This window comes from Sorex fumeus, unplaced genomic scaffold (genome assembly GCF_029834395.1).
Source record: "Sorex fumeus unplaced genomic scaffold, SorFum_2.1 ptg000010l, whole genome shotgun sequence".
NCBI lineage: Eukaryota > Metazoa > Chordata > Mammalia > Eulipotyphla > Soricidae > Sorex > Sorex fumeus.
In genome coordinates, this window is record NW_026606067.1 from 11,899,051 (window position 1) to 13,052,483 (window position 1,153,433).

The 1,153,433-nt window shown below is 37.8% G+C and overlaps 1 protein-coding gene and 1 pseudogene across 1 annotated transcript; one reads left to right on the forward strand and one right to left on the reverse strand.

Moving 5' to 3' along the window:
- Nucleotides 1-613,758: 613,758 nt before the first annotated feature.
- On the forward strand, nucleotides 613,759-614,686 carry LOC130020053 (ADP-ribosylation factor-like protein 1). The gene has a single exon (XM_056110683.1). It carries the CDS (start codon nucleotides 613,836-613,838, stop codon nucleotides 614,379-614,381), a length of 546 nt encoding a protein of 181 aa, XP_055966658.1. The 5' UTR covers nucleotides 613,759-613,835; the 3' UTR covers nucleotides 614,382-614,686.
- A 33,147-nt stretch (nucleotides 614,687-647,833) lies between these two features.
- LOC130019903 (GPN-loop GTPase 3-like) lies at nucleotides 647,834-648,721 on the reverse strand (annotated as a pseudogene).
- Nucleotides 648,722-1,153,433: the final 504,712 nt, after the last annotated feature.

The following is a 1,153,433-nucleotide window of genomic DNA, read 5'->3' on the forward strand; positions in this document are numbered from 1 at the left end:
TTTTTATAAAGCCATCCACAATATTTGGTTACATTTAATATTAAAACACCAATCCCACCACCATTACACCAATCCCACCACTATATGTCCATCCCGAACCCCAAACTCTGTCCCCAAAGCAGAACTGAAATAATTTATTTTGTATTGCTTGCTATGAATAATGCACTAAAAATGACACAAAAAAGGTCTCTTAGAGGAAAGTGTGTGAAGTTGTTGAATTTCATCCAGGAACCACTAAGCCCTTCTGTAAGAGATTAGTAACATGTTGTTAAATGTTGAAACTTGTGTGCTTATATCTTTATCTGTATAAATATATTTCCCCCTAAGATTGGTTGCCTTCTACTTTAAACCCAATCAAATATGGTGTGCTACTCTTGGTATATTGGTTTTGTAAAGTATGAGATCTTGCAGGGCTGCAAATGTGGCTACATGGTCCAGAAATAGATTGACTCATGGGTGAGACTTGTTCAAGCCTGTGGAGAGCGGCTGTGAGCATGGTGGTGGTTGAGTTCTTAAGTGTTTGACTGCCGAGGCGGTCTCTGTTAGGGCTGGGAGGGGCCTCAGCAACCCCCTTCTGGGCATCCCCAAATAAAATAGCCTTGTGTGTGGTCCAGAGATCCTCACCAAATTATAAACAGTATGAAGACAATACTACAAGTTAAATCTAGGCAATGATTTTCTTCAGAAAGTTGCCAGAAGATTCTTAATTTCTTCTCATTTTTACGTTTTACCAATATAGGGTATAGAAATAAGGAAAAATGTTGTCACTCACCTTGTAACAGATGCTCCCTGACCAGCTACTGTGTGTGGCCTGTTTCTTCCCCTTAGACAGCAGCAGTGACACAGTAGAATACTGAAAATTCTTAGATTCTTTAGTGATATATTTTTGATATATCGAAATCTGAATTTTAGTTCCTTGCTGAGGAAACTCCTCTCCCTCTAAAACTCCCCTCCAACAAATAACAATGAATTATTCATTATTGTATATTCTTGGTCTTTTGATATATATAATTTAAATATGTTGATCTATTATCTCTTTTCCAAAATTTCTCACATACATACACAATTTCATCACAGCCAAATTATTCACTGACTATTGCTACTGAGTAATGATATTTCATCAGCATGATACAAAGAATAACAAAGAAACTCTTTTACTAACTTGATTTTTTTAAAAGATAATTCAATAAAGTAGATGTTTCAATAGATGCCAGCCAGGGCCTACGAAACAAAGAATCACCTGTTTCAGTCTCCACATACTCTGTACCTTAGAATTTCACAAATATCTTGAATTTGGATCTAACGGAAAGGAGGGAGGAGCTTAAAAATAAAAATAGAGGGGGCTAGAGAGAGTACATTGGTGAAAGTACTTGTTTTCTTTGTGACTAACACAAGTTCAAGTCCTAGTCTCCTGAGCACTATCAGAAGTGATATCTGAACATAGAACTAAAATTAATTGCTGAGTATTATGCGGTTGGCTAAAACATTCAAAATAACTAAATAGATGCTTTGGGTAATATTGAACAATTTCTGATACTTGTTTAGACCAGAAAAAAAATGAAACTCTATCTAGGATAAAATTAGCCACAGTATCATTCTGACACTATCATAAATAAGTTGATTTTGGTTAGGAAAAAATAGGATAGGAAAAATAATAAAAAGAATACTACAGGATCCATAGAGTAGTTACAGTAGTTAGGATATTTACCTTTCATGTGAATATCTGTGTTTGTACCATGGCACTCCTTCCAAATATTCCCACGAGCTTGCCAGGAGTAATTTCTGAGTGCAGATCCAGGAATAACCCTTGAACTCTTGAGCACTGCAAGGTATATCTACTGCCCCCAAAAATGGCTACTATATACAATGGAAAATGGAATATTAACTTACCTAGCATGAAGGTTTGTATGCATTTAAAGTTTATTTTTAGCCCAATGTGTTACAATAAAGAAATTATTCTTATCATGTGTATCTTTTATTTTATCAAAAAGATCTATAAATACTATTCTTAAACTTTATATTTTTTTATTAGTGAAACACCATGAGGTACAGTTATAAACTTAAAAATTTTTGTGCTTGGGTTTAAGTTATAAAATGATCAAGTACCCATCACTCCACGAGCGCCCATCCTCCACCACCATGGGTCCCAACATCCCTCCCACACCCCATCCCCCCCCCATCCCACCCTGCCTCTGTGGCAGGGAATTCCCTTTTGTTCTCTCTTTCTTATTGGGTGTTGTGATTTGCAAGAGAGTCATTGAGTGGCAATCATGTTTGGTCTAGAGCCTACTTTCAGCATGCTTCTCCCATTCTGGGAGGATCCTCCCAACACCCTTTATTTGGTGCTCCCTTCTCTATCTGCTCTATCTGAGTTTCCTTTTCCCCTAGCATGTGTGGCTGGCCTCCAAGTCATGGAGCAAAATTCCTGGTACTAATCTCGGCCACTCCTGGGTGTTAGTCTCCCATTTTTTTGCTTTATGTTCCCCAGATAAATGCAGTCTTTCTGTGCCTATCCCACTCTTTCTGATTCATTTCACTTAACATGGCACATTGCATGTAGTACCACTTGTATCTGAATTTCATGACTTCATCTTTTCTAACAGCTACATAGTACTCCATTGTGTAAATGTACCAAAGTTTCTTTAACAAGTCATCTGTTCTTGGGCACTCATGTTTTTTCCTGATTCTGGCTATTGTAAAGAGTGCTGCAATGAACAAACAAGTGCAGATGTCACTTTGACTATACTTTTTTGCCTCTCTGGGATATATTCCAGGAGTGGTATTGCTGGGAAAAGTGGGAGATCAAATTATAATTTTTTGAGAATCGTCCATACCGTTTTCCAAAAGGGTTGGACCAGTCGGCATTCCCACCAGCAGTGAAGGAGGGTCTCTTTCTCACCACATCCGTGCCAGCACTGGTTGCTTTTTTTCTTTTGGATTTGGGCCAGTCTCTGTGGTGTTAAATGATATCTCATTGTTATTTTGATCTGCATCTACATGATGATTAGTGATGTGGAGCATTTTCTCATGTGCCTTTTAGCCATTCTGATTTCTTCTTTGCAAAGTTTCTGTTCATTTCCTCGCCCCATTTGTTGATGGGGTTGGGTGTTTTCTTCTTGTGGAGTTCAACCAGTTCCTTGTATATCCTTGATATCAACCCCTTGTCGGATGTGTATTTGGCTAATATCCTTTCCCATTCTGTAGACTGTTTTTGTATTTTGGTCACTGTTTCTTTTGACGTGCAGAAGTTTCTTAGTTTAAAATAGTCCCATTTGTCTATCTCTGTTTTCACTTGCTCGGCCAGAGGCATGATATCTTTGAAGATACCATTAGCTTCAATGTCATGGAGGGTTTTGCCAACTTTTTCTTCAAAGTACCTTAGCTATTCCGGTCTGATGTTGAGGTCTCTAAGCCATCTTGATCTTACTTTTGTACTCGGTGTTAGGCAGAGTTCTGAGCCCATTTTTTGCATGTAGCTGTCCAGGTTTGCTAGTACAAATTATTAAAGAGGCTTTCCATGCTTCATTTCACTCCCCCCCCCTTATCTAAGATTAGATGCTCATATGCTTGAGAGGACATGTCAGTATATTCAACTCTGTTTCATTAGTCTGCAGCTCTGCCTTTGTTCTAGTACCATGCTGTTTAATTATTACTGCTTTGTAGTAGAGCTTGAAGTTGGGGAGGTTGATTCCTCCAGTTTTCTTTTTCCCAAGAATTGCTTTAGTTATTCGTGGTGGATTATTGTTCCATATAAATTTCAAGAGTGTTTGATCCTTTTCTTTGACAAATGTCATGGGTATCCTTATAGGGATCACATTGAATTTGTACAGTGCTTATGGGATGCAGTGAAAGCCATTTTAATGCGAAAATTTATAGCTCTGCAAGCATATCTCCGGACAAAACTAATGATGCACATAAACAACTTGAGTTCACAGCTCAAGATCTTAGAAAAGGATCAACGAAAGAGCCCAAATTGAGCAGGAGGAAAGAGATCATAAAACTTAGAGCAGAAATCAACGACATGGAAACCAAAGAAACTATCAGAAAGATCAATGAAACCAAAAGCTGGTTCTTCGAGAAAATAAATAAGTTAGATAAACCACTAGCAACACTCACAAAGAAACAGAGAGAGAGAACCCAATAAATAAAATCAGAAATAAGTATGGGGATATCACAACAGAAACAAAAGAAATTCAAAAGATAATCAGAGACTACTTTGAAAGTCTGCATGCCACAAAATAAGAGAACCTAGAAGAAATGGATAAATTCCTGCATTCCTATCATCTCCCAAAGCTGAATAAAGAAGATATAGAGTACCTGAATAGACCTATTCATATCAAGGAAATTGAAACTGTAATCAAAAGTCTTCCCAAAAACAAAAGCCCAGGTCCAGATGGATTCACTAGCGGATTTTACAAACATTTAAAGAGGACCTATTGCCAGTTCTTCTCAAACTTTTCCAGGAAATTGAAAAAACAGAAACTATCCCAAACAGTTTCTATGAAGCCCGTATCTCTCTAATACAAAAAGGAAACAAAGATTCCACAAGAAAAGAAAACTACAGGCCGATATCCCTGATGAACACGGCTGGGAAGATTCTCAATCAAATACTAACAAATAGAATTCAACAACTCATCAAAGAGATCATACACCATGACCAAGTAGGATTCATCCCGGGGATGCAAGGATGGTTCACCATTCAGGAATCAATCAACATAATCCATCATATAAGTAAAAGAAAAGATAAAAATCATATGATCATATAAATAGATGCAGAGAAAGCATTTGACAAGATCCAGCAACCCTTTATGATGAAAACCCTAGCCAAAATGGGTATAGAGGGGACTTTCCTCAACATAGTTAAAGCCATCTACCACAAGCCTACAGCAAGCATCATCCTCAATGGGGAAAAACTGAGAGCCTTCGCTCTAAGATCAGGGACGAGACAAGGATGCCCACTCTCTCCACTACTGTTCAATATAGTACTGGAAGTACTTGCAATAGCGATTAGGCAAGAAACAGATATTAAGGGCATTCAGGTTGGAAAGGAAGAAATCAAGCTCTCACTATTCGCAGATGATATGATACTATACTTAGAGAACCCTATAACCTCCACCAAGAAACTCGTAGAAACAATAGACTTGTATAGTAAAGTGGCAGGCTATAAAATCAATACCCAAAAATCCATGGCTTTCCTATACGCAAACAGTGAGAGAGAAGAAAGCAACATGAAACAAACAATCCCGTTCACAATTGTGCCCCAGGAAATCAAGTACCTAAAAATGAGCTTAAATAAGGAAGTAATGGACCTGTACAAAGAAAACTGCAAAACGCTACTTCAGGAAATGAAAGAGGACACAAGAAAATGGAAAGATATCCCCCGCTCATGGGTCAGGAGAATTAAAATTGTCAAAATGGCAATACTACCCAAAGCATTGTACAAATTCAATGCAATCCCTCTAAGGATACCCATGACATTCTTCAAAGAAATGGAGCAAACACTTCTGGAGTTCAAATGGAACAATAATACCCAAGAGCTTAAGTGATTCTTGGGAAAATGAAAATGGGAGAATTAACCTATAAATAAAAGAGAACATGATGAAATGGAAAAATATACCCTGCTCATGGATGGGGAGCATTAATATTGTCAAAATGGCAATACTTTCCATAGCACTTTATAAATTCAATGAATTTGTTTATATCTTTAAATTAAATTTTTCTGACTCTGTGAGCTAATTTCTGCTCCACTCAAAAATTTGTGTTGTTTACAGTACCCAAAAGAAGAGAGAGAGAACAAGGGGGAATACCCTGCCACAGCGGCAGGGTGGGACGGGGGGATGGGGGGTGGGGGTATGCTGGGACCTGTGGTGGTGGAGGATGGGCACTGGTGGAGGAATGGGTACTTGATCATTGTATAACTGAAACCCAAGCACAAACATTGATAAGTCTATAACTGTACCTCATGGTGTTTCACTAATAAAAAATAAAATAAAAATAAAAATAAATTTGTGTTGTTTATTGAAAATATATAATAAAATATGTCTGATATAATAGCTAATATCCATTTTATAATACAGAAGTAATAAGATATTTAGATGTATATATTAATTAAAATAGTTCAAATCATCAATTATCATATTAATATAATTTGTGTTATTCTGTTAATATTACCTTAGTCCTTTCATAAAATGAAAATAGTAAGGAAATTCAAGGAGTGCTATCTGGGTCAAGTGTGCTTTAAAATATAGATGTATAGTCAAATTAGCTAAATTTTATTGTTTTCTTTCTAATAATTCAATACTCTAGAGGAAAGTTTGAAAAAAGCTTTTCAGATATTTTTGAAATAATTATATTCCTGCAGCCCTTAATTGACATATTTAACTCAATCTTAGAACTAATAATTTTATCCCATTTTCTTAGTTAATAAAAAGTAAATAATTTAAATTTTTTGCTGAAAGTCCAATATATGCTATTTTTTCCCTTCATATCCTCACTGGTAAAAATAAACATTAATTAACAAGACTCTAATGGCATTTTTTATAAGTTGAACTTAAATCAAATATTTTAAAGATCTTTATTTAAGGTTACTTAGGATTGAAATGACATAAAATGAAAGAAATATCAAAATATTAAAGAACTAAAATGAGAGCTAAGTTCATGAAGGAATATTCTAAGGATAGAATTTTTAACCTGTTTTTATTCAATATTGACTAATTCTCTTTTGAAATTAGTTTTAATAAAAGCACTGAAAGTGTTAAGAGAGCACAATGCTGAAAGTATGTTAATATTTATTCACAATTAGTAGAACTCTCTGTCATTTCATCAGAGTTGAAATAATCCCTCCCATAGCTGTGTCAAAATGTCAGCAGAAGTGAAGTTTTTTCCCAGTAATCAGAATCCTATATAAATGTTAAACAGAGGCATTAAACTCACTAAGACCATGCCACCAACAGTTTCTTAGGAGCATTCCATTTTTCTAGGCTGACAGAAAAAAATCCTGTAAATTATAAAAGTCATTTTATTACTTCTTTGATTTTAACCCAACTACTCCTTGTAGTAAGAGAAAAATGCTGTCTGCCAGACAGCCATTAACACTGAGCTGAACTGAAGCAAGAAAGAGAGGCAAGGCGATTTTGTTTTAAGTTCTTGCCTGAGAGTTGGCTATTATTCAGATTTACTGGACCACTTTAGATAAACTACTTGATCTCTCTTTATCTTGGCATCTCAGTAGTTAAATTTATGAGAACATTGACCTTATCATTCAAGCAGTTGGGAGGAATAGCTAATGAATTCAGTCAAGTTCTTTAAAAACACTGAGTACTTAAATCATAGACATGCTTTTTTTTTCTACTTTTTGTATAATAGTGTTTTTACTCACATTGTTTTGAAGTCTTAATAAAAACTTGTTGGAAAAATAGCTACTTTCAGTAGATTGTTTTCATCTAGATGATGCTGAAAAGCCCAAATGGTTTAAGGAATGAGACTTTATTGTTTCATAATAATACCTGTCTGTGGAAAGAGTGGTTGGAGCATAGGGTTCTTCAGGGACTTGGTTCATGAGTTTGTCAAAGATGAATTCATTCTTTTCCCCCCTTTCTATTCTCAGCATATTTTTAGTACAAAACGGTAGCTTTGGTTTTAGGGATCACCTGCAGATATGACAAAACAGTAAAAGGAAAATCATCACTTTCTTATTTCTTCTTTTAAAAAAAGAAAAATGTCTAGAAACTCTATCTCTTTGATCAATTTGAAGGTCATCTCTGACAAAAGGAATGGGAAAGTATGATTGCATTAGTCCAGTTAGGAATTATTTGGGTCAAAAAGAGAGGCAGTAACCCATTTCTGAATTATGCTAATAATTCCTTTTCTTCTCTTAGCCTGTCACACTGCTGAATAGAATCACACATATAAGTAACTTTCCACAAAACTTCATAGTCTTGGAGCATAATTAGGTTTGCAATGCTCTTTAGAATTGCTTCTATTTTTTTACTCAAACTATTACATTCTTTTAAAAGATTGTTGTTTCTGAATTTTATTTCTATTAAATGTGCTGTGATTATTCAGGTGATTTTTATAGCACAGACAAATTACAATATTTTAATTATTAATGCAGATCCTTAAGTATTTTCTATAGTATTTTCTAACATAAAATTATTTTTCTTATTTAAGAAAAACACACATTTATAACTTTCATAAACCTATTCACACTTTCTCTTCAAATTTTAATTCCCTCCCCCCCATTCTTACTAAATTGTGTACTTAAAATATATTAGAACAGAACTTTCTTGTATTAATTTTTAAAAATGTATACCTTCCAAAAGAAAAAGTTTACAACTATAGAAAAATATTATTTTTCAATTTATTACTTAACAAGTGTGTGGAATTTTAGGGGTTCAGTTTTATTTATATAGATGGGTGTAGGTGTTGTACCATATCCACAATAAATTTCTTTCTTTGTTTGTTTGGTTTTTGTTTTGTTTGGGGGCCACATCCAGTGATGCTCAGTACTAAGCCTGGCTTTTCACTCAGGGATCACTCCCATCTTGGGCTCAGTGGGTCATTGCAGTGCCAGGGATCAAACCTGGGGTGCTAAGTCCCTAAGCATTTTTTTAAAAAGATCTTATGTGAGATATAGAGAAACATAAGAAGAAAACAACAAATGGCCAAATCATCACCACTGTCGATCTTGTCTTAAGAACTGAGCATACATGAGAGCAGTGTGACTAGAAGGGTCCATTAGGATACTGGGAGAGAGAAGTGGGCTCTGTGGCAATGGATGTGGGGTGAGAATGATGTGCACATGAGAACTATAATTAACAGTACTTAAAATTCTGGTCCCTCAATAATAAAAAAGCAAAATAAACTCTCTCTATATATATAACTCTCTCTATATACATATATAAATATGAATATACATATGTATCTATACATGTATATGAGTTTACATATATAAATGCATATGCACACATATATACATATAACATCTATATATATACATATATACATATATACGTGTGTATGTTTGTGTGTGTGTGTGTGTGTGTGTGTAGGCTTACACCTACTCTTAATTCAGCGATGAATCCTGGAAGTGTTCAGGGGACTATATACTGTTTGATGTCTGTTGGTCACTTGCTGTACCATCTCCCCAGCAGTAGACTATTTAACAAGGGCACTAATCTCATTTATAAAAATTCTGCTTGATGAACATTAAATACATATTAAGTACCCTTTTGCAATTCAAGATTTTCAAATATACAAAATCATATTTACAGATAAATATTGAGTTTTTCTTTTAAACAATATACTTATGTGTTTACGCACCTAGAGGAGTTTTGGGCTGGCTTTGTTTTCTTCTAGAAAACTTGAATGGCAACTAGCTCAGTTTAGACCCAGTGAAGTAACTTTTATTATTCCCATGATTTTTCTCTCTACCTGTTTAAAGTGTTAATGATAATAAAGTTTCCTGTATCTCTACATAACTTAACACTAAGAAACATGGTAGTTTAATCAAGTGCTTACAGGAATCATATCATTAGGAACCATGAATGGTAGCATTAAATATAGCCATACAGTTTATAATAAAATTGTATTATAAATATTTTATATGTTTATAAATTTATTATAAATATTTTGATTATAAACATTACTATAGTAATGTAATTATAATATATTATATTATAATATTGCTATTATATTAATATTATTATAAATCTGTTTATTATGAATCTTTTATTTGTTAATGCTATTGTGCATCATGGCTAAACTTCCCCTCTGAGCTTAATTTGATAAAAAAAAATGTAATACTCCTTGACTACATCCAACATAAACTAATTTTAGTTTTATAAGGGCTAGAGCAATAGCACAGCAGGTAAGGTGTTTGCCTTGCACGAAGCTGACATGGCTGACCTGAGTTCGATTCCTCCGCCCCTCTCAAATACCCCCGCAAGCTACCGATAGTATCTCGATGGCACGACAAAGCCTGGTAAGCTCCCTGTGATGTATTCAATATGCCAAACACAGTAACAAGTCTCACAATAAACGTATAATAAACTGGGCTCGCTCGAGCAACTCGATGAACAATGGGAGGACAGTGACAGTTAGTGACAGTTTTTATAATAGGCCTAAGCAAGTATCATTTATGTAATAAGTTTAATAAAATGATAAGTGACAAATTCTAGATTAAAAATTTTATGATTGAATTGTTAAAAATGAATGTTTTAGATTAACCACATTAGGGTTGGAGATCCCCTAGCATAACTGGGTGTGGACTGAAGACCTTGAACCCTGCTGAACTGACCCAGTTCCTCCCTCAGCACCTCATCCTCAGATCTTAGCTTTGGACAACTGCCCTGGTTGGTTGACTGAGAATCGCTAAGGGAGATCCTCAGAAACCCAAGCACTTCTTGGGTAAACAGCCTTCCCAAATACATTAATAAAGTATCTGTTCCATTTAATAGTGTTACATTGATAAAATGATTTAAAATATTTTAAATTGCTTTTATGCTTTAATTCTGAAAAGTATCACAGATGATCAAGATAAGCCGTTAGAACATAAAAACTGTCACAAGAAAGAGAAAATCTGTAGAGAAGGTAAAATTAAAAAAATAACTTTTGTTTTGTTTTTGAGCCACACTGTGCAGTACTCAGGGCTACTTCTGTCTCTTTAGTCAGATATCACTCCTGAAATGGTTCAGGGGAACATATGCTTGCGGGGAATAGAATACTGGTCAGCCATCTGCAAGGCAAATGCCCTGTCTTCTGTATTATCTGGCCCTAAAAGTAAATTTTCAAAGGAAGAAATAGAATGATGTGTAGCTTCATGTAAGAGCTTTATCATATACTCTTAAAATAGATGGTGATGGATAATTAACTCTGGTATTTGGATTATATTAGGTACTAATGTGGTGTCAGCATTTTATGCAAAATATTATTTATGTATGCTGAAAACCTGCTTTACGTAGTTTTTCAATTTGATTAAGAGTTTTAGCTTTATATCTAAATATGTAAAAGATGAGCATAGCTTTCCAAAATTATATTAGGGCTTTTTATGTAAAACAGATTTTATTTGTAGTTTTTTGAAGGTGAGGAGGGAGGGAAATCATGTGCATGCATGAGAGAGTTAGAGAGAGGGGAGAGATAGAGAGAGAAGAGAGAGAGATGTGCTTGAGAACGAAGGCTTCTTGAGACCAGAGAAGCATTAGATATGAAAGTATAAAAGTACACATATCAAGAAAGGAGATGCGGGAGAAACGTGCTCAGGTGCCAATGTGCTTGACCAAGTGGGCACAAGCAACACATGAGCTTGGGCAGCATATGCACCAGATCGTAACTTCTATGAGTTGCAACCCCATATGAGGTGGTGTAACTGCATGTGGGAATCGCAAAAATCAACAAACAATAAAAAACCTGACAACAGCAAAATCTTTCTTAATGCACAGTGACTAACAATCCAAAATTAATTGCATTATTATTAATGGGGTTTCTGGTGGTGCTTACTTGTTTCTTGGTCTAAAAGTAAGTTAAAAGTGAAAAACTTTAAAAAACCTTGGACTTGAATATAGAAGTTTGAGAACATAGATATATCCACTATTTCTTTTGGGGGGGGGTGATCTCAAGAAACATGGAGTCCTCTCCTAGTGATTCTTTGGCAACCTGGCTTGTAGTTCAATGCAAAAACCCTACAGTCTTACATGGGGATGCCTGCGGGATCACATGGGGTTTGAAGTCAGCAATGTGCAAGGTAAGTGTGCACTTTGAAATGGATACCATCTCTCTGTCCCTTCCTTCTGTCTTTTAAAAAATACATACCCCTTACTCTTCTGTAAGTGGAACATGATCCAGTCATATTTAATAGGACTAAACTATGTATTCAAGGTTCATGTATTGTCTTTTATTTTATTTTTCTGCCTACAGCATCCTAAGTGTTCCAACTTTCCCTAGCATGGTCACAGTTGCAAAATATAAAACTGCTCCTTATCTATCACAGACAGTTTTCATGTTTCATATCAGAGTGGAATCTCCTCATGCTAAGCATTGCCATAAAAAGGTCAGGTGTCTCTCCTCATTACTCTCAGTAAGCCCGGAATGACTGATGAAATCATGCTTTTCAATTTACTTATTTAATGATTGTAAATAGGTCAGTAATTGATTGTGCACACAGTTTCTGAAACATGAAAAAGGCACTCAATAAAATTGATAGACTTATCAATTAGTGATGAGCAAATAAATAATTATTCGGGGAGAATGATGGTTGAACCACACCTGGCAGTGCTTTGGTACTCTGTACTAGACTTAGCTCTGTTCTAAGGGTCATTACTGCTGATACTCAGGGGATCTATATGTTGCTGGTATCATACCTATATCAATCACATGAAGGCAAGAATTTTAAACCCTGTACTATCGCCTGGAGCAATAGCACAGCAGTAAGTTGTTTGCCTTGCACGAGGCCAACCCAGCTGATGTTGGTTCGAGTCCTCTGCCCCTCTTGAAGAGCCCAGTGAGCTACCGAAAGTATCTCGCCTGCACAGCAAAACCTGGCAAACTCCATGACATATCTGATATGCCAAACACAGTAACAAGAAGTCTCACAATGGAGATGTTACTGTGCCCGCTCAAGAAAATCGATAACAATGGGAGGACAATGCCTGGTGCATTACAGACCTCACTCACTTCCAAAACCATTGGTAAACATGATGGAAACACAGCTGGTAACTGTTTCTTTTAACTCCTGAGAAAATTTATTCTACAGAAATATTTAGCAAATAAATACTAGGAATTTAAATATGAAATGTAGCCCCAGATATTTAATTTTTTTTTCTCTCAGTGTTTAGAGATCAACTCTATCAAGCCTGGTAGAATATATGTGGTGACTGGGATCAACACAGGTTGATTGCAAAGCGAACACCATATGTGCTGAACTATTTCTCCAGGTCAACTAGCCATATATCTTAACTAAATCACATGGTTTATAAGCTTAAATTACATTTGAAATACTGTTTTCAGTTTCAATCTAGAAAAATATTACTGGCACAATATCTAGAAAACTACAAAAATATCTAGAAAAATTGAAAAAAATCTACAAAAAGATCAGAGGTGCATATGTTTCGGTATGAGCTGCAGACCTTATGAACTTATGAACTTATGAACTTCTACTGAAGTTCAAAAACAAACAAACAAACAAACAACTTTGAACAGCAGTGACAGAGATGACTGACTTGAGATTCTGTAAGACATCACATAATTTAGTAGCTCCCCATGAGGTATTTGATATGCCAGACACAGTAACAACAAACTCTCCAATGGAGACGTTACTGGGCCCGCTTGAGCAAATCGATGAACAACGAGAGGGCCTTTACCTTACCTTATTGTGATATTTATAAATAATCTAATTTCCACATTTATTGAAACACCAGGGTTTATCCTTACATTTGGAAGCAGTTAAACCAAGAGAAAAAATCTACTATATAATATATCAAAAGACAAATTCAAAAATTAAAATGTAAATCTACTAAATATAAATGATTCATGCTCTTTAAATGTGTTAGCTTATAAACTTGTGCAAAATAATTTTGATAATCTCCTTAGACAGGGGTCTGACTGAATTCCTGAAATCTTTCCCTGGTATTCCCAATATCTTTTGAGCAATTTAAATTGACCTTAGTGTAAATTTACAAAATAAATGAGTGAGCAGGGGCATGGTCTCTCTGTCTGCCATGAGCCGTTTCCCATTCCAGCCTGCAGCCGCCACAAAAAGAAGCATGAAGGAGGAAACAGGACCACTACGCTGGGTGGTGATCTGCTCCCATTTATTCTATTCATCCCATGTGTCTGTTCCAGTCTCACTAAGCTCCCCATCCCTGCCTCACACTGCTCCTCATTCCCATCTCCTTCTGTCACCAATGCTTGTCACCCCTTCCTCCCTGTAGCCTTGGTCTAGACCTCTACCTGCAAAGGCTGGAGAAGAGACTATACCCAAGTGAGCTAGCACAATCAACATATGAAAGCCTTTCCTTCTGAGGGAAGCTCTTCTAATATAAGATAAAGATCTCCTGCAACTAGGAGAGCAGCTCAAGGGCTCAAGGACAAAATACCATCTAGTGGTATGTTTCTCCTTTCCTTAGTTCAATAACCATTTAAATTTCATCTTAATTCTACTTCTTAATAATATTACTCATATTGTATGGACACAGTAAGAGATAAATTAAGCTTGTAGGGTGGCTCTCCTGGGGACATCTCACTATAGATCCCAGACTACAGTGCTCAGTCCATATTAGTCTTTCCTAACCGTAGCAGGATCCTAATCCAGTTGTTACTCTTTGTATCATGACAGACATTGTCCATGACCATGCTCTTAACTTATAGTTAAGTATTATGGTTCTTGTTCTGGCCTGTTTCCATGCCAGGGTGCCTGACAGCTTGCCCTGGGTCCATCCAGGGTCATCGGGAGCCTGCTCTTGGGGTGTTAGGAATTAAGGACAACTGAAGCTTAAATAAAGAAAGCAGATGCCCAGGAATGAATATTATCTGGAGTCAATTAACTACCAAGTTACAAAAGCATTAACTGTCTTATTGTGTCTATACAAAAAGGACATCACTCTGAAGTAAACTATGAAAAAGGACATAAGGGTAGGAGAAAAGCAATATTTCACTTACAAATACAAAATCAGAGATTTCTGAGTAATTTGACTTTACAAGTCACAGGTACTGCATAGGGGAAATGAGTGATTAACTGGCTGAAGAGAGCACAGAGAAATTAAAGATAAATACAGAAGAATGTTAGTGCCTTGGGAGCACTGTGAATGGTACAACCCAATAAACCTAACCTCCCTGTGGCAACGGAGAAATGACAAACCAATGTTATCCTAGCGACCTTCATCTTGTGTGTGCTGATATTCATTCATACAAGTAACAAGATCGTGTATACTGGACATCCAAGTGAAGGTTTTATTGCCTTGTGACCCAGAGTGAAGACTGGACCTAAACCCTAAACCCTGCATTAACCACATGAGTATTGTGTTGCCCAAAGATGAGAATCCAGCCATCCCTCCAATCTCAGAGCAGAAGCATGGGGAATAATAGCATCTGCTTCCATGCTCCAGCCAGTCCCCCACTGTAACAGGCTCTCTCCATGGCAACTGCATTTGAAATCTGGATGTTCAATCATGACATATACTAGAATCCTTCACTTTAAAAAATTCAATACAGAGGCTGGAGCAATAGGGCAGTGGGTGCTTTCCCTTGCACGTGTCCATCTAGGGTTCAATCTTTATCATCTTATGTAGTCCATTGAGCACCGCCAGGAGTTATTCTTGAGCATAGAGCAATGAATAAGTCTTGAGCACAGCTGGCTGTCACCCAACCACCAAAAGTATAGTCAATATAACTTGATTATGCTTCATAGTGTGCAGAATATACGGTTATATAAGATTTCAGGAAACTTGACATCTTAAAAGTACTCTTGCAATTCATGTACTTATTTCTTCATTTAATAAGAACCTTTTACTTTCCTTTATTTAGTTATATTTTATAGATTTTGCTTTATAGGACTTGTGCATTGTTGCCTAAACATATTTATTTGTGTCTATTCCACATTTCTGGCATTCAAAAATTCTAATTTTAGTGTTGTTGCTAATACATAGGTGTATGTTAATTTTAATGTATGTCCACTTTAAATTACTATATTAATTCTAGTAACTTATTTATAGATTTCATAGGCTGTACAATTTTTAATATGAAATTAAAAGTTTTCAATAAGAAAAACTTAACTCTTCTTCCTTTCTAGCCTATAGTCTGTTTCTTTTTCTGACCTTATTGAATTTACAGGAAACTCTATGGCATCTTCTTGATTTCTCTCTCAAAATAAATTCTTGGCTAGTACTTGTACGTGATTGTTTTAGAATAAAGAAAAACAGCTGTGTCAGTTTTCTAAAAACATTTCTGAACTACTTTCAATATGAAATAGTTGTTCAATGTATGAGGGGGAAAATGTTTTTCTTTTTTTATTTTCTTGTTTTTTTATTTCTACACATTTGAGTGACCAAACAAAATTTCTTTGAAGTATGAGACCATTTTTTTAGACTGTATAGATAGATTGTTTAATTTTGTTAAAATATATACTTATCTACAGTGGATGATGACAAGACAAGAACTTCATTTTTCCTGCTGACCATTCTATTTCTGATGTGTAGACAAATACTTGTCAAAAATGTAAATGTAATGAATGTTGTTTACTAAAATAAATAATACAAGGGATAGTTTCATACTCAACTTCATTTAGAAAGGGTGAGTATTTTAGTTTTTCACTAAAATATAGTGGAAAATTAAATTCATTGGGGAAGTGGTGTGTGCAAAGTGATGATACAGTAGTTAAGGCACTTATCTTGCTCACAGACAGCCAGAGTTTGATGCCCTGCTATCTTACATGGTACCCTGAGCACTGCCAGAGTGATCCTTGATGAAGATCCAGGAGTAACACCTGAACATGTGTGGCAAATAAATTGAAACAAAAAAGTAAAATAAATCCCTTACTCCAAAATAATTTGGTAAACTAATATGAGTTATTGTAGAAGACAGGTAATTCTAAAAACACATCCATGACCACACAGTTGGCAAGACAGTACTTTATATATTCTTTGGATGGCTTGTTCTTCAAAGCTGAAAGAATTCTTTATAATGCAGGATGGAATAAATATATATAAAAAAACTTGATAGAGACTCTAGACCAATTATGAAAGTGTGTCAGCAAGGCACAAGCTTGGTTGATAAGATAAACTGAAAAAGCAGGTTATGAAAGTTCAAACTGTTTAGTCAGAAATAGTCATAAAGATGCAGGGTCTCAGAGGCCTTTGAACAGGGCACTGCAGAGATATAAGGAATTGAAAAGGAAGAAGATAAAGGTATTGTCCTGAAGCTGTAGAATATATAAATGTGTACAATAAAGAGGAGAAATATTTTGAATTGTGTGTTTAATCTGCTCTTTTATTTGTTGATATGGGAATATGTCAGAGTGCTTAAATATCACTCACATATGGTGTTCAATAATGATGAGTTATTTTGTTTATATTGATTTTCTCTATTTATGCAACATGGGTCTTTTGCTATGGAATTTCTGAGGTCTGTTCAACAATCATCTATAATTATTAAAATAAGATAATGGAGTGAATTGTCATGCTATTTTAATGACTTCAAAATGTTGGCAATTATTCAAGTATGGTCATGAGTAAATGGATTTTTTTGTACTTTTTGCTCTTTTTTGTATTTATAAAAGTTTTCCAGTATGTGAAAATATTTCCTTGAAAATCTCTCAATCACTTATTCTACAACCATTTAGGGATTAGCTACTGTATGACTTACTATTTCATGAAAATGGATATACAGCAGTGAACAAAAAAAAAAAGAAAGCTCCCTTTCATGAATCTTAAATACTTCCAAGGGAGAGAGTCCAATTAATATGAAATGTAATATCATACAAATCAGTATAAAAAGCATGAAGTAGCTATGGAGGTAGAATGTTAATGGATGCTCTTGTAAGTCAGTAAAAGTCTCTCTAATGAGATGGATTTTGCATAAAAGCATAAGTGAGATAAAGAAGAAAATCATGCAAATAAAAAGACAAGAGAATTACTGATAGAATTAATACCAGAGGCAATAACTCATAAAAGAAATTGTTTAAACAGCTTATAAAAAGCAATATATCAGAAGTAAACAAAAATAATCCACAGAATTATTGGTCAAGGTGCATTACAACAGGCAGAGTTAAACATGAGTTCATCAAATGAGTCTTCCAGACCCTAAGAATTCTGAAAATGGAGTTGAGAGTTACTATAAATCAAAGAAGATACTGGATGAATTGTATCATGGGAGTTTATAATTTTAATATATTTAACAAAGTAAAGTATCAAAATAAGTTTAATTTTAGGCAAAATGAGTGAAATATATAACATTCCCATATACTCCCTCCATCACCCCTGTTGATAACGGACATTAATCTGTTACTTACAACTGGTGAGTCAATTTTGGTGCACAAAGTCCATAGTTAACATTAAGTTTACTTCTTTGTTCTGTACCTCATATTGATTTTGGCAAATGCATAAATACATTTAACCACTATTATGGCATAGTGCAAAATTAGTATCTCTGACCTAAAAAGAAACTACTTTGCTCTTCATAACTTCTCTCTCCCTCAAGTCTTCCTCAGACACTGATCATTTATTTTATCTATAGTTTTGCTTTTTTCAGAATGACATACCATTAGAATTATAAAGTCTGAACCTTTTCATATTGTGGGATTGGATTCTTTCACTTATAGATGATATGTACTAAAGTTTCTTCCAAGGTCTTTTTGTTGCTTGATAATGCATTTATTTTATCACTGAATAAAGTTCTATTCTGTGAGTCAAATACAGTATATGGAAAAGAACTCTAACTGCTTTCACATTGACAACTCTGAACAAAGGTACTATAAATAACTATGCTCAGGTATTTTTGTGGTTATAAGTTTTCAAGTCATTTGGCTAACTATCAAAGGGTAAGTTGCTAGGCTATGTAATATGGGTTCTGTCATATTACAGAGTTTGCTAAATTTTATAATAATAGAATTTGCTAAATTTTGGCTTTATCATTTTGCATATTCTACAGTGAATCAAATATTTGTCACTCCATTTTCTCACCTGCATATGGTACTGTCAATATTATGAATCCAGTTTTTCTAATAGGATTTTAATGATATGACATTATTATTTGTAATTATTTAACATAATGCAGGTATATTTTCATATACTTGTCATCTGAATATCTTTGTTGAGATTTATTTAGATCTTTTTGCTGTGTGTGTATGTGAATGTGTGTAGTGTATGTGTGTGGTTAGAGAATCCCAAATCATGCTCAGGGGATCTATAGCCGCTTCTGGTGCAATGCAGCTAACCTGGCTAGATAGTACTATACTCCAATCATGTTGTGTCAGGGCTCAAATTTGGCATCTTCTGGCCTGAGCTCTCATCCCAGCTCCCTCTCCACCTTTTTTCTCTGTACTTATTGTTCAGTATAAGATTTCTGTGTATTCAGGTTTCCACCACCATAGAGCTGCAACTTCTTATGACACATCAAATAAGCTTAAAACAAAGAGGCCTTTGCCATTAATTTTATTCATTTTTTCTAAGTTTCCCAGACCTACCGTGGAACAAACCGAAGGCCAGGCAGATAGCACAAGGGACTGGAGGAAGGCTTTGAATGTACAATTCATGAGTCATTACTTCATCATCCCTACCAGTCAGCATTTGGTGGTGGTCAGCTTCCCTGACCCCTAGAACAGTACCATCAAGTCTGGACATAATATTCCCAGGAATGGCTTCCCAGCCCACAGCACTGTTGGAAAAGGGATGCCCAAATAGTAAACAAAATAACTGATCAGATTATACCAAATAACCCCCCAAACCTATAATAATATAACACAGAATAAAAGCAGGCCTGCCAGGATTATTGCATACACTCAGAGTTGGTCTTTCATAAAAGCCTGGGCAAACCCTTACAGCTCTTATGACATGCCCTCTAGACCAGTTGCCATAAAAAATTACACACTTCTGCAGTAAAGCTAGCATTCCTTTAGATTTCTTTCCTTTGGTATAAACAGGCACTAATCAGGATCATTCAGAAAAACCTAAATGTGTGGCATGGACTCTCAAGGAAAAAGGGATTCCTGTACATCAGTCCTCTAGTCTAAAAACTGTCCTGCTCAATCTGTAACTGGAGACAGAAATTCAGCTTCCAGAGTACTATGGATAAACAGGGAAGGGTAAGGAAAATGTTTGCAGGAAGAGAAAACAGCTGTGCACATTTTGGTAAGAGTTGAGAATGCTGAGAATTGACATCCAACTTGGCAGCAATGATGATGCTGGTGACATTTATGGGAAAAACAATAGAAATACAGGGATAACATCTGTGGACCCAGTTCAGGAAGTCATAGATGGAAGGTAGACCAACAGTTACACTTTTTAAATTATTATTATTTTTTATTTATTGAATCACTGTGGGAAGAGTCACAAAGCTTTCAGGTTTAAGTCTCAGTCATGCAATTATCAAACACATTTCCCTTCACCAATACTTATTTTTAATCACCAAGAACCCCAATAAACCCGGCCCCCCTTCCCAACCCTCCCAATGCCAGTGAGGCAGATGAATACTAGTTAACACTATCTACTTTGATTAGATTCATTGTTTCAACAAAAGATGAGCCAGTAGTATTTAGAGTTTACACCCCCAAATCAGACAAGCTGAAAAGGCATTGTGAAATAATTTGTTTTCTACAGCTCGTTACAAGAATCAAATGATATTATGCAACTGCGATAGCAGTCTCGTGATTTTTGGATTTCTGGTATTTTACTTATTAAGCCTGGAAGTATTTCTGCTTAGAGTCAGATAATTATGAGATTGGTTTCTGTGCTCTGGAGCCATGGCCATTCCGGAGAGCCGCTCTTAGGGGGGCAATTCGTGACCTCAGTAGGGCGTGAAGGACGAGCCAGGAATGCCCCCCTTCCCATGAGGTTGCAGTCGCTCCCTGATGACCAGCTCATACCTGGCTTTCCATAAAGCTCCGAGGTGGCTGCCATCTTTCTTTCCAGAGAGAAAAAGGTGGAAGGGAGCAACACCCTTTCCCCTCTGGGCAGGCATGGTGGCATGGATTAACTCATAGTCCATTCACTTTTCTGCCGCAAGCTGCTGGGCTCTGTATTAAGTCCTTGTGCTTCTGGAGCCATGGCCATGCCAGAGAGCCACTTATGGGGAATGACTTGTGACCTCAGTGGGGCATGAAGGACGAGCCTGGAACAACCCCCTTCCTGTGAGGTTTCAGTTGCCCCATCACAACTGGCTCATACCTGGCTTTCCATAAAGCTCTGAAGCAGCTGCCATCTTTCTTTCCAAAGCCATGTGTTTTTTTTGTTTTGTTTTTTTTTTTTTTGTATCTTGCCACCTTGATCGAAATTCTTGTTAATTTTATTTAATTTATTTATTTATTTATTATCAGTGAAATACCATGAGGTACAGTTGTAGAGTTACAAATTTTTGTGCTTGGGTTTCAGTTAGACAATCATCCAGTACCCATCCCTCCACCAGTGCCCATTCTCCATCATTTACAATGTTTTAAAAATTTTTGTTAGTGAAACACCATGAGGTACAGTTGTAGACTTACAAATTTTTGTGCTTCGGTTTCAATTGTACAATGATCAAACACCCATCAATGCAGCAGTGCCCATTTTCCACCACCATGGGTCCCAGTATCCTTCCCACCACCCATCCCACCGTCCCACCCTGCCTCTGTGGCAGGGTATTCTCTTTTGTTCTCTCTCTCCTTTTGGGTGTTGTGGTTTGTAAATGAGGCATTGAGTGGCAATCATGTTTTATCTGTAGTCTACTTTCAGCATGCTTCTCCCATCCTGGGAGGATCCTCCCAAAACACTTTATTTGGTGCTCCCTTCTCTATCTGAGCTGCCCTTTCCCCTAGCATGTCCAGCTGGTCTTTAAGTCATGGAGTAATCCTCCTGGTACTGATCTCAGATATTCTTGGGTACTAATCTCCTATTTTGTTACTTTATGTTCCCCAGATGAACGCAATCTTTCTAATCTATCCCTCTCTTTCTGACTCACTTCGCTTAACATGATACTTTCCATGTGATACCACTTGTATGTAAATTTCATGACTTTAATCTTTTCTAACAACTATATAGTACTTCATTGTGTAGATGTACCAAAGTTTCTTTAACCAGTTATCTGTTCTCGGGCTGGGTAGTGGAGGTAGTGTCGTCAGCACACTCCAGGACGCTTTCTGGACCCGCACGGCTGTGGCCGCACAACACATCATAAAACACTAAATACCCATCTTCCGGAATTGTCATACCATATTTGATAGGGTTCAAATATGGTAACACCTACAAGGGTGATTAGAGGTCGCCCAAAAGCCTCTACACCTCTTGGAAAGACTGACAAGCTACCAAGAGTATTCCGCCCGCACGAAAGAGCCTGACAAGCTATCTGTTGTGTATTCGATATGCCAAAACCAGTAACTACAACTGGTCTCATTCACCTGACCCTGAAGGCTTCACCGACATGGCAGCACTGAGAAGGATGAGAAAGGAGAGGCCGACAAAATCTCAAGGCCAAACTTGGCTGCCACAATGAAGGAAGACAAAAATGGTCGTCTGTACTTTCAATGCATGTACACTAGCATCAGATGCATCCATCGAGGACCTGATTGTACAAGCGTGAATGATCAAGTACATCATTGGTCTGACCGAGACAAGAAGGCATGAATCTCACCATGCCGTTTTGGACACTGGAGAAGAATTGTTCCTCGGAACATGCGATAAAAGAGGTGTCGGAGGCGTCAGTGTCCTTGTCAACACAAACTTGGCCATGAGCATTGATTCATTTGAATGCCTAACAACCCAAATCGGACGTTTACATTTGAATAGATGTGGCTCACTGCCTGCAATTTCTATCTTCGTTGTTTACGCACCAACATATCATTATGATGAAAGAGAAATCGAGAAGTTCTACATGGAGCTGGAGAAGTTCTATAAAGAAGACCACACCTTCTACAAGATCATTGTGGGTGATTTTAATGCCAAGATAGGACAGAGAGGATCAGCTGTAGAACTTCACATTGGGACCCATGACTTAGAATGGAATGAACAGGGTGAGAGACTGTCTGAGTTCATCATGTCGACCAGGACCATCCATGGTAACTCACAGTTCCAGAAGGCAGAATCTAAACGTTGGACATGGGAGTCTCCCAGTGGACGATTCCACAAGGAAATAGACCATATCATATTCAATCGACGGTTTTGCCTGACCGATGTCGCTGTTGTCCCAAAATTTCAAACGGGATCGGACCACCATCTCCTTCATGCAAAATTCTACTTCACAGAGCGGGTAGAAAGCGCTGCAAAGTTCAAAAAGAGAACTCTCAGAACGACCACCAACTGGGAACTTTTTGGCACTATTGCGGCAACATGGGAAGATGCCATTGTTGACAACATTGACCAGGAATACGATCGACTGGTTCAGCACCTCCATGAATGTGCGAGGAACGCCAAGAGAGAGATAGCCACAACGCAAAGCAGTGCAGAGATGTGATCAAGGAAGACCTCAAAGAGAGAAGAGCAGGAGTACTGGTAGATGTGGCAGAAGCTGGGAAAGGTATTCGTAACGCCAGCCTGTTCTTCGCCAACTACAAGACCAAGATGACTGCCCTCTGAGGTCCTGATGGATCCATCACATCCTCCAGAACAGCAATGGAGAAGATTATCCATGACTTATACTCAAATCTCTTCGATAGCCATGTCCACTTGCCAACATACCAAATTCCACAGGTTGGATATGTTGTACCCAACGTTCTCCCTTCCAAAATCTGACACGCCATTTCGTCGGTAAAGAAACAAACAGTACCCGGCCCAGACAAGGTCAGACCTGAACACCTGAAGAACCTGCCGTCAGTACTCATCAATACCCTGGCTCGGCTCTTCACTCACTACCTGTCTGAATGCAAGGTCCGGTCCCAATGGAAAACCAGCAGGACGGTACTACTGTTCAAGAAGGGAGACATCCATGACATTGGCAACTATCGCCCGATCTGCCTATTGTCTGTCATCTACAAGTTGTTCACTCAAGTCATCCGAAATAGGATTGGCAGAACACTAGATGAAGGACAACCATGCGAGCAAGCCGGGTTCCGCAAAGGATTCAGCACCATCGACCATATCCACACGATAACCATGCTCATTGAGGTTTCTCGGGAGTTCAAGATGCCGCTCTGTTTAACGTTCATTGATTTAAAGAAGGCCTTTGATTTTGTTGAGACGGAAGCGGTCACTGAAGCCCTAGCCAATTAGGGCATTCAAGCCCAATACATCAAGATCCTCCGTGAGCTGTATTGCGGGTTCACTACCAGGATCTTACCATTCTACAAAGAAGTGATCACTAATGTCAAAAGAGGGGTTCGGCAGGGTGATACCATTTCACCGAAACTCTTCAGTGCCACCCTTAAGAACATCATGCGACGACTGGAATGGGAAGGAATGGGAGTGAAGATAGATGGTCGGCAACTACACCACCTCTGCCATGCTGATGACATTGTTTGAATAACACCAAATATCAGCCAAGCGGCACAAATGCTGGCCGACTTTGACCATGAGTGTGGAAATGTAGGACTATAGCTGAATCTTATGAAGACAATGTTTATGAGAAACAGCCTCGTTCCTGATGCCCCATTCACTCTCAATGGAACGACCATCTCCGAATGCAACAGCTATGTGTACCTAGGTTGATAAGTCAACATGACAAATGACCTGGCACCCGAGCTGCGCAGGAGGAAGAGAGCGGCTTGGAATGCCTTCAAGAACGTCGAAGAAATAGCTAAGAGTATGAAGAACTTCCGGCTCCAGGCACATCTCTTTGATTCCACTGTTCTTCCTGCATTAACATATGCCTCAGAGACCTGGGCCCTACACAAGCAGGATGAGAACGGTATTCAGGTCTCCCAAAGAAGAATAGAAAGAACTGTGCTTGGAATATCACGTTTCACTCAAATGAGAGAAAGAATCCAGAGTTCCGATATCCGTCGACGATCAAGATCCAGGGACGCTGTCTCATTTGCTAGGTGTCAAAAGTCAGATGGGCTGGTCACGTAATGAGATTTAAAGACGACCGCTGGACTAGAGCTGTTACTGACTGGATTCCACGGGATGTCAAAAGACTGCGTGGCCGCCCATCTACCAGATGGTCAGACTTCTTCGTCAAGATCATGAACGATCCGTTTGAGGTTCTTCATGTTCCAAGAGCAAACAGATGCCATTGGGCTATACTAGCACGTGACAGGGACAAATGGAGACGTTACTGGTGCCGGCTCGAGCAAATCAACGACTAACGGGAATTTAAGTGATTAAGTGAAGTGTTCTCGGGCACTCAGTTTTTTCCAGATTCTGGCTATTGTAAAGAGTGCTGCAATAAACAAACAAGTGCAGATGTCACTTCGACTATACATTTTTGCCTCTCTGGGATATATTCCCAGGAGTGGTATTGCTGGGTCAAATGGGAGCTCAATTTCTAATTTTTTGAGAATCGTCCATGCTGTTTTCCAAAACGGTTGAACCAGTCAGCATTCCCACCAGCAGTGAAGGAGGGTCACTTTCTCACCACATCCGCGCCAACACAGGTTGCTTTTGCTCTTGTGGATGTGGGCCAGTCTCTGTGGTGTGAAATGATATCTAATTGTTGTGTTGATCTGTTTCTCCCTGATGATTAATGATGTACAGAATTTTCTCATGTGCCTTTTAGCCATTCGAATTTCTTCTTTGACAAAGTTTCTGTTCATTTCATCGCCCCATTTTTTTTTATGTGGTTGGATGTTTTCTTCTTGTGGAATTCAACCACTATAGTTCCATCAAGTTCTAGATGGGAAGGGGTGGGCAAGAGTAGATTATGTATTAGTGACATTCATAATTTTAAAAGGAAATACATTGGTTCTTTCTATAAGTAACAACAATGACGAAGGTCCATATCCTTATCTGTCATAGACACAATACTGCTTTTGCTTCCTTTCTACTGTTTCTCTCATTCACATTATCTCATAAAGTCATGTTTCACTTGCATCTAGAAAAAACAAATATCAAGCAGGTGAATTTTGCTCCATTTGCTACTATGTTGCATCAAACTAAGCCCCTGGTAGATTATACAGAGTGTTACTTTCAAACTCCTCTTAACTTTATAAACTCCCACTAGTATTTGTCCTTCATTCATAATAGCACAGCTTCTTTATATGCACTGATATTTTGCTATAAAATAGGTAAAAATATTGAGACAGCTACGTCTAGAATGTAAGACTTTCAGCTCATGATGTGGGACTTTCTCCTGAAGGATGTGTGCACAGAGGGCAAAGATATGTTTTCACTAGTGATTGCACTCCACACAGCCCAGAGTAGTTTCGATGTGGGTCTCCGTTAGATGTAGGTTGAGACACTGAAACAAAAATAGATCAAGCGGTAGTTTTTAATATATACTTTCTAAATTCTCACCTGTATTCTGGCCTCTGTTTCTTTCAATTTGATTAGGGAAAAAAGAGAAACTAAGATCATATAAAGGGTAAACAAACAGAAGAAACAACTGGAGTTTGGCTTGTGCTGATGATAAATCTTTATGACTTTTGAAAAGAAGATTATGCTTGATTCTAGTGCTGTTTGTAGGCGTAGAACATACACAATTCCTCATAGGTAGGAAATGGAGTGATATCAGTGAAGAAACTGAGTGATTTTTCTAGATAATAACCACATCAAATTATAAGATTTGGGGTCTTCTCCGGGGCTCTGTTCAACACGCTCCCTCATCCAGCAAAGCGCTGCTGTTCAGAGTCCTGATGACATGGCGGAGCTTCCCACCAGCTAAGGGAAGGTGTCCGAGGAAAAAAGAGCAGCCTCCACCGCCTCCACAATAACTGAGAAATGAGAAATGAGCACACGACCACGGTGGGGGTCCCGTCAAGCGGTTCCGATTTATTGAGCAAACAGCAAGGTTTATATAGGCTTGAATATTTGCAGTTATTCACATAGTTACAGTGTTTAGAATAGACGTTTTATCTCAGTTTTATAGATAGTATTACATTGTTTCATTATAGTTCTGTAGATGGGGTTATATTGTTTCATCATAGTTCTATAGATAAAGTCATATTCTTTCTTTGATCATAATGGATAGGCTGTCACCTGCACATCTGCTGGACACATCCTATCCCAGTATCCTGTCCCATGGCTGCATTGACCTGTGATCGTAAATATACATTGCGACAGGTTTCTGAATGCTCTGGGAGCATCCACTCGGGCCGAGCCCAGGGATTAGTACTGCACTTCAAAGCAGACCAAAAGGGGCTTTTCTCTCCACAATAAGATACTAAGGAAAGGAGACCTTCTCCTCACAGTTGCCCCAGTACCTGCAACCAAACTTTTTTTCCTTCCTACTATTATTGGTTTATGCACATAATTGAGTATTACATGAATGTTCTAACTAATTCAAATTTATGAATTAATATAACTGTTTCCTTTATTTGAAGATGATTTATGAAGGTTTTTGTAAAGACTGGTTTATTATTTTAATGTATATGGGTTTAATATTTTGTATATTCCACTAAAACTGATCTCTCTCTATATATATTTATATACATTTAATTGGTTTTATATGGAATTCACTATTTTTTTTTCAAAACTATTCTCAGGACAGAGAGATAGAGCAGTGGATAGGACACTTGCCTTGCCATGTCTGAACCAGGTTCAATTCTTAGCACTGTATGTGGTCCCCAGTCATGTCAGGAGTGATCTCCAAGCACAGAGCCAGGAATCAGTACTGAGTATTGACAGGTGTGGTCCCAAAACAAAACAAAAACTAAAATTTGTTCTCAAGAAATAAGGACAAAAAAATCCAGAGAGGGATCAAAGACATTTCTGGATTTGTAGTTCCTATAGGTGCCATTCTTAGTCATATTTACTTCTGATAAGTAAAAAATAGATGATCATTTTGACAATTTGCTAATTTTTATTCTTACCATCTTTTAACTGGGCTGGAGCAATAGCACAGCAGGTAGAGTGTTTGCCTTGCATGTGGCCAACCCTCGTTTGATTCCTCCGCCCCTTTCCCAGAGCCCAGCATGCTAGAGAGTATTTCGCCCACACGGCAAAGCCTGGCAAGCTACCTGTGACATATTCGATATGCCAAACACAGTAACAACAAAGTCTCACAATGGAGATGTTACTGGGTCCGCTTGAGCAAATTGATAAACATAGGGAGGACAGTGCTACAGTGCAGTGATACCATCTTTTAACTATTATAAACATACTTATTCTAGATACATATGTGTCTATATAAAAATAAATTCAAATTATTATAGTAATAGTAGCACTACTTAAATCTCTATATTACATTTTTCCTAATAGTTCCAAACACATGGACAAATAGCAAGATATACATATATGTGTGTGACTTGACCACATGTGTAGTCTGTACATGTGTGTATTTCCAAATGTGAAATCCATAAATAGATATTTTTCAGTTTATATCTTGATGTAACATACTGTTTTTCATCTAGAATGCTGGAAATATAACTTTAAGTCAAACACTGGAATACATGCACTATATTTATGTAATATTCATACATTCCTACACATGGCTCTCTAGTTTGAAAATTATAAAATAAATATTTATATTTATACTGATAAATGAAAAAGTCTTTAATTTTGATTCTTTTATTTCTTTACTAGTTTTGATCTTGAATTAAGCATATAATGAGTTTGGGAATATTCCATTTTGGGATATTGATTGGAAGAGTTTATATAATACTGGAACAATCTGTTCTGTGAAAGTTTTGTAGACGTAGCCTGAAAGCCATCTGTGACTGATGTTTTCTTTGTGGAAATATTTTTAACCAGCACTTTATTTGCATAGGATCCTAATAATAACTTTTAAGTCTTTGTATATCTGTTGTTATGATCCATCTTTCAAACTTGATCATAGTTGTATCTTCCTTTGTGTCTTTTTGAAAATGGCAGCAGATAAGAATTGCAAATGAAAATTGACAAGGAAATGTGTTGTCCCCAAAGAGACACAAGCAGGCAGTGTGCTGAATCTTTACTTCGTGTTCAACTAAGTCTTACTTCTAATAATTTAAATTTGTTGAAACAAAATTACCAGGTATTTTTAGTGGATGTTTCCAGGCATATACCAAAGCATTTTTGTTGTTTATACATAGAACATTTGCTTCTATGTCTGGTGTATTGTTGCAGACTTTTTTTTTAGATTTTTATTAGTGAGACACCATGAGGTACAGTTGTAGACTTACAAATTTTCGTGCTTGGGTTTCAATTATACAATGATCAAATACCCATCCCTTCACCAGTGCCAATTTCCCACCACCACGGAGCCCACTGTCCTTCCCACCCCCCATTCCCCCATCCCACCCTGCTTCTGTGACAGGGCATTCACTTTTGTTCTCTCTCTCTTATTGGGTGTTGTGGTTTGCAAAAGAGGCATTGAGTGGCAATCAAGTTTTATCTGTAGTCTACTTTCAGCATGCTTCTCCCATCCTGGGAGGATCCTCCCAACACCCTTTATTTGGTGCTCCCTTCTCTATCTGAGCTCCCTTTTCCCCTAGCATGTGTGACTGGCCTCCAAGCCATGGAGTAAAATTCCTGGTACTAATCTCAGCCTTTGTTGGGTGTTAGTCTCCTATTTTGTTACTTTATGTTTCCCAGATGAATGCAATATTTCTGTGTCTATCCCTTTCTTTCTGAGTCATTTCGCTTAACATGATACTTTCCATGTAGTACCACTTGTACGTAAATTTCATGACTTAGTCTTTTCACAGTGGGTAGGGCGTCTGCCTTGCACGCAGCCAACATGGCCGACCCGAGTTCGATTCCTCCGCCCCTCTCGGAGAGCCCGGCAAGCTACCGAGAGTATTCAATATGCCAGACTCAGTAACAACAAAGTCTCCAATGGAGACATTACTGGGCCCGCTCGAGCAAATCGACTATCAACGGGAGGGCCTTTACTTACTTACTTACATTCAGAAAATCTATGACACTGACTTAACTGTCTATGACACTGTCTTCTGATTGTCTGCCCTTTTTGCCATCTGAAACTATCCTCATTCTTGATTATAGTTACACAAAAAATTTAGTTACTCCCTACATATTTACTTTTTACCAATGCTTTTTTTACTCTTACACCTTAGAAAACTGTTAGGATGCATAATATTACACGTATCATAAAAAACTTTATATGAAAAAAACAGAAGGTGCAGAGATTGTTCAAAGGACTGGTGCACTTGTTTTGCTTTCAGGAAGTCTAAATTTTCTATATGACACCCCATAGTTCCCCAGGCATTACTAGGAGTGACTCCAAGCACTGTTCTTGGAAAACTGATGAGTGTGATCTAAACAGAAAGTGAAAGGCTAGAGTTAACGAATATATAATTTATTCAATATATGAACTTGAATATTTGTTCTAATTTTCAAATCAATTATGTGCTCGGTTATAAAGTATAAAATGGAGATAATCATGTGATACTAGGATTGAATTTAGGATCTTGAACATGCTAAGCTTGTGCTCTACCATTTGAACTATTTCACATATCCCCCCCCCCCCCGACTTCAGTTTGTGTTATTTTACTTACCAATTATTGGGGGTAGTTTGGGTGCACATTTAGTGGTTCCCAGGGGTTACTACTGGGCATGTGCTTAGGAGTAACCCCTAATGGTAATTGAAGGACCATATGTGGTGTTGGGAATTGAACTAGGAATGGCTATGTACAGGACATCTTCTTTTCTCCTGTACTCTGTACTGTATCTACAGTCTTACCACCATTTTAAAAGATTATATATATATATACACACACATATATACATATATGTGTGTATATATACACATACACACATATGTATATACACACATATATATACATATATACACATGCATACATATATATATGTCTTATTTCTCCTAAAGCTTTCTATGATTGGGGCCAGAGTGATGTACAGAGGATAGGGTGTTTGCCTTGCATGCAGCTGAGCTGGGTTCATTCCCTAACATCATATATGGTTTCTCGGCATTACCAGGGTTGAGATTTGTATGTAGGACCAGAAAGAAGCCCTGAACATGGACCATGTGACTCAGAACAAATAGGGGAAAAAAAGCCTTTCTGTAATCACTCTAATCCAACTATGATGTCTCTGCTTGGAATCGTTGGCATTTATTTAGCTGCATCTTTTGACATTTCCTCTTTTGTTATATTGCTACATTTTGTAAGAGTGTCTTTTCTCTAAGTAAAGAATAATACTGGAAAGTATCACTGGTACTTCCGTATGTGTACAGGGACTGAAAAGAGTTTTCTTATGCACATTATTGGAACATAAACTGGGACTACAGTCAGAGCAAGTTTTCATTGTCATGTGTCGAAAAGCAGCTTCAGAGAAGACATGTGAAAAAGATACGTGCAAGTTGATGGCATAATGGTGGTCTTACTACTGAGACAATTAGTTTATGTTTAGACAGTTAAAATAAGCAGAAAGAGCTGTTGTATGTCAGTACAGCACATGGCTTGGTTTTGCATATGTCACCAAAAGGATGGGGAACTTGTGAATTGTCAGACACATTTGACTGCAGTTTAGGAATTGTGTAATTTCTCTTGTTCTCATTTGATGCTCTCAATCTGTGAAGTTAAAAAAAAAAAAACTGGAGAAAAAGATCCCCAAGATACCAGTCCAGGAATCTATTTCTTATGAAAGATAAAGAATCTTCTGTTGTTGACTGGGAGAAACTATAAAACATGCTGTAGAAAATTACATAATTCATGAAAGAAGGATTTTTAATTAAAATCGTGATTTAATGTTAGATAGCACTGTAAGGTAGCACTGTCATCTCATTGTTCATCCATTTGCTCAAGTGGGCATCATGAATGTCTCCATTGTGAGACTTGTTGGTACTGTTTTTGGCATATCAAATATGTCGTGGGTAGCTTGCCAGACTCTGCTATACGGGAGGGATACTCGTGGTAACTTTCCAGGCTCTCCGAGAGGGATGGAAGAATAGAACTCAGGTCGGCACATGCAAGGCAAATGCCCTACCTGCTGTGCTATCGCTCCAGCCCTTTAATGTTAGATATTAATTCTTAATATTTGTATAAAAGCTCTTTGTTAATTTATACCAAAATCAAATTATCACATTTTGCTGATTTTTCATCCTTAGTGTCCTCTTTTCAGTAACTCTCTTAGTTAAATTTTTAAACATCTGCTGTGTGCCCTGGTCTCCATTTCTAATTCATCATTTCTGCAAGTCATTTCTTACATTGCTCCAGGGAAAACTCTAATAATCAAACCAAAGATCCAGAGAGATAATATAGGAAGGCAAGGTACTTGATTTGCTCATGACCATCCATGGTTGATCTATGAAGGCTTGATCACTTGACATCCTGTTACTCATGGATTTACTCAAGTGGGTACCAGTAACGTCTCCATTTGTTTCTGTTGTGTGCTAGTGTAACCCAATGGCATCTGCTCACACCAGAAACATGAAGACCCTCAAACTGTTCGTTCAGGGTCTTGATTAAGAAGTCTGACTATCTTGTAGGTAGGTGTCCACGTGATCTTTTGACGTCCCGTAGAATCCACTCAGTATACATGATGTCGCAAACCAGAAAGAAATGCAAAATCAGTTTAAAATCATTTGAATAGAAGAATAATAACTCTCAGTGGCAGGAATAAAATTCAGATATAGGTATAGTTTGATTCTAAACTCAGTTTTCAGAAGTGCTGACATTTAAACCTATAGTATCTCAAAAGACTATTTTCAAAGACAAAAGAACTGTGTGCTGAGAAATAAAGCAGTGACTTTATTTATTTTCCCACTTCTCTCCCTCATTATAATAGTACGGAGAATGTGTATCGCTATATACTGTTCCACTCACAGACAACTCTGTCCCAAGAACTAAAATGTTAAAAATATCAATGCAAAATGTATTTCTTGTAGTCAGCCAGATCTTGTAAACTGCAAGGTTTTGAAGAAAACAATGGCTGGAGAGAAAATATATGCAGTACAAATTGACTTTTATCTTTCTCTCTCTACTCTTTTTATGTCAATCTCCCAGACTTGAAAGCAATATTCACCTGCCTGCTATCTGCTCCTTTCAGCTTTCAAACCCACAGAGAGCACATGCTATGTCTTTTTCCTTTTTATTCACTGTTACGTTGATCAATTGTTTCCAGCAGCTTCAGCAATTAGCCCAGTGTTCTTTTGCAATGTGACTTCATCCCTTTTTTCAATAGGAGATGAAGTCAATTCCTCTTTTTTCAACCTCAATTGGCCTGGTCACTGAGCTTGGTCAGCACAAAGCAGCAAGGAGAGTCATTGTGCCAGAGTGGGGTTAAGTTTGAAGTGATCTAATAGCTTTCAGTTGTGATCCTCTGCGGGAGAAAGTTGAACTTGTTTACTCGAACTATAAAAGAAGAGAATCAAGATATTTTGACAACAGTATCAACTGGTAGACAAGAAATTGAGGTCATGGGATACCTTCTAGCCCCAAAGAACAGCACTGAAAATAGCACCCAGGTCTAGACAAAACAGAAATGAACCCAAGCCAAATATAGAAGCCTGATAAGTTAAGAAATTGATAGAAATTGGGTCAGCTTATTATCCCACAAAAGACAGTTGAAACATTTGCCTTCATTTTAATGCCTAAGGTGAATCAACGGTTCTACACATAATAGATCAACAGGAAAAAAGGTCTTGAGAAATGCCATCTTGTTAATTTTGAAACATTAACTTGTTTTCTCTCCTTGCTTTCTCATTCTGCCTCAGGCAACCAAACCCTTCCTTTTTCCTTTCTCTATTATTTAGAAAAAAATATATTTCAGAGCAAAAATACTTTTAGCTTGAGAGAAAAATAATCTTTCACAAGACTGTGGTTAGAGAAAAGAGTAGTATTCCATCTACAGTTTTCTTCTTAAGCTCTTTTTCTTGTTCACTTTCTCATTAGTTTTTGACTTAAGACACTTTGATACTAAGAATGTGATATTACTTGATGACCATATTATTTATGGACCATATGCCATTTTCCTTCTGTTTTACATATAGATGAAGATCCTGAAGGAGGAGGACATTTCAATGTCCTCCTCCTTCAGTTCATCTTGAACTCCTGAGAAATCTCAATGAGCTTAGTTACCATGTGGATATGGTCGATGGTGCTGAATCCTTTTCGGAACTCGGCTTGCTCACATGATTGTCCTTCATCTAGTGTTCTGCCAATCCTATTCAGGATGACTTTAGTATCACATGAAATGTGATACTCCAAGAAATTTCTTGAAATGTAATCTTTTCAATGAAATCTTCATTGAAATGTCATTGAAATGGCTGTCACCGAGCAGCTCCTATTTATAAGGACTAGGATAAATAAAATCAGAAGGACAGATTGGTAACCTAAAAGAACAGGTCACTGTCACTGTCCTCCCATTGTTTATCGATTTGCTTGGGCAGGCCCAGTAACATTGTAAGACTTGTTACTGTGTTTGGCATATCAAATATGTCAGGGGGCGCTAGCCAGGCTTTGCCATGTGGACGAGTAGCTTGCTAGGCTCTCCAAGAAGGGTGGAGGAATCGAACTCTGGTAGGCCGGGTAGGCCACATGCAGGGCAAATACCCTACCTGCTCTGCTATCACTCCAGCCCAAAAGAACAGGTAACTGTGATAATTTATCTCTGAAACCCCAACTATGAATAATTGAATGGTACCCAGCTGAGCAGTTTTGATGTTCACATCCATGGAATTTTCAAAGAATTTTTCTGAAGCCCTTCCTCCCTCAAAAACTCTGCCAAATAAACACCCTCAGCACCCAGTGGGGCTCAAGTGGCAAAGGAAATTCCTGATCCAAACACTTTCACTACTGGCAATGTTCTGTACCTTTTATTAATGGATTGTTTCTCTCCCTCTCCTGCCCCTGCGCCTGGCTGTCCTCGCTGTGGCCCCTTGGAGGGGAGCGGGTTGCGCTTTCCTCCCCATCCCGATCAGGGCTCTGACACCTGAAGACCTCCAGGACCAGCCACCATCATGCTGAGACCACTCTCCGCACGCACACATGAAGGTACTGGCAGAGGGACAAAGCCACGCGGGTTCTGGGGCCGAGATCTCCAAGCCTACTCGGATTGGGGTCGAGCATCCTACACCCAGATCCTCCAAATTCCAGTAGGCAGGGGTCACACCCACCAACTGGCCCCCTGGCGCCGTGTAATCCCATCAACGGCCAAGATCCAGAGACTATAAAAACCAGCGCCCAGAACCACGCGGCCACGCGACATCTTATTATGACATTTTATTATCTCATTCCTACTTTGTACAAACTGGCAGGCTATCGGATGTAGCCTGCCCACATGGCAGAGTCTGGCAAACTCCCCGTGGCGTACACAGTATGCCAAATACCAGTAACAATGATGGGTCTCATTCTCCTAAAGAGCCTTGAATACAATCTCAGGGCTAGGATGAAAGAGACGTTACTGGGGCCTGCTCGAGGCAATTGACGAATAACAGGATGATTTGTGATTTTGTGATTTGTTTCTCTCTCTCATTTGCTATCAACTGAAATCACTTGATCACTTGATCATTTGCCTTCCCGTTTATCATCAATTTGCTTGAGCGGGCACCAGTAACGTCTCCATTTTCCCCCGCCGCATGCTAGTGTAGCCCAATAGCGGCTGTTCATTCTAGGAACACGAAGAGCTTCAAACCAATTGTTCAGGGTCTTAACAAAGAAGTCTGACCATCTGGTAGGTGGGCGGCCATGAGAACTTTTGACATCCTGTGCAATCCAGTCAGTAACGTCTCTAGTCCAACGGTTGTCTCCAAATCTCATTACATGTCTAGCCCATTTGATTTTCAACACCTTGGCAAACGATACAACATCCCTGATTCTTGACCGTCAACGAAGGTCGGAACTCTGGATTCTATCTCTCATTTGAGTGAAATGTGAAACTCCAAGCATAGCTCTTTCAAGTCCTCTTTGGGAGACCCAAATAGAGTTCTCATCCTGTTTTCATAGGGCACAGGTCTCTGAGGCGTATGTTAATGCAGGAACAACAGTGGAATCAAAGAGATGTGCCCAGAGCTGGAGGTTCTTTCTCCTCTTAGCTATTTCTTCGATGCTCTTGAAGGCATTCCAAGCTGTTCTCTCCCTCCTCCACAACTCAGGTGCTAGGTCATTTGTCATGTTGACTTCTCAACCTAGGTATACACATAACTGTTGCATTCGGAGATGGTCATTTCGTTGAGAGCGTATGGAGCATAAGGAATGAGGCTTTTCCTCATAAACATTGTTTTCATGAGACTCAGCTGTAGTCCGACCTTTCCACACTCATGGTTGAAGTTGGCCAGCATTTGTGCCGCTTGGCTGATGTTTGGTGTTATTAGAACGATGTCATCACAAAGCGGAGGTGGTGTAGTTGCCGACCATCTATCTTCACTCCCATTCCTTCTCATTCAAGTTGTCACATGATTTTTCGAGGGTGGCACTGAAGAGCTTTAGTGAAACGGTGTCACCCTGCCGAACCCCTCTCTTGACATCAATGATCACTTCCTTGGTGATATCTTGGTAGTGAATCTGTAAAACAGCTTATGGAGGATCCTGATGTGTTGAGTTTGAATGCCCTGATTGGCTAGGGCTTCAATGACCGCTTCCATCTCAACAGAATCAAAGGCCTTCTTTAAATCAATGAACGTTAGACAGAGTGGCATCTTGAACTCCTGAGAAACCTAAATGAGCTTGGTTACCATGTGGATATGGTCGATGGTGCTGAATCCTTTTCAGAACTCGGCTTGCTCGCATGATTGTCCTTCATCTAGTGTTCTGCCAATCCTATTCAGGATGACTTTAGTGAACAGCTTGTAGATGACAGACAATAGGAAGATTGGGCGATAGTTGCCAATGTCGTGGATGTCTCCCTTCTTGTACAGTACTACATTCCTGCTGGTTTTCCATTGGGAAGGAACCTTGCATTCAGACACGTAGCATGTGAAGAGCCGAGCCAGCATATTGACGAGGGCTGATGGCAGGTTTGTCAGGTGTTCAGGTCTGACATTTTCTGGGACAGGTGCTATTTGTTTTTTTACTGATGAAATGGTGTATCGGATTTCAGAAGGGAGAATGTTGGGAACGACATATCCATCCTGCGGAATTTGGTATGTGGATAGGTGGACGTGGCTATCGAAGAGATATGAGTAGAAGTCATGGATAATTGTTCTCCATTGCCCTTCCAGAAGATGTGATAGATCCATCAGGAGGTCGGAAAGCATTCATTTTGGTCTTGTACTTGGCAAAGGACAGGTGGGAATTACGAATGTTTTGCTTGGCTTCTGCCACATCTACCAGCACTTCTGCTCTTCTGTCTTTGAGGTCTTCCTTGATCGCATCTCTGCACTGCTTTGCGAGCTCGAATGTTTGCTTGCGGTTGGCTGAGGCATGCACCAATCCACGTTGAAAAATAAGCTCGAGAGTTTTCAGAGGAGGCACATGGGGCAGAAACAAAGCTGAACGGCTCCAGGCATTCTCTCCTCATTCAAACAGGTACCTCCTGGCACCCAGTGCCAGGGACTCTTTCTGAGCATGCGCAGCCAGCTTGATCCCCTAGAACAGCCGGTTTTCACACTTGATCTTCATGGGATGGGAATTGGGGCACATTGCAGGGAAACAAAGCTGAACCGGTCCAGGCATTCTCTCCTCATTCAAACAGATACCACCCAGAGCCCGGTGCCAGAGACCCTTTCCAGAGCCCGGCCGTGTTAGCACCTGCGAGTTATTCTCCCACTACATATCCCTTAGGAACTATAAGTTACCATCTTAGATGGAACCTTCTCTAGGTTAGCTCAACCACTAGAAACACATTAGCCAATAATTCATTAAGCCTATCTCAATTCATTCTGCATATCAAGCAGAATAGTAACAGTGAATGTGAAGGTCTGAACCACACTTTTCACAATGGTAAAGCAATGCAAAAGCCCACCAAACTTTCCTATTGAAGAGGCTAGCCCAGAAGACACCAACAGTGGGGTAGTGTTAGACAAACTTTCTGGCAAGGAATTCAGAAGGGAGCTACTGAGGATGCATAGGGAGCTAAAAGAAACAATGGAAAGCAATGCCAATAAAAAAGAAGAGGATTTGAAGGCAGAAATGAGGAAAATGCAAACAGAAATGTCAGACTTGAAAAATCTGGTATGCGAATTGAAAAACTCAGTGGAAGGCCTCAGCAGCAGAGTAACAGTAACAGAATCAGTGAGTTCAAAGATGAAGATCATAGACTCTCCATAAAAGAGCAGAAAATGAAAAGAGACTCACAGTTCGGGAACAGATGGCAAGAGAAGATTCTGATGAAGCCAAGAGGGGTAACATAAGAGTTATTGGAGTCCCAGAGGGACAGGAAGAAAACTCTGATGAAGAAGAAACTGTCAAAGACATCATTGCTACAACGTTTCCAGAGCTGATGAAAATTTGTGACCACAGTCAGGAGGCCGGAGGGTACCATTATGAAGAAATATGAATAAAAATACCCCAAGACACATCCAGATAAAAATGACCAAAACCTTAGATAGAGTCAAATTTTTGAAAGCAGCAAGATCAAAGAACGATTTTTCCTACAAAGGAGTATCCTTAAAATTCACAGTTGATTTGTCTGGTCAAACCTTCATGGCCCGAAAGCAGTGGTGGAATATAGTGAAAAAACTCAATGACATAAATGATTCACCAAAAATACTTTACCCAGAGAGACTCTCATTCATAACAGAAGGAACAACACACAGTTTCACAAACAACAACTCAGGAACTTCATAGACTCAAAACCATGGTTACAAGATCAACTAAATGGCCTAATTTAAGACAAGACAGACCCCCCTCAAATAAACCAAATTTCAACAGAGAAATGGGACAAAACACAATAACAATAATCTCTCTCAATATCAATGGGCTAAATGCACCAATTAAAAGACACAGACTGGAAGGATGGATTAGAAAATTGAACCCAACATTCTACTGCCTGCATGAAACACATCTCAATAGTCAAAGCAAATGCAGGCTCAGAGTCAAAGGCTGGAAAACAATCCTGCAGACAAACAGATCCCATAAAAAAGCTGGGGTAGCCATCCTAATATCAGACCACATCGATTTTAGAGTGAAGAAGGTCACAAGAGACAGTGAAGACCATTTCTTATTGATCAAAGGATCTGTACAACAGGAAGAACTTACAATACTAAATGTATATGCACCTAATGAGGGACCAGCAAAGAACTTAAAACAACTACTCATAAATTTGGAGAAAAACATCAATAGCAACACGATACTGGTGGGAGACTTCAACACTGCTTTATCACCTCTTGATAGATCAACCAGACTCAAGCTTAGCAAGGACATACTTCATCTGAGGGAAACAATGGAAGAAAGGGACTTAGTAGATATATACAGGGCATTTCATCCTCAAAAAACTGAATACACATTCTTCTCAAGCTTCCATGGAACATTCTCCAAGATAGCCCACATGCTGAGCCACAAAACATACCTTAATAAAATTAATAAGATAGAGATTGTATCAACAATATTCTCAGATCATAATGTGCTGAAATTAGAAGTGAATCACACACAAAACAGAAAACTAAATCAAACACCTGGAAATTAAACAGTGCGGCATTGAACAACAAGTGGCGTAGAAAGGAAATAAAAAAGGAAATCAAAAGATTTCTAGAAACACATGAAAATTAGAACACGAGTTACCAAAGCATATGGGACAAAGCAAAAGCTGTGTTAAGAAGAAAGTTTATAGTTCTACAAGCATTCCTCAGGAAGGAGGAGCGAGCCCACATATATAACCTAATCTCACAGCTAAAGAGCTTGGAGAAGGACCAACAAAAGGAGCATAATACAAAGAGGAGGAAGGAAATAATAAAACTCAGAGCAGAGATTAACGAGATGGAAACCCAAAAAACAATCCGAAAGATCAATGAAACCAAGAGCTGGTTCTTCGAGAAAATTAACAAGATTGATAGGGCTCTAGCAAAACTCACAAAGAAAGGGAGAGAGAAAACCCTAATAAACCAAATCAAAAATGAAAAGGGGGTCATTACAATAGAAACTACAGAAATTCAAAGGATCCTCAGGGAGTATTTTGAGAATCTTTAAGCCACAGAACATGAAAACCTCGAGGAAAAGGATAAATTCCTGGACTCCTACAGACTCCCAAGGCTGAACCAAGAAGACATGGAATACCTGAATAGACCTATCACCATGAAGGAAATTGAAATGGTAATAAAAAGTCTCCCCAAGCACAAATTCCTGCCCCAGATGGATTCACTAGTGAAATCTTCCAAATCTTTAGAGAGGTCTTACTCCCAATCCTCTTTAAGCATTTTCATGAAATTTAAATATCAAAAAAACTTCCGAACAGTTTGTATGAAGCAAATATTACCCTGATACCAAAAGCAGACAGAGATACCACAAAGAAAGAATTATAGGCCGATATTGCTGATGAACACAGATGCAAAGATCTTTAACAAACTACTAGCAAATAGAATCCAACGACTCATCAAAAGATCATACACCATGACCAAGTAGGATTCATCCTAGGGATGCAAGGATGGTTTAGCGTTCAGAAATAAATCAACATAATACATTATATCAACAAAAGTAAAGATATAAAGCATATCATCATATTAGTAGATGCAGAGAAAGCACTTGACAAGATCCAGCACCACTTTATGATAAAAAACCCTCACCAAATGGGTATAGAGGGGACTTTCCTCAAGATATTTAAAGCCATCTACTACAAACCTACAGCAAGCATCATCCTCAATGGGGAAAAACTGAAAGCCTTTCCTCTAAGATCAGGGACGAGACAAGGATGCCCACTCTCTACACTACTGTTCAATATAGTACTGGATGTACTTGCAATAGCGATTAGGCAAGAAAAAGATATTAAAGACATTCACGGCCAAAGGAAGAAATCAAGCTCTCACTATTCACAGATGATATGATACTATACTTAGAGAACCCTATAACCTCCACAGAGAAACTACTAGAAACAATAGAGTTGTATAGTAAAGTGGCAGGCTATAAAATCAATACCCAAAAGTCCATGGCTTTCCTATACGCAAATAGTGAGAGAGAAGAAAGCGACATGGAAAAAACAATCCCGTTCACAATCGTGCCCCAGAAAATCAAGTACATAGGAATCAGCTTAACTAAGGAAGTAAATGACCTGTACAAAGAAAACGAGAAAACGCTACTTCAGGAAATAAAAGAGGACATGAGAAAATGGAAAGATATCCCTTGCTCATAGGCAGGGGAATTAACATTGTCAAAATGGCAATACTTCCCAAAGCATTGTACAAATTCAATCCAATCCCTATAATGATACCCATGACACTCTTCAAAGAAATGGAGCAAACACTCCTGAAATTTATATGGAACAATAAGCCCCCACGAAGAGCTAAAGAAATTCTTGGGTAAAAGAGAATGGGAGGAATCAACCTCCCTAACTTCAAACAGTTCTACAAAGCAGTAATAATTAAAACAGCATGGTACTGAAACAAAGGCAGAGCTGCAGACCAATGGAACAGGGTTGAATATACTGACATCTCTTCTCAATCATATGATCATCTAATCTTTGATAAAGGTTCTTCAAATGTGAAGTGGAGTAAGAAAAGCCTCTTTAACAAATTGTGCTGGCAAAACTGAATGGCTACATGCAAAGAAATTGGCTCAGAACTCTGCTTAACACCATGTACAAAAGTAAGAATAAGATGGCTTAAAGACCTCAACATCAGACCAGAATCGATAAGTACAATGTACAATAAGTACAATCAATGATAAGGTACATTGAAGACAAAGTTGGCAAAACCCTCCATGACATTGAAGCTAATGGTATCTTCAAAGATGTCATGCCTCCGGCCGAGCAAGTGAAAACAGAGATAGACAAATGGGACTATCTTAAACTAAGAAGCCTCTGCACCTCAAAATAAACAGTGACTAAAATACAAAGACAGTCTACAGTATGGGAAAGGATATTCGCCGAATACAAATCTGACAAGGGGTTGATATCAAGGATATATAAAGTACTGCATGAACTCCACAAGAAGAAAACATCCATCCCCATATAAAAATTGGGCAATGAATGTGCCCTCCCGTTGATCGTCGATTTGCTCGAGCGGGCCCAGTAACGTCTCCATTGGAGACTTTGTTGTTACTGTGTCTGGCATATCGAATACTCTCGGTAGCTTGCCGGGCTCTACGAGAGGAGCGGAGGAATCGAACTCGGGTCGGCCATGTTGGCCGCGTGTAAGGCGAACGCCCTACCCGCTGTGCTATCGCTAGGGACCCTTGGGCAATGAAATGAACAGAAAATTTCTCAAAGAAGAAATCAGAATGGCAAAAAGGCACATGAGAAAATACATCATTAATCATCAGGGACATGCATATCAAAACCACAATGAGATACAATCTCATACCTTTGAGACTGACCCACATCCAAAAGAACAAAAGCAACCAGTGCTGGCACAGATGTGGCAAGAAAGGGACCCTCCTTCACTGCTGGTGGGAACACCGACTGGTTCAGCCCTTTTGGAAAATAGTATGGACGATTCTCAAAAAATTAGAAATTGAGCTCCCGTTTTTCCCAGCAATCCCACTCCTGGGAATATATTCCAGAGAGGCAAAATAGTATAGTTGAAGTGACATCTGCACTTTTTTGTTCATTGCAACACTCTATACAATAGCCAGAATCTAAAAAAAAAACCTGAGTGCCCAAGAACAGATGACTAGTTAATGAAACTTTGGTACATCTACACAATGGAGTACTATTTAGCTGTTAGAAAAGATGAAGTCATGAAATTTACATACAAGTGGTACTGCATGGAAAGTATCATGCTAAGCGAAATGAGTCAGAACGAGAGGGATAGACAGAAAAAGATTGCATTCATATGGGGGACATAAAGTAACAAATTAGGAGATTAATACCCAAGAATCACCGAGATCAGTACCCGGATCAGTACTCCATGGCTTAGAGGCTAGCCGGGGATGCTAGGGGAAAGGGAAGCTCAGATAGAGAAGGGAGTACCAAATAAAGGGTGTTGGGAAGATACTCCCAGGATGGGAGATGCATGTTGAAAGTAGACTATGGACTGAGCATGATTTCCACTCAAAGCCTCTTTTGCAGATCACAACACCCCAAAGGAGAGAGAGAACAAAAGGGAATGCCCTGCCACAGAGGACGGTGGGATTGGGGGATGGGGGTGGGATGGATACTGGGATCCATGGTGGTGGAAAATGGATACTTTTGAAGGGATGGGTATTTGATCATTGTATAATCGAATCCCAAGCACAAAAATTTGTAAGTCTACAACTGTACCTCATGGTGTTTCACTAAAAAAAATTTATTTAAAAAAAAGAATTTTCAAAACAGGCGTTTTTTTGTGGCTATCTCTCTCTTGGTGTTCCTCACACAATCATGGAGTTGCTGAACCAGTTGATTGTATTCCTCGTCAATGCTGTCAACAACAGCATCTTCCCATGTTGCAGTAATAGTGCCAAAGAGCTCCCAGTTGGTGTTCCTTCTGGGAGTTTTCTTCTTAAATTTTTCAGCCCTTTCTCCCCGCTCCACTACTGCCACTACCCAGCCGCCGCTATGCTCCAGGATGCTTTTTGGATGCTCGTGCGGAGACTCATGCACAACTGAAGCCCCATAGAGCAAGGTAAGAACTCTGAGAGCTTGGACTCCAGGCTCAACAGACCCAGGGACAGAGATCCTCTGCTTGCTCCCACCAACCACAGCTGAATAAGGGATTAAAACCGGAAGCCCTTCTCCACCCTGCCCTGTCTGCTTCCACCAACCGCCAGAGACCCAGGAATTGGATTACTCACAGACGACCCACCCTACCCCTACCAGTACTAGATAAGTACCTTACAGGCAGACCTCCACTACCTCCACTATCTCTACTACTCAGCCGCTGCTACACTCTAGGATGCTTTCTGGACTGTGAGGTCGCAAAGCAGCTGCACAACACATTATAAGACACTTAATACCCATCTCCCAGAATTGCTGAACCATAATTTATATGGTTTTCACCATGGGAACACCTACAAGGGTGATTAGAGGCCACCCCAAAAGCGTCTCCCCCTCTCAGAGAGCCTGGCAAGCTACAGAGAGTATTCCGCCCACAAGGCAGAGCCTGGCAAGCTATCCATTGTGTAATTGATATGCCAAAACCAGTAATTACAATGGGTCTCATTCCCCTGACCCTGAAGGCGTCACGGATATGGCAGCGTTTAGAAAGATGAGGAAGGAAAGGCTGATAAAATCAACTGAAATGTAGACTGATATTCTTAAAATATGGATTCCAGTCAATACATTTGATTATAATCTTAGGTGATTCGTTTTAGTCATAAATGATACTTCTCCCAGGTGAAAGCATGTTGAGATCCACAACTCATCATCACATCTTTATCTTATTCTCTTAGCTTCTCTTTTGTTGTTGTTGTTCATTGCTGAACTAGAAATATTAGGTCAAAAGGCTGGAATATATGTACTTGCAAGAGGAGGTCAGATTTAATCCTCAGGTTTACTCTTAGCATCGAGCAGGAAGTATGCACTGAGCACAGTTGGGGGTGGCCTAAAAAATAAACTTTTTTGTTTGTTTTAGGTTCTCCACTGGATTTAGCATATATATATATGTATATATACACATATATATACATATTTTTTTCTTTTAGTTTCTATGATTCTGTAGGCTGCTTACTGCACATATTTTTAAAATCTTTCAATCCAATAATTCTCCTTGACTGGACTTAATGTAGCATTACTAAATAAATACTTGAATCTTATTTTAATTTCTAAATATAATTTCTTTCTTTCTAAAAATTCTCCAATTTTGATAATAATAGACTTCATCACACTTTTAATAGAATTCTTTATTTTCATAAAACTAATTTATTTGAGTTAAAATTTGTCTACAACTCTATATTGTTTAGGAGGATAGCTGTATATCTCACCAGATATCTATATCTTATAAGACCTACCAAACTCTATATTTTATCTTACTTTGTTTTATAGAGTGGTCACACATTTCTATGGTCAGGGGACTGTTCTTGACTCTCTGCTCAGAAGTAGCTTATGGCAATGCTCTTGGAAACATACGTGGCACCTAAAAATTTGAACCTGGATTGTCTGTATGTAAGCAAAGCACTGTAATCCTTGTACTGCATCTCTGGCTTGGCATTATTTACTTGTTAAAAGCATATTTAACATACCTTTATTGTATGTGTAGCAGATCCCATTATTTTTGAAAAAGAGTTTGCAGGCATATTTGCAGATTTTAAACTCACATTTACATTTAATTTTGTATTGACTTTTATATTTAATCGTAAGCTTTGTATCTTCAAAATATTATTGAAGAGCATTCATTTATTTAATATTTGCTTTTTCAGTCACACAGTGATGCACAGGGGTTACTTCTGACTCTGCACTCAGAAATTACTCCTGGAGGTGCTCAGAGGACCATATGGGATGCTAGAAATTGAACCTGAGTCAGCCGCATGCAAGGTAAACACCCTACACACTGTGCTATTGCTCCAGACCCTTGTGGAGTATATTTTATTACATAAGATATTTTTTAAAAGCTGTAACTTAGGGTTACTTTAAAATAAGTTTCTTCCAGTTAGAACTTGATGTGCCAAAAGTGCAGATTAGTTTGTGATCAATTTCATGTAGAATGATGCAAGTCTATGTATGCTGTTCGCTTCCCCTTTGTGCATTCCTTTCTGGTAATTGTTACTGCATTTTTGCTAGGATGTGTTGCAAACCTTTTTTACTTTTGCTCACTGGGGCCGCACTTCAGGTAAGGGTGCTTGCACATCTGCCCTTGGTTCTTGCTGACGGGTGTGATTCTTCTAGTTAAGATTCTTTCCTGGGGTTATACTGATGATCACAAATTTTTGTAGGAGTAGTTGCTGGGAGTTCAGTAAAGTATTTACATATGCTCACGTGTAAATTTCTGGCTATACTGCCCAGAGACCTTTTAATTGCTCACCACTTTTCACAAGTCTTTTTATGGTGCTTATGTACAGTTAGTCATGATGCTGGCTAGAACTTAGTTGTACACGGGATCTCAGGCAGTCATTGGGCTCAGTCAGCAGAGATGAATCGTTCATGCTCAGGGTCTGTGGGATGCGTGTGATTTGAACCTGTGACTTTGCACTTGCAAAGCTGGCATTCTAAGCTACACACTATTCACTTGCATTTTAAGGGTTCAGTATTGTGGTGCCCTTTAATATGTTATTACCGAATTAAAGTCAGTTAATACCACTCTGTTCCTCAGTGGCCATCTCTTTAGCTTTTACCAGGACCAATTTTATTATCCCCTTTATTAGTCCCCACAATATTTCAGGCATTATTCTAAAATCATAGATATTTCAATTTATCTATTTTAGTACATACTTCATATGCTTTGTTCACTGGGGTTTATTTCTGACGAACAAAAATTACTCATTTTTATAGTTTGATCTCACCTAGCATAGTGTTTGACACACAATAACGGTTTTCAACATGATCTATCAAATGTATGCTTTTCAAAAACAGTACAGAAGTAAAGAGAGCTAACAAAAGTGATTAAAGAGAGTCTGCTAGTTACCTACCAACCCCACACGCATTTTGTTATGAAATATTTATATCACTATGATTACATAGATATGATTAAAATGTTTCTGTGTGTCTTTGCAGAATTTAGTAACATGCCTTAGACCAGCAACAATATTACTGCTTGAATAATTCCTAATTCTTCGTGGAAGAGTCAGGGATCTTATAATAAACCAACCAAAGACTTATACTTGAATTACTTGGTAGTCAGAACTTTTAATATATAAGTCTTCTGTTCCAATATAATAATCAGAAGCTAGGCGATAGTAGTATAGTTAAGAATTGTGCCTATCTTGTACTCAACTTTGGTTCAATTTCTGGCTCCAAATGAGTCACTGAGCATTGCTAGGTGCAGCCTTGGAGCCCATATATCTCACCCACCAGCAACAGTAGGGTAGTATCCTATTGCACAAAAAGGCTTAAGCAGTTCTCCATCCTTAAGCCCTTGCATCCAACCTCTTGCCACTTGACTGAGAAACACTGGTGAGCCTCCTGTGCTAGCCTCTAGGGAAAGTCAAAAGAAACAATTCAAATATTAATCAGTAAATGTTCCATACTATAATGACCAAATAATGACATTTAATCAGACTGTGGGTCCTTAAACACTAGTTGGAGGACAGAAACCTACTCATCGAGAGCATGTCACCACTCGTAAAGGTGTGTACTTATAAAGCACAAGCTAAACTTTATAACCTGGGATTGTTTCTTATAGCAGCTTAGTGGTTTCTGTACCTTACCTAGTTTAATTGATGATTCATTAAAAAAAAGGCTTTTTACAGATCCTTATGTTCAGCTAAATTCATCTTGTACGCTCAAAATGTAATAACAAAAATAAAGTATACTTAATGAATAAGTCACAAAGTATAAACATAACAATAGATATTAAAATAGGTTTATATCCCTTTCTAATCTCTAAGTTTCCCTTTCTGAAATACTAATTTTATTGAGGTAATTATTTCTGAAAGAATAATTTGTCTAAAAGTCTATAAAATATAAAAAAATTACTAGTTCATCAAAGTAAATCCGTATCCCCTGGCTTCTAAGTAGGACCTAAGAAAAATGATCATCTTGAGGCTAATGTTCTCATTTGTGATTGATGCTCCTTTTGAGGAAAATAATATAAAATAACTCTTGCTAGACATATACTTTCCTGTTCCTTTAAGATTAATTTATACAAAACTCATGTCATTTTGAAAAACGGATTCTTTGTAAAGGTAATTAACAGAGGAAATTGTTAAACAAGAACTATATTTTAATTGCCTTTGTGATGTTGCTTATTTTTAAATCTGGAGATGAAAACTCAAATGTTAGATAATGAATGTGTGGTACAAACATCTAATTCTCAGGTGAGTTCAGCTAAAGAGATTGATGTTAATAACTTCCTTTGAAGATTAATTGTTTCAGGATAGATGGATGAGTATTTTCAAAAGCTCTTCCCCACTTTCCTGTTGCCATTTATGATTACACTAAGTTCACATTAAGTTTTGTTACATGCTTGAAGATACCTTTTATTAATCAAGGCCCCAACAAAAGTGGGACTGAGATGCTTTTGCTGTGCTTAAAAATAATTATTTTTGTATGGTAGCAAGATACTCACTTTCATTTAAACAAATACTCAATATTTAGGCAAGACTTTCTACTACTGACATCTAAATTATAAACCACAATTATGTCACTCTTATTTTTGAAGTCAGCAATCTATTTGAATGTCATCAGGTGAGATATAGCATTGCCTTTGGCTAGAGTTAGCATTTTTCTCATTGGATCTCAATTCAGCATTCACTTTTATTTGACCATTAAAATTATTGTATCATGCCAGTCTAAAGATATATACTGAGAAACAAAATAATCATGAATGCCACAGTCTAATGTTGGGGCCAGCTACCAACACATAAATGATAATAATATATTAAGATTTCAGCAAGCAAGTGCCAGCCTTGTAAGCATGAGGCTGCAAATTCATCCAGGCACTAAACACATGTGTGGGGCATAGTCCCAATGTTGAAACAACTGCCCAATGAGAATCAAGGCCACTAGAACCTGACTGAGTGTGAGAATTGTTTGAACTGCAAAGAAGCATGAGCCAGAAAAATAAAGAATATAAAACATTTTTAAATAATACTAAGCACTCAGGAATCAGATTTCAGTTATATTCAAAGGGCGAGCAGCCCAGACATCTATGAATGTCTAGGTTATATAGGAATGACTGTCACTGTCACTGTCCTCCCATTGTTCATCGATTTGCTTGAGCGGCCTCAGTAACGTCTCCCATAGTGACACTTGCTACTGTGTTTGGCATATCGAATAGATCACGGGTAGCTTGCCAGGCTTTCTGTGCGAATGAGATACTCTCGGTAGCTTGCCGGGCTCTCCGAGAGGGGCCGAGGAATAGAAATCGGGTCGACCATGTTGGCTGCTTGCAATGCAAACGCCCTACCCGCTGGTGCCCATATAGGTATGGGAATAGGGCAAATTAATTAAGATTAGAAAATGCAGGTTTTTCAGAGAAAAAGGAGGATTCTGGGGAAGAGATTTCCAGCATTACACAGATACTGACAATACTCAGTCACTTGCAAGGCAATACTGAAATAGAAACACTGTTTGCACAGGTAGGTAGAATCTTTAATATGCATATGAATTATAAGAAAAACATATTAAAGTAGGTAGTCAGCCATCAGTCACTGTCACAGATTCTTTTGGCTCCAACCAATCTCATGTATCACTAGTTTTTGGTTTTCATTGCTATCATCTTTTTCTCAATTTATTTTTATTGATTTTCTTGATCTGAAGTATTATGATTTGCAGTACTATTTGTAACAGGGATTCATGGATCCAGGAATCCAATATCACAGTCTGCACCAGAATTTTGGCTTTTCTCCACCATTTTCTCAGAATTGTACCCCTTGTATTCACAACCTCTTGGGGTCTTCAGCATCTATAATATATTAGCTTTCAAACTAACATAGGATGTGGTTTATACACAGAATATTTGTGATTTCAAGGAAGTGGTAAACTCTGTAAGAGTTTATTCTACATAACACACACACATACATAAAATATCCCATATCACCACATCCCTGCCATTTATATTCCCCAATGCCATAATACAGGTGTGTGACGTCTTATTCAACTGCCAGATAGTGAGAATCCAGGTGAGGATTTTGACCAAGTATTTGAGCAATGCGGCCAAATGGGCAACCATTAGTCACTGCAACACTGCAACTAAAAGGGAAGAGAAATGATTCATTTTAAATTTAAGTATGTTCTCTGTGGGACTGGAATGATAGTATGAGTAGGGTATTTGCCTTGCATGTGGTCAACCAGGGGTCATCCCTGGTATTCCATATGGCCCCCCAAATACTTCCAGGAGTGATTACCGAGTACAAAGTAACTCCTGAGCATTGAAGGGTATGGCCCAATAAAACAAACAAAAACTTCTATGTAGGAACTTTCCTCATTGCTCATATAGGACTATAAAAATTATTCTAATAGACAATGGTTTTTAATAACGATAACAAAGAAAAAATTTTAAATGTAGATTCTATCTGAAAATAACATCATTATCACTTTCGGAGCAGAATAATCCAATGAAGCAGTTACTTTCATGATTATCATTTCACACATGTAGAAACAGATGGAGAGAATATAGATACGTGACCTAATATCACCTAGCCACATTAGTGCATGTCTATCTAACGTGGAGGCATATTCAGTGGAATCAAGGGTGTCACCATCTGAGAATTACACCATTGACATAAATGATGATGTTCTCATTACAGAAGATGACTGAGAAGCTGGGATAGTAGGAAAGTTTCATAACTAAAAGGGGATATTTCCAGAAAGCCAAAAGTACAAGGAATTTCCAATTAAACAGCCCAGAGTCACAAATAATAATAGTATCATTAATGTCAATATTAGTTATTATAAAATTATAGGTTTTTAATATCAATGTTCAAGTGATTTTGGTCAGATTAGTGATATAAACTTAGTGTGGTGACTAAGTGTGATCTAAGAGCACTGGGTCAACAATACAGAAATCAGCTTTTGTAGAGAGTGAAACAACAGGTGTAGATAAAATGAGTGAATAGTAGCTGGAGAAGTGATAGTTACAAAATAATTTAGAACTAGTATGTAAGATAAGGGATTAAATGTACTTAAGAAACATAGGCTGATACTGTGTGATAAAATATGTTATTTGCGAACATCTTAAAGAGCCTTTTCTAGGACTCAATCCAGAGTTAGTCCTTGTTTAAAGCTTCACAAATGTTATGGGTTCTGTTACAAAATTATGTCTTAAGTCTGTCATCTTTTCTTAGTACAGAAGCATCTACCTCTTATTTCTACACAGGAGTGAAAGTTACTTTAAAAAAAGGAGAAAAATGTGAGTCAGATCACGTAGCTGGCTTCCTGAAAGCCATTATAAACCTTCTCACTGTACTTTAAATTCATGCCAAACTCCTGCCCGGGTCAACCCTGCATGGCCAGGCCCTGATTACTTCTTCACTTTAATTTTACACCATATATACCTTTGTTCTCTGAATGTCACTTTTTTAAAGAAACTGAAATATTCCAGGTTATTTTCTAGCTTCAGTTTGTTTCTGTTCCTGAAATCTTTTTTTCCCCCATTCTATTCCTATGTATGGTTTCTCTTCATTAAGTCAGTATAAATATTACTTTTATTTGTTTAATTTTTTGGTTTAGTTTTGTACCACCTCTAGAATTGCTCGGGGGATATTGCAGGAATGTTACTGGGGATGTTAGTCCTGGTTGTCTTTGAAGGACCAGGCAGTTCTAGGGGCCAAACCCAATGTTCCCTCATGTAAAATATGCATTCCAGCTTTTGAGTCATCTCCATGGTCCTAAAGATCACTTCCTCTGCACTATGAACAGCTCTGTAACTGTGTATTTCATTTTGATTCGATAAAAAATAGATACAGTATAAAAAATTAAATAAAATAAAAAGATCACATTTGAACTGGGTACTACCCGACTTTCAAATATGGTCTCCTCTGTTTTATTCTATTTATCCAGCCTGCTTCCTTTCACACTTTATGGTTATTCACTCATCAACTTTCTGTGTGCTGAGTTTCAGGTTTTATTATACAGACATCCAAATACATTTGAGTCTATATCAGCACTTAGAAGTCTTTATGGGATTCTATTAATATTCAGTGTATACTCTTTTAATGAGATAAACAAATAAACAGGTTAATAGCTTAATGATATTAAGGAAAATAAAATTAATCTTTCTGCATAGTAACTTCAGGAATTGTAGTGGTTGTTTAGACAAAGGACTATGAATAATCTATCTCGGGATTGTATTTTTGGAATATTCCCTATTATATTTTCTGTCCATTCTACCTTAGGTAAGAATGACACAAGTCTTTTCTTTATCACCAACAATTTAGAAGTAGTACTGATACTTTATAGAGTAACATGATACAGTAATCTCAAACACTTTTCATGCCACTGGGAATGTGATCACCATGTAATTGATGAATAAAACAAGTTCTTTTAAAAGGATTTTTCTTCTACTACATGTTTACATGTTTTTAGCTATATAACTAATTGAATTAGGGACATTAAAAGTATATTTTCACCTAATCCAAAGAAAATAATAACAGTATACTCTTTCAGCCAAGCGGCACAAATGCTGGCCGACGTTGACCGTGAGTGTGGAAAGGTAGGACTACAGCTGAATCTTACGAAGACAATGTTTATGAGAAACAGCCTCGTTCCTGACGCCCCATTCGCTCTCAATGGAATGACCATCTCCGAATGCAACAGCTATGTGTACCTAGGTCGAGAAGTCAACATGACAAATGACCTGGCACCCGAGCTGCGCAGGAGGAAGAGAGCGGCTTGGAACGCCTTCAAGAACGTTGAAGAAATATTATTTTTTTAATTAGGGACGCTGTCTCGTTTGCCAAGGTGTCAAAAATCAGATGGGCTGATCACGTAATGAGATTTAAAGAGGACCGCTGGACTAGAGCTGTTACCGACTGGATTCCATGGGACGTCAAAAGACCGCGTGGCCGCCCACCTACTAGATGGTCAGACTTCTTCATCAAGATCATGAACGATTGGTTTGAGGCTCTTCATGTTCCCAGAGCGAACAGATGCCATTGGGCTACACTAGTACGCGACAGGGACAAATGGAGACGTTACTGGCACCCGTTCCAGCAAATCGACGACTAACGGGAAGTTAAGTGATTAAGTGATTAAGTAATACTCTCTTATGTTGGAAAAACATGCAAGTGTACCTAAATCATTGATATTTTTGTATGAATCATTTAACTATGTGCCACATTAAACTATTTGTTTAAATTTTGTTAATATATGTCAAATATTACAATATGTTTTCTAGTGTATTTGTGTCATAGAAAACATATATACATACATTACTTTAAAATAGTCACAAAAGTATCAGAAAGAGGGTGACTCCCTAATTTCCCAGCATGTATTCGAAAGACAGAGATATTGTTTTTATCCTTTCAGAGCTATAAGTATGTTCTAGACTGGTCACATTATTCATATCAATTCAGGTAAATGGTTAAACCCAGATAATTATCAAAGACTCTATAAAGCTCAGAGGATATCACCCATCTCAGTTTTGTATTTGCTAGAACTGCACAGAACTCAGAAAACTCATTAAATCATCAATATAACACAAAGGATGTTAAAGGATACAAATCAGTAGTTACATGTAAAAGGTAGATAGTGAAGAGTATGAAGGAAAGATGTGGACCTTCTATGCCCTTTATGGATAGACATCTGACATTCCCTGCCCCCACCAGAGTTAACTTGTTCTGCACCAGGAAGCTCCATAAAGTCATTAAATTCTTCCTCTGTGTAAGTTAACTCATTGTCCATTGTGAATTAAATTCCACCATCTCTTCTCTTCCTGGAGGTAAAGAAAAGGAAACTGAAAATCTGGAACACTTTTTCATTTTTATTCATTCCTCTATCCACCAGTTTCAATTCCAAGGAATTGATAGCATTTCATTACCTCCAGATAGTATGTATGATCCAACATGCTTTTAGTGCCCTTATCATGAGAAAACTCCAAATTTGGAGAACTATGGATGAAAATAAAATAGTAAAATAGAAACACAAAATCGGGCTGGAGAAATAGTATAGGAGGTAAAGTGTTTACCTTGAGAGCATCCAACCCAGGTTTGATCTCCAGAACCACATACAGTTTTCCAAGCCCCACCAGGAGTGATTCCTGAGCACTATTACATATACTGCTATCCAAATAAATAAGTGAAAAATAGAGTATTTATTTTAATCAAATCTCTTTATGTATGTAGATATATATTTCCTATAAATTATAACATTTCACAGACATATGTATACAAATGTGATATTTTGGTAGAACTATAAACAAGAATAAAATGGGAAAACACAAGCCGATTTTCAGAGGCACATATAGAGTTTTATAATTAAGTGAATGACTATTTTCAGATGACAGATCTATGATCATCCACCATTATGTTTTGTGGGATTGTCAGTAGTGTTAAGAGGTCATCCAATGAAAGATAGGATGATGAGATATCCACGCTTCCTATGTAGATAAAAGCAGCAGACACACAATTAGTGTCTGCATGAAAAGTCAGAGGGTGAAATTAAGGAGTTTTGTATAATAAATTCATTTTTTCTTATAAAGACTTCACAGTCACGGTCACAGTCACGATCCTCCCATTGTTCATCGATTTGTTCGAGCGGGCCCAGTAATGTCTCCATTGTTACACTCGTTACTGTGTTTGGCATATCGAATATGACATGGGGAGCTTGCCAGGCTTTACCGTGCCGGTGAGATATTCTTGGTAGCTTGCCGGGCTCTCTGAGAGGGGCGGAGGAATCGAACTCGGGTCGGCCATATTGGCTGCATGCAAGGCAAACGCCTGACCACTGTGCTATTATGCACAGTTAAGCTTACAACCTTTAATAAATGACTTTATTTTGTCTTTTTTATTAAATAATAATGACTCAATTTGCTAAAGAGTGTATCAATTCTATTACTAGTCATTGTATTTATTTTGATCACTATCATATTGCAGAGAGTCACCATTCGAAAATCTTAGCAAAGTAAAATGAAAAGCAAGTATGATGCTGATAATATATTCTTATGTATTGAATACTTATCCAGAATACTTACCATATTTATGATACTGATAATGATGAGTGTAATTTATTAAATGCCATATTTGTTAAAATAATTCTAATGATAATAAGTAAGACATTACAAATGTTTTAGATTTTTAAAAATAGCAAAAGATTGTTGCATATAGAAGACAGGAGAATTGCCAGTATTAGTGTGGTATACAGTTGATCTAAATAGAAGAAATTATAGCACTTTGCTTTTTATAGGAAAATATTCCCTTGTGCAGACACTGTAACACTTTAAAAACTGCTGTGTCTTGTGATTCCCTTGAGGAAACATCTTTTCTGTTTATATAAGAACCTGTAACTGTTACATGTCAGCTGTGATGATTATCAGTCACCTCCTCTTAAAAGAGAGAGAAAGAGGAGACAGAGAGACAGAGACAGAGACAGACAGACAGACAACCAGAGAGGGAGCCTAATTAAGGAAAAGAAAGGAACTATACATCTCAGGTTGGAAAGCAGGAGACCCCAGATTTGGAGTGGGTTTTGCCAATGGGCACCCTGAAATTTTAGTGGTCTTTCATATTCTTTTTATAAACTTTTGATCCTACTGATGGGATTCCTCTCCTGACGGATTCTAGTGTTCTCTGAACTGACACTAGTAATATTTAGACTTTTCAGACCTCGATTCTGGTATCGCCAAAAGAGGTTCAGCCCTCAAAATATTGTGCCAGGAACCCTGCTTCCTGCTTGCCTCTATACTTTGAATAAAAATATGCATACTAGATTACTATTTTATTGTTTTACTGTATTGTTTTACTGTATTGTACTGTATTGTTTTACTGTATTTTATTGTATTACTATACACATATTAGATTACTATTTTATTGTTTTAAATATAATTTGGGCTGGAGGAATAGCACAGTGGGTAGGGCGTTTGCCTTGCATGTGGCCGACCTGGGTTTGATTCCTCCCCCCTCTCGGAGAGCCCGGCAAGCTACTGAGAGTATCTTGCCTGTATGGCAGAGTCTGGCAAGCTTCCCCTGGCGTATTCAATATGCCAAAATCCTTTAACTACAAGTCTCACAACGGAGATGTTACTGGTGCCTGCTCAAGCAAATCGATGAACAATGAGAGGACAGTGCTACAGTGCTATATATAATTTATTTAGCTGATGAAATACATATATTATTAATAATATAGAAGCAAACCTCAACCTTTTTTATTTTAAAACAATACTATGTATTAATTAAATACTTAAGTAAAAATAATTTTCTGTGAAATCATTTTTAATTGACATTTGTATAATAATGGACTATAGGACAAGATGAACAAGTAGAACAGCATCTTTACATTTTATGACATCTAGCAAATTGCTTTTATTCTTTGATAGTTGTCATTCCTTTTCAATAAAAATATTAAATAGCATGCTTATGAGGACAAAAATAAGAAAATTATGCACTGCAGTCTGTTGAAAATGTCTCAGTCCTATGTTTGTAGTCTCTGAAGCTGCTGAAGTGAACAAGACAATAGATACTGCAGTGAGGAATCCTGGAGAGACAAGCGAAGGAACTCTTCTGAGAGCCCTCAACCTGAGCCCTGCCTGGTTTTGCAAGACTGATTTTGTTCCTGAGTATATGGCTTCATAGATAATATATGAAAGATTTGCATACAACACTCCAGTAACTTATGAAATGATAGTTATTTCTCTAACTGAAGGGAAGTTTTGGATTGCCAGTGTACTATGTCCAGATCTCATGTTAGTTCTTGCATATGCCATATGCCATTGGTCTCTTTTATTTTGGGGAAGAGCATACCAGATCCACAGCAGTGCTCAGGGATCACTCTCACTGGCACTCAAAGGACCAAATGAGGTGAGGAGATTGGACCTGTGTCATCTGCCTGCAAGACAAACACCCTACCAGTTGTACTCTTGCTCCAGGCCCTACACTGTTCTCTTCAAGGTTCTGTCTGGTAAAGTCCACTACTCTCCTGGTCTGTCACTTATGCGCTGAAGTATGATTCTGGGACTCTAACCTGCCTCTCAGGGCCATTATCCAGTGGATCTTTTTCATGTCTTTAGCACTGATTCTTAGACAGATGGGAGAGAACTACTGCTTTCCTGCCATCTAACTGGGCACACGTGATGGTTAAAGAGGAACTGCTACTCATCTAGACAAAAGCATAAGGTAAGAGAGAGATGCATGCTGAAAGTACACTATAGACTGAACACGATTGCCACTCAATGCCTCTTTTGCAAACCACAGCATGTAAAAGGAGAGAAAGAGAGAGAGAGAGAGAGTAAAAGGGAATGCCCTGCCACAGGGGTGGGGTGTGATGGGGGTTGGGGGGTGGGAGGGATGCTGGAAGCATTGGAGGTGGGAAATGGGCACTGGTGGAGGGCTGGGTACTCAATCATTGTGTAACTGAAACCCAAGCACAAAATTTGTAAGTCCACATCTATACTTCATGGTGTTTCACTAATGAAAATTAAAAAAATAAAATAAAATATACCATAAAAAATTTTAAAAAAGGAGTCTTTATATAGCTTAGTATTCCTCCCCTCCATTTCCACCATAATAAACATCACCCACCACCCCTTTTGTCCTGTGATATTGCTAGAAGGATAAAAACACAGCATAAGGCCTCACAGGATCCGCTGGTCTGTAGGAACATGTTTACGATAAGGATTCATAGGACCTCAGATCCTTCAATGTTCCCAGCTCTAGACACCTATGGTTGAATTAATCTGTATCAGCAGGTGTTGAAGGAAGTTCTTACTGAGTGTTAAGCCCTTTACACCCTGATCTGGAGACCAGTTTCATTTGACTTTCACAGACAAGAATTCAAGAAAGAACCAGAGAAATAAAATCTAGAAAAAGAATTTTAATGAACAGTTTAGAATTATTATTTGTGGTAGAATTAGCGAATAACAGTTCAGGTATGCTCAAAGATTGAGCAGCTCTGATTGTAAGACAAACAGAATAACTAAAACTAATGGCATACACTCAAAGAGATATCAGAACGGTGTGCTCCTTATATATTTATATATTTTTTTCTTGTGTGTATTTATACATTTAGTAGTGATAGCACAGCTATAAGGGTGTTTACCTTGCACATAGCCAACCTGTGTTCGATTCCTCCATCCCTCTCAGAGTGCCCCTCAAGCTATCGAAAGTATCCTGCCTGTACAACAGAGCCTGGAAAGCTCCCCTGGCATATTCAATATGCCAAAAATCAGTAACAACAAGTCTCACAATGGAAACGTTACTAGTGCGCACTCAAGCAAATCAATTAACAACAGGAGGATAGTGCTACAGTGCTACAGTGTGTTTTTGTGTGTAAAATTAGTAGGAGCAGGCTATCTCTGACATTACAGAGAGGAGCGTGTGTTTGGGAATGTTGGTGTCCTGGAGTTAAAGTTCCATGAAGATCTGATCTTTATTTGAACACATCCTGGGGTCAGCAGGACAACTGCAAACTGTCATTGGGTGACCTGATGTGCTGTGCTGTTTTAATGCAAATGCTTTATATTAATGTACAATGACATCCATTTTTCACTTGGTCCTCAATCTTGGATTTTGTTGGTTGCAATGTTTCTTTTTTTAATTTTTTAATTTTTAATTTTAATTAGTGAAACTCCATGAGGTACAGTTGTAGATTTACACATTTTTGTGCTTGGATTTCAATTATACAATGATAGAGTACCCCTCCCTCTACCAGTGCCCATTTTGCACCATCACGGATCCCAGCATCCCTCCCACCCCCCAACCCCCCATCCCACTCTGACTCTGTGGCAAGGCATTCTCTTTTGTTCTCTCTCTCCTTTTGGGTGTTGTGGTTTCCAAGAGAGGCATTGAGTGGCAATCATGTTTGGTCTATAGTCTATTTTCAGCATGCTTCTCCCATCCTGGGAGGATCCTCCCAACACCCTTTATTTGGTGCTCCCCTCTCTATATGAGCTGCCTTTTCTCCTAGCATGTGCCGTTGGCCTCCAAGCCATGGAGTGAACCTCCTGGTACTTATCTCGGCTATTCTTCGGTGTTAGTCTCCTATTTTGTTACTTTATGTTGCCCAGATGAATACAATCTTTCTATGCCTGTCCCTCTCTTTCTGGCTCATTTCGCTTAGCATGATACTTTCCATGTAGTACCACTTGTATGTAAGTTTCATGACTTCATCTTTTCTAACAGCTATATAGTACTCCATTGTGTAGATGTACCAAAGTTTCTTTAACCAGTCATCTGTTCTCGGGCACTCAGGTTTTGTCCAGATTCTGGCTATTGTAAAGAGTGCTGCAATGAACAAACAAGTGCAGATGTCACATCAACTATACTTTTTTGCCTCTCTGGAATATATTCCCAGGAGTGGTATTGCTGGGTCAAATAGGAGCTCAATTTCTAATTTTTTGAGAATCGACCATACTGTTTTCCAACAGGGCTGAACCAGTCGGCATTCCCACCATCAGTGAAGGAGTGTCCCTTTCTCGCCACATCCGTGCCAACACTGGTTGATTTTGTTCTTTTGGCTGTGGGCCAGTCTCTGTGGTGTGAGATGATATCTCATTGTTGTTTTGATCTGCATCTCCCTGATGATTAATGATGTAGAGTATTTTCTCCTGTGCCTTTTGGTTGCAATGTTTCTTGGACTTCATTATTATCGGAGATGTTTAGCATCTGTCACTCATTAGGTCCTTAGGTAAAAAACATTTTCAATGCCCAAACATTGTATAAGGCTCTGTTATAATCAGGAAAGAGAAGAAGTGTGATGTTCATATGAAACGGGCTGAATACAATAGTTAGTATCTTTGATTACCCATGTTTGCTTATGGGAATAACAGCATGTGGTAGTTTTTAATTTTTGCATTGTCTTCAGAATCCGTGACAGGGCAGTTTTCTTATTTTTAACTCATCAAGGTCAATTATTTGCACTACTTGGTCTGCTCTTTCAAAGATTTTACTGGGTCAGGGAGTGAGCTCAAATGGCTGGAGTTTAGATCCCAAGTTTAATCTCTGGTACCATCCAGTACTGTGAGTATCATTCTGCATTTATTGGTTTCTTAGCATTGCTGGGAGTCTCCTCAGCCACCTCCCCACCCCAACAAAATCAAGGAAATGCTTTTAAATCATGAACAGATTTTTCCTTGTTCATGCACTATGTAAGTAAGAACTTTATTTATTATCTTTTAATTATTAATAATACAATTAGTCTTTAAATCAGAATGTGGAAACTTACTGTCTTCTGTTCCAAAGAAAATTACAAATTCTTTGTGTGCATGTAAGTCACTTACATAAACTGAGACCAAACCTGTGTCAGAAGCTATGAAGTCTGTTCAAAGATCTTTTAATGAATTTCTCTTTTATTAAACTTTGAATTCACTTCACAGCAGCAATTATTTCAGTCAACATTAATATTTTGTTTTCTAACTGAGATGAGAAGTTCCAATTTTCCAATGATATTTAAAGGGCCAATTGGTTTTAATCTTCACTCTGTTATTCATTAAAACATTTGTTTTGGAACTATTAGAAAACCAATGCTATTGGAGGACAAATGAATGACTTATTTTATTTTATCATTGTTTTATATTTTAATTACACAGTTTCTTATGTTCCATTTTTATCTATTGTGAAAGTGAACAAAAATGTTGAGAATGAATAGCATATAAAATTATTCCAAAACTTTTGTTTAAATATGTCTTATAATCAGAAATATAAAGTAACATACATCTTAATGCATTTTTTAAAATCAAACAAACATTTAGCCAATACCTGCAATAATAAAAATATATACTAGGAATATACGATCTCCTATCATGTTCTTATAGTATTAGTTTTTCTTTTCTTTTTTTTCTTTTTTCTTTTTGGGTCACACCTGGGGATTCACAAGGGTTACTCCTGACTCTGCACTCAGGAATTACTCCTGGTGGTGCTCAGGGGACCATATGGGATGCTGGGAATTGAACCCTGGTCAGTTGCATGCAAGGCAGATCCCCTACCTTCTGTGCTATTGCTCCAGCTTAATGTGTTTTTCTTATGTGAAGTCACATTTGCTCTTCTAAGGTAAATGTAACTAGATGTGATGAAATTTTTGTTTTATTTTACAAGTAGATAAGTTGGAAATTTTTGTTTGTTTGTTTTATTTTGGGACTAATACTCAGTAGTGCTCATATCATTTTCCTGCCTCTGTACTAAGAGATCACTCCTATTGGTATGCAGGGAACCACGTTATACCAAGGATCTAACCAGGGAAAACTACAGGAAAAGTACCTTGCCTGCTATACTATCTCTCTGGCCATAAATGGAATATTTTTAAATAATTTTTATTATTTTTTAATCACTGTAAAATACAGAGTTACAAAGCTGATCATGGTTGGGTTCAGTCATACAGTGTTCCACCACCCATGCCTCCACGAGTGCACATTTCTCACCACCAATGTACTGAGTTTCCCCTTCCATCATCTTCTCCTCAGCCTCTCTCTGTAACAGGCATTTTCCTTTATTCTCTCTCAGTCTCTGTTTCTTGGTCTGTCTCTGTCTCTCTGTATCTGTTTCTCTCTCTGTCTCTTTGTCTTTGTCTATCTCTCTCTATTCCCCCTCCCTCACCATGGGGACATTGTAGTTTGAAATACAGGTACTGAGAGGTTATCATGTTTTTCTTATTAGTTTTTAACACAATAGATCTTAGTCAGAGTGATCATCTCCAACTATATTTGTCATAATGGTTGTTTCTCTATCCCAACTACTTTCTGCCCCAGAATTTGAGGTAGAATTCCAATCATGGGCAAATCTTCCTGGCCCTTGTTTCTACAGTCCTTGGGCATTGCTGTCATATTATGTTGATTCTCTTCATATCCCACAAATGAGTTTAATCATTCTGTCTATCTCTGTCCTTCTGACTCATTTCACTCAGCATTATCTTCTCCATGCCCATCTATTTATAAGAAATTTTCATAACTTCTTTTTTTCTCACAGCTGCATAGTATTCCATTGTAGAGATACATCAGAGTTCTTTTATCAGTCTTCTGTTCTTGGGCACTCGGGTTGTTTCCAGATTCTAGATATTATGAACAGCTCTCCAATAAACATAGAAGCACAGGTAGCATTTCTGCTGTGTATTTTTGGGCTTCTGAACCTCAAAAGAAATAGTGACCAAGATAAAAAGATATCCCATAGACTGGGAAAAAAGCATTTACCCAAGCCCACAAGAGAAGGGTTCAATATCCAAAGTATATAAGGCACTGGTATGACTTTACAAGAAAAAAAATCCAACCCCAACAAAAATGGTGGGAAGAAATGATCAGAAGCTTTCTCAAAAAAGAAATAAAAATGACCAAAAGAAACATGAAAAATGCTCTACATTGCTAAGTATCAGGGAAATGCAATTCAAAACAATGAGATACCATCTCACACCACAGTGACTGATGCACATCAAGAGCAAGAGCTGTTGCTGGCATTGATGTGGGCAGAAAGGGGCTCTTCTTCATTGTTTGTGGGAATGCCAACTGGTCCAGTGATTTTGGAAAATAATATGAGCATTCCTCAAAAGGCTAGAAACTGAGTTTCCATACAGCCCAGAATACCTCTTCTGGGTGTAATTTTTTTGATTTTTTCCTTTGTATATATTGGAAGTTTTATTCTCTTTAACTCCTGCTTAACATTATTTCATCTTATATTGTTCAATGAGGTTCACATTAATATCTTTCCTCACACTTCATTGGTCGAATACATGGTAAGATTTCCAATGATGGTATACTGAGTTAAGGAACAGATTTTCATCTTCTGTCCTCTGGAACTGTTTATAAAATTCAGAGTATGTGTCTTCAAACTTTATTCTAATTTGCTAGTGAAACATCTGGACAAGGTGTTATGATTTCACCCATTATACTGTGAATCATTTACAACATACAAATGTGATGCATATACCAACACCAACTGTGTCTTTTTAGGTAAAAACTGTTGGTACAGAAGCAGATAATAAACCATTTTGTGTAGATCAGAAGAGCTTGCTAATTCACAGACTGATAAATGTACCCTGCAGGCTTTGAGTCAAAATATGTATATAAAGGGTGGAGTTGAGCCCTTGCTATTCTTGCAAGTCCCCCAGTGCTGTTGGTGCTGCTGGTGTGTGAACCAATGCTTTGGAAGCAAAGTAAGTGGAACTACACTTAGCCCAGTTCCACTATTATTGATTCACTATCATAGGTCTTTTCTTTGTCTGTACCCATATTCCATCCTCCTTGCTAAGTTACTTTAAAGTGAATAACTGAGTGTTTTTTGCATATAGCTATGTCTTTTTTAAAAAAAAATTATTAGTGAAACACCATGAGGTACAGATGTAGACTTACAGATTTTTGTGCCTGGGTTTCAGTTATACAATGATCAAGTACCCATCCCTCCACCAGTGCCCATTCTCCATCATTTACATTTTTTTGAATTTATTTTTTATTAGTGAAAATCCATGAGGTACAGTTGTAGATATACAAATTTTTGTGCTTGGATTTCGGTCACACCATGATCAAATACCCATCCCTCCACCAGTGCCCATTTTCCACCACCATGGATAATATCCCTCTCACCCCATTCTCCCCCATCCCCCCCTGCCACTGTGGCAGGGCATTCCCTTTTGTTCTCTCTCTTCTTTTGGGTGTTATGATCAGCAAAAGAGGCATTGAGTGGTAAACATGTTCAGTTCAGTCTACTTTCAACAAGCATCTCCCCTCCTGGGAGGATCCTCCGAACACCCTCCATTTGGTGTTCCCTTCTCTATCTGAACTGTCCTTTCCCCTAGAATACCCGGCTGGCCTCTAAGCTATGGAGTAATCCTCCTGGTGTTGATCTCAGCTATTCTTGGGTATTAATATAATATTTTGTTATTTTTTATCCCCCAGATGAATGCAATCTTTCTATGTCTATCCCTCTCTTTCTGACTCATTTCGCTTAGCATGATACTTTCCATATTGTACCACTTGTATGTAAATTTCATGACTTCATCTTTTCTAACAGCTACATAGTACTCCATTGTGTAGATGTACCAAAGTTTCTTTAACCAGTCATCTGTTCTTGGGAACTCAGGTTTCTTCCAGTTTCTGGCTACTGTAAAGAGTGCTGCAATGAACAAACAAGTGCAGATGTCACTTCGGCTACACATTTTTGCCTCTCTGGGATATATTCCCAGGAGTGGTATCACTGGGTCAAATAGGAGCTCAATTTCTAATTTTTTGAGGAACGTCCATACTGTTTTCCAAAAGGGCTGAACCAGTCGGCATTCCCACCAACAGTGAAGGAGTGTCCCTTTCTCGCCACATCCACGCCAGCATCGGTTGCTTTTGCTCTTTTGAATGTGGGCCAGTCTCTGTGGTGTGAGATGGTATCTCATTGTGGCTTTCATCTGCATCTCCCTGATGAGTAATGATGTAGAGCATTTTCTCATGTGCTTTTATGGCATTCGGATTTCATCTTTGAGAAAGTTTCTGTTCATTTCATTGCCCCATTGTTTGATGGGGTTGGATGTTTTCTTCTTGTGGAGTTCAACCAGCATTTTGTATATCCTTGATATCAACCCCTTGTCAGACGTGTATTCGGCGAATATTCTTTCCCATTCTGAAGACTTTCTTTGTATTTTGGTCACCTGTTTCTTTGGAGGTGCAGAAGCTTCTTAGTTTAAGATAGTCCCATTTATCTATCTCTGTTTTAACTTGCTCGGCCAGTGGCATGGCATCTTTGAAAATACCATTAGCCTCAATGTCATGGAGGGTTTTGCGAACTTTGTCTTCAATGTACCTTATGGTTTCTGGTCTGATGTTGAGGTCTGTAATCCATTTTGATCTTACCTTTGTGCATGGTGTTAGGCAGAGTTCTGAGCCCATTTTTTTGCATGTAGCCGTCCAGTGATGCCAGCACAATTTGTTAAAGAGGATTTCCTTACTCCACTTCACATTTCTTGCACCTTTGTCAAAGATTAGATGATCATATGATTGAGGGGAGATGTCAGTGTATTCAACTCTGTTCCATTGGTCTGCAGTTCTGCCTTTGTTCCAGTACCATGCTGTTTTAATTATTACTGCTTTGTAGTAAAGTTTGAAGTTAGGGAGGTTGATTCCTCCCATTTTCTTTTTCCCAATAATTGCTTTAGCTATTCGTGGGGGCTTATTGTTCCATATAAATTTCAGGAGTGTTTGCTCCATTTCTTTGAAGAATGTCATGGGTATCCTTATAGGGATTGCATTGAATTTATACAATGCTTTCGGTAGTATTGCCATTTTGACAATGTTAAGTCTCCGGACCCATGAGCAGGGGATATCTTTCCATTTCCTCATGTCCTCTTTTATTTCCTGAAGTAGCATTTTGTAGTTTTCTTTGTACAGGTCCTTTACTTCCTTAGTTAAGCTGATTCCTAGGTACTTGATTTTCTGGGGCACAATTGTGAAGGGGATTGATTTTTTCATGTAGCTTTCCTCTCTCTCACTGTTTGCGTATAGGAAAGCCTTGGACTTTTGGGTACTGATTTTATAGCCTGCAATTTTACTATAGAAGCGTATTATTTCTAGGAGTTTTTTGGTGGAGGTTATTGGGTTCTCTAAGTATAGTATCATATCATCTGTGAATAGTGAGAGCTTGATTTCTTCCTTTCCTATCTGAATGCCCTTAATATCTTTTTCTTGCCTAATTGCTATTGCAAGTACTTCCAGTACTATATTGAACAGCAGTGGAGAGAGTGGGCATCCTTGTCTTGTCCCTGATCTTAGAGGAATGGCTCTCAGTTTTTCCCCATTGAGGATGATGCTTTCTGTAGGCTTGTGGTAGATGGCTTTAACTATGTTGAGGAAAGTCCCCTCTATACCCATTTTGCCTAGGTTTTCATCATAAAGTGGTGCTGGATCTTGTCAAATGCTTTCTCTGCATCTATTGATATGACCATATGCTTTTTATCTTTTCTTTTTTTGATATAAGGGGTTATGTTGATTGATTTCCGAATGTTAAACCATCCTTGCATCCCTGGGATGAATCCTACTTGGTCATGGTGTATGATCTTTTTGATGAGTAGTTGGATTCTATTTGCTAATAGTTTGTTGAGGATCTTTGCATCTGTGTTCATCAGGGGCATATAGCTATGTCTTAATCTTGAAAATATAAATACTGTTTTCTTCATGCTTCAATGTTCTTATGGTAAAATGTAATTGATTTTTCTCTTTTTTTTTGGTGTGTGTATTTACTTTATGATTCTGCTTAGCTTATCCAAATATTCTTTTAAAAAATCTTTTGTGAATTGCTTGGGATGGTCAGCATAACCATGAATATTTGTGAAAACTTTAATTTATTATTTTCTATATATGTCTTTTATGTCTGCGTCTTGCCTATGTAGCTACTGGCACTTCACATGAAGCTGAACAAGAATAATGAGAGTGAATTTTCATCTTGTCTCCAATTTTAGGGGATAAACTCTCAGTGTTTCATTTCCAAACATTAATGGAGATTTTTGTTAGATTCACTTTGTCAATTGAGACAATTCCTTTCTATTTCTAACTTGCAAAGTTATATTTTATCATGATTGAAAGTTAAATGTTTTCACAAATGTTTTACCACTTCAGCATGTTGACGGTCTTTGTTGCTTTTATTCATTTTCCTTTATTAAACCAATAGTTGAATAGTGATGTTTTAGGACATTGTTCCCCTCCCCTATCAGGAAAATACTGGCTCTCATAAAACTATTGGGTAGTTTTTCTTTCTCTTAACTTAAAAAAATGTAATGTGTATTATTTTCTTTATACGTTTGATAGAAATCTCTAGTGAATACATCTTTGACTGGAGAGTACTTTGAGTGTTTAAAACTATGAATTTTATTTTATTAATGGTTATAGTATTATTGCAATTTTGAATTCATAAGTAAAATTTCTACATAGTGTCTTCTCGAATTGTTTAATGTTTTGGGATCTGTGGTGATACCCCTTATTTTTTTCTATAGGCTAAGATTTGTGTTTTCCTATTTTTTTCTAGTCTGGCTAGAGGCTTGTATATAGATTCATTTATATTCGGTTTTTATTGCTTTTTCCCTTTAATATTTCCTTCTTGCTTTATTGTAATTTTCTCTCTTGCTATTTCTTTGAGGTAGTAACAGATTATTGATAGGAAATCATTACTTGTTTCTAATGTGAGCATTAAGAGTTTAAATGTGATTTTACAATCAAATTGTAACGTCAGATAGGTTAGCAGAAGTTGCCTAAAGCAAGAAGGGTTGGCAAGTTGTTTCTGTAAGGAGAGAAATATTTGAAGCTTTGGTGAGCAGTCTCTATAGCAACTACTCAACTATTCTTTAACAGTAGAATTGTTGTAATAGATAATACATGGATGAAAGTCATGGCTGTGTTACAATTCTCTTGTTTATAAAAGCACAGGTTTGGATTTGGTCTGTAAATCAGCCTTTCTGAAACTTCATCTTAGGACATTATCATAGACACCTTATTTCCTTCAAAATTAGCAAAGTTCAATTGATAAAGCATTGAAAGACCCCAAGATGGTCTGTGGTCTATTAAGAATGTAAAATGCTTAGTGTATTAATTGATGTGTAAGCAGAATACAACATTCTTCTAGAGTGGGATTCTTCTGTACATAGATTAGGAAAATTGGAAATCAGTAGAAATCTGAATTTGTGTGCTCCCTTATAGCTAAAAATCCAGTTTTGCCTCATATAAAATTTTTAGAAATGAGTATAGTATCACTTATCATACAGAGACCCACAATATACCATTGTGGTTTTAACAACAAGCAGATACTTAATTTGCAATTAATTATCCAAGTATTCTTGTTCAGGTAATACTTTCATGTTAGATTTACTATTCTATTAAGAGAACATAATGGGTCAGGATGAAAGTCTATAGACTGAGTTTCAAAATCCCAGAAACATTAAATACTGAACTTAGTATTTGATACTAGGGTAAAATATAATCTATGTGAATGCATAATATATTTAATTAATATTTGATTAGTTTGGAGACCTTACCCAGTGGTGCAGAGAGCTTACTCCTGGTTCATACCCAGAGATCACTCTTGATAGAGTTTAGGGAACCATTTCAAATTCTCGGGATCAAACCCAGTAGGCCCAGTGCAAGGCAAGTGTCCTACCCTTATCTCTCAGCTCTTGAATATATATTACAGAAGTTTAAATACTTTGTTTCCAAATACTTTGTTTCTAAAACTTAGTTTCATAAGTTTTGATAATCTTTATAAAATGAGTATTCCAATATACGTTGGTGATTTAAAAGACTACAAATAGGTCCTATTACTTAATATTTTAAATTTGTGGTGGTGGGTATTGAAATAGAGTCTCAGATATGCCATTAAGTGCCTTAAGTTTTAGAACAAACATTTTGGTGAGAATCTGAATTAGTGGGAAGTCGGATATTGGCTAAGTCAATATTCAAAACAAATCATCTAATAAATGAACTTGATTAGGAATTGAGTTAAAGATTTGAGTAACTATAGTTGAATGTTTTTTGTTTTGCGGGCCATACCCAGAAGTGCTTAGAGGTTGCTCCTGGCTCTGCATTCAAGAATTACTCGTGGCAGAGCTCGGAGCACCATAAAGGATGCCAGAGATTGAAACTAGCTCAATGACATGAAGACAAACTCCCTTGGCGTGAGGGCAAACTCCCTACCTGCTGTCCTACCTCTCCGTTGATGAGTAGCTATCATAGTGGAGGAAAGGTACTGATGCAAAAGAGCCACAGTTTAAAGACAAATGCCTGAACCTGGGATATAGGAGGAATGACTCTACCTAGGAAGGTGTCTGTGATTTCCTCCCTTGCTCTGCCGTGGTTGCTCATCCTGGTGAAGCAGTTTCATTGCTAAAGTTTAGAAAGTTTCCAGAAATTGAACTTTCCGTGGGTCATAAATGGGTAGAAAAGTATAACATTCCTCTGTTTTTAAAGTTTCTCAATTAGGAAATTATGCAGACAGGATCAATAATAAATTGTATGTCCTTGATTATCAGTGATAGTGAACATTTATACTGAAGATTTATGTTAATATTAACTAAAGATACTTTACAATGATATTTATCAGTTACTATTTTGAGCAATTTGAAGTCTCTGTTAACTGCTAAAATATCTGGAGGAAGTAATATGTGAAAGACTGAGAATGAGTGCTTAGTTAGCAGTTCTTTTTTCATATTTTAATTCAGAACAAAAATAAAATTTATTTCTACTAAGGTAGTCCCTACATGGTTGTAGAAATCCTCTGCATGTAAATTGTCTCAATCTTGCCTAAACAGAGCATATTTTACCCTCTGCAAATTGTTTCAATCATAAAGCATTTAAAATAAATCTCCATTTTGTGTTAGCTTGATTCAATCTCTATTGATAATATCTAATCCATGAGGCAATGTGATGAACTCACCTCGCTAGGAATTGTGGTGCTCACTAAATGGATGCTTTATCAGTGCAATGACTTGACTTGAATTTGACATTATTCTGTTTTTTCCCCAGAATATTATAAACTCCATTTAAAATAAACTGAGATCTAATAAATCAGATCTAAAAAGTTGTTGCTGTAGCCTCTAGCTCTCTTATTCTCCAGGCAATGTGCAAATGTTCAGCTAGTGAAACATGGGAGTTTAATCACTAGTGATTCTTTTTAGCATTTTCACTTTAGAGATGATTGAAAAATTAACTTCAGCGGGAGTATCTTTCTTTCAGCACTTTAAAAATAATATGCCACAGGAGGAGCAAATTTGGTAATACAGGCTTGCAATAAGGGTTGTTTTCTTTTACTTTTTCTTTTTTCTTTTTGCTTTTTGGGTCACACCCGGAGATGCACAGGGGTTACTCCTGGCTCTGCTCTCAGGAGTTACTCCTGGCAGTGCTCAGGAGACCATATGTGATGTTGGCAATAGAACCCAGGTCGGCCACGCGTAAGGCAAATGCCCTACCCGATGTGCTATCTCTCCAGCCCCAAGGGTGGCTTTCTAATGAGTTTTCCCATTGCAGTTATCAGTTTATATGGATCAACAGAATTTATCATCCCTTTGCAATGAATTTTGCTCTGCTTAGAGTTTCTTGTGGCATGACTCAAAGCTTGCTAAAGCCAAGATATATTTTTATATACCTGTTCATTGAGTTGGTCAAAATGGCAGTCTTTCTATTTTTCCTTAAGTATATAATATCTCTTTTCTTTTAGTGTTCTGCCATGATGAAGATACTTCTCTGGATACAAAATTTTTTCCGAAAAATAGTCTATCCTTCATCCAAATGAGGAAACACGAGACCAAAAAACACATTTGCCAACATCAAATACTTAATAACTCAAAACACTTAGGCCTTAATGGCATAACATACAGATGAATCTGGTGGCCATCAAATTCCATAAACAACAAAACAGTATTTACAAATGGAGATTAAGCACTTCAAAGATGTTCTCAGTCCCATGACCTTCAGTAACTCATAAATCTCTCAAATGTATGGTATCTTTGATATTGGTGGCCTTTTCTCGTATTGAACATTTTGCTGGCTCAAGATGTGTTCTGAAGAAAGGGAATTTGGAGTTTTGTCATCTGACACCAAGATGAACTGCTTCTTTTTTTCTCATTCTAATTTCATTTTCTACTTGTAAAACAAGCCACAAGTTTGAACTTAGGTGTCATCTTAGTTCGCTTTATTCATCCTGCTAGCTCCAAGTACATACACCCATAGAGATCAGGTCAGAATGTAAATCATCATACAGTTAGTTAATCAGTAAACTTTAATTACAAAAGAATAAACAAAATTCAGAAGGGAAAATAATAACAAGATAACTTACGTGCCATAAAGTTTCCTAAAATACATATATTTCTTAGAATAATAATTACTAAGTAAGATATATAATTTAGCGTTTAATATATATTATAAAATTGAACTAAGGAAAGGATTAGTAATTTCTGGTACCCATTAAGGTGTTTGAGGATGAGTAACTATATTTTTAAATCATAAATTTCATGTTATATAATACCATTCTTTTTCACATGAGTCTATGTTCAACTTGGTTATTCACTGCCTAAAGATATCTAAATCCTAATCCAAAAAACCTGTGGATGTTGCAGTCCATTGGAACATGGATCTTGGTTGCAAGGAATCTTGTAATGGGGAAAATGACCTGGCAGTTCTCATATGTTCACAGGGTTTCCTATTAGACAACCTCTTGGAGTACAAAAAGCCCCCAAAAGATTTTACCCTAGACCCTCTATTAAAAATTGCAGCCTTCTACAGAAAAGCTCCTAGAAATAATTGGTTTGTAGAGAAGAATGGCAGGTTACAAAATCAATACTCAAAAGTCCATGGCCTTCCTATACACAAATAATGAAAAAAAAAGAAAGAGATATTTAAAAAAATCCCATTCACAATAGTGTCTCAGAAAATAAAGTACCTTGGAATCAGCTTAACTAAAAAGGTGAAGGACCTATACAAAGAAAATTACAAAACACTACTTCCAGAAATAAAAGAGGACACTAGGAAATGAAGACACATCCCTTGCTCGTGTTTTGGGATTAACATCATCAAAATGGCAATACTCCCCAAAGCATTGTAAAGATTCAATGCAGTTCCTATAAGGATACCCATGACATTTTTCAAAGAAATAGACAAAATACTCCTAAAACTCATATGGAGTAATAAACCCCCACGGATAGCAAAAGCAATTCCTGGGGAAAAGAAGATGGGTGGCATCACCTTTCCCAATCTCAAACTGTACTACAAAGTTGTAGTAACTAAAACAGCATGGTATTGCAATAAAAACACACACACAGACAAATGGAACAGAGTTGAATATTTTGACACAGGCTCTCAAGTGTACGATCAGTTAATCTTTGATAAAGGAGCAAGAAATATGAACTGGAGCAAAGAAAGCCTCTTCAACAAGTGGTGCTGGGAAAACTGTACAGCTACATGCAAAGGAATGAACTAAGACTTCTCTCTAATGCCAAGCACAAAAGTCGGATCAAAAGGGGTTAAAGACCTCAATATCATAAATCCAGAAAGTACATGGAGGAAAATGTAGACAGAACCCTCCATGATATTGAAGCTTAAGGTGTCTTCAAGGATGAAACACCATTGACCGAGCAAGTGGAAACAAATATAAAGAAATGGGACTACATTAAACTGAGAAACTTCTGTACCTCAACAGAAACAGTGCCTAGGGGCTGGAGTGATAGCACAGCGGGTAGGGTGTTTGCTTTGCACTAGGCCAACCCGGTTTTGATTCCCAGCATCCCGTATGGTCCCACGAGTACTGCCAGGAGTGATCACTGAGTGCAGAGCCAGGGGTAACCCCTGAGCATTGCCGGGTATGACCTAAAGAAAAAGCAAAAACAAACAAACAAACAAACAAACAAACAAAAGAAACAGTGACTAAAATACAGAAAGACCCCACGGAATGGGAAAACATATTTACCCAATACCCATCAGATCTGGGCTTAATATCCAGGATATACAAGATACTGGTAGAACCTAACAAGAAAAAAGCCTCTAACCTCATCAAAAAATGGGGAGAAGAAATGAATGGAAACTTCCTCAAAAAAGAAATTCAAATGGCCAAGAGGCACATAAAACTCTACATAGCTAATCATCAGGGAGATGCAAATCAAAACAACAATGAGGTATCATCTTACACCACAGAAACTGGCACACATCAGTAAGAACAAAAACAACTAGTGCTGGTGTGGATGTGAAAGAGACTCTGGTTCATTGTTGGTGGGAATGCTGACTGGTCCAGAGGTTTTGTTTGCTTTTTTTTTTTTTTTTTTTTTTTTTTTTGCTTTTTGGGTTAAACTTGGCGATGCACAGGGTTACACCTGGCTCTGCACTCAGGAGTTACTACTGGCAATGCTAAGGGGAACATATGCAATGCTGGGGTCAGCCGCATGCAAGGCAAATTCCCTACCCACTGTGCTATCTCTCCAGACTCCAGTCCAGCAATTTTGGAAGACAATATGGACATTCCTCCAAAAACTAGAAATTAAGCTTCCATATGGCCTTGCAATACCACTCTCGGGAATATATCCCAGCGTTGAACAAAGAACACAGTAGAAATGACATCTGCAATTGCATGTTTACTGCAGCACTGCTCAGAATAGTCAGAATCTGGTAAAGAAACCTGGTACATCACAAAATGGAATACTATGCAGCAGTTAGAAGAGATGAAATCATGGGATTTGCATATCATGCTAAGTGAAATGTGTCAGAAATAGAGAGACAAACATAGAATTACTGCACTTATTTGTAAAGTAACATAATAGGAGACTAACACCTAAGGATAGAAGAGTAAAGAGTGAGAAGGATCATGCCATGGTTTGGAAACCAGCCCCATCTGCTGGGGGAAAAGGTAGATGGGATGGAGAAGGAAACACTAAGTAAATGATTGGAGGGATTGCCCAGAATGGGAGATATGTGCTGAAAGCAGATCAAGGACCTAACATGATGGCTTCTTTGTATCTGTGTTGCAAATCATAATGCCCAAAATTACAGAGAGAATAAAAAGATTTGTACCTGCCACAGAGAGAGGGAGTTGGTTGGAGTGGGATTGGAGGGATGGATATTGGGTACAATGGTAGTGGAAAACGTGCACTGGTGGAGGGATGGGTTTTCGAGTATTGTGTGACTGAAACGTAATCATGCAAGTTTGTAACTGTATCGCTCAGTGATCCAATAAAACCTGTTAAAAAATGAAGCCTTAAAAACAACTTAATTTGGGCCTCATAAAACCAATTTTATATTTTTGCCCTACAGAACTGTAAGATAAATTTGCTTCGGTAGTTGGCTTTGTGGTATTTTTTCTATGATTGCAATAGAAAACTAATACAATACCATAAATCCAAGCATTTAATACACATAGTTTGATAGGAATATACCGTGGTTCACCTATCAATTGGCTAAGGAATTGAACTCTGTCAATACTTATTTAAAGTACTTACTAGACTCTTTCCACTCAGAATTTATCATTTTCATGTATTTTGTTCAGGTTTCCTTTAGATTTAGCCTATTTATGTGTATATCAACTTTCTTACACTTATATCTTCTTAAATGGTAAAAGTATGGTATTCTAATTCTCTTTTTATTCTCCTAAAACACATGTGAAAGACTTTGTTAAATAAATATGTAGAAATGCTTTATCACTATAATTTGGATGATTTGATGTATTATATATATATCACCATTCTAGTCTTAACAAATATATATAGAAATTTTGTTATTTATAATGCAAGCAACATGCTGCAAACATTAATATGGCTTAGTACATGTTTTAAGAAGTTTCTCTGTAATACATCTAAAAGTGGACTTATTATATTATAGTCTGTAAAACTGCAGAGGAGCTGGTTACTCACTTCACATTGCATTTTTTTCTCTGACAAAAGTTTACCTTCCTTAGCAATATTAAAAATATGCAGTAAAGTTTTTAACTATATTTATGATAATTATATTTAAAATTCCATAGAAGTGTTGATTAATATGGTGGTAAGATTCCATAGAAATATTGACTAATATGATGGTAATTATGTCTATGTAACAAAAACTTGAGACATGACATGTATTACTGAAGAAATAAACTTCTTTACCAACTTCTTTAACTTTAAAGCTACTTTTTATTACTAGCCACCGTATTGGACTATATATATATAATATATGTATTATAATATAGCATATATATACATATATATTGACTGTTGTTACAAAACATTCATGTTGGAGTTTCATACACTGATTAAATACCCATCCCTCCACCAGTGTACATTTCCACCATCAATGTCCCCAGTGTCCATCCCCACCCCTCCTGCCCCTCTCTCTCGTATATAGCAGGCAATTTCCCTCTTACTCTCTCTCTACTTATAGGTATTATGGTTCACAATATAATGAGAGGACATCATGTTTGATCCTTTATCTACTTTCAACACACATTTTTTCTACAGTGGCATGATAAAACTTCTATCAGAGCTGCTAATGTTTCAGATATTCATAAAAATAAACAGTATTTTAGAAATAACACAAGATATTTCCCAGTTCTATCCAAGTATTGGTATAATGTGATAGAGCTAAGAAGTTCTATTATCAAATGACATGTTAAATACTTCTAATCTTCTAAGAAGTATCAAGAGTTGGGATTACTGCCTTGGTAGAAATGAACTATGTTTCTTGAGGATTTCAGGAAAGTTAGATAAGTCCTCGGACACCTCACACAATTCATTAAAGGCTTTTAGAAGCCTATTCTTGTCAAAGAAAATGGTTTCTCATGTGAAGTAGAGATTCTTAAGAAGTGATACTTCTGTATCCTCTTGCCTTACATAATTCAGATGATCACAATGTATGTGTTGCCATCATGTTGGAAATAAATTAATCATAATAATAATGAATTTTAATGACAAAATTATCAGATTTCCCCCTCACGATGACTCTCACAAAATTGTGTTTTGTATTTATAAGTTTTTCTCTCCACTTGTAATACTAAAGCCATGCAGAAGAGATATATGTTATTGTACAGCAGAAGTGTTTTGGGTCCATAAAGTCATACAAATAACCAAATTATTTAATCCATAACAAATAATGATTTAAAGCATATTAATACGTAAGATGTTTACTTGGTTATATTTTAAATTTTACTCAACATTTTCATAACCTATTTTGACGCTTATGAAATATTTTCAGAGTAGTTAACCACATTTTCCAACTTAACCCATTATTATTTTTAAATCTTTATTGTATGTCGTGTCAGAATTTAAACCCAGAAAATTCTTACTTTGTTACTTTTTCTATGAAAGTTTTTTGTATTTCTATTTCAGTGTTCTTTTTATTTATTTGAAAGTGATTTTCATGTATTAATCCAGAAAAAAATAAAGCTATTATTGAAATTTAATTCCTCATGGAATCTGTCTGGTACTTCCAACAGGACCTGTGGCATTGCGAAGTGTCTGTGGAGTGCCAAGCAAGAAGCCACAGCAAAAAAGAAGACCCCCTTCTCATCTAAAGTGCCCATATGAGACCTAGGCCAGAGGGGATTCCAGCTTTAGAAGTTTTAGAAGTGAGTCAGAAGTAGAACTCTAACCCAGAACTGATACCAATCCAGGTCCCTCCCCAACAGCCTAGCTCCCAAATACAATAGGCCAATAGTCCACTAGCCTACTTCAATCAAAATACTCCCCTGACTCACCAAAATAACAGTGAACAACAGAACCTGCACAGCCCAATGTAAAACAGCATATCCCCTGAAGCTGCACTAGAGGACACATGTCACACAGGAGCACCAAAGAGGAAGTTAGATTATTGAAGGAGAAAAAGGAGACCACCATCGACCAAGCTCATCCAAAATCCTCCCTCAGAATGAGAGAGTGGCACAAATAGCGAACTGGATGGATCTACCTCCAAACTATTATAGAAACATGAAGAAACAGTGTAGATACCCACCACTAGGAGTGGATGAAGAAAAGAGCCCAGAAGCCTCAACAGGGAATACCCACAAATACAATATCTCTGAAAGAATTCAGAGATGAAATGTTGAGGATGTTCAATGAGCTCATAGAAACCATGGAACAGACATCCAGTGAATTAAAGGAGGCTATGAAAGAATCATTGGAACAGACAGCCAGTAAAATACAGGAAGAAAGAGAGCAGAAATAAGAAATCTACAATCAGAAGTGTCACTAAAAAGAATTAGGTAGATGAGATTAAAAACTCGGTGGGCATCTTCAATAGCAGAATGACAACAGCTGAAGACAGTATCCGTGATCTTGAAAATGAGCTGCAGAAAGCATACATGGAGCAACATACGATGGAAAAAGACCTCAAAATAGCTGTAGGATGAATCAGAGAGGTAGAGGATGAATTCAAGAGAAACAACATAAGAATTATTGGGGTACAGAAGGACAGAAAGACAACCTCAATGAAGTAATTGTCTGTATTATTTGTAGAAATTGGTGTTGATTAAATCTTCGGCTCAGGGATCACTCCTGGCCCTGTGGAATATACCTTCAAGGGAATATGGGATACAGAAATCATGAAACCCAGGTCAGTCATATGCAAGAAAAAATACCTACCCATTGTACTATTATCTCTGGCCCAACAATGTTTTAAATAAGCAAAATTCCTAGAAAAAATATGAAGAAAATATGGTCTCTGATCAAAAAGTGGAAATAGAACTGAAGAGGAACAAACTCTAGTAGAACACTTAAAAATTTAGAGGAAGCTATTGTTATCTGAAAAAGACAAACATTCTCTGCATCAGAAATGAAGCTCAGACTCAAACTTCAACTAGAGTTTATTGACATGGCAGTTTAGAAGGCAGGATGCAAACACAGTGACAGAAACAACCAAGTGAGTAAAGGATGCTGTTCTAGTAACTATACTGCTCATGCTTCCAATGACTAGCATTCCACAAGCCAAGCACAGTATATAGGTGCTCTAACTTTTGTAACAGCATTTATATGGCTTCTTATATTTTGTAACATCACACCTAACATCACACCTCTGAATGCCATGGCCACTGCCAGACAGCTGGATCAGGACTAATTAAGGCCTCTGCTTACCATGAGGGAGGGGTACCACATTGGTTTGAGGTCCTGAGTTTAAGTTTGACTTCCAGAGCAGTTCAAAAACTAGCATTATATATTTTAAGCACTTAGAATTTAGAATAACTTAGGACTGGAGATGGATCAATGGTTCATGCCTTGAATTTGGAGGACCTGATTTCTCTCCACAATAGTTCTAATAGCAAATGAACAAACAAAGATTCTTCAAAGATTTATAAGGGTAGGGGAGAGAGGTCCTAGGCTGATGAACGTGCTCTGCCTGCATGAACCCCAGGTTTGATCTCCAGTGCCGTCTTGTTTCTTGAGCACCGCCAGGATAGCTCCAAATCCTGCATGTGGAATAGTCCACGGAGAAAGCAATCATGTGCTTCTCCACACCACCCCTACCCCTCACATACCTAATGAACAAAAGGGAAATATTAAGATCATTCATGTCCTGGCAGAAGTTATTTGTAAAATGATGACTATGCTTACAATAATTTAATAATTGCTTAATTAGCTGTGCAGCAGATATTTGAAGAGCTACATGGCCAAATTTATTTTGTAATTTTAATTAACTGTTTCTCCCTTTCTAATTTTGCTCATGTTATTTTTGGTTAGTCATGGAAAAGAACTAGCTTTGTTGGCAAAGCACAGTAATATTTTCATTGGAAATGATCAAGTTCAAAATTGGGGATCAGTTTAAGAAGAAAAATTTCTAAAAATTATGAACAGGCCAAAATATCGAGTACATTTTAAAAAGTGTATATTCATACTGAAAAATATTAAAGCTTCTATAGATATTTGCAATTAAATTGATAATTTTATTGCATTTTAGTAAAAACAAAACAATAGGTATTTAGCTGAATAAATAGTATGAAGTGGATTACATAAACTACATATATATACATATATATACACATACAATTTTCCTTTTAAAAAGGTTGAATAACAGAACCATTGTTTTTTAATTTTATTTATTTATCTTTTGCTTTTTGGGTCAAACCCACTAATGGTCAGGGGTTACTCCTGGCTCTGTACTCAGAAACTACTCCTACCGGTGCTCAGGGGACCATATGGAATGCCGGATATTGAACCCAGGTCGACCTCATACAAGGCAAATGCCCTACATGCTGTACTATCACTCTGGCCCAGACCCAGTGTTTTTTTTTTTTAATAATTTTTAACTAAAGACAGATTTGTTTTCTTTTTCTATTTTCCTTTACTCTTAAATTATTGCATCTGTCTTTTCATTTGCTTTAAAAATTGGCATCATTTCTCAGGGTTGTCATTGCTTACTTGTACCATTTCCTCCTCCCTGAAATTCACCTTTGAAAAGTTGTAGATCTATGAATTCCTCTTTACTGACTCACTAAAACTTCTTGACCCAGACTGATTTAAATTTTGTGTTGCTCAAGACATTTAATTTAATTAAACTTTTTCTAAGGGAAAATTTACTTCAATTCAGTTTTACTATGTCTTAACAATTTTATCTTAAACACAAATAATCATTGATATTGGCTATCTTTTCAAGAAACTTTCATCAATAAGTTTCAATAATCGTAAAAATTAGTATGACTGTGGCATCAAATAGCCACATGAAAAGATTAATGTTCATAAAATTTCTTCATTAAAATCCTCCATTTGTTCACAAGAGAAATGATCTTACTGAAGTACACATATTTCCAATAATGAAACTAAAGTAGTCACTATATAGAAACCATTTCTTTTTTTTTCTTTAATAAGTGAAACACCATGAGGTACAATTGAAGACTTACAAACTTTGTGCTTGGGTTCAGTTATACAATGATTGAGTACCCATCCTTCCACCATTGCCCATTCTCTACCACCAATGATCCCAGTAGCCCTCTTACCCCACCCCCCAATCCCCCCACACCCTGCCCTGCCTTTGTGGCAGGGAATTCCCTTTTGCTCTCTCTTTCCTTTAGGGTGTTGTGGTTTGCAACAGAGGTATTGAGTGGCTATCAGGTTCAGTCTATAGTCTACTTTCAGCATGCATCTCGCATCCCCAGCGAATCCTCCAAATATCCTTTTCTTGGTGTTCCCTTCTCTATCTGAGCTGCCTTTCCCCCCAGCATGTGCTGCGGACTTCCAAGCCGTGTAGCAGAACTCCTGGTACTAATCTCAACCATTCTTGGATGTTCATTTCCCATTCTGTTACTTTATATTCCCCAAATGAGTGCAGTCTTTCTATGTCTGTCCCTCTATTTATGGCTTGACATTTCACTTAGCTTGATACTTTCCATGTAAAACCACTTGTATGTAAATTTTATGACTTCATCTTTTCTAACAGCTACATAGTATTTCATTGTGTAAATGTGCCAAAGTTTTTTTAACCGGTCATCTGTTCTCGGGTAGTCAGTTTTTTCCCAAATTTTGACTATTGTGAACAGTGCAGCAATGAACATAGAAGTGCAGATGTCATTTTGACTGTACTTTTTTGCCTCTTTGGAATATATTCCCAGTAGTGGTATTGCTAGGTCAAATGGGAGTTTAACTTCTAATTTTTTGAGAATCTTCCATACTGTTAGAAACCATTTCTTATAAACTCTGTTTACCTCTCTTCCAGATATCAAAGAATACATTTCTCTTGACATTGTCTTAGCATTCCCTAGTATAACCTTATATATACATAAGGTTATCCTTGTTTAATTATCATATGCCATTAGGAGATAATAACAAAGGGTGCACTATCCAAAGGCCTGAAGCAATAGCAAAGCGGGTAGGGTGTCTGCCTTGAGCGTGGCCAACCCAAGTTCTATTCCTCTGCCCCTCTCGAGAGCCTGGCAAGCCACTGAGAGTATCTCACCCGCACAGCAAAGCCTGGCAAGCCCCACGTGACGTTTTTAATATGCCAAAAACAGTAATAGGTCTCTCAATTTGTTGTGAGATGTTACTGGTGCCCTCTCGAGCAAAACCATGAACAATGGGAGGACAGTGCTACAGTGCTGTAATGTACTATCCAGTGCTGTGCTATTTGATTCACACTGTGTTACTTCAAGCTAGTTTCTTAGTGAATATCAAATTATCCTTCATAGACCAGAGGACTAGTTTGTTTGAACTGTTGATATTTAAAAGTTTCAACATTTGTGACTGTATGAGTTGCCATATTTAATGAGTTTTTATGTCTCTCCAAGCTAGTTTCCATTGTGACTTGTGTCTGGTAAAATGGCTCCCTCTAGAGTTCCATTTTGGGTTATTAAGTGTACTTTTTCTCAAGATTACGTACTGCTGGACTTTCAATCCTGTTTCATGGGTTGACATACTTTTTTTTCTGGTACCACACTGTTTTTATTATTCTGCCTTTGCATTTTTTTTTCAAAAATTTCTCTATTTTGGATATTTTGTGGGTTCACCCCTCTCGGAGAGCCCGGCAAGCTACCGAGAGTATCTCGCCCGCACGGCAGAGCCTGGCAAGCCACCCGTGATGTATTCGATATGCCAAACACAGTAACAACAAAATCTCCAATGGAGATGTTACTGGACCCACTAGAGCAAATCGATAATTCACCTTCACCTGTGGGTTCACATTTTTTAATGGCGGCGCTTTAAGTAGTTGATACAGATTGTTTCAGATTTGTAGATGCATATGTAGAATGGCCATTTAAATATTTTAAAATATCAATTTCTAAGTACATTGGCATGAATATCTTTTCATTTTCTTTTATCTTCATTTCTTTCAGGAAAGCCATGTCATCTTATTGTTCATTCTTTAACCTCTTTGCTTCAACTTATTCCTAATCATATTCATGTTTTTGTGTTTTTATTATTGGTTACCACCTGGAGGGCTCTCTGGTATTTATCCTGAATCTGTGTTCAGTGATCACTTAAGTGGAGCTTGGGGGTAATAGATTCCCTAATTCTAGACATATTATCTTAGGGAGCATTTCTATGACCCAATTCTTAATATTTCATAGAAATTGTTGTTCATGAGACTTCTGTCTTTTCAAGTTGCTATGATACAAATTAGTTATTTCCTCATGCCATTTACTCAGATCTCCAAAATAAAGGTGAAGAGGCATCCAGCATCAGTACCACAGTAATCAGGGTACCTACATATATCAATGGCATTTTCAGAAAGTCTTACTGGTGTTTGTAAAATCAGACGCAAATTATTTGTGCTTCAAATATGTTCCTACTAAGAGTTGTGGCTTTCATTTGTGAGTGTTGAAGGGAATGGAGTTGTAATATCAGGATAGGTGTATTAAATGTTTGAGTTTACCTGTTACAACTAACTTGCTATTCTGTTATCTGAAACACCTGTTCTTGGGAATCTAACACCAGTATTGATTGTCCATACACCCATAATGACTGCATTCAATGATATCTAAATTGAATGGCTAAGCCACTGGTCATTAACTTTCAGAATCTGTTTAAATGATGATTTACAAGGCTTACACTGAAATTATTAAAATATCCAATTTTTTTTACCTTTATGTAATTATTGAATACTCGTTGCTTTGTAGTCTACTGATTTAGTTGACAGCTCTCTGCATAATCTTTAAGTAATTACAAGCCTCAAGTTATTACTGTATGACTGAATATGACTTTTTTTAGTTATAATGAATCAGGCCTTTAATTGACAGGAAAATTGTTTCTTCAAAGTTTCTTCTACTACTATTTTTCTTTTAGGGTCTTTCCTCATAAGTAGCAACAAATAGGGAATGCAATTTTCCTCAATTTTCCACTCTTCTAACTTTGACTACTTAGCCACTTGCCTCTAAGCATGTATTTCACATACTAATACTTATCTGTCATAATTAATCTCAAACTTTTGTATATTCATATAAAATAAGAATTGGCAGTCATCCTAACCAACCTTCAGTATGTTCTATTATTTCCTACTGTGCTGAAAATGTGCTATAGTTATAAAATTTTTTTGTATACAAACATCACTTCACTACACCAATCTTGCTGGGTTATTATGACAGACTTACATAAAGAATATTGCAAAATCTTCCAAGTTGTGTACTTAAAACCTAACTAAGGGAGTAGGGATAATAGTACAGCAAAATGAGCATTTGCCTTGGACAGAGCTGACCCCAAATAGTCAGTCAACTAAGCCCTACCAGGAGTGATCCCTAAGTGCAAATAAAGGAGTAAGTCCTAAGCACTGTCAGGTATGGGACCAAAACAAAGAAATTTTTCTTTAATTTAAAACTTACTTTTTTTTCTTTTTTATTATTGAATCAACATGAGAGCAGTTACAAAGCTTTCGGGTTTAAGTCTCAGTCATACAATAATGAAACACCCTCCCCTTCACCAGTGCCCATTTTCCACCAGCAAAAACCCTAGTATACCCACACCCTCCTCCTACCTGTGGGGCATATGATTTCCACATTATTCTCTCTCTACTTTGATTACATTCAATATTTCAACACCAGACCCACCATTATTATTTGGGATTTTACCCCAACACTCAGATCTGCTGAAGAGGCAACTGTAGACAATTTGTTTTCAATTGCTGATTATGAATAACATATGATGTCATGTGGCAGCAGTAGTGGTCGCACAATTTTGGAATTCCAAAATTTTAACAATTAATTTTGGAGGGGTTTCTGCTAAAACCTGCTTCCGAGATTTGTCCCTGTGTTTCTGGGATCATGGCCATTAAGCAGCTTGATCAGGAGTCAGAGAGGCTGTTTGTGGGCAATGACTTGAGGTCTCGTTGGCGTGGGGAGAAAAGGGCGGGCTCCATCCCCATCCCATGAGGCCCCCATGTGTCTTATCATGGAGGTCCCAAGCCTGGCTATCCAATGGCCTCTAGAGGATAGCAGCCAAGATCCGCGAAGAGGGATGGCCCGGCTCCAGTAACCTACTGCGGGGACTGAACTCATTTCTGCCAAAAGCTGCTGGGTTCTGAGATTTGTTTCTGAGTCTCTAGGATCATGGCCATTAAGCAGGTTGATCAGGAGACAGAGAGGACTTTGTGGGCTGTGTCTCGGTCTTATTGGGGTGGGGATCGGCTCCACCTCCATCCCATGAGGCTCCACATGCTTGATCACTGTGGGCCCAAACCTGACTGTCCAATAGCCTCTGGAGGATAGCGGCCAGTGAGCTGCCAAGGGGGAGCAGGTGGAGAGACACCACCCACTAGGGTAGCCCTGCGCTGGTAACCTACCACAGCGACCAGACACATTTCTGCCAAAAGTCGCTGGGTTCCGAGATTTGTTTCTGTGTCCTGGGATCACAACCATTAAGCAGTTTGATCAGGAACCAGAGAGGACTTAACTCCAATTATATATCTGAGCTGGAGGTGATTTGTGGGTGTGTGTCCCACATACCTAACTTTTGGCCGTTTACTTTCTTGTTAAACTTGGCCCCAAGTTACTACAGTCTGGCCAAAGGCACAGCAGCAATTTTTGGGTATTTAGAAGTGTATAGGCATCATCAGGCTGCCGATGGATTTATCTCACAGATTGACCTGCTGGCGGTACCGTACCGCCAACAAAGAATTTAAATTAAATAAAAATAAATGATGAAAAATTTAGGAAAAATATTAAAACCTAACTAAGGCAATCTAGCTTTGTGTAGCATGTCTATTAATATGCTAATGCAGATCATTATAATTTTTGTTAATTTAACACCTTACTCTGTTGCTTTGTTCCCATTCCCATTTTGTATACAGCATCCAAAGATGAATATTATTAAAAATCGATTAATATACTTTCTACTCAAACTCCAGTTCCCTCTCTCATTACTTCCTTATTTTGCCCTGTTTCCTCTGCTAACACTTTTTAGATTTTGCTTTGGTCTCAATTATCTTCTTCTGATTATTCAAAGTTTTCTTTTAAAAATAATTTTTTTTTAAAAAACTGAATCACAGCTGGTAGGGCGTTTGCCTTGAACGCAGCCAAGGGCCCGCTGGAGAAAATCAATGAACAACGGGAGGACAGTGACAGTGACAGAATCACAGTGACATACACATTTACAAAGTTGTTCATGATCTGTTTCAGTCTAACAGTGTTCCAACACCAACCAGTGTACATTTACCACGACTAGTGTCCCCAGATTCTCTCCCACCCCCCATTCCATGAGCCTCTGTATGTGCAGGCACCTTTCTTTTCTCTTTCTCTCTCTCACTCTCTCTCTCTCTCTGTCTCTCTATGCCTCTTTCACTCGCTCTCAATTTTCCATTTATAGACTCATGCTTGTATACATGAGCACTGAACTCAGAGTCCTTGGACTTCTCCTTGCCTCTTCTTGACTGGTTTTCTCTTGGGTCTGAAAGAAGATACATGGCACTGATTTTTTACCATCATGTCTCCTTTCATTTTTATCTGTTAGTGTCTCCTGTGCTGTGTCCTCCATATCCATCATCAGTCCCTGACCATAATATACTTACTCATTTGCTGCTCGCTTCACTATTCCAGAACACAATACTCTCCCAAGCCAGAGATTTTTGCTTTCTAAAATACTCTGTTGTAGAAACTGAGCACTCAAATAAATATTAACATCAAATCTGTTAAATAAGGAAAGAAAGTTTGCATAAATGCATGGATGAATAATCATATTTAGAAACAGATTCTAAATAATAGTCTCCAGAAGTGTTGCCCATAATTAACTAAAAGATAAATATGTAGGCCTATCTTGTGTTTTCTCACACACCCGGAAAAAAAACTAATAATTTTCAAGCTTTTTTTTATATAACATAGGATGCTAGAGATGGTATTTAGTTTCATTTTTCTTGTTTGTTTGGGGGTTTTAGTTATTGATAATTGGTCCACACCCAAGGATGCTCAGGGCATACTCCTGGCAATTACAGGAAACCATTTGAGATGCTGGGATTGAACCCTGATCTGCTGCATGTGAGGAAAGCTCTCTACATGTTATACCACCTCTCCGGCCCCAAATAGTTTTTACTTTGCAAGTTTATTTGGTGTGACACTCACACACACAAACTGAACAATTAATGAGTTCATTAAATTCATTAATTCAAAATTTTATTTTTACAAAGTTGTTCACAATATTTGAATAATTTTAATATTCGAACACCAATCCCACCACCATTGCACTTCCCCACTACCTTACTTCCTTCTTGAATCCCAAACCCTTACCTCAGAGCAGAACCAAAATAATTTATTTTTTACTGCTTGTTGGCAAGCTACCCATGATGTATTTGATATGCCAAAAATAGTAACAGGTCTCAAAATGGAGATGTTACTGGTGCCCACTCGAGCAGATCAATGAACAATGAACGAGAGGATAGTGCTACAGTACTGCTTGTTATGATTAATCCACTAAAAATGTGGAAAAAAAAAAGGGTTTCTTAGAGGAAAGTATGTGAAAATTGTTATATTTCACCCTGGAGCCATTAAGCCCTTCTATAAGAGATTAGTAACATGTTGTTGGGCTTGAGCGATAGCACAGTGGGTAGGGCGTTTGCCTTGCATGCAGCCAACATAGCCGACCAGAGTTCGATTCTTCCGCCCCTCTTGGAGAGCCTGGCAAGCTACCGAGAGTATCTCGCCTGCACGGCAAAGCCTGGCAAGCTTCCCGTGACGTATTCAGTATGCCAAACACAGTAACAACAAGTCTCACAATGGAGCCGTTACTGGCCCACTCGAGAAAATCAATGAACAACAGGAGGACAGTATAGTAACATGTTGTTAAAGGTTGAGCCTTGTGTGCTTATATCTATATCTATAAATATATTGGCCCCTGACGTTGGTTGCCTTTACTTTAAACCCCATCAAACCTGTTATGCAATGCTTGGTATATTGTTGGTGGAAAGTATTAGATGTGCAGGAATAGATTCACTCATGGAGGAAGCTCGACCCAAGCATGTGGAGAGTGGACATGATCATGGCAGCGGTTGACTTTTGAAGATTTTTATCTGCCAGGGCTAGCTCTGTTGGGGAAGGGAAGGGTCTCACCTGCCTCCCTCTAGGTTGCCCTGAATGAAACAGTCTGGTGCAGAGTCTGGCGGCATTAGATTCTTTATTTTTTTGAGGTAAACATTTCTCTGAAAATAATTTTTCTCCTAAAATACCTGTAATAAGTATAATAAATTCAACAAATGATTTCTTAAGACAGGAAAACATGCTAAAATGAATTTACAAGTGTACAATAGTAATACTGAGAAATTTGGTATGTTAAATCTTAGATAAACAGCAAAGTAGGAAAACACACTTAGTCAGAAGATATAGTTTTTAAAAAATATTTTATAATACTGCAAATATGCAGTTGTGAAAAAAAATGAAAGCATCTTCTTTCTTAACTGGGTAGATAAATAAATTGGTGCTTAGCTATTACCATTAAAATGTAATTAGAAAAACATAGAAGGCATGAATTTCAAAACTTTAGGTCTAAATGTTTCAATCTGGGATCATGAAAAAAGCTCAAAGAGTTGGTGCAACAGAAAAGGTGTTTGCTTTGCATATGGCAGATCTAAATTTGATTGCTGGCACTGCATATATTTCTCTGGGCCCTGCTAAGAGTAATTTTGAGTACAGATCCAGGTATATACTCTAAGTACTGCTGGCTGTTGCCCCAAAACACATAAAATTTACCATCTAGCAAAATTTTGATCAAATCTTATTGATGAATATAAGGGCACTCCATATTTCTATCTCATTCCTCTCCCACAACTTTGAAATTTCAAAATTTAAAGTACATGTAAAATTTTCCCAACGATTTGAAAATTTTGCTGCTTAGATATACCATAAATATTTTTATGATTTCCTACAAAGACATTCTTATATACCCATCAAAAATGAGAAAATTTTCAATACATTATTATTCTGGAGTACTTAGAGTATACTGAAGTCTTTTCTTTTGTTTTGGGGCACAGTCAGCGGTACACGGGAGTTACTCTTGACTTTGCATTCAGGAATTACTCCTGGCAGTGCATGGGGAACAATTCAGGATGCCAGAGACAGAACCTCGGTCTGTTGTGTGCAAGGTAATTGCCCTACCTTTTGAACCATTCCACAAGTCCCTCTACTGAAGTTTTTAATAGCCAGAGAGTTTTTGTTTGTTTATTTTTTAGCCAACAGTATCTACTCCAAAATCTCATAATGCATTGCATTTTGTTTTCCTGTTTGCTTTCACTTTAGGAGATTTTTTTCAGCTTTCCTTTGATTTTGTTGAATTTGACACTTTGGATAATTATCTGAAAGCTCTTTTGCAGAGTATGTTTAAACACATGATTAAAACAATCTCCACTGTGCCAGGGCACATCTCAAGTGATAAAACCTATGGAGAAGACGCTGTTAGAGCTCTGACTTCTAATGGCCCCCTAACCATTAGTGTTAGCGGTCACCAATTGGCCCCTACAACATCACTTACACCAGGAAGCCCTTTTACAGTTAGAAAATAGTTTGAGTTTTAATATTGAATAAGCAGTATGCAGGGTATGGTGCATATCAGACTATGCACTAGAGATTATAGAGACAGAAAAGTTCTTATTTGCACCTAGTTAGAAAGATCCACCCATTACTTATATGTTCTTAAGCAAATAAGTAGTCCTCAAGCAAGAAGCTGTGAAAGCACCAGTTGGCACAAGTACATCATTTCAAATTCCCTTGGTTGCATTTGCTAATGTGTTTTATACAAAAGGACTTTTTTTTTTCCTGACAGGAGGTGATTAATCCATTTGAAACAAGGTTAGTCTAGAACTTGGGATACTATCTCCCCACTGAGATTGGGGAATCAGACATCAGTCCATTTCAGAGATTTAATCCTTGACCTTGAGAAAGATTTCTGGATTTATTAAACTGGCAAGTGGCTTATTTAAATATTTTACATCAAATAAAACATAAAAGTTTTATGTTTATAAAATTTTTAAAAAGAACTATATTTTGAAATATAACTATATTTTATAAAACGCTGTCTGTGTTTTATAAAATATAGTTATATTTCAAAATATAATTCTTTTTAATTTTTTTAAATTTTTTATTATTACACCGGGAACTGGAGTGATAGCACAGCGGGTAGGGCATTTGCCTTGCATGAGGCCAACCAGGGTTTAATTCCTCCACCCCTCTTGGAGAGCCCGGCAAGCTAGAGAGAGTATCTTGCCCACATGGCAAAGCCTGGCAAGCTACCCATGATGCATTCTATATGCCAAAAACAGTAAGAACAAGTCTCACAATTTGTTCCAAAACGTTACTGGTGCCTGCTAGAACAAATCTATAAAAAATGTGAGGACAGTGCTACAGTGCTAAAACATAAGTTAGAATTACAAGTTTTCATTTTCTTAAGTTCTCTACGTGGTAGAGTAAATATTATTTTTCACAAGAATATTTTTAATTTATTTATATTCATAAATCCCTTTTGTTCTATTAAATATAAACACCCACACATTTCCATTTCTATAGTTTTTACTTTTCTCTGGGCAAATTACAGACCTTTATATAATGAGCAAGTCCATAGTGAAATACATGCCAAGAAATGATCATAATTACTACAAAATACAGATATTGTAATTTGCCTCAGGAAAATGACTTTGAATATATCATCTCAAAGGTGAATGGTTAAATCTGATATTTGAATTGAAAGTATAAAATTTCACTTAATGATCAATTAATTTTAGAAATTGTTATGTCTTTATTGCTTTCATTCTTAAATGACTATTATAGTTTTTAATGAGATTTCAGCCCATCTAAATGTAAGTACCAACTCTGGAGTTCAATAACCTAAACTACAATCAAACACTGTCTTACAAGAATAGTACATTTCTATTGAATGATATGAATGATAGCAGATATGATAGTTCTTAAGTTTAGGAATTTTACTAGCTTTACAAGTCTGCCCAGGTAAGAAATGAAGAAATCCATAGACATCATCTGGTACCTATATATTAATATTAGCGTCATTGGCAGATTCAGACCTAAATTTCAGTGTGAAATGTATGTGAGTCTAGGAGTTTTACCTTATACCAATATCCCAGTGGGTTGTCACCTCAAATATAAATTTGTAATACACTATTATAGCAATCAACTATATCTCCACTTAGAAGATTAAAGAAAACATGCATCTCCAAATACAGTGAATTAGATCTGTCTTCAATAGGCCATATCTGGAAAACCATATTTTGTCCTTTAAATATTTTCCTCTTCTAAATCATATTTTAAATCAGATTTAACAGTTTACTTTGTATTAATGACAAAGATTCTATTTTTGTTCAGTCAATAGGTTGCTGCACTAGTTTTGTGTACACTAGCAGACCAATGAGTATGGGCTAGAACTCAGAATAGGGGGACCTTGATTTGGAGTATAGAGAGTGTGAGAGAGATAACAAGAAATGCATTTTCTCATAAAATGTCTTTCTTGCAATTGGTTGAAATATGTTTATAATTCAGAATAGGGGAAGCTTGATTTGGATTACAGAGAACATGAGTGAGGTATTAAGTAATATGTTTTCTCATAAAACATCTTTCTTGAAAGTGGTTAAGCTAACTGTCTATGTCAGAACATGAGAACAATAGTATATTAACTAGCACAACATTTTGCACTGAGCTTAGCACTAATATCTACTGTTCTCTGGAAAGTCACCATCCCTGTCCTTTCTGGGAGCTGCATTTCAGTTTCTCAGAGGAGCTGGCTGGTCAGGGGAAGGACAAACCCAGCTACTTGGCTCTCACTTTGAGAGCTGTATAACCAGCTTTGGGAAGGGCACTCTCAGTATTGATAGCCCACCACAGGACATTTTTATGGAGCTGAAATCTGGCCGAGTGGTAGAAAACTTCTCGAATGGCTCTTTTCAGAGCCTCTGCCAGCAGGTGTTGAGATTTCTAGTTGAGAAACTAGAAGAATTGGATAATAAGATCAAACATAACATCAAACTAAGTTCAGAGCTACCTCATGGGGGGTGGTTGAAATTTGTTTTAGTTTAGTGGAGCAGAAGGACTTTGGACTGCAGAGGCAACAAACATACCATAAGTGGAGAAAACAACTCATCTATTCAAAGATGACTTTTCTATCCAACTCCATGTCACCATGTTTCTGAGAAGATTCACTAGCAGAAAGGACTTACTGTTTTTACTATTTTCACCTTTGGAATAGTTGTTTTATAATCATATGGACAAAAAACTCATCCAATTAATGTTTTTAACAATTTCATCTGTTTCTGGAGGTGAGTCTTGGGTCTTCAGTTAAGGATTCCTTAGTTAAGGACTGATTAATTTTGTTTATTGCATGATACTAACTATTCATACAGAAGCAGTAGTACAAAAATATTTTAGCACTTTATATTATAATGATTGTTTTATAATATTTTATCTATTTTGTAAAATTTATTTTAAATTGAATGAAAATTGGTCATTATATTCAAAGTAGATATTTTAAAACTTAGGTCTGCCATGTTTGAACAGATCTTATAGCTGTCAGTAAAATGAATTACTCCTCTTAAGAGGTATTATGAAGCCTCTGACTAAAATGAACCATTGGTAACTAAAATGTCTTCTGGAAAACAATTCTCTATGTAAAACACTGCTAATTCAAAATAGGTAATAAATATTTTATATATGTGTTTACATATTAATTTTTGTATATTACTGTAACTGAGAAACATTGGTTGGTTAACTGTTAATTTCTATAAAGTTAATTACAAGACAGAACACTAGCTTCCATTTTATGTAATTCTAGCTCAGAAACTTTAAGTTGAATACTTTTATACCAAACACATGACCTTATTAGAAAACATGTTGACCATGTGAATTCTAATATGTAGATGAGGTGAACTATTTCATAGTTTGAAATCCTCAAAAGTCATAAAAAGGCTACTTTTAATTAGTTTCCTTGATATATTTGGAGCAGTATGCAAACCCATGGTATAGATGTATAAAGTATTAGCACCCATGGCCATCAGGGTGTCCACCATCCTCTGTCCTTATATTTCTGCTGATTTTTTCTGGAAAAGCAATTTCATTTCAAAAGCTTTTTCATACTCTGGGGACCATTGTAGAGGTGATGGGAAGTAGGAAGGTGGAGAGAGGAGGATAATTAAAGCAAAGACCACCTATGTAGAAAGTAAAATCAGAATTGTCGTTGAGACAAGACTACAGAAATTGATGGAATTACAAATATTTACTCCCACTGAAACTTTACACAAACATTTATTGACGGTAAGCTACTATATCAAAGCTAGCTTCCTTCCTTACTAAGAATAGTATCGGACTATTATTTTTTAATTCTCACTTACAATGTTTCTACAATTACATATTTTTATATATACACATCATATCACTTAATCACTTAACTTCCCGTTAGTCGTCGATTTGCTCAAGCAGGCACCAGTAACGTCTCCATGTGTCCCTGTCGCATGCTAGTGTAGCCCAATGGCATCTGTTTGCTCTGGGAACATGAAGAGCCTCAAACCGATCGTTCATGATCTAGTAGGTGGGCGGCCATGCGGTCTTTTGACATCCCGTGTAATCCAGTCAGTAACAGCTCTAGTCCAGCGGTCCTCTTTAAATCTCATTATGTGACCTGCCCATCTGATTTTTGACACCTTGGCAAATGAGACAGCGTCCCTGATTCTTGATCTTCGACAGATGTCTCAACTCTGGATTCTTTCTCTCATTTGAGTGAAACGTGATAGTCCAAGCATAGCTTTTTCAATTCCTCTTTGGGAGACCTGAATAGCATTCTCATCCTGTTTACGTAGGGCCCAGGTCTCTGAGGCATATGTTAATGCAGGGAGAACAGTGGAGTCAAAGAGATGTGCCCGGAGCCAGAGGTTCTTCGTCCTCTTAGCTATTTCTTCGACGTTCTTGAAAGCGTTCCAACCCTCTCTCTTCCTCCTGTGCAGCTTGGGTGTCAGGTCATTTGCCATGTTGACTTCTCGACCTAGGTACACATAGCTGTTGCATTCGGAGATGGTCGTTCCGTTGAGAGCGAATGAGGTGTCAGGAACGAGGCTGTTTCTCATAAACATTGTCTTCGTAAGATTCAGCTGTAGTCCTACCTTTCCACACTCACAGTCAAAGTCGGCCAGCATTTGTGCCGCTTGGCTGATGTTTGGTGTTATTAAAACAATGTCATCAGCAAAGCGGAGGTGGTGTAGTTCCCGACCATCTATCTTCACTCCCACTGCTTCCCATTCCAGTTGTCGCATGATGTTCTCGAGGGTGGGACTGAAGAGTTTCGGTGAAATGGTATCACCCTGCCGAACCCCTCTCTTGACATCAATGATTACTTCTACCTACACATCATATATATTTTCAAATTTCTTTCCCCCCTTTTTGTAATTGAATCACATGAGATACACAGTTACAAAGTTGTTCATGATTGTATTTCAGTCATACAATGTTCCATCACCCATTCCCTTCCCTAATGTATATTTATTTCCCTGTGTCAGCCAGGAATATTTTCCAAGTGTGCTAATACAATGCTGATCTCCACCATTCTTTATTTTATTGTAAACAAATTAGTCTCCCTTATTTCCAAGGAGCTCCACAGACACAGCTTTATAACACCTGGCACTGGAGTTTATAGGAGACCACGGGTCTCCTCACAATAATTTTATTAAACTAACAGGAGAAAATAAGAAATTGTTCATGGATAGCCCTGAATACGTGAGAGCTTAAAGGAGAAGGAGAATGAAAAATGTCTTGAGGTACTAACACTATATATTCACCTATCAAACAGAAATACACACACACACGCACGCACGCACGCATGCACGCACGCATGCACAGAATGTGTATATTCCATAGGAAACTGCAGAATCCGTAACATAAGTATGATCACATACAAATTGGTTAGAGTTTCTAAATATTTCTAGTGGATAAACTGGACAGCTATTTACTAGCTTTCTCATTTCCTGATGACTTTGTTCCTACAAATCCTGTATCTTCTGCAGGCTTCAATAATCCCTCTTCCCATCACAATGACAGTCAGTCTACTGTCTTCCTTTGCTCCCTTTATGATAAATTTCTTCTCTTTAGTAATGAGCTCTGAGCAGTCAGCACAAAGTTCCAAGTTGCTTCCTTTTTTTTTTGAAGAAACCTTGAAACTAAGTATCTTTTGTTAAGATTTCAGTCATCTATTATCTTCAGTTTTTGTTATACCTTCTTCCAATTTGAGCTTGGATAAGAGAGTTAAGGTGAAGGGTAATAGAAAACTTTTGATATTGCCCTGGACCAACTCAGTTACTTCTGAGAAAACTTTCCTCAACCCTTGGTGAAAATTTCTGGAGGGCTCACAGTTTATGTTTACCACTAAAGCATTTCTATGCTTATCGTTATCATTAGTGCTTCATGTATTACTGGCAGTAGTCCTATGGATAGATATTTAAAACACCTGATACTAGATTTTAACATCTTTGTTTGCTGTATCGATATTCAAGATCCTGATGTATTTGCTCTATTGGAGATGAAACGTCTTCTGATTGCAAAATATAGGAGTCCATGCTTACCCCAGCAGTAGAACTGAAAATTTAATAATAACCTGAGGAATACTTTAAGGTATTTATGGGAAACAAAGCAAAGAAGACTATAAATGACTAATCAGTTTATGAGAAAAGCGTAATGTAACTGTTAATGGCATAAGTGTTGCTGGTGATAGAATAGGAATAATGCTTTACTGAATATGCAAACAATAAAAATGAAAAATATATAGCACTCTACTTTTCTCTATTGTTTTACTCCTTAGCTTTCTTGATCTTTTACCAGAACAGGGTGTTTTATTCAAGTTCTTAGGTATTCCAACATCAAGTTGTCATCATTTTTGCTTTCCAAGTTTTGATGTACAGCTGATAAAGAACTCGTGAAGGTAGAATGTGGGTCAAGAAGAATGGAGTGAACTCAGCATGAGGTCCACATAAACCTATGTCCTCAAAATTATTAGGTCACTAATAACTAATTAAAGTTGTGCTCTTATATCCCTTTTCAGGAAGTTTCAAGAAAGCCAAAAGATCTAAGAGATCATCAGATGAGATCAGGCACTTTCATGGTGATATGGCCATAGATAAGAAAGCCAAAAGATCAAAGAGATTATCAGAGGGGCTGGAGATGGTACCGTGGGTAAGGCACTTCACTTGTATGCAACTGACCTAGGCTCAACCCCTGACATCATATATGATCCTCTAAGCACCTCTATAACTGATCCCTGAGCACAGAGTCACAAGTAATCCATGAACACTGACGACTGTAACCCCAATTCAGTAAATAAGTAAATACAAACATTAAGTCCATCTTTCTGGGAAACTGTGATACAGGTAGAAAAGATAAAGGATAACAGGACAGAGAACGGTGGAGAGTGGAAAAGGGTTCTGGGAAAGACTTTTTTATTAAACTTATTGTGAGAAAGTGTTTTTAATTCTTATGATACTTTTTCCATTTATTTCAGTTTGTTCATGTTGCCTTCTGGCAATATAAATCAATTTGATTTTTCCTCAGAATATTTATCCTATAAATAACAGTGCAGTTGACTTCCCTTACCTGTAACTTTATTTTCCTTGGTTTCAGTTACTCATGGTTAACTGCAGCACATGAATATAAACTGACAATAATTTTGTTGTTACCACATTTACCTAATGTTTATTATAGCTTCATGTTTTAATTATTCTATTTTATTATTAATGTCAAAACTCTGTAGTTTATACACTAAAATGTATCATAGGTGCACATGCATTTGAAAACCATCCTATATGTAGGGTTCATGATGTCTGCTGCTCAGGCATATGCTGGAAAATCTTGGAATATATCCCCTATGGATAAAAGGGTACTACTGTAATTTATTTGCAGTTTGTTGGTTTGTGATACACTGAAAATTCTCATGAATACCTGACAATACATTTCTTTGGACAAATTAAAAGTATAGCTTAATGTTATTGCAAGATTGTATTGTCATATACCTATTTCAATGTGGCAAAGTAATATTAACCCTTTAAGATTTGGATGGATCATCCATGAATCCTGATGTTTTCAAGCAGGGGTGATCGTGACAGATTCACTGATTGTTATCTATGCTTGCACAGTGGTAAACTATGAATGTGTGTAGGGCACTCTTTTTTGGTCTTTACCCTCAAAAATGAAGAGCTGAAAGTTCAACTGTAATTCAAATTCTCTTACCTCTTAATTGCATGGCTTTTAACCTGCAGCTGGTCAGCTTAATTCAGGAGCTGCCAGACATTGTGTTCTCACCACCAGATTTGTTGAGGAAATAAAATCATAAACAAAATCACGAGAAAGATAAACTCGGCAGAGCCTAGAGAAGAAAATATTTTTATTTTTGAATAAACATGCAACCAGACTGTGATGTAAATCAGAAGCAATCCAGAGGGAGCTTGCAAAGTGGGAAATAAGGGAAATAAGCTTCACTTTTTTATTGTGAAACAGACATAAACCGTTAAAAACATGTTCTTAAGATCAACGACTAGTGCCCAAGTATGAAGACTTGACAAGCACCATTTGTCACAAGAAACCCATCCTCAGTTCACATGATAGTTAGGTGGCCATCTGTGTGTGCTAATTGGCTTCATCGAAAGGCAAAACAACATTAACTTATTTTTATGACAGCAAGTCATATTAAACATGGTAGAAGATTAGGTTCTAACCTTTGTTCAGAAATTGGGAGACAATTATCTTTAATCACTCCTTGATTACATTTCAAAGAAATGGCACCAAGTTCATGAGAAAGGCATCTTGGGTCTCTAATACTGGAGTAGGAATCTTTAGCTTTTAAAATAATTTGTAGTTCAAATAGTAAAATCTTGTAAGTACACACTTGTGTAATTAAAGTTCTAATTACGAGTTTGCCATAACAAATGTTCTCAGAAAGGAAGAGAAGGCACTCATATTTTTAACAGTAACATTTTTCGTTTTTTAAAAAAGTCATTAATTTTTAGTGAATCACAGTGAGATACACAGTAGGTTGTTCATGCTTTGGTTTCAGTCATAATGTTCCAACACCTGTAAGGACGATTTTTTTTCTATTTGTGTTTAAGTTGCCATCAATTTGAATGCTTTACTGTTTCCTATAATTAGATTCAGATTCGATACCTTAGGCAGGAACATGACAAAAGTTACTTAATTTCTCTTGATTTACTGTTCATAATCCTAGAATGAGATCTTCATATTCCTATAACGATCAGATGCCACTGGGCTACACTAGCACGCGACAGAGACAAATGGAGATGTTATTGGCCCCCGCTAGAACAAATCGATGAGTAATGGGATGTCAAGTGATCAAGTGATTGTATAACAGGTTTCTCCAATGAAATTTTGTCCATCATCTGTGAAAAGCAAAACATAACAATTTAATGAGGAGGCACCTTCAATATATGCCTAGATGTAACTTGACATGCTATCTGTACGTGTACATACATACTTAAAATCTGCAAGTGATTGGGACCAAATATTTTGTTCCCATACTCAGACCCAGAGCTGAGTTCTCCAAGCCTGCACGGTTTGGGACTGGACCTGTCAGTAGCTAGACAGTTACACCCTCCAACTGCCGTGTAACCCCAACAACGGCCAGGATCCAGAGATTATCACAACAAGCTCCCGGGAGTGTGCGGCCGCATTTGCGGCCGCGCAACTATTTATTTACTTTTCTCTAAGTTTTCAGGGTACCTTTAAATATCCCACCCGCACGGCAGAGCCTGGCAAGCTATCCATGGTCTATGACAAATAGACCAAATTGATATGCCAAATCCAGTAATAAATGGATCTCATTCCCCTAACCCTGAATATGGCAGAGTCGAGAAGGATATGGAAGGAAAGGCTGATAAAATACCAAGGCAGAAATAGGCTGCCAAAACGAAGAAAAACAAAAATGATTGTCTGTACTTTTAATGCTCGTACGCTGGCATCTACTACATCCATTGAAGACCTTATGGTATAAGCGCGAAAGATCAAGTACGACATCATTGGTCTGACCGAAACGAGAAGACATCAATCACATCATGCCGTTTTCGACACTGGAGAAGAACTGTTCCTTGGAACATGTGATAAAAGAGGCGTCGGTGGTGTCGGTATCCTTGTCAACACAAACTTAGCCACAAGCATTGATTCATTCGAATGCCTAACAACGCGAATTGGACGATTACACTTGAATAGATGTGGCTCACTACCGGCAGTTTCTATCTTTGTTGTCTATGCACCAACATCCAGTTATGGTGAAAGAGAAACTGAGAAGTTCTACATGGAGCTGGAGAAGTTCTATAAAGAAGATCACACCTTCTACAAGATCATTTTCGGTGATTTTAATGCTAAGATAGGACCAAGAAGATCAGTTGATGAACTCCACATCGGGACCCCTGGCCTAGAATGGAACGAACAGGGTGACAGACTGTCTGAGTTCATCATGTCAACCAAAACCTTCCATGGTAACTCACAGTTCCAAAAGGCTGAATCTAAACGTTGGACATGGGAGTCTCCCAATGGACGATTCCACAATGAAATAGACCACATCATATACAATCAGCGGTTTTGCCTAACCGATGTTGCTATTGTCCCAAAATTCCAAACGGGATCAGACCACCGTCTTGTTCGTGAAAATTCTGCATCACAGAATGAGGAGAAAAGAATGCAAGGTTTAAGAAGAGGACTCCCAGAACGACCACCAACTGGGAGCTCTTTGGCTCTGTTGCGGCAACATGGGAAGATGCCGTCATTGACAACATTGATGACGAATATGATCGAATGATTCAACACCTCCATGATTGTGCGAGGAATGCCAAGAGAGAGATAACCACAAAAAACTGCCTTTCTTCGAACACTCTTGAACTTATTCGCCAACGTGGCTTGGCACATGCCTCAGGCAAGCACAAGCGAACATCCGAACCGGCAAAACAGTGCAGAGAAGCCATCAAGGATGACCTCAAAAACCGGAGAGCAGTAGTACTGGTAGATATGGCAGAAGCTGGGAAAAGCTTTCGTAAAGCCCGCCTGTCCTTCATCAACTACAAAACCAAGATGACTGCCCTCCGACATCCTGATGGATCTATCACATCTTCCAGAAGGGCAATAGAGAAGACTATTCATGACTTCTACTCAGATCTCTTTAATAACCATGTCCACGTGCCCACATACTACGTACCACATGATGGATATAGCGTTCCCAATGTTCTCCCTTCCGAAATCCAACATGCCATCTCGTCAGTAAAGAAACAAAGAGTACCTGGCCCAGACAAGATCAGACCTGAACACCTGAAGAACTTACCATCAGTACTCATCAATACATTGGCTCGGCTCTTCACATGCTACCTGTCTGAATGCAAGGTTCCATCCCAATGGAAAAGCAGCAGGACTACACTACTATACAAGAAGGGAGACATCCACGACATTGCCAACTATCGCCCAATCTGCCTATTGTCTGTCGTCTACAAACAGTTCACTCGAGTCATCCTCAATAGGATTAGCAGAACACTAGATGAAGGACAACCATGTGAACAAGCCGGATTCCGAAAAGGATTCAGTACCATCGACCATATCCACAGGATTACTACGCTCATTGAGGTTTCTCGGGAGTACAAAATGCCGCTCTGTCTAACATTCATTGATTTAAAGAAGGCCTTTGATTCTGTTGAGACGGAAGCGGTCATGGAAGCCCTAGCAAATCAGGGCGTACAAACTCAATACATCAGGATCCTTCATGAGTTCTATTGCGGATTCCATACCAAGATCTCACCATTCTACAAAGAAGTAATCACCCATATCCAGAGAGGGGTTCGGCAGGGTGAAACCATTTCACCAAAACTCTTCAGTGCCACCCTCGAGAACATCATGCGACGACTGGAATGGGAAAGCATGGGAGTGAAGATAGATGGTCGGGAACTATACCACCTCCACTTTGCTGATGACATTGTTCTAATAACACCAAACATCAGCCAAGCGGCACAAATGCTGAATGACTTTAACCGTGAATGTGGAAAGGTCGGACTACAGCTGAATCTTACGAAGACAATATTTATGAGAAACAGCCTTCTTCCTGATGCTCCATTCGCTCTCAAAGGAACCACCATCTCTGAATGCAACAGTTATATATACCTAGGTCGAGAAATCAACATGATGAATGACCTGGCACCCGAGCTGCCCAGGAGGAAGAGAGCTGCTTGGAATGCCTTCAAGAACGTTGAAGAAATAAGTAAAAGGACAAAGAAACTCCAGCTACGAGCACATCTCTTTGAGTCCACTGTTCTTCCTGCATTAACATATGCCTCAGAGACCTGGACCCTACGAAAACAGGATGAGAACGCTATTCGGGTCTCTCAAAGAGGAATCGAAAGAGCTATGCTTGGAATATCATGATTCACTCAAATGAGAGATAGTATCCGGAGTTCTGATCTTCGTCAACGCTCAAGAATCAGGGACGCTGTCTCATTTGCCAAGACATCAAAAATCAAATGGTCTGGACATGTAATGAGGTTTACAGACAACTGCTGGACTAGAGCCATTACTGATTGGATTCCACGGGACATCAAAAGTTCACGTGGACGCCCACCTACAAGATGGTCAGACTTCTTCGTCAAGACCCTGAATGATCGGTTCGAGGCTCTGCATGTTCCTAGAAGGAACAGATACCATTGGGCTACGCTAGCATGCAACCGGGATGAATGGAGACGTTTCTGGCACCCGCTGGAGTAAATCGATGAATAACGGGGATTAAGTGATTAAGTGATACTTAATTATTTGTCGTTAGCAACGGAACGTCTCCTTCCAATTTTTTGGTTTTCTTAGAATACATGATGGTACAAGACCATTTGGAGAGTTTGTTTGTTTTTTTCTTTTCAGGTCTCACCTGTGTAAGGCAAACACCCTACCAGCTGTGCTATTGCTCCAACTCCAACATCTCCAATTTTAATCCAGTAACAGTAAATTCTGGTTCTTACATTTTCTTTATTTGAAATTTGAAATATCAGTGGACACAATGTGGGCAGTGAGAATCGGACTGTATAGTATAAGAAAAGAACAAGATTTATAACGAATATCTACAACCAAGGGTCAATTCCTACATATGTTCCATCAGCATAGGAGATTCGAATGGCTTCAGCAGAGGACAGGTCTGAGTTAGCTTAGTCAATTTCTTTGAATCTTTGTTTAATAGGGATCTTCAGACTGAATGTGTAGTATGGAGTTCTTCATACTAATCAGATGGACTCCTGCTTCTTTCCTCATTGCTCAGTAGCACTGTAGCACAATCCTCCCATTGTCCATCGATCTGTTCGAGCAGACACCAGTAACTTCTCCATTTTGAGACTTGTTGTTACTGTTTTTGACATATTGAATGCACCACGAGGAGCTTGCCAGGCTCTGCCATGAAGTCAGGATACTCTCGATAACTTTCCAGGCTCTGCAAGAGGCACGGAGGAATCAAACCCAGGTTGGCCACGTGCAAGGCAAATGCCCTACCTCCTGTGCTATCACTCCAGCCCAATTGCTCAGTAAGCAGTAAATTGCTCTCCTTTCATAGACATGGATAAGTATTCATGTATATGTTCTGTAGAACACTGAGATAAAAGCTGAGTCAGGCTGCTTGAATATTAACATGGCAAAGACAACAGGAAGCCGGTTGACTAGAATAGATTCCACATGATGATTGAATATCATATGCAATCAATAGCCCCATTGCTCTCCTGTATAAACTCCCTCTTCAGTCCAAGACACAATCAAATTACCCTGTGGATATCCCCCAATTCTCAAGTTCATAGTCACGTGCTGTACTACTCCTTTCCACATGTTCTCTTCATTTAGCTCAGATAGCCAGAATGTTCTCTATGTATCTAATATCCTATGATCAAAGTCAGATTCCGAACTATTCAAGATTACGGAGGTATATTTTACATAGAAAGACAAAGTACATCACTTCCAGCTACATCAGGGATGGGGGAAACACACACCCAAATCTAATTTTGTCCTTACCTCTATACCAGAATTCTCCAGAAACTCTGATTCAGTACTTCACTAGAAGAGCTCCTAAGGAAACATTTAATTATAGTCAGGAATACAAGTTATTACCGAAAAATAGTGTCTACCAGAAAAGCTCATTATACACTCAGTGCCTAGGGTGTTTTTTGGAAGCTGGTCACTTAGACATCTTCTGTCTGACATGTACAAAAATTTCACATTCCCAGAGGGAAAACAGGTGTTAAACATAAACCATATTGCTTTAGAAAAATAAGAGTTTAAACATGGTAAGGCTTTCTTAACATTTTCTAGAAATGTTGAGAGAACTTTGAAAATCAAGTTTCAAGATGCCAGCCAAGGGCTAACTTCACACAGTCTTCGAAAGTGCAGCTGGATCTCTTGCTTTTTTAACAATTACTGACACATTTTTAGTAGATATAATTTAATTGTTTCCATCTTATTTGAATTGCCTTGTAAATGTTATATCTCTGGTGTCCATAAATATAGATTAAGATACAAAATATTTCTGGAACTCCCAAGTGTACCCACTACTCACTTCTACTCAATGGGTTGTAAATGTCTTTTGTCTACATACAAATGATTTTCTATAGTATGCACTTTGTCTTACTTTTTTATTCAATATTAGGACTTTAACATATATCTGTATTTTTGGTGATGATTTCTTAGATATTCATTTGAATTCCTACTATGTTTAATGTTTAAGAAAAATTAATAAAGCTGTTTTGTACAGATATGCTTATTTTCCTATTTTAAAATTATATAGCAAAGCAGAAGAAACATAAGATTATAAGGTACATATTTGAACTTCATAGTGTTTGTCTAAACACATTATACAGGTTTTTGTTTATGTTGGTCGTTTGCCTTGCATGCAACCAGCCTGAACAAGCCGGTTTCGATTCCTCTCGGTAAGCCTGGCAAGCTACTGAGAGTATCTCGCCCGCATGGCAAAGCCTGGGAAACTACTCGTGATATATTCAATATGCCAAACACAGTGACAACAAGACTCACAATGGGGGTGTTACTGGGTCTGTTTGAGCAAATCGATGAACAATGGGAGAAGAGTGCTACAGTGTTTATGTTGGACCACACCTGGTAAACCCTATGTAATACTGGTAACTGAACCCCCGCATCCTCTATGCAACACATTTCCTCAGCCCATTCTCCAATTCCTAAACTCCAGACTCAAAAATTTCTCCCAAATTATAGTGAATTTTGCCATTTATTTTTTAAAGGTGTTTTTTTCTTTTTCTTTTTTTTATGTAGGAGTACTGCTATTTATTCAGCCACTGATTAGCTGATTAAATTGTGCATGAACTCCATCTTACTTTTTTTTATAATTTTATTTATTTATTTATTTTTCTTCTTATATTTATTCAATCACTGGGAAAAGTTACTAAGCTTTCAGGTTTATGTCTCAGTCGTACAATGATTAAACATCTCTCCCTTTACCAGTACTCATTTTTCACCACCAAGAATCCCAATATACCTCCCTCCCACCTCTCCCAATGCCTATGAGGCAGGTGATCTCCACTTAACTCTTCTCTACATTGATTACATTCATTGTTTCAACAAAAGATGCACCATTATTGTTTAGAAATCCCCCCACTCCCCAACAATCAGAATTGCTGAAAAGGCATTGTGAAATACTTTGTTTTCTATAGCTGGTTACGAGAATCATATAATCTTGTGTGGCCACAATAGCAGCCTCAAGATTTTGGATTTCTGCAAAGAGTCAGATAATTTTGAGATTAGTTTCTGTGCATCTGGTGTTATGGCTTTGCCGGAGAGCCGCTCATGGGGGGCAACTCGTGACCTCGGCAGGTTGTGAAGGATGAGCCAGTACCGCCCCCCTTCCCATGAGACTGCGGTTGACCCTTCACTGCCAGCTCACACCTGGCTTTCCTATAAGCTCTGAGGTGGTGGCCACCCTGCTGCTGGGAGGGAAAAAGGCGGAAGGGAGCAATATCCTTTCCCTCCCGGGGAGGCATGGTGCCGTAGTTTAACACATGGTCCATTCACTTTTCTGCTGCAAGCTGCCGGGCTCTGGATTAAATCCTTTTGCCTCTGGAGCCATGACCATGCCGGAGAGCCACTCATTGGGGGGTAACTTGTTACCTCTGTAGGGCATGAAAGACAAGCTGGTACTGCTCCCCTTCCCATGAGACTGCAATTGCCCCATCACCGCTGGCTCATACCTGGCTTTCCAATAAGCTCTGAGGCGGCGGCCACCTTCTATGCGGTCCAGATGAATTTCTGCCAAAACCTGCTGTGTTTCAAGATTTGTTTCTGAGTCTCTGGGATCATGGCCATTAATCAGCTTGATCAGGAGCCAGAGAGGCCGTTTGTAGGCAGCGTCTCGGGGTCTCGTTGGGATGGAGAGGAAAGGGCCAGTTCCACCCCCATCTGGTGAGGCCCCGCGTGTCTTGTCACTACAGGCCCAAACCTGACTGTCCAGTGTCCTCTGACGAATGGTGGTCACTGGGCCGCCAAGGGGAACAGGCCAAGGCACGAAACCTATTCCCACCTGATTGGCCCAGCACCAGTAACCTACTGCAGAAACAGGATGCATTTCTGCCAAAAACCTTTGGGTTCTGAGATTCATTTCTGAGTCTCATGGCCATTAAGCAATTCGATCAAGAACCAGAGAGGCCATGCCACCGATTATATAGCTGAGTCGGAGGTGGTTTGTGGGTGTGTCTCCCACATACCTAACTTTTGGCCGTTTACTTTCTTGGTAAACTTTGCCCCAAGTTTTTGGGGTCTGCCCAAAGGCACAGCAGCAATTTTTAGGTATCTGAAAGTCTGATGGTGCCATCAGGCTGCTGATGCACTTGCCTCACAGGTACAGATTGACTTGCTGGCAGCACCATACCCCCAAGTTTTGCCATTTAAAGAATTTTTATTTATTTAAACTTCATGACAGAGGCTACTGTTTTTTTTTACCTGTTTTCTATTTGTTGCTATTTCTTACTATTTTATTACTTTTTAAAATGAACTAATGGTTACCTTTTTTTTCTTCCTTATGTTATCTTGTTAGTTGAACTCTCTCTTCCTGTTCTTTGAGAATAGAAGATTACCACAGAAGAGTGTTATGATAATGCTTGCTACTAAAATTTTTTAAGGCCTCTGTATTTCAGAATTTCTTCAATCCCTGACCTTAACAACTACATCACAATTTCTGTAAATGTGACTTGAAGTTTACATTGCAATGTCTAGTAACTGCGGTGTCTCCTCTCTGGCAAGGTTTGAATTTCAGCTCGTACCTTTGGGTGGCCTCAGAAATCTCTGATCAACTACTTGAATTTCTATTCTCTGGCACTCTTGGCTTGTAACCTGCCATCAAACCCCATCTGTTTCCTCAACCCTATGAGACAGATACTATATAGTTTTGTAACCAGTGGTAAACATTAAAAAAATGCCTTTAGGAATAAATTCTGCATGCAATGAGACTCTACTTATTTTTTTATACTTAAGATTCATGATACTGTTTCCTTTCTATGTTGTGAATACTTTAGTGTTTTGTCCAGATTTTAGGATTCTTTTTCAATGTTGAAGCAGCAAGGGCTACACCCACTTTCCTACCATGTTCAGTCTAAAGTACTTGACTTCTGTTACTTTTACACAGTTCTGTAGTTCTTAAACCATATTTCCAAATTGAGTATGCCCATGGGTGTTCTTTTGTTGTTGTTTACACTTCTTGTCAGACCTGCCTAAGCTGCTAAAGTTTCATTCACCCTATTTCATCACTTTCTTGATTGTCCTTAGAAATCATTGTCATGATTTTCTCAGAACAGTCAATTAATAAACTAGATATAATTACAACTGAGATTTTTCCTCTGTTTTTTGAGTCCTTTCCTAGAAATGGTCGAATCGACCAGGGTTCTTGAACTGGTTGAATTGACCAGGGTTCTTGAAAGGAAATTGGGCTAAAATAGGATCAGTAACTTTCAATAATCCCCAAAGTCTAATGAAATCAAATCCCATGACAATGTTTAGATACTGCGATCCCGTTCCCATCACCTGCCCATGATCTGATCAATATTCTGTCAGCATTTCCTTTTGCTTAACTTAAGAGGCTTTGCTTAGGGACTGTTGTCTGGCTTGGATTTGAGATCTTGTGGTCTCCCTTGTTTCTATTGCACATAGGACTTTCCTCTTTTACCAAACTCTTGTGTTCCAAAATTGGCTTTGGAACAAGAGGTACCTGAAGATCATGTCCCTTTCTACATTTCAATTTATGTAACTTCTTACCTGTGGCACAAGAGAAATTAAATGGCAGAACATGTCTAAGAAAGAGAGTAAAGTGCCTTTTAATAATAGACCAACATTCATATAAAATATGAATTTAGTCAACAAGATTGGCAATGAACTAATACTAAAAAATAAAAATCCAACTCCTCTCATCTTGGATTTGTGCACATAAACCTTAATTGAATTTTAGTATTTAGAAAATACTCAAACTTTGCAAATATTGATATTTGCATCCTGAAGATTTAGAAAGTTCTATTGCTATTCTCCAATAGAATACTGTACATGTCATAGAAATTGTGCTGTGCACTGTAAGAGCACTGTAGCACTGTCGTCCCATTGTTCATTGATTTTCTTGAGCAGGCACCAGTAATATCTCTATTGTGAGACTTTTTGGTACCGTTTTTAGAATATCGAATACGCCACAGGGAGCTTGCAAGGCTCTGCCATGCGGGCAGTATACTCTCGGTAGCTTTCCAGGCTCTCTGAGAGGGATAAAGGAATCGAACCCTGCTCGGCTATGTGCAAGGCAAATGTCCTACCTGCTGTGGTATTGTTCTAGCCCTAGAAGAGAATGAGAAGAAATGACCTTGTGACATTAATGGAGTAAGCCATTATTTCTCAATATTCAGCCAACTTCAGGTCTGTGCTGTGAAAGCACTAGAGGGAGGAAGCATGTGTTGTGATCTATTAGGAAATGTATGTTTGGTCACTCATTTCCACATAGATTTTTGTTAGTATTATCTTGCACAGTTCAAATTCAGTGTTTCCCAGAAGTGCTAAGCTTCTTTTACTATGTTAATGAAGGTAACTTTTGGAAACACGTATGATATAGTCTTTTTTGTCAAGGAAATCAAGTTTGATGAGACTTCCCAACCATCTGGGAGAGGAGAGGGATGAAGATTGCCTTCAACTGCTTATTTGGGCCAGGCCTCAATTTGAAAGATTGCTTGCAAGACCAAATCCAAAGGAAGGGAACTTGAGAAAATTTCTGGCTCATGAGGACATGGGGAGAATGCACACCTCGAGAAGGCAGGGAAACTCCTGGCTTTTCTCTAAGACCTGCTCTCACCCTTCTTTAGTGTTCTCTATAATAAATCAATGATATAGTGAGGGAATAAGTATAAATTGCAAGCCAAATATTCTAGAATATTCATTGAACTCCATGAAGGTGTCTTAGACCTCTGCTTCATAGTTAATCAAAATCACTTTTAGTAAATTGGGTTTCTTAGGGAAATCTGAACTTTGAGACACAGAGCCATGGGGCGTCACCTCAACCATGGTCAGAAACCTTGCAGTGCTGATCAAAATGTGAAGAAGAGTGTTGGGAGACTGAATCCTTTGCCCTTGGAATCAGACACTACCTACTGGTATTTTCAAAAATAAGTTGATGTTGGAAAAGTGACTGATCATTGGCCATGTAGAAATAGATCTGTTGGTAAATTTCCAAGTATTTATTTACTCAATTGCCTTCCTGGTAACAGAAAGAAAGACATTCGTAACCAATGAATATTTTTATATTGTTTGCTTTTCTGTTTTTTAAATAAATTTCTCAAATGGTAATCACCATGCTGAGTGATTTCTTTTTCTCTCTCTTTCTGTCTTTCTGCCTATCTGTCTTTTTATTTCTTTGTAGAGAAAAGTGTGAGGTAAAGCAAAGATACATGCTCAATAAAGAGTATGGTAAAGAATGCGGGTTTCTCCAAAGTGGAGAGTCCAAAGTACATATCTTATGAAGGGAAATAAGGGCGGCACAGGTAACACATGCCTGGCAACCTAGCAATATGTATCTAGAGTTCTTTCTCTATTTGCTGTTTTACTTTTTTTCTTTTTCTCTGAGGTTTTTGAGCCACAGCTGTTCTCAGGACTCACTCTTGGTTCTGTGTTGAGGGATCACTCCTGGTGGTACTCAGGGAACAAAAATGTGGCGTGGAGAATCAAACCCACTTCAGTCATATCCTAAATGAGTAAGAGCCTTCCATGCTGTAGTATCTCCTCAGTTCCTATTTGAGGTTTTTAAAAGAACCATCTAAAAGCAAGATATATCTTGGGGTTGTGCATTCTGCTTGCCTTTACCTCCTTCATATCTCATAAGCAAATATCTCCTTCAGTCAGTTCATTTACTGGATAGATATGACAGTCATAATCCTCACTTACTAGATCTATAAACTTCCTGGCCTGTCTTAATTAAATGTATTCCTATTTTCATAATGTTACACTGTGATATGATCTGGTTATCAGAGAACTTCAGGAAATTCACATATCTATATTGAAAAATTACTTCTGTTAATGACGTCTAATGCAATGTACTAGTCAATAGTTATATGGTATTTGTTCATTATGGTCATATTTTACTCAATAATCCAATAGTCTTCTATTTACTATTGCTATATTATGAAGACCAAATGATTTTTTAATGAATTTTGGGATTTCATTTAGTAAATTTTGGTCACTGTATTTTCTGAATGCATTTCAAGCCCTCATTTTGGAAGTCATGGTGATAGCTTAAAGGACTACAAGCAAGGCATGTGTACCATGATGCTCCCTAAGCCCTGACCACCTCTACTCCTGGGAAGCCCCAGTCACACAATGTCCAAGAAACATGGCCTCAGGAGGGAACTCATAGAGCACGAATGCTGAACTCAGATGCTTCTGCAGTCTGCTCTTCTGTGAGGAGGTTCATTTTTTATTTTATTTTATTTTAATTTAATTTTATTTTTAGCATACTAGCCAGGCAGGTCGGAGCGATATCACAGTGGGTAGGAAATTTGCCTTGCATGTGGCCAACCTGGGTTCGATTCCTTTGCCCCTCTCGGAGAGCCTGGAAAGCTTCCGAGAGTATTCTGCCCACATGGCAGAACCTCGCAAGCTCTCCGTGGCATATTCATTATGCCAAAAACAGCAACAACAAGTCTGACAAAGGAGACTTTTTGGTGCCCACTTGAGCAAATTGATGAACAATGGGAGGAAAGTACAGTGCTATTAGCCAGGCACATGAAAATTCAGATAGGGGTAAGGATTGGAACAGTTCGGTGGGGAGCTTCTTCTCCTATCTGTGATTTTATCTGTTGGCCCTGGTCTGTGTAAATTCACAAATCACTGTGTCTGTTCATTAATATTCCTGCCCTCAGGAAACTTTCCATGCTCAGTGTCCTGTCTTTCCCTTATGTTTATTTTTAAAAATTCCTACTTCAGTATTGCCAGCTATATACATAGTAAGTATATGCCCATTTCACAGATGAGAAACTGAGATGTAGTATATCTTCTGGCCTGTCTTAGAGGTCAAGTACCTCTTTTCAACTAAGAGGTAGAGACCACCTGATTACTGGTTACAATTATGACTTTGTATTCCCAGAAATGATATCTTGGTACAATCTGGAAATAACAATTCTTTAATATTGTTATGGAGCATCTAATTTTATAAGTAAATTTTAAACAATAAACATCCCTTTACAATATTTTCATTTAAAATCTTACTGGTAAAAAGAAAAATTAATTTGTACTGTATCCTATTACTCTTAAGAAAAACTCCTGAGAGTGCTTTAGAAAATGAAGTAAATTTGTACTGGGAATATGAAAGATAAAGGGTGTTTGTCTTTAGTGAGGAACATATATATATATACATATATATATATATAATGACAGTAATACAGCTTTCAGTTCTAAAGAGGGGAATATAATTAGTGGGCTTCCTGATAAACACAACAAATTAAAATAATAAAAATTATAATTCAAAGGAAGAGCAAAAGCCAGTCTCTATGTGTCCCCTTCTGATGCCTTAATGATTCCTTTTTGTACAAATGGTACACAAACTTCTCCTTATAAACCAGGATTTCCAAGATGAGAATTCAATAAAACCATGATTGACTTGAGCAAGAGTCACAGTAGACTAATTTTCTCCTGTAAATGTGAGTCAAACTACAGGATAAATGCATCATAATGAATTTAAATAACTCTACTTGATATACACTGCTGAGTACTCTTATGCAATTTCTAAAATGTAAAATATTTATCACCTAAATTGTCAGTTATTATGTAATTTTGGGCCAAACATTTGCCAGCACCTATTTTGCTCTAATGGAAATGCTGCATTACTAAAAAAAAGAAAAAAATTCATTCTCCTTGTGGTGGTACATATTTGAATGTGTTTAGGCAGTAGTTTTGGTCATGAGATGTCCTAAATTACACATATCTGATTCTTTTGAAAATTTATATTTTAAAAATATATATGATTTATGATTTATGATTAGGTAAATCTTAATGTTAATATATCCTTCTCATTTATATAATGCTTTCTCATAGGCAACCGTATCACTAGGAGACTATGTAGAAGACTAGATAAACAATTTCATGCAGGTCTAAGATGTAATTATGGCTTAATGCCTATTAATTTAAAAGAAATATTGAATTCTTCACATGGGAATGGAATAATTTAGCCTAATCTTTTTATTTAGTATTAATCGAAATTAATGAACACTGAGAAATATCTGTAAAATGTGGAATCTGAACAATTTTCTCAGATAGTGTGACTCAACAAGTTGAAGAAGAGCCTTAGTAAAAACTTGCCTCCAAGTGATCCTATTGTCTGACCCAGTGAGAGTTTTTCACAACACAACACAACACAAGAAAGAAAGAGAATGGGTGAATGGTTGCAGTGGTAGGCCTGCGTGTGGGAAGGATGTGGAGGTGGCCTTTGGTGGCTGACAGCTGCCTCCCCCAGGCTCTCCCAGATGGTGGGCGAAAGGACAGGTGATCAGTGCACTCCCCAGTGTCATCCGATCTCTCCCTTTACAGCACAGTCATAGTTGTCATTTTCGCCATAGTCCCCCATAGATCAGAGTTCCATGATCCAAGTCTCCTTGCAGTCCTCAAAGTTTCCAAAGTCTCAGTTCTCCTCATCTTGAGTCTCTGTTCTCTGCCACAATTCTTACTCCATGATCTCAGTTACCCTTCTCACCTTCAATGTCTTGTCGTGGACCTTCTGTCCTCACTGTCTACTCCTCAGCATCTAATCTTCAGCATCCAGTCTTCATCTCCTTTCCAGAGTCTAGTCCCAGAGTCCAACAATTCTCTCTTCAGAAACTCTCCTACACGTCTTACAAACAGTCTTACTTCAAATCTTACTCTTTCATTTTATTCTCTAGTCTCTCTCTGTCCTCCCTAGTCTCTCTCTGGTCTTCCTCTTCGTCTCAGTTTTTAGTGTCTGGTCTCTCCCACAAGTCTTAGTCCATTATCTCTAGTCTTGTCAGTCTTCTAGTCTTACACCATTGTCTCCAGTCTTCAGACTCTGGTCTCCCAGCAACACCTTGCCTCACAGTTATACAGGAATCATGTAGGGTGGGGATACAAAGGTGGGATTGAAGATTTACAAATCAACACAGAGAGGTAAAAGCCACTCCTTCTCAAGGACATAATCTCATTTAAGGAGTTTACTCAAGATTACTAGGAGATCCACCCAAGGGCAGAATTCCAACCAGAATGTATTGTTTTCTCCTTAGCTAGTAATGCACTTAAACAGGCATAGTAAATTTACTTCTTAGAATATTTCTCGAGCGGGCCCAGTAACGTCTCCATTGGAGACTTTGTTGTTACTGTGCCTGGCATATCGAATACGTCACGGGGACCTTGCCAGGCTCTGCCGTGCGGGCGAGATACTCTCGGTAGCTTGCCGGGCTCTCCGAGAGGGGCGGAGGAATTGAACTCGGGTCAGCCATGTTGGCCCCGTGCAAGGCAAACGTCTAGCAATGCCATTTTGTATGAGCACAGTCGATTTGCTCGAGCGGGCCCAGTAACGTCTCCATTGGAGATTTTGTTGTTACTGTGTCTGGCATATCGAATACTCTCGGTAGCTTGCCGGGCTCTCCGAGAGGGGCGGAGGAATCGAACTCGGGTCGGCCATATTGGACGCTTGTAAGGCGAACGCCCTACCGCTGTGCTATCGCTCCAGCCCAGTAAGAGATATATTAAGCTTAAGGTTTGGTTCTTCCTAGGAACAACTCACTATATATTTCAGACCCCAGTCCTTAGGCCAGGTTAGTCTTTTCTAACCCCAGCAAGGTCCTTATTCAGTTACCTCATTTTTTTTCTTTTTTTTTTTTCTTTTTGGGTCACACCCAGCAATGCTCAGGGTTAACTCCTGGCTCTGCATTCAGGAATTACTCCTGGCAGTGTTTGGGGGACCATATGGGATGCCAGGGATCGAACCTAGGTTGGTCATGTATACTACCTCTCATTACCAACTGTACTATCACTCCGGCCCCACAGTTACCTATTTCAGGGGCATTACAAACTATAATTAACTAATTATAGTTAAGTATTTTAATGCTTGGCCTGGCCCATTTCAGCGCCAGGGTAGCTCATAATTTGCTCAGAGTCCATCAGTCCCTCATCAGATCCTGGTCTTGGAGTGCTAGGAAATAAGGGCAACTGAGGCTTAAGACGAGTAAATATGGAAGCCAAGGAGTAAATGTTATTTTGGAGCCAATTAGCTCCCATGCTACACAGTGTAGCATCAATTATCTTCCTGTGTCTATACAAAAAGTACATTGCTAAATAAACCATATAAATGACATAAAGGAAAGAGAAAAGAAATTTAGGATTATTAGTGCCTGATTTGGGCTGTAGCGATAGCACAGCGGGTAGGGCGTTTGCCTTGCACGGAGTCCATGCACCTGTCTCGATTTCAATTCCTCCACCTCTCTCAGAGATCCCGGAAGCTACCAAGAGTATCTCGCCTGCATAGCAAAGCCTGGCAAGCAACCCATGATGTATTCGATATGCCAAACACAGTAACGACAAGTCTCACGATGGAGATGTTACTGGGCCCGCTCAAGCATATCGGTGAACAATGGGAGGACAGTGCTATAGTGCTACAGTGCTTAGAATAGCATTAATGCAGTAAGTGGTGTATTTAACCTTCATATCTTATTTTTTTATGTAACTAATTGAAGGGCAGTATTATTTAATTATATCTCTATGACACAACGTTGAATTTCATTCTTGCATACAAAGTAGGTGGTAGGATGAGGTAGCTTTTTTAACTTAAATTAGAGAAATTTGCCTCTTGCTAAAACTCAAATTCTATAAATTATTTGTGTAGTGAATCCATTTGTGTTTATTTTCTCATGGCATGTTCCCTCAACAGTTATACATAAAAGCAAATGATAGGAAATAAACACATAGGAGCAGAAATTTTTATGTTAATTTTCTTCAAATGATAGTTTCTCTACACAAGCTGAGGTGCATGCTTTTCAAGGTATGCCATGATTGGGACACTCAAAGGGCATTTATCCTATCTTCTGCTTGTAACATCACTTTTTAGATGACTTTTAAATGCCCGTGTTTTGCACATAAATGAAAATGCAAAGTTCAGAGCTCAGCTTGGAGGTGAGTGAAAAATAATGAACTTCATGGGCACTACCTTTCAAAAGTACCACTGTCTTTTGACAGTGTGAAAACTTAATCCTGTATTTTACTTTAAAAATAGCTTTGCTGTTTTGAACAAAATGCACACCGGTATTTTTATATTTATCTTTGTAATGGGCTATAACGTATATGAATATATTTTAAGAACTCTAAAATGGACTAAGTCTATCTTTTTTGTTACTTAGTTTTGAAATTGCTTTATCAGTAGTTGATATTTCTGGAATTTTAGAGGTTTAGCTCTAAACCTGTATGTGTATGTAATCCTAATCACATCTAAGACACCACATAATATCATCCATCACCACAAACATCTCCTCTATCTGCTCTTTCCACTCTTCTCCCTCCTTTCCCTCCAAAGACTAACCACCTTTCTCACAAGTCTGCAACTTAGTTCTGTTTCTGCTTGTTTGTTTGCATTGACTTATATTTACCTATGTGGTAGCCCCTGGGGCTTCTGAGACTGAGAAATGAGAAGATTCCCCATAGAGGCCCCAGGCCTGGTCCCAGTTTGGCTCCTGGGACAGGTCAGTTGGTAGATACTGAAGCTCGGCTTCCCACCATGTTCAGTTTGTGTATCTATTGTAACTCCAAAGTATCTGGTCAATACATATCTGATCCCTAAAGAAAGCTTTTGTAAAACTAGCTAGAACGTATCTTGACCTTGGTCTATTTCAGTCAGCTAATTTCAGTCGGCTAAATCATGTTAGGAACCATCCATTTTGTCCCCAATGACACAATTTTCTTATTAATTACAACATAGGTTTTCATCAGAAATATTTGTACAACAACTAGTGTTTTTTTCTGCTTTGATATTAGGCACCATGATTTGAATGAGCAATAGTTTCCAGTACATAATGTTCTGATTCCATTCACCACCAGTGCCCGTATCCCTCTACCAATGTCTCTAAGTCTATCCCACCCCTAGACCATTCCATGAGCAAAATACACCAAAATTATTAGACCTAAGTTCACATCGTTAAAATAGTGTGAATGCTTGGTTCTAATGTATGCCATTATTTCACCTCAGCAACATCAAAATGGCCAGGACCTACTATCAATATCTGCATGTTTTTTTTCATTTCAGCTCATCATCCCTTCCCACACTCCTACCACTGCCCTTACTGACATTCTCAGTGCAGGTCAAGGCTTTGACATCATATGGTACCTTCCTTTCTCTTGTCTTGTTCTTCTGTATCTCACAGATGAGTAACATCATCTGGTATTTGTCCTTCTACTCTGACTTAATTCACTGAACATGAATGAAGTTCCTCTTGAGAATTTGGATATCTTTGTCTCTCTCTTTTTTTATCCCTACTAGTTGTACTGTGGGTTTATCATTCAAAGTTTTGTTTCTGTGGTCATGTTGGGGGCCAGGAGAAATGAAGGAACAATATCAAAAGCTTCATTGATTTGTGTTGCTAGTGTGGGTTGAGGCAGAAGGCTACCCAGTGAATCTACACACACATACACACACACACAAACACACAAACACACACACACACCTTCTCTGCTACGCTTTCCTGGAAGTAAAAGAGGGGACTTACCTTTTCACCAACTGCTTAAACGTATGAACTTATGTTGTTTTCTTGTTTTTTTTTTGGGGGGGGTGCCAAAGATCTTCCTCCACCTGCTGTTCTTTACCATCATCCAGAAAGTCAACAGTTTTCAGTAGTATTATTTCCCTTGGCCAGAAGGAACAGGGCTTTTAGTGCATACTGAAGAGCCATATTTAACAATTAAACCCTAGGTGTTGGCGTGGATGTGGGGAGAAAGGGACACTCCTTCACTGTTGGTGGGAATGCTGACTGGTCCAGCCTTTTTGGAAAAACAATATGAATGTTTCTTAAAAACTAGAAATTGAGTTTCCATTTGACACAGCAATACCACTTTTAGGAATATACCCTGGGGACCCAAAAACCACACAGCAGAAACAAAATCTGTACTCCTATGTTCATTGCAGCACCATTCACCATAGCCAGAATCTGGAAACAACCTGAGTGCCTGAAAACAGAAAAATGGATAAAGAAACTCTGACACATCTACACAATGGAATACTATGTAGCTGTCAGGAAATATGAAGTCATGAAAATTGCCTATGAATGGAGGGACATGGAGATTATCAAGCTAAGTGCAATGAGTCAAAAGGAGAGGGGTAGATATAGAATGACTGCATTCACTTATGGTGTATAAGATATTGTAGAGTAGAAGACGAATATCGAGGGTCAGGGATAACGGGGATTAGGAGGATTGGTCAATGGTTGCATCTAACCAAATATGTGTGTGTGTGTGTGTGTGTGTGTGTGGCTGAAGGTAGGTAAGATAAGGACAAGGCCAGTATGAGAATAATTCCTAATGATCATGCTGGACAAGAACTGAGTGTTAAGAGTAGGTAAAGGGATGTTCTTGATAACTTTTCAATATCAATATTGCAAAGGGATATTTGCACAATTCTCAAAAGGAGAAAAAATATATATATATATAGAGAGAGAGAGAGAGAGAGAGAAAATATATATATATATATATATATATAGAGAGAGAGAGAGATAAGCACCTGACATAGAGGCAAGCAGGGGGCAGGGATTTAGGGGTGATGGGAGGGAATCTGGGGACACTGATGCTGGAAATGTGCTTTGGTGGAGGGATGGGTGTTGGAATACTGTAAGACTGAAATCCAATCATGAAGAATTTGTAATGGTCAATTCCACAGTGATAAAAAAGCAAAAAAATTTAAAAAACAATTAATTCCTACCCATATCTATATGCAGTAGTCCTACCATATGATATTTGAATGCATAAATCTCTCAGGCAAACCCAGCTGGTATTTTTTTCTTTTATTTTTATGGTATTATGCCATTCAGTTTCGGTTGTTGTCAGCATTTATTCTACCATTTTGGGATGTCTTGAGCCTTTGTTCTGGTAATATTACAAAGCTGAGGGTTTAGTTATCTTGAATATAAGTATCTCATAATCAAATACTATGAAACTAAGGTGATTTGTTTAATGTTCTTTAATTCTATTTTAAGATGATTCTTTCAGAATATACCCATCATAACTTTTCCACGCATTATGATTATATGTTCAGAACAATTACTTAGCAGAGTATAATATTCCTTAAATGTGTTATATTATACTATTTCAGTGGAATTCAGCACACATTTTAAGTAAAATTAGTGATTTTAAAAATGTTGAATGAATTTCTTAAATCATAAAAATAGAGGTTAGGTATCTTCTAATGAGATCTCTGCTACCATATATGTAAGTTTTCATAGTAGAGTCTCCTTACATAAAAATATTAAATATTGGGCCAGAGAGATAAGGGAATAAGTTGCTTGGGTTGCATGTAGCTGACCCTTATTTGATCTCCGATATCACATATGGTCCCCTGAGCAGAGTCAGGAGTTTTCTTAGAGCATACTTGGGTATGGGCTTAAATAAAATGTTAAATAAAAATTAGGACTTTTCATAATTTCTAAAATCCATAGGCTGGATTTTGGAAAAGAAGAAGATTGAATAATTTTACTTGCTTCTTTGAGATGATCCCATTTTATGCTTAAATCTAAATCCAAATTCAATATTTATACTATTTAATGAAATCTACCAATATTTTAGGACAAGAATTAATCGTTACTGTGGTCAGAGAGATAGTAAAGCAGGTGAGGTTTGGTTCCTAGTACCACATACGTCATCTGGGCACAGAGCCAGGAGGAAGTCCTGAGCACAACTGGGTGTAGCCCCCAAATAATTACTTTACTAAAAATAACTATTTTTAGTAATTTAGTAAATATTCTAGTAATTATTTTATCAGGACTGGAGTGATAGCACAGTGGGTAAGGCATTTGCCTTGTAAGCGGCCAACCCGGATTTGATTCCTCCATCCCTCTAGGAGAACCCGGCAAGCTACCTAGAGTATCCCACCCATATGGAAAAGACTGGCAAGCTACCCGTGACATATTCAATCTGCCAAAAGCAGTAACAACAAGTCTCACAATGGAGAGTCTCACTGGTGCCTGCTCGAGCAAATTGATGAACAAAGGGGGAACAGTGCTACAGTGCTACTAAAGAAAAATGCATTTTAATGTTAAGGAACAGTATAGAGCAAAATATGTATAAAAGTATAACAACAAAAATGAGAATCACTGAGATAATTATAACATTCACATTTTATATATAAAGTAAAACAATAACATAGATACAAGAAGAAAACAAATAATCCATGAGTCAGAGTTGGCATTCCTGTCTGGCCTTCATTTTACCACTTGCCATATTTTTTCTTTATAATTTGGGGACGATGATCAGCTCTTCCAAACAAAAATTAAAATGCTTTTGGAAGTTAAAATTTCTGAGCACATTACCATTAAAGACGGCAAGAATGATTTTAATTGTCATATCTTGAGAGTAATATACAATATGGATTTTAAAATGTAATACATAACTCAAATGAAAAGAAAACCTTCTATCTGATACTGCATAATAAATTTTGGAACAAGTGAATAGCCTGACACATAACAGATGCATTACCTGCCCTGCTAGGAGATTGGAAATACTAATAGAAATACTAATAATATGCACAAGTAAATTTAATCACTTAATCACTTAATCCCCGTTATTCATCGATTTACTCGAGCGGGTGCCAGTAACATCTCCATTCATCCCAGTTGCATGCTAGCGTAGCCCAATGGTATCTGTTCGTTCTAGGAACATGCAGAGCCTCAAACCGATTATTCAGGGTCTTGATGAAGAAGTCTGACCATCTTGTAGGTGGGCGTCCACGTGATCTTTTGATGTCCCGTGGAATCCAATCAGTAATGGCTCTAGTCCAGCAGTTGTCTGTAAACCTCATTATGTGTCCAGCCCATCTGATTTTTGATGTCTTGGCAAATGAGACAGCGTCCCTGAATCTTGAGCATTGACGAAGATCAGAACTCCAAGTAAATTTACTCCATACAAATTTATATTGCCATCTTTATCTAGAATATTGTGTAAAGTTTCTTGTCAAGTTATTCATGAAATGTGGCCTTTCCTATGTTTTAGGTAGAAATTTAATTTTAGATGATCAACAAAATAACTGATACTGTTAAAGAGAGAAAAGTTAAGGAGTGGATAAATTAAAACTTTGAACTATTACTGTTTAGTATTTCACTATTATAAAACATCAGAGCCTATGATTTTTGATAGAGCTCTTTTCTGCTTCTTATGTGAGAAATAATTAAAAAGAAAATTTCAAGTACTCATCCTGGATCATGCTACTAATTTAATTACCTGCTAACTTAAATTCACATTGAAGTTAAAGAGATGAAAATTAAAATTTACTTCCTGGAGGTTAGTTTTAAACATGAGAGAAAATGCAAATAGGAAAATAAAACTAAAACTTACTATGATTCCAAATGCATATAATTAGTCATGCAGAAATTAGAAAATATGTAAGATATACTGAACTTCCTTGGAGGCAGGCAGTTTTGGCTACACCTCACTCTGTTTAGGACTTCCTTGACTTGTGCTCAGAAATCACTCCTGGTATGGTTGGGGACTATTTGCAATGACAGGATCAAACTGGCGTCAGACACATTCAATTTAATAACCTTTCCCCTGTATTATCTCTGTGACCCTTCAAGATGAGCTTTATTATGAGAAAAAAACGTTTGAGAAGCCAAAACATTGATAAAATGTTTCATAAAGCAATTCATATGTAATTTTTATAAAAATAAATTAAATGATGCAGACCAAATGGTGATGGATACCTAGAGCTTGCCATGCTCTACTTTTCTAAGTTTGTTTACATTTTGCATTTTTTTTCTTTTCTTTTTTTGTTTATCACTCCCAGAGGTGCTCAGGACTTACTCCTAGCTCTAAACTCAGGGATCAGCTCTGAGAGTGGTTGGAGAACTACATACAATGCTGTGTTCCAGGGTCAGTTGCATAAAAATCAATTGCTCTACCAGCTACATTAACACTCGTCACCTAAGTATGTTACATTTAAGGTTAAAATTAAAATATGAGTAGTTATAACTATATCATCTCCCACGAAGTATATAATACCATGGAGGCATAGAAAGGCTAAATTACATGTCCCTGCTCTCATGGTTGTTACATGGCTGAGCCATAACAGAAACTCATGACATCTGGCTCCATTGTCCATATTGTGAACACTATTGTGAGCTATATTTAATGACTGGAATAAAATGAAACAATACCTGTAAAATCTCCGGGGGCCAGGGGGAGGCCCTTTGGCTTTCCCCCTCTCTGCCTGGGTTCGGAAGGAGGGTCTCAGGCCACTCCCCCACCCAGGGAGGCCCAGAGGGGAAGATGGTGGAGGAAATGAGGGTCAAGCCAGTTGATTTATCAGTTGCTGATTATTCCATTCTCACCACGCGCCTGCCCCAGTCTCTCTGAGCCCCCCATTCTAGTCTCATACTGCTCCTCATTCCCGTCTCCTCCTGTCTCTCCCACTCATCTCTCCACGCTCCATCTCGCAGCGTGGGCTCTCTCTCTCCACGTGCCTGCTCCTGTATTCTACATTCCTCCCCTCTGCCCCCCTTGCTAGTCTCTCCTTGCTCCATCTTGCTGCCCTGCACTCTCTCTCTCTCTCTCTCTCTTTCATCTCTCCCCAACTCCTTTCTCTCTCCCACTCTCTTGTCTCTCCCACAACCCAGCGCTCTGGGCTAACATTGCATCCAGTTAGGGAGCAAAATGAACATAAGAAAGCCCTTCCTTACTGCCTATCAGACTCAAGGGCAGAAACACCACGTGGGAGTATTCCAAAGCTTTCCTGACTGCCCAAGGGCAAAATACCTCTTAGGGTGTTTTTCTCCTTTCCTCAGTCCAATAACTCAGTCAACATCTTAATATTAGTTATTTTTGTATGGACACAATAAGAGATACATTGAGACTTATAGGGCAGCTCTCCTGAGAATGTTTTGCCAAAGACTCAGACTACAGAGATCAGGCCAGATTAATCTTTCCTAACCCTAGCAGGCTCCAAATCTAGTTATTGCTTTTGGATCATGACAGCATTTGTCCATGACCACATTCTTAACTTATACTTAAGCATTAGGCACTTTGACCAGACCCATCTCATGCCAGGGTAGCACATAGCTTACTGCTTGCCTTGGTTCCATCCAGTCCTCATCGGGATCCTGCCTTTGGGGGTGCTAGGAAGTAAGGACAGCTGAGGCGTAGGTTGAGAGAACAGATACCCAGGAGGAAAATATCCATTTAGAGTCAATTGTCCTCTCTCTCTTATTGGGTGTTGTGGTTTGCAAAAAAGGCAATGGATAACAATCGTGTTTGGTCTATATTCTACTTTCAGCATGCTTCTCCCATCCTGGGAGGATCTTCCCAACATTCTTTATTTGTTCCCTTCTCTATCTGAGCTCCCTTTTCCCCTAGCATGTGTGGCTGGCCTCCAAGCCATGGAGTAAAATTCCTGGTACTAATCTCAGCCATTCTTGGGTGTTAGTGTCCTATTTTGCCCTGCCACAGAGGCAGGGTGGGATGGGGGGAATGGAGAGTGCAATGGATACTGGGATCCATGGTGTGGGAAATGGGCACTGGTGGAGGGATGGGTATTTGATCATTGTATAATTGAAACCCAAGCACAAAAATTTGTAAGTTTACAACTGTACCTCATGATGTCTCACTAATAAAAATAAAAAAGTATACAAATTGAAAAGGAAAAAAAAATTAAAAATTAAAAAAATAAAAATAGAGTCAATTGTCTCCCACATTACAAAAGCATAGCATTTTACTGTCTTTTTGTGCCCATACAAAAAGGACATTGAGCTGAATAAACTATGAAAAGGACTTAAGGAGTAGGGAGAAACAATATTTACAAGTCAACAGAGCACAAAGAAAGAAGTTACAAATAAACACAGAGGAATAGGAGCACTGTGAATGGAGTAACCCAATAAACCTAAGCTCTCTTTGGCAAGGCAGAAAGGGCAAACCAATGTTATCCTACAAATATCCTTTTAATGCTACTAATTTAATTAATTTAATATAGCATTGCATCTGTGATATTAAATAATTTGTTTTTAATTATGTTAACTTTTTCTGTCTCAAACATAAGTAGATGCAGATACAGGAATGAAGAAGAGGCAGAAGGCAAAGAAATGCATTCTCAAAGTTAAAAAGATGCCATCTTGATTTTTGAAAATTTTGATATGTTTTCAAGCCTTTTTAAGGTTGAAAATTTTATTATAGCTGTAACCTAACACTAGAAATTACCGTGATAAAGTCAGTATTTATTGACATACATAAATACATAATAAATCTTGAATGACAATATCAAATCATTTTTGAAAATATATGTAAGCAGTTTGATTACCAAACTTGAAAATATTAATCTGCATATTACCTGTGTATAGCTAAGAAATTGGAATCATGTTCCACAAGGGATTACTGGGAAATGGTCTTGAAGGCATAGAGGAGCAATAATAACTGCCTTGAGGAAATTTAATATTTAATATTTCATTAAGCTAAACCATCAAGTGAGACCAAAATGTTATGAGCAGAGATGAAGAAAACCTCAAAATGAAAAACATCCTGGTTTCATATAAGCGTTAGAGAGTATTCCAAATAATAGATAATATTATGCCTTGTATTCTCATTAAAAGAGTATATAATCCTGAGGATTAAGAAAGTTGAGAACTGCATTTTCTCCTAAGTTGAACATAAAGAATAACTGTAATTATTTGGAATAATTAGGGTGAATGAGATGTATTTTTCAAAGCTTAAGACAAAGGTTTCTTTTATGAGTTTATGATAGTTAATAGGGTAAAGGATTAAATATCACACAAGGTTGAAAGGAAAAAGGGTAAGGTGCTTGCCTTGCATTGTGTTGACCCAAGTTTGATTCATACCATAGCACTGCATATGGACCCCTTTATCTTCCCAGGAGTGATCCCTCAGATGGTAGAAAAGCCTTGAGCACCTTCAGGTGTGGCCTGAGAAGAAACAAAACCAGTGAAAACTTATCTCATGTTAAAAATTTGTTAGACCAACTAATTATTATTATTATTATCATTTATCATTGCTTTGATATTACCTTTGGCTTCACCTGAAAAATAGATAAATGCAAATTTTCTATTTCATTTTTCATTTCATCATTTCATCATCCTGTTATTCGTCGATTGCCTCGAGCAGGCCCCAGTAACGTCTCTTTCATCCTAGCCCTGAGATTATATTCAAGGCTATTTAGGAGAATGAGACCCATCATTGTTACTGGTATTTGGCATATTTGGTAGGCCACGGGGAGTTTGCCAGACTCTGCCCTGTGGGCAGGCTACATTCGATAGCCTGCAAGTTTGTCCAAAGTAGGAATAAGACAATAAGATGTCATAAAAAAAAAAAAAAGTTCTGTTAAGATGTCGCGCGGCCGCATTCACGGCCGCGCGGTTCCGGGATCTGGATTTTATAGTCTCTGAGTCTTGGCCGCTGATGGGATTACACGGCGCCAGGGGGCCAGGTGGTGGGTGTGACCCCCGCCTACTGGAATTTGGAGGATCTGGGTGGAGGATGCTCGACTCCAATTCGAGTAGGCTTGGAGATCTCGGCCCCGGAACCCACGTGGCTTTGTCCCTCTGCCAGTACCTTCACGTGTGCGGAGAGTGGTCTCAGCATGGTGGTGGCTGGTCCTGGAGGTCTTCGGCTGCCGGAGCCCTGGTCGGGGCGGGGAGGAAAGCTCAACCCGCTCCCCTCCAAGGGGCTCCGGGAAGGAACACCCAGGCGCGGGGGCAGAGACTGCACTTTTCTCGTCCGGGATCTGGATTTTATAGTCTCTGAGTCTTGGCCGCTGATGGGATTACACGGCGCCAGGGGGCCAGGTGGTGGGTGTGACCCCCGCCTACTGGAATTTGGAGGATCTGGGTGGAAGAAGCTCGACTCCAATTCGAGTAGGCTTGGAGGTCTCGGCCCCGGAACCCGCGTGGCTTTGTCCCTCTGCCAGTACCTTCACGTGTGCGGAGAGTGGTCTCAGCATGGTGGTGGCTGGTCATGGAGGTCTTCGGCTGCCGGAGCCCTGGTCGGGGCGGGGAGGAAAGCTCAACCCGCTCCCCTCCAAGGGGCTCCGGGAAGGAACACCCAGGCGCGGGGGCAGAGACTGCACTTTTCTCGTCCGGGATCTGGATTTTATAGTCTCTGAGTCTTGGCCGCTGATGGGATTACACGGCGCCAGGGGGCCAGGTGGTGGGTGTGACCCCCGCCTACTGGAATTTGGAGGATCTGGGTGGAAGAAGCTCGACTCCAATTCGAGTAGGCTTGGAGGTCTCGGCCCCGGAACCCGCGTGGCTTTGTCCCTCTGCCAGTACCTTCACGTGTGCGGAGAGTGGTCTCAGCATGGTGGTGGCTGGTCCTGGAGGTCTTCGGCTGCCGGAGCCCTGGTCGGGGCAGGGAGGAAAGCTCAACCCGCTCCCCTCCAAGGGGCTCCGGGAAGGAACACCCAGGCGCGGCGGCAGAGAATTTTCTATTAAAATGGATAAATATATTTTCATAATATACATATAGGAGTGGTTATGTGACTCAAGTAATGGGGCACATACATTCCTTTTATGAGTGAGGCCATGGGTTGAGTAATACATGGCTCCCCAAACTCTGTTCACTATGACCACCACAACCAATGACAATTAAAAAAATCAAGCATGTTCATATAAACAAATATCTTACACCATTGTAAGGAAAGAAACCATCCTCGGAAGGGAAGGAGGGATTTCCCATAGTTACAGCTCCACAAACAATGTAAATATTAACAGCCAATGGAAAAGTACTACTCTACATCTGCAGCATGACACTTTATGTTTATTATTCCAGAATTTTCATGGCAGAGCCTGGCAAATTCCCCATAGCATATTTGATATGCCATAAACAGTAACAATAACGGGTCTCATTCCCCTGACCCTGAAAGAGCATCCAATACGTCACTGTTGGGAAGGACAAGTAAATAGAGGTTGCTAAAATCTCAGGGCTGGAATGAATGCAGATATTACTGTTGCCCGCTCAAGCAAATCGATGAACATCAGGCTGACAGTATACAGTGATACAGTGATATTCCAAAATTTTATTAGGAAAGTTGTATATAGTGTACAGGGGTAATGGGAGAGGGATATGAGAGGGAGGTGGGGAGAGAGGAGAGAAAGAATGTGCTCAAGAGAGAACTTGTGTGTCTCCAGGGTGGGGAGGCAGCCCTAGCACACATCCCAGACCATCATTAGAGCTGAAAGTAGGAAAATAGACATCTCAAGAGGGGAGATGCAGGCCACACATGTGCTCAGGTACCACATGTGCTCAGCAGTAACATAGAATAAACATAACATGAGCATAGCAATAGCAGTCTTTGACATCATATGTACCCAAACATTTTTATTTAAATTTTTAAAATTTATTTTAATGTAGACCAAAGCCACACCATTTGTACAAATGTAGAGTTGAAATAGATTATGTAGCAAAGCTCTGATATTACAGTAAATATAAAAAATCAATTTTTATGTGAAAATTGTTATACTTGAACAAGAAATTCTTAATATATCTGAATTTGACTTCTTAATCAACTTTAGTCCCCTTTGCACTGTTATTATACTAAATAAATATATTAAAAAGTCACTAAAATATATCTGACTTTACTTTCTTAGGATCCTGATGTATTGAGATTGAATACCCTGATTGGCTAGGGCTTCAACGACCGCTTCCATCTCAACAGAATCAAAGGCCTTCTTTAAATCAATGATTGTTAAACAGAGCGGCATCTTGAACTCCCAAGAAACCTCAATGAGCTTGGTTATCGTGTGGATACAGTCTATGGTGCTGAATTCTTTGTGGATACCCAGCTTGCTCGCTTGGTTGTACTTCATCTAGTCTTCTGCCAATCCTATTCAGGATGACCGAGTGAACAGCTTGTAGATGACAGAAAATATGCAGATTGGGCGATAGTTGCCAATGTCGTGGATGTCTCCCTTCTTGTACAGTAGTACAGTCCTGCTGGTTTTCCATTGGGATGGAACCTTGCAATCAGACAGGTAGCGTGTGAAGAGCCGAGCCAGCATATTGATGAGTACTGATGGCAGGTTCTTCAGGTGTTCAAGTCTGACCTTGTCTGGGCCGGGTGCTGTTTGTTTCTTTACCAATGAAATGGCATGTCGGATTTCGGAAGGGAGAACATTGGGAACGACATATCCATCCTGTGGAATTTGGTAAATCAGGATCCTCCTTGAACTGTATTACGGATTCACTACCAGGATCTCACCATTCTACAAAGAAGTGATCATCCATGTGAAGAGAGGGTTTTGGCAAGGTGATACCATTTCAACGAAGCTCTTCAGTGCCCTCAAAACATCATGCGATGACTGGAATGGGAAGGAATGGAAGTGAAGATAGATGGTCGGCAACTACACCACCTCCACTTTGCTGATGACATTGTTTTAATAACACCAAACATTAGCCAAGCAGCACAAATGCTGGCCAACTTCGACTGTGAGTGTGGAAAGGTCAGATTACAACTGAATCTTAGGAAGACAATGTTTATGAGAAACAGCCTTGTTCTTGATGCTCCATTCATCTCAACAGAATGACCATCTTCGAATGCAACAGTTATGTGTACCTAGGTCGAGAAGTCAACATGATGAATGACCTGGCACCTGAGTTGCTCAGGAGGAAGAGAGCAGCTTGGAACACCTTCAAGAGCGTCGAAGAAATAGCTAAGAGGACAAAGAACCTCCGGCTCCAGGCACATCTCTTTTATTCCACTGTTCTTCCTGCATCAACATACGCCTCAGAGACCTGGGCCCTGTGCAAACTGGATGAGAACGCTATTGGGGTCTCCCAAAGAGGAATCAAAAGAGCTATGCTTGGAGTATCACATTTCACTCAAATGAGAGAAAGTATCTGGAGTTCCGACCTTTGTCGACAATCAAGAATCAGGGATGCTATCTCATTTGCCAAGGTGTCAAAAATCAGGTGGGCTGGTCACATAATGAGATTTGGATATGACTGCTGGACTAGAGACATTACCGACTAGATTCCACGAGATGTCAAAAGATTGCGTGGCTGCCCACCTACCAGATGGTCAGACTTCTTCATCAAAATCCTGAAGGATTGGTTTGAGTCTCTTTGTGTTCCTAGAATGAACAGACGCCATTGGGCTACACTAGCACGCGACAGGGACAAACGGAGACGTTGCTGGTGCCTGCTCAAACAAATTGATGATTAAAGGAAAGTCAAATGATCAAGTGACTTTCATAGATTCAAATGGAGACTCATCTCCCTAGCAGAATGATATACAAAGTAATTCAATCTCTACAGACCTCATATTTCACTGTATAATGAGGCAGAAGTTATGCTAACAATAAACGAATTATCCAGTAGGATGAAAATACTGTCACTGTCACTGTCACTGTCACTGTCCTCCTGTTGTTCATCAATTTTCACAAGGGGGCTCCAGTAACATCTCCATTGTGAGACTTGTTACTGTTTTTGCCATATCGAATAGGTCACTGAGAGCTTGCCAGGCTTTGCCGTGCAGGTAGAATACTCTTGGTACCTTGCCTGGCTCTCAGAGAGTAATTGAACTCGGGTCAGCCTCATGTAAGGCAAACGCCCTACCCACTATACTATCACTCCAGCCCATGAAAATACTAAGCAAAAAAAAAATTAAAGGGCATAAATAAGTCAACGGTTTGTAAAGATTAGTTCTTTAAATTTCTGGAGCTCTACTTTTATTTTATCTCTTGATGAGACCCATTGTGCTCAGGGTTTACTCCTAACTCTGTGCATTAGTATCACTCATATACACAGGTCTTGGATACCTGTGTATATGGATATGGAGTGCCAGGTATTAAAAGGTCTTGGATACCTGTGTACTTGGATATGGAGTACCCATTGTGCTCAGGGTTTACTCCTAGCTCTGTGCACAGGTATCACTCCTGACAGGTCTTGGATACCTGTGTACTTGGATATGCAGTGCTAGGTATTGAACTGGGGTCATTCAAATGAAAAGCAAAAACCCAATTCTGCAGGACCATATCACTGGGCCTAGAGACTACTTTTGGGTTAAGTAAATGTTATAGAGAGCTTTTTATTTGGGGGGAAGTACTAACATTGCAACTTTAGAATTCTGTTTGCAAGCTGGTCAGGTTATTGCCTATTTCACTTTCAAATTTTATACAGACATTACTACTACTTGGTGTACCTTTGTCCACATTTCCATAGGGTGGGTATTACTTCTAAGGGGCTTCTTATAACCCCCTGCAAACTTGTAAACCCTTGTAACTATTTTTTTTATCATTGCTTGTTTCTTATTTTTATGCCTCCTGGAATGAAGCTGTTTGAACCTGGGAATACTTGGCATTGTCCTTGTGAGTACATCACCCTATAACTATGGTGCACACCGGAAAGGCTATTAACCAAAATATAAATGAGTTTTCAAAGAAAGAGTAAACTTACATGGAAACATTACCTTTGAATATTGTCTTTGATTCATTTTCAAGATTAGGAGGAAATTTTAGGGATACTAGTGGGGTTTCTTAGATATGTCAATTCTCATTCCTCACCTTTCACTCCAGGATTCAATTCTAATAAAAAACAATAAGGAGAATAAGTTCCCTCCAAGCAGGTAAAAAATAAAAATAAAAACCTTTGTCTGTGTGCTATTTTTTCCCAAGAACACTGGGATACTGATTGGGGACTAGGAGGTCTTGATGATTGTAATAATAAGTGGAAATATTGTTTGTAAACAAACTTCTTCAATTTCTAGATGACTGAAAGAAGCAATGCTGAGGTAAGATGCTTTGACTTCCAGTGAGTAACTTCTATTTTTGCCAAGCAAGTTCAGAGATTCAGACTTAGTCTATAGTGTGCGATTCTGTGTATGTGAAGAATTTAGGGATAAACTAATATTGTCAATTTCTATGTGAAAGCAATAAAGAAATAGTGTACATTTCTGAGTGAGTGAATGATTGAGAAAGTCATCATCTTTATTTCTTTTTCCAAGTTGTAGCATCAGAAATGATGCAATAAATGAATCACTACTCTGTGTGCTGAAGCCACTCAACAATACAAGGTGTGGTGTCGTGAGAAAAGACCTGTCAAACCTTTGCTAAAAAAGTACTAATGCCATTACTTTCATTGAATTAGTGTGAGCTGGTGACCTTGTTGTATAAAGTGATCAATAACATCTCATTACTTTAGAGGTAAAAAAATAAAACTTACTTTATTTTTTAGCAAGCAGTAGACTCATAGAGCGCATAATTGAGTTTAAACATCAAAATCTCATTGATGTAAGGGAGTATGGTGCTGCGAGCAGGTCAGTCTGTACCTGTGAGACAAGTGCATCAGCAGCCTGATGGCACCATCAGACTTTCAGATACCCAAAAATTGCTGCTGTGCCTTTGGCCAGACCCCAAAAACTTGGGGCAAAGTTTACCAAGAAAGTAAACGGCCAAAAGTTAGGTGTGTGGGAGACACACCCACAAACCACCTCCGACTCAGCTATATAATTGGAGGCATGGCTTCTCTGGTTCCTAATCGAACTGCTTAACGGCCATGATCCCAGAGACTCAGAAATGAATCTCAGAACCCAAAGACTTTTGGCACAAATGCATCCTATTTCTTCAGTAGATTACTGGGGCTGGGCCACTCCAGGTGGGAATACGTTTCGTGTCTTGGCCTGTTTCCTTTGGCGGCCCGGTGACTGCCATCCTCCAGAGGCCACTGAACAGTCAGTTTTGGGCCTGCAGTGACGAGACACACAGGGCCTCACCAGATGGGAGTGAAACCAGCCCTTTTCTCCCCATCCCAGAGAGACCCCGAGTCGCTGCCTACAAATGGCCTCTCTGGCTCCTGATCAATCTTCTTAACGGCCATGAACCCAGAGACTCAAAGACAAATCTCGAAACCCAGCGGCTTTTGGCAGAAATGCTTCTGGACTGCATACAAGGTGGCCACCGCCTCAGAGTTTATTAGAAAGCCAGGTATGAGCCAGCGGTGACAGGGGAAATTGCAGTCTCATGGGAAGGGGGGCAGTACCGGCTCGTGCTTCACGCCCTACCGAGGTCACGAGTTGCCCCCAAGAGCAGCTCTCTGGCACAGCCATGACTCCAGAGGCAAAAGGACTTAATCCAAAGCCCAGCAGCTTGCGGCAGAAAAGTGAATGGACCAATGCGTTAAACTACAGCACGATGCCTTCCCCGGAGGGAAAGGGTGTTGCGACCTTCTGCCTTTCTCCATTCCGGCAGCAAGGTGGCCACCACCTCAGAGCTTATTGGAAAGCCAGGTATGAGCCAGTGGTGACGGGGCAACTGCAGTCCCATGGGAAGGGGGACAGTACCGGCTTGTCCTTCTTGCCCTACGGAGGTCACGAGATGCCCCCCACAAGTGGCTCTCCAGCACGGCCTTGGCTCCAGAACCGAAAGGACTAAATACAGAGCCCGGCAGCTTGTGGCAGAAAAGTGAATGGACCATGCATGAAACTCCGGCGACATGTCTCCCTGGGAGCGAAAGCGTGTTGCTCCCTTCCGCCTTTCTCTCCACCAGCAGCAAGGTGGCCATCACCTCAGATCTTATAGGAAAGCCAGGTATGAGCCAGCGGTGATGGGGCAACTGCAGTCTCATGGGAAGGGAGATGGTACCAGCTTGTCCTTCTTGCCCTGCTGAGGTCACAAGATGCCCCCCACGAGTGCCTCTCTGTATAGCCATAACACCAGACACACAGAAACCAATCTGGCTCTGCAGAAATCCAAAATCATTATATGATTTTCATAACCAGCTATAGAAGACAAAGTATTTCACAATGCCTTTTCAGCAATTCTGATTTGGGGGGGGGGATTCTAAACAATAATGGTGCATCTTTTGTCGAAATAATGAATGTAATTAATGTAGAGAAGAGTTAAGTGGAGATCATCTGCCTCATAGTCATTGGGAGGGTTGGGAGTGGGTATATTGGGGTTCTTGGTGGTGGAAAATGAGTACTAGTAAAGGGAGAGGTGTTTGATCATTGTATGACCGAGACTTAAACCTGAAAGCTTAGTAACTTTTCCCACAGTGATTCAATAAATAAATATAAGAAGAGAAATAAATAAATAAAACTATGAAAAAAAAAGTAAGGTGGAGTTCATGCCCAAATTAGCTTATCAGTGGCTGAATAAATAGCAGTACTCCTACATAAAATAATAAAAAAATATAATGAACCTTATTCTGAGGTGCTCTATCTCATTTTTATAATAAATAGTAAAATGAAATTGGTTAAAAAAATCTCATTGATGTAGATGCTATTAATTTCATTTTATAGATGAATTGATGGCTAAAATTCTTTTTTCAAAGTTAACTCTCCTTAATCTTCCCTTGCCCTCCTGCTTTCCCATCTTTTTCTTAAGGAAAAATATCAATCACTGATAGCCTACCTAGTTCTTTAATGTGTTGTACTTGTATCACTTTTCATCCCGTTGTTCATCAATTTGCTCGAGTGGGAGCCAGTAACGTCTCCATTCATCCGAGCCCTGAGATTTTAGCAGCCTCTCCTTACTTGTCCTTCCCAACAGTGCCGTATTGGAGGCTCTTTCAGGGCCAGGGGAATAAGACCCATTATTGTTTTTTTTTTGGCATATCAAATATGCCACGAATATCTTGCCAAACTCTGCTGTGCATGTGAGATACTGTAGGTAGCTAATATGTTATTACTATAAATTTAGTATTGATGTTAACTTTTTCCTAAATTTGTTTCTGTCAATTTAAGTATCCTATCTGTGCATACATCTCTAACTAGAGATAAATGCATATTAATCCCAAGATTGGCACTGAGGGGGAAATAAAGATGTATTCCAGGGCAATATAATGTACTCATGTAGTGTCTAATCTGGATAGATTGATGAACATTGCATAAATTAAAACATGAACACAAAATGACAAATTGAATGTAGCATATGAATAAAATGAAGCTAATTGTTAAAAATAATGAGGGTGTGATTACTATTGATTAAGATCAGGAAGAAACTATCTTGAGTTGCATTTGGGGTAGTGTATTCTTATTTGTGTCTTAAACTTCATTTCTATCTCTTATATTTTTGATGTCATGGAGCTATTTTTCCAGCATATTTGGATTATTAAAAATTAAGTTAGGAGTTTTTGACACTGTATCCACTTAAAAGTTTTTATACTTAACTGCCTTCAGTGAATTTACCCTCAAAGGAAGAAAAAGTTTATAAATTGAAATTATTCAAAATTCTTATTTAACAAAAGTACAATTTATTGTATTTATTATAAGGAAGAAAATTACAAGTATATTATAAATATTATTATTACCATTTTCTCTTTGTCCTTTCTCTTATAATAATGTGAATTTTTCCAATTGGTAAAGCTGCTACCAATGTCTAAAATTTTTTATGAAAGACAGAAAACAAACAAATACTATGATTTTATACAATTATACCCCTCATTCAGTGTTTGTACCAACAGAGGAATTCTGAATGTTGTGAATATTCTGCAAACTAGCTTTTAGCAACGGAATTAATTTAAATATAGAATGTCTCATGAACCCATAAACCATTTTCATTAATTACTTCTAAATAACAGTTAGATTAACAGGCAAACACTTAATTACTGTCTCCTTTTTTAATCAAGAAAGTAGTTCTAACAGAAACTGACAAGGCATTTATTTAGGAAACTCCTTACTTTAAATAGTCACTGACAGTTCTAAAGATTTTCTTTTATGTCTATGGAATGAACAATAGAGATGAAAGGTAAGGAAAAAATCTTTAATAGTTGGAAAATATGTGTTTATTAACACAGTCTTTATTTTATGTATTTTTTCACACAGCAGGTGGGGAATTTGCCTTGCACGCGGCTGACCCGGTTGACCCAAGTTTGATTCCTCCGTCTCTCTCGGAGAGCCTGGCAAGCTACAGAGAGTATTTCGCCCCCACAGAAAAGCCTGGCAATCTACCCGTGATGTATTCGACATGCCAAACACAGTAACAACAAGTCTCACAATGTTAGCAGGCCCGCTCAAGCAAACAACGATGAACAACGGGTGGACAGTGACAGTGACAGTATTTTTTCAATATTATGACTTATAAAAGTATTAATAATATTTTCAATATTATAACTTATAATAGTATTAATAATATTTTAGGCTTTCAATGTTATTGGTTGCGCACTGAACACTGAAGTGCCACTATCTCTCTTACATTGCTTCTCAGCTACCACTCCACATGCCCTCTACCTGGCAAACCTATATTGACAAAATCTCAGGGTGTGTTTCCCTTGACCATTATCCATTCCCTTGAATTATCCATCTATACTCCACATATGAGTGAGATTATCTGATGTGTCTTTGTCTTTCTGACTTACTTGAGTTGACAAAACATACTCCAGTTTGATCCAATTGTAGCCGAATGCAAGATATCTTATAGTTGTGTAGTATTTCTTTGTGCATACATATATGTTATACTTTTTCCACTCATCTGTGTTTGGGCACATTGTTTCCAGTTTTATTGTAGATAATACTATAGTAAACTAGGTGTGCCTAGCTTTTTGAATTAATGTTATTGTGTTCTTGGGATAGACACCAAAAGGTGCAATTTTTGGGTTTTATGCGAGTTCCATTTTAAGATTTTGAGAAGACTTCAGCCTATTTTCTATAGAGGCTATACCAGGCATACTCCCAACAGCAGATAATGAAGGTCCATTTTTTTCTCAATTTCCACCAACAATGTTCTTTACAGACATAGATACACACAATTCTAGTGGGGGTGTGGTGTTATCTGTGTTCTTTTGAAATTCCCTGATGTATTTAACTGAGGATCATAATACATTATGAACAGTTTGATATGCTTGTTAGCAATTTGTTTCAATGTGAATCTATAATTTAAAGAGTCCTAGTGTTCATTGACCAGTATTTTATCCATATTAAATATAATGGGAGTGCAATTATAATTGGAATAAGAGACACTGATCATAGAATACTGAATTTTTATTTACATCAAGCTAAGGATCTGGCTGGAACCATAGTGACAGATCTCGCAGGACTCCATTGTATGTTTAAATCTTCCACAAATACAAAAGCTTAGAGATCATTAATAATGTTCATATCATGACTATTTCAAATTTTAGTAGCAGTGTTAGATTTCTATTTTATTTGATAAAATCATATTGCCAATTGAATTTGATATACATGAAATAAGCAAACTAAACAAATATCATAAACATCGAAAATATTTATGATTGCCCGTAGTGTCTTAAATATATTACCTTGTTTCAAATACACACTCACTTTGCGTGATTTGGAATCACTCAATTCAAGGGAAAGGCCAAAAATCATTAGCCCTGTCTCTCTCACAGCTAGCAAGGGATGATGTTTGATATTTCTGTAAGCAGAAATAGGTGATTTTGCCACAGTAGTGCTTCATTTAGAGGGAGCAATGTGGTGTAAATAGTGAACATGGCATTCCACTTTAGGATGATGTGTACTGCAAATTTTTAAAGGGAGAAACAGTGGTGTTCACAGCATAGCATCTGCTTCCATCTTCATTAGCTTCTCTGCAAGGCAATTCTCAATATAGTTGAATCTTATTTCTAGGTACCTGAATTATAGCTTGTTTTTCTCATTTCTGAGGTGTTTGTGACATAATTTTCAAAATATTTTAATAATTACTTTGTAAATTTAATAATTATTTACTTTTCTATACTATTCACTGTGAATCTTCTTGTTCACAAGAAATGATTCTGACTAGTGACATCTACCCGGTTTTGCAGTCCTAGAAATGAATCACGACTCCCAAGTAACTTTAAAAAAAGTGTGTCTGACTCTAAAATGTGTGTGTATGTGTGTTTGTATGTATGTGTGTGTATTGCCTTAGCAATCAGCCCATATGAAAAAGCAATTGAAAGTTAACTAAGGTCTAGGGTTCCCTGAACCTGTCTAAAGTATAGAGAAACAGTATCTGTGTGTATCAAACACTACATTGAACACCCATAAGCACAGGGTCAAACTACAGCAATTAAACTTAAAAATTTAACCGTCAAGAACTCAGGATGGGGAATGGGAAGGGACCTGGAGTACGTGGTGGGCGGCTGGGGACAAGGGTGGCAGAAGTGAAGGTAGGAACTTTGCCTGAAAACCCATGGTAAACTTTGTAAGTCATTGTCTAAAGTAAAAATATAAGTGTTCACTGTTTTCAATAATAAAAAAATACATTTAACATGGTATCTTTTGAAAATTACTAGAATAACCTTGGAAAATCCCTAAGTTAGTACAGTTTATTTGATACAAGGACTTTTCATAAACTACTGCTTTATGGCTTCTCAAGCTAATATTTGATGTAAATTCTTTAAATAAGTATGTACATGTGGGCCTGACACATAGTATAGCAGATTGTGTTTTTTCCTTGCACATGACAGATCTGGATTTGATCCCTGGCACCCCATATGGTCCTACGGCTTTTATCAGGAGTGATTCCTGAGTGCAGAACCAGAAGTAAACCCTGAGCACTACTGGGTATGTGTATAAAAATTCTCTCTCACTCTCTCTCTCGACATATATATATATATATATATATAATATTATATATGTTGTATAGTATCGTTTATTGTGAAGTAAGTATAGATCCTTTTGTATATTTCTATTTATAAATATATTTTCAAAATCTAGAAATTTCATTTAGATGTGATGATAATGACAGTTCTATAAGAATTTTAGCTGCTAGAATACGTTCACAAAAATCTCCAAAATTTCCACGAGGAGTTTGCTCTATAGTTCTCTTCTGTTTTAATAAAACCTTTAAAAACTGAAGTAGCTATATCATAATTTTTTTAAAAAAAATTTAAATTGTCATGGAATAAATACGGAATTGCACTGCTAATTTTTTTGTTACAGAAAACAATCCAAGTGCTTTATGAATTTAATTATTCTTGTGAACTCAGTTTTAATTAGAACATTAACTCTTGAAAAAATGATGTATTTCAGTCAATTAATTATTTTGTACAATTGTAAGGATCTTTTTCTAGGCACGAACTCAGTTGTGCTCTATTAAATTGCAATTTTTCTAAATTTATATAGTTCTCGGGTAGGGCATTCGCCTTACAAGCGGCCAACATGGCCGACCCCGGTTTGATTCCTCCGCCCCTCTCGGAGAGCCTGGCAAGCTACCGAGAGTATTCGATATGCCAGACACAGTAACGACAAAGTCTCCAATGGAGACGTTACTGGGACCGCTCGAGCAAATCGACGATCAACGGGAGGGCCTTTTCCTTTCCTTCCTTTCCTCTTTATATATGTTGCCAAATATATACCATGTACATACATTGACCAGGTAGTTTTTTGGCATTTAAAAATAATGTTCAGGGGCTCAAGTGATAGGACAGTGGATAAGGTGTTTGCCTTGCACACAGTCCACCGGGTTTCGATTCCTAGCATCTCATATGGTCCCCTGAGCACCAACAAGAGTAATTCCTGAGTGCAAAGCCAGGAGTAACTCCTGTTCATCACCGGGTGTGACCCCCCCAAAAAAGTTTTAAAAATACAAAAAAAATAATTTTCAGAACTTCTAAGAATACTTTTAAATAAAATTAATTTTCTTAAAAGAAAATTGGTTAGAACATATTATATCATTTAAAAATAAGTCCCAATTTTAGATCCTTTTTAGATTAATAGAAAAAGTGCAATAGTCTGTATAATATTATATCAACTATTTACATTACAAAGCATGGGGTAAAAATATTATAATATTGCTCAGTTATTAACAATACTTGATTTAGATTTTCATAATTTTTATATTCTTTGTTTCTATTTGTACCATAAGCGTTGCTATATTATATTTAGCGTATTGTTTAATTGAAAGATTTTAACTAGCGTTATTAAATCATAATTGTTCCCTGCTATTTCTAGCTTGCTCAAGATAATTATTTTGAAGTGCCGTTTTTCATATGCTTTTTCTGGATTCAGTCATGACATGTCATTTTATTTTTCTTGCTGAGGTAGTGAATTGCATTGATTTGAAAAATATATAACTAGTATCACTTATTCAGAATCGCTATCTTTAGTCTATGGATTTCGTGCATTGTTGAATTTGATTTGCTAATATTAAATAGAAATTTTGAATACTTTCAAGATATTTTTGCTATAGATGTCATTTCTAGAAATAGCCTTGACTGATTGGGGCACTAGAGGATGTTGAGAAGTCCCCTGCTGGGATAATGTATTTCTAAAGGATTTTTCTGTGAAAAGTTAGGCCTTTGTTACATGGATTGCTAGGTATAGCTCACAATTGCTATTCTTCCCTTTCTCCACAAGAAACTTAAAGGTATCTTTATGATCTTCACAGTGAGAAATCAGCAAAAGGGTGAGGACCTTTCTCTGACTTATTCCTCTGTGCATTTCCTTCTCTCATGCTAGTCCACACTCACCCTTCAGCAGTGTGTCAAAATGACAATTACTTCACAACAACTACCAGAGTATTTACCTATGTAGACATTTTGTCATTTAAATATTGCCGTGAGTCTGTCTTAAAATTACCCTGGGATTAAAATGAAGGCACTATTTTAATATCTCCCAGAGTTTTACATTCCCAAAGAAAGCTTTATACTGAAGGCACTTTAAGGTTTGGTTTTGCTCAAAAAAAATTTGTCCTACTCATATGATCACTGAGATATCTATTTATGTGCCTCATCTTACCTGGAATTTTTAAGTACTTGTAATAAGTCATTGAACAAATAATGTCTATATCAAGTAATCTGCAATCACAGATATAGAGACAAACCTTTGAATTATTGCTAATTATCAGAGATTTACCTTCACTCCCATTCCTTCCCATTCCAGTCATCGCATGATGTTCTCCAGGGTGGCATTGAAGAGTTTTGGTGAAATGGTATCACCCTGCCAAACACCTTTTTTGACATCGATAATCACTTCTTTGTAGAATGGTGAGATCCTGGTAGTGAATCCGCAATACAGCTCACGGAGGATCTTGATGTATTGGCCTTGAGTGCCCTGATTGGCTAGGGCTTCAATGACCGCTATTGTCTCAACAGAATCAAAGGCCTTCTTTAAATCAATGAACGTTAAACAGAGCAGCATCTTGAACTCCCGAGAAACCTCAATGAGCTTGGTTATCGTGTGGATACGGTCGATGGTGCTGTATCCTTTGCAGAACCCGGCTTGCTCGCATGATTGTCCTTCATCTAGTATTCTGCCAATCCTATTTAGGATGACTCGAGTGAACAACTTGTAGATGACAGACAATAGGCAGATCGGGCGATAGTTGCCAATGTCATGAATGTCCCTTCTTGAACAGTAGTACGTACGGTGCTGCTGGTTTTCCATTGGGACGGAAACTTTCATTCAGACAGGTAGCATGTGAAGAGCCGAGCCAGTGTATTGATGAGTACTGACGGCAGGTTCTTTAGGTTTTCAGGTCTGACCTTGTCTGGGCCAGGTGCTGTTCGTTTCTTTACTGACGAAATGGCGTGTCGGATTTCGGAAGGGAGAACATTGGGAACGATATATCCATCCTGTGGAATTTGGTATGTCAGCAAGCGGACATAGCTATCGAAGAGATTTGAGTAGAAGTCATGGATAATCTTCCCCATTGCCGTTCTGGAGGATGTGATGGATCCATCAGGACGTCGGAGGGCAGTCATCTTGGTCTTGTAGTTGGTGAAGGACAGGCGGGCATTATGAATACTTTTCCCGGCTTCTGCCGCATCCACCAGCACTTCTGCTCTTCTGTCTTTGAGGTCTTCCTTGATTGCATCTCTGCACTGCTTTGAGAGCTCGAACGTTTGAGAGCCTGAGGCATGCACCAAACCACGCTGACGAAGAAGCTCAAGAGTTTTCGAAGATAGGCTTTTTGTGTGTGTGTGTGTGTGTGGCTATCTCTCTCGTGGCATTCCTCGCACATTCAAGGAGGTGCTGAACCAATCGATCGTATTCCTCGACAATGTTGTCAACAATGGCATCTTCCCATGTTTCCGCAATAGTGCCAAAGAGCTCCCAGTTGGTGGTCGTTCTGGGAGTTCTCTTTTTAAACTTTACAGCCCTTTCTCCCCACTCTGTGAAGTCGAATTTTGCACGAAGGAGACAGTGGTCTGATCCCATTCAGAATTTTGGGACAACAGTGACATCAGTCAGGCAAAACCATTGATTGAATATGATGTGGTCTATTTCCTTGTGGAACAGTCTACTGGGAGACTCCCATGTCCAATGTTTAGATTCTGCCTTCTGGAACTGTGAGTTACCATGAATGGTCTTGGTTGACATGATGAACTCAGACAGTCTCTCACCCTGTTTGTTCCATTCTAGGCCATGGGTCCCAATGTGAAGTTCTTCAGCTGATCTTCTTGGTCCTACCTTGGCATTAAAATCACCCACAATGATCTTGTAGAAGGTGTGGTCTTCTTTATAGAACTTCTCTAGCTCCATGTAGAACTTCTTGATTTCTCTTTCATCATAATGAGATGTTGGTGCATAGACAACGAAGATAGAAACTTTTGGCAGTGAGTCACATCTATTCAAATGTAAACGTCCGATTCAGGTTGTTAGGCATTTGAATGAATCAATGCTCATGGCCAGGTTTGTGTTGACAAGGACACCGACGCCCATGACACCTCTTTTATCGCATGTTCAGAGGAACAATTCTTCTCCAGTGTCGAAAACTGCATGGTGAGATTCATGCCTTCTTGTCTCAGTCAGACCAATGATGTCATACTCGATCTTTCGCGCTTGTACCATCAGGTCCTCGATGGATGCATCTGATGCTAGCATACGGGCATTGAAAATACAGATGATCATTTTTGTCTTCCTTCGTTGTGGCAGCCTAGTTCAGCCTTGATATTTTATAGACCTCTCCTTTCTCATCCTTCTCAGTGCTGTCATGTCAGTGAAGCCTTCAGGGTCAGGTGAATGAGACCCATTGTAGTTACTGGTTTTGGCATATTGAATACACAATGGATAGCTTGCCAGGCTCTTCCGTGTGGGCGGAATACTCTCGGTAGCTTGCCAGTCTTTCCGAGAAAGATAGAGGCTTTTGGAGTGATCTCTAATCGCCCTCGTAGGTGTTACCATATTTGAACCCTATCAAATATGGTACGACAATTCCGGAAGATGAGTATTTGGTGCCTTATGATGTGTCACATGGCCGCAAAGCGGCCGCACGTGTCTGGAAAGCGTCCTGGAGTGTGGTGTCCTGTTTGGTGGAGGTAGTTTCGGTAGTGGAGGTCTGCCAGTGGGGTATTTATCTGGTCCCGGTAGGGGTAGGGTGGGTCTTCTGTGTGCAATCTGATCCCTGTGTGGTTGGTGGAAGCAGACAGCGCAGGGTAGGTGGGGCTCCTGATTAGAATCCCTTTGTCCCCTGTGGTTGATGGGAGCAAACAGAGAATCTCTGTCCCTGGGTCCATTGCGCCTGGAGTCCAAGGTCTCAGAGAGTTCTGCTTATCTTGTTCTGTGGGTCTTCAGTCGTGCGTGAGTCTCGGCCGGAGCTGCCACGTGGGTCTGGAAAGTGTCCTGGAGTGTGGCGGTGGCTGGGTAGTGGAGGTAGTGTGAAGAGGAGTGAAGATAGATGGTCGGCAACTACACCACCTCCACTTTGCTGATGACATTGTTTTAATAACACCAAATATCAGCCAAGCGGCACAAATGCTGGCCGACTTTGACCATGAGTATGGAAAGGTAGGACTTCAGCTGAATCTTATGAAGGCAATGTTTATGAGAAACAGCCTTGTTTCTGATGCCCCATTCGCTCTCAACAGAACGACCATCTCCGAATGCAACAGCTATGTGTACCTAGGTCGAGAAGTCAACATGACAAATGACCTGGCACCCGAGCTGCGCAGGAGGAAGAGAGTGGCTTGGAATGCCTTCAAGAGTGTCAAAGAAATAGCTAAGAGGACGAAGAACCTCCGACTCCGGGCACATCTCTTTGATTCCACTGTTCTTCCTGCATTAACATATGCCTCAGAGACCTGGGCCCTACGCAAACAGGATGAGAACACTATTCAGGTCTCCCAAAGAAGAGTTGAAAGAGCTATGCTTGGAATATCACATTCACTCAAATGAGAGAAAGAATTTGGAGTTCTGACCTTTGTCGACGATCAAGAATCAGGGATGCTGTCTCGTTTTCCAATGTGTCAAAGATCAGGTGGGCTGGTCACGTTATGAGATTTAAAGATGGCCGCTGGACTAGAGCTGTTACTGACTGGATTCCATGGGATGTCAAAAGACCACATGGCCGCCCACCTACCAGATGGTCAGACTTCTTCATGAAGATCATGAACGATCAGTTTGAGGCTCTTCATATTCCCAGAGCGAACAGATGCCATTGGGCTACACTAGCACGCGACGGGGACAAATGGAGACGTTACTGGCGCCCGCTCGAGCAAATCGATGACTAACGGGAAGTGAAGCGATTAAGTGATCAGAGATTTTTTTCATTGACATAATTTTAAGTTTCCTACCCAGATTTTTATATCTCTATGAAAGATGCAAACTTAAGGCTCTTTGCTAAAAAGGCAGCAAAATATTTCTATTAAATGTACTAACATACATTTGTATATTTGCCCCTCTAGTTCTCTTGACTTGTGAATAAGTATATTATCTTACGCCAAAATCTTTCTTCAGTTAAGTTACTTTAGGTATTTTGATGGCTTATTGTTAGGTGCATAAATGATTAGGAATATGAATTATTCCTGGTGTATATATCCTCTGAACATAAGAAAAGCATCATCACTGTTCTTTATGATCTTTTTGAACTTGAAGTCAACATTATCTGAAGTGAGTTTGGTCACCGAAGACTTTTTAGGAGGATTAAATGCTTGAAATACTGTTTTCCCACCTTTGACTTTTAATCTGTGTTTTCCCTGAATTATTCAAATGTGTCTCTTGTCGACAGAATGTTTGACTGAATTTTCTGATCCATTCTGCCACTCTGTGTCTCTTGATTGTAGGCTGATTGGTGGGTAAGACAGAAATGGAGGGAGGGTCATTAGAGGAGGGAAGTGGACACTGTTGAAGTGGCTGGTGTTGAAGCATATTTCTGAAACCCAGTCACGAATAACTTTTTAATTTATGATGAACATTAAAAAATTCTTTTTGAGTCTGAAAAATGTGTTTTAAATTTTTTAATTGTGGCAAAAACAATATTTCTGGGCATACTACTGAGAGCTAATAAAAGAAAATTACTTTTTTGAAAAATGCCTAAGGTTTAAGATAGTGAGATTTTTCCCACTTAGCTTCATGGAATTGTTCAGTGACATTTTAACTGCAAATATGAGAGGTCATGTGTAGAATCACCAAATTAAGTTTGTTGCTTATACTTCCATACATGGCCCATTATTTTGAGAATCACTAGAAACATTATAAAACCTAATTAAACTGTTTCTCTTTCAATTGGGTTGGAACGGTAGCACAACCAGTAAAGCATTTGCCCTGCACACAGCCGAAGTGGCCAACCCATGTTCAATTTCTCCACCCCTCTCAGAAATCCCAGCAAGCTACCCAGAGTATCTCGCCCGCATGGCAAAGCCTGGCAAGCTAACTGTGACGTATCCGATATGCCAAACACAGTAACAACAAGTCTCACAATGGAGGCATTACTGATGTCCATTCGAGCAAATTTATGAACAACGGGAGGACAGTGCTACAGTGCAACAGTGCTGCAGTGCTCCTTCCTTCTTTCTTTCTTTCTTTCTTTCTTTCTTTCTTTCTTTCTTTCTTTCTTTCTTGTGAAACACCATGAGGTACAGTTGTAGAATTACAAGTTTTTGTGTTTGGGTTTCAGTTATACAATGATCAAGTACCCATCCCACCACCAGTGCCCATTCACCACCCCCACCAATCCAAGTATCCCTCCCACCTCCCATCCCCCTCCCACCCTGAATCTGTGGCAGGGCACTCCCTTTTGTTGTCTCTCTCCTTTTGGGTGCTGTGGTTTGCAGGAGAGGCATTGGGTGTTCGGTCTATAGTCGACTTTCAGCATGCATCTCCCATCCTGGGAGTACCTTCCAAGCACACTTTATTTGGTGCTCCCTTCTATAACTGAGCTGCCTTTACACCTAGAATGTGCAGCTAGCCTCGAAGCCATGGAGTGAACCTTCTGGTATTGATCCACAGCTGTTCTTGGGAGTTCGTGTCTTATTTTGTTACTTTATGTTACCCAGATGAATGCAATATTTCTATGTCTATAACTTTTTCTGGCTCAATTTGCTTAGCATGATACTTTCCATGTAGTACAACTTGAATGTAAATTTCATGACTTCATTTTTTGTAACAGCTACATAGTACTCCATTGTGTAGATGTACCAAAGTTTCTTTAACCAGTCATCTGTTCTCGGGCACTCAGGTTTTTCCATATTCTAGCTATTGTAAAGAGTTCTGCAATGAACAAACAAGTGCAGACGTCACTTCTACTATACATTTTTGCCTCTCTGGGATATATTCCCAGGAGTAGTATTGCTGGGTCAAATTGGAACTCAATTTTTAATTTTTTGAAAATCGTCCATACTGTTTTCCAGGAGGGTTGAACCAGTCAGAATTCCCACCAGCAGTGAAGCAGGGTCCCTTTCTCGCCACATCCGCACAAACACAGGTTGATTTTGTTCTTTTGGAAGTGGGCCAGTCTCTGTGGTGTGAGATGATATCTCATTGTTGTATTGATCTGCATCTCCCTGATGATTAATGATGTAGAGCATTTTCTAATGTGCCTTTTAGCCATTCAGATTTCTTCTTTGAGAAAGTTTCTGTTCATTTCATCATCCCATTTTTGATGGGGTTGGATGTTTTCTTCTTGTGGAGTTCAACCAGTATTTTGTATATCCTTGATATCAACCCCTTGTCAGATGTGTATTCAGCAAATATCCTTTCCCATTCTGTAGACTTTCTTTGTATTTTGGTTACTGTTTCTTTTGAGTTGCAGAAACTTCTTAGTTTAAGATAGTCCCATTTTTCTATCTCTGTTTTCACTTGCTTGACCAGTGACATGACCTCTTTGAAGATACCATTAGCTTCAATGTCATGAAGGGTTTTGCCAACTTTGTCTTCAATGTACCTTATGGATTCCGGTCTGATGTTGACTCTTTCATCCATTTTGATCTTACTTTCATACATGGTGTTAGGCAGAGATCTGAGCCCATTTTTTTTGCATGTAGCTGTCCCGTTTTGCCAGCGCCATTTTAAAAAGGCTTTCCTTACTCCACTTCGCATTTATTTCTCCTTTATCAAAGATTAGATGATCATATAGTTGAGGGGAGATGTCAGTATATTCAACCCTGTTGCATAGGTCTGCAGCTCTGCCTTTGTTCCAGTACCATGCTGTTTAATTATTACTGCTTTGTAGTAGAGTTTGAAGTTCGGGAGGTTAATTCCTCCCATTTTCTTTTTCCCAAGAATTAATTTAGCTATTCTTGGGGGCTTATTGTTCAATATAAATTTCAGGAGTGTTTGCTCCATTTCTTTGAAGAATGCCATGAGTATTGTATTAGGCACTGTGTTGAATTTTTACAGTGCTTTGGGAAGTATTGCCATTTTGACAATGTTAATTCTCCCAATCCATAAACAGGGGATATTTTTCCATTTCCTCACATCCTCTTTTATTTCCTGAAGCAGAATTTTGTAGTTTTCTTTGTACAGGTCCTTTACTTCCTTTGTTAAGCTAATTCCTAGTTAGTTGATTTTCTGGTGTACAATGGTGAACGGGATTGGTATCTTCCTGTCATTTTCTTCTCTCTCACAATTAGGAAAGCCATGGACGTTTGGGTATTCTTTTTATAGCATTCAACTTTACTATACAAGTCTATCGTTTATAGGAGTTTCTTGGTAGAGGTTTTAGGGTTCTCTAAGTATAATATCATATCATCTGCGAATAGTGAGAACTTGATTTCTTCCTTTCATCCCTGAATGCCCTTAATATCTTTTTCTTTCCTAACCGCTAATGCAAGTACTTCCAGTACTATATTGAACAATACTGGAGACAGTGGGAATCCTTGTATTTTCCCTGATCTTAGGGTTAAGGCTCTCTGTTTTTCCCCATTGAGGATGATGCTTGCTGTAAGCTTGTGGTAGATGGCTTTAACTATTTTGAGGAAAGTCCCCTCTATCCTCAATTTTTTGCGAGGGTTTTCATCATAAAGGGGTGCTGGATCTTGTCAATTGCTTTCTCTGCATCTATTGATATGATCATATTATGTTTATCTATCTTTTGTTGATATGATGAATTATGTTAATTGATTTCTGAATGTTAATCCATCCTTGCATCCCTGGGATGAAGCCCACTTGGTCATGGTGTATGATCTTTTTGATGAGTTGTTGAATTCTGTTTGCTATTATTTTGTTCAGAATCTTCGCATCCATGTTCATCAGGGATATTGGCCCGTAGTGATCTTTTTTTGTGGTATCTTTGTTTCCTTTTGTTATAGAGAGATATGGGCTTCATAGAAACTGTTTGGGAGAGTTTCTGTTTTTTCAATTTCCTGGAAAAGGTTGAGAAGAACTGGCAATAAGTCCTCTTTAAATGTTTGGCAAAATTCGCTAGTGAATCCATCTGGACCTGGTTTTTGTTTTGGGGAAGACTTTTGATAACAATTTCAATTTTTTTATGTTAATAGGTCTATTCAGGTACTCTATATATCTTCTTGACTCAGCTTTGGGAGATTATAGGAATACAGGAATTTATCCGTTTCTTCTAGGTTCTCTTGTTTTGTGGCATACAGACTTTCAAAGTAGTCTCTGATGATCTTATGAATTTCTTTGGTTTCTGTTGTGATATGTCCATTCTTATTTCTGATTTGGTTTATTTGGGTTCTCTCTCTCTGTTTTTTTGGGTAGTCTTACTAGTGATTTATCTATTTTGTTTATTTTCTTGAAGAACGAGATCTTGTTTTCATTGATCTTTTGGATTGTTTCTTTGGTTTCCATGTCGTTGATTTCTGCTCTAAGTTATATGATCTCTTTCCTTCCGCCCGATTTGGGCTCCTTCTGTTGATCCTTTTCTAAGATCTTGAGATGTGAAGTCAAGTTTTTTATGTGCATCCTTTCTTCCGTCCTGAGATATGCTTGCAGGGCTATAAATATTCCCCTTAATACGGTTTTAGCTGCATCCCATAAGTTCTGGTAGCTCGTGTCTTCATTCTCATTTGTTTTTCAGGTACCTTTTGATTTTGTCCTTGACTTCCTTCCTGACCCACTCATTGTTCAGCATTGAGTTGTTTAGTTTCTAGGTGTTTGATTTGGTTCTCCGTGTCTGTGTGTGATTCACTTCTATTCTCAGTGCATCGTGGTCTGAAAGATTATTGATGCTTTTTCTATCTTCCTGATTCTATTGAGGTATGTTTTGAGGCCTACCACATGGTCTATTTTGGAAAATGTTCCATGCGCACTGGAGAAAAATATGTATTATTTCTTTTTGGGGTGTAAAACACTGTATAGGTCTATAAGTCTTTCATTTCTATTTCTTCTTTCAAGGCCAATGTTTCCTTGCTGAGTTTTGTTCTTGTTGATCTATCCAGAGGTGATAAGGCAATGTTGAAATCTCCAGCTACTATTGTCTTGCTAGCAATGTCCTTCTTAAAATTTGTTAGCAGTTATTTTAAGTATTTAGCTGTTTTTTCATTAGGTGCGTATACATTTAAGAGTGTGAATTTTTCCTGTTGTATGTATTACTTGATGAAGAGAAAATGGCCTTCGCTGTCCCTTCTAATCCATTTCAGCCTGAAATTAATGTTGTCAGATACTAGTATGGCCACCCCAGCTTTTTGAGGGAGCTTTTTGCTTGCAGGATTGTTTTCATCCTTTAACTTTGAGTCTGTGTTTGCTCTGATTGTTCAGATGGGTTTCTTGTAGACAGAACAATGTTGGCTTCAATTTCTGGATCCATTTTGTCACTTGTGTCTCTTGGTGCATTTAGGCCGTTGACATTAAGAGAGATTATTGTCATGGGGTTTTGTGCCATCTTTCTGTAGGAGTCGGTTGTGTTTATAATTGTTTTCCTTCTTATCTTACAGGAGCTCGTTTAGTCTTTCTTTTAGATTTCTTTTTGTGTCTATGAATTTCCTCAGCTGTTGTTTATCTGCAAAGTGGTGTATCATTCCATCAAATTTGAGTGAGAGTTTAGCTGGATAGAATAGCATTGGTTAGTCTTTCATTTCATTGAGTTCTTTCACTATATCCCACCAATTACTTCGGTCTTGGAGGGTTTCCTCTGATAGGTCTGCTGTGAATCTAAGGGGTGCTCCTTTGTATGTAATTTCCTTCTTTTACCTTGCTGCTTGTAATATTGTGTCTCTGTCCACAGCATCCATTGTTCTGTTTATGATATACCTGTTTTTACTGGGGTCTCTTATAGCTGGTACCCTTCTGGCTCCTTGGATCTGGATGTCTGCATTCCTTAAGTTCCTCCGGGGACTTTTCAGCAATGATTTCTTTGACTGTGGCTTTTTCATTGGGGTTTTCTCCCTTCCATCCTGGTACTCCAATGATTCTAATGTTGTTCGTTTTGGCGTCATCCCCTAGGTCTCTGATTCTCCTTTGAGCCATTTTGAGGTCTTTTCCTATCGCTTGTTGTTCCCTATGGGATTTCTGTTGCTCATCTTCAAGCTTGCTGATCCTCTATTCAGCTGCACTTATCCTATTGCTAAGGGCACTTACCGAGTTTTTAATTTCGTCTACTGACTCCTTTATTTGTGACACTTCTTTTTGTAGCTTTTTTATTTCTGCTCTCGTTTCTTCCTGTATTTTCTCGGCTATCTGTTCTATTGTTTCTTTCATTTCTTCCGTTAGTTTTCTGGATATCTCTTCCATTGATTCTTTGAGTAGATCTTTTTACATCCTCTGCATTTTGTACTGGAATTCTTTATCAAAGAGAGCATAATAATGGACAGCCTCGGTTGAGGATTCTGGATTCTTTTCTTCGTATTCTCCTTGTAGTGGAGATTTGTACTGTTTCTTCATGTTGTTTTGGTTGTCTAGAGGTAGGACCCTGAAATCACAGGTTCTGTTCCCTCTTACAGTGAGAAAGGATTTTGGATGAGGTCGGTCGATGGTAGTCACCATTCTCCCTTTCTAGAGTTCGACCTTCTTCTCAGTCAGGCATTATTCTTTGTTTTAATAATGGGCATTGAGTGAAGCTTTAGAGGAGTTGCTCTTTAATATTGAGCTTTTGCAGCTTATTTCATACTGGTCTTTTGTTAGAAATGGAGTAGCCGAGTGGAATATTGTTGTATTGTAGTAGAGGTGGTCAGAAATTTTTGGTTGGTATTGGTGACAAAGAGTGGGATGAAAATGCTGAGTCCTCAAATTGGGAAATATAACTGCGGCTGCCCTGGAGAAGACCCGCTGACTTCTGGGAAGCCACACCCCCTACGTAGAGGCCACGCCCCTGGACAGTCCCGGGGTCACTCCCACCCAGGATCCTGGAAGGGAGGGGCCGATGCAGGACAGTCTTGCAGGGCTCTGGCTGGTGTTCCCCCCTGGAGGGTGTCCGGTTCTGTGGGAAAAGGCACACAGGGCTCTACAGTGCTCTTTCAATTGATACATACTATCAATATGTTCTATAATTAATCATAAAGGACTGAAAAGCAAATTACAACTTACTCCCCATTTCTTCATGTGCTATTTTGTTTTCTGATTTTATGATACATCACTGATAAATTGTATATATTTATTATATACATATAAATTATTATGTGGTTACTGCAGTCATGCTATTTATTATCCTATCGCTTTTTATTTTGTTACAGTTGAATACTTTTTTGGGGATCACACTCAGCAATGCACAGGGGTTGCTCCTGGATCTGCACTCAGTACTTACTCCTGGCAGTGCTCAGGGGAACATATGGGATGCTGGAATCAAACCAGGTTTGGCTGCGTGCAAGGCAAACATCCTACCCACTGTGCTATTGCTCCAGCCCCATATAGTTGAATACTTTTTAATTTTTTTACTTTTTTTTGAATCACTGTGAGATACAGATACAAGTTTTCATGTTTAAGTTTCAATCATACAATGATCACACACCTATCCCTCCACCAGTGCACATTCTCTACCACCAATTTTCCCAGTATACCTCCCCTTTCCAACCCTTCTCTGCCTCCATGGCAGGCAATTTCCCCCATATTCTCTCTCTACTTTGGGCATTATGGTTTGCAACACAGACACTGAGAGGTTATCATGTTTGCTCCTTTATCTATTTTCAGCTCACATCTCCTATCTTGAATGATTCCTCCAACCATCATTGTCTTAATGGTCTCTTCTCCATTCCATCTGCCTTCTCCCCCAGAAAAAGGCTTCCAACTATGGGTCAATATTCCTGGCCCTTGTGTCCACTATCTTTAGGTGTCACTATCATATTATGTTATAGTTGAATACTTTCTTAACGGAATTTAGGTATAAAATACCATATTAGTTATCACATTTTACAAAGAATCCCTGTAGTTTACATTGTAAACTGAAAATTTCTAGCACTGTAGCACTGTCATCCTGTCAATCACGGATTTACTCCAGCGGCACCAGTAGTACTGTTATCAGTATTTCATGTTAAATAGGCAGGACATTTTTCTTCATTTCAGTAAAAGTATTATTATTTCATTATTCTAGTTGGATTATCAAACCATTTAGTATTTTATTAATCATCTCATTCAAAACATATCTTTGTGTTTTATTATTTCCTTTGATTTTATCTGGCATCTTGCTATCGATTTAATCATTTGATTTTATTGTGCATACACTATTGTAGACTAAAAATTAAATCATAACTCTTCAGTTCTTTTATGGTATTTTATATTAAATACTAGATATACTTCAAGAAATTGTAATATCATACTTATTTTGATGACACATTCCAAAATCTTTCAAGAACATTTAAAAACATTGTCAACTTTATTTTTTTCTAATTAATTTGATTTGAGTTTGTAAAACATGATTGTTTCAGGTTTTCAGAGTTTGACTTTTCCTGACTCTCATGTTTTGTTGGAATAGGCTATATCGAGAGTGAATAGTGTTTTCAATGTCTTCAGTGATGTAGTTGCTACATATTCTGATATTAGAATGAATTTTTCTAGCACATCCCTATGAGAGACTATATTAAGATCACTCATTTTTAATAATGGTAAAGTCAATGGTTTTACATAAACATATTTTTTGATTCCACGATTGTGATGCAATAGAAGTAAATGGATTAATGGACTTGTTGAGTGGTGCCCAAAATAATCAAATCAGAAAAATGCCCAACACTGAGTGAGAGAACATATATGCTCTTTCCATGATTGCATAAGCTAAACCATAATGTAGAAGGAAACAAGATTTCACTTTTATCATGCAAATTTTTGGATGCAGGTTGGTCTTGAAGGCCTGCGTGGTCTCCTGCACCAGCTGCTGGAATTGCAGCTGGTAGATGTCGCACAGTGCCACAGTGTCGGGCTGCTAGCGATGCAGCTTCTTCACACTGCCCTGTGGCTGGTGTGTTCGGCCGCCTTGGTGGCCAGCTGCTGGTGGGGTGCCTTCCTGCTGTTGTCTTGTTCTGTCTGCTTAATACAGAGCCCTCTTGTTTTTCCCTACTCAACTGGAAACTTCTTCCGGGTTAAGGAAATGAGACCCATTGTTCCTACTCTTGTTGGCTTATTCAATATGTCATGGGTAGCTTGCCAGGCTCTGCCTTGCAGGCAGGATACCCTCGGTAGCTTGCTGGGCTCTCCAGCAAAAATTGAAAGTTTATAATCTTTGATAAACTATTACACCACCATTTTCAGCATTAAGGATTTTGTTAACTTTAATTAAGTGGGAAAGTATATCAATGGCTTTTTTTGTTAACACAGGTGATTTTCCGTGAAATCAAAGGTGTACCACTGGCCACATTCCCTGAAAATATTTTCAAGAAGAGTTTACCTGCTTTGTTTTTATCCTTTTGCAGCAGTTGTTAATGTTACTTGAAGTTTGTTTTCATAATTATTTTCTTCTACATATATGCTCAATTTTAGGGAATATCAAGTTCAACCTTTGGCAAAATTGATTAGAACTAAATCTTTAAAGTCTCACCAGTTCTCCATTATGCACCAGACTTGTGTAAACAACATCTACACAAACACTCTACAATTTATATTTTCAAAAATCATATGTTTTGATTTATTATAGTTCATCCATAAAAATAACTCTATAGAAGTACCCAAAAGTTTTGTCAGTGATGCTAAAAATAAAATTATATTTATAATGCTTGTTTTAAAAGCAGAACATTTAAGAGCGTGCCCTCCCGTTGATCATCGATTTGCTCAAGCGGGCCCAGTAACGTCTCCTTTGGAGATTTTTGTTGTTACTGTGTTTGGCATATCGAATACATCAGGGGAACTTGCTAGGCTCTGCCGTGCGGGCGAGATACTCTCGGTAGCTTGCTGGGCTCTCCGAGAGGGGCGGAGGAATCGAACTCGGGTCAGCCATGTTGGCTGTGGGCAAGGCAAATGCCCTGCCGCTTTGCTATTGCTCCAGCGTAAATAGTCTAAATCGCTCCAGAGCGTAAAATATTCTAAATCTTAAATTATTTACATTTCTTACGTGGCCAACCTGAGTTTGATTCCTCTGTTTCTCTCAGAGAGCCTGGCAAGCTACCGAGAGTATCTCGCCCACGCAGCAAAGCCTGGCAAGCTACCCGTGATGTATTCAATATGCAAAAAACAGTAACAACAATTCTCACAATTTGTTATGAGACAGTACTGGTGCCTGCTGGAGCAAATAGATGATGATGAACAAGGGGAGAACAGTGCTACAATGTTACTTGTTCAGGGGTCCCACCTGGCTGCGCTTATGGGTCACTCCTACAGGTGCTTGGGGAACAAGCATTTGAACTACAGGTGCCAGCATTTGAACCTGAGTTGGCTGTTTTCAAGGTAAGAACCTTACCTGCATTTCTAATCTCTCTGGTCTTCATACTTTAATTTTGAATTGCTATATATGCCTTATACAATTACAAAAAAGTGACAACAAAGCCACTACTGATTAAATTATATTTACAGTTAGCACCAGAAGCATGAAATTAAGCACTGATTTTAAGTTTTCATGTTTAACATATTTAACAATGATATTTTAGTTTTAATGTGAATGTTCTATCTGAGTAATATGAGGTTTATGTTAGCAAGTGCTGTTTTTTGTGTCAAAATACACAGCACAGTGATATCAAAATAGGCATGTGCAGTGGAGAAATATATAATGGATTATTCTCAAGCAACATAAGAACTTATTGATAGTGATAAAAATCAACATTTTGCTCTAGTTAATATAATTTGTTTTCCTTTTTTAGTTCGACTTCTAACTTTGTCTTAATTTACATTTCTTATTATCATGATCCCAAACTTACACATGCAATTCTGTGCTTGATTTTGCAAGTTTCTGGAAGGACTTTTTGATAATTTATGGACATATTCCATAGTACAAAACAAAATATACCCTGAAATTTCTGGTCATTAGTTAAGCTAAAGTTGATGTTTTTAAATTCTAGTTTATTTTTGAGCATTATATATTGCTTTCATTTCCTAGATGTGCTTATGAAAGATAGCCAGCATGATACTATTCATATCAATTTGCTTGTGATAAATTGAAGTCTAGTTCTGAATAACATTATTTTCTACTCTTTAGATTAAAACCAGTATATGAGATGTGTTTCTCTATTCAACATTTCTTAGGTATCTTTTAAATTCAGCTTCCCTTCCTATCATTTCATTTCTAGTTCTTCTCATGCAGATCTCTGTAGCATTGGTAACATTTTATTACAGATGTAGAACACAGCAATGCACAGCAACCATTCCTGAAATGTCTAGTTTTACCTTCAGAGAGAATAATCTTATAACAAGCAAATTAAAGAGCCATGAAAAAGTAAGGAAAACAAGTTTATGTCAAAGGAATAAATGGTAGCAATTGAAAATGAGCCACCTGTTTCACATTAAGCAAACAAGTGATGTGGCACATAATTCAGTGACTGAAAAAAATGTATTTTTCATTCAAGGATCTCGTTTAAAACACGAGTTTTAGGCTGTTGAGAATGATATCAAGGGAACAATGTACCATAACAGTCTTTTACAGTATCTTCAGTGTACTGCAGAAGGATTTTCTAAAAGCAGAAGTCATCTATCAAATGTCTATATATAAAGTCTTTGTTTAATCTTCAAGTTAGCAGGGAAGGAATTCAGTAGCAGGTGCAATTAATAGAGATCATGTATCCCCTTCCTTCAATGTATCTTTTCATTATTTATTACTTATGTTTATTGCTATTGTACAGTAATTCAAGTCTCAGAATTTACCATTCCTGTGCAAGCAGTGCTTTTGCTTTGCTCACATAATGATTATTGAACCTATGTCCAGATTTCTGATTCAACAGATTTAGAATTGGGGGCTTGAATAGTAAGAATGTTTTGGTTTTGGCTATTATTATATTATGTGATAATATAATAAAGTATTATAGTTTATATACTTCTATATTTGAATATATAACTGCAGTATAGGGAACATGAGAGACAATTAAATTTGTTATAAAATCATTACAGGGATTAAAGAGGCAGAAAAACATGTAGGACACTTATCATGCATGGGGCAGACCTTAGTTTGATCCTTTGTACCCCATATGGTCCTCCAAGTACCACCAGAAGAAATCACTGAGAGCCAGGAGTAAGCCCTGAGCACAGCCAACTGTGGCTCCAAAGCAAAAAATAAATGAAAAGAATTACAGGAATTGATGTATAAATACACAATGCTTTGCACCTTAATTTCATATAATTAGAAAACTCCATCTGTTTCACATTTTAAGTGAGAGGTAAAAGAGATACACAAACTAATATTCTATAATTGAGAACTTAACTAAGGGATTTTTATATAACTACAAACATAACAATTGTTGGTATTTTTTAAAATACTTATTCAACAATTAGTCTCCAGTCTAAGAAAGTCTATGTAAAATCTAAACATATTTCGTGATAGTAAAAACGAAAAGAAAATAATTCACATGAAATATAGAGCACACATGCCCATTTAATCATAAAGAAATAACAAAGGTTTCTATTGGGGAGATAGGGAGACATAACGAGGGGGGGACCCTACTATTTCTCCATTATTAGACTCATTACACTTTGAGATATTATTTGTTGAAATGTGAGAATGTCATGATTTACAATACTGTTCATGGTAGGGTTTTATATGCACCATATTTTAACACCACACCCTGCATCCTTCTACCACTGAATCAGGTTCCCTTCACGTCCACTTCCACTAATCCTCTTACCATTGGTTAACTCACGTCTATAAACAGATTCCCAGGTGATGCAGTCTTTGACCATTTGTTGTTTCAGACTGTATTTCTTTATATTTTATGAGAAATCATTCTTTATCTGTTCCTCTCTGTATGGCTGACTTCACTCAAACTGACATTCTACAGTTCTATCCATGTATGCTTTTTGATCCCAGTATATTATTGTGGTGTGGGTGTAAAATTATAATGAAACCAAGTATTAAGATTTATTATGCTTTCTTATACAGATTCAGTGTGATCCCTATAAGGATACCCGTGACATTTATAAAGGAAATTGACCAAACACTCCTGAAATTCACATGGAACAATAAGCCCCCAAGAATCACTTGATCACTTGACATCCTGTTACTCATCGATTTGCTCGAGCTGGCACCAGTAACATCTCCATTCATCCCTGTCGCATGCTAGTGTAGCCCACTGGCATCTGTTTGCTCCAGGAGCACGAAGAGCCTCAAACTGATCATTCAGGGTCTTGAAGAAGAAGTCTGACCATCTCATAAGTGGGCAGCCACACGATCTTTTGACGTCCCGTGGAATCCAGTTGGTAATGGCTCTAGTCCAGCGATCATCTCCAAATCACATTACGTGTGCAGCCCATCTGATTTTCGACAACTTGGCAAATGAGACAGAGTCCCTGATTCTTGATCGTTAATGGAGGTCGGAACTCCGGATTCTTTCTCTCATTTGAGTGACGCGTGATACTCTAAGCATAGCTCTTTTTGTTCCTCTTTGGGAGACCCAAATAGCATTCTCATCCTGTTTTCGTAGAGCCCAGGTCTCTGAGGTGTATATTAGTGCAGGAATAACAGTGAAATCGAAGACATATGCCTGGAGTTGGAGGTTCTTTGTCCTCTAGCTATTTCTTCGATGCTCTTGAAGGCGTTCCAAGCCACTCTCCTCCTCCTGTGCAACTCAGGTGCCAGGTCATTCATCATGTTGACTTCTCAACCTAGGTACACATAACTGTTGCATTTAGAGATGTTCCTTCCGTTGAGAGCAAATGGAACATTAGGAACAAGACCTTTTATCATAAACATTGTCTTTATGAGATTCATCTGTAGTCCAACCTTTCCACACTCACAGTTGAAATCGGCCAGCATCTGTGCAGCTTGGCCAATGTTTGGTATTATTAGAATGATGTCATCAGGGAAGCAGATGTAGTTGCTAACCATCTATCTTCACTCTCATTCCTTCCTATTTCAGTCATTGCATGACGTTCTTGATGGTGTCACTGAAGAGTTTCAGTGAAATGGTATCACCCTGCCGAACCCCTCTCTTGACATGATGATCACTTTCTTGTAGAATTATGAGATCTTGGTAGTGAATAGGTAATATAGCTCATGGAGGATCCTGTTGTATTGAGTTTGAACTCCCTGTTTGGCTAGGGCTTCAGTGACCACTTCAGTCTCAACAGAATCAAAAAGGTTCTTTAAATCAATGAACGCTATACAGAGCAGCATCTTGAACTCCCGAGAAATCTCAATGAGCCTGGTTACTGTTTGGATATGGTGGATTGTGCTGAATCCTTTTTGGAATCCGGCTTGCTCACATGGTTGTCCTTCATCATGTGTTCTGCTAATCCTATTCAGGATGACTCAAGTGAACAGCTTGTAGATGGCAGACAACAAGAAGATTGGGCGATAGCTAAAGCAATTCTTGGCGGGGGGAAAGATTGGAGTCATCACCTTCCCTAATGTTAAAATTGAACTACAAAGAGGTAATAATTAAAATAGCGAAGTATTGGAACAAAGACAGATCAGCAGACTGATGGTATAGGGTTGAATATCCTTACACACACCCTCAAATAAATGAGCATCTAATATTTGATAAAGGAGCAAGAAATATAAAGTGTAGCATAGAAAGCCTCTTTAATAAATGGTGCTGGCAAAACTGGACAACTACATGCAAAACAATGGGCCCAGAACTCTACCTAACACAATGCACTAAAGTCAGCTCAAAATGGATTAAAGACTTCAACATCAGATGAGAATCCATAAGATACATTGAAGAAAAGGTCAACAAAACCCTCCACTGTTTTGAAGCTAAAAGTATCTACGAAGATGAAATTACACTGACCAAGCAAGTGGAAGCAGAGATAAACAAATAGGACTATCTTAAACTAAGGAGATTCTGTACCTCAAAAGAAACAGTGACCAGAATACAAAGACAGTCTACAGAATGGGAAGAAATTATTCACCCTGTACTTTGAGATAAGAGGTTAATATCATGAATATACAAGACACTGGTTGAACTCTATGAGAAAAAAAAATCCAATCTCATCACAAAATGAAGCACTGTAGCACTGCACTGTCCTCCTGTTGTTCATCAATTTGTTCCAGCTGGCACCAGTAATGTCTCACAACAAATTGTGAGACTTGTTGTTACCACAAAATGAAATGAACAGAAAATTTCTCAAAGAAGACATTTGAATAGACAAAAGGCACATGAAAAAAATGTTCCTCATCACTAATCATCAGGGAGATGCCGATCAAAACAATAATGAGATGTCATCTCACACCACAGAGACTCGCAAACATACAAAAGAACAAAAACAACCAGTATTGGTGTGGATATGGCAAGAAAGGGACTCTCCTTCACTATTGGTGGAATGTCAATTGGTTCACCCTTTTTGGGAAATAATATGAATGTTTCTCAAAAAAAAAACCCTACAAATTGAGCTCCCATTTGACCCAGCAATACCACTCCTGGGAATATACCCTGGGTGCCCCAAAACACGTAGCAGAAACACGATAGCCAGAATGTGAAAACAACCTGAGTGCCCGAGAACACATGAATGGATAAAGAAACTATGGCACATCTGCACAATGTAATCAGTTATTAGGAAAAATAAAACAAACAAACACTGTCCTCCCATTGTTCATCAATTTGCTTGAGGGGCTCCAGTAACGTCTTCATTTTTTTTTTGAGACTTGCTGTTACTATGTTTGGCATATTGAATACATCACGCGTAGCTTGCCAGGTTTTTCCATGCACGCGAGATACTCTCGGTAGCTTACCGGACTCTCTGAGTGGGATGGAGGAATCAAACCTGGCTCAGCCAGGTTGGGTGCATGCAAGGGAAATGCCTTACCACTGTGCTATTGCTCAAGTCTTGAAATTTGCCTATAAACAGATGGACATGGAGAGTGCAGTACTGAGTTAAGTGGATCATAAAGAAATGGGCAGGTATATAATGACTGCATTCATTTGTAGTATATAATATATAAAATATAACATATATAATTTATATATTATATACATTTATATATCATATATTATATGCCATGTAATATATACACACATATATAAGAAGACTCATATATATAGACAAGGAAAACAGAGGTTAGGAAGACTAGTCAATGGTTGGAACTAACCACAAGTGTGTGTGCGGCCAAGAGTGAGTGGTGGGGGAATAATGGAGGGAACCTGGGAAGACTGGTGCTGGGAAATGTACACTGGTGGAGGGATGGGAGTTAGAATACTGAATGACTGAAATCCAATCCTGAGCAGCTTTGTAAAAAGGAATAATTATTTTTTTTACAAGGCTTTCTTTGCTGATCATGGTCATGGTCACAGTCACGGTCACGGTCCTCCTGTTGTTCATTGATTTTGCTTGAGCGGGCCCAGTAACATTGTGAGACTTGTTACCATAATTATTAAAGTATCCATGAATTAATCTAAGAGTCAGTTTTTTTCTGTTACAGTATCATAAGTGTACATTAATATATCAATTTATGAGGATATTTATATATCTATTTAGCGATCAGTGTATATATTGGCACAGATTTCAGATTTAGATATTTATATTATACATATATTTTTATTTCACCAATATCCTTGAGTGATCGTTTACATTTTGTTAATAATTGTACTTTGCATTTGTAAGGTGTAATTAAATTAAAATGACAGTGGTCAAACAAATAAATAAAATGCATAAAATTACTGGAGTCTTTGAAGCCTCAAGCAAATGCATGGGTTATGAAAATAAATCATTTAGTCTGTGTTTTTGTGGTCAATGTAGTAGTTCGGTGGTACCACCATAATATACCATAGAGTACATTAGAACAAAATATTCACTGTACTCTGGCAGGATTGTCCTGTCTTGGAACCTGTGAGGCAACTATTTATATTTCTTCCCAGTGTCTAGTGGTTGGCCAGCATTCTTAGCCTTTTTTTGTGAGGTGTCATGATTGTAATTTGTGTTTTTGTCTTTTTTAAGTATTTCTCATTAGTATCTACTCACATTGGACTTCTTGGAAATACATCAGTCATCATGAATTAATTGCCCAGCCTTCTCCAGGGTGACTTTAGTTTCATCTGCAATACCCCTTTTTCTAATTAAGATCACAATCTGAATTACTCAAGGTATAAACTTACAACATTTCCCTTTGGGCATGCACAATTCGGGCTGTAAAAGTCAGTAATGTAAGAACAGTTTTTGCATTATGAGTTGTAAAATATTACTTTCATAGTTACACCAAAACTATTTTGCAATGAGATCTGTTTTCTAAATGTGTTTTTACTATAATGATGGTGCTTTATATTACAAGAGTTGACCAGTAACTTATATTCTTGTTTCTAAGAATGTCATTGATGGTGGTGGTGCTATATAAACATTGAACTACAACCTTTGATTGTATTCTCAAGTGTGCCTTTGTTCTTGTTGATTCAGATTCCCTGAAATAGAAACTTGTAAGGATGGAAAGGAGTTTCCCCTAGCCATTTGGTATTTTCCTTGGACTGGTCAGTTAAATATATGGATGAGTAGGAAAAAAATAATTATGTGTATGAAGAATTTCTGATTGTAGATTCTAAAGATGATGTGATAAGAATGAGGTGCTATGTGTATAGACATATGCATACATATATCAGAATGTATATGCATAAGAAAATACTATAATGCATATATAAATATGCATATACATATATATCAGAACTAAGAAATACGATAAGGGCCTGAGATTTTGAGAGAGAAGGGAAAGTTGTATAACCTTCATATGGCAAGGATCAATACCACATAATTTGGTGTGTGCCATGATATATGGAAAGATTTATAAAAAATATTTCTGATAAAAATTTTCATTCTAACTAGTATTCCTAATTTTCTTCTAAGCAATCAACCAATAGAAGTGACCCATAATTCCAGTTTCTGTTGTCCTCAGTATAAAATAACTCATATTTAATGAAGTCATGTGTCTTAAAGAAGCCTAATCTGTGTGGACAGATTAGGGAGTGTCAGGATCCTGGCCAGTCGACCTAGGCAAACTGGAGTATGATCCCCCAAGCCGCTGGACTTACTCCCTATAGGAGAGGGAGTGGGAAGGGGAGAAGCCTCTGCCCTGGCCTTCTGTGCACCACGGACCCCTCTGCCACCAAAGAAAAAGAACCACACAGAGAGGGGGAAAGATGGAGGTCAAGCAGCTCTCCGTTTATTAGCTCTAACACAGGGGTGTTTATACATGCATTTTCACGGGTAGTACATATAGCTCGTACAGGCTCAGTACAGATGTTATTTGATGATTTACACTGCCCGCCTTCAGGACTGGGCATATTAACACGGGTAGATGGTAAGGGTGCGTCCTACATCCCATTGTCCTCTCCACGAGAGTGCTTTTCTGGGTGGACTGCCGGCACAAGGTCCTGGGCCCCTGTGAACAGAGCCAGCTCCTGTTTCCAAGGTCAGGGGATTTAGCCATGGTCTCAGGCTGGCTGCTGAGACCCCAACAAGAGAGGCTTATTTGAACATTTTTGGGTGTCTAACCTGAATATTTTTCATCACTTTTCAAAAATTAAATTTATAAATACTTGGCTTATTTAATATGTACTTGTTAACTGTAGCATGAAATAATCATTCTCTAAAACTTATGTGTGTGTCATTTGCATTGCTAATTTTATAGGTTTAATGTCTTGTACCATTATTACTTGAATTGGCATTACTTTTATGCCAAACTAAACTTATACAGTCTAAATGGGCTGCCTTCCAAACCAATTTTGGTCAAACAATTTGTTAATATTTTATTGGTGAATCATTGACCGTGGAAAAGTAATGAATTAATGTCTAGATGATTTTATTTTGCTGTATTATTTGGAGAGATCATACTAGATATAGGTAAATATAAAACTACTAATTTATGGGTTAATGATTCAAACACATTGTTTTGGGGACACACCAAGTAGTGTGAAAGGCTGACTTTTGGCTCTGTGCTCAGAGATTACTTGTGGCAGTGCTCCAGGTGTAATTGCAGTGCCAGGGATAAAACCTGGGTCAGCAATTTGCAAGACAAGCAACTTACTTGCTATGCTTTCTCTGACCCACATGTTTATTTAATTCTACTGTAAGTTTCTTTCATCAGCTATCTGTATATAGTACAAGTTTTTGAAATGTGATATTGTGGTACAGGGATTGTTTTCTTTAAAGTGGAAAAAACATCAAACTAATTTTTTTCTTAGAAATAGTAAAAGAAATACACCACTATTATTAAAACGGGATATGTACTATAAAATTAGACCCAGATTATAGCAGTAAAATAATATATACATTATTTTATAATGTAAATATTTTCTAATATATTTTTGAAAATAAACATTTATTGTAGTTATGACAATAGGTAGCATAAGGAATCAAAGATAAATATGCTCAAGTGCTACTTAAATTTAATTACAATTTTATTAATTATATTTTCTTATGTTTGTCAATAGTCACACTTATAACTTCACACAAATGAAATAATATCCTGTTCTAAGGTGGTTAACCCTATGCAATCCCTTTAAAGATGTTATTTAATCTCACAAGCTAAAAAGAAAAACAATTTCAGGATGTTTCTGTTTCATGCCTGCAACATTAGTTCATAAATGAAAAATGCAGATAATCAACCAGCTGTTTCACATACAAAATGCCAAACATCTGGTTCGCCTAACGTTTTTTTCCTAACTGACTTGATTGAAACAGCAGGGTTGATTGTGTTGTGCAAATATAGCCTCAGAGGAGCAAAATTGGGGAGTTAAAATTCTTGACTTTATTGTAGTCTAGAAAAAAATTTCTAGATTCAGAGATATTGAGGTATAGCATCAGCTACTTGAGCAGAATGCCTTCTATATTGTTGAGTTAGTATGCTGTTTATGAAAACTCTGGAATCTGCAAGATAATTTTAATTACCATAGTTATTAGCATTTCTGTTCCCTAGTTACCTTCAAAACAAGCTTTTCCCAAGTCGAGGCAAATGAACTAAGGACTGCTTTAGATGTTCATTACAATCAGAGTTTCATATATAAACTGATCTTAGGCCTCCAGAGAGAATCACTTACTAGATAAATATTTGTACACTAGAGTGTGTGACATAAGACCTTATCTCATGCTCCCATATGACTAGGAAATGTAATCTGAGACCGTCAAGTCAACTGACTTGTGGTTATTCACATTTTGATTATGTGCTGTCTGTCACAACCACCTGTTCTGCATCTTGTACACGGTTTACCATGCCACTGGAGAGGAGTTGGAAACTATTAAACCAATAATTAGTATATTCAAAACAAAAGTCAACAGACTGTCAGTCATCACTAGGAAAACACTCCAGGAATGAGGGTAACAGCAAAGGAGAAAAAAGATTACTGACAGAAAGGCAGTAAAACAAGATCAGAGAGAAATGAAAAGAAAGAGAATAATAAGCTTATATCAAAATCAAAACTATAAGTGTGGAAATCATAGAAAGCTAACCTATGCAAAAATAGATCCATGTGAGCTTTTCTGCCAACACTGAATATTCTAAACTACTGTTTTATTTGCACCATTCTTACATACATTTGTGTTTATCTACTGAACTCACTCTTAGTGAGAAAAGCAATATTGGAGTCCTAGGGCTCTTCAAATGACCTTGAATGAGTTGTTTTGTAATTACGTAAGTGATGTATTTACAGAGCTAGTCAAGATGGAAATGAAACATAAAACAACCCCCCCAACCCTACAAACACAAATAGAAGAAAAGGAAAAAAATTAATTACAGGTGCATTTTCCAGGGCTTCCCATCCTTTCGAATAAATTCCTTCTAGGTTCCCAGCTGTGGAAGCAGCCATTTTTCTCAGGGGAGCTAATTATACTAAGATGCTTGCCTTCCTGGTGGGCTCTAATAAACACAGTTCATTGCAGAACGTTGCCAGAGTGTGTCAGAGACCCACGGCTGCTAGGGGCTGATGCTAGAGGCATACAAGACGAAGCTCTGTTCTGTAGCTGCAGTAAACACACCCCACTGCTGAAACAGTGCAGAGGGCTCAGGACTGGGAAGTTATGTTTTCATTAAGCCTGAACTGTAGGGGTCAAAGAGCTAATGAAGGGGCTAAAGAGCTAATGATCCACCTATGATAAACACTACATACCATGTAGTCTAAAGCAGACTTCCATGTTCACAGGAGTCACAGGGAAGGTACTGTGTTAGCCATCTGCTCACTCTTCTAGTTACCATTTGCTTTTGATTTGCTTTCTCACTATAAACAGTGACCTAAAAGACAATGGAAAGGCAAACAATGATAGGCTGGAAGAAATTAGCAGCAATAGGAAAAGGTAACATAAAATAGGAACAGATTTGCCTGAAACTTTTGCACTTGGAACTTTTTAAAAAAATTTTATCAGTGAAACGCCATGAGGTACAGTTGTAGACTTACAAATTTTTGTGCGTGGGTTTCAGTTATACAATGATCAAGTACCCATCCCAATATCCCTCCCACCTCCCATCCCCCGCGTCCCACCCTGCCTCTGTGGCAGTGCATTCCCTTTTGTTCTCTCACTGTCTCCTTTTGGGTGTTGTGGTTTGCAAAAGAGGCATTGAGTGGCAATCATGTTTGGTCTATAATCGGCTTTCAGCATGCTCCCATAGTCCTCTATTTCTTAAATTTTCACCTGTTGAGTTTCCGAAAACTGTAAACCTTGCTAATTTACTGAGTTAGGTCTTTTGTGGTGTTGAATTTTGAGCAGGGCTGAAACAATAGAAGCCATTTAAATGAATGTCAACAATTAGTGACTTTCAGGGGGAAAAAAAGAAAAAAAGTGGTGAAAACACATGGTTTTGTCTTAATGTGTTAATGTACCCTAACTGGCAACCTAGAAATCCCTGAAAATTCCTAAGTTCTTTATGTTGTGTACTTCTATTTTGATTAGCTTGGAGGACAATATATCAGTGAATAGAGAGGGAATACTTTTTTTCTTTCTGGTTCCACAGAGATAAACCTGCAAGAAGAATTTCTGAATACCGAATTTCTTTTCTGTAGTGACTTGTATCCTTCCCCCTTACTCCCTGCCAATGATCCTCAAAAGCTCCATCTGGCGATGAAAAGTATGCCTCTTTTACAGGGAATTTTTGAGAAATTCTCTCTGGATCAGGCATGTGGCACAAGTGATGGAGTGTATGTGTTACCTGTATGAGATCCTGTGTTTGATCATTGCACCATGGAACCTGAGCATTTCTGGGAGAGAGACTTTTTATGTCTTAGTGCATTAGCACTGCAACAAATTCTCTCCATCTTGCTTTGTTAAGAAGCAGGAAATTTCAAGCAAAACTACGTCGAGTTTGTAGCTACCATAATGTGTGTAAAACTTCCTTTCAGAGAACAAGTTCTGCTATAGTTGGCTGTGGATTTAGAGAAGATTGCTACCATGGTTGCGCTGAAACCCCATGGGAGGATTCTTTGAAATTTTCCACCAGTGATTCTACAAGCAAGCTTCATAATGACCTTATGGTAACTGCCTGGTTTTCAACACATTCCTGTTGCTTCAATTGAGCAAAGCTGGCCAGCTGTAACAAATAGCACAGCAGTTTTCTTTTCCACTGTCCAATTCAAATCCATTTCATCTCACTTGGGAGGAAACTGCGATTTAGTCTTAGGATTTATTGCATAAAGGCAGATGCACTACTCAAAGTCCATGGAATTGACAACAAAACTATCCCAACTATGTTCATAGAATAAAAGTCTTTACACAAAGAACATTATTCTTGCATGGAATCATATAAAAACAACAACAACAAAAATAAACAATCAAGGTTGATTTAAGAGCAACACCAAGGAGAGCAAGAACCAACTCATAAATGTATTCTGTTGTACCACAGGGTTGTAAAGGAAAAAAAAATCATTAATGGAATATGGAAAAAGAGAAGTAAGCTCTGTAAAAAAAACCAAGCAATAAATAAACTCTGTTCTCCTGCTATTGAAATTTGTATAAAAATCATCATCATATATTTCCACTCAATAGTATATAGAGAAAAATGTAATATACAGGGAGTTCTGCACACACGCCCACCAAGCCACTGCCATTCCTCTGCACAGGTGGGTGCATCCTTGAGCCCCACCCAGTCCTGCCCTGTGCTACTGATGGTCTGCCACCTGGACAGCTCCCTGAGGGCACCCACCAAAGTTCTACCATGCGAGCACCCACTGAGCCCCTACCTTTCCTCTGCACGGGTCCTTGGGCCCAGGTATGTGGACTAGCATCCAGACCAGGTTGTGGCCTGGCTTCCATTCTAGGGGGCATGGACTCCTCAAAAGAGGCCGTGGCCTTCTGTGAGTCCTCAGTTATATTTTCCCAGCAATCTCGACTCGCATCCTAAACTCTATCACCTAATTCTGTGAAAAAAAGTCCTGGCCACCTCAAACACAATACAATAATCCACCAGCCTACTCCAATTCCAACAAAAGACCTGTGTAGGCAAGAAGCTGTACAAGCCCAATATAAAAGAACACCTCCTACAACTCTTCACTAGATGCCTATCATAAGCCACGGAATGTCTGAGAGGAAGGACATTTTATAGAAGGGGTGAAAAGTAACCACCATTGACCAACATTATTCAGAATTCTTTCCCACAATAAGAGGGAACAGTGCTAGTGAACTTGAGGTTTTTACCTATATACCACCACAACAGCATGAGGAATTAGTGAAAATTCCACTATTAGGAGAGGACAAAGAGTCCCAAATCCTCAACAGGGGTTGTCCACAAATATGATCTCTCTGATAAAGAATTCTGAGATGAAATGCTGAGGATGTTCAAGGAATTTAAAGAATCAATGGAGCAGACATCCAGAAAATTAAAGGAAGAAATTAAAGAAACAGTGGAACGGATAGTCGAGAAAATACAGGAGGAAGAAATGAGAGCAAAAACAAGAAAGCTACAATAAAAGTGTCACAAATAAAGGATTCGGTAGATTAAATTTAAAACTCAGTGCATTCCCTCAGCAGTGGAATGACTACAGCTGAAGACAGAATTAGTTATCTTGAAGATGAACAACAGAAATCATACAGGCAACAACAAACAATGGAAAAAGACCTCAAAATAGCTCTAAGGCAAATAAGAGAACTAGGGGATGACTCAAAGAGGAACAACATTAGAATCATCTGAGTACCAAAAGGACAGGGAGGCAACTCCAATGAAAAATCCACAGTTAAAAAAATTATTGCTGAAAAGTTCCCAGACATAGAGAATGCAGGCACCAAGATCCAAATAGGCAGAAGGATGCTAACTAAAAGAGACCCTAATAAAAAATACTCCAAGGCATATCATAGTCGGAATGATAGATGCTGTGGATAGAGACACAATACTGCAAGCAGCAAGGTCAAAGAAGGAAATCACACACAAAAGAGCACTCCTTAGATTTACAGCAGATCTGTCAGAGGAAACCCTCCAAGCCCGAAGGAAATGGTGGTATATAATGAAAAAAACTCACTGAAATGAATGCTTCACCAAGAACACTTTATCCAGCCAAACACTCACTCAAACTCAATGGAATGATACACCAATTATAGATAAAAAAACAACTCAGGAACTTCATAGGCTTAAAACCAAACCTAAAAGAACTAAAAGAGCTCCTATAATTCAAGAAGGAAAACACCCATAAACCCAACAAACCCTTACAGAAAGAAGGCACAAAACCCCATGACAAAAATCTCACTCAATCTTAATGGTCTAAATGCACCAATCAAGAGACATAGAGTGGCAAAATGGATCCAGAAACTGAAACCAACATTCTGCTCCTACAAGAAACTCATTTGAACAGAAAGAGCAAACACAGAATCAAAGTTAAAGGATGGAAGACAATCCTGAAAGCAAACAACTTTTTCAAAAAAGTTGGGGAGACCATACTAGTATCCAACAACATAGATTTCAGGTTGAAAAAGATTAGAAGGAACAGCTAAGGCCATTTTCTATTTATCAAGGTACACATACATGTGTATGACATAATAAGGAACCAGCTAAATACATAAACCGACTGCTAACAGACCTTAAGAAGGAAATTACCAGCAACAAAATTGTAGTTGGAGTCTTCAACGTCGCTTTATCACCTCTGAATAGATCAACAAGAACAAAACTCAGCAAGGAAACACTGACTTTGCAGGAAGAAATAGAAGAGAGAAAGCTAACAGACCTATCAGGGCTTTACACCCCAAAAAGAAAGAACAAACATTCTTTTCCAGGGCTCACAAAACATTTTCTAAAATAGACAACTTTCTGGGTCACAAAATATACCACAATACAATAAGGAAGATAGAAATTATATCAACTATCTTTTCAGACCATGATGTGCTTAAAATAGAAGCGAATCACATGTAGACGCAGAGAACCAAATCCAACACCTGGAAGGTAACTCAATATTGAGCAATGAGTCGGTCAAGAAGGAAGTCAAGGAGAAATTAAAAGATACCTAGAAACAAATGACAATGAAGGCATAAGCTACTAGAACCTATGGGACGCAGCTAAAGCAATTTTAAGAGGGAAATTTATAGCTTTGCAAGCATTCCTCAGGAAGGAAGAAAGGGCCTACAAATATAACGTGACTTCACAGCTCAAGATCTTAGGAAAAGGCCAAAGACGAAACCCAAACCTTGTCAAAGGAAATAAATAATAAAACTTAGAGCAGAAATTAATGACATGAAAACACAAAAAACAATCTGAAAGACCAATGAAATCAAGAGCTGGTTCTTTGAGAAAATAAACAAGATTGATAAAACACTAGCAAGACTCACGAAGAAAGATAGAAAGAACCCTAATAAACCAAATCAGAAATGAAAAGGGGACATCACAACAGAAACCAATGAAATTCAAAATATCATCAGAAACTACTCTGAGAGACTGTATGCCATGAAAGAAGAGTACCTAGAAGAAATGGATAATTTCCTGGATTCCTACAATCTCCCAAGACTGAGCCAAGAGATTTGGAATATGTGAATGGATGCATTAATATCAAGGAAATTTTTTTCCCCTTTATTTTATTTTATTTTTTTTAAAGTTGTAGATTTACAATTTTTTGTGCTTTGGTTTCAATTATACAATGATCAGATACCCATCCCTCCACCAGTGCCCATTTTCCACCACCATGGATAATATCCCTCCCACCCCCATCCCCCCATCCCCCCGTCTCTGTGGCAGGGCAATCCCCTGTGTTCTCTCTCTCCTTTTGGGTGTTGTGGTCTGCAAAAGAGGCATTGAGTGGCAAACATGTTCAGTCCATAGTCTACTTTCGACATGCATCTCCCCTCCTGGGAGGATCCTCCAAACATCCTTTATTTGGTGCTCCCTTCTCTATCTGAATAGCCCTTTCCTCTAGGATACCCGGCTGGCCTCTAAGTTATGGAGTAATCCTCCTGGTGCTGATCTCAGCTATTCTTGGGTATTAATCTCATACTTTGTTACTTTATATCCCCCAGATGAATGCAATCTTTCTATGTCTATACCTCTCTTTCTGACTCATTTCGCTTAGCATGATACTTTCCATATTGTACCACTTGTATGTAAATTTCATGACTTCATCTTTTCTAAGAGCTACATAGTACTCCATTGTGTAGATGTACCAAAGTTTCTTTAACCAGTCATCTGTTCTTGGGCATTCAGGTTTCTTCCAGTTTCTGGCTATTGTAAAGAGGGCTGCAATGAACAAACAAGTGCAGATGTCACTTCGACTATACATTTTTGCCTTTCTGGGATATATTCCCAGGAGTGGTATTGCTGGGTCAAATGGGAGCTCAATTTCTAATTTTTTGAGAATCGTCCATACTGTTTTCCAGAAGGGCTGAACCAGTCGGCATTCCCACCAACAGTGAAGGAGTGTCCCTTTCTCGCCACATCCACGCCAGCATCGGTTGCTTTTGTTCTTTTGAATTTGGGCCAGTCTCTGAGGTGTGAGATGGTATCTCATTGTGGTTTTGATCTGCATCTCCCTGATGATTAATGATGTAGAGCATTTTCTCATGTGCTTTTTTGCCATTCGGATTTCTTCTTTGAGAAAGTTTCTGTTCATTTCATTGCCCCATTTTTGGATGGGGTTGGATGTTTTCTTCTTGTGGAGTTTAACCAGTATTTTGTATATCCTGGATATGAACCCCTTGTCAGATGTGTATTCGGTGAATATCCTTTCCCATTCTGTAGACTGTCTTTGTATTTTGGTCACTGTTTCTTTGGAGGTGCAGAAGCTTCTTAGTTTAAGATAGTCCCATTTGTCTATCTCTGTTTTCACTTGCTTGGCCAGTGTCGTGGCATCTTTGAAGATACCATTAGCTTCAATGTCATGGAGGGTTTTGCCAACTTTATCTTCAATGTACCTTATGGTTTCTGGTCTGATGTTGAGGTCTTTAATCCATTTTGATCTTACTTTTGTACATGGTGTTAGGCAGAGTTCTGAGCCTATTTTTTTGCATGTAGCCGTCCAGTGATGCCAACACAATTTATTAAAGAGGCTTTCCTTACTCCACTTCACATTACTTGCACCTTTATCAAAGATTAGATGAGCATATGATTGAGGAGAGATGTCAGTGTATTCAACCCTGTTCCATTGGTCTGCAGTTCTGCCTTTGTTCCAGTACCATGCTGTTTTAATTATTACTGCTTTGTAGTACAGTTTGAAGTTCGGGAGGTTGATTCCTCCCATTTTCTTTTTCCCAAGAATTGCTTTAGCTATTCGTGGGGGCTTATTTTTCCATATAAATTTCAAGAGTGTTTGCTCCATTTCTTTGAAGAATGTCATGGGTATCTTTATAGGGATTGAATTGAATTTATACAATGCTTTCGGTAGTATTGCCATTTTGACAATGTTAAGTCTCCCGACCCATGAGCAGGGGATATCTTTCCATTTCCTCATGTCCTCTTTTATTTCCTGAAGTAGCGTTTTGTAGTTTTCTTTGTACAGGTCCTTTACTTCCTTAGTTAAGCTGATTCCTAGGTACTTGATTTTCTGGGGCACAATTATGAATGGGATTGTTTTTTTCATGTTGCTTTCTTCTCTCTCACTGTTTACGTATAGGAAAGCCATGGACTTTTGGGTATTGATTTTATAACCTGCAGCTTTACTATACGAGTCTATTGTTTCTAAGAGTTTTTTGGTGGAAGTTATTGGGTTCTCTAAGTAGAGTATCATATCATCTGCGAATAGTGAGAGCTTGATTTCTTCCTTTCCTACCTGAATGCCCTTAATATCTTTTTCCTGCCTAATCGCTATTGCAAGTACTTCCAGTACTATATTGAACAGCAGTGGAGAGAGTGGGCATCCCTGTCTTGTCCCTGATCTTAGAGGGAAGGCTCTCAGTTTTTCCCCATTGAGGATGATGCTTGCTGTAGGCTTGTGGTAGATGGCTTTAATTATGTTGAGGAAGGTCCCCTCTATACCCATTTTGGCTAGGGTTTTCATCATAAAGGGGTGCTGGATCTTATCAAATGCTTTCTCTGCATCTATTGATATGATCATATGCTTTTTATCTTTTCTTTTGTTGATATGGTGGATTATGTTGATTGATTTCCGAATGTTGAACCATCCTTGCATCCCTGGGATGAATCCTACTTGATCATGGTGTATGATCTTTTTGATGAGTAGTTGGATTCTATTTGCTAGTAGTTTGTTGAGGATCTTTGCATCTGTGTTCATCAGGGATATCGGCCTGTAATTCTCTTTCTTTGTGGTATCTCTGTCTGCTTTTGGTATCAGTGTGATATTTGCTTCGTAGAAACTGTTTGGAAGTGTTTTTGATATTTCAATTTCGTGGAAAAGCTTAAAGAGTATTGGGAGTAAGTCCTCTTTAAAGATTTGGAAGAATTCACTAGTGAATCCATCCGGGCCAGGACTTTTGTGCTTGGGGAGACTTTTTATTACCATTTCAATTTCCTTGATGGTGATAGGTCTGTTCAGGTATTCCAGGTCTTCTTGGTTCAGCCTTGGGAGTCTGTAGGAGTCTAGGAATTTATCCATTTCCTCGAGGTTTTGATGTTCCGTGGCATAAAGCTTCTCAAAGTACTCCCTGAGGATCCTCTGAATTTCTGTGGTTTCTGTTGTAATGACCCCCTTTTCATTTCTGATTCGGTTTATTAGGGTTTTCTCTCTCCCTTTCTTTGTGAGTTTTGCTAGAGGCTTATCGATCTTGTTAATTTTCTCAAAGAACCAGCTCTTGGTTTCATTGATCTTTCGGATTGTTTTTTGGGTTTCCATCTCGTTAATCTCTGCTCTGAGTTTTATTATTTCCTTTCTCCTGATCGGGTTGTGCTCCTTTTTTTGGTCCTTCTCCAAGCTCTTAAGCTGTGAGGTTAGGTTACTTATGTGTGCTCGCTCCTCCTTCCTGAGGAATGCTTGTAGAGCTATAAACTTTCCTCTTAACACAGCCTTTGCTGTGTCCCATAAGTTTTGGTAACTCGTGTTCTCATTTTCATTCGTTTCTAGGAATCTTTTGATTTCCTCTTTGATTTCCTGTCTAATCCACTCGTTGTTCAATAGTGCACTGTTTAATTTCCAGGTGTTTGATTTAGTTTTCTGTTTTTGTGTGTGATTTACTTCTAATTTCAGCGCATTATGGTCTGAGAAGATTGTTGATACAATCTCTACCTTCTTAATTTTATGAAGGCATGTTTTGTGGCTCAGCATGTGGTCTATCTTGGAGAATGTTCCATGTACGCTTGAGAAGAATGTGTATTCAGCTTTTTGTGGATGAAGTGTCCTGTATATATCTACTAAGTCCCTTTCTTCCATTGTTTCCCTCAAATGAAGTATGTCCTTGCTAAGCTTGAGTCTGGTTGATCTATCAAGAGGTGACAAAGCAGTGTTGAAGTCTCCCACTAGTATTGTGTTGCTATTGATGTCTTTTTCCAAATCTATGAGTAGTTGTTTTAAGTACTTTGCTGGTCTCTCATTAGGTGCATATACATTTATTATTGTAAGTTCTTCCTGTTGTACAGATCCTCTGATCAATAAGTAATGGCCTTCACTGTCTCTTATGACCTTCCTCACTCTGAAATCAATGTGGTCTGATATAAGGATGGCTACCCCAGCTTTTTTATGGGAGCTGTTTGCCTGTAGGATTGTTTTCCAGCCTTTGACTCTGAGTCTGTGTTTGCTTTGACTATTGAGATGCGTTTCTTGCAGGCAGCAGAATGTTGGGTTCAATTTTCTAATCCATCCTGCCACTCTATGTCTTTTAATTGGTGCGTTTAGCCCATTGACATTGAGAGAGATTATTGTTATGGGATTTTGTCCCATTGTTATGTTAAAATTGGGTGTATTTGAGGAGCTTTTCTTGCCTTAAAGTAGCCCATTTAGTTGTTCTTGTAACCATGGTTTTGAGTCTATGAAGTTCCTGAGCTGTTGTTTGTCTGTGAAACTGTGTGTTGTTCCTTCTATTATGAATGAGAGTCTTGCTGGGAAAAGTATTTTGGGGGAGGCATTTATTTCATTGAGTTTTTTTACTATGTCCCACCACTGTTTTCGGGCCATGAGGGTTTCATCAGAAAAATCAGCTGTGAATTTTAAGGATGCTCCTTTGTAAGAGATTTCTTTCTTCGATCTTGCTGCTTTCAGAATTTTGTCTCTGTCTAAGGTTTTGGTCATTTTGATCAGAATGTGTCTTGGGGTATTTTTATTCGGATTTCTTCTAGCTGGTACCCTTCGGGCCTCCTGAATGTGGTCACAAGTTTTCTTCAGCTCTGGAAATGTTGTAGCGATGATGTCTTTGACAGTTTCTTCTTCATCGAGGTTTTCTTCCTGTCCCTCTGGGACTCCAATAATTCTTATGTTACCCCTCTTGGCTTCATTACGATCTTCTCTTGCCATCTGTTCCCGAATTGTGAGTCTCTTTTCCATTTTCTGCTCTTTTCGGGAGAGTCTCTGAACTTCATCTTCGAGCTCACTGATTCTGTTCTCAGCCGCTGTTACTCTGCTGCTGAGGCCTTCCACTGAGCTTTTCAATTCGCCTACGAGATTTTTCAGGTCTGACATTTCTGATTGCATTTTCCTCATTTCTGCCTTCAGATCCTCTTGTCTTCTATTGGCATTGCTTTCCATTGTTTCTTTTAATTCCCTAAGCATCCTAAGTAGCTCCCTTCTGAATTCCTTGTCAGAGAGGTTGTCTAACACTACAGTACTGTTGGTGTCATCTGGGCTAGACTCTTCAATATGAATGTTTGGTGGGCTTTTGCGTTGCTTTACCATTGTGAGAGGTGTGGTTTAGTCCTTCACGTTCAGTGTTACTATTCTGCTTGATATGCAGTGTGAGTTAAGATAGGCTTATGAGTTATTGGCAACTGTATTTCTAGTGGCTGAGCTAAAATAGAGAAGTTTCCATCTAAGAAGTTAGCTTATGGTTCCTACGGCATATGTAGTGGGAAAATATTAAGCGGCCGCGTTAGCGGCCGCGGCTCCGGAAAGAGTCCCTGGCACTGGGCGAGGAGTTGGGAATGTCTCCTGTTTGGAATTGGAGCCATTCAGCTTTGTTGCCCAGAGCTGGGCCTCTGTGCCCGTCCCACGCGGCTCAGGGGTTGAAAACCGGCTGTCTCGGGGCTGTTTCTAGCTGCGTGTGCCCAGAGAGGAACCCAGGCCCTTGGGGGCGGGCTGTACCTGTTGGAATTGGAGCCGTTCAGCTTTGTTGCCCAGAGCTGGGCCTCTGTGCCCGTCCCACGCGGCTCAGGGGTTGAAAACCGGCTGTCTCGGGGCTGTTTCTAGCTGCTCATGCCCAGAGAGGAACCCAGGCCCTTGGGGGTGGGCTGTACCTGTTGGAATTGGAGCCGTTCAGCTTTGTTGCCCAGAGCTGGGCCTCTGTGCCCGTCCCACGCGGCTCAGGGGTTGAAAACCGGCTGTCTCGGGGCTGTTTCTAGCTGCGCGTGCCCAGAGAGGAACCCAGGCCCTTGGGGGCGGGCTGTACCTGTTGGAATTGGAGCCGTTCAGCTTTGTTGCCCAGAGCTGGGCCTCTGTGCCCGTCCCACGCGGATCAGGGGTTGAAAACCGGCTGTCTCGGGGCTGTTTCTAGCTGCTCGTGCCCAGAGAGGAACCCAGGCCCTTGGGGGCGGGCTGTACCTGTTGGAATTGGAGCCGTTCAGCTTTGTTGCCCAGAGCTGGGCCTCTGTGCCCGTCCCACGCGGATCAGGGGTTGAAAACCGGCTGTCTCGGGGCTGTTTCTAGCTGCTCGTGCCCAGAGAGGAACCCAGGCCCTTGGGGGCGGGCTGTACCTGTTGGAATTGGAGCCGTTCAGCTTTGTTGCCCAGAGCTGGGCCTCTGTGCCCGTCCCACGCGGCTCAGGGGTTGAAAACCGGCTGTCTCGGGGCTGTTTCTAGCTGCTCGTGCCCAGAGAGGAACCCAGGCCTTTGGGGGCGGGCTGTACCTGTTGGAATTGGAGCAGTTCAGCTTTGTTGCCCAGAACTGGGCCTCTGTGCCCGTCCCACGCGGATCAGGGGTTGAAAACCGGCTGTCTCGGGGCTGTTTCTAGCTGCGCGTGCCCAGAGAGGAACCCAGGCCCTTGGGGGCGGGCTGTACCTGTTGGAATTGGAGCCGTTCAGCTTTGTTGCCCAGAGCTGGGCCTCTGTGCCCGTCCCACGTGGATCAGGGGTTGAAAACCGGCTGTCTCGGGGCTGTTTCTAGCTGCGCGTGCCCAGAGAGGAACCCAGGCCCTTGGGGACGGGCTGTACCTGTTGGAATTGGAGCCGTTCAGCTTTGTTGCCCAGAGCTGGGCCTCTGTGCCCGTCCCACGCGGATCAGGGGTTGAAAACCGGCTGTCTCGGGGCTGTTTCTAGCTGCTCGTGCCCAGAGAGGAACCCAGGCCCTTGGGGGCGGGCTGTACCTGTTGGAATTGGAGCAGTTCAGCTTTGTTGCCCAGATCTGGGCCTCTGTGCCCGTCCCACGCGGATCAGGGGTTGAAAACCGGCTGTCTCGGGGCTGTTTCTAGCTGCGCGTGCCCAGAGAGGAACCCAGGCCCTTGGGGGCGGGCTGTACCTGTTGGAATTGGAGCCATTCAGCTTTGTTGCCCAGAGCTGGGCCTCTGTGCCCGTCCCACGCGGATCAGGGGTTGAAAACCGGCTGTCTCGGGGCTGTTTCTAGCTGCTCGTGCCCAGAGAGGAACCCAGGCCCTTGGGGGCGGGCTGTACCTGTTGGAATTGGAGCAGTTCAGCTTTGTTGCCCAGAGCTGGGCCTCTGTGCCCGTCCCACGCGTATCAGGGGTTGAAAACCGGCTGTCTCGGGGCTGTTTCTAGCTGCGCGTGCCCAGAGAGGAACCCAGGCCCTTGGGGGCGGGCTGTACCTGTTGGAATTGGAGCCGTTCAGCTTTGTTGCCCAGAGCTGGGCCTCTGTGCCCGTCCCACGCGGCTCAGGGGTTGAAAACCGGCTGTCTCGGGGCTGTTTCTAGCTGCGCGTGCCCAGAGAGGAATCCAGGCCCTTGGGGGCGGGCTGTACCTGTTGGAATTGGAGCCGTTCAGCTTTGTTGCCCAGAGCTGGGCCTCTGTGCCCGTCCCACGCGGATCAGGGGTTGAAAACCGGCTGTCTCGGGGCTGTTTCTAGCTGCGCGTGCCCAGAGAGGAACCCAGGCCCTTGGGGGCGGGCTGTACCTGTTGGAATTGGAGCCGTTCAGCTTTGTTGCCCAGAGCTGGGCCTCTGTGCCCGTCCCACGCGGATCAGGGGTTGAAAACCGGCTGTCTCGGGGCTGTTTCTAGCTGCGCGTGCCCAGAGAGGAACCCAGGCCCTTGGGGGCGGGCTGTACCTGTTGGAATTGGAGCCGTTCAGCTTTGTTGCCCAGAGCTGGGCCTCTGTGCCCGTCCCACGCGGATCAGGGGTTGAAAACCGGCTGTCTCGGGGCTGTTTCTAGCTGCTCGTGCCCAGAGAGGAACCCAGGCCCTTGGGGGCGGGCTGTACCTGTTGGAATTGGAGCCGTTCAGCTTTGTTGCCCAGAGCTGGGCCTCTGTGCCCGTCCCACGCGGCTCAGGGGTTGAAAACCGGCTGTCTCGGGGCTGTTTCTAGCTGCGCGTGCCCAGAGAGGAACCCAGGCCCTTGGGGGCGGGCTGTACCTGTTGGAATTGGAGCCGTTCAGCTTTGTTGCCCAGAGCTGGGCCTCTGTGCCCGTCCCACGCGGATCAGGGGTTGAAAACCGGCTGTCTCGGGGCTGTTTCTAGCTGCTCGTGCCCAGAGAGGAACCCAGGCCCTTGGGGGCGGGCTGTACCTGTTGGAATTGGAGCCGTTCAGCTTTGTTGCCCAGAGCTGGGCCTCTGTGCCCGTCCCACGCGGATCAGGGGTTGAAAACCGGCTGTCTCGGGGCTGTTTCTAGCTGCGCGTGCCCAGAGAGGAACCCAGGCCCTTGGGGGCGGGCTGTACCTGTTGGAATTGGAGCCGTTCAGCTTTGTTGCCCAGAGCTGGGCCTCTGTGCCCGTCCCACGCGGCTCAGGGGTTGAAAACCGGCTGTCTCGGGGCTGTTTCTAGCTGCGCGTGCCCAGAGAGGAACCCAGGCCCTTGGGGGCGGGCTGTCAATATCAAGGAAATTTAAACCATAATAAAAATTCTTCCCAAAAATAAAAGCCCAGGCCCAGATGAATTCAATAGCAAATTCTTCCAAATATTTAAAGAAAACTGTTGCCAGTTCTCCTCAAGCTTTTCCAGGAAATTGAAAAAACAGGAACTCTCCCAATAGTTTTTATGAGGCCCATATCTTCCTAATACCAAAAGCAAACAAAGACACCAATAATAAAGAAAATTACAGGCTAATATCACTGATTTACACGGATGCAAAGATCCTCAAAAAATATTAGCGAGTAGAATCCAATAACTCATCAAAAAGGTTATACAGCACGACCAAGTGGGATTCATCCCAGGGATGCAAGAATGGTTTAATATTTGGAAAACAATCAACATAATCCATCATATCAACAAAAGTAAAGATAAAAACCATATGATCATATTAATAGATGCAGAGAAAGCATTTGACAAGATCCAACACCCATTTATGATGAAAACTCTTGCCAAAATGGGCTTAGAAGAAACTTTCCTCAAGATAGTCAAAGCCATGTACAAAAAACCTACAGCAAGTACTGTCCCCAATGGGGAAAAACTAAGGGCCTTCCCTCTAAGATCAGGGACAAGACAAGGATGTCCACTCTCACCATTTCTGTTCAATATAGTACTGGAAGTACTTTAAATAGCAGTTAGGCAAGAAAAATATATTGAGAGCATCTAAATAGGAAAGGAAGATATCAAGCTCTCACTATTCACAAATGATATGATACTATATCTAGAGAATCCTAAAACCTCTTCCAAAAAACTCCTAGAAACAATAGACTTGTACAGTAAAGTCGCAGGCTATGAAATCAATACCCAAAAATCTATGGCCTTCTTATATGCAAATAATGAGACAGAGGAAAGAGACATGAATCCCGTTCAGAATTGTTCTCTAGAAAATCAAGTACCTCGGAATCAGCCTAATAAGGAGGTAAAGGACCTCTACAAAGAAAACTACAAAATGCTACTCCAGGAAATAAAAGAGGACATGAGGAAATGGAAACATAGTCCCTGTTCATAGATAGGAAGTATTAACATTGTCAAAATGGCAATACTCCCCAAGACACTTTAGAGATTCAATGTGATCCCTATAAGGATACTCATGAAATTATTCAAAGAAATGGATCGAGCACTCCAAAAGTTCATTTGGAACAACAAATGATCATAAATAGCTAGAGCAATTCTTGGGAAAATACGATGGGAGGCATCACCCTCCGCAACCTCAAACTCTACTACAAAGTGGTAACAATTAAAACATCATGGCACTGGAACAAAGGCAGAGCCACAGACCAAAGGAAGAGTGTGGAATATGCCTATGAACAATCCCAAATGTATGAACATCTTCAATAAGGAAGCAAGAAATATGAAGTGAAGCAAGGAAAGCCTCTTTAACAAATGATGCTGCTATAACTGGACAACCACATGCAAAAGAATGGGCTTAGACCTTGACTTAACACTATGCACAAAAGTCAGATCAAAGTGGATTACTTCAATGACCGCAACTTCAGACCAGAATCCATAAGGTACATTGAAGACAAGGTCGGTGAAACCCACCACGATATTGAGATTATTGGTATCTTCTAAGATGACATGTCACTAACCAACCAAATGGAAACAGAGATAAACAAATGGGCCTATATTAAACTAAGAAACTTCTGCACTACAAAAGATACAGTGACCAAAATACAAAGACTATCAACAGAATGGGGAAGGATATTCACCCAATACCCATCTGATAAGGGGTTGATGTCAAGGAAATACAAAGCACTGGTTGAACTTGAAAAGAAGAAAATATCCAACCCCATCAAAAAATGGGGTGATGAAATGAACAAAAACTTTGTCAAAGAAGAAATCCTAATGTCTAAAAGGCACATGAGAAAAATACTCTATATCACTAATCATCATGGAGATGCAGATCAAAGCAACAATGACATATCATCTCACACTACAGAGACTGGCCCACATCCAAAAGAAAAAAAGCAAGCGGTGTTGGTGCAGATGTTAGGAAAAAGGGACTCTCCTTTACTGCTGGTGGGAATGCCAACTGGTTAAGCCATTTTGGAAAACAGTATGGATGATTCTCAAAAAATTAGAAATTGAGCTCGCATTTGACCCAGCAATACCACTCCTGGAAATATATCTCAGAGAGGCAAAAAAGTATAGTCAAAATGTATGTTTATTGTATGTTTATGTTTATTGCTGCACTGTTCACAATAGAGAAAATCTGGAAAAAACCTGATTCCCCGAGAACAGATGACAGGTTAAAGAAACTTTGGTACATCTACACAATGGAATACTATGCAGCTGTTAGAAAAGATGAAGTCATGAAATTTTCAAACTAGTGGTTCTACATGGAAAGCATAATGCTAAGTGAAATGAGCCAGAAAGAGAGGGACAGACATAGAAACACTGAACTCATCTGGGTAATATAAGCAACAGAAGAGGAATCGAATACCCAAAAATAGTTGAGATAAATACCAGGAAATCTCCTCCATGTCTTGGGAGCTGGCAGCACATGTTTGGGAAAAGGCAGCTCAGATAGAAAAGAAAACACCAAATAAAGGATGTTTGGAGGACTTGCTCAGGATGCGAGATGTGTGGTGAAAGTAGACAACAGTCCGAATACAGTGGCCACTCAGTATCTCTATTGCAAACCACAACACCCTAAAGTAAAGACAGAACAAAAGAGAATGCCCTACCACAGAGGTGGGGCGGGGTGGGGGGATATGGGGGTGGGAGGGCTACTTGGTTCATTGGTGGTGGAGGGATGGGTATTTGATCATTGTATCACTGAAACCAAAGCACGAAAGTTTGTAAGTCTACAACTGTACCTCATGGTGTTTCACTAATAATAAATAAATAAATAAATAAATAAATAAATAAATAAAATGCAATATACAAATGTCAGGAATTACTTGCAGTAACAAGTCTCAAAATGGAGACGTTACTGGGCCTGCTCGAGCAAATTGATGAACAACAGGAGGACAGTGACTTTGGTCTTAGGACTGCCTAAATATAGTTTTAAAATGAATGGAAAATTATTGGAATAGGAATCATAATGGCATAATTGTATTATATACTGATATTTACCACTTAGAATTTAATGAATCATACAAACACATATTGAGCTTTAAATAAAAATTGTCTTTTTACGGTTTTAACCAGTTTATAATATTCTGTAGATTTATTTAAAAGTAAACTGGACATTAGATAAATAGTGATTTGCATTCTTCCAGCACTATAAGTATGTCTACAATAGATTTGCACACATGGATTTTCTGTGTTTGGTAATATGCACCGAATATTTATAATCTGCAATGAAACCTAGTACATGTTGTCGGTAACATATTCAGTCCACTGTCTGTCCTCCCATTGTTTTTGGCATATCGAATATGGCACCAGGAGCTTGCCAGGCTCTGCAATGCAAGATACTCTACCAGGCAGAATACCTCTTGGTAGCTTGCATGGCTCTCTGAGATGGATGAACTTGGATTGGCCGCATGCAAGGCAAACATCCTACGCTGTGCTATTGCTCCAGCCCAGTCTGTAATACATTAGAATCTTAAATAAATAAACTATCAAAGTCAGAAGTGAGAAAACCTGTTTTTGGACGTTTTTTGGTCTTTACCATAAATTTGACCTGAGTTCAATTTACAGATGGCTAATAGAAAGTTAAGAGTACTTTATTAGGGTTGTTGCCAATAAATATTACTTCATTAAAACTTTATGGAATTTTATAATGGCTGATACTTGTGGTGTCTTTTCCTGAAAACTCTGACCCTTGTTCTCAGTGTAGTCCTGTCCTCTGAAAGCTTAGAATATTATTGACTTCTAAAGTTGCACAAGCTTTCTTCCTTCTTAAATATCAGCTAATAATATGAGTTATTCATTCTAACAAAACCACTACTTTTGTTCAACAAGTGTTACAAGAAAGAAAAGAATAGAAGGGAGGGAGGAGAAGGTAGCAAATAACCTGTTTATTTAGTTTGTTTGGTGCCACACCCAACTGTGCTCAGGGCTTCTTTCTGGCACCTCATGAAGGGATTGGCAGGACTAAGGGGAGACCTTTTTGTTGCTAGAAATTGAACGAGGGTAGATTACATGAAGATTAGTACCTTACCTGCTTTACTATTGCTCCTGCTAAGTAAATTCCATTCTTTAAAGACAAAAGTGTTGTTGAAATCCTTAATGTAGTGGTTACAAATGGTTGCTCTAAATATTAATCTGTATATATTTTTATAGGCAAGCTTGCAATGGAATTAATTTTTCATTAGTTGGTAACATTTCAACTTTGAGGATACATCTTAAAAAATCTTAAAAGGTATTAGTTACTATTTAAAATATATAATTTTGAATTCTGCTTTTTCAGTTGTAGTTTTACAATTGTACATAGACTAATGCTTCATCATGTGAGGATTAAAGATGAAAATGCAAAACATTAAGCACTCATATTGCTGTATAACATGATGAGTTTCTTTTCACTTGTGTTATTTTAATAAACAGGGAAATGCAATTTTTTTCTAATTTCCATAAGGAGGGTTATGAGAGGTTGAATTACTGTCTAAAATAATTACTCCTTTTGTGCACAGGATTTAAAGGGAACCTGGAGCAGAGCTACACAAGTTGGATAATAGGAGTAAGGTATAATACATTGTGTAAGCCATTGAGACTGCAAGATTGTTTGTAAACATGGTCCAACCTAAGCTGTTTTGAATGATGCAATCATATGCTATATTTTGTGACTTTTAGAACTTTGCTGAAGTAAAATTTCTCTTATGATGCAATGATAGTCTTTCATGTGCCAGTTACTATTCAAAGAAGCGTATATTTACATGTATTGAAAAATGTCTCTAATCAATTAAAGTAATTTTGTGTTGTTAGGAATTGAACCCAAGGTCTGATATGTGCAAGGCAAGTGTCCTGCCACTGACCTAAAGCCAAACTCCAAAGTTTCCACTTTTGCCTAACATCCTTTTAGAAACAACTTAGTTCAGAGTTTATAATTTGCAGAGGAGACTATTGAAGTAATTTCTTTGGATTTTTGAACAATAATTCCATTACTGGGTATCAATGGGTTTAAGTTGAGGTATATCACTAGAGAGTGACATTGACTCATTGAGAGACAATGGGTGTTTGTGCTGTACTCTTCATTTGGTTTGTAGTCAAAAGAAAAATGCACTTATCCATTCTCTGGTTGCATCTAATATGGACATGCTCTGGAAATTGGACACAAATATAAAGAGAATGGATTAAGACTCAGGAGACTTTTCTTTTCTTTTCTTTTCTTCCACAGAGCATGCTTTATCTCATTTTTAATCAAAATTTTGTATTTGTAGAGTGTTATCCTGGGCCTGTATCCAATGTCATCTTTACTATCCTTTGTCAACTTGAATGGAAATACTTTAGTGTATATTGCACCAACCAGTTTTCCTACAGGGGATATAGTCTTCTTATAACTAATAGGTCTCCAAGTTACCAACTATATGATGTGGAAGATAATGATACCATTCAAGGTAAATGGATATGACAAGGACATTCACTTGGTGGTAAGGGGTAGGAGACAGTATGCGAATAGGCTGATTTTTTTTTTAACCAGAATATGTTTCTGACTCTTGGCACACTGGATGCAAGTCATTGGACAAGTTTGCAATGTCAGATTTCAAAATTCTGATAAGTGATAGTCTGGCACAAAAAGAATTATGATAGTTCTGATAGTTGTTATTCTTCTCTTTTGATATTTAATGCTGTGCTCTCAGAAAAAAAAAGATAAGAAAGGCTTTATCACTGTCATCCCATTGTTCATCGATTTGCTGGAGTGGGCTACAGTAACATCTCTGTTCTTACTAGCCCTGAGATTTTTGCAGCCTCTCTTTACTCGTCCTTCTCAATGGTGCTGCATTGGAGGCTCTTTCAGGGTCAGGGGAATGAGACCCATTTTTGTTACTGTTTTTGGTATATTGAATACGCCACAGCGAGCTTGCCAGGCTCTGTCTTGAGGGCAGGATACTCTTGTAGTTTGCCTGGTTATCCTAGAGGGAGAACTAGGTTATAAGAGAGCAATTTGTGGGTGTGAAAGTCTAGCTATTGGAAAATGGGGGATCTGGATGAAGGAGGCCCAGTCCCGATCCAAGGAGACTTGGAGATAAGAGCCCTGGTTCCCACACACCTGAGTTCCTCTGCCAGTTCCTTCATGTGTGAGACTCATCTGATTGTCGAAGAGTGGCCTTGAGTATGGCTGTGGCTGGGTTCCAGAGGTCTTGGGCTGCCAGGGCTCTGCTCGGGGCAGGGAGGGAAACTCAACCCATCCCCCTCTGAGGGACTCTGGTGAAGAGAGCTGGGCATGGGGGCTGGAGACTCTGGCTAAATTTATAAATTTATGTAAATAAAACTTAGATGAGAAAATAAATAATAAGCAAAAATAATGAGTGGCAGTGTTGATTATTAAGAAAATACCACAAGTTTAAGAAGATACAAAGAGGTAATAAATGATATTTTAGACATGTAAGGAAGTTCATTATGCTAAAGGTAATTTGAGCATAGTTTACAAGGAAGTTGGCTAATTGATATTCAAAGGCAACTGAAACTGTAAATTGGGCCTTTGGGAGAGAAAATGAAGAAAGGTATGTAGATTTGCATTAGGATACCCTAAAGTAAATTATTCAATCAGATTGATAATAAAATGGACACAATTTGCTAGATCTATAAAAAACATCAAGTTGGATATGAAATAAAAAAGTAAGATTTATTCTTATAGTCTTCATCATAGAAAATTGCCAAGTAGGTGAATGCTACTCCATACAAGACAAAATGGTAAACATGGTGGTAGAAATTTTCATACAGTTAAGTCACAACACCTTGGCTCAATTATAGTTGTTTCAAGTTCCTAATCAAGATCTTAAACTATGGATAGAGGTAAAATTGGCAGATAGTTTGAAAGAAAAGGGGAATAATTTGATATTTGCTAAATCCTATCTCAATATAGTGTTACTAGAATGAAGTGAAGTTTGAGTAATACATAAAAATGTTTGGGTCAAAGCAACTGTACTTGTAACCAATGAATTGTAGTTAATTCTTAAAAAATATGTTGGCAACAGAATGTTTCCACATTCTAAGATCATTGGAAACACAAAGAGCAACTACATGAAAAGGTTGGTAGGGTCAATTACTAATAAGTCTAGAAATTTAGAATGTGAAATATGGAAGTAAATTCAGTGACAAAAGGCAATGTTTTAAAGCTTTGCCTACCTCTTTAGTCTTATTACAATAATCTAGTATCATTTTATCCTTGAATTTTTGCTGCACCTTGTACACAGTCACTGCCAGGATTCCTCCATCAATAGCTTCCCATTCCATACTGTTAGATCACAGTTCTATAGATAAATATATGGATAGAGGAAATTATGGATAATATACGTGCACACTACATATGGAATGCTACTTGTTATAAACAATCATGCAGTTTTCTGCTACATGGATGCATCTGGATTTGGGGAACGAATTTCTCTATTTTCTGAAATATCACAGAGACTGAGTTTGATGCTACAGTGAAAACAATAGTTTCTAAGTGGTGTTACTTTCTGGATTTTCACAGCAACCAAGACACAGGATCATGGTTCAGGCTTAGGTAATTGATGCCAATAACAAGAGAAATCGGAGGTGAGGCTTAACACTTTGGAAGGATAGAGCTTGTGAATATGGGCAAAAGGAATCCAGCCATGGTGTCTTCAATTGTTCTGAACTTAGATGTGCCATTGCTCTTGAATATTGACTATATGGTAAAAAGTCAAAATAATGATGACATGCTGAGAAAGCAGAGTTTTGATATGTTACTTTTGATTATGAAGGGAAATCATGTTGACGTAGGCAGAACATACTGTGTAGTTCAGTATTTTATGCAATGACATTTGTGAAAAGCAGTGGTAGAATCAGTATTATAGTGGTGAAAATTTCAACAGTTTCCCTGGAGAACTAAATACCATAGCTTCTGCTTAGGTTTTCTTGCTTGGGAATCTTAAAAAAAAGAAAAGCCCCCTGCATACTCTCATTTTCTTCTGATAAAGTAGCAATTCGATTTGAGGAATGATGAAAAAGTTTAAAGAAACTTTGTAGAGAACTAATGAAGATAATAGATTCAAAATCACCAGATGATATACTATGGGGTCAGGGAGAGAGAGTGGGGAAATGCACCCTGAAGTAATAAAGTACACATATCAAGAAGAGAAGCAGGCAAAAGAGGACACAAATTTTTGGTAGTTATGAATAGTTTAGATTCCATTGTATGAAATGATGTCTTTACCTGTATGAAAACCTAACATGTTAAAAGATTCACTTCACATCCAAAATTCTGAATTTATTTTTTGACTTAATAAAACATATTTAAAAACTTTTTTCATAGTATATTTTTTGTTTATTTATTTTTTCTTTTTAGGTCACACCCAGTGATCCTCAGGGTTCTCCTGGCTCAGCAATCAGGGATTACTCCTGGCAGTGCTCAGGGGACCATATGGGATGTCGCAGATTCAACCCAGGTTGGCCGCATGCAAGGTAAACTCCCTACCCACTGTACTATCACTCTGGCCTCTTTCATAGTTTATGACAAGTATATAAGCAAGTTCATGATATTATACATATAATTCTGCGTTAAATTTTCCAAACAAAGATTCAAATATTAATTCATACAATAGTTCTTGCTATTGTCAAAGATTCTCACTGAAATTCTTTACTAGTGCTTTTGTATTTTAAAGATTGTGTAGTACGGCTTTGCACCCATTTAAAAGTGAGGAGGAATTTATCAAGTTTTATAGCAATTATGACAGGATTAACATTTAAATAGTTATTCATTTTAAAAGGTAAAGTTGTTTTGAGTCTATGAAGGTCCTGAGCTGCTGTTTATCTAGAAAATAGTGTACCATTCCTTCAATTTTGAGTGAGAGTTTAGCCGGATAGATTATTCTTGGTGAAGCATTCATTTTAGTGAGTTTTTTCACTATATCTCACCACTGCCTTAGGGCTTGGAGGGTTTCCTCTGATAGATCTGCTACTGTACATTTTTATTCATGCTGTCCTATAATTATTTGATTTTAGAGATATTTGTGCATTCAGGGATTTAGTTGGGAGGCTGATCTACTTTTTTCCACAGTGTTATTACACTTCTTTTTAATGAGATTTCTAAATATTGTTACATGTTAAATTTAGGAATCAGGAATAATTTATCACGATAGCACAGCGGGTAGGGCGTTTGCCTTGCAAGCGGCCAACATGGCCGACCCGAGTTCGATTCCTCCGCCCCTCTCGGAGAACCTGGCAAGCTACCGAGAGTATCTCGCCCGCATGGCAGAGCCTGGCAAGCTCCCCGTGACTTATTCGATATGCCAGACACAGTAACAACAAAGTCTCCAATGGAGATGTTACTGGGCCCGCTCGAGCAAATCGATGATCAATGGGAGGGACTTTACTTAATAAACTCATTTCCAAAAAAATTAAAAAATAAAAGAGAAAGTTGTATAAGTTCTAACAATGACTATGCCCTTAACTTAATATGTACCTAGTAGGATAAAGTTATCTAAGTTTATTCCTTGCAAGAGAGGAGGAAAATTGACATTTTGTTGCATAATTTAAAAAATTCCTGAAGATTGGACTTGAGTTTATTCTGCATGCCATTGAATTAATACTTAACTTAGTGCTAGGCATGGTCCTGACTTGGGTGAATTTTATAATCCAAAATTAAAATGGAGTAATAAATCTGACATGTCTTGAGGCATTTTGTAAAGAACTTGACACAAAAGTATTTATGAAATAAATTTAAATAATAATGTTGGTTATCAAGTAAAAGGCACATAGAAGCTTAATTAACTAATGCCTTCAATATTCTATGGTCATTGTCACTGTCCTCCCATTGTTCATTGATTTGCTCTAGTGGGCCCAGTAATGTCTCCATCGTGAGACTTTGTTGTTATTGTGTTTGGTATATCGAATACTTTATGGGTAGCTTGCCAGGCTTTGCCGTGCTGGTGAGATACTGTCGGTAGCTTTCTGGGCTGTCTGAGAGGGTCAGAGGAATTGAACTCGGGTCGGCCATGTTGGCTGAGTTCAAGGCAAACGCCCTACCCACTGTGCTATCACTCCAGCCCATTCTATGGTATGCACACTATTTATGCGAAAAGTACAATATACACTCTTAATATTTTTATAATGTCATAAACATGTTCAACTCTTTGGAGTTTTGATGGCTTAAGATATTTCAAATATTTTATATTTAGAAAGAAATTTTGTATATAATCACTGTGAAAATAATTTCACTTTAATCAATATTTTGAAGAATAATAATGTTGGTCTCCTTTAAAAGCCTGACTGAAGCTAATCCCCAAAAAGAAGGAAATAAACACAGAATTTGTGAAACAGTAAGTTATAGAGAATAATGAATTGATTACTTCTATTGGGCGAGGCATGATATAATATGCTACTGTGTTACTCATAAAGACTTCAAAACAAGTTTAAAGTTTTTAAACAGTATTTGGTTCTCTTTTACTTGGGGCGGGTGTAACTTGGGACACACTCACTGGTACTCAGGGCTTACTTCTGGCTCTGTGGTGGGGAGGTCACTTCTGGTGGTGCTCAGAGTGCCAGGGATCGAACTGAGGTTCATCACATGCAAGACAAGAGATAATCACTCTTTTATCTCTCTTGAATCCTACTTATTTTAAGGAAATGGATAAGATGTAACTTTAAAAGGAGAGGGGGAATGATAAAACTTTATTTTACAGATCAAGAAATTTTCCTGTACAGGCATCTGAAAATACCCTTTTTGATTGAACAAGTAGAATAGCCTTTGGAGTATAGGAAGTTTCATCAATGAGAGATAAACATTATTTTAAGCACACACAAAAGACAATGCCTAAAGTGAAAACTACAAAATTTGAAATGAAGGATTCATTAGAAACACTAGAAGTAGGTTGAAAAAAAAACTAGTTGAAAGAAACAAAATGAAAATAGACATCTCCAGGCCGATCTAAAATAGGCTCAGAAAAAGGAAAAAGGTGATAGCAGAAAACAATATCTGAGGTGATCTGGGCTAAAACTTTGTGAGAATTGATGAAAACTTCAATCTGCTTTTGCTAAAAATCCAGCAAGCTTGAAGCAGGATGGATGCCAATAAAACCACACATGTTCATACAAACTTTAATTATATTAAGAAAATAAAGAACACCTTAAAAAGTCCTTTGACAATGAGACAGTGACATGACACTAAATCAGAACAATGAGACAATAAAATATAACTTCTTAGTGGAAATGATGGAGACTGGGAGACCAGGATAGGAGATTTATTGTGCGAAATGAGGAGAACAGCAAGTTCTGGCCATTGTCAAATTCTACACCCAGCTCAATGAGCATCAAGCAGAAACAGCCAAAGAGCCACCTCTCCATTGGTTTTGGTTCCACGGTGCCTCCCATTCACAAAGAGCCAGAAGGCAGTTGGGAAGAGCATGCTGAAAGAGGCTTGAAGATGAGAGGCTCGATAAAACAAAACAACACCAACAAAAAGATCGCAGAGTAGAAGAGATGAATCCGGAGAGAACAGAGGCAAATAGCTGGAGTACTTAGCCGTCTGGGTCAGCCGAATGAGGAATGGTCCATTGACTTACTCCTTTAATGGCCTCTGCTCAATGTCTAGTGGGTGGCAGCCAAGTGACACTTTGTCTTATTGTGCTGTCAACCTAGCTATTTTCTGTTTAAAATTTTCCATTTCTGCCAGAGGTGACTTGCTCCAGTTTCTAATACTTGGTTGCTATCTGCCGACTTGCATCGCGTCCACACTTGACCTGCAGTGTAGCAGACCAAAGAAGCACAGACACCGTTTCCTTAATTCTGAGTAGGTTGCCCGTTGAGTTCATTAGAAAAATAGCTTATGAAAGCAGGCAGCGTCAATTTTAGCTCGTCCTTTGCTTAATACAAAACCTCTTATGGTTTATGTAATTGTCATATTTTGTTCATAGGACACTGAGCTCTACCTTGTCCTTAAGACCAGGAGAAAACAGCTTTGTTTTTAAAGAAAGAGGAGAGGATAAATTTTTTTGATAAAAAAATTTTCACTAAGATACCTCAAATATATTCACATTTTATTTCAACCAAGCCCTAATTGCTCTGCAACAGCTGATCTCAAAGAAATTGTCAGTAGAAATAACAAACCTATACTATTAATAAGAATGCAGGAAGGAAAAGAGTGGAAAAGTCAGCCAGTGGAATCAAATCAAAGCAGCTTGTGTGCAATACCTCTCAGCTCATTTACAGGCTGCCACACATTCAATGCACCTTTTCTTTAAAAAGAGTGCTTCTTTTTTTTTTTTTCTGGAAGGAAAGTGGCCATCAAACTTTGGGATTTAGAGGTTGAAAAACTGACCTGGCAATTTCAAATCCTACCTCTAAAGTAGTATCTGGTAATAGCAATTTAAGGAGGTGTTATATCTGACAAATTTTACAAGCACATGCCAGATGTGGTAATCTTTTACCCCATGAAAGACAGGTCCTGTGGAATACACAATTATTGTTTGAGAAAACTAATCTTTAACAGGAACTTTCATTCAAAAGAGGCATAAACTCACTCAGCTCTAAACATGTGTAATTCAGAAGCCATTTAGTGATACTGAGAAAATAATATTAATCACTATTCATAAAGCAAGCAAGATTAGTTATACTCAGACAAATATCCATAGATAACCAATTGGGATTAAATAACATTTGTAAAATGCAAAGAAAACTCAAATTTAGGTATTAAGAAATATAATTCATTTGGACATAGAGCTTATTTGCATTTTTTTTGCAATTCAGTTTGCACATATTTTAGTTTAAATAAAAAATTTAACCACAAGCAATAGAAGGTATTGATTGTGCTTTCTACCAGTCCTTTTTCAGTTTTGACCTTAGGACACCAGGTTGAAGAAATATTTATAACAAATGTCCCTAATCAGATATTGTTTTGAATATGTAATTACATTTCAATAAAAATAAAATCATTTTAAAGAAAGTTATTTTATTAGATACATAACAGAAAATTTTGACCTGGAGAAATGAGTTTATTTTCCTCCTAACATTTAGAAAAATTTTCATCAAAAAAACATTTCTATTATTTCTATGTATGTATATTGTTGAAGAAATGACTCTGTTTCTAGTCATATTTAAATAAGTCACACCAAATACTGCATCAGAGTTATATATTTCACAATTACTACAATGTTTAAAATTTGTATAATTGTGATTCATGTATCTAAATATATTTGTTCTTTGAGTATTTGGATATTTTAAATTGTTTGTATCTTCCTAAATTCAATGGTTTATTGTCTAGGGATTGTAGCATGATTTTTTAAACTATTTATTTATTTAATTTTTATTAGATAAATACCATGGGTTTCAGTTAGACAATGATCCAGTACTCATCCCTCCACCAGTGCCCATTCTCCATCATTTACTTTTTTTTATAGACTGACAAATTTTTGTGCTTGGGTTTCAGTCATACAATGATCAAGTGCTCATCCCTCCACCAGCGCCCATTCTCCACCACCACAGCTCCCTGCATCCCTCCCTGCATCCCCCCCCCCTCATCCCACCCTGCCTCTGTGGCAGGGCATTCCCTTTTGTTCTCTTTCTCTCCTTTTTGGTTCTGTGGTTTGCAAGAGAGGCATTGAGTGGCAATCATGTTTGGTCCATAGTCTACTTTCAGCATGCTTCTCCCATCCTGGGAGGATTCTCCCAACACCCTGTATTTGGTGCTCCCTTCTCTATCTGAGCTTCCTTTTCTCCTAGCACGTGTGGCTGGACTCCAAGTCATGGAGCAAAATTTCTGGTACCAGTCTCAGCCACTCCTGGGTGTTAGTCTCGCATTATGTTACTTTATGTTCCCCAGATGAATGCAATCTTTCTGTGTCTATCCCATTATTTCTGACTCATTTCGCTTAACATGATACTTTCCATGTAGTACCACATGTATGTAAATTTCATGACTTCATCTTTTCTGATGAATAGCTTCACGTTTGTAAATTATAAGTTAATATTTTCAATTATCACAGCGGTAAGGCATTTGCCTTGCACGCAGCCAACATGGCCGACCCGAGTTCGATTCCTCCGCCCCTCTCGGAGAGCCCGGCAAGCTACCGAGAGTATCTCGCCAGCACGGCAGAGCCTGGCAAGCTATCCGTGATGTATTCAATATGCCAAACACAGTAACAACAAGTCTCACGATGGAGATGTTACTGGGCCTGCTCGAGCAAATCGATGAACAACGGGATGACCATGACCGTGACCGTGACCGTGACTTAATATCTTTGAAAGTTAACTTGACAAATCAGATAATCATAGTCATGAAAAAGAGCAATAGGAGAATTAAATATAAATTATTTACTTGACATATAGAATAGAATGGATCAGTTTTAATTTTAAAATTAGAAAATTGCTGAAAGAACATTTGCTGGAGTGTTTCCATATATTCTACATCTATTGTGCTTTTATTGAAATATCTGTGGAATATTTCCCTCCCACTACTCTTTCCATAAGCATGGCCCACTCTAAATTTCCCCATGAATGCCTAAAAATCTCTACTATGAATGCTGAAACCTTTTCTGACATAATGTGAGATGTCTGGTTTAATGCCATTAAAATGATTATTTTAATTGAAAATTTTTTCCTAGAAATTTCCCATAAGTGACCCAGTATCAAAGCTTAATTGCTAAAATTTCTATTTTGCTAAAGATTTCTATTTTCTGAATAATACTTTTAATCCCCTATTTTATCCTACACAACTGTATTTTGTGCCAGAAAGAATTTTTATGTGAAAAAAAAATAAACTACACTTCAATATATTAGAAAAGTAATTATGTTACTGAAAGGACAACTAGGATTGTGGATTTTTTAAAAAAAATAAAACCAACTTCTACTGAGGTTTAATGATCTATAAAAATTGCATTAATGATTTGGGCTTACACTTTAATGAACCATACCCACCACCAAAGCAGCAATGTCCTTTATTGGGAGGTTTATATTCAATGATCATTGCATATTTCCTTACCTTGTTTCTTCAATGTTTAAAGTTAATTTAAGTTTCAAAAGCATCATTATTCTTTATTTGAACTGCGGCTACTGCCCATCATTAGAGTGCCAGAATATCAGAAATTATATTTGAGATATTGTTTTGATTAAATACAAATAAAATCATTATGAAATTCAAAATTGCAAGACTCATTAAAGACTAGTAAAATACTTGTTCCAATGAGAATGCATACCGAATATCAAACAAAACAAAATAAAAATAAAAAACAATTGGGTAAAGGTTAGGTAAAAATTGGGTCAAGTTGTATTAATATTATAAAAAATTCCAGGAAAATATATCAACTTCATGAATAGTCAGATGCATTATGAATAAAGCTTAACACACAGTTTGTCTGTTAAAAGCTAATAAGAAATGCAAATTTTTAAGAGGTTGAAGAAGCTGATTTTGAAGTGTTAAAATAATCTACTCATTATTGCTAGGTACACAAATAAATCGAAGAAATATAGTGATCACTATAGATGAACTATTGTCTACTATATATTTACTATGTATTTAAATATTTTGACCAAGTCAAGAAACTTCTAGAAAGCTTTCATGATAGATACTATATTCTGTGCTCTCAGTTTAATCATTGCAACTATATTTTATTGGTAGAAAATTTGAGTATAAATACTTATACATAGAGGGCTGGCTATCCAATAATTACACTTCTAAGAAATTCAGGCATTATTATAACAATCATATAAAGATGTCCATTTTAATAAAAATACCTTATACATAGTATGTTCTCATTTTAAAAATAAACATATAGTGAGAATCTTGTTACTATATTGTAATGTGATTTTGAATGGTGTTTACTTTGTTATAGTTCTCTGGATTGCTCAAATTCCTTTATACTATGATAATTCTCATGTGCAATCAAGAAAAAAATTACTTTCAATTACAAAAATATTGAGAAATAGATTATCGGATTTGCAGGTGTGATAGTTTCTATCATATTTCAGTCAGTGCCTCCAAATAAAGTGCCCTGAAATAATATGAATTTTGCTGTATTTCCTTAGAAAAAGTAATAAAAGATGAGGCTTGTTAGAAAGATTCAATATTTGAAATAGTAGAACTCAATTAGAAGTGTAAAGTCAAACTTTAATCAAAAGGAAGTAAGTTTTAAGTATGTTATCAGTATGCATGAACAACCAATATACAATCTTAGAAGAATAATGGAAAGTTTATACAGTTACTCAAAAAACAGAAAGAGCTTGGTAAATTTCTTAAAGTGAAGGGAATCAACCTCATTAATGATTTTCTAAATAGAAGCAAAGGAACAAATTTGAATTAAAGAATTCCTTCGAATAAAAAGAAAATCATATACATGTATATACACATTGATATGCATAACTTGAAGAAGATTTTTCTGACTTTCCCACTCATATAGTAACAATGGCAGCACGCAAGCTTATGACATTTATTGTTCTTCCCTGATTTCATCTCACTGCTGTTGTTATCCTTTCTTACACACACACATACACATATAATCACATGCAATATTATGTATTATAATATTGTGTATAACCAAATCTACAACTATATAGACAGCTGCAACCACACACATACATCAATTTTTTTTTCTGTTTTCTTTTTGGGCCATACCTGCAGGTGTTCTTATTCCTTGCTTTGTGCTCAGGGTTCACTTCTGGCAGTGTTCAGGGGGACCATATGAGATTCCAGGAATCAATTCTGGAACAGCTACATACAAGGCAACTTCTCTATCCTCTGTACTACCTCTCCAGTCCCTAAATTACAAATTTTCAATTTATTAATCTACTAGTAGATGCTTGGGTCATTTCTAGATTTTGGTTATTGTCAAGAACACTATTAGTGACATAGGTTTGCAGATATCCTTTCAGATTGGGAATTTTGTCTTATTGGGGGTAGATACCCAGGAGTGAAATTTTGGGGTCATAGGGAAGTTTAATTTGGAGCGGGGGAGGTAGGGGATGGGACACACCAGCAATGCTCAGGGTTTATTCCTGGATCTGCAGTCAGTAATTACTCCTGGTGTGCTTGGAGAATCATATGGGATACAAGGGATCATTTTGTGTTGATGTGTTGATCAACTTGTGCTGGCTGGATGCAAGGCAAGTGTCCTACCCTCAGTACTTTTCCTCCAGGCCCAAAAGTTTTATTCACAATTTTCTGAAAAGCCTAAAAACCATTTTCCAAAGAAGCTGAACCCACAAGCTATCCCATGACTAGTAAAGGAGCACTTCATTTTTGCCACATTTCTGCTAGTTTACTGTTTACAGGTTTTTATTTTTTTTTTCAGGTTTTTAAATATAGACTGTTCTCAGAGGTAAGAAGTGATATCTTATTGATTTTTATTTTTCATCATCAGTGAACACTTTCCATATGCTGTTGGCCATTTTTGTGTCTTCTTTGAGGAAGTATCTGGTCTCCCCATTTTTTGATGGCACTGTTTGCTTATTTAACCAGTATTAAAAATACAATGTCTTTAATATTGGCACATTTTCTGAAGTCTGATGTACAAATATTTGCTCCCAATAAGTTGTATGTTGAACCTCATTTCTTCCACAGTGCAGACGCATTTTTTGTTTATGGGCCCCATTTGTTTGTGCCTTTTTCCTCCTATGCCAGTGTTTTTTTATTTTTCCAATTTCTTGTATCTGGTTAATGAATTCATAAAATATTCTTATGAGCTTTCCCTCTGAAACTTTTTGGAACACCTATAGAAGAATAAGCTATAGTACTTTGAAAGTTTCATAGAATTCACTGGCGAAGTAGTCTGGTTCAGGGCTTTTGTATTTGGGAAAGCAATTCATTACTTATGAACTGTCAGTTTATATTTTCCATTTCTTTCTGATTCAATTGTAGAACGTTTTATATTTCTAATAATTATTTCTTATAGAGTCTTTTATAACCAATACTCATTATGATATAAGTTTTGTGATATCTGTTGGAATTGTGAATTTTTTTGCTTATTTGTATTTTCTTTGTCCTATGCAAACCTAATTACATGAAATTTTATTATTTTTCAAGAATTTTTGTATCATTTTTGATATATGTATTTATTACTGCTTTAATTTTTTTTAACTTTGCTTCCTTCAAATGACTTTTTGTTTTGTTGTTTTTTTTCTTCCTGCTCTTATATACGCAAGGTTTGTTTGTGATTTTTTTTTCTTATTACCTGAGATAGGACTATGTTGCTAGGACTTTTTCTTAGTACAAGATGTGCTGTATCTTATTAGTTCTTTTAATTCCTATTTTCATTTTAATTTGCCTACACATACATTTCTCTTTATTACTCATTCGATCTCATTGGAACGACCATCTCCGAATGCAACAGCTATGTGTACCTAGGTCGAGAGGTCAACATGACAAATGACCTGGCACCCGAGCTGCGCAGGAGGAAGAGAGCGGCTTGGAACGCCTTCAAGAACGTCGAAGAAATAGCTAAGAGGACGAAGAACCTCCGGCTCCGGGCACATCTCTTTGATTCCACTGTTCTTCCTGCATTAACATATGCCTCAGAGACCTGGGCCCTACGCAAACAAGATGAGAACGCCATTCAGGTCTCCCAAAGAAGAATAGAAAGAGCTATGCTTGGAATATCACGTTTCACTCAAATGAGAGAACGAATCCGGAGTTCTGACATCCGTCGACGATCAAGGATCAGGGACGCTGTCTCATTTGCCAAGGTGTCGAAAATCAGATGGGCTGGTCACGTAATGAGATTTAAAGACGACCGTTGGACTAGAGCTGTTACTGATTGGATTCCACGGGATGTCAAGAGACCGCGTGGCCGCCCACCTACCAGATGGTCAGACTTCTTTGTCAAGGTCATGAACGATCGGTTTGAGGCCCTCCATGTTCCCGGAGCGAAGAGATGCCATTGGGCTACACTAGCACGCGACAGGGACAAATGGAGACGTTACTGGCGCCCGCTCGAGCAAATCGACGACTAACGGGAAGTTAAGTGATTTAAGTAAGAAGTGATTACTCATTAACTCAATAGTTTGGAAGATGCTTTACAGTCCAACCTTTCTGTTGTTTTACATCTTTTGTTTTATTTCTAGTTTCCTATCAGCATACTCACATTGTGTATGAACAGGTGTAGCCTGCCTTTTATATGTTATCTGGTTGTTACTCATTCTCAAGGTCTTTGCCATGAGCCTCAGTTTGATTATACTATATGGCACATATATAGGTGTGGCAGAAGGGTTGGGTCAGGTGTTAGGGTTATGCAGATTTTCTCATCCTCTTGCTGGGTCTTCTCTGTGTTGTCTTGCATTACATTTGGGCTTAAACATCTTAGACATCTCTTCCCTTTTTCACATCCTTTGCCCTGTTTTTGACACCTTCACAAAGTTCCTTGCACCCACCTATTCATATGTAAATTATTCAGTCATCTTTGTGTGGTGAAAAAGAAGCCATTGTTGATCAACTAGTAATAGACTGAATAGGAAAAGATGAAAAAAAAATGTCTTACAATACTTCTAGAGGCTGATGCCACTAAAACATTCTTATAATGCCAATTTGACAAAACTATGGGTATCTGTAAGCTTTTTTGATTTACATGCTTGTTGGACTATATGCTTTCTGAAATTCTGAAATAGATTAGAACAATATTATGATAACTCAGCAGTATAATTTTATAACAATAGAGCTTTGACACAAGCAAGCATACTTTCTAAAAAACTGGAAACATCAATAAACAAGAGATCCTGTTTTAATATATTCACAGAAAAGAATATCTTACATAAGCAAGAATGAATTAATCACAGTTGCATATTGCATGAACAAATATCTGTAGCATAATGTTGAATATAAAAGTGTCTAAAAATTATATATATTATGAAACTTCTGATAGTATTCAATTTCAAAGTAAATAAGACTCAAATAATGCATTTTCTGAAGGTAAAAAAATAATAAATATGAAATTTAGCATAATGGCAGTATCAAGAGAAAAATTGGTTAGCAGAGAAATACATAGGAAAGCATATTGCAGATGTCAAAATTATGAATGTTCTATGAGTAATGTGCACCTTAAGATCACTTGATCACTTGATCTCCCGTTATTCATTGAATCACTCGAGCGGTGCCAGTGACGTCTCCATTCATGCCTGTTGTGTGCTAGCGTAGCCCAATGGCATCTGTTTGTTCTAGGAACATGCAGAGCCTCAAACGGATCATTCAGGGTCTTGACGAAGAAGTCTGACTATCTTGTAGGTGGGCGTCCACGCGATCCTTTGATGTTCTGTGGAATCCAGTCAGTAATGGCTCTAGTCCAGCGGTTGTCTGTAAACCTCATTATGTGTCCAGCCCAATTGATTTTTGATGCCTTTGCAAATGAGACAGCGTCCCTGATTCTTGAGTTGACAGAGATCAGAACTCTGGATTTTATCTCTCATTGAAGTGAATCGTGATATTCCAAGCATAGCTATATCAATTCCTCTTTGAGAGACACAAATAGCGTTCTCATCCTGTTTTTGTAGGGCCCAGGTTTCTGAGGCATATGTTAATGCAGGAAGAACAGTGGAATCGAAGAGTTGTGCTCGTAACTGGAGGTTCTTTGTCCTCTTAGTTATTTTTAGTTATTTCTTCAATGCTCTTGAAGGCATTCCAAGCTGTTCTCTTCCTCCTGCGCAACTCAGGTGCCAGGTCATTCATCATGTTGATTTCTCGACCTAGGTATATATAACTGTTGCATTCAGAGATGATGGTTCCGTTGAGAGCGAATGGAGCATCAGGAACGAGGCTGTTTCTCATAAACATTGTCTTCGTAAGATTCAGCTGTAGTCCGACCTTTCCACACTCACGGTCGAAGTCGGTCAGCATTTGTGCCACTTGGCTGATGTTTGGTGTTATTAGAACGATGTCATTAGCAAAGCGGAGGTGGTTTAGTTCCCGACCATCTATCTTCACTCCCATTCCTTCCCATTCCAGTCATGGCATGACATTCTCGAGGGTGGCATTAAAGGTTTTCGGTGAAATAGTATCACCCTGCCGAACCCCTCTCTTGACATGGATGATAACTTCTTTGTAGAATGGTGAGATCCTGGTAGTGAATCCGTAATAAAGCTCACGAAGGATCCTGATGAATTGAGTTTGTACGCCCTGGTTGGCTAGGGCTTCTATGGCCGCTTCTCTCTCAATGGAATCAAAGGCCTTCTTTAATCAATGAACGTTAGACAGAGCAGCATCTTGAACTCCTGAGTAACCTCAATGAGCTTAGTAATCGTGTGGATATGGTCAATGGTACTGAATCCTTTTCAGAATTCGGCTTGTTCACATGGTTGTCCTTCATCTAGTGTTCTGCTAATCCTATTCAGGATGACTCGAGTGAAAAGTTTGTAGATGACAGAAAATAGGTAGACTGGGCGATAGTTGACAATGTCGTGGATGTCTCCTTTCTTGTATAGTAGTACAGTCCTGCTGGTTTTCCACTGGGATGGAACCTTGCATTCAGACAGGTAGCGTGTGAAGAGCCGAGCCAGTGAATTGATGAGTTCCGATGGTAAATTCTTCAGGTGTTCGGATCTGTCTGATCTTGTCTGGGCCAGGTGCTCTTTGTTTCTTTACCGGTGAGATGGCATGTTGGATTTCGGAAGGGAGAACATTGGGAATGACAGATCCATCATGCGGAATGTGGTATGTGGGCAAGTGGACATGGCTATTAAAGAGATCTGAGTAGAAGTCATGAATAATCTTCTCCATTGCCCTTCTGGATGATGTGATAGATCCATCAGGACATCGGAGGGCAGTCATCTTGGCCTTGTAGTTGGTGAAGGACAGGCGGGCATTACGAATGCTTTTCCCGGCTTCTGCCACATCTACCAGCACTGCTGCTCTCCTGTCTTTGAGGTCATCCTTGATGGCTTCTCTGCATTGTTTTTTGCCAGCTCGGATGTTCACTTGTGGTTGCCTGAGGCATGTGCCTAGACACGTTGGCGAATAAGTTCAAGAGTGTTCTAAGAAAGGCATTTTTTTGTGGTTATCTCTCTCTTGGCATTCCTCACACAATCATGGAGGTGCTGAATCATTCAATCGTATTCCTCATCAATGTCGTCAATGACGGCATCTTCCCATGTTGCCGCAACAAAGCCAAAGAGCTCCCAGTTGGTGATCTTTCTGGGAGTTCTCTTCTTAAACTTCGCATTCTTTTCTCCTCGCTCTGTGAGGTAGAATTTTGCATGAAGGAGACGTTGGTCTAATCCCGTTTGGAATTTTGGGACAACAGCAACATCAGTTAGGCAAAATTGCCGATTGAATATGATGTGGTCTATTTCATTGTGGAATCGTCCACCAGGAGACTCCCATGTCCAACATTTAGATTCAGCCTTTTGGAACTGTGAGTTACCATAGACGGTGTTGGTTGACATGATGAACTCAGTCTGTCATCCTGTTCGTTCCATTCTAGGCCCTGGGTCCTGATGTGGAGTTCATCAGCTAATCTTCTTGGTCCTATCTTGGCATTAAAATCACCGACAATGATCTTGTAGAAGGTGTGATCTTCTTTATAGAACTTCTCCAGATCCATGAAGAACTTCTCAATGTCTCTTTCACCATAATCGGATGTTGGTGCATAGACAACAAAGATAGAAACTGCCGGCAGTGAGCCACATCTATTCAAGTGTAATCGTCCGATTCGGGTTGTTAGGCATTTGAATGAATCAATGCTCATGGATAAGTTTGTGTTGACAAGGATACTGACACCACTTACTCCTCTTTTGTCACATGTTCCATGGAACATTTCTCCTCCATTGTCGAAAACGGTGTGATGTGATTGATGTCTTCTCATTTCGGTCAGACCAATGATGTCGTACTTGATCTTTTGTGCTTGTAACATAAGGTCCTCGATGGACACATGAGATGCCAGCGTATTTGCATTAAAAGTACAGACAATCATTTTTGTCTTTCTTCATTTTGGCAGCCTATTTCTGCCTTGGGATTTTATCAGCCTCTCCTTCCACATCCTTCTCGACTCTGCCGTATTTAGGGTCAGGGGAATGAGATCGATTTTTTTACTGGATACGTCATATCAAATAGACCATGGATAGCCTGCCTGGCTCTGCCATGTGGGTGGGATATTTAAGGTACCCTGAAAAATCAAATGAATGTAAATAAAAAGTCGCACCTTAAGATAATGATTTTTTATTCTATCAATATATAAATATTTAATTCATTAAATATAAAATATATAAATTTATATAAATATATTGTTTTATTTTGGACCACATTAAGTGGTGCTCAAAGCTTACTTTTAGCTATATACTCAGGGATCACTACCTGCAGGTTACAAGAACCATATAGGTTTCTAGGGATCAAACCCAGGTCTGCCACATATAAGGCAAGAGTCTTACCTGCTCTACAATCTCTCCATCTCATATATTAGTATTTTATAAATGCATGTATTTATAAATGCATAATTGTTTTCAGAAAAATGAGATAATGAAAATAAAGATAAATAAATGAAGATAAAGAAAAATAATAAATGAGACAATGTGGGGAGGGAGTTTCATAACGGTAAAGCATTGTCAAAGTAGAACAGAAATGTGAATTCAAGCTTCAAAGCCTACATTTTCTGATTGACTCTTTAACTTACATGCATGTTTATTGTGGATGAGTCAACTATATTTCTATATTATAAAACATACAGACAGATGTATACATTTATGTATATTGATATCATGTGTATTTTGTGAGGTTTGGACCCTTTAAGCATCAATCAAATCTTAAAACTGTGAGAATAATTCTTATCTTGTGAGAGTTCCCCAATTTTCACAATGCTCTGGAGTCTGACACTGTGAAGAGACAACTCTTCATGTAGATTCTGTCGATCATCAATAGTCTATATGATATAAGTGATTTTTATGTGTTCTGTAAGCTTTTTTTAAATGTTACAATGAAAAATATAAACTTTTATTTAGGGTCTCAGGGTTTCATTGACTTAGCTAATTGAATGGAATAAATTTTGCATGTTTCAGAATATTTTTGAATTTCTAACATTTTCTTTTGTAGTTATCCTGATAAACTACTCTCCCTAATATAATGAAATTTATAAACATAAATTTTCTAGATATTATCACGTTGTGGACTGCATGTGATGCAAGTTGGTGATATTCTACCTCTTGTCCCTCACATTGTACTTTTAATATGAAATTTGAGAAATGGATGAATGATGATAAGAAATTCTCTTGGAGAGATTAACTCAAGGAGACACTCTGTCTCCAAGGGATATCTACATTGTTTTTTTTTATCTTTCCCTCTATTTGTATGTGTTATCAATACTTGGCAGCTTTTTTGATAAAACAAGTAAGAGACAAAGATCCCAACACTTAGTTCTTTGGGCTCAGAGAGCAAGCAAGATTTTTTTTTTATTAGTGAAACACCATGAGGTACAGTTGTAGATTTACAATTTTTTGTGCTTGGGTTTGATTATACAATGATCAGATACCCATCCCTCCACCAGTGCCCATTTTCCACCACCATGGATAATATCCCCCCCAGCCCCATCCCCCCGGCCCCCCCCGCCTCTGTGGCAGGGCGATCCCCTGTGTTCTCTCTCTCCTTTTGGGTGTTGTGGTCTGCAAAAGAGGCATTGAGTAGCAAACATGTTCAGTCCATAGTCTACTTTCGACATGCATCTCCCCTCCTGGGAGGATCCTCCAAACACCCTTTATTTGGTGTTCCCTTCTCTATCTGAGCTGCCCTTTCCTCTAGAATGCCCGACTGGCCACTAAGCTATGGAGTAATCCTCCTAGTGCTGATCTCAGCTATTCTTGGGTATTAATCTCATATTTTGTTACTTTACATCCCCCAGATGAATGCAATCTTTCTATCTATCCCTCTCTTTCTGACTCATTTCACTTAGCATGATACTTTCTATGTTGTACCACTTGTATGTAAATTTCATGACTTCATCTTTTCTAACAGCTACATAGCACTCCATTGTGTAGATGTACCAAAGTTTCTTTAACCAGTCATCTGTTATTGGGCATTCAGGTTTCTTCCAGTTTCTGGCTATTGTAAAGAGTGCTGCAATGAACAAACAAGTGCAGATATCAATTCGACTATACATTTTTGCCTCTCTGGGATATATTCCCAGGAGTGGTATTGCTGGATCAAATGGGAGCTCAATTTCTAATTTTTTGAGAATTGTCCATACTGTTTTCCAGAAGGGCTGAACCAGTCGACATTCCCACCAACAGTGAAGGAGTGTCCCTTTCTCACCACATCCGCGCCAGCATCGGTTGCTTTTGTTCTTTTGAATGTGGGCCTGTCTCTGAGGTGTGAGATGGTATCTCATTGTGTTTTTGATCTGCATCTCCCTGATGATTAATGATGTAGAGCATTTTCTCATGTGCTTTTTTGCCATTCGGATTTCTTCTTTGAGAAAGTTTCTTTTCATTTCATTGCCCCATTTTTGGATGGGGTTGGGTGTTTTCTTCTTGTGGAGTTTAACCAGTATTTTGTATATCCTGAATATCAACCCCTTGTCAGATGTGTATTCGGCGAATATCCTTTCCCATTCTGTAGACTGTCTTTGTATTTTGGTCACTGTTTCTTTGGAGGTGCAGAATCTTCTTAGTTTAAGATAGTCCCATTTATCTATTTCTGTTTTCACTTGCTCAGTCAGTGGTGTGGCATCTTTGAAGATACCATTAGCTTCAATGTCATGGAGGGTTTTGCCAACTTTGTCTTCAATGTACCTTATGGTTTCTGGTCTGATGTTGAGGTCTTTAATCCATTTTGATCTTACTTTTGTACGTGGTGTTAGGCAGAGTTCTGAGCCCATTTTTTTGCATGTAGCCGTCCAGTGATGCCAGCACAATTTGGTAAAGAGGCTTTCCTTACTCCACTTCACATTACTTGCACCTTTATCAAAGATTAGATGATCATATGATTGAGGGGATATGTCAGTGTATTCAACCCTGTTCCATTGGTCTGCATTTCTGCCTTTGTTCCAGTACCATGCTGTTTTAATTATTACTGCTTTGTAGTACAGTTTGAACTTTGGGAGGTTGATTCCTCCCATTTTCTTATTCCCAAGAATTGCTTTAGCTATTCTTGGGGGCTTATTGTTCCATATAAATTTCAGGAGTGTTTGCTCCCTTTCTTTGAAGAATGTCATGGGTATCCTTATAGGCATTGCATTGAATTTATACAATGCTTTCGGTAGTATTGCCATTTTGACAATGTTACGTCTCCCGACCCATGAGCAGGGGATATCTTTCCATTTCCTCATGTCCTCCATATTGTTTTCAAAAAAGGGCTTAACCAGTCGGCATTACCACCAGCAGTGAAGGAGGGTCCCTTTCTCACCACATCCATGCCAACACCGGTTGCATTGGTTCTTTTCGGTGTGGGCCAGTCTCTTTGGTGTGAGATGATATCTCATTCTTGTTTTGATTTTCATCTCCCTGATGATTGGTGAGATAGAGCATTTTCTCAGGTGCCTCTTAGTCATTCAAATTTCTTCTTTGAGAGTTTTTATTCATTTCATTCTATTCATTCAATAGAAAGTTTCTATCTATCCATTTTTTGATGGGGTTGGATGTTTTCTTCTTGTGGAGTTCAACCAATTTTTTTTATATCTTTGATATCAACCACTTATCAAATGGTGAATATCCTTTCCCATTCTGTAGGCTGTTTTTGTATTTTGGTTACTGTTTCTTTTGAGATGCAGAAGCTTCTTAGTTTAAAATAGTTCCATTTGTCTATCTCTGTTTTCACATGCTTGGCCAGTGAGGTGTCACTTTTGAAGATACCATTAGCTTCAATGTCATGGAAGGGTTTGACAACCTTGTCTTCAATGTACGTTATGGATTCTGGTCTGATGTTGAGGTCTTTAATAGCTTTTTGATCTTACTTTTGTACATGGTGCTAAATAGAGATCTGAGTTCATTTTTTTTGCATGTAGCAGTCCAGTTTTGCCAGCACAATTTGTTAAAGAAGTTTTACTTGCTCCACTTCACTTTTCTTGTTCCCTTATCAAAGATTATATGATTATATATTTAGTGGGAGGCGTCAGTATTTTGAAGAATATCATGGGTATCGTTATAAGGATCACATTGAATTTGTACAATGCTTTGGGGAGTACTGCCATTTTGACAATGTTAATTCTCCAGATCCATAAGCAGGGATATCTTTCCATTTTCTCATGTTCTCTTTTACTTCCTGAAGTAGCATTTTGTAGTTTTCTTTGTACAGGTCTTTCACATCCTTAGTTAAGCTAATACCTAGGTACTTGATTTTCTGGGGCACAATTGTGAACGGTATTGTTTTTATCATGTCACTTAATTCTCTCTCTTTACTTGCATATAGAATAGCCATGGACTTTTGCCTGCAACTTTACTATACAAGTCTATTGTTTCTAGGATTTTCTAGGTAGAAGTTTTAGGGTTCTCTAAGTATAGTATCATATCATCTGCGAATAGTGAGAGCTTAATTTCCTCCTTTCCTACCTTATGCCCTTAATATAATTTTCTTGCCTAAACAGCTATTGCAAGTATTTCCAGTACTATATTGGACAGCAGTGGAGAGAATGGGCTTTCTTGAATTGTTCTTGATCTTAGAGGGAAGGCTCTTATTTTTTCCCCATTGAGGGTAAAGCTTGCCATAAGTTTGTTGTAGATGGCTTTGACGACCTTGAGGAAAGTTCCTTCTAAGCACATTTTGTTGAGACAAAATGCGTTTTTGAGAAAAAAATTTTGCGTTTATGAGACAAAATCATAAACGCAAGTTGGATCTTGTCCACTTCTCTGCATCAATTAATGTTATCATATAGTTTTTATCTTTACTTTTGTTGATATGATAGATTATGTTGATTGACTTAAGAATAGAAAACGGGTGGAGGGATGGGCACTCAATCATTGTATAATTGAAACCCACGCACAAAAATTTGTAAATCTACAACTGTAACTCATGGTGTTTAACTAATAAAATTTTTTAAATAAAGAATATTCAACCATCCTTGCATCCTCTGGATGAATTCCACTTGGTCATGGTGTATGACCTTTTTGATGAATTGTTGGATTCTTTTTGCAAATATTTTGTTGAGGATCTTCACATTCGTGTTAATCAGAGATATTGGCCTGTAATTTTGTTAGTGGTGTCTTTGTTTGCTTTTGGTAATACGGAGATATGGGCCTCATAGAAACTTTTTGGGAAAGTTTCTGATTCTTCAATTTCCTGCAAAATCTTGAGAAGAACTGGCAATAGGTCCTCTTTAAATTTTTGGAAAATTTCTCTAGTGAATCCATCTGGACCTAGGATTTTGATTTTGGGAAGACTTTTGATTACAGTTTCAATTTCCTTGATATATTCAGGCATTCTAGATATTCTTGATTCAGTCTTGGGAGATTATAGGAATTCAGGAATTTATACATTTCTTCTAGGTTCTCTTGCTTTGTGTCATACAGACTTTCAAAGTAGTCTCTGATGATCTTTTGAATTTCTTTGGTTTCTGTTCTGATATCCCCCTTCTCATTTTTGATTCGGTTTATTAAGGTACTCTCTCTCTTTTTGAGTGTTGCTAGTGGTCTATCTATCTTTTTTATTTTCTCAAAGAACCAGCTCTTGGTTTCATTGATCTTTCAGATTGTTTTCTGGATTTTCATATCATTGATTTATGCTCTAAGTTTTATTATCTTTTTCCTTCTGCCTGGTTTGGACTCTTTTTGTTGGTTCTTTTCTAAGATTTTAAGCTGTGAAGTCAAGTTGTATATGTGGGCCCTTTCTTCCTTCCTGAGAAATGCTTTCAGAGCTAATTTTCCCCTTAACATGGCTTTCCCTGTGTCCTACAGGTTCTGGTAGCTCGTAGCTTCATTCTCATATGTTTTGACGTATCTTTTGATTTCTTCCTTGCTTTTGCTCCTGACCAACTCATTGTTCAACTTTGAGTTGTTTAATTTCCCAGTATTAGATTTGGTTTTCTCTGTTTGTACATGATTTACTTTTATATTTAGTGCAATGTGGTCTGAGAAGATAGTTGATACCAATATCTATCTTTCTGTTTCTGTTGAGGTATGCTTTGTGGCGCATGCTCTATTCTGGAAAATGTGCCATGCGCACTGGAAAAGAATGTGTATTCTTTTGGGGGGGGATATAAAGTCCTGTATAGATCTATTAGCCCTCTGTCTTCTATTTCTTCCTTCAGAGCCATTATTTCCTTGCTGAGTTTTAATTTATCCAGGGGTGATAAGGCGTTGTTGACGTCTCCAACTGCTATTGTGTTGCTTGTAATGTCTTTCTTAAGATCTGATATTAGTTGTTGTAGGTATTTGGCTGGTCTCTCATTGGGTGTGTTTACATTTAGGAACGTGATTTCTTCCTGCTGTACATATCCCTTGATTAATAAGAAATGGCCTTCATTGTCTCTTATAATCTTTTTCAACCTGAAATCTATGTTATCCAATACTAGTAAGGCCCTTCAGCTTTTTTGAAGGAATTGATTTCTTTCATGGTTGTTTTCCATCCTTTGACTGTTTGATCTGATTGTTCAGTCTCTGTTTGACTGTTTGATCTGATTGTTCAGTCTCTGTTTGATCTGATTGTTCAGATGTGTTTCCTGTAGGCAGAAGAATCTTGGGTTCTGTCTCTGAATCCATTTTGCCACGCTGTGTCTCTTAATTAGTGAACTTAGACAATTGAAGTTGAGAAGATTACTGTTATGGGGTGTCATCTTCTGTAAGTTTTTTTTGTGTTTGTAGAGGTTTGTCTTCTCTTACTGTAGCCCCTTTAGCCCTTCTTTGAGGTTTGGTTTTGAGACTATGAAGTTCCTGACCTTCTGTTTATCCACAAAATAATGTACTGTTCCTTCGAGTTTGAGTGAGATTATAGCCAAAAAAAATATTCTTGATGAAGTGTTCATTTCAGTGAGAATTTTTTTCACTATATCTCACCATTGCCTTTGGGCTTGAAGGGTTTCCTCTGATAGATCTCCTTTGAATCTAAGGGGTATTCCTTTGTATGTGATTTCCTTCTTTGACCTTACTGCTTGCAGTATTTTGTCTCTATCCATGGCATCCATCATTCTAACTATGATATGTCTTAGAGTGCTTTTGTTAGGGTCTCTTTTAGCTGGCATCCTTTGGGCTTTTTGAATCTTGATGTCTGCATTGTCCAGCTCTGGAAACTTCAGCAATGATTTGTTTAACCATGGTTTTTTCATTGGGATTGTTTCACTAACCTTCAGTACTCCAATGAGTCTAATGTTTTTCCTCTTGGAATCATCCCCTAAGACTCTGATTCGTTTCAGAGCTATTTTGATGTCTCTTCCCATTGTTTGTTTTTGCCTGTAGGCTTCCTGCGGTTCATCTTCCATCTCACTGATTCTGTCTTCAGCTGTTGTAGGGTAACATTGCTTTGCCCTTTCCCCCTTGCCACAAGGAACTCAGGTTTATTACAGTGCTCCTGAGGCACTTCCATTCCATTGTGTTTGTCTGTAAACTCTTTCCTATATTCTCCTCCCCTACCAGTCAATCACCATTTTCCCCTAATCAGACTCTGTTAATTTGTAATGTCAGATCCTTCTAGGACACTGGTATTGTATTGTAAGTTAATATTGCCTTTCTCCTCTCCTTATGTCTTTTGAATAGTTTACTTTAATGCAATGTCCTTTTTGTATAGATACAGGAAGACAGTTAATATTATGCTTTTGTTATTTAGGATTTTATTGGATATGAATATTATTCACTCCCGGGCATTTGCTTTCTTGACTTAAGTCTCAGTTGCCCTTAGTTCCTACCACCCCAAAAGCAGGGTCCCGATGAAGGATTGAATGGACCCAGAGCAAGCTGTGAGCTACCCTGGCATCAAAATGGGCCAGGGCAAAGTGCCACTATTCTTAACTATAATTTAAGAGCTTGCTCATAGACAAATGCTCTCATGATCCAAAAGTAACGACAAAACTAGGACCCTTCTAGGGATAGGAAAGACTATCTGGCCTGAGCACTATAGTCTGACCAAGATGGCCCTAGGAGAGCAATTCTGTTAACCCAACCCCTCATGCTGGGGGATATAACTAGACTGTAAGAGTGGGCTGGGGGATCAGGATCAAGATCCAGACTCCAGAAGGAGAAGGAGAAAGGGAATCCAGAGCCAGAAGGAGCAATTCTATAAGTTTAAGGTATTTCTTACTGTATCCATACAAAATGATTTATATTATGTATGCTTATATGTGCGTTGGACAAAAAGAGGAGAAACACACCCAGGGGATTCCACTCTAGGGTGGGTCGATCTGATAATAAGTATCTGTCCTAGAAGCGGCTTTCTCCGAGGGAAAGAACTCTACCCCTATTGATTGTGACCACACCTATGTGTAATTGTTAACCCAGCTCCTCATGCTGGGGGATATAATTAGACTGTAAGGGTGGGTTGGGGGATCAGGATCAAGATCCAGACTCCAGAAGGAGAAGGAGAAAGGGGATCCAGAGCCAGAAGGAGATCAAGGAGGAGAATGGAGTAGCATGGGGGAGGAAGAAGCAGGAGGAGAATCAGGGGAGAATGGAGATGGGAATGGAATAAACTGCAACTGACACCAACCAGCCTGGCCCTCGTTTCCTTCCTTCGCCTGCCCATCGCCATTGGCCTCCCTGAGGTGGAGAAACTGCGTGAGACTACCGAACATGGGTGGTGGGAGAGATAGACTGCCGCTGTCTTTTTGAGTTTACACATCTGGCGTCCCTGGGTGTATCTTTTTGTGTTTACACAAGCTGTAGTCATTCTACTGTTGAGGGCACATGCTGAGTTTTTTATTTCATCTACCGAATCCTTTACTCATGACATTTCTGTGTGTAGCTTTCCAATTTCTGCTCTCATTTCTACCTGTATTTTCTCGATTTTTTCTTTCATGTCTTCCTTTAATTTACTGGATATCTGTCTCACTGTTTTATTGAGTTCGTTGAACATCTTTATTTCTTCATATCTGAATTCTTTATCAGAGAATTTCCTTATGTGAGTAACACGTATTGAAGCTCCGGGACTCTTTTTATCATCCTCTCCTCTTGGTGGGGATTTGCATTGTTTCTTCATGTTTGTGTGGTGGTATGGAGACTGAGATGTTACAGGAGATTTCTGGATATGGGTAAATTACCTTGGCCCAAAATTAGGCCATGGTCACTTCTGCAGAGGTCACGCCCACCTCTGAAAAGGCCATGCTCCCTACGGGTACCTGGTGTGTGTGTGGGGTACAATCTGGTAGAAGGAGAAAACCAGGTGTGGCATTGGGGATGAGCAGGAAGGGGCACAGGGATGGTGGGTGGCCCACGGTCCCAGAGGACACCTGAGGCCTATGCACTGGGGAGGCAGAGTCACACACATTTTTAAAAATCATTTATGTGTAAAGCACATAATTTTATGAATAAAAAAGCAACATACATCTCTGTCAGGCTTACTATGAAAACAACATAAATTCACCTTCCACCACTTTTAGTACTCAATATACTGAGTAACAGTGACTTAAACACAGGCATTAATTCTGTACATCACTACAGTTGAAATTTTCAATAAATTTTAGTCACAAAACATAATCTGAGACTCATTTGTCTTTTATTGGTATCCTTACCTATTCTGGATCACTTTCTGCTCTAATAAGAATAAATATAGAATCTCACACTATTGTTAAGCAGAATAAAGTTTATTCAGAAAAAAAATAATTCAGAGAAAGAATATAACAGTTTATTGTGAACAACATTTAAAAATAAAATTAAATTAAAAAAATTACTATTTCTAAGAGTCACAAAATGGGAACTCAAATTTCTGTGAAGCAAGGAAGCATAAGCAAAGTTTATTATACCCAGAAAGAAGGACACTACTCAAAATTCAAAATAATAACAAAATGCATTGCAAAATGCACATTCTAAATAGCTTTCAAAAACATTTTGGTCAGATGGCAAAGGGATATTCTAAATGATTCTACTAGGCAAAAGTCAATAATAGGAAAGCCTAATTCATGGCAGAGAAACAGAAAATAGTTGTGAATGAGAAATGGATGTAATCTTGAGGATAGTTCTACATTGTATTTGAGGTGACAAATCTTTTCCCTTGACTAGAATGCTGATTTTATGGATACATACACACTTTTTGGTGTTCACTGGATTATACATTGAGATCTGAATGTTTCAACAAAAAGTGTTTTATCTCAAGCACAGCGGTAGGGCATTTGCCTTGCATACAGCCAGCCCGGCCGAGCCGGGTTCGATTCCTCCACCCCTCTTGGAGAGCCCAGAAAGCTAATGAGTATCTCACCCACACGGCAAAGCCTGGCAAGCTACCTGTGACATATTCGATATGCCAAACACAGCAACAATGAGTCTCAAAATGGAGACGTTACTGGGCCCGCTCTAGGTAACAGACTACATAAAAGAATAAAACATAATCTGTGATCAACAGTTACTCTGAACAAAGAACAAATCTCACCCCTATAATGACACAATTTTTCAGTTTTCCTTTGTGATACAAATATACCACCTTTAAGGAAATACAAAAGATATAGTCTTTGTAAATATATTCAAACATTTATCTTAGTAGCTAAGTGTATAAACACTATGTTTTGCATGATGCATATGTAATATATAAAAATGTTTATAACAAACTTTTTTTCTTATCGTCCATCAGAACTCCTATACTCAACTTATGTCCTATAGGTTTTCTTAAGTCAAATATACCTCTAGAGATATGGATCCTAGTTCACACAAAAACAATACACAATTATTTTTCAGATAATTATATGGTGACATAGGAATTATTTCCTCAATATTGCATATTGTTGATTTAGCATTTGGACTAAGTCAATTTAATTCCATATATTGTTCTTATATTATGTATATAATTTTACCTGCAGTTAGCTCCTGAGTGGAAAAACTCTTCACCCAGCTAGAAACATGTCTCCACCTTCAATCCACCCAAATCAACTTTTTAGTAATTTACATTTTTCAGCATACTATTTTAGCTCATTAGATTTTTTGCCTTTGATTTCCCATCTTTATGATCTCCTAATTGTGTCACTTAATTTTAACCTGAACTCTAATTAGTTTGTACTGATTATTGAAACATGACGAAGCTTATTTTATGTAAGTACTTTTTGTGACTTATATACATAAAAATCCTTTTAGTACTTCAAATAATGAGACCAGATACATATGTGATATGTGTGTATATATTTATATATATACATACACACATACACACACACACATATATATATATACATACATGTATATATGTATGTAGCTGGAGTGATGCACAGTGGGTAAGGCCTTGCATGCAGCTGACATGGATGACCCGGGTTCAATTCCTCCATTCCTCTTGGAGAGACCAGCAAGCTACTGAGAATATCTCGCCCACACAGCAAAGCCTGGCAAGCTACTTGTGATGTATTCAATATGCCAAAAACAGTAACAACAAGTCTCACAATTTGTTGTGAGACATTACTGCTGCCCGCTTGAGCAAATTGATGAACAACGGGAGGACATTGCTATAGTGCTACAGTATGTAGTAAGTTTAAGAGACACACACATTGTTAAATAATTGTATTGTAAATGTAAAAATTCTTCATCAATATCAAAATTACCTCAAATAACAAAACAACAAATTGTTAAGGACAAAAGCCCCATTTTTATTTAATTGGGCACACTGCCAGCATATCCTACTTTGAAAATTATACTAAATCCAAGAGCAAAATATTTTTCTAGTTCATGAGAAAGTGGTTCAACTCATGCTATTTTTCTTCATTACTTCTATGTGCTTTGCAGGATAAGCAAAAACTGCCCTATTTGGATGGGAGAGCAAGAACATGAATAAAAAGCCATTAGCTATAGTTGTACCAAATGCATAATAGGCTGAAATTATGAAACCAACAAAACATCTGTTTTTTCTGTGTGGTTCTGACAACTTAAACTGTCATTGTGCTGATCTGCTATTAGCTGCCATTAGAGCCTGGGCTGATTGCTCACACAATCTGTCATCAGGAAGCCACCTTAACTCATCATTTACTTCCCTGACCTTTTCAAATTGTGCCTTTAATGGTAACTTCACAAAACTGTCTAAACATTTTTAAAAATATTCTTTTTATCTTCCATACAATTAACAATGTATGGAATTAATAGATATCTTATTAACAAAAATAACAGATGTCTACCAGTGAAGATATTAACTTTTAACAATGAGGTATAATCATTTAAGAGGGGAAATGGCTCTTAGATTTGGAATAAATGTAACTTTGAGTATGATGTTCTCTTTCCCTTAATTATTTCCTCACTCCATCAAATGAAAAATAAAAACTACCAATACTGTCTAAGAAAATAATTTCAATTATTTACATATTTGTTCTTGAAAATTTCAAGAAAATTGGAATTGGTGTTGGAAAATTCCAAGCATAGCTCTTTTGATTCCTCTTTGGGATACCCTAATAGAGTTCTCGTTTTTTTTTCATAGGGCACAGTTCTCTGAGGCTTATGTCACTGCAGACAGAATAGTGGAGTCAAAAAGATGTACCTGGAGCCAGAGTTTCTTCATCTTCTTAACAACTTCTTCGAAGCTCTTAAAGGCATTCCAAGCTACTCTCTTCCTCATGTGCAGTTCTGGCACCAAGTCATTCCTCATGTTGTATTCTTTATCCAGATACACATAGCTGCTGCATTCAGAGATTTTCATTCCATTGAGAGCTAATGGAATATCAGGAAGGAGTCCATTTCTCATGAACATTGCCTTGGTGAGATTCAGCTGCAATCCTACTTTTCCACACTCACGGTCAAAGTCGGCCAGCATTGTGTCACTTGTTGGTGTTATGAGAACAATGTTATCAGCAAAGCTGAGGTGATATAGTGGCTGACCGTCTAACTTCACTCCCATTCCTTCCCATTCCAGTCATCACATGACATTCTTGAGGGTGGCACTGAAGAGTTTTGGTGAAATGGTATCACCCTGCAAAACCCCTCTCTTTACATTGATGATCACTTCCTTATAGAATGGCGATATCCTTGTGGTGAATCTGTAGTACAGCTCACGGAGGTACCTGATGTACTGAATTTGAACACCCTATTTGGCTAGAGCTTCGATGACAGCTTTAGTCTCAATAGAATCAAAGGCCTTCTTTAAATCAGTCTCAATGAGCTTGTTAACCATGTGGATATGGTCAGTCGTGCTGAATCCTTTTTGGAACCCAGCTTGCTCGCATGGTTGTCCTTTGTCTAGTGTTCTGCCTATTCTATTCAGGATGACTTGAGTGAAAAACTTCTAGACGAGGACAACAGGCAGATCAAGCAATAGTTGCCAATGTCATGAGTGTCTCCCTTCTTTTACAGTAGAACAGTCCTGCTGGTTTTCCACTGGGACGAAACCTTGCATTCAGACAGGTAGCCTGTGAAGACCCAAGCCTTTGTATTGGCTAGTACTGATGGTAGATTCTTCAGGTGTTCGAGTCTGATCTTGTCTGGACAGGGTGCTGTATGCTACTTCACTGATGAAATGGCATGTCAGATTTCTGAAAGTAGAAGTTTGGGAACAATATATCCATCCTTTGAAATTTGGTATGTGGGCAAGGTGGATGTGGCTATCGAAGAGATCCAAGTAGAAGTTGTGTATAACCTTCTGGAAGATGTGATAGATCCATCAGGATGTTGAAGGGCAATCAGTTTGGGCTTCTAGTTGGCAAAGGACAGGTGGGTGTTTTGAATGCTTCTGCTGCATTGGCCAACACTGCCTCATGCATGAGCGGAGTATATTCTAGAAACTATGAATATAAAATTATTAAATTATAATAAAAGTACAGATTTCAGAATGTACTCTGAAACATTGAAACGTTTTATACCTTATCTATTTGTATATATAATTTTTTGTAATTGTCCATGAGTAGTTTTTCTGTTTGGGGTGTTGCCTTTGACTGTGCTCATGGCTTACTCCTAACTCTATGCTCAGGATTCACTCCATATGTGGCACAGAAAGTCAAAGATGTGTAGAGCACATGCAAGGCAAGTTCCTAATCTACTGAACTATCTCCCTTGGTCTTAGTAGTACTTTTGATAATGATCTCTGTATTCTTTATATACTTTTCTTTTTTTAACAATTTTTGTGGTAGACACTACTCTCTGATATATGATGAATTGTTCAACTTCCATCTAATATACTTAATCAATATATTTAAGTAAACTGTTATGTTGTTGTCTTTTTTGTCATCTCTACTCCAGCAGGTCGAGTCTCCTTTTATGTTTTATCCTTCCTTCCTTCCTTCCTTCCTCCCTCCCTCCCTCCCTCCCTCCCTCCCTCCCTCCCTTCCTTCCTTCCTTCCTTCCTCTCTGTCTGTCTCTCTCTCTATCTTTTTTCTTTCTCTCTATCTCTCAGACCACACCGTATGATGCTCAGGGGATACTTCTGGCTCTGTACTCAGGAATTATTCCTGGCATTAATCGGGGGATCATATGGGATGCCAGGAATCAAACCTGGATATACCTTGGTGAAAGGCAGTGCCCTACCATTTCCAACTGCTCTGAGTACCTTTGGCTTCCTATCATATTACCATTTTTTTGGTATTTCTTAATACATTCTCTCCTCTTCTTCACAGCTTTATCAGCTGTGTTCTTTTGGAATCATTTACTATGAGTAGGATGTGTTAGCATTCTTCATAAGAGGTAAAAGAGGAATATCAGACAGATAGTAGAGATGTGGAACAGGAAGCTAAGGTCTGCTCAGCTTTATTTTACTGAGGGCAATTCTCTGCTGGGAATTCCTAGACATTATTGCTGGATTACAGTTCAAAGCATTTTAAGAAATAACATTAGTTTGTGCTTTTTTTCCTCCCAGAGAAGAAAGGTTTATTGAGTTACTCCTGCCACAGTGCTCCTGAAGCAAACCCAATTCCATCAGGCATTTCTAGTTTTCTGTGTTTGTCATTAACCTCTCTTTTGTGGTCCTATTCACATTTTAATCATTTATATCCCCAAATAGACTCTGTAACTTATCACTGTATCACTGTCATTCCATTGATTGTTGAATTATTACAGCAGACACCAGTAACATCTTTATTCCTCCCAGCCCTGAGATTTTAGCATCCTCTTCCTACTCATCTTTTTCCAGAGATGGAGGCTCTTTCAGGGTCAGGGGAATGAGACTATTTGTTATTACTGTATTTGGCATATTGAATACACCACCGGGAACTTGCCAGGCTCTACCTGTGCAGGTAGTATACTCTCGGTAGCTTGCTGGGCTCTCCCAGAGTCATAAATGGTTAGGAAGTGTCTTGTAATGTATTGTGTGGCCACAAAACAGCCACATGGTCCACAAAGCGGCCTGGAGCCTGGCGGTGGTTGGGCAGTGTAGGTCGGCTGCCGAGGCTGGGTCCCTTGGGGTTGGGAGGGCTCTCACCCACCCCACAGCCTCGTGCAGATTCTGGTGGCATGGTTATGGGAGCCTCCTACTATACTCCCATCTGGGAGGAGCATCATGAGTTCTGGAGGATGGCCAATGAAGAGATTATCTGTTGCCGGCAGGGTGTGGCTTATGCATGTTATCCCTAAGTCACTGGAGACTGCGGGAAGCAGGCAGAGGATCTCTATTTCGGGTCGCATTGAGTCCAGAGTCCAAGGTCACAAAGTTCTGCATTATCTGGGTTCCTTGGGATTTCATTCTTGCGTGAGGCTTGGCCTGAGTGTTCTGAAATTGGCCTGGAGCGTGGCGATGGTTGGGCAATGGAGGCAATGTCAAATTAAAACAATCCCTAGAGACTAAAATCAGAATAATGTTACCACAGTGGTTATAGTGGGACTCCACGCCAGGCTGTAGAACAGGTGAGAGCCCTCCCCACCCCAAGGGACCCAGCCCCAAAAGCCATGGGTGCCCCAGCAGTAGACCTCCACATCCATAAGCCACACCCTGCTGGCACCAAATAATCTCCTCACGGCCATCCTCCAGAAGTCACAGATGTTTCTCCCAGATGGGAGTATAAAAGGAGGCTCCCAGAACCTGTAACTAATAAAAGACAAATTTTTTTGAGAGCTCTGTATTTTGTACACATAAGCAAAATATTGCTTTTCTCTCTCCTTTATGTCTTTTGTAACTTTTATTTACAATGTTCTTTTTTGTATTGACATAGGAAGACAAATGATTTTGTAACTTGGGAGTCAACTAACTCTGTATAATATCTACTCCTGGGCATATGTCATATTTACTCGACTTAAGTCTCAGTTGCCCTTAGTTCCTAAGACTCCAAAAGTGGGGTCTTGGAGAGTGACTTGAAGGGACCCAGGGCAAGCTGTAAGCTTCCATGTCATTGAAAAGGTATACTTTAAGCATCATAAGAAGTATCTTTTAGAGCACAGTCATGGAAGACACTCTGACATGACCCTCAAGCAAGTGACTCAATAAGGAAAGGAATAACAACTGCTGGGGTTAGGAAAGACTAACCAGGCCTGAGTACTGTAGTATGGGAAATATAGTGAGATGTCCCCAGGCAAACCACCGTTTAAGCTTAATATATCTTATTGTGTCCAGACAAAATGACTAGGAATATTGTTAAGAAGTAAACTTAATGTGATTGTTTAAATGAATACTGGCTAAGAAAAGAAGAAAACAATACACCCGTAGTTGGAATTCTTCCCGGAGTGGATCTTCTAGCAGGAACCTAGAGTGCTGAGCACTTAGATGAGATTTTTGTCCTTGAGAGAACTTCCCCTGAAGGAAAGGCTTTACATCTTTTCTTACTTTATTATAAAGTTCTACCACACTTATGTGTAATTACTACCCCTATACTTCATAATTTTTCAATGGCTAACACTATGAGACTTGAATAAATGGCCACTAATTACCCCCCACCGTGGTGGTCCTGTTCCTTTATTCTTCCATCATGGCTCCCAGCCATGATGGTGATTCAACCCTGAACACACTAAGAGAATCCTCAGGTCACCGCGGGCAGCCCAGTCAGCACCCACAGGAACAGTGACTATTATAAAGAAAATGTCTCTGAGTTTTGTCATCCCCAAAGCAACAACACTGGTTTGCTTTCATTGATGAGGAAACCTGGGGAGGAAATTCTATAGAAGAAATGATTAGGAGGGGCTGGAGTGATAGCACGGCAGATAGGGTGTTTGCCTTGCACACATCTTTACTGGGTTCAATTTACAGCATCCCATATTGACCCCCGAGCACTGCCAGGAGTGATTCCTGAATGAATATCCAGGAGTAACCCCTGAGCATCAGTGGGATTGACCCAAAAAGCAAAAAAAAAAAAAAATGATTGGGAAATAGCAGTTTTGTTTTCTGGAGAAGTGGCATTTTGATGAACTGTATGTTCTGTCTCTCTTCCTTTGATGTTACTAAAACAGGTGGATTGATTAAAGCAGTTGCAGTTTTAATAATATTTACACCCTTAAGAATTACAACTATGAATTAAAGAGATAGTGGATGCTCTTGCCTTTAATGTTGCCAGCTATTGCTTGATCCTCAAGTGTGACTTCTGAGCATCAAGAGGTGTGCTTTAAACCCCACCTCAAAAAATAATTATGACACCAAAAGCTTTACTCTGCATATTATGCTCAAAATTGTCACATTGTAATACCAAAAATCAATATTAATTTCTGTATACAACAATTATATATTTCCTCTATATTCATTGCTTTCTTAATTCTTTTTAATATACTTTAGTTTTGAGTACAAAATAAGTTCCTTACAATTTAAATTATGTTTTTAGTAATTTTTTTAATTTAGTCTTCTGATTTTGTGTACTTTGAATTCATATTTTTTCCATTTTTTTAAATTTCCCTTGCACTTTTTATAAACACTGTGATTTGCATCATTGTTCATAGTGATTTGTTACGTATATTTCACTATTCCAAAACCAATCCCACCACCATTACACCATTCTTTCCAATTTTTCAAATCACACCTTAAGCCTCCCACTATAGCAGGCCCTTAATAATTTATTTTATATTGCTTGTTATGAATAATTTGCTAACAAAATGATCATCAAACATTTCCTTAGAAAGTTGGTGAAGATTTAGTTTTTTTCGAAAGATATATTTTGCTGGTACAAGAATTCTATGCTTACATTATTATTTTAGTATATTGAAGAAAATCTATTTTGTATTCTTGAAGATAATCCATTTTTTATTCTTGTGATAGAGAATCCATTGTTACATGTTTTAAGTATATCTAACGTATTGAGAATATATTGGTTTTCCCCTAGTTGATTTGATGATGTTTCTGTTTTCCTGCAGGACAGTGATGTAGTTGGAAGTTTAACTCATAGTTTTTATTTGTTTATATTCATCCCACTAAGCATCATTTGAGCTTCATGAATCGATTAGTTATATTTCAGCAGTTGTCAAAACATTTTTCAAAATTGCCTTTTTAAATATTTCCTTTGTCTAATTCTCTTACTCTAGAAGGACATGTAAGTACAAAGGTCTATGAAAAATTCTGAATTCAGGTATCATGTATTTATATCCTGCTATTTTTTGATCTCCAAAAATCAGATACTGGAGTGATAGCATAGCGGTAGGGCGTTCGCCTTACAAGCGGCCAACATGGCCGACCCGAGTTCGATTCCTCCGCCCCTCTCGGAGAGCCCGGCAAACTACCGAGAGTATTCGATATGCCAGACACAGTAACAACAAAGTCTCCAATGGAGACGTTACTGGGCCTGCTCGAGCAAATCGACGATCAACGGGAGGGCCTTTACCTTTACCTTTACCTTTACCATTTCAATTGTTTGCCTCTTTGTAACTATAGCACTGGAAACATTTGTTCTTTGTGTAGTTTTATCTCTGTTTCCAATAATCATTAGCTTTTGTGACAAGGAAAAGACCAATGAAAGTACAAAACTTTTCCCCTTTGTACCCTTTTTTGATCCTGGGGTTGAGTGATAGCACAGTGGGTAGGGCATTTGCCTTGCACGTGGCCAACCCAGCTGACCTGAGTTTGATTCCTCACCCTTCAATTCCTGTGCCACTCTCAGAGAGCCTAGCAAGCTACTGAGAGTATTCTGCCTGCACAGCAAAGCCTGGCAAGCTACCCGTATTTGATATGCCAGACAAAGTAGCATCAAGTCTCACAATGTTACTGGACCTGCTCGAGCAAACTGATGAACAACGGGAGGACAGTGACAGTGACCCTTTTTTGATCCTATCTTTGTTTATATGGAATTTTTAATTATGATTAAGATTAAAAAATATTTAATGCTGGGGCTGGAGTGATAGCATAGTGGGTAGGCATTTGCCTTGCATGCGGCCAACCCAGGTTTAATTCCCAGCATCCCATATGGTCCCCTGAGCACTGCCAGGAGTGATTCCTGAGTGCAAAGCCAGAAGTAACCCCTGAGCATCGCCAGGTGTGACCCAAAAAGAAAAAAAAAGTTTTGGGACTGGAGAAATAGCATAGCTGGTAGGGCATTTGCCTTGCATGCGACTGACCCGGGTTTGATTCCCAGCACCCCAGCACCGCCAAGAGTAATTCCTGAGTGCAGAGCCAGGAGTAAACCCTTAACATCTCTGGGTGTGACCAAAAAAGAAAAAAATATTTAATCCAAAATGCTTTTTTTAACAATGCAAAATATTAGAGAAAAATGTTTCTTTTTTCCAGAAATGTCAGCTGCTTTAATAAGAGCAGACACAACACAGATAATCTTTGTTATGTTTTGTGATTTCATAGCAAGCAGGCAGATTATTAAGTTACACCGAATACAAAATATTAAGTAACTACAAATGAAATTTTACAAAAAAAGGAGGCATTTTCAATGCTTTTTTTTTGGCTTAACCACACTTTATTGCTTCATATTTAAATGAATTATTCAGATTTTCAGAAAAACCAACAAAACAAGAATTATGCAAAGTTTTACCGTACATGAATTTCTAAGCCACCATTTTCCATGGAGACTAGTATCTCTTTGAGATCACCCTTTCCTCTGTTACTTAATAGAATAAAATCTGATAGCATAGAAGTATGCTGTATTTTTATATACTTACAATCTCTGGATTGTCAATTCTTAAGTTAACATAGCCAAAGAAGTCCACTAAGAAAAGTCATGGTGATATCTACATTAAATAAATCTATCTGGTTTCCTGTCCCCTAAAATAATTGTTTTAAAGGTGTGATTTCATAATCCATATCCTCAAACTGAGCCGATTCTAAAAACTGGACTTGCCAACAAACTTGCTCTACTAGCAATCAATCTTAAAGGATTTTTCCTATTTATCTACCTTTGACAGTTATGCTGATTTAGCATAATTGACCATATTCACACGATAACCAAGCTCATTGAGGTTTCTCGAGAGTTCAGGATGCTGCTCTGTCTAACGTTCATTGATTTAAAGAAGGCCTTTAATTCTGTTGAGACTGAAGTGGTCATCGAAGCCCTAGCCAAACAGGGCGTTCAAATTCAATACATCAAGATCCTCCTTGAGCTGTATTATGGATTCACACCAGAATATCACCATTCTACAAGGAAGTGAACATCTATGTCAAGAGATGGGTTCAGTAGGGTGATACCATTTCACTGAAACTCTTCAATGTCAACCTCGAGAACGTCATGCAACTACTGGAATGGGAAGGAATGGGAGTGAAGATAGATAGCCAGCAACTATACCACCTCTGCTTTGCTGATGACATATACTAATAACACATTAGCCAAGTGGCTCAAATGCTGGCCAACTTCAACCGTGAGTGTGGAAAGCTGAATCTCACAAAGACAATGTTTATGAGAAATCATCTTATTCCTGAGGTTCCATTCGCTCTCAACGAAACGAATATCTCTGAATACAACAGTTATTTGTACCTAGGTTGAGAAATCAACATGACAAATGACCTGGCACCTGAGTTGCGCAGGAGGAAGAGAGTGGCTTGGAAGGCCTTCAAGAGCATCGAGGAATATCTAAGAGGATGAAGAACCTCTGGCTCTGGGCACATCTCTTCGATTCCACTGTTCTTCCTGCATTAACATATGCCTCAGAGACCTGGGCCCTTCAAAAACAGAATGAGAATGCTATTCAGGTCTCCCAAAGAGGAATCGACAGAACTATGCTTGGAGTACCATGCTTCATTCAAAAGAGAGAAAGAATACGGAGTTCCGACCTCTGTCAATGGTCAAGAATCAGGGACGCTGTCTCGTTTGCCAAGGCATCGAAAATCAGAATGGCTGGACACAAAATGAGATTTGGAGATGACCACTGTAGTAGAGCCATTACCAACTGGATTCCATAGGATGTCAAAAGATCAACCACCCACCTACGAGATGATCAGACTTCTTCGTCAAGACCCTGAATAATTGGTCTGAGGCTTTTCGTGTTCCTAGAATGAGCAGATGCTATTGGGCTACACCAGCACATGACAGGGATGAATGGGGATGTTACTGGCATCCTTTAGACCAAATTGATGATGTCAAGTGATAAAGTGATCAAGTGACAATTCTGCTGTTGATTTGTTCTGTCTTCTAGTTCTGCTTAAGAGTGTCTGCTTTATAACAATGACATCATTTTTATATATTTTTCAGTTTTATTTCATTTCTGATTTCATGTATATACCTTTTTAAGTTTTACTGATTAATTTTTATTGTTGCATCTGTCACACCCACACATTTTTGCTCCATCTTTATTAATCTTTATTAAGGACCTTTTCTTTTAAATTTATTTATTAAATCACCATGAGAAAAGTTCCAATGCTTTCAGGTTTAAGTCTCAGTCATATAATGAGCAAACACCAAACACCCAGTGCATATTTTTCACCACCAAGAACCCCAATATACCTCCCTTCTCATCCAACAAGATGCCTGTGAGGCAGATGATTTCTAATTAACTCTCACTCTACCTTGATTACATTCATTATTTCAACAAAAGATGCACCATTATTTATTTGAAAATTCCTCCCCAACAACCAGAAGTGCTGAAAATGCATTGTGAAATAATGTGTTTTCTTTTGCTGGTTATAAAGACTATATGATGTTGATTGATCACAATAGTGGCTGGACAAATTTGGATTTCTGAAACTTTAGTAATTAAGTATGGAGGAATTTCTGCCAAAAGCTGGATAGTTACGATATTGTTTTGTGTGCCTCTGGGGCCATGGCCGTGCCATAGAATTGCTCGTGGGTGCAACTTGTGACCTCAGCAGGGCGAGAAGGATGTGCCGGTTCCGCCCCCACCCACCCCCCATTCTATGAGGATGCAGTTGCCCTGTCACCATTGGCTCATACTTGGCTCTCCAATTAGATTTGAGGCAGCGCCCACCATGCTGCTGGGTGGCAGGGGGAAAGGCGGAAGAGACAGACACTCTATCCCTCCTGGGGGTGCATGGCACCATAGTTTAATGCATAGTCCATTCACATTTCTGCTGCAAGCTGCTGGGTTCCGAATTAAGTCCGTGTGCCTCTGGGTCCATGGCCCTGCCGGAGAGCTGCTCTTGGGGGACAACCCTTGGCCTTGGCAGGGCAGGAAGCAAGGACCTCTTTTCTTTATTATCAACTTAGCACACAATTTCTAGTAACTTTAAAGACTCTACTCTTTTTTCTCCAAATGCATTCCTTTTAAAAAAATACATTTTCAATGATTCAATATTCCTTAAAAGTACAGTTATCTAATATCAACAGAAGCGTTAGCATTGTGGGTTTAATTGGTCACCATTAATGTGTGAATGACATGCATGTGTGTATTGCCTGAGAGAATAAATGCATTTTACAATTTTGTTATGTTCTTGCTGTTTCAGAATTTATATATGTTTGAGATGCCAAAGGTGGCTCTGTTTCATTGCATTTTGCTGACTCTAAGTTTCCCCACCACTTGACACTGATTGTTCTGCCTGTTTTGAATGATTACTTTTGAAAGTTTTGAATTCTGCTTAATTACACGTAGGCCTTCTTAACAGCAGCTATTTACTTTACCACTAATCATTATAATTTACAGATTCAGTGGTTCTCTCCTTTCCAATTTGCCTGTCAGTTTAGGGGGTTTTAGGTAAGGATTTATTTGTCCCTTTTCAAGATCTTGCACTCACAATTGTGAAATAGGCTTTGATATATAAATATATATATAATTATGGACTGTAGCACTGTGTTCCCATTTTTAATTGATTTTCTCATTCTGACACCAGAGATGTCTCCATTGTGAGACTTGTTGTTACTGTTTTTGGCATATCAAGTACGTCCTGAGTAGCTTGCCAGGCTTTGCCGTGTGGGTGCGATACTCTTGGTAGCTTGTTGGACTCTCTGAGAGGGATGAAAAAATCAAATCCAGGTCAGCCACATGCAAGTCAAATGCCCTACCTGCTATGCTATCGCTTCAGCCCATATAACGAATATACCCTACCCTGCCCTGTCTGCTTCCATCAACCACCCAGGGATCAAATTGCGCACAGGAGACCCACCCTACCCAGATAAATACCCCACTGGCAGACTTCCACTATCGACACTACTTCCACTACCCAGCAGTCGCCACACTTCAGGATGCTTTCTGGACCCGATCGGCCGCGCGACACATCATAAGACACTAAATACCCATCTTCCGGAATTGTCGTACCCTATTTGATAGGGTTCAAATATGGTAAAACCTACAAGGGTGATTAGAGGTCACCCCAAAAGCCTCTATCCCTCTCGGAAAGACTGGCAAGCTACCGAGAGTATTCCGCCCACACGGAAGAGCCTGGCAAGCTATCCGCTGTGTATTCGATATGCCAAAACCAGTAACGACAACTGGTCTCATTCACCTGACCCTGAAGGCTTCACCAACATGGCAGCACTGAGAAGAATGAGAAAGGAGAGGCCGACAAAATCTCAAGGCCGAACTAGGCTGCCACAATGAAGGAAGACAAAAATGATCGTCTGTACTTTCAATGAACGTACGCTAGCCTCAGATGCATCCATCGAGGACCTGATGGTACAAGCGCGAATGATCAAGTACGACATCATTGGTCTGACTGAGACAAGAAGGTACGAATCTCACCATGCCATTTTCGACACTGGAGAATTGTTCCTCGGAACATGCGATAAAAGAGGTGTTGGAGGCATCAGTGTCCTTGTCAACACAAACTTGGCAAAGAGCATTGATTCACTTGATTGCCTAACAACCCGAATCGGACATTTACATTTGAATAGATGTGGCTCACTGCCTGCAGTTTCTATCTTCGTTGTCTACGCACCAACATCTCATTATGATGAAAGAGAAATCGAGAAGTTCTACATGGAGCTAGAGAAGTTCTATAAAGAAGACCACACCATCTAAAAGATCATAGTGGATGATTTTAATGCCAAGATCGGACTGAGAAGATCAGCTGAAGAACTTCACATAGGGACCCATGGCCTAGAATGGAACGAATAGGGTGAGAGACTGTCTGAGTTCATCGTGTCGTCCAAGACCATCCATGGTAACTCACAGTTCCAGAAGGCAGAATCTAAACGATGGACATGGGAGTCTCCCGGTGGACGATTCCAAAACGAAACAGACTACATTGTATTCAATCGATGGTTTTGCCTGACCGATGTCGCTGTTGTCCCAAAATTTTGAATGGGATCGGACCACCGTCTCCTTCATGCAAAATTCTACTTCACAGAGCGGGGAGAAAGGGCTACAAAGTTCAAAAAGAGAACTCCCAGAACGACCACCAACTGGGAACTCTTTGGTACTATTGCGGCAACATGGGAAGATGCCATTGTTGACAACATTGACGAGGAATATGATCGACTGGTTCAGCACCTCCATGAATGTGCGAGGAACGCCAAGAGAGATAGGCACAAAAAATTGCCTGTCTTCGAAAACTCTTGAGCTAATTCGCCAGCATGGTTTGGCGCATGCCTCAGGCAACTCCAAGCTAACGTCCAAGCTCGCAAAGCAGTGCAGAGATGCGATCAAGGTAGACCTCAAAGAGAGAAGAGCAGAAGTACTGGTAGATGCAGCAGAAGCCAGGAAAAGTATTCGTAACACCCACCTGTTCTTCGCCAACTACAAGACCAAGATGACGGCCCTCCGACGTCCTGATGGATCCATCACATCCTCCAGAATGGCAATGGAGAAGATTATCCATGACTTCTACTCAAATCTCTTCGACAGCCATGTCCACTTGCCGACATACCAAATTCCACAGGATGGATATGTCATTCCCAACATTCTCCCTTCTGAAATCCGACACACCATTTCGTCGGTAAAGAAACAAACAGCACCCGGCCCAGACAAGGTCAGACCTGAACACCTGAAAAACCTGAACACCTGAAAGACCTGACCACCTGAAAAACCATTCCAGTAAAGAATCCTAATTTTTGATTTTGTGCCTGCGAGCATCTTTTTCATAATTGAATGAATATAATTTTGTAGTGAAGAGAAGGCCTAAGACATAGTACAGAAGTTAAGACACTTACTTTATGTGTGTATGACCTCAATTTGATTAATCTATTCCCTCCAGGTGGTACCCATATGGCTCACCAGTCACTGATAGGAGAGATCCCTGAGCATCATTGAGTATGACCTAAGCCTCATTCTGAAAAATTATAATCAAAAACAATCATATTAGGAGAATTTTCAAAAAATAAGAACTTTAAACCCAGGATCACTTTATATTCAGTATAATCATTTATATAAACATGTTTAAATTGTTTAAAACTATACCTTTTAAAATACTTTTTTGGAACAGTTAGACCTTTTTATCAATCTTGTGCATGTTCAGAGATTAGTCCTTCACAGTTAGTTTTGAAAAATTTACAATGTAAAACACTATTATTAAAAAAAAACTCTATTCTAGAAACAAATTTATTGGTGCATATACTTAATTAAACGGCTACCAATAAGTTCGTGGTTACAAAAGAAAAATAAACTTTTAACAAAAACTGTGGAATCATTAAAACTCATAGTAGAAATTAAGCGCTAGTGATTCATTTGTAAGTATGTTTCTGTAAAATTTACCACTATATTATAATTCCTTGATCGCATCTCTGCACTGCTTTGCAAGCTCGGACGTTAGCTTGCGGTTGCCTGAGGCATGCACCAAACCACGCTGGAGAATTAGCTCAAGAGTTTTTGAAGATAGGCGACTTTTTGTGGCTATCTCTCTCTTGGCGTTCCTCGCACATTCATGGAGGTGCTGAACCAGTCGATCGTATTCCTTGTCAATGTTGTCAACAATGGCATCTTCCCATGTTGCCGCAATAGTACCAAAGAGTTCCCAGTTGGTGGTCATTCTGGTAGTTCTCTTTTTGAACCTTGCAGCCCTTTCTCCCCGCTCTGTGAAGTAGAATTTTGCACGAAGGAGACGGTGGTCCGATCCCGTTCGAAATTTTGGAACAACAGTGACATCAGTCAGGCAAAACCGTAGATTGAATATGATGTGGTCTATTTCGTTGTGGAATCGTCCACCGGGAGACTCCCATGTCCATCGTTTAGATTCTGCCTTCTGGAACTGTGAGTTACCATGAATGGTCTTGGTCGACATGATGAACTCAGACAGTCTCTCACCCTGTTCGTTCCATTCTAGGCCATGGGTCCCGATGTGAGGTTCTTCAGCTGATCTTTTCGGTCCTATCTTGGCATTAAAATCACCCACAATGATCTTGTAGAAGGTGTGATCTTCTTTAGAGAACTTCTCTAGCTCCATGTAGAACTTCTCGATTTCTCTTTCATCATAATGAGATGTTGGTGCATAGACAACGAAGATAGAAACTGCAGGCAGTGAGCCACATCTATTCAAATGTAAACGTCCGATTCGGGTTGTTAGGCATTCGAATGAATCAATGCTCTTGGCCAAGTTTGTGTTGACAAGGACACCAATGCCTCCAACACCTCTTTTATCGCATGTTCCGAGGAACAATTTTTCTCCAGTGTCGAAAACGGCATGGTGAGATTCGTGCCTTCTTGTCTCAGTCAGACCAATGATGTCGTACTTGATCATTCGCGCTTGTACCATCAGGTCCTCGATGGATGCATCTGAGGCTAGCGTACGTGCATTGAAAGTACATACGATCATTTTTGTCTTCCTTCGTTGTGGCAGCCTAGGTCGGCCTTGAGATTTTGTCGGCCTCTCCTTTCTCATCCTTCTCAGTGCTGCCATGTCGGTGAAGCCTTCAGGGTCAGGTGAATGAGACCAGTTGTAGTACACTGGTTTTGGCATATCGAATACACAGTGGATAGCTTGCCAGGCTCTTCCGTGCGGGCGGAATACTCTTGGTAGCTTGCCAGTCTTTTTGAGAGGGATAGAGGCTTTTGGGGTGACCTCTAATCACCCTTGTAGGTGTTACCATATTTGAATCCTATCAAATATGGTACGACAATTCCAGAAGATGGGTATTTAGTGTATTATGCGGCCGCGCGGGTCCAGAAAGCGTCCTGGAGTGTGGCGACGGCTGGGTAGTGGAAGTAGTGTCGAGAGTGGAAGTCTGCCAGTGGGGTATTTATCTGGGTAGGGTGGGTCTCCTGTGCACAATTCGATCCCTGGGTGGTTGATGGAAGCAGACAGGGCAGGGTAGGGTGGGGCTTCTGATTAGAATCCCTTTGTCACTTGTGGTGGTGGGAGCAAGCAGAGAAGCTCTGTCCCTGGGTCCGTCGAGCCTGGAGTCCAAGGTCTCAGAGAGTTCCGCTTATCTTGTTCTGTGGGTCTTCAGTTGTGTATGGGTCTCGGCCGGAGCTGCCGCGCGGGTCCGGAAAGCGTCCTGGAGTGTGGCGACGGCTGGGTAGTGGAAGTAGTGTCCAGAAGAGCAGAAGTACTGGTAGATGCGGCAGAAGCCAGGAAAAGTATTCGTAACGCCCGCCTGTCCTTCGCCAACTATAAGACCAAGATGACTGCCCTCCGACGTCCTGATGGATCCATCACATCCTCCAGAATGGCAATGGAGAACATTATCCATGACTTCTACTCAAATCTCTTTGATAGCCATGTCCACTTTCCGACATACCAAATTCCAGAGGATGGGTATGTCGTTCCCAACGTTCTCCCTTCCGAAATCCGACACGCCATTTCATTGGTAAAGAAACAAACAGCACCCGGCCCAGACAAGGTCAGACCTGAACACCTGAAGAACCTGCCGTCAGTACTCATCAATACACTGGCTCGGCTCTTCACTCGCTACCTGTCTGAATGCAAGGTTCCATCCCAGTGGAAAACCAGCAGGACCGTACTTCTGTTCAAGAAGGGAGACATCCATGACATTGGCAACTATCGCCCGATCTGCCTATTGTCTGTCATCTACAAGTTGTTCACTCGAGTCATCATAAATAGAATTGGCAGAACACTAGATGAAGGACAACCATGCGAGCAAGCCGGGTTCCGCAAAGGATTCAGCACCATCGACCATATCCACATGATAACCAAGCTCATTGAGGTTTCTCGGGAGTTCAAGATGCCGCTCTGCTTAACGTTCATTGATTTAAAGAAGGCCTTTGATTCTGTTGAGACGGAAGCGGTCATTGAAGCCCTAGCCAATCAGGGCATTCAAGCCCAATACATCAGGATCCTCCGTGAGCTGTATTGCAGATTCACTACCAGGATCTCACCATTCTACAAAGAAGTGATCGTTGATGTCAAGAGAGGGGTGCGGCAGGGTGATACCATTTCACCGAAACTCTTTAGTGCCACCCTCGAGAACATCATGCGACGACTGGAATGGGAAGGAATGGGAGTGAAGATAGATGGTCGGCAACTACACCACCTCCGCTTTGCTGATGACATTGTTTTAATAACACCAAACATCAGCCAAGCGGCACTAATGCTGGCCGACTTTGACCGTGAGTGTGGAAAGGTAGGACTACAGCTGAATCTTACGAAGACAATGTTTATGAGAAACAGCCTTGTTCCTGATGCCCCATTCGCTCTCAATGGAACGACCATCTCCGAATGCAACAGCTATGTGTACCTAGGTCGGGAGGTCAACATGACTAATGACCTGGCACCCGAGCTGTGCAGGAGGAAGAGAACGGCTTGGAACGCCTTCAAGAACGTCGAAGAAATAGCTAAGAGGACGAAGAACCTCCGGCTCCGGGCACATCTCTTTGATTCCACTGTTCTTCCTGCATTAACATATGCCTCAGAGACCTGGGCCCTACGCAAACAAGATGAGAACACCATTCAGGTCTCCCAAAGAAGAATAGAAAGAGCTGTGCTTGGAATATCACGTTTCACTCAAATGAGAGAACGAATCCGGAGTTCTGACATCCGTTGACGATCAAGGATCAGGGACGCTGTCTCATTTGCCAAGGTGTCGAAAATCAGATGGGCTGGTCACGTAATGAGATATAAAGACGACCGTTGGACTAGAGCTTTTACTGATTGGATTCCACGGGATGTCAAGAGACCGCGTGGCTGCCCACCTACCAGATGGTCAGACTTCTTCGTGAAGATCATGAACGATTGGTTTGAGGCTCTTCATGATCCCAGAGCGAACAGATGCCATTGGGCTACACTAGCACGCGACAGAGACAAATGGAGACGTTACTGGCGCCCGCTCGAGCAAATCAACGACTAACGGGAAGTTAAGTGATTAAGTGATATTATAATTCAACATCCTTTACCAATACACACTATTTTATATTGACGTCAGTTAAATTTGGGAGTTGGAAATACATTTCAGAAACTTCTAATTTATTGATGTTAGTGGCTTACAGGTAGGGATTATGAAGAGTGAAAACTAATTGAGATTCATAGATTCAGTCTTATAAATAAACTTACTTTGGTAGGAACATATACCAAGTATTAATGAGTCGTTATTGAAAATGTGGTAAACAATATAAGCATATCGTACCTTTCAAACCTACATCATAAATCTTCATTTAGACAAAAGTAAATTAAAAGAATTGGAGGATGCTTAAGGAGCTAAGAGAAACAATGGAAAGCAATACCAATAAAAGACAAGAGGATTTGAAAGCAGAAATGAGGAAAATGCAAACGGAAATGTCAGACCTAAGAAACCTGGTAGGCGAATTGAAAAACTCAGTGGAAGGCCTCAGCAGCAGAGTAACAGCTGCTGAGAACAGAATCAGTGAGCTCAAAGATGAGGTTCAGAGACTCTCCAGAAAAAAGCAGAAAATGGAAAAGAGACTCACAATTGGGGAACAGATGGCAAGAGAAAATCGTGATGAAACCAAGAGGGGTAACATAAGAATTATTGGAGTCTCAGAGGGACAGGAAGAAAACCCTGATGAAGAAGAAACTGTCAAAGACATCATTGTTACAACGTTTCCAGAGCTGAAGAAAACTTGTGACCATATTCAGGAGGCCTGAAGGGTACCAGCTAGAAGAAATCCGAATAAAAATACCCCAAGATATATCCTGATCAAAACGACCAAAACCTTAGATAGAGACAAAATTCTGAAAGCAGCAATATCAAAGAAAGAAATTTCCTACAAAGGAGCCTTAAAATTCACAGCTGATTTGTCTGATGAAACCCTCATGGCCAGCAAAGTACTTAAAACAACTACTCATAGACTTGGAAGAAGATATCAATAACAACACAATACTAGTGGGAGACTTCACCTCCGCTTTATCACCTCTTGAAAGATCAACCAGACTCAAGCTTAGCAAACACATAATTCATCTGAGAGAAACAATGGGAGAAAAGGACTTAGTAGATATATACAGGACACTTCTTCCTCAAAAAGCTGAATATACACTCTTCTCAAATGTACATGAAACATTCTCCAAGATAGACCACATGCTGAGCCACAAAACACACCTCCATAAAATTAAGAAGACAGAGACTGATTCAACAATCTTCTCAGACCATAATGAGCTGAAATTAGAAGTAAATCACACACAAAAACAGAAAACTAATCAAACACCTGGAAATTAAACAGTGCACTATTGAAAAACGAGTGGCTTAGAAAGGAAATAAAAGAGGAAATCAAAAGATTCCTAGAAATGAATGAAAATGAGGACACAAGTTACCAAAACTTATGGGACACAGCAAAAGCTGTGTTAAGAGGAAAGTTTATAGCTCTACAAGCATTCCTAAGGAATGAGGAGCAAGCCCACATAAGTAACCTAACCTCACAGTTTAAGTGCTTGGTGAAGGACCAACAAAAGGAGCAGAACCCGATCAGGAGAAAGGAAATAATAAAATTCAGAGCAGAGATTAATGAGATGGAAACTCAAAAATCAATCCGAAAGATCAAGGAAACCAAGAGTTGATTCTTCGAGAAAATTAACAAGATCTATAAGCCTCTAGCAAAACTCACAAAGAAAGGGAGAGAGAAAACCCTAATAAACTGAATCAGAAATGAAAAGGGGGTCATAACAACAGAAACTACAGAAATTCAAAGGATACTCAGGGAGTACTTTGAGAAGCTTTATGCCATGAAACATGAAAACCTCGAGAAACCGGATAAATTCCTAAATTCCTACAGAATCCCAAGGCTGAACCAAGAAGACCTGGAATACCTGAAGAGACCTATCACCAACAAGGAAATTGAAGTGGTAATAAAAGTTCTCCCCAAGTACAAAAGTCCCGGCCCGGATGGATTCACTAGTGAATTCTTCCAAATATTTAAAGAGGACTTATTCCCAATCCTCTGTAAGCTTTTCCACAAAATTGAAATATCAAAAACAATTCCAAACAGTTTCTATGAAGCAAATATTACCCTGATACTAAAAGAAGACAGAGATAGCACAAAGAAAGAGAATTACAGGCCGATATCCCTGATGAACACAGATGCAAGATCCTCAACAAACTACCAGCAAATAGAATCCAACAACTCATCAAAAAGATCATAGACCATGACCAAGTAGGATTCATCACAGGGATGCAAGGATGGTTTAACGTTCAGAATTCAATCAACATAATCCATCACATCAACAAAAGAAAAGATAAAAACCATATGATCATATAAATAGATGCAGAGAAAGCATTTGAGAAGATCCAGTACCCCTTTCTAATGAAAACCCTAGCCAAAATGGGTATAGAGACGACTTTCCTCAACATAGTTAAAGCCATCTACCACAAGCCTACAACAAACATCATCCTCAATAGGGAAAAACTGAGAGCCTTCTCTCTAAGATCAGGGATGAGACAAGGATGCCCACTCTCTCCACTACTGTACAACATAGTACTGGAAGTACTTGTAATAGTGGTTAGGCAAGAAAAATATATTAAGGGCATTCAGGTAGGAAAGGAAGAAATCAAGCTCTCACTATTCGCAGATGATATGATACTATAATTTGAGAACCCTATAGCCTCCACCAAGAAACACCTAGAAACAATAGACTTGTATAGTAAAGTTGCAGGCTATAAAATCAATACCGAAAAGTCCATGGATTTCCTATATACAAACAGTGAGAGAGAAGAAAGCGACATGAAAAAAAAAACAGTCCTGTTCACAATTGTGCCAAGGAAAATCAAGTACATAGGAATCAGCTTAACTAAGGAAGTAAAGGACCTGTACAAAGAAAACTACAAAATGCTACTTCAGGAAATAAAAGAGGACATGAGACAATGGAAAGATATCCCCTGCTCAGGGGTCAGGAGAATTAACATTGTAAAATTAGCAATAGTTCCCCAAGCACTATACAAATTCAAAGCAATTCCTATAAGGATACCCACAACATTCTTCAAAGAAATGGAGCGAACACTTCCGAAATACATGTGGAACAATAAACCCACACAAATAGCTAAAGCAATTCTTGGGGAAAATAAAATGGGAGCAGTAATAATTAAAATAGTATGGTACTGGAAAAAAAGGCAGAGATGCAGACCAGTGGAACAGGGTTGAATATACTCACATCTCCCTTCAATCATATGATCATATAATCTTCGATAAGGGAGCAAGAAATGTGAAGTGGAGTAAGGAAAACCTATTTAACAAATGGTGCTGGCAAAACTGGACAGCTAAATGCAAAAAAAAAAGGCTCAGAACTCTGTCTAACACTATGTACAAAAGTAAGATCAAAATGGATTGAAGACCTCAACATTAGACCAGAATCCATAAGGTGCACTGAAGACAAAGTTGGCAAAACCCTCCATGACATTGAAGCTAATGGTATCTTCAAAGATGTCACGCCACTGGCAAGCAAGCGAAAACAGAGACAGATAAATGGGACTATCTTAAACTAAGAAGCTTCTGCACCTCAAAAGAAACAGTGACCAAAATACAAAGGCAGGCTACAGAATGAGAAAGGATATTCGCCGAATACACATCTGACAAGGTGTTGATGTCAAGGATATATAAAGTACTTGTTGAACTCCAGAAGAAGAAAACATCCAACCCCATAAAAAAATGGGGCAATGAAATGTATAGAAACTTTCTCAAAGAAGAAATCCGAATGTCTAAAAGGCACATGATAAAATGCTCTTCATCCTTACCCATCAGACAGATGCAGATCAAAATGACAATGAGATACCATCTCACACCTCAGAGACTGGCCCACATCCAAAAGAAAAAAAGCATCCTATGCTGGCATGGATGTGGCGAAAAAGGGACACTCCTTCACTGCTGGTTGGAGTGCCCTTTTGGAAAACAGTATGGACAATTCTCAAAAAATTAGAAATTGAGTTCCCATTTGATCCAGCAATACCACTTCTGGGAATATATCCCAGAGAGGCAAAAATGTATAGTCGAAGTGATATCTGCACTTGTTTGTTGATTGCAGCACTCTTTACAATAGCCAGAATCTGGAGAAAATCTGAGTGCCCAAGAACAGATGACTGGCTAAAGAAACTTTGGTCCATCTACACAATGGAGTACTATGTAGCTGTTAGAAAAGATGAAGTCATGAAATTTACATACAAGTGGTACATCAATGAAAGTATCATGCTAAGTGAAATGATTGAGAAAGAGAGGGATAGACATAAAAAGATTGCATTCATCTGGGGGACATAAAGTAACAAAATAGGAGATTAATAACCAAGAATAGCTGAGATCAGTACCAGGAGGATTACCTCATGGCTTAGAGAACAGCCGGGCATTCTAGGGGAAAGGGCAGCTCAAATAGAGAAGGGATCACCAAATAAATGGTGTTTGGATGATCCTCCCAGGATAGGAGATACATGTTGAATGTAGACTATGGACCAAACATGATTGCCACCCAATGCCTCTTTTGCAGAGCACAATACCCAAAAGGAGAGAGAGAACAAAAAGGAATGCCCGGCCACCGAGGCAGGCTGGATGGGGGGGATGGGGGTGGGAGGGATACTGGGATCCATGGTGGTGGAAAATGGGCAGTGGTGGAGGGATGGGTATTTGATAATTGTATAATAGAATCCCAAGCACAAAAATTTGTAAGTTTACAACTGTACCTCTTGGTGTTTCACTAATAAAAATTAATTTAAAATAATAATGTTGCCATTCAAGTTAAATGGATGAACTTGAAAATTTAAGAAAGATAGGTAAGGATGTGAGAGCTTAAGTACACAATGAAAAAGCAGAGGAGCTTAAGAGTATACTCAACAAAAATTAACAGCAAATGAGTGGGAAGATATAGCAACCAAAAACACCTGGATAGAAAATAAATTGTCTTTGCCTTTTTTAATTGCTCTCATCATTTTAAATGACAAAAGAATATCAAGAGGAATAATATTCTCCTATTAGGAACCCCAGAAAAAATGATAACTCCTGAATATACCTTATAGTGTTTGGGATTGATTTCCATGGAAATTAGAAAAAAATCAAAAATAAATATGAAGGCAGACACCTGTACATACTAAAATAATTTAAATAAAAATGTAGTTTAAATTGTGGGTGAAGATACCTATAAATCTAAAATCAAATGAATACTACCCAAAATATATGAACAACTTTTAAATTTTACAACAAAATAAATGAAAAATAAGCAGAGGAACTTAGTATTTTACCAAAGAAGAAATATAGATGAACAAGAATCACAGGAGAAAAAAATGCAAATCAAATAACTATGAAATGCAGCCTACATATATTAATATATAAATCATTTACTGTTATTGTAGTTTAGGAAACATAGTTAAAGTTGATGGTATTGATATATAAATTTATTGTAACCCATCAGCACCAAAATGACTTATCCTATAACACCTTGAATCTGATATTCATTTCTCCACTTCCATTTTTCCCTCTGTTTGGAAATCTGTTTTGTAATCCAAGGCCAAGTGATATCATTGTTCAATACTGTCCATCCTCTTGTTTTGTTTCTATATATTCCAAGATGTGACAGTCTGTCTTACTTTCTCTAACTTACTTTGCTTAGCATGATACTCTGCAGTTCCATAGATTTACAGAAATTACAAGATTTCATCTTTTCTTTGCTCAGATCCAATTATTTGTGGAGTAAGAGAATCATTGTGGCTCAGATTTATAGGATTTATATAAAAGTTCACCAGAAAAATAACAGTAAAAGAGCATGAAACTTGCATTTATTTGAAAGTAACTCAATATACTCTAATAAAATGTTGCCACATATAAATATCCTTTTTATATTTTAAAGCAAATATGTTCCATCGTCCTGAAATTTGTTAAAAGAGCACAGACCTGAAGATGATTACAAAGTTTTAGTTTACACCCTGGTCTCCAAGAGCTACATATAATTCAGACTTTGTGGAATTATAATAGAACAATTATTTCACTACAAGTTTCACTGAGTTTTTTGAGTCTGAATGCTAAAGAATGAGTTTATATAACCAGAATTCTTTTACTAAAAATTAAATTCATAATAATTGAAAAAGTGAAATTGTAATCTAACTTAAATTATAAAAATACTTGTAAAGAAATATTAATAATCTTGCAACCATGAATAAAACGTATACTCTAAAGATATTGTGGATTTGTCATACTTGTAAAAAATAAGTCTAAGGTTAAAGATTAAATTGGAAAGAAAAATTTATCATACCAAATCTAGAGAGCCTGGCAAGCTACCGAGAGTATCTTGCCCGCACGGCAGAGCCTGGCAAGCTCCCCGTGACGTATTTGATATGCCAGACACAGTAACAACAAAGTCTCCAATGGAGACATTACTGGGCCTGCTCGAGCAAATCGATGATCAACGGGAGGACCTTTACCTTTTACCTTTACCTAAATTTATAGATAAATAAATTTCACTGGAGCAATTATAAAAAAGAATCACCAAAATGTAGCACCACTTCACAAAAATTTGCACACTAGCAATAAATTCAGGTTTAACATTGTTAAAGAAAAATTAAATGATTGAGAAAAGTGGAAATTACAATTAGGATATTTTAATACAGCACCCAAACATCAAGAACAGTATCAATGAAAAGTGCAACAAAGGTAAAAATTCGAGTATTTAAAGAAATCAAAAAGTTTTATCTAAAGAATAGGTATGAAGGAAATTCTATTAAAATCCAACAAAGAAATGAAAACATTTTAGTGATAATAACTTTATTTAATGTTCATTATTTTGGGCCACGGGGTTTTCTCCTGGCTCTACTCTCAAGGATCACTTCTGGTACAACTCAGGGTGTTGGAGATCAAACTCAGAGTGTTGGATTAGGGGTGTTGGAGATCAAACCCGATAAACCTCATTCAAGCAAACACCTTACCTGCTGCAACTCCAGTCCCCAATAATCACTTTGAATACAAGTGTATAATGTTTCAAACTATAAAAGAAACTTAACATGGAGTGTGTTTTATGTATTTTGGGCCACAACCAGTGGTTCTCAGGCCTCTGGCTCTGCCCTCAGCTATCAATCCTGGTAGGTTTGGGAACCCTATGTGATATCAGAGGTCAAACCTGGACCTGCTACATACTGGGCAAGCACCATAACTGCTGTAATATCTCTCTGACCCTAAAATAAAAATTTTACAAAAATTTTCAAAAATTATTATGAAGTAATATTTAATGTAACATTTTTAAGAATTCACCATTTTTCCCTGGAAAACATGTATCAATAACAAAATAGTCTACTGTAGAACATCTTAGCTGGGTAACAGGTATTTCTTACAAACAGAAACAAGTGGCAAGATAGACAGCACAGGTGTTAAGGTACTTGCCTTGCATGAGGCCGGCTCCATTAGACTCTCCACTGTTACTAATGGTCCCTTAAGTACTGTCAAGAGTGATCCCTGAGCATAGTCTCAGGAATAATACCTGAGTGCTGCTGATGTTGCACAAAAAACAAAATAAAACAAAAACAAGAGCAGAAAGATTGCACAGGTTGACCCTGGCATTCAACCCTTAGTACACATGGGGGCCAGAATGATAATATAACAGTAGCACATTTCCCTTGCATAGAGACAAACAGGATTCAATCTTCAAAATATCACATGAACCTCCATGATACGCAGAGCTTCTCCTGAATGCAGAGGGAGAGTAAGCCCTGAGCAGTTAGTTGTACCTCCTCTCAAAAAAAAATTGGATCAAACAAATACCTCCCCCCACCCAGCTTTGCTGGGTAAAACCCTGTGCACCACTGAAATAGCCCACTGGGTCCATGGACCTTCAAGGCCTGCACAGTATCTCAGCCTTGAAAACAGCTACCCAGTGAGCAGAGTGCTGATGCCCCAAACACTGCCTGGGATGTCCCCTGCTGAAAGTAGACTACAGACTAAACAATATTGCTACTCAATGCCTCTTTTGCAAACCATAACACCCAAAAGGAGAGATAGAACAAAGGGGAATGCCCTGCCACAGAGGCAGGGTGGGATGGGAGGGAAGGGGGGTGGGAGGGCTACTGGGTTCCGTGGTGGTGGGAAACGGGCACTGGTGGATGGATGGGTATTTGATCATTGTATAATTGAAATCCAAGCACAAAAATTTGTAAGTCTACAACTGTACCTCATGGTGTCTCACTAAAAAAAATTAAAATGCTAAAAAAAAAAATAAATTTCATTGTTATCTAGATTATCTTAAAAAACATTCAGAAACAAGATAGAGATTTTGTTATATTTACTATGATTGGAAACTGAAAAGGCAGAGAAAAAACTAGAAACATTTTCAAATTGGAGCACAGTAAGAAAATTTTGACTGCTAACCTCCAGCCATGGAATAAAACTATGGATAGCACATGTGCAACCAACTCATCTGCTACTAAGTTGTGTCCCCAACCCTGTATGTCATTTTATTAAATAGAGTATTACGAACTGTAAATAAGATGATAAGCTTGGCAATAGCATAAAAAAACAAGTGCCTAGGAATAAATCTCATACAAGAGGTACAATTCTTCTACATGGGGAATTATAAATCTCAAATGTAAGATATCTAAAACAAAGGCTAAACATGACTATCACTCACTCTAGGGATAATACATAAACTTTGTAGATAAGATGCTTTGATGGCAAGTTTCAAGTACAGAACATAAATTTTGGTGACCTTAAACCTGAAATGCTCTCAATTTTTCTAAGCTTACATTTTTGTTAGGTATGATAAAATCTGTATTATAAATGTTTTGGGGGTGAGGGAGGGAGTTAGGTTACAACTTTATGTCTTCAGAGCTTATTTCTGACTCAAATATAACTCCTAGAAGTGCTTGAGAGGTCACAATTATTACTGGGATCAGACCTGCTCAAGACAAGTGCCTTAAATTTTGCGTATCTCTCTGACCCTATTATAATTTTGTTTAAATGATAAAAACATGATGTTAATATAACACATATGTACAAGGAAAATTTTAAAGAACAATGTAGAAACAAAGCAACATTTTAAAAAGAGAAAAATAATTCAGAAATCATATTTGTATATGAATAACATCATGGGAATATTATAAATATTAAATATACGCATGTATAAATAACAGGATGTTATAGCTAATGTATAAATAACATCATGTTAACTTTAATATATATTCATGTTGTCTTCAAGAACAAATTTAGGTCTGGAGAGATAGTGCAGAGGGTAAAGCACTTTGCAGATAACTTACTTAGGCTTGATTCACAACATCACATATGATTCTCTGAATCCACCAGGAGTAATACCTGAGAGCAAAGCCAAGAGTAAGCCCTGAGCAATGCCAGGCGTTGCCTCAAAACAAACAAACAAACAAAAACCTCACTAGTTATATTGCAGTTTTGTGTGTTTCTTGAAACAAGAGTTCTCATTATCCATTTTTTAGGCATTTTCACTGCTGCCTGAATGGGTTTTGGGTATAAAATCACATAGAATCAGGGAGAAACTATTGATTAATACTGCATCACAGACTACTGTCAGATCTTTGAGGAAAGAACACAAAATGAGGCTAGCAATTTTCATGAATGTTAAATCACAGTGGAATCCCTACTCATTTATAAACATGTCATGGGGTTCAAAGTACACTTTGAACATTACAATTCAAAATCTTACAGTATATATGTATATATAATATATATACAGTATATATATATACAATCTATATTTTATATAAATTCAATAGAATAGTACTCAGCTATGAGAAAAGATGAAATTGCAGTTTGTTACAACTTGGATGGAACTAGAACAAGTGAAGTGAAACAGAAAGAAAAAAAATGGAAAACACCAGATTGTCTCATTCATTTGCACAGTTATATAAGCAAATAAATCAACATAAATTCAATATCCAGTGCAGAAAACTCTGAGACAGTCAATAAAATTATGATCCTAGGATGCTGAGTGTGGAGGGGATCTTCGGTCAACAACAGTGGGATCTTGGCATTCCTTTGATCGGCACGATGTAGCAGTGCTCAAGTAAAAAATTAGAATGCAAAATTATACTATTGTCAATAAGTACAAAATTTTGAAAAGTGTTCTCTACAATATCAAATTTTAAAAGGAATGTGTCTTACTTCAAGTGATCAAGTGAAATTATTATCAAGCTCAACTAAAACTCTTCTGTTGTTTAAACTATGTACTTCTACGTTCATTCACTCCAACCCCAAGCCTGGAAGAAATTTAACACTTGCACAGTGTCTAAAGCCTTATAAGCTGCCAACTGTAGCAGATCATGACATACTTTTGATAATATCCTTCAGTGGATCTATGACTCTAATAATATTTAGAAAGACACTAAAGCTAAAGTTAAACTTCAGGAAATTGTTTAGATTTGGTGAAAGTATTACCCATTTCAAAATGTCTTCAATTTGAAATTTATTTTTCAAAATAAATCATAGTCAACTATAAAAAATAACTTCATACAAGTTTTATACTGTCATTTAAGAGTATAGGACACAACGGCCTGCATTGGACTTGCTCGCTCATTCACCAATGTATTAATTTCTTGATTAATGCATTCACTGAACAACACCTTTACTGAGAAGCTAAATTATAGCATTGCAGAATAGCGGTGTCATAGCATTGGGTAATAATGATAATACTAGACTTATAAGGAATGATAGAGTATTGAAGAACGTACCTGTTCAGAGAAAAATCTAGAGTTCAGTGATCACTTGTTCTTTCCCATTCCAGCAGTTCTACAGCCTAACTACTGGAAATAGAAAGGAGAGAGGCTAGAGTGATAGTACAACAGGCAGGGTGCTTGTTTACACATACAACCAGCCTGCATCCAATCCCCAGCATCCTGTATGGTTCCCCAAGCACCCCCAGGAGTAATTCCTGAGTGCAGAGCCAGGAATAGTACCAGAGCATCACTGAGTATGGCTCAAAATACAAAAAGAAAAAAACATGGAAAGGAGAGTTGAAAGTTCCATTTTGAGTCTAGAGACCTGATCCTAATAAGTCATATATACAGAAGATAGAAAAGATTCATCTCTGCTTTATCTATTTACAGCATGAGTGCCAGAGATTCCTCAACTCATTTGTGGCTCAGAGTAGGAATCTCAAAGGATTAAAATAGCAAAACATGGTAAACTGAAATACATAAATCCATCTGTAAATCAAATATTTATTCAGATTTTATTTTATCTAGGGCAAAGCTAAGATCTGTGTGAGGTGTGATGCTCACACTGGAAAGTAAAAGATAAAGAAGGCAGTAAGCACGAAAGCGGCAGAGCCGAACCTCAAGCTGACAAAAGGTATTGTCAAATAGAATCATGATATTATTGTTCAGACCTCACTATGTTAAAAAATGAAATTGGAGGAGATATTACTAGACTATTATGTTAGAACATTTATAAGGACCACACATTTTAGGTCAATTTCATTTGGAACTGAATTTGGTGTGCTTAACGTTGTTATACAACTGGATTGGAGAAGTCCTCCACCAGATAATCTGACAGTTCCCCTTCTGTCCTCTTTCATTAAAGATCTATTAAATTCCTGAAGAGAAAAGAATGTTGTTAAATGTGGAGGAAATGATCCCTGATTTTATAGACTTCGCATTTTAGCATGGGAGACAAACAGAAAAAAAATGTAAGGGTGTTAACTCTGAAGTAGCAATTATATATGGTCAGTAAAATAAGCAGTTGCAAATGAAGTTTTTGAGTTAGCATAAAACTTTAGAGCTGAAGGCTGCAGAATGAGGGACCAGGGACATAGCTCAGCAGTAGAGCATGTGCCCTGTACATGTGAAGGCCTAGGTTTTTTTTCAGCAGCACTACATTAAAATATTTTTTTAAGAATAGATACCACAGTGGATGGTATGGAAATAAATAATGGTCCTTCCTCTACTTGTAAGGTGAGGTACAGTAAATAGCTATCTCCCAAATCTATCAATTAAGAATGAGCATTGCAAAGCTTGGTGAAAAACTCTATAAACTATTTGAGTCTGATCATGTGTGATTGAAAGGGATTTTGCCTGGCAAGTATCATGGCAAAAAGCTCCTCATCCTGCTCTGTTGATGTTTACCCTCTCTGGTAGAAGATGCCATTGGGGACTGGACTTCCTTTGTCAATCACATCTGATGCTAATCTCCAATCTAAATTCTTGCATCTCCAGTTAGACATCTCTGTCTTGTTCTCCTCATACATATCTCCTTAATGAGATAGGGAGAATAACTCAAAGGCATTTTCTCCACATAGACTCATTATTTTTTCTTCTTAACCTTATCATTCTCAAAGTTATCTCTTCTCAAAGTCAGTAAGAAAACAGGAGACTTTTGTTTGATAATCCATAGCATCCTCTAATTTATGTTGATGCCTCTGAATCTCACTAGATAGATTAAATTTTAAAAAAATATAAAAGACACACACACAAACACACACACACATCCTAGAAAGTGATTGAATTTTGGCTTCTTGTCTTCGTCAGTTTCCCCAAAACTTGACTGTTCTGCTCCCTTTAGGTCAGTTTAGCAATTAGTACAGAGTATGTAATTCTAATTAGTCCCTGAACTCCTTCATGTCAGTTTTGGGAAAGTCTCAAAGAAAATCCCAATTGTCTATTAGTCTGTCAATACTAATTGTTTAAGGAGGGTCATACAATCAAAACGCTATTAATTTAAGATACACTTAGTAAAAATGTCAGCAGGGATAGAGTTCAAAAACATGTCAATATTCAAAAATTTTTCAAACTGTACCACTGGAATATAGACAGCATTTTAAGCCAATGTTAATTTAATAATAAACAAAATATTTCACATCAGAAGAGCAGCCAGTAGAAAATGCCATCTTGTTTTAAGACTATGAAATTTATTGTAAAACAACTCCATAGTAGGGAAGAAATCACCATTACTTTCGATGCTAATAACTTTAAATACATGTAGAGATTTGTTGCTCACAAAATCTTCCCAAACAACATCCTCACTGACATATAAGGGAAAGTGAGTATAATATCTCAGAAGAACTAAAGATATTTATGAAAAAACTGAGCTGAACGGACACAGTAGTGCCACTTAGGCTATTTTAAAATATTCCAAATCTATTCAAAACATTTAAGCTATTTAAAAACATTCTTAGATTTAACTATGCAAGTCATTTTCAATAGAGTGGTCCTTTGTAACAATTGCAAAAAATCACATTTTCTTAGGTGAATGCAAATGATTATAGCTGTGGTTTCATTAATTTAAAGTTTCAGGTGCACAGATATGTATACCTGAAACTAACTAAACAGTCACGGTCATGGTCCTCCCGTTGTTCATCGATTTGCTCGAGCAGGCCCAGTAACGTCTCCATCGTGAGACTTGTTGTTACTGTGTTTGGCATATCAAATACGTCACAGGTAGCTTGCCAGGCTCTGTCGTGCGGGCGAGATACTCTCGGTAGCTTGCCAGGCTCTCCAAGAGGGGCGGAGGAATCGAACTCGGGTCGACCATGTTGGCTGCTTGTAAGGCAAATGCCCTACCACTGTGCTATTGCTCCAGCCCAACTAAACAGTGAAATGAATTATTTAAATAGTATTTAAATAGTAATAAAATCAAAAATTGGCATGAGCTACTTTATTGTAATCACCAATTTAAGTATTTTTTCATTAAGAGCTACAAAACTTAAATGAGTCTTAGAGATATATAATAAGACTGTGTACACATAAATAATGCACCTAAAACAATGCCAAACACTGATCATAGGTGATCGATGTACTATATGTGATTTTCTTGAATTTTGAATAAAACAATACATTTATTTAGCCCACAAGTTATGTCATTGTATATTGAGAGGATAAGTACAGAAAGAGACATACAAAATTGAAGGATTTGAAATATTTTTTGTACAAGTATATTATAAATTAGACTTTCAAACAAATAAGCATTTATCTATCAAAACACTCAGAAGATCACTTACAGAAAAGGAAACTGCCAGAAGAAAGCAGACTTGCTAGCAGTGTCAAAAGATAGCAGCTTTAGAATGTTTCTTAAGTGAATTATCAGCACAGTGAGAATTGCCACATAATTAAATTCAAATAAATAAAAGTGGAACAACAGTCTACAGATGATTCTACTCAGGCATTCAATAAATTGGGTGAAGTAGTAATACAAAAAACACATTCAACTAACATTATAACTTACATTGTTTTTGTTGGCCATAAAATTTAGCTTCAGGGCACATATGTGCTTGAAAAGATTGCCCTTGAGAAATGACAATAATGTTATGTGCATGTCGATATTTATTCAAGAAATAATGACTTTCACATTCACGGAACAAATAATTATTAGACATCTACTTTGTTTCTTTTACACCTGTTTCTTGTGCATTATTATTATTTGTTTCACTAACGATGATTTATTACCTAATTTATTCCATATCATTAGGAAAGACTTTTTTAATAAGAAACACATTTCTATTCACCCAGTTTAGAAAAATCATGGTTGTGAGCACAATATTGATTTGTTGCTAAGTTGTTTATTTTAAAAACATCATTTCATGCCTAGAAATAACCACTTTCATTAGCATATACTGTATGTGGTAGCACACAATTCCAATATTCTAGGAAAATTATATGTTGACAAAATTGGTCAAGTTTTCTCTTTGGAAAAAAAAGGATATAGTACATTGCCCTCAAAAGTCATTACCTTTTAGATGGCCTCCTACCTAAATAGTTCTGACAGTAATCTCAAGGCAACCAACTTACATCCCACAGATTCATGTCCAGTATAACTTAGTTTGGAGCACCAGGTAAAAATAAAATGATGGCAAAGAAATGAAAAAGAAAAATCCCATAGACTCCAAACTTTAAACTTAGTTTTTTTCACTTATAATTTTAACTTACGGGACTTAAGGCCATCCTAAAGGAGATCCATATAGCTTATTCCTCAGATCAAATCAAATAAAAATAAATTCTCATAGCTGTTTAGCAGAGAAAAGGAACTCATGATAATGAGATAACAGGTAAAGCATTTTTAAATGGGGAATGGGAATCAGGAATTGATGTCTAGTTATGAGAAACTATTTCAATCTAAGACAAATTTAACTTTTCACAGATATCTTTGTGCGTTTTTAAAACTAATCGAAGCTTGAAGCCATAGCGATAGCACAGTGGGTAGGACACTTGCATTGTATGTGGCTGACCCAGATTTGATACACAGTATCTGATATGGCATCTCATAAGGTCCTCTGAGCCCTGGCAAGGTGTTTTTATCCCTGAATGCAAGCAAGGAGTAAGCTGAAAGCACTTCTGGTTATGGCCCCTTCTGAGGAACTGTCAGCCTCAGAAATGTAGTCTTCTCCATAACACTTTCCAGATTACCTCTTTAATTCAGGAACTCGAGGAAAATCTACATCTCAAAGGGTGAAAACAAGAAGTATTAAGGTACCTCCTAGTATCTCAACAATTGCTATCAGCATTTTTACAGGAAGCTATGGCCAACACCATAAATTAGGGAAAAGGGTCCCACAGGTAAAAGTCAGTAAATCTCCATCTTTGTTTAGTTTTCTTCAGGTCAGTTTGCCAGTTTAGGTTAAGGTGCTCTCAGGGTGTCAGATCAACCTCACTGTCCCTTCAATCAAGTGCACTCAGAGTTTGACTTTCTGCCACCCTGACACAAACAAGTGGCTTTTCATTCATCAAACACCATACTGTGGCACTCTAACTAGGCAACTGCTGCTCAGCTGAGCCCATCTCTTTATCATGGAATTGGGTTCCTTTCAAAAAGTGTATCCTGGTGAAGAAGGCCTGCAATGCAAAAACAATGCCATTTATCAGCTGAGGGAAGGAGAAGGAGAATGCTTGAAAATGATAAATTTTCTAGACATGGCTGTAGTTTATCACCAGTTTATTTTAACTTCTGCTTGCACTTGCTAGATACATTTGTATGACAGGTAAACTTTAAGTGCCTCAGCCCCTTGCTCTGACAAATGTGCTCAGTAATGCAGATGTGCATTTATAAAGTTGTCCCCTATCAGTGGAGAAGAAAAGCAAATTTAAGCATTCTACAATGTCTTAGCAATGCTTTCAGTACAATCTATAAATTATATTACTGAGTACTCTAAGTGGCCAAGTAAGCAACAAAGATCAATAAGCGAGTTATGGCAGAGCCAGGAACTAGTCACTTTATATAATCTCACACAAGTAAATTAGACTGTTATAATTAGTTCATTATATGATACTTGGTATTAGACCTTAGTTAACAAAGACACACCACACACACACACACACATATATATATATATATATATATATATATATATATCAAAAGGAACCAAGCATCCTATTGGAATTTTTAATGTAGCAAGTGGCATAAATATTAAATAATACCAAACATTGTGAAAAAGTACTTTTTTAAAGTAAAAGAAAAAGATCATAATAATCAGGCTTAGCCTACATTGGGTGATGTGAAGGAGTGGATATTGGAACTCATATGGTCAAGCAAAGAGTCTTTGAAGATGAAATATTTGAGATGGGATCTTAATGATGACTCCTAATCCTGATTCTGAGTTTAGTTAGCAGAATGTTTGGAACATGTAAAACTGATCTAAAATTAAAAGTTCATATGAAATTTCAAATATTCGTAATAAATTTCATGGATAAATATATTTTTCAGTGCTTTCACTGAAAAAAAATCTGAATAACAGCCATTCAAAATATGTAAAACTTACTTGTGCAAGCAAACAATTATGAATACAGTTTTTTCAGTTATTAAAAACACTGAACTAAAAACATTTTTGCATATAAAAAACAGTAAAATGATATTTTCAAAGTTCTGGATAGTGATGATCGCATATGGAAGGATGTAGAAGGTTATATATTAGGGGCACGGATAGACTTTAAATGGCAAGCCTGCATATTTAGCATATAGAGACCTTCAGTTTGATCCTCAGCATTACATGAATCCTCAAGCATCTATGACCCTGGAGCATTGCCAGGCTTGAACTTTATACCACTGGGCAAGAACACTGAATCTTCAGGTCTGCAAGGTCAGGCCACATACTGTAGGGAGTAGCCACAGAATGCTTAATATCCCAGGTATAAACTCTCTAGTAAGAGAAATTGTGTATGAACCAGTAATGATAAACTGAACACAAATACTCGACTACTCTCTGCACCTGCAGTCAACAAACAGCAGCAAATATACAATGATCTACAAATGAACAACAGCTACTGTTATTCATTCATTTTCATATTTATTTCATATAGATATTTTACTATTAAATGATTTTAACAATACCTGTTCAAGTATATTTTAATTGTTATATTTTCCAGATATTATACCAATTGCTGGGCTGGAGCGATAGCACAGTGGTAGGGCATTTGCCTTGCATGCAGCCAACATGGCCGACCCGAGTTCGATTCCTCCGCCCCTCTTGGAGAGCCCGGCAAGCTACCGAGAGTATCTCGCCCACAAGGCAGAGCCTGGCAAGCCACCCGTGATGTATTCGATATGCCAAACACAGTAACAACAAAGTCTGCAATGGAGACGTTGTTACTGGGCCCGCTTGAGCAAATCGACGAACAACGCGAGGGCCTTTACTTTTTTTATCTTATACCAATTGCTAAAAAAGGCATCAACAATCTATTTTAGAGGCCAAAGTGTTAGTACAGTGGGGAGGGCATTTGCTTTCTATGCGACTGACCTGGGTTCTATCCCTGGCATCCCATATGGTCCCTGAACACCGCCAGGAGTAATTCCTGAGTGAGGAATCTGGAATAATCCCTGAGCATCACCGGTTGTGATCCAAAAAGCCAAAACTATAAATAAAATTTTTCTTTTAAAACATTTTTATACAACGTACTAAATTTAAATGTTAGAAAATGTTAATTGTTCATGGTGCTTGTCCAAATGAAGACTTATTAGGGTTATCATTGAGTCAGCACCTCAGTGCAATAAAAGCTCTCTCTCATGGGGAAGAATGCAGTTTCTTTCTATGGCTTCTACCTACAAGGTAGTGCTCTAAATATTGACGGGACTAGAGATCCAGGTTATGTACTAAAAAAATCAAGTATATTTCAGAGATTTTTCTTCATGAGACATTACTGATACCTTACTTGACAAAGTGTTTTCATACTAAGTATTTTATTTACTGTTATTATTATTACTGTAGTTTCAGTATTATATCTCCAATGAAGCTAACACTTACTCTTTTGATGTACAGTTCATGGACCTCATCACCAAAGTTCCCTTATCACCTTAACATCCTCTAAAATCTTGAAGTCTGTGACATTCCAATTCTGAAAACTAGATTTCTCTACCAATTAGATTTGTCCTAGAAGGTGTCTATCTAGTGCCTTTTTTCCCATAATTTGAGGTAAATTTACCTTGTTAGTTTTCCCGATTCCCTAATTAGACTCCATTTTAAACTTAGCTGAAAAGCACGACTGACTTATATTTTATTGTCACATAGATGATCACCAATAAAACATTCCTTAGACTAAATAGTATGTATGCATACTCATTGTGTAATGTGTCTGAAAAAAAAAGAATTTTTTTTTACCTTAACAAAAACAACTGGTCATGGAGGGTAGCAAAATCATGCTGTTTGTAGCTAAGCTAAATGGTACCAACCTATTAAGAAAAATGCCAGTAGATACAATTTTCTATGCTAAGAGATTGAGCCTAATGAGATTGAATGAAATGCCATGTTAAGAGAAAAGACTGATTTATAATGAGCTCACACAATTCTGTTCATAATTGATTCCTCATGATAAGCCAAAGTTCAATAAAAGCTCAAAACAATTATACCTCTCATAATAGAATTCTCTAGTAAATTGCTGAAACTATATTTTGAATGCTATTTTAGAATTTTGCTTGATAGACATTAGTTAAATGTAATGATTACATAAAAACAAAGGTATAAGATATATAAAATTGGAAAAAAATTGTGAACAAGATAAAAAGTACTGTGAGTTGTGGCAGATAATGCTAGGATCTAGTAAAATATATTTGGATTGTGATAGCTCTGGATATCAAACTATATGTAACAAGACCCCCAAACCCCACTTAGATTAGAAGCATATAAGAATTACTTAGTATCTCTGAATTTATAAAAAGTATGATATTTTTCAAAGGATGCCAATATCAGAAGAAACAAACAGAAAGTAAAACCAAGGACCATAGACGAAAAATAAAGTGATTCCTAGTTACCAAAAATAGGGCCTTTTCAAGGAATTTCTGTACTATCAAGAAAGAGAGAAGAGGAAGGGGAGAAGGAATGGAGTAGGGAGGAGAGAAGAGAAGATAGGAGAGGAGGGGAGGGGAGAAGAGGAGTGGGCATGGGGTATGACTGAGAGAAGGGATGGAGTTTACTGAGATAATCTATTAGTTCTTAAGCACTATCTCTTTTCTTAATATAGGTGATAACACCTGCCCAAAGTTTTTAGCATGATTATTGAGCTGATTGTAAAAAATAGATGAGAATTTCACTTGCCTCATTTGACAAGAAAAAGAATATAATGTTCTTGGAAAGAAGAGAACAAGTGATTAAAAAAACAAATTAAGGGTCAAAATAATACTTACTATCTTGTTCTCTCATACTGACACAGAGCTAAATATGTACTTATCAAACCACTTTAATTAAGTGGGACCAAAACAATGGAAAGTAAACAAAGGTGAAATGCCAATTTCAGCCTTCACATAAAAAGCGTCTGATGATGTATTTATACATTCTTGACCTCTACCTGTTAATTTAATATTGACACCGTGATGACCTTGTGAGTTGCTTGTTAAGGTTATGAAGATCTACAAAGCTGAAAAATAAATGTCCCTGATTGATTGCATGCATCACCATTCTCAGAGCAATCTGCATTAGCCATGATATGGGTGAGAAATAAACTTTCATTTTGTTAAACTACGGAAATTTTTCTTTGCTACTGCACTTATCATTACTCATCCTGACAATTTTAGTGTTAAATCAGGCAGAATTATACCAGGAAAGTTTATAAAAAATGTAAAATATTACAATATTTGAAGCCTACCATTCAAAGTCCTTGAAAAGCTGTGAGGGCAAATAAAATTTCCTGTTTTAATTACATTATATCAAAGTGAATTTCCTGGAACTGATTAAATAATAGCAGCACCACAAGTATAAAACAAAAATAACCATATTATTTTAAACTATAATACCACATAAAACTGGTTTCAGGGAGGAAAAGCATTTCAAGTGCAGTTAACCTTAGGTTATAAAGTAGGGAAGATAAACATTGGGGAAAATATGAATTACCACAATAGTACTTATTAAATTTATGTTCTAAAATGAATGTCCCAGATTCTTCCTAACAAACCTGTTTGCCAATCCCACGTTCTCTCAACAAGAGGCTTTGTCTTATTTTGTTCAAGATTTGGAAGCAAAAAACATTTGAGAGTTAGAGTCAATACTAATTCACTAATTGAGTCTTTTGATTTCCATTTCTCATTCTTCTAAATTAACATTTTTAATGTTTGCTTGTTTTTCCAAAATGCCCGAATGTTTTTTCAAACATAAGAACTTTCTTCATTTCATAATTTTTGAAACCAACAAATGAAAGCCTTTTCATGTATGAGCAAATCCAGAAAGGAGGAAGTCTCCCTTTTTATATGAGGCATAGTTTAAAAAATAATAATGCTTTATAGAAAATGTTTTAAAGTGAGAGATTTCACCAAATATAATTTTAGTTCACTTATGAAGATATAATGTCTCAAGTATATTGTGAGTTAAAATATAGCAGATTATCAGTTTATAGTATATTAAGAAGTTTCCCTCCTTGCCCGGTGCAGAGCTCCAGCAGCCGAAGACCTCCAGAACCAGCCACAGCCATGCTGAGACCACTCTCCACACGTCCAGACAAGCCTCATGCATGAAGGAACCGGCAGAGGAACCCAGGCATGCGGGTCCCGGCGCTGAGATCTCCAAACCTGTTTGGATCGAAACTGGGCCTTCTCTACCCATATCCTCCATCTTCCAGTAGGTAGGCGTCACATCCACCAGCTGCCACTTGCGCCAGGAAGAGAACAGCGCAGAGTCTCCTGCCCCCACGCCTGGCTGTCCTCACTGGGGCCCCTTGGACAGGGGCGGGTTGAGTTTCACTCCCCGCCCAGAGCAGAGCCCCAGCAGCTGAAGACCTCCAGAACCAGCCACAGCTATGCTGAGACCACTCTCCACACGTCCGGACAAGCATCATGCATGAAGAAACCGGCAGAGGAACCCAGGCATGTGGGTCCCTGGGCTGAGATCTTCAAGCCTGCTTTAATCGGGACTGAGCTTTCTCCACCCAGATCTCCCATCTTCCATTAGTTAGTCGTCACACCCACCAGCTGCCGCCAGCGCCAGGTCGTCCCATTAATGGCCAAGACCCAGAGACTATAAAACCCAGCTCCCAGAAGCATGGGGCTGCAACATCTTATATCATTTTTACTTTGGAGAACCCGGCCGGCTACCAAAAATATCCTGTCCGCATGGTAAAGTCTGTCAAACTTCCCGTGTTGTACTCTATATTCCAAATACCAGTAACAATGATGGGTCTCATTCTCCTAACCCTGAAAGAGCATTGAATATGGCTCTTTTAAAATCTCAGGGCTGGGAAGAAGGAGACGTTACTGGTGCCTGCTCGAGGCAATCGACAAACAACAGGATGATCATGATCGTGATATTAAGAGTTACCATCATAACAGTAATGGGTATATAAAAAGCAAAGCAATATTTCCTGTTGAGAACAACACCCTTACTGAGGATTTATTTATAGATCTCAGGAAAATAATTTTATTTTAATTATTTTTCATAATTTTTATTGAATTACTGTAAAATAGAGCATTACAAAGCTCTTCTTTTTTTCATTTTTTTAAATTTATTTATTTATTGAATCACTGTGGGAAAGGTTACAAAGCTTTCAGGTTTAGGTCTCAGTCATGCAAATATCAAAAACATTTCCCTTTACCAATACTTATTTTTTACCATGAAGAACCCCAATAAAACCCCACCCCCCGCCCCTCCCAGTCCCTTTAAGGCAGATTAATTCTAGTTAACACTCTATCTTCTTTGATTAGATTCATTGTTTCAATAAAAGATTCACCACTATTATTTAGAGTTTACCCCCTCCCCAAATCAGACATGCTGACAAAGCATTGTGAAGTGATTTGCTTTCTACAGCTGGGTTCAAGAATTAAATGTTGGTTTTGGATCTCTGCTATTTTACTTATTGACCCTGGAAGTATTTCTACTGAAAGTCAGATAGTTAAGAAATTGGTTTCTGTGCTCTGGAGTCGTGGCCGTGCTGGAGAGCCGCTCGTGGGGGGCAACTGGTGGCCTCGGTAGGGCGTGAAGGGCGCACTGAAACGCCCCCCTCCCCATGAGGTTTTAGTGCCCCCACACCCCTGGCTCATACATGCTGTCCACAAGGCTCCCATGCGGCCGCCATCTTTCTTTCCAGAGAGGAGAGGGCGACTGGGGCAACACCCTTTCCCCTCCGGATAGACATGATGGCCTGGATTAATGCATAGTCTGTTCACTTTTCTGCTCCAAGCTGCCAGGTTCTGCATTAAGTCCTTGTGCTTCTGGCGCCATGGCTGTGCTGGAGAGCCGCTCGCGGGGGGCAACTGGTGACCTCAGTAGGGTGTGAAGGACGGACCGGAACGCCCCCCTTCCCAGGGGGTTTTAGTCGCCCCCACACCCCCGGCTCATACCTGCTGTCCACAAGGCTCCCATGCAGCTGCCATCCTTCTTTCCAGAGGAGAGAGGGCGAATGGGGCAACACCCTTTCCCCTCTGGCAGACTTGATGGCCTGGATTAACGCATAGTCCGTTCACTTTTCTGCTCCAAGCTGCTGGGTTCTGAATTAAGTCCTTGTGCTTCTGGGACTGTGGCCATGCTGGAGAGCCGCCGTGGGGGGCAACTGGTGACCTCGGTAGGGCGTGAAGGACAGACCAGAACACCCCCCTTCCCATGAGGTTTTGGTCGCCCCCACTCCCCCGCTCATGCCTGCTGTTCACAAGGCTCCCATGCGGCCACCATCCTTCTTTCCAGAGAAGAGAGGGCGAATGGGGCAACCCCCTTTCCCCTCCGGCAGACTTGATGGCCTGGATTAACGCATAGTCCATTCATTTTTCTGCTCCAAGCTGCTGGGTTATGCATTACGTCCTTGTGTTTCTGGGGCTGTGGCCGTGCTCCAAACTTAACTCTGATTTTCAGGGAGAAACGTTGGGTGGTTTACTTCCCATGGATTACTTTGTACATAGTGAGATGTAGCACGGCCGCGTAAGCGGCCGCGCAGTTTTGAGAAAAAGTCCTAGTTCCCGCATACTCGAGCTGTGCTTGTAGAGGCTTCTGGTCACCTGGGTTCCATCTGGGGGAGGCGGGATGTGGTACCTACCCCATCTGGGACTTCCCGATGATCTCGGCTCTTTTTGGAACCTGTTTTTTTTTTTTATTTTCTTCGGGAGCTGTGGATCCCGCCTTCCATGTGGCCCTTCTCTTCAGCTGTATGCTGTAAAGATGGCCACAAAGCTCTTCTTGATTGAGTTTCAGTTGTACAATGTTTCAACATCCATCCTTCCACCAGTGTACATTTCCCATCACTAATATCCCTAGTTTCCCTCCCACCACCCACAACTTCCCCTCTCCAACCTGGTTCTATTGTCATTTCCAAATAAAGCATCCTGAAAATATTTGCATGAAAAACAACAAGGCAACAATTCACTCAAGTGATGATCAGCATCTGTTCTCCAGTAACTTAGGCATAAATACTTAGTGAACTTAAGGAGCTATAAGAGTTCAAATCACAAAGATCCATTTAGGACTGTTTTCATTCATTTGGACAAGAACTACTTTATATCAAAAGCAAATTGTTTATGGATATTAAATTGGTCACACGTTGATTATGAGGATAGGTTTTCTGTGGTTTGGAATGCCTTAATAAAATAATTGGCATTATATGTTTTGGTACTTCCTAAGTAGTTTTGACCTATAATATCTTTTTGCATCAACGCTGTATCTCAAACAATTAGTAATATTCAAAATATAAAATTTAAATTTGTTAGTTAAGGTAAAATAATTAACAGTATTTAATAATGTAAATTATTTATATGTATTCATATTATTAATATGAATTTAAAGTATTTAATAATATAAACTATGTCCTTACAAATTGATACTACATAATCTACAAAATAAACTCTTTCAATATGCATTATTTTTTTTATTTATTTCACAAACTTATTGAGTACCAAAATATCTAAGTATTGATCAGCAAATTTGAGACAAAAAAGTGAATACCCCCCAAAAAATATTTATGTTCTCTTTCAAATTACATTAGGAGTAAGTAAGTAAGTAAAGGCCCTCCTGTTGATCGTCGATTTGCTCGAGCGGGCCCAGTAACGTCTCCATTGGAGACTTTGTTGTTACTGTGTCTGGCATATCGAATACTCTCGGTAGCTTGCCGGGCTCTCCGAGAGGGGCGGAGGAATCGAACTCAGGTCGGCCATGTTGGCTGCGTGCAAGGCAAACACCCTACCCGCTGTGCTATCTACATAATTAAAATATGTAGTATGTGATGGGCTGGAGCAATAGCACAGTGGGTAGGGCGTTTGCCTTGCAAACAGCCAACATGACCAACCCGAGTTCGATTCCTCCACTCCTCTCCGAGAGCCTGGCAAGCTACCGAGAGTATCACACCTGCACGGCAAAGCCTGGCAAGCTAACCATGATGTATTCGATATGCCAAAACACAGTAACAATTGTCACAATGGAGACATTACTAGGCCCATTAGAGCAAATCGATGAACAATGGGAGGACAGTGACAGTGACAGTATGTGATAATATGACAACTGCTCTAGAACAAAATAGGTTAGGAAGTGATAGCAGAAGTAATTTTCAATGGAGAAAGAAAATATATTTTATTTTATTGAGGATTTTGTAACAAAATACCATGATTGAGTAACTTTAACAACAGAAATTTACTTTCTCCATATATCTGAACTGGCAATCTGACCAAGGTATAACACTGGGACTTCCAGTACTTTCTCCTGATTTGGACTGGGTCCTCACGTGGAGCAAGAGAGCACTCTGTTTTTCTATATAATGCTACAAGCACCAATAATTCTATCAGGATGAAGTTCTATGACCTCATTTAACAGTAGTCACCTCCTTAAAGGTCTCATCTCCAGTGCAATTTCATGAGAGTTAAGACTTCAGCATATGACTTTTGAGGGGACATAATTCATTCTTAACAAGAAGTAAAGAAGTACTCTCTGAAAAGGCAACATTTAATTCTGAAATCCATAGTACAATGATTCAGAGATTTATATAAAAAAGAATTATGCAAAGAAGAAAGATTAAGAAAGAAGATTCTCAGGCAGGAACAAATTCTAAAGCTATAACAGATGAGGGAATGGGAGTAAGAAATTAAATGCTAGCTAAAAGGAAAGAACATGTACAGTTGTTAGATTATTGACACTTAGATTTTATTATAGGTGGCATAGGAAGCAAAGGTACTACAAAAGCAACATGGTGTGACTAAGTTTTAATAAGATCATTCTGATAACAAATGGGAGATATATATTAAAAGGAAAAAGAGAATAGAAAAATTCAGTAGAAAATGAGTGCAATAATCCAGAACTTCAATTCAATAGAGTTTTAGACCAATGTAGTAGCCAAGGAGAATGTGAATAATTTCCTAAATTGATAAATTTTAATTACAATAAATATAAAGCTATTCTAGTAGATGATATGCAATTGAAAGAAAGTAAATTGCCAGTATTGCTCAAAAAAATTGGACTAGGAACAGGCAAAGGACAGTCATTTAACACTTATGGAAAAAGTTTAAAATAAAAGCCAGATATTCACACTTGAATATGTTAACTTTTAGATGCTCATTTGGCATACACTGGGATATGTCAAACATCACAAGAATAGGGCTAACAGAGATAGTGCAGGCATTAAGATGCCTGCCTTACAAGTGCCACCAAATTCCAGTTTGATCCCTGGTGCCACATGATTTTCTGAGTGTCACTGAATTCTACTCTGAAGACTCTTTACCACATCTGGGTGTAACCCTGGAAGTTACTGAACACTGTTATTGGTTCGGTTGTGGTCCCAAGTACCGCATGGCCCCATCGTATCATTGACCCATAAGACCTACTTGGCCAAGAAATTCTGGGAGCCTTAGCAACGCCTGGGAGCTCTTACCTGAAAAATAAATAAATAATAGAATGGGATTCAGATGAGTAGTCAATTTCAGCTTAATGCTTATTAGCGACTCAGTACTTATTTTTTGTTTGTTTGTTTATATGAGCTGATTCAGCAGCACTCAGGGATTATTCCTGGTCCCAATCTCAATCTCTCCTGGCAGTGTTTGGGGTAATACATGTGGTGCCAGGTATCAACCCTAAATTGGCTAGTAAAGAAAGTGATCTAATTGCTGTGCTATTTCTCTGGCCCTCATCAGTAGTTTGCCCACATAGCAAAGCCTGGCAAGCTCCCTACGACATATTTGATATGCCAAAAACAGTAACAAGAAGTCTCACGATTTGTTGTGAGACATTACTGGTTCTCACTCGAGCAAATCAATGAACAACGAGATGACAGTGCTACGGGTGTAGTTAACTTGTAGATCTAATCACCCAAGATGCATATAGTCTTCAGTAGAAAAATACTAGTGTCTGTTCTACCAATATATAGCGGGGTAAAAAATGGCAGTGGTAGAAACTTTTGAATTAACACGACTCCAAATGTCTTTTAAATATTCTCATAGATTAAAGGCTAAAATTACTGATCCCTATTATGAAAAGGGATTAAGAAAATAATGCAAAAGAAAAACTGGAGTGTAGGGAAGATTTAAGATAATTGAAATTTACATATTAAAAAAGAAACATGATTGAAATTTAGAATTTTATTATTCACTGTATCTCTGTCATCCCGTTGTTCATTGATGTATTCGAGTGGGCACCAGTGACGTCTCCATTCGTCCCAGCCCTGAGATTTTAGCAGCTTCTCCCTACTCGTCTTTTCCAACTCTGCCATACTGGAGGCTCTTTCAGGGTTAGGGGAATGAGACCTGTTATTATTACTGTTTTTGGCATATTGAATACGCCACGGGGAGCTTGCCATGCTCTGCAATGCAAGAATTTTATGATTAATTAAAAAAAACCTAAAACAATTTTCAAAATCATGCATATACTGCTTAAGAGTAAAAATAATTTATAAAATATTTAAGTAGAGAAATAAAAGTGATGAATATAGAATAAGTTACACTAAAAAATAAAAAGAGAAAATGGTATAATAGAAGAGAAAATTTTAAGAAAATGAAATAATTTAATAGAACCATATGCTGAAGAATGGTACTACAATGTACTAAGTCCCTCAATAAAAATAAATGGAAGCATACATTGAGAGTAAGTGCTAAAAATTAAAAAATATGTAAATATCTTACAATATATATAGATGACTAAAAGCATACAGTATGGGGATCAGAGTAAGAGATGTATAATACATCTAATAATAAGGTGATACTCAGAAAACTATCAAGATAAAAATATTTAAGTATGATTTGTGTTAAAAATATTTTTTACTGGGCCAGAGTGATAGTACAACAGGTAGGGTCCTTCTCTTGCTTGCAGCCAAATGCATATGGTCCCCCAATTCTTCAGGAGTGGTAACTGAATGCAGAGCCAGGGATAAGCACTGAGCTTATATTGACACTAAATATTGACATTGCTGGGTATGGCCCAGACATCCTCCCACCCCAATTTTATTATTTTATTTATTGATGGTGGTCTTTTGTAAATCATAATATCCTAGAAGACACTAAATATAGTGATAGCTTGGCTCTATTAAATGATTTTTAAATCTGGATTCTAATTACCCCATTTTTTAAATCAGCTAAGTTTGCAATAAACTGTAGTTGTAATTGGCAACAGAAATTGGTAGAAAACACATACAATGGAACAGTAGTTTGCTTATTAATAACAAATACTCCAATTTTAGGCAAATGATTAAAACTAACATAGATATACTCTTTTAGGATCATCTGCAGTTTCAGAATTCTTCCTAATAAAATTCTACAAAAAGAAGTTTTTCACTTATCTTGGTTTGGCATGTGATCTTTTCCAGTAGTACAGATGAGTGTAATAATACCTTTTATGCTGAGTGCTGTAGGACCCAATATTCTTTTGGTTCAAACTAAACTCAAAAAATGTCAAAATTGTCTTAAGTCTGGAAAATATGTCATCTGTGTTCATCACCTGGTAATGCAACATAGTAAAATATTGACAGCTTAAAACACACACTGAATTAAAATTTAAGTGTTATTTTTCTTCAAAGAAGAAAAAACAGAAGCACATTACTTTCTTTTTAACATTTTCCTGCATGCACATGGATATTATTTGTAGTGCTATCTATAATAAATAAGATTCAGAAACATCCCAAGTGCCCAAAAAACACTGGGTAGATAAAAAAAAAAATTTGGATAGATATGTGTAAACATATGCGATGGAATTCTACTCAGCAATTAGAAAAGATGAAAGCTTTTCTTTCATTACAACATGGATACAATTGAAGGCCATCTAAGTTAAGGTAAATAAGTCAGAAAAATGCAAATAACAGATGATCTAATTATTATGGAATATAAAGAAACAAAACAAGGTAATGGGCTAAGTCAAATGAAAGCAACTGTCTTTGACCACAGAACTGAGTTAACCAAAGCTGGGGAGGAATGGGGCCGAGAGAAGGGAGGAGACCCAGGGGACCATGCAGAAGGGACCATAGTCTTTCTGCAGTGGGCATGACTAAACACTGCTCCTGAAAACCAATATCAGGCTTATACAACAAAATTACCTAACAAAATATCAATTTTAAAACACATCTTTCAAGTTCTCAAACATAAACACCAAAACAGCTATTGATTTAATAGATGATTTTGCCAACTTCTCAGTTATCGTTATTGTATGAAAAACATTCAATTAAGTACTTTAAGATACATAAAATTGATTTGTAATACTTCAAATGTAAACAATAATATTTACTGGGAAATCTTGAAATGGGTTTCCAGTCTATAAGATTAAAATCATTTCCATGAATTTAAGATAATTTTCAGAAGGTAATATTTCCATACCTTCTTATTTGAATTGAATGTTGCTATTACAAATTTTATTAATACTCAGTAAGAAATCATCATATATTTAGCAAATGGAAAGGCTTTACATTTACTATCCACAGTGTTTGTGGATTAAGAATCTAACAGGAGTTACTAGTTACCATACTCAGATCTTATGAGTGAAATTAGGATGAGTGCTCAGTATGAGGATGTATACAAGAAATTAAGTGTGTGAAAAACTGAGTGGAGCTAAATATTTAGGATGTTTATAAGAAAAAATAAAAATTAATTCATCAGCTTAAAATTAAGATGCTCAAAAGTGAGTTAAACATATATAAATATATATTTAATATATATTTGTTATATATTATATACAATATACATGGGCTGGAGTGATAGCACAGCGGTAGGGCGTTTGCTTTGCACGCAGCCAACATGGCCGACCCGAGTTCGATTCCTCCGCCCCTCTCGGAGAGCCTGGCAAGCTACCGAGAGTATCTCGCCCGCACGGCAGAGCCTGGCAAGCTACCCGTGATGTATTCGATATGCCAAACACAGTAACAACAAAGTTTCCATTGGAGACGTTACTGGGCCAGCTCGAGCAAATTGATGAACAACAGGAGGACAGTGAACAGTGGACAGTGGATAATATACATGCAATATTATACATAATATTAATAGGATTAACAACAATATATGAAAATAATATTTTAAAATTGTAAATTCTTTATTTTAATAGTGTCCATATATAAGCAGAAAATTATATAAATAACTTAGTTTTGGCTTTGGTACCATGCTAAACGCCAATATTTAAATACTAATTTATAGAGAAGAGCAAATTTAAACCATTTCAGAATATTTTTAGAGATAGTTGGCTTTCAAAATCCAGGGCGAAATGCTATTTTCATACTTCCTATCTTTCTCCTCTTGTCAAGTACAGTTTTAGAGTAAAGGCTATAATAAGCTTCACTGATGGAAATTGAAATAGGTGTAACTATCTTTCAGGAGCCTTGCATTAATTAAAAATCTAGTTTAATACTTCCTTTAAGAATTGCAGTGTAATTTTAATAGCATGACAGAATAAACAAAGTTATAAGGCCCCATGAAATTTTGTTATCTTTTTGACCCACTTAAAAAACAAGCCACACCATGCAAAGTGAGTCATAGAAAAGGCTGCTTGGCAGTCTGATCTTTAATACCAGCTAAATTAGAAAAAAAGCTGTTTTTTATTTTGACTTCTGATGTGCTGTTGCAATTTATACTCAGTTCTCATTATCAAAATATAGTTTTCATGGGCTGGAGTAATAGGACAGCAGATAAGGCATTTGCCTTGCACACGGTCGACCTGGTCGGCCCAGGTTCAATTCCTTCACCCCTCTCGAAGAACCTGGCAAGCTACCGAGAGTATCTCACCCTTACGGCAAAGCCTGGCAAGCTCTCCGTGACATATTCGATATGCCAAACACAGTAACAACAGATCTCACAATGGAGATGTTTACTGGGCCTGCTTGAGCAAATCGACTATCAATGGGAGGACAGTGCTACAGTGCTATGGTTTTCATGTATAGAATTTATACATGACTCCTGAATTATTCACCTAAAACCCTTGAAACTTTGTGGCATGAACAATTACAGAATATTTTATTATGCTAATGAGGTGACTTGGAGCATACCTTAAACTGTGCTCTAGTAACCAAACTGTGATCACAAGACTGAAAATATTTAGCCTTTCTCCACAACATTTGGGGAGGACAGAGGATGAGAAGAATTAATCAGTCCTCAATAGACAATGAATTGTTTCTGTGTCATAATGGCTAAAAAATGAAGAAGGGTTTGAGAGTTTCTGTGTCCATGAATAAATATTTAGAAAGAGTTGTGGGTTGGATAAAATATGGATACACCACACTCTTCCACATTAATGAGATACCAGTGTCTCCCACACAACTGCCTGTCAGTGAATGTGTGTATATGAAAGACACACACTCAAGGCCTCAAATTTGCCTGTTGGGAGCTTTGTTTTAATTTCTGATATGCAGTCATCTAAATCATTAGTTCTCAAAACTTTTACCTGAAACAAAGCAATTTTCCTAAACACAAGAACAAGGGGTGGCAATGCATGCCTAAATAAATTCTAAAAGTATATTAATTCGTGCTTATTCTGCAGTTTTGAAATTCAAATACCTCTTTTGAGACTCTTCTTTGGGGACAAATACTTATGTTCTTTTTTTTTGTTTCTGGTTTTGAGTTTTTATTTATTTTTTGCTAGAGGTTTTATTCTTTTAAATATGATAAAACTTAGTATAAACGACAATGCAACACAAAACTTCTATTCTGCTTCAGGGTCTAAAATCCAATTATATTTTATTGTGAAAGTTGGAACAAAGCAAAAGAAAAATGTAGGAAACACAAATGCATCTTATGAGTCAAGTGAAGCAATTTCCCTGGAGACAAGAAGAACACATATCTTCCAATATCATCTATCTTAGTATTCAGGGTACTGTGTACAAGAGAAATTTTTAATAAAACATACACATCATTTTATTTTTGTAGTATGAAACCCTCGTATCTCATTAAATAGTCTTAAATGAATAATAAGAATCCCCACCACCTCTTCAATATAGGTAGTTCTTCAAAAAGGTCAAATATATATCATCTCTTTCTAGGTGCTTGTTTTTAGGTTTTGTTCTGGAGGTTAATATCCTTCAGATGTGCTAATTTTTTGAATAGCATCAAATGGCCAGGAGCATTACCTTATATTGACTTTCTAAGTAGAAGTTTGAATGGCTAAATAGCAGAGACAGCCTAGTTATATTATATTAAAATATTTTTTCTATCTGATATTGATCAAGTAGACCCACTTGACTGTGTATTATAGTATCATGCAGGTTCCCATTCTAAAGTTCTAGAATTTAGGATAAGCTGTGCTTTGAATGTCAAAAAGGAGGATTGTTATAAAAGTATGGAGAAAAATGGATCAATATATTACAAAACTTAACAACAATTAGATTGTAACACAAAACTATTCAATCATGCCTGTTTTGTTCAATTATCAATTGTATTTATACACATAAACACACAGATATATAGCACCTTTCATAGAAACAGACTCGTGGGAAGCAAATGGAAACGAGGCAGAGGGACACTGGTTGATGTAGGTGGACACTGGTCAAGGGATTGGTGTTGAAACAGTGTATGCCTGAAGCACAATCATGAGTGACTGAAACTTCAGGGTGACTAAAAACATTTTTCACAAAAATTATCAGTTTGAGTTTGCAATGCATATTAAGAGTCTCCAAGTCATCTGTGTTCCATCCCCCTCTACTCTCTCTGTGCCCTTCCCCCTCTCCCTCTCTCCTCCCAACCCCCCTTCTGTCTCTACTGCACATGGCCCTTTTTAATTTTCCTTCCTGTTTCAACCCTTCTCATCCTAATTTGACATAGATTTATTATGTCTTGTTATCCTATTACTGTCCTTTCTTTCTTTCTTTCTTTCTTTCTTTCTTTCTTTCTTTCTTTCTTTCATAAAGCATCATTTTCTTTACATATTTTTCCATGATAATCTTGGAATAAAAGGAATATATTTACTATATCCCTCAACTTCTATAATATCTCTTTTATATTACTAATAACCATGACACCGGACTCTGTGCCAGGCTGTTTCACTCGGGGCATCCCAGAGGTGGGTGGGTGAGAGCCAACGTGGCCAACATGGATGGAGAGGCACTCACACATGATGAGGAATTGCCAGGTTCCAGGACAGGCAAAGGATCAGAGTCGATGATCTCCCATTAGCAGACTATCAAAGAGTTAGGGGGAGAAGCAGACTTCGTTCAGACTACAGGCCAGGATGTTTCCACAATGGGCGCCCCAGAATGGGGCAGATGAGAGCCTTCCATGCCCCAAGGGACCCAGCTCCAGAAGCTGACCTCCACTACCTAACTACCGCCACACTCCAGGCTGCTTTCCGGACCACATGGCTGCTTTGCAGCCACAGTACACATCATAAGACATAAATATGGGTATTTTCCATAATTACCACACCATATTTTATGGGGTTCAGACAGTAGGCAACAAAATCACAGAAATATCTATATATAATTGGATATATATATATATATATATATATATATATATATATATATAATAGGAGAGTCTAGCAAGCTATCAAGAGTATCCCGCCCACATGGCAGAACCTGGCAAGCTCTCCATGGTGTATTCGATATGCCAAAAACAGTAATGATAACAGGTCTCATTCCCCTGATCCTGAAAGAGCCTCCAATCGTTGGGAAAGATGAGTAAGGAGAGGCTGCTAAAATCTCAGACTGGGAGGAATAGAGATGTTACAGGTGCCCGCTCAAGTAAATCAAGGAACAATGGGATGACAATGTTACAGTACCAATTTCCTTACATTGAGACAAACAACTTGCCATGTATTAAATTTTTACACCTTAATTCTTTATTATAAAGCCTATAAATTTCTAGATAGCAGGTAATAGGTAAAAGGTAAAGGCCCTCCCGTTGATCATCGATTTGCTTGAGCGGGCCCAGTAACGTCTCCATTGGAGACTTTGTTGTTACTGTGTCTGGCATATCCAATACGTCACGGGGAGCTTGCCAGGCTCTGCCATAGGGGCGAGAGACTCTCGGTAGCTTGCCGGGCTCTCCGAGAGGGGCGGAGGAATCGAACTCGGGTCGGCCATGTTGGCTGCATGCAAGGCAAACGCCCTACCGCTGTGCTATCACTCCAGCCCTAGATAGCAGAAATATTTTATAAATAAACTTGAATATTTATTCCAGAAATGGGGTAATTATTTTGTTGAACTTTATTTCGAAATATGGATTCCAATTTTCTATCCAATGCTGAGTTGTTTTTATGAGATGTAAGCATGTATAAAAAGATCACATGCATATTAACAAATTAACAGAAATTGTTAGACTATAACAAAAACCTGAGGCACATTATCATCTACAAATCATATCCTCTTTGCACTCCTTGCAATCTTTAAAATTCTCAATCCTCTAATTTTTATTTTCCTAGTACATTTTTATTTTCTTTAAGGTTTTAGTACTATTCTTATTGAACTATTTTTTGTTGAATACAATAAAGCACTGCTTTATTTTTAATCATTGAGATCATCTCACATATTAACTTGGTCACTGTATTGCTTGCTCAAATGATCTGTTAAGCATTATTTTTTAATTATTAAATTTCACTGACTTTTTATTTCAGGTAATTATCAGGAAACAGTCTTAGTACCCTTTTTAAATTTTTTTGGGTGGACACACCTCCTGATGCTCAGAGATTACTCCGGACTCTGCACTCAGGAATCACATGTGACAGTGCGTGGGGTACTATATGGAATGCCAGGGATCAAACCTAGGTCAGTCACCTTCATGACAAGCACCCTACTAGCAGTACTATTTCTCTGGCCCCTTAGTATACTTTAAATAATATAACATCAAAATAGATAATAGTAAGCCACTCAGTGCTGTAATTAGAACTCTCTATCATAATGAGAACTATATACTTGGTCACATGTTTTGGGGAGAATAAATCTGTAATACAATAACCAAAATTTATGATCCTGTCTTATCCCATAAAGAATATAGAAGAGTGTCAAATACCTTCTTATGTCAATATCTTTCTATGTCAAGATCATTGCATGCAAATAACTGTTTTACTAAGATAAATGTATTCAGAAAGCTCTACAGTATCATTAGGTACATTCACTAAATAAATGGAAAAACTTTATCTCTGGGTTGAGGCTGTGGGGGGGAGATGCAATTCAAAACATACGTTAAGGATCAAAGTGTTGATAGCATGGTAGAATAAGGGCAGCAAGTGAAAAAGAAAATAATGCATTCTTAGCTCTCTGGTTCCTGGAGAATCTAAATATTTAGTGTTCATTTAGAAGAAGAACGATCTTGGATTAATATGTAGGGCAGAAATTATTCTATTTTAGCTTGATTAAATATATTACCAGGGTATTCATCAAGTAAGACTAACATAACACCAAGGTTTCCAAACCCACGTGAAATTACTCAGGGCCAGTGAGTTGTAGAAATCCCAATATTTACAACAGAGTCAATACTTTTTATGACTGTGCTCCTGATATTTATTAAGAAAAATTTACAATAGTTTCAAGGCAAGAAGAATAAACACAGATACAAAGCCATTATGTTTTTACCTTCCAATTATTTTTTTTATTAATTTTTATTAGTGAAACACCTGGGCTAGAGCGATAGCACAGCAGTAGGGCGTTTGCCTTACAAGCGGCCAACATGGCCGACCCGAGTTCTATTCCTCCATCCCTCTCGGAGAGCCCGGCAAGCTACCGAGAGTATCTCGCCCGCACAGCAGAGCCTGGCAAGCTACCCGTGACATATTCAATATGCGAAACACAGTAACAAGTCTCATGATGGAGACGTTACTGGGCCCACTCAAGCAAATTGATGAACAATGGGAGGACTGTGATATGATACTGTGATAGTGAAACACCATGAGGTACTGTTGTAGACTTACAAATTTTTGTGCTTGGGTTTCAATTATAAAATGATCAAGTACCCATCCCTCCACCAGTGCCCATTTTCCACCACGATGGATCCAAGTATACCTCCCACCACCATCCCCTCATTCCACCCTGACTCGGAGGCAGGGCATTCCCTTTTGTTCTCTCTCTCCTTTTGGGTGTTGTGGTCTGCAAAAGAGGCATTGAGTGGCAATCATGTTTGTTCTATAGTCTACTTGCAACATGGATCTCCCATCCTGGGAGGATCGTTCAAACAACCTTTATTTGGTGCTCCCTTCTCTATCTGACTTGCCCTTTCCCCTAGAATGCCTGGTTGGCCACTAAGCCATGGAATAATCCTCCTGCTACTGATCTCGGCTATCCTTGGGTATTAATCTCCTATTTTGTTACTTTATGTGCCCCAGATGAATGCAATCTTTTTATGTATATTCCTCTATCTCTGACTCATTTCGCTTAGCATGATACTTTCCATGTAGTACCACTAGTATGTAAATTTCATGACTTAACCTTTTCTAAAAGCTACACAGTACTCAATTGTGTAGATGTGCCAAAGTTTCTTTAACCAGTCATCTGTTCTTGGGCACTCAAGTTTTTTCCAGATTCTGGCTATTTTAAAATCGATTTGCTTGAGCAGGCCCAGTAACGTCTCCATTGGAGACTTTGTTGTTACTGTGTTTGGCATATCGAATACATCCTGGGTAACTTGCCAGGCTCTGCCTTGCGGGTGAGATACTCTCGGTAGCTTGCCGGGATCTCCAAGAGGGGCGGAGGAATCAAACTCGGGTCGGCCATGTTGGCTGCGTGCAAGGCAAACGCCCTGCCGCTGTACTATCACTCCAGCCCTGCCTATTGTAAAGAGTGCTGCAATAAACAAACAAGTGCAAATTGCATTTCCACTATACTTTTTTGCCTCTCTGGGACATACTCCCAGAAGTGGTATTTCTGGTCAAATGGGAGCTCAATTTCTAATTTTTTTGAGAATTGTCCATACTATTTTTCAAAAGATCTGAACCAGTTGGCATTCCCACCAGCAGTGAAACAGGGTTCTTTTCTCGCCACATCCGCACCAGCACCAGTTGCTTTTGTTCTTTTGGATGTGGGCCAGTCTCTGAGGTGTGAGATGGTATCTCATTGTGGTTTTGATATTCTTCTTGATGGTTAATGATGTAGAGCATTTTCTCATGTGCCTTTTTGCCATTCGGATTTCTTCTTTGAGAAAATTTCTGTTCATTTCATTGTCCATTTTTTATAAGGGGTTGGATGTTTACTTATTTTGGAGTTCAACCAGTAATTTATATATCCTTGATATCAACCCCTTGTCAGATGTGTATTCGGCGAATATCCTTTCCCATTCTGTAGACTGTCTTTGTAATTTGGTCACTGTTTCTTTGGATGTGCAGAAGCTTCTTAGTTTAAGATAGTCCCATTTATCTTTCTCTGTTTTCACTTGCTCAGCCAGTGCCGTGACATCTTTGAAGATATCATTAGGTTCAATGTCATGAAGGGTTTTGTCAACTTTGTCTTCAATGTACCTTATGGACTCTGGTCTGATGTTCAGGTCTTTAATCTATTTTGATCTTACTTTTGTACATGGTGTTAGGCAGAGTTCTGAGCCCATTTTTTTGCATGTAGCCATCCAGTTTTGCCAGCACAATTTGTTAAAGAGGTTTTCCTTACTCCAATTCACATTTCTTGCTCCTTTATCAAAGATTAGATGATCATAGGATTGAGGGGAGATGCCAGTATATTCGACCCTGTTCCATTGGTCTGCAGCTCTGCCTTTGTTCCAGAACCATGCTGTTTTAATTATTGCTGCTTTGTAGTAGAGTTTGAAGTTATGGAGGTGGACTGCTTCCATTTTCTTTTTCCTAAGAATTACTTTAGCTATTCGTGGGGGGTTATTGTTCCATATGAATTTCCGGAGTGTTTGCTCCATTTCTTTGAAGAATGCCATGGGTATCCTCATAGGGATTGCATTGAATTTGTACAAATCTTGGGGAACTATTGCCATTTTGACAATGTTAAATCTCCCGATCCATGAGCAGGAGATATCTTTCTATTTTCTCATATCCTATGGGATATTTCCTGAAGTAGAGTTTTGTAGTTTTCTTTGTACAGGTTCTTTACTTTCTTAGTTAAGCTGATTCCTAGTTACTTGATTTTCTGGGGCACAATTGTGAACGAGATTGTTTTTTTCATGTCACTTTCTTCTCTCTCATTGTTTGCATATAGGAAAGCCATGGACTTTCGTGTATTGATTTTATAGCCTGCAACTTTACTATACAAGTCTATTGTTTCTAGGAGTTTCTTGGTGTCGCTTATAGGGTTCTCTAAGTATAGTATCATATCATCTGCGAATAGTGAGATCTTGATTTCTTCCTTTCCTACATGAGTGCCCTTAATATCTTTTTCTTGCCTAAACATTATTGTAAGTGCTTCCAGTACTATATTGAGCAGCAGTGGAGAAAGTGGGCATCCTTGAGTCATCCCTAATCTTAGACGGAAGGCTCTCATTTTTTCCAAATTGAGGATGATGCTTGTTGTATGGTTGTGGTAGATGGCTTTAACTATGTTGTGGAAAGTATCCTCTATACTGATTTTTTCTAGAGTTTTCATCATAAAGGAGTGCTGCATCTTGTCAAATGTTTTCTCTGCATCTACTGATATGATCATATGCTTTTTATCTTTTCTTTTGTTGATATGATGGATTATGTTGATTGATTTCCGAACGTTAAACCATCCTGGCATCCCTGGGATGATTCCTACTTGGTCATGGTCTATGACCTTTTTGATAAGTCGTTGGATTGTATTTGCTAGTAGTTTGTTGAGGATCTTTGCATCTGTGTTCATCAGGGATATTGGCCTGTAAATTCTCTTTCTTTGTGATATCTCTGTCTGCCTTGGTATCAGGATAATATTTGCTTCGTAAAAACTGTTCAGAAGTGTTTTTGATATTTCAATTTCGAGGAAATGCTTAAAGGGGGTTGGGGGTAATTCCTCTTTAAATATTTGGAAGAATTCACTAGTGAATCCATCTGGGCCGGGACTTTTGTGCTTGGGGAGAATTTTTATTACCATTTCAAAATTCCTTGATGGTGATAGGTCTGTTCAGGTATTCCAGGTCTTCTTGATCCAAACTTGGGAGTCTGTGGGAGTCTAAGAATTTATCATTTTCTTCGAGGATTTCATTTTCTGTGGCATAAAGCTTCTCAAAGTACTCCCTGAGGATCCTTTGAATTTCTGTAGTTTCTGTTGTAATGACCCCCTTTTCATTTCTGATTCAGTTTATTAGGGTTTTCTTCCCCCTTCTCTTTGTGAGTATTGCTAGAGGCTTATCGGTTTCTTAATATTCTCAAAGAACCAGCTCTTGGTTTCATTGATCTTTCAGATTGTTTTTTGAGTTTCCATCTCGTTAATCTCTGCTCTGAGTTTTATTATTTCTATCCTCCTGTTTCGAATACTCTCGGTAGCTTGCCGGGCTCTCCGAGAGGGGCGGAGGAATTGAACTCAGGTCGGCCATGTTGGATGCTTGTAAGGCGAACGCCCTACCGCTGTGCTATCGCTCCAGCCCATTCGATATGCCAGACACAGTAACAACAAAATCTCCAATGGAGACGTTACTGGGCCCGCTCGAGCAAATCGACGATCAACGGGAGGGCCTTTACCTTTACCTTTACCTTTATCCTCCTGTTTAGGCTGTGCTCCTTTTGTTGATCCTTCTCCAAGCTCTTAAGCTGTGGTGTTAGGTTACTTATGTGGGATGGCTCCTCCTTCCTGCGGAATGCTTGTAGAGCTATAAACTTTCCTCTTAACTCAGCTTTTGCTGTGTCCCATAAGTTTTGGTAACTCATGTTCTCATTTTCATTCGTTTCTAGGAATCTTTTGATTTCCTTTCTAAGCCACTCTTTGTTCAATAGCCCACTGTTTAATTTCCAGGTGTTTGATTTAGTTTTCTGTTTTTGTGTGTGATTTACTTTTAATTTCAGAGCATGATGGTCTGAGAAGATTGTTGATACAATATCTATCTTCTTATTTTTATGGAGGTATGTTTTGTGGCTCATCATGTGGGCTATATTGGAGAATGTTCCATGGAAGCTTGAGAAGAATGTGTATTTAGCTTTTTGAGGATGAAGTGTTCTGTATATATCTACTAAGTCCCTTTATTCCATTGTTTCCCTCAGATGAAGTATGCCCTTGCTAAGCTTGAGTCTGGTTGATCTATCAAGAGGTGATAACGAGGTGTTGAAGTCTCCCACTAGTATTGTGTTGCTATTGATGTCTTTCTCCAAGTATATGAGTAATTGTTTTAACTACTTTGCTGGTCCTCATTAGGTGCATACACATTTAGTATTGTAAGTTCTACCTGTTGTACAGATAATTTGATCAATAACGAATGGCATTCACTGTCTCTTGTGGCCTTCTTAACTCTGAAATCGATGTGCTCTGATATTAGGATGGTCACCCCAGCTTTTATATGAGAGCTGTTTGCCTGTCGGATTGTTTTCCAGTCTTTGATTCTGAGCCTGTGTTTGCTTTGACTACTGAGATGCGTTTTTTGCAGGCACAGTATATTGGGCTCAATTTTCTAATCCATCCTTCCACTCTGTGTCTTTTAATTGGTGCGTTTAGCCCATTGACATTGAGAGAGATTATTATGGGATTTTGTCCTATTTTTCTGTTGAAATTTGGTTTATTTGAAGAGCCTGTCTTGTCTTTAAAGTAGACCATTTAGTTGTTCTTGTAACCGTGGTTTTGAGTCTATGAAGTTCCTGAGCTGTTGTTTGTCTGTGAAACTGTTTGTTGTTCCTTCTGTTATGAATGAGAGTTTTGCTGGGTAAAGTATTTTTGGTGAGGCATTTATTTTGTTGAGTTTTTTCATTATATACCACCACTGTTTTCAGGCCAGGAGGGTTTTATCAGACAAATCAGCTGTGAATTTTAAGAATGCTCCTTTGTAGGAAATTTCTTTCTTTGATCTTGTTGCTTTCAGAATTTTATCTCTATATAAGATTTTGGTCATTTTGATCAGGATGTGTCTTGGGGTATTTTTATTCGAATTTCTTCTAGCTGGTACCCTTCGGGCCTCCTGAATGTGGTCACAAGTTTTCTTCAGCTCTGGAAACGTTGTAGCAATGATGTGTTTGTCAGTTTCTTCTTCATCAGTGTTTTCTTCCTGTCCCTCTGGGACTCCAATAATTCTTATGTTACCCCTCTTGGCTTCATAATGATCTTCTATTGCCATCTATTCCCGAATTTTGAGTCTCTTTTCCATTTTCTGCTCTTTTCTGGAGAGTCTCTGAACTTCATCTTTGATCTCACTGATTCTGTTCTCAGCAGCTGTTACTCTGCTGCTGAAGCCTTCCACTGAGTTTTTCAATTCGCCTACCCATTTTTTCATGTCTGACATTTTTGTTTGCACTTTCCTTATTTCTGCCTTCAAATCCTCATGTCTTTTATTGGCATTGCTTTCCATTGTTTTTTTTTAGCTCCTTAAGCATCCTAAGTAGATCGCTTCTGAATTCCTTGTCAGAGAGGTTGTCTAACACTACAGTCCTGTTGGTGTCTTCTGGGCTAGCCTCTTCAATAAAAAATTTTGGGCTTTTGCATTGCTTTACCATTGTGAACAGTGTGCTTCACACTTTCAAGTTTACTGTTACTATTCTGCTTGATATGCAGAATGCATTGAGATAGGCTTAACGAATTATTGGCTAATGTTTTTCTACTGGTTGAGCTAACCTAGAGAAGGTTCCATCTAAGAGGGTAATTTATGGTTCCTATGGGATACATAGTGGGAGAATAATTCGCGGTTGCATTAGTGGCCGTAGTTCCGGAAAGTGTCCCTGGTGCTGGACCTGGGCGTTACCTGCTTGAATGAGGAGAGAATGCCCTGAGTGGTTCCTCTTTGTTTCCACTGATGTGCCTCATTTCCTGTCCTGCACAGATCAAGGGTAAAAATCGGCTCTTTTAGGGGATCAAGCTAGCTTTGCATGCCCAGAAAGACTCCCTTGCACCGAGCGGTACCTGTTTGAATAAGGAGAGAATGCCCAGAGCGGTTCAACTTTGTTTCCCTGTAATGTGTCTCAGTCATGGCAACATTATTGACTCTACTCTGGACTCTTCAATCAGGGAGTTTTATATTTTTTTTAAAGTTTTGATTTGTGAAACATCATGCAGTACAGTTGTAGACTTACACAGTTTTGTGCTTGGGTTTCAATTATACAATGATCAAATACCCATCCCTCCACCAGTGCCCATTTCCCACCACCACAGATCTCAGTATCCTCCCCCCCCTCAACCCCGCCATCCCACCCTGCCTCTGTGGCAGTGCATTCCCTTTGTTCTCTCTCTTACTGGTTTTCAAAAGAGTCAATGGGTGACAATCATGTTTGGTCTATAGTCTACTTTCAGCATACGTCTCCCATCCTAGGAGGAACCTCCCAATACCCTATATTTGATGCTCCCTTCTCTATCTGAGCTCTCTTTTCCCCAAGCATGTGTGGCTGGCCTTCAAGCCATGGAGACTGGCCCACATCCAAAAGAACAAAAGCAATCGGTGTTGGCCCAGATGTGGCAAGAAAGGGACCCTCCTTCACTGCTGCTGGGAATGCCGACTGGTTCAGCCTTTTTGGAAAACAGTATGGACGATTCTCAAAAAATTAGAAATTGAGCTCCCATTTGACCCAGAAATACCACTCCTGGGAATATGTCCCAGAGAGGCAAAAAAGTATAGTGGAAGTGACATCTGCACTTGTTTGTTTATTATAGCACTGTTTACAATAGCCAGAATCTGGAAAAAACCTGAGTGCCTGAGAACAGATGACTGGTTAAAGAAACTTTGGTACATCTACACAATGGAGTACTATGTAGCTGCTAGAAAAGATGAAGTCATGAGATTTACATACACGTGGTACTACATGGAAAGTATCATGTTATGTGAAATGAGTCAGAAAGAGGAGGATAGACATAGAAAGATTGCATTCATCTGGGGAACATAAAGTAACAAAATAGGAAACTATCACCCACGAGTGGCCGAGATTAGTATCAGGAGATTTATCTCATTTTTTAGTGTCTGCTTTTAGAGGATGCTGCTGCATTACCATTTAGGACATGCTTCTCTGCTGTCCTGTTTTGTCTGAGTCTCTGTGTTTCCTCTTGTATGTTAGGTAACTACTCCTGCTCTTGGCCATTCAAGGATCATCTCGTGCAGTCCATTAATGCATTAGCCTTGGTCTCCCAGATGAATTCAGTCCTCTGCTGGGGCTGGGCTCGACTAATTGGTGTTCTGGTTATAGTAATGTGGACCCAAACTGGATACAGTACATCCATGTTATGGCCACAGTACAAACCACAGTAGGGTTGGTTGGCATTAAAAGTAGGCATTCATTGAAAGAGAGTGCCTCAGGATTTTTGGCTTGTGTGTCCTTGAGTTTTTAGTTTACCTGATGATGACTCAGGGGCACGTTCCGGTGACATTTGGTAGGCTGTGTGGTCTACTGCATCAGTCTTGGGCCCAGATATGGCAGTGATTCTGGGACCATGTGATACTGAGGGCTACCAGAGCCAATCAGCTGTACTTGTGTTTTCTACATCTCCTTGTCTATTTTCCACAGGTAGCTATACACTGTGTTTGTTGTTGAAGTTGTGTATGTTTCCAACCTCTTGTGCTGTCATTTTGAACTCAAATAAGTTGTGTCAGGTGTCTCTGATTTTGACTTTTGGTTTGAAAAATCTGTTTTCAGTCTCATATATTCTTGAACTGATTAAAGTATTTTATTCTACTTGCGCCTTTATTCAGATGAAGTCATTTCTTATCCTAGCTTGAACAAAACCCTTCTAACTTCTGATTGCTCCTGGTATGCGGTGATTAATTACTTTGAACTAATTTTAACTGATTGAATTCCCTAATTACTCTGTGTGACTAAAGTTTGAGTTTATAATAAGCTATAAGGAAAATATTTACAATATTAATCTGTTTTCCTCTCATTTTTAAGATACAATATTATGTAACAATTTTAACATGGAGTTAGAGGTTTATGCTACAAATAGACAGGGGAAAATTTAATATATTTATCTAAATTACAGAGGGTCCACTTAAACTATTAGAGTCACACATATTCAAAAAATGAAATTATCTTTTGATTGTCACATTGTGATAGAGGTAGATATTTCACACTTTGTTGGGATAATACTGTGGTTTACCATAAACAGTATAATAGGAAGATTCAGGGTTTGTTTCTGGCAAAAAGAAACTTAATTTTAATTATACATTTTCTTTTAAGACTGGAACATGATTTAAAAATAGAATTAAAAATAGAATTAAATATTTGGGGGTTTGTATCTTAAAAGTTTTATTTAATGGAATCAGTGATATACACATTTTTTGTTTGAGTACAATTTTTTAACTTAGTTTTTTAAAAAAAGCAAGACCAAATTAAATTATTCTAACATTATACATATTATATAATTTTACCTCAACTCTACTAATTTTTGTGAATATTCAATAATCAACTTTATAAATTTAATCTATCCCAAGACATCTAATCATCATGTATACACTGCTACAAAATGATTTTCAGACTAATTTTGAGCTTCTGTTTAATTATAAAGTGAGCAACAGTATCACTCTATTGAAAACAACAATAAAGCATAATATCTCAAATTACTGACTTTTTATTCCTGTTTGAAAATTATATTTTGAATAAAATTGCATTTCTGAATTTCTAATTTCATATAATACTATCACAGTCCTTTCAACTAACCAACTATCCTGTGGATGTATCTGTGTACTAATGCTCACTACTCTTACTACATATCATACTTTATAATTATTCTAGTTCTCTAAACTTGACATGTACTTTTTTCTCCTACACTTCCTTAAGCTTATTTAGCATCGAAGAACCTAGTCAAATGTATGTCCATGCTTGAAATATAATTTCTAATGAATTTTTCTGATATTTAGTTTTATTTATATGAATTCCTCTCCACACCTCCCACCACCCATCCATCCACCCAATGAAGATGCCATACCAATGAGAAAAAACTCTCTATGATATATTGTGGTGCAAATCAGAGGAGAAAGAAAGGCCGATGTTCTTAGGAAGAAAAAGATGGGAGCTACTGATAATAAACTTCTTTATGGTGTCATTGGGTCTAGTGCTACGAAAATTGCAAGCCAAATAGGTTTCTTCTCAAAGAGGAAAAAGATCTCAGACCAGAGCAAGATAAACAATAAATGCTTATTAAAAGATCTAATATTCAAGAATGTATTTCTAGGGGAGTTGGGGCCAGATTTATATTACATTAGAGGCAGAGAGATGAGACTTAGATAATTATGGGAAAAAAAAACCACCAAACTATCAGTAAAATTTCTGATTTCTCATCTCTCCTGTAATTCTGCATAAAATAGATACAACCTTGACAAGAATTTAACATGTAATTGGTCACATAAGATTATTGTTATGAATTTCTATGGGCAAATACAAATCAAAAACATCCTTGAGTTAATGCTTCAGTGGGAGAAACCACAAAGTTGATAGCACAAAATGTGCTCTCTTTGCGGCAATAGAAAATAAAGACACTAAAATGTATGAGGAAAATATTGCAGGAACTTTGGTAACTATCTCAAACACTGAACATTTAAAAAATTGATCGCAGTTTATTTAGCTTTCAGTTAAAAGTATAGTTAGGCTGATGACATATAATGTAGATTAAATCACTAAAAATAAGTTACAGTTAAAAATAGTATGCTTGAAAACAAATCTATTAAAAGAGAGGAATATGTAATCATGGAAGTTAAAATTTGCATACATTAAGCAGTAGCTTGCAGAAAATACTGGAATTGTGGATTGAAATTAATATTGAGAACATTGTAACGGAATGGCACATAGGGTGAATAGTGATGGAGGAGTTGAAAATCAAAGATTTGGAAAATATAAAAAGGTATTGAAGAGATATGAACACTTGCCTTTTATGTGTTCTACCTCGGTTCAAATACGGGTACTATATATGATGCCCAGAAAATCCTTAGGAATGATTTGAGCACAAAGCAGGAAGAGCACAAAAACTTAAAAGAGAAAGAAAGAAAGAAAGAAAGAGAAAGAGAAAAAATGGAAAGGTGAAAAACTCAGCATTTTTTGGAATGAAATTCCAACTATAAATAAATTGATAAAACTGAGAATTTTGATTTTTCACTAGCAATATTAGTAAAAATATAATCTGGCATAATTGAAAGTAAAATGGGTGTATCCCAAGTCATATTTTCATATTAATAGTAAACTATTTTTATTAACTATAGCAGTGTAGCACTGTTCTCCCATTGATCATCGATTTGCTTGAGCGGGCCAAGTAACGTCTCCATCATGAGACTTTTTGTTACTGTGTTTGGCATATCAAATACGTCACAGGTAGCTTTCCAGGCTTTGCTGTGAGGCCAAGATACTCTCCGTAGCTTGCCAGGCTCTCCAAGAGGGGCGGAAGAATCAAACTCGGGTCGTCGAAGATTGGCCGCATTCAAGGCTATAGAAGTATTTATTAAGATAAAATATGTATATCATAGATATTCTCAATACGCTGAAAAAAGTAAAATATTCAATATTTTTTCTAACTAGAAATGTATCATTTTTTTAAGCTACTACATGCCAAATTTTAATATAAGTACTCTTCAAAAGGAGTAAGTAATGTTCTCATTTAATAATCATTTAAATCATCACTTTCAGAGATTGGAATTATGTCTATGCTTTTGTATCTGTTATTTCAGCTGTGCAATCTCATTAATTAAAGTTCAGTAATTTGTATAAAGGAGTAACTAATATTTCTTATTTGACAAAAAGTTTTTGAATCAGAAGATTGCCTCTGTTAAATAACATGTCCAAGATTTGAGACATTGCTACAGATGCCTGGAAAGATAATTCAAAGTTCTCTATATCATAGACTCTTTTTTTTTTTAGACTCTGTATTTCATATTTGCCACATACTGTTTACCGTAAGTCTGATGTTAAATGTAACCAAGTTAATACCAAAATTACTTCCTCCTTTAAAAATAGAAGTTTTTCCTACCCAAAGCTAAGTTTAAACAAGTAAAAAAAATTTAGCAGTTAATTATACATTTTTGTTATAATAAATTGTTTCTTTGTCAGTGTTAAATATTAAATTTTTATTCGTCAAAAATATGTATTTTATCTATTATAGTAATAATAGCATAAGTTTTTTAAATATATTTACCTTTTTTTTTAAATTCTTTGCTTTTTGGTTTACACTGGCGATGCACAGGGGTTATTCCTGACTCTGCACTTAGTAATTAATCCTGGAGGTGCTCAGGGAACCATATGGGATGCTCGGAATTGAAACCAGGTCTGCCTCGTGCAAGGCAAACGTCCTACCCGCTGTGCTATCGCTCCAACCCCTATATTTAACATTTTATCTTAATTAATCTAGCTAGGTGTCCTAGGTACAACATGGAGGATATTCGTCCTTTGGTGGTGGGTGTAATGCAGTATCAATGTATGACTGATGCATAAACAGTAACACTACTGAAAACTATGCAATTTGAAGAATAACTTTTAAAATGATGTATTAATCTTGCACTCATATATTTTACCTATTCGAAGTTTCAGAATATGTCAAGAGTTTGATAAGCAACAAACATAAAAGAGGAGACTTTTTATGTAGGAGTATTGCTATTTATTCAGCCATTGATTAGGCTGATTAAATTGGGCATGAACACCTCCTTACTTTTTTTTTCCTTTTTTATAATTTTATTTATTGAATCAGCGTGAGAGCAGTTACAAAGCTTTTGGGTCTAAGTCTCGGTCATACAATGAAACACCCATAACTTCACCAGTGCCCATTTTCCACCACCAAAACCCCAGTATACCCCCCATCCCACACCCTCCCCCTACCTGTGGGGCAGATGATTTCCACATTAGTCTGTCTCTATTTTGATTACCTTCAATATTTTTACACCAGACCCACCATTGTTATTTGGGATTTTACCCATACACTTAGATCTGCTGAAAAGGCAACAGTAGACAATTTGTTTTCTATTTCTGGTTATGAATAGCATATGATGTTGCACAGCCACAGTAGTGGCCAGGAGATTTTGGAATTCCAAAATTTTAACAGTTAAATCCGGAGGGATTTCTGCCAAAACCTGCTGGGTTCCAAGATTTGTTCCTGAGTCTCTTGTATCAGGAGCCAGAGAGGCCGTTCATGGGCAGCGACTTGAGATCTCCTTAGGGCAGGGAGGAAAGGGCCGGCTCCACCCTCATCTCAAGAGGCCCCGCATGTCTCATCACTGCAAGCCCAAACCTGACTATACAATGACATCTGGAAGATGATGTCCACCAAGCTACCAAGGGAGAGCAGGTGGAGGGACAGCACCCTTTCCCCCTGGGGTAGCCAGGAGCTGGTAACCTACTGCGGGCACCAGATGCATTTCTGTCAAAAGCCGCTGATTCTGATATTTGTTTCTGAAGAGGAGCCTAATTTATTACATTCTAGGGAAACCTGTTTTGCAGTTTAAAGAACTCATTTATGATTCTACACACCTGAAAAATTCCACTCGGTATCTACTCCAAGGACTCAAAAACACATCATATGAGATATACGTTCTTCAATGTTGATTGAAACAGTATTCATGATAGCCATGATCTGGAAACAACTTAAGTGACCAAGGATAGGTAAGTGGATAAAGACATTGTGGGATACACAGCTGATCCTGGTTTGATCCCTGGCATCAAATAGTCATCTCTGGGCACAACCAAGGATGATCTCTAAAATCTAAGCCAGGAGTAAGCCAAGTGTGATTCAAACCCTTCCCCAGAAAATATTTTGGGTATCTATATGTACAATGGAATAATAGTTAACGTTTGAGATGAAAGAATGTAATTCACAATGTTGACAGAACTAGAGAGCTTCATGCTGAATAAAGTCAGAAGAGGGACAGATACAGAATAGTCTCTCATATGTGGGCTATAAAGAAACATGGCATGAGGATAGAAAATGGCTAAAGGAGGGGATGGAGCAATCGTACAGTAGGTAGAGCATTTGCCTCGCATGCAGCCGACCCGGGTTCAATTCCCAGTATCCCATATGGTCTCCTGAGAACTATCAAGAGTAATTCCTGACTGAAAAGCCAGGAGTAACTCCTGAGCATTCCTAGGTATGACCCAAAAAGCAGAAAAAAATGGCTAAAGGAAACAGAATCTGAGAACAATCTAGAAAATTGAGCTTACATAAAGGTGGGGGCGGAGGGTATATGGATTGAGGAAACTTTGGGCATAGGTGGAAACAAGTCACTCCTCTGGTGAAGGGTGTAGTATAAGAATAAAGCATGCTTGGATCTCTTTTAATTAACAATATTATAAAGAATCATTTATTTAAACATGTGCATCCATGCCTGGTATTTAACATCTGTGAGAGCTGGTATAGTGATAAATTAGGTAGACAGTACTTTGGCCTCTTGAATCCCAGAATTGAAAAATACCCTTCCTATTAGCCAACACAACCAAGCTGGATCATGACACGGACACTACGATGTCATCTTGTCATGAAATAATAATATATCATGATCTGAAATCCCATTTATTTGGAGTCAGTGAATGACTTGTTTATATGGGCTTACAGTTATAATGAAATATATATTTGTTTATTGACTTTTCTGTAATGTTATCATGTGGGCACAGACTATAACAATTCATGTTTTAGGGAATTAACCCCTTTTTCAGAATATATTTTGCTTTTATTATCTCTGATAATATACATATAGTCCTAATACACTCATTCACTGTCACTGTCACTGTTCTCCCATTGTTCATTGATTTGCTCGAGTGAGCGCAATAACATTGTGAGACTTGTTACTGTGTTTAGCATATTGAATACATCACGGGTCGCTTGCCAGGCTTTGCCATGTGGGAGAGATACTCTCGGTAGCTTGCCAGGCACTCCGAGAGGGGCAGAGGAATTGAACTCGGATCAGCCGTGTTGGCCACATGCAAGGCAAATGCCCTACCAATTGGGCTATCGCTCCTGCCCAATACACTCCTTATATTATAATAATTTATTTTGAAATGTTTAGTTGTCCTTGTTACATCAAAAAACAGCAATTTTTTTTGTTTTGAACTTTTACTATGAGAAAAAGTTCTAATAAGAATGTGTAATTTACCACATTATTTTTTAAAAAGAAAATTTAATTAAAAATTGTTCTACATGGTCAGGAATTTATGGAGGCTAAAAATATAGCTTAGGAGATGCTTTATTTATTGCCAAAGACATTGAAAATAAATAACTGACCTATCAGAATTTTTTCACATATGTATGAAAATTTTTATGTTTCTTTAAAATCATTTTAAGAGACATTAGACAACATTTAGATAAGAAAATAAACATTGGTGAAATTATTTTAACATGGCTTTAGGGAGTTATTAGCCTTCTGTGTTTTGTATAATGTAGAAAAACATTTTTTAATTTTTTTATTAGTGAAACACCATGAGGTACAGTTGTAGACTTACAAGTTGTTGTGCTTGAGTTTCAGTTAAAAATGATCGAGTATCCATCTTACCACCCGTGCCCATTCTCCACCCCCATCAATTCCAGTATCCCTCCCACTCCCCATCCCCAATCCCACCCCACCTCTGTGGCAGGGCACATTCTTTTATTCCATCTCTCCTTTTGGGTGCTGTGGTCTGCAGAAAAGACATTGAGTGGCAATCATGTTCGGTCCATCGACTACTTTCAGCAGGCATTTCCCATTCTGGGCAGAACTTCCCAGCACCCTTTATTTGGTGCTCCCTTCTCTATCTGAGCTGTCTCCACCCCCAGAGTGTGTAGCTGGCCTCTGAGCCATGGAGTAAACAACCCGGTACTTATCACAGCTGTTCTTGGGTGTTAGTCTCTTATTTTGTTACTCTATGTTACCCAGATGAATGCAATCTTTCTATGTCTGTCCCTCTTTTTCTGACTCATTTCGCTTAGCATAGTATTTTCCATGTAGTACCACTTGTATGTAAATTTCATGATTTCAGTTTTTCTAACTGCTACATAGTACTTCATTGTGTAGATGTACCAGTTTCTTTAACCAGTCATCTGTTCTTGGGCACTCAGGTTTTTTCCATATTCTAGCTATTGTAAACAGTGCTACAATGAACAAACAAGTGCAGATGTCACTTCGACTATACTTTTTAGCCTCTCCAGGATATATTCACAGAAGTGGTATTGCTGGGTCAAATGGCAGCTCAATTTCTAAATTTCTGAGAGTCGTCCATACTGTTTTCCAAAAGGGTGTCACCAGTCGGCATTCCCACCAACAGTGAAGGAGGGTCCTTTTCTCACCACATCCGCGCCAACACAGATTGCTTTTGTTCTTTTGGATGTGGGCCAGTCTCTGTGGTGTGAAATGATATCTCATTGTTGTTTTGATCTGCATCTCCCTGACGAGTAATGATGTAGAGCATTTTCTCATGTGCCTTTTAGCCATTCACTTTGAGAAAGTCTCTGTTCATTTCTTTGCCCCACTTTTTGATGGGGTTCGGTGATTTCTTCTTGTGGAGTTCAACCAGTATTTTGTATACCCTTGAAATCAACTCCTTGTCGGATGTGTATTTGGAGAATATCCTTTCCCAATCTGTAGACTGTCTTTGTATTTTGGTCACTGTTACTTTTGAAGTGCAGAAGCTTCTTAGTTTAAGATAGTCCCATTTGTCTATGTCTGTTTTCACTTGCTTAGCCAGTGGCGTGACATCTTTGAATATACAATTAGCTTCAATGTCATGGAGGGTTTTGCCAACTTTGTCTACAATGTACCTTATGGATTCCTCTCTGATGTTGAGGTTGTTAATCCATTTTGATCTTACTTTTGTGCATGGTGTTAGGCAGAGATCTAAGCCCAGTTTTCTGCATGTAGTCGTCCAGTTTTGCCAGCACCATTTGTTAAAAAAGATTTCCTTACTCCAATTCGCTTTTCTTGGACCTTTATCAAAGATTAGATGATCATATGTTTGAGGGGAGATGTCAGTATATTCAACCCTGTTCCAGAAGTCTGCAGCTCTGCCTTTGTTTCTGTATCATGCTGTGTTAATTATTACTGCTTTGTAGTAGATTTTGAGGTTCAGGAATTTAATTCCTCCCATTTTCTTTTTCTTAAGAACTGCTTTAGCTATTCGAGGGAGCTTATTGTTCCATATAAATTTCAGGAGTGTTTGCTCCATTTCTTTGAAGAATGTCATGGGTATCCTAGTAGGGATCACATTGAATTTGTACAGTGCTTTGGGAAATATTGCCATTTTGACAATATTAATTCTACTGACCCATGAACAGGGAATATTTTTCCATTTCCTAGCATCCTCTTTTATTTCAGGAAGCAGCGTTTTGTGATTTTCTTTGTACAGATCCTTTAGTTCCTTAGTTAAACTAATACCTAGGTAGTTGATTTTCTGACGTACAATTGTGAATGGGATTGTTTTCTTCATGTCATTTTCTTCTCTCTCACTATTTGCGTATAGGAAAGCCATGGACTTTTGGGTATTGATTTTATAGCCTGCAACTTTGCTATATAAGTCTATCGTTTCTAGGAGTTTCTTGGTAGTGATTTTAGGGTTCTCTAAGTATAGTATCATATCATCTGTGAATAGTGAGAGCTTGATTTCTTCCTTTCCTACCTGAATGCCCTTAATATCTTTTTCTTGCCTAATCGCTATTGCTAGTATTTCCAGTACTATGTTGAACAGTAGTGGAGACAGTAGGCATCCTTGCCTTGTCCCTGATCTTAGGGGGAAGGCTGTCAGTTTTTCCCCATTGAGGATGATGCTTGCTGTAGGCTTGTTTTAGATGGCTTTAACTATATTGAGGAAAGTCACCTCTATCCCTATTTTGTCAAATGCTTTCTCTGCATCTATTGATATGATCATATGCTTTTTATCTTTTCTTTTGTTGATATGATGGATTATGTTGATTGATTCCCGAATGTTAAACCATCCTTGCATCTCTGGGATGAATTCCACTTGGTCATGGTGTATGATCTTTTTGATGATTTGTTGAATTCTATTTGCTAGTATTTTGTTCAGAATCTTCTCATCTGTGTTCATCAGGGATATCAGCCTGTAGTTTTCTTTTTTTGTGGTGTCTTTGTTTCCTTTTGCTATTAGAGAGATATGGGCTTCATAGAAACTGTTCGGGAGAGTTTCTGTTTTTTCAGTTTTCTGGAAAAGCTTGAGAAGGACTGGCAGTAGGTCCTCTTTAATGTTTGGAAAAATTCGCTCATGAATCCATCTGGACCTGGGCTTTTATTTTGGGGAAGAATTTTGATTACAGTTTCAATTTCCTTGATGTTAATAGGTCTTATTATATATTTCATATCTTCTTGACTCAGCTTTGGGAGATGAGAGGAATCCATGAATTTATCCATTTCTTCTAGATTCTCTTGTTTCGTGGCATACAGACTTTCAAAGTAGTCTCTGATGATCTTTTGAATTTCTTTGGTTTCCGTTGTGATATCCCCATTCTCATTTTTATTTGGTTTATTAGGGTTCTCTCTCTCTCTTTCTTTGTGAGTGTTGCTAGTGGTTTATCTATCTTATTTATTTTCTCGAAGAACCATCTCTTAGTTCCATTGATCATTCGGATTGATTCTGGTATCCATGTCGTTGATTTCTGCTCTAAGTTTTATGATATCTTTCCTTCTCCCTACTGTGGGCTCCTTCTGTTGATCCTTTTCTAGGATCTTGAGCTGTGAAGTCAAGTTTTTTATGTGCATCCTTTCTTCCATCTTGAGGTATGCTTGCAGAGCTATAAATTTTCTTCTTAATACGGCTTTAGCTGCATCCCATAAATTCTGGTAGCCCATGTCTTTGTTATCATTTGTTTCCAGACACCTTTTAATTTCGTCCTTGACTTCCTTCCTGACCCACTCGTTGTTCAGCAGTGAATTGTTTAGTTTCCAGGTGTTTGATTTGGTTCTCCCTGTCTGTGGGTGATTCATTTCTATCCTCAGTGCATCATGGTCTGAAAATATTGTTGATACTTTTTCTATCTTCCTGATTCAATTGAGGTATGGTTTTTGGCCTAGCACATGGTCTATTGTGGAAAATGTTCCGTGCGAACTGGAGAAGAATGTATATTCTTTCTTTTTGGGGTGTAAAGCAATTTATAGGTTTATAAGTCCTTTCTCTTCTATTTCTTCATTCAAAGCCAGTGTTTCCTTGCTGAGTTTTGTTCTTGTTGATCTATCCAGAGGTGATAAGGATATGTTGAAGTCTCCAACTACTAGTGTGTTGCTAGCAATGTCCTCCTTAAAATCTGTTAGCAGTTGTTTTAAGTATCTACCTGTTCCTTCATTAGGTGAGTATACATTTAAGAGTGTGATTTCTTCCTGTTGTACGTATCCCTTGATGAAGAGAAAATGGCCTTCGCTGTCCCTTCTAATCTTTTTCAGCCTGAAATTAATGTTGTCGGATACTAGTATGGCCACCCCACCTTTTTTGAGGGAGCTGTTTGCTGCAGGACTGTTTTCCATCCTTTAACTTTGAGTCTGTGTTTGCTCTGATTGTGCAGATTAGTTTCTTGTAGACAGCAGAATGTTGGTTTCAGTTTCTGGATCCATTTTGTCACTCTGTGTCTCTTGGTAGGTGCATTTAGACCATTGATATTAAGGGAGATTATTGTCATGAGGTTTTGTGCCATCTTTCTGTAGGAGTTGGTTGTGTTTATACGTGTTTTCCTTCTTATCTTACAGGAGCCCCTTTAGTCCTTCTCTTAGATTTGGTTTTGAGTCTATGAAGTTCCTGCCCTGTTGTTTATCTACAAAGTGGTGTATTGTTCCATCGAATTTGAGTGAGAGTTTAGCTGGATAGAGTATTCTTGGTGAGGCATTCATTTCATTGATTTTTTTCACTATATTCCACCATTGCCTTTGGGCTTGGAGGGTTTCCTCTGATAGGACTGCTTTGAATCTAAGGGGTGCTTCTTTGTATGTAATTTCCTTCTTTGACCTTGCTGCTTGTAATATTGTGTCTCAGTCCACAGTATCCCTCATTCTGACTATGATATGCCTTGAGGTTTTTTTCTGTGGTCTCTTTTAGCTGGTACCCTTCTGGCTCCTTGGATCTGTATGTCTGCCTTCCTTAACTCTGGGAACTTTTCAGCAATGATTTCTTTGACTGTAGCTTTTTCATTGGGGTTGTCTCCCTGTCCTTCTGGAACTCCAATGATTCTAATGTTGTTCCTTTTGGCATCATCCCCTAGGTCTCTTAGAGCCATTTTGAGCTTTTTACCTATTGCTTGTTGTTCCCTATGGGATTTCTGTTGCTCATCTTCAAGCTCGCTGATCCTCTCTTCAGCTGCACTTATCCTATTGCTAAGGGCACTTACTGACTTTTTAATTTCATCTACTGAATCCTTTATTTGTGACACTTTTTTTGTAGCTTTTTAATTTCTGCTCTCATTTCTTTCTGTATTTTCTCGACTATCTGTTCTATTGTTTCTTTCATTTCTTCTTTTAGTTTTCTGGATATCTCTTCCATTCATTCTTTGAGTAGATCCTTGAACAAACTCTGCATTTGATCCTGGAATTCTTTATCGAAGAGAGCATAATTGTGGGCAACCTTGGTTGAGGATTCGGGATTCTTTTCTTCGTGTTCTCCTTATAGTGGAGATAGGCACTGTTTCTTCATGTTGTTTTGGTTGCCTAGAGGTAGAACCCTGACATCACAGGCACTGTTCCCTCTTATGGTCAGAAAGGATTTTGGATAAGGTTGGTCAATGGTAGCCACCCTTCTCCCTTTCTAGAGTCTGACGTTCTTCTCAATCAGGCATTATTCTTTGTTTTATAACCGGCATTGAGTGAAACTTTGGAGGAGGTGCTTTTTAGTATGGAGTTTGTACAGCTCATTTCATACAGGTCTTTTGTTAGAAATGGAGTAGGCTAGTGGGATGTTGTTGTATTGTAGTAGAGGTGGTCAGAAATTTTTGGTTGGTATTAGGCGACAAGGTGTGGGACGAAAGTCCTGAGTGCTCGGATTGGGAAATATAACTGCAGCCTCGTGAGTAGCCGCCTGCCCAGGAGAAGGCCATGCCCACTTCTGGGAGGCCACGCCCCCTTCATAGTGGCCATGCTCCCTTCCTGTCACAGGGTCACTCCCACCCAGGATACTGGAATGGAGGAGGGCCGATGGACAGTACCCCGGAGCTGCGGCAGCTGTCCCCTGCTGGGAGTGTGGGGTTCAGTGGGAAAAGGCATGGGGCTGGTGGGGGGAGGAGTGGCTCCTGGCTTGGGCTCCCCCTACACACCAGGAGGGGAGGGGCCGATTAGGTGATGGACGGTCTCACGGAGCTGCGGCAGCTGTCCCATGCTGGGAATGTGTAAAAGAACATTTTTGATTAATATAATATTCCCAAGTTAATTTCAGATTATTTTACTGCAATATATTCAGTGCAGAAATGAAAAAATGATTATTTTAAATGTAGATGTTCATGGTCCACCCATTGTTCATCGATTTGCTCGAGTGGGCCCAGTAACATCTCCTTGTGAGACTTGTTGTTACTGTGTTTGGCATATTGAATACATCACGGGGAGCTTGCCAGGCTCTGCTGTTGTGGCGAGATACTCTCGGTAGCTTGTAAGGCTCTCCAAGAGGGGCGGAGGAATCGAACTCGGGTCGGCCATATTGGCTGCATGCAAGGCAAATGCCCTACCACTGTGCTATTGCTCCAACTCCTTAAACGTAGACTTGATGAGCTATTTAAAAACAAAATTATTTGTAATAGCTTTTCAAAATAAATATTAAATTCCCCGTTTTATAGGGTAAGCTATCTTGCATAATTAAAGAAGCATATTGAAAAACTGTGACTAATACTTGCATAGGAGCATTATTGAATGTCAACTGGGTGAAATCAACAAGCAAAATTATGGTATATCTGCTTTTCTAATGGTCTTGCATGTCTTAATTAATGTTCTGTGACTGTGAAAGTCACATCTAACCTGTTATATATGTACTTTTATTTTGCAAATGTGTAGGTCTAAATGCATGGGGGGGAAACTTGTTGATTTCCCCCATTCAATTAATATTGTTATAAATAAACACAAAGTTTTTGAATATTTGGAAACAAGCACAAGTGAAAATTAATCTCTTATTTTATCATAAACAATTGTGTTGGACTTAGATGTGATACTACTTTGGTGTAGGTGGGTAAAACTGTTGGAATCTTTGACTGTGACTGAAATATATTTTGACTCTTATTATGAGTCAATACATTTCTTACCATAACAAAATAGTAAATTACAGGAGAGAATAGAAAATACATGCAAAAATAAAAAAGTCAAATTTTATTTTTATACAATCTGAAAAATTATAAATATTACTGGCTTTTATATTCTGAGTGATTAGAAAGTCTATAAAGATAATCAACTACATGACCCATAGTTTTAAATTTTTTTTTCTTTTTAGGTCACACCCAGTGATGCTTAGAAGTTACTCCTGATTCTGCACTCAGGAATTACTCCTGGCATGCTGGGGGGACCATATTGGATGCCTGGGATTGACCCCAGCTTCGCTATGTGCAAGGAAAATGCCCTACACGCTGTAATATCATTCCAACCAAGTTATTTAATTCTTGAGGACAAACATTTGTTTGTTTTTGAAGTAACCATGTTCTATTGAATGTCATTCCTTCCTTAAAGAGAAATATAACTGAGAAGTATGCTTCTTAAATTTTGTCTTTGGGAAACATTTAAAAAACCAATATGATCCAGTTAATCAAGAAAAATGACAGTATTTCAATAACTCTGTGAAAAGTTGGTATGTTTGGAAGTCTTAACCTTTAGGGTATATCAATAAACAAAATAGAAGTCCCCACCTTGTGAAACTCATTATATCCTGCTGGCTCATCTATTTTAGATTCAGTTTTTCTAGAACATTTTGAAACTAAAGTTAGAAAAGGAAATAAAAACTACTTAGAGTTTGTGACTGTTTTTAAAAGTTATTTCCTACTTTAGACTCCTGACCTGACGGCGGCGCCCATCTCATCTTAATTCCAGGTCAGAACAGCTGCCGGCTCGTGACCCTGGGACCTCCATCTTTCCTTGCAGGACCCCAGGTGTCCCCCGTGATGCCTGAAGAGAAGCAGTTTTGAGCGTCTGCCCTGCCCTCTTCACTCCTGACCTGACGGCGGCGCCCATCTCATCCCAAACCCAGGGTTCTGTAGAGGCGTGGCCTCCTCAAAGTGGGCGTGGCCTCAAAAGTGGGCTTGGCTTAATTTCCAGCGGCCCAACGCTGACGCGGCCACAGGTTGTTTCCCCACACTAAGGAACCTAGTACCCAAGGAATCTAGTAACCCAACCTACTCAGCAATATGAAGAAACAAAGAAAATCTCCAACACAAGGGGAGAACAACGAAAACAATCTAGACCATTCTGTCAATACAGCTCACCTAAGGGACCTCTCTGACATAGAATTCAGGTACGAAGTCATCAAGATGTTCAATCAACTCAATGAAACAGTCAGACAGACAGCCAGTAACACCACAGAAAAAATCGACAAATTACGTGAAGAAATGAGGGCAGAAATGTCACGATTAAAGATTCCATAGATGAAATGAGAAATTCAGTTTCTTCTCTTAAAAATAGAATGACCACAGCTGAAGAGAGAATCAGTGACCTGGAAGATCAGCTGCAACAAGCCAACACGCAACAACAAAAACACTGGCAAGGGACCTCAAAATGGCTCTACAGAGAATCAGAGTCCTAGCAGATGATTCCAAGAGGAACAATATTAGAATCATGGGACTACCTGAACCTCAGGGAAACAATCCCAACGAAAAAAACACCGTCAAACAAATCATTGCTGAAAACTTCCCAGAGCTGCACAATGCAGCCATTCAGGTTCAAGGAGCCCGAAGGGTGCCAGCTAAAAGAGACCCCAACAAAAACACTCCAAGACATATCATACTTAGAATGATCGATACTGCCGATAGAGACACAATACTGCAAGCAGCAAGAGCAAAGAAGGAAATCACATACAAAGGAGCATCCCTTAGATTCACAGCAGACCTATCAGAGGAAACCCTACAAGCCCGAAGGCAGTGGCGAGATATAGTCAAAAAACTCATGGAAATGAATGCTTCCCCAAGAATACTCTACCCGGCTAAACTCTCCCTCAAAATCGAAGGAACAGTACATTATTTTATAGATAAACAGCAGCTCAGGAACTTCATAGACTCAAAACCAAACCTAAAGCAAGGCCTAAAGGGGCTACTATAAGAAAAGACAAACCCTACAACCACAACACACCCGCACAGAAACATGACACAAAACCCCATAACCATTCTCTCTCTCAATGTCAATGGTCTAAATTCACCAGTTAAGAGACACAGAGTGGCAAAATGGATACAGAGACAGAACCCAACATTCTGCTGCCTACAAGAAACTCACCTCAACAGCCAGAGCAAACACAGACTCAAAGTTAAAGGATGGAATACAATCCTGCAAGCAAACAACTCCCTCAAAAAAGCTGGGGTGGCCATACTAGTATCTGACAACATTAATTTCACCTTGAAAAAGATTAGAAGGGACAGTGAAGGCTATTTTCTCTTCATCAATGGATACGTACAACAGGAAGAAATCACACTCTTAAATGTATACGCACCTAATGAGGGAACAGCTAAATATTTAAAACAACTGCTAACAGATTTTAAGGAGGACATCACTACCAACACAATAGTACTTGGAGACTTCAACATCGCCTTATCACCTCTGGATAGATCAACACGAACAAAACCCAGCAAGAAATTATTGGCTTTGAAAGAAGTAATAGAAGAGAAAGGGCTTATGGACTTATACAGGGCTTTACACCCCAAAAAGAAAGAATACACATTCTTCTCCAGTGCACACGGAACATTTTCCAAAATAGACCATGTGCTAGGACACAAAACATACCTCGACAGAATCAAGAAGATAGAAATAGTATCAGCCATCTTTTCAGACCATGATGCACTGAGGATAGAAGTGAATCACACACAGACACGGAGAACCAAATCAAACACCTGGAAATTAAACAACTCGATGCTGAACAATGAGTGGGTCAGGAACGAAGTCAAGGATGAAATCAAAAGATACCTGGAAACAAATGAGAATGAAGACACAAACTACCAGAACTTATGGGATGCAGCGAAAGCTGTATTAAGGGGAAAATTTATAGCTCTGCAAGCCTATCTTAAGTCGATAGAAACGATGCACATAAACAATTTGACCTCACAGTTCAAGACCTTAGAAAAGGATCAACAGAAAGAGCCTAAATCAGGCAGAAGGAAAGAGATCATAAAACTTAGAGCAGAAATCAACGACATGGAAAACAAAGAAACAATCCGAAAGATCAATGAAACCCAGAGCTGGTTCTTCGAGAAAATAAATAAGATAGATAAACCAATAGCAACACTCACAAAGAAACAGAGAGAGAGAACCCTAATAAATCGAATCAGAAATAAGAATGGGGATATCACAACAGAAACTAAAGAAATTCAAGAGATCATCAGAGACTACTTTGAAAGTCTCTATGCCACGAAACACGAGAACCTAGAAGAAATGGATAAATTCCTGAATCTCTACCATCTCCCAAAGCTGAATCAAGAAGATATAGAGTACCTGAATAGACCCATTCACATCAAGGAAATTGAAACTGTAATCAAAAGTCTTCCCAAAAACAAAAGCCCAGGCCCAGACGGATTTACTAGCGAATTTTTCCAAACATTTAAAGAGGACATATTGCCAATTCTTCTCAAGCTTTTCCAGGAAATTGAAAAAACAGAAACTCTCCCAAACAGCTTCTATGAAGCCCATATCTCTCTAATACCAAAAGGAAACAAAGACACCACAAGAAAAGAAAACTACAGGCCAATATCCCTGATGAACACGGATGCGAAGATTCTCAACAAAATACTAGCCAATAGAATACAACAACTCATCAAAAAGATCATACATCATGACCAAGTGGGATTCATCCCAGGGATGCAAGGATGGTTCAACATTCGGAAATCAATCAACATAATCCATCATATCAACAAAAGAAAAGATAAAAATCATATGATCATATCAATAGATGCAGAGAAAGCTTTTGACAAGATCCAGCACCCATTCATGATGAAAACCCTTGCCAAAATGGGGATAGAGGGGACTTTCCTCAATATAGTTAAAGCCATCTACCACAAACCTACAGCAAACATCATCCTCAATGGGGAAAAACTGAGACCCTTCCCCCTAAGGTCAGGGACGAGACAAGGATGCCCACTCTCTCCACTACTGTTCAATATAGTACTGGAAGTACTTGCAATAGCGATTAGGCAAGAAAAAGATATTAAGGGCATCCAGATAGGGAAAGAAGAAATTAAGCTCTCACTATTCGCAGATGACATGATACTATACTTAGAGAACCCTAAAACCTCTACCAAGAAACTCCTAGAAACAAAAGGCTTGTATAGTAAAGTGGCAGGCTATAAAATCAATACCCAAAAATCCATGGCATTCCTATACGCAAATAGTGAAAGAGAAGCAAGTGACATCAAGAAAACAATCCCATTCACAATTGTGCCCCAGAAAATCAAGTATCTAGGAATCAGCTTAACTAAGGAAGTAAAGGACCTGTACAAGGAAAACTACAAAACGCTACTTCAGGAAATAAAAGAGGACACGGGGAAATGGAAAAATATCCCCTGTTCATGGATGGGGAGAATCAACATCATCAAAATGGCAATACTTCCCAAAGCACTGTACAAATTCAATGCAATCCCTATAAGGATACCCATGACATTCTTCAAAGAAATGGAGCAAACACTCCTGAAATTTATATGGAACAATAAGCCCCCACGAATAGCTAAAGCAATTCTTGGGAAAAAGAAAATGGGAGGAATCAACCTCCCTAACTTCAAACTCTACTACAAGGCAGTAATAATTAAAACAGCATGGTACTGGAACAAAAGCAGAGCTGCAGACCAATGGAACAGAGTTGAATATACTGACATTTCCTCCCAAACATATAATCATCTAATTTTTGATAAGGGGGCAAGAAAAGTGAAATGGAGCAGGGAAAGCCTCTTCAACAAACTGTGCTGGCAAAAGAGATAGACAAATGGGACTATCTTAAACTAAGAAGCTTCTGCACCTCAAAAGAAACAGTGACCAAAATACAAAGACAGCCTACAGAATGGGAAAGGATATTCACCAAGTACACATCCGACAAGGGGTTGATATCAAGGATATACAAGATATTGGTTAATCTCCACAAGAAGAAATCACCCAACCCCATCAAAAAATGGGGTGAGGAAATGAACAGAAACTTTCGCAAAGAAGAAATTCGAATGGCAAAAAGGCACATGAGAAAATGCTCTACATCACTAATCATCAGAGAGATGCAGATCAAAACCACAATGAGATATCATTTCACACCACAGAGACTGGCCCACATCCACAAGAACAAAAGCAACCTGTGCTGGCGCTGATGTGGCGAGAAAGGGACCCTCCTTCACTGCTGGTGGGAATGCCGGCTGGTCCAACCCTTTTGGAAAACAGTATGGACGACTCTCAAAAAATTAGAATTTGATCTGCCATTTGACCCAGCTATAGCACTCCTGGGAATATATCCCAGAGAGGCAAAAAGGTATAGTCGAAGTGACATCTGCAATTGTTTGTTCATTGCAGCACTCTTTACAATAGCCAGAATCTGGAAAAAACCTGAGTGCCCAAGAACAGATGACTGGTTAAAGAAACTTTGGTACATTTACACAATGGAGTACTATGTAGCTGTTAGAAAAGATGAAGTTATGAAATTTACATACAAGTGGTACTACATGGAAAGTATCATGTTAAGCGAAATGAGTCAGAAAGAGCGGGATAGACACAGAAAGATTGCATTCATCTGGGGAACATAAAGCAACAAAAAGGGAGAGTGACACACAGGAATGGCTGAGATTAGTACCAGGAATTTTGCTCCATGAATGGAAGGCCAGCCACAGGCTCTATGTGAAAAGGAAGCTCAGATAGAGAAGAGAGAACCAAATGAAGGGTGTTGTGAGGGCCCTCCCAGGGTGGGAGAAGCATGCTAAAAGTAGTCGATAGACCAAACATGATTGCCACTCAATGCCTCTCTTGCAAAACACAGTACCCAAAAGAAGAGAGAGAGAACAAGGGGGAATACCCTGCCACAGAGGCAGGATGGGACGGGGGTGGGATGAGGGTGGGGGGGATGCTGGGACCCATGGGGATGGATGACGGGCACTGGTGGAGGGATGGGGACTTGATCATTGTATAACTGAAACCCAAGCACAAAATTTGTAAGCCTATAACTGTACCTCATGGTTTTTCACTAATAAAAAAAAAGAAAAAAAATAAAAAAATAAATAAAAGTTATTTCCTACTTTATACAGACATATTTCTCAGTTACCAATGCCAAACATATCACAACTGTCATTGTCACTGTCACTGCCTTCCCATTGTTCATTGATTTGCTCGAGCAGGAACCAGTAACGTCTCACAACAAATTGTGAGACTTGTTACTGTTTCTGGCATATTGAATACACCACATGTAGCTTGCCATGCTTTGCCTTGCAGGCGATATACCCTCGGTAGCTTGCCGGACTCTCCGAGAGGAGTGGAGAAATCAAACCTGGGTCGGCTGCAAGCAAGACAAACACCCTACTTGCTGTGCTCCAGCCCATATCACAACTACAACTACCATTTTTATCTGGATGGTATTTTGAGCTTTGGAGCTCATTGATTTTTTTCAAATTATTTTCTTCTTTCAAAATATATTTAAAAGTCATTTGGCCTTTCCTGTCCAACCGAAATATGCCATTTTCTTCAAAAAAGTTACTTTCATATAATCATTGGTGATGCATAGCATATTTAGTTGAAGTTTTTATTTGTATAAAATCTTAATATTGGCAAATTGTGAGAGTAGAATTTTGGCAGGAAAATGTAACAGAGTAATTCTACTGTGCATCATTATAAATATTTATAATAGTTTTCTGAAATACTTGGCTTTACACAAAGTTTTATTGGCCTTTTTTTAAATATTATGCATCAGATAATCAGTTTTACTATATATTATCATGATGTCCAGAATTTTGTATCTGGACTTTATGTTAGCTTTACATCAAAGCTAACAAAATAAGAAAATGTATTCCTGGCTTTGCAATCAGGAATTACTCCTGGAAGTGCTCACAGGGATGCTGGGAATCAAACCCAGGTCAGCCACATGCAAGACATATTCCCTACCCGCTGTACTATCACTCCAGTCCCCTCTTTTCATATTCACATATTCCAATAGGCTAACAAAGAAGCTAAAAAAGACAGTAAATGTTTGCCTCTTTTGGAGTGCTCATGCCTTAAATTTATCTATGTTATTACTCAATATTATACTCAATGGATTAATTGTTATGCACTCTTCAATTTTTCATTATTTACTTTCTTGTTGTGTTGTGGATTCTTATTTTATTATTTTAAATTTAAGGTGAAGGTTGGGTATCATTCAGTAATATATCAAATGTTTAATATATGAATTCTTGTTTGAAAACCAGTGTCCCCAAAATGAAATTAATGAAACCATCAAATTTTCTAAATACCGTTTTATCTTTGAGAAAGAAAATTATTTTTCAAAGATGGAATGAACTCTAAAATACTGTTCAGTGACCCGAAGTATTTTATAATATTCTTCCACTGAGTGTGGGTGAAACATTCTAACTATAAGCCAGTAGATTATGGCAAAGGTAAGTTGATTGCAGGTGTATGAGTAAAATCTCCAATTAATCATTTTAATATCCCCCAATTATCCTAGTGACTATGATTAATGATTAACAGAATCAGAGGTGATTTAAACTATTCACACTTATTGAGAAGAAATAAACCCTCACTTTTATCTGCAAGGAAATAAAATCTCATACATCAGATGAGATCACCTAGCCCTATGTAACATGGCTGAGCACGTGAAACTTTGAGCAGAACATTTGACCAATCTGTGCTTACATCTCTTGTCCACTGGAAATGAAAGAACATGTACTAGATAGATAATATGGCTAGTAGGATGTTAGTCTTCTATGTGGATTATCTGGATTTGAACCCTAGAGCCACATAGTTTTCCCAAGCACTGTCAGGAGTGATCCCTAAACACAGAGCCAGAAGTAAACCTTGAGCATCACCAGGTATCTTCTCACCACCAAATAAAAATAGAATATAAACATGGGTTATGTCAAGCCTTTGAGTTAGTGGTGATTTTACTTTAAATAATTCACTATATACATGTGTATATATGTGTGTGTGTATATATATATTAAATACTGGTCTATCATTTGAAGAAAAATATTTTTATTTGAATTTACATGCTATATATGTATTTAAAGTATTTAAGTTAAAAAATAACTAGACTTAATAATGGTTGTCATATAGACAATGTATTCCATGACAGTTACATGATTTTGTAGCAGCAGCTAAAAGATTTTTGGTGGACATTTCATGGGTTAGGATGAAATTGCTTCTGACATAAGTGTTTGGGCACATAACTACTGTAGAAAGACCATTTAAAAGAACAGTCTAGCAGCAGTACTGATTAAGAAAATTAAGCTGGCTAATTAAGGAATACCTGATTTATAATTCTACATTTATAATATAATTAGAATTCAACATTTATGCAGGAAGAACGGGGGAATCAAAGAAATGTGCCCAGAGCCGGAGGTTCTTCATCCTCTTAGCTATCTCTTCAATGCTCTTGAAGTTGTTCCAAGCAGCACTCTTCCTCCTGTGCAACTCAGGTGCCAGGTCATTCATAATGTTGAGTTCTTGACCTAGTACCCATAACTGTTGCATTCAGAGATGTTAATTCCATTGAGAACAAATGGAACGTCAGGAACGAGGCTGTTTCTCATAAACACTGTCTTCGTGAGATTCAGCTGCAGTCCAACCTTTCCACACTTGTACTTGAAGTCAGCCAGCATTTGTGCCACTTGGCTAATGTTTGCTATTATTAGAACAATGTCATCAGTGAAGCGGGGGTGGTGTAGTTGCTGACCGTCTATCTTCACTCCTATTCCTTCGCATTCCAGTAGTCACATGAGGTCCTCTCGAGGGTGGCACTGAAGAGTTTCGGTAAAGTGGTATTACTCTGCCGAACCCCCTCTTGACGCTAATTATCACTTCCTTGTAGAATGGTAAGATCCTGTTAGTGAATCTGTAATACGGCTCATGGAGTATCCTGATGTATGAGTTTGTACGCTCTGTTTAGCTAGGTCTTCGATGACTGCCTCAGTCTTTACAGAATCAAAGGCCTTTTTTAAATCAATGAACATTAGACAGAGCAGCATCTTGAACTCCCGAGAAACCTAAATTAGCTTGGTTATCGTGTGAATATGGTTAATCTTGCTGAATCCTTTGCAGAACCCAGCTTGCTCGCATGGTCGTCCTTCATCTAGTGTTCTGCCAATCCTATTCAGGGTGACTTGAGTGAACAGCTTGTGGAAGACCAACAGCAGACAGATCAGGTGTTAGTTGCCAATGTTGTGTATGTCTCCCATCTTATACAGTAGAACAGTCTTGCTGGTTTTCCATTCAGATGGAACCTTGCATTCAGACAGGTAGCATTTGAAGAGCCGAGCCAGTGCCTTGATGAGTACTGACAGCAGGTTCCTCAGGTGTTCGGGTCTAACCATATTTGGGCCAGGTGTTGTTTGCTTCTTTACGTATGAAATGGCATATCAGATTTAGGGAGAACTTTGGGAACGACATATCCATCCTGCAGAATTTGGTATGTGGGCAGGTGGACATGGCTATCAAAGAGATCCAAGTAGATTCATGTGACAGGGACGAATGGATATGTTATTGGTGCCTGCTCAAGCAAATCCATGAGTAAGGGATGTCAAGTGATCAAGTGATCAACATTTATAATATAATGCTCAACTATATTTCAAAAAGAGAATGGATATGCGCTTTGGTCAATAATAAATAGAAGAGATAGAAAATAAGGACCAAAAAGGATATGCAATGCTCAGTAATTTTTAGAGTTCCAAATTGTCCTCCCATTGTTAATCAATTTGCTCGAGCAGGCCCAGTAACGTCTCCATCGTGATTGTTGTTACTGTGTTTGGCATATCTAATACGTCACAGGTAGCTTGCCAGGCTTTGCCATGCAGGTGAGATACTCTTGGTAGCTTGCCAGGCTCTCCGAGAGGGGCAGAAGAAATCGAACCTGACTTGGCCACACTGGCTCTGTGCAAGGCAAAGACCCTATTGCTCCAGCCCAGAATTCCAAGTTGGTCTAAATATATATATATATATATATATATATATATATATATATAGATAGATACAGGGCTGGAGCGATAGCACAGCAGTAGGGTCTTTGCCTTGCATGCAGCCAACATGGCTGACCCGAGTTCGATTCCTCCATCCCTGGCAAGCTACCCGTGATGTATTCAATATGCCAAACACAGTAACAATTGTCACAATGGAGACGTTACTGGGCCTGCTCGAGCAAATTGATGAACAACGGGAGCACAGTGACAGTGACATATATATATATATATATATATATATATGTGTGTGTGTGTGTGTGTGTAGGTGTACATATGTACATATATATAGTAGTTCTTTAGCTTCTACTAGAACCTTCTACAACCCTGAGATTTGGGTATTCATGCACTAAGGAAAGAATGAAAAGAATTAAAGTGCTTTAGGCAAAAGTAAAATTACAGCATATTAAAGCTGAGAAACATAAACATGTTTGTAGAGCACTGGAGAAGATCAATCAGTATAAAAGTTCATTAAAGAACTTAAAATTCTACATGAGATCACTGCACTAGCATTACATCGATTTGCTCGAGTGGGCCCAGTAACATCTCCATTTTTTTGAGACTTGTTGTTATAGTGTTTGGCATATCAAATACACCATGGGTAGCTTGTCAGGCTTTCACATGTGGTTGAGATACTCTCGGTAGCTTGCTAGGCTCTCAAAGGGGGCGAAGGGACAAACCCAGCTCGGCTGGGCTCACTGAGCTCAAGGCAAATGCCCTACCGCTGTGCCATCGTTCCAGCCCTAGCATTACATAATTAGAATAAATAATTTTGATTATAATGCATATTCATTTTATAGATTATCAGCCATGAAACACATTTTTGTAGATTTTAGCAATATTCCTCATTTAAAAATATAGTTTTTCTATCTGAGCTGCCTTTACCCCTAGAGTGTGCAGCTGGCCTCCAAGCCATGGAGTAAACCACCCGGTATTTATCTCGGCTATTTGTGTGTGTTAGACTCCTATTTTGTTAAGGCAGCTCAGATAAAGAAGGGAGCGCCAAATAAAAGGTTTTGGGAAGATTCGCCCAGTATGGAAGATGCAAGCTGAAAGTACACTGTAGACCGAACATGATTGCTACTCAAGTCTGCTTTTGCAAACCACAACACCCAAAAGGAGAGAGAGAACAAAAGGGAGTGTCCTGCCACAGAGGCAGGGTGGATATGGGGTTGAAGGTGGGAGGGATACTAGGATTAGTGGTGGTGGAGAATGGGCACTGGTGGAGGGATGGGTATTTGATCACTGTATAACTAAAACCCAAACACAAAAATTTGTAAGTCTACAACTGTACCGCATGGTGTTTCACTAATAAAAATTTTAAAATATATATAGTGTATAAGTATTTTTTAATTTTTTTTGAAATTTATTCTGGCGTTGGAGCTGCTTCCTGTTTATCCACAATGTTGTGCTGGTCTTTGTCCTCCCGCAGGTTGCACTTGCTACACACACCAGTTACCTGTAGGGGATGTAGCCTCTTCAGAACTGAGTGTGGCTTCTGTAGAAGTAGGCGTGGCCTAATTTTTGGCCAACTAATGATCAGGCAGCCGCAGGTAATATACTCATACCCAACAATCTCAAGTAACATCTCAGTCTCCATACCTCCACAGCAGCATGAAGTAACAACGCAAATTCCCACCACATAGGGAGGATGATGAAAATAGCCCAGAAAGGAGGAGCAAGCTCATATAAGTCACCTAATTTCACAGCTTAAGAGCTTGGAGAAGAACCAACAGAAGGAGCACAGCATGAACAGGAGGAAGGAATTAATAAAACTCAGAGCAGAGATTAACGAGATGGAAACCCAAAAAACAATCCGAAAGATCAAGGAAACCAAGAGCTGGTTCTTTGAGAAAATTAAAAATATCGATAAGCATCAAGAGAAACTCAGAAAGAAAGGGAGAGAGAAAACCCTAATAAACTGCATCAGAAATGAAAAGGGGGTCATTACAAAAGAAAATACAGAAACTCAAAGGAATCGCAGGGAGTACTTTGAGAAGCTTTATGCCACGGAACATCAAAACCTCGAGGAAATGGATAAATTCCTAGACTCCTACAGACTCCCAAGGCTGAGCCAAGAAGACCTGGAATAGCTGAACAGATCTAGCACCAACAAGGAAATTGAAATGGTAATGAAAAGTATCCCCAAGAACAAAGTATGGGCCCGGATGGATTCACTAGTAAATTCTTCCAAATCTTTAAAGAGGACTTACTCCCAATCCTCCTTAAGCTTTTCCACGAAATTGAAATATAAAAAACACTTCCGAACAGTTTCTACAAAGCAAATATTACCCTGATACCAAAGCAGACAGAGATACCACAAAGAAAGAGAATTACAGGCTGGTATCTCTGATGAACACAGATACAAAGATCCTCAACTAACTACTAGTAAATAGAATCCAACAACTCATCAAAAAGATCATACACCATGACCAAGTAGGATTCATCCCAGAGATACAAGGATGTTTTAACGTTAAGAAATGAATCAACGTAATCCATCAAATCAACAAAAGAAAAGATAAAAACAATATGATCATTCAATAGATGCAGAGAAAGCATTTGACCAGATGCAGCACTCCTTTATGATGAAAACCCTAGCCAAAATGGGGATAGAGCAGACTTTCCTCAATATAGTTAAAGCCATCTACCACAAGCCTACAATAAGCATCATCCTCAATAGGGGAAATAGTGAGAGGCTTCCCTCTAAGATCAGGGATGAGAAAAGGATGCCCACTTTCTCCACTGCTGTTCAATATAATACTGGAAATACTTGCAATAGTAGTTAGGCAAGAAAAATATATTAAGGGCATTCAGGGAGGAAAGGAAGAAATCAAGCTCTCATTATTCGCAGATGATATGATACCATACTTAGAGAACCCTATAACCTCCACCAAGAAACGCCTAGAAATAACAGACTTGTATAGTAAAGTTGCAGGCTATAAAATCAATACCCAAAAGTCCATGACTTTCCTACACAAAACAGTGAGAGAGAAGAAAGCGACATGAAAAAAACCATCCCGTTCACAATTGTGCCCAGGAAAATAAAGTAACTAGGAATCAGTTTAACTAAGGAAATAAAAGACCTATACAAAGAAAACTACAAAACCCTACTTCAGGAAATAATAGAGGACATGAGAAAATTGAAACTTATCCACTGTTCATGTGTCGGGAGAATTAACATTGTCAAAATGGCAATACTTCCCAAAGAATTTTACAAATTCAATGCAATCCCTATAAGGATATTCATGTCATTCTTCAAAGAAATGGAACAAACACTCCTGAAATTCATATAAAATAACAAACCCCCATGAATAGCTAAAGGAATTCTTGGGGAAAAGAAAATGGGATGAATCTACCTCCCAAACTTCAAACTCTACTAGAAAGCAGTAATAATTAAAGCAGCATGGTACTGGAACAATGGCAGAGCTACATGCCAATGGAACAGGGTTGAATATACTGACACCGCCCCGCCCCCCCCAAGCATATGATCATCGAATCTTCTATAAGCAGGCAAGAAATGTGAAGTGGAGCAAGGAAAGCCTCTTTATCAAATTGTGCTGGCAAAACTGGACAGCTACATGCAAAAAAAGTGGGCTCAGAACTCTGCCTAACACCATGTACAAAAGTAAGATCAAAATGGATTAAAGACCTGAGCATCAGACCGGAATCAATAAGGTACATTGAAGACAAAGTTGGCAAAACCCTCCATGACATTGAAGCTAATAGTATCTTCAAAGATGTTAGGCCACTTGCTGAGCAAGTGAAAACAGAAAGATAAATGGGACTATCTTAAATCAAGAAGCTTCTGCACCTCAAAAGAAATAGTGAACAAAATGCAAATACAGTCTACAGAATTGGGAAGGATATTCTCCGGATACACATTTGACAAGGGGTAGATATCAAGCATATACAAAATACTGGTTGAAATCCACAAGAAGAAAACAACCAACCCAATCCAAAAGTGGGGCGAGGAAATGAACAGAAATTTTCTCAAAGAAGAAATCCGAATGTTTAAAAGGCACTTGAGAAAATGCTCTACATCATTAATCATCATGGAGATGCAGGTCAAAACAACAATGAGATTTCACACCACAGAGACTGGCCCACATCCAAAAGAACAAAAGAAACTAGTGTTGTCACAGATGTGGCGAGAAAGGTACTCTCCCTCACTCCTGGTGGGAATGACGACTGTTTCAGACCTTTAGGAAAACAGTATGGACAATCCTCAAAAAATTAGAAATTGAGCTCCCATCTGACCCAGCAATACCACTCCTGGGAATATATACCAGAGAGGCAAAAATGTATAGTCGAAGTGACATCTGCACTTGTTTTCTCATCGCATCACTCTTTACAGTAGCTAGAATCTGGAAAAAACTGAATGCCCAAGAACAGATGACTGGTTAAAGGAACCTTGGTATATCTACACAATGGAGTACTATGTAGCTGTTAGAAAACATGAAGTCATGAAATTCATATACAAATGGTACTACATGGAAAGTATCATAATAAGCGAAATGAGTCAGAAAGAAAGGGACAGACATAGAAAGATTGCATTCATCTGGGGAACATAAAGTAACAAAATAGGAGACTAACTCCCTAGAATAGCCGAGATAAGTACCAGGTAGATTACTCCATTGCCTTGAGGACAGCCGCACACGCTAGGGGAAAAAGGCAGCTCAAATAGAATGGGAGCACCAAATAAAGGATGATGGGAGGTTCCTCTCAGGATGGATATGCGTGGCTAGAGTAGACTATAGAATGAACAAGATTGCCACTCAATGTCTCTTTTGCAAACCACAGCACTAAAATTGAGAAAGATAATAAAATGTAATGGCCTGCCACGAAGGTAGAGTGGTGCTGGATCTTGTCAAATGCTTTCTTGCATCTATTGATATGATCATGTTTTTTATTAATTCAATATTTTTTCTTAAATTTTTATTAATGAAACACCACGAGGTACAGTTGTAGGCTTATAAGTTGTTGTGCTTGGATTTCAGTTATACAATGATCAAATACCAATCCCTCCACCAGTAAGTATGGAGGGAGGGAGTGACACTGGAACTGGTCGTGGTAGAGAATGGGCTCTGGTGGAGGGATTGGTATAACTATAGACCAAACATATTTCCACCCATTGCCTCTTTTGCAAACTACAACATCCAACAGGAGAAAGAGAACAAAAGGGAATGCCCTGCAACAGAGGCAGGGTTGGATGGGGGAATGGAGAGTGGGAGGGATGGATACTTGGATCTGTGGTGGTGGGAAATGGGCATTGGTGGAGTGATGGGTATTTGATCGTTGTATAATTGAAACCCAAGCAAAAAATTGTAAGTCTACAACTGTAACTCATGGTGTCTCACTAATAAAAATAAAAAATAAACAAAAACTAAAAAGAAAAATAAAAAAATTTAAAAAGAAAGTAACATAAAAAAAGAAAAGAGTCCAGAAGACTCAGTAGATTCTACTCTCCTAAGGGACCTCTCTGAGTAAGAGTTCAGATATGAAGTCATAAAGGTGTTCAATGAACTCAATGAAACAGTCATAAAGATATACAGTAAATTGAAGAAGTAAATGAAAGAAACAATGAATCATACAAGAGAGAAAGCAGGGGAAGAAATGAGAGCAGAAATGGAAAGCTACACACAGAAATGTCATGAATAAAAGGTTCCATACCTGAAATAAAAAAAACTCTGTCTGTGACTTGAACAGTAGAATGGCCACAGCTGAATACAGAATAAGTGAACTGGAAGATCAGCTGCACAAAGAGAACAGGCAACAATATACAATGCAAGAGACCTCAAAATATCTCTAGAATGAGTCAGAGTTAGAAGAGATAATTCCAAGAGGAACAACATTAGAATCATTGGAGTACCAGAGGGTCAGGGAAACAATACCAATAAAAAAGCTATGGTTTTACAAATCATTGCTGAAAAATTCCCAGAGCTTGACAATGCAGCCATTCAGATTCAAGGAGAATGAAGGGTGTCAGCTAAAAGAGACCGTACAAAAACACTCCAGGACATATCATAGAATTATAGATGCTGCAGATAGAGACACAATACTGCAAGCAACAAGGTCACAAAAGAAAATCAGATACAAAGAAGCACCCCTTAGATTCAGAGCAAACTATCAGAGGAAACCCCCCAAGCCCGAAGGAATTGATGGGATACAGTGAAAAAACTCACTGAAATGAACACTTCACCATGAACACTCTATCCAGCTAAATTCTCACTCAAACTCGAAGGAATGGTAGAGTACTTTGTGGATAAACAGCAGCTCAGCAATTTCACAGACTCAAAACCAAACCTTAAAGAATGGCTAAAGAGACTACTATAAGACAAGACAAAAAACTACAAACACAAAAAAACACTTACAGAAAGATGACACAAAACCCCATAACAATAATCTAACAACTCCATTGGACTAAATTCACCAATTAAGAGACACGTAGTGGCAAAATGGATTCAGAGACAGAACCCAACATTCTGCTGCCTATCAAGAAATTCATCTCAACAGTCAGAGAAAACACAGACACAATGTTAAAGGATGGAAAAAAATCCTGCAATCAAAAACTCCTTCAAAAAAGCTGGGATGGCCATAATAGTATCCAACAACATCAATTTTAGGTTGAAAAATATTAGAAGGGACAGCGAAAGCCATTTTCTATTCATAAAAGGATACATACAACAGGAAGAAATCACACCCTAAATGTATATGCACCTAATGGGGGAACAGCTAAGTATTTAAAACAACTGCTAACAGATTTTAAGGAGAACATTGCTAGGAACACAATAGTAGCTGGAGACTTCAACATCACCTTATCACCTCTGGATAGATAAACAAGAACAAAACTTAACAAGGAAATATTGGCTATGAAGGAAGAAAGAGAGAGGACTTATAGATCGATACAGGTCTTTACACCCCAAAAAGAATACACATTCTTCTCAAATGCACACAAAACCTTTTCCAAAATATTCCCTGTGCTAGGCCACAAAACATACCTCAATAGAATCAGGAAGATAGGAACAGTATCAACAATCTTTTCAGACCACGATGCACTGAGAATAGAAGTGAATCACACACAGACAAGGAGAACTAAATAAAACACGTAGAAATTAAACAACTCAATGTTCAACGATGAGTCAGTCAGGAAGTAAGTTTAGGACGAAATAAAAAGATACCAGGAAACAAATTAAAATGAAGAAACGAACTAACAGAACCTGTGGGATGCAGCTAAGCCGGATTTAGGGGAAAATTTATACCTTCGCATGCATTTCTCTGGAAGGAAGAAAGGATTTACATAAGCAACTTGAATTCACAGCTCAAGAGCTTAGAAAAGGTTCAACAAAAGTAGCTCAAATCACTCAGAAGGAAAGAGATCATAAACCTTAGAGCAGAAATCAGCGACATGGAAACCAAAGAAACAATGTGAAAGATCAATGAAACCAAGAGCTGGTTCTTCGAGAAAATAAACAAGAGAGGCAAACCACTAGCAACACTCACAAAGAAAGAGAGAGAGAGAACCCTTATGAACCGAATCAGAAATGGAAAGGGGATATCACAACAGAAACCAAAGCAATCCAAAAGATCATCAGAGGATATTTTGAAAAGCTATATGCCACAAAACAAGAGAAATTATAAGAAATGGATAAATTCCTGGTTTCCTATTATCTCCAAAGGATGAATCTAGAAAATATAGAGTACATGAATAGACATATTACCATCAAGGAAATTGAAATTGTTATCAAAAGTTTTCCCCAAAACAAAGGCACAAGACCTGATGGATTCGCTAGTGAATTTTTTCAAACGCTTAAAGAAGACATATTGGCAGTACTTCTCAAGCTTTTCCAGGAAATTGAAAACACAGAAACACTCCCAAACAGTTTCTATGAATCCCATATCTCTCTAAAACAAAAAGGAATCAAAGACACCATTAGAAAAGAAAACTACAGGCCAGTATCCCTGATGAACACAGATGTGAAGATTCTCAACAAAATATGAGCAAATAGAATTCAATAACTCATCAAAAATATAATACATCATGACCATGTGGGATTCATCCCAGGGATGCAAGGATGGTTTAACATTTGGAAATCGAACAATATAATCCATCATATAAATAAAAGAAAAGATAAAATCATATGATCATATCAATAGATGCAAAGAAAGCATTTGACAAGATCCAGCATCCCTTTATGATGAAAACCCTTGCCAAAATGGGGATAGAGGGGACTTTCCTCAATAGAATGAAAGCCATCTACCACAACCCTACAGCAAGCATCATCCTCAATGTGGAAAAAACGGAGAGCCTTCCCCTTAAGATCAGGGACGAGACAAGGATGCCCACTCTCTCTACTGCTGTTCAATATAGTACTGGAAGTACTTGCAATAGTGATTAGGCAAGAAAAAAGATATTAAGAGCATCCAGGTAGGAAAAGAAAAAATAAAGTTCTCACTATTCGCAGATGATATGATACTATACTTCGAGATCCCTAAAACCTCTATCAAGAAACTCCTAGAAACGATAGACTTGTATAGTAAAGTTGCAGAAGTTGCAGACTATAAAATCAATACCTAAAAGTCCATGGATTTCCCATACGCAAATAGTAAGAGAGAAGAAAATGGCATGAAGAAAACAATCCTTATCACAATTGTACACCAGAAAATTAACTACCTAGGAATTAACTAAACTAAGGAAGTAAAGGAACTGTACAAAGAAAACTACAAATCCCTGCTTCAGGAAATAAAAGAGAAAGCAAGAAAATGGAAAAATATCACCTGTTCATGGATAGAAAGAATTAACATTGTCAAAATGGCAATACTTCCCAAAGCACTGTACTAATTCAATGTGATCCCTATTATGATACCTATGCCATTCTTCAAAGAAATTGAGAAAACACTCCTGAAATTAATATAAAACAATAAACCCCCACGAATAGCTTAAGCAATTCTTGGGGAAAAGAAAATGGGAGGAATTAATCTCCCGAACTTCAAACTCTACTACAAAGCAGTAATAATTAACACAGCATGGTACAGGAACAAAGGCAGAGCTTCAGACCTATGGAACAGGGTTGAATATACTGACATCTCTCCCCAAGCATATGTTCATATAATCTTTGATAAGGGGGCAAGAAAAGTGAAGTGGAGCAAGAAACGCCTCTTTCCTTGGAAAGGGAAACTGTGCTGCCAAAACTGGATGGCTACATGCAAAAAAGTGGGCTCAGATCTCTGCCTAACACCATGTACAAAAGTAAGATCAAAATGGATTAAAGACCTCAATATCAGACAGGAATCCATAAGGAACATTGAAGCAAACTTGGCAAAACCCTCCATGACATTGAAGCTAATGGTATCTTCAAAGAGGTCACGCCACTGGTCAAGCAAGTGAAAACAGAGATAGACAAATGGGACTATCTTAAACTAAGAAACTTCTGCACCTCAAAAGAAACAGTGACCAAAGTACAAAGATATCCTACATAATGGGAAAGGTTATTCACCAAATACACATCTGACAAAGGGTTGATATCAACGATATACAAGTTACTGGTAGAACTCCAGAAGAAGAAATCACCGAACCCCATCAAAAAATGGGGTGAGGAAATGAACAGGAACTTTCTCAAAGAAGAAATTCTAATGGTAAAAAGGCACATGAGAAAATGCTCTACATCACTAACCATCAGAGAGATGCAGATCAAAACAACAATGAGATATCATTTCACACCATAGAGACTGGCCCACATCCACAAGAAAAAAAGCAACCTGTGCTGGCGCTGATGTGGCGAGAAAGGGACCCTCCTTCACTGCTGGTGGGAATGCCAAATGATTCAGCCCTTTGGAAAACAGAACAGAAAATTCTCAAAAAATTAAAATTGAGCTCCCATTTGACCCAGCAATACCACTTCTGGGAATATATCCCAGAGAGGCAAAAAAGTATAGTCGAAGTGACATCTGCACCTGTTTGTTCATTGTAGCACTGTTTTTCAATAGCTAGAATATGGAAAAAATCTGAGTGCCCGAGAACAGATGACTGGTTAAAGAAACTTTAGTACATCTACACAATGGAGTCCTATGCAGCTGTTAGAAAAGATAAATTCATGAAATTTACATAAAAGTGGTACTACATGGAAAGTATCATGATACATTATATGAACCAGAAATAGGACAGATATAAAAATATTTCATTCATCCGAGGAACATAAAGAAACAATATAGGAGACTAACACCCAACAATAGCTGAGATAAGTACCAGGATGTTTGTTCCATGACTTGGTTGCCAGCAGCACATGCTAGGGGAAAAGGCAGGTCAGACAGAGAAGGGAGCACTAAATAAAGGGTGTTGGGAGGATTCTCCCAGTACAGGAGATGCATGCTGAAAGTAGACTATCAACGGAACATTATTGACACTCAATGCCTCTTTTGCAGACCACAAGGAGAGAGAGAACAAAAGGGAATGCCATGCCACAGAGATGGGGTGGGATGGTGGGGTGAGGGGGTAGGAGGAATACTGGGATCATTGGTGGTGGAGAATTGGTACTGGTGGAGGAATGGGTACTTGATCATTGGATACCTTAAACCCAAGCACAAATATTTGTAAGTCTACAATTGTACCTCATGTTGTTTCACTAATAAAAACTAAAAAGAAAATAAAACAAAAAATAAATAAAAATATTTCATAACTGGTAAAAAAATAAATTTATTTTTGGGTTAAGATGATGTTTTTATCTGCTTTCATTTTCAAAAAGTGATGGTAGGAGTAGTAGATAGTTTAACGAGCTATGCACATACTTTGCAAGTGGTAGTTCGGGATCAACTCTGGGCTGTCTAAATAATACACTTAAACAGTGAACTGAAGCAGCTTATGAAAACTGTCAAAGATTGTATAAGAATTATCTGTGTGGTTTAAAGGAACTTCGAATTGGTGTCCTCCCCACATATCTCCTTTTCTTAGCAACTTGACAGCCATACTCACAAGCAACCTCTGGCTGGCACCAGAAAATCTCATCAATTGCCATGATCCAGACACTCATTATAATTATCTTAAAAGAGAACATGAAACAACTTGTCATAGCCATACTGCTGTACCCTGCACCAGACTGTTTCATTCTGGATACCCTGGAGGGGCATGGTTGTGGTCCCTCCCTACCCCAAGGGACCCAGCCTCAGCAGCCAAGAAACTCCAGAACTCAGCCACCACCATGCTCACAGCCAATCCACACACTTGGGCCAAGCCTCACCCACAAATGAACCTATTCCTGGACCACGCAGCTGCCTGTGTTTGTGGCCTCACAATATCTCATACTTCACACCACTCATATTGCAAGAGTAGCATTCCACATTTAATGGAGTTTAAAGGAGAATGCAATCACCTTTAGAGGGAAATATATTTTTACAGATTACCTTTTACACACACAAGGCTCAACTTTCAACATTTTAGCAATCTCTTATAGAAGGGCTTAATGATCACTGGGTGAAATACAACAATGTTCATACACTTTCCTCTAAGGAAAATTTTTGAAGCATTTTCAGTGGTTTAATTCATAATATACAACAGAAAATAAATTATTTTGCTTCTGCTTTGGGGCAGGGGTTGAGGTTCAGGATGTAAACATCTGACATATGGTTTTTGGAAGGTATAATGGTAGTGAGATTGTTGTTTGAATGTTAAATATAATGGAATATTAAATGTAATTGATGTAATATTTAAAAAATAATATTAAATATTAATTGTAAACCCTGTATAACTACATGGGTTTGGTACTTTCTTTTTTGGAAAGCTATTAATTATTAAATTTTAGTGGAAAAGTGTCTATAGTTTTTCTGTGAACTTTTATATCTTGGATTATAATGTAAAATAGTTTATCTGTTATAATACTGGGGCACAGCATTAAAATATTGACACAATTTTTTATTTCTTTGGATTTTTTTGGTGCCACCCTTAGGGGTGCTCCTTGTTCTGTACTCAGGTATCAGTCTTGGAGAGGATTGGGGCACCATATGTGGCGCCCTACATGGAACCTAGATCAAATATAGGGTTTGATTTGAGTAATCTATGTAATAGCCTTAGAGAGTTTTTAAACAGATAGAAGCAGAGTGTCTTATTTTCTTGTAGTTTTTGTTCTTCACTCTGACTTTTGATATAAATTTTTGTCTTAATTTGCTTTGGACTTAATTTCTTCTTTCCTTACTTGAAAATTTTTCATTTACATTTTAGATATTTTCTATTTATGCATTTGATAATATAAATTGTCTGTAATAACTGCTTTCGCTGAATCTCACAACTTTTCTACTTTGAATTTTCATTACATTTATTTTTAGTATAAGGCCCTCCCGTTGATCATCGATTTGCTCGAGCGGGCCCAGTAACGTCTCCATTGGAGACTTTGTTGTTACTGTGTCTGGCATATTGAATACGTCACAGGGAGCTTGCCAGGCTCTGCCATGCAGGCGAGATACTCTCGGTAGCTTGCCAGGCTCTCCGAGAGGGGCGGAGGAATCGAACTCGGGTCGGCCATGTTGGCTGCGTGCAAGGCAAACGCCCTACCGCTGTGCTATCGCTCCAGCCCATTTTTAGTATATTTTGAGAATTTTTTTGCCTATGCTATTTAAGAAGATCATGCTGTTTGAATTTTTAAAATTTGGGGAATTCTACGGTATTGTCTTTGATCCATGCATAATACTAATATGATAGCACAAAAAAAGTTTTTTGTAAGTTGTATACTTTTGATTTTGGTAATGTTAACTCGATGTCCCACTTTGGTCTCTCTTGGTAAATGTTGAATGTGACCTTGAGAAGAATATGTCGGGATGTGGTGCTGTTGGATAAAGGCTTCTATAAGTGTCAATTAGAGCAGTTGATTAATAGTGCTGCTAAGATCAACTATATCCTTACTGATTTTCTGACTGCTTGATCTATCAGCTACTATGAGAGGAGTATTGAAATTTCTGACTTTAACTGTGGATTTATCTCTTTCTCCTTGAAAGTCTATCAGTTTTCCCTAATGTATTTTTCTTGTTCTATGCTGCACTTTGTCTAACAGTAGAATAACTAGTCCACTTCATTTTTATTGGTATCACTATGGTGTATCTTGATTCATTTATTTACCTTCAACCTGACACTTTATAGTGTAGTGGGTTCACTATAGCTGGATATTGTTTGTTGCTTAACTTACTGTGAAAATCTTATTTTTTATGTTAAACTATAGTATTTAAACTATTCTAATTTAATGCAACTACTGATGTAAATGCATTAGTTCATACTATATTTTAGCATTATTAAAATTTATGGTGAGATGCACATTACATGGAAGGTAACATTCTAACCATTTTAAGTGCACAATAATTAGTGTTACATAAATTAAATATTAATGCGAATAATCAGTAGAACTTTTTTTTATCTTGAAAAGCTAAAACTCTATACCCATGAAACCAACACCATTCATCATTATTTGTTTCTATGAATTTTATTGGTCTAATTAGCTCATATTCATGGAATCATGCTATATTTCTCTTTTGAGAAATTTTTACTCTTTTGAGAGTTTTTACAGTTCCAATTCTTTGACATTTTTACCACAACTTGTTCTGTTTTTGGATAATGATTATGAGGTTGCATCCCAGAATTTTTATTATAGTATTCATATACCTATATTTCACTCTAATTACTGATATTTAGATAAAATTTCCCTTTAAGTCTTATCAACTAATTTAAATGCTTTCATTTAAAGACCATGATTTACAGGTAAAACAATGCTAGATTTTCAGGCATTCAGTGCTCTAGCACCAGTAAATTTTTCCTCCACCAATGTCCCCGGATTGCTTCCCTCTTACCCCTCCCTCCAGTGCCTTGTCAAATACATGGTAAATTATTCTTATACCTATTTCATGTAGCACTGTAGCACTGTCCTCCCGTTGTTCATTGATTTGCTCAAGCGGGCCCAGTAACATCTTCATTGTGAGACTTTGTTGTTACTGTGTTTGGCATATTAAATATGCACATGTAGCTTGCCAGGCTTTGCTGTGGATGCGAGATACTCTCAGTAGAATACCGGGCTTTCTGCGAGGGGTGGAGGAATCGAACTCGGGTGGGCCAGGCTGGCCATGTGCAAGGCAAATGCCCTAGTGTTCATTATAAATCTCTTAAACATGATTTTCTCATACTTGGGAGATTGAAAACCAGTTTGCATCATCTAATATATTTTCTTACTGGTTTTATTGCTTGATAACTTAATCACTCGACATCCCGTTACTCAACGATTTGCTCGAGTGGGCACCAGAAACGTCTCCATCTATCCCTGTCGCATACTAGTGTAGCCCAATGAAGTGTGCTCATTCTAGGAATACAAAGAGACACCGATCATTCAGGGTCTTAACGAAAAAGTCTGATTATCTCATAGGTGGGTGGCCACACAATCTCTTGATGTCTCGTGGAATGGTTCTAGTCCAGCTGTCATCTCCAAATCTCATTACATGTCCAGCCCATCTGATTTTTGGTAAAAGAGACAACATCCCTATTTCTTTATCTTTGACGGATATCAGAACTCTGGATTCTTTCTCTCATTTGAGTGAAGTGTGATACTCAAAGCACAAATCTTCCAAATCCTTTTTGGGAGACCTGAATATCATCCCGTTTTAATAGGGCCCAGGTCTCTGAGACCTATGTTAGTGCAGGAAAAACAGTGGAATTAAAGAGTTGTGCCCAGAGTTAAAGGTTCTTCATCCTCTTAGCTATTTCTTCCACACTCTTGCAGGCGTTCCAAGCCGCTCTATTCCTCCTGCGCAACTCAGGGGCCAGGTCATTCGTCATGTTGACTTCTCAACCTAGGTACACATAACTGTTGCATTCAGAGATGTTAATTCCATTGAGAGCAAATGGAACATCAGGAATGAGACCGTTTCTCATAAGCATTGTCTTCGTGAGGTTCAGCTGTAGTCCAACCTTTCCACAATCATGGTCTAAGTAGGCCAACATTTGTGCTGCTTGGGTAATGTTTGGTGTTATTAGAACGATGTCATCAGTGAAAAGATGGCAGTGTAATTGCCAACCATCTATCTTCACTCCCATTTCTTCCCATTCCAGTAGTTGCATGATGTTCTCGAGGGTGGCACTGAAGAGATTCAGTGAAATGAATGACTCTGCCAAACCCCTCTCTTGATATGGATGATCACTTCATTGTAGAATGGTGAGATCCTGTTAGTGAATCCATAATACAGCTCACGAAGGATCCTGATTTATTTATTATGAACTCCCTTTTGGCCAGGGCTTCAATGATCCCTTCAGTCTCAACAGAATCAAAGGTCTTCTTTAAGTCAACAAACCTTAGACTTTAGACATCTTGAACTCCCGAGAAACCTCAATGAGCTTGATTACCATGTGGATATGGTCGATCGTGCTGAATCCTTTTCAGAACCCACCTTGCTTGCATGGTTGTCCTTCATCTAGTGTTCTGCCAATCCAACTCAGGATGACTAGAGTGAACAACTTGTAGGCGACAGGCAGCAGGCAGATCGGGTGATAGTTGCCAATGTCACGGATGTCTTTCTTCTTGTACAGTAGTACACTCCTGCTGGTTTTCCATTGGAATGGAACCTTGCATTCTGACAGGTAGTGTGTGAAGAGCTGAGCCAGTGTATTGATGAGTACTGATAGCAGGTTCTTCAGGTGTTCAGGTCTGACCTTTTCTGGGCCCAATGCTGTTTGCTTCTTTACCAATGAAATGACCTGTCCGATTTTGGAAGGAAGAATGTTGGAAACAACATATCCATACTGCAGAATTTAGTTTGCGCAGGTGGATGTGGCTATCAAAGAGATCTGAGTAGAAGTCAGTCATGGATAATCTTCTCCTTTGTCCTTCTGGAAGATGTGATAGATCCATCAGGACATTAGAGGGCACTTATCTTGGTCTTGCAGTTTTGAAGGACAGGCAGGCGTTGCGAATGCTTTTGCCAGCTTCTGACACACCTGCCAGCACTGCTGCTCTTCTCTCTTTGAGGTCTTCCTTTAGTGCTTCTCTGTACTGGTTTGCGAGCTCAGATGTTCACTGTGGTTGCCTGAGACTTGCGCAAAGCAATGTTGGCGAATGAGCTCAAGAGTTTCCAAAGACAGGCGTCTTTTTTGTGGCTATCACTTCTCGCTCTTCCTTGCACAATCATGGAGGTGCTGAACAAGTCATATTCTTTTTCAATGTCATCAATGACGGCATCTTCCCATGTTGCTGCAATAGTCCCAAACGGCTCCCAGTTGGTAGTCATTCTGCAAGTCCTCTTCTTAAACTTTGCAGCCCTTTCTCCTTGCTTCGTGAAGTATAATCTTGTATGCAGGAAATGGTGGTCTGATCCCATTTGGAATCTTGGGACAACAGAGACACAAGGTCAGGCAAAACCATCAATTGAATATGATGTGTTCAATTTCCTTGTGGACCTGTCCACTGGGAGACTCCCATATCCAACATTTAGATTTGGCCTCCTGGAACTCTGTTTTACTGTGGTTGGTCTTGGTTGACATGATGAACTTAGACAGTCCCTCACTCTGTTCGTTCCTTTCTAGGCCATGGTTCCCAATGTGGAGTTCTTCAGCTGATCTTCCTGGTCCTATCTTGACATTAAAATCACTGACAATGATCTTGTAGAAGGTGTGATCTTCTTTATAGACCTTCTCCAGCTCCATGTAGAACTTCTCAATTTCTGCTTCATCATAATTGGATGTTGGTGTGTAGACAACGAAGATAGAAACTGTTGGCAGTGAGCCACATCTATTCAAGTGTAATCATCCTTTTCAGGTTGTTAGGCACTCGAATGAATCAATGCTCATGGCCATGTTCGTGTTCACAAGGGCACCAACACTACTGACACCTCTTTTGTTGCAATGTTCTGAGGGAAAGTTCTTCTCTAGTGTCGAAAATGGCACGATGTGATTGATGTCTTCTCACCTCGGTCAGAACAATTATGTAGTGATTGATCTTTCACACTTGTACCATCAGGTCCTCGATTGATGAATCTGATGGCAGCATACTTACATTGAAAGTACAGACAATCATTTTTGTCCTTCTTCATTTTGACAGCCTAGTTCTGCCTTGAGATTTTATTAGCCTCTCATTCCTATCCTTCTTAACGCTGCCATATTGGTGGCTCTTTCAGGATCAGGGGAAGGAGACCCATTGACTGCCGCCACACTCCAGGACGCTTTCCAGATGCTTGGACCGAGACTCACACATGAGTGAAGCCCCGCAGAACCTCGTAAGTGGAACTCTGTGATCTTGGACTCCAGGCTCAACAGGACCCAGAAACAGCAATCCTCTGCCTTCTCCTTCCAATATCTGGCGACCAAGGTATTAAAACCAGAAGCCCCACCCTATCCTGCCCTTTCTGCTTCCACCAACATCCATAAACCAGGGATTACACACAGAAGACCCACCTTACCAGTACCAGATAAATACCTCATCGGCAGACCTCCACTACCTCTACTACCTCCACTACCCAGCTGCTGCCACGCTCCAGGACACAACATATCATAAGACACTTAATACCCATCTTCCAAGATTACCACATCATATCTGATAGGGTTCAAATACGGTTTGAACCATGGGAATACCTGCAAGGGCAATTAGAGACCTCCCTAAAAGCCTCTATCCCTCTTAGAGAGCCTGGCAAGCTACAGAGAATATCCCTCCCACACAGCAGAGCCTGGCAAGCTATCTGTGGCGTATTCGATATGCCAAAACCAGTAAATACAATGAAATACAATGGGTCATATTGCTAATGAGGAGATAAGATATTTTAGAAGCAAAGACTTTTGATATCTTTGTTGCGGTTTTATGTTATTTTAATGGTTTGTGAAGTTATTCCCTCGTTTTCAGAAGTTGTTCAAGATATTGCATATTGTGTACTTTCAGTGACTAGGTTAGTCAAGTATGAGTTAGTCAGATATAATTGAGAATCAATGCCATGGAATCAATGCCGTGGAATCATTGCCATATTTATATCCAAAATCATCATCTCCTGCTCGGTAGGTTCCTCTATTTTTGTGGAATTCACTGTGGGGCATAGCTGGGGGCAGCCAAGGGTGAGGATCGAGCTCCCGAGACTTGATCCAAAGGGGATGAGCTGTAGGCAGCCCCTATCCCAATGTATCCACCTTGGCTTCCCAGTAATGATCTCTCTTCCTTCAGGAAATGTAGCATTGTAGCACTGAAGCACTGTCCTCCTTTTGTTCATCAATTTGCTTGAGCAGGCCCAGTAAGGTCTCCATCCTTGTGAGTAACAACAAGTGAGACTTGTTGTTACTGTGCTTGGCATATTGAATACATCACAGGTAGCTTGCCAGGCTTTGCAATGCAGGTGAGATACTCCCAGTAGCTTGCCGGCCTCTCTGAGAGGGGTGGAGGAATTCAACCCAGGTTGCCCAGGTCTACTGTGTCAGCAGTATGCAAGGCAAAAGCCCTACCTGCTGTGCTAACACTCCAGCCCACCAGGAAATGTGAGCTCAGTAAAACAATGCCAAGGGATGTTTGCTAGTAGGTTATGAAAGTCCCCCTAAGATGTTTGTTCTTTTATAGTGTATAAGGTTGACCATGCTTGCAATAAATGAGCTGTCTCTCCTGAAGTGCATTCCTTTCATGCACCTCTGCTACTCACCCTCTCTCTGAGGCTGTTTGCCTCCTCCAGGAAGGTACTCATGTTGCAGAGTGAGGAGAGCTGCCACAAGTGTCCTCTTGCTCAGCCTACTGATTTCTGTGTCAAGAATGATACTCTTTTATTGAACAGTTTTCTTTTCTCAACCCAACATTTAGTCTATGATATAGCAAAGTAAACTCCATAGTAGAATATGGTAGTTACAGGAGATTGTTCTTTTGATTCTCTCAATAATATTACCATTCAGCTGTTGCTATTTGTGAGAATGGAAAGTATAGCAATTATCATATGATTTAGCTTCCTCTTTCCATTCTGTTAGACATATATTACCTTGACTAATATCACATTGAGCATAAAAGACTATTTAATTGGATTTACCATGAATAATAAAGGTAAAGGCCCTCCCGTTGACCATCGATTTACTCGAGCAGGCCCAGTAACGTCTCCATTGGAGACTTTGTTGTTACTGTGTTTGGCATATCGAATACGTCATGGGGAGCTTATCAGGCTCTGCCATGCGGGCAAGATACTCACAGTAGCTTGCCGGGCGCTCCGAGAAGGGCGGAGGAATCGAACTCGGGTCGGCCATGTTGGCTGTGTGCAAGGCAAACGCCCTAGCGCTGTGCTATTGCTCCGGCCCCACCAACATGAATAATAATGAACAATTTATATATATATATATATATATCTTAATAAGAAATAGTTAGAGTCCCCTACCCATCCACCCAAGTCAATTTTGATTTGGGCATCAGAGTTTACCATGGTATTGGTAGTATAGCATTTTACCTGCACATGACCAGAATGTCAGCATCCCTTTACCTTTCTCCTTAGGTCCTTTCCTTTCCATCTATCCCCACCTTAGCTTCTTAATATCTTTTTTTTAATTTTTAAATTTTATTGAAGCACTGTGAGATAATTACAAGCTTTCATGTTCGGGTTACAATCACACAATAATCAAACACCCCTCCCTCCACCAGTGCACATTCCCCACCACAAATATCCCCTCTATACCCCTCCTTTCCCATCCTCCACCTGCCTCCATTGCAGGCAATTTTCCCCATACTCTCTCTCTACTTTTGGGCATTGTTTTTCTATATAGCTACTGAGAGGCCATCATGTTTGGTACTTTGTCTACTTTTTGCATACATCTCCCATCTCGACCGATTCCTCCAGTCATTATTTTCTTAGTTATCCCTTCTCTATTCCAGCTGCCTTCTCCCATTTGCTCATGAAGCAGGCTTCCAGTTATGAAGCAATCTACCTGTCCCATGTATCTACAATTCTTAGGTGTCAGCCTCATGTTATGTTGTTTTATACCCCACAAATGAGTGCAGTCCTTCTATGTCTGCCCCTCTCTTTCTGATTCATTTCACATAGAATGATAGTCTCCATGTCTATCCAAACTTCTTAATTTCACAATTCTATTGACTGTGTCTTAGGGTTTGTTTTCACTTATTTTATTTTATAATATTGTTTAGGTGATATCAATCTAAATTAAAATGCTTTATTTCTCTCATATCAAAAGTTACTCATATGCCTAAATTATGCCAACTCAGTGTTGTATTTATTTATTTTTATTTTTAGGGCTGGAGTGATAGCACAGTGGTAAGGTGTTTGCCTTGCTCAGAGCCGGCCTGGCTGAGCCAGGTTCGATTCCTACGCCCCTCTTGGAGAGCTTAGCAAGCTACCGAGAATATCTCGCCCACATGGCAAAGGCTGGCAAGCTACCTGTCATGTACTCAATATGCCAAATACAGTAACAATAAGTCTCACAATGTAGATGTTACTGGGCCTGCTCGAGCAAATTGATGAATAACGAGAGAACAGTGCTACAGTGCAGTGCTATTTTTTGGGCCACACCTGGATGTGTTAGGTGTGACTCTTGACTCTGCACTCAGGAATCTCTCCTGGGGTACCACATGAAATGCCAAAAATCAAACAAGGATTGCCTGCAAGTAAGGCAGTCTGAGTCACTGTCCCACAGTGACCAGAGTCCCCTGCTACATTCAGCACTGATGATGACTCCCCCTCTCCTGATGGATGTAACTTGTAACCAGTGGGGATTTTATTCAAATCAAGATTATTATAGAAATATTGTGAAGGATTTTGGGGCAGCAAATATACCTGGGTTTTGATGAATATTAACATAAACAATTAGCAGGTTTAATGCCCTTCTTTCAGGGGAAATTTTAGGAGATCCACCCAAGGACAAAATTTCATCTAGGGGCTCCAGCACTCTAGATTTCTTGTAGGAGACCCACTGGAGGGTGGCATGCCAATCTAGCGCCACATTGCTTTCTTCTTTCCTTTAGCGGTAAACCATTTAAACAATCATTTTAAATTTACATCTTGCTAATATCTATAATCATTTTATATAAACACAGTAAGAGATATAAATTTGTATCTATAATCTAGCTTAAAATGATCTCTCTGGACTCACGTTAAAGGGTGGTTTTTCCTGGGGACATCACGCTATATTTCCCAGATTATGGTCCTCATTAAATTATGATTAATAATATTTAATATTTATTTCCATTATATATTATTTATATATAATATTTATATAATATAACATAATAATTCCAATTATGGTGAAGGAGAAATTGAGAAGTTCTACATGGAGCTAGAGAAGTTCTATAAAGAAGACCACACCTTCTACAAGATCATTGTGGGTGATTTTAATGCCAAGATAGGACCAAGTAGATCAGCCGATGAACTCCACATCGGGATCCATGGCCTAGAATGGAACGAACAGGGTGACAGACTGTCTGAGTTCATCATGTCAACCAAGACCATCCATGGTAACTCACAGTTCCAAAAGGCTGAATCTAAACATTGGACATGGGAGTCTCCTGGTGGACGGTTCCACAACGAAATTGACCACATCATATTCAATCTACAGTTTTGCCTGACTGATGTTGCTGTTTTTCCAAAATTCCAAATGGGATCGGACCACCATCTCCTATGTGCAAAATTCTACTTCACAGAGCAGAGAGAGAGGAATGCAAAGTTTAAGAAGAGAACTCGCAGAACGACCACCAACTGGGAGCTCTTTGGCTCTGTTGCAGCAACATGGGAAAAAGCCATCATTGACAACATTGACGAGGAATACACTTGACGGTTCTGTACCTCCATGATTGTGCGAGGAATGCCAAGAGAGAGATAACCATAAAGGGACGCCTGTCTTTAAACACTCTTGAGCTTATTCGCCAACGTGGCTTGGCACATGCCTCAGGCAACCGTAAGCGAACATCCGAGCTCGCAAAACAGTCAGAGACGTGATCAAAGAAGACCTCAAAGACAGAAGAGCAGCAGTGCTAGTAGATGCAGCAGAAGCAAGGAAAAACATTCGTAATGCCCGCCTGTCCTTCACCAACTACAAGACCAAGATGACTGCCCTCCAATGTCCGGAGGGATCTATCACATCTTCCAGAAGGGCAATGGAGAAGATTATTCATGACTTCTACTCAGATCTCTTTAATAGCCATGTCCACTTGCCTACATACGAAATTCTGCAGGATGGATATATTGTTCTCAACGTTCTCCCTTCTGAAATTCCACACACCATCTCGTTGGTAAAGAAACAAAGAAAATATGGCCCATACAAGGTCAGACTTGAACACCTGAAGAACCTACCATCAGTACTCATCAATACATTGGCTTGGCTCTTCACACGTTACCTGTCTGAATGCAAGGTTCCATCCCAATGGAAAACCAGCAGGACTGTACTATTATACAAGAAGGGAGACATCCATGACATTGGTAACTATCGCCCAATCTGCCTATTATCTGTCATCTACAATCTGTTCACTCGAGTCATCCTGAATAGGATTGGCAGAACAGTGAATGAAGGACAACCATGAGAGCAAGCCAGGTTCTGAAAAGAATTTTGCACCATCAACCATATCCACATAATAAGCAAGCTCATTGAGATTTCTCGGGAGTTCAAGATGCCACTCTGTCTAACGTTCATTGATTTAAAGAAGACCTTTGATTCTTTAGACATGGAAGTGGTCATTGAAGCCCTAGCCAATCACGGCTTTCAAACTCAATAAATACATCAGGATCCTCCATGAGCTGTATTATGGATTCACTATCAGGATCTCACCATTCTACAAAGAAGTGATCATCTATGTCAAGAGAGGAATTCGGCAGGGTGATACTATTTCACCAAAACTCTTCAGTGCCACCCTTGAGAACATCATGTGACAACTGGAATGGGAAGGAATGGGACTTAAGATAGATCAACTATACCACCTCTGTTTGGCTGATCACATCGTTCTATAACACCAAACATCAGCGAAGCGGCACAAATACTGATCGACTCCGACTGTGAGTGTGGAAAGGTTGGATTACAGCTGAACCTGGCAATTTTCATGAGAAATAGTCTTTTTCCTGACATTCCATTCACTCTCAATGCAACGACCATATCCAAATAAAACAGTTATGTATACCTAGGTCGAGAAGTCAATATTACAAATGACCTGGCAGCTGAGTTGTGCAGGAGGAAGAGAGTGGCTTGCAACGCCTTCAAGAGCATTGAAGAAATAACTAAGAGGACAAAGAATCTCCATCTCTGAGCACATCTCTTCGATTCCACTTTTCTTCATGTATACGCCTCTTTGATTCCTTCCTGTTCTTCCTGCATATGCCTCAGAGACCTGGGCCCTATGAAAACAGATGAGAATGCTATTCAGGTATCTCAAAGAGGGATCGAAAGAGCTATTCTTGGAGTATCACACTTCACTCAAATGAGAGAGAGAATCTGGAGTTCCAACCTCCTTCAATGCTCAAGAATCAAGGATGCTGTCTCGTTTGCCAAGGCATCGAAAATCAGATGGGCTGGACACATAATGAGATTTAGAGACGATCGCTGGACTAGAGCCATTACCGACTGGATTCCACGGAACATCAAAATATTGTGTGGACGCCCACCTACGAGATGATCAGACTCCTTCATCAAGACCCTGAACAATCATTTTGAGGCTCTTCATATTCCTAGAACAAACACATGCCATTGGTCTACACTAGCACACAACAGGAATGAATAGAGACGTTCCTGGCGCCCACTCAAGTAAATCGATGAGTAAGGGGATATCAAGTGATCAAGTGATGGTCCTCAGGTTAGTTTTCTCAAACTCCAACAGAGTCCTTACTCAGTTACCTCTTTTTGGGTCAAGGCAGAATTTTTTCTATGATGGTGCTCTTAACTTATTATACCTTATATGGCCCTTATGGAAGCCAGGGTAGCTTATGGCTCACTCCAGCCCAGATATATCCAAGTCCCTCAGTGGGTATAAGAAACTAAGGTGAACCTAAGGACAACTGAGGCTTTAATCAAGTAAATATGATGGATGCACAGGAGTAAATATTATTTGTAGTCGTTAACTCCAATATTATAAAAGCATAGTATTAACCTATGTATATATAAGAAGGATATTGCTCTAAAATATAATATATGTAAGTGGCAGAAAGAGAGAAGCAATTATTTCATTTACATATACAAAATTCAGACCCATCAGAAGGTTTGACTTTATAAGTTACAGTATCAGATTTGGATATATTTGTGACTAACAGATAGGAGAAGACGATGACAAAGGAGAGATTAAAGATAAACAGGGAGGATTGGGAGTGCGCTGGTGGAGTTGATTGTGGTCCAGGAGCAGTAAGTGGGTATAATTCAATTAATACACTCCCTGCAGGAGGAGAATGGGCAACCCAATTCTAAGCCTAAAATGCTTGGAACTATAATCTGAAATCAACAGGGGCCCTACCCACTATATTATTTTACCACTCTTCAGTGTTTCTTAATGTTATAAATGTAATGCTTCTTTAATAAGTATGAAAAATAAGTTTAAAGGTAATTTAAAACCACAGAACTCTGCTAATACTATATTTATCTAGTACAAATTGTCAATATTAATTGTTTCTCCCTTTTTTACTAAGCCATCATGTCTTTATTTGCAGAAAGAATAATCTTTGCCATCTCTAACTACAAATCCCCCTTTTCTATAGCCATTTGTTATTTTTTTCACATTCTGTCTAGTGTCACAGAATATTATTTGTATGAAGTTAATATTTGTATTTTATTTCTTCTGTATTGTCCATCTTTTACATAGAAAGTATAGTTCTTTTGTAACCAGTGGAAAAAGTAAGCAATTATAATCATTGTTGAATTTATTTTATGATTTAAAACTTTTTTCAAGTACATGTTTTAAATTCAGAAAAAGTGTATTATTATCGGTTTATAATCAATACAAAATTTAATAGTGAAATCATCTGTATAACATTGCTCAGGTAAATAGACTGCAAAAACTTTTATGCCTTATTTCAGTTACTAACCCTACACCCCACCCCCATATAAAATATACCGATGCTTTATTTGTTAAAAGACACTTTTAATGAAAGAATTATATATATGTTCCTTTCACTAAAAGTGTTTGTCTTTATATATACACATATGTGTGTGTTATATCTTGTTGCATTCACCTGATTTTTCTTTCTTTTCTTTTCTTTTCTTTTCTTTTCTTTCTTTCTTTCTTTCTTTCTTAATTTCTTTCTTTTTATTTATTTATTTATTTTTACTTTTTTGGTCACATCTGGCAGTGCTCAAGGGTTCCTCCTGGCTCTGCAGTCAGGATTTACTCCTGGCAGTGCTCAGGGAACTGTATGGGATGCCGAGGATAGAACCCAGATCGGCTGTGTGCAAGGAAAGTGCCATCCCCTGTACTATCGCTCTGGATAAACCTGATATTTTCAGAGAAATCTATGCAAAAAACAGTTTTCTAAAATATTACATTGCATCAGGACAGAGTAAACACACCAGGTAAGCCACTTGCCTTATGTGCAGCTGATACTGATTTGATTCCCCACAAATGACTAAGTTTCCTAAGACTGCTAGGAGTGATCTCTGGGTGTTTCCTAAGCGTATCCAGTGTGGTCCCAAAATCAAATAAGTAAAGTGTTGGTAATGTCTGGATTGTTTCCAGGTTTGAACTGTTCTCAAGAAACCTATAGTGCCTATCATCTGATACATAGATGTATGTAATTTGATTACATATACCTTGCTACGAAGTGCTCTTATATGGGCTATTTAGTTGCTCAAGTTTAGCATGTACTGTCAAACAGTTTTCCTAAATGAGGTTGACATTTTTTTACACTTAGTGTCACCAGCACTATGCAAATTTTTCTTGTCCTACATTCTCATCAACAATTAGTATTGTCACTTAAATATGTTTTTTAAATATATCACAGACTACAGAAATCTCATGTGTGAGTGTCGTATAACATTGAGACTATTCATACCAGTCTAAGTAGCACCTTGAAAAATCCAGTGCATATTTTCCAGTCCTTAATGGGCTCTTCTCAAGGTTTACCTGCCAGATCTCATGAGGAAAGTTGCTTGTCTGTATTGGACCTATGAGACCTGGGAAATAGTTCTTCAAAAGTGCTAAAGCCAAGATTTCAGGGCCCCCGGCTGATCATACTCTTGGGATATATATATTTCTGTACCTTGTTCCTGATCTCCTTACCTGGGTTCTTATGTATAAGTCTTCTAAAATGTGTTCTGGTGGGAGGAGTTTCGAGGGAAGGAAAGCATTTGAAGATTCTACTCCTTTCTATGACTCAGTGCCCAGTATTTTTCTACTCTCAATTTTACTCTCTCACATTTCCTCAATCCTCAGAATTACTCAACTTTCAGAAGTTTGGTTGTGGGTCCCTTGATAGTAAAAAAACAATTTCCCATACTTCCATAGGGGTGGGGTGAGTTGTGAGAGTAACAGGAGAGAGAGAATCACTACTATCCTCCTAGTTTAAGTTAAGGCTTATATCATCTCAGGAAGTGATCGAAGGCTTAACACTTATTTTAACTTAATTAGCTACTGTAAGTCTAATACCTCAGCCCTTTTCTCAAGCTTGACTGGGCTAATTTAAAGAAAATATATAAGCCTCACCTAACAGTGTTCAGGAATGACTCCTGGTGTTATTTGGGGGACCATATGTGGTGCCTAGGGATCTAGTGGGGTTAGCCATCTTCAAGGCAAGAATTTTATCTTTTGTATTATCTCTCTGGTCTTCATCTGAACTATTGAAAGAGTATTCCTTTTTAAGAGAATACCTCCCCCTATAGTCCATATTTCAGCCTATTGTACCCACTATATCACTATATCACTGTCATCCCGTTGATCATCAAATTACTCGAGTGGGTGCCAGTAGCATCTCTATTCCTCCCAGCCCTAAGATTTTAGCAGCCTCTTCTTACTCTTCTTTTCCCAAAGATTGGAAACTCTTTCAGGGTCACAGGAATGAGACCTATTGCCATTACTGTATCTGACATACCGAATACGCCATGGGGAGCTTATCAGGCTCTGCCTGTCTGGGCAGGATACTCTCGGTAGCTTGCCGGGCTCTCCAAGAGGCACATATTTATATTTTTTCTCTATGATTTGTTGCCTACTGTCTTAACCCCATCAGATATAGTGTAGTAATAGTGGGAAATTGGTCTTATAATGTGGTCAGTGGCCACTTTACGGCCGCACAGTCTGGAAAGCAGCCTGGAGCGTGATGGTGGTTGGGTAATAGAGGTCGGCTGCTGGGGATGAGTCCCTTCGGGCAGGAAGGGTTATCACCTGCCCCACAGCCAGCATGGAGTCTGGTCGCATGGTTCTGAGAGCCTTCTTTTATATTCCTGTATGGGAGGAGCATCCTGAGCTCTGGAGGGTGGTCAATGAGGAGATTATCTGGTGCCAGCAGGGTGTGGCTTATAGGTTTGATCCCTGAGTCACCGAAGACTGGGGAAAGCAGGCAGAGGATCTCTGTTCCTGGGTCGCTGAGTCTAGAGTCCAAGGTCACAAAGTTCCACATTATCTGTGTTCTGTGGGACTTCATTCATGAGTGAGGTGGTTGGGTAGTGGGGATCAGCTGTTGGGGCTGGGTCCCTTGGGGCGGGGATGGCTCTCACCTGCCTCACAGCCTGGCATGGAGTCCTACTATACTCACTATGATTTTAGTCTCTAGGGGTTGTTTTAATTTGACATTGCCTATCCCTTTGCATTATTTCTGTATTTACTGTAGCCTGGCAGGATACCCGTGATGTATTTGATATGCCAAACACAGTAACAATTGTCACAATGGAGACGTTACTGGGCCCGTTCGAGCAAATCAATGAACAATGGGAGGATGGTGACAGTGCCTATAGACAAGGGATATTATCAAGTATTTATCTTTCTCCTTATGACTTCAGTTATCACAATAACCTCAAATTCTATTTATGCTATAGCAAAAGGCAAAATTTCATTTTATTATCACTGGTGATATTCTATTTTGTATATGCACTCTATCTATAGTCTGTCTTTGAACACTCAGGTTGTTTACAAATTTTATCTATAGTAAAAAGCCTTGCAAAATACATTTGCATACTTATATATTTATAAAAGGTTTTGTGTCTTGAGATGGACTCCTAATGTAGGGTTTATCGGTTTTATGGTAGTTTTCAGACATTTATAAATTTTGAGCTTCCATATTGTTTTCGATCAAGTCTAGACAAGTTTATATTTCCATCTATCTTTAGTCTTTTGGAAATTCTTCTTTCTAGTAAATTGATTTTATTATTATTGTTGTCTTTACCACGTAGACAGTTATACTTCTTTAATGTCACTTTTTGACTCTATGATATCATTTATGATAATGTACTTGGACTTTTGAGAACTCATCCATTGTTAGATTTATTATTTGAACTTATACAGACATTTTATATTATAAATTACGGGTGTTCTAATTTGTCATAAAATGACCCACATTAGTTTGTTTATGTGTGTATTGCTTTATATTTTAATAGCTATATGTTGATTTTTATTTCTGTTGAAAAATGGTGTAGGTATAGTTAAGATTTCAGACATTACATACTATAATTTTAAAACTATCTATGAATACAGGTTTGTTGGAAATCACTGATTTATTTAATTGCATATTCTTTAGAACGGAAAATGACGATTGTAGGTCCAATAAAAAATTTTGCCTACTATGGTGAAATAATATTGCACAATGTTATATAGAGTAATTCATGAGTTTTATTCTAAGCTGCTTATGATAATTGAGCTATTTAAAAGGAGGAAAATGATGAGACTTCAAATTAAGTGAAAATATAAGGAATATGTCTGTCTGTAAAATAAGATTTTTGCAAGAATAAAATAAACATAATATATAAAAGGTTCTTTTTAAATTTTTATTAGTGAAACAATAAGAGGTACAGTTGTAGATTTACAAATTTTTGTGCTTGGGTTTCGATAATAAAAGGGTCAAATACCCATCCCTCCACCAGTGCAGATTTTCCACCACGGTGGATCCCAGTACCCCTACCACACCCATCCCCCCATCAAACACTGCATCTGTGTCAGGGCATGTCCTTTTGTTTTCTCTCTCCTTTTGGGTGTGGTGGTCTGCAAAAGAGGCAATGAGTGGCAATCATGTTCGGTGCATAGTCTACTTTCAACATGCATCTCCCATCCTGGGAGGATCTTCCAAACACCCTTTATTTGGTGCTCCCTAAACTATCTGACCTGCCCTTTCCCCTAGAATACCTGGCTGGCCTCTAAGTCATGGAGTAATCCTCCTGGTACTGATCTCAGCTATTCTTGGGTATTAATATCCTATTTTGTTACTTTATGTCCCCCAGATGAATGCAATCTTTTTATGAATATCCCTCTATCTCTGATTCATTTTGCTTAGCATGATACTTTCCATGTAATACCACTTATATGTAAATTTCATGACTTCATTTTTTCTAAAAGCTACATAGTACTCCATTGTGTAGGTATACCAAAGTTTCTTTAACCAGTCATCTGTTCTTGGGCACTCAAGTTTTTTCCAGATTCTGCTATTGTAAAGAGTGCTTCAATAAACAAACAAGTGCAAATGTCATCTCCACTATACTTTTTTGCCTCTCTGGGAAATACTCCCAGAAGTGGTACTTCTGACTCAAATGGGAGCTCAATTTCTAATTTTTTGAGAATTGTCCATACTATTTTCCAAAAGTTATGAACCAGTCAGCATTCCCACCAGCAGTGAAAGAGGGTCCCTTTCTCACCACATCCTCGCCAGCACCTGTTGCTTTTGTTCTTTTGGATGTGGGCCAGTCTCTGAGGTGTGAGATGGTATCACATTGTGGGTTTGATATGCACCTCCTTGATGGTTAATGATGTAGAACATTTTCTCATGTGCCTTTTTGCCATTCTGATTCCTTCTTTGAGAAAATTTCTGTTCATTTCATTGTCCATTTTTATATGGGGTTGGATGTTTCCTTATTGTGGAGTTCAACCAGTACTTTATATATCCTTATTATCAACCCCTTGTCAGATGTGTATTCGGTGAATATCCTTTCCCATTCTGTAGACTGTCTTTGTATTTTGGTCACTGTTTCTTTGGAGGTACAGAAGTTTCTTAGTTTAAGATAGTAACATTTACCTATCTCTGTTTTCACTTACTTGGCCAGTGGCATGACATCTTTGAAGATACCATTAGCTTCAATATCATGGAGAGTTTTGCCAACTTTGTCTACAATGTACCTTATGGATTCCTCTCTGATGTTGAGGTCTTTAATCCATTTCGATCTTACTTTTGTACATGGTGTTAGGCAGAGTTCTGAGCGCATTTTTTTGCATATCGCCGTCCAGTTTTGCCAGCACAATTTGTTAAAGAGGTTTTCCTTACTCCAATTCACATTTCTTGCTCCTTTATCAAAGTAGATGATCATAGGACTGAGGGGAGATGCCAGTATTTTCAACTCTGTTCCATTGGTCTGCCTCTCTGCCTTTGTTCCAGTACCATGCTGTTTTAATTATTACTACTTTATAGTAGAGTTTGAAGTTAGGGAGGTTGATTCCTCCCATTTTCTTTTCCCCAAGAATTGCTTTAGCTATTCGTGGGGGCTTAATATTCCATATGAATTTCAGGAGTGTTTACTCCATTTCTTTGAAGAATGTTATGGGTATGCTTATAGGGATTGCATTGAATTTGTACAATGCTTTGGGAACTATTGCCATTTTGACAATGTTACTTCTCCCAACGCATGCGCAGGAGATATCTTTCCATTTACTCATGTCCTTTTTTATTTCCTGAAGTAGCATTTTGTAGTTTTCTTTGTATAGGTCCTATACTTCCTTAATTAGGCTGATTCCTAGGTACTTGATTTTCTGGGGCACAATTGTGAATGGGATTTTTTTTTATGTAGCTTTCTTCTCTCTGACCGCTTGCGTATATGAAAGCCATGGACTTTTGGGTATTGACTTTATAGCCTGCAACTTTACTATACAAGTCTATTGTTACAAGGAGTTTCTTGGTTAAATCTATAGGGTTCTCTATGTATAGTATTATATCATCTGCGAATAGTGAGAGCTTGATTTCTTCCTTTCCTACCTGAATGCCCTTAATATCTTTTTCTTGCCTAACCACTATTGCAAGTGCTTCCAGTACTATATTGAAGAGCAGTGGAGAAAGTGGGCATCCTTGTCTCATCCCTTATCTTAGAGGGAAGGCTCTCAGTTTTTCTCCATTGAGAATGATGCTTCCTGTATGCTTGTGGTAGATGGCTTTAACTATATTGAGGAAAGTCCCCTATATCCCCATTTTGGCTAGGGTTTTCATCAAAAAAAGGGTGCTTCATCTTGTCAAATGCTTTCTCTACATCTATTGATGTGATCATATGCTTTTTATCTTTTCTTTTATTGATATGATGTATTATGTTGATTGATTTTTCCGAATGTTAAACCATCCTTGCATCCCTGGGATGCATCCTACTTGGTCATGGTGTTTGATCTTTTTGATGAGTCGTTGGATTGTATTTGCTAGTAGTTTGTTGAGGATCTTTGCAACTGTGTTCATCAGGGATATCAGCCTGTAATTCTCTTTCTTTGTGGTATCTCTGTCTGCTTTGGTATCATGGTAATATTTGCTTCGTAGAAACTGTTCGGAAGCGTTTTTTATATTTCAATTACATGGAAAATCTTAAAGAGAATTTGGAATAAGTCCTCATTAAATTTTGGAAGAATTCACTCATGAATCCATCCGGACTGGGACTTTTGTGCTTGGGGAGTCTTTTTTTTACCATTTCAATTTCATTGTTGGTGATAGATCTGTTCAGGTATATCAGGTCTTCTTGGTTCAACCTTGGGAGTCTGTAGGAATCTAGGAATTTATCCATTTCATCGAGGTTTTCATGTTCCTTGGTTGGCATAAAGCTTCTCAAAGTACTCCCTGAGGATCCTTTGAATTTCTGTAGTTTCTGCTGTAATGACCCCCTTTTTGTTTCTGATTCGGTTTATTAGGGTTTTCTCTCTCCCTTTCTTTGTGAGTTTTACTAGATCTTTTTAACTTTCTCAAAGAAACAGCTCTTGGTTTCCTTGATATTTTGGATTGTTTTTTGGGTTTCCATCTTGTTAATCTCTGCTCGGAGTTTTATTATTTCTTTCCCCCTGGTAGGTTTGTGCTCCTTTTGTTGCTCCTTCTCCAAGCTCTTAATCTGTGAGGTTAGGTTACTTATGTGCACTCACTCCACCTTCCTAAAGAATGTTTGTATAGCTCTAAACTTTCCTCTTAACACAGCTTTTGCTGTGTCCCATAAATTTTGGTAACCGGTGTCCTCATTTTCATTCATTTCTAGGATTTCCTCTTTGACTTCATTTCTAAACTACTCATTGTTCAATAGAGCCCTGTTTACTTTGCAAGTGTTTAATTTAGTTTTCATTTTTGTGTGTGATTTATTTCCAATTTCAGTGCATTATGGTCTGAGAAGATTGTTGATACAATCTCTATCTTCTGAATTTTATGCAGGTATCTTTTATGGCTCAGTATGTGGGCTATCTTGGAGAATCTTCCATGTATGCTTGACAAGAATGTGTATTCAGCTTTTTGAGGATGACATGTCCTGTATCTATCTACTAAGTGCCTTTCTTCCATTGTTTCCATCAGATGAAGTATGTCCTTGCTAAGCTTGAGTCTGGTTGATCTATCAAGCTGTGATAAAGTGGTGTTGAAGTCTACCACTAATATTGTGTTGCTATTGATGTCGTTCTCCAAGTATATGACTAATTGTTTTAAGTACATTGCTGGTCCCTCATTAGGTGCATACACATTTAGTATTGTAAGTTCTTCCTGTTGTACAGATACTTTGATCAACAAGAAATGGCCTTCACTGTCTCTTGTGGCCTTCTTCACTCTGAAATCGATGTCCTCTGATATTAGGATGGCTACCTGAGCTTTTTAATGACAACTGTTTGCTTGTAGGATTGTTTTCCAGCCTTTGACTCTGAGCCTGTGTTTGCTTTGACTATTGAGATGCGTTATTTGCAGGCAGAAGAAAATTGGGCTGAATTTTTTAATCCATCCTGCCACTCTGTGTCTTTTAATTGGTGAATTTAGCCCATTGGCATTGAGAGAGATTATTGTTATGGGTTTTGTCCCATTTTTCTCTTGAAATTCGGTGTAATTGAGGGGCCTGTGTTGTCTTAAAGTAGCACGTTTAGTTGTTCTTATAACCATTGTTTTGTGTCTATGAAGTTCCTGAGCTGTTGTTTGTTTGTGAAACTGTGTGTTGTTCCTTCTGTTATGAATGAGAGTCTTGCTGGGTAAAGTTTTTTTTTGGCGAGGAATTTATATCATTGAGTTTTTACTCTATATCCCAGCACTGTTTTCAGGCCATGAGGGTTTCATCAGACAGATCAGCTGTGAATTTTAAAGATGCTCCTTTGTAGGAAATTTCTTTCTTTGATCTTGCTGCTTTCAGAATTTTGTCTCTATCTAAGGTTTTGGTTATTTTGATCAGGATGTGTCTTGGTGTATTTTTATTGGTATTTCTTCTAGCTTGTACCCTTCAGGCCTCCTGACTGTGGTCACAAGTTTTCTTCAGCTCTGGAAACGTTGTAGCAATGATGTCTTTGACAGTTTCTTATTCCTCAGGGTTTTCTTCCTGTCCCTCTGGGGCTCCAATAAATCTTACGTTATCCCTCTTGGCTTCATCACAGTCTTCTCTTGCCATCTCTTCCCAAATTGTGAGTCTCAATTCCATTTTCTGCTCTTTTCTGGAGAGTCTCTGAACTTCATCTTCAAGCTCAATGATTCTGTTCTCAGCAGCTGTTACTCTGCTGCTGAGGCCTTCCACTCAGTTTTTCAATCGCCTACCAGGTTTTTCAGTTCTGACATTTCCGTTTGCATTTTCCTCATTTCTGCCTTCAAATCCTCTTGTCTTTTATTTGCATTGCTTTCCATTTTTTCTTTTAACTCCCTAAGCATCCTACGTAACTCGCTTCTGAATTCCTTGTCAGAGATGTTTCTAACACTACAGTACTGTTGGGGTCTTTTGGGCTATCCTCTTCAATAAGAAAGTTTTATGGACTTTTGTGTTGCTTTACCATTGTGATCAGTGTGATTCAGACCTTCACGTTCACTGTTACTATTCTGCCTTATATGCAGACTGAATTGAGATAGCCGTAATGAATTATTTTCTAATGTGTTTCTAGTAAGAATGAGATAATATTATTATTATTATCTCATTCTTACTTTGGACAAAATGGCAGGCTACAGAATATAAACTGCCCACACTGCAGAGTCTTGCAAACTCCCCGTGGTGTACCCAATACGCCAAATACCAGTTACAATGATGAGTCTCATTCTCCTAACCCTGAAAGAGTCTTTCATATGGCACTTTTTAAAAAATCTCAGGGCTAGAATGAAGGAGATGTTACTGGGGCCTGCTCGAGGCAATTGACAAACAACAGGATGGTCGTGATTATGATCGTGTTTCTAGTGGTTGAGTTAACCTAGAGAAGGTTCCATCTAAGAGGGTAACTTATGGTCCTATGTGATATGTAGTGGGAGAATAATTCGTGGCCGGGGCTCCGGAAAGAGTCCCTGGAGCTTGGCACTGGGTGGTACCTGTTTGAATGAGGAGAGAATGCCTGGAGCGGTTCAGCTTTGTTTCTGCGGGATGTGCCTCAGTAAAAAGGTTATATTTCAAGCTCTGAAACACTCTAATAAATAAAGCTATGAAATCACAATCTCTATTAATTCTATAATAATATAAAAATCGGTGATTTGACGGTCATTACATTGCAGCACACTATTCAGGGAAACTGTCATTTGAGAATATTCCTGATCTGAGTTTAAATCTGTGTCTAAATTTACAAAAAAAACTCCCCAAAATATACCAAAAGATAATAATGAGATAAAATATTAAATGTTTCATATATAAAGTGACTCCATTTAATTTTTCCACCAGCCTAATTCCTCTTCCCTAAATAAATTGTTTTAAGTATTTTGTATGTTAATTGAAACACTTTGCTTTGATTATGTGTTCTTCACAGAATTCTTTTCACAAAACTTTAGATAAAAAAATTGTATACTTAAATTTAAGATGATTTAATAGTAATCTGGACCAATTTCAGGAATCTGTTTATAAAAAATTCAAAAACTAAAATAGAGATAATTTGTGTCACTGTTTTAAAGACTTAAAACATTTTGAATCTTCATTCATTTAAAACTTATTTTAATATTGCCTGTGGATGCTGAGTTTATAAATATTGCATATCTAAATATTATTTATAATATTAATAATGAGTAATACCATATACTATTTAATATAAAAATATATATTATTTGATAGTATATAGTATATAAGCATTACATATATAAACAAATTTCTTACTTTTTCTATTGCATTCATATTTTATAAGGATCTTTATAATTTTTAAGTTATGCTACCAGAGAGTAATATTTCTTAGCTGTTATAAACCTGACTTTTTAAAGCAAAGGAAACGGCTAATTTTTTGCTTTTTTAAAAATTATTTTAAGCTTTAATTTAAACATGTTTCTATATTTTAATGAATAGAAAACAACACATAAATAGCAATAGCTGTGAGAAATGAAGGCTCTGCACATAATAATAATCAATTAAGTGGCAAGCTAGTTTAATCAGATGATTCATCTAATATTATTTATTGTTCAGTTAGAAGACTTCTTTGGATATTCAGAATACTAGCCTCTTCATCCAATATATGATTTGATTACATTTCCCATGGTGCAGTTTGTCTTCTTCATTTCCTTTTTCGTTTCAGGGCCTCCTAATGTCGTACTAAGGAGTTCTGGTTGTCATTCTCAACAGTACTTGGTCTGGCTGTGTGGGTCGAGCAGTTGAGTGGTCGGCTGTAATTGTGGTGTTGCTTTGACTCAGTGTAATTGGGGACTACCAGGGCCCACATCCAGTGTTGCTTACAGTTCTCTGAAATGGAGGGACTCAAACTTGGAACTGTATGCACATCAGACACTTGCACCAGCCCTTTGAGCTCTCTTCCCTACCAGTTTTCAGTTTCTTAGTAGTGTCCTTTGAAGTATGAAACTGCTTTAAGTTTTATGAAGCACAATTATATTTTTCCCCTTTGGTTACTTGTTCTGGGACTGTCATGAGTAGCACCCTTGTCAAATAAATTCATGGTCACCACATTTTACACCTAATATTTTCATCTAAGTGTTTCATAGTTTGGGTATATATGTTTCAGTCTTTCCTAAGTTAATATTTGTATGTGGTATGAGGAAGGGATTAAATTTTAGGAGAATTGTTAGAGGGGATATGTCACTCTCAAACAGCCTAGCAAGCTACCAAGAGTATCCCGCCCGCACGGCAGATCCTGGCAAGCTCCCCATGGCATATTTGATATGCCAAAACCAGTAACGATAACGGGTCTCATTTCCCTGACCCTGAAAGAGCCTCCAATCTGGCACCATTGGGAAGGACGAGTAAGGAGAGGTTTCTAAAATCTCAGGTTTGGGATGAATGGAGACATTACTGGCGCCCGCTCGAGCAAATTGATGAACAACGGGATACAGTGACAGTGATATATTTTAATGGAAATTTGTTTTCAGACTTTAGATCACAACATTGCATGCTAATATATTTCCTCAGTCCCTTCAAATTTAAGTTCATAATTCATTGCCACTGCACACAGTTCTAACTAAGACGAAATATGGACTTAATTCAAGTTTCTTTTTCTGTTGTTAAGACAACTATTTTCTATAACTTGACTATTTTTTCCTTGTAATCAGATATAATTTTATGGAATTGAATTGTATTCTAATTCATAATTTAGTTTATCAGAAAAAAGATTTACTAGATCCAACAATTTGTTTCAAAAGAAGTGATAAATTAGAGTGTATTTTCACTGCTATATTAAATAGATTTTAATTGGTACACAGGCAGAGGAAACCAATTGAAATTCTGAGAGTGTTTTAGTGTTAATAATGAACAGTAAAGCCATGGGCAGTGCTTTAAAAACACACACATAAATGATAGGAAATTTAACAGCTTGGTGTGCCAAGCACAATCCTTTGTACTGATGTTCTGAGGAGCTGCTGTGAAAGGAATCATACTTCATTAAAAGCTGCAGTTAGAGTACATATATTTATAAACTGTTATGAGAATTTTGGCACAAATTATAACTTAACTAATAAAGTGCTTCCGAATATTTTTTTCAAGAAAACTTAATACAAACTTCTTTACTATGTTGCTACTGGTACCATTAAAAATGCCATTTCAGATTAAATGTTAATTAGCAGAATTCTCCTGTATATACAACATATTATGTTTTGATCCAATTCATTGCATTATCTTAAACAGGTGTGATAACACCTTGTCAATTATACAGAGACTTTGGAATGATATATTATTACATAAATCATTTATACTAGAAGTAGTAATTTATTGCATAAAAATCCAGCATCAGAAGAGTCCACATAAATAAAAAGATACTAATAAAAAATGTTGTAAAGAAGAGAAGAAAACAAGAAATTAGAAAACAAAAACAGATTGTCACAGTTAAAAATTACTAATAGGGCCAGAGAGATAATACAGTGGACACAACTATAGCTTTGTATGCTGCCAACCAGGGTTCAGTTTTCAGCACTCCATATGGTTCCCTTAGAACCATCAGGAGTGATCTCTGAGTGTAGAGCCAGGAGTAAGTCTTGAGAAATGCTGAATGTGGCCCTCCAAACAAACAAAAATTAATAACAAAGCTGTGTTTTAAAAAAGGGCATTTTTGTTATCTATAGGATAATTAATACATGAATGATGAAATTTGTAAGAAGCAAAATCTACCAAACTTTTAAAAATTAATTGCCTCATCGAAAGCATGAAAATTACATAACCATTTTGAATATTCTTTTATTTTTTTTAAACTTTATTTGCAGAGCAGGGACTTAGGGCACATAATTGGTGATGCTCAGAGATTACTCCCAGCTGTGAGCTCAGGAATTACTCCTGGCTTGGCTCAAGGACCATACGGGATTCTGGGGATTGGACCTGGGTTTGCAAAGTGCAAGGTGAGTCCTCTTCCTGCTGCATTATCTTTCCAGATCCTATTCTAATTTTCTAGAAAATTGTAGCTGTCTTAACTATAGAGTTTTGTATTTTATTTCATCAATTTTTATTGAGGCTCTGTGTTTTACAATACTGTTGGTGATAGTTTCATGCATACAATGTTCTAACACCAGTGTCATGTTGCCTTCCTCTATACTTCCATCCTTCCTCCCTCCACCCTTTTTGTATACTCCATTATGGAAGGAAAATCTCAAGTTACACTAGCTTTGGCCACTTGATATAGCCTCGTTCAGACACAGAGGGTCCTATTTCTCCCCTCACTTTTAGGTTCCACCGATGTACCTTCCCCTCTTACTCAACATGACCACATTCGTTCATTTTCTTGAATTCTGCCTGTGTTTGCTTCTAACTAATGCCTAAAACTATTCAGCTTCTTCTAAAACTAGCTTGAATTTAAAGAGGATGCCTACTTGAAAATGTATTTTTCATATATTTTATTAGCATTGCTCTCCTCAGTGTAGTCAACTAAATTTATTTAATCAAACGATTGTTCAGTTTAATTCTAGTTTATGTATGTTCTATGCATCATGTGTCTATGGAAACCTCCTGAATATTATCAAGAACTACTGTCAGATTACTCATATTTAAAGCTGTAATATTAAAGTTAAAATTAATAAATTTGACTGGATTTAAAACTCACTATAGATAGATAGATGATAGATTGATTAATAAATAGATACCTAGATAGAGATAACTGGACTTTGATATTTACTGTATTTGGGCATAAACTGAAAAATAATTCTTAAAAAGGATAGTTTTGTTTTATAATATGTAAAATGGAGTCAATATGTAAGACGGAGTCACTATTACTCTCTTTATTTTCTTTTTATAATGGGATTCCAAAGAAACTATATTATTCATTAAAACATTCAGCAATTCCTTAATTGATTCCTTATGTATGTATTATATTGAAGGCCAGAAACATTTTTTTTTTATTAGTGAAGCACCATGAGGTACAGTTGTAGATTTACAAATCTTTGTGCTTGGGTTTCGGTCATACAATGATCAAATACCCATCCCTCCACCAGTGCCCATTTCCCCCCACCCCCCTCCCACCCTGCCTCTGTGGCAGGGCATTCCCCTTTGTTCTCTCTCTCCTTTTGGGTGTTGTGGTCTGCAAAAGAGGCATTGAGTGGCAATCATGTTCAGTCGATAGTCTACATTCAACAGGCATTTTCCCTTCTGGGAGGATCCTCCAAACACCCTTTATTTGGTGTTCCCTTCTCTATCTGAACTGCCCTTTCCCCTAGAATACCCTGCTGGCCTCTAAGCTATGGAGTAATCCTTCTGTTGTTGATCTCAGCTATTCTTAGGTATTGATCTCATATTTTTTTGCTTTATATTCCCCAGATGAATGCAATCTTTCTATGTCTATCCCTCTTTTTCTGACTCATTTCGCTTAGCATGATACTTTCCATATTGTACCACTTGTATGTAAATTTCATGACTTCATCTTTTCTAACAGCTACATAGTACTCCATTGTGTAGATGTACCAAAGTTTCTTTAACCAGTCATCTGTTCTTGGGCACTCAGGTTTCTTCCAGTTTCTGGCTATTGTAAAGAGTGCTGCAATGAACAAACAAGTGCAGATGTCACTTCGACCACACATTTTTGCCTCTCTGGGGTATATTCCCAGGAGTGGTATAGCTAGGTCAAATGGGAGCTCAATTTCTAATTTTTTGAGAAACGTCCATATTGTTTTCCAAAAGGGCTGAACTAGTCGGCATTCCCACCAACAGTGAAGGAGTGTCCCTTTCTCGCCACATCCGCGCCAGCATCGGTTGCTTTTGTTCTTTTGAATGTGGGCCAGTCTCTGAGGTGTGAGATGGTATCTCATTGTGGTTTAGATCTGCATCTCCCTGATGATTAATGATGTAGAGCATTTTCTCATGTGCTTTTCTGCCATTAGGATTTCTTCTTTGAGGAAGTTTCTGTTCATTTCATTGCCCCAGTTTTTGATGGGGTTGGATGTTTTCTTCCTGTAGATTTCCACCAGTATTTTCTATATCCTTGTTATAAACCCCTTGTCAGATGTGTATTCGGTGAATATCCTTTCCCATTCTGTAGACTGTTTTTGTATTTTGGTCACTGTTTCTTTGGAGGTGCAGAATCTTCTTAGTTTAAGGTAGTCCCATATATCTATCTCTGTTTTCACTTGCTCGGCCAGTGGAGTGGCATCTTTGAAAGTACCATTAGCCTCAATGTCATGGAGGGTTTTGCCAACTTTGTCTTCAATGTACCTTATGGTGTCTGATCTGATGTTGAGGTCTTTAATACATTTTGATCTTATTTTTGTACATGGCGTTAGGCAGAGTTCTGAGCCCATTTTTTGCATGTAGCCATCCAGTGATGCCAGCACAATTTGTTAAAGAGGCTTTCCTTACTCCACTTCACATTTCTTGCACTTTTATCAAAGATTAGATGATCATATGATTGAGGGGAGATGTCAGTGTATTCAACCCTGTTCCATTGGTCTGCAGTTCTGCCTTTGTTCCAGTACCATGCTGTTTTAATTATTACTGCTTCGTAATACAGTTTGAAGTTCGGGAGTTTGATTCCTCCCATTTTCTTTTTCCCAAGAATTGCTTTAGCTATTCGTGGGTGCTTATTGTTTCATATAAATTTCAGGAGTGTTTGCTCCATTTCTTTGAAGAATGTCATGGGTATCCTTATAGGGATTGCATTGAATTTATACAATGCTTTCGGTAGTATTGCCATTTAGACAATGTTAAGTCTCCCGACCCATGAGCAGGGGATATCTTTCCATTTCCTCATGTCCTCTTTTATTTCCTGAAGTAGCGTTTTGTTGTTTTCTTTCTACAGGTCCTTTACTTCCTTAGTTAAGCTGATTCCTAGGTACTTGATTTTCTGGGGCACAATTGTGAACGTGATTGTTTGTTTCATGTTGCTTTCTTCTCTCTCACTGTTTGCGTATAGGAAAGCCATGGACTTTTGGGTATTGATTTTATAGCCTGCAAGTTTACTATACGAGGCTATTGTTTCCAGGAGTTTTTTGGTGGAGGTTATTGGGTTCTCTAAGTATAGTAACATATCATCTGCGAATAGTGAGAACTTGATTTCTTCCTTTCCTACCTGAATGCCCTTAATATCTTTTTCTTGCCTAATCGCTATTGCAAGTACTTCCAGTACTATATTGAACAGCAGTGGAGAGAGTGGGCCTCCTTGTCTCGTCCCTGATCTTAGAGGGAAGGCTCTCAGTTTTTCCCCATTGAGGATGATGCTTGCTGTAGGCTTGTGGTAGATGGCTTTAACTATGCTGATAATGTCCCCTCTATACCCATTTTGGCTAGGGTTTTCATAATAAAGGGATGCTGGACCTTGTCAAATGCTTTTTCTGCATCTATTGATATGATCATATGCTTTTTATCTTTTCTTTTGTTGATATGGTGGATTATGTTGATTGATTTCCGAATGTTAAACCAACCTTGCATCCCTGGGATGAATCCTACTTGGTCATGGTGTATGATCTTTTTGAAGAGTCGTTGGATTCTATTTGCTAGTAGTTTGTTGAGGATCTTTGCATCTGTGTTCATCAGGGATATTGGCCTGTAATTCTCTTTCTTTGTGGTATCTCTGTCTGCTTTTGGTATCAGTGTGATATTCGCTTCGTAGAAACTATTCGGAAGTGTTTTTCATATTTCAATTTCGTGGAAAAGCTTAAGGAGGATTGGGAGTAAGTCTTCTTTAAAGATTTGGAAGAATTCACTAGTGAATCCATCCGGGCCAGGACTTTTGTGCTTGGGGAGACTTTTTATTACCATTTCAATTTCCTTGATGGTGATAGGTCTGTTCAGGTATTCCAGGTCTTCTTGGTTCTGCCTTGGGAGTCTGTAGGAGTCTAGGAATTTATCCATTTCCTCGAGGTTTTGATGTTCCGTGGCATAAAGCTTCTGAAAGTACTCCGTGAGGATCCTTTGAATTTCTGTAGTTTCTGTTGTGATGACCCCCTTTTCATTTCTGATTCGGTTTATTAGGGTTTTGTCTCTCCCTTTCTTTGTGAGTTTTGCTAGAGGCTTATCGATCTTGTTAATTTTCTCAAAGAACCAGCTCTTGGTTTCATTGATCTTTCGGATTGTTTTTTGGGTTTCCATCTCGTTAATCTCTGCTCTGAGTTTTATTATTTCCTTCCTCCTGTTCGGGTTGTGCTCCTTTTGTTGGACCTTCTCCAAGCTCTTAATCTGTGAGGTTAGTTTATTTATGTGTGCTCGCTCCTCTTTTCTGAGCAATGCTTGTAGAGCTATAAACTTTCCTCTTAAGACAGCTTTTGCTCTGTCCCATAAGTTTTGGTAACTCGTGTCCTCATTTTCATTCGTTTCTAGGAATCTTTTGATTTCCTCTTTGATTTCCATTCTAAGCCACTCGTTGTTCAATAGGGCACTGTTTAATTTCCAGGTGTTTGATTTAGTTTTCTGTTTTTGTGTGTGATTTACTTCTAATTTCAGCGCATTGTGGTCTGAGAAGATTGTTGATACAATCTCTATCTTCTTAATTTTATGGAGGTATGTTTTGTGGCTCATCATGTGGGCTATCTTGGAGAATGTTCCATGGAAGCTTGATAAGAATGTGTATTTAGCTTTTTGAGGATGAAGTGTTCAGTATATATCTACTTAGTCCCTTTCTTCCATTGTTTCCCTCAGATTAAGTATGTCCTTGTTAAGTTTGAGTCTGGTTGATCTATCCAGAGGTGACAAAGCGGTGTTGAAGTCTCCCACTAGTATTGTGTTGCTATTGATGTCTTTTTCCAAATCTATGAGTAGTTGTTTTAAGTACTTTGCTGGTCTCTCATTAGGTGCATATACATTTATTATTATAAATTCTTCCTGTCGTACAGATCCTTTGATCACTAAGAAATGGCCTTCACTGTCTCTTATGCCCTTCTTCACTCTGAAATAGATGTGGTCTGATATTAAGGTGGCTACCCCAGCTTTTTATGGGAGCTCTTTGCCTGTAGGATTGTTTTCCAGCCTTTGACTCTGAGTCTGTGTTTGCTTTGACTATTAAGGTGTGTTTCTTGCAGGCAGCAGAATGATGGGTTCAATTTTCTAATCCATCCTGCCACTCTGTGTCTTTTAATTGGTGCGTTTAGCCCATTGACATTGAGAGAGATTATTGTTATGGGATTTTGTCCCATTGTTCTGTTGAAATTAGGTGTATTTAAGGGGCCTGTCCTGTCTTAAAGTAGCCCATTTAGTTGTATTTGTAACCATGGTCTTGAGTCTATGAAGTTCCTGAGCTGTTGTTTGTCTGTGAAACTGTGTGTTGTTCCTTCTATTATGAATGAGAGTCTCGCTGGGTAAAGTATTTTTGGAGAGGCATTTATTTCATTGAGTTTTTTCAGTATGTCCCACCACTGTTTTCGGGCCCTGATGGTTTCATCAGAATAATCAGCTGTGAATTTTAAGGATGCTCCTTTGTAAGAGATTTCTTTCTTCGATCTTGCTGCTTTCAGAATTTTGTCTCTGTCTAAAGTTTTGGTCATTTTGATCAGGATGTGTCTTGGGGTATTTTTGTTCGGAATTCTTCTAGCTGGTACCCTTCGGGCCTCCTGAATGTGGTCACAAGTTTTCTTCAATTCTGGAAATGTCGTAGCAATGATGTCTTTGACAGTTTCTTCTTTATCAGGGTTTTCTTCCTGTCCCTCTGGGACTCTAATAATTCTTATGTTACCCCTCTTGGCTTCATCACGATCTTCTCTTGCCATCTGTTCCCGAACTGTGAGTCTCTTTTCCATTTTCTGCTCTTTTCTGGCGAGTCTCTGAACTTCATCTTTAAGCTCACTGATTCTGTTCTCAGCAGCTGTTACTCTGCTGCTGAGGCATTCCACTGAGGTTTTCAATTCACCTACCAGGGTTTTCAGGTCCGACATTTCCGATTGCATTTTTCTCATTTCTGCCTTCAAATCCTCTTGTCTTTTATTGGCATTGCTTTCCATTGTTTCTTTTAGTTCCCTAAGCATCCTAAGTAGCTCCCTTCTGAATTCCTTGTCAGAGAGGTTGTCTAATACTACAATACTGTTGGTGTCTTCTGGGCTAGCCTCTTCAATAAGAAAGTTTGGTGGGCTTTTGCATTGCTTTACCATTGTGACCAGTGTGCTTTAGTCCTTCACCTTCACTGTTACTATTCTGGTTGAGTGAGGAGAGAGTTCCCGGATCCCTTCAGCTTTGTTGCCGTGGGATCTGATGTTGCCTCAGTTCCCGTCCCGCGCAGGTCCAGGGAGAAAACCGGCAATTCTAGGGGATCAAGCTAGCTGCGCATTCCCTGGGGGAGTCTCAAGCCGTGGGGCAGGCTGTACCTGGTTGAATGAGGAGAGACTGCCAGGAGCTGTTCAGTTTTGTTGCTAAACAATGGGCCTCGGTTCAGGGCACAGATTATACTATTCCCTCTTATAGTGGGAAGAGATTATGGATAAGTTTTTGTCCATGGTAGGCACCCTTCTACGTTTCTGAGTTTGACGGTCTTCTCAGTCAGACGTTATTCTTTGTTTTATAACAGACATTGAGTGAAACTTTTGGAGGAGGTGCTATTTGGAAATGAATTTATACAGCTGTTTTCAAACAGGTCTTTGTTGGAACTTGAGTGGGTTGTTGTTGGATTGCAGTAGAAGAGGTGGGAAATTTTTGGTTGGCATTAGGCAGCAAGTTGTGGGATGGGAGTCCTCAGTGCTTGATGTGAGAGATATAACTGAGGCCCCATTAGCTGCCGCCCACCAATGAGAAGGCCACGCCCACTTTTAAGAGGCCACGCCCCTTTCCTGGTGGCCACGCCCCGAGCCTGTCCCAGGCGACACCCACCGAGGATCCTGGAATGGAGGAAGGGTGGTCTACAGTCTTCCCACTGGGCTTCAGGCGGGAATCTGAGGCGCGGCTGGGGGGCAGGAGCACTTCCCGGCTGGACGCCCCCGACCCACCTGAAGGGGAGGAGCCGACAGACTGGAGGGGAGGAGCCGACGGACTGGTGGTTGGTCCCCCGGAGATGGACGGGCACTTTCCCCACTAGGCTTCAGGCGGGAATCTGAGGCGCGGCTGGGGGGGTAGGAGCACTTCCCGGCTGGATGCCCCCGACCCACCTGGAGGGGAGGAGCCGACAGACTGGAGGGGAGGAGCCGACGGACTGGTGGTTGTTCCCCCGGAGATGGACGGGCACTTTCCCCACTGGGCTTCAGGCGGGAATCTGAGGCGCGGCTGGGGGGGGGCAGGAGCACTTCCCGGCTGGATGCCCCCGACCCACCTGGAGGGGAGGAGCCGTCAGACTTGTGGTCGGTTTCCCGGAGATGGACGGGCACTTTCCCCACTGGGCTTCAGGCGGCAGGCCAGAAACATTTTTTAAAAAATCTCTTGTTTATGGCTCTTAAGAAATGAATAACTACATAATAAAAAATAATATACTGCATATCCAGTTAGTTTGGGCATAATATTGATTCTATATGCTTGTTCTCTCTCTCTGCCTCTCACATTCTTTCTCTTTATTCCCAGTCTTCGCCCTCTCTCTATTCCTTTCACGTATCACCTTCCTATTTAGATCTAATAATCAATCAACTATTGTTTAGCTATTGTTTTTGATTTTTATAATTTTTTATGGAAAATGAATGTGCAGCTATCCTTTTTTGTTCCCTTTTTATGACTAACATCTTAGAAGAAAAAGTGCCTTTAGTGTTCTATATAGTGTTCTAGCATTGTCTTTGAATTTCCTCAGAATTAAAATCGCACTGATTAGGAATGATATACATAATGACACTTCCATGTTTATGTGCATATATGTGTGTGTGTATGTGTGCATGTTTTATCTCGTTCTATTTGAATTTTACTTTCATGACCTTTCTATGGAACTCTGTTCAAGATCACTGGTTCTTTTCTTCTGCAATACATTCCATGGAATTTATGTGAATCTCATAAAATTTCTTCTGACTTTGAAGTCTGTCATATCTCATGGGGACTTTCAGTACCAAAGGAAATTCAGCCTCTTGTTATATAAGGTTAATTTTGGGGGGAATATGTCAGGAACAATTGTAAACTGCAAGTCTTCATTTGGTTTCTCTTTTGCATTGATTTTTTGAGTGTGCTACTCAGACCTTTAGAAGAGGGTTGCTACCTGTCTTAATGTCTGTTAGTTTAGCAATGCTGGGTGAGGAGGGGAATTATCTCATATCCAGGCATCCCTGTGCTTTGACTGGATCTTTGAAAGGTAGCATATCATGGAATTCTCAATATTGCTGTCTCCTACAGATATGATGCTGACCCTGGCTCACTTCTTGTCTGCCTGATCACCTGTAGACTCACTTATCTACATTTACTTTTCACTTTCTATCCATGTATTATTTTTAAGTTTTAGAAAAATGTCACTATTGAAAGTATTGTAAAACAATTAGAAAAATACAGTTTTTTTTGGTAGGGGGTGGCAGTTTCTACAGTGCTCAGGGCTTATTTATGACTCTACTATCAGGGAGAAAATACTAATTTTGGGAAGTTTTTATTCATACTGAAATGTCCATGTAGGTGAGGATTCATCCTAAAATTTCTATATTCCAGTTGTTATGGAGTTTTTTTAAGTTCCTTGTATCTATAAATTTATATATGGAAGTTTTCAATTTTAGAATTGGGCAATACTTCACAGGATAGCGTTTAATTTAATTCTTTATTCTTAATCTTTTGTTTAATTATTTATTCTTTGTACTTGCTGCAATGTGCTAGTTTTATTTGCTGTTTTGCCCTTGGCCCCAAATATTTCTTTTGAAAATCAGTTTTATTCTATTTCCACATTAAATCAAGATGTAGAATTCCTGTACCTATTTTTCCCTGCATAGCGTCATTTGAGAGGTGGATGATGCATCGCATTGCCTAACAACCAGCTCTTTTTGGCCTTTTCGCAAACCAGAGACTCATTATTAAGATAAACAGCCATTGCACTTGCACATTAGAACTGCACTGTGGGTACTCTTTGTTACTCTATGAATTAGGTTCAGGCATAACTTATGTCTCTGGAGGATGTTGAACAAACTAATTCTAACAATTCAATCAGTCTGAACTTTTTCCTGAATCAGAGTTGTCTTTTCTTCTCTCCTGAGGTTTTCTGAATCAAATGCAAATAGAAGGAGAACATCAGGATCATCTCTTTCTTAATCAGAAGCGTCACCTCACGTTTAATCAGGGTGATACGGCAGGCTGGGTTCTCAGAGCTTAAGGCAATGAGAGCTGAACTATCTAATGAAGACGAGAAAAATGAAAGTATTTCTAAAGTGTGCAATTTTGAAAATTAATATTAATAGCTGACTTGGCAGTTTCAGGTGAGCTGGAATGCTTGGAATCCTGTTGCTACAAAAGATGAATCTCATTGCAATTATGAATGCATGTCATATTCAATATCCTTTTTCAGTAATGTTAGTCAGGCTTGCTCCTTGGTAAAAATATGAAGGCGTGGTTAAAATATTTCTTATAATATAAAAAATGCATTCAGAGAAGGAAAACTGAACAGTGAAGTAAATTTGGGGACTACTTGGTGGTAGTAAAGATTTTTTAAAGAAAAGTGTCACTTCTGTGGCTTTCGGAGGAAAATGGATATAGAGTTATTTCCTTAACTTTTGCTTAGTTGTATACGTTTTGGATATATCGTTAAAGAATGTTTGTTAACTGATTTATCTTGGGATTTATTTATTCTGGATTGTTGTTTTATTTTTCAGTTATTAACTATATTAACATAAAGGTCTATACCACACTGGTCACAATGGTAAAGCAACAGAAAAGCCCACCAAACTTTGTTATTGAAGAGTCTAGCCTAGAAGACACCAACAGTACTGTAGTGTTAGACACTGAAATGTCAGAACTGAAAAACCTAGTAGGCGATTGAAAAACTCAGTGGAAGGCCTCAGCAGCAGAGTAACAGCTGCTGAGAACAGAATCAGTGAGCTTGAAGATGAAGTTCAGACTCTCCAGAAAAGAGTAGAAAATGGAAAAGAGACTCACAATTCAGGAACAGATAGGTAGAGAAGATCAAGCCAAGAGGGGTAACATAAGAATTATTGAAGTCCCAGAGGGACAGGAAGAAAACCCTGAGGAAGAAGAAACTGTCAAAGACATCATTGCTACAACGTTTCCAGAGCTAAAGAAAACTTATGACCACAGTCAGGAGGCCTGAAGGGTACCAGCTAGAAGAAATCCGAATAAAAATACACCAAGACATCCTGATCAAAATGACCAAAACCTTAGACAGAGACAAAATTCTGAAAGCAGCAAGATCGAAGAAAGAAATCTCTTACAAAGGAGCATCCTTAAAATTCACAGCTGATTTTTCTGATGAAACCCTCATGGCCTGAAAACAGTGGTGAGATATAGTGAAAAAACTCAATGAAATAAATGCCTCAGCAAAAATACTTTACCGAGCAAGACTCTCATTCATAATAGAAGGAACAACACACAGTTTCACAGACAAACAACAGCTCAGGAACTTCATTGACTCAAAACCATGGTTACAAGAACAACAAAATGTGCTACTTTAAGACAACACAAGCCCCTCAAATACACCAAATTTCAGGAGAAAAATGGGACAAAATACATAACAATAATCTCTCTCAATGTCAATGGGCTAAACGCACCAATTAAATGCACAGAGTGGCAGGATGGATTAGAAAATTGAACCCAACATTTTGTTGCCTTCAAAAAATGTATCTCAATAGTCAAAGCAAACACAGGCTCAGAGTAAAGGCTGGAAAACAATCCTATAGGCAAACAGCTCCCATAAAAAAGCTCGGGTAGCCATCCAAATATTAGCGGACATCAATTTCAGAGTGAAGAATTTCACAAGAGACAGTGACAGCCATTTCTTGTTGATCAAAGTATCTGTACAACAGGAAGAACTTACAATACTAAATGTGCATGCACCTAATGAGGGACCAGCAAAGTACTTAAAACAATTATTCATATACTTAGAGAAAGACATCAATAGCAACACAATACTAGTGGGAGACTTCAACACCACTTTATCACAGCTTGATAGATCAACCAGACTCAAGCTTAGCATGGACATACTTCATCTGAGTGAAACAATGGAAGAAAGGGACTTAGTAGATATATACAGAATACTTCATCCTCAAAAAGCTGAATACACATTCTTCTCAAGCTTACTTGGAACATTCTCCAAGATATCCCACATACTGAGGCACAAAACATACCTCCATAAAATTAAGAAGATAGAGATTGTATCAACAATCTTCTCAGACCATAATGCACTGAAATTAGAAGTAAATCACAAATTAAATAAACTAAATCAAACCCCTGGAAATTAAACAGTGCGCTACTGAACAACGAGTGGCTTAGAAAGGAAATCAAAGAGGAAATCAAAAGATTCCTAGAAAAGGATGAAAATGAGCACACGAGTTACCAAAACTTATGGAACACGGCAACAGCTGTTTTAAGAGGAAAGTTTATAGCTCTAAAAGCATTCTTCATGAAGGAGGAGAGAGCGAACATAAGTAACCTAACTTCACAGATTAAAAGCTTGGAGAAGGAGCAACTAAAGGATCACAACCCGGACAGGAGGAAGGAAATAATAAACTCAGAGCAAACATTAACGAGATGGAAACCCCAAAAAACAATCTCTAAGATCAAGGAAACCAAGAGCTGGTTCTTCAGGAAAATTAACAAGATCTAGCAAAACTCACAAAGAAAGGGAGAGAGAAACCCCTAATAAACCGAATCAGAAACAAAAAGGGGGTCATTACAGCAGAAACTACAGAAATTCAAAGGATACTCAGGGAGTACTTTGAGAAGCTTTATGCCACGGAATATGAAAACCTCGAGAAACTGGATAAATTCCTAAACTCCTACACACTCCCAAGGCTGAACCAAGAAAACCTGGAATAGCTGAACAGACCTATCACTATCAAGGTAATTGAAATGGTAATAAATAGTCTACTTCAGGAAATAAAAGATGACATGAGAAAAAGGAAAGATATCCCCTGCACATGCGTCGGGATAATTAACATTTTCAAAATGGCAATACTTGCCAAAGCATTGTACAAATTCAATGCAATCCCTATAAGCCTACTCATGACATTCTTCAAAGAAATGGAGCAAACACTCTTGAAATTCATATAAAACAATAAACCCCCACAAATAGCTAAATCAATTCTTGGGAAAAAGAAAATGGGAGGAATCTACCTCCCTAACTTCAAACCCTACTACAAAGCAGTAATAATTAAAACAGCATGGTACTGGAACAATGGCAGAGATGCAAACCTATGGAACAGGGTTGAATACACTGACATCTCCCCTCAATCATATTATCATCTAATCTTTGATAAAGGTGCAAGAAAAGTGAAGTGGAGCAAGGAAAACCTTTAATAAATTGTGCTGGCAAAACTGGATGGCTACATGAAAAAAAATGGGCTCAGAACTCTGCCTAACACAATGCACAAAAGTAAGATCAAAATGTATTAAAGACCTGAACATCAGACCGCAATCCATAAGGTACATTGAAGACAAAGTAGGCAAAACCCTCCATGACATTGAAGTTGTTGACTTGATTTATTCACTCTGTGAAGACAAGACTTCTTGAGACTCAAACATGGGATTGAATTTTACTATTTTCCTTTATTTTATTAGTCAAAACAAGTCATGGATAAAGGCCAGAACTGGGCTATTCACAGAGTAAACATCAGACAGAAGGAGCTAAAAAAATTATAGTGAACATGGTTTTACATATCCGAAGAACTGTTGCAGACATTTTTTATTAATTAATTTATTTATTTTGAATACCCACCAGTGACCATTTCCCACCACCACAAATTCCAGTATCCCTCCCACTCCCCATAATCCCCATCCCACCCTGCCTCTGTGGCAGGGTATTTCCTTTTGTTCTCTCTCTCCTATTGTGTGTTGTGGTTTGTAAAAGAGTGAAGCCTGATTTTCAGGGAGAAATGTTGGATGATTTACTTTCCATTGATCACTTTGTATATAGGGATATGTCGTGAGGCTGCTTACATGACCGCATGATTTGGAGTAAAAGCGTGGTTCCCGCATGCTCAAGCTATGCTTGAAGAGGCTCATGGTCACCGGGGTTCCATCTGGAGGAGGCTGGATGCGGCACCTACCCCATTTGGGACTTCACGGTGATCTCGGCTCTTTTTGGGACCTGGTGTATTCTCTGGGAGCTGTGGAGCCTCCCAGCATCATTTCTTCTCTGACTGTTGCAGACATTTTTGCAAGCAATCTATCACCAAGGCCGTATCTTTTCAATCTTCCTTTTTCAGACTTAATGATGTTGTTGATTCATTTCCTTCTTTAACTCTAGGGCTGTGCTTTTTTATGGATAATCCCCTTCATTTGCTGGTTTCTGCGATTGTGATTTTCAAGCTTAGAAGTATGGGAAAGTTTTGTAGTTCTCCTTTACTCTCACACTACATTCTCTTTATTGAGTTTATCTTCTGTATTCCTGCCTTGCTATCACTTATAAGTTGATGTCTTGGTAGATCACATATAAGCAGAAAACTCAGAGGCCATCAGGGCCAAACCTGGTGGTGTTTTGAGGGCCATGCTCTATTAGAGAGTGAATCTGGGGTAAAGGATCTGCTAAACAGGTACTCTACATCTTGAACAACCTCTCCAATCCCTAAATATATCGATTTTATTTCCCCTGGTCCAACTCTTGCTTTGATACTGCTCAATATTTTTTACACAAAATACCATTATCAAAATAAAAAGATGCCTTATATCTGGTTTTTGATCATCCATTTCTATTTCATTCCAAAATCATGGTAAACTGAAGATTATACACAAATATTATCATAATTTTAGAATTAAATAAAACAACCTCTAGTAAACTTCCTCTCAAACTCTAAATAAACAGATCATTATTTAGTTCTGAAACTTCTTTTTTTCCCTTTTCACTGTCTTTCGATTGAATTCATCATTTTTCAGGTACTGTAAGAATCATGTTTCTTAAAAGGATTTTGCGTTCATTCACTGGTTCTTCAACTAGCACTTGAAAAGCAGTTTAGTTTTCTCATATATATATGTATATATATACATATATATGTATATATATGTATATATATACATATATATGTATATATATGTATATATGTATATATATTATATACATATGTTATGTATATATGTATATATATACATATATATGTATATATATACATATATATATGTAACTCCAACAACGGCCAGGATCCAGAGATCATCACACTCAGCTCCTGAGAGAGAACAAGGCAGAGTCTCCTACCCTATGCCTGACTGTCTCCACCAGGGCCCAACCGCTGAAGACCACCGAGGCCCAGCCAAGGCCATGCTGAGACCACTGTCCACACACTTGGATGAGCCTCACGCATAAAAGAACTGACAGAGGAACCCAGGTGTGTGGGACCCGGGGCTGAGATCTCCAAGCCTGCACAGTTTGGGACTGGACCTGCCAGTAACTAGACAGTTACACCCACCAACTGCCGTGTAACTCCAACAACGGCCAGGATCCAGAGATCATCACACTCAGCTCCTGAGAGAGAACAAGGCAGAGTCTCCTACCCTATGCCTGACTGTCTCCACCAGGGCCCAACAGCTGAAGACCACCGAGGCCCAGCCAAGGCCATGCTGAGACCACTGTCCAAACACTTGGATGAGCCTCACGCATAAAAGAACTGACAGAGGAACCCAGGTGTGTGGGACCCGGGGCTGAGATCTCCAAGCCTGCACAGTTTGGGACTGGACCTGCCAGTAACTAGACAGTTACACCCACCAACTGCCATGTAACTCCAACAATGGCCAGGATCCAGAGATTATCACGCGGCCGCGCGACATCTTATCATCTCATTCCTAATTTGGTCAAACTGGCAGGCTACCAAATGTAACATGCCCACACGGCAGAGTCTGGCAAACTCCCCGTGGTATACCCAATATGCCAAATACCAGTAACAATGATGGGCTTCATTCTCCTAACCCTGAAAAAGCCTTGAATATGGCACTTTAAAAAAAAAAATCTCAGGGCTAGGACGAAGAAGACGTTACTGGCACCTGCTCGAGGCAATCGACGAACAACAGGGTGGTCGTGATCGTCGTGATATATATATATATATATATATATATATATATATATATATATAATGTGCCAAGTGGCACAAATGCTGACCGACTTCGACCGTGAGTGTGGAAAGGTCGGACTACAGCTGAATCTTACGAAGACAATGTTTATGAGAAACAGCCTCGTTCCTCATGCTCCATTCGCTCTCAACTGAACCACCATCACCGAATACAACAGTTCTATAAACCAAGGTCGAGAAATCAACATGATGAATGACCTAGCACCTGAGTTGTGCAGGAGAAAGAGAGCGGCTTTGAATGCATTCAAGAGTGTTGAAGAAATAACTAAGAGGACAAAGAACCTCCAGCTACCAGTACATCTCTTTGATTCCACTGTTCTTCCTGCATTAACATATGCCTCAGGGACCTGGGCCCTACGAAAACCGGATGAGAACGCTATTCGGGTCTCTCAAAGAGGAATTGAAAGAGCTATGCTTGGAATATCTCGATTCACTCAAATGAGAGATTGAATCCGGAGTACTGATCTCCATCAATGCTCCAGAATCAGGGACACTGTCTCATTTGCCAAGGCATCAAAAATCAGATGGGCTGGACACGTAATGAGGTTTACAGACAACTGCTGGACTAGAGCCATTACTGACTGGATTCCAAAGGACGTCAAAAGATCACGTGGACACCCACCTACAAGATGATCAGACTTCTTCATCAAGACCCTGAATGATCGGTTTGAGGCTCTGCATGTTCCTAGAATGAACAGATGCCGTTGGACTACGCTAGCACACAACAGGGATGAATGGAGACGTTACTGGCACCCGCTCGAGTAAATCGATGAATAACGGGGGAATCAAGTGATATATATATATATATATATATATGTATATATATATGTTCTCCTAAAAATTTTCATTCATCATGCTTATAGTTCATTTAAATATTCATTTATGTTTTTCTAAAATTCACAACTTGTTTGCTTGTTTTATTCAGTACTTTTTGCAATCCTGGGTATGTATTAGTTAGTAAACTAAGTTTAACACTATTGAATGAATGTATCATGTGAGATGTTCTTTAAGTAATTTTACATAAAATTTTCTAGTTGTTTAAGAGATGTGGAGTAATTTTTGGTCTTTTTGTAATCTCTCTGTAGTTCTGGACATAATTGCTAGAAACTTCTGCCAGTGATATTCATGTTTAAATTTTAGCCCTGAGGTCCTAAGAAATAGAATGCCCTAATTTCTTATATAATATTCAAAGTATTTATCTTTTTAATGCAGTCTTTATGCCCACTCATATTTCAAATGGCCCTTGGGCATAACATATTGTATTTTCTTTTAATAATCTTGAGAAAATTCTAATATGGTAACATTTATTTTTTCTAGCTAAAAAATTCCAAATTGATGTTGCACAAGCTCTCCAAGTGGTTGAGAATATTTTACAATCTTTTTGACTCTGATAACAAGACTGGATTTATTTAAGTGGGGCAAATGATAGGCCAGCATCTTATGGACTATGGCACAAATTTTGATGAACATAGTGTGGCCACACTGTTCCTCCTAAAATATATAAACATTCACATTAAAAAGTAATGAGTCCATCAATTTAAAAATAGATATATAGTAGTTTACCTCTTGCTCATAAAGCTGCTACAGAAAAATGTTGAAATGAGAGATCTATAAATTTTACATGATTCAAGAAAATTTAGAAATTTTGATTTCTTGAACCAGTTCTTCAAGTGTTTCACACTGGGATACTAATAACTTTAATTTATAGCCACTATAATATGTCATAAATATTCCTGGCAGTCTATAACCATTCTCCCCATTATTTCCTCCCTATTTAATCAAAATAAGTAATCAGCCCTATAAGGAGCTACTGCATTTCATAAATTCATTTTTACTGTGTATACAGTGAAATAAGCTTGAAAGCATATTGGCTATCAGTTTGTGTCTTTTTCAAAATCAGCAAAACATGCAACATATTCTTTTTTTTTTTTTCCTGAGTTCATCAAGGTAAATATATAAGAAATAAAGACCTGCGTTTCAGAGAACTCTGGGGAGCTAAACTTTTCTTCTTTATGTTTTGGGGATGAAGAGATAATATAGAGGCTAAGGCACATACTTAGTTTCTGCTAAACCCAGACTCGATTCCAGCATCACATAGTCCCTTGAGAACTGTTTCATGGGACCCAGCCCTGGAGTCCCCGAACACAGCATAGAGGTGATTGCAGCAGAGCACCCTTGGACCCTTCTATAGGACTTGCAGTTCTGTGTTCAAGCAGAGGGAGCACTGTGTATACTGAGCACTTCTAGTGAGTCCCACAGAATAATGTAAAAATTAAATAACGTCTAGGGTTTCTATTCCCTCCTTGTGAGAACTTTTCTGTAACATACATGAGGTAAGAAAACAATGTCACAAACTGAAAAGAGAAAACCAATACGGGGATGAATACTTGCGCTAATGTATATGACTTAAATTAAACTCATAATTAATTAGCAAAATGGAGAAGCTTGGCTTGGCTAGCAACAAGAATCAATGAACTATCAGAACATACATGAAACAGGGCAAACATGACCACTACATTATATATACAGTGACGGGGCAACTGCAGTCTCATGGGAAGGGGGGCGGTACTGACTTGCCCTTCACGCCCTACTGAGGTCACGAGTTGTCCCCCATGAGAGGCTTTCCAGTACGGCCATGGCTCCAGAGGCAAAACAACTTAATCCAGATCCTGGCAACTTGCGGCAGAAAAGTGAATGGACCATGCATTAAACTACGGAGCCATGCCTCACCAGGAGGGAAAAGGTGTTGCTCCCTTCTGCCTTTTACCCCTGGCAGCAAGGTGGCCGCCACCTCAGAGCTTATAGGAAAGCCATGCATGAGCCAGCGGTGACGGGGAAACTGCAATCTCATGCGAAGAGTGGGGGTACCAGCTCGTTCTTCATGCCCTACAGAGTTCACAAGTTGACCCCATGAGTGGCTCTCAGGCACAGCCATAACACCAGATGCGCAGAAACCAATCTCATAATTATTGGCCTCTTTGCAGAAATCCAAAATCATTATATGATTCTCATAACCACCTATAGAAAACAAAGTATTTCACAATGCCTTTTCAGCAATTCTGATTGTTGGGGGGAAATTCTAAATAATAATGGTGAATCTTTTGTCAAAATAAGGAATGTAATCAATGTAGAGAAAAGTTAAGTAGAAATCATCTGCCTCACAGGCATTGGGAGGGGTGGAAGGGGTGTATATTGGGGTTCTTGTTGGTGAAAGTGTACTGGTGAAGGGAAAGGTGTTTGATCATTGTATGACTGAGACTTAAACCTGAAAGCTTTGTAACTTTACCCACAGTGATCAAATAAATAAATATAAAAAGAAAAAAATAAAAATATGAAAATGGTAAGGTGGAGTTCATGCCCAATTCAATCAGCTAATAAGTGGCTGAATATATAGCAGTACTCCTACATAAAAATAAATAAATAAATAATATATACAGCAGTGGTGTGGATACTCAGATATGGGATATTAACTATCATATACTTCTCTATTGAATCTTCAATCAATAACTTTTTCCTCAGCTTTATCTTGATGTCATTTAAAATCATTAATTTGCTCATTTAATGAGTTTATGTGTTTTGAAACACACATATATATGCATGTTTTTTAATATATTCAAAGTTCTTACAATCTTTTAAAACAAGAAGTCATTTCTTTCAAACATTGTTTTACCTTTTCTGATTGTATGGTTTGGAATGCCACACATACATTCACATCATCCAATTTTAAGCATAATGATGATACATATTGTTCTTTAATAGGTGAATTTTCTTGCATCACAAAATGTGAGTAATCCAGATTCTCTTGTGTGCAAAAATCAATGAACCTTTAAAAATAATCCAGCTTATACTCATTTTAGAAACTACTTTTATAAGCTTTAAAAGAAATCTCAATCCTCACATTAGCTAACAGAATTAGACAGACCTTGGTCTATTCACCATTATACTCAGTGTTGTATTTTCATCTCCAACTTTCCCATCTATTTACGTAGATCATTTATGCATTCACTCAGTATGCAATTAGAATGGTGTTGACAGACACATACACATTTGACTGAAGACTTTAACCTCTTGTGTCCAGAACATAATATGAGGGCACTGAGAAGAAAAATAGAATATTAAAATAATTGGCTGTAACTGTTGCAAAAAGGAAGTGATTCAACTCCCCAAGCTTAAAGATTTGGGGAATTTTTTTAAATGAAAAACTCACAAAATTTTGGGAGCAATAATGACCAAACAAACCCTCAAGATAAATTAGAATTTTGTCAGTGAAAAATGCCCTATTAAATACTTAGGGAGTTTTTACATGATGAAAGGTAAAGAAAAATGTTCTCAACAGAAAAGAAATTAGTGTGGTGTATTTATGTATGCATTTGTTTATTTGTTTATTATGGTTACAGCCAGAGGTCATCAGGGTGTATGCTCAGAAATCACTTCGAGTAATGCTGGCGTGAATATTTGAGGTACAGGGGATTGAATCGGCAAGCACCTAAAATGCACACTATTTCTTTGCCCCCAGAAATTCAATGCTTAATGTGTATGAACTGTTAAAAGCAATTCTTCTGGAGGATGTAAAATAACTTTGGTATACTGGAATTGCCCAAATGGCCACTATACTATCTTGGTAAAGTGTGTAGCATGTGTTTGGGGGAAGGGGTTCACTTCTTGGAAATTTTAAATTTGATTTTTCAGAAAAAAATGTTTTTATTGCATTATTATTAGTTCCTATCAGATGAAACCTAATATATAAACTAGTAATTTGGTGCCTTCTTTGGACATGTGAGTCCTTCTGAAACTTAAACTCTTACAACCATCTTTCAATACAAATGTGAAAATCATGTCATTTAGCCTACAAAAGTGTTTCCAATGGAATGAAATTACTGATTTGCGATGTGGAACTTTTACTCATGTGTTGTCATTAATCCAGTAGGCTTTTTAAGATGGATGGTTGGAGTATATTTTAAAAGTAGAAGCACATTATCCAAATGATGAAGAGGAAGATGAAGAAGAAGAAACATCCCCCAGGTTGTTTATTTTTTGATGACAGCTTCAGTCTCAACAGAATCAAAGGTCTTTTTTAAATCAATGAATGTTAGACAGAACAGCATCTTGAACTCCCGAGAAACCTCAATGAGCTTGGTTACCATGTGGATATGGTCGATTGTGCTGATTCCTTTTAGAAACCCAGCTTGCTTGCATTGTTTTACTTCATCTAGTGTTCTGCCAATCCTATTCAGGATGACCCGAGTGAACAGCTTGTAGACGACAGACAACAGATAGATCGGGCGATAGTTGCCAATATCCTTGATGTCTCCCTTTTTGTACAGTAGAACAGTCTTCCTGGTTTTCCATTGGGATGGAACATTGCATTCACACAGGTAGCATGTGAAGAGCAGAGCCAGTGTATTGCTGAGTACTGATGGCAGGTTCTTCAGGTGTTCAAGTCTGACCTTGTCTGGGCCAGGTGCTGTTTGCTTCTTTACCAATGAAATGGCGTGTCGGGTTTTGGAAGAAAGAACGTTGAGAATGACATATCAATGCTGCAGAATTTGGCATGTGGACAGGTGGATATGGCTATCGAAGAGATCTGAGTAGAAGTCATGAATAATCTTCTCCTCTGCCCTTCTGGACGATGTGATAGATCCATCAGGAATTTGGAGGGCAGTCATCTTGGTCCTGTAGTTGGTGAAGGACAGGTGGGCATTGCAAATGCTTTTCCTACCTTCTAACGCATCTGCCAGCACTCTGGTCTTCTCTCTTTGAGGTCTTCCTTTATCGCTTCTCTGCACTGGTTTGCAAGCTCAGACGTTCGCTTGTGGTTGCCTGAGACTTGCGCAATGCAACGTTGGCAAATGAGCTCAAGAGTTTTCAAAGACAGGTGTCTCTTTGTGGCTATCTCTTTCTCGGCATTCCTCGCACAATCATGGAGGTGCTGAACCAGTTGATTGTATTCTTATCAATGTTGTCAATGATGGCATCTTCCCACGTTGCCTCAGTAGTGCCAAAGAGCTCCTACTTGGTGGTCAGTCTTGGAGTTCTCTTAAACTTTGCTGCCCTTTCTCCCAGCTCTGTGAAGTAGAATTTTGTTCAAACTCAATACATCAGGATCCTCATGAATGGTATTATGGTTTCACTACCAGGATTTCACCATTCTATAAGAAAGTGATCATCCATGTCAAGAGAAGGATTTGGTAGGGTGATGCCATTTCACCGAAAGTCTTCTGTGCCACCCCCGAAAACCTTATGCGATGATTGGAATGGGAAGATATAGGAGTGAAAATAGATGGTCAGCAACTACACCACCTCCGTTTCACTGATGACATCATTCTAATAACACCAAACATTAGCCATGCTGCACAAATGATGGCCGACTTCGACTGTGAGTGAGGAAAGGTTGGACCGCAGCTGAATCTCACAGACAATATTTATGAGAAACAGACTCGTTCCTGATGTTCTATTCACTCTCAACAGAACGAACATCTCCAAATGCAAAAGTTATGTGTACCTAGATCGAGAAGTCAACATGACGAATGGCCTGCACCTGAGTTGTTCAGGAGGAAGAGAGTGGCTTGAAATGCCTTCAACAGCATTGAAAAAATAGCCAAGAGGATAAAAAACCTCTGGCTCTGTGCACATCTCTTCAATTCCACCATTCTTTCTGCATTAACATATGCCTCAGAGACGTGGGCCCTACGAAAAGGAAATGAGAACACTATTCGGGTTTCCCAAAGATGAGTTAAAAGAGCGATTGCTTGGAGTATCATGCTTCACTCAAGTGAGGGAGGAAATTTGAAGTTCTGACCTCCGTTGATGATCCAGAATGAGGGATGGTGTCTCGTTTGTCAAGGAGTCAAAAATCAGATGGGTTGGTCATGTAATGTGATTTGGAGATGACTGCTGGACTAGAGCCATTACCAACTGGATTCCATGGGACGTCAAAAGATCGCATGGCTGCCCACCTACAAGATGGTCAAACTTCCTTGTTCAAGACCCTGAATGATCGGCTTGAGGCTCTTCGTGTTCCTGGAGTGAGCAGACGCCATTGGGCTACACTAGCACATGACAGGTATAAATGGAGATGTTACTGTTGCCAGCTCAAGCAAATCATTGATTAATAATGTGTCAAGTAATCAAATGAAGTTTATTTTTAATTCATAAGTTTGGGGTACATTTGAGTGATATGATAGACTTCATCTGATAAATCTAGCTTTGTTTAGGTACATCAACTAGATGTATCATTTTCTGTTTCATTCCTGTGTTTTTTGTACTACACACCAGATTCTAATTTTTGTTGCAGTGACTAAGAACTTCAACCATGGGACAGGGATATAAGAATTTTGGATAAAAATGATTTCTTGAACATGGTTGATATAGTTTTAACCTCTGTACTGAACATTGTCCCTCATGGACTGCCAGGTTATTCTTGAGCAGAAAACCCAAGAGTAAGCCCTTATCATAGATGAGTGTGACCCCAAAATTTAAAAACTAAAGTAAAGCTTAATTTTAAAAAACAGATAAAACCTTTAAGTGCATTGAAATAATATTAAAATATAGCCATAATTATATGTTCAGATATGAGTTGAGGAATATATTGGCATTTATTTAATATTACCAAAACCATATTAAAGCAAAATTAAATGCATCATTGCAAACTTTAATTTAAATCTTATTATTATTCTATGTTTAAATTCACTCTTCTACTATACAGTATCATTGCTTCTATATTCACTAGAGTGTTTAATATTTTGATTTGAATCACTCAATGAAAAATTAATTTGAAGAGATGTTTTCAGAGAAAAATCATTAATAACTTTTAAAAAGAAAAAATTTGATTAATTGGTTTTTCTCTAGTGAAATTTTGTCAAGTAGAAATACTTGAAAACATTTTTGGAAAAAAATAATGAGTATAACTTTATATTATTTCATCAAGGCCTATCATCCTGAAAATGAAGCAATTATCAGATTCCAAAGATATAAATGATGAAATCATAATAAATTTTTATTACCAATAGTTTTCACTGTAAACCATTTTACGATATCAACTATGTCCTTTTCTCATGTTCTATATCAGGAACAGGGATAATGATTAGATAGAAGGAAATCAATAGGATTTATAGTGTATGCTGACTTTAGATCTTCCACATGTGGATAATGTATATTTTCATAATCAATATTTTAGGTTCACTGTGGTAATAAGTATTCATATGACAAATTTATCATAAATTAAATTAAAGAAATACGTTTATAAATCTAGATAGTGATTTATCCAGACTTTTAGCTAAATAAAATGAAACCTCATGGTTTGTCTGGAAATAATATTTCCAGGAATGCACGAATAATTTGATGTGTGAATTATTATTGTCTATTGGAAGGATTGTATGTTTTTTAAATTTCCCCTTAATCCTAACTGACTATAGAGCATTTTAATTTTAGATCATTTTATGACATATTTTCCTTTAAAATGACTATTAAAAGAAGCATAAATGATCCTAAATTATAAAGTCAATATGTATTGTTTTTCTGTTATAGCTATTTAAATACTGCTTTCTTGCCTGCAATAAAAACATACAATTTTTCCAAAGGTTAAATTTGTTTATGCACACTTTTGTGGTTGCCAGCCATGTTTTTCCTATAAGATTATTATCCAGATAACTTGTTAACATCTACTATGTTTGTCCTTTGCTTTTTCTCAAAATGTAGATATTTATCCAAACACCTACTGAAGCATCCTGCTTTTCCTCAAAATATACATGTTTAAATTTATTCACTGAATTTAAAATCAAATGCATCAATAAAAATAGCAAAATAAATTAGAGAATTATTTGTTAACCATTCCTCTTAACCCCTACCTATACTCTTCTATTTCCAAAACTGCACCATCTACTTCTATCAGGTTCCCGTCTGACCTGGCCAGTTAGAAAGAGATTTCTCAAACTGTTTTATAACTTAATAAATTAAGAAGATTTATTATGATGAGCAATAGCACAGTAGGGCGCTTGCCTTGCACATGGCTGACCTAGCCGACCCAGGATCAATTTCTCTGCCCCTCTCAGAGAGCCCAGCAAACTACCGAGAGTATCTCTCCCACAAGGCAAAGCCTGGCAAGCTACTCGTGATGTATTCGATAAACCAAACACAGTAATAACAAGTCTCACAAAGGAGATGTTACTGGGCCAGCTCGAGCAAACCGATGAACAATAGGAGGACACTGCTACAGTGCAGTGCTACTATGATACACAAGTACCTAGATTTAAGCGCAATGCTCTGCTATTTTCTTTTCAGCAATTTACACTTTACTGAAGTACAATTGACACACAAAATGTTTATGTATTGACACACAGCTGCAGAGAAGAAAGGACACTGGGCAGCTCCACAGCTCACAGAGAATGCACCAGGTCCCAAAAAGGGCCGAGATCACCGGGAAGTCCCAGAGGGGTACGTGCCGCATCCCGCCTCCTCCAGATGGAATCCCGGTGACCAGGAGCCTCTACAAGTATAGCTCGAGTATGCAGGAACCAGGACTTTTACTCCAAACCATGCAGCCGCTTATGCGGCCGTGCGACATCTCCCTATATACAAAGTGATCAATGGAAAGTAAATCATCCAACGTTTCTCCCTGAAAATCAGGCTTAACTCTTTTACAAACCACAACACCCAATAGGAGAGAGAGAACAAAAGGGAATGCCCTGCCACAGAGACAGGGTGGGTTGGGGGGCGGGGGGGTGAAACTGGGATCCGCAGTGGTGGGAAATGGTCACTGGTGGACGGACGGGTATTCAATATAAATAAGTTATTTAATTTTTAAAAACTAAAAAAATAATAAAATAAAAAAAGATAAACTTGGGCAAAAAAAAGGTAAAGGTAAAGGCCCTCCCGTTGATCGTCGATTTGCTCGAGCGGGCCCAGTAACATCTCCATTGGAGACTTTGTTGTTACTGTGTCTGGCATATCCAATACTCTCGGTAGCTTGCCGGGCTCTCTGAGCGATAGCACAGCGGGTAGGGCGTTTGCCTTGAATGCAGCCAACATGGGCAAAAAAATGTTTATATATTTAAGATTTACACTTTGGTAATATGGTGCATGCATATACTATGAAATAATAACAGTTACCAAGGCAGCATATTTATCACGTCATATCTTCTACATTTTTTCAGCGATAACATACAAATATAAGTCCTTTAAGATTCCCCCATCCCCTGAAAATTCTCTTTAAGCAAACCAATACATACTTAAAAGCAGGTCCTCAAAGTCATATTTTTATTTAGTGTTGGCTTGGATATTTTTCTTATCACAATTATAACAAATACATTTAACAGAGTATTATTCAGGGAACTGTTGTAAATTATTCAAGGTTGTCAAGTATAATAATAATGTTATACACAACTGTCCAAAAATTACTCATCTCACATAAGAGAACTTTTGTGCCCTTGACCAATATATCCCAGTTCTACTTCTACACTTTCAGCCACCATCTGTTGCTGTGAATTGAGCTATTTTAAATTCCACATATAAGTGAACTAATGAAGCATTAGTCTATTCACATGTCTTATTTCACTTAGCATAATGGTTTATCATGTTGAAAATGGTGGGTGCCCTACTTTACAAAGACTAATAGTTGTCTCATGTACTTCTCAACGACATTTCTTTCAGTCAGTAGCAGACCAAATTCATGACTCTGATCTGAATAGGTTATATCATATTCCTAGGTAAATAGGCTTTATTTTTAGGTTTGTACATTTAGACACCTTAATGCTTTTGCAATGATGAAATTTCCAATGATGAGAATATATCCACCATTCAAATCATAATGGTATACCCCATCTTCTTATTCTTTCATCCATTTATGAACATAAACATTACTTCTTAGATATTATGAAAACTGCAATGAGCATGCATAGAAATATGGACACTCATTCGAGAAACTTATTTCTTGTGGATACATAGTTATAAGAAGGATAACAAAATCACATGGTAATTTTATTTTTTAATTTTTTTAACAACATACTAGCTGTTTTTGATAGTGGCAGCACAAACCTTGTCAATAACAGGACACTTGTGAGATCTGAGCAATAGTACAATGGGGAGGGCATTTGTTGCTAATCCGAGTTAAATCCCCGCCATCCCATATGGTTCCCCAAGCACTGCCAGGAATAATTCCTGGTTGCAGAGCTAGGAGTAACCCCTGAGCATCGCTGGGTGTTACCCAAAAAGCAAAAAAATAAAAATAATTTAAAAATTTAACAGTATCCTAGTTGCTTTGCCATAGCTTCACTAACACCTGCTGTCTTGTGTCTTTTGATGAAAGACATTTTGGTAGGTATGAGATGTTAGATGATAATTTGGATTTGCTATAGCCTAATTATTTGTTGAAGGGAGGGGGAACACATCCAGAAGTTCTCAAAGAGGACCCTTTGCTAGGCGTGGTGACATATGTAATGCAGATATTGAACCAGGGTTGACTGTGTGCAAACCAAACAACATTCCCCATGCTATCTCTTTGAATCCCTGTTGATTTTTGAAGTAAAAAACTTTTTTTCACATGCTTACTGATCACTCAGATTGATTTTTTAATTTATTTAAAAAATAAATTTGAGACCTTTATCCCTCTGGACTGCAAGATGGCAGCCGCCTCAGAGCTTTTGGAAAGCCAGGTATGAGCCGGTCATGATGGGGGCGACTGAAACCTCATGGTAAGGGGAAAGTTCCGGGCTCGTCCTTCACGCCCTACCGAGATTACGAGTTACCCCCTACGCGTGGCTCTCCAGCAGGGCCATGGCTCTAGAGCCACAGAAAAAAGTCTCATAATTATCTGACTCTCAGCAGAAATACTTCCAGGCTTAATAAGTAAAACATCAGAAATCCAAAATCACGTGGCCACTATTGCGGCCCTGCGTCATCATTTGATTCTTGTAACTAGCTATAGACACAAATTATTTCAGAATGTCTTTTCAACAGGTCTGATTTGGGGGTGTAAACTCTACATAATAATAGTGCATCTTTTGTCTAAACAGTGAATCTAATCAAAGTAGATAGAGTGTTAACTAGAATTCATCTGCCTCACAGGCATTGGGAGGGTTTGGAAGGAGGTATATTGGCGTTCTTCTTGGTGAAAAATAAGTACTGGTGAAGGAAAATGTGTTTGATGATCACATCACTGAGACTTAAACCTGAAAGCTTTGTAACTTTTCCCACAGTGATTCAATAAATTAATAAATTAAAAAATAAATAAATAAAAAATAAAGAATAAATTTGATTTGTTGATTTAATATTAGGAGTATCTCTAAATTTCCTTACAACAGACCCAATAAGATGCATGGCCTTCTTCCTTTTTTTATCACACCTGGCAATGCATAGGGGTTACTCCTGGCTCTGCACTCAAAAATTACTCCTGACGGTGCTTAGTGGACCATATGGGATGCTTGGGATCAAACCCGGGTCGGCCGCATGCAAAGGAAATGCACTACCTGCTGTGCTTTCACTCAAGCCCCGCTGCATAGCCTTCTTGAGAATGCCATCTTTCTTCTCTCCATTCACATAAATCACTTTCAACAATTTGATACACATGATGTACTTTTATCTTAAATCAGACATATGACTTGAATGTTCACTTACTAAGATCAAGACATTTCAATTTCTGTATAAATTTTTTTTCTCCTGGTGTTTTGCCCTTTTTCAAACTTTGCATGTAAGAACCAGTGTTGTGAACATAAATAGGAAATGTAGGAAGGTCATAGTTTTTTTTTTAAAAAGGACATTACAATACCTGCTGGGATAAAGGTATTTGTTTTTGTTTTTGTTTTATATTTCCGAGGTTTAATTAAGGGTGCCAGGAAGAAACTCACACAAGTTCTTTCTAATACCCACTATCAATAGAGAAAATTTACGTTAGCATAATTTTCACCACAAAAGTGGATTATACCTGAGTGGGTTCTTTTTTTAAAAAAAATTATTGGATACGGTGCTATTTTTATTGAATCACTGTGAGATAGTTACAAGCTTTATATGTGGGTTGCAATCACACAATGATCAAACTCCCATCCCTCCACCAGTGCACATTTCCCACCACCAATATCCCCAGTATAACCCCATTCCTTACCCTCACCCTGCCTCCATGGCTGACATGACTCCCCATAAACTCTCTCAACTTTTGAGCATCATGGTTTGCCATACAGACGCCTAGAAGTTAGCATGTTAGAACCTTTATTTACTTTCTACACACATCTCCCATCCTCACTGATTCCTCCAGCCATCTATTCTTAATGATCCCTTCTCTATTCCATCTGCCTTCTCCCCTTTGCTCAAGAGGCAGGCTTCTACCTATGGAGCAATCTATCTGTCCCGTCTGTCTACTGTCCTTATGTGTCAGCCTCATGTTATTTTGTTTTATACTCCACAAATGAGTGCAGTCCTTCTATGTCTGCTCCTCTCTTTCTGACTCATTTCACTTAGCATGATACTCTCCATGTCTATCCATTTATAAGCAAAGTTCATGACTTCATCTCTCCTGATACCTGCAGAGTATTCATTGTGTAGATGTACCAAAGTTTCTTTAACCAGTCATCTGTTCTAGGGCACTTGGGTTGTTTCCAGATTTTGGCTAATGTGAATAGTGCTGCAATGAACACATAGGTACAGATGTCATTTTTACTGTGCTTTTTTGCATACTCGAGATATATTCCCAGAAGTGGTATTGTGAGGTCATATGGAAGCTCAATTTCTAGTTTTTGAAGGACTGTGATATTGTTTTCCAGAAAGGCTGGACTAGTGGGCATTCCCACCAACAGTGAAAGAGTGTCCTGTTTTCCTCACATCCATGCCAGCTCTGGTTGCTTTTGTTCTTTTGAATGTGTGCCAGTCTCTTTGGTGTGAGATGATATTTTATTGATGTTTTTATTTGCATCTCCCTGATGGCTAGCAATGTGGAGCATATTTTCATTTGCCTTTTGACCATTTGTATTTCTTTTTTGAGGAAACTTCTGTTCATTTCTTCTCTCCATTTTTGATGGTGTTGGAAGTTTATTTCTTGTACAATTCTAGTAGTGTCTTGTATATCCTGGATATTAATCCCTTACCAGATGGGTATTGGGTAAATATTCCTTCCCATTTTTGTATTTTGGTCACTTTTTCTTTTGAAGTGTAGTTCATGTAGTCCCATTTGTTTATGTTTGCTTCCACTTGCACAGTCAGTGCTGTTTCATCCTTAAAGATGCTTTTAGTTTCAATGTTGGTTTCAATGTTGTAGAGAGTTCTGCCTTATGCATTCATGTATGATATTGAGTTCTTTAATCCATTTTGATCTGATTTTTGTGCCTGGCATTAGACAGAGGTCAGAGATCATTTTTTTGTAGATATCTATCCAGTTTTCCCAGCACCACTTGTTGAAGAGGCTTTCCATGTTCCACTTCACTTTTGTTGCTCCTTTGTCAAAGATTCAGTGGTCAGATATTTGGGGGTCTGTGACAGAATATTCAACTCTGTTACATTGATCTGCAGGTATGTTTCTAGCCTAGTACCATGCTGTCTTAATTACTACTGCTTTGTAGTACAGTTTGAAGTTGGGGAGGGTGATGCCACCCATCTTTTTCCCAAGGATTGTTTTAGCTTTTCATGGGGGTTTATTGTTCCATATGAATTCCAGGACTGTTTTGTCTATTTTGTTGAAAAATGTCATGAGTATCCTGATATGGACCACATTAAATTTGTATAGTGCTTTGTAAATATTACCATTTTGATAATCTTAATCCTCCCTATCCATGAGCAGGGGATGTGTCTCCATTTCCTAGTGTCCTTTTTTATTTCTTGAAGTAGTGTTTTGTAATTTTCCTTGTGTAGGTCCTTCAACTCTTTAGTTAAGCTGATTCCGAGGTGCTATTATGAATGAAATTTTTTTAATGTCTATTTCTTCTCTTTGGTTATTCATATATAAGAAAGCCATGGACTTTTGGCTTTCTTATATAAACAACACTGAGCATGCATTGATTCTGTAGCCTGCCACTTTACTAAACCAACCTATTATTTCTAGGAGCATTTCTGTAGAGTCTTTAGGGTTTTCTAAGTATAGTATTATATTGTCTGCAAATAGTGATAGTTTGACCTCTTCCTTTACTATTGGTATTCACTTGATACCTTTTTCTTGCCTAACTGTAAAGGCCAGGACTTCCAGTACTATATTGAATAGGAGTGGTGAAAGTGGGGAAATTTGTCTTGTGCCTGAATTTAGAGAGAAGGCTTTTAAAACTTCCCCATTGAGAATAATAATTGCCATGGTCCTGTGGTAGATGGCTTTGACTATATTAAGGAGATTCTTCAATGACTATTTTGCTGAGAGTTTTCATCATAAACGGGTGCTGGATCTTGTCAAATACTTTCTCTGGGTCTATTGATATAATTATATGGTTTTTATCTTTTCTTTTGTTGATATGATGAATTCTGTTGATTGATTTCCTCATGTTAAACCATCCTTGCATCCCTGGGATGAATCCTACTTGATCATAGTGTATGATCTTTTTGATGAGTCGTTGGATTCTATCTGCTAATAATTGGTTGCGGATCTTTGCTTCTATGTTTATCAGGGATATGGGCCTGTAATTCTCTTTCTTTGTGGTTTCTCTGTCTGTTTTTGGTATCAGGGTGGTATTTGCTTCAAAGAAACTGTTTGGAAGTGTTTTTTGATACTTCAATTTTGTAGGAAAGTTTAAAGAGGATTGGGAGTAAGTCCCCTTTAAAGATTTGGAAGAATTCACTAGTGAATCCATCTGAGCCAGGACTATTGTGCTTGGGGAGATTTTTTATTACCATTTGAATTTCTTTGATAGTGATAGGTCTGTTCAGGTATTCTAAGTCTTCTTGGTTCAACCTTGGGAGGCTATAGGAATCTAGGAATTTATTCATTTCCTCTACATTTTTGTGTTCCGTGGTATAAAGCTTCTCAAAGTATTCCCTGAGGATCCATTGAATTTCTGTAGTTTCTGTTGTAATGTCGCCCTTTTCATTTCTGATTCGGTTTATTAGGGTTTTCTCTTTCCCTTTTTGAGTTTTGCTAGAGGCTTATTGATCTTGTTTATATTCTCAAAGAACCAGCTCTTGGTTTCATAGATCTTTCAGATTGTTTTTTGGGTTTCCATCTCATTATTATCTGCTCTGAGTTTTATTATTTCCTTCCTCCTGTTTGGATTGTGGTCATTTTGTTGGTCCTTCTCCAAGCTCTTAAGCTGTGAGGTTAGGTTACTTAAGGGGGCTCCATCCTCCTTCCTGAGGAATGCTTGTAGAGCTATAAACTTTGATCTTAACACAGCTTTTGCTGTGTCCCATAAGTTTTGGTAACACGTGTCCTCATTTTTTGTTTGTTTTCAGGAATCTTTTATTTCCTCTTTGATTTCCTTTCTAAGCCAATTGTTTCCCAATAGTGAGCTGTTTAATTTCCAGGCGTTTGATTTAGTTTTTTGTTTGTGTATGTGATTTACTTCTCATTTCACTAATTTCAGTGGTCTCAGAAGATTGTTGTTACAATATCTATCTTCTTAATTTTATGGAAGTATGATTTTGTGGCTCAGCATGTGGTCTATCTTGGAGAATGTTCCATGCATGCGTGAGAAGAATGTGTATTCAGCCTTTTGAGGATGAAATGTCCTATATATATCTACTAAGTCCCTTTCTTGCATTTTTTTTCCTCAGATAAAGTATGTCCTTGCTAAGCTTGAACCTGGTTGATCTATCAAGAGGTTATAAAGCAGTGTTGGAGTCTACCACTAGTATTGTGTTGCTATCTACATCTTTCTCGAAGTCTGTGAGTAGTTGTTAAATACTTTGCTGGTTCCTCATTAGGTGCATATACTTTTAGTATTGTAAATTCTTTCTTTTGTAAAGATCCCTTGATCAATAAGAAATGGCCTTCACTGTCTCTTGTGACCTTCTTCACTCTGAAATCAATGTGGTCTGATACTAGGATGGCTTCCACAGCTTTTTATGCGAGTTGTTTGCCTGTAGGATTATTTTCCAGTCTTTGACTTTGAGCCTGTGTTTGCTCTGACTATTGAGATGTGTTTCTTGCTGGCAGCAGAATGGTGGGTTCAATTTTCAAATCCATCCTGCCACTCTCTGTCTTTTAATTGGTGCATTTAGCCCATTGACATTGAGAGAGATTATTTTTATAGGGTTCTGTTCCATTTTTCTGTTGACATTTTGTGTATTTGAGGGGCCTGTCTTGTCTTAATGTAGCTCATTTAGTTGTTCTTGTAACCATTGTTTTGAGTCTATGAAGTTCCTGAGCTGTTGTTTTTCTGTGAAACTATGTGTCGTCCCTTCTGTTATAAAGGAGATTCTTGCTGGGTAAAGTACTTTTGGTGAGGCATTTATTTTATTGAGTTTTTTCACTATATCCCACCCCTTTTTCAGGCCATGAGGGTTTCATCAGACAAACCGGCTGTGTATCTTAAGGAAGCTTCTTTATAGAAAATTTCTTTCTTTGATCTTGCTGCTTTCAGAATTTTGTCTCTATCTAAAGTTTTGGTAATTTTGATCAGGATGTGTCTTGGGGTATTTTTATTTGGATTTCTTCTAGGTGGTACCCTTTGGGCCTCCTGAATGTGGTTGCATATTTTCTTCAGATCTGGAGACGTAGCAATGATGTCTTTGACAGTTTCTTCTTCATCAGGGTTTTCTTCATGTCTCTCTGGGACTCCAATAATTCTTCTGTTTCTGCTCTTGGCTTCATCATGATCTTCTCTTGCCATCTGTTCCCAGATTGTGAGTTTCTTTTCCATTTCTGCTCTTTTTGGGAGAGTGTCTTGACTTCATCTTCGAGTTCACTGATTCTGTTCTCAGCAGCTGTTACTCTGCTCCTGAGGCCTTCCACTGAGTTTTTCAATTTTCCTACCAGTTTTTTCAGGTCTGACATTTCCGATTGTAATTTTGTTTGCATTTTCCTTATTTCTACCTTCAAGTCCTCTTCTCTTTTATTGGCATTGTTTTTCATTGTTTCTTTTAGTTCCCTAAGCATTCGCAACAGCTCCCTCTAAATTCCTTGTCAGAGATGTTGTCTAGGACTTCATTACTTTTGGGGTCTTCTGGGGTAGCCTCCTCAATCAGTAAGCTTGGTGGGCTTCTGCGTTGCTTTTCTATTGTGACATGTGTGGTTTATACCTTCATGCCCACTGTTATTATTCTGCATATGATGCAGAATTAATTGAGATGGGCTTAATGAATTATTGGCTAATATGTTTTTGGTGATTAGGCTAACCTAGTGAATGTTACATCTAAGAGGGTAATTTATGGTTCCTATGGGATATATAGGGGGAGAATAACTCTCAGCTGCGTTAGCGGCTGCTGCTCCGCAAAGGGGCCCTGCCTCTGGGTGGGTACCTGGATGAATGAGCAGAGGGTGCCTGGAACGATTGAGCTTTGGGTGCATGCGATGTGCCTCAATTCCTGTCCACCACAGACCAAAGATGAAAACCGTTTTCAGGGGGCTTAGTTAGATGCGCAGCCCCAGGAAGGGGTTCTGCTCCCGGCTGGGTACCTGGATGAGTGAACAGAGTGTGCCAGGAACAGTTCAGCTTTGAGTGCATACAGTTTGCCTCAATTCCCATCCCCTGCATACCAATGATGAAAACCGGCCATTCTTGGGGTGGGGGTCTGGTTTAGATGCGCATCTGGACGAAGGTATTTGCAGAAGTCTATAAGGGACAGTTTAGCTGTTGCGGAACCCTACAACAACTGGAAACATTAATTATTAAGAAGAACAATAAATAGCTCTGAAATTAGGTATCAACATTAATAGAATAAGTAAATTGATAAGACTAGAAAAAAATGTTCTGAAAGAGCTGCAAATAAACTAAAATCTTTATAGAGACAGGAATTATGCAATGGTTAAAGAAGTTTAATAATGGAGCTCAAATTGTCTTAAACATTTTCCTCTGACCCTATACTTATGGTTTTAATAAAATATAGATGTTGTACTGCTTCCTATGATTTACCTCCAGTTCATTCAGCTTTCTCATTGGTTATCTTTTTCATAATTAGAAACAACCTGTGTAATCATAATTCACAGAAATAAATGCTTAGTCATTTTACAAAATAATAACAAAGTAAATCTTATATATCTTTCCTTAAAACTTTAATAATTTTAATTTCTTTACTAATGTAAAACAAAAGGTAAAGCAAATTAATGTAAATTTAATTTTTTAATTAATTAGATTAGCTGGAGTGATAGTACAGAGGATAGGACTTTTGCCTTGCATGTGGCTGGCCCCGGTTTGATTCCTCGGTCCCTCTCAAAGAGCTTAGCAAGCTACCGAGAGTATCCTGCCCGCATGGCAAAGCCTGGCAAGCTGCCGGTAACATATTTGATATGCCAAAAACAGTAACAAGTCTCACAACGGAGATGTTACTGGTGCTCACTTGAACAAATCAAGTGATGAACAACTAAAGGACACTGTTATAGTGCTACAATTAATTAGATGTAAAATTCTCACCATTACTTGTAATTCTTTTTAAAATGTGACACCGTATAATTGATCAAAATTATCAAAAAATATTTTCCTGGAGTGTTCTCACTACCATGAAATATCTTGATTCTGAATTTTTATTTCATGAAAACCTTGAAGAAGCCTCTAGAAAAAGTTTTTCAGAATAAAAAGTCCATTAAGAAATATGAAACTTCTCAAAATGTCTTGATAATGAGCAACATTCAAGACATTCTTACAAGAAATAATTCTCTTGGAATGAACAGAGAATTCTTTTTCTTTTGAAATGGTGACAATGATAGTTGCTAACAGAATACATTTCACTAGGATTAAGAGATAATGAAAGAAGACAGCAGTAGGTAGACTGATATTCATCTATGCTCTTAAAAGAGGAAGTGTGATATTTTTTATTAAAGAATAAAGTATGTAGTAGGTATTAAATTTCACTTTTATAAAATAAAACAAAATTGGATATGAGTTTAAATGAAAATGCTAAAATATGAATAAGCTATATTCTTGATAACATTGAAGGAACAGGGAACAAACACTAAAAGGAGAAAGAAAGGAAGGGAGAATAAATAGACAAATCATGAAACTTATTTCCTAAGAATTTTAGCTAAGGTATAATTCAACCCAAAACACTGAAATGAAAAAATTGGATAAGGGGAGACTAACATTAGTTATGAGGGGAATAAATCAGAGGGGTAGTATTTAGCAACACTTTTCAATAGGATATGATTATTATTGAGGAATTTCAGAGAAGAGCAAATTTCTTTTCAAAAGTCTTCAAATCAGTCAGTAACAGTAAAAGAAGAATAGTGTTAGAGTCTTGGATTTACCAGGGCTTTTTCATCTGAAAGACTCAAAGTACTTTACTTTCCATATAGATGTCTTTCTGTTTTCAAATAATAGATGATAAAATGTTTACCATTACAGTAAATTTGTACTTTCCAAGAAGTTGAGATCAAATTACTTATCAGCACTTGTAACATTGGACAACACTGAGGTTGCCTGATGTGAATAATTTGTACAATATTTTATAAAATAAATTAAATTGCATTTTTAGATTAAGATTAGTTGCAGCGAGAAATGGTTCTTGCTGCACACTGAGTTTTATGTTATCCACATATCTTAACACATTAAATCCTTAGAGTTTGAGACAATTCCTGTTATAGTCATTATTTTACAGGAGAGAAAAATGAGGCACAAATCAGTTAAGGAATGTTCCTGAGCCATAGTAGACGGCAAAGCCTGGATTTGAACCAAATATCCAGAAGTTGTGTTTTTAACCTATTTGCTTTTTGATATAATCTAAATTTGATCAAATGAAAGACTTCAAAGTGGACGGTAGTGTGGATTTCTGAAAAGATTGGTTTTAATCTCTTTCACCTTGACCATTAAACCTAATTTGTAAATTCCTCATAACAGGGGCAAGATATTATGAGTGCTTTTGTTTGTTTGTTTGTTTGGGCTGGAACGATAGCACAGAGGGTAGGGTGTTTGCCTTGCATGCAGTCAACGTGTCTGACCCGAGTTCGATTCCTCCGCCCCTCTCGGAGAGCCCAACAAGCTACCGAGAGTATCTTGCCCTCATGGCAAAGTCTGGCAAGCTCCCCGTGACGTACTCAATATGTCAAACACAGTAACAACAAGTCTCACGATGGAGACGTTACTGGGTCCGCTCGAGCCAATTGATGCACAACGGGAGGACTGTGACCATGACCGTTTGTTTGTTTGACTATTCCTGGAAAGATACCCATGGAATATTCAATATGCCCCAAAAAGTAACAATAACGAGTTTCATTCCTCTGACCCTGAAAAAGCCTTCAATACGGCAGTGTTGGGAAGGATGAGTAAGGAGAGGCTTCTAAAATCTCAGGGCTGGGACGAATAGAGACATTACTGGCACCCACTCGAGCAAATTGATGAACAAGGGGACGACAGTGATATAGTGATACAGTGATACCTGGTGGTGGTAGTGGAGGAGGCGGGTGGGGAGAGGGTGTTGAGAGAGACGGAAAAGAATCAGATAGACAGACAGAGAAGTGACATCTCAAGGCATAATATAAGCAACGTGAAATTTTTCAGATCCAGACAAGCTGCCAGACATGTGCCCTACCTAGGTCGAGGTTATGAACCATTTCCTTAATTGGAGAATATACCGATATGCTCCTCCCAGACAGGAGTATAAAAGGAGGCTTTCAGAACCATGCCACTGGACTCTGCCCCAGGCTGTGGGGTGGGTGAGAGCCCTCTCCACTGCAAGGGACCCAGACCTGGCAGCCGACCTTCATTGTGCAATCACCGCCATGTTCCAGGCCGCTTTCTGGAATGTGTGGCCACAAAGCAGTCATGTGACACATTATAAGACACTTCCTACCTATTTATGTCTCTTGGACAGCCCAGCAAGCTACCAAAAGTATCCCGCCCACAGGGTGAGCCTGGCAAGCTCCCCATGCACATTCAATATGACAAATATAGTAATGACAACAGGTCTCATTCCCCTGACTCGAAAGAGCCTCCAATCATTGGGAAAATACGACTAAGGAGAGATCGCTAAAATCTCAGGGCTGGGAGCAATAGAGATGTTACTGGTGCCCACTCGAATAATTTGATGACCAACGGGATGACAGTGGTACAGTGATACAAATATTTAGAAGTGGATGTGTAGTGCTGGATCTTAGTGGAGTGTGTCCTAGCAATTAATAAAACATTGCCAACTTAGACCAATATTTTCCAAACTTTCACCAGTTTAAACTTCTTGATCAGGATTCCATGAGGGAATCCAGTAAGTTGATGTGTTTCTTTCATGTTTGTCCCCTTGTGCTCCTGTATAAATTCCAATAAACCTAATCTGGAATGTCTTGACGTTTTGTTAATGTTCATTGCTCACAGAGTCAATGAACTGGAGTCTCTATCAGATTTTCCATGCTTACTTTTATTTTAAATTGGAAGAAAAATATTTTCCAGGACACTAATGTCCAGCAAAAAAACTCATTTTACTAGCAGATGTAAAGGAAACAGTTATGGATGACTGAAATTAAAACTAGTAAAAGACAAAGCTTCAATTTTCCATTGCCAGATGCAGAGCATAGTTTCATATTAACTGTTCTCACTGGTTCCTATCTCTCTCTACCATTGATAGAGGCTGTAGCCCCGACAGACAGAGCCTGGTTTAAAGACAAGAGGATTAAATTACAGCCCAAGCCTAAGGTCAGCCCACTGAAGAATGAGAAATAAGAGGTTGCACCCAAATAAGCACCCAGACAAGCAAGGAGTCCTAAGTACCCAAAAACTTCTCAGGAAGATTCCCAAACAGCCTCATTGGTTTCACTGGGAAAACTGGCCTTTTCTTTACATGAAAGAACCCTCAATTAATGAACCAGGGACCATATCACACTTTGTAACAACCCAGTCACTTGATAAGAAACAGATTTTGTTTTCCTTAAAACACCCAAATGAAATGAGCCTTACTTAATCCTATGCTAAGTACATCCCCCAGTGGAGGACCTTATTTTCTGCTTTTTAATAAATGTTTAAATCTTTCTAAGTATAAGCATACTTATTATGCAATATTTTCATTCCTAAAAATAGTGAAGAATCTGGGTTCCATGGACCAATATAGGAACACATTGCCTCTGCTCTGGAAACTATTTCCCCATAAATCATTTCCTGGGCCTTGCCACAGGAAGTCAGGCAACTTTGCATGCCCTTAGTTCCTTTTTTCTCTTGGTCAGAGATCCCTTCTTTGCTTATCACTCCTCCATTCCACATTTTTTTAAAGTCTGAGATATGGCTTCTAAAGATTGACTCTTGGAATTAATGGTTAAGCATAGGAACTCTCCACATAAATTTCAGTATGTGGAAAGGAGGGAGAGGAGTTCAGAAAGAACTGACAGATCAACTGTCTTTTTCCCTTCATTGAACTCTGCTCTGTGTAGTTTTTATTTCCTTGCCATTGTCCGCACAAGGAATCAATCCCTTTGTGGAATAACATTTTTTTTTTTACCTTTTTGAGATTTTCTACAGAGCAGCCATCACAACCAGCACAACATTGGATAGCAGTTGACTGCTCGGACTTTCATTAACTTCCCTTCTTTTCTTGTCCTCATATTCACCTCCTGATTTAGCACTTTCTCAGTCTTCAAGATCTCTGTCTCAGATTTACAGCCTGGAAATCTAGGGTTAATGGAATGATTATGTCAATGGAATTAAATCAGATTCCCCTAGCAAAGAGAAAAACATATTTGTTCAATAGATACAAAGCGCCAATCCATAGATTAAAGTTAGAAATTTAACTTTGTCAAACTCTATAATTTGTTTTACTAACTACTAAGATGATATGTATTAATATGAGTATATATATATATAAGTGTATATATAATCATAAGCTTCCAGTTTCAGAAATGCCAGGTAAAGTAGTAAGAGAAGTGATAGATTTTTCTACTTCTTTATAATCATGGAGAACAAAAAAAGATAAAAATCTAGTTTTCTTTTCCCCTGAGACTTTACCTGCCAATCCGGATAATTACTCCCAGTTTAAGAGTTTGATGGACACTTGTTTCCTCCTTCTTTTCTATAATTAATGTTCTGTGCTTCACAAGACTCTCCTGGGATGAAAATCATAATGGTGATGTTTCCTACTCCAAATGCGCCAGGTGTGTATTCAGGAAAAGTAGGAGACTGAATTATACAAAAAGCATGCACCTCAATTGACATTCTAAAACAATATCCATCAGTAGACTCATGTAAAATCAATTAAATTGAAAAATGAGCAGCGGACCTACAGTATCAATGAGATAAGAAACTACCCTCTATTTGATTTTTGGATTTGTAATTGCTTTTTTATTTTATTTTATTTTATTTTGTATTTCATCTTTTTTAAGTCTTCTGCTCCATAAAATTGTACCAATTTCATCAGTGATTATTGAACCCTATGACTGCCAGCTTGTCAAAGCCTGGGAAAGTCAAGTGAGAGTAAGTGAGAGTCTTTATAGAAAATAAGATGTTAGTGGAACTTTGGTGATCATTTTATCAGAAGAGTGACTAATTGTTTCTATGGTTAAGGAGAATATATTCATTTTAATCTTTGAAGATCATATGTATCTTTGGAATATTAGGGACAAATGAGATCCACGAAGCCATTGGGGAGGAAAGTGAGTATTGGCTGACTTGGTTACTGATATTTATTTGTAATTGAAGTGGGTTTCACCACTGACCAATTTTCAGGAACTACAGAGCACTTCCTTTCACCATAATCACACCTTTTCAAAATGCACAAATTTCATTTTTGTAAGATAGTCTACCATTTTTCTAAGGAAGCATTACAAAAGTGTCTCATAAAAAATAAGAATAATTCCCAAGCACAAAGATTTGTAAATCTACAACTGTACCTCATGGTGCTTCACTAATAAAAAAAAAAGAATAATTAATGTCAACATAAGTGTTGTACTATAATCACTGGAATGGTGATAGTGACTCTCAGCTTTGGCTTGTTCCCCAGAAAGTGATTTCATCCTATTGCCAGGGTGTACTGGGAGGGTAAGAAATGCTTTATAAGTCCTACAGGCTTAGTTTTTCAGTGCTTCCCACAAGACGTTTCCATAATACATTCTATACGCAATGTTCCTTCTATTAGTTTGTTCCTATGATTCTCGTAAATTCACATCTTACTCAGATTGATTTTTCTCCTACTAAAATTGAATTTTGCTGTCTCCATTGTATGGTTTTTCAGCTTAGATTTTCATCTAGTCTCTTTGCTATATTTTGTTACACACTTGCATCCTCCCTTTTAAAAGAAACTTATGCTCTCAACCTTATTTCTGCAAGACAAGACAAAAACAACTTCAAATTTTCGTTGTAATGTAAGTATAATTCAAAACCTATTTTGAAAATTTACTGTAGAATACCTCTCTTGCTTCTCATTAGATTCCTATTCTAGAAGGTCTAATATTCTCCACAGTAAACTAGGATAAATAAGAAAGATATTAATATTTTAAAATTATCTTCTTTTAAAATGTATGTTGAAGACTGTAAGGTATAAATTTATGGGGGAAGTGTGCAAGTGGTGCCTGTTATTGGAGGCAAACTAAATAGAGCATCAAGGATTAATTACTGTATGGAATTTACTCCTTTTTCCTCATTCTTTATTTCTTGTATAATGAACTGCCAATAGGTTTTCCACTTTCTTTGGAATAACCACCACATTAGCTTTTTTATAGAACTAATTTCTGAGAACTATTTTTATTTTATTTTTTATAAATAGTTTTATAAATAATTTTATAAATTTATTGTTTAATGTAATGAACCAGGTTGGTCATGTGCAAAGCAAGCACTCTGCCCACTGTACTATCTCTCTGGCCCTGTCCTGTTCTTCTTAAAAGATTTACAAATTCTTTGAGAAAACTGGGTTTGAAGGCTAAAAATTATTTTTATGGGGGTAAAATTGGTTTATATAACTAGCTGCTTAGGAAAACATCTATTTTGGTTTAAAAAATTACTTGTAGAATTTTTACTAGAAAATCTACTTGTAACATGCATTACAAACTTTATTTCTATTTTAATTGCCAGTTTCTATTGTCAAAGTATTACAATTGTAAGAAAGTAAATCATTATGTGATTATAAATGTTACAGAGATGGTTATCTAAGATTGAGTTCTTATAGAAATAAACTTCCATTATTAGTTTTACTGTATTAGAATGATTAATACTAAATTTTAAGTTTAAAATTTGGTGATAAATGAAGCTTTCCTTATGCCATGATGTTTATATTATAAACATCTACAATGCCTGATTGTCTGGTGAGCCAATTAAATAAACATTGCTTCTTTGTTCTCTATGTTCAGAAATTCATCAGGCAGCAAACATGTTTTTTTTAATTTCTCAAAACAGATTCTTAATATTTATGTGTTCTGGAAAGATGCATAACAATTTTTTTTACTCTTGCTTTGGGATAATATTTATTTATTTATTTATTTATTTTGAATACCCATCCCTCCACCAGAGACCATTTTCCACCACCACGGATCCCAGTATCCCTCCCACCCACCCCCATCCCACCCTGCCTCTGTGGCAGGACATTCCCTTTTGTTCTCTCTCTCCTATTGGGTGTTGTGGTTTGTAAAAGAGTTAAGACTGATTTTCAGGGAGAAACGTTGGATGCTTTACTTTCCATTGGTCACTTTGTATATAAGGAGAGTTACGTGGCCGCGCAGTTTGGAATAAAAGTCCTGGTCCTTGCATGCCCTAGCTATGCTTGTAGAGGCTCATGGTCACTGGGGTTCCATCTGGAGAAGTCTGAATGCGGCACCTACTCCATCTGGAACTTCCCGGTGATCTCGACTCTATTTGGGCCCTGGAGCATTCTCTGGGAGCTGTGGAGCCACCCAGCAGACTTTCTTCTCTATTGCTGTGTCACAAACATTGTTTTTAAGAGCCATGATTTGCAAAGAAAATTTTAAAGGTTATTGCATGATACAAATATTGTTAATCTGATTATAGTTAAGCCTTTATGAATAATAGCAGTTTTAATAAATAAAAGTATTCAACCTAAGAAACCATTCAACACTTTCACTATATCAAAAGCCCTGGTTCAAATCAGTAATGTAGAAAATGCTTAGTAAAAAAAAATAGCCAGATATGGAATAGCCCAAAAATGTAATGTTGATTAATGGATAAAGATTATAGAATGAAAGCTATTCACACATATGAAAAATGCAATCACAAATTTTGATACAATTTGGATGAAACTGAATGATATCATGTTAAGTGAAACAAGTCAAAGAAGAACAATACACTAGCTGTTTGTATGTAGAGAAACAAAATGAGGGAATTGATAGTATCAAATGGTAAGTCCTTGGTATTACAGAACTGATAGTACCAGACTTGGAGGTCGGGGTGGCAAGGGATGGAATAAAACTTGAAATAACATATAGACAGTGGTGGGGAGTCCTGAGCATTTTGGTGGTTTTGACGTGTAGTAACTGTGTACATAAAAATCACAAACATTAGTGCTATTGTGACAACATGCCCTAAAGTATAAGTCAATTAGGGTAATATAAGTTTTACAAGGAATTATTAAATTTCTAAGTATTACATGGTATTCACATTTTTAAAGTATCTAGCTATGAGGAACATACACTGATGGGCAAGAAAGATAGAATAATTGGCAATGTGTTTGCCTTGAATGCAGCTAATTTCTGGCCAAATTCCTGGTACACTTATGGTCTCCTGAGCATCACCAAGAGTGATCCCTAAGCATGTTGGGTGTGATCCCAGGCATTCTATTTGATCCCCTGAGCCCATAAGGAGTGATTCCTGAGTGCAGAGCTAGGAGTAACCCTGGAGCATTGCATGGTGTGGCCAAAAATCATAACAAAACAAAGCAAAATAAGTCCTATGCAGAAGACATTTAGAACAAAGAATTTTCTTAGAGAATCTAAGCTTTAACATAGTGTTTTGAATAGTGAGACACTACAAGCATGTTTGGTAAGAATAGTACATTAAAAATGCTTCAAAATGGAAAATATGAGAGTTTTATTTACGAGATTTATTTTAAACAGCACTTATTTCTCAAAATTGAGAGAAGCTGAAATTTAGGAAATAATCAAGTATAGAGCCTCCAAATATAAATACAGCTTCTTAAAATATCTCTTATGTTCTTTTAATAAAACTTTTGTTTGATGCCTAATTTTAAAAGTTTTTTGAATAAGAAGCAATAAGATATGGGGATAGATATTCTACTGGTATAAGCTTAATTTGTCATTTTTTTAAAAAAGTTCTTAACTGTAGCTTTTAATAATAAACTCAGAATTTGTATTCTTGCAAAGGCATTTGAATAATTGTCAGAAGGGTCTTACATAGTAAGCTGAGGTCTACCACAGTTATCACCTTAGCAATATTAGTTGTTCTCTACTTTGTGAAGACTAACATTTCTTTAAAAGTTATGCTCCTAAATACAATCGCATTTAAGTCAAAGTGACATATATATTTTGCCATGGTCTCTCTTCCCTCTTCCTCAATTTCTTAAAGATGAATGAGATTTTTGTTTTTAGCTATGAAGGATTAATTGCTTAGGACACTTAAAATAGGCATTTTATTTTCATAGGGTGCTAAGAAACTATAAAAGTAGAGAAAATAAATTCAACAATTTTTTTCAGACATTGGATGATAGATTTCATAAAGATTTGTGCCTGTGTGAAGGGGATTGTGGTGGTAAGGCTCCAGGCTAGCTCTAGGAAACTTACTGGAGGCAGTTTTAAGGTCACTGTGCAAGAAGAAAGAATTCAAGCCAGAGCCTGGATGTACTGATAAGTTATAGACACAGAGAGAGAAGGTCAGAGGGGCCGGACTCCTGGTATAGAGAAGAAGGAACTTTAGGGAGATTTTTTATAGAGATGAGAAGAGGGGATTCTTATAATTTCTGGCTGAATTCTCATCAGCATATTTTTGGTGTGAAACTCCACGAGAATAGGAAAAGTATCAAAAATGCAGCCGGGTAAACAATTCCCAAAGATGACATATAGGCTGGAAGGAATCAATTTTCATCACTCAGAGGGAGAAGATATCTTAATAATAAATGGAACATTAGGTCCAATGCTCAGGATTTCTGCAGGATTGTTTTAATGCCTTATAATGTAACCTTGTAATTTTCTGCAAAATTGACCAGTGAAATTGTTTTTTAGTTTTCTCTTAGTTTTCCATTTTTGTAATTTACTCAAAATTTAATTGTTAAATAGAGTTCTACTCAGGAAATCATTTTTCCTTAAGTGAATTTGTTTTTTTTTTATTTTTTCTGGATCTGGCCCATTTTGTCCAAATTATTAAATTTCTCATGACATATTTGTCCACAGTATCCCTTGTTACTCATTTAGTACCTTTATATCCTATAGTACTATAACCTCTCATTCCTAGTACCAGTAATTTGCATCTTGTACTGTTTTTATTTTGATCACTTGGATAAAATATTGTCAATTTCATTGGCCTTTTCTAAAGAGGTCAACTTCTAATTTGATTTTAATTTCTTTCTGATTTCACTGCTTTTTATCTTTGATCCCCTTTTATTTGCTACTTAATTTGGTTTTTATTTTTAAATTCTGGAGAATACTTTAACAATAAAGTAGTTTTTCTTTCCTATCTTTAAGTTTTGAAATGATGTACTGCCGTAACAAATTTACTGCAAATTTAAAGAACAGAATATTCTTTTGCAAAATTCTTTTGCATTTCTGGAGATCAAAAGTTGAAATGTAGTCTAATAAGACTGAACTCAAGGTGTCCACAGATCCTTACTCCATTCAGAGTCTCTGGAAGGGGAACTTTGGTTCATATATGATCTGATAAGTCAAATCTCTCTACATTGTCAAATAACTTTCTTGTCCTTAACAAACTTCTCTGGACCAGTCCTTGTAAAACTCTTTGCAATTATTTTTAGGGTTTTTCCAGATAATCTTCATCCTCTTCATCAAAACTTCTTTAATTACATTTGTAAAGTCTCCTTGTTTATATAAAATAATATACAGATTCTAGGAATTTAAAAAGTTGGTGTTTTGGGAAGGACACAACTGTTCAAATCATGTTAGATAACTAAGACTGCTGGGTGACCTTCAAAAGTAAAATTGTTAAATAAGGGCTAATTATCCTTACCAAAGTTGTAGCCACTTAAAAGAGAATTTCATAGCTTAACATAAATATAACCATCTTAATTCTGGTTTTTAATCAGGTTTCTAAAGTGCAATAGTTGTACTTTTTAAAAATGGTTGGAAATTACCACAAAAGTGTGGGGGATTGAGGGTAGTTAAGATAGAGGAGGGTCCGTTATGACAACATTAGTTGGAAATGATCGCTCTGGACAAGAACTGAGTAAAGTAGGTAAAGGGATATACATTACCTTTCAGCATCTGCATTGCTAACCAAAATGCCTAAAATGAGAGCGAGAAGACAGACAGGAGAGAGACAGGAAAGAGAGAGAGAGAGAGAGAGAGAGAGAGAGAGAGAGAGAGAGAGAGAGAGAGAGAGAGAGAGAGAAGAGATGCCTGCCACAGAAGCAGGCTAAGAGGGGTGGATTGGGAGTGTGGGCCAGAAACGGGGGACACTGGTGCTGGAAAATTACACTTATGGAGTGATGGGTGTTGGAACATTGTGTCACTGAAACCAAATCATGAACAGCCTTGTAATGCTCTATCTCGCCGTAATCCATAAAATGAAAGATTGAGATTTTAAAAAAAGTTCAATAGGATCAGGGAAATAGTATAGCAGGCCAGGAGCTTAGCTTGGTAGTGGTCAACCTGCATTTGTACCCTGCCATCCCATACAGTCCCTTAAATACTTCCAGAAGTGATTTCTGGACACTGAGCTAGCAGTAAAATCTGAGTATAAGTGAATGTGGCTCAAACACCACCCCTGCATCCAGAAAATAATAACTGTTTGTATAAAGTACAACACATTCAAAGCAACAAAATAATGTATCCAATTTATTGTGTTTTCAGAAAGGCATAGATTGTTCTGAGTCTAATGCAATTAAAAAACATAATAGGAAGAACTTTAGTTTGTAAAATATTTTTGACACTTGAATTTAAGTATTCAAGAATTAAGCATTAAAAACAATTCTTTGTTGCTGGCTATAGATATTCTCTCATTTTTTGAGGATATATACGTACAAAATTATCTATAACATACTGTACCGCAACTTAACAACACTGAAATTTTCTGATTTTCATCTAGAATTTAAGAAAATGGGTTTTAAGTTTGAAACACATCATTTTCTTCTTCAATTAATTTGATAAATAAAAGAAAACTCGGTAGTGAGACAGTTGAAAATAAAATGACTCATTGTCAAAAATGGATGAGGGAAGTCAGCCTTTCCAGAATCAGCATCAGGAGCTCTTTCTTCCAACTCCATTATTCATGCATTTCTTTATAATTTTAACTTTGTGCCTAATTATAGTGAGTTTCTGCAGCTCTAAATTATTCCAGTATTTTTAATAAAATTAAATTCTTATTTAATAATCTAGAAGGTGATGAGTTGTATGGAAAAACAAGGTACAGTGCTATGAAAATATAAAAATCAGAGGATCTAAAATATGGAAATAACTATTTCTAAGAGTTTAGAAGCAGTTCCTCCAGGCCCTGAGAAGTTTCCAGGAATCACTGTTCTGTTGGGCAGCTTGGCTGCAAACCAAGAAGGAACTCCAAGCCTGATATCCAGCTAAGCAGCCCAAGTTTCTTAATACTCAGAAAATGTAAAACAGTAAGTAATGGTTGTCTTATGGTATTACATTTTGGGAAATTCTGTTACATAAAATTTGAAACATTTTGGTGGAAGAACTTCATCGATGTGGTGAGAAACAGGAATTGAGGAAAGAAAATCTCTTTTGATAGCAAGGATGAAATTGTCTTGTATCTCTCAAGACTGACTTTCCTGTTCAAATCCACAACATTTTCTTTAATGTCTATCAGTTTTTCTGTTACTAAAATAGAGACTAAAATAGAGAACTGTAAAATTAATACCTTGGTAAATTATAACCTAGAGATAAATGCCAATTAATTTCTCATTTTTTCTCTAATTGCCTTCTCTCCTTCTTACTTCTCATTCATTCTTTCTTCAATCCTTTTCATGCCCTCATCTTTCCATGTCTAAACTATATTTAGTATTAAATAAAATGAAGTTTCCAATATTTATTTCCAATATTCTGTAACAAAATCAACATATTGTTGAAACACTGACTATGATGTGTGCTTCCTCCTGAAAATGAGGCTTTAATTTAATATAAATATGAAGCCATATCTGAAAGCAAAATATCATTAAAATAAATTTCATTAAGTAAAAGAGAAATGTCATGCCATTTTTAAATATAACTGATTTCACAATTTTATTAAAATTATAGCTAGCAGTGAGATTAAAACAAATATTTATAAAGGACACTTATGCTGTTTTTTTCCTTTCTTTGTTTTAACTTTTTTGTTTCTTTATTAGTGAAACACCATGAGATACAGTTATAGACTTATAAATTTTTGTGCTTGGGTTTCAGTTATACAATGATCAAGTACCCAACCCTCCAACAGTGCCCATCCTCCACCACCATGGGTCCAAGCATCCCTCCCACCTCCCATCCCCCCCATCCCACCCTGCCTCTGTGGCAGGTCATTTCCCCTTGTTCTCTCTCTCTTCTTTTCGGTAATGTGTTTTGCAAGATAGGCATTGAGTGGCAGTCATGTTTGGTCTATAGTCTACTTTCAGCATGCTTCTCCCATCTTGGGAGGATCCTCACAACACCATTTATTTGGTGCTCTCTTCTCTATCTGAGCTTCCTTTTTCCCCTAGCATGTATGGCTGGCCTCCAAGTCATGGAGCAATATTAATGGTACCAATCTAGGCCATTCTTGGGTGTTAGTCTCCCATTTTTTTGCTTTATGTTCCCCAGATGAATGCAATCTTTCTGTGTCTATCCCGGTCTTTGTGACTCATTATGCTTAACATTATACTTCCCATGTAATAACAGTTGTATGTAAATTTCTTAACTTCATCTTATCTAGCAGCTACATAGTACTCCATTGTGTAAATGTACCAAAGTCTCTTTAACCAGTCATCTGTTCTCGAGCACTCAGGTTTTTTCCAGATTCTGGCTATTGTAAAGAGTGCTGCAATGAACAGACAATTGCAGATGTCACTTCGACTATACTTTTTTTGCCTCTCTGGCGTATATTCCCAGGAGTGCTATTGCTGGGTCAAATGGGAGATCAAATTCTAATTTTTTGAGAATCGTCCATAGTGTATAACAAAAGGGCTGGACCAGCCAGCATTCCCACCAGCAGTGAAGGAGGGTCCCTTTCTCGCCACATCCACACCAGCACAGGTTGCATTTGTTCTTGTGGATGTGGGCCAGTATCAGTGGTGTGAAATGATATCTCATTGTTGTTTTGATCTGGACCTCTCTGATGATTAGTGATGTAGAGCATTTTCTCATGTGCCTTTTTGCCATTCGGATTTCTTCTTTGCAAAAGTTTCTGTTCATTTCCTCGCCCCATTTTTTGATGCGGTTGGATGTTCTCTTCTTGTTGAGTTCAACCAGTACCTTGTATATCCTTGATATCAACCCCTTGTCAGATGTGTATTTGGTGAATATCCTTTCCCATTCTGTAGGCTGTCTATGTATTTTGCTTACTGTTTCTTTTGATGTGCAGAAGCTTCTTAGTTTAAGATAGTCCCGTTTGTCTATCTCTGTTTTCACTTACTTGGCCAGTGGCATGACATCTTTGAAGATACCATTAGCTTCAATATCATGGAGAGTTTTGCCAACTTTGTCTTCAATAAACATTATGGATTCCGGTCTGATGTTGAGGTCATAAAGCCATTTTGATCTTACTTTTGTGCATGGCATTAGGCAGAGACCTGAGCCCACTTTTTTGCTTGTAGCCATCCAGTTTTGCCAGCACAATTTATTAAAGAGGCTTTCCCTGCTCCATTTCACTTTTCCTGTCCCCTTATCGAAGATTAGATGATCATATGCTTGGGAGGAGATGTCAGTATATTCAACTCTGTTCCATTGGTCTGCAACACTGCCTTTGTTCCAGTACCATGCTGTTTTAATTATTACTGCTTTGTGGTAGAGCTTGAAGTTAGGTAGGTTGATTCCTCCCATTTTATTTTTCCCAAGAATTGCTTTAGCTATTCTTGGGAGCTTATTGTTCCATACAAATTTCAGGAGTGTTTGCTCCATTTCTTTGAGAATGTCGTAGGTATCCTTATAGGGATCGCATTAAATTTGTACAGTGCTTTGGGAAGTATTGCCATTTTGACAATGTTGATTCTCCCCATCCATGAGTAGGGGATATTTTTCCATTTCCTCGTGTGCTCTTTTATTTCCTGAAGTAGCGTTTTTTAGTTTTCTTTGTACAGGTCCTTCACTTCCTTAGTTAAGCTGATTCCAGGTACTTGATTTTCTGGGGCACAATTATGAATGGGATTGTTTTCTTCATGTGACTTTCTTCTCTTTCACTATTTGCATATAGGAAATCTATGGACTTTTACGTATTGATTTTATAGCCTGAAACTTTACTATACAAGACTATTGTTTCTAGGACTTTCTTGGTAGAGGTTTTAGGGTTCTCTAAGTATAGTATCATATCATCTGCTAATAGTGAGAGCTTAATTTCTTCTTTTCAAACCCGGATGCCCTTAATATCTTTTTCTTGCCTAATCGCTATTGCAAGTACTTCCAGTACTATAATGAACAGTAGTGGAGAGAGTGGGCATTCTTGTCTCATCCCTGATCTTAGGGGGGAAGTCTCAGTTTTTCCCCATTGAGGATGATGTTTGCTGTACGTTTATGGTAGATGGCTTTAACTATAATGAGGAAAGTCTCCTCTATCCCCATTTTGGAAACGGTTTTCATCATGAATGGGTGCTGGATCTTGTTAAATGCTTTCTCTGCATCTATTGATATGATCATATGATTCTTATCTTTAATTTTATTGATATGGTGGATTATGTTGATTGATTTCCGAATGTTGAACCATCCTTGCATCCCTGGGATGAATCCCACGTGGTCATGACGTAAAATCTTTTTGATGATTTGTTGAATTCTATTGGCTAGTATTTTGTTGAGAATCTTCACCTCCATGTTCATCAGGGATATCGGCCTGTAGTTTTCTTTTCTTGTGGTGTCTTTGTTTCCTTTTGGTATTAGAGAGATATGAGCTTCATAGAAACTGTTTGGGAGAGTTTCTCTTTTTTCGATTTCCTGGAAAAGCTTGAGAACAACTGTCAGTAGGCCCTCTTTAAATGTTTGGAACAATTAGCTAGTAAACCCATCTGGACCTGGGCTTTTGTATTTGGGAAGACTTTTGATTACAGTTTCAATGTCTTTGATGTGAATATGTCTATTCCGGTACTCTATATCTACTTGATTCATCTTTGGGATATGATAGGAATCCCGGAATTTATCCATTTCTTGTAGATTCTCTTGTTTCGTATCATACAGACTTTCAAAGTAGTCTTTGATGATCTCTTGAATTTCTTAGTTTCTGTTGTGATATCCCCATTCTTATTTCTGATTCGATTTATTAGGGCTCGCTCTCTCTCTGTTTCTTTGTGAGTGTTGCTAGTGGTTTATCTATCTTATTTATTTTCTCAAAGAACCAGCTCTTGGTTTCATTGATCTTTTGGATTGTTTCTTTGTTTTTCATGTTGTTGATTTCTGCTCTAAGTTTTATAATCTCTTTCCTTCAGCCCAATTTGGGCTCTTTCTGTTGTTCCTTTTCTAAGATCTGGAGCTGTGAAGTCAAGATGTTTATGTGCATCCTTTCTTCTGTCCTGAGATATGCTCGCAGCGCTATAAATTTTCCCCTTAATATGGCTTTCGCTGCATCCCATAAGTTCTAGTAGCTCGTGTCTTCTTCATTCCTATTTGTTTCCAAGTATCTTTTGATTTCGTCCTTGACTTCCTTCCTGATCCGCTGGTTGTTAAGCATTGAGTTGTGTAATTTCCAGTTGTTTGATTTGGTTCTCCCTGTCTGTGTGTGATTCACTTCTATTCTCAGTGCATCATGGTCTGAAAAGATTGTTGATATTATTTCTATCTTACTAATTCTATTTAGGTATCCTTTGTGACCTAGGACATGGTCTATTTTGGAAAATGTTCGGTGCGCACTGGGGAAGAGTGTGTATTCTTTTTTGGGGGGAGTGTAAAGCCTGTATATGTCTATAAGCCCTTTCTCTTCTATTTCTTCTTTCAAAGCCAATATTTCCTTGCTGAGTTTTGTTCTTGTTGGTGTATCCAGCGGTGAAAAGCTGATGTTGAAATCTCCAGCTACTATTGTGTTGCTAGCAATATCCTCCTTAAAATCTGTTAGCAGTTGTTTTAAATATTTAGCTGTTCCCTCATTAGGTGCGTATACATTTAAGAGTGTGATTTTTTCCTGTTTTACGTATCTTTTGATGAAGAGAAAATAGCCTTCTCTGTCCCTTCTAATCTTTTTCAACATGAAATTAATGCTGTCGTATACTATTATGGCCACCCCAGCTTTTCTGAGGAAGCTGTTTGCTAGCAGGATTGTTTTCCATCCTCTGACTTTGAGTCTTTGTTTGCTTTGACTGGTGAGATGGGTTTCTTGTAGGCAGCAGAATGTTGGGTTCTGTCTCTGAATCCATTTTGCCACTCTGTGTCTCTTTAATGGTGAATTTAGACCATTGACATTGAGAGAGATTATTGTTATTGTGTTTTGTGTCATCTTTCTGTGAGGGTGTGTTGTGGTTGTAGGGTTTGTCTTGTCCTATAGTAGCCCCTTTTGCCCTTGTTTTAGGTTTGGTTTTGAGTCTATGAATTTCCTGAGCTGCTCTTTGTCTAGAATATAGTGTACCGTTCCTTCGATTTTGAGTGAGAGTTTAACCGGATAGAGTATTCTTGGTGAAGCATTCATTTCAGGGAGTTTTTTCACTATATCTCACCACTGCCTTTCTGGCTTGGAGGATTTCCTCTGATCGATCTTCTGTGAATCTAAGGGGTGCTCCTTTGTATGTGATTTCCTTCTTTGCCCTTGCTGCTTGCAGTATTGTATCTCTATTGGCAGCATCAATCATTCTAACTATGATATGTCTTGGAGTGTTTTTGTTCGGGTCTCTTTTAGCTGGCACCCTTCGGGCTTCTTGAATCTGAATGGCTGCACTGTGGAGCTCTGGGAATTTTTCAGCAATGATTTGTTTGACCGTGTTTTTTTTCGTTGGGATTGTTTCCCTGAGCTTCTGGTAGTCCAGTGATTCTAATGTTGTTCCTCTTGGAATCATCTGCTAGGACTCTGATTCTCTGTAGAGCTATTTTGAGGTCCCTTTCCACTGTTTGTTGTTGCCTGTTGGCTTGGTGCAGCTGACCTTCCAGCTCACTGATTCTCTCTTCATCTGCGGGCATTCTACTGTTAAGAGAAGAGACTGAGTTTCTAATTTCATTTACGGAATCTTTTAATTGTGACATTTCTGCTTTCATTTCTTTGTGTAATTTGTCGATTTTTTTCTGTGGTGTTATTGGATGTCTGTCTGAGTGTTTGATTGAGTTTATTGAACATCTTCATGACTTTGTATCTGAATTCTATGTCAGAGAGTTCCCTTAGGTGAGCAGTATTGACAGAGTCTCCTAGATTGTTTTCGTTGTCCTCCCCTTGTGGTGGGGATTTGCATTGTTTCTTCATATTGCTGTATAGGTTGGGGATTAGATTCCTTGGGGACTAGGTTCCTTAGTATGGGTAAACTACGTGCAGTTCTGTGAGCAGCCCCCCCCCCCCCCGCCAAAAATTGGCCACGCCCACTTATGCAGAAGCCACGCCCAGTTGTGAAGAGGCCACGCCTCTACAGAAACCTGGGTTTGGGAGGAGATGGGTGCAGTGTGAGGACTGAAGAGGCTAGGGCAGATGCTCAGAACTGCTTTTCTCCAGGCATCTGGGGGGATGCCTGGGGTCTTGAAGGGAGAGATGCAAGTCCGGGGTTCAAGAACCGGCACCTGAAATGACCTGGGTTTGGGACAAGATGGACGCAGTGTGAGGAGTGAAGAGGAGACACTCATGGTATTTTAATTGTACAGCCATTTAATCTTTGGGGCTTAGTTATTTCAAATATATTTGCTTATATGACATGAAGTCTGTTACATTAATCTCTTTATAAACATAAACTAATTAACTGATTAGAAGCTCCAGAATCCTGAACTGTACTGCCATTCACTATATAGTTATTTATGCTCTTTGCTTCCTAGATTCGATGTGTTAAATAGGTAAATGATTTCACTTATCTGTATAATATATAGAGAGGAAAGAATACACATTATCCAACAATGACAAATCCCTGACCCACTATTATGAAATTTATTACCATGAAGTAGTGGGTTGGCAGAGAATGAAGATCAGACCAAAAGTGACATTAAGTACAGTAGTGAAAGGCCATTAGCATGTTGTGGTGATTGGTTGGTACACCAAATATCTTTAAAATAAACTTTAAAATAACTAATGCACAATTTGTTAGCAAAGACCATATATATATGTATATATATATGTGTGTGTGTATATATATATATCAGTGTCCTGTATATATCTATATATGTGTGTATCTACATCTGTATATATAGATATATGTATACATATACATCTATAGATAATAGATGATAGATGTATGTACTGTATATATATGTGTATATATATATATAAAATGACCCAATGTGTGTCCATATAGCCATATATATAAAACCAGAGGTTCATACCATTTCTATTTAAATTATGATTTGATGGGTAGGGTAAGCACCTGGTGGTGCTCAAGGGCTGTTCCTAGCTTTTTATTCAGAAATTATTCCTGTCAGTGCTCAGGGAACTTATAGGGTGCCAGAAATCAAATCAAGAATGACCATATGCTCTGCTGAAAGTAGAATATAGACCGAAAATGATTGCCACTCAATGCCTCTTCTGCAAACCACAGCACCCAAAAGGAGAGAGAGAACAAAAGGGAGTGCCATGCCACAGAGGCAGGGTGGAATGGGGGATAGGGGGATGGGAGGGATACTGGGATTGGTGAGGGTGGAGAATAGACACTGGTGGTGGGATGGGTACTCGATCATTGTATAACTGAAACCCAAGCACAAAAATTCGTAAGTCTACAACTGTACCTCATGGTGTTTCACTTAAAAAAAAAGAATGGCCATATGCTAGCAAATTGCTTGTCACTTCATTATCTCCCCAGACCCTGAAATGATACTATCAGAATCCTTATACTTTAAAAATATTTGCTGGTCTTGTAGGTTTTGTTACGATATAAAAATTATTTCCTCTTGAGCTTTTAATTTCCATTTGATTTTTTTACTTTTATTCATTTTTGTTTATTCCAGTGAGTTAAAATATAATAAGTTTTATTTTTACAGTGTCATTAAACATTAAAGTCAGTATCCACCTACCTTTGTCTCCAGGCCCCCTCTCACCATCTCTAATCCCTCTCTTTGCAAACTCAGTTCTGTAATTTAGTTTTCAGGATGTTCTGTCATAGGCCATTTAAAATGTTTTTTTCTGTTTTTTCTTAGAAATATTCCCAGTACAAGAGAGATGATTCCATGTGTGTTATTCCTTGACTCGCTTTCCTCAGCATAGTACCCTCCAATGGATATATATGTAACATGTAGCAATGAACTTCAGGAATTCATCTTATAGCTGAGTCATCTATTCTTGAGCCTTTATGTTCCTAGATCTTGGTCATTGAGAATAGCAGTAAAATGCACATGGAAGTATGTATATATTTTCAAATTAACATTTGGGGACTAGTAAGATAGATGCCAATAAATGGAATACTTGGTTAATATGGAAGTTCAGTTATGAACTTTAGAGGTTTCCATATTATTTTTCATAAAGAACAAACCAAATGACAGTCTAACCAATAGTGGATGAACAGTCCTTTCCCATATATCCCTGCCACTTCTATTTGTAGCAGTGAACTGAATTGTCTGTTCAGTGCCTCTCCAATTTTTATGTGACTTATTGTTATTAAGCTTTGTAAGAGCTTTATAAATCTTGGATATTGGCTTTATAAATCTCAACTATTTGTCAGATATGTGGTGAGGAAATACTTTATCCCAGTCAGTAGGATGTCCTCAATTCTAGTGTCATTTCTTTTGCAATGCAATTTCTTATTTTGAGATAAAGTCATATGTTTATTTTTGATACTGTTTCTTTGGTCAGAGGTGACAAGTTACTTCATTGAAAGATGCCCCTGGAGAAGATATCCTGTAGAGTTCTATGTTTTCCTCTACATTATGGATGTGAGTGTAATAACAACGTATATTTCATTTAGCCTTAATTAACTTTGGTGTATGGTACGAGAGGGGGATCCATAATCATTTTTCTGTACTTGCCTCCCTCCATCTAACTTTCCCCATACCATTTATTGAAGAGGCTTTCTTGGTTCCATTTTGTGCACCTCCTTCTTTTGTCAAAGACAAGCTCTCCATGTAAAATACAGTGTATAAGAAGACAAACAATTCTATTTCACTACTCAGAAATTCTGTATTTCTTCCAGTGCTACACAGTTTTGATGACTTTAGCCCTATATTACAATTAAAAGTTGGTGAGAGAAAAGTACCCCCAGGATTGCTTTGTCTATTCAGGTAGTTTGTGTTTGTGCACACACATGCATGCGGTATTTGGTTCATATCTTAACAAATGGAATGTGTTTTTTTTTTTCAATCAGGACTTCTTTTAATCATGTAGAGCTTTGGGTAGGATGAATATTTTCCTCTATGACCCAATGGACACTACTTCCACTACCCAGCCGTCGCCACACTCCAGGACGCTTTCTGGACCCGCGTGGCAGCTCCGGCCAAGACCCACGCACGACTGAAGACCCACAGAACAAGATAAGCGGAACTCTCTGAGACCTTGGACTTCAGGCTCAGCAGACCCAGGGACAGAGCTTCTCTGCTTGCTCCCACCACCACAGCCGTCACCACACTCCAGGACGCTTTCCGGACCCGCGTGGCAGCTCCAGCCGAGACCCACACACGACTGAAGACCCACCGAACAAGATAAGCGGAACTCTCTGAGACCTTGGACTCCAGGCTCGGCGGACCCAGGGACAGAGCTTCTCTGCTGTCACCACCACAGGTGACAAAGGGATTCTAATCAGGAGCCCCACCCTACCCTGCCCTGTCTGCTTCCATCAACTACCCAGGGAACGGATTGCGCACAGAAGACCCACCCTACCCAGAAAAATACCCCACTGGCAGACCTCCACTATCGACACTACCTCCACTACCCAGCTGTTGCCACACTCCAGGACGCTTTCCGGACACATCATAAGACACTAAATACCCATCTTCTGGAATTGTCGTACCATATTTGATAGGGTTCAAATATGGTAACACCTACAAGGGTGATTAGAGGTTGCCCAAAAAGCCTCTATCCCTCTCGGAAAGACTGGCAAGCTACCGAGAGTATTCCGCCCACACGGAAGAGCCTGGCAAGCTATCCGCTGTGTATTCTATATGCCAAAACCAGTAACGACAACTGGTCTCATTCACCTGACCCTGAATGCTTCACCGGCATGGCAGCACTGAGAACGATGAGAAAGGAGAGGCCGACAAAATCTCAAGGCCGACGTAGGCTGCCACAACGAAGGAAGACAAAAATGATCGTCTGTACTTTCAATGCACGTACGCTAGCATCAGATGCATCCATCGAGTACCTGATGGTAGAAGCGCAAATGATCAAGTACGACATCATTGGTCTGACCGAGAAAAGAAGGCACCAATCTCACCATGCCGTTTTCGACACTGGAGAAGAATTGTTCCTCGGAACATGCGATTAAAAGAGGTGTTGGAGGCGTCGGTATCCTTGTCAACACAAACTTGGCCAAGACCATTGATTCATTCGAATGCCTAACAACCTGAATCGGACGTTTACATTTGAATAGATGTGGCTCACTGCCTGCAGTTTCTATCTTTGTTGTCTACGAACCAACATCTCATTATGATGAAAGTGAAAGAGAAATCCAGAAGTTCTACATGGAGCTAGAGAAGTTCTATAAAGAAGACCACACCTTCTACAAGATCATTGTGGGTGATTTTAATGCCAAGGTAGGACCAAGAAGATCAGCTGAAGAACTTCACATTGGGACCCATGGCCTAGAATGGAACGAACAGGGTGAGAGACTGTCTGAGTTCATCATGTCAACCAAGACCATCCATGGTAACTCACAGTTCCAGAAGGCAGAATCTAAACGTTGGACATGGGAGTCTCCTGGTGGACGGTTGCACAAGGAAATAGACCACATCATATTCAATCGACGGTTTTGCCTGACTGATGTCACTGTTGTCCCAAAATTTCGAACGGGATTGGACCACCAACTTCTTCATGCAAAATTCTACTTCACAGAGCGGGGAGAAAGGGCTGCAAAGTTCAAAAAGAGAACTCCCAGAATGACCACCAACTGGGAACTCTTTGGTACTATTGTGGCAACATGGGAAGATGCCATTGTTGACAACATTGACGAGGAATACGATCGACTGGTTCAGCATCTCCATGAATGTGCAAGGAAAGCCAAGAGAGAGATAGCCACAAAAAATCATCTATCTTCGAAAACTCTTGAGCTAATTCGCCAGCGTGGTTTGGCGAATGCCTCAGGCAACCACAAGCTAACGTCCGAGCTCGCAAAGCACTGCAGAGATGCGATCAAGGAAGACCTCAAAGAGAGAAGAGCAGAAGTACTGGTAGATGCGGCAGAAGCCGGTAAAAGTATTCATAACGCCCACCTGTCCTTCACCAACTATAAGACCAAGATGACTGCCCTCCGACGTCCCGATGGATCCATCACATCCTCCAGAACGGCAATGGAGAAGATTATCCATGACTTCTACTCAAATCACTTCAATAGCCATGTCCACTTGCCGACATACCAAATTCCACAGGATGGATATGTCGTTCCTCAAATTCTCCCTTCCGAAACCCGACACGCCATTTCGTAGGTAAAGAAACAAACAGCACCCGGCCCAGACAAGGTCAGACCTGAACACCTGAAGAACCTGCCCTCAGTACTCATCAATACACTGGCTTGGCTCTTCACTCGCTACCTGTCTGAATGCAAGGTTCAGTCCCAATGGAAAACCAGCAGGACCGTACTACTGTTCAAGAAGTGAGACATCCATGACATTGGCAACTATCTCCCGATCTGCCTATTGTCTTTCATCTACAAGTTGTTCACTCGAGTCATCCTAAATAGGATTGGCAGAACACTAGATGAAGGACAACCATGCGAGCAAGCCGGGTTCCGCAAAGGATTCAGCACCATCGACCATATCCACACGATAACCAAGCTCATTGAGGTTTCTAGGGAGTTCAAGATGCCACTCTGTTTAACGTTCATTGATTTAAAGAAGGCCTTTGATTCTGTTGAGACGGAAGCAGTCATTGAAGCCCTAGCCAATCAGGGCATTCAAGCCCAACACATCAGGATCCTCTGTGAGCTGTATTGCGGATTCACTACCAGGATCTCACCATTCTACAAAGAAGTGATTGTTGATGTCAAGGGAGGGGTGCGGCAGGGTGATACCATTTTACCCAAAGTCTTCAGTGCCACCCTCGAGAACATCATGCGATGACTGGAATGGGAAAACATGGGAGTGAAGATAGATGGTCGGCAACTACACCACCTCCGCTTTGCTGATGACATTGTTTTAATAACACCAAACATCAGCCAAGCGGCACAAATGCTGGCCGACTTTGACCGTGAGTGTGGAAAGGTAGGACTACAGCTGAATCTTACGAAGACAATGTTTATGAGAAACAGTCTTGTTCCTGACGCCCCATTCGCTCTCAATTGAATGACCATCTCCTAATGCGACAGCTATGTGTACCTAGGTCGAGAGGTCAACATGACAAATGACCTGGCACCAGAGCTGCGCAGGAGGAAGAGAGCAGCTTGGAACACCTTCAAGAACGTCGAAGAAATAGCTAAGAGGACGAAGAACCTCCGGCTCCGGGCACATCTATTTGATTCCACTGTTCTTCCTGCATTAACATATGCCTCAGAGACCTGGGCCCTACGCAAACAAGATGAGAACGCTATTCAGGTCTCCCAAAGAAGAATAGAAAGAGCTATGCTTGGAATATCACGTTTCACTCAAATGAGATAAAGAATTCGGAGTTCTGACATCTGTCGACGATCAAGAATCAGGGACGCTGTCTCATTTGCCAAGGTGTCGAAAATCAGATGGGTTGGTCACGTAATGAGATTTAAAGACGACTGCTGGACTAGAGCTGTTACCGACTGGATTCCACGGGATGTCAAAAGACCCCGTGGCCGCCCACCTTCCAGATGGTCAGACTTCTTCGTCAAGATCATGAACGATCGGTTTGAGGCCCTTCATGTTCCCGGAGCGAACAGATGCCATTGGGCTACACTAGCACGCGACAGGGACAAATGGGGACATTACTGGCGCCTGCTCGAGCAAATCGACGACTCACGGGAAGTTAAGTGATAAGTGATAAGTGATGACCCACTAGTTGTCAGTAGTAAGTTGTTTAACAATATTAATCCTCAAAATTCTCAAAAAAGGGGTATTTCTAGTCCCTTCTTTTATTATCAGTTTGTAGGTTCCTTGGTATAAGCTTTTTATCTCCCTTGTACTTTCTCTTTTGAGACACAAAATTTGAATAGTATTTCTTTTTAATTTTTTCTCTTTTACTTCATTATTTGTACATAGAAATGCCGTGGATTTATGTGTTTTCACTGTGTAGCCTGCCTACTTACTGTATAGGTTTCCTTTCTTTTCTAAGAGTTATTTAATGTATAACTAAGACTTGTTGAGGGTCTCTACATCTATATTAATCAGGTACATATTGGACTATTTAGCGATGTTCTTATCTGATTTCAGTATCACAGTAATATTTGCCTTTAGAAACTACTAGGAAGAATCTCTTTACTTCAGATTGATGAACATGACAAGTTTGGGAAGAAGGTTCTCTTCAAAGTTTTGAAAGAAAAGGCAGTGATCTCACTTGGGCAAGAACTTTTGTCTTGGGGCAGACTTTTTAAAATTTTTATTAGTAAGACATCATGAGGTAAAGTTGTAGACTTAGAAATTTTTGTGGTTGGGTTTCAATTATACAATGATCAGATACCCATCCCGCCACCAATGCTCATTTCCACCACCACGGATCCCAGTATCCCTCCCACCCCCCATTCCCTCCGCAAACCCCTGACTTTGTGGCAGGGCATTCTCTTTTGTTCTCTCTCTCCTGTTGGGTGTTTTGGCTTGCAAAAGAGGCAATGGGTGGCAATCATGTTTGGTCTCTAGTTTACTTTCAGCATACTTCTCCCATCCTGGGAGGATCCTCTCAACACCCTTTATTTGGTGCTGCCTTCTCTATCAGAGCTCCCTTTTCCCCCTAGCATGTGTGGCTGGCCTCCAAGCCATGGACTAAAATTCCTGGTACTAATCTTGGCCATTCTTGGGTCTCCTATTTTGTTATTTTATGTTCCCCAGATGAATGCAATCTTTCTATGTCTATCCCTTTCTTTCTGAGTCATTTCACTTAATATGATACTTTCCATGTAGTACCAATTGTATGTAAATTTCATGACTTCATCTTTTCTAACAGCTACATAGTACTCCATTGTGTAAATGTACCAATGTCTCTTTAGCTAGACATCTGTTCTCAGGCACTCAGGTTTTTTCCAGAATCTGGCTATTGTAAAGAGTGCTGCAATGAACAAATAATTGCATATGTCACTTTGACTATACTTTTTTGCCTCTCTGTGATATATTCCCAGGACAAGTATTGCTGGGTCAAATGGGAGCTCAATTTCTAATGTTTTGAGAATCGTCCATAATGTTTTCCAAAAGTGCTGAACCAGTCGGCATTCCCACCAGCAGTGAAGGAGGGTCCCTTTCTCGCCACATCCGCGCCAGCACCGGTTGCATTTGTTCTTGTGGATATGTGCGATATGATATTTCATTGTTGTTTTGATCTGCATCTCCCTGATGATTAATGATGAGGAGCATTTTCTCATGTGCCTTTTAGCCATTTGGATTTCTTCTTTGAGAAAGTTTCTATTCATTTCATCTCCCCATTTTTTGATGGAGTCGGATGTGTTCCTCTTGTGGAGTTCAACAAGTACTTTGTACAACGTAGATATCAACCCCTTATCAGATGTGTATTCGGCGAATATCCTTTCCCATTCTGTAGATTGTCTTTGTATTTTATTCACCGTTTATATTGAGGTGCAGAAGCTTCTTAGTTTAAGATAGTCCCATTTGTTTATCTCTGTTTTCACTAGCTTGGCCAGCGGCGAGACATCTTTGAAGATACCAATAGCTTCAATGTCATGAAGGGTTTCGCCAACTTTTTCCTCAATGTACCTTATGGATCCCAGTCTGATTTTGAGGTCTTTAATCAACTTTGATCTTACTTTTGTACATGGCGTTAGGCAGATATCTGAGCCCACTTTTTTGCATATATCCATCCAGTTTTGCCAGCACAATTTGTTAAAGAGGATTTCCTTGCTCCACTTTACTTTTCTTGCCCTGTTGTCGAAGAATAGATGGCCGTATGCTTGGGAGGAGATGTCAGTATATTCAACCCTGTTCCACTGGTCTACAGCTCTGCCTTTGTTCCAATACCATGCTGTGTTAATTATTACTGCTTTGTAGTAGAGTTTGAAGTTAGGGAGGTTGATTCCTCCCATTTTTTTCCCAAGAATTGCTTTAGCTATTCTTGGGGGCTTATTGTTCCATATAAATTTCAGGAGCGTTTGCTCCATTTCTTTGAAGAATTTCATGCGTATCCTAATAAGGATCGTGTTGAAGGTATACAGTGCTTTGTTAAGTATTGATATTTTGAAAATATTTATTCTCCCAATCCAAGAACAGAGGATATTTTTCCATTTCCTCATGTCCTCTTTTATTTCCTGAAGCAACGTTTTGTAGTTTTCTTTGTACAGGTCCTTTACTTCCTTAGTTAAGCTGATTCCTAGGTACTTGATATTTTGGGGCACAATTGTGAACGGGATTGTTTTCTTCATGTCACTTTCTTCTCTTTCACTATTTGCATATAGGAAATCTATGGACTTTTGGGTATTGATTTTATAGTCTGAAACTTTACTATATAAGCCTATTGTTTCTAGGAGTTTCTTGGTAGAGTTTTAGGGTTCTCTAAGAATAGTATCATATTATCTGCAAATAGTGAGATCTTGATTTCTTCCTTTCCTACCTGGAAGCCCTTAATATCTTTTTCTTGACTAATCGCTATTGCAAGTACTTCCAGTACTATATTGAACAACAGTGGATAGGGTGGACATCTTGTGTCGTCCCTGATCTTAGAGCGAAGGCTCTCAACTTTTACCCATTGAGAATGATGCATGCTGTAGGCTTGTGGTAGATGGCTTTAACTCTATTGAGGAAAGTCCTCTCTATCCCCAATTTGACAAGGGTTTTCATCATAAACGGATGCTGGATCTTGTCAAATGCTTTCTCTGCATCTATTGATATGATCATATTATTTTTATCTTTTCTTTTGTTGATATGATGGATTATGTTGATTGATTTCCGAGTGTTAAACCAGCCTTGCATCCATGGATGAATCCTACTTGGTCATAGTGTCTGATCTTTTAGATGAGTAGTTGAATTCTATTTGCTAGTATTTTGTTGAGAATATTCACATCCGTGTTCATCAGGGATATCGGCCTGTAATTTTCTTTTTTTGTGGTGTCTTTGTTTCCTTTAGTGTTAGAGAGATATGGGCTTCATAGAAACTGTTTGGGAGAGTTTCTCTTTTTTCAATTTCCTGGAAAAGCTTGAGAAGTATTGGCAGTAGGTCCTCTTTAAATGTTTGGAACAATTCGCTAGTAAATCCATCTGGACCTGGGCTTTTGTATTTGGGAAGACTTTTGATTACAGTTTCAATGACTTTGATGTTAATAGGTCTATTCAGATACTATACATCTTGTTGATTCAGCTTTGGGAGATTATAGGAGTCCAGGAATTTATCCATTTCTTATAGGTTTTTTTTTTTTGTTTCGTGGCATACAGACTTTCAAAGTAGTCCTTTATGATCTTTTGGATTTCTTTGTTTTCTCTTTTGACATCCCCCTTCTCATTTCTGATTCGGTTTATTAGGGTTCTCTCTCTCTCTTTCTTTGTGAGTTTTGCTAGTGGTTTATCTATCTTGTTTATTTTTTCGAAGAACCAGCTCTTGGTTTCATTAATCTTTCGAATTGTATCTCTGGTTTCCACGTCATTGATTTCTGCTCTAATTTTTATGATCTCTTTCCTTCTGCCTGATTTAGACTCTTTCTGTTGATAGTTTTCTAAGGCCTTGAGCTGTGAGGTCAAGATGTTTATTTGCATCCTTTCTACAGTCCTAAGGTATGCTTGCAGAGCTATTAATTTTCCCCTTACTACGGCTTTTGCTGCATCCCATAAGTTCTAGTAGCTCGTGTCTTCATTATCATTTGTTTCCAGGTATCTTTTGATTTCGTCCGTGACTTCATTCCTGACCCACTTGTTATTCAGCATTGAGTTGTTTTATTTCCAGGTGTTTGATTTGGATCTCCCTGTCTGTGTGTGATTCACTTCTATCCTCAGTGTATCGTGGTCTGAAACGATGTTTGATACTATTTCTAACTTTCTTATTCTGTTGAGGTATGTTTTGTGGCCTAGCACATGGTCGATTTTGGAAAATTTTCCGTGCGCACTGGAGAAGAATGTGTATTTCTTTTGCACATGTAAAGCCCTGTATAGGTCTTTAAGACTTTTATCTTCCATTTCTTTTTTCAAAGCCAATGATTCCTTGCTCAGTTTTGTTCTTGTTGATCTTTCCAAATGAGATAAAGTAATGTTGAAGTCTCCAACTACTGTAGTGTTGCTACCAATGTCCTCCTTAAAATCTGTAGCAGTTGTTTTAAATATTTAGCTGTTTCCTCATTAGGTGCGTATATATTGAAGAGTGTGATTTCTTCCTGTTGTACGTATCCTTTGATGAAGAGAAAATAGCCTTCACTGTCCCTTATAATCTTTTTCAACGTGAAATTAATGTTGTTGGATATTACTATGGCCATCCCAGCTTTTTCGAAGGAGCTGTTTCCTTGCATTGCCATACCATATTTGATAGGGTTCAAATATGGTAACACCTACAAGGGGGATTAGGAGTTGCCCCAAAAGCCTCTATCCTTCTCAGAAAGCCTGGCAAGCTACTGAGAGTATTCTGCCTGCACGGGATAGCCTCGCAAGCTATCTGTTGTGTATTCGATATGCCAAAACCAGTAATTACAATGTGTCTCACTCCCCTGACCCTGAAGGAGTCACCAATATGGCAGCATTGAGAAGGATGGGAAAGGAGAGGCAGATAAAATCTCAAGGCTGAACTAGGCTGCCACAACGAAGAAAAACAAAAATGATCGTCTGTACTTTCAATGCATATACACTAGCATCAGATGCATCCATCCAGAACCTGATGGAACAATCGCGAAAGATCAAGTACGACATCATTGGTCTGACGAGACAAGAAGGCACCAATCTCATCATGCCATTTTTGACTCTGGAGAAGAATTGTTTCTCGGAACATGCGATAAAAGACATGTCGGAGGCGTTGGTATCCTTGTCAACACAAACTGGCCATGAGCATTGATTCAATCAAATGCTTAACAACCCAAATCAGACGTTTACATTTGAATAGATGTGGCTCACTGCCAAAAGTTTCTATCTTTGTTGTCTATGCACCAACATTCAATTATGATGAAGGAGAAATTGAGAAGTTCTACATGGAGCTGAAGAAGTTCTATAAAGAAGAACTTCTTTATAGAAAGAATTTCTACAAAGTCATTGTGGGTGATTTTAATGCCAAGATAGGACCGAGAAGATTAGCCGAAGAATTCACATTGGGACCCATGGCCTAGAATAGAACGAAGAGGGTGAGAGACTGTCTGAGTTCATCATGTCGACCAAGACCATCCATGGTAACTCAATATTCCAGAAGGCCGAAGTTAAACATTGGACATGGGAATCTCCTGGTAGACGATTCCACAACAAAATGGACCACATCATATTCAATTGACGGTTTTGCCTGACCGATGTCGCCAATGTCCAAATATTCCAAACAGGATCGGACCACCTCTCCATCATGCAAAATTCTACTTCACAGAGCGGGGAGAAAAGGCTGCAAAGTTTAAGAAGAGAACTCCCAGAATGACCACCAACTGGGAGTCGTTTGGCACTATTGCGACAACATGGGAAGATGCCATTGTTGACAATATTGATGAGGAATACGATTGACTGGTTCAGGGCCTTCATGATTGTGCGAGGAACACCAAGAGAGAGAAAGTCACAAAAAAGCCTGTCTTTGAAAATTCTTGAGCTTATTCAGCAATGTGGTTTGGCGCATGCCTCAGGGAACCGCAAGCGAACATCCGAGCTCGCAAAGCAGTACAGAGATGCGATCAAGGAAGATCTCAAAGAGAGAAGAGCAGAAGTACTGGTAGATGCGGCAGAAGCCGGTAAAAGTATTCATAACGCCCACCTGTCCTTCGCCAACTATAAGACCAAGATGACTGCCCTCCGACGTCCCGATGGATCCATCACATCCTCCAGAACGGCAATGGAGAAGATTATCCATCTTTGATAGCCATGTCCACCTGCTGACATACCAAATTCCAAAGGATAGATATGTCGTTCACAATGTTCTCCCTTCCAAAATCTGACATGCCATTTTGTCAGTAAAGAAATGAACAGCACCCGGCCCAGACAAGGTCAGACCTGAACACCTGAAGAACCTGCTTTCAGTACTCATGAATATGCTGGCTCGGCTCTTCACACACTACCTGTCTGAATGCAAGGTTCCATCACAATGGAAAACCAGCAAGACTGTACTACTGTACAAGAAGGGAGACATCAATGACATTGCCAACTCTCGCCCAATCTGCCTATGGTCTGTCATCTACAAGTTGTTCACTCGAGTCATCCTAAATAGGATTGGCAGAACACTAGATGAAGGACAACCATCCGAGCAAGCCAGGTTCCACAAAGAATTCAGCACCAGGACCATATCCACACGATAACCAAGCTCATTGAGGTTTCTCGGGAGTTCAAGATGCCACTCTGTCTAACGTTCATTGATTTAAAGAAAGCCTTTGATTCTGTTAGACGTAAGTGGTCATTGAAGCCCTAGCTAATCAGGACATTCAAACTCAGTACAGCAAGATCCCCTGTGAGTTGTATTATGGATTCGCTACCAGGATCTCACCATTCTACAAAGAAGTAATCATTGATGTCAAGAGAGCGGTTCAAAAGGGTGATACCATTTCACCGAAACTTTTCAGCAATACCCTCAAGAACGTCATACGACAACTGTAATGGGAAGGAATGGGAGTGAAGATAGATGGTCGGCAACTACACCACTTCCCCTTTGCTGATGACATTGTTTTAATAACACCAAACATTAGCCAAGTGGCACAAATGCTGGCCGACTTCAACCGTGAGTGTGGAAAGGTCGGACTACAGCTGAATCTTATGAAGACAATGTTTATGAGAAACAGCCTCGTTCCTGACACTCCATTTGCTGTTAATGAAATGACCATCTCTGAATGCAACAGTTATGTATACCTAGGTCAGAAGTCAACATGACAAATGACCTGGCACCTGAGGTGCTCAGGAGGAAGAGAGCGGCTTCAAGAGTGTGGAAGAAATAGCTAAGAGGACGAAGAACCTCCGGCTCCAGGCACATCTCTTTGATTCCACTGTTCTTCCTGCATTAACATATGCCTCAGACATCTTGGCCTTACTAAAACAGGATGAGAACACTATTCGGGTCTCCCAAAGAGCAATTGAAAGAGCTATGCTTGGAATATTACGTTTCACTCAAATGAGAGAAAGAATCCGGAGTTCCGACCTCCATCAAAGATCAAGTATCAGGAACGCTGTCTTGTTTGCTGAGGTGTCAAAAATCAGATGGGCTGGTCACATAATGAGATTTAGAGAGGATCGCTGGACTAGAGCTATTACTGACTGGATTCCATGGGATGTCAAAAAGACCACTTGGCCACCCACCTACCAGATGGTCAGACTACTTCATCAAGATCATGAATAATCAGTTTGAGGCTCTTCGTGTTCCTAGAGTGAACAGATGCCATTGGGCTACACTAGCACGAGATAGGGACAAATGGACATCTTATTGGTGCCTGCTCAAGCAAATTGATGATTAACGGGAAGTCAAGTGATCAAGTTTGCTTGCAGGATTGTTTTCCATCCTTTGACTTTGAGACTGTGTTTGTTCTAACTGTTGAGATGAATTTCTTGTGTGCAGCACAATTCTGGGTTCTGTCTCTGTATCCATTTTGCCACTTTGTGTCTCTTAAATGGTGAATTTGGAACATTGGCATTGAGAGAGATTATTGTTATTGTTATGGGATTTTGTGTCATCTTTCTGTAAGGGTGTGTTGTGGTTTTAGGGTTTGTCTTGTCTTATAGAATCCCCTTTATCCCTTGTTTTGCGTTTGGTTTTGAGTCTATGAAGTTCCTGAGTTGCTGTTTATCTAGAAAATAGTGTATCGTTCCTTCGATTTTGAGTGAGAGTTTAGCCGGATAGAGTATTCTTGGTGAAGCATGCATTTCAGGGAGTTTTTTCACTATATCTTGCCACCGCCTTCGGGCTTGGAGGGTTTCCTCTGATAGATCTTCTGTGAATCTAAAGGGTGCTCCTTTGTATGTGATTTCCTTCTTTGCCCTTGCTGCTTGAAGTATTGTGTCTCTATTGGCATCATCGATCATTCTAACTATGATATATCTGGAGTGTTTTTGCTCAGGTCTCTTTTAGCTGGCACCCTTCGGGCTTCTTGAATCTCAATGGCTGCATTGTGGAGCTCTGTGAATTTTTCTGCGATGATTTGTTTAATCATGACTTTTTCATTGGGATTGTTTCCCTGAGCTTCTGGTAGTCCAATGATTCTAATGTTTCTTTTGGAATCATCTCCTAGGACTCTGATTCTCTGAAGAGCTATTTTCAGGTCCTTTGCCACTGTTTGTTGTTGCCTGTTGGCATGGTGCAGCTGATCTTCCAGCTCACTGATTCTTTCTTCAGCTGTGGTCATTCTATTTTTGAGGGCACAGACTGAGTTTTTCATTTCATCAATGGAATCTTGATTCGTGCATTTCTGTGCATAGCTTTCCAATTTCTGCTCTCATTTCTTCCTGTGTTTTCTCGATTGTGTGATTGATTGTTTCTTTCAAATCCTCTTTCAATTTACTGAATATCTGTCTGACTGTTTCATTGAGTTGCTTGAACATCTTTATGACTTCACACCTGAATTCTTTGTCAGAGAGGTCTCTTAGGTGAATAGCACCTACTGAGACTCTGGACTCGTTTCATCATCTTCTCTCTGCGGTGGGGATTTGTGTTTTTTCATCATGTTGATGTGTAGGCGTAGGGAGCTGATTTCTTGGTATGAGTAATCTACCTGCAGCTGTGTAAGCGTTGGCATGCCAAAAATTAGGTCACGCCCACTTCAAAAGAAGCCACGCCCACTTTTAAAGTGGCCGCACCTCCATGGGTACATGGTGTGTGGGGGGGAGTAAAGACTGGGAGGGAGAGAAGCACAGCTCAGCTTGGGGGACAAAAAGGAAGAGGCAGAGGGGTTCAGAGCTGCTTTGTCTCCCAAGGTCCGGAGGATGCCTGGGGGGCTTGCAAGGTGAAATACAAGCCCTGGGTTGGAGAAGCAGCAGATATACTGACCTGGGTGGGGAGAAGAGACCAGCTCAGCTTGAGGGACGAAAAGGAAGAGACAGAGAGGCTCAGAGCTGCTTTGTCTCCCAAGGTCTGGAGGATGCCTGGAGGGCTTGCAGGGTGAAATCCAAGTCCCCAGTTGGAGAAGCGGCAGATAAACTGACCTGCGTGGGGAGAAGAGACCAGCTGAGCTTGGGGGATGAAAAGGAAGAGCTGGGGCAGACTTTTGATTCCTGCTTTGATTTCTATGTATAGTTAGGTTATTAGGGATTGACTGGTAGAAGTAGGCTGATGTTCATTGTCCAGAAAATTTTTCTAAGTAACCTTAGTTATAATCCTGATCTGTGGTCTTCAACCATCAACCAACACCATTGAACCAACGCTGGTCAGATGGTGCTGAAAGTTGAAAACCACTTGTCTACCACATTTATAACTACTGGTCTACATGTGTGCATGACAGGTTCCAGTCCACAGGTATCAACAGGGTGAAGGATGCTGATCTAGAGCCTCACCAACTCAGTGTCATGACCCTATATGTGATAACTTAAAATCAGGGTGTCAACAAAAGGGTTCTAAATGCACAGTGACCAAAATTAATTCAAAATAAAATACAGTGGCTAGAGAGATAGTACAGCTTGTAATGCTCTAACAATTCACACAACTGACCTGGGTTAGATCCTGGGCATCTCATAAATAGTCCCCTAAAAACCACCAGGAATGATTCCTGAGTATAGAGCTAGGAGTTACTACTGAGCACTACTGGGTGTGGCCCCAAAATATCCAAAAACAACAAAAAACAACCAAGCAAATGTGTAGTGGATTAGCTGTTTCCACGATAGCACTCACCTGTGTGATATTTCTCAGGTGAAAAGGAGTTTCTAGTGAAAAGAATGTACATATTGTATTTACTTTATGAATGCAAAAACTAAATTCTGAGAGATCAAGAAATTTGCTCCAGTCCTGAAACTATGAGTAGATTCGGGTCAAATTGCATAATAATTTATCACTTAATTTGTATATAAATATATGATTTATTGGCATATAGAAGTTTTTCATCTTACATGTTTTTCAGCATCTTGATGTAAAGGTAAAGAAATAGTTATTCCCCATTATCAGAAAAATGAATAAAGTGAAGTGACTTGATTAAATGAGAGTGAGAAAGCAGCAAACATTAAACCAAAATTTGGATTTCTAGTTTATCTGTTGTCTTCATTTTCTACTACATTGCATGACCTGTTCCAGGGACAAATAGTGTCTAAGGACCTGAATTTTGAGGATGTTTTTTTCTTCTCAATCTCCAAATCAATCTAAGATGGTGCCCATAGTGTATCTATACAGATCCCCTAAGAATAGCATAGAAAGAACAGGCTCATTAACTTACATTTTACTGATGTGGAAGCATATTTTGCATGACAATTAAATTCAAATGTCACTACTTCATTTAATCATTTTTTCTTCAAGCAGGAAACAGAAATGTCTATTAATGATATTATAAAAAAGAACAATTGCTTTTATGTTTAATAAAGTACTATCCATAATATTTTATTTATATAGTATTATGCTTTTAATTTTAAGCTGTAAGATATAAAATCATTCTCACTTAGATTAGTATTCCTCAGATAGTCTTTTATAGAGGAATCCTAGGGAGAATGCAGGCAGTTCTCAAATTATGAATACCAACTAGATTCAGTGCTGTGATGTTCAGATCAACTTCTTAAAATCTGGGTTAGCAATAAAACACTTTATTAGCTTTGTGGGTTTTTAGGAACACCTTCTAAGGGAAAAATCTCACGGTTCATTTATTCAAAAGTCATTTATTGAGAAGCAGCTGATCATAATGAGTGGGAGCATAAACTGTCTTAGAACCCACCTCTCAGCTTTCTAGACACGTCACCCTGGACAGGATATGTCATGTCTCTTTCTCTCTTCTACGGCTTCCTCCTCTTTATCCTTCCTCAAAGGGTAATTATTAAAATAACAGATTTTTTAAAAAAATTAGCATGAAAATATGATATTAAAGCCATCAAAAACGATGCTAGTTATATCATCTAGTATAAAAAATTAAAATAGTTATGATAGAGGCAGGCCTTCCCTCCTTATCCAACTTTTTCCCCCCTTTTGTTCTGCTCCTGAGATGAAAACTTGATGGGTAGACAAAACTTTAAGATTTACAATGGCAGCTGTCATAGAGCTGTTTTTAGATTACACCAATAATCTCAAAGGAGGACAAATTTGATCTTTCTCATCATAGACAAGGAAAGACATAGACTGCAATTTGGTCAGTCAGCACACTCTTTTTACTTACACTGTGAAACCATAAGCATGCTTTGACTCAGGAAATTTCCTGATATTCAATTGCTTCTTGATGCAGAACAGGGAAATTAAGATTTTAAACTTGATTTGAGTAACATAAACTATATTTCCCCCTTTGTACTGTATAAAACATAAAGCCCACTGTCTGAAAGTTAATCAAAAGTTAGAATATTGGTCGTTTATTTCTCTAAGGTGCAAGTGCCGAGAAAACAGCCTAGAGAAGTGTCTCAATTTTGTTGAATAAAGGAAAGTGTTTCTAAAATTGCCAGAAAGGGTAGTAGTTAATGATAGAATAATAATGGATAGGTGTAATACAACTTCTTCTTTCCTGATTCTTCCCATTGGGTGGGGCAGTAAATAAGCAATTGAGAGTCCTGGTGGTGAGAGCTATGTTCTGTAAAGAAGATACACAGGCAGGTATTGTGTGGGTGTGAGTATATGGGTGATTATTCAAAATATTAGTTGTGTAAGAATACACTCTAATTTCCAAGTATTGTGTGAATAGACAAGGAATGCCCTTTTTATAGAGCTGACAGAGATCTCATAGGATCTTGCTCTATAAATGAATTTATTTTAGAAGGAAACAAAAGAGCACAGCAAAGGTGTGTAAGAAGACATTACAAAATCTCTAAATGGGAAGTATGAGAAGTAATTGAGAGAAAGAGATAATGAGCGAAGAGAAAATGTTCCAGGCAGGTGCAATAACATGGCAAATAAAGCTCAATAACAGTTTCTTACTACTTAGCAGGATTGTCCTGAAAAACGTAGTGATGTTGGAAGAGCATGCTTGATTAACTGAAAATGGTTCATTATGACTAGAGAACATATAATGAAGGAGAGAGCAGGAATCAGAGAGGCAAGAAGTGTCTAAAACTCAAATACTATTTTATGCTATCTTTAATAGACAGGCTTAGTCTCATGGCAAGTATACTTAATCATAACACACATATACAACTATGTATATATACACATATGTGTAAACACAAATATATGTATATAAAATATTTTACTAGTCATTTTAGCAGCAGTTCTAGTTTCACAAAAACATTGAATAAACAGTACATAGATTTTCAATATACTTCCTACCTATCCTCACATTGCTATAACCTTCATTATTTACCACCAGAGTGGTACATTAGTCAAAGTAGATGAACCTTTTCTCACTTATTGTAATCATTGTCATTAGTGCTTTTACTGTCCTAAAATATTCTATGTAGTCATTCTCATGCCCTACCCTACAACACATTGTAACTTCTGCCAACCATTTGTCTTTTTTTCTCTATAGGCATACAAGACTCTATGGAGTGTCCCATTCCGCATCAGTAGAATCATGCAGAATACAGTCTTTCCTGGTTGACATGTTCCATTTAGATAGTGCACTAAATATTCTTCCATGACTTTGAATAACCTTGCAGTTTATTTTTATTATTGTTCTCAACTTAATCATGGAATCCAGTCATGGATTGATCACTCCCAGGGATGTTTGCCTGAGATGCTGGAATCTGGCAATGCTCAGTCATCCCAGGACTGTGTGTGCCTGGGAATGTTGGATATTGGACACCTGAGATGATGAAGATACACATGCCATGCATATTTAACTATCAGTTGAGCCCTATCCACAGTCCTGTAACCTTTGTAAAAATCACATAATAATGATTTGTTATCTGGACATTGCAGCCATTCACATATTGTAGAAAATTGTTATCTTTCTGAGTTTTGACGATTAGTAATATACCTGCTGTAATACCTTTGTGAAAATGTTTGTACAGTTCCTGGTTCAAAAATCACAATCATTACTATTTACCCAAACAATTTGAGAACTACAAAACTCAACAAAATCTACAAAATCTACAAAACTCAGAAAGATTTTTTCTTATATGGCAAGAATATGTTAAATTTTGTAGAAAAGAGCCAAAGTGTCTTCCAAATAGCTGTACCATTTCCACTATCAACATCAATATATTAGAACTTCACTTGTTCCATATATTAGCTGGCATGTGATGCTTTCAGTATTCTAGACTTTACAATTTTCATTATAATAAGCATGCAGTACTGTGGTAATTTGCATTTACTTGGCAACATATGTTTATTTGACTTCTTCCTTATTGGAAAAATATTATCAAAAATATTGAACATGAGTAGTACCAATTCTCAAACTTTGTTCACCAATATGGTGTTGAGTAACTTGGTTATTTTGCCTCTGGTAATAAATGTTAGAATCAGTCTGTCAATATGAACGGTGTAACTTGATGAGAATTGTATTGAGTTTGAATTGAATACACAGATTCAATTACAACAAGGGTGGAGGAAGAAACCGTGTAAAATGGTGGAGAGGTGGCAGAATGTTCACGGTGTAGCAGCACTATAAGTAGAGAACAATAATATTGGTACTATCAAGAATTTTTAAATGGGATTCTTTTTGGGTTGGAGAAGGCATGTCTGATAATGCTCAGGCATTGCTCTGCATTCAGGCATTACTGACAGGGCTCTCGAACCATATGGAATGCTGGGGCATCAAACCCAAGTTGGATATGTATACGACAAGTGCCTACCTGGATTACTTTCTTTCCAGTACTTTCTTTACAGCCCCAATATATATTTTAATTGAGCAAACATAAGGGCAGTGGACATAGGTCTTTGCAATTTTGGTAATGGTGGCAGTGTAGTAACTTTTTATAAGAAAAGCATTTGCATTACATTACTGTAACCATGTTGCTTCAACAACAATTGTATATGTAGATATCTACATCTATATCAATATCTATACTTGATACCCCTGTTCACTTATTTAGATCTTCAGACAGGTTTGTTGTGCCTTAAAGAATGCAAAACCTTCCAGAGTCATTTTTCCCAAATGTCTTTTGAGTTGTGTGATACAGAAATGTTATAACTTGCAAATTTCTATAGCTAGGACATACGTGAAAGGAATTTTGCAGGAGCAATTAAATGTATCTTCCCTAGTGACTAATACAAAGGCTTGCACATAAAACCTGGTTAATCAGATGATTGGAGAGGATCCCAGGAGTGAGCAGGAAACAATTTCCATGACACTCGGGGGATTTGGCAGGTGAATGTCTGCTATTCCCTTTTCTTTTTTCTTCTTTTTGAAACATAATGACATTTCACTCCATGTTTTTAAATGAACTTTTAGTAAATATTTTGTCATTTGAGAAATTTTAAATTAGTTATATTCTTTTAGAATCAATTCAAAAATTGCACTTTTTGCATATGAATTAAAAGGCAGCAACTATTGAACCCAAACCGTGAAGAATGACCAGTTAATTGAGGTAGAAGAAGGCAGAGGAAAAGCACTATGCTAAATCAATATTTTAAGAATGGGCCAAGGGAAAAAAGCTTCAGAAGTGTCCAGAGAGTGTGCAAAACGAAATGTTTTCAAAGGTAGTTAGTCAACAGTTCCATGTTGCTGATAGATGCAAATGGTATGGGTGCAGGGTTTATCTAGCAACGAGAGTATCAGTGGGTGATTTATGTTAAAGCAATTACAGTGAAGTGTTTGAAGATGGAGTAGAGTTGTTAGATGAATGCAAATTAACTAAGGAAGTGAAGGATGTTGGGCTGAGAATTCATTCAAGATCATTATACACAAAGGTGATGATAGTGATAGTGTAGCCATGACAGGAAAACATTGAGTTAGGGTAATTTGCATTATCTTTTTAATATATGAGAGACCTGAGCTCCTTGGGCAGTCAGAGGAAAGAAAGATAGAAACATATATGTGAAAAAGAGGGAAGGCACAAAATATTTTTTATACAGATCTGCTTTCATAAGGGACTCTTAGTTGTCATCAGAAATATAAATTTCTGTAATTTTCCCACCTGTTTAGAACTTTACAGTGCCAAATTCATCCTGAAATCAACTTAGTTTACATGCAAACTGACTCTCATGCTGATAATCTGAAGTTTGGTTCCTGCTCGGCAAAGAGCAAGCCCAGGAGTCCAGATCCCCATCACTGTATCACTGTCATTCCGTTGTTCTTTGATTTACTCAGGGGGGCACCAGTGACATAACTATTTGTCCCAACTCTGATATTTTAGCAGCCTTTCCTTACTCATCTTTTCCAGTGTATTAGAGGCTCCTTGAAGGTCAGGGGAATGAGACCCGTTATTATTACTGTTTTTGGCATAACAAATAAGCCACAGCTAGCTTAACCAGGCTCTGCTGTGCAGGCAGGATACTCTCAGTAGCTTGCAGGGCTCTTTGATATATATATATATATATATATATATATATATATATATATATATATCTCCAACAAATATGATGTGTTTATTATGGAAAATGAGTAAGGAGTGTCTTATGATGTGCTTTCGTGGCTACACGGTCCAGGGATATGTTCACTCATATGTGAGGCTTGGACCAAGCATGTGGAAAGTGGGCCTGGAGCATGGTGGTTGGGTAGTGGAGGTCGGCTGCTGGGCCTGGGTACCTTGTGTGGGAAGGACTCTCACCCGTCCCCCTCTGGGCTGCCCCGAGTGAAAACAGCCTAGTACAGAGTCCCAGAACCCCATAAAAATTGAAAATCTAATGAGTTTCCTGGATATACAGCATTTCTCACATGCTGTCATTCTTCACTATCACTATCACTATTACCCTGTTGTTCATCGATTTGCTTGAGTGGACACCAGTAATGTCCCCGTCACATGCTAGTGTAGCCTAATGGTATATTGGGAGCCCTTTCAGGGTCACGGGGATAAGGACCATCATTGTTACTGTTTTTAGCATATCAAGTATGCCATGGGTAGCTTGCCAGGCTCTGCCATGAGGACAGGATACTCTTGGTAGCTTTCCGGGCTCTCCGAGAGGGATGGAGGCTTTTGTACATATTAGGAAGAATTGATAGCAGCCTGTGGATGTTCACTAGGTGAGGATACTTAGAAATATGCGCCTATTTTTTCCCTTGACTTTTGTTCTATTTACTTGTTCAACCTTTGGTGATTTGGATTGACTCATTTATTGCCTTGTAATAAATTATAATTATGGACACAATAATATGCTGTATCTTATGATACTCCCTCAGTGAATCTTTGAAAGTTGAGGTGGTCTTTGGGACCCCTGAAATAACAGGGGATAAAATCACAAATTCTGGTGAGAAGCAAAGAACACCTATTCTACTATAACTGAATGCAGAGATTGTATAATAATAAGAAATTTTATTAAAGAAATTCTAAGTTTTTTTGTGAAACTTGGAGGAAATGAAATGAAGACTTTTGAATGAATATTTGGAAAAAGAGAAGATTAAAATCTGAAAGCTTTACAAAGGTTAAAAGTGATATCTAAAAGGGAATATCCTGACACAGAGGTGGAGGGGGGTCTGGAGGGATGGGGTGAGCATGATGGGAGGGATACTGGGATCATTGGTGGTGGAGAATAGGCACTGGTGGAGAGATGGGCACTTGATCATTGTATGACTGAAATTAAGCATGAAAGTTTGTAAGTCTGTAACTATACCTCACGTTGATTCATATAAAAAAATTAACATCTATACATTAAGACATCTAACCAGAGAAATATGGATGGAAAAGAATACTTGGTTTATGGGCATTGAAAATCATGAGTTTAGAATAAAACAGGATACTCTAGATAGATGCATGCTTATGTGTATCCACTAATTCCTCACCTCTCGGATGACTGCATAGAGAACTGAAGAGTAAGTGTTGAGTTATTTCAAGATCAATTATTTGCTGAGTATTTACTGCCATGATGATAAGGACATTTACAAGAACATAATTTTTGTGATGAGTCATTGGGTTCTCATTTTCTAGATGTCTAAAGAATAGCCAAGATATCCAAAATTGGTTAAATTAATTTGGAAGAAGAAAACAATACTTCTACTCTACTGTGTGAAGTTCACTTAAACATTTAGAATATTCCTCTTTCATATCAGTGCTGGCATTTGAAGAAAATATTTATAATGTAACTGTCATTTTATCTAAAATTAATCATTGCTATTTTCTAAAGCAATTGAATGTCCAGATTTCATAGCTAGTTAGTTCCTGGCAATTAAGTATCTAACATGTTTGATAATCCTTAAGCTATACCATTTCTCTTTGCCAGATCTTTCTTAAAGCAAGAAAGGATGTTCCAAGTCATTTATGTGTTTCTTGCCAAGACAGTGAGGATTGTCCTTATGGAAAATGACAAACAAGTGATTTAAATTGTGAAAGGTTATATTTTCAAACATAACATTTGGGTGGGGTCATTTTTCCTAATTGTGGTATTTTTGGACTATCATATCATTTATTACTTTTCTAACCTAGAAAATAACATAATATTCACCTCTTTTATATTTGCTTTTTCAAAAGCCAAGTACTTTATGGTCCATCAGTTCCCTAGCAGTAATAATCACAGACATTTTGTGTAAGATATAAGCTCTGCAAGAGATCCTTTTTTCCTATCATAGGCGTTCAAATGCATAAATAAAATTTGCTTGTGTTTTTGTCTTTTTGAGGCATACACAGTGGTATTTGGGGGGAAATTTAATGACAGGTATTTTACCTGGGCCTACTACAGGAAAATCATTTGTTAAAGCTATTAAACCATTCCTCTGGCACATACATAAAATTTATTGAAAGTTATATTTAGTAAATATAAATATAGTATTAGTGATGCAGTACAAATAAATACTGCAACAGAAAATATGTCTTTTTAAATAGAGGAGAATTTCTCTTCATTGTAGTCTAATGATAGAAGACTTATTCTAACTTTCATACAAATGTACAACTATTTGAAATGTAAATTTCTACATTAAGAACCAATTAAATTTATCCACAAATACAGATTGTTTTTAGTATTATAAGTGATTAGTGACAACTATACCTTCAAAAACAGTTGTTGTAAGAGTAGCATACTGATATTTTAAAAAGTAAACAAAAGTAATGGTAAACATACTGCAATATTGAATTGTAATATCATGGTTATAGCAATAGCCTAAAATGATTACGATGGAACAGAAAGAGAGTAGAGTGGATATGACACTTGCTTGGTATGCAGCAGATCAGGGTTCAATCACTGCAACCACTCATTATTTCCCAAGCCTGTCAAGAGAGATCCCTGAGTGCAGAAACCAGAGTATATTGAGCACCACCAATTGTGACCTGCAGACAAAATAAATAAAATGATTAAGATAAAACTTAGTTATGAGTATGTATATACATTCCTATATATTAGGTAACTATGGTAGGTGGTTCAATAATATTATATATGTCTATATTTTTCCTGTATATCTAATCTATATAAGGATAAAGAAATCATCTAGTTTTTTTCTCACTAATCTGTAGGAGAAAGTTTTTCCCCATTGTAGGGGAAAAACCCAGTTCTTCCTGAGGTGATTCTTCCTTGTTGAACCTCCAGTATATAGCGATTTGTTTTCTATAAGAATCAGATGTGGAATAATAGCTGGGTATAGAGCGATTCACTAATTCTAAATCAAAATCTATCTGGATACAGGATCAGAGCCCATAAATTAAGGGTATATTCCACAGATGTCTTTCTCTCCCTCTCCCTCTCCCTCTCTTCCACTCACAAACCCAGACTACCACCGGCATTTTTGACCTATTGTCTAGAGATCAAAAGATCCAGTTTTCCCCCTACTTGGATACAGTTAATAATAGCTGCTCACAGAACCCAAGGCAGCTTTTATATTCAACAGTCTATTAAGGGTAATGATGATGTGTAAGAGGAGCAGCCAGATAAAGAGCTCCATAGAGGAAGGCCTGGAAAGTGCTTATGAACTATTTGCTCACTCTCTAATCTGAATGTGTTAGCCTTCCTAGAGGTTTGCCTATTCTTCATTATTGGGTGTTTACAGAGGCTTTTTCAGGTAAGCATGAGCAATCATTAACTACTCACAGCCCTTAGTTTTACTGTCTTAGGAAGTAGAAGTGGTTCAGGTGGTAATATGAAAATTCCAAACTGGTGGTTCAAGTTGTCTCTTTGCCTGGAATTTGTTCTAATGAGTCTCCTTATCAAAATCCAAAACTCCTTATGTTATTATCACTTAGGAATTTAGAAGCGTTTAACTGATCCGGCGTCAACAACTAAATAAATATCCAAATAGTAAAACATGGGATTTCCTAAGTATTCTTACTACTTAGGAAATTATAAAAGCTTTAAAGATTGTGTCAAGAACAGGGGTCAAAAACCGATATATGTGTTTTCTGTTCTTTCACAATAATTAATTCATTTCATCTGGGTTTCAGAGACAAACTAACTGTAAAATAAGACAAGTTGTTTTCTCCTTCTGTCTGCGGATTTGCACTAGGTAAAATATTAGATATTTTTAGATATCTGAGACTTTTAAATCATGCAATATGATCTACACCCCCAGCTGATAAGAGCAGCAAGAAGAATGATTTTATTAGAATCAGTGGTATTGAATATACTAAGATTGGTGACCAATCATAAAGTAGACTAAGAATCTGTATCAGGGCCAGAGTACTATAACTGGCACACCTGGGTTTGTCCCTGGAACCTCACATGGTCCAGACCACCAGGAGTAATTCCTGAGCACAGAGCCAGGTGTAAATCCTGAGCACTTCTGGTTGTGATCTACCCCCCTTTCCCTCATCTCCCCCCAAATCAGTATCAGATTTAAAATTCCATCTGCCCATACTTTTTCTAGTAATTTTTAAGATAGCTTTATTTAAAATTATCCTAGTATAAATATGTCAATTGAAATAGATAATCATATAGATCCTGTTTGACATATGCAGAAAACAAAACAACCTGTGCTGGGCAAGCAAAGAGAAGTCACAAAGAAGCCAGTAATCATGAGGTATCAAGTTTATATTTGGACTGTTCTAGTTTTGAGTCATTTCTAGTGTGTGGAATTTATCTGTAAACTAATTTAAATTCTTTTTTTAAATGCAGATATCATTTCCTATTTCTTTTCCATAAAGAACAAAGAACAAAATTACTGACTCAAATGGCAACTTGTATTTTTAAGTTGATAAGAATATATATATTTTCAAAGTGAGTATATACTCTCATGCATGAGACTTTATTTGGTTAAAATGTTATAATATTTGGATTATTAAACCTTTTATTATTTGTCATTCTAGTGTGATTGTAAGTGAAGTTACTTATTTCAATTTTTTAATGACTAGTAGATGTTTTCGTGTGTACACCAGCTATTGTTGTAAATGTCTGTTCAAATGCTATACACATTTATAGTATTTTTGCTGGTGTTGTTACAGTACTTTTATATTCTTTATAAATAACTTTTATTATAGATACATAGATTAGATAGATGGTACAGTGGTAGATCTTTAGGAAGAAATTAAGTAGTTAGCAATGATAATCATGATCACAATCATTCTGTTGTTAGTCGATTGCCTCGAGCAGGCCCCAGTAACATCTCCTTCGTCCTAGCCCTGAGATTTTAAAAAGTGCCATATTCAAGGCTTTTTCAGGGTTAGGAGATTGAGACCCATCATTGTTACTGGTATTTGGCATATTGGGTATGCCACGGGGAGTTTGCCAGGCTCTGCCGTGTGGGCAGTTTACATTAGGGAGCATGCCAAGTTATCCAAAGTAAGAATGAGATAATAAGATATTGCGGGGCTGCATTTGAAGCCGCAAGCTTCTGGGAGCTGGGTTTTATAGTCTCTGGGTCTTGGCCGTTGATGGGATTACATGGCACCAGGGGGCCAGTTGGTGGGTGTGACCCCTTTCTACTGGAAGATGGAGGATCTGGGTGGAGGATGCTCAGCCCCTATCTGAGCAGGCTTGGAGATCTCAGCCCAGGAACCCGCATGCCTTTGCTCCTCTGCCAGTACCTTCATGCTTGTGAAGAGTGGTCTCAGCATGGTTGCGGCTGGTTCTGGAAGTCTTCTGCTGCCGGAGCTCTCCTTGGGGTTGGGAGGGAAACTTAACCCGCCCCCCTCCAAGGGGCCCTGGCGAGGACAGCCAGGCGCGGGGGCAGGAGACTCTGCACTGTTCTCTTCCGGGAGCTGGGTTTTATAGTAAAATAATAATAAAAGACAAAATATTTATTAGGCAAAAGAAATAGCTCAATAAGCTTAGATTTGCATGCAAGGGACTTGGGTTCAATTCCCAGACTCTCATAGTACCCTGAGAACCTCTGAGACAAACCCTGAACTCCACTAGGTGTGCATCTCTTATCCCCAAAATATTTTGTTCTTCTATAGTTTGCCGTTTCAGTAATACAATTTTTTTAGCAAACTTAAAACATTTGGCAACATTTTTCTCACTGTATTTAATTTTCTTCTGACTCTTTTATACTAGTTAAGTAACCTTTGACTATTTCAACTGTGTAGACATTTCTTTAATTTTTGTTTATGTCATGTAATCATTATAGTTGTATTTATAGTATCATTTTTGTCTTCATGAGGAACATATGTTTAAGTTTCCTTTACTGATCAGATTTATTCCAACCATATTTGTTAAGTTTGTAGTTTAAGCATTTGGAAACTGAACCAGAGGTATCTAATGGTTATAGCACATGGTTTTTTATGTTTAACATTTGGTACCATATAATACCTTAACCCTGTCATACATGTCCCTCATGATCCCTGGGCACCAACACCTAGGGCACAGCTAGCTCTTTCTGACAAAACTTTGGGAAAAGTGGCCCTGAGAAAATCAATTAAAAATAAAGAAAAGTGAAGTATGTTTATTTGGAGACAAACAGGTACAATTTGAGGAGTACAGGCTTTAAGTTATCAACGTAAATCATGTGCTTAGAGCACACATATGTATGGATGAGTCTGGTAGGGCTTCTTGTAGAGAATAAGAATCATGATGTAGAGGGATAGGCATAGAAAGATTGCACTCATCTGTGGAATATAAAGTAACAGAATGGAAGATTAACTACCAAGGGTAGTAGAGATACAGACCGTGAGGTCTACTCCATGACTTGGAAACCAGCCTCACATGCTGGGGGGAAAGGAAGCTCAGATACATAAAGGACCACCAAGTAAAGAATGTTGGGAGGACCCATTCAGGTTGAAAGATGTGTTCCGAAAGAAGACTATAGACCGAACTTGATAGCCACTCAATACCTCTATTGCAAACTACAATACCCAAAAAGAGAGAGAACAAAAGAGAATTACCTGCGACAGAGGCTGAGTGTAGTAGGGGGGTATAGGATAGGGGTGGTGGGAAGGATATTGGGAACATTGGTGGAGGAGAATGGGCACTGGTGGAGGGATGGGCGAACAACTATTGTATGACTGAAATACGAAAGTTCATAAGTTTGTAACTGTACCTCACGGTGAATCACTAATAAAAAATTAAAAAAAAAGAGAGAGGGAATCATGATGTAATGGATGATGAGATCATGAATGAGGTAATGGTTAAAGGGAGACAACAAGGTAAAATTGGTCGCACATTCAAAATGGGGAAACATCTTGATATCAGTCATTTCATACAGGATATTCTCATTCTTGTGGGCTCAGTCTAGATTCGTGGTATACTGATGAAAGAACATTTTTTTCCTGCCATGAATAGTATAAAAACTCATTTTAAAATGGTTCAAGTCATAGCAGCATTTCAAATGTTATACTTATCCAGTTCTGTTTATCTAGGTATAGAATAACTTTATTCTAGCAGCTATTTAGCTGTACAACCAGAGGTCTTTCTGGTTTCTCTCTTTGTGATTTTTCCCAAGTCATTTTTATACTAGAGATCTTCCAAAATGCTTCATGTGCAGTTCTCTGCATAAGGGAAGATTAAACTGAACGTTGTCATGGGGAAGGAGTTTTATTTATTTATTTTTTTATTATTTTTTAATAGTGAGACATCATGAGGTACAGTTGCAGACTTACACATTTTTGTGATTGGGTTTCAATTATACAATGATCAAATACCCATCCCTCCACCAGTGGCCATTTCCCACCACCATGGATCCCAGTATCCCTCCCATCCCCCATCACCCCCATCCCACCCTGTCTCTGTGGCAGGGCATTCCCCTCTGTTGAGAAGGAGTTTTAGACTCTTGGTGGTTCTTCCATATTCTAATTTTGACCTTGAGACTCTTTTGAAGGTTCTTTTCTGAGAGTCATCTCCTCTTTGGGTGGTGACACAGTTTCTGATTCTGGGTGGTGCTTATCTTCTCGGTCTGCCAAGAGCTCAGATTTTGCATCTCAAATGGATGTGGTCCTCATGCCTTTGGGCTATTTGTGGGCTAGTCAATTACTTTTTAGTGCTATCATTTCCCCCAAAACTCATTACCAGTACTCCCACTATCTGTATACAGTAAAGTAAAGTAAAGTAAAGTAAAGGCCCTCCCGTTGATTATCGATTTGCTCGAGCGGGCCCAGTAACGTCTCCATTGGAGACTTTGTTGTTACTGTATCTGGCATATCGCATACTCTCAGTAGCTTGCTGGGCTCTGTTGCATCTGTATACAATATAAATTCTATTATTCCCTCCTATTCATATTTTGATTAAAAAGGAGAGAGACAGAGACAGAGACAGAGACACACAGAGAGAGAGAGAGAGAGAAAAATAGTAAATTGAGAGAGTTAGGCATAGAAAAGTAAGTGAAGGTGCTGCAGGTTTGACCACTTCGGATACAGAGAGCAAATTTCTGGCATCAATTGTGAATGGGAATGAAGGTAAATGTGGCACACAATGCCACTGCCATGGCATTTTTTATGGAAAACAGGTTTCAGTTGTCTTAAGATAGCTTTGAATAATTTTAATAAAACAAGTGAGCAGTCAACTTTGAATTGGAAAGTCTGAGGAATAGATTTAAGTGTAAACATCATTTCCAACTAATAATATACACACAAAAATACATTCAAGTCTTCTCACTTATCAGATGAACTAGACTTATTCTTAGACTACTTAAATAGGGGAAAGGCAAGCAGAAGTTTAACAGCATGCTTGAACCTTAGGTTCATGAAAAATGCGCAGAAAAACATTGCACTTAAAAATTGCCCAAGTCATCAACATAAATACCCTCTCAAGCTAAAGTTCAGAGATGCTTAAGGGGAGAAGGCCAATTATCTCTTTAAGTTAGGAGGGAATCTAGAGAAAAAATTAATATTGATAAACTGAGGTAAGTCCTTGATTTCTATAGTAAGCATTTTAGAGATATATCATTCTCTCAGTTAGTACAGATCAGAAGACCCCCTTACAAATGGAAATTCTCACCACTTTGCTGCACTTTGTCGATTGTCATTGAGAGAGATTATTATCACAGGGTTTTATACCATCTTTATGCAGAAGCTTGGTGTGTTTGTGGGGCTCTCTCATCTTAAAGTGGACAGTCAGAGGATGACTGCACTTATTTGTGGGATATAGCAAATATAGTATAGAGACAAATAGCCAAGGATGGTAGGAGAACTGGTTCACAGTTGGAAGAGTACTATAAATGGTTGGAGGGGAGACCAGTTATGATAGAGCAAGTATTATTATGACAATGATAGTTGGAAATGAGCTCTCTGGACAAGAAATGAACACTGAAAGTAGGTAAAGGGACAAATATGATAACATTTCAGTACCTGTATTGCAAACTATAATGACCAAAGGGAGGGAGAGGGGGAAAGGGTGAGAGGGACAGTTTTTTCCCCTCCCCTCAAACTAAAGTTCAGAGATGCTAAAGGAAAGAAGGCCAATTATCTCTTTAATTAGGAGGGAGAGAGAGGTCTGCCATAAAGGCAGGCTGGGGATGGTTGCAGGAGGTATAAAGAGGATATTGGTGGTGGGAAATGTACACTGATGAAAGGATGGATGTTGGGACATTGTATGATTGAAACCCAATCATGAACAAATTTGTAACTGTGTATCTCACAGTGATCCATTTCAAAACAAACAAACAAATTTGGAAAGCCATCTGTCCATTCTTAAAAACAGTTCAATGTAGTCTTTATGGTGAAGAAGTAATTTGGGGATTTTATAGGCTTCCCTCTTTACATAATGTAGATATGCAAAGGTAAATGAGTAAAACATAACATGTAAGACTAGATCAGATGAATTAAAGTAGAATTAACGATGATTGTAAATATAAATCAACAAAATAATGGTCTTTCAAGGAAGAAGGAATCTTCCACCCCATCCTCACAGCTTTCTGGGCCAATTGAACAATTATGTTAACATCAAACAGATTAGTAGAATTAAAGAAAAAATATATAATTACATATTTATAAGGTGTCAGAGCCTAGAAAGCTCCCTGTGGTTTATTCTAAATGTCAGAAACAGTAACAAAAAATCTCACAATGAAGACATTACTGGTGCCCACTCGAGAAAATCGATGAACAACGGGATGACAGTGCTATAGTGCTACTTATAAGGAACCCATTATAGATGTGGATTCAAAATCACCATTACGGCAAAATGAGAGTTGATATTCTGGGGTATCAAATTGGGAAACTGAATGGGGCAATAGTACAAAGGGTAGGGTACTTGCTTTGCATGCAACTGATTTTGGCTCTATCTCAGACCCCCCATACGGTCCCTAGCAGGAGTAATCCCTGAATGGAGAGCTAGGAGTAAGCTCTGAACAGCACCAGCTGAGATCAAACAAATAAAGTTTGAAAGAGGTCTTTGGCTTTTGACAATTGCATATAAAATAACAGATTTTTATGAAAGAAGAATGGTCCCATGCTGGGACCACTCTCCACAAACTTGGATGAGGATCACGTATAAAAGAACTGGAGCTCTGGGCAACAAAGCTGAACGGCTCCAATTCCAACAGGTACAGCCCGCCCCAAAGGACCTGGGTCCCTCTCTGGGCATGCGCAGCTAGAACCAGCCCGTAGAAAGCCGGTTTTCAACCCCTGATCTGCGTGGGACGGGCACAGAGGCCCAGATCTGGGCAACAAAGCTGAACAGCTCCAATTCCAAACAGGAGAAATTCCCAACTCCTCGCCAGTGCCAGGGACTCTTTCCGGAGCCGAGGCCGCTGATGTGGCCACAAAATATTTTCCCACTACGTATGCCATAGGAACCATAAGCTACCTTCTAAGATGGAAACTTCTCTATTTTAGCTCAGCCACTAGAAACACAGTAGCCAATAACTCATAAGCCTACCTTAACTCACACTGCATATCAAGCAGAATAGTAACAGTGAACGTGAAGGACTAAACCACACCTCTCACAATGGTAAAGCAACACAAAAGCCCACCAAACTTTCATATTGAAGAGTCTAGCCCAGATGACACCAACAGTACTGTAGTGTTAGACAACCTCTCTGACAAGGAATTGAGAAGGGAGCTACTTAGGATGCTTAGGGAATTAAAAGAAACAATGGAAAGCAATGCCAATAGAAGACATGAGGATCTGAAGGCAGAAATGAGGAAAATGCAATCAGAAATGTCAGACCTGAAAAATCTCGTAGGCGAATTGAAAAGCTCAGTGGAAGGCCTCAGCAGCAGAGTGAGAGCAGCTGAGAACAGAATCAGTGAGCTCGAAGATGAAGTTCAGAGACTCTCCAGAAAAGAGCAGAAAATGGAAAAGAGACTCACAATTCGGGAACAGATGGCAAGAGAAGATCATGATGAAGCCAAGAGGGGTAACATAAGAATTATTGGAGTCCCAGAGGTACAGGAAGAAAACCTCGATGAAGAAGAAACTGTCAAAGAAATCATTGCTACAACATTTCCAGAGCTGAAGAAAACTTGTGACCACATTCAGGAGGCCCGAAGGGTACCAGCTAGAAGAAATCCGAATAAAAATACCCCAAGACACATTCTGATCAAAATGACCAAAACCTTAGAAAGAGACAAAATTCTGAAAGCAGCAAGATCGAAGAAAGAAATCTCTTACAAAGGAGCATCCTTAAAATTCACAGCTGATTTTTCTGATGAAACCCTCATGGCCCGAAAACAGTGGTGGGACATAGTAAAAAAACTAAATGAAATAAATGCCTCCCCCAAAATACTTTTCCCAGCAAGACTCTCATTCATAATAGAAGGAACAACACACAGTTTCACAGACAAACAACAGCTCAGGAACTTCATAGACTCAAAACCATGGTTACAAGAACAACTAAATGGGCTACTTTAAGGCAAGAAAGGCCCCTCAAATACACCAAATTTTAACAGAACAATGGGACAAAATCCCGTAACAATAATCTCTCTCAATGTCAATGGGCTAAACGCACCAATAAAAAGACATACAGTGGCAGGATGGATTAGAAAATTGAACCCAACATTCTGCTGCCTGCAAGAAATGCATCTCAATAGTCAAATCAAACACAGACTCAGAGTCAAAGGCTGGAAAACAATCCTACAGGCAAACAGCTCCCATAAAAAAGCTGGGGTAGCCATCCTTATATCAGACCACATCGATTTCAGAGTGAGGAAGGTCATAAGAGACAGTGAAGGCCATTTCTTATTGATCAAAGGATCTGTATAACAGGAAGAACTTACAATAATAAATGTATATGCACCTAATGAGAGACCAGCAAAGTACTTAAAACAACTACTCATAGATTTGGAAAAAGACATCAATAGCAACACAATACGAGTGGGAGACTTCAACACTGCTTTCTCACCTCTTGATAGATCACCCAGACTCAAGCTTAGTAAGGACATACTTCATTTGAGGGAAACAATGGAAGAAAGGGACTTAGTAGATATATACAGGACACTTCATCCACAAAAAGCTGAATACACATTCTCCTCAAGCGTACATGGAACATTCTCCAAGATAGACCACATGCTGAGCCACAAAACATGCCTCCATAAAATTAAGAAGGTAGAGATTGTATCAACAATCTTCTCAGACCATAATGCGCTGAAATTAGAAGTAAATCACACACAAAAACAGAAAACTAAATCAAACACCTGGAAATTAAACAGTGCACTATTGAACAACGAGTGGATTAGACAGGAAATCAAAGACGAAATCAAAAGATTCCTAGAAACAAATGAAAATGAGAACACGAGTTACCAAAACTTATGGCACACAGCAAAGGCTGTGTTAAGAGGAAAGTTTATAGCTCTACAAGCATTCCTCAGGAAGGAGGAGCGAGCACACATAAGTAACCTAACCTCACAGCTTAAGAGCTTGGAGAAGGACCAAAAAAAGGAGCACAACCCGAACAGGAGAAAGGAAATAATAAAACTCAGAGCAGAGATTAACAAGATGGAAACCCAAAAAATAATCCGAAAGATCAATGAAACCTAAAGCTGGTTCTTTGAGAAAATTAACAAGATCGATAAGCCTCTAGCAAAACTCACAAAGAAAGGGAGAGAGAAAACCCTAATAAACCGATTCAGAAATGAAAAGGGGGTCATTACAACAGAAACCACAGAAATTCAGAGGATCCTCAGGGAGTACTTTCAGAAGCTTAATGCCACGGAACATCAAAACCTCGAGGAAATGGATAAATTCCTAGACTCCTACAGACTCCCAAGGCTGAACCAAGAAGACCTGGAATACCTGAACGGACCTATCACCATCAAGGAAATTGAAATGGTAATAAAAAGTCTCCCCAAGCACAAAAGTCCTGGCCCGGATGGATTCACTAGTGAATTCTTCCAAATCTTTAAAGAGGACTTACTCCCAATGCTCTTTAAGCTTTTCCACGAAATTGAAATATCAAAAACACTTCCGAACAGTTTCTATGAAGCAAATATCACACTGATACCAAAAGCAGACAGAGATACCACAATGAAAGAGAATTACAGGCCGATATCCCTGATGAACACAGATGCAAAGATACTCAACAAACTACTAGCAAATAGAATCCAACTACTCATCAAAACGATCATACACCATGACCAAGTAGGATTCATCCCAGGGATGCGAGGATGGTTTAACATTCGGAAATCAATCAACATAATCCACCATATCAACAAAAGAAAATATAAAAAGCATATGATCATATCAATAGATGCAGAGAAAGCATTTGATAAGATCCAGCACCCCTTTATGATGAAAACCCTAGCCAAAATGGGTATAGAGGGGACCTTCCTCAACATAAAGCCATCTACCACAAGCCTACAGCAAGCATCATCCTCAATGGGGAAAAACTGAGAGCCTTCCCTCTAAGATCAGGGACGAGACAGGGATGCCCACTCTCTCCACTGCTGTTCAATATAGTACTGGAAGTACTTGCAATAGCGATTAGGCAGGAAAAAGATATGAAGGGCATTCAGGGAGGAAAGGAAGAAATCAAGCTGTCACTATTCGCAGATGATATGATACTCTACTTAGAGAACCCAATAACTTCCACCAAAAAACCCCTAGAAACAATAGACTCGTATAGTAAAGTTGCAGGTTATAAAATCAATACCCAAAAGTCCATGGCTTTCCTATACGGAAACAGTGAGAGAGAAGAAAGCAACATGAAAAAAAAATCCCATTCACAATTGTGCCCCAGAAAATCAAGTACCTAGGAATCAGCTTAACTAAGGAAGTAAAGGACCTGTACAAAGAAAACTACAAAACGCTACTTCAGGAAATAAAAGAGGACATGAGGAAATGGAAAGATATCCCCTGCTCATGGGTCGGGAGACTTAACATTGTCAAAATGGCAATACTACCAAAAGCATTGTATAAATTCAATGCAATCCCTATAAGGATACCCATGACATTCTTCAAAGAAATGGAGCAAACACTCCTGAAATTTATATGGAATAATAAGCCCCCATGAATAGCTAAAGCAATTCATGGGAAAACGAAAATGGGAGGATTCAACCTCCCGAACTTCAAACTGTACTACAAAGCAGTAATAATTAAAACAGCATGGTACTGGAACAAAGGCAGACCTGCAGACCAATGGAACAGGGTTGAATACACTGACATCTCCCCTCAATCATATGCTCATCTAATCTTTGATAAAGGTGCAAGTAATGTGAAGTGGAGTAAGGAAAGCCTCTTTAATAAATTGTGTTGGCATCACTGGACGGCTACATGCAAAAAAATAGGCTCAGAACTCTGCCTAACACCATGTACAAACGTAAGATCAAAATGGATTAAAGAACTCAACATCAGACCAGAAACCGTAAGGTACATTGAAGATAAAGTTGGCAAAACCCTCCATGACATTGAAGCTAATGGTATCTTCAAAGATGCCACACCACTGGCCGAGCAAGTGAAAACAGAGATAGATAAATGGGACTATCTTAAACTAAGAAGCTTCTGCACCTCCAAAGAAACAGTGACCAAAATACAAAGACAGTCTACAGAATGGGAAAGGATATTCACCGAATACACATCTGACAAGGGGTTGATATCCAGGATATACAAAATACTGGTTAAACTCCACAAGAAGAAAACATCCAACCCCATCCAAAAATGGGGCAATGAAATGAACAGAAACTTTCTCAAAGAAGAAATCCGAATGGCAAAAAAGCACATGAGAAAATGCTCTACATCATTAATCATCAGGGAGATGCAGATCAAAACCACAATGAGATACCATCTCACACCTCAGAGACTGGCCCACATTCAAAAGAACAAAAGCAACCGATGCTGGCGTGGATGTGGCGAGAAAGGGACACTCCTTCACTGCTGGTGGGAATGTCCACTGGTTCAGCCCTTCTGGAAAACAGTATGGACGATTCTCAAAAAATTAGAAATTGAGCTCCCTTTTGACCCAGCAATACCACTCCTGGGAATATATCCCAGAGAGGCAAAAATGTATAGTCGAAGTGACATCTGCACTTGTTTGTTCATTGCAGCACTCTTTACAATAGCCAGAAACTGGAAGAAACCTGAGTGCCCAAGAATAGATGACTGGTTAAAGAAACTCTGGTACATCTACACAATGGAGTACTATGTAGCTGTTAGAAAAGATGAAGTCATGAAATTTACATACAAGTGGTACAATATGGAAAGTATCATGCTAAGCGAAATGAGTCAGAAAGTGAGGGATAGACATAGAAAGATTGCATTCATCTGGGGGATATAAAGTAACAAAGTATGAGATTAATACCCAAGAATAGCTGAGATCAGCACCAGGAGGATTACTCCATAACTTAGAGGCCAGCCGGGTATCCTAGAGGAAAGGGCAGTTCAGATAGAGAAGGGAGCACCAAATAAAGGATGTTTGGAGGATCCTCCCAGGAGGGGAGATGCATGTCGAAAGTAGACTATGGACTGAACATGTTTGCCACTCAATGCTTCTTTTGCAGACCACAACACCCAAAAGGAGAGAGAGAACACAGGGGATTGCCCTGCCACAGTGACAGGGGGGATGGGGGGATGGGGGTGGGAGGGATATTTTCCATGGTGGTGGAAAATGGGCACTGGTGGAGGGATGGGTATCTGATCATTGTATAATTGAAATCAAAGCACAAAAAATTGTAAATCTACAACTGTAAAAAAAAAAAAGAACTGGCAGAGGAACCTAGGTGTGTGAGACCTGGGGCTGAGATCTCCAAACCTGCACGGTTTGGGACTGGACCTGCCAGTAACTAGACAGTTACACCCACCAACTGCCGTCTAATCCCAACAACGGCCAGGATCCAGAAATTATCACACTCAGCTCCCGGAAGAGAACAAGGAAGAGTCTTCTACTCTGTGCCTGACTGTCCTCACCAGGGCCCAACAGCTGAAGACCTCCGGGCCCCAGCCAAGGCCATGCGGGGACCACTCTCCACACACTTGGATGAGCCTCACACATAAAAGAACTGGCAGAGGAACCCAGGTGTGTGGGACCCGGGGCTAAGATCTCCAAACCTGCATGGTTTGGGACCGGACCTGCCAGTAACTAGACAGTTACACCCACCAACTGCTGTCTAACCCCAACAACGGCCAGGATCCAGAGATTATCACACTCAGCTCCCGGAAGAGAACAAGGCAGAGTCTTCTACCCTATGTCTGACTGTCCTCACCAGGGCTCAACAACTGAAGACCTCCGGGCCCAAGCCAAGGGCATGCTGGGACCACTCTCCACACTCTTGGATGAGACTCACACATAAAAGAACTGGCAGAGGAACCCAGGTGTGTGGGACCCGGGGCTGAGATCTCCAAACCTGCACGGTTCGGGACTGGACCTGCCAGTAACTAGACAGTTACACCCACCAAATGCCGTCTAATCCCAACAACGGCCAGGATCCAGAGATTATCACACTCAGGTCATGGAAGCGCGCAGCCGCGACATTTTATCATCTCATTCCTACTTTGGACAAACTGGCAGGATACCGAATGTAACCTGCCCACATGGCTTAGTCTGGCAAACTCCCCGTGGCGTACCCAATATGCCAAATACCAGTAACGATGAAGGGTCTCTTTCTCCTAACTCTGAAAGAGCCTTGAATATGGCACTTTTTAAAAAAAGTCTCAGGGCTAGAATGAAGCAGACGTTACTGGGGCCTGCTCGAGGCAATCAACGAATAACAGGATGGTTGTGATTGTGATTGTGATGAAATTTTAGTGAACGGTTTTGACTTCTCCCATGTTCTATGTCCAGACTCAAACTGGTTCCTCATTGGTTTCTACGTGTTCCATCCTTGGTCTGTGCTGGTGTCTATGTGAATCCCATTGCTGTGGAGTTAAATAGGAAGTTTCAGACTATTTCTCATTTCCAGTCATTGCATTATCTATATTAAATGGGTGCTTTTTCTGTGGGCCAGATTTTAAAAAGACCAATTAAATTAACTAGATTACCTGGTTATCCTCCCTTTTTCTTTACTTGCACTATAACAATAAATACCAGATATTCTATAATTTGGTGCTTGTCCTTCCCTATAGTTCTGTATTATGTCTCACATAAAAGAAATCAAATAGTAAACAACCAATGTTGTTGTTTGTTTGGGTGCTATACATGGTGGTGTCTAAAGACTAAGTTCTGGCTCTGTGTGCAGTGAGCACTGCTGCTAGTGCTTTGAGGGACCTTCTACAGTGCTAAGGATTGAATCTGGGTCAATTTAATCCCTAACACTGAAAATAAGGCAAAGCACCTTGCTCATTGTATGATCTTTCTGGCCCCTAGAATTAGTTCTTACAACATCATCAGTGAAGCAGACTTTCTTTCTATTTAACAGTTCTTAGATAAAATTCCCATCTTCAAACTTTCACCACATGGGTCAACAACATTATTGATGACATCCCCGTTGTAAGAAGTTTAAGTTGAAATAGGTACTGAATTTATTGAATATACCCATTCTCTACAACTGCTTGCACCTAATTCATTAATACTCAGTTGTATTTGCCTCAGTTGCTAATATAGAGAGACTAGGAAATCTTGGCTCTATTTAAAAAAAGTAAGCTAAATTAAAATTTGGAACTGTTATTAAAGTAAATAAGAATGTGGATGGGGCCAGAGAGGTAGCCAAGCAGTTAGGGTGTTTGCCTTGCACATGGCCCACATTTGTTAAATCTCTGGAATTCCATATGGTCCCCCAGATCACTCCAGGAATAATTCCTGAACACAGAGCCAGAAGTAACTCATGAGGACTGGCGTATGTGACCCCAGAACAAACCAGAAAGAAAAAAAATGTGAGTGGTGGATTGTGTAATAAGGATTTTCTATATTATGATACATTTTGTTTACTAAGAAAGATGGTTTAAAACTTTCAGAGTAAAGGATAATATGGGGAGTGTTTATGTGCTATCTGAATAAATATGATAGTTTCAAGTATGAAACTATAAGTGTATTTGTTAACAGAGATGCAAATGAGAATTATCTGTTATGTGTACTTTATATTTTGAGGTTGAGTCAGTTGTTTAAGAAATATATAATAAAACTGAATGACAAAAAAATATTTTCAGAAGCAGTGGATGAGGTTGATGAATGTTTTGAAGTGATTCCAAAATAGAAAATATATTGTTCTCTAACCCATTTGAACTATACATCAAATCTACTTAATAGTTTTATATGCTTGAGCTGTACCTGCATTTATATTAAAAGATAGCACCATAACTCATGAACGACCCTTTATTTACTTCACTCCCTCAATCTGGATTCCTTTCTATGTTCTGCACTCTCGAAGCTCATCCACTGATGGCAGCTTTTTTTCTTGCTGTGACACGGCCTCAGACTTTCCCTATTTTCAGGACCTAATTCATTACCATTTCTGAGTGTTGGGTTATGTATCCCCCTCTTGGCAAAGGTCTTACATAATCATTAAATTTAGAATCCAAACCCTTCACCATTATATTTCTTGCTCCTCTGACTTAAATCATACACAAACAGACACACAATCACACATATATACAGACACACACACAAATAATCAAACATTCACTCACACTAAATGTAGAGCCTGGAGTAATCCAAGAACAATATTTTGGCGTGATGTATTTCTTAATTTGTGTTTAAGTTATATTTTTATCTTTGCTATTGTTGACTATTTTATTTCTAAATTTGCTGCTATCCCCATTCCTAGGTTACATGATAAATTACTTTACTCCTTTATTACTTTTTATTATTTAAAAAATAATATAAAACTATATAAACTTTTTTGTGGAGCTCTTTGTTATTAAGAACTAAATTTAGGAAGAAAATTCTAGAGACAATTTTGTGACCTGCCCATATAAGAAAAAACAAATATGCCTCAGAAATGCTAGAATATTTCAGAGGCTGAAGCAGTCAAGATTGTATGGCATACTCGTGATCCTGTAGACTTCTTTCTATCCAGTAACTATCTGACAGTCAGCTTTTATGCCCTCTGACAAAATCTAATCTAATTTTGCTAGCACAATTGGAGTGATAGCACAGCGGTAGGGCGTTCGCCTTACAAGCGGCCAACATGGCCGACCCGAGTTCGATTCCTCCGCCCCTCTCGGAGAGCCCGGCAAGCTACCGAGAGTATTCGATATGCCAGACACAGTAACAACAAAGTCTCCAATGGAGACGTTACTGGGCCCGCTCGAGCAAATCGACGATCAACGGGAGGGCCTTTACCTTACCTTACCTTACATTTATATGTGTGTGTGTATATATATAATAATTTTATAAAATAAACAAAAACAAGGATATTAGAAGTGGGATGGCAGAACAAGGACTCATGAAAAGAAAAGGTCCAGGGTCCATTTCAAGGATGCCTTCACTCACTCAAACACCTTCTCTTGAAAGTTCATTCAGCAGCATTCAGAGTGTATATATATATATATATATACTCTGAAAATATATATATACATACATATATACACACATTCTCTGAATGGTGCTGAATGTATACACATATGTGTATATAAATATGTGTTTATATATGTATACACATATGTATACATATATGCACACATTCATACAGAGAGAAAACGTGGATGTACTAAAAAAACTTATAGGTTTTAGAGTCAGAGGAAATGCATAATAAATAAGCAAAATTTGCAACAATATCCAGTTTCCTATGTTAGAAAATAGATTTAATTCAAAAACTCACAAGTTATGATAAGTTTAGGCTCTGGTGGCTTTTGAGTGTTTATCATATTATCAGCATTCTAATTTAATTCACATAAAAGCATATGCAAGCACAAAGCATTGCCATAAATTCATTTAGTATGATTAAAAAGTATTTCTAAGAAATATCCTCATCACAGCATGAAATTAAATACATTTATGTTCTCCTCTTATTTTAATGTTCTAATACTTTAAAATAAATCATTACATTTTCTTTCATAATTGTTTTCAAATTTCATTGGTGTGTTTTGAAATTAAGGTATTTAATAAGATGAATATGATTATTCACATGTACATTCCTTGTGTATTGACAACTATTTTTTTCTGTTTATTATCGTTAATAATTTCCTCCAAATTAATGTAATAGGATTAATTATGGTAATATTGTAATCATAAAAACACTATCATTAGTAATTAGTTTCTGATCTTTTACAATATACTTATTTTTCACTACCTTTTAGAAGTACAAAAACTATATGTCTGATTCCATGGTTTGTATTATGTACTCATCTAATTTAAATGAATTTACAGTAGTTATACTTGTACTACTTCCACCCTTGTGCAAGTCTATTGAGTCAGTGCTTTGAGTTCAACAGATTGTTAAGTTAGAGTCTGATCTCATAAACAAAAGATCTTTGCAAAATTACAAATATTTTCTGTTGGTTTGAGTTATTTTGTCATGAAAAATAATAATATAACTTAGTTATGGATATATAGTACAGTCTTGAAAAAGCATGTAATCATTTTCACTTTAAGATGCAATTTTATTGGTATGTGGTTAGTGACAGAGGAGTAGATATTCATTAGATATGGAGGGAGATCACAAACCATCATGTTAATATTTGCTGGTCTCAAATCCTGCTGAGATTAAGTAGGTTGCAATGAGCTAGTTTGAAATTTTTACTACTCTGATTTTATGATGGAGGCTGAACTGGAAATTGTGCTCATTCTTATTTTCTACAGACACTTATTGAGTATAATGAAATAGTATTAGAAAATCACTTAATCACTTAATCCCCGTTATTCATCGATTTACTCGAGCGGGTGCCAGTAACGTCTCCATTCATCCCGGTTGCGTGCTAGCGTAGCCCAATGGTATCTGTTCGTTCTAGGGACATGCAGAGCCTCAAACCTATCATTCAGGGTCTTGACGAAGAAGTCTGACCATCTTGTAGGTGGGCGTCCACGTGATCTTTTGATGTCCCGTGGAATCCAATCAGTAATGGCTCTAGTCCAGCGGTTGTCTGTAAAGCTCATTACGTGTCCAGCCCATCTGATTTTTGATACCTTGGCAAATGAGACAGCGTTTCTGATTCTTGAGCGTTGACAAAGATCAGAACTCCGGATTCTATCTCTCATTTGAGTGAATCGTGATATTCCAAGCATAACTCTTTCGATTCCTCTTTGAGAGATCCGAATAGCATTCTCATCCTGTTTTCATAGGGTCCAGGTCTCTGAGGCATATGTTAATGCAGGAAGAACAGTGGAATCAAAGAGATGTGCTCGTAGCTGGAGGTTCTTTGTCCTTTTAGTTATTTCTTCAACGTTCTTGAAGGCATTCCAAGCCGCTCTCTTCCTGCTGCGCAACTCAGGTGCCAGGTCATTCATCATGTTGATTTCATACATTAGAAAATAGTATATGCATATTGTGCCCTAATGGTATTTAAAACATTGCTACATTTAAATAATTGGCATCATTAATGTCATTAATGTTAAATGATAATTGTCTATTACTGTAGATAAACATAGTCATTATAAAGTTAAGATAGGTTTGGTAAACTAGGATATCCTTTTCATATTTATATGTTATGAAAAGCTGGCTAGAAAGGCTACTGAATTTAAACGTAACTGTGTAGATGATGATACAGCCTTTATTTCTATGTTTCACATTAGGCAACATGCCCCTGATATGATAGGCAAATATGTTATCTATTCTGCAATAGGAAGGTATGACACTTACAGGATGATACAGTTTCTTAAACATTTAATGCCAGGAAATGAAGATGATTTTACACAATAAAAAATGTATTACACTTGGAACATTTTAATTAGAAACATGCTAGAAAATTCTAATATCCCCGAAGCAGGGAAGGTAAGATTACATTCAAAGCAAAGACATGTGACAGGTTGGCATTTTCATTCTCCTGCTTTAAGCAAGAAAAATTTCAGCCAAGATTTCTGACCTTAACATAAACCTCAATATAGAATACAATTCAAATACTGTCATTTCTTGAAGATTTTCAATTATTTTCAGGTGAGGAGAGGCTAAAGGTTTTCTTCTTGGTACTTTGTCCCCAAATAGCTCATACTCTTCCTCCACTGAAACGGAAAAGGAAATGTAACTTTTAAAAGCAGTTGAGAGGGGAAAAAAGAAGAGTTAAGGAGGAAATGGATGAGAGGGAGAAAGGAAGGTGGGAGAGGAAAATGGAGAGCAAGAATCCATAAATGGATAAAGAGATAGATAATGATTAATGAGAATTATAGTCTATAAGAAAAAAATTATTAGAGGAGAAGAAGAAAGGAAAGCAATAATAATGGAGGGGAAAGTTAAATTTTCGGCTCTAACATAAAATCATCAATGTATATAGCCTAAAGTTTAACAAGTATGAGTATTTGTGGTTGCTTGAGAATATGAACATGCATTAAAAACAATTTTAAATCCCAATCCCAGCAACATGTTTTATAAAACTTTCCCCTGCATTATTATTGCTTCCCTTCTTTTTCACACTACCCAGACTTAATCACTTAATCACTTAACTTCCCGTTAGTCGTCGATTTGCTCGAGCGGGCGCCAGTAACGTCTCCATTTGTCCCTGTCACGTGCTAGTGTAGCCCAATGGCATCTGTTCGCTCCGGGAACATGAAGGGCCTCAAAACGATCGTTCATGATCTTGACGAAGAAGTCTGACCATCTGGTAGGTGGGCGGCCACGCGGTCTTTTGACATCCCGTGGAATCCAATCAGTAACAGCTCTAGTCCAACGGTCGTCTTTAAATCTCATTACGTGACCAGCCCATCTGATTTTCGACACCCTGGCAAATGAGACAGCGTCCCTGATCCTTGATCGTCGACGGATGTCAGAACTCCGGATTCGTTCTCTCATTTGAGTGAAACGTGATATTCCAAGCATAGCTCTTTCTATTCTTCTTTGGGAGACCTGAATAGCGTTCTCATCTTGTTTGCGTAGGGCCCAGGTCTCTGAGGCATATGTTAATGCAGGAAGAACAGTGGAATCAAAGAGATGTGCCCGGAGCCGGAGGTTCTTCGTCCTCTTAGCTATTTCTTCGACGTTCTTGAAGGCGTTCCAAGCTGCTCTCTTCCTCCTGCGCAGCTCGGGTGCCAGGTCATTTGTCATGTTGACCTCTCGACCTAGGTACACATAGCTGTTGCATTCGGAGATGGTCGTTCCATTGAGAGCGAATGGGGCGTCAGGAACAAGGCTGTTTCTCATAAACATTGTCTTCGTAAGATTCAGCTGTAGTCCTACCTTTCCACACTCACGGTCAAAGTCGGCCAGCATTTGTGCCGCTTGGCTCATGTTTGGTGTTATTAAAACAATGTCATCAGCAAAGCGGAGGTGGTGTAATTGCCGACCATCTATCTTCACTCCCATTCCTTCCCATTCCAGTCGACACTACTTCCACTACTACCCAGACTAACCAGACAAACCTCTTCATAAATATCCTGTGTCTTATTTGACTTATTCTATACAATCCCTATCTCCAAACCCAGAGATATTATTTGTACCTCAGATTGCACTTGCACTCAGTTTATATCTCAGGTATCACAGTCATGGTCCTCCCGCTGTTCATCAATTGCTCTAGCAGGCCCAGTAACGTCTCCTTCGTGAGACTTGTGGTTACTGTGTTTGGCATATTAAATACGTCACGGGTAGCTTGCCAGGCTCTGCTGTGCTGGCAAGATACTCTCAGTAGCTTGCCAGGCTCTCTGAGAGCTGGAGCAATAGCACAGTGGTAGGGCGTTTGCCTTGCACGCAGCCAATATGGCCCACCCGAGTTTGATCCCTCTGCTCCTCTCTATCTCAGGTATAAACTCAATAATTCTGTTTTCCCTTCATGCATGATTTATCACATCCTTGTATTGTTATTCCAAAGAACACAAAGACCTAGTGCCTGGGTTGAAGACACTTTACTTCACTTTACGCTGACCTAAAAGACTAAATTATGACCTAACAAGTTCAGAGGTTCCCTTGAGTCCTGTGTTCCAAGGTCACTGCCCTGCTCACATCTTGTGCTATCAAGATTTGAGAGAAGCTGATGCTACCTTGGTTGCACTGATAGGCCTGTTGCCTGTGCAGAATCTGAACTCACCAAGATTCTTTTAACCTTGTGTTCTGAGACTGGCATTTCAATGGATTCAGCCCAAAGAAAGTACAAGCTAAATTACAACCAGCAATTCTGTCCAAGGATAATTGCCTCATCCTCCCTCTAAAACTTAACCCTCACCCAATTTAGGTTTTCAGATAAGAGAGATAAGAGAAAGTGTATCTCAGATGACCCATTAATAAGGATATTAACTGATCCTTCTATAACCCAGTGGTCTGCATCCCATCAGGTGCTTTCCTCTCATCGTTCTCAGAAAAAAAAAAAAGTCTAGACAGCATGTAACTTTGAGAATGTGTTTGTAGTTCTTACAATCTGCTGGATAGTTGGCAGCAAAGATTGTCCTGTCCTGCCCTGTTCTTCCCTTCAGTGTTAGCACATTGTGCTTTGAAGTTGGTTTTTACCCTCTATGGAGATTGGAATTTAGGCTTTCTATATAGCTGGATCCTAAGGATTCTTACATTCTGAGGAATAGCTCTCAAGTCCTTGGGGGGAAGAAGATATATATATATATATATATATATATATATATATATATATATATAAAATTTATATCTCAAAAGGGCAAAGAAAAGATTTACAACTGTGAGCTTTCTAATATGCTCTAAGAAAAGGAAGGTCAGGGAACTATAGTCAGACTTTGGCAGGAACAAACAGTAAATTGTTTAGTTGGACTTCTGGGGTCTTTCTAGGGACCGGACCTTGATTTGACAGAAATCGTTCTACTTTGATCTTTTATACTCAGTGTGTGTATTTGTGTGTGTAGGGGTGGTAGTGGGACAGGAGATGGGATTTATAAACATATAGGTAGATAGACTGACAGATAGATAGATAGATAGATAGAAACATAAACAAATATATCTTATATGAATATATAGGTAATATATAGATAGATAAACTTATTTAATTTTAAATAGTTAAATTTTATAATGGAATTCGTATTGAAGTTTTCAACAAATTTCAAAGTACACATTTATGGTTATAAAGTTTATTAGCCTTGATATGAGATGAAATTTTACAAAAACATAGGCAAAATAAGAAATAAAATTTTAATTTGTCGAAACTTAAATACCAAGCACTAAATGTGTAGTTTTGCAATTAGCAGTTGATATATTTTTCAGAATTTAATTTGAAGCAATATTTACTAGATTCATAGAGTATTCATATTTTCATTGGCAAAACTCCTTAAAAATAGCTCTTTTACTATTGTGCATATTTCACATCTTGTAGATAGTGCAAGGAATATTTAAAAAAAATAAGAAGGAACAATTTTGTTATTAAATAAAGTGCCATTTAAATTACTTCGTAAGTAATTCTTCCATTTTGTCCTAATTTATCCTATTCCCAATCCATTTTGTTGAGCAGAATTTTACAGAGCAGTTGTTAGGAGTATATTATTATTGCGTATACACACACACACACACACACACACACACACGGGAAGATGCCGTCATTGACAACATTGATGAGGAATACAATCGAATGATTCAGCACCTCCATGATTGTGCGAGGAATGCCAAGAGAGAGATAACCACAAAAAACCACCTTTCTTCGAACACTCTTGAACTTATTCGCCAACATGGCTTGGCACATGCCTCAGGCAACTGCAACCAAATGTCCGAGCTGGCAAAACAATGCAGAGAAGCCATCATGGATGACCTCAAAGGCAGGAGAGCAGCGGTGCTGGTAGATGCAGCAGAAGCCGGGAAAAGCATTCCTAATGCCTGCCTGTCCTTCACCAACTACAAGACCAAGATGACTGCCCTCCGACAGTCATCTTCCTGATGGATCTTCCTTGTTCTCATCTTCCAGAAGGGAAATGGAGAAGATTATTCATGACTTCTACTCAGATCTCTTTAATAGCCATGTCCACTTGCCCACATACCACTTTCCACATGATGGATATGTCGTTCCCAATGCCTTCCCTTCCGAAATCCAACATACCATCTCGTCGGTAAAGAAACAAAGAGCACCTGGCCCAGACAAGATCAGACCTGAACACCTGAAGAACTTACCATCAGTACTCATCAATACACTGGCTCGGCTCTTCACACGCTACCTGTCTGAATGCAAGGTTCCATCCCAGTGGAAAACCAGCACGACTGCACTACAGTACAAAAAGGGAGACATCCACGACATTGGCAACTATCGCCCAATCTGCCTATTGTCTATCATCTACAAACTGTTCACTTGAGTCATCCTGAATAGTATTAGCAGAACACTAGATGAAGGACAACCATGTGAACAAGCTGGATTCCAAAAAGGATTCAGTACCATCGACCATATCCACATGATTACTAAGCTCATTGAGGTTTCTCAGGAGTTCAAGATGCCGCTCTGTCTAATGTTCATTGATTTAAAGAAGGCCTTTGATTCTGTTGAGACGGAAGCGGTCATAGAAGCCCTACACAAACAGGGTGAACACACTCAATACATCAGGATCCTTTGTTAGCTCTATTACGGATTCACTACCAGGATCTCACCATTCTACAAAGAAGTAATCATCCATGTCAAGAGAGGGGTTCGGCAAGGTGATACCATTTCACCAAAACTCTTCAGTGCTACCCTTGAGAACATCATGCCACGACTGGAATGGAAAAGAATTGGAGTGAAGATAGATGGTTGGCAACTACACCACCTCCGCTTTGCTGATGACATAGTTCTAATAACACCAAACATCAGCCAAGCGGCACAAATGCTGACCGACTTCGACCGTGAGTGTGGAAAGGTCGGCCTACAGCTAAATCTTACGAAGATTCCGGACGCTCCATCTGCTCTCAACGGAACCACCATCTCTGAATGCAACAGTTATATATACGTATGTCGAGAAATCAACATGATGAATGACCTGGCACCTGAGTTGCGCAGGAGGAAGAGAGAGGCTTGGAATGCCTTCAAGAGCATTGAAGAAATAACTAAGAGGACAAAGAACCTCCAGCTAAGAGCACATCTCTTCGATACCAGTATTCTTCCTGCATTAACATATGCCTCAAAGACCTGGGCCCTACGAAAACAGGATAAGAATGCTATTCGGGTCTCTCAAAGAGGAATAGAAAGAGCTATGCTTGGAATATCATGATTCACTCAATGATAGATAGAATCCAGAGTTCTGATCTCCATCAACGCTCAAGAATCAGGGACGCTGTCTCATTTGCCAAGGTATCAAAAATCAGATGGGCTGGACACGTAATGAGCTTTACAGACAACCGCTGGACTAGAGCCATTACTGACTGGATTCCACGGGACTTCAAAAGATCGCATGGACACCCACCTACAAGATGGTCCGACTTCTTCGTCAAGACCCTGAATGAATGGTTTGAGGCTCTGCATGATCCTAAAACAAACAGATGCCACTGGGCTACGCTAGCACACAACAGGTATGAATGGAGATGTTACTGGCACCTGCTCGCGTAATTCTATGAATAACGGGAGACCAAGTGATCAATTTCTTAGCACAATGCTAAATTGTTTAATTCTATTAGCTTTAAATACACACATTTGTTTTCTATTCCAAATCTGTTCTAAATTATCCAAACACAGGAGATTGTAGAAGATACTTTCAAAGATTTTTAAATTTTACTTCAAGCATAGAGACATACAATTAATTCAAATTATAAATTTAACATGGATTTTGTGCTTGCTAGTATAAATTCTACATCTCAACACAATGTGTGGCATATTTATTGAGCATAATAATCCTTTAAACTATGAGACATTTTATTTCTTTTTCGTTTTTAAAAGTGCTGGAGCAATAGCACAGTTGGTTAGGTGTTTGCCTTGCACGCGGCCTACATGGCTGACTGGGTTCAATTCCTCTGCTCCTCTCAGAGAGCCAGCAAGATAACAAGAGTGTCTTACCTGCATGGCACAGCCTGGCAAGCTCCCTGTGATGTATTCAATATGCAAAAATGAATAACAAGTTTCACAATTTGTTGTTAGACATTATTGGTGCCCGCTCGAGCAAATCGATGAACAACAGGAAGACAGTGCTACAGTGCTAAATTTTTAAAAATATATTCTGACATATGAGAAAGTGCCACAAATATTTCTTTATTCACAGGAAAGAAAATCTTCCAAAGGGTTATCCAAAATTAGTACACCTAATGATAACAAATTTCCCTAGACATACCCCGAATTAATATAACTGATAATATAAAATTGAGGATGGCAATAATTGATTACAATATGATAATGTATTTGATTACATTAATTTAAAAGATAAAATAAAAGCCAGCTATATTACCACTTTCACTTTCTCTTTGGGCTTCATATTTAACTTTTATTAACATAGTTTATTTTAAGAAATATCAATTAATTGAATTTTTCAAACTCAACACTGATATGTTCAATCTATCATTTTCTTTTCATTTTCTTTTCTTTTCCTTTCCTTTGGTGAATAAAAAAAATAAATTATGTATCATCTTATGCCATAAATGATAAGGGGAAGCAAAGAATAAAGAGTTTAGTATGGTAAATTTCTATACCTGGGAATACCTAATATATTAAAAACTTTTGTACAACAATCAAGTTGTATTAAAATCTCCAAATACCTCTCCCCATTCTCATTTTTATTTCTTCTATTCTTGTTTTATATTTATAGTTCCAGTTCACTAGAATTGCCTGCACAGTTAAAAAATATATGGTCTCTTGTGTGAGTTTAAGCTTCACATAAAAGATTTGATATTTTGATTCTTTTGCAAGCTGCTCCTTGTTCTTTAAATTTTACATTGGAGAATTATCTAGTCTACTGTAACTAATCTATTGCCCCCAAATCAAGATGGCATCTTCCTTCCTTGTTCTTAGCCAGGTCCTAGCCAAGAAACTAGCACCAAATATCTCATATCTTTTTCTTAAAATTTAATTGTTTAAAAAGTGACTGTGAATTCACTGACTTTTCTGCTTTTTCTTATAAGCATAGCTCCAAAATATAAGTAAACTGAGATGCATTGATGGTAAAAACACAATAAGACTCTTCATAAGGAGAACTAAGGAATTAGTTTTTCTTTTTAAATCATGCTTTCAAAGCAACCTTATGAGCTAGAAGCATACAATAAATAAAAATTCTTAGCTTCAAAGTCTTACCAATAAATTGTGGTAAAAACAAATTCCAGTACCAGAAAGAAACTCATAAAATACATATACCTCATATACCTCATAAAATACAACAACAATAACATGGGTTTCTGTGATTGTTCCTTTTAAACTCATTAACTTTTTGATTAGAGGTTGTATTGAAAAAATGAATAATAAAAGTTTGACTACTTGTTACTCTGTAGAAGAAAGTAATAATTCATTTAAACAGCTTAAGATTTTCTTCCCCAATATCTAAACCATTGCTCCATGGTCACCCTGAAGCAATTGCACCTCAAGTTTTCAAACAGGTTAAGAATTGATTCTCAACTTTTAAGGCATTGTGTTCATTATTTTGCTTTGTTGCAACATTTCCCAATCACTTAAATCCCTTGTGATTAAAATTTCAAGTTTCCTTTCACTCCACCAGTGCCAATTTCAACAGTCTTAAATGAAGCATGATTTCATGTTCAATAAAGCCAGGTTTCAATCCCTCTGGGCAAACATGGAACAGAACCTCTGCATGTCCTTTCTCCTTCTAGCTTTGCCTATTTCCTGCCATCCAATCATTAGGATGTTTTCTTAGAACAAGTGTAGTCTTGTATATAAAAACACATTAAGAGATAAATAATATTGTTTGTTATTAGTGAAGATACTGCAAGAAAAGGAATCTAATAGTGCCTTTACTGAGAGAGCAACATATGAGTCATTTTATTTGCTGAAGCCTCAAGCTAATCATTCCATTGATATTTGCTGTTGTAATTATCCTAGTAAAAACCATGGTTTGGGATGACTATTCTTAAGAATGTGCCTGCTTAGTGCTTTCCTTCAATCTGTTGAACAAGATTAAATTAGATTCTATTAGAAATTAGCTGAAGAAGAAGAAGAAGAGTTCTTTTTAATTGCTAAGACATAGGAATAGTTTATTTCTAATATAAAAACTAATAGTGTTCCATATGTGATATATACATTAGATTTTATAATAATAATATTGGAAGTACAAACCTATATTACAATAAAGCATAGTTGTTTGATTTATCAGCTTTCAAGTAAACTTAATATACCTATTATTTTGAATTTATACATATAATAAAAAATTTAACTGATATTCTAAACTTTGTTAAATTGCTAACTATGCACAGATTTGATGACGACAGATTCATTTTATTTTATTTATTTTTTTTGCTTTTTTTGGGTCACACCGGCGATGCTCAGGGGTTACTCCTGGCTCATGCACTCAGGAATTACTCCTGGTGGTGCTTGGGGGACCATATGGGATGCTGGGAATCAAACCTGTGTGGGCCATGTTGGCTGCGTGCAAGGCAAACGCCCTACCCGCTGTGCTATCACTCCAGCCCCCAACAGACTCATTTTAATAATAAATTAAAACTCTGAAGTATAAAGAACTCAAAACAAAACTGGAATTAGATAACGATTTTTAATCACCCTCTTTTATTTCCGGATGGAAAAGTAAGCCACTAATGTTGGCAAATGAAATGAACTGATCTCTAAGTATCCCACCCACCTTATGAGTGTACAAGTCAAATGTTACTTTGAACATCTGGAAAGGAAATTTGTTTATTTTATTTAGTACCCTAAAGAATTATTTATTATTGCTTGTTAGGTTTTTTTTTTAATTTATATACTTTTCTTTCAGAGACCTTTTAGGTTTGTAAAAAATAAAACTGAAAGGAAAATACGGAAATTTTGAATTAATGTATTTACCTTTTACCTCCTTGACAGAACCTTTCTAATTACCTACATTGCTCATTACTCATGGACTGGAGCTAAAGCACAGCAGGTAGAGCATTTGCCTTGCATGCGGCCAACCCAGTTTTTATTCCTCCATCCCTCTCAGAGAGCCCAGCAAGCTACGGAGAGTATCCCACCCACACGGCAGAGCCTGGCAAGCTCCCCATGGTGTATTCGATGTGCCAAAAACAGTACAATAAGTCTCACAATGGAGATGTTACCGGGCTCACTCGAGCAAATCCATGAACAATGGGAGGACAGTGGACAGTGGACTCATTACTCAAAAAAATGGTAATTCCCTTGCCCCCCACCCCATCCAACAGGTAACCTACGTTGGCATATCAGAATTACTTAAAGTCAGTTTGCTTTAAGGTTTACTTTAGTGTTGTCTGTTATAAGTGTTTAGAGAATACTACAATCTGATATTTAACTCTTTACTAGTTTAGTGGCTTGAAAGGTATCAATTCCATTTATATTACATTGATTATTTTCCTTATCCTGCTTTTATATGAGCTCAGTTAAATTAAAGAAGTGTTGGACAGATACCACATTGTGTTAGGAACTTGCCTTGCTCGCAGTTGATGTGTATTTTAACCACTGAAATTCCTATGGCCCCATGAGCCTCACTAGGAGTGACCCCTTGAACACAAAGCCACAAGAAAGCCCTCTGCATCACCAGGTATGGTGCCGAAACCAAAACCAAATGGCCTGTCATGTGAGATTCTGAGCAGAGAAGCAAAATGACAACTGTTTAATGGTTTTGAGGTTTCCTGATTCTGTTATCTGGGGGTCACCTCATTTTGCTGAGGGCAGAGCCCCAGTCTACAGCTCTTCCATCTTCCCCTGAATTCCCTTTAAACTCTTCTAACAGGTATCTTTTGCCTTCTGAGAAATTGGATTTTTGTTCAAATTTATTTTTGCATTGCAAGATCTATTTTACACTCACAGAATGCTGTAAGTTTCAATCTCTTTGAATTTTAGTTCTAACTCATACATGTAGATTTTACATTGAACTTGCTCTTACCTATTTTAGTAAGAATCTAATTGTATCAACAAGTAAGGTTTAGCCTTGGACAGCGAACTCCAGATAGCAGTATTACACAGACAACTTTGTAGTGTTGCAACTTTACTAAGAGTGAATCTCTGTAGGAAATGTGCATTTATGTACTTACATACACACCAGTAGTTTGGTTTCTATTACAACACTTTGTTAAAAATAAATAAATAACCAAAAAAAAGCAAAGTCCAGATGCAGATCAGTGGGACTATGGGTGCTTTACATGGGCGTGAGGTGCTGTGGGTTAGTTAACAAGCACCAAAAACAAACAACAACAAAAAAGAATGAACCAAACCCAAAACTAGCTTACTGTTTTTGTTTGTTTGTTTGTTTGTTTTTGTTCTTTTTTTTATTTTTGGGTCACACAAGGCTATGCACAGGGGTTACTCCTGGCTCTGCACTCAGGAATTACCCCTGGCAGTGCTCAGGGGACCATATGGGATGCTGGGAATCAAACCCGGGTTGGCCGTGTGCAAAGCAATTGCCCTACCCGCTGTGCTATCAATCCAGTCCCAAATTACCTTATATTTTATCTGAATGTTTTAATAAAGCTATGTTCAGATACCTGGCAGGTTGGATATAGATTAAGTTCACTAACCAAAATTCATAACATGTTATACTTATATAATTTTAATTAACCTTATGATTTTAATTAACCTTACTAATCTGAACTGGAACCTTTTTTTCTTAATTTATTTTTTTTGGCCACACCTGGTAGTGCTCAGGGATTCATCCTGTATCCGTGCTCGGGAATCACTCCAGGCAGTGCTGCAGTGCTGTGTGTGTGTGTATGTGTGTGTGTGTGTGTGTGTGTGTGTGTGTGTGTGTGTGTGTTGGGGTCAGTGTAGTTGCAGTGCCTGGGGTCAAACTGATGTCAGTAGGTCCATGGGGGCCTATGTGAGGTGGGGAGTAGAGAGATGATCATTTTTTCCTGAGGCACTTCTGCCACCTTGATACCCAGTTGGGAAGATCAGGACTGATCAAGTCTGAGACGTGCCCCTTGCTCAGCCTGGGCCAGAGCCGGAAACCCCACTAGGTGGCCATCAAGCCACACCTAATGTATACTTGGTCTTCTTGGCATGGGAGCTGATCCCTCCACCAGATTTATCGCGGAGCCATGGACTAAGGTTGGAATGAGGAATTGCTCTTTACAGGAAAGAAAAGTCAGTCCCAAACTATACCCAAGGATACCAGGTTCTTGTCTTTCCTTGCAGAAAAGAATTTCAGAAGTAGACAGCAGCTAAGTAACTTGATCATTTGACTTCCCGTTAATCGTAGATTTGCTCAAGCAGGCGCCAGTAACGTCTCCATTTGTCCCTGTTGTGTGCTAGTGTAGCCCAATGGCATCTGTTCATTCTAGGGACACGAAGAGCCTCAAAACGATCATTCAGGATCTTGATGAAGAAGTCTGACCATCTGGTAGGTGGGTGACCAGAGGACTTTTGACATCCTGTGGAATCCAGTCAGTAACGGCTCTAGTCCAGCGGTTGTCTCCAAATCTCATTATTTGTTCAGCCCATCTGATTTTTGATGCCTGGGCGAACAAGACAGCGTCCCTGATTCTTGATCGTTGATGGAGGTAAGAACTCCGGATTCTTTCTCTCATTCGAGTGAAATGTGATACTCCAAGTATAGCTCTTTCAATTCCTCTTTGGGAGATCAGAGAGCATTCTCATCCTGTTTTCATAGGGCCCAGGTCTCTGAGGTGTATGTTAATGCAGGAAGAACAGCGGAATCAAAGAGATGTGCCCAGAGCCGGAGGTACTTCGTCCTCTTAACTATTTCTCTGATGCTCTTGAAGGTGTTCCAAGCTGCTCTCTTCCTCCTGCACATGTCAGGTGCCAGGTCGTTTGTCATGTTGACTTCTGACCTAGGTACACATAACTGTTGCATTCAGAGGTGGTCATTTCGTTGACAGCGAATGGAGTGTCAAGAACGAGGCTGTTTCTCATAAACATTGTCTTCATAAGATTCAGCTGTAGTCCGACCTTTCCACACACACGGTCGAAGTTGGCCAGTTTTTCTGCTGCTTGGCTAATGTTTGGTGTTATTACAACAATGTCATAAGCAAAGCGGAGGTGGTGTAGTTGCCGACCATCTATCTTCACTCCCATTCCTTCCCATTCCAGTCGTCACATGATGTTCTCGAGGTTGGCACTGAAGATTTTCAGTGAAATGGTGTCATCCTGCCGAACCCCTCTCTGGACATCGACAATTACTTCTTTGTAGAATGGTGAGATCCTGGTAGTGAATCCGTAATACAGCTCACAAAGATCCTGATGTATAGAGTTTGTATGCCCTGATTGGCTAGGGCTTCAATGACCGCTTCCATCTTAGCAGAATCAAAGGTCTTCTTTAAATCAATGAACGTTGGACAGAGTGGCATCTGGAACTCCCGAGAAAACTCAGTGAGCTTGGTTATCATGTGGATATGGTCGATGGTGCTGAATCCTTTGCGGAACCCGGCTTGCTTGCATGGTTGTCCTTCATCTAGTGTTCTGCCAATCCTATTCAGGATGAATCGAGTGAACAGTTTGTAGACAACAGACAATAGGCAGATTGGGCGATAGTTGCCAATGTCGTGGATGTCTCCCTTCTTGTACAGTAGTGCAGTCGTGCTGATTTTCCACTGGGATGGAACCTTGCATTCAGACAGGTAGCGTGTGAAGAGCCAAGCCAGCGTATTGATGAGTACTGACGCAGGTTCTTCAGGTGTTCTGGTCTGACCTTGTCTGAGCCAGGTGCTGTTCGTTTCTTTACTGACGAAATGGCGTGTCGGATTTCGGAAGGGAGAACATTGGGAACGCATATCCATCCTGTGGAATTTGGTGTGTGGGCATGTGGACATGGCTATCGAAGCGATCTGAGAAGAAGTCAAACAGATTTTATTTTATTTTATTTTATTTTGAGGTTTTCTAGGAAGGGAAGGAGGGAGAGAATGTGAGAGTGTAAAGCACTCAAGAGAGAACAAAGGCTTCTCCAAAGGCAGAGAGAGAGAGAGAGAGAGAGAGAGAGAGAGAGAGAGAGAGAGAGAGCGCTTCCATACACATTCCAGCATTAGACATGAAAGAATGAGAGGATGAAAGTCTTTCAAAGGGGGAGGTGCACATGTGCTTGACCACGTGGACACAAGCAACACAGGTGTTTGGGCAGCAGATGCATGCCCTCCTTTGCTTAAGATGTCTTTTATAGGGTTTTTCCAAGCTGCCCCTACATGGGTCTTTGTAACTAGATAATAGTCTCTTGCTTTGGTAGTTTCTAAGTGGGCAGAGTTGGGAGTGGCCCATAATCTTCTTTGAAAACTCCTTTTCTTGACCTTTGTGCCTACTGGACATTCCATTGGAGTGTGGGTGCATCCAGCCTTTTTTTGGTCTGGGCTATCTGAGGGTTAATCAGATTAAAGGAAGGAATTCAGGGTTCTCAACTAACTTCCTTCAGGCACTTTCTGTAGGGAGGCACCCAATTTCCTCAGGGTCTACTACTGGAGAAGGTTTTCTGATGGGTGGCTTTATTTCTTCACAAAAATTTCATTGCCATGTTGTGTATATGGAGTGGGGGGGGGGCTTCCGTAATCTCCCTCTCTCTCGCTTTCTCTCCCCCTTCTCTCTCCCTCCCTTCCTCATCCTCTCTCTCTCCCTCCATCTCTTCCTCCCTGTCCCTCCCTCATCCCCCCTCTCTCTCTCCCTTCCTCTCCTCTCCCTCTTTCTCCCTTTCCCTCTCATATCCTGGAATGTATCTTTGAATTACTGTAACTATGGGTTTGTAATAGGGACTTTTATTAATATTGTGCAGATGCTGAGTTTGGGAACATAGAAAAGAAATCCAGAGACTGAAATTTTATGTTCAACTATATAATGTCTCCTTTAACATTAAATACAATTTGGTTTTAGAAAACAATTATAAATATTTTACCACTCTCACCTAGAAGTATTAAAAATATGGAAAATTTGAGATGATTTACTCAATTGTGTGTATAAGTAATAATAGACACTACAGATTACCATTTAATAAAATAATTTTATTTTAAAACAGCAACATATAATTATATATGCCACATACAATGTTAGTAGTTAGAAGTTATGTAATATCTTACATCTTTTATCTGTTTATAAATTGACTTTAGAGCATGAAACAGAAAAAATTATGATAAGTAGTCAAAACTATCATAGGCACCAACATAAACTGACTTAAAAAGAAGAGAGGCAATTGTTATTTATAATTTCAATATAAATTATTTATTAAAATATTTCAGATGTTGACTAGGCCAGGTTTAAAATTCTGAATTACTTAAGAGCACAATTAAGAGTAAATTTGAAATAATTTAGATATTTTATAATATGCTTAAAACTAAAAATAGCCTAAACTATTTCTATGACGATGGACACTGGAAAAAATCTGCTTTTAGTAATTTTTCATGTTTTAATTTGTTTTCTTTTTGTAAATGGAGGTGCTGACAACCTGTTATGTAAGATAATTTCTGTAATAAATATTCTTTGTCAAAGTAATTTATGCATTTAATGATATCCCTTGTAATTGCAAAATGAATTTGGGATGAATTTGTAAAATGAATGCACAAAGAGTCATTCCCTTTTTTTATAGAGTGCTACTATTCTGACATTATAACCACCTCATTAAAAGTGAGGTAAATCAAATGTTAGACTCAAGGGACAAAATGGGAATTTATTCTTTGATAATGCCAAATGATAAAGACTAATAAAAGGCATCTGTTAAACGTCTATTGAACATAATCAGGAAGGAAATAACTATCACGATCACGATCATCCTGTTGTTCATTGTTTGTCTCAAGCAGGAACCAGTAATATCTCCTTCTTCCTAGCCTGAGATTTTAAAAGAGCCATTTCAATCTTTCAGGATTAGGAGAATGAGACCCATCATTGTTACTAGCATTTGGCATATTGAATACGACACAGGAAGTTTGTCAGACTCTGCCATGTGGGCAGGATACTTTTGGTAGCTTATAAGGATATTAAATAACTTTAAAAGAAAGCAGATAATGAACTGAGAGCTAGTGTCATCAAGAAAGTGCTTGCTTTGAATGCAGCTGACCGAGGTTTGATCCTCGGTACCTCATAAGGTCCCCTGAGCACCATGGGAAGTGATCCCTGAGACTGAGCCAGAAGTAATCCCTGAGCACCACTGGGTGTGGCCCCCAATCAGCCCCCACTTCCAAAGATAAAATAACAGAAAAAATATAATTAAAGAGACCTACTTTCAATGGTATGTAATCTAGAATATTTAATATAAAAAAAACTTTTCTAGGCTTCTAGGGAAGCATTTTGTTCAAATTGTCATTGAAATTTAAAGCAAGTTTTTTTAGAAAATTGCTTGTTTATGCATACACATATGAATGAATGTGTGTTCCTCATTTTTCCCCCAGAGTATCAGATGAGAATTAAATTCTAGTGGATGATATCTCAATTTTCCTTGAATATGAGCCCCTACAAGTCTGAGCCAAACAAGTGCATGCCAAAGTCTTCCATTCTTTTGTACCTAATTTTTTCTTCCTTCTTCCAGTTGTTTTAAATTAGAGCTCATACATATTGCTCTCCCTTTTCCTAAATAAAAAATTAAATCATTGAAATGACATTTCTTCAGAGATTTTACCTGTACACTCAGCTGGGTTATTGAAAGGCATTAAAAACGTACCTTAGGGGGCTAGATTGAAAGCACAGTGGGTAGGGCATTTGCCTTGCACCAGGCCACCTGGGTTGGATTCCCAGCATTCTGTATGGTCCCTGAGTATCACCAGGAGTGATTCCTGAGTGCAAAACCAGGAGTAACCTCTGAGCATCGCTGGGCGTGACCCCCCCGAAAAATAGGCCTACCTAAGAAAGCATTTTAATATCATTGGCTATTCCAATCAAAAATAATTCTTTTTGAGAGAGTTATGAAGCTTTGTACTGAGAAGTGAATAGCTTACCAGGTTTAAGGTTAATTCTAAAGTTCATAAATTTTTTATTATTTGAAACACTTTATATTTTCCTCCATCAAAGAAAGTTTCTCAGTTTCAGAAATTTCCCAGCATTTTATTTCTGTAAATCTTATCACCATTCTCTAGAAAAATATGATCTATAATTTTCATAAATTAAAAGTGTGAATAAATTAAAACTGTGGATGCAGTAACAAATGGTGGGAACTAATTCAGTGGATTTTAAGGACAACAAAGTGAAAAACAGAGGAGCAAAGGCATCGCCATAACAGGTTCAATAAGTGACTAGAAAGAGCAAGGCCTGGGTTTCGGTTCCTAAACTTAAGTTAAGGTTTTCCCTGAAATGATGTGGCAAAGATGAAGTCAGCCAGAGAAACCAATCAACAGCAAGGGGGAAAGTCATTGTTATGTAACCTAGACCTTCAGCCAATCAGCAAGTAATAAGTAGTGGAAAATCCCTTAGACCATTGCCAACAGATAGCCCCTCTTAACTAGTGCCTGAAGATAAATATCCCTTGCTTTTTTTGGCTGAGAGCCACTTGCTTGTAGCAAGTCTTTCGCTTTGAGCAAGTCAGTAAGTCAGACAGGTCCTTAGCCCAAAATAATCAATAAAGATCCTCTTATGCTTGCATCAGAGTCAGGTCCTTAGTAGTCTTTGGGAAACTGAGTCAGGGGCATAACAAAAGAAATTATAGCAGGACATAACTTGAAACACTTGCTTCCATTGTTCAAATGTCCTAGGATGCGTGTTTTGGTTTTAACCTGAGTCCTTAGGGGTTTTCCTCCAAAATATGAGTAGTGTAATATCTCCCTACCTTGTCACAGAATACCCCCTTTCCAGAACTATTTATACCAATGTTGCTCTACTGGGGCAGGAATCATGCTTCCCCACTATGTGCCAAATATATTCCAAGGAGGTCACAAGTGAAAATTGTGTGAATAGGGGCTAAAGCACCAGAGACTGCGGACTAGTCTACATGGCAGGGGGGACATAGAAAGGAATCATCTCAGAAATGGAGTGCAATTGCGAAAAGGTTGAGAAACAATGATTAAAACTATGGCTGTTGGGGTCAGAGTGATAGTACAGCAGGTAGGGTGTTTGCTTGCATGCGGCAGACCTGAGTTCAATCCCCAGCATCCCATATGGTCTCCCAAGCACTGCCAGGAGTAATTCCCGAGTGCAGAGCCAGGAGTAACCCTGAGCATTGCTGGGTGTAACTCAAAAATAAAAAATTTAAAAAAAAACCTGTGGCTGTGATGGGGACGGAGCAATAGTACGGGGGTGGGGGGGAGGTTATTTGTCTTGCATGTGGCCAACTTGGGTTCAGGCCCTGTCATTCCATTTGGTCCCCCAAGCACTGCCAGTGGTAATTTCTGAGTAGAGAGCCAGGAGTAATCCCTGAGCATCACTGGGTGTGACCACCCCAGAAAACCAAAAACTAAAAAATAAATAAACTATGACTGTGCATTCATGTTCGGGTCTAGCAATTCCACTAGAAATAGGTTAAGAATTTGGTAATTTTAAAAAATATTTTAATGGCATCATATCATTCTGGCTTGGGGTGAATAAAACATCAAAATTCCCCACTCCCTGCAAATTCCCATAAAATAAAGCAACCCAAAAAGAGTGAAAAAATAAATATAATTATAGAGGTCTAATGACTGCCCTCTGTACTAATATCCTAGCGTGACTAATTTTTTCTGGGTTGTTTGATGTCCCACATGACTCAGGGAAAATATTTTTTCTCCATCCTTCTATATTTTTGATTGAGACAACCATCGCCTTTCCCTTAACAGGGCAAAACTGAAAAATAAAATTAGTAAGATGTGTGACACTTGTAAAGATGGGAAGTAGCCAGAATTACTTGAATAACTCCCTAAAATTATTCAATCCATAGCTGTAGTAAGTTTTAGAAGTTTCCATTTTAAACTCTTCCTAAGTGGTGCTCTTTATAGTAGGGTGCCCTTCCTGGCTGGGCAGACAGTTCAGTGTAAGGGCACACCCCAGACTGCAGTGCTGCTCTATTGGGTGCTATGTGATAGTGGGGATTAAACTGAGGTCAGCCACATGCCAGGTATGCACCTTAACCTTAGTAATATCTCCATGACCCTTAAACCCATCATTTAAAATACCATATTTATCTGTGTGAGTGAATACATACATACATACAGGCAAGGGGGCAGAGTCTCCTGCCCCTGTGCCTGGCTGTCCTCACTGGGTCCCCTTGGAGGTGGGGAGGGTTGAATTTCCCTCTCCGCCCTGACCAGAGTCCCGGCAACTGAAGATCTCCAGGACCCAGCTACAGCCATGCTAAGACCACTCTCCACATGCTCGGATGAGCCTCACACATGAAGGGACCAACAGAGGAACTCAGGTGTGTGGGACCTGGGACTGAGATCTCCAAGTATGCTCAGTTCAGGACTGGGCCTCCTCCACCCAAATCCCCCATCTTCCAGTAGCTAGACTGTTACACCCACCAACTGCCATGTAACCCCATCAACGGCCAGGATCCAGAGACTATAAAACCAAGCTCCGGAAGTGCGCAGCCTCATTCACGGCCACACAACCTCTTATTGTCTTGTTCTCACTCTCAGAGAACCCAGCAGGCTACTGAGAGTATCTATCCTGCCCGTGTATGTGCCTGACTGGGAACACCTGTAAAGGTGATTAGAGGCTGCCCCAAAAGCCTCCATCACTCTCGGAGAGCCTTGCAAGCTACCGAGAGTATCGCGCGTGCAATGCAGAACCTGGCAAGCTCCCCGTGGCGTACTCAATATGCCAAAAACAGTAACACTGAGTCCTCATTCCCCTGACCCTGAAAGAGCCCCCAAAGTGCCATCAAGCTACACTGGCATGTGACAGAGATGAATGGAGACGTTACTGGTGCCTGCTCGAGCAAATTGATGAATAACAGGATGATAGTGATAGTGACAGTGATTCATCTGTATAAATACAAAAGAGATGAGGGAGAAGCTGAGGACAGTTATCAGAAAGGGTTAAGAAACAATGCTAAGGTCTTTATGCAAATTTGCATATGTAATTTCTCCAAAAATAAGAATTTCTAAAGATTTTTGCTCCTCTTCTTCCTGCTATACAACCATGCCTTCTATATAACGCTATTGGAAGTCATACAGAGATTCTAGTTGTTAGACAAATTATACACTTAAGATTAAGCATTGTATCAACACATTCTTGGAAATATTTATTGGGGGAATATTTATCTTTATTTACTTAGTTTCTATTTTTTGCATTTTGAAAACTTGATTTTAAAAAAATGTATTATTATTTTTATAACAATTGACTCCAGCTAGGCCCTAAATTCCATGATGTTAGAGAGTGAATCGCTTTTATTTTTTAATGAATTTCTCATACCTAGCACATTAGAAGGTAAAGAATATCGTTCAATAAAAATGTGTCAGCTGACAAGCCTACTAAATTGTTAAAGTGCTTATGCCAAAACAACTTCATAAGAATTCAATAATATAACTCTTTAAAATGTATTGTATAAAGTAATCATGATTTGATTTTTTATACCATATAGGAGAAGATAATACTCTTATTACATTTAAGTTGCTTAGAGTAGCATTTGGTTGCATAAATAGAATGTGTGAGGTCAGCATCACTTGGCCGACTTTATTTTTCTATATACTTGGTAATTGAACAGACCATAGTTGCTGTTCGTTTTTTTTCTGAACTAAAAAAGATACAAAATAGTTGGCAATTAACCCGTGAAGAGACAGCTAAAGTAGTAAGACTTGCTAACAGAGTAGGCCTCTCCTTTGTTCTGTGTGCTTGCTACTGATTAGACTATCCTGAATTAAAAGTATTTGGCCTCCTGAAAAAAATGTCTTTTCCACAGGACTTTAGTGATTACATGTTTAAAAAGTAGACATTAGCTAAAATTTAAGCATCTTGACAATTTTTCTTTCTCTGAACTGTTCTAAATTGCCCTGACAATTTTGATTAGAGGTCAAGGTTTTGAACCTCAAAATCTCACTTCAAACAGCACAACTTATCCTCTTGAGGTTGCTTTTTATAGAATAATCATTGAACAAAGAATCAAATTTTTGCTGTATCATCTATTGGACCTCCTGATGATAATTACTATTCACATGAAACTAAAGTATGGTTTTGATCAAAGTAATTATAATTTGGAACACAGCCCTATGGTGAAACAGTTCATGGGATAATTTCTTCCTAAGTATGAGGCAGAAGTTTATAAAATGATTAAGAATTTATCAGAAACTTTTTTACACCCATGAATAAAATGATTACAATTATAATCATTGATATTATGTGCCTTAATAAATTTAGCTAATATGAGTTATAATTGTATATCAAAACACTGAAATATAGAAAGAATAAAATGGAATTTTCATGTATTACAAGCATAACAACATTACATATTGAGTAATTTGAAGAGACATCATAAATATAAGCCATAATATCATTAATGTAAGAAATTATGTAACTATTACAAAATTCCATATTATGTGAGATCTAGATCAATTTGATTTTGTGTTCTTAATATACTTTTATTACATTTCAGTGTCTCTAAAGTATTTGTAAAGGTGAGCTATTCCATTATTAAAAGCACTTGCATTGACCATAAATCAATTGCATCCTTACTTTCTAATGTCTTTGTTTCTTAATCTAGTGTCCAATTCTTTCACTAACCAAGATCATTTTGCATAATCAGTTTTATGTTCTGAACAGTGGATGCTTATTTTTGTCTCCAGTAATGTTCTATTGAATAGATACTTAAGTGTAGCACAGCGAATGGGAAACTTGTTAGCTCTGGTCAAGCCGCCTAAGGGGAGCAGGTGGAGGGACATTACCCTTTCCCCACTGAGTGTCCTGGCAAGAGTAACCTACTGCAAGGTCCCGATGCATTTCCGCCAAAACCCGCTGGGTTTCGAGACCTGTTTCTGAGTCTCTGGGATCATAGCTGTTAAGCTGCTTGATCAGGAGCCAGAGAAGCCTTTCTTGGGCGGCGACTCAGGGTCTCATTGGGACGGGGAGGAAAGGGCCAGCTCCATCCCGATCCTGTGAAGCCCCATGTGTCTCGTCACTGTGGGCCCAAACCTGACTGTCCAGTGGCCTCTGGAGGATGACGGCCACTGGACCAGCAGGGGGAACAGGCCAAGGCACAAAACCTATTCCCACCTGGGGTGGCCCAGCGCCGGTAACCTACTTCAGGGACTGGATGCATTTCTGCCAAATGCCGTTGGGCTTCAAGATTTGTTTCCAAGTCTCTGGAATCATGGCCGTCAAGCAGTTCAATCAGGAACTAGAGAGGCCATGCCTCCAATTATATAGCTGAGCCAGAGGTGGTTTGTGGGTGTGTCTCCCACATACCGAACTTTCTTGGTAAACATTGCCCCAAGTTTTTAGGGTCTGGGCAAAGGCACAGCAGCAATTTGGGGGTATCTGGAAGTCTGAAGGCGCCATCAGGCTGCTGATGCACTTGCCTCACAGGTACAGATTGACCTGCTGGTGGTACCATACCCCCTAATAAGAATATTTCTAATAATACTACATCTTATTATAAACATTATGAGTTAGATATTTGTATATTTTCCTCTTAGAAAATGACGAGATATAATGGAAACAAATTATTTAATGAATATATGCAATCACTGCCCAACAGGGAAAAGCATCCCAATAAAGAAACATATTAAACAACAGGAAATTCTCTCTCTGGGAAACTTGAGCTAGCCTTTCTGCTTCAGTCATGCAAACCTGGACCAGAAATAAAAAACTGAAAACTGTACAAGGGGGAATAATCCTGCTTTAAACAGGGTGAAAAAAGTATTGGTGACATAAACATCTCTCTGATATAAACATCTTAAAGTTGTATTTTAGAGAGCCACTTCCTGTACTTTTCTGGTTACATTACAACAAACATATGGGTGTTTTAGATCTTCTTTAGAAATCTTATTAGGGAACCACATCTAGCTGTGCTCAGAGCTTATTCTTGGCTCTGCTTTCAGAGTTCACTCCTGAAGGGGCTCAAGGGACTTTATGTATTTCTGGGGAATAAACCTGAGTCTCTAGCATGCAAAGGAATGCACCTCACCCACCCTGCTATGCCTCAGCCCCCAGATAGTCTGACTTTTTTTTGGATCAGTTATGATTATAAAGGGTTGGGGCGATAGCACAGCGGGTAGGGCATTTGCCTTGCACGTGGCCAACCTGACCCACCCAGGTTCGATTCCTCCACCCCTCTTGGAGAGCCGGCAAGCTATTAAAAGTATCTTACCTGCACGGCAAAGCCTGGCAAGCTACCTGTGATGTATCCAACATGCCAAAACAGAGCAACAAGTGTCACAATGGAGATGTCACTCGGCCAACTCGAGCAAATTGATGAACAATAGGAGGACAGTGACAGTGACAGATGATTATAAAATATATGATTCATCATTTTCTGTAATATATAATTGAATGAAGTAAAAAGGAATGTAGTACTGTCCACTGTCCCCCTGTTTTTCATCAATTTGCTCAAGTAGGCACCAATAACGTCTCCATTGTGAAACTTGTTGTTACTGTTTTTGGCATATTGAATACGCCATGGGGAGCTTGCTAGGCTCTACTGTGCAGTTGGGATATTCTTGGTAGCTTGCCAGGTGCTCTGAGAGGGACAGATAAATCAAACCCGGGGTGGCCACATGCAAGGCAAACCCCCTTTCCACTGTGCTATTTCTCTGGTCCATTAAAAAGGATTGTACATTAAAAAGGAATTAATAAATTTTAATTAATTAAAATCCCATTAAAAAGAAATATACATTAAAAAGAAATGTAAATATATTAGAGTCCACATAGAGAATGCAGATTTAGTGTATTTTAATATACACATATTAATATATATTGATTTACATATTTATATACATATTAATATATGAAATATGTGTTACATTAGTATACTTAATAGAAAAGTGACATAAAGTAGCTTTATTAAATAGTACTTTTACTATAGAAATATGGCTGGTATTTTATCAGGAAACATGTATGGACCCATGTAACTGGGGATAGAAAACAAAACTGCTAAATATATTTGAGTGTATAAAAATTAAGTATTTTCTAGTAAGCAGTTACACGTGCATCTCATTTAATTTTATGGTTTTTGGACAGTGTGCTACTTCCAGGTATGTGTTCAGGGGTCACACTCAGTAGAGCTCATGGAGTAATGTCTTGCTGGGGAGCAAACTAGGCTTGACCACATACAAGAAAACTACCTTAATCCCATACTTTGAGGAATAATCACAGTTCCAGGAGAACCTTAAGCAGAGTTGCCTCTGTGGATGTGAATTAAAAAGTGGGCATATATTTGTTAGATTAAAAGAATAAAAAACTAAAAGTAGAATATTTTTAGAAGTGGTAGTACATGAAAATATTTTGCAGGAAGTGAGAGGATAACAATTTGTTAAACCCAAAGAAGGCATGGGAAAATAGTAAGAGAAGATGTTGTAGATGGAATTTAAAAGGTTTCAATTATCTTGGCATACATTGGAGTAAAGCCTGACAAGCTCCCCGTGGCATATTCAACATGCCAAAAACAGTAACAAGTTTCACAATGGAGATGTTACAGGTGCCCGCTTGAGCAAATTGATGAAAAATGGGAGGACAGTGCTACATGCACTACTGCATGGGGGTAAAGTTTGGGATAAGTTAAATTGGGCAGCTCCAGCTTCTCTCTAAATCTTAATTACTTAATCACTTAATCCCCGTTATTCATCGATTTATTCGAGCAGGTGCCAGTAACGTCTCCATTCATCCCGGTTGCGTGCTAGCGTAGCCCAATGGTATCTGTTCGTTCTAGGAACATGCAGAGCCTCAAACTGATCATTTAGGGTCTTGACGAAGAAGTCTGACCATCTTGTAGGTGGGCGTCCACATGATCTTTTGATGTCCCGTGGAATCCAATCAGTAATGGCTCTAGTCCAGCGGCTGTCTGTAAACCTCATTACATGTCCAGCCCATCTGAATTTTGATGTCTTGGCAAATGAGACAGCGTCCCTGATTCTTGAGCATTGATGAAGATCAGAACTCCAGATTCTATCTCTCATTTGAGTGAATTGTGATATTCCAAGCAGTTCTTTCGATTCCTCTTTGAGAGACCAGAATAGCGTTCTCATCCCGTTTTCGTAGGGTCCAGGTCTCTGAGGCATATGTTAATGCAGGAAGAACAGTGGAATCAAAGAGATGTGCTCGTAGCTGGAGGTTCTTTGTCCTTTTAGTTATTTCTTCAATGCTCTTGAAGGCATTCCAAGCCACTCTCTTCCTCCTGCGCAACTCATGTGCCAGGTCATTCATCATGTTGATTTCTCGACCTGGGCATATATAACTGTTGCATTCAGAGATGGTGGTTCCGTTGAGAGCGAATGGAGCGTCAGGAACAAGGCTGTTTCTCATAAACATTGTCTTCGTAAGATTCAGCTGTAGTCCGACCTTTCCACATTCACGGTCAAAGTCGTTCAGCATTTGTGCTGCTTGGCTGATGTTTGGTGTTATTAGAACGATGTCATCAGCAAAGCAGAGGTGGTGTAGTTGCCGACCATCTATCTTCACTCCCATGCTATCCCATTCCAGTTGTCGCATGATGTTCTCGAGGGTGGCACTGAAGAGTTTTGGTGAAATGGTATCACCCTGCGGAACCACTCTCTTGATATGGATGATTACTTCTTTGTAGAATGGTGAGATCTTGGTAGTGAATCCACAATAGAGCTCATGAAGGATCCTAATGTATTGAGTTTGTACGCCCTGATTGGCTAGGGCTTCCATGACCGCTTCCGTCTCAACAGAATCAATGGCCTTCTTTAAATCAATGAACATTAGACAGAGCGGCATCTTGAACTCCCGAGAAACCTCAATGAGCTTAGTAATCGTGTGGATATGGTTGATGGTACTGAATCCTTTTCAGAATCCAGCTTGTTCACATGGTTGTCCTTCATCTAGTGTTCTGCTAATACTATTCAGGATGACTCAAGTGAATAGTTTGTAGATGACAGACAATAGGCAGATTGAGCATTAGTTGCCAATGTCGTGGATGTCTCCTTTCTTGTATAGCAGTACAGTCCTGCTGGTTTTCCATTGGGATGGAACCTTGCATTCAAGACAAGTAGCGTGTGAAGTGCTGAGCCAATTTATTGATGAGTACTGATGGTAAGTTCTTCAGGTGTTCAGGTCTGATCTTGTCTGGGCCAGGTGCTCTTTGTTTCTTTACCGACGAGATGGCATGTTGGATTTCAGAAGGGAGAACATTGGGAACGACATATACATCATGTGGTATGTGGTATGTGGGAAAGTGGACGTGGCTATTAAAGAGATGTGAGTAAAAGTCATGAATAATCTTCTCCATTGCCCTTCTGGAAGATGTGACATATCCATCATGATGTCGGAGGGCAGTCATCTTGGTTTTGTAGTTGGTGAAGGACAGGCAGGCATTACGAATGCTTTTCCCAGCTTCTGCCGCATCGACCAGTACTGCTGCTCTCCTGTTTTTGAGGTCATCCTTGATGGCTTCTCTGCACTGTTTTGCCAGTTCGGATGTTTGCTTGTGGTTGCCTGAGGCATGTGCCAAGCCACGTTGGCGAATAAGTTCAAGAGTGTTCAAAGAAAGGCGGTTTTTTGTGGTTATCTCTCTCTTGGTATTCCTTGCACAATCATGGAGGTGCTGAATCATTCAATCGTATTCCTCATCAATGTTGTCAATGAGAGCATCTTCCCATGTTGCCGCAACAGAGTCAAAGAGCTCCCAGTTGGTGGTTGTTCTGGGAGTCCTCTTCTTAAACCTTGCATTCTTTTCTCCTCGTTCTGTGAGTTAGAATTTTGCACGAAGAAGACGTTGGTCTGATCCCGTTTGGAATTTTGGGACAACAGCAACATCGGTTAGGCAAAACCGCCGATTGAATATGATGTGGTCTATTTCATTGTGGAACCATCCATCGGGAGACTCCCATGTCCAACGTTTAGATTCAGCCTTTTGGAACTGTGTATTACCATGGAAGGTTTTGGTTGACATGATGAACTCAGACAGTCTGTCACCCTGTTCGGTCCATTTCAGGCCATGGGTCCCGATGTGGAGTTCATCGACTGATCATCTTGGTCCTATCTTGGCATTAAAATCACCGACAATGATCTTGTAGAAGGTGTGATCTTCTTTATAGAACTTCTCCAGCTCCATGTAGAATTTCTCAGTTTCTCTTTCACCATAACTGGATGTTGGTGCATAGACAACAAAGATAGAAACTGCCGGTAGTGAGCCACATTTATTCAAGTGTAGTCGTCCGATTCAGGTTGTTAGGCATTCGAATGAATCAATGCTCGTGACTAAGTTTGTGTTGACAAGGATACCGGCACCACCGACACCTCTTTTATCACATGTTCCAAGGAACAGTTCTTCTCCAGTGTCGAAAACGGCATGATGTGATTGATGTCTTCTCGTTTCGGTCAGACCAATGATGTCGTACTTGATCTTTCGCGCTTGTACCATAAGGTCTTCAATGGATGCAGCAGATGCCAGCGTACAAGCATTGAAAGTACAGACAATCATTTTTGTTTTTCTTTGTTTTGGCAACCTATTTCTGCCTTGGTATTTTATCAGCCTCTCCTTCCATATCCTTCTCGACTCTGCATATTCAGGGCTAGGGAAATGAGATCCATTTATTACTGGATTTGGCATATCAATTTGGTCTATTTGGCATAGACCACGGATAGCTTGCCAGGCTCTGCCATGCGGGTTGGATATTTAAGGTACCCTGAAAACTTAGAGAAAAGTAAATAAATAATCTAATAAATAGTCAAAATTCTACCTCACAAAATTCTAGCTCCCGGGATCTTGTTGTGATAATCTCTGGATCCTGGCCGTTGTTGGGGTTACACAGCAGTTGGAGGGTATAACTGTCTAGCTACTGACAGGTCCAGTTCCAAACTGTGCAGGCTTGGAGATCTCACCCTCTCTAAATCTAGTATTAATAAATGTATTTACTCCAAGATATTATTGAATGCATTTCAAAACGTGAACATATTTATGATTTTTTCAATAAATGTGAAATTTTTGTGGGTTGTACCTAAATGTTGAGGTAGAGGTTATGAGAGTAGCCACAGTGTCTAGCTCTCCATTTATTGGATAATAGTGATGCTCACTATGAAGGAAAAGCAAAAAGATAAACAATGTTGAAATAAAAATCTATATAATTGTTCATCGGCATGCATTTCAGATCATGTTTCACATTTTAAGATATCCGGAGTAACAATTCCAATCCAAAAGATTAGATTTGTGTGATATTGCTATTTTCTATCAAATGATGGAAACACCAATGATTTTATAATTCAATCCAATAAATATGAAGATCTAGATGAGGAGTTACAAGAAGAGAATTATACTGTTGATTTGTGCTTGAGAATTGCTAACAGAATTAAATCTGGTAAAACTATGAAATTAGTATGCTGTAAGAATGAAAGAGTCCAAGAAAATAACTCAATGATAGTTGGAGGGATCGCTCGGGTGGGAGATTTGTGCTAAAAGTAGCTAAAGGGTCACACATGTTGTTCTCTCAGTATCTGCATTGCAAACCATAATGCCCCAAAGTAGAGAGAGAGAAAGAGGGAGATTATCAGCCACAGAGGCAGGGAGATGGGTGGGATGGGCGGGGGGTAGGGATCCTCGGGACATTAGTGGTTGAAAATGTACACTAATGGAAGGATGGGTGTTCTTTCTTTGTATGACTGAAACTCAAACATGAAAGCTTTGCTGGGGAACAAACAAGGGTTGAGTACATGCAAGAAAGTCACCTTAATCCTATACTTTGAGGGATAATCACAGTTCCAGAAGAACCTTTAGCAGAGTTGCCTCTGTGGATGTGAATTAGCAGGTGGCATGTGTTTGTTAGGTTAAAAGAATAACTCAAAAATGTATCTCAAGGTGATTTAATATTTTTTAAAAAAAGAACATTTAGAGGCTGAAGAGAAAATTATAATGATTAGTGCTAAAGAAAACAAAGAGTTAATGGCTACATGTTAATAAGCACCCATTTTTAGATAGACACCCAATTATTGTACATATTTTACGTCTAGTAGTCAAGGTTACTTGCTAAACTAAAAAATAATGAAAACTATATTATACTGAGGACTTTGAACAAATTATTTTTAATCCTTTATTTTGCTGGTTGTACACAAGAACTAAAACAGCAGCGGGAAGGGGGAAGCGAGCTTTTCAGCTGTTCTTTACCCTTATTTCTAAAAAGGTCTCTTTACAAAGGCACTGATACTATTGATGTAAGCTTCACTGTCAATACTTAAACGACCCATCTCCTTTCAGAGTCACATATATTTTTGAGCAGTAGGCAAAGAGTTTTAGCTATGGAAGATGAATATATTCCTCACCTGTTGTCCAATTTTGTGCCTATATATAATGGTATTGTATATCTAAGAATTTGCTGAGAGAATTCAACTTAAGTATTCTACCCACAGGTTTTTAAAAATGCAAATAAGAGAAGGAAGAAAAGTCAGTTTATTTATAAATAATGTCTGATATTCTGCTACATAATTCCCCAAAGAATTTGTACTGTGTTCTATTTGAGGAATGCTAACTATTCTCCCTTATTCCGTGTTCTCCATTTATTTTGGAATAGAATGAGGACAGTCAGGTCATATTATTTTGCTCATCAATGGGTCTAAATTTAACCAATCGTTGTTCAGAGCCACTCTGGGAAAAATCGAGCTCTCATGCTCTAGGAGACCTCGGGGCATAATGCTAGTGGTAAATATTTCTGTTGAGTAGAGGAAGGTGCTGTTGTCATAGTTTTGGCATAAACTGCACTCTGGTACTTGGAAGCGTCAAGTATGGTCTGAGAAGACAGATTGCATGACCTTAAGTCTCTGCTCTATTACTAAAATCCTGTTTGATTTGAGGTGTGTTACTGTATGCAACCTTGTTTCCGCATTTATAAAATGGGAACTAACAATAATACCTAAATAGAATTAGGAGATTTAATGAGTTAAGTGGAAATACTCTAGTACATAGCATATGCTTTCTCTAATATTCATCATAGTACTACTAGTTACTATTTTCATATTTGTAATCCATCGTATATAAAATGTATTCTACAGTTAAAAGAATTGATAAGGTGATGAGATGATCAGATTCCTATTTCCTCAGAAAGTATTTATTTTATTAGTGGTTAAAGGTTATCTCTAACCTTGTGCATGATTCTTAATAAAATTATTTTATTATTGGTATTCCTTTAATAACTTACATGACTTAGAAAAAAATAGACCTTTAATTCATTCTGAAAATTTCCTGTATTTAATTAATGTTACTTATATTGGAAGAGACCAACTCCAAGAACACATCTTAATGTAAAAACATTAAACAGTATAAATGAGGCATTTCAAAGCTACTTATGTATAGAAGATTATATATGGCATAATATCACTTTGTTACTATACATAAATTTGCAGAATACTTACATGCATATGATAAAACACAAATGATAATAAAATGTTCTATTTAAATTCAGAAATCAGATTGGGTTTTTAATTAAATTTATAATCTCAAATGGGACTGTTTTAATTTTGAACATAGATACGGGAAATATTTGACTAAAGAGAAACTATTTTGTTTCAGGAGAATATTAGAAACTAAATTGTTTTTAAACTCAGAATATCAAGGTTTTCAGACGCTGATGTAACCATTTTAAATGCTATGGTTTAAGCATGAAAATCACTCAAATTTTCTCTGAGGTAAGACATATAGTAACACTTAAAGTAAATTTGGAAAATGCCCTGGATCCAGGGCTTAACAAAACATTCTTCTAGTTTTTAGATTATCTAGATAACTCAGACTCCACCACAGGTTGGAAGACACTCTAAGAAAATAAGATTACCATTTCCTGTGAAGTACATTAATTGAATTCCATGGTGATATAAATGAGTGAAGTGCCTCCCCCAAATAAGTAGGTGCTTAAGTGGACCACTGAAGATATTGTAGGTAATCTGACTACTGGCTGTGTTTTCAATTAAGTTGCAGGTGACTTGAATGAATTGGGGAGGGAGAGATGTACCCTAGAGAAAAGAGTGCTTGCTCCTCTACTCAATTCATTTTGGTTACTGGGGAAGTCTGTAGGTCAGTTAGGTCTGGTAAAATCTGCTACAAGCACCTATGCAGATTGGCCAATAGTGTTCCACCATCCTCCAAAGGCAGCAGCTTCAAGCTACACCTGAAGTCTACTTGAATTACACAGCATTGGAACAAGTCCCCAACAACCAAATTCTTGGACTCAGACTGGAGTGAGGAATTGGTCTTTGTAGGAAAAGAAAGATCAGACCCAATCCCTGCCTGTCAACACACACACACACACACACACACACACACACACACACACACACACAGAGACACACACCCACACACACAAACAAATTCAGGAGGAGATCAAAAAGTGAAATAAAAGTTTTCTTTTGAGAAATGTATTGAGAGAAATATAGGGAGATAGAGATAGTGTGAAAGAGGAAGTGGATAAAGAGAAAGACAGAGATTCAAGAAAGAGTGTGTCCTTCTCAAGAATGGAAATAGCTGAGTACACACCTCAGGTTGATATGCAGGCAACTGTTGCCAGGGGCTACCCCTTTCTGCTGCAAGCAATAGTTTTTGATTCATGTACCAAAAGAAAGGAGTAGACCCAGCAGGATATATACCTGTTGTCAGCACATGACAGCAAAAAATACCTCTTGTATCAGCACTATCTCCATTTTACATTATATATTATGCTAATTTCCTCTAACTTAGTTCTTGAGATTCTTAAGGTCCTTAAAATGCTGTATCTTTAGATTGCTGCATCTTGTAGATTCCTTAAAATGCTGTATCTGTAGTCTCATTGTTGTAGCAGAATTGCTTTGGGGTTTGACTTTCTAGTATTGTGTCAAAAACCGCCTATGAAACACACTGAAATTAGTGGTGGATCCTTAGAAAAATGTAGAATTTATATGAGAAGAATAACAGAAATTGTAGGAAAATGATGGGCAGAGTGTTAAGAATAGAGAAGGGTAGAATAGAAATATTTAACATGGACCAGAGCAATTTGGCAACAATGAAACACAATGTATTGCAGGAAGTTAGTTTGGGAAGATAAAGTGAAGACACTAATATTTGATTTAATAATATATACTGTAATAGTTACTTAAAAAGTCTTAAAAGTTTTCAATTTCTTACACTTATTCTATCACAGAATTCACAGTCAAGTGATTTCTAAAATTAAAATCGACTTCTACATTTAACATTAAAGATCTGATTTCCACAACTGGAAAATCATAGAGATAAAAATATTTATTTTATGATTTTGACATTATAGCATGATTTAAAAATACACTATAGGTGACAATATATGGTAAACATTTAATATGTATAGAATATAAAAATTTATTAACTCAAGAAGGGATTGCTATGTAGGTGTTATGATAAGATCAAAGGTGTGTTTCTGAATGGGTAAGATATGTTTTGTGTTTCACATATAAATGCTTTTAAAGTTGAAGGTAAATGCATTATAGTACAAATGTCAATTGTGCATCCTTATAAGTGAATATTTACATACACTAAATTTAATTCTTCACCAAAAATCTCATTAATTCTCACCACACAACAGAACACACTTTACCACTTTTTATCCACTATTTTCTCCATTTCTTCCTGGTAACCTCTAACTTGATTTATAGTCTAAAAATATAGGAATGCATAAAAAAATAGTTAGAAATGCATTTGGTCATATTACTTTTAATTATGATTAAACACGCGATAGCACAGCGGTAGGGTGTTCGCCTTACACGCGGCCAACATGGCCAACCCGAGTTCGATTCCTCCACCCCTCTCGGAGAGCCCGGCAAGCTACCGAGAGTATTCGATATGCCAGACACAGTAACAACAAAGTCTCCAATGGAGACGTTACTGGGCCCGCTCGAGCAAATCGACGATCAACGGGAGGGCCTTTACCTTTACCTTTAAATTTATATATTATGTAATGTCTTAACTTAAAACTACTTAAAAGTCAAATTAAAATATCAGTTCACAAAAATATTATATTGAATAATCAGCATAATCAGAACAAGGTTTTATAAGTTTGTTTCAATGTAGTTTCTTTAGGGGAAACATCATAGTTTCCTCCAGGCTGAATGATTTAGATTTCTTAGTTTACGTTAACTCAGTGAAATATTTTTAAAACAGTGTTAAGAAGCAAATTATTATATTTTACATTGGTCTCATTCAAGTTCTTCTTACTAATTTTTATTTATAAATCTGAATTAATTTTTCTAATATTAGCATGAAGTATATAATGTAATCCTCAAATGTGTCCATGGGAATAATTCTTGGGATCTTAACTTTTATTCATTGTATAGGTTTCTCATATTTCAAAGATCCTTTAAAGTTATAGGGAATTTTATGAACATTGGTCTGTTGAAAAAGTTTTTAGATTTTGTTTCTAAGAGGGCTAAAAACAGTAACTAAATTAACATTTAAAGAAAAATTCTGGAACTTGGTTATCAAGAGAATGGTAAACATTAGTATAAACAGAATAACATTAAAACAAAGCATCTTGAAAATTTATCTCAGTAATGCTAATATGTGTGGGTTTGAAAGTCACTGATTTAGCTACTACTTTTTACTCTATAACTGTGATGGAATGAATAAAAGTCAGTCATGGTTTTGGTGTTGCAAAAATCTCATTTTGAATCCTATTATTTAAGATACAAACTCCACTGAATGTGAATTTATTTTATTAGCAAGACACCATGAGGTACAGTTGTAGACTTACAAACTTCCATGCTTGGGTTACTATGATTAAGTACCCATCCCTCCACCAGTGCCCATTTTCCACCACCAATGATCCCAGTAGCCCTCCCACCCTGCCTCTGTGGCCGGACATTTCCTTTTGCTCTCTCTTTCCTTTATGGTATTGTAGTTTGCTATAGAGGTATTGAGTAGCCATCGTTGAATGTGAATTTTTATATTAAGATAATATAGCGATATGTTTGAACTGTGTCATCTAGAATAGATTAAAAGTTATAAGTGGGGAAGGAAAACTGAATGAAAATTGCTGTGTCAAAAGGTAGAAGGTTAATAGTTTTGTGAATGGTTGGTATCACAGTGTTAGATAAAATGAATGAAGGGAGTTTGAGAAAGAAAGAAAGTGATAATAGGTAGTAACTAGAGAATAGTATTTTGAAGTGAAAACAACTTAATACATATGGTAAAAATTTTGAGAATGGGGGAAAAATAAAATTAAGTCGCCAAATAGTTGAGTTGACACAGTTGTTGATATTACCAAGAAATTTCAGAAAGTACAAGAAGAGGTAATCCCATTTTATTTTCATGCTTATAATATTTTTTGCATTCCATATTTAGGGATTTAATAACCCATGAAGAGTTTCCTTAAGATATTAGGTAAAGAAAACTAATAATAATATGTGAAACTTCATTATGCAAAGAAAAATAGTGACCAATGTCAGTCCATAGCAATAATTTCTCCTTCCCCTCAAACATGAGTTAATTTTTTAATATGTCATCTTAACTATGCCATCAATCAATTAAACTAAAGTTTTATTCATTTTATTGAATAAAGGATGAATGATTTGGGAATTTATTATCAGTTGCTGTAATTGTAAAGGTCTATGTAACACTTTCTCAAGCACTGTTGAACCTAAAATTCAACCAAGAGATTGCTGTCTTTGACAGTTCAACGGGTAAAACAGAAATTTTTTACTCAGGATTTGTAGATGTTAGAAAGATGATTCTTCTTTCCCTCACCATTTCTTAGAACTCTTAATAAAGCTTTGCTGCTTGACATTTTGTAAAAGAAGCCAAAACAATTAAAATGGACTTCTCCTGGGTTTCCAGAGCTTCTTGCTGATGGAGCTGGTTTTAGAATCTTTCAGAGAGAGCCTATTACAGAAATGTTTGTGTATCTATTGACTGCCTACTCCCGATTTGTCCTCCAACCAACTTACCACTTAAAAGCTAATACAAGGTGCACTGTTTTCTGAGTTTTTCATTTCTTCAGCTCTCTTGAATGTCAAGGTCAAGTTGTCAATTGTGTCTGTTCTGCAGTGATCTTCATATACTGCCCTCCAGTAGTATTAACCACTTCCCCCACAGAGCCTAGTCAATACATTTTTAAAAAAATGGTACCTTTTTATAAAAGAATACTATTTAAATTCTCTACAAGTTACATTTCAAATTTTTGCTGCTGTGCTATTTAGGACACTTTAATTCTGTAACTGTCCACCTCTGCCTGACATACTTACCTCAGCCAAGAAACTGCCCCAGTGGGAAAACAATTGTGTATTGAATTCTGTCCCATTTGACAAGTAATAAATGAGATCTTTAAAAGGGACTGACCAATGTTTTCTTGCTGAACAATGTGCAAACAAATAAAACCGTAAATGTTCGAAGTCAAGTGTCTAGTGTATTAGGTGAATAATAATCGAGAATTTTCTTTTTGTTAAAATTTCATTCTGTTGGATAAAATTTAACTAATTGGAGATACTTTGTTATTTAAAAAAAAGACTCATCACCATACTGTAGCTTACATGTTTTGATACGTATAAAAAATTCACCTTCATAAGGGAATTTACCGAATTTTATGTTAAAAAAGTATTTATTCTCAAAATCTCAGCTTTTTTTTTCTAGCAAGGCATATACTAAATTGACTAGATATTATTATTTGGCAGCTCATCTTCATCAGTGATGCTCAAGGTGCACAGAGGTCACTCCTGGTGATTCTTAGTCAACCAAGATTGTGACTAAATATAAGGGCGTAAGAGGTTACCTGACTGAACCCAATGGTTCTGGAAACTTCTAGAGTCATACAGTGTAGAGTCATACAAACTTGTAGAGTCATACAGTTCTTGGGATCACATGGCACCTAGGATTAATCCTGAGTCTGGCACATTCAAGGCATGTACCTGTGCAAGATCTCTGAATCCCAGTGTTGCTATTTTCAATTTGTACAGTTGAGGAAATTTAGATTTGTAGAGATTAAATGATTAATTTTACATGTTTAGGGTAAAAATCAAGCTGTTCTCATAGTCATTTGTTCTTTACTTATAATTGTACATCATGTAGACAACTCCGTTCATATACCTATGGTTGACACTTACATGTTTATATATTCACATTTCTGAAATATGTGTATATTAATTGGTTAAGAAAGAATTTAGGGACACATATGTAGTACTCAGGGTTGATTCTTAGGATAGAGCCTGTTACAGAAATGTTTAGAGATTTATTATAGATATTAATAGTATTACTGATATTATAGATAGAGATATTATAGAAATGTGTAGCTCTATGTTCAGGGATCAACTTGGTGGGATTAGGGGAGTATATGGGGTGCTGAGGATAAACCTGGGTCAACCCTGTACGATTCAAACACCCTACCTGCTATACTATTTCCCTCTTCCACAAAAAATATATTGGCCAAGAAAAAGCTCAAAGTGCTGGACCTGACTTCCCTCCTCAGGACACTCATGGCCCTGCTGCCAGAAAAGCAAATGTCTAGCTGCGGTAGCCCTGAGCATATGTCCAGCTCTGAACACTGGACCTTCATTTTTCCACATTGAAGACAAGTGCTTTTTCCCACTGGTTCCTATTGCTCAGGCAAACCTCCTGAAAACAAAACAAAACAAAACAAAATGGCAAAAAAAAATGAAACTTAAGTCATCAAGATATTATGCTCTATTATGAAATGAAGTTCTACAAATTCAAACATATTTTTGTGTGACTTATTGTTAAAAACTAAACTATGATACAATTTGAAAAGAGCATCATACATGCTTCTTAAAGTATATTTGGCAAGTGCTGCAAATTTTTTTTTATCATCATCTTTTTTTCTTCTTTTGGTAAACCAAATGGAAACGATTGTGTTTGTGTCTGTGTATGTGTGTGTGTGTGAGTGAGTGAGAGAGAGAGAGAGAGAGAGATCTCTTGCAGCCTCACTTTTCTGTAGTATAGAAGAGGATTAGGTTTTACTTTTATGGGGGGATTCACACCCACCAATATTCAATGGTTCCTCCTGGTTCTACACTCAAAATTACTGCTGACAGTAATCAGGAGGACCATATATGATGCAGGGAATTGAACCTGGGTCAATCAGTTGCAAGGCAAGCCTTCCCCACTGCACTATATCTCCAGACTCAGGTTTTACTTTTTATATAACTTTTGTTCCCAGAGAAGGAAAAATTTATAAACCAGTCGCTTAACACCTGTATTCCTTTCTTTCTTGACATCTAGAGAAACAAAGTTCAGACTGCTTATTGTGAGTTCTCTCTGGTTTCAAACATTAGTTTGTTGTAATTACTTGCATTAGAAAATGATACATATCATTTTAGGAATGTGAGATAGAAAATTAAAATAGGAAAAGTTACCTCTCTGCAGCTAATATTTAAAGATATTTAAGTGAAAAGATCATAATGTAATTTAGGAAAAATGCATATTGTGAAAATCACTTGATCATTTGACTTCCCGTTAATCGTCAATTTGCTCGAGTGGGCACCAGTAACATCTCCATTTGTCCCTGTCGCGTGCTAGTGTAGCCCAATGGCGTCTGTTCATTCTAGGAACAAGGAGAGCCTCAAACCAATCGTTCATGATCTTGATGAAGAAGTCTGATCATCTGGTAGGTGGCTGGCCACGCGGTCTTTTGACATCCCATGAAATCCAGTTGGTAATGGCTTTAGTCCAGCGGTCGTCTCTAAATCTCATTACGTGACCAGCACATCTGATTTTTGATTCCTTGGAAAACGAGACAGCGTCCCTGATTCTTGATTGTCAAAAGAGGTTAAAACTCCAGATTCTTTCTCTCATTTGAGTGAAATGTGATACTCCAAGCATAGCTCTTTCAATTCCTCCTTGAGAGACCCAAATAGCGTTCTCATCCTGTTTGCATAGGGCCCAAGTCTCTGGGGCACGTGTTAATGCAGGAAGAACAGTGGAATCAAAGAGATGTGCCCAGAGCCCGAGGTTCTTTGTCCTCTTAGCTATTTCTTCAATTATCTTGAAGGCATTCCAAGCCGCTCTCTTCCTCCTGCACAGATCGGGTACCAGGTCATTTGTCATGTTGACTTCTTGACCTAGGTACACATAACTATTACATTTGGAAATGGTTGTTCATTGAGAGCGAATGGAGTATCAGGAATGAGGCTGTTTCTCACAAACATTGTATTCGTAAGATTCAGCTGTGGCCTGACCTTTCCACACTCACAGTCATAGTTGGTCAGCATTTGTGCTGTTTGGCTAATGTTTGGTGTTATTAAAACAATGTCATCAGCAAAGCGGAGGTGGTGTAGTTGCCGACCAACTATCTTCACTCCCATTTCTTCCCATTCCAGTCATCGCATGATGTTCTCAAGGTTGGCACTGAAGAGTTTTGGTGAAATGTTATCACCCTGCCTAACCCCTCTCTTGACATCAACGATTACTTCTTTGTAGAATGGTGAGATCCTGGTAGTGAATCCGTAATACAGCTCATGGAGGATCCTGATGTATTGAGTTTGAATGCCCTGATTGGCTAGGGCTTCAATGACCGCTTTCGTCTCAAAAAAATCAAAGGTCTTCTTTAAATCAATGAATGTTAGACTGAGCAGCATCTTGAACCCCCGAGAAACCTCAATGAGCTTGGTTATCATGTGAATATGGTCAATGGTGCTGAATTCTTTGTGGAACCCGGCTTGTTTGCATGGTTGTCCTTCATCTAGTGTTCTGCCAATCCTATTCACGATGACCCAAGTGAACAACTTGTAGATGACAGACAATTGGCAGATTGTGTGATAATTGCCTATGTCGTGGATGTCTCCCTTCTTGTACAGTAGTACAGTCCTGCTGGTTTTCCATTGGGATGGAACCTTGCATTCAGACAGGTAGCATGTGAACAGCCGGGCCAGCGTATTGATGAGTACTGATGGCAGGTTCTTCAGCTGTTCAGATCTGACCTTGTCTGGATCAGGTGCTCTTTGTTTCTTTACTGATGAAATGACGTGTGTGTCGAATTTCAGAAAGGAGAACATTGGGAATGACATATCCATCCTGTGGAATTTGGTATGTCAGTAGGTGGACATGGCTATCAAAGAGATTCGAGTAAAAGTCATGGATAATCTTCTCCAATGCCCTTCTGGAAGATGTGATAGATCCATCATGATGTTGGAAGGCAGTCATCTTGGCCTCATAGTTGGCAAAGGACAGGTGGGCATTACGGATACTTTTCCCGGTTTCTGCCACATCTACCAGCACTTCTGCTCCTCTCTCTTTGAGGTCTTCCTTGATCACATCTCTGTACTGCTTTGCGAGCTCGAATGTTCACTTGTGGTTGCCTGAAGCATGCATCAATCCATGTTGGTGAATAAGCTCAAGTGTTTTCGAAGACAGGCTTTTTTTGTAACTATCTCTCTCTCTTGGTGTTCCTTGCACAATCATGGAGGTGCTGAACCAGTTGAACATATTCTTCATCAATGTTGTCAACAATGGCATCTTCCCATGTTGCCGCAATAGTGCCAAATGGCTCCCAGTTGGTGGTTGTTCTGGGAGTTCTCAAACTTTGCAGCCCTTTCTCCCCGCTCTGTGAAGTAGGATTTTTCACACAGGAGACAGTGGTCTGATCCTGTTTGGAAAAAAACGTTGATTGAATATGATGTGATCTATTCCACCAGCACGGCAGAGCCTCGCAAGCTATCCATTGTGTATTCGATATGCCAAAACCAGTAATTACAATGGGTCTCAATGGGTCTCATTTTGTGCAGAAGGAAATAAAATTAGAAAGTCTGGCCACACCTTAGGTGAGAGCATGTATGTATATTGAAGGATATTTTTATGCTAGGGGAAAGATCTCAGTAACTTCTACTACCTCCATCGCAAGCATAAGGTTGTTAGTACATTTCCCACAACCACCAGGCACAACTCTTCTGTTTGATGCTCTTCTACCCATGATGCACGAAGCTGTAAAATATTAATGGCACCCAATGGCTACAGGCATTTGAGTACCATAACTAAAGAAATGTGAGAACCACAAAATGTGTGCAAGTGCCATGAACAGGAAGTGCAAGTGTGTCTCCTGGGAAGCATCTATGAGAACATTGCAGTGACACCCTGGTGAGCAATGTTATTTAAGACTGTGAACTCTCTGGATCTTGTTTTCAATGATTATATTTGAAGGAGTTCAGCCCTGGATGAGCACCAGAATGTGATTAGTAGTCCCCAGTGAGCACCACAGCTACATAAGTGAGCACCAAAGTCAGGCATGTTTACTGCAACTTGTCACTCCAAGGACAGCAGTCAGAATAAAGCTTGAACAAAATTAGGACTTATTCTCATCATGACGCTTTGCTAAAGAGTGCATATAGTTAGAAAATGGAAATTTTAAGATGTATCTAGGGATTAGAATATGATAGATGCATTCAAGTTTACTAAGGAACTTGAATTTTGTTTTGGTTTTCAGTGCTATTGAAGGCATTTGTAGGTTAAAGGGAATAAATTCACATGTTTACAGTTTTAAACTTAGTACTGATTTGGAGGTATCCTGTAAATGGAAGTTGAAGAGTAAAATAGATTGTGGCAATGTTCTGGGAGAAAGATTTTGTGATGATTAGGATGGGGATAGTAAAAGTAAATAAGTATAATTTCAGTGTGAGTGTTGGTACAGATGAATGAGTTGAACATAGAATATAAAAGAGAGGCAGGAAGATTTTTTTCTAAGTGGCCCTAATATTTGAGAGCTGAGTAGTTAGATGAATAGTATTATACCTATTCAAGAAGGAAAGATTGGGCAAGCAGCTAGCTTGCTTTTGGCCTGAAAATAGTTATGAAGAGTTAACTTTGTGTGTTGTTTCCATGTCTTAGGTGTTGAGAAGGTGTGCTGAAGCAGAAGACAATCAAGAATTCAAAGCTAAACTACTACAACATTTAGAGGTCAGTGAAAAGTCAAAAGAATAAAGGAAGTGAAAGACCTAACAGTCAGGCACAAGTAGAAACATTTTGGGTCCTGGAAAGTAAAGAAAGACTTTTGTTTTATAAAAGAAAAAAGTCACTTCTTTGAAGACTGTACAGATTCCAGGAAATGAAAATTAAGCACAAACCTTTTATTTAAGGGGATAATAATTTAACAGGCAGTTTGTTTTGAATGATGATGAAGCAAACTAATGCAGTGGGTTGGGAGACACTGGACAGCAGGGAAGCACAGTCTTGTCACAAGGTACTAGGAGTAAAATAGAGCCATAGCATCCTTGAATTTTCTGTTATTTGATGATGATACCATTTCCTAAGGCATAAATTTCAATACATTAGTGATCTGATGGGTGTTTTGAACTGGAAAGTTAAAAATTATTGATGCAAGTAATAAACATTCCTTAAAGAAAAGGTTAGAATATAATTCTCAGAGTGCTCTGGCACTTGCTTAGCAGCAAAGTCTTTTCATTATTTTCAGATGTGGATGAGGTGAGGTAGACAACAGATGTAGGAGATTACAGATTAGGAAGGCGTCATTAAGAAATTAGGTTATGGATGTTTTTATTTCAAACATCCATGTTCATATAATGTGTCAAAGAAGAAAAAAGGGAAACATGTTTGTGTGTTAGAATATAGTCAGTACTAAATTCTAAGTACATATCAAATTTCTCATTTCATCTAAACTCAATACAATTATCAAACTTCTATAACCACTCTTGATTCCCTTCTCCCATTCCCTATTATCTAAGCAAATATAACATCCCTTAAAACACACGATAGGAAAATAGATTTCACACATGTGAAATTATTTCAAATTACAGAGACATATTAATACATTTTGTTATATGATGTCCTGAGAGATAACACAGTGGTAGAGCATTTGCCTTGCACATGACTGACCCAGGCGACTTGAGTTCTATTCCTCTGCCTCTCTCAGAGAGCCTGGCAAGCTACTGAGAATATCTCACCTGCAGGGCAAAACCTGGCAAGCTACCCTTGATGTATTCAATATGCCAAACACAGTAACAAGTCTCGCAATGTTACTGGGCCCACTAGAGAAAATCGATGAACAATGGGAGGATAGTGCTACAGTGCTTACCATACTGATATGTCTTAGATTTTAAAAAAGTACTCTTTATAAATAATATCTTTCCCAAAAGTAACTTTTTTTCTATTTGCTTCTTGGATCAAACCCAACTGTGTTGAAGGCTTATCCCTGTCTCTATGCTCAAGGGTTATTCCTGACAGGGACCTTACATAGTACTGGATATTGATCTGAATTGGCCACATGTAAGTAAGTACCTACTCACTGTATTTTCTCTCTAGTTCCAAAAGTAACATTAATTTCAAGTTAAAACCTTACAGATGGTTAAACATTATTATAGCATATGTAATTATTAAAACCACAAAATGTACAATTAGTATCAGTGTATTACTGTATCACTGTCCTCTTGCTGTTCTTCAATTTTCTTGAGCAGGTGCAAGTAACATCTCCATTCATCCCTGACACATGCTAGTGTAGCCCAGTAGCATATTGGAGGCTCTTTCAGGGGGAATGAGGACCATCATTGTTACTGTTTTTGGCACATGGAGTATGCCATGGATAGCTTGCCAGGCTCTGCCATTGTATAATTAGTTGTATATTTCATTGTATAATTGGTATACAATAGATAATATATAATTAATAATTAACATGTTAGCTGTTTTAATATAGCACAATAAAACTATTATTAAAGAGCCAGAGAGATACTATGTCAAGTAGGAAGGTGGGCACTTGCCTTGCATGCAGCCAACTCAGTTTCCATCCCCAGCACTCCTTATGGACTCCAGGTCCTGCCAGGAGTGAGCCCTCAGCTCTGTTGGATGTGGCCACCAAAATTATTATTAAAGTTCAATACAGTACAGAGATATGCTGTTGTTATTCTTATTATTGATCTCAAAACAATAGTACATGACTCTAACAGCGAGAAAAAAAACTGGAAAACTCAAATGTATAATAAAAGTGTCAGAAAATAAGTGTGGCATAGATGATTAAACTTACAGACTACAATTTCACATAAAACTATAACCATGTGTGATAGGTGTGTTTTATTTTCCGTCTAATAGACAAGATAATTTAGACCTCAAACCATTAACTTGTTAAACATGATCCAAGTATTGATTAGCAAGGTGATTTGACTTCATGTGGAACTTAATTTGGTTTCTGATTACGTGGTGCTAAAATTGCAAAAACATGTGATGGAGGTGAAGCTTAAGGGCACTAAAATTGAAGGTCATACGATTCTAAAAGTTTATCTTACTAGAAACATAAGTCAGGTTTTCCAAAGTCATTTCAGAATATAGTCACAAAGCATTCACACTTTCTGTAATGATACAGATTTTACTAGGCATTTAATCCAATTTGTTATGCCATCATAGTTTCTGAAAGGGTGACTTATTCCAAATATTATCTGGAGTCTTTTTGATATTACCTGTAAATTGACTATAAGAGGTTTTAAATTAATTCAGAAATGACTTGTTGTTTGCTGTTTTCAGAGTAAAAGGAAAAATGTTATCTCAAACTCTTTAAAAAAGATTTAATTTGGTTTGTTATTTGAAGCACTGTAGTACTGTAGCACTGTCCTTCCATTGTTCATCGATTTGCTCGAGCGGGCCCAGTAACGTCTCCATTGTGAGACTTGTTGTTACTGGTTTTTTTGCACATTGAATATGCCACAAGGAGCTCTCAGTAGCTTGCTGGGCTCTCCAAGAGAGGCGGAGGAATTGAACCCAGGTAGGCCAAGTTGGGCACATGCAAGGCAAACGCCCTACCTTCTATGCTATCACTCCAGCCCCTTTATTTAAAAAAGAATTTAAATTAAAATTTTAGTATAAGTGATAATTTGCTTCCACAAATCATTTCTAACCTTCTGTAAAATGTGACTTAATGCATTATTTCTTTAAATGAAAACATACTGTTTCAGTCTCCTGACTCCGTGCCTGCCTGTCCTCACCGGGGCCCCTTGGAGGAGGGTGCATTGTGTTTCCCTCCTCACCCTCAGCAGAGCCCTGGAAGCTGAAGATTTCTGGTTCCAGCCACAGGCATGCTTAATACCACTTTCCACACGTTCAAACGAGCTTCATGCATGAAGGAACCAGCAGAGGAATCCAGGTGTGCGGGCCTGGTGCATAGATGTCAAAGTCTGCTCGGATTGGGGCTTGGCTTCCTCCACCCAGATCCCCTATCTTCCAGTATGTAGGCATTACACTCACCAACTGCCCCCCGGCACTGTGTAATCCCATCAATGGCCAAGAAAAGAGACTATAAAACCCAGCTACTGGAAGCGAAGCCGCATTCGCAGCCACGTGACATCTTATTATTATCTAGCTCTTACTCCAGAGAACCTGGCAGGCTACCAAAAGTATCCTGCCCACACGGCAGAGTCTGGCAAACTTTCTGTGGCATATTCAATATTCTAAAAACCAGTCACAATGATGGGTCTCATTCTCCTGACCCTGAAGGAGCCTTGAATGTGGCACTTTCTAAAATCTCAGGGCTAGGATGAAGGAGACATTACTGGTGCCTGCTTGAGTCAATCGATGTACAACAGGATGACAGTGATGACAGTGATACAGTGACACTGTTTTTAGTTTTCTTATGGAATATTGTCATAGTATTTTCAGTTTCTACAAATTCAGTTTCTAAATTAGTTTGGAACACTGTATTAATGTGCAGTATATCAATTAATTAAAAACTATGGAAAATAATTCCTTTTCTTCTCCAAAAATAGTTTTAAATAATGGCAATCAATGCATTGGAGAGGGGGGCTTGTACCGCACTTGGTGGTACTCCGATTTTAGTCGTAAATCTATCCTCAGGGATCATTCCTGGAATGGCTCAGGGGACTATATATGATGCTGGAATTGAACTCAGTTGGCTGCATGCAAGGCAAGTGCCCTACCCACTATAGAGTCTCTCCAATCAAGTAACAACACTGTAACACTGTCTTCCCATTGTTCATTGATTTGCTGGAGAGGCCACCAGTAATGTCTCCATTGTGAGACTTCTTTTTACTGTTTTTGGCATATCGAATATGCCATGGGGAGCTTGCCAGACTCTGCCGTGTGGGCAGGAAACTCTTGGTAGCGTGCTGTGCTCTCTGAGAGGGACCAAGGAATCAAACCCAGGTTGGCCACATGCAAGGCAAATGCCCTACCCACTGTGCTATTGCTCCAGCCCAATTGTGTAATGCATTATTTAAATAAACAAATTATACAATATGGCAAGCATTAATCCACTTAAATCTTGCTGAAACCTTTCTAACTTGTTAAAGTGGACTTATTTTAGATGTCACATTTTTAAAAAAATTTTTGGACACATTCTGCTGTGCTCAGGGCTTACAGTTCACTCCTGGCAGGCCTAGGACAGGGGGGAGAGGGAGGCATATGTGGTACCTAGGACAGAATCTGGATCAACCACATGCCAGACAAATGCCTTATCCACTGTACAATCTCTCTGGCTCAAACAACACAAGTACTTTAAATTGATCTTTGCCATAATATTTTGTTCCCCTACTTCTCCAAAACGTAATATTCATCTGGAAGTGATAGATAATAATGATTATGTATTTCTCTAAATATAAAAATGTTTATTTCATAAAGATCCTTGGTAATTAACCTACAAAACATTTCAAGAAATTCAGAATTATAAGTACAGCAGAAGGTTCATTAACAGGGAAAGGCATATCAAATCAACGTAGTATTTTTCAATTCTTATAACAGAATGTCATAACCTCATATTAAAGAAATGGAAGCATTACCATCTATATATGCATATATATACATATGTATACATATAATAAAATATAATCTGTCAATATATGCTTATAAAAATTTAAGAAACAAAATCATAAGCACTATAATATTTTTTGTAGATTCATACAATATATACTAAGCAAAAAATGGGAAAATATAAAACCAAAGTTTTAGTTATTATTCTTATAGTTAAAGAGAATGATGAAGAGTTAAAGAGACTTTATATTTTACTTACTTGTGTTATTTCTGTTGTTTAATTTTTTTTCTTTTGGTTTTTAACTACAACTGAAGATACTCAGTGGTTGCTCCCTGTAGGCCTCAGGGAGCAACATGTGGTAGTAGGGATTAAACCTGGGTTAACTACATGAAAAACTGATTATTCTGAATATAAAAATAACAAATATTTTTTATAACTAGAGCATAAAAATAAGAAAACATGTGAAGTTAAAGGGCCATAAAGTAAGCACACATTTTTGTATAACTTATTATCTTTACATAAATATTTGACTAACATGGTTTAAAGATTCTTTTGATATAAGCAAAAATTCTTTAATTTAAAGTATGTTACAGGAACTTTGTTAGATTTTAAAAAGTTGTAATTGATAATATACCTCTTATACTTAAGATAAGGAACTGTATATTTTCCCTTGAATTCAAAGTTTGAATTTTTATTAACTTTTAATAAAGTTTTACCTCTCTTTAAATTATTACAAGAATAATATAATTTCCACAAAGTATCAAACTAAATTTAATACCTAGGTGATTAAGGAACTAATTAATTGTTATAGTCTGTAATAGTACTTTTCATTTGTACAGGTTTTGCAACTTGAAAGGTTTATATAACTTGTCTTTTATTTACCTCTTAAATTAGTCTTGATCAAATCATGGAAAAAGCTAGAAGTGCAAGGACTAAGATGCTGGTAAATTATTCAGTAGGACCAGAACACAGCGTTACAGATTTCTTCTCAATGATTTCATTTTTATCAGTGAAATACTAAATGTAAAATTACATGTAATCCATTTTAGTTATTTTATGCTTTTAAGTATTATCCATATGCATGTGCTTTGAAAGTTTAAATTGTATTGAAAATTAGATATTATTATGTTGTATTTTCGAAACACTTCAGTCAAGGTCAGAGATGGTTGGAAGGGCTATAATAGATGCTTAGCATGCTGGGGTTGTTCCCAGCACTGTGTAATTCTTCAGTACCACTGGGAGTGGACCTTGAGCGTATACCCAGAAAAACTGGGTAAGACTCCCAAACCAGCACTGAACCATAAACAAGCAAACAAACTAACAATTTTCTTTAAGCATATGACAATCACATTTAATGGATGCAAGGTGAATATGAGAGAACTGTTGTTAGATGTTCATAAAATGTCATTGATATTTTTGAAATATCAGCCTATGATCTCACTGCAAGATTTACAAACACATGAAAAGTTGTTGCCCTTGAACAATGTTTCATCTTGTGATCCTTATTTCCAAGGAGTCTTATTTTTATCCTCAAATTTAAAGAAATTGAGCTTAGAAAGCTATGAGTTTTCTTGATCATATAGATGAAAACATTAATTTAGTATGTTAAAATTTAACATTTCTTGCTGAGTATCAGGACAATTTTTTTGTATTTGTATTTGTATCAGTATTTTATTTGAAACTTCTCATTTCTGGGAACTTTTGATTCCATCTTATATGACAGGTTATATTTCTTATGATCATCTCAAAGAGTATAACCAAGATAGAGCTCATTCTATATATAAAAACATTTGAAATTATATGTAACCTCAAATTAAATTTATATTCAAAGTGTTTTCTCAATATGATGTTGGTTTCTTTGGTATACTACGAATATCTTGGCTATGAAACAGACCTCACTGAACAGATTTTATAAATCTTGAAGGACTACATGATATGCTGGGAATTGAACCCAGGTCATCTGCATTCAAGCAAGTGACCTCCCTGCTGTGCTATTACTGCCTTCCTCATTATTTTTTTAAGAATTTCTCTGAAAATCTCAGGTCAAGGGTGTATGAGAAGGAAAGAAAAAGTAATGAAACAAAAATTAATTGAACATTTATAGACTTTGGAAAGGGACTTTTTTTTCAGAAGGGTCAATCAGCTGCTAATTTGATCAGCCCCAGTGATAATGAACTAATGTTATAAAATCCACTGTCTTTTGCTTACTGGAAAATATGTTTCAAGACTTTATAAAATACATTCTGTTCAGATATGCTATTTTCATTTATTATTGGGAAATAATGTTTCTTAGGATCCCTAAAAGTACATTTGGGATATTAAAAAATAAATATAGTAGAATGTATTATTTTATGTATTAAGATTTTATAAAATACAAAATTAATGTAAATCACATTTGGATCTTAAACAAGTGAAAAATGGTTCTCTTCAGCATTAAAATATTCTGTTATCACCTTAGGTACTTTTGAATTAGAACTAAAAAGTGAAATTGACTAGAAAAAATCAAAGTGAAGCTGTTCTATATTCATTGTCTAAACTCTACTGTGCATATTTTCTTACTTTCCAATCAGATTCTCCTCTAAAAACTGCATAGATTTGGTCTCAGAACAATTGGAAATTCTTTCTAGAAAGTTAATTTCCTACAAGCTGATTAAATTAGTATATCATTAAGAATCAATGCCATAAAATTTCTTTTAATATCTTCTTAGACTTCAGGTATGTGTTTTGTAATACAAAGTTCTGCAAAGTCAAGTTTAAACTAATGTCAGTTACGAAACCTCCATTTCTTCATCATTGTTGGAAATTAAATTTTCAATAAATAATTTAAACAAATAACATGTTATTTGAGATGCACATTAGCTTATTCAGAATGGATGTGCTAAATAAATACTACATATTGATGTATAAATATATTACTCCTGTCTTAGAGAGGATTGTGGTACTTTAGAGATTCACATATTTTGCATTATAATTCATTGATGATTATATTCCAGCATACTATCTGCCACACATTCACACACACAAGAGGGAAAATTATGATTTTCCTGGGTTACTGAGCACACTTTTGAATGTAAGGAAAATTAAAATCTCAAAAAGTTTTACAACAGAGTTTCCCAAACTTGACGTGTTGAATTTGTATTTTCTAAAAAGTATTGATCATTTGACATCCAGCTACTCATAGATTTGCTGGAGTGGGCACCAGTAAGTCTCCATTTGTCCCTGTCACATGCTACTGTAGCCTAATGGTGTCTCCTCTTTCCAGGAACATGAAGAGCCTCAAACTGATCATTCAGGGTCTTAATGAAGAAGTCTCACCATCTGGTAGGTGGGCGGCCATGCAATCTTTTGATGTCCCAAGGAATCCAGTCGGAAATGGTGGTAATGGGTCTAGTCCAGTGGTCATCTCCAAATCTCATTATTTGTCCAGCCCATCTGATTTTTGATACCTTGGCAAATGAGACAGCATCCTTGATTCTTGATCATTGACAGAGGAACTCTGGATTCTTTATCTCATTTGAGTGAAGTGTGATACTCCAAGCATAGCTCTTTTGATTCCTTTTTGGGAGACCCAAATAGCATATTCATCCTGTTTTTGTAGGGCCCAGGTCTCTGTGACATATGTTAATGCAGGAAGAACAGTGGAATTGAAGAGATGTGCATGGAGCCATCTTCATCCTCTTAGCTATTTCTTCGACACTCTTGAAGGCATTCCAAACCACTCTCTTCCTCCTGCACAACTCATGTGCTAGGTCATTTTCCATGTTGACTTCTCAACCTAAGTACACATAACTGTTGCATTCGGAAATGTTCATTTCTTTCAGAAAGAATGGAACGTCAGGAATGAGACCATTTCTCATAAACATTGTCTTCGTGAGATTCAGCTGTAGTGAGACCTTTCCACACTCATGGTCAAAGTCGTCCAGCATTTGTGCTGATGGCTAATCTTTGGTGTTGTTAGAACGAGGTCATAAGCGAAGCAGAGGTGGTGTAGTTGCTGACCAACTATCTTCACTCCCATTCCTTCCCATTCCAGTCATCCCATGACATTCTTAAGGATGGCACTGAAGAGTTTCGGTGAAATGATATCACCATGCCGAACTCGTCTCTTGACAAGGATGATCACTTTCTTGTAGAATGATAAAGAATCTGTCTTGTAGATTCACTACCAGGAGGTAGTGAATCTGTAACATAGCTCATGGAGGATCCTGTTGTATTGAGTTTGAATGCCCTTTTTGGCTAGGGCTTCGACGACCACTTCAGTCTGAACAGAAGCAAAGGCCTTCTTTATATCAATGAACGTTAGACAGAGTGACATCTTGAACTCCCAAGAAACCTCAATGAGCTTGGTTATCCTGTAGATATGTTCGATTTTATTTTATTTATTTTATTTTATTCTTATTGGAGGATTTTACCTATTAATCTGGACTGGAGTGATAGCACAGTGGGTAGCTCATTTGCTTTGCACACAGCCAACCTGTGTTTGATTCCTCTCCCTCTCAAAGAGCCTGGCAAGCTACCGAGAGTATCTTTCCCTCACAGCAGAGCCTGGCAAGCTCCCCATGGCATATTCTATATTCCAAGAAAACAGTAACAACAGGTCTCACAATGGAGACGTTACTGGTACCTGCACGAGCAAATCAATGAACAATGGGAGGACAGTGCAGTGCTACCTATTAATCTGAAATGGTTAAGCTGTATTTCTGTCTCTAAATGAATGGGCAAAGGATGTTATATATTCTTACCTATAAAAGTGATTTAGCAAAGTTTCCTCAATAATTTTATATGGTCAAGTAGTAGTGCAGGAAGTAAGACACTTTCCTCCTGTGCGGCCTCTTAGGCCAAAGTGCTGGTGGATCCCTGCTACCACATAAGGTCTTCTGTGCACTTCCAGGTGCGACTCCTGAAGACAGAATCAGGAGGAAGTCCTGAACACTTCTCAGTGTGCCCCCCGCTAAAGCAAACCAAAAATATACTTGTGTTTACTTAGGTCATATTGAAAATAATATTCTTCTGTGTTTTGTAGCTGTGTTCAACTAGAAAAGAAATTCAGTAAGTCAAGATAATAAATCAAAACAACTTTAATGAGCTGCAAGTTTCATACAAATAATAGGCAAAAAGTGATAAAAATAATAAAATTAAAATTTACTTAAATATATATAAATGGGGCTGGAGAAGTAGTCTAGAGAGAAGTGGAGTTGTTTTCCATGCAGCACAGCCAAGCCAAGTTTGGTCCCCTGCACCACATATGGATCTTTATGCACTTCTAATAAGGCCCCTACGACAGAGCTAAGAGTAACTTCTGAGAACTCTGGATGTGTTCCCAAAGCCAAAATACAAACACTATATAGTACTGTACCACTGTAGCACTGTCCTTCTGTTCTTCATCAATTTGTTTGAGCGGGCACCAGTAACGTCTTCATTGCGAGACTTGTTACTGTTTTTGGCATATTGAATATGCGATGGGGAGCTTGCCAAGGATATTCTCGGTAGCTTACCAGGCTTTCTGACAGGGACAGAGGAATCAAACCTGGGTTGGTCACTTGCAAGGCAAATGCCCGACCCACTGTGCTATTGCTCCAGCCTAACACAAAATAAAACAAAATAAAAATTAAATGAATGCAAGTATTAATAAATAATAAACAAGAGAATATTTTATATTTCTGTTTTGAAATTTTGCATAAAATCTAGGAAAGAAGTTCTGCTGGAAATGTAGATGTGCAGTCTCATTCTTCTCTATAAGAACTGCTGAGAAAATCACATTCAATATTTGGCATTATATTTAGAATGGGGAAATTAAAGATGAGACCAAATTTATAGATGATGTAGTATCCCAGTCCCTTCTGTGGAATGCATAACAGGGTGTTAGTTTCAGACCAAAAAGAAAAAAAAGTGTCTTTTTTTCTTTTTTCTCTTTCTTTCTTTCTTTCTTTCTTTCTTTCTTTCTTTCTTTCTTTCTTTCTTCTTTCTTTCTTTTTCTTGTACATTTCCTAGCACAACTATCCCCAGGTTCCTTCCCATCACACCCCAACCCCCACCCCTCAGCCTGCCTCTATGGCAGGCACTTTTCTCTGTGTCTCTTTCTCTGTGCCTCATCTCTGTCTCTGTCTCACTGCCTCTGTCTCTGTGCTCTCTCTCTCTCTCTCTCTCTCTCTCTCTCTCTCTCTCTCTCTCTTTCTCTCTCTTCCCTCCCATTTTGGACATTGCATTTTGCAATATTGATCAGATTTTAGCTTGAGAACCCTAAATTAAAAACAAAATTATATCCATAAAGAAAAATTGATGAATACACCCTTTTGACTTGGATAGGAAAGTCCAACTGCTGATACACTTCAAAATTTGAAGTGATACTCAGGGCTTACTCCTGGCTCTGTGCTTGAGATCCCTACTGGCATTTCTTGGGGGGCTATATTTAGTGTGGAGGATCAAACTAGGATTAGCAGCATACACTGTGTGTAAACTCGAAAAAGAACAGCACAGCGGCAGCAGTGGTCTATCTGTCCCACTGCCAGTGTTTGGTAGTTTCACCCTGCTTCCCCCACCCCAGGGAGGTTGATAGCGATGGGCAGGCGAAGGAAGGAAATGAGGGCCAGGCTGGTTGGTCTTAGTTGCAGTTTATTCTATTCCCATCTCCATTCTCCTCTGATTCTCCTCCTGCTTCTTCCTTCCCCATGCTACTTCCATTCTCCTTCTCAATCCCCCTTCGTCTTCCTCTGGAGTCTGGGTTCTGATTCTCATCTCTCAGCCCACTCTTACAGTCTAGTTAAATCCCAAAGCATGAGGGGTTGGGGTAACAATTACACATAGGTGTGGTCACAATCAATAGGGGTAGAATTCTTTCTCTCGGGAACATCCTCTCCTAGGACAGATCCTCATTATCAGATCAATCCACCCTAGAGCGGATTCCCATGGGTGTGTTTGTCCTCTCCTTGTCCAACAAACATATAAGCATATATAATATAAATAGTTTTGTATGGATACGGTAAGAAATATCTTAAACTTATAGAATTGCCCTCCTAGGGCCATCTTGATCTCAGACTACAGTGCTCAGGCCAGTTATTCTTTCCTACCCCTAGCAGGATCCTAGTCTCATCGTTACTTTTGGATCGTGACAGCATTTGTCTTTGATCAAACTCTTAACTTAAGAATCGTGGCACTTTGGCCTGGCCCATTTTGATGCCAGGGTAGCTCATCGCTTGCCCTGGGTCCATTCAGTCCCTCGTCGGGACCCTGCTTTTGGGGTGTTGGGAGCTAAGGGCAACAGAGGCTTAAGTCAAGAAAGCAGATGCCTGGGAGTGAATAATATTCAAAGCCAATTAAATCCTAAGTTACAAAGTATAATGTTAACGGTCTTCCTGTATTTATACAAAAAGGATATTGCTTTTAAGTAAACTATTCAAAAGACATAAGGAGAGGAGAAAGGCAATATTTCACGATACATATAAAATCATAGATTTCTGAGGAATCTAACCTACAAGTTAACAGGGTCTGATTAGGGGAAAAGCTGATTAAGTGGTTGGGGAGAAGAGCATAGGAAAGAATTTATAGATAAATACAATTATATGGAAGTGCCTCTGGAGCACTGTGATGGGTGTAACCAGATAAACCTAAGCTCCTTGTGGAGAAAGGGAGAAAGGACAGAACAATGTCATCCTACACACTGCATACCCTGTACTGTCTCTTTGGCTCTAGTAATATGTATTAGTTAAGAATATGGGAGATCCCAGGTAAATGAACTGTTCAGTCATTGTAGTTTGCTAGCAGAGAGGGGGTACTGATCTTCTGTCTATATTGTGGACACACAGCAACTGCTTAACATTTGAATATTTGATGCTAGGGGCTGGAGTGATAGCACAGCAGGTAGGGCATTTGCCTTGCATACAGCTGACCCAGGTTCGATTCCCAGCATTCCACATGACCCCCTAAGCAGTGCCAGGAGTAGTCCCTGAGTGCAGAGCCAGGAGTAACCCCTGTGCATTGTCAGGTATGACCCAAAAAGAAAAAAAAGAATATTTGATGCTAATTTACATGATTCATATTTTAAAAGCTATGAAATCACTGGGTTTGTTTGTGGAATGCAATATCTAGTGATTACTACTTTGAATTGTACTTGAAGGAGGTTAATAACTTGTTCCTCTGATAAAGTATGAGATTGTTAAATTACTTTAGCAGATTCTGGAAGTTCTCTGAGTGACTTAAACCTTGAAGATGTTAATGAGCTCTGTGACCCTGAAAAACGGTTTAGAATATGTTGACTTGAGGGCTGAGAAGATAGAATATTGAGGAGAGTGCTTACCTTGCGCACAACTAACCCAGGTTTGAGCCCCAGCACTCCATATACTTCCTAATACTTCCCTAAGTCGTGCCAGGAGTAAGCTCTGAGCACTGCAAGGTGCGGCTGAAAATCCACCTCCACTATTCTTCCTCCCTCCAAAAAGTGTGTGAAGAGCTTGTAGATTTTCCCAACTAGATTCGACAACTGAAAAAGAAAGAAAGAAAGAAAGAAAGAAAGAAAGAAAGAAAGAAAGAAAGAAAGATAGATGTCAACCTGAATGTTTTTATATTCCTCAGAATCGGTGCTTCAAGGAGACAGTTTAAACAGGTGAAAACAGTCCAAGCTGAAAAGATTGTACAATGGCCACATACAAAGTTTGTGTGCAGATGGCCTGAGTTTGCTCCCTTATAATCCAGCATCCCTGGAGCATTACCAGGATGGACATCCAATCACAGAGGTTAAATGGCCATGGAGAACTGCCACATTTGGTCCCAAGCAAAGTTTCTCACTTCTAAAAGGATCATATATATGGGCTTTTGAAGAATAATAAAGATTAGAATTGTAAGAATGCCTAAGTTAATTATTTTTCTTTATGTGAAATTTTGTGGAAGGTATATTGTTTGGATTTGTTTTAAATATATTTCAAAATATTATCTTTGGAAGGGGTACATAACATCTTTAGCTTGAGATCATATACATATGTTATGCACTATTAAGCCTATAATATATTGTATACAAATATATAGACTATCAAATGCACAGAAATTTATAAATCTTTAGTGAAGACTTTTAAAGTTAATATAATGTAAATTGACATAAGTATGGTCATTCTTTAATAGAGTTAGGAGTCATTTAAGGAATATGATATTATCTAAACCTTGTAGTAGGCCAAAGACTTTTGGACTTAGTCAAAATAATTGTTTCAAGAAATCTGAAAGTAAACAATTGTGTGAGATGTATCATGATAGAAATGTTAAATATACACGTTTAACTGAAGGCTAGAACAGTTAAGTTCCTATTACATCCTTTCTAGAGAACATTAACCAATTATTTATAGTTAAAATTATTTTTTGTGGGGTAGGGTATGGGCCACCATCCACTATGCTTAGTGTTTACTCTTGGCTATATGCACAGTTTTGGGTCACTTATGGTGAAAATTTGTGGTTCTGGGGATAAAACTGGGGTCATCTACATGTTAGGCAAGCACTTTAACCCTTCTCCTATCTTTATAGTCCCAATAGCAAAATTTCTTTAGCTTGTAAACACTTGCTTTTATCCTTAAAATGTTAGCTTCATTTTCTTCCCTATGTCATCGTGACATTTCCTGTAGTGGGTACATTTTAGGCTTTTCAAAATCAATCTGTATTATTAATAAAATGACATTTATCATATTTATAAAAATTATTATTATTACTGAATATGATACATTAGCATTAAATCCCTGGACCTATTGTGTTCATGGATTGTGAATTTTAATATTTGTTTCTGCTAGGTGTTGACTCCTAGAGAATTACCAACATGATCTGTTAAACAAGAAAATCCAATTTTAAGCCAAGGCCATTAATGGTAGCCGGTATAGGAAAAGGAGCTTATAAAGAAAGACCTTTTTTTATTTCTTTAGTTTTTTTTATTTTATAAAGTAGTTCACAATATTTGATTAAATTTAATATTCAAACACCAATCCCACCACTACTACACTTTCCCACTACCATATTTCAAGTGTTTACTTCCTGAACCCCAACCCTGCCCCAAAGTGAACTGAAATAATATATTTTGTAATATTTGTTATGAAAATCTGAGAAAAATGCTACAAAAAGCTCCTTTAGTGAAGTGTGAAGATTATTGTATTTCACTCAGGGGCCATTAATCCATTCTATAAGAGATTACTAATATGTTGTTAAAGTCTGAGACTTGTGTATGTGTGTGTATATATGTGTGTGTGTGTGTGTGTGTATGTACATATATATATATATGTATGTAAAAAAAAATTCCCTCTAAGATTGGTTGCATCCTACTTTGAACCTCATCAAATGTGGTGCGGTTCTCTTGGAGTATGGGTAGTATGTGGTATGAGTTACCATGTGGATGTGAATGCAGCCACCTGGTCCAGGAATAGGTTGACTTTGGGTAAGGCTCTGCCCTAGCGTGTGGAGAGTGGCCATGAGCCTTGCGGGTTCTTCAGCTTTTCAGCTGCCAAGGCTGAGTCCCATGGGGCAGGGAGGGGTCTCACCCACCCCGCTCTGGGGTGCTCCTAATAAAACAGCTTGGCACGGGATCCTGTGGTATGGTTATGGCAAGTGTCATGTTATGATCCCTTCTGGGAGAGAGGGACATGCCAAGAAAGATCTTAAATAGAATAACTAAGTGTTTTTTGGGGGGAGGAGGAGGGGAGAGGTTATAATTTAAGGGAGTTCTTTTCATAGGGCAGTGGAGATTAAGTTTGTATAGAATGTGTTAGAAAGGTTGGATATAGACTAGACTTCTGAAGCAGGTGCTTGAAAAGTGACAGCTTTTTGGTGGGTATAGTTGAATGAGCAATTGTCTTGAGAAGGAACTTTGACCAGGGAGAGAACAAAATGAATGGCTGGTTTAGGAATGAATAAGGTTTTAGAAAATAATTCTAAACATTGCTAAAATATTGTTCCTAAAACAATAAGGGTATCTTCAAAATCCCTTCTTAGGCAACAATTTCTTGGGATCATGAGGGTATATTAATCTAGAGAATAAATTTCTGCCTTAAGTTGTTTTTGCAAGCTAAATTTAGAATTATACTAATTCTAACATAAAATCTTAATTTTAGGATTGAGCTAAAACTAGTTGAGCACTGCTGTCATTTTTTTGAAATTATGTAACAAAATTTTATTTAAAATTGTAATTTATTTCATATTACAAGAACTCCTATGAAATTTTTCAAACTTTTTTGAATTTAAGATGAATGGTGTAAAATACATGATGCTCCTTAAATAGTACCTGGGAAGTAGAAATTTCTTTCAATTTAAGACTTAAGTTTGCTTATCTAAATTTTGCCAATAATGAGCTGAATAAGAAATTTCAGTAAAAAAGAAAAAAAATTAAAAAAAAGAAGTTTAAGAAATTAATTTTAAGAATCTGATTTTTAATAATGGCTTCAAATGATAAAAAACATTGTGCTTTTTATCCTTGTCATTTATCATGTTCTATAAGGCAGGATAGTTCTGGTTTGTTAAGCATTAATTAAAATCACAAATTTAGCTCTTGCTAGTATTGATGATGCTTTAGCTGGTGAATTATTCATGATAACTAATAATAGTTTAGTTTCTTGGTTTCTTTCTATTTATTATCTGTGTAGTGCATTGTTTGGAACTTCATCATTTCCACATTAAAATCTCCATTTACCTTTCAGTCCTTTATAGTGGTGTATAATCCATGTCTGAGAAACCTGAAAGATGAGTTTATGTATAATCACAGGAGCAAACTCAGCACTTAGGACTACATATTTCTGATTTTAAGGTAATCTGTACCAGTACCATAATGTTTCCTCTTGTTATGAACAATGTTGTAATAAATTGTTTCAAAGAGTCAGGGATAGTGATGTAACTAGGTAAGATGAACCAAAAGTCATTGCTTTTATGAACATATTAAATTTGCCAAACTAACACTAGAAAATCTCCAAAAAAGCAAAAAGTATACTCAGTTTAGCTGTTGGCACAGGTATGCTATAAGAATGATTTAGAAAGTATGTGCAGGTCAGAAGAGACTCCAAGAACTTGGCCTCACATCTTTTAAGATGCTTTCTTATGGGCTGGAAAGAGCACAGGGGTTGGAACTTGCCTTGAATATGCCCCATCCTGGTTTGATCCCCAGTGTTCCTCCATGTATGGCCCTCCGAGTACTGCCAGGAGTGAACCCTGAGCACAATCTGCCCAATGCTGGGTGTAGACCAACATCCCATACCACATGCACTCTGACAAAACTGGATTTTTCAAGGTGAATAAAGACTTAGGACTGAAAAAAAAAAACAAGAAAGAACAGTTTGGCATTATTGGACATTGTGAAGGGATGTTGTTGTAAGTAAATTGCTATATTAGAAACTGTGCCTGATCAGTGAGGATGATTGTGTGTGTGTTGTTGTTGTTGTTGTTGTTGTTGTTAGGGTTTTTTCCCCTGGTGATTTGAATTTTCGAGATTTTCTGAAGCAAGTAGAACAAAATTTGGTTTGAAGACTTCCTCAAGTAACATGTTAAATCACACTGAAAGTTATACTCAGCTGTTAACATTAACTAAAGAGAGAAATCACAAATATCTGATTAATCTGTTGGGCCAAGTGTAAATAATACACTGTCATTATTGTGTGATTCATGAATAAGAACTTAAAAATAATTAATAACACTTGGAATATTGATAATTATTCTAATATCAAAAATCAGGAGCACTGATTATTTACTATTCTACTTCTTCATGTACGCACTTGAAATATTTTTAATGACATAAGTATGGGCATTTAAATGTGATATGCATTCTGCTTAGTTTTGGGAAAAATTATGCTAATATTGAGATTGTTCACTTAAATTCATGGGACTATAGTCTGGGTGTTATTTCTTTGATGTCTGGTATTTTATGTCACATGCCCTATTTCTTTCTTATCTTTATTTTTATTCTTCTAATCTGTATTTAGGATGGATTTCTGATACCTCAACAACACCAGATATCAAAGAAATAGCACCCAGAGTATAGTCCTATAAGTATACTTCAACCTGCTCACTTTGATTCTCTGCTTACCAGAGTCTAATAACTGCCATAATAGTTCTTTCCCCATCAGAGTTCTACTGAAGTGGTAACAGAGTTTAACTTGTTAACTGAATGAATACTTACTCTGGTACAAAACTGAATTCTTTATTTTCTGTGCAGCTTTGCGGGCCCTTGATAAATTTAGTCTCTGCTCCAAAATAAATGGCTACGGGTTGGTACCATGGATGTAGTCTATACTCTTGGAGTAGTTGGTCTTTTCTAGTTTCTAAATTTTACTTCTATGTTTTTGAGGTCAAGAGTTTGCCTTGCACGAGGCCGACCTGGCCGACACAGGTTCGATTCCTCTGCCCCTCTTGGAGAGCCTGGCAAGCTACCGAGAGTATCTCGCCCACAAGGCAAAGCCTGGCAAGCTACCCGTGACATATCGATATGCCAAACACAGTAACAAGTGTCACAATGGAGACGTTACTGGGCCAGCTCAAGCAAAAGCAATGGACAACAGGAGGACAGTGACAGTGACAGTTTTTGAGGTCACTAGACCAGACCCATCATACCTCTAACAAAACATACTTTGATGAAGGTCAGCTATATTCAGGAGAAAAAATTATTTGGTGCAAGGTCAAGAATTTGGACATATGACTTATAAATTTTTTAAAAAATAATAATAGGGGCTGGAGCAATAGCACAGCGGGTAGGGCATTTGCCTTGCATGTGGCTGACCGGGGTTCGATTCCCAGCATCCCATATGGTCCCCTGAGCGCTGTCAGGGATAATTCCTGAGTGCAGAGCCAGGAGTAACCCCTGTGAATCACCAGGTGTGACACAAAAAAAGCAAAATAATAATAATAATAATAATAATAATAATAATAGGAATAACATATTTGTTTGCAATCTGAATAGCTGAAACAATTTAAATGTTTATCAAGACACAAGAAAATGCTTGTTTCTTAATTAGAAAATTCTTTGTTAAGAACTGTCAAATCTCTTCCCAATTATTTGTTTTTGAATCTTGATAGTTTTTTGTTAACTTGACAATTAAAGAAAATTAAGTGGTCATTTGAGAGTAATAGCATATTAGAAACTGTCAATATAATAGTGGTCAATTTTTACACGTAATTCTGTTGTAAATGGGTACCTACAAGGAACTCTGTATTTTCTAAGGTTATTCTAAGCATATTGCTTTGCTGATTGTGCTACATCAGTGCACTATTGGCCTGAAGTGTACTTTGACACTTCCATTCCAACAGTTTGTTTTCAATACATGTCTACTGATACTTAAGCCAGAACTTAAACACTGTTTTGTCAAGTTGGAGAGTGCAGATATAAAATATTCATCATCCCTTTTCTAAAATAGATTTTTCATGATGATGAAGAAAGTCTAAATTTCTAGTACATTATTTTCTTAATGTCTTACAATATCTTGGATGAATACTGACCATTTCCTCTGAAAGAATTCTAAGAACTTGTGTAGGAATGCATGAGCTTGGGTGCCTGACTCAGGCGACTCTCTCTTGCTGCCTGCGTTTGGTACTCTCGAGATACTTCTCCACCAAGCACAGCTGTTTCCAATGCAGACAAGGAGGGCTAGGCTGGTTGGTGATCAGTTGCAGTTTATTTTATTCTCCCCACGTGCCTATTCCAGTCTCACTAAGCTCCTCATTCCAGTCTCACACTGCCTTCATTCCTATCTCCTGTTTCCTTTGCTAAACCTCTCTGCGCTCCATCTCACAGCCTTGCTCTCTCTCTAGTCTCTCCCAACTCTCAATTCTGGTGGCAGAAACCACTTCTACTGCCTCAACCTCAACCACCTCTAACACATCTCTAACCTCTCCTCACACACACCTCCCTTCAGGAAGCACAATCAACATATTTAAAGCCTTCTTTAACACTTGCAGCCCTAAAGGTAAAACAACACTTAAGGTGTGTTTCTCCTCCCGTTACACTAGTAATTTAAATAACATCTTAATTCTATTTCCTAGTATTTGCTATTTTGTGTGTACACAGTAAGAGTTATCTTTAGACTTGTAGGGTAGCTTTCCTGGGGACTTTTTGTGATAGATCTCAGACTACAGAGTTCAGGTCAGATTAATCTTTCCTAACCTTCGCAGGGTCTGAATCTAATTATTACTTTTTGAATCATGATAGTATTTGTCCATGACCATGCTTTTAACTTATAGTTAAGTTATGGAGCTTGTACTGGTCCATTTCAATGCCAGGGTAACTCACATATTGCCCTGGGTCCATCCAGTCCTTAGTCGGGACCCTGCTTTGGGTGTTCTAGGAAGTGAGGGCAATTGAGGCTCCAATCAAGAGAAAAGATATCCAAGAGGTAATATTATCTGGAGCCAATTAACTCCCAAGTTAAAAAACATGTCTTTGTAACTGTCTTCCTGTGACCATACAAAACGTAATAGCTCTGAAGTAACTATGTAAAGGCCAGTAAGGAGAAGAGAAAAACAACATTCACAAGTCAACAGAGTCTGGTCAGGAGACAAAGGTAATTAATTGGCCAGTTGGGAGAGCAGTACGGGAAGAAAGAGGTTGTAGATGAGCACCCCGACAGGCGTATTGTGATAGGAACAACCAACAAACTCAAGCTCCCGGGGGCCAGGGAGGAAGAACAAACAAATGTCATCCGAGAAACTTGGAAGCCTATGCCAGAGAATATAGACCTCAAGTATACACCACTTTATTTTTTTTTGTGCATTCCTAAGCCATGTTTTGCAACTAGGTTTCTTGATGGGAACAGAGGATAAAAGTTTTTTTTCTTTTACATTGCCTTCACAATGTTTTTTTTCTTTTACATTGCTTCAATGTGAACAGCGTCTATGACATAAACATTTCACTAAATCAGTGATTGATTTAAGTGTATTGAATAAGACAAGAGTCTTAGCTGTTTATAATAGGAAAACAGCAGCACTAGGTGTGTGATAGGTGTTAACATTGCAAACAAAGACACTGATGTTCCCTTGTGGTTGTATCTAGCTGAGTAAAGCAGTTAGCTCCAATTCTATAGCCCTCAAGTCTACTTTGGTATTCATTTTACATAATGATATCATAGGGCATTCAATATTATTTCTCAAGTAGAAAAGTCAATATTTCAGAAATAAAATTCAGCATGTAATTTAAAAAATGTGTTTTCACAATCTTTAGGGATATGCCCTGCATTTTTTACATGCATAAAACACATCAAAATCATTTGTAAGTTACACATACAAGTGCCAAATTTTATCACTAGGTTGAGTAACTTTAGACTTAAAGCCAAATAATAGTATAAGGCACTGGAAACAGCAGGGTATCAAAAGTGGAACATAAGAATATGACACATTTTTCTTAATAGCATTATAGGGATACTATGATGCTATTAAAACAAATTATTGATTTGTTTCATTAAAAGTGGGCATTCTATAAAATTGAACTCTCAGCTCCATGTACTAATACTGCAATGGAAACTATAGCCTGGCTAGAATACATTACTGATCAAAAGTAAGAACAATGATTATAGCTCTTTATTTCCCTAAATGAGCCTGTGGGGAAGAAAACTGTGAAGAATCAAACTCTAATAAATATCTAAAGTTTTCATATTAGGGTATTTTATACAGATGCGATTAATTGTTATGTGGGAAGTACTTATTAAGGTCTTTCCTCCCTCCCTCCCTTCCTTCCTTCCTTCCTTCCTTCCTTCCATCCATTAGTTTTGGGGGCCACACCCAGCATTGTTCAGGGTCTACACCTGGGTCCATCCTCAGGGATCACTTTGGAAGGCTTGGGGAACCATAAATGGTACCTGCAATAAAACCTGTGTGGGCCATGTGTAAGGCAAATTCCCCCTCCACACACACTCTACTATTGCTCTGGTTCCTCCAAGGATCCAGATTTAGTTCTCATTCTTTTCTTTTTAATTTTTTTTATTTTTAATATTTTTATTTCATTGTCATACAATGTAAATTTCTAGTATTGTTTTTTTTTTATTAGTGAAGCACCATGAGGTACAGTTGTAGATTTACAAATCCTTGTGCCTGAGTTTCGGTCATACAATGATCAAATACCCATCCTTCCACCAGTGCTCATTTCCCCCCACACCCCTCCCACCCTGCCTCTGTGGCAGGGCATTCCCCTTTGTTCTCTCTCTCCTTTTGGGTGTTGTGGTCTGCAAAAGAGGCATTGAGTGGCAATCATGTTCAGTCCATAGTCTACTTTCAACATGAATTTCCCCTCCTGGGAGGATCCTCCAAATACCTTTCATTTGGTGTTCCCTTCTCTATCTGAACTGCCCTTTCCCCTAGAATATCCGGCTGGCCTCTAAGTTATGGAGTAATCCTCCTGGTGTTGATCTCAGCTATTCTTAGGTATTGATCTCATATTTTGTTGCTTTATATCCCCCAGATGAATGCAATTTTTCTATGTCTATCCCTCTCTTTCTGACTCATTTCGCTTAGCATGATACTTTCCATATTGTACCACTTGTATGTAAATTTGATGACTTCATATTTTCTAAGAGCTACATAGTACTCCATTGTGTAGATGTACCAGAGTTTCTTTAACCAGTCATCTGTTCTTGGGCACTCAGGTTTCTTCCAGTTTCTGGCTATTGTAAAGAGTGCTGCAATGAACAAACAAGTGCAGATGTCACTTCAACTACACATTTTTGCCTCTCTGGAGTATATTCCCAGGAGTGGTATCGCTGGGTCAAATGGGAGCTCAATTTCTAATTTTTTGAGAAACGTCCATACTGTTTTCCAAAAGGGCTGAACTAGTCGACATTCCCACCAACAGTGAAGGAGTGTCCCTTTCTCGCCACATCCGCGCCAGCATCAGTTGCTTTTGTTCTTTTGAATGTGGGCCAGTCTCTGAGGTGTGAGATGGTATCTCATTGTGGTTTTGATCTGCATCTCCCTGATGATTAATGATGTAGAGCATTTTCTCATATGCTTTTTTGCCATTCGGATTTCTTCTTTGAGAAAGTTTCTGTTCATTTCATTGCCCCATTTTTTGATGGGGTTGGATGTTTTCTTCTTGTGGAGTTCCACCAGTATTTTGTATATCCTTGTTATCAACCCCTTTTCAGATGTGTATTCGGTGAATATTCTTTCCCATTCTGTAGACTGTCTTTGTATTTTGGTCACTGTTTCTTTGGAGGTGCAGAAGCTTCTTAGTTTAAGATAGTCCCATTTATCTATCTCTGTTTTCACTTGCTCAGCCAGTGGTGTGGCATCTTTGAAAGTACCATTAGCCTCAATGTCATGGAGGGTTTTGCCAACTTTGTCTTCAATGTACCTTATGGTATCTGGTCGGATGTTGAGGTCTTTAATCCATTTTGGTCTTATTTTTGTACATGGTGTTAGGCAGAGTTCTGAGCCCATTTTTTTGCATGTAGTCGTCCAGTGATGCCAGCACCATTTGTTAAAGAGGCTTTCCTTACTCCACTTCACATTTCTTGCACCTTTATCAAAGATTAGATGAGCATATGATTGAGGGGAGATGTCAGTGTATTCAACCCTGTTCCATTGGTCTGCAGTTCTGATTTTTTTCCAGTACCACGCTGTTTTAATTATTACTGCTTTGTAGTAGAGTTTGAAGTTAGGGATGTTGATTCCACCCATTTTCTTTTTCCCAAGAATTGCTTTAGCTATTCGTGGGGGCTTATTGTTCCATATACATTTCAGGAGTGTTTGCTCCATTTCTTTGAAGATTGTCATGGGTATCCTTATAGGGATTGCATTAAATTTATACAATGATTTTGGTAGTATTGCCATTTTGACACTGTTAAGTCTACCGACCCATGAGCAGGGGATATCTTTCCATTTCCTCATGTCCTCTTTTATTTCCTGAAGTAGCGTTTTGTAGTTTTCTTTGTACAGGTCCTTTACTTCCTTAGTTAAGCTGATTCCTAGGTACTTGATTTTCTGGGGCACAGTTGTGAACGGGATTGTTTTTTTTCATGTTGCTTTCTTCTCTCTCACTGTTTGTGTATAGGAAAGCCATGGACTTTTGGGTATTGACTTTATAGCCTGCAACTTTACTATACGAGTCTATTGTTTCTAGGAGTTTTTTTGGTGGAGGTTATTGGGTTCTCTAAGTATAGTAACATATCATCTGCGAATAGTGAGAGCTTGATTTCTTCCTTTGCTACCTGAATGCCCTTAATATCTTTTTATTGCTAATCGCTATTGCAAGTCCTTCCAGTACTATATTGAACAGCAGTGGAGAGAGTGGGCATCCTTGTCTCGTCCCTGATCTTAGAGGGAAGGCTCTCAGTTTTTCCCCATTGAGGATGATGCCTGCTGTAGGCTTGTGGTAGATGGCTTTAACTATGTTGAGGAAAGTCCCCTCTATACCCATTTTGGCTAGGGTTTTCATCATAAAGGGGTGCTGGACCTTGTCAAATGCTTTCTCTGCATCTATTGATATGATCATATGCTTTTTATCTTTTCTTTTGTTGAGATGGTGGATTATGTTGATTGATTTCCAAATGTTGAACCATCCTTGCATCCCTGGGATGAATCCTACTTGGTCATGGTGTATGATCTTTTTGATGAGTAGTTGGATTCTATTTGCTAGTAGTTTGTTGAGGATCTTTGTATCTGTGTTCATCAGGGATATCGGCCTGTAATTCTCTTTCTTTGTGTATCTCTGTCTGCTTTTGGTATCAGTGTGATATTCACTTCGTAGAAACTATTCGGAAGTATTTTTGATATTTCAATTTCGTGGAAAAGCTTAAAGAGGATTGGGAGTAAGTCTTCTTTAAAGATTTGGAAGAATTCACTAGTGAATCCATCCGGGCCAGGGCTTTTGTGCTTGGGGAGACGTTTTATTACCATTTCAATTTCCTTGATGGTGATAGGTCTGTTCAGGTATTCCAGGTCTTCTTGGTTCAGCCTTGGGAATCTGTAGGAGTCTAGGAATTTATCCATTTCCTCGAGGTTTTGGTGTTCCTGGCATAAAGCTTCTCAAAGTACTCCGTGAGGATCCTTTGAATTTCTGTAGTTTCTGTTGTAATGACCCCCTTTTCATTTCTGATTCGGTTTATTAGGGTTTTCTCTCTCCCCTTCTTTGTGAGTTTTGCTAGAGGCTTATCGATCTTGTTAATTTTCTCAAAGAACCAGCTCTTGGTTTCATTGATCTTTCGGATTGTTTTTTGGGTTTCCATCTCGTTAATCTCTGCTCTGAGTTTTATTATTTCCTTCCTCCTGTTCAGGTTGTGGTCCTTTTGTTGGTCCTTCTCCAAGGTCTTAAGCTGTGAGGTTAGTTTATTTATGTGGGCTCGCTCCTCCTTTCTGAGGAATGCTTGTAGAGCTATAAACTTTCCACTTAAGACAGCTTTTGCTGTGACCCATAAGTTTTGGTAACTCGTGTCCTCATTTTCATTCGTTTCTAGGAATCTTTTGATTTCCTCTTTGATTTCCATTCTAAGCCACTCGTTGTTCAATAGCGCACTGTTTAATTTCCAGGTGTTTGATTTAGTTTTCTGTTTTTGTGTGTGATTTACTTCTAATTTAAGCGCATTGTGGTCTGAGAAGATTGTTGATACAATCTCTATCTTCTTAATTTTATGGAGATATGTTTTGTTGCTCAGCATGTGGTCTATCTTGGAGAATGTTCCATGTACACTTGAGAAGAATGTGTATTCAGCCTTTTGAGGATGAAGTGTACTGTATATATTTACTAAGTCTCTTTCTTCCATTGTTTCCCTCAGATTAAGTATGTCCTTACTAAGTTTGAGTGTGGTTGATCTATCCAGAGGTGACAAAGCGGTGTTGAAGTCTCCCACTAGTATTGTGTTGCTATTGATGTCTTTTTCCAAATCTATGAGTAGTTGTTTTAAGTACATTGCTGGTCTCTCATTAGGTGCATATACATTTATTATTGTAAGTTCTTCCTGTTGTACAGATCCTTTGATCACTAAGAAATGGCCTTCACTGTCTCTTATGACCTTATTCACTCTGAAATCGATGTGGTCTGATATTAAGGTGGCTACCCCAGCTTTTATATGGGAGCTGTTTGCCTGTAGGATTGTTTTCCAGCCTTTGACTCTGAGTCTGTGTTTGCTTTGACTATTAAGGTGTGTTTCTTGCAGGCAGCAGAATGTTGGGTTCAATTTTCTAATCAATCCAGCCACTCTGTGTCTTTTAATTGGTGCGTTTAGCCCATGGACATTGAGAGAGATTACTGTTATGGGATTTTGTCCCATTGTTATGTTGAAATTAGGTGTATTTCAGGGGCCTGTCCTGTCTTAAAGTAGCCCATTTAGTTGTACTTGTAACCATGGTCTTGAGTCTATGAAGTTCCTGAGCTGTTGTTTGTCTGTGAAACTGTGTGTTGTTCCTTCTATTATGAATGAGAGTCTCGCTGGGTAAAGTATTTTTGGAGAGGCATTTATTTCATTGAGTTTTCTCACTATGTCCCACCACTGTTTTCGGGCCCTGAGGGTTTCATCAGAAAAATCAGCTGTGAATTTTAAGGATGCTCCTTTGTAAGAGACTTCTTTTTTCGATCTTGCTGCTTTCAGAATTTTGTCTCTGTCTAAAGTTTTGGTCATTTTGATCAGGATGTGTCTTGGGGTATTTTTGTTCGGATTTCTTCTAGCTGGTACCCTTCGGGCCTCCTAAATGTGGTCACAAGTTTTCTTCAGCTCTGGAAATGTTGTAGCAATGATGTCTTTGACAGTTTCTTCTTCATCGAGGTTTTCTTCCTGTCCCTCTGGGACTCCAATAATTCTTATGTTACCCCTCTTGACTTCATCACGATCTTCTCTTGCCATCTGTTCCCGAACTGTGAGTCTCTTTTCCATTTTCTGCTCTTTTCTGGCAAGTCTCTGAACTTCATCTTCAAGCTCACTGATTCTGTTCTCAGCAGCTGTTACTCTGCTTCTGAGGCCTTCCACTGAGGTTTTCAATTCGCCTACCAGGGTTTTCAGGTCCGACATTTCCAATTGCATTTTTCTTATTTCTGCCTTCAAATCCTCTTGTCTTTTATTGGCATTGCTTTCCATTGTTTCTTTTAGTTCCCTAAGCATCCTAACTAGCTCCCTTCTGAATTCCTTGTCAGAGAGGTTGTCTAATACTACAATACTGTTGGTGTCTTCTGGGCTTGCCTCTTCAATAAGAAAGTTTGGTGGGCTTTTGCGTTGCTTTACCATTGTGACCAGTGTGCTTTAGTCCTTCACCTTCACTGTTACTATTCTGGTTGAGTGAGGAGAGAGTTCCCGGATCCCTTCAGCTTTGTTGCCGCGGGATCTGATATTGCCTCAGTTCCCGTCCTGCGCAGGTCAAGGGAGAAAACCGGCAATTCTAGGGGATCAAGCTAGCTGCGCATTCCCTGGGGGAGTCTCAAGCCGTGGGGCAGGCTGTACCTGGTTGAATGAGGAGAGACTGCCAGGAGCCATTAAGTTTTGTTGCCAAACAATGGGCCTCGGTTCCGTCCAGCACAGATTATACTATTCTCTCTTATAGTGGGAAGGGATTATGGATAAGTTTTTGTCCATGGTAGGCACCCTTCTACGTTTCTGAGTTTGACGTTCTTCTAAGTCAGGCGTTATTCTTTGTTTTATAACAGACATTGAGTGAAACTTTTGGAGGAGGTGCTATTTGGAAATGAATTTATACAACTGTTTTCAAACAGGTCTTTGTTGGAACTTGAGTAGGTGAGTGGGTTGTTGTTGGATTGCAGTAGAAGAGGTGGGAAATGTTTGGTTGGTATTAGGCAGCAAGTTGTTGGATGGGAGTCCTGAGTATTTGATGTGAGTGATATAACTGCGGCCGCGTTAGCGGCCTGCCCCCAGGAGAAGGCCACGCCCACTTTTAAGAGGCCACGCCCCTTTCCTGGTGGCCACACCCCGAGCCTGTCCCAGGCGACACCCACCCAGGATCCTGGAATGGAGGAAGGGTGGTCTACAGTCTCCCCACTGGACTTCAGGCGGGAATCTGAGGCACGGCTGTGGGGGCAGGAGCACTTCCTGGCTGGACGCCCCCGACCCACCTGGGTGGGAGGAACCGAGGGACTGGTGGTCGGTCCCTCAGAGATGGACGGGCGCTTTCCCCACTGGGCTTCAGACAGGAATCTGAGGGGCGGCTGGGGGGGCAGGAGCACTTCCCGGCTGGACGCCCCTGACCCACCTGGAGGGGAGGAGCCGAGGGGCTGGTGGTTGGTTTGTCTGAGATGGACGGGCGCTTTCCCCACTGGGTTTCAGGCAGGAATCTGAGGCACAGCTGGGGGGCAGGAGCACTTCCCGGCTGGATGCCCCCGACCCACCTGGAGGGGAGGAGCCGAGGGGCTGGTGGTCGGTCCCTCGGAGATGGACGGGCGCTTTCCCCACTGGGCTTCAGGCGGGAATCTGAGGGGCGGCTGGGGGGGCAGGACCACTTCCCGGCTGGATGCCCCCGACCCACCTTACTCCTCATTCTTGACAGTCACTCTTACCTCTTGAAATGCTTGGTTTATAGAACATACCCTTCAGAATGACTTCTTGCCTTGCTTTTCTAATTCTGTTCTAGTTCTGTAAGGAGAGTTACTGGTTTTCTTAATTTCTTTGTATACTTCTTCATGATTTTATTTATTCATGTATGTTAATATCAGAATGCTAACCCCCTTTCTTTGAATCTATTCTATGTTATTCTTGTGTTGGGGTCTCATCCAATTAATGCCTGTGAATATCATCTAGAGGGGCTGGAGCGATAGCACAGTGGATAGGGCATTTGCCTTGCAACTGGTTGACCTGGGTTCAATTCCCAGCATCACATATGGACCCCTGAGCACTGCCAGGAGTAATTCCTAAGTGAAGAGCCAGGAGTAACCCCTGTGAATTGCCGGGTGTGACCCCTCAAAAGCTATTATATATAATCATATATATAGCACAGCTGTAGGGCGTTTGCCTTGCACACAGCCAAGATGGCCGACTGGAGTTCGATTCCTCTGCCCCTCTCGGAGAGCCCAGCAAGCTACTGAGAGTATCTCACCCACACGGCAGAGCCTGGAAAGCTCTCCGTGACATATTCAATATGCCAAACACAGTAACATCAAGTATCACGATGGAGATGTTACTGGGCCCGCTTGAGCAAAATCGATGAACAACGGGGGGACTGTGACTGTGACTGTGATATGATTATATATACATAATCATCTAGAACATTGATGACTACACAATGATCTAGTTGTCTCATTTGTAGTCTCAATTGTCTTTTAGGGGTCTAGTTAGGATATTGAAATTATATCTCAAATTCAATTAATGCTTGATGTTCCAAACTATTTTTTAATCTCATGTAATGACAAATAGAGTATTCTAGGGGGTCAGGCCCCAGATTTTGATATTGTCTTTGACTTACTTCTTTTACCACCACCATGCTGAGACCACTCTCCGCACACATGAAGGTACTGGCAGAGGGACAATGTCACGTGGGTTCCAGGGCCGAGATGTCCAAGCCTACTCGGATTTGGGCCGAACATCCTCCACCCAGATCCTCCAAATTCCAGTAAGCAGGGGTCACACCCGCCAACGGACTCCCTGGCGCTGTGTAATCCCATCAACGGCCAAGACTCAGAGACTATATAAACCAGCTCCCGGAAGAGAACAGTGCAGTCTCCTGCCCCCGCACCTGACTATCCTCGCTGGGACCCCTTGGAGGGGAGGGGGTTGAACTTTCTTCCCCGCCCCGACCAGGGCACCGGCAGCCAAAGACCTCCAGGACCAGCCACCACCATGCTGAGACCACTCTCCGCACACATGAAGGTACTGGCAGAGGGACAAAGTCACGGGGGTTCTGGGGCCGAGATCTCCAAGCCTACTCGGATTTGGGCCGAACATCCTCCACCCAGATCCTCCAAATTCCAGTAGGCGGGGGTCACACCCACCAACTGGCCCCCTGGCGACGTGTAATCCCATCAATGGCCAAGACTCAGAGACTATAAAAACCAGCTCCTGGAACCACGCGGCTGCATTCACAGCCGCGCAACATCTTATTATGACATCTTATTATCTCATTTCTACTTTGGACAAACTGGCAGGTTACCGAATGTAGCCTGCCCACACGGCAGAGTCTGGCAAACTCCCCGTGGTGTACCCAATATGCCAAATACCATAACAATGATGGGTCTCATTCTCCTAAAGAGCCTTGAATATAATCTCAGGGCTAGGATGAAGGAGACGTTACAGGGGCCTGTTCGAGGCAATCGATGAATAACAGGATGATTTGTGATTTGTGATACTTCTTTTATACTTTTCATCTAATACAAATAGATTATTCTAGTGGTCAGACCCTAGATTTTGATATTGCCTTTGACTTACTTTTTTCATACTTTTCATCGTTTAAACACCAGAATATACTACAAATCTGAACATTTATCATCATTAACACTATACTTGTCTTTATTTCAAACACTATAATTTTTGTTGGTTAAGCATTCAAGATAATCTCTTAACATAAGATTTCATTTCAATATTTATATCATTCTTTAGACACTCAGAACTTGATAGTTTTATATTTTTAGTTGTGTAGAATTTTTAGGAATTTGATAATTGACCCCATTTTAATTTTATTTACATTCTTTTTGTTGTGGTAGTTACATTGGTAGTATTCAGAGACCCATATGATGCTGAGGAGTTAAGCTAAAAGAAGGCAAAGTTAAGGAAGACTATATTACATGTGTAGTATCTTATAATCAGGAGTGGAAAAAGAGAATTCACCTTGGAAAACACCACAGAAAGTTTATTTTTTGTGTTAAAAATTATACTCATTGTAAAAAATATATATAGTGCTTGTGCATAATTATTATAGAGTTTCTTTCTATGAAAAGGAAACAATATAACAACATATTTTATATCTAAATTATCAAAAATATCTAAATTATAGTCATTATAACTATGTTTTATTTTACAGGACACACTTTAAATGGTATTTCATATTGTTTTTATCACTTTTTGATGAATCTTTAAAACAAAACCAGACTAAAGTATTTGTGTAACTCAGAAAATTCTTATGTTGAAATATTCTGACACACACACAAAAGACTTTGTCACAATTCCTAATCTTTGTAGACTATATAAGCATGCTGAAAGTAGACTATAGACCGAACATGATTGCTGCTCAATGCCTCTTTTGCAAACCACAACACCCAAAATGAGAGAGAACACAAAAGGTAATGCCCTGCCACACAGGCAAGGTGGGATGGGATGGGGAAATGAGGGGTGGGAGGAATACTGAGACTCGTGTTGGTGGGAAATGGGCATTGGTGTAGGGATGGGTATTTAATCATTGTATAATTGAAATTCAAGCACAAACATTTGTAAGACTACAATTGTACCTCATTGTGTTTCACTAATAAAAATTAAAAATAAATAAATAAATAAATAAAATAAATATGCTATTCCTCTCTATATGTTTTCAAAATCTTTAGAGAAAAGCATGGATGGTCTTGGTCAACATGATGAACTCAGACAGTCTCTCAGCCTGTTCATTGCATTCTAGTCCATGGGTCCCGATGTGAAGTTCTTTGGCTGTTCTTCTCGGTCCGATCTTGGCATTAAAATCACCGACAATGATGTTGTAGAAGGTGTGGTCTTCTTTATAGAACTTCTCCAGCTCCATGTAGAACTTCTCAACTTCTCCTTCATCATGATTGGAGGTTGGTGAATAGACAACGAAGTTAGAAACTGCCGGCAGTGAGCCACATCTATTCAAGTGTAACCATCCAATTCGGGTAGTTAGGCATTCGAATGAATCAATACTCATGGCCAAGTTTATGTTGACAAGGAAACCGACACCACCGATGCCTCTATTGTTGCATGTTCCCAGAAACAGTTCTTCTCCAATGTTGAAAATGACATGACGTAATTGATGCCTTCTCATCTCGGTCAAACCAATTATGTCGTACTTGATCTTCCACGCTTGTACCAAAAGGTCCTCGATGAATGCATCCAATGCCAGCATATGTGCATTGAAAGAACAGACGGTCATTTTTGTCTTTCTTCATTTTGGCAGCCTACATTGGCCTTGAGACTTTATCAGTCTCTCTTCCTCATCCTCTTAACGCTGCTGAATTGGTAGCTCTTTCAGGGTCAGGGGAATGAGAACCATTGTATTTACTGGTTTGGGCATATCAAATACACCACAGATAGCTTGCCAGGCTCTGCCATGCGGACAGAATATTTTCGGTAGCTTGCCATGCTCTCTGACAGGAATAGAGGCTTTTAGGGGTGGACTCTAATAGCCCTTGCAGGTGTTTCCATGGTGCAAACAATATTTGAACCCATGGTAACTCACAGTTCCAGGAGTCCGAGTCTAAACATTGGACATGGGAATCTCCCAGTGGATGTTTCCATAATGAAATTCACCACATCATATTCAATCAACAGTATTGCCTGACCGATGTCACTGTTGTCCCAAAATTTCAAACGGAATCAGACTACCATTTCCTTCATGCAAAATTCTACTTCACGGAACAGGGAGAAAGGGCTGCAAAGCTTATGAAGAAAACTCCCAGAATGACCACCAACTGGGAGCTCTTTGGCATGATTTTGGCAACATGAGAAGGTGCCGCTGTTGACAACATTGACGTGGAATATGATCGACTGGTTCAGCACCTCCATGATTTTACGAGGTATGCTGAGATAGTCACAAAAAAAAAAAAAAAAACTCCAGACTTTGAAAACCCTTGAGCTTATTCACCAACATGGCTGAGGGCAAGCCTCAGGAAACCTCAAGCAAAAGTTTGAGCTTGCAAAGCAGTTCAGAGAAGCGATAAAGAAAGGGCTCAAAGAGAGAAGAGCAGCAGTGCTGGGATATGTGACAGAAGGCCTCAAAAGCATTTGCAATGCCTGCCTGTGCTTCACCAACTACAAGACCAAGATGAACTGCTCTCCGACGTCCTGATGGATCTATTAGATGTTCCAGAAGGGGAATGGAGAAGATTATCCATGACTTCTATTCGGATCTCTTTGATAGTCACGTCCACCTGCCCACATACTAAATTCTGCAGGATAGATATGTCATTCCCAATGTTCTCCCTTCTGAAATCCAACAAGCAATTTCATCGGAAAAGAAGTGAACATCACCTGGCCCAGACAAGGTCACCTAACCACCTGAAGAACCTGCCATCAATATTCATCAATATACTGGCTTGGCTCTTCACATATGACCTGTCAAGATTCCATCTGGATGGAAAACCATCAGGAATGTACAAGAAGGGAGACATCCATGACATTGGCAACTATCGCTTGATCTGCCTGTTGTCTGTCGTCTACAAGCTGTTCACTTGAGTCATCCTGAATAGGATTGGCAGAACACTAGATGAAGGACAACCATGCGAGCAAGCCAGGTTCCGAAAAGGATTCAGCCTGATCAACCATATCCACATGATAATCAAGCCCATTGAGGTTTCTTGGGAGTTCAAGATGTCGCTCTGCCATTCACTGATTTCATTGATCAAAGAAGGCCTTTGATTCTGTTGAGACGGAAGCTGTCATCGAAGTCCTAGCCAAACAGGGCATTCAAACTCAATATATTAGGATCCTCTGTGAGCTGTGTTATGGATTCACTACCAGGATCTCACCATTCTACAAACAAGTGGTCGTCCATGTCAATAGAGGTGTTCGGCAAGGTGATACCATTTCACCGAAACTCTTCAGTGCCACCCTCAAGAACATCATGGGACAACTGGCATGGGAAGGAATGGGAGTGAAGATAGACAGTAGGAAACTACACCACCTCAGTTTTGCTGATGACATCGTTCTAATAACACCAAACATTGCCGAAGCGGCACAAATGCTGGCCGACTTTGACCGTGAGTGAGGAAAGGTCGGACTACAGCTAAATATCACAAAGACATTGTTTATGAGAAACGGTCTTGTTCCTGATGTTCCATTCGCTTTCAATGGAACAAACATCTCCAACTACAACAGTTATGTGACCTAGGTTGAGAAATCAACATGATGAATGACCTGGCACCTGAGTTGTGCAGGAGAAAGAGAAAGGCTTGGATCGCCTTCAAAAGCGTTGAAGAAATAGCTAAGAGAACTAAGAACCTCCCTCTTTGGGCACATCTATTTGATTCCTTTGTTCTTCTTGCATTAATATATGTATCAGTGACCTGGGCCCTACGAAAACAGGATGAGAACTCTATTCATGTCTCCCAAAGAGAAATCGAAATAGCTATGCTTGGAGTATTACGCTTCACTCAAATGAGAATAAGAATCTGGAATTCCAACCTCCATTGACGATCAAGAATCAGGGATACTGTCTCATTTGCCAAGGCATCAAAAATCAGATGGGTTGAACATGTAATGAGATTTGGAGATGACTGCTTGACTAGAGCCGTTTATGACTGGATTCCATGGGACATCAAAAGATTGTGTGGCCGCCCACCTACTAGATGGTCAGAGGTCTTCATCAAGTCCCTGAATGATTGGTTTGAGGCTCTCCATGTTCCTAGAATGAGCAGACGCCATTGTGCTATTCTAGCATGTGACAAGGATGAATGGAGCACATTACTAGCACCTGCTTGAGCAAATTGATGAGTAAATGGATGTCAACTTATCAAGTGATCAAGAGAAAAGAAAACACATTTCTAGGTCTAACTTGAATGAAGACTGGTTCTACATAAAATATTCATCTTATTTCCTTAGTCTTGTATTTGCTAATCACGGTCATGGTGCTCCCGTTGTTCATTGATTTGCTCGAGCGGGCCCAGTAACATCTCCTTTGTGAGACTTGTTGTTACTGTGTTTGGCATATTGAATACTTCATGGATAGCTTACCAGGCTCTATCATGCGGGCGAGATACTCTCGGTAGTTTGCCGGGCTCCTGAGAGGGGCGGAGGAATCGAACTTGGGTCGTCCATGTTGGCTGCGCGCAAGGCAAATGCCCTACCCACTGTGTTATCGCTCCAGCCCATTTGCTGATCATTGAAACAAATATATTTTTACATGTGAAAATTTAATTAGCTATAACAAGTGAGGGTAGTACCATGCTTGAGCAAATTTTACAGAGTGCAGTGGATTAATTTTTGTCACTCTTCACCAGGAGTTTTTTTATTCAGAAATTTCTTTTAAATAGTCCTTAAAAAGGCATGAAATAAATAACTGGTTTCCTAAGATTGAACTTGACTGAAGAGATTAAGGCTAGAAATGGAACTCACTTGAATAAAGATATTATTTAAAAGCAATGAGCTGGAAGACCATAATATATGGGATAAGAGAGACCTTTTACTGTGTCTTTGAGCTACTGGCATTTAACACTAGAAAGAGGAAAGTGTACAGGAGCATGCAGTGTTGTGGAAGAGAATTGTTTTGTTTTGTTTTGCTTTTTACTTTTTTTCTTAATAGGTGTGGAATTTAAAGCAAGGTAAAATGAACAAGGTTGGAAACTGAAACCAAGAAAGATGCACCTCTTTTTTGGTGGAGTATAAAATCTCACAAGGGAGAAAGAACACATCCAATGACAAATAATAATTACCTGGCAAGAATGAAGACTTGAAAGAAACAAGCTCAAAAACACTACTTCCTTACAGTAATATTCAATGATATATTTGGCTGTCATTTTTACTTCTAGTTTTGACTTCACACACTACACATCTCTGGCATAGTTGGAAACCAAACCCTGTCAGTACTCTGATTGCTTCTTCAGATACCATTGTTATTCATAGTGTTAAAACATGACTTTTTACCTCTATCTTCTAATATTGACAATCTGACAAGATTTTGATAAAGATTTCTCTTTAGCATGAGGAAAAGATAACTCACTGCACTCAAGTAGTTCACCAGTACACATGCAGTTATTATATCTTCAAGTTTAAAGCATTTAGTTATTTTCTAACAGCTACATAGTGCTCCATTGTGTAAATGTACCAAAGTTGCTTTAACCAGTCATCTGTTCTCGGGCACTCAGGTTTTTTCCAGATTCTGGCTATTGTAAAGAGTGCTGCAATGAACAAACAAGTGCAGATGTCACTTTGATTATACTTTTTTTGACTCTCTGGGATTTATTCCCAGGAGTGGAATTGCTGGGTCAAATGGGAGCTCAATTTCTAGTTTTTGGAGATTCGTCCATACTGTTTTCCAAAAGGGCTGAACCAGTTGGCATTCCCACCAGCAGTGAAGGAGGGCCCCTTTCTCGCCACTGCCATGCCAGCACCGATTGCTTTTGTTCTTGTGGATGTGGGACAGTCTCTGTGCTGTGAGAGGATATCTCATTGTGGTTTTGATCTGCAAGTCCCTGATGATTGATGATGTGGAGCATTTTCTCATGTGTCTGGCACTGGTGGAGGGATGGGTATTTGATCATTGTATAATTGAAACCCAAGCACAAAAATTTGTAAGTCTACAACTGTACCTCATGGTGTATCACTAATTAAAAATTTAAAAAAAAAAACAATTAAAAAATATAAAAAAAGCATTTAGTTATTAACAATGGCATTCCACATGGAAAATACACTAGTGAGGAGGTGAAGTGGGTTTAGAAACTTAATATAAAAATATTCCAAAAATGAAGCAGCCAAGCACAGCAAACAGCATACAAGCATTGTAACATTCCTTGGAGTTAGAACCACATAGAGCAGACTGACATTTTTAAGATAAAGTTACAGTGCTGTTATTAAAAAGATGTGCTATTTTTAAAAATATGTGTGTTGATAGATCTATCAAATACTAAGCAGTTTAACCTTTACTGGACATAAATCCACTGATTTAACTTTTATAAAAGTGAAACTTATAGAGGAGTGTTTGAGATAGTAACATGGATATTAGAAAATATATTACTGTATAAAATATCTTATACAATCAAATTATCACAGCCCTAAAATGCATTAAGTACATTTTTGAAATTGTCTATTCTATGGATGATGATAAGCAACGACTAATAGTTTGAAGTTAGAGAGACTGGAACATAGTTTTTGCTTTTTTGTTGTTGTTGTTGTTGTTAAATAAGCCTAATGAGTTCATAGGATTTTGCAAAATCATTTAATCACTGGAATTGTATAAATTGATCCCGTTGATGACTTGAATGTTTTCTCTGCTTCATGTGTAGCTTTTCTCCAACAAAGTGACTGATACATATATGCTTGACTCTTTATTATTAGAGTACATGTCCAAAAAGTCATTTACTCTCAGTTCACTCTCAGATGCCATGGTGTGATGTCACAGTTGAGAGAGGAATGGTAACAATATCTCATATTCATTTTGAATTTGCTTCCTGTCTAATCTTTTTGTAAGCTATATCACTTAATTTTTTTTCACAAGACTGAATAGTTTTCCTCTCTTCATATTAATTTTTTTGTCTAGTGATGGATTTCTTTCATAAATCTTTGAAAAACTGAACCTCACAGTCTTTTCTCAGTAAATCCTTTGTTATCATCATATCTTTGAACAAATGACAGACTAGACAACAGATAGTATGTCTGACAATGTTTCCGTTAAAGGTGGAGTATCACCAGTGGTGAGGCAAACCTGTTGGAGTCTTACAAACCTGACACTAGTCATGAGGAATACAACCTTCATCAGTTAAAAGGCACATAATCCAATAAGATGGCTGCCAATTTGGACATCAATGCTATACTTTGTGGGGTTGGTGGCGGGTGGGGGTGGGTGGAAGGGGACAGAAGGGGGGATCAAGAAGTTTTGGTACTTAGAATTCCTATTGCAGTCAATTATTCTGGCACATTTGTTTGAAGGGCCACAAAGGATAATTTCAATTGCCTCATCCTTGATCCCTGGCCCCTGATATGAGAGTAACCCAGAGCCCCATGTCTTTTGTAACAAGATTGAATTTTCTGATGGCTAGTCCCCAGAACACCCACAATAATTGGATGATTCAATATCTACTCCCTGATAACAAATGCCTCAAGCTCCATGATATGTAATTTATAAAAAAAATAAAGGATTAGACTGTATCCACTGAAAACCCTTAGACCGTCACCAGAGAAGTGAATTGGTAGATTGCTGTTATGTTTAGTGTGATAACCCTGTACCCCTAAATTTTATCTATATGCACACTCTTGCAAACCAGTGTTACCTAAAAAAATTCATTTCAAATAATGAATTTTAAAAGGAACAAGTTACACATGTTTTCAAGGTATAAGTTGAAACATTTTTAGAAAAATACACATTTTGGGTAAAACAGCACAAACTGTTAAAGGAAATGTAAAAAAATGGCTAAAATTTTAGTTTTTTAGAGTACGCAAATTAAACTGGAATGAATTTTTAAAAACGTTGTGGGCAGATTATTTGCTGTGGTCCTTCAGGATATAGGTTTTGCACCCAACTTTATTTATGTTTATTTGTTTTTTTCTTTGTTTAGGTTTGGGGGTCCACACTAACTTGCTTACGGGAACATATGGGAAGCTGGGGACCTAACCCCTATCAATGGTGTGTGAGGCAAAAACCTTATTCTTTGTAATAGCACTCCTTTGTACTTGCATCCAACTTTAAACACATGCATTAAAAGATATGGGATACCATGCATATAACAGAAGATCCCACTGTCCTGTGCAATGGAGAGAGAAACCAACAAGGGAATAAACAGTACTAGACAGTGACATACCCTGACCTAATAATCACAGAGTTTTTTAAATACAGGAAGTAGAAAGTGAAGATTGCAGAGTAATTAATATTAGGGCTGTAATTAAGGGTCCTGGACAAATTGGTGATGCACAGTGACTTTGTACACATATGCTATAAACTCTAATACTATTGTAAAAGTTTCATCTAAAATATAGGTAAATATATATAAATTTTAAAATATAATAAAAATTTTGCAAACAAAAATTGTGAAGAATAATTTTGATTTCAACATTATTTGCCAATATCCAGAATGTCTGAATTAGTCTCTACATGCCGTAAGAAAGAAATAATTATAGATTTGAAAGATAAACATCATATAACAGTCTCTGTCACTGTCACTGTCACTGTCCTCTCATTGTTGTTCACCGATTTGCTCAAGCGGGACCAGTAACATTGTGAGACTTGGTACTGTGTTTGGCATATCCATAGACTCAAGCAAGGTTTTTTGAAAAAGTATTAAAAAAGACTAAAAGTTATGTTCATGATCTCCCTGATTTTGTAGCCTATAATTGTCAAGAAATGTATACCTCTGTATCTTTGGTATAATGGTATACTATAGGAGTAAAAAGTGGTTTTGTTGAAATACAAACCAGAGTAAAACTATTTGAAAAGGACATTCTTTTTATCTAATTGTGTTTATCTAATTGTGTAAGCATCAACTGTACTTAACTTTTAGTTTCAATGTTGTGCTTTGATAGATTTGTACATCATATCATTTCCAGTATTTTTAACAATGTTGCATGATAATGACTTTTCTGGTTAGTCATCATTGTGGTTGTCTTGTTTGTTTACAGCACAGGTACCTACTGAGAGCTTCACAGTGTGCCTGTGCTTTGGAAGACACTTCAAAGCTAGTCTCTCACTGAGGAAGAAAAAAAATAATCAGAATTTATCCTCTTGAAAGAAAATAATGACAGTACTTCTCAAAATCCCCCTGTGGTGAATGAAAATAAAGACTGAAAAGAGAAAATATTTAGAAGTCAAATATAGGAAAGCATACATTATGAAGTATTGCTTTTAGGGGACAGTGAGATGAAATGACATGTATGTAGCACTAGGATGTATCAAAATTGGAATTCTCTAATGAGATTAAGAACTAGAATAGTTCCAGCTTGACAAATGATATTATGTTCATAGATTTGCTTATCATTCTTTGGTCCTGAAATTATACATGACATAAAAATGATTCTAAATAGTTACTTTCTGAATCACCTAATGGGTTCATATATTAATATTTCATAATATAACTTGAGATAAATCATCACATAAATAGGCTTAATTATAAACGAAGTGACTCAAAAACAAAAATATTACTGTACTTAAGGCTAACAGATATAACCGGAAAGAAAATTTCCTTTTCATTTCTTGCTCATAATTCTTAAAATCAACTAATTAGTGGTAATCTTGGTCTTTTCTTCTTGATGTATACTTTTGCCTTCACATTTAAGTTTCTTATGTTATTGATTCTTGAGCGAGGGGGGTGAAAATGTTGTTTTGTCATTGTGATGGAAAAATAGGTGCTATGTTAATGGATCATATTTTTTGTGAAAAAATAGTTTCACATTCTTTCCAATACAATACTTTCAAAAATAATTTCCTGAACTTTCCCAAGAATGAGGAGTTCACTATGGTAAAGAAATTGCTTCATTCTACAGGGAGATATCTTATATCTTAAATAAATTTGTTCTTCTAGTTATTTCATTCATTTATCTTGTGATTTCTGAATTTGAAAAGATCTGATATTTTTTCAGTACTTATGACTAGCTTTCAAGGATATCTGTACTTTTTTCTCAGTTGATTCTTCCTCTCCACAGAAAAGACTTTATTTAGCCTTACAGCTTCAGTCTTCTAAACTGAGTTTTTAACCAGACTCCTCCTTTTCTCAACTTGTTGCTCTTCAGCTCATCCCTGTCCAGGTCCACAACTCAATTTCCTATTTTAGAATAAGAATAATTGGCAGTGCCTTTCATCCTGGGCTTGTTGTTTGGATTAAATTATATTAACATAATTTAGGGCTAGAGTGATAGCACAGCAGTAGGGCATTTGCCTTGCACATGGCCAACCTGGCAGACCTGAGTTTGATTCCTCCACCCCTCTCTGAGAGCCCAGCAAGCTACCAAGAGTATCTTGCCCACATATCTTGCCCACACAGCAAAGCCTGGCAAGCTCTCTGTGATGTATTTGATATGCCAAACACAGTAACAAGAAGTCTCACTATGGAGACATTACTGGGCCTGCTCGAAATAATCAATGAACTACAGGAGTACAGTGCTACAGTGCAACAGAACTTAACTTGTCTCTGAAATGTTAGCGTCTGTGATTTAATTTAGTTCTCATTTCTCTCAATTATGTTTATATATTTTCATCTTTGCTTAAATACAAAATTACATTTAAAATTTCTAATTCATGGGGCCAATGTGATAGTTCAGCAGGTAAGTTGCTCTCTTTGTAGGCAGGCAATCTTAGTCATTACATATGGACCCCTAGCTCAGCCAGGAGTTTCTCTGATCACAAAAGTAAACCCTGTGCACTGTCACATGTACATATGCCCCCTAAAATCACTCTCTATTTCCCAGCTATCTTTGTTCAATCATAAAATTCATATGATAATTTTAATACAACAAAAAAATCGAATTATACTTGTTATTCTTCGTCTTTAATAGTTCTTAGTAATATATTTTGTTCTAGCTTCACAGAATGATTTGAAATGATTCAATAATGTGTCCTCAAAGAATGGTGAAAATTTACATTAAGAATATAGTTTTCAGTTCATCAAGTATATAGTTTCCAGAATACATTTTATTTTTTATTTCACAAAAATATACCTACCTCTAGACTACTGCCAGTCTTATACTTCAGAATTTTTAGAGGATTATTATTACTACTAAATTAAAATGAGTCAGATCATATTTTGCAATAACAGAGAATAAATATATTGAAATGTAAGTAGTATCAAATAGATTAAATTGACCAATTATTTTTGCATTATAAAAAACATATATCATATTAAATTTTTATTAGACAAGTTCAGTGAAGTACTTTCTGAAAACAAAATATGTTAAAGTCAAATGTTAGTTAAAACCTATCATTTTTGAATAATCTCAAATTTTATCAGCATTCATTTGTTCTTTTGATTAATTACGTCAAATTTTGGTTTACTTATTCTTTTCTTGATTGTATTATTTTCTTTAGAATTGCCCAGAGATGAAGATCATCCCCCTCTATTACATTAACATTTTCTACTCAAGGGCTGATTGCAATATTATGCAAAATAGAACTCACCAAAAATAGTTGAAAGGCAGAGAGGGCACTAAATAATTTACCACAGATTATTCCAGATGTGGGAAGCTTTCTTTGAAATTCCAAATGTTTGGTTTTGAACGTCCTATTAATATATATTTAGTGAGTTGATGAGGGATATTATAGTGTAAATTGTGAATTGTTTTCTGTATTCTACTTCAGTTCTAATTACAATGTAGTCAATTCTTGATTATCCATTGTAATGGAGGAATGAATAGTAGAGGTAAACAAAATACACTGATTTTTTCCCAGTTTTTAAATAACCCAATAATTAATTTTCCCCCACCATAACCTTTATTGCCCTCTAAATCCTTTACTTGCTACACATATTTAACAAAAAAAGTAATAAAATTAAATCAAAGTTAATAACAGACTTGCTTGCTAAACCTAATACTTAATAATCAGTGCCAGAATTTTGAAGGTATCATTTGATACTTTTATGTCCTGCAAACACATGCAGCTTTTAAGAACTAAATAGATATATTTTAGTAACAATTCCATTATGTTTTTGATTGCCCATTTTATAATATGGTAATTAATTTTGGTATATTTGGGTCCCAAATCTTTCTGTCATTTGGTTTAGGTGACCAATTGGAGAGCAAGCCTCTACTCCAGATCTAAGAAATGCGCCAATATAAGCTGAAGAATTTATTTTGTTTTGTTTTGGAGGTGGGAGAGGCAACCCAGTGGTGATCTGAAATCACTTCCGGTGATGCACAGGAATCATATGTGGTACCAGGGACTGAAACCAGGTTGCCGTGCACAAAGCATCTACCCTTCCGCTTGTATAATCTTTCTAAATCCAAGGCCTAAAGAGGTTAGCTTGTTGATACCAGGATGTCCTAGCAATTGCTCACCCTTGAATATGGCTTAATTAAGACAAATTGTAGTGCTGGCATCAGCGTGTTAAAGGAAGCAGAATAAATGTAAAGATACCCATAACTTTTTTACTTTATGAGCTAGATCAGTTCTGAGAGTAAAAACTACCCACAGGCTAAGATTTTAATACAAATATTTTTTAAGGATTAATTCCAAGGATTTGGCAAGCTCCTTTAATAGCTAATAGAGACCAGACAAGCATGAAGGGGTCAAAATCCAGTCAGGTGTTGAAACCTGCTAGTATTTCTGAGAACTGAGTAATATTATCCCAGACCTTGTAATTTCTGGACATTTTCCAGCAACGTTGGTATCATAAGATAGACTATGGTATGAAAATAATTATGGCAAAATTTGCAAAGGCTGCAAATCTGTCCTTCATTTTAATTTTTTCATTGAGTCTATTACTAATGTATACCCATCAAAATTAGACCATTTCTCAGGCCTGTAGAGTTGTAAAGAGAAAGAAAATATAAAGTTTCTCATACTGTAAGTAAAGTAAGTAAGTAAAGGCCCTCCCATTGATCATCGATTTGCTCGAGCGGGCCCAGTAACATCTCCATTGGAGACTTTGTTGTTACTGTGTTTGGCATATCGAATCCATCATGGGGAGCTTGCCAGGCTCTGCCGTGCGGGCGAGATACTCTCGGTAGCTTGCCGGGCTCTCCAAGAGGGGCGGAGGAATCGAACTCGGGTTGGCATGTTGGCTGCGTGCAAGGCAAACACCCTACCGCTGTGCTATCACTCCTCATACTGTATGAATAATTAAGTTTTTTTCAAAATAAACCATATCCTAAATTCCAAGCAATGCTTACATTAACTTAGCATGTTATGTTTACAAAAATTGCTTGAAACCTTAGGCTTCACCAAATAAAATAAGTTAGTGACAGATGCATGCTACATATATGATTCCATGTGTATGTTATCACTGTAAGAGACATTGTATTAGTTGAGAATAGTAAAGCAGTTGCAAAGTCTCTGGGAGAAAAAACAGAGTTATCCAATTGGTTTCGTGTTTCTGTTCTGCAAGATGAACAAGTTTTAGAGATCTGTATAGAATAGTGCTGTTCACCAACAAAAGGGCTGGAGCGATAGCACAGCGGGTTGGGCATTTGCCTTGCACGCAACCAACATGGCCGACCGGAGTTTGATTTCTCCACCCCTCTCGGAGAGCCCGGCAAGCTACCGAGAGTATCTCACCTGCACAGCAGAGCCTGGCAAGCTACCCGTGATGTATTCGATATGCCAAACACAGTAACGACAAAAGTCTCCAATGGAGATGTTACTGGGCCCGCTCCAGCAAATCAATGAACAATGGGAGGACAGTGATACAGTGATACAGTCTTTAAAATTAATAAGGAATAGATAGCATGTTAAGTATATTTTCACACACATGTAAAAAATATTAAAGAAAAGGTTTGGATACTATCTGGATTGTGGTGAAGACTTGATAGCTATGGACTTTTGTCCAACACATTAAATTATGGACATCGACTATTTGCAGGCTTCAAACCTGTTCTAAACTAAGACAAAAATCCATTGAAAGAACCCCATCAATAAGTATGTACAAGTCTACCAAGAATTGGAGAGCATATGCTAAGTCAAGACTATGTGTCCTTGCATAGAGCAGAAAGGCACTGTGCTTCCACATTGAAAAATTCCTCTGAGCAAAGAAAGAAAAATCTGTAGAGATTTGAACAAAAACATCACAATCATGCCAACATACAGCAAGCTTATTACTAAACACTGTGTCACTAGTAACAAACTATGCAAAAATGGCATAGTTCTATATATTTTGTCTTAAAATTGTTTTCTTTACCAAATTTATATTCATTACATAAAAGCAGTGTAGTATGGTCATCACATTGTTAATCAATTTGCTCGAGTAGGCAAAAGTAATGTCTCCATTGTGAGACTTGTTACTGTTTTTGGCATATTGAATATGCCACAGGGAGATGGCCACGCTCTGCTGCACAGGCAGGATACTCTTGGTAGATTGCTGGCCTCTCCGAGAGGGACAGAGGAATTGAACTTGGGTCAGCCAAGTGCAAAGCAAACACCATACCTGCTGTGCTATCGCATCAGCCCAATAGATAAAAAATAAAATAAAATAAAAAAATCTGTAATATTCAAAACTTTATAAAAAATGTGATAATTTAGGATGTAAATACAGGTCAGGGTTTACAGTATTTGCCTTGCATGTAGCTAATTCTGGTTCCATCCCCATCACTGTATACTGTTCCCCAAGCACAATCAGTAGTGATCCATGAGAACAGAGCCAAGAGAAAGCCCTGAGAACAGTTAGGCATAGCCCCAATTTTATCTTAAGAGGATGTTAATTTAAAGTATTAGGGTGTGTCAAAAAAAGGCACATGCTGCATGATGACATCAGCTTTTCTTTATATTTTGGATGTGTGCATCTTTGTGGAAGGACACATTTAAGTGGTCCTAGATATTCGATCGATATAAAATTGGCTTAGTTACTCTGCATCACACAATGTTGAGAAGTATTTTTGTATACTTTATACATTTATTTGGAGGAATAATTTTCAGGTATGACTTGAGATTTATAGCAAGGAAAAGTAAGCCTTAATAATTCCACAAGTATTATGTTTCTGCATTCTCCAAGAATGTGATTTCCAGTGCATAAGTAATTTTGCCTGTTTTTTATGATTTTTTTTAAGTAGAACATTTTTAAGTTGAGCATTTTAATCTTTAAAATTTTTATTTTAAGTAGGTTCATTGTCACTGCACTGTCACTGTCCTCCCATTGTTCAGGCCCAGTAACATCTCCATTGTGACAATTGTTACTGTGTTTGGCATATTGAATACATCACGGGTAGATTGCCAGGCTTTGCCATGTTCATTATTTTTAAAATATATATATATATATTCAATATAAATATTGAATCACTGTGGGATACAGTTACAAAGCATTCATGATTGAGTTTCAATCATACAATGATCAAACACCTACCCTTCCACCAGTGTACATTTTCTACCAACAGTGTCCCCAGTATCCCTTCCATCACCCCCACCCTACTGTACCTCTTGCCTCTGTGGCAGACACTTTCCTTCTTACTCTCTCTCTGCTTTTTGGCATTATGGTTTGCAGTGCAGATACTTAGAGGCCATCATATTTGTTCCTTTGTAGTAGATTCATTTTTAAGTAGAGCAAATAGAGTTTTATATATGTGCTGCTTCTCAATTTGCATTGCCAGAATGCCTGGATCCTGTCACTAGTAACCCAAGGTACCCTTCTGCTTCTACATAGGATCCTTCTAATGCTGTTCTATTGACTATATATCAAAATTGTTTTCATTAGGAATTATCCAATATCTTGCTTTGTAAAATTAGATAAACATGTTTGTTGAGGCGGCTTTGGTTCATAATGTTGTACAAGTTTCAAGTACACTGACATGTGCTAAATAGTGATCAGCACCAAAGTCTGTTTCCCAAAGTTCAATGAACAACAGGAGGACAGTGCTACAGTGTTTTTTTATTCTAAATAGTGCTGTAATGAATATAAATCTTTCCACATAATGTTTTCATATACTTCAGGTAATATAATATGGAGTAATGATTATTTAATAATTTCAATTTTATCCTGTTGGACACATCTTCAAGTCGTTTTTTGTAATGGCTGCTTTTATTGTTAATCCCTAAAAGTGTTGCTTTTTCTTATGAGTATTAAGTGAGAAATTAGGTAATTCCATTTCCCCTCCAACTGTGCAAATCTACAATATTTGCTTTTAAGATAGAGCCAGTCAGTAGTAGAGTAGGGCCTGTCTTTAGGAATTAATATAAACATCCTCAATGGAAGAAGAATTAGATCATAGAGTTATATGGGAGCCCTAATTCATCTTGGTAGGATAAAAATATCTTCATTAATATAATGTTTTTTTTTTTGTTTTATAGGGTGTCTCAGTAGATAAACAGAGCATAGCAAAGTTCATGGATTTTTAAGAGGGATTTATATGTAGACATTTGATGTTTAAATGTGTCTTTAATAAATGATAATAACAAATAAGTAGATTAACCCTAGGTTAATAAACCCTAGTTCCAATGGAGGCTTGTCTATGGGAAGATAACCAGCTTTCAGGGAGAGAAAGGGCAACTGTATAGCAGCAAGTAGAGATAAACCTGTGGCAGGCCTTTACTTGGTGGGAACAGCGGAGTAGAAAAGCATTTAAAAGTCTGATTATTAGATCAAGAATTTCATGAAACAAGAACATACAATTTTCAGCTAAAATACAGGGTACTCAATTGTGAATTTCAGATAGTGATTAATTTGGAGCATACTAAAACATTAGTTGTACTTTGGTGAAATTTACTTTGAACTCTGCATATTTGTTTGAAATTCTGGTGAATTCTTTTGGATAAAATGCTGGTAGTCTCCTGGAAAGAGAAAAAAAGGGGGGGGGGGCGAATCACTGAATCTATAAACCTTAAATTTATCTGCTTAAAAGTTCACAGTTCCTGCTGGAGGGGGGTAGTCTGTCTTTGTCAGTAACTTGTGTGAACTAAAAAAGAATAAGACATAAATCTATTTGTTTTTCACAGTCTCTGTATCATCTCCCTCACTGTCATTCTAAATCAATTTAGCTCTGCTCCCACAGAAACCATTTTACCCATCTATTATACACACACATATTAACCTATTTGCAATCACATCGTAAGGAATGCTTAGTGACCCTCTGTGCCTATTTAGAGGAGGGAGAAGTATGCCACTCTCTTTCCGTGCACTTAAGTATGGTTACTAATTACATTTGAAAACATAACTCTGACTTGTACTTTATCTATTGATATCATATTTTATCAATATTTTGCAGTCAATTAAAATTCTACTTGGTTTAACATTCCATTAACTATGACTTTCTTATCAAAGGCAGGCCATGGGCTATTATTGTATTAACTTGTTATCCTTTTTTTAAAAATATAGGCCACACCTGATATTACTCCACAGTGCTGGGTATGACACAGGGACTCAAACTCAGGATCTCACTCAAATCTACCTCGTCTCTCATGTTTAAGCTATGCTCTTTACCTCTGCTCTTTTCTATTTGCTTATTTTATCAGATATATTTCCACTTGTTACTATTTACTGCTAGATTCCATTTGGTTTATTTGTTCTCAGGACACCTAGATACCCCTCCCAGAGTCTCAGCTTACCGTATTGGCCATTCAATGCCAGGTCCTGAAGATCTACTTCTGCTTGGGTTCTAAGCTGCTTGGAAGTTTTCAGGGCTACACCTGGTGGTATCAGGGGACCCTATGTAGGACTACGAGTAAAAGTAGGGTCAATGATGCAAGTCAAGATCCATAATCATTGAACCATCTGTCCAGCTCCTGTTAACTTTAATTTTATGTAGCATAATTTTATTAGCAAAATAAAAGAGCTATTAAAACAATAGTGGAGATCACCCAAAACTGTAATCTCAAGGGAAAACTTCTCATTAGCCAGATAGAAGTGTCAAAGATCAAAGCTGAAGAAAAATATTGGTCATCTAGACCCCTATACTTTAGTTGTTTCTTTCTTTTTTTATATATTTTTATTAGTGAGACATCATGAGGTACAGTTGTAGACTTACAAATTTTTGTGCTTGGGTTTTAATTATACAATGATCAAATACCCATCCCTCCACCAGTGCCCATTTCCCACCATCACGGATCCCAGTATCCCTCCCACCCCCCATCCTCCCCATCCTACCCTGCCTCTGTGGCAGGGCATTCCCTTATTTTCTCTCTCTCTTATTGGGTGTTGTGGTTTGCAAAAGAGGCAATGGGTGACAATCATGTTTCATCTATAGTCTACTTTCAGCATGCTTCTCCCATCCTGGGAGGAACCTCCCAACACCTTTATTTGGTGTTCCTTTCTCTATCTGAGCACCCTTTTCCCCTAGCATGTGTGGTTGCCTCCAAGCCATGGAGTAAAATTCCTGGTACTAATCTCGGCCATTCTTGGGTGTTAGTCTCCACTTGTTAGTGTTAGTACTTGTTGGGTGTTAGTACCACTTGTATGTAAATTTCATGACTTCCTCTTTTCTTACAGCTACATAGTACTCCATTGTGTAAATGTACCAAAGTTTCTTTAACTGGTCATCTGTTCTGGAGCACTCAGTTTTTTTCCAGATTCTGGCTATTGTAAAGAGTGCTGCAATGAACAAACAATTGCAGATGTCACTTCGATTATACTTTTTTTGCCTCTCTGGGATATATTCCCAGGAGTGGAATTGCTGGGTCAAATGGGAGCTCAATTTCTAATTTTTGGAGATTTGTCCATACTGTTTTCCAAAAGGGCTGAATCAGTCGGCATTCCCACCAGCAGTGAAGGAGGGTCCCTTTCTCACCACTGCCGCGCCAGCACCGGTTGCTTTTGTTCTTGTGGATGTGGGCCAGTCTCTGTGGTATGAAATGATATCTCATTGTGGTTTTTATCTGCATCTCTCTGATGATTAATGATGTGGCCAGGTCCTGTTAACTTCTGATATGTATTTATTACCTGCAATCTAAAGACCGAGATTATTGTTAGCATTAATATCTCACTTTTTGTGAAACCCAGTCTATAAGCAGCTGACCAAATCATAACCTTCATTTTCACATAGCAATTAGTCATAAACTGAGTTAACAGAAAGTAGATAAATTAAATGTGCAAATTAAATATCAAGATGTTCACTCTGAAAAAGATTTTTTACAATTTCTAAATATTTCTTTGTTTAATTCCTAGTGATTGGAGCACAACAAATCAGCAGCACTGGCTTTATTTAATTTATCGTGTTTTCTATTAATTTAATTTTAAATGATTATTATTTATCTTGATTACTAAGTGTATTAATGATCTAGAGAATTTTTGCCTCAGTCACGAACTGTGCTGAACTTCTGAGTATCACCTTAGTCAAATCTTCACATTGATGAAGATGCAGGATCAATGGTAGGCTTGAGATGCATTTAAAATTAAGTGAATAATTTGGGAAAGATAAAACTTACGTATTTTTTATCACAAGCTGATAATGTAGAACATCACTTATAGGTGACCTCCACTAATAACCTTGGTATTTGTTATTTTGTTTACCTTCTTGACTTTGTACTAATTTGAAACCAGTCTGAAGTTTTTCAACTCATGCAGAGTTTTATCTATGCCATCATTATTAAATAAAAATAAGTATCTTATCAGAAATAGACCCATTAAAAATAAGTGCAGACTGACTGTAAAAAGCCAGAAGAGCATTCTTTTTTTTACATTTTTCATTCTCAAAGGGCTATTTGAATTGCTATGTCCTATCATCTGTGTTTTATAAATAACCACAGATTATTGCTTTTGCTACTAGTACACTGTATTCTTTTTAAAAAAAGTCACTGACTTACAATATTATGGAATTTCAGAAAGTATAATTTGACATCTTTTTGTGTATCTAAAACCTCGCAATACCACCAGAATTCCAGTACCACCCCAGCAGCAAAATGATTACTGTACTCATTTCTTCCTTTCTCCAATATCTTTCATCAAAGAAAAGCATCACTCCCACTGAGATTTTTTTCTAGTAACTTATATTTTTTAAAAAGCAGAATTATATATTTTCTTAAAATTTCATTTTACTTCCATAGTCTTCTTTGAATTTTTTGAGAAGTAGGTGAATTTCATTAAAATGTTCTTCAAAATCATACAATCAATATCACTTGATCACTTGACATCCCATTACTCATCGATTTGCTCAAGTGGGCATCAGTAACATCTCCATTCGTCCCTGTTGCATACTAGTGTAGCCCAATGGCATCCCCTCATTCCAGGAATATGAGCAGCCTCAAACCGATTGTTCATGGTCTTGATGAAGAAGACTGACTATCTCATAGGTGGGCAGCCACACGATCTTTTGACGTCCCATGGAATCCAGTCGGTAATGGCTCTAGTCCAGCGGTCATCTCCAAATCACATTATGTGTCCAGCCCATCTGATTTTCGATGCCTTGGCAAATGAGACAGTGTCCCTGATTCTTGATCATCGATGGACGTCAAAACTCTGGATTCTTTCTCTCATTTGAGTGAAGCATGATACTCCAAGCATAGCTCTTTCAATTCCTTTTTTGGAGACCCGAATAGCGTTCTCATTCTGTTTTCGTAGGGTCTCTAAGGCTTATGTTAATGAGGAATAACAGTGAAATAGAAGAGAAGTGCTCCGAGCCGGAGGTTACTCATCCTTTTAGCTATTTCTTCTATGTGTTTAAAGGCGTTCCAAGCTGCTCTTTTCCTCCTGCTCAACTGGGGTGCCAGGTCATTCGTCATGTTGACTTCTTAATCTAGGTACACATAACTGTTGCATTGGGTGATGTTTGTCTCGTTGAGAGTGAAAGGAACGTGAGGAATGAGATCATTTCTCATAAACATTGTCTTCATGAAATTTAGCTGTGGTCCGACTATTCCACACTCGCAGTCGAAGTTGGCCAGCATTTGTGCCACTTGGCTAATGTTTGGTGTTATTAGAATGATGTCATCAGCAAAGCAGAGGTAGTGTAGTTGCCGACCATCTATCTTCACTTCCATTCGTTCCCATTCCAGTTGTTGTATCACGTTTTTCGAGGGTGGAACAGAAGAGTTTTGGTGAAATGATATCACCCAGCTGAACCCTCTCTTGACATCAATGATCACCTCCCTGTAGAATAGTGAGATTCTGGTAGTAAATCCATAATACAGCTCACGGAGGATCCTGATGTACTGAGTTTGAACGCCTTGTTTGGCTAGGGCTTCGATGACTACTTCCAACTCAACGGAATCAAAGACCTTCTTTAAATCAATGAATGTTAGACAGAGCAGCATCTTGAACTCCTGAGAAACCTCAGTGAGCTTGGTTTTCATGTGGATATGGTTGATTGTGCTGAATCCTTTTCAGAACCTGGCTTGCTCGCATGGTTGTTCTTCATCTAGTGTTTTGCCAATCCTATTCAGGATGACTCGAGTGAACAGCTTGTAGACAACAGACAACAGGCATATTTGGTGATAGTTGCCAATGTTGTGGATGTCTCCCTACTTGTACAGTAGTACAGTCCTACTGATTTTCCATTGGGATGGAACCTTGCATTTAGACAGGTAGCCTGTGAAGAGCCCAGACAGTGTATTGATGAATACTGATGACAGGTTCTTCAGGTGTTCAGGTCTGACATTTTCTGGGCCAGGTGCTGTTCTCTTCTTTACCAATGAAATGGCGTGTCAATTTTCAGAAGGGAGAACATTGGGAACGACATATCCATCCTGTGGAATTTGGTATGTGGACAGGTGGACATGACTATCGAAGAGATCTGTATAGAATTCATGGATAATCTTCTCCATTGCCCTTCTGGAAGATGTGATAGATTCATCAGGATGTCAGAGAGCAGTCATCTTTGTCTTGTAGTTGGCGAGGGACAGGTGGGCATTGCAAATATTTTCCCAGCTTCTGACGCCTCTGCCAGCACTGCTGCTCTTCTCTCTTTGAGGTCTTCCTTTATAGATTCTCTGCACTGCTTTGCGAGCTTGTATGTTCGCTTGTGCCAAGCCACGTTGGCAAATGATCTCAAGAGTTTTTAAAGACAGGTGTCTTTTTGTGACTATCTCTCTCTTGGCGTTCTGTGCACAATCATGGAAGTTCTGAACCACTCGATCGTATTCCTCGTCAATGTTGTCATTGACAGTATCTTCCCGTGTTGCTGCAATGGTGGCAAAGAGCTCCCAGTTGGTGGTTCTAATGGGAGTTCTTTTCCTAAACTTTGCAGCCCTTTCTTCCCACTCTGTGAAGTAGAATTTTACACGAAGGATATGGTGATCCAATTCCGTTTGGAATTTTGGGACAACAATAACATAAAAATAAGATCTGTGTGACTAAACCAAATTATAATTTTAAAGACTTTCTTGATTATTTGCAAATCAGGGAAGAAATCAGTGCTGCCAGTAATATGAAAAATGTGTAGGTGTGGTCAGTCTGAGGTTTGCTGGGACAAAATGGCAGCAGGAAAAAATGACGACTGGCTGATGATACAGGTGACATTCCCAGAACCAGGGACCACCCTGTCCCCATTATGGAATACATGACTTTTGGCCTACCTGAGAACAGGAAGCCAACAGGCTGCATTCCATGCTTCCTCACATCAATTCCTACAGGTAACAGGCCAGACTCAAGCATACCAGCTACCCTGGTCTTTGTTCCCTTCCCCCATTTTCCTGCCTTAGACAACTTAAAAGCCCCCTTAGTCTCTTCCAGGGTTGTATTCTACTCCAGTCTCACCATAGGATCATAGAGTCTGCCCGGGAGCATAACACAATAAACTTCTCCTAGTTCCTTCCCTTTATTTGTCTCTGTCTCTCTGCACTGGACAGGGTCCCCAAATCTATCAGTCAGGAAATTTAGTGAAACAATTTTCTGTGTTGAATATTCTATATTCAGGGCCAGTGAGTGAGTGATTAAAGAAGATAAGGGCCTTGGCTTGCATGTGAGCTACCTGGTTTTACTTGCCACCACTGCATATGATCCCCCCAACTACTACTACAGTGCCATGAGTAGTCCCTGAACCTCTTTGTGTCATTCTTAAATATCCTCAAAATAAATAAAAAGTATAATTAGCATAATTGAAACAAGAGTGCATGTGCACAGATAAACTGGAAGGAAATGTCCTATTTGAAAGACTTAGAAATCTTGTGCAGTGGGTAAGGTGCTTGCCTTACACATAGCTCACCGATGTTTAATCCATGTCACTCCTTACGTATCCTCCAGACCCCACCAGGAGTGATACTTATGCACAAGTCAAAAGCAATCTTGAACAGCATTGAGTATGTTCAGGTAGATAAGAAAGGCTCCCTCTCAAGGCAAAGGAGGTGAATTTCCTGGGAAATAATAATATCAATAGCTCTGTCATTGCAAAAAGCCAACTTATTGGAAAATAGGAGATGAAGCTTCACCTGCCCTCAATAATAGACCCACAGAAGGCTGGACTCCTACAGAAATGACAGACTTCACCAGAGACAGGAACTATAATCAAAGACTTGAAGGAGATTCACAGGAAAGTTCCAAACTGTTCTTTTGTGACAATATCCCACCTCTAGCTGAAAACTCCAGAACAAGGCAACCTTGAGAATATGCATATAAAAGCCTGACTTCAAGTCCATTCAAGGTTTCTTCACCTATGGACAAGCCTGTCCTCTCTCTCCACTCTCTACCACTTTCTTTCCCTCCTCCCCTTCAAAAAATTCCAAATGAAATCAGTTTTCACTTCACTGCTCATCATCTCCTGAAATTCTTTTCTGCAAGTTTAGACAAGAACCCCAAAATCCTAGTTAAAGCCTGGGACTGACTTCTTTGCTGCAAAATGCAAGTGCCCTCTCTAATCTGAGTCTGTGGCTCCCTAAGAAATTGGGTTGTGGGGATCAACTCCTGTACCTAGAAGTACTGAAAGAATCCATATTAGGGCATCAAATTTTTGCGTGCTTCAGCTAACTTGCAACATTGCTTTCTGTAAAACTGCTTGGCTGCTTTGCACCTGGGGGAGAGGGGACTTGGAAAGTGAACAGGGCATAACTTCTTTCTAAACCAAGTGTGACAGGATTCAGGTGTATTTAAAGGTAAAGGTAAAGGCCCTCCCATTGATTGTCGATTTGCTCGAGCGGGCCAGTAACGTCTCCATTGGAGACTTTGTTGTTACTGTGTCTGGCATATCCAATACTCTCGGTAGCTTGCTGGGCTCTCCGAGAGGGGCGGAGGAATCGAACTCGGGTCGGCCATGTTGGCCACTTGTAAGGCGAACGCCTTACCTGCTGTGCTATCGCTCCAGCCTCTCGCTCCAGCCTCAGGTGTATTTACTGTTCTTGAAATGTATTGTCTCAGTAAAGCACCCTGCAGACTTGGGTAAAGGATAACTCAGGATGCGGGTGGTTGGGGGAAATTGCCCTTTCCTGGAATGTATTGTCTCACTAAAGCACCCTGCAGACTTGGGTAACTCAAAATGTGGATGGTCAAGGGAGATTGCCTAAGGCTTAATGATTCCGGCTATAACCTTGCTTGTGCTGACAATCGATGTATGTAAATGCTTATCTTTGAATCTATAGGCTAAGGAGTGAGGTACTTTTAAATGGATTGGTTAAGAAAGTATATGTTGTTACAAATCTATTGGCTACGAAATGTGCGGGCCTTGCTGTAACGGCCAGTGAAGGCCTATATAAGCTCCCCTTTGAAGAAGCTTGGGGCTCTCAGCCACTGCCCACTCTGGGCTATGCTGTGGAGCTCCAGCATGCTGGTCTAAATAAACCCCGTTTTTACTCCTGCAGGAATTGTGTCTATCTGGTCTCTCCACACCTCCCAGGGCTAGGGAACTCCCCATCCCAACAGTACAAAGCAGATGTAAGTTGTGGCTTGATGGCCATCCAGAAGATCTGATGGATCGGACTTGTGCCAAGCAGGGACTTATAGCAGACTTTTATCAGTCCTAAGCTTTGTAGTAGGTCCTGGGATGCAGAGGTGGATTGGTAGAAAGTGACTGTCTCCTCCCACCTCATGTAATCCACCCATGGAGTCCACCAACATTAGTCCCCAAACAAACACAATCTTGAATGTTATTGAGACTCTGGCTCAATGACCTAAATCCTTGCTGTATAAACTTTGGGATGGCCGGGGAAGGCCCCGACAGCTCTCCCCTCACCGCCCACATTTGTGGGGGTGGGGGGAGCCCAGGATCACTCGCCCAGCAGAGGCTGCTGGTGTCATGTGGCAGACAGTGGACGAAATGAGGGCCAAGCCGGTTGGCTGATCAGATGCTGTTTATTACATTCTCCCCACGCACCTGACCAAGTCTCTCTGAGTCTCCTATTCTAGTCTCACACTCTCCTCATTCCCATCCCCTTCTGTCTCTCCCGCTCATCTCTCCGCACTCGATCTCACAGGTTGGTCTCTCTCTCTCCACGTGCTTGCTCTTGTATTCTTCTTCTACATTCTTCTGTCTCTGTCCCCCTTACTGTTGGGATTGGGAGTTCCCTAGCCCTGGGAGGCGTGGAGAGACCAGATAGACACATTTCCTGCAGGAGTAAAAACGGGGTTTATTTAGACCAGCATGCTGGAGCTCCACAGCATAGCCCAGAGTGGGCAGTGGCTGAGAGCCCCAAGCTTCTTCAAAGGGGAGCTTATATAGGCCTTCACTGGCCGTTACAGCAAGGCCCGCACATTTCATAGCCAATAGATTTGTAACAACATATACTTTCTTAACCAATCCATTTAAAAGTACCTCACTCCTTAGCCTATAGATTCAAAGATAAGCATTTACATACATCGATTGTCAGCACAAGCAAGGTTATAGCCGGAATCATTAAGCCTTAGGCAATCTCCCTTGACCATCCACATTTTGAGTTACCCAAGTCTGCAGGGTGCTTTAGTGAGACAATACACTCCAGGAAAGGGCAATTTCCCCCAACCACCCGCATCCTGAGTTATCCTTTACCCAGGTCTGCAGGGTGCTTTACTGAGACAATACATTTCAGGAACAGTAAATACACCTGAATCCTGTCACACTTGGTTTAGAAAGAAGTTATGCCCTGTTCACTTTCCAAGTCCCCTCTCCCCCAGGTGCAAAGCAGCCAAGCAGTTTTACAGAAAGCAATGTTGCAAGTTAGCTGAAGTACACAAACATTTGATGCCCTAATGCGGATTCTTTCATTACTAATCTCTCCTCAGTCCATCTTGCCACCCTGCCTTTTCTCACTCTCTCCAGCTGTCTCAACTTTTTTGTCTCTCCAACTCCCCAGCACACTGGGCTGATACTGCAACCCTGGTAGCCAAATCAACATAAGAAAACCCTTTCTGAGGGCCCACCAAGTTCAAAGGGAATACCACATAAAGGTATTCCAAGCACTTCCTGACTGCCCCAGGCAAAATACCTCTTAGTTTTTCTCCTTTCCTCAGCTCAATAACTCTATCACATCTTAATACTAGTTATTTTTGCATAGACACAGTAAGAGATAACATTGTAGGACAGCTCTCCTGGAAACATCTCACTACAGACTCAGACTACAGCACTCAGGCCAGATTAATTATTCCTAACCCTCCAAGGTCCGAATCTAGTTATTGCTTTCTGGATCATGACAGCATTTGTCCATTACCATGCTCTTAACTTATAGTTAAGCATAATGGCACTTTGGCCAGGCCCATTTCCATACTAGGGTAGCACATAGCTTACCGCTTGCCCTGGTTCCATCCAGTCCCTTGTCGGAACCCTGCTTTTGGGTACTCTAGGAAGTAAGGGCAGCTGACACTGACACTTAGGTGAGAGAATAGGTGTCCAGGAGGAAAATAACACTGAGAGTCATGTTACAAAGCATAGCAAATATTGTCTTCTTGTGTCCATACAAAAAGTACATTGCTCTGAATAAACTATGCAAAGGAAAGAGAAAAATAATATTACAAGTCAAGAGAGCACAAAAAATAAGTTACAAATAAACACAGTGGAATGGGAGCACTGTGATGGGAGAAACCCAATAAACCTAAACTACCTGAGGCTATGCAGGAAAGACAAAACAGTGTTATTCTACACCTTGTCATGAGTTTGATTCCTGGTGCTGCCTACGTACACCTTGTGTATACCACATGTGCTGTCTGTCTGCCAGATATAACATGTTTTAGGACTCCTTAGCCAGAGAACTGCTATGACAGTGACTTAGGCCTCTTCCCAGAATAAGAAAAGCAGAAAAAAAAAACAGAAAAATGGTCATCAAAGATTAGGTCCCCGGGATGAGATGAGGTCTCAGGAATGTAATTGATAGGACGTGGACTGGATGATGTGGGCCCCAAAATATGTACTCTATAGGTAATAGAAAAATGCTGAGTAATGCCTACTTGCTACAATGAAAGTATAAGAACTTACTGAATTTAGTGCTTGAGGTCCTTGTGAAACCCTCTTCATCGTGTGGATACTTGGACTCCAGCTAGCTAGAGCAATAAACCTCGCTGTGTGATTTGCATTATTGTTTCTGTTCTCTGTCCTTGAGAGGTGATCGACTCCGGACCCTAACACATGGTCTCTGGAATAGTCATGTATGTGCATTCATAATAAATAAAAACGTTATAGCACTGTGATTGGAGCACAGTACCCACAAGAACCTTGTGTGAGCATCACATCAATCCAGAGCAAACATTCCCACCAAATGATCTGTTAGTGTTCCAACTAAAGAAACACGCCCCCAGTGACCATATGTGCAAGCACAACTAATGCGATCAATCCCCAGAAAATACTGTTGTGTGTAGGTCTCCAAATTACTGCAAAACAAACATCGACAAAAAGATGGAGAAAAGAGAGTAAAGCTTGACTACTAAAAAAAATTTCTTGTCTTCAAAGATGCAGGTACATTTGGCTACTTCTCAAAGACTTCAAAGTAAATCAATAAAAAATTTGAAAAACAATAAATGTGTTTTATTAAGAAACTGTGGTATAGAATTTCAGTTACAGCCATGATATACTTTATTAGAGGCCCACAATCACTATTGCAGAGGGGCTATACTTATGTTTGTGCTTCCAATAGTGCTAAGAGGGGCATGTGGTGGTGGGATGGAAACACAGGACCCAGTCTGTAAACCACAAACTCGGCATTTTAGGCTCTAGATCCTGATATGTTGATATTCTGATATCCCTGTAAGATGCTTTAAATAGTTTGAGAAATGTAGCCTGAAGTATTAGTTCGATTCCTCTGCCCCTCTCGGAGAGCCCGGCAAGCTACCGAGAGTATTCGATATGCCAGACACAGTAACAACAAAGTCTCCAATGGAGACGTTACTGGGCCTGCTCGAGCAAATCAACGATCAACGGGAGGGCCTTTACCTTACCTTTACCTAATTTTTGAAGATTAGGATTCAAAGATTTGTAAAAACATTTAAATTACAGATTTGAAGATAATTAAAACTAAATTATATCATATATGGAAGGATGCTACAATATATAGATAGATTTTGGGAAGACACTAATACATAACTTTTAATCTAATCTGTGAGCACTTTGTAATATATTGGAAAAACAAGTTGCCTTGTGACCGGGAGATAATGCAACAGAACAGGTAAGGCTCTTGCCTTGCATGTGATCAATTTATGTTCAACCTCTAACACTGAAGTGCAGAGTCCTCTGAGATTGGTCCAATCTCTGAGTACTTCCAGGATTAGCCCCTGAGTGTAGAGTCAGAAATAAGCCCTGAGTACAATCAGAGGTGGAACTAAAACAAAATAAATTTTCTTTTTATGGAAAAAAAAATTCCATAAAAATTTTCTTTTTCATAGACTGAATAAGAGGTATTTATCTTTCAATTATCATAACTCAAACAAGTTCTGATATTGTTTCAGAGTCTGTTAAAAAAATAAAATGTTGATTTTATCATCTAATAAATGATCTCTTTGATTTTCTAGTACCTTAAATTATCCAGCGTCTACCTCCCCTTATCCTTAATTGAGCAAATATAACTAGAAGGAATTATACATGCAAACTTCTTGGAATATAAATTAAACCCATTCTTCTTGAAAATATATGAGCTAATTTGCTTTAATAACACAAGTATTTCCCTTAAGAAGATTACTTCAATGTATTCATCTTCTGCAGCAGGATTTTCTAAACTTCTGCTAATATATATTAACAGGAAAGGAACATTACCATTTTGATACCTTTCAGCAGATGAGAAAGGACATTTCCAAATGTAGGAGCTCTGCCAAGCAGGAAGAGGATTAAAGGTTTTGTAGTCATAGACTTAAGTCAATTCAAGTTTCAGGCATGAGCCATTGTAAAGCTAACTGAAAGACTGAAAAATAAAGGATTAGAAGGCCAACAATGTTTTTTTGTGCTTCAGTGTCAGAATCAAGATAAGAAAGTAAGAAGCAAGACTATGGGAACTTAAACTAATTAAGTTGATAATTGGGACTACCTTTTTGACTTAAGCCTAAAAAAACCTGAAGGTGTGGATCTAATTGTATACATGTAATTTTTAGAAATCTTTTTCAAAGGAGAGAGAGAGTTCTATGGTAAAAAAGGAAGGCTGATCATCTTCACACCATGGTCTAAAGACATAAAAGCTATCATAGTTGTCACTGCAAAACTGGTTTATGTCCCAAGTATGTGAGTCCTTGAGTGATATATAAAAGATCGATAGCACAGCGGGTAGGGCGTTCGCCTTACAAGCGGCCAACATGGCCGACCCGAGTTCGATTCCTCCGCCCCTCTCGGAGAGTCCGGCAAGCTACCGAGAGTATTCAATATGCCAGACACAGTAACAACAAAGTCTCCAATGGAGACGTTACTGGGCCCGCTCGAGCAAATCGACGATCAACGGGAGGGCCTTTACCTTTACCTTTACCTTATGCATTCAAACACCGGATGCTTATGAAGTTGGAATTGGCTGTGCAGTTTAAGTAGGTGGTTTTAGTTTCCTCATGGATGTAAAGAATTCTCTCTCTTTTATCCTTACATCATGTCACTCTTCCTTTCTCTTCTCTGTCCTCTACTCTGTGCAAAACCTGCCCATTTAATCTATGCTAAGGAGATGTAGGTTTTTAGGTCTTTACCATGAATGTAATGTGTTAAAAATGAAAAAAAAAAGTAAGAAGCATCTACCACAATTTATTCATTAAGAGTAAGTTTCTCACTGCTTTGGAAGCTAACATAAAAGTGAAATATTTAACCTGAAATCAATTAAATAATGTGAAGTTAACAAAATTAGAAATATTGAATGAATTGTAGAGTGCAACACATTTTTAGAAATCAGAATTAATTTTGAGCATTTTGATGAACCACCCCTGAAACTGTTAAGACCGAGCAGTAAAACTAGTTTTAACACCTTTGTATTTTTTTAAACACTCCTCAAGCAGGTAGGGTAATTATAATACTCATTTATGGCAAGAAGATTTGCCCTTAACATGATTTCTAGATTCTTTTGTCTTTTGTGAACAAAAGTAAAATGCACACAGCTGGATGAACATTAAAGAAACTAAAACATGGTTTTGGGTAGGTGCTTTTTTCAAGTTTTATTTTTATTTTTTTGAAAATTTTAAAAAATTGCATAGATTTAGTATCTGAGTTTCAGAAAGTCAACTAATCTTACACTAGGAATAAACATGTCTGAACCTCCAGGAATCATTCGGAAAGGAAAAATGAGCCTTTCAAGGAAACAATTCATTGGGAGTAGAGTGCAAATATATTGGTAAACTAAAATGGTTTATGACCAATGAAGTCGTATGTCACATGAGTACTCTGTTCAGGAGCCTCCCAAGTGTCTCTGGGAAAGAGCGAGAAAATAGTGAATAATAAATCAGACTTGAAGCAAAATTTTCTTAAGATCCTAAGATCCAAAGACTGTCCTTATTTGTAGGCTAAAATTTAGGGCACTCCAGTGACTGTCATTATATTCTCAGGGTAATCAGAAAAACACACCACATAACAGTTTAAACAGGCAAAACTGAATATTATGATCAACAAAATAAAAATCAACAAATCCACCCCACCCCACCTCCATAAAAACCGAGCACAACCATTTTTCTATAAGCAATGAGGGCAGACTAGTACAGATTCACATGTGTTGTCTCAAACTCCAGTGCGTGACTATGAATAACCCTTAACACATTTCAATCACTTGTGCCCTAAGAGTCCTTGGATGTTTTAATATATGGTTACAACAGATGTATAGGTCATCCTTTACTATCAACACAGCATCTAGATTTTGAAAACAAACCACAAACTATTGTACTTAAAACCTGCCATTTTGCAAACCACAACACCCAAAAGGAGAGAGAGAACAAGGGGGAATGCCCTGTCACGGAGGCAAGGTAGGATGGGGGATATGGGGGGTGGGAAGGATACTGGGATCTGTGGTGATGGGAAATGGGCACTGGTGGAGAAATCATTGTATAATTGAAACCCAAGAACAAAATTTGTAAGTCTACAACTGTACCTCATGGTGTCTCACTAATAAATATTTAAAAAAAAATAAAGATCAGGCTCCTCTCTAGAAAGAAAGATGGCGGCTGCACGGGAGCCTTGTGGACAGCAGGTTTGAGCCGCGGGTGGGGGCGGCAGGGACCTCATGGGAAGGGGGGCGTAATGGGCCGTCCTTCACGCCTGACCGAGGTCGCCAGCTGTCCCCCCACGAGCCATGGCCCCGGAGGCACAAGGACTTAGCACAGAGAGCCACCCGCTTGGAGCAGAAAAGCAAATGGACTATGTGTTAAACCGCGCCAGCATGCCTGCCCGGAGGGGAAAGGGTGTTGCTCCATTCGCCCAATCCTCTCTGAAAAGAAAGATGGCGGCCGCACGGGAGCCTTGTGGACAGCAGGTTTGAGCCGCAGGTGTATCTAGTCAAAGTAGATAGAGTATTAACTAGAACTCGTCTGCCTCACAGGAATTGGGAGGGGTGGGAGGGGGGTTCTATTGGGGTTCGCAGTTAAAAATAAGTATTGGTAAAGGGAAATGTGTTTAATATTTACATGACTGAGACCTAAACCTGAAAGCTCTGTAACTTTTCCCACAGTGATTCAATAAAGAAATAAATTATAAAAAAATAAAAATAAAGATCAAATAAGAAAGACCAAAAAAATTCAATAAAAAAAACTGACAGTTTTACATTTTAATGGGTCTGCAAACCACAGTAATTATGTGTCAAACAGCTTCAGTTCAAAGTAGAGTCAACTTTTATTTATTTATTTATTATTAAAATTTTTTTTAATAGTGAGACATCATGAGGTACAGTTGAAGACTTACACATTTTTGTGCTTGGGTTTCAATTATACAATGATCAAATACCCATCCCTCCACCAGTGCCCATTTCCCACCACCACGGATCCCAGTATCCCTCCCTCCTCCCATTCCCCCCATACCACCCTGTCTCTGTGGCAGGGCATTCCCCTTTGTTCTCTCTCTCCTTTTGGGTGTTGTGGTTTGCAAAAGAAACATTGAGTGGCAATCATGTTTGGTCTATAGTCTACTTTCCGCATGCTTCTCCCATCATGGGAGGATCCTCCCAACACCTTTATTTGGTGTTCCCCTCTTTATCTGAGCTCCCTTTTCCCCTAGCATGTGTGGTTGGCCTCCAGGTCATGGAGTAAAATTCCTGTACTAATCTCGGCCATTCTTGGGTGTTAGTTTCCTATTTTGTTACTTTATGTTCCCCAGATGAATGCAATCTTTCTATGTCTATCCCTTTCTTTCTGAGTCATTTCTCTTAACATGATACTTTCCATGTAGTACCACTTGTATGTAAATTTCATGACTTTGTCTTTTCTAACAGCTACATAGTACTCCATTGTGTCAATGTACCAAAGTTTCTTTAACCAGTCATCTGTTCTCGGGCACTCAGGTTTTTTCCAGATTCTGGCTATTATAAAGAGTGCTGCAATAAACAGACAACTGCAGATGTCACTTCGACTATACTTTTTTGCCTCTCTGGGATATATTCCCAGGAGTGGTATTGCTGGGTCAAATAGGAGCTCAATTTCTAATTTTTTGAGAATCATCCATACTGTTTTCCAAAAGGGCTGAACCAGTCTGCATTCCCACCAACAGTGAAGGAGTGTCCCTTTCTCACCACATCATGCCAGCACAGGTTGCTTTTGTTCTTGTGGATGTGGGCCAGTCTCTGTGGTGTGAAGTGATATCTCATTGTGGTTTTGATCTGCATCTCCCTAATGATTAATGATATGTAACATTTTCTCATGTGACATTTAGCCATTTGAATTTTTTCTTTGTGAAAGTTTCTATTCATTTTATCTCCCCATTTTTTATGGGGTTGAATGTTTTCTGTTTGTGGAGTTCAACTAGTACAGTCAACTTTTAAACTTGTCTCTCCCTCCAACACAGAATGACTTTTCTCTCATGCTGGCTAGTTTGCAGAGAGCAGTGGGTAGAAAATACCAATACCACTCCATGAGTTCTCTCAATTCAGGGATTCTGTACTGTCATGACAACATAGAACAAAGGGAAGTAAAGTTTGTTTTCTATTCAGTGATCACATAGGGAGTTAGCCAGTCATGAGCAGAGGGAATATTTTTGCAATCAGAAGGATTGCCCAGGACCTGCAGAATGCTAACCCAGATAGTGAGAAAATTAGCCTGTTGCTGCTGCTTCCACTTTTCCTTCTCCTCCTCCTCCTCCTCCTCCTCCTCCTCCTCCTCCTCCTCCTCCTCCTCCTCTTCCTCCATCCTTCTCCCCTCTCCCTTGTCCCTCCCCGCCCTTCCTCATAGATAACTTGAGAAGAGAAGAAATGAAAGACTGATATTTTTCATTTATTGATCTATTTTTAAACACTTGTCTCATTCTATAGCTTTAGGATGAGCAAACGTGGCTTTGGGGATGCTACATGAGGACAGTTTCAGGAGAAAATTTAGAAGCACTTTTCTTTAAAACTTCCAGTCTCTGAAACTGTGACTTTGATCAGCACTTCCCAAGTTGTTGACAAGATATACATATGTTGTTTATTCATTGTACAATCTTTACTCTGCCTAACATTTTTTAAATGAGGAGGAGTATAAACTTTATCTGATAAGAAATTCTCTCAAAGGTAAACAAAGAGAAGAAACTTGTCAAACAAGAAATAGCTATTAACTACTTTAAGCATCGTTAACTTAAACCATTCTGGCAGAACAAAACAGCATTTTAAAAAATTCTCAAAGACAGATTCTCAAAGATCTTTTCTGAGACATGGAGTTAACTCTCCTATACTTGTCTTCTAAATAATGAAAAAAGAAATTAAAAAAAGACAACACCTGAAAAATTAGCAAAGGGCAGTGTTTTTAACTTTCCAGTGTGTTACTCTTTTAATCACCCGATAACATTCCTGAATTTTTTATTCTTTACTGGAAAGTACATGAATTTAAAAGTTGATATAGCATGTCAAGAGATGGACATCTTCATTTAAGAGGATGATGGAGTCTAGAGGGAAAATGGCTATGGTACTAACATCTGAGCATTACTTGGAAATTAGATGTCTTGCTTGATAGGTTTGTCCTGTTTGATTGGAGAATTTGTAGGAATTGCCATCAGAAAAAAAAATCCGGAAATCATTGCCATTGAATATTGGAATAGTTGAGACATATTCTCAAAGAGCAATATTTATAAAGATGTAAGAAATCTGTGCTATCACTGTACAGTGGTAGGGTGTTTGCCTTACAAGCGGCCAACATGGCCGACCCGAGTTCGATTCCTTCACCCCTCTTGGAGAGCCCGGCAAGGTATCAAGAGTATCTCGCCTGCATGGCAGAGCCTGGCAAGCTACCTGTGACGTATTTGTTATGCCAAACACAGTAACAACAAGTCTCAGGATGGAGATGTTACTGGGCCAGCTGGAGCAAATCGATGAACAACAGGAGGACCATGACCATGACCATAAGGAATCTAGTGAAACTCAGTGGATTTTCCATACTCTGAGGTTGTTGTTAGTGAGACACACCTATAATCCTTTGCTTTAGAGGAGCAAAGGTCTGGAAGAGTTACCAAATCATATATAGACGACTACCTGAGAACTGTGACATGTATTCACACTAAACTTAGAGAACTCTTAAATGAGGAAAATTGTGTGTGTGGAGGAAGGTGATGCAAGTTAGAACATCAGACTTCCTCTAAGTGGGAACCCTCATGTGCTCTCCTCCTTAAGAGAGAGCATATAGGGTCATTTATGCATCTGAATTAACAGTGATCAAAGCAAGGTAAACAAATGTGTTTATTGCAGTGCTCTTTACAATAGCCAGAATCTGGAAAAAAACTGAGTGCTCGAGAACAGTTAAAGAAACTGGTACATTTGCACAATGGAGTACTATGTAGCTGTTAAAAAAGATGAAGCCATGAAATTTACATACAATTGGTACTACATGGAAAGTATCATATTAAGCTAAATTACTCAGAAAGAGAGGGATAGATATAGAAAGATTTCATTCATCTGAGGAACATAAAGTAACAAAATAGGAGACTAACACACAAGAATAGCCGAGATTTGTACCAGGAATTTACTCCATGGATTGGAGGCCAGCCACACATGCTAGGGTAAAAGGGAGCTCAGATAGAGAAGGGAGCACCAAATAAAGGGTGTTTGGAGGATCCTCCCAGGATGGGAGAAGCATGCTGAAAGCAGACTATAGACCAAACATGATTGCCACTCACTGTCACTGTCCTCCCGTTGTTCATTGATTTGCTCGAGCAGGCCCAGTAATGTCTCCATTGGAGACTTTGTTGTTACTGTGTTTGGTATATAGAATACATCACGGGTAGCTTGCCAGGCTCTGCCGTGTGGGTGAGATAACTCTCTGTAGCTTGCCAGGCTCTCGGAGAGGGGCGGAGGAATCAAATTCGGGTCGACCATGTTGGCTGCGTGCAAGGTAAACGCCATTCAATGCCTCTTTTGCAAACCACAACACGCAATAGGAGAGAGAGAACAAAAGGAAATGCCCTGCCACAGAGGCAGGTGGGATGGGGGCACTGGGGGGTGGGAGGGATACTGGGATCCGTGTTGGTGGAAAATGGGCACTGGTGGAGGGATGGGTATTTGATCATTGTATAATTGAAACCCAAGCACAAAAATTTTTAAGTCTACAACTGTACCTCATGGTGTCTCACTAATAAAAATTAAAAAAAAAAAGAATGTCATAATGGCCCCTGGCAAAATAGAACAATCTTCACACTGTTTCCTAGATGAATACTTTTTTGTAAGTATTTTCCACGGTTCTTCATAACAGATAATACAAAATATATTATTTCGGTTATGCTTTGGGGCAGGGATTAGGACTTGGGATGGAAACATCCCAAATTTGGTGGTGGGAAGGTGTAAAAGTGGTGGGATTGGTGTTTGAATATTAAATATAATCAAATATTGTGAACTACCTTATAAAATAAAAAATATAAAAATAAAAAAATCTCCTATAATCTAGATTAAAAAACAAGTAGAATCACTTACATAGATAGTGACGTACACTGTCACTGTCACTGACCTCCCATTGTTCATCAATTTGCTCAAGCGGGCCCAGTAACGTCTCCATCATAAGTCTTTTACCGTGTTTGGCGTTTTGAATATGTTACGGGTAGCTTGCCATGCGGGCGAGATACTCTTGGTAGCTTGCCAGGTTCTCTGAGAGGGGCAGAGGTATCGAACCCAGCTTGGCTGGACCGGCTATGTGCAAGGCAAACGCCCTACCACTGTGCTGCTATCACTCCAGCTTGTGATGTACACTAGCAAACAGATATATTTAAGTTAAGAAATACATTGCAGAAATAATTGTATTTTTCTGGTAATATACAGGAATGAATTTCAGAATACCTTGAGTTCTTGGTTTCATTGTTGTTGATATTTCTGATGTCATTCTTTGATTTTAATTTATCTTAAAGTAGAAAACACTATATATATGTAATATACTTTTTTCCCCTGAGGAATGATTGAGCCACACCTGTACAGGCTTAGGTCTTAATCCTATTGCTTCACACAGGGTTTACTCCTGGCAGACTCAACTGAGCATATGGAGTTCCAGAGATTGAACCCAGGTCAGCTTCATGAAAGCACATACATTATGAGCTCTCTGTCCATATCAACATCTTTGGTTTCATATAGCTAGAACTGGCTCAGAACACTTGATCTATTTAGTGTCATAGAAATTTCCCTAAATTGAAACAATTAGCACCTTATAAATTTCAAAAGCAAAGTTAAAACCAGAAATATGTAAGAAACTGCATATGCATTAGATATGGTTTCCAGTGAACCCAGAAACATTTCAGTACTTTTTACTGTGTAGCAAATTAGTCCGAAATCTAGAGACTTAAAACAATAATGCTTTATAAACTTCCATCATTCAGAGTTGACTGGGTTCTTCTGCCCCCTCCATGTCTCAGTTAATGCACGTGAACTAAGACAGAGGAGAAATGTACACAGTGCTACATTTCTGGTCATCTTCTGGCCATCTCCTCTGTAAGACACTATACCTGATTATGATCTCATCTTAATTGTTTTCTACTTTGAATCGAATTACATAATATTTTCCAAACTAGTTTCCAAGACAAGTTTCCAAACAAAACAACACTCAGAGGAGATCAGTGCTGATATGTATGTATCTGTCATCTTCTCTTAACACCATATGGGATAGTGTCAATCAGAGGAGGTTTTATAATAAGATCCAGAATTCATTTAAGTATGAGTCTCAAGGCTGTAACCAGGTATCTGCCATTGACATAAGATTTTCCCAAAAGCAAATATTTTGATGGCGTCTTTTCTTACATTGCAGTTTTTTAATGAATGATAGTGAAGTTGAAGTTATTTCTATTGCCAAAGCAAAAAAAATGTGTTCAAGTATGTTCTAGTACAAGTTAATAGGATCAATTCTTTCTATGAAGTTCTGTAATAAAGTTGCATTGAAACAGTTTGGGAAGAAAATGGAAGAAGGAGCTGCGTAGTCATGTTTTGGAGTGAAGAAAGTGATTTCTTGTAAAATTCATTGAAGTTATACTGATTTAGAAGAGTGTTCATGTTCATATCATTTAGGGATAAAAATGTAGCGACTAAAAGGAGAGAAATGAAGAGAGACAGAGACAGAGAGAGAAAAAAGCCCCAGCCGTAGGGGCAAGCTGGGGGAGGTGATGCGAGGGAACCTGGGGACACTGGTGCTAGGAAATGTACACTGGTGGAAAGATGGGTGTTTGAGTACTGTATGACTGAAATCTAATCATGAACAGCTTTGTAAGAGTCTATCTCACAGTGATTCAATAACAAAATTTTAAATATTAAAAAATAAAACATACAAAAATGTGGCCACACAATTCTCATCACCAAAGCGACACTCCATGCCATGGTTCATGGAACCCATCACTTCCCAGATATTCCTTTAAGGGAACATCAGTGCGATAGTCTGAGACTCAGGGATTCTTTTTGAGTTGAACATTTTCTTTTTTAAAATTTACTTTTATTTGATTTTTGGTGTTTGAAACTGATTTATTTTTTTCAGAGATAATATAATATATTTTTTAATGAATCACCATGAGATACATTTGCAAATCTTTTATGACTGAGTTTCAGTCATACAATGATCAAACACCCATCACTCTACCAGTGTACATTGTCCACCAATGTCCCCATATTCCTCCCTCTACCCCAACCCTACCCCACCCTACTGCCTGTCTCTATGGCCAACAATTTCTTCTCTCTCTACTTTGGGGCATTATGGTTTTCAATACAGATACTGAGAGGCCATCATATTTGGCCTTTATCTACTTTCAGTGGGCTGGAGCGATAACACAGCAGGTAGGGCATTTGCCTTGCATGCAGCCAAAATTGCCGACCCGAGTTTGATTCATCCGCCCTTCTCGAAGAGCCTGGCAAGCTACCGAAAGTATCTCACCCCCACGGCATATCCTGGGAAGCTACCTATGACGTATTCGATATGCCAAACACAGTAACAAGTCTCACAATGTTACTGGGCCAGCTCGAGCAAATCAATTAACAATGGGAGGACAGTGACAGTGATCTACTTTCAGCACACATCTCCTATCCAAAGTAATCCTTCCAACCATCACTGACTTAGTGATCCCTTCTCTATCCCAGCTCTACCCCAGCTATCCCTTTTCTCCCACAGCTAATGAGGCTGACTTCTAACCATGGAGCAATCTTCCTGGTCCTTGTCTCTATTGTCCTTGTGTGTTAATCTCATATTATGTTATTTTATATTCCACAAATGAGTGCAATCATTCTGTGTTTGTCCCTCTCTTTATGACTCATTTTATTTACCATGAAATGATCATGCTTCCATAGGACCCAGCAATACCAAATCCAGGAATATATCTCAGGGGTGCAAAAATCACAGTAGAAATTACATCTGCACCTGTATGTTCATTGTGGCACCATTCACAATAGCCAGAATCTGGAAACAACCCGAGTGCTTGAGAAGAGAAACCGCCTGAAGAAACTATGGTATATCTACACAATGGAGAAGTATGCAGCTGTTAGGAAAGATTAAGTCATGAAATCTGCTTATAAGTGGATTGATATGATTTTTAATTTGATTTTTTGCTTTATATTGTACCAAAAATTGAAGTCATCTTATATTTGTCTTCTTTATACTCTCTTGAGGAAAAAGTACATTTTTAACAATGTATCAAAGGAATAAAATTGGGGATTCCTAGGAAAAGGAAAAGGTAAGGCATTTAGTAAGACATAGTTTTAAATTTTTAAAAAAATTTTTATCTTTATAAAGTTGTTCACTATAATTATTGCATTCAATATTACAACACCAATTCCATGAACATTACACATTCACACCACCATATTTCGAATTATTCCACCCCGATACCCAAAATCTACCATAAAGTAGGACTTAAATCATTTATTTTGTATTGCTTGCTATGAATAAACCACCAAAGATGATCCAAAGAAATTTCCTTAGAGGAACGTATGTGAATATTGTTGTAGTACTCTGGAGCCATTAAGCCCTTATATCGAGTATGAGATGGTACGCTCCAGTAATTCTAAGACTTTAAATATGGTGATATACCTCATTTTTGTGTATGGTAACTTTGGGGTCTAGTAACAAGTGTATGGTAACTTTGGGGTCTAGAGTATCTCTGCAGCGTGTTGCTTTCCTCCTCTTCCCAGGTTTATTTCTGAGACTCTGGATCATGGCCGTTAATATGCTTATATGGTGCCAAGGGCAATTTATGGGTGTGACTGCCAGGCTACCTGAAGCACAGAGAGATGAGGGGGGGTTGCCCATCCCAACTCCATGCGATCCTGGAGATTTCAGTCACAAGTTCCACATACCTGGGTTTTTCAGCAGATTCAGTCATTGATGAGGTTTCTCTGAGCGTGGTTTTTCATTTCGTTTTGTTTTGTTTTTAAGAAAAAGATACTTAATGATTTATAAAGCTTGACAGCAGAGTTTCAGGTATGCAATGTTCCAACTCCAATCTCATCAACAGTCTCCACATATCTCTACCAATGATTGCAGATTCCCTTCTCCTCCCCAACACATATCTCATTGACGGACACATATGTAAGTTTAATAACTGTAGTTTGGCTGTCATTCTTACTGTAGTCTTGATTGTGTGGTATAACTATAAACAGATATCTCTACATCACTGGTAAGCCCAAGAGCTAAGGCCAACTCTGGTTGGAAAATTGATTATTTAGAATGAGCTTAAGTTGTAAAGACTCAGTTTTCTAGTGAAAATGCCAGTGCTCAATGGTGGTCATGTAAAAGAATGATGCATCAGGTTTCTGATCAGTAAAGGCAATGTGGAGTAAATAGCATTGCTGTTAATTGTGGGAGGGTGACTAAATGCATCTGGCAAGACAGGGGCTTTCCAAATGGGACTCAAACACATGTAGGTGTTTTAATTATGAACTTATAGTGCATAGGTCAACTCACAGTGCAGTGGAACCACTGCCATGACAGGAAGACAAATATCTATGCTAGATCAAAGACATGAAGCAAAATAGTAATACTAATTTTAAAAACAGGTCATGGAGCACTCTTACTGTACATTAGATATAAAACACAGGTGCAGAATTTCCCAGGAACCTGTCAGCTGCTTTCAAATGTTGTTTATACTTAGATTACTCATTAAGTTGAGGTAAGTGAGATCTTCTTTCATTTTAATAATTAAGCAATGTTTAATATATAAGTGAAATATTAACTTGAGGGGCCAGAGCAGTAGGATGGTGGGTAGGGTGCTTATCTTGTAAAGGAAAGACCCGTGTTCCGTTCCTGGCATCCCATAGTGTTCCCTGACCACCACCAGGAGTAAATTTTGAGTGTAGAACCAGGAGTAAGTCCTTAGCACTGCTGGATGTAAACAAAAACTGGCAAAGAAAAAGTTAAATGAATGTCAAAAATATCTTTGCAAATGAGAGTTTTAAATATTTTTCTTAGAAAATGATAGTTTTAAAATATTTTGATGATTTAATATGATTTTGCAACTGTTATCTAATTCCCAATAATATCTTACAAAGTAAATGCTGTTATACGAATCATTTTGTTTTAGCCAGGCTTGGGGATATTAAGTTCTTGTTCAAGTTCATGAAATGAATCAATAGATAATCCAGAGTTCAAATACAGGTTATCCAAATTAAGAAGAAGGGTTAAAACTTAGATTCATGACAGAATGAGCAGTATAGGGAGTAAGATACTTGCCTAACAAAGACCCTACCATAGTTATAACCCAGGCACTGCATATGACTTCTGAACACTGAAAAGAATAATCCATGAACACAATTGGTTATGGCCCAAACTTATCCCAACAAGAAAAATTTATTCAGTAATAATATTAAGGATGTTAGGAAAATATAACCTAAATATAAATCATTGCCAAAATGTAAACAAATTTTAATTTATTACTCAGTACACCAATTATCTTAAGCCAGGGTCTATATTATTACAAAATATATTATTAAGTAGCTGATATATAGCTAGATAAGATGTGTAAATGGTAAAGTGTATTTGAGGGCCAGAGAGGCAGTGCAGGGAGTAAGCACCTGACTTGCTTCTTGTAGCTGACCCAGTTTGATCCCTGCACTCTGTCAGATCTCCCTCCACACTGCCAGAAGTGATCTCTGAGTACAAGGACCAAGAGTAATTCCTGAGAACCACTGGATGTGGCCCCTACCACTTCCCAAGAAAAAGTCTTTGAGAAAATTTGGCTCTTTGAGCATTCTAAGTTTAGAGTATGAATTATTTCAAATTAAAAGTGTGCCTTTATAAATATAAATTAGAGTCATCAAGAAATTATGCATTTTTTCATGTATTTGAGTTTCACACTGTTAGGAAGCAAATCCAGTTTTATGCAGGTGAGGCTTTACCCCTTTACAACTGAACAGCATCCCCAAACATTTAGAAATCACTTTAAGGGAAGTAATCAGCAAGACAAAAAACACTTGAGTGCTTGAATGATAGGTAAGGGAATAAGGCATGATTTAAAAAACAAAATGGTCACGTACCTCCAGAAGGAACAGCTGGAACTTCTTTTTTTAAAATATGTTTATTAGTGAAACACCATAAGGTATGACTATTCCTCTCTTTCTGACTCATTTCGCTTAGCATGATACTTTCCATGTAGTACCACTTGTATGTAAATTTCATGACTTCATCTTTTCTAAGAGCTACATAGTGCTCCATTGTGTAGATGTACCAAAGTTTCTTTAACCAGTCATCTGTTCTTGGGCATTCAGGTTTCTTCCAGTTTCTGGCTACTGTAAAGAGTGCTGCAATGAACAAACAAGTGCAGATGTCACTTTGGCTACATTTTTTGCCTCTCTGGGATATATTCCCAGGAGTGGTATTGCTGGGTAAAATGGGATCAAACACTCCTGAAATTCATATGGAACAATAAGCCCTCAAGAATAGCTAAAGCAATCCTTGGGAAAAAGAAAATGGGAGGAATCAACCTCCCTAACTTCAAACTCTACTACAAAGCAGTAATAATTAAAACAGCATGGTACTAGAACAAAGGTAGAACTGCAGACCAATGAAACAGGGTTGAATATACTGACATCTCCCCTCAAACATATAATCATCTAATCTTTGACAAAGGAGCAAGAAATGTGAAGTGGAGTAAGGAAAGCCTCTTTAACAAATTGTGCTGGGAAAACTTGACGGCTACATGCAAAAAAATGAGCTCAGAACTCTGCCTAACACCATGTACAAAAGTAAGATCAAAATGGATTAATGATCTCAATATCAGACCGGAAACCATAAGGTACATTGAAGACAAAGTTGGCAAAACCCTCCTTGACATAGAAGTTAATGGTATCTTCAGATGTCACGCCACTGGCCGAGCAAGTGAAAACAGAAATATACAAATGGGACTATCTTAAACTAAGAAGCTTCTGCACCTCAAAAGAAACAACAACCAAAATACGAAGACAGTTCTACAGAATGGGAAAGGATATTCACCCAATAAACATCCAACAACGGGTTGATATCAAGGATATACAAAGTACTGGTTGAGCTCCACAAGAAGAAAACATACAACCCCATTAAAAAATGGGGAGACAAAATGAACAGAAAGTTTCTCAAAGAAGAAATTCTAATGCCAAAAAGGCACATGAGAAAATGCTCTACATCATTAATCATCAGGGAGATGCAGATCAAGACCACAATGAGATATCATCTCACACCACAGAGTCTGGCCCACACCCAAAAGACCAAAAGCAACCTGTGCTGGTGCGGATGTGGCGAGAAAGGGACCCTCCTTCACTGCTGGTGGCAATGCTGACTTGTTCAGCCCTTTTGGAAAACAGTATGGACAATTCTCCAAAAATTAGAAATTGAACACCTGGGACCTTCTTATCCTGACTTGGGAAGCTTTCTCCTTTCCCACAGTAAAGCAAAAGTTCTTTCCTATATGGGCAGAAATGATCTAAGACTTATTCTTTTTTTTAAGTGCCAAGGGCTGGAGATTGATAGTGGCCATTGAACCTCTTTGTGTTGTAGGAACTGTAGAAAGGTAGAGAAAAAAATTAAATGTGATCTCTGGAGAGTTCATCTTCACCCAAACTTATTCTCACTTCACTTATACCCCCAAGACATCGTTCCTTGCCTTGGTCTAAAAGATCCAGGCAAAGGTCCAGAAATAGTACAGGATTAAAGTCTATGCCTTGCCTGTGGCTACATCAGTTTAATCCCAATACCACCAAGAATGAGCTCAGAGCATAGAACCATATGTAGTTTCTGAGTACCTCTAGCTGTGAGGCCCAATTCAATTATTAAGTAAAAAATAGTCAACCAAACTGATTCAATCGATGCTTATAGGATGAGATTTCAGACATTGCCAATGTCACGATATAAATTCATCTGAAAGCAATATTTGGGGATTTAAAACTTCAACTGGCCCAATGAGTGAATGCCTTTTGCATAAGCATTGATTTTACATATGTATGCATAGAGTTTTTACAATATCAACATCATCTCACTTGTTCTTCTTCAGCTGCACTGGTATTTATGAAAGAAACACAAGGCCTGCATAAAGGTCTTGATATTACTTATTTCTACCTAAAACTCTTATATTCCAAAATTTGCACAAGTAGCACATGCATGGTTATAGCTCAGGCATCACTTTCCCAGAAAACCTTTCCCTAATATTGAATCCATGGGCATCTTTCTGTTTTACCGATAGTAAGTTATTATTTTTTGTGGTTCTGAAGATAACTTTATTTTACAAATTATTTCTGAAATATTGTCTACTTGTTATTGAGCATTTCCCCAATATCCCAGTATAGAAAGGCGTCCACATTCGTCCATATTTGTATATATTTGTCTCCTCCTTCCCTTAGGCCAATGTTTACAACAAATACATTTGTGCCTTGTACATCAACATATTTTCAAATTTTCTGATAAAAAGCAGAAGTGCAACCATAGTGAAAGTAGACATATCATACAACAATAAGGTCACTGTACTAAAGAACAAAGTGTTGCAAGTGTTTCCTATAAATAATTAGATACTGGATATTTGGAACATTGAAGAGCTCACAGTTTTTGTTACAGCTATTCAATTATACATTGTAGTTTGACTATGTATTGGGAAAACTTTATTTTAAAAAAAATAAACAGACCATGAGTAACAGCCAAACCCTATTTTGGAGTATGAATGTAAGGTCCCAATTCTGGTGTACAAATTCTGAGTATTGAATAACTTTCAGATAAGCAAATAGTTGTGGCAGATGAATCACAACCTAACTGAATGTCTCTCTCTCTTTTCTTTTTGCATATGATTGCATTCTGGCTATAAGGAGAGTTTTCTATAGATTTCATTCAAGACAGTACAGCTTGTGTTACTTATTGAAAGTAATATGTAAATTATAACTTTAAAATAAGAGCTTCAAAAGGAGTGTTCCCAAAGCATAAGAATATGACTTACCTTCAGCTTACTCTAATTTTTACAAGTCACCACTCTGTGAGTAGATTTTTAGTTTATATAAAAGGAAGCTTTACAGAACTATATATGTATGTACATATATATATATTACATGAAAACTATCTAAAACTAGTTTCATGTATAAAAAAGAAGCTCAATTATGTCAAAAAACTCTCATATAATTGAATTTTTTTCATCTCATTTTTTCATCTCATTGCCACACCACTGACTTAGATTCAATGCTGCAGTAAAATAATAGCATTGCTATCTTCTGATTTTTAAGTAAAACAGTGCAGCAAGCATAATCATTTGAAGTACGGATAGCAGTTTTGAATTTGTTTCTAATCAACTATAAATTTAATAGATTCTAATGTGAACATATGACAGAAACATTAATCAAATGTCTTATAGAGTGAAATTATAGTTTTAATATAATTTATCAAAGTGTATATGTTGAAAATTCATACTTTGAAATAGGGCTTCACTTTTCAAAATCTTATTCAGGTATAATTTTACATCTCTTCAGGGACCGTTTATTCATCTTGGTGATTGATGATTATGGTTCGGATGCTATTCTGTCACAATGCTAAATGTTATCCTTGATGCCAGCATGTATATCTTTTATTTACACATTATAAATACAGTTTTTATTTTCAAAAATTTAAAGAAAATGCCACTTGATTCTATATGTTATTTATTTTTGGATGAGAAAATATTCCCTGTTTTTGGTCCTGAGGAAGATTGATTATTTTACTAAAAACCTGTTGTTTTGCCAAATAATTTTTCATAGGTCCATTAAATAGTCTATTAAATGGCAATAATTCATATGCATTCAGTTAGGACTTACATCTGCCAGATGGTTTATAGCACAGTTGACTTCAGCCATTTAGAATGTTATTCATAAACATTTGTCATTTTAAATCTTGTCATGAATTTCTTCATGCAAGTATTTTTCTTTGCACAGAATCAGTTAGTTACACGACCCTAATTCTTTATGAGCTACTTTTTCTTCTACAAGCTCATTAGATTTCTCTAAATAGATTTGCAGAATAAAGTCAAAGGTTTCTATAAAAACACTGTCATGTAACCTTTAAGCTGGTTTTATCCCACTTGTGCTACATTAATTAACTATAGTCTCAAAAAGACAGAGTTATAACTGGTCAAAATTAAATCTTTGAAGAAGAGTAAAATTCCATTTTAATGAAAGCTTCTATAGAACTAGTGTTAAATCCTTTGTAAAAGGTGTATCATTTAGAAAATTATACATATTCATATATGCAATAGCCAATGAAAATATGCCTAGTATCAGTTAATTATACTAAAAAAACCTCAGGATACTCTGGTAAGGTTTATGTTCAGAATTTCCTTACCTGAGATTTCAGTTTCTGTTACTGCACATATTTATTAAATTAACACTGTCAGTGACGTGAAATAAATTTTTACAAAATATGCATGTTTGCTAAGTATAAATAGATATCAAGAAAATGTGATATGTTGAAGTATGGTTTTATTAAAATCCTAAAAACATTGAATTCCAAAAAATAATACGCATAATATATGGTGAAAGTTACGGTATATATAGAATGTTGGTTTGTTCCTAGTCCACAGTACTTTCTAGATCAATGCATTTTAAAAACAGATAATATACATGTGTACTTAGAACATTTTTGTACATTTTGTATGATGAATAGATAATGAAACTAAGGAATGTTGGAGATACATGCTTAAACTGATTAGAAAACAGAAAAAACTGGCCTATATTCTTTTCTGTTAATAGAATTTTTGTTTAAAATTGCAGAATTTTAATACTTTTATATTTATCTTTAGAATTTATCTTCAATCTTCATTAGTTTTAAAGTGCCAAATATAATCTTTTCTGCAAACTCTGGATTTTCAAACTCAGAATTTTAAAACTCGCCCTATTAGTTTATTACTGTGATCTCTTCAAGTTTTATATCATCTGAAAGATGCTAATTATTTTAAGCATAATTTTACAGATTAGAATTCTCCTAACAAACATGCTTATTTATGAATGAGTAACCTGGATGTTTTCTTTACTCTCCTACTGAAATAGCCAGAAAAATCTTAAGTATGGCTCTTTCACTGTTTAAAATTGTATAATTTGTTGCAGGTAGCAAAATTTCACTAGGGGGAAAGAGATCCGTAGCAACTAGATACACTTGATAGCACTGTCTTGTCTAGTTCTCAGGGTGCTTTCTTCCCATAAAAAGCTATATAAACCTATAAGCATTATAGAAATTAATAGTTTATAAGGTGTAATCTTTAGATTCATAATGAAATAGACCCTCAGAGTCCTGATATTAAAAACACAGGTGTAATTTAGTAATATTATTTACAATTTTAAATTTCTCCCCTAAACTATTTTGATATTCGTTTATGTTTTTTTTAAATGACACTACAGATTTATATTCTTGAGTTTAAAATTTATATTATTGATAATTAAATTATTTCAGCAAAATTACTTCAGAATTTTCTACTTTCATTGTTTTGATTGGCATTGTAAAATTGCATATATCATCTTAAGAAAATTATGTGATGATTACATATAATTGGGTAAGGTAGAGTGATTAGCAAAAAGGTTAATACCACAGTTTTAAACTATCCCAACATTTAAGGAGTTATAAAAACTATATAATGAAGGTGTAATAGATGCTAAAACTTTGTTGCTTATAACAAAAACCTCTATTTAGAAATAAAATGAAATTTAAAAAAACACAGTCACATAATAATTTTTTGATTTAGTTTTCCTTCTTGACAAAATAAAATTTGGGGGGTGCTTTGTGGTTTTTTTGTTTGTTTGTTTTGCTTTTTGTTGTTGTTGTTGTTGTCAGGGCCACACCCAGTAATGCTCAGAATTAGTTCCTGACTCTGCTCTCAGGAGTTTCTCGTGGAGGCACTCGAGGGACTATATGTGATGCCCTGGATTGAACTGGTTTGGCTGTATTTAAAGCAAATACCCCACCCAGCCATCTCTCCTGTCCCCAAATAAAAGTTTTAAGCAAATGAACAAATCAAGACTATACATAGTTTTTATAATGTGCTATATGATCATTGTTAAATAGTTTACACTTTTGTAATATTTTGAAAATTTATATCATGTATGTTAATAAATGAATTTATAAGTTATTTTCCCCAAAAATGACTAAGTCAGGAATATGCTCTCATTTCTTACTTTAAAAAAATATTTCTAATAGGTCACTGCTAAGAATGTTAGTTGTTTTCTTGTTCTAAATAGCATAACAATACTTTGCCAGTTTAAGAACATTATTTTTCCTAGCCTATGTTATCTTTGACATATATAGCAGTTGAATTACTGGGCCCTATTACAGCTTTTATTATAATGTGCTGTACCTCCTGTCTTTTCATGAAAACAATAAATACACCCACAAACCACTTTGTTGGATCTCACACTTCTGAACTGTCTGGATGGTAAAAAAAGGTTACTGTTTTGTTCTTTTTGTTATTTCAAAAACATATTCTAGGGGCCAGAGAGATAGCACAGCAGGTAGGGAGCTTGCCTTCAATACAGCTGACTCAGGATCAATCCTGTCATTCTAAATAGTTTCCTGAGTCTACCAGGTGTGATTCCTGAGTACAGGGCCAGGAGTAAACTCCAAGCCCTTCCAGATGTGGCCTTTCGGATGTCTATTGTTCCTGCTTTTGGCATCTCCACACCCTTAAATTTCCAGATCAACATATACTTTCAAAAGCCCAAGCATGAGTTACTCTTACTCTGAGGTTTTAGACTTTGAAACTTCTATACTTTGAGACTTCATTTCTCATCTTTGAATTGCATTGTTCCATGTGTTTCTTCTTTGTCTCCGTAAATGAAGGAAAAACAGCTTTCTGGGATTCATCTGGGATATATTGTTTCTGCTCATCTTCTTTACTATAGCGTTAATACCTTTTATATTTATTTCCTGAATATACTTTTTTTACATTGTTCAGTGTTCAAATTTAATAAAAATTAGTGATGACTATCTTGTACTGATAAGGATAACTATATAAATATAAATATAAATATATATATATATATATATATATATATGATTTTAGTCCTTCCTGGCCTACATTTTATCAGAATTTTGGGATTACTGGGGTTGAATAGGACAGCTTGTTAGATATTCTGGTAATCTCTTCAAGCAAATATGTTTGTAGGATCCTGGTACATTATTGTACTTGGGATTAGTTGTGGCAATGTATTTGTAATCATGTGCTCTTAATTACCTTAGTGAAAAATATTTGTCTTTGAGCATAAATTTATATCCTTACCTCATATAACTTTTAACAGTGTGCATGACTTGAATTCTATTGAAAATATTAAGATTTATTTAATTAATTTCCTTTTAAAAATTTCTCTCCCTTTATCTTTTCTTGTTTTGGGTGTGGGACACCCTGAGCACACTTAACAGAACTCAGGGCTTACTCCTGGCTCTGCATTCAGAGATCAGTCTGTGCTCAGAGGACCATAGCTGATGCTAGGGAATCCAACTGGGATTGGTCATGTGTGAGGCAAACACCATACCCCTGCACTGCCTCCTTGATCCTAAATTGTTAATATCTTAATAACACTGCATAAAATAAAAACATGAATGTATCCCTATTGAGTGCTTCACTGGGTCACTATAAATAAATAGAGGCACATATATTATTTTATAAAAGTTTTAGGTGTTTATTGATTATTATTGTCATATATGTTTACATATTTTTCTTCCTGAAGATTTTGTTTTATAGCAATTTTCCATGTAAATAAGAGGCAATAAAAGTTTGGTAAGGAATTGTGTACATTTTTAAACAGATCACTGTTATTTTTTGGATTTTAAGTAAATACTTTGATTTAGAATTAGAGTGTAATTGTTAAAGTGTGCAAACAGATTGTATTTAATGATAAGATATGACACTCATTTTCTTGTTATAAAGGAAATCTTAATATTAGTAGATGGCTACAAATTATTAAAATTTTACTTTAGATAAGCACAATTCATGTCAAAAATTTAAATGTTTTCTAGGTACCTCTTTTCAAAACTATTTAATTTTGTTTGCAACTTTGAGATGAGGTCATATAACTGACGTAAACTTAAAATGTACAGTGTGATGACTACAAATGCGCATGTTGAGAAATAACTACATGAGAAGATTTGTTATTACCTCAATATCAATATTCTATTTAGTGACTGTTAAAATTTTAGGAGTAATAAGCTGGTGTTAGGCACAGGGAATATCTTGGCTATTCTCAGCAGTGGCTCCTGGCAGTGCTTGGATGGCCACATGTGGTGTCAAGAATTGAAAATAGGGAAAGACAAATGCAAGGGAAACCCTTTAATCCCTGTACTATGTTTTCCAGCTCCAAACATTTCAAGTCAATCAATTATTGAGCCACAAAAGGCAATGAAGTTCACGAATAATATAGATCAGAAGTCATATTTTTACATAGCAAATATCAAATTATGTATATTGTATCTAATATATATGTATTGCCACAATAATTTAAAAAATATTTATAATGTATTCATCACTATTTCCAGAACTGTGTATTTTGTGTTCAACATGCATTTCATAGTGACATTTGTCTATATCTATAGTAAGAGTTTCTGGAGTTTGATGGAATTTACTCTCTATGAAGTTATGAAGTAATAGAAACTTTAAGAATGGAACCATATTATATTCTCTTCATAAATTATTTTATGTATTAAGAAAAATTTAGAGACTCATAAATAGATAGTAAAATAAAAGGGTCTCACATGTAGCAAGTACTCTAATCTTAAATCAGACACAAGACAAAGCAAAAATGTTTATACAGAGATTATTCATAGGTACATTATATATACACATATATATGTCAGTGAAAATAACTTCATAAAACTCTTTGAATGATCCATATATTCTGATATAAGAATTAGAATGTAATGTGGTGATATTAACAAATAGGCATATTTTATACAACTTGCATGTAACAGATGTCTTTTTATTTACTTTTTATCTCATCTTCATGGAAGAATACTATACTCCCTGTTTTTTTTTCCATTTGTCTAATGAGTTTAATTTCACTGCTTTTTTCTATTATTTTGGCATGTTTAGGAGTCACTTTATTTTGTACTACAACAGAGTTAATTTAAATTTATAATTTTTTTTAAAAATTTTATTTGTGAAACACCATGAGGTACAGCTGTAGACTTACAAATTTTTGTGCTTGGGTTTCAATTATGCAATGATCGGGTACCCGTCACTCCACCAGTGCCCATTTTCCACCACTGCTGATCCAAATATCCCTCCAATCCCCATCCCCTCGTCCCACCTTGCCTCTGTGGCAGAACTTTTTTTTTTCTTCTCTCTCTCCTTTTGGGTGCTGTGGTTTGCAAAAGAGGCATTGAGTGGCAATAATGTTCAGTCTATAGTCTATTTTTAGCATGCATCTCCCATCCTGGAAGGATTCTCCCAACACCCTTTATTTGGTGCTCCCTTCTCTATCTGAGCTGCCTTTTCCTCTAGCATATGCATTTGGCTTCTAAACCATGGAGTGAACCTCCTGGTACTTATCTCAGCTATTCTTGGGGTTAGTCTCCTATTTTGTTACTTTATGTTCCCCAGGTGAATGCAGTCTTTCTATGTCTGTCCCTCTCTTTCTCACTCATTTTGCTCAGCATAATACTATCCATGTAGTAGCACTTGGATGTAAATTTCATGATTTCATCTTTTCTAACAGCTACATAGTACTCCATTGTGTAGATATACCAAAGTTTTTTAACCAGTCATCTGTTCTCGGGCACTCAGGTGTTTTCCAAATTCTGGCTATTGTAAAGAGTGCTGCAATGAACAAACAAGTGCAGATGACACTTCGATTATACTTTTTTGCCACTCAGGGATATATTCCCAGGAGTGGAATTGCTGGGTCAAATGGGAGCTCAATTTCTAATTTTTTGAGAATCATCCATACTGTTTTCCAAAAGGGCTGAACCAGTCGGCATTCCCACCAGCAGTGAAGGAGTGTCCCTTTCTGAACATATCCACGCCAACACCGGTTGCTTTTGTTCTTTTGGGTGTGGGCCAATCTCTGTGGTGTGAGAGGATATCTCATTGTTTTGATCTGCATCTCCCTGATGATTAATGATGTAGAGCATTTTCTCATGTGCCTTTTTGGCATTAGAATTTCTTCTTTGAGAAACTTTCTGTTCATTTTGTCTCCCCATTTTTGATGGGGTTGTATGTTTTCTTCTTGTGGAGTTCAACCAGTACTTTGTATACCCTTGATATCAACCCCTTGTCGGATGTGTTTTGGGCAAATATCCTATCCCATTCTGTAGACTGTCTTTGTGTTTATAATCTTTTCCTCCTAGGAATTACTGTTTTCATAGGGAACTTTACAACAAACAGACACCCACCCTCTTCCTCTTTAATTTAGAGAGGGAAGTGGGAGAGGAAATCACAGATTCATGGATTTGCAATCTCTCAACTGAATGTAGTTCCATTATACTCCTATCAATTATGTAATATGCAATTAATAGAAGGGAGAATATGATTAGGGAAGCTTTTTTCATTCTCTTAATTTCCAATTTCCTTTGTGAGTAAATTCTATTATACTCTGTCTTTTTAGAGACTCATTTCTATCTTCAGAAGAAAAATGTGGATAAAAGTATTCCCTGGGTCTTTCCCCAAAGGAGAAAATATATATTAAAATATATTTATTTTAATAATATATTAAAATATATATTATTTACTGCAAAAAGTATAGAAAAGAATTTTCTTCTGAAGCTTGTGTTTTGACTGGAAAAAAGATTTCTAAATTTGAGATTTGCAGCACACAGATGTCTACTTCATCCAATAGTTCTTTAGACAGAATGAGACCTTACAGGCATCTCTGTCAGTGGGTTGAGAAACGAGCTCACTTCTTCATTGAGTACCTACCAGATGATACAGAAAGTTTCCTTGACTAGTGAAGTAACATGATACATAACACCTTGATGAACTCAAGTCCATCTATCAAGTAATGTTTCACGTTGCTTTTCTCTTCAATCAGATATTAGGTTCCTCTATTTTATTTTTCCAAAAATTATTAAATTTATTCTGTCACAGTATTTCTAACAGTAAATGATAAGAACCCATTTGTCAATTTTTCAATGCATAATATACATTGTAAAATTCTAAAGAATTAAAATTAGGCACAAATTGGAATATATGTTCCACAAGAAGGGGAAAATAAAGGGGATTAACACAGAGAGAACAGTTATTTAAAAACATCTAAGGGGATGGAGTGATAGCATAGTGGGTATGGTTGTTACCTTGCACGCTGACGATCCAGGTTCAATCCCTGGCATCCCATATGGTCCCCCAAGAACCGCCAGGAGTAATTCTTGAGTGAAGAGCTAGGAGTAAACCCTGAGCATCGTGACCCAAAAAGCAAATAAATAAATAGATAAAAATATCTGAAACCCATTAGGCATTTATTAATTTCTATTTCCTTTTTTGTTCATTTTCCCCTGATTTTACAGGAATGTATGTTTGAAATATAAAAAAGAAAATTGAGAAGTCAAAATTTTTTAGTGATATTTGAGGATGCAAATTTTAATACAAATTGGATTCAGAATTCAAGCACCAGACTTGAGTTCTAACATCAAATCTCACATAAGAATGACAGTGATGCATACCTCATGAGGTTTTTATAGAGGAAAAAAATGGAATAATCCAAAGTAAGTAGGTCATTATTCTTTATACTACATAAACACCAATATATATGAGAATTTTTTTTGCATTTTATTAAATCTTTCTATTAAAGTAGACCCAACATTATGATGGAAAGCTTATCATTTAGTCCTAATTGCATTGATACCACATTATCTAAGAAAAAAATGTTTTTTTTAATTTCAATGTTAAATAACAAAGGCTTAATTCAGGAAAGTTATCAGTGATTTATCCATCAATTTACAGAAGATCAACTTAAAAAAGAATATGAACGATCTGCTCTTCATGTTCTGTGTTTCTTAATAACCTGAACAAAGTAATTGAAAATATGCTCATCAGTTTTGCAGATGAAAACAAATGAGACAAGTTGTTAATGACTCTGAAAGTGAGAAGTACAATTTTAAATAAATCTGAAAAATTGTATGATGAGTATTTTCAAAAGCATGAATAAATAACACATTTGTGGTGACATTTCTTTTTAAAACCAGAAGTAGAAAAATATAGAATGTGGAACTCTTAGGCAAAAAATGAGAAAAAGGAATTGAGTCAAAGTTGAATAGAAGTACCCAATAGTTAACAGTAAAAATATAGGCTGGAAATGCATTACTTTTTAAAAATAATAGCATTTTATGGAACAAATTTTTATTCTAATAATGTTTGCATTAATCATCTTAGGTTCACTTCACCCTCTTAGCATTTTTGTCACCCAATGATTCTTAGAGTATTAAGTAATTTCTTCTTTCTAAACAACTAAGCACATATAAATGTTGAATATACATAAACTTGCTCATAAAAAATAAAATTATTGGCCAATTTTTATTCTATTTCGCTCTATTCTGTTGAATGCACTTTTGCTAATAAAACTCATGATCTCGATAAACTTCTTCTATTTATTGAACTTGTTTGCCTCTTGAATGTACATTAATCTTATCTGGATGGCAATAGAGAAGTTATAAAATGAAGTTTAAGTTGTAATAATGATAACAGAGTCATTGTGATTTCTGTTTGCCTTTCTAAGGCATAGTGTTTCCATGTTCATTCAGATCTCTACAGCACACTTTCGGAATTACATATTATTCAGTAATAGAGGAAACTTATTAATAGACAATTGGTGGTTGCTTGGATATATGGAGAACAGAATTGTGTTTTGTATGGCTCAGTAGTTATAACTGATAAATAATATAAAATGGGGAAAAGTAAATAATTCTGTCTGGACTATACATAAAACCAAATAACCAAAAGTTATGGAAGGTTCAGCATACTTCAAGTATACCCATACTTTATTAGAGAGGACACAAATATAAAGCAAAATTTGCAAGTGAAAAGCTACACAGGATTGAAGTTTGACTCATAAATTCCTTTTAATTCTGAGGAAGAGATCATCTAGTATTTGTCCTTCTCCCTCAGAATTACTTCATTTAACACAATACCTTCCAGTGCCATCCAAATTGTAGTAAATGTCAAGATCCCACCTTTTCTTATTACTTTGTGTTATTCCATTATGTGGAATGCTTTATTTATTAATTTGTCATAAGGTGCGTTGTTACCATATCCTGTAATCATACAAAGTGCCTGCAATGAACATGGATATACTTATCAATTCCATCAAATAAATGTTTATTATGTCTTGGGGGATGATGCCAAGAAGTGAAATAACTGTAAATTCTTTTACTTATTATTTTTTAAATGCATCGTATTTTGGATACCGTGCTTACAATGGTGTTGGCATTTCTTGGTATATATGGCTACCTCATCTCACCACTACCAAAGGGCCCCAGATTCTGCCCCCCAACTATACCCCTCTGTTGAAGTAGAATCAATGTAAGTTCTTCAAAAATTTTCCACCAGTCAGAAATAAATGAACTGAAAATGTCCTGTGCAGATATTGGCGATCAGAATGAACTAATCCTGACCTTCTTGTGGTTATTAAGGGCTTTTAAACAGGCAGTTCAGAAATACAGGTCTAGTCCTTCTTGGTTCTATGTCCTCAAAGTAGCATTTGCTATAGCAACTGAACTGTAACTTGTTTGCTATAACTAGAATAGATCAGTACACAAACTAAGCTTGAATTGCCCTCTAAATAGTCATGCATATGAAAAAAGAGCGTTTTTGAATTATAAATCTAGAGCCTAACTCATTTTAACCTGTTAATGCAAGTGATACTTCAGATGTTCAGGCGAACTGAATTTTTAAAGACTATAATAATTATCTACATTAAGGAAAATTATATTTGGCTTTGCCAAGAACTTTGAAAAGCTGTTCATCTTTACAAAAATTGGTCACCAATAGCAACAGCACATATGGAAATAAAGATGTGATGTGTACAACTCATTTTGTGTTTCAAATCAAAGTGTATTTTGCATGTCATTTTGTGTAAACTTAAGGTGTACAATTAATAAATAAATTTGTGTTATAATATGGTTGCTATGGCACTTAGCGTTAGAACCTCTTTTATGCCAGCTGATCTGAATACCTCACTTGTGATAGGAAATGTAAATCTAGTTTTTGAGCAAGTCTGAGATTATAATACAATACCCTGTGGCACTTTGATATGCAAAAAACAGTAATAACAAGTCTCACAATGGAAACATTACTGGAGCATGCCCACTAGGGCAAATCTATGAACAATGAAAGGACGGTGCTACAGTGCTACAGTGCTACTGTTTAGGACATCTCTTAACTGTCTGAAATGTACTTGTAACTAGATGCAAGTTTGTGCCATTTAAATCTCTTTCCTACTCATCCTGTCCAGATGCTGATAACAATCTTTTACTGTTTTCATGATTTAAAAAAAAAGATTCATCCTGTAACTCATACCACTTTTTTCTTCTCTGTCTTCATTGAGGATAAAATTCTCAAAAGCATTCTAAAGGATCATAATGTACATATTAGGAATACATATCAAAGAAAGTTTATGCATAACAGTTCAACTCTAATCAGGAATTGAAGTTGCATCTAGTCCAGGCCTGGGATTTTATCTATAGAGTGGTTATCTCCTTTTTATCTTTCCTTCTAACTATATCTTGGAGTTGTAATTACTACAGCTCGAAACAAAACGCCTGTCATCCAAGGAGTGGTTGGCAACCAAAGCCGCGTATGAAATTGCAGCATCAATTAGCATAGCTGAACATATATCCCTACTGAGTTGAAAGCTTGAAAATGTAATTGAGAAAGTCACAGGAGGTACATGAAGATATACAGTGTCTACAAATTCATTTAAATATATGTGTTGAAACATACCTGCTGGATGTATGGGGGCACATCTCATTTTCCTTGGCTTTTCTCTTAAGTTCTTTTTCTTCATTTTGAGTTTTATTTCTTTTCATTACTTTAAAATGAGGGGTCTTTATACATAGTATACTAGATGGAAAAATTCTTATCTTAAGATCAATTGAGAAAGCTTCTTCTACTGAGCAGCTGGAACTCTGCCCTTTTCTTTCCCAGTACTCAGAGAATAGCAATAACGTATACTGAGAATTCTGAAGTAAAAATAGGAAGCAGTTAGTTGAATTATTCAAGTTGAAGTTAATGGAGGATTTTTTAGTACAAAGCTTTCTGTAGGCTGGTAGGATCTTTCTATGGACTTAACTTGTTGAAATGATAATGAAAGCCTGCATAGTAAAATTGAGCATCTCTGTCTCCTTTAATATAATAGGTAATCTTGTAAGAGGCTTTATTTCTTCATCCAAGGTGCTGAAAGAGAATGTACTTAATGGAACATGAATTTTCTTACGGTGTTCCTACATGCTAGTATTACAAAAACATGCCACAACCCCTACTAATGAAAAAATCTAAGTATTTCCAATAAATGCCATTTCAAATTTAAGTATACAGTCCATCTTAATGGGAAAAACTTATACCAGGACTGCAATCATTGTAGGATATACTTCAACCATGTTATAATGTATGACTTTCATCATTTAGTAAGTTAAGGGATATAAGGCAAAACTGTACATTCTTGTTAGAAGATCACTCGGATTAATCTTAGTATATGCCTAGCTATTCAGCTGAATAATTAACATTGGTTTATCATATATGGTATTCTTCATGAAGATAGCTCTTTATAGAGCAGGTTTACTTTTCATATGTATTAAAAACAGAGAACCTTTGTCACAAACTTTATTTTTGGGGATTTTTATAAAGTAAGGTGGACTTTCATTTACTGTCCAGTATAATAAACTAGGCCTCCAAAGGGGCAAAAGTAGAATGAGAGTTTGCAAAGCCACAGAATGTCCCATTTGACCTAAGCTCTTGGAAGTCAACATGCAAACTTTGGTATTGATCACAGCTTGATTATTAATCAAATTATATGAAGGTGAATTCAAAAAAATCATTCTTTCATAAGAACATAGAAATTAGGTAGTGCCTTGGGACTTTTGGAAATCATCGTAAGGACACTGAAGGATGTTTCCAAATACTGTGATACAGGCTCAAATCCACACAGACTCTGAATTATATGGAAACTATACCTGGGAAGTTGTGTGCTTGAAAATTGGACTCTGTAATAATCAAAAGCAGATCAGGGGATTTTTAAGTGCACAAAAGTCATGTCCGCACGATAGAGAACTAAGCGTATTGCTTTTAAAAGCAAAACTTTTTCAAAAAGTTATAGCTAACTTTACAAAATAATAATTGGAACCTGAAATTCAACTGTTATAACTAAAGAATTAAGAGAAGTTACACATGCTTGGTGACCTCAAAATAAAATGACCATGGACTGAAGCAATAGTACAGAGGCAAGGTCTTTGACTTGTACTGCCAGAAGTAATTCCTGAGTGCAGATCCAGGAATAAGCACTGAGCATAGCCAAAAAAACAAAACAAAAAAACCCAAAAAACAAAAGTCTGGATAGCGCAGAGGGCAGAGTATTTACCTTGCAAATGGCTAACAGTTCAATTCCTGGCTTCCATGGTGGTCCCCTGAGCATTGCTCCCGGAGTGATCCCTGAATGCAGAACCAGGAGTTAGCACTGATGCTGCTGTGTGTGGTTCAAAAACAGAAGAAAAGAAACTGACCACAAATTTTCTTTAGGTACAACTTAATCTTAGCCATCATCTACAATAACTTAATATTAAACCAATGTGTTAAAATTTTATCCAGTACTTCCTGTATTATTATTTTATCTCATAAAGTTATCATTAGCTCTGCATTGGTTTAAACACTAGTTCAATTTATGTCACTAGCAGTAGTAATACTTCAAGTATTTTGCTATTTTGCCTGAATTTTTTATGATCTTCTATTTACCTTTACTTTTCACAGTGTCCAGTTTCTAATCTTTCTTATTTCCTTCCCTTTGTTTTTTGTTTCCAGAAAAAGTTTTCTGGAAATGAATATCATCACTTTTAATTTGTCTGGGATTGTTTTCATCTTTACCTCAAGGACAGTGTTGGTTTTTACTGTCTAAATGTTTTTCTCTGTGGTTTGGGATTTCCCTGCAACATTAGTTATTTGATTATTTATGGGGCGGGGGGAGTTTGGCTTGTTTGTCATTTTTCTCTTGTTTAAAGGTTGGGGAAACTGCCAAGCCTTTTCCACAATGAAGCACAAATCATATTCTGAATATCATCTTTTAATTGTAACATATTTTTTAAATTGGCAACAAATGTATTAATTAATACATATGCTTCAGGAAATAGTACTTGACTGTGTCTATCATCACACAAAAAACTGAATTTGCAATTGTTCCCCCCCCCCCCGCCGTTTTCTGCCATTCTTCTACAGTCACTTACTTGTCCATGCTTTTCACCCCTTTGAATCAACTATCCTCTTCCCATTCATTTTCTACTTCTGTAAACCAGATGAAACACAGAATTTTAACCCATTTTCTCTTGAAAGACAATTCTAACAAACCTGTGCAAAATTACCTACAGGGGCACACATGTTCCAGGACTTCTCTGTGGACATTTCAGACTAAAACTGACCATACTTGGTCCTTTGGCCATCATGAATTTTAAAAAAAAAAGAGGGTGGAAAAAAAGGGCTTCAGTTTTCTTTGAAGAGAATTGATTGAAATGACTAAATACAAGGGATTTATAGTCTATAAGAAACGATGAAAAGACTTTGGTTCTTTTATTTGGAGGTGAACATTTATAACTCGGAGCTGAGATTACAAAACCATGAAACAGTAAATGAAAGAGGGTGCATTGGCTCCTGCCAATCTTCAAGGAGAACAGAGATTGTGATCTTTGAAAGGATTTATGTGCATTATACAGCTTCTCTAACAGAGACATTGGGACTAATCTGCTTTATGCTCTTTGAGGAATTACAGTTTTGTGAACTTTGCTTAACTCTTCCCTCCCAGTCTTTTTGACTTCATGTTCTTAAAAATATAGTAGTAATTACCTTAATTTGGCTTTAAAAAATATGTTTATTCTTTTGGGAATGGGGTCCATTTTGGGAAGCAATATAAATGTCATTTACACTATATTGTAAATGCAATATAATGCAATAGCAAATTAGTATTCTAACATTTTGTTGGTTCCTACTGAGTGTGAGAAAGCTTTCTATGAAGTAAATAAAGACCAGAAACTGAACTGCTGTCTCTAAGATCCTTAGAGATATTAGCGTATGCTACTATAGTACATCTGAGTATATAGATACTCTAGGTGTTGCAAATGCAAACAGTTTTATTCACTATTATCTTATATAAGTTTCTTGATATTGATGGGAAGACATACTGACCTTGGCATATTACTAATACCCCAAATGCAACATAACGAACTTAGTAAAATGCAATTAGCTAAGTGGATTATTAATATAATCATTGCTGTGGGCACTAATTAAGAAGTAAATTAATTTCATGACCTAATATAAGAAAACATCTAATCACATAAATTATCACTCTTATAGAATGTGTTGGCCCTAGGAAGGCACATTTTTAAAAAGATGGAAGTAAAGCACATTATGAAAATAATTTTATACTCAGTCTTTTCATGAATGTGAACAAATCAGAATTTTATAGAATTTTATATGACGATGTTAGGGTTCATGATGGTATGAAATTGCTATTGATATTTATATCACAAATTAAATATTTAAATTTATATTTCATAATCCTTATTTAATCTGAGTAAATAGAAAAGTAATGTACATACAAACAATAAAACACTACAATTTTATTATATATATATGCAACAGGGCTGGAGCGATAGCACAGCGGGTAGGGCATTTGCCTTGCATGCAGCCAACATGGCCGACCCAAGTTCGATTCCTCCACCTCTCTCAGAGAGACCGGCAAGCTACTGAGAGTATCTCGCCCGCACAGCAAAGCCTAGCAAGCTACCCGTGGTGTATTCAATATGCCAAACACAGTAACAACAAGTCTCATGATGGAGACGTTAGTGGGCCAGCCGGAGAAAATCGATGAACAACGGGAGGACCGTGACCATGATATATGCAACATTAAAACACTATACTCTAATGACAGTTAATTTTTTTTAATATTCAGGTTAGTGAAAACTTTTCTGTCATCCAACTTGCCATTTTGTAAGAGAATATAATCTAGAATTCTTCAACATTTTTATGCCTGCAAACTGTAAGTTGTCCTATATGCCAACCAGTTTATGGAATGAAAATTATGACCGAGATGTTGGCAAGATATTTTCAGCATTTCTACACTTTCATATCAGCCCTGCTTTGCAGAACAGGGTTTAAAGAATGCTCATATAAAGCTGTTTAATATGGAAAAAAAATTTAAAAGATGATGGACCTAGAAAAGAATCCATGTTTCATAGAGTTTTGATCATACATTAAATAATTTTTTAACTTTGTTCCAACATGGACTGTGCAAGTGGTTTTCCTCAAATACCTATGCTTTTTCTGAAGCGAGAGAAAGATGCACGGGGTCCCTATCTTTAGAGGTTATATTCCATCACTATGAATAAAATCTATCACTCTAAAATTACAAAACAAAGACACAGATATGATAATAAATAATACAAAGCAAAGGCTGCCTAATAATTATGCTGACTATGTTCCAAATGTGGAAAATTATGTCAGATATTGAATGTAATCTCCAAGCTTTATAGTTTCACATTTTTTCCCTTTCTATTTTATTTTAATCGCTTAATCACTTAACTTCCCGTTAGTCGTCGATTTGCTCGAGGGGGCGCCAGTAACGACTCCATTTGTCCCTGTCGCATGCTATTGTAGCCCAATGGCATCTCTTCGCTCCGGGAACATGAAGGGCCTCAAACCGATCGTTCATGATCTTGACGAAGAAGTCTGACCATCTGGTAGGTGGGCGGCCTCGCGGTCTTTTGACATCCAGTGGAATCCAGTCAGTAACAGCTCTAGTCCAACAGTCGTCTTTAAATCTCATTACGTGACCAGCCCATCTGATTTTCGACACCTTGGCAAATGAGACAGCATCGCTGATCCTTGATCGTCGACGGATGTCAGAACTCCAGATTCTTTCTCTGATTTGAGTGAAACGTGATATTCCAAGCATAGCTCTTTCTATTCTTTTTTGGGAGACCTGAATAGCGTTCTCATCTTGTTTGTGTAGGTCCCAGGTCTCTGAGGCATATGTTAATGCAGTAAGAACAGTGGAATCAAAGAGATGTGCCCGGAGCCGGCGGTTCTTCGTCCTCTTAGCTATTTCTTAGACGTTCTTGAAGGCGTTCCAAGCCGCTCTCTCCTTCCTGCGCAGCTCGGGTGCCAGGTCATTTGTCATGTTGACCTCTCGACCTAGGTACACATAGCTGTTGCATTCGGAGATGGTCGTTCCATTGAGATCGAATGGGATATCAGGAACAAGGCTGTTTCTCATAAACATTGTCTTTGTAAGATTCAGCTGTAGTCCTACCTTTCCACAATCACGGTCAAAGTCGGCCAGCATTTCTGCCGCTTGGCTGATGTTTGTGTTATTAAAACAATGTCATCAGCAAAGCGGAGGTGGTGTAATTGCCGACCATCTATCTTCACTCCCATTCCTTCCCATTCCAGTCGTCGCATGATGTTCTCGAGTGTGGCACTGAAGAGTTTCGGTGAAATGGTATCACCCTGCCGCACCCCTCTCTTGACATCAACGATCACTTCTTTGTAGAATGGTGAGATCCTTGTAGTGAATCCGCAATACAGCTCACAGAGGATCCTGATGTATTGGGCTTGAATGTCCTGATTGGCTAGGGCTTCAATGACCGCTTCCATCTCAACAGAATCAAAGGCCTTCTTTAAATCAATGAACGTTAAACAGAGCGGCATCTTGAACTCCCGAGAAACCTCAATGAGCTTGGTTACCGTGTGGATATGGTCGATGGTCCTGAATCCTTTGCGGAACCTGGCTTGCTTGCATGGTTATCCTTCATCTAGTGTTCTTCCAATCCTATTTAGGATGACTCGAGTGAACAACTTGTAGATGACAGACAATAGGCAGATCGGGCGATAGTTGCCAATGTCATGGATGTCTCCCTTCTTGAACAGTAGTACGGTCCTGCTGGTTTTCCATTGGGACGGAACCTTGCATTCAGACAGGTAGCGAGTGAAGAGCCGAGCCAGTGTATTGATGAGTACTGATGGCAGGTTCTTCAGGTGTTCAGGTCTGACCTTGTCTGGGCCGGGTGCTGTTTGTTTCTTTACCTACGAAATGGCGTGTTGGATTTCAGAGGGGAGAACGTTGGGAACGACATATCCATCCTGTGGAATTTGGTATGTCAGCAAGTGGACATGGCTATCGAAGAGATTTAAGTAGAAGTCATGGATAATCTTCTCCATTGCCGTTCTGTAGGATGTGATGGATCCATCAGGACGTCGGAGGGCAGTCATCTTGGTCTTGTAGTTGGCGAAGGACAGGCGGGCGTTACGAATACTTTTCCCGGCTTCTGCCGCATCTACCAATACTTCTGCTCTTCTCTCTTTGAGGTCTTCCTTGATCGCATCTCTGCTCTGCTTTGCGAGCTCGGACGTTAGCTTGCGGTTGCCTGAGGCATGCGCCAAACCACGCTGGTGAATTATGTCAAGAGTTTTCGAAGATAGGCGATTTTTTGTGGCTATCTCTCTCTTGGCGTTCCTCGCACATTCATGGAGGTGCTGAACCAGTCGATCGTTTTTCTTGTCAATGTTGTCAACAATGGCATCTTCCCATGTTGCCGCAATAGTACCAAAGAGTTCCCAGTTGGTGGTCATTCTGGGAGTTCTCTTTTTGAACTTTGCAGCCCTTTCTCCCCGCTCTGTGAAGTAGAATTTTGCACGAAGGAGACGGTTGTCCGATCCCGTTCGAAATTTTGGGACAACAGCGACATCAGTCAGGCAAAACCGTCGATTGAATATGATGTGGTCTATTTCATTGTGGAATTGTCCACCGGGAGACTCCCTTGTCCATCGTTTAGATTCTGCCTTCTGGAACTGTGAATTACCATGAATGGTCTTGGTCGACATGATGAACTCAGACAGTCTCTCACCCTGTTCGTTCCATTCTAGGCCATGGGTCCCGATGTGAAGTTCTTCAGCTGATCTTCTCGGTCCTATCTTGGCATTAAAATCACCCACCATGATCTTGTAGAAGGTGTGGTCTTCTTTATAGAACTTCTCTCGCTCCATGTAGAACTTCTCGATTTCTCTTTCATCATAATGAGATGTTGGTGCGTAGACAAGGAAGATAGAAACTGCAGGCAGTGAGCCACATCTATTCAAATGTAAACGTCTGATTCGGGTTGTTAGGCATCGAATGAATCAATGCTCTTGGCCAAGTTTGTGTTGAGAAGGACACCGACGCCTCCAACACCTCTTTTATCGCATGTTCCGAGGAACAATTCTTCTCCAGTGTCGAAAACGGCATGGTGAGATTCGTGCCTTCTTTTCTCGGTCAGACCAATGATGTCGTACTTGATCATTTTATTTTATTTTATTTTATTTTAATTTATATTATTTTTTAAATACTTTATGGCTTTATTTTTTATTTATTTAATTTTTATTAGTGAAAATCCATGAGGTACAGTTGTAGACTTACAAACTCTCATGCTTTGGATTCAGTTATACAATGATTGAGTACCCATCCCTCAACCAGTGCCCATTCTCTACACCAATGATCCTAGTAGCCCTCATATCCCCCACCCACTCCCCCCCCCCCGACTCCACCCTTTGTGGCAGGGCATTCCCTTTCACTTTCTCTTTCCATTAGGGTATTGTGGTTTGCAATAGAGATATTGAGTAACCATTGTGTTTGGTCTATGTTCTACTTTAGGCACACTCATATCCCCGCATATCCCGAGTGAATCCTCCAAACATACTTCAGTTGTTGTTCCCTTCTCTATCTGAGCTGCCCTTTCCCCCAGCATGTGCTGCTGGCTCCCAAGCCATGGAGCAAACATCCTGGTACATCTCAAAACTATTATGGGGTGTTTGTCTCCCCTTCTGTTACTTTATTTTCCCCAGATGAGTGCAGTCTTTCTATGTCTGTCCCTCTCTTCCTGGCTCATTTCACTTAGCACAATACCCGCCATGTGGAACCACTTTTATGTAAATTTCATGATTTCGTCTTTTATAAAAGCTGCATACTATTCTATTGTGTGTAGATGTACCAGGTTTTTTTTAATAGTGAAATATCATGAGGTACAGCTGTAGATTTACAAATTTTTGTACTTGGGTTTCAATTATACAATGATCAAGAACCCATCTGTTCACCAGTGCCCATTTTCCACCACCATAGATCCCAGTATCCCTCCCAACCCCATCCCGTCCATCTTACCCTGCCTCTGTGGCAGGACATTCCCATTTGTTCTCTCTCTCCTTTTGGGTGTTGTGGTCTACAAGAGAGGCATTGAGTGGCAATCATGTTTAGTCCATAGTTTACTTTCAACATGTATCTCCCATACTGGGAGGATCCCCCAAACACCCTTTATTTGGTGCTCCCTTCTCTATTGAAGCTGCCCTTTCCCCTAGAATGCTGGGCTGGCCTCTAAACCATGGAGTAATCCTCCTGGTACTGATCTCGGCTATTCTTGGGAATTAATCTCCTATTATGATACTTTATGTCCCCCAGATTAACACAATCTTTGTAGGTCTATCCATCACATTCTGACTCATTTCGCATAGCATGATACTTTCCATGTTGTACCACTTGTATGTAAATTTCATGACTTCATCTTTTCTAACAGCTACATAGTACTCCATGTACCAGAGTTTCTTTAACCAGTCATCTGTTCTTGGGCACTCAGGTTTTTTCCAGATTCTGGCTATTTAAAAGAATGCTGCAATGAAAAAACAAGTGCAGATGTCATTTCGACTATACATTTTTGCCTCTCTGGGATATATTCCCAGGAGTGGTATTTCTGGATCAAATGGGAGCACAATTCCTAATCTTTTGAGAATCATCCATACTGTTTTCCAAAAGGGCTGAACTAGTCGGCATTCCCACCAACAGTGAAGGAGTGTCCCTTTCTCGTGACATCCACACCAGCATAGGTGGCTTTTGTTCTTTTGGATGTGGGCCAGTCTCTGAGGTGTGAGATGGTATCTCATTGGGGTTTTGATCTGAATCTTCCTGATGATTAATGATGAAGAACATTTTTCATGTGCTATTTTGCCATTCAGATTTCTTCTTTGAGAAAGTTTCTGTTCATTTCATTGCCCCATTTTTTGATGGGGTTGTATGTTTTCTTCTTGTGGAGTTCAATCAGTACCTTATGTATCCTTGATATCAACCCCTTGTCAGATCTGTATTTGGCGAATATCCTTTCCCATTCTGTAGACTGTCTTTGTATATTGGTCACTGTTTCTTTTGAGGTGCAGAAGCTTCTTAGTTTAAGATAGTCCCATTTATCTTTCTCTGTATTCACTTGCTCGGCCAGTGGCGTGACATCTTTGAAGATACCATTAGCTTCAACGTCATGAAGGGTTTTGCAAACTTTGTCTTTAATGTATCTTATGCTTTCCGGTCTGATGTTAAGGTCTTTAATCCATTTTTGTCTTACTTTTGTACATGGTGTTAGGCAGAATTCTGAGCCCATTTTTTTTGCATGTAGCTGTCAAGTATTGCCAGCACTATTTGTTAAAGTGGTTTTCCTTAGTCAACTTCAAATTTCTTGTACCTTTATCAAAGATTAGATGATCATATGAGGTCTCTTCCCATTGTTTGTTGCTGCCTTAGGCTTCCTGCTTCTCATCTTCAAGCTCACTGATTCTGTCTTTGTCTATAGCCATTCTACTGTTGAGGGGACACACTTAGTTTTTTATTTTATCTACCAAATTCTTTAATTGTGAAACTTCTGTGCATAGCTTTTCAATTTCTGCTCTCATTTCTTCCAGTAATTTCTCAATTCTCCGATCTATTGTTTCTTCCATGTCCTCCTTTAATTTACTGGATATCTGTCCCACCATTTCTTTGAGTTCATTGAATATCTTCAATAGTTCATCTCTGAGTTCTTTATCAAAAAACTCAGATTTTTGAGTAATGCCTGTTGAGGCTTCTGGACTATTTTCATCATCCTCTTCTCATGGTGAGGATTTGCGCTATTTCTTCATGTTTTGTGGTGGTATGGCGATTGAGATGTTGAACCATATTGCTGGATATGGATAAAATAACTGAGGCTGCATGAGCGGGCAGTTGACCCCAAAATAAGCCACGTCCTCTTCTGTAGAGGCCACAACTACTTCTGCAGAGGCCACGCTCCCTACAGGTACCTGGAAGAGGGAGAAAACCTCCATGATGTTGGGGATGAACAGGAATATGCTCAGGGAGGGTGGGTGGCCCAGGAGCTTAGAGGACGCCTGGGGCATGGGCACAGAGGAGGTAGCATCCCAGGTTTGATTATTCACTGACCTGGGAGAGGAAGAGGGAGAAAACTGGGCTTGGCATTTGGGACGAACAGGAAACTGCTCAGGGAGGGTGAGCGTCCCAATCACATAAATTATTGTGCTAGATTCAGGATCTGAATCCAGAGAATCTGATATTGAAGTATGGTTGCCTTAGCTATGTTTGTGATAAGAAGCGAAGTAGAATCCTTTTTTAAGAGCAATAGAAAAGGGGAGGAACTCCAAGCAACTATTAAGGTTTAAAGAATATACTGTAAAAATTTAAAATATAGACTTTTACATAATCCTTTCTCTACAAAATATCATATAATCTTCCAAATATTTATTTTATTCATTCATTTATTCATTCAATCATTCATTCATCTCTCCCTTTTCTGGTGTAAGGGAATTTATTAGTGCTTCACAGATAGAAGGCATCTGCTCTACCAGAGGTTTAATCACCGGCATCTCATATGGTCCCCTAAGTATCACCAAGAGTAGTTCCTGAGTTCAGAGTCAAGAGTAACCCCTGAGCATCCCTGGATGTGATCCAAAAAAGAAAAAAACAAACAAACAAAAAACAAAACCAGAAAATCTTGAAGGGCAGGAACTCTGATTTTGTGTGTGCTTTTAGATAAATTCATATAAAGTGTGCATTAATACTACATTAATATATACATATGTATGCAGGATAAGATTTCTTCTTGCCTTTAGACATAGTATGATATGTAATGTTTTATATGCTACACTAAGTCTGAAAGCATGAAGAACTTTTGGTCTTGCCTTGAGTAGCTATCTTTGTATAGCTATCATAGTCATGGTCGGTGTAAATTGTTCAGACAAGAAGACACGCAGCCTCATTTTGACATCCATGAATGAGAGACTTCCTAGAAAGAGCAAATTGAGTGTTTTCACTGGCAGTTTAGAAGGGAAACTGGAATTGTAGCAGTTTGTCAACTTGTTGACTTCACTGCTGTCTCTGAATTGATTATTGCCAAGAATTGTTTTCCTTCCAAATAGAGAGAAAGAAGAATTTTTTTTAGCATCTACATCTGTCTTTATCTTGAGGAAGATATAGGTAACAGCAGTAGCACACCCTTAATGAGTTATTTCTTGTACCAAGTTTGAAAAGATGCTGGAGAGATCGTGTGGAGGAGGAAGAAACCATGCAAAGACCATTTATTTCCTAGTGGTGATTTAAATAGTTTGTTTCAAATACCTCCCAAAATACACAAAACCCTCAATATTGAGCTTTACTTTGATAACTGCAATTTTATTGTTGCTTCTGGTTTGTTCTTTATTTTTGTTTTTTTCTGTTTGTTTGCTTGGGGGAGTCACACCTGACTGTGTTCAGAGCTGGTGGTACACAGGTTACTGTATGTGGGGCCAGGGATCAAACTCCACTTGCTGGATGCAAGACAGCTGCCTTGCCTGCTGCACGATATTTCTGGTCTCAAGGCACCCACAATTTTTAAACTTGGCTAGTTTCATTTCTACAATTCCAATTATGCCCATAAAATAATCCCCTAGAGAACTGAATCCAATTCCATTCCTGTGTTTGTATTTGTCCTTTAGCTTTATAATCAGTCTCTATAGGGTCTACATTTTACCAACACCCTCAGCCCAATTTTAAGTTTCTAAAATCAGTAGCATTTGGCAAACTTTACCATTCTCTTTCTTGAAATACTTGCCCTTTCGTGTGTTTTGTCATAGGCTGATAGTTTCCGTCTCCTTTTGTTGTATCTTGGTTAGTTCTGAGAGTATACTGTTAAAATCAGAAGAAATCCTCCCCACAAAGGGAAAATGATATGTTTTGACATCCCTCTAACTAAACATCAAGTGGAAAGAAAAGAATCCAAGTGGAAGGAAAAGAAGGACTGGTCTTATTACATGGCTTTTAGAAAAGATCTGGTTTTTTGCTTTCATTTTTTTCCTTCTTGTAGTTTCAGGGATCAAATCCAGATCTGCTGGGGATTGAACTCAGGTCTCCATGCAAGGGATCCTGGGTGCTTTAGGTCCAAGACATACTCTCTCCCCCAAAAGAAATCTGAACCGATTTAGGAACAAACAAACAATCCAGAAACCAGAAGTAGTGGAAGAGAAAGTATACAGATGATGATTCTGGACTTGTGTTTTTTTTTTTGTACTTTGCCCATGTTTTACTTTGAATTCTCAAGTGACATTCAGGAAAATTTGACAGAATTATATAAATCATGAAATGAAGCCCCTTTGGTGCAGGGGCTGGTAGCATGGGGTGGGGATTGGTTGAGAGCATCAGGGGGATTTCCTAGTTAGGGTCAGTGCTGCTTAAGTTTACTAAAATGATCACATGCATGGCACAGGTATTCAGACCCAGAAGGTAGCTCTGAAGATGTACCTAAAGTCCACTTGCTCTGCCATGAGTGGGAAGTGATCCCTGCCACCCAGTGACTTAGTGAACCATGCATGGACTCAGGTTGGAGCGAGGGATTTCTCTGCAGCAAAGTTCTAAGCTCTGTTCCAGCATGCTGGGTCCATTGCCTTCCCTCATAGAAAACAATTTCAAGAAGAGGCCAAATAGTGAAAAAAGATAGTATTTGTTGAACAAAATTGACTTAGATGTGATAGAAGAGAAGGGTGATAGATCTGTCCAAGAGTGAACACAGTCTTCTTCAGGGTGGAAAAAACACTAGCAAAGAGACATAGAGGCAAGCAAGTAAGTCTATGTTCCAGTACTTGATGGAGGAAACCCCAAATAGCACAAGGATGATGTTTTATATAATCCCTCCAGTTGTGTGTGGGATTTCTTTTGCTGATTTTTTTAAAGTTTTCTTAAAGTTCTCTGCATACAGAGAGATATTAATGTGGGACATATATACTCAATATGGGCAGTAAGCTTGGACTTAAAAGTCCATGGACTTTTTAGTCTCATTCCTTGCACTGTTAATGATCTTTATAATCTCATCGCTTGCAATGTTGAGGGTCTTTTCATAATTTTATAGATATTTTCTCTAGCTTCTTCTTCTTTATTTTTTAAATGAAGAAATAGCCCTTCTTTCCCTGGGGAGGGTCTTGAGTTTCTATGTGGGGATGGTGCTTTAGTTTCTCTTTTTCAAACAGCTCAGGATTTGTGCTCTCTATGCCTTTGGGCTACTGCAGTGCTACCCAATATCTTGTAAGTTTTATTATTTCCCCCCAAAGTACCATATTGACTTCCATCCCCCAACTCAGCTCTCTGGCTGCAGCTCTCTTCATTAGATACAGGGGAATAGGAAACTTGATTAATTATTTCTAGTGAGTCAGAAAATAGAGTTGAATTTGATGTGTTGTTTAGCATTGGGTGATACATGACAGATAAATGCTGTTGTTGTTATTTTTTAAATTTTGCTCTTTTGCTAATGATTAAGTTGCATTTTTCATTTAAGGACTACTGTATAACAATATTCATACTTTGCTGCTTATTTATTGGTCAAATAATTTTAACAATGGATTTGGTATTCTCATTTATTTCTGTTTTTTTTGTGAGGCAAAATAATTTTATTAAAAGTAAATTGAAAGAAGTGAGTGGAAGGAGAGAGAGAAAGAAAGAGAGAGAAACAGAGAAAGAGGCAGAGAAAGAGAGAAAGACAGAGAGAGAGAGAGAGAGAGAGAGGTGTTCAAGAGAAAACAAAAGAAAACAAAACTTCTCTGAAGTGGAACAAAAGTCTCCAAGAGATGTTGTGAGGAGGTTAAATATAATTCCTCCAAATTGTTGGGTCTGGTGTTCTCTGCAATATGAAAATAAATCTTAGTGTTTGACAGGGAGAAACTTGCAGGCTTGCTGGTCCTTTCCTGTCCTTATCCTAACCATTAGATTACCTGTACCAAACTGCAACTTGAATTTTTTTTCCTGAAAGATTCACCCTTCTCTAGTCTCAAAAGAGTTTAGAATTTGCATCTCAAAGAGAGGTGTTCTTCATGCCTTTGGCCAACTTCAGGGCTGGATGATTTCTTCTGGAATTTTATTATTTCCAAGAAGCCCTACCCACTGTGCTATCGCTCCAGCCTTAAGAATTAATAATTGTAGTGATTAAATTGCATTAGTAGATGTATAATGTGTTAGAAAATAATGCATAAAAATAAGTAAAAGATCAACAACAGAAAACATAGGATGCTGAGGATTATCCTGAGCATTTCTAAACTGATAGAATATAATAAAATCTCCCAGCTGGAGTTGAAACCGAGTGATATAAAACTGAAGAATAAATTTCACAAAGTGGCACTCAGGGGCACATGAAGCTTGGTTTGAAATCCAGGTAGGACATGGAATTTTTGAGAGGGATATGGGAAGTGATGTTAAAAGTTAACTAAACTGGAAGTGATGTAGACAGTAGGTGAGGGAAGCCACCATTCTCCCGCTTTACCCCCCCCCCCGCCACACACACACACAAATACACATACATTATGGAAATAAAATTTCTGGGAAGTAATAAAGCAACCAGTCCTAAGTATGACCCACTCTGTGGATACAGAAAGCAAGACCTGATAAGACCTTCTCCAGCAGCAGACCCTGAAGAGACTGAATCTCTCCCTACAGAGAGAGCCTAAAAGAAATTACTGAAGAACCCTAAATTCCTTCCTTTAATCTGATCAACCCTTCCCTAGCCCAGATTATAGAAGGTTGGACCCACCCTCTGAGAGAAGATCCAACAGGAACAAAGGTCAAGAAAAGGAATTTCAGAGAAGACTACTCCCAACTCTACTCACTTAGCAACAACCCTAGCAACAGATTTCTAACTAGAAAGCCCCATCGATAGGTGGTTTGGAAAAACCCTATAAAGGCCATCTTGAACAAAGGGAGGGCATGCATACGCTGTACGAACCCATGTGCTGTGTACAAGCACATGTGTCGCCCTATCCTCCCCTCTTGATGTGTGTACTTTCCTATCTAATGCTGGGGTGTCTATAGGGACTCTCTCTGCCTTTGGAGAAGCCCACATTCTCTCTAGAGTGTGTAACACCCTCTCTCTCTTTCCCTCCCTCCTCACTTTCAAAAACCTCCAATCTGTTCTACATCAATGCTCATCTACTCCTGAAATTCTTTTCTGTGAGCTGAGACAAGAAGCTGAAACTCTGGATATCAGGGTGGCAGAGGCAGCTTGGGGGAAAGTAGCCATCACTCTTCTCCCCACCTCACATAAGCCACCCATGGGGCCCACCAACATGAGAAGGAAACTGGATGGTGTTATAGTATTAGGGTTGTTTATTATTTTTTCCTACTTGTAATTCCTTTTCATCTGAGATATTTTTGTAGAACCCAAAGTATTTATGTATATGAGATATGTATACAATTATATAATGTTTGTGTACAAAATATACAGTTAAGAAATCATGAATAAATTGAATTAATTTAATATACTTTTGTAGCCTCCCATATTCAACTATTAATTCCTATATTGGGTCACACCCCATTGTTTTGATGTAGGCAAGTAGGTCTGATAAGAAAACACTAACTCCCTGCATCAGAACTAGTCTTGACCTTAAAATGGTAACATCTTGACCACTTATATTTAAAACAACTTCACCATGATTTAGTTTGCTGGTTTTATTAACAAAAGTGCTTTTTTGACCTATATTTAACAAGCAGGAAACAGGCTGGTCAGACTGGGATGTGGGGAAGGGGGAGATTTCCCAATCAGCAACAAGGCTAACATTGCCTGAGGACTACCCCTTCCTTTCTTGATCCTTCAGTTTTCTCCCTGCCATTTTTGAAGGACCAGATCAATAGGACAACTGTATATATGTGTAGATGTCTATGTTGTGTTTGTAGTCAATTTCTTCAATCAGTAGGTCTCTCTGTATATGTGGAACACTTGAATGTTTGGAGCCATGTTGAGAAATCCTTTGAGCTGGGCAAAACGCATCATCATGAGAGGTCAGAGTGATATGAAACCCAACAACTTAAAAGGGTTAGATGCTTTTGGACCTTGTTAGACCAAAAACAAATGGAAAAGCCTCTAAATTGAGTGTTGAGAATGAGGAGAATTTGAAATTCTTAATATTCATCTTACTGGAGAAGAGTAAAGAATTCCTGATCCCTGAAATCCTCTAAGCTCCAGATCCCGTACTGTTTAGAAAGGGCAGGGAACCCAAAATAAAAGAGGGATAAGACTTTTGTGAGGCAGTGCAGAGCTTTGCCTTCTAAGACTCAGCTAATTCTAAGGAGAATTTAGGCTGTTTTACAAATAGCAATGGTACAGAAGCTATTGAAATTAAATCAAAGAAAGTTTTCTTATGTTTCCATAAATGCTGAGAGTTCAAGTGTTTTCTTACGCTGACATCTGAAAGTTTAGTGAGAATCAAGGAACTTTTTTTTGTCTGAAAGCATGTTTCTATTTTTTCTTGTGGAATTGTTAAAATTATCCTTTGTAGAATGCTCATGGGAACAATTGAAATTAAGACAAAGAAGATTTTTTCATTTCATAAAAAAATAATACTTCAAAAGTTTTCTTAATGTGGTATGTCAATGTACATATTGTTTGTATCTGTATTGGATTATTAGAATATCTTACCTAGAAAATCTTGTGAGTTGAAATAATTGTGGTACATAAAATCAGGTTCAAAGAGTAATGGTTTAATTTAAAACGTGAGATTCTAGAGTTATAAAATTGTTGACAAAATTTTTAGCCTACCAGTCTTATTTGATATCTGAGACTTGGTAATTTAAGTGTCAGAGCTATTTAGTAAAGAGTTAAATGCTCAATCTCAGATGTCAGCCTGATAGTCAGAAGGCACAGCATTGTATCTTGGTAAATGTTTTAAAGATAACAGGATTTCCTGCTGGAATTCCAGACCAGCTTCAGATTTACTGAAGAAAAAGTGAGTCACTTTAAAATTGAAGCGGACAAGTACAGCCTCTTTTGGCTTTAGAGGTTTCTGAGAATGGATAATTTCATGGAAAATGTGGGAAAACTACTAAACTACTAAACTACTCAGTTTTTTCCAGACCATTGTTAATCTGCACAGTACATGAAAATGCATGCTATTATTAGCATAACTTTGTTTCATGTAATCTTTGTCATCAGGTATAAACTTAGTCTTGACCCTAAGAGTACTTTGTACACAAGTATGAAATCCTTATTGTTTCATGCTAATCTTTAAGTATTTTAATCATTTACCATCTGTTTTTTTAGAAGAAAGAAGAATACTAATGATGTTTCCTAGTTAATTTCTAATGTGAAGTTAACTTTTGCCAAATGAATGTATGATGTAAAAACTATAATTGTGAGTATCCTTAAAGCCTTTTGAATATCTATAGAACTGATGCAATGCTTTTGAAATACTACTGTAGAGTACAGTTTTGTCATGCTAAATGAGAAAATGATTGTAAATTTGTGTCTTAACTTCTTGGGAGACCATGTTGTATTAAGCTCAATAAAATAAGGTTAAACTTGTACGACGGGACTCTAAGAAGTACAGATGTATGTTTGTATGTTTTAAGAAAGATAATGGACGGAGATATAATCAGTGGAAAAAAGGAAAAGAATCTTGTTAAAGTGAAGTTGATTTTGAAATGGAATGAAGGAAAGTAACAGGACAGAATGTGCATAAAGGAATGTGCAGGACGTTTGAGAATATAAAGGAATGTGTAAGTTTGAGGTTGTGTTTTAAGGAAAGACACTCTGGTCAAACTGTATTGTCATAAGAAACTGTAAATTACGTCTGCAGAATTGTTCTAATACTATTTTGACAATACCTATGAAAAAGATATCAGATGCATTTTCTGGACTCCTGTTACAGTGCTCTTAGATAATTGAATCCTTTAAAAGTTACAGGAAATCAAGATTTTCAACATGGAGCTAAATGTTTTATTTATTTATTTTTCAATTTATTTATTTATTTATTTATTGAATCGCTGTGGGAAAAATTACAAAGCTTTCAAGTTTAGGTCTCAGTCATGCAAATATCAATCACAATTCCCTTTACCAATACATATTTTTCACCACGAAGGACCCCAGTAAGCCCTCCCCAACCCCCCGCCCCCAGTGTCTGTTGGGTAGATGAATTCTAGTTAACACTCTGTCTACTTTGACTAGCTTCATTGTTTTGATAAAAGTTGCACCATTATTATTTAGACTTTACCACTCCCCCCCCAAACTCAGCCATGCTGAAAAAGCATTGTGAAATGAACTGTTTTCTAAAGCTGGGTTCAAGAATTAAATGATGGCTATTGCGGCTGCGCGATTTTGGATTTCTGCTATTTTATTTATTAACCCTGCAAGTATTTCTACTGAGAGTCAGATAATTAAGAGATTGGTCTCTGTGCTTCGGGGGCCGTGGCCGTGCCAGAGAGCCGCTCGTGGGGGGCAACTGGTGACCTCGGTCGGGCGTGAAGGACGGGCTGGATCGCCCGCCGCTTCCCCCCACCTGTCCCACGAGGTTTCAGTCGCATCCCACCCCAGCTCATACCTGCTCTCCACAAGGCTCCCATGCGGCCACCATCTTTCTTTCCAGAGAGGAGAGGGCGAATGGGGCAACACCCTTTCCCCTCCGGGCAGGCAAGATGGCCTGGATTAATGCATAGTCCGTTCACTTTTCTGCTCCAAGCAGCTGGATTTCTGTATTAAGTCCTTGTGCTTCTGGGGCCGTGGCCGTGCCAGAGAGCCGCTCGTGGGGGGCAACTGGTGACCTCGGTCGGGTGTTTTAGACATGATGTTAATCTGTATGCTCTATCTCTACAGGTCTTAATACTTGACTCCTGTTACAGTGCTCTTAAATTATTGGAAATCAAGATTTTCAACACGGAATTAAATGAATTCTATTCTATAATTACATATCTTAATGCTTCTTTTGACTGGAATCCACGGTAAATGAGTGTATTACATCTCATTGATAATAAAGTGAAATGTTTGCTCTTATCTTCTTTGTACCTTCAATACATTTTTGATACTTCAGGGCACTATGTTGATTCCCATAAATCAGATAAAAGTCTTTCTGCATAGGGTCTACACCAGCATACAGACAGGAAATCCAGCTAAGGAACCCCAAGGCCCTCTTCCAGGGAAACAGAGTCAAGAGATTATCTAAATGACAGAAGCAGATATTTAAAAGGTACTATTCCAAGTACTCTACAAACATAAGGGAGACCCTCAATGCAGGCAAGCTCAAGGAAGAACTGGAAATTATCTCTACTATGGAAAGTGAGAAACCTGCAGGTCTGCAGTGACTGACCCAGACTGGACCCTGCTCTTAGTGTCAGGCAAAATCTGAAAACCAGGATCGCTCCCAGCCCTGGAGAGGGGATGGGTTAGACTCTTTTCTGCCAGAACACTCCTACTGAAAGTGAGAGCCCCAAGGCCAGCTCCAGCTCATTGTGGGAACTGATATTCACATTTTATGTCTAGACCTGGGTAACTCTGACATGCCAAGTAAAATATTAAATGCTATTATTAGTATGTCTCCTCTCTGTCTTGGCCAGTTGACAGGATTTCTCAGTAAATAATGGGGTACCCGAATGGAGAGTTCTCCAATCTTACTGTGTTTATGCAAAAGAATAAGCCAGGTTTGTTAAGCCACCTGGCAAACTTAATGTGAAGGTTGTGAGCAAACCATGCTTTTGTAACTTGCCTTTATGTAAAACTTAGATTCTAGTTCTACAAAGATGATTGAATAAATGTATTCTACTAGGCTTGATTTCAAGGGTAACCCCCTTAGGTGATCCAGAAAAAAACATGGTTTACTGACTGTAGGTAAGCAGCCTAGTCTATAAAGGAACTCAATGTTGTGCATGCTGTCACTAGTCTGACCAAGGTAGTGGAAGCCAGAACTTTACCAGGGGGAACCTCAGTTCAAAAGGCAGTAAACATCTGAACTGATCCTAAGTATTCATTCTTGTTTCTATAAGCACAGTTAGTCATTTGGAGAGAACAAGGATTATTTTGACAGCTCTTAATTCTTTTCCATCACAGGATTAATGTCCTATCCAGAGAATATTTCTGCTAAGCCAGAATATACAACAGAAGAGAAGAATGGACATTGGAACACAGTTTCCAAAAGGAAGTTAACGGGTGGTTTACCAAACAAGGAAAATTCCAAATCCCTGGACCAATGTACTGGAAGATTATTGAAGGGTTACTTGAATCTTCCTGCATGGGAAGAGAAGATACTTTAACCATATTCATGAAAACCATCTTCCTGGGGAAGGGACTGAATAGGATCATAAGAGAAGTAACTTAGTATTGTGCTTTATGTGTCATTAATGAACCGAGTGGAAATCTTAGGCCTCCTCTCCTAACATGACCAATTCAGTATCAAGGAACATATTCAGGGGAGGATTGGCAGCTTGACTTCATGTGGATGTTCAAATGGTCAGTATATAAATATCAACTATTTCCTTTTTTGACACCTGCAGTGCATTGGCAGCTTTACAGATTTGTACTGAGAAACCCAGAGCAGTAGCTTGGTGTTTCTATGTCAATTAGAAAAATATGGAGACGGTAAATCATTTTCTATCAACCAAACTCATGGGTGAAGATACTGCTTCTTTTATTATAATCACAGGAATAGATATGGCATTATGTTGTTTAGACTTTTATTGTTTTAACTTTCAGCAAACCACTCTGTCCTTTTACTCCTCCAAGGTCTAATCATTTCAACATGTCATTACTTAGCCTAGCTGATCTTTTTCTTTCAGATGTCAATAACTTCAGAAACGTAACCAGTTCATTGCCTCAGCCCCATTAAAACTAAAGTAGCATGAGATTTCAACCCTTCTGCAGGGAGGGTCGACAGCTAATTGTCAGCATGAAGCGACTTCAGTAGATGACCTTCAATCATTTTTTTCTTAAAGATTTAAGGAGGTGTAATCTCTAGGAGGGAATATGATGTATGCAAATATGTTAGAAAAATTCCCGCCCCCCCCCCCCCCCCCCGCATCACAGCAATTAAATTTCTGGGAAGAAATGAAGCCACTAGTCCTAAAGTTGACCACTTTGTGGATACAGAAACCAAGCCCTGATAAGACCTTCTCCAGCAGCAGACCCTGAGGAGACTGGGCCCCTCCCTATAGAACATGCCTAAAGGAAGTTACTGGAGAACCCTCAATTCTTTCCTTTAATCTGATTAACCCTCAGCTAGCCCAGACCTGAGAAGGCTCGACCCACCCTCTGAGAGAAGATCCAGCAGAAACAAAGATCAAGAAAAGGGGTTTCCAAAAAGATCACATCCAACTCTACCCACTTAGCAGCAACCCAAGCAATGGACTCTTATTTAGCTAGAAAGCCCCATTTGGGGGCAGCTTGGGGAAATCCTATAAAAGACACCTTAAACAAAGAGAGAGTGTGCATATGCTGTCTGAGCCCATGTGCTGCTTTTTTTGTTGTTACTGTTTTTTTTTGTTTGGGGGGGGGAATCACACATGGCAATGCACAGGGGTTACTCCTGGCTTTGCACTCAGGAATTACTACTGGCAGTGCTCAGGGATTACATGGGATGTTGGGAATCGAATCTGGGCCAGCTGCGTGCAAGGCAAATGACCTACCTGATGTACTATCACTCCAGCTCATCATGGGCTGCTTTTGCCAACGTGGTGGAGCACATTTGTTGCCTGAGCACATCTGTCACCTGCATCTACCCTATTGGAATGTGTACTTTCCTATCTAATGCTGAGATGTGTGCAGGGGGTCTCTCCGCCCTTGGAGAAGTCTGAGGTCTCCCTTGAGCTCGTCTGCTCGTCTCTCTCTCTCTCTCTCTCTCTCTCTCTCTCTCTCCTCCCTCTCTGTCCTCTCTCTCTCACTCCCTCTCTCTGTCCCTCCCCTCTCTCTCTCTGTTGGTCTCTGTCTCTGTCTCTCACTCTCTTTCAATTTCCCTGCCCTCTCACCTTCAAAAAACCTCCAAATAAAATCTGTTCTACTTCACTCTTTGTCTGGTCCTGAAATTCAAGGAAAGACAAGAACCCAGTAACTCTGGGCAAGGTCTAGAACTGACTTTTCTTTCTTTTCCTGCAAAGAGCAATTTCTCATCCCAAACTGAGTCTGGCTCCCTGGGAAATCTGGTGGAGGGAATCAACTCCCATGCTGAGAAGACCAAGAGGACATCAGGTGTGGCTTGATGGACACCTCGTGGGGCTGGGATTTGGTGCGTGCAAAGCAGTGGCTCATCACAGATTTTATCAGTCCTAGCCTTTCCAGCCGGGTCTCAGGGTGGCAGAGGCGGATCAGGAGAAAGTGACGATCTCTCTCCTTTCTGCCCCACATAAGCCACCAATGGGGCCAACCGACACCATTTTGAGAATTAAAGAATTAGATCCTCAGGAAAATAAAAGAGATCTGAAATTTAGCCATCCTTATTATCCTCATTTAAAGAAAGAGTTAGGGGTGAGCCAAAAAGAGTGAGAATTAATTGTCACAGAAATAAAATCAGTTGATTCTATGTTTTGTTTGGTAATAGAGGAGATTATGAGAGTGGGAATTGCCTGGCTGTTCCTTCAGTTATTAGCCTAAATGAGAATTTCCTTTCATTTTGAATAGAACAAGTTTTCTTTTCTTTTCTTTTTTTTTTACAAGAACTGGAATTATTTGGCCAGAAAATTAGTTCTTACCCGAGTTGAATACATTTTTCACCTAGCTAATAAATGGAGGTCCTTTTATCAGATCATTCTCCTAAGCCTTTGTCACTTCTATTATGTAACTGTGGTACATTCCAGTCTTATTACAAATATAAATAAATAGGTTATTTTAGAAGATGGGCTGGAGCGATAGCACGGCGGGTAGGGCGTTTGCCTTGCACGTGGCCAGCACAGCTGACCCTAGATCGATTCTTCTCCCCCTCTTGGAGAGCCTGGCAAGCTACAAAGAGTATCTTGCCCACACGGCAAAGCCTTGCAAGCTACCCATGACGTATTCCATATGCCAAACACAGTAAGAAATCTCACAATGTTACTGGGTCCACTCAAGAAAATAGATGAACAATGGGAGGGCAGTGACAGTGATAGTGACTTTAGAAGATATATATACATATGTATATATGTATATACATACATATACATATATATGTATGTATGCTACATATATATGTAACCACAAAATTAGAAATGTCTGCATCCAGAAAACTACCAACTAAAAAACACAAAGAGAATCATGTCTATCTTTGTTTTCCTGGAAATCACAACTGAGAGAAAAATAAAAGATCATTACCAGCCCTGTAGAAGAGATCTTTTGCTTTTCATGAAATATTTCTCCTTGGTGAAAGAAACAGAATACTCAAGGCATCGATATCACAAAGAAATCATAATGTTTTTGTAATTCTTGGAGTTGAAATCTCCCAGCACAGAACAATGTTTTATTTTGGGTTAGTAATAAGTGGGCAGAGAAATCACTCAGCACTATAGCGGTGCACCAGGGGAGGGGACTCGGTCTTTGTCAGTACTTATGGGTCAGGATGTTTCTATTTGTGTCTGGTCACATCTACAGAATTTCTGCATAAAATTCACATTCAGATTGTGCTTAGAAGAGGTCCTTAAGTTCCACGGGAGTCACATAATTCTAATTTTAATTTCCATATATAATTATTTAAATTGTTTGAATATTTTCTAATTAATATTTTCACACACTTAAATAGCTGAGTGCAGATTTGTGATGAGAAGCCATTGCACTATTTGCAACCTCAATCCTTTTTCCAAAAGGCAGATAGAGTTAAGTATAACTAATTTATAAAGTAATACTGATATAAAGCTTATTATTAATAGTTTTGTATTTAATAATAGTAAATAACATCTAATTCTTTTCATTTATTTACTGTTTTTTGGGGGGGTTCTACCTGGAGGTGTTCAGGATTTACTCCTGGCTCTGAACTCAGAGGCCACTCCTGGCTGTGCTCAGGGGGCCATATATAAAGAACACTGGGAACAGTTAGTGAATGATGCATTTCTTATTCACTGTAGTATGTGTCCAGTCTTATCATCATATATTTTAGGGAATATTTATTGACATACTCCTTACTCTTATGTTTACTGCTGTTATTATAATTTTATCTGGGTAGGCTAGGTCTCCTGTGTACAATTCGATCCCTGGGTGGTTGATGGAAGCAGACAGGGCAGGGTAGGGTGGGGCTCCTGATTAGAATCCCTTTGTCACCTGTGGTGGTGGGAGCAAGCAGAGAAGCTCTGTCCCTGGGTCCGCTGAGCCTGGAGTCCAAGGTCTCAGAGAGTTCCACTTATCTTGTTCTGTGGGTCTTCAGTTGTGCGTGGGTCTCGGCCGGAGCTGCCGCGCGGGTCCGGAAAGCGTCCTGTGGTGGTGGGAGCAAGCAGAGAAGCTCTGTCCCTGGGTCCGCCGAGCCTGGAGTCCAAGGTCTCAGAGAGTTCCACTTATCTTGTTCTGTGGGTCTTCAGTTGTGTGTGGGTCTCGGCCGGAGCTGCCGCGCGGGTCCGGAAAGCGTCCTGTGGTGGTGGGAGCAAGCAGAGAAGCTCTGTCCCTGGGTCCGCCGAGCCTGGAGTCCAAGGTCTCAGAGAGTTCCACTTATCTTGTTCTGTGGGTCTTCAGTTGTGCGTGGGTCTCGGCCGGAGCTGCCGCGCGGGTCCGGAAAGCGTCCTGTGGTGGTGGGAGCAAGCAGAGAAGCTCTGTCTCTGGGTCCGCCGAGCCTGGAGTCCAAGGTCTCAGAGAGTTCCACTTATCTTGTTCTGTGGGTCTTCAGTTGTGCGTGGGTCTCGGCCGGAGCTGCCGCGCGGGTCCGGAAAGCATCCTGGAGTGTGGCGACGGCTGGGTAGTGGAAGTAGTGTTGAGAGTGGAAATCTGCCAGTGGGGTATTTATCTGGGTAGGGTGGGTCTCCTGTGCACAATTCGATCCCTGGGTGGTTGATGGAAGCAGACAGGGCAGGGTAGGGTGGGGCTCCTGATTAGAATCCCTTAGAATCTGCTTCCATCAACCACCCAGGGATCGAATTGTGCACAGGAGACCCACCCTACCCAGATAAATACCCCACTGGCAGATTTCCACTCTCAACACTACTTCCACTACTCAGCCGTCGCCACACTCCAGGACGCTTTCCGGACCCGCGCGGCAGCTCCGGCCGAGACCCACGCACAACTGAAAACCCACAGAACAAGATAAGTGGAACTCTCTGAGACCTTGGACTCCAGGCTCGGCGGACCCAGGGACAGAGCTTCTCTGCTTGCTCCCACCACCACAGGTGACAAAGGGATTCTAATCAGGAGCCCCACCCTACCCTGCCCTGTCTGCTTCCATCAACCACCCAGGGATCGAATTGTGCACAGGAGACCCACCCTACCCAGATAAATACCCCACTGGCAGATTTCCACTCTCGACACTACTTCCACTACCCAGACGTCGCCACACTCCAGGATGCTTTCCGGACACATCATAAGACACTAAATACCCATCTTCTGGAATTGTCGTACCATATTTGATAGGGTTCAAATATGGTAACACCTACAAGGGTGATTAGAGGTCACCCCAAAAGCCTCTATACCTCTCGGAAAGACTGGCAAGCTACCGAGAGTATTCCGCCCGCACGGAAGAGCCTGGCAAGCTATCCGCTGTGTATTCGATATGCCAAAACCAGTAACTACAACTGGTCTCATTCACCTGACCCTGAAGGCTTCACCGACATGGCAGCACTGAGAAGGATGAGAAAGGAGAGGCCAACAAAATCTCAAGGCCGACGTAGGCTGCCACAACGAAGGAAGACAAAAATGATCGTCTGTACTTTCAATGCACGTACGCTAGCATCAGATGCATCCATCGAGGACCTGATGGTACAAGCGCGAATGATCAAGTACGACATCATTGGTCTGACCGAGAAAAGAAGGCACGAATCTCACCATGCCGTTTTCGACACTGGAGAAGAATTGTTCCTCGGAACATGCAATAAAAGAGGTGTTGGAGGCGTCGGTGTCCTTGTCAACACAAACTTGGCCAAGAGCATTGATTCATTCGAATGCCTAACAACCCGAATCGGACGTTTACATTTGAATAGATGTGGCTCACTGCCTGCAGTTTCTATCTTCCTTGTCTACGCACCAACATCTCATTATGATGAAAGAGAAATCGAGAAGTTCTACATGGAGCGAGAGAAGTTCTATAAAGAAGACCACACCTTCTACAAGATAATTGTGGGTGATTTTAATGCCAAGATAGGACCGAGAAGATCAGCTGAAGAACTTCACATCGGGACCCATGGCCTAGAATGGAACGAACAGGGTGAGAGACTGTCTGAGTTCATCATGTCGACCAAGACCATTCATGGTAACTCACAGTTCCAGAAGGCAGAATCTAAACGATGGACAAGGGAGTCTCCCGGTGGACGATTCCACAACGGAATAGACCACATCATATTCAATCGATGGTTTTGCCTGACTGATGTCACTGTTGTCCCAAAATTTCGAACGGGATCGGACCACCGTCTCCTTCGTGCAAAATTCTACTGCACAGAGCGGGGAGAAAGGGCTGCAAAGTTCAAAAAGAGAACTCCCAGAATGACCACCAACTGGGAACTCTTTGGTACTATTGCGGCAACATGGGAAGATGCCATTGTTGACAACATTGACAAGAAATACGATCGACTGGTTCAGCACCTCCATGAATGTGCGAGGAACGCCAAGAGAGAGATAGCCACAAAAAATCGCCTATCTTCGAAAACTCTTGACATAATTCGCCAGCGTGGTTTGGCGCATGCCTCAGGCAACCGCAAGCTAACGTCCGAGCTTGCAAAGCAGTGCAGAGATGCGATCAAGGAAGACCTCAAAGAGAGAAGAGCAGAAGTACTGGTAGATGCGGCAGAAGCCGGGAAAAGTATTCGTAGCGCCCGCCTGTCCTTCGCCAACTATAAGACCAAGATGACTGCCCTCCGACGTCCTGATGGATACATCACATCCTCCAGAACGGCAATGGAGAAGATTATCCATGACTTCTACTCAAATCTCTTCGACAGCCATGTCCACTTGCCGACATACCAAATTCCACAGGATGGGTACGTCGTTCCTAACGTTCTCCCTTCCGAAATCCGACACGCCATTTCGTTGGTAAAGAAGCAAACAGCACCCGGCCCAGACAAGGTCAGACCTGAACACCTGAAGAACCTGCCATCAGTACTCATCAATACACTGGCTTGGCTCTTCACTCGCTACCTGTCTGAATGCAAGGTTCCATCCCAATGGAAAACCAGCAGGACCGTACTACTGTTCAAGAAGGGAGACATCCATGACATTGGCAACTATCGCCCGATCTGCCTATTGTCTGTCATCTACAAGCTGTTCACTCCAGTCATCCTGAATAGGATTGGCAGAACACTAGATGAAGGACAACCATGCGAGCAAGCAGGGTTCCGCAAAGGATTCAGCACCATCGACCATATCCACACGGTAACCAAGCTCATTGAGGTTTCTCGGGAGTTCAAGATGCCGCTCTGCTTAACGTTCATTGATTTAAAGAAGGCATTTGATTCTGTTGAGACGGAAGCGGTCATTGAAGCCCTAGCCAATCAGGGCATTCAAGCCCAATACATCAGGATCCTCCGTGAGCTGTATTGCGGATTCACTACCAGGATCTCACCATTCTACAAAGAAGTGCTGGTTGATGTCAAGAGAGGGGTGCGGCAGGGTGATACCATTTCACCAAAACTCTTCAGTGCCACCCTCGAGAACATCATGCGACGACTGGAATGGGAAGGAATGGGAGTGAAGATAGATGGTCGGCAACTACACCACCTCCGCTTTGCTGATGACATTGTTTTAATAACACCAAACATCAGCCAAGCGGCACAAATGCTGGCCGACTTTGACCGTGAGTGTGGAAAGGTAGGACTACAGCTGAATCTTACGAAGACAATGTTTATGAGAAACAGCCTTGTTCCTGACGCCCCAATCGCTCTCAATGGAACGACCATCTCCGAATGCAACAGCTATGTGTACCTAGGTCGAGAGGTCAACATGAGAAATGACCTGGCACCCGAGCTGCGCAGGAGGAAGAGAGCGGCTTGGAACGCCTTCAAGAACGTCGAAGAAATAGCTAAGAGGACGAAGAACCTCCGGCTCCGGGCACATCTCTTTGATTCCACTGTTCTTCCTGCATTAACATATGCCTCAGAGACCTGGGCCCTACGCAAACAAGATGAGAACGCCATTCAGGTCTCCCAAAGAAGAATAGAAAGAGCTATGCTTGGAATATCACGTTTCACTCAAATGAGAGAACGAATCCGGAGTTCTGACATCCGTCGACGATCAAGGATCAGGGACGCTGTCTCATATGCCAAGGTGTCGAAAATCAGATGGGCTGGTCACGTAATGAGATTTAAAGACGACCGTTGGACTAGAGCTGTTTCTGATTGGATTCCACGGGATGTCAAGAGACCGCGTGGCCGCCCACCTACCAGATGGTCAGACTTCTTTGTCAAGATCATGAACGATCGGTTTGAGGCCCTCCATGTTCCCGGAGCGAAGAGATGCCATTGGGCTACACTAGCACGCGACAGGGACAAATGGAGACGTTACTGGCGCCCGCTCGAGCAAATCGACGACTAACGGGAAGTTAAGTGATTAAGTGAAGTGATTATAATTTTAGTTCTTCTTAGATGGTAGCAGCATTTGTTGACAGTACTGTCAATATTGATATCTTAGGGTACAGTATTATAGCAGCAAACCCACCATCAAGTGCCAGTAACTCTCTACCACAATCCACGAGCACTCTTTTTTTCTCCTCTCTCTGCCTTGGAAATCACAGTGCTCTTGTGACAGTCTGAATTAGTTTACATTAGACAATACCTATCTCCTTTGTTCATTGTTACTCTTAACGTGAGTTTGAGTAGGGCAATCAGTATTTGTCTTTATCTTTATTAATTCAATTAGAATGATGCCTTCCGTTTCCATCTTTATCGAAGCATAAGGCAAGACTTCATTTTTTGCTATAATTGAGTAGTATTCCCTGAGAATAGGCTTTTGTTTTTGGAAAAATTATGATTCCTTTTTCCATTCATTTTTTAAAAATTTTTTGTGGCTGGTATACTCAGTTATCCTGCTTCCTTCAGATTTCATATTGGTAAGCTGTATGATTCCAAAAATTCACTCACTTCTTCAATATCTAATGCAGTGACATAGAGTTGTTAATAACAGCCTCATAAATGTTCTTTGTATTTCTGTTACCTCTTAGAATAATTTCTCCATTTTAATTTCCAATCTATTTTAGGATTAGCAAAATTAGTTTTTTCATTGTATTGTTGTTGTTAATCTAGCAAAGGGATTGCCAGTTTTGTTTATCATTTCAGAAACCATCAAACTAAGAAACAAACTGATTTTTATTTAGCAACCAACTCTTGATTCCCTTGATTACTTGTAGTTTCAAATTATGCATATTTTATTTCAGTTCTAATTTTATAGATTCATTACATTTATTTATTTTCACTTAATGTTCTTTTTTAGCTCTTTAAATTGTGAAGTAGATTATTTATTTGAGATTTTTCTTGTTCAGCAGTTTAAGACTCTTTTGCTATAAACTGCCATCTTAATACATATTTTGATTTGTTTTTTCAGTATTTTTATTTGGTCATTCTCATTTATTTACAGAAATTATTTTTTTTTCTCATTAACCCAATAGCTAGTTGCATACTGTTTAATCTCCAAATATCTGAAGTTATCCTCCCCTTCTTTAAGTAGTGAAAGCCTATTTATGATATAAAAAAGTATAAGATATGATTTCAATGATAGTACATGACTTTATTGACACATCTCTTTCATCACAAAATGTAGTCTATCCATGAGGATATTTTATATTTACCTATATGAAGAAAACTGCATGGTGTGGGTGTGCATGTGTGAGTGTGTATGTGTGTGTTTTTGTGTATGTGTTTCTCACAATTTTTTCCTAATTGTCCTAAAGTTTCCATATGATTAGATTCTCTGTTGACTAATTGAAGAATTTTATACAATATTTATTCTTATGTTTCATTTTCCTATTTTTTCTTTTAAGAATTCTAATGTAATTTTGCATTCTGGTCATTATTGAATTTTATTTTATTTTAATTTATGCCAGACACAGTAACAACAAAGTCTCCAATGGAGACGTTACTGTGCCCGCTTGAGCAAATCGACGATCAACGGGAGGGCCTTTACCTTAAAAAAATTTTTATTTATTTTAATTTTATTTTTTGAATATCTTTGGAAAAATCTAAAAATTTTAAGGCAGGATTATTGGTGTGATAAAATTTAAAATACTACTGTTGATATTACGAGTATTACCCCTACGTAATTAAAAGTCTATTTTAAAATCAAATAACCTATTTTAGTATTAAAATAACTATTATCTTCTTCCTAGAACTCCCTTAAATTTGTTCTCTTCTCTAACTTTAAGACTGTCATTAGCAATCCAAAACTAATGTGGATAATTTAAAGGTTTTATATTTATGGCTTCATTTCTAGACTTTCAGTGAAGCATTTTATGAACAAACCCAAATCGCTTTTTTAGGATTCCTGAGTTGTAGACACTTGGAATTTAAAGCATTTACATTGTAGTCTTCCAATATGTACTATAGAAATTCAAACTTTTCTTTCTTTTTTTGTTATCATTTTTTTATCCTCCCCAAAATTTCAGTACTAAACACAATATACAATTAGTATTAGACTAGAGTGGGAGTCCAAAGTTTAAGGAGTTTGTGTTGTATATGACTGACTGAACTTTCAACGCACGTAGGCTGGCATCAGAAGCATCCATCGAGGACCTGATGGTACAAGCACAGAAGATCAAGTACTACATCATTGGTCTGACTGAGACAAGAAGGCATCTATCACATCATTCCATTTTCAACAATGGAGAAGAACTGTTCCTTGGAATGTGCGACAAAAGAGGCATTGGTGGTGTGGGTGTCCTTGTCAACACGAACTTGGCCATAAGCATTGATTCACTTGAATGCCTAACATCCTGAATGAGATGATTAGACTTAAATAGATGTGGCTCACTGCAAGCACTTTCTATCTTCATTGTCTACACAGCAACATTCAATTATGATGAAGAAGAAATCGAGAAGGAAGTTCTACATGGAGCTGGAGAAGTTCTATAAAGAAGACCAAAGCTTCTACAAGAGCACTGTTGGTAATTTTTATGCCAAGATAGGACCGGGAAGATTGGCTGAAGAACTCCACATTGGGACCCATGGCCTAGAATGGAACCAACAGGGTGAGAGACTATCTGAGTTCACCATGTCAACCAAGACCATACATTTTAATGTCACAGTTCCAGAAGACCGAATCTAAACGTTGGACATGGGAGCCTCCTGGTGGACGTTTCCACAACCAAATTAACTACATCATATTCAATCGATGGTTTTGCATGACCAATGTTGCTGTTGTCCCAAAATTCCAAATGGGATCAGACCACCATCTCCTTCATGCAAAATCCTACTTCACTGAGCGGGGAAAAAGGGCTGCAAAGTTTAAGAAGAGAACTGCCAGAATAACCACCAACTGGGAGCTCTTTGGCACTATTGTGGCAACATGTGAAGATGCCATAGTGGACGACATTGACGAAGAATACGATTGACTTGTTTAGCACCTCCATGATTGTGTGAGGAATGCCGAGAGAGAGAACACCACAATAAGATGTCTGTCTTCAAAAACTCTCGAGCTCATTCGCAAATGTGGCTTCATGTGGGCCTCAGCCAACCACAAGCTGACATCTGAGCTCACAAAGCAGTGCAGAGATTGATAAAGGATGACCTTAAAGAGAGAAGATCAGCACTGCTGGCCAATGTGGCAGAAACCGGGAAAAGTGTTGTCAACTACAAGACCAAAATGACTTTCCTCTGACATCTATCACATCTTCCAGAAAGACAATGTTGAAGATTAATCACGACTTCTACTCAGCATTTTCTCATGTGCCTTTTAGCCATTCGGATTTCTTCTTTGTGAAAGTTTCTGTTCATTTCATCTACCCATTTTTGATTGGGTTGGATGTTTTCTTTTTGTGGAGTTCAACCAGTATTTTGTATATCCTTGATATCAACCCCTTGTCAGATGCGTATTTGGCAAATATCCTTTCCCATTCTGTAGACTGTCTTTGTATTTTGGTCACTGTTTCTTTGGAGTTGCAGAAGTATCTTAGTTTAAGATAGTCCCATTTGTCTATTTCTGTTTTCACTTGCTTGGCCAGCGGCATGACATCTTTGAAGATACCGTTAGCTTCTATGTCATAGAGTGTTTTGCCATCTTTTTCCTCAATGTACCTTATGGATTACTGTCTGATCTTGAGGTCTTTAATCCACTTTGATCTTACTTTTGTACATGGTGTTAGGTAGAGATCTGAGCACTTTTTTGCATGTAGCCATCCAGTTTTGCCAGCACAATTTGTTAAAGAGGCTTTCCCTGCTCCACTTCACTTTTTTTGCTCCCTTATCAATGATTAGATGCTCTATGCGTGGGGGAAAATGTCAGTATATTCAATTCTGTTCCATTGGTCTATAGCTCTGCCTTTGTTCCAGTACTATGCTGTTTAAATTGTTACTGCTTTGTAGTAGAGTTTGAAATTAGGGAGGTTGACTCTTCCCATTTTCTTTTTCCCAAGAATTGCTTTAGCTAATCATGTGAGCTTATTGTTCCATATAAATTTCAGGAGTGTTTGCTCCATTTCTTTGAAGAATGTCATGGATATCCTAATAGGGATCACATTGAATTTATACAATGCTTTGAGAAGTATTGCCATTTTGAAAATGTTAATTCTCCCGAACAATGAGCAGGGGATATTTTTCCATTTCCTCGTATCCTCTTTTATTTCCTGAAGTAGTGTTCTGTAGTTTTCTTTGTAGAGGTCCTTTACTTCCTTAGTTAAGCTGATTCCTAGGTACTTGATTTTTATGGAGCACAATTGTAAACGGGATTGTTTTCTTCATGTCACTTTCTTCTCTTTCACTATTTGCATATAGAAAAGCCATGGACATTTGGGTATTGATTTTGTAGCCTGCAACATTACTATACAAGACTATTGCTTCCAGGAGTTTCTTGTTAGAGGTTTTAGGATTCTCTAAGTGTAGTATCATATCATCTGCGAATAGAGAGAGCTTGATTTCTTCCTTTCCTACATGGATGCTCTGAATATATTTTTCCTGTCTAATCGCTATTGCAAGTACTTCCAGTACTATATTGAACAGCAGTGGAGAGAGTAGGCATCCTAGTCTGGTCCCTGGTTTTAGAGGGAAGGATCTCAGTTTTTCCCAGTTGAGGATGATGCTTGCTGTAGGCTTGAGGTAGGTGGCTTTAACTATATTGAGGAAAGTTCCCTCTATCCCCATTTTGGCTAGAGTTTTCATCATGAACGGGTGCTGGATCTTGTCAAATGCTTTATCTGTATTTATTGATATGATCATATTAGTTTTATCTTCTCTTTTGTTGATATGATGTATTATGTTGATTGATTTCGTTGATGTTAATAGGTCTATTTAGATGCTCTAGATCTTATTGATTCAGCTTTGGGAGATTATAAGAGTTCGGGAATTTATCTATTTATTATAGGTTCTCTTGTTCCATGACATACAGACTTTTAAAGTAGTCTCTGATGATCTTTTGGGTTTCTTTGGTTTCTGTTGTGATATCCCACTTCTAATTTCTGATCGGTTTGTTAGGGTTCTCTCTCTCTGTTTCTTTGTGAGTGTTGCTAGTGGTTTATCTATCTTGTTTATCTTCTCGAAGAAGCAGCTCTTGGTTTCATTGATCTTTCAGATTGTTTCTTTGGTTTCCATGTCATTGATTTCTGCTCTAAGTTTTATGATCTCTTTCCTTCTGCCTGATTTAGGCTCTTTCTGTTGATCCTTTTCTAAGGTCTTGAGCTCTGAGGTCAAGTTGTTATGTGTATCCTTTCTACAGACCTAAGATATGCTTGCAGAGCTATAAATTTTCCCCCTAATATGGCTTTCACTGCATCCCAAAAGATTCTGGTAACTCGTGTCTTCATTCTCAGTTGTTTCCAGGTATCTTTTGATTTCGTCCTTGACTTCATTCCTGACCCACTAGTTGTTCAGCATTGAGTTGTTTAATTTCCAGGTGTTTGATTTGGTTCTCCATGTCTGTGTTCGATTCACTTCTATCCTCAGTGCATCATGGTCTGAATAGATGATTGATACTATTTCTATCTTCCTGATTCTGTTGCGGTATGTTTCGTGGCCTAGCACAAGGTCTATTTTGGAAAATGTTCCATGTGCACTGGAGAAGAATGTGTATTCTTTCTTTTGGGGGTGTAAACCCTTGTATAGGTCTATAAGCCCTTTCTCTTCTATTTCTTCTTTCAAAGCCAATGATTCCTTGCTGGGTTTTGTTCTTGTTGATCTATCCAGAGTTGATAAGGCAATGTTGAAGTCTCCAAGTACTATTGTGTTGCTAGCAATGTCCTCCTTAGAATCTGTTAGTAGTTGTTTTAAATATGTAGCTGTTCCCTCATTAGTTGCATATACATTTAAGAGTGTGATTTCTTCCTGTTGTACATATCCCTTGATGAAGAGAAAATAGCCTTCACTGTCCCTTCTAATCTTTTTCAAGGTGAAATTAATATTGTCGGATACTAGTATGGTCACCCCAGCTTTTTTTTAAGGAGCTGTTTGCTTGCAGGATTGTTTTCTGTCCGTTCTTTGACTTTGAGTCTGTGTTTGCTTTGACTGTTGAGATGAGTTTCTTGTAGGCAGCAGAATGTTGGGTTCTGTCTCTGTATCCATTTTGCCACTCTGTGTCTCTTAAATGGTGAATTTAGACCGTTGATATTAAGAGCGATTATTGTTATGGGGTTTTGTGTCATCTTTCTGTAAAGGTGTGTTGTGGTTGTAGGGTTTATCTTGTCTTATAGTAGCCACTTTAGGCCTTGTTTTAGGTTTTGTTTTGAGTCTATGAAGTTTCTGAGCTGCTCTTTATCTAGAAAATAGTGTACCGTTCCTTGAGGTTGAGAGAGAGTTTAACCGGATAGAGTATTCTTGGTGAAGCATTCATTTCAGTGAGTTTTTTCACTATATCTCACCACTGCCATCGGGCTTGGAGGGTTTCCTCTGATAGATCTGCTGTGAATCTAAGGGGTGCTCCTTTATATGTGATTTCCTTCTTTGCCCTTGCTGCTTGCAGTATTGTGTCTCTGTTGGCATCATTGATCATTATAGCTATGATATGTCTTGGAGTGTTTTTGCTCGGGTCTCTTTTAGCTGGCACCCTTTGGGCTTCTTGAATCTGAATGGCTGTATTGTGGAGCTCTGGGAATTTCTCAGCAATGATTTGTTTAACCATGGCTTTTTCTTTGGGGTTGTTTCCCTGAGCTTCTGGTAGTCCAATGATTCTAATGTTGTTTCTTTTGGAATCGTCTCCTAGGACTCTGATTCTCTGTAGAGCTATTTTGAGGTCCTTTGCCACTGTTTGTTGTTGCCTCTTGACTTGGTGCAGCTGATCTTCCAGCTCACTGATTCTTTCCTCTGCTGTGGTCATTCTATTTTTGAGGGCACAGACTGAGTTTTTGATTTCATCTATGGAATCTTTGATTCATGCCATTTCTGTGCATAGCTTTCCAATTTCTGCTCTCATTTCTTCCTGTATTTTGTCAATTGTGCGATCGATTGTTTCTTTCATGTCCTCTTCCAATTTACTGGATATATTTCTGACTGTTTCATTGAGTTGATTGAACATCTTCATGACTTCATATCTTATTTCTTTGTCAGAGAGGTCCCGTAGGTGTATAGCACCTACTGAGGCTTCTCAGTTCGTTTCATCGTCCTCTCCCTGAGGCGGGGATTTGCGTTGTTTCTTCATGTTGGTGTGTGGTGTAGGGAGTAGATTTCTTGGTATGAGTAAAGTACTTGTAGCTGCATAAGCGTTGGCCCGCTGAAAATTTGGCCACGCCCACTTCCAAGAAGCCACTCCCAATTCTAAAAGCCACGCCCACTTCTAAAGTGGCCACAATCCCAAGGGTACCTGGTGTGTGTCTGGGGTGTAAAAACTGGGTGGGAAAAAGAGACCAGCTCAGCTTGAGCAAAGCAAAGGGTGAGGCAGAGAGACTCAGAGCTTCTGTGTCTCCCAGAGTCCGGAGGACGCCTGCAGGGCTTGCAGGTTGAAAGCCAAATTCCAGACTCGAATGATGGCCGCCTGACTGACCTGGATGGGGAGGAGATGGCCGGAGCAGCGTTGGGGGCAGGCGGGCAGGACAGGGCTCAGGTCTGCTTTTGTTCCAGGGTCTGAGAGGACGCCTGGGCCTTTGCAGGGCAAAAGCCACATCCCGGACTGGAATGCTGGTAGGCGGACTGACCTGGATGGGGCCAAATTTCTTTCTTGTAGTCTTTTTTCTTCATTTACTAAAGCTTTCACATAAACTTTTCTTATTTTTTTTTTTACTGGAATTGCTCATTTTTATTTGCTGGAATTTAACCCTGACCACTGACTAAACATTACTCTCCTACTTATTTTGCAAATTCTGAACACATAATTTTTCATTTCTGTTTTGAGAGGGACACATAAATATTTAAACATACAATTTTCATATTGGAGGCCTTTTTATATTTAAAATGAACAGTAAACACTCTATTTGTTATGACAGAGTTATAATATTACTGAAGTATTTAGTGCTGTTTAATGAAAGAACCATTGGTAGTTAAATGAGAAACTGTGGATATTATAGTTTACTATTAAACATGCGGATTGTCCTGCAATTTTGAGAAAGCTACTAAAACACTCTGAAACTTATATTAATGATTTGCAAAATGGGGCCTAGATTATATCTTTGTTGGTATTAACAATTAAGAACTCTAGAAACGTCACTAGTATATTAATTTTACACTAATTAAATCATAAAAATCTGTCTATTATATAACAGTTTCACTAAAGATAAATTTTATATTTTGGTCATTATTAATAACAAAGTCATACATATTTCTAAAATGCATTTGAAGACTACTTTTGATAGGATTATATTATTTAAATTTGTAAGTGCTTCCTATAAGAGTGCTTGAGCAATTTAAGTTATTTTTATTTCATATAATGAGAGGACTAAAATGTATTGATCTGCAAATTTCTATCTATTTCATAAGCTATTAGGTTAGATAATGCTTCAGTATAAATCTTGGGAGTATTTTAAAGATAAAAAATTCTTATGATTTTTATTATAGCTTGAATTGCTTAGTTGATTAATTAGGTTCTTAATATATGGGCTTATTTATGTGCTCCTCTTCTGAAATAGTATTGATTGTGTTTTTTTATCTTGTGCACATGAAATCATGTGTATAAAACAGTGTACAGAGAATGAGAGCAACAATATTTCAGCTTGATGCTATTCAATTAATCAGCCCAGGAGGAGGTGATATGAATTGGAAATTCATAGGTTCAAAGAATAAGCTGATGAGTCTTAACAGACCTGTTATCTACCAAATATTTTTAGCCTCTACTTCAGACACCATGGAAGCAATTACTTAATATTTAAATAAAATATTGCAGACTTTATTAGCACATAGAGTAAGTTTGTATAATACTTTCAATCTCATGACATTTTTTACTGTAAAATTTATTTTATTGGTAAAAGTAGATGTTTGATCTAGTTATGTATGTTTAACAGGAAATTATAATGTCCAGTAAAATCATTGATCTAATAATTCAGTTCAGACCAAAGTATAGTCTCATCTGCTATTGACTATCATATGTTTCTAACTGCATTCTTTTTAGCTTGTCAAATATCTCAATTATTCTACCTAAAATACAATATAAATGTATAGGTAGCAATTGTCAAAATGTCTTTTGAGCATTTGATAAGAATTTATCAAGGCACCAGTGGCCTTATAGTAAACATGAGGTGTTTGAGTATTTTTAGGTATTAAAATTATTGTCTTCATTAATATATAAAACTTAAAAGAACATGTTGAAAATGTACTTTCATTTCAAATGTGTTTTTCCTTAAAAGTCTATAATTGTTTTCCTTTGTTGTAAAATTTCACATTTTTCAGTTATCTGTTTAAGACAATCTTATTTAATTAAAAACTAATTAAAAATTAATCAATGGGACTAGAGCTATAGTACAATGAGGAAGGTAATTACTTTGCATGCATCTGACCTAGGTTTGATCCCTGGCACCACATATGGTCACCAAACCACCACTAGGAGTGAGCCCTGAGTACAGAGTCAGGAACAAGCTGAGTGTACCCAAAAAACCACCACCACCATTACCACCACAGCAACAAAACCCCAAAAACAAAAGCAAAAAGTAATTAATTGATCAACTAACATTGATTTACCTGAGTATAATGGTTTATTTATACTGTGTTACCACATCATATCCACCACTAAATGTTGTTATAATTCCACCACATAGCTATAGACCATGTCTTCTCCATCACGCCTGTTGACTACTATTGTCAGAATCTCTTGTCACAGTAAGAATCCATGTCCTGGTGACTGCAGAGTAACCCTGAAACAGTCTTAGTGGCTCCCAGAACCATATGACAGGGCTGAGCACTGAGTTGTGTGTGGCTTACACTGCCTGACCCAGCCTATGTGCGAGTGCTCCCTGGACTCCTGAGTACTGCTTGGGGGCATATTTTCTTGTAAATAAATGTAATAAAATGTAAATAAAATTTATAAGGACTTATAATTACATAATAGACAGAGATATTTTTCTGATTCTATCACTTTGAATTTTGTCTAAAAAAATAGTAAATTTTAAATGAATAGTTGTTTTCATTCCATAATCTCTTGTTTCTCTCTAAGCAAAGCCCTCAGAACCAGTCAGATTTATTTCTGTGATCAATGTCGACTTCATTTGTAAGATTCTAGAAATATTTGAAGATTCTTAATTTTGTCCCCAAAAGTATGAGCTAATGTTGTTAATTCTCTCTAAAAGATTTTTCCAGAGTAAGAAGCTTTATATTGCTTTAAGTCCTCATATTATCTTAAATCTGGGCATCATGTATTTCTACAGGCATTAAGCATATGGTTTCAACCATAGTATGAGTCACTTTTAATTGGATACCAGTTGAAAATGCTAAGGATTACAAGAAGAAAATCACAAATGGCTTTTTAGTGAGATATATAAAATGATGGGACTATAATAAATGCAGTTATAAACTGTATATTTTTTATTAGTGAAACACCATGAGGTACATTGTAGACTTACAAGTTGTTGTGATTGGGTTTCAGTTATACAATGATCGAGTACCCTACCTACCCTACCACCACTGCCCACTCTCCACCCCCACCAATTCCAGTATCCCTCCCACACCCCATTTCCCATCCCACCCTGCCTCTGTGGCAGGGCACTCCCTTTTGTTCTATCTCTCCTTTTGGGTGCTGTGGTCTGCAGAAGAGACATTGGGTGGCAATCATGTTCGGTTCATAGACTACTTTCAGCAGGCATCTCCCATCCTGGACAGATCTGCCCAGCACCCTTTATTTGGTGCTCCCTTCTCTATCTGAGCTGCCTTTACCCCTAGAGTGTGCAGCTGGCCTCTAAGCCATGGAGCGAACAACCTGGTATTTATCACAGCTGTTCTTGGGTGTTAGTCTCTTATTTTGTTACTTTATGTTACCCTGATGAATGCAATCTTTCTGTGTCTGTCCCTCTCTTTCTGACTCATTTCGCTTAGCATAATATTTTCCATGTAGTAACACTTGTATGTAAATTTCATGACTTCATTTAAAAAAAAAATTTAACCACATCTAATTGTGTACAGGGCTTGAACCTCTCTCTGTGCTCAGGGATTGTATCTGGTGGTGCTTACGGAACCCAATGTATTATTGAGGATAAAATTAAGGTTGGCTCATACAAGCAAATGCTGTAACTACTATATTCTCTCTTCAGACTCAGAAAGGCCTTTATTTTTTTATAAAGTGGATGGAGCAAACAAAAATTAAATTTTGTATTTAATTTAATACAGAGTCATGGAAGTTCTTAAAGTTCTCTTATCACATAGTTTTCCAGATATTTTTACTACGTCAAAATGTACTATTGTTTTACACCTAGTTTCTTGGGTGTATATCAAGTATCTAAAGTGTGTATACACTACATATTCCCTAACTATAGGAAAGAAAGTAGCGGTGAGTAAACATTACTAATTCTAAAAAAAACCATAAGAGCTGCCCTCCTTTCTCACCTGATCAGAGTAATATGCTTACTACCATATCACTTCTTTAAAAGAGAAAATGTGATTAATTTTACAGCTGGTAAAGAATTAAAATTTAACAAACTATTCTGTTGCTCATAATCCCTCAGCCACTTCACCCCAACACAGAAATCCCTGGACCTTTTATTTCCAGTGCTATAGTGATGATAGTATCAAAAAAAGTCAAATTTTTACATTTAACACATGATATAGTGTGAGTATTATGATTCATACAAGTTGAGGGGTTTGCAACGTAGAACAGGGATTCTGGAATGATAAGGATGAATAAGACTCATACCCTAGAATTTAAGCCAATGGCACTGGGAGAGTTAAGAAAATTGTCTCTAAACTTTATTTTGATTTGAACTGGAGCAAAAAGACTGGGGGAATTTCTCTAACTACTGAGGACTCCTAGCATTTATGATAACATAGGTGCCTGTATTCTATGCTCAGAAAGGCATACATAAGGAGTGCTCATGGGTCATAATCTGATCAAAGTTTTGATAAGGAAGAAATAGTAATGCAAATTATAGTTTGTTGACATAGCATTTTCAATTTGATAACACAAGTTGAAATATTAATACGTTTCAGTATGCTGATCAATAATACTAAATATTGATACTCTTGCATACAGATCTGTAATTAAAATGAAATTAAATTTTAGTAATGCACTGAATTTTTTGTTGAATTTTTTTAGTGTATTACCAAGCCAGTAAAAGTATATTTGAGTTCCCATTTTACAGTCTGAACAACTGAGAAAAAAATACAATGGAGAAAAAAAAGAGAGATAGTATATAAAGGTGAATTTTAGAATAAGAAATGGAAATGTCTTCAAAACTGAGATATTCAAACTCATTAATATCCTGAAAAATATTTAAATGAGAGCATAACACATCCCACCCAAATACCCATATACCATGTTTTACAAAATTTAAATTATTAAATATTCAGTTATAGAAATATATGGAAAACGTTATTCTTAAAGAAAAGGCCCATAGTAATGTATGCATCATTTCTGCAAGCTACATAATATCACCATAATTTAGGTCCATCACCATGTACCGCTTTTATTCAACTTATTCAACTCATTCTTTTTATCCTGTGATCATGTTCTGTTATCAAAATCTTAGTGGTCATTTTAATTTTGTTTTATTTGTTTATTTACTTTATCCATCTAACTGAAATCATAAGTTATTTGCTTTTTTCCATTAGTCATGATTCATTTAGCATAGACCCTTTATAGAACCATCAATATTGTACCAGTAAAGTTCTTTTTATAGCTAATATTCCTTTGTTTGTATATGTCATGCCTGTATTCACTTATCTATCTATGCATATTTAAGTTGATGTCATCGTTGGGCTATTATAGGTAATGCATATAAAATGCAGGATGCGTGTATCTTTTTAAATATCCACTTTTTTATTATTTAGATACATACTCTAAGAAGCATAGCTGTGTCATAGAGTAGTCTTGTATTTATTTATTTTGAGGAATTTCCTTTCTGTTTCCCATAGAGGTTGCATCTCTTTGCATTGTTATCAGCTGTGTTTGAGGGTTTTCTATTTTTTATTTGTTTTGGGGTCACGCCCAACAGAGCTCATGACTTACTCCTTTCTCTGCACTAAGGGATCACTCTTGGAGGAGCCCCAGAGACCAAATGTGGTGCTGGGGATCGAACCCAAATTGGCTGTGTGCATGGTAAACACCCTGTCTAGTGTAGTAGTACTCTGACCTACTATTCTTCATCTCCTTGCTAATATTAATTCTAATCATAGTACTTTACTGCATTTCAATGACTTTTTGCTTGTATTATGGCAATGACATTTTAATTTGTCTCCTTAGTTCCTGCTCATCTTCCATGGAATAGTCCAACATGTCTTCAATCCATAAATCATATTTAGGATTATTTAAAAGCAAAGAATATAGACGAAATACTTATTATTATGCGATTTCTTCATAATTCACAGAAGATTTTACATAATATATAGTCAAGACTAAAGCCAATGTGTGGCTTAAAAGGTGCTTTTGGTGGTTGTCAAGAGAAAGTAGCCTCAGTACCAGTAATGTTTTGGGGGATGTATGCAGACATATAGGGGCTAAGATTCTCTTCTAGACTTAGTGACCTGGATTTGGGATGTTAAATAGGATGCAATGCACAAGTTAGAAAAGTTTGCCAACTGAAAATGCCCCATATTCTAAACTCTAGGATTCTCAAAGGGGTCCCTACTTTTTTTTTGTCCCTTGGTTCTCTTGCTTTACTACAGTTCAGACACACTTGGTATTCATCCATCACAACATTTATTCTTAAAACATATCATTTAGGCTTTCAACTCATTTGAACCTGGTGCACCATTACACACTCACATAGTTTACACTCTTCATTTTTTTTCTGTTTGTCCCCAAATATACCTCCTTAGACAGGACCTGTTATGACACATGTTAGAAAATAATTGCTTTTAATTTCCTTGTTAAATTACTTTCATAGTGTTCATCATAACAAGTATCCTTGTATATCAAATTGGATATTTTCATATTAATTAACTTATCTGTTTATCCTATTTAAATGTGAGTTACATAGTGGAAACAAAATTTGTGTGTTGTATTTATCACAGTTTTTGAAAGATAATTTCATGTTTTCTTTACAATTTCTATGTGCGTCATTTTTAAAGTTTTTTTTTAATTTAGACACTCTAGTTTATAGTACCATTTATGATAGTTTTTTTATTTGGAGCTTTTTTGGGTCGCACCTGGCAATGCATCAGGGTTACTCCTGGCTCTGTACTCAGGAATTACTCCTGGTGGTGCTCAGCGGACCATATGGGATGTTAGGAATCGAACCCCCGTGGGCCAGGTGCAAGGCAAATGCCATACCCCCTGTCCTATCTCTCCAGCCTCTGTTGATGATAGGGTTTTATTCATAACACCTTCCAGCACCACAGACAGCTCCTCTAGATTGTTGGCTTACCTCACCATTTTTCCAGGATTCCAATCCCCATTATAGCCTTATATCCACTGTGGTAAACTTCCTACTGAAATCCAGTTCTCAGTTTGTGTCACCATTGGGCATCTGTTGTTCCCATATGTTTCTTTATATCCCATATATGATAGATTTAAAAATACATGCTGTTTTTGTTTTATGTTTCAGGATCAGAGAAATAGTACAAGAGGTTAACATGTCTGCCTTGCTAGCAGTAATGTCTGATTCAATCCTGACACCACCTATAATCCACTGAACATGGGTAGGAATAATACCTAAGCACAGAGCCATGAGTAATTCCAAACATACCCAGGGGTTTGTCCCCCAAACAAAAACAAATAAAATATGCTTCTTTCAATCTGCAAAGAAAATTTTTAATAAAACTGTAATTTACAGTGTCACAAATGATTTTATTATGTTATATGCTAAAACAGAGTTTAGTAATAATAAGAAAATTAAATACTCTTTCTAAGTAAAAAGTAAAGGCCCTCCCGTTGATCGTCGATTTGCTCGAGCGGGCCCAGTAACGTCTCCATTGGAGACTTTGTTGTTACTGTGTCTGGCATATCGAATACTCTCGGTAGCTTGCCAGGCTCTCCAAGAGGGGCGGTAAGGATTATTTTACACGCAGCAAGAAAATTGAATACTGTTTCTAACATAAGGATATCTTAATATCATGCCTGTATGTGACCTAAGGGGATTTATGGGTACATAGTTAGTATGTAGAGAGAGGACACTGAAATTGAGAAATTTCAGTGCTTTTAGACGTATTTCTTGAATTTAAAAGAATCAACGAGAAAATCTATATATTAACTATCAACCTTACCAAAAGCAATAGAAAAGCAAGGGACAATACTCACTTTTAAACAAAGATTCAGTTTTCTGTCTGCTTAAGCTCATAAAATTACATAAATAAAAGTATTTGTCTATGAAAGACTTTCACAATTACAAATTAATCTCTTTAATGATTCTTCCTCTGCCCCTCTCGAAGAGCCCGACAAACTACCAAGAGTATATCCAAGCTACCCGTGACATATTCGATATGCCAAACACAGTAACAAGTCTCACAATGTTACTGGGCCCACTTGAGCAAATCGGTGAGCAACGGGAAGACAGTGTGACAGTGACAATGAAAGATTCTTCACCTCCATAATTTTTCAAACAAATTATGTTCACTTTAGATTGAAATAAAATATGAAGTGAAAAAATGTACAAGTTTTAAAGTATAATCAATTCAAACTAGCTTGGACATTTTGAGTTCTAAAAGTGTGTTTTGGGGTATAAGCTTTAGAATAGTTATAAGTATACATAGTATATGAACACACATTATGTAGAAATGTAATACTCTATACGTTAAATGGGAAATGCAATACCTCCTATTTTCTTTTGTTTGCTTAGGATTGCTTTAGCTATTTGGAGAGTTTTATGGTTCCATACAAATTTTAGTAGAGTTCATTCCATGTCTCTGAAATAAGTTATTGGAATTTTAATGTGACACTTATTGTGTTAAAATAAATAAAGTACATATTCAAACTTGTTTGCTTGAATATCTCATTAGCCAATATGATAATAATATTGAGGGAGCAAGTGCAAACCAAACTACCTATAGCTAAATAGGCATTTGCATTTCACATGTGTTTTTAGTTCCAAAAATAGTCCTCTGATCATGTGCAAAGAATCAAAAGAAGATGGCTTGTTATATTTCTAGTAATTTTTCAATGTTAATTACAATATTTCTTAGGTAAAAAGAATCATTGTAAAGTGTGTATGGATATGTTAGTTTGGATAGATATTTATATAATCATAGTGTTAATCATTGAATACATGCAAGGCAAGTACTTCCTTATTTGATTCATATAGTCTAATTTGAGATATAGAATAGAGATGTAGAACAAACAGAAAGAAATATTTCAAGACCATTTAAAATAAAAGTGATTATAAATATACATGTATACACATATCTGCATATATTACATCAAATATCAAAGGCAGAATCCTATAGGAGAGAGAATATACTGTTTGTACATGTTTTTTCTTTCAGAAAAAAAATTAACTTAAGAATAAAAACCTCTGTATGAAAAAATAAAATCCACTATGTACAATGTAGTTAGGACCTATAAGAAAGATTTTCCAACTGAGTTTATACACTGGGGAAAAAAGCAATGATTCAAGTAGCACATTAACCCATACCTGAACCCAGCTTTCTATAAGAATTTTATTACCTATGAGGGTTTCAGTTATAAAAACTAGAGAGCAACCAGAGTAACAATTAGGACTAGAACGGTGGTACCCACTGCAGTGATACTGAAAATGTAAAGATTTTTAACTTAATAGGAAGTATTGAATGGCACCAGATAGTACAGAATTCCTCTGTTATTTATTTAATTTCTTTTTTAAGGAGTGAGACTTGACTGGTGGAAATTAGGGTCAATATCATTCCCTGCTATCAGTAGAAGTTGTTAAGTAGGCATTCAATACATATAGCCCCAAATATTTTGAATTTTTCAAGTGGGCAATTAAAGACAAATTATTGCCTTTACCTAAGTGTTTCAAGGTGGTGTAATCACTTAGATGGGAGTTGGAAGAAAATTGAATGTGTTGCTTTCAGTCAAAACAAACTGAGTTGCGCTTTAAATGGGAATGATGCCAAATAGTTTATCTCTTAGACATTTTTATTAATTGAGATCATAGCATTTATTATATTAGGTAGAAGTATAAAAACAGAAGAGCAAATTATAGAAATGCAGTGAAAATATTATTACTATTTAGCTTTTTTTCAAGTGTGATTATAACTTACAAGTTGGTCTGATTTTTTTTTAGAAAGAGCTTGGTTTTCTCAGCCATGAAACAAATACATGGCTAAGGAAACCACAAAATTGTCTGCAGTGGAAAATAAAAATTATTAAAACCACTAGTTCATAATCATGTATCAGGTAATGAAAGTCTGTTTTGACTAAAGATAAATTATAATTTTTATTGAATCATGCTGGCTTAAGAAAATAAGCAATGAATTTCATATATTAAAGAGAAATGTCTTTGAATGTCAAATCAAATATTGTGAATGCATTCTTTTCTAAATTTCTGAATGCCTTTTGTTTCAAAATCAAATTTTCTCTTTATTTGAACAGTAATTTATGGGTTACCTCTGCCTAATTTGCTTACAACTTGATTGTCTTCCTTAAAATGAAAGGAAACAAGCTATTAATTATTGGTTTAGACCTAAGCTGACAGGAACATCAATACCCTGACTGCAATTTTCTCAATATATCCCAGATCATAAAGCCTTGTGCATGCATTGTGGAGGTGGTACAAGTTTTATGTTCATTAACATAGAGACAATACATTGATTGTCTCTGCGATGACATTATTTAAAATGAACAGAGCTTCAGGGAGAAAAGACTCAAATGGGCATTCCACTATATCACTTCTTTTAAAAAATGAGTCTCCATTCATAAGTGTTTGATATTCATATTTAGGTAATATATATATATATATGGACTTTTATAGCTCAGTGTATCAGGTTTTGTGATACTGTAGTCATGGAAACATCAACAATAGCTAGGTCTCAGATCTATTTTATAAACTAAAGATTGTTGTTGATTAAATATATAGTCATTTATTTAAAATACTGTCAACAAAACTAGTAGGTAGCAGAGTCTTTTTTGCTTTTGTTTTCTGTGTCTTCAACCCTAGCCGGTGTTAGCTTAGCTCTGGGAGGTCACAAATAAGGTTTCTTAGGTCACAGTTAGACTTTTGGAATCACTTAATCACTTAATCACTTAATCCCCGTTATTCATCGATTTACTCGAGCGGGTGCCAGTAACGTCTCCATTCATCCCAGTTGCGTGCTAGCGTAGCCCAATGGTATCTGTTCGTTCTAGGAACATGCAGAGCCTCAAACCGATCATTCAGGGTCTTGACGAAGAAGTCTGGCCATCTTGTAGGTGGGCGTCCACGTGATCTTTTGATGTCCCGTGGAATCCAATCAGTAATGGCTTTAGTCCAGCGGTTGTCTGTAAACCTCATTACGTGTCCAGCCCATTTGATTTTTGATGTCTAGGCAAATGAGACAGTGTCCCTGATTCTTGAGCGTTGACGAAGACTAGAACTCCGGATTCTATCTCTCATTTGAGTGAATCGTGATATTCCAAGCATAGCTCTTTTGATTCCTCTTTGAGAGACCCGAATAGCGTTCTCATCCTGTTTTCGTAGGGTCCAGGTTTCTGAGGCATATGTTAATACAGGAAGAACAGTAAAATCAAAGAGATGTGCTCATAGCTGGAGGTTCTTTGTCCTTTTAGTTATTTCTTCCATGTTCTTGAAGGCATTCCAAGCCGCTCTCTTCCTCCTGCGCAAGTCAGGTGCCAGGTCATTCATCATGTTGATTTCTCGGCCTAGGTATATATAACTGTTGCATTCGGAGATGGTGGTTCCGTTGAGAGCGAATGGAGCGTCAGGAACAAGGCTGTTTCTCATAAACATTGTCTTCAGAGTATTCAGCTGTAGTCCGGACCTTTCCACATTCACGGTTAAAGTCGTTCAGCATTTGTGCCGCTTGGCTGATGTTTGGTGTTATTAGAACGATGTCATCAGCAAAGCGGAGGTGGTCTAGTTGCCGACCATCTATCTTCACTTTGTATTTGAAGTGCTGTATATTTGTACCCGCTTTTCTATTTCCCCTATAGCCTTTTTATATTTTACTATAGAACAATAGTTCTTTGGTTAAACACAGAAATTAAAGACCGCTAATGCTGTGCTCCTAATATTTGGGAGTTATTTGACTCTGAAATATATCTTCTCCTGGGTATAATTACTTGATCATAATTACTTGACTCAGGTTTCAGTTCCTGTAGTTCCTAACACCCCAAAAGGGAGGTCCTGCTGTGGGACTGGGATGGACCCTGGGGGAGTGGCAAAGCTACCCTGCATCAAAATAGGACATTCTAGAAAGCATGAATGCATGATCTTGATGAAAGCTGTTACAAGTTAAAGGACAGGACCCCCATGGGGAAGGACAAACTAAACTGGCCTGAGGACATAGTCCTGGATTTACAGTGAAGAGTCTTACTTGCTCTCAGAGCTCAGAAAGTGTTAAAAGCTATGTTTGCTCTCAAAGGCCAAAGTACTAAGTGTTGGGATCTTTGTCTCTTTTCACCATCAGGCTGTGGTCCCTGTCTCCCAGTCTCTCTGTCTCTCTGTTGGGGAGGCCTTGATTGGTGGGGAGGCAGCTATGGGCCACCAAATACATGGTGTTCACACATGGTATTCGAAGCAGCAGCCCCTGAATTATGCTTTGTGGAACTCACAAAGGCCAATGTTTATTTTTTCTATGAGTTTTAAGAAATAATTTGACCTTGGTTTTATAATCATATATTTATGATCTTATTATCTCATTCTTGCTTTGGACAACCTGGCAGGCTTCCAAATGTAACCTGCCCACACGGCAGAGTCTGGCAAAATCCCCGTGGTGTACCCAATATACCAAATACCAGTTACAATGATGGGTCTCATTCTCCTAACCCTGAAAGAGCCTTGAATGTGGCACTTATTAGAATCTCAGGGCTAGGACGAAGGAGACGTTACCATTGCCTGCTAGAGGCAATCGACGAACAACAGGATGATCATGATCATGATCATTATTGTAATTTAATATTTACACTATTGTCTTCTGTTGGGGGAATGAATACTCTTCACATTAAAATAATGTAATCACAGTGACAAAACTGAGATTTTTCTGCCCCTTATCCTCTTGTTAAGACTGTGGTAAAATTTCTAAAATTAAGAAATCAAAAGACACACTAGGTATAAGTTTATTGTTCAAATAATGTAGTGAAGCAATTTCTCCTGAATACAACAATGGCACATTTTTCTAACTTTGATTAGACAAAATAGAACCTTATAATGACTTTTGTATTATCGAAGATCCCAGACTGCTGGCTGGATAGATTTGGTCCCTGACTGCACAGTAACCTATTTATTTCCTCCCTATGCCTATAACCAGATACATGGTGATATGTCTCCACAATCTCTTTGTATGAGACACACAGGTATATATCTCCATTGTATATTTCCGTAACTCAGTCGTGCATTCTTGCCTAATGTAGAAAGGTAAAGATGTGTAGGTAGATTGCTCTTCTATCATAAATCTATTTACCATAAATTCAGATTCCTCTTTTGTTCTTGCTGTCCTTATTTCTCTGTCTACCTGCACATGACACATCCACTTGGATGTTGACATCTATGAACAGATAGCTTTTCTCCAAAACATGATTTAGTAAATACCCAGTGCAGCTCTTGAAACAAATGTATGCCTTTGTTCTCTGCCTCCTCTGCTATTCCATAAGGGATTCCATTGGTTGTGGGAATGTTCTTTGTTTTCTTTTCTTTCTCTGTTTTTTTTTTTTTGGCATGCGTGCATGCGTGAGTGTGTGTCTGTGTCTGTGTGTGTCTCTGTGTGTGCATGATTTTGGTTCTTACTCGTGGAAAAACTTTGCAGTTGAGTGAATAAAATAGGCTACTCTGCTGTTCCAAAGAACTTTACTATGACACTAAGAGGTTTTTACTGTTAAATATTTCCTAACATCCCAAGTACCTGAGGGTTTTTCATTTAAGTTCTTCATGTTTATTTATGCACTGGCTCTAGTAAGCATAAGCTCTTTGTCTTTAATCTTTTAATGATTTACTTGATATTTAACCTAAGGGATGGAAGTTCTGTGATTTTATGGGTACGATGGAATTAAACCGTCTCCCACAAAATTCCCACAGGTATAAGGGATAAAAGATACACTTGGAGAACATCTCTCAGGAGGCTACATTGTTATGTTCATTGGAAAAATAAAAGATAAAACCAGCCTAATTGAGACTAATACCCACTGCTATTGTCATAGATAAATGCCAAAGCATATTCCCAGTTTGGAAAATAAAAAAAGAGAGAGAGAGAAGCATATTTAAATAATAAAAAGAATTTGATGAGATTCTAAGAACATTGGAAAATTAAATAGCAGTCCTTTTTATTATGACCTCTTGTCTCTAATATATCAAAATTCTGAATTCTTTTAAGGTTAAGACTGACATGTTTATCAGTTACTTTACCATTATTATTCAATCGGGATTTAGGTTTTTGATAGTAAAATTATTATGAGAAATATGTATAAGCCATTGGTAATTCTTTTTCAACGCGCATTATATTGATAATTATATTGAGTTAGAAGTATTTTTATTTTTAAGATTATTGCGGGACTATTAAATTAATTCAGTTGTAACTATACATCATGTAGAGACTAGAACTATAGGAGTATATTAGTCAAATAAAGTGAAAAATGAAGCTTTATCGGTGCAACTCAAACTTAAACTGAACTTAATTTCTTTGTTGGGTGATCTGGGAGGCAGATTTTGGCTACATCTGCATGTGTTTAGGGCTTACAATAGTAAGCTCTGTATTTGGGCATCTCTCTGTACTCAGGGATCACTTCGTACTCTGGTTATTGGTGCTTAGGACCAAATCTGGGTTGGTCCTGTGAAAGGAAAATGTCTTACCTCCTCATGTAGTGTCCCCTGTCCAAGACTTTACATTTTTTTCTTTTTAATATATCCGATTTAGTCTTTTGTGGCTGCAGTTTTCACCCACAATATTTGATTACATTTAGTATTCAAACACCAATCCCGCCACCATTACACCTTCCCACCACCATATTTCGGATGTTTCCACCCCAGACCCAAATCCCTGTTCCAAAGAGAAACCAAAGTACTGTATTTTGTATTATTTGTTATGAAAAACCACTGAAGATGGTACAAAAATAGCATCATTAGAGGAAAGAGTGTGAAGATTGTTCTATTTTGACAGGGTCCATTAAGACCTTATATAAGAGATCACAAACATTGTTAAAGGTTGAGCATTGTGTGCTTTTGTATATATATATATATATATATATATATATATACACATATATAGTAATATATACATATATATTTATTTCTCTCTGAGACTGATTGCCTACTACTGTGAACCCCATCAAATGTGGTGTAGTACTCCTGGAGTATGGGTAGGGTGTGTCCTATGAAGTGTGCAGGAATAAGTTCACTTGTGGGTGAGGCTCGACATGAGCATGAGGAGAGCGGCAGTGAGTATGGTGGTGATTGGGTTCTGGAGGTTTTGAACTACTGGGGTTGGGTCCCTTGGGGTGGGGAGTGGTCTCACCCCTGGGAATGATACTGGGACCCGTGGTGGTGGAAAATGGGCACTGGTGGAGGGATGGGTACTCTATCATTGTATAACTGAAACCCAAGCACAAAAATGTGTAAGTCTATAACTGTACCTCATGGTGTTTCACTAATAAAAAAAATAAATTAAAATACAGAGCAGGTTGACTAGAAACAATAAAAAATATATATATATATTCTACAGTCCTAAAGCCAAAGAAATCTTTCTAAATTTATGCTTCCTTGAATTTAATTTATAGAAAAATGATTAATGAAAGTAAATTCTGAATCTCCATATAGTATACTGAAATTATATCAATAGAGAAATTATGTATTTAGAGAAATATTTTTCTCAATTATGAAAAAATGTCAACACGCATATTACACATACTGCACACTTAAAGAACAGTGGACACTGGTGGAGGGATTTCGGTGGCAGTTGTATTGTGGTAATATATATTTTGAAGCATTATATGTGAACTGGTATTCCCCCACGCATATACAGTCTTTAAACAAGTGTTAATGCAGTAACTTTTATAAGTTACTATGAATCTCATTGTATTTATGTTAGCCTTGTAGCCATGGAGGTGTTAAATATCTTTCCAGAGTAAAACAGTCTATACAGTGCTTTTTTCCTGGATGATCCAGTAAAGATAAAAAAAAAAAACACGTTTTCTTTTTTAGTCAAAATCAATCTTTTCATCAAAATAGTGATATCTTAAAGCAACTTATATATACATATATATGTGTATAGATATAAATATACATTTATGCATAGATAAGTCTTCCAGGTAACATAAATCAGTTTAATTCTGAATCCATGCCTAACTCTGAAAATATTTCTTTTACTTATAGTGGAATGGTGAGAGAGAAGGCTTGTCAGTGTTTCAGAACACGTCTGGCTTGGTGCACTGGCATTGCTCCAGGTGGTGTTCAAGGTACCATATAATGCCAGGGATGGAATCTGGACCGCCTCTATTCAAAGCATAGGAGAAACCATTTGGATTATCTCTTCAGTTTAGCATCTTTACGTTTATAGCAATCAATAACCATAGTATTTATTCATGTATTTACTGAAGTCTTTGTTCTTCATTCAATGTTTTTCTTAAATATGCTTGAGTTAGTGTTTACTGTCATATAATGTGTCTGACACAAAAAGTAATTACAAGGAAGGAAATATGAAACAGTCGATTATAATCAAATTCAAGGTATTGATATTGGAAATAAAAGAATTGACATTTAAAATTTTATATTAAATATGCAAGAAACAATAATTTTAGAGCTATACAAAATGCAGTATTAATGGAAATTTTCAGCATAAATAGAAATTACAAGAATGAATAAATGAAAATATTAGGTATATAAGCATAATATAAAAATACAGAATGTTTTCAAAATACATATGAGATTTGACAAATCAAAGGCAAGTATTAATTAATCTGAAAAGAAGTTATTAGAAATCACCCAGATTAATAGAAATTACATAGAATAACCTGTAGAGAATTTTTTAAGAGAAAAACTAAGTAAAGAACACACTATTCAAAGTTTGTTGAATAAAATATATGGTGTTATTTAAATTTGAAGTAAATAAAAATAATGAAGCAAGTAAAAATATTAAGAAAAAACTAATGACAAATTTGTTCAAAATTAGTCACCAAATCAATAGATCCAAGAATCTCAGCAAATGTTAAGCAGACTACCATAAAATGTCAACTAAAATTATATTCAGTAAATAAATATATTAAGTATTAGAAATTAAATTGTGAATTTTCAACGTAGGCATGACTGGACTAGTTCTCTACAAAAGAATACAAGTAAGTATTATGTCAGATTTCTTATCATAAACAGAGCTAGAAAACACTTCTTTAAATACATAATAAAAAAATTTATAATCTAGGGGCTGGAGCAATAGCATAGTGGGTAGGGCGTTTGCCTTGCACATGGCCAACCCGGGTTGGATTCCCAGCATCCCATATGGTCCCCTGAGCAGGAGTAACCCCTGTGCACCACCAGGTGTAACCCAAAAAGCAAAAAAAATTCATAATCTAAAAATCAGTATTAATATATGTATTTTAAAAGTGGAAAACAAGCATGGTTAAAATAAAACAGAAGATTTAATTCATTGCCAGCAGGGCATACCTATCTACTTGATATGCTAATGTTTTTCCAGGCAAAAGGACTGTGCAGTCTGAACTTGAATGTGAACAGAGAAATATAGAACATTTTATATGAAATAAGTACAGTGTAAAAGTTAGGCGTGTTTGTGTTTATTTATGAGTGTATTTAAGCATAGACTACCAAAAAACCTAGTAGATAACAAAAATAATTTTTCTTTTACCATACCCATGTAAGGATAACACATAGACACACACATTTCAAGTATTCTTAAATAAAACTGAAAATTAAAGGAAACACCTATAACGACAAATATGCACATATATAATCTATTATATATAGCGTTTATATGTGATTTAAAAGTTATATATATAACATAAGAAATCAGTACCCTATTAGAGTTAATACTTCTCTCCTTATACCATTCCTTTATAACCCCAAGTAAGTAGTATATTGGTATATAATGTATATAATGTTTTACATAATGTATATATGAATAGATACTTATATAATGTATATATACATATATAAGTTATATACAGTGCTATATGTAATGTATGTATACTTTATATAAAGTATATAATGCTTTATTCCTCCCACCATTACTACTTAAGGAGTTCACTCTGATTCAGTAATTGTCTACTTATTGTTTCATCTTATTTTATTGGAGTAGTAAGTTCTGTCACAGTGCTATAAGTATATAGGTTATTTCAGCACAAATACATTTTAACCAGCTTCCAAACCATTTTTAAATCTCTGCTTTATTGATCATCATGGATGCATGTAGATTCAAAGATGAACTATTAAGGAAATACTTTCTGCTTTCTATGTCTCATCTTGCATCCAGTTTCAAAATGGAAAATGGAGTATTTATAGATAGAATCACGCTAATATTTATTGATTTTTAATGATTGACACCTAAAATTTAGCTAATGTGTAAAATGCAATTATTCAATACGGCACCTGCACAAAATTCTATAAAAGATAGAAATGAAAAATTCCTTTAGGAAAGACTATGCCACAAATCTTTTTAAGCAAAATTATCCATAAATTTTTATGTGAACACAAAAAAACATATCTTAAAGTAATGTGCTCTATGAACACATAAGTATATTACCTAGGTGTAGCTTGTTTTTTGCTTGCAAAAGAGATCATAAATCATATGCTATATTTTCATATAAAATTAGAAAGAAAATTTACAGTCGATAATAGAACAGAATTCCGTTTCTGGGTGATTATATTCATCATCTTTATAAAATAAAATTCAGAAAAATTATCCTTGTCAGAGCTTCGCCCCCCTCCCCCACTCTGGTGACTCACTAAGAACTAACATTGTTATTTTCCTTCATCTAATTTAATAAGGAACATTAATCATCCATTAGTTAGTTCTTTAGCTTAATGTTATTTGCTCTAGTCCACAAACAAGACAGCTATGGCTTGAAATTGTTAGCATTGGAATTCTATTAGGATATAGCATTTATCTTGTCCTTTCATATTAGCTCAGTTAATTGCATTAGATTTTTTTATTTTTCTATTTAATGAGAAATATACACTGTTATGTGTAGGGCTAGCCCTCAGCAAAATAGTTAAGCAAATTAATGTGTCTTCAGTTTTTCCCTATTAATTTTCCTCTTATATTGAGGAGAAATACCACATAAAAGTCACTATATAAAATGATTGGTTAGAATGTTGCTTTGCAAGTATCATTTCAAGCCTATGGTTTGGGGGTTTGGCACAGAAGAACCTTCCATATACTTGCCTATTCCTTGTGTACATTGATTGACCACACATACATAATATCTAAGGAAACTATGATGACAATACTTACAGTCAAACAAAACTTGATGTAGGCAATGATTTACATTCTCAATAAATGAGACTAAATCCATAAATAAGTGGATAGTTATTTATCTTGTAGGTCAGCAGTTTTGCTTGGACTCATTTGGGCAGATTCCAACTGGTCTTGGATGTGTGCTCATGGAGATCTTATCAGATCCTTATTCATATTTGGACTTCTTCAGTCGCTAGTCTCCTTGTAGCAACTACTCTGACCAGTGTGTTGTCTCTACTGGTAGGTTGTTAAGACTCATTCAAAGCATGGCGGAAGTTTAACAAGACCTTGAAGAGGTACTTTATAAGTCTCTAGTGATATTCTGTTGGTTGTCCTGCTGGTCAGAGAAGATGAAATATCTAACTCCATGTCAGAATTGAAAAGCTATGACATAATAAGTTTCTTAAAGACCTTTCATATATGATGTCAGTGCCTGAGTCACGGTCCTCCGTTGTTCATCGATTTGCTCGAGCGGGCCCAGTAACGTCTCCATCATGAGACTTGTTACTGTGTTTGGCATATCGAATACGTCACGGGTAGCTTGCCAGGCTCTGCCATGGGGGCGAAATACTCTCAGTAGCTTGCTGGGCTCTCCGTGAGGGGCGGAGGAATCAAACTCAGGTCGGCCATGTTGGCTGCTTGTAAGGCAAATGCCCTACCGCTGTGCTATCGCTCCAGCCTGAGTAATGGGAATGAATTCTTTCAAAGTTATATTTTCAGATAAAAAAAAGTCTGTTTGGGTGGACTACAAATGATAAAAATATGTTGTACTTATTTTTAAATTTCCATAATTTCTAATTTGTACAAATGCACCTGGCCTCCAAAATTTGTCTTTATAAAAATAGTCTCATACACCTTGTGTATTTGCTCTGTGTTTGGAGCTGTTTCTTTCATTTCATCATTAAATACCAATGTCTTTCTTAAGAAGGAAGAAATCTGTTTATTCAAAAAATTTTCACTGCTGCATTCTTACATGTGTTTTGAATACTTGTAACCTTTGTTATTTTGAGTCTTTTGATTTTTGTATCCATTTTACTTCAACATAAATGTTTTACAGTACAATTTGTAGCACATTTACATTATTCTATTCATACCATGAGTTGACTGCTTCTTAGGACACTCATGTAATAGACTGTTTTATTTATATGTTTTCTCTGCCCTAAGATTTCAAGAAAAACAAGAAAATAAGATCTTTTTTATTCTGGTATTTCTATAATTATTTTACTGGCCTGTGGAAGATACTATAGTAAAACCATGTTTCTATGGCTACACAGTGAACAAAGCATAAACTCACACTTTAAAGATTTCATTGCACCCGCCGCCACCGCCCCCGCCGGGAGTCCGACGTGGAAGTTGCTGGCGGAGCAGCCGGGCGTCCCGGGGAACCGCGCCCGAGCCCGAGCCCACGGGGAGCGGAGGCGGCGGCGCCGGGGCGCAACACACGGGGCCGGCGTGAGCGTCGACGGGAACCGCCGTCATGGGGGGCTTTTTCTCCAGTATTTTTTCTAGTCTGTTTGGAACCCGGGAAATGAGGATCTTAATTTTGGGATTAGACGGAGCAGGAAAAACTACAATTTTGTATAGATTGCAGGTTGGAGAAGTCGTTACTACAATTCCGACCATTGGATTCAATGTTGAGACGGTAACATATAAAAATCTTAAATTCCAAGTATGGGATTTAGGAGGACAAACAAGTATCAGGCCTTACTGGAGATGTTACTATTCTAACACAGATGCTGTCATATATGTAGTAGACAGTTGTGACCGAGACCGAATTGGCATTTCCAAGTCAGAGTTGGTTGCCATGTTGGAGGAAGAAGAGCTAAGGAAAGCTATTTTAGTGGTGTTTGCAAATAAGCAGGACATGGAACAGGCCATGACTCCCTCAGAGATGGCGAATTCGCTTGGGTTACCTGCTTTGAAGGACCGAAAATGGCAAATATTCAAAACTTCCGCAACCAAAGGCACTGGTCTTGATGAGGCCATGGAATGGTTAGTGGAAACACTGAAGAGTAGACTGTAAATTCAATCACGTCTCTGCAATGAAGACAGCATTAGCACAACACCTGCGGCAACAACAGTCACATGTACTTCACACTACTAACTGGACAGGCTGTATGACTGTCGGCCTCCACCGAACTGACTGCCACGTTTGTAATACATAGAAGAATAAGTAGCGGGGAGGCAACTTACCTTGATTGAACAAACTGAATGTCTGTTCTGTGTAACATAAAATATTCCTTCCTTGCTTTCTTGTGTTAAGGCATATATTCTATTTGTATGAAATTCTTATTCAAATACAGTCCTATTAAAGAATACACTCGAAAAAAAAAAGATTTCATTGCAAAGGGCATTTGTTTTCCTTCATTTTGCTCTAAATTTCTAAATTTCACATTAAAGTAACATTGATTAATAACATTTCATCAGTTTCAGGTATAAATTTATAAATTAACATCTGAACATACTATATTGTTTACATTAAAAACCTAATTCAATTCAAAACCATAAGTGTAACATCTTTTGTACCATTATACTACTGCATGTAATCTTTCACCTCTGGTAACCACTGTTAAGAGTGTGGAAGTGGGAAACAGCAATAAAGCAAGACCTTTCCTATCTTTCACAATGTCCACAAGAAAATGACCCATTTGAAGTTGAGAGAGGTAGTATAGCGGTTGAGACAGTTTCCTTGTGTGTAGTGAACACTGGTTCTATTCTTGGCACCCATCATGATCCCCACGCACCACCAAGATTAATTAACAGGAAATCTCTGCCCACACAGCCGAGTGGTACACAAAAATGTATGACATCAGTGGTACACAGAAACGAATGCCATCAGTGCAACCAATGATCTTAGCTCTTCTAGAAAGAAGATTCTTTTATTTCTGACCATATTCTATCCTCTATGATAAAACACAGTTTAATTTCTCACAGCTATGCTCTCTAAAGCGTTAGATTTAAAATAGCATTAGATTCTACATGGAGCCTGCCTTGTTTTAATGGTTCAGTCATTCAGATATTGCTTAGGACCACAGCAACAATAAAAATTAAAGGAAACTATTGTTCCCAAGTGGTCATCATAACCAAAATCCTATTTTTAAATAAATTCCCTTGTAAGTCCCATATATATAAGCCATATTTTACTAACATTGCATATACTTTAATATTAATAGTTATACTGTTTTAAGGACTATTGATTATCATTTTAAATAATTTTAAAGATGAAATCATCCACTAGACATAACAATCCCTTTAAAATATTATAAATGATGTCACTGTCACTGTCACTGTCACTGTCCTCCCATTGTTCATCGATTTGCTCGAGAGGGCCCAGTAACATTGTAACACTTGTTTGCAATAGTAAAAAAAGGAAATTAAAAAAAATTATATTGCTCACTTTCTAATATTTACCCTTAAGTAGCATTAAGCATAGTTTTTCTAATTCTTGTTACATTTATGTACCAGAATTATGCCATCAAAAGTTTCTGATACTATAATGTATACTTAAAATAAAAAGATGATTTTTAGTTGTTTGCCTCTAAGATTTTGATTTTAGCCTGTTCCACTAAATAATATCAGAGTGGATTTTTCTATTTGACAATGAAGATGCTTACCTGACATGTTTTCAGGAATAAAAATAATTATTGACTTTCATTTCCTACTTGTATGTAATCATATTCGTGGTTACATTCTTCTAGAGAATGTTTTCAATTTACTAGATGTTGTCTAACAATCGATCTAAATGGATTTTCTAGTCTCATAGGGAAATCATGAAATTGTCATGCCTGCATTTGTTGCCTTTCTGAAAGTGTTACCTTCAAATATACAAGTAAATAGTTTACTATTTTAATTATCCCTGTGAAAGTATAGTTCTGTGTGATGTGCTAAGGTACTAGGTTCCTGTTCTCAGATTAAAAAGCTGATGGTGATCCTTATCTTTCTCTGTGTTTGTTCCTTGTACTGACATGTTTTATTCGTTGCTTTATTCTTAGTAAGGTTTTTGATTTACAATATGTTAAAGATAGAACTATGTTCCAGTACCACATTGAGTTCGTCATAAAAAAACTTTACTCTTTTTATTATTTAATATTTTTAAAAATTATTAAAGTAATACTTTTTATTATGAAAATTCAAGTATATTTAATAATTTGTATTATGTAGCTTTATGTGTAGAGTTTTAAATATTTATCTAGTTGATAATATCACTGTGAGTACCTGAATACTTATGGAAATAAACATAATAAAATATTCCTAATACATACGGTAGCTCATTTTAAACTTTACATTTTTTTATTTATCTTGTGGATAAAAATTACTATGTAATTTATTTAAAGTATTATAAATTTTACTACTTGAAGTAGAAAAATTAAATTAGTTTAAGATATTAGAGGATGTATTTAAATTTCTTTGAATAATTACTTAATTTCTTTGAATAATTACCATTTTCCAATGAAAAGTTTTTCCCTAATGCTTTTCATTGTGGTTTAAAAATAAAGCGTTTTTTAGATATTTTTTTCTCAACAATAATTTTACTCCTATTCAAGAATGTTCCTTCATCTATTTATGTATCACTGCCCTTCACGGACCACAAATAACTATAAACTCGAATGTTTTCCCACCATCTCCAATCCAATTTCTACTTGCTTGTAGTTGATATCACCCTCATTGCAGAAACCTGCCAGACATAAAGGAAGATAAAATTTAGCCCAGAATTATTCTACAATTTTCATAGACAATGGATTTCTGTTCTTCATACCTTTCTACCAATCTTCACAAATAACAAATTTCAACAGCTCTTAAAAAATCATTGGCTTTTGCTTTTCTGTATTGCTCTTTAAACACTATTAGCCACATATTTAGAGTGACAATTAAAAGAGTACGTATCTGAATATAGCTAGAACTGAAATTCACAACTAACAAGTTGATTTAGAGTATGGAAACATGCGCACAAAGATAGGTTATTATTTTAATTTTAGGAAAAAGTTATTTACAATTATTAGTCTACATACATCTGCAATTCATAATTCGTTCTATTTATGAAAAATTCAACCACACCCCAATAAGTCTTTCTCCTGACTATGTGCTCAGTAATCACTCCTGGCAGGGTTCTGGAGAACCAGGGAGCAGACACAGGTCAGCTAGTTAGAAATGAAAGACTTGTACCTTCTGAATTGTCTCTCCAGCCAGCAGTAACTGAAAAGGGCACTCTGTAATACATGTTTCTAGTCAGATTTCTCAAAAGCATTTGTAACATTTCACAGCACAAAGATGTTTTGGGTTTCTTTCACATAAACATAAAGTACTGATCCATTTCCATGGACCTGGCTGTCATCATAAATTTTTGCTATCCCTGATCTAAATCAAATATTTTTTTGTAATTTATAGTCTCCAATATCTAATATGCATCTATGTATGATTTTCAAAATATTAGGAATGAAAATATGTTTCATCTTTATTGCATCATTTAATAAAGATTAAATTATTTTGGTTTATATAATAATAGTGATAATGTAATTCTGTGGTCTATGGTTTTCAGGATAAGCAGAAAACAATTTGTTTTGATATGAAGCAGGGTTCTGCTATTTCCAAATTAACAGAACCACTCAATTTACAAAACACATATTTAGTCAAGATTCATACTACTGTACATATGCTTGAGTTTATTTATCCCTAAAGTGTTTATAAGCTATTCACGAGTTATTCATGTACCTACATTAGGTATGGTAGGTATGAAAGATGTAGATAGAATTAAATTTAGTGCTGACATAATGGACATAACTTCATAAAGGGTCAGTGTAGAGATAATAGCAGTGTCAACTGATTCTAATCTCTTCATTATTCTACATGGTATAATTGTCAAAGTGTATGAAAGTACAATTGATGCCATCCATTTCACACAATCTTTTTTGTTGACTTCTGTGTGTATTGCTTACATATATTAGAATAATATTTTAGTCTTCAGAATCTACTAATTGTGATAGTCGAAATATCATAATAAACTTATTCAAAATAATTAAAAACATTTTCCTGCTTGTCGAAATGTCCTTCATATGTAATCTTTTCTCAATATGATATGCACGTTTTCTTAAGGCTTCATTCATAAGGACTGGCATGAATTCAATTAATATTTTAGAAAGATAATCTGTTACTTTTAATCATATTTCTTCCAATTTTAGATGTTCTTTACTTAACTAAGAATTCATAATATTAAATATTATACTTGCAAGAATTATTTAATATTATATAAAAACCATTTCTTAAGAAGAATTGACAGTATCATAAATTTCTAGACCCAAAATGAAAGGGAAAATTTGAGGAAAATCTCATAACTCTAGTTTTATAAAGTCAATATATTAAATGTAGGAAATTATCAAGCATAATTGTGATAGGTGAGATTTAAATAATATATCCTCTAATATATTTTATGTAATAGGCATTTTGATCCAATTACAAATAGAGATATTGTTCTACTTTGAATTTTTATATTTTGAAATCATTTACTTCTGAAATATAAATTGATCTACTCTCTAATTAAAGAAGATTGTGAGGATCATTTGTGCTCATAAGAACTTCCATAATTGTGCTGAAGCGCTTTCATAAATTAGAAATTTTAAAATGCAAAACCTGGTATTCAGAAGCAAAAACATATATTTACTTGTAATGATGCTACTAACTCACTTTGGAAGCTGTAATCTCATTAAATTTTAGTTGTATTATCAGTAAACTTCACCTTTTTATTTCTTACAGATTGTTCCTTACAGTGCTTGGGAGAACATATGTGGTGCTGGGGATTGAACCAGGGTTGGCAGTGTGCAAAGCAATCACCCCACATGCTGTACTATTGGTCCAGCCCTGTAAATTGCATTTTTTATTAACTAATTGTTGTTAAAATAATGAGAATAGATCACCTCCTAGTCTTTTTGTTGTTGTTGTTGTTTGCTGTTGTTTTTTTCTGTGGGCCACACTTGGTGATGCTCAGGGGTTATCCCTTGAATCTTCACTCAGGAATCTCTCTTGATGGTGCTCAGGGAAGCAGAAGGGATGCCAAGATTGAACCTGAGTCTGTCTCATGCAAGATAAGCACCTTGCTCACTGGACTATCTTCTAAGACCCATCACCTTTTTTTTGTGGGTGAGATATGTTAATTCTCATGGCTAACTGAACTCTGCTCAGGGATCACTCCTAGCAGTGCAGAGGAGAGGGATCATATGCACTAGTAAGGATCAAACCCACATAGGACATACGCAAGGCCAGCACCTTAAACACTGAACTATTTCTCCTACCCCAAATCACCTATTTTACTTGTTTTTTTTAAATATTTTGTTTGTTTTGGAGCTACATTTGGTGGTACTCAGAGCTTACTCCTAGCTACGTGCTCAGGGAACCACTCTTGACTGGGCTTGGGGAATCTTATAGGGTGGTAGAGATTGAGCCCTCATCAGATTTATGCAAAGCAAACATTCTATCCACTAATACTGCTCTGATCCCCCACTTATTTCTTTTTAGAGAAATTCCATAGCCCAATGTTAAACTGCTCAAGAAAAAAAATTATTGACATAAACATCGTAAAAGAAAACTGAAAGTTAGCTTAGTAAAAGTGTATAGGGCCAGAATAAAAGCACAGGGATTAAGGCCCTTGCATGAGGCTGACTCTGGTTCAAATCCCAGACACACAATGTGGTATCCTGAGAACTTCTACATAATACCTCTCAGCATCAAGCCAGGAATATCCCCTGGGCAATATCAGATATCAGGTGTAAACAAAAATCTATACCATGTATGCATGATATAGGTCAGTAATATGTAATCTCAGCATTGCAAAATTGTCAACAAAAAATAACTGGAGATTAAAAATAAAAGGTGTGGGCCAGAAAGATAGTACAGTATATAGGGCACTTGCCTTGCACAGCTGGCCCAGTTCTGTCCCTGGAACCCCATGTAGTCCCTGGACCACTGCCTAGAGTGATTCCTGAACAGAGAACTAGGAGTAAGTCCTGAGCATGACTGGGTGTGAAAAAATACCACCACCCCCCAAATAAAAAAAAGAGAGAAAGCGATGTTTATAATCAAGCACTGCACTGCACTATAGCACTGTCCTCCCATTGTTCATTGATTTGCTCAAGCGGGCATCAGTAATGTGTCCATTCTGAGACTTGTTACTATTTTTGGCATATCGGATACATCACAGGTAGCTTGCCAGGCTCTGCCATTTGGGCAAGATACTCTTGGTAGCTTACCCAGCTCTCCAAGGCGTCGGAGGAATCAAACCCAGGTCAGCAGGGCAGGGCAAAGTAAATGCCCTACCACTGTTCTATTGTTCCAGTCTGTTTATAAACAAAACCAGGTAAAATCCAAAACATTTCTATCAGGAAATAAACATTCAGATCAAGAAACAAAATATTATTTAAACTCCAACATTCTTTTGGAAAATTGTTAATCAGGACCAGAGATATATGGTCCTGATCAGTAGCTAGCCATGCACGTGGTTGACCTGCGTTTGATCCTGGATGCCCTGTATGACCCACCAGGGTTGGTCCCTGAGCACAGACAGGATAGCCCCAGATTAACAAAAAAATAGTAATAATAAAAAGTGTTAATTATTGTTTAGATAGTAGCAGTAGTATTTATGTGATCTTTGTTTATGTTTCTAGTTGTATGTTAATGCTTATCATCTTGGTGCAGTTACTTGCCATAAATCAGGTGCCTGCTACACTCCATTCTTAAACTCTGCATGTGCTTGGTTTCTAATTGCATTATTTGGGGATCTAACACACATGGTTGTTTCCGCTTTGTCTTCTTTGTGTCATGCAATTATGGATCATCATCATCGTTGCTTTATAACCCATAGTGGAAGTATAATATCTATTAAATAGTTGTTTGGACATTGACTATTTTCCCCTGAGGGTCTACTCTATGTATTGTTGCCATAAATATTTCATTGTGTAACTTTTGTGAAATACATGGGAACACTTCAATTAAGAATATGCCTAGGAAAGGAATTATTAGGTTTAATAAGAATTAAATCGACTCTGATTTAATAAAGAATGTCGAACTATTTTTCAAATAGCTTTACTAATTTACAGTTTCACCGGCCAGAGATTCTCATGATCCTCATCCTTTGTAATACTTAATTTAACATTATCACTTTATTTTGTCTTCTTTATATATTACTTTACTTTTTAAACTTAAATTCACCTAAAATGTTTTGTATTTGCTTTTTATCTAGATGTAAATTCCATGAGAACAGGTGCTACTTCTGTTTTATTAAATCATATATATAAGGACCTTTTGACAGTAGTTCACACATGGTATATACTCTAGAGTACACATTGAATAACTATGTGCCACTATTTTGTTTTTATATTATGAAGAAAGCCAGGGATAATATCTAAAATGCTGTCTACATAAATATGTTTTCTCCATTGATTTTCAGTTGAATACTTTTGAGAAGAATATCTTCTTAAAAAATTTTCTCATTTTAAGGTGTTCAAGACTTGGAAATGAAAATATATTGAATAGCTAGATTGGACAAGCATGTTTTGATTTAAAATGTCAAATAGACTTGAACTCTAGGACATTCTAAAGTTACAAATTCAACAGTCTTATTTAAAAATCATATTCATACTCTTAAAAAATTTAGATGAAATGTATTGCACCTATTTTTTAAAGGGCTAATATTTTTCCTGTCTCTTTGATCTTCTCAAAGTGCTGCATAAAGTCATACAATGTTGTATGCAAGGAGCTTGAGTTAAATAAGTACCTTTGTTTGTAATTTGATTATTTGGTTATTTCTATAATAATTAAAAGTTTTAAAGATAGAGTGGTCAAGAGTCTTTCTCAATTTTTTTTCAGTTGTTCTTGTTATCAAAATTTAGAGTTTGAATGCTGAAGTATAATGTGCCAAATGGACCTTTATATAATAACCTGAGTATAACATCAAGAAGGACTAAGTTATATTAGTATAGGCCCACAATACATAATGTTAGATTTGTAAACAAAAATTCAGGATTGAGAGAACTAAAAGACTTTCCTTATAGGTGAAATCACTTTATTGGATAGCAAATAAAAAACATAAAACAAAACAATACTAATATTGTAATAATGCCACAGAACAAGTTGTTTCATAACAAAATTTATATTTTGATAATTAAACTATAAATCGAATGTAAATTAAATCCTAGGTTAACTCAAAGAAAAATGCAGTCCATTTCATTTGTTTCCAATTTTCAGTGCTACTTTACTACGCCCTATTTGAGTAGAATTATAATGTATTATTTAGACCAATGTCTGATCTGATCCATATACAACATAGGAAGTCTCAAAAGTATTATATTAAACATAACACTGGAAAATCCTTCAAGTTTATTAGAGCATTATGTGTTGAAAAAATAAGACTTACCTTCATCTCCAGGATAGGGAAAAATGTATGTAGACATTTAGTAGCAGAAAGTGTAGAAAGAAAGACCTTATGGTTATTAAAGAAAAAATATATTTTCCTGGTTTTTGTGTACAGCATTCCTCCTCACCTCCTATCTCATTGTCTCTCTGTACCTTTACCTTTCTGATAATGAAATATGCTTCTGATTTCTATGGAGGTTTGGGTGGTAGGAGGAGGAGGAATATTAGTTTCTTTTACTCCCTAGAAATAAAGTATCTTCCAAAAATGTTTAGTAGGACTTACTAGGTAACATTCACAAGCTCTAGAGATTTAAAAGGAGATTTTAAAATTTATGCTATTCTCAACAGAGGAAGTTGAAAAGTATGCGATATTATAAATAAAATAGGAGAGAATAAAGAAGGTAAGAGTAAAATCAAATGGATAGGGCCAGGATAAGAGAGGCAAAGCCAGGAAGACAGAGGACAGTGAGGTCAGTGGAATATTATGATACTTCAGGGAACATTTGCTGGTCTGTTGTAAACTCTAGTAATGATGTCAAGCAAAGCTCTCTTCTATGACCTCCATCCTCTAATGAAAGCCAGAAAGTATATCAGCCACACAACGCAATGAGAATTCTTGGGACCGAGTCTAAGCCTAAACTTATCTTTGAATCATATTAATCAAGTAATGATATATCAAGAGTATTCATGATTTTAATGTTGTAAAAGCATTTGTTTCCTTTTGTATCTTATTTGGCTGCTCAACAAATTTCAATGAAATGATCTCTGTTTTTAATTTACCTACAAAAATAATTTTGGCTTTCATCATGTCTCTTTTTTTCCTTGTTTGTCTTCTCCCCACTGTATGACAGAATCTTTAGAATTATTTTTGTAGTCCTATGCTATTTTTCTTACCTATATAGGGCAATACAGATTCAATATAGTCACTTGGGTGTAAATATAATACATGATAACAGAATCCAAACATTTGTATTAAAAATCAAGTTCTACCCGGCAGTTTGCAGCAGAAAAGTGAATGGACTATGCGTTAATCCATGCCACGATGGCTGCCCAGAGGGGAAAGGGTGTTGCTCCCTTCCGCCTTTTTCCCTCTGGAAAGAAAGATGGCAGCCGCTTCAGAGCTTTATGAAAAGCCAGGTATGAGCTGGTCGTGATGGGGTGACCGAAACCTCATGGGAAGAGGGCTGTTCCCGGCTCATCCTTCATGCCCTATCAAGGTCATGAGTCGCCCCCCATGAGGGGCCCTCTGGCACGGCCATGGCTCCAGTGCACAGAAACCAATCTCATAATTATCTGATTCTCAGCAGAAATACTTCCAGGCTTAATAAGTAAAATACCAGAAATCCAAAATCTTATTCTTGTGAACAACTGTAGAAAACAAATTATTTCACAATGCCTTTTTGGCATGTCTGATTTGGGGGTGTAAACTCTAAATAATAATGGTGCATCTTTGTCGAAACAATGAATCTAATCAAAGTAGATAGAGTGTTAACTAGAATTCATCTGCGTCACAGGCATTGGGAGGGCTGGGGTGGGGGTTATTGGGGTTCTTCGTGGTGAAAAATAAGTATTGGTAAAGGGAAATGTGTTTGATATTTGCATGACCAAGACTTAAACCTGAAAGCTTTGTAACTTTTCCCACAGTGATTCAATAAATAATTTTAAAAAATTAAGTTCTATTTCAGCCAAAACTTGAGATACTTGTGCCTAATTAGTCCCAATTTTTGTAAAACCTGACTGAGTTGTAATCAATTGATTAGTTTTTAAAGCTCTTCAAAATTACTATGACTATATAAAGTTTGAGAAATGGAATTTATCTATCTTCATAATGGTGTACACTTTAGTGATTTTTTATTAAAAGTAGAACAAGGCCTACTTTACATATTTAATCAACTTTTTTTTCTAAAAGAATGATAAGACTAAATATATATGAGGGTCTGATGTAGCTTTTTTCAGAATAATTGATAAGCAATATTTTTTAGAGCAACTAGGTTTTATATAGACTCTGAAATGCTGTTAAATTATCACAACAAGAGATATATTTTGTTATCTGATTAATTCACTTTCAATATATTTTTTTAAATTTTTATTACTGAAACACCATGAAGTACAGTTATAGACTTAAAAATTTTTGTGCTTGGGTTTCAATCATACAATGATCAAATACCCATCCCTCCACCAGTGCCCATTCTCCACCACCACGCACCCCAGCATCCTTCCCACTCCCCATCCCCCTCATCACACCCTGCCTCTGTGGCAGGGCAATCCCTTTTGTTCTCTCTTTCCTTTTGGATGATGTGGGTCGCAAAAGAGGCATTGAGTGGCAATCATGTTTGGTCTATAGTCTACTTTCAGCATGCTTCTCCTGTCCTGGAAGGATCCTTCCAACACCCTTTATTTGGTGCTCCCTTCTCTATCTGAGCTGCCTTTCCCCCTAGCACGTGTGACTGGCCTCCAAGCCATAGAGTAAACCTCCTATACTAATCTTGGCTATTCTTGGGTGTCAGTCTCCTATGTTATTACTTTATGTTCCCCAGTTCTTAACTTTGAAATGTCTGTTGCATTTCCTTATGACTTCTTCAATTTATTTCAACAGTGTCATAGTTTTTAATGTTCCCATCCTTCATTCCGTTGTTTAAATTTATTCCTAGATATTCTTTTGATGGTTCATCTTATTATCTCGTTCTAACTTTGGACAACCTGGCAGACTACCAAATGTAATCTGCCCACACGGCAGTCTGGCAAACTCCCCGTGAGTTCATAGAATGCTTTGGGAAGTATTGCCATTTTGACAACGTTATTTCTCCCTATCCATGAGACTGGTATATCTTTCCATTTTCTCATGTCCTTTTTATTTCCTGAAGTAGTGTTTTGTAGTTTTCTTTGTACAGGTCCTTTAGAACCAGCTCTTAGTTTCATTCATCTTTTTGGGTTTCCATCACGTTATCTCTTCTCCAAGTTTTATTATGCCATTCCTCTGTTAGGGTTAGGCTCCTTTTATTGATCTTTCTCCAAACTCTTAAACTGTGAGTTTAGGCTACTTATGTGGACTCGTTCCTCCTTCCTGAAAAATGATTGTAGAGCTATAAACTTTCATCTTAATACAGCTTTTGCTGTGTCCCATAAGTTTTGGTAACTCATGTCCTCATTTTCATTCGTTTGCAGGAATCTTTTGATGTCCTCTTTGATTTCCTTTCTAAGCCACTCGTTGTGCAGTAGTTCACTGTTCAATTTCCAGCTGTTTGGTTTAGTTTTCTGTTTTTGTGTGTGATTCACTTCTAATTTCAGGCATAATGGTCTGAGAAGATTGTTGAGACAATCTCTATCTTCTTAATTTTATGGACGTATGTTTTGTGGCTCAGCAGAAGGTCTATCTTGGAGAATGTTCCATGTAAGCTTGAGAAGAATGTGTATTCAGCTTTTTGAGGATGAGGTGTCCTGTATATATCTACTAAGTCCCTTTCTTCCATTGTTTCCCTCAGATGAAGTATGTCCTTGCTAAGCTTGAGTCTGGTTGATCTATCAAGAGGTGATAAAGCGGTGCTGAAATCTCCCACTAGTATTGTGTTGCTATTGATGTCTTTCTCCAAGTCTATGAGTAGTTGTTTTAAGTACTTTGCTGGTCCCTCATTAGGTGCATAGATATTTAGTATTGTAAGTTCTTCCTGTTGTACAGATCCTTTGATCAGTAAGAAATGTCCTTTACTGTGTCTTGTGAACTTCTTTACTCTGAAATCAATGTGCTCTGATATTAGGATGGCTAACCCAGCTTTTTTTTATGAGAGCTGTTTGCCTGTAGGATTGTTTTCCAGACTTTGACTCTTAGCCTGTGTTGCTTTGACTCTTGAGATGCGTTTTTTGCAGGAGGCAGAATGTTGGGTTCAATTTTATAATCCATCCTGCCACTCTGTGTCTTTTAATTGGTGCGTTTAGCCCATTGACGTTGAGAGAGATTATTGTTATGGGGTTTTGTCCCATTTTTCTGTTGAAATTTGTTGTAGTTGAGGGACCTGTCTTGTCTTAAAGTAGCCCATTTAGTAATTCTTGTAACATTGGTTTTGAATCTATGAAGTTCCTGAGCTATTGTTTGTCTGTGAAACTATATGTTGTTCCTTCTCTTATGAATGAGAGTCTCGCTGGGTAAAGTATTTTTGTTGAGGAATTTATTTCATTGAGTTTTTTCACTATATTCCACCACTGTTTTCAGGCCATGGGGGTTTCATCAGACAAATCAGCTGTGAATCTTAAGGATGCTCCTTTGTAGGAAATTTCTTTCTTTGATCTTGTTGCTTTCAGAATTTTGTCTCTATCTAAGGTTTTGTTCATTTTGATCAGGATGTGTCTTGGGGTATTTTTATTCGGATTTCTTATAGCTGGTACCCTTCCGGCCTCCTGGATGTGGTCACATGTTTTCTTCAGCTCTGGAAACATTGTAGCAATGATGTCTTTGACAGTGCCTTCTTCATCAGGGTTTTCTTCCAGTCCCTCTGGGACCCCAATAATTCTTATGTTACCCCTCTTGGCTTCATCACGATCTTCTCTTGCCATCTGTTCCCGAATTATTAGTCTCTTTTCCTTTTTCTGCTCTTTTCTGGAGAGTCTGTGGATTTCATCTTCAAGCTCATTGATTACTCTTAGAGCTCAGCTGTTACTCTGCTGCTGAGGCTTTCCACTGAGTTTTCCAATTTGCCTACCAGGTTTTTCAGGTCTGACATTTCCCTTTGCATTTTCCTCATTTCTGCCTTCAAATCCTCTTGTCTTTTATTGGCATTGCTTTCCATTGTTTCTTTTAGCTCCCTGAGCATCCTCAGTAGCTCACTTCTAAATTCCTTCTCAGAGATGTTGTCTAGCACTCCAATACTTTGGTGTCTTCTGCACTAGCCTCTTCAATAAGAAAGCTTGGTGGGCTTTTGTGTTGCTTTACCATTGTGACCAGTATGGTTTAGAACTTCACGTTCACTGTTACTATTCTGCTTGAGATACAGAATGAATTGAGATGGGCTTTAATGAATTATTGGCTAATGTGTTTCTAGTGGTTAAGCTAACCTAGTGAATGTTGCATCTAAGAGGGTAACTTATGGTTCCTATGGAATATGTAGTGGGAGAATAACTCGCGCCCGCCTAAGTAGCTGCGGCTCCGGAAAGGTGCCCTGGTGATGGGCGTGTACCTGTTTGAATGAGGAGAGAGTGCCTGGAGTGTATCAGCTTTTTTTCAGCTAGGTGTGCTCAGTTCCAGTCCTGCTCAGTCCAAGGGTGAAAACCGGCTGTATTCAGAGGATCTAGTAAGCTGCGCAGGCCCTGGGAGGGGCCCTGGTGCCGGGTGGGCACCTATTTGAATCTGTACTTTCAATATTTCTTATACATAAAAATAAAATTAGCAAATTGCAGAATATTTTGGAGCAGGGTGATGATTGTGCCTGCTCCTAGTAAATCTAAAATAGTAATCTGAGATTTAAACACAATCTTTTACCAAGTCCCACCATATTACAATAGTCTCTCACATATATACAAAATGTACATTTACATATATGCACATATGTACAGATATACATAAACACTATTAAAATATACCTTATAGCACTTGTTGCTATATACAAATTAAATACAACTATATATAGATAGTTGTATATAAAGATGTATGTATAAATATACATCATATACTTTGAAAGATATATCTAGACCTCTATATTTAAATCTGTCCTTTTATACTCAAAGAGGGCATTTACACATTTTAATAGACAATGGAGTAATATGCAATACTTAAGTGAAAACTAATATGCCATTCATTAATTCTTCCTAAAATAATTATTTATTAGATGATTTTGTACATTTCACATTATAATAGAAAATTAATTTTACATTAATTGGAATTATTAGAAATTTTCTTCTCAAATATTTTGTTTAATTTCTCACAACCTGGTGTGTTTGAAATCATGGTAGCTATTGTTACATTTTCTTTAGTCTTTAAGAAGCAATATGTAACTGAAGGCAGAGAGATATCATAAAAGATTCGAGGGCATGGTCAACATTTACAAATCCTAGGTTTCTTCTCTGGCTCCATACAGTCTCCAAAGCATAGTTAGGATCATCTATGGTGTCTCCCGAGTACCTTTAGGAACTCTTATCCCATAATCAAAAAGTAACACAATGTTATTATCACTATATCCTATATCACTGTCATCCTGTTGTTCATTGATTTGGTCAAGTGGAAACCAGTAACATCTCCATTTGTCCCAACTCTGAGATTTTAGCAGCCTCTCCTTATGCGTCCTTCCCAGTGGTTCCATATTGGAGGCTTTTTCAGAATCAGGGGAATGAGACTCATTATTGTTACTGTTTTTAGCATATCAAATATGCCATGGGTAGCTTGACAGGCTCAGCCGTGTGGGCGGGATACTCTCGGTAGCTTGCCTGGCTCTCTGAGAGGGATGGAGAATGTATATACACTCTCCAATATCAAGATCACTTGTATCACTTGTCATCCCATTAATCTTTGATTTGCTGGAGTGGGTGCCAGTAACATCTCCATTCGTCCCTGTCACGTGCTAGTGTAGCCCAATGATATCTGCTCAGTCCAGGAACATAAAGGGCCTCAAACCATTTGTTCAGAGTTCTGATGAAGAAGTCTGACCATCGCATAGCTGGGTGGCCACGCGATCTTTTGATGTCCTGTGGAATCCAGTCAGTACTGGCTTTAATCCAGCATTCATCTCCAAATCGCATTACGTGTCCTGCCCATGTGATTTTCGCCGCCTTGGCAAATGAGACAGTGTCCCTGATTCTTGATTGCTGATGGATGTGGGAAGTCCGGATTCCTTCTCTCACTTGAGTGAAGGAAATGTGATACTCCAAGAATAGCACTTTCAATTCCTCTTTTGGAGACCAGAATAGTGTTCTTGTCCTGTTTTCATAAAGTCCAGGTCTCTGAGGCTTATGTTAATGCAGGAAGAATGGTGGAGTTGAAGAGATGCACCAGGAGTCGGAGGTTCTTTGCCCTCTTACTAACTTCTTCAATGCTCTTAAAGGCGCTCCAGGTCACTCTCTTCCTCCTGCACAGTTCTGGTGCCAAGTGTTCGTCATGTTGAGTTCTCGACCCAGGTACACATAGCTACTGGCTTCGGAGATGTTTGTTCCATTGAGAAAAAATGGAATGTCAGGGACTTGTTCGTTTGTCATGACCATAGTCTTGGTGAGATTCTTGGTGAGATTCAGCTGCAGTCCAACCTTCCCACACTCACGGTCAAAGTTCGCCAGCATTTGTGCCACTTGGCTAATGTTTGATGTTATTAGAATGATGTCATCAGCAAAGTGGAGGTGGTATAGTTGCCGACCGTCTATCTTCACTCCCATTTCTTTCCATTCCAGTCGTTGCATGACGTTCTCAAGGGTGGCACTGAAGAGTTTTCATGAAATGGTATCGCCCTGCCGAATCCCTCTCTACATCGATGATCACTTTCTTGTAGAATGGTGAGATTCTGGTGGTGAATCCATAATACAGCTCGCAGAGGATCCTGATGTACTGAATTTGAACATCCTGTTTTGCTACGACTTTGATAACCGCTTCAGTCTCAACAGAATCTGTCTGTCTGTCAATATTATGATACAATATTATGATTTTAAGCATAAATAAATCAGATTTTACTTAGCAATATAAATATTTGGAAAAAGTGTGACATTAAAAACATCCATTCAAAATATGAGTGTTTTAAAATAATATATTAGTTATAGAGGTATAATTTTAAACATCAAAACATAAACCAGTTTGTTAATATTTCCAAATTACTTTGCAACTTGATACTGAAAACTCTTTGAACTTTATAAATTCATCAGACATACAAACATTCACACATATACAGATAAATGCAGTGGTGAATTTGTTTGAAAATTTAAGTATTTCCTCAAGAGGTGATTCATTTGTTTTATATTAAGGTAAACAGTGGCGTGTTTGAAGCAGAGTTGGTAAGAAGAGATACCTTCTGTGTATAAATAATGATATCTATACTCATATCCATTAATTTTTCTTTGTTAATTCATGTATGATACTTTAACGACTACAAAACTATTTGTCACTGTCACTGTCCTCTCATTGTTCATCGATTTGCTCCAGCAGGCCCAGTAACGTCTCCATTATGACAACTGTTACTGTGTTTGGCATATTGAATACATCAGGGGTAGCTTGCCAGGCTTTGCCATGAGGGCAAGATATTCTCGGTAGCTTGCCAGGTTCTCCAAGAGGGGCAGAGGAATCGAACTCAGATCAGCCATGTTGGGTGGTTACAAGGAAAACACCCTACCCATTCAGCTATCGCTCCAGCCCACAAAACTATTTAACACAATTAAAAGATGATGTCTCATCAAGATTTAGTACGTTGCTTAAATTAGTAGAGTGCAAAAACAAATATCAGAATTGTTAAAGAAAGAATTAAAAAAATGAAACCCAAGCATTACCCAGGTGGCCTGAGTAATCTCTGACACCACATGGCCATAGCACATCACTTTTTGAGGCCCTGGCATTGAATCTCCAGCCCAGTAGTCTGAGAATCCTAGGTATATGGTTCCTCCCGAGTACTGTTTGGGAGTCTTCTTCACATCCTCTCACTTTGACCTCCCTCCCCCCAGTTCATGACTTTCTTAACAGCTAGAGGAAACTGAAACTTAAGTTGACAAAAGGACGATCATTTGTAAGGTACAGTCAAGATGAAGTACATCAAAAAGACTCAACAATTTAAAGTATAGTTTAATTCAAATATTGGGTAGGAAGAAATTGAATAAATACTCCTTCTCCCCCACAGATACATTCTTTCCTACTACATTTTCACAGTAGATTATTAAACAGTTATTAAATGGAAAGTTAGAAAGACAATATCATTGGATCGATAATATTGATTTCAGAGCTGCTGAGTGCAACTGAAGCCAAGCATGACAGATTTTACTAAAAGTAGAAGAATTAAGCAATAAACAACAAAATAATGAAATATAGCCAACACTTAAACACCAATTCAGTTGCCAGAATTCTGGTAGATTTTTATTCTCTATGTAAGGAGGGAAGTATTCTCCCTGGAGAAATGTTAATTAGACAATGGAGGTGGGGGACACATAAAATAAGTTCACTATCTGATCTCCTTATAGCAACGTCTTCCTGTCATACTCTTCTTAGTGATGTGCAGAGAAATTGTAATTATTATTAGCATGCACTAGTAGCCGATGTAAAAGTCTTCAACCTAATGTAAGGAAATAAAGTAAATTCTCCAACTTTAAAGACAAAATCTCAAAATAAATTTGGAAACATTAGGCTCAGAAGAATCAGAACCATCTAGTACTTATTGGAAGAATGACAAAGTTTATTTAACATTAAAGAAAGCAGCAAATAATCATAGGTAACCTTTAAACCATAAAAGATTTGAGGAAAATATGAGTTCTCTAAAGGGCAAAGATAATAGTTATGACAACTTTACAAATGTACTTAAACTACATAAATCTACAGGTTATATTCAAGCTGAGGTGCCAATGATTGGAATATGAGCTGATAGATTAGTAGTCCATCTAAAATAAGTGGTACTAAGTAAAGGTAAAAAAAGGTAAAGGCCCTCCCGTTGATCGTCGATTTGCTCGAGCAGGCCCAGTAACGTCTCCATTGGAGACTTTGTTGTTACTGTGTCTGGCATATCGAATACTCTCGGTAGCTTGCCGGGCTCTCTGAGAGGGGTGGAGGAATCGAACTCGGGTCGGCCATGTTGGCCGCTTGTAAGGCGAATGTGCTACCCGCTGTGTACTAAGTAAACAGTGAAAAAACTGCATTAGAAGCAGCATCTTATCATCTGCTAAAACTTGAGAAAGCTATGGATTCAATAAATATTTCTGAAATTATTATATCTAGAGTTTCTCTGACTCCAGAATAATTTAATCTTGAGATCATCATTTTAGTACATCTGAAAGAATTATTCAAAATAAAGTTATAATCTGAGGTTCTACATTATTGATTTGGACATATGTCTGGTATGACATATTTTAAACCACAGCAACATTTTTAATAACAATAAGTAAAGATTGTAGATGAGCTACTATTAGACAGTAGTAGTTCATTTATTGGAGTTACTACTCTAAAAATAAAGTTGTAATTTTAAATTAATTTAAAAATAAAATTTAATTTAAAATTTTTTATAAGTATTGCTCATATACAAAAAAATTTGAAGTTTTTAAATTTGTGGTTCGAGTTATAAGACTCATGGACATACAGTTAAGATTGGTCATCTAAATAGCTTTATATCAAATATAACAGCTATATTATAAACAATAAGAGCAGTTCAAATTTATTACCAACTGCTTTTATTATATGTTAAATAAAGTAGAACCTCTTTGTAAATTTCACTGTAAAAATTGGCTATTGAAGTGTTTCTGGTGGAAAGATTTTTCAATAGTAACAAAGTTAGAATGTGAAAATGGTCATATGATTATTTCTTTAACATTACTTCTGAAAAAGGACCCCAAACCACATGTTTTGAACAATTAAAATACAGTAACTAAAAAAATCATTTATTGACTTGAAAACATTGTGGGACACTAGGAGTTACTGTGACTAGTGACAAACCCTTGGAGGACTTTTTGAGCAGTCGTAGGAAGTCTGAAAGCTGTTTCCAGTACTGTTTTATGTTCTGGGTCACACCCAGAGATGCTCAGGAATTACTCCTATTGATGCTTGGGGAATTTCCAGCGACTTAGCGAGCTACCTTTGAGACTGATTGTCTCATACTCAGAGCCTTTGCAGTGATGCCTGTGGGCTGTTGGCCACTCGGGCCACAATTCAGCAGTACTTCGAGTGGGGGATTAAAGTCCCACCTTGTTATTCAGGGAGCATACTATTCCAGGTTTCAAATTCAGGCCTTGCACATGCTAGATATAGCCATTTGTCATATTTCCCTAAACCCTTGACAAATGAGATTGTTTTATTTTACATTTATAACAATATATTTGAATTGCACACTCTGCTTTCAATAGTCCATTTAACAAAGTGTCTTACTTGCTAAATCCCTCAAGGAATCAAGTAAATATTCATAAAATGTATAAATCATTACTGTTATATATAAACCTCATTATCACTCAAAAATTTTATTTTCCCTAACTCACATTCTTCCTTGAGTTCACAGTTTAAAAATTGCAGGAGTTTACAATGCAAAAATATGTATATACTGACAACAAATATATAATGATTCAATATTTTTTTAATTATCTGAATAGCAAAACATCTTAAATTATGTTTTAAAGCAGAATCTTGAAATTGGAATTATAAACTTGCATTTGGTAATAGTAATGACAATGCAAAATGAGGAAAAAATAGAGAAGTGTGTAATAATAATTTCAATTTATGTTATTTTAAAATAGTACAATTATTCATTAGACACTTTAACACAGTGTCTAATTCTTCTAGCAAATTGTTGTCAGTGAAGCAATTAAAGCTCTTCCTGTATGTGTTTTCTGGGATACATCTTTGAAAGAGTCAATGGAAGTATGACCTAACAGTTTAACTCAGAGACCACAAAACAAAGTAGATGCCCAGGCCAGAGAGATAACGAAACAAACTGAATACAATATATCACAGGCAGGAGGCCCAGGTTCCACCCCTAGCACTGCATGGTCCACAGAGCCCCCAAACACCAGCAGTTATGATCCAGGTAAAATAAAAATTACAAAATAAAATGACACAAAGTGGTAGTTTCAGATTTGCACCAGGTGCATTTTAAACCATGTACTTCTTTTAAACAGGTATATGATGTATTCTACTTTAATGTTTAAGATATTAGCTGAGGATGTTTCATTTCCTAACTTCATGTATTTGTAATTTAGTGGAAAATAGTCAAAACAATGTGTATTTTATGACATATAAGATAATTCATCTTTTATAGGAATTGTGTAGGTCCAAAATGATCAGAATTTGAGCTCAGCAATAGAACATTTGCATCTGTGAGGTCCTTGGTTTGATCCCTGGCACTATACAGTAAAAAGCCGCATTTACTAAAAAATGATTAGAAGTTCTATTCACTGACTTGGGAAAAGGAAAAGGTCCACATGCCATTATTCTTGAAATAGAGATCTTGAGGGAGAGGAAAACTCTAAATAGGACCAAGTAGAACTTTTCATGTAGTGCAATAGGAAGTTCATATATTGTAGGCCTCACACACCATGGAGAGGTAATACATGTTACAAAACAGAGCAAACTTCTTTTTGAATTTTATCAGTACTTACAGAGAATGTAACTGGTGATATCTAAATGCCTTATTGACAATATTTTACTCTAGGATGGCAAAACTTTGGGTCGACTTAAAGAATTGTTTTGGTTCTAAAAGGAATGTTTGTTTTCTGGGAAGCTCATCTTTCTCCTCTATGGCACAGATACTAAGTATTAAGAGAGAGATTCAAGCATCAGGGTGCACCTTTCAAGGCACATCCTAAAATTAAAATGAAAGGAACTAGTGCAGCTCTAGAAACTAAGGGCTCAGTGGGAGCGCCATGAAGGAGCTGAAGTAGTACTAGGGGATTAGACACAACAGCACAGGAAGAAAACAGGGCATAAAGGGAATTCAATGAGAGGCCTTAGCGGAAATAACAAGACAGCAGGAGAAAGTAAACTGCAGAGCAACAAGGAGAATGCACTCAGAGACATAAAAGAAACTGGCACAGGTAAGAAAGAATGCAGGGAAAGGACTAAAGGAGTCAAAGAGACTTTTTTCAAAGGGTTATTAAAGGTCAAAAGACATTGTGATTGCTGAAAACTAAAAAAATAAAGTGATAATAGAAGATAGAAAACTCTAGAACAGTGTGCACATTAGAGCAAAAAAACAACAGTTGATTTTTGTGCTATGCTATAAAAACATGAATTGCATGACATCATCTACATAACTTCTGTTCATAATATTTTTCTCTGTCTCACATATTTAGAAAATGATGGGGTAATGCTTTAGTAAATGTTTTACTGAACTAATTTTTAGCTGAAATCCTGATAAAACATATTGATTAGTGTTAACTATTTTCACTTCTTACGCAATTAGATTTCTTAAAAATTTCTCTCTCCAAATCATTTGTACATGGAAATAGTTCCATTTAATTTATTCTACTGAGATTTATATATTTCATAGAGAAAGATGACACAACACAAAAGAACAAATATCTTTAATTTCTTTGTGCAAAAATTAGTAACTATGATTCTGAGATGTAAAAAATAAATTTGAGTGTTACAAATGTATGTTTATATCCAACTTATGATTGTTTTTTATTACCACTTGGAAGAATCTTTGATATGGCAACTTGCATTGTAACTATGAATGTAACCAATTACTATAATTTTAATGATAGAAAATGCTCAAGTTTCACAATATATACATGGTAAGACCTAGATGTAGATAGAACTAGAGACTTTACTAAGCAAGGTGAATGTGTGTAAAATATGACTGGGATTCACTGAGGCTCTATATAGTTTGCTGAGCCCAATAAAGCTGCTGGTGTCAAGCAGATTGATGAGCCTGCATCTGTCAACATTAGAATGACTTCTCAAAAACTGATGTTCGACTTATGCGTACTTTAGCACATAATTGAGCAGATGTAACAAGAATTTGGGGGTCTAGAACACTCCAAAGCCTACAGTGAGGGTGATATTATAAGGTACATGAATGTCAAAAATTGTATTTATAAAACTTGTGGACATGGGCTGAGTGGTAGCACAGCTGGTAGGGCATTTGCCTTGCATGTGGCCTACACGGCCTCCCTGAGTTTGATTCCTCCGCCCCTCTCGGAGAACCCGGCAAGCTACTAAGAGTATCTTGCCAGCACTGCAAAGCCTGGCAAGCTACCTGTGATGTATTTGATATGCCAAACACAGTAACAAGTCTCACAATGTTACTGGCCCCACTAGAGCAAATCAATGATCAATGGGAGGGCAGTAATAGTGACAGTGGACATGGAAAATGATTTTATAATTTTACTAACCTACTATGATAAAAGATACTAAATGAGCATCAAATCACAATAAAGGCATTTATTAAAGATTTTAAAATTTATAGTAAATCATTTTCATCCATTTGCATATGCCCTTAAGTGTTAGGTTCACAGTTTTTTGGCATGAAGTGGTTGATTGAAATCATTCTTTTGCATTTATTTTAAGTTCCACACAGTATTTCTAGTTATTGTTCATAAGTAGCATGCTAACTAAAATCAATCTCAGTGAAAGGAATATGAAAAAAGCCAGCTAGAAAAATATGTAATGATAAAGGAAAAGGCAGTATTATATATGAAATGAGAATTTATTTCGTGTCTAGTATTCATTTCCTCACATACATTATTTTATTTTATTTATTTATTTATTTATTTATTTTTTACATACATTATTTTACCAGATGCTATTTTTTTCCTAATTTCTGGAGTTATTTTCATGCTTTTGTCCACATATAACTAACAATGTCCCTCCACAGTGGGAAAAAATATATAGAAATAATAAAATAATGTTTCCATAAATCAAAACATTGAATATTATTTTTTTAATTTTTATTAGTGAGACACCATGAGGTACAGTTATTAAATAATCATGAAAACACTTTATTGTCAGAAATGCTATTTTTCTCAGTTGTAACATAAGAAGTACTTTTCTTTAGCATATCAATGAGCTAAGTTCCCATTCCTGAGTGATCTTCCTTAATTTTACAGTTTCCTGTTTAGTTCATTTATACAGTACTTAAAATTCATCAGGCTAGCTATTTTACTACCAATCTATTTTAAAAAATATTTTAATTTAATTTTGTTTGAATATTCCAGGTGCTTATTATTATTCATAGCATACAGAGAACCTAAACATGGCAAACTATCAATAAGATTGCATTCAATAAATTGGTGTTGTAATCCTACACATTTACAACTTAATGTAATGCATCAGATTTACTAAAATAGTATCCCAAAACAGTATCATCCACAAATATCTAGAATGTATTCATGAATTAATTAGCTCAAATAACTTTGTCATTTAAATTAAAATTTGTTGTGTATTCCCAGAGAAAGTGCACCATGGTAATTCTTGTAGATCTTAAATTGCACCATATAGAATTTTAAAGTTATGAGGTAATCCTATTTAATGAGAGTAGAAATCTAGCCAAACAGAAACAGTGCATTTAATGAAATAATACCACAGAGAGAAACAGAAAGAGGAGGAATTAGTTTTTTTTTTCTCAAATATTCTAATTCCCCATAAAAATCAGTTCATTAGGGATATGAAGTACCCAAAAAGAGAAACAGAAAAGAACACTAGAAATAGCATAACAGACACAGAAATATCTGTTTTCTGAATGAGAAACTAGAGATACTATTGAAAGGTAAGAATAATGGTCAAGCAATGTGGTCATGTAAGGCTTCACATCTGGGAAAACCCAAGAGAAAGTTCAAATCTTTATAGTCAGACTTTGGCTAAATTGCATGTGAAACAGATTTATTTGGAATGTCTTAAACTCTAAAGTTGGGCAACCTTTGTTAAACTCTGGAAGGACAATATTTTATTTTGAGCCTAACAAATTAAAGATCAACCTGGGCCATCTGGGTCTGAAATAAGAACAAATAGCAAAACCCTGGTTAGCAAATATCATAGCTTGGTTAAAGGCACGTTGCAAACATAGCTGTCTATAGATGCTGTAATTTACAGACATTTTCTCTTTCCTCTGATAATAAATTTAACTTATTTCTTTTTCCCTTTATTTTAAATAATTTTTTTTTCACTTTACCAAAATGGGCAGAATAGTAAAGCTCAGGGATCTGATACATTTTAAGACAGTTTGTAAATTATAAATTCATTACATACAATTTTCTCACCAAAATTTATCATTTTTTAAATAAAAATATTCAAGTGAATTATGAAATTGACATTCCTAATTTATTCATTATCTATTAGAACAGCTTAGATATATGAAAAATCAATTGCAGACATTGCCAAACTAAAACTAATCATATAAAATATTTCTAGAAAGCTTTATACTTTAAAATGCACTATAGATTCAAGTATTTATTATCTCTTTTATGCTAGCAATATTTTGGTTTTTTGCTTTTATGACAAATATGTCATTCTTATTGGCAGTTAAAAATAATTTATATGTGTAAGGAAAGAAATGTGACACAAATAAAACACATTTGACAATAAGAAATTGATAATGAATAGCTCATGCTTCCTGGGAAGACACTTTGCATTCTGAGTCTTGCTGTTCATTTCTTCTCATTTCCATTATGCCAATTGCTTTAGAGAATACCATTACTTTGTATTTTTTACTTTTATCTAAAAGTCACAACTAATAGTATAATACACCAATCTTACAGTTATATTTGTGATTAATCATAACAGATGAATTCTGAAATGAAAAGGGTATGATTCACCCAGTAAGAACAAGAATTTTCCAAATTTTCTTAAAAATAAGTAAATGATATACGTGCCAAATATTAATGTAGTGCCTAAAATAAAGGATTTAATTAATTTTACTATAATTTTAATGGCACAGCGGTTTAGGTGTTTTCCTTGCATGCTGCCGACCCGGGTTTGGTTCCTTCACCCCTCTCGGAGAACCGGGCAAGCTACCAAGAGTATCCCTCTTGCACAGCAGAGCCTGGCAAGCTCCCAGTGGAGTATTCAACATGCCAAAAACAGTAACAAGTCTCACAGTGGAGATGTTACTGATGCTCACTCGAGCAAATCAATGAAAAATGGAAGGACAGTGCTGCAGTACTACATAATATTAATGTTATTATGGCATTAGTTTTATTAAATAATATTCAAAAATTATGGCCTGGAGAGAGAGCTCAAGAGCACATACTTTGCATATGTGAGAAGTTTGGTTTGATATCTGGCACTGCATAGTCCCCCAGTCTCTTTTTGGAGTTAACCTTGGAGCACAGAGCCAGGAATGTCACCGAGAGCCTCTGGTGTGACTGCGCAAACAGAACAAAATTAGATATTCCTTGAACTATATTCATAGATGAGTTTAGTAAAGGTAAACTTAATGCAGGAAGTCCTAAATGTGAGTGCTTTAATGCGCCAAAATGATAGCTTAGCTGGTAGAGCACTTGCCTTATTTGCAACCGATCCAGGTTTGATCCCTGAAAATACTGTTCCCTAGGTGCCACCAGGAGTGATCCCTGAGCACCAAAGTAGGAGAAAGCCCTGAGCGCTGCTGGGTGTGGACCAAAAGCCAAAAAATAAAGTACAACTTTAATGTTTGATCCTTCTGCATATTATATTGATTTCCTAGGACTTCTTTAAGAAATTGACCAAAATAAGGTAGTTTAAAACAACAAGGACTTCCTTAGTTCTTTCTAGTGGCTTGCCAACCATCTTTGGTGTGACTTGACTTGTAGTTTCATCATTCCACTACTTTGTCACAAGAGTTTTATTTCTGTGTCTTAGTTTTGTAGCATTTCCTATTTAGTGCTTACTTGCTTTTCTTTTTGTAAATGTGTAAATTAAAAATAAAACAGGATCTAAGTAATTGGATTAGAAGCCAAACCTGATCCAGCACATCGTTATTATCTTCAAAGATCCTATTTCTAAATAAATTCACAAGTTCATTTGCTATGGCTAGTACTCCAGCTAGGGCGCACAATGCAACTGAAATAGATCCTCCAAGAAGTATGGGTATTTTCAAAAGTTTTATCTGAAAGCTATGGATATCCACCATTTGTCTGTATCCCTCAGCGGGTTCTGGGAGACACTTCCATCAAACAGGCAATTAGTAATGCTTTGATGATGGTCTTGCTGCCAATATAATGTCTTAGTGGTTGCCTCTATTGGCTGCTTTTAATGAAGTAAAATGCTTCCATGGAACCAGGCTTTTTAATATGAACAGGTTATTATTATCTCCATTCTGGGATCACTTAAGCAAAGAGAAGGTATTTAAGTATCAGAGACATACTGTAGAGTATCATCCTCTTGTGCAACCACAGAATGAAATTCATGTTTCTCTGATCTATATGAGTCTATGGCAATATTTAATATAATCATTGATAGAGTTAGGTGGCAAGATAGGGTAAGATAGCAACTGTGTTGTTGAATACCTTATGTTGACAAAAATGGCAGTAAACCATTAAATAGAAAGGGGATATCAGTCACTCTAATCTTTCTGATGAAAGATATTTCAAGCTCTTCTGATTTACTGAAAAGGTATGTGATTGATGTCTACTTGATTCTTTTAGAAAGAACCTTGTGGTTACTTTATAAATTTACACAGTTCACTAAAGAAAGGATATTTAAACATTTTAAAACATTTTATGTTTAGTTGATAATTTGCCTCTATTATCAAGAAACTGCAAAGCTAATTTATAGTGGTGCTTATGAAAGCAGATTGTTAATTGTAACTTTGGTTTAAGTACAATTATTTGTGCGGGATAAGGTGGGGGGACATGGAAATCCTGACATTTCTCCACGTGTTTAATGTATAATGTTGGAGAAGTAAATGCAGCTCCTGGTTTTAGTTTTCAGACCTTGGATTAGAGTCCCCAAAACTATTTTTAGTTCCCTCCTTCTGGGAATTCCTTTGCTCAACATATATTCACTGTATCTCTTAATTTTTTAACTCTGGAGTTTGAGCAGGACTTGCATGGAATATTCCCCCATTCAATATGTCAAGACAATGGTCACTGTGGTACTTTCATGGTGTCAGTACTAGAAGTATCTTGTTGGACAAGAAGGAAGTCTTCACTCACAATCACACATGTTATTCCGTTGTGCAGATGGCTGGGAATTTGCACTTATCAAGTTTATTTCTTCATGAAATCAGAGATTTTTTATAAAGTTCATCAAATAAAATAGTTGACTCTTTTATAAATTGGTTCAGAGTTGTAAAAGACTCCACTGGAATCTGCTAGTTCATTTTGAAGGCTAGTTCTGATACAGGCATTGTGGGACTAGAGCTTGACTTAATTCATCAAACTCATTACAGAACAGCCAGAATTCTAGGCAAGAGGACATACATTCTATCCATCAATTGGAAAGTACCAAAAGACAGCCAAATAAAAGTTTCTCTTAATTTATCATTGCCATACCATACCTCTATCATTGATCTACAGACAAGGGAAGACACATATACTCAATCTGAAGATTTAACTCAAAGCTAAACCCCAAGTAGATCTAATTACCAATAGCTGATTTAGGGAAAAATAATCAATGGAGGTTTTTAAATTAGAATATGTTGTTATTAAACTGTAATTAATATAATTATGATAGCATTATATCTACATTTAGACATTAATAACATATAAGGAATGGTTTGATAACCCATTTCTTCTACTTCCCTTCAAAATATTGTCTCCCATTCGGATAGTATTTTAGCCTCATGATCTCTCTATTGCCAACTAAAATGAAACTAAATATCTGGGTCATTTGATAAATAGTTGGAAGTTGACTGATGGTACATTATATCCCTATTTTCCTATGACTTCAAGGATAATTATGTAGAAAAATATTCCTATGGGTAGAACTGAAAAATTATATTTATTATCTAAGTTGAACACATGGGAAAGTAGTTTGACTGATGTATAACAACTTTTGAACTCTGACTTTCATCTCTTGGAAAAAGTCTTGGGTATTTGTCAGGAATTTAGAATGTAAAGAAGTAAAAAAAATAGAACATGAGATTAGTCAGGGGTATATATGAGACACACCAATAGTATTGAGAGTATATGGATCTCTGTGTCTTAAATAGAACCCAGAAATAAGAAAGTGTCACCAATGAACCTCAATCAAATAGACAGAATGACTAATGTGGTACTTAACTAGTACCACATCCAAGCAGTTCTATTGTGCACAAAGCTATCATTTAAACAATGGTCATCATAACCGAAAGAGTCTGCCTTTAGGAGTACCAAAAAACGGTAATTTGAATACATTCATTTCCCCATGATACTGGAAAACAGGCTCTAGCATGATGAAGTTACATTTTAGGATAATGAATATGATTCATGAACTAAGAATTCTTCAAAGTCATACCACCTTGCAAAGTTTTTTTGGCAACTGACCAATTTCTCATAAAAGAAACAGGATTTTATAGTTTAAATGATATAAATAACAGCTCAATATATGTTGATTAATGCTTTTCTCTCCTTATATATAAGTTAGAGAAAGAATATATAGCATCTATGTTTTTAAAGCATTAAATCATTTGTATGAAAAACTCAGTTGTTTTTGTTATTTGTTGAGCCAGCATAATTTACTGAAGAGATACAGCAATAATGTTGAACTAGAGTTGAAAAGAAAGTTGTGCCAGAGTAAAATTTCCTCCTGCATCTCCTGGTTCAACTCTATAAATATTTTACTTCTCATTTATTCAAAAGGATGTTTTTGTCACGAAGACCAGCTTTTAGTTCATGTGCAGAAATCCAAGAATAGAATAGACTATTATCCCAGACTGACCTAGAAATACAAAAGATCATCTTGCTGTACTCTTGTGTTTAGCTTTATCAAATACCAGATGGTCTGGAAAGGTAAGATAATGCTAATGAGCCTCAGAATATTGCATGGCAATTAGTGTAGCAACCAAGGTCAAGTTTGGATCAACAGAAATTTGTAATTTACAGATATGTTTGTTTTCCAGAAAAGGAGAAAAAAGGGAAATACCAGTGAGAATTTTTCAGCTTTCAAAATACTGTTGAACACTGATAACTGTTAGACTCCTGAATTCTATTCCACACTATTTTGAGTTCTCTTTTGTACAGTGAAGATTAACTGATGGATTAACTCAACAGGTTTTGCTTATTCTAACTGTGCTCTCCAAAGAAAGTTTTGTTCTTTGTCGCACTCCAGGAATATAATTGTAGTCTTTTAGAATGCTGTGCTTATTGATAGTGTCTTTGTTTAATTGAGGACATGGGCCACAGCAAATTCTTTATGCTAGCTGTGATGTTTAGAAAGGTTGTCAGCTAATCTAGATCATACTAGTGATATGATTTGTAGCAAGGGCCTTGTATTTGGTATAGTCTTACCTTGGAAGATGTTAGATATTAAAAGTCAATTACAACTGTAGACAGTAATGGCTGTGTGACTTACTGCTTATATATCCTTGGACCATATGACATTGGTGAGCATTCGTTCGTTGGTAAAGCTTTTATACCAGTGTTAATATCTCATATTAGTCTTTTCACTGTAGGAAACTATGATCATGAGTACAAGTGTTTTTCTCAACATTGTGAGACCTATTGGAAATTATTGAATCTGTGAATGTTCTGGGAGAATTCCAAACCATTTGTCTTTTCATTTTTATTTCCTGAAAACCTGGAACCTCCTTGCTCTATTTCCACACACCTATTTCCCCTCGTGCATGTTTTCTACTCTTTGGAACTGGTAGTTTTTTTTAGTCATTGTAAAATACTTTTATAAGAGTATGTTAAAATTATAATTTAAGCCTCAACCAATGCTGCTTAAAAATCATTACTCTTGAACAAATGTCATGCAGTAAAGAATATGAGAATTAGTGGCAAAAGGGCACGCCCACAGGGCTTGCAGTGACATTCTTCCAGGTACTATTTGAGGCAAGATGAAGTTGTAGACCCTTCATCTTCCTGAAGGAAAACTCCTGTACTACTATAGTGGATATTGTTTAAGTATTTAATTATATATTTTCTGTGCAAAAACTTCAAATCTTCAAATTCTTATTTTTCCTGGTTAAACTTCCTTAGATGAGCTTTAGAAAACCATTAGTTCAATATGTTCCTTCACTTTTTAGTGTATGAAATTGTTCAACACCTCTTCTGACTGCTATGTTCCAGAATCCAGGTATTCTCTGTCACTCACAAGCTAAATAATTTTAATTAAGTCAGGTGCTACTATTATTATCTACATCACTAAATTTCCAGTAATTTACCTGACTTATCAATGGTTATACACCTGATTAATAATGAAGAGGAGCTTCAGGGTTAAGACTTATTAATTACATATATAGTATTTAAACTTCCTGGAATATTCCACAGAGTATATCAATGTAGATATATTAAAAGTTTTGCTACTAAAAAGTCACACTAGAAGAAAAGTTTAAATATATAGAACAGTAGTTATGTGTGCAATACATCCACTTCTACCTCTGTGGCATGAAGAAAATATTTTAATAGCATCTAGTTCCCAAATATTTGGCCAAATATTAATCTGTAGGTGCTTCTAATGTTTCTCTTCTCTATTCAATTTGTTTTCATTTTATTAATTTCTTTTTTCTCTTCCTTCCTTCCTTCCTTCCTTCCTTCCTTCCTTCCTTCCTTCCAACCTTTCTATAGATTTCGCCAGTTATCACCTACTTCCAGCTCTGTGTTTACACTGGTACTATGGAGGGGGCCACACAATGACAGGGACCAAACCCATATGTAAATAATATACCTATTGAGTTATCTCCCTGGCCTCTCTGATTTTTTTTATTTTTTATCATTTCTTTTTGTTTTTGGTGTTTTATTTGTGGCTACACACAACAGTGTTCATGGCTTACTGGCTGTGTGCACTAGGATAACCTGATTATGCTCAGAATCCATATAGAATGCCAGGAATCAAAACTGAGTCTTCTAAGACTATATTCAAGACTAGTTCTCTACCCACTGTACTATCACTCTGACTCTGGGATTTTATTTCCTTGTATTTAGGGGAGGGTAATAGGAATACAAATAGAGCTATATCCAGTGCTTATGTCTCTGTACTCGGGGATCACTTCTAGTAGTGCAAAGAGTGGTGCAGATTCATCTGTAGGAAGAGACAGAGGCCTAAAAGAAATTTGGAAGAACAGTTGCTCATACAGACGAACAACTTTGTATTAGTTTCAACAGAATGATTTACTTTTAGTTGTACGTGATTCTTCTTCCCATTTTAGCATGTCAGAATGTTCAGTATTTTGCCTGATAGTGTTAGCACGAAAGGAAAAGTGCCTTCATAATATTAGCAGTCATATTTTCCTCTGTTATATTCTGGTTAAATTCAATTTTATTCACAGCGTTGCCGTTTTAGTAACTTTTTTTTTCAGTCACAATCAATAATTTGAGTGATTTATTAATTGTATTGTTTTGGTTTGCTTTGGGGGACACATTGGCCGTGTTTGGACTTCTACCTGGCTCTATGCCTAGGACCCCTCTAGGAGGTGTTCAGGGGAACACAATGGGGTGTCTGAAATCAAACCTGAGTCTTCCACATTCAAGGCTGCACTTAAAAAAAAAAGGAAAATAACTTTTTAGAGGCACATTCTTTCAAGTTTCTGCTCCCTGCTCTCCCCAGGGCCTTGAGTTCACCACGTGAACAGAACTTGTGGGAAGAGGGAAAGCAGGAGCAGCCCAGAGGGGGCTGTGAAGAGAGCAAGCCCTGCTGCCAGGGCCACAGCTGACTTGTCCTCCCTGTGATGTGCTCGATGACATCACTGGCCTCTCTTTCTGATGCAACCAGTCAGGCTGGCAGCCTCCGCACCACGTCCCCATACTCACTACTTGGTTCATTGCGGAAACTCATAGGAAGCAAACATGTTTTGCTGTTTACCAAGAAATTGTGGTTGTAAAACCCCAAAGTGTAGGACACTGAAAAGATTCAGAAACTGGGTGAGGACTCATTGGAGAACTCCCCGGAATTCTTCACGAAGACAGCCGGTAGTTCAGGTCAGCAGCAACTGGTCCGGGCAGCCGCAGCACTGATGCCCATGATCAGTCTTCATCACCGCCCTGAGTGTGATGGCACAGAAGCTGTGTGTGTGGAAGAGTGTGCACACCTGTGTGTGAACGTGTTTATCGGAGAGAGCAAATTTGAGTGTATACTTGAGATGGTGTGTGTGAATGTATATATATTTATGTATGTATGTGTGCCTGTGTGTGTGTGTGTGTGTGTGTGTGTTGTGAGATCATCTTGAGGGCAGCCTGCTCTAAGCAGATGAGTCGTCAAATCTAGCCACCCAGGTAAGGTCACTGCTCACTGAGATGGTACTAGGAGGTGCTCTTTGGCCAAGACTTTTCTAAACTTGATTGTTTCAATCTCATTCCTATGGGAGGTCTGTGTAGATGCAGGTCTACCAGCAGGGAGGAACTCAGAAGGGGGAAGCAGCGCTTCTGGAGCTGAGCCTTTGTTGTTCTCCCACAGCAGAGTAGCCCACAGGAGAAAAAGAAGATCTTCTACATATCCTCTGAGTCCAGTTCCTCTGAAGAAAGTCTGGAATCAGCCAGCACCAAGCAGAGCCAGATATCGTCTAAGCAGAAAGTTGAGATTGGCCAAGGAGTGTCAACTCCCCAAAGGGCACCGCCTTCAATGCCATGGCCTGAGACATATGGCAGAGAAAGAGACTCAGAGCACCAGAAGAAAAAGGGTAAGAACCAAGGGGTATGTATATATGCACAAGTACAAGGGGAATGGGAAAAGGCCCACCTAGAGGTGTCCTGGGGGCTGGTGTTGGAAAAAGTCACAAGCCGGAGAGCCCATTCTGGGAAGGCCTCCACAGGAAACCACCGTGAGGAGGGCCCATGGTCTCCCCTTTGTGCTGGGCTCCCTGTTGGGGTCAACTTTGGAGAATCCATAGAAGTAGCCATCTGCGTGACCTTTTTTCTTATTGATTCTTTAGTTCCAGCTCTGAAAGTATACTTGGCTCCGTCTCGATGGACAGAGCCATCACTGACCTCTCCAGTACCAGCTGCACGGCCACCCTGTGTGGCAACATTGGACCAGTTCCCAAAGGACTTAGCATGGTTACAACTGGAAGCCCAGGGTCTCTCATCAGTGTTTCTGTCTGGAGACCCTCCCACCAATGAGTATCTTGCCTCGGTATATTTTATGATTTTTATTATTTGTTTTTACTTTATTTGTTATATTTTCATTTAAATAAATTTTGATTGCTACTCTTCACAAGCATCCAGTTGCATTTTTTCTTCTTTCTTTATTTGCTTTTTGGGTCACACCCGGAGAGCACAGGTGTTACTCCTGGCTCTTCACTCAGGAATTACTCCTGGCAGTTCTCGGGGGACTATATGGGATGCTGGGAATCGAACCCAGATCTGTCGCGTGCAAGGCAAATGCCCCACCCACTGTGCTATCACTCCAGCTCCACATTCAGTGGCATTTTAACATATTCTTCATTTGTTCTGGCATTCTTGAAAATATTCATCAAACATAGAAGACGATTCATCTTCATGTTCCTTGGGTTCTTTGAATTCCAAACCTTCTCCATACTGAATGGCAAAATCAATATGCGTAATACAATGTTCATGCTTTCTTCATCTGACTGATTGTAAGGCAAAAATCGAACATTGTAAGGCATGTGATCAATCAGCCCACATATGGCGTTAGTCAGTTTTTTGAATTTTTGCTTCTGAAGTTATTTTTATAATAATCTAATAAAGAATACATGTCTGGATCTAGAAAATTCTCAATTTCCTTTTTAGCTCTTTTACTCAGTAAGTCCATTTTTGTCATGATGTTAACTTGTGGGATTTCTAGAGATACCATAGCACTCCAGGCTGCCAAGATGCCAGAAATAAACTTAAATGACTCCACCATGAATTGAGAATCAACAAGAAACTCCATAGACTGGGAACTCTCACTGTTCCAGCTGCTGAACCAGCTGTTTCATCACGGGCAGGTGGGTGTACAACTCACTCTGACCTGGACAGTCAAAAAGAATGTAGTCATCCTCGACATGGCCAAGGCAATTCTCCAGCCAGTCAAAATTATTGGCGAAATACTCCATGCAAAACACCAGTCCTCCTTTGGGACCGAAGCACAGGGAGCCGTCCTCCATCACATCATCCACCTAATAGTTGAAATGCTCCTCCGGGGGATCTAAGTTCACCACCTGGACAGAACGGCCGAGGGCTTCACAGTGCTGGACCATGGTGGCACAGTCGGTACTAAACATCCGTGCTTAAGTTTCAGTCATACAATGAGGGCAACTTGCATTTTCCCATCTCCTTCTGAACCCTCACCTTCCCGCTGCCCATGACCAGCTGCGCATAGCCAGGCATCCCGCCTCACTGCCTCACCGCAGCCTGACCGGCAGCCTGACCGCTGCCCAGCCACGGGCTCACGGCCTCCAGCCTCGCGACAGACTCCCAGGCAACCACCACAAGTTCCCAGGCAGCCACGACAGTCTCCCAGCCCGCCTCACTTAAACTCATATTTTAAATATGTGATAGTTAATTTATGTTTTAGAAATTAGGATCTCACCCTCACAGCAAAGTCTGGCAAGCTCCCCATGATGTATTCGATATGCCAAACACAGTAACAACAAATTGCATGATGGAGACATAACTGGACTCGCTAGAGCAAATCGATGTACAATGGGAGTGACATTGACAGTGATCTTTTATGATGCAGGAATTTCCAAACACTTTAATCCATAAAAGATGCACAATGTGGATACATTTAGTCTTCATATGTGTCAACTATTACTTGTAATATACAGATTTGTTATATTTGTGAAAAGAATTTTTCTTCCCCTGATAATTTTTTAATTATGTCCTTTAATACCTGTTGGAAAATTAGGAAATCTATTTAATCAACTGTGCATGAATTTTAAAGATTTAAGTTCTTACAAACATTTCTACAGAAATATAGAGCAGTGAGTTTTATATATGATGATTTGTAGAACTCTAAGTGGGTTTATTTTTTCAGACTACAAGAACTAGTAAATAACATGGTATGAAAGAAATTTAATATGTGTAAGCACTTCAAAAAATTTCCAAACGATTTAGCCAAATTAAGGTGATTTGTAACTAGACAAAAATGTAATAATATATTTCTATGACTCAAAATATAAAAAGATAAAAAGTGCTAAATGATAAACATATTTTCTTTACCAGTTTCTTCAATTTATTTAGTTGGTTGGTAATGTGCAGTGGGATGGGAGTTTGATCACTGTGATTGTAATCCAATGCAAGTATCTCCCTGGCACTCATATGTTTCACCAGACAATTCCACAAGTGATCCCTGAGCACAGAGTGAGGAGTAAGCCATGAGCATGCTTGTATAGCCCTAAAACAAAATTATTGAAATTACAGATTTATAATTCTTACAAATTGCATAATCTATTAAATGGGACTGACACTAAAATGTAGAAGTTTTGTATTGTCCCCAAATATTTTATTTTTATCTGGAATGAATAAAATCAACTATGAAATAATAAGGACTTGCAGTTAAAAGACTACTGTTGATATATCACATATTGAAAGAGAAACATTGGTTCTATTAAGTATACCATATGGTTTCTTCTCAATTTTTCCTTTAATTCATATCTTGGACTTTTTTTTTTCCCCTTTATTTTATTTTATTTTTTTTAAAGTTGTAGATTTACAATTTTTTGTGCTTTGGTTTCAATTATACAATGATCAGATACCCATCCCTCCACCAGTGCCCATTTTCCACCACCATGGATAATATCCCTCCCACCCCCATCCCCCCATCCCCCCGTCTCTGTGGCAGGGCAATCCCCTGTGTTCTCTCTCTCCTTTTGGGTGTTGTGGTCTGCAAAAGAGGCATTGAGTGGCAAACATGTTCAGTCCATAGTCTACTTTCGACATGCATCTCCCCTCCTGGGAGGATCCTCCAAACATCCTTTATTTGGTGCTCCCTTCTCTATCTGAATAGCCCTTTCCTCTAGGATACCCGGCTGGCCTCTAAGTTATGGAGTAATCCTCCTGGTGCTGATCTCAGCTATTCTTGGGTATTAATCTCATACTTTGTTACTTTATATCCCCCAGATGAATGCAATCTTTCTATGTCTATCCCTCTCTTTCTGACTCATTTCGCTTAGCATGATACTTTCCATATTGTACCACTTGTATGTAAATTTCATGACTTCATCTTTTCTAACAGCTACATAGTACTCCATTGTGTAGATGTACCAAAGTTTCTTTAACCAGTCATCTGTTCTTGGGCATTCAGGTTTCTTCCAGTTTCTGGCTATTGTAAAGAGGGCTGCAATGAACAAACAAGTGCAGATGTCACTTCGACTATACATTTTTGCCTCTCTGGGATATATTCCCAGGAGTGGTATTGCTGGGTCAAATGGGAGCTCAATTTCTAATTTTTTGAGAATCGTCCATACGGTTTTCCAGAAGGGCTGAACCAGTGGACATTCCCACCAACAGTGAAGGAGTGTCCCTTTCTCGCCACATCCACGCCAGCATCGGTTGCTTTTGTTCTTTTGAATTTGGGCCAGTTTCTGAGGTGTGAGATGGTATCTCATTGTGGTTTTGATCTGCATCTCCCTGATGATTAATGATGTAGAGCATTTTCTCATGTGCTTTTTTGCCATTCGGATTTCTTCTTTGAGAAAGTTTCTGTTCATTTCATTGCCCCATTTTTGGATGGGGTTGGATGTTTTCTTCTTGTGGAGTTTAACCAGTATTTTGTATATCCTGGATATCAACCCCTTGTCAGATGTGTATTCGGTGAATATCCTTTCCCATTCTGTAGACTGTCTTTGTATTTTGGTCACTGTTTCTTTGGAGGTGCAGAAGTTTCTTAGTTTAAGATAGTCCCATTTATCTATCTCTGTTTTCACTTGCTCGGCCAGTGGCGTGGCATTTTTGAAGATACCATTAGCTTCAATGTCATGGAGGGTTTTGCCAACTTTATCTTCAATGTACCTTATGGTTTCTGGTCTGATGTTGAGGTCTTTAATCCATTTTGATCTTACTTTTGTACATGGTGTTAGGCAGAGTTCTGAGCCTATTTTTTTGCATGTAGCCGTCCAGTGATGCCAACACAATTTATTAAAGAGGCTTTCCTTACTCCACTTCACATTACTTGCACCTTTATCAAAGATTAGATGAGCATATGATTGAGGAGAGATGTCAGTGTATTCAACCCTGTTCCATTGGTCTGCGGTTCTGCCTTTGTTCCAGTACCATGCTGTTTTAATTATTACTGCTTTGTAGTACAGTTTGAAGTTCGGGAGGTTGATTCCTCCCATTTTCTTTTTCCCAAGAATTGCTTTAGCTATTCGTGGGGGCTTATTGTTCCATATAAATTTCAAGAGTGTTTGCTCCATTTCTTTGAAGAATGTCATGGGTATCCTTATAGGGATTGCATTGAATTTATACAATGCTTTCGGTAGTATTGCCATTTTGACAATGTTAAGTCTCCCGACCCATGAGCAGGGGATATCTTTCCATTTCCTCATGTCCTCTTTTATTTCCTGAAGTAGCGTTTTGTAGTTTTCTTTGTACAGGTCCTTTACTTCCTTAGTTAAGCTGATTCCTAGGTACTTGATTTTCTGGGGCACAATTGTGAATGGGATTGTTTTTTTCATGTTGCTTTCTTCTCTCTCACTGTTTGCGTATAGGAAAGCCATGGACTTTTGGGTATTGATTTTATAACCTGCAACTTTACTATACGAGTCTATTGTTTCTGAGAGTTTTTTGGTGGAAGTTATTGGGTTCTCTAAGTAGAGTATCATATCATCTGCGAATAGTGAGAGCTTGATTTCTTCCTTTCCTACCTGAATGCCCTTAATATCTTTTTCCTGCCTAATCGCTATTGCAAGTACTTCCAGTACTATATTGAACAGCAGTGGAGAGAGTGGGCATCCCTGTCTCGTCCCTGATCTTAGAGGGAAGGCTCTCAGTTTTTCCCCATTGAGGATGATGCTTGCTGTAGGCTTGTGGTAGATGGCTTTAATTATGTTGAGGAAGGTCCCCTCTATACCCATTTTGGCTAGGGTTTTCATCATAAAGGGGTGCTGGATCTTATCAAATGCTTTCTCTGCATCTATTGATATGATCATATGCTTTTTATCTTTTCTTTTGTTGATATGGTGGATTATGTTGATTGATTTCCGAATGTTGAACCATCCTTGCATCCCTGGGATGAATCCTACTTGGTCATGGTGTATGATCTTTTTGATGAGTAGTTGGATTCTATTTGCTAGTAGTTTGTTGAGGATCTTTGCATCTGTGTTCATCAGGGATATCGGCCTGTAATTCTCTTTCTTTGTGGTATCTCTGTCTGCTTTTGGTATCAGTGTGATATTTGCTTCGTAGAAACTGTTTGGAAGTGTTTTTGATATTTCAATTTCGTGGAAAAGCTTAAAGAGTATTGGGAGTAAGTCCTCTTTAAAGATTTGGAAGAATTCACTAGTGAATCCATCCGGGCCAGGACTTTTGTGCTTGGGGAGACTTTTTATTACCATTTCAATTTCCTTGATGATGATAGGTCTGTTCAGGTATTCCAGGTCTTCTTGGTTCAGCCTTGGGAGTCTGTAGGAGTCTAGGAATTTATCCATTTCCTCGAGGTTTTGATGTTCCGTGGCATAAAGCTTCTCAAAGTACTCCCTGAGGATCCTCTGAATTTCTGTGGTTTCTGTTGTAATGACCCCCTTTTCATTTCTGATTCGGTTTATTAGGGTTTCCTCTCTCCCTTTCTTTGTGAGTTTTGCTAGAGGCTTATCGATCTTGTTAATTTTCTCAAAGAACCAGCTCTTGGTTTCATTGATCTTTCGGATTGTTTTTTGGGTTTCCATCTCGTTAATCTCTGCTCTGAGTTTTATTATTTCCTTTCTCCTGTTCGGGTTGTGCTCCTTTTTTTGGCCCTTCTCCAAGCTCTTAAGCTGTGACGTTAGGTTACTTATGTGTGCTCGCTCCTCCTTCCTGAGGAATGCTTGTAGAGCTATAAACTTTCCTCTTAACACAGCCTTTGCTGTGTCCCATAAGTTTTGGTAACTCGTGTTCTCATTTTCATTCGTTTCTAGGAATCTTTTGATTTCCTCTTTGATTTCCTGCCTAATCCACTCGTTGTTCAATAGTGCACTGTTTAATTTCCAGGTGTTTGATTTAGTTTTCTGTTTTTGTGTGTGATTTACTTCTAATTTCAGCGCATTATGGTCTGAGAAGATTGTTGATACAATCTCTACCTTCTTAATTTTATGGAGGCATGTTTTGTGGCTCAGCATGTGGTCTATCTTGGAGAATGTTCCATGGACGCTTGAGAAGAATGTGTATTCAGCTTTTTGTGGATGAAGTGTCCTGTATATATCTACTAAGTCCCTTTCTTCCATTGTTTCCCTCAAATGAAGTATGTCCTTGCTAAGCTTGAGTCTGGTTGATCTATCAAGAGGTGACAAAGCAGTGTTGAAGTCTCCCACTAGTATTGTGTTGCTATTGATGTCTTTTTCCAAATCTATGAGTAGTTGTTTTAAGTACTTTGCTGGTCTCTCATTAGGTGCATATACATTTATTATTGTAAGTTCTTCCTGTTGTACAGATCCTCTGATCAATAAGTAATGGCCTTCACTGTCTCTTATGACCTTCCTCACTCTGAAATCAATGTGGTCTGATATAAGGATGGCTACCCCAGCTTTTTTATGGGAGCTGTTTGCCTGTAGGATTGTTTTCCAGCCTTTGACTCTGAGTCTGTGTTTGCTTTGACTATTGAGATGCGTTTCTTGCAGGCAGCAGAATGTTGGGTTCAATTTTCTAATCCATCCTGCCACTCTATGTCTTTTAATTGGTGCGTTTAGCCCATTGACATTGAGAGAGATTATTGTTATGGGATTTTGTCCCATTGTTATGTTAAAATTGGGTGTATTTGAGGGGCCTTTCTTGCCTTAAAGTAGCCCATTTAGTTGTTCTTGTAACCATGGTTTTGAGTCTATGAAGTTCCTGAGCTGTTGTTTGTCTGTGAAACTGTGTGTTGTTCCTTCTATTATGAATGAGAGTCTTGCTGGGAAAAGTATTTTGGGGGAGGCATTTATTTCATTGAGTTTTTTTACTATGTCCCACCACTGTTTTCGGGCCATGAGGGTTTCATCAGAAAAATCAGCTGTGAATTTTAAGGATGCTCCTTTGTAAGAGATTTCTTTCTTCGATCTTGCTGCTTTCAGAATTTTGTCTCTGTCTAAGGTTTTGGTCATTTTGATCAGAATGTGTCTTGGGGTATTTTTATTCGGATTTCTTCTAGCTGGTACCCTTCGGGCCTCCTGAATGTGGTCACAAGTTTTCTTCAGCTCTGGAAATGTTGTAGCAATGATGTCTTTGACAGTTTCTTCTTCATCGAGGTTTTCTTCCTGTCCCTCTGGGACTCCAATAATTCTTATGTTACCCCTCTTGGCTTCATCACGATCTTCTCTTGCCATCTGTTCCCGAATTGTGAGTCTCTTTTCCATTTTCTGCTCTTTTCGGGAGAGTCTCTGAACTTCATCTTCGAGCTCACTGATTCTCTTCTCAGCCGCTGTTACTCTGCTGCTGAGGCCTTCCACTGAGCTTTTCAATTCGCCTACGAGATTTTTCAGGTCTGACATTTCTGATTGCATTTTCCTCATTTCTGCCTTCAGATCCTCTTGTCTTCTATTGGCATTGCTTTCCATTGTTTCTTTTAATTCCCTAAGCATCCTAAGTAGCTCCCTTCTGAATTCCTTGTCAGAGAGGTTGTCTAACACTACAGTACTGTTGGTGTCATCTGGGCTAGACTCTTCAATATGAATGTTTGGTGGGCTTTTGCGTTGCTTTACCATTGTGAGAGATGTGGTTTAGTCCTTCACGTTCAGTGTTACTATTCTGCTTGATATGCAGTGTGAGTTAAGATAGGCTTATGAGTTATTGGCAACTGTATTTCTAGTGGCTGAGCTAAAATAGAGAAGTTTCCATCTAAGAAGTTAGCTTATGGTTCCTATGGCATATGTAGTGGGAAAATATTAAGCGGCCGCATTAGCGGCCGCGGCTCCGGAAAGAGTCCCTGGCACTGGGCGAGGAGTTGGGAATGTCTCCTGTTTGGAATTGGAGCCGTTCAGCTTTGTTGCCCAGAGCTGGGCATCTGTGCCCGTCCCACGCGGCTCAGGGGTTGAAAACCGGCTGTCTCGGGGCTGTTTCTAGCTGCGCGTGCCCAGAGAGGAACCCAGGCCCTTGGGGGCGGGCTGTACCTGTTGGAATTGGAGCCGTTCAGCTTTGTTGCCCAGAGCTGGGCCTCTGTGCCCGTCCCACGCGGATCAGGGGTTGAAAACCGGCTGTCTCGGGGCTGTTTCTAGCTGCGCGTGCCCAGAGAGGAGCCCAGGCCCTTGGGGGCGGGCTGTACCTGTTGGAATTGGAGCCGTTCAGCTTTGTTGCCCAGAGCTGGGCCTCTGTGCCCGTCCCACGCGGATCAGGGGTTGAAAACCGGCTGTCTCGGGGCTGTTTCTAGCTGCGCGTGCCCAGAGAGGAGCCCAGGCCCTTGGGGGCGGGCTGTACCTGTTGGAATTGGAGCCGTTCAGCTTTGTTGCCCAGAGCTGGGCCTCTGTGCCCGTCCCACGCGGATCAGGGGTTGAAAACCGGCTGTCTCGGGGCTGTTTCTAGCTGCGCGTGCCCAGAGAGGAGCCCAGGCCCTTGGGGGCGGGCTGTACCTGTTGGAATTGGAGCCGTTCAGCTTTGTTGCCCAGAGCTGGGCCTATCTTGGACTTTTTATTATATGTTTGTGTATTGACAGCTCCAGTGGGGCTGGAGTGATAGCACAGTGGTAGGGCGTTTGCCTTGTGCACAGCAGACCTGGCCAAGCTGGGATTGATTCTTCTGCCCTTCTTGGAGAGCCCAGCAAGCTACCGAGAGTATCTCATCCTCACGGCAAAGCCTGGCAAGCTACCCGTGACATATTCAATATGCCAAACACAGTAACAACAAGTCTCACGATGGAGAAGTAACTGGGCCTGCTCAATCAAATCGATGAATAATTGGAGGTCTGTGACTGTGACTGTGACTGACAGCTCCAACACAATATTTAATGTAAAGTTAAGAGTAACTATGTTCTGCCTATAATAGATTATTATTTTGCAATATCTATTTTCTAGATAATGACTAAGAAATGTTAACAGATATTAAAGTAATCTATTTCTGAATAAACCTATAATTGCCAAGTTAGTAAGGGCATAGGAAACTGAGGAGGCAAAAAAAAAATCGAGAGAAATGAGTTTATCCTTTCAAACCTATTTTCCTATAGAGATTTAATGATTCTGTAGGACATAGCAGAGATGTAGAGCAAAATTTTCTAGAGAAATAATACAGGGGTTAAGTGTTTGCCTTGCGTTTATCAGTCCCCAGTTTGATTCCCATTACTACATAGGTTTCTTGAGGACCACCAGGTGTAATCCCAGGGCACAGAGTAAGGAGGCAGTACTGAAGAAAACCAGGTGTGAACCCAAAATCAAAAATAAAATACATTGTGTACTTGACAATCATAATAGCTTTGTAAGTCATGGTGATTCAATAAAAAAAATAATAAATTAAAATTCAAAGTCACTCAAATGCAGAAGTAAATGAAAGACCTAGATACACACCTTTGGCATATCAAAGTCAGTATCATATTGTGTTACAATCCAGATCCACTTTGATTCTTGATAGAATTATTCTAATCTTGCATTATCCCTATCCACTGTATTATCTTTCCAACCCTACACAGATTTTATACAATGTTCATCATATGTAAATGAATTAATAACACATGTTGGTGTAGCACATTTTCTTGAAAACAAAATTTAGATTGTGATTCAGCTGTCTTAAATATAGTGTTTTATATTATTTTACCCTAAATCTAAAACAACCTTAAGAATAACTCTAATGAATTATAATCTCTGTACAAATAAAATAATTTGAGTATTATAGAATGTTTAACACATTGTTAAATAATTAAGGGGATGCCCACCCTATGCAAATAAGCCCCTGGATCCTAAAGTTAGTTCAATAAAGTAGTGTGTGATGGTATTATGTGCTTTTGTTGGATTTGTCTTGACTCATGTGCTTTGGTTTAAATATAGATCTCAACTTTCATATATTCCCAATAAGAAAACCACCAGAAAGAATGAACGATAGAGCACTCTATCAGAAAGAAAAAATTTTACCAGAAGTATTTTAGCAGACTTTCCTTCAATTTGCTTTGAATATATATGTTCATTTTAAAAGTGCTGTTGTTTATTCAGCCATTGATTAAGCTGATGATTAAAATGGGCATAAACTTCACATTACTTTTTTTAAAAAAATTAATTGAATATTCATGAGGTAAATACTAAGCTGTTCATAATTGGGTTTCAGTCATACAATGATCTGACACCCATTCCTTCACCAGTGTACATTTCCCACCACCAATGTACCCTGTTTCCCCACCAACAGCCCCCAAACCCCCACCTCCTACCCCCAACCTCCCTCTGTGGGAGACACTTTCCCTCTTGCTCTATCTCCCTTTCCTTTTTTGCATTATGATTTTTCAAAACAGGTGCTTAAAGATCATGGTGTTTGTTGAGGGCATTATGTATTTTTATAGGGAAGGTAAGGCTGGAATAGGTTTTCAATTGGGTGGAAGCTATGAGATGTGGATGTGACTGCCAAGGCTTCTGGAAGTACAGGGAGGTGAAGGTTGATAAATAGCCCATCCAGACTCCTAGAAAGCTTGGAGATTTCAGTCACAAAATCTACTAACAAAATTTTTAGCAGATTATATCTTGGTGAGGTTCGTCCCTAGATGGTGGAGTCAGGCCAGGACAATTTTGGATTGGCGAAGCTAGTGGCTGCTGGGGGCTATGCTTGGGTGGGCACAGACCAAACCGCCCCCCTCCAATTTACTTGAATCTGTTCAGTTATGTATGGTACGATATTTACTGTGACTTTTGATCTCTTTCAAGATGTATTTATGGGTTTCTGAAGCAAGGCTGGTAGTAGAGCTTACAGGTTAGAACTGGAGTTGGTTCGTGGGGGTGACTGCCAATGCTTCCATGAGTACTGGGGAGTAGGAGGGGAGGTAGCCCACACCAACTCTGAGAAAGCCTGGAGATTTCAGTCACAAAACCCACATAGTGGAAGATTCATCAGATTATATCTTGGTGAGGTTCATCCTGAGATGGTGGAGTCAAACTGGAAGTATGGCAGTGATTTGGAATTGTGGAAGCAAGTGGCTGCTGGGGGTTCTGCTTGGGCGAGTCACTAGGCCTAGCCCCCCTCCCCACCTATTTAACCCAGTCTGTTCAGCCTTGACAGGTCTAAGTTTAAGTGTGGCTTTTGATCTTTTTCATGATTTATTTATGGGTCTCTAAAGTCACTGTACCACTGTCATCTCATCATTCATCGATTTCCTTGAGCAAGCACCAGTAACGTCTCCATTCATTCTAGCCCTGAGATTTTAGCAAGTGCCACATTGGAAGCTCTTTCAGGGTCAGGGGAATGAAACCATCATTTTACTGGTTTTTGGCATATTGAATACACCACGGGGATCTTGCCAGACTCTGCTGCATGTGAAGGATATTCTGAATAGCCTGCCGGAATCTCCGAGACAATAAGAGGTCGCATTCTTGGCTGTGTGCTTCTGGGAGCTTGGTTTTATAGTCTCTGAATCTTGGTCGTTGATGGGATTACACGGCGCTGGGGACAGTTGATGGGTATACCTGTCTAGTTACTGGAAGATTGGGAGTCTGGGTCTCTAAAATAAGGCCAATAAATGGGTTTTTATAACTGAACCAGAGGTGGTTTGTGGGCGTGATTTCCACATACCTAACTTTTGGCCATTTAATTTCTTGGTAAACTTGGTCCCAAGTGTTGGGATCTGGCCAAAGGCACAGCAGCAATTTTGGGGTGTTAGGAAGCCTGAAGACACCATCAGGCTGCTGATGCACTCACCCCATAGGTATGGGTTGACCTGTTGGCAGCAACCTCTCATAATTTTTTAATAACTAAATATGTATATGTAAATTAAATTGTATGTAGTGGCATATAGAGTGCTGTGTGTTTATACATTTGCATTTAAACATTTATCTGTTTTGCATTCAACATCTATAGATCTAGCATAAAATAGCGTACCCTCATATCTTGAGGTACATCTCTATGTGAAACTTAGGGCTATCTGTAAATTATATTTTGAATAAGTGTACCTAGGTCGAGAAGTCAAAATGATGAATGTCCTGGCACCTGAGTTGCACAGGAGGAAGAGAGCAGCTTGGAATATGTTCAAGAGTGTCAAAGAAATATAGCTAAGAGGACGAAGAACCTCCATCTCCGGGCACATCTCTTTGATTCCACTGTTCTTCCTGCATTAATATATGACTCAGAGACTTAGACCCTACAAAAACAGGATGAGAAAGTTATTTGGGTCTCCCAAAGAGGAACTGAAAGAGCTATGCTTGGAGTATCACGCTTCACTCAAATGAGAGAAAGAATCTGGAGCTCCGACCTCTGTCAATGGTCAAGAATCATGGATGCTGTCTCGTTTGCCAAGGAGTCGAAAATCAATGAGATTTGGAGATGAGCATTGGACTAGAGTCATTACCAACTGGATTCTATGGGATATCAAAAGGTTGTGTGGATACCCACCTACAACATGGTCAGACTTCTTTGTCAAGACCCTGAATGATCGGCTTGAGGCTCTTCGTATTTCTGGAACGAGCAGACGCCATTGGGCTACACTAGCACGTGACAGGGACAAATGGAGATGTTACTGGCACCTGCTTGAGCAAATCAATGAGTAATGAGACATCAAGTGATCAAATGATCAAGTGATCAAGTGATATTTTGAAAATAAAGTAATATTTAAATTTTCTTTTTATTAGCTTTTTTATTGTCACTGGAGATCTTTAAATAACTTAGAAACATTTTTCTAGAAATGAAAATATTCATCAAAGTATATGATGATAGTCTCAAATTTTAAGAAGTGGAATATGCAGCTATTACTTACATTTGAATTTAATTTATAAATAAGATACTAATTTTATCAAATTATTAATGAACATAAAACTTCTACACCTTCTTTGTTTTTTGCATTAATATTATGGCAAAGGATTGGATGATAAAGATAAAAACTAAAATTTATTGGGCTATGTAGCAGATTTTCCCATAGTCAAAGAAATGAGTTAATTTTCCCAAGTTCACTAGAACTAGTAATTATTGTAATTAACCAGATACACAGGGGTATGAACTAAGTGCTCTCACTGTAACAATTATTCTCTTTTTTATTATGTTAGTTCATTAGCAACTTCATTAAGTTCAGATTCTATTATTAAAAGATCCTTTTGAAAATAGTCATACTCTAATGCAAATTTATTTTTATTACACATGTATAAAAATAATTTCGTAGATATTTTTACTAAGCATTCAAAAAAGGCTAAGTTTTCATTACTCTTCCATTTTTGTTTTTCATTTCTAGACTATTATCAAATATATCATTCTTTCAAATTCTATTTCAACTTTATGCAATATATTAATATTTAAAATGATTGTTCCCAGGGCTCTGTTCTAAAATTGTGAACTTCATTACAAGTACAAATGATATAGTCACACAATCAAGAAAGAAGATTTCTCATGCTGCATACTCACATATTAGAAACAAAGTGAGCCTTTTTGCCATGTTTGTGATTTTATGAAAAATGGAACAAGTACCCTTTTATTTTTATGTTTGGTAGTAGCAGTTGAATTGCATTCATATTTTTTCAGTCTGAAATTCATCATGTTCAGTGGAGGATAAATGTTGAGACTTCTTTTCCATAAAAAATGCAACTAATTTATCATGCATCTCAAGATATTTACTGTACTCTCATCATTAGAGTATAAATCTGTGCATAATGCAACCCATTACTGACCTATGCAGTATAAATAACTGCACAAAGTGTGTTGCTCCCATCATATATGTGCCATCCCTGTATAATGCTGCCTGACTTTTATAAATGATAATTCTTTATTCTTCTTGAGCCCCAGAATTGTGCTTAAGAAGTGGTTCACTGATCTAATTCCTTCATACGTCACAGGAATTTCAATTCTATAAAATTAAATTTTGTTTGGACTTTGATGTCTGCTTTGGATTCTGTTTACTGCCCTCTTGAATGAGTTTCTTTCTGTTAGCACTATCAAGTCCTTTTTCGCTATGACTATCACAGTTTTCTTCCAATTTGCCGATTTCATTTATTTCTTCTTTGTGTCCTTTAAACCTACTCTGTGTTTTCCTACCTCCACTCCACAACAATCTTGTGTTGATGTTGCCCTGTCCTGTTTTGAATGAATGCACTCTTTTTTAAAGCCATGGACTTTTATTCTCATTTGGATGATATAAGTGAATTTTAATACATTAAGGTGAAAGCACAGGAACATTTAGATGGCCTAATGGATTATGATGAAAAGATACCATGTCCACAGAAGAGAAAGTATTGAGTATTTTGAATTCTCTCTTCAAAGTCCCTGGACCTTGTATTTTCCTCTGTTAATGAAATCAAAACTGTTATAATATAGCATTTATTTTTCTGTTTGTGTGAATGCAATCTGTGTCATGGTATGCTGAGATTTTCCACATAGTGATGACATATTGCTAGACAGCAGAAGTTTATCTTTTTATCTTTTAGCCATATGGCCAAAGGTTATCAATTTCTTAATAGGGCGAAGCTTACTAAAGTCTTATGAATTCAGCTCATGCTCACCACGACGGGGTCATCCTGAAGGTAGGCACCAACCAAGAGCAAGAAAATAAGCCCCATCGGCAAATGAATAGTGAGAGTCTTAGTCGGACTTCAGATAATGGCAGAAGGTTCTTAACAGTCTTTTGTGATTGTACATCTTGATAAAAACTTAGTGTATCAACATAAAGGATATGACATACCGTAGTTTGAGAATATGAGATATCTATAAGGAACTCATTAGATCCCTAATAGGAGCTATCACCCTCTATCCCCAGGTAGTAATTTGGTCATTCCTGTTCTTTCTCCTTAACAATAATCTAGATGTTCGGTAAAGTAGGTAAAGTATTTGAATCAGGTCTTTAATTATCCGTGTTATGTAGAGCAAGCTCCACCTTTCAAACATGTCCTTATTGAAAAACCCAAGTACATAGGTCAACGGAGGCCCATTGACACATCAATGTACCATGCGTTATGAAATTCTGATCTCAATATTTCCTTCAGGTATTGTCATTTTCCTAATAAGACCCTTCCTCCATTGTAGATAATAGAAATCCTCTTCTGTAACATTGATTCCAAGTCCACCTCTTTAAATTTCAATAGCCACGATCAGCTAGGCTACAAAGAAAAGATTTCTTATTGGTAATGTCACAACACAAACAGGATCAATAAAATGACAGCATTTTCATGGGTAAGTGACACCATTCAAAACTATAAATAAAGGTCTATTTGAACCCAGGGGTGTTTTCTAAATGTGAGTTTTTGACAGTACCATATATCAAGGTTCTTTTGGCATAAGCAAAATGTTTTATATGATTGAACTCAACATACTCTAACCATGGTAATAATTTTGAAAACCATGATTGAATATTGTATGGAAGAAAAAGAAAAACAATTTAAAAATAGAGTCCTACATTATATTATACCCTGGTTAACTTTTAAAACATAATAATGTATCATTTGAGAGTGCCCATATTCTAAAAAGCTTTTAGCAGTGATACAAGGTAGACCAAGTAATAATTTCATGTTTTGATTAACCCTTCATAAATACGTCGAGTTTTCAAGGTGCAAGATGCAATTTTACCCAGGTAATAAATTGGCTATGAATAGTAGGTTTCCAATCCTTTTATTTCTGAGAGTATAAAACTTAAAAATTGTAAGTTTTACTAAAATAAAGAAATCTCATCATTATAGAAAATATTTTGTCCCATTTTAACATCTATGTAAATGCATAAACAAACATTAATTTATGATATATTACTTAGATCCTTCATGATTATTTATTTTCTTTTTTATAAAATTTAAATTCCATGGTTTACAAAGTTGTTCTTAATACAGTTGTTAGGGGCATTCAACGTCTCCCCAAATTAATCCCACCACCAGTGATCTAGCCTCCACCATTGTCCCCATATTCTTAACATTATCCCCCAAGTCGGCCTTAGTAGGTACACAAAAATTTATGTTGCTTGTTAGAACTAAAAGGCAAAGTAAATTATAAAAATACTTCAGTAAAAGAAAAGTTGTGAAAATTATTATATCTCACCCTGAGGTTATTAGGTCATTGAGTATTTACTCTGCTGTTTTTTTCTAGTTAAGGCTTCTGTGTTATTGTTTTAGTTTGTTGAGGTTAGTTTGCTTCTATGTTATTTTCCCATCTAAATTTGTGTAGTCTTACTGGAATTTCATTATTGTGGAATTTGAGGGTGTTAGTGGCTGTGTGGTCCAGAAATTCCAGGAAGTGTAGAATGGGGTCTACGAGGTGACATGACACCAGCCCTCAAATGGGTGTTAATTCCAGAAGCCCTTCAGGTCTAGATGATCACTCTTGCTCTACATTTTAGGAATATTTTTTAATCAGAATTATTTAGTCATATTTTATCCTATATAAAATTATATTGAAGAAATCACCTAAATTTCTAATGACAAGACTAGCTGTAAGTACATTTAGTTCTTGGTGCTGAGAAAGCTATGGATAATGATATATCTATTGGGTTACTTTATAGGTAACAGTGACAGATTTAGGTAACAACAATATATAAGCACAGAAAATAATCTTACAAAAATAAATATTTCCTCAAATCATGATAATTTATTATTTTAAGATTTATTACAACTATTATAATTAAGGCATCATACTAAAGTATACAATATGCCATTTCAAACTGATACTAGAGTAAGACTATTATAGTTATATAGTTTCAAATACGACATTGAATCTTAGCATTCTTATTTATCTGCATGAATTATAGAAAAGTAGCAATTAAAAAATCTAAACCTTATTCAAAAACCCAGAAACAATGGCAATTCAATTTGAAACAGGTCCTTATTTTGTAATCATATTACATTTATTTTCTAATGAGTTCAACCAGTTCAACCAGAAAAACTGCAATAACTGGAGAATATATTAAAGATGGATCTTAAGTAGTGGGATTGCACACTGATGGAGATGAGTTAAATATCGATATTCTGAAAAGAAGTTTATCAGGCAGGAGAGATTATAAACAAATTGCACTTTCCAGAAGACCTGAAGCTGTAATTGATGGGTACTATTTTAAGTGGGCAGGAATTCCACTAAGTGTCAAAGCCAATATTTTTATTTCTCCAACTCTTATTTTGGTAGGTAAGGTAAGGTAAAGGCCCTCCCGTTGATCCTCGATTTGCTCGAGCGGGCCCAGTAATGTCTCCATTGGAGACTTTGTTGTTACTGTGTTTGGCATATCGAATACTCTTGGTAGCTTGCCGGGCTCTCCGAGAGGGGCGGAGGAATGGAACTAGGGTCGGCCATGTTGGCCGCTTGTAAGGCAAACGCCTTACCACTGTGCTATCGGAACTCTTATTTTGAAACTTTATAATTTACTCATTCCTAATATTTTCTCCTCTAATCATAAAATCATTCAATACACCTATAATATCCTACAGGAACCCCTATATTAAGGCTGTGTATTATCTGAGAACAGTGTCAGAGAGATAGTACCGGAGGAAGGTATTTGCTTTGCATGCAGCTGACCTGCATTCTATCGGCACTTTCTATGGATTCCAAGCTCTGCCAGGAGCGATCCCGGAGCACAGTTGTATGTGACCCCATAAAATCAGTAAACAAATAGCTGGGAAGAGGAATATAGCCAAACTCGTATATTGAAAACCATCACATTTATTACTTTTGATATATTATTGCAATCCCGAAATTCGATTTTTTTTCTCTTTGGTTCACACCCACTGATGCAAAGGTAATACTCCTGGCTCATGCACTCAGGAATTACTCCTGGCGGTGCTCGGGGGACCATGTGGGATGCTGAGACTCAAACCCTGGGGGGTCACGTGGAAGGAAAACACCCGAACTGCTGTGCAATCGCTCCAACCCCAACCAAAATTCTATTTTTACCTGACTAATAAAATTATTTTTCATTGTAAAATTATTTATAATGCCTCACAATATTTTTGGATGTGATTGTAACATTCATTTGCATGTTATTGTGCATAACTATTTTCCCATTCTCACTGCCATAAATAAAAATATTCAGTATACATGCTTGTAAAATTTTACCAATTGTTACGTTATTCAGTAAATTACGCATAAGAAAAAAGTTGTGTTCATCTGCGTGGGATGGAAACTGAGGCACATCTTGCAGAAACAAAGCTGAACGGCTCCAGGCATTCTCTCCTCATTCAAATATGTACCGCCCGGAACCCAGCGCCAGGGACCCTTTCCAGAGTCGCAGTCGATGCGGCTGCGAATTATTCTCCCACTACATATCTCAGAAGAACCATAAGTTACCATCTTAGATGGAACCGTCCCTAGGTTAGCTGAACCACTAGAAACACATAAACCAATAATTCATTAACCCTATCTCAATTAATCCTGCATATCAAGCAGAATGGTAACAGTGAATGTGAAGGTCTAAAACACACCAGTCACAATGGTAAAGCAACGGAAAAGCCCACAAAACTTTCTTATTGAGGAGGCTAGCCCAAAAGACACCAACATTACTGTAGTGTTAGACAATCTCTCTGCCTAGGATTTCAGAATGGAGCTACTTAGGATGCTTAGGGAACTAAAAGAAACAATGGAAATCAATGCCAATAAAAGACAAGAGGATTTGAAGAAGAAATGAGGAAAATGCAAACAAATATGTCAGACCTGAAAAACCTGGTAGGCGAATTTAAAACCTCATTGGAAGGCCTCAGCAGCAGAGTAACAGCTGCTGAGAACATAATCAGTGAGCTCAAAGATGAAGTTCAGAGACATCCAGAAAAGAGCAGAAAATGTAAAAGAGGCTCACAATTCGAAACAGATGGCAAGAGAAGATCCTGATGAAACAAAGAGGGGTAAAATAAGAATTATTGGAGTCCCAGAGGGACAGGAAGAAAACCTTGAGGAAGAAGAAACTGTCAAAGACATCACTGCTACGTTTCCAGAGCTGAAGAAAACTTGTGACCACATTCAGGAGGCCCGAAAGGGTACCAGCTAGAAGAAATTCGAATAAAAATACCCCAAGACACATCTTGATCAAAATGTCCAAAAACTTAGATAGAGACAAAATTCTGAAAGCAGCAAGATCGAAGAAAGAAATCTCTTACAAAGGAGCATCCTTAAAATTCACAGCTGATTTTTCTGATGAAACTCTCATGGCCCGAAAACAGTGGCGGGATATAGTGAAAAAACTCAATGAAATAAATGCCTCCCCCAAAATACTTTTCCCAGCGAGACTCTCATTCATAACAGAAGGAACAACACACAGTTTCACAGACAAACAACAGCTCAGGAACTTCATAGACCCAAAACCATGGTTACAATAACAACTAAAAGGGCTACTTTAAGAAAAGACAGGCCCCTCAACTACAACAAATTTCAACAGAAAAATGGGACAAAACCCCATAACAAAAATCTCTCTCAACGTCAATGGGCTAAACGCACCAATTAAAAGACACAGAGTGGCAGGATGGATTAGAAAATTGAACCCAACATTCTGCCTCCTGCAAGAAACGTATCTCAATAGTCAAAGCAACACAGGCTCAGAGTCAAATGCTGGAAAACAAACCTACAGGCAAACGGCTTCCATCAAAAAGCTGGGTTAGCCATCCTAATATCAGAGCACAACGATTTCAGAGTGAAGAAGTTCACAAGAGACAGTGAAGGCCATTTCTTATTGATCAAAGTATCTGTACAACAGGAAGAACTTTCAATACTAAATGTGTATGCACCTAATGAAGGACCAGCAAAGTATTTAAAACAACTACTCATAAGACTTGGAGAAAGACATCAATAGCAACACAATACTAGTGGGAGACGTCAACACTGCCTTATCACCTCTTGATAGATCAATCAGACTCAAGCTTAGCAAGGACATACTTCATCTGAGGGAAACAATGGAAGAAAGGGACTTAGTAGATATGTACAGGACACTTCATCCTCAAAAAGCTGAATACACATTCTTCTGAAGCTTACATGGAGCATTCTCCAAGATAGACCACATGCTGAGCCACAAAACATACCTCCATAAAATTAAGAAGACACAGATTGTATGAACAATCTTCTCAGACCATAATGCGCTGATATTAGAAGTAAATCACACACAAAAACAGAGAACTAAATCAAACAACTGGAAATTAAACAGTGCACTATTGAAAAACGAGTGGCTTCGAAAGGAAATCAAAGATAAAATCAAAAGATTCCTAGAAACTAATGAAAATTAGGACATGCGTTACCAAAACATACTGGGACACAGCAAAAGCTGTGTTAAGAGGAAAGTTTATAGCTCTACAAGCATTCCTCAGGAAGGAGGAGTGAGCATACATAAATAATCTAACCTCACAACTTAAGAGCTTGGAGAAGGGCCAACAAAAAGAGCACAACCCGAACAGGAGGAAGGAAATAATAAAACTCAGAGTAGAGATTAACGAGATGGAAACCCAAAAAAAAAAAAAAAAAAGCAATCCGAAAGATCAATGAAACCAAGAGCTGGTTCTTCGAGAAAATTAACAAGATCCATAAGCCTCTAGCAAAACTCAAAAAGAAAGGGAGAGAGAAAACCCTAATAAACTGAATCAGGAATGAAAAGGGATCATTACAACAGAAACTACAGAAATTCAAAGGATCCTCAGGGAGTACTTTGAGAAGCTTTATGCCATGGAACATGAAAACCTCGAGAAAATGGATAAATTCCTAGACTCCTACAGACTCCCAAGGCTGAACTAAGAAGACCTGGAATACCTGAACAGACCTATCACCATCAAGGAAATTGAAATGGTAATAAAAAGTCTCCCCAAGCACAAAAGTCCTGACCCAGATGGATTCACTAGTGAATTCCTCCAAATCTTTAGAAAGGACTTACTCCCAATCTTCTTTAAGCTTTTCCATGATATTGAAATATCAAAAACACTTCCGAACAGTTTCTATGAAGCAAATATCACACTGATACCAAAAGCAGACAGAGATACGACAAAGAAAGAGAATTACAGGCCGATATCCCTGATGAACACAGATGCAAAGATCCTCAACAAACTGCTAGCAAATAGAATCCAACGACCCATCAAAAAGATCATACACCATGACCCAGTAAGATTCATCCCAGGGATGCAAGGATGTTTTAACGTTCGGAAATCAATCAACATAATCCATCATATCAACAAAAGGAAAGATAAAAAGATTATGATCATATCAATAGATGCAGAGAAAGCATTTGACAAGATCCAGCACCACTTTATGATGAAAAACCTAGCCAAAATGGGTATAGAGGGGACTTTCCTCAACATAGTTAAAGTCATCTACCACAAGCCTACAGCAAGCATTATCCTCAATGGGGAAAAACTGAGATCCTTCCTCTAAGATCAGGGACAAGACAAGACAAGGATGCCCACTCTCTCAACTGTTGTTCAATATAGTACTGGAAGTACTTGCAATTGTGATTAGGCAATAAAAAGATATTAAGGGCATTCAGGTAGAAAAGGAAGAAATCAAGCTCTCACTATTCGCATATGATATGATACTATACTTAGCAAACTCTATAATCTCCACCAAGAAACCCCTGGGAACAATAGACTTGTATAGTAAATTTGCAGCCTATAAAATCAATACCCAAAAGTCCATGGCTTTCCGATATGCAAACAGTGAGAGAGAAGAAAGCAAAATAAGAAAAAAATCCCATTCACAATTGTGTCCCAGAAAATCAAGTACATAGAAATCAGCTTAACTAAGGAAGTAAAGGACCTGTACAAAGAAAGCTACAAAACGCTACTTTAGGAAATAAAAATGGACATGAGAAAATGTAAAGTTATCCCCTGATCATGGGTCAGGAGAGATAACATTGTCAAAAGAGCAATACTTCCCAAAGCATTGTGCAAATTCAATGCAACCCCATTAAGGATACCCACGACATTCTTCAAAGAAATTGAGCAAACAATCCTGAAATTCCTATGGAACAATAAGTCCCCTCGAATACTAAAGCAATTCTCGGGAAAAAGTAAATGGGAGGAATCAACCTCCCTAACTTCAAACTCTACCACAAAGCAGTACTAGTTAAAACAGCATGGTACTAGAACAAAGGCAGAGCTGCAGAACAATGGAACAGGGTTGACTACACTGACATCTTCCCTCAATCATATGATCATCTAATCTTTTGATAAAGGTGCAAAAAATGTGAAGTGCCCCCGCGTCTGGGTGTTCCTTCCCGGAGTCCCTTGGAGGGGAGCGGGTTGAGCTTTCCTCCCCGCCCCGACCAGGGCTACGGCAGCCGAAGACCTCCAGGACCAGCCACCACCATGCTGAGACCACTCTCCGCACACATGAAGGTACTGGCAGAGGGACAAAGCCACGCGGGTTCCGGGGCCGAGACCTCCAAGCCTACTCGAATTGGAGTCGAGCAGCTTCCACCCAGATCCTCCAAATTCCAGTAGGCGGGGGTCACACCCACCACCTGGCCCCCTGGCGCCGTGTAATCCCATCAGCGGCCAAGACTCAGAGACTATAAAATCCAGATCCCGGACGAGAACAGTGCAGTCTTTTGCCCCCGCATTCGCGGCCGTGTGACATCTTATCAGAACTTTTCTTTATGACATCTTATTATCTCATTCCTACTTTGGACAAACTTGCAGGCTATCGAATGTAGCCTGCCCACAGGGCAGAGTCTGGCAAACTCCCCGTGGCCTACCAAATATGCCAAATACCAGTAACAATGATGGGTCTCATTCTCCTATAGAGCCGTGAATATAATCTCAGGGCTAGGATGAAAGAGACTTTACTGGGGCCTGCTCGAGGCAATCGAGGATTAACAGGATGATGAAATGAAATGAAATGAAATGAGATAAGGAAAGCCTATTTAACAAACTGTGCTGGCAAAACTGGATGGCTTCATGCAAAAAAAAAAAAAAAGGGGGCTCAGAACTCTGCCTAACACCATGTACAAAAGTAAGATCAAAATGAATTAAAGACCTCAACATCAGACCAGAATCCATAAGTACATTGAAGACAAAGTTGGCAAAATCCTCCATGACATTGAAGCTAATGGTATCTTCAAAGATGTCACGCCTCTGGCTGAGCAAGTGAAAACAAAGATAGATTAATGGGACTATGTTAAATTAAGAAGCGTCTGCACCTCAAAAGAAACAGCAACCAAAATACAAAGACAGTCTACAGAATGAGAAAGGATATTCGCCGAATACACATCTCACAATGGGTTGATATCAAGGATATATAAAGTACTGATTGAACTCCAGGAGAAGAAAACATCCAACCCCATCAAAAAATGAGGCAATGAAATGAACAAAAAATTTCTCAAAGAAAAAATCCGAATGGCAAAAAAAGCACATGAGAAAATGCTCTACATCATTAATCATCAGGGAGATGCAGATCAAAACAACAATGAGATACCATATCACACCTTAGCGACTGGCCCACATAAAAAAGAACAAAAACCAACTGATGCTGGCGCGGATGTGGTCAGAAAGGAACCCTCCTTCACTGTTGGTGGGAATGCCGACTGGTTCAGCCCTTTTGGAAAACAGTATGGATGATTCTCAAAAGATTAGGAATTGTGCTCCCATTTGACCCAGAAATACCACTCCTGGGAATATATCCCAGAGAGGCAAAAATGTATAGTCGAAATGACATCTGAACTTGTTTTTTCACTGCAGCACTCTTTTCAATAGCCAGAATCTGGAAAAAACCTGAGTGCCCAAGAACAGATGACTGGTTAAAGAAACTCTGGTACATGGAGTACTATGTAGCTGTTAGAAAAGATGAAGTCATGAAATTTACATACAAGTGGTACAACATGGAAAGTATCATGCTAAGCGAAATGAGTCAGAAAGAGAGGGATAGTCATAGAAAGGTTGCATTCCTGTGGGGGACATAAAGTAACAAAATAGGCAATTAATACCCAAAAATAGCCAAGATCAATACCAGGAGAATTACTGAATGGCTTAGAGGCTAGCCAGGAATTCTAGAGGAAAGGGCAGCTTAGATAGAGAAGAGAGCACCAAATAAAGGGTGTTTGGAGGGTCCTCTTAGGAGGGGAGATGCATGTTGAAAGTAGACAATGGACCAAACATGATTGCCACTCAATGCCTCTTTTTCAAACCACAACACCCAAAAGAAGAGAGAGAAGAAAAGGGAATGCCCTGCAACAGAGGCAGGGTGGGATGGGGGGGATGGTTGTGGGAGGGATACTGGGATTCATGTTGGCAGAAAATGGGCACTGGTGTAGGAATGGGTATTTAATTATTGTATAATCGAAACCCAAGCACAAAAATTTGTAAATCTTAAACTGTACTTCATGATGTTTCACTAATAAAAATTAATTTAAAAAATGTTGTATATGAAGATTATAAACAAACTTAAAATTTATTATAATTTTACTATTTCAAATTATATATTATTTGTCCTATTAAAATTACTCTTCTCTCCTCTGCACATTTTCCTTTCTGTAATAAATCTAACACAATTGTGATGATTATCGTCACAGTTTTATCGTTTATTGAAATAAGGTTATCAATAGTAGAATTTTCTTTGTTAAGACTAAATTAATGCAAATTCTTTCTTATATATGGAATATATGCTATTAAGAGGTTTATTCCTGTACTGTATCTATTTAGATTATTCATGCATCTTCTTTCTTTCTTTTTCTATTTTTCTTCCTTCCCTCCCTCCATCCCTCCTTCCATCCCTCTCTCTTTTTCTCATTCTCTCTTTCTGTCTCTCTTTCGCTCTCTCTTTCTTTCTTTCTTTCTTTCTTTCTTTCTTTCTTTCTTTCTTTCCTTCTTTCTTTCATACTACATGTGATCAACTGAGGCAAATATTGTAGGACTTTAAGCATAGACTTCAATCAAATGTTGCGAACCCTTGGGATTTCTTTAAAGTTTCTTAGGAGGCCAATCAGAGTGATCAGTATTTCTATTCCATAGCATATCTCTGGAGCGATAGCACAGCGGTAGGGCATTTGCCTTGCACGCAGCCAGCCCAGCCAAGACGGGTTCGATTCCTCCAACCTCTAGGAGATTCCGGCAAGCTACCAAGAGTATCTTGCTCACATGGTACAGCAAAGACTGGCAAGCTACCCGTAATGTATTCAATATGCCAAATACAGTAACAACAAGTTTCACAATGAAGATGTTACTGGACCCACTTGAGCAAATCGATGAACAACAGGAGGGCAGTGCTACAGTGCAGTGCTATTTTCACTGGATTGCCACCACGAATGCTCAGCAATTCAAATTAAAGAACATATCAAAACAATTAGACAGATCGTAGTGTGGATAGGGAGTTAGCCTCACACATGAATGATCACAGTTCAATACTCAATACCCCTTACAGCACCCCTAGCCTTGCCATTTAGAGATCCTTGAGCTCAGAATCAGGAGTGTGGTCTTGAGTATAGCTGAAATGTCTCTTCCACTGAAAAAGAGTATATTAAAATAAACAAAACAAACAAACACTGTCCTCCATTGTTCATCGATTTGCTCGAGCTGGCCCAGTAACGTCTCCATTGTGAGACATGTTGTTACTGTGTTTGGCATATTGAATGTGTTACGGGTAGCTTGCCAGGCTTTGCCATGCGGGCAAGATACTTTCGGTAGCTTGCTGCACTCTCTGAGAGGGGTGGAGGAATCGAACCTAGCTCGCCCGGGCTGGCTGTGCACAAGGCAAACATCCTACTGCTGTACTATCGCTCCAGAGATACTCTCGATAGCTTGACAGGCTTTTCAAGAGGGATATATTTATATGTTTTTCTCTATGATTTGTTGCCTACTGTCTGAATCCCATCAGATATGGTGTAGTAATTTTGGAAAATGGGTAGGAAGTTTCTTATAAGGTTTGAAAAGCAGCCTGGAGCATGTTCTAGGTTCTGTGGAGCCCAGAGTCCAAAGTCATGAATTTCCACATTATCTGGGTTCTGTGGGACTTCATTGATGCATGATGCTCGGCCTGAGTGTCCGGAATACGGCCTGGAGCATGATGGTGCTTGTGTAGTGAAGGTCAGCTGCCGGGGCTGGGTCCCTTGGGGTGGGGAGGGCACTCACTCACCCCTCAGCCTGGCATGGAGTCCAGTGGCATGGTTCTGGGAGCCTCATTTTATACTCCCATCTGGGAGGAGCATCCTGAGTTCTGGAAGGTGGTCGATGAGGAGATTATCTGGTTCCGGCAGGGTATGGCTTGTGATGTGATCCATGAGTCACCAGAGACTGGAGGAAGCAGGCAGAGGATCTCTGTTTTGGGGTCCAGTTGAGTCCAGTGTCCAAGGACACAAAGTTTTGCATTATCTGGGTTCTGTGGGACTTCATTCATGCATGAGCCTTGGCCTGAGTGTCCAGAAAGCGGCCTGGAGCATGGTGATGATTGGGTAGTGGAGGTCGGCTACCAGGGCTGGTCCCCAACGCACCCAGCCCCAGCATTAAATAAAATAAAAAATGAAAAATGAGGAAGGCCAAGAGAGAGATAGCTACAAAATACACCTGTCTTCGAAAACTCTTGAGCTTATTCGCCAACGTGGTTTGGCGTATGCCTCAGGCAACCGCAAGCTAACATCCGAGCTCACAAACAGTGCAGAGATGCGATCAAGGAAGACCTCAAAGAGAGAAGAGAAGCAGTGCTGGTAGAAGCGGCAGAAGCCGGGAAAAGTATTCATAACGCCCGCCAGTCCTTCACCAACTACAAGACCAAGATGACTGCCCTCTGACGTCCTGATGGATCTATCACATCCTCCAGAACTGCAATGGAGAAGATTATCCATGACTTCTACTCAAATCTCTTCGATAGCCATGTCCACTTGCCAACATACCAAATTCCACAGGATGGATATGTCGTTCCCAACGTTCTCCCTTCCGAAATCTGACACCCCATTTCATCAGTAAAGAAACGAACAGTACCCGGCCCAGACAAGGTCAGACCTGAACACCTGAAGAACCTGCCGTCAGAACTCATCAATACACTGGCTCTGCTCTTCACACGCTACCTGTCTGAATGCAAGGTTCCGTCCCAATGGAAAACCAGCAGGACTGTATTACTGTACAAGGAGGGAGACATCCATGACATTGACAACTATTGCCCGATCTGCCTATTGTCTGTCACCTACAAGTTGTTCACTTGAGTCATCCTAAATAGGATTGGCAGAACACTAGATGAAGGTCAACCATGCGAGCAAGCTGGGTTCCTGCAAAGGATACAGCACCATCAACCATATCCACATAATAACCAAGCTCAATTGAGGTTTCTTGGGAGTTCAAGGTGCCACTCTGTCTAATGTTCATTGATTTAAAGAAGGCCTTTGATGCTGTTGAGACGGAAGTGGTCATTGAAGCCCTAGACAATCAGGGCAGTCAAGCCCAATACATCAAGATCCTCCATGAGTTGTGTTACGGATTCACTACCAGGATCTCACCATTCTACAAAGAATTAATCATTGATGTCAAGAGAGGGGTTTGGCAGGGTGATACCATTTCACCAAAACTCTTCAGTGCCACCCTCGAGAACATCATGCGACGACTGGAATGGGAAGGAATGGGAGTGAAGATAGATGGTTGGCAACTACACCACCCCGCTTTGCTGATGACATTGTTTTAATAACACCAAACATCAGCCAAGCGGCACAAATTCTGGCCGACATTGACCGTGAGTATGGAAAGGTAGGACTACAGCTGAATTAGTAAGACAATGTTTATGAGAAACAGCCTCGCTTATGACGCCCCATTCACTCTCAATGGAACGACCATCTCCTAATGCAACAGCTATGTGTACCTAGGTCGAGAAGTCAACATGACTAATGACCTGGCACTCAAGCTGTGCAGGAGGAAGAGAGCAGCTTGGAACGGCTTCAAGAGCATCGAAGAAATAGCTAAAAGGATGAAGAGCCTCCGGCTCTGGGCACAACTCTTTGATTCCACTGTTCTTCCTGCATTAACATATGCCTCAGAGACCTGGGCCCTACGCAAACAGGATGAGAATGCTATTCGGGTCTCCCAAAGAGGAATTGAAAGAGCTATGCTTGGAATATCACGTTTCACTCAAATTAGAGAAAGAATCTGGAGTTCTGACATCTGTCGACGGTCAAGAATCAGGGATGCTGTCTCATTTGCCAAGGTGTCAAAAATCAGATGGGCTGGTCACGTAATGAGATTTATAGACGACCGCTGGACTAGAGCTGTTACCGACTGAATTCCACAGGATGTCAAAAGACCGCGTGGCCGCCAACCTACCAGATGGTCAGACTTCTTCGTCAAGATCATGAACGATCAGTTTGAGGCTCTTCATGTTCCTAGAGCGAACAGACGCCATTGGGCTACACTAGCACGCGACAGGGACAAATGGAGATGTTACTGGCGCCCGCTCGAGCAAATTGACGATTAACGGGAAGTTAAGTGATTAAGTGATAAGTAAAAAATGAAATTGAGTCATATCACTGCCTGAATAAAATTTTAATATTATAAACTAACCTTAAAGAGCCTTCAAGAATATAAAAAATACAGGTTTTATAGTTGAAAAGTGTAAATAATAATGCAACCTTTGTAGAATTAATGTTACCAATGCTAAATACACATCTATAATCCAATAGTTCTTAGAGATACATCCAAAGGGACTGAAAAGATAGTACAGGGGTAGGACACTTGCCTTGCATGCATCCAACAACTATTCAATTGCTGGTGTCTAATATGCTTTCCTGAGTACCAGGAGTGATCCTTGAGTGCATAGCCAGGAGTAAGCCCTGAGCACTGCTGGGTGTAGCCCAAAAAATAAAAAACAAAGCAAAACAAAGAAATAAAACTTAAATCTATGAAATATATATCAGGACACATACACAAATACATACATAGCAGTATTTTTATCATTAGGGATAACTTTGGGGTGCACAGAGTGGTGCACAGAACCTATTCCTATGCTCAGTGAGTGATTCATGGTGGTGCTTAGGGGTTCCATACTTGTGAGGGGTATAAATTTGAATTTGCTGTATACAATTATACTGACTTACAGCCCTGTGATATTATTCAACCCCTTCTATTAAAAAGAGCTATGAAGAGGAAAAAATATATAAGAGAGAATGAGGCCAATCACATTGTATTAGGTTTTCCATTGATATGTGATGTATCTTTGAAATTAATGAAATATAATTAAATCATATGCATGTTTTGCAATAAAATCAGGAAATTCATAATAAAATTATTACTAGGTTATCCCCTCATATAACGTTAAAACAAATTTTTCTCTTTAAATGGATCTGTGTGTAGTATATTCTGTAATGCATTAACTTATTAAGTTTCCTCATAGTTATTGGCTTCAGAGGAACTTTAGGAATAAATTGTGCATTAAATATCTATTCACTTAATTTAAGGCTTTGCTATAACTCTGCTAAGAACTGTAGGTAATCTAGAAATCTCTGCACTCAGAGTTTGTCATTATTTTCTTTATATTTGGGCCTTTAAAATTTATTCTTATGACATGATATTGTATTCAGGAAGCCATTGTTAATTTTACTTTCTTCAAATTTTAATGACAGACACAGAAAGATAATTTTTCTTGACTAAGGCATTGTGATTAACCCAGATTCAGGATGATGCAACTCAAAATGATAGTACTATTGTTTATGTATTTTTATCAGTTTTATGTCTTGTGATTTGAAGAAGGTCTCCTCTGCCAAATGATCTGAAAAACCCTATGCCTATTTGTTTTTATGAAATCTTTATTTTTACTGTAATCAAAGAGATATGTATATAGCAAGATCACTATCTTTTCTATTTGTTACATTTTTCTGAAGTGTAATCATTTAGTCTTTGAAAGTTATGTAAATTAGGACAGTGTGAAGGACACTAAGAAATAAAATTGTCTATAAACTACATTTCAAATGACAATATTAGTACCATTTTTACCTTCTTTTCTTTATCCTTGCAAAGCACTGTGAACTGTAAGAATGATCTTTTTGTGTTAGTTGAGAATGGTGTATGTTTTCTGAGGAGATGTTGCTATTTTTGTTTTAGAAACTCCAAAAGTTTGAATTATATTTAACTTTCAATACAAAGATAAGGACATTCTAAAAGTGTTACAGTTCTTGAAATAAGTATTTTATTCATATAAATTAATTAAAATGGAATATCTGAAAAAGTTCAATAAGCTGCTGATAATCATTTATATTTGATTTCAAAGTATTGCTTGAGGACTATACACTATCACTTTGGCTCCTAACATTTTGTATTTTCAATCATCCTGCTTTTTATTTATAAATAATAATGAAAAATTAAATCAAATGTCGAAAAAATTTCTAAGACAGATATATTAGCACAAATTTAAAATATTTACTCCCAATATTTCTGACAGTATGCTGCGGAATTTTGGCGTAGGTTCTTCTGATGCTAAAAATAAAATACCTAAAACCTTAATATATTTCCCTTGACATAGTGCATTTACAGCATTAAGTGTGAAGTTGACCTTCTTGTCATTATCTATTAACCCTCAAAGAATAAAAGCACATCCCTATGCAGTTACATGCTAATATTCATGGACTTAGTAGAATGACGTCTAGAGGAAACAAAATAAGAGCCATGCCCTTGTGCTTATATAGACCATTGCTTTGTGAGTCATATTGCTCAAGGGATATGTGTTTCAAAATCACTTGCAGAGTTTTGGAAAGAACCTAGACCCATGCATGAAGGAATTGTTTAATCTTAGGAAGCCAAATCTGTACAATAGCAAATTTCCTTCCTCTGCCTCTATAAGTGGATATTACACCTGTATCAATCTTGAACAAAAGATATTGAATGAACACTTGTCACTGGTATGGATTCATTGTACTACCTTCTTTAATATTCATCAGATATTTTTGATTATCTTTTTTAAATATCTGTACTTATACCATTATTATTTTCATTATTTTGACTTTAGTATGCCAATTTATTAATTTGAATTAGGATTTAATATTTACCTTATATTCTAAGATAAATAGATACACATCTATCTGCATTTTAATGATATATATGTGTGTATAGTTAAACACACATATCTATATCTATATCTATATCTATATCTATATCTATATCTATATCTAGTGCCAGTTCTGTGCCAATAGCTCCTTTAGAAATATAAGAGCAAATTATAACTAAATGCCAGTTAAAGATTCAAGGAGTCTGACAATGTGCATTCCATTTTATATGGAAATTTCAAGATATTAAGTGACATAATACTGTCATTTAAAATATATTTCATATCTAAAAACTATGATAACAGGAAGCATTTGAATTCTGACTGTAAATTTTTCACTCCTGTGTGTTAAACCAATTCTTTTGAGAAAGCATATCTGAAGAATCTAATTGGAATCATGTCCAGAAAGTTGGATTAAAAATAATTATAAGGATCAAGGGGCATAAAACCAAGAAATACTTGTAGAGACAATATTCTGAACAGAGCCATCCTAATTCCAGCTCAAGAGGTCCATAGCCTTTTTGGAGATAATTACAAAGATCCTGATCAGTTAGAGAGATTGAAGAGACCCCCAGATCAGAAAGATCTTCTCAACAACTTCCTAGACTGATATTTAACCCATGATGCTGAGGCAGCTTAGAAAATAAAAACATTATAATCATACAGCCGGAAGAGAAGGGCCACATGGAGGGCGGGACCCACAGCTCCTGGAGAAAAAGAAAAAAACAGGTTCCAAAAAGAGCCGAGATAATCGGGAAGTCCCAGATGGGGTAGGTACCACATCCCGCCTCCCCCAGATGGAACCCCGGTGACCAGAAGCCTCTACAAGCACAGGTCGAGTATGCGGTAACTAGGACTTTTCCTCAAAACTTCTTTGTATATAGACATCTCTCTATATACAAAGTGATCAATGGGAAGTAAACCACCCAACGTTTCTCCCTGAAAATCAGAGTTAAGTTTGGAGCACGGCCACAGACCCAGAAACACAAGGACTTAATGCAGAACCCAGCAGCTTCGAGCAGAAAAGTGAACAGACTATGCGTTAATCCAGGCCATCATGTCTGCTCGGAGGGGAAAGGGTGTTGCCCCATTCGCCCTCTCTTCTCTGGAAAGAAGGATGGCGGCCGCATGGGAGCCTTGTGGACAGCAGGTATGAGCCAGGGGTGTGGGGGCGATTAAAACCTCATGGGAAGGAGGGAGTTCCGGTCCATCCTTCATGCCCTACCGAGGTCACCAGTTGCCCCCCGCGAGCGGCTCTCCAGCACAGCCACGGCCCCAGAAGCACAAGTACTTAAAGCAGAACCTGGCAGTTTGGAGCAGAAAAGTGAAAGGACTATGCATTAATCCAGGCCATCATGTCTGCCCAGAGGGGAAAGGGTGTTGCTCCCTTCCGCTCTCCTCCATCTGGAAAGAAAGATGGCGGCCACATGGGAGCCTTGTGGACAGCAGGTATGAGCCGGGGGTGTGGGGGCGACTAAAACCTCATGGGAAGGGGGGCATTCTGGTCCGTCCTTCATGCCCTACCGAGGTCACCATTTGCCCCCCGCGAGCGGCTCTCCAGCACAGCCACGGCCCCAGAAGCACAAGTACTTAAAGCAGAACCTGGCAGTTTGGAGCAGAAAAGTGAAAGGACTATGCATTAATCCAGGCCATCATGTCTGCCCAGAGGGGAAAGGGTGTTGCTCCCTTCCGCTCTCCTCCATCTGGAAAGAAAGATGGCGGCCACATGGGAGCCTTGTGGACAGCAGGTATGAGCCGGGGGTGTGGGGGCAACTTAAACCTCATGGGAAGGGGGGCATTGCGGTCCGCCCTTCACGCCCTACCGAGGCCACCAGTTGCCCCCCACGAGCGGCTCTCCAGCACGGCCACGACTCCAGAGCACAGAAACCAATTTCTTAACTATCTGACTTTCAGTAGAAACACTTCCAGGGTCAATAAGTAAAATAGCAGAAATCCGAAACCAACATTTAATTCTTGAACCCAGCTGTAGAAAGCAAGTCACTTCACAATGCTTTTTCAGCATGTCTTATTTTGGGCGGGTGGGGGGAGGGTAAACTCTAAATAATAGTGGTGAATCTTTTAATGAAACAATGAATCTAATCAAAGCAGATAGATAGAGTGTTAACTAGAATTCATCTGCCTCACAGGGACTGGGAGGGGTGGGGAGTGGGGTCTTATTGGGGTTCTTCATGGTAAAAAATAAGTATTGGTAAAGGGAAATGTGTTTGATATTTGCATGACTGAAACCTAAACCTGAAAGCTTTGTAACCTTTCCCACAGTGATTCAATAAATAAATAAATTTTTTAAAAAAACATTATAATCAGCTTCTCTAAACAACTCAGTGCATTGCATTCTAGATTCATTCACACCCCTAATATGGGTGTGCAATTTCTTCCTTTTACTTTATGGTGCTCTGTTTTGGAGTTGCCCTGTGCTCCTTAGAATCAGCACCATTCATTCTCTAAGCATGTTGCTTCATTATCTTCTCTTGAAATCTTTCTGCAACAGAAGACAAGACAAGGACTTGTAGAATAGAAATTGGAGATGACTTCTCCTTTTCCTATTAAGAACATAGCCTCACCTGTTTGAGAATCATGATACACTTAAATGTGAGTGGCAGGGAGATGTTCACATGCCAAATACATGAAATAGGTCCTAAGTGCAGCTGGGCAGTTGCCTTAGTTAGATGGGCTGAACCTCGGTGGCATCAGTGTCTCTGCCTTGTGGGGGCTTAATTGTTTAGGAACCAGGCAATGCAATAAAGAGGTCAGAGAATAAGATTTTATATTCACTGTATCGCTGTATCACTTTCATCCCATTGTCCGTTGGCACCAGTAACATCCTTATTCCTCTCAGCCCTGAGATTTTAGCAGCCTATTCTCACTTGTCTTTCCTCAACCATTGGAGGCTCTTTCAGGGCCAGTGGAATGAGACCTGTTGTTGTTACTGGTTTTGGCATATCGAATACACCACTGGGAGCTTGTCAGGCTCTGCCCGTGCGGACAGGATACTCAGTAGATTGCCAGGCTCTCGGAGAGGCATATATTTATATATTTCTCTCTATGATTTCTTGCCTACTATCTGAACCCCATAAAATATGGTGTGGCTATTATGAAAAATGGGTAGAAAAAGTTCATAGCTTCAGTTGGTTAGTGGAGGTCAGCTGACGGGTTGCGTTCCTTGGGGTGGAGAGGACTCTCATCCTCCCGGATCTGGGTCGCTTCAAGTGAAAACAGCCTGGTGTGGAATCCGGTTTTATATTATATAAAATTATGTGATTTTTAATTCATTTTATAGAACCAAGTAAATACAGTTTGATCATTCTTGCTATGTCAAAATATATTGAGATTTGGTCGGGAACTATTGTATAGCGGGAAGGTGTGATCCCAGGCATGCACATGACGTCTCAAGTCTGTCAGAGTAACTAACCCTAAGCACCACTAGCTATGCCCACCCCCTGACTCCCCTATATATGTGTGTGTATCTTTAAATATATATGTGTGTGTATACATATATATCTTTATATTTAAGATTTCATGTATATTTTTCCATATATGTATGAAATATTAACTTCAAAAATTAGAATCAAGTTAAAGGGAGGGAAAAGTAGGAGGGATTATTGATAGTTCATGTATTTTGAAACTTTGAAAGATATGTCTAGTTTACTTTATTAATAAAAGTGATGGGGAGGAAACCATTTGTTTGAAACTAGTGAAATTTCACTGAAGAATTTTGTCAGGAGTGCAGAAACTTTACCTGACATAAAAATGATGAGATTACATACACAAATGGTTTGTTAAATGGATATACAAGTGCTCAGAAGCAAAAAAAGTGCAGGACTTCCAGCCTACTTTATACTTTGCTCGCGCGTGCATGTGTGTGTGTGTGTGTGTGTGTGTGTGTGTGTGTGTGTGTAGCTGTCAGATGACCTACACAGTTATGTCCCCTCCTCTGTCTTTTTCTTTTGGCTCTTGGGCCACACCAGTGGTGCTCAGGATTTACTTCTGGCTGTTTTCTCAGGGATCGCTTGTAGTGGTGTTCAGGGGACAATATGTGTTGCTGTACATGAAACCCAGGTTGGCTGCATGCCAGGCAAGCTCCCTACCTGCAGTTTTATCACTCCAAAGAAGATATTCAGTGGCTTTTTAACTAGAATTCCTTGCTCATAGCATCCTGATGCCTGCAATATCCTAAGGATTAAGACTAATGAACGTCTATTCTCAGGTCCATGAAAGTAACTTTTTAAGAAAATGTGGAGGCTACTTGTCTGGAGAGTACAGAGTGTTCTCTGCCCACATTTCCTGAACAAGGTAAAGATCTGAATACTGAATTCAGTTACCAATAGTAAACATTATCAGTAATCAATCAATCAGATCAAATGAACCATCCATGGAAGTTCAGAATAGAATTTGAGAGCATTTCATTGGGTGAATATTGAAATATTTCAGGAGAAGTACATTCCTTGAAAGTGTGTACTTTCACCCATTCCTTGCCCTTCCTAGTTCATGAGTTACATGGCCTCTGTAATGTATTGGTATTCTAGTTAGAATTTTTTTCCTGGATTTTTTAAATTGCTAAAACAAATGAATTGAGCCTCAGGAGAGGGTTCTGAGGTTTCTGATTTTCAACCAGTCAGAGGTAATAATTTGGGCTTGTATCTGGCTGGAGTAATCAAATAATCAAAACTTTTGCAATTTTGTGTTCTTTCTCTCCAATTTTTCCCCAAACATAAAAATATAGAAATAAAACTCAGGAGTCTCTGGAGTTATAAAGCTTAAGCAAACTGATTGAGGTGTGTAGTTTGGAGGATATGATAACTCCATTCTGGGAGAAATGGGTTACATTGTTTTCCCCCGCTTGCTTAGGCCAACAGAGACTCAATGTCCTCCTATTGACAAGGTTCCAGAGGACTGTCTGGAAAACAGAAGATAGTGCAGAATAAACAATGGCACTCTCCTTTACCTACAGTCATTTTTTTTCTTCATTATCATATTAAAATACCCTCCTCCATGATGTTTCTCCATCATTGCCTATGGTTTCCCCATATATATATGAGTTCTCCCCAAAACTTCTACATATGTGTTTGCAACACCCCAATTGCTCTGAGTATGAAACCAGACATTTATCCCTCTCATTAGAACATGTTCCTCAGTGTTTGTGTGTGTGTGTGTGTGTGGTGTGTGTTAGACATACTGTTCAACTTTAGCGTTATTAAGACCTCCCTGTTCTATTCCATTATCCCTTTGCTCTTTGAATGTGCTCTTTTGGCATCTTGAAGTAGAAGTAGGTCCTTGACGTGTCCTTAACATGATGAATCTGATCAAGGGGTTATAGTGTCAGAATTGATCTTAAGTCACCTTCTCAGCATCCAAGAATTAGGGAAACCACTTCATACACTCTTTTGGAATTGGGTTCTAGAACTCTATTAAATGTATTATTCCTATTGTTTCTCACATTCTTAACAGGGAAAACAGCTGTAATAAAAATAGAATGGAGACATTAAAATCTAAACTGGTATGTCAGGATTTCTTCTGAATTTATCTGTCAATATTCTCAGCAGCTTTTGTTCCCATGGATTAAAATGTTGACTGGACTATCTGTACCCAGGTTTTCATTTCCTCTTGTTTACTCTAATGAGTCACATGGGCATCCTGGGTTATTAGTTTCCCCAGCTAGTAGACATTTGATTACTTCCTTTTCCATTTATTTTATTTTCCTACTAAGTCTGTCGGGAATATAGCCTTCTGAACAATCTTCCATTTACATGGTGCATGTTCCCTCTAGAGTTGTTTATTTTTAGGAGGGTCAAAAGTAAGCCAGGCAAGCAACATGCTTAATAAATTGTTTCTATTACTTTTTGTTTTTGATTTTTATGTTTTATCCTAAGCACAGCGGGTAGGGCGTCCGTCTTACAAGCGGCCAACATGGCCAACCCGAGTTCGATTCCTCCACCCCTCTCGGAGAGCCCGGCAAGCTACTGAGAGTATTCGATATGCCAAACACAGTAACAACAAAGTCTCCAATGGAGACGTTACTGGGCCCGCTCGAGCAAATCGACGATCAACGGGAGGGCCTTTACCTTTACTTTACCTTACCTAATGATGTATCATTTACAATTTCTTAGTGGTTTTCTTCATGGGTATACATAATCATCTTATGGCATGTAGCTAATGCTTCCATTTAGACAGTTTTAAAACAAATCCAGTTATCTTTAATGCTTCCATATCTTGAAATATGTGTATATCCAGAAACTGCTTTTAAGGTGTGTTTGTTAGTTTTCAACTATTTAGTTGAATCATGGCTTTTTAGATCACTATATCCAGTTTATGCAAGTATTTTGATGTTTGCAATTCATTTTATTTGAATATATGATGTTGCTATGCCTGATTAAAAAGATTATAGGAAATATTTTAATTCTTAAATATTATATACTAATTTGAATCCCCTTTAAAAATAAAAAATTGAACTAATTGGCTCATTTTATACACTTTCAGTATTGAGTGTAGAATAATGGTTAGAAAAGAAGTAACTGTTATGTATTAATAAAGAGATGTATAAATTATCATTACCTTTGCATTATCTATACACGTTTTTAAATATGAACAATAACTTCATGAACTTAGACATTCAAGTAAGAGAGTCTGTAAGAGAAGGATAGAACAAGGTATCGAATGTTTTTCTGCTGATATTCCTGAACTTCCTTTCCTCAGTAGCCCTAATAATTATACTTGGATTACATTATTACAAAAGCCTATATAGTCATCTACTATGTAAATGTTATGGACTATTTATTTACTAGGGAACTTTGCTGTATTAGCCTCAACCAAATTTGTGTTTCCTTGCATCCACATTAATACAGTATTTATTTCAGACCCTTTACACTACAACACAAATAAATACACATATAGAGATTCATCTACAAAACACTTAGACATTATTTCTTAATTTTTGACACATATAGATGCTACTTCAACAAACGGTCACTATTGATACTTATAATAATAGGTATACATGCAGTAACATTAAAGGAAAGAACTGGTCAAATAAATAGTATCATTTTAAAAATGCTTATTATCTGTCTATAAATATATCTGAATACAAATATATATAGTTTAATTTTGCAGAGATAGTCACCAAGATTCATTTTTCTAAAATCTAGAATACTACTCATATTTTCTGAAATATAATCAAGATGTTATTGATGACTGAATTACTGATTTGTTACTTTTGGCTCTCTAGACTTGTTTATAATCCAATTACAGGTTTTTTTTAACCTTATTAGCTGCACTTCAAGGAAGGGACCTTGAGGTGTATGTTGGTATTCATTTATCAGTTGGAGTCATAGGGAGACAGTATATGGTAAACACAGTCTATGAATTGACTTGATTTTGTTCTCTGTGAATTGACTTCTTTGGATAATTTCAGTGACTTAAGGACACAGTGTTCTGGCTCTATTAAAGAATGTATAGAGTAGTTCCCCAGGTAAGGAACTACTCTTCAAGGAAATTGATTGGCTGAAGAACACAGAGGGGTGACTGATTGGTGTTCTGCAACAGTCTAAAAACTAGGTCAAGCCAACATTAAAATTAAAAGAAAAAGAAAATACACTAGAATTTCAAGGAAATTCTAAATTGCCTAGTATAGCATGCTGAATATTTTAAATAATAATGTAGGCTGACATAGGAAAAATAAGATTAATTCATGCTTAATAAATAAAATTTACTTTATACAAATAAATTACTATCCAAAGTTAGATATACAGGACAGGATCAACATGTGATATTTATTATTTTATATGCATTTCTAAAATACTTACTTGTAGCATTATTTTCAGTTCTTATAGCAAATTGCACATAACATGATTTCAGATAATTTCCTTGGCCTCTTCATAGAATTCACAAATATGAAAACAGTAGTTTACCTATAGTAACATTAGCAAAGATGTATAATAATTCTTGTTTACTCCATACAGATCCTCAGAGTCCACTGAATTTATCTCTGCTCTGAAGAGTATTTATGTTTTGAAAGGAAGCCAAATTCTTTAAATAGTTCTTTCTGAGATTGGTGTTTTGAAAAGCTGTGTCTGCCAATCACTATGCCAGGAGAAAATCAGTATCTCCCACTTTGCAACAAATTCAAAGGTCATAAAACTTAAAACTTTTTATTTTCAAGGTACTCTAAGATATCTAATGTCCTGACATTATAATACCTTGATAACACACACACACACACACACACACACACACACACACATATATATATATATATATATATATATATATATATTAAGATTCTGATGTTGCAATCCAAGTAGGGGCCTCTTCACAGTATATTTCAGAGGGGCTCATAAAAATAAAACACGAAACATTTGTAGAGACAAAATATATTCTGCAAAGCTGTAGCTTGCTGCTAGCTCAGGATGAAAACCAGATACTGTTCAAAGATCACCAATGGCCAGAAATGACGCCCTGATAGAACTAATGGAACCAGGAAACCACAAGGTTCTATGTAAATCCTTCACCTGACAATTCTGTAGCAAAGATACAATAAATCTCTGTCTCTGTCTCTGTCTCTCTGTCTGTCTCTCCCTCCCCGTCCCTCTTTCTCAATTTGCTGCAAAGAACATACTCTCGACTGAGCCTAAGAACCACAACTCCCCCTGCAATGTGGTTGGTAAAAACAGCCCAGCTGCCGTGCTATGAAGATCAAGTAGGTCTCAGGTGCCATTTGACAGCTGCCGTCATAGGGGCTGGCAGGAACACGGAGCCCACGCTATGCAGGAGCCCCGGCAGCGTTGCTGAGTTCTGGTACCCCAGGCACACACCTATCAGCAACGCTTCAGCCCAAACCAAATACATCTCTACTTTCATAAATTATTTCTTTTCTAAGTTTCTAACAGAGTTTTTAGATTTTATGCCTAAAATTTTAAAATGTGTTATTCTAGGAAAAGCAGAACACAATTTTATCTATTCATAATAAACTTTTGAATAAATCTTGCTCATTAATTATATAAATCAATGCATTATTATAATTACTCTATAATCAAAGCCTATTTGAAAATGTGAATTTACCTAAAGTAGTTATGTATCATACTATAAATCTAAAATGGATCATACAATCTTGATAGTAAATTTAAACAAGACACAGAGGTAAATAATATACATTATATCTGATATTTTAATTGGTCAGCTATCCTTAAAAAATTGAAATTTCATCTCTAATTTGAATGCAATAATATTTAGCACTGCATTGTCCTCCCATTGTTCATCGATTTGCTGGAGCAATCCCAGTAACATCTCCACTGCGAGACTTGTCGTTACTGTATTTGACATATCGAATACATCACGGGGAACTTGCCAGGCTTTGCTATGCAAGTGGGATACTCTCAGTAGCTTGCCCGGCTGTCCGAGAGGGGCAGAGTAATCGAACCCAGGTTGATCGCGTGCAAGGCAAATGCCCTACCTGCTATACTATAGCTTTGGTCCACAATTCTAAACAGTAAAGGGCTGTTTTATTACACATATCTTTTTAATAAATATTATTGCAGTCAATGCAATAAATAATAAATAATTAATAAATAAATATTGAAAAGATGTGTGTAATAAAACAGCCCTTTACTTTTTAGAATATTTTTTTAAATCACAAGTTTCCATTCCGTTTCTTGCAGATTTTTATACAAGTGTGTACATGCATGAAACACATAAAAACCTGCTTATCTCAGCACTTTCTTCACATTTTATCTCAATGTGTCATATATTACAAGATCATTTAAATAGTAACATTATTATAAGAGCATTTTGCTCTGCATATTAGACCCCAACTTTTTTACTGAGGCTTGTCTGCCTATGCTGTTTTCAGGGCTGGGAGCTTACTCCTTTCCTGCTGCTGCCAAAAATGGACACGAACCCCAGGACTTGAGACAGGGTAACATTCTACTCTTCCTTTTTTGTGAAGTAAACAAATGGCTTCAACAAGAACGTTAGATCTTATTTCACCCTTTTTTCACAAATAAGTCAGTGTTTAGAAGAAAGGATTTGCTAAGTGAAAGTGATCACTGAAGGGATTTTATGGAGACTCCGAAGGGAGAACCACATACTTTCTAGGTTTTCAGTAGGGATGGAAGGTATGGATAGTCATGGATTAGTTGAGACAGATATAGCAGTAACATCAGGGTGGTCTCAGAAATGGTAAAGTTTATTAGAATGATGGACATGATCATTATTAGCTCTATTTGGTTGTGGTGCTTCAGAGAATGCACACTATTTTTGCCTTTGGAGATGACATCACACTCAGCTTGTGAGAAAGTGGTAGTACCCGGGATTATACTGGAAGCCTTATACCTGTAAAATAATCTATTGTGGAACACAACTCTGAGCCTAATTGCTTCTTTCTTCACTCTCCTAAGGGTTAAGCTACATGGCTACAATCTCTTGTTATTCATGAGGAAGAGAACCTGAACTTTGTTAGCAGATGGAAATTCTCTGTCACTTAGAATTTAGCATTTAACTAGTAACTATAATATGAGCACCGGTAAAGTCTTTCTCCAACTAAAATATTAGAATGAACTTTTAAAAATACATTATTCAGGATTTTTATATTGTCATTCAAAAATAGAGAGACCTGTCACTGTCACTGTCCTCCCATTGTTCATCAATTTGCTCCCAGTAACGTCTCCATTTTTAGACTTGTTGTTTCTGTGTTATCTAGTGATTTATAGAATATAGACCTAAAAAACCATGCTCCTTCTTTTTTTGTAATTGTCTTCTTGTGTCCATACAAAAGGACATTGATTTATTTTTTTTTATAATTTATTTATTTATTGAATCACTATGGGAAAAGTTACAGAGCTTTCAGGTTTAGGTCTCAGTTATGTAAATATCAAACACATTTCCCTTTACCAATACTTATTTTTAACCGCGAACCCCAATAGAACCCCACCTCCCACCCCTCCCAATTCCTGTGAGGCAAATGAGTTCTAGTTAACACTCTATCTACTTTGACTAGATTCATTGTTTCGATGAAAGATGCACCATTTTTATTTAGAGTTTACGACCCCCCCCCAAATCAGACATGCTGAAAAAGTGTTGTGAAATGATTTGCTTTCTACAGCTGGGTTTTAAGAATTAAATGATGTGGCGCGGCCACAATAGCGGCCACACGGTTTTGGATTTCTGCTATTTTACTTATTAACCCTGGAAGTATTTCTATTAAAAGTTAGATAGTTAAGACATTGGTTTCTTTGCTCTGGAGTCGTGGCTGTGCCGGAGAGCCGCTCGTGGGGGGACAACTGGTGACCTCGGTAGGGTGTGAAGGACGGACCGAAACACCCCCTTCCCATGAGGCCCCTGCTGCCCCCGACCCCCGTCTCAAACCTGCTGTCCACGAGGCTCCCTGGCGGCCACCATCTTTCTTTCCAGAGAGGCCCATGCTCCTTCTTATTGAAAAAATATAAAAAACACATTCAGGGGAAAGTAAATTCAATATATAATTTCACCAAGATGTTATATTTTGAATTTTTCCCTTAATCTAGCAATCTAGAATTTCTCCTAATCTAGAAAAATTTCCCCTAATCACTATTCTAAAATTGTGTATCTGATATGGGCTGAAAAATTTTGCAATAATGTTCAAGTTCTAAGGGAGTATTTTTAATTTTCTTCCATCAAAGTGAACATTTATGTACTGATTCCAAAGCATGAACACATTTCTATTTTTTAATTAACCAATATTGCTGTTTTTGTTCAAAGAACTGTGACCAATTAAGTTGATTATGGAGAAGTGCCACAAATACTTAGTCATAAAGGCAATTGAAATTTGGAATGTTTATCTTAATATGCAGTTTCAATCACAGGCTAACCACGGCAATATGAAAGGAAGGGAGTGGATGTTATGCACTGAGCAATATTAACTTTGATATTGATGCGGTGTCAGGAAGAGTGGACATAGACCCAGGGACTTGGTTAATACTACTTTATTGTTTGCTTCTATATTGGACATGTGCTGAGAGTCACATGGGGATTTTTCTGTCAGTCTTCTGGCAATTTCCACAACTGCAAATATACCCTCACTCTAGTGATAAATAAGCTAAAACAATGAGCTAGTGTGTCTCAGTAAAGTCTAATAATAACACACAATTCTGAGTATTTTCAATGAAAATTAACAAGTTTTGCTACTGTTGCCTTTTTTATATGCTGAACAAAATGCATCTTAAACAGCAAAGGGGGATACATATTTTTAGTCAATTGTGTTTTATGTTCTTTTTTCCTATTGTGTATGTATGAGAAGAGGAAAAGGAAAAGGGGTAGGTAGAAATATCTGTATGTATGCAGATAAATACATAAATGTATAACACAATATATTAAACATATTAATAGCACTATAGCTATTAATATATTAACATAAGATATTGAACATATTAATAGCACTGTAGCACTGTCCTCCCGCTGTTCATCAATTTGCTCAAGCAGGCACCAGTAACGTCTCCATTGTGAGACTTGTTGTTACTATTTTTTGTCATATCGAATACGTCACAGGGAGCTTGCCAGGCTTTGCCTTGCAGGAATGATACTCTCAGTAGCTTGCCGGGCTCTCCAATGGAGGGGGGAAGGAATTGAACCTGGGTGAGCCGCTTCCAAGGCAAATGCTCTACCCACTATGCTATTGCTCCAGCCCAAACATATTGATATATTTGTGAATAGGTATTTTCAGTATCAACATGTAGAGTGCAGGTATATATATATATATATATATATATATATATATTTTTATTCACAAAATTATGAAATGAGTTGCTCAGCTCATATTCATCAAACATCTCTGAGCAAGGAAACATGAATCCTCATAATGATTGTATTCTACCAAAGGAAGAAATATTCTCTATGGGACTGTATTTATGTATCAATAAAATCCAGATATCATTGTCTGGAGAAAAATAACAGGGTACAAATGGACTATAGAAGAAAGTGGGATTTTTCCATCTACCTGAAGGGTACCAGCTAGAAGAAATTCGAATAAAAATACCCAAAGACACATCCTGATCAAAATGACCAAAACCTTAGATAGAGACAAATTTCAGAAAGCAGCAAGATCAAGGGAAAAAATTTCCTATAAAGGAGCATCCTTAAATTTCAAAGCTGATGTGTCTCATAAAACCCTCATGGCCCTAAAACAGTGGTGGGATATAGTAAAAAAACTCAATGAAATAAATGCCTCAACAAAAATACTTTTCCCAGCGAGATTCTCATTCATAACAGAAGTAACAACACATAGTTTCACAGACAAACAACAGAACAGAAACTTCATAGACTCAAAACCATGGTTGCAAGAACAATTAAATGGGCTACTTTAAGACAAGACAGGCCCCTCAAATACACCAAATTTCAACAGAAAAATGGGAGAAAACCCCATAACAATAATCTCTCTCAATGTCAGTGGGCTAAACCCACCAATTAAAAGACACAGAGTGGCAGGATGTATTAGAAAATTGAAGCCAATATTCAGCTGCCTGCAAGAAACGCATTTCAATAGTCAAATCAAACAAAGGCTCAGAGTCAAAGGCTGGAAAACAATCCTACAGGCAAACAGCTCCCATAAAAAAGCTAGGGTAGCCATCATAATATCAGACCATATTGATTTCAGGGTGAAGAAGTTCACAAGAGAAAGTGAAGGCCATTTCTTATTGATCAAGGAATCTGTAAAACAGGAAGAACTTACAACACTAAGTGTATATGCACCTAATGAGGGACCAGCAAAGTACTTAAAAGAACTACTCATAGACTTGGAGAAAGATATCAATGGCAACAAAATACTAGTGGAAAACTTCAACACCGCTTTACCACTTCTTGATAGATCAACCAGACTCAAACTTAGCAAGGATATACTTCATCTGAGGGAAACAATGGAAGAAAGGGACTTAGAAGATATGTACAGGTCACTTCATCCTCAAAAAGCTGAATAAACATTCTCAAGATTACATGGAATATTCTCCAAGATAGACCACATGCTGAGCCACAAAACATACCTCCATAAAATTAAGAAGATAGAGATTTTATCAACAATCTTCTCAGACCATAATGTGCTGAAATTAGAAGTAAATTACACACGAAAACAGAAAACTAAATCAAACACCTGGAATTTAAAGAGTGTGCTATTAAACTATGAGGGGCTTAGAAAGGAAATCAAAGAGGAAAACAAAAATTCCTAAAAACGAATGAAAATGAGGACACGAGATACCAAAACTTATGGGACATAGCAAAAGCTGTGTTAAGAGGAAAGTTTATAGCTATACAAGCATTCCTCAGGAAGGAGGAGCGAGCCCACATAAATAACCTTTCCTCACAACTTAATAACTTGGAGAAGGACTAATAAAAGGAACACAACCTGAACAGGAGGAAGGAAATAATAAAACTTAGAGCAGAGATTATCGAGATGGAAACCCAAAAAAAAAAACAAACCAAAAGATCAATATAATCAAGAGTTGCTTCATCGAGAAAATTAACAAGATCGATAAGCCTCTAGCAAAACTCACAAAGAAAGGGAGAGAGAAAACCCTAATAAACCGAATAAGAAATGAAAAAGGGGTCATTACAGCAGAAACTACAGAAATTCAAAGAATCCTCAGGGAGTACTTTGAGAAGCTTTATGCCACGGAACATGAAAACCTAGAGGAAATGGATAAATTCCTAGACTCTTACAGATTCCCAAGGCTGAACCAAGAAGACCTGGAATACTTGAACTTGTATAGTTAAGTTGCAGGCTATAAAATCATTATCCAAAAGTCCATGGCTTTCCCATATGCAAACAGTGAGAGAGAAGAAAGCAACATGAGAAAACAATCCCGTTCACAATTGTGCCCAGAAAATCAAGTAACTAGGAATCAGCTTAACTAAGGACATAAGGGACCTATACAAAGAAATTTACAAAATGCTACTTCAGGAATTAAAAGAGGACATGTGAAAATGGAAATGGGTCGGGAAAATTGACATTGTCAAAAGGGCAATACTTCCCAAAGCGTTGTACAAATTCAATGCAATTCCTATAAGGTTACCCAGGACATTCTTCAAAGAAATGGAGCAAACACTCCTGAAATTCATGTGGAACAATAAGCCCCCACGAATAGCTAAAACAATTCTTGGGAAAAAGAAAATGGGAGCAATCAACCTCCCTAACTTCAAATTCTACTAAAAAGCAGTAATAATTAAAACAGCATTTATTGGAACAAAGTCAGACCAACAGAACAGGTTTGAATATACTACCATCTCCCCTCAATCATATGATCATCTAATCTTTGATAAAGGAGCAAGAAATGTGACGTGGAGTAAGGAAAGCCTCTTTAACAAATTGTTCTGGCAAAACTGGATGGCTACAAGCACAAAAATGGGCTCAGAACTCTGCCTAACACCATGTACAAAAGTAAGATCAAAATGAATTAAAGACCTCAAAATCAGACCGGAATCCATAAGGTACATTGAAGACAACGTTGGTAAAACCCTCCATGACATTGAAGCTAAGGGTATCTTCAAAGATGTCACGCCATTGGCTGAGCAAATGAAAACAGAGATAAATAAATGGGACATATTAAACTAAGAAGCTTCTGCACCTCAAAAGAAACAGCAACCAAAATAGAAAGACAGTCTACAGAATGGGAATGGATATTCGCCGAAATCATGTCTGACAAGAGGTTGATATCAAGGATATACAAATTACTGGTTGAACTCCCCAAGAAGAAAACATCCAACCTCACAAAAAATGGGGCAATAAAATGAACAGAAACTTTCACAAAGAAGAAATACGAATGGCAAAAAGGCACATGAGAAAATGCTCTACATCATTAATCATCAGGGAGATGCAGATCAAAACAACAATGAGATACCATCTCACACCTCAGAGACTGGCCCACATCCAAAAGAACAAAATCAACCAATGCTGGTGCGGATGTGGTGAGAAAGGGACCCTCCTTCACTGCTGGTGGGAATGACGACTGGTTCAGCTCTTTAGGAAAACAGTATGGACGATTCTCAAAAGATTAGAAATTGAGCTCCCATTTGACCCAGCAATACCACTCCTGGGAATATATCCCAGAGAGGCAAAAAAGTATAGTCAAAGTGATATCTGCACTTGTTTGTTCATTGCAGCACCCTTTATAATAGGCAGAATCTGGAAAAAACCTGAGTGCCCAAGAACAGATGACTGGTTAAAGAAACTTTGGTACATCTACACAATGGAGTACTATGTAGCTGTTAAAAAAGATGAAGTCATGAAATTTACATACAAGTGGTACAACATGGAAAGTATCATGCTTAGCGAAATGAGTCAGAAAGATTGGGATAGACATAGAAAGATTGCATTCATCTGGGGGACATAAAGTAACAAAATAGGAGATTAATACCCAAGAATAGCCAAGATCAGTACCAGGAGGATTATTCCATGGCTTAGAGACCAGCTGGGCATTCTAGGGGAAAAGGCAGCTCAAATAGAGAAGGGAGCACCAAATAAAGGGTGTTTGGACGATCCTCCCAGGATGGGAGATGCATGTTGAAAGTAGACTATGGACTGAACATGATTGCCACTCAATGCCTCTTTTGCAGACCACAACACCCAAAAGGAGAGAGAGAACAAGAGAGTATGCCTTGCCACAGAGGCAGGGTGAAATGGGGAGGATAGGGCTGAGAGGGATACTGGGATCCGTGGTCATGGAAAATGGGCACTGGTGAATGGATGGGTATTTGATCATTGTATAATTGAAACCCAAGCACAAAAATTTGTAAGTCTACAACTTTACCTCATGGTGTTTCACTAATAAAAATAAATAAATAATAGAAATTGGGATATGCTATCTTGTGCTCATAATGAGAGCACCAGAATTCAACTTGCCCAGGAGAGAACTTGTGACACAGATATAAAGATGCCAAGTGTACGGGCAGGCATAACAAAACTGGCTCGGTTAATACAAAATACTTCAGCTCGCGAGGTTAAGAGTTTATCTGCCTGATGGAGAATCAAAAGTAGTTTTTGGAAGAATGTACTTTTTTAAAAGCTTCATAAGTTCCAGATGTAAAAAATTCTAAGCTCATATCCTGTGATTAATATTAACCTTTGAGAGAAAAGTGGGCCTAACTCTAAATATTGACTCTATCCCTTTGAGTTACTGATGGTGGGCTAGAAACGTAAGTCTTGAATCCATCAATTTTCTTGTTATATATGAGACATAAATACTATTACCTTGAAAAGTCTTTTGTGTGGGGGTAGGAACTTTAAAAGTAGAGAATTGGTAATATATGTGAGTTGCCTGACATATATAATACAACCATAAAAGTTCACATTGTTTTCACCAGTTTTATATAAGGTTAGGTAAAGTGCATTTTTAATGAAGAGAACTACCAATCAGTAATTACTAAGAGTTTGCTATGAGAAATTAAGTAAATGCAAAAAAGCAGACTTATTCTTTATGTCAACAAAGCAGACTTCTTATGTCACATCTAAGACAAGCTCATTGCTTTTCTTTGCTCTGTAGCTGAGTACATTAAGCCAACAATCATTTATGATGGCTTATAAATTCTTAGTTAGAAGGGAGAGTTGACGCTTTCATAGGGAAGGTACTGCTTTTCTTAGTTACTCTTGTCTGAATGGGGCTTAAAGCTCTGTCTGTGCCAGCTGAAGTAGCTTTGCTGGAGAACTCAGCTATCCATGCATCATCCTTTTCTAAGACTGGCTGGACATAGAAGAATTTCTTTATCATAAAAGTGACAGAAGTGTCAAAGAGCATATTAAATACTGCTAAAGACTTTTTAGACTCTCTGCTTGCATCATGCCTGCTAACAACTTATAGGACAAAGAATGTTTCGGAAAAACTTGAAGGCCATGGAGATATTCCCTATCTTTTAAAGACACTAGCTAAAAAATAGTGTAAAAGGGCACAAGTAAAGTAAAGGTTGAATTCAAACACAACATGTAAATATTCTTTTGGGGAAGGATATTTAAAAAGAAACTTTTTAAAAGTTTTTTGTTGTTGGGGTGAATGTTTTTTTTTCTCTTAGGAGACTTTTTTTTGGTGAATGTTTGCTGTTACCAAAACTTTAGTTAATTATCTTTTTTGTGACTTGATAAATAGTTAGACCTATGACACAGAGCTTCTATCAGGCTGTAGCACTGCACTGTAGCACTGTCCTCCCCTTGTTCATCCATTTACTTGAACAGGCAACAATAATGTCTCCATTGTGAGACTTATTCTTACTGTTTTTGGCATATTGAATACATCATGGTGAGCTTGCCGGGCTTTGCATTGCGGGAAGGATACTCTCGGTAACTTGCTGGGCTTTCCAAGGGGTGGAGGAATCTAGCCCAGGTGGGCCACATGCAAGACAAATGCCCTACCTGTTGAGCTAATGCTCCAGTCCTCTCTTAGGCTAAGTAAGATAATTTAGATAATATAATTTATACAGCAAATTTAAGCAAGATAAGATAGAATATCAATAATTATCATTTCTCCTTATTGAGGAAGACATGAAATTATAGCACAGCGGGTAGGGCGTTCGCCTTACAAGCGGCCAACATGGCCGACCCGAGTTCGATTCCTCCACCCCTCTCAGAGAGCCCGGCAAGCTACGGAGAGTATTCGATATGCCAAACACAGTAACAACAAAGTCTCCAATGGAGACATTACTGGGCCCGCTCGAGCAAATCGACGATCAATGGGAGGGCCTTTACCTATGCTAAATAGAAGATATAAAATGATTTTTCAAGATCCTCCATTGCTTCCTACAAGTTAATATAAATCTTTAGAACTTCTTTCTGATTATTTTGATTTTCTGTAGCACTCATGGATACTTTAGTCTACATATCTAAATCTGCCAATAACCTGTAAAATTTTGAATTATATTACATTGAATTATCTAATGAATTAAAAACTAACATATATATATAGCATAAACCTTAGAGTTTGTTTTTGAAGATGCAAGATAATTTATTTTGTATTGCTTGTTATGAACAGTTTAAGATGTCTGTATCTCACAGTGATTCAACAAAAAAGCAAACAAAAAATAAAATGAAATTTCATGACCACATGCTTCTGGGATTTTAAAAGTCAAAATAATTGGGATCTGGAGCCATACCTACAGCGAGTTGCCCTGAGATTCATTTGTGAGTCTGTATTATGGTCAATAATGCACTTAAATGGTACCTGGAGGCAGGTCTTAGTCGTGACAGCCAGGACCCTGGAAGGGAGATGGGAAGGAATGACCCACACCTGACCCCTTGAGGCCTTGCATTTTTAGTTACTGGTCCCAAATACCTGGGTTTTTAAGAGGATTTATTCTCTTGTGTGGAGGGCCAGGATGATGTTGTGAAGAAAGCATGTTTTTTTAATACATAAGCATGGTATACTTTGTCAATATTCGGTCTTTAGTTTTTCTTTTTTGATGTGCTGAATCTTCCATGCAGAAATATTAGCTGTATTTCATTAATCCTTGTATATCACTCGATGCCATTTTAAATAAAATTACTTTCCAATTTTTATTTCAGTAGTAACATGTTTAAAAATGCTAAATATTTTTATAATACTTTTTTCTGTTTTCAATTACATATCCCTTTGCCTAAATTATGTTAACAAGATTCCTTTAATAGTTTAGATGACACTCTACAAAGTCAAAATGGTGTTATTTGTTTAGGAAATTAATCTATGTCTGTAATCAGAATAAATGGAATCACTCACCAGAGAAAGACATTATTATTTAATCATCTGCTTTAGTTGACAAATTAATGAAATTATAAGTGTAATCATGTTTTAAGACCTAAAACATACTCGTATATATATTCACAGATTACATTGGGGAAAAAAAGTAACTGTTTGTTTGCATTGCAAAATGGCTAAGCTAAATATTGAGACCAGAGTTATATGATCACTAGAAACTAACAAGTTAAAAAAAACGAAAGATGAATTAATGTTGCCTTTAGCACAGAAAATATTAGGGGAGAAATAATGTGGATGCAGCTATATGAAGCAATAAACAGTAGTGACATCTTACATTAAAGACACAGTTTGACTGTCAACAATGCTTAAGTACTCTAAACTGAAGTAATATATGGTGATAGAGGAAACCAGTCTAACTCTTACTACATTGATTAAAAAAACACCAAAGGGTTATATTTAGTTTTGAAATTAAAATTTTAAGGAATCCGATGAGTCATTGTTTTCACAGGCATTTAGATGAAGAGAAAGCTAGAAAATGAATCATAGCATGAAGTATTTTAGGGAAAAAAGTGTGAATATTTTCCTGAATAAGAGATAAGTTTCTGAAGGTCTGCTAGGCAAAACAGTGGCTTGGGTTTATTAAAATGAGGAAACACTGACAAGATAGTCTAAAATGGAATTATTTATCTACCACTGAAGTTTTCTGGAAGAAACTTTAGAAAGTATTCTAAAGAAGAGATCAAACATCTGGATGTAATATTAAAATAGAAAACTAAAGAAACATCAACATTTCTTCCAAAAGAGATCAATATATTCTCTTTATAAAAACAAACTAGCAAATTCACTTCTGTATATAAATTTTGTGTTTGTTTTCTTTTCTCCTATGCTCAGTGGTTTCATTTATGAAACCTTATTCATTTTTATCACTTGATCACTTGATACCCTTTTACTCATCGATTTACTCGAGCAGGTGCCAGTAATGTCCCCATTCATCCCTGTTGCGTGCTAGCGTAGCCGAATGGCATCTGTTCATTCTAGGAACATGCAGAGCCTCAAACTGATCATTCAGAGTCTTGACAAAGAAGCCTGACCATCTTGTAGGTGAGTGTCCATGCGATCTTCTGACGTCCCGTGGAATCCAGTCAGTAATGGCTCTAGTCTAGCAGTCGTCTCTAAACCTAATTACGTGTCCAGTCCATCTGATTTTTGATGCCTTGGCAAATGAGACAGCGTCCCTGATTCTTGAGCGTTGACGGAGATCAGAACTCTGGATTCTATCTCTCATTTGAGTGAAGCATGATATTCCAAGCATAGCTCTTTCGATTCTTCTTCGAAAGACCCGAATAGCATTCTCATCCTGATTTTGTAGGGCCCAGGTCTCTGAGGCATGTGTTAATGCAGGAAGAACAGTGGAATCAAAGAGATGTGCTCGGACCTAGAGGTTCTTTGTCCTCTTAATTATTTCTTCAATAAATGCATTTTTATATTCCTTTCTTTTTGTGTCTTATAGAAGATCTAATATCTAGCTCTGTTTTGTTGAAAGTCTAAGTTAATTTTATCTTTATTACTTTATACTAATTTATCTTTCCTTATGGATTTACTGTTTGCGGTATCACTCACAATAGTTACCTAGGGTTGTCTGAATAAATAATCACAAGCCTGGAAACTTGAAATAACAAACATGTGTTCCCTCACCATTCTGGAGGTTGGAAGTAGAAAGTTATAGTGTCAGTAGTGACATTATCACTCAAAAAGTTCCCCAGAAACATGACCACTGACCCTTTCATCTTCTGGTGACTCAAGATGTGTCTTGGCATATTGCAATATCATCACTCCAGGGTCTGTCTTCTTCTTCACTTTGTTTTCTTCTCACCATGTGCTTCTGTGTGTACTTCACTGTCTTTTATTAGGATATATTGCATTTAGGATACATTAAACTTTTATAGTCTTTAATCGTTAATGGCATCAATAGATCCATTTTTCCAAATATGTTCTAAATTCTACAGTGAATCAATTTCAGTAGTTATTCTGGAATCCATTATTCTACTGACACAGGAACAGCTCAATATTTTTATGATTTTATTAGAGATATTTTGGTCTTTTGATATTATTCACATTAAACATTTTATCATGAAATAATATCCTTCTTGTAAATTTATTTTCAAAAACCAGAATTTTGCATTTTCAAGATAATTGAAAATTTAATTATGTGTAGTGACATGATTTCAAAAATTATTTTATTTTAAAAATGAACAAAATAGCTTTCATGTATGTTTTCTTAAAGGTAAATCATCAAAAACATTTTAAAAATAAATCTTTATTATTTGCTTAATAGAATTTTGTAAGGTGTTTATACAGTCTGCCGTTGTTGAAGTACTGATTTTCTTTCTATTCTAGCTGGTCTAATTTTAGCTTATTGATTCTAGAAGCTAAAATGTAATATCACTGAATTTCACACATATAAATATAAAAAAGTTACAGAAAAAATTATTTAAATAAATGACAAACACCTCACTCACCTACTGTACTGGCATTGCTAAAATCATATCTTATAAAGCAATTAAAATTATTTTTCTTTTATAAATATAAATATAAATGTAAAGGCCCTCCCATTGATCATCGATTTGCTCGAGCGGGCCCAGTAACGTCTCCATTGGAGACTTTGTTGTTACTGTGTTTGGCATATCGAATACGTCTAGGGGAGCTTGCCAGGCTCTGCCATGCGGGCGAGATACTCTCGGTAGCTTGCTGGGCTCTCCGAGAGGGGCAGAGGAATCGAACTCGGGTCGGCCATGTTGGCTGCGTGCAAGGCAAATGCCCTAACGCTGTGCTATTGCTTAAGAAATATTAATCTTAATTATTAATTCTCAGAAGTCACATGTCACATGCTAAATAGTTACTGGAGATGAATACAGTATTTTATATCCTTAATATTTTTATCAACACTTTATAGACCATTACACAATGCAATTTAAAGTCCTCTAGAATTTCTGCAAGTGGTAGAGTCTATATGAAATGTCTTTGGGGATTTTTACACTGCTGTGATCTTTGAATAGAAGCAATTTTAATAATTGTAATAACAATAGTATTTCAAAAGATTAATTCTGGAATATGTAATTAACACAGTCAATATCTAAACTGTGTATCAGATACTCAGTCAGGAACTGAAATAAAGCAACACTAACTGTGCATTTTGTAAACAATAAATTTAATTAGAACACTTCAGGACCCATTTGAGTCCAATTGTATTTTGATATGCACTCAGGGGAAGGTAATGGACTTTTGGTTCATGCCTAGTATTGCATAAGGCCTTTACTTTAGGGCATTACCTGGACATTAGCTAATCTTTCAAAATATGGTCTGACAAATTTTCTCATCTAAATGAAAATATTCTGCCTAAAATTGACTTTTGTCCTTTTTGTAGTTTATTTTCCTTCCACAAGCAATATAGTTCTTTCCTTTTTTGGTTGTGGTAGAAGATAAAGGCTGAGGTATTGCTTATTATTTCTCTTATGGTTTTACATGTCTTATGGCGTTTCTACTACTATGATTTTTCCCTTCATACTTGCTATCAAGTTTTGATATAAAATCAGCACCAAATCAATTTGATAATTCATGACATTGATGATGATATAGATATTTTAAAGATAGACTGTCAAGTCCTAATGAGAAACAAGGTTCGAAAACAGTCCTTACTCTATGTAGTTTAAAGTTAAATAAGACTGAAGTGATTTTTTTCCTGTGTTTTGTACTTTTTTTATATACCTCTTGAGAAATAAAAAAATGACATCCCATTAACTGTCTTTTAATTACTTTTTGAAACCCCACTGAAGCCTGATATCTTTAAAACTCTAGCATAACATCAACTTGCAGTCAGAGATCATTAAATGTTGTGTCATGAGATTTGCGTACTATTATTTTCTGCCCCTGGTCTATCACATTAAAGCTCTTTTTAATGAGCACCTAATAACCTCCAGGCTGCCCTGCCCTTCTTCTGGAACTAATGAGAGAAGAATGAGTCTGAATATTAATTGGTCTAGCCTGTACATAGAATACAATTTCAGAATGTTTATTTTTGCTTCACTCCTAAGATTGGAAGTAGCATATGATAGTTAACCTGTTATTTACAGAAAAGTCAGATCATCTAGAAAGTTCACCATTATTTAGGGTTTTCTTGATTTATAACCTGAATATTTTCTGCTTGAAAAATACAGCATCATTGAGATTGTAATTGAAGTGGCTAATTGCATGTGTGAGAAAACAGGTGAGCATGTGTGTGGCTTTTGATCTCGGGCGTATCCCTCCTCTTATTAATGAATATGAAGTTTGGCAACTACACTCTACCCTAGCTCTTTGACATTGTCTTGTTTGTCTGTCATAAATAATTAAAACAAAACAAACACTTTCTTCATCAAAATGTTATGTAGCTGAAAACCACTAGAGCAGAAAATGGCTTGAGGCAGCGATTTGTTAGAAAGAATAAAATTTTCATGCAGAAACATGGAAAAAGAACTAAACATTATGGATTTCTAACTAATCTTGCGGTTTGTTATATCCATGAAATTAGTTTGGAGTATAACCAAACACATTAGTGTGTTAATGACAGGTGTTTACAAAAGCAGACAGAGCATTACTGATGTAAAAAAAAAAGTCAAAGAAAACAAAGCTCTGCACAGATAAATAATTATCAGTCTCAGCAGAGCTTGTATCTTTCATATTTTGTAGAATATAATAAACAAATGAGAATTTACTTAGAAAGATGTTTTTCTAAGATAATTTTTACAATATTAGCACAACGAAGAATTAAGATTTACTTACAATCATTTTTGTAAGGATTTTAAGTGTAGTTTATTAAATACAATTTCAAAAGCTGAGTTGAGCTGATACACTGTTCTTCTTCATAGATTCAATCTGTATGGAAAATTTTGTAGCTACAAGGTATGTTAATTGCAAGGTTAGAAATAGAAATGCAAATACTTAGGGGTTACCAAGCTTCTTTTTTTCTACAAATCAAGTATTTAGTGTGTATTATTATGTCACATCGGCAGAGCCTGGCAAGCTACCCGTGACGTATTCGATATGCCAAACACAGTAACAAGTCTCATGATGGAGACGTTATGGGCCCGCTCGAGCAAATCGATGAACAACGGGAGGACCGTGACCGTGACTGTGATTATGTCACATAATAAATTTGGAGGAAAAAATTGCCACAGCATTTAAAAATTACTCAATATTATATAAAGGCCATATTATGTGTCAGAATAATGTGGCAAAATTTTTCTCCAAAACAAAATGATCTCCGTAGGGACAACAGTGTTGCATTACTTATTTTCATTCCCTCTACTCTTTTACTTACCCCTGATGTTTGTACTGACTTGATCTGAGTTTATGACTATTTTAACTGTTAAACGCAGTTTAATAGCATGGTAGCATTGTAGCACTGTCCTCCCTCTGTTCAACAATTTGCTCGAGCGGGCACCAGTAACATCTCCATTGTGAGACTTGTTGTGACTGCTTTTGGCATATCAAATACACCATGGGGAGCTTGCGAGGCTCTGCCATGAGGGTGGGATACTCTCGGTAGTTTGCCAGGCTCTCCAAGAGGGATGGAGGAATTGAACCCGGGTCGGCCGTGTGCAAAGCAAATGCCCTACCTGCTGTGCTATCACTCCAGCACCCAGTTTAATCCGAATCTTCTAAATATAAGTAAAGATACATAAATTTCTGTTCCTTGGGTTGGATTTTATTTTGCAGTTTAAAGCTTCAAGTTATTCTTTTAATATGGATCTTAATGAATTATTTACTCAGTAGTTCCACAGACATGTGGAAACAAAGCATAGGATAAAACTAAAGGAGGAAATTGATAAGTAGATAAAACAAAAAATAGCGTTCCATTGCTTAAAGTTAAAGTAATGTAGTACTAAACTAGAGATAATGTTGCCAATTATATAAGTCCAGGTGTGTTGAGTTAGTTTTATAAGAATACTGCATCGTTTAAATAATGTGGAGTTTATTAGAGTCACAGATGAAATAGATGAATAATCCCAGTGCCTTAACAGTACTTCTGTTCTAAGAGCATGTAGTTGACAGTTGAAACATATGGTTTCAACTACAGAGAGTCACATACATGTGGATATTTTACTGCTTTAGTTTCTTTGCTCACAAATTCAATGAATCAGATTTTTTGAATCTTCTGATGTAGAACCTAGAAAGGAGAGTTGGTTGTAAATTACATCAGGATTTTTGAGCAGCAGAGATAGAACTCCAACTCTCACCTTATTTCCCCAGTATTAAAGTCAACTTTTGATTATATTTATTATATTGAAAATAACAATTTTAAAGATTTATACAATACTAAAGACTTCCTTCTTTTAAGTTGATTATTTGGATTTTAATATAATTGACTATGCAGATTATAACATAATTGTCAAGATTTATACTAAACTAAGACATTCCTTCTTTAAATATATATATAACTAATATTTTCCTATTTATGGTAATTTTAGAGATATTTCTCCATTAACTGTTAAAGTGATATTGAAGCTAACAGATTTACATTTTTTGAAATATGACATAATTAAATGCTTAAAATTGGAAAGTATGTTTAGCTCTAACTATGCTTAATTTTTCTATAGAGGAACAGCAAATTTTTTTCCATTTAGACATTTTTCATTTATAATAGAAAGTTTGTTCAATCTTTAGATACTGACTTTGTTGACTCGTGTTGTAGATTGTTATACAAAATAATTAATAGTGTCACTTAAAACAATAAAAGGCTGTAGCACACATTGAACCTTGTATGCCTGCCTGCACTAGCCAAGAGAGGCTTAACATTTTTCTGAGCCTGGGCTATGATACCAAAAATTTCTTTGGCATTCAGTCTTACAAAATGCTTTCCACTCTTCCTGTTTATTAGTAATTGTCTTATGAATCAATTAATATAAATGCTTTTAACATTTTTACTTACTGTAAAAACTTACAGACAATATGCCTGTAGTTTCCAGAGTGGTCTCATGTTTACAGATACGTAAACTCATCCTCCTTTTTCTGTATGTATAGCATTGTTGATTCATTAACATTGAAATTACAGCCCATAACATGGGACTTTGTGCATTTCTTAGAGTGCACAGTAGTCTTTAATAAACTTAGAAACATGAGATGGGAATTTGAAGCCAGGGGACTATTTTAACATAGAAGTTTCATGCACACACACACACATGCATACACACACAATGTGAAAATCATTTCTTTAAGCAGATTACCAATAAGCAGTATGAAAGCCAGAGAACAGCTAGAAAGTTCTCTCCTTCAACTGCAGCTGTGAACATGTGAATCATGTGACTCAAACATTTTAGCCCTCCCAACGTATCCATAATCACTCATAAGCATTCATTTGAAGGTCACTAACAAATTGTAGCATAGCATTTATTCAGTGAATGCTGAAAAATGTAATGTACTTTGATTGGATTGAAAGATAAAGACAAAAATGTTTTCAAATTGATTTATTCCTATGTAATCAGTGTTATGAATCCTTTCTTATTTTCTATTGATGCATGAAACAGATTTTGTTTTCATGGTCTTCTGTAGAAAGAGGAGAGCTTCCCCTTTTGTTCTCAGGGAGTAAGCCATGAAGTCTAGGATTCTTGTGCAATTCCAGAATGCAAAGCTTGTGCTACAACACCTTGCACTATCTCCCTAGTCCCCTTTTAAATAGTCTTTTAATAACACATTAAAAATTAAAATAGCCACTATTGAATATATTTTATGCAAATTGTGTTCACGTATAATGACTCAGGATAACAACAAAAATGCTAACATTTACTTATTCAATTATAAAAATAAGTTAGCCACAAAATATACTTTCTTTTTTGTTTTTTATTTCTAAATTTTAGGGCTTTCTTTAAAAATTGTTATACCCAGCAGTACTTAGGGCTTGCTAATGGCTTTGTACTTAGTGATCACTCTTGACTATGCTTGTTGGCCCATATGTGGTGCCAGGGATGGAACCCTGGTTTACCACATACAAGACAAGTACTCTACCTACTGTCCTTTCTGTCCTGTTTCCAAGGGTATTGACAAAGTTTTGCAATTATGTGAGCATAATGAGTATCGAGATCTGAAGGGGTTCCAGCACCAGAATAAAAGTCAATCATAGATCTATTTTCCTTCTATAGATTTGCCTTTTCTAGAATTTCAATTAAATAGAATCATGGCATACATATTATTTTCAGTATCTCTCTAATATTATTTGATTGATATATGTTCTGATATTTATCAATAATTCATTGTTTTATATTGGTGAGTGTTTTATTGTCTGAGTATACCTCTGATTTTTTAATCATTACCCATGATAAAGGGCACTGAAACTATTTTTCAGTTTGTGTGATCACAAAATAAAGTTCCTTGCCATTTTTGTATTTTATATGAGCATAACTATACATTTTTCATTTAAAAGAACATAGTATACTTTCATTATGCTTATACTTTGTTAATATACCTAAGATACACCCCTCTTGGTCCTGGTATATAATTTTTATATTTTATTGTGTTTTGTTGGTAACTTCTGCATCTATTTTCAATATAGTTTTCTTTGTATATGTATTGCTAGTTTTTAATGTTATGTAACTTAAGGTGTGTAGCTCAACTGTTGCATATAGATATAAGAATCTCTACCACTTAATTACCATTCTAATGTCATAATATCTAAGGTACCCTATGTCCTAATTCTTCTCATATTCCTTTCTTTGCTGTAGCACCAGAATTTTCACCAACTATACAAAGGAGTTATTTTGTGATATTTTTCCAGTTTATTATGCTTACCTCTTATTAAGATTTTTGATGTAGTAGATTTAGAATTTATACTCCCAGACGGAGTATAAAAGGAGACTCCCGGAACTATGCCACCGGACTCTGTGCCAGGCTTGTAGGGCAGGTGAGAGCCCTCTCCATCTCAAGGGACCCAGCCCAGGCTGCCGACCTCCAATTCCCAACCACAGCCATGCTCCTGACCACTTTCTGGACTGCAAGGCTGCTTGACACATTATTAGACTCTCAGAGAGCTGGGCAAACTACCAAAATATCCTGCCCACATAGGCAGAGCCTGGCAAGCTCCCTGTGGCATATTTTATATGCCAAATACAGTAACAACAATAGGTCTCATTCTCCTGACCCTGAAGGAGCCTCCAATCATTGGGAAAAGACGAGTAAGAAGACTCTCTTAAAATCTCTGGGCTGGGAGGAATGGAGGTGTTATTGCGCCCTCTAGAGTAATTTGACGACCAATGGAATGACACTGATACAGTGATACAGATTTAGAATAATGATATGGTTGTACTAATAGAATGAGTTAGGGATTAATTAATTTTCTTTAATCTTCCAAATAAGATAAATAATTGATATGTAAATCAATTTGTTAAATATTAGGTAGATATTTGAAGGGCATTATAGAGGAAAATCACACAAATGGACAGCTGTGAATCTAGCATTGGAGCCAATTGGTATGATTGGAGTTCACAATTAAGAAACAAAGTTAGAAGGGGCCATAGTTGGATAAAAGTTGAGAGAGATTAGACTGTTTTAGATGATTGTGTGTACTGATTTGTTGCCTTGCAATTCAAAAACAAGACAAAATAAAACTAAAAATCCTAAACATTTCGACTTGTGCACTCTCTTGGGAAATTATTTTGGAGAATCTAAAGCTTAAGTTTTAAGATAATTCTTTCCATAAAAAAATGCCATTTGCTACTCGAGACATTGAGCAGTATTACCTGTTGGGTATTTTGTACTTAGTTCAAAAAATATATATTTTTCACTCAAAACTTATAAAAAATTGGTCTGAAAATGCAAGTAATGTAACTTGGTTTTTGGTTATCTTCTCCAAAACTCTCTTTACAGCTCATTTTTGCTGACTTCTTGGGTAACTTTAATATCAGTTCTCTTGGGATAGGAGCCAGAGGAAATAGTTCAGTTTTACCCAAAACCAACTAGGTTTCTCTGGGAAGCAGCTGTTTTTTTCTATTTTATTTTATTATTTTTTAAAATTTTTTTATTAGTGAAACACCATGAGGTACAGTTATAGACTTATAAATTTTTGTGCTTGGGTTTCAGTTATACAAAGTACCCATCCCTCCACCAGTGCCCATCCCAGCATTCCTCCCACCCCCCATCCCCCCCATCCCACCCTGCCTCTGTGGCAGGGCATTCCCCCTTGTTCTCTCTCTCTCTCTTCTTTTGGGTACTGTGTTTTGCAAGAGAGGCATTGAGTGGCAATCATGTTTGGTCTATAGTCTACTTTCAGCATGCTTCTCCCACCCTGGGAGGATCCTCACAACACCCTTTATTTGGTACTCTCTTCTCTATCTGAGCTTCCTTTTCCCCTAGCACGGGAAGCAGCTGTTTTATGGAAGGTATTTCTACTTACTGGACTTTTTGGTGACTCCCCATGTATAATTTAGCAAATCCCATTAAAAACATTCTCTATGAGGAACTCTTTCCTAAGATTTTTAACTTGGCATTTTTTTTTCTTGAATTATTTTGGAAAGAGTTTCGACTTTGGAATTTTGAAGAATATATTTGCAGTTTATTTCTGATTATGAGTCGAATAGAAAGCTGAGCAGGCATGCATCTAGAAATGGATCTCTTTTGCAATAATAATAATAATATTTTCCATTCCGCTTGGGTTTGTACACAAGAATAGTGGCATTTAGGGTTTTTTGTTGTTGTTATAACATTATGAAATATGAGAAATAAATTCTATCCCTACTCACATGGATTCTGAACTCAAAGCTTACACTATCTAGCTACTAAGACCTGGTAAAATACCTGTTGTGTCCATTACAACTTCCCTTTTATTTTAAGGTTCTGGAACTTTACCTTGAGCCAGGGCAATTTAGGATTAGACCAGAGATCTGAGATAGAATTTTTATGATGGAATCTTGCTGCACTGCTTTGTACTTTCCTTGTATCTATTGTTGGATTCTGACCTTCATGATCGCTGTCCTGGACACTAGATATTTGTTAAAAATGGTTTTCTGATTTGTGGTATTAGAATGAAGCTTAAAAAATAAAAGCAGTTCGAATGCAATAATAACTTCCTGCTTGTCTATTCTATAGAAGCATGTAGTCTCTATTGCTAAAGCTTCAAGTCTTTCTAGTGACATTTCTTGTTCGCAAAAACACTGTCTATCATGGCATCACTGGAGTCTCGGCAACCTTGGGTACCTCCTCTTGTATGCTTACACTTTCAGGTCTTTTTAATAGTAGGAACTCATCATCATGGAGTTCTTACTATGTACCAAGCCTCTTCTAAACCTTGTAAGAGAGAATTCATTTTCACCTTATGAAAGCATTTATAAACATTTTAAGTGTAAGACCCCAGAGAGATTATCTGCTCAGCATCTCAGAATACAAGCTGAGGAAAGCTATATTCTGAACCTGTGAGATTTTCAGCTACCACTCCTGAGCCTCCGCCTTCATTGAAAGCTGTGTTTGAATCTGTGAGATTGGCAATCAGTACTCCTGAGCCACAGCATTCATTATCTGCTATGTAGCCTTGATAAGAATTAATAGATGGGTGACAATAGAATGCAGTACAGAGGAAATCACAGAAATAATCTCTTCTGAATGTAAACAGATGTGACCAATCAGATAGTGGGTTCTATATGTTTACTCCTTGTCAGGAGTTGAATTTTGTGCCACACACAAGAGAAAATTGTAAAATTCCTAAGAACCAGTACCACAGAAAGGGAAATACTGTCATTATGGACATACTGTCAGTATTTGGAAATACTGTCCTTATGGACATAGTAAATTAAGAGGAAGAAATGCTTTATGTGATGGATCTCCTAATCCAATACAATATGTGCTTAATAAAAATGGCCCCGAGAACACAAACAGACAAGAATGCTAATGCACTGAGGAATTCAGAGATTGAAATATTTATTCAAGTCCCTAGGACTAATTAGGACTAATAAGGTTTGTTATCAAAATCTCAGAATTCAGCAAGTGATGTGGAAGGATTCCATTAAGTTCACAGGTAAGTCTAATAGACTTGGGTGGACTCTAGTTCAAGCATAAGGACAATACTTATTCTGCTGTTTTAACCCGCTACATTTATTATATGTTGTTAGGTTTTCAAAAACTAGAAAATGATTTATTAAATGTTGCCATAAATTATGCATAACTAAATAGTCATAACTATTGTATTAAATCTACTTGTTCATGAATCACGATATTCAGAAGGAGTATAGTAATCTTTAATCAAGAAAATTTCTCAAAGCTAAATTCTGGAACAGTACCCAACAACAACATTCATTTTTCTTACAATATTTTATTAGAAAATGTCTTAAAACAATTTTAGAAATAATTGATTTTCTATGATTATTGGATACTAAAAATAAATGAATTTTATAGCATCAAATCTAGTATAACAAAATTAATTTTGAAAGTTAAACTAGAAATAAGAAAAACATCTGACTACATATGAGAGTCTATACATCTGTTTTAGTTGTTTGGTTTTTGGCCACATCCTGCAGTGCCCAGGGTTTATATCTTGTTTTATGCTCAGTGATCACTCCTAGGGGAATTCAGGGAACCATATGGGGTGCTGGAGATCAAACCCAGTTTGGCCGTGTGCATGCCAAATACCATACTGGCTTTATTATTGCTGTGGTCTCAGAGTCTATACATGGGAAAATATGTCTGTATGCTTAAATCATAGCTAATATCCAGAGATAATTCTGTTTCAAACATATTTAAGGACTATCTATTAAAATGTTATATATAGAAATATAAGCAATGCTCTCAATAGAGAAAACCTGAAATTCATTATTCATAATAAGTAATTTGATTGTTCAGAATTTCATGAAGATAAATTTGGATTACAAACAAAAGCATTATTCATTTTCCTCATTTCTTTCATTTTACTCCACAAAATGTGTTTGTCTAGACTTTGACATTTTCTAAGAATTTGCAAAACAAGTGAATACAAATTAAGAGATCTAGTGCTGCCATATGGAGTTCAGACACAGTGCTTGAATTATATCTTGATTCTGTAATATTTTTTTCACCAAAACTCCTTAACGGACATATAAGTACCTTATTAATATCACCTCTGTCCTTCTTGGGGGGAGGGGGAAGAAATAAAAGCAAGCATTTCTGTGTTACATTATTTAAACTTATGCCAACTGCAGCCTTCTAAGAATTCCGTGGGTATTGAAAACAGAATAATCTCGACTCCCACATTATTCTCCAGTGTCATCTTGTTTTCTAAGTAATTTCTCTATCTCTGTTCTGATTCATTCCCTCAAACTGACAATTTCTTATTGGAATTATTCACAATAAACAATATATTCTTACACTATTACCTACAGCTATTTTTTCATTTTCAATAATAAAATTATGACATATTTATCACATACTTAAATATTCTACATACAGTTCTTTACCTGATTTTCCACTTAATTCACTTAATATCCTAACTGAAAATGTGTCAAAGGAATTCTGATTATTCCACTTAATGCTTCCACTGGTATATTTTCTGTTTTATTCATACACCTTAGCAGTTGCTAGATTTGATCCATTTTTTAAAAGTCATAGAATTAATATTGGGCAATAGAGGATCCAGTTCCTCTACTCACAATAACAGGACTCTTCATTTTTTCACACATTCCTAGGATCCAGTTTACTTTTTCTATCACCAGTTTATACGACCACTTTTCTTTAATAATTTTATACCTCCTTCCAATGTGTCACCTACCGTTACACTGCCATCTGTTCTATACACTGCCAGCATAATGATCTTTATTTTATTCCTCCAAAATCAGTATTTAATTACATAAGCTGTTTTCAAAAATGTCATATATTTCAAAGGATTCTCATAAGTATTTATATAAATTTAAATCTTCATGGTCTTCCATCCAAATGTTATTTCATATTGTGATCATGGCTTTTAATATTTCTTCTTTAGTTATTCTAAATTAATGCCATTCATGACCTATAATGGAAGATCACATAAGATTTTTGCTCATTTTGAAATAAAATTATCTCTTCATTTGTGTTGTTTAGAAATATTTTATCTTGAAATTATTTTATTCAGAAAAAACATTCCTCATCCCTGTGAGGAGATGAAACCACATATTTTGCTTTTCTATGAATATCTAAGTCTCCTGAGTGGCATTTATATAAATTACAAAACCAAAGTTGATCCTTCCCTTTATATGATAATAATCCTTTAGATAGTTTACTATTTATTATGTTTTTAACCACATTGCATCTGAAAATACCTGGATATAACAATAATATCAATCATTCAGGCACTAATAATAGTTTTTTATTCCCAAATGTTAAAATAATTTAAATAATTTGAAGATATGGATGGCATAGATTAAGGATTTCATGTTGAAGCAAATATGTATGAACACTTTCCAGGTGGCATTTGGTAAAAGTGAATCAAAACTTTTCTTCTCTTACAGATTTTTTTCCTAGTGATAGGAACTAAAACACAACACATAAATATTAAACATAGGTTTTATAAAGGAAAGATAAAGCCTGGTAGAATATTATGTAAACAAACAAATCTTCTTGGAGAAGGTGAATTTAGAGATCCGTAAAATGTTTAAAAGAAAGAAAGAATGAGAAAGAAAAGAAAGAAAGAAAGAGAGAGAGAAAGAAAGAAAGAAAGAAAGAAAGAAAGAAAGAAAGATAGTCAAATAAGAATCAGTTGCACAGATAGAAAGTACATGGGGCCAGAGAGATAATACAATGGGTAGGGTGTTGCCTTCCATACTGCTAACCAGGGTTCACTTCTTGCCACTCCATACAGTTCCCTGAGTCCATCAGGAGTGATCCCTGAACACAAAGCCAGGAGTAAGCCTGGAGCATTTCCAGATGTGATCCAACAGCTCCCCATCCCCCAAAGAAAATTACAGAAATCTTATCTGTGAATTGCAGAAAGAATAATGGACAGGCAATTATATTTGAATTTAAAACAAATTTTTTATTGGAATTATATCCCAGGTGTTCATGGGCTGACTGAGATTAAATGTAGTTTTTTTTTTCTGAAACTTAACTGTAACAGAGCATTTTGTTGTTTACTTGTACAACAGCTCAGTCTATGTTAACACAGTGAAATCTACGCTTTTATAGATTTCTTATTGAAATCTATACCATCACAATGAGATTAAGCTAAGCATATGAAAAAAGGGAGAGACGCATCTGAGGAAAGTTACTACTCACATCTATTAGGATTCTGAGCCAAATTTTAATGCTTTTGAATATCATTCTAAACAGGAAAAAAAAGTATTGATTTTTTTCTTGGAGGCGTGATCTTATTACAGTTTTATAAATAATTATTGTGTATGGAGAATGAGTGAATAATTAGAAGTAGTTACTTGGAATATTAAAACTCAAAAAGTTTCAGGGAAAAATCCAGAAGAAATAGAAAATGGAAAATCTTGGAGGTAAAACATGTTAGTAAAGAATGGGCTAAGGTTTGTTTGACCTGATACTTCACAAGAAAGATAACTTTGTAGCATAGGTCACAGAGAGATATATCTACCCTATATTTATAGAGATAATGTCAAAGTGTAAAAAACATAATAATTCAAAGGTAAACTTGATTGGCAGAGGCTAGATTTGATAAACTTTAGCAATGTATGGAGATTTCAAATAAGAGTGCTCTGTTTCTGTATCTGACTATTCACATGCAATAATCTCTGTTCATTTCCACAACAAACTATCACACATTTTAAAGGGAGGCATAATCTGTCAATTTTGGATTCTAAAAAGCAAGATTGTAATATCAGTATCATTACTTCATTTTCAGGGCCATGTAGAAAAATCCCTTAATGCATTTGTAATAGATTTGAGTGGTTTTCTGCCTACAATAGACGTTGTACAGTCTTAAATAGAAGCAACTGGATTTCTGCCACTATCTTTGTATTCTGTGTGCATGTATGTGTGTGTGTGGGTATGCACACACATGTGTGCATATGTATGCAAATAATGATGTTAGAAGCCTTCTCTAATATTAACTACATGCAACTACAGCAACCCTCCTTCTAATGATTTTCTGTTGTATTGGGACTAGAATTTTAAATATAAATTTTGACAAAGACATAATTTGACTTGTAAGAGGAACTCAGACTAATATGATAGAAACACACTCTCCAATAGGCTGCTTACTTTTCAATTATGAGAAATTGATGCGGTATACTATTTTTCTATCACATCATGTTTTCTTCTAACTTCATCTACAAATTAATTTTTAAACACTTTTATATTAAATTTCATAAAAACAATCTTCCCATCACATCTATGTGGCACGTGTTTTTCTATTTTATACGTCAAAATCAGGTATAGAAAGGAGAACTAAAATGGCAAGGGATTTTTGGATAGTGATTGTCCGTGTCCTTATTTAGCAATGTTCAAAAGTTAATTTGGAACAGAAAATGAACATCTTATGGACCAAGAAACATTTTTCAGGGACTCTAAAGGGTATGATTTTTTTCTCACTGGGAAAATATAAGAAAAAGATATTTTGTCAAAGCCTAAGTACTTTGAAATATTTTTCATGTGACATCAGTAATTCACTTTAATATCTCTTGGAAACTTTTTGTGCCCAATTATTTTCTGATCTAGTTATCATTTTTATGGAATATTTAATATCTTCTCTACAGTTTTTTTCTTGTAATAGTCATCATCGATGAGATCATTTTCACTTTTCACATTTGAAGACCATTCACCAATTGTTTTCACTGCTGTCTTGAAATTTTATATTTTGTTTTCTATTCCAGTAACTGTAGAATTTAAGGGAACTGCAGAAATCTGTCAAAAAATCTCCTGTCAATAATAAAAAAAAAAACTAAAAATACTGACAGGCCATGAGCTAGTTACCATCAGTTCCTCCTGATTTCTCAGGAAGACAATAATGAGAGGGAGGAACAAAGGTTTATTTTATGTTACCCTTTTCTCATAAGAGTGAATCTTCATAGTATTAATTTTATAGTTGGAACTGAAGTTCAATTGGATGTCACTGGATAACAACTTCAACTTAATTGACTACAGAACATTTCCATAGATTTGGCAAGAAATGGGGACTCAAATGTGATAGACAGGCAGAATTTGCTTGCCAGAGCTGTTTCCAAAGTAGAGAATAAAACTAAATAACAGAGATGGTTATTTTTACTTTTCCATTGCAATACAGTTCTGGAAAATAAGACAGATTCTATTGTTGGTAGATAGGGCCTGACTATTCTGGCCAGATCAGTGAGGAGACTAAATGGAGTTTAGAAGCATTGAAGAATCTAAACAAGACTTTTTTATATATAATTTGAGGAAAATATTTAATGATTTAGTTTTGGCAAACTCCAGGTCTCATGGGATAGGGGATGGGCGACCCTCCCCAACTCCCTGCCCCCACAGAACCCTGGATGTCATGCCCACAAGCTTCAGGACTACTTAAACTCTTTAAAAACCATGATTCAGAGACACACGAATTGAATCTCAGAACCGAACAGCTTACTGCAGAGATTTCTCCAGACACATATTATCTAAAATTTTAGATTTCTGCCTCATTCTACCAGGTACCTGCCTGGTGCCAGGGCCCCTCCCCGGGCATGTGTGACTAACTAAACCCTCTTAGAATGGCCGGTTTTCACCCTTGGTCTATGGGGGACGGGAATTGAGGCAAAATGCACAGAAACAAAACTGAACCACTCCAGGCACTCCTTCCTCATTCAACCAGGTACTGGGCCAGCACCAGGGCCCCTTTCCGGAATCGCAGCCATGTTAGTGGCCGCAAGATATTCTTTAACTACATATCCCATAAGAACCATAAGTTATCCTCTTAAGATGGAATATTCACTAGGTTAGCTTAACCACCAGAAACACACTTGCCATACTTAATTAAGCCCATCTCAATTCATTCTGCATCTCAAGCAGCATAGTAACAGTGAGCATGAAGGTCTAAACAACACTGGTGACAATGGTAAAGCAACGCAAAAGCCCACCAAGCTTTCTTATTGAAGAGGCTAGCCCAGAAGACACCAACATTATTGGAATGCTAGACAACCTCTCTGACAAGGAATTTAGAAGGGAGCTACTGGGAATGCTTAGGGAGCTAAAAGAAACAATGAAAAGCAATGCCAATAAAAGACAAAAGGATTTGAAGGTAGAAATGAGGAAAATTCAAACAAAAATGTCAGATCTGAAAAACCTGGTAGATGAATTGAAAAACTCAGTGGAAGGCCTCAGCAGCAGAGTAACAGCTGCTCAGGATAGAATCAGTGAGCTCGAAGATGAAGTCCAGAGACTCTCCAGAAAAGAGCAAGCGAAGAGGGGTAACATAAGAATTATTGGGGTACCAGAGGGACAGGAAGGAAAGCCTGATGAAGAGGAAACTGTCAAATACATCATTGCTACATTTTCAGAGCTGAAGAAAAATTGTGACCACATTCAGGAGGCCAGAAAGGGTACCAACTAGAATAAATCCAAAGAAAAATACGCCAAAACACATTCTAATCAAAATGACCAGAATCTTAGATAGAGAAAAAAATTGAAATCATCAAGATCAAAGAAAGAAATTTCCTACAAAGGAGCATCCTTAAGATTCATAGCTGATTTGTCTGATGAAACACTCATGGAACAGTGGTAGGATATAGTGAAAAAAACTGAATGAAATAAATGCCTCACCAAAAATACTTTACCCAGTGAGACTCTCATTCATAACAGAAGGAACAACACAAAGTTTCACAGACAAACAACAGCTCGGGAACTTCATAGACTCAAAACCATGGTTACAAGAACAACTAAATGGGCTACTTTAAGACAAGACAGGCCCCTCAAATACACCAAATTTCAACAGAACAATGGGACAAAACCCCATAACAATAATCTCTCTCAATGTCAATGGGCTAAACATACCAATTAAAGACACAGAGCGGTGGGATGGATTAGAAAATTGAAACCATAATTCTGCTGCCTGCAAGGAACACATCTCAATAGTCAAAGAAAACTCTTCATAGATGATATGATACTATAGTTAGAGAACCCTATAACCTCCACCAAGAAACTCCTCAAAACAATGGACTTGTATAGTAAAGTTGCAGGCTATAAAATCATTACCCAAAAGTTCATAGCTTTCCTACACACAAACATTTAGAGAGAAGAAAGCAACATGAAAAAACAATCCCGTTCACAATTGTGCCCAGAAAATCAAGTACCTAGGAATCAGCTTAAGAAGGAAGTAAAGGACCTCTACAAAGAAAACTACAAAATGCTACTTCAGGAAATAAAAGAGGACACGAGGAAAGGGAAAAACATCCCCTGTTCATGGAACAGGAGAATTAACATCGTCAAAATGGCAATATTTCCAATAGCACTGTACAAATTCAATGTGATCCCTATTTGATACCCATGACATTCTTCAAAGAAATGGAGACAACAATCCTGAAATTTATATGGAACAATAAGGCCCCACGAATAACTAAAGCAATTCTTGGGATAAAGAGAATGGTAGGAATCAACCTCCCTAACTTCAAACTCTACTACTAAGCAGTAATAATTAAAACAGCATGGTACAAAGGCAGAACTGCATACCAATAGAATAGGGTTAAATATACTGACATCTCCCCCCAAGTATATGATCATCTAATCTTTGTTAAGAAGGGAAGAAATGTGAAGTGGAATAAGAAAATCCTCTTAAACAAATTGTGCTGGAAACAATTGACGGCTACATGCAAAAAAGTGGGCAGAGATCTCTGCCTAATACTATGTACAAAAGTAAGATCAAAATGGATTGAAGACCTCAACATCAAGCTGGGATCCATAAGGTACATTGAAGACAAAGTTGGCAAAACCCTCCATGACATTGAAACTAATGGTATCTTCAAAGATGTCATGCCACTGGCCGAGCAAGTGAAAACAGAGAGAGACTAATGGGACTATCTTAAAATAAGAAGCTTCTGCACCTCAAAAGAAACAATGACCAAAATACAAAGACAGTCTACAGAATGGGAAAGGATATTCGGCAAATACACATCTGACAATGGTTTTATATTAAGGATATACAAAGTACTGGTTGAACTCCACAAGAAGAAAACATACAATCCCATTAAAAATGGGGCAATGAAATGAACAGAAATTTTCTGAAAGAAGAAATCCGAATGGCAAAAAGGCACATGAGAAAATGCTCTACATCATTGATCATCAGGGAGATACAGATCAAATCAACAATGAGATATCATCTCACACCACAGAGACTGGCCTACATCCAAAAGAACAAAAGCAACCTGTGTTGGTGCGGATGTGGCGAGAAAGGGACCCTCCTTCACTGCTGGTGGGAATGCCGACTGGTTCAGCTCTTTAGGAAAACAGTATGAATGATTCTCAAAAATTAGAAATTAAGCCTCCATTTGACCCAGCAATATCGCTCCTGAGAACATGTCCCGGAGAGGCAAAAAAGTATAGTTGAAGTGACATTTGCACTTGTTTGTTCATTGCAGCACTGTTTACAATAGCTAGAATCTGGAAAATTTCTCAGTGCCAGAGAACAGATGACTGGTTAAAAAAAACTTTGGTTTATCTACACAATGGAGTACTATATAGCTGTTTGTAAGGATAGAGTCATGAAATTTACACACAAGTGGTACTATTTGGAAATTATCATGCTACGCGAAATGAGTCAGAGAGAGGGACATAGAAAGATTGCATACATCTGGGGAACATAAAGTAACAAAATAGGAGACCAACATCCAATAATAGCCAAGATAAATACCAGGAGGTTTATTCAATAACTTGGAGGCCAGCCACACACTCTAGGGGTAAAGGCAACTCAGATAGAGAAGGAAGGGCCAAATAAGGATATTGGGATGATTCACCAAGGATGGGAGATGCATGCTGAAAGTAGACTATATACCGAACATGATTACCACTCAATTCCTCTTTTGCAAACCACAGAACCACAAAAAGAGAGAGAGAACAGAAGGGAGTGCCCTGACACCAAGGCAGGATGGGATGGCTGGATGGGGATTGGGGAGGTATACTGGGATTAGTGGCGGAGGATAATGGTCACTGGTGAAGGAATGGGTACTCGATCATTGTATAACTGAAACCCAAGCACAAAAATTTGTAAGTAACAAGTGTATCTCATGGTGTTTCACTAATAAAAATTAAAAAAAAAAAGCAAACAGTGTTGGTGTGGATGTGGGAGAAAAGAGAATCTCTTTCATTGTTGGTGTGAATGCGGACTGGTCCAGCTGTTTTGGAAAACAATATGGACATTTCTCAAAAAAACTAGAAACTGAGCTCCCATTTGACGCTGCAATACCACTTCTGGAAATATAACCTGGGGGCCCAAAAACACATAGCAGAAACACCATCTGCACGTCCATGTTCATTGCAGCCCTATTCAAAATAGCCAGAATCTGGAAACAACCTGAGTGCCCAAGAACAGACGAATGGATAATAAAAACCATGGCACACCGCACAATGGAATACTATGCAACTTTCAGAAAAAGTGAATTCATGAAATTTGCCTATGAATGGATGTACATGGAGAGTATCATGTTGAGTGAAATGAGTCAGAAGTAGAGGGATAGAGAATGATGGCATGGAGCGATAGCACAGCGGTAGGGCGTTTGCCTTGCACGCAGCCAACATGGCCGACCCGAGTTCGATTCCTCCGCCCCTCTCAGAGTGCTTGGCAAGCTACCGAGAGTATCTCGCCTGCACAGCAGAGCCTGGCAAGCTCCCCGTGACGTATTCGATATGCCAGACACAGTAACAACAAAGTCTCCAATGGAGACGTTACTGGGCCCGCTTGAGCAAATCAATGATCAATGGGAGGGCCTTTACTTTACTTACATAAATATAAAGATATATATATATACATATATATAGACACAGATATAAATATAGATAGTAGAAGACTAATATCTATGGTCAGGGAAGCAGGGGTTAGAAGGACTAGTCAGTATTTGGATCCAGCCACAAGTGTGTGTAGCATTGAGGATAGGTAAGATAGAGAAGAGACCAGTGTGACAATAATAGCTGGGAATGATCAGGCTGAACAAGAACTGAGTGTTAAAAGTAGGTTAAGTGTTAGTCTTAATGACCTTTCAATATCAATATTGCAAACCACAATGCCCAAATGGAGAGAAAGATAGCGAAATAGAGAGGAAGGAGAGAGAGAGAGAGAGAGAGAGAGAGAGAGAGAGAGAGAGAGAGAGAGAGAGGGAAAGTGCTTGCCATTGAGGTAAGCTGGGTGGGGGCTGGGGAGTGATGGGAGGGAACCTAGGGACACTGGGGTACTGGGAAATGTACACTTGTGGAGGGATGGGTGTTGGAATACTGTATGACTGAAATCCAATCATTAACATCTTTGTGTCTATCTCACTGTGATTCAATAAAAAGTTTTTAAAAATTAAAATGTTAAAAAATAAATAAAAATGAATTTTTTATTTTAGAACCAAAGTGATAGTACAGAAAGTAGAAAGCTTATCTTGAAGACCCCTGACTCAGGTTCAATGCCTAGCACACTTTATGGTACCATAAATGATACCAAAAGTGATCCCAAGCTCATGCCAAGGAGTAAGTCCCCAGCATTATGAGGTGTGCCCCCCTGCTACAGGAATAGAATGTTTAGTCTAAAGAAGTAAGGGAACTCTATACCTAAGTGTTTCCTTGTCTCAGGCTCACTTTGATTGTTAAACATTTTCTCAATATTGAGATCAGCATGAAATGGACAATTCAGAAATTTTTAGTTTGCTATTCTGTTATTTACTTATTTATTTGGAGGGGGAGAGTGAGGGGAACTGCACTGGCTGTCCTTAGGGCTTATACCAAACTCTGTATTCAGGGATCACTCCTGGCTTTGCTTAGGAGACTATGTGCAGAGCCAGAGACCAATTTGGGGTTGATTTTGGACAAGGTCAGTGCCTTAAAACCTATACTATGCTACCAACACACATCATGTCACATTGGAATCTATAACTTTCCCTGCACAATTTTGGAGACTTCTAGATTGACCATATATGAGTTGCTTTTGAATATTCTAAACTTCAAATTTTGGTGCTGGTCTGCATTTGTAAAAAGGTTGGAAAACACTGCTTTAGATTGTTATCTTAGATTTTCTTGTATGAAAATTACATTTAACTCTTTATTATCTTTAATCATTTTCTATGTAATTTTGTATTTGGGTATAAATTATTTTTATTTCACCCAAAGAACTTGTTTGAACATTTCTTTCAGATAGGGTGAGTGGATTTTATCAGTTTATTTTTGCATGTTTGCTTCAGTACTGAAGATTATTTCAAAAGTTACAGAGGCCACCTACAATAGTTTATATTCTTTAGCTTGTACAGAATCTGATGAGAATTATACCTTCCTTATGTTTCATCCTTTATAATAACTTTATTTTTATCAAATCTATTTTTGCTGTTATGTGCTTTAATTTGAATGTATTGGGGGATAAACTTAATATTTTCTTGCTACCTGAAATTATGGTATGACTGATTTTCAAATACTGTGTATTATTTATGTATTTTCCTGTTTTTTATTCTTTACCTAGTACTTCAGTTATGTGTATTTTCTCTTTTGAAGTTTTCACAAAGTTGCTAAATATTCTGTCACTACCCTTCCCATCTCATTATTTATTTTCTTATTTTTTAGTTCAGATAATGTATCTTTAAGGGGATTCATTATTTCCTAAGAGGTTTTTAGTATATATATCTATTAAAGGCATGTTTAAAATGTCTACCCTGTTTTCTTGATATTTCGAATTTTTTTATACTTTTTGTAAGTCTGAGTTAGCTGTTCATGCAAGTTGATTAATCTTATCATTAGAACCATTATTATACTAATAACAATTCTTATGCTTGATAATTGTGTACCTAGGTCGAGAGGTCAACATGACAAATGACCTGGCACCCGAGCTGCTCAGGAGGAAGAGAGCGGCTTGGAACGCCTTCAAGAACGTCGAAGAAATAGCTAAGAGGACGAAGAACCTCTGGCTCCGGGCACATCTCTTTGATTCCACTGTTCTTCCTGCATTAACATATGCCTCAGAGACCTGGGCCCTATGCAAACAAGATGAGAACGCTGTTCAGGTCTCCCAAAGAAGAATAGAAAGAGCTATGCTTGGAATATCATGTTTCACTCAAATGAGAGAAAGAATCCGGAGTTCTGACATCCGTCGACGATCAAGAATCAGGAACACTGTCTCATTTGCCAAGGTGTCGAAAATCTGATGGGCTGGTCACGTAATGAGATTTAAGGATGACCCCTGGACTAGAGCTGTTACCGACTGGATTCCACGGTATGTCAAAAGACTGCGTGGCCGCCCACCTACCAGATGGTCAGACTTCTTCGTCAAGATCATGAATGATCGGTTTGAGGCTCTTCATGTTCCCGGAGCGAACAGATGCCATTGGGCTATACTAGCACGCGACAGGGACAAATGGAGAGGTTACTGGTGCCCGCTCGAGCAAATCGACTACTAACGGGAAGTTAAGTGATTAAGTGATTAAGTGATAATTCCAAAATGGCAAAGTATATGTATCTGGCCCTGAAGTTTGTTTCATCTCTTCTGCTCTGTTTTTAAGTTCTTTGTTATGTATTGCAATTTAAATGTTGTTATATGTCAGTTCTCATACTTATATGTGATTTATTATGTTGCATTATTTGTTAGGAACTGAGATAAATAGGATTATGTTTATCTGGTTGACACCGAAACTATACCTAATCTTGCCCTTAGCTGTAGGTGACAGAGGCTTCAAAAATCCTTTATGCAACATTTTGTTGTTGGATCCTCATTCATGTTATATGGATTTAGTAGAAAATACACTTAAAAATAACTTAGACATAATATTAGTATTAAATTTCAGTTTTTAAAATATTAAGGCCCATGATCCAAGACTATGATGATTATACTTATTTAGAGGTCCATCCTTATTCAAAGAAGACAGATATTTTAGTAACTAAAACCTATGATTAATTCCAATAATATGTTCTAAAGTGAGAAAAACTGGGTATCACTTACTAGCAGGTATTTGTTTAATACTTAGCTTACAGCCTACTGGGGTAATTCAGTGAGTTAGCATATGTGAATACCAAGTATAATGCCTGTTATAGAGTATTTTCAAACTAGAGTATAGCATTTTACAAGGATTAAATGAACATCATAGAATGGTGATATAAGTTTGGTTGTTTCAAATATGAAGTATTTGAGGATTTCTTTTCTGCAGAGTCACTTGAATCAGAATATCCTAAAGTTACAGTTCCTAAAGGCATTTATATTTTTTTTTCAGGGCATTGATGTAAAGTCCTGGAGTTTTGGAATTCTGATTTAGAAAACTCTACTGGTAATTTACAAAACTATTCAACACAAGGGTATTACTTATTTTAAACCACATCCATTAATACCTAAGACTTACTTCTGACTCTGCTCATGAATCACTCAAGAAAGTATGCAGAGGGGCTGGAGCAATAGCACAGCAGGTGGGTCGTTTGCCTTGCACAAAGCCAACCCCAGTTCAATTCCCAGCATCCCATATGGTCCCCTAAGAACCGCCAGGGGTAATTCCTGAATGCAGAGGCAGGAGTAAACCCTGTGCATCGCCAGGTGTGACCCAAAAAGCCAAAAAAAAAAGAAGTGTGCAGTGAACAATATGTGATACTGGGGAATGAAACCAGGTCAGCCACATAAAAAGCAAACTTCTTAGCTTTCTAGTCTGATATTTTGATATTATTAAGAATAATGGAAAAATATATTCTTTTAAGAATTTTTCCTTTAAATATTACAGTAAGGTCTAATTTCAATTAGTGTTATCTAATATAGTGTTATCTATATATCCACATATATGTATACATGTGAACATATATATGAACATATGTATTCATGTATCTGTATATATGTACATTTATATATGATTCTCATTGATATTGTTCATTATTTTGGAAACAGCTACTTTATCTTCTGAAACATGTTTTAATCTTACTTATATTTTGCAAAAATTTAGCATCTCTGGGAATCTTGTTCTCTCCTATCACAAAAAAGAAACCAAAACACTTGAAATAAAACTTTCCAAATGTATGCTTTCTAGCAATATCTTCCTGTGAAATAAGTAATGTTTTTTTTAATCTTTATAATAATAATACTGCACTGCACTGTAGCACTGTCCTCCCATTGTTCATCGATTTGCTCGTGAGGGCACCAGTAATGTCTCCATTGTGAATCGTTGTTACTGTTTTTGGCATATCAAATATGCCATAGGGAGTTTACCAGGCTCTGCCATGTGGGCTGGATACTCTCGGTAGCTTGCCAGGCTCTCCGAGAGGGATAGAGGAATCGAACCCGGGTCAGTCATGTGCAAGGCAAACACCCTACCTGCTTTGCTATCACTCAGCCCATGATACTACTACTACTACTACTATTACTACTACTACTACTACTACTACTACTACTACTACTACTAAACAACCATCTAGATGAAATGGATTATGCAAAAATTAATTCCCCATCTGCACTTCTCTTTGGTCACTTCTAGAAGCCTTAGCCAATCTGCATTTTCTTCCCAAGCTCTAGGCTTTGCATTCCTACCTCAGAATACTTTATAAAAAAAATACAAATTATATTTTAAATATGCGCTCCTGTGCATTGTATCCTTCCCCTTAATAGCATTCAGATTTCACTAGAATGAAATTTAGTCTTTTATATAGACAAAAGGCTCTGTGTGGTTTATTTTTTGGCTGTTATTTTAATAAATTGTGTGTATCACCTCCACTGTTCTTTAGTTATGTTTTGCTTAATGCTCTCCACTTGGAGAAATCCTTTTCACCTTTTGGATCTCAATGGTAATATCACCTGTTCAGAAAGATTTTTCCTCATCCATCAAACAAACAAAATTAGATTTTCTCAGTTGCTCTATCTCAACTCTTTCTTTCATTATTGCATTTGGCATGATTTATTACATATTTGTACTTTGTTTACTACATTCAGAAGCATAAATCACTTGTAGTCTGTTTTTTGGTGAAGAGAGATACCAAATTGTCTTGCAAACAATGGCTTCTCAATGAATATCAAATGAGTAAATTGAGATGTAAAAATCTTAAATATAAAATGCCATATTATGAAATTATATATATCACTTATTATTCTTTCTAAAGTTTTAAGTATCTTATCTATTCTAGAGACAAGAAAGAAAATTAAATAATGTGTATAATTCAATTGATAAAGGAAATATTTACAAATTTCCTTAGTGTCTGAAATTCTGCATAGCTAATAATCATCCTTTTCTACATTCTCTTCAATGGTTCTATTGAATTCAAGTTTATACAATGAATTAAATATATAATTAAAAATATATTTTAATGGGGAAATTTATAAAATGACTAAGGAATTTCAACACAATGCAAATTTTCACTGGAAAAATGGAATATTTGTTATGTACATTATTACTTTCATTTGGTATATAAATCATATTTGATATAAATATATGCATTTCAAAAGCAGCTCCAAAATTTAATGTTTTCCTGTCCCTTATGTTGTTACAGTGTGGTGTAATTTAAAGTTCAGTGATATTGTAGGCCTATTATATATAATTGACATTTTTAAAGTAATTTGTAGCATATGTGACTCCAAGAATCCATTTGCTTTTTATACTAGTTTTACTTTTTATAGTAATTTCTACAAAGAAAGGACAGTGAAAATGAATGTAATATGATTCATTTAGGTGAATCTATATATAAAGAAAAATCTTGATATTATAACCAAATGAAATTACTTGTATATCTTGTTGCCTATTATGATGGATAATTACAAAGTTATTTAGAAAATCTTAGTTTTGTGCCAGATAAATTTTAGCTAACTTCATTCACCCATCTGTTGTCTAGAAGTTTTATATAAATCCTTCATTTTGATTTATTATGTTTTAGAAGTGATATGGTAAAAATATAGTAACATATACATCAAACCTGAACACCAGAAGAACCTGCCGTCAGGACTCCTTGATACCCTGGCTTGGCTCAACACACGCTACCTGTTTGAATGCAAGGTTCGGTCCCAATGGAAAAACAGCAGGACTGTACTACTGTACAAGGAGGGAGACATCCATGACATTGGCAACTATCGCCCGATCTGCCTATTGTCTGTCATCTACAAGTTGTTCACTCGAGTCATCCTAAATAAGATTGGCAGAACACTAGATGAAGGAAAACCATGCGAGCAAGTCAGGTTCCGCAAAGGATTCAGCACCATTGACCATATCCACATGATAACCAAGCTAATTGAGGTTTCTCGGGAGTTCAAGATGCCACTCTGTCTAATGTTCATTGATTTAAAGAAGGCCTTTGATTCTGTTGAGATGGAAGCGGTCATTGAAGCCCTAGCCAATCAGGGCATTCAAGCTCAATACATCAAGATCCTCCATGAGCTGTATTACGGATTCACTACCAGGATCTCACCATTCTACAAAGAAGTAATCATTGATGTCAAGAGAGGGGTTCGGCAGGGTGATACCATTTCACCGAAACTCTTCAGTGCCGCCCTCGAGAACATCATGCGACAACTGGAATGGGAAGGAATGGGAGTGAAGATAGATGGTCGGCAACTACACCACCTCCGCTCTGCTGCTGACATTGTTTTAATAACACCAAACATTAGCCAAGTGGCACAAATGCTGGCCGACTTCGACCATGAGTGTGGAAAGGTCGGACTACAGCTGAATCTTACAAAGACAATGTTTATGAGAAACAGCCTTGTTCCTGACACCCCATTTGCTCTCAACGGAACGACCATCTCCGAATGCAACAGCTATGTGTACCTAGGTCGAGAAGTCAACATGACAAATGACCTGGCACCTGAGCTACGCAGGAGGAAGAGAGCCGCTTGGACCGCCTTCAAGGGCGTCAAAGAAATAGCTAAGAGGACAAGAACTTCTGGCTCCAGGCACATCTCTTTGATTCCACTGTTCTCGGGTCTCCCAAAGAGGAATTGAAAGAGCTATGCTTGGAATATCACGTTTCACTCAAACAAGAGAAAGAATCCGGAGTTTCGACCTCAGTTGATGATCAAGAATCAGGGACGCTGTCTCGTTTGCCAAGTTGTCAAAAATCAGATGGGTTTGTCACGTAATGAGATTTAAAGACGACCGCTGGAGTAGAGCTGTTACTGACTGGATTTCACAGGATGTCAAAAGACCGCGTGGCCGCCCACCTACCAGATGGTCAGACTTCTTCATCAAGATCATAAACTATCAGTATGAGGCTCTTTGTGTTCCTAGAGCGATCAGATGCCATTGGGCTACACTAGCACGCAACAGGGACAAATGGAGATGTTACTGGTGCCCACTTGAGCAAATCAACGATTAACGGGAAGTCAAGTGATCAAGTGATACATCAAAAATAATAATCATAAGTGTTTTTGTTATTTTAACTACAATTACCTAAATTGTATGATTTGATTAAAATTCATTTAGGTAACAGTGTTAACTAAATTATAATAAAACTAATGACAAGAACAACTTTACTCAGCCTTGTCATTAGTTTAAAATATGGAATTTTAAGAGTTTAATGTCACATACCTATCTGTATATGTTTGTCAGTACATTTATCACCAAATTTTTAATGTAATCACACCTCTTAAAAGAACATTTTCTAGTTAATCTCTCCCATCTCCCTCTCCTTTTCTCTCTGAAAATGAATCTTTTATAGTGAATGTAAATGTAGGTGTGTTTTTTTTTTCCAGATAATGTTTTCTTTTTGATTCATGGTTTACACTGAATGAGGCATCCTGTTAGGCTAGCCATTCTACAGACAGTCCTTTATTCACCAGATTTCTACCAACGTTTATTTTTATTTTGAGTCTTTTTAATATGCCCTTGTCTCTTGCGCAGAGTAAAATATCATTATGAATTTGATTTTATTCTCCTTCAAAGTAAGTGTTGAGGAGCTGGATTGTTAAAACAGGTAGGATACTTGTCTTGCACATGTCTGACCTGGGTTCAATTACTAATAACTCCCATGATCCCCTGAGCTCACGAGGAGTGATCCCTGAGTACAGAGTCAGGAGAAATCGCTGAGCACCACTAGTGCAGTCAAATACAAATGTAAAGGAAGTGGTATTAAGATATAATTTTATGTTTCTGGACCCATTTTGTTGTCCTATTTGGAAAAACATCTGTTGGGGATTTTGGTCATTAGAATCTGCACATTTTGCATTTTACACAGTGCTGCATACTAATAAGGAATTGCTTATGTTTGGGGAATCTATCTTGTCTCCTACACACTACTAAGTAAAAAAGACTTATGAGTTTTAGTTTAGAGTACCATGATAGTCTAAGAGAGGTAGTGAAGAAATTCAGAGTATTTTTCTTTGTTTTTGGGGCCATACCATGGAGTGCTCAGAGTTTACACTTGGCTCAGAAATCATGCCTTTTGGTACCATATAATCATGCTTGGGGTACCATAGGGGGTACCAGTGATTGAATCCTGTTGGTTTAGTGGTACACCTATTTTACTATCACTCCGACCCCCAAAATTCATAATATTTTTTATTGGTATGTATATATGAAAAATATATACTTTTATATCTTTTAACCATCTGGAATACCCTGAAGAATTATAGAATAATGAACAACGTCTCTTTTTCTAATCTTCCCTTTATTTCAGTATGACACCAGAAGTGGCAGTAATGGTACATTAATATAGTTATAAAATATTTTAATTTGTTGGCTGGCTGCATAGCAGTGCTCAGGAAGCCTTGGGTTTCTTCTGTGATTCTCAGCCAACCAGGCCTGGAGATCAAAGCAAGGACCAGAGGATGGGGTGCTTTTTGGTAGTCCCTGTGCAGCTGGGGTAATAATCAAATCTTCCAGTAATCAGAAAACTCTAACGACATATTTCATCACACTCGGGGTCTTCAGGAAGCACTTTGTATAGCTTATGGAACAATGTGGTTTCAAGAATCAAACTATGGTAAGCCCGAACAAGGCAAATATCTGCATCTCTGTACTACCTCTCTTGTTCTTAATATTTTCTTTTAACGAAAATGTAAAGATGGCTCCAAAATGAAGATAGCACCTTGACTGCCACCTAATCTATACCAATACTGATTCTTTGGAAACATGTAAATTGAAATGTCTCTTCTTGGTATCTAGAATGGATAAGTGTAGAATCTTTTCCTTAAAGCATAGTTTTCTGCCATAAATTCTCAATGATGAACATCTTACAAGATGTGAATCAGAACTGAATTATTAACATTTCTATCATCATTGAGTGATAAACAATAAGAATTGTAGTGCACAATCTGGGTTTATAAACCAGAAGCTGATTTCATTTTAAATATTTATTAGTGAAACACCATGAGTTACAGTTGTAGACTTACAAATTTTTGTGCTTGGGTTTCAATTATACAATGATTGAGTACCCATCCCTCTACCAGTGTCCATTTTCCACCACCACGGATCCCAGTATGCCTCCCACCCCCCATCCCACCCGTCCCACCCTGCCTCTGTGGCAGGGCATTCCCTTTTGTTCTCTCTCTCCTTTTGGATGCTGTGGTTTGCAAAAGAGACATTGATTAGGTATCATGTTCGATCTATAGTCTACTTTCAGCAAGCATCTCCCATCCTGGGAGGATCTTCCCAACACCCTTTATGTGGTGTTCCTTTCTCTATCTGAGCTGTCTTTTCCTCTAGCATGCGCGGCTGACCTCCAAGCCATGGAGTGAACCTCCTGGCACATATCTCGGCTATTCTTGGGTGTTAGTCTCCAAATTTTCCTGACACATATCTCGGCTATTCTTGGGTGTTAGTCTCCAAATTTTCCTGGCACATATCTCGGCTATTCTTGGGTGTTAGTCTCCAAATTTATTACTTTATGTTCCCCAGATGAATGCAATCTTTCTATGTCTGTCCCTCTCTTTCTGACTCATTTCACTTAGCGTGGTACTTTCCATGTAGTATCACTTGTATCTAAATTTCGTACTTTATCCTTTCAAACATCTGCATAGCACTCCATTGTGTAGATGTACAAAAGTTTCTTTTTTTTAAATTTTTCTTAGTGAGACACCATGAGGTACAGTTGTAGACTTACAAATTTTGTGCTTGGGTTTCAATTATACAATAATCAAATACCCATCCCTCCACCAGTGTCCATTTCTCACCACCATGGATCCCGGTATCCCTCCCACCCCCCATCCTCCCCATCTCACCCTGTCTCTGTGGCAGGCCATTACCCTTTGTTCTCTCTCTCCTTTTGGTTGTTGTGGTTTGTAAAAGAGGCATTGAGTGGCAATCATGTTTGGTCTATAGTCTACTTTCAGCATGCTTCTCCCATCCTGGGAGGATCCTCCCAACACCCTTTATGTGCTGCTTCTTTCTCTATCTGAGCTGCCTTTTCCCCTAGCATGTGTGACTGGCCTCCAAGCCATGGAGCAAAATTCCTGGTACTAATCTCGGCCATTCTTGGGTGTTAGTCTCCTATTTTGTTACTTTTTGTTCCCCAGATGAATGCAATCTTTCTATGTCTGTCCCTCTCTTTCTGACTCATTTCGCTTAACATGATACTTTCCATGTAGTACCACTTGTATGTAAATTTCATGACTTCATCTTTTCTAACTGCTACATAGTACTCCATTGATGTACCAAAGTTTCTTTCACTAGTCATCTGTTCTCGGGGCACTCAGTTTTTTTTTTTCCAGATTCCAGCTATCGTAAACAGTGCTGCAATGAACAAACATGTGCAGATGTCACTTTTACTATTCTTTTTTGCCTCTCTGGGATGTATTCTCAGGAGTGGTATTGCTGGGTCATATGGGAACTCAATTTCTAATTTTTGGAGAATCATCCATACTGTTTTCCAAAAGGGCTGACCAGTCGGCATTTCCACCAGCAGTGAAGGAGGGTGCCTTTCTCGCCACATACCTGCCAACACCGGTTGCTTTTGTTCTTTTGGATGTGGGCCAGTCTCTGTGGTGGGAGATGGTATCTCATTGTTGTTTTGATCTGTATCTCCTTGATGTAGAACATTTAGCCTTTCTTTCGGATTTCTTCTTTGAGAAAGTTTCTGTTCATTTTGTTACCCCATTTTTGATGGGATTGGATGTTTTCTTCCTGTGGAGTTCAACCTGAGTTTTAATAACATTCCCCTGGTCTCACATTGACATACTTTTGGGAAAACTACAAAATTTTCATTAGCATATTATTTTTCCGGGCTGGAGCGATAGCAAAGCGGGTAGGGTGTTTGCCTTGCAAGCGTCCAACATGGCTGACCTGAGTTTGATTCCTCTGCCCCTCGTGGAGAGCCCGGCAGAATATTGAGAGTATCTCACATTCAGGGCAGTGCCTCGCAAGCTACCAGTGACGTATTCGATATGCCAAACACAGTAAAAATTGTCACAATGGAGACGTTACTGGGCCTGCTCAAGCAAACTGATGAACAACAGGAAGACACTGACAATGATTATTTTTCTATTGAAACTCTATTCATTTATGTTTAACCACCCAACGGAGAGAGGAGTAACAAATGGTGCTAGCAGAAGGATGTTCTTTTTCCAGTAACAGTATCTGAATATACTAGAGTGTCCAGCCAGGAACACTTGTGAAGGTGGCCTTTATCACTTTGCTGGCAGTTGATAATAGTGATAACCTGAAAGACAATTTTACTGTGACTTTGTCATGCTCTTTTCCCTTCATATTTGATTAGTCATCCTTTACCTGAGCACTACTCAGGCCTATCCTTAAATACCATTTTTCAGATTTTTCAGATATCATCAGAACCTTTCTCAGATCTTCTCAGTGAGACAAGATGACCAGTCCTTTCTCCCTCTTTATGGAAATATTTTTAGCTAGATCACTGATCTATTTAAATCTTTTTCTTATTTTTCATGTTACTATGGGTGAAAACATTGCGAGACTCTCCTGAGCTATATAAAAGAAAAGATTCCAAGGTGCATGTTTTTAATCCAGTGTGTGAAGATGGGGAACAGGTATTTCTCACCGACAGCGAAGTCGCAATGTGAAGTTTATATTGGTGGACTAGAGGAATAGCACAGTGGGTAGGGCGTTTGCCTTGCACGAGGCCCACCCGATTCGATTCCCAGCATCCCATATGGTCCCCTGAGCACTTCCAGGATTAATTCCTGAGTGCAGATCCAGGAGCAACCCCGGTACATTGCCAGGTGTGACGCAAAAAGGAAAAAAAAAGTTTCTATTGGCTCTGGGCCTCAATATCTGCTGCTGGCTGCACAGCTAGGGCATTCATCTTTACCCGCTCTAAAATTGGGCCATGGATTCTTGTTTTACCTGCTTTTCATACCTTTAGATTTAAACTAAACTGTTTCTCTGACTTTCAAGAGTATATGTGTCAATTGTGCTTTTAATGATTAGTTAACAAGAATTAATACCACAAAGCTTAAATGATTTAAACAGTAATTTCAGGGACAGACCATGAAATTAAACATGAAAAGGATATTACATGTTAATTTTATGTATCTACTATGAATTACAAAGGAACCATCCTAAAGCCATGGACTCAATAAACTTTATAACTTTCCTTGTAACATTTAAGAAAATACTCCAACTCAAATCTCAATTATTTGAGACTATAAGTATATAGTCTCAGTTTACTTTCACTTGGGACTGAGTAGTAATTTATGTATAAACATCCATTTGCATGCAAGTTTTTCTTTAAGATATAGTTTGTTTGGTGTGCTTACATATATTTCCTCATCTGTCTAGAAGATTTTAGATAGCATTTTAGGTAACTGATATACATTAATAACCATCCTCTGATAGAATATTTCAGTAATATTATACTATAAGTATCAAATAATTGGACCATTTCTTAATCCCCCCTCAATAACAATAGTTTACTACATGCTGTTCACTCATTTAAATATCAGCACAGTACTCCTCACAATTTGTTGGAATGATTGCTTTTGATGTGTAATTTAATTTAAATGAGGTTTAAGTGAATGCTGAAGAAATGTGAATTTGTTTATTCCTGACAAAAATTCATAAAAATTACATGTCCATAAAATGGTTTTAAAGATGAATATAAATGTATGCTCATTCCAAATATAAACATACAAATATGTATGTTTTCAAAATGTGCATGTGTTTATGATTAAATATATTCTATAGAATACATTTGTACATATGTGGAGCTCACTATAAATATTATACTCTTCCTAGTTCAAAAAGAACACCAAATAGGACAAATTACAGATCTTATCATATTCCTTTTAATTTCCTAAGCCATTGTGGATCCACTGAATTCTCATGATTTTATGACCATCTCATTTCTATCCATTCACAGTATAGTATATATAGTAATGATTTTTTCCTTTCTATTGTAACACCATCAAAAACCATAGTTCGGTCAATGCCACTGAAAGCAAGCAAGCAAAATGTATAACACTATTAATGGGCTTGAAAGTAGATTTTCTCAAGGTGTTCATTGTTATGGAAATACTTAGGAACCCTTCATCTGCTTTTATTGCTAGAGAAATAATTTTAAATGGATGCTTTCTTTCTAATTTATCATTATAGCTGTGAACCTTCTAGAAAGTGTTTTATGGGTACTCCAATAATTTCCCTCTAGTATTACAGATTATTCTCTCCACTCCTGTCTGGACCTTTTTTTTATGGCATCACTGTCCTTCATATGCATATATGGGAAGATGATAAGATCCAGGATCTCCCCCATTTTTTCCATTCTGTCCTTTAATATGTTAAATATCTCATTTTTTTCACGTGTGCTTACATGCATCATTTTCTACTGTGCAATTTTGCTGTCTGAGACTCCTAATGCCTTACAACAGTTGTGGGCTATGAAATGAAAAGATTAGAGAGAAAAAAAAATAGAAGTATTTCACACCTGACTTTACAGTAACCCTTTTAACTATGATGAATCTCTCCTCTCTTTCTTAGTGTACTGCCCAACCACTTTGAGGCATTCAGATGGTCAATACTAGATTGGTTGACAGGTCTCCAAAGCACTCCAAATATAAAGTGGGATTACGCAGAATTTATTGCAGCCCTCTGGAAATCTTCTGCAACACTATTAAATGTGAATAACTAGCATCTTTTCTTTTCAAGGATAAATTGAGACTCTACTATAAAATTTGATTTACTATAAGAAATTTGTATCAAGTATTTATTATGGAACTTTATGTGAATAGTTACCAAATTTAACTGAACACCAGAAAGCTCTGGGAAGATTTGGAGCACTTTTATTAAATTTCACCCTCAGCATCCTTTAATTGATAACAATAATAAAAACAAATTAAATTAAAACAATAAATACAACAGGGAATCAGGTGAAGTGTAAAAACAGAAAATGCATCCTGATCAAAGGCGAGACTAGTTCCTGGAAAGCACATAAGCAAAACCAAACTGTTCCTATTACTTTCTCTGATATCACAGGTCTCTCATTTCTTTCTTCTTAGACCGGATGACTTTGCCCTGCTGGTTATTCCACATCCTGCCCTCTTTGATGTTTTAAAAGGGCTCCACATAACCAAGTTTTTATTCAAGAAGAATAACTAATTTGGGCGGGAGCAGTAGCACAGCAGGGTAGGGCACTTGCCTTGAACGCGGCCAAGCCGGGTTCTATTCCCAGCAACTCCTAAGGTTCTCCGAGCACCACCAGCAGTAATCCCTGAGTGCAGAGCCAGGAGGAACACCTATGCCTTGCTGGGTCTGACCCAAAAAAGCAAAAATAATAATAATAATAAAATAAAAAGAAAAGAATAACTAAATCTACTAGATTTCAGTAACTTTATTAACCCATTTAACTTTCTAAAATTTTATGCCCTGATTTTTTTGTTAGAAGTCATTTTTCATTGGACCAATGTTATTATAGTTATTAGAAATAGGCTTGAATTGTTAAAATCTATAAAACAGAAAATATGGAACCATTGGCTATGCACTATTTTTCTTTGCAGAGATGAGGGTAGAAGGCATGACTTACAATTCTTAGATGTCTTCCTATCTCTGTCCTCATGGGTCATTCTTAGTAAATAACTCAAAGGACAATATGAAGTGCTGAGGTCTGAATCAGGATGACCATATGGAAGGAAAATGACCTAGCTTCTTTAATATCTCTCAGACCGATATGTTCAAAGTTATATTAAATATGTGCTATCTGTGTTAGTAAGACCTTTAAATGTTTAAGATTAGCTTGCTCTTAAAAGTAGTAAAAAGATATTTCACTCTAAAATTTCATAAATAAGCACATTTAATTGATACTAATTCAATATTTCACTTATTTGAAGTGAAGATTTCTAACATTTTTGTTAATGGATAATCTTTGATTAATAATATGTATTGTTAGGGCTGGAGCCATAACACAGGAGTAGGATGTTTGTCTTGTAGGTGGACAACCCAGATTCGATTCCCAACATCCCATATGCTCCCCAAGCACCACCAGTAATAATTCCTGTGTCTAGAACCAGGAATAACTCCTTCACATCACCAGGTGTGACTCAAAATGCAAAAATAAATAAAATCACTGTCACTGTCACTGTCCTCCCATTGTTCATCAATTTAGTAGAGTGGGCCCAGTAACATTGTGAGACTTGTTACTGTGTTTGGCATATCAAATACATCACAGGTAGCTTTCCAGGCTTTGCTGTGCAGGTGAGATACTCTTGGTAGCTTGCCAGTCTTCCGAGAGGGGCAGAGGAATCGAACTCGGGTCGGCCATGTTGTCTGGGTGCAAGGCAAATGCCCTACCCATAATGTAATGCTATTGCTCCAGCCCTAATAAATAAAATAATTTTTTAAAAATGAATATGGGATTCGTCGTGGTGGGAAATAGGCACTGGTGGAGGGATGGGTATTTGATCATTGTATAATTGAAACCCAAGCACAAAATTTGTGAGTCTACAACTGTAGCTCATGACGTCTCACCAATAAAATTTTTTTTTTAAAAAATGAATATGTATTGTTGAATAAGTGACATATTGAGTACATGGAGGATAGCGGAGACAGTGACCCCGGGAACAGCAATCTTAGTATATAATCCCATTGCATGGTATACTGGTAACAAAGGGTCAAAGAAAGATGGGAAGGGTAGACAATCTCAGATGGAACAGCACCGTACTCACAAAGGAAGGGATAGATGGTAGAACACAATCCTCTTCATTGTCAGTCTCTCACAGCCAATAGACTCTGTCACCCAGGAACTGCATGCATCCTATTTTACTCTAAATAGCAGAGTCTGTTGGGAACAGCTAACGCTATGAGTTGAGTCATGCAATGAATTAAGAATAACCAACACATACCAAGTCCAGACAGAAAAAGAAGTTCCTAGACAAGTTCATATGCCAGACAACAATCTGGAGGCAATTCATCTCAATGTAAGGAGAAATCCACCTCCAAAGTCAGAGAGTCAGTCCAGCAGGTCAGATACTTGTATTACATTTGGCCATGTAAGGTTTGATCTCCAGCACCCTATAGAGTCCCCCGATGCCTGCCAGCAGGATCCATGGGCAAAAGTCCAGAAGTAAGCCCTGTGTACTGCCAAATGGCCCTCCCCAACAACAAACAAACTAAAAAGTACAGTAGCATCTGACATTTATTTGTAAGTTGCTTCTTTGCTTAAATTTCATTGCTAAAATTTTTTTGGATTTTATAAAAGCCTCTTACCTTAATTTTTTGGTAGTTTTAAGTATATAGTAATTATAAAATACCTGCATGTAGCAGTGTAGCACTGCCCTCCCATTGTTCATCGATCCGCTTGAGTGGGCACCAGTAATGTCTCCATTGTGAAACTTTTTTTTACTGTTTTTGGCATATCGATTATGCTACAGGGAGCTTACCAGTCTCTGCCTTGCGGGCAGGATACCCTCAGTAGCTTGCCAGGCTATCTGACATAGATGGAAAAATCAACCCTGGGTTGGCCACATGCAAGGCAAATGCACTGCCCACTGTACTATCTTTCTGAATATTAAACCTATTTTATTCATAATTTTTATAACGTATATGTAAATTAATAAACTCAATTTCAGGCATATTTCTATGCCACATGTACTGTGCTCACAGGTTTATAGAGAATTATGTTTATATGAGTCTCTTTACATGATCTGAGATTAGAGAAAAATGCACTTTGGGGCTCAGTGCAATTCTGAGTATTTGTGTTAAAATAAAACACCAATTTATAGCTTAGTAAAGTGAGCGCAAATAAAGAAAAATGATGGATAAATAAATTCTGGTTAAGGTCAATTGTTTAATGGAAAATATAACAGTAATCATAGTGATTTTAACTTCACATGCAGCTAACATATACAGAATATTTGTCATTTTATGCACACATTGAAATTATACAGGCAGTAGAAAATTGTGGGGTGAATTATATGAAATGTATTATAATGAAAAAATTCACTGAGAAACTAGATTAGCTGTTCTGTAACTAGGAAGATGAAGGAAGCAACCATTTCCTTTTTTCCGAGGATATACAGGCAATGATGTATGGTATCCAGACTTTCTTTATATCCATGGAAGAAAATTTCTGTCTTCTGTTGGATCAAGAATGTCTTGCTGAGTTCAATATAATCTACTTCCCAAAGGTTAGAGTTCAACTGAAGGAGTTTGAGAATAAAAACGCCAAATCTAGAGAGGTTCTTTAGGACTCAGTGAACTCAAGAAACTTGAAAATGAGACCCTATAGAAAATGAATATTTGCTTGAGCGGGCCCAGTAATGTCTCCATTGGAGAGTTTGTTGTTACTGTGTTTGGCATATCAAATACTCTCAGTAACTTGCCGGGCTCTCCGAGAGGGTCAGAGGAATCGAACTCGGGTCGGCCATGTTGGCCGCTTGTAAGGTGAACGCCCAACCGCTGTGCTATCACTCCAGCCCATAAAATGAATATTAACAATAATGATTACCAATTTAGAAGAAACTTTGTAAAACCATGAGCATTAAATCATAGAATGTTACAGGATCACAGATATTATGCAGAGTGGATTGGTGAAGTCTCTGTAACCTCACTGTAATGTTTGTTCAGGACTGAATCGTGCTGGTGGGAGAAATAGTGATATTCCCAGAATCAAAGATCACTCTGCTCCCAGCGCAGAAGACAGGACTTATGGTCCACCTGGGGACAGGAAGCCACCAGGCTACATCCCGTGCTTCCTCACATTGCAGCCCCACCCCCCATAGATAACAAGGCCACACCAAGCTCACTGGTTCCACTGGTCCCTGTTCCTTTTTCCCAACCAAGACAATTTAAAAGTCCTGCTGAGTCTCCCAGGGTGTGGCAAGACCCCAGCCTCTCCCACGGTTGATAGAGTTCTGCCCAGGAGTGGACTCCAATAAACTTCTCCCATTTCCTTCACTCTTACTTGTCTCTGTCTCTCAATCAGTGACAGCTGAGGTCAGCGATCTATCATCACCAGATCCCTATTTGATCACCTTATCCCCTTTTGAGCTCTGCTGTTCTCCCCAAAGCATTATCTGGTAGAAGTCATGCTCTAACTGAACAGAATTGGCTGGTGTTGTTAGGACCCAGTTAGCCCGAGAACTGTCATGACAGGCTCTGACTGACTTAGGCCTCTTCCAGGAACAAGAAAAGCAGAAAAAAACAGTTGCTTTTGTCAATGATTACATCCCTGGAATGAGATCAGGTCTCCAAAATGTAACTGTCAGGGAGTGGGCTAGATGTTGTGGGTCAAAACAACAATACAAATATATGTGTACTCTATAGTAATAGAAATATGCTGAGTAATGCTTACTTGCCAAAATGAAAGTGTAAGAACTTACTGAACCCAGTGCTCAAGGTCCTTGTTATAACCAACTGCGCAGGGTGGATACTTGGACCCCAGCTAGCTGGAACAATAAACCTTGCCTGTGATTTGCATCATCGGCTCTGTTCTCTATCCTTATGTGATGGGTGACTCTAACAGTGTGACTCATTTCTGATAGTGCTGGCCAACTGTAAGTAGTTGAAGAGGAAGCCTTAGTTTATCCTTGTCAAGTTCTGTGAGCAGTCCCATTTTTGACTGTCCAGCACTGCATTTTTTGACTTGCTGTGAATCCTTGGGCTCTTTCTGATAATGACCTTATCTGATTATATTTCTGGTAAAGTCCTAAGCTATGTTCCTTTCCACACTAGGAGTTCCTTTTTCTTTCCCTTTTCCTTTCCAATAAACATTTCTACTATTCTGCAGGAGTCTGAGCAGAGGTCTGTCCCAGGAGTCATGGAGGAACAGACTCACTACCACTGGTCCTGCCTCAGTAGGGATGAAAGATAGCTTTCATAGCAAAACTACAGTTTATTGAAAAGCTCTCTATAAATTTAGTATCAACAGAGTTTCCTGATAGAAAGTATTTATTGGAGCAGAGAGATAGTACAATGGGTAGAGAGCTTGCCTTGCAAGCAAACCTGATTCAATCCCTTGCATCCCATAAGGTTCTCCAAGCACTGCCAGGAATTATCTCTGAGCACAGAGGCAGGAGTAAGCCCTTGGCATCTCTGGGTGTCACCCCAAACAAAGAAAAATAAATAAATAAACAACAACAACAAAAGAAAGCTATTTTACAGGTTGTCAAAAACAACAGCACTACAAAAGAGACGTGTCATACATTGCAAATATTGGGTCTTAGAATAGCTATTTATCATTGATTGGTTTTATTAGATTGATTTTTCCTTCAAATGGAGATAGCAGAAGTGGATTAACTGGGTGACAAGGATTCCAGGATTCTTGGTTGTTTCTGTCAGATCTAGGAACTGTGATTAGAGGGTTTTTTTTCTCTAACTTTGGTGTGAGGTTCCCAGATAACCTGCACATCATGAGCACCTCATTTTTGTGTTTTAAATATGACAATGAAAAAGTGTATAGTGGCAAAAACAACATACAACACACATCAATACACAAATTATTTTTATCTTCTATCTGGAATTTTTTGCTTTTATGGGAATAAATGAGGGTATCCCGCCCGCACGGCAAAGCCTGGCAAGCTACCTGTGGCATATTTGATATGCCAAAAACAGTAACAATAATTGACCTCATTCCCCTGACCCTGAAAAGGCCTCCAATACCAATAAGGCAGTGTTGGAAAGGATGAGTAATGAGAGGCTGCTAAAATCTCAAGCCTGGGACAAATGTTATGGTGTCTGCTCTAGCAAATCCATGAACAATGGGATGACTGAGATACTGTGATGGGAATAAATGTTACAGAGTTTACAAAACAGGCCTGGGGTGCTTCGTTGCATATGCAAAGCTCTCTAGGTTCCATTGCTGCAGGGCCCCAGTGGGGTGTGGGGAGGGGCAGTTTACAAAAGAGCACAGAGTAATTTGTAATTTGCATTTGCTGAGCTCACTTTATTAGCTAGGAATAGTGAAGGTTTGCTAAGTACCATGATTTTTTATATAAAGTCTTTGATTTTAATTTATGCACAAAGTTTAGGTTGGATGGTTTTCAGTTGTGTAAACAGAACTCTTAGTTTGCTTAAATAAAAAAAAAAAGCATTGTGTCATATTTAAAGATGCCCAGAAGAAATATAGTATATTTTCGGTTCTAGATATACTTCTTTATAAATCAAAGCTGCTGTTTACCCATCTTTAATTTTAGGATGTCAGCCAAATGGTCATAACATTTCCAAGATTATAACCTTGCACCACTTTGTATATAATGAAAATGCAGAATTTCTCGTAACTGTTTTTTTAGAGGTGGGCATGTTGCACCAAAAACAGCTAGACAACTAAGCTGCATATGTTATTGATGTACAATGTGTCTTCCTGATGTTGGTGGGCCCCACAGGGGCTCATGTGAAGTCGGGAGGAGAATCCTGATCTGCAGCTGCCACCCAGGACCCAAGGTTATTGAGTTCTTGTCTCACCTAGCAGAAAGGTATTTTAGGAGTAGATGGGCAGTGAAATTACACAGTTTTTATTTGGAGGTTTTGAAGGGATAAAGGGAGGGAAAGTGAGAGAGAGTGGAGAGTCAAGTGTTTAAGTTGATGTAGGCAGTTAGTTAGGGGAAGGCCCTCAATATTGAAACTTAGGTCAACAGAACTTCTGGGAGGAAAATCTTAAGATTAACCCACCCTATGGATACAGAAAACAGACCTGATAACACCTTCAGCAGACTCTAAGGAGGTTGGACCCCTCCCCATGAGGTTTCTCAAACACTAAGACCTCAAGACATCCAAGAGCCTATAAAAGACACCTTGAACAAAGGAAGGGCATGCAGATGCTGTCCAAGCCCATGTGCTGCTTGTGCCCATGTGGCTGAGCACATGATCTGGTACCCGAGCACATGTGTCGCCAGAACACATGTGTTGCCTGCATCTCCCCTCCTGAGATGTGTACTTCCATGCTTTCATGTCTAAAGCTAGAATGTGTCTATGGGCTCTCTCTGCCCTTGGAGAAGCCTGTGATCTCTGAGTGCATTTCTCTCTCTCTCTCTCTGTCTCTCTCTCTCTCTCCCTTCCATCCATACCTTCAAAAACACCCCAGATTAAATCTATTTACTTCACTTCTTGTCTACTCCTGAAATTCCTTTTTGTGAGCTTGACAAGAACCCTGGGTCCCAAGTGGCAGAGGTGGATCAGGAGAAAGTGACTGTCTTGGCTCCACTTCACATGAGCCACCCATGGGGCCCACCGACATCAAAGAGAGAATCCGGGCTTCTCCAATGGCTGAGAGAGCCCCTACAACACATCCCAGCATTAGACAGGAAAGCATGAAAGTATGCATCTCAAGAGGGGAGATGCGGGTGACACATGTACTTGGGTGATATATGTGCTTGGGCGACACATGTGCTCAGGCACCGCATATGCTTGTCCACATAGGCCAAGCAGCACATGGGCTTGGGTAGTATATCCACGCCCTCCCTTGGTCAAGGTGGCCTTTATAGGTTTTCTCCAACCTGCCCCCACGTGGGGCTTCTACCTTGGTCAAAGTCCCTTGATAAGGAGTTTACCAGGGGGCTTGGAGGTGGTGATGGTTTTCTTTGAAATTCCTTTCCTGGTGTTTTGTTTCTACTGAAGCTTCTCTGGGGCTGTTGCCCAGATAGGTGAGATCTTATAGGTGATAGGTGAGGATCTTATCAGGCCATAGTTCCTGTTTATTTCTTGTCTTCTGCAAGATCAGCTTTTGGCATTGCCTTGGGAGGGGCCTTTCCATATTCTGCCCACATTACATTGATATAATGCCTAAACTGAAGAGCATATCTATGGCACCTAGGTATTTCACCTGATTCTCTTTGCTTGCCTATGGTATTTTGTAATAGTGGAAAGGAAGATGTTTTAGAATAACACTTTTCTCATATCACTGTTAAAAATTTGTGCATATTGGTGTGGCTGTTTTTCAATTTTTTTAAACATTGAATTGGTTTCACTGATTTTATTTTTTTTAATTTTTAATTTAATTTTCTAATTGAATCACTGTGAGATAGGTACTTACAAAGCTATTCATAATTACCTTTCAGTCATACAGTGTCCCAATACCCATCCTTCTTCCACCAGTGTACATTTCCTAGCACCAGTGTTCCTAGTTTCCCTCCTATCACCCCCTCCCATCCTCCAGCCAGCTTCTATGGCAGGAGCTATTCACTATTCTCTCCCTTCTGTCTCTCTTCTATCTCTCCACTCTCTGTCTCTGTCTCTGTCTCTCGCTCTCGCTCTCTTTCCTTTTAGGCATTGGGGTTTAGAAAACAGATTCTGAAAGGTTATCAGTATCTTTACTGCTTTTAATCCTCAATTCTTGTCCAGTGTAATCACTCACAGCTATTATTGTCATCCTAGTCTCTTCTCTATGTTACCTACCCTCCACTCCACTCATGCTTGTGGTTGATTCCAAAGGTTGACCAGTCCTCCTAGCTCCAATTATCCCTGGTCATGGATATTAATCTTCTACTATGTATATTTTTAAATATCACAAAAGAATGTCATGCTGGCATGGATGTGGAAAGAAAGGGACCCTCCTTCATTGTTGGTGGGAATGTAGACTCGTCCAGTGTTTTTGGAAAACAACATGGACATTCCTCAAAAAACTAAAAACTGAGCTCCCATTTGACCCAGCAATACCACTTTTGGAAATATATCCTGGGGGCCCAAAAACATACAGCAGAAACACCATCTGCAGAAACACCAACTGTACTTCTATGTTCATGGCAGCACTATTCACAATAACTAGAATCTGGAAACAATTTAAGTGCCTGAGAAGAAATGGATGGATATAGAAACTATGGCATATCTACAAAGTAGAATATGACACAGCTGTTAAATGAAGTAAGTGAAGTCATGAAATTCACCTATAAATGGATGGATATGGAGAGTATAATGCTGAGTGAAATGAATCAAAAATAGTTTTATGCTACAAATAAGGAAGCTAGGTGAGATAGATTCATAAATCCTCAGCTTCAGCAAAGCTATTCATAATATATAGAAGTCTGAATAGCAGGTGTACTGTGGGATTCAGAAACTGCAAAACCACAAAAACCTCCTGACTTCAGAGAACAAACTTCCCCAACTTGCCATGTTGTAACCGTGATTCTGAATACTCATCTGCTGATATCCTGGCTATATGATACCCCCTATCACAATTTCTGTACTTGGTGCCAAAATATAACCTTAATATTATTTCTGTACTTGATGCTTATAGTTGGAATGCCTTTCTGATGATAGGTAAGAAGTCACATGCTCCCTGCAGCTCTATCTAAGTGCTCTTGGAACTCCAGATCCTTGAATAAGTCCAGGTGATTTCTCTAGCTAGGGTCCTCATGCCAGGACAGCCAGTGTAAACAACTCCTTTATTTCCCTGCAAATATCTCAGTATGCTTAATTATGTGAACTCTGATTAAAACAGAAAGCACCCAATTTCAGGTGATAATCTTGGCTTGGGAAGTGTGGTTGGAATTTTTGTTTTGAAATGAGTCACAAGGCAGCCCCGTCATTACAAAGCAGATAGTATTATCAGAAATTCCTAGTCTTAAACTGCAATAGGTAACTTGTAAGGGGAAATTAATATTTGTTTTTTTGGCATTGGAACACATTCAGATTTTGATACATTCTTATTATACAATTGTATTTTATGTACAAGCACGAAAGATCAAGTACGACATCATTGGTCTGACCGAAACGAGAAGACATCAATCCCATCATGCTGTTTTCGACACTGGAGAAGAACTGTTCCTTGGAACATGTGATAAAAGAGGCGTCGGTGGTGTCGGTATCCTTGTCAACACAAACTTAGTCACAAGCATTGATTCATTTGAATGCCTAACAACCCGAATCGGACGATTACACTTGAATAAATGTGGCTCACTACCGGCAGTTTCTATCTTTGTTGTCTACGCACCAACATCCAGTTATGGTGAAAAAGAAACTGAGAAATTCTACATGGAGCTGGAGAAATTCTATAAAGAAGATCACACCTTCTACAAGATCATTGTCGGTGATTTTAATGCCAAGATAGGACCAAGAAGATCAGTCGATGAACTCCACATCGGAACCCATGGCCTGGAATGGAACGAACAAGGTGACAGACTGTCTGAGTTCATCATGTCAACCAAAACCTTCCATGGTAACTCACAATTCCAAAAGGCTGAATCTAAACGTTGGACATGGGAGTCTCCTGATGGACGGTTCCACAATGAAATAGACCACATCATATTCAATCGGCGGTTTTGCCTAACCGATGTTGCTGTTGTCCCAAAATTCCAAACGGGATCAGACCACCGTCTTCTTCGTGCAAAATTCTACCTCACAGAACGAGGAGAAAAGAATGCAAGGTTTAAGAAGAGGACTCCCAGAACAACCACCAACTGGGAACTCTTTGGCTCTGTTGCAGCAACATGGGAAGATGCCGTCATTGACAACATTGATGAGGAATACGATCGAATGATTCAGCACCTCCATGATTGTGCAAGGAATGCCAAGAGAGAGATAACCACAAAAAACCGTCTTTCTTCGAACACTCTTGAACTTATTCGCCAACGTGGCATGGCACGTGCCTCTGGCAACCACAAGCAAACGTCCGAACTGGCAAAACAGTGCAGAAAAGCCATCAAGGATGACCTCAAAAACAGGAGAGCAGCAGTACTGGTAGATGCAGCAGAAGCTGGGAAAAACATTCGTAATGCCCGCCTGTCCTTCACCAACTACAAAACCAAGATGACTGCCCTCCGACATCATGATGGATCTATCACATCTTCCAGAAGGGCAATGGAGAAGATTATTCATGAATTCTACTCAGATCTCTTTAATAGCCACATCCACTTGCCCACATACCACATACCACATGATGGATATGTCGTTCCCAATGTTCTCCCTTCCGAAATCCAACATGCCATCTCGTCGGTAAAGAAACAAAAAGCACCTGGCCCAGACAAGATCAGACCTGAACACCTGAAGAACTTACCATCAGTACTCATCAATACATTAGCTCGACTCTTCACACGCTACCTGTCTAAATGCAAGGTTCCATCCCAATGGAAAACCAGCAAGACTGTACTACTATACAAGAAAGGAGACATCCACGACATTGGCAACTATCGCCCAATCTGCCTATTGTCTGTCATCTACAAACTATTCACTCGAGTCATCCTGAATAGGATTAGCAGAACACTAGATGAAGGACAACCATGTGAACAAGCTGGATTCCGAAAAGGATTCAGTACCATCGACCATATCCACACAATAACCAAGCTCATTGAGGTATCTCGGGAGTTCAAGATGCTGCTCTGTCTAACGTTCATTGATTTAAAGAAGGCCTTTGATTCTGTTGAGACGGAAGCGGTCATGGAAGCCCTAGCCAATCAGGGCGTACAAACTCAATACATCAGGATCCTTCGTGAGCTCTATTGCGGATTCACTACCAAGATCTCACCATTCTACAAAGAAGTAATCATCCATATCAAGAGAGGGGTTCGGCAGGGTGATACCATTTCACCAAAACTCTTCAGTGCCACCCTCGAGAACATCATGCGACGACTAGAATGGGAAAACATGGGAGTGAAGATAGATGGTCGGCAACTACACCACCTCCGCTTTACTGATGACATCGTTCTAATAACACCAAACATCAGCCAAGCGGCACAAATGCTTGTGGACTTTGACCGTGAGTGTGGAAAGGTTGGACTACAGCTGAATCTTACGAAGACAATGTTTATGAGAAACAGCCTTGTTCCTGACGCTCCATTCGCTCTCAACGGAACCACCATCTCCGAATGCAACAGTTATATATACTTAGGTCGAGAAATCAACATGATGAATGACCTGGCACCTGAGTTACGCAGGAGGAAGAGAGCGGCTTGGAATGCCTTCAAGAGCATTGAAGAAATAACTAAAAGGACAAAGAACCTCCAACTACGAGCACATCTCTTTGATTCCACTATTCTTCCTGCATTAACATATGCCTCAGAGACCTGGACCCTACGAAAACAGGATGAGAACACTATTCGGGTCTCTCAAAGATGAATCGAAAGAACTATGCTTGGAATATCACGATTCACTCAAATGAGAGATAGAATCCGGAGTTCTGATCTTCGTCAACGCTCAAGAATCAGAGACGCTGTCTCATTTGCCAAGACATCAAAAATCAGATGGGCTGGACATGTAATGAGATTTACAGACAACCGCTGGACTAGAGCCATTACTGATTGGATTCCACGAGACATCAAAAGATCACGTGGACGGCCACCTATAAGATGGTCAGACTTCTTCGTCAAGACCCTAAATGATCGGTTTGAGGCTCTACATGTTCCTAAAACGAACAGATACCATTGGGCTACGCTAGCACGCAACCGGGATGAATGGAGACGTTACTGGCACCCGCTCGAATAAATCGATGAATAACGGGGATTAAGTGATTAAGTGAAGTGATTAAGATTTTATTTAAAAAATAAATCCACTGTAAAAAATATCTTACGCGTGTGCGAAGAGATGGGAAAATAATGATGTGTGTTGTTGGCGGGCTCTGCAGATGGTTTTCTCTCACCACCCTCGTTCAGTGCTCTCGAACCGCTGTGTATGGACCAGATCAGGATGGCTCCTCCTTTGTGCTCTGCTTCTTTGTGTGCCGGTGTGCTCTCTTCTGTCTGTCTCTCTATTTCTGACTCTGCCTGTAGTCTCTCCTCTGGTCTTTCCTGGTCTCTCTCTCTGGACCCTTCTACTCCTCTCTCTGGAGCCCTTCTGGCTCTGGATACTGACTCTGCCCTGTTCTTCTTCTGTTCTCTGATCTTGACTTCTGGAGTCCAACGCTCTGGAATCTGTCTCTGCCCCTGGAGCTTGACCTCTTCTGATTTTACAGTCTTAGTTTATATAGCAATCACATAGGGTGGTGATACAAAGGTAGGTTGAACATTAACCAACCAACAAAGAGGGGTAAGGGCACTCCTCCAGGATATTAACTCAAAGACAAAATCTCATCCTATGAGATTACTCTGGTTTGGTAGGAGATCTGCTTAAGCATGGGATCCCATCCGGAGTGTGTCGCTTTCTTCTTTTCTCAACTAGCAACCCACTTAATTAGTTATAGTTAGTTTACTTCTAATATTTATAGCAATGTCATTCTGTATGAGCACAGTAAGAGATATATCAAACTTTAAGTTTGGTTCTTCCTGAGGACATCTTACTATATATTTCAGCCCACAGTCCTCAGGTCAGGTTAGTCTTCCTAACCCCAGCAGGGTCCTAGTCTCGTCGTTACTTTTGGATCATGACAGCATTTGTCTATGATCATGCTCTCAAATTATAGTTGAGTATTGTGGCACTATGGCCAGGCCCATTTCTATGTCAGGGTAGCTCACAGCTTGCCCCAGGTCCATTCAGTCCCTTGTCAGGACCCTGCTTTGCGGGGGTGGGGGGGGTTGCTAGGAACTAAGGGCAACTGAGTCGAGAGAGCAGATGCCCAGGAGTAAATATTATTGGAGTCAATCAAGTCCCAAGTTAGAAAGCATAATATTATCTGTCCTCCTGTGTCCATAAAGAAAGGACATTGCTTTAAGGTAAACTAAATTCCCTGTAGCAAGACTGAAAGGACAAACCCAGTGTTATCTGTCCTACAATCCACAATGCTTTTTTTATGGTCAATAATAATGCAATATAGTCAATAATTATTCATTATTAATACTTAAATTATTATTGAAAAAATATGTGGTTAGAGAGATAGTGCTGTGAGCAGCACATTTGCCGTACATGTGGCCAAGTCAGGTTCACTCCCCTGTACCCCTATGATCCCTTGAGCACTCGTAGAGTAACCTCTGAACATAGAGCTAGAAATAAATTGTGAGCACCACCTGGTGTGGCCTCAAAATAAAATATTGTACATTGGCATTCTGGTGCCAGTAAAACAAAATGGCTTTTGTTTTTGAAACTTTTACTTAAGTGTGTGTTGGGGGACAGGTTTGTGAATATACACTAAAATAAAATTAAACGATGACTTATTATGGAGAATTAGAAAATAGTGACAGTAGAGCAGTTTACTAAGGCATAATCTGAAAAATCAAATAAGTTTATGAACATCACAGAAGTTTCAAAAATATAATTAGGCACTTGGTACCATTGTTACATATTTATAAATAAAACCACATAAGCATTTTTGTGCTGCTTATAAGATGCCTAAAAACTTCATTATAAATTGGATAAAATCTATCAATATCAATAAGTTTTAAGCAATTAACAAAATATTTTCTAGCTATGTTAAGTATATGTGTGTGTATTCAGAAGTTTCATAGAGACCAAAAAAAACCCTTGCTAATCTAGAATCTGACTGATTTTCATGGATTATGTCCAAGGCACCTTAGTTCCAAAAACAAAAACACTCAAGAAGATCACAATTGAAAGATAATATATAGCAAAAAAAAAAAAGGAGAAAACCTAAAGAATTAGGACAAAATAAATGATAGGTGTACAAGACAAAAACTTTCAATATCAACTATTTAATAATAATGTGATAATATCATAGTAATTAATGTATGTTCATTGTACTTTTATCTATTAACATAGAACTTCTAATTTAGATGAAATATTATATGAAAATTCTCTTCCAAGCTTATTTCATAAACACTTGAGGATCTTAAAGAAATTCTCTGTAGTATAGATTGATAAAAAAAAAAAAGATTCATAAAAGGGAACCAGAGGATACAATATACACAGCTGTTGGAATAATATAAAACTACCATTTAAATTTGTAGGTTAACCAATTTCAAAATTTATGGACTTGGTCAATCAACAATACCTTTCAATCAATTATTTTTTTAATCTAGTACAGTCAGGGCAATATTGATGACACTTTGTTTCACAACTAAATTATATATTCCAATTATTGGTTATATTAATTATTGTAATGCTGCCATGTAACAAATTAAGTTGGATATTTAAATGATCAATACTTTATAAATGATAGTTATAATTATATATTTTTGACATCTGTATATTAAAGATGTATTTTTATAAGGTGTTGGCTATAATACGATTTTCATGTTTCTTATTATCACTATGGCACCTTTATGGAATAATGTTTCCAAGAAGCAACTAAAACTCATAGATGTCACTTTTTACTAATTTATAAAATGAGATAGAAAGTAGAAAGACTTTATATTTTAGTTCTATTTAAATGGTTTCTTAGCTGTACAATTTAAAGACCTCATCTCTCATTATAAAATTTTCATATTTTCTTCAGATATTCTACTTTTATCTTTGTTTTTATTAGATATTAGAAAGTACACTTAGACTTTTATAATATCTTTTCTTTGGAGAATTAACCTGCACTATGTCTAGTTTCTTTCATAACTGCTCTCACTGTTAAAATTACTATTTGACGATTGGAACACAGAGCAGAATAAGGTTTCTGAACACAAGGAAAATTTATTGTGTAAATAGTATTTCAATTATCATACTGTTTCTGAGATTATGATATAATGCAAAATTTTGCTCTTGAGTTTTTAAAAAGGGAGCTTGTTGAAATTTAAAATCCTTTCCTATAGGTAGACATTGTTTAAGGTCAAAAGAAATTTCATAATGCTATAATATTCTGAGTATTTAAAACTAATCATAGAAGTAAATGTATATTATAAATATTCATATTTTAATAGGTTACTGTTAAATAAAATAATAATTAAATTGAAAGATAATATATAGCAAGAGAAAATCAAAATCTGAACAATTAAGACAATAAATACTAGGTGTTGAGACAAAGAAAGTCAATATTACTGCTAATAATATTATAATGGCATTACAATTATTATACAGGTTATATAGGTTATGTTTTATTAAAGTAATAAATTTAAATAATAATTAAAACAATAAATAATTGAATTTAAATAACATTTTAATTGTTTATAACTACATATTACCATGGGTAATGGAAATTAAAGTACAGATTCTTTTTCTGTCTTTGTTTGGGATTGAGTTGATACCTTGTTTCAACCATTATTTACCCCAAAATGTCTTCTAATATCACCTATTTTCAGAATTCAGAGACTTACAATTTTCATTAGGTGTCTGTCAAATGCCTACATATCCCCAAATGTCTACTCATTCATTAATTCACCTATTTGTGATTCTCTCAGGTACTGAGTTCTCTCAGGTATAGGACTCAAAAATGAGACCTATTGTCATTTTAAATAAAATCTGCGAGCTTCAAATTTTCTTAGCTATCAAATTTTCTGTAATCTAACAAAAAGTATATAGCTTTTAAGAAATAACTGTGTAGGTAATAATTAACAAAAATGAAAATAAACCAGCAACTATAAGGATTGCATATATGAAGTGTTGGCTAGAACAGCAGATTTTTATGTACCAGATTATATATCTGTATTAATTTCACATTTTTAAAAATATAGTCGGAGTGTTTTTCTTTCACCAATACTTATGTTTGTTTCTATTGTTTTTTGAACAAAATCATGCATACATAAATTGATTTACAGATTTTTATTTAGCAATATATTTTACAGAAGAATTTGATAAAGTTATTTATTTACTCACTTTTATTTATTAAAAAAATTTTTAATAGTGAGACATAATGAGGTACAGTTGCAGATTTACACATTTTTGTGCTTGGGTTTCAATTATACAATGATCAAATACCCATTCCTCCACCAGTGCCCATTTCCCACCACCACGGATCCCAGTATCCCTCCCACCCCCCATCCCCCCCATCCCCCTCATCCCACCCTGCCTCTGTGGCAGGGCATTCCCTTTTGTTTTCTCTCTCTTATTTGGTGTTGTGGTTTGCAAAAGAGGCAATGGGTGACAATCATGTTTAGTCTATAGTCTGCTTTCCGCATGCTTTTCCCATCCTGGGAGGATCCTCCCAGCGCCTTTATTTGGTGTTCCCTTCTTTATCTGATATTTACTCAAACTTTTATTCAACCACTGGAGTAGCACTGTAGCACTGTCCTCCCATTGTTTACCGATTTACTCGAGCAGACCCAGTAGCGTCTCCATTGTGAGACTTGTTGTTACTGTGTTTAGCATATCGGATACGTGACGGGTAGCTTGCCAGGCTTTGCCATGCGGGCGAGATATTCTCTGTAGCTTGCCAGGCACTCTGAGAGGGGCAAAGGAATCGAACCCAGCTTGACCGGGCAGGCTGCTCAAGGCAAATGCCCTACCACTATGCTATTCAACCACTGGAGTATCCAAATGTATTGGATTAGAAAGCAATAAATAAAATATCATAACAATAATAGAACATTGAGATTATGTATTTTAAAACATTTGATGTCTGCAAAATAATACTTCTAGGCTTATAATCATTGAAATTGTCACCTATTTTTCCATATGTAGTGTTGTGGATTCAACCAGGGTTGGCTTCATGTGGGTGAATGAGCTACCCACTTTACTATCTCTCCAACCCTATCACCATTTTAAAAAACAAACATAATTTCTTTGACCCTGATTTTTTTGTTATTAAAAGTTCTTGATGAAAATATTTTGATCGAAACTTTTAAATTGTTTTGGACCAAATATATATAAATTTTAGCATACATAATAAAGGTAAAAAGGTAAAGGCCCTCCCGTTGATCGTCGATTTGCTCGAGCGGGCCCAGTAACGTCTCCATTGGAGACTTTGTTGTTACTGTGTCTGGCATATCGAATGCTCTCCGAGAGGGGCGGAGGATATTGCAATATTATTTTGTGTAATCTAACTTAATAATATTAATAATATAAATGCTTTGTTAAATAATGAGGATTTTATATATAATCCAGAGAAAAGAAAATTAAATATGATAGTCTGGTTGCTGACAGAGCTTAAATATCAGAATCTATTTTATGGTATTTTGCCATGGATAATTGAATTTTAAAACCGTATATGCTTATGATATTTTTGTGATCTATTATCACATTGTTCATAAAATATCATATTATTAACTCTTATATCATAGATTACAGAATAATTATAAGATTATTCTCATGAATAATTTAACATTTACATAGAGAAGTATATGAAAATTGCCTGATCTCACAGTCACGGTCCTCCCGTTGTTCATCGATTTGCTCGAGCGGGCCAGTAACGTCTCCATCGTGAGACTTGTTGTTACTGTGTTTGGCATATCAAATACCTCACGGGTAGCTTGCCAGGCTCTGCCGTGCGGGTGAGATACTCTCGGTAGCTTGCCGGGCTCTCTGAGAGGGGTGGAGGAATCGAACTTGGGTTGGCCATGTTGGACGCTTGTAAGGCAAATGCCCTACTGCTGTGCTATCGGTCCAGCCCGCCTGATCTCAAACTTATGAAAATCATCAACATTTTACATATGTTTTAGACCTGAATATGGTACTATGAAAAAAATAAGGACCATATGGTCTTTATAAATATATAGAATAATCAGTAATAATAACATTTTCTGCAAGAAAATTATTTAGAATTTAGTATTGCTAATTTAGATGATCAGAGAAGATGTCATTGAGGAAATAGGAAAAAAATTAGTGGAAATACAAACAAGACTGAAACAAGGTGACAGAAATTACATTATGAAAATTCTGTGATCCAAGAAATTCTCCATCGTTTGGGTTAATTAAGAAAGCTTTAAACTTCTTTAAAAGTTTAGTATTCTGGTGTTAAAATTACTAATTAATATTTGACACAACTTGTTAATTGAGATAAACTAACTATACACATTTTAAGTGAAAAGGTATATAAAGATCATTGATTTTCCATATTTCAATAATTGAATGAAATCAAAATAGTCATGGGAATTAAGTTTTATAAATGAATTGATTAAAGACAAAGTAAAGAACCTTTAAATTTCTGCTTGTCACTTTATATATATTATGAAATCTAGTCCAAATGCATAGTCATTGTCTTTTATGATCCAGTTTATAAAAAAATTCTTCGATTTTTTTTGTTTGTATTTGTGTTTTTGAGTCATACACAGCTGAGCTCATGACTGACTCCTGGTTCTGTGCTCAGGGCTAATACCTGGCTGGCTTTGGAGACTATCTAGGGTGCCTGAAATTAAACTTGGATTGGCCACATGTAAGACAAGCAACTTAATTGCTATACTATCACTCAGGTTCCTCTACAAAATATATAGTAACGAGTATTTTCTCTTCTTAGAAGATAAAGTAAATATAATGTGTTCCATATCACAGTTTAGTGGTAAGATTTATATGTAAAATATTTTTGAAGAGATAGAATAGATAGAAAGGTCTTCTGAAAGGAGCATTCCTATAAAGACTATCAGTTTCAATGGGATTCTTTATTCAAATACTTTTATGTAAATGTATATGAGATCAAGTCTTTCTTTAAACATGCTATACAAGTCACAGGGTCAATTCAAATGATGGTTCCTAAGTTATAAATGCTTTTTATCTTGAAGTGCTAGAGAGATAGTTGAGTAGTAGGATGCTTGCCTTGTACATAGCCAACCCTGATACAGTCCCTGGCACCCTATATCATCTTTGGGGATCACCAGAAGTGATCCCTGAGAACAAAGGCAGAAGCGCAAAACAAAAAAAGAACAAAAAACAAGAAACAAAAGAAGAAATTATTCTGAATAATATTTTCTTTGAATTTATAGGATTATTTCACTTTTTCACTCTACATTTGACTCCATAACTACACACAATTATTAAGCAATTAACTACTTTAATAATGATGGCTGAAATCCTATACCTAGTAAGGGTTTCTTCCTCATTCTGTCACAAATAACTATAGAGCACAATGTTTGGATGGTCATGGCCTTGCCCATCCTACATTTACGATTGAGTAAATTCAAGCTCCCATCACATAACTACTTGATGAAATATGTAAAAAATATGAAATCAATTCTTGGTAAATGTAAAGGTAAAGGTAAAGGCCCTCCCGTTGATCTTCGATTTGCTCGAGCGGGCCCAGTAACGTCTCCATTGGAGACCTTGTTGTTACTGTGTCTGGCATATCGAATACTCTCGGTAGCTTGCCGGGCTCTCCGAGAGGGGCGGAGGAATCGAACTCGGGTCGGCCATGTTGGCCGCTTGTAAGGAGAACGCCCTACCCACTGTGCTATCGCTCTTTATTCATTTACTTGTAAAAGTTCTTTTTCGATGGACCAAGCTTATGATTCATTGCTTGGGAGACTTTCCCTAAAACTATACCATGAATAAAGACAAAACCACCACTTCTATGGCAGGCTGAATCTGTTGTTTTTCACAAAATACAGAGAGAATAAAACAGTAAAACCAATTCTCATATCTCCAAAATCTACAGATATATTTAGGTCTGAAGTGTCTTCTAATGGAAGAAGACAATGAATTCTCACTAGGATGAGGATCAGAAAATTAAATCTCTCCCTATTCATTCTACATTGATAACAGAATAGATCTTTTGTGAATGTGATAAGAAAAATAAATGCTATACCTCTTTAAAACTGAGAATAATAGAATATACACTATCACATATAATTAACAAATTATCTTCCAAGGGCGAAAGTAGCACAAAGATACAATTATGTTGGAAGCATAAGTCATGGCAATGTTTTGTTTTTCATATATTACATAATACAAAAATATAGAAACAAAAATATCAAAACCTATGGAACAACAAAATAAATATAAGTAGACTGAACATTCAACTAGTTGATACTTACTTGGCTGTTAATGCTGAATAAGACCCATCCATTTATAGGATTGATTAAAGAAAAACATTATAAAAATATTCCCCATCAAATTAACCTAAAAACCCAATACTTTTCAATATTAGAGGGAAAGACATTCTCTATTCTTGGAAGGGTCAACCAATAAGAATATAGCTAAACTATGTATTAAAAGAAACTCGGAAAAGAAATATATTCATCACGGAAAAAGCTGTCTACTATAGTGAAAGCAGTCATTAATTTCTAAGTACATATATCTATGAAATGAAACAAAAACATGAAATGTAGATATTTGTGAAATTATAATGATGCACTTTCAAATTATGGAAAAGTGCTAATTATACAAATATGAAGTTGCTGAAAATGGTACTATAATAATCCAGAAGTTTCTAATTTTATACATGAAATAGATGAATTAAGGGGACAAAAAGTATCCCTGATCCATTATTTTTCATCTAGCATATTACATTTGAAATTTATTACATGGCGCTGAGAGACACCATAAGCAAGAAGAATGAATGTCTTGCTTGAGGTTCCCTGGGTACTCCATATAGTCCCTGAAGCCCTCCCTGAATTACTGCTGAATAACAGAGCCAGATGCAAAGCCTGAGCACCACCAGGAGTGGCCTCCAAACAAAAATAAATTAATAAAACCAACCCATTGAATACAACAGCTGACAATCTGCATGTGAACTTAGTCTATTCAACAGAAAGTTTGTTCAGCATGAATACAATACATATTTATATGCTTTTAAACATTGTCAAATACTGAGATTTAGCTTATAGAAAATATATGTCCTGTTAGTTTCAAAGCATTTCTTGGTAAAAATATTTAAGGAAAAAACAAATTATTCTTTTGCCAATATGCTATGATTATGTTATAACATATAGCAAATGCTGATTAATAATCCCCAGAACATAATCTATAACAGAAAATAATTACATAACCATCAAATGATTTCAATATTATAGCTGAAGTAATATTCAGGGGTCAGGACCCAACATCAGGAAACTAATTAAAGTCTGAGCAAGTTCAAAAATGTTCCAGATACTAAGTGGTGATATTTGCACTGTACCACCAATGATATGACTATTGGCAACATTTTCCGAATTGCAAATTTCAGCAGTCATTCTTTGGATCTCATTGGTAAATAGTCTTTTGTTTCTCTGATTTGAATGCTGATAACAATAGTGTACAGTATATATTGATGAGTAGTTTTCCAATGATATGCACATATCTAAATTTCAGAGTTTGTAAGTACTGTTTCTTCATATGGTTAAAGAGTGAATATCATATTACATACAAAAGATGTGATCAAATTAAAGATTATGTAAAATAACTCTCCTTTTTGTGTATGTGGGTTTTAAAACCAAAACATGTATTTTTAATAAGAGTGAAGTGGATCAAAATTTGATAGAACAGGAGAAAACAAGATAGTTATAGAGGCATTGATAGTGTTGAGGTTAAAAGTGAGAAAATATCAATAGCCTCTAGAGAATGAATGAGCAAAGAAGGAAAACTCATATGAAGTGTGATTCTGAAACATTTTGAAATTTTACTTTCCAGAACCATAAAACAAGACCTTGTTTTTCTACTTTAGGTAAACTAGTTTGTAGCAGTTATTTACAGCAGCCATGGGAAACAGACTATGGAAATCCAAATTGTATACATGAGAATGTGACAAGTATAATTAATTTCATGACAAGATTTTGCTCAAGAAGAAATGAATTGCACAGATTATAATGTGCTTATCATTTGATCACTTGACTTCCCGTTAATCGTCAATTTGCTCGAGCCGGCACCAGTAATGTCTCCATTTGTCCATTTCGCGTGCTAGTGTAGTCCAATGGTGTCTGTTTGTTCTAGGAACACGAAGAGACTCAAACCGATCATTCATGATCTTGATGAAGAAGTCTGACCATCTGGTAGGCGGGCAGCCACGTGGTCTTTTGACATCCTGTGGAATCCAGTCAGTAACGGTTCTCGTCCAGTGGTCATCACTAAATCTCATTACATGACCAGCCCATCTGATTTTTGACACCTTGGCAAACGATACAGCTTCCCTGATTCTTGATCATCAATGGAAGTCTAAACTCTGGATTCTTTCTCTCATTTAAGTGAAACATGATACTCCAAGCATAGCTCTTTCAATTCCTCTTTGGGAGAACCGAACGGCATTCTCATCCTGTTTGTGTAGGGCCTAGGTCTCTGAGGCATATGTTAATGCAGGAAGAACAGTGGAATCAAAGAGATGTGCCTGGAGCCGGAGCTATTTCTTCAACGCTCTTGAAGGCGTTCCAAGCCGCTCTCTTCCTCCTGCATAGCTCGGGTACCAGGTTATTTGTCATGTTGACTTCTTGACCTAGGTACACATAACTGCTGCATTCAGAGATGGTCGTTCCATTAGTTATATAACAAATATACATTAAACTCTTGTGACAGTTAACATTGAATGTACGAATAATGTATTAATTCCATTCTTTTTGGTCTGGGGGCCAGACCTGGAAGTGCTCATAGCTTACTCCTGGCTTTATGCTCAGAAATTACTCCTGGTAGCTTGGTGTGCATTGAATCTGGGTGGGTCTTGTGCAAGGTAAGCACACAACCCACTGTAATCTTTTCAACTCCATGCAAGGAAAGGGATTTTAGTCATATTCCTCCATGAAAATGAACAAGACAGAAGGATTTCCTCACTGTAACATAAGCACAAACGAAGAAAGAGCAAAGTTATTAATGAACTTTCCAAGGTCAGGCAAAATGTAAAGACTAGGATTTAAAACTCTTTTAAAACTATCCAGAAGGGAAACAAACGTGAAGTTAAACTTTGCATTAAAATGCAAACAAGAGTGACTAATATTACTAGTTAATTGGAAATCTGGATATGTGGATTGGAAAGGAAAATGATCTACACTGGTACTCCAGAGCTCTCATTATTTGATCCTGAAGGCAAGGAGCTAGTGAATCAGGAATGGCCTCCTCAGGATTATCATTTCTGCTAGGGAGGCTGGGATGGTTCTGTTTTAATGATCAAGTGTCACTGCTTTTTGCAACATATGCTCTAGCAAAAATATTTAAGCTGAAGTAACAGATTGAGCAATTGTAGGTGACTTGTTTCAATTCTGGCTGCCAGAGTTTGGATAGAGAGAGATTTCCCCTTCCCTTTTGTGGTAGGAGCTCATAAAGAAAGATCATAGATAACATCACAATGGAGATTCTAACAGCTAACAATGTTGCTGCCTTATCACAAATAAAGATAGTGACTCAGTCAAGTGTTAGTTTTATTGTGAAATAGTAAGCTTATGAAAAACACATATATTCATATATTCAGAACTTGATAAAAAGTTTTCTAATAGTGTAATGAGGTACGCTGATTAGTAAGATATTATCAAGGGAATCTAGTTAGAGATTATCAGGGTATTCTGATGGGAGTTCCACTTTAGTAGAAGTTTTTAATTATTCAATTCTACATCTCTTTCAACATTTTCTAAATGTTAACAATTTTTTCTCCAAAATTACAAAAATATTGATACTTAAATATTTTACTGTGTCTTGAACTTTATATAACTTTGCTTGTTAGTTTGTATAAAGTTATTGGCAATTTTCTCTTTACTCCATACTTACTTTGGTTCTTGACTATTTCAAAAAAAAGGCATGATACAGCACATGATTCAGCAGGAAATATGATATATAAAATGTCAACTAAGTTATAAATATGAAAAGGATGAATTACATGGTCTTTAAGCTTTGGGCTAGTCTTTGGAAGGAAATATTGAAACAAATGCATATGATGTCATTTTACTAAGTAAGCAGTTAAAATGGAATAGTCACTGTCACTGTCTCCCATTGTTCATCAATTTGCTCTAGTGGGCCAGTAACGTCTCCATTTTGAGACTTGTTGTTACTGTGTTTTGCATATTGAATACGTCACGGGTAATTAACTATGAGTAAATGCATTCAGTCCACTAGAGAGACAAGCATATTTAGAATTCAAGGATCACTTCTTTTTTACAATTTATTTATTTGCAGCTTTGGGGTGGAACCAATGGCACACTTTCCAGTAAAACCTTATAAGTGAATACTTCAATTTTATTCTCTCATGAGGGAAAGAAAACATTTAATAGGCATGGTAAAGGTAAAGGTAAAGGCCCTCCCGTTGATCGTCGATTTGCTCGAGTGGGCCCAGTAATGTCTCCATTGGAGACTTTGTTGTTACTGTGTCTGGCATATCGAATACTCTCGGTAGCTTGCCAGGCTCTCCAAGAGGGGCGGAGGAATCAAACTCGGGTCGGCCATGTTGGCCGCTTGTAAGACGAACGCCCTACCCGCTGTGCTATCGCTCCAGCATGATAGGCACGATCAATGTTTTATTAAATGTCTTTAATATTTTAGGCATATATTCCCAAAATACATTTATAATCTATATTTCTTTAGCATGTTTTTTATTTGGTACTTGAAATTGGTAAAGTTAGATTAGCTCTTCACAAAGTATGTGAATCTTGATATATTTAAATATTAGAAATTTTAATACAAAGTTATGACAAAACTTTAGATGAACTCAAAGAATCTGTAGATCATTCATTATGGCATCTTTGAACATACTGTAAAAATAAATAGAACTTTATTGTTAGTAAATAATTTTTTCTATGGAATTTATATTTTTATATCTCAAGTTATAGCAATTTACCATTATGCAATATACTTGCATGCTTTAAAGTATTTTACAAATAACATCATCATAATTCTTGGAGTCAGCAACATACATATTTATTATAAAAGGTAAAGGTAAAGGCCCTCCCGTTGATCGTCGATTTGCTCGAGCAGGCCCAGTAACGTCTCCATTGGAGACTTTGTTGTTACTGTGTCTGGCATATCCAATACTCTCAGTAGCTTGCCGGGCTCTCCGAGAGGGGCGGAGGAATCGAACTCGGGTCGGCCATGTTGGCCGCTTGTAAGGCGAACGCCCTACCCGCTGTGCTTAATATATTTTAAATTTTTCCTGTGAAATGTAAGTAACATTTTTTCAAGTTAAGATAATCTTACAAATTTCATTAGTAGGTAGTCAATGCGGTTTATAAGAAGTTATGTACTTAATAGCATAGATAATATAGGTTCAGCTTATTAAAAATTTATAATAAAACATCTGTTTCTATAAATAACCAGTAATAAAACAAGTTTTAGTCTACCAATGTCATTTAATATTTTGTTTTTTTCTCATTTTATGTCAAGATCAAATATTGTTTTAAGATAAAGATTAAATTTAGTAATCCATTGTCAATTTATACATACACTTTTTTAAATAACAGGAAGCTACCTCTTAAGCAATAATTTGAAATGACTTAACTGCCTAAACCACATTGCTTTCACCTTGTTGATTTACAGTTAATTGCAACTAAAAGAGAAGCCTTATTTTATAATATAGTCATTTAATATCTTACCAACCAGACTCTGTATGTGGGGGATAAAAGAAATTATATGTCTAGATCTATTTCTATGTTTCTATTATTCTAACACGTCTTCACTGGCAAAACACAGACTTTCTGTGTTCATATTGGATGTTGAAAGCTAGAATGAACATTGCTTTAATCTTAAAAAAACAGACACATCACTTTCAACTTTCTGGGGCCAATCAGGAAACTGCACAACTAACAACCTACCCAAGTCCTAAAAGAGGAACCAGTTTCTAAGAGAGATTGGGTGCAAGCACTTGATTAATAGTATAGGCATTAGAGACAATATCACTTGATCACTTGGTACCCCCTAACTCATTGATTTGCTCGAGCGGGCGCCAGTAATGTCTCCATTCATCCCTGTTGCGTGCTAGCATAGCCCACTGGCATCTGCTCATTTTAGGAACATGAAGAGCCTCAAACCAATTATTCAGGGTCTTGATGAAGAAGTCTGACCATCTCATACGTGGCGTCCACGCGATCTTTTGATGTCCCGTGAAATCCAGTCGGTAATGGCTCTAGTCCAGTGGTCATCTCTAAATCTCATTATGTGTCCAGATCATCTGATTTTTGATGCCTTGGCAAATGAGACAGTGTCCCTGATTTTTGAGCGTTGACAGATATCGGAACCCGGATTCTATCTCTCATTTGAGTGAAACATGATACTCCAAGCTTAGCTCTTTCAATTCTTCTTTGAGAGACCTGAATAGTGTTTTCATCCTGTTTTCATAGGGCTCAGGTCTCTGAGGCATATGCTAATGTAGGAAGAACAGTGAAATCGAAGAGATGTGCTTGGAGCTGGAGGTTCTTTGTCCTCTTAGTTATTTCTTCAATGCTCTTGAAGGCATTCCAAGCCGCTCTCTTCCTCCTGCGTAACTCAGGTGCCAGGTCATTCGTCATGTTGACTTCTTGACCTAGGTATATATTGTAAGGGTCCGAGCTCAGGACGGCCTCACCTGTCAAGGAAAACTCTGAGAGACCACGTCCATGCAAAAGGAAGAGGTTTATTTGAGCATGCTCGGGCTCACAGCATGACCACAAACCGTCAGTGACTGAGAGCCCCGAGCCTCTTCAAAGGGGGCTTTTTATAGGGCATCTTCCTGAACATTTCAGAAAAGCCCGCGCACAAGTCATCCAATACATTTCAATTATTCACATTAGATGCTGCACGCAGGCAGCCAATCATTTTGCAACAAGCCATCAGCACCAGCCACTCTCTTCTGTACCTGTCACCAGGCCCTCCCAACGGGCAGTCAATTAGGCCTTTTCATTAGGCCTTCTCCAACCTTGTGGCCTTATCTGGTGAATTCCAGGTGCAAGGAGGAGATGGGGGTACTTAGTGTTGGGCTTTATTAGGCAGATTCCAGGACAAAGAGATGCCTCATTAGGCCTTCTCCGGCCTTGTGGCCTTATCTGGCGAATTCCAGGTGCAAGGAGGAGTTGGGGGTACTTGGTGTTGCTAGCCTGCCACAGCTGCAGGACGGGATATGGGCTGGGACTTGCTTTGCTAGGGTCCAATTGTCAAAGGGCTATCTTTCAATATAACTGTTGCATTTGGAGATGGTCATTCCGTTGAGAGTGAATTGAACATCAGGAACAAGACTGTTTCTCATAAACATTGTCTTTGTGAGTTGTAATCTGACCTTTACACACTGAAGGATGAAGTCGGTCAGCATTTGTGCCCTTGGCTGATATTTGGTGTTATTAGAACGATGTCATCAGCAAAGCGGAGGTGATATAGTTGCCAACCATCTATCTTCACTCCCATTCCTTCCCATTCCAGTTGTCACATGGCATTCTTGAGGGTGGCATTAAAGAGTTTTGGTGAAATAGTATCACGCTGCCGAAGTCCTCTCTTGACATGGATGATTACTTCTTTGTAGAATGGTGAGATCCTAGTAGTGAATCCATAATACAGCTAACGGCGGATCCTGATGTATTGAGTTTGAACACCCTGATTGGCTAGGGCCTCGATCACCTATAATTATATTCTGAGTCAATAAAATTTACCTAAAATTGTTGTCTGCAATTGTTTGTTCATTGCAGCACTCTTTTTTTTAATTTTTTTTTATTATTGGAACACCATGAGGTACTCTTTACAATAGCTAGAATTCAGAAAAAACCTGAGTGTCCAAGAACAGATGACTGGTTAAAGAAACTTTGGTACATCTACACAATGAAGTACTATGCAGCTTTTAGAAAAGATGAAGTCATGAAATTCATATACAAGTGGTACTACATGGAAAATATCATGCTAATCGAAATGAGTCAGTAAGAAAGGGACAGACATAGAAAGATTGCATTCATCTCGGGAACATAAAGTAACAAAATAGGAGACTAACACCCAAGAATAGCCGAAATAAGTACCAGGAGGATTACTCCATGGCTTTGGGGACAGCTGCACATGCTAGGGGGAAAGCAGCTCAGATAGAGAAGGGATCACCAAATAAAGGGGGTTGGGAGGTTCCTCTCAGGATGGGAAATGCATGATGAGAGAAGACTATAGACTGAACAAGATTGTCACTCAATGTCTCTTTTGCAAACCACAGCAATCAAAAGGAGAAAGATAACAAAAGGGAATGCCCTGCCACAGAAGTAGGGTGGGATGGGGGGGGGGAGGGATACTGGGACTGGTGGTGGTGGAGAATGGGCACTGGTGGAGGGATCGGTATTCGATCATTGTATAACTGAAACCCCAGCACAAAAATTTGTAAGTCTACAACTGTACCTCATGGTGTTTCACTAATAAAATTTAAAAAAAAAAGAAAAGAAAAGTGTTGTCTATTTGCTAAAGGTCAAATTTGAGTGAGTGTTAGAATATTTAAATCATTGGTAAATTTCTGAAGTAGGTGAATCTGTTCAAAATCAATTCACAATTCACACACACAGGTATACACAACATGTGTAAGCATTGCTTAAGTACTTAATATTTAAATTTTAATCATTAGTTTAATGTTTCTTTAATCACTCTATATGCTCTTTTCATTTCTAAAGTATTTTATTCATTTATTTTACTTACTGTTTCTGTGGGGGGGGGGTTGAAAATTGGGCCACACACAGTAGTCCTCAACAAACTCCTGACTGCACAGTGGTCATCCTGGCAGTACTGGAGGACCATGTGCAGTGTCAGGGATTGAACTGGGATCATCGATATGCAAGGACAGTATGTTATCTGTGTCATCTATAATATCTCCAAGTATTATTTTGACCCCAATTTTTTTATTTATTATGGTTTAAGTAGTTATACTGATTTAAAATGTGTGGTATTAATGTACAAAATTATTTTCCCATGACACTCCACTACTGTCATAGTAATTTGTATATTTTTCCTCATTTTATCAAAATTATAGGAGATAAACAAAATAATGTACTTATATTTTGTTAGTTGCATTATCAATAAATTAGGACAGAGACAACTGATATCTCTATATTTTAACCTGTCTAAGCAATGAACATGTAATATTTCCTTTACAAAATAATTATTTTTCTCAAAACACTTTTTGAGACTTTAGAGTGAAAGTCTTGAAAATATTTTATTTACTTATTTTGAAATTTATTTCCAAAATATTTTGCTTTTTTAAAATTCTGGTAGAACATATAATAAAATATTTATTGTTTTAACCATATTCAATGGTCCAGTGGACTTAATTTTCTTTATATTCTTCCAAAATCATGACTATTAATCACTTTCAAATAATTTCCATCATTCCAAACTGAAACTGTAATCATTAATAGAATCAATTCCCTCTCACCTCAGCTCCTGATAAACAGTTATCTCACCAAGTTTTACCATTCTAGGTTCCATGTGGAATCATATATATCAATGTATTTCTGTGTCTATATTACTGTATTTAGCATAATGTGATCAGATTAATTCACGCTGCATCACATACAGTTTTTTTCAGGGCCAAGTAATGTTCCATCACATAGTTTCTTTTTCTTTATTTTTTAATCTCTCAGATATTTTTATTTACATTTTGTTTCATTTGTGTGAAAATTGTTATGAAAACCTGAGTAAACATATGTCCTTGTTTTACATTTTTTTATTTGCAATTGAAACATGAAATTCTTTGTCAAATGGAAATTCTATGTTTAATAATTTGTAGGACTGCTATACTATTTTTCTCTGAAAGTGTGTCATACATACTTCAAATGGCTTTATGTAAGGTTTTAATTTCTGAAAATCATTGCAGAACTTTTCTTTTTTCTTAGATATCACCTCTTCTAATGAATATGGTTTTGGTTTGCACTTCCTTGATTATTAAAAGTGTTTTTCATCTCTTGATTTACATATCAGCCACATCTTCTTTGGAGAACAACTTTTCATTATTCTTTCACATTTTATTCAGGTTGTTTTATTGTTGGATTATGTTTATTAGATAGTCTGGATAATATGCTTTTGGACACATTAAAAATTATTTATTCTATGAGTAGTTTTCTCATTTAAAATCAGTTGTTTAAAATGCTATTATGAATGGTACCTAAAGTTTTTAATGTTCAAAATATTTATTATCACAGTCTTTTGGAGCCTTTTGCTGCCCAAAAGTAGTGGACTTATGTTTTATCTCAGACTTAACTTCATTCAGCATCTTTACTATTTGGGTGCAAAGGTGAGTGTTCAATAGCACAGAATACGATTTAAATCAAAATAGCTAGGGGTTAGAGTGATAGCACAATGGGTAGGTCATTTGCCTTGCATGTGACGGCTTACCCGGGTTTGATTCCCAGCATCCCATATGGTCCCCTGAGCACCGCCAGGAGTAATTCCTAAGTGCAAAGCCTGGAGTGACCCCTAAGCATCGCCTAGTGTGACAAAGAAAGAAAAAAATTAAAAATAGTAATAAATAAATCAAAATAGCTAACTTTCTCTTATTTGTATAGAATATAATTAAATTTAGAACATGGGCCTAATAAGTATTGCTGTCTACACTCTTGTTCTCATAAGAACTATGTTTAAGTTCAGGAGAGAACCATGTCTATCTTGGGTTTATGGTGACTTAATTGGTTAAGGGAAACTTAGCTGCCTTCACTGTTCAATTATCTTTTGATGTCCTGGAAGCAGAAGCAGATGGCCTTGAAGCTAATGAGCCTCAAGCTTCAGAGTCCCTCTCTTGAACAGACTCCCAGGGTTGCTAGGAGTTACTGTTGGTTGTTAACTGTTCTTCGAGGAAATGAAGACAGATTGCAAGCAAGGAGCTTTTCTTTGTAAGCAGTTCTGGTAAATTGCCCAAAGCAGTTTCATAAGAAATGGACCTTGAATTTCAATGCTCCAGTAATTATTTATGGTCTTCTTTTCTTATTCTAAATAAATATTTACTTTCATACTTACTTTTGATTTTGCAATTTTCCTACTCTCTGTCTGAAAACAAACTCTTTTGTAAGCTTTAATCTCAATATCTTGGAGCCAGAACAATTTGCACAGTGGTTAGTTTATGTGCTTTGCAGGTGTGTGACCTGGGATCTATCCCCAGCACCCCATATGGCATGAAAAGTCCCACAAGGAGTTATCCTTGAATGTAGAACCAGGAGCAAGCCCTGAACACTGCCAGGTGTGGCCCAAAGATAGAAGAGCAACAACTAACAGAAAAACCAACCAACCAAACAAACAAAATAAGCGACAAATAAATCTTTAACCAGCATAATGGAGAAAACATCAACCTTGCACAAACCCACAAAGTGGAAATTGAGATGATGAGAAAAAACAGTTTTCTGTTTAAAATAACAGAGGACATTTTGATAGGAGAGGTAGATAGAAAACTTGATATGCTATACCAGTTGATAAAAAACTCATAGAAAGTATTACATTTCACTATCCCAACTGTCCCTTCACTATCCCAACTGCCTTCTCCCCTAGCACATGAGGTAAGCTTTCAAACCATAGAGACATCTTCCTGTCCCTTGTCTCTACTGTACTTGGGTATTAATCTCATATAATACTATATTCCGCAAATGAGTGTAGTCATTCTATGTCTGTCTCTTTCTCACTCATTTCACTCAGCATGATACTTTTCATGTCCATTCACTTATAAGCAATTTTTATCACTTCATCTTTTTAAATAGCTAGATAGTATTCCTGGACTGGAGCGATAGCACAGTGGGTAGGGCGTCTGCCTTGCACGCAGCTAACATAGCCGACCCGAGTTCTATTCCTCCACCCCTCTAGGAGAGCCCGGCAAGCTACCGAGAGTATCTCGCCCACACGGCAGAGCCTAGCAAGCTACCCATGATTTATTCGATATGCCAAACACAGTAACGACAAAATCTCCATTGGAGACGTTTCTGGGCCCGCTCGAGCAAATTGATGAACAATGGGAGGACAGTGACGGTGACAGTGACATAGTATTCCATTGTGTGGATGTACATAATTTCTTTAACCAGTTGTCTGTTCCGGGGCACTTGGGGTTGTTCGCAGATTCTGTCTATTGTGAACAGTGCTGCAATAAACATATAAATACAGATGTCATTTCTATTGTGATTTTATGCACCCCTGAGATATATTCCCAGAAGTGGTATTGTTGGGTCATATAGAAGCTCAATTTCTAGTTTTCTTAGGAATATTCTACAAATATTTTTAATGTGATCATATTTCAGTTTGATGACTTTTATTATAAACTATGCATATTTAATCTTCTTAATATGATTGTTCTGTGATCTATACACACACAAACACACACACACATACACACATATATAAATGAATATAAGTGAAATGCTTTTCACTTGGTTATGTTTAGTTCAATTTGTGCTCTCTAATTCTGAATAATGTTCTACAACTGAACAATTAAAACAATGCTTTTTAGGTGGGCATTATGTTCTGTTTTCACACCTATGTTTGTGAAGCTAAGAAATGAACGCACTTTAGCTAGGTCACATTGTATAATACTTTCTCCTTTGTTTATTAGTAAAATATGTCTTACATGATGTAGCCTGGAAATCAGTCAGTGAAAAGCAACTCTAGCCAGGGTTTTTTCTTTCTGTCCATTACTGTGCATACCATTCATTTTCTCCCACTCTGTTTGCTCACTATAAAGTTGTTACTCTTATTTTGGAAAAAGATGGTCACATGTCACTTATTTTTATATAAATTATGTATATATACTGTAGACAAACATTCAGATACTTCTGTGACTCCCCCTGCCAAAACATAAACAAAAACAAAAACAAAAAACTTTAAGAAATTTTCTGGAAACCATCCTAAATATTTCAGCTTAAAATTATACCTAACACACAAAATACAGATATTTCTAAATACCATTACTGTAACTTTATTTTTTCCTGAATAATAAGAAATATTTGTATAAATGCATTCTACATAAATAAAGATTAAGATTTCAAATTTATAGAGAAATGAGGAAGCAGGGGAGCGCAGCTACTCATATACCCTCGACTGAAGACCGGTCCATCTCTATTCAGGGAAGGCCGTCCTCTTTGACCGAGTGCGCAGCTTTGGGAGGGATGCACATGGAGCAGTGAGGGAGGAAGGGGACACCCGCCTAGCCAGCCAGATCAGTCGAATCAACCCTGGAGATCAATGGGGTGACATATGTCGCAGCCAGACCACCCTCGCATCCAGAGTCTCCTGCTCCCATGCCTGGCTGTTCTTGCCAAGGCCCCTTGGAGGGGAGCGGGTTGAGTTTCCCTCCCCGCCCCGACCAGGGCTCCGGCAGCCTAAGACCTCCAGAACCAGCCACCACCATGCTGAGACCACTCTTCACACGATTGAAGGTACCGGCAGAGGAACAAAGGCATGCGGGTCCCGGGGCTGAGATCTCCAAGCCTGCTCGGATAGGGGCTGAGCATCCTTCATCCAGATCCTCCATATTCCAGTAGGCAGGGGTCACACCCACCATCTGGACCCCTGGAGCCGTGTAATCCCATCAACGGCCAAGACTCAGAGACTATAAAACCCAGCTCCTGGACATCTTATTATCTCATTCGTATTTTGGACAAACTGGCAGGCTACTGAATGTAACCTGCCCAAACAGCAGAGTCTGGCAAACTCCCCGTGGCATATCCAATATGCCAAATACCAGTAACAATGATGGGTCTCATTCTCCTAATCCTGAAATAGCCTTGAATATGGCACTTTTTTAAAAATCTCAGGGCTAGGATGAAGGAGACGTTACTGGGGCCTGCTCGAGGCAATCGACGAACAACAGGATGGTCATGATCATGATCATGAGAGAAATGAATTGTTTTACATTTTGCTTTTTCATTTTTAAGTGTATCTCAGTTATAGTTATTTGTGAATAATATATAATATTTTTGAATAATTAAATGTGTCTAGTCCATATAATAGCAGCCTTAAAGATTTAATAAAATTTTGTATGTTACTTATAGCTGAAACTGTGAGATTGAAATTTAATATCTATGAGTGGAATACAGAAATTTTAAAGAATGGACTTCAGAGTGACAATAAGGGAACTGAGAAGGCTTACAAAGGGGAGAGAGTTCAATGAAATTTAGTGGTTGAATATTGTTCTTTTGTGGTGGTTGTGTTGTGCTAAAATATTTTATAAAGATGTGAAATTGGACCTTATAAAATATATGTAGTCTTATGTAATGTTATTGTCCTCATAAATTTTAATTTTAGTTTAAAGGAGGGGGGCAAACCCAGCTGTGTATGGCTGTGTATGGGCTTTCTCCTGTCTCTGCTCTCAAGGACCACTCTGGATATTTTTTTGTTTTTGTTTTTTGGGTCACAACCAGCAATGCTTAGGGGATACTCCTGGTTCTGCACTCAGGAATTACTCCTGGCAGTGCTTGGGGGACCATATGGCATGCCAGGGATCGAACCTGGGCTGGCTGTGTTCAAGGCAACTGCCCTACCCTCTGTACTATCTTTCCAGCCCCTTAAGGATCACTCTGGTACTCTGGAGATTGTATGTGGTTCCAGCTTATCAAACTAGGACCAATATCATATAAGGCAAATGCCTTTATTTGCACTATCTCTCTGGCCCTCTCAATAATTTTAATGGAAAAATAAAATAATGACAAATAGTAAATAATTTTGTAATAATTTAAAATAGTAAATTATAAGGAGAAATTGAGAATGTCTGGAGGAGTAATTCCTTTTTCTCATTTTTTAATTTTTTTTGTTGAGCTTTATTTGTTGGTGCTTAGGGCTTATTGCAAGCTCTGTGTTCAGAGATTACTCTTAAGAGGGCTCAGAAGACCATATATATACTGACAGTATTGAACTTGGATCAGCTGTATGGCCATAAGTACCCAAACACATTTCTTAAGGCCAACCAAAAGGATGGTATTTCTTATCACTATTCTGTGTATTTTATGCTTTTATTTCTCTTTGAAGGCTTTAATACACTTTTAGTTAAATATGTCATGTGCAGTGTTAGACTGCGTTCTAGTTTTATTGAGGACTGAACAGTTTTTCTTACCCCATGTTTAGAACAGCATTATTATTTGTTTTTATTATCTTAACTAGTATTGCAATTGTATTGTGTACTATTGGCTTCTTTGTCATAAATTAATTATTTATGCTTCTGAACTTTCTACCTATTACATTGATCTGTGTGTCTATTTTTATTTAAGTATCAGGCTATTTTATTGCAGATTTTTTTGTACAGTTTAAAGTTGAGGGGCTGGAGCAATAGCACAGAGGGTAGGGCGTTTTCCTTGCACGCAGCCAACCTGGGTTCGATTCCCAGCATCCCATATGATCCCCCAAGCACCACCAGGCGTAATTCCTGAGTACAGAGCCAGGAGTAACCCCTGTGCATCGCTGGGTGTGACCCAAAAAGCAAAAATAAATAAATAAATAAATAAAGTTGGGCAACATTATATCTTCACTTAAGTGGAACTTTTTAGTGGGGGATAAATGGCAACCAGTGTTGTTTTTCCAAGTACAGGTAGTGCAGATTCATAAATAAACGTTCTATGTAATACCCTGAAATAAAAATTGTTAGGAAACTTATAGAATTGTCCTCACTTAAAAATAACTACTTTAAAGATCATACACATGTATAATTGGTCACTGAAGAACCTTTAACACATTTTAGTTAAAAATGTACCTGTTACATCTTATACAAGTTTAGAGGATTGGGGGGGGGGTATGTAAAATATATATTTTAAAATAACAAATGAGCTGATTAAGTCAATTAATTAAGCTGTTAATTTATTTTTCTTTCAACTACATTGTTACTTGAAATTTACATTAAAATGCGGAAAGATTATATTGTGATGTTTCACAAAATAATCCTTCAGCACTTTTTATGTTTCTTAAGATATGTTTTAAAGCTATTTTTAAGTTAAAAAATACAGGAATGGTGCTCAAGTTATAGTTTTTTTGTGGTTTTCACATTCACTCATCATTTAAGTCTGGGCAAGTCTCAGTGCTTTAATGGGATATCAGGGTACTTTAATAGTACATAAATTTTGATAAAATACATGGTCCAGTGACAAAGTTATTCTGTGTTATAGGTGAAAAAACAGTAGCCAAAACTTTTTTTATTATACCTTAGTTAGTGCTCTGACACAAAAGTATTACCACTGTGAACAATTAGTGTCAGGGAGATAGATTTTGAGCCATCTTGGGAGTTTTCAAAAAATGAAAGGAAATATGAAAATAAGAATGCAATGATTAGAATAAAATTCCAGCATTAATACATTGTGCTGATACATGTAAAATTGGGCATTTATTTTTCTCCTTTCATAACATATTCCAAATTTCTACCATATTCCTTCAATCATTTACACAGACTTTACAGAATGTTATATTTATCCTGTACCATTATGCATTATATTTATCATATTTTTATTCTGGAGATAAGGATGATACCCATACAGTGGTTAAGGTATTGTTTCAAGTGAAAATAATAATAAATAAAATAAAGGCCCTCCCGTTGATCATCGATTTGCTCGAGAGGGCCCAGTAACGTCTCCATTGGAGACTTTGTTGTTACTGTGTCTGGCATATCGAATACTCTCAAGTGGCATATCGAATACTCTCAAGTTGTTACTGTGTCTGGCATATCGAATACTCTCAAGTGAAAATATAAAATTAATAACAAAATATTACTAATATTAGGGCTGGAGAGATAGCACAGCAGGTAGAACATTTGCTATGCATGCAGCTGACCAGGATTCAATTTCTTCATCCATCTCGGAGAACCCAGCAAGCTACTGAGAGTATCCTGCCCACACGGCAGAGGCTGTTAAGCTCCCTGTGGTATATCTGATATGCCAAAAACAGTAACAACAAGTCTCACAATGGAGATGTTACTAGTGCCTGCTTGAGCAAATCCATAAACAATGGGAGGACAGTGGTACAGTGCTACTAAAGTTGTGTGTCCTCCTGTTGTTCATTGATTTGCCCGAGCGGGCCCAGTAACGTCTCCATTTTGAGACTTGCTGTTACTGTGTTTGGCATATTGAATATATCACGGGTAGGTTGCCAGACTTTGCCGTGTGGTCGAGATACTCCCGGTAGCTTGCCGGGCTCTCCAAGAAGGGCAGAGGAATCGAACCTGGCTTGGTCAGGGTGGTTGCGTGCAAGGCAAACGCCCTACCACTGTGCTATTGAATAAATACTATTAATAAAGCATAATCAGTATAAGTTAATAATAATTAAAATTATATAGTAAAAGCAGTTCCAAAAGAGTTACTTCCAAGTATGGTGTATATAAATCTTTCTGCTGGATATCAAATTGAGGTCAGTTATTCTTTAATCAATGCTATCTCTCTGGTTCATGTTGTTTCTAGACTTATTTGGGGGGCAATTTCCAGACTTTTGTTCAGTGTTACTGCATCAATTTATATTGCTATCATGAGGGTGGGGAGATTTCCATTTCCTCTCATTTCTTGTCAATACAAAATACAATACAAAATACTTTCTTGTCAATACAAAACTGGTGGTAGAAGATCCAGTTGTTACAAAACACAAAAAACGTCCCAGGAGTTCCGTAATTCTACACATCTTGGTGACTAAAAAGGAAAAGATTTGTAAAGAGGCAGTAGTTGACAGAATATTTCATCCACATTTAAATGATCGCCGCCCTGAGCAGAGCCCCAACAGCTGAGGATCTCCAGAGCCAGCCACGGCCATGCTGGGACCACTTTCCACATGTATGGATGGGCCTCATGCATGAAAGAACTGGCAGAGGAACCCAGGCATGCGGGTCCCGGGGCTGAGGTCTCCAAGCCTACTTGGATTGGGACTGGGCCTTCTCCACCCAGACCCCCAATCTTCCAGTAGATAGACGTCACACCCACCAGCTGCCGACAGCACCAGATTGGTCCCATCAACAGCCAAGACATAGAGACTATAAAACCCAGCTCCCGGAAGCGACATCTTATTATCTTTCCTTTGGAGAACCTGGAAGGCTACAAAAAGTATTCTGCCCTCACGGCAGAGTCCGGCAAACTTCCCGTCTTGTACTCAGTATGCCAAATACCAGTAACAATGATGGGTCTCATCCTCCTAATCCTGAAAGAGCATTGAAATGGCTCTTTTAAAATCTCAGGACTAGGTAGAAGGAGACGTTACTGGTGCCTGCTCGAGACAATTGACGAACAACAGGATGATGGTTATAGTGATTTAAATGATGCACTAGAGTAAAACATGAAACGAGATGCTATAAGATAAATAACAAAAACCACTGGTAAACACTATATAACCTTCTAAATGTCCTTCCATTTTTTTATATATTCCTTGAAACAAAAATGATAGAAGGGAAATTTATAGTAGAAGCTAAGTGACTTGGCAAATATTTCAGATACCCCATGGACGGGTCTATATAACCTATAACTATCTCTAGAAAATCATATATTTTAATAGGAAATTTTCATTGAATACCAAGCATTTAAATACAGCTTGATAAACCTTTCTTCAGCAATATTTTCCTCTTTTATTATAATTTTCAAAATATTTTTAATCCTTTGAATTATACTGATGACTAGAAATGTTTTTCATTGGGAAACAAATAAAGGTAATTGACATTTTCCACATAAAAATGACACTCATTTGCTTTTTGTAGGAATGTTAAAAAATCATGTAAATTTCTACTAAAATAAATAACACTATAGAAAAACTGTATGGACAGTTGTCTAACAGTGGGGGTAAAAATGAATGCTTTTAGTATCTACTGAAATACTAGAAAAATACATGTTTTAAGTTAAGTTGAACAAAATAAAGATCCCTAAATCTTATGCTGGGAAAAAAATAGGTGAATTTTTTCTGAAATGCACAAGTATATATAAATATTCTGTTTTTCTTTGCATTTTATTTAGGATTTTAAAATTATTATTGAGTACCAGTTAACATTTTCTATTAGTATTTATTTTATCAAATTTTTATAGTAGAGCTTACATACAGTGAAGATTTAGTGCCACAAATATACATATATATGAAAAACAATATGATGAATTTATTCAGTATTCCATTGCTTAATTTTTTGCTATATTTTTGTATTTTGGAACACACCTGGCAGTGCTCAGGGTTTACCCTTTGTTTTCCATTCAGTCCTACTCCCAGTGGGACTTAGGGAACTATATAGTAAGCTGAGTGCAAGGACAGAACAGCACCCTGTCCAGTGTCCTATCCAGCTCAGTGAGCATGCTATAACTGGCTAAACAGTTTCTATAATATTACAACTTTGTGTACAAGAATTTTAAAATAAAAATTCTTTTGTTGTTCATTTGACCTAGCAAACTAATTGAATCTCTTTGATACATGGATAGTTGTGTTGAGGATTAGGGTGAGTCCTAACCAAAGTAGGAGAGACTCTTATAGGACTTATATGACACACCTTTCATAATTTCACACACACTGACACAAACATAAGTAACAGTAGCACTATAGAACTGTCCTCCCTTTATTCATCGATTTGCTCGAGCAGGCAGCAATAATGTCTCACAACAAATTGTGAGACTTGTTGTTGCTTTTTTTGGCATGTTGAATACGTCAAGAGGAGCTTGCTAGGCTTTGCTCTGCGGGTGAGATACTCTTGGTAGCTTGCCGGGCTCTCTGAGAGGGATGAAGGAATCGAACCCGGGACAGCCATGCTGGCAGCGTGCAAGGCAAATGCCTTACCCAGTGTGCTATTGCTCCAGCCCAAGTAACAGTATATATATATGTATATATATACACATATATATTATATAGCTACCTATATATATATAATTACCCATATGACTGATTTTTTTTTGTTTTTGAGCCACACCCAGCAGTGTTTAGCACTTACTCCTGGCTGTGATCAGGGATGACTCCTGGCAGTTCTCAGTGAATGATATGAAGTGCAAGAAATAAAATTTGGACCCACTGAATACCCTGCCCACTGTAATATTTTCTAGTTTAGTTTCTAGTTTAGTTTTTTTTAAGATATGTGTAGCATCTAAGTAGTTTAAACTCTTAATCTGTGGTGTTAATGTACTTTTTTTACAATCTATCTAATATAGTTAAACTTAGCTTTGTCTTTAAATCAGAACAATTTTAATACTTATGGAAATAACATTTGAGTGATTAGTGTTTTCTAAAATTTGTACAAACTCACTAAAAATTAGAGTCAATTTCAAAAATAAAAAGAAGAGCAATTTAGTGTAAATTAACATAAATGTCATTTCACATATATGAGTGGACATTAACATTATCAAATACTCTTAAGTTGTTTTAAAGCCAAATATAAGATGTGATATAGGAAGAACATAAAATGTAGACTGACCTTTCAGTTGTTATAAACAGTAGAGAAAGATGAGTGCAATGATTATGACAAGAATAAACCCTTGTATAAACTAATTTAATTAGTATCATGTTTTCAGGCCAAGACTCTGTGTCAAATGAAACACAGATGTGTCTTTAATGTCATTTAAGAGTGTGTAACCCAGATGCTATATTGATTGCAGAATGGGAGATTTCATATCTTTATTTTTGTAGTTTTATTTGGAAGACAGAAATCCATAACACAAACCTTTTAAAATAGGGTAAAAAGGTAAAGGTAAAGGTCCTCCTGTTGATCGTCGATTTGCTCGAGCGGGCCCAGTAATGTCTCCATTGGAAACTTTGTTGTTACTGTGTCTGGCATATTGAATACTCTCGGTAGCTTGCCAGGCTCTCCGAGAGGGGCGGAGGAATTGAACTCGGGTCGGCCATGTTGGCCGCTTGTAAGGCAAACGCCCTACCTGCTGTGCTATCGTTTAAAATAGGGTATAAATCAAGAAATATAGAACTTATTTTTTTCCAAACATTGACTTAAGTGCACTTCTTACTTCTGATACTTCCTTTCCCAGAGTCACTATCACATTTCTAGTATATAATTTGACCTTATAATCTTGAAGTTTTCTTTTACATGTATTCTCTGTGTTTATCTCCCTGTAGAATACTAAGAATATGGGACAAATATTTTTGTTTTGTTAATTGATGTATCTCAAGATACAGGCATGTAAGCAGCACTTTGCATTTGATAATTGAAATTATCAAACGGCTTACTAGTCAACAAAAGCCTAGACAAACTTAGTCTCACTCGCTTATAAATTACTGTCTTGACCCTCGACAAGCATGTTGTCTTAGATTTTATTTATTTTTTGTGAAACAGAAATTGGGACATGCATAGGAATAGGAAAAAGGAGAAAGGGGCACAACAATTAACAATTACAATGTGTAGTAATAGCAGTAGAAATCTAAATGCTCAAAATGGCTTTGGAAACATTTAATAAAGCACTAAACTTTGTTGCAAGCAGTAAGTACCACACAGATGTGCACCTGTATAGTGTTTATATGTTTTAAGATGAAAAAATAGAAAATGTAATTTAACATTTTGTATTACATATTTATTTATTGAATTACAGTTGCTAACTATATATTAATATTTATAAAAATTTAAAAAGAAGATTCAACATTGCTGTTGTTTTATACTCAAAGATGTATTTTCAGATTTGAGGTTTCAAAAATAAAATAATACTAGATGAATTTGCTCTTCTTTATGAGATGAGTGGTGAGTGAGCACACTCATCAAGAGATTTGTATTGGACATAATCTCACAAAATCCATACGCTGAAATCATAATCCCAAAGCAATGATAATAAGAGGGAAGGCATTTGGGAGTTGATGAAGTCATTGAGATGGAGTTATCATGAATGGGACTAGTGCCCTTAAAAAATAGATTCCCCAGAGAATTCACTTACCTTCTACCATATGTGAAAATAGAGAAATTTGTCATCCAGAAGAGTCACTCACTTACCCATCTCAGACTTTTAATCTGCAAGAACATGAGACATTTTGTTTGTATATAGGATATCCAATCAATGGTAATTTCTTATAGTAGTCCCCAAAGGACAAAATGATCACATAGTCACCTTGTTTGTTTCCTTAACTTTTGACAGAACACTTAAATGTACTGCATGTTATTATTATTATTATTATTATTATTATTATTATTATTAAGGTAAAGGTAAAGGTAAAGGCCCTCCCGTTGATCGTCGATTTGCTCAAGCGGGCCCAGTAACGTCTCCATTGGAGACTTTGTTGTTACTGTGTCTGGCATATCGAATACTCTCGGTAGCTTGCCGGGCTCTCCGAGAGGGGTGGAGGAATCGAACTCGGGTCGGCCATGTTGGCCGCTTGTAAGGCAAATGCCCTACCCGCTGTGCTATCACTCCAGTCCGTCTGATTATCATGGCACCATTTATGAAAACTGTGGGGAGTAAACTGGTATTTTTGAGCTGAGATATTTACTTTGCCCATAATATATCTCTGTAAGATCTTGTTTTTTTCAACTCATTAATTACTGTTTAATTTCTACAGTTGAGTTAGCCAAATTCAATAAGAGTTATAGGAAAATTTCAAAAGAAGTTTTTTTCCCACTTACTTAATATCAAGAATGACTAAGCAATCAGATGAGGTAAAATAGAGAAAACATTGGTCTTCATGTGAGAAAGCTTAGAATAAATTGTTTCAAAATGTTTATATGCTTATGAGAACATGAACAATGTGCTTTGTCAATATTTCAAAACTTACATTAAATTGTGCGATTATTTAAAAAATAATAATTTATCACTCAAGGTATTTTGTGTTCATTATTTTTCTACACCAGTACTATTATTGTTAATGAGCTGTGCAATGGTTCACTTCATATATGAATTCATCATTAGCCTTTGCTAATGATATTTTCATCAAAAGATTAGTTTTTAGAAAGTCAAATTGTTGTTTAATTAGCCACATTAAAAACAACAAATTCAAGGCATGTGTGATTAGATATGACTTTTTTGAGTCATTATTTACAAAGCAATACTGGTGATATTTTATGTTAAGAAAAACTCTCTTACCCTAAAATATTTTGTTTTATTTTATAAATGTGTATCAGTAACACATTTTCCTTAGTAGTATAAAATAAAAATATTGGAAGATAAATTGAGATATTTAGTGTAGCCTTCAGTGTAGCTCTGCTATGTAGTACCTGTATCACTGTGATATCTGGGCTATATAGTAATGTTACTATTTATGATTTTGTCTGTCTTCTCTTGAACTGTATTACTGTCTTTCACTTTTTTTTTTATGTGGCTAAGTCAGAATGATCATTCAGGTCTTCTATTTGCAAGTACACTATAAATACCAATCAGATTTTTTTTCTATTCTTGGACTATGTTAATCTTTTTTTCAATAATTTGTGTGCAATTATATTACTGTTGAGTAACTTGCCTGCTTTTAACAATTTTATTGTGGCATAGACATCTATTCCTAATATCAGACCATAATTGACTGTATATATAAAAGTAAAAACTTGTTCCTTCAATAGTGTAAACAATGTATGCAATTGTTCTGAATGTTGGGTAACAAGTAAGCTTCTACTTATGTCTACTTAAGATATTATATATTTTTTCCATCAGTTTAGTTTGGGGCCAAACTCTGTGGTGCTCAGCGCTTATTCTTTTCTCTGGGCTTAGGCAATGTTGGCATTCAATGTTGGTATTCAATGTTGTTATTCAATATGGTTCAACCACATGCAAAGAAAGTACCTCTGTACTATTTTTAGGCCTAGATACCAAAAGTCTTTATGTAGCAAAACCACTGGTTCTTCTATCACTATAATCTAATGTTTTGAAATTACAGAAAATGCATTATTATATAACAAATAAAAACAATGCATAATACCTGACGAACCACTTATTATTAGCAGTCATTGTATAAAACGAAGTGTTATTCTCTGTGCCATATATCTAAATTTAATATATTGATACTATATACAGTATTTGAAAAGAAAAGTATGAATAGATATAGCTAATTTTTTGTTTCTAGTTTTGCTCAAGTAATATCACTCAGAATAGTAATATACATCTTCATTCTAAATACTTCCATGGCATCTTGGTACATTTAAAGATTTAAAATGCATATTGTGAAAAATATCAGAAATGGTGAAATAAAGCCAGTGATACTTCATAGTCATTATTTTAAGGATTATATGTGGTTTGTGGATTGGTGGTTGCCTCAGATCAAACTTGGAAAAGATCAAGCTTTGTTGAATTTCCAAGGTAATAAACATAAAACGGACCAGCGTGAGTAAGCTTTACTAAGCTAAATTAAGCTAAAGTAAGATAAATTAAGCTTTATTTTTAGGACTAAACTGGTTTGGCATTTGCAGGGAATTTACAAGGCTTTTATCCATTTGCATTTCATGTTAACAACATTAATTTTCTATTTGTACAATTTAAGCCTAGGCTGGAGCGATAGTACAGCGGGTAGGGCGTCTGCCTTGCACATAGCCAACATGTCCGACCCGAGTTCGATTCCTCCGCCCCTCTCAGAGAGTCCAGCAAGCTACCGAGTGTATTTTGCCCGCATGGCAAAGTCTGGCAAGCTCCCCGTGACAGACTCGATATGCCAAACACAGTAACAACAAGTCTCATGATGGAGACATTACTGGACCCACTCGAGAAAATCGATGAACAACGGGAGGACAGTGATAGTGAAATTTTAAGCCTAATGCAGTGCTTTTTTTTTTTGCATAGGAAGTGAAATTAGTCTAAAAGTATACCTAAAATTCTGCCAGAGTTCACCATCTTTGAATATATCATATATATATATATACATATATATATATATATATCATACATCTTTGAATATTTTTTCTATGTAGGGATCAGATAATCTAACTTGACCCAATTTATTCTAGTAAGCTACCCTCAAAGGACAACTCACAAAATCTCTAACTTTAAGTCTTTTAATGCTATAAACTATTGTCTGTTTGTTTTATTTTGGGTCATATTTGGTGCTGCTCAGGGGTTACTCCTGGCTCTGCACTTGGGAATCAATTCTGGCCATTCTCAGGGGACTCTAAAGGATTCAGTTGATAGTACCGAGGTTAGCAGTGAGCAAGGCAAACGTTCACCCGCTGTACTATTGCTCCAGCCCCAGGAGCAATTTTATAAATTATTTTACATCAACTGTCAATTAACTGATTCTATTCAAATCATACAACTTCATGTGATTATAAAACCTTGTGGTTCTTCTCATTGACTGGTGTAATAAGTTGCACATGCCTCCTGAATTATAGGAAACAGAATGATCTTTAATTTTTTTTATTATTAGTGAAACACCATGAGGTACAGTTATAGACTTACAAATTTTTGTGCTTGGGTTTCAGTTATACAATGATCAAATACCCATCCCTCCACCAGTGCCCATCCTCCACCACCACGGGTTCCAGCATCCCTCCCACCCCGCGTCTCCCCCATCTCATCCTGCCTCTGTGGCAGGGCATTCCCCCTTGTTCTCTCTCTCTTCTTTTGGTTCCTGTGTTTTGCAAGAGAGGCATTGAGTGGCAATCATGTTTGGTCTATAGTCTACTTTCAGCATGCTTCTCCCACCCTAGGAGGATCCTCACAACACCCTTTATTTGGTGCTCCCTTCTCTATCTGAGCTTCCTTTTACCCTAGCACATGTGGCTGCCCTCCAAGTCATGGGGCAAAATTCCCGGTACTAATCTCAGCCATTCCTGGGTGTTATTCTCCCATTTTGTTGCTTTATGTCCCCCAGGTGAATGCAATCTTTCTATGTCTATCCCAATCTTTCTGACTCATTTCACTTAACATGATACTTTCCATGTAGTACCACTTGTATGTAAATTTCATGATTTTATTTTTTCTAACAGCTACATAGTACTCCATTGTGTAAATGTATCAAAGTTTCTTAACCAGTCATCTGTTCTGGGCACTCAGGTTTTTTCCAGATTCTGGCTATTGTAAAGAGTGCTGCAATGAACAAACAATTGCAGATGTCACTTCGACTATACTTTTTTGCCTCTCTGGGATATATTCCCAGGAGTGGTATTGCTGGGTCAAATGGGAGATCAAATTCTAATTTTTTGAGAATCGTCCATACTGTTTTCCAAAAGGGTTGGACCAGTCAGCATTCCCACCAGCAGTGAAGGAGGGTCCCTTTCTCGCCACATCCGTGTCAGCATTGGTTGCTTTTGTTCTTTTGGATGTGGGCCAGTCTCTGTGGTGTAAAATGATATCTCATTGTTGTTTTGATCTGAATCTCTCTGAGGATTAGTGATGTAGAGCATTTTCTCATGTGCCTTTTTGCCATTCGGATTTCTTCTTTGCGAAAGTTTCTGTTCATTTCCTCGCCCCATTTTTTTATGGGGTTGGGTGATTTCTTCTTGTGGAGTTTGACCAGTACCTTGTATATCCTTGATATCAACCCCTTGTCGAATGTGTATTTGGAGAACATCCTTTCCTATTCTGTAGACTGTCTTTGTATTTTGGTCACTGTTTCTTTTGAGGTGCAGAAGCTTCTTAGTTTAAGATTGTCCCATTTGTCTATCTCTGTTTTCACTTGCTTGGCCAGTGGCGTGATCTTTAATTTTACTTTGAGTAACTGAGAAGAAATATATGCTCTTTCACAACTCATGTTGCAGTAACATTAAATCAGCAGATGAAATATCTTTGTTCGTTAAATGGACTCAGAAGTCATAGGCATTTGCTTCATGGATGTGGCGGATGACGTGGCTCCACACTTGTCTTATTAATTTTCTTTTCTATTTGTCTTTAATAATTTTATTATTATCTACTTTTTTTTAACAGTTTGTGCTTCTGTTATCTGATATTGCATTGGCCTAAGAGTATAAAAAGTGTTCAGAAATATATTAAGACTCATTGATCTATGGACAGAAAAGCAAATGGTCACCAGAATCAAATTTAAACTTGTTCAATTGCTAAACGTACTTTGGTGAACAAAATTTTGCAAGCAACACATTAATGTCAGACCCTCACATCTGAAAAGACCGAGCCATTCCAGAAAACACCTCTGAATGACATTTAGTCAATGACGATCTTATTTCAGCTGCTTTTCTAGAGATGGTGTCAATCCACTGATATCTTAGAAGTTTACCAATCTCTGAATTCAGTGTAATCAAAATGATGCGTAGATTTATCTTCTCACAGAGACTATCCTGACCGCAATAATTTTCCCTTACTATAAACAACGATAAATTCTATTTCTTTTTTTAATTTAATTTCAGGTAATTACTGATATTTTGATCATCTTTCAATGATATTTATTTGGTGGTATGAAAACCAGAACATATCCTTAGGCAAAGTGAAGAAAATTGACTTATTTATTATTGCAAATTTCTAAGTATATTTAAATTTTTGTTATCTTTTTATATTAATATTTACAGTAATTTTAATTTTACATAAATAAAACACCTGTTGCTATTCTAGTAAAAATTATATAATTCTAATGAAAGCTATAGAATACAGTTAAATTTATAATCGCTCGTTACCTTGCTATCGATAGTTTACTTTTTGTGGCTATTAGTTTTTATTTCTATTCATCTGTATTTTGATAAAAGTTAAATATATTTTCTAGGTTATTTTCAGATTTGCTACCGAAAATTTAAAGTGCATTAATATACATAGTTTGTCCTTTTCACTATTCCTTTTTATAGAGTGTTTATGAATAGCTGTTTAAAATAGTCTTGTCAAATAACCAATCCCGAAATGTTTGCTATGCTTTTCAATGTTTTCTATATTGCTACTTTCAGTCATAGCTTATTAAAACAATGTTTTTGTGTCTGTTTTCTGTTTCTTTGTTTTTGAGTTTTGATATTTTAGGCTATGTTTTGGATTCTTTCTGCTTTTATACTGAGGCATCTTTACTAGTGAGGCTCAAGGAACTATATGAGGTGCCTGGGATCAAATCAGAGTTGGTCACATGAAGGCAAACTCTTAGCACTGCTCTTTTTCTCCTTCAGCTTTAAATTTTTGTTTTAATATAGGAATAGAATATTTCAACTCTTTTTCAAAATGGGTAATTGCTATTTTCCTTTGAGTTTCTAATTTATTAAAGAGTGTATAGCAATATGTTTCAAATTCCCATGACTAAATTATATTAGTAAAATTTAGAATATTTATTTAACATTTATGAAATTGCAGCATAATATGTCCTACAGATCTTAAAAGATTAGTATTTTCTATTTCAAATAATTATATAAATTATATAAAATATTATAACATATAGAATACACACCTATACATATTTTTTAAATAGTTTTGTCAACAATAAACTTGTCTCTCAGTATAATGCTTTACTATATAATTTACTCTAGAACAATTATTGTCATTTTGTCAAATTTGCTTTTAGAAAAATTGATTATAATAATTTCCCCTTTTAAACTACATTTATTTTTCATTCTTTATTTTATACTTCTATTTTACTCACTATTTTGTAATTTTTTCTATTTGTCTTTTATCCTGATTTATTAATCTGAGAGTTTAACTTCCTTTTGTCTTGCTTTCTTTTTAATTTTCATTTTGCTGTGATTATAATTAAATACATGTTTTCTATATTGATTTGTAAAAACATAATATTGCTATTTAAACTTCTGCATCTATCTAAAATAGGTAAGGTAATGTAAAGGCCCTCCCGTTGTTCATCGATTTGCTCGAGTGGGCCCAGTAACGTCTCCATTGGAGATTTTGTTGTTACTGTGTTTGGCATATCGGATACATCACAGGTGGCTTGCCAGGCTCTGCTGTGCGGGAGAGATACTCTCGGTAGCTTGCCGGGCTCTCTGAGAGGGGCAGAGGAATCGGACTCGGGTCGGCCATGTTGGCTGCGTGCAAGGCAAACGCCCTACCACTGTGCTATTGCTCTAGCCCATCTAAAATAAGATGATAAAATTTTATTTTTTATTATTTTCTTAATTTAGTAAAGTAAAAATAAGACTTCTCCCCCCCACTCAAAAAATATGCTTTCTGCTAGGAATTCTATTGGGTGAAGAATATATATGTTGCTAAGCTCATTATCATTTGTTAAAGATATAGAACACAACCTGGAAATGTAAACTGCTCTGTCGTCCCATTGTTCGTCAATTTGCTCGAGTAGGGTATGGGTAATGTCTCCCTTGTGAGACTTGTTGTTACTGTTTTTGGCATATCGAATACATCACGGGGAGCTTGCTAGTCTTTGCTGTGCGGGCAAGATAGTCTCAGTAGCTTGCCAGGCTCTCTGAGAGGGGCGGAGGAATTGAACCCGGGTAATCCCGGGAAGGCCGCGTGCAAGGCAAATGCCCTATCCACTGTGTATTTATTTTGAAATAGCTATTTTACTTCATAATAATAAAAAAATTATGAACCTAGGTTGCTGCTCAGTGTTCTGAGCCCCTGAATTCTATCGCCAGACTTATGGGCATTAGTCTATAACATTAGATTTTTTAAATTATGTTTATGCTTAACTTGCTTATGTACTTACTTTTTTGCATATATGTAAAATTGTATTATATTATTTAAAACCAACTTAAAAATACTATGCACATATGGCTATCTATAATTACCAACATGAGTACACATATGCATATATAAGTATTTAAATTATATGTATCATATACATTATGTTTATTTTGTATGATATAGACAAATAGGTGATTAAAGACTGTTGCAATATTATATTTTTTCTATTGTATAATTTTAAGAATTAACACTTATTGAATTTGTGCCAAAAGAATAAAAGAGTGCGGCTTTACCCAGAATATTGCTAAGTGAAATATAAAAACGATACAATAGGCCCATTTATTTTCAAGTTATTGAGTTTGGGATTATAGTCTCTGGAGAAAATTATAAACTTAAGTAAAGAAAGAAACCTCAAATTTCTTTCTAAACATTTAAAGTTATAAATAAGTTTATAAGTACCAAATTAACTTTAATATGCTGGACACATTTCCTTACTTGAAAGCAAGAAAATTCTTACTGTCCTTTGCACACATATTAAACAATAGAAATTTTATAAAGTAAGTCTAACTAATATGGTATTTTCTGTCCTTGGATATATTTTTAAAAAATAAAATGAAATATAATGCTGGCACCAATATTTGTATTGGAAGATAAATTACATTTTCACAGTTTTGCTGATAAAAAGTGTTCCTTATTTTTGAGAGAAATTTCCTAAATTTATTTTTAGAATGCTTCACATAGAAGATAATGGGAATTATTTAGTAACAGTTAAGAGCCAAGTTTTAGAGTTTCCTTATGTACCTCGAAATTCTAGGTTTGATAGTTAAAAACTTTATTTTCTTTCATGATTTCACTAACCAATTACTAACTTAGCAATATAATAAAATGTTTAGTTTAAGAAAAAAGAAAAACTAACTTTACTATATGATAATAGATTTAAATATACCATCTTTAAGAAATAGCTTTGAAACTCAGGCACAGCCTTAAGTTTGGTTCTGTTTTCATAAGACTCAACTGACTGATCCCTCTAATTGCATGAATAAATTTTGTGGTTATTTTCCCAGCTTTGAAAACCGAAGTGTACATAGATTTGATTAGTAGCTTATAAGAGTAATATGTCATCATTCTAATTTATAATGACTATTTTACTATGGTAGGAGAGTCCAATGTTATGTACTAGCACTTTATTATCTAATATATTGAAAAATAGTTTTTTTGAATGAATTAGATTACAGTGTGCAATGACAACACATTTACTTCCAATTTAATAATCTCTGGCACAATACAAGTATATCTTGGAGAATTCTTATGCATTACTGTAGCTTCTACATGTGATGGTTACCACTGTAGGTGTACCTACATACACGTATGATCACTTCATATAAATATCAAAGGATCTGTATTAGAGATCAATGACAAAAAACTGATAAGGGGTTTGTTTTGCCTTTTTAAAAAAAATTGATGTTCCATTGGTTTATAATCCTATAAAAATTTCAGCAGTTCAATTTCACAGCTCAATGCATATATATATATATCACATGTGTATATATGTATTTATATATATACCAATTAATGTACAGACATACTAAAGTTGCTATCATGTTTTGTTTACCCAAATTAGCAGAAAACACAAAAGGATTTTCCTTACAAGGGCAGTAACATGTCTAAGCAGTGTTTTAATGAAAATTGTTTTAATTTTTTTTTAATTTAAAGAGAGAACCTAAGTGATTATTTCAACAAATTTTTCTCAATATAAAAATATTGACTAGGGAGGAAATAAGACAATGAAACAAAAATGATGGAAGCTGCCATGCACGTGCAGAAATAATACATGAGGCTCCATGCGGTGAGGCTCTGGGTCCATTTTGTGACACAGTGGTCCTGCCTGTGTCATTCTACCGGTGTCCTGGGAAACTCTGAATTGAGGTAAGTTCAGATACCGGTGTTTTTCTTCACAGAAGATGATTGAGCTGTGCTTAGTAGTCTGTTGACTGATCTGCAAACTTACTTTGCCAAGGGATTTGTCAAGTCTCTAGAACGCAGATGGCTTTATTGGCAGATCACATTTTACCCCCAGTTCAAATATTGAGCACAAGTCACTTTGTCTTAATTTGTTATGTTTCTGCCATGATTCTGCCAGTAATATACTCCAAGTTATTAATTCATGTATTTTCAAACTCAACACATTTTGCTTCTAGTTACTGTATTCCTCCTACATATGTGGAAATAAGATGACATTAAGGGACTCATGAAAATAACTGGTTTGTCCACATCCCTTGTTATCCAAAAGCAGCTGTTCTTAGGGAATCATCAAATGCTTTAATAAAACACTGGTACCAGACTACTTAAGAGGTTAAATTGACTGAAATTGTAATGTATTATGCCCTATATATAAAATAACTTTTTCTCTTATGATAAGAATATTGTTCTGGGACCAAGTAATTCCTAGAGTTTCAAATTAACATTATCACAGGTAAAGAAATTGAGGTTCATACATTGCTTTGTTATATGTAATGCTATACATAAAAGCTTTCTCCCTCCAGTCATTATTTTGAACTGAATCTATAATCTAGAAGGAGAGCAATAACAAAGGCTATAATATATTAAGCGCTTCATGTGCAAAATGTTGTAAGTGACATCCATACAAAGTAGATCATTAAACAATCCTAAGAAACACATGAAGCATAATTTTTAAAACTTATTTTCAAATGAAAACAGTGAAGTATTGAGAATTTACAAAATTTATTCAGGTACACGTAAATTAATTTTAAAGGCAATTTGACTCTAAACTTTGCATGTTTAATACTATACCAAACTACTGAAAAATCATTGTCTTTAGAAGAATGTATTGTTGTTGTTGTTGTTGTTTTCAGAAGTTTGGGGAAAGTTTCACCATAAAAAATATAAGTGCTTGATTGGAGGTTCTAGCAGGGGAGTGCAGCTACTCGTATACCCTGGACAGAAGACTGGTCCGCCTCTATTCGGGGAAGGCCGTCCTCTTCAACTGAGCATGCAGCTTTGGGAGGGAGAACACGTGGAGTGGTGAGGGAGGAAGGGGACAATCGCCTAGACAGCCAGATCAGCCGAATCAACCCTGGCGATCAATGGGGTGACAGATGTCGCAGCCAAATCGCCCTCACTCTTTACAGTAGCCAGAATCTGGAAAAAACCTGAGTGCCCAAGAACAGATGACTGGTTAAAGAAACTTTGGTACATCTACACAATGGAGCACTATGTAGCTGTTAGAAAAGATGAAGTCATGAAATTTACATTCAAATGGTACTACATGGAAAGTAATCATGCTAAGAGAAATGAGTCAGAAAGAGAGGGATAGATATAAAAAGATTGCATTAATCTGGGGGACATAAAGTAACAAAATAGGAGATTAATACCCAAGAATAGCCGAGATCAGTACCAGGAGGATTACTCCATGGCTTAGAGGCCAGCCAGGCATTCTAGGGGAAATGGCAGCTCAGATAGAGAAGAGAGTACCACATAAAGGGTGTTTGGAGGATCCTCCCAGGATGAGAGATGCATGTTGAAAGTAGACTATGGACTGAACATGATTGCCACTCAATGCCTCCTTTTCAGAACACAACACCCAAAAGGAGAGGGAGAACAAAAGGGAATGCCCTGCCACAGAGGCAGGATGGGATGGGGGGGATGGGTGTGGGAGGGATACTGAGATCCATGGTGGTGGAAAATGGGCACTGGTGGACGGATGGGTATTTGATCATTGTAAACTTGGAACCCAAGCACAAAAGTTTGCAAAAAAAATGAAACCGGTGTAATGAGATTCATTTCTAACCAGTACAGTAATAAAAGTGAAATTTAATATAAAAAATGAGTGTAGGAACTACAATGATAGTACAGTGTTTGTCTTGCATGTGACTGAACTCGGTTCAATCCTCAGAACCCCTTGAGCACCGCCAGGAGCGATCCCTGAGCACAAACCCAGTAACAAGGCCTGAGCATTGCTAAACGCAGCCAACATCCCCTTCCCCCTTTGAAAAAAAGTATAGAATATTGAAGAGTCAAGAAATAGATTATAATAATCGATCATATATATTTGTTTTCTAAATATATTGGGGGATATCTTTACTTGGGCTGAGATTTTCTAATTATTAAACTCTGCTTTCCTTGAATAGAATAAATTTTTTTCCTTACTCTTTTTGACAATGGAATGCGATGTGTCAGAGTAAGTACAGCAGGGAGGGTATTAATCTTGCTGGTGGCCCACACAGGGTTTGATCCTTAGCACCCAGTATGATCCATTCCCTAAACTTCTCCAGAAGTGATACACAAAAGCAAAACCAAGAGTAAGCCCTGAACAAGTGTGGCTAAAAGCACAAAAACAAAAAATGGAATGTAGGTTGTGACTAACTCTCAGAAATTAGATACACTATTATAAAGCTTCACTTGAGAAGTTAATAGCATATGAAAAAATGAAGCAGAAATTTATTTTCTGGGAAGGAGGTGGTAGTGTCATTATTAGACTTTTGAAAGTCACATCTGTGTTGTAAGTGACAATATCACCCAGGTACATCATGTAAGCAGGAACTGATTGTTATGATGTCCTGCATGGAGAGTTTTAGGACTCCCTAATGATCCCAAGTGATTTTGGAATGGGAGCCTAAATAAGGGTCAGTTTTGTTGTTTGCTTTCTTGAATTTGTTTTCATTCGAGGATTTGTGCTCAGTGATCACTCCTAGCCTTTCTCAGGGCATCAACTACCATGCTGGGAATTGAATAAGGAAAGTTTCTTAGCCCTGTAATATCTTTGTTACTCTTCCTGATTGCAATTTTAAACATCAGTTGCTCATTCCCTCTTTCTATAGTGAATAATAGTCTGTTTAATTCCTGATAGGTTTTTGAAAATTCCATATTTTTACCACATAATTATGATTAAATGAGAAATTTCCATTTACATAAATAGGTCTTTTTAATCTCATAGTGGAAATTCACACTTGAAGATGGAAAATTACTAATACATTAAATCCTAAATCCTATTTAAGAGTAGGCCAGTTAAACTTGCTTCAGATTCCTGGGAATTTATATTATTTGTCACATTCTTGCTTTTACTCTGTTTGTGTGTTTTAATCCTCAATTCCTTCCTTCTATAGGTACTATAACTAGAATTTTTTTTTATCTCTATAAATGTGCACAGTTATCTGATGAACTCAAAGAAAAAGTCAGAGCAAATTACCTAAAAGTAAAGAAGTTAAAGAGAATTAGAAATCTGTAGTTTCCTGTATTTTCAGCACATGTATTATATACAATTGTGCTTTGTTACTTTTGTGTTTATTTTGGCGATTTCTATACCTTGCTTCACAGACATTCTTTCTTGACTGCATTGACTTCATCTTGATTTCAGGGCCAATTCTCTACTTTTGTTGATTTCTTAGCTTGCCTTTTTGGTTTTTTTTTCTTTTTCTTATACTTCTTTAAAACTAAATATAATACTCTGAAATTGAATCACAAAAGGGCAGGAGTCCAATATATGTTTGGATCTCTGACAATGTGCTTTCATTGATTCTTTAAAGGATCATATGAAATTGTATAAAATAATTTACTGATAAGAGAAGTAGCAATGAGAGAGTTCATCAAGAGAATCATGTGTTGATAAACTGTACTATACATGCAAGGACACATTATTAAGTCTTTCAGAAAAAGGAGTCCTGTGGCATGTGACACCCTGGATTGATTAGAGGACAGCACATAAAATAAGTCAGTAACAGGAAGACAGATGCTGCATGATTCTAGTTGAATGGTGAAGAAAAAACACCTGCAAACTCAGACTACTGGGAGTAGAATGTTAAATGACAAGGGTCTCCAGTAAATGGGTAAAGGGGAGTTTTCAATGGGTATAACTAATTCGATAGCACAGCGATAGGGCGTTTGCCTTACAAGCGGCCAACATGGCCGACCCGAGTTCGATTCCTCCACCCCTCTCGGAGAGCCTGGCAAGCTACTGAGAGTATTCGATATGCCAAACACAGTAACAGCAAAGTCTCCAATGGAGACGTTACTGGGCTAGCTCAAGCAAATCGACGATCAACGGAAGGGCCTTTACCTTTACCTATAACTAATTCGTATTGTCAAAGAAATAACCTCAAGATGTCTGCTGTGCAACACTGTACCTGTGATTAAATACACTGTCACGCACTTTGACAAAAGCCCTCACATTATCTTATTGCCAAATTAAAGCTTATGAATATTAAAGAGAATATATAGTGAGTTCAGATATTTTTTCATTACAAATTTGTAAAAAGCATTTTTTCATTCTTTAAGCAAATGACTCTTCACTAGTTTTCTAGTCAATTGTTCTTCAATTTTTTAAACTACCTTTAGTTAAAATATCCCTTGTTCACTTAGGGGAATAATCATAGACATACAAATTTACTCTGATCAAAAGGCAAAAGATCTATCATCTATAACCTTTACAAAAGAATTACCTACACTATGATTTACACTGGTTGAAGTGCTATGATAGTATTTTTGTTTAATATGATTTTTACTAATATGCACTGTATCACTTAATCACTTAACTTCCCGTTAGTCGTTGATTTGCTCGAGCGGGCGCCAGTAACGTCTCCATTTGTCCCTGTCGCGTGCTAGTGTAGCCCAATGGCATCTGTTCGCTCCGGGAACATGAAGGGCCTCAAACCGATCGTTCATGATCTTCAGGAAGAAGTCTGACCATCTGGTGGGTGGGCGGCCACGCAGTCTCTTGATATCCCGTGGAATCCAATCAGTAACAGCTCTAGTCCAGCGGTCGTCTTTAAATCTCATTACGTGACCAGCCCATCTGATTTTCGACACCTTGGCAAATGAGACAGCGTCCCTGATCCTTGATCGTCGATGGATGTCAGAACTCCGGATTCTTTCTCTCATTTGAGTGAAACGTGATATTCCAAGCATAGCTCTTTCTATTCTTCCTTGGGAGACCTGAATGGCGTTCTCATCTTGTTTGCATAGGGCCCAGGTCTCTGAGGCATATGTTAATGCAGGAAGAACAGTGGAATCAAAGAGATGTGCCCGGAGCCGGAGGTTCTTCGTCCTCTTAGCTATTTCTTCGACGTTCTTGAAGGCGTTCTAAGCCGCTCTCTTCCTCCTGCGCAGCTCGGGTGCCAGGTCATTTGTCATGTTGACCTCTCGACCTAGGTAGACATAGCTGTTGCATTCGGAGATGGTCGTTCCATTGAGAGCGAATGGGGCGTCAGGAACAAGGCTGTTTCTCATAAACATTGTCTTCGTAAGATTCAGCTGTAGTCCTACCTTTCCACACTCACGGTCAAAGTCGGCCAGCATTTGTGCCGCTTGGCTGATGTTTGGTGTTATTAAAACAATATCATCAGCAAAGCGGAGGTGGTGTAATTGCCGACCATCTATCTTCACTCCCATTCCTTCCCATTCCAGTCCTCGCATGATGTTCTCGAGGGTGGCACTGAAGAGTTTCGGTGAAATGGTATCACCCTGCCGCACCCCTCTCTTGACATCAACGATCACTTCTTTGTAGAATGGTGAGATCCTGGTAGTGAATCCGCAATACAGCTCACGGAGGATCCTGATGTATTGGGCTTGAATGCCCTGATTGGCTAGGGCTTCAATGACCGCTTCTGTCTCAACAGAATCAAAGGCCTTCTTTAAATCAATGAACGTTAAGCAGAGCGGCATCTTGAACTCCCGAGAAACCTCAATGAGCTTGGTTATTGTGTGGATATGGTTGATGGTGCTGAATCCTTTGCGGAACCCTGCTTGCTCGCATGGTTGTCCTTCATCTAGTGTTCTGCCAATCCTATTCAGAATGACTCGAGTGAACAACTTGTAGATGACAGACAATAGGCAGATCGGGCGATAGTTCCAATATCATGGATGTCTCCCTTCTTGAACAGTAGCACGGTCCTGCTGGTTTTCCATTGGGACGGAACCTTGCATTCAGACAGGTAGCGAGTGAAGAGCCGAGCCAGTGTATTGATGAGTGCTGATGGCAGGTTCTTCAGGTGTTCAGGTCTGACCTTGTCTGGGCCGGGTGCTGTTTGTTTCTTTACCGACAAAATGGCGTGTCGGATTTCGGAGGGGAGAACGTTGGGAACAACATACCCATCCTGTGGAATTTGGTATGTTGGCAAGTGGACATGGCTATCGAAGAGATTTGAGTAGAAGTCATGGATAATCTTCTCCATTGCCGTTCTGGAGGATGTGATGGATCCATCAGGACGTCGGAGGGCAGTCATCTTGGTCTTATAGTTGGCGAAGGACAGGCGGGCCTTACGAATACTTTTCCCTAAATACCCATCTTCTGGAATTGTCGTACCATATTTGATAGGGTTCAAATATGGTAACACCTACAAGGGTGATTAGAGGTCACCCCAAAAGCCTCTATCCCTCTCGGAAAGACTGGCAAGCTACCGAGAGTATTCCGCCCGCACGGAAGAGCCTGGCAAGCTATCTGCTGTGTATTCGATATGCCAAAACCAGTAACTACAACTGGTCTCAATCACCTGACCCTGAAGGCTTCACCGACATGGCAGTACTGAGAAGGATGAGAAAGGAGAGGCCGACAAAATCTCAAGGCCGACCTAGGCTGCCACAACGAAGGAAGACAAAAATGATCGTCTGTACTTTCAATGCACGTACGCTAGCATCAGATGCATCCATCGAGGACCTGATGGTACAAGCGCGAATGATCAAGTACGACATCATTGGTCTGACCGAGACAAGAAGGCACGAATCTCACCACGCCGTTTTCGACACTGGAGAAGAATTGTTCCTCAGAACATGCGATAAAAGAGGTGTTGGAGGCATCGGTGTCCTTGTCAACACAAACTTGGACAAGAGCATTGATTCATTCGAATGCCTAACAACCCGAATCGGACGTTTACATTTGAATAGATGTGGCTCACTGCCTGCAGTTTCTATCTTCGTTGTCTACGCACCAACATCTCATTATGATGAAAGAGAAATCGAGAAGTTCTACATGGAGCTAGAGAAGTTCTATAAAGAAGACCACACCTTCTACAAGATCATTGTGGGTGATTTTAATGCCAAGATAGGACCGAGAAGATCAGCTGAAGAACTTCACATCGGGACCCATGGCCTAGAATGGAACGAACAGGGTGAGAGACTGTCAGAGTTCATCATGTCGACCAAGACCATCCATGGTAACTCACAGTTCCAGAAGGCAGAATCTAAACGATGGACATGGGAGTCTCCCGGTGGACGATTCCATAACGAAATAGACCACATCATATTCAATCGACGGTTTTGCCTGACTGATGTCGCTGTTGTCCCAAAATTTCGAACGGGATCGGACCACCGTCTCCTTCGTGCAAAATTCTACTTCACAGAACGGGGAGAAAGGGCTGCAAAGTTCAAAAAGAGAACTCCCAGAATGACCACCAACTGGGAACTCTTTGGTACTATTGCGGCAACATGGGAAGATGCCATTGTTGACAACATTGACGAGGAATACGATCGACTGGTTCAGCACCTCCATGAATGTGCGAGGAACGCCAAGAGAGAGATAGCCACAAAAAGTCGCCTATCTTCGAAAACTCTTGAGCTAATTCGCCAGCGTGGTTTGGCACATGCCTCAGGCAACCGCAAGCTAACGTCCGAGCTTGCAAAGCAGTGCAGAGATGCGATCAAGGAAGACCTCAAAGAGAGAAGAGCAGAAGTACTGGTAGATGCGGCAGAAGCCGGGAAAAGTATTCGTAAGGCCCGCCTGTCCTTCGCCAACTATAAGACCATGCACTGTATAATAATTATTTATATACCTTAACATCTCGATAAGTCCACGTGGTTATTATGATATAAATCTATACATTTGTAGTCTCTTATTGTGTGATATAGCATACATACTAGTTTTACATTTCATTATGCTCAAAATCACCTAGTTAGGGTGGAAATTAGGTTGAACTATAGTTTGTGTGGAGTAGAGTGGCACATGAAAGAAATTAATACAGGAAATTGTTTTAGTAATGAGAAATTTAAAATTAAAAATAAGATAGCTCAAGAATATTTCTTTATTTAACAGTAGACCATAATGAGATTGAGATTAATTATTGTTTCTTTAGAGATAGAAAAAGCAGTTTCTGAGTCCTTTTATTCTGTCTCTCGATCTATCATATTGTTAATTAATGAATACAAGTACCTCTTGATACTAGCTAAACAACATTTCATACAGCACTATATTTTCTAGGGAAAATGAAGTCAAACCTTAACTTATTTCAGTCTTAATTACAGACTCATGCTATCCAAACAATGTTAAAATACATGTATAAAAATTCCCATGGATCTGTTTTATAAATGCTGTAAACATTGTTTTAATGTTTCTACAAAAGCCTAGAATGACTTTTTCCAGTAAGATTTTTACAAATGATACCCTGTAGACAGTCTTATTAAAAGTGAACGGCTGGAAGTTAGTTATTAGTTTTCCACAAATATATTACTATCAAATAACAGTTAGATTTTAGCTCAATAATAACAGATGTGTGCTTTAAATATAAATTAACTGCTAAAAGCATTAACTCCACTATCTGTAATATTTTATATTTCACAAATATCTAGTAAAATGTTAAACACATATATTATAGGTGTTGTTTAGTGTTACCCCTATATCTTTTAATATTTCCCTCCTTCCTCTTTATGTTTCATTATTGGTGCCCCCAAGTGCCCTCTTCTCACAGAAGTAACCATAAACTGTACTATCTAAAATAAAAAGTTTTGCCCAGGTACCTGGAGAAAAGCAGTTCTGAGCATCTCCCTTCCCCTCTTCACTCCTCACGCTGCACTGATCTCATCCCAATCCCAGGTCAGTTCATCTGCCAGTACTTAAACCTAGGACTTGGGTCTCTCCCTGCAAGACCCCAGGCGTCCTCCCAGACACCTGGAGAAAAGCAGTTCTGAGCTTCTGCCTTTCCCTCTTCACTCCTCAAGCTGTGCTGATCTTGTCCCAAACCCAGGTCAGTTCATCTGCCAGTACTTGAACCCAGGACTTGGAACTCTCCCTGCAAGACCCCAGGTGTCCTCCCAGATGCCTGGAGAAAATCAGTTCTAAGTGTCTGACTTCCCCTCTTCACTCCTCAAGCTGTGCTGATCTCGTCCCAAACCCAGGTCAGTTCATCCACCGGTACTTGAAACCAGGACATGGATCTCTCCCTGAAAGACCCCAGGCGTCCTTCAGATGCCTAGAGAAAAGCATTTCTGAGCATCTGCCTTCCCCTCTTCACTCCTCACACTGTGATAATCTCCTCCCAAATTCAGTTTTCCATGGTGGCGTGGCCTCTGCACAAGTGGGCGTGGCTTCTGCAGAAGTGGGCGAAGGCTGTTTTCAGCAGGAGGCCGCTAATGCTGCCGCAGGTAGTTTAGCCTTACCAAGGAACCTAGTCCACAACCTACACAACAATATGAAGAAACAACGCAAATTCCCACCACAAGGGGAGGACAACGGAACGAATCCAGAAGACTGTCGATACTGTTCATCTAAGGGACCTCTCTGACATAGAATTCAGATACAAAGTCATAAAGATGTTCAATCAACTCAATGAAACAGTCATACAGACATCCAGTAACATGACAGAAAAAATCAACAAATTACACGAAGAAATGAGAACAGATTAAAGGATTCCGTAGATGATATGAAAAACTCAGTCTCTTCTCTGAATAATAGAGTTACCGCAGCTGAAGAGAGAATCAGTGAGCTGGAAGATCAGCTGCACGAAGTCAACAGCCAACAACAAACAGTAGCAAGGGACCACAAAATAGCTCTAAAGAGAATCAGAGTCCTAGCAGATGATTCCAAGAGGAACAACATTAGAATCATTGGACTACCAGAAGTTCAGGGAAACAATCCCAATGAAAAAATCACGGTTAAACAAATCATTGCTGAAAAATCCCTAGAACTCCACAATGCAGCCATTCAAGTTCAAGGAGCCCAAAGTGTACCAGCTAAAAGAGACCCTAACAAAAACACTCCAAGACGTATCATAGTTAGAATGATTGATGCTGCTGAAAGAGATACAATACTGAAAGCAGCAAGGTCAAAGAAGGAAATCATGTACAAAGGAGCACCCCTTAGATTCAAAGCAGACCTATCAGAGGAAACCCTCCAAACCCGAAGGCAGTGGTGAGATATAGTGAAAGAAACACACTGAAATGAATGCTTCACCAAGAATACTCTATTCGACTAAACTCTCACTCAAAATTGAAGGAACAGTACACTATTTTCTAGACAAACAGAAGCTCAGGAACTTCATAGACTTAAAACCAAACCTAAAACAACAGCGAAAGGGGCTACTATAAGACAAAACAAACCCTACAATCACAGCACAACCTTACAGAGAGATGACACAAAATCCCATAACAATAATCTCTCTCAATGTCAGTGGTCTAAATTCACCAATTAAGAGACACAGAGTGGTAAAAGGGATACAGAGACAGAACCCAACATTCTGCGGCCTACAAGAAGCTCATCTCAACAGCTAGAGCAAACACATACTCAAAGTAAAAGGATGGAAAACAATCTTGCAAGCAAACAGCTCCCTCAAAAAAGCTGGGGTGACCATACTAGTATCAAACAGCATTAATTTTTCGCGTTGAAAAAGATTAGAAGGGACAGTGAAGGCTATTTTCTCTTCATCAAGGGATACGTACAACAGGAAGAAATCACACTCTTAAATGTATATGCACCTAATGAGGGAACAACTAAATATTTAAAACAACTGCTAACAGATTTTAAGGAGGACATTGCCATCAACACAATTGTTGCTGGAGATTTCAACATCGCCTTATCACCTCTGGATAAATCAAAAAGAACAAAACTCAGCAAAGAAACATTGGCTTTGAAAGAAGAAATAGAAGAGAAAGGGCTTATAGACCTATACAGGGCTTTACACGCCAAAAAGAAAGAACATACATTCTTATCCAGTGCCCATAGAACAATTTCCAAAATAGACCATGTCCTGGGCCACAAAATATATGTAAATAGAATCAGGAAGATAGAAACAGTATCAACAATCTTTTCAGACCATGATGCACTGAGAATAGAAGTGAATCACACATCAGACACGGAGAACCAAATCAAACACCTGGAAATTAAACAACTCAATTCTGAACAATGAGTGGGTCAGGAAGGAAGTCAAGGACGAAATCAAAAGATACTTGTAAATAAATGAGAATGAAGACTCGAGCTAGCAAAATGTCTGAGATGCAGCGAAAGCCATTTTAAGGGGAAAAATCATAGCTCTGCAAGCATATCTCAGGAAAGACGAATGGATGCACATAAACAACTTGACTTCACAGCTCAAGATATTATAAAAGGATCAAAAAAAAGTTCAAATTGGGCAGAAGGAAAGGAATCATAAAACATAGAGCAGAAATCAATGACATGTAAACTAAAGAAACAATACGAAAGATCAATGAAACCAAGAGCTGATTATTTGAGAAAATAAACAAGATAGATAAACCACTAGCAGCACTCACAATGAAACAAAGAGAGAAAATCCAAATAAACAAAATCAGAAATGAGAAGGGGGATATCACAACAGAAACCAAAAAAATCCAAATGATCATCAGGGACTACTTTAAACGTCTGTATGCCACGAGACAAGAGAACCTAGAAGAAATGGATAAATTTCTGGACACCTATAATCTCCCAAAAACTGAGTCAAGAAGATCTAGAGTATCTGAATAGACCTATTAGCATCAAGGAAATTGAGAATGTAATCAAAAGTCTTCCCCCCCCCCCAAAAAAAAAGACCAGGTCCAGATGGATTCACTAGCAAATTTTTCCAAATATTTAAAGAGGACCTAATGCTAGTCCTTCTGAAGCTTTTCCAGAAAATTGGAAAAGCAGAAACTCTCCCAAACAGTTTCTATGAAGCCCATATCTTTCTAATACCAAAAGGAAACACAAGAAAAGAAAACTACAGGCTGATATCTCTGATAAACACAGATGCAAAGATTCTAAACAATATACTAGCAAATAGAATTCAACAACTCATCAAAAACATCATACACCATGACCAAGTGGGATTCATCCCGAGGATGCAAGGATGATTCAACATTGGAAATCAATCAATATAATCCATCATATCAATAAAAGAAAAGATAAAAATCATATGATCATATCTATAGATGCAGAGAAAGCATTTGACAAGATCCAGCACCCGTTCATGATGAAAACCCTCACCAAAATGGGAATAGAGGGGACTTTCCTCAATATAGTTAAAACCATCTACCACAGACCTGCAGCAAACATCATCCTCATTGGGGAAAACCTGAGAGTCTTTCTCCTAAGATCAGGGATGAGACAAGGATGCTCACTCTCTCCACTACTGTTCAATATAGTACTCGAAGTACTTGCAATAGCGATTAGGAAAGGAAAAGATATTAAGGGCATCCAGGTAGGGAAGGAAGAAATCAAGCTCTCACTATTTGCAGATGATATGATACTATACTTAGAGAACCATAAAACCTCTACCAAGAAACCTCTAGAAACAATAAACTTGTATAGTAGTAAAGTGGCAGGCTATAAAATCAATACCCAAAAATCCATGGCTTTCTTATATATGCAAATAGTGAAAGAGAAGAAAATGACATGAAGAAAACAATCCCATTTACAATTGTGCTCCAGAAAATCAAGTACCTGGCAATCAGCTTAATTAAGGAAGTAAAGGACCTGTACAAAGAAAACTACAAAACACTACTTAAGGAAATAAAAGAGGACACCAGGAAATGGAAAAGATATCCCATGCTCATGTTTGGGGAGAATTAACATTTTCAAAATGGCAATACTTCCCAAAGCACTGTACAAATTCAATGCGATCCCTATAAGGATACCCATGACATTCTCAAAGAAATGGAGCAAACACTCCTGAAATTTATACGGAACAATAAGCCCCCAAGAATAGCTAAAGCAATTCTTAGGAAAAAGAAAATGGGAGGAATCAACCTCCCCAACTTCAAACTCAACTACAAAGCAGTAATAATTAAAACAGCATGGTACTGGAACAAAGGCAGAGCTACAGACTAATGGAACAGAGTTGAATACACTGACATCTCCTCCCAAGCATATGATCATCTTATCTTCGATAAGGGGGCAAGAAAAGTGAAATGGAGCAGGGAAAGCCTCTTTAATAAATTGTGCTGGCAATACTGGACAGATACATGCAAAAAAGTTGGCTCAGATCTCTGCCTAACGCCATGCACAAAAATAAGATCAAAATGGATTTATGACCTCAACATCAGACCGGAATCCATAAAGTTCATTGAAGACAAAGTTGGCAAAACCCTCCATGATATTGACGCTAATGGTATTTTCAAAGACGTCATGCCACTGACCAAGCAAGTGAAAACAGAGATAGACAAATAGGACTGTATTAAACTGAGAAGCTTCTGCACCTCAAAAGAAACAGTGACCAAAATACAAAGACAGTCTACAGAATTGGATAGGCTATTCGCCAAATACACACCCGACTAGGGGTTGATATCAAGGATATATAAACTACTGGTTGAATTCCACAAGAAGAAAACATCCAACCCCATCCAAAAATGGGACAATGAAATGAACAGAAACTTTCGCAAAGAAGAAATCTGAATGGCTAAGAGGCACATGAGAAAATGCTCCACATCATTTATCATCAGGGAGATGCAGATCAAAACAACAATGAAATATCATTTTGCACCAGAGAGACTGGCCCACATCCAAAAGAACAAAAGCAACCAGTGCTGGCACAGATGTGGCGAGAAAGGGGCCCTCCTCTACTGCTGGTGGGAATGCCGACTGGTTCAGCCCTATTGGCAAACAGTATGGATGATTCTCAAAAAATTAGAATTTGATCTCCCATTTGACCCAGGAATACCACTCCTAGTATTATATCCCAGAGAGGCAAAAAAGTTTAGTCAAAGTGACATTAGCAAGTGTTTGTTCATTGCAGCACTCTTTACAATAGCCAGAAACTGGAAAAATACCTGAGTGCCCGAGAACAGATGACTGGTTAAAGAAACTTTGGTACATTTACACAATGGACTACTATGTAGCTGTTAGAAAAGATGAAGTCATGAAATTCACATACAAATGGTACTACATGGAAAATATCATGTTCAGAAAGAGCGGGATAGACACAGAAATATTGCATTCATCTGGGGAACATAAAGCATCAAAATGGGAGACTAACACCCAGGAGTGGCCGAGATTAGTACAAGGAATTTTGTTTCATGACTTGGAGGCCAGCCACACATGGTAGGGGAAAAGGAAGCTCAGATAGAGAAGAGAGCACCAAATAAAGGGTGTTGTGAGGATCCTCCCAGGGTGGGAGAAGCATGCTGAAAGTAGACTACAGGCTAAACATGATTGTGACTCATTGCCTCTCTTGCAAACCACAGGATCCAAAAGGAGAGAGAGAGAACAAAAGGGAATGCCCTGCCACAGAGGCAGGGTGGGATTGGGGTATGGGGGGTGGGAGGGATGCTGGGGCCCATGGTGTTAGAGGATGGGCACTGTTGGAGGGATGGGTACTTGATCATTCTATAACTGAAATCCAAGCACACAAAGTCTATAACTGTACCTCATGGTGTTTCACTAATAAAAAAAATGAAAATTTTCATTTTCTCCTTCTATAGATTTACTGTATTTATGTGAACCTAAGCAAAATTTTTCTTTGGTCTGTTTTAAAATTTATAGAGATGGAAATATAATATAAATTATTCTCTCTCATCTATCTCTAATTCAATATTGTGAGAATGTGATTCAGTCATGTTGATGATCACTTCACTTAATCACTTAACTTCCCGTTAGTCGTCGATTTGCTCGAGCGGGCGCCAGTAACGTCTCCATTTGTCCCTGTCGCGTGCTAGTGTAGCCCAATGGCATCTCTTCGCTCCGGGAACATGGAGGGCCTCAAACCGATCGTTCATGACCTTGACAAAGAAGTCCGACCATCTGGTAGGTGGGCGGCCACGCGGTCTCTTGACATCCCGTGGAATCCAATCAGTAACAGCTCTAGTCCAACGGTCGTCTTTAAATCTCATTACGTGACCAGCCCATCTGATTTTCGACACCTTGGCATATGAGACAGCGTCCCTGATCCTTGATCGTCGACGGATGTCAGAACTCCGGATTCGTTCTCTCATTTGAGTGAAACGTGATATTCCAAGCATAGCTCTTTCTATTCTTCTTTGGGAGACCTGAATGGCGTTCTCATCTTGTTTGCATAGGGCCCAGGTCTCTGAGGCATATGTTAATGCAGGAAGAACAGTGGAATCAAAGAGATGTGCCCGGAGCCGGAGGTTCTTCGTCCTCTTAGCTATTTCTTCGACGTTCTTGAAGGCGTTCCAAGCCGCTCTCTTCCTCCTGCGCAGCTCGGGTGCCAGGTCATTTCTCATGTTGACCTCTCGACCTAGGCACACATAGCTGTTGCATTCGGAGATGGTCGTTCCATTGAGAGCGAATGGGGCGTCAGGAACAAGGCTGTTTCTCATTCCACAGGATGGGTATGTCGTTCCCAACGTTCTCCCTTCCGAAATCCGACACGCCATTTCGTCAGTAAAGAAGCAAACAGCACCCGGCCCAGACAAGGTCAGACCTGAACACCTGAAGAACCTGCCGTCAGTACTCATCAATACACTGGCTCGGCTCTTCACTCGCTACCTGTCTGAATGCAAGGTTCCGTCCCAATGGAAAACCAGCAGGACCGTACTACTGTTCAAGAAGGGAGACATCCATGACATTGGCAACTATCGCCCGATCTGCCTATTGTCTGTCATCTACAAGTTGTTCACTCGAGTCATCCTGAATAGGATTGGCAGAACATTAGATGAAGGACAACCATGTGAGCAAGCAGGGTTCCGCAAAGGATTCAGCACCATCGACCATATCCACACGATAACCAAACTCATTGAGGTTTCTCGGGAGTTCAAGATGCCGCTCTGCTTAACGTTCATTGATTTAAAGAAGGCCTTTGATTCTGTTGAGACGGAAGCGGTCATTGAAGCCCTAGCCAATCAGGGCATTCAAGCCCAATACATCAGGATCCTCCGTGAGCTGTATTGCGGATTCACTACCAGGATCTCACCATTCTACAAAGAAGTGATCGTTGATGTCAAGAGAGGGGTGCGGCAGGGTGATACCATTTCACCAAAACTCTTCAGTGCCACCCTCGAGAACATCATGCGACGACTGGAATGGGAAGGAATGGGAGTGAAGATAGATGGTCGGCAACTACACCACCTCCGCTTTGCTGATGACATTGTTTTAATAACACCAAACATCAGCCAAGCGGCACAAATGCTGGCCGACTTTGACCGTGAGTGTGGAAAGGTAGGACTACAGCTGAATCTTACGAAGACAATGTTTATGAGAAACAGTCATGTTGATGAATACAACTTAAACTCTGTTTTCCCTGTGTCACATACACAGTTTATAAAAATGCAATTTATTCATTTGTTCTACTATTTGATCTACTCTTTATGATCATTTGTTCCCTTTTTTTGCTATTGGGGACTACTCTGAGAATCACTGATATATGCAGGTTCTAGTGAGCATGTGCATATTTATCCCTAATATAGTACAACTGGATTATATTTTTACCTCAATAATTGTGAGGTCTGAATAGATATACAGAGTGTAGGGCAGGGCACTTGTTTTCCACACACCCAATCTTGGTTCAGTTCCTCCCCCGTACTGCATCTTGTCTTCCAAATATCACCAGAAGTGATCCCTGAGCATAGAGATAAAAGGAAGTTCTGAATATAGGTAGGAGGAAATCCTAAATATAGTAACTAACCTAACATACCTTGCAAAAAATTAATTGTGAAAAGTTATAAACCAATAAATATAATCTATTTTATTATTATGCCTTTTACATTATAATTATTCTATTTGTTCCAGATGATATACCTGAGTATAATATACAAATATATTACTCTTGTTACATTTAGTTTCATATTCCATTTCTTGTCTATATTTAATTTCATCTTATTGTATGCTATGGTGTTTTTGATAACTTCCCTTTAGTGAGAAATCCTCTTTTGTTCCTTTTAATAAAGTCTAGTTTTTCTAGGATCCATTTTTATAATTCAGAGTAAACCTATCACCCAACTTATTATAAATTGTGCATATATATTTACTTTCTGAAATTTCAAAGCTATGGATAGTTCTCAAGATCAAAATTTATCTAACTCTTTTGATCTTTATCCAGTAACTTTCAGAGTTTGGGGGTTCAGACTGATTTTTGTTGTTGTTGTTATTTTGGAGGCACACCCAGGTATGTTTAGGGTTTAGTCTTGGCTAAGGCCTCAGGAGACCACATGGTTACTGGGTATTAACTCCTAGTCAGCCTCACACAAGGCAAACACCCTGCCTACTGTACTATAACTCTGACCTCATACTGATTTTGTCTTGTTTTATCAGTGAGATCTCTCTTGCATCCTGGTGATTGTTCTTTTGTATTTTTATTTATGCACAATAATTTAGTATATGTAAACAGGAGAGTTTCAACATATGCTCAATTCATCATTTTAAAATTGAAACTGTTATAAATCTTTCATCTTAGTACATATATACATGCTTAAAATTTGTTCATATTCAGAATAAATACAAATAGACTTTAATCATGATTTTTGTTAGCAATCATATCAAATTATTTAATAATTGTGATACATTTACAGTAGTAAATCAATCTTTTATCTTAATGAAACTTCTCTAAACACAGATGTATTCTACAGGAATATCACATTTTTACATTATTAAGTTGTTTTTACTTAAAAATAGCACTGTCAGGCTGAGCAATAGCATAGCGAGTAGGGCATTTGCCTTGCACACGGCTGACCCTGGTTCGATTCTTTGTCCCTCTCGGAGAGTACGGCAAGCTACCTAGAGTATCCCACCAGCACAGCAAAGCCTGGCAAGCTCTCTGGCATATTCGATATGCCAAAAACAGTAACAACAAGTCTCACAATGGAGACGTTACTGGTGCCCGCTCGAGCAAATCGATGAGCAACGGGGCGACAGTGCTACAGTGCTACAATGCTTACTTAAAAATAATACTTGGGGGAGCAGAGAGATAGTACAGTTGGACTCATATTTTCCTTCATGTAGCAGACCTGATTTGATCCCTAGCACCCCATATGGTTCCCCTGAGAACTGCCAGGAGTGATCTCTGGGTGTAGAACCAGAAATATGTACAGAGTACCACCAGGTGTGGCCTCAAAACAAAATGAAAAAAATAATACCTTAAGGATGTCAGAGATATTGAACTGGTAAGATGATTACCTTTTAAGTTGCTGGACCCAAATTCAATCCCTGGTATCCCATATGGTCCCAGGTTTCTTGCCAGGAGTGATCACTACATGTAGAGCCAGGAGAAAGTCCTAAGCATGTCTGAATCTGGTCCAAAAAAATAGACAAAAATATAGTACTATGGAATGAAAAGCTATAACTCTTGCAATGATAATGTAAGTTCTAGGATTAACAATAATCAAAAGAAAAAAGTCTATCAAGTTACCCTAATTCTCTTTCAAATTTCTTTTAGCAGAATCTGTTGAAATTGAGCTGAAATGCCTTTACATTAAGACATTTTGTTTTGTTTTAACTATTCATTTCCTCCTCCACTCCAACCCAAATTCTAGCTTGTGAATAGAATCATATATTCAAGATTTATTTTGTGTAAAGTAATATAATGTGAAAAATAATATGACATCTTACATGAAGAACTTTAAAGGAAACGAAGTATATTTAGACATATATGCCAAAATTTTGGATTTTAAAGCCTTCTTTTATAATCAATGCTTTCAGAGTAATTGGAAGGAACAATAATGTTTTGTTCAATTTTTTGTCACAGTATAAGAAGAGATATTATTTTCTAAAGATTGTTATTTTCTCAGAGGGAAAAAATTAGTTTCAATCATTTAAATCCAATTATATGTATTTTAATTCTAATTCACATCCAAACTAAAATCAGTGAATTAGAGGCATTATAGTGACTAGATAGTGATTACTTAGCTAGTAAATGAAGTTATTTCTATCACCTGAATAGGAAATATCAAGCACCACTTTCAACTAATAGATCTGGTGTCCTTCAGATCAATTTGGCACTAGCTTGACCTTACACTTATACCTAAGCCATTTAAAATAAAAATCTCATTTTGTCCTGGAAATAAATAAAGAAGTGAACTCAGTGCATGCTTAATATAAAAACTGAATTTCAAAGAAAGTAAAATATATTTTTGAGAAATTGATGTGATAATAGATAACATACCTTTATTAATTTCTCATGAAATAATGGGATACTTACCAACAACTCCTTTATATGTATTATTTAAATGAAAATGCTTAGCATATTAAAATTATTGTAGATATGATTGTCATAATGCTGAAAAGAAGATTTCATTTTGTTCAACCTAAGAATAGCTCATAAAGCGGTCGTTATTTTTATACCTTATTAGGAGATGTCATGACACTCTCATAGAGTTTGAACATTATTTTCATTTTACTCATGCAAAACATTATTTATATTGAATGTTGGTTATGCACAAGTCTTCATTATTAAGGACACAACAAAAAAACCATAAAGAAAATCAGAGTGAAAATGAGCTCTTATTTAACTACCTAGTACTTACAAAGTCTTGGTTAAAGTAGTAACACTGTTACAGACACAGTTAAATGAGAACATTTTTTTCTTCCATTGCACATTTTTATTCCAAGAAGAAATAGTGGTATTTTAGAGTCAAGAAACAACCAGACAATAAAGAGATAATATTCTAGGCAACCATCTATCTGCAAGATTTATGCTTTGTGTCCTACGCCAGTAAATAAAACCTCCCAAATCCCTCTCAATAATTCAAAGAGAATGGCAGAGGATGCAAGTAGTTTATGAAAGTTAGGTCACCTGGAATCCATGTCACACTGACTCTCTCACAGTGAGAAATTGCCCTTTTATTTTTATTTTCATTAAAAGTCACAAATTGGTCCTACCCACCCCGCTGAGACCACGAGTTGTCCCCCCACAAGCAGCTCTCTGGCATGGCCAAGGCTCCAGAGGCACACAGACCTCTTTTGGAACTGAGCAGATTTGGCAGAAATGTGAATGGACTATGCAGTAGCTACGGTGCCATGCCCCACCCCTGGGAGGGAAAGGGTGCCTGTCCTTTCTGCTTTCCCCCACCCGGCAGCACAGTGGCCACCTCAGAGCCTATTGGACAGCTAGATATGAGCCTGCGGTGATGGAGCAACTGCAGCCTCATGGGATGGGGGCAGAACTGGTACGTCCTTTCCGTCCCACCGAGACCATGGGTTGCTCCCCATGAGAGGCTTTCCGGCACAGCCATGGACCCAGAGGCACACTAACCAATCTTGGAACTATGCCGCTTTTGGCAGAAATCCCTCCAGACTTAATTAGTAAAATATCAGAAATCCAAAATAACGTGGCCACTATCGCAGACCTGCAACATATGCTCTTCATAACCAGCAATAGAAAACAAATTATTTCATGATACCTTTTTAGCAGGTCTGATTGTTAGGAGAAAATTCCAAATTATAATGCTGCATCTTTTGTCGAAATAATGAATATAATCAAAGTAGAGAGAGAGTTCAGTGGAAATCATCTGCCTCACAGGCAGGGGGAGGGTTGGGATGGGGGTATATTTGGGGTTCTTGGGGGTGGAAAATATGCACTGATGAAGGGATGGGTGCTTGATCATTGTATGAATGAGACTTAAACCTGAAGCTTTGTAACTGTTCTCACGATGATTCAAGTCACAAATTGCTGAATACTTGATTATGGGCCTACATCAGCTTGCAACACATTAACTTCACAGCAGAATATAATAAATAACATTATTGCTTTCACTTCATAGGTGAGTGAAGGAGTCTCTGAAACAGACAATCGCAGTCCATGTCACATGACTATTAAGTGTTATATAGACACATCACTTCCTGTCTAGATGGAGGGATTGACCATTTTTACCAAGGAGAAAACATCATTATAAGAGAAGGCAAAGTTGTTAAACTTCTTCAATAGCCAATCATCACCTTCATTTGTGTGTGTGTGTGTGTGTGTGTGGTGGTACAGAGGACTGGACTCTGGTGTCTCACACGCTATGCATGTGCGCTACTATTTATTTCATCATCAAATTTGTAGTTTATGTTAGTTCCAGAAGTCAATTATACAAATGGTCAGATAGTGATCTGTATACAACACAGGAATTAACAGGACAGTCCAAAATTTAACCCTAAATGAATAATAAACTATTTATTTCTCTAATTATTGTTATATAATTATAAAAATGATAAAAATTAGACTTTTTTGTCTATAGTGATAGCTCAATGGACCTGAATGCTTTGTGTGTAGAAGTTCCAGGTTCAATCCTTTGCTCCAAAGATGTCCCCAAGCAGCAACCAGAGTGACGCCTGTATGACCCCAAACCAAAATAAAACAGAAGAACTTGCAAATGATCACATGGTACATAATGAATTCCAAACCTTATTTTTTTCCTCCAACAGAGAGTACTCTTAGTTCTAGGCAATTATCTCATCTTTTATTACAGGACATATTCACATGTGATTCTTCCTAAGTAAAGACTTTTTTGTTTTTTCTTTGTGTTTTTGACAGCTTCATCAATAGTACCTTGAAGTATCTGATAAATACTGATATTTAGTGTGTTAGTTCATGAATCTAAGAATAGTAGTTCTGTGCTCTTTGACATGCATATCTGTTTTGTCAAACCAAGTCTATATTTGAAAAAAGAAATCTTACTTCAAGCTTGAAGCTTTGTGTGATGCCTCTTCAAGCTGAATTCTATTAAAGCTTATTAAAGAAGAGCCAAGATGTAGCTCAATAGGAGAATACTTGTTTTGCATGACTGAGTTCTATGGATTTTTAGGGCAAATAAAAAAAGTATAATGGAAGGAGGATATTTTTATACTAATATCCTCTGGCTTGGAGAGATAACACAAATTTAAGTGGATTCCTTTTTATTGTCCCTCTTTCCTTCCCTTTTTCATATTTGCCATTTCATTTTTTGCAAGGATGGGGTAACTCATTACTACCTGCTGTTGGCTGTTGAACTCACAACATTTAATTGCAGTGCTATCAAGGGTCCTGATTATTTTTTTTAATTTTTATTAGTGAGACATCATGAGGTACAGTTGTACACTTACAAATTTTTGTGCTTGGGTTTCAATTATACAATGATCAAATACCCATCTCTCCACCAGTGCCCATTTCCCACCACCACGGATCCCAGTATCCCTCCCACCCCCCAGTGCCCCCATCCCACCCTGCCTCTGTAGGAGGGTATTCCCTTTTGTTTTATCTCTCTTATTGAGTGTTGTGGTTTTCAAAAGAGGCAATGGGTGACAATCATGTTTGGTCTATAGTCTACTTTCAGCATGCTTCTCCTATCCTGGGAGGATCCTCCCAACACCCTTTATCTGGTGCTCCCTTCTCTATCTGAGCTCCCTTTTCCCCTAGCATGTGTGGTTGGCCTCCAAGCCATGGAGTAAAATTCCTGGTACTAATCTTGGCCACTCTTAGGTGTTAGTCTCCTATTTTGTTACTTTATGTTCCCCAGATAAATACAATCTTTCTATGTCTATTCCTTTCTTTGTGAGTCATTTCGCTTAAAATGATACTTTCCATGTAGTACCACTTGTATGTAAATTTCATGAATTCGTCTTTTCTAACAGCTCCATAGTGCTCCATTGTGTAAATGTACCAACGTTTCTTTAACCAGTCATCTGTTCTCAGGCACTCAGTTTTTTCCAGATTCTGGCTATTGTAAAGAGTGCTGCAATGAAAAAACAATTGCAGATGTCACTTCGACTATACTTTTTTTTGTCTCTCTGGGATGTATTCCCAGGAGTGGTGTAGCTGGGTCAAATGGGAGCTCAATTTCTAATTTTTTGAGAATCGTCCATACTGTTTTCCAAAAGGGCTGAAACAGTCGGCATTCCATCAGCAGTGAAGAAGGGTCCCTTTCTCGCCACATCCGTACCAGCACTGTTTCCTTTTGTTCTTGTGGATATGGGCCAGTCTCTGTGGTGTGAAATAATATCTCATTGTGGTTTTGATCAGCATCTCCATGATGAATAATGATGTGGAACATTTTTTTTAGTCATTTGGATTTCTTTTTTGTGAAAGTTTCTATTCATTTCATCTCACCACCATTTTTTGATGGGGTTGGGTGTTTTCTGCTTATGGAGTTCAACCAGTACTTTGTATATCCTTGATATCAACCCCTTATTGGATGTGTATTTGGCGAATATATTTTCCCATTCTATAGACTGTCTTTGTATTTTGATCACTGTTTCTTTTGAGGTGCAGAAGCTTCGTAGTTTAAGATAGTCCCATTTGTCTATATCTGTTTTCACTTGCTTGGCCAGTGGCATGACATATTTGAAGATATCATTAGCTTCTATGTCATGTAGGGTTTTGCCAACTTTCTCCTCAATGTACCTTATGGATTCCGGTCAGATGTTGAGGTTTTTAATCCACTTTGATCTTACTTTTGAACATGGAGTTAAGCAGAGATTTGAGCCCAATTTTTTGCATGTATCTGTCCAGTTTTGCCAGAACAACTTGTTAAAGAGGCTTTCCTTGCCCCACTTCACTTTTCTTCCCCCCTTATCGAAGATTAGATGGTTGTATCCTTGGGGGGAGATGTCAACCCTGTTCCATTGGTCTACAGCTCTGCCTTTGTTCCAGTACCATGCTGTTTTAATTATTACTGATCATCTTTTTGAAGTTAGGGAGTTGATTTTTCCTATTTTCTTTTTCCCAAAAATTTCTTTAGCTATTCGTAGGGGCTTATTGTTCCATATAAATTTCGGGAGTGCTTGCTGCATTTATTTGAAGAATGTCATGGGTATCCTTATAGGGATTGCATTGAATTTGTACAATGCTTTGGGAAGTATTGACATTTTGACAATGATAATTCTCCCAATCCATGACCATGGGATATTTTTCCATTTCTGGTGTCCTCTTTTATTTCCTGAAGTAGCGTTTTGTAGTTTTCTTTGTACAGGTCCTTTACTTCCTTATTTTAGTTGATTCCTAGGTACTTGATTTTCTGGGGCACAATTGTAAACGGGAACGTTTTCTTCATGTCACTTTCTTCTCTTTCACTATTTGCATATAGGAAAGCAATGGACTTTTGGGTATTGATTTTATAGCCTGCAACTTTACTATACAAGTCTATTGTTTCTAGGGGTTTCTTGGCAGAGGTTTTTGGGTTCTCTAAGTATAGTATCATATCATCTGCAAATAGTGAGATCTTGATTTCTTCCTTTCCTACCTGGGTGCTCTTAATATCTTTTTCTTGCCTAATCGCTATTGCTAGTAATTCCAGTACTATATTGAACAGCAGTGGAAAGAGTGAGCATTCTTGTCTCGTCCCTGATCTTAGAGGGAAGGTTCTCAGTTTTTCCCTATTGAGGATGATGCTTGCTGTAGGCTTGTGGTAGATGGATTTAACTATATTGAGGAAAGTCCCCTCTATCCCCATTTTGGCTAGGGTTTTCATCATGAACGGGTGCTGGATCTTGTCAAATGCTTTCTCTGCATCTATTGATATGATCATATGATTTTTACCTTTTCTTTTGTTGATATGATGGATTATGTTGATTGATTTCCGAGTGTTAAACCAGCCTTGCAGCCCCAGGATGAATCCTACTTGGTCATGGTGCATGATCTTTTTGATGAGTAGTTGAATTCTATCTGCTAGTATTTTGTTGAGAATCTTCGCATCCATGTTCATCAGGGATATCGGCATGTAGTTTCCTTTTCTTGTGGTGTCTTTGTTTCCTTTTGGTATTGGAGAGAAATGAGCTTCATAGAAACTGTTTGGGAGAGTTTCTGTTTTTTCAATTTCCTGGAAGAGTTTGAGAAGAACTGGCAATCGGTCCTCTTTAAATGTTTGTAAAATTCGCTAGTGAATCCATCTGGACCTGGGCTTTTGTTTTTGGGAAGACTTTTTATTACAGTTTCAATTTCCTTGATATGAATAGGTCTATTCAGGTACTCTATATCTTCTTTATTCAGCTTTGGGAGATGATAGGAATCCAGGAATTTATCCATTTCTTCTGGGTTCTCTTGTTTCGTGGCATACAGAGTTTCAAAGTAGTCTCTGATCATCTTTTGAATTTCTTTTGTTTCTGTTGTGATATCACCATACTTATTTCTGATTCGATTTATTGGGGTTCTCTCTCTGTTTCTTTGTGAGTGTTGCTAGTGGTTTATCTATCTTATTTGTTTTCTCAAAGAACCAGTTCTTGGTTTCATTGATCTTTTGGGTTGTTTCTTTGGTTTCAATGTCATTGATTTCTGCTCTAAGTTTTATGATCTCTTTCCTTCTGCCTGATTTAGGCTCTTTCTGTTGATCCTTTTCTAAGATCTTGAGCTGTGAGGTCAAGTTGTTTATGTGGGTCCTTTCTTCCTTCCTGAGAAATGCTTAAGAGCTATAAATTTTCCCCTTAACATGGCTTTAGCTGCATTCCATAGGTTCTCTTAGCTCATGTCTTTATTCTAATTTGCTTCCAGGTATCTTTTGATTTTGTCCTTGACTTCCTTCCCGATCCACTCATTCAACATTGAGTTGTTTAATTTCCAGGTGTTTGATTTGGTTCTCTGTGTCTGTGTGTGATTCACTTATATCCTCAGTGCATCATGGTCCGAAAAGATGGTTGATACTATTTTTATCTTCCTGTTTCTGTTGAGGTATGTTTCTTAAAAGCCATTTCTAAAATGGCCACACCCCCACGGGTACCTAGTGTGTGGTGGGGCAAAAAGACTGGGTGGGGAGGAGAGACCAGCTCAGCTTGAGGGACTAAACGAAAGAGGCAGAGAGGCTCAGAGCTGCTTTGTCTCCCAAGGTCCAGAGGATGTCTGGGGAGCTTTCAGGGTGAAATTCAATTCCCTAGTTCGAGAAGTGGCGGATAAACTGACCTGGGTGGGGAGAAGAGACCAGTTCATCTTGCTGGACGAAAAGGAAGAGCCTGATTCTTTGAATTATAATCTTGTTCTTGTCTGTCTTGGGCATTTTTCAATTGTGCAGCTCATGCAAGTTCTGTTATGCACAGGCCACAGAAGTCTCTGAGGTTCTCATACAGGTGGCCAGCTCGACTTGAAATTCCTGACTGAGGTGCTCAGTACGTAATGTAACTAGAGGTTACATACTTTTAGATTTTTTTTTAAGGTTGTGTGTTATCTTGATCACACCTGGACTTGCACAGAACTTACTCCTGTCTCTACACTCAAGCATCACTCCTATCAGTGCTCAGGGGACCCTGTTTAATGTGGGTATCAAACCATGATCATCTGTGTGCAAGGGAAGTCCCTAACCTCTGTATCATCTCACCATTTCTCTTTATATTCACACACAAATGGCTGTAGTTTGACTGGAAAATCTTTCAGTGCTGAGGATCACAGCAGAGCCTCAAGGATCAAACAATAGAGCCGCCAACATTCCTCAGCTGCACTGCAGTCAAGCTCACGAGCTGATGTTTACAAAGTAGGTCTTCCAGGCCACTGAGCGGTTCCCCCAGACTCCAGAGCATATCCCTTTTAGATTCGTACCTCCAGTCCCCATCTGTTTTAAGGTAGTTGAGTTGCCACAGTGATTGCAATGAAATCAGTATCCTGATGTAAATTTCAGGCATATTTCACAAATTTATTTTTTGTAGAACTTTTTTAAGAAAATGATAGTCATGTCACTTGCTTATTTTATGTTTGATAAAATGAATATAAAATGGAACTTGAAGCAGCTTGTTTAGAATACAGTTTTCAGAGCAGTCTAAGGTTCAAAAATATATGCCTTGGGAAGAAAGTCTGAATTCTATGATTTTAACAATAAATTTGTTGAGATATTAGCTTACAAGGATGTAGATTTATATGTGTTCTCAGGATAATGTCAACATAGCACATCCATCACCAAAGTACCGTTAACCCTTCGTCATAATCCACAATTTTCTTTCTATTCTCTTCTGTCCATGCTTAAATGGTGGGTAGGTTGTAATCTTACATGGGGTTATATTACTGAACAGAAGGTTCACTAAATATTTGACAACAGTAAAAGTTTCCTGAGCTAAAGGTGCGAAGACAAAAATTTATTCAAAATCTGGCCAAAAAGGAATTTTTCAGATCAAAAAGGAATCACAAGTAGAAAAGTTTAAGTACTACCTCAAGTAATCTGTATTGTTTTCTTCCAGATGCTAACTGATGTATCATTTTGTTTTGTTTTGGGTACACACCCAATTTCACTCAGAAACAGATCAAATGGATTACAAGATTTTAGTCATGGCTTCAATGCATATTCTTCATTCCATCTGAGATGGAAATGTATGCATGTGGTATTTGCATTATTATTAATATGCAAAGATAAGCAGAAGTAATAGAGAGGAACATATTGTATTAGTAATTCTGTGGCTGAAAGGTTAGTTGGTAGCTTGAAGCTTTGTGTGATGCCTCTTTGAGTTCATAAAATTATAACTTTTAGTTATGTATAAAAGAATTCCTTGAAAGAGAGAGTGAATATGTGGACACATGAACAGGCATGCCAACCTATCTGTGCAAGGAGCGTGTCTATTACCAGCATTTAAATATGAACGATAATGTATGGTAATGTTGATAAATTATTAATGAAATAACATGTTGCATATAACTTAAAGTGCTGATGACTTATCATGTACTATTTTTGTTATTTACAACTATTCTAATTGATACAATCTTCTTTGAAATCACTTTTAAATATTGGATTGGAGCAACAGCACATCAGGTAGGGCGTTTGCCTTGCACGCGGCCAGCCCGGATTCGATTCCCCTGTCCCTCTCAGAGAGCCCAGAAAGCAACCGAGAGTATCCTGCCCACATGGCAGAGCCTGGCAAGCTTCCTATGGCAGATTCGTTATGCCAAAAACAGTAACAAATCTCACAATGGAGACGTTACTGGTTGAACAACAGGAGGACAGTGCTACAGTACTACAGTGCTTTAAATATTCTGTCTAATAAAAACTGACAAAGCTACAATGTAGACTAAAATAAAAAGATAGTATAAGGAGTATATTGCTTGGATTTACTGGGCATGGAATAAAAGTCTTTTATTATATTTATATGTATTATACTGATAATAAAAACGAGTATCATTTTGAATACCTTATTGGCAGGCATTGAACTATTTACTACCTGTCTTTTTCTTTAAACTTAATGCATGGAAAATTACATAGTATCTCCCCTATGACTTTCCCTATGGCATCAGGTTCTCTGATACCTGAAATTACCTGCAACAGGGCGTTTCATTACTGGTTGTTAATTCAGCCAAGAAATATCTACTGAAGATCAAGGATCCAAGATCATGAAGAGGTGCGGATGGGAATGAAAAACACATGGCTTTATGAGCAAATATGATAGGTATTGTGGGACGTTGAGTGAGCAAAAAATGGTTCCTAAGATAGCACTGATGGTTCTGCTCCAGGGTCGGTCTTCCTTTCTCCTGAGCCTCTGTTATCCCCTCGCTCCACTCCCAGGAAGTGCTTCTCCACTATCTGTTACTGTCATGCTCAATCTTAACTTGATGGTGGAAGAGCCAATAATGGCTCAGTGTAGCCCAGTCACCAGACCTGAAAAATCAAGAGATTTGGCATTAAAAAAAACATTCAGACAAGAAAATCTGATGTTTCTTTGGTACTTTTCAAGATCTTTAACTTTGAGACAACTTGAGAAAATGAGATGATAGCTTTGGATCAAGAATGCTAACTACATCCATCATCATGAATAAACTGTGCTTAAAGTACAATTCTATTGTAAATCATGCTGCAATAAACAGACACGTGCAGATATCATTGCTACTGTATTTTTTGCATCTCTGCGATATATTCCCAGAAATGGTATTGCTGGGTCAAGTGGGAGCTCAATTTCTAGTTTTTTGAGAAACATTTATATTATTTTCCAAAAAGGCTGAACCAGTCTACATTCCCACCAGCAGTGAAGGATAGTCCCCTTCTCCCCACATCCCACCAACACTTGTTGCTATTGTTCTTTTGGATGCCTGCCAGTCTCTGTGGTATGAGATGACATCTCATTATTGTTTTGATCTGCATCTTCCTGATGAGTAGTGATGAGGAGCATTTTTTCATGTGCCTTTTGGCCATTCGGATTTCTTCTTTGGGAAAGTTTGTGTTCATTTTGTTGCCCCATTTTCTGATGAGATTGGATGTTTTCTTCTTGTAGAGTTCAATCAGTGTCATCTATATTCTTGATATTAACCCCTTGCCAGAGGGATATTGGGTGAATATCCTTTCCAATTCTGTAAACTTTCTTTGTATTCTGGTCACTGTATCTTTTGAGGAGCAGAAGCTTCTTAGTTTAAGATAGTTCCATTTGTTTATTTCTGTTTTCACTTGCTTCATCAGTGGCATTTTGTCCTTGAAGATACCATTAGCTTCAATGTCCTAAAGGTTTTTGCCGACCTTTCCTTCAATGTACCTTATGGATTCTGGTCTGATGTTGTGGTCCTTAATTTATTTTGATCTGACTTTTGAGCATGGTGTTAGGTAGAAGTCAGAACACAGTTATTTTGCATGTAGCTGTCCAGTTTTGTCAGTACTATTTGTTATAGCCAGAATCTAGAAGAAAAAAAAACGAATATCCGATAGCAGATGACTGGTTAAAGAAATTTTGGTGTATCTACACAATGGAATGCTATGCAACTAGAAAAGATGAAATCATGAAATTTGCATACAAGTGGATGGACATGGAGAAAATTATGTTATGTGAAATGAGTCAGAAAAAGAGGGACATACATAGAATGACAGCACTTATATATGGAATATAAAGTAACATAATAGGAGACAAAAACCTAAGAATATTAAAGATAAGGGCCAGGAGGGTTGCTCCATGGCTTGGAATCTGATCTCATGTACTGAGGGGACAGGAAGCTGGGATAGAGAAGGTTAAGTAAATGATGGTTAGAGGGCTTGCTCGGGATAGTAGATAAGTGTTGAAAGTAGACTATGGACCAAACATGATGGCCACTTAGTTACTGTATTGCAAATCATAATGATGAGAAAGGGAGAGGGTAAAAGGGAATGTGCCTGCCACAGAGGTAGGTAGGGGGAAGGGTGGGGATGGCAGGAGGGATACTGAAACATTGGTGATGGAGAATGGGCACAGGTGGAGGGATGGGTACTTGAACAATGTATAACTGAAATGTAATTATGCAAGTTTGTAAGTCTGTAACTGTATCTCATGGTGATTCATTAAAATAAAAAAAATGGTACATTTCTGATATCAAATTCTCTTTTTTCCAAATTATTTATGTTTTGACTGGTTATTTTTTGTATTGAGTCCACTCCTGGTGTGACTCAAGAATTACTCCTGGCTTGTTGGGGGATCATACGAGGTGCTGGATTTGAACCTGGGGCAGACACATGTAAGCCCTACCTGATGTAATACCTCTCTTTCAAGCCCCAAATCATGTTGTAAGGCCAGAGATAGAAATGTAAGGGCCACCCGGGCTAATAGTCATGAAAGAGTTAAGTGGTAGGAAAAAGATAACCAGAAAACTGTAAAAGCTGTGAAAGCTAGAATTGCAAAAACTGGCTCAAAAGAGTTATAATGTAGCTCACACCTACACCCTGCTATGACCTTGGGGTTGAGCCAGATATGGGGACATGTGCTCAGATGTTCTGAAGAAGTTAATCTTGTTCAAGTGTCGTGCTGTTCTTGGTAAAGCTGCAGATTGCTGTACTGTAAGATTTCTTTGTTTATTCTTGGTTATAAAAACCCACTGTACTTTGGCTTGGGGCTCTCTGCCTCTGTCCAGTTTTGGGGACATGTAGTGAGCCCCAGCATGCTTGGACAATAAAACCCTGTGCATGTTGCATGAGAAAGTCTCTTGGAGTCTTCCTTCACGGGTGGTGACCCTAACAATGTCATGTCTTATACCTCGAGGGTACACCTGACTTTTAGAAAAGGAAAAGGAGAATTATAGTCATGAAGCCAAAGTACTATGAATGATCTCATTTTAGTACATTCTCTAGAATGTAGAAATAAATATAATATTCAGAATCTACAGTTTCCCAGGTAATAAGTTAGGGGATGTTTATTTACTTTACTAATTTTTATAGTGACTTTTAGTCATTTGGTATTTTTAAACATATGGAAAATTTATATTGAATATTAATTGACATATTATATTGTGAAGATTCACATGGAAATATATATTTAAAATATTTTCTGTCAAGCTTGTATCCAGTGAGAAAAACTAAATATGAATCAAACAAAATAGTCATCTTTTAATTTTAAAGTATTAACTTCAAACATAGTTTTACATTTTATTGAATATGATGTACTAACATGCATTTAAAAATATTTAATAAAGCACCATAAAAACAAAATTTAGATCACAGAAATACATTTTAAATAGTTGTATATACCAGTCTCCAAAATTGAACTTTGAATATAAATTACCCTCTCTTTGCTAATTATGCAGCATGATTGCTACCTAAGCCTCATAGAAATTATACTGTTGGTGTTTAAATATTTGATATAATTTTAAAGATAATATATTTTAATTTTTCAGATATGGAGTAAATAATGCAATTTAAAATAAATTTATCATATTTGATTTGAATAAACAATAGATTTTTATTACACTTAATATTTCCAGGATATATAGTGTGCTTTTTTGTTTATCTTAACTTATAAAGTTCAAATTAATTCCTAATCAAAAGATTTTTTTTCTTTCACAAACACCTGTGGAGTCATTTGTGATTCTTGAAGGTGTTAATTTTTAATATTTGGAATTGCAGTTTTATTAAAGAACAGTTAAAAATTTAATCATTTTACTTGTTTTCCAAGTGTGATATATATTTATTTAATTGCTACATAATGATGTTAAAGTAATCAAATTTGTTATTTGTATTCAAAAGATGTTAGATGTACTATCTCTCCTGAATGATTTATGCACATATAACAAAAAAAGTAAGAAAAAAATTTTAATACATTGGTAGGCAGAAATTACTCAATATGTCTATTTTGCATATGCCAACAAATCCCTTATCTGGTATTAGATTTGGTGATAATTTGGATAACTAATTCACTCTGAACACATTTTTATGGTATTATGACTTATGTTAAATTATGTATTGACTTTTTTATAAGGATCTGTACTTAAATAGGTGCTTTGTCATGACAGTAGGCATTAAATACTGATGTTATAATATAATAAACATAAAATTTAAAATAGCTATTTTAATTAGGTACAGACTATGACAAGTTTTCGTTCTTTATGTGCTAAACAACAAAATGCTACACAGAAATTTTGAGGAAAAAATACCTCAAAATGTTTTTCTAAGAAATGTTTACTCTTGTTATTTAAGTTGAAATTAGTAAACATAAGGATAACCTTCTACTAGTGAAATATCTTTAAAGAATGCAAGTATTAAATCATTCTTAGTAAAACAAAAACAAAAACACAATTGTCAGAAGCACCCTACACTTTTAAAATCTATCAATGTAAAAAAAAGTAAACTGACTTGAAAAATAGGTGATTACATTTTATATTAATATGGAAAAGAACTTTTGAGGAAGGATATATTTCAAAACTTAGAATTTCTTCATTATAGAATTATTTTAAATATACAGAAATTAAATTCTTGCAGACTAGTGAATGAAGCTGTACTTATAGCTCTATAGTGATCCATGGAGCTCTGTCTGACCATTTTAGCAGTTGCCAAGTTAGTTTAATAGTTGAAAAGTAGTACTTTTCTATCAGTGAAAGAATCGGATCATTCTGGAAACAAATATCATTGCAGGGAGAGGAGATGAGAGAAATAGAACAATGAGAAGGACATGCCATACTCGTGGCCAGCCCTGGTCAGAAATAAGCCTTGAGCATAGTCAGGTGTTGCGCTCAAAAAAAAAAAAAAAACTAAAAAGGGAAAAATCATTGTTGTTGCTTTTATTCTTTGGAGGCTACACCTGGTGATGTTCAGGTGTTACTCCTCACTCTTAGCTCAGAAGTTACTTCATGTGATGTTTGAGGACCATATGGGATACTTGAGAATTGAACCCAGGTTAGCAGCATGCAAAGTGTACTACCCACTCTGTTATTGTTCTGGCCTCTGTGTTTTGTTTCGTTTTGTTTTGAAGGGAAGTCTTCCAAGTAATATTCAGAGAATTTATGATCCTTCTAGTGATTTTTAACTACTAAACAGATCACTTTTCAGTAACTTATAGTAAAGCAGCAGTAGGGCGTTTGCCTTGCATGCAGCCAACATGGCCGACCCGAGTTCGATTCCTCCGCCCCTCTCGGAGAGCCCGGCAAGCTACCGAGAGTATCTCGCCTGCACGGCAGAGCCTGGCAAGCTCCCCGTAACGTATTTGATATGCCAGACACAGTAACAACAAAGTCTCCAATGGAGACGTTACTGGGCCCGCTCGAGCAAATCGATGATCAACGGGAGGGCCTTTACTTTACTTCAGTAACTTATATTGTGATTAATATGTCCTAAGGACAGTTCTCAGTACCCAAATTTCCTTCGGTACAGGCAGTTTACAACCTCAGTCATCAAGGTGCACAGGACACGATTTGTGTGTGTAAAACAATTGGTGTAAAACTTCTGTTAAACAAGGGCAAGGGCCTCAGTTCAATTCACTGCCAGTTGCATCCTCTCTCTAGACGCCCCCTTCATCACACACCCCTCCCCCTCACGCTGGAATTTACTTGTCAAGCCCCTAAGTATTAGCCAGTATGTCCCAGAACTAGAACAAACAATAACTTTGATACCTTCTCAGGATTTATATTTTTCTTTTTAATAGTAATGTTATATTTAGCATTTTAGAACTCATGAATTATTATTTCACTTCTATACAACAACAAAACAAATAATTTGCTGGAAACAGCACCATACAAGTTTAATCCAATGAAAAATACTATTGCAAAGATAACTCTAAACCATAACCCCACTGGTAATATAATTTAAAGGCAATTTAAATATGGTAAAATAAGGGTATTGCCTGTGCATATGAATGCAGTTATTAATAAATCATATATGATTTAGTTCCTCCATTATTGTTTATAACAAATTTTGAGATAATCTTAATTTTTACTATTAGATAACTTTAATGCTTTAGGTATCTCTTGTTACATCATCTACTATTTATTTATTTATTTATTTACTTATTTTTGACCAACTCCTGGTTGTGTTCAGGGAACACTCATGGCGGTGTTCAGACTATTACATCCAGGAATGAGGACTGAACCCATATCCTCATAAGTTGCATGCAAGACTGGCAAATTAACCCATGTTGGAACTTCTTGTATTTATTTATTTTTGATTTCTATTTTTTAACACATTATTGTGTTATTCATAAATCAAGACAGCAACCTATGTGCTTAACACATTTTAGACTTTAATATTTTATTAGATAATGCATATAGATGATGTACTTTGCACAAATTCATCATTTTAGTTACACAATATTTTATTTTATACAGATCATCTTAATCCTTTATTTTGGCAACATTTTTTCAAAACGCTGTCATTTAATTTGATCTGCAACAAAAACTTTTACTCTAGATTTTTAATAAACTCTGTAGTATATTTTATCTATTCATTTTTGAAACTTCCTTTTTCTAGTTTCTTGCCACCAAAACCTAAACATTTTTTTTAATTATGCACACATATTGGACCTCCTCTGGTGATACAACTAAGAAGAATTATTGAATATTTTAGTATACAATTACTTATTTTTTGCCTAAATGATATCAAATTGCTTCTGTAACATTAACAAACAATTCATGAGAGTTTCTGTATGTTCCCAACACGCTAAGCATTCCTTGCATTAGAATGACCAAGTTTCTATTCAAATAAAAAACAATTGTTGCAAGTCACTGTTATTTTAATTTTAATTACTCTATAAACTATTATTCCTTCATTATTTTCCATATAATTTATAGTTTCCCAAAGCAATCCATCCAGATTCCACCTGTATATTGTCTACTTCAAAAGATCCAGGGACCACTATTATTATCTCTACAGAACACTTGATAATGTGAAAGACATACTAGATCATATGTTGAATTTAATTTATGTAATGTTTTAATATAGTTACATGCCTACAGGATCTTCTTTAATTTTTTTTATTCTTTTAAGACTTCTTATTATCTTATAGCACAGAGAATATGGTGCGACATCTTATTATCTTATTTTTCCTTTGGAGAACCTGGCAGGCTACCAAAAGTATCCTGCCCGCACGGCAGAGTCTGGCAAACTTCCTGTGTCATACTCAATATGCCAAATACCAGTAACAGTGATGGGTCTCATTCTCCTAATCCTGAAAGAGCATTGAAATGGCTCTTTTAAAATCTCAGGGCTAGGAAGAAGGAGACGTTACTGGTGTCTGCTGGAGGAAATCGACAAACAACAGGATGATCATGATCGTGATCCTGATCGTTCTTTTAAGACTATTCTTATTTGCCACAGACCTTTGAGAATTTTGAACTCTCAGTATATTTTAAGGCCTCAACTATAGGCGTAATGAATTTTTATGTAAGACCCAAATGACTTCATCCATTTCAAATAAAAAAAATACTTGGAAAAAATTAAAGGTAGAAACATATAGTAGAGCACAAGTATTAAACTTCACAATAAAATATGCAAAAGCATGAAACAGTTTCCCTTCTACTTATTTGTTATAAAAATATTGTTGCACATTAATATTTATTTTATTAAATAAAATAAACTCACAATTTTTAAAAAATAATTGCTAATCTTACAAATATTATAGTATATTTCCACATAAACAAAGTATTTTTAAATTAGGCATAATATATTTTTAAGTGTCAGGGTTAAGAGAAGATAACATTTGAAAGCTCCTTTAGTATATGAGGCAAACACCACAGTGGAATTTGAATTTTTATGTTTTATATTCAGGTATCACATAATTATACAAATATGGCATTATTTGATAACAGGGATTCAAAAGTGTAACACCTTATATGTATTCTTTGCAATACCATAATGCATGTCATAAAATCATAATATGTATTTGGGAAGAAAAAATATAGTAAGTAGATAAAATTCCAATATATAGATATATATCAGTTAAAATGATAGTCATTTAGCAATATTAAATTGACAAATGAATATCCCATATCCAAAATATACATAAAGAGTTACCATCTTTGTCAGAATTACAATTTATGTAGATGCACTTCACTGAAACTTGGGCTAGAGTTACAGCACAGAGGGTATGGCATTTGCCCTGCACGCAGCTGACCTGAGTTTGATTTCAGCATCCCATATTGTCCCCGAGGACTGCCAGGAGTAATCCCTGAGTGCATGAGTTAGGAGTAACCCCTAAGCATTGCCGAGTGTGACCCAAACGGTTAAAAAAAAAAGTAAAAGAAAATTAAGCAGCTCTTATGTCTATTGCTGGTGTAGACCTGAGAAAGCTGAGAGGGGAGAGATGGCTCTAGAAGAGAGCCTTTCTCCCTCCTCCTTGCTGGGCTCTCTATCCCTCACTGATGAAAGAGATTTCCTCAGAAAGGCAGGAGAGGTCAGAACTCACAAAGGCCTACACAGCATAGGCATTCAAATTGTGACCCATACAGAAAATAAAGGAGAAGACATAGTGAAGCAAAATATGATTATTTAGGAATATGAAGGAAGGGATTGAGAAAGGGTATAAATTCCAGAGATAATGGGATGTTTTTAAGCTCAAGGAGTATATTATTAAGCAGAGTCCCACATGCCTGCTTGTTTGGTATGCTTGCTTCCAGGAATGAATACCACCAGTACCTAAGAAAAAAAGGATCTCACTCAGAGGTGGGTTGTAGGACACATTACGATAGAGTGGAGAGCCTATAGAAAGGGAAACCCTTGTGTACCTAGATTAGGGAGATGTGAGTGATCCTGGGGTGGATGGACAGGGTGCACCTTGCTTGTCCAAAGCTGTTCTAGTAAGGTCTTTCCAGCCTTCGTACTGGTTGCTAGAGGCTTGTCTAAGAAATGCTGACTTGTACTCTGATGGATCATTGATGGGTCCTCAATGGATTCTTGATGAACAGCAACTTGTTCTATGAAATTCACCAGGCATTTATTTCCTGAATCACACCCCCTCACACCCCACCTCACAGACGCACATCTGCCTGACTGCTATGAATCTAAAATGATTGCCACTGGATAAAGTTCCTACGTTATTTTAGATAATAGTGTAAATAGTCTTGTTCAGATTTATAGCACATGAAAGATTTTAAAGCACATTTAAAAGATTAATTCTACATATATATATGTATGTTTATATATATATATATATGTGTAGGTTTAAGAAGAAGACTCCCAGAACAACCACCAACTGGGAACTCTTTGGCTCTGTTGCAGCAACATGGGAAGATGCCGTCATTGACAACATTGATGAGGAATACGATCGAATGATTCAGCACCTCCATGATTGTGCAAGGAATGCCAAGAGAGAGATAACCACAAAAAAACCGTCTTTCTTCGAACACTCTTGAACTTATTCGCCAACGTGGCGTGGCACGTGCCTCAGGCAACCACAAGCAAATGTCTGAACTGGCAAAACAGTGCAGAAAAGCCATCAAGGATGACCTCAAAAACAGGAGAGCAGCAGTACTGGTAGATGCAGCAGAAGCTGGGAAAAACATTCGTAATGCCCGCCTTTCTTTCACCAACTACAAAACCAAGATGACTGCCCTCCGACATCATGATGGATCTATCACATCTTCCAGAGGGCAATGGAGAAGATTATTCATGAATTCTACTCAGATCTCTTTAATAGCCACATCCACTTGCCCACATACCACATACCACATGATGGATATGTCGTTCCCAATGTTCTCCCTTCCGAAATCCAACATGCCATCTCGTCGGTAAAGAAACAAAAAGCACCTGGCCCAGACAAGATCAGACCTGAACACCTGAAGAACTTACCATCAGTACTCATCAATACATTAGCTCGACTCTTCACACGCTACCTGTCTGAATGCAAGGTTCCATCCCAATGGAAAACCAGCAAGACTGTACTACTATACAAGAAAGGAGACATCCACGACATTGGCAACTATCGCCCAATCTGCCTATTGTCTGTCATCTACAAACTATTCACTCGAGTCATCCTGAATAGGATTAGCAGAACACTAGATGAAGGACAACCATGTGAACAAGCTGGATTCCGAAAAGGATTCAGTACCATCGACCATATCCACACAATAACCAAGCTCATTGAGGTATCTCGTGAGTTCAAGATGCCGCTCTGTCTAACGTTCATTGATTTAAAGAAAGCCTTTGATTCTGTTGAGACGGAAGCGGTCATGGAAGCCCTAGCCAATCAGGGCGTACAAACTCAATACATCAGGATCCTTCATGAGCTCTATTGCGGATTCACTACCAAGATCTCACCATTCTACAAAGAAGTAATCATCCATATCAAGAGAGGGGTTCGGCAGGGTGATACCATTTCACCAAAACTCTTCAGTGCCACCCTCGAGAACATCATGCGACGACTAGAATGGGAAAACATGGGAGTGAAGATAGATGGTCGGCAACTACACCACCTCCGCTTTGCTGATGACATCGTTCTAATAACACCAAACATCAGCCAAGCGGCACAAATGCTTGCGGACTTTGACCGTGAGTGTGGAAAGGTTGGACTACAGCTGAATCTTACGAAGACAATGTTTATGAGAAACAGCCTTGTTCCTGACGCTCCATTCGCTCTCAACGGAACCACCATCTCCGAATGCAACAGTTATATATACTTAGGTCGAGAAATCAACATGATGAATGACCTGGCACCTGAGTTACGCAGGAGGAAGAGAGCGGCTTGGAATGCCTTCAAGAGCATTGAAGAAATAACTAAAAGGACAAAGAACCTCCAACTACGAGCACATCTCTTTGATTCCACTATTCTTCCTGCATTAACATATGCCTCAGAGACCTGGACCCTACGAAAACAGGATGAGAACACTATTCGGGTCTCTCAAAGAGGAATTGAAAGAACTATGCTTGGAATATCACGATTCACTCAAATGAGAGATAGAATCCGGAGTTCTGATCTTCGTCAACGCTCAAGAATCAGAGACGCTGTCTCATTTGCCAAGACATCAAAAATCAGATGGGCTGGACATGTAATGAGGTTTACAGACAACCGCTGGACTAGAGCCATTACTGATTGGATTCCACGAGACATCAAAAGATCACGTGGACGCCCACCTATAAGATGGTCAGACTTCTTCGTCAAGACCCTAAATGATCGGTTTGAGGCTCTACATGTTCCTAAAACGAACAGATACCATTGGGCTACGCTAGCACGCAACCAGGATGAATGGAGACGTTACTGGCACCCGCTCAAATAAATCGATGAATAACGGGGATTAAGTGATTAAGTGATTAAGATATATATGTATATATAAACATATATACATGATTTGATGAGATTTGAGAGGCACCATTTGAACTATAGTACAAATTTTATTTTTTGTGAATAAATAAAATAGTAGTTAACCTTAAGATTATTTTTTCTTGTTCAAAATGATAGGTAGCATTTTGAAGATATACACTATCCCAGATACTTATCTCTCTTTTGGGGGGAGCACACCAGGCAATGCTTAGGGGTTACTCTTAACTTTATACTTGGAAATTACTCCTGGCAGTGCTCTGGGAAACAAATGAGATTCTCGGGATAAAACCTAGGTTGGCTGTGGCAAGGCCAGAGCCTTAGCAGCGGTATTATTGTTCCAGCCCCAGATATTTACCTTCTATTGATTATCCAATCAAATGTGAGTCTAGGGAATTCTCTGAAAGAACTTTAAAAATGTATTTTGGTGACTTTAAAATAGAGATTTCCCTGGATTTTCAAATGGCCCCAATATAAACACATGATCCTCAAAAGGCAGAGGGGAAACATTGTCAGAGAGTCATAGCTGAAGAAGAAAAGAGAGAAAGGGTAAGCCAGACTCAGGTCAAAAAAGGTGGAAACATCAACTTGTCTCTAAAGTTTGAGAAAATGGGTTTTGAACCTAATGATAAGGGAACTTCTAGAAACAGAAACAAAACAAAACAAAACAAAACAAAACAAAACAAAACAAACAAAACAATAAACTCCACAACACATTAACTAACAAGGAAGAACAACTATGCTACCTCCTGAACCTGAAATATAGAACAGAGAACCAACTGATTCCATTGTACTTGAATTTATGAATTTAAAAAATGGCAAATAAAAAAATTGATACTTTAAGGTGCTAAATATATAGTAGCATTATAAGATCATGTAAATGAAATTGGTAGCTTTAGATTTGAATATTATCTGATTCTATTAAACATAGCAGATTTAACCAGCACACTACAGTATCCAAATCATTTGTGAAGTGATTCCTCTAATAATGCTTCATTAATTGTGTCATCAAACATTTCCTTACTCTCTTTCTTTTCCATAGACAACCTCCACCATTGTTAATCCCTTGTCTCCTATTGTTTACTCAATGTTTTCTCTGTTCTCAACCTGTCATTGTGCTCAGATTTTCCTTGACTTTTTTTTCCTGTTTTCAACTTCTTGCCTTTCTCTTCAAATTCTACCCAGCTATGCAGTTCTAATTCTTTGAATTGATTTCATAAAATTCATTCCCTGATTGGGGCCTGGGGAAATAGTAGAGCAGGCAGGCTGAATCCCTTCCCAGCAGCTGACCGGTGTTCAAGTATCCATGGGAGTGATGCCTGAGTACTGTCAAGTGTGGCTTCAAAATAAACTAGTCAAAAAACAGCATTCCCTGATTGTGCCATTTTTGTTCATACATCTTCCCACTCTTCATAGCTCTTTTAAGCTACGGAGTACTTTTTAAAGCTTGTAAGCAGACTTGGTAGTTTATAGCTTGAATGCTATCTTTTTCTGATCTGCTAAACAAATTCTAAACACATTGACAGAATTTAATTTTTCATCATTTAGAGTGACCACCATCTGCTACATACATTAAAAATATTCAGTAAATTACTGGTGAGTAATTTATTCTCTAAACAACCGTCTGTTATTTCTTCCATTCACTAATTTCTTGAAGAAATTATAAGATTTCTTGGAGAATATGTAAATTGTGTAGTATTCTAGCATATTTAATTATATGCTTAACTGTAAATTTTAAGAAATAGTATTTATTTGGATTACCAAAATCCAAATGTAAGTGAAACCAAACAAGCACCTGTGGTCCATTGCATTAGAAAGCCAAACACAGTCACTCCAGCTTGCCTAAAAAAGGAAAAGCTTTATTGCATGCAAGAGAATATAGATGGTGGCAGTGATAAAAATCTAAATCCTTTTCCCTTTGCCCTAGGGGATATTTATGCAGGTAGAATGAAGGTTTTGATGTTGATAACTTGATTATATTTTGCAAAAAGTAAGAAATAGTTCTTGGGACACAAAATTGGAGCTATGTAAAAAAATAGAAAGACCAAATAAATAATATGGGCTGGAGTGATACCACAGCGGTAGGGCGTTTGCCTTGTACGCAGATGACCTGACCAAGCCTGGTTCGATTCCTCCGCCACTCTCAGAGAGTCCGGGAAGCTACTGAGAGTATCTTGCATGCACGGCAAAGCCTGACAAGCTACCTGTGATGTATTCAGTATGCCAAACTCAGTAACAATAATGGAGACGTTATTGGGCCCGCTCAAGCAAAGCCATGAACAACGGGAGGACAGTGCTACAGTGCTAAATAACTAAGATGATGATGGGATTTGTTGTGCATTAATAAGTAGCAGGTCTTAGGTAGTCCAGATTGTTTAAAAAGTTAAAGTAAGCAACGGTAGTGTGTGTATTTGGGGGGCAGGGGCCATGGTTATAAGTGAGTTCCTGTTTGTTGTCTTCTGCAAATTAATTGTAAAATATTGATTCTGTCTGGAAGGCAACATCTATAAAACATGGAGTGAAAGAGTTATGATGTGGGACGTTTAATCCAACTTATCCATGTCAGGTAGCTCTGTCCTTTTTGGTCAATGGTTCCATAAACTTGAGACAATAAATGGCTAATAAATTTTGGAAATTTGTTCACCTACAATTACACAAATTTAATATTTTTATAGTATACAACCTGCTATAAAAATATTAAATTTGTGTAAATTTGTGGACCTGTGTCAAATTCAAGCAAGTCTGTGGGTTGACCCATATTCAGACTACTAGTGCCTATGTTCATCTGTGTCCCAAAACAATCTTATTCAACATTAACTCATCCTCCTTTTTAATAACTTATTTAAATCATATCTTAAGGACTCAAATATTCTAAGGAAATGCTTCCATCCAACCTGAAGTACTGTGAATTATTTGATAGGAAAACTCTTAATAAAGTCTGTTCTGACCCAATGGTCAGGAGTTAATTGGTATTCAAATCTTTCTTACTTGCTCATCTCCCAAGAAAAATAATCATCATTTTGCTCCTCCTTTTGAGTAGGAAACATGATGTTTAATACTTATTCCAGTTAATTATGCTCTACATCTTTAGTCTTTGTTCCTATCCAGAGAAAATGTAATTGTTCTCTTTTCTTCAAATGCAATAGCACTAGAATTGTTGCTGTGACTTGACGCCCATTAATTAAAAATCTGTTTAACATTTATATTTCTCTTCAGGCTTACTTCATATCCATTATTTTGATTTGTTAATAGAGATGCTACTAAATGTATTTTAACAATGCACATAGAAATCAGTTACTAATTTGTGACATTGATTTCTTGAAGGTAACTTAACAACACTCAAATTATTTTTGCTTCCTGTTTGTAAAATTGACAAATGTCCTCTGGGAAAGAAACTTGCAGTTCATTTGAAAATCTTTTGAAATCTTAGGCCTTCTGATATTTATTGCTTCTGAATCTCACAACTTTCTTTAAGCATCTGTATGTTTTAGTTTGAACATTCTCATTGATTTTGGCAAGAATACTGTTCTCTCAGCAGATACTCTGGTAACAAAATACTGATGGGAAGATGTCTGATGCATGGAGGTGAGCACTGAGCAAAGCATGGGCTGCGGTAAGAGAGATATGGGTAGTCTGTGTTTTTGATTGTTTTGTTTTGTATAAGCAATTAATGAGGCTCATTTTTGTTACTGTTACTGTAACTCTGTAACTGGATTCCACAGGATGTCAAAAAAAACGCCTGGCTGCTCACCTATGAGATGGTCAGACTTCTTCATCAACTTCTTTATCAACTTCTTTATCAGATTTCTTTGTCAAGACCCTGAATGAACGGTTTGAGGCTCTCTCTGCTCCTGGAGCAAGCAGATGACATTGGGCTACAATAGCTCGCAACAGGGATGAATGGAGACATTACTGGCCCGTGCTCAAGGAACTGAATAAGCAATGGGATGACAAGTGATATGAGTGATGCAAGTGATTATAAATTAAGCTAAAAACCTCACATATGAGTCATGTTGTCTACTTATATGTCAGCTATATTCCTGCCCGTAGAATTTTGTTTGCAAAAGTTTGTTTATATTTATTATTGTAACAAAATATAAAATATCTATTACTCAATGTAAAAAAACAAAGTGAAATCTTTATCTACTAAAAACTTTATTATTACTGAAAGAAATGAAACCTCAAGGAAATGGAAGTCCATTTCTTACTTGCCATTACAATAATCATTAAAAATGTTGATCCAATTTAAAGCACTTCATAGATTTGAAAATACCTCAGGGACTTAGAATAAACACTTTAAAACTATGTATGAAATTTTAAATATCAGCAAAAGAAATCCTGAAAATAAAATCAGATGGGAGAGAACACATTCCAGAATTTAACTATACTACATAATTATAGTACTCTGAACTACACGGTACCGTACTAAAGATAGATTGTTATAGCAATGTAGCAGAATAAAGAACTCAAAGGTACAGGCCTCCAATAGATGGAAAGCTGTTCTATGATAATGTGGCTAAGTATAGGAAGTGACACGAAGAAATAAAGTCTCTAAAAAATGATGCTGAGAAAACTGGCCTCATTCAAACAAGAAAAGAAATAAATCTCTATCTCACAACATACACAAAGATTAATTATAAACACTGAAAGTATACCTGTTTCTTTTAAACTCATGAAGAATAGCATAGGCAAAATTCTCCATGGTTTTAACTACATCTGAGTTTTCAGTGAGATAACCTCATGGGCAAAGAAAAGAAAGCAGAAATAAACAAATGAGACTATGCTAAAATCAAAAACTTTTGCATGGGGGAATATATAATGCTCAAGATAAAAAGATACCCTCCTGAATAGAAGGAAACATTCCCATATCACAAAAAGGGCTAATATCCAATGCACAAAGCATTTACTAAGTTTAATCACAAAAGTAACCAAAACTGAGGAAAGGAACTGAACTGACAGTCAAATTAATAATGATCACTGTATCACTGTATCACTGTCATCCCGTTTTTCATCAATTTCTTCGAGCAGGCACCAGGAACGTCTCCTTCATCCTAGCCCTGAGACTTTAGAAAGTGCCACATTTGAGGTTCTTTCAGAGTCAGGGAAATGAGACCCATCATTGCTACTGGGTTTTGGCATATCGAACACATCACGGGGAGTTTGCCAGACTCTGCTATGTAGGCAGGATACTTTTGGTAGCCTGCCAGTTCTTCAAGAGTAAGAACTAGATAATAAGAGGTCGTGTGGCCGTAAACGCAGCCATGCGCTTCCAGAGGCTGGGTTTTATAGTTTCTGGGTCTTGGCCATTGATGGGATAACATGGCACCGGGGCCAGTTGGTGGGAGTAACACTTACCTGCTGGAAGATGGGGGATCTGAGTGGAGGAGGCCCAGTCCCGATCTGAGCAAGCTTGGAGATCTCAGTCCTGGTTCTGCATGCCTGGGTTCCTCTGCCGGTTCCTTGATGCATAAAGCTCGTTCGAACATGTGGAGACTGGTCTTAAGCATGGCTGTGGCTGGTTGCAGAGGTCTTCAGCTGCTAGGGTTCTCCTCAGGGAAGGAAGGGAAACTCCACCTGACCTTCTTCAAGGGGCCCTGGTGAGGGCAGCCAGGCGTGGGGGCAGGAGACTCTGATAATAGTGATAATAATAATAATAATAATAATAATAATAATAATAATATGACTAAGAAGCTTATAAAAACTTTCATCTTCCTGGTTACTTGAGAAATATATATGGAACTGTCACAAATACAGCATAAGTAAAAATGACACTCATGAAAAAGAACCAGTATAGGCAAGGATACAGTAATAAAAGGATGTTCATTCACTGTTAATGAGACTTATGTCTCATTCAGTTCTTACAGAAAATGATGTATGAGTTTATAGTTAATTTTGTGCTAATTGGTAGCTTTACACATAGCCTAGGTTGATATTAGTAGAGGATTAGGATTTCAGTAAGTGCATTGAGTAAAGATAGGGTTAGAATTTGTGTCAGAGTTATAGTTCAGGTTTGATTATATTGAAAATTTTAAGTAGAAGTTATAAATAGTGAGATTTTTTAAATGAAGCTGAGTTTTAAGTTAGGTTATAACTCGGATATGAACTAGTTTAAGGATTTGGTTAGGTTAGGGATATTGTTGGAGCGATAGCACAGCGGGTAGGGTGTTTGCTTTACACGCAGCCAACATGGCCGACTGGAGTTCAATTCCTCTGCCCTTCTCAGAGAGCCTGGCAAGCTACCGAGAGTATCTTGCCTGCATGGCAAAGCTTGGCAAGATACCCGTGACGTATTTGATATGCCAAACACATTAACAACAAAGTCTCACACTGGAGACGTTACTGGGCCCGCTCGAGAAAATCGGTGAACAACGAGAGGACAGTGACAGTGACAGGGATATGGTTAGAGTCAGGATTCTTAATAGAGTTAACATATAGGTTTGGCCATGTTTAAAGTTGAATTATAGTTGTCTATAGGGATATTGTTAAATTTAGGTTAATTTCCAGGTTTGGCCTAGGCAAGGGGAAAGTTGCTATAAGGTTAGGTTAGAGTTAGGTTCAGCATACGTTTTAGTTTTGGTATTAGTGTTGGTTTAGCTAACGTGTTACATACAAAGTTAAAAGCAAAAATTCATTATTGGACAATAATATTATGGGTAGACAATTCTGAATTTCTCACTTTCTCTATCTCTGTCATAAACACTATGACATACAGATACACAGTCTTTATTTGATTAAATAATGAATATAAAAAATATGAAGAATTCCAAATTAATATTAAAAAGTTAATTGCAGTGGTCTAAAAACAAGCTCAAAATTCTATGCTCCCAGAGCACCTACATGTGTTATCTCTGAACACTGAATCAGAATAACTTCTGAGCATTGCTGGTTGTAATCCAAAACAAAAAAAAATAGATTGCATTTATTTACACTAGGTGTCAATCACTCATAAGGAAATTAAGAAAATGGTTCATTTATATCAATAACAAAAAATATTTAAAACATTACAAATAAATCTAACCAAGGAAGTGAAACGTTTTTACAATGGAGCAGGAGAGATGTGTCTAAATGTGTGCCTTAAAAAAACAAACAAAAGCACTGCAAAAAAAAGAAACACTGAAAGATTTACACAATGAAACCTACTAAGATTTCTGAAAGAAAGAGAGAAATAAAGACAGAAAGAAAAAAAGAAAGAAAGAAAGAGAGAGAGAAAGAAGGAAGGAAGGAAGGAAGGAAGGAAAGAAAGAAAGAAAGAAAGAAAGAAAGAAAGAAAGAAAGAAAGAAAGGAAAAAAGGAAGGAAGAAAAGAAAGGAAGTTTTATGTGGGCTAGAGAGTTTGGCCAAAGGGTTGAGTGCAAGCCTTGCATGCAGGAAACCCAGTTTTCATTATTGACAGTCTACAGTCCCCTGAGAACCACTGGGTGAAAACTTCACCTAGGAATTGACCCCTGTATTACCAGATTTGACCACGAAAGAAATAAATAAATATATATCAAAACTCTTAAGAAAAAATGTCATGACATTGGGATGAGTTGTGACTTCTTATATATGGCACCCAAAACACAAGAATTGGAGGACATATTTATAAAGCATATTGGGTTAAGAATTAACATACCAAATATATAAAGGGGGCAGGGAAATAACTCAGACAACTGTTTTACTTACTTTGATAACGTAGGCTTCTTTTCTTTTCTCCAAATTGCTCACTGCTAGGGCCCGGTACTGCAGTGCTGCCAGCCTTAGCATTATTGAATGTACCTGAGGCCACCCCCAAGGAGTGCTTGGGGTCAATTATGACAACCGGTTTTGGACTCAAAGTCTTGAGGCATGTGAAAGATGCATGTCTGACCTGGGAGCTCTCAACTTAACTCATAGCTGACTTATTTTAAGCCCTACTTAAAGACAAGAGTTCACTGTTCTTGGTGGATCCTCCATTTTTCCTAGTGTCATATTCTTTAGAACATCCCCTTAACTTGAATACAGTGAAGAACTGACCAAAAAAGTGCAGATCTCTTGAATTCTGTCTTAGTAAATCTTTCTCTTCTCCAGGTAAACAACCTTAGCCTCCCCACACACTAGCTGCATTTGGTCATCTCAGGAAAACTGGCAGTTTCTACTTGTGTTCTTAGTGCCTATACTTTGGTCACAAAATGATCTCCAGAGAGGAAACGTGACTAATCATTGGTCTTTCTCAGTTGTTTCTACTTAGGAAAAGATCTCTGTTCTAAACATCCTGGTGATCCATGTGTGAAAACAGCTGTCTCAAATTGTGTCCAGATATTTAAAAATTTCCAAGGCTATAGCTAAGATGGGCCTTTTATGTTATATGGAAGTATTGTTCAAATTTTCATTTTAAATAATTTTTTCCTGGAAATTCTAAATCTATATTTATCGGTTTCTGGACCACACTTGGCAATGCTGAGGACTTAATCCTGGCTCTGCACTCAGGAATTAGTCCTGGCAGTGCTTGTGGGATCTTATGGGATGTTGAGGATAGAACCCAGGTTGGCCACATGCATACAAGTGCCATACTTGCTGTACTTTCTCTCCAGCCCCCTGAGAAATCTAATATTTTAAAATGTTGCTCTTGGCTAACAAACAAATTCTTTACCAATAAGTTAGAAAATAAAGGAATAACTATAGCTTTTCAAAATAATGTGTGTGGCCAGAGTGATAGTACAGTGGGTTGGGCATTTACCTTGTATTTTTTCTATGTGCACAAAGTAATATGGACTTTAGACCTTAGTTATGGACTTTAGTTACCTTAGACTCTGGGCTCAATGGGACCTGAGAACAGAGATCCTCTGCATGGTTCCCCCAGTCTTTGGGGACCCAGGGCTCATACCCATAAGCTACTCCCTGCCAGCTCCAGGTAATCTCCTCCTTGGCCACCATACAGAACTCATTGGGTGCTTCTCCCGGAAGGGAGCATAAAATGAGGCTCCCATAACCATGCCACTGGACTTCACGCCAGGCTGTTTTCACTCAGGGCACCCCAGAGTGGGGTGGTGAGAGCCCTCCCCGCCCCAAGGAACCCAGCCCTTGCAGCCGACCTCCACTACCCAAGCACTGTCACGCTCTAGGCTGCTTACCAGACACATCATAAGATACTTCCTACCCATTTTCCATAATTACCACATCATATTTGATGGGGTTCAGATATTAGGCAACAAATTATTATATATATATATAAATATAATATGAACCTGGTAAGCTACTGAGAGTATCTCGCACATATGGGCAGAAACTGGCAAGCTCACTGTGGCATATTCGATATGCCAAACAATACCGGTAACAGGTCTCATTCCCCTGACCCTGAAAGAGCCTCTGATTGTTGGGGAAGATGAATAAGGAGATGCTGCTAAAATCTCAGGGCTGGAAGGAATAGAAACGTTACTGGTGCCCTCTCGAGTAAATCAATGAACAACGGGATAACAGTGGTACAGTGATACAATGTGCTTTTTATATGATCACACATTATTAAATATGTTCATAGTCATAAAACAATTCTATTATTAATTTATAATTTTAAATTTTTAACATTTGTCACATATCAGGAAAATTATCTCTTTGGATATTCTCAAAGACAATTACATTCTCAGTATGATTGGTGCATTACTCTATTTTCTCAGAATGTTCTGTCCTGCAGGAAAAGAAAATAGCATGTATTAAAATTATGGATATATGAAAACCATCACTGTCTCTAATTCTTTGAATTTTTTAAATTCTCTTGGAAATGCCTTAGGTTTCTAACCATTTGCTTCAGTGATTTTCAGTTTTTTAACTTAATTTTTCACTTTCCTTGTAATTAAGATTGCAAGCCTTAGAGTAATACTGTTTGTGTTCAAAATATTGTTTTGACAATTATAACGTGTAACCTCAGGCAAGTAATTTGGCTTTTCTGTGCATATTTTTTTCTATGTAAGGGAACATCACAATATAGAATTACGACAACTCTGAATGTGACAAGTAGAAACTATTGGAGCTCAGTAATGATGAACAGAATTGTTACATGCTGAGTGCACTGAAGATCAAACACTGCTGGCCTCTCATGGCTGGTGATTCTATTTCTCCTTCATGGCCATCATTTTAGCATTTCTCTGACTCTGATTCAATTGGTATATCCACTGAACACAGCCAGGAAGACTGGATGTGCAGAAAGATGGAAAGACTTAGATCATTAGACTGAGCTCACTTGGATAGCTTTGCCAGTCTGAGATAGTCTTTCTTTGATTTGGGGCTACACCCAGCTGTGCTGAATGTTGACGCCTAGCTCTGCATTCAGGGAACACTCTGAATGTTGGGTTTCGGGAAACATGTGAGGTACCTGGGATCAAATCCAGATCAAACTTATACAAGGCAAACACACTGCCCTCTTTACTCTTACTCTGGCCCCAAACAGTTTAAGATATTTAATGAGATATACAAAGTGTCTTTCAGTTAAGATATCCACACATTTTAGGAATTAGAGTTTGGAATTATTGAGGAAACAAACATTTGATCATGCTTAGTTCTACAATTTGTCTCCTCTTTCCTATAAAGTAAGTAATGGCTTAGCACATTTATACAATCACATGACAGGTTTAAACAAACATATTAATGACATACTTGAAATATTTCGTGGTGCTTAAAAATGAAGGAAAAAACAATTCTGAACTAAAAGGCTAGCTGATATTTGAGGTCTTGTTTCTGAATACTGAGTGATGCTTTGGGGAAGAGTGTGGAAGTGTGATTCAGTTTTCAGCCAGCATTTTTTTCTTCTGGTGAGTTCAGCAAGAGCCAATAACAATGTTATAATGGATTTAATCTGGTATATTACAAATCCATATGTTGAAACTAACCTTTACATTAAAACACGACTGCGTGTGTAAAGAAGAAATTTAAGAGGTGTTTAGGGTGAATCTAAAGGGAGTCTGACTTGAATCATACTTAGAAGAGAAACGTTAGGTGTGGATGTGAGTGGACTTGGAGTGAGGCTATTGAAGACCCTATGAAACAGTCTCACTTATGGTAACATGAAGCATGTCAGAGGAACCTCTTCCAAAACATTACTCTTTGCCTTCTAGAACTGTAGAAAATAAGTTTATAGGCATTTACCATACTATACATGTTATTTTCTTGTGTAATCCCTAGTGGTCATCATTGATGTGAATTAAGTAAAACCAACAGTTAAAATGAAGTGAAAGATTTTATAAACGGTTTTGAAAATCAACTTGGTAATAAATGCAAAGATTAAGAATCTCACAATCTATGATTCAGCAATCTCATTGCCTGATACATGGAACATTCTTTCATGTGTCAACAGGACATGATTACAATGATGCTTATGTGACATATTCTGTATTTGGTGTTTGACTCAACATCTTAGCAGAAATGTGGCTTTTCCTGTCTGTCATGCAAATGTAAAATTGCTTGTGCCTCCACAACCTGTGCATAACTCACCATATGCTATGTTACTTGTTAAATTGATAATTTATCCCACTAAATAACTATGTTTGCTTCATGCAGTGTCACTGTTTTATGATTTCATCCCCATATCCAAGGGATATGTGTGGTGGTCTGAATTACCATAAGAATGAATAGAGTTAATATATAATCAAAGATTACTGTATCTGCTAGTAACAAAATAAATGAATTTTTTTAAAAAAATCACTGATTCACGAACTCACAGATGGCTCAGAAGTCAGAGGAGATGGATCTCAGATCACTTAACACTGCTGGGTAGGGCATTGGCACTGCCAGGGTGGCATCTCAGGGACCAAAGATCTGTGGGAATGCCAGACCCTCACATTGAACTGCTGTCCCTTTTGGTTGGGAATTCTTGGAAGTAGTCCAGGGGACCTCTAAATACTTGTTAGAAGGCAAAGATATAAAGGAAGAAAGAAAAGAAAATTTCATTGAATCAGACTTGGCAGATTTGAGAAATATTAAGGATTTCTGATAAAATGAAGTTTTGATTGCAACGGGTTTTTTAGATATCTAACAGGGAATTAAATTGTTACAACTAATTTTAGGTTAAATTGTAGTGTAATTCAAATAAAAATACTCTAATTATTTTGCAGTTGTTATTTCCTCTAAAGACATATTCAGTATATGAAATAAGATGGGATAAAGGAATTTTGCAATACGAACTTAGATTGGTGAGGAGATTGATAAAATATAATATTTCTACAATTTTATAGGAATATTCAGTACTATAGGAATAATCCTATTTGAAACAGCTTGAGTAGTTCTTTTAAATACATTTGTGTTCAAAAAGAAAAAAAAAACAAAATCTGGGGGCTATTATGTAATTATACTATTAGATTAAAAGTAGGAAACCAGAAAATAATGTGATGTGAACATAAAGCATAAAATAAATAACAGAAAAGATGGGGTTGGAGAGATTATATAGTGGGGAGGGTGCTTGTCCTATACATTAATAACCCTGGTTTGATCCCCAGCACCCCATATGTTCCCCAAGTACTGCTAGGAGTAATCCTTGTGCACAGAGCATCAAGTAAGCCCTGATTACCATTGTGTTTGGCTAAAAAATGTATGATTATTCCTAAAACAGTTATTTCTAAAATGACACTCAACACCTATTTCTTTTTCTTTCAACCATCCATTAAATGTATAATCTTTTTTCTATAATATACTTCTATCTTGAAAATAATTAGCATTGTTCTTTCACTGTGAATGTACCTTGTTAAATATACCTGTGAATCTATTGTTAACTTATAATTTCTATAATACAAGTCGTGAACTTATTCAAATAATAATTTTGAAATTATTCAGCACTTCAGTTTTACTTACATAAACTGTACATAAGCCATGTTTTACAAAGGTGGTTATTAGGCATAACTTCTAGGTGTCTAGAAAGAATTAATATGTAGGTGGCTAAGTCAGCTACAAAAGCAGATCTACAATTATAAGATAAAATCTTTGCTGAGATTTAAAATATAATAAGAAACTTCAATTTTTTCTGCATATACAAAATTTTGTTAAATTCTATGTTAGAATCTAAAACTGTCTTGAATGTCATAATTTTAATGTCAGCACCTTGATTTATGTGTCTGTAAAGTACATATTTCATGGGAAATTTGTATTTTTACTCCAGAAGTTCCTCATTATATTAATGTTCCCATGCCATATGTAGTACAATCAGAAAACACTTTACATGAAATCATTGACTAGAAAATCACATCTGCTGACTTAAACTTGAATATAATGAAAAATATACATCTGTTATGCCTAAGATGTGACCAGAACTTTCCAATTAAGAATCTATATTTAATATATAAAGCATATGCAACAAAACCAACTGAAATATAGTAAATTACTCGAATTGGTATAAATTATGCTTACTTTCATTACCAAAGACAAATTTATTAGCTGTGGACTCAAACTACATATTGAATTGTCTATGTTCTATCATTTATTTATATGTAAACGGAGGATAATAAAGGAGCAGATCATTTATAAAGTGTTAAGATTGATCAAGTTGCTATTTATAGAGTTTGAATTTGGTTATAGAGTTTAGAAATAATTGACTTTAAAACATTTTTATTATGAGTTAGCATTTTGAGGATCATGACCACTATTATAAGTAGAGTAAGTTCATTTACTTCAGAATTATTTTCTAAAGTAAAATATTTTCTATATTTATACCATCTCATTTCCCTAAAAATATTTACATTTAATAAAGATTGAACTGTTACAGATACCTTGTATCAAACAAATGACATAAACTTTTTACTTAAAAAACGAGTCTGTCACTTATTTGTGCCTCAAATTTCAACAAAAATTTTATTCCATTATTATGGAGATGCGATGCTATTTTGAGAGGACCCAGAATATCTTCCTGCATATCATGTTCAATCTTGAAAACACTTCTTGATCATAAATCTAATGAGACATAAGCAAAATCAGTTAGTGAAGATCATTAAAATGGGGCCTTTTCCGCTGAAGAATAATAGATGAGTGTTCTGGTCCCAGCCCATCAACCGGATACTTAAGAGAAGCCACAACAACAACAAAACTCAAGAAGAAATGTCAGAGAAACAATTTAATTAGTGTGCACATTCTCAGAAAATGAAGCAAAAAAGAACAAGAACAAGTTTATAAGTTTGTTAATGAATATAAAATGCAGAGTCACATAATGCCTTTGCCACATAAGATCTCCAACCAGAATTTCTGGAACTGTGAATGTCATATCATGAGCGTGAATATGTTATGTTGCATAAAGATGGTATTTTTAGATTGTAGCCTCAATTATAGGATTCTGATCAATCATCTGAGGCCCAATTGAATTCAGGGAGTACTAGGGCTAAATCTACCAGTATTCGAGTGATCAAACCCAGCGACTATTACATCACTTAAGTCACCTCCTCCACCTAAGATCTGTGTTATTTTACTATTTACACATTTGTAAAAATAGCTAGCATGCTACAATGTCGTCCTGTCAATAGTCTAGAAATAGTTTAGTTCACATTTTAAATTCTTCAACTGCATATAATATATAATTGAATTTTATAATGTTAAAGAATGAGTATTTTTGAATTATTTTTTGTGTAATGTTATATGATTATTACTATACTACATAAACTCATGTAGTACTATTATGCGAGACTCAAAAATAAAAGTTCTTAAAATTTCAATAATTTGAATTTTAATATGAATTATCTATTACAGTTTATACTTTTTTTTCATTTAATTCATGTACACTTTAAAACTTATTTGTTTTCTGGTCATATCCAACAGTTCTCAGGACTTACTCCTGTTTTTGTGGTCAGAAATCAAGCCTTATGTTTCTTAGGAAACATATGCAGTGCTGCCATTCAAACGCAGTATTTCATATGAAAGGCAAGTTCCTTAAGACATATATATCTATGGCATACAAAGGATTCTAAACATTTTAGTGGAAAAATAAGTTTTGTTTATTAAAATATTTCACTTTTTTCTTTTTGGATCACACCCGGCGATGCACAGGGGTTCCTGGCTCTGCACTCAGGAATTTCCCCTGACGGTGCTCAAGGGACCATATGGGATGCTGGGAATCGAACCCGGGTCAGCCACGTGCAAGATAAATGCTTTACCCTCTGTGCTATTGCCCCAGCCCCCTTTCACAATATTTTTTATGATTTTTTAGTGATACCACAGTGGGTAAGGTGTTTTCCTTGCACACGGCTGACAAGACCGACCTAGATTCAGTTCCTCTGCCCCTCTCAGAGAGCCCGGCAAACTACAGATAGTATCCTGACTGCACGGCAAAGCCTGGCAAGCTCCCTGTGACATATTCAATATGCCCATAACACTAATAAGTCTCAGAATTTGTTGTGAGACCCTACTGTTGCCTGCTCGAGTAAATCGATTAACAATGGGAGGACAGTGCTACAGTGCTACATTTATTCAGAAAAATTTCTAAGTTCATTGATATAATTATGATTTATCTATTTACCAACTTTTGCCAATTTTTGCTTTTATAATCTATTAATCCATTTTATTGGATGATTATATGTGTTGATTAGAATATCTTCCATAATTTAAAACCTTTTTTGTTGTTGCTATGGAGTCTATTTTCTCATTAGTTTTTCCTGAAACACTACTTTAAGAATAATTATCAATAAATACTTTAGTTTGGTTATTATTTACTTTATTTGATGTTTTACTTTCCATAACTTAATCTACTCATACTCAGAGTATGAGTTGTTAGTAAAATTTTACTTGTTTATTTGCGGGCATGGGAGTGAGGGTGGGGGAAAAGTGGAGGATGCTCTGTGCGCCCGGTAACTTTGCCAGTGCTACTCTGCTAACCTGACTAGAGATCTGAATGCTTGGATGCAGCCATGATGAGTCTCTCAGTTTTGTTCCTGAGACCACCAGTGAAACCTCCAAATGCTCAAGGACCATGAGCCCCACCCACTCCAGTGGTATTTGTGGGGTCTTGCAGGGCTAGGATTCAAGTTTTGATCCCTTCATGGAAACCATGCACCCCTGAGTGAAGGGTCATCTCTGTGGCCCATTAGTACATTAAAGCTATTCTGAAAATCTTGTAACTAGATTAATTTCATCTCCATTTTATCAGTTTCTTTATATTTCTTATATGTTTTCAATGCTCTCTTTTCTTTTTTTTTCTGGGAGGTGTATGCTAAATCATTACTATTATTTTAATCTAATTAATATATTAGTCCATTTCCTATTACCCTATTAATAGCACTTAGTTTAAATAGTATTATTTGCTGTTATAAAATGTAATTTTAAATATATGTGATTCACTGTCCTGTCCTGTCTTGTCGTCACGTTGTTCATCGATTTTCTCGAGCCGACCCAGTAACATCTTCATCGTGAGACTTTGTTGTTACTGTGTTCGGCATATCAAATACGTCACAGGGAGCTTGGCAGGCTTTGCCGTGTGGGCGAGATACTCTCGGTAGCTTGCCGGGCTCTCCGAGAGGGGTGGAGGAATCAAACTCGGGCCGGCCATGTTGGCTGCATGCAAGGCAAACGCCTACCCACTGTGCTATTGCTCCAGCCCATATGTGATTAATTTTATTATTTTCTTTACTAAGTAGGAACCAGAAAACTTTTTATCTACTTTCATCATCCCTAATTATTTTGTAAATTTTATTGTTTTTATGTTTTAATATCTACAGAGTAATATTACTGGTGCTGTTGACTTTATTAATTGTAATGGTGTAAGTAGTAATGGCATCAGTAGCAATACCCATTGTAAGAATAGTACACAGAGCAGTTCGTAAGAGTAGTAACAGTAGTAACAGCAGTTATTAAAACTTGACACTCTTTAAGTATAACTCCTAAGGATGGAGTTTCTTTAATTTTATGAAAGTGGCTTAAGCTGGACTCATTAAAATGTCTTAAAAATATAAATCATATACCTTATATTTTGCCAATATATAATTCATATTGTGTATATCATTAGCTTAGTTATTTTCATGAATAAATAATAACCCATCATAAGAAGTTATATGTTATATGTTATCAATTTATGGTCATTTATATATATGCAAAATTGTAAATATTTCAACAGAAATCCTTTTGTATGTATATATTCGTATTTGTTTCCTTTTTATGTATATCATTTTTATTTGTTTTCTGTTAGTTTATTATAAAATCAGCATTATTCATTTTCTGTGATTTTGTTCTCAAGTTACGTCAAATATCTTCTGTATAGATTTTGAATTACTTTCAGGAAAAAAAATGTGCATGATGATATACAAAGATACGTGCAGACCATTCTAAATACTAATCTTTGAGACTTAACTTTTGTAATGTTTTTTGCCTCAGATATTCTTATATGTAATCTCACTTTTATTTCTCTTTTTTCTTTTATAGATTTTATAAGCACGTCTTTAAATTTATAATTACTGTCTTTTTTATGTATTAAATTTAATCTTTACTTCCACATTAATGTTAAATTTGTGTTATAGGTTTTTGAAAACTAATTTCCAAGTCTGCAGAGATTGCTTAAATTTTTACTTTGCTTATAAAGATTAAATGATGCAAAGCAGAAGGGAAGGTGGGAGCAAGACAGGAAGAGGAAGAGGGAGAGAGAGAGAGACAATAGAGAGAGAGAAAAGACACAGTAAAGAGCTAGAGAATTTTAAATAGTTGCTTCACAACACTTTCCCAAAATATTTCAATCTATGTACAGTTTGGAGAAGAGGGCTATTATCAATTAAGGGAACACTGAATTAAAATTATAAAATTGCTTCTTTTTTACATTTTAATAATCTGCTAACTATTACTATACATCACTAATCGTTTATGCCATATTCTAGAAAAATCTGCATTTTACTTTTATTTATTAATAGGAATGTAAGAGGTTTAAATATTTACTTTTCTGATATCTTACTCCAGCATTTTATACATTTTTTGCTAATTTGCCTACACTTTACAAGTTTCTTCTTCTTATTTCTTATTTTTTTAATTTTTATTAGTGAAACACCATGAGGTACAGTTGCAGACTTACAAATTTTTTTTATCATTTTTTTATTAGTGAAACACCATGAAGTACATTTATAGACTTATAAATTTTTGTGCTTGGGTTTCAGTTATACAATGATCAAGTACCCATCCCTCCACCAGTGCCCATCCTCCCCCACCACGGGTCCTAGCATCCCTACCACCCCCCCCACCCCCCGTCCCACACTGCCGCTGTGGCAGGGCATTCCCCCTTGTTCTCTCTCTCTTCTTTTGGGTACTGTGTTTTGCCAGAGAGGCATTGAGTGGCAATCATGTTTGGTCTATAGACTACTTTTAGCATGTCTCTCCCACCCTGGGAGGGTCTTCACAACACCCTTTATTTGGTGCTCTCTTCTCTATCTGAGCTTCCTTTTCACCTAGCACATGTGGCTGGCCTTCAACTCATGGAGCAAAATTCCTGGTACTAATCTGAGCCATTTCTGGGTGTTAGTCTCCCGTTTTGTTGCTTTATGTTCCCCAGATGAATGCAATATTTCTGTGTCTATCCCGCTCTTTCTGACTCATTTCGCTTAACATGATACTTTCCATGTAGTACCACTTGTATGTAAATTTCATAACTTCATCTTTTCTAACAGCTACATAGTACTCCATTCTGTAAATGTACCAAAGTTTCTTTAACCACTCATCTGTTCTCGGGCACTCAGGTTTTTTCCAGATTGGGAAAAAGAAAATGGGAGGAATCAACCTACCTAACTTCAAGCTCTACTACAAGGCAGTAATAATCAAAAGAGCATGGTACTGGAACAAAGGCAGAGTTGCAGACCAATGGAACAGAGTTGAATATACTGACATCTCCTCCCAAACATATAATCATCTAATCTTCGATAAGGGGGCAAGAAAAGTGAAATGGAGCAGGGAAAGCCTCTTTAATAAACTGTGCTGGCAAAACTGGACGGCTACATGCAAAAAAGTGGGCTCAGATCTCTGCCTAACGCCATGCACAAAAGTAAGATCGAAATGGATTTATGACCTCAACATCAGACCAGAATCCATAATGTTTATTGAAGACAAAGTTGGCAAAACTCTCCACGATATTGAAGTTAGTGGTATCTTCAAAGATGTCACGCCACTGGCCGAGCAAGTGAAAACAGAGATAGACAAATGGGATTATCTTAAACTAAGAAGCTTCTGCACCTCAAAAGAAACAGTGACCAAAATACAAAGACAGCCTACAGAATGGGAAAGAATATTCACCAAATACACATCCGAAAAAGGGGTTGATATCAAGGATATACAAGGTACTGGTTAAACTACACAAGAAGAAATCACCCAACCCCATCAAAAAATGGGGCGAGGAGATGAACAGAAACTTTCGCAAAGAAGAAATCCAAATGGCAAAAAGGCACATGAGAAAATGCTCTACATCACTAATCATCAGAGAGATGCAGATCAAAACAACAATGAGATATCATTTCACACCACAGAGACTGGCCCACATCCACAAGAACAAAAGCAACAGGTGCTGGCGCGGATGTGGCGAGAAAGGGACCCTCCTTCACTGTTGGTGGGAATGCAGGCTGGTCCAACCCTTTTGGAAAACAGTATGGACGATTCTCAAAAAATTAGAATTTGATCTCCCATTTGACCCAGCTATAGCACTCCTGGGAATATATCCCAGAGAGGCAAAAAGGTATAGTCGAAGTGACATCTGCAATTGTTTGTTCATTGCAGCACTCTTTATAATTACTGTCTTACTTTTTCCAATATATCGTCATTTTTTCTTAATGCCAAATATTGTGTCATCAATTCCAGTTTCCCATTGATGCCCATTTACTCTTAAGATTCTTCTTTCCTTAACATATTTAATCGGCTTTTATTTACTTAAAATGTACTTGTTTGGTTTTTGGTTTTGTGCATGTACTTTCAGGGATCAAACTGGTATCTGTCATAGGCAAAGCAAGCACCTTAACCCCTGTACTCTATCATCCCTTATTTACAATTCTAAACAGAGTAGATTAAAATATGTAACTGATGAATTTCAGTGTATTTATTTTAGAATACTTTATTTCTCTCTAGATTTTAGTGCTAAAGTCTTGTTTTCTACATTGTCTTTTTGCTGTGTTGAAGACGATCAACAATGTGTGTACGTATATGTGTGTGTATATATATGTGTGTGTGTGTGTGTGTGTGTGTGTGTAATACGTAACTTTGTGACCTTGGACTCTGAGCTCAATGGAACCAGGGAGCAGGGATCCTCTACCTGCTCACACCAGTTTTTGTTGACCCAGGGGTCACACCTATAAGTCACCCGTCACCCCCTGCCAGATAATATCCTCATTGGCTACCCACCAGTACTCAGCTGCTTCTCCCAGAAGGGAGCATAAAATGAGGCTCCCATGCCATAACCATGCCACCAAAGTCCACGCCAGGCTGTTTTCACTTGGGGCACCCCGGGGGGTGGGGAGGCTGAGAGCCCTCCCATCCCTTAGGGACCCAGCCCTGGCAGTTGACCTCCACTTCCCAAGTGTTGCTATGCTCCAGGCCACTTTCCACATGCTCGGGCTGGGCCTCACACATGAGTGAACATATTTCTGGGACACATCATAAGACACTCCCTACACATTTTCCATAATTACCACACCATATTTGATGGGGTTCAGACAGTAGACAACAAATCATAGAGGGACGTGTCTATATATATGAGAGCCTGGCAAGCTACTGAGAGTATCCTGCCCACATGACAGAGCCTGGCAAACTTCCCGTGGTGTATTCGATATGCCAAAAACAATAACAATAATAGGTCTCATTCCCCTGACCCTAAAAGAGCCTCTAATCATTGGGAAAGACGAGTAAGGAGAGGCTGCTAAAATCTCAGGGCTGAGGCAAATGGAAACATTACTGACACCCACTTCAGTAAATCAATGAACAATGGAATGACAGTGACAGTGGCATACACATGTGTACATATTTCTACATTTGTTTTCTTCCTCACCACATAGATTAGAATTGTCCTTGTAAGAGAATAGAAGCAGTCTATGCACCTGTCTTCTAATCCACAATTATTGTGTGTGTCCACCACTAAGGGAATCCAGAAGTGCAGTTCCTAAGGACTCTCATGATTCACAGCTAATGGCTGCCTTCAAAAGCTCCACACCTTCTCTTAATTTCTCATCTTCATACTAGAGTGCAGGCACCCTCTACAGTTCATCCACACTACTCGGGCGTAGAGATCTAAAATGTACCTTACTTACCTGTCTGTTTGTGGAACCCAAATGGTCAGTGGCCAGCTTGGGCTCAGAGCCAAAATAGCTGCCAGAGCTCAAATCTCCACCTCAACGGTAATCCCTTCCTGGAAGCTGAGTCTGCCAGCGCCAGTGTTTTCTGCTTCAGCTTCTCTGCTACCTTCAAATGTTTGCTAGTCGCCTGCCAGAACACTCTTTTGCTGCCAACAACTCAATGGCAGAAAGGGATTTAATACAATGAAGTTGGTACTGACAGGGCTATGCTGAAAATTTTGAATGAATCATTTCCATGCTCCCTTCAAGGAGAAATGCCCAAGTCAACAATATTAATCCGGTTTCCCCTTCAGCAGCTGTTACCTCTCTCACAATCAGATAGACAGCATATTGCAAAGAAGCCTCTAAAAATAATTGATTTAAAGAATATCACACAATGAATACAATTAAGATTCCAGGAACCTGATAAAAACCTCAATTCTTGGGACCCATCTAATGCAACTGACTAAATTTGCCACAGACAAACAGGTAAACCAGCTAAACCCATGAATCTATCAGAGGCATTACTCTACATCACGGAAAGCTAATGTGAGCTTCTTTGCTGTGCTTCCTCTGCCATACCCAGTTGTTGCAAATGTATTTGTCTGCCAGGAGAACATGTGCTCAGCCCACTGGTCTATCTCTGCCTGTCTCTCTTTATTTTATTAGCATTAAGGGAAAATTTAGAAAATTTTTATATTAAGACTTAACATTTAAGCATCATATTGTTTTCAAAAGATATTCATCATATAACCTAAAGATATATAATTTTATAGATTATATATCTATATACAGATATAGATATATAATCCTATGAGATTTATATTTAACTTAAGATATTCATCTAACTTTTATTTCATGAAGTTTATTTTTTTTGCTTTTTAAGTCACACCCAGCTATGCACAGGGATTACTCCTGGCTCTGCACTCAGGAATCACTCGTGGCGGTGCTCAGGGGACCATATGGGATGCTGGGAATTGAACCCGGGTTGGCTGCATGCAAGGCAAAAGCCCTACCCGCTGTGCTATCTCTCCAGTCCCCTATTTCATGAAGTTTTACAGGTTTTGAATAAAATATATTTTACTGTTTTCTATTTTCATATATCTTAAACATTGTAAAAGTTTTTAACAGAATACATGTTTATTATTTAAAATTATCAATCTAGCTACTTGTAGGTGTACTGAGATTTATAAAAGAAATGAGTAGTGGTATCTTATGTTAATTTAGTTTTGACTGTTTTACTGCTACAATTTCATATTTCTGTTTTATATTAAAAGAAGAAAAATTAAGTATAATAGCACTAAGTGCTTCATATAACTTACAAAAATGATAAAATAGCATCAATATTTTTAATAAACTGAGTATATTTGAAAATTTAATAAATGCCCTCACAATTTTAGTATATTTTCATCATTCTATCAAATTTGTCCATTTTTTTAATAAAATAAGTTTTACACAGATCATTTATATCTGTACTTGTCATAAAGCTGATTTAACTGTAGCAAAAAGAATGCATTTAATTGACTGTTACACATTAAAAATATTTTATCTGTCTACTGTTGAGTAATAGAGGAGGATGGCAATAAAATTGATTGGTATAACTGAGAATTTTATACTTAGTATCTGCTGCTTCCCTGCTAAGAAAGCAAGAAGGTTAGGTAGTTACAACAGAGACTGGTAGTGTTTACCAAAGGGATGCATAGACCCTGGGGAGGGAGGGGGGGAGGGGTAATCACTGGAACTGTTGAGGGAGAAATAATAGTAACTTCTGATGAAATTGGATGAAGCTTATTGGTGAGCCTTTAAAGGTAATTTGGATGGGATGGCGTGCTGAGTAATATATTTCTTTTCTGATAGGTTTAACTAAAGTTTGGAATCTCTGAGTGAAAACTTTAGGGTAAAGATTTGGTGTTCCTTTATCTACAATGTCTTATTGTTGATATATATACATATATAATTATTGTTATGTTTTTTTTTTTGCTTTTTGGGTCACACCCGGTGTTGCTCAGGATTAACTCCTGGTTCTGCATTCAGGAATTACTCCTGCCTGTGCTCGGGGGAACGATATGATATGCCAGGGATCGAACCCAGGTTGGCTGCGTGCAAGGCAAGTGCCCTACCCAGTGTACTATCAATCTGGCTCCATGTTGATGTTTTAAAGGTTTGCTTATTTCTATGTTTTGTCTATATAAAGTCTATTTTAATATAAGATCATTTTTCTCATTTGTGGAAGCCAATAATTGTATATGTTACAAACTTTTTCTCACATTTATTCCCTTTTTTATAATTCTTTGCTTCTGATAAATTTTTGATAATGTGGTATACAATTTTTATTTGATGAAATTTTATTTTGTATTGTTTTTAAGATGTTTCTTTCTAAGGAAAACTTTTCAAATTCATGATTATAAAGCCCTATTACATTTAGCGTCATTTTTCTTTGTATTCCTATTTTTTTTTCATTTTTGGAGATCACACCCACCAGTAATCAGGGATCATTCTTGACTCTGCTCAAGGATCAACTTATTCATTGATCTTTTATTTTTTGAAGGACTCCTAGAAGGACTTGGGAAACAATATGGGGTATTGAGGATTGAAATTGGGTCTAATGCATGCAAAGCAAGCATTTTTCCAACTGTATTTTCCCTCTACTTACCTCTCCTGCATTCTTAAATTTGTAAGTTACATAATATCAATTTTTGTTTATTTTATCTTCTTTTGGATTTAATTGGGGTAGAAATATTACATTCTAGAAAAATCTATTGCCTCCAAGCAATGTTCTTATTTGTGATAACATGAATGTATCTTGGAGGGATTATTCTGTGACAGAAGTCAGATATAGTATAAATTACAAGCATTAATATTAATTATATTAAGTAGTCAATATAATTTTTAGAACATTCAAATGCCAAATCTGCATATATCTTTCAATATTATGATGCCTAAGTCAAACTTACATAAAAATATGTTTACCTACATGGCATATTATAATATAGTACTGAAATTATAATTTTATACTTATAATTTTTATAATATGAGTACTTAGCATTCTTTTATTACTAAGACTTAAAGTTCATATAAATTAATAAAATAGTACTTTTAAATAGGAATTTTATATTAAGCATAATTTGCATTAGTTAAAATGTATGTTGTAAAATATTGTTTGGTAATTTTAATATAATTATTCAATGAAAAACAACAAATACAGAATATTTTTAAGCATTCCATAATTCTCTTTGTTATCAATTTACCCACCTTGCTTCAGTCAAGATGGAATGTTCTACATATATAGATTTTTTTTACCAATTTAAGATCGTCATATAAAATTTAAAGACACAAGAATACTGTTTTATTTATAATTTTATTCACTCAGCATACTTCTTTTAAATTTTGTTCATATTTCACATGTCAAAGTTTGTTCAAATTCATTCCCAAAATTATTAAAATATTTCTACATACCTTAAGATATTTTCATCCATTGATATGTTTATAATTATTTGAATTGCTTATTGTCTTTAGATCTATATCAGGCTACTAGAGTATTGTATTGAATTTTTTATAGAAACATATTTTTATATATGCCTTACCTAAAAGTAATCATAATATATATATATATATGTCACATACACTCCACTACTGTTGTAGGGAGAGAAAGGAAAATAACCATAAAAAATCTTACTTTACATAGTTAAAGCCAGGTGAGAGAAATCATACTGTTACTGGAAACAAGGGAAATTTGACATAAATTATTTTCAGCAAAAGGAGATTAAAATTATTATGTATTTGTTATTAAGAACTTTACAATGTTCCCTAGAATATGGGGATTGTTTATAAAAAGAGAATGAGCAACCTTCAGACTTGAGATAGAACACAGAAAGAACATATTAGGGTTAACAATCTATTTCGACCACTGTATTGTAATCTACTACTGTCTAATACTTAGTATCGTTCCTTTAATATCTAACTAGCAATGGAGATAATTTTAAAAGTTTTCATTCTTTAAGAGATTTCAATCTGACTGTCAGAAAACTCATTAGTTTGTATATTGCTTTGTATATTCCATCTAGTTTTATAGAAAACTAGATGTAAAACTAGAAAACTTAAAAAATATGTTTTCTTTAGTAAATACTATACTATGAACAGAAGCAGAATATTAGCTTGTTTTACCCACACACACACACCAAAACATGTGTGTACACTTGAAAAAAATTAAATCTTAATAGAATATGTGTGTTCTGGCAATTTTTGAAAGAAAGGACAAAAGCAACCAATGCTGGCGCGGATGTGGCGAGAAAGGGACCCTCCTTCACTGCTGGTGGGAATGCCAGCTGGTCCAACCCTTTTGGAAAACAGTATGGACGATTCTCAAAAAATTAGAATTTGATCTGCCATTTGACCCAGCTATAGCACTCCTGGGAATATATCCCAGAGAGGCAAAAAGGTATAGTCGAAGTGACATCTGCAATTGTTTGTTCATTGCAGCACTCTTTATAATAGCCAGAATCTGGAAAAAACCTGAGTGCCCAAGAACAGATGACTGGTTAAAGAAACTTTGGTACATTTACACAATGGAGTACTATGTAGCTGTTAGAAAAGATGAAGTTATGAAATTTACATACAAGTGGTACTACATGGAAAGTATCATGTTAAGCGAAATGAGTCAGAAAGCGGGATAGACACAGAAAGATTGCATTCATCTGGGGAACATAAAGCAACAAAAAGGGAGACTAACACCCAGGAATGGCTGAGATTAGTACCAGGAATTTTGCTCCATGAATGGAAGGCCAGCCACAAGTTCTAGGTGAAAAGGAAGTTCAGATAGAGAAGAGAGCACCAAATGAAGGGTGTTGTGAGGACCCTCCCAGGGTGGGAGAAGCATGTTAAAAGTAGTCTATAGACCAAACATGATTGCCACTCAATGCCTCTCTTGCAAAACACAGCACCCAAAAGAAGAGAGAGAGAACAAGGGGGAATACCCTGCCACAGCGGCAGGATGGGACGGGGGGGATGGGGGGATGCTGGGACCCGTGGTGATGGATGACGGGCACTGGTGGAGGGATGGGCACTTGATCATTGTGTAACTGAAACCCAAGCACAAAATTTGTAAGCCTATAACTGTACCTCATGGTGTTTCATTAACAAATACTAAAATAAAATAAAAAAATAAAAAACTGAATTTCAAATTAAAAAAAAAAAGAAAGGAATAATAACTATTTAAAGGAGATAGCAGGGCCAAAGTAATTATTTTGTTATCAATCAGTAGGCATTATTAACTTATTCACAGTATAATGGCTGCTCTAACTGTTAAAAAATTCTGAAACTATAATAAATACTTGTAGAAGTATTTCTGTAGCCATGTAATGGTTTTAAATTTTCTTTTATGGGACGTAAAAATGTTCTTTAGCATTTTCACACAGAACTGGACATCTTATGTCAGAAATCTCCATAACCTCAACAATTAGTTTTATCCTTCTACTTCAAGTTCTTACATATGCATCCATATACAGAAGACTATATATGATTCTATGTATTTATCCCAAAGTTAAGCGATAAGATCCAATATAAACTCCCTGTATTTCTTTTTAAAATCTTCCTCTCACAGATTTAAACAACAATATATCATTACAAAATTAAGTCAGAAAATGGACTTTTCTATTACTCTCTTTACCAAGGTTATATATAAAACATAATATGGTTATAATATCAAATATCAGTTCCCTGCCACTACTGATTGTCATTATAACTCTAATTAGATTGCTATTCTCTCATCATTCTTCCAGTATTTTCAGAGTACTACTTCCGAATGAAAATGTGAAAATTTGACCTTTTTTCATAGAAATTGGGATAAAATTTCCATTTTTGACTAATCAACTCAAAGTTTGACACTTGATTTATTATCTTCTCAGAAACTATCTTCTATGTAAAAATTCTAATTTCTTCTAGGTATGCTAAACTTTTTTTTTTCTTTTTGGGTGCGATGCACAGGAGTTACTTCTGGCTCATACACTCAGGAATCACTCCTGGCAGTTCTCGGGGGACCATAATGGATGCCGGGAATTGAACAAACCCGGGTCAGCCACATGCAAGGCAAATGCCTTACCCGCTGTTTCCAGCCCTGGCACGCTAAATTTTTTAATGATCAAATTCATTATAATTTTAAAGCCAATACATACATATTTTTTGTGCAATAGCCAACTTAACCTATGTCAGCGATGTTTCTAAAATACATTTCTATAGATTTTACATAATTTTTCATACATCTCCAAAATACTTTCCTGTCTAATTCCTTTTGGAGAATTTATGCTCCTGTCCCTTCCCCTCCCTCCTTTTCCTTTCCCCTCCCCTCCCTTTCATCCCCTTCTCTTTCCTTCCTCTCCTTTCTCCTCCTCCCAAATCGTGTCCCACCTTGCTCTGTACAGAGTTTACTCCTATGTGTTCAAGAGTGGAAATACTTGTGAATCATATGTAATATCAGAGATCAAACGAGGGTCATTCATGTACAAGGAAAAATCTCAAGCCCTGTGCCTTCTCACTGGCCCCAGAGATTTTCATATCTACTTTAATTATTCAATATCATCAAGTAGTACATGTATTGAAGTACTTAACAAAGTGTATTTAGTAGTTTTTGTTTAAAAGTTTCCTCATTATCCATTTTTAAAGAAGAAGCAATTTTAATAAACTTTTAATGCCGGCATTTAACAAAACATATGTCACACAAAGTGTTGTGTTTTCAAAATATTTTTCCAGTGACTTATCTAAAAATGCTCGTGAGTATACTAACAATTCAACATTCTCAAATGTATAGTAGTATTTTCATTCTATACAGCAAAGTAAGTAGAAGTTTGTTTAATGTGTTCTAATACATGCCCTCTGCTATATTTAGTTGCTATTAAACAGCTAAACTTTAAAATAATCTTCCATAGAAAAGATAAATAGGACAGTGGGAGGCTCCTGGAGGGAACTACAGTGCCATAAAATAGATTAAATTAGAGGAAAACTTTCAAAGAATGTAGAAGGTGAAGGACAGTACCAAGTTTTAGAAAGGAAAAAGTGTTTTAGTTCATTCCTCACAATGTGTTCCCTGGAGACAACAAAAATCTGAAGCTTGATCTATGTATTAGGGAGAAAGAAATAGAAACTGCCCTCTCAGGGGAATACAGCTATAAACCAATAAGTTGGTGATGTTTATTTTAAAGCACAATTTCTATCCTTTTGGTAGGCTTTTGATTTTTACTTTGATATTAAAATAGTATTTCCCAAGCTTTTAACAACTGACCTAAATATACCTCACTCATGAGTAGGATAGTAGGGGTTGGGGATGGGGGTATCAAATGAAAGTATTACAAATTGATTGGAAATGTAATTGTGATTACCAACTCTTTGATCATGGTCATTGTGTGTCACAGATTCATCTGTGTTTGAAAGGAGTGTATGTATTTGGTCATAAGTTTATAGGCAGACAAAGCCTCTTAATTATGATTATTTTACCTTATTTATTTGTGTGAGATTTATTTGGCATTTATTTGAGTGAGATTTATTGGGCAGAGCCTGGCAAGCTCCCTGTGGTGTATTTGATATGCCAAAAACAGTAACAATAGCGGCTCTCATTCCCCTGACCCTGAAAGAGCCTCCAATACAACAACATTGGGAAAGAGGATTAAGGAGAGGCTGTTAAAATCTCAGGGCTGGGATGAATGGAGATGTTACTGGCACCTGCTTGAGTAAATTGATGAACAATGGGATAACAGTGGTACAGTGATACAGTGATTTATTTGGGTCAAGCTGCTATGCAGTGCTCAGGAGTTTTCAGGGCCACTCCCAGGAATATTTGGCCAACTTGGCTAGAATGAAATACCAGGGTCTTATGATAAGATACGGCAGGAGCCTAATTCTGGAAAGATTCTTCTAGGGGTCCCCTAGTAGTGCCAGGGGTAGAGGCATATGAAATTATGAAATCATGGGTCAAAGATGAGTTATCCACAAAACTATCTCACCTTTACTTTTTTAAACTGTTGTGAATGATAATTTGTTTTTCTAATTTTTCAACATTTTCTAGTTGAGTAAATTTTGTGTGTGTGTGGGAGAGGGCTATTAATGTTAATAGTAGTTTATTTTATTTTTAAATTTATTTTATTTATTATTTTAGAGCATTATAAAGCTATTTGTGGTTGGATTTCTCCATTGGTGTACATTTCCCAGCACCAGTGTCCCCAGGTTGCATCTCATCACTCCTCCAACCCCCAACAACCCCTGCCTGCTTCTTTGGCAGGTGCTCCTCCTCCTCCTTCTCCTCCTCTTCTTCCTCCTCCTCCTCCTCCTCCTCTTCCTCCTCCTCCTCCTCCTCCTCCTCTTCCTCCTCCTCCTCCTCCTCCTCCTCCTCCTCCTCCCCCTCCTCCTCCTCCTCCTCCTCCTCCTCCTCCTCCTCCTCCTCCTCCTCCTCCTCCTCCTCCTCCTCCTCCTCCTCCTCCTCCTCTTCTTCTTCTTCTTCTTCTTCTTCTTCTTCTTCTTCTTCTTCTTCTTCTTCTTCTTCTTCTTCTTCTTCTTCTTCTCTCTCCTTTTGGACACTGTGGTTTGCAATACTGTTACTGAAAGGTTATTAAGAATATCTCTTACCTACTTTTAATCTTCAGATTCTAAACTTAGCAATGATTCACAGTAACTTAGAGGAATGCAACATTGAACTCTTGTAACATTGAATTCTTAAATCATTTATATAATATTTTATTCTATTCTGAATGTTAATTTTATTATTTTCCCTTTTTTTTTTTTGTTCACCTTGGGATCCAGTTAGAAAGCTTTCATGTTTGAGCTTTGGTCATGCAACCATCAAACACTCATCCCTTCACCAGTGCACATTTTCCACCATGAAGTCCCCAGTATTATCCCCCCCAATCCCCAGCAACCCCTGTTCCAACCCTTCCCTGCCTATGTGGCAGACAATTTTCCCCATCCTCTCCCTGTACTTTGTTTACATTCAATATATTGACACCAGTCTCACCACAACTCAAACCTGCCAAAAGGCAAAGATAGACAATTTGTTTTGTATTATTTGTTATGGATAGAATATAATGTTCAGGAAATTCTGTGTCATTCTCTTCTGGGAGTTTTAGTTTATAATCTCTGGGTCTTGGCCATTGATGAGATTACATGGCACCAGGAGCAGTTTGTGGGTGTCACTGCCAAGCTTCTGGAAAACTGGAGTCTGCAGGGAGGAGGCCCAGTCCCAATCTGAGCGAGCTTGGAGATCTCAGTCATGGCTCCCTGCATTTCTGGGTTTTCCTGCAGGTCTGCTCTTGGTTGAGGTTCATCCCGTCTTTGGTGAGGCTCATCCTGTCTTGGGTGAGGCTTGTCTGAGTGTGTGGAGAGCGGCCTGTGCATGGCGGTGGTTGGGTTCTGGAGGTTTTTGGCTACTGGGTTTTTCTTGGGACGGAGAGGGAAAATCAACCCGCCCCCCCCCCCACTTTAAGGTGCCCCCCCCCAGTAAAGACAGCCTGTCACAGGGTCAGTACACTCTGCAGCGCTGTCTTCCTGGAGCTTTAGTTTATAGTCTCTGGGTCTTGGACATTAATGAGATTACATAGCGCCAGGGGGTGTTTGTGGGTGTGATTGCCAAACTACTGGAAAACTGGGGATCTGGGTGGAGGAGGCCCAGTTCCAATTCGAGCTGGCCTGGAGATCTCAGTCACGGATTCCTGCCAACCTCCACACTACACGTCCTAACTTCATCTTTTAATCTCTTTCAAAATTGATGGGTCTCTGAAATAAGGCCAATAAATGGGTTTATATAGCTGAGCTGGAGATGGTTTGTGAGTGTGTCTATGACATACCTAACTTTGGCCATGTATTTTTTTGGTAAACTTGATTCCAAGATGTTGGGATCTGGCCAAAGGCACAGCAGCAAATTTGACACATCTGGAAGTCTGAAGGCACCATCAGGCTGCTTATGCACTTGCCCTAAAGATACAAGTTGACCTGCTGGTGGCAGCATACTCCCTATATAATATTTTTTAAGAGTTCCACGTTAATACAATACAGACACTACCTAAGAACTAATATCACTCCTCCACTACTCACAGGAAACTTACCTACCTCCACTCTCATCCCAAAATCACCCTTTCTTTGCATTTTCAACTGTGTACATTTACTACAATCACTTGATCACTTGATATTTCACTACTCATCAATTTGCCCAAGCGGAAACCAGTAATGTCTCCATTCGTCCCTGTTGTGTGCTAGTGTAGTACAATGGAGTCTACTCGCTCCAGGAACACGAAGAAGCTCAAACTGATTGTTCTGGGTCTTGACGAAGAAGTGTGACCATCTCGTATGTGGGCGACCACAAAATCTTTTGACATCCCGTGGAATCCAGTTGGTAATGGCTCTAGTCCAGCGATTATCTCCAAATTGCATTATGTGTCCAGCCCCTCTGATTTTCAATGCCAGGGAAAATGAGACAGTGTCCCTGATTCTTGATCATCAATGGAGTTTGGAACTACAGATCCTTCCTCTCACTTGAGTGAAGCGTTATACTTCAAGCATAGCTCTTTCAAATACTCTTTGGGACACCCGGATAGTGTTCTCATCTTGTTTTTGTAAGGCCCAGGTCTCTGTGGCATATGTTAATGCAGGAAGAACAGTGGAATCAAGGAGATGTGCCCAGAACCGGAGGTTCTTCATCTTCTTAGCTATTTCTTCAATGCTCTTGAAGGTGTTCCAGACCGATATCTTTCTCCTGTGCAACTCAAGTGCAAGGTCATTCATCATGTTGATTTCTCGACTGAGGTACACATAACTATTGCATTCAGACATGTTTGTTCTGTTGAGAGAAAATGGAAAATCAGGAACAAGTCCGTTCTCATAAACAGTGCCTTTGTGAGATTCACCTGCAGTCCGACCTTTCCACACTCATGGTAGAAATCAGCCAGCATTTGTGCCTCTTGGCTATTGTTTGGTGTCATTAGAACGATGTCATCAGCGAAGTGGAGGTGGTGTAATTGCTGACTATCTATCTTCACTCCCATTCCTTCCCATTCCAGTCATTGCATGCCATTCTCAATTTCTTCTTCACCATAATTGTATGTTGGTGCATAGAAAATGAAGATAGAAACTGCTGGCAATGATCCACATCTATTCAAGTGTAATTGTCCTATTCGGGTTGTTAGGTATTTGAATGAATCAATGCTCATGGCCAAGTTTGTGTTGACAAGGACACTGACACCACCAACACCTCTTTTGTTACATGTTTCGAGGAAAAGTTCTTCTTCAGCATCGAAAATAGCATGATGTGATTGATGCCTTCCTGTCTTGGTCAGACCAATGATGTCGAACTTGATCTTTCACACTTGCACCATCAGGTCCTCCATGGATGTATCCGATGCCTGCCTACGTGCATTGAAAGTACAGATAGTCATTTTTGTCCTACTTTATTTTGGCAGCTTAGTTCTGCCTTGAGATTTTATCAGCCCCTCCTTCCTCATCCTTTTTAACATGTTTGAATTGATGGCTCTTTCAGTGTGAAGGGTATGATACCCATTGTATTTACTAGTTTGGGCATATAGAATACACCACTGATAGCTTTCCAGGCTCTGCCATGCGGGCAAGATACTCTTGGCAACTTGCCAGACACTCCGAGAAGGATAGAGGTGGCCTCTAATCATTATTGGAGGTGTTCCCATGATTCAAGCCATATTTGAACCTTATCAAATATAGTGCGGTAATCTTGGGAGATGCATATTAAGTGTCTTATGATGTGTCAGAAAGTGGCCTGGAGTGTAGCAGCGGCTGGGTAGTGGAGGTAGTGGAGGTCTGCCAATGAGGTTTTTATCTAGTACCGGCAGGGTGGGTCTTCTGGGTGTAATCCCTGGGTCGCTGGAGATTGGTGGGAGCAGGCAGAAGATATCTGTTCCCGGGTCCCTTTGAGCCTGGAGTCCAAGGTCACAGAGTTCTGCTTATCTGGGGCTTCACTCGTGTGTGAGTCTCATTCAGAAAGTTGCCTGGAGGGTGTCAGTGGCTAAGTAGTGGATGTAGTGGATAAACAACTAACAATCAAAGCAACAACTAACCAAATAGCAGTCCCATATATATTATATATGAAATCTGGTTTTGTATCCACTTTAGTTAAAATAGGTAAATTGCTTAGCAATAAACAGACTTTGCCGTGGGAAGTAAATTGGCAGTGCATATCAATATCTTATCTACGTAATTATTAATGGGAATGGAGGCAAGAATATTTTTTGTATTATTTTAATGTAGGAGTATTGCTATTTATTCAGCCATTGATTAGGCTTATTGAATTAGGTATGAACTCCACCTTACTTTTTTCTTTTTCTTTTTTATAAATTTATTTATTGAATCCACCGTGAGAGGAATTACAAATCTTTCGGCTTTAAGTCTCGGAAACACCCAACCCAAACCACCCATCCCTTCACCAGTGCCCATTTTCCACTACCAACCCCCCCTAATCTACTCCCCCATCCCATACCCTTCCCCTACCTGGGTGGCAGATGATTTCCACATTACTTTCTCTTTACTTTGATTACATTTAATATTTCAACACCAATTTTATTTGGGATTTTACCCCAACACTCAGATCTACCAAGAAGGCAACTGTAGACAATTTGTTTTCTATTGCTGGTTATGAATAACATATGATGTCTGAGGCTGCGTGATTTTGGAATTCAGAATTTTTAGCAATTAAATCTGCAGGGATTTCTATCAAAACCTGCTGCTGGGTTCCGAGATTTGTTCCCCGGGATCATGGCCGTTAAGCAGCTTGATCAGGAGCCAGAGAGGCTGTTTGTGGGAGGCAACCTGGGGTCTCGTTATGGGTGGGGGGAAAAGGGCTGGTCCACCCATCCCGTGAGGCCCTGGGTGTCTTGTCACTACGGACCCAAACTTGACTGTCCAATGGACTCTGGAGGATGGCAGCCACCAAGCCGCCAGGGAAAAATCAGGCCAACGCACGAAACCTATTTCCACCTGGGTTGGCCCAGCACTGGTAACCAGACGCATTTCTGCCCAAAACCACTGGGTTCCGAGATTTGTTTCTGAGTCTCTTGGATCATGGCCGTTAAGCAGCATGATCAGGAGCTAGAGAGGCTCTTTATGGGCAGTGACTTGGGGTCCCATTGGGGCAGGGAGGAAAGGGCCTAGTCTACCCCCATCCCATGGGGCCCCATGTATCTTGTCACTATGCGCACAAACCTGACTCTCCAATGGCCTCTGGAGGATGGCAGCTACCAAGCCACCAGGGGGAACAGGTCAAGACACAAAACCTACTCCCACCTGGAGTGGTCCGGTGCTGGTAACCTACTGCAGGGACCAGACGCATTTCTGAGAGGCAAGATTATTTTAAATACACACGCATTTTGTATTTTTAAATGGAGTAATGCCTTTCATCTTGTGACTATCTTTTGTGTTATTATAATTTGGAAGGATCTTGTTTTCTACCTAAAATATATTTGACTCTTCATCTTAGCTAGCATAACATACTTTTGGAGGGAAAACAGTGTCCATGACTTACTCTAGGCTCTGTGCACAGAGTATGCAGGTGTCACTCCTGATGGCTATTGGAGGACCATATGTGGAATATGCATTTGATTGTGTTAAAGCAAGAGAATTATACCCCTGTAATATATCTTCAGTGCCTATAAATTCTTGATGCACTTGTCAAAGTCTTGAATTTTAAAATAACTGCATTTTGCTACAAAATACTCTTTTAATTAATTAATTAATTTTTTTCTTTTTGGGCCACACCCAGCAATGTTCCTGGTTCTGTACTCATGCACTCAAGAATTAATCCTGGCGCTACTTGGGAGAACATATGGGATTCCAGGGATCAAACCTGGGTCAGCCGTGTACAAAGCAAATGCCCTACCAGCTGTAATATCTCTACAGCCCCACAAAATACATATACTAGTTTATCTTTGTGTTTTAAGTAAGTATTCAAATTCATTCTTCAATATTTTATGAATAAGGCTTATTGATGGCTATCGAATGTAGCCTTCCCACAGGGCAGAGTCTGGCAAACTCCCCATGGCGTACCAAATATGCCAAATACCAGTAACAATGATGGGTCTCATTCTCCTAAAGAGCCGTGAATATAATCTCAGGGCTAGGATGAAAGAGACGTTACTGGGGCCTGCTCGAGGCAATCAACGAATAACAGGATGATGAAATGAAATGAAATGAAAAGGCTTATTGATGGTAATGCATTTTTATAGAATGAATCATAAATATAACTAGTCTAAGACCTATTATATTTCTATAACCCCTTACTCCAGATCCTGACATTAAAATTGAAATATTTTCTCATCAAAAATAATAGTAATAGGGGTCAGAGATACAGCACAGCAGGTTGGGCAGTTGCTTTGCATGAGGCTGGCCTAGGTTTGATCAGTATCCAATATGTTGCCCTACCCCTCCAGGTAAGCTAGGAATAAAACTTAAGCATTACCAGTGTGGTCCCCAAACAAAACAAAACAAAATAAAAGGATAATAGTGTTATCATTACCTCTATGGAAGTAATAGTTTTAAAGATGCATGAGAATACACCCTTAAAACATATAGAGTTTTATGTACATTTTATATCAATAAAAATAAATGAATTCCTATTCTTCATATCCATTCTGTTCATCAGTTAAACATAATCTTTATTTCTAGGTACTCAATTTTCACCAAATTATTTAATATGTCATTCTATTTTAATCTTATATCATGATAATTATAGATATTTCTAACATTATTGATTTGCTTGAAAACAAATTTTAAGTGTTAATAATAGTATAATATTATAACAACAAAAGAAGTATTTTAATATATTTTCATATTTATGAAACTCTGGAGAGCAATTGAAGTTTCCTCCACCCTTACTCTGGCCCCTCACCCCCCACTGCAACCAATTTAAGAGGTCCTGACTGGGAGTGGCCATAATTTTAGATTGTTGTTCTAAACTAGTGAGATAGGTCACTTGGTTATTCATCAAAATCTATTTTATTAGTTTACAAACATTTTAAAAATTATAAATTGTCATTAACTTTTATATTTGTGAATATAATCATGAAATTTTTAATTTTGGAGCATTTTAGAATCACAATAATAGCCTTTATCATTTTATCCTTTTGAATAATACTGCCATAAACACCAAATAGCTTAAGCATGAGAAAGCATCTCAATTATACACTTATATTAAATTGTAGTCAGAAATATCATCAGTTTTATCAGGTCCTCATAAGGTGTTAAAAACATATTACCTAGTAGATATTCATTTTACTGCTTCATATACATTTTCCTTCTTACCAATTAAACGTTTGAACCTTTTATTTAATCAAATTTACTAGGTAGACTCAAGCAGCTAAATTCCAGTCTCATTATGATAGAAATCAGAATTAAAATATAAAGTGGAATGTGGGATCTACAGAACTTAGAAAACAGTCTTTATGTAATGGTCCGTAGGCATTAGGCAGTCAAACACTGTAATCATGATTAATTGCAAGCCAACTAGCAAAGGGAGCCCCAGATGCATTTAAATACAGACTTCAGCTCAGCATGATATATAAATCGAAAGCTCTCTTCTTTTTTATTAGTATGTCTATTAAAATAGTGTACTATGCCTGTCTAAAAGCATTAAATACCTTCCCGGATAAAGAAACAAGTTATAATGTTATTAACAGAACACTTGTGTATTTTAAAATTAGCTGACTAAATAAACTCTGTGATTTTCCAGCTTTGTTAAGGAAAGTAATATTAAAAGTGAAAGCAGAATAAAAGCTAAAACAAACTTGTTACTAGCTTCTTTCCCTGGATTCATGTTTTAAAAAATTGTATAGGAAACTTTCTGTTGATTTATTTCAGTCACCAAAAAATAGAAAAAAATATTCTATTGCTTGTTCATCACTCTACCAGATGCTCAAAAATACAAAGAACTTCTGATGAGAAGTCTGACTTCTGACTACTCATAAGATTAGTATAGAAAGAGATACTGTTAAAATAGAGATATTAGCCAGAATCTGGAAAAAACCCGAGTGCCTGAGAACAGATGACTGGTTGAAGAAATTCTGGCACATTTACACAATGGAGTACTATGTAGCTGTTAGAAAAAACGAAGTCATGAAGTTTACATACAAGTGGTACTACATGGAAAGTATCATGTTAAGCGAAATGACTCAGAATGAAAGGGATAGACATAGAAAGATTGCATTCATCTGGGGAACATAAAGTAACAAAATAGGAAACTAACACCCAAGTATGGCAGAGATTAGTACTAAGAATTTTACTCAATGACCCGGAGGACAACCACACATGTTAGGGGAAGGGGGAGCTCAGAAAGAGAAGGGAACACCAAATAAAGGGTGTTGGGAGGATCCGCCCATGATGGGAGAGCATGTTGAGGGGAGACTGTCGACCAAGCATGATTGCCACTCAATGCCTCTTTTGCCGACTATGGCACTCAAAAGGAGAGAGAGGGAAATGCCCTGCCACAGAGGCAGGGTGGGATAGGGGCTGGGGAGGGGGAGGGGATGCTGGGATCTGTGGTGGTGGGAAATGCACACTGGTGGAGGGATGGGTGTTTGATCATTGTATAATCGAAACCCAAGCACAAAAATGTGTATGTCTACAACTGTACCTTATGGTGCCTCACTATTAAAAAATAAATAAATATAAAAAATAAAAAAAAAGAAAGACCATTATCCATTCTACACCATGATGTTGTTAGCATCTAAAATTACATGAATGGACTAGATGTTTGTGTGTGTGAATGCTTTTATATTTTGTGAAAAAAAATAAAATAAAATAGAGATATTGTTAAAAAGAGATACCCAGCATAGAAAGAATAAAAACACTGGTTGTTCATTTGTGGGTCACACTCAGTACTCAGAAGACTATTGTGCCAGGAATTGAATTGGGGTTGATTGCAGTCAAGGCAAGCACTTAACCCTTATATTTATACCCTTACACTTTGATCAAAAAGTCTGAAAACTTTTAATACAGAGTTTTCCACAAAGTTAGTGGGAAAAACCAAAAATACTAAAGGGATCAGTTGAAATCATATGTGGCCAAATTAATATTTCTATTACTATTAATGGTATTAATAGTAATTAATGGTTATTTCACCAGGTCTTTTATATCTCGACAGAAGACTGTGTTTCTCTCCATAGTATCCTGACTTCCAACAAAGGGCAATACCATCAGAATTTTTATATTTTGGTATAATTTATTTGAGTAAAATCCTTGATTAAACAATCATCCAAACACATGTTTTTCATATCCAAATCTCAATTTGATGTTTCCTTGAGTGAGTTACCACACATAATAGATGATAATAAATACATAGACAAGTGATGGATAGAAGATCTTTAGCTTTTGAGAATAATTTTCTTTGTTCCAACTATAAATGCAAATGGCTTTTTAAAAATATTGATAATAGACATTTACAAAAACCTAACCAAAACAAAGCATTGTTTAAGATATACAAGATTTGTATGTAACACTGTGTTAATACTTATCATATTTCTAGACATATGTTTTATTGTTTATAAGGTGGAAAATTGTTACAGGAGGAGGGAATGAGGCACACTTGGAAAAGTTTAAATCAGGAATTATTTATTAGTTGATCAGTAACTGTTCTCTCTGTGCCGAGAATTTGAACAGGAGAGCAGCCGCTGAACTGTCTTCCAGTGCTTTCTATGGACTCAGCTTACCTCCCATTCCTACGCTAAGTAAACGAGCAACGCAGACATAGATATCAAAGATAAGTAGTTAGCATAGCAATCTAATCTTTTAATAAGACAGGACTATTAGTTGGACAATAGGTGAACAATCTATTGATTGATGTATGGGCTAAGAATAAGCATAGGTCACTCTCTTTATTGATTCACCCGCATCGTGAGTCATGTTTTCTGCCAAGTGAGCACATGTCCTGCCCTTCTGCCAGACTTGTTTTTCTACCAAGCACATGACTTACTTTTTTTTTTTTGCTTTTTGGGTAACACCTGGCAATGCACAGGGGTTACTCCTGGCTCTGTGCTCAGGAATTAACCCTGGTGGTGTTCAGGGAACCATATGGGATGCTGGGAATCAAACCCAGGTTGGCCGCATGCAAAGCAAACGCCCTACCTGCTGTGCTATTGCTCTAGCCCCTATGACTTACTTTTCTACCAAGCTCACTTACACATATTCTTCTTTTCTGCCATGTGGACATGCTTTCATCTTATCTGTTAAAGGAGCTCACATTCTGTGTGCCAGGGTCAAAGACAGTTTGTATCTATCTCAAGGAAGTGGAGTCAGTTGATCTTGCAAGAAATGTTGCTTTACTGTCACACTATATGAATCAGATACTTGTGATTCTTTCATTTCCATGTTATGTTCTCAGCACATCACATCACATTTTCAGGTGGAGTAATTTCCAAGGTGAATCTTAGATGTCTATGTGCTTTTTTGTTTACATTAGTACAAGCTCTTGTTCTTTTCTCAGTTCTAAAATCTTCTTCTTCTACTCTTCCTCTGTTTACTATTAATGGTCATTTCACCATTGGTTGATATACCCATTAATAGTAATAGCCATTAATAACCATTAATAGTTGGTTCTTTTATGTTTAATTTAATGAATATTTTGTCTGAATAGATGGAAATGCCTTTTAATATCATGTATAAGGTTAAATGTATATTATAAAAAAGTAGTACTGTAATAGTTTTTAATAATAACAAAAAGCCTTTGAGAATTTGATATGGGTAAATACATTATGTTGTGAATAGTTTTTCAAGCTAAATGTATTGGAAAAATAAAAGTGCTATCCAACATCATAATATTTAAATATTATCAAACAATACTATTAAAAATATATAATACCAATATAAAAGAGTAATTTAAATGTTGATATACTTAACCTCATGAAAATTTCACTGTACTTAAAAATTTTCCATAATATCATTAGTGAGAATTAAAAAATATATATCATTTGGGGGTTTATTGAGTTCATTAAAACCTTTAGTTTTAAACCAGATCTTAGAGAACAGTCCCATTAAACATTGGTTCCAACATAACTGATGATGTTGGAAAAGCTTTACTAGCATAAGTTGTTATGAGAATTTAACATCTTGCATTAACCTCACTTAGATAGAGGCCATATGGCCAAAAACATGTCCAGCGTAAAATAATTTTTTACAAAATGTTTAAAGTATTTATTAAGTTAGTGCTTCTTAAAATACTGCTTATGTTTTGGGGGCATAATTTTGCATCTTTTCAAAATATCCATTTCCACCTCATACATACCACGAAAGTGCTGGTGTGTCTTCACCACAGTTCACCTGTAGTGAAGATAAATCTGTGGTGAAGACACCTCTCAACTGCAATTCAATCCCTCCTTTACAGCTCCAGGAACTTTAATTCTGAAGGCTAAATTCAAGGGTTTGTTTTTGTTTTGATTTGGCTATTCTCTTCCTTTGCTTTGTCTATAAATTCCAATTACAATTGAGATCATCTGTTGTCTTTCTCTTTCTGAGTTGTTTTGGTAAGTATGATGCCCTCCAAGTTGTTGCAAGAATCGAGATTTCATTTTTTTCTAAAAGTCAAATAGAATTTTATTATGTACTTATATTCATCTTTTTTTCTTTTCATCCATCATTGGATAAATGGGTTGTTTCTCCACTCTTAAAATAGTGCTTCAAAAATCAGAGGTGCCTCTTTACTTAGCAATTTTTAAAAGTGAGTCTGTTCTATGTTAAACATTAATCACTTAATCACTTAACTTCCCATTAGTCGTCAATTTGCTCGAGCGGGCGCCAGTAACATCTCCATTTGTCTCTGTCGCGTGCTAGTGTAGCCCAGTGGCATCTGTTCGTTCTAGCAACATGAAGAGCCTCAAACTGATTGTTCATGATCTTGATGAAGAAGTCTGACCATCTGGTAAGTGGGCGGCCACGCGGTCTTTTGACATCCCGTGGAATCCAGTTGGTAACAGCTCTAGTCCAGCGGTCGTCTTTAAATCTCATTACGTGACCAGCCCATCTGATTTTTGAGACCTTGGCAAACAAGACAGCGTCCCTGATTCTTGATCATCGATGGATGTCGAAACTCTGGGTTCTTTCTCTCATTTGAGTGAAACGTGATATTCCAAGCATAGCTCTTTCGATTCCTCTTTGAGAGACCCGAATAGCGTTCTCATCCTGTTTGCGTAGGGCCCAGGTCTCTGAGGCATATGTTAATGCAGGAAGAACAGTGGAATCAAAGAGATGTGCCCGGAGCTGGAGGTTCTTCATCCTCTTCGTCCTCTTCGTCCTGATCAAGCTGCTTAACGGCCATGATCCAAGAGACTCAGGAACAAAACTTGGAACCCAGCAGGTTTTGGTAGAAATCTCTCCAGATTTATTTGTTAAAATTTCAGAATTTCAAAATCGCGCAGCCACTACTGTAGCCATGTGACATCATATGTTATTCATAAACAGCAATAGAAAACAAATTGTCTATTGTTGCCTTTTCAGCAGAACTGAGTGTTGGGGTAAAATCCCAAATAATGATGGTGGGTCTAGTGTGAAAATATTGAATGTAATCAAAGTAGAGAGAGAGTAACGTGGAGATCATCTGCCCCACAGGTAGGGGAAGAGTGTGGGATAGGAGTATACTGGGGTTTTGGGGGATGGAAAATGGGCACTGGTGAAGGTACGGGTGTTTCATTGTATGACCACGACCTAAACCCAACAGCTTTGTAACTGCTCTCACGGTGATTCAATAAATAAAATTATAAAAAAATTAAAAAAATAAAAATCCCTAGAGTGGATATGATAGTGCTTTGTTTACTTTCCTGTTCACGTTGCTATCAAAACATGCTTTATTTATGTCTCTCTCAAAAGTGCTGGATACTTTTGAATGGTCTGTCTCTGTTTCATCTTTATAGTTGCTCTTCATGTGCTTGACTTAGGAAGTATTCAGTGACTCATTGATTGCTCTTTGGTGAAGTACTCTAGGAGTAACTAATCAGTTTTGTTCTGGAGATATTGGTAGTACCTGTTTGAACATCTGAATAGTTTTTGTTCTTTCAAAATGATTACTAACAGATACACATACACATTTGCACATGTATCCTTTACTTCTTAAAAATTTAATCCTTAAGTTCATTATTGCAGTTTATGTCTCACCTGATTTTTTTTCAATAAGTCCCTCTCTATACTCTAGAACGCTTCCAGGCATGGCTGTCTGTATTTGAATAGTAGTATCTGGGGGCCACAGGGTCAGATTGTTACGTGCAGTGTTAATTAGTGGGCAATGTGGTCCTGGGGACTGACATCAGGGCCTTGCTAATCTTGTGCTTTATCATTCAACCCAGTCCTTACAGTTGTTGATATTTTGTTGTTGCCTATGTATAAGAACTTGGGAGAAAATGAATATTTATTTATCTGTGTACCTCCTCATTTCCTAATGGGAATGACTTTCTCTGCACCTAGTTGTAATTTGTAATTTGTTAGGGATAGAGCTAATGCTGACTGTTCAATCCATATGTTTCTGTAGCTGCTGTATTGGGTTGAATCTCAAAAACAAGCACTGAAAACATACATATTGCTTTCTACTTCCAACAACTCAAACTTTGTAAATCGGTTTTGAATGTCTCTATTTTTAACATACTGATTCATTCAAGAAAAGAAATGTCTTGTCCCTTTCTTTTCAAGAAATAATTGCATTTTACTAATAAATGAAACAGCTGTTTGCTTTTGAACTGTAATCATTCTTGAAAATGTGGGCACTAAACTAAGTAATTGAGATTTAGAGTACGTATTATAAATTTAGGCCCTCAGACTTGATTTGTTGAAATGTTCTTGCTGAAATATGCAGTCTTAATTATGGTATTATTTTCCTCCATTGATGTGGGATCAAATACTTGCTCAAGTAAATCCTGACACAAGTGGCACCTATTTGTGCTTTTTCTTCATCATCACTCATGTTTAGGTTTGTCTGGATTTAAAAATACTGCATTTTATTTGAACTTGGATTTCTAGATCTAGAAAGAGCACAGATATACATTTTTCATCTGAAAGCTAATTATGTACAGTATTTAATGGCAGTGCTATTATTTAATGAAAAAAATGATTTTGGCCAGACAGATAATGCAGGACTTAAAATGCTTGGCTTGCATGTGGCCAGCTCTGGTTCTATTCCCAGCACCACATATGAGTCTTATCAGGAGTGATTCCTGAGAGCATAGGCATAAGTAAGCCCTGAGTAGTCCCAGGTATACTAGGTTGCATCCACCCTCCTCCAGAAAATTATCTTGGTGAATGTTGCATAGCATGAACTCAGTCTTATTTGATCCACAATTTTGTCAGAAGAAGCAAAAGTGAGCATCCCTTTAAATGACAGAAACAGGGACTAGAAACATAGTGCAGTGGGTAGTGCATTTGAATTGCACGTAACTGACCCAGTATTGATTCTTGGAATCCCCTAAGCCTGCCAGGAATAGTTACTAAGTGCATTGATCATTGTATTGTGAAATTGTAATATAAAATAACAATATCCTCTTCATTAAATGCTTTGTTCCAAACAAATACATATTTAAATATCTCTAGAATGTCTATCACATTTTCAGAGCACGTGCATGAATTAAGGCTCAGAATAACTCAAAGCTGTATAAATATAGATATAATTTTAAGGGATGGCTGTAAAACAGACTTTTGTCTGTTTTTAAAAGTAATCTTAGTTGAACATTTTTAATTACAAATGAAGAACAAATATAGAAACTGTGGGGGAAAGAAACATATTGCTTAGAGCCACTGAGTAAATTTATTAATTATGTTGATATCAATGTAGATAATTAGACAACTATGAAGCAGGAAACATGTTATAAAGTAGAAACAACATTTACTGAATCTGTAAAACATGGGATAAAATTATTCTGATGAAATGCAGTATATGAAGAGTATGGGGAAAACAGAAGGAGAATGGCATGATGAAAGTTTGCATACAAAATGCTGTATTATATGTTGTTCATGGTAGTTTTAGACTATAACCTTTCAGGTTGAAAATTTGAAATTAAATTTAACCATTTTTACTACAAAAATAAATCAAAAGGATCTGTGTATTAAGGAGTTAAAAGACTAAGAACTATGAGAGTATTAGTTATAAATTTCATAAAATTAGTTCCTATTTGTGACAGTGTTATGGCAGTAGAATACTTAAAATACTTAAAACATCATTATAATAGTCACTATGAAATATAATGGTGGATATTAGTATACATTTATGCAATGGCCACATCCCTGATCTGTTGACTCCACTCTCTGTGTGATGCAGGCAGGCTTATATTGTATCTCTGGTGTGTGTGTGTGTGTGTGTGTGTGTGTGTGTGTGTAAGAGAGGAGTGTTGTGTAAGGAAAAAGAAAGAGACATGAAGAAAGAGAGGAGGGAAATAATTTAGCTCAATTTTATGTGCAACTTAATTAAAGTTCTTGAATACTTAGAGTTAAAAATTACAGCATAATGAGATATATGTTATGTTATAAGGAGACATAGAACTTAATAAACAAACCAACTAATTAAATATATCACAATTCACTGAAAGATTTTTCCAATTATTTAGTTGTATACAACTTTATAAAAGTACATTTATCTTGCAAGTCGAAGCAATTTTTATGAAAATAAAACTATCAGCTCAACTGTACTTGTTAAACTAACTTGCTTTATAACTAATTTTTGTTGCTTAGCAATACAAAATATTTTTATTCTGGAGGCAGCAATATAACAATGAAAATAATGGAATGAATTGCATTACTAATTTATATAATATATATGTGCTACAAAAAATCTGCAAATATGTTGAGTACATTCTTTAAAGACCTTATATAATAAGGCATGATTAAGAAATGTATACAATATCTGTTTAGAACAATTCTTTTAATTTGTGTTTCCAGACAGATTAATGTTAGTCATTTTTCTCTCGAAGATAAGAATTTTTCAATAAAATGTAAAAAAGATGCAGAGAGATAGTACAGCAGGTAAGGTGCTTATCTTGTACCTGGTTTGACCCCTGACACTACATTTGGTCCCCTGAAAACCATAGAGCCAGGAGTAAGTCCCGAATATGGTGCAATGTGGTACAAATAAACCCTCATATACATAAAAATGTGAAAAAATAAGTATGTCTTATTATTGTTACTCCCTCGGTCTCATTTATCTAGCAATTAAAAAATAACTTTTAAATATTTGACTGTATATTTTGATTGCAGCACTGCGCTGGAGTGACTTTTGCTGCCTCTCAATAGACAATTGTGATATCTCTCCCTAACTCCACGTTTATTGATATCACATCAATATTGAAGGACAATTCTTCTTTGTTTTTTCATGCTTATATATGAAAGAGTAAATAAAGAAACTGACTTACTGTGTTTTTAAAGATGTTTAGTTAATAAACTTGAAAAATGGTATTTTGTCTCCTAGCTAATCTTATTTATTTATTGCCTATTAAAATCCAGATTTCTCCCTCTTGGTAAGCTTATCTTGTCTATCATCCATTTTGAAAGATTCAGTAACCTAGCAGAGTTTCTTTTCTCTAACATACACAAAAATATTACCTAGACTTCTTTTTTTCGCTCTGTGGAATTTGGAGACTGAGGGTGTGACATATTCTGGTATTTTAGCTACTGATATTTTTTCTATTAAAATATATGAATCATAAGTTATTGTTTGTCTCTAACTCAAGAATTTCCTGTAATTTGCCAGCATCTATGAAGCTGGAGCAAGGTAATCTATTTTCTTGTTAGCCAGGGATAATGTCACATTCTTCAAGACCTGGAAACTCTACCAGATGATGACAAATCTACAATACATTTTCAAACACTTCAAACTTGTATTTTGTATTTGTTGTTTATTAAGCTTGTATTTTGTTGTTGTTTATTTGGATACTCAGTGGTTAATTTTTGCCAACACCACACTGCTTGATTGCTTGTTATATTATGCACTATGTATAGTCCTGCTGCCTTGCTTTCTGTCATATAAGAAGTACCATACTAGAATGATACATCCAGAATCATCTACTGTAAAGAACGTAGTCTTCTTTTATTATTTTTCTTTTTTAGGTCACACCTAGAGACACTCACGGGTTACTCCTGGCTCTGAACTCAGAAATTAACTCCTTGCAGTACGCTAAGGACCACATGGGGTGCCAGGGATCAAACCTGGGTAGGCTGTGTGCAAGACAAGATCCTTCCCCACTGCACTATCCCTCAAGAACATAGGCTTCTTAATGTTAATGTAATTTGGGGCTGGAAGGTTTGTGGGTGGAGTAATATGCCACGCCAAGCTGTGCTCAGGACTCTGCTCTGGAATCACTCTTAAAAAGGTTTGGGAACAATATATGGTTTCAGTGATGGAATCCAGGTTGGACGCAAACAAGAAAAGCACCTTGTCTTTTGTATTATCTCTCTGACCCTAGTAGTTACCTGGGCATGCCATTATTTCCCAATTATTCTTAATATAGTTTTCTGTATCAAGACAATATCCAAGATTCACAAATTTTCTTTTGAGAGGTATTTTGACAATACATAGTAAAGTGTATGAAAGTATCTACTGCTTAAAATATGCATTTTTGAATCACTATTTTTACTCCCAATTCCTGTGACTATTCCAATTTAGAGCAGTCACAGACTCTAGTAATGAGGACACAGAATACTTCAATTTTAAAGATGTGTGCTGTCACAATAGAAATTTGCCTTTCCCCAACACAGAAGATTTTCTATTTGAGAACATCAATAAAAATACAGAAAAATGAATAAGAATTAAAATGGACCTGGCAATGAGACCCAGTGGTCAATCCCTTTCCTCCCAGGTATGAGACCTTGGGTTCAACTCCTGGCTACACATAGATCCACACACAGACCCACAAGAGACCCACAGAGACATATAAACACAGAAGAGAGAAAAGTAGAAAGACCTTACAAATCAATACAAATATTCTGTGACTTTTTTTGAGACTTGGAAAAACAGGAGGGACAAAAGTTTTGTTTTATAATAAAGCAATAGCTTAATATATATTTAAGGTGAATTAATTAAATGCAATCAATTCTTTTATTTAGACTTGCTATTAACAGTTGAATGTTTACTTTTAAATATATATTTGTATTTAAATATATAAAATTTAAAATTTAGAAATATAGCTTTAATTTGAATACACATGAATATTTCAGTTGAAGAATTGATATAGACTTATTTGTATTAGAATTAGAGATGAACTAGAGTTTCATAGCTTAATATTGAAGTTTTATTTATCAAATTAATTCTCAAGTGAAATGACAAATCACCAATGAAATGGACTTGCCATGTTTAATTCAATGTAGTTAGTTAATGTGTATGATCTAAAAAGGTGTTTATCTGTGATTTGGTATCAACTAGCAGAGATTCCTTACATATTTTAATTAATTACTTCTAGGATAAACAAAATAGATGATTTCAGGAAAGCAATGTTTTGTATTCTACAAACTTGATAAAATATTTGAGCATTTGACTGGAAAATTGCTGTTTTAAAACTGCACAGTCTTTGTACTGTGAGGATATTCCAAATATTTTCATATTTAGTTCAATTATTTACTATTTTCAATTATAGATTCAATTAACACTAAAGAAATCTTTAGTTAACCATATTAATAGAAATTTTACACAATTAATTAGGTCAACCTTGTAAGTATAACAAGTATTTAAATTAATGAATTTGTAGGAATTTCTTCGTTAGTCTTTCGGCCTTATTTTTTCATATATTTATTCTCAAAATGACCTATTATTTATAATTTACTTAATTTCAATAGCACTTATTCTTGATAGAGAACAAAATTAATTTGTATTAGGTAATTATTTGCACAGTTAAGAGTTAAGCAAAATAATCAACTATAGGATATGATGCACCAACATCTTTTGGATAAAATAGAGGAATAATAAAGCTATTAGATAATCTGGAACATAAAGTGCTTTTCTATTTGTCATATTTTCATAATGGAACTCAATAGATGGTGACTAATTATGCTTAATATTTTGTTTTTGTTCTTGGTTTGGGGGCCACACCCAACAATGCTCAGGAGTTACTTCTGGGTCTCTCTGCTTAGGGTTCACTCCTGTCAAGAACATGGGAGGGGATTACATGCAGGGCAAATACCACATCTTATTCAATCAACGGTTTTGCCTGAACAATGTCACTGTTGTCCCAAAATACAAAAACAGAATTGAACCATCATCTCCTTCATGTAAAATTGTACTTCACAGAGCAGGGAGAAAGAGCTGCAAATTTTAGGAAGAGAACTCCCAGAACGATCACCAATATGGAGCTCTTTGGCACTTTTGCAGCAATATGCCATATTTGAAAACATTGAAAAAGAATACAATCAACTGGTTCAGCCCCTCCATGATTGTGTAAAGAACACTAAAAATAGCCACAAAAAGACACCTGTCTTAGAAAACTCTCAAGCTCATTCGCCAACTTGACTTGGCGCGAGCCTCAGGCCACCACACACACATGTCTGAGCTCACAAAGGAGTGCAGAGAAACAATAAAGGAAGACCTCAAAGAGAGAAGAGCAGTAGTGCTGGCCAATGAGACAGAAGCCGGGAAAATAATTCACAATGCCTGCTGTCCTTCACCAACTACAAGGCCAAGATGATTGCCTTCCAATTTCCTGATGGATCTATCACTTATTCTAGAAGAGCAAAGATTATCCATGACTTCTACTCAGTTCTCTTCTATAGCCATGTCCACCTGCCCACACACCGAATTCCACAGGATGGATATGTCATTCCCAACGCTCTCCCTTCCGAAATCCAACACGCCATTTCATCAGTAAAGAAGCAAACAGCACCTGGCCCAGACAAAGTCAGACCTGAACACCTGAAGAATCTGCCGTCAGTATTCATCAATACACTGGCTCGGCTCTTCACATGCTACCTTTCTGAATGCAAGGTTCCGTCCCAATAGAAAACCAGCAGGACTGTTCTACTGTACAAGAAGGGAGACATCCATGACATTGGCAACTATCGCCCAATCTGTCTATTGTCTGTGGTCTACAAGCTGTTCACTTGAGTCATCCTGAATAGGATTGGCAGAATACTAGATGAAGGCAAACCACAAGAGCTAACTGGGTTTCAAAAAGGATTCAGCACCATCGACCACATCCACATGGTAACCAAGATCACTGAGGATTCTCAGGAGTCCAAGATGCTGCTCTGTCTAATGTTCATTGATTTAAAGAAGGCCTTTGATTCTTTTGAGACTGAAGCAGTCATCGAGGCCCTAGCCAAACAGAGCATTCAAACTCAATACACTAGGATCCTCTGTGAGCTGTATTATGGATTCACTATCAGCATCTTACCATTCTACCAGGAAGTGATCATCCTTGTCAAGAGAGGTGGTTGGCAGGGTGATACCATTTCATCGAAACTTTTCAGTGCCTCAAGAACGTGATGCGATGACTAGAATGGGAAGAATTGGGAGTGAAGATAGACAGTTGGCAACTAAACTACCTCCACTTCACTGATGACATCGTTCTAATAACACCAAACATTATCCAAGTGCTGGTAGACTTCAACCATCAGTGTGGAAAGGTCGGACTGCAGCTAAATCTCATGAAGACAATGTTTATGAGAAACAAACTTGTTCCTGACATTCCATTCACTCTCAATGGAATGAACATCTCCCAATGCAATAGTTATGTGTACCTAAGTAGAGAACTCAACATGACTAATGACCTGGCACCTAAGTTACACAGGAGGAAGAGAGTGGCTTGGAATGCTTTCAAGAGTGTCAAAGAAATAGCTAAGAGGACAAAGAACCTACGGCTCTGGGCATTTCTCTTCGACTCCACCATTCTTCCTGCATTAACAAACGCCTCATAGACCTGAACCCTACAAAAACAGGATGAGAACACTACTCAGGTCTCCCAAAGAGGAATCGAAAGAGCTATGCTTGGAATATCACGCTTCACTCAAGTCAGAGGAAAGAATCCAGAGTTCTGACCTCTGTCAATGATTGAGAATCAGGGACTCTGTCTCATTTGTCAAGGCATCGAAAATCAGATGGGCTAGACATGTAATGTGTTTTGGAGACAACCACCAGACTGGAGCTGCTACGACCTATATTCCACAGGAAGTTAAAAGATCACGTGGCTGCCCACCTATGAGATGGTCAGTCTTCTTTGTCAAGACCACGAGTGATCGGTTTGAGAATCTTCGTGTTCCTGGAGCATGCAGACACCATTGGGCTACACTAGCACGGGACAGGGACAAATGGAGTAGTTACTGGTGCCCACTTGAGCATATGGGTGAGTAACAGAATGTCAAGTGATCAAGTGACTATTGTTAAATAAAGTAAAACACTATTGTTTTACTGCTATTTAAAAATCAGTAGTGGGTAGATTTATATTATTTAAATCAAAGTAATCACATATATTTTTAAAATAGATGAGCAGAGCATGATTAATTGATGCTGATAAAAACATGTGTTTTCTGGACTAGAAGAATAAGTCACAGACATTGCAATGATAAATTATCACTGGATAAAATTAGATATCACTGATAAAATTAGACTTCTCCAAGGTTTACACTATTTTCTTTACTAATCAATAGAGGAATTTGATAGTATTAACAATATCTCCATGCATGTGTCTAGCATCCAAATAAGTATCCAAATCTTTTGTGGAAGTGAAGACATTTTGTAGTGTGGTGTTTAAATATATATTTTCTTGTCTCAAAAATGTCCTTAAAAGACTAATTTTCAGCATTTCACTACCAATTTAGAGCCAAGTACTGATGAGTTTGGAGTTATCTTAGGTTATGACAACAAACAATACGGTGGTTAGCATGAGTAAAGGACAATAGGGTGACAGGTAAAACCAGCTAAAGAGTTCATTGTATGCTGTTAAATAAAATCTAGACTCTTGATGGTGTTCAAAATATAGTAGATGGAGATTAAGAGCTGATCTTTCACCTTAACCTCTGTCTTGTTAAAATGTATTTCTTTGTAAGAAAAATGTTGTCAGGAGTTGTTGATAATGAAAATCATGACGGAATTTAGGGAGTATTGCTCAGGGATTTCCGGGATAAAGTCTTTTCCTTCTCAGATTCTTTCCCTAAGAGAAGTTACTAGAAATTTAATGAGGCTATTAGTGGTTGTGGCCCCAAGGTTAAGTGCTTTGAAGATTTTAGAGAATTTCCCAGGGGACACAGTTTCAACTATGCCGATCACTCCTACTATTAACCTATATCCTAAGCTCAGAGTTTCTAATTAATGACATATCAACTCTTGGCCAGCCTTTTTAACTCTCCCTGGAAGATTTGCTTTACCACATCTCAAGGAGATTATTCCTAGCAGTCTGTAATTTGGATCTCTAGAAATTAAGCATTATAATTTAGTGATGCACATTTAACTTTAATTTTTCCAAAATGTCCAGTGTTTTTTATTTGTGACAATAATATAAATAATAGTTTTGAAATTTAATAAAAATTTATACTATTTGGAGATAAAACTTTAGATAGTTGTTGAATAAATCTATATCCCCATGAAATAATTTAAGTCTAAAATCAGGTCTTGAATTTGTGAGTTTTTAATAAAATTAAAATTTAGATATCACCAAAACAAAAAGAGAGAGAATACCAATCTATAGATGTATTTGTGTAAAATAGAGTAAGTTGGGTATTTATTTGTTAGTTGGGTATCTAATGGACTAGCTTTGAGGAGAGAAAAGATATAATAGTTACTAAAACATACTCTGACTTTGTTAAATATTCTTAGTAAAAGATCAGGTTAAGTAGAAGATAAAATGTTAGTAGCAAATTAATGTAGTTATACTTCAGAGGTTGACCTTCTTGATAATGTCTGCTTCAGCAATATGTCATTTTATTCATGGAAGAACTCATTTTTTATGTCTTTAAGAGCTTCAAACTATATAGATATTCTAAAATATTAAATATGAGGGTAAGAAAGAAAAATATCAAGTACAATCTTAGCAATAAGTAGCTCTTTAGAAAACAACTATATGTGCCTGCAAATAAATGCACTTACAAAATATTATTTAATGTATATGCTTTTAATTTGGAGAAAAAAATCAGGAAATTTTTTATGATTTTGAAAGAAAGTTAGCCTTAAAAATAAATTTTTTAGAAGATAATATTTTATGTACATAGATTGACTCTAGAATTACTATTATATATTATTATTATTACTATTATTATTATTTTGCTTTTTGGGTCACGCCCAGAGATGCACAGGGGTTACTCCTGGCTCTTCACTCAAGAATTACTCCTGGCAGTGCTTGGGGGGATGCAAGAATTGAACCTGGGTCTGCTGCATGCAAGGCAAATACACTACCCGCTGTGCTATAGCTCCAGCCCCAATTTTTTTATTGAATCACTGTGACATAGACCATTTCAAAACTTTTCATGATTGGGTATCAGTCATACAGTGTTCCAACATCCATCCCTCTACCAGTGTTCATTTCCCAGAACCAATGTCCCCAATTTTCCTCCCACAGCCACAAATCCACACAACACCCCTGCCAGCCCGCCTCTGTCTGGAACTTTTCTTCTTTCTCTCTCTCTCTCTCTCTCTCTCTCTCTTTCTCTCTCTTCTTTCTCCTCTCCTTCTCTCTCTCTGTCTCTCTCTTTTTGTAGTTTGCAATGCAGTTACTGAAAGGTTATCATGTATATCCCTTTACTCATTTACATGTATATTCCTTTACCTACATTTATGTATATCCCTTTACCTACTTTCAACACTTAGTTCTTATCCAGTGTGAACATTTCCAACTATTACTGTCATACTGGTCCCTTCTCTATCTTACCTACGCTCCGCTCCCCTTACACTGTGGTAGATTCCAACCATTGACCAGTACTCCTGGCCCCTGTTTTCCCTGGTATTGGACATTAGTCTGATACTATTTTTTTTAAAAAAATACATGTAGCAGAAATGTATGAAGTTATTCTATATCTGTTCATCTCTTTCTGACTCATTTCATCCAGCATGATATTCTCCATGTGCATCCATTCACAGGCAAATTTCATGACTTCATTTTTCCTAACAGCTGTGTAATATTCCATGTGTAGATCTACCATAGTTTATCTATTCGTCTGTTCTTGGGCACTCAAGTTGTTTCCAGATTCTAGCTATTGTGAATAGTGCTGCAATGAATATAGGATTGCAGATAGTGTTTCTGATGTGTGTTTTGGCCCCAGGGTATATTCCCAGAAGTGGTATTGTTAGGACAAATAGAAGCTCAATTTTTAGTTTTTAGAAGAGTATCTGTATGGTTTTCCAAAAAAGTCTGGACCAGTCAGCACTCAGACCAGCAATGAATGAGAGCCCATTTCTCCCTGAATCTATACCAGCACTGGTATTATTATTTCATATGTGTTCCAGTTTCTGTGATATGAGTTAACATTGCATTGTTGCTTAGATTTCTACCTCCCTGGTGATTTGTGATGAACACATTTCATATGTCCTCTAAAAAAATGTTTAACTAACAGTTCTATAATGGCTTACTTTATGAAATAATTTTTCTCTAACAAGTTTTAGACTTTTCAATTCCATTTTACTTTAATCTATACATGCTAAATGACTATACAAGAAATCTAAATTTTATTGACTTGACAAATATTTGAGATTTTTCAAATAACAATCATGTTTTGCTCCTTGTTATTGATTAAATTAAGCAATCTACAACACGATGCAAAATACCGTAAACTAACATAGGTGTGAATGTTTTACATTAACTGAAGAAACATATTATTTTGCTCTTAATTGAAGCTTTCCCTTGGGATTAAATGATTTATACTTTTAAACATCCATAATCATTTGGAATCACTGTATCACTATCACTGTCATCCTGCTTTTCTTGATTTCCTCAAGCAGGCACCAGTAACGTCTCCTTTGCCCTAGCCCTGAGATTTTAGAAAGTGCCACATTGGAAGCTTTTTAGCGTCAGGGGAATGAGATCCATCATTGTTACTGGGTTTTAGCATATCGAATATGCCACTGGGAGTTTGCCAGACTCTGCCATGCGGGCATGATACTCTCGGTAGCCTGCCAGGTTCTTCAAGAGTAAGAACTAGATAATAAGAATTTGCAGGGCCGCGAATGTGACCACACGCTTCTGGGAGATGGGTTTTATAGTCTCTGGGTTTTGGCCATTGATGGGATAACACAGCACCAGGAGCAGTTGGTGAGTGTAATGCCTACCGACTGAAAGATGGGGGATCTGGGTGGAGAAGGCCCAGTCCTTATCCAAGCAGGCTTGGAGATATCAGCCCCGTGTCCTGCATGCCTTGGGTTTGTCTGCCGGTTCCTCGGTTCCTTCATGTGTGAGGCTCGTCCGAACGTGTGGAGAGTGGTCTTAAGCATGGCAGTGGCTGGTTCCGGAGGACTTCGGCTTCTGGGGCTCTGCTCGGGGCAGGGAAAGAAGCTCAACCCGCCCCCCTCAAGGGGCCCTGGTGAGGATAGCCAGGCGCGGGGGCAAGAGACTTTGTGCTGTTCTCCTCCAGGAGCTGGGTTTTATAGTCATTGGGTCTTGGCCGTTGATGGGATAACATGGCGCAGGGGGCAGTTGGTGGGTGTAATGCCTACCTACGGTGGGGGATCTGGGTGACACACTTAAGAACTTAGGATTTCTCATGAAAGTGCGTTTTCTCTATCTTTGCCTGAATGTAGAAAGCCTTATCTAAAACTTCACTTAGTACCATATGAGGTGTATATTCTACATATAATTTGTATGTGAAAAGTATTTTAAATAAAAACTCCATTAGAATAACTGAATCAGATAATTATTAATAACTGTCAAACTGAGAGCTATGGTCCTTAAACCAATATGAGCTTTATTTCTCCAATTCATGGGGAAGAAAGGGAAATGAAAACCATCAGTAACATAACTAGTGTTGCAACACTAAGAAGCTCTACTTGTTGCTGTGATAAGATGCAAGATTCATTAACATGGAAAGGACCCCATCAATGTGTGCTCCACAGGTCACTATTTTTCTTCAAGGTTGTCAATTTTTATGAAGTGTAAATTCAAAATTCAATGATAATTTATTTTATCATTAGGTAATCATGTAACCACATACAATTTTTTAGTTTTGTTGAAACACTTTCAAAGTATGAATTTGTGGGATTAAATAGAACTCTTTTTCATATAAGCATTGAAAATAGTGGTAGTATTTTAAACTGTGGAAAATTATAATCATGACATAAATTTTCATCCATAAGGTACACAATTAAAATCATAGTTAAATATAAATTAAAGATTGATCATTTTGTATTTGTAAGAATAACAAGACCATTCTTAACAAGCTTCTTTTTATAATTGATTGATTGAATGACTGTGAGATAGAACATTGCAGAACTGTTTATGATTGGGTTTCAGTCATACAATGTTCCAACACCCATGCCTCCACCAGTGTAACTTCCCAGCATCACTGTCCCCAATTTCCTTCCACCTCTCCAAACAACCCAGCACCACCCTGTCTCTATGGCAGGCACCTTCTCCTTCTTTCTCATTTTAGGCATTGTGGTTTGCAATACAGATGCTGAATGGTCAACATGTCTCTCCCTTTATCTACTTTCAACACTTGGTTCTTGTCCAGAGTGACCATTTCCCAGTAATGTTGTCATAAATTACGCTCTTCTATCATGGTTACCCTTCAACCCCGCCCCCCAAACTTGTGGTAATTTCTAATCATTTAGCAGTCCTCTTTGCTTGTTTTTCGTGGCCTTGGATATTAGTTTCATACTTAATTGTTTTGATTTTTGTTTGTTAATTTCCCACAGATAAAAGCACTCATTCTGTTTCTGTCCCTCTCTTTCTGACTAATTTCAGTTTGCATGATTCTCTCAAAATCCATCCACTTTTAGGTAAATTTCATGACCTCATTTTTCGTAACAGCTGAGTAGTAATCCATTGTGTAGATGTACCATAGATTCATTATCTGTTCATCTGGTCTCCAGTATTCAGGTGTTTTTCAGATTCTGACTATTGTATGTAATGCTGCAATGAACATAGAAGTACAGATGATGTTTCTATTTTTAATAAACTTCTTTTAAAAACCTTTCTTAGTATTTGAACAAGTACATTTTAAAATACTGGGTTAATCGACTTTTATATTTTAGTGGTAGCTCAAACTGAAATGTATTTGTTGTTAAAAGTTTCTTCCTGTCATTGTAGTTCCTATATGATTTCTATATGTTCATTAAAGACAGCTAAGTCTAAGAGAGCAGGTCCTAAAGATGAACTGTTACTAATCTTTTATCATGGCAGTGAGTGTATAGTAAAGTAAGTAAAGTAAAGGCCCTCCCGTTGATCATCGATTTGCTCGAGCGGGCCCAGTAACGTCTCCATTGGAGACTTTGTTGTTACTGTGTCTGGCATATCGAATACCTCACGGGGAGCTTGCCAGGCTCTGCCGTGCGGGCGAGATACTCTCGGTAGCTTGCCGGGCTCTCCGAGAGGGGCGGAGGAATCGAACTCGGGTCGGCCGTGTTGGCTGCGTGCAAGGCAAACACCCTACCGCTGTGCTATCGCTCAGTGAGTGTATAAAGTATCTAAAACAAAAAGCATTAAGTCTGAAGTGAACATATTTTACTGTTGATAAGCTAACCATTTGAGCATTTGAGTTAGAATTCACTCAACATTTATTCAAAACATGGTATTTTTCCCCCTAAGAAATTTATAACTTGCTACTTAAAACTTCAGAATAAATGTCCTTCAATTAGTAAGAGACTAAATAGTTTAATGATGAATATTAGGGAGATGAAAAATACTGGAATTTATTTTAAACTAATTCCCATAATTACACAGACAGTTTTGCCTTAAAATTGAGCTTGGGCTACTTGATGTCAATTCAGCATTTATAATAGATACAAATTACAAGACTATAGCATTATGTATTTTAGGTGGCAAAAATCTAGAATCATAAATACTGAATTACTTGAATAATATATTTAAATAGAAAAAAGTGGAACTTTGCTTTTTATTTAAATAAAATATTTAGTAATTTGAATGTATATGTATAGTTTTCTATTTTAGCATATGAGAGTTTAACATTAACCAAATTAAAAATAAATCTTAGGAAATAAGTTGAATTACTAGTAAAAGTTTCTTGATATATAAATTATTTTATCTGTGTCTTTGGATTAACATTATATTGGTATTGTTTCTTTGGGCAGCATAAGATTATGACATAATATTGGAACAGGCTGTAGTTCAAAACCTCATATGCCTATGTAATATTAAAATGTTAGAATTATAATTTAATTTGCTAATATAAAAATGTTCTAGAAATAACACATACTGTTTTCTAAAATTATCTTCCCTATTCCATAATGGACTCTCTGTAAACATTCTTAGTTATTTTATAGAATCACACTCACTGATGTCTATGTCAAAGAATGATTTATTTTAGCACAACTTTTATACAGGTTAATTGGGATTTCTTTTGCCCCAACTCCATTTTTGACTTATACTTCAGTGTGCAAGTCCTGAAAACAAAAGAGAGAGAGAGAGAGAGAGAGAGAGAGATTTGAGGGATAGTACAAAGATTAAGATGCTTGCTTGCTGGCAGACTAATCCAGTTAAGTCTATGGCATTGCATATGGCCCCCTGAGCATCTCTAGATATGGTCTACTTAACCAAAATAAAAACAAAACAAAACAAAAAAATTCTAAAAATGAAAAAAAACATAGCAAAAAATAATCACTCAGTGGTTCAATGGTGACCATAATTAATAATATATATATTTCCTTTTAGCTAAGTATGTGCAGACACACACATATAAATCTATATACACAACTGGAATAGTAATATATATATTAGATTATGTATCCCGAAAGTATCCTGCCAGGCAGCGCCTGGCAAGCTCCCCATGACATATTCGATATGCTAAAAACAGTAACAACAAGTCTCACAACGGAGACATTACTGGTGACTGCTCAAGCAAATCAACGAACAATGGGAGGACAGTGCTATACTGCTACAGTGCATAATCTAATATATAGATGTTCTAAATTATAAAACATTTTAAAGATATCATGAAATACATTGAGCTTTTTAAGTCAAATAGAAATCAAAGTTTCTTGCTGAAGTTAACCATAGGTAGCTTTTTTGAGAATTGCTGAAGAAATGATAAGATCGTAACTGCCTGAGGCAGGTAGAGGAAGCACCCTATCTAGAAAACAAGAGTTTTAAAAGGGGGAAAAGCTTCCTATTTCATAAACTTTCATACACCTGACATTTGCTTAGTAAGAGAAATATAGATCAATGTTATTAGACAAATTTAGTGCATGTGAGAAACTCAAAGACAATAAACTGCCATCCTTGCAAACACTACATAATACCTTTCATGTGTAGATAGAGCTCAATATATAAATGGAACATGAAAATGAATAGGTATATTCCCACCTTGACAAAAGAGGCTAATGGAACTTACCCAGCTAAAACTTTTCACATTAAATGGAAATTATACCTCTAAATCTTCAAGGTAGTGAAAGCTAGACATACTTCTTCTATGTTAAGACACTGAAAAAATATTGGCCAATTCAGATTTATAAGATGTCATTGACAGCATTCATTCTAACAATAAAAAAAGAAAGCAGGGTGGGGAAATGATGGTTGGGATCCAGAATAAATCACATGGGACAATAATAATTCTATAGTATTTAGATCACCTTCATCAACCAACATCTGGATTTCTAGCATTTTATATTTTAAAAGACTAATCTGTCATTAGGGATAAATATTAAGGCAAAATTCACTAAGAAAATTGGAAGATGCAGTTTTAGCTTTCACAGAAAACTGCCATTTTGTCAACATATTCTTTGAAAAAGTGTGTTGACAAAATTGGTCAACATTGTTAGGAAATGATGTTAAAGTTGGTCTATGTTGGTAGGAAATGACATAAAAATGGGGAGTTATATTAAACATTGGTTCTTGATAATAAACATACAATTCTTAATCATCAACACCTATTAGAATTGCCTTGGGAATTTTTCACTATTATTATTTTTGTAGTTTTGTTTGTTTATTTTGAGGCTACTCCTGGCAATGTTCAAGAGTTACTCCTGGCTCTGCAATCACTCCTCACAGTGTTCAAAGGACCCGATGAGATGCTTGGAATTGAGCCTGGCTTAACTATGTGCAACATAAGGAGCTTACCTGCTGTGCTATCTCTCCAGCCTCCACTTGTGTAATGTTTGTGTGTGTGTATGTGTGTGTGTATGTAACTTTTCGAGTGAAACTTTAGCCACAATAATGAAAATCTTTTCTTTGTGCTTAGAAATATTTGTTAACAGCTTTCTTACCCTAATCTAATGGTCTTTATTTTATTTTATTTTTAGAAAACAAAAAAGTATACCAGGAAATGTAAATTATATGTGCTCATGGATTAGAATAAATATTTTCAAACTAATATTTTACAAACTTAATGAAATTCCCATCAAAATTCCAATAACACTATTTCAGAATTTTAAAAATTTCTATTAAAATTTATTTGAAATCTTAAACCTTCCCAAATTGGCAATTCAATTCACATACAAGAAGAGCAGTGGTATTCCATTTCCTGACTTTGAAGTTTGGAATATATTTTAAAACAAACCTATACAATAAAAGTATGTTGACTGGAATAAAAATAGATTATAAGGGCCATGGTGATCATACAATTGGTTTGGAATTTGTCTCGCATGCGACCAACTTGGTTCAATCCTTGGCACCTCGTATTGTATCTGAGCCCACCAGGAATGATCCCTGAACACAGAGCCAGGAGTAAGCACTGAGCAATACCAGGGTTGGCAAAACAACAACATCCCCCAACACACACACGCACATACATACAAATGTGAACACTATTGTAATCATGGTACTTAAGGAATAATAAGAAAAATAGTTTAATAATAAATGTTTGTAGATTACTCGTATTGAAAACACTTTAAGTAAAAAGCCTGAGGGTAATATGTACTGAGTCATGTGCCTATAACTTATTTCCAAGTATTTTCGATGAGAAGCAGCAACTCTAAAGAATTGTATGCAGTATAGATGGAGTATGTGAGCCAAGTTATCAAACAAGATGGAATCAGGCATGAAGATTTCTCTAGGCTGAGATATCTGTATAGTATAGACCTGCCTGGCTCAGGTTTAGACTTCCTGGTGCTAGGTACATCTGTATTGCTGTTAATGTAGGTTGAGTATTTTCTGAACTATTTCATAATAAAGATAGTCCTGTTAGAGCATTTTGAGCTTGTCTTGTAAGTTTGATTTTCAAATTAAATGCATCACCTATTTTCTTACATAGCAGATTGAATACTGCATTACTCTTACAAATACATTTGTATCTGTATAGTGACATCTATAGATCTATAACACTGCCTCTATAAATATAAACCTATCTACCATAGAACTGTCAATTATCTTCATTTCTACCTACATTCTGATATCTTCTTATCACTTTCTAATAAACACATTTAAAGTCTATAAGAAACTGATAAATTAAGGAAATCAGGCTTTAATGAGATTAATTTACATCGTATTCAGAGTCTTAAAGAGGATGCCATTTTAAGGGCATTTGGGCATTCATGGGGTGGCACAAGAATAGGGTTTGGGATTATCTGCATTCTATATTATTTCCTAATTGCTGTAATAAATTGAGCAAACTTTTTCTATCTGAACTTAAGGAAAAAATTATAAATAACTTTAGCACACAAGATAATTTTAAAATACTATAAACTATTTTATCGAACTGGTTTTTATAGTATCTGGCCCAAGTTTAGACTGATGATTCTAGGGACATCTGTACTGCTGTTAATATAGATAGTGTTTATTTTCTGAATTCTTTCACATTTCCAAATTATACAGCTTTTCCAATTTATAGTTGAACATGAAGATGTTCTCTAATTTTGGATTACTTACTGCACAATATATTTCTGAAGTGCCGTGAAATATTTTTCACATTGAAGTGAAATATCTCTTATGATTATCAAATAGGACATACATATATTATTTGTTGATAGGTAGATATATGGGATACTTGAAGACCCTAATTATGTGCAGAGAATAATACATGTATTAAATTGCTATCTGTTATTTTTGCTGGAACTGATGAACTTAAGGAGAACAATGATGAAGATTCTGCTTCTTTATCTTCTTTTTCAAAGTCAGTCCTACTGCATTTACTCCATGTAATTATCTTACAATGGTGAATTTCCCTGAATGAGGAATGCTTTAAACACTAAATTATAATTTATGACTCAAAATAATTTTAAAGAATTAATAAAATTAGTAAAAAAATTATCTCTACCTACATAAATATAGACAAATAATAATTTATTCAGCTTATTATTTTTGCAAAATCAATGAAGATGGGTAACTCACTCAAATGCTAGCACCAGAGAACCTGAGTTCCATCCTCAGACTGCATGTTCCACATGTTTGCCAAGTGACTTTATAGACAATTATGTAAAAGTTATAAGACAATAACTGTTTATAAGCATACCCATTCCATTGCAAAGTGACTTTATAGACAATTATGTAAAAGTTATAAGACAATAACTGTTTATAAGCATACCCATTCCATTTCATTTACAATCAAATTTTAAATAATCACCTGCATTTTAATATATATACTTAATAATTAAAATTTTAAATTTTAATTTATTCAATTATCATTGATATGGTATTCAGCTGTAACAGTAAACATATGTATTTGTGCCCCACGGTTTCATGGTAATAGCTATTTAGGGAAAGTAAATGTTTTTTAAATTTTATTTTATTTTTATAAAGTTTCTCACAGTAACTCATTACATTTAATATTAAAACATCAATCCCACCGCCATTGCAACTTTCCATCACTGTATTTTAAATGTTTCCACCCCAAATCCCAAAACGTGCCCCTCAAATCAGAACTAAAACTATTAATGATAGCACAATAGTAGGGCATTTGCCTTGCACACGGTCAACTTGGCCAACCTGAGTTCGATTCCTCCAACCCTCTCAGAGAGCCCAGCAAGCTACCAAAAGTATCTCGCCTTCACGGCAAAGCCTGGCAAACTACCCGTGACATATTCGATATGCCAAACACAGTAACAACAAGTCTCACAACTGAGACATTACTGGGCCCGCTCAAGCAAATTGATGAACAACGGGAGGATAGTGCTACAGTGCTACAGTTATGAATAATCCATTAAAAATGGTCCAACAAAGTTTCCTTACAGAAAAATGTGTGAATATTGTTATATTTCATCCTGGAGCCATTAAACCCTTGTATAAGAGATTTAGTAGCATGTTTGTTAAAGCCAATCAAATATTGTGTGCTAGTCTTGGTACAACAGTGGTGTCTAGTATGACAGGTCTTGTGGCTGCAGATGCAGCCGTGTAATGCAGGGATTTAAAATTTAAAATATAATTATAGAGCAGATTTGTTCACAGGAGAGGTTTATATTCTCTCTTCCAGGAGCTTTATTTCTGAGACTTTGAATATTGTTTGTTGATGAGGTTATATGGTGCCAGGGGTACTTTGTGGGTGTGACTGCCAAGCTACTGGTAAACTTGGGAGATATGGGGAGGAGGCCCATTCCCACTCCAAGTGAGCTTGGAGATTTAAGTCATGGGTCCTGTGAGTAAAATATTTTAAATATTAACTAATTTAGTTTTCAGAAAAACATCGTATCTTTATATTTAAAAGACTTGTTTTAAACTCAAGTTTATTTTCCGATAGGGTAAAATTTCTTGGATGAAGTCACTGTCACTGTCACTGTCCTCCTGTTGTTCATCGATTTGCTCGAGCAGACCCAGTAACGTGTCCATTTTGAGACTTGTTATTACTGTGTTCGGCATATCTAATACATCACAGGTAGCTTGCCAGGCTTTGCCATATGGGCAAGATACTCTCGGTAGCTTTTCGGGCTCTTCAACAGGGGCAGAGGAGTCAAACCCGGCTCGACCGGACTGGCTGCGCACAAGGCAAATGCCCTACCACTGTGCGATTGCTCCAGCACTGGGATGAAGTAACAGACAGTAAAGGAAACTATAAAATGTTTCAATGTTGGAAAAGTCTACTCATAAGTTTTTAGTTGAATTATTATGTGCATCACCACATTGACTTTGCCATTTGGATTCTAAGGAATATATTTAAATAATTATAATACTTCCATTTTAAAATTCAGTACAATAATTCTATGATTACATTATATGAAAATTATTTCAATTTATGGTAGAAAGTATCTTAGAGTTATTAAATATGTTAAAGGAATGCAAGCAAAAGCAGTTTAATATCATTAAAAGCATTTAGCAAAGTGTAGAAAATGTAATTGATATATTTAAAACTTCATATTACACAACTGACTCATGTCCCTAAAATCATCTATAATAGACCAATTCTAGCACAGCGGGTAGGGCATTTGCCTTGCATGCAGCCAACATGACGGACCCAAGTTCGATACCTCCACCCCTCTCGGAGAGCCCGGCAAGCTACCGAGAGTATCTCGCCCACACGGCAAAGCCTGGCAAGCTATCTGTGCCGTATTCAATATGCCAAACACAATAACAAATTTCACAATGGGCTCGCTCGAGCACAATGGGAGGATAGTGATAGTGAGAGTGAACTTTGCTGTTTAGGTACTAGAGACTTATATATGATAAATAAAATGGAAATTACAGAAGTTATATAGGTTTTTGAGTATAAGACATACATAAAAACATGTAACCTATATATATATATATATATATATATATATATATATAGTTGTTACTATGTTTGGCATATTGAATGCGTCACGGGTAGCTTGCTAGGCTTTGCCCTGCGGACAAGACACTCTCGGTAGCTTGCTGGGCTGTCCAAGAGGGGCAGAGGAATAGAACCCTGTGTGGCTGGACTGGCTGCACGCAAGGCAAACACCCTACCGCTGTGCTATTGCTCAGTAACAAGTCTCAAAACAAGGACATTACTGGGCCCGCTCGAGCAAATTGATGAACAACAGGACTACAGTGCTACAATACAGTGCTATATATCTAGTTTATTTTCAACATATATGTAAATTTTTATAATTCAAATATCAAATACATATCTTAAGTTATTTTACTCTGATGTTTAGTGTGATTTATAGGTCCATATCTGCTAAGGTCATAATTTGGGGCATTGTAGATTTTCTATATTTGTGATTTAATTTAGAAACAAAATATAGATCCAAAAATGTAGTTCACTGTCTTGCCTTGCATGCAGCCAACCTAGGTTTGATCCCTGGTGTCACTAATGGTTCCCCAGTCACCCCTTGGAGTGATTCCTGAGTGAAGAAACCAGGAGTGAATTCTCAGCATCACTGGGTATGACCCCAAGCAAAGCAAACCTAAGCAAACCAAAACAAAACAAAAAATATATTCAAATATGTTGGTTGATATAGTCCTACTTTCAGAATTGATGAAATTAAGTAATTTTCATTTGATTATATATATGTATATATATATGAATTCAAATTAAAATTTATAAATCTTGATTTAACAATGCCGATACAGGTTTATAAAAATTTTCTGAATGACTAAAAGCTATTCAAATGAGTTAGATAATTTGCAAAATTTGTAGAGAAATATAGTAGTATCTTCTTAGTGTTTAGTTCACTTTTGCTTATTTTGTCCTACAGAATTAAAGACAGAAGAAGCAACACACTACCTTTTGAATCATGAATCAACTTGCGGTGTTAATCATATAGATTATTTATTTAAATATTGCAAAAATTAAGGCAATTAGAAGATAAAAATTCAATGCCTATTGTAATAAAGTAGGTATCAAAAGATTTTCCTCCTTTGTACTTTAATTTGTGAGAAATTTTAATCTATAAAACTATTTGAAGATATCCATTGTCACAGCTTAGAGTCATCATTATATTATAGGTTATAGCTAGTGAAAAATAAGAAAAATTCACTTCTGAAAACTTATGATTGCCTATATAGTATATTCAGACTTATTGATAATTAGAATTTTTATATGTGTGTTTAGTAAATGGTCATGTTTTTATTTTATAAATTAATATGCATTTCTAAATGGCAAAAATTATTTCAAGTTTTTTTAGTAGAATGAATGTTTTTCTTTTTTCTGAATTTAGACACTCCACTTGAGTGTGGAAGGTACTGTGGAAATCTAGGGACTGTGCTCTTTTGCTAATGTCCTGCTTTTGAAAGCAGAGATGTCAGGTACTTGGTAGAACATCCCAAAAATATATTAGAAAAATGGAGATAGTCTCAACAATTTTATTTGACTAGTTGCTCACTTATGATGACTTGGGTAGTAATAAAATTTCTGATTTCTTAGAGGAGAATTCTGTTTCTCCTTTGATAGGTAACCTTCTGACTTTAGATTCAAATATTCATAATTTGTAAGTTAAAATATGCCATATCCCATTAATATAAAAAAGCAGGAAAAAATCTTACACTATTGTTATTTATATCTTCTATTAGAAAATTAGATTACTTATATCTTCAAGACTTTTACTTCTAGGTAACTTCTGTAAATCCTATAATTCCATAAAATGGAATTATAGGATTTTCTGTACAATTTGAATGGTTATTTCTAGAGATGTAGAAATTCTTTGAAGAATAACAACAATGAGATATCCTTATAATATAAAGAAAATTTTTATATGAGGATAATTTGGTGTCAGTGAAAAAGGTGATCAGTGCCTGTTCAATTTATCAAACACAAAATTTTAGTTACTTATAATTCATTAGGAATCAAGCTCTGGTTAAATGGAGCCATTTTAATAGCCTGTGGTAAAATAAGGCGCTCTGTGAACAAGTGATGATTACAGTACTTAGCACTTCTGGAGAATGAAAGTATAGTGACTGTAATCACTCTAAAAATTACTTCATAAGTGTCACATTGTTAATTACAGTTCAAAGAATTAGCATCTGGTTGAAGTTATAGGTGTAGCTTTGAGGAATCGGCATTACAGGAAATGCATTTAAAGAACCTTTAATCACAACATAAAATGTTCTCTGCCTGACTTTGGGTTACCTTGTACAGTAAGTCACACCTGGTGTTTACTAAAAATGGCAAACTATAAAAAGCACTGGAAACTATATTTTCTTCAGTGGAACAAGAAGGAGAAAAAAAGTATCATTTTATATCTTAGGGATTATGGTTTCTAAAAGAAACAAAAAAGTGGGGACCTTTAGTGAATGTCAAATTTTCAGTAACATTGAAGATGTTATCCAATTATATCAGTTTGGTCTGATTAGAATCAATATGTTAATGAGATATGAAATTACCTAGGAAATTAAATGCTTGTGTTTTAAATAGACTGTGCAAAGTAAAAATACTTCTGAAAAGATTCTATGAAAAACATTTTATTCATGTAAATCTATTGGTAAAGAACTGTTTTCAGTGTTATTCCAAAAGTAGAGATTATCTTAGATTTTGATTTGGAAGAAATTAATGTTTGAAAACAGAAATATATTAAAAGTCTTTAAACAGACTCACATATTTTATATAATTTATAACAAATGCAATAATTAAAATCAGTGAGAATAAATTTATTTCTGTAAATTATGTTGTGATCATAAACTGACATTTGGGGATATATAAAGTTAGCTTTAAATGTAAAAGCAAACATTTAGCACAAAATAAATAATGTGATTTTGAAAAATAGATATTTTAAATTAAAAATACTAAGCTTGGATTTAATGTTTTAAATTGATATATCTGGCTCTATAGCATGAAAAGTGCCTAGTTAGTACAACACAGTTGCCTGAACATGGAGTCTGCAGTTGCCTCTGAGTAACACCCCATATCCACCCACCTTGCTCTTCTGCCACAAGTTTTGTTTTTAAGACTTTTTGAGAGAATTAGTTAGAGAAGCTCTCGTTTTTTACCCTTTTGACTCTCTTTTTATCCCTCTAAGCATTTCCAGGAGTGATCTCTGAGCAGAGTTGAGGATAATTCTTGAGCATCTCCAGGTACTTGAAATAGTCACCATCGTGTTATGTTATTCATATCATACTCAAAACAAGTGCCTTGATCCTTATGCTATCTGTCCAGCTCCAATTTTTATGAAAATTTGTTTTTAATAACTTAATGCAACATATAATTTATAAATTTGAATATTTGTGAGAGAGAGGGTATAGAACAACAGGAGGACAGTGACAGTGACAGTGATCCTTTCCATGTAGAACCACTTGTATGTAAATTTCATGACTTCATCTTTTCTAACAGCTGCATAGTGTTGCATTGTGTACATGTACCAAAATTTCTTTAACCAGTCATCTGTTCTTGGGTACTCAGGTTTTTTCCAGATTCTGGATATTGTAAACAGTGCTGCAATGAACAAAAAAGTGCAGATGTCACTTCGACTATACTTTTTTGCATCTCTGGGATATATTCCCAGTGGTGGTATTGCTGGATCAAATGGGAGTTCAATTTCTAATTTTTTCTGAAATGTCCATATGCAAAGTAAAAGTTTTATTGGCGTTTACCAGAAGAAAAATACTAGTTCAAAGTAGGTGGCAATGAATATATTGATATTTTAATCTTGTTTACGTGTGCACATATAAAACATTTAGCACTGTAGCACTGTCCTCCCATTGTTTACCAATTTGCTTGAGCGGGTACCAGTAACGTGTCCATTGTGAGACTTGTTGTTACTGTTTTTGGCATATCGAATATGCCACACGGAGCTTGCCAGGCATTGCTGCATGGGCAGGATACTTTCAGTAGCTTGCTGGGTTCTCTGAGAGGGACAGAGGAATCGAACTTGGGTCTACTGCATGTAAGGCAAATGCCCTACCCGCTGTGCTATCTCTTCAGCCCAAGGACATGTAATGTCTTATAATTTAAATTTAACTCTTTTAACTAAAACTCGTCATTAGATAAGAAAGCAACATGGGTCAAATTTACAAAAACTACTTTTTACTATGTGTTCAGTGCTTACTTAAGAGCAAAGCATCATTTAAAAGAGCAGTGGAATTAGGAAGTCTCATGCGTCTGTTTTGAAACACCTGTAGGATTGGTCAAAAATAATAAAGTGCTTATTTGCAGAAATGTTTTTGAATAAATTGGATTTAGAAATTACTCACTGTAGTTTTGTACATAAAATAATGCAGATATTTTGAGTCTTACTTTCTAATACTTCCAACTAAAACAGAGTTTTGAGAAAATAGAGATATGCAGGACAAACCTTGGAAGTTCATAAAGACCCGGGATCAGAGGTAGAAGTGCAGTAAATTTGCACAACAAAACCATAAAAACTACACTATTTCTAACCATGTTTCTTCAGTAATAAGAAATTTAATTTAAAAGTCATTCCTCCATTCAGCATGCTTCTCCCATAGACCAAACATGATTGCCACTCAATGCCTCTCTTGCAAACCACAACACCCAAAAGGAGAGAGAGAGAGAACAAAAGGGAATGCCCTACCACAGAGGCAGGGTGGGATGGGGGGTGGGAAGATGGGGTTGGGAGGGATAATGGGATCCGTGGTGGGGGAAAATGGGCACTGGTGGAGGGATGGGTACTTGATCATTTTATAACTGAAACCCAAGCACAAAAATTTGTAAGTCTATAACTGTACCTCATGTTGTTTCACTAATAAAAAAAAATTCCTCCAAAGACCAGAGAGATAGTGAAACAGATACATTACTTGCTTTGCATTCATCTGACCCAGATCTTGGCACCACATCTGTGTCCATGAACACTGCCATGTGCTCAGATCCCTGAGCACAGATCTCAGAGTAAGCCCTGAAAACCTCTAATGTGGCCCAATAACCAAAGTGGAAGAAAAAATAGTATTTTTTTGTTAAATGTCCTTCATTTGGACTGGAGCAATAGCACAGCGGTAGGGCGTTTGCCTTGCACGCAGCCAACATGGCCGACCCGAGTTCGACTCCTCTGCCCCTCTTGGAGAGCCCAGCAAGCTACCGAGAGTATCTCGCCAGCACAGCAGAGCCTGGCAAGCTACCCGTGATGTATTCGATATGCCAAACACAGTAACAACAAAAGTCTCCAATGGAGACGTTACTGGGCCCACTCAAGCAAATCGATGAACAATGGGAGGACAGTGACATAAGTACAATGTCCCTCATTTACAAAACCTGCCATTTTCTTTAGGGTAAACACTGTCATTTTAAACCATTTCTAAGCTGAATGGAATGGAATACATGCTTCCCATTCCCAGGACCATGAGTTTGATCCCTCATACCACGTCCACCCCAAAACCTGGGTTATAAACCTGGTGGCGTTTAACAGTGTTGAGCCCAAAGTCAATCACAAGGTGTGTTTCATGACCTCTGAGCACTGTTTGGGAGTCACCTCAAATAAGGAGTTAATTCATCAGATTTTTTTTCCTTAAATAATACCTTAATGATACTCATAAAATTGTACATTTTCAAATTCAGTATTTTTGGAGTTATCTCTGATTGATTATCTTCTGAGTAAAAACTAGACAAGCAAATATAACTAGTGGTAGGTGGTGCAGTGAATATGATAGGAGAGATCTCTGTGGTAATTTTGGTGGGGGTGTGCATATTTAGCCAAGCTCAGATTCAGAGATTACTCCTAGCTCTCTACTCAGAGATCATAGCAGTATACAGGCGACCCTATGGAATGCTGGGGATCGAACCCGGTTTGTCCATATGGATTCAAACACCTTTCCTGCTGTATTATCTCCCTGGTCCCAGGGTAGGGTTCTGAAATGGATGATACACATGTGTCATAAATGGCTAATGGAATAGTCTATGTGAATTGAAGCAATTCACTTTTAATATTCATGTAAAATAGAAGATAAAATTCATAAATGAAAGGGCACTATGGCAAACATCGCATGGTGGATGGACATTGTGAGTTCTCTATAGAGCCTCCTAGCCAGGTCTAAATATAGACCTCGGAGGGCATCAAATAAACAAACGGATGGATAAGTAAATAAATAAACCATTTGTAGAACCTAGTGTGGCTTCCCTGAATACAGTCAGCTCAAGGCGATTCTGTTCTAATTACCTTCATGAACACAACTGTATTTATTTACATGCCAACGAAATGGAATGTAAGCATTTATCAAAATTTAATCTAAAGCAAACCTGAAACCAAAAAGGCAGGAGGTGTCAGGACTGGGTGATGGAAGAATGAGATAGTGCCTCCTGTGGCCCCTATGACATATTCTTATTGCATAGCAGTACTAACGGACATTGGTATCTTATGGATTTGAAGAGGGCATGTGTGGACCACAACTGAGGGACGTTTTTCCCCCTTTATTTCTTAAACTGGATAGATTTTTTTTTTACTATTCCATTGATGGTTACAGATTAACATCACCAATTTTGTACCTGCTAATTTTAGAGTTAATTTTAGGAAAATGGGAGTGGTCATGTTAGATATCCTTTGTCTTTCTGTTCTATAAAGCAAATGATACCTCCAAAATAGAGCAAGACTTAAAAATGAATGGCAAAAATGTTGAAATAAAAAATAATTTTGTATATTTTTTTAAATACACCAATTAGACACAGTAATAAAAATGATAATGATTATTATTATTATACTTATCATGTTTTCTTAACAATACTGAAAACAGGGGTCAGGAAATAGGGCAGTAAATAAGTAAGGATATACAGCATTTGCCTTACACACAGGAGACCCAGGTTCTATCCCTGGCAACCATATGGTCCCTGAGCCCTCCAGGAGTGATCCCTGATCACAGAGCCAGGAGTAAGTACTGCCACATATTCTCTCAAAAGAAAGCAAAACAAAAAATAAACCAAGGAACAACAAAGAAAACAAAATAATAAAATTTACACCCCTCTCTCTTTCAACAGACCTGAGAAACTATTTTCAGCCTACACTGTTTAAAATTCCTAGTGGGTGTGACCTTGGGGACTTGAGCACCACCAGCAGTGGCCGGTTGTCCCCAGAGTACCTGGGTATGGTCCTTGACAAAAAATATCAATGACAAATTTCTGTTGGAAAGTATTGTCAATCCAGCTTTGTTTTAAATGGAGATTTTCTTTTTATTTTTTAAGAAGTAGAAAAGATTCATCACATATTCTTTCTAATAAACAACATAAAATATATTTAACAGTTCCTAAACATAGGACATTACTTTGAAGATTATGTTCAATAAAAAAGCAAAGAGGAATGTTGAAATTTAACCATAGGGTAAAAAGGGATTTCCTGGTGATAATTATAGTAAATGTACCTGTCATAATTACTTAGAATCTATAGTATCACTTCATACATTTATCTATCACTTTATTTAACAGCTCATTCCATTTAAGTCCCTTTCCACAATTTACTTCATTTAGCCATAATCATGCTCATAGATCCAAATTAAAATGTAACATTCTGTTATTTAATAAATATTAATTATAAAGTGCCTTTATGATAATATAAAGGAAGTAGAAAAGGATGCATTACTCTAATATCTTTGGGGGTAATTTTATTCTCATTAGATTAGAATGTTTTCCAAATTTAAAAATTTTCCATATTAATGTTTTAACTAATTGATACATTAGTGGAAATAGATTGAAATATTCACTAATTCACTCAGATAATGCTCAGTGTTCCTTTCCTTATAATGTTAATGACAGTGAAAACTATTCTGAATGTGGTAGAAAATTAAATTTAATGTAACTTATAATTACTTCCTAAAATCAATCTTGGTAAAATATTCTATTTATCTAACTATTGTATTTTTGGAGGGGAGGAGCATTTAAAGAATTTTCTGGTATCTTAATAAACTAAAATTTCTTTAAACCTACTATTAAGACTTTTAAAGACAAAAGTTTAAGACTGTCTAAAAAAATTAACTATAAGTTTCTGCTCAGAAATTCACTTCATCATTCTTCTCCTTGGAATTTATACCTTTAACACAAGTTAATGGAGACGTTTGAGTACATTTTAGAGCAATTTGGTGGTTCACAATGTCTTTTAGCAGTATATTATATGTTATGTTCACATATCTCCAGCAATAAACAAACAAATACACACACACATATGTATATATATATACATGTATATATATATATATATAATCTAATTTGTAGACCTTGTGCATCCCTCTAAGTATCTAGGTCAATTATGAGCTCACCATTTAAGAAAAGACTTTTAAAGATGTTCTTCACTCATAAGGAAGAGAATGTTTATTATTATGTCACTTTTTAAGTTTAGAGATTTTTGACTTCATTTACTTAAATATATCAATCTAACAGTCTTTGTCCAAACTGGGTCCATCGAAGCTGTCTTTCTGATTTGTATTGCTTAAAAATTGCCTCTATTGTAGAGCCCCAGTCAAAAAGTCTTTTCTGAATTTCAAATTAAAGTTGCCAGAATATTCTACTGAACATAAATTTTAATTATAACGTCACTTTAAGCTAAGATATATATTTCAAACATAATCTGTGTAAAATGGGTAGTGTGAATTTTACATAATATAAAAAGATATTTCAACTCCACTGTCACTGTCACTGTCACTGTTTTCCCATTGTGCATCGGTTTTGCTCGAGCAGGTCCAGTAATGTCTCCATTTTGAGACTTCTTGTTACTGTGTTTGGCATATCAAATATGTCACGGGGAGCTTGCCAGGCTTTGCCAGGGGGCAAGATACTCTCAGTAGATTGCCAGGCTCTCTGAGAGGGGTGGAGGAATCGAACCCAGCTCAGCCAGACTGGCTGCGCAAAAGGCAAACGCCATACTGTTGTTCTATTGCTTCAACTCCAATGTATATTAAATTAAAAAATTGGGGTTTATCACAGTAATTTTAGCCTTGATTCACTTCATCACTTGACATGCCATTGCTCCTCAATTTGTTCAAGTGGTTGCCAGTAACGTCTCCATATATCCCTGTGCGTGCTAGTGTAGCCCAATGGCATCTGCTCACTCCAGAAACACAAAGAGCCTCAAACCAATTTTTCAGGGTCTTGACGAAGAAGTCTGACCATCTCGTAGGTGGGCAGCCATGCAATCTTTTGATGTCCCATGGAATCCAGTAGTAACGAGTCTAGTCCAGCAGTCATCTACAAATCGCATTTTGTGTCCAGCCCATCTGATTTTCAACACCTTGTCAAATGAGACAGTGTCCCTGATTCTCGGTCCTCAACAGAGGTTGGAACTCTGGATTCTTTCTCTCACTTGAGTGAATCATGAAGCTCCAAGCATAGCTCTTTCGATTCCTCTTTGGGAGACCCAAATAGCGTTCTCATCCTGTTTGTGTAGGGCCCAGGTCTTTGAAGCATATGTTAATGCAGGAAGAACAGTGGAATCAAAGAGATGTGCCCGGAGCCGGAGGTTCTTCGTCCTCTTAGCTATTTCTTCGACGCTCTTGAAGGCGTTCCAAGCTACTCTCTTCCTCCTGCGCAGCTCGGGTGCCAGGTCATTAATCATGTTGACTTCTCGACCTAGGTACACATACCTGTTGCATTCGGAGATGGTCGTTCCGTTGAGAGCGAATGGACATACCAAACACTTATGCTGAAGGCCTCTGATAACTTAAAAAAATATATTTTTTTCAAATGTAAGCTAGGTTGCACATCTGTGACTACCAAGTGACGCCAGATGTGTATACTTAAAAAAGGGGCACAGCACAGCGGCGGTGGCTCTATCTCTCCTGCTGCCTGTGTTCCGTAGTCTCACACTGCTTCCCCCACCCCAGGGAGGTTGATGCCAATGGGCAGGCAAGGGAAGGAATGGAGGGCCGGGCTGGTTGGTCTTAGTCGCAGTTTATTCCAATCCTCTCTCCATCCACACCAGTCTCTCTTCTCTGCTTCTGCCTCTGCTTCTTCCTCCCCCATGCTACTTCATTCTCCTTCTCCATCCCCCTTCATCCTCCTTCTTCTCCCCTAGTCCACTCTTACAGTACAGTTAAATCCCAAAGCATGAGGCGTTGGGGGTAATAATTACACATAGATGTGGTCATAATCAGTAGGGGTAGAATACTTTCGCTCAGGGAAAGCCACTCCTAGGACAGATCCTCTCTCAGCAGGACGACTCACCCTAGAGCGGAATCCCTTGGGTGTGTTTCTCCTCTCCTTGTCGGACAAGCATATAAGCATATAAAATATAAATCATTTTGTATGGATACAGTAAGAAATATATTAAACTTATAGATTTGCCCTCCTAGGGCCATCTAGATCTCAGACTACAGTGCTCAGGCCAAATAGTCTTTCCCACCCCTAGCAAGATCCTAGTCCCGTCGTTACTTTTGGATCATGACAACATTTGTCTATGATCAAACTCTTATAGTTAAGAATCGTGGCACTTTGGCTTGGCCCATTTCAATGCCAAGGTAGCTCACCGCTTGCCCTGGGTCCATTCAGTCCCTCGTGGGAACCCTGCTTTGGGGGTGTTAGGAACTAAGGGCAACTGAGGCTTAAGTCAAGAAAGCAGATGCCTGGGAGTGAATAATATTCAAAGCCAATCAAATCCTAAGTTACAAAGCATAATGTTAACGGTCTTCCTGTATCTATACAAAAAGGGCATTGCTTTAAAGTAAACTGTTCATAAGGCATAAGGAGAGGAGAAAGGCAATATTCCACTCATACATATAAAATTATAGATTTCTGAGGAATCTAACCTTACAAGTTAACAGAGTCTGATTAGGGGGAAAGCTGATTAACTGGTTGGGGAGGAGAATATAGGGAAGAATTTACAGATAAACACAATGGAATGGAAGTGCCTCAGGAGCACTGTGATGGGTGTAACCAGATAAACCTAAGCTACTTGTGGAGGAAGGACAAAGCAATGTCATCCTACACAAATAGTTCAGAATTGATATTATGATCAAATGAGAATAAGAAAAAGCATGATTACACAGATAATGAAATTTAAAAAACATACCTATTTACTTTTATAAACCCATACTTATTAGTATCTGGTACAGCTAAGTAAGGGCCCATGTTTTGCTTTGAACTTCAAAATGACACAGGCTTTCCCAGGAGCCCACTGAATTGCACGCTTCAGTCTTTCTGATGAGCACATAATCACACAGCAATTCTAAGGATTTAATTTTTTCCTAGGGATATGTTAAAGAAAGTGGAATTTATCACGGAAATTAAACAAAGTTCATCTTTATGTCAGGAGATATTGGGAGAAAAAATCCTGTGAGACCATTTATTGTTTTTACCTTTGTTGCTTACTCATTTTGTTTTCTTAAAAACATACATGATGAATTTTCTTTTATTACATATATAAGCAATATTTTTGCAATATTCAACAGTACATTGGGAATAATTAGTGATACTATTATATACCCAATTAATGCAAAAATGCTACAATATTCAATAAGGGCAATTACAATTTTTGCATACATTTAATTTTCACAAATGTCATCTAAATGACACATTTTTATATGATTTATATTCCTCTAAACTATGTAGAGTATTTTACAATAGTTTAATGATATTCAAATGCTAATTAATTATACTTAGAAGAGATCAAGAGCTTCTGCATGATGGGCTTGAAGTGATAGGAAAATAGCCAATTTATTAGAACATTGTGAGCCTAATTTAAAATTGTACCCAATGTTTCTTAACAAATTATTTTTAAACATAGCTTGGGGATTTCTAACAGATAATAAATAAAATAAAACCAGTTTATATTTTCCAAGAATGATTTGCACAATAGAACTAAAATTATTATTCTATTACTCAAACTTCCAAAATAAGCTTTGTCCAGATGTTTCAATATTGAGTTTAATATTTTTTAGGGTCCCTCCAAATCTTTTTATGATGTGATAGATCATTTCTTTTATTCACCGAATATCTGTGTTAAAACTGAGTTTGGTGATTTTCAGTGAAGCTTATATTAACATCTGTGTGCAGCTTTAAAAGTATTTATTGTTTACTGTGTTGGCAGTTATACTTGTTATGGTTGCCTGTGGTTGCATACATATTTCAAATAGAAGACCATTCACTTGTGTTAACCATATGTACTTATTTGTATTGTCAGTGGTTGCCATCTGTGGTATCAGTGTGTCACTAGGAACATGCTTGATAATGTGAAGCATTCTCAAGGGTCAAATTGTGATCTCACCTATACATGACAGACAGTATATCGGTTCCTACACCCACAATCCCTGTGTGCATATTTTGCTTGATCACATATTTAGTTCTCTGTATCACTGTCATCCGTTGTTCATCGTTTTGCTTGAGCGGGCGCCAGTAATGTCTCCATTTGTCCCAACCCTGAGATTTTAACAGCCTCTCCTTTCTTGTCTTTCCAAATGGTACTGTATTGGAGGCTCTTTCAGGGTCAAGGGAATGAGACCCGTTATTGTTACTGTTTTTGGCATCTCAAATATGCCACAGGGAGCTTGCCAGGCTCTGCTGTGGGGGCAGGATACTCTCGGTAGCTTGCCAGGCTCTCCGAGAGGGAACGAGAATATATTTAGTTCTCTGTAGCACTGTTGTCCCATTGTTCATCAATTTGCTTGAGGGGGCACCAGTAACATCTCCATTGTGAGACTTGTTGTTACTGTTTTTGTCATATCAAATATGTCACAGGGAGCTTGCCAGGCTCTGTCGTGCATGTGGGATATTCTCAGTAGCTTGCCAGGCTCTACGAGAGGGACAGAGGAATCGAACCTGGGTCAGCCGTATGCAAGGCAAACGCCCTAAGATTGGTGCTATTGCTCCAGCCCATTTAGTTCTCTAGGCTAAGTAAATGCTAGTGAACAGGATTTCTGGACAATATGGTTCGAGTATGTTCAGTTATCTCTTTTACGGAGTCGCTGACATCTTTGAGTGCATTTTATCAACATTTTTATTGTATAAATATTGACCAGAATGATTTAAGTCTCTTGAAAAATGTCATATAGTAGTAAATATTCTATTGCCAATTTGAATAATTTTTTTAACGTTAGCGTTTTCAAGAGGGTAAACTTTGTGCATAACATAGTATAAGTTGCCACAGAGTACATACAAAGCCAATGATCATAGTACTGATTCCCTTTTCATAAACTGAAAACTGCTCAAGAAAATGTTCTGTGTTCAGACTTCGTGTCCTTTTTCATTATTGTCTATTCAGTTATGTTAATATATTTGCTATTTTAGCAAGGCAATATGTCTCAGAATGAAAAAAGTTTAGAAAATATGACCCAGGATTCAATATTTATTAGAAAAGCCTCTTTTATTAATATTAATAAATATCTATTGTCATTTACTTTTGTTGTGGGGATTCTCCTAGAATTGGTTGAAGTATCCAGGACCCACTCCTGGTAATATTCACCCAACCTGCTGCATAGTTCAGTATTTGGACCTGAGAGGGCTTGTGACCAGGCTCTATAAGGTGCTTGGAAGCCCTTCAAAGTTATAAAGATAGGATCTCTGAGAACCATGATGTTGGCAGGATTTGAACCTGGTCTGGTGATGCCAGCATGTGCGTATGATTGCTAAGCCATCTCCCTAGCCTCTGTATACTCATTTTTGCTTTTTGGGTCACACCCAGAGATGTGCAGGGTTACTCCTGGCTCATGCACTCAGGAAACCCTGGCGGTAGTCAGGGGACTATATGGGATACTGGGAATCAAACCCAGGTTGGCTGCATGCAAGGCAAACGACCTACCTGCTGCCATTGTTCCAGCCCCCTGTATACTCAAATTTTAACAGAGAGAAAAATTATTTCACAGAATGAAGAGGTTTTATATTCCAAAAATATGGTCATCTATAAAAGTAAATTATTTTTAGACAAAAGCTGGATGAGATTAAATTGACAATATTACACATTTTATAGCTGCTTTTACTTTATATAAAATCCCATATTTATGACATTTTATTAAAGGATATAAGCAATGCCTTTAATGAGTAACATTATTTCAGTAGTGTACTTAGTAAAAGGAATGCCAATGTATTGGGTAGTGTAAAAATGTGTTAGATCGTCATTTCGTTCATTCCCGAAAATGTATAATGTTTGTTATGTTGTATTTAAATTTGATCACATGTGCAGAAATTGAACTAAGTAAATTTTGATTTTGCATATTTTGCATTGATTACAATTAAAAAGTGGTACCTGTTCAACTTTATCTTCCTCTATGTCCTCATCAATTTCATTTTTTTCTCCCAGAAGGTGTGGATTTGATGTATAATATTTCAAACACAAAAAGAAATATTTATGTGTATGCTTAAATAAATATTAAGAATGTTATGATAGTGACAGAACTAAAAGTATAATTTATTTAATTTTAATTTTAAGCATTATGATTTATAATGCAGAAAAAATACAATTTCTTAAAATATACCTATGTGTTGTTAAATTTTAATTTTCTGATAAAGACATTCTAAAAAAATATACTAAATAAAATATGAGTTTAAGAGATACTATAAGCTTATTTTTGTGTAAGTAAACAAGAGAATTTCAAAACAGATAGCTTTTTCTTTGACTGCCAAATGGCAATATCCAATGAACTTTTAAATCAAATTTCTTATGATTCACTCACTTCATTGTCTATTAATGTGTGAACTATACAGTGTCTTCTGTTTGAATAAGAAAATTGCACGTTTTTTTTTTTTTTTTTTTTTTTTTTGCTTTTTGGGTCACACCTGGCAATGCACAGGGGTTACTCCTGGCTCTGCACTCAGGAATCAGCCCTGGCAGTGCTCAGGGGACCATATGGGTTGCTGGGAATCGAACCTGGGTTGGCCGCGTGCAAGGCAAACCCCCTACCCGCTGTGCTATACATTTTTATATTAGGAATACAAAAAGTGTTGTTAGAAACAGACACACTGAAAATTTTAATTTGGGCATCAGTAACAGCTTTGTGGGCACTAGAATAAGTACTAACAATAAAGGTAAAGGTAAAGGTAAAGGCCCTCCCGTTGATCGTCGATTTGCTCAAGTGGGCCCAGTAACGTCTCCATTGGAGACTTTGTTGTTACTGTGTCTGGCATATCAAATACTCTCGGTAGCTTGCCGGGCTCTCCGAGAGGGGTGGAGGAATCAAACTCGGGTCAGCCATGTTGGCCGCTTGTAAGGCAAACGCCCTACCGCTGTGCTATCGCTCCGACCAAGTACTAACAATAGATTCATAATATATTTTTTTTCTCTTCTGCCTTTCTTTTCTTTCTCATTCCTCTGTTCTCTTCCTCACAAAAACAAAGTTCTTACTAAGTTCCCAGAAATATTTTTTTCTCTTTTTAATTGCTTTTTTTAAAATCCTTTATTCCATTCCCTTTCTCAACTGGAAAAATAAGGAACTAGACATAAACACAATGTGCAAGACTCTTTTATATTAGCTCATTAAGTATAACACTATAACACAGTTCTGCTAAGATAGAATCTTCCCAACAGTTATCATTCTTTGCTCTCAAATTCAATTGACTTTTAAAATTACTTGTTTGTTCTAATCTACTTCTATTAAGGTTATATAGTATCATTGTACAACTTTTTAAATGACCATCACACAACATTTTCAGGGTCAGTTTACTGGCCTACACTTAAAAAATAAGGTAATGTTGTCACATTCCATTTCAAAAACTGAATGAATTACCACTCCCACACTTTACCATAAGGAGTTATTTAACACCTCTCTGGAGCTATAATTTCTCTTTTAGTTCTTTCCTTTTAGTATCTAAGAAAATAAATTTGTTGTTAGGTGGCAACATGGTAGCGAAATCACTAGTTTCTATACAAAATTTGTTTTTCGTCTTTAATACATGCTAAGTTCTGAAATGAATTGGAAACTACCTTTAAAATGCAAGGTAATTATAAACTAATAATCTTCAGATTTGTATCAGCTTCTGCTAATATCACATTTTCTGAAGTCTTTGGAAGGAAGTACAATTCATTGGATCACGATCATGATCACGATCACCCTGTTGTTTGTCGATTGTCTCGAGCAGGCACCAGTAACGTTTCCTTTGTTCTAGCCCTGAGATTTTAAAAAGTGCCATATTCAAGGATCTTTCAGGGTTAGGAGAATGAGACTCATCATTGTTATTGGTATTTGTCATATTGGTATGCCACGGGGAGCTTGCCAGACTCTGCTGTGTGGGCAGGTTACGTTCGGTAGCCTGCCAGGTTGGACAATCCATTGGATATTACACAAAATGCTTTTAAAAATGAAACAGCGTATTGTCTTTATTTTGCAGGCATGAAAACTAAAGAGAGTTAGAACTAGCAAGCACTGACAAAGTTAGAAGTTACCTATATATGTCACCAAGTTTAAATTTAGTGCACAACCCATTATGCCAGATTGATTTTATGCGCAACAGTTGCACCCGTTTTAGTTGGGATAAAAAAACACAGTTATAATGATTTATGTTATACTTAATCCACAATCACCTTATATTAAGCGGATACTTTTTGAGATTCCTATTCCATTTCAATCTTGATGACAATTTTAACAACAAAATAATGCAAATATGTTTTATGTATTTTTAAAAGAAAAATAATGAATAGAAATCAATAGAGAAAAATGTTTAAAGTTCTTTCTTTAATACAACTTTGTATTATTCATATTGTGTGTTACCTCAAGCTCTCCAAATAGAGAACAATTCCAATTAAAGTTCAAAATGAGTTTGGAATGCACTTACGAAAAAATATTTTGTATTTTTTAATTTAAACATGGACTTCAAATTTAAGTATAGTAAATATATATTTAAATATAAACACATTTAAATATGAATATGTAAAATATTTAAATATAAAACATTTAACTATACACTTTAAAATTAGTGGAGATTAAATTTTCAACTTGAATGTAAATTTCAAAAGGTCCTCTTTAAATGATATGTCAAAACTATCCTTATAAGGAACAGATTAGCACAGTACATGCTAGACATTTGCTAAAGTATAGTTATCTTACAGTCAGTCATCAGAATCACAAATGTAGTTTAACTTTTATATTGAGGTAGTTTTATATTTCACTAATGGAAGTGTTTCTAAAAATCATCTTGTCATGTTTTGGAAACATTTCTATAAACATGTATTCAAGGTAATGACTTAAATATTCTTTCTTAATAGCTTCCAGGTTATGATCTTAATTGTAAATTTAATAAGTAAATGAAGACTGATTTCAACCTCATATTCATGCCTGAAAATTTTGGAATTCCAGGATTTCTATAATTGTTCAGGATGATTACAAGCTATTTCATCATATTTTAAAATGCATTTACTGAGTAAAAGATTCTCAAATCCCTTTAAATATTCAGTATTTTCTCTCATTGTGGATATATGACTATCAAGATACTTTATTCTCTTTAATACACTGCTAAATCTAGAATGTAAATGATACTCATGGAGTTTTACTGAAATCTATTGTTAACTATGTTTCTATGACTGTCATATTTAACTTCATTCATATGAAGAGTAGTTCACTTTCAGATGTTAGAGTTTTCTCTAGCTTTTTTGTTTGTTTGTTTGTTTTAGTTAATGTTGCATTATCAGCATTTTTATCTTAAAAAGATACCGAACCCACTTCAATTTTCATGACTTTATGGACACTAAGATTGCACCCCAACATGTATTCTATCCTGAAGAATGTTCCATGAGCACTGAAAAATGTGTAGTCAGGTTTTGTAGGGGAATGAAGATCTTCCCATCTATCTTTAAGGCTCTTGCTTTTTCCAAGATGTCTTGTTGACCTGATCAAAAATAGCACGGAATTTAAAAAGAAATTAGCTGATTACTAAACCCAAGACCCTGTAGACTGAGAATCTCCCAAGTGGTACTCAGGGTCTTGGGTTTAGCACAAGGACCATATAAAGCAATACTCTTGGGGCTCTGAAGCACCTGGAACAGCCAAGCCACCACAGCTGTGCTAAGAAATTTCCAGGTTTGTGACTGGATCAATAGTACAGCCAATAGGGTGTTTGCCTTGAACATGGCTGACTGGGTTCAATTCCCAGCATCCCCATATGGTCCCTCAAGCACCGTCAGGGCACAGTGTGACCCAAAAAGCAATGAAAAAAAGAAAGAAAAGAAAAATCTCCAGCTTTGCAACTGGAAGCGCTTGTACTAGGTTGTCCATGTGTGGCTTGCTGAGAATCAAATATGTCACAGGCCCAACACACACTCTAACCACAACAATATTTACTGACCCTGTCTTCATTTTTTTGTTTGTTTGTTTAGAGTGCTTGATTAGAAGCCATGGCCTCACGGATGCAAAGCAAATATTTACTCAATCAGCCACATCGCAGGCACTAGGATAACTATAGATACAGGTAGAATATAAATAAAAGCTCTGGGGATTTTGTGGTATATAATGGATTGCCAGCTAGATACATAGAATCACTTAAATCACTTAATCACTTAACTTCCCCGTTAGTCGTCGATTTGCTTGAGCAGGTGCCAGGAACGTCTCCATTTGTCCCTGTCGAGTGCTAGTGTAACCCAAAAGCATCTGTTCGCTCTGGAAACATGAAGAGCCTCAAACCGATCGTTCATGATCTTGACGAAGAAGTCTGACCATCTGGTAGGTGGGCGGCCACGCGGTCTTTTAACATCCCCTGAATCCAGTCAGAAATAGCTATAGTCCAGCGGTCATCTTTAAATCTCATTATGTGACCAGTCCATCTGATTTTTGACACCTTGGCAAATGAGACAGCGTCCCTGATTCCTGATCGTCGAAGGATGTTGGAACTCTGGATTTTTTCTCTCATTTGAGTGAAACATGATATTCCAAGCATAGCTCTTTTGATTCTTCTTTGGGAGACCTGAATAGCGTTCTCATCCTATTTGCGTAGGGCCCAGGTATCTGAGGCATATGTTAATGCAGGAAGAACAGTGGAATCAAAGAGATGTGCCTGGAGCCGCAGGTTCTTCGTCCTCTTAGCTATTTCTTCGATGCTCTTGAAGGCGTTCCAAGCCACTCTCTTCCTCCTGCGCAGCTCGGGTGCCAGGTCATTTGTCATGTTGACTTCTCGACCTAGGTACACACAGCTGTTGCATTCGGAGATGGTCGTTCCATTGAGAGCGAATGGGGAGTCAGGAACGAGGCTGTTTCTCATAAACATTGTCTTCGTAAGATTCAACTGTAGTCCTACCTTTCCACACTCACAGTCAAAGTCGGCCAGCATTTGTGCCGCTTGGCTGATGTTTGGTGTTATTAAAACAATGTCATCAGCAAAGCGGAGGTGGTGTAATTGCCGACCATTTATCTTCATTCCCATTCCTTCCCATTCCAGTCATCGCATGATGTTCTCGAGGGTGGCACTGAAGAGTTTCGGTGAAATGGTATCACCCTGCCGAACCCCTCTCTTGACATCAACGATCACTTCTTTGTAGAATGGTGAGATCCTGGTAATGAATCCGCAATAGAGCTCACGGAGGATCTTGATGTATTGGGCTTGAATGCCCTGATTGGCTAGGGTTTCAATGACTGCTTCCGTCTCAACAGAATCAAAGGCCTTCTTTAAATCAATGAACGTTAAACAGAGCGGCATCTTGAACTCCCGAGAAACCTCAATGACTTTGGTTATCGTGTGGATGTGGTCGATGGTGCTGAATCCTTTGCGGAACCCTGCTTGCTCGCATGGTTGTCTTTCATCTAGTGTTCGGCCAATCCTATTTAGGATGACTCGAGTGAACAACTTGTAGATGACAGACAATAGGCAGATCGGGTGATAGTTGCCAATGTCGTGGATGTCTCCCTTCTTGAACAGTAGTACGGTCCTGCTGGTTTTCCATTGGGATGGAACCTTACATTCAGACAGGTAGCGAGTGAAGAGCCGAGCCAGTGTATTGATGAGTACTGATGTCAGGTTCTTCAGGTGTTCAGGTCTGACCTTGTCTGGGCCGGGTGCTGTTTGTTTCTTTACCGACGAAATGGCGTGTCAGATTTCAGAAGGGAGAACATTGGGTATGACATATCCATCCTGTGGAATTTGGTATGTCGGCAAGTGAACATTGCTATCGAAGAGATTTGAGTATAAGTCATGGATAATCTTCTCCATTGCCGTTCTGGAGGATGTGATGGATCCATCAGGACGCTGGAGGGCAGTCATCTTGGTCTTGTAGTTGGCGAATGACAGGCGGGTATAACGAATACTTTTCCCAGCTTCTGCCGCATCTACCAGTACTTCTGCTCTTCTCTCTTTGAGGTCTTCCTTCATCGCATCTCTGCACTGCTTTGCGAGCTTGGACGTTAACTTGTGGTTGCCTGAGGCATGCGCCAAACCACGCTGGCAAATTAGCTCAAGAGTTTTCAAAGACAGGCGATTTTTTGTGGCTATCTCTGTCTTGGCTTTCCTCGCACATTCATGGAGGTGCTGAGCCAGTCGATCGTATTCCTCATCAATGTTGTCAACAATGGCATCTTCCCATGTTGCCACAATAGTGCCAAAGAGTTCCCAGTTGGAGGTTGTTCTGGGAGTTCTCTTTTTGAACTTTGCAGCCCTTTCTCCCCGCTCTGTGAAGTAGAACTTGCACAAAGGAGACGGTGGTCCGATCCCGTTCTAAATTTTGGGACAACAGCAGCATTGGTCAGGTAAAACCTTCAATTGAATATGATGTGGTCTATTTCGTTGTGGAATCATCCACCATGAGACTCCCATGTCCAACGTTTAGATTCTGCCTTCTGGAACTGTGAGTTACCATGGATAGTCCTGGTCGACATGATGAACTCAGACAGTCTCTCACCCTGTTTGTTCCATTCTAGGCCATGGGTCCTGATGTGAAGTTCTTCAGCTGATCTTCTCGGTCCTATCTTGGCATTCAAATCACCCACGATGATCTTGTAGAAGGTGTGGTCTTCTTTATAGAACTTCTCTAGCTCCACGTAAAACTTCTCGATTTCTCTTTCATCATAATGAGATGTTGTTGCGTAGACAAGGAAGATAGAAACTGCAGGCAGTGAGCCACATCTATTCAAATGTAAATGTCCGAATCGGGTTGTTAGGCTTTCGAATGAATCAATGCTCTTGGCCAAGTTTGTGTTGACTAGGACACCGACGCCTCCAACACCTCTTTTATCGCATGTTCCGAGGAACAATTCTTCTCCAGTGTTGAAAACGGCATGGTGAGATTCATGCCTTCTTGTCTCGGTCAGACCAATGATGTTGTACTTGATCATTCGCGCTTCTACCATCAGGTCCTCGATGGATGCATCTGATGCTAGCCTACGTGCATTGAAAGTACAGACGATCATTTTTGTCTTCCTTCGTTGTGGCAGCCTAGGTCGGACTTGAGATTTTGTCAGCCTCTCCTTTCTCATCCTTCTCAGTGCTGCCATGTCGGTGAAGCCTTCAGGCTCACGTGAATGAGACCAGTTGTAGTTACTGGTTTTGGCATATCAAATATACAAAGGATAGCTCGCCAGGCTCTTCCGTGCGGGCCGAATACTCTCGGTAGCTTGCCAGTCTTTACGAGAGGGATAGAGGCTTTTGGGGCGACCTCTAATCACCCTTGTAGGTGTTACCATATTTGAACCCTATCAAATATGGTACGACAATTCCAGAAGATGGATATTTAGTGTCATTTGATGTGTCTGCTTCCACTACCTCCACTACCCAGCCATCGCCACACTCCAGGACGCTTTCCGGGCCCGCGTGGCATCTCCGGCCGAGACTCACACATTACTGAAGACCCACAGAACAAGATAAGCAGAACTCTCTGAGACCTTGGACTCCAGCTCGGGGAACCCAGGGACAGGGTTTCTCTGATCGCTCCCACCAACCACAGGTGACAAAGGGATTCTAACCAGGACCCCCACCCTACCCTTCCCTGTCTGCTTCCATCAACCACCCAGGGATCGGATTGCGCACAGAAGACCCACCCTACCCAGATAAATACCCAACTGGCAGATTCATTCATTCATCATTCATCATCCTGTTAATCGTCGATTGCCTCGAGCAGGCCCCAGTAACGTTCTTTCATCCTAGCCCTGAGATTATATTCAAGGCTTTTTAGGAGAATGAGACCCATCATTGTTACTGGTATTTGGCATATTTGGTGCGCCACGGGGAGTTTGCCAGACTCTGCCCTGTGGGCAGGCTATATTCGATAGCCTGCAAGTTTGTCTAGAGTAGGAATGGGATAATGAGATATCATAAAAAGATGTTTTAATAAGATGTCGCGCGGCCGCAAATGCGGCCACGCGGTTCCGGGAGCTGCATTTTGTAGTCTCTGAGTCTTGGCCTCTGATGGGATTACACGGCGCCAGGGGGCCAGGTGGTGGGTGTGACCCCCGCCTACTGGAATTTGGAGGATCTGGGTGGAGGATGCTCGACTCCAATTCGAGTAGGCTTGGAGATCTCGGCCCCGGAACCCGCGTGGCTTTGTCCCTCGGCCAGTACCTTCATGTGTGCGGAGAGTGGTCTCAGCATGGTGGTGGCTGGTCCTGGAGGTCTTCGGCTGCCGGAGCCCTGGTCGGGGTGGGGAGGAAAGCTCAACCCGCTCCCCTCCAAGGGACCCCGGCGAGGAACAGCCAGGCGCAGGGGCAGGAGACTGACTGCACTGGTCTCGTCCGGGAGCTGCATTTTGTAGTCTCTGAGTCTTGGCCGCTGATGGGATTACACGGCGCCAGGGGGCCAGGTGGTGGGTGTGACCCCCGCCTACTGGAATTTGGAGGATCTGGGTGGAGGATGCTCAACTCCAACTCTTCATTATTTGTTTTTAAATAATATTATGTTTTGGATTAGTATGTGCTCATTGTAGAATAGAAAGTATAAGATAGAAATAAATAATGGCCAATAATTTTTGATGATAGATCAGGAACAAATAACTTGTAAAATTTAGCAGCTATTGAAATATGTAGTTCATCCCTCGAAAGCTATTTTTATAAAACCACAAGTGGGAATTATCATAAATCCTCCTCCTTCTCGCTTCAAGTCTGTGGCTTCTGTCCCTTATTTGCCTGTTATTTTCCCTTTCTCCTTATAAATAACATTTGAAAATAGCTTGTGAGTCAGTGAGTCTTTTGCTATACAATATTGTGATTTTCTTTTTCTTTATTTTTTATGTACTTATGTTTTTTTTTTGTGAAGCAACATGGTTTCATGGAACAAAACTTACATGTAAGGAGGTGAGAAGGAAAGGAATTTGTGTTCAAGATGTATTCACAGAAAACATGAGCTTGGTGCCAAATAATAGTACAGAGGATTGGGTTTTTCTAGTGTGTGACTCAACGAGGTTCAATCCCTGGCACCGCATATAAGTCATGAGCCTGTCAGGTGTGATCCCTGAGTGAAGAACCAAGAGAAAGCCCAGAACAGAAAGAAAGCTCAGGTGTGACCCAAAAAGCAGGAGAGAGAGAGAGCGAAAGAGAAAGAGAGAGAGACAGACAGACAGACAGACAGAAACAAAGAGAGAGAGATAGACAGATGCAGAGACAGAGAGAGAAACAGAAAGAGGATAACTTTGAAATTGTAAGCCAGTAATGTGATTTTGATTAATATCTCATTCCTCTTCCTGAAAGTATGTGTTCCTATAAAATTCCTGATCATCCCAGGCTTCATGTGTTCCCTCATAGAAAAGACTATTAAAAGGAGATGAATAGTGAAGGAAAATAAATTATTTGGAAAATGAGAGAAGAGACAGACAAAAATTTTGTTGTAAAATTTAATTTCTCTCAAATTTATTCATAGTAGTCTCTCTCCAATACTCTTATAATTATAAAATGCCATGTATGACTACTTTAAAATACTTAAGATATCCATTATAATTGTAATTACTGTGATTGTCTCCTCCCTTTCAACATTATATTTGCAAAATAAATGCATCCTCTTTTTTTCCCCTATACTTCTTCAGTCCTGTACATTTTGGTCTGTTCTCCCTAACACTTTTCCTGAAATTGCATGTGTTAATCTGGAGAGCACTTTTAACTTTCAAGTAAATATGCACAAGTCTTTGAAATGACTGACATGTGAGAACTATCTGCTCTCTCCTCCTGTCTTCCAGGACAATACTTTCTCTTCACTTGCCTCTTTTTCCCTTCGTCTACCACTTTGCATCTCAATATTATTTCTCTAAATATGGAAAATTTTCTGATTTGTTTAGATAATTCTCTTTTTGGTATACAAAGTGATCTTATATATTTGAAATGTTTAATTAATCTGGATGAGAGAAACATTTAATTTATAGTTTCCCAGTCTCCATTCTGGAGTTATAAACATATATAGCCGCATTAGAATAGACATTTTCACTTAGATTAACTAACATTTCAAATTCAGAGTATACAAAATATGACAATCAGGCCTCTCCTTTTAGTCTGTGAAACATCAAATGGCAACAACCAATATCCATTTTCTCCACTGAGAAATCTAAGAGTCAATTTTGTTGCTTCCCATTTCTAAGCAATCATTAGTCATATTCATTGTATCATTGTATCTATTTATACAAAAATTCTTTATCCCTAATGCTATAATCTAGTTCATAACATAATCATATATTTTCTGGAGTATTGTGATAAGTTCTAACTTGATAATCTAAAGCGATTCTACTTACATTCTATTCTTTGAACTATACCTTCAATTATAGTTTTAAAGTGTATAGCTGATGGCCTTTCCTCTTCTGAAGCTTCCAACTGTCTTTTGGCTGAAGTCAAAATGTCCCATAACTGGCAGGATCCCTTCCCTGCTCACTATTCTATTTTTATCTCCTGTCAGGTAGAAAGCTACTTCACTCATTTACGATCAATTTTGAAATAAATGCATGCTCCTAGCTAGTGAAAGTTCAGTAATTTTATTTGAAGGAATTTTGTTCATTCCTGGAATGAATAAGTATTTTCAGTCATTGAAAATATGTTCAGCAAAGATAGCTATGGGATGACTTCATTTTTAAAACACATCACCTCAGCATTGCTTTTCTTTAAGATGACATATAACAAATTGGTAGATTTATGACAAATGTTTTTAAAAAGAAATTCATCACTTTATTGGACATACTATTTTTAATTGCTTTTTATCTCCAAATACTGAACTGCATTTAGCAGTTTATTTAGCTCAAAAATAATCTCCAATACTATTCAGTTTTAGAGAATGGAATTAGTTTGTAAGGGTTAATTGGATAATGCACATTTAGAAATGTGTTTAGGCTGAAGGCTTGTTCAGATATACAATATTTTGTTAGAAGCAAATGTAGATTCATTCAATGTGGGAACTTTAAAGTTTTGGTTAAAAAAAGTCAGTTTTTCATATGAAGCTGCAAGAGTTGACTAATTCATTTCAAAAAATATAGACTGATTACCTATTATTTTGACTTATTATCTGATCAAAATAAGTCCTTACTTATTTTGCTATACAGTATTGTGATTTTCTTTTTCTTTAATTTTTTTATGTACTTATTTTTTTTTTAGTGAAGCAAGAAGGAACAAAATAAGTCCTTACTTATTTTGGTCACATAGCTAGTACAGGGGATCCATTATATTCCACACATGAGACCAACCCTGTTCAATGTCCAGCCCCCATGTGTGGGTCCCAGAACATCTGCTGGGAGTGATCCCTGAGCACAGAACCAGGAGTAAAAACTGAACACTGCTGATTTTGAACTCTAAACAAGACTAACTAGAAAGACAGACTCATTTTATTTTGTGTAAAGTGATAGTTTTCTCTAGCATATTTTATATAAAGCTTACCTTCATCATAGCACTGTGGCATTGTCCTGATGTTCACTGATTTGCTTGAGTGGGTACCAGTAACATCTTCATTGTGAGACTTGTTTTTATTGTTTTTGGCATATCTAATATGCCACAGAGAGCTTGCCAGACACTGCCGTGCAGGCAGAATACTCTCAGTAGCTTGCCAGGCTCTCTGAGGGGGATGGAGGAATCAAACCCAGGTTGGCCACATGTAAGGCAAATGCCCTACCTGCTAGGCTCTCGCATCATATACACTGATATATAAATTGAGATCTTTGAACATTAACTAAAAATAAATAAATAGATTAATGTGCTCAAAAAATAGTCATAAACACTTGGAGGAAATGAAAATATATTCACAATAAGTGGTGCGTAGTTTATAAATTTTGTGGGATGGGGAGGGCTTTATTGTCCCAACCTGTGCTTTGGGATCCTAAGACAGGAGGAAGTTCCCAAGATACTTCAGCAATTGAGTATTTCCGTTTGATGCTCTATCTAGACTAAACTGCTCCTTGGACTCAACAGTATCTAGGAACCTCAGGGCAATTCCAGTGTTACTTGGGAAATTCCCAGGGCAATGTCCAGCAGTGCTCAGAGAGACATGCAATGATCACACAGGGCCTGTGCGTAGAAGGCATGCACCCTTCACCTCTACCTTCACTCATGCACTTCTTTCTTCTATCCTGCATCCTTCAAGTCTACATTCAGTGTCTCTTCGATCCTCAGAAAATAGTTTTTCGGTACCATAGCAGATATTTCCTTCAAGACATCAGCTATGTGGATAATAAGATGTTTAACTGATTTTATTACACATGGAATAAGCCAATATAAATGATGAAAATTTAAGTCTTCCATATAGCTAATGGAAGTTAATGAAATGCATGCAAATGTTTAGCTCGAAAGTTCCAGGAAAATTTCTTTATAGAAACCAGACATTTAGGAGCCATTTTGGTGAGATTCCATTTCCAATTCTATCAGTGCTATGTCTTCAATGTAGTTACATTGAATAGAATTGCAGGATGATTCTGGAATAAATAAATTTTTAGATGTTAGTCACTAGCTAAGGAAGATACAGAAAACTGGGGCCTAGGAATTGGTCTTGGGCTAAGCTCTACAAAATTGATTTTATGTTTAAAAACAATCCTCTCTCCTTTAAGCCATTGATTTCTTTAGTTCTTGTGTATTAAAAAGTGATTTTTCTTAGGGAATTTTGACTAAACAAAGTATATCTGATATTGAACTTTCAGGAAGCAGAAAAAATATATTTGAATTGCTAAGATGTTATAATTCCTCCATTTGCTACATCCCAGAAGGAAATATTCAAATTGAGCTTAAAAAGTAAGCCATTTTGGGACTGGAGTGATAGCACAGGGGATAGGACTATCCTTGTAATAGAGTATCCTTGTACATGGCTGACCCAGGTTCGATTCCCAGCATCCCATATGGTCCCCAAGCACTGTCAGGACTGATTCCTGAGTGCAGAGGAAGGAGTAATCCCTGTGCATCGCCGGGTGTGACCCAAAAAGAAAATTTAAAAAATAATTTTTCGAGGCCAGAGAGAAAGTAGAGAGGTTACGGAGCTTGCTTGCACACAGCTGACTCCCAGGCATAGAGCCAGAGTAGCCCCTCACTCGAATTCTGGGTGTGATAAAAAATAAGGAAAAATTATTCATTTTAATTTTAAGACACTTGCTTTGTTTTTACAATGCCTTTCTTAAGTCTAGGTTTTTTTCTACTTGAAGCAAAAATAAGTTGAATTTAAATTTTGATTTTATTTCTAAGAGTCTCATCATTTCTGCCAAATGCTATAAAATATACAGAGGTTATTAACATTGTAGAATGAATATAAGTTCATCCACAATCAAACATGTGACATATTTTAATCAATACATCTTATATTTAATAAACAGAATATAAATTATATTATAAGAACAAACATTTCTATTATAATCTTAGCACTGTGCTATATGCCTGCTATATACCAATTTCTACAATTCCAGTGATTATGCCTCATAGAAGAATCTGGGTACACAGAGCTCCTGTAGTGAGAAGAGTAACTGAGAAGCAGAGATTGGGTGATCTGCCCAGTGACACATTTGGTAGAATTGGAATTTAATACTCTTTACCAAAGCTTCAAAATGTGTACTCTATTAGCACCCTCTTATTGCTTTATCCCCTGTCTCATTCTCCTTTCCATTTCATTCTGTGGTGGTAGAGCTTCAGCTGGGTTTAATCTGTAACCTAGGTGGCTTCTCGCCACATGGCTCATAGCAAGGCAATTCAAGCATTTCTGGATGACTCCAGGGCAAAATTAAGGCTAATGCATGAGCAGCTATTACTTAATATTCGGGTATCCCTTTCCAGTTTAAAATTTATCCAGTTTTAAAAATTTTATAACTTATCCAGTTTAAGATTTCACTAAAATTAATAGGTCACTATGAAAGCACTATTTATTTAAAAGGAATTGAGATGACATGCATTAATATATCTAGTACTATAAAAAATAGATATTAAGTCACTTTCATTCACTTTTTGCTTGGTATTTACTAATGAGACACGCGGCTGAGATCTCCAAGCCTGCACGGTTTGGGATATAATATATGGACCTGTCAGTAGCTAGATAGTTACACCCTCCAACTGCCGTGTAACCCCAACAACAGCCAGGATCCAGAGATTATCACAACAAGCTCCCGGGAGAGCACAAGGCAGAGTCTCCTACCCTGTGCCTGACTATCCTCGCCAGGGCCCAACAGCTAAAGACCTCCAGGCCCCAGCCAAGGCCATACTGAGGCCACTCTCCACACACTTGGATAAGGCTCAGGCATAACAGAACTGGCAGAGGAACCCAGGTGTGTGGGAGCCGGGGCTGAGATCTCCAAGCCTGCACGGTTTGGGACTGGACCTGTCAGTAGCTAGACAGTTACATCCTCCAACTGCCATGTAACCCCAACAATGGCCAGGATCCAGAGATTATAACAACAAGCTCCCGACTATTAATTTACTTTTCTCTAAGTTTTCAGGATACCTTTAAATATCCCACCCGCATGGCAGAGCCTGGCAAGCTATCCGTAGTCTATGCCAAATAGACCAAATTGATATGCCAAATCCAGTAATAAATGGATCTCATTCCCCTAACCCTGAATATGGCAGAGTCGAGAAGGATATGGAAGGAAAGGCTGATAAAATACCAAGGCAGAAATAGGCTGCCAAAACGAAAAAAAACCAAAAATGATTGTCTGTACTTTTAATGCTCGTATGCTGGCATCTGCTGCATCCATTGAAGACCTTATGGTACAAGTGCGAAAGACCAAGTACGACATCATTGGTCTGACCGAAATGAGAAGACATCAATCACATCATGCCGTTTTCGACACTGGAGAAGAACTCTTCCTTGGAACATGTGATAAAAGAGGCGTCGGTGGTGTCGGTATCCTTGTCAACACAAACTTAGCCACGAGCATTGATTCATTCGAATGCCTAACAACCCGAATCGGACGATTACACTTGAATAGATGTGGCTAACTACCGGCAGTTTCTATCTTTGTTGTCTATGCACCAACATCCAGTTATGATGAAAGAGAAACTGAGAAGTTCTACATGGAGCTGGAGAAGTTCTATAAAGAAGATCACACCTTCTACAAGATCATTGTCGGTGATTTTCATGCCAAGATAGGACCAAGAAGATCAGTCGATGAACTCCACATCGGGACCCATGGCCTAGAATGGAACGAACAGGGTGACAGACTGTCTGAGTTCATCATGTCAACCAAAACCTTCCATGGTAACTCACAGTTCCAAAAGGCTGAATCTAAATGTTGGACATGGGAGTCTCCCGATGGACGGTTCTACAATGAAATAGACCACATCATATTCAATTGGCGGTTTTGCCTAACGGATGTTGCTGTTGTCCCAAATTCCAAACGGGATCAGACCACCGTCTTCTTCGTGCAAAATTCTACCTCACAGAACGAGGAGAAAAGAATGCAAGGTTTAAGAAGAGGACTCCCAGAACGACCACCAACCGGGAGCTCTTTGGCTCTGTTGCGGCAACATGGGAAGATGCAGTCATTGACAACATTGATGAGGAATACGATCGAATGATTCAGCACCTCCATGATTGTGCGAGGAATGCCAAGAGAGAGATAACCACAAAAAACCGCCTTTCTTCGAACACTCTTGAACTTATTCGCCAACGTGGCTTGGCACATGCCTCAGGCAACCACAAGCGAACATCCGAACTGGCAAAACAGTGCAGAGAAGCCATCAAGGATGACCTCAAAAACAGGAGAGCAGCAGTACTGGTAGATGCGGCAGAAGCTGGGAAAAGCATTCGTAATGCCCGCCTGTTCTTCACCAACTACAAAACCAAGATGACTGCCCTCCGACATCATGATGGATCTATCACATCTTCCAGAAGGGCAATGGAGAAGATTATTCATGACTTCTACTCAGATCTCTTTAATAGCCACGTCCACTTACCCACATACCACATACCACATGATGGATATGTCGTTCCCAATGTTATCCCTTCCGAAATCCAACATGCCATCTCGTCGGTAAAGAAACAAAGAGCACCTGGCCCAGACAAGATCAGACCTGAACACCTGAAGAACTTACCATCAATACTCATCAATACATTGGCTCGGCTCTTCACACGCTACCTGTCTGAATGCAAGGTTCCATCCCAATGGAAAACCAGCAGGACTGTACTACTATACAAGAAGGGAGACATCCACGACATTGGCAACTATCGCCCAATCTGCCTATTGTCTGTCGTCTACAAACTGTTCACTCAAGTCATCCTGAATAGTATTAGCAGAACACTAGATGAAGGACAACCATGTGAACAAGCTGGATTCCGAAAAGGATTCAGTACCATCGACCACATCCACACGATTACTAAGCTCATTGAGGTTTCTCGGGAGTTCAAGATGCCTCTCTGTCTAACGTTCATTGATTTAAAGAAGGCCTTTGATTCTGTTGAGACGGAAGCGGTCATGGAAGCCCTAGCCAATCAGGATGTACAAACTCAATACATCAGGATCCTTCGTGAGCTCTATTGCGGATTCACTACCAAGATCTCACCATTCTACAAAGAAGTAATCATCCATATCAAGAGAGGGTGATTCCATTTCACCAAAACTCTTCAGTGCCACCCTCGAGAACATCATGTGTCGACTGGAATGGGAAAGCATGGGAGTGAAGATAGATGGACAGCAACTACACCACCTCCGCTTTGCTGATGACATCGTTCTAATAACACCAAACATCAACCAAGCGGCACAAATGCTGAACGACTTTGACCGTGAATGTGGAAAGGTCGGACTACAGCTGAATCTTACGAAGACAATGTTTATGAGAAACAGCCTTGTTCCTGACGCTCCATTCGCTCTCAACAGAACCACCATCTCCGAATGCAACAGTTATATATACCTAGGTCGAGAAATCAACATGATGAATGACCTGACACCTAAGTTGCGCAGGAGGAAGAGAGCGGCTTGGAATGCCTTCAAGAATGTTGAAGAAATAACTAAAAGGACAAAGAACCTCCAGCTACGAGCACATCTCTTTGATTCCACTGCTCTTCCTGCATTAACATATGCCTCAGAGACCTGGACCCTACAAAAACAGGATGAGAACGCTATTCGGGTCTCTCAAAGAGGAATCGAAAGAGCTATGTTTGGAATATCACAATTCACTCAAATGAGAGATAGAATCCGGAGTTCTGATCTTCGTCAACGCTCAAGAATCAGGGACGCTGTCTCATTTGCCAAGACACCAAAAATCAGATGAGCTGGACACATAATGAGGTTTACAGACAACCGCTGGACTAGAGCCATTACTGATTGGATTCCACGGGACATCAAAAGATCACATGGACACCCACCTACAAGATGGTCAGACTTCTTCGTCAAGACCCTGAATGATCATTGGGCTACGCTAGCACGCAAATGGGATGAATGGAGACGTTACTGGCACCCGCTTGAGTAAATCAATGAATAACGGGGATTAAGTGATTAAGTAATTTACTAATGAGATGCTCAAAAGACTACATTAAAGAAAGCAGAAAAAATTTTAAGAGCTGCATAGAAAGAATACTTGTATAAGAAAGAGATGGAATATTATAAATTTTCATTTTAACTATATTCATCAATTTTTAATGCCTATATGTAGGTTTTTTCAGAAAACCTATATACATGTGCATATATTTACTGCTCATAGAAATGTCTACCAATAATTCTACTCTAAATATATTTTTCAAATGCATTTTTAAATCACTCAAAAAGACAAAATAATAAACTTTGGCAATATATATTAAAATTATATGATGTGTTATTAACGTACACATGGATTTTAAAAATATAAAAATGTTTTTACTGGGCTAGAGAAACAATACTGCCTCTAAGGGATTTGCCTTGCACATGACAACCCTGGGTTCTATCCCAGGAAGCCCATAAAGTCTCTCAAGCCCAGCAGGAGTGATCCCTAAGTTCAAGGTCAGGAAGAAGCCTTGGACACCTCAGAGTTTGACCCCAAAACAAACAATAACAAAAGTGTTTGCTTTCATTCTAAATGTCATTTGTTGAACAAATTTGTTTAATAAAAACAATCTGAATTAAAAACCTACTCCTTTCTAGACTAAATTTTCAGAACAATGTCCAATATAAATTTTGATAATAAGTAAAATAGATAAGTCTATTAAAAATTTTATTTAATTAACAAATAGATAAATCAAACAGGTAGATAAATCTAATAAAAATTTTTATTCAATAAACTATTATCTATAACTATTTTATTGTTTTTATTGTTGTGACATATTGGATAATATTCTAAGACTTCAAAAGCTAATGCCACTTAGCTCGACTGTAGCATTTAATGAAATGCTACACTAGATTAAAATTATAAGTTATATGATATGTATACAAAATAGTAAAGGGTATGAGATATTAATTAGATATTCATATTTAAAATTATATAATAAAAATATCACAGATTATGACCTCGCATAAAATTCTAAGAAGAAAACAATAGCCATGAACCACTCTTCTTTGACAAAATAAGATGTCTATAAACTGAAATGTAATATATGGAAAAGAAGAGAAACCATATATAATGCCTCCAAAGAAAAAAATGTGGGGTGAAGATGAAAATAGAGATTAGTCATGATCTCAGATATCAAAAAAAAAATATGCTCACTGGACTAAAGTCAGCAAGAATCACTCAGTAATAAACTAACAGGTAAATAACACCATAATAGAAAAATTTGATTAAAAATGTAAATATTGCAGATTAATTTGATATATTCATAAACCAGTGTTTTATCAGAAAATGGATATATATTCAAAAATTTTATTTTTTAGCTAGACTTTTGACAGTGTGCCTAAGTGATTAAGCTTTTGTCATGGAAATGTGTCATTTTCTGAAAGTGACACATCTCCTTAAGAATCCCAGAACCATATTATTGAAGGAATCTAGTATCCGGAATTCTCTGTAAAATGACCCACATATTCTCCGCACCAGGCTGTTTTTACTCTGCACACCCCAGAGGGGGGCGGGTGAGAGCCCTCCCTGCCACGAGGGACCCAGCCCCGGCAGCAACCTCCACTAACCAACAGCTGTCACACTCAAGGTCGCTTTCCACACACTTGGGCCAAAAATCATAAGACACTCCTTGCCAATTTTTCATAATTACCACACCATATTTAATAGAATATATATATATATATATATATATATATATTTGCCTCTCAGAGAGACTAACAAGCTACCGAGAGTTTCCTGCCCTCAGGGCAGAGCCTGGCAAGCTAGCCATAGCGTATTCAATATGACAAAACCAATAATAATAATTGGTCTCATTCCCCTGACCCTGAAAGAGCCTCCAAAACATTGGAAAAGATGAGAAAGGAGAGGTTGCTAAAATGTCAGGCCTGGGATAAATAGAGACATTACTGGCACCCACTCGAGTAAATCGAACAACGGGATGACAGTGATACAGTGATTATCCAAAGACTGGTTCATATAAGAAAATTACCTCTTTTTTTCCTTTACCCTTGGTGTCTTCACTCTCTGTGTCAAAGGAATTTAATCTGAGATCTTATTAGGACATTATTATATCAAGTTGGAGTGAGTATACTGCCTGTTTGGTTCTACACTCAGGGTTCACTCATGGTGGGTCTCAGGAGGCCATATGGGTTACCTGCCAGGGATAGAATCCAGGTTGACAACCTACAAGGCAAGCACCATATCCTCTCTACTATCCAACTGGATAAATTAAATTTTCCTAAAATATACAGGAATCTCAGGGAAATCTATGGGGAAAGGTATAACTTAATTAGATATATTCTTTGAAATTCTGGAGCAACAATTACTTTAATATAAACACTAGACACATAAGTAGGACACAATAGTAAATATATTGAAAATGATGACAGTCTTATTTTTATTATCTATGTTGTCACAGAAAACAAGGTGAATGAATCTATGATTGAATTAGAATTAAGTATGAGCACATTGAATTCAGTGTCTGTATATAAAGAAAGATATACAAATGGATATTCATCTACATACATTATTTGTAAGCATATAAAAATCCATAGTTGATTGTGAGGAATTAGTATTAAAATTAAGTTTAAAGACTTTGATTATGCCAAGTGAGTACACAAACAGAATCAAATTAACATAACTACTGATTACTAAAAAACTTAAGATAGAGGGAAAAAATCTCCCCTTACAGAAGAAATTTTACCCTAAGAAGAAATTAAGTGATGGATTGCAACTATTACAATAATTATTGCAGCAAACAAGATTCACTGTTATATTATAAACTTTGCCAGTGAAACTTTAACTAAGTAATATAATATTTCCATAGCATCAAACTGTATCCCTTATTACTTATTAAAAAGCATAGTCAGTTTTGGGTTCCTTTTGTTGGTCTTTTTCTAAGATCTTGAGCTGTGTGGTTAGTTTATCTATATAGGCTGTTTCTTCTTTCCTTACGAATGCTTACGACACTATAAATTTTCCTTTTAGCATCGTATTAGCTGCGTCCCATAGGTTCTGGTAGCTCGTGTCTTCATTCTTGTTTGTTTCTGAGTATCTTTTGATTTTGTCTTTGACTTCCTTCCTGACCCACTCATTGTTCAACATTAAGTTGTTTAATTTCCAGATGTTTGATTTGTTTTTAGATGTCTTTGTGTGATTCGCTTCTATCTTCAAGGCATAGTGGTCTGAAAAGATTGTTGATACTACTTCTACCTTCCTGATTCTATTGAGATATGTTTTGTGGCCTAGCACATGTCTATTTTGGAAAATGTTTCATGTGCACTGGAGAAGAATGTGTATTCTTTCTTTTTGGGGTGTAAAGCCTGGTATAGGTCTTTAGCCCTCTCTCTTCTATTTCTTCCTTCAAAGCCAATGTTTCCTTGTTGAGTTTTGTTCTTGTTGATCAATTCAGAGGTGATAAGGCAATGTTGAAGTCCCAAACTACTATTGTGTTACTAGCAATGTCGTCCTTAAAATCTGTTAGTAGTTGTTTTAAGTATTTAGCTGGTCCCTAATTAGGTGCGTATACATTTAAGAGTGTGATTTCTTCCTGTTCTATGTATCCTTTGATAAATAGAAAACGGCCTTGGCTGTCCCTTCTAATATTTTTCAACCTGAAATTTATGTTGTCATAAATTTCACTAGTATGGCCTCTCCAGCTTTTTTGAGAGAGCTGTTTGCTTGCAGGGTTGTTTTTCATCCTTTATCTTTGAGTCTGTGTTTGCTCTGATTGTTCAGATGAGTTTCTTGTAAACAGCAGAATGTTGGTTTCAGTTTCTGGATCCATTTTGCCACTCTGTATCTCTTGATTTATACATTTAGACTATTGATATTGGGAGAGATTATTGTCATGGGGTTTTGTGCCATCTTTCCGTAGCGGTTCGTAGTGTTTATAAGTGTTTTCCTTCTTATATTACAGGAGCCCCTTTAATCCTTCTTTTAGATTTGGTTTTGAGTCTATAAAGTTCCTGAGCTGTTGTTTATCTACAAAATGGGTCATAGTTCCATTGAGTTTGAGTGAGAGTTTAGCCGGATAAAGTATTCCTGGTTAGGCCTTCATTTCATTGGCCGAAGGAATGAAATAATAAAACTTAGAGCAGAAATTAACGACATGGAAACCAAAAAAACAATCCTAAAGATCAATGAAATAAACAGCTGGTTCTTTGAGAAAATAAATAAGATTGATAAACCACTAGCAAGACTCACAAAGAAGGAAAGAGAGAGAACCCTAATAAACCAAATCAGAAATGGAAAAGGAAACATCACAACAGAAACCAATGAAATTCACAAGATCATCAGAGATTAGTTTGAGAGTCTGTATGCAGACAAAGCAAGAGAACCTAGAGGAAATGGATAAATTCCTGGATTCCTATAATTTCCCAAGATTTAACCAGGAAGACTTAGGATACCTGAGTCGACCCATTCATATCAAGGAAATTGAAGCAGTAATCAAAAGTCTTCCCAAAAACTAAAGCCCAGGCCCAGACGAATTCACAAGTGAATTCTTCCAAACATTCAAAAAAGACCTTTTGCCAGTTCTCCTCAAGCTTTTCCAGGAAATTGAAAAAATGGAAACTCTCCCAAACAGTTTCTATGAATTCCATATCTCTCTAATACCAAAAGGAAACAAAGACAACACAAGAAAAGAAAACTACAGGCCGATATCCCTGATGAACACAGATGTGAAGATTCTCAACAAAATACTAGCAAATAGAATTCAACAACTCATCACAAAGATCATACACCATGACCAATTGGGATTCATCTGGGGATGCAAGGGTGGTTTAACATTCAGAAATCAATCAACATAATCTATCACATCAACAAAAGAAGAGAAAAAATCATATGATCACATCAATAAATGCAGAGAAAGCATTTGACAAGATCCAGCACCCATTTATGGTGAAAACCCTCACCAAAATGAGGATAGAGGGGACTTCTCTCAATATAGTTAAATCCATCTACCACAATCCTATGGCAAGCATCATCCTCAATGGGGAAAAAACAGAAAGCAGTCCCCCTAAGGTCAGGGACAAAACAAGGGTGCCTACTTTCTCCACTACTGTTCAATATAGTACTGGAAGTACTTTCAATTATGATAAGGCAAGAAAAAGACATTAAGCACCTGGTACTCTTAGAATTATTTCTAAAAGTTACTTTTTAAAGTTCTTTTCTTTTGCATTGCTACTTTTCTTTTCTTTTTTTATTAGTGAAACACCATGAGGTACAGTTATAGGCTTACAAATTTTGTGCTTGGATTTCAGTTATACAATGATCAAGTGCCCATCCCTCCACCAGTGCCCGTCATCCATCACCACGGGTCCCAGCATCCCCCCCACCCCCCATCCCCCCTGCCCATCCTGCCTCTGTGGCAGGGTATTCCCCCTTGTTCTCTCTCTCTTCTTTTGGGTACTGTGTTTTGCAAGAGAGGCATTGAGTGGCAATCATGTTTGGTCTATAGACTACTTTTAGCATGCTTCTCCCACCCTGGGAGGGTCCTCACAACACCCTTCATTTGGTGCTCTCTTCTCTATCTGAGCTTCCTTTTCACCTAGAACGTGTGGCTGGCCTTCCATTCATGGAGCAAAATTCCTGGTACTAATCTCAGCCATTCCTGGGTGTTAGTCTTCCTTTTTGTTGCTTTATGTTCCCCAGATGAATGCAATCTTTCTGTGTCTATCCTGCTCTTTCTGACTCATTTCGCTTAACATGATACTTTCCATGTAGTACCACTTGTATGTAAATTTCACAGCGGGTAGGGCGTTCGCCTTACAAGCGGCCAACATGGCCGACCCGAGTTCGATTCCTCTGCCCCTCTCGGAGAGCCCGGCAAGCTACCGAGAGTATTCGATATGCCAGACACAGTAACAACAAAGTCTCCAATGGAGACGTTACTGGGCCCGCTCGAGCAAATCGACGATCAACGGGAGGGCCATCTTTTCTAACAGCTACATAGTACTCCATTGTGTAAATGTACCTAAGTTTCTTTAACCAGTCATCTGCTCTTGGGCACTCAGGTTTTTTCCAGATTCTGGCTATTGTAAAGAGTGCTGCAATGAACAAACAATTGCAGATATCACTTCGACTATACCTTTTTGCCTCTCTGGGATATATTCCCAGGAGTGCTATAGCTGGGTCAAATGGCAGATCAAATTCTAATTTTTTGAGAGTCATCCATACTGTTTTCCAAAAGGGTTGGACCAGCTGGCATTCCCACCAGCAGTGAAGGAGGGTCCCTTTCTCGCCACATCCACGCCAGCATTGGTTGCTTTTGTTCTTGTGGATGTGGGCCAGTCTCTGTAGTGTGAAATAATATCGCATTGTGGTTTTGATCTGCATCTCTCTGATGATTAGTGATGTAGAGCATTTTCTCATGTGCCTTTTTGCCAGTCGAATTTCTTCTTTGCAGGTGCTTTTATGAGCCAGGAAGTGGTATTGGAATTATGCGCATGAGAAACCATTATTGCACATAAACCAAAATGTACATAATCATAATTTTTTAAAAAACAAATGCATAGATTTGATTGAATGTCACTAAAAATATCTAAATTAAAAGTAAATGTAATGTGTTTAGGAATTATAAGACTATCATCAAGATTCCTCTTTTTTCTATACAGGTCTATAAGTCTGAATGGATTAAAGTAATTTCAACTAAAATCTCCATAAGTTCATTTTGTAAAATTTGATAAACACATTAAGAATGTTTATGTGCTCTTTATTTTGAACCCCAAGTTTAAACAAAAGCTACAACACTTCTGCTGCTCAAAAAAAAAAAAAGAAAAAGACATTAAGGGCATCCAGGTAGGAAAGGAAGAAATCAAGCTCTCACTATTCGCAGGTGATATGATACTATACTTAGAGAACCCTAAAACCTCTACCAAGAAACTCCTAGAAACAATAGACTTGTATAGTAAAATTGTGGGCTATAAAATCAATACCCAAAAGTCTGTGGCTTTCCTATATGCAAATAGTGAGAGAAAAGAAAATGACATGAAGAAAAAAAATCCCTACATGGAAAGTATCATGTTAAGCGAAATGAGTCAGAAAGAGCAGGATAGACACAGAAAGATTGCATTCATCTGGGGAACATAAAGCAACAAAAAGGGAGAGTAACACCCAGGAATGGCTGAGATTAGTACCAGGAATTTTGCTCCATGAATGGAAGGCCAGCCACAGGCTCTAGGTGAAAAGGAAGCTCAGATAGAGAAGAGAGCACCAAATAAAGGGTGTTGTGAGGACCCTCCCAGGGTGGGAGAATCACGCTGAAAGTAGTCTATAGACCAAACATGATTGCCACTCAATGCCTCTCTTGCAAAACACAGTACCCAAAAGAAGAGAGAGAGAACAAGGGGGAATACCCTGCCACAGAGGCAGGATGGGACGGGGGGGGGATGAGGGGGGGGGGTGCTGGGACCCGTGGGGATGGATGACGGGCACTGGTGGAGGGATAGGCACTTGATCATTGTATAACTGAAACCCAAGCAAAAAATTTGTGGGCCTATAACTGTGCCTCATGGTTTTTCACTAATAAAAAAGAAAAAAATAAATAAATAAAAAAATAAAATAAAATAAGAAAAAAAAAGAGAGGAAAAAAAAAATCCCATCCACAATTGTGCCCCAGAAAATCAACTCCTTAGTAATTAGCTTAACTAAGGAAGTAAAGGACCTGTACAAAGAAAACTACAAAACACTACTTCAGGAGATAAAAGAGGACACAAGGAAAAGGAAAAATATCTCCTGTTCATGGATCAGGAGAATTAACATTGTCAAAATGGCAATACTTCGCAAAGCACTGTACAAATTCAATGTGCTCCCTATTATGATACCCATGACATTCTTCAAAGAAATGGAGCAAACACTCCTGAAATTTATATGGAACAATAAGCCCCCACAAATAGCTAAAGTAATTCTTGGGGAAAAGAAAATGGGAGGAATCACTCTCCCTAACTTCAAACTCTACTACAAAGAAGTAATAATTAAGAAAGCATGGTACTGGAGGTGGAGTGATAGCACATCGCGTAGGGCGCCTGCCTTGCACACAGCCGACCTGGGTTCAATTCCCAGCATTCCATATGGTCCCCCAAGTACTACCAGGAGTAATTCCTGAGTGCAGAGCTGGGAGTAACCCCTGAGCATCGCTGAGTGTGACCCAAAAAGAAAAAAAAAAAGCATGGTACTGGAACAAAGGCAGAGCTACATGCATACCACTGGAACAGGGTTGAATATACTGACATCTTCCCCCAAGCATATGATCATCTAATCTTTGATAAGGGGCAAAGAAAAGTGAAATGGAGCAATGAAAGACTCTTCAACAAATTATCCTGATGAACACGGATGTAAAGATCCTTAACAAAATATCAGCAAATAGAATCCAACAATTCATCTAAAAGATCATACACCACAACCAAGTGGGATTCATCCCAGTGATGCAAGGAAGGTTTAACATTTAGAAATAATCAACATAATCCATCATATCAACAAAAGTAAAGATAAAAACCATATTATCACATCAATGGATGCAGAGAAAGCTTTTGACAAGATCCAACACCTGTTTATGATGAAAACTCTCACTAAAATGGGTTTTGAAGGAACTTTCCTGTAGATAGTCATAGCCATCTACGACAAACTCATGCCAAGCATTATTCTCAATGGGGAAAAAACTAAGAGCCTTTCTTCTAAGATCAGGAACAAGACAAGGATGTTCACTATCACCACTTCTATTTAACATAGTACTAGAAGTACTTGCAATAGCGATTAGACAAGAAAAAGACATTAAAAGCATCCCGATAGGAAAGGAAGAAATCAAGCTCTCACTATTTGCAGATGATATGATACTATATCTGGCGAATTCTAAATCCTTTACCAAGAAACTTCTAGAAACAATAGTCTTGTACAGTAAAGTCACAGGCTATAAAATCAATGCCCCAAAATGCATGGCCTTCCTTTATGCAATTGAGAGAGAGGAAAGTGAAATGAAAATAATAATCCCGTTCACAACTGTGCCACTGAAAATCAAATACCTCGGAATCAGCCTCACTAAAGAGGTAGAGGTCCGCTACAATGAAAACTACAAAACGTTACTCCATAAAATAAAAGAGGACATGAGAAAATGGAAACATAACCTCTGATCATGAATAGGAAGAATCAACATCATCAAAATGGCAATACTCCAGAAAGCATTATACAGATTTAACACGAACCTTATAAGAATACCCACAAAATTCTTCAAAGAAATATATCAAACATTCCTGAAATTCATATGAAACAACAAACACCCTCGAATAGCTAAAGAAATCTTTTGGAAAAACACGTGGGGAGGCATTAACCTCCCCAACCTCAAACTCTACTACAAAGTGATAATAATTAAAACAGCATGGTACTGGAACAAAGCCAGGGCTGCAAACCAATGGAACAGGGTGGAATATCCATACACACATCCCCAAATGTATGATCATCTAATTTTTGATAAGGGAGCAAGAAACGTGAAGTGGAACAAGGGAAGCCTCTTCAACAAATGGTGTTGACATAAAGGGACAACCACATCCAGAAAAATGAGCTTAGACCTCAACCTAACACCATGCACAAAAGTCAGATCAAAATGGATTAAAGATCTCAACATCAGGCCAAAATCCATAAGATACATTGAAGACAAAGTCGGCAAAACCCTCCACGATATTGAGGCTAATGGCATCTTCAAAGACGACATTCCACTGACCAACCAAGTGAAACAGAAATACACAAATGGGACTATCTTAAATTAAGAAGCTTCTGCACCTGAAAACATAGTTACCAGAATACAAAGACAATCCACAGAATGGGAAAGGATATTTACCCAGTACATATCTGATAAAGGGTTGATATCAAGCATAAACAAACCACTGGTTGAACTTTACAAGAAGAAAAAATCTAACCCTATCAAAAAATGGCGTGATGAAATGAACAGAAAATTTCCCAAAGAAGAAATCCGAATGGCTAAAAGGCACATGAGAATATGCTCTACACCACTAATCATCAGGGAGATGCAGATCAAAACAGTGAGATATCATCTCACACCACAGAGACTGGACCACATCCAAAAGAACAAAAGCAATCGGTGTTGGCGTGGAATGGCGAGAAAGGGACTTTCCTTCACTGCTGTGGGAATGCCGACTTGTTCAGTCCTTTTGGAAAACAGTATGGACTATTCTCAAAAAATTAGAAACTGAGCTCCCATCTGACCCAGCAGTACCACTCCTGGGAATATATCACAGAGAGGCAAAAATGTACAGTCAAAATGACATCTACTTCTATGTTCACTGCTGCACTATTCACAATAGGCAAAATCTGGAAAAAACCCGAGTGCCCAAGAACAGATGACTGGTTAAAGAAACTTTGGTACATTTACACAATGGAGAACTATGCAGGTGTTAGAAAAGATGAAGTCATGAAATTTACATACAAGTGGTACTACATGGAAAGTATCATGCTAAGTGAAATGACTCAGAAAGAGAGGGACAGACATAGAAAGATTGCATTCACTGGGGAAAATAAAGTAATAAAATGGGAGACTAACACCCAAGAATAGCTGAGATAAGTACCAGGAGGTTCACTCCATGCCTTGGAGGCCAATCACGCAAGCTGGGGTAGAAGGCAGCTCAGATAGAGAGGGGAGCACCAAGCAAAGGGTGTTGGCAGGATTCTCCCAGGATGGAGATGCATGCTGAAAGTAGACTAAACACGGAACATGATTGCCACTCAATGCCTCTTTTGCAAATCACAGAACCCAAAAGGAGAGAGAGAACAAAAGGGAATGCTCTGTCACAGGGGTGGGGTCGAATGGGGGTGGGTGGGGGTGGGAGGGATGCTCAGAGCATTGGAGGTGCAGAATGGGCACTGATGGAGGGATGGGTACTCAATCATTGTATAACTGAAACCCAAGCACAAAAATTTGCAAGTCTACAACTGTACCTCATGATGTTTCACTAATAAAATTTTTTTAAAAATTAAAAAATAATTAAAAACATGGTCAGAAGGGCCAGGATTATTGTACAGATGTTGAGGCATTTAACTCACATTCTCTGTTCACAATTCAATTCTCAGCACAGCATATGATCCCCTGGACAGAACTTTGTGTGGTTCCAAACAAAGCAAGAAAAGAAATGTGGTGGATTTTAGCTATTACCACACATTATTTAACATCTTTTGACTGGGAGATGGAACTTCATTGGCCTTACCTTGCCTATAGTTTAGACATAACATTGTATTTCTAACAGATAAACAATAGGAAAGTTAATAACTTCTCAGTGAAGAAATCTAGTAGATATCATAACCATATGATATGTGGTTATATTTACCTTATATATCCTTTGATACGATGCCAAGAGAAGAAAATTTGTCTCTATGACATTCTACAAAATCTCTCGTCCCAGTATGAGGAAATATCAGATGACTTTATATTGAACGGCAGCCTGCAAAATAATTAGCAATTTTTAAATGTGTCAATATCGTGAAAAGTGATCAAATATCATATATTTGAGGAATCTAAGAATACATAATGATAATATAATATGAATAATTACATCTTTTTATTTTTGCTCTTGGATGGTATTGGAAGCCAGCAGTTCAGAGCTTCCTTCTGACTCCAGGATTGAGGGTCACTACCAGGGTACACAGAGGACCATGTGATGGTGGTGTAGTAACTTTACATCACTTAAAATGGCCAACATCAACATGAGTGTAACCATACCTGAACTCAAGTCTTAGGCCTTGCTTTATTTTCTTTTGAGTTCAGGTATGATAACACTCATTTTGATGGTGACGATTTTAAGAGATGTATAGTAATTGCACCCCCAATCTACTTTCTACAATTATCCTTCTGCTAGTGCAATTCCACCTCTTCCTGTCTCAAAGAATCCCTTGGCCATGCAGCTTGAGGACCTCAGTTCTATAGAAAAAGTCCAAGGATTCGGTATCACTGAATACTGACGTTTTCCCTCCATTTTATTATGCCGCAAATGAATGAGCTCATTCAACCTTTACCTTTCACTTATTTCACTTAAAATCACAGCCTTAAGTTTCATCCAGTTATATAAAATAAAGATTTTTTATCGTTTCTTATAGTTTAGTAATATTCTATTATGTGCATATATAAACAACTTCTTTATTGACTCATATGTTCCATACTTGGCATTTGTATATAATTTTTTAATGGTAAATGTATGCATATATATTTTCAAATAGATGTTTTGTGTGCTTGAGACAGGTTCCAAGGAATAGAATTATAGTGTTACATAGGAATTCTATTTTAAATTTTTTAAAGTAGTGACTGTACCATTTTCCTAAGAGGCAAAATCAGATGCAGGTTTCTTTTGCTGGATGCCTGCCAATACTGTTTGTTTCAGGTCTCATTAGTGGATAACCAAATAAAATCAGAATAAATTCTCTGTAGCTCAGTTATTAAATATTATATCAATGTCAATTTCCCAGTTTTGATAAATGTACTTGGCTAAAAATTATATAAATGATACAGGTTTGTTGGAAAGTTACATAGCAACTCTTTACTATATAATACTTCTTTGCTAAATCAAATATTATTTCAAAATACACAACTTTAAACTAATGATCAAAGACAACATAATTTTAGAACTAGTCTATGTAACTGAAATTAGCATAATGGGGTCAGGGCAAGTAGTGAAAACTTAGGGTGGAGTGATGTGGCATGAATTGGTGGTAGAAGGAAGCCGACACTATTGGAAGGTGTATGGTTGGAACTTGTAGGTATGGAACCTTATTATGGACAGTACTGTAAATTGTGGTACCTCAAATTAAAAAAAAATAAGATCTTAAGTGAAAAGTTAGTGAAGGAAGAAAAAGAAAACTAAGAAATATCCTGATGTAAAGATAAAGAAAACAGTATTAATTACCTGCAATATTTAGGAGGTGGCACTTTCAAGAATCTTTAGATCACTTGATCGCTTGATATCCCATTACTCATCAATTTGCTTGAGCGGGTGCCAGTAATGTCTCCATTCATCCCTGTTGCATGCTAGCATAGCCCAGTGGCATCTGTTCATTCTAGGAATATGAAGTGCCTCAAACCAATAGTTCAGGGTCTTGACGAAGAAGTCTGACCATCTTCTAGGTGGGCATCCATGTGATCTTTGTCGGTAATGACTCTAGTGCAGTGGTTGTCTCTAAATCTCATTACGTGTCCAGCCCATCTGATTTCTGATGCCTTGGCAAATGAGACAGCATCCCTGATTCTTGAGCATTGACAGAGCTCCGAACTCCAGATTCTATCTCTCATTTGAGTGAAGCGTGATACTCCAATCTTTCGATTCCTCTTTGAGAGACCCGAATAGTGTTCTCATCCTGTTTTCGTAGGGTCCAGGTCTCTGAGGCATATGTTAATGCAAGAAGAAGAGTGGAATCAAAGAGATGTGCTCGGAACTGGAGGTAATCTTTAGATAAAATCCATTATTACCCAAGCTTTATATTTAATAAGGGAATACACTATGATATTTATTTTACATGTACTTTTAAAACTATAGTATTTTATACTGTTAGTGATAAAAAAAATGTATTCAGAAATTCATGCTCAAAATAATTTAGGGACTGGTTATTCTGTTTCTGTAAATACTGTTTTAATCCTAGTTAAGTATTATCTGATGTCTTATGTTGATAAAAGACAAACAAATGGAGATTTGATAAACTGTTTCTTTTAAAGCAGTTTCAGTAAAAACTGTCTTTTGCTTATTTATTTTAATAATATTCTTTGATAAAATACACTTAAAATTGCATATTTGTAAAGGGATAATTTTAAAGTAGGCTATTTCAAATTATATCCTTAAATTAAATGAAAATATTTGACAATGGTAAATATTCACAAACAAGTAGACAGTTTTTGCAAAGAATTTATTGTGCATATGATACATATATAGTTTAATTGAATTGGAAATACAATTAGGTATTACTGGACCATAAATTGAGCCCCTGGTAGAGTACCCTTTTTCTGCTGCAAAGACAGCAGTATTTAGGCATAAAGAGGCCTCCTCTGTTCTGTCTCTTTTCTAAACAGCTTATTTACAAAAAGTATGCAAGTTAAAGTCCTACATTATCTCTGGTATAAAATAGATAACTCCAATATCCAAAGAGTTAGTAACTGCAATAAAACAGATAACCCCAACTCTCAGTATCACTTGGACTGCCTTGAATAGTGCCATAGAATTCCAAGCTAACACCCCCCCCCAAAAAAAAATGGGAAACGGCCCAATGCCAGGTGACTGAGTTGGACTTTTAGAAAAATACTACATATAATGGAACTCTATAATTGCATATCATATTTCACCACTTCATTACTGAAGAGAACAAAACTAGCATCCTGTATCCATTCAAGATCTGTAATCCAGATGCCTTCTCCATTTTCCAGGGAGTGTCTTTTGTTGTTGCTTTCTTTCCTTTCAATAAACTCACTTGGTTGTTCAGAAATGACTGAAATATTTGTAAATTCTTTTTTTTCTTTTGACCCCAGTACACATATGTAGTTTTATTTCTAGTAGTATATAGCCTTTATATTTCATATAGAATAATGAATATGTACAACACATAAATGAAAAATTAGAGAAAAAACAAATTAAATTAATGTTCCAAATGATGCATCTTGTAAAATCATTTATCCTGTAGGTTTTGTGATACAAGATATTATTGTCACATAGAACAAAATTTTGAAACAAAAATTTTGAACAATGCTTAAGAATCTATCTCTTTGAAGGGAAATTCAGTAGACTATATTTTAATAATAAGCAGGCTGTCCTCAAACTGTATTGTCTAATACACATCTGACTTTCTCCTTTGGGTCAGAAAGTTGTGTGTCCTAACTCCAGAGTCACTTTGAACTGGAATGTTCAAATTTCAGCCTTCAGGTATTGTACTGCAACATGCAAATCATATTCTCTGAGCACAATTTAAAATTGGTGTGTTTCATTAAAGAATATATGACCTGTAGGACCTAAATAATAGTAATGGTGGGGTTGGAACTGAAGTTTCCAATTCAAGATTTCCATGTAGACTTAATCTCATATTTTTATTTATTAACACAGTATTTTTTGTGCATAAACTAATTTTAATATAAAAGTAAAGTAAAAGTAAAGGCCCTCCCGTTGATCATCAATTTGCTCGAGCGGGCCCAGTAACGTCTCCATTGGAGACTTTGTTGTTACTGTGTCTGGCATATCGAATACTCTCGGTAGCTTGCCGGGCTCTCCGAGAGGGGCGGAGGAATCGAACTCAGGTCGGCCATGTTGGCTGCGTGCAAGGCAGACGCCCATAGCATATCTGAATAAGATTTTTTAACAATTATATGCTATAACATATTCATTTATGTATTGTTTAATCCCAGGTAACTTCTTTTGTGATATATACAATGTATGCATTATCATTTCATTTAGATATTTTTAAATATATCCCATGTGAAAACCAATATTATATTACATTTTTTTTCCTTTTTGGGTCACACCTGGCTATGCACAGGGGTTTCTCCTGGTTCTGCACTCAGGAGTTACTCCTGGCGGTGCTCAGAGAAACATATGGGATGCTGGGAATAGAACCCGGGTCAGCCGCATGCAAGGCAAACACCCTACCCACAGTGCTCTCTCTCTAGCCCCTTATATCACATTTTTAAATATAGTATTCTATACCTACCTCCCCAGATTTAATTTTTTATCACAGACCAATTTCCACAAAAATGTGATAGCATTGTTCATTTCCAGAACTGTGGAATTTAGAATTTTAATATGAATTATAACCAGGAAGAATTTTGAATGTCACTAACAACTCTATTTTAAGGTTTTATAAAATATAAATGAAAATGAAGTACTATGAAGGCCTTAAAACCACAACAGATTCTGAACAGTAAGAAAAGGAAACTTGAATTACATGGATTAGCATAGGTTCAAATAATAGTGGTAACGAAAGTGGGTGGCCATTTTCATCTCTTTACTAGTCTGTTTCCTAGGAAACAAAGACTGAATGATTGCACAAATGACCCTATGCCTGTGGATTTAAATTGGTGAAATTATTTAGGACTGTAATCCATGTAGAACAAGAAACGTAATTTTCTGATGACTGTTTATTAAGTAAAATGGAAAAGTTTAAAATACATATTTTACTTTCCAAGAGTTTCTTAGAATGTAAATTGTTATTAATATTTATTTTAATATTATAAAAGTCCTTATCATATCAAATCACAATATTACAACACAACCAGGCAACCAGTATGTTGATTAAAACACCTTTGTTTTAACATATTGCTACAGAAAGCTATTCAATGACTCAACTCTGGTTCCTGCCAGTACAGCTAAACTTGATTCCAACAGACATCCAGATGGTATCAGTAGGATATCATTTTGACTAGCAGCAAAGAGTTTATTAAATGTCCTTTGTCTGCTGGACTTCTAGCAAAACTAATCCTGCATAAGCAACCATAGCGTGCCTTCACAGAGTTTGACAAATACATCTCTCTCATACATTTTACAACATATAAGAGCCTGGTGATGCATTACCTATGATCATTGTAACAACCCTCTGTGAAAATATCAAGTAGTCACTAAAAGGATAAAAGCATTTGCCTCCTCTTGAGAAAATAACCTTGGACTCATTGAAATTCCTGGAGCAATATAGAAAACATATCTTTTCATAGAGATGATTCATTCCAAGTATGTTGCTCTAAGAATAGTTAATACTTTTAGTTTACTAATTTCCTTTGGAGTTTTATTTCTTATAAGATGGCTGAACAATATTATGAGTTAAATATATTTTGACAAAAATACTTAGTTGTAGCTATTATAATGTGCAATTAAATTTTTAATATAATAACTGTGATGTTTTACCATATTGTATTTAACTCAGAACAATCCATCTGGGGCTGGAACAATAGTACAGCATGTAGGGCACTTAGCTCGCAAGGTGCTGTGCAGTTTGATCCCAGAACTACATATGGTGCCCAGAACCCCATGAGGAGGGATTCCCTGAGCACAGAGCAAGGATTTCTGAGCACACCAGGTGTGACTCAAAAAATGGAACAGCAACAGTAACAATGACAACAAAATAATATACCTAGTAACTTTTCTTCTCTCTCCCTTTCCCAAATTATATATAAAAATATATTATGACTATCCCTCTTTAATGTAAGATACCTTCTGTCTTTTCTTTTGGTATTCTAAATAGAGCTTTGACAATTTTATTGATCTTTGCTTCATTGAGTTTCTTTATTGTTTTCCTGTTTCCATTTCTGTTAGCTCTAGCTATAGTTTCTATAATTGATTTTGGTTGGTTTGCTTTAGGCTTAAAATGTTTTTCAGTCCCTGTAGTGTTCTGAAGTGAAGTTTAGATTGTTGATTTAACATATTTCATCTTTTCTATTACATATAATGCATATATACAAAATGACATAGATTTTCCTCTAAACACTGTTTTCTCTATACCACTCTACGTTTGGATGTTATTTTCAGTTTGCTCAAACATGGTTTAACTTTCTTGACACTTACTCTTTGATACAGGATGTTTATGGTTATGATGCTTAGTCTCCACATTTTTTTGTTATTTAGTCATAGTCTGATTTCACTAGATTATGATACTATACTTTATATGATTAAATAAATATGAATTTAAGTAAGGAATATTTTAAATGTTTTTATGAAAGAAGTGTATAATGTGATAGAGATGATGAAATTATCGCAAGAGGAATAAGTTCATACAGAAAAACATAAAAATTAAGCATAATTTTTTCTTGCAAATGTTTCATACAATAGGAGAAAGTATATATGCAAAAAAAAGCTACACCTTTATTTGTTGGAGTGGGGGAGCAGTCCACATCTGGCAATGTCAAGAATTTACTCCTAACTTTATGCTCATAGATCATTCCTGGCAGTGCTCAGATGAACATTCATAGTGCTGGATTTAAAAACCAGGATCAGCCATGTGCAAGATAAGAGCCTTAAAATTAATGCAATAATCCAGCCAAAAATATTATAAATATATGTATAATTTATTATAAATGTGTGCTTATAATTTTTATTATATTTCAATTATTATTGTTGATCTCTTACCATACTTCATTTCTAAACTACATTTTTATTATGAGTCTGTTTATAATGGAAAAAATTCATTTGTATAGTGTTCAGTACTCTGTGTGTGTTTGTGTGTGTGTGTGTGTGTGTCCAAGGTTTGTCCTTTGGGAAGGTAAGGGGACCCTATAAAGTTAGTCTATAGGCAAATGTAAAAGAACTTGAGGGGATAGACTGGAGAGAGTACAGCAGGAAGGGCACTTGCCTTAAATACAGTTGATCCTGGTTAGATCCCTGGCACCTCATTATGGTCCCTAGGCCCCAACAGGAGATCTTCCTAAGTGCAGAGCCAGGAATAAGCCCTGAGTAGTAAAAGATGTAACCCCCTCCCATACCATCTTCCCCTCTTCCCCCCAAAAAAAAATTACTTATGTGGGAAGGCTATATGAGTAGAGGGAAAAATCATATAATATAAAATATGGTTTCTCCTAATTTCAGGAGCCTTTATTCTAGTTTGGGTAACATGGTTCTGATGTACTTTCACTATCTAACTGTGCTTTCACTATGACCAAAATCCCTAAGAACCCTCCCCCACTAATGTTTTTGTTATTTCAAACCCAATCTTTTCTTCCCTAAAACCTAATTCCTTGTCCTGTACTGCTTGGTAACTTTAGTTTTATTGTTGAAGTTCAAGAGTTTGTCATTCAATACTAATTTTCCTTTTTTTGTATATATTTGTCATCAGTCTATCACTTGATTACTTGACATCCTGTTACTCATTGATTTGCTCCATGGATACCAGTAAAGTCTCCATTCGTCCCTGCTGCGTGCTAATGTAGCCCAATAGCATCTGCTCGCTCCAGGAACACAGAACCTCAAGTCTTTTGTACAGGGTCTTGATGAAGAAGTCTGACCATTTCATAGGTGGGCAGCCAGCCGTTCTTTTGATGGCCGGTGGAATCCAGTTGGTAACATCCCTAGTCCAGCGGTCATCTTCAAATTGCATTATGTGTCCGGCCTATCTGATTTTTGATGCCTTGGCAAATGAGAGAGCATCCGTGATTCTGGATCGTTGATGGAGGTCATAACTCAGGATTCCTTCTCTCACTTTAGTGAAGCATGATATTCCTAACATAGCTCTTTCCATTCCTCTTTGGGATATCCGAATAGCATTCTCATCTTGTTTTCATGGGGCCCAGGTCTCTGAGGCATATGTTAGTGCAGGAAGAACGGTGGAGTCTTCGACCGTGATGTGCCAGGAGTCAGAGGTTCTTCATCCTCTGAACAACTTCTTCGACACTCTGGAAGGTGTTCCATGCAGCTCTCTTCCTCCTGAACAGCTCAGGTGACAGGTCATTCGTCATGTTGAGTTCTCAACTCAGGTACACATAACTGCTGCATTTGGAGATGTTCGTTCTGTTGAGAGCGAATGGCACGACAGAAACTAGTCTGTACTTTCGGCTCATGTATGCTGGCATCAGAAGCATCCATCGAGGGCTTGATGGTGCAATTGCAGAAGATCAAATACGACATCATTGGTCTGACCAAGATGAGAAGGCATCGACCACATCATGCCACTTTTGACTCTGGAGAAGAACTGTTCCTTGGATCATGCGACAATATTTGTCATATATTTACTATATACTATCTGTATACATTTAATATACACTATCTGTCTCCCTCTTACTTACTTCACATAATAGGATACCCTTCCGAAGGCCAGAAAGGTAGTACAGTGGGTACTGTATTTGCCTTGCACACATCTGACTTGGGATTAATCCCAAGAACCCTAAATGGTCCAAAGAGCCCCACTCAGAGTGATCCCTGAGATCAGAACAAGGACTGATTCCTGAGCAATGCTGGCTATGGCAGCAAAGAAAACAACAATAACAACAAATAAAGGAACAGAATACTCTTCACATATATTCAAGTTGTAGTGAGAAGCAAAACTTTATCTTTTCTTATAGGTGCATATAATTCTATTGTGTATATACGCCATGGCTTTTTCTCTAGTTGAATGTGAGATTGTATGGCTTTCATTCTAAAAATCAAAAGAAGTTTTAAAGTTAGAAATCTCTTCTAACCTGAGATTATACTGTAAAGTAAACCCCAGATGACAGTTCACATAGAGCTGAACAATTTCAAACATCCCAGTTATACCATATAAACCAGTGAAATTAAGATAAATCAATCAACCCAAACCAAGTCACTAGATGAATACATTTGTTAGTAAATTTGAATTGTTTTTTAAAAATGCATTTTTTAATTTAAATTTTTTCCTAAAATGTGATTACAGATATTTTGAGTGTTGATGATAATAAATATTTAATATTTATTTTTAGGGCCACTTAAATTCTTTCAAATATAGACAAGAAAGAAAGGCTTCTATTTTATTATGCCAGAAATTTTCAGAATCCAAAACCAAAGTTATCATAAGGAAAACAAAATCCCATATGCTTCATTAACACAAACACAATAATCATCGATAAAATTCTGACACATTGACCTCAGCAGTAAGTAAATTAGATAATGGATCATGACCAAGTGAGTTTATGCCAAAACAAATGACAAGCTGGTTTTAATATTTTACAGATAATAAAAAATATCAATATAGAATAAATTAGCCATATGAACTATTTAAGTATGAAGATTAAAAAATTACACATTCAACAAATATTTAAATATTCAAAGTATAAGTGCTGACAACAATGAAATTGAATACAACTTCATCAAGCTGAAATAAATTTACCTATGAAAATTCTATAACCAATATCATCTTTAATGAAATAAAGTGAAGAAGTCTTCTCAGTGAGTGCAGCAAAAGATAAATATGTTTGTCCCCATCATTTCTATTTTATTTTTGTTTATATTTTTAGGGTCTGGAGCATTAGCACAATGGGTAGGGCGTTTGCCTTGCATGCAGCTGACCAAGGGTTCGATTCCTCCTCCCCTCTCGGAGAGCCTGGCAAGCTACTGAGAGTATCTTGTCCACATGGCAAAGCCTGGCAAGCTGCCATAACGTATTCAATATGCCAAAAGCAGTAACAAGTCTCACAATTTGTTGTGAGACGTTACTGGTGCCCATTTGAGCAAATCGATGAACAACGAGAGGACAGTGCTATATGTTTTTGGGCACACTCAGTGATGCTCAGGACTTACTCTTGGCTCTGTATGCAGGGGTCACTCATGGCCGGTCTGGGGAACAGTAGGATAACAATGGGTTTGTCCTTTCAGCCTTACCAAAGGGAACTTAGTTTACCTTAAAGCAATGTTCTTTCTGTATGGACACAGGAAGACAGTTAATATTATGTTTTGTAACTTGGGAGTTGATTGACTCCTCGGGATCTGCTCTCGACTCAGTTGCCTTTAATTTCTAGCATCCCAAAAGCAGGATCCTGATGAGGGACTGAATGGACCCAGGGCATCGAAATGGGCCAGGTCAAAGTGCCACAGTACTCAACTATAAGTTGAGAGTATGATCATAGACAACTGCTGTCACTATACAAAAATAAAGACGAGACTAGGACCTTGTTGACCTTGCTGGGGTTAGGAAGACTGATGTGGCCTGAGGACTGTGTTAAGATATCCTCAGGAAGAACCAAAGTTTAAGTTTATATATCTATTACTGTGCTCATACAGAATGCATTGCTAGAAATATTAGAAGTAGATTTACTACAACTATTTAAGTGGATTACTAGCTGAGAAAAGAAGAAAGTGACATACCCTGAATGGGATACTACTCTTAAACGGATCTCCTAGTAATCCAGAGTAATCTCTTTAAATCAGATTTTATCCTTGGGGCTGGAGTGATAGTACAGTGATAGGGCATTTGCCTGGCGCGCAGCCAGCCCGACTGAGCCAGGTTTGATTCCTCTGCCCCTCTCAGAAAGTGTGGCAAGCTACTGAGAGTATTCAATATACCAAAAACAGTAACAACAAGTCTCACAATTTGTTGTGAGACATTATTGGTGCCCACTTGAATAAATCCATGAACAACAGCAGGACAGTGACAGTGACAGTGACAGTGACAGTGACAATGACAGTGACTGGCATTTAAATAAAATCTAAAATTAAATACACCTGAAAAATTGAAATAAAAATTCAAAACTAAAGTTCATCTTGGAAATAGGATTCATCCATATGATAATATAGTTGTCAACTCTTTAGATTCCACATATAAACCCACTATTTTTTTCCTCTGAAAAATGTAGACTTCACTCAATTATCAACTATTCGATGAGATCAATGTTATTTTCAGAATATTAAACTTACTTTCTTCCATTGTGAATTTGCATGAGAGATGTAAGGCAAGACATTAATACTAATGTGAAACATGTAGGATAATGGATTATTTTGCATTTGTTACAAGCAGCAGAAGATGTAGAGCTCTAGTGTGATATTACTCACTGTTCATTGCCACTGAGACTATTATCAATCTTTTTTGGTTTATCTTGTTTTGTTTTGTTTTGTTTTTGGACAATAGCCAGAAGTGTTCAAGGCTTATTCTTTGCTCCGAGCTCAGGGACCACACCTGATAGGATCAGGGCACATTGTGGATGCTGAAGATCTGATCTCTAGTCAGCTACTTGAAGGCAAATACCCTACCCACTGTCTATCACTCTGGTACCTATAATGTGAGTTATAATCACATAAGACTGCAAAAGAAATGGGCAGGTAAGAGGAAAATGATCTAGAGCATCAAGTTAAGTTCATTGGAATCTCAAAAGGACCATTAGTGCCTCACTCAGTGAGGAGCAGGTCACTTGGTTTTAAGAACTAGTCAACGAATAGGTAATGGCTATCCATAATCTCACCTCATTTTGCTTTCTCAGCAAATGGTTCTTTCTTGTATCCTAAGGTTCTGCCCTGCTTTGTAAAGTAGAATATTCTCCCTTGGCTCTTAGAGTTCTGAACTAGACAGTTCTTGAGGTAATTGATGATCCTTGTGGCCTACATCTGTTTCTGTGTGCTAAGTTAATTCATAACTAGCAATGCCCGTAAAATGAATAAATTGCACATGTAGAAGAAAACGGTTCAGACAGATTATGTGTTCTTTTGAAAACACATTATCAAAGGCAAGCATAAACCCTCACTTATCTGTCAAACCTGTAACTAACTTTAAAATGATTGGTGAGGTTTTTCTATGTCATATTGTCTTTACACCTGATTTTTTACTGTTAAAGAACAAGATTGATTTGCCTCTCACAGAAGAAATTATGACCCATAAACATACCTATTCTTTCTTCCACTCTCTCAGTAATGAGAACTATACTTATAAGGAAATTGCATACACACAGTTATCCTGAAATTTAAAAGTTCATTTTCATATTTCACTAATTATAGAAAAGAAAAACAGAACAAAAAGAGGCAATGGCTTCCTGTTTCATGTATAAAATAATTGATCCAGAAAGAGAAAATACAGCTGAGTTAATCCATTCTTTTTAATTAATGTAAATTTATCCATTTATTTGAAACTTCAGTGCCAAACTATCATTAATTGTATGCGTATGAACTAATTTAATCAACTTAAATCAGAAGAGTTAAATAATGCATTGCTCACATGACAGTAGGAAAGTATTAAGGTGCCGGAAATGAATGAAAAATGTAAAAGTGTGAGACCTAAGGAAACATACATGATGTATAGCTTGGAGCTTTCTTACCCACTGAGCTAATCAGTCAGGGCTACATGTAAGGCAAAGACCTGTATTTCCTCAGCTGCATAATGTTAAAATGCAGAAATTGATGACTCGTTTATGATAGAAGATTCAAAAATCTCTCTTAAGATTCTGGAGATTATACCCAAAAAAGCATCCCTTTCATATTACCAATACTTTTCAGTTCAGATTCTGAATGCAGTGGCCATGCTTGTATTACTGATGAAGTAAGGGTTAAAGCTAGTGAGGTCAGTAAGTCATGGCAGAATCAATTGCCAAGTCAGTCTCTAACAAGTCAAGTGTTATGAAGAATACTGAAAAAGTTGGATAGAAAGGGATATTATTATGAGGCTTTATTGAAGAACAATTCATGGAAGGGATAAATATACTCAATAAAAAGAGGATATTAAAAGAATAGAAATAACTAAGCATATATTAGAATGAGATACATTTGAAAAACTATACCAGAAACAATATAATTTTTGAGGTAATGCACATACTTTTCAAAATAGAAAATTTCACCAAGGAATCCAAAGTATTAAATTGACATTACAAGTCAGTAGGTCCAGTACATGCAAGAGAGAGAAGAATATCCTAGGGCTAACGTTCCAGAGGCTAGTGTGATTCATAATCACTTTAATCTGCCTACCTAATTATCTATCTCCCAAACTCTCTATATCTCTATCATCTACCTATTTATCTATCTTTCATTTATCCTTAACCTTCAGAATTGGGAATAAAAGGAGCTAAGATTGCCTAGTACTTTCATTATGACCAAGTAATTCCAAGTTATCAGGTTTGAACACAGGATGATATTCCCAAGAATCATGAGGTCTTGACAAGGCTGGTGTTATATATATACCATTTTGCATGTGTTGCTTTGTTTTCTCAGATTAAAAAAATTAAGGCTAGGTGAAGATATTAGTGTCTCTCATTTCTGGAATACTAGTCAAGCAGATCAAAACTTTGGTATAAAATCAATTACCATTCATTTCAATTTCTTTACTACTTTGGTGATTCATGAATTATTTCATCTTCAATATACCACTTCTATTACATTAAGTTCTCAGTCTTGCTGAGTCTCAACTGGAAGTTTAAAATAGTTCTTCTTGGAGGATATTAGTTATTCATAATGATGGAATTTAAATGAATCAGAACAACTTTTGTTACATAAAGTTCTGCTCCTGAGCTCGATTTGCTCGAGCGGGCCCAGTAACGTCTCCATTGGAGACTTTGTTGTTACTGTGTCTGGCATATCGAATACTCTCGGTAGCTTGCCGGGCTCTCCAAGAGGGGCGGAGGAATCGAACTCGGGTCGGCCATGTTGGCCGCTTGTAAGGCGAACGCCCTGCTCCTGAGCATGCCTTAGAAAAAAAGGAAACTACAATCTAAACTTATCCTGAGAGTCTGTGTATGTTCACATGCCATTTCATTGAGGATTATATCTTTTTCTTAATTGACACAATTACAAGTAAGTTATTGCTTTTAGTTATATTGAAAAGGACATTTTAATCCCCATCTCTTCTGCTCCAGATTTTTCTTTGTGCTGCCTTTATACTTATAAACAACTTATTCTCAGACTTTCAAAAGCTATTTTGAAGAAATAGATCTAGAGAGATAGACAGTACAGTGGGTAAAGTATATGGCTTGTACATGGCTAACTGAGTTTGTGTAATAAGCATCATCAATTTGAATTTATGCCATGATTGCGGAGAAAATCAGGTTCATCTCTATTACATTTACCTATCCTTTTGGAGAAAATCATTACTTTTGTGTATTTTTGTGCTATCAGTTGACACTGGTATCCCAATCTAATTCTCACATACTTTAGCTTGATCTAGAATTGCAAACTATTTCAGCAATTTGGTTGAATTACATCAATAATTTCTCATTTCCTAAGGTAGTAGATAAAATATTTTAGTGGCATATTTTTGTCAAATTCATGTGCATATTAATCACAGTAATATATTCAGATTAAAATATATGCAACTATATATTTCATAGTATTTATATATTGATTGTTATTATTTATAACAAATTATTATATCTTACACTGTAAAAGCAATGATTTTACCTGATGGAAATATTTGTAAAAATTTATTTATTTTTTTTAATTTTCTCCTTGCAGTGCCAGGGATTGAACCCAGATCTCCAGCATGCAAGGCAAGTAATTTATCACTGTGCCACATCCCTGCTCCTGGTAAATAATTATCTACTGTGTATTACCTCATTAAAAAGCTTTAAAATAATTCATAACAAATATACTCTTGCTACAATTGATTTATAAATACACTTCAATTGAAGCATTGAGAATATAAACAACTTATCTCAAAACCTGAAAACAGTAAAGTTTAAACAATAAAGTTTTATGTGGGTATAGTGGTACTGATGTCAGTGGGCCCCATGGGTGATTTATGTGAAGTGGGGAGGAGAAAGATGGTCACGTTCTCCCCAACCACCCCTGCCACCCAGGACCCAGGGTTACTGGGTCCTTGTCTTGCCTTGCAGAAAGGAATTTCAGGAGTAGACGAGCAGTGAAATAAATAGATTTTATCTGGAGAATTTTTAAGGTGTGGAGAGGCAGAGAATGAGAGAGAGTAACGTACTCAAGAGACAACACGGGCTTCTCTAAGGGCAGAGAGAGCCCCTACACACATCCTAGCATTAGACACAAAAGCATGAAAAGTACACATCTCAAGAGGGGAGATGGGGGCGACACATGTGCTCAGGTGACACATGTGCTCCACCATGTGGGCGCAAGCAGCACATGGGCTCAGGCAGCATATGCGCGCCCTTCCTTTGTTCAAGGAGGCCTCTATAGGGTTTCTCCAGCCTGCCACCATGTGAAGCTTCTTCTCAGGTAAAAGTCTGTTGCTAAGGAGGCTACCAGGGAGTCGTGATGGTCTTTTTTGGGCTGAATCACTAAAGTTAATGAAATAAAAGGGAGGTGCAAAAAGAGGAACTTCATGGGGGAGGAGGCCTATATCCTCAGGATCTGCCTTATCAGGTTTTTGTTTTCTGTATCCACAAGGTGGGTCAGTCCTAGAATTCTTCTTCCATGAAACAGTTTCATTGCCAAGGGTCTTTCCCTATTTACCTGCCTATATCAGTACTATATGCAGATAAATGAAGATTGATTTCCTTTATAAATATAGAAAGTATAGAATACTTCTCTTGTGGATAAAATGGAATAGGCATGTGCCAATAATTTGGACTGAAAGTAGTGATGCACTACATAAATGTTCATTTTTTAAGTTAAAAACATCATTAATTTAGGATCAGACAAATAGTACCGTGAGTAGGACTTTTGTCTTGTATGGGATCAACCTGAGTTTGAATCCCAGCATCACATAGTTTCTCAAGCCTGATAGAAGTAATCCCTGAGTGCAGAGCTAGACTAATACCTGAGCATAGCAAGTTGAGGCACCAAAGCAAAACAAAGATCAGCATTAATTTTATTTAGACATAAATAAAATCTCACTAAAGGATATAATTCTTAAACTCAAGAAGAAAAATAATTTATCTACCAAGAAATAAGCATTTCTTGTTTATTTCCTGTCGGAAATGGTGGTGTCAGACATATATTTCCTCGAAGATTCTTCTCCCTATTACAGAACTTCTACTTTATGAGACCAGGGAAAGACTGATTGAACTAGCAGTCTGAAATTAATATAATGGCACCTAATTTTAAGGTAAATGTATCCCTAAAAAATCACTTCTGATGGATTAAGCTCTTTAGCAAACTGTTTTGATTTGTAGTAGATGCTTTGTTATGCAAAAATAGCACTAAATGCCCTCATATTGCTGTTGGCTGGAAGAGACAATAATAGATCTTTAGTCTATTCTAAAAGAAAAAAAACATTACTTTCCTATTAGAATAAAAGTGTTCCATCTCCCTCCTTTATCTCTTAGAGCTCTCTTTTTATACAGGGCCCACCCATGTTTCAGAAGTGTATCATTCTGTATTGTCAGTAGAAGAAAGTCAGGTTTGATTTTTCTTTTGCTGAAAAATTCTCTAAGAATTTTGTAATAAGTTCAATTTACTCTTTCTTTGTTCAGACATTGGTCCATCATGAATTGTTACTGATGGTTTTATAGCATCATTTTCCCTAGTGATTTTCTAAATAAAACTATAAGGAAAGATTGCTGTATTCATGGAACATAGAATTTGGAGTGGAGACAGATAATCTAACAATCAAAAGGGATATTAGAATGCTAGAGGGCCAAGTATTGGGGGGGGGGCAGGAATTCACCCAGACTGTGATATCACAGAAGCCTTCATTAGGAAAACATGTTTCCATAAGAAGGACAAGTAGTATTTTCTAATGAAAAATGAGCTTAAGAATTATTCAAGCTTTTTTTCCACAGAAACCAAATAGAATCTCTATTATTTTATTATAAAAAGAAGCATTCATTTTACTATATGATTTCTGGAAAAGATGTTATGTTAATATCTCCTGTCAGGTCACTAAGGAATACATCTCATTAATATACAATGATAGGAAAAGAAAAATACATTAAAATGCTTCTTTTGATTTTTGCTTATTTGTCTTTCACCTCTTTTTATTGGTAGAGAGGAGACTCACACAGTGCTGCTTTCTCCTGGCTCTGAGCTGGGGCATCACTACATGCCCAGGAGGGTTTGAGGACTATATGTGGTGAATGTAATTTGAGTTGGGTTCGAGAGCATGCAAGGCAAGTGTGCTGCTATTTTTGTGACAAACATTTTTGCATTGTTTTACTAATTGTATTGTAAGTCAATAAATAATCATCTATAGAGATGTGATCAAAAAGAAACTCTCAGGCCTTAGAGTCCTTACAGGCTCACAATCACGATGACAATCATCCTGTTATTCGTCAATTGCCTCGATCAGGCACCAGTAATGTCTCCTTCATCCTTGCACTGAGATTTTAAAGTGCCATATTCAAGGCTCTTTCAGGGTTAGGAGAATGAGACCCATCATTGTTACTGGTCTTTGAGACCCATCATTGTTATTGGTATTTGTCATATTGGGTACACCATGGGGAGTTTGCCAGACTCTGCCATGTGGGCAGGTTACAATCGGTAATCTGCCAGGTTGTCCAAATTAAGAATGAGATAATAAGATGTTGCGTGGCTGCGGATGTGTCTGCACGCTTCCAGGAGCTGGGTTTTGTAGTCTCTGGGTCTTGGCCGTTGATGGGATTACACGGCACCAGGGGGTCAGTTGGTGGGTGTGATCCCTGCCTACTGGAAGATGGAGGATCTGGGTGGGGGATGCTCAGCCCCGATCCGACTAGGCTTGGAGATCTCAGCCCCGGGACCCACAAGCCTTGTTCCTCTGTCGGTACCTTCATGCGTGTGGAGAGTGGTCTCAGCAAGGTTGGCCTCACAGGCTATGTAGAGAAATATAAATACATTTTAAGGCAGAAAGTGTTATCTTTATGCCAGTATTTTAATGATTTTTTCCTAATAGCATTGAAATAAAAATCTATGCAATATATTTAAACAGAAATTTTAAAATATTTTCTTTTGAACCTGTTTTCTAATAAGTGTGATGCCATTTTTTATTCTCCTAATTCAGTAAGTTTAATTGTCGGTATGTTAGAGAATGTGGCAGAAATACATACACAGGGCAAGAGAGATATATCAGGAGATGTATCTTACATGTAGGTAAACCTAGTTGAATCTCCAATACCAGGTAACGTCCTCTGGGCATAGTCAGGATTAAGCAATAAGCAATATTATTTGTTGCTCCCAAATCCAGGATAATAGGATAGATAAATACATATAGAGATAGTTGCTAATAGATTGATACACATCTTATTTGCCTGAATTAAACATTGTTTTCGAGAGGCATTTTGAATTGCAGTTTTCCCTCTATTAGAGTCATCAACGAGAATATCGCTAATGGGAAAACAAATATTTTTTCTATATATGTATCTTCAGCTGATCTTCTCAGTCCTATCTTGGCATTAAAATCACCCACAATGATCTTGTAGAAGGTGTGGTCTTCTTTATAGAACTTATCCAGCTCCATGTAGAACTTCTCGATTTCTCTTTCATCATAATGAGATGTTGGTGCGTAGACAACGAAGATAGAAATTGCAGGAAGTGAGCCACATCTATTCAAATGTAAACGTCCGATTTGGGTTGTTAGGCATTCGAATGAATCAATGCTCTTGGCCAAGTTTGTGTTGACAAGGACACCGACGCCTCCAACACCTCTTTTATCGCATGTTCCGAGGAACAATTCTTCTCCAGTGTCGAAAACGGCATAGTGAGATTCGTGCCTTCTTGTCTCGGTCAGACCAATGATGTCGTACTTGATCATTCGCGCTTGTACCATCAGGTCCTCTATGGATGCATCTGATGCTAGCGTACGTGCATTGAAAGTACAGACGATCATTTTTGTCTTCCTTCGTTGTGGCAGCCTAGGTCGGCCTTGAGATTTTGTCGGCCTCTCCTTTCTCATCCTTCTCAATGCTGCCATGTTGGTGAAGCCTTCAGGGTCAGGTGAATGAGACCAGTTGTAGTTACTGGTTTTGGCATATCGAATACATAACGGATAGCTTGCCAGGCTCTTCCGTGTGGGCGGAATACTCTCGGTAGCTTGCCAGTCTTTCCGAGAGGGATAGAGGCTTTTGGGGCGACCTCTAATCACCCTTGTAGGTGTTACCATATTTTAACCCTATCAAATACAGTACGACATTTCCAGAAGAATTTAGTGTCTTATGATGTGCCACGCGGGTCCGGAAAGTGTCCTGAAGTGTGGCGACGGCTGGGTAGTGGAAGTAGTGTCGATAGTGGAAGTCTGCCAGTGGGGTATTTATCTGGGTAGGGTGGGTCTCCTGTGCACAATTCGATCCCTGGGTGGTTGATGAAAGCAGACAGGGCAGGGTAGGGTGACGGCTGGATAGTGGAAGTAGTGTCGATAGTGGAAGTCTGCCAGTGGGGTATTTATCTGGGTAGAGTGGATCTCCTGTGCACAATTCGATCCCTGGGTGGTTGATGGAAGCAGACAGGGCAGGGTAGGGTGGGGCTCCTGATTAGAATCCCTTTGTCACCTGTGGTTAGTGGGAGCAAGCAGAGAAGCTCTGTCCCTGGGTCTGCCAAGCCTGGAGTCCAAGGTCTCAGAGAATTCCGCCTATATAGTTCTGTGGGTATTCAGTCATGCGTGAGTCTCTGCCGGAGCTGCCATGCGGGTCCAGAAAGCGTCCTGAAGTGTGGCGACGGCTGGATAGTGGAAGTAGTGTCAAACTTCACATCAGGACCCATGGCCTAGAATGGAACGAACAGGGTGAGAGATTGTCTGAGTAAGTCATGTCGACCAAGACCATTCATGGTAACTCACAGTTCCAGAAGGCAGAATCTAAACGATGGACATGGGAGTCTCCCGGTGGACGATTCCACAACAAAATAGACCACATCATATTCAATCGACGGTTTTGCCTGACTGATGTCGCTGTTGTCCCAAAATTTCAAACGGGATCGGACCACCGTATCCTTCGTGCAAAATTCTACTTCACAGAGCGGGGAGAAAGGGCTGCAAAGTTCCAAAAGAGAACTCCCAGAATGACCACCAACTGGGAACTCTTTGCTACTATTGCGGCAACATGGGAAGATGCCATTGTTGACAACATTGACGAGGAAACCGATTGACTGGTTCAGCACCTCCAAGAATGTGCGAGGAACACCAAGAGAGAGATAGCAACAAAAAATCGCCTATCTTCGAAAACTCTTGAGCTAATTCGCCAGCATGGTTTGGCGCATGCCTCAGGCAACCGCAAGCTTATGCCCGAGCTCGCAAAGCAGTGCAGAGATCCGATCAAGGAAGATGTTAAAGAGAGAAGAGTAGAAGTACTGGTAGATGCGGCAGAAGCCGGGAAAAGTATTCGTAACGCCCGCCTGTCCTTCGTCAACTACAAGACCAAGATGACTGCCCTCTGACGTCCTGATGGATCCATCACATCCTCCAGAATGGCAATGGAGAAGATTATTCATGACTTCTACTCAAATCTCTTCGATAGCCATGTCCACTTGCTGACATACCAAATTCCACAGGATGGATATGTCGTTCCCAACGTTCTCCCTTCCGAAATCTGACACGCCATTTCGTCGGTAAAGAAACAAACAGCACCCGGCCCAGACAAGGTCAGACCTGAACACCTGAAGAACCTGCCGTCAGTACTCGTCAATACACTGACTCGGCTCTTCACTCACTACCTGTGTGAATGCAAGGTTCCGTCCTAATGGAAAACCAGCAGGACCGTACTACTGTTCAAGAAGGGAGACATCCATGACATTGGCAACTATCAGCCGATCTGCCTATTGTCTGTCATCTACAAGTTGTTCACTCGAGTCATCCTAAATAGGATTGGCAGAACACTAGATGAAGGAAAACTATGCGAGCAAGCCGGGTTCTGCAAAGGATTCAGCACCATCGACCACATCCACACGATAACCAAGCTCATTGAGGTTTCTCGGGAGTTCAAGATGCCGCTCTGTTTAATGTTCATTGATTTAAAGAAGGCCTTTGATTCTGTTGAGACGGAAGCGGTCATTGAAGCCCTAGCCAATTGGGGCATTCAAGCCCAATACATTAGGATCCTCTGCGAGCTGTATTGCGGATTCACTACCAGGATCTCACCATTCTACAAAGAAGTGCTGGTTGATGTCAAGAGAGGGGTGCAGCAGGGTGATACCATTTCACCAAAACTCTTCAGTGCCACCCTCGAGAACATCATGCGACGACTGGAATGGGAAGGAATGGGAGTGAAGATAGATGGTCGGCAACCACACCACCTCCGTTTTACTGATGACATTGTTTTAATAACACCAAACATCAGCCAAGCGGCACAAATGCTGGCCGACTTTGACCGTGAGTGTGGAAAGGTAGGACTACAGCTGAATCTTACGAAGACAATGTTTATGAGAAACAGCCTCGTTCCTGATGCCCCATTCGCTCTCAACGGAATGACCATCTCCGAATGCAACAGCTATGTGTACCTAGGTCGAGAGGTCAACACGACAAATGACCTGGCACCCGAGCTGCGCAGGAGGAAGAAAGTGGCTTGGAACGCCTTCAAGACCGTCGAAGAAATAGCTAAGAGGACGAAGAACCTCAGGCTCCGGGCACGTCTCTTTGATTCCACTGTTCTTCCTGCATTAACATATGCCTCAGAGACCTGGACCCTACGCAAACAGGATGAGAACGCTATTCAGGTCTCCCAAAGAAGAATAGAAAGAGCTATGCTTGGAATATCACGTTTCACTCAAATGAGAGAAAGAACCTGGAGTTCTGACATCTGTCGACGATCAAGAATCAGAGACACTGTCTCATTTGCCAAGGTGTGGAAAATCAGATGGGCTGGTCAAGACGACCGTTGGACTAGAGCTGTTACCGACTGGATTCCACGGGATGTCAAAAGACCGCGTGGCCGCCCACCTACCAGATGGTCAGACTTCTTCGTCAAGATCATGAACGATTAGTTTGAGGCCGTTCATGTTCCTGGAGCGAACAGATGCCATTGGGCTACACTAGCACGCGACAGGGACAAATGGAGAAGTTACTGGCGCCCGCTCGAGCAAATCGACGACTAACGGGAAGTTAAGTGATTAAGTGATATATGTATCTTATATTTTATTTATATTTATAAATATTTTATTTTTATATATTTTATTTTATTTATAAATTTATATTTTATTTATAAATTTATAAAAAATAATACATATATTTTAATTACAGAACTGAACAAATGCGTATGTCATCATGTTGGAGTGACCATGATTTTATTCTGTTTCATGACCATTTTAGAATATGTGCCAATGTAAGTATTGCTTATACATTCTTGAGTGAAGACTTCTATATTCAAAGGGTGTCTTTCTTTGTGGACTAAACTTGGAGGCTGGCCATTAAATAATGAAACATGTCTTCCAAATATTAAATTACTTCAGTACTTAGCTTCTAATAAATAAGGTAAAAAAATGTTGTAGTATCATACTCAACACATCTACATATTTTATATCTTATATATGAATTTTTATGAAGAAATTTTCATTTCTTGACTCTTTTTAGTATAACAAAGTTATCCCAATGGTAATTTATGATCCTCCTTTTATCTTTAAAAAGAAGAAAAGCAAGATAAAACATTAAGTGACAGACAAGTTTCCAGTATTTGCAAATAGTAAAAATAATTACTAAAAACAAACCCTACAGGTTTCATAAATTGAGGTCTGAGGATTTATGGAATAAATCACTCTGGAAGATATGAAATCCAATGTGATCACTTCTAATTAAATCCTTCAAAACTGTGACAATTTCTGGAGAGAAAGTAAAAGCTCTTAAGCAAATAAATGTATACAATACAAAGAGCTTGTATTTATTACTTTGTCAAAGGTAGCTATATATATTTCATATAAGTCTGAAGGAAATATAAAGCAAGGCAAATATCTCCTTCATAAAATATATGATATCTGTGTGTTTATATGATTTTAGATTTCCACTTTCCTTTGGAGTTACTGATAAAAGCATTATGCTGTACAATAAGAGAGTACTTTTCAATTTCTTGCTTTGATACCTGTAGTACTATTGTTCTCACACTCTCACACTGATATTCTGAAAACTCACATTTCCTGAGACGGTAAGTACATAACCCTCTACAGATAAATGATTGTATTTGTGCTCACAGGTAGCTTGACACATACCTAGACTACTCTTGCTTGCAGGCCTCTTCTTTTTTTCAATATGCATCTTCTCTCAGGTCAGTTCTGTTCATCTTTTCTAGGCATTACTGCTGGGAAGCACAGTGGGAGAACTGGCTGTAAAAATGACAGCAGTACTCTGACCTCCACTCAAATTGTTCGTAGTCCATGGATTCAGCTAGTTAACTGGAACAGTTTTAGAGTTGGAAGTTGTGTTTCTGTTGACAAGCTTTGCAACTTGTTGTCTGAGCTACATAGTGTTTATCAGTTTACCATTTACAGACAACTTCCTCAAAGGAGAAAAAGCAACGAATCAACTTTTCAGATAAAAGTTGTTTGATATCTTCCTTAAAATAAAATAAATTATGCTTTCTTGATGGTATGAGTCTTCTAAAGGAATCAAATGACATTCTCAGGTGTGAACAAATATTGCTCTTTATAATCAGGTTCTTACAAAAAATCATTGAGCTTGAAGCAAGAAACAATAAAGACAGTGTTAGAACATCTAAAGTGTTTAAAACATTTAAAACATCGAAGGGAAAAATGGAAAGTTAAGTAAAACATCTAGAAGAATTTTATAAACCATTAAGAGAACATTTGTGAGATGAGCATTTTAAATCTTGAGATTAAAAATTTGTTTTTACTTGACATATTCAGAAATTTTATTTCCTATTTAATTTAGAAATTTTAATTCCTTGATAAATTTAAGCATATCAGCTTCCTGTGTGTGAACATTTACAAATGAGTATATATATACTGGTTATATATTAAATGTTGAATGTGCCACATAATGTAGAAATTTATAAAAATCTTATTGTTGATGTAGTTTTTGTATCATTTTATCTTAAACAGATAAAATATTACAAAAGTGATAAACTATTGCTTTGAATTTTAATATTCATTTTTTCTTAAAGTTTTTATTAAGTTTTTTCTTTTTATTAAATAGTTTTTTTCTTGCTGATTTAATAAATTCATTATTTATTTTTGAACACTAAAATTAAATTTGGAAGGAAGATAACCTTTTTAACTCCCTAAAAGATTGTATTTTGGTAAATATGAAATGGTATTTATAGAAAATATTGAAGAAACTGCCATATCTCATATTATTTAGCACTTCAATTACTAATAACTCCATATAGGGAAAATAATTTCCTTTTAGAATTCTCTCTAGAATGACTTGAGGCATGTTTTCTTTTTAAATTGTAGGAATAAATTTTATTGATTAACCTGATTGTATTGGGCATGAACTTTACATTCTTTTACTTTATTCAGAATGTTAATTTTATTATGTCTTTATTATCATTATTTTTTTAATCACTGTAAGATACAGCTACAAAATCCTCCTGGCTGAGTTTCAGTCACACAACAATCAATCACCAAACACTACATCAGTTCACATCCTCCACTACCAAGGTCCTCAGAACCCCCATACCACCCTCCCCTTGCCTCTATGGCAGACAATCTCCCCCATACTTACCTTTGCATTTCGTGTTGTGAATAGCATAAGATGTTGTGTCACACTCTCCTGGAATTTCAAAACCTTAGATAATTAGGGTCTGGTGAAATCTCAACAGACAAGCTGCTTGGTCCAGAGATTCTTTTTGTGTCTCTGGATGATGGACGATTGCTGCTAAGAAACTTAAGTAGCATCCACAGGCAGTTTGTGAGCATGACCTCCAGGGTCCCATGGGGACAGGGGGATGTTAAGGACTGATCCATCCCCCATCCCTTCAGGCCTGGAGTTCTCCATCACTGAACCTGTATACCTGCACTTCTCATTGGGTCCTGGAAGTTGGCTTCTGCCAGGATTTTTAGGGGGTGGTGGAGGGTTGACGCCTGCCCCCATCTGAAGCACCTTGGTGAAGTCGCCTTGCTTAAAGTCCGGATGCTCTCTGCAGTGAGCTGCTCGGTTTAGAGACTCCTTTGTGTTTCTCTGGATCGTGGCCCTTGTTTCCATCTTTTCCAGAGAAATAAACTATTGGCATATGCCCTGCAGGGTGCACTCACTCGCTGGCAATGTGATACACTGCTCACCCTGACAGCTACTTTTGATCTCTTTTGAGATGTATGGGCCTCTGAAATAAGGCCAATAAGTGAAGTTGTATAGCTGAGCTGGATGAGGTTTGTGAGTTTGGCTCCCACATAACTAACTTTTGCCATTCGATTTCTTGGTAAACTTGGCCCCAAGTTGTTGGGGTCCGGTCAAAGGCACAGCAGCAATTTTGGGGTATCGGGAAGTCTAAAGGCTCCATTCAGCTGTTGATACACTCGCCCTGCAGGTTTAGGTTGAGCTACTGGTGGCACCATAGCCCCAGAAACATGTTATTTTTTTTATTATTAGCTGCTTTTTATTATTCACTTCTTGGCATATATAGGTTTTACAGTAGTTTAATGTCAGATGTTTTACACTGGGGCCACGAGTGGCTTACCAATAATTAATGATGAATATACAAGCTCTTTTTTAAAATTTTTTATTAGTGAAACACCAAGCTCCTGGGAAAGAACAAGGCAGAGTCTCCTACCCCGTGCCTGACTGTCCTCACCAGGGCCCAACAGCTGAAGACCTCCGGGACCCAGCCAAAGTCATGTTGAGACCACTCTCCACATGTTTAGATGCGCCTCATCCATAAAGGAACTGGCAGAGGAACACAGATGTGGGGGACCTGGGTCTGAGATCTCCAAGCCTGCACGATTTGGGACTGGACCTTTCAGTAGCTAGACAGTTACAGCCACCAACTGCTGTGTAACCCCAACAACAGCCAGGATCCAGAGATTATCACACCAAGCTCCCGGGAGAGAACAAGGCAGTCTCCTACCCTGTGCCAGACTGTCCTCACCAGAGTCCAACAGCTAAAGACCTCCGGGACCCAGCCAAAGTCATGCTGAGACCACTCTCCACGTGCTTAGATGAGCCTCATGCATAAAGGAACTGGCAGAGGAACCCAGGTGTGCGGGACCCGGGGCTGAAATCTCCAAGCCTGCACAGTTTGGACTGGACCTTCCAGTAGCTAGATACTTACACCCACCAACTGCCATGTAACCCCAACAACAGCCAGAATCCAGAGATTATCACACCAAGCTCTCGGGACTTTTTATTTATGTTTGTTTATTTTTCATGTTACCTTAAATATCCCACCCACACGGCAGAGCCTGGAAAGCTATCTGTGGTATATTCGATATGCCAAATTCAGTAAAAAAAAAAAAAAAAAAAAAAAAAAAAAAGGGTCTCATTCCCCTGACCCTGAATACAGCAGAGTCGAGAAGGATGTGGAAAGAGAGACTGATCAAATATAAAGGCCGAACTAGGCTGCCAAAATGAAGACAGACAAAATTGATTGTCTGTACTTTCAATGCATGTACGCTGGCATCTGATGCACCCATAGAGGACCTGATGGTACAAGCGCAAATGATCAAGTACGACATCATTGGTCTGACTGAAAGGAGAAGACATCAATCACATCACGCCATTTTCAACACTGTAGAAGAACTGTTCCTTGGGACATGTGACAAAAGAGGCGTCAGTGGTGTCGGTATCCTTGTCAACATGAACTTAGCCATGAGCATTGATTCCTTCGAATGCCTAACAACCCGAATTAGACGATTACACTTGAATAGATGTGGCTCACTGCCAGCGGTTTCTATCTTTGTTGTCTATGCACCAACATGTAATTATGGTGAAGGAGAAATTGAGAAGTTCTACATGGAGCAGGAGAAGTTTCCTTTGCATTGTTTATTCAGAGAAATGTCCTTTTTGTATGGACACAAGAAGACACTAATATGCTATGCTTTTGTAACATGACCCTTAGTGACATTTTTTTCCTGGGCATCTGTTCTCTCACCTAAGCCTCCAAAGCAGGGTTCCAACGAGGGACTGGATGGAACCAGGGCAAGCAGTGAGCTATGTGGTATCCTGGCATCAAGATGGGCCTGGCCAAAGTGCCACAATGCTTAACTATTAGTTAAGAGCTTGGTCATGGACAAATGTTGTCATGATCCAAAAATAATAACTAGATTCGGACCCGGAAGGGTTAGGGATGATTAATCTGGCCTGACACTACTTCCACTACCCAGCCGTCGCCACACTCCAGGACGCTTTTTGGACCCATGCGGCCGCAAAGCGGCCGCGCAGCACATCATAACGCAGTAAATACCCATCTTCCAGAATTGTCGTACCATATTTAATAGGGTGCAAATATGGTAACAACTACAAGGGGGATTAGAGGTCACCCCAAAAGCCTCTATCCCTCTCAGAAAGACTGGCAGGCTACCGAGAGTATTCTGCCCGCATGGAAGAGCCTGGCAAGCTATCCGTTGTGTATTCAATATGCCAAAACCAGTAACTACAACTGGTCTCATTCACCTGACCCTGAAGGGTTCACCGACATGGCAGCACTGAGAAGGATGAGAAAGGAGAGGCCGACAAAATCTCAAGGCCGACCTAGGCTGCCACAACGAAGGAAGACAAAAATGATCGTCTGTACTTTCAATGCACGTACGCTAGCATCAGATGCATCCATCGAGGACCTGATGGTACAAGCGCGAATGATCAAGTACGACATCATTGGTCTGACCGAGACAAGAAGGCACGAATCTCACTATGCCGTTTTCGACACTGGGGAAGAATTGTTCCTCGGAACATGCGATAAAAGAGGTGTTGGAGGCGTCGGTGTCCTTGTCAACACAAACTTGGCCAAGAGCATTGATTCATTCGAATGCCTAACAACCCAAATCGGACGTTTACATTTGAATAGATGTGGCTCACTGCCTGCAATTTCTATCTTCGTTGTCTATGCACCAACATCTCATTATCATGAAAGAGAAATCGAGAAGTTCTACATGGAGCTGGAGAAGTTCTATAAAGAAGACCACACCTTCTACACGATCATCGTGGGTGATTTCAGTGCCAAGATAGAACCGAGAAGAGCAGCTGAAGAACTTCACATCGGGACCCATGGCCTAGAATGGAACGAACGAACGGTGAGAGACTGTCTGAGTTCATCATGTCGACCAAGACCATTCATGGTAACTCACAGTTCCAGAAGGCAGAATCTAAACGATGGACATGGGAGTCTCCCAGTGGACGATTCCACAATGAAATAGACCACATCATATTCAATCGACGGTTTTGCCTGACCTATGTCGCTGTTGTCCCAAAATTTTGAACGGTATCGGACCACCGTCTCCTTCGTGCAAAATTCTACTTCACAGAGTGGGGAGAAAGGACTGCAAAGTTCAAAAAGAGAACTCCCAGAATGACCACCAACTGGGAACTCTTTGCTACTATTGCGGCAACATGGGAAGATGCCATTGTTGACAACATTGATGAGGAATGAGATCGACTGGTTCAGCACCTCCATGAATGTGCGAGGAACGCCAAGAGAGAGATATCCACAAAAAATCGCCTGTCTTCGAAAACTCTTGAGCTAATTCGCCAGTGTGGTTTGGTCCATGCCTCAGGCAACCGCAAGCTAATGCCAGAGCTCGCAAAGCAGTGCAGAGATGCGATTAAAGAAGACCTCAAAGAGAGAAGAGCAGAAGTACTGGTAGATGGGGCAGAAGCCGGGAAAAGTATTCATAACGCCCGCCTGTCCTTCGCCAACTACAAGACCAAGATGACTGCCCTCCGACATCCTGATGGATCCATCACATCCTCCAGAATGGCAATGGAGAAGATTATCCATGACTTCTACTCAAATCTCTTCGATACCCATGTCCACTTGCCAACACACCAAATTCCACAGGATGGATATGTCGTTCCCAACATTCTCCCTTCCGAAATCCGACACGCCATTTCGTCGGTAAAGAAACAAACAGCACCCGGCCCAGACAAGGTCAGACCTGAACACCTGAAGAACCTGCCGTCAGTACTCGTCAATACACTGGCTCGGCTCTTCACTCGCTACCTGTCTGAATGCAAGGTTCCGTCCCAATGGAAAACCAGCAGGACCGTACTACTGTTCAAGAAGGGAGACATCCATGACATTGGCAACTATTGCCCGATCTGCCTATTGTCTGTCATCTACAAGTTGTTCATTCGAGTCATCCTAAATAGGATTGGCAGAACACTAGATGAAGGATAACCATGCGAGCAAGCCAGGTTCCGCAAAGGATTCAGCACCATCGACCACATCCACACGATAACCAAGCTCATTGAGGTTTCTCGGGAGTTCAAGATGCCGCTCTGTTTAACGTTCATTGATTTAAAGAAGGCCTTTGATTCTGTTTAGACGGAAGTGGTCATTGAAGCCCTAGCTAATCAGGGCATTCAAGCCCAATACATCAGGATCCTCCGTGAGCTGTATTGCGGATTCACTACCAGGATCTCACCATTCTACAAAGAAGTGCTGGTTGATGTCAAGAGAGGGGTGCGGCAGGGTGATACCATTTCACCAAAACTCTTCAGTGCCACCCTCGAGAACATCATGCGACGACTGGAATGGGAAGGAATGGGAGTGAAGATAGATGGTCGGCAACCACACCACCTCCGCTTTGCTGATGACATTGTTTTAATAACACCAAACATCAGCCAACCGGCACAAATGCTGGCCGACTTTGACCATGAGTGTGGAAATGTAGGACTACAGCTGAATCTTACGAAGACAATGTTTATGAGAAACAGCCTCGTTCCTGATGCCCCATTCGCTCTCAACGGAATGACCATCTCCGAATGCAACAGCTATGTGTACCTAGGTCGAGAGGTCAACATGACAAATGACCTGGCACCCGAGCTGTGCAGGAGGAAGAGAGCGGCTTGAAACTCCTTCAAGAACGTCAAAGAAGTAGCTAAGAGGTCGAAGAACCTCCGGCTCTGGGCACATCTCTTTGATTTCACTGTTCTTCCTGCATTAACATATGCCTCAGAGACCTGGGCCCTACGCAAACAGGATGAGAACGCTATTCAGGTCTCCCAAAGAATAATAGAAAGAGCTTTGCTTGGAATATCACGTTTCACTCAAATGAGAGAAAGAACCCGGAGTTCTGACATCCGTCGACGATCAAGAATCAGGGACGCTGTCTCATTTGCCAAGGTGTCGAAAATCAGATGGGCTGGTCACGTAATTAGATTTAAAGATGATGGCTGGACTAGAGCTGTTAACGACTGGATTCCAGAGGATGTCAAAAGACCGCTTGGTCGCCCACCTACCAGATGGTCAGACTTCTTCATCAAGATCATGAACGATCGGTTTGAGGCCCTTCATGTTCCCGGAGCGAACAGATGGGCTACACTAGCATGCGACAGGGACAAATGGAGACGTTACTGGCGCCCGCTCAAGCAAATCGAGGACTAACGCTAAGTTAAGTGATTAAGTGATTAATCTGGCCTGAGCTCTGTAGTCTGAGTCTGTGGCAAGATGTTCCTAGAAGAGCTGCTCTACAAGCCTCAATGTATCTTTTATTGTGTCCATACAAAAATAACTAATATTAAGATGTTGTTAGAGTTATTGGACTGAGAAAAGGAAAAAACACCTTAGAGGATATTTTGCCCTTGGGCAGTCAGGAAGGGCTTTGGAATATCCCAGGTGGTGTTCCCACCCCTGAGCCTGATGACTGTCAAGAAGAGCTTTCTTGTATTGATTTGGCTACCAGACTGGGTGCAGTGTTGTCCCAGAATGCTGGGGAGTTGGAGAGACAAGCGTGTTGGAGATGTAGAGAGCTTGAGCAGCTGGAGAGAGAGAGAGGAGAGAGTGCAGGGCAGCCTGATGGAGTGCGGAGAGACTAGCAAGTGGATCAGAGAGAGAAGAATGTAGAAGAAGAATACAGGAGCAGGCTAGTGTAGAGTGACAGCCCAGGCTGCAAGATGGAGAATAGAGAGACTAGTGGGAGAGACAGGAAGAGACGAGAATGAGGGGCAGCATCAGACTAGAATGGGAAGCTCAGAGAGACTGGGGCAGACACATGAGGAGAATGGAATATACAGCATCTGGTCAATCAATCGGCTTTGATCAATCAACCAGCATGGTCCTCGTTTCATCCACCATCTGCCCCATCGCCTGGGCCACCTCAGGTGGGCAAGTGTCCCAGTACTCACTGAACGTGGGAGGTTAGGGGAAGAGCTGCTGGGGCTTCCCTGGCCACCCCTGAAAATTATACAAGGGGTCAGTGTTTTAAAAGTAATTATATGAAAAGTATCAACTTAGCTTTCAAATAATAAATGATGCATAGCTATATTTAATTAAAAGATCACTAATTCCCTTATAATAACAGATGGCACTTATCTCTATTGATTCCCTGATTGACTAGCAGGAACCTATTTTTTGACCTTTAGGGAATAAAGAAGTATATATTCATTACACTTCGTACTTTCTGGTTAATCAGATAATCATTTTAAGCATTCTTACTTATATTTATACAACATTTTAAAAGTCCAATGGAGTAAGTAAAAAAGTAAAAAATGAGTGTTAAAGAATAAAAGTAAAGTCATTACCATTTAAATAAAAAGTTATATATGAGAAGAAAAATCTCGGTATTGTTGTGAACTTATTTATTTTTATGTGTGTTTGAAAATAAACCAAAATATGTCTCCTCTCTCTATATATGTATCTCTCTCTATATATATGTATATCAATAATCAAGACAAATGCTATTGAATCAAATACTCAGTGACATTGTGAGACATAATTATTTTTATAATAAAGGTAGTCTAAGAATTTAATAATGAAGGTCAAACTGTCTAAAAATTGATAATATCAGAATATAAAGACATTTAATTTATACTTGATTCCACAAAAGATATGTATTAATTTGAAGAACTTTTTTTGCTGAATGAGATCAAATTAAGGGAATAAAACCATATTCCCCTGTTTCCAGCAATTTAGCAGTCACAGCCATAAACCGGCTGGAGCCAGATAATCCCGTCATCAGCTACCATCCAGATTCAATGTCTTTCTCTCCAGGAAGGAAGCCTAACACAACACAAACACAACCATGCCACCGGATCCCGCACCAGGCTGTTTCACTTGGGGTGTCCCAGAGAGAGATAGGTGAGACTCCTCCCTGCCCCAAGGGACCCAGCTCCAGAACTCAACAGCCTCCATGCTCACGGCCGCTCTCCACATGCTTGGGCCTAGCCTCACCCATGAGTGAACCTATTCTGGACCAGTGTGGTTGAGACCTTCATAAGACACACCAAGTCATATTCAAAGAGTAGTGCTGTAGCACTGTCTTCCCATTGTTAATTGATTTGCTCGAGCGGGCCCAGTAACATCTCCATTGTGAGACTTGTTGTTATTGTGTTTGGCATATCGAATATGTCATGTGTAGCTTGCCAGGCTTTGCCGTGCAGGTGAGATAGTCTCGGCTGCTTGCTGGGCTCTACAAGAAGGGTGAAGAAATTGAACTTGGGTCGGCCATGGTGGCCGCTGGGCTATTGCTCATATATATATATATATATATATATATATATATATATATATATATGTATCTATGAAAAAATATTTCCCTCTAAGATTGATTGCTATGGCACTGTAGCACTATCCTCCGGTTGTTGATCAATTTGCTTGAATGGGCACCAGTAACGTCTCACAAGAAATTGTGTGCAAGGCAAATGCCCTACCTCCTGTGCTAATGCTCCAGCCCATATATATATATATATATATATATATATGTATATATATATATATATATATAAACCGGCAGGGTAACACAGGTGTGTGGGACCCGGGGTTGAGATCTCTAAGCCTGCTCAGATGGGGATTGGGCCTCGTCCACCCAGAGAGGTGGGAATGCTAAAGCAAAGGTGAAGAGAAGGTGAAAATGCTAAAGCAAAAGGAAAGGGGGAGTGTAGAAAACATACTTACTCCATCCCTACCCACAGTGCAATCTCCTGAGAGGACTAACAATACATTCTGTTTAAGTATCACTTTTGTAGTTAAAACACCTGGGTTTAAGGTTTAGATCACTTAATGTTAATAGCAACTTTTAAATAAGTTAAGGAATCTCTATTTCAGCCCATTTTTCCATTGATGTGCAAGCTGGTGACAATAATAACACTACTTTAATGGAGCTGTTGTAAGAACTAAATAACTTTGAGTATCACTTCTGTTTTCCAGTAAGTGCTTTTTACAGATCCTATTTTCTGTCAGTGGAACAATTTTGTTTTTATATTTTTGACACATATATCATAAAGCAAATTATTGATTGGAATGATACTTTAGATCTCAGTCACTGTTCTTAATTTAGTCAAAGTAGCACTGTAGCACTGTCATCCCATTGTTCATCAACTTGCTTGAACGAGCACCAGTAACATCTCCATTGTGAGACTTGTTGTTACTGTTTTTGACATATCAAATATGCTATGGGCAGCTTACCAGGCTCTTCTGTATAGGTGGGATACTCTTGGTAGCTTGACAGGATCTGCGAGAGGGACAGAGGAATCGAACCCAGTTGGCCATGTGCAAGGCAAATGCCCTACCCACTGTGCTATTGCTCCAGCCCAGTCATAGTAGGTTATTAAATAATTATATAATATCTAATTGTTATATAATTATATATATGCATGTATAAGTATACACTTATTGTTTAGATTATATGGTTATAATAGAAATATTTTGTTTATTCTGGGAGTGTTTACCAACTGCTGGCTCCACATTTTTCATAAAGAAAATATGTTTTGTTCTAAAGAATTTCTTTGTAAAAAGTTGAGTAGTGCATTTTGATTAAGTCTATAAGTATAATTTTGTTTAAATCGTCCCATTCTAGTTTTCCATGTATGATAATTATGAAAGTTAAAAACAATTCATTTAAGTTTCTTGAAAAGGTGTGGTTATTGAGAAGCTATAAAATTATTACTAGAATAACTGAAATTACTAAAAGATCAGAAATGTTGTAAATAAATGAAACTATGATGTACATTTGTCTAAATAGTATTCTTATGAGTTGCAATCTAATTAATTTTAATACTTTTTTTCTTTTTTCTATCAGTCTTCTGTTTTCCTATATATTCACAGGGAACTTTACATCAGCTAAGAATCATGTACCACCACTGATATGAATATGAATGCATTCTTAATCTAACTTTATTGATTAGATTTGTAACTTCAACCTAGGAATCATTACATCTGAGACCTAGGATGGTAAAAGAATTTACCAGGAATTAGAAATGGTTTAGACAGAGTAAAATCAGTTTTTGTAAAAGAGTCTAAGTCAGACTGAGGTCTCCATAGAGAAACCAGCTCACCAGAGTCTTGTAGAGTCTATTATTGCATGTGTCCCTGGGCTACTTACATGGGTATTTCCTGTTCTCTATAGATGAGTAAATTCTAGAAGCTGGGTAAGCAGGAGTCAAGGTGAGTAGGATTCAAATCCTGGAAACTGAGCAAAAGAGTTGAGTTGACAGTGAAGCCTCTAGTATCTCTTGGGTACAGCTGTTGATATGAACAGGGACAGAGGAACTGATTGATCTAGTGAGGAAGGTCTTAGCCTGTAAGTCTCTTAAAATAGGAACTTATGCTAAGCATCTTTTAAAGGGGACTTTGCTAGACACTCCCTTAATCCTTTCACATTTCTGTGTAGACTGGGTTGTTATTTTTAAACTGTTATGGTTGGTAGCAGTTTTGCACTGAGGTGACCCATACTGCTTCTTTGTGCCTTATGGAAGTTCCAGCAAATTTTCATTCATAACATCAACAACTTAAAATTGAGAACTTATATGGAACCCATACCAAAGACATTTAGAAAGAAATAGTAAAAAGTTAGCAGGGGTAAGAGTGATAGTAAACATGTGAATGTACTTGCCTTGTATGCAGTAGACCCTGGTTTGCTTCTGGGCATGGCATATGATCCCCGGAGCAGAATCGGGAGTGATCCCTGAGCACAGGCTCAGGACTCAGTCCTCAGCACCATTGAGTGTATCCCAACCACCTCCGTCCGCCCAAAAAAAAGAAAGCTAATTTTCTGAAATTATACCTATTTTAGTTGAAGTCTACGAGTGAATTTTAGCCCACTACTATATACTAACTTCTAGAAATCTATTCCCTTTATAGAGTTTTTGAATAAGTCAATGAATCCCAGTGAATATTCCTAATGCATCTTTAAAATCCAATTAAACAGCTGTTTGATTTTATTTTATAATATTCAATTGGCAAACACTAATTTTCTTTTTTAATGTTCACTTTACTTTAGGAGGTCATTGATTTAGAGAATTAAATTATCTTCAGCCAGCACTCTAGTATGCAAAAAAAAATCAGTAAATAATAGCACATTGTAAAATAAAATGCAGTATGACAATTCTGCAATAGACTTTATAATTTACTATGTTAAACACCATAAAATGATCAGTGGAGCAATTGTCTCTGCTGTGTGTTTCACTCAATATTAGAGGTCACTTAACACTCTTAATTCTCCTTTCCCATTTTCTATAATAACCATCATTTATTTTAGTTCTAGTTTTTAATCGTTTTAAGTAAAGTATTTATACTCTCTAGATTCCCAGCAGTTTCAGATAATTTGTGCCACAGTGAGATTATTGTTGGAGTAGAAGTAATGGGATAAAAGTATTCCAGGCAATTTTTAAAAGAAATGCTTTAAATTTTCCTGTATTTATTAATTTTGGTTCTGGGGCCACACTTGAAATTGCTCAGGCAATTCCTAACTTTTCACTTAGGAATCACTTCTTGTGGGGTCAAGGGATCATATGAGATGCTAAAGATCAAAACCAGGCCAGGGATACAGTGGCTTTATGTATTAATACTGTAAACTTCAACAATAAGGTAAAGGTAAAGGTAAAGGCCCTCCCGTTGATCGTTGATTTTTTCGAGCGGGCCCAGTAACGTCTCCATTGGAGACTTTGTTGATACTGTGTTTGGCATATCGAATACTCTCGGTAGCTTGCCGGGCTCTCCGATAGGGGCGGAGGAATCGAACTCGGGTCGACCATGTTGGCCGCTTGTAAGGCGAACGCCCTACCAGCTGTGCTATAAGATGACAATTGCAGAGGAGTTAAATGCAACTCAAATAAAGCCAGATAATTTTTTTAAATATTTTTTGTCTAAAAATACAATGCACTAAAAGTAAATGTGGATGCTATAACAATTTAGTATTATTATATCTCATTTTATTTTGTATCATAGGCAATATACATGTTAAAAGGAAAATTGGAGGATTTACATTAATACAGACTAAAATGCACCTCTGAAATATTCTGAAATTTCTTTTTGATTCTGCTCCAAATGTTATCTCAAGTCTATTAAATGTTCTTAATACCACTTCTACTACTTGAACTATCATCATTTCTTCCCGGATCTTTCTTGTCCCTTCCCAATACATCTTTCACCCAGAAGTCTGAATCATTCTTTAAATTTTAAGTTAGTTATCTTATTTAAACTTTATAATGTCTTTTGAGTATACTTAATGTCACATCCTTAATTCTGGAAGTCATGAGTCATTCTTTGTCTTCCTCCCTAACTTCCTCATTGCTATACTTCCCCTGAAGATTAATATGTTCTCAGCAGCTCTTCCATTCTTAAAATTCCTTTAAATACTGAAGATCTATTCAACTCTAAATCTGTGCTTAGAGAATTCATTGCCTGAAAATTACTTCACACTAGAACTTCTATTCTTTTTCAATGATGAATGCTTTCCAACTTTGCCTGACCCAGTATTCTTTCATAGAAAGTCTATTTCTGTAATTCCTATTTAATGTTACACCCTACATTTATGTATATTTTTATGCTTTAGCAACTCTTTCTTTTAAGCTTCATAAAAGTAACACATCTACTGTGCTCTACTGTTCCCCAGTAGTTAATGCAGCGTTTGGTCAAATTGTTTATTGAAACTGAAAATATGAATAAAAAAGTCAATGATGATCTGAGGAAGTAGTTTGGAATTGCTGGATCACATGCTGTATATGGAGGAGCCCCGGGTTTGATCTCCATTCTACTGAATTTCCAATCACAGCCCCAGAGTAGCTCATTAACCCCCTCAAGAGTGGCCCCAAAACTATTTTTTGTTTTTCCTTCTTCTAAATTCTTGTGTCTACTGATTACTTTTAGGGTAAGTAATCATATTATCTCTTTTTCTTTTAAGTTTCAACATTCCCTTCTGAAATTTTTTTCAATAATATTTACTCAAATAAAAAATGTACAAAATTTGTGTGTCTTTACTATTTATACATACTATATAAATGATCACATATTATCTGAAAATTTAAAATTTTACTAAATCTATTTATTGTGTTCTACTTTCCATCTAAATTTTCAGTTTATTCTATGTTTACTACAATAAAGATCATTTTAGTACATATTTCTGAGAGAAATTAACAAGCTCTCATACCTATTAATTTATTAATGCAGTATGATAGCACAGCAGTAGAGCCGTTTGCCTTGTGCGCAGCTGGCCCGGCTGAGTTAGGTTTGATTCCTCTGCCCCTCTGGAAGAGCCTGGCAAGCTACCAAGAGTATCTCACCTGCACGGCAAAGCCTGGCAAGCTACCTGTGCCAGGTAGCCATATTCAATATGCCAAACACAGTAACAAGAAGTTTCACAATGGAGACGTTACTTAGCCCACTTGAGCAAATCGATGAACAATGGGAGGACAATGACAGTGACATTGACTTTGTAAAATCATTTGGACAATATCACAGATAAAGGTTATTTCTCAATCATTTTATCCTACAAAATAGCAACATTCAGAAACAGATTTAACATTTTATTCTAATAGCATCTATCTTTTTGGTCTTGCAAATAAAATACACCTTTCTAAATATAAAAAGTCTTGCAGGACTTTGAATATATTAGCACAATAAGAAACACACAATAACTCTCTAATCATCTTTCAAACATCCATTTCAAAAGTCCTCTATTTAAAATTTTAATGAAAATACTTTTTTACCCTTTTCGAGAAAAACATTCTCAAGCCTGGTTTTCTTTATTTTCTAATCTTATTTTAAGATTCATTGTGATTCCTTGTTGAAAATTTTGGGAAATTACAAAAGTAAATCATTTTAATACTTTTATTACACTACTGTTTGCAACCTTAGAACAAGTACTGGTCACTGTTTACATTTTTAGTATCACCCAAAAATATTATAGAACTAGTAAACCAAAAATATTCTAATAAGACTTCACCATTTCCCCAAAGCTTATGCTTTTAAATTTTTTAAATTTAATTTAATTTAACTTTTATTAGTGAAACATAATGAGGTACAGTTGTAGACTTACAAACTTTTGTGCTTGGGTTTCAGTCATACAATGATTGAGTACCCATCCTCCACCAGTGCCCATTCTCCTCCATTAATGATCCAAGTAGCCCTCCCACCCCTCCACGCCACCCCTCTCTGTGACACAGCATTCCGTTTTGCTCTTTTTCCTTTAGGGTGTTGTAGTTTGCAATAGAGGTATTGAATGGTCGTCATGTTCAGTCTATAGTCCACTTTCAGCAGGCATCTCGCATCCCAAGCGAGTTCTCCAAACATCCTTTTACTTGGTGCTCCCTTCTCTACCTGAGTTTCCTCTTCCCTCAGCCTGTGCTGCCAGCTTACAAGCCATCGAGCAGACCTCCTAGTACTTATCTCAACTATTTTTGGGTGTTCAACTCCCCTGCTGTTACTTAATATTTCCCAGAGGAGTCCAGTCTTTCTATGTTTGTCCCTCTCTTTCTGGCTCATTTCACTTAGCATGATACTTTCCCTGTAGAACCACTTATATGTAAATTTCATGACGTCATTTATTCTAACAGCTGCATAGTATTTCATTGTGTAGATGTATCAGTTTCTTTAACCAGTCATAAGTTCTCGGACACTCAGATTTTTTTCCCAAATTTTGGCTATTGTGAACAGTGCAGTGAGGAACACACAAGTACAGATGTAGTTTTGACTGTACTTTTTTGCTCCCTGGGATATATTCCCAGGAGTGGTATTGGTGGATCAAATGGGACCTCAATTTCTAATATTTTGAGAATCGTCCATACTGTTTTCCAAAAGGGCTGGACCAACAGGTATTCCCACAAGCAGTGAAGGAGGGTCCCTTTCTTGCCACATCCCTGCCAACACCAGTTGCTTTTGTTCTTTTGAGTCTCTGTGGTGTGAGATGATATCTCATTGTTGCTTTGATCTGCATCTCCCTGATTATAAGTGATGCAGAACATTTTCTCATGTACCATTTTGCCATTCAGATTTCTTCTTTGAGAAAGTTTCTTTTCATTTTGTTGCCCCATTTTTGATGGAGTTGGATGTTTTCTTCTTTTGGAGTTCAACCTCAACCAGTGCTTTGTATATCCTTGATATCAACTCCTTATTTTATGGGTATTGGGAGAATATCCTTTCCCATTCTGTAGACTGTCTTTGTATTTTGGTCACTGTTTCTTTTGAGGTGCAGAAGCTTCTTACTTTAAGATAGTCCCATTTGTCTATCTCCGTTTTCACTTGCTTGGCCAGCGGTGTGACATCTTTGAAGACACCATTAGCTTCTATGTCATGGAGGGATTTGCCAACTTTTTCCTCAATGTACCTTATGGATTCCGGTCTGATGTTGAGGTCTTTAATACATTTTGATCTTACTTTTGTACATGGTGTTACATGGAGATCTGAGCCCACATTTTTGCATGTAGCTCTGCAGTTTTGTCAGCACAATTTGTTAGAGAGGCTTTCCTTGCTTCACTTCACATTTCTTGCTCCCTTATCAAAGATTAAATGATCATATATTTGGGTGGAGGGGATGTCAGTATGTTCAACCCTGTTCCATTGGTCTACAATTCTGCCTTTGTTCCAGTACCATGCTGTTTTAATTATTACTGCTTTGTAGTAGAGTTTGAGTTTGGGGAGGTTGATTCCTCCCATTTTCTTTTTTCCAAAAATTGCTTTAGCTATTTGTGGGTGCTTATTGTTCCGTATGAACTTCAGGAGTGTTTGATCCATTTGTTTGAAGAATATCATGGGTACCTTTATAGGGATCACATTGAATTTCTACAATGCTTTGGGCGGTACTGCCATTTTTAAGTGTTGAACAACTACTATTGTTTTGCTTGCAATGTCCTTCTTAAGGTCTGTTAGTAGTTGTTGTAGGTATTTGACTGGTTCCTTATTGGGTGCGTATACGTTTAGGATTGTGATTTCTTCCTGCTGTATCTCTTGATTAATAAAAATGGCCTGTACTGTCCCTTCTAATCTTTTTCAACCTGAAATCTATGTTGTCAGATACTAATAAGGCCACTCCAGCTTTTTTGAGGTGGTTGTTTGCTTGCAGCGTTGTTTTCCATCCTTTGACTTTGAGTCTGTGTTTGTTCTGATGGTTCAGATGTGTTTCTTGTAGGCAGAAGAATGTTGGGTTGTCTGTGAATCCATTTTGACACTCTGTGTCTATTAATTGGTGAATTTAGACCATTGAAAGAGAGAGAGAGATTACTGTCATGGATTTTGTGTCATCTTTCTGTAAGGGTTTGATGTCCCTTTAGTTGTTTGTCTTGTATTACAGTAGCCCCTTTAGCCCTTCTTTTTAGGTTTGGTTTTGAGTCTATGAAGTTCTTGAGCTGTTGTTTGTCCACAAAATAGTGTACCATTCCTTCGAGTTTCAGTGAGTATTAGAGTGCAAGGAGCTTAGGTTTATCAGGTTGCACCCACCACAGTGCTCCCAAGTCATTCCCATTACTTTGTCTGTAACCACTTCTATGCTCTTTTCCCCAACCAATTTGAAAGGTTTCATCCTTCTTAGACACTGAAGCTGTATTATAAGTTAATATTGCCTTTCTCCTCTCCTTATGTCTTTTGAGCAGTTTACTTTAATGCAGTGTCCTTTTGTACAGATATAGGAAGACAATTAATTAATATTATGCTTTATAACTTAGGATTTAATTGGCTTTGGATATTATTCACTCCCGGGCATCTGCTTTCTCAACTTAAGCCTCAGTTGCCCTCACGTCCTAGCACCCCAAGGGCAGGGTCCTGATGAGGGACTGGATGGAATGAGGGCAAGCCGGTAAGTTATGTGCTACCCTGGCATCACGATGGACCAGGTCAAGGTGCCACGATTCTTAACTATAGGTTAAGAGTTTGATCATAGGCAAATGCTGTCATGATCCAAAAGTAACGACGAGACTAGGACCCTGCTGCTAGGAATAGGAAAGATATCTGGCCTGAGCACTGAAGTCTGAGATCGAGATGGCCCTAGGAGAGCAATTCTATAAGCTCAAAATATTTCTTACTGTGTCCATACAAAATGATTAATATTATGTATGCTTATATGTTGGTTGGACAAGGAGAGGAGAAACACGTCCTAGAAGCAGTTTTCCTGTATGTCCTGACTAGCTTAGATGAGACTGAACTTTCTCCCCTTCAAACTGCCTTCAGTAAATGATTTCAGTATATTGAAGCAGTTTCCCTTATCTCACAGGAACCTAGCTGGCCTTAGGTATGCAGATCCCAGGTGCTAAACCAGGCCTGATCTTTGGGATGTAGATGGCTGGTTCCAGGAGATGTAGATTCCAAGCTCTAGCAGACTGGTCTTTGTTGTGCTAATCCAAGTGCTTGTAGTTTGTAAAAGGTGAGGCCAGGATTATTGGCCTGCAGATGTAAAGAAACAATGTATGTTTTGCCTCAATGTTCTTTCTGTAACTCCTTTTGATGACATCACTATATTGCGCCCGTTAGAGGTATTATGATCTATATAAGTGGGGACACGTGCATCAGAGAACCTGGAAAGATGGGGCTGAGGAAAGAAGCTGAGAGAACAAAGGTGCACGTGCTTGAGAGATCCTGGGGCCTCCATGACGTACATCTCTTCCATGTAATAAACTGCTGCTAAGACCAACCAGCTTGGCCTCATTTCCTTCCTTTGCCTGACCATCGCCATTGACCTCTGTGGAGTGGGGAAACGGCCTGAGACTACCAAACGTGGGAGGTGGGAGAGATAGACCGCTGGTCTTTTTATTTTTTGTATGTTTACACAAGTGAGAGTTTAGCTGGATATAGTATTCTTGGTAAAGTGTTAATTTCAGTGAGTTTTTTCACTATATCCCACTGTTACTTTTGGGCTTGGAGGGTTTCTTCTGATAGGTCTGCTGTGAAGCTAAGGGGTACTCCTTTGTACATGATTTCTTTCTTTGATCTTCCTGCTTGCAGTATTGTGTCTCTATCCATGGCATCCATCATTCTAACTATGATATGTCTTGGAGTGTTTTTGTTAGGGTCTCTTTTAGCTGGCACCTTTCAGGCTCCTTGAATCTAGATGCCTGTATTCTTCAGCTCCGGGAACTTTTCAGCAATGGTTTCTTTAACCGTGGCTTTTTTTTTTTTTTTTTTTTTTTTTTTGCTTTTTGGGTCACACTCAGCGATGTACAGGGGTTACTCCTGGCTCTGCACTCGGGAGTTACTCCTGGCGGTGCTCAGGGGACCATATGGGATTCTGGGAATCGAACCCGGGTTGGCTGCGTGCAAGGCAAATGCCCTACCCGCTGTGCTATCTCTCCAACCCCTAACCATGGCTTTTTCATTGGGATTGTTTCCCTGACCTTCTGGTACTTCAATGATTCTAATATTGTTTCTCTTCAAATCATCCGCTAGGACTCTGATTCGCTCTAGAGTTATTTTGAGGTGTCTTGCCTCTTGCCATTGTCTGTTGTTGCCTGTAGCCTTCCTGCAGCTCATCTTCCAGCTCACTGATTCTGTCTTAAGTTGCAGCCATTCTATTGTTGAGAGCACACACTGAGTTTTTTATTTAATCTACTGAATCCTTTATTCATGACATTTATGTGCCTAGCTTTCCAATTTCTGCTCTCATTTCTTCCTGAATTCTCTCAATTGTTCTCTTTAATTTACTGGATATCTGTATCACTGTTTCTTTGAGTTCGTTAAACATCTTCATTACTTCATACCTGAATTCTTTATGAGAGAGCTCTCTTATGTGAGTAACACCTATTGAGGGTTCTGGACTCTTCATCGTCCTCTCCTCAGGGTGGGAATTTGCATTGTTTCTTCATGTTGTTGTGGTGGGGTGGAGAGTGAGATGTTACACAAGATTGCTGGGTTTGTGTAATTTACCTGCAGCAGCATGAGTGGCGGCCAGCCCCAAACTAGGCCACGCCCACTTCTGCAGATGCCATGGACACTTCTGTAGAGGTCCATCCCCTACTGGTACCTGGTATGTGGGGGTATACAGACCTGGGAATGGGAGAAAACTGTACGCAGCATTAAATTCATTTCACAAGCCTCTGGAGAGTGTGTATAGGACTTAGGGCCTTAGCCTTGCATGTAGCCGGGCCCAACCACAGACCAAGCACCACCATGGGTAACCCATGAACACCACCATGAGTATCTTCTGAGCATAAAGCTATAAGAAGTCTCTAAATACTGTGAGCTGTATTCCAAAATCCTCCAAATAATTAATTTTCCATGAGATATAAAGAAACAGATATATTCAAACATACAGGTAAAGGAAAGAATCTGTTGTTATTTTTAGTTTTGAAGCCACATCCTGCAGTGTTCAGAGATTATTCCTGCTCTGAGCTCAAGGTTTATTCCTGGAGGTGCACAGTGGACCAGATGCAGTTCCTGGGATCAAACCTGGGTTGGCCTGGTGCAACACAAATACATACTTGTTGTAGTATCTCTCACACCACTCTCTTTTATTGCTTGGTACTTTTGGATTTTAATTATTTTGTTTTGTTTTCTTTTCTTTTTTATGTTGGTCATACCTGGCTATGCTCAAGGCTTACTCCCGGATATGTGATAAATGAGTCACTCCTGGAGATACTGGGAGATCGTATGCAGTGCTGGGAATAAACTGAGGCAGCTGTGTAAAAGCAAACAACTTACCCACTTAACTATCTCTCAGACCCCATCAGCTCTATTTTATTTTTAATGTAGGAGTATTGCTATTTATTCAGCCATTGATCAGGCTGATTGAATTGGGCATGAATTCCACCTTACTTTTTTCCTCCTTTTTTATAATTTTATTTATTAAATCACTGTGAGAACACTTACAAGGCTTTCGGGTTTAAGTCTTGGTTATAGAGTGAAACACCCATCCCTTAACCAGTGCCCATTTTCCACCACCAAAAACCCCAGTATATCACCATCCCACACCCTCGCCCTATCTGTCGAGCAGATGATTTCCACATTATTCCCTCTCTACTTTGATTACATTTAATATTTCAACACCAGACCCACCATTATTATTTGGGATTTTATCCCAACACTCAGATATGCTGAAAAGGCAACAGTAGACAATTTGTTTTCTATTGCTGGTTATGAATAACATATTTCGTTCAGCCGCAGTAGTGGCCATGCTATTTTGGAATTCGAAAATTTTAACAATTAAATATGAAGGGATTTCTGACAAAACCTGTTGTGTTCCAAGATTTGTTCCTGAGTCTCTTGGATTATAATCATTAAGCAGCTTGATCAGAGACAAAAGAAGCCATTTATGGGTGGCAATTCAGGATCTCGTTGGGGCGGGGAGGAAAGGGCCGGCTCCATCCCCATCCCGGAAGCCCCGCATGTCTCATCACTTCTGGTCCAATCCTGCCTATCCAATGACCTCTGAAAGGTGGCGGCCACCAGGTTGCCAAGGGGGAGCAAGTGGAGGAATAGTACCCTTTCCCCCCTGGGGTGGCCTGGTGCCAGTAACCTACTGCAGGGACCGGAAACATTTCTGCCAAAAGCTCCTGGATTCCAAGATTTGTTTCTGAGTCTCTGGGATCATGGCCATTAAGCAACTTGATCAGGAGCCAGGGAGGTCATTTGTGGGCAGTGACTTGGGTTCTCGTTGGGGTAGGGAGGAAAGGGCTGGCTCCACCCTCATTCCATGAGGCCCCATGTGTCTCATCACTGTGGGCCCAAACCTGACACAGCAGCAATTTTGGGTTTTCTGAAAGTCTGAAGTGCCATCAGGCTGCTGATGCGCTTACCTCTTAGGTACAGACTGACCTGCTGGCGGCACCATACACCCAGTTCTATTTTTTTTTTAAGGAGTTGCTCTTATTTAAATTGTTTCACGTATTATTGTTTCTCTTTTTTTCATATACTACATGCTAAAATTTGGTAAACTTATCTAAAAAGTAAAAGGATCTCCTCATTCAAACAGGTACCACCCGGCCCCCAGGGCAAGGGACTCTTTCTGGGCATGCGCAGCTAGCTTGATCCACTAAAACAGCCGGTTTTCTCCTTTGATCTGCATGGGACGGGACGGGAACTGAGGCACATCTCGCGGAAACAAAGCTGAGGGGCTCCAGGCATTCTCTCCTCATTCAAACAGGTACTGCCCGGCACCCAGGTCCAGGGACCCTTTGTAGAGCCGCAGCAGCATACATGGTTGTGAATTATTCTCCCACTACATATACCATAGGACCCATAAGTTACCCTCTTAGATGGAACCTTCCCTAGGTTAGCTCAATCACTAGAAACACAGTAGCCAATAATTCGTTAAGCCTATCTCAATTCATTCTGCATATCAAGCAGAATAGTAACAGTGAATGTGAAGGTCTAAACCACACTGGTCACAATGGGAAAGCAATGCAAAAGCCCACAAAACTTTCTTATTGAAGAGGCTAGCCAAGAAGACACCAACAGTACTGTAGTGTTAGACAACCTCCCTGACAAGGAATTCAGAAGGGAGCTACTTAGGATCTTAGGAAGCTAAGCGAAACAATAGAAAGCAATGCCAATAAAAGACAAGAGGATTTGAAGGCAGAAATGAGCAAAATGCAAATGGAAATGTCAGACCTGAAAAACCTGGTAGGCGAATTGAAAAATTCAGTGGAAGGCCTCAGCAGCAGAGTAACAGCCGATGAGAACAGAATCAGTGAGGTCGAAGATGAAGTTCAGAGACTCTCCAGAAAAGAGCAGAAAATGGAAAAGAGACTCAAAATTTGGGAACAGATGGCAAGGGAAGATCGTGCTGAAGCCAAGAGGGGTAACATAAGAATTATTGGAGTCCCAGAGGGACAGGAAGAAAACCTGATGAAGAAGAAACTGTCAAAGACATGGTTGCGAGGACGTTTCCAGAGCGGAAGAAAACATGCAACCACATTCAGGAGGCCCAAAAAGTACCAGCTAGAAGAAATCCAAATAAAAATACCCCAAGACACAACCTGATCAAAATGACCAAACCCTCAGATGGAGACAAAATTCTGAAAGCAGCAAGATCAAAGAAAGAAATTTCCTGCAAAGTAGCAACCTTAAAATTCACAGCTGATTTGTCTGATGAAACTCTCATGGCCCTAAAACAGTGGTGGGATATAGTGAAAAAAACTCAATGAAATAAATGTCTCACCAAAAATACTTTACCCATAGAGACTCTCATTCATAATAGAAGGAACAACACACAGTTTCACAGACAAACAACAGCTCAGGAACTTCATAGTCTCAAAACCATGGTTACAAGAACAACTAAATGGACTACTTTAAGACAAGACAGGGCCCTCAAATACACCAAATTTCAACAGAAAAATGGGACAAAACCCCATAACAATAATCTTTCTCAATGTCAATAGGCTAAACGCACCAATTAAAAGACACAGAGGGGCAAAATGGATTAGAAAATTGAACCCAACATTCTGCTGCCTGTAAGAAACATATCTCAATAATCAAAGCAAACACAGGCTCAGAGTCAAAGGCTGGAAAACAATCCTACAGGCAAACAACTGCCGGGCATTCTAGGGGAAAGGGCAGCTCAGATAGAGAAGGGAGCACCAAATAAAGGGTGTTTGGAGGATCCTCGCAGGATGGGAGATGCATGTTGAAAGTAGACTATGGACTGAACATGATTGCCACTCAATGCCTCTTTTGCAGACCACAACACCCAAAAAGAGAGAGAAAACAAAAGGGAATGCCCTGCCACAGAGGCAGGGTGGGATTGGGGGATGGGGGTGGGAGAGATATTATCCATGGTAGTGGAAAATGGGCCCTGGTGGAGGGATGGGTATTTGATCATTGTTTAATCGAAATCCAAGCCAAAAATTTGTAAGTCTACAACTGTACCTCATGGTATTTCACTAATAAAAATTTTTAAAAAAAGAAAGTAAAAGGAGACATAATTTACTCAAAAATACAATTCTCTATTGAAAATATCGAAAATTAGAGAAAATGATTTGTTTCCTGTTGGCACAATTTTCCAACAACACTAATAATCCTAATACATTGTACACTGGTATTACTATAATATTAAATTAATATTTATTCTAAGGTTTTTTTTTCACTCATTACTGATCAAATTTTCTCCTGACCCATTAACCCTACCCATTTTCAGACTATATTCATAGACTAGACATCATTAAAATTCTTCAGTTTCAAATTCTATTAGGAAAAACAATGGTCACTTGGATCATAATCATTAATTATCATAATTATTCTCAGATAAATTTTTAGCAATCCAATGACAATCTTAACTTTCCTTTTCACTTTTTCTCCCTCTGGTTTTTATCTCTTGGATTAATTTTTTAAATTTACATATTTTGTTGACATAAAAAATAAATCCCATTTCACATTACTTATCTTAATGTAAATTTAATATGACCTTCAGTAATTAAAATATCAAGCATGCCAAACACTCCATATCACTATCATTAATGCTATGAGAGAATAAAATTCCTTGCAATGTATAAAATTTACTTTATGTTATCTAATAGCTATTAGGTTTCTATTGAATTTTTGTTATTGGAATACTTTCAGCTGTACTAAGGGCTTACTCCAGACTCTGTGCTCATGGAACAGTCCTGGTCATGCTTAATATGGGGTTCAGGTGACTACATCTGAGCCACCCACATGAAAGGCAAAAAAAATTACCATACTATGTCTCTCTAGACCCCATTTGACCTATATTTCAATAATTTATCCTTAAGTGAGCACTTCCAGTGGATAAATGTTGTGCATACTGTGAACATCTTCTTAGTGTTACTAACCCTTCTAGTTACCAGTATATTATTCAAAATATATTCATTATGTATGTTTGTTTGAGGTATAGAAATATAAACAGTGACATATAATTAGTCATACAGCATATACATTATAAATTATTCTCAATTAACTTTAATTATACTGATGCATTCCTGTTGGATTAAATGTGCTGTGAGTATCTAAAGTCAAATATTTCTTACTTCATAAGGTCTCAACAGGCATCTTTAATGATATTTTGTGTTCAACTAAAATATTACATTGAAATTTACTTTAAAAATGAGAAAAGGTAATAACTCATAAAACAAAAAGTTGTAGTTAGGCATTCTAGGGCTGGTGCAAGAGCTCAGTGAAATCATCAACACGGTTTGATATCTGTGTTATTTCTTGGCACCATTGACTTTATTGTCTTGGCCTAATCCTGAGTGGGGGAAAATGATCCTATCTTCCCAATGGCCATAGAAAATTCTTGCATCTTCTTGGGTACAAAGGTAATTTGCATGACATTTGTCCCACAGAATAGATTTAGCAGTCACTTTTATTCTGGAATCTTTTAAACATCTATTTTTAAACTTTATGCATACTGTACTAAAGGTATATCATTGATATTATGCAGCATTCAATGTCTCCTCCCTCTTTCCATTCCTAATATTGGACCATATACTACAATAGCTCTTTACTGAAAGACTATATTTAATTCTTCAGGTTCTCTATACCCTTAAAATTGTTCATGAGATGGGCATGCAGTTCAGTATTTTTTTGAGTGTTTCATGATACCTTCTTTTTTTTAATTTTGTCCTTCCTTGTCCCAATTTCTTGCATTTTCTCTACCCAGTGTCAATGCTACTGCTTTCCTTTACAATAGCAGACGTAAAAGCAACATAGTCAGATATCACTAATATACAAATGTAGAATTATTCAAATGAATCTCTTGGTTCATATCATACAGTAATTCTACATTTTCATCAAATACCAATAAATAGAACTAAGCAAGAGTTATTATGGATTCATAAATTAGAGTGATTTAACTTTTTTTCCTGGGTACATTAGTGATAATATACTATTTTTGACTTAAAATGAAAAAAAATAAGAAATAAACCTTCCAAAAACTTCAACAGAGCTGCTTAGATAGACTCAGAGCTGTCATGTCAAAATCTAATTCAGAGGAAAATGACAGGCAGCGTTCTAAGTAAAATGCTTCAGCACAGAAATATAGTGGTTTTTCCTGGATAATAAGAAAATGCAACTTTCATTTACTGTCTGTACTTACTTCATATGCTTAAGATTTTCAAGAATAATTGGTGGCATGACTGCACTGTCTTTACCATCCTATTGAAAACTTCCTTAAATCAGAGTCTGTTTATTTGTATCTGAACCATCAATCCAGGGTACATGGTGGTTTCTCAAAAACATTAGTTGAATAAATGAATACTTTAGCAGAATATATTGAAAAAAAAATGCAACTTCTCAAGTGCCACCTGTACCTGGGTCTGACTAGTAACTAGATTTTAGAAGCAAAGTGATTGAAGGCAGAAAAATGGTACGAAGAAAGAGCAAATCTAATAGAAAAAAATAAGAGTTAAGAGACATGAATAATTCTTGAAAACATAAGAAAGTTCACATGTAATGATAAGAGAGAGGCAGTCAAGAGATAAAGGAAGGAAGGGAAAAGGATGGAAAGAGGAAAAGAGAGTGAATTCAAACATACTTTAAAAAATGTTGACTTTGTATATAAAGGGTTTACAACTTGATAATGAAGATGTTGTTAAATGTGCTTTAACAAAGGGAGTATCATATATGAATATACATAAACATTTTTTCTGATTTAAATTTTTCTGTAAAATTGGTAAGTAGGTTTCTAAATACCTAACTATAAATAATACTTGAAGACAAAATATTTCTACCTTAAATATAGAGCATCTTATATAAATCCCACTCCATTTTTCTTGTTTTCTTAATTAATTCTTTACCTATGAGGATATCATTAATGCTTGAGATATGACCTGAACATCCATGAATCTTGAACATAGAGGAATGCTGCTTCAAATATATTTAAGTTACTCAGAGGTCTCAGACCTCATGTTTGACTTGTACTTAATTAATCCATGGGAACTTGAAATACCACATAATAAAAGTTAATATATATAATAAATTCCTTGTTCAGTTGACTTAAATATTCTCTAGAAACTGTTTTTAATTCTTTACTAGTAATCTAGGTTTATTTTTCTGCTAAGAAAGTTAATAGAATTTTAATAGAAGTTAATAGAAATTTAATAGAATATTTATTTATATTAGTATATTATAATGGGCTGGAGCGATAGCACAGTGGGTAGGGCATTTGCCTTGCACGTGGCTGATACAGGTTTGATTCCTCTGCCCCTCTCAGAGAGGCTGGCAAGCTGCCAAGAGTATCTCGCCTGCACGGCAAAGCCTTCCAAGCTACCTGTGACGTATTTGATATGCCAAAAACACTAACAACAAGTCTCACAATTTATTGTGAGACATTACTGGTGCGTGCTCGAGCAAATCGATGAACAACAGGAGGACAGTGCAGTGCAGTGCAGTATATTATAATAAATAAATATATATTGTTTTGAGTAACAGAAATAGGGGCATACATATTGTTATTACTGTAACACATTGTCCTCCCATTGTTCATTGATTTGCTCAAGCGGTCCCAGGAACGAGTCTCCATTGTGAGATGTGTTGTTACTGTGTTTGGCATATAGAATGCATCAGAGGAGCTTGCCAGGCTTTGCTGTGTGGGTGAGATACTCTCTACTCTCGGTACCTTGCTGGGCTCTCTGAGAAGGGTGGAGGAATCGAACCTGGATTGTCCAGGTAGGCTGCATGCAAGGCAAACGACCTACTGCTGTGTGAGCAATAGCACAGCAGTAGGGCTTTTGCCTTGCACACGGCCAGTTGACCAACCCGAGTTAAATTCCTCCACACGTCTTAGAGAGCTGGGCGAACTATCAAGAGTATCTCACCCACATGGCAAAAGTCTGGCAAACTACCCATGACATATTTGATATGCCAAACACGGTAACAAGTCTCACAGTGTTACTGGGCCCACTTGAGCTTTGCTATTTCTAATGGCTTAAAAATGTGAGTGAAAAAAAAATTGATTCTAACCATAAGAATTTTAAGTGGTTCCAATGTTTCACGTATTACATGCAAGATTGTGTAGGAGGAAGTAATAAGAGATGAAGTCAATTAAATATGACACCTCATCTTCATAAGCCCCATACTCAGAGCTGAATTTCATGGCAACATGGGAGAGGAGAAACACTTTTGAACCTTGACCCAATGTAAAGTTAAAAATATTAAGAAACTTGAAAAAATTAAAAAACACCCTTTTAAACAAAAAATGAGAACACAAAATTGCCAAAGATAAATTGTGAGGGAAATATTTTTAACAAATTACACAGAGTCATTCTGATTCCCCAAAAATACTTTTAAAAGATTAAGGTAAAAGTCTAAAATACAATCAAAGTGGATCAGAAAATAGAGAAACACATCTTTGTCTTTTTTTCTGGAAATTTATAGTTTTTTTTTTTTTACTTGGTGAAACACCAGTAAAAATAAACTGTGAAAAAGAAACAGTGAAACTGCAACTGTTGTTTCCAGTCTACCATCTTAGACTTTGAAACTATTGTGTGTAAAGTTTTACAGCCAATTACTGTAATGCATATCTGTAAATTTTTCTTGCTTCTTTCTGCTTCTTATTTCTGACAGCGCATTTTTCTCAAGGAAAATGAACACACTCTCATTTATAAGTGTTAGGATTCTGTCAGAGAGTAGAGGAGTGACCCAAAATAGAGTAATCAAATTTCCCTTCCTCTGAATAGAATTGTATGATGTTGAATGAAGAAAAGCATATTGAAAACTTTACATTCTAGTCATGGAATAAGACAAGCCTTGGCTTTTGCAGTCTACTGAAATGAGTTGCTGTTTCCTTTCTGTCTTCACTCTTGACCGTTGTATTATCATAGTTTTATTTTGTCACCTAAACTCACTTGCTATTATTTTTTAGAGTGTTCTAAATAGATGCAAATATTCACATGGATTTGGTATAACTTTGTAAGTGATACATTTATTAAGAATTAGAAAAATTCTTATTGTTTTTATTTGTAACTGACAAGACATATCTTATGTTTGGAAATATGTTTGTTTATTCAACTTTTTCTTATCATTTTTCAAAATTTAAATACATTAATTTTTTTCCACTAGTCTCTACTTATATAAATATTATGTGAAATCCTATCAACGGCCAAGACCCAGAGATTATAAAATCCAGATCCCGGAAGAGAACAGCGCAGAGTCTCCTGCCCCCGCGCCTGGTGCCTGGCTGTCCTCGCTGGGGCCCCTTGAAGGGGAGTGGGTTGAGTTTCCCTTCCCGCCCCGACCAGGGCTCTGGCAGGCAAAGACCTCCAGAACCAGCCACCACCATGCTGAAACCACTCTCCAAACACATGAAGGTACTGGCAAAGGAACAAAGGTATGCGGGTCCCGGGGCTGAGATCTCTAAGCCTGCTCGGATAGGGGCTGAGCATCCTCCACCCAGACCCTCCATATTCCAGTAGGCAGGGGTCACACCCACCAACTGGCCTTCTGGTGCTGTGTAATCCCATCAACGGCCAAGACCCAGGAGACTATAAAACCCAGCTTCCGGAAGCGCGCAGCCGCATTTGCAGCCACGCGACATCTTATTATCTCATTCTTACTTTGGACAAACTGGCAGGCTACTGAATGTAACCTGCCCACACGGCAGAGTCTGGCAAACTCCCCGTGGTGTACCCAATATGCCAAATACCAGTAACAATGATGGGTCTCATTCTCCTAACCCTGAAAGAGCCTTGAATATGGCACTTTTAAAAAAAAAATCTCAGGGCTAGGATGAAGGAGACGTTACTGGGGCCTGTTCAAGTTTGATGAACAACAGGATGGTCGTGATTGTTGTGATTGTGATGTGATATGCAGCAAAATGGCCAAAGTCTATAATTCAAAAAATGGTGGGAGAAACATTGAAAATGTAATCTCAGAATTTTCTGATTTCCACTTAAGGAGAGTAAATTTGCTTTTGCTAAGGTTTTAAAATATAGTTAAATATAGTAAATGTTCCACATGAATTGAACCCTCAGAATTTGTCATAGTTGAATAGTCAGAGCAGAGATGATAAATGACTAAAGAAAATTTAAAAAGGACAAAGATAAAAGGAGAACTTAAAAGTGTTAACAAAACATTGAACCGTTTTTACATTTAACTGGCCTATATTCATAAGGGGACTTAGAGAAAAGACTCAGTAGCATCCAGTAAATCTAAAATTATCTATTATTTGCATTTTTAAGCATCCAAGGACTTTTATTTTCTAGGCAACAGAAGTTATAAAATCTTAATTTGGTATTATTTACTGTTTGTTAATTATACTGTTTATTAAATGCTAAGTAAACTGGCACAATAGATAGCAAAACAACCAAAAGAGCAAGAGCAGTCAGGCCCAAATGACCAAATAATAGTAATTGTTTGCAACTCCGGCAGCCGAAGACCTCCAGAACCAGCCACAACCATGCTGAGACCACTCTCCACACACATGAAGGTACCGGCAGAGGAACAAAGGCATGCGGGTCCCGGGGATCCGCTGAGATCTCTAAGCCTCCTCTGATCAGGGCTGAGCATCCTTCACCCAGATCCTCCATCATCCAGTAGGCAGGGGTTACACCCACCAACTGTAACTGACCCCCTGGCGCCATGTAATCCCATCAACGGCCAAGACCCAGAGACTACAAAACCCAGTTCCTCAGAAGCACGTGGCTGCATCAGCAGCCATGCAACATCTTATTATCTCATTCTTACTTTGGACAACCTGGCAGGCTACCGAATGTAACCTGCCCACATGGCAGAGTCTGGCAAACTCCCCATGGTGTACCCAATATGTAAAATACCAGTAATGAGTCTCATTCTCTTAACCCTGAAAGAGCCTTGAATATGGCACTTTAAAATCTCAGGGCTAGGATGAAGGAGACATTACTGGTGCCTGCTCGAGGCAATCGACCAACAACAGGATGATCGTGATCGTGATCATTTGCAACTCTAAAATGTGATAAAAATGTGCAAACAGAATCTATTGATTTAACAATTTATTAATTCAGTAATTATAAAATTGAATGTCAATATTTTAATTTTGTAAAGTAATGTTTTATATTCATGTTTTATATTCTATTTTATTATACTTCTGAATTATTTTATTTAATGTACATATCAGCAAGTTTTTTTGTTTGTTTGTTTGTTTTGGTTTATGGGCCACACCCAGTGATGCTCAGGGGTTACTGTAAGGTCTCTTGGGACCCTGAGGGAAATTCCAACAATAAACTCTGCTAGTCAGTAACTCTTCCTTACCTGCCCCCTCCCTGATAAAGCCTTGAGATGTAAATTCTGTCTCCATTTGTTGACCCTTCCTTATCTGTACTTCTGTTAGTAACTTTTCCCTTATCTGCCTCCACCAGAATGTAGGTACCTTGAGCTGTAAATTAAAGGGAGCCAGGTAAACATAGAAGATAACCAAATGTCTGAGTTAGGAAATACCCACTAGCCACCCATCAAATGCACAGGCTCTGCTGTAACAGCCAGTGAAGGCCTATATAAGATCCCCTTTGAAGAAGTTCGGGGATCTTGCCTGATGTCTTGACCCTGGCTAGCCATCTCAATAAACTACCTGCTTGCTGATTGCATTCCTGCGTAGTCCTTGCTTGCAGTCGGAGATCCAGAGTTGTGCCCTAACAGTTACTACTGGATTGGCATTCAAGAATCACTTCTGGCAGTCTTGAGGAACCATATGGGATGCCAGTGATTACCTTTACTGCTAAAAGAAACGTTTGCTATGTTAAACATTATTGCGAGAATTTGCTTTGTTTGTGCTCCAGAATGTCAATCATGAGAACATGGATGCGGTGTCTCCTTAGCTTTCTCTTGGCAGTGACAGTTCCTTCAAAATTTTTCAGGATCTCTTATAGGTGAACTGTAGTGATTTGATAGAGAACCCATCCCTACTTCCTTTAAATGAATTTATTTTGAGATAGATACAAATATAAGAAACACATATTTAAAATATTTACCATCTTCATATTTTGTTATAATTATTTTATTCAGACAGCACAGAACCACACTTTCCAACTTTATAAATCTTCTCAGTGTATGATACTGCTTTTGATTTACTACCTTGATGAAGGAGTTTGGATATATTTATAGGATTAATACTTGAGCTTGTCTGTCATATGGTATATTCCTATTTTAGTCAAACACTTAAAGAATGTATTCCTTCCCTTAATTCATCTGATCAATAACTATTCCATATTTTTACATTTTTTCTCTATTAAAAAATGGATTAGAAAATTTTGGGTTGTTTTAATGTTAATTTGTTGTTACTGTGTTTGGCATATCAAATACATCACGGGGAGCTTGCCAGGCTCTGCTGTGCGGGTGAGATACTCTCAGTAGCTTGCCGGGCTCTCCGAGAGGGGCGGAGGAATCGAACTTGAGTCGGCCATGTTGGCTGCGTGCAAGGCAAACGCCTTACTCCTGGAGCGATAGCACAGCGAGTAGGGCGTTCACCTTACAAGCGGTCAACATGGCCGACCCGAGTTCGATTCCTCCGCCCCTCTCGGAGAGCCCGGCAAGCTACCGAGAGTATTCGATATGCCAGACACAGTAACAACAAAGTCTCCAATGGAGAGTTACTGGGTCCGCTCGAGCAAATCGACGATCAACGGGAGGGCCTTTTAATGTTAATTAAACTATAGGAAAGTGTGGTTCTGTGCTGAGTCTGAATAAAATAATTATAACAAACTATGAAGATCATAAATATTTTAAATATGTGTTTCTTATATTTGTATCTATCTCAAAATAAATTCATAAAAACGTTTCAGAATAAACTGGGCAAGCAAGCCAATTTGATTACAACTGCATTTAACAAATTTTAATGACTTGAATGTAATAATAAAGTTTCCATTATGTAATTTTAAACTATATGATTACTTCATATTCAAATATTTTCTATGAAGAGAATCCTTTTAGTTTTTAGTAGTTGTAGAGGTGACTTGAGACAGTAGTATTTTATATATGTATATATTATCTCATTTTTATATTATAGAATCTATAATATATTCTAGAATATGTAGTATATATTATTGCATAATATCGTTTATCCTTACATGATAAATACTACAATGATTAATGATCTAATTATTTATATGATTATTCATATGATTTATGTAGCATATTTTTATTATTTTATATCAATATTATATATTTTAATATAGATATCCTATTCTATGTATTATGTTCTATAATATGTACTCTATAATTCATTATCCATCATTGCCAACTTATTAGAGTTTTTGAAATATAACCATAATAACTCCGGGGGGTTGAGTTTCCTTCCCCTCCCTGAGCAAAGCCCTAGCAGCTGAAGACTTCTGGAACCAGCCACAGCCATGCTGAAGGCCACTCTCCACATGCTCAGATGAGCCTCACACATGGAAGAACCAACCGGCAGAGGAACACAGGTGTATGGGGCCCAGGGCTGAGATCTCCAAGCCTTCTCAGATCTGAACTGGGCCTCCTCTATCCAGATTCCCCATTTGCCAGTTGCTAGGCAGGTACACCCACAAACTGCCCCTGGCACTATGATATTCTATGAACGGCCAAGATCCAGAGACTACAAAGCTCCAGAAGTGCAACATCTTATAGTCTATTTCTCCTTAGACAACCCAGCAAGATACCAAGAGTATTCTGCCTGCACAGCAGAGCCTGGCAAGTTCCCGCGGTGTATTCAATATGCCAAAATCAATAACAATTATGTGTCTCATTCCCCTGACCCTGAAAGAGCCTCCAATGTGGCACTGTTGGGAAGGACGAGTAAGGAGAGACTGCTAAAATCTCAGGGCTGGATGAATGCAGACATTACTGGTGCCCACTCAAGCAAATAACAGGATAACAGTGACAGTGACAGTGAACCATGATAACATCTTTCCATTATTTTGTGAACTATCTCTAAATGATAAACTATTTATTTTTAAAAATATGCTACCCAGAGATATAGATAACAGGGAGATAGAAAAGGTATGTTTTAATACTTTTCTTTATCCTTTAAGAATATATTATTTCCATGTAGTATCACTTGGAAAAATATATTCTTAAAGGATAAAGAAAAGTATTAAAACATACCTTTTTCTATCTCCCTGTTATCTGTATTAAGTGAAATGAGTCAGAAAGGGAGGGATAGACATAGAAAGACTGCATTCATCTGACGAACATAAAGTAACAAATTAGGAGACTAACACCCAAGAATGGCTGAGATTAGTACCAGGAATTTTGCTCCGTGGCTTGGAGGCCAGCCACACATGCTAGGGGAAAAGGCAGCTCGAATAGAGAAGGGAGCACCAAATAAAAGGTGTTGGGAGGATCCTCCCAGGATGGGAGAAGTATGCTGAAAGTACACTATAGACCAAAAATAATTGCCACTCAGTGCCTCTTTTGAAAACCACAGCACCCAAAAGGAGAGAGAGAACAAAAGGAAATGCCCTGCCATAGAGGCAGGGTGGGATGGGGGGGGGTGGGGGCTGGGAGGGATACTGGGATCTGTGGTGGTGGGAAATGGGCACTGGTGGAGGGATGGGTATTTGATCATTGTATAATTGAAACCCAAGCACAAAATTTGTAAGTCTAAAACTACCTCATGTTGTCTCACTAATAAAAATTTTTAAAAAAAGAATATATTTTTTACTTTAAGAATATGACTTTAATTCACTTATTTTTATTATTCTTTCCACGTTTTTATTAACCACCATGTCTCACAAAGTTATTCATAGTTGAGCTTTAGACATACAATATTGCAGTACCAATCAGTCCACAATGTCAACTTCCCTCCACCAATGTCCCCAGGTTCCGTCACATACATTCCCCGCTTCTGTTCCAGCCTGCTCTCTTTACAGGCACCTTTCTATGTTTGGTTGTTAAAGTTTGGGTCTCTTGATTTTTGATGTTCGTTGTTCACTCTGTGGGTTGGATGATTGGCTTCATTACTTCTTAACACAATCTTTGTACCTAATCCCCTCACCCAGACCACACTGTTTCTCATTTGTCTCTTCTCTTTCCACTCTTTCTTCCTTCTGGACCCTGTTCACTGGGGACAAGTTTGTTCAGATGTCCCTCCTTTGAAACATTGTGTTCACTTATCCAAGTTATTTTAATATCACACATAGCTGACATCATCCTTGTTTGTCCTTCTTCTGGCTTAGTTCATTCATCATGATATCCTTAAGTTCCAACCATGTTGCTGCAAATGGCATGAATTCAAAACTGGTTAAACTTATTTTTGTTTATTAAAACACTCATCAATGCTCATGAAAACTCCTGAGTCTGTGTTCAGGATTCACTCTAGCAGTGTGCAGGGGAATATGTAGAGAGCTGAGGATTGAGCCCCAGTTGTCTGTGTGCAAGGCAAATGCCCTGCCCTCTCTACTCTCTCTCTACCACACACACACACACACACACACACACACAGATATATATATGTGTGTGTATATATATATACACACATATATATACATATATACACAGATATATATGTATTATATACACATATGGGTTACGAAAAGGATTCAGCAAGATCAACCATATCCACACAATAACCAAGTTCATAAATATATATAGTATATATATATATACATATATATATATATATATAGGTTCCGAAAAGTATTCAGCATGATCAACTATATCAACACAATTACCAAGCTCATTGAGGTTTCTCAGGAGTTCAAAATGCCACTCTGCCTAACACTCATTGATTTAAAGAAGGCCTTTGATTCTGTTGAGACTGAAGTTTTCATTGAAGCCCTAGTCAAACAAGGCATTCAAACTCAATACATCAGGATCCTCTGTGAGCTGTATTACAGATTCACTACCAGGATCTCACCATTCTACAAGGAAATGATCATCCATGTCAAGAGAGGGGTTCAGCAGGGTAATTCCATTTCATCAAAACTCTTCAGTGCCACCTTTGAGAACGTCATGAGACAACTGGAATGGGAAGGAACTACAACTACACAGCCTCCGCTTTGCTGATGACATCATTCTAATAACACCAAACATTAGCCAAGCAGCACAAATGCTGGCCGACTTCGACCATGAGTGTGGAATGGTCGGACTACAGTTGAATCTCATGAAGACAATGCTTATGAGACAGCAATCTCCTTCCTGACATTCCATTAACTCTCAATGGAATGAACATCTACGAATGCAATGGTTATGTGTACCTAAGTGGAGAAGTTAACATAACAAATGACCTGGCACCTGAGTTGCTCAGGAAGATGACAATGTCTTGGAACGCCTTCAAGAGTGTTGAAGAAATAGCTAAGAGGATAGAAAACCTCTGGCTCTGGGCACATATCTTCAATTCCACTGTTTTTCCTGCGTTGACATACGTCTCAGAGACCTAGGCCCTACAAAAATAGGATGAGAATGCTATTGGGTCTCCCAAAGAGGAATTGAAAGAGCTATGCTTGGAGTATCATGCTTCACTCAAGTGAGAGAAAGAATTCAGAGTTTCCACCTCCGTCGAAAGAATCAGGGACACTGTCTTGTTTGCCAAGGAGTTGAAAATCAGATGGGCTGGATACATAATGAGATTTGGAGACTGTTAGGGTACGGATCGTGATCTCCCTTTAACGACAAAGAGACTCCAGAGACTGCAAACAATAAGCAAGTTTTATTGTAAGACTGGCTAGCCAGGGTCAAGCCATCTACACAGACACGCAGGTCAGTTAGGTGAGGCAAGACCCTGAACTTTTTCAAAGGGGATCTTATGTAGGCCTTCACTGGCCGTTACAGCAAAGCCCGCGAATTTCATAGCCAATAGATTTATAACAACATATACTTTCTTAACCAATCCATTTGAAAGTACATCACTCCTTAGCCTATAGAGTCAAAGATCAGCATCTACTAACATAGGCATTGTGGCTAGTGGGCATCTGGTAACTGGGACATTTGGTTATCACCTGGATTCCTTTGATTCTCAGCCCTGCATTCTGGTGGAGGTGGATAAGGGAAAAAGTTCCTAACAGAGGTAATAGATAAGCAAGGGCCAACAAATGATTCCCGAATTTACATTCCAACAGGGAAGAATCAACAAATGGTTTCAGAATTTGCATTCCAATAAGGAATGGTTTCACTCTAAAGCTCTGCTAGGGAGGGGACAGGAAAGGGAGAGTTACTAATTTGTAGAGTTTTAACTCTGGAATCTCCCTCAGGGTCCCTAGGGACCTAACAGAGACAATCTCTGGACTATAGCCATCCACCTCCAAGATGGTCAGACTTCTTCATCAAGACCCTGAATGATCAGTTTGAGGCTCTTCATGTTCCTAGAATGAGCAGACACCACTGGGCTACACTAGCACACAACAGGGACAAATGGAGACGTCACTGGCACCCGCTTGGGCAAATCGATGAGTAATGGGATGCCAAATATGTGTGTGTCTGTGTGTGTGTGTGTGTGCGCGCGTGTGTGTCAAAAATACTAGCACTTCACCATAGCACTGTTCTCCCGTTGTTCATTGATTTGCTCAAGCAGGCACCAGTAACGTCTCATAAATTGTGAGACTTTTTACTGTTTTTGGCATATTGAATATGTCATGGGGAGCTTGGCAGGCTTTGCCCTGTGGGTGGGATACTCTCGGTAGCTTGCTGGGCTCTCCAAGAGGGGTGGAGTGTAAAATCTATGCATGTTGAAGGTTGTATGTTCACTGGCTCTCTGGATGGTTCTATCTCACTGCCCATGTTTGGTGCTCTTGAGCGGCTGTGTGTGGCCTGGATTGGGCGGCTGTTGGCCAAGGTCAGACAAAGGAAGAAATGAGGGCCAGGCTGGTTGGTCTTCATTGCAGTTTATTCCAATCCCCTCCTTTTTCACTCCTGTCTCTTCTCTCCTCTCTCTCCAACTGCTTGCTCCTGTATTCTTCTTCTACAGTCTTCTCTCTCTTTCCACCTTGCTAACCTCTCCACAGTCCATCTGTGTGCTGCCCTGCTCTCTCTCCACACCAGCTCTCTTTTCTCCAATGTCCTATCTCTTTAGGCTGACACTGCCCCCACTCAGGTAGCCAAATCAACATAAGAAAGCCCTTACTGAGGGCCCACCAAGTTGAAAGCAAACACCACCTAGGATATTCCAAAGCCTTTCCTGACTGCCCAAGGGCAAAATACCTCTTAAATTGGTTTTCTCTTTGCCTCAGTTTGATAACTATCAACATATCAATACTAGCTATTTTTGAATAGACACAGTGAGAGATAACATTGAGACTTGTAGGGAACCTCTCCTGGGAACATCTTGCCACAGACTCAGACTAAGGAGCTCACGTCAGATTAATCATTCCTAGCACAGTCCAAATCTAGTTATTACTTTTGGATCATGACCATATTTGTCCATGACCCAGCTCTTAACTTATTGTTAAGCATTATGGCACTTTGTAAAAATACACACACACATATACATATATATACATATATGTGCATATATACACATATACATATGTATATGTACACATATATATGTACATATATGTATCATATGTATCTGTGTGTGTATTTTTAACCATTCTCCAAGTTGACACATGTTATCTTGTTATTTTAAATGTTATTTTGAAATCAAAGGTTTATGCATATAATGTGTTTGAATGAAATGAACTTCCAATTTTCATGTGATACTACAAATTTTTTATCTTTTGCTGGTGAGAACCTCTCCAAAGTGACTGGATTCTTTTCATATAATGTTGACTTCTTGAGTACCTTCTGCATAGTAGCATAGTTTAGGAGAATTTAGTCAAGTGCATTTCTTAACCCTGAATTGAAACATGTACTTATTTTTTAACCAATCCTGAGTTTCTTTAATAATTTTTTTAGAGATGAGGTAAATAGTAACTTTTGCTGTCTTCCTTATAAAAAGTCCCTGAAGCAAAATGAATACACACATGACCATTTATCCCCTTATAATGTGAGTGACTAGGAAAATTAGACAGAACAACTACATATACTTAACTATATTGATGTCACAAAAATAATTACATTTGAGAATACTGGAATTGCAAAGTTCAAGGCAATCTCACTTCTTGTGTAGAGTGTTTTATATTTCACAGGAAGTTAATAAACATAGAATTAATTAAATAGTGTAATTAATTAAATACTTTCTTAAATAAAGCTTTAATAATTTTTAATAAGTTTGTTTATCAATATTTCTATTATCTCTTTAAATAAATAACCTTTCCCAATGTTAACATATTTGCAGATTAAAAATGACACATGCCAAATTATGATATTTGAAAGAGAAAAAAATTCTGAATGACAGAATCTTGCTATAGTAAAGAATGAATAGCTTTAAATTCTCTGATATATAACAAAATTTGGATACTTAACATCGCTGCATCTTTGTTTTATAAACTATATTCAGTTTTGTAGCCATTCAAATAATAAGAAAATCACTTGATTTACTAGTATAACTAGTCTAAAATACTCATAGTAACATGTTCACATAATAAGGGCAAAGCATATTTTAAGGTTTACGTCTTCATGAAGAAATATTTAATGGCCATTAATACATTATTGCATGCAGTATGAAAGTTATCTGGGGCAAATTTAAAATGCCTGAGTAAAAGAAAATGTGTAAATAAAATAAATTAATCTCCCTTTGATAAAGTGGCATTGTTTTTTAAACAGTTTTTAATAGATGCATGTTTGTCAAAGAGTCACTTTAACTGATAATTATGGTTGAAGAAAGGACACCAAAATAGCTGTAATGATTGCAATGACCTCCTTAATATGCCTCACAATCTGGCATGCCAAACAGGTTTTGCTTTCATATAGTATTCTATTATTAAAAGTTCTGTGAAGTTAATGGGTTTTCCTTCTGTGTCAGGTGAAATCAATGTCAGCATTATCCCTAGACAGGAATCACTGTTCCCTTATTTATTATTCTGTATTGCAAAAGTAACACAGATTTCTCTCCTTTTCTTCATTTGCAGGTCAAAGGAATGTTCATAACAAAATAGTAGTGGAAACTGGGTTGACTAAGAGTGGTTATACAAACAGAAAATACAAAATTGATATTTAAGTAACATATATACATTTCTTTGATGTCTGGATAATTTTAGCACAAAATAAAATTGACAAGAATTTTGATATTCAGCATTGCTACTTTAAGTACCCAGCTATAAGTTATAAATAGCAATTTATTAAAAATTGAACACATTTCAAACACCGGTTGTAAGGTGGGTAATTAATAATACTAAACTGCTTTCTTTGTGCTTAAATAAATGAAAGAAGAGTGTGGTTTAGTAATTGGTTAAAGGCCACAGTACTCAGGTATGGAGCCTGACTCATTAAGCTTTATGGAGATAAAATGTTTTGATGGACACTTTAACAACCATCCAATCTCAAGACATGAGCCATTTAATCTTCTATCATCACCTGTGGATCTTGAAAGAATGCATTAAAGTATGCTGAGAGCTCTTCAGTATAGTGACATAATGTGCAATCTGCATCAAAAGCATCTGATCACAAATGGTATTGCTCTCTTTAAAGTCTGATCTATTGTTTGAAAGGAGTGGCTCCTAACCATTCAAGCAAGAATTTAAAACCCAGAAATGTGAAGTGTAAAGCAATTCTATTTCTCTAATAAACTAATGGTGAAAGTTATTTATTTACAATAAAGATCACTTTCCATAGCTAATCTTTTACATTTATTATTGGAAACAAACCCTGTCCTTACACAATGCCATCACCCATCTTGTGAAAGGAGACACCTATGTTGGAAGAGTGTACTAACAAGAATCTGTTTTTTTACGTTTAGGCACTGTGATATGCAATGCCATTGATAAAGTTTTATGCATGCAATATCACAATACCACATCCACCAGCATTGTTTGAGCTTCCGTCCACAATGTCTCAGGGTCTTCTTGCTTACTTATATTATCCCCTTAACAGACTAATTTTTCTAGAGCCGCTCCCAGGATTTGTCACCCATTTATTATTCCCTTATTCCCTTATTCCCTACTAGGTTTATACTTATTCAGAGAGAGAGAGAGAGAGAGAGAGAGAGAGAGAGAGAGAGTTGGAGCAATAGAACAGATAGTAGGGGACTTGCATAGAACCTGGCTGTCCTAGATTTGATCACTGGCACCACAAATGGTTCCCTAGGCCCTCCAGGAGTGATCGCTAAGTGCAGAACCAGATGTGAGCCAGAGCATAGCCAAATGTAGCCCCAAACCCAATAGAAAGAGATAAAGAGACCATTTTTATATTTTCCCTTCTCCTTCTAATTTGTATTTACCCCTCACCTACTTTGTTGAGAAGTCTCTATATTGTTTAGCAGAGACTGGACCAGGCAATGTTTCCATTCAAGAGGAGATTAGGATTTCTTTTTCTATACATCTCCCCCAGCATTATCTATTTCTACTTTTTTGATTCATGCCATTTATATTGGCATGAGTTACATTCCATTGCTCTTTTGTCTGATGATAAGTGATGAAGAACACTTTTTCATATACTTATTGGCCACCACTGTGTCTTTGAAGAAGCATCTGTCAAGCTCTTCCAAAAACTTGAAACGTTTTATTATTGTTTGGTGAGTTCTGTATTTGCCTTGGATCTTCAATATATATGTGTTAAATGTTGGAGGAGTAAATATTTTCTCTCAGTCCATAAGGTGTGTGTTTTAAATTTTAGTCATCATTTATTTTGCATTTCTAAGTTTTCTTAATTTATTGCATTCTCTTATTTATATCCGCTTATACAAAGCAAGTATCCAAGACTGTGTAGGACAGTAATAAAGACAGAATTTCAAATCAACATAGTAAATTCAAGACTCCAGAAACAAACTCTCAAATATGTTGACAACTGATCTTTGATAAAGAAACTAGGTGCATCATGTAGTAGTATAAGAAACATCTCATCAACAAGAGGTGATGTTCATGGTATTGTTAGTCACATAACACACAACAAAGAATAAGTGGCTATTTTCCTAACATATATGCAAAACTTGATCCATATGGATTAAAGGCCTCCCTCCACATTGGTTCTAAATGCACAAATTACATTAAAGAAAGTAGGTATAGCAAATTCTAAATGATATCAACTCTTGAGGCATCTCCAATGTCTTAATGCCATTGGCCAAAATATATTGTTCTGTTAATAAGGCTATGAACAATGGGACTGCTACTTGACTAGAGAACAACAAATTTCAGACCTAGGTGATAATAAGATAAACATGGCTGAGATAAAGGAACATCGTGATTCACTCGGAATTTGTTTGGTGTCTTGACTCTATTTCTAGAAAATATACTATAATCTTTCAACCCTACTATGAGCTTCATTTTTTGTTCTAATAATATGAATATTTGGGATCATAACTTCTAGTTCTCCATCCTGCAACTGATACTGCATGTGGAAGAAGAATCTTTAAGAGAAGATTAAAGTAAAATGAGTACAGGTGGAGGTTTCAATCCCCTATGTTGGGTGAAACTATTGTAGCTGTCACTGTCTTCGATTTGTATTTAGTTAAAATTCACTAAACTCTAGAGAATTTTCGAATTCATTTAGAAATCTTTTAGAAGAATAATCATTCTTCTTCATTAGATTCCTTTTTCAAATGGAAGACTACACTCCTGTATTTAAAAACCTGTTCTAATAATTAACATAATCAAAGAGCAAGTAGGAGTCTAAATTCACCCTTACCTATTGGTGATCAGCAATCACCCCAGCCCTTGCCTCAGGGGTCATTCTTGGCAGTGCTCTGGATACAAAGCAGTGCCAGGGGTTGAATTTTGGACTCTTGCAAACAAAGTAACTATTGCAACCTATTGAATTATTTCACTGATACTAATTTTTTTATATTAAGATTTGTGGATGCCTCTAATTGACAGGAAAGGGAATGATAAATATTGGAAGAGAATAGACTAAAAATTGTTTATAAAGATATTAAAACTCATTGAAAATTGTTCTTTGGAACTGTTTCTATAATGAATTTATTCTAAAATATTTATTTTGCTTCTCTGTGCACCTCAGCACAGTTTAGTTTTCATATGCAAATCATGTATAAACAATTGCTTGGGTAGATATTTTATATTAAGTTTTACAAAATGACTAGAAGGTGTATAGGATAGGGAAGCTTTATACAGAGAAACATGATTTTGTTTCTGTTCAATATGCCACTGCTTTAGAAATAATATCTTAGCAAACATAGAGGTGATTGACAGTTGGCCTGATTCTATGAACAGAACATGTTATATCTCATTTCTAATACCAATTACTTTCTCTTGGCTCTAATGACTATTGTTCATGATAGTTCTCCCTAGATGTCAAAAATGGCTTATTAGATGAGTATTCTGACATTTCCTTTTCCCTAGAAACATATTGTGATATTGTTATACATTTCACTGTCTTCTTTAAAAAAGCATATAATTCAAATGTTTAATTAAGTTAAATGTCATTTTTCACTTCATTAGAAATACCTTGAAAAGAAAAATTAGACTAAATGGTGGTCTGTATTATATAATAATTAAAAAATTTGTGCATTTGAAATTCTAGATCAAGTAGGAATTAACTGTTGACTACCAACAGTGAGTCTTTGCTATTTATTTCAAGATCAGCCATGAAGCTCCAGAGGTAAACTGTCTCTGTCATAAAACAATCCCCATTGCTCTGCTACCATGGAAATAGCAGAGGAAAATGCATAATTGTTCTCATATATGAACCATTTCACACAACAAAGAAACATAAGTTTATTGGGGCTGTCAAGACATTACAGTTGCTTATACCTTTGCCTGGAATGTTGTTGACTTGGTTTTAATCCCCATTAATCCATATAGTCCCTTGAGCACCACCAGGAATGATTCTTTAGAGCCAGCAGTAAACCCTGAGCATCCTGGGTGTCGCAAACTCCCCAAAACAAAAGAGACATAAGTTTTTCTAAGAAAAACAAACAAATTATGACAGTAACCAAGTAAATTTTGTTGATTTCTAACATTTAAAATATTAAAGAGTTCAGATTCCAAATGCCAGTGGTATAATATGTGATTTAGGTCTCCTCCTCTCATCTTCCCTACCTCCCTTCCTTCCTATCTCTGTTTCTCTCCATTACCCCTCTTTCCTTTCTTCCTTCCTTCCTTGCTTCCTTCTTCTTTCCTTTCTTCCTTCCTTCTTTTCTGATAAAATATATACCCCTTAATTTTAGCTTAAAATTTTTTTCTTAGTGGCCTTCTCTGAAATAGTTATTTAATTTTTTGTTATATTCAATTAATGTATTTCTGTCTACTCCTTGTTGATTTAATATTATACTTTTAAATATGTAAAATTCTAGTGCATGTTTCTAAAAGTGAAAACTATCACAAAATAGACACACAAGGAAATGAATGTAAGACATTACAATTTAGTTATTAAAGCAATTAATTCAATGGGCCATAAATGAAATCACATAGAACATTTCAATATAAATTGGCAATGGTGTCAAGGTATTTAACAAAAGGAAAGCTTTTTTTTTTACAAAAGACAACTTTAGCAAATGATAGTGAGCATATTCGGCATATGTATAATAGATATCAACTATTGAGCTGACCTCTTATGACCTATGACATTATATAAAATGGATTATATAATAATTGTGTATGAAAGCTAAAATTAAGTGAGCAAAAGAGAATTCCTTTGTGAAACTGAGACAAACAATGACTATCTAGAAAAAAATGATAAAAAACCTTTTAAAATTATTTCAAACTAACGAAATTATAGGCATGTGTCTGTCTTCATCTGTCTCTCTAGCTCCATGCCTCTCTGTCTAAACTATGCCAAATCACAAGAATTTAGAGTACAGAAAGCACTTGATACAGTGCACATGACAACTGATTGAGTTTTTAAAAAATATTAAAACTAAGAATTTGCCTAGCTCTGAAGTAGCTTTTAGGCACAAGGAACACATTCCTTTAAGAAAGAAATACCAAGAGCTTTGGAAATGTAAAAACTAAAGCCCCATACTGAGAGAATAAAGCTGTTAGAAAATACAAAGGGTTATGATAAGAATAAAAACAAGCCATTAGGAAGCCAAAACTTATCCAGTGACAACACCCATATTAACTTTTATGTACATTGAGAAATCCAGCCAAGATTATTTGGAAATACTGTGCATAACCTCCAAAAAGTCATTCTCTAACATTTTCCCTCTGAAGAAGAAGCCCATGTGTGCGTTCTCTCTCTCCCTCCTCCTTCTACTCCCCCCTCTCTCTCTTTCTCTCTCCCCCTTCTCTCTCTGTAAATTTCTTTAAATGGAACTATTGTTCTTCATTAATATTAAAGAGTGAAACTCAACTCGCCCCCTCCAAGGAGCCCTGGTGAGGACCGCCAGGCACGGGGTAGGAGATTGCACTGTTCTCTTCCAGAGGCTGGGTTTTATAGTTTCTGAGTCTTGGCTGTTGATGGGATGACGTGGGGGAATTTGGTGGGTGTAATGCCTACCTACTGGAAGATGGAGGATCTGGGTGAGGAGGCCCAGTCCTGATCTGAGCAGGCTTGGAGATCTCAGCTCCGGGCCCTGCATGCCTGGGTTCCTCTGCCGATTCCTTCATGCGCAGGGCTTATCCGAACGTGTGGAGAGTGATCTTAAGCATGGCTGTGGTTGGTTCTAGAGGTGTTCAGCTTCCGGAGCTCTGCTCGGGGAAGGGAGGGAAACTCAACCCGCCGCCCTCCAAGGGGTCCCGGTGAGGATAGCCAGGTGTGGGGGAAGGCGACTCTGCACTGTTCTCTTCTGGGAGCTGGGTTTTATAGTCTCTGGTCTTGTCCGTTGATGGGATAACATGGCGCCGGGGGCAGTTGGTGGGTGTAACACCTACCTACTGGAAGATGGGGGATCTGGGTGGAGGAGGCCCCCTGAGCAGAACCCCAGCAGCTGAAGACAATGCTATGTTTATGTGGATGGGTAACAATTGAAACCATCACCTGTTTTGTAAGTATATAATTATAAACTTAACCACTTTGGTAAATGTTTTGTTAGTCTCCTATTAAGCATTTCAGTATACTTTCTGGTCTACTCTTAGTATTTCTATAATTACAAAGGATTAGATTTAATGGGATATTCGTATTTAAAGATAAATTATACAAATATCCAGTTTGGATGTTAGAGGCTTGATTCTCTGAAAATGTTACATAAACCATAATATAAAACTGGAGATGTTTCAAGGACTAACATTTCTCCTATTGTTGGACAATTTGTAAAATGGTAGTTGGCATCATCATTATTTTCTAGGGAAGAGAAATATATTTCTTGAGACAGGAAGTGCTAAGGCCATTAGCACTGATATCCCAGCATCCTTACTAAATATTTATCTCCCTCTCTTTAAGATGATTGGAAAATATTGATGTTATAATTGTTTACTGCTTTTTCTGAGTATGATTTGATTATACATTGATCAGTAGTGTTGTTTCAATCCCTAGATAAACAGGAACAATATATTTCAACAACAAATGACTCCAACGGTGTATGGAGTATTTCTCTCCCTAAGAGTAGCTTGTAGCTATTGTCTGTGTGATAATCGATAAAGAAGTTTGGTATAGTTATAGTTTTCATACTACTCTTAAAAAGAAGATAAACTACATGTAGACACAAAAACAAAAATAAATTTAAAACTAACTTATGGTGAGATGAAAGGCCAGTAACTGTTAAGTGACAGTCATATTCTAAAATTTGAGACTGTTTATTTCAGAACAAAGCCAGTGTGGCTGATTTTATTTTACTTGGGAACTGAACTAAATCTATTTGATCTGACCAGAGGTTGTTATCAAAATAACTGAATGAATAGATAAGGACAGAAGAAATAGAGCAAAGGGCTCAACACAGGCATTGCATGGGGAAGTCTAGTTGTATACTAACTCCATTTTGTCCTCCAAAGACCTTCATGAGTGCTTCCTGGGATTTACGAAGTGTGGTTCTGAAACAATCTAGCATACAAAATTTAATATATCCTATGGTAGTGACAATACCTTGCACCAAATCATGTTGTTGTCATCTAAAAGTCTATTAAAAGTGAAATGTATTCAAAAGAAATACTCTTGAGATAATTTTTGGTCCATGTCCAAATCTGCTAAGGACTTAATCCTGGTTCTTTATTGAAAGAACCTGCTGGGGTTCTTATTGAAAGATTCTGGTGGGGCTCAAGGGGCCACACCTATGGCCATGATCCAGAAGCTCATGAATAATCCTGAAAGAGATAAACAATATGCAGATATTTTTCCAAACCCATGCAAGGCTATTATCAGGGCAACCCACAGTGGGGTGGATGTGTCCCGTGCCAGTTCAAACATACCCCAGGTCACAGAAATCTCCACACTCCATAATAGCTACCATGCGCTTGGTCATACTCCATCACTCAAATGAACCTCATACAGAAATTAATCTGTTGAAAAAACTCAGGTATGCAGGTTTTGTGGTATTCCAGTTTATTCACTGCGTATTTTCAGGCTTTCACGAAGTCAGGGCGGGCTAATTTTTCCCATATACCTTTACTTCTCGAAGCTCTGGCAGTCACACATACACACCAAAGCTGATACCAAGTTTAAAATTTAACTCCAGCTGTATTACCCTGTTAAAAATTTGTGCTTCCCTGAACATGATATCTCAAACCCTACAAAACCGATAAAAAAGAGTAGCGCACAGATTGGATATGAAGTACTGTAGAAGCTGACTGATCTCGATTAACAAAATATAAACATAGAAGTCTTAACCTATAAAAGTATCTTAGAAATCAGTAATAAAAGGGCTTGCTTAATGGTTCCATTGTGAGTTTTAAAAATCTTCCCTAACTTCCTTCTAAGGAAACATTTTTTAGCAGGACCATTCTGTTGTACAAGAAGAGCACACAACATCAGTAACTATCGCCCAATCTGCCTGTTGTCTGTCATCTACTCGAGTCATCCTGAATAGAATTGCCAAAACATTAGATGAAGGACAACCATGCAAGCAAGCTGGGTTCAAAAAAGGATTCAGAATGATCGACCATATCCTCATGGTGACCAAGCTCATTGAGGCTTTGCAAGAGTTCAAGATACCAATCTATCTATCATTCATTGATTTAAAGAAGGCCTTTAATTCTATTGAGACTGAAGCAGTCATCAAAGCCCTAGTCAAATAGGGCACTCAAACTTAGTACATCAGGATCCTCCATGAGCTGTATTATGGATTCACCACCAGGACCTCACCATTCTACAAGGAAGTGATCATCTCCAGCACAGAAGAGAAAACCAACTAACTCTGGCCTACGAGAAGTATACACAAAAACAAAAACACTTTAACTCCTATAAACCTTCAAAATCAACAGAAATGAAATAGTAAAAATAGTCAGTCACTATCACTGTCCTCTCATTCATCGATTTGCTCAAGCGGGCCCAGTAACATCTCCATTATGACAATTGTTACTGAGTTTGGCATATCAAATATGTCACGGGTAGCTTGCCAGGCTTTGCTGTGAGGGCGAGATACTCTGGATAGCTTGCTGGGCTCTCTGAGAGGGGCAGAGGAATCGAACTTGGGTCAGCCATGTTGGCTGCGTGCAAGGCAAATGCCCTACCCGCTGTTCTATTGCTTCAGCCTGGTAAAAATAGTGAATCAGTAAAACATAAAATTTTATCTAAGCAAAAGCCTACACTTTATAAACAGATATAGTTATTGTTTAGAATCCCTAGAAACAGAAATTATTAAGCTAGTTTCAATTACATATCAGAAAAACATAGTTTAAGGAGTCATCAGAGATATATTACAGTGTGCAGGGTGTTGCTTTGCACTTGGCTAACCTGGGTTGGTCCCTAGCGCCCCAAATGGTACCCTGAACACAGCCAGGAGTGAATTCTGTATGCTAAGGCAGGAGTAAACCACAAGCACAACAGGGTATGTTATTAAAATCAAAAAGACAAAATTTAAAAAGTCATTTTAAGTCAAAGGTATTTGTAAGTGTTCTTTATTAACCTACTGCATGCTAAAATTTTACTATTAGTTGTTGTCTGCGGGAACCGTACTTAGTCTACATTGATTCTGATTATCTCCATTCTTCTGTGGAGAAGAATTATTGTTGTAGAGAATTATTATTGTAGTTCACACAGACAGCTATGTACACAGTCACACTTTTGTTAAACTGTTATTTATTTAAATAAAGAGATTCCAGTAACAGTGAATACATATATTTTTTCCACATGGGTTATAGTTTTCTTTTTAAGGTGAATTGATAGCTTATGTTTCACTGTTATTTTGAAAAGGTTTCATTTACTTAAAGAATTCAGTGATACTGACTCAATCTTTTCTGTGCTTGTACATTTAAGGCATGTTTTAATTTTTATTTCTTAGCTAAATACAAGACATATTTTAGGTGGGGAGGTATTTAAAGGATAGCATCCAAATATTTTTCTTTATTTTATAAATAAGTTTAAAATCTTCACACATAACTGAGTGTCATAATGCATGTATATTTAAATTCAGGAGGAAAACATGGAAAAGTAATACCAGTCCAGGAAATTGTATGGGAGACCAGGCATTTGGGAGGTTACACTGGCATTGCTGAGGGGTATTACTCCTGCCTCTGTATTTAGGAATTACTCGTGGCAGGACTCAGTGGGTCATATGGCGTGCTGAAGATCAAACCTCAGTGGGCCACATGCAAAGCAAGCACTCTACCCACTCTACTATTCCTTGAGCCCCCCAGCATTAGTTCTTATAACACTGGGATTAGCTCTAGAGAACCACCAGGCATGTGCCCCCTCCAAAGAAAAAAATGTTATGCTAATAGTCCTGCGTTCATAGATATTATATTTCTTAGTAACATAAACACATATTAAATATGTGTACTATTTATGATTGAATAGCAAGTAAGCTCTGTGTATTCTATTTGAAAGATTGGTTAATTAAGGTAAGTCAGAGATTTGTGATTTTTAGTTGAGTTCATGTATGGTGAAGAGACTTACAGATCAATCTTTCCAAATATTTGATTATTACTTTTAGATAGGCTAAATTAAAGGTATTAGTCAAGTCAATAATATATGATTTAGGAAATACTATGGCCTTTATAGGCTGGTGCACTGAGAAACTTTCTAACTTATTTTTCAATTTTATAGTTTCTGTTTTGGGCAGAGTATGGTACCTCTTTTCAGTAAGTAATTAACCTTAAAGTAAAAGTGTTCTCATTCCAGAGAGAAAAATCTGACCTTTGCTCTTTTACAGCACCAGATACCATTCCAATTGCAGAAAGTTCAGTGTGTATGTATGTGTGCATGTGTGTGTGTGTGTGTGTGTGTGCGTGTGTATGTGTTTCCTTCTTCAAAGTTGACAATCCTAAAATCTTTTCTAACAAAACATATATTCATATTTTATATGATTAAAAATATGCATGAGCATAAAATTCATAAAATGAAACATGCTCTACATAAGTGCTTAAATTTTGAAAAAATAAATGAGTCTCTTTGGATAAATACAGCATTTAAAACTTTGAATTATCGATATAAATATGTAATAAAATGAGCACTTGGACAATGGTGGAAGTTTATATCAAAGATTTAATAAAAATTATACTCTGAGACCTTTATAAAATGGTCTTTTAAAGAAAAAAAGAACTACATGGTTTTAAAGACTACAACAATGTAAGTTTTCCTAAGTTAGCAATATATATATATATATATATATATATATATATATATATATCCAAACCATGAACAAAGAATGCCTTTCTTATCAAATTCCCTTTACAGAAGATTATCCATCATGAACCACAGCATTTTAAAAATGAAATAATATACAGACACTTGGATTACATTAGAAACCTTGAGAAAGCATTACATGGTATATCAGTAGAAGGATAGAAATCTAAAGTTTGCTCTGTTATACTGGGATTCGAGTGCACCTAGGAGGGAGTGTCATGTACTTACAGTGTGTACAATCCTTGACTTCCAATTAATTCTGTAATAGACAAGACTGGATTTTAACACAGCATGGTTTAGATATTTTGTGCAAATAGGAATAATAAGGATTGAATATTGGTAGTTCTGGTAATTGTATGTGAAAATGGCCCCCAACATATTTTAGCCTATTTTTCACTTCATTTCTGCCAAGAAATGGAGTGGTTATCCCTTTAAGTATGGAGCAGGTCATGATCTATTTTTAGCAGCTTATGGAAGAAGTGATATGGTAATTTGTTCTTATATAATAGCCAATAAGAGTAAAGAAAATGAGGGCAATACATACATGCACAGACACAGACACACACACACACACACACACACACACACACACACACACACACAGCCAGAGTCCTTGGAAAGGTCAAATATAAAGAGCTGTTTAAAAGGTTAGAAACTTAAGAAAGTGGTAAGCCCAGAAAGTTAAAAAAAATAGTTTTCAAAATCAAGTACATATCCACAGAAGGTAAAATCAATGAAGGGAAACAAATGGCAATTGTAAAAATGGCCATTAGATTTGCAATTTTTTGTGCTGGAGAGATAGTACAGCAGGTAGGCATTTGCTTTGCATATGATCAATTTTGGTTTGGTCCTTGGGATCCCATTTGGTCCACGAAGCACTGACCAGCATAATTACTGGGTGTAGAATCAGGAGTAGTCCCTGGACATCACTGGGCATGGTACAAAAACTATATTGCCATTATTTTATTTAGTCAGTATACATTTATAGATTAGTATATAGAACCCACAATTTTAGTTATTTGGCAGTAGGTAATACTTAGACAAGCAGGCTACTTTGTCTCAAGGAGTTAAGGAATTAGTAGAAAATGTCACTTTAACCAAATTTCAAAAAATACATCTGTGACAATAGCAATATCACCTACTAATACATATTAAATAAAATGATAATGAAGACAGTATAGATCATTTTTTAATTGGCAATTTGTTGTTCAGTTATGGAGCAATTTGTGGAGCATGTGGGATACAGTGAAGGAATTTGCTTGTATAAACAGTATTACCCCAAATTTTACGAAGTACAGTTGAAAAATGTATCCATGGTACTGGGGGTGTGGATAGAAGCAGTATTATAGGACCAACAGACCATCTGAAGCTACTGGAAAGGTTTCTAAAGGCCTAATAACTGGAACAAAAAGGGTTTGTAAAAGTGAAGGTGAAGAAAAGCTCTACTCAGTATTACTTAGAGGGGATTCTCCAAATTTTTGTAAGGTACACACTGGGAAAAGAAACAGAGAGCTAATAAAATAAGTTATCAGTCTTATTTTTGTTTACTTCCATTTTTTGTAATTTTGGACACTATGACTTTATAATACTGTCAATAGTTGGATTTCAAAACACAATATTGCAACAACATCTCCTACCCAGAGTGTCTGTGTCCCTCCACCATTGGTCTTGAATCTCCCACCATCACTCTGTGCATCTCCTACCTTAGAACTCCAAACGACACCATATCTCACTACCATGATAAGCTCTGTGCAATAGAAAACTTCTCTTTTTCTATTATTCTTGGGCATTATTATTTTATTAATAAAGTCTTTTATTTAAAAAAATCACACAAATAGGTCAGAGTCAGAGATTTACTACACTGCACTGCACTGTCTTCCCATTGTTCATCGATTTGTTCGAGCAGGCACCAGTAATGTCTCCATTGTGAGACTTGTTGTTACTGTTTTTGGCATATCAAATACATCATGGGGAGCTTGCCAGGCTCTGCCGTGCGGGCGGAATACTCTCAGTAGCTTGCCAGGCTCTTCGAGAGGGACAGAGGAATCGAACCTGGGCCGGCCACATGCAAGGCAAACACCTACTTCTCTGCTATCACGCCAACCCATAAAATAAGTATATTAATAAAAATAAAAGCATAGATTAAAGAAAAAGAATAATAAGGATTAATAGGGAAAAAGTTAAAATGAAAACTGACATAAGTAATTAGAAATAATGTGTTTACATTTATTTGTGTATTTTTAAAAAAATTTGCAGGCATGTACACACATACCCAACCACACATTTGATATTAAGACTTATGAAACATATATACAAAATATAGCAGAAAATTTCAGTAACAAATAATGTTTGTACAATGCTTACTATGTATCCAAGATAGTCAAAGCTTTAAAAATACAGCCTATTTTTTGTGCTAATGAGAAACAGCTGTGGTAGCCACTATTTTTCCCCTTTAATTTTATAAGTGAAATATCATGTATTAGGTCACTTCGGAAGAGGTGGAGCTAAGAGTTGAACTCTAGGGTTCTGGAGAACACTTCAATAAGCTTGCTATTTCAATACACAAATATCATTAACATGTCTTGAAACTAAGAAGACAGTGATTAAGGAACATAAATGGTAAAATATCTATTAAATCTCACAAAATGCAAATAAAAATCTAATAATAAATGCTAAAACTTAGTAGTAAAAATTATATGTAGTCAATGGCCTGAGAGAATATTTTAGTCTATCAGACATTGAAAAACAAAGAATGCTACCACATTTGGTAAATTAGAATGTGATGAAATGGACACATGTGGCTAATGAGAAAGTAAACTGCAATGACTACTTAAAAAGCAGTCAGGCTTTTATTTTCTTTTAATTTGTAGTTTTTGCTGACTTCCATTGGTTCTTTAACAGTTGCTGGATCAACTGAATGGGGGAAATAGTCTACTGTCATGCTGATCTTTAATAGTGCTCACTTGAAACTTGTAATGCAATTACACTTCATATACAATTTTAAAATAAGTCTCTTTATAGCTAGAGAAATACAATGATAAGTAGAGTGCTGCAGGGGGCTGGATCCTGCATCAAAATTTCATCAAAATTTCATCCTTACATAATGATTACACCTTATTTAGAAAGAGGACAATTATCAAATTTAATTAAAACACATATTTCATAGGGTTGGAACAATAGCACAGCAGGTAGAGCATTTGCCTAGCATGTGGCCGACTTGGCTGACCCGAGTTCAATTCTTCCACCCCTCTTGGAGAGCATGGCAAGCTACCAAGAGTATCGTGCCTGCATGGCAAAGCCTGGCAAGCTACCCATGACACATTCAAATGACAAACACAGTAACAACAAGTCTCACAATGTTACTGGGCCTGCTTGAGCAAATTGATGAACAATGGGAGGACAGCGACAGTGACAGTGTCGCACTTCTTATAATCTTATTTGGTTCCAGGAATACAAATATACATTAATGTAATTTTAAAATGATTCAATCAGGCAGCCCTAGTTAATGGAAGTGATGAGAAAATAAGTGGTAGCCAAAGACTGGCAAGGGCACTGTGGAGATAATTCAGTGATTAAATTGTTTGCCTTGCACATATCCATCCTGGGTTTGTTCCCTGGACCCATATGGTTCTCCCAGCCCTCCCAGGAATGATGTATGACAACAGATCCAGAAATAAGCCCTGAGCACTGGTAATATATCTATTCACACCCTTACTCTATGCCAGTCCTCACTTTCCCCACAAAAATGCTGAGAAAGGACATTTATGTGACAGTAAATATGTCCCTACAAGAGAAATAGGCATCGATTACACACATTAAATGGTATCACTAGTAAGTTGAGATAAAAATCCAATTAATTTATGATTTTTCTTAAAACTGTTTGGAAACACGTTTGATTAATTCACCAGATATATGAAGTAATATATTTGGCAGAATAATCATCATCAGTCTTAAAATGATAAAGAGAAAACTAAAAAAATGAGTTACATTTATCTTTGAAGTTTTTCTATACTCTAGTATGGTAATTTTGTGAAGGAAGATAAACTCTGCTTATGAAAAAGAAAAGAACTGAGCCATTTAATCTTCTTATATTGATAATTTCAAACCATGATAATTCTTTACAGAGTGTGCACCTAGCACTTTCTCTGAAAAGGCTTAGACATATTTGAATATTTGGGTACAAATGAAGCTTGTATTATAATATATATCTGTTTTATTACTAAAATTACCTTTTATTTTTACCTTTCAGTATATAATATGCATTGCTCTCATTTATATTATCACATGGCTATTGTGGCTAACTGCAAATTTGGAATATTCACATATTTATATCTTATAACTTAAGTTTAGATTATGTATAGTCAAATGGTTTAATAGCAGAAACTGAAAAAGATTTTCCATTCATGGATTTTAATAAGTAAGGATGAAAAATGAAATTTCTTTTAAGGATTAGAGAAAGAATTGAGTATGTATTGTATTAGAAAATCTTACTTATTTGCATATAAAATATAGGACTTAGTTTAGTACTAAAGTTATATATTTTATAAAGAATAATGCATAATGTTTTCTTGCTCTTAAATGTAAAAATGGGGAGAGAACATCTGGTAGAGAAAATAATTATGTCTCTCCACTCACATTATCATTTTAATATTTGTGTTAAAGTATGTATTTTGAACATATATCTCATTCTCAAAAACATTTGCAACAAGAAATTGTGTATATTTCAGAACATGGATTGTATCTATTTGTATAATTTAAGCATTAATGTAGACTCTAAGATTTACCATAGACCTTATGGAAAAAAAAAAACAACCTTAAGTTTGAGCTTCTCCAAGTTTCCTTTTTATCTGGAACAGGTTGGAATCAATGCAGTCTCCCAGCCTCAAATCCAAACAGTTTTTTAGTGTCAACTTACATTATTCTTTTTTTTTTTTTTTGCTTTTTGGGTCACACCTGGCAATGCACAGGGGTTACTCCAGGCTTTTCATCAGGAATTCCTCCTGGCGGTACTCAGGGGACCATATGGGATGCTGGGAATCGAACCAGGGTCGGCTGCATGCAAGGAAAACACCCTACCCGTTGTGCTATCTCTCCAGCCCCAGCTTACATAATTCTTATACTATTTTTCATCTATAAAGATAAAAAAGGTAAAGGCCCTCCCGTTGATCGTCGATTTGCTCGAGCGGGCCCAGTAACGTCTCCATTGGAGACTTTGTTGTTACTGTGTCTGGCATATCGAATACTCTCGGTAGCTTGCTGGGCTCTCCGAGAGGGGCGGAGGAATCAAACTCGGGTCGGCCATGTTGGCCGCTTGTAAGACGAACGCCCTACCCGCTGTGTATCGCTCCAGCCCTTCTATATATTGTGGAAATTCTTTTTCTTCTATATATTGTGGAAATCACGAAGACAGATTGATGTACTTATGCTTTGTGAATGCATAGATATTCATCCACAAAGCATAGGTACATATTTAAAAATATTATCACTGTCCTGTCTTCAATAAGATGTCAATACACTGAATAGAGCTAGTGCTCAGTCCTTTTTTTATCAATATTTCTAAGGTCTCAGTGATAATCTACAGTGAAAATCTCAGATAATTTTCATATCTGTGGAGTGAAAAGCTGCTTTATTATTTTTTGTTTATTTTGTTTTAATATGGTTGGGTATGTTCTGGGCTGCACTAAGGATTTATTCATGGCCTTGCATGTGGGGCCATATGGAATGCAGGGGAGCATTCCCCAGTTGGCTGCATGAGAGGGAGCACCCTACCAGTTATACTATCTTTCCACCCCAAATCTCTTTTATTATTAAAGTTTCTTGTAAATGAATATTTTAGTAATTCACAGATCTACATGTTTACATGCCCTATTGGGGGCCAGGGATTGAACATGGGCCAGATATTTGCAAGGCACACACCTTACCTATTGTACTAACTCTCTGGTCCCCAATAACTTTTGTTTTTATTTATTATAGTGTGCTTTGGGCTCTAACTCCCAAAACTGTAAGATAATAAGTTTATGTTGTTTATGCAAATATTAATTATAATGGCATATGTAGATATTATACTATCATAATACTAGTACACAAGTAAAGCCTCATTAATTCATTAATAATACTTTTAATATTCATATTTAAAATTAAAATAAATATCCAGTCTAAGACCCAGCTTAGTGTCTTGATAATCAGTCTATTCTATGACTTTCTACATAACAGCTAAGTATACAGATCTTAAGAGCGTAAATGTAATTATTTTGACTGTTATGTGCTAAATATGGCCTACAGAGGCATTTCAGAATAATAGCACTGTAGCACTGTAGCACTGTCCTCCCATTGCTCATCAATTTGCTCGAGCAGGCCCAGTAATGTCTCCATTGTGAGACTTGTTGTTACTGTGTTTGGCATATTGAATATGTCTCTGGTAGATTGCCAGGCTCTGCCATCGGGCGAGATACTCTTGGTAACTTGCCGGGCACTCCAAGGGGGGGCAGAGAAACGAACCCGACTCGGCCATACCTGCAAGGCAAACGCCCTACTGCTGTGCTATCACTCCGGGTAGGGCGTTTGCCTTGCACGCAGCCAACATGGCCGACCAGAGTTCGATTACTCCGCCCCTCTTGGAGAGCCCGGCAAGCTACCGAGAGTATTCGATATTCCAGACACAGTAACAACAAAGTCTCCAATGGAGATGTTACTGGGCCCGCTCGAGCAAATCGATGATCAACGGGAGGGCCTTGAATAATAACTGAACTTAAAATGATTCAATTATTTCAGAAAAATATTTAGAGACACTTTTGTAATTTCATATATATAAATTGAAATGCACTTTATTATCCCCTACGTGTTGGAAATGTATCCAAATAATGTGATAATTAGTCTCCCAAAATGACAAGTACAAAGTAATTCTAACATAAAGTTTATGAAATTGGAACTTGTGTATATTTATTCTTATATAATAATTGAAAGAGGAATTAAAATTTAGAACTACACAGAAGCCAATGATATTTCTAATATAGTCTATTGAGACTTAAAAAGTAGAGAGATGATAGAGTAGGTGTATAGATGGTTTGATAAATTAGATAAAATGTGTAGGTATATTTTATTCATAAACAGAACTGCCTGCATTACGCAATTTGCTAAAAGGACAGTTTCAAAGACTCTCAGACTTCTTTATCCAAAATAGTTGAACTGGGTTTTAAAATAATTTTGTAACTCAACTAAAGATTGACTGGTGTAATTATGTTCATATAACAGATATTTATTTAATTCTCTGTTTTTTAAAGGTTTTGAAACAAAGAGCATTATGGCACATTCTATCAGAAATCTTTCTTTAATGAGACTTGGGAGATAGTACAGAATGAAGGCTATTTTCTTTAAAAGCAGCTGATACAGTTTTAATTCTCAACACTCTATTTAACCCATGGAATTCCATCAGGATGATCCCTGAGTGCAGAGCCAGGAGAAATTCCTGAAAACTGACATAATTAGACAAAGGGGGGGGGGGTGTGGAAACCAAAGGAAAAACAAACACCCAAAAGGTATATCTTACATGTACAAAACTTTTTTATGTCACACTTAGATTGAGAATTCTGTATCCAAGAAGTAGCAATTGCAGATTTTGTTTAATTTTTTATATAAAAATCATAAGTAGTTATGAGAGGAAAACCTAAAAGGAAGGTGCTCTGCTAAACACCACAAGTAAATATAAAGTAAAAGTTTCATCGAACATGTGACCTTCTAGAAAAATAAAAATTATTTTAAAAATTGCTATTGTAGCTGTTTATAAATCAAATAACCAATAGAATATCATTTTTCTCAAACCTCTGTTATGTATGCTTATTTGTTCTTCTCCTTCGTTAATTTTCTATTAGCTCCCTGTTGCAAAAATCTCATACTGATTATTTGCTTTCAGAGTAAAATATTGAACTGGAAACATTCTCACAAGCTACTCCTGTTCTAAATTGCTGTTGACATTTATGTACTTGGCATACATAATTGCCCTAATCTCTTTCAAGACCTCCTAAATGTCCTGCTGGACTAAACTGAATTTAAAATACATTGAATCCAAATGTTGTTGTGCTTCTTAACAGGCTACATTGACACCATTAGTGTCTGACATAATATTTCTGTTAAGCTATGTCTATCATCAAATATATATTTGAGAGTTTTATTTTGTGACACTATAGAAGAATAAGATAAATAAGATAAAATAACATTTTATCTCCATTTCCATTTGATTAGAAAAATATATATACACTTATGGATTTCTTTTTTTGTTTTTTGTTTTTTGTTTTTGCCAGCATTCTAGGTAGCTTTTATATTATCATTCTAATGTGGTTTTCGATAGGATTGGTAAGATGAGAAATACAAATTAGGTTTCTTTTTTTGTTGGTGTTTGTTTGGGGCCCAAACCTGGTGATGGTCATGGTTACTGCTGGCCATGCTCTCAGGAATTACTCCTGGTATGCCCAGGGTACCATGGGGGCACTGGGATCAAACCCAACTTAACTGGCTGCGTTCAATGCAAGTACCTTACCCAAGTACTATTTCTCTGGTCCCTAAGTATCTACTTTCACTTTTGTAAATTTTTGTAAATTTTTTTTTTTTTTTTTTTTTTGCTTTTTGGGTCACACCCGGCTTTGCACAGGAGTTACTCCTGGCTCACGCACTCAGGAATTACTCCTGTCGGTGCTCTGAGGATATGGGATGCTGGGAATCGAATCTGGGTCAGCTGCATGCAAGGCTAATGTCCTACCACTGTGCTATCACTTTTGTAAATTTAGTAACAATTTACTGTGAAATAGATTTGCTGTCTAAGAGAAATGTATTTAATGTAATTGACTTTTTGTTTGATTTCAGTTATGATCATCATTCCAGTAATTATTTTCATATCAAATGGCCTTAGGAGTGTTAATTAAAGAGATACACAATTTTTAATGCTATCTATAAACAAAATTTTAATTTTAATTTCATAAGTATTTTCCATAACCAATATCCAGGAACAAAGACAAGTAGTAGCACTAGAGTCCTTCAGTCTTTCAATATTCACGATACATTGAGATAATTGTTTACATTGATCTCATTGTTTATTTGTTAGTATAAGAAATCAAAGCAGTAGAATTGAACAGAAATTCAACATAGACTGTCTAAATAAATGCAGGTTTGAGAAACAAAATATTATTGCTTGTGTGTTTGTGGACCATGCCCAGTGATATCCAAACTATTCCTGCCAATACCTCCAGTACTGGGCTGAGGGATCCAAGGGCTACATGGGTCAAATCAGTTCCTCTAACATTCAAATCATGTACTAAACCTACTGTGCTATCTCTCTGAACTTAAAATAATATCCTTGAATCAAGTTTTATTCAAATAACATAAACTATTTTCTCATTAATATTAAAGCAAATATAGCATGATTTACAATATCTATTTAGTATTGGGCTATGTAACATGCCAGTTGTTCATCTATATTAGGTCACAGTCATTTCGCATTTGGTTTACATCCCAAATGGTGTAATAAATAAGGTAATATAAAAACAAAATTCACTGTGTCGCTGTATTACTGTCATCTCATTCATCATCAAATTACTTGAGTGGGCGCCAGTAACGTCACTATTCCTCTCAGACCTGAGATTTTAGCAGCCTCTTCTTACTAGTCTTAATGATTGGAGGCTCTTTCAGGGTCAGGGGAATAAAACCTATTGTCATTACTGTATTTGGCATATCCAATATGCCAAGGGGAGCTTACCAGGCTCTGTCTGTGTGGGTGGGACACTCTCAGTAGCTTGCTGGACTCTCCAAGAGGCATATATAGGTAGGAAGTGTTTTATAATGTGTCACAAGGTCCAGAAAGTGGCCTCAAGTGTGGCGGTGGTTGGGCAGTGGAGGTAAGCTGCTGGGGCTGGGTCCTTTGTGGTGGGGAAGACTCTCGCCTGCCCCACAGCCTGGTGCTGGGTCCAGTGGCATGGTTCTGGGAGCCTCCTTTTATACTCCCATCTGGAGGATGGCTGATGAGATTATCTGGTGTTGGCAGGGTGTGGCTTTGGGTGTGGTCCCTGAGTCACAGGAGACTGGGGGAAGCAGGCAGAGGATTTCTGTTTTGGTCCATTGAGTCCAGAGTCCAAGATCACAAAGTTCTGTATTATCTGGGTTCTGTAGGAACAAAGTTAAAATGTCGTAATTCAACATTATGACAATATTTTGACAAAAATATTTCATTATAAAATAATCCAAATAGTATTGGTAGAAACAATTTATTTAATTAATTTATATCTGATAACAAAGAGACTATTAATAAAAATGATCAGGTATTGAAAGAAAGTTAATTATAAGTTTTTATCTTTAAATAGCTTGAAATAGAAATATAAAACATAGCACATAGTTATTAAAAAGAGAATATCACACATATGAGAACAAATTTGGAAGGAATGCTAGGACTTTAGAAAATAAAGTTTTGACTTTAAAATAGTTAAAATTTTAAAGGCAAATTGCTACAATATAATTACCATTTTACAGATTAATTTCTATATAATCAATTATAATTGCAAGCTGATGTTTTAGACACAAAATTATTTGCTCTAGGGTTCATCAATTTCTAGTCTGGGATATGAAAGAGATATTTTTCTTCTTTTCTATTCCCTTCAGATTCCCTTTGGTCAAGGACCAAGTTTGGTCAACTTAATTGAGAGTGCATTTTGTAAGTGAAGGGATGATTCAAAAGTAGAATAAAGTGAAAGAGACTTACTTCAACTAGGACTGGGATATCAATTTAGATAGATGATAGATAGATAGATAGATAGATAGATAGATAGATAGATAGATAGATATGCAGGCAGGCATAGAGAGAGACACAGTAAGTTGCTTACCTTACAAAATGGCTGGGTCCCTGCCCCACCCCCCGCCCCAAGCACCTCTTGGAGTGACTCCTGAGCACAGCCAGGGGTAAATTTTGAGCATCACTGGATGTGGCTCCCAAACAAAAACCAACAATTTAAGACTGTATTTTCCTAACTGCCTGCTGCATCCCGTGCCATCAACTTGAAGCTTGTGGGAGTGAGGGAATGAGAACTAACCAGGGCAAGGGAGGACTGCATGCATTATATGGCATACAGCATACAGCAACTTTACTCCAAAGCTCATTTTCTTTTATAGTATACAGTGAGTACTCTGTGGGAAAGCCAAGGGTTACAAGTTGAGCGAGCTACGTTATCTGTTATTTTGCTCTGCACCTCGCATAAGGATAGTTCCTTGAACTCTCTCAGTAATGAGAATGTGGTTCCTGGCCCGGCCAAGGCAGATCAGGTGCAGCCTTCCCTTCGGTTCCTCTTTACAGGGTCAGCTGCCAGGGCATGGCACTCCCACAGGTCCAGTTTTCCCCCTGTTCACTTCTATTCCCGGGAAAAACCAGCTGGAGGGAACCAAGGCCAGGCCCCAACAACTCTAAAAGAAACCATATTAGCACATATCACACACATATACACTCCTATTCTAACTACTGAACTGTGGTGCCCAAAGAACAAAATACTTTTCTTTTCTCAATTACAGTTGTCTGGGCCTTAGAGGTAGCTCAAGGAGTGAGGGTCCGTGCTTTGCACGATGGAGGCCTACAGTTCATGATGCCCCGAGAACCACCAGGAATTGTCCCTGAATACCATTAGCTGTATCACACAACCCCCCTCCCCCCCAAAAAAAGAAGAGAAATACATCAAAATATTTCTTTGCAAAATCAACACTGCTGGAAACATTACTGTTTGAATAAAACTTCTTCTGACCAATCACCCTTAATGAAGATTATCACATTTTATAAACAGAGCTGACATTAACTTTACCTCATGGCCAGATTACCAATCATATAAATGAATGCGTTTCTTAAATATTGTAGACACTTCGGGGTTGGAGAGATAGAACAGCAGGTAGGGCATTTGCCTTTCAAGCAGCCGACCCGGGTTCGATTCCCAGCATACCTTATGGTCCCCTGAGCACCGCCAGAAGTAACTCCTGAGTGCAGAGCCAGGAGTAACCCCTGTGCATGGCTGGGTGTGACCCAAAAAGAAAAAAAATTGTAGACACTTCAATGAACTTCAATGTATTTAGGGCTGGAGCGATAGCACAGCAGTAGGGCGTTCGCCTTACAAGCGGCCAACATGGCCGACCCGAGTTCGATTCCTCCGCCCCTCTCGGAGAGCCTGGCAAGCTACCGAGAGTATTCGATATGCCAGACACAGTAACAACAAAGTCTCCAATGGAGACGTTACTGGGCCAGCTCGAGCAAATCGACGATCTAGGAATATATATATATATATATATATATATATATATATGTTATCAATAATATATGTAACATTAAGATATATGCTAAAGAAAATTTTGCAATGCCTGAAACTTTATTTCATGAAAATATGCAAGACTATAAGTTCAGTAGTAAATTTATTTAAAAAGTACAAAGTATAAAAACATTAGATGACTATGAACAATATATCAATCATATTAACAGTTTACAGTGTTCTTTGGTGTTTTGCACTGTGATATATATTTCTTATCCATTATCTCTTTGACCGTGAGTGTGGAAAGGTAGGACTACAGCTGAATCTTACGAAGACAATGTTTATGAGAAACAGCCTCGTTCCTGATGCCCCATTCGCTCTCAACGGAACGACCATCTCCGAATGCAACAGCTATGTGTACCTAGGTCGAGAGGTCAACATGACAAATGACCTGGCACCCGAGCTGCACAGGAGGAAGAGAGCGGCTTGGAACGCCTTCAAGAACGTCGAAGAAATAGCTAAGAGGACGAAGAACCTCCGGCTCCAGGCACATCTCTTTGATTCCACTGTTTTTCCTGCATTAACATATGCCTCAGAGACCTGGGCCCTACACAAACAAGATGAGAACGCCATTCAGGTCTCCCAAAGAAGAATAGAAAGAGCTATGCTTGGAATATCACGTTTCACTCAAATGAGAGAAAGAATTTGGAGTTCTGACCTCCATCGATGATCAAGAATCAGGGACGCTGTCTCATTTGCCAAGGTGTTGAAAATCAGATGGGCTGGTCACGTAATGAGATTTAAAGATGACCGCTGGACTAGAGCTGTTACCGACTGGATTCCACGGGATGTCAAAAGACCGCATGGCCACCCACCTACCAGATGGTCAGACTTCTTTGTCAAGATCATGAACAATCGGTTTGAGGCCCTTCATGTTCACAGAGCGAACAGATGCCATTGGGCTACACTAGCACGCGACAGGGACAAATGGAGACGTTACTGGCGCCCACTCGAGCAAATCGACGACTAACGGGAAGTTAAGTGATTAAGTTAAGTGATCCATTATCTCATTTAACTCTGTAGAGAAAGTTAATGAACCATTTTTGGACATTTTAGAAGTCAATAGAAACAATATTAGGGACATTTTAGGAGCCATTTGGAACAATTTTTCAGTGAAGAATTATCAGTCTGAATAAATCAAATAAAATCATGTACCATTAAATTGTAGAGCCACATTGCTCTTCTAGTCTGTCTATCTTTTTATTAGTTTTTTCCACAGGATAAAACACTAGAAAAAATTAAAATTCATCATATATATGCATATTAAATTGAAATTGATTATTTTCTCTCAGAATACATTTTATATATTAATCATGCTTTAATAAGCTCTACCTACTCAACATTTTTAGTAGAAACCTATTTGATGCCTAACATTAAATTCTATATTCAGTGACATTGATTATTGTTGGACCTCCAAATGAGACTAATGATTTTAGTTTGACTTTTTGTTCACTGTCAGATTTAATTAAAAATTCATGAACACATAGCATATTTATAGACAATATTAAAATTATTTTCTAGTTTGTATAATTATTTATTTTTTAATTTTGTGGTTTTATGCTCAGAAAATATTGTATGTACTAACAGAAAACATCATTATATCACTGTATCACTATCATCCTGTTGTTCATTGATTTCCTTGAATAGGCACCAGTAACATCTCCTTCGTCCTCGCCCTGAGATTTTAGAAAGTGCCACATTTGAGGTTCTTTCAGGGTCAGGAAAATGAGACCCATCATTGTTACTGGATTTTGGCATATACACCCCGGGGAGTTTGCCAGACTCTGCAGTGCGGGCAGGATACTTTCAGTAGCCTGCCGGGTTCTCCAGAGTAAGAACTAGATAATAAGATGTTGCGTGGCTGTGTGCTTCCAGGAGCTGGATTTTATAGTCTCTGGGTCTTGGCAGTTGATGGGATTACACCGAGCTGGGGACAGTCGGTGGGTTCAGCGCCTATCTACTGGAAGATGGGGGATTTGGGTGGAGGAGGCCCAGAATCAATCCGAGCAATCTTGGTGATTTAAGTCCCGCGTCCCGCATGCCTGGGTTCCTCTGTTGGTTCCTTCATGCATGAGGCTGGTCAGAACATATGGAGAGTGGTCTTAAGCATGACTGTGGCTGGTTCTGGAGGTCTTCAGCTGCCAGGGCTCTGCTCGGGGCAGGAAGGGAAACTCAACCAGTCCCCCATCCAAGGGGCCCCTGTGAGGAGAGCCAGGCGCTGGTGCAGGAGACTGCGCTGTTCTCTTCCGTGAGCTGAAGAAAGCATAACATTTTAAATTGTCAATATATTCTAATAACCACATATTTTTAAACCTTAATTTTGCTACGATAATAATTTTTTAAAATAATAAAACCCAGCTTTTCCTCATATTTGCATCAGTTTAGATAATTTTTTTTCAGAAATTGCATGCACTTTTATTAATTTCATTACAGTGGGATTAGTATCTCCCTTAATAACGTTTACCTCAAGAAAATTTGGGAGCCTTAGCTATAGGACACCAGATAGGGTGTTTGACTTGCACGTATCCAATGTGGGTTTGATTTCCTGCATCGCATATGGTACCCAGGTACCATCAGAAGTAATTCCTGAGTGCAGAGCAAGGAGTAACCCCTGATCATCACTGAGTGTGACCACACCCTCCCCCCAAAAAAATCAGAAAGAATGTTTGGAGTTTGACTTATTTCAACAGAAAAGTATAAATGTTATAAAGGAATCACCTGCTTTTCTGGGTACTGAATTAACTATTAGGAAGCTATATTTCAAGAGTTGTTTTTCATTTAACAAGAATGATACTCAGAACAAATTATGTAGCATGTGCACATATGTATGCTCATGTATAGTCACATAATGAAACATATTTTATATAGTGCAATTCAATGTTATTTAAATATCTGACTGAATTTTTTATAAAGAAGGCAAGAATATAAACAAGCATCTGACATATTAAAATGCAGATGATTTATTTTTATGGAATATATATGAATGAAAATTCAACTATTATACTTTATGCTCTTACAAAGGCATTTCCTAAACCACAGTATAAGAATGGACTGTTGGAAAATTTATCTGTATTTATCTGTAAAACCCTCAAGGTCAGGATAGTACCCTGGGTAAAACAAGTTTAGCTTAGTTTAGACAATGAAGGTTGCTAATGTGTACCCAGGCAAAAAACTTTTTTTTAGACTATAGTAAGAGATTACCAACTTCAAGCTATACAATAGAGATTACAGATTGGTTACCACCTAATGATCATAGCTTTGTAAATATCCCAGCCTTTGCTCTTAAGGTACTGGCTAACAGTGCTAAATGTACTTGTGGATGTTACAATGATTCATGTGTCTGGAGATTGATCAGAAGAACAGAAATTATGTTCAATACATAGTCAGCCTATTTCCTTATTTGGGGAAGTTGAGGCCAGCTTTTCACCTGGAGAGCATTATCTGACTCATTCTTTGAGCTGCACCAGAGGCCAAAGTTAAAAAAAATTAACTTTATTGACTTTATTTGGGCTGGAGCAATAGCACAGCAAGTAGGGCATTTGCTTTGCACACAGCCGACTTGGGTTCGATTCCTCCATCCCTCTTGGAGAGCCCGGCAAGCTATTGAGAGTATGTCACCCTCATGGCAAAGTCTGGCAAGCTCCCCGTGACGTATTTGATATGCCAAACACAGTAAAAAGTCTCACAATGTTACTGGGCCTGCTCAAGCAAATCGATGAACAATGGGAGGACAGTGACAGTGACAGTGAAATTGTTGTAAATCGCCACATTTTTGTTACTATAGTAAATTAAAGGAAGTTTCAGAAAATAGAAAGTTATATGATTTACATTTTCTTAATAGACAAAACTGGAGTAATAGTATAGATCGTAGAGATTAGTTCCCTAACATTTCCTTTATAACTCTAGTAAGAAATGGATTTTTTTTGTCTGCTGCATAACCAGAGTACACACCATAATAGTTAATGTTTGCATTCACGAAGTAAGAAAAAAAGTTTTAAGAGACATAAATACTTTTAATAGGGGGTATGTTGCTACCAGCAGGTCAATCTGTACCTGTGAGGTGAGTACATCAGCAGCCTGATGGTGCCTTCAGACTTCCAGATATCCAAAAATTGCTGCTGTGCCTTTGAACAGACCACAAAAACTTGAGGCAAAGAAAGTAAATGGCCAGAAGTTAGGTATATGAGAGACACACCCACAAACCACCTCCGGCTTAGCTATATAATTGGAGGCATGGCCTCTCGGGTTCCTGATTGAACTGCTTAATGGCTATAATCCCAAAGACTCAGAAACAAATCTCGGATCCATTTTGGCAGAAATGGATCCGGACCCCACAGTAGCTTATTGTAGCCGGGTCACCCCAGGGGGGAAAGGATGCTGTCCCTCCACCTGCTCTCCTTAGGCGGCTCAGTGGCCGCCATCTTCCAGAGGCCATTGAACAGTCAGGTTTGGGCCCTCAGTGATGAGACACGTAGGGCCTTACGGGATGGGGATGGAACCGGCCCTTTCCTCCCCACCCCAACGAGATCCCAAGCCACCACCCAGGAACGGCCTCTCTGGCTCCTGAACAAGCCATTTAATAGCCATGATCCCAGAGAGTCAGAAACAAATCTCAGAACCCAATAGCTTTTGGCAGAAATGCATCCTGTTCCTGTAGCAGGTTACCGGGACTGGGCCAGCCCAGGTGAGAATAGGTTTTGTGCCTTAGCCTGTTCCCCCTGACGACCCAGTGGCTGCCTTCCTCCGAAGGCCACTGGACAGTCAGTGATGAGACATGCTGGAAACCAGCAGCTTTTGGCAGAAATGATTCTGGACTCCACAGTAACTTACTGTTGCTGGGCCACCCCAGAGGGGAAAGGGTGCTGTCCTTCCACCTGCTCCCCATTGGTGGCTTGGTGGCCTCCATTCACCAGAAGCCACTGGACATTCAGGTTTGGGCCTGCAGTGATGAGATACGCAGGGTCTCACGGGATGTGGGTGGAGCCGGCCCTTTCCTCCCCGTCCCTATGAGACCCTAGAGTCACCGCCCACAAACAACCTCTCTGACTCCTGATCAAGCTGCTAAATGGCCATGATCCTAGAGACTCAGGAACAAACCTTGTAATCCAACAGGTTTTGGCAGAAATCCCTCCAGATTTAAAATTTTTAAATTTGTTAAAATTTCGCAATTTCAAAATTGTGTAGCCACTACTGCAGTACTGCAGGTGTGTGACATCATATGATATTCATAACCAGCAATAGAAAACAAATTGTCTACTGTTGCCTTTTTGGCAGATCTGAGTGTTGGGGTAAAATACCAAATAATGGTGGGTCTGGTGTCAAAATATTGAATGTAATCAAAGGAGAGAGGGAGAGAGAGAGAGAGAGAGAGAGAGAGAGAGAGAGAGAGAGAGAGAGAGAGAGAGAGAGAGAGAGAACGAACTGTGGAAATCATCTGCCCCACAGGTAGGGGGATGATGTGGGATGGGGATATACTGGGGTTTTTGGTGGTGGAGAATGGGCACTGGTGAAGGTATGGGTGTTTCACTGTACGACTGAGACTTAAACCGGAAAGCTTTGTAACTACTCTCACGGTGATTTAATAAATAAAATTATGAAAAAAGAAAAATACTTTTAAAAACTCCAAATTTCTCAATTGTATTTTCTGAATTTAAAAATTCTCAAGTTTGTTATATAAATACAGGTTGTTGGTGATTTAATACTGTTGTTTTGTTTTTTTTCTTAATAGGTTGAAATCTAATCTTTCTCATAAGTCTTTTTGAGAAATAATCTAGTAACATTTATTTAGCAGAAGCAACATTTTCACCCTGAATGTGAATTTTTAAGTTTTTTCTAATCTGTAAAGCTTAAATTTTAAGAATATAAGTACAAAAATTGAAAACTTGTAGAGGAAACTCATCCATGGACTGGTTCGGACCGCTGAGATGCTGGCATGTGGAAGACAGTTGACTTAGCAATTAGAGGTTTGACCCATTCTTACAGAAGTGTTGGAAATTTCATTCTGATTCAAGACAAAGTCCAGGAAATTTCTTTAACTATAGAACTTTTGTCATAGCTCATCTCTAAAGCAGAGAAAGCTCAGAGAAAATCTACGATTCCCATTCAACTTTGAAGAATACACATTTTAATAAGTGAAATTTCAGAGCCCCAAATGAGGGGGTGTAGACTGTGAAAAATATTCTTAATTTATTAGAGCTGTCACTTACATTTCCACTCCCACTATGATACTGTTTTAAGTGTCAGTGAAGTATGAGGATGAAAGACTTTTGAAGCTACATCAAAGAAAAAAGTTCTCCCACATAGAAACCAGGTATCTGAATTCAATATTTTCCTGGCTTTCAGTTTCAGAGTTCATTTATAATAAATATACCAGTTTATTAATTAAAGTAGCACTTCTGGGAATATGACTTTAATTACTAAAGCATTTCTGATTCAGCATTGAATAACACATTGAGGGAAAAAATTATCCAACTAACTAAATACTATTTTCATAAGTTTAGAATAGCTTAACTAATTGAAATGCACATATTATATCAACAGTAAAGTTTTCTTTTTAATATTTTCAATCTATATATTGCAAGATAGAAACATATTAATTTTCAATAAAAGTAAAATTTACTGCCTTATTTTTTAGTTTGTATTTTTAAACTTGTTTTTCTCAAAACAGAATGGCAATATATTCAAAGCTATTTTACATCTAATGCCTATAGAGAATGTTAAACAAACACAATTTATCCTATAACTCACCTATAAATAGAAAATTAAATATAGCTTTGCTATTATTTCCATGACTTTAGTAATTATCTTCATAGTCTTACAATCAAGTAGTTGCTTTTATTTTCTGAGATAGATTTAATGGAAGAAAATTTCTAATAGAATTATAACTGTGAGTGTGCTTAGTTAATTACTATCACTTGATCACTTGATACCCTGTTACTCATCGATTTACTCGAGTGGGTGCCAGTAACGTCTTCATTCATCCCTGTTGCATGCTAGCGTAGCCCAATGGCATCTGCTCGTTCTAGGATATGCAGAGCCTCAAACCTATCATTCAGGGTCTTGACGAAGAAGACTAAACAGCTTGTAGGTGGGCATCCACGCGATCTTTTGATGTCCCGTGGAATCCAGTCAGTAATGGCTCTAGTCCAGCGGTCATCTTTAAACCTCATTATATGTCCAGCCCATCGGATTTTTGATGCCTTGGCAAATGAGACAGCGTCCCTGATTCTTGAGCGTTGACGGAGAACGGAACTCCGGATTCTATCTCTCATTTGAGTGAAGCATGATACTCCAAGCATAGCTCTTTTGATTCCTCTTTGAGAGACCCGAATAGCGTTCTCATTCTGTTTTCTCAGGGCCCAGGTCTCTGAGACATATGTTACTGCAGGAAGAACAGTGGAATTGAAAAGATGTGCTCGGAGCTGGAGGTTCTTTGTCCTCTTAGTTATTTCTTCAATGCTCTTGAAGGCATTCCAAGCCGTTCTCTTCCTCCTGCGTAACTCAGGTGCCAGGTCATTCATCATGTTGATATCTTGACCTAGGTATATATAACTGTTGCATTCGGAGTTGGTGGTTCCATTGAGAGTGAATGGAAACATCAGGAACAAGACTTTCTCATGAACATTGTCTTTCTGAGATTCAGTTGTAATCTGACCTTTCCACACTCACGGTCAAAGTCTGTCAGCATTTGTGCCGCTTGGCTGATGTTTGGTGTTATTAGAACGATTGTCATCAGCAAAACGGAGGTGGTGTAGTTGCTGACCATCTATCCATTCCTACCCATTCCAGTCATCGCATGATGTTCTTGAGGGTGGCACTGAAGAGTTTTGGTGAAATGATATCACCCTGCCGAACCCCTCTCTTGACATGGATGATTACTTCTTTGTAGAATGGTGAGATCCTGGCAATGAATCCATAAATAGAGCTCATGGAGGATCCTGATCTATTGAGTTTGTACACCCCGATTGGCTAGGGCTTCGATGACTGCTTCCATATCAACAGAATCAAAGGCCTTCTTTAAATCAATGAACATTAGTCAGAGTGGCATCTTGAACTGCTGAGAAACCTCAATGACCTTGATTATCATGTGGATATGGTCAATGGTGCTGAATCCTTTTCGGAACCCGGCTTGTTTGCATAGTTGTCTTTCATCTAGTGTTCTGCCAATCCTATTCATGATGACTTGAGCGAACAGTTGTAGATGACAGACAACAGGCAGATTGGGTGATAGTTGCCAATGTTGTGGATGTCTCCCTTCTCGTATAGTAGTACAGTCCTGCTGGTTCCTGATGGAAACTTGCATTCAGACAGGTAGCATGTGAAGAGCCGAGCCAGTGTATTGATGAGTACTGATGGTGAGTTCTTCAGGTGTTCAGGTCTGACCTTTTCTGGGCCAGGTGCTCTTTGCTTCTTTACTGATGAGATGACGTGTTGGAGTTCAGAAGGGAGAACATTGGGAACTACATATCCATCCTGCGGAATTTGGTATGTGGGCAAATGGATGTGGCTATTAAAGAGATCTGAGTAGAAGTCATAAATAATCTTCTCCATTACCCTTCTGGAAGATGTGATAGATCCATCAGGATATCGGAGGGCAGTCATCTTGGTCTTATAGTTGGTGAAGGACAGGCAGGCCTTACGAATGCTTTTCCTGGCTTCTGCCGCTTCTACCAGCACTGCTGCTCTCCTGTCTTTGAGGTCATCCTTGATCGCTTTTCTGCACTGTTTTGCCAACTCGGACATTCGCTTGTGGTTGCGTGAGGCATGTGCCAAGCCATGTTGGCGAATAAGTTCAAGAGTGTTTGAAGAAAGGCATTTTTCTTGTAGTTATCTCTCTCTTGGCATTCCTTCCACAATCATGGAGGTGCTGAATCATTTGATCATATTCCTCATCAATGTTGTCAATGACGGCATCTTCCCATGTTGCCACAACAGAGCCAAAGAGCTCCCAGTTGGTGGTCGTTCTGGGAGTCCTCTTCTTAAACCTTGCATTCTTTTCTCCTCATTCTGTGAGGTAGAATTTTGCACGAAGAAGACGGTGGTCTGATCCCTTTTGGAATTTTGGGACAACAGCAACATTGATTAGGCAAAACCGCCGATTGAATATGATGTGTTCTATTTCATTGGGGAACCGTCCACTGGGAGACTCCCCTGTCCAATGTTTAGATTCAGACTTTTGGAACTGTGAGTTACCATGGATGGTCTTGGTTGACATGATGAACTCAGCATTAATTATGATTTCCAGTGAGATATTGAAATTCTAGGATTCAAACCAGGCCTTTCCACATGGTCTACCATTTAAGCTATGTTCCAGCCCAATCCAAATATTAGTAAATCACTAAATATACATGTCAATTTACATAAAGTTTCAAATTTTTGTTCATATTAGTGAAGAAGTGGAAATAAGATTTGTTCATCAGCCAATAAATGGACAAGTAAAAAGAGGTAAATATATACAACGGATTATTACTTAATCATGCATAATGAACCCTGATAACATTGTGCTAAGTCTTTATAAACAGAAATTGTGGGTCATGTGGTATAGCATTATTTCTATGTATGTTAGAGAGAGAAAGATTAATAGTGAATTAAAGCTGCCTCAGTTGTGAGGAAGGTTTTGTGGTGAGCGGTCGGCTTCACTTTGACCTGAAGGCATAGATCGAATTAAGATTTAAGGTAAGATTTCAGATCAGGTGACTATGCTATAAATATTAAATTTTATGCTACTGTTGGGAGTGCTATGATACTGTGTATTTTATGTAAATTAAACAATAACTTCAAAAACCAAAAAAAAAGTTTTGATTTTACCAAGTCTGGGTATTGGAGGATTTTTTGAGTGTGCCAGGTATACCCAGTGGTGCTAAGTGGTGCTTACTCCTGGCTCTATGATTGGTGTTCAGGGGACCTTCTGGAGTTCTGGGGATTTAAACTAAACCACACAAATGCAAGGCAACCACTTTACATTCTCTGCCACTATCTGTTAGGCTCCTTGCCAACATTTTATGAATATATTATCTTCTGTACATTTGTAGCAAGAAATGTTATGTGCTTATTTGGCGGGGGGGGGGCTCGGAACATTGGTGGAGAGAAGCAGATACTTTAGGAGAGGATGCTACTAAAATGCTCCACACATGGTACTACATTAACAGGTTTTTGAGCAACAATAAATTTAAATTTCTGATTGAATATGGTCTACAAAAGAGCATTGCAGTTTATTTTATATTTTTGCAAATTATGGAATTCTGCAAATAATGGAAATATATGTTCCTTTATATAAAAAATACATATATTTATATATATAAATAAATATATAAATATATGTTACATATAACATAATTTTATTTATATATTTTATTTTATTATATATTATATATTTATATCATTTATATTTATATAATATATAATATATACTTATATATTATACATTTATAATATAAATATATATGTATATTATATAAATATATATTTATATTATAGATGTATAACATATAATTATGTTATATAATATATGTATATTTATATTATAAATATATTTAATATATTAAATATATTATATATTTTATTATATGCAAGTTTATTTATATATGAAATATATTTTATTTATATATAAAATATAAATTAAAATAAATATATGTTCCTTTACTATTAACCTATGAATTCCATGGAAAATACTTCATTGTCTTACTTTCTATTCACTTTATATTGTTCCTGAGTTTGGCTATATATAATTTGCAATATTGTTTGCAAACTCAGTGTAAGTAGCATAATGTTCATTTTACACAGAATCCTTACAATCTTATTTTAAGCATGCATGCTTGAATATAATGTACACATCCCTAGAGTCTGCAAAATAAACCCACATTCTTCTGTGTTACACCGAATTTAAATGACTTGAAGTCAGAGGAGAGCATACTTGTGATATATATTACTTTGTACTATAACTTTCCTCTTTTGCTGCCACATGCCTACTTTAATTTCTGGTATTCATACTCCATGTGGCTTTTTGGATAGTATTTTTCCAGTTCCAAAAATTTTATCTTAGTGATATCCCCCAACATTGTTCTCATGAGGAATGAATATCCAGACTGATTTTGGTCTCTACTAAACCTTTATTCACCATCTGTTCCGCTGATGGGTAAACTGTGCTATTAGTCCTGACTTAAAAAAAAAAAAAAAGAGGGCAAAGAGGACATTGGTTTAAAGCATTAGTCTTAGAATTTGACTTTAACGTTAGTGTATGTTGGGACAAATATAAAGCAGGTATCTTCACTCGCACACACACACACACACACACACACACACACACACAAACATGGGACTAAAGTGAAAGCACAGCAGGTAAGGTGTTTGCCTTGCATGCGGCCAACCTGGGTTTGATTCTCAGCATCCCATATGGTCCCCCGAGCACTGCCAGGAGTAATTCCTGAGTGCATGAGCCAGGAGTAACTCCTGTGCAATGCCAGGTGTGACCCAAAAAGCAGAAAAGGAAAAGAAAAAAAAATTAACCCAAGTCAGACTATCAGGAATTCAAATGAATTTCTAATCGAAGTGTAAATAATTTACTAAGCAGTCTTGATGCTAGGCTCTGATTTTTGACACCACTGTCGTCCTTGACCAAGACTGCATGTGGCTAAAATTATATGAAAAGCTTTTCCTCTAATGCTGCCAGAGCACAATAATGCCTCTAAAGTAATTTCAAAGTGAAAAGAAAAAAGCAATAAGCAAGGTGGTGGGTAGATTGGAGACTGTGGGAATATATGTTCAAAGGAAAGCCTTCTTATCCAAATGAAGAGAAATGAAGGAGCAGCACTGGAGACAGACGAGTCCTGGTGGAGCCGGCTCTGTTTTGACCCAGCCTGTTTTCCCCATCACTGAGAAGGGGCAGCTGCAACATCAATCATAGTCAGATCATTTTTGCTCTGTTAAATAGACAACTTGTCAGGTAGGTAACTAAATGTGTGTTATGCTCCAACAATGTCACTTAGGAACAGAATCAACACTCTGCGTGTGACTTTCACAATCCAACATTTCATTATGAAGAAGGTAGTGCTTCCAAATCAAGCTCCGAAGGCAATTTCCGTGCAGTTGTTCAGCGAAGTCAATGTCAGTTGAACTTTAGCAGAATGGAAAATGTTCCTTCAACAAAAAGTCAACGTGATTGAAATTGTTTCCCTTTTAGCTTATTTATGCACAGTGAATACTCAGGAGTGGCTACTCTGCCTTGTTCAGAGGAGCCAAATTAAATCCACACTTTAAACCTGAAACGAAGAGAATGAGCACACACCTGTCTTAAAAGGTGATGGATGCTTAAATGAGTATTGAGTGCTGACTTGTGTTTGTGTCATTCCAGCAACATGCTTCTAGGAAGAGGTCCACGTGAGAGTAAATTTTTGCATTTGTCTTGAGAAATGGAAATTTAATTTTTCTTCCTTCCTTCCTTCCTTCCTTCCTTCCTTCCTTCCTTCCTTCCTTCCTTCCTTCCTTCCTTCCTTCCTTCCTCCCTCCCTCCCTTCTCTCTCTCTCTCTTTCTTTCTTTCTTTCTTTCTTTCTTTCTTTCTTTCTTTCTTTCTTTCTCCTTCCTTCCTTCCTTCCTTCCTTCCTTCCTTCCTTCCTTCCTTCCTTCTTTCTTTCTTTCTTTCTTTCTTTCTTTCTTTCTTTCAATTTCAGGAGCAGAGTATATCTTGGTACTATAGTTCTCAATACAGCTGTTCCATATAGTCTCAAATGACCTTTCTTAGAAGATCAAATGGTATCCCATTATTCTTTGGAGTTCTTTATAGTCTTTGGAAATAATTATTTCAAGGTATTCTTGTGTTTTTTTTTGTGGGGAAAATGGTCTAGTGGTGAAGACAGTTTTTATAAAAATAAATTTGTTTGTGGGAGATGTAATATACCAGGAGTTTGACCTCTCAGAAGAAAGCATACTACATTAAATGCCCATTTCAAAAATAATAAACAGGGAGATAATCCTACTTACAGTTTATCAAATGATAAATCTGAGCCAAGGAGGCATTTCATATTGTGATGGAAGTTTCTAGCTTAGAATTCCAGCATGGTATGCCCTTGGACACTACTAGATATGCTTCTGATATTCCTTTAATATCATGGACCCTGAGTAGTACTGCATCCTGGGGCCAGAACACCAAACTTTTAGGCCTGACAGCACAGTTGAAAATTGATTGGATTGTACACTTCTGTTTTTAATTGAATCACTGTGATAAAGACCCTTACTAAACTGTTCATGATTAGATTTCAATCATACAATATTCTAGTACCTATCCCTCCACCAGCCTACATTTCCTAACACCAGTGTCCTCAGGTTCCCGTCCATCACCTTTTTGCCAGTTGTGGTTTGTGATATTGATACTGAAAGGTTATCAGGAATATCCCTTTACCAACTTTTAACACTCAGATCATGTCCAGTGTGATCGTTCCCAGCTATGATTGTCATCCTGGTCCCTTCTCTATCTTACCAACCTTCTACCCTGCCCCCCCCACACACACACATTTGTGGTCGATTCCAACCATTAACCAGTTCTCCTAGCCCATTTCCCCTCACCATGAATATTAGTCTTCTACTATATATTTTATATGCCACAAATGAATGCATTATTCTATATCTGTCCCTCTCCTTCTGATTCATTTCACTCAGCATGACACTGTCCATGAACTCTCCTTGAAGTGACCCTAAAACCTCCAAATCCACTACTACCTTTACTACTATCAGTATCACCTACTTAATAGGTGCTCTATTAACTCTATTAACAGAGCAAATTGATTTTGTTGTTGTTGTTGTTGTTGTTGTTATGTTTCTGTTTGGGGTAGTGCTCAGGGTTTACTCCTGGATATGAATTCAGAAATAACTCTTTGAGGGCTCAGGTGACCATATGGGATACCAGGGATTGAGTATGGGTCAGCTATGTGCAAAGTTAGCACCATACCCATTGTACTATCTCTCTGGCGCCACACAGAGCAAACTGAGTCTTACATTATAACTCAGATTTGTACTCTAAGTGGATAAGAACCAAATTTGTTTCTAATAGGAATTAGTCTATGATAAAGGATACATTTTATCTCTCTATCTTCTCTTTTTTATCTATAGAGATGAATAAAAGAGAGAAGTTGTGATGTAACGAATGCATGTTACTGAAAATATCATAATGTCCTATCATCCTTCTATTTAACTATGTTGTTTATCTTACTAGAACTTATTATTATTATTATTATTATTATTATTTGCTTTTTTGGTCACATCCAGTGATGTACAGAGTTTACTCCTGGCGGTGCTCAGGGGACAATATGGGAGACTGGGAATCAAACCCAGGACAGCTGCGTGCAAATATTCACTAATAAAATCACTGACAAATTAAATTATAAAGGGAAGGGAGGGATGGTCTGAGATTTAAAAACATTTTAAAATAATAATTTTTAGGGGCTGGGGAGATAGCACAGCGGGTAGGGCATTTGCCTTGCACGCGCCGACCTGGGTTTGATTCCCAGCATCCCATATGGTCCTCTGAGCTCTGCCAGGAGTAACTCGTGAGTGCAGAGCCAGAAGTAACCCCTGTGCATCACCAGGTCTGAACCAAAAAAAAAAAAAAAAAAGAATATGCATAGTTATTAGCATAGGGTAAAAGGTTTTTTTCCCTCTTTGTTGTTTATATTGCTGGGAGTCACCAGGGTTACTACTGGTGACAAAATAGGTTTTATTTTTATCATAAATTCACTTTTTAATAAAATAGAGTGTTTGTGTTATTGTTTTTAACAGTGGGATAATTGATTAGCAATGATCAAGAAAATAAATATATATTGAGTGATTGAGGGCAAAATTTACAGTATATGTTTTAAGGAATCACATGAATATAAAAATAAGTTAAAAAATACTGTTTTCAAGTTTATACCTTCTCTGGAATGCTAATAAATAGACATACTCACAGGATAGGGAGATAGTGTTAGAGCCCAGAGTTCATGCTCTGTGGTACACAACCCTGCTTCAATGCTCACCATTGCATTGACCCTAAACATACAGGGTATAGCCTCATTGACACCAATGGTCAGTGCACGACAGGGACCCAGCACATGGTAGCCATTGGTCTGACCATTGTTCCACTACTTCCAATTAGCCAAGTATTTTTGAAAGTGTCCTCTGGACTCCATGAGCAGTGTGGATGTCCCAATGATTCAATCAATCAATCAATCAAATTAATCTATCAGTTGACATACTAAAATTTTAATAATCAGTGTTAACCAGATTTTCTTCATATCTTTGAAATGCTCAAATAGACACCTATTCTTCACAATTATTCTCTCATTTTAGCACAAAAGACAAAGTGTATCATTCTTTTAGATAATTTCTAAGCTATTTATCATAATACACAAAGATTTTCACACATTTGGATTTTTTTAAAGTATTTCCCTGAGTATAATTTCATCTCCCATTTTCACTTTTAAGTAGAGAAACTAAAATGCTTTTAATTCCTGGGAAATAGCATGACCTTAATGTGCCCTTGATTTTGTATAACTATTTATAAAACTTTCCTTTTTGTCTTTATGTCACTTTTGGGAAAAAAATCCCCATATCTTTAAGAAAAACTTGATACTTGTTTTTGTGTTTTTCTCCTTTACATGCTTCCTACATTGAAACTATACTTTCTTGCCTACATCTGTAACAGTAGACTTTCTTGTAGGCAAACTTCAAGTCTAAACTTATTCTTTTTATTAAATGCCCCATCTATAGTGGACAATTAAAATATGTATTACTATTAAATAAATTTTAACAAAAACATGCTGGTTGAATATAATTCTTATTTCAAAAACTAATTGAAGATACTTCTATATTTCATTTATATTACACTGGTTGACTTTGCATAGTGGTAAGCAAGATTAATAATGTAGAGAATAAGCACTATGAAAAGTCCAACTGATTATAAAGAGCTTTTCGGGGGCATTACCTTAGTGATTTTATCTTTACACCATTTCTGATGCCGCTCAGTAAGATTTAAGACAAGAGAGGACCTGTTTCTCAAAAGGGTACTCATTTTATGCAAGTTTAGAATACTGATGTGTAAAATTCTCATATCAATTTATTTCTTTGTCGAGAGAAATATAATTGTTTGACAGACCAGAAAACGAAGTAGCATGATTAGCATATTTCTCTAAAGCCAAATACTACAAGAAGTCAAATAATAAGCAGAAGTTGGCTTGATGAGCAGGGAATCACTACAATATTTGAATGATGAATTACATTAAGCTAAGGATGCCATGGTCAGCTTCACAATGAGTTTTGAGTCTTATTGGAACTACAATAGGACATCATTTCCTGAGGCATTTTGTCCTGGTCTGCTTAGATGGCCCATCTGTCCATTTTCCTCTGCATCCACGTGCAAACAGCCTTTTCTGAATATCTAGCTGCTTGTACACAGAGGCAGGTGGGATGTGGGGATGTGGGGGGGGAGGGGTGAGAGGGATACTGGGATCATCGGTGGTGGAGAATGGGCACTGGAGGAGGGATAGGTACTCAATCATTGTATAACTGAAACCCAAGCACAAAAATCTGTAAGTCTACAACTGTACCTCATGGTGTTTCACTAATAAAAATTTAAAAAATAAATAAATAAAATAAAATAGCAGTTCTTTGAAAAAACAAAAAGAAAAAAAAATGAGTCAGACATGAATTTTCTATCATTCACCTAATTCAGATATTTTCCAAAAAGAGTAAACAAATGTTCCACAGCTCTTTCTGAAGGCACTGGCAAGCATGTTACATGCTACTTTCATTCACTTTTATGTTTTACTATAAACCACACTGCCATGTCTTAAGGGGAAGAAAATTTATGCTAAAGAAATATGGAGAGTTGAAAAGCATCAATAGTAGATAACAACCAGCATATTGCTATTTTATGTCAAGCATGCATTTATTTAATATTATATGTTTCATTGGGTTAATAATATATGCATCTCATTATAGAAAAAATCCTGTTGTGGTGTTTTAAATAATCTTGTTAAATACCCAACTGCTTTTTCACATCAGACCTTGATACCTGAGGATCAAGTGATTTTTGCAAAACAAGGCAAAGAGTAACTTGTTGCTAAATGATTTATGAGAAGTCGGCAGAAAATATAAACAGATGTTTAATGGGAAGAGAAGGATTTGTGGTGAAAAATTTCTTTCTCTTCTTTAGAATCTCTGTAATATTTTAAAGCTACCTTAATGGAAGAAAGCATCTTAATTGAATACTTATAATTGCAAAATTTAAGATTGCCCCTTACAATGTAGTAAGCAAGATGCAACATTTTTTTAAAAGATGTTAATTTTTTATTTCTTTCAATTGTCCAATTCATTCCCTTTTCTAAAAACATCTTTGGTTGATATATTAATATGATTTTCTAGCTATATATCATACATGTTCATGTATATACACATAGAATATATACACATACACAAAATGAGGAAATACATAACATAACATGTGCATGATACAAAATAGATCACCTCTATCTTGTAACTACTTGTCAGATAGTAATATCACTATCACTGTCACCCTGTTGTTCATCGATTTGCTCAAGGGGGCACCAGTAAAGTCTCCATTCATCCCCACCATGTGCTAGTGTAGCCCAATGACAGATTCGGAGCTCTTTCAGGGTCGGGGGACCCTGAAAGACCATCATTCTTACTGTTTTTGGCATATCGAGTATGCCAAAGGTAGCTTGTCAGGCTCTGCCGTGTGGGAGGGATACTCTCGGTAGCTTGCTAGGCTCTCCAAGAGAGATGAAGGCTTTTGGGATAGCCTCTAATCACCTTTACAGGTGTTCCCAGTTAGACATATATTCGAGCAGGATACTCTCAGTAGCCTACTAGGTTCTCTGAAAGTGAGAACTAGACGATAAGAGGTCGTGTTGCCTCATTACTATTAATAAGATAGTAATATAATGAATATTATTTTCATATATATTTGCATATTTTATAAAGAGTGTATACAAAGTCATTTATATATAAAAGTATTGAAAACTGTTTACATATAATATGACTTATGCAATCCTTAGTTAGAATATAAATTTGTCTTGTGTGAAAGTAACTCAAATTATGCTAACATTCTCAACAGCAGTATACTATATTTTCTAAAAAAAAAATTAAAGTGAAAGGAAGATAATAGAGTGGTTAAGTCACTTGCTTTGGACCTTGGTCCAGTCCACAGCACCTTATATAGTCCCTGGAGCCTGCCAGGAGTAATCTCTGAGTGCTGCATCGGGAGTAAGTTCTAAGAACTGCAGGCCAAAAACAAAAAAACAAATTTTCTTTTGTTGATTAATATTTAGGATGGACTTTGCAATCTCATTATAATTTCCCCAATTAATGAGGTGCAGAATAATTTGTAAAAGCACTGGCAGTAAAACAATATAAAACTATACTAGAAAACAAAAATACAAATAATTTTGATATGAAATAAGTGTCTAGTACTGATTGTTGAGTAAATTTTATTAACATGTAAATTTGATCACTTGGGATTCATATTTCTAATTATTTAATTTTTGTGTAATTATGCTACTAAGTGAATATTGTAAAGTTTCAAATGTAAGTCCCTTCTCTGTAATGTTTCTTGGATTATATTCAATTACTAGTGAATATTCAAAGTTAATCTAACACACGAATTATAATAATTCAGAATGAGGAAAGTGATGCTTTCAAATAATGACTACTAATAATTACTTACCACTACTAATTAATTTATATAATTAATAATATAAATATCATATATTACATATATAAATATCACTCATAAAAAACAAACTAGTTCCTGATGTTCCATTTGCTCTCAACAGAATGAACATATACAAATGCAGCAGCTATATGTACCTAGGTTGAGAACTCAACATGACGAACGAACTGGCAAATGAGCTGTGAAGGAGAAAGAGAGCTGCTTGGAATGCCTTCAAGAGCATCAAAGAATTTGTTAAGAGGACAAAGAACCTCTTGCTCTGGGCACATCCCTTCGACTCCACCATTCTTCCTGCACTAACATATGCCTTAGAGAACTAAGCCCTACGAAAAGAGGATGAGAACACTATTTAGGTCTCCCAAAGAGGAATCAAAAGGGCTATGCTTGGAGTATGCTTCACTCATGTGAGAGAAGGAATCCAGAGTTCTGATATCCGTTGATGATCGAGAATCAGGGACACAGTCTCCTTTGCCAAGGTGTCAAAAACAGACACGTAAAGTGATTTGAAGATGACTGCTGGACTAGAGCCATTACCGACTGGATTCCACGGGACGTCAAAAGAACGCATGGCCACCCACCTACAAGATGGTCAGACTTCTTCATCAAAACCTTGAATGATCAGTTTGAGGCTCTTTGTGTTCCTTGAGTGAGCAGACTCCATGGGGCTACACTAGCACGTGATAGTGACAAATAGAGACATTACTGGTGCCCGCTCGAGCAAATTGATGATTAAAAGGATGATAAGTGATACAAGTGGTAAATATCATATTCTAATATTATGTGTTTTGAACAAAACTTGATTACCTTTATGTATCTTAGAACTACATAGGTAGCTAAGTCATACATAAGAGGGCTGAGAGATAACTCAAAGGGCAGAATCACTTGACTTTAAGGCATGAAGCCCAGTGTTCAATCCAAGGACTACATGAACCAATGAGTACTGCTGAATAGAATTCTGAAATCTGAGAGCATATCTGGGATAGCAGAATTATATTCTTCAGTCAAGTTTTGACTAGCTTGGCTAGGAACTGTAGCAAGTGGCCCATAGATTTACACTGACATTGCTTGACACAATGTCAATTTCACTGACACACCCAAAACAAAACAGAGGCAAAAATGATAACTGAGTTTTAAAGAACAGTTTTACCATTACATGGAATGAGACTATTTTATGATATTGCTTATAAATATGGGAAGGTCAGGAATTTTTAATGCTTTATGTAGATATTTGAATTACATTTAACTTATTTAAAGTATGCTGTCTATGATATCTGGTTTTAATTTATACTTGGCAGGTCATATACTGCCTGTTTCCATCAGTGACATTTCAAAATAGTACTTTGAAGTCAATGGTTTATACGTCACTTTTTTTTTTCAGCAGGAACCCTTAAATCATTATTGATTTTATTACTTAATAAAACAAAAGATTCTAGCAGCAACAGGAACTTGTAAATGATTCAAATTGAATTAATTTTTTTAAAGAAATTATTTAGGGTCTGGGAGAGAGCACAGTGGATAGAGCATTTGCTTTGCACACAGTCAACATTGTTTTGGTCCCAAGGAGCTTTTCTATCTCTGCACTCAGTAATTCCTGATTGCAGATCCAAGAGAAGGACCTGAATACTACCAGATGTGGCCCAAAATCAAGAAAAAAAATTCTTACTAAAAATATTTTGAGTTTTTTTTTTAATTAATCTGGATCATTGTCACTGTCCTCCTGTTGTTTATCGATTTGCTCCAGCAGGCCCAGTAACGTCTTCATTGTGAGACTTGTTGTTACTGTGTTTTGCGTATCAAATACGTCACGGGTACCTTGCCAGGCTTTGCTGTGCAGGCAAAATACTCTAGGTAGCTTGCAGGGCTCTCCAAGAGGGGCGGAAGAATCAAACTCGGGTATTTTTGTTTAAATTTTATTTCTGAATTATTAACACATCTTTAGACCTTCTTTATACTAGACGTATAAGTATATAAAAGCCTTAAAATAGTGATTTTAATGTTCTAACAAAACATTCTTTTAAAACTATGTTCAAAATATATATTTTCTTTAATATCAGTTTATTTGAAAACTGATGAAAGTTCTCTATTATTGAAATGAATTTCATATATATAAATCACACTGGTATTTCCAATACATTTAATCCAGTATATCATATAACAGAATGCCTTATCTAAGTACATAGTTACAATACTCTTATTGATTATCTTTAAAGCCATAACAAGTTAGTGATTGCTTTCTCTGCAACTCCATGGACAACTTCATTCTGAGTAAGCTTCTGTGATTCTTTACATTTCTTTTGTTTGTTGATTTGTTTCTGGCTCCCCAGAGGCATGCTTACTGTTGCTCCTGGCAGTGCTTGGGGGTCATGTGGTGCCTGGGATCAAACCCAGGGCTCCCACAAGCAAAGTACACACTCCATCCCTTTTAACTGCATTTGTGGTTTTCCGCATTTTCTATTACTCTTCTAAAATTACCTGCTTAAAAGAACTGATGGTGGGTTGGAATTGGAAGAAAACTAAATGTTTTAATCTCTATTTTGAACAGCTTTGTAAATCAAAGTTCCTAAATAAATTTTTGAAAAAGAAAGAAGAAAAAATAAATAGATACATCATTGATTTATAAAGAATACAGTGATATAGAATGCTTCAGAGGAAAAAAAGAGTAAAAAATTGATATCTAGGGCAAATCTCAGAATAAAACTATATGTAAGATCCACCTATACTTTCAGAAAATATTGCACCTTGTTAAAATATAGCTATATCAATATTTTTTCTCTTGGCTTTCCTTTCCTATGATAAGTAAAATGATGTTTAATAGGCCCTGTTATATTTCAATGATCTAGATATTTAGGCTACTATACTGTGTTTTTAATAGAACGCTAAAATAAATTTTTACAATTGTAATTGATGTCCGATGTGTACTAGTACCATTGTTTAAATCTACACATCCTTTTTAAATTATATATATTTCAGAAATTTATCAATAGGTTAATTCACTATGACTTGGTTTTACACTTTGCTGCTTTAGTATGCACAAAAACATATTATAATGTCTTGATCAGTGTCACACAGGAAAAATATTTTAATATCTTTAATTTATCAATGATGGATAATTCCTATCTATGCTAATTGATGTTCTTGAACTAATAATACTATATAGATACTAATATAATACTATATAATGCCTACTATATTGATGACTTAAAGTCATCAGTTGTAAACATAGGTATTTTTTAAGTACAAGAGTTTAATAATAAGATATCTACATAACAGGAAATGCCTGTTATTTGCTAAGATTACTGCTAGCTCCAGCAAAATAGAAAAATGCATACATACCACATATTTCTGCATTTAACATTGCATATCTCTAACAATCCCTTGAAAGAAGAAGCATCCCAATAACATCTATTCATGATAGCACCCTAATCCTGCACACATTGTTACAAGACTGTATTGCTGAAGATAAACGCTGTTGTGAAAGAGAGTTCTCTCAGTTATGTTCTTTAGTTTGATTTTATAATTTTTTTAATTTCTCTCAGAGAATCAGTCATAAAATTTTATCAGTTGTCCAACTTATGCTGGAAAAATATCTCAGGTACCTCCTTAATCTTTCTCTCCAAATATAGATCATTATATCTAACACGTGGGATCAAACACATTACAAATTAATTCCAAATCACAACGTGTTCATGTGGTACTTGAACAAGACATTAAAAAACAAAAGTGCTGCACTTGATTAGACCCTTACCTCTTCAAGTCAAGGTTCATAATAACTGAGTGGCATTGATAATATATTCTCTTTGCATTAATATTTTATTTTGTATATTTTAAAATGTTAGCAAAAAGTGTATTTGTATGTTTCCACTTTAGGAGATAGGTAACCATGAGGCATTGATTGTTTTTTGTACTTATTTTTATCCAGTATAGGGAAAGTTAGATATTTGGTTAGAAGCACTGTAAACAATGCTGAGGACGCCAGGCAGTAACTCAGGTAGTGATGCACCTGAAGGTTCAGTCTTCTGCTGGTGTAGAGCTCTTAAGAACAGCAGTGCTGGAGGCAGCTGTGGTGCCAGGGATCTGTCTCTGGGCCTGCTGTGAAGAAGATATGCACTCCACTTATCTGACCTATCTTCAGGCCCTAGGAAAACTTAGAGTTATCTAATTCCCTGGGTTTTGTGACTAACTATCGTATGAACTGAGATTAAAGTAGACTGTTCTAGTTTCCTATTGCCAGTTTCAGTTACGGTATATTTTTGTAAGAATCTTTTCATTTTTTATAAGTTGCTAAGCATTTATTGCTAAGTAACCCATATTGAATATTGCTGCTGATTTTTTATTCCTTATTGCACATTTGAGTCATATCTATATATCATGCATCTTGGCTTAATAAAAACATTAGATATAATACTTTAAATGTGAGTCTATCTTGTCAATTTAGAGGTGGGGGTGTGCCAGAAGAAAACATCGGTGGAAGTATAAAACCCTTCATCCCAGATGGGTCAGATATAAAAGACTCTTTGAATTCCTGAGAGACCAAATTGGTGACTGAAACTGCATTGCAGATAAGCTTCAGGTTCTACCAATGATTTATTATTACTTGGGAATTCCAATCTCTGTGGATCTTTGCTTTCCTTTTTGAGCTCTCACCAGTCTGACCTTCAGATATTTATTCACAGAAATATTTTGTTTTTTTTATGGGCACGTTCTACCAACTTTTCTATCATCCTTTCTTCTCCCAGCTTTAAAGTTGTTTTCGTGTGTTATTGGTTCCATCAGTTTACAAAAAATAAACTATCGCTTACAATCTAAGTTTGGGAAGTCCTCTATTTAGGCCTCCACTGATTTGGTGTCTATCAAGGATCTTTGTCTTCATGTTTTTCACTTTCTGTACCAAGGGAGAAAGTTTGGATCTATTTTTATAAGATCAGTAGTTCATATCCATGAGACTCCATCTCATGACCTAATCACCTACCAAGAGGCCTTAGCTAATGATGCTGCCACTTTCGACGTTCGGTTTCTAAATAAGATTTTGGGGACAAATATTTGATCATTATATCTCCCAAGACAATGAGTACCCATTATGCTTCACTGTATATATATATATATATATATATGCACATATATATACACACATACAAATATGTGTGTGTTTTCTCTTATAGAAAGAGAAAATATCTCCATTTCTAAAACAAAGAAGGATTTTGTGTGTGTGATTTCCAATCATGTTTTCCAAGTTTCTGAGACAATTATTTTCTTACTTCTAATACCATGTTACACACATGAAACTATGAAGCTGTACAAGATATGTTTCTTAATCTGGTTTTGTTGGTATAACTTCCTATCTGGGATTCATTCATATTGTTCCATTTAAGAATAGTTGATGTATTTTTATTGGTGAGTAACATCTTGTTAGCCCATTTATGTTTGTGGACTTTGGATTGTTTACAAATTTAATCGATTTTATAGTATTAAGTAGATACGATATATTCTTTGTTTTACTTTAAGGGAATTTTGCTGATGTAAATGACATATTTTGCAGGTCAGTAAATTAGAATGAAAATATAAAGAATAAACTTGAATTTGATCAGACTTAGAGAAAACTCATACTTACATTTCAGGGCTAAGTAGAAATATATAGTGATTATTGCACACAAATAAACATGTATTTTATTTTCTATGGATAATACATTTTAGCAATCATCTAATCTTTTTTTTCAAAAAGAAAAGGGCATGATTTTTGAATACTAAATGGCATATTTCTTCAGTAAATAATAACATGTAGTTTTCAGAGATTGCCTAAAACTTAACCTTGAAGTCTACATTTTACAAGGTTCACAGTATCTGCAAATATGCAATTTTCAGAGCATTTGGAAAATGATGTATAATATGCATGCAAAGAGAGACAGAGAGACAGAGACTGTGTGTGTGTGTGTGTGTGTGTGTGTGTCTGTGTGTCTATGTGTGTCTGTGTTTCAGGTTAGCAAAGAAAGTGTTACTTCCAAATAAAATTATGTCCACATAAATAAAAACTAAAAAATATTAATCTATTGAGATATGATTTAATAAATTCATAGGATTTTTTTTTCACAGCACTGAATTCTAAGTGTGCTATTTAACAAAATGACTTTGGTCTGTGTGAATGTCCTTTCAAAATGTTCTGGTAATCTGGTTTAGCAGCAGGATTTTGGCCACTGACAAATTAAAGCAAAGAACTCTAAAAAGTGCAATTGTTCAGTAAGGGTCCTCTGTAGGAAGTAGAAATGAGCAATTTGTTGAAATGTAAATTTCCTTCAAACTCTTAGAAATCCTGCTCTACAGGGATTTTACTTTTCAAAGGAATCTCTCTATTTACTACTCCACTTGTTAAATTTAAACTCCCTAGATCAGGATTTGTAAATGATCAGAGAACTGTCACCACAGGGCTAATTCAGCCATGTTTCCACCCATGTTAAATGGTATACTTTTAAACTAATATTAAAAGCTTGTATTTTAAAGATGGTGTGGAATAGACTATAAAAATTCAGCTTCTGATGCTTAATTATAGTATAATGTCTTACTATTATAAATGTTGATCACCAAAGATTTTCCTAACAAAGAAGGCACGAATCATCTAATTGCATGATACTATTTAATTCTCCCCTGATTTTATAAAACAAAATAAAATAAAAATATTAGGCAATTTTGAATTTGAAAATAGTTTGTGTCATGTTCTGAGGAATTCTAGCTTGCTCTCAGCTGAAATCATTATAAAATACAGATTGGTGTATTTTCCTGAACTTCAGAGTTATTTCCTTTTGAGTATAAGATGCTACAGATAAATTTATCCTCTACTGGCGTATTATGTGTGTTTGTATTCTTTATTGACTTTCTAAAAATATTTCTCACAATCCCATGAACCCCAAGGAATTGTATCAGAATCTCTTTGGGTAGATTACAGGAAGGATTGTGTTTTTCTTTCCAGAGCATTTCTATCTATCAACTGAACAAATCTGATTTTATTTTGGAACTCAACTGATCTTAACAGGGCTCAGTCCTGCATCAGTGGGTACATTTTGTTCTATAGGTACATTTAAACGATAGGCCTTTTTTGGTGTTTATGTGATAATGGAATTATCTTGAAATAATAAAAGCAAGTTTCTAAAGAAAAAAATAAGTAAAGAAAGAACAAAAGTTAGATTCAAAATGCAAGGAGACATTCCTTTGTTGCTTATTACCTTATATTCCAAACCTATATAATTAAAATATTAAAGACTTATTTTTAATAAAAGTATCACCAATTAAAGTTTATAATGTAATATTAAAGAGTAGTTCTCTCACTTAAAAATAAGATTATGGGAAATAAACTAAATACAAATTACATTATTTGAAGTCCCCATGAGACTAAAAGAGTTTATGTTTAATTATTAATTTTATCCCATGCTCACACAATTGAAATAATTTTGTCTCATTCTTTAACAATCAAAGAATTCTCAAAACATACAGACACATGTTTATATAGTTAGTGCTAATCCCAAGATTTGTATTTTCTCTGCCACAGCTTATCTGAAATAAAAAAGCATAACATATTATCAGGATAAATTCATAAATATACTTTGATTTGAAAATTATTTATTAAATATTTCTTAAAATAATTATTTTATAGTGCCAAAGTGTGCTCTTTGGCACTATTGTGGCAACATGGGAAGATGTTGTCCTTGACAACATTGACGAAGAATACAATCGTCTAATTCAGCACCTCCATGATTGTGTGAGGAACGCCACGAGAGAGAAAGCCACAATAAGACGCCTGTCTTTGAAAAATCTTGAGCTCATTTGCCAACGTGGCTGGGCGCAAGCCTCATGCAACCACAAGCAAATGTCCAAGGTCACAAAGCAGTGCAGAGAAGCGATAAAGGAAGACTTCAAAGAGAGAAAAGCAGCAGTGCTGCCGGATGAGGCAGAAGCCAGGAAAGGCATTCACAATGCCTGCAGGTCCTTTGCCAACTACAAGACCCAGATGACAGCCCTCTGATGTCCTGATGGATCTATCACATCTTCTAGAAGGTCAATGGAGAAGATTATTCATGACTTCTACTCGGATCTCTTCGCTAGGTACCTCCACCTGACGGCATACCAAATTCCACAGGATGAATATGTCGTTCTCAACGTTCTCCCTTACTAAATTCAACAAGCCATTTCTTCAGTAAATAAGCGAACAGCATACAGCCCAGTCAGAGTCAGACCCGAATACCTGAAGAACCTGCCATCAGTGCTCATCAATACATTGGTTCAGCTCCTCACATGGTACCTGTCTGAATGCAAATTTCTGTCCCAGTGGAAAACTAGCAGGGCCATTCTACTGTACAAGAAGGGAGACATCTACAACATTAGCAAGTATTACCTGATCTGCCTGTTGTCCATTGTCTATAAGCTGTTCACTCGAGTCGTTCTGAATAGGATTGGCAGGACACTAGATGAAGGAAAACCATGAGAGCAAGTCGTGTTCTGAAAAGAATTCAGCATAATCGACCCTAGCCTCAAAGTAACAAGGATCATTGAGGTTTCTCGGGAGTTCAAGATGACACTCTGTCTAATGTTCATTGATTTAAAGAAGGCCTTTGATTCTGTTGAGACTGAAGCGGTCATCGAAGCCCGAGCTAAACAGGGAGTTCAAACTCAGTACATCAGGATCCTCCGTGAGCTGTATTATGGATTCACTACCAGGAGCTCACCATTCTACAAGGAAGTGATCATTGACATTGGTGTCAAGAGAGGAGTTCAGCAGGGTGATACCATTTCACCTTCAGTGCCACCCTCAATAATGTCATGTGATGACTGGAATGGGAAGGAATGGCCAGCACCTAAACCACCTCCGTTTTGCTGATGACATTGTTCTAATAATACCATACATTAGCCAAGTGGCACAAATGCTGGCCAACTTCAAGTGTGAGTGTGGAAAGGTCAGAGTGCAGCTGAATCTCACCAAGACAGTGTTCATGAGAAATGGACTCATTCCTGACATTCCATTTGCTCTCAACAGAATGAATATCTTCGAATGCAGCAGTTATGTGTACCTAGGTTGAGAACTCAACATGACGAATGTTCTGGCACCTGAATTGCACAAGAAGAAGATAACAGCATGGAATGCCTTCAAGAGCATTGAAGAAATAGCTAAGGGGAAGAAGAACCTCCGGCTCCAGGCACACCTCTTCTACTCCACCATTCTCCCTGCATTATCATATGCCTCAGAGACCTGGGCCCTACTAAAACAGGATGAGAGAGCTATTCGGGCTCCCAAAGAGAAATGAAAAGAGCTATGATTGGAGTATCATGCTTCACTCAAGTGAAAGAAGGAATCCGGAATTCCAACCTCCATCAATGATAGAGAATCAGGGACGCTGTCTCATTTGCCAAGGCATCAAAAATCAGATAGGCTCAGCACGTAATGCTATTTGGAAACGACCCTGGACTAGAGCTGTTACTGACTAGTTTCCACCGGACATCAAAAGATCTCACGTCCGCCCACCTACAAGTTGGTCTGACTTCTTCATCAAGACCCTGAATAAACGGTTTGAGGCTCTTCATGTTCCTGGAGTGAGCATACCCCATTGGGATACAGTAACAGGTGACAGGGATAAATGGAAACGTTATTGGCGCCAGCTGGAGCAAATTGATGTGTAACAGGATGTCAAGTGATCAAGTGAATTATTTTTATATTTGTAATAGAAAGTTACCGATGTTTTCCTCTTAGATTTGTTCTTCTAGTAATATTGTCCCCCAAATAGTGATTCCATTCAACTATTTACTAAATTCATCTTTTTCTACCATGTTTTTTGAATATATTTGTCATATGTGTGTACAATATAATGGTTTGATATATGTACCCACAGCAACATGCTTTCCATCTTAATTTTATTTAACATATGCCCCCTCCCACTTATTTTTCTTTTTGTGTCACACCCAGCAATGAATGCTAAGAGGTCACTCCTGGCTCTGCACTCAGAAATTATTCCTGGTGGTGCTTGGGGGACCACATGGGATGCTGGGGATTGATCACAGGTCGGCCGCATGCAAGGCAAATGCCCTACCCGATGTTCTATCGCTCCAGTCCCAAACACTTTTATCATTATTAACATTTTGAAAAAACATGTATGATTTTTCCATTTTAAGTAGAGTTTTTTTTTATTATTAGTGAAGCACCATGAGGTACAGTTGTAGATTTACAAATCTTTGTGCTTGGGTTTCGGTCATACAATGATCAAATACCCATCCCTCCACCAGTGCCCATTTACCCCCACCCCCCCTCCCACCCTGCCTTTGTGGCAGGGCATTCCCTTTTTTCTCTCTCTCTTTTTGGGTGTTGTGGTCTGCAAAAGAGGCATTGAGTGGCAATCATGTTCAGTCCATAGTCTACTTTCAACATGCATTTCCCCTCCTGGGAGGATCCTCCAAACACCCTTTATTTGGTGCTCCCTTCTCTATCTGAACTGCCCTTTCCCCTAGAATACCCGGCTGGCCTCTAAGCTATGGAGTAATCCTCCTGGTGTTGATCTCAGCTATTCTTAGGTATTGATCTCATATTTTGTTGCTTTATGTCCCCCAGATGAATGCAATCTTTCTATGTCTATCCCTCTCTTTCTGACTCATTTCGCTTAGAATGATACTTTCCATATTGTACCAATTGTATGTAAATTTCATGACTTCATCTTTTCTAAGAGCTACATAGTACTCCATTGTGTAGATGTACCAAAGTTTCTTTAACCAGTCATCTGTTCTTGGGCACTCAGGTTTCTTCCAGTTTCTGGCTATTGTAAAGAGTGCTACAATGAACAAACAAGTGCAGATGTCACTTCGACTACACATTTTTGCCTCTCTGGGGTATATTCCCAGGAGTGGTATCGCTGGGTCAAATGGGAGCTCAATTTCTAATTTTTTGAGAACGTCCATACTGTTTTCCAAAAGGGCTGAACTAGTCGGCATTCCCACTAAGAGTGAAGGAGTGTCCCTTTCTCGCCACATCCACGCCAGCATTGGTTGCTTTTGTTCTTTTGAATGTGGGCTAGTCTCTGAGGTGTGAGATGGTATCTCATTGTGGTTTTGATCTGCATCTCCCTGATGATTAATGATGTAGAGCATTTTCTCATGTGCTTTTTTGCCATTCGGATTTCTCCTTTGAGAAAGTTTCTGTTCATTTCATTGCCCCATTTTTTGATGGGGTTGGATGATTTCTTCCTGTGGAGTTCCACCAGTACTTAGTATATCCTTGATATCAACCCCTTGTCAGATGTGTATTCGGTGAATATCCTTTCCCATTCTGTAGACTGTCTTTGTATTTTGGTCACTGTTTCTTTGGAGGTGCAGAAGCTTCTTAGTTTAAGATAGTCCCATTTATCTATCTCTGTTTTCACTTGCTCAGACAGTGGCGTGGCATCTTAGAAGATACCATTAGCTTCAATGTCATGGAGGGTTTTGCCAACTTAGTCTTCAATGTACCTTATGGTGTCTGGTCTAATGTTGACGTCTTTAATCCATTTGATCTTATTTTTGTACATGGTGTTAGGCAGAGTTCTGAGCCCATTTTTTTGCATGTAGCCGTCCAGTGATGCCAGCACAATTTGGTAAACAGGCTTTCCTTACTCCACTTCACATTTCTTGCACCTTTATCAAAGATTAGATGATCATATGATTGAGGGGAGAGGTCAGTGTATTCAACCCTGTTCCATTGGTCTGCAGTTATGCTTTTGTTCCATTACCACGCTGTTTTAATTATTACTGCTTTGTAGTACAGTTTGACGTTCGGGAGGTGGATTCCTCCCATTTTCTTTTTCCCAAGAATTGCTTTAGCTATTCGTGGGGGCTTATTGTTCCATATAAATTTCAGTAGTGTTTGTTCCATTTCTTTGAAGAATGTCATGGGTATCCTGATAGGGATTGCATTGAATTTATACAATGCTTTCGGTAGTATTGCCATTTTTACAATGTTAAGTCTCCCGACCCATGAGCAGGGGATATCTTTCCATTTCCTCATGTCCTCTTTTATTTCCTGAAGTAGCGTTTTGTAGTTTTCTTTGTACAGGTCCTTTACTTCCTTACTTAAGCTGATTCCTAGGTACTTGATTTTCTGGGGCACAATTGTGAACAGGATTGTTTTTTTCATGTTGCTTTCTTCTCTCTTACTGTTTGCATATAGGAAAGCCATGGACTTTTGGGTACTGATTTTATAGCCTGCAGCTTTACTATACGAGTCTATTGTTTCTAGGAGTTTTTTGGTGGAGGTTATTGGGTTCTCTAAGTATAGTAACATATCATCTGCGAATAGTGAGAGCTTGATTTCTTCTTTTCCTACCGGAATGCCCTTAATATCATTTTCTTGCCTAATCGCTATTGCAAGTACTTCCAGTACTATATTGAACAGCAGTGAAGAGAGTGGGCCTCCTTGTCTCGTCCCTGATCTTAGAGGGAAGGTTCTCAGTTTTTCCCCATTGAGGATGATGCTTGCTGTAGGCTTGTGGTAGATGGCTTTAACTATGTTGAGGAAAGTCCCCTCCTTACGCATTTTGGCTAGGGTTTTCATCATAAAGGGGTGCTGGACCTTGTCAAATGCTTTCTCTGCATCTATTGATATGATCATATGCTTTTTATCTTTTCTTTTGTTGATATGATGGATTATGTTGATTGATTTTTGAATGTTAAACCATCCTTGCATCCCTGGGATGAATCCTACTTGGTCATGGTGTATGATCTTTTTGATGAGTAGTTGGATTCTATTTGCTAGTAGTTTGTTGAGGATCTTTGCATCTGTGTTCATCAGGGATATCGGCCTGTGATTCTCTTTCTTTGTGGTATCTCTGTCTGCTTTTGGTATCAGTGTGATATTCGCTTCGTAGAAACTGTTCGGAAGTGTTTTTGATATTTCAATTTCGTGGAAAAGCTTAAAGAGGATTGGGAATAAGTCTTCTTTAAAGATTTGGAAGAATTCACTAGTGAATCCATCCGGGCCAGGACTTTTGTGCTTGGGGAGACTTTTTATTACCATTTCAATTTCCTTGTGGTGATAGGTCTGTTCAGGTATTCCAGGTCTTCTTGGTTCAGCCTTGGGAGTCTGTAGGAGTCTAGGAATTTATCCATTTCCTTGAGGTTTTGATGTTCCGTGGCATAAAGCTTCTCAAAGTACTCCCTGAGGATCCTTTGAATTTCTGTAGTTTCTGTTGTGATGACCCCCTTTTCATTTCTGATTTGGTTTATTAGGGTTTTCTCTCTCCCCTTCTTTGTGAGTTTTGCTAAAGGCTTATCGATCTTGTTAATTTTCTCAAAGAACCAGCTCTTGGTTTCATTGATCTTTTGAATTGTTTTTTGGGTTTCCATCTCGTTAATCTCTGCTCTGAGTTTTATTATTTCCTTCCTCCTGTTCGGGTTGTGCTCCTTTCGTTGGTCCTTCTCCAAGCTCTTAAGCTGTGAGGTTAGTTTATTTATGTGGGCTCGCTCCTCCTTTCTGAGGAATGCTTGTAGAGCTATAAACTTTCCTCTTAAGACAGCTTTTGCTGTGTCCCATAAGTTTTGGTAACTCGTGTTCCCATTTTCATTCGTTTCTAGGAATCTTTTGATTTCCTCTTTGATTTCCTGTCTAAGCCACTCGTTGTTCAGTAGCGTACTGTTTAATTTCCAGGTCTTTGATTTAGTTTTCTGTTTTTGTGTGTGATTTACTTCTAATTTAAGTGCATTGTAGTCTGAGAAGATTGTTGATACAATCTCTATCTTCTTAATTTTATGGAGGTATGTTTTGTTGCTCAGCATGTGGTCTATCCTGGAGAATGTTCCATGTACGCTTGAGAAGAATGTGTATTCAGCCTTTTGAGGATGAAGTGTCCTGTATATATCTACTAAGTCCCTTTCTTCCATTGTTTCCCTCAGATTAAGTATGTCCTTGCTAAGTTTGAGTCTGGTTGATCTATCCAGAGGTGACAAAGCGGTGTTGAAGTCTCCCACTAGTATTGTGTTGCTATTGATGTCTTTTTCCAAATCTATGAGTAGTTGTTTTAAGTACTTTGCTGGTCTCTCATTAGGTGCATATACATTTATTATTGTAAGTTCTTCCTGTTGTACAGATCCTTTGATCACTAAGAAATGTCCTTCACTGTCTCTTATGACCTTCTTCACTCTGAAATCGATGTGGTCTGATATTAAGGTGGCTACCCCAGCTTTTTTATGGGAGCTGTTTGCCTGTAGGATTGTTTTCCAGCCTTTGACTCTGAGTCTGTGTTTGCTTTGACTATTAAGGTTTGTTTCTTGCAGGCAGCAGAATGTTGGGTTCAATTTTCTAATCCATCCTGCCACTCTGTGTCTTTTAATTGGTGTGTTTAGCCCACTGACATTGAGAGAGATTATTGTTATGGGATTTTGTCCCATTGTTCTGTTGAAATTAGTGTATTTGAGGAGCCTGTCCTGTCTTAACATAGCCCATTTAGTTGTACTTGTAACCATGGTCTTGAGTCTATGAAGTTCCTGAGCTGTTGTTTGTCTGTGAAACTGTGTGTTGTTCCTTCTATTATAATTGAGAGTCTCGCTGGGTAGAGTATTTTTGGAGAGGCATTTATTTCATTGAGTTTTTTCACTATGTCCCACCACTGTTTTTGGGCCCTGAGGGTTTCATCAGAAAAATCAGCTGTGAATTTTAAGGATGCTCCTTTGTAAGAGATTTCTTTCTTCGATCTTGCTGCTTTCAGAATTTTGTCTCTGTCTAAAGTTTTGGTCATTTTGATCAGGATGTGTCGGGGTATTTTTGTTTGTATTTCTTCTATCTGGTACCCTTCGGGTCTCCTGAATGTGGTCACAAGTTTTCTTCAGCTCTGGAAATTTTGTAGCAAAGATGTCTTTGACAGTTTCTTCTTCATCAGGGTTTTCTTCCTGTCCTTCTGGGACTCCAATAATTCTTATGTTACCCCTCTTGGCTTCATCACGATCTTCTCTTGCCATCTGTTCCAGAACTGTGAGTCTCTTTTACATTTTCTGCTCTTTTCTGGCGAGTCTCTGAACTTCATCTTCAAGCTCACTGATTCTGTTCTCAGCAGCTGTTACTCTGCTTCTGAGGCCTTCCACTGAGGTTTTCAATTCGCCTACCAGGGTTTTCAGGTCCGACATTTCCGGTTGCATTTTTCTCATTTCTGCCTTCAAATCCTCTTGTCTTTTATTGGCATTGCTTTCCATTGTTTCTTTTAGTTCCTTAAGCCTCCTAAGTATCTCCCTTCTGAATTCCTTGTCAGAGAGGTTGTCTAATACTACAATACTGTTGGTGTCTTCTGGGCTAGCCTCTTCAATAAGAAAGTTTGTTGGGCTCTTGCGTTGCTTTACCATTGTGACCAGTGTGCTTTAGTCCTTCACGTTCACTGTTACTATTCTGGTCGAGTGAGGAGAGAGTTCCCAGATCCGTTCAGCTTTGTTGCCGCGGGATTTGATGTTGCCTCAGTCCCCGTCCCGCACAGGTCAAGGGATAAAACCGGCAATTCTAGGCGATCGAGCTAGCTGCGCATTCCCTGGGGGAGTCTCAAGCCGTGGGGCAGGCTGTACCTGGTTGAATGAGGAGAGACTGCCAGGAGCATTTCAGTTTTGTTGCCAAACAATGAGCCTCAGTTCCCGTCCGGCACAGATTATACTATTCCCTTTTATAGTGGGAAAGGATTATGGATAAGTTTTTGTCGATGGTAGGCACCCTTCTACGTTTCTGAGTTTGACGTTCTTCTTAGTCAGGCGTTATTCTTTGTTTTATAACAGACATTGAGTGAAACTTTTGGAGGAGGTGCTATTTGGAACCGAACATATACAGCTGTTTTCAAACAGGTCTTTGTTGGAACTTGAGTAGGCGAGTGGGTTGTTGTTGGATTGCAGTAGAAGAGGTGGGAAATTTTTGGTTGGTATTAGGCAGCAAGTTGTGGGATGGGAGTCCTGAGTGCTTGATGTGAGTGATATAACTGCGGCCGCCTTAGCAGCCGCCTGCCAAGGAGAAGGCCACGCCCACTTTTAAGAGGCCACGCCACTTTCCTGGTGGCCACGCACCTAGCCTGTCCCAGGCGACACCCACCCAGGATCCTGGAATGGAGGAAGGGTGGTCTACAGTCTCCCCACTGGGCTTCAGGCGGGAATCTGAGGTGCGGCTGGGCGGGCAGGAGCACTTCCCGGCTGGATGCCCCCGACCCACCTGGAGGGGAGGAGCGGATGGACTGGTGGTCGGTCCCCCAGAGATGGACGGGCACTTTCCCCACTGGGCTTCAGGCGGGAATCTAGTAGAGTTTTTAAATACATAGAGCGAAATATTCCTGTAATCACTGTGTTGTATGTTCTTTATTACATACCCAGAAATCATTCATTCAAAAGAGCAAGTTTGATTTTTTTTCAGTTTCACCATGTTGTCCCCTATAAACCCTACAATCTGTACTGTTTATGCAATGTTTTTTTGAATCACATAGAAGTGAGATTGCATAGAATTATTTTTGTTCCATTTATGTTATTTACTCAAATTTACTCAAATTTTCTCTTTAATTTTTATCTTTTGGTGTCTTAGATTATGATGTATCTGAGTTCCTCTCAGTTATGGCTATTTGGGATCTTTTGAAAGTCGTTACTCTAGGTCCCAAGTTGGAGCATCTGCTGTAAAATATTGTCTTTGATTTTTTTCTTCCATCTTTTAATAATTAGTCATATAAAAAGATTCTCTTATAGCATGCATATTGTTTCCTTTATTTGTGTATTCAAGTCTCAGATTTATGTATCGGTTCATTTATTCATTTGTCTTCTTGATCAATTATACTATTATAAAAAATTAGGGAAAATGCAAATGGGTGGGAATTTCAATAAAGGAATACTAAGTAAAACTAACATATAAATCCTAAACAGAAAGTTGAGCTAAAGAATTGTGTAATTGGACCAATTTAAATATTGAAACATAGATTTTTTACTGGCATATTTGACCAACAAGATGAAGAACAAATAATAACAAGTGAGGGGCAGAAATTAATACAGTGGATAAGATACTGGCCTTACATGCAGCCCATCCATGTGCCGTCCCAGGTACATCTAAGGCACAGCCTGAGTTAAACAGAATCCCTGAGGAAAGAGTCAGGCCCTACTTACTGCCAGTTATGTCCCCACCCCAAAACAAATAATAGCAAATTACACAATGATGGAAATAAACAACATAATCTTCCAACAGTAGGCCAGTCCTCCTGGCCCTTGTTTCTATTGTCCTTGGATAATAGTATAATACTAGTGTCTTTTATATCCCACAGATGAGTACAATCATTCTATATCTGTCCCTCTCCATTTGACTCAGCAGGATACTCTTCATGTATCCATCCATTTATAAGCAAATTTCATAATTTCATTTTTTCTAATGGCTGCATATTATTGCATTGTGTAGTTTTGCCATAGTTTATTTATACTGTTTTCTATTATCAGTCATTTACTTTTGCTTTTGCGTTTGTAAACAATCACTGTATAGAAAGGGGTATATAGACTATTCTAAAAGAAAAAAAGCTAGAAAATAAGTGATAGGATTGTTTTGTGGAGGTTCCAGGCAAAAGGATTATTTTTGGTAGTAATCCTTAAAGTTTACATCTAATTAAAAACCCCTCATATTTTTTGAGATATTTTACTTGTAACTAGCTTGTTTGTTTGCTTGATTGTTTGGTTTGGGGATCACACCCAATGGTGCTCAGGGCTTACTTGTGGCTCTGGGCTCAGGAAACACTCTTGCTGGTGCTTAGGGGACCATATGGGGTTCCAGAGATAGAACCTGTTTGGCCACATGCAAGGCAAGCTTCCTCCTCATTGTACTATTGTTCTGGTCCCTGTAGATTAGTCTTTTAAATATTGTCTTTGGTCTCTTCTATTTATAGCACAATTTTTATAAACAAAGAAAAGTCAAAATGAAGAGAATTTGTTTAATTCTTTTAAAGAAAATCAATTCTTAAAAGTGATGGTCATATTTACTGACCTAAAGTCTAAGCGCTGTGAACGTTGATCTTAGTGTTCTAAATTTTACTTTATAGTATCTTTTTTAGTAAATAAAGTAAATGTAGAAACTTTAGTTTTAAAATTTCTTTAGTCACTGTGATCATATGTTAACAACTTAGTTGAATTGGAATTAAATTTCTCAGTAGTCTCCCCCCTTTCACGTCATAGTACTAGGTTATCAATTTTACATAGAGTGAAATATAATGTAATAAAAATTGTTTGTATCCACACTTAAATTCTTAAAGTCTGTTTCTTAAACATGTCAAATACATCCTTCTCTTAACATTAGTATTGCTATTCTTTTTATCTAAACCATTTGCCCAAAGCATTCCCCACACGTCCTTATTTCCTTATAAAAATTTAATTGAAATATTTCTGTGTTGACTATACGCAAAAAGATAATGATCATACTCATTCCCATGTCTTTATTTAGTCTTTAAATCATGCATTAGAGATGAGATTGAAACCAGATAGATATTCTGAATGTTTGCATTTTCCTTCATCCATATCAGAAAAAAGTTCTCATTGTGTTTATTTTTCTGTGTTTTTATTCAAACACACTGTTCTACATCATGAAATGTGTATTTTTGTATTAGAGAAGGCTCGTCATGATACATTATGCCATTTTTCTTTCCCTTAACTTGCATTTTTCCCTTCTTTCAGCTGGTTTCTTCTCTCAAATGTAAAAATCATAATAGTAATAATAATAACAATAATAATAACTATAATAATCTTATTCTTCTTGAAACTGATTGTGCAATTTTAAAGTTACCTTTTTATATAAGTTTTCATTACAATATTGAAAATTGCATTTTTTACTATTACCAAAAAATCAGTTTGATAAAATAATTTAATTTTATCTTTAGTCATTTTTCAACTTTTTACTCATCCATTCTTTGAAAAAATTAATTTTCATTTCTGTGGCTGAGGTTTCAGGTCACACCTGGCAATATTCAAAGGCTACTCCTGGTTCTTTGTGTGAAGTTGGTTTAAAGTGGTGCTGAACCCAGAGAGAGAGAACAAAAGGGAATGCCCTGCCACAGAGTCAGGGTGGAATAGGGGGGATGGGGGCTGGGAGGAATACTGGGATCTGTGGTTGTGGAAAATGGGTACTAGTGGAGGGATGGGTACTCAGACATTGTATAATTGAAACACAAGCACAAAAATTTGTAAGTCTACAACTGTACCTCATGGTGTTTCACTAACAAAAATTAAAAAAAAAAAGTGGTGCTGCAGGACGATACAGTGCCAGGGATTGAAAATGGTCATCATCACATGAAAGTCAAGCACCGTAAGCCCTGTATTATCTCCCTGCTCTTCTCCACCATTTTAAATTTTAGCATTACATTTAAATTTTAGCTGGAGCAGAATATAGCACAGCAGGTAGGGCATTTGCCTTGCATGAGGCTGACCCGGGTTTGATACCTCCACCCCTCTTGGAGAGTCCAGCAAGCTACCGAGAGTATCCTGCCTGCACAGCAGAGCTAGCAAGCTTCCTGTGATGTATTATGCCAAAAACAGTAACAAGTCTCACAATGGAGACATTACTGGTGCCCGCTCGAGCAAATTGATGAACAACAGGAGGACAGTACTACAGTGCTACAGCATTGCATTGAGATAGTAAAACAAAAACATCCAAAATATTTGTGGCAAAATCCCCTTTCATCATGCTGTAGGCTGGGATGTCTCAGATAATGCATGGTTCCCTTAGCACTATTAGAGCAAACCCTAAGCACTGAACCTGCTGCCAAAACCAAAGATACATAAATGAATAAATAGATAGGGACTATAAAGATAATACAGGATGGTTACAGGTAACATTTGTTTGTCCTTTCTCCTCCACCCTTTCTGAATAACACCCTTCACAGTGCTCTGGAAAGCACTCCCATTTCCTTAGTGTTCATCTTTAACTTGGGCTGGAGCAATAGCACAGCGGGTAGGGCGTTCGCCTTACACGCGGCCAACATGGCCGACCCGAGTTCGATTCCTCCGCCCCTCTCGGAGAGCCCAGCAAGCTACCGAGAGTATTCGATATGCCAGACACAGTAACAACGAAGTCTCCAATGGAGATGTTACTGGGCCCGCTCGATCTAATCGACGATCAACGGGAGGGCCTTTACCTTTACCATCTTTAACTTCTTTGTTCTCTGTTTCCTCTATCTGTTAATCACTCATTTCCCTAATCCAAACCTGTGACTTGTAAAGACACATTCTTCAGTGATCTGGATTTTGTTTGCAAATGAAATATTGCTTTTTCTTTCCCTTATGCCCTTTGCATAGTTTACCATAGTACAATGTCCTTTTTGTATAGACACAGGACGACAGTTAATGCTATGCTTTTGTAACTTGGAGTGGACTTCAAATAATATTTTCTTCTGATAATCTGTCATATTTACTCGACTTTAGCTTCAGTTATCCTTAGTTCCCAGCATCCCCAAAGCAGGGTCCAACAAATGGATTAGATGCGCCCAGTGCAAACTAAAAGATACCCTGGCATTGAATTGGGGCAGGCCAAGTGCCATAAAACTTATAATAAGTTAAGAGCACAATTGTGGACAAATTCTGTCATGACTCAAAGAAAAGTGACTATACAAGGACCCTGCTAGGGTTAGGAAGAACTAATCTGGCCTGAGGACTGTAATCTAAGATCTATAGCAAGATGTCCCCAGGAGAGTCACCCTAAAAGCTCAATATGTTTCTTACTGTTTCCATACAAAATTACTAGAAATATTATTAAGAAGTATATCTAAGATGATTGTTTATGGACAGGAGAAATATGGTCTTAGATGTAATTCCTTGAAAGGATCTTCTAGTAGGATATGATAGCATCATATTCATACTACTAGTACTTATCAATGTATACAATTTAAAGCAATATTATCTCAATAAAAATCAATCTATAAAATTATGCTATTCTGATATGAATTAAGCTTGACAAAAATGCCACTTCAAACTATATAACTTAAGAGTTTATATAGCTTCCAGTACTTATAAGAAGCAAATAATTGTTTCTATAATTTTAAAGCGCTATTTTATAGTATTCATATATATAGCACTGTCCTTCCGTTGCTCATCAATTTGCTCGAGTGGGCCCAGTAACAGTCTCCATTTAGAGACTTGTTGTTACTGTGTTTGGCATATCAAATATGTCATGGGTAGCTTGCCAGGCTTTGCCAGGAGGGCGGAATACTCTTGGTAGCTTTCTGGGCTCTCTGAGAGGGGCGGAGGAGTTGAGTGCAAGGAAAATGCCCTACTGCTGTGCTATAGCTCATACACACACACACACACACACACACACACACACACACACACACACACGATTATTTGACACTTTCTCAATTCTGCTCTATGTGATGTTAGAATCTCATTATTGCCATAAACACAGATTTTACCTTTTCTTTTTTATGAATATGTACATATTTTAATACTATGCATGTATATACATGTACATGGGCTGGAGAGATAGCACAGCGATAGGGTGTTTGGCTTGCATGCAGCTAGCCCAGCCAAGCCGGATTCGATTCTTTCATCCCTCTCAGAGAGCTCGGCAATCTACCGAGAGTATCTCGCCCACACAGCAAAGGCTGGCAAGCTACCTATGACGTATTTGATATGCCAAACACAGTAACAACAGGTCTCACAATGGAGACATTACTGGGCTCACTCAAGCAAATCGATGAACAATGGGAGGATAGTGCTACAGTGCTACAGTGCCATTGGAACAGAGGCCTTGTTTGCCTGATATACATGTACATATATATATATGTGTGTGTGTGTGTGTGTGTGTGTGTGGTGTGTGTGTGTGTACACACATACCTTAGTGTTCAGTTCTTACAAAATAATGATCTACTACAATTTCCATATTGCTTTTGTTATGATAAAGCAAGCCTTTTTCAACATGTCTTACTTGCCACTCCTTTTCATCTGAGAAACACAAAACAGGCAAGACTTCCAGAAATACCTTGGGTTAATGCTGTTATTGATTTTGAATTAATATTTGGATATGTCTTCACTGTTCCCAAAAATGTAAATAAATAACATTTTTAAATTATTCATATGGTTTCTTAATCACCACAAGGAATGATCCTGAGGATAGGGCTGGAAGTGAGCCCTGAGCACGGTAGAATCTGACCAAACCAACTCCCTCAAAAAGAGTATTTCTCATAAAGTTGAACAAAAATCATAAAATATATGTATAATTCATAAAAAAGAGATAGAAAACCACAAAGAGTCAAGAAAAACTTTAGGAAAGAAAGTAACAAAGGAGAGGCATCATGATCTTTGACAATAAACTATAAAACAAAGTTATCATAAGAATAACATGGATCTTGAACTAAAATCAAACAGATAAACAATACAAAAGTAGGAGTCCAGAAATCAACAGAATCATATAAAAGCAACTCAGAACAAAGGAACAAACAATTTACAATTAAAGATGAAAATAGTCTTCACTAAATGGTCCTTGGTTAACTGTATAATCATGTGAAAAAATATAATATTATATGAAAGTTTATCCCTCTCACAGAGCCCAGCAAGCTATGGAGAGTATCCCGCCCATATAGCAAAGACTGGCAAGCTACCCACGATATATTCGATATGCCAAAAACAGTAACAATAATGGGTCTCGTTGCCCTGACCCTGAAAGAGCCCCCAATGCACCATTGGGCTACGCTAGCACACAACAGGGACAAATAGAGACGTTACTGGTGCCCACTTCAGCAAACCAATGAACAACAGAAAGATAAGTGATACAAGTTATATGAATGAATGTTACAGTACACATACATATGCATTAACGTAAAAGAACTTTATTCCTCATTACCTTATATTAGAGCTGTACAATGCAAATAATGAATCTGCATGCAAGCACTTTGTCTTGTATTTTAAATTCACAACTATCTTTTAAAATGATTCTCAAGATTTTATTTTTTATGTCATTTTTTCTGTGTCCAAATATTAATTCTAAGTTGGCTATGTGATTTGCTTTGGTCAACGGGAAAAGAGCAAATCACATACTCAATATCACTTCATCTTTTGCACCTTTGCTACTGTTTATAAAAATGTTTTCAGATTATCTCAGGGGAAAAATATTATAAAAGCAATGAAACTCCCATGACGAAAATCCAACTAAACTGTCCAAAAACCTAGCTGAATTTCCATCTGATTACAAATACAAAAGTAAACTAATATTAGAGTATAAAAGCTATATAAATAACTAGCTACTGTATTAAATAATTTTCTTTGCAATTACCTACCACCCAGCAGTAATGGTAAAACTGATACAAGTTACTATGAAATGATCAACAGCTCTGGATTATCCGGAACCTCACAATGAGCATTGCCTAAAAAGATCTAAGTGGACTTCTTCTTACCAAATGTCCCAGGAAGGCTACAGCACCTGCCCATTTCTTCCGATTTCCTTATAATATTTAGTTAAGACCCTTTATAATTATATAATGCATTGTAGTATTTTAATTATGCATTTTAAGATCCCTCTATTCAAATTTGTACACAAGCCCCATTAAGGTGAGGTTTTGATTTAGCTATTGACATGTTCCAAACATATTAAAATGTCTAGCACAAAGTAAATGCTCCATAAATATATGCTGAATTAATAAATATTTGCTTAAAATTTTATAGTGAAAATAGTAAGTGTAATTCTGAAATTATCTGTATAGAATATTAAGCTATCAAGAGACATTTAAAGAAAAAAGATGAGTGACTAAAATAAGAATTTACAAGTCAACAATAGAATTCTATAAGTACTTATAACTAAGAAAAAATATTATCCTATATGATTATAGCTTAGACATAGGATCAGTTTTAGTCTACCACAACAAACCACTTGATGCAATAAACTTAATCACAAGAGTTTTTCTTTGCTTCTCAGTGCATATGACAGTTTTGTTTACACTGTACTGTAGTCTGCTAAGCGAGCAAAAGCATTATGTCTAAGAAATTGTGTACATTGATTAAATGTGACTTAGATGGAAGTGAGGACATATTGTTGTTAAAATGGCACAGAGATTTGATGTAGGGATGCCACAAACCATCCAGTTGTAAGACATAAAATATCTACAAAACATAAAGCAAAGCACAATGAAGTGAGTTATTTGCTTGTACATATTAATATCATATAACTGTAAATCAGATGGTCTCTTCACTGACAAATATCTTAATCTGATACACGACTTTGGAGAAAAATAGGAAAGAAATTTAACCATACCTAAGATTTGTGTGTGTATGTGTATGTATGTTTGAATGCACACCTACATATATATGTACATATGCATACATATGCATACACGATGCTTTTTTTCTGCTTAAAAGTTGTCAGATTTTCTTTTATCATCTAACTTCTTAATTTTTGAATAACAACCCTATATTGGGCATGCAAATGAATCACAAAAGTGATTGAAATAATTATAGATATTAGTGTTCACAGATGTAATAAGCTAATTTTATTTATATATGGTATGGATATTTATTAGGTGAGAAACATTATATAGATGTTGTTTAAACTAGAATATTTATTACAATAATAACTATAATGAGAACTAGCAAATATTACTGCAGAAATGAGAGTTTGGTATTAATGCTGTTGAAAGGTATTAATGTTATTTGGTATTAATGCTATTGAAAGGCAGATATTAATTATAATTCAGATTTGGGGAGAAAATGTAGTAATAGAAGTTGGCATTGAGATGTGCCTCATCTTGAGAGTCACTTACCTAGCACACATCAGTCTCATATTATTTAAGATAAGAATAGAAATGATTCAAAAGAGCATGTCAGAAAAGATCTAATTTTGTTAACTGCATGGTTATGTGTGACATAGTCATACCAATAAAGGGATTATCTGTAGATGTAAAATTCTCAGATAAAGAGCTATTAAGGGTCAGAATGACATTGTCATTCTGTTTATGCTTCGAATTTGTGAGACCCTAGGTCCAGTTCCCACAACCACATGTGTTTGTATGCAGCACAAACATTTACACACACAATGATACCAACAATCCAATGAACAAATGCACCAAAACCAGTTAACAAATAGCAAAATTAACAAAGTCCATAGCAATAGCATTTCTCTTCAAAATAGAAAAATTTATTGAAATAAATATGATAGAATTAGTTGCATTACGGGCTAGAATGATGACATTACAGGTAGGGCAATTGCCTTGTGTCCAGTAAATCCAGGTTTGATTTCAGGCACTTCATATGGTCCTCCAAGTCAGCTAGGACTGATTACTGACTCAATAGCTAGGACCAATTCCTGCACACCACCGGCTGTGGTCTGAAAACATCACTATCACTGTCTTCCCATTGTTCATCAATTTGCTTGAGCAGGCCCAGTAACATTGTGAGACTTTTTACTGTGTTTGGCACATTGAATACATCACAGGTAGCATGCCAGGCTTTGCCGTGTGGGTGAGATACTCTCAGTAGCTTGCCGGGCTCTCTGAGAGGGGCAGAGGAACCGAACCCAGCTTGGCCGGACTGGCTGTGCACAAGGCAAATGCCCTACCACTGTGCTAATAAATAAATTACTAGACAAGATATGCAAAGCTAATAAATAGGAAAGATAAATTTGTTATGTTAGAATTAATTTACTGGCTTTAAGAAAATCTAAAATATCTTTAAAATGTTGATAGATAACAACAATTGATCCTAATATTATTATGATTGAATTAAAGAACCTAAACTATTAGATAAAGAGAATAAAATATTTCCTACTTTAAGTTTTGCAGAAAATTTTAATTACCAAATAGTATGTTATTACGGCTAGAGTGATAGCACAGTGGGTAGGCATTTGCCTTGCATGCAGCCAACATGGCCAACCCGAGTTTGATTCTTCCGCCCGTCTTGGAGGTCCCAGCAAACTACCGAGAGTATTCTGCCCACACAGCAAAGCCTGGCAAGCTACTCGTGATGTATTCAATATGCTAAACACAGTAACAAGTTTCACAATGTTACTGGGTCCACTCAAGCAAATTGATGAACAACGGGAGGATAGTGATAGTGATAGTGATAGTGATGTTTTAAGGTTTGTCCCAAGCCTCCAACACAAGAAAATGAATTCACTGAAAAAACCAAGGTGTGCAGGAACAGTGACTGAAAATTCCAGTCCTCAAGCAGCCATGAATGGGCCACCCCCTCCCATCTCCTTGCCTTACAGAGTCCTGTTTGTCATGCCCACAAACTACCTCCAGGTGTCAATTAAGTGTATTAATGGCCATGAATGAGAGACTCACAAATGAGTCTCAGAACAGAGTAGCTTATGACAGAGATGTCTCCGTGCACCAATTGTGTAAAATTTTATAATTTCAGGAGTGTGGAGTCACAAAAGTGGCCATGTGACATATCATTTTATTTATTTCACTTGATAACTTGACATCCCGTTACTCATTGATTTGCTTGAGTGGGCACCAGTGACCTCTACTTTCATCCCTGTCATGTGCTAGTGTAGCCTGATGGCGTCTGCTTGTTCTAGGAACACAGAGAGCCTCAAGCCGATTATCCAGAGTCTTGACGAAGAAGACTGACCATCTCGTAGATGGACGGCCACACAGTCTTAATCCAGTGGAATCCAGTTGGTAACGGCTCTAGTTGTCTCCAAATCTCATAATGTGTCCAGCCCATCTAATTTTCGACACACTGGCATACAAGACAGTGCCCCTGATTCTTGACCATTGACAGAGGTCAGAACTATAGATTCTTTATCTCATTTGAGTGAAGTGTGATACTCCAATCATAGCTCTTTCAATTCCTCTTTGGGAGACCTGGATAGAGTTCTTATCTTGTTTTCATAGGGCCCAGATCTCTGAGGCGTATGTTAATGCAGGAAGAACAGTGGAACCGAAGAGATGTGCCCAGAGCCAGAGGTTCTTCATCTTCTTAGCTAATTCTTCGATGCTTTTGAAGGCATTCCAAGCTGCTCTCTTCCTCCTGCACAACTCAGGTGCTAGGTAATTGGTCATGTTAACTTCTTGACCTAGGTACACGTAACTGTTGCATTCAGTGATGTTCGTTCCGTTGAGAGTGAATGGAATGTCAGGAACAAGACTGTTTCTCATAAACATTGTCTTCGTGAGATTCAGCTGTAGTCTGACCTTTCCACACACATGGTTAAAGTCAGCCAGCATTTGTGCTGCTTAGCTAATGTTTGGTGTTATTAGATGTCATCAGCAAAGTCTACTGTCTATCTTCACTACAATTCCTTCCCATTCTAGTCATCACATGAATGGAATGGGAAGGTTGGGCCCCACCCTACCCTGCCCTGTCTGCTTCCACAAACTGCCTGTGACCCAGGGATTACACACAGAAAAGCCCCCTACCCGTACCAGACAAATACCTCATTGGGAGACCTCCACTACTTCCACTACCCAGCCACCGCCACACTCCAGGACGCTTTCTGGAATCTCGGGCCGAAACTCATGTATGACTGAAGCCTCACAGAACTAGGTAAGCAAAACTCTGAGACCTTGGACTCCAGGCTTAACCGACCCGGGAACAAAGATCCTCTGCCTGCTCCCACCAACCACAGGTGACCAAGGGATTTAAAACCAGGAAACTCACCCTATCCTTCTCTGTTTGCTTCCACCAACCACTGGCAACCCAGGGATTGCCACCAACTACTGGCAACACAGAGAAGACCAACCCTACTGGTACCAGATAAATACTGCACTGGCACACCTCCACTACCTCCACTAACCAGCTGCTACCACGCTCCAGGATACATCATAAGACACTTAATACCCATCTTCCAGGATTGCTGCACCACATTTGATAGGGTTTAAATATGGTTTGAAACTTGGGAGAACCTGCAAGGGTGATTAGAGGCTGCCTAAAAGCCTCTATCCCTCTTGGAGAGCCTGGAAAGCTACTGAGAGTATCCTGCCTGCACGGCAGAGTCTGACAAGCTACCCGTGGCATATTTGATATGCCAAAACCAGAAAATACAATGGGTTTCATTCCCCTGACCCTGAAAGAGTCACCAATATGGCAGTGTTAAGAAGGATGAAGAAGGAGAGGCTGATAAAATCTCATGGCCGAACTAGGCTGCCAAAATGAAGAAAGAGAAAAAAGACTGTCTGTACTTTCAATGCACGTATGCTGACATTGGATGCATCCATCGAGGACCTTATAGTACAAGCTCGAAAGATCAAGTACTACATCATTGGTCTGACCAAGATGAGAAGGCATCAATCACATCACACTGTTTTTGACAATGAGAACTGTTCCTTGGAACATGCGACAAAAGAGGCGTCAGAGGTGTCGGTGTCCTTGTCAACACAAACTTGGCCATGAGCATTAATTCATTCGAATGCCTAACAACCCAAATTAGATGATTACACTTGAATCGATGTGGCTCACTGCCGGCAGTTTCTGTCTTTGTTGTCTATGCACCAACGTCCAATTATGATGAAGGAGAAATTGAGAAGTCCTACATGGAGTTGAAGAAGTTCTATAAAGAAGACCACACCTTCTACAAGATCATTGTTGGTGATTTTAATGCCAAGATAGAACCGAGAAGATCAGTCAAAGAACTCCACATAGGGACCCATGACCTAAAATAAAACAGAAAAGGTAAAATTGTAAATCTACCACTGTACCTCATGGTGTTTCACTAATAAAAAATAAAAAAATAAAAAAATAAAAAAACGGAAAAGGTGAGAGACTGAGTTCATCTTGTCTACCAAGACCATCCATGGTAACTCACAGTTCCAGAAGGCTGAATCTAAACGTTGGACTTGGGAGACTCCCAGTGGATAGTTCCACAACAAATTTGACCACATCATATTCAATCAACGGTTTAGCCTGACCGATGTCGCTGTTGTCCCAAAGTTCCAAACGGGATCAGACCACCGTCTACTTTGTGCAAAATTCTACTTCACGAAGTCAGGGAAAAGGCCAGAAAAGTTTAAGAAGAGAATTCACAGAACGACCACCGACTGGGAGCTCTTTGGCATTATTGTGGCAACATGGGAAGATGCTGTCATTGACAATATTGAGGAGGAATATAATCGACTGGTTCAGCACCTCCATGATTGTGCGAGGAATGCCAAGAGTGAGATAGCCTTAAAAAAAAAAAAACAACCCTATCTTCAAAAACTCTTGAGCTTATTCATCAACGTGACTGCACAAGCCTCAGACAATGGCAAGTGAATGTCTTAGCTCACAAAGAAATGCAGAGAAGTGATAAAGGAAGACCTCAAAGAGAGAAGAGCAGCAGTGCTGGTAGATGCGGCAGAAGCTGGGAAAAGCATTTGCAATGCCCGCCTGTCCTTCGCCAACAAAAAGACCAAGGTGACTGCCCTCCGACGTCCTGATGGATCTATCATATCTTCCAGAAGGGTAATGGGGAAGATTATCCATGACTTCTAATCGGATCTTTTTGATAGCTACTTCCACCTGCCCACATACCAAATTCTGCAGGATGGATATGTTCCCGACATTCTCCCTTTTGAAATCCAACACGCCATTTCATCAGTAAAAAAGCCAAGAGCACCCGGCCCAGACAAGGTCAGACCTGAACACCTGTAGAATCTGCCATTGGTACTCATCAATACACTAGCTCAGCTCTTCTCTGAATGGAAGGTTTCATCCGAATGGAAAACCAGCAGAACTGTTCTACTGTACAAGAAGGGAGATATCCATGATATTAACAACTATTGCCCAATCTGCATATTGTTTGTCATCTACAGGCTGTTCACTTGAGTCATCCTGAATAGGATTGGCAGAACACTAGATAAAGGACAATGATGTGAGCAAGCCGGGTTCCAAAGGATTTAGCACAATCGACCATATCCACATGATAACCCAGCTCATTTAGGTTTCTCAGGAGTTCAAATTGCCACTCTGTCTAACATCCATTGACTAAAGAAGGCCTTTGATTCTTTTGAAATGGAAGCAGTCCTCAAAGCCCTACCCAATCAGGGCATTCAAATGCAATACATCAGGATATATCGTGAGCTGTATTACAGATTTACTACCAGTACCTCACCATCCTACAAAGAAGTGATCATTCATGTCAAGAGAGGGTTTCAGCAGGTTGATACCATTTCACCGAAACTCTTCAGTGTCACCCTCGAGAACGTCATGCAACAACTGGAATGGAAAGGAATGGGAGTGATGATTAATTAATTAATTAATTAATAATTTCTTTGAATCACTGTGAGATAATCAACACAGGCATCTCATACTATTCATAACAAGCAATACTCAATAAATTATCCAGCATCTGTCTGTGGGGCAGGCTGGAGTGGTGGTGGAAAAATTCAAAATAATAGTGGTGGGATGGTACAATGGTGATGGGATTGTTGTTGAAATATTGAATGTAATCAATTATTGTGAACAATTTAGGAAAATAAAATTTAAAAACACAGCACAGTGGGTAGGGCATTTGCCTTGCACACATCTAACATCTAACCCGCGTGACCAGGGTTCCATTTCACCATCCCTTTCAGAGAGCCGAGCAAGCTACTGAGAGTATCTCTCCTCCAAGGCAAAACCTGGCAAGCTACCCATGATGTATTTGATATGCCAAACACAGTAACAAAGTCTCAAAATGGAAACATTTTGCAAAATTATGTTATCTTTGGGGTGCAAAATATAGAGTATATACTTTGTTTCTACTCATAAATACAAATTGACACATAACATGAAGAATGGCCACAATCTTGGACCCACAAATTTAAACAATATAAGTTACCAGTTCCATCTAGGATTAAAAATATATTAATGAAAGGCATGATATTATCCATTTATCTACTTTTTTGAAGTAGGAGTATTGGTATTTATTCAGGCATTGGTTAGGCTGATTGAATTGGGCATGAACTCCACCTTACTCTTTTTTCCTTTTTTATAATTTTATTTATTGAATCACCATAAGAGCAGTTACAAAGCTTTTGGGTTTAAGTCTCAGTCATACAATGAAACACCCGTACCTTCACCAGTGCCCATTTTCCACCACCAAAATCCCCAGTATACCCCCCATCCCACACACTCCCCCTACCTGTGAGGCAGAAGATTTCCTCATTACTCTTTCTCTACTTTGATTACATTCAATATTTCAACACCAGACCCACCATTATTAAATATGGGATTTTAACTCAACACTCAGATCTGCCAATAAGGCAACAGTAGACAATTTGTTTTCAATTGCTGATTATGAATAATATATGATGTCGTGTGGCCGCACTAATCATATATTATTCATGATTTTGGAATTCTGAAATTTTAACAGTTAAATCTGGAGGGATTTCTGGCAAAACCTGCTGGGTTCTGAGATTTGATCCTGAGTCTCTTGGATCATGGCCGTTAAGCATCTTGATCAGGAATCAGAGAGGCTGTATGCGGGCCGTGACTTGGGATCTCATTAGGGCAGAGAGGAAAGGGCCAGCTCCACCCCCATCCCATGAGGCCCCACGTGTCTCATCACAGCAGGCCCAATCCTGACTGTCCAATGACCTCTGGAGGTTGGCAGCCACTGAGCCACCAAGAGGGAGCAGGTGGAGGGACAGCACCCATTCCCCCTGAGGTGGCCTGACACCAGTAACCTACTGCGGGGACCAGGCACATTTCTGCCAAAAGCTGCTGGTTTCTGAGTCTCTGAGATCATGGCCATTAAGCAGCTTGATCAGTAGCCAGAGAGGCCATTCATGGGCAGTGACTCGGGGTCTCAATGGGGTGGAGAGGAAAGGGCCAGCTTCACCCCCATCCGGTGAGACCCCATATCTCATCACTGTGGGCCCAAACCTGTCTATCCAGTGGCCTCTGGAGGATGAGGGCCATGGGGCTGCCAGGGTGAGCAGGCCAAGGCATGAAACCTATTCCCACCCCGGGTGGCCTGGCACCAGTAACCTACTGCAGGGACCGAATGCATCTGCCAAAAGCCGCTGGGTTCTGAGATTTGTTTCTCAGTTTCTGGGATGATCGCCATTAAGCAGCTTGATCAGGAGCCAAAGAGGCCATTCGTGGGCAGGTACTTGGGGTCTTGTCGGGATGGGGAGGAAAGGGCCAGCTCCACCCCCATCCCGTGAGGTCCTGTGTGTCTCATTATTGTTGGCCCAAACCTGACTGTCCAATGCCCTCTGGAGGACAGTGGCCACTGAGTCCCCAAGTAGGAGCAGGCAGTGGGACAACACCCTTTCCCCCTGGGGTGATCCAGGGCCAGTAACCCTTTGTGGGTACCAGATACATCTCTACCAATAGCCACTGAGTTCCAAGATTTGTCTCTGAGTCTCTGGGATCATGGCCATTAAGCAGTTCAAGCAGGAACTAGAGAGTCCTTGCCTCCAGTTATATAGCTGAGCCAGAGGTGGTTTGTGGTTGTGTCTCTCACATACCTAACTTTTGACTGTTTACTTTCTTGGTAAACTTTGCCCTAAGTTTTTGGGGTCTGGCTAAAGGCACAGCAGCAATGTGGGGGTATATGAAAGTCTGAAGGTGTCATCAGGCTGCTGATGCTCTCCCCTCACAGGAACAGATTGAACTGCTGATATCACCATACCCCCAGATGTTGTCCATTTAATTTCACAAAATAAGGACTACAATGACATGATGACGATGACGAACTTTTAGATTTTATTTATATTTATTTATAAATCAATATCATGATTTATACATCAGAGTCTCCTGCCCCCGCACCTGGCTGTCCTCACCGGGGCCCCTTGGAGGGGGGAGGGTTGAGTTTCTCTCCACCCGTCTCGCCCCAAACGAGCCCCAACAGCTGAGGACCTCCGGAGCCAGCCATGGCCATGCTGGTACCACTCTCCACACGTCCAAACGAGCCTCACACATGAAAGAAATGGCAGAAGAACCCAGGCATGCGGGTTCTGGGACTGAGGTCTCCAAGACTACTCAGATTGGAACTGGGACTTCTCCAACCAGACCCCCCATCTTCCAGTAGGTAGGCATCTGACCCACCAGCTGCCACCAGCGCCAGGTTGGTCCCATCAACGACCAAGATGTATAAACTATAAAACCCAGCTTCCGGAGGAGAACAACGCAGTCTCCTGCCCCCGTGCCTGGCTGTCCTCACCAGGGTCCCTTGGAGGGGAGAGGGTTGAGTTTCTCTTCCCCACCCCTCGCCCCGAGCAGAGCCCCAGCAGCTGAGGACCTTGGAGCCAGCCACGGCCATGCTGGGACCACTCTCCACATGTCCAGACGGGCCTCATGCATAGAAGAACTGTCAGAGGAACCCAGGCATGTGGGTCTCGGAGCTGAGGTCTCCAAGCCTACTCGGATTGGGACTGGGCCTTCTCCAACCACACCCCCCATCTTCCAGTAGATAGGCGTCACACCCACCAGCTGCTGCCAGCGCCAGGTTGGTCCCATCAACGGCCAAGACGTATAAACTATAAAACCCAGCTCCCAGAGGTGTGTGGCCGCACTACATCTTGTTATCTTATTTTTCCTGCCAAGGGTAGGATTTCATACGGTAGAGTTTAGAAACTTTTGAACTGTATAGAAACTTAATGTTTTTCAATTAAGCATTTAGATCCAGTGCTGGACAAGATCTATTTTTTAAAAGAACATCCTCTCTAAAGAGAGGATGGCAGAAATCCCTCTGAAATCCTAAGAGATTCTGATGTGCTTCACCTATTCTGGTATGTCAGAGACTCCCAGCAACTTTCCTTCTACCACTTCCACTTTAACACTAGTGTATCTAATGGATCCTGTTGTCAAAGTGACAAACCATTTTACATAGCTGCCTGGAACTGTTTTGCCTTCTTTTGTTCTGAATCAACTCAAAACTAGCAGCTTTCTCTCATCAACATATTATTAGTATAATGTATCAGTGAAGTATCTTATATAAGGGAAAGACAAGTAAGAGTTCTGTAACCTACTATATGACATGATTCTAAGACTTATATGCCTCTGAAGTAGGATAGTGAATTTAAATTATTAGCCTAATTAGCTAAGAGCAACTACTTTTCAAAGGTCTTATGAATTGGAATATAGAAAAGACATTTATCCGCTCAAAAGCTATGCACTAGGTATTAGGGTTATGTTAATTGGATCAAACAGTGAAGTCACATACGGAGTAGCAGATGCGATCACCACCTGGTGAAGCTTATGAAAATCCACTCTTTCCCCCTAAGACCCATCTGTCCTCTACATAGGCCAAATAGGTACTCAATGGGGATGGGCGGTAAATCTCCAGTCCTGCATCTTTTAAGTCTTTGAGGGCAGCACTATTCTCTCCAGGGTTGTAGTATCTCTTTAAGTTTACTATTCTCCTAAGTGGAGGGGATTGTACTAGACTCGACTTTGCCCTTCTCATCACACTGGCCCTGAAAACACAAAGCAGAAACTAAGTATGAGATTCTTTTATTTCTATTCCAACTAGACATCTCAGAACTAAAGAAATAATCACAAGATGGTTTTAGGGACACATAGACTCCTTGAGACACATCTGAATTAAATTACCTCATGACTATCTGCCCCTACCATTACTAGGGAGTTACATTGACAGCTGGATTTCCTAGAATTCCTATTACTTCAAAACCAGCATGAAATATTCCTAAAATGTTTATTTCCTTCCCCTAGTGTATATTCAATTCAATAAAATTTTACAGGTCCATTTTTGGGAGCAACAGATTAGTATTAATTACTATACAAGTGTCTTACTCTAAAATCAAGGTCACATCTTACCCAAAGATATTTTGTAAAACAGACTCACTTTTAGGAACTAATGAATAGTCATGTCACTTGTTTTTCATAATTAACGTTAGATTTTTTAAAAATTTATTTATTGAATCACCGTAAGAACAGTTATAAAGCTTTCAGGTTTAAGTCTTTGTCATACAATGATCAAACACACATCCCTTCACCATTGCATATTTTCTACCACCAAGAACCCCAATATAGTCCTTCACACCCTACTGAGGCCACGAATTGCCCCCCATGAGCAGCTCTCCAGCATGGCCATGGCTCCAGAGGAACAGAAACCAATCTTGTAATTATCTGGCTCTTGGCAGAAATCTATCCAGACTTAATTAATAAAAGATCAGAAATCCAAAATCATGCAGCCGCAACATCATAACCAGCTATAGAAAACAAATTATTACATAATGCCTTTTCAGCAGTTCTGATTGTTGGGTAGACATTCTAAACAATAATGGTGCATATTTTGTCCAAATAATGAATGTAATCAAAGTAGAGAGATAATCACCTGCCTCACAGGCATTGGGAGGGTTGGGGGGGGGGGTGTTGTAGGGATTCTTGGTGGTTAAAAATAAGTACTGGTGAAGGGAAAGGTGTTTGATCATTGTATGACCGAGACTTAAACCTGAAAGCTTTGTAACTTTTCCTACAGTGATTCAATCAAAATAACCAAATAAAAAATAAAAAAATAATAAAAAAGAACCCCAATATATCCCCCACCCTACTTTTCCCCCTGCCTATGATGCAGATGATTTCCATTTGACTCTCTCTCTACTTTGATTACATTCATTATTTCAACAAAAGATGCACCATTATTATTTGGAATTTCCCCCCAACAATGAAACCTGCTGAAAAGGCATCATGAAATTATTTGTTTTCTTTTGCTTTTTATGAAGACCATATGATGTCACGTGGCCGCTAATGCAGCCAGGCCATTTTGGGTTTTTGATATTTTACTAATTAAGTCTGGAGGGATTTCTGCCAAAAACCACATAGTTCTGAGATTGGTTTGTGTGCCTCTGGGTCCAAGGCTGTGCCGGAGAGCCCCTCATGGTGGGCAACTCGTGGTCTCACAGGGCAAGAAGGATGTTCTGGTTCTGCTCCCCATCCCATGAGGCCACAGTTGCCCTGTCATCGCCGGCTCATACCTTGCTGTTCAATAAGCTCTGAGGCAGTGGCCACTACACCACCGGGGGGTGGGGTATATGTCAAAGGCAAAAGAGACAGACACCCTTTCCCTCCCGTGAGGGCACTGTGCCATAGCTTAATGCATAATCCATTCACATTTCTGCCCAAAGCTGCTGGGTTCCAAATTAGGTCCATGTGCCTCTGGGGCCATTACTGCACCAGAGAGCCACTTGAGGGGGGCCTAACATTAGATTTTGTAACTTTATTTTTAATCGTGACTTTATGTGAACCAATACAAAAGAGGCTCTCTGATTATTACCATTTTGTTCACAAAAGAAAAAAAAAAAACTCTGGGGCTGGAGCAATGGCATAGCGGGTAGTGCATTGCCTTGCACACAGCCAACCTGGGTTCAATTCCCAGCATCCCATATGGTCCCTTGAGCACCGCCAGGAGTAATTCCTGATTGCAGAGGCAGGAGTAACCCCTGTGCATTGCCGGATGTGACCCAAAAAGAAAAAAAGAATATTTTCCTTCATCAAAGCTACAACAAACCAGTACCAAACAAAAACAGGTTATTCAAGGAACCATTATTTCTTACAGATATTTAACTTGTTTGTGAAATTCTTTTTTTGCACCTTTTTTCCCAACTTTTCTTCCTTTTTATTATGGCCACACATTTACCCTAATCACCATATTATTAACCTCACAAATCACGACGAATCACGACCATCCTGTTATTCGTCGATTGCCTTGAGCAGGCCCCAGTAACGTCTCCTTCATCCTAGCCCTGAGATTTTTAAGAAAGTGCTATATTCAAGACTCTTTAGGAGAATGAGACCCATCATTGTTACTGGTATTTGCATATGGGGTACGCCACGAGGAGTTTGCCAGACTCTGCCGATTATTGACCTCCTTTGACACAATTTTCTCACTCATATTAGTTTTTTCCTTTCTTTCATAAATTATTTTGTTTTTTTTAGTCTAGCAATTTGGTTTATATTTCCTTTTGTTTCTTTATCTATTATGCACAAGTGAAATCATAAAAATATTCTGTCCTTTGTTATCTACTTGGAAAATTTTTTGTTCTGAGACTTTTTTTAACTGTTGAACTGAATTTAGAATTCAAGACAATTTCATGTTTTCAATGTGATAGTAGAATATATGCGGAAAATGCCCAAATGATTGACAAACTCACTGTACAATCACGGTTACGGTCACGGTCCTCCCATTGTTCATCTATTTGTTTGAGCGGGCCCAGTAACGTCTCCATCATGAGACTCATTATTACTGTGTTTGGCATATTGAATAGATCACGGGTAGCTTGTCAGGCTCTGCCGTGAGGGTGAGATACTCTCTGTAGCTTGCCAGGCTCTCCGAGAGGGGCGGACGAATCAAACTCAGGTCGGCCATGTTGGACGCTTGTAAGGCAAACGCCCTACCACTGTGCTATCGCACTGTACAATAAGCATGATAACTCTAAAAAAGTATTCTAGCAGCAATGTTCAAACCATCTAATAGAGTGGCTCCAATTGGATGCTAAGTTGGATGCTAAATTTACTCATCCCAGGGCAACAAAATATTCAACATGCAGATCATTAGCAAAGTATCATGGCCTCTCAACCAGACTCTGTCTCAATGTGATGTCCTTTAAGATGCTGAGGACATGGTTGAAAGTGTCACATCAAATGAAATGTTGTTTACTGGTGGCACTGCTGATTTACACAGTAGCACTGACTCCCGCTGTTCATTGATTTGCTCGAGTGGGCCCAGTAATGTCTCCATTGTGAGACTTGTTGTTACTGTGTTTGGCAGATTGAATATGTCACAGGTAGCTTGCCAGGCTTTGCCATGCGGGCGAGATACTCTCAGTAGCTTGCCAGGCTCTCCAAGAGGGGTGGAGGAATCTAACCTTGCTCGGCCAGGCTGGCTGTGCACAAGGCAAATGCCCTACTGCTGTGCTATAACTCTAGCCCACCGTTGATGTAACATACTTAATATAAAAATAAATATTATTTCTACAGTCATACATCTCTCAATGGCATTTGACTAACAACAGAAAGCAAAAGTGATGGTTGTCTCAACTGTCTGTTCCATATTGCCTCAGTGTATAAGATGGTCACATCATCTAAATTTCTGTAATAACAGTGGATGGCAGTGATTTTAATTGGTTTACCACTATAAGTCTGCAGGAGTCAAAATGTTAAAACCAATGTTCCATGATATTCACACAAGGAAAACTGCCTAACAATAGATTTATAGAATTTGCCATGTCTCCAACTGATGATACACGATTGTCCTAACACACAAAATCATAACCTCATACACTCGGCTTTTATTTCAAATTACAAAAATCCCAATCTGGCCCTTTTCTTTTAAGAAGAAAAAATGTAAAGGATAATTTATTAGAAAAAATATTGTCTCTAATAGGTGTCATGCAGATTAAATCAAATATAAGAGCAAATGTATATTTCACGCAAATACATTGGTAGTTTTGTACAAGAACTTAAAAAGTCAGTTAGTAACCAAGTAGAAACTTATTTATATTGTCTGTTGATTTTATTTTCTTTCAATTTATGTGTTATACTTTTTTCATTGGTGTATTTATTTAAAGACACCTGATTGATACATGTGTAAGAATGGAACATTTTATGTGAAAGATTTGTTTAGAAAGGTAAGTTGGTTAATGATCGCAGTCTAGCCTACAGTTTGTAGCCCAGAGCCTAACTTGATAAAGCACTTAGGGAGTGATTAACTGAGGGAAACAAACATCCAGTCACCTATTCACCTCATCTAATTTTAGTCAAGTGTAAACTCTTACTCAGAAAAGCAGACTAGAAGCAGTGTTTATCAGATTAAAAAGTAGCTTTATTTCCCATTTCCCAAGTCAATTTTTAATAACATTGTGATCAAGATTTAGATGACTGGTGTCTATAATTCGAATAGATGTCAGCTAAACCTCCTGGAAAGCTGGAGCAGTCAGGCAAAACGTTTACATAAAATAATAATATCATATGTGCTGGAGGGCTACTGATTGTCACTTTGGTGATGGTGTGGAACATCTATTTAAAAGATGTGTGAGATTGTAACTTTTAAAACATTTACAATCTTGTGAACAAATGTTACCTCCATAAAATTATAGTCAGTTCTCAAATGAAAAAGGAAGTGATAATATTGAATCATTTATAATAATAATTATTTTCTTTAGTCCAATCATAATTCCAGTGAATTGAAAAGTTATAAGACTTCAAGCTTTTTTTTTACAATCTGAATTATGTGCATATTACAAATACACCTGGAAAGGTGAAATCTGAGTAGCAAAATTCAGACACTTTCCCAGCATTTATTGTAATAAATGTAATTACTTACTGAATTTTGCAATTTTTTTAAAGTGATCACTTTTAGTCCTTTTATTTGCAATTAGAGATATGTTCTGAACACTCATATTTGGTGTTTGCTTGGTTTTAAAATGAAGCAAGCAGAATAAAGCTATGAATCAAAGGAAAGAAGTTTCAGCAATGATCTAATGTGTATTCCTGGATCACAAAAAATTATCCATCCCACTAAAGTTTTTACCCTTTATGGGAAACAGCATTTTTTATATGGTGAACAGCAATTTTTGCCTAAGGAAAAATAAAAGAAATTATGTTTAATTTACATGTAGAAGTTCTTGTAATTCTTCTTGACATTGGCTATAAAAATTATATTTTTAAATGCGCAAAATTCAAAAGTAGTAAATATGTTGATGGGCATTTTAACTCAACTTTTAGAATTTTTCTTACGTAAAAAATATATATTGCTATTTATAAGTTAAAACAAAACTCCATCTTGAGGAACCAGAGAGATAGTAGAGGAAGAAAGATACCTGCCTTGCATATAGCCTGCTTCAACTGAACCTAGTTCAATCTCTGACTCTATATATGATTTCCTTAATAGCACCAGGTATCACTCTGAGCATAGAAGTAGGAAGTGGTCCAGAACATGACTGTTTGGATACCAAACAACTTGCTTGCCTAACCCAAAACAAATAAAAAGCCATAATTTGATTTCCATTATTTATGAATTATTTAATTCAAGTATACAACTATATGGGCTGGAGCGATAACACAGCGGTAGGGTATTTGCCTTGCACGCAGCCAACATGGCCGACCTGAGTTCGATTCCTCCGCCCCTCTCGGAGAGCCCGGCAAGCTACCGAGAGTATCTTGCCCGCATGGCAGAGCCTGGCAAGCTCCCCGTGACGTATTGGATATGCCAGACACAGTAACAACAAAGTCTCCAATGGAGACGTTACTGGGCCCGCTCGAGCAAATCAATGATCAACGGGAGAGCCTTTACCTTTTTTAAGCACAAATATATGTATATTCTTTATATTACTCAAATTGCTAAAACATGCACATGTATATTATGCATATATAACCATGCTAATTATTAAGGGTCATCTGATTTATCTAATGATTTTTGGCTTAGATTGTGTGCATTTCAGCACAATCCATATGTGTAAAAATATGCAAATAATGTGTTGAAGTGATATTTACAATGATAGAACATCTTAAATTGTTAAAATTTACACATTTCAAAGTTATCACACTGTATGCATATTAAAAGATCTAACTAAATCTTACCATAATTTTCTTCTATCTGAAGAGATTTTTCCAACATTTCGAATTGCCTTTGGTGGGTTTTATTAGGAATTCTAAAAAGTATAATAATATTTAAGAGGATAGATGTTTGTATCATATCTTCTATCTTATGTGTCACATTATAATTTCTGTGTGATTCTCAAGCTCTCAAAATTTAAAGATTTTTATAATTATCTCTTCTGATATCACTAGTTGTGTTCATTAAACTTTTCTAAATGGTGTTTTTCACTTTTCTAATTCTAAAAGTGGTAATATTCTTTGATTTATTTTAATTATTATTAAAATGAATACAACTTTCTGGTTTCAGAATAGACATGCATTATCAAAACAAACACAAGTCTATTAATAGTTTACTAATAACTAAAATAAACGATATGGAAAAGTAACCATTTAGTGGATTTGATTTAATAAATCATATCAAAAACACATTTTTATAAAATCACTCAATACATTAGATTTTAGTTAATATGAAAAGTCAACACACTTTTGAAAATATTTTAGGAGACAAGGAAGGCAATATTTTTAAAGCAATCATATTGCTGGGCTTGCATAGGTATTTTGTATTTTCAAAAATACTTGATATAATGTGTGTAGGTCCTTTTGTTTTTAATGACTAGTCAGAAATAGCCTCTTGAATGTAGAGTTGCACATAACAACACAGACAACTTTGAAGTAGTTATGTGAAAGTGACATTCTCCAGTGCTTATTTTGTTGAGGGTTCAAAAACACACACCAGGAATTCCACTCCATCCTTGAGTGGGCATATTCACTTCCTCCTCATACCAGACATCCTTTGAGTTCAAAACTTCTTAATTGCCTACTCAGACACTCAGTCCTACATGCCAATCATAAAGTGACTGAAATGTATCCTTTCCCTCACTATCAATTCTTTGGAGTCTATGTTTTAAAGAACTCTTTAACCTACCCACTAGGAAGCCCTTACCTCCAATGACACTCCCCTATCTTTACATCATTGGCATGAGTCATTTGTCTAATTTGTCAGTTTGATTATGATAATAAATATATAACAGGACTATTGCATTTTAACTATGCTTATGTGTATGTGCAATATAGAATTTGATCCATTATTTATGCACAAAGTAAATCTATTTCCCATTGTTTTTTCAATACCCTCTGAGCAAATAACTCAAGCTTATTCCAGGACACAAAGGAATTTATCCTTTGGTTTCACATTCATTGTAACTTCCTTGTCACATTGTTACTTTGATAGCCCCAAACTACTAAAATTTTCACTACATATATCCTTTTCATTAACTTCTTTTATTCCTTTGGGTTTCCTTTTGTTTGAAAGCTTTTAATCTCTCCCTGAGCACTCTCTTCCTTATCTTTCAACACTTGCTCAGTTGTTCTAAGTAGTCAACTAAGTAGACAGTTCTGAACTTTCTTATATCATTGCAACCTGAAGTGTTCCTTCTCACAGTGTTTGGGGCATACCTTATTCATTATACCTGATAAGTGTGTGTCAGTGAATCTGTGCTCTGTTATGAGATTGTTTCCTTTAAATCTTGTGCCACGCCACTGGCTGAGCAAGTGAAAACAGAGATAGATAAATGGGACTATCTTAAACTAAGAAGCTTCTGCACCTCCAAAGAAACAGTGACCAAAATACAAAGACAGTCTACAGAATGGGAAAGGATATTCACCGAATACACATCTGACAAGGGGTTGATATCCAGGATATACAGAATACTGGTTAAACTCCACAAGAAGAAAACATCCAACCCCATCCAAAAATGGGGCAATGAAATGAACAGAAACTTTCTCAAAGAAGAAATCCGAATGGCAAAAAAGCACATGAGAAAATGCTCTACATCATTAATCATCAGGGAGATGCAGATCAAAACCACAATGAGATACCATCTCACACCTCAGAGACTGGCCCACATTCAAAAGAACAAAAGCAACCAATGCTGGCGTGGATGTGGCAAGAAAGGGACACTCCTTCACTGCTGGTGGAAATGTCCACTGGTTCAGCCCTTCTGGAAAACAGTATGGACGATTCTCAAAAAATTAGAAATTGAGCTCCCATTTGACCCAGCAATACCACTCCTGGGAATATATCCCAGAGAGGCAAAAATGTATAGTCGAAGTGACATCTGCACTTGTTTGTTCATTGCAGCACTCTTTACAATAGCCAGAAACTGGAAGAAACCTGAATGCCCAAGAACAGATGACTGGTTAAAGAAACTTTGGTACATCTACACAATGGAGTACTATGTAGCTCTTAGAAAAGATGAAGTCATGAACTTTACATACAAGTGGTACAATATGGAAAGTATCATGCTAAGCGAAATGAGTCAGAAAGAGAGGGATAGACATAGAAAGATTGCATTCATCTGGGGGATATAAAGTAACAAAGTATGAGATTAATACCCAAGAATAGCTGAGATCAGCACCAGGAGGATTACTCCATAACTTAGAGGCCAGCCAGGTATCCTAGAGGAAAGGGCAGTTCAGATAGAGAAGGGAGCACCAAATAAAGGATGTTTGGAGGATCCTCCCAGGAGGGGAGATGCATGTCGAAAGTAGACTATGGACTGAACATGTTTGCCACTCAATGCCTCTTTTGCAGACCACAACACCCAAAAGGAGAGAGAGAACACAGGGGATTGCCCTGCCACAGAGACAGGGGGGATGGGGGGATGAGGGTGGGAGGGATATTATCCATGGTGGTGGAAAATGGGCACTGGTGGAGGGATGGGTATCTGATCATTGTATAATTGAAACCAAAGCACAAAAAATTGTAAATCTACAACTTTAAAAAAATAAAATAAAATAAAGGGAAAAAAAAAAGAAAAAAAATCTTGGATAAGCTATCTTAGGTAAATGAGTTGAGATATTGCTACAATTCAATCACATTAGATATTCTATAACACTGATTATACTTTAAAACTCATTTGAAATTAGATTTGAAATTCGGTGTTATAATGACTTTTTAATCCATTAGCTTAAGTATCATACTGAAGTAATTGAGAGAGAATTTTTCATGATGAAAAGTGGTATTGAGTCAGAAACTTTATATTCCCTTAACTCCTCCATGTTAATTTATTTAAAAATATGTTCTTTAAACTACTTAATACATTTATTAGAACATTTTAGTTACATTCATTCAATAATAACACATATGTAGTAGAAACCTAAAAGACTATATTACCAATTATTTATCAAATGTTGAAAATTGATTTGGACAGTTTAATTATATATATTTACTTTATTTTTATATAATGTGATAGAGCAATTATGCAAATAGGAAACTGTTAATTTTGGTATTAGAATAATGTTTAGCTAGTATAATCCTGAATATAATCTCAAATTGTTTCTTTTTTCTTACTTTAACATTATGTATATTTCATAATACAAATTATATATATATATCACCCTTGGTGAAATATTTTAGTATGTTTTTAATATTTGATAGAAAAAATAAAATAGTATTAACATATTATACATTGCATTAATTTTATATCCCATATGGTCCCCTGAGCATCACCAGGATTAATTCCTGAGTGGATGGGCCAGTAGTAACCCCTGTGCATTGCCGGGTGTGACCCAAAAAGCAAAAAAAAAAAGAAAACAAAAAAACAAAAAAAAACACTACATAGATTAGGGTGAGGGTTTGATAAAATTTACTAATCCACTTTGGGGAATTTTAAACATAGATATTTGATTCTTTATGGGGCACTTAATTAACATAATTGATTGTGTATTATATAAATTCTATGTTATAGTATGTTTAGTGGAATCTTTATACTTGTGACTATTGATGTCATCAGTGTCAACTTAAGACATTTTCTTCGATGATTCTCTTATATATTTGGCCTGATTTATATAATCAAATCTATCTTTGGGACAGGTAAACTAGTTGTAAAAAATTTTACCAGCATAGATTCACATGCCTCCATAAAAATTCTACTGAAAGGAATAATGGGGGTATATAGAAGGTAGACGTCTCAGTGTTTATCACTACCCCTTATGAGTTTATAAATTTGAGTCATGAGCATGGACAGAAATTGATCTTTCTTATACCTTGCAAGCCCAATGTTCATTTCAGAAACTGATTGCAAGAACCAGTAGGCAGCATTTGTTGGAAAGCAGTTAGATTCTTTCACTCTAAGAGAAAGTAAATAGATTTTACAAAGGGTGAGAGTGGTTTTATTTTAATGCTGACAGAACTACTGGTCTACAATTATCAGACTTCCCACCTCAATTTTTATTGTTTAGATTTCCTTCCAACACTCTCCCGACATGGCAAGTTTGATTAACAAGTTTTGAACACAAGACATAACAGGATAACTGAAGGAAAGTTCATAAGGTTTAAAGTTCATGAAATGCCACTGATACCCCTTAGTATAAAGACCTTAGGACAGAGGTATTGAAGAATATTATGTTATCTTCAGTATTGAACTATGGCAAAGTTTCATTGAATACTGCACAGAGCCATACCCATTTAAATTAAACTGTGGAGAATCAACTTAGACAAATGATTATTACTTTGTGGCTCACACACATGAGCACCAAGTATGGTCAATAAACATCACTGACATTGTCATGGGAACTTGAGATTGCTGAAATTCACAACATATTGGATATCCATCAAATGATGCACAGGACAGACTGATTCTGATTTTCGAACTTTGAAGTGAATTCCAAATTTCAGTGAATGAAATCTGACCTGTGATTTCTGGATCTGTTATTTTTTCTGTTATTTAAGGGGAATATTCAAAAAACAGGCTGAAAGCCACCTACCATATTCTAATCCACATAGAAAATGAGTATTTTTCTTTTTACTTTTTATATTTCTATTTTGTTTTGTCTGTGATTTCTACTATTTTCTATTTCTGTTAATTATTAAATTGGAAAGATAAGCTATTACAATACTATTTTGAAATGGAACAGAAGAATCAGGATTCTGTTCTTTTGTTACAAAATGTTATCAGAAAATATTATAGTAAATTATATTGTTGTAATAATTATTTTAAAAAGAAAAATTGTTAATTCTCCTCTGATTTGATTATAGGAATATTTGATAATTATTTCTTTCTTTTTGGGTCACACCGGGTGATGCACAGAGGTTACTCCTGGCTCTGCACTCAGGAATCACTACAGGCAGTGCTCAAGGGACCATATGGGATGCTGCGAATCAACCCTAGTTGGTCATAAAAGTAAAAGTAAGTAAAGGCCCTCCCGTTGATCATCGATTTGCTTGAGCGGGCCCAGTTACATCTCCATTGGAGACTTTGTTGTTACTGTGTCTGGCATATCGAATACTCTCGGTAGCTTGCCGGGCTCTCCGAGAGGGGCAGAGGAATCGAACTCGGGTCGGCCATGTTGGCCACTTGTAAGGCGAACGCCCTACCCGCTGTGCTATAACTCCAGACCCCAAAAATTTGATAAATATTTTAAGTGGAATAAAATATTAATTCAATATACAGATTGTAAAATTGTACAAATTTTATAGAAATTAGACTCAAAAAAATAAAAATAGGGTAGGCAACCCCTCTTTGTTATTCTACAAACTTATTATTTTCACCTGTAATGATAGAACAATAATAAAGTACCCATATTAGTTGTATCAATAAAGCAACAAACATGGAAAAATACATGATAAAAATGACCACCCTACCTAAAGAACTATTCAAATTCAAAGCAATCCCTAACAAACTGACATTGGTGATTTTTAATGATATAAACAAGTTACACTAAAATTAATATGGAAAAGACTCTAAATAGCTAAAGCCATCTTGAGGTGGGGTAAAAAGAGGAAAAGAAGGCATTATGTTACCTGACTTCAGACTCTTCATAAGCCACCAGCACTAAAGAAACTTAGAAAGGTTGTCAGTAGTATCAATAACAGGTGCACAGAAGAATGAAATAGAATCCCAGAAATGAACCACAAATACATACATAGTCAATCTATGACAAGGAGACACAAGTATATAATGAAGAAAGATGTCTCCTCGACACATAGCTATGCAAAAAATGGATGGTATTATAGAAAAATGAGATTGTATTTCTTTCTATCTTTACATACAGGAATAAACTTAGATATAGTACAGAATACAAACAAACCATCAAATGTACAGAAAGAACATAACATATGTTCAATGGCAGATGTTAGGAATGTCTTTGAACATTTGATATCAACTTCAAGGAAACCAAACCTAAAAATATAGAAATGGTAAAATACGAAATTAAAAAGTTCTCAGCTGTTGGATATTTATCCGAAGTGTTTTAGGTTTCATCAGTGAACTGCCCCTTTCCCTCCTCCCAAAGAAGGTTACAATGCTCTTAGGAGCATCCCTAATCCTCTGAGTTTACCTTTAACATTTCCTTTGTTCTGTACCTCTGATTATAACATTCTTGAAGTTAGTTTTGGTTACTTATAAGTTAAACTTTCTGGTAACTCTGGACTTTATATTTATAGTGAATATTTTTGCTTTTCTACTTCCCTGATAGTCTTTTCATAATTTTCTATAGAGGAATCTTTTTGCTTAGACACAGAAAGATCATTAATGCTATACTCCTAATATTTGAGAGATTATTGACCCTGAAATATATCTACTCCTGGGCGCCGTCATAATTACTTAACTCAGGTCTTAGTTGCCATAGTTTCTAACATGCTATAAGGGAGGTCCTGTCATGAGACTGGGATAGACCCCAGGCAAGTGGCAAAGCTACCCTGGTATCAAAATGGAACAGTCTAGAAAGCATAAAACCACAGTCTTGATTCAAGCTGTTATGACTTAAGAGACATCACCCCATGGGGAAGTACAAGCTGAATTAGCCTGAGTACTTAGTCAAGGATTTATAGTAAAATCCTTGCTTGCCCTCAGAACCCAGAAAACTAAGTTTTGGGATCAATTTCTCTTACTGTGTTTACTCAAATAAATGTAAGTATTATTAGGAAGTAAACTTAATTGTGTGTATGTACAACTGAAGGGAAAGAGAAAAGCAATATAACTGTCCCTGAGAGGCAGAGTATCTCCTTGAGTTAATCCCCCCTAGAGACTCTCTGCTGAAACAATTTACCTTTATAAATGATCAATCACAACTACATGTAATCCTATACCTCAAATCCCTTCAAATGTTCTATAAGTATGCTAACAGTTCTGTATAAAACAGGCCATTTAGACCATCTATTTGTGAGTCCCTGGTCTTTGTCCCTCTGCTTCAGAGGCTGTGGAAGGCGGCTCTCAACCACCGAACTCACATGTCACCCCCCTCCAAACTTTATGAACTCACACTCAATAAAGACAACATCAGCAGAATTATAAGACACTCTACTGAATAAGAAAATCATGCAAATGACAAAATGAATATTCAAGATATAAAATTCAAGGTATATAAGTAACTTCTACACTTCAAAAATTAAAAATACTATTTCATAAAAAGTGGTATGTGAATATGAATGAATACTTCTTTCACGAAGACACATAGACAACAAGTAAACAGATGGTAAATTAAACTTATTATTAAACAAATGCAAATAAAATCCACAATTGCATACAATCTCACTTGTGAGAATGATCTACTTGAAAAAGACTAGCAACAGCATGTGTTGGAGAAGGTGTGGATAATCAATAATACTCATAAATTGTTGATGGATATGTAAATTGGTGCAACCACTTTGGAAAACAACCTTGTATCTAGCAATCTTATTTCTCTGTACTAAACAAAATGAAGAAGAAGAAGAAGAAGGAGAAGGAGAAGGAGAAGGAGAAGGAGAAGGAGAAGGAGAAGGAGAAGGAGAAGAAGGAGAAGAAGGAGAAGAAGGAGAAGAAGGAGAAGAAGAAAAGAAGTGGTGCGTGTGCAGACCTGCTCATTGCAGTACTATTTGCAATAACTATAGAAGTTGGAAAATGGAAGGAAAGGTGTTAAGCAAAACTGTAGTATTTGCTTCTATGATCTGAGATAAGGAGGGGTATGCAGAGAAAAGAGAAGACCTGAGGAGAGGTAAAGTTAAGGGAGAAGAGAGAGTAGAGGGTAGGGGTGGAAGAGGAAAGGAAAGAGGAAGAGGGGGAGGACAGACAAGTCAAGGGGAGATAGGGAAAGAGAAAAATTAGTTTGATAGTGAATATGAGTATGATATTCTAGAATATATTGACTGGTGAAGAAAAAAATTAATGAGAGGCATCCACCCACATTATTTTTCAGTATTATAAAATATAAAAATAAATTTTATTCATTTTAATCACCAAAATATTTGTTAAAATTTTGTATTATTTCAATTGCTTTATTTTCTATATTAGATCTCATGTTTATCCTTTCAATTGTTTTAATAAAATTATACCACATCTTATTATTTAAATTTTCATTGTAATTTGTGGTTTTAATGTACAAACTAATAAACTTTAACCACTACCAAAGTAATTTTATTATTTTTAATGTGTATTTTAGATTCACAAGTATTTGGTGACTTTTCATTAAAGGCTCATAGTTTAGAATTCTTCTTACAATTTCCTGATGTAGTCAATTTTAATAAATCACCATGAGTTTGCTCTTCTCTTTAGCACTATTATATAATTGATTAAAAGAGCTTAAAGAGATGACTACAGTTACAGAAACTTTATGCTGAGCTCTATTTTTTATTCATTATGCTTGCAAGCATAAAGTAGTTGTGTTAAATGAGTAAATATTAGAGTGATACTTGATTAAAAAGATAACAATTGGTAAGATTTATAAAACTTTAAAATGTTTTTTGTCAAAATATCGTTGCTTTCAATTGGACTTTATTGAGTTTTTCATGGTCACGGTCACGGTCCTCTCGTTGTTCATCAATTTGTTGGAGCGGGCCCAGTAATGTCTCCATCGTGAGACTTGTTGTTACTGTGTTTGGCATATCGAATACGTCATGGGTAGCTTGCCAGGCTCTGCCGTGCAGACGAGATACTCTCGGTAGCTTGCTGGGCTCTCCGAGAGGGGTGGAGGAATCGAACTCGGGTCGGCCATGTTGGCTGTGAGCGGTAGGGCATTTGCCTTCCATGCAGCCAACATCGAGTTTTTAAATTATTATAATGTAAAACTGTCACTGCACTGTCCTCCCATTGTTCATCGATTTGCTTGAGCGGGCCGAGTAACATCTCCATCGTGAGACTTGTTGTTACTGTGTTTGGCATATTGCATATGTCACGGGTAGCTTGCCAGGCTTTGCCGAGCAGGCGAGATACTCTCAGTAGCTTGCCAGCTCTCTGAGAGGGGCAGAGGAATAGAACTCAGGTCAGCCAGGTTGGCTGCACGCAAGGCAAATGCCCTACCGCTGTGCTATCGCGTGGGCCATAATGTAAAACAAAATGAACAGACCTTAATGGTAGAAGTTGAGTTTTACTATGTACACAAACATATCATTATTATAACATATTAGAACAAGTTATAGATTGCTACCAGCCCTTTGTGTGATGGTTCTTAGCACTCACAATCTTCAATTCAAATACTTACCACTATTGGTATCCTATATATGTTATTAAGCTTTGTATAGAAGTGGAAATAGATGTTGAATGGCCTTACTTATCTTTCCAGTAAAATTATTGAAAAGGAAAAAATTATCATAAAAGTAGAAGCGATTCACTTATTTTTATTGTTTTCATGGACATTCTAAAGTGTAATTTTTCATTCTGCTGGCAGTGGTTTTGAGACTTTTATGAATGGGTCTATCAGGCAATAATTATATATGTATTTTTGGGGGAGGGGTCACACCTGGCGATGCTCAGGGGTTACTCCTGGCTTTTCACTCAGGAATCACTCCTGGCAGTGCTCGAGAGACTATATAGGATGCTGAGAATCGAACCCGGGTTGGGCATTTGCAAGGCAAACACCCTACCCACTGTGCCATCGCTCCAGTTGCTATATATGTATTTTAAAAATTATACTGTTTTCTTTAAGGTATATACCATGAACTCAGATTGTTTGATCAGACCATTATTGTTTAAGATATATATATGTAAGGTATATACCATATATACATTTTAAGGTATATACCATGGATTTAAATTGTTTTAAATCAAAGAACATTTTCATGTTCTTCTTGATAGAGATCACTGTTAATTTTTCTAAAAAGTTGGAAAATAATTCACATTTCCACAAACAAAACTTGTTCGCATGTTCTCCAGCTCAAGATATATTCACTTTTAAACCTTAAGGATGAAAGGGAGTACATAGTTCTTATTGTCAATTTAATTTTAAATCCCAGTAAATTATGCTATCTTTGCTTCTGGCCATTTGCAATCTGGCAGAACTTCTTCAGCTTCCCCTCGTCATTATTGCTTTTATTAGTCTAGTCTTGCTATTACTAATACTATTGTTAGTCTTTTTTGATAAAGCCTAGTAAATCAGAAACCACCAGGAAAAGCATTGCATCCTGATAATCATGTTTTCTGTAACAGGGAAGCCTCTCTGATTACTATCCGGTGTCACTTCACAAGAGAGAAGAAAGCCTGTTTTCTGTGGTTTGACTGCCTGTAAAATGATTCTTAGGGGAGATCCAGGTGAATCAGGAGTCATTTGCAGGACTGGTCCATATCTCTGAGGTGGGATTTGAAGCCTGTATTAACTTGGGACTCGGTGATGTCAGGAAACAAGAACAGTTTAGTGATTAGGTATCACCAGCAATAGATGGGACTGGCAAAGTAGCTGGAGGGAGTCATTGATAAGAAAGCAATAGTCATTAAAAGAGGTCATTATGGTATTTCACAGTTCCTGCATGACCTTTGGAAAATAGCACTTCCAGTTAATTTTGTAGTTGGCTTTATCTGTGTCAGTTCTTACAGTTTGATTAATGGCAGGGTGCATTTCCTCTTTTTCAGGTGGATTTTCACTTTTAGTCCCAGCTAGGCTTTTACTCTTTCTTTATGTATTCTGGATGCAAGTCTTTGTTGTTTTATGCGCTAAGGCATCTTCACTTCTATGGTCTTTTTCCTCTTTCTTAATAATGTCTTTTGATGAATAGAGGTTCTTAATTTTAATGAAAGGAATTCATTAAGTTTTTAGGTAAGGGCATTGTACTGTCTCGTTTGACAAATGCTTGTCTGTACACAGTTTATCAAGTTATTTACCTACACTAACTTTTAGAAAATTTATTAATTCCTATTTTTCGTCATGTCTATTATTCATCTGTAATACCTAATTGTAAATATATATTTATTGTTGTCATTCTGTTTTTATTTGGACAACTATGCCTGGCAGATCTTTTGGGCTACTCCTGGTTCTAAGCTCAAGGAATTGCTCTTGGCAGTGCTCAGAAGATCATGCAATGCTGGAGTTTGAACAGTGCTCAGCTGTATGCAACTCAAATACTGTAACCCTGATACTATCTCTGCACCCTTGGGATATAGTTTTGTATAAAGCAGTAGTTAGTAAGTAAAGGCCCTCCCGTTGATCGTCGATTTGCTCGAGCGGGCCCAGTAATGTCTCCATTGGAGACTTTGTTGTTACTGTGTCTGGCATATCGAATACTCTTGGTAGCTTGCCGGGCTCTCTGAGAGGGGCGGAGGAATCGAACTCAGGTCGGCCATGTTGGCCGCTTGTAAGGCGAACGCCCTACCCACTGTGCTATCGCTCCAGCATGATAGGCATGATCAATGTTTTATTAGTAATCTAAATAATGAAAATTGGTGTGTTTTTTTTTTGCATTTAAATAAACCATACTGCCCAGTGACTTGTTGGAAAGTCATTCTCCACTGTGTTACAAATCAGATGAATATAGATATTGAGAATGGGGTGGGCAATGAAGTTGAAGATAAAAGAATTCATGCAGCATATTCTCCATTATTTTTTGTACTATATTATTTTCTATGGACTAAAGTCATAGCACAGTGGTAGGGCATTTGCCTTGCATGCGGCCGAATTGGGTTTGATTCCTCTGTCCCTCTCCGAGAGCCCGGGAAGCTACTGAGAGTATCCCACCCTCGCGGCAGAGCCTAGAAAGCTCCCTCTGGCATATTTGTTATGCCAAAAACAGTAGCAAGTCTCACAATGGAGACTGACTGGTCCCTGCTTGACCAAATGAATGAACAATGGGAGGACAGTAGTACAGTGCATTATTTTCCATGTGTATTTAACTATATTCTTTAATTCTTTTTCATACTTTTATTTTGGCCCAGTAGCTGTAGCAATATATAAAAAAAACATTGGTATGCTTAATAATCACTATATTATTGAATTAATACACAAAGATTTTTGAGCTTATTGGCAGCCATGTTTATGAAGAAAGTTGGTTTGCTATTTTTTAATATGAATATTGTTATCTGGTTTTGGAACTAGGTTAATGTTGATATCATGAAGCTATTAAGAACCATATGCATTTCTTTAATTTCCTGATAGAACTTTAAGATGATGAATGTTAGCTCCTATGAAGATTTGGCAGTATTCACTAGTATGTCCATGTGGGCCTAGAGTTCTGTATTGCGGGAAACATTTTTATCATTATTCCAATTTCCTTACTAGTAATACACTTGTTTTGGTTTTCTTTTTCCTCCTAATTCTGTCTTGGGAGGATGTATTTTTTCTAAAATCGATCCATTTCTACTTAGTTTTATGTGTTACAACCCTTTCATTTCTGATTCAATGTTTTTTCTTTTTTTCTCTTTTCCTTCGTGAATTGACTGTAGGTTCATTTTTTTTAAACAAAGTTCTTAGTTCATTAACCTTTGGTATTGCTTTCAAAATTTCTGTATCATTGATATTTATTCTACAAATTACAAGGAAAGTACTATTTTTCCTTCTATCGGGTTCCAGTTGTTATTGTTCTAATTTTTTAAAATGTGAGTTTAGATTATTGGTTTGAACTTTGTCCTTAATCTTCTGATGCAAGTCTATATTACTATGAACTCCCCTCTTGGAGCTACACTTGCTGTGTACCATAGACTTTGATATTTCTTTTACATTATTCAATTCAGTTTTCAGGAATATTTTTCTGTTTTTATTTATTCCTTTACCTAAGGTTGTTCAGTCCTGTGTTTTATTAGTCTCTAAATGTTTCAGTTATTCCCAGCTTCTTTTCATGGTTAATTACTATCCCCACAGCATTGTGATCTAAAAGGACATTTGGTTTGATTTCCATTACTTAGGCTTTATAAAAACTTTGACTTTGCCCTATATGTAGTTTCTATTGGAAAATGTACCATGAACACTGGAAAAGAACATGAAGTCAGTCTTTGCAGGGTTGGATTACCCTTAATATGCCTATTGATTTCAACCCTTTAAAATCTTATTTAGTGTGTCTATTATCTTTATTGATCTTTTATCATGTTGATTTCTGCAACAATGCAGTAGCACTAGCACTGTCCTCCCATTGTTCATCGATTTGTTCAAGTGGGCCCAGTAACATCTCCATTGTGAGACTTGTTGTTACTGTGTTTGCCATATCAAATACGTCATGGGTAGCTTGCCAGGCTTTGCTGTGGAGGTGAGATACTCTCAATAGCTTGCCGGGCTCTCCGAGAGGGGCAGAAGACCGAACCTGATTTAGCCAGGCTGGCTGCGTGCAAGGAAAACGCCCTACCACTGTGCTATCACTCCAGCCCAACAATGCAGTATAATATTAAAATTGTTTTCTTTATTTTCATCAATTCATCCCAGAAGCATTATTATTGTGCTAAAAAAATTGTTTCCCCTCCACTATGTTGAGAAAAGTCGTTGCAGTGTATTGATTTTTTAATCAGTACATAACTTCCACTCTTACCTCTCATGATATTCTTTGGTTTATGTTTTATTTTGTCTGAAACAAGTATGGGTGATATGCTTTTTATATGATTATTTTCTAATTCTTTATTCTGCATTTTTGTTTGTCATAAGAGTTCAGTGTATCTGATGTAAACAGCTGAATGTTGGGTTTTATTTCCTGATCCATTCAACCATTCTTGGCCTTTTGATCGGGGAGTTAAAATCCACTGAAGTTTGGAGAGAGTGTTAACATAAAGAAATGTCTTGTCATTTTTCTATAAGTATTTTGGAAATATTTGCAGTTTGGTGTTTCTTTGGCTTTCCTTATTTTCTCTGCTCGCACTTAGATATTGAGCATGTAGATATGACTCCTCTTGACTCTTGTCAGTTTCCTCTAAGTATGTTTGCTTTGCAAGTGGCATGTAATGTCTATACATCTGAAGTTCTAAGCTTATTTACTCTTATCTTTAATTAAAAGAAGTATAAAACTGTAGCACTGTGGATCCTCCCATTGTTAATCAATTTGCTCCAGTGAGCACCAGTAATGTCTCTATTGTGTTTCTTGTTGTTACTATTTTTGGCGTATTGAATATGCTATGGGGAGCTTGCCGGGCTCTGCAGTGCGGGTGGATACTCTCGGTAGCTTGCCGGGCTCTCCAAGAGGGTTGGAGGAATTGAACCCAGGTCAGCCGTGTGCAAGGCAAACACCCTACCAACTGTGCAATGTACTAATTCAACTCCTATTTATTGTTCTTATATCCATTTTATGTTCCTTATGCATTTTTATACTTCTGAATATGATATCTTCCTTTTACAGAAATCCATCATTGTTTCATATAAAGCTGGTTTTGAAGTTATGAGTATCTTTAGCTATTGTTGACTTGAAATTGCTTTATCGCTCTTTCAAATGTGATATGTTTCTCATTTGGTCTCATTAGAGGTTTTGTATATATTAAAATACTTCCTGCTTGCTTGTAGAGTTTTATTTGTAAACTGCATAGGATTTCTTTCTATATAACTGTTTGCTTCTCATGTGTTACTTTTAGGTATGAGTCTTTACAGCTCTTGACATTTGATTGCAATCTATATTGGTGTTCTACTGTTTCAATTAATTTTGTTAAGAACTTTGGTTCTTACTGAGCATATTTCATTCTTAGATTGGGGGAGTTTATAGGCTACTATTTCTGTCATAAGCATTTTTTTCATTTTTTAAAAAATTCTTCTGGAACCCATATAATAATTTTTCACTTAATACTAATAAATCTTTTATAATTTCTTCATGCTTTAATAATACTTTTTACTTTTCCTTATTGATATTTAATTATACCTCATGCATAAAATCAATGATTTGAATTTAAGTTTCTTTCATTTTGTTATTAGGTTCTTCTAATGAAGTTTTTAGTTTTGAAAATTCTGGAGTCTTTGAGGATTCTTTCTAGATTTGTGTACCTATCCATTACAGAGGGTTGGTTATTATTATTTAGTTTTTAGGCATTATTTCTTATCAGATTACTATTTTCTAAATTACTTTCTTCCACTCTATGAGTTGCAATTTTACTTATCAAAGTAAAAGTCACTGTCACTGTCACTGTCCTCCCGTTGTTCATTGATTTGCTCGAGCAGGCACCAGTAACATGTCCATTGTGAGACTTGTTGTTACTGTTTTTGGCATATTGAATATGTCACGGGTAGCTTGCAAGGCTTTGCCATGTGGGCGGAATACTCTTGATAGCTTGCTGAATTCTCCAAGAGGGGAGGAGTATTTTAACTGATATTTTCAAAAGAACATTTTAAGTTCACAGCACAATTGAGTGGAGTACTACAGAGATTTCTCATATACCTCCCGAATCTGAATCTATTCATTTATAAATTCCTACATTAGGAACAGTATCATGATGATAATTCACTTTTTGCAGTTGGTGAATCTCCATCAATATGTTATTATCATCCATTTCCTAGTTTATATTATGACATACTTAATTACACAAATATTTTCTCCTACTCTATGGACTTAGACAAATGGTAAAGACATGTGTCCATTATTGTGGTATACTATAGAACAGTTTCACTGTCATAAAATAATTATATGTGTGTGTTGTGTGTATACACACTGTAGCACTGTAGCACTGTCCTCCCGTCGTTCATTGATTTGCTTGAGCAGGCAACAGTAACATCACCATTGTGAGACTTGTTTTGGGCATATAGAATATGTCAAGTGTAGCTTGCCAGGCTTTGACATGTGAGTGAGATACTCTTGGTAACTTGTCAGGCTCACTGAAAGGGACGGAGGAATCAAATCCGGGTCAGTTCTATGCAAGGCAAATTCCCTACCTGCTATGCTATTGCTGCAGCCCATTCACACACACACACACACACACACACATACACACACATATGTATATATAAATATATATATATACACACTCTACACTAGGCCTATTCATCTAGCACTATCTAGCACTTTTATATATCTCAGATGTGGAAAATACTAATTATTTTACTTACCAAGCTTTTATTTTCTCAGATGACTTTTATTTTCTCACAGTAGATAGTGGTAACAGCCACAAGATTCTGTGGCCATACTAATAAACAATATAACAGAAAATGGTTTACTTTATAGAAAATGAAATATTTCTGAATGTACACTTACAACTAAAAGCTATTTAAAATATAAAAATAATAGCAGTATAGGGTGATTGACACTTTGATGGTGGCAGGATATAGTAAATTTACACATCACCACCTTAAACTAGACACTATTGAAAGCATGTTACCTAAAACATAATATTTATTTTAAAGAGTTTTAAACCCTAAGAGGTTAGGAATTAAGACATCAGTTTAGCAAAGCAATTCATGGAAAAATTAAAATGATTGCAATTTGATGTACACATTACACAACAATTCAATTATGTTTTTATGTTCAAAGTAATATCGTGTACTGTTTTATAAAAAAGCACCAGTAAAATCGCTACTTAGATATTTGAGGGTTTCTTGTTATTACCATTTCTTAAGTCTTGGTAATTTAATACTTCTTCTAATCTGTCAGTACGTAATGAGATTTAGAGATGGCAACTGGACTAGAGTCATTACCGACTGGATTCCACCGGACATCAAAAGATCGCTTGGCTGCCTACCTGTGAGATGGTCAGACTTCTTTGTCAAGACCCTGAATGATCGGTTTGAGGATCTTTGTGTTCCTAGAACTAGCAGAAGCCATTGGGCTACAGTAGCACGCGACAGGGACGTATGGAGACGTTACCGTGCCTGTTTGAGCAAATCAATGAGTAACAGGATATCAAGTGATCAAGTGATTAATCTGTCAGATATCTAGTATTCTTTTATATATTATATTTTGATAAAAATAATAAGTTAGGCCGACCAGGGTTCGATTCCTCTGCCCCTCTCAGAGAGCCCAGCAAGCTACTGCGAGTATCCCGCCCACACAGCAAAGCCTGACAAACTTCCTGTGGTGTATTCAATATCCCAAAAACAGTCACAACAAGTCTCACAGTGGACATTACTGGTGCCCGCTTGAGCAAATCGATGAACAATGGAAGGACAGAGCTAACGTCCTATAGTGCTAGTATTTGTAACAAAAATAAAGCAAAGGTGACTGTTATATTCATGACCTCTCTAAACCCTACTGCAGACTTCCACTGTTGAGATATAATAATTATGATCCATCATAACATGAAAGTATCACTCACATTTGTACACTACAGTAATATGCTTTGGTAAGAACATATATTGTTCTTACACGTACAATTATTCTGTTATGTGATAAAATTGTGATTTGTTTTCTATGACACCATTTTCTATGCCCAAAGAAAGTACCTTCATATTCTTGTTTCTTTCCTTGACCAGAATTTTAAAATATTTGTTCTACGATTTCCTTAACCTCAAATCAGTAGGTAGCAGTATTTGTTTTATTCTATAACTTCATTTTTATTTATTTTCTGCTACTCACCTTTGACACTGCAACCGAATATAAACTACCAAAATCTAAATCAACATTTGATCACAGGATATAATATTTTGGTATATTATTTCCTTCCTTTAGAACTGAACCTTTTTTGCAGAATAATCAGATCACATCGTTTTAAATCATAGAAGCTAGAGATTTCAGGGAGTTGCTATCATAAGATGTAGAATTTATTTCCCACAACCTCATTAGTATTTGTCCAAACACTCTGAATTTGCCTACAGAATATTCACAGGTCAGCTTCTCTTGATTAAAACATAGAGGAAGCAAAGGTATGCAAGGAAATGAGATTCTTTCCTTCTCCCCTCATTCCTGAAGCCTAGACTCCCGAATGTATTTTGCTCAGTGGGCTTTCCACAATCGTGTACTGCCATGTTTAATACCTCAATCTTAAATGAGAATAGACGGGAAGAAAATTGACTCCTCAGTTATTTTCCACACTGTATCATCTTTCTTTCCTGCTCTAAAATCGAGTCCATTGAAGTTTTAACCAAAGTTTTACTGCATGTCTGTCATGTGTTGGCACTCCCTCTGGAGCTGTTTGCTGACTCCCCGCCTCTAATAGATTTAACTGAAATTCTAAAATGATGATATACTTTTATTGTGCCTCATTAATCGAAATAACTTCTAGCTTTACTCGGGATGCCCAGGTATCTATTTATTATACTTTTTAATTCATTAATTTACAGATAAAGCTAATTGGTTTTTCATGTGCCCTTCATTTTTTTAAATAGAGAAGTCAATTGAAGGCCCTCCCGTTGATCGTCGATTTGCTCGAGCGGGCCCAGTAACGTCTCCATTGGAGACTTTGTTGTTACTGTGTCTGGCATATCGAATACTCTCGGTAGCTTGCCGGGCTCTCCGAAAGGGGCTGAGGAATCGAACTCGGGTCGGCCATGTTTGCTGCTTGTAAGGCGAACGCCCTACCGTTGTGCTATCACTCCACAGCGGTAGAGCGTTTGCCTTGCACGCAGCCCCGTGAAATAGAGAAACCACTATTTATTTAACAGCGCTATACTTATACTTAGAAATTATCCTAGGTGCCAGAAGTTAAAAAAAAATCACATGATCTGCTTAGATAACTCAGAGCTTTGGGATAATAAGCCTACTTTCAAAAATTATATATATACATATATATAACCATATAGAAAGCAGAATCAGATCACTGAGCATTTATGTTTACCAGATTATTACATTATAATAAAAATACTGAAATTAAATTATAGTAATTAAAAAAATCTTATTTTATGTAGTAAGTCAGGCATAATTTAGAATTTGTGAGAATTCTTGCAAAAAAAATACCCTACTTACTCTCTATGTTCCAGTGACTGAACCATCTAATGATAACAACATTATTATTACTGGCAGAAGAAATGAGTTAACATTAGATTTTTAAAACCAATGACCTGGATATTTCTACATAATAAAGTCATTTAATTCACTGATTTACTGTTGTGTAAATAGGATGAGCATTAGTAAAATTATTAGTAGGTTTTTGTTTACATGTCATTTGATAATAAAGTCAGAAAATACAAAAATTATTAATCAGTTAATCAGTCACATTAACATTAAAATAAAAAGACATATTTATAAAAGAAAAATGTTTTTTCTAGGTGTTGCATATATAATTTCTGAAATGCTGGACTATGATCTATTATATTGAACAAATTGGCCATAGATAAACTAATATTTGTCGTGTGGAGGGGGGTAGAGTTTAGTCACACCTAGCTGTTATAAGCACTTTTTTTTGGTCTCTGCTCAGTGATGACTCCTAGTGATGCTCAGGGGACAATATGTTGTGTCGGGGATGAAACCAGGGTTGGCCAGTTGGAAGGCAAGAATCTTAGTCCTCATACTATCTCCTCATTTTTTGTAAGGGCTGTGCTAGAGATCCCTGACACTCTATAGTGGAACTCAGCCTGATAAGGCCAGTGGTACTCATGCCAGAGATACTAAGACCTGTGATTTTCTTGAGCTATGAAGTTTTCTCAGCATGGTGGTGGCTGGTCCTGGAGGTCTTCGGACCAGCGCTCCGGCAGCCGAAGACCTCCAGGACCAGCCACCACCATGCTGAGACACTCTCCACACACATGAAGGTACTGGCAGAGGGACAAAGCCACGCGGGTTCCGGGGCCGAGACCTCCAAGCCTACTCGGATTGGAGTCGAGCATCTTCCACCCAGATCCTCCAAATTCCAGTAGGCGGGGGTCACACCCACCACCTGGCCCCCAGGCGCTGTGTAATCCCATCAGCGGCCAAGACTCAGAGACTATAAAATCCAGATCCCGGACATCTTATCAGAGCTTTATTTTTTTATGACATCTTATTGTCTCATTCCTACTTTGGACAAACTTGCAGGCTATCGAATGTAGCCTGCCCACAGGGCAGAGTCTGGCAAACTCCCCGTGGCGTACCAAATATGCCAAATACCAGTAACAATGATGGGTCTCATTCTCCTAAAGAGCCTTGAATATAATCTCAGGGCTAGGATGAAAGAGACGTTACTGGGGCCTGCTCGAGGCAATCGATGAATAACAGGATGATGAAATGAAAAAAAATGAAAAATGAAGTTTTCTGCTGCTGCTATTCTAGAGGCCATAATACACCAGGACTCTGTTGGAGTACAAGGAGCTTAGGTTTATCAGGTTGCACCCATCACAGGGCTCCCGAGTCACTCCCATTACTTTGTTTGTCTGTAACTACTTCTTTGTGCTCTTTTCCCAAACCAATTTGTAAGGTCTCATCCTTCTAGGACACTGAACTTGTACTGTAAGTTAATATTGCCTTTCTCCTCTCCTTATGTCTTTTGGACAGTTTAATGCAATGTCCTTTTTGTATAGATACAGAAAGACAATATTATGCTTTATATCTTAGGATTTAATTGGCTTTGAATATTATTCACTCCTGGGCATCTGCTTTCTCAACTTAAGCCTCAGTTGCCCTCACTTCCTAGCACCCCAAAAGCAGGGTCCTGACATGGGAGTGGATGGAACCAGGGCAAGCTGGTAAGTTATGTGCTATCCTGGCATCGCAATGGGCCAGGCCAAGATGCCACGATTCTTAACTATAGGTTAAGAGTTTGATCATAGGCAAATGCTGTCATGATCCAAAAGTAGCGACAAGACTAGGATCCTGCTGCTAAGAATAGGAAATATATCTGGCCTGAGCACTGTAGTCTGAGACCTGGAAGAGCAATTCTATAAGCTTAAAGTATTTCTTACTGTGTCCATACAAAATGATTTATATTATGTATGCTTATATGTTGGTCGGATAAGGAGAGGATAAACACACTAAGGGAATTCTGTTCTAGTGTGAGTTGATCTGCTAAATGAGAATCTGTCCTAGAGGCAGTTTTCCTGTGTGTCCTGACTAGCTTGGGTGAGACTGAACTTTTCTCCCCTTCAAACTGCCTTCAGTAAATGATTTCAGTATATTGAGGCAGTTTCCCTTATCTCATAGGAACCTATCTGGTCTTAGGTATGCAGATCCCGAGTACTAAACCAGGCCTGATCTTGGGGATGTAGATGCCTGGCTTCAGGCAGGCTGATCTTTGAGATGTAGATTCCAAGTTCTAGCAGACTGGTCTTTGTTGTGCTAATCCAAGCACTTCTAGCTTGTAAAAGGTGAGGCCAATATTACTGGCTGGTGGATGTAAAGAAACAATGTATGGTTTGCCTCAATGTTCTTTCTATAACTCCTTTTGATGACATCACTATATTGCACCCTTTTGAGTTACTATGATCTATATAAGGGAGATTTCAGGGCTCCCTGGGGGGACATGTGCTGTTAGAGAACCTGAGGAGATGGGGCTGAGGACAGAAGCTGAGAGAACAAAGGTGCACGTGCTTGAGGCCTCCTGAGGCCTCCATGACATATATTTCTTCCATGTAATAAACTGCTGCTAAGACCAACCAACTTAGCCCTCGTTTCCTTACTATCTCCTCATTTTTGTAAGGGCAGTGCTAGAGATCCCTGACACTCTACAGTGGAACTCAGCCTGATGAGGCCAGTGGTACTCATGCCAGAGATACTAAGACCTGTGATGTTCTTGAGCTATGAAGTTTTCTGCTGCTGCTATTCTAGAGGCTATAATACACCAGGACTCAACTTCAGGATCTTGTATTTACAAACTATGCACTAACTCATGGTCCCAGCTAATTTGGAGGTAAATATTTAAGAAGAACACATTGCTTAAAAGTTTTAAAGACTTTTTATTTTATAAACACCTATTCAATGTTCTTTTCTGTTTCTTGAGAAAAAGGAAACATCAATAACAACCATTTTCACATGGAGCGCCTGCATCTTACTCTACTGTAGAAAGTCAGACATCCACCAGGGGTGACCCTACTATTACTTTCCAGCCAACGGCAATTATTTTTATTTTAAGTTAATAGGGCACCAGTGTGTCAGCATATATTTTGACAGCTGAAGTTTTGCCATTTAAAGGTCAGAATCTCTTTTTTGGAGTGGTAAACACAGAAGCACTTTGAAGTAGCTAGTCAGAGGTGGGGGTCCCATGGCAATGAATCTCAAGAAGCCAAAAAAAAAAAGAAAAAAGAAAAAAAGGAGTTCCTGCAGCCTGCCACTAGCTCCTGACTGAGGATTCTTCTCTGAAGAAGTCTGAAGCGCCACAAGAGAAGACTCAGCAGGAATAAAAGCTCTGATAAGGCTTTGAATCAAAAGGATCACTAGAACTCAAAGTCCTTTTTTCTTGACAGTAACCAGTTATCTCCACAAAGGTCCCAGGCTAAGGCTGCTTCAAGATATATAGAAAGAGCTTTGAGAAAACCAGAACGACACACTCCTTCTAGAGTTGTTGCATCACACTTTTCTGGTGCCCAGTTCCTTCCTTCTGTTTGACAGAATATTCCCTTCTGGAATTGCCTACCAAACAGGGATGCAGTTTCTTTTATGTCACAAGGTTCTCTTTCCTCTCTGGAAAAATTCTCATTCTCTCTTAGAAGGGTTCTGTCCCCTACACCCACCACTCCTTTTTATTAAATTTTCTTTACTTTACTAGTTCACTAATCCTGAAATTCTTTTCTCAAGAATAGTCACCAGATCTTCAGATCCTGAGTGAAAGAACTCACCTTTATTGTTCATTTTAACATTATTTCAGTGTGTGAACAGTGAGTCTCTTGCATATTTGGTAAATTTCCTGCTGTACAGGGGTCAAGAAGTAGTGTAGCGGATAAGGCCATTAGCTCACATAAGGCTAACCTGGGTTGAATCCCTGGCACCCCATATGGTACCCTGAGTACCTTCAGTAGTGATCTGTGGGTAGAGAACCAGGAGTTAGTGCTGAGCAACATGGGGTGTGGGCCCACACCAAATTATAAAGCAAACAAACATACTATGAAGATAAAGCAAGTCTTAATGGTTCTTAGTTGGGTTTGGACTGGCAGAATTTTAGTATCCATGTCATGCAGTAAGTCCTGCAGAACTTTATGAATCCTAATCTTTTTGAGATTTTTTTCACCAACATGTTTGTAGATCAAGCAGAAGAGTAATAAAGCTCTTACTGTTGAGGTTAGCTTCTTTATTAAGGCCCCCAAGCTATGCTGGCAACAAGTATCATTTGACCTTTAAAAATATATAGGAATATAATTAAATTAAATTCCCTTCAGAAGGCTTAGGAGGCAGTACAGGTGATGAGACCCTTGCCTTACATTTGACAGAGCCAGATTCAATCCCAGGCACCACATATGGTTCCCTGAGCACCAGCAGGAGTGAAAAAAGAGTAAGCCAGTATGTATCACCCAGTATGTCCCCAACAAAATCACTTATGTTTAAGGTTTTCCAGTTTGTTTTCTTTCACAAAGTGTCTAATATTAGACTGCCAAAAAAGGAATATAAGAACACTGCCAAAAGCTAAATATAAGAAAAGTCATTTAAAAATTAGAAGAGAGCCAGGGAGAGACCACAGGGTTGGGCTTCATATCCCCAATCCCAATGTGATGCAAGCCTCGATTGGCTCCTTGAGCGTTGAAGAAGGTCTGGGAGACACAGGAACATATACAGGTGTGATGCTGGTGGCCTCTGAGCAGTACAGGGTCTGAGCAACATTCTTTCCTCAGATTTGTGCATTGAAGCACCTACCCCAGTTAACTAAAATAACTGGGTGTGGCCACCTGGGCTAATGAGCACCTTTTCGGTAGCACTTAAGTTAGAATAAAAAAACTGAAAACAAATCAAAACACAAAACACTCTATGATGAAACACTCAAATACTCCATAATTATGAGATGAGGGATCACTTGATCACTTGACTTCCTGTTACTCATAGATTTGCTGAAGCGGGCGCCAGTAACAACTCAATCTGTCCCTGTTGCGTGCTAGTATAGCCCAATGGCGTCTGTTTGTTCTAGGAACATGAAGAGCCTCAAACCTATCATTCAGGGTCTTGATGAAGAAGTCTGACCATCTTCTAGATGGGCGGCCACACGGTCTTTTCACGTTCTGTGGAATCCAGTCGGTAACGGCTCTAGTCAAGCGATCATCTCCAAATCTCATTATGTGACCAGGCCATCTGAGTTTCAACACCTTGGCAAACGAGACAGTGTTCCTGATTCTTGACCACTGACAGAGGTTGGAACTCCATATTCTTTCTCTGATTTGAGTGAAACGTGATACTCCAAGCATAGCTCTTTTGATTCCAATGTAGGTGAATTGAAAGTACAGACAATTATTTTTGTCTTTCTTATTTTTGGCAGCCTAGTTCAGCCTTGAGATTTTATCAGCCTCTCCTTCCACACCCTTCTCAACATTGCCACATTGGTGACTCCTTCAGGGTCAAGGGAATGAGACTCATTGTATTTACTGAGATGAGGGAAAATCTCAAAAACACAATTGAAATCATGGAAATACGTTCATTACTAGAACTGCATTTTCCTCGAGTCAAAGCTGCAAAAATACAATGGCTGAATTACACTTAGGAGAGATAGTACAGCAGGTAGCGTATTTGTCTTGCACGCATAGGTGGACCCGAGTTTGATACCTCCACCCCTCTCGGAGAGCCCGGCAAGCTACCAAGAGTATCTCGCCCACATGGCAAAGCTGCCTGTGATGTATTTGATATGCCAAACACAATAACAACAAGGCTCACAATATTACTGGGCCCACTCAAGCAAATCAATGAACAACGGGAGGACAGTGGTACAGTGCTACAGTGGTACTTAGAATATAGATACATAGAATTGTTCATGCATATAAAGGATATTTTTAAATATAATGAAATTTTTTATGTATTCATCAGCTTGATTGTGATTATCTTTGTACAAGTAATACATGAAAAAATCAAATTCTATAACTTGTCTGCATTTAAAATTTTTCTATCTTATTAAAACTGGTGAGAATCATATTTGCTTCCAACTAAGTAACATGAAAAACTTTAATTATTGCATGTTGATATACAATAAGTTATGCAAAAATAAATGATGAAGTAGTATATAGGAAATATAAAAGAACAAGAACCAATAAAATATCAGAGGGCATATTAATAATACACATTCTTAAAAACAATTATTTTGTGTTAATAAAGTTTGTGTCCTTTCTATTTGTGAATTTAAGCATCTCTATAGATACAAATTTCTGTGTCAGTGTATAGCTCTCTCTAGAGTGTTCTTTATAGACATATTTTAGGAATTTTTACAGATTAGACACATCTACATTAATATCACATTGATATCCTTTTTAGTGCAATAAACATAATAAAATCATTTGTGTTCTTTCTATACAAGCTCTTCTGGTGATATTGGAGTCAGCGGTCTATAATCTTTAGTGTGCAAGGGAGACGCAGGAGTCTCCAGCACTCAGAAACATTTGAATGATGACTCAAGTTCCACATGAACAGCTTCCTGATATCAGTACTGAGGTAAGTTTCAAAGTAGATCTGAAACTGATTATTTCAACCTATCTTCCCAGTGCGAAGTTTACATTGACATCTGCAAAGTATTACTCTCTTCTAGGAATTCTTATTTGTCAGATTAGATTTGAAAACATATCCTTGACGAAAATCTACTTTATTATTCTGACATTATCGCTGTGATTATTTAACAAGACCGTTATTGAAGGGAGAATTTCTCAAACCTATGAGCCCTTACCAGCCCTTACTCCCCCGCCCCCTCCTTATCAGACACCACCATGCTGAGACCACTCTCCGCACACATGAAGGTACTGGCAGAGGGACAAAGTCACACGGGTTCCGGGGCTGAGATCTCCAAGCTTACTCAGATTTGGTCCGAGCATCCTCCACCCAGATCCTCCAAATTCCAGTAGGCGGGGGTCACACCCACCAACTGGCCCCCTGGCGCCGTGTAATCCCATCAGCGGCCAAGACTCAGAGACTATAAAAAACAGCTCCCGGAACCGCGCGGCCGCGCGACATCTTATTGTGACATCTTATTATCTCATTCCTACTTTGGACAAACTGGCAGGCTACCAAATGTAGCCTGCCCACACGGCAGAGTCTGGCAAACTCCCTGTGGCTTACCCAATATGCCAAATACCAGTAACAATGATGGGTCTCATTCTCCTAAAGAGCCTTGAATATAATTTCAGGGCTAGGATGAAGGAGACATTACTGGGGGCCTGCTCGAGGCAATCGACGATTAACAGGATGATTTGTGATTTTTGTGATTTGTGAAGAGCCCTTAGGTCTGAACATTATAGTGGTAAGATAATTTTGCAGAAGAGCAAGTTTTTTTTTTAATTTTTTAAGGAAACACCATGAGATACAATTACAGACTTACACACTTTTGTGATTATGTTTCAGTCATACAATGGTCAAGCACCCATCCTTCCACCAGTGCCCATTCTCCACCACCATTGTTCCCAGTATCCCTCCCACCCCCATTCCATCACCCCCATCCCCCATCTCTGTGGCAGGCACATTCCCTTTTACTCTCTCTCTCCTTTTGGGTGTTATGGTTTGCAGTACAGATATTAAGTGGCCATCATGTTCAGTTTATACTCTACTTTCAGCATGCATCTCCCATCCCAAGCAAGCCCTCCAAGCATCCTTCGCTTGGTGGTCCCTTCTCTATCTCATCTGTCTTTTCCCCAGCATGCAAGGCCAGCTTCCAAGCAGTGGACGAATCCTCCTGGTCCTTACCTCTACTATCCTCGGGTGTTAGTCGCTTATTATGTTGCTTTATTTATTACTTTTTTATATATAATTGAAGGGGTTTGTTTATTTATTTATTCAGTTATTTATTTTTTATTGAATCACCGTGAGATATGGTTACAAGATTTCATGTTTGAGTTACAACCACACAATGATCAAACACATATCCCTCCACCAGTGCACATTCCCCACCACCAATATCCCCAGTACACCACCACTTTCCCACCCTCCCCCTGCCTGATGGCAGACAATAATCCCCATACTCTCTCCTTTGGGGATTTATGGTTTGAAATGCAGATACTGAGAGTATATCATGCTTGCTCCTTTATCTAGTTTCAGCACACATCTCCCATCCTGACCGATTCCTCCAATCATCATTTTCTTAGTGATCCCTTCTCTATTCCAGCTGCCTTCTCCCCTCTCCCAACTTTGCTCATGAGGTAGGCTCTCAGCTTTGGAGCAATCTTCCTGGCCCTTGTGTCTACTGTCCTTGGGTGTCAGTCTTGTGTTAAGTTATTTTATACTCCACAAATGAGTGCAGTCCATCTATATCTGTCCCTTTATTTCTGACTCATTTCACTTACATGATACTTTCCATGTTTATCCACTTATAAGCAAATTTCATGACTTCATCTTTCCTTACAGCTGCAGAATATTCCATTGTGTAGACATACCAAAGTTTTTTTTAACCAATCGTCTGTTCTTGAGCACTTGGGTTGTTTCCATATTTTGGCTATTGTGAACAGTGCTACAATGAACATACAGGTGCAGATGTCATTTTTACTGTGCTTTTTTGCACCCTTGGGATACATTCCCAGAAGTGATATTACAGCGTCATAGGGAAGCTCAATTTCTAGTTTTTGAAGGACTGTCCATACTGTTTTCCAAAAAGACTGGACCAATTGGCATTTCTACCAACAGTGCAAGAGCGTCCCTTTTTCTTCACATCCATGCCAGCACTTCTTGCTTTTGTTCTTTAGATTGTGTACCAGTCTCTGTGGTGTGAAATTATATCTCATTCTTGTTTTGATTTGCATGTCCTTAATGACTAGTGATATGGAACATTTTTTTCATGTGACTTTTGGCCATTTTTGTTTCTTTTTTTGAGGAAGCTTCTGTTCATTTTTTTCCCCAGTTTTTGATGGGCTTGGAGGTTTTATTCTTATATAGTTATACTAGTGTCTTGTATATCCTGTATATTAATCCTTTATCAGACGGGTATTGGGAAAAAATTCTTTCCCATTCTGTGGGTTCTTTCTGTAATTTTGGCCATTGTTTCATTTGAAGTGCAGAAACTTCTTAGTTTCATGTAGTACCACTTGTTTATGTTTGTTTTCACTGAGCAAGAGGTTTTAAAAAACAAAGCAGTTTCATTAAAGACAAAAAACACATGGTTCTGAATGACACAGTGGAAGCCTTGGAATATGAGATTTGTCTTGTATTCTTTGTGAAGATTTTTGTTTGTGTGTCTTGAGGTTTATGTTTCTAGAGATGAGTTGAAGACTGTAGGAAAAGTGGCCATTTCTGGGAATTGCATGTGTTGTATAGAAAAGTTTCAATATAGGTGCTGGACAAATAGTACAGGGTGTTTGCCTTGCACATGGGTGATTCTGGTTCAATCCCCGGCATCCCATATTGTCCCTGGAGCACCACTAATAGTCATTACTGAGTGCAGAGCCAGAAGTAATCCCTAAGCTTTGCCAAGTGTGAGCAAACAAGAAAAAACAATGTTCCAATACAGTCATGCAAAGAAAGTGAGATATAAGTAAAATAAAAGGAATAGAGGGGCCAATTCAAGGAGTGAGTAGCTTGTGCAGAGTGTCATACAGGACCAATTCTAGAGGCATCTAAGCTAGATCTTGTAACTAAGGGGCCCAGTGGAGGAGAGTGGGGCCTCTAACGTCTCTCAGGCAGAGCTAATAATGTTAACTTGTCAGGCACTTTAGATAGAGGTATCTTTGCCAGGGGGCTTACAGAAGAGAGTAAGGTTGCTTGAGCAAAAGGCGACTGGCTGATGAGATAACAACTTTTCCAGAATCAGAAGTCACTCTGCCCCAGCATGGAAGACAGGGCTGATGGGTGTCCCACTGGCACCAGAAAACTACAAGGCTGCATTCCATGTTTCCTCACATGAGCCCCTACAGATAAGAGAAGTCCAGAGCAAAGGCATCAGTTCTATTATATCTGTTCCCCTTACCTCGGGTGCGACTCTTGACCAGCCTCATGAGAGGCTGGAAACTTCTCTTCAGTAAACTTCTCTTATTTCTTCACTTTACAGATCTATGTTCCACCTGTGCAGGGTGAGGTGTCAGACCTATCATGATGGTTTCCGGCCCTTACATCTTAACTGTGATCACCAACAAAAAAGTTTCTCCTAATATTAAAAGAGATATGCCATTTATCAAGATGACATGGAAAGTTTGAGTTATATAATAGTTCTCATTCCCCTTGCCTTTTTCTTTACCCTTGGCCCTTTGTCTTTGCTTTGTTCAGGCCTTCCATACTTTCTAACTGAGTTTCACCACTAGCTCTGTAATAAGATGTTCTCCCTATTTAAGGTGGAACTTCCAAGATGGTCAAAGATAGCTTTATTAATTTTAGGGTGATACATTTTTTTTAAATCAAAGCTTGATAAAGCAGTGAAAGATCTACTTTTTAAAAAAAAAATTTATATGTGATTATGGGCTTGGTTTGGTTGTATCTTTGACAGGAGTTTGAGTGATTTAAATCTCCCATTGTTTTCAGAGATAAGAACATAAGGAGAAGAGATTAGACAGAGCTAAAACATAGGGACTATCAGCAGTCAGATATCAAAATGAGAGTCTTTATTAGAAATATATTTCTTTCCTCTCTCTGTACTTTGAATTTTTAGTCTGTGTGTCCAAGATAAAGTTCCTAAAGAAATAGATAGGGAGAGGGTCTGCTAAGCCATCTCTAGAGCTAAAGAGAAGTTGTTGAAATAAGGATTTACAGACACAAACAATTGCCTGGGGAGAACCACTGATACCTAAATAGAGAAAACAGCCAATCCCCAGGACTGTCAGCAGGAAGCCTCAGAAGAGACTCTGTTCCTCAAGAAAAATGCAATATGTTCATATCTTTGCAAGGTGCTATCTAAAACACAGTCTGAATTTATATCAAATAGCATTCTTTTCCACATCAGGCAACCAACTCAGATTACAGGACCTCAGCTACTTCTAATTGTAGGCAGGTAGATAGGGAAAGGCCCTTAGCAATGAAACTTGGATCAACAAAGTTTCATAGGAGAAGAATTCTAGGACTGATTCACCTTGTGGATACAGAAACCGAAGACCTGATAAGACTATCCTCAGACCCTGAGGATATAGGCTTCCTCCCCATGAAATTCCTCTTTTTCGAAAATCCTCAGACCTCCCTTTTAATCCAGTTAACTTCAGTGACCCAGCACCTAGGAGATTCCAGAACATTCGAGTCAGAAATGACCCTCGAAGGATCTATAAGAGCCAGCTCAAGAGCCCATTTGAGGCTCTCGCCACCCTCAGAGAAGCCCGCGTTCTCTCTGGACAAGTTACTCACTCTCTCTCTTACTTTCCATTCCTCCGCTTATCCGTTTATACCTTTCTCTTCCTCTCCAAAATCCTCCAAATAAAATCTGTTTCTTCACTGCTTGTCTACTCCTGAAATTCTTTTCTGCGAGCGAGACAAGAACCCTAGAAACCCCAGATAAGGCTTGGGACTGGTCTCTCCTTTCATGCAAAGAGCAAATTCTCGCCCCAACCTGAGTCCATGGCTCCCTGAGAAATCAGGTGGCGGGGATTAACTCCCGTGCCAAGAAGACCAAGCGGACTTCAGGTGTGGCTTGATGGCCACCTTGTGGGGCTGGCAGGGCTCAGGCCCATACCTAGCAGGTGCTCACCACAGACCTTACCGGTCCTAGTCTTCCCAGGGACTCTTGGGTGGCAGAGGAGGAGTGAGAGAGAGTGACTGTCTTTCTCTCCTCCCGACTCACGTGAGCCACCCGTGGGGTCCACTGACATCACTTCTATACTACTATCTGCTTGAGCTTGAAAAATAACCTCTTGTCTTGCATTGGTTGAACTGTGGTAAGTTCTGAGAACTCCATTTGGTCCCCCAGCCCCACTAAGAGAGAGGAGTAAATCCTGACCACTGATATGTGTGCTTCCCCCACAAAATACAAAATAAAAGATAAAAACAGAAAGAAAACAAAGTTAATTCTGTAATAAAAAAAAAAAGAAAAGTTAACCAGGTTATATAAAACTTCATGGTTCATAATTCAAATTTATAGCTTTATGGTTAAACTATATCTCATCATAAGAGTTTATATCATAATGGTTTGCTATACAGATCCTGAAATATTATCCTGTTTTGATCTTTCCCAATTTCAGCATGCAGTTCTTATCCAGAGTGATAATTTCCAACTATCTTTGTCATAGTGGTGATTCAATTTTTTTAAAAAATAATAATTTCTAACATCAAGAGTTTGGTGCCAGAACTGGAGAGATAGCATTGTGGGTAGGGCATTTGCCTTGCACGCGGCAGACCTGGGTTCAATTCCCAGCATCCCATTAGGTCCCCTGAGCACTGCCAGGAGTAATTCCGAAGTGTGTGAGCCAGAGTAACCCCTGTGCATTGCCAGGTGTCTCCCAAAAAGAAAAAAAAAAGTTTGATGCTGGTATTACAAATTGGTGCTGGTTTTTCTTGCTGGTGTTCTTAAAAGAGAAAATCTAAAAAAAAATAAAGAATTATTCATCAGAACAGTGTTACCTCCCAACTAACTGTTTTCTGCTCCATTAAAGTTTCTGGCACTCAAAAGAAAAACATGGCATTTTTTTCCCTTAAGTTTTGCCATTTTCTTTAGTTATTCAGAGGAATTTTGATGAAGAATATTTAGACTTGCTTCATTTTCAGCTTTGGTCTTCCTATTTTTTGAACTATGTCCTTAGTGGCTAAAGCACTAACAATAATCTCACCTGATCTGGGAATGGCCAGTTCTCTCTTTAAATCCCTTGGTTTTTGTCCTCATCCTCTGATTTCCGAGGCATGAATTTTCCTCAGTGTGCTGTAAAAAACTATGTACATTGAAGGTTGTGTGTTTGTGGGCTCTTCTGGACGGCTCTGTCTCACTGCCCACGTTTGGTGCTCTTGAGCCTCTGTGTGTGGCCTGGATAGGGACGGCTGTTGGCCAAAGGCAGGCGAAGGAAGAGAGGATGGCCAGGCTCATTGACCTTAGTGGCAATTGATTACAAGGAAGTTTATCCCATAGAGGAAATTTATGTTATGGAGGGCCCAGGTTCTCACAAGCAAGGCGGTCCATCTTGCCGCCCTGCTTTCTCTCTCCAGCTCTCCTCTCCAACTCCCCTGCAGTCTGGGCTGACACTGCACCCATTCAAGAAGCAAAATCAACATAAGAAAGCCCTTCCTGAGGGGCCACCTAAAAGGTATTCTAAAGCCCTTCCTGAATGCTCCAGGGCAAAATACCTCCTAAGGTGTTTGTCTCTTTTCCTCAGTCCAGTAAATATCAACATATCAATATTAGCAATTATTTTTTCTTAAATTTTTATTAGTGAAACACCATGAGGTACAGTTGTAGGCATACAAATTTTTGTGCTTGGGTTTCAGTTATACAATGAACCCATCCCTCCACCCATCAGTTATACAATGAACCCATCCCTCCACCAGTGCCCATTCTCCACCACCACCAGCCCAGTATCCCTCCCACCCCCCTTCCCCTCATCCCACCCTACCTCTGTGGCAGGGCATTCCCTTTTGTTATCTATCTGCTTTTGAGTGCTGTGGTTTGCAAAAGAGACATTGAGTGGCAATCTTGTTCAGTCTATAGTCTACTCTCCTCACGCATTTCCCATCCTGAGAGGAACCTCCCAACACCCTTTATTTGGTGCTCCCTTCTCTATCTGAGCTGCCTTTTCCCCTAGAGTGTGCGGCTGTCCTCAAAGCCATAGAGTAATCCTCTTGGTACTTATCTCGGCTTTTCTTGGGTGTTAGTCTCCTATTTTGTTACTTTATGTTCCCCAGATGAATGCAATCTTTCTATGTCTATCCCTCTCTTTCTGACTCATTTCGCTTAGCATGATACTTTCCATGTAGTACCACTTGTATGTAAATTTCATGACTTCATCCTTTCTGACAGCCACATAGTATTCCATTATGTAGATGTACCAAGACTTCTTTAACCAGTCATCTCTTCTCAGGCACTCAGGTTTTTTCCAGATTCTAACTATTGTAAAGAGTGCTGCAATGAACAGACAACTGCAGGTGTCACTTCGTCTATACTCTTTTGCCTCTCCGGGGTATATTCCCAGGAGTGGAATTGCTGGGTCAAATGGGAGCTCAATTTCTAATACTAGCTATTTTTATATGGGCACAGTAAGAAATAACATTGAGATTTGTAGGGCAGATCCCCTGGGAACATCTTGCCACAGACTCAGACTAAAGCACTCAGGCCAGATTAATCATTCCTAACCCCATCAGTGTCCAAATCTAGTTACTACTTTTTGGATCATGACAGCATTTATCCATGACCAAGTTCTTAAAGTATAGTTAAGCATTATGGCGCTTTGGCCAGGTCCATCTCGATGCCAGGTTGGCACATAGCTTACTGCTTGCCCTGGTTCCATCCAGTCCCTCATTGGGACCCTGCTTTTGGGGGCACTAGGAAGTAAAGGCAGCTAAAGCTTAGGTGAGAGAACAGATGCCCAGGAGGGAAATGTTACTGAGAGTCATATTACAAAAACATGTCTTCTTGTATCCATACAAAAAGGACATTGCTCTGAATAAACTATGCACAGGACTTAGCTAGAAGAGAAAAACAATATTTACAAGTCAACAGAGCACAAAGAAAGTTACAAATAAACACAGAGGAATGAGAGCACTATGATGGGAGCAACCCAATAAACCTAAACTACCTGAGGCTATGCAGGAAGGACAGAACAGTGTTATCCTATAGCATGCATCCTTAACAAAACTCTACCACTCAGATTTAAAAAAAAAAAGAAAAAGAAAAAAAGGAAAGAAAAAGGTGCATTAGCTTAGGAACATGTACATAATTTAACTGTGAGCCATTTGAGCTGAATGGAGTTCATGCCTATTTGTTTTTCTTTTATCTTCTTGATCCTCTACCAGTAAAACCATGGTGAGGAGACTTCATTTTTTTTTCCTTTTGTCCTAGAAACTAAAGAATCAAGTAAATAAATAAGCAAATAAAACCCACACACATAACTAAAAATCTGAGGTGGCAAAACTGAACCATTTAATCTTTAGATATTGTTTATTCTATCCCTTGATTCTTGATTTGCTAGTCTGGCTTGATCAATTCACCTTACCTATTGAATTCCAGGTGATCTTTATGGAGTGGATCTACATATGCTGGGAAATAATTGAGGATATGTATTTTGGTTCCTTGGGGCTCAAATTAATATATATATGTATACATATATATGTATGTATAAGGAAAGAAAAGTGTCTAATTTTGTAGCAGTGAAGTGTTTCTTTGAAAGAACCCTGGAGGCTTTTTGTTTTTTTTTATTTACCCTGGTAGAATATTTGAACTAAGTTTGTGACTTGTGTAAGCACACAGACAAATGACCTTGGGACTTAAAGTGTCTCAAAAGACAGAAATGTAGCTTTTACTTTCTTTTTGGAAGGTAGACATGATAGCTGTTTAGAACAACAACAAGAATAAGAAAGTCTACTTGTGTCTTATAATTTTTTTTAAAAATTAGTGTTCATATAATGTTTTGAAATAACATTAACAATTAGTGTTCTCATCGTTATGGAAATTAAATAAGTGCTATAAATATAAAGCACATGAAATAATTTAATTTCAAGTATATTTGATTTTTTTTCTTATTACAAGGTAATAATAATAATACAAGGATTGAGTTTTCCTCCCCGCCCCGACCAGGGCTCTGGCAGCTGAAGACCTCCAGAACCAGCCACCACCATGCTGAGACTACTCTCCATACGCATGAAGGTACCAGCAGAGGAACAAAGGCATGTGGGTCCCGGGGCTGAGATCTCCAAGCCTGCTTGAATCAGGGATGAGCATCCTCCACCCAGATCCTCCATATTTCAGTAGGCAGGAGTCACACCCACCAACAGGCCGCCTGGCGCCGTGTAGTCCCATCAATGACCAAGACCCAGAGACTATATAACCCAGCTCCCGGACATCTTATTATCTCATTCTTACTTTGGACAAACTGGCAGGCTACCGAATGTAACCTGCCCACACGGCAGAGTCTGGCAAACTCCCCGTGGCGTACCCAATATGTAACAAATACCAGTAACAATGATGGGTCTCATTCTCCTAACCCTGAAGGAGCCTTGAATATGGCACTTTTTAAAAAATCTCAGGGCTAGGAAGAAGGAGACATTACTGGGGCCTGCTCTAGGCAATCGATGAACAACAGAATGGTTGTGTTCGTGATCGTGACAAGGTAATAGAATTTTCAAAGAAATTTATTTCTTAACCCATCTTTTTCTTAGGAATTGGAAATTTGTAAGTCAGCAGTTGGATAAATAACTTGTAATATTGTGCATAGATGCATAAACAAAAGAGTTCCTGAAAATTGTAGGTACCATTCAATATGTACTTTCTTCCTAGGTGGATAGTATAGCTCTAATCTATGAGTTTATTTGTTTAAACTATATGCTTCAATCAAAGATTAATTATAATTATAACTTTGGGGAAATATATAACTTAATATAACAGTTTTAATGAAAAAGAGGAGAGTAAATTTTATGACTTCATCTTTTCTCACAGCTGCATAGTACTCCATTGTGTAAATGTACCAAAGTTTCTTTAACCAGTCATCTGTTCTCGGGCACTCAGGTTTTTTCCAGATTCTGGCTATTGTAGAGTGCTGCAATGAACAAACAATTGCAGATGTCACTTCAACTATACTTTTTTGCGTCTCTGGGATATATTCCCAGGAGTGGTATTGCTGGGTCAAATGGGAGATCAAATTCTAATTTTTTGAGAATCGTCCATACTGTTTTCCAAAAGGGTTGAACCAGTCAGCATTCCCACCAGCAGTGAAGGAGGGTCCCTTTCTCGCCACATCCGCGCCAGCACAAGTGGTACTACATGGAAAGTATCATGTTAAGCGAAATGAGTCAGAAAGCATGGGATAGACACAGAAAGATTGCATTCATCTTGGGAACATAAAGCAACAAAATGGGAGACTAACACCCAGGAGTGGCTGAGATTAGTACCAGAAATTTTACTCCATGACTTGGAGGCCAGTCACACATGCTAGGGGAAAAGGAAGCTCAGATAGATAAGAGAGCACCAAATAAAGGGTGTTGTGAGGATCCTCCTGGAGAGGGGGGGTAGGAAGCATGCTGAAAGTAGACTATAGACCAAACATGATTGCCACTCAATGCCTCTCTTGCAAAACACAGGACCCAAAAGAAGAGAGAGAGAACAAGTGGGAATGCCCTGCCACAGAGGCATGGTGGGAGGGAGGAGGGATGCTGGGACCTGTGGTGGTGGAGGATGGGCGCTGGTGGAGGGATGGGTACTTGATCATTGTATAACTGAAACCCAAGCACAAAAATTTGTAAGTCTATAACTGTACCTCATGGTGTTTCACTAATAAAAAAATAAATAAATAAATAAGTTTCAATAAATATTATTAAAATGTAAAAAAAAGAGGAGAGTAAAACAATACAAATATTCTGTGATGCCACGGTACTTCAGTTTTTGTTATTGCTGCGTGTTTTGGAAGCAGATGGAATGCCATCTGTGCTTGGGGCTTACTCCATGCTCTGTGCTCGGGATTCTCTCCTGGCAGTGGTTGGGGACTGTGTATGGTACAAGGATGTACACATCTTGCCTTCCCACTCTACCTTATTATATTTTTTTATAACATACATCTTCTCAAAGAAGTTCCATCAAAATGTATAAATACATATTTATCTATATATCTATTTTTATATGTCTATATCTATATATCGTTGCAAATCCTCCTCCCCCAAAGTAATTATTCTCTTCTATTGCCTATTTACTTCACACCACAACTTAAAATAAATGACTTTTTGTTCTCTACTTGTTTTTATCGTTTGAGACTTCACAGTCTCCATTTCATTCAAAACTCTGCATATATTTTCTTAAAAGAAATGCATTAACGTTATTCAACTTAATGTGTGTTTTTATTTTGGTATTGGATTTATGGTAGATACTTGAAACAAAATCAAATGAGGGCATGGAATGTGGTTTGCATGCGGCACACACCTTCCCTGTGAGAGGCAGGAGCCTTGATCCCTGTACTGTACCCTCACACCCCAGCTCCACAGGACCTGGGTAGGAGAATCCCAAGGACTGTCACATGTGGTACCTATAACAGTAGCCAAAAATCCAAAAGAGCAAATTTCACTGAAAACTATCTATGCACAGTAGCAGGCTTTGGTGGTGCACATCTCTCATTTAAAGAAAACTGTTCATCTAAGAGAAAAGAAGCAGTTGAACATATTTCAGATGAGAGAAATTCAATTAGGCCATCCAATGCCAGAAAATCAAGGATACTGTAGCTATTTAAAACTCCCAGGCTGGGCTCAGAGCAATAGTACAGCGGATAGAGCACTTGTGTTGCACTTGACTGACCCAGGTTTAATTTCTGGCATCCCATATGTATCCTGAATCCACTATGAGTGATTCCTGAGTGCAAGGTCAGGAGTAACTTCTGAGCAATACTGGGTGTTACCCATGAGCAAATAAATGAACAAAATAAAACTCCCAGTCTGTGTGTTTTAAAAAAATAAATGTGGCTCTTTTGCCACATGCGTTTGGTGGTCTGGAGTTGCTTCCCTTGTTCTAGACGGCAGATTTCAATGGGAAAACAAAGAAGGAAGTGAGGGTCAGGCTGGTTGGTGATCAGTTACAGTTTATTCCAATCTAGTCTCCCCCTATCTCCTTCCAGTCTCACCCACTCCAGTGTTCCTCCACCCCGTGCCCACTCTTACAGTCTTACTTGTAGACCAAGTCATGAGGGACTGGGAGTAGCAATTACACATAGGTGTGTTTGTATGGTCAGTAGATGTAAAGTCCTTCCCTCAGGAGAAGCTTCTTCAAGGACAAATTCTCATACAGCAAGGTGATCTGCCTAAGGGCAAAATACCTCTTAGGGGAACATTTCTCCTTTAAACAAAGAAATAGAATTAAGATGAGTCCAATAAACACTCATCTTAATTCTACTTCTTAATAATATTAGTAATTTTGTATGGATATAGTAAGAAATATATTCAGCTTATAGAGTGGCTCTCCTGGGGACATCTTACTATAGTTCCCAGACTACAATCCTCAGGCATTCTCACTCCAGCAGGGTCCTTAACCAGTTATTTCTCTTTGGATCATGACAGAATTTCTCGATGACCTTGCTCTTAACTTATAGTTAAGTTCTATGATGCTTGGCCTGTCCTGTTTCTATGCCAGGGTAGCTCACAGCTTGACCTGGGCCCATCCAGTCCCTTCTTCAGGATCTTCCTTTTGGGATGTTAGGAACTAAGGGCAACTGAGACTTAAGTCAAGTAAATATGATAGATGCTCAGGAGTAAATATTATTTGGAATCAATTAACAAGTTACAAAAGCACAGCATAAGCTGTTCTTCTAGTGTCTATACAAAGAGGACATTACTCTAAAGTAAACTATGCAAAGGACATAAAGGAAAGATAAAAAGCAATATTTCATCTACAAATGCAAAATTTAGAATCCTTAAAAGAATCTGACCTTACACATCACAGGGTCTGACTTGGGGATATAGGTGATTAACAGATAGGGGAAGCAGAACACAAAGAAGTTAAAGATAAACAGAGAGGAATGGGTGTGCCTAGAGAGCATTGTGATGGTGTAATCCAATAAACTTTCTCCTTGCAGCAAGGGAGAAAGGACAAACCAATTTTATCCTATACCATTCTAATCTATTCATGAGTATGACAGGTACTGTGATACTTGTACAACATGCTCTTCTTCATACAGATTACTGTACAGAAGAAAGAGAAGCACATTTCTCAGTAGCTCCAGCCCAAACAATCCAATTGGCTGGGACTCTACTCCTCTTCGCCTTTTACTCAATGACTCCTCTTTAAACATTGACAGTGTGCTACGATTTTTCAATATTTTGGCCTCATATCTACATATATGGGGCTCGAGCGATAGCACAGTGGTAGGGCGTTTGCCTTGCACACAGCCAACATGGCTGACCCGAGTTCGATTCCTCCGCCCCTCTCAGAGAGCCCGTCAAGCTACCAAGAGTATCTCGCCCGCGTGGCAGAGCCTGGCAAGTTACCCGTGACGTACTCGATATGCCAAACACAGTAACAACAAGTCTCATGATGGAGACGTTACTGGGCCCGCTCGAGCAAATCGATGAACAATGGGAGGACTGTGACTGTGATGTACATATATGTAATTCGTTTTCTCTTTGGCAGCATATCTAACTTAGGGATTTGAAATGGATGCTATAGATCTATGTTTATTAACTATCTTGGACAAAATTGCACTTACCCCTTTATTGACAATTATGAAAATCATCACAGAACACAAAATATTCTTTATATTATAAATGTACATTTATTAAGTGTATTTTTCCTATGAGCTGGAATGGTATCAGAGCAGGTACGGCGGTTGCTTTGCATGCAGTGAACATGGCTGACCCGAGTTCGATTCTTCTGCCCCTCTCGGAAAACCCAGCCAGCTCCCGGGAGTATCTTGCCCACATGGCAAAGCCTGGAAAGCTACCCATGATGTATTCTATATGCCAAACACAGTAACAAAAAGTCTGATGTTGGAGACGTTACTGGGCCCGCTCGAGCAAATCGATGAACAACGGGAGAAGAGTGACAGTGACAGTGACAGTGACAGATTTTTCCTATATAGGTTAGAAATTTGGGGATTGTGAGATTTAATATAATATAATTTATAATCATTGAGTATTTTTGTATAATGTATAATTTATAGAAATATAGTATATGTCTATATTCCTATATTCCCAATCATCAGCATATGTTTCATACTTGAGTTTTAATAATTATCTTTTCATGTATTGATTAATTTAGTGTGCCTAAAATTTCCAAACCTGAAATTTCCTAGCCTGAAACTCTTATTGAAAACATAAAACATGAAAACATGTTAAAGATGAATCTAAAAATAACAACTCTATTTTTTTTGAAAGGGATTTGTGGCTTTTCAAAAGTTCTACTTAATTTGACTGCAAGTTCATGTTGATGATAATATTTGAACTATCATGTGTATCTTACATTTTGTGTTTAAAAATGCCTCTCAATAATGAGTGTTTCCAGATCACTTGCTTTACATCTTAGCTACTGCAGTGACTAATTTCAGGATATTCAATCTACAGCACAGCATTTCTCCAGTTTATACAGTTAGGAGAAAATTACAAAGAATTTTATGAGTTTATTGTGTGTTTAAAACAGATTTGAATACTCAGTGGGAAGCATAGTTAGTATTTTATCTCACATCCCCTGGTTTTGATAGTGCAACCAAATTCTGACACCACTCTATAACACAATTGTCATTTTTTGGTAGTAAAGTTCATGAACTGAGTATTAGCAAAGAATTTCCTTTCTAGTACACATTCAAGATAGCTCTAAGAAGTATAAATATTCTGTCTACTCAGTAATAATATTTTATTGTCATTTTAATGCCAAGTTCATGCACAGTTTTACTACATTGCTCAATTATATATTCCTGTTGAGTTGGAGAGGTTTAAACATTATATATTCCAGATTGGAACTCATACTGTGCTGCAAACAGCATTATGCCTAGTGCAGCTGTCATAATGGCAGCATTATAAGTGTTGTACAGATATAAAATATAAATTTAGGTTGCAAAATTCACAGAAATTAAGGACAAGCAAGGAGAAAATTAATATTAGCAATTTTGCCATAGTGACTCTCACAAATATCTGATACAGATCACATTATAGAAATTCACCCTACACTCATCAACTTATCATTCTGCCCTTTGATGTAAACTGTAGACCAGTACTTTTAAATATTGTTTGTGCAACTGTGAATAAAACTGTTATATTCCTCCCTACATGCATCTTACATACTAGAGGAGGGAGAAGTAAACATGTAAATATACAACATATAAATGCCAGTAAGTTAAAGAAAGCAAAGTAAAATGGAGATGGAGATCAACTGTCAATGGAATGGTGCATATGTTTTGTATATGATACTCTGAGAAATTTTATCCTCTGATCATATTTCTAACACCAGAAAAACTAAAAATTAAGGATATGAGCTATACAAAATGTCTATAGACGAAATGCGCCAGGTAGGAAAGGACTGCAGAAGAGGAGGTACTGTGCACAGTCGAGCCAAAAGACAAGAGCAACTAGCAAAGAGGGAATAAATTGGTTCATCTGTCAAGAAGCCTATTGGTTGTTTTTGCTTTTAAGTAGATGAATAATGGTGCTGTTAAGAGTTGTACACAGGTTTTTTACTTAAGTTTTATCATCGTTTGGATTCTCTCTAGTCACAGAAAGTGTGATTGCTGATTGATCACGTAAGACTAATTGTATGAGATTACTAAATACCAAAGCTGCAACCATTTTTCATTCCGTGAACCAATGACTAACTCCCACTACCCTCATGGTATGCATCCTCATTGGCATTTTTTATGTTTATTTTTTGCCACTTTTAAAGTTGTTTGCTGGCAACTCACTGTTTTCATTTGCATTTTCATGAATTGTATTTTAAAATTTCTGCCACCTATATTTCTTTTTAGATGTAACCTTTATTCAGATCATTCACTTGTGTTTTAACTTGAGTCATTTATTTTCTGGAGGTAAAATATATTTAAATATTCTAAATAAATTTTTTTTTAACTCAGACGGAATTTGAAGGTGTAATTATTTCAGTCTGAGGCTTATTTTCCCTGTAACTGTTACTTTGTTAGAACAAGAGTTTTAGCTTGTTTTGTTTTGTTTTAGTTCTGTATTGGGACTGAAATGGTGGTGCTCAGGACTTGTCTTATCCTCTATTCAGAAATTATTACTCCTTACTGGGTACCAGAGACCATATAAAGTGCTAGGGATTGAACTCTGGTCTAGCACATTTAAGGCAAGTCCCTTACAAGATATATGAAAAATATTATGAGCCAACACTGGGTCAAATCCTTGAAAATTAAGCTCCTTGTCTATTTTCCCCCATTTTTTCAAAAGATCAGCCATTAAATTGGCAGAAAACCCTGTGAGATGAAGTTAAAGACAAAGAGAATAAGGATCAATAGATGCCCTCATGGAAAGACAATCTTTCCTCAGCTAGCCAGCTAGTTTTTGAATGTTTTAAATCTGAAGCAATGGACTTTATGAACCACTGAAGTCCTCTGTTAAAGTTCAATGTTTTAACTATTGGAAATGGAAATGAACTAAAAGATTATGGCACAAATTATGCTGCATGACAAATTATTTTTGTTAAATTAACAGGAAGTATACACAAAGTATTGACAAAACTCCAAAACTGATACTTTTTCCAATTCCTTCATGGTTTAGGAAGATAGTACAAAGCAGGTGAATAGAACAGAAAAGAGAATGGAGGGCATTACCTCTACTTAAGTGGTTTTCTCTGACTGCAGCTGGGGTCTAAATTGAGTGAGAATCCACTATTGTGGAGTTGTGCAGGGTTATCAAAGTCAACTCTTTCATGCACTCAGAAGCAATTGATAACATTTGGACCCAACACATCAATGTGCTTGGAAATCAAAGTAGCCAGTCCAGCTGCAAAGATCACATCCTGTCTACTGACTGTTCACCTATTATTTCAAGTGGTCTGGAGGTAGCTGGCATTAAAATGAGTATTGATATCAGTAAATAAAGAGGGTCATCCAAGCTTAATAACTGGTTCTAGAAGACATTTGATTGTACTTTAGTTCTTTCACACGAAACTGCAAGGAAATGAATTGGAGTCCACAATGTTTTGAAGAAATTGATTTGCTCATAAAACCTTAGCATCAAAGCCCATGATTGTTTATTTACTCAAGTAAACTTAATCTGCAAATCTGCATCTATGGGAGTCAAATGTTAAAAACTGCTTCAATAAGGAAAGTAATCTCACCAGTCTCATTTTACTAGTGGGCCCAATGGGTGCAGGAAAGACAATGCAGTGGGCATGGCACTTGCCTTGCATGCGGCTGACCTTGGTTGGATGTCCAGGTCTCTATATTTTTCCCTGAGCCCACGAAGAAGGTGCAATCCCTGAATAGAACCAGAAGATCAGATCTTCTGGTGTGCTCCAAGCAACACCCGATGTAGAAATAAACAAATAAAGAGCCAAAAATTGTGGGCATAGTGGACAAAAAAGATTTGTCATGGAGTAAAAATAGATTCTTTTAAGGCAGTGAGAAAGTAGTGAGAAAGGAAAGATCATAATATCATTAAGATGGTTCTTTTAAAGATATCGGTAATAATAGGGTGAATAGTGTTGATACCAACCATATGGACCCCATCTTGGCTGATACTAAGGATGCATCCTGGGAATATCAATTAAAAAACCTGGGGTTAATTCAATCACTATCTGAAGAGTTGAAAACTCCAAAGTTATGGCAGGAAGATTCAGTTTTTTGGAGTTAGTACCAATTTTGATTTGCCAGCTATGGTTACTATAAACTGAATATAGAAATTTTTACATTTCTGGTATACTTGAAACATATACTTCAAATTCTAATTCTGAATATCACTGATACATAATGAGATACATCTGGAATATATAGTTGGAAGAACAATGATCAAGTCCCAATTCTTCTACTTACTAATGTGTAAGTGGATTTGGGCAAGTCAATTTCTATACGAATTCTAGTACCAAAAATAATTGAATGATAATATTACTTTATTTTCCCAATTGTATTGTAAGGATTAATTCCTCTATATACCTTCTAGGTCTTTGTGATAAAAACACTAGTTACTAGAGAACGACTTACATAAGGGTAAAACTTTACATATATTTTAGACCCACATAACAATTTGGAGTGGATATTTGTACAAAAGAGGTCCCAAAATTTCTTATGGAATATAAGTATTTTAAAATTTATAAACAAAGTTTTCTAACTTTGGGGATATGTGAGCTCTTAATGAGTATTTGTTGAATATACAAATAAGTAAATACTTCATTTTTGTGGCAATCATTAAGAACTCTATCAACAGCTAATTCATAACCACTGTCCAAATACCATGCTAATAAAGTTGATCTTATTGCCTGTCACAAAGGGCATCAATCTAATAGAATATTACTTGGTTTGTCAAGGAAGGTTAGCCAAATATTAAGTACACAAACATAGGTAAGTATCACTAAGTCTCATGTCAAGATGGTAAGCCAATTGTAATACTTTTCCCATGCACATCAGTACATTTTGTATTATAAAGCAACAGAATTAATGGCCTTGTCTATTATGTTAATTTTTAAAACTCCATTATAAGGTGCCTATGCATGGGGGAAAGGCGTTGGCTTTAATTCTAAAACACCACATACAATCCATTATTCTTCAAAAAAAAATCTTTCAATCATAATTAGGGAAAATTTCATAAAATAACAAAAAACAAGAGGTTTTAATGCTTATATTTTATTTAAGATATAACAAAATTTCAAAATAACTTCCCCAGATTTGGTTATTTTATATTTTTGATAGAGTGTAGTGCAAAATTCCTGCTATTGTCTAAAAAATTAATTTTGCAGCATCATAAAGTTGATGCCACATTCAAAAGGTTTTGCTACATTAGTTGGAAAACTTTGGGCTCTAGTGACTTGTCCATCCTCTATCTAGTTTACCGAGGATATGGTTGGAAGCCATCTCATCAATCACCCGCCTATGTTTTCTTCACTCACACATGTCCTATTTACTTTATGAGTTCATTCGTGAAAGGTCTTTATCTCGCTGGTTTCAGAAAAAGAAAATTCTAGAATAGTTTTCCAAATTTTTAATGTATTTTGCTACTTCTCTTTAAGTCATTTTACATCCTCAAGAATGATGTTGAAATGGTTGACTGCTTCTCTTGCTGTCGAAAACTGAAATGCCAAGGTCACGGCAAGCTCTACTTAGTCCAAGATATATTGGCACTTGTTGTCACTCTGCAGCATGCTTCTCGCCAGGAGGTTGGCAGGGTATTACTGGAGAATTTTCTTCAGATAGCTTCACGGAAACGAAGGTTTATCATTATCATCCAGGATTCACTGGCTATATAGGACAAAATCAATGCGTAGGCTTAAAGTATCTCAATGACTGTGACTCCTACATGCCTTGGATTTTGTTTACTTACAGCAAGATTTGAGTATTTACTTTGTCTTTTCAAAGAAATTTTTATTTTAGACTTATCTCAAACAAAATCATGGTCAGTTATAACTCTTTTTCCTTCCAGTTGTGTGGACATTTTAGAACTGGAAATATACCACATTCCACCATCTAAAAATAAATTATCTAAGCCAACTATAACCTATAGAGCATAATACTTGAGATATATCTGGATATATATAGTTGGAAGAACAATGTAAATCAATTGTAAAGTCTGAGAGTAAAGTCTGGGAAAAGTTGAAGACCTGACAGAAAATAGGGAAGGGTCAATAATTTATAGAAATAAAATACATAATTTGTTATGCATAATTGATTCTGGTAATACCAGTAATACCCTAGTACACAGTACTAAATGCAGTTATATAAACCTTGTTCACCTAGTGAATTGCATCTCTATAAAACTCTATGTTTTGAAATATTCACAATTAGTATTATTAAAACTCATATCACAGCATGAAAACATCACTCTTACCATATGAAGAGCTGGAAATATTTATTATTAGCTAGTTAATAGTGGCATTTGATAAATAGAAAAAATGTTATAGGACACAACTGGTAAAATATTTAAGCTTTTAGCTTTTCTAAATTATTTGAAAAATGTGCTATTTTATTTTTCTTCCATTGGAGAGTCAAACACATTAGTTACAAATTCTTGTAAATATCATGTATTTAAGAACCCCCAAAATTACTTTTAAATGTATTTTTAAACATATAAACATTAATTGTTTAATGGTACTAGTGTTTTGAAAAATGTTATAATAAATTGAAAAATCCGTAAAAATAAAATTAGCAGATATTAAGATGGCTTTAACATGAGATTTTTAAAATAAAGATTAAGTCAAACATAATTTGTTGTAAAATCACACAAAATTACCAACGAAGATCATTATTTAAAAATGTTTTTTATCTGGGGGCCAGAGAGACAGTACAGGTGGAAGGCACTTGCATTGCTTTCAGCTGATCACAAAGCACCTCCAAGATGCTCCTGGTGGTGCTCAAAAAGCAAAGTATGAGAGAGAACACATCCTTTGGCCCTGTCATTGAACTACAGAGCTAGGGGACTGAGCACCAACAGAAGGGCCTCCAGGTACCTTCAACACCAACTTGAGAGGTCCCTCAAAAATGTTTCTTAGCCTTGAGGCACTTTATATCTCTCACCTTTATATCCTGTTAACTCGAACTTCACAAAGTGCATATCTGTAGTTGCAAAGGAGGCTCAAAATGATACCATGACAAATAGGTTACGACCAGCTTTAGGATACATGATTCCTATTTGGTAGTAAAGTCTGGGAAAAGTTGAAGACCTGACAGAAAATAGGGAAGGGTCAATAATTTATAGAAATAAAATATATAATTTGTTATGTACAATTGATTCCGGTAATACTAGTAATACCCTAGCACACAGTACTAAATGCAGTTATATAAACCTTGTTCACCTAGTGAATTGCTGAAAAATAATTTATCAGTATATCCAAAAATTATTCAATGGATGTTATGTAAAATTATGTCCACATTTAAAACTATCCTATAAATTATTACTAAATGCTATTTTTATTATGCTGCTAAATAGAATTCACACCAAATTATGGAGATTATGGACAGTGGGAATTTCTGTTGAATTAAGATTATTTCTGGTTATGAAGACAGATTTAAAATTTCTCAGATTGCAATTTTCAACCCCTCATCTTTTGTAAAATGATGTGCATTTCTATAGCAAATTTTATGAACAAATCTTTTAGTGCTATCTATTGAAATTGCAAACACACACATGACTAATGCTTATATGACCATTCAATTCTAATTGGATTTTCCTGTCTACTGTTAGACATACAGACATGCTTTCCTGCGTCCCTATAAGAAAAAAGTAAGTTTCATTTTTAAAGGCCAACGTTTATTAAATCAAATAAAAAATCTGAAAATGATTGTATATTCTTAAAGAAACCAAGCTGCTTTTTTAAGTGTCAGGTGATAGTGATGCATATTAAAATGAGATAATTATTGGCATCATAAAATTATATGATGTATTTCTAAGTAAGTAAGCATTTAATTATATCAGCTCAAGGACAATTTTAAGTTCCATATAATCTGTAGATTATAGGAGCAATAAATAGATGGCTTCCACAGATGAGGTGACATTTTAGCCAATGAGGTATTGGATGCTGAACAGCATGACATTTCTGCCTTCTGTTAAGATCAAAGTGACAACTATGTCCTTTCATCTGGATTTACAGACTATTGGTAGGTGATGATCCTTAACTTCTATGCATTATTTACGCTGAAAAGAAAAGTGCCCATAAATAGTTGAAGGAATGACTTTACTGTGGATAATGTTGCTACACTTGAATTTTCATTGAATATCCTGAAAGAAACTTTACATTTGATTGTTTCCAGTTTAATTAAAACGATAGAAACAACAACATTATTTCACACTGCTACTACCAAATCCCATGCCAATATAATGGTAGTTTCATTGATTAATATCCCAAACACTGATATCTAAGGACTATGGGGTATGGCAGAATATTACACTGTAACCTCCCCAGTAAAACAACCCAGTTTCATTATATAATCTGTAATTAATAGATGACAAACTATGATGCTGCACAAGTTCATAATGTTTAAATATTAAGAAATTCTGCAATATTTTAGGAAGTTTGGTTCATCTAAGTCCAAGTTTCTGAAGCAATCATGTTTTGAGAAGCTGCCACATAGTTGAGAGAGTTGCATGAAGAGACCCACATGAGAGGTATTGGAAGATCCAAAATCTTTCCCTGATTGAGCATCCTGGGTGAAGTATCAAAACAACACCTCACACCAGATTGCAAGCATTGTGATTGTGCCACGTTGCACATGGAAACTGGTCAAGCCCCTAGGTACCCAAAGTGCTCTAGCTAGCACATTAGATGTGTTACTAATTCTAACATCTTAGGCTGACATTGTGTCATACAGAAGGGATTAATTTATCTTTGGTATCTTATCCAAATCTTTAAACAACAAATCATGAGACAACATAAGTTTGAAGTCACCTCATGTTGAATAAATTCTCATATAGATGATTATTCCCAAGATTGTCAACAATTAAAAAAAACAATAGACTAAGAGACTTAACAGAAATTCATTTTATCCTTGTCTAGGATTCCAAGATTAAAGTGTCCACAGATTTGGTTTGTCCTAAGATCTCTCAGATCTCTCTCTTAACTGGCATATGGTTATATTCTAACCCAGTTGTATTTCTTAACTTTTCCTCCGCCCCTCTCGGAGAGCCCAGCAAGCTACTGAGAGTATCTCGCCCGCACGGCAGAGCCTGGCAAGCTCCCCGTGCCGTATTCGATATGCCAGACACAGTAACAACAAAGTCTCCAATGGAGACATTACTGGGCCCGCTCTAGCAAATCGATGATCAACGGGAGGGCCTTTACTTTACTTTTATAAAGAGTACCTCGTTTGCTGTTAGTTTCATTTCCATCCATGTGCTTGCTCTGTCAATTATTATTAAAAAATTTATTTTGTAAAATTTCTTTCTCTTCACATGTTTTTTTTCCCCATTTTGGCTAAATGGCCATCTATAGCTCAAGGGGTATCCCTGCCTTTGTGCTTTTGCTTCTTTCCTAGTTCTGCTCAGGGACTGTATGCGATGCCAGGGACAAAACCCCTCCGAGCACTCAGGTGCTCTCTTTGCAATTCTGTCAGTTTTTATGCTGCATGCATTTTGATGATAACTTGTGCAAACACACATTTACAATTATTACATCTTATAATTACAGCTAAAACACCTTATGAATTTTTCTTTTTCTTTAAATATTTTGTTTTATAATCTTACTTGTATGGTTTTGATATAAAAACTTTATTAACTCTAATCACTATTCATCTATATAGGATGCTTCTATTCCAAATACACACTTCTTTTTTCTTCTAAGCATTTCTTTTTTTTTTTTCCTTCAATATTTTGCCATTTAGTATCAAGTGCCCCAGTGTATGTGTGGAGGGGGCATTTCTCTTATTTTTTTGCTGTACTTTTACCTTGTGATTAATATTGCAAAGTTTCCAGTCAATTATTACTTTAAATATTTAATCTTTTCCTCTGTTTCTAGTATTCTAATTCTGTATATATTAATAGTCTTAGAAATGAACTGAACGTATAGGTAGCTTGCCTGGCTTTGCTGTGAGGGCGAGATACTCTTGGTAGCTTGCCGGGCTCTCCAAGAGGGGTGGAGGAATCAAACTCGGGTTGGCCGTGTCAGCCACGTGCAAGGCAAACGCCCTACCCACTGTGCTATCACTCCAGCCCTCAAAGTTACCATTTAGCATTATTCTATTGTCCTAGCCACTTCTGGCCATGGTATGTAGACATATCCCTGGTTCTCTGTATTTGCTAATCAGATTTTCTGGTGACTAAAAGATGTAGATTCAAAGATTTGTGACCTGCATAAAATCATGCCTTTGTACATGTCTTAATTCTTATATTTGTCAGTCATTCAAGGAAAATTTTACTTCTCTCACCTATTAAACAAGCAAAGTAGTGCTAGGGTTTTAATGGTATTGATAGCACAGGTGAGACCTAATGTTGCTCTTGTTACTTAGAGGCACTCTTGGATTTTTATGAAAAATGAATCCCCATTGTATTACAATATTTTAAACCATACTGCTTGAAATTGATGACAGCTGTCTTTTCAATTTTTTAATTAAGCAATGTGAGGATTTTTATCAAAACCTCAGCTTATGGGACTAGAGTGATAATACAGTAGGCTGGGTGCTTGACTTGTATGCAGTCACCTGGATTGATCCCCTGTGTCCCATGTGGTCCTCAAAGCCTACCAGAAATAAACTGTGAGCCAAGGCAGGTGTAAGCCCTGAGCAATGCTAACTGTGAGCCAAAACCAAAGCAACAATGACCAAAAAGCCCTCAATTCATTTATTATCCCGTAGGAAGTATCCTGCTGCATTTTATACATATTTCATATTCAATGTTTTAGTTATTACAGTGTCTTCTTTTAATCCTACTCAATTGATCTTATCTTCTTATGTCACTAATTCCATTTTGTTAGTTAGAATTACTATACACAATTTTTCTGTTAATATAATTGATTTATTTGTATTTACATCTCTTAAATTTCTGATTCATTATATATAGGGACATTAGCAGTTTGCCGGTAACAATAATTTTTTTACGTTTAAGAAACATACAGTATACTGTAGAAATACAAGTATCTCTAATCACAGAATAAACTATTTAAAGTCAAGCTGTGTTACTACTTTACTGATAATAAAATACCATCATTCTCCTCTATTTGGAGAATATAATCAAATTGACAGTGCTTTTGATTGACCTCTATTAAACAATTCTTCTAGCCCTTGCATAATTTTATACAGGTTAGATATTAGAGATAATATAGTAAAAAATGAAGGATTAAGACAATGCATACTGAGATAAAATGGTAAAAATATTTTCAAAAACATTTTAAATTGAAATATACAATCATCATTAAGTAAAATGAATCAAAAAGAGAATATAGAATCCATGGAGCAGAGGAACAGAGAAAAGTGGTTATGAAACTCTCAAGAATAACAGTCATGCAGCAAGTTAAGAGCACCTCCTTCTTAAAGTGAAGCAATTAAACTGGTCTTCTGAACAGCTAAGGTGTGCCTTCATGATACTCTGATTTCTAATGAAGAGCTTAAAATATACTGGTGATTGATACTCACTCCGGAATTAGTTTTTCATTCTGCATAAAAGTAGAAATTTTACATTCATAAACGTTCACTTACCTCATTTCCAGAATCCCAGTCAGGTATATGATTCTTTAATCAATGACATTCAGCCAGAGTGATATGTACAGTACAATTTCCAGGCCATATTTTATCTTTTATGTTTTTGCAAATCATTTATAATTTTTATTATACAGAAATGTGTCAATTTGCATCAGCTTAGAATGCTATAAAGATTTGGAAGTAGCTTCATATATCTGGGGGTGCAGAAGGCTTATTCCTTGGACTACCAGTTCTAGTGTTATCCCACTATCAAAATGGCACTTTCATACTAATTTCTCTCATCTTCTTCTCCTTTTCTTCTGGTCATCACTATATTTTTAATGGTATAAGACTTCTTTGTATTTTACATTACCAGTTATTTTTCTTTGGCTACTAGTATAGGATTTATGAGTGAAACAAATTAATTGCCTATCATTTCTCAATCCAGTATTACTTCACTTAGTAAGTTTCCCTGGATTATCACACAAGACAGAATTTTACTTCGTTTAATAGTGGAGAGGTATTCCATTAAGATAATAAGTCTTAACTCCTTTGTTCTTTCATATTGCAATGAACATTTTGACTGAGCCATATTTTAATACCATGAATAATGTTGCTTGAGCTGTATAGGCACAGTATTTTAAATTTACGATTTTTGTTATTTAGGAGTCATGTGGCTGGATTGAGTGGTGATTCCATTTTTGATTTTTTTATTTGTTTTCAGGGTAGAGGTATTGTTTGGTTCATGCTGCAGTGATCAAGTTGTACTACTGGCTCAGGGATCACTCCTGGCAGTCCACAGTAAACCATATGCAGTGCCAGGGATCTAAGTTCATCCTCCTCATGCAATCTAGATGCCTTAATCCCTGTGCCATCCCTTTAAACCCTGTTTGTCATTTTAAAAATAATTCATATATTTTTCCATAAGGCTGCATCAATTTATATTCTTACCAACAGTGTCCAAATGTTCTTATTTCCACACCCTCAACATGAGTTTTTAGATTTTTTATATAAGCAGCTCTCAATTGTATGAGGCACTCTCTTTGTTGTTTTAATTTGCATTTCCCTATTCTGAATGCTAAGTGATGTGGAAAAAAGTTTATCAGCCTTTGTGTGTCCCTTGTGACACTTTGGAAAAGTGCTTCTTCAGGTCATTGCCCAGATTTTGATTGAGTTATCTGTTTATTTCATTCTTAAATTGTGTGATTTTTATATACTTTTAGTACTAACCTTTTGTTGGATATAAGATATCTATACACATATATTCTCCAAACTTTCATATAGCCTTTTATATCTAGACTCTTTTGCTATGTAAAAGTCATATGTTTGGGGGGGGTATATTTCATGTATTTTGTTTTGTTGGTGGTGGTGTTCTTGTAGCTGAGTCTCAAAAAAAATAGCTAAAGTCAAATTTTAGGTGTGCAGTGCCTATTTTCTGTATATTTTATGGATCTCAATTTTTATGTTTTCAGTATATTTTTAGGAATAATTTTTATGTGTGCAATTAGTGATCTACTTTCATTTATTTGTTTGTTTCAATTTAATTTATCTAATAAGATTTGCTGAAAATGTTTTTATTTCTCTTACACAGTCTTAGTTTTTTGTCACAACTCAAATTCCCATGTGCATATGTGTTTATTTATGAGTTTCATATTCAATATAATTGGTCTGTATGTTTGATTTTGTTTTAACATCAGAATGTTCTAATTGCAACTTTATATTGTAGTATAGTTTGAAACCAGAAAGCATTATGCCTACGTAGTTATTTCTTCTCAGGATTACTTTAGCTATTAGTTTTTTAGTTTCATTAAAAAATTCAAATTTTTATTTAATTTTTCCGTGAAAATTTACGTTTGAATTTTATAGAGATTCCTCCCTGCCCTGACCAGGTCTCTGGCAGCCGACGACCTCCAGGACCAGACACCACCATGCTGAGACCACTCTCCGCACACCTGAAGGTACCGGCAGAGGGACAAAGCCACGTGGGTTCCGGGGCCGAGATCTCCAAGCCTACTCAGATTGGAGTTGAGCATCCTCCACCCAGATCCTCCAAATTCCAGTAGGCGGGAGTCACACCCACCAACTGGCCCCCTGGCGCCATGTAATCCCATCAGCGGCCAAGACTCAGAGACTATAAAAACCAGATCCCAGAACCGCGCGGCCGCATTTGCGGCCGCGCAACATTTTTTATTATGACATCTCATTCCTACTTTGACAAACTGGCAGGCTCCCAAATGTGGGCTGCCCACACGGCAGAGTCTGGCAAACTCCCTGTGTCGTACCCAATATGCCAAATACCAGTAACAATGATGGGTCTCATTCTCCTAAAGAGCCTTGAATATAATCTCAGGGCTAGGATGAAGGAGACGTTACTGGGGCCCGCTCGAGGCAATCGACGAATAACAGGATGATCTGTGATCTGTGATCTGTGATACTTTGAATATGTAAATTTTGATAGGAATATAAAAACATTATATTAATTCGATTCCTCCGCCCCTCTCGGAGAGCCCAGCAAGCTCCCAAGAGTATCTCGCCCCCACAGCAAAGCCTAGCAAGCTCCCCGTGATGTAGTCGATATGCCAAACACAGTAACAACAAGTCTCAAGATGGAGATGTTACTGGGCTCGCTCAAGCAAATCGATGAACAATGGGAGGACAGTGTTTGTTTGACAGTTATTAATTCTGATCCATGAACATGGAATATCATTTCCACTGATGGTTCCCTTAGAACTGCCAGTTTTTAATCCTTAATAAATCTGGGAATAAGCCATGAGCACCACTGGATCTGACCCCCAAAAGAAGTGATCCTTGAGCAAAACCAGGATTAAATCTGGACAATAGCATAGTAGAATTTACAATCAAAAACTATGGCATTAAAATATTTGTTTTAAGGTGATGTTTTATATTTGGACTAATTGTATATCTTTAGAAATTGTATCAGTGACTTTAAGTAGTTTCATTTAAAGCCCTTAATGCATATTAATAATGAATAGCATTCCAGAAAGTCTGATTTATTTATATCCTCACCTGTTTTATAAAGGATGTTCACTGCATCAAGCACATGGAGAGAATCTATGGTGGAACAACAAGGAAATCTATTATACCAGTTAATCTGAGTGGTAGGTCTAGGCTAGGCAAGGACCTGCAACCTTAGACAAAGCTCAGGGACCCATAAGCAATCTTATCATTACTTTGGTTCATGCTCAAACTATATGGGGTATGTACATCATGGTACCTGATAGTATGGCTCAGTGAGTTTCCTTAGCTTAGAACATGAAGATTCATCCAAAATGCAGACAATTTTCTACCAAAAAGCAAAATCATCTTTGCAGAGTTTCATTTCATTTTCATTTCATCATCCTGTTATTCGTTGATTGCCTCGAGCAGGCCCCAGTAATGTCTCTTTCATCCTAACCCTGAGATTATATTCAAGGCTATTTAGGAGAATGAGACCCATCATTGTTACTGGTATTTGGCATATTTGGTACGCCACAGGGAGTTTGCCAGACTCTGCCCTGTGGGCAGGCTACATTCGATAGCCTGCAAGTTTGTCTAAAGTAGGAATGAGATAATAAGATGTCATAAAAAGATGTCCTGATAAGAGTAGGGAGCTGGATTTTATAGTCTCTGAGTCTTGGCTGTTGATGGGACTACATGGCGCCATGGGGCCAGGTGGTGGATGTGACCCCCGTCTACTGGAATTTGGAGGATCTGGGTGGAGGATGCTCGACTCCAATCCGAGTATACGTTTGCAGCATATACGTTATAAATCAATTATAAGATCAAAGATACATGTAATAAATTCCCACCATAACATCAACAGCATATAAATATTTGTGTTACTACATAAATATTAACATTGATTTTTCCTCTTGCATCTCCCCCTATTTTCTGCCTTTCCTCTCCGAGTGTTACCCCAACTATATATAATAGAATAAAATATATAATAAAATAATAAAATAAATGACTATTTAAATTCTATTTCTTGATTACTTTGCTCATGTATTATTACTCAAAAATTTTGTGTTTTATATAATGTATGCACTTTTGAATATTATATCAAAAATTTGAATTTAGATATATCCCGTATCCTTTGCAGGTTTTTAGTATGCAGACATGCGACCTTCGCCTTAGCTTTCATTCTTACTAGTTTATCTCCACCGTTGTCCTATTTATCTCATGGTCTTGTTTACTACCTGGATACATGTGTACCTACAGCTGCATGAATTTGCAACTCCACAAGTAAATTTCTCTAAGAACAGGAGGCAATCAAAAAGTTTGTCCATCAGAATGATGGGATGAAAGCTTTTTAACTTTTCAGCCTTTGCTGTGACCAAGCTTGCTGTCAAAAGCAGCTGAAGGAAGTCAGCACAGGCCTGATTGAGCAGCTGGGAAATGTTAATTGAAGTTAATTGCTGATTGGAGACTGGCAATTACTAATTATTCTCACCTGTACAAATTGGCCTATAAAAAAACGTGAAGAAAGTTAAGTGGAAGGATACAATTTAATAGCCTCTTACAGTGAGTCTTAGACCAGAGAAAACAAATGTTTTGACACCATGGCATGAGAGAATAGAACGGCAACAGTAAACTTCAGCACTTTTACTTAATGCTATATTAGCTGCATCCACAATTATCATTGCCTTTAGGGTATACCTTTGTTTTTAGTGCACAAACTTGTCCCATTTATATGCTTAGTTAAAGAAAATTACTCTTCTCAAAGTACAGGAGAAACTATGAAAGCTTTTAAAACTGCATCAGAGAAAATAGAGTTCTAAAAAAAGAAATTAGCAAAGGTTTTATCTGAGACATTTTCTTGTGATGTGATTATAGACTTCTTTTGATGAGATATTAATCCCCAACAACATTAAAAATGCCATAACAGTTGTGATATTTCCAGTTATAATGTAATCTTTAGAAATGAAGGTGTATTGCTGAATATTTCTTATAAGTAAGGTTTGATGTGTTGGGAATATAGTTAGAGAAGGAGTTGCCTTATATGATATAGTACTATTTAAAATATAAAAAATTATTTATCCAAAATAAACAAAGCACATGAGAATAAATACATGTGAAATGTAAGTTCTTTCAGAGAAAATAGAAATGCAAATATTTAGATTTTTATGGATCCGTATTGGAGATCATTTGCAATATGCAAGAGATGTTATTTTTTTATGTCAATTGCAAGTAACTAGAGCAGAAAAAGATATAGTAATAAAGGTGCCTTTAATGTTTACTTTTCATTAAACTAACATTATATTAATCTTAGTCTCCTATATCTTATTATGAACTTCATTATTTTTAATTAGTTCATTATATTTCTGAACCTGAAATATTTCTAGTGTTTTCCATTATTACACATTTTATGCAAATTATACCAAGGTTATTTACTGTGAACATAGACGCATAATAAAAAGCTGAACTTCAATTTATTCAAAAATAGTAAAATATGGAATTCTTCAGGGGCCTGAGAGATAGTACAATGGTTTAGGAACTTGCATTGCAAATAGCTAAGTCGGGTTCAAATCTCCAGCAACACACATGATCTGTCAAACATTACATTACTAGGAGCAATCTCTAAACACGCAGCCAGGATTAAGCCACAAGAAACTCTGGATGTAACTCCCGACATAGTAACTGATAGGACTTTTTAGGCATCAAAGAAATAGTCCAGTGAGTTTAGTTCCATAATGGATATTTATAAATGTATATGTTTTTATTACATATACATAAATATTATAAAATGAGAACAATATCTTATTGAAATGGAAATAAAAATTTTATGTACTGGTGATCCAATGTCACTGATTAAAATATTGTTTTATCATATATATTTAAATGTGTCTTATTTAAATATAAATACACTCATTTCATGATTTGATTAATACACTTGATGATTCTTATTGTCGATAGATTTGATAATTTATTTTCTTGTCTATATTTGAGGACTGGAGCAATAGCACAGTGGTAGGGCATTTGCCTTGCACTCAGCTAGCCTTAACGAGCCGGGTTCGATTCCTCCGCCCCTCTCAGAGAGCCCAGCTAGCTACTGAGAGTATTTTGCCCGCATGGCAAAGCCTGGCAAGCAACCTGTGATGTATACAATATGCCAAACACAGTATCAACAAGTCTCAAAATGGAGATGTTACTGGGCCCGCTCGAGCAAATTGATGAACAACGGGAAGACAGTGACAGTGACATATTTGAGTACTGTAACTCATGCAGAATTCAGGTGTTTTCTAAATTCTGAAATTCTTAAAAAGCCCAACTTAAGGACCCATCTATGATAAAAAAAAAATTATAATTTGCTTCTTCTATAAATTCCAGGGAACTACACAAAAGAGATTTAAAAAAATGTAAAGTTTGCGCCCCCCAAAACACTACAGAAAGAATGTAAATCTATTTATGTATGGACTATCCAAGCATTATTATTTATTCCTTTATCATCTTGAGCATTTTTATTTAGCTCACCTTTTACTTTAATGATGCCTTTTTCAGAATACTGAATTTATAAAATATGATTCAGTCTTAAAATCATATTTATCAAGCCAAGGAATTGAATAATTTTCTTCAGTTTTGGCAAATAAAAAGCCTCTTGGTAACTCCAATAATTAACTACACATGTGCAGAGAGTTACAACAGATGCAACTTAAGTGTGAGTTTAATAAAATGCTGCACACCTTTAATTTTTTATTCTTTATTATTATATTTTAAGTTTAGATGTGCAAGAAGTTGTTTAATATTTTATTGAATGGCCTATGAATCTATTTTAGACTGAATGACATTAGTTTATAATAGAACAGTTTTTAAACAAGTATTTTTAAAAATCCTATTTAAATACATATTTCAAGTTTGTGGTGAAGGAAATAACTTTGAGCTTCTTCCAGTCATACAGAATAGGAAGGATATATGAGAAGGGTATGCAAAGCAAATCTTATTCTTTGACTTAATGCCACATTATATTTAAACATATCAAGCATTTCAATTCTTAAATATATAATAAATTTTAAACACTATTAGAAAATATTTATTAAATTCCAACCATATTTGGAAAACATACATTTTAAATTTTTGGTAACATAAATTATAAATTATTTATGAAAAATAAATGCTATCTGAAGGAGCATTCTCTACTTCAAGTTGCCATTTTCTAAGCATACTCTATTATGATGTAAGTAATAGAAAATAGTAAGGTGCTCAAAATATTTTTATCTTATATATAGTCAAGAACTATTATATGCTTTGAGTACAATAGAGGTGATAATTTCGGCAATATTACACTAGGATAAATTCGTACCTCCAAAGAACATTAGATGTTGGATAGAGCCAAAAACATTTAAAAATATCAAAATAGGTGACAAACTCTTAAGAGTAAAAACAGCAACCTTTTGTTTGGAATGAAATCAGTTTTTGTTATGTCAAAAGGTTTCATTGAGCTAGATTGAGCTAGAAAAAAATTTGTATATATATGATGTTACATGAATTTTATATTCATTAATAATGTTTGATAGAAGCATTCTTGTGGAAAATTATTTGAATCTAATACAGGTAACCAAGACAATATTGAACAAGTAGTTTACCCAGAAAAAACTCCAAGCACGTTTATTTAGTAAGTGTGAAACATTCTAGTATAATCTGGGAGGAACTGTGAACATCTCACCAGGGTTAGACTCTTCTGGCATGCGTGTCCCAAAACAAGTTAAACAATTATTTGAATGCTTTTAGATGTCTATTATAACTTATATTCATGTGCTTTATAAGCATAGAGAAGCATATGGCTTATATTTTCATTGGAGACTGCTCTGTGGAATTTGTACTTTCTCTCATTTATTTACCTTTTTCTCTTAATGAAATTATTAATCTGAAAGATCAAATTGACTTTATCATACTTAAAGGTAATCTAAAAATTCTGGTTAAATAAAAATCTTTTGATAACAAAAATCTTTAAATATTGCATGGTCTCCTCCAATGCTCAGTTAAATTTTATATATGGTTACCTTTATTCTTACTCCACACCACTATTACTTTTTCAGCAGTGTGATTTTAACCCTATCTATCCATAGATTTTTGCCATGAAATTGTTTATCTAATGATAGCTAATATTGAAACATTTCAATATATATATAAATATATAATGTTTCAATATTAGCTATCGATAGTTAATATTGAAATAGGCTTTCCCTTGTAGCCTTACTTTGTTTTACTGTAATAATTAATCTTTCTGAAATTCCATTTTCTTTTGTTAGATACCAATTTGTTTCAATTTTTGTCCTACAGAGTCATTACAAATGCATTTGCAGATAAATATTATTTTGTGTGAACTTTTTACCATTTAATTCTACAGATAGCATAGCTGGTCAGGCGTTTGCCTTGCACACGGCCAATGTGGCTGACCTGAGTTCGATTCCTCTGGCCCTCTCAGAGAGCCCAGCAAGCTACCGAGAGTATCTCTTCCACACAGCAAAGCCTGGCAACCTCCCGTGATGTGTTCCATATGCCAAACACAGTAACAACAAAGTCTCACAACGGAGACGTTACTGGGCCCGCTGGAGCAAATCAATGAACAACGAGAGGACCATGACCATGATAATTCTACTTTATCAAATAATGGGAATAATACAAATCACAGTGACCCCTAGAATTATATAATAATAATATTAATAATATTACCAATAACTACTGAACCAGAGTCATAGTAAAGTATGTAAAGCACTTGCCTTTCATTTGGTTGGAATACACGGAGCTTAGGTTTATCAGGTTGCACCCATCATAGTGCTCCCAAGTCACTCCCATTACTTTGTCTGTCTGTAACCTCTTCTATGCTCTCTTCCCCAACCAATTTGTAAGGTCTCATCCTGCTTAGACACTGAAGCTGTACTGTAAGTTAATATTGCCTTTCTCCTCTCCTTATGTCTTTTGAGCAGTTTACTTTAATGCAATGTCCTTTTGTATAGATACAGGAGGACAATTAATTAATATTATGCTTTATAACTTAGGATTTAATTGGCTTTGAATATTATTCACTCCTGGGCATCTGCCTTCTCAACTTAAGCCTCAGTTGCCCTCACTTCCTAGCACCCCAAGGGCAGGGTCCCGACGTGGGACTGGATAGAACCAGGGCAAGCCGGTAAGTTATGTGCTATCCTGGCATCGCGATGGGCCAGGCCAAGGTGCCACGATTCTTAACTATAAGTTAAGAGGTTGATCATAGGCAAATGATGTCATGATCCAAAAGTAACGACGAGACTAGGGCCCTGCTGCTAGGAATAGGAAAGATATCTGGCCTGAGCACTGCAGTCTGAGATCGAGATGGCCCTAGGAGAGCAATTCTATAAGCTCAAAGTATTTCTTACTGTGTCCATACAAAATGATTAATATTATGTATGCTTTTATGTTGGTTGGACAAGGAGAGGAGAAATACGTCCTAGAAGCAGTTTTCCTGTGTGTCCTGACTAGCTTGGATGAGACTGCTTTCTCCCCTTCAAACTGTCTTCAGTAAATGATTTCAGTATATTGAGGTAGTTTCTCTTATCTCACAGGAACCTAGCTGGCCTTAGGTATACAGATTCCAGGTGCTAAGCCAGGCCTGGTCTTTGGGATGTAGATGCCTGGCTCCAGGCTGGCTGATTTTGGAGATGTAGATTCCAAACTCTAGCAGACTGGTCTTTGTTGTGCTAATCTAAGTGCTTGTAGTTTGTAAAAAGGTGAGGCCAGGATTACTGGCCTGCAGATGTAAAGAAACAATGTATGTTTGCTGCCTCAATGTTCTTTCTGTAACTCCTTTTGATGACATCACTATATTGCGCCCTTTAGAGGTACTGTGATATATTTAAGGGAGATTTCAGGGCTCTCTGGGGGACATGTGCATCAGAGAACCTGGGAAGATGGGGCTGAGGACAGAAGCTGAGAGAACAAAGGCGCATGTGCTTGAGGATTCCTGAGGCCTCCATGACATACATCTCTTCCATGTAATAAACTGCTGCTAAGACCAACCAGCCTGGCCCCTGTTTCCTTCCTTCGCCTGACCATTGCCATCGACCTCTGTGGAGTGGGGAAATGGCCTGACCACCGGCCTTTTTATTTTTTGTGTGTTTACACACATGTGACCAACCAGGGCTTGATTCCCTTGAACTTTAGACAGCGCCCTGAGCAAGGACAGGAACAATCTCTGAGTAGAGTCAAGAGTAAACCCTGAGTACATTAAAATACGGCCCCAGAATCCCCCAAATAATAATAATAACTAAGAAAATGTATCATATATCATGAATTACATATGTGAATTCATGCACATCCAGGAACCACTGCGTCCTTATACATACTAAGCAGAATTCTTAAAAACTAAAATAAAAAAAAGTTCTGAAAAATTCAATCAGAGAATTTCTGTGAAGTAGATTTACATTGTTGCAATGACTTAAACAGTGAAACCTGGGGCCTCTTCATAGCACATATTTATTTTTATATATGCTACCTCTGTTTGCAAATAAATTGAATTGTGAGATCTTTCTTGTGGAAATAGAAAATTAACAGTCTCTTTCAAGTGATGTGTCAATTATCCCTCCAAATAGTTCAACCCTTTCCTTACTTGTATATCCAGCTGTCTTTTGCCAAAAAGATGGAACTCTGATCATTCATATGGGTCACACTGGTAATCAAAGGCGAAGGTTTTAAGTTAAACACCATTTGAACTATATTACCTGCCTTAGCCAGTACAATGTTAGCCAATTGTTTCCATAATTGATATAAAGAGATATGTTTAAAGTAGCAGTTTGATTTCAGAAGAAAGTAAAGAAATAGCTTCTAGGTTAATGCTTTCAATTGGCAAATTGATCTTGTGAATCTGACTCTAGTATTATTCTATAATATAAAATAAAATAATTGAGCACGAAGGTAAATATTGGAAAGATGTAGTGTTGTAAGGATGACCTAAAATTAAAAAATTAAGAGAAAAGTAAATGATATGGGATTATACATTTCAAAGGTTTACCAGATATTAAAATATTTATATTTGTGCATCTTTGTAATATACATACAACTTAAAATTTATAATGGAATATTTTATGTTGAATTGACAAGATTACATGCCTCTCTTTAAAATTTTCAAAATTGTAATTACAAATAGGCATTATATAAGAATGTCTAAATGATTTCTATTTCACTAAAAGACATAATAACTTTTAATTTAGTATCTGAAAAGTATTATCTTAATATTTTATTACATGAGTCATACATTTGTATATTTTCTAAGAACAGTAACAATTGTTACTAGGTATAAAGATGTTGGAAGAGAGGAGTAAGAATCTCAACATACATATGATGAATTTCCTTAAGTTTTAGTTATTTTAACACATCAGTTTATAGTTTTTTTAAATGAAGAGGCATAATGCCTAAATTATATGAATGTGTAGTATTTTGAAATATCTACTGTCTCTGGAAAAAGGAAATATATCATGAAATCATATGAGTGAGTGCTTGAAGTTTTCTGTACTAAAACTTCAATATAAAATGAATGATTTATGGTCTCTAGAAAAAAATGCCATTTTTAGATTTGAGATGTCACTTATGCTTTTCTGTTCATTTAATTTGCTGCTCTCTTTTTCACTGGGATACATTATTCTTCTTACCTCAACCTCTCATAAATTTCATGATTTTATGTCACCAACTCAAGTAGTTTCACAACCCTATGGGAATATCTTATAAAAAAATGTTCCAAGGAAACTGCTGAGTTTACTTGAATTATTTTATGCTGGAATTTATGTTAAAAATACTTAACAATTTTCCCTTAAATGTGTAAAATTAGACTTTAAAACCTACATTTTCAATATAAAATAATTGCTTTTCTCAATTTGTAGACAAAAATATTGACATCATTCATATTTCATTTTCTTAAAGTTATATATCTGAAAAGTTCAAAATGTGTTAATTTTTTTAGCACAGCAGATATGGTGTTTACCTTAGACATTGCTGACCCGGGTGTGATTCCTCTGCCCCACTCGGAGAGACCAGCAAGCTACCGAGAGTATCTTGCCCACATGGCAAAGCCTGGCAGCGACCCCTCGTGAGACAGTCAATAAGCCAAAAATAGTAACAAGTTTTACAATGGAGACATTACTGGTGCCCACTACAGCAAATTGATGAAGAACGGAAGGATGGTGCTATAGTGTACAGTAGATCTGTACACATATACAGATCTACTCATCAATGAACCTATCTTTTGTTGCTATTTTTTGTTCTATTTTTAAAAATTTTAGCTTGAGGATTCCACAAATTTTACCATTATATTGTTATTTTTTAAAATGGCCTAGACACAGGTGTTATTTTTCCAAATGATCTAAAATTAAATAATGATAAAACTAGAACAACATCTTATTGTGTTTTAGCCTTGACGATCATGTGAAATAGAGCACTACAGGATTAAAGAGGGCTTTGAAAAACATGACGTTTTGAAAAGTTATTTTCAACATAGATTTTTTAAATTTTAAATTAATGTTCTTTCATTTGAGCAATTGTTCTTAAAGGTAAAATGAGTATTAGAAATACCAGAATAAGGAATGCAAACTTCTTAAAAGTCTGTTAGTGCTTCACACCCGACCGAAGCTACAAGTGGCCCCCCTGAGTGGCTCTCCAGCATGAACATGGCTCCAGAAGTACCCTGGCTTAATTCAGAGCCAGACAGCTGGCGGCAGAAATGTGAATGGACTATGTGTTAAACTATGGCGCTATGTCCCCCCGCCCCGGGAGGGAAAGGGTATCTGTCTCTTCCACCTTCACCCCCACCCCCCGGCAACATGGTGGCTGCCGCCTCAAAGCTTATTGGAAAGCCAGATATGAGCTGGTAGTGATGGGGCAACTGCAGTCTCATGGGAAAGGCTTGTGTCCCCCACAAGCGACTCTCCAGCACGGCCATGGCACCAGGCGCACAGAAACCAATCTCGTAATTATCAGACTCTTGGCAGAAATACCTCCAGACTTAATTAATAAAATATCAGAAATCCAAAATAGAGTGGCTGCTATTGTGGCCACGCGACATCATATGGTTTTCATAACCAGCAATAGAAAACAAATTATTTCACAATGCCTTTTCAGCAGTTCTGATTGTTGGGGGGAAATTCCAAACAACAATGATGCATCTTTTGTCGAAATAATGAATGTATTCAAAGTAGAGAGAGAGTTAAGTAAAAAACATCTGCCTCATGGGCATCGGGACGGGTTGGAGGGGGTCTATATTGGGGTTCTTGGTGGTGAAGACTAATTACTGGTGAGGGGAGGGGTGTTTGATCATTGTATGACCGAGACTTAAACCTTTAACTTTTTTCATGGTGATTCAATAAATAAAATTTTTAAAAAAGTTTTTTAGCAGTCATCATATTTGTGAATACCAGAAATTAATAAATATCATTTAGCTGAGGGTCAAAATACTGTAATTAATTTGAACAAAGACTTAAAAGTCAAATTTGAAGAGATAGTACAATGGATAAGTTCTTGCTTTGCGTGTAGTCACTCCAGTATGATCCTGACATTGAATAGAATACCCCAAGTACAACCAGAACTGATCTTTGATCACAGAATAAGGAAAAAACCCTGAAAACAGCTGCCAGGTATATTCCAACTTCAGAGAGAGAGAGAGAGAGAGAGAGAGAGGGAGACAGAGTTATAAGGAATTTTAAGTCAAACATTATTTTAAACCCATAATTTCAGGAACACATATTATTGGAAATTCAAGAAATTCTCAACCAATTGTCACTGGAGTACCCAAGGCCAGAGACTTCCCCCAAAGCAGCCGATTCTACAAAATACAGTAATGAAACATCAGCAGAGGTCCAAACAGGGCTGACTCATTTTCATGAGGAACTGCTTCATCTTTGCATCTTCATCAGCCATGGACTTTAATTCTTTGATTGAGTTTTTCTAAGTTAATGACTGCTCAATGTTGACTTATTGAAATTTATATCTGAGAGCCTCCAGCCAAAATCCCTAAAGGCTGTATTTAACCTTGTTACCAAGCCAGGGGCACCTGATGTGGTTTCCATTGTAAGGAAGTGGAGGTTTCTATTAGCTTGCTCAGGGTTGGGAGAGAGTTCTATCAGCAAATTATAGCTTAGTTATCCAAATATCTTAAAATCTGAATTTGAAGTTAGGATAGAAATTAGAAGAAGGAAACCCAAGCCCAGTTTGATCTTAATTTTCAAATCAGACCCATCAAAAAATTGCCTCGATATTTTATTCCTAACTCCAAAGTAAGTAATATTGTGGTTAAATATCTAGTGTTGAAAATGATATTGTTAGCTTTATAAAACAGTTGCAAGTATAATCATACAAATTATTTTCTCTCATATTTACAAAAATTTATTGCTGTCTTGTTTGTGTAAAATAGAATCTAACTTGCTATCTTATAATTTATTATATTACATATAATATATACATATAAATAATGAAGCATTATTATGTGTATGTGTTTATCTCAGCTAATCATTAAGGAATAAACTGACTTATTCTTGGGTTTCTATTGATTGAAACATTTCTTTGAAGCATAGCCATCAAAAAAAAATGAAGAGTAGAGGTTTAGTACTATAAAAATCTAGGTCAGCAACAGGCACTGCTGCACCAGGTTGTATGAGGGAAAATGATGTTGATTGAGAGAGAAAAAGAGAGAGTCGGAGGCTAGAGGAGAGAGCTATTGTAGAACTTAGAGTGGGGCTTAGGATTTCATAGCCTAGTTTCCCCAATAGGGCACTCACATTATAATAAAGTTAAGTTTGGTGAAAAGAAAGAGACAATAAAAAAAATTTTTTTAAAGTTAGTTCCTACTGATCAGTGATAGTATCATTAAGGGTTAATAAAATAAAAGGTGCCTCTGTTTGTGAGTGTTGTGTGTGTATGAACTATAAGTTCCTCTTGTACAAATATCTCTTCTCAAATTTGAATAAGTCATTTGCTTTAGACAAAATTAAAGGTCAACACTGGGAGCTGGAGAGCTAGTGCAGAAGATAAGGTATTGCACAAGTATGGCCCAAATTTAATCTCTCACACATCATACAGGTTCCTGACCTCTGCCAGGAGTGATCCCTAAGCACAGCCAGATGTAGTAAGCCCTGAGGCAGTGGGGTGTGGTCCAACAACAAAAGCTATGATAAAAAGTCAACTCTGTATGTTTTGTAATACAGGATTATATTTATATGTGTGTATATATATATATACATATATATATACACACATATAATATAGCATATATATTATATATATTTATTATTTTTGCTTTGTTTTCATACCCATCTGCCCTCAGGGCTTACTACTCTTGGATCTGTGGTTAGAAATAAATCCTGGCAGTGCTTAGGGAACTTGATGGGATGCCCAGAATTGAAGCAGGGTCAGCTGTGTGCAAGGCAATACCTTACCTGTTAATTCTCCGTCCCATATACTATATATTTAATAATGTGCATTATGAAGACATGTAAATCATTTATATTTTACTCTATATTTGCTCTAGTATTTTATTTATTTATAGTTTGATATCGGAGCGATAGCACAGCGGTAGGGCGTTTGCCTTGCACGCAGCCAACATGGCCGATCTGAGTTCGATTCCTCCACCCCTCTCGGAGAGCCCGGCAAGCTACCGAGAGTATCTCACCCGCAAGGCAGAGCCTGGTAAGCTCCCTGTGATGTATTCGATATGCCAAACACAGTAACAACAAAGTCTCCAATGGAGACGTTACTGGGCCCGCTCGAGCAAATCGATGATCAACGGGAGGGCCTTTACTTTACTTACTTTTATAGTTTGATATTTTATACTTCCTTTTACTAGTGAATTTCTTTTTTTATATTGGAGTATTACTTAAAATCATACTCGATTATTTTAAATTTATTGTATTTTCACATAATTGTTTTGTTATATGTAAGAATAATCTTTACACGTCTATGTATTAGGACTAAGAGTCACATAGGTTTTGCTTCTGTAAAGATTAAAGTCTTCTAAGATGCCTATTTAGTGGGATGAGTACTCTGATGCATCACTTGGAAGCAGAGTTAATTAGCAGCAAATTGTTGCTGAGCCACATTTAAAAGAACTTACGTCCAAGTAACAGCTTTAGTGTTGCTAAATGGAATATGTACAGTTTATAGACTATGTACTGCTTATTTGCTTACCATCACAGAATCATGTAGACAGGTCTGAGGGATAATCCATCAGTTAGGTGTGTGCTTTACTTACAAGTTCAATTTGTGGCACCAGATAAGGCCCCTAAGTAATGGCAGGAGTGATCCCTGAGCACAGAGCAAGACATAAGCCCTGATCACTGCTGGCTGTGTCCTTTCAGGAAACTAACAAACAAAAAACAGAATCATGTAGAGAAATTTTGCCTAAAAATGGAAAGGAAACGGAGATAAAGGGAAAAAAACAGAAACAAATACTTTGAGTTACTTCCTGTAATTCTGATATAATGGAAATTTTTTAAAAAGCACACAGTGGAAATAAAATTATTAATTAGTGAGATCTTTGTTCTTGCTGTTATTGATGTTCTTATTTTTCTCCTCATTTTCCTTGGAGGTCCTTACGACAGTTGTTAAGTAAGTGTAGCTTTCAAGGTGAGTGACAGCAATCAGAGAAATGGCCTATTTTGAGGAGTTGGTTCTAGTCCATCTGTGACGCACTTGTTTAGTAACTGGAACTTACAGATTTATACTTGCAAAAGAATTTTATTTTTCTCCAGTGAACACCACAAAAATATATGCATACTGTATCCCTCTGAGTCCACTAATGCTATTTACTCAAAGAAGATAATTTACAATATAAAACACAAAGAGTGAAAATATGTAATTTGATTCATCCCATCTTAAAGTTTGAATTTCACGAACTATCTAATCTAATAGTTTTCTATTCTAGTACCTGCACTTGTATCCTCCCATTTTTTTATTTTCTTACCACTTTTATTCTTCAAACTATTACAGACTTGGGAATAGGAAATTAGAATTTTTGATGATGTATTAGTTTCCTAAGTCTTCTGTACCAAAATACATCAAGTGAAACAGTGGTAACTTTGCATATTTATTTCTACAAAGTTGTTGTATGCTAGAAATCTGAAATGAAGTTGTCTATAGGTTGGATTCTTCTTAGGACACTTAGGATTCTTTTTAGGATACTCTTCCATGACTCTCTCCTAATTTTGATGATGACCAGCTTTCTCTGTTTTTTGGGACTTGATGTGGTACGAACAGACCAGGCATGAAGAATGAAGTACTACTTTCTTAACATTAATAATTCAGCTAAGTAGAGAATTCTCCTTAGAACACTAAAGCTAAAGTGATGCATGGAAAAGAAAGTACAATTCTCAGCCTTGAAATTCACTATGAGAAATTTTTTATTGTCACAATGTAAAATAATATGCAAAGAGAGATGAATAATTTTTCAGTAAATTAGCAATAAATCATTATTTGAATTTAGACATATTAATATACGTTAACAATAGGAGTTGTTTTTAACATATAGGTCTTCAGTTATTCTAGAATATAGGTATTCAGATTTTAAAATCTTTGAAATTGGGAAACTTAACAATAGGACTAAATTCTATTCTCTCCCATGTTTGGAGAGTAGAACAAATATTTTGGGCCCTTGTACTTGATTAAACATTTCATGGCTATTCTTGCAGCTGCACTTCAGTTTGATTTTCTTAATTATTTATGGTATAATAATTGAAAACAATTGCCTTTTAAAATGGTCTCTGTTTGTTTCCTGAAACATCTCATAGAGAGCATCTAGTTTGATGTTGAGACAGTGACAGAAGACAGATCTAGCTAACAAAGAGGAGACTGAAATAACCCTAGTGAAAGATGTTGGCTGAGGCTAACAACATTGCATTATTAAGAGATGTGCTTAGAAAAAAAAGAGCTAGATTTGGAGATTTTGGAAGAAATTCAAGCCAGATTTGTGGATGGCTTGCATCTAATTGTACAAATAAAAGTAATTCATTATGACTTGAGCTTCATACCTAAAACACTGATAAAATTCTATCTTCTCCTTAAGGAGAAGATTAAGATAGGACAGATTTGGAGAGCAGGAGAAATAAAACTTGGAAGTGTTATTTCATACACAGTGCATTCCCTGATGACTATTTGAATTGAGCTTAGTAATAATAAAAATAATTAAGCCCAATATTCTCTTTAATGATAAAAATATAGTCAAGAAATTAATTTTAGAATTAAGGCAGGTAATCAATGTATATATTTAAATTTATTACATCAAAGGGTAAATTTTAGATTTTTTTGTTATTTAACAACAAGTATATATTTTTCTGGAAATTTGAGACCTATATTATGTATATTGGTTTCTATCATTGCTTAGTAAATGACAAAAATAAAAATAAAGTAGTATAATATCATAATTACCATGAATCATGGGTCATAGATGGTTAATTGGATTCTCTGGTCTCAGAAGGTTGTGATGAGAGCATCAACTAGGGTATCTTTTACTTGGGGTATATACAAAGGAAAGAACCACCTTTAAGCAATGCAAGAGGCTCACAGGACTCAGTTCCTTTTGGTTTATAACAAAACAGTTGAAACCCCTCTCAGCACCTAGAGCAAATTAGTTTGTTGTCAGATGTCCCTTCCCTCAATTATCAGGTCTCTAAAATATTTTTTTAGGTCAGGAGAAGCACATAAGATCCTTTATTATTTTTACTGGAAGCGGCCCAACCGGTAGTGGGCCACACCTGATGGTGATCAGGTCTTACTCTGATTCTGTACTCAGGGATCCTTCCTGGTGGTTCTCAGGGGAATCATCTGCAGTGCTGAGTATGGAACCAAGGTCAGTTGCCTGCAAGGAAACTGACGTAAGCCCTATACTATCTCTCTGACCCTCTATCTATTTTTAAAGGTTCCTATAGATAACAAGATGCAAGGTGAAATCCATTTTTAATTTTTTGGCCATACCCAGCAATGCTCCTATGTTATTCCTGGTTCTGTGTTCAACTGTTACTCCATTTGATGCTCAGGAAACCATATGGTATGTTGGAGATTGAACCCAGGTTGGCCACACGCAAGAAAAATTCTCTACTGATACTATACTTCCAGATCTGATCTTTATTTTTACTAACTCAAAGTCTACTAGTAACCTGATCACAAGAATTTATCCCATTATGCTTAGATCTCCAAGCCTGCACGGTTTGGGACTGAACCTGCCAGTAGCTAGACAGTTACACCCACCAACTGCCATGTAACCCCAACAACGGCCAGGATCCAGAGATTATCACACCAAGCTCCTGGGAGAGAACAAGGCAGAGTCTCCTACCCTGTGCCTGACTGTCCTCACCAGGGCCCAACAGCTGAAGACCTCTGGGCCCCAGCCAAGGTCATGCTGGGACCACTCTCCACACACTTGGATGAGCCTCACGCATAAAAGAACTGGCAGAGGAACCCAGGTCTGTGGGACCCAGGGCTGAGATCTCCAAGCCTGCACGGTTTGGGACTGGACCTGCCAGTAGCTAGACAGTTACACCCACCAACTGCTGTGTAACCCCAACAACGGCCAGGATCTAGAGATTATCACAGACTTTATTTACATTCATTTAATTTTTCAGGGTACCTTAAATATCCCACCCACACGGCAGAGCCTGGCAAGCTATCCGTGGTCTATTTGATATGCCAAATCCATTAAAAAAAATGGATCTCATTCCCTGACCCTGAATATGGCAGAGTCGAGAAGGATGTGGAAGGAGAGGCTGATAAAATCCCAAGGCAGAAATAGGCTGCCAAAACGAAGAAAGACAAAAATGATTGTCTGTACTTTTAATGCACATACGCTTGCATCTGAAGCATCCATCGAGGACCTGATGGTACAAGTGCGAAAGATCAAGTACGACATCATTGATCTGATCGAAACAAGAAGACATCAATCACATCACACTGTTTTCGACACTGGAGAAGAGCTGTTCCTTGGAACATGTGACAGAAGAGGCGTCGGTGGTATTGGTATCTTTGTCAACACAAACTTAGCCATGAGCATTGATTCATTCGAATGCCTAAAAACCCGAATCGGACGATTACACTTGAATAGATGTGGCTCACTGCCGGCAGTTTCTATCCTTGTTGTCTATGCACCAACATCCAATTATGGTGAAAGAGAAATTGAGAAGTTCTACATGGAGCTGGAGAAGTTCTATAAAGAAGATCACACCTTCTACAAGATCATTGTCGGTGATTTTAATGCCAAGATAGGTCCAAGAAGATCAGCCGATGAACTCCACAATTGGGACCCATGGCCTAGAATGGAACGAACAGGGTGACAGACTGTCTGAATTCGTCATGTCAACCAAGACCTTCCATGGTAACTCACAGTTCCAAAAGGCTGAATCTAAATGTTGGACATGGGAGTCTCCCGGTGGACAGTTCCACAATGAAATAGACCACATCATATTCAATCAGCGGTTTTGCCTAACCAATGTTGCTGTTGTCCCAAAATTCCAAAAGGGATCAGACCACCGTCTCCTTCGTGCAAAATTCTACCTCACAGAACAGGGAGAAAAGAATGTAAAGTTTAAGAAGAGAACTCCCAGAACGACCACCAACTGGAAGCTCCTTGGCTCTGTTGCAGCAACATGGGAAGATGCTGTCATTGACAACACTGATGAGAATATGATCGAATGATTCAGCACCTTCATGATTGTGCGAGGAATACCAAGAGAGAGAGATAACCACAAAAAACCGCCTTTCTTCGAACACTCTTAAACTTATTCGCCAACATGGCTTGGCACATGCCTCAGACAACCGCAAGCAATGTCCGAGCTGGCAAAACAATGCAGAGAAGCCATCAAGGATGACCTCAAAGACAGGAGAGCAGCGGTGCTGATAGATGCGGCAGAGAACTGGAGAAAGCATTCATAATGCCCACCTGTCCTTCACCAACTACAAGACCAAGATGACTGCTCTCCAAAATTCTGATGATCTATCACATCTTCCAGAAGGGCAATGGAGAAGATTATTCATGACTTCTACTCAGATCTCTTTAATAGCCACGTCCACTTGCCCACATACCACATTTCGCATGATGGATATGTCGTTCCCAATGTCCTCCCTTCCGAAATCCAACATGCCATCTCGTTGGTAAAGAAACAAAGAGCACCTGGCCCAGACAAGATCAGACCTGAACACCTGAAGAACCTACCATCAGTACTCATCAATACACTGGCTCAGCTCTTCACATGCTACCTGTCTGAATGCAAGGTTCCATCCCAATGGAAAACCAGCAAGACTGTACTACTATACAAGAAGGGAGACATCCACGACATTGGCAACTATCGTCCAATCTGCCTATTGTCTGTCATCTACAAACTGTTCACTCAAGTCATCCTGAATAGGATTAGCAGAACACTAGATGAAGGACAACCATGTAAACAAGCCGGATTCCGAAAAGGATTCAGTACCATCGACCATATCCACACGATTACTAAGCTCATTGAGGTTTCTCAGGAGTTCAAGATGCTGCTCGCAACAGGGATGAATGAAGATGTTACTGGCACCCGCTGGAGTAAATTGATGAATAACGGGTGATAAAGTGATCAAATGATCAAGTTATGCTTAGAGGTTAAGTTTAGATTGAGGAAAAGTTGATCATATAAGATATTTATGCATACAATTTGGGAAAAATTTGCATAAATTATCACATCTGCACTAAAAGTTCTTGCCTTGTTAATGATGATTTAAATAATGGTACAGGTAATATCATCATAATAAATGATATGTGGATTCTGCTGCAGTTATTCATTTTATTTATTCCATCTGCAGTATTTCCATGCTGCCATCCAATGCTTCAGTAACTAAGTCACCAAATTGAGTGAAATAGGCTCTTTCTTAGAAATCAGAGAAAATGTTAGCCTTTGTATTTCCATTGTTAAATAACCTTGAAATAATGGTTTAAACTTTTATTTAAAACAAGGTTAAAAAGTGGAAATACAGTGTCTTATTGAAATTCAATGCGCACTTATATTTTTCCTATAACCTAAGATTCATGAGCATATGAGATTTGATAAATGAGCTATTAAAACAGAGAAATTACATAGAAAGAGGAAAAGACAGCCATTACTGTGAACAAGCAGATGTTTTCTTTTCATTTTACTCTGCAGGCTTTCATCAGACACTCTTAATTACAGTCTGTACACTGGTATTCTTGCAATTCAAACCATTAACCTTCATCTAAAGCACTAGTTTCTGCATAAGGTATATTGTCATCCCAGTGCTCTTTCTCTAGTAAAGGGTATGTTCTCTTGCAGAGTTAAAGAAATAAAAACGTTTGATTGGACTTCATTTTTCCATTCCAATGCCAAAGGAAAAAAAATTTCAATTTTTTTTCATCAACAGCTCCAAATAAGGCATAAGCTATTTAGCCATTTTCATGGAGAAACAAAAATATTTTAATTACAGAATCAGTACGTGTTCTGAAAAATAGTTTGGCAGAACTGAAGAAAAAAAGAAAAACAAAGAAATATTTAGCATTTCTAAAGGAATGATGTGCAATTATAATGTACAATTAAATTCAAAACAATTCTTCACAAATGCAAAGGGAAAATGGCATGCCCAAATAATAGATGCTTTGTTTAAAATGTACTTTTAGTTTTCTTAATTACTCCTTGAGATTCAGATTTTCCTTTCATGGTTATAGGAGAAAATAATCACTGGTTCATTTCATTTCTATAGTATAAGATTAATAAGATGGTAGAATAATATATATGTGAGTTTCTGTCTACTGATGAACTTAAATATAAACTAAAGCAGAATACTTTTTTGATACAAATTTTCTCTATTAACCTTTAAATTTTTTAAAGGAAGAATGTTTGGCAATGAACCGAAGGTGATTGATATGACATTATTGCTGAAAATGTGTGGGGGAGGGGGCTATGCTTACTTAGATATTGCTCATAAGAAGAATTGTTTGCAAAATATATAAATGCCAAGGCCTTTTCATGATTAATTTAAAATAATTCATAAGTATATTTTCCCCAATAAAAAGTGCTATGTTGATAAATTTACAAAAACATTCGAGGCAAGATATGCTTTTGGACACATTTACCTGAAAAATCAATTGCTAGTTCCTCAAAATATAAAGTACATCTCAGACTTAGTCCAGATGGAAAGGGGCTTGCTTTGCCTACAACAAACCTGTGTTCAATCCCTAGCACCAGATGTGTTTCCCAAGCATAGACAGGAGTGCACAGAGTCAAGGAAGAGCACAGATTCCTGAACACAGAGCAAATACTGAGCAGCGTTTGGTGTGTCCCACTCCCCTGCCCACAAAAATAATAAATTAGATGTGAGAGTTGCAAAGAAAGAATTTTAAAACTGAAAGTAACTCCAAGTCTTCTTTTAGGACTAGGGAAATAGCTCAGAGGGTAGGGTTTTATGGCATTAATTTACACGTAAGCACAGTAAATGATTTCTTTTAATGAAATATCAAGTGAAAAAAGTACAAAATTAATCATGGGAGTTTGCAAGAAAAATAAAAATAACTAGTATGGTGTTAAATCTTAAGACTTATTGTTGCGATCACATGGATCATTGGATCATATCACAACATATACCAATAACATATTTTAATTGTATCTTGATTTTAAAAAATGTTAACCAGAGCCATAGAGATAGCCCAGTGGACTGAGCCCAGACTTCTACAGAAGGCCCGGGTTCCGGAGTACTTGGAAACACCAAGCACAGCTCTTCTGATCACCACAACAGCACATCCTAGAACTCTAATACTGCACTTCTGACCCTGGTCAGCCACGTATCGAGAGAATGGCCCCTCATCTTCCTGAGCAATTCTGGGGAAGTTACTAGACACCACACCTAAAAATAAATTCCTATTTCACTTGCGATTAGTTGTATAGTTAACACAATTCCTGGAAACTAAATCAAGCATTTTCATTATCACTTAACTTTGTATCATTAAAGAGCGTTTTGTTTCTAAGTGCTGGAACTATAGCACAGCAGGTAGGGTGGTTGCCTTGCAGGAGAGGACCAGGTTCAATTCCCAGAATCCCATATGGTCTCCCCAGCACCACCAGGAGTAATTTCTGAGTGAAGAGCCAGGTGATACGCCTGAGCATTGCCTGGTGTGACCCAAAAGCAAAAAAAAAAAAAAAAAAAAAAAGGAGGATTGTCCTTATGAATTTTTTTGGGGGTGGAGGGATCTGGGGGCCAACTAGACTGTGCTCAGGGATTATTCCTGGCTCTGCATTCAGAGATCACTCCTGCAAGTGCCCAGAGAACACAGAGGGTGTCAGGGATCAAATCAGGGAGCCACGTACAAGGCAATCATCTTCCTATCTCTCTGGCCCCACGTATTTCCTGTTTGTAAGCCTCCCAAGTGGTTCTCAGGAGGCAGGAGAGCCACTTCTGGTGATTAAAGGTCACATGACCAATAGTTCATTACGAGAGTCAAGCAAGGACAGGGTATTGCTCTCCCTGGTATTCCCTGGGTCACCCCTGCAGTTCAGGAGTCCTGCAATGCCACACTCCTGGGTCTACCCAACTGTGCCTGGTGAACCATATTCTTCCAGGGATGGACTCAGAGTCAGATCCATGCAAGCATGTGACAGCTTTACTGGCCCTACGTGATTCCTTTCTATAGAATATTTATATTTTACTCTACCTCACTCTAAATTTTATAGGCCACAGTAAAAATTTTAAAGGTGGGTCCCTCATTTCATAGTAATTTTTGACCTGTTGCTTGTCACGGGATTGATCATCTTTGTTTTTT

What these genes read in the sequence shown, in the direction of transcription:
- LOC130020053 (XM_056110683.1), top strand. Translation starts at nt 613,836, where the DNA reads ATGGGGGGCTTTTTCTCCAGTATTTTTTCTAGTCTGTTTGGAACCCGG.